An 891,943-nucleotide genomic window follows, 5' to 3' on the forward strand; every position below is an offset into this window, starting at 1 on the left:
ATTGTTCAGCTCTTCATCCATAGTCAACTAATTGCACCTCAGGTCTAGCTTTCCTTCTAGCAGAGGCATCCAGGCATGGTGGCATGAAGAGGGACATGGGGATGAAGTTCCCCCAGCCATGGTCCCTAGTCTGGAGACCAAGGGTAGTGCACAGCGCATAAGTGCTGCACTCACAGTGCTCCACAGGTGTGCATGAGGCTTGTGTACTCCAGACAGGGAAGGGAAAGCTCTCCAGGTACTCTTCATCCTGCAACTGCCTGCCTTTGAAATTATTTTGTCCAGCTAGTTCTGAAATGGCTTCACCCAAGCAGTGTCTAGGGAAACTATTCAGTGACAATACCTCTGTACTACTATTAACATTCCTCTATAAGCAAGTGCAGATTGATGCTTTATTGTTCCCAGTTCTTTTGTTTGTTTTTCTAAGTTCAATACTCCCTGGTCCTACTGAAGGTGCTCACCAGCTGTCTGCTTTGTTGCCAGACATTCTCAGTTGTTCCCATAGATCATGCCAGGCTTAAGGGGGGTGACCAAGTTGGCCTCCAGCAGTGCCACCAGCTGGCCCTCTTGCAAGGCTCATCCCCCTGCATCTGGTGAGAGTGAAGTCATGTCAAAGCATGGACATAAAGGAAAGAATGATATCATAGGGATGTGATAGGGAGGTTTTGTGGGTTCTGCAAGCACTCTGCTCATGTGCCACAAATTGCTTCCCAAATAATTGTGTGACGCCTTAAAGTAATCTTCCTTCTCAGCACATCCCCAGCTGCCTGTGAACATAGTGTCTGTGAGCTCTGTCTCACCACAATTCTGTTCAACAGTGACCAACTGAAGGAAGCAGGGTGTCAGATCACACTGCCCTGGTGGGACCATGGCCTGCAAAGCAGCAGGATGCTGCCAAGGATGGGTCCCTCCACTGAGCACCCACAGCTCTTCAAGGAAAGAAGTGCCCTCAGCACTCCGGATGATCCAGTGAGCTGGCTTTTCTCAGGGTAGAAAAGCCTCTGCATTGTTGGATGCTGAAATCCACCCCCTGCAGGAGCCACTGGTACCACCCCACAGAAATTCACTGTGTTTGGCTTGGCCAAAGAAGAAAATACCAGGAGGAGCCAGGTGTGCTTTGAGCAGTTCAGACGGGCTAATGTCACCATATCCCTCGCAGTAATGGCACTCATCTTGATCTCATTTAGCATCTAATTGAGAGCGCACAGAAGTTCCTTTACAATCAGCTTTAATTTGAACAATTTTTTTACACAAAATGTCACCTAGCTGAATTGCTCAAAAGCCATAGGTCTCCATAAATAAATCTTGTTCCTCCCCTCCACTCTCCCTTCAATAGAGACACTTTTTTACACTACAGCAGAGTTTAATTTCAAACACAGCCTTGCAAGTCCTGCCCCATCTCAGCTTTGATAGCCGGGAGTATTATGCAACTGAAAGATCTTCAGATGAAAAGGAGTAGGCAGAGCCCTGCTTCTAACCCAGAAAAAAACACTGGCAGTTCAGTGACATTTATTGCCAGCAGAGTGGGTAATTTTACATGTAAAGAGGTGCCACAGCAGTGATGCACCAACACTGGGAAAAATACAGTGGTTGGGCCAACAGACTTGATCTAGGATGTGACTCCAGATCATCTATTTCATCGCAAAGTCAGCCAGGGCAGGATTGCTCTCTCCCAGGTCTGGATATGGATTATCACTCCACAAAGTTTACTTGTAAATCTAATTTAGACCAATGTAGAGGACCCTGAGCAGTCATCATGTCCCCCCACCTGCATTACAGCCAGACCAACCAAACCTCACTCATTCATGGCAGCTGTTTATCCAGCCCCACCCCAATGAACACTCTGGAAAGAAGCAAAAGCCACCCACAAGAGCAGCATCAAACTTTTCAGAATATCTGAAGAAAATAATAAGCTAAGACAGCACATTGGACTGGCTTAGTGAAGGCCAGTTTCCCACTATTCATCGAATTAAATTTCCCAGAAGTATGGCGCCTGCTCTAACCAACAAGTGTTAGAGGAACACATTGTGTGAATAATATGCATATGCTTCCTGCTAATGTGTGTGCCTGCTAATGAGTCTCCAAGTGGTCTTTTTATTACCTTTTTTTCCCCTTTTTTAAGGAATGGAGCTACTTTTGTTTTCAGCACTGATAGCATCATCACGTGTTGTATAGGAAAATGATGTGTTAGACTTCATTGCATGAATAGAAACAGGTAAATAGTTGTCTGTCCCCTGATTTTGTAATTTAAACAGTGTAAGCTAGAAAGCAAAGGCTATAATTGGAGTCAGAGGAACTGAGGTGAAAATTGCTAGGTGGCAGTACCATCTGCGTCTTGTTTTAATTAGCCAAGTTTATTATCAGGATGTAAAACTTTCTGTGACTCAAGTTCTTGGCTTATCTCAGCCATAAGTCCAAAGTGGTTGCCACATGTCTAGGTAAGCACAGTTACAGATCAGCAAAAGGAAATGATTCTTCCCACTGATCTGGTTAACAGTTACCGTATCTGGGAGCAGGGACAAAAATATGTCTAACCAAGATCATTGTCACATCTGCTTAGCGTTTCATGACAAACTCTATTAAGGCTAACAGCACCACTGTTAATTCAATTAGATTGGTGTTTTCTTTTGCTGGCCGTGATGCTTTTGGAAGGGCAGCAACTGTAGGCAGAATGTGGCTGGCAGTCCGCTGCAAGGAATAATAGCATCATAAATAATATATTAAGATGAAGAAAAATCTAGCAGGCTGAAGTAAAAGCACATCAGCCATAGAGCTGAACCCTGCAGTATTGCAAGGGGGGAGGAAAAAAGCAGCTATGACAGGAAATTATGACAACTACAAATGACAAAGACTGCGTGAGCAAAACAAATTCACTTGTGAAGAAACGTGCAGAGGAGCAGAGGGAATGAGCAGCTGTGTGCCCCCATGCACACCCTCCATAGATGGAAGGGAAGAGGCTCTGTGCCGGGTTTGAGGGAAGGGATTTGACAAGGGCAAGCTCTCTGCTTGCTCCCTGCAAGCTCTGCCTCACACTGGCCAGGGCACAGGGCATGCTTTTGGGGACACTGGTTTGGCCTCTTCTGTGGTCAATGTGAAAAAAAAAAAATGAGGCATGGATTCAGGTCAGGAAATGTGCTAGGGTAAAGGCCTTCTCTGATCTTTTCTTAATGCTGCCTTCCTGGATAAAGAAGGACACACAGCACTGCAGGAAAAAAAAAAAGAAAAGAAAAAAGAATTGATAAAAGAAAACAAGATTTTATTTCTCTGACTTTTAGAAATGATGACATAACCTAATCAATTCTCAGCAATACAAGCTGAAGTATTCAGGCTGCTGATAAACGTACTGCCTCTGTTAGTGCAGCAAACTGCAGATTGAGCTTTTTGTAATGCTGCTCCTATGGCCTGCGAAGCAGCCTTTTATGAGATATGGTGGTTCAAACAATTTTGCAAAGAGGAGACAAAGAGTTCATTTTACACTAAACTAGTTTCCTAGGAAACACTGCAAAATGTAACACTCCATCCCTTTGTGGAAGTTCAAAGACTTGTGTGTTCGTGTGTGTGCTTCTCTTTTCATGTTTGGCATTGCTGGCCAACTGTACCTTTTGATGGCATCGACAAGAATAGCACAGCTCCGTACTATGGCAACCCACAATCTCAAGGACGTTTTTCTCTTTGATAATCAAATGTTTTCTCTAAACAGAAAAGAAAAATGTTGACCCAAACCAAGACTCTAGATAGGAGAAAAGCAACAACTCTGAGTCCTCAGAGCCAAATTTCAGACTTCAGACAGTCCCAGTGCCTAGCCCAACTTTTTTTTCACATCTGTGTGCTGCACAACACAGAGGGAAAGACCAAGGTAGAAACCAGCACCCAGTGATGCTGATCAGAGACCTGGATGGGCGTGCTGCTTGAAGGCCAGGCTATAAAGACCTAGGTTTGACCTAGCAGTTATCCTGGGTTGTCTCAGCTGTCCCCAGCTAGCTGGAGGAAGTCTCTGAGGAACAAGCTGAGCTGGAGCACTGACCTACCAGGCTTCATGCACTGCTGCCTTCCCACCTCCTTTGTCCTGATAGCAGGGCTGGAGACAGTGGTAAACTGGAGCAATGACAGTGACATATCTGAGTCCTGGAAAAAGTCTCTGACATGTATCTTGCCATTGGCCAACAGGGGAAGAAGACTTATACCCTCAGAGGTAATCTTGCCTTAATAAGGCCAAGGGAGGCCAAGCAGCTGGCAAATTAAGGGTCAACATTTACTGCCATTGCAGAAACTTGGACTTTGGGGAGCTAGACATGGCAGAGTGGTGGGCAGGGAACAAAGTACCTTGGCATGCATTCCTGTCAGCAGCATATCCAGGCACTGATCCCAGAGAACACTGACCTTTTAGGCATGGTTTCATTTACTGAACTCCTGGCCTTAAAACTGGGCCCAAACAGCTGCTGTTCTGTGCAGGGTCCCTCCTAAATAAAGCTTCCTAACCACATGGAAACTATGCTGAGCTTCCTCCAAATCAATCCAGGGCAGACAGCCACACATCCTGCAAAAGAACAGCCCTCATTCCCAGATGGAATCCTCCAGGAGCTGCCCAACAGAGCTGCAGGGAGGCAGCAGTGCCACACCAAGGCAGATGAGCTGCAAGCTTCGGACTCACTTTCATGAGCCTTGCAAATGTGCCACTTGCTCTGCCTGGCTGCACTGGCTTCCCAGTAGCACTCACTGACTGTTCTCACCAGCGAGTTGGAAGCACTGAGGATGGAGAAATGGGATCTGCTGCAGCCTGTGGTGGGATGCAGCCTGTGCACTGGCTCTGATCTACTAGCAGGATTAAAACGCCTTCTCTATTACTTGAAATGTGAAATGCATGAGGCTGACTGGTAGAAGACTGAAGTGTGTCCAGATTGTTTGATTTTAAATGAACATGCCATTTTGTATAACAAACGCAACTCTTTGTTGTAGCTTTTCAAGCAAAACATCTATCTGGAGATCAAACTACTAGCTATAGGGCTAAGAAGGATGCTCATAATTGGCCTAAAACTAATAAAATTTGTTTGTTTGGATTCTGTGGCTGCATCCTGTTGAAGTTAATGCAGTTGATACTAAAGAAAGGACAAACCCTACCATAAAGGTCTACGTGGTCATTCTTGATCCCTACAAAACAGAGGTGAAAGGCTGTCAGGCATCACTAGTCACCCAGGCAGCACTCTGGTATGATGTCTTCACTGCCTTTAGCACCTCACAGCACTAGAGTCATCACTCACAGGATTTCACACTCGGGACCTTCACTGGCAAACCCATGAGGTGGGGAATCGGCCTATTGGGCCAGCTCTATAAAACGCAGGTTTAGCTCTGGCTGTTGTACCAGCCTTGGAGTCTGGTCCTTAGAGCTGGTAACAGTAGTACAGGAGGGCTGGCTGAATGGCCTATTTTGTCAGCAGGCAAAACGAGGGCTGAAGCCAGCTTGTTGCCAGTTACCTGCAGATCTTGGGGACAAGGGCAGCCACAGGAGACTAGTCTGCCTATCACTGGTGTCCATCAGGAGCTGCCTTTTCCTCCCCAGTGCCTGGTTTAATGAACAGCTTTGAGGGAAGTTGCAGTCCCAGAACCTGCAGTATCAGAGGTCAGAAAAAGAGAAAAAAAAAAAGGGTTTTCAAAGAAAGAGAATGGCCTTTTGTGAAGAATTTCCAAATAGGGCAGGCTTGCAGGTAAGTCTTGTTTCAAGCAAAAGGAACAAAAGATGTCTCTTCCCTCAGGGTGGAAGCAGAACAAAGGAGAAGCCTGTCCAAGCATGAGAGCAGGAGAGGGAGACCATGTGCCCAAGGGAGGGGTCTCAGCACTTCACCCCCTGAATTTCCACCCACAGATTCTGGATGGTCACCAGCCAAACCACCAGCAACAGAACAAAAATCCATCCAGCAAAAGCAAACAAAAATGCTCAGTTTGAGACTGGACTGCAAATTAACTACAAACATTCGGTTCTTGGTACAGCAGGTAGTTCTCAGCAGTATTTTTTCTTGAAGTTCGTTGCTCAAGAGTTGACAATCACCAGTACTTCCTCCCTCCGCTCCTAGGCCCTTCAAAAATGAAGTTTTCTAGTGGTGAAAGAATCTGGTGGAAAGCAGTTCTTTGGTCTTATTAATTCCACATGGCTCTGTCCGGAGAGACAAAGGCTGCTTGTGTGCCCCACAGGGACCACCGTTGCCTCCAGGGTTTGGAGACAGGTGGCTGTGCCACCTATCCCTGTGATGTGCAGGCCTCCAGCAGCACCTGTCAGTGAAGGAAGGGATGCTGTAGTGGGCCAAGAGGGTAGGAGTAGATGGGGGCAAAATGTCTCTTTCCACAAAAAAAAAAAAAAAAAAAAGTAAAAAAAAAAAAGTTATGAGGCTGGAATTTAAGTCATTTTAGGCAGGATGGTCTTACTCATGCAGCTAATTAGAGGTTACCTCACATAAAGGGGGAAAAAAACCTCTAATAGTTACAACAATAAAAATTGTGATTTGTTTCCAAATTGTGCCAAAGAGAAAAACACACAGAGCCAGCAAAGTTTTTCTCCTTCTCCTTAGGGGTTGAAGGACTGCAGGCAACCAGCTGCCTCCTGCCTGGGGGGACTAACTCTGGCCAGGAGCAATTAGATGCTAGATTATAATTGGGCTTCAGTGAGCCACCTCTCTAATCAGCCATCAGCTGCACTGCTGCTGTAAAAGCAGCTATGATGATCCTCCCCTAGGCTTTCAATGTACTTGTTTACAGAGGCTTTAGTAGTTCTGGGCTGGGAGAAGACAGGAAATATCCTGCAGGTTGCTCATTTCAGCCACCAATAGGACACAGGTGGAACAGCCTCCCTTTACCTGCCCATCAGGTTGCCCCGCTGCCAGGGCAGCTGCTGAAGGGGCCTGGAAGGTCTCTAGTCCCATCAAGTTGTATCTTGAGCACGTCCATCTTCCTTCTTCCTCTCATCTCAGTATGGGTTTGATCCCTGCTGCGACACTGACTGAGCCTGAAATGAAGTGGGATTTGCCAAGCTTGCAATGAGGAGCAGTTCGTGGATGTGTTTTGGTATCATTGCTTTTCTCTGTATTTTTATGCAAGTTACAGAACCCAGATATGTTGACTGAACAGCTGAGGTTCATAGATACCTCCAGAGCCCTCTCCAGCAGCATCACCCACAGCACGATGCCCAGGATCATGTCCAGATGGGTTCTGAGTGGATTGATGCTACCATGGATGATGCTACCAGCTCCATGGGTGATCAGTTCAAGTAGATTTCCTGCATGTAGAACACAGAATGAGAAGAGTGTTAAAACAGAATCTTACGTGTTCTTGTGTGTGCCCGTTGCCTCTTGTCCTACCACAGCTTAATACGCAGAAGAGCCTGGCTCCCTCCCATCAGGTATTTGTATATTTATATGTATTCTTAGTACTGTATATTTAATAGAAAAATAAAAGAGGATTTCTGTTACTAAACAAGAAGTGATCTGAGTAACACATTAAGGAAGAGAGGCAAACTACCAGGAAAGCAAAAAAGGATGCAAAGCTACATGGAAAAATACAAGGTTAGCCTGTCTGCATATGAGAGCATCAGAAATTTTTGTCAGATGCTAAAAAGTTTTCTTCTATTTACATATCTCCTGAATTCTTTGTTTAAGTCAGAGTCAAAAAGATTTTCACCACCTAATCCCTCAGTACACTATTGTAAAGCATCTCTGAAACTTCAAAATGGGATGTGCAAAGGATTTTTTGATGGGTTGGGGAGAAAATGTCTCACTGGGGCTGCCCAGGCCACTGCTCCCTGCCTCACCAGGTCAAGGTCCCCATATTTCAAATGGACAATGCCTGGTAATACTTCAAACAGCAGCAGGTAGCTTCTTGCAGTGGAAAATGCTGGGCAGCCTTAAGTTCAATTCACCACATCCTGCCACGTCCATTAATGCAGGTAATGATGCAATTAAAAACCATCAATTTCCCAAGAAGGTCCAAGAAACCACAGTTAACCCATCTACTTAGAATAGTTTATCAGTATAACATCTCAGGTGCCACTATGTGGTAAGCACTGGCAAATAACACTGTTTTAAGTACTTCATTTACCATTCTTACTTGAGGGCCTTTGTGCATTAAGGCATTTTCCTTCTGAGCAGTTTTCCATTTAATTTCTGCATTTTCAATCATTTTGATGCAGAGTAGAAATACTCACAAGGCAGATTCAGGTGTATGTATTTTGAGCATAGTATTACAGCAAAATGTTCTCAGAATAGTCCTGAAGGTCATACCGAATTTTCAGACCTTTTCTGAATCCACCTCTACAGCAGGGCCTATAGGATTCACAGTGAATGAGCCCAGTTGGGTAGCTTTCCTCCCTCTGCATTGCTTTATGCCCTGCTAAAGCATAAATGCCTGTCAGTAAGCTGAAAAACCTGTTGGAAATTTTGGCTTCAGTTAAAAACCTCAAACATTTGCCTATATAATCTGCAGACAGTGTAAGGAAACAATGCTGAATTTAAAGGAAAATGAAACTTCTGGGCAGAATGAAGATACAGTGGCTCTGATGTTTGTGGCCAGCTATCACCTGTTTTGTATTTGCAGGGGGAAGACTTTATAGACAGTATCTCACTTATTGGTATCATATAGAAGAAAATATCTTCAGATGGGTGCAACCACATGGATGGAGCTAGTTGTTGGAGAGATGAAGCCTTTCTGTTGGCAAGCTACCAAGCAGGAGGGTAAACATCATTACATGTAGGAGGCCTTACAAGCTCTGTTAATAATAAATGCCTCTGTGAATAATAAAAAATAAATATACCAGATATTTTGGTAATAATTTTTTGGCCTAAAGCTATGAATTTCCTCAAAAATCTCACAAGGAGAAGCTGGAAACAAAGACTTCTGTATTTACGTCCCATTTTATTACAGGCTTCCTTTTTGGTTATAGATGCACAGTTATCTTTCCAGGAATGCACATTCCTTATGTCTATGGACACGAAAAATATCTTTATTATAATGCAACATTATTACATTTGTATTGTTTATTAATGTGTCTGAAGTCTTTTAAGAACTATGGATAAGAGGTGCTATGCAAGTGCCAAGCACACAATAGATTATTATTTTCAAAATCTGTTTGGTCTTCATTTCTTCTGCTGGCACAGATTTGAGAGCAAGATACAAGGAATGCTTTTCCATAACCCTTCCCTTCTCATGGCTGTGTGGGATGAACAGACCCAGAATGCATGCCATCTTCTGCATGGTGTGGTGACAGCACTTCCCAGGCAATCTGAAATCACCGTGTACCCAAGAAAGAAAGAGAAAAGAGAGAAATGCATAAGCTGATTATTTGCATTTGTTTCTTTCAGCTCATCCCCAAAGGGAAGGGATGGTGAGGGCAGGTCTGTTCGAAGCAGGCAGCCACATACAGCCCTGCCTTGTCGCTGCAAACAGCCAAGCCCGGGTAAAGCAAATTATGCGGCTGCTGCTGGGCATTTAAAATGTATATGAACAAGCTGTCACTCCTCGATCTAAAACTTATTCAGTTATTCAAACTAATTCAATTCCATCACCCATCCCTGACACCCGGGTGCCTCCCACAGACTGTTTTAATGGGAAGTGATATGTAAGTGCAAACACCTCAGAGGCGGGTGGCAGGGGGACATTTCTGATTCAACAGTCATCGCTGTGGCTGTTAACAGCACCGGCATTTATGCGATCCTAATTATCCTGTGAGCACCAGACGCCAGGAAGGCCCATGCCCCTCCTCCTGCCCCTCTGGCACTGCCTGTGGCCATCCCTACATGTCCCATACTGCCTCCACCTACCCTTGCGCTGTACTCCACCTGCTCTGCCTGCTGACACCAGCAGCATGTGGGCTTTCAGTGTCGCTGCCAGGGCTTACATCAGCCTTCGGGTCTCAACATCTCCTTGAAAGAAAATGGTTGATTGCAAAAACAAACAAACAAACAAACAAGCAAAACAACACTAGCAGCAGTGAACACTCTCCCTGTGAGTCTATCTTCATTTAACCACAACTCAGATTGCTGTGACTGTCAGCAGTCCTGACAGAGGCACCCCCTATATTTACATTCATGTGTAACTGTGAGAGTGATAAGAGAATAAAGAAAAGTTTTGCCTTGAGACTGTTATCATTTATGCTGTAGTTCTTATTGGCAGATACTGTTGTTCAGGACTTCGAAGCACTAGCAATGTCTAGTCATGGATGTTTGGGTTTCAAAACAGTCTTGCATTATCTCTGCAGGAAAATGAACCATAAACAGCCTCTTTGCTAAATCCTAGAGCACAAATGAGGACCAATCCAACAGGGTGATGAATAACTGGCTGAGAGGTTGGTGTAGAGATAGACACTTTGGGTTTTTTGACCATGGGGCAGTTTACTTGGCTCCTGGCCTGTTATCTGTTGATGGGACGCACCTATCCCAAAGGGGGAAACGAAGCCTAGCACAGGAGGTAGCTGGACTCATTGAGAGAGCTTTAAACTATCTGTGATGGGGGAAGGGGATAAAACAGGGCTCACCAGTAAAGAGCCTAAGGAGGCTGTGCTGGAGAAAGGGGCGAGGCACATATCTCAGCTGAAGTGCATCTACACCAATGCACGCAGTATGGGCAACAAACAAGAAGAGCTTGAAGCCATTGTGAGGCAGGCTAACTATGACCTTGTGGCTATTACAGAAACATGGTGGGACCTCTCCCATGACTGGAATACTGGGATTGATGGCTACAAGCTCTTCAGAAGGGATAGACAGGGAAGAAAGGGTGGTGGCATAGCTCTCTATATCAGAGAGTGTTTTGATGTTTAAGAGCTAGTGGTTGGAAATGACAAAGTAGAGTGTCTATGGATAAGGATCAGGGGGATAGTCTTTAGGAGTGACATCGTGGTGGGGGTCTGTTATAGACCGCCTAGTCAGGATGAAGAAATAGATGAGGTGTTCTATAAACAACTCGTAGATGTTGCACGATGGCCAGCACTCGTTCCCATGGGGGACTTCAACTTCCCTGACATATGCTGGAAATACAATACTGCGCAGAGGAAGCAGTCTTTGAGATTTCTAGAATGTGTGGATGATTGCTTCCTGACACAGCTGGTGCAAGAGCCTACCAGGGGAGATGCCTTGCTAGACCTACTTTTCACTAACAGGGAAGGACTAGTAGGAGATGTGAAGGTTGGAGATTGTCTTGGCCAGAGTGACCATGAAATGGTGGAGTTTGCTATTCTGGGTGACGTCAAGAGGGTGACTAGCAAAACTGCTACCTTGGACTTCCGGAGGGCAGACTTTGACCTGTTCAGGACACTTGTTGCAAGGGTCCCTTGGGACTTGCTCCTGAGGGGTAAAGGGGTCCAGGAAGCCTGGATGCTCCTCAAGATGGAAATCTTAAAGGCACAGGAGCAGGCAGTCCCGGAGTCCTGTAAGTCAAGCCGGAGGAGAAAAAGACCAGTGTGGATGAACCGGGAACTTTTGTTGAGACTCCGAGAGAAAAAGAGAGTCTATGTCCTCTGGAAGATGGGTCAGGCTACTTGGGGTGACTACAGAGAACTGGCCAAGATCTGCAGGCAGAAAATTAGAAATGCTAAAGCCCAGCTTGAACTTAGACTGGCTACTGCTGTAAAGGAGAACAGGAAACCCTTTTACAAATATATTAACAGCAGGAGAAAAACTAAGGAAAATCTCCCTCCTTTACTCAACAAGGCAGGCAATATAACCACAGATGATAAGGAAAAGGCTGAGGTTCTCAATGCCTTCTTCACATCTGTCTTTAATAGACAGAACAGTTGTCCACACGGTACTTGCCCTGACCTGGAAGTCCGGGACGGGGTGCATAATGCACCCCCTGTGATCCAAGCAGAGATGGTCAGAGATCTACTCCTCCATCTGAACTGCCACAAGTCCATGGGGCCAGATGGGATCCACCCAAGGGTGCTGAGGGAGCTAGCAGAGGTGATTGCCGAGCCACTTTCTGCCATCTATCAGCATTCCTGGTTATCTGGAGAGGTCCCACAAGATTGGAGGCTTGCCGATGTGACTCCCATCTACAAGAAAGGCCGTAAGGAAGACCTGGGGAACTACAGGCCTGTCAGCCTGACCTCGGTATCAGGGAAAGTTATGGAACAGATGATCTTGAGGGAAATCACATGACACGTGCATGGCAATAACGGGATCAGACCCAGCCAGCACGGGTTCACCAGGGGCAGGTCGTGCTTGTCCAACCTCATCTCCTTCTATGACTGGGTGACCAGACAGGTAGATGAGGGAAAGGCTGTTGATGTAGTCTACCTGGACTTCAGCAAGGCCTTCGACACGGTCTCCCACAGTATTCTCCTAAGGAAACTGGCAGCCCGTGGTTTGGACAGGTTCACTCTTCTGTGGGTGGAGAACTGGCTAGAGGGCTGTGCCCAGAGGGTAGTGGTTAATGGAGTTAAGTCCAGCTGGTGTCCTGTTACGAGTGGTGTCCCCCAAGGGTCAGTTTTGGGGCCCATCTTGTTTAATATCTTTATTGATGACCTAGAAGAGGGAATTGAGTGTACCCTCAGTAAGTTTGCAGATGACACAAAGTTGGGAGGATGTGTCAAACTGCCTGAGGGTAGGGAGGTCCTTCAGAGGGATTTGGATAGGCTGAATAGCTGGGCTGAGCTCAATGGGATGAGGTTCAATAAGACCAAGTGCCGGGTCCTGCACTTTGGCCACAATAACCCCATGCAATGCTATAGGCTTGGGGCAGAATGGCTTGAAGAATGTAGAGAGGAAAAGGACCTGGGGGTGTTGGTTGATGCTCGGCTCAACATGAGTCGGCAGTGTGCCCAGGTGGCCAAGAAGGCCAACAGCATCCTGGCCTGTATTAGAAATAGTGTAGCCAGCAGGAGCAGGGAGGTGATCATCCCCCTGTACTCAGCTCTGGTACGGCTGCACCTCGAGTACTGTGTTCAGTTTTGGGCCCCTCACTACAAGAAGGACATTGAGGCCCTGGAGCGTGTTCAGAGAAGGGCAACAAAACTGGTGAGGAGTCTGGAGCACAAGTCTTATGAGGAGCGGCTGAGGGAGCTGGGATTGTTTAGTCTGGAGAAGAGGAGGCTCAGAGGAGACCTTATTGCACTCTACCACTTCCTGAAGGGGGGTTGTGGTGAGGAGGGGGTGGGCCTCTTCTCCCTGATAAATAACGACAGGACGAGAGGGAATGGCCACAAGTTGCGCCGGGGAAGATTTAGATTAGACCTGAGGAAGCATTTCTTTTCTGAAAGAGTGGGCAGGCACTGGAATGGCCTGCCTAGGGAGGTGGTTGAGGCACCATCCCTAGCGCTGTTCAAGAAGCGTTTAGATGAGGTGCTAAAGGATTTAATTTAGTAGTTGGGTAGAGATGGTGATAGGAGGATGGTTGGACTAGATGATCTCATAGGCCCTTTCCAACCTTATGAACTTATGAACTTATGAACTAGGGTTCTCTCACAGCACAAGGACTTGGTCTGTCATTATTTGGTTTCTAACCAATATTCCAAGAGTCTACAAAGTCTTTGACATCAGCACCTGCAGAAGCTGTAAAGGTCACCCAGCACCAGCTGGTGAGCAGATCAGAATGTGTCCCACTGTATGCCACATTTCAACTCTTACTGAGGTTACAAGACCCTGCTGTCCCAGAGCGATGCAGGGATAGCTCATCTCTACCAAGCCTGCTGGCAGTAGCATGCACCAGGAGCCACCAGACAGATTAACAGCCTGTGATTTACAGGGGCCAGGCAAAGATTGCTTAGTTCTGACAACCAGCTTAGAACTGTGGGGCTGTGGCTCTGGTGAGATGCTACTGCTGCCATGAAAGCTGTTTCAGGTCAGAAATCTGAGGAGGTGAAATGCAGAACAAAGATTAAGGGTCTTAGCTCAGGTTTTATGTCCCATTAACAGCTGAGCTGAGGGGAGATCTTGCTTCCTCAGCCTGGCACCTAGGCAAAGGCTTCTGCTGTCACAGGGGTGATGATGAGATCCACATCTGTGGCTGCAGCATTCCTCTCATACCCCCAGGGGTGGGCAGGCTCCACTGGCCCAGTACAGCCTTGCTGATCCTTGTTCAGGCCAGGCATGATCCCATACTCCTGAGAACATACACTGGAAAGGTCAGGAGCACAGCTGGGCACTTCAGACCCGATGGAGCCATGTTATCTATGTCTCCTCTATCTTAATCTTGCATGTGGGCAAAAAGAAGGCATCTTTTAGGAGGTTACACAGGTTAACTCTGGATTTGGTTTCATTACACAAACACAAGGCAATAAATTGCACAGTGATGCAGTCTCCTCTGCTTTTGCTACGTAGGCTTCCTCTTTGGCAGCAGTGCCAAGGGAAATCCAACACGGGCTGTCCGCATCCCTCTGACATACCAACACACTGTCACACAATGTCAGCATCAGGGGATGAAGAGAGCTCAGGAGAGAGTAGACGCCATTTGAAATCAGCAGGCTGCAGCGCTCTTGACTTCTATTTTGTGTTGTGCACACATTCAGTGACTGTGGCTGATAGATCAGATACTGACGACCTCTCATCAGGAGTTTTGCTGATGATAAATGACTTTCCTTTGGAGTTTGCTGTGCAGCTCAGATGAACCAATTATCAGAACAGGTAAAAAGTGTCAGTGTTTTCAAAACAGTAGTGCCTTCACTTACCATTGATATCTTGTAGATATGCAAAAAGTGTAATAAACTTGACTCTAGGAACTTGTATGTTGGATTTGCTCATTTTACCTTTCAGAGGAAAAGAGTTTGCATACCTAAAATATATTCAGATTAATCTGTCAGTCACTGAAAAGAACAAGATTCACTGTAAATGTTGATGTAATTGCAATTTGCCAATAGTAAAATATTTGTTTGTTTAGGTTTTGTAAATGATAGTGTTATATGTCATAAGAAGCACACATAATTAATTTTATATTATTACTATTTAAAATGCATACCGCAGTAGGACATGAAAACCCCTATAATGTCAACACGGGCACTTTTGCAATGCAAAGCACACAGCAAGCTCGTGATTCCCACCACAGGCATATGTATGAGCAGCCAAGGAGAGGCAATGAGGCCAGCTGTTTTCTTCTTCCCCATCCTTTGCACAGTGGGAGTAAAAGCCCAAAGCCTACATGTCCCAGGGACACTTACGGGAGGGTAATGTCCACACACCTCTTTTACTCTAGCCAGTCCGCACAGAAAGCTTTGAATTTAGATTTGGTGCTCAACAAGAGCACTGTGTACCAGTGCAAGGCAAACCAAGCCTTGTACATAGGTCTCTCCTCCTATTTATTTCCATGGAAAATACAAAAGTTACAAAGAGCACAATAACACCATTTGATAGAGCATATCCTCTGCTACAAAACACTATTTTTCAACACAACATTAGCTATGTACTTTCAACAGTGATGGACAATAGCATGCAGCCACCACCTCACTGTGCTCACATCCACTATTTGGTCTCCATAAACATTCAGCAAGCATCAGTGAATGTCAATACGTGCCATCTTTTCTTCATGGAGAAATTCAGTTCTACACCTTTGTTTCATCTGCACTTCCACGCCTGATACCATTCTGTCAGACTGCCCCTCCACTGCCATCTGTTTCATGGCAGCAAAATGAAATGGGATATTGGTGGGAAGGTTCAACTTCTACTGTCATACTACCAACATCTGCCGCTAACATCATGAGCCAAGATGATAACATAGGAGGCGTTACTTTCAGAGCACAGCACTTTGTCAGTACATGAACAGGCAAGGAATTAAATCTCAGGTTTAGGTTTCAAGCAACTTCAAAGAAGGGAGGGAAAATGCAGGTTGTGGTCACAAATGTCACTGAATAGCTGGTAACAGCATAGTTTCAGTTAAAATAGCAGTAGGTCACACTCACACGATGCTTTTCTAAGAGGGTAAGGTCTGGTGCTAGCTGCAAATGGGGAAAGCAGCATGTGGGAAGCAGCTCAATTGGCAGGCAAGGACCCAAGAGGTCATGTAATAGGGTTCAATCTCTGTTTAACCATACAAAGCTGATCTGGGAAAGTGCATGTTAAAGCAGTGGCTTGGTGAGGCATGGGGCTCTGCTGGGGCTGCATCCGTCCCAGAGCTAGCCCCACAAAGAGCCTGGGGTCCTGTCCCTCTGCCAGATAGCACTATGTGCCCCTCACAGAGTGGTGGGTAAAGTGCACAGCAGTGAGGCACCACCTGGAAAGCCACCCAGGGAAGTGGCCATAAGGAAGCCATACTCTAGGCACTCCTTTGGAGGGCAGAATGTCTGAGCTGGCTGCAGGCGAAATTTCCAGCGCAGCCAGGCGGAAATAGAGACAGCTTTTAGCCTGAAACAGCACAAGCCAAACCAGGCAACAAGAGCAGTTCAAAGACGCTTCTTTTACTTAGCAGCATGAACCTCATTCATCCAGGGAAGACACGACATGGATAACTTAGAGAATGGAGAGCTTTAAAGCAGAAATTTCAAGCAACATTTCACCTAGTCCTGAAATACTTCAGCCAATATGCACATAAAGTTGAACAAGAGGAAGAAAAAATATTAGTGCTTTCAGAACTTCTGTGAAACAGCCCGACACCTTATGCCTGGTACGTTACACCTCACAGCTGCTCTGAACTAGCTCTTTCTGAACCTTACGTAAGAGTTATGGGTCACACGGGAATTACCAGCCCCTTTCTTCTTACAAAAAACAACTAGATAAACAAAAAATGAGTGGTTTGTGACATACTGTTGTGTTTATCCATATTAATTTTATTTCATTTTATTTTATATTAATTTTATGTCATTTTATTTAATTTTATCCATATTAATTTTATTTCATCTTACTATTTTGGATACTAACCTTAGTAGGAAGGAAGGGAGGAAAGGAAGGGAGGAGGGGAGGGAGGGAGGGAAAGAAAATGCTCATTTCAAAATTGTACAGATTTGTTCTTCAGTCTTCTGCAGTTCAGTATGTGTTTCGGGGCTCGTTTGCATGCATGTGTATGTACACACGCCCAACACCAACCTGAGTGCTTCTTAATTTTTGTAACTTGAGCTGATGCATTCACATTGCCCACTAAGCTGTTACCAGAACAAAAGGAACAGACTGAGAGATGATCTTCTGGGGACCACTGCCAGTGCTGACACTGCACCCTAGGGAAAGGAAAGATTCATCAGAAGGTTTTCTGCCCTACACTGCAAGTCTTCTTCAATGAATCTTTTACACCCTGCTCTACTCTGAAATCTCTTAAGCTGCTGCTGATCCTGTGCAACCCCAGGATGTAGGCACTTTATGACACCTGTGCACAACCTGGCTGCAGCCTAGAACACCAGGTGGTTTCAATCCTCTGTAGCCCAGAGAAGCAGTTCTAGTAGCTGGTGAAATCCTTCTGGAGCACAAATTCCTTTAAGAATACTGAAGATTACATTTACATGCTCCACTGACTCCCCATCTCTTATCAAATCTAATCTGAAAACATTTTATTCTTCACATGTACCTAGTAATATCTCACTCCCTTAGATAATAATTATTGTTCTGCTTTGAAGATGCACTATTTGAGGGCACAGAAATTTGTAGTTGTAGTTTGGGCAGATGATTACATGTAAAATAAACCAGCATCATGGAGGTTACCCTAGGCCACAATATTAAAGATGAACACATGAAATACAGTTCCTCATGTACTGAAATCCAACTCACTCCTTTGCTCTTGTGAGAAGCCACAACCCTGAGCATATCTGGGCTTGGTGAGCAACCTGGGGGGCTGTAGAGCTCTCTCTGACCTAGGGATGTCACTGTGTTCTCTGTGGGTAAAATGACCATCTTCTGATTTTCCACCCAGTCTCATCCAGGTCCAGCTTCTGAATTCTTCCTTATACTGATCTAATTACAGTCAAACATAAATGGGGTGTGATATAGTTCAAGAACAGCTGAATTAGGCCTTCAGCAGACAGCAGGCAAAACACTAATGGAAAAAAAAAAGGCATTTTTTAATTAAAGAAAAAGGTGGAGTGGCTAATTATCCAGATGCTCTGCTTTCCCTAAGAGTTATACTTCATGAATATTTGTTTCCCATGGTAATTTGGGAGCTATGTATGCAACTCTTTTATAAATATTAATTACGTACTATGAGCCATAACATCCTTACACCTCACCATGCAGAAACCAAGATACAGCTCACTCTCTGACACCCAGTAATGATCTCCAACAGATTAGTGTCAGAAGATTAAGTGGTTCCTTCCTTCTGATGCCCTGTCACTTCATGGTCTTCCTCATGGAGTGACCCTCAGCAACAGCCTTTGAAGCAGGAAAATACTGCCCCACTGCACAGCCCAGGACAAGGAAGGAACAGCAGTGCTGAGGGGCTGCAGGTGGCATCCTGGGTTTTCCTACTGCCAATGAAACCTTCTGAGCTCACAGAGATACAGGGACAGAGCAGGACCTGCCCCATGAGTGCATTAGGTAATGCAGCCAGAGGCACTTGGCGTACCTCTGCTGGCTGCAACAGTGCTCTGTCAGCCTACACCCAGTGTAGCTACATCTGAACAGTATATATTTCATCTACCTTTGATAGTCCTTGTAACAAAATACAGTAAAGTGCGTTGCTGGAATTGAATCTGCCATAGCAGGACACCAGAGTGAAAAGCTTAAGATTTCTTTCTGTCTCTCTGATAACAACACGTACTCACAAACACGGTAACATACACCACTAAATGTTTTTTGCATACCTATGCATTTCTCTGAAGGACAGGAATATTTTGCAGTTCATTTATATTACTACTATTCATTATGCTATTCAATTACACTAAGTGCCCTAATTACTTATTTACAAGGGGTTTGTAACTCTGTACTTTTTACCCAAGGTGTGTGCAGCACCATGCTGCTACAAACTCTCCTGCCCATAGGGCCATGGAGGACAGCAGGCTGCAGGGTACCACATCATTCTCTCCCTCCTGCTCCCCACAGGGCCTAGCCCTGTGGCATCGAGTCCTTCCTGCCTTTCCCAGAACATCTAGAACTCACTGTCCCTCCACAGAAAGCCTTGTTTCCCATATCAAGGCTATCTTATCTCCAGTTGGGATTTTCTTTGTCTGAAGAAGCATAGTTTGTACAAGTCTACAAGTTTTCTTGTTTGCTGTACTATCCACACTGTCCTCCTGATTATAATCATGTCAGCTACCCTGTTCCTGAGATGCAGCCTCTAAAACTGAATGCCTTGGCTCAAGGACCTGCTTGCAGGGCAGAGCAGAAGGCGTGCATCCTTGGGCTTGCTGCCTCATGGTCCGGCGCACATCCCGTAGGCAGGTGGGTTGCTGCTTGCACTGTGCCTGCATGCAGCTGTTATCTCTGTTCAAAGTCATACTGAGCCAAATTTTTCTCTGCCCTTGCTTGTGCAGCTGGTGTATTCCTTATGTGTTATACCTCACATTCATCCCTAATGAGTTGCACCTTCTTTTTTCAGTCCATAACTCTAATTTGTCAATGTTATGTTGAATGCTAATCCAGGCCTGCAACCTTCTTGTAGCAGCACAGATGAGCATGATCACTACCCTCACATTCAGGTAATTAGCGACTTGCTGAAATAGTCCCAGCGTTGGGAGCTGCTGAACTGGTTGCTTGACAGATGCCTGCCAGTCTGATGCTGCTCCATGTCCCTGGGCTCACTCCACAGCAAGACTAAGCACATATTCCCAACAGGCATGCAGCACTTGCCTAAACAGGAAATGCTCAGATGGTCTGTTCCTGTTTCTCTCCTTCCAGTAACTGGCCTTGGTCATGCAGTCTCTGTAACAGCTGGTCCTGTATCCCCACTCTCCCGAGTTGCCCTTCCTGCCCTGCGTGGAGCTCTAGGCCAGCTCTCAGCTTCATATGCAGATGGGCCAGGCCTTTAAACTCTCTGACATGTGCTGCCACCCACATGACATGCTGGCTTGCCAGGCTTCATGCTGCCTATACACTTGCTCACAGCGCTGGAGGATCCCAGTTGGAAGTGTATGAATGCATCCAGTCGCTGCCCAGCCCTCTGACCATGCTGTGAGTCCTGCAGCCACCACTCACCCTGCACACGCACGTGCATGCAGAGCCATATCTCTTGAATGAGGATTGAACTGACCAACACTTTTACCTGTCATGACCCATAGTTTGCACCAGGCCCCCCCGGGCCTCACATGGACCAGAGCATATTCCCAGGGAGAGCTAAATAAGAGAGCGGCCAAGAGTGTACAGTCTGCTTCTCACAACCTGTGGGAGGGACACAGGCATGACAGAAGCCCAGAGGTCTGCTAGGCTTGGCAGCTCTGGGACTGCCAGCCCAGGAAACTCACAGCTCCTGTCCTAGGGAAAGGCTCCATGGGTAACTGATGCCATGATGTGGCATAATTGTGCACAAATTCATGGCTAGAGGTATGTCAGAAAGCGGTCATTGCTAAGGGAGACCTTTCTTTCCTCTGTTTGATAGGGTATCAGCCAAAAGCCATGTATATAGAAGCTGGTTACTGGCTACTGTGTTGTTAGAGATTTGGCAGCCCTTTGGTGGATGACATCTTGTTGTCCAGTTACTCTCAAATCATCCTTAAATCAAACTGCATCAGCACAGACACACCTAATCACAACGCTTAAATCATATAAAACAATAAATTATTTTGGAAGATGTGTGTGAAAAACAGGGAAAATGTGCTTAACACAAAGCCAGAATAACATGAAAGGTCTCTCAGTTTCTCTCCCTTTCCTGACCTTCCTCCACTGTTTCCAGCCTTGGTAGACCCTCTGGTTAACCTCTTGCAAAGGAGTTCACTCTTCCCTTTGAAATGTCTGTGCTCCTTTCCTTCTCCCCCTGAAGCATGTTCCTGTGACAGTCCTACACTTGTCAACCAAAACAAACACTGCCCAGCTTCTTGGAGGGCAAACCCTGCTTTGTGAGACTGAGCTCTGCCTTCTGGCCTTGGCCAGCCAACCAGCTGCCCCTGAAAGGAAAGGAGAGGGCACGCTCTGCCCCTCAAAGCCTCCACCTTTTAGTGGAGGAGTTTCCTTCCACTTGCAACTCAAATTTGAAGCTAGTCTGTATGCCACCATGTGCATTTGGATGCCAGCATCCCTGTAGAATGTACATGTGAGGCAAAATGCTGATTTTGAGCCATGCCATGACCAACCAGGGCAAGCTGACCCACTCAGAGCAGCTTGCCTTGGGGCACACCAAGGTTAGAGGATGATTTTGTGAGGCAGTGAGTCTGTCATCACTGTACAGGAGGTTCAAGGAGCCAAAAAGCTTGGAAGGCAGAGGAGAAAGTGAGGGAAGGAGCACAGTCTGTCCTCGTGCATGTGGCAGCACTGGTTGCAGTTTTCACATTTCTGTCAACATTTCTCTCAACAGAAAGTCAGTTTACTTCCATGAGCACAAGCTGCTTTCATGTTATTACCCAGTGTGTAGTACGTGAGCTGAGCATACAGATCCTATTGTGTAAAGGTCCCTAAAACAAAACCTGTGGGAGGAGGAAGAGAGATTATGGAAAATAAGGAGACAAATTGCAACACTTATACACAGCAGAAATGTTCAGACATTCTAGATGTACTAATGCAGACTTTAACACAGATTTCCTGAAGCTCCTATTAATTCACTATCTGGTTTATATTGTGAGGAGGATTTGATTGATGAGAGAATTACTTGGAGATGTATTTAAACCCAGTATACAGAGTGAAGCCCTAGTGATTTACAACCTATGTAATTTAAATGAAAAGACTTCTTCCCCAGTAGTGTCCACATATACCAAAATACGTACTAGAAAAATACATAGCTAGAAAAATCCTTTCAACTGGCTATATTTTACTTGCTGATAATAAATTCATGCAAATGGATGCAATGATATAAAACTAAATGTATGATACAACCATCTCAGTTATAAATATTAACGAAATTTTTATTCACATGCAGTGCTACAGAAAATGCTAATTTGCGAAATGTCTGCTACCAGATTACAACATACTTAAAAGGCCTTTGCTTCAACATGCACTAGAGAAGTGTGGAAAATTCACAGCAAACTGACAACATGTTTGATTTATTTTTCAGAAATCTCTGGAGCTCTGTCAACTTATCACAATTAATTCCAAATGCAAAGATAGCTTAATATTGTGTGTAAAGCAGGAATTGGATGCTATCTCTGACTGCCTTCTGACAGGAAAGAAAGACTATTTCATGCAACCGTGTGAGGCATTTCAGTTTCATTCCTCTGTTGTGACAGGGTAGCACAGAAAAAGCATTCTAGGGTGGTGGGTTGGCTTGTTTTATACCACCACCGGAGTAAAAAAGAAATTACAAATATTTCTGCCTTCTCACCGTCAACAGTGACAGCTTAAGGGAAATAAGAGCAACTCCTCCCAAAGCTCTGTGCACCATTACTCCATTACGTTGGCAGGCTCACGCACATACAGGCTCAGAGCTCACTCATGCTGCATAACACACTCGTGCATTCTTGAATAATTTAGATAAAATATGTAGAAACACTGGGCTTCTCACTGTAATTATTCAATGCTGATGTTATCCTTTCCAGAAATCTCAGAAATGTTGGTGAGGAATACTGAGGGTTAGAGTGAAGCAAGAACCTAAATAAAGGTTGGCCCGAAGAAGTTGCTCATACTCAGATTAAACAAATTGCCTGCATCCTTTGCGGGCGGAGAACATCCTGGATGTATAAAATAAAGTGGTCAATATATTTAGCTTGCCTGACTGGCACTCAGATAGTGGATCACTGCAGACCTTGACTGTACAGCAGAGGTCATAAAGAAATAGAAAGGAAGAAGAAATGCATCTTCAGTGTATTCAGCATAAGCAAGCACTTTGTTTTTCCAGAGCAGGCAGGTAGGTCAGCCTTTCCTGCTCTTGTTTTGCATCAGGAAAGCTACGCTGTGTGCACAGCATGGAGAGGTTCTGTGTTTGTCAATGTGTTGGGATTTATCCCAGGGTGAGCAGGGCACTGAGGGAGCTCAGGGTGATACTCTCATTCCTCTCAAGCCTGCAGTACCCTGCTGTTACTGTGCCACTCGTACTGCACTGCAGTGGCAGGAAGGATCACTATTGATTATCTCCATCTTCATGCAGGAAACCGTATTATTATTTTGCTGACTGTCCTCTGGGGAGGGAAGTGACACCAGGAGCAGATGGTAAGGCAGTAGCAGCTTTCTGAAAATCAAAGGTGGCAGTTTTGCTTGACTAAAATTCTTAGAGAGATTTTTATCCAGCTCTTCTCCCACGAATGCAAATCATCCTCATTGCTGGGCTTGTATATCCACTGCAAAGCTCACCCTGAGGAGGGGCGGCAACAGGGGGCCTGGCATGTATGGGGCACACAGAGCCAGCCTGAGGCCTTGTCCTTCTCCCCGTGCCAAGGGAGCCTGGGCACAAAGCCTCCTTCCTGGTCATTTTGCTGAGGGATAGCAGACAGACACGTGTTTGCTTCTGAAGACCTGCTTTGGAGATACTGCCCGGACAGCATGCTCCCTGCAATACATCGCCTTGCCCCCCACGTGTGTGTCCGTTCATACAGTGCAGCACTGCGGCTGTGCCACATCAGAGATGTCTGTCAGGATTATGTGATTAAGCTAACCACCTGAATATGTATTTCTTTACATAACAGCTAAGCAGGCTCTTCACACCTCCCTAAGTAGTCAACAGAGATGTAGATCTCAACATTAATGCAGATTAATCTTGGAGCACCACTGAAAGCGTCTCATAATTGGTGCAAATCAACTGGTTTCAATAGAAGTTATCTGCAGCCCACGAAGCTGTGAAATGGATTAGCTGAGACTAGAGAGGAGAGAGAAAATGAGATAGGAACAGACACCAGTGGAGACCAAACAGGAAGAAAATCTGAGGGAGTACGGATATGTTTTCAAGGGTGCTGAGTCCACTCCAGCAGCAGCTCTTGCCTTTTCCTATAATGAGCTGTTATCTGGGAGAGAAAACAAAGCAGGCAGAAAGGCACAGCTCGCTGGCTGCCAGCAGCGGTTATCAGCGAACAGGCCTGGTGTCCCACCGAGTGCTTGCTCTCTGATTCTGGCTGTGCCCAGCACAGATATAGGCCCATTGTGAAGCTATCTTGCCAAGGGCTGGTGGCACTTTAGGGGATTTATAGGACTGACAAAGCCTGTGAAAACAAAATAAAGGGCTTGGAACAAAACAAAACAAAACAAAAAAAATTAACCCTTTACGTCGGTAAGGGATACTGCTTTGAACTTGTGCATAATTGCTAACTGCAGAGGAGAAATTATTGTGTGCTCACACACCAGAGTTTGGTTATGTAATGTATCCAAAAGCCTGAAGCCTGGTATGTCATGGGGGGTCTCAAAACACTGTGATTCCCAAAGGGGAAAAGCATCTGCTGCTGCTGTAGGAACACACTATTAGGGTTTTTATTCAAATATGAGGCAATGAGCTGCTGAGTTGCCACAGCTTGAAGCAGAGGGATGGGGCTGGGAAGTGGGGTCTGATGTGATACAGAAGATGCAGAGGAGATGAAGAGTGGGACAGTGGTTCACCTGGGCAGGGAACAGGGCCCTGCTCGGGGAAGGCAGCAAGGCAGAGACACTGAACACTTCACACGTCAGAAAAGCTCAGGCCTACAGAAGAGATCCTTTGTCTTCCTGCCATGCTGTGGTACTGGCATGGAGGAATTCACTGAAGCTATCACACAGCACAAGCACTATCATCAACTCCAAATGGAAAATTAAGTTTGCTTAGAATCAGAGAAATTTGCATACAATTTAGCAGTGGAGAGGATAAAACACTAAAATGCATTCTTCCAACAAGCACTCCTCAGGCTATTGATAGCTGCCAGAAAATTAAAACATCCACAAGGGCTTCTTCTTCAAAGAGTATTAATTTGAATTAAATACATAGAAAGCATCCTAGTAAAATACACATATTAAAATACATTGGAGAGCATGACACACTGTGGGCATCAGCATATGGTGTGATCTTACTGTCCTACTCAGCAGAAGCACAAAATTGCAAGGAGATTTTTGAAGAGAAAGAGAAAGAGAGAAAGAAAAAAAGAGAAAAAGAGGGAAAGAGAAAGAAAAAAAAAAGAAAAGAAAAAAAAAAAAAGAATGTGACTGGAAAAGTATGAAGAAGTCTACCATGAGTTAGAAAGCCAGTTGTCTTTATTGTCTAGATTTGATTCTTACTTCAATATTCACATAGTACTACTTGCAGAACTACAAAGCTGCCCTAGAGGAATTACAGATCCCTGGAAATGCTCACCTGAAAAGCTTCTGGACACCAAAAAATAAAAAGGTAACAAAAAGAGAGGTGAAAATGTGATTTTCCTGTTGATATGAAATTACTGATCTGCCACGAGGGGCTATAGCATTGTAGGTGCCTGAAGTCATGCACAGTAGGTGACACAAAACTTCTACCTTTGAATGAATCTGTATACTTAATCCAGAAATGGTGGAGAAATGCTATCCACCAGACATGGGAACTGAATGCAAAATTCAGTGTCCCACACTATATATAAAACATAGCTATGAAACAGAATGAAAAAATGTAAATGCCTATCAGAGGGAACTGAAAAAGCAGGTGAAGTGGAAGGACATCTGCAGAACACCGGTGTGACATACAAGGATGGTGGAATGACAGTTGTGTGTTATCATTCCACGTAATGGAGCTTGTGAGAGGAGGGCTGTTTGTGCAACAGAACAGGGGTGACACAGTCTCAGAAGACACTGGCCCAAACCACAACTCAGGAACAGGTTTCAGGGGGACCCGCACCACTCCTGGCCCCGCCAAGTCCTCCAGTCATCAGACAAGGAATTAACACCAGGAAAATCTGGTGCAGCTATCTCTTCAGTTAACATCTCTACAGACACAAAGAACTGTCTGTCCTGCTGGTCTAATGAATGGTGCATAACCCATAGACAGACTTATCCTGCTCTGAGGAAGGCAAACACTGTGCACACAGGCTGGCTTGCTATAAAAATCATTGGTGACAGAGTCTGTGATAAACACAGGCAAGTGCAGTCTGACCACTTCTGACGGGGGCAAGCATGAATCCACTTTGTTCTTCAGATTTCTAAGGAAGGACATTGACATTGGGTGAGGTGGCCCACAGGGAAGGGCTGCCCAGCAGAGCCAGAGCCTGCATAGCTCCAGAGGGACTGCTTGCCTGCCTGTTTGCAATATGATCCCACTTAGCACAAGCAAATATCAAAATACGCTGTTTCTAAACAGAAGACTGAAGACTATTATGCAAATCATTCTTATCCTAATGCACAGGCAAATGATTGAATTAGAGCAATAGGATTAAGTGTTAATTTGTCAATATGATAGTTCATTTTAGAACTTTTTTTTTAAAGCTGACACTAGAGTTTCTGTTCCATCAGTCAAATGTTTCAAAGGATGATGTCTTTTCTTTTTCAAGAAAATTATCCCTAGAGGAAGGTAATGGACTAATTAAGGCAATTAATGGTGAAGGCATCAGGTGCTTCCCTCCAAATCACTGTGCAAAAGTTGCATCCCTGTGCCCATGCTGCCTGTGATGTAAGGTGGGCCCTGTTCCCGTAAGCATTCAGCCCTATCAGGCGGGTATATTGTTGTCTCCCCTCTGGGGAGAGAATATGCACGCTCACATGCTGGAGCTGGTGCACGGCACACATATAGGCATGACATTTCTGACAAGCTAACACTACCTTACAGCCATATTCTGTATTTCTAGCCAGGATCCACAGCTGGCTTTTCCAAACCTATTTTCTATGGTGATGTTGCACCATGAAACCTGTGCTTCTCCCTAGCTCCAAGGTGCAGCTATTCACCGGGCAGTCCTGTCCTTTTCTTTTTTCTGGGGCTGCAGTGAAGCCCTGTCTGCTGCTTCACCTCCAGCAAAGAAAGATGAGCGGAAGTGCTTGACTGTGTAAAGTACTGTACAAGTAACACTAGGCTCTGATATAGCAATTCCTGCCTGAGAAAATTCAGCTTTTGCTAACTATGCAGATGTTTGTGGAGGAGAAAACAATCACAAGCAATTTTAGGAGCGAGATGCTTGATGCTTAATCTTGCACCTGTCCTAAGAACTGAAATGGGCTTTTCTTAGCCTGGATCACGCTGCACAGAACGGTAGATCAACCGGAGGCAAAACATTTCAAATGTCAAATAGATGCAAATCCTCTCTGCTTGCTCTCATGATAAAAAGGGATAGTCACCAGGATAAAAACAATAAGCTATTGCAAACAATGTACTCTTATTAACAACATCGTTTTTTTTTATGTTTTGGATAATAAGGCAACAAATAATACATAGTATAATGAGGAAAAGTAGTTATACTTATTGTTAATCTTTTTTTGTTTGGTTTGGTTTGGTTTGGTTTGATTTGATTTGGTTGGTGGTTTTTTTTCATGTGGCTAATACAAGGACAGTATAAGTCTCTGTCAGGGAGAAGAGTGGTAATATTCTTAGACAGGGAAGGGAAGAAACTCAGTTAGAGCACCCTGAAGCAACTGATCCAGGTTCAAGTCCCAGCATGTAAAACAAGCACAGGCAGAATAAAAAACAACCATCTAGGAGCCATCTGGGTACATCTCCTGCTTTCTCAGCCACAGAAACAAACCGTGCCAGGCATCCCCAGAGTCCACAACCATCTTGTTTGTATTCCTCTTGGTGTAGAAATGACCAGTCTCAGGCCCTTGAAATCCATGGTAATTGGGACTGCCTTCAGAATAGTCAGACCAGAGGTCTGCTGAGCCCATGAGCTAGCAATGCTGGCACGGCAGGGGAACGTGGAAGTGGGCAGAAGCCCCCTGTATCTGTGCTGCCCAGTTGGACCTGCCCCTGCTCTGCCCTTCATCAGTGCGCCCTGCACGCACATGTACTCCTCTCAACTTCAGACGTGATCACCAGCGTACCCAGTCAACAGTGGTGGGATGGTTATTTGCAAGCTCTCTGCAATGACTCAAGCTGTTTTTCATTCTTCCTGAGATCACAAGTATATGCAGTCAATTCTCCCATGGCAGCCCCAACAGAGAGTTTCATTTTGGCATGCTGAGTTATTTCAGCATCTTTTCTCAGCCAATGCTAGCTGTGCTTATCTTGAATATCACAGCTGTAAACATTGTCACTGTTCACTTGTACCACCTTCTCCTGGCCACCAAAGAAGATGCTGAAGACCAGGTCCAGAACTGGTGCCTGTGGAACCTCCTCCTGAGGTACAAGGTGACCATTCCTTCCAACACTCTCTCTGGCGGCAATCTCCTCTGTGTCATAAAAGATGAGGCTCTTCAATAAACTTTCTTGCTTCTTGTGCATAGTTTTGAAAGCTATGTAGCCTAAACAACTGCAACCCTTAAATCCTTCAGAGAGTTCTTGTGGCTGTCAGAACTGATCTTTCTCTCAGCAGCCACGTCCCTTCTCAAACCTCCAGCCGTGACTTCACAGACTGTGATCTCCTAGGTTCTTTGCTGGAGCCCTGTTCAAAGCCTGGTGTAGCATTTCCACCCCAATCCCACTTAAACCTGAGCTGAATGTAGTGCCAGATTGCACGCAGTTCAGAATGCAGAAATTTCTTAGGTTCATAGGTTCATAGGTACATTAGGTTGGAAAGGACCTACAAGATCATCTAGTCCAACCATCCTCCTATCACCATCCCTACCCAACTACTAAATCAAATCCTTTAGCACCTCATCTAAACGCTTCTTGAACTGCGCTAGGGATGGTGCCTCAACCACCTCCCTAGGCAGGCCATTCCAGTGCCTGACCACTCTTTCAGAGAAAAAATGTTTCCTCAGGTCTAATCTAAATCTTCCCCGGCGCAACTTGTGGCCATTCCCTCTCATCCTGTCATTATTTATCAGGGAGAAGAGGCCCACCCCCTCCTCACCACAACCCCCCTTCAGGAAGTGGTAGAGTGCAATAAGGTCTCCTCTGAGCCTCCTCTTCTCCAGACTAAACAATCCCAGCTCCCTCAGCCGCTCCTCATAAGACTTGTGCTCCAGACCCCTCCCCAGTTTTGTTGCCCTTCTCTGAACACGCTCCAGGGCCTCAATGTCCTTCTTGTAGTGAGGGGCCCAAAACTGAACACAGTACTCGAGGTGCGGCCGTACCAGAGCTGAGTACAGGGGGATGATCACCTCCCTGCTCCTGCTGGCTACACTATTTCTAATACAGGCCAGGATGCTGTTGGCTTTCTTGGCCACCTGGGCACACTGCCGGCTCATGTTGAGCCGAGCATCAACCAACACCCCAGGTCCTTTTCCTCTCTACATTCTTCAAGCCATTCTGCCCCAATCCTATAGAATTGCAATCTTATTTGTGGTGTGTGCTTTTTTACAGGACTCCTGGATAAACACCATCTGGTGATAAGAATTTGTTAATGTTTGGTTTTATCGATTTATTTTAACATGCCTTTTTCCAGCGCATCCATTAGAAGCAGCTCCATGGTCTCACTCCCTGCTCACAGTGCCTCCACAGGGAGCACTAAGGCAAAGCTCCTCTCAGAGCTTCCGCAATGTCCTTGCTCTCTGCCAGTGGATCTTTTCACACAGGGCTCACTTACTTGGCCCCACAAACTCCTGTTCATTCTGTAAACTCTGGGCTCATATTGCACAGTAAAATTAATTCCGTTAATATTTACATATCAAGATAGATCTTAAAGGCATTTTAACTTTCAGTACATGATGCTAAGTTTACTATGAAAATTTCAGATGAAAAACACCAAATGTGATCTTGGTACACATCCAAACACAAATGTGAATTCTTCTGAGTATTCCCCAAACAGGAGCAATTTTTATTATAGGGATCTACCAAAACTAAATGATAATCAGCCCACAAGTACATCACATACACTCCAGCCACATCAAACTTCTGCACTGGCTGAGCGGAATGAAATCTAGGATAGCACCTTTTTTTATTCTTAGACATTCCGTTCAATCTGTGAAAGTACTCAACAGGAGAAAGAGAAACAAAACATGAGATGACCTGTGTGCCCAGCCAGGCATAGTGTTTTTACAGCCCCTGTTCCTCTGAAGAGTTATTAAGAAGATTTATGTGAAGTCGCTCATGAAAATTCATAACTGGTGTTTCAGTACTGCAAGGTAAAATATTTGTTATAAACAGTGGGTTGAAGAGAAAAGCTCATCCCTGTGAGCTCATCCCTCAATTCATCCTATACAAAACTCGCAATAATGGTGAGTGCCCAGAGTTTACTTATGACCCCAGCTTAAGCCCTCAGAAAAGGAGAACTTTCCTCACCAATGAAAGAGACAAACAAGGTGGCTCCAGCACAAATGAGAAGGAGACATGGAACATGATTAATAAGTGTGATGATTAATCTTTCACTTTATGTGAGAACAGGCTCGGGCATTTGATTAAATATCCAAGGTAGGAAAGCAACATCTAATAACATAAAATCTTTTTTTGCAACTGCATCCAAGCTCTCATTCCTTCTTCTCTGAAAGTAATTGGAATTTCAGAATATTGAGAGTTTGATTTTGGTTGTTGTTTTGTTTGTTGGTTCATTTTCCCCTAAATTAATGCTGATGTCCTTGGAATAAATGTAATCATAAAGGTGTGGAGGGGACAGAGATTCATTTACTAACTAGTGTGGCTTCTCTGTCTTCTTGTCTTCTGGTTCAGGGGGCAAGGAAAGCAATAACAACAGTGTAGAACAGGCTCCTGGTCCTGGGGCAAAAGACCATAAGAGAAGAATTAATTGGGATGCTGTTTGGAGCTGAAATATATCACTGTGTATTCATCAGCATTGAGAACAATGATACTTAAGGAACACTACTCACATAGACATGGTAGTATAATAAGCTGGCAAACCAATTCTGGGAACATAAAGCAACCCCTGAAGGTTCACCTATCATGCTTCTCTGGCACCTGGGAGAGAGAAGAGGAAGAAGATGGAGAGGGACAGGAGGCACAGCACAGCCCTGCCTGAGACCCTGCCTTGCCTGCTGGGGCTGCTGGGCTTTGCAGAGGAATTTCAGAGAAATTCACCATCTACTGTGAACTTTCACATACTCCTGGGAATTGCACTTCAGCAACTAATTCCTGCATGAGATTTGTTTGTACGTTTGCAAACGATGTTGACCTCGATACTATAATGCAATCTGCATAAGACAAGCAAAGCACAGCTCCGTATTTATGAAAGCTTACTCTGTAGTACAAATCAATTTATTTTTTACTAATACATTCACACTTCTTTCTCGCACATCTCAAGTTCACATTAAGGGCAACCAAAGGTTTAATTTAAAATGTGATTTCCTGTTTTCTGTGACTATAACTAGAAATAAATAATAAAAGACGCAGAAAACAGGCCCATTTGTTTGCTCTCCTACTGTAGTTTGAAAATAAGATCATCTTTTTTTTTCTTTTTTGTTTTTAATTTTTGCAACAGCACCGCTTTTTCAGCCAGACTCCTTAAAATGTTCCTAATCCTATTGTAAACGTGGACGTGACAGATACCATCCTTGTAGATACATCACCAGAAACAAAATTCACGACAGCTGTGAGAGGCACAGGGAGCAGAGCTAGCCTCCCTCACCCCCCGGGTGTAACCCCAGGTTTTCATATACAGTAAGCTGCTTTGTATCCCAGCCAAACATCCAGCTCACTAAAACATCAGACCTTCTTTTCCTAAGCTCTCTTGTGGCCCTGTTGTTTTTCTGTGCCTGATAAAGGCTCGCTTGCTGCTTGTCACCCTTTTTTCCCCTGCCTCCCTCCTCATTCCCCCACCAAATCCCACTGCACAGGAGCTTTCAGGCCCTAATTGCCCTAGTTTAGCATGGATAGCAATTAATTTTAGTAGGAAAAACACAGAGCCAACATTCACTGATGGAAACACAGGGATTTCCAGTGTGGAAACAACAAATTCATCTTGTTCTCTTTGAAGTCTGATTCCTGGCATGTTTAATTTAAAATGAATATATCTCCTGCTGAGTGGATATTCGGCTTGAAATTTGGGCTGCAGTGGTGTCAAGCTGCTGTGCAGTTGTAATTGGCACATTTGCCTCAGCTTCCTTTCAAAAGGTATTTCTTTTTGTTAGAGAACTCCAAATTTAATTTGAATAGGGCTGCCATACCAATGAGCTCTCAATAACGTAAAGATATTCTTGCTTGAAAATCACATTTAATAACAGTAAATAATGTATATTAGTTAGTGAAGCAGCAATGGAGTGTACTTAGTGTATTACTGTAAATTGTGTAAACTGCGTTTCTTTCAAGCTCAAAGTTTTACTAGTTGTCCTCTCAAACATGCCCTTTATTTCTTCATTAAGACACAACACATCAAGTTCAACTGGCATTGTCTTTCATTGGGATAAAGGAATAGTCTTACAGCATTTTCAGCAAAGAAAGAAAAGCCAAATGAGCTATTTCTCAGCTGCAGTCACTTGCCCATACATACATGACAAGTTTATCTTGTATTCACCAGGCTTTGCCACTAGGCTTATTATGGAGGTACATCAGCACCTATGAAGAATAATAAGAACAAATGTGTGTAGTGGTCAATGCAGATGCAATATGCTGCCCTATAGAGACATCTCAAGATAATCTGCCAGGAAAATTACAATTAGGTTTTGACAGAAGCAATTGCATGGACTAGTTAATTAAAAAAATTACTTACTAAACCTTAATATCTTCACCAATGACAAAATGACAGTTGAAAGTGACCTAATGTTATGAATATTTAATTAGGATTAATAAAATGCATAGTCAAGACCAATTTCAACAACTAATTCCAGGAACTGGCCTCTTTTTTCTTTTTTTTTTTTCTTCTTTTTTCATGCTTTAAAATCACTTTGCTTGGTCACCAGGGACAGTGGAGCTGACTGGCTCTTTTCAGGAAAGCCACACTGCCAGATTAACATGCAAAACGTACTTTTTAAGGAGTTTTAGTATTTTTTTTCCAAGGGACAGTAAAACTGCCAGAATACATACAATTCCTTTCTAAAAGGCAGCGCTTTGAGCTATGCCTACAAGGAAGCAGACCACCTTTTTTTTTCCAGTTGCCATTACCACCAGCCCTGCCCAATCCTGCTTTGCAGCCTAATCTGGAAAATTTACACAAAGCACCAGCCCATTATTTGTTTTTAACTCAAGCATCCCATGGCTCTGGGGAAACAATACATGCTGGTCCCCCTGTGAATGAGGCAGATGTTGCAGGATGGATTTTAGTAGGGAAAACAAGACCTAGCTGTGAGCAGGGAGCACAGCAACTTGGTACCCATGGAAGCAGCCAGGTGCCACAGCCAAGGCTGGTGAGATAGAGCAGCCTGGGTGTGCCACAGCTAACCTGCTGCTAGCTTCCCATCTCCATGACAGCAGTAAAACATCCATCCTGTGCACTGAAGAAGTCGTGGCAATGCTTCTATCAGCAACCTGTGCGCTCCAGAGGACATACCATCGAGGCAGGATATGCCAGCAACACTGTATGATCTGGACCAGGGGAATGAGCCCAGCCGTGTTTCAGCATGTGGTCCAGGCTGACTGCAGCTGCTCACCCCCAAGACAGGTGCCTCAGTGTCACCGAGACAGTCCCTCTTTAAACAGCTGAGATCTTCCAGGCAAACAAATGCACATTTGAGACCAAGCATCAGGGAACGCTTTTACCAGAGACAGTGTCTGCCCAGCAGACTTACCCAACTGTGCCTGCAGACTGACTGCCTGACCGAGAGGGTTAGCAAGTGGTGAATGGTCCTTACATAAAAACACCTGAGATTAGCAGTGCTCAGCAGATACCTTCCTGTGTCTGGACAGCTGTTACTCCTGGGGGAGAAAATGCATGCCTTTCCTCAAAACAGTCATCTCTTCCTGGGAGTGAGAAATTCCAGCAAAGTTCTGCATTGAAAACTGACAGTAAATGCAGCACTTTCTCACACAGACAGTCTGCTCGCTCTGTGAATTGTCTCATCTGCTGACTTCAGGTGACTGAAATAGATTCTTACTACCTTTTACTTGTTAGTGTCATAAAACCGGCAACACTGGGAGAGAGAAAAAAATGGCAGACTGCTCACTTCATTCCATCATAACACCCCATTCCCACCCCATGCCTTCGTAACGTTTTCTCTGCTGAGGACAGTGCAAATACAATGAGAAATCACAGCTTCACATACAGATCCCAGGTAATTATGGAACACAATAATAAGGACTCTTAGATTTTTATGCATGGTTATTTTTCAGAGCCAAGCTGTACCCTAATGTTTTATAAAATTACTTCCTTGAGATTGCATTATTGAAGCAGCATAGGTATTTTTAGCATTAAAAGCAAATTCTGCAACGACAATCTTAAGAAAGTGTTGTGAGGTACATCAATTCCAGATCATCAGACACTTCAGATGTTGACTGTGCACTCAGGCTACCAAGGGATGCTTTCACTTTTCTTATCTGCCAGAAAATATCTCAAATAATTTCCAGTAGCATGGTTTCTCCAACATCATTCAGAAGTCTTGGATCAGATGTGTATGGAAGGAAGAGAGCTGTTTATGGGATAATGGGCACCGCAGCATCCAGCATTCACTTCAAGGCTTTCACAGAGCAGAAGAATTCTTGGGGAAGTGAGGTATGGCAACATCACTGTCTTTACACAGCTATGTCATACCACCTATTCATTCCCTCTAGGTGCTCTGGGCTCAGAGCACGTGTCCTGGCTGTAGAGTAGTAACTTGTGAATGTACAATCTTGTTTGCAGTTTGACAGTGCAAGGCATTTGCATGTTATTATAAAAGAAGAAGCAGACAATAATTTTGTTCTGTGCAAAGAAACATGGTCAGTTATGGAGCTATCTCTTTATCTACCATCGCTGCCCAGAGGACAGACATCCAGCGAGCTGGCAGTTTTGTACCAGCTGCAATGCATGCCAATAGCTCTAATTACAAAAAATCTTGTTGTGGTGATTAAATCCATGCTTTCTCTTCACCCTCAGAGACAGCCAGGAATGCTGACGTGAAGCCAGAATCTTTAACCTCGAGGAGGTATGCACCATTCCAGAAAAACATATTGCTCAATTAGCCCCCTGATTTATGTAGGTCTAAGATCAGGTTTTCTCCAACTCCTAAAATGCCCAGAACCCAAAGTTCAGATACTTGTCATCTAACGGCCTTAAAAGCTGTCAGAAAAGCCATTACAGCTTTTTGCCAGACTCATCACCCAGGGGAAATTACTTCTGAATCCCCAAACTAGGAATGAATATAGCTGCTGCTTGCATCAGGGCTGAAGCAGCACAGACGATTAAGCCAAGCTGGCCCCTGCTCTCAGCCCTGTGTCAAGTCCTGCTGCTGCCCTGATCTTGCTGGGGCCAGCTGTAGTCCATCACCAGCTAAATTCACCACAATATCCTGAGGGAAAGGTGGGGGTGGGGGGAAGGAGAACAAAAGAGAAGTAAATAATCCTCTCTGCCACTTTGCCCTCCCCTGACCGCACACCTTGACAGCAGACAGAAATGAGGCAGATGGTCAAACAAGCTGTGCTCAACCTGAGGAGATGCTCCTCCCACTCTGTGGGGTCTGTGCTTCGCAGAGACCTCAAGGAGGGCTGGTCCTGCACTTACACCCAGTAACTTAGGTTTTCACACATGCATTTGGTGGACTGCAGTTCCACAGAGCTGCAGCAGTGTAACAAGTCGCCCTGCCCTCACTCAAGGTCAGAGCATCTGAGAGGTGGTCCACCATCTCCCAAGATCATTTACTTGCCCAAAATTACCAGTAACCAGCTGAGCTCCTGCAGAACGAGCCAAGTGTTCCAAGTGTTGCAGAATGAACAACAAAACCATGCTCACCGATGCTGACACCTAGTTTTAGAGATGTGGAAAGGACTGTTACAAAAGCGTTGCTTTTCCTCAGCATGCTGTGGGCTCCTCAAGGGCATATGAAATAAAACTCTGCATGGACTGAATTTTCACTTGAGGAGCTGGACTGCTTAACAAAGAGTCAGATTCCCTGTGATGTTTTCCAATTCATTTCTTTTTTTCTTTTTTTTTTTTTTTAGGATAATGAAGGTCATATCCCCAGCAGAGCACTCATTCTGCTCTCTGCATCCTCACACATAGACAGGAGGCAGAGGTAAGGTACAGAACTGAGAGAGGCTGGACAAAGGTAGCACAGAAACAGTGCTGGAGATACTGTGTGGTGAATGATGCAAGGGCTCGTTTGTCAATTAGTGCAAGTCAGTACGAACTGCGTTAGCTGGGGAGCTGATCCTTGTGCTGCACAGCTCTCCTGACTTGTGGCTGCCACCAAACACTGAGCAGACTGGTTATAATACTCTTTTGTGTGACTGTTTCTGAATATTTCCAAACAATTTTAATGTTCCTTTCTTGCTTGCCAGAGTTATATATCCTTAGATAGGGTTTCTGTAATAGGTTTCTTTTCACATATCCTCAGAATGGCCCATCATGTCACAGATAGCTCTAATTTTGCATAGATTAAAACAGCCATAAGTACAGAGCTGTTATATCCTGCTCATCTTGCCTTAAGGCACAACGTAAATGAAAGTGGAGCTAAGAATAGGGTCTCGTGTCTCAGCTGAGGGAAGAAGCATGTGCCTGCCTACATAAAGAGAAGTAGGTTATGTTTGGAATAGCAAGAGATTTTTTTTTTTTTTTTTTTTGTCTTCAGAAGAAAAAAAAGTGTCAAAAGTATGAACTTCAGCAGAGCTCATCTATTCTCCTTGCCTCATTTCTGAACAGGTAAACTATATATGTATAGATATATATATATATAACTATATGCACATGCAGGGAAAATAAATAAATAAGTAAAAGAGACTGACATAAAACTCCCAAAGGAAAATCTTGTCTTGTTTGAGACATAATGAATTCAGTTTTCAGATGTCACAGAGCCTCAGTGTTTTTAAGCCCTGTAATGTTAGTCGAATAATTATCTCGCAAAATGTGTTTGTATAGGTGAAGCCTCTGGTTGCTTTCCTGCTATGAAATTGAAAGCTGCTAACCCCTTATAAAAATAGAAAAACTAGAGAACGTTAAGTTTGTATACACACTGCTTTCCATTTGTATTCTTCATATAGTTATTAGTGATAAAACACTGTAGACAGACTTTTTTCCCAGTTGTATTTTCAGACGAGGAGAGTGAGACGTTAAAAGAAAGAAAATTAAAAACACTGCCAAACAAATGAGTGTGAAATACGTCATGAACAGAAAATCTTTTGCTGAAGTGAAATGCTTACATGTTTTCAAAAAACAGCCGTATCAAACATGTTTATTTAAGTTAATTAAAAATAGGGTATTAATTCAATTGCAAGATAACTATGTCATTAGCTTGATAAGAGATTTTCAGATGCAGAATATTTTACATTGAGGAGATAAAATCTGGCAGCGTGGCCCAGTGGATATGGAACTGGATTAAGAATTAATCTGTTAATTGGCTGGGCAATTGAGCAAAGCACATAATCCCTCCGTATGCCTCATTTTTCTTTGTCTTTAATACAGAGTTTTTATGCTTTTGACTTTCACAAAGTGCTTTGATACGCACAGATAAAAGGCTTATATTAGTTACTATAGTTGAATACTGAAATGCCATAAAAGCACTGCTTAATGAAATATTGATTTAAAAAATATCAAGTGGGACTGGCTCCCTGCCTTCGTTTTTAAGGCATTTTGAGGAAACGCCTATGAACCAGGGATCTCACATCAGCTTCCTTGGAGATTTACCACTCTGAAAGGCAGAGAGGACAGGAGCCTAGACACATGGCTTTGCTCAGTAGAGAGGCCGTGCCCTGCATCTCCCAAACGGCCAACGAGGACTGCTCCTGAAGGGCCAACCCTGAGAGCCTGAGCTCACAGGAAGATCCCCAGTGATTTCAGTGTCTTTGGACTTTTTAAGGAAAATGAAACCTACAGGAGGTAAAGATGCTGCTTCATCCCTTGCAAAATGCTTCCAATTTTGTCCTCCGCCTCTCTCAGCAGAAAGCTGAGGGGTTACCTTTTGAAGGTGAGTGTGGAAGTGGGGGGACCAGAAACAAGATAAGGCAGCAGGGATTTCTGTTAAATAAATTAGAGAATGAACAAAAATTGCTGGAGATTACATTCGCAGAGACATTTACAGGATCCCACAAACACCTACAGCTTGATGCACTGTGGGTATTTTAGGTGACAGTGGTATGCTGAAGCATTTGGAAAAAATGGTATGAAAGTTTCTTCAGTAGAAGGGCAACCTGACAAAAGCTTTATAATTGGTGTTGTATTAATAGAAGCGCTTAAAAATAAGTTGGAAAGCTATCTGAGGGATCTGGAAGATGGCATAAAGTATGTATAATACAATGGGTTAAACTAAGCAATGCAGTCTTGCACCATCAGTTGAGACCTCTCTTCTTGTGCTTCTTTTTTTTTTTCTTTTGTATGCATGTTATCACATTTTTCTTCTGCTGTTACGTATTTTTCCAAATGCATTTTTCCTCTTCCTTCATGCCATTTTGTGTACCAGATGGCACCAGTATAAAACTGACCACAACCATGTTTCCCAAAGCTGCCATACGGACTGCTGAGTTTACCATCCTAACTCAGTTTTGCTTCACTACCAGTACATCACGAGGAAGAGTAGCAAGGGGCAAGCAGAGTTGACTCAGATCTCTAGCCCCGAGGCTGCATCTGCCAGCACGTCACAGGTCACAAAGCTGGAGAGTCTCACCGTGTTGCTCGTCCATCAGAAAGACAGACATGCAAAAACCACACTCTCACATCTCCTTGTTTTCTAAACTGTCACTGAAAACCCCTGGATCTGCAATTTCTCACATGAAATCTTGCTGCACAGGTCTGTTGCACAGCCCAGCAGCTGGAATTTGCACCAGGTTGTAGCTGCAGGCCAGCCCCTGGGGCAGCCAAAAGCCCAGACAAAGCTCTGACAATCCCAACTAGACTCCTGTGCAGCCAGGTATTTTACCACAGGTGTGATTTTAACCATGCCAATAAGCCCACTGAAATCTGCTGGGCTATTCACATCTCTGTGCTCAGACATTTGCTGTAAGTGCTTTGCTGAATCTGTCCCTGGAAGCTTATTGTCTTCTTTTTTAGCCATGTTTAGACTGCTTACCCCACACAACAATTTGCCAAAGTCTAATTAACAGCCTTACCACCATTTATGTGACCCAGAAGCACAGTTTAAAGCACAGATGGAAGTAAAGACAAGTGGAGAAAGAGAAAAGCTCCCAAAGTAAGAAATTCGGATAACCTTCTATCAAATGCTTGTGCCATGAACAACCCTGTTGGCTTCCATGAGACCTTGGGAGGAATAAGGTGGTACTGAGTGGGAACTCGGGTATTGTAGTTCAGCACTTAAGTAGCAAAGAGATGTGAAAGCAGAAAATGAAGAAAACAGCAAGCAAGCAGCAAAGGTCTGGCACATCCCAACCTACTGAGCCCACTTGCGACAGATTTAAAGGGAGCCCACGGAAAAGCAGCATGACTGAGCTCATAAACTCCTACACCTGGGAACACGTGCCCCTGATCAGCCTTCCACATCCTCTGTGCATGGTACATTAAGAGGAGCAATTCAGTATAGCAGAAATAATAAAAGCCAACAAAAATAAACATTTAATGTTTTATGGCCTGGGGGCTGGGGAAGTCTTTCATCCATCTAATCTGCAGCAATGCATTTCTGGCTTTTCACTGATGTCAGTGAGAGAACTGCAGGCTCAGAACAACTCAAGGTGCACTATCTCAAGTTCCTCTACCCTTTTGGGACACCTTGCATTAAGCACAAGAGCTGCTGTTAAAAGAAAATTAAGCCCAGCAAAGAAGACTGTAGGGTTTGTTTTTGCCTTTTCTCCTCCAAGCAGGAGTAAAGTTCCCTGTGTCCAGGACTGCTTTGTGCAGGTGATTTTTTCTGGAATAGCCAGGTCAGCGATCCCACAACAACAGACAATACAGAGCCATAAATCAAAAACACCTCTACAGAAACTATTTGAAGACCTAAAAATATACTGAATTCTCAACCAGGATTTTGGTTTTGCCAGTGATGGTGGCTTTGATGTGCCTTCTTCAGGCACTGTGCTAAATTCATGCAGTTATCTCATTTTAGAGAGTGGGAAAATTAATCCTTACTTTAGCACCACCACTTTTGAGAACGCAGAACAGGAAACAATCAGCCCATTAAAATAATTTGAACTCAAGTCAGAGAGGTGAAAGTCTAATGCTTTATGAGTATCCATTAAGTACCTAGTAAAAATGTGGAGTATTTCAGATTTTATCTATCTGATTTTATAGTTACCCGAGTAATGGAGACAAATCTGAAAGCCGGATCTTCCTATAAAAACAAAAGCTGGGAATCAGCAAAAAGCTGTAAAGTGTGAAAAGTTTCACTTCAGTTCCCTTTTTTTCCCCACTGTATCTTTTCTCCCACTATCACTTCACTGATTCAAATTCTACTCCACCATCTGTTCAGAAAAGAAACAAATGGAGTGCGTCTAATTTCTGGAAATTCTGAAATAACCTGGGTAATCTGACTGCAGCAAAGAATCCGTGTATATCTCAACTTCCAGAACGTCATATTATACTGAAAAATGCAGCTCAGACTAAATCAAAACACTGCTCATAGAACAGAATGCAAACATAGCAACAGAGTAAATATAGACACACAGATATATTAATTCCCTCACTAGATTGCTCCACCTGATGTGCCTGTTACCAACAGTGGAAGAGTAGTGTCTCATTTAAGCTGCCAATCTGCGTAACAAATCAAGAAGACATTCACAGCAAAGTTACTCATGAAAGTTCTCCTCAAGCTCTGGATCAAAAGCTAATAACTGACTATTGAACCTGTAATCTAACTAGCAGACATGAAATCATGTTTTTAACTTTGTCAGCTGCCCATGAGTTGCACAGCATGAAAAACGTTTCTTCCACTTGATGGCCAAGGCAACTGTACATCATCTCTTCACTGCAACGTGTGAAGGAGATGACAGATGAGCTACCTCTGTGTTCCTGTTCAGTGCTGAGAGATGAAATATTAATGACAATGCTCATCAGCATCTTTCCAGGAAAAGTGGTGGGTTTGTTTACTTGTTTGATTGATTGTTCATTTGTTCGGGTTTATTTTTTATAGATTGAGGAAAAAAGTACATTTAAGAACTCCCGCGCTTCTTCGTCTGCGCTCCTAGCTTAGCTTCTGTCCTCACAACAGCCCCTGGGCTTAGACACAGCTAACATTCAGATGAGTGAGAAGAAACTGAGCTGTTGTTTCTCCCATTAAAGATAAATAAGCAGTCTATAAAGATTGCTGGTTAGATGTATAGGGACTAACCAGACAACATCTTCATTTCCAAAAAAATCCTATCTGCCAAAAGTAGCAGTCTTAGAATCCTAGAAACCTAGAATCAAAGACTCCTTAGAATTGGAAGGGACCTTTAAAAGCCATGTGGCCCAACTCCCATGCAATGAACAGGGACAGGCACAGCTCGATCAGGATGCCCAGGACCTGATCCAGCCTCGCCCTGAATGTCGCCAGGGATGGAGCATCAGTCACCTCACTGGGCAGCCTGTGCCAGTGCCTCACCACCCTCACTATAAAAGACTTCTTCCTTACATCAAATGTCTCACCTTATAATGATTTATAAAAAAGTCAGGCAATTAAAAAAGGTTTCCTTGTTTTTAGGAGAACCTTTCCATTTCAGTTTCCCCTTTGTGGAAGAGCTTCTACTGGCAAATTAGAGGGGGCTGAAAACAAATTTCTGATTGGACCTTTGACCACTTCTGCTGGACTTCTAGGCTTCAGATCACTATATAGCATGGGTCATCTAAGGGGCAGAAACAGAAGCACAGACAGTGCAAATCTGAAATCTCAAACTTTTTTCTTGAAGTACAATTGCAGGTATACTTCTGCAGATGGCCAACATACACCTTAGTTTTGATTTGTTAGATGTGCAATATCTGGGCAGAAATGATGACAGTGCTAGTTCTAGAGATTAACGGATATAGGACTCACCTTAACAGTGAGCTTGGCAGCTCCTAGTATAGTATTGTCCTGATGAATGTCACCCAGCTGAGATTTAGTAGTCTGAGCCCTCACTTCTGCCACTTTCCTTTGGGAAACCTGACAAGTGAGAAAACAATCTCAGTGCCAAATTGTATTAATTCAGCATTGCTCACAAGGTAGTAGCACCCTTAGGCCCCTTTCAGAATCAGGACTGCTTTGCTCTGTTACTGTACATGCAGTACTATCACAGAAATTAAGAAAGTCCCTGACATCTGAGTCGATACTCAGAAGCGAAAAATAACATCAGGTACAAATAAAAACTGTTCCACCCCAAACCTCTATGGATAAGCTTTTTAAGAAAAGAAAATTGAAATAATTTTAAAATTCTTTCAAAAGTTCTAGCCAGTGCTTAAGAGATATGTGTCTTAGACGTTGAAGCCAGTAGTGGGAGGGAGAAGAAAATAAGTAATTTTTGTAGAGATCTAAATGGTATCAGTAATGGCCATCAAAAATGGTGATCATAAACCACTGTTCTAGACAAAAAAACAGTTATTTTGGTATCAATGAAAAGACCTTCCAGCCTGCCAAGACTAAACAGACCCTACATCCGTGCAGCACAGGAGATGGTTTCACAGAAAGCTTTTATTACCAGCAGTTTATAAACCATGTTTTCATGGCCCACCGCAGCACCCTGCAGAGCTATCTTCTACTCCCTTCTGTATTACTCTATTATATTCCAAATCTTGGGATGCATTAAAATAGGGGTGTCCAGCGGGGAGAGGGAGGTGATTGTCCCCCTCTACTCAGCTCTTCTGAGGCCCAATTAGACTACCATGTCCAGGCCTGGGGCTCCCAGCACTAGAAAGATGAAGAGCTCTTGAAATGGGTCCAGAGGAGGGCCACTATGATGATCAGAGGGCTGGAGCACCTCTCCTATGAAGAAAGGTTGAGGAAACTTTTTTTTTTTTTTTTTAAATACTGCTAGCAGACATTCAAGAAGAGGAATGATTAAAACAGAAGTCTCTGGAGTTACTCCTCCCTCAGACTGGAGACTGGGACAAGTTTCTTTCCCATGAGAGCAGTCAAACATAGGAAGAGGCTTCCTAGTGGTTAATGCCCTGCTCCTGTCATGAAAAATTTGGATAAGGTCCCAAAAAATGTACCAGAACTTTTCATTAGCCCTGAAGTGGTCAGACAGCTGAACTCAGTGATATTTGTGGGTCTCTTCCAATTGAACTATTTCCTTCTACTCTCCTAGACATCAAGCCCAATCTTCAGAAGCCAACCCTTTCAGTTAATTTCCCTTGAAAAGAATATCTGCATGAAAAAAGTGCACCAAAGCAAACCAACACTTTGTTTCCCTTACGATTTAGGATCCATTTTATCTAATGAGGCAGACACTGAGGTTGTAGTTTGCATAATCTGGCTTTTATGGATCAAAGAACAAATACTGCCTTGCATGTGGATTTTATTACAGTCAGGGAAAAGTTCCTCTTGTTGTTTCTTCACTTATATTACTAGACACCACTGTCACATACTAACTTCAAAAGTTTTTATTGTGTTAAGATAAGGCCTACAGAGGAAGCATGGTGGAATTCAAAGTAAAAAATAATTTTTCATCTGCTTCTTTCCTCTGTGGACCATTTGATTTTCTTGATAAAACAGGGAATGTGAGTATTACCTCTATTTAAATTGATCTAATGCCTTTAAAACTAATCTTAAAAGAGTAAGTAAAATCCTGCAACAGTTTATTTCTCTGCTCAATTTATTAGCTTTCTCTTATCATTTTAGAGATTGACTGATTCCTGCAACACTAGAATTATTAGATGAATGCAAGAGTTTGGAGAATCAGTTTTGTGAATAAAAGAATGTATGCTTCCCATCTCCCATGCTACTCTCCAGTCAAGGCAGGAACTCCTTGTCCAAGACCTGAGATTAACAAAGACCTCAGAAAAATCACTGCATCATGATTAGCATGTTGGTGATTATTTACATTATAGAAGTGGATAACAGGGAAAAAATGGAGCAGGACTGCCTAGAATTGTTACACACAGAAACCTATCACAATATGCTTTCCTGAAAAATAATTCTGAGAGAAAATAAGAGCTATGTAAATGCGTAATGTGAGAACAAGACAAGGTCATGACACAATAAAATCAAGGCTGGCATACAAAATGTACTAAACGATATGCCCCAGTGAGGGAAACTAAGTGTCAGCAGCTCTCTGTGGGAATGAAGAGCTAGCAGGTGCCACAGACAGATCCGAGAAATGGTAACTGCAGAGAAATTTACCTACCAGGTAAACAAAGGGTTTTAACCAGCAGAGCACTCACAAGGCAGCATGATGGTGGAAGGAGATGAGTTCTCATACACTTGTTCAGTTCACTCCTTGCCAGGGCAGGCAAATCCTAAATCTAGCTCCTGGAGCACCAGAAAGAGATCATCCACCACATAGGATGGGGTACATATTATCCATCCTCTGAAGCACTCCTGTTGAGAGGACCTATACTGTGGGTACAGAAACTGTTATCTGTAGGGTGAAGATGAGGAAAAAAAAAGCGGAAGAGTGGAGTAGGCTGAGAGAGAAAAAAATGATAAAGTCAAAACTGGCCAAGTGTGGAACAAGCTATTGAAGTGCTCTTAAGTTTGTCATTAAATGAGTCATCCATTTCCAAATGCCAAAATGACTGTGACCAAAATGCAGTTCATTAAGTGTCAGGTAAACACGGAGATCACTGAGCTTTTCAAACATTCTCTTAGGAATAATCTGACCTGTGCCAGCAATTAGTTCAATACAGATGCATCTATCTGAAAAAAAATAAGTACCAGGATGCATCTGTGTGGACGCCCACAGCCAAGAGTTCACATAGCTTTGATACTGCTGAAATAGAGAGAGATAAGCAATGAACAGGCTCTGTCTAAATGATATTCAGTGTCTGGAGGAAAATACATATTTTAAGCTTTGAGTAGCAGGTCTGTACAATGCTACCTGTTTGTGAATTTAGGGAGAATATAACTATGCTCAATGCATCACAAATGAGACTGGTATGACCAACCCTTGTCCTTCCTGAGCAAGGGAAGGAAATGTGAATGAGCTCAGCTTTGACATTGTGATTACGGGTAAAGACAAGGTTTTAGGTAGCTCTTGCAAAATACTTCCATCCACTGTACCCACAAAACTAACTCCAGTTTTTGGAGGGAGGAACAATGAGAAGAATCCCCGGGCTCAGCTGACATCTTAATGAGGTTATATTAACCATTGATTTGCTAGTGCTCAGGAAGGCAATAAAAGAGCTGAGCTAACCCAGCACACACAAAACTGGAATCAGAAGTCTGAACTGAGTGTTTTTAGGACTGAAGTACTAGGGACCAGGAAGCTAGCTGGAAATGACAGCAAAGCACCCCTTTGTGGAAGCAAAGACATGCTTCCCTTTAGAAGCTGGAGATGAACTGCATGAAACACAGTCTTGAGCTCTTAGATTGGCAACTAAATTGACATGCATCTAGGGAAACTACTGAGGCACTAATTATAACTTTGTCCCTTGCACAGCTACACTAGTAAGTAGGCAAACACCAGGGTTCAGTATTGGTTAAAAACATGGTGGTGAAGTGTACTATTCAGGTGTGCTATTAAAGCTTTACAGTTTTATTTGACAGCTTTACAAAGAACCTCTACATTTTGCACTCATCCTTTGTTGTCACCCACATTACTGATATTGTCATGATCCCAAAGAGTGTGAAGCACTTCCTTCTCTTGAATACTGTACACTAGAAACATACAATAGCATGCAGAGCATTTTGCATAATATTTGAAGGTATTCATACTGCAAGCAGCAGAACTCAGACACAGAACACGGGAAGATACTGAGATACATCAGTCACTGCATACAAAAGGGTACTCTCCTAGAGATGTCTATGGCAAATCCTTCAGCAGAACTACCATGTTCATTGCTTCCTAAGCCAAACAAACGCAATATGGCATGGAAATGCCAAATTTAACAAGTACATTTTCCTGAAAAAGTTAAAGCTCCCTTGTAGGGAATATGCAGCCAAAAGGAGCATCCCAGTGCATTGTCCAGTTAAGGTGTCAGATCTAGATGCTGGAAGCATCAGAGTTTAGGGATTCTTCAACTGCTGTCCTTAAACTTATTAGACAAGAATTTCTCCAATAGCTGTCCTGGCAGTGATTAGGTTAATTTGAACTACCTACAAGAAAATAAGGTATCTGTATACCTAAATAGATTCTTGCTGCATTACACCAGACATCAAAGGACTCAGAACCTCAATCAGACAAATAGCATGTCACAGATTCACTCAGATAATTATGCCATTCAAATTTCTGAGTGCCATTCTTTCTTTCACTTAAGGCAGAAAGCAAATATTTTCAGGTTTAAAATTTGTAATACACAGAGACTCTCTGGAATATGTGCAGAGGCAACTTGTTAGTCTACTATCTTGCTATCAGATCCTTCGCAGCATATTTCATGAGAATATTTCAATTCAGTTCTTCATGTTTTTTTATAGTATGGAATTATTTGTATCATAAAACTGAAGATGTTCTGTATACTTATCATTTGCTGATAAAAAGCTTATCAGTACTGCAAGCTCAGCAGCTAGAATTTATGTTTATCTCAGTTATGATCATGAACTATAGCTTTTAGCAGGAAATTAAAATCTCTTGTGGAATTGTATGAAATCTATGCTTACAAAACACATCAGTGAAAAGTGTTGCTGATGTCTCTTCAGAGAATTTAACATGACTGTGTCACATTAATCACCTCTGAGGTAAAGGAATGACTCACAATTGTTCTTCATTACCTTGTGTTTGCTTTTTCAGCATTGCAAAAATGCCCAGACTAAGACCGTGGATCATAAATCTCACAGGAGTTGAAGACAAGACTCTTGGGTGTTTTTTTGCCATCCAGAGTTACATGCCAGCCTTTTTCTTCTGAGTACAAAAATCTGCTTCAAATGAATATATGCAACTTCTTAAGCACCACGCTTTAACTTCAGTTCTAGGATCAGTTCTCTTCAACGTCTTTATCAGTGATTTAGATGCAGGAGTTGAACGCATTCTTAGCAAATCTGCTGATGAAACTAAACTGGGAGGTGCTGTTGACTCTGGAGTGATAAGAGGTCTTGCAGAAGGATCAAGATAGACTGAAGCAGTGGATGGTCAACAACAGCTTGAAGCTCAACAAAAGAAAACGCTGGGTTCAGCACCTGGGATTGGGCAATGGCAGACACAGGCACAGGCTGGGAGACAAATGGCTGGATAGCAGCCCTTAGAAAGGGACCTGGGGGTGATGGTGACAGCAGGCATAGAAAGGACCAGCTGTGCACCCTGGCAGCCAAGAGGGCAAACCGTATTTTGGGCTTGTAAAAGACTTGTATGGATCATTCTTGTCTAAAGTTTGTTTGGAGGCACCTGTTTGAGCCATATCCTGCTTGGCAAGCCATTGTGCTCAATGGCTACTCATGTGGTTGTGCAATCAGAAAGAATTGGTTTTCAGCTATTGTCTACCAAATTCTCAGGGCAGGTAAAGCTGACCTGGTGGGTCCACTGGATGGGAACAACTGCCATGGAGTCAGTATGCATGCCCGACAGCCTGCATGGCAATCACATGACTGCAGACTTCTTGTTGTCCCTGACAATGAAAACAACATGTAAGCATATGAAGAACATAAAAACCTGAAGAGTTCAGAGGTAAAATAGGTACCTCCTCCACCAAACTGCAGCTGTGAAGATCAACAAGACATTGCTGACCAACCTGCAGCCCTGGAACAATGGGAAGATGCTGGATCCATGACGGTTACTATCTCCACTTTATAACTCTATAACCCTAGTTTCACTAGGACTTTTCTCTTTACTAACTTTCCCAGCTTCTCTGCATTCCTGCTTAGAATTTGTCACAAACTGGTAGGACAACATTTGACCCCACTTGTGTCTTAATCTCACTCCAGGTATATATATCAAAACATCTCCTCCAACAACTGGAGCAAGACTGGGCTGCAGTAAACACAGCATCACTATCAGCCAAAGGAGGTGATTCTCTCATTATATTTAGCATTGGTGCAGCCTCACCTAAAATACGGAGTGCACTTCTGGGCTCCAGAATCTGAAATGGATGTTAGATAAAGGTTTGGCAGAGAATAGTTGAGAGCAGCCTTGAGGAGAAGGGTTTGGAAGCACTAACTGATGAGAGATTCAACATGAGCTGGCAATGTGTGCTTGCAACCTAGGACAACTGTATCTTGGGTTGCATGAAGATAAGTGTGACCAGCAGGTCCAAGAAGGTGATTCTCCCCCTCTACTCTGCTCTCATGAGACCCCACCTGGAGTATGGTGTGCAGTTCTGAAGCCCCCAACAAAAGAAGGTCATGGAGCTGTTGGAGCAGGTCCAGAGGAGGGCCACAAAGATGATCAGAGGGCTGGAGCACCACTGCTACAAGGACAGGCTGACAGAACTGGGGTTCTTCAGCCTGGAGGAGATAAGGCTCTTGATAAGACTTTATAGTGGCCTTCAGCACCTGAAGGGGGCCTACAGGAAAGCTGGTGGAGGGGGGACTTTCTATAAGGGAATGTAGTAACAAGACAAAGGGAAATGGCTTTAAACTGGAAGAGGGTAGATTTAGACTAGCCCTTTCGAAGAAATTCGTTACTGTGAGGGTGGTGAGATACCAAACAGGTTGCCCTGAGGAGATGTGGATGTCCCCTCCCTGGAAGCATTCAAGGCCAGGCTGGATGGGGCTGTGAGCAGCCTGGTCTAGAGGGAGGTGTCCCGGCCTGTAGCAGGGGGTTGGAACTAAGTGATCTTAAAGGTCCTTTCCAACCCGAACCATTCTGTAACAAAATGTTAATTACAACAGCACAGAGCAGATCCTGGGCAAAAAACAGTAGTGAGCTCAAGGTGTATAGCGAGCCAGCAACAGCAATTAAAGATACAATCTGTCAACAGAGATCAAAGGAGAAACTAGCAAGCTTGGAGGAAGGCTTCCAGTAAAAGCACAGGAGCACCACAACCCTAGTTCATGATTTAGCATGACACATTATCCTTAAGGGGGCTTCAGAATGTTCCCAAAGATTACATTTCTAAAATGTGACAGCCTGAAGATAAACGGCTCGGGAAATGTAGGCATGCTCTTCAGATTATATGCTGTTGGTAAGACCTTTATCAGCAAGATTTCAGTAACTTGCACCTTTAGGAGAGCCATGGTCCTGTCAGTCACTGGGACTGAAGGCATACCAGCCCTCTGAAGTTTGGCCCAGTTGGTTTCCCCAAACAGACTGTCCAAAATCTATTTCCTTACATTAGAATGATAATACACATTTTCAAGTTAAAAAAAATGCATATTTTCTTCCTGCATATTATGACAGATTCAATTTCAAGTTTGTTTATGTCTTTTGTCATCTTTGGAAATAAACTGATTTTTCCCCAAACAGACTCAGTATGTTAGATACTAAAGAAAAAGTGTTAAGGTTCATCACAGTCCTATCTTCCTGTTCTTTCTCATGCTCAAGGCCCTTGAATGGTCACACTTGTTTGACCACAGAACAGATTGGAAAAATGGTCTGCTTTCAAACAAAGACGTTTAAAAAGAAAAAGGATTATGCAAAGAAATCTCTGTCATCTTTGACCGGTCACTGTCTCATCAGAAAGATTATCAAACAGTTTGCCCAGACAGGCTGTGGAGTCTCCTTCTATGGAGATACTGAAGAGCCATCTGGACACCTACCTCTGCAACCTATTGTAGGATACTTGCTTTAGCAGAATAGGATCTCTGGAGGTGCCTTCTAAGCTCTGAGATTCTGTGATTCTGTGAAATCAAAGGAAATCAACTTTTAACTAATGTCAGTATAAACCATTCACTGAATGTATGCACTGACATTCAAGAAGTAGAACAGATTTTTCTACAAGTGATATGAAGATCTCTTGGATCTCATTGTGTAAGAGACATCGTTTTGTCTGAAGAATGACAAAGCTCTCAACTGTTGCATTTTTTCAAGGAAAAAACAAGTCCTTTATTTATTTTGGTGATGCAGAAGTAGGATAACAATGCTGTTGAAGCACTAACTGATTTGAAACCACTGAACTCACTTGACCTAAGAGAGCTACAATGAACGGACTACTCTGACAAATAACAAGCATAGTCATAACTTCAGCCAGTTTGATTTACGAACAGCTATGAAGTACAGAATGAGTCTCCCAGTTCATGCTTTCTGACCTTGTACACTGGCATAAGATTGATTAATAGGAAAGTTCCTTTCTCTCAATATGCTGAAATCATTACACCACAGGGATATGACCTTTTTGCTCAGATACCAGTACCCATTCACATCCAGACCCTCCTGGAAGCAACTCAAGGGTAGATTTTATTCATCTAACATACAGAAACCTCCACCTTTGGCTTCCCTTTCATATTAACCATTTAAACTAGATCAGGGATGTTCAACCTGCAGCCCATGAGCTGCATGCAGCTCACCATGGCAGGCAGTGTTGCCCACCCCCTCCCCACGATTAAAGGCAGTGGCTCTTCCCCATGGAGCACTTCTCGGCATGCACCCATGGCTCAGTGCTGTGAATGCTGCCTTGACTGAAAGCAAGGCACAGGGAGGGCAGTGCTGTGCAGTGCTGACTCAAGTGACGGCACATCACTGTGTGCATCTTGATACACTGGCTACAGGGCTCTGAGCAGCAGAGAATATGCAGTCACGCATTTCACTTTGATGAAGGAATCTGAAAATAGAACCACAGAATCCTTGGAACAGACCTTTAAAGGCCATCAAGTCCAAGTCCCCTGGAATGAAGAGGGACAGCCACAGCACAATGAGGTGCTCAATGAGTCCCATCCAGCCTGGCCCCAAAAGTCTACAGATGTGGGGCATCCACCACCATATCTCTGAAAAAGTTATACCTCATCTAAATCTCCCCTCTTTTAGTTTGAAACTCCTTCCGTTATCCTGCCATAGCAGACTCTGCTAAAGAGTCTGTCTCCATCTTTCCTTCTGCGCTCATTAAGTACTGACAGGCTGCTCTCAGGTCACCCTGCAGCCTTCTCTTCTCCAGGCTGCACAGCCCCAGCTTTCAGCCTGTCCTCGTAGGAGAGGTATTCCATCCCTTTGATCATTTTTATAGCCCTTCTCTGGATGCATTCCAACAGGTCTATGTCTCTCTTGTGCTGAGGACTCGACATCTGGACACAGTACGCCAGGTGAGACCTCACCAGCACAGAGCAGAGGAGCAGGGTCACCCCCCTCACCCTGCTGGCCACACTTTTTTTGATGCATCTTTTGATTCCAAATGCAATGTACTGAGTTGCAATCAGATATTCAACTCAAAAATCTGATCGTGTCTCTATATCAGACTTCCAAAACCTACATTTAAGTAGAGAAAAATATTATTCACTTCACAATCACACCTTACTCATACCATCACTTTTTGGCTGTACAGACATTTTCAAACAACTGCCATCAAGGATGAAGAACAGGAAGAATAAAATTTCATCAAAAATCTTTAAATGAACACTTTTGAGAGCTCACTAAGAGCTGTAACCACCGCCATCAAAACAGACTGGTGTGTTAGCTTCAAGAAAACAAGTCCACATATCCCACTACTTCTATGTTTTACTCCCCTTCTCTCTTTAATTAATTAATTAAAGAAAATATTTAAAATTAAAATGTTTAACAATATTGCGTATTTTGCATGGGCTGCTCCGGCTGCTCCACAAGTAATGCCTCCTATTTTATCATGTTTCCCCATGACATCGGAGGCAGATGGTGGTGGTGCAGCAGTAGAGGCTAAACCTCCCCACCAATATTCCATTCCACGCTGGCACTGACATGGAAGTGCTTTTGAACTTAAGGTGTGTCACTGGATTCCCCCATGGAGAGAAAATGGCACCCAGTGACATTCACCAATGCTTGCTGAATGTTTATGGAGACAAGTCAGTGGATGTGAGCACAGGGAGATGGTGGCTGCTGAATTTCAGCAGTGGTGACAATGGGTCACCTCCACTGGTGCAGAGAATTATCAGCAGGGCATGCAGGTCTTGTGCATTAGTAGCAAAAATGCATGGCTAATGGTGGTGACTATATTGAAAAATAGTGATAAACTGCTCTATCAAAGAATGTTACTGCAGTTTTTTTGTTGTTGTTGTTCCCATGGAAATAAGTAGGAGGCATTACTTTTGGAACAAATGTGGCCCAAGACAGGGCCTATTCACTAAGTGTGGCACAGGCAAGCCAAAAGGTTGGAAGCCCATGAACTAAATACTCATTTTAAATGATGGGCTCACTGCCTGTCCCCAGCCAGTGAGCAAAAACCTATGTACTTCAGTGATGAGAAAGACAGTCAGCAATCTCTGCATTCCATCTGGCACTGTTCATGGCTACCAAGCAGACTTCTGACATGTAGAGTGACAGCTGGAAGAGTATGAAAACATGCAGTCCAGTAGCAGAAGGAAATAAAAAGGAAACCAAGTTCTTACTGGGGGTTGCAGCGAAAAGTACATGCAGTGTATGTTGCCCAAATCAGATCCAAGAGCATTTCACTACAAGTACCCTCACTGATATACTCAATTCTTCTGTTTAAAAAATTGTCTGCTTTAATTAGTCTTTCTTTTTCACTCCTTATTTATTCCGTACATTATACTGGTTTTCAAAGAAACATGGATGACTACCATTCATTCTGTAAGAGAAAGGCAGTGAACACAGCTCCAAAGGGATAAACTCATGCTTTTGGCCTTTTTTCTGCACCAATCTGAATAATTTCACTCCTGCTGTCCTAACTAGGATTCTGAAGATTATTTAGTTTGTTGCAAGCCAAAAGAATCATGTGGGGAAACAAGGATGATTTTATTCAGTCAGAGGAAGAGATGACGGAGATCCACTACCACAGGGTGCAGCTCCTGACTGAGGCATCGGGGATTCACCAGGTTACAAAGCACTATTCAACTTCATTCCTCATGCAGAGATAGGGGTAAAAGCACTGCTTGCCACAAAGAATTCTGAATCCCCCCTGGACTGAAGAGTTAAGCTAGTAACTTACATTCTGGGCTACACTTTCAGACTGGCCCAGCACAGTCAGCTTCTCTAATCCTTTCCTCATTCACTGCTGTTGAGAAAAAGATCTGTCAGTCTGAGGACAACACTTATGACTTCCTGCTAAGCTGTACTCCAGAGCTCAGCAGTGAGTGGTGGGGAACAGGCAACATGGTCCTTTCCCCACTTTGCTCAGATTCATTCCCTTCTGCCTGCAAGGACCAGTTCAAACACTTCAGAAATACATACAAATCCAAGACAGCAAGCCCTCTTCAGAGTGCTTACTTTATATATTAATTGTGCAGTTGTAAGTAAAACTGCTTTCCCTCCCCCATGCTTCATGCCCATGAAACGTAATTTAAAGTTGATACACTACTGCCTTGTGGATAAGAATGAGAAATTACAGCCCTCAATGATAAACCTGATACAGTGTAGATGATAGGAGTCTTGTTAGCAATGACCAGGGAGTGCTGCTTCTCCTCCCTTAATTTGTCCTGAATGACTAGAGAGTGAATTTCAAAAGGCAGGCTGCTCCAGCATGTCCAACTCCATGAGCAGAAGAGGCCAGCTGCTTGGGAGTGTGAATCTTTGAAGTTCATTTTTAGAGATGGATATTCATTCAGTGTTGCATATCAACATACAGGGACAGTCTAGTGATGACAACAAGGTAAATGAAAAGATGTCCCATGTGAAAAGAGAGATCATCTTATGAACAGCCACTCAAGACAGCTACCCATCCAATGTTTGTAGAGCTCCTAAGCTTTCTAAGACTTTAATAAACACGTAAAACCTAAGAAAAAAAGTCATGGAAGGTATTTAACTAATCCTGTCAGTGTCTGGGACAAAAATTTCCGGAATGCACTGCTCAATACACCTGGGCACATCTGACTTGTAACACACTGATGTCTCCAATCGTGTGAGAAAAAAATATAATGAAGGAATAAAGAGATCATCTAAAGACTTTAATTCACTTAAAATACAGCATGTAACTTTGTCTCATCAACACAGTCAAGAAGGCCACAAGAAATTCCAAGAGAATCGATTAATTACTATGGAAATTAGAAATCACTTCATATGAGAGTTGCAGCTAAAGGCACCTTAATAGTTTATTTTTATGAGACATCATCAACAGTGTATCAGACAGAAGCACCTTAGTTCATCCACCTAAATGAAATCACTATTACTCAGAAGATCAATGTGACTGATCCACAGAAAAGGAACTTTCTCATAATGCCTTCAAACGTCACTCATTTTCGTTAAATAAGTTAAATAAGGGCTACACAGTGGTTACCAAGTGATGTGGTACTTATTCAGTGGGCAACAGGCATATGTCAATTCTTCCCTGAAATGAGAGTGAATTCATAATCTTAAATTATGATATGTTGACACAGCCAACCAATGAAATGGCACCGCTGCTGCTGGAAACTGGAGAATACAAAAAGGAACAAGTGCTCCAGGACAGTATAAAAGGGAGTCTACCTTTTGATTACAACCAACATTTTTTTCCCCCTTGACCAACTTAAGATGTAATGGTTTACTGTATTACTTATGCTCTGAAAGAACACTATTTTAGAGCCTTTAAAAATCACACACTGTAAGGCAAGGGAAATTATGCTGCAAGCCATAACTCAAAGCTGTGTCAATAAACCCAGGAATTAAAGTGGAATTTAAAAGCCTACTCTACTGAACCAAAGCAGGTTTGGAAATTAGTCAAAATTTGAGATAGTAAAATTGTATTTCTCTATCTTTCTAAATAACTTATTTAAACAATCACAATGCAGAAATTTCCAGACAAAATTTTGTTGAGAAAAAAAGAAATTTATGCCTGAAGCAGAACTGGGCAAAGAAAATCTAACCATTAGTACTGTTTCTGCTAAGCAATGTACAAATGGCTGCTCTGTCCCAGCTTGGTAGTATTTTCTCACACTGCTTTTCATTTATGACCTAGAATTTCCAGCCTTCATGTCCAAGAAATATCGATGATTATTTATACCCAAACCAAAAAAACAAAGATTGTGTTTTGCCAATGGTTCGTTTGAAACACATTTTGATACTGCAGAGAAAAGTACAGTCAGGGAAATGTCGCAACGTTTGAGCAAAGATGGGTCAAATATTTTTAAAATCCACCTGGATATATGGAAACAGATTTAGTAATTTTTAACTACTCAGATTTCCAATTCAGAGCTCAATAAATCTGCGCAACTTTCCCTTCTCAGCACTACCTTGGTAATGTAAATTCTCTATAACACCAAAGAGATACTACAGACCAATGCTTTGCTAGGACCCTGAACTGAACAAAGCCTGGGACATAACTCAGTCTTTCCTTCAGCAAAAACTCAAACCACCTCCTCAAAACACTTCAAAGCTGTTTTATCTGTATGTAAAACACAATGAACAAAAGCTTCAGAATTTCCACATGAACACTGAGCAGGTGGTACAACCCCAGCCTCATATATTCAGTTCGGAATAGACTAAAGCTCTTCCTCCTAGGAAGACACAGTTGACTACAGATTTAAGAGTTAACTCTGGTTTGTTTCTCCATTTTCATCTTCCCCTGCTATGTAAGGTTTTCCTTCCTAATGTGCTCTCTGCTTTGCTCTGCTTTTCTCTATTACTTTCTATCAATACATATTCTTTCCATCTTCTCCAGTATTCTTCCTGCCTTTCCTGTAGGTTTCCAGCTCACAAATTTCACTTGTGGACATATCCATTCATCTGTCCATTTCTTTCATCTTCCCATGCCCAACACTCAGATTCTTCCTGCTCTGTCTATGGCTTCTTCGCTTCTGTTTCCATGCAGATATGTCTGCTAGTTTGAACAATGATTCTCACCCTTCCTTTCATATCCTACACTCACTTCCTTCTCTATGATTCAAAGGTGACTACCTAACCTCACATCAACTGTGTCCTGCATTCACACACAGACATCCTTACGATACTTCAGACATTACTTCATAGGATATCAGAACCATAGAACAGCTTGGGTGGAATGGACATTAAAGGCCACTGAGGTCTAAACATCTGGTACAGGTAGGGATGCCACCACTTCCAGAATTTTAAGTTCTGGCTCACAGGGAACAGAGGCAAAGCACTCACAAGCAGCATCCTAGGACACAACAGACTGCCCCACAGGATGAACAGAGAAGACAAGAATTAGACGTCAATAAGGGGATTTTCCTACCTGTGCTAACTGTGCCAGCAGGATGGTATGTCCTGAGGAAGGAGCATTGGGGATGTCCTCACCTGCATATACATAGCAGCTGGTGCCACATGAGATGAGAAGAGCAAGTTGCTGCTGAACGGCAAGACTGAGGATGAGCTGTCTGTGAGTGGGAGCGTTTTATCTGTAGAAGATTAGGCATATTTGCCAGTGGCTTGATACGAGACTTCATTTTGGCAGCCACGTTTATAAAATGTACAGGCCACCATGCTATGATGACTCATTTCTTCTTTCCAATAGAGTAACACTGTTACCTGACAAGAACAGTACAGTTTCATATGGTATTTCCATTAAGAACCTTGTTAAACATCTTTCTTCTCGTTGGTGCCTTTTACTCACACACAAGCTGTTAATGTCTTTAGGTTCTAAGTGTTCTCTAATATCTCACATCTTAGGCAAGCGGTCCAAACGCCTCCTGTTTTTTAAAGAGACAAAAGAATCTCTAATAAAGCAACACAAAATGCTGCAAACAACCCTCAAAAAGCAACAGAGAATCCCTCAGGAAGAAAGAGAGACATGGTAATACTGAAGACTTACTCTTCCTTTAGCCATTTATGAGCCTGAAGAGTCACATTCTGCACCCGTTATCAAGGTGAGGCAATGGAGCTGCTTGTCAGTGGCTGGCAACAAATAGGAACTAAGATGACTTTTACCTTCTCATTCTGATGGTGAACTTCCATTCATCTGGAACTAACGTGTTAAAATATGACTATCTTGGCCTTAAAGTCAGTGTACTTTATTTCTTCCTGTTAGCTGCAAAATCAGTGGTGGACAACATTAGGAAGAATAAATACATTGCTCAGAAATACAGTTATAAGACTATTTCACAGTTCTTTGTTATGTCTTCCAGGCTTTCTCTCCCCAGTTATGCCTCTCATTACTTCACTTCCTCATACACTGTTATACGCACAGTGTGAAGAAGCTTTATTTATTCTCAGCATCAATCAAAAAACACTGATATCAGTAACAATCAATTACTTAGAATTTATCATTTAAAATTAAAAGGAACTGAGATAATAGAATTAAAGCAGGACAGGCTCAATCCATTTGTAAATTTAAAATTTATTTTGACAAATTTGCAGTAAGCATTACTTATTGTGAGAATGACAATTCAGAAGGACAGAGATTTCATCAGCTGTGTACTTTCCTACTACTGTTACTAGCAAAGTCTTATACTGACTTTAAGTGTAAAAAATAGATTTTATTCATTATCAAGTATCACACCTAAGAGGGAAAAAGAACAACAAAACAAATAAAGAACGACAAAACTATGAGACAGGGCAGCATTCTCTTATTTTTTCTGTAATTCTTATAATTGCTCAGAAAACAAGAGATTGTCCGTTACAGTCTTCAGACTCTTAACAATGATTTATCTTGGCTAATGTCACTGCTTTAAAAGGAGATAAGCCATATAATTTTACAGGAAGCAACCCACTGAATCCTTCAGTAAACACAGCTTGGCAATCTATCTTCAATTCAAAATAATGAGGTGGCAGGAGTGTGATGGAGAAATAAGTCTTCAAAAACATCACGTAAGGGAATCCAGCTGTGCTTGTATAGTTTCCAGCTATTAAATGGAAGAAAAAGAAAAAAAAAACAAACACCAACTCTATTCACATTGTTATTGTTTAGAAACATGCAAACAGAAAAAAAATGCATTCCAATGTCTTAAAATACTAAATCTAATCATAATGCAACAAAAAAACTTGTACTCATGAATGTTTTGTTTTTACATGAAGCTATTAGAATGCATTGCTGCAGTTTAAATATTCAAATTTTAAAGAAACAGTTGTCTAAATACTGCCTTTTTTTACATGCACAGATGTTTTGCTGTGAATTTCCAATGCATAATAATAAGGTAAAAACAATAATAAGGGTTTATTTTGACTGTATTATGAGCCTGGCACTTCAACATAGCACAAAGAGACTCCTTCTAGTGAGCTCTTCTTTGTTAATCATCATCTACTCCTCTAGACCTAGCCACCAGGTATGATTACAGTTACCTCAATGCCTGCCTATTTCAAATTTGAATGCATGGAGTCTTCTTGAAAATGCTTTCTGTGATCAAACAAATCCAACAGCTTTAATTAAAACTGGATCCATTTTCCTTCCAGTTTCATTAGATTTAGTTCATATAGGCAATACTTCCTGCTGAGCAGCATAAGGTGTTTACAAAGGAACTACAGTATCATAAAATCTACAGACCTTGTTATAGAACTCAAACAGCTCCTGATGGCTAAATTCTACGAACACTTTCTTCAGGTTCTGTGAAGGAAGAAGAAAAGAAAGGAAGGCATAAGCACTTTTTTTTCTTTTGATATGCATTAAGCCCCAGTGTGGGTTTAAGCCATATGAAAGATAATGTTTGCAACAGTTAATTTTCCTTCCACTCACTACAACATCCCTTACAGATGCATATTCCATTTTAGTGATGAATTCAAGTCCATGGGTACATCTGTTCTCCTGCTGCAAAGAATAAAAATAAAATATTGATTTAAAATGATTTTGTTACCTAATTTGTAAGTCACAGACAAAAAATGAAAGATGACATTCATCTTGCTCAGCAGTCCATCTAAGATCTTGTAAATAACATCATGCAAAATCTGTAGTATATTTGACTGAACTTGCACAGCTACTAACATACTGTGTATTAGGCACAGAGTTAATAATAACTTACATTCATTAGTCTAACAATCTTAGTATGCTGACATTGCTACACACAGATTCAGCCAAAGTTAACAATTCACACAATAGCTTCAAAGCAGTCCTGGAACAGTAAAAAAAGCAAAATATCACAGCTGATGGAAACTACTGTGAATAAAACAGATGGTGGTAATAATAAGCGTGCATGTGCTGATGTCTGCAGAAGTGGGGGTTAAATTAAAGCCTCTATCCTGCTTAACTTGCTTGCGTGAAATAGGTAGTTTAATGCCTGCTACTTTCAATCACGGTACCCATCTATCCAGGCTGTTTCTAGCCTTATTCTTGCTAGTTTGCTTTGTCACTTTCCTTCTTTTAAAATAAACGTGTATTACTGCACATTGTCTGTGTTGCTGATAGACTTTCCAGTGCTTGGAGGCATTCCTAAGGACCACAGTTGCACTTCAATTAACACTAACAACGATCTGTGAAAAACTGAGTTTGTGGACCTGTCTACTCACAATATATCATTAGTTGGAAAAACATACACCCACTAATTTAGTTGAACTCGTACCAACCTAATGTACCACTTAAATGATTAAAAAAAAAGCTTATTCAACAATTCTGCTCAAATTAAAAGAGATACTTTCACATACGGACAAGGCTGTGGGCCAGATTCTGTACGCTTTAACACCGATGCAAGTCTCAAGTCAAATAAAGCTGATGAATTTGGCTCCCCAAATTCACAAAAGCAACAGAAGCCCTGGGAACGCAGGATAGGTACTGTCTGGTGCCCATTCCAAAAACAAACTGTAAGACACAGGAAAGGGATAAAATGACTGGGGCCAGCCTGTCTGGTGCAATTCCTTCTCCTTGCTCTGCAGAAAGGAGGATCCTATCCAACAATTTCAGGAAGGCTACAAAAGCCTAGAAAAGGACCAGTGATTTGCATGAAAGGCCAGACTTCGCCCAGAACAATGCAATTCTGGGAATTGTATGGTGAATACAAAATAAAACTACTAGAACAGTAGTTCTCTTTGCCACGATTCCAGCTGATTCTCCCTCCAAGCAGCATAATGCAGTGACAGAGAAGTAAAAGCATTTTTAAACTCACTCTACCAGCTAAGAAACAAAGAGAAAGCAAACAAGTGGTTTCTTCAGAAAGGAAAGGGAGTAGAGGGAAAAAGAGAAGACACATGAATAGCAAATAGATTAGTCTGAGTTTTTGGCACATGAAGCTCCTGTAGGATTTTGGTATTTGAATGAAAGTAAAAATGAAAAGAGAAGGTTCATAATAAAATAAATAAATATATCTTAAAATTTATCAGTTCCAATCAATAAAGTCATGATTATCTCCTGCATGGTTTCTGTCATTGCTGCTAGATTTCAGTACAATGATTCCTGCACGGCCAGGCTGTGTGTGTGACACTTCACCCAAGCACAGCATGAACCACCAGATCTTGTTTCCCCAAGCTCGATGTATCCACCAAGACTGACATCTTCTGGTTCTACTTTACATCAGCAAGGAAGATCAACTTCTCATACATAATAAAATACATTGAAAAGCTTGTCTTTCACATTTTTTTCTAAGCATATCTAACTGGTATAACCTACCAGTTAGAATAAGCAAACAAAAGAAGCGTTTCATTTTAATTCAGGTTACACTGAAACTGCAAAAACAATCAATAGGCCGTAACAGACTATGATGTCTCCCTTATTATTTAACAGTCACAGTCTGATGAATAAAACAAAACTCACACTTCATTGTGGCAGGTGAATGTCTGTGGAGAACTAAATGAAAGCATGCAGTCTGTAATTTTTTGCCAGACTGTTTCTGAGTTCGGAGTGGGTCAATGGGAGAGAGGGTATACCAATATTTTATGAGACATATCGTGCATATGCACCCAATTTTCCGCTGAAAAGAACTGTTAGTATGAAAAATTTCAACAAAGACCAGTGTCACAAAGCACAGTGCTGAAGTGCTGCAAGAGCTGAAAATGTTCTATTCATAACATGTATTTCTTATGAGCATTAATCCCTTGAGGAAGTGTTGAAAGTGTTGTTACTTGATTAGAAGTTTTCACTCAGACCACAAATCCAGCGTACCCCAAATAAGTCCTTACCAGTAAAAAACAATTTCTGAGCAGGCTGGCAGTCTCTTATATTTTCGCTCAGATATTGACTTGTTTTATCACTTATTTTATTTATTTTATTTTACAACGAATCATTTACTTTATCACTTGAATTAATTATTTCCCTTACTGTGAGAAAATAAACAGCTATAATTGAAACACAGAATCATAGAATGGCTTAGACTGGAGGAAACCTTAAAGATCATCTCGTTTCAACCTCCTGCCATGGGCACAATTAACAACCAGTAGATCAGGCAGCCCAGGATCTGTTCCAGCCTGGCCATGAATGTTTCCAGACATGGAACATCCACAACTTCTCTGGATAAACTGTTTCAGTGCCTCAACACCCTCTGAGTAACAAATTTCTTCCTAACATCTGACCTAAATCTACACTCATTTTTAACAGCCATATTCCTATCACTACTAGCTCATGCAGTAACACAGTTCCCCTCCTGTTCATAAGCTCCTTTCAAGTAAGGGAAGGCTGCAATCAGGTCTCCCTGGAGCCTTCTCTTCTCCAAGATAAACAACCTCAGCTAAACCTTTCTTCACAGGAGAGGTGCTCCAGCCTTCTGTTCATCCTCATGACCTTCCTCTGGACCCACTCCAACAGCTCTGCACTGTTCTTGTGCTGGGGGCCCCATGCCTGAATGGAGTGCTCCAGATGGGGCCTCACAAGGGCACAACAGAGATGGACAAACCCTTCCCTCCCTCTGCTAGCCACCCCTCTTTTGAGGCAGCACAGGATACCGTGTGCCTTTTGGTCTGCAAGAGCATACTGCTGGCTCATGTCCAGCTTTTTGCCCATCAAGGCCTGAAAGTCCTTCTCCTCAGGGCTGCTCTCAAGGAGTTCTCCCAGTCTGTACACACATCTGGGATTGCCATGACCCAAATGCAACATCTTGGACTTGTTGAATCTCATTAGGCTCTCATGGGCCCACATTTTGCATCTGTCCAGGTCCCTCTGGATGATGTCCCCTCCTTCTGTTGTGTGAAAAGCATCACTCAGCAAGGTGCCATTAGTAAAGTTGCAGAGGATACATTCAGTCTCACTGTCTATGACAACGATAAAGATGTTAAGGAGCATTGGTGCCAAGACAGACCCCTGGAGGACACCACTGGTCACTGGCCTCTACTTGAACATATATTCATTGACAATAATCTCTGGCAATTCAGTCATAAGAATGTGGTGCAGGAACATGCCAAAGGCCTTGCACAAGTCCAGGTAGACAGCATCAGTGGCCCTTCCTTTGTCCACCAGTGCCATCACTCCACCATGGAAGGCCACCAGATTGGTCAGCTATGATCTGCTCATGGTGTAGCTGTGCCAGCTGTCTCACATCACCTTCTCATCCTGCATTTGCCTTAACATCTCTTCCAGCAGGATCCACTCCACAATATTTCCAGGCTCAGACAGGAGGCTCACCAGCCTGTAGTTCCCTAGGTCTTCCTCTCTTCCTTTCTTGAAAATGGTAGTGATGTTTCCCTTTTTCCAGTAACTGCAGACTTCAACCGACAGCCACAACTTTTCAAATATGACAGAGAGTGTATTGGCAATCACATCAGCCAGCTCCTTCGGGACCCTGGGATGCATGCCATCCACCCTCATAGACTTGTACATTCAGCCTTATGAAGTCATCTCGGATTTGCTCCACTCTTACACTGTGAAGGATTTTGCTCCCCTAGCCCCTAGCTAGAAGTTCAGGTTCATGAGATGTGTGGGAAACCTGACTGGCAGTGAAGACCAAGGCAAAAAAACTCATTAGGTACCTCAGCCTTCTCCATACCTGAGGAGGCCAGCTCTCCCTTTACTGGGGTACATGAAAGTTAAAGGGGAGAATATACTCCTCTCCTTTGCCTGTCTTTTCTGCCTACTTCTAAAGAAATACTTCATGATGTTTTTCATATTCCTCACTAAGTTTAATTCCATCTGTGCCTGTGCTTCAGGACTAGGTTACAGTGTAGCTCTGTACTTTCTCTGAAATATGTGTTTTAAATGATTATGTATCTAGGATATTGCTAAGAAACTTAGCATAGGCGAATTCCTAATCTACCTCAAGCAATTTTACTCAGATAAGGATGCAAAACTACCAAATGCAATCTTTTTTTCATCCATAACTAAAATATAAGATAAAAACATCCTTTTTAGTTTACTGACTTAATTAAATGTCTCTGTGTGCAGATGAGTCTCAGTCTATTGAGAATGAATATGAAAAGCATAGTTAAGCTGCCTTCTTTTATCTAAATATGCAGGTTCTCAGATTCTGTTTCTGACTTAGTATGTGTTTCCTAGAATACACATAAGGAAACTGTAATTTGCTGTATATCTAACTTCTTCTATCAAATATATTGTTCACTTTTACTCTTGCCTGATAAATTTCTGTATATCCCTCCCCCCCCCCCACACACACACTCATCGCTTTCACTCTATTTTTCCCCTAATGTCTGCCATCTCATTTTAATTTTGCTATTCTTACTGCAAAACAGAACTAAAAAGAGTAACCAGAAAACTAAACAGTTTATTCCTACTGTCACTCTCAGTGACTCTAATACATTATATCCCAAACTTTGTGGTAACAAAAGTACCACCTCCTAGTTTTGAGCTTTCTTCTGAAGATGCCAACTTCATATGCATCATAGAAACATACTTGAGATGTTAATTTTGTGAAATTAAATGCAAAATATTAATTCTTCAGAGAATGTGGAGATAGGCTTATTGTCTGATTCAATAACCAAGATTGGTGGTGTAGGAACATCATTGGAGCAATATGCTCAAGCAGCACGGCTACAGAGTTGGCTGATCTGCTGCTTCAACTAAACAAAGTTGCTGTTAAGTTCACTGTTAACAGAGCATTGCGTTGGCTACTGCTGTGTGAATGGCAGACATCACCCACAACAAATCTTTATTACTCTGAGCCCATTGCAGGGAATATGGTAGTAAGTTTTCTGAAATGTACGATAATTTGGCCAGAAATCACTCCTGAATACTTTTAAGTGTTAAAAGTGCCATTTTACCTTTTAACATCTAGATGGAATATTATCTCTTTCTGCCTTTTCTCTGTACCAATTTACAGCCTCCTGAGACTATGTGTGAAAGTAATAAGTTTAACTGATAGGATTGTTTTCTCCTCTCGCAGATCTTCTCATTTATTGTCTGTTGTAATTTTAAAAAGCAAAACATTTTCACCAGTCTCTAAAACAACTGTGTGAAACCAGATTTCCTTGTCAGTAATAGGAAGAAGAAAGTGATGGGAGCATCAGTGAAAAGAACAGGAAGATGAAAACTTCCTTCTCCCAATCAACATTAATCTACTGCCCTATCCAGAACAGCCATTCTGAATATAAGGATAATTCTACAAAAGAACCACAATGTTTAATACTCAATTAGCTTACAATCACCACCAGACCATTAGGTACATTTTTAGCTGAATATAATCACCAGCACAAGATGATGAAGATCGATGTATATAAGATGTAGAACAAACACTCCAATTTTGCATTGCCTTGGCTAACAATTTATGTTAAACATGAATACCTCCTTGATGCTAAATGTTTCAGTGGAAACCTTGCAAAACCAATTCTCCTCAGGTTATTTCAGAAAACAGAGGCAAATTCCTGGATAAAATCTAAGTGTTGCGTTTTTTTCTTTGTTTGCTTGCTTTTTAATCTAATGCTCTGAATACTTCCATTTTAATGTATTACTCCAAAAGGTCTTATTACTAATGACAGCATTTTGCAATCTTTTTTATTGCCCAGCCACATCCTACACTCTTAATTCTCCCACCTCATGCACATACATGCAGCAAGGCACTAGGAGTTATAAATAAAAGGCAAACTTCTGGTTTGGAAGCTAACTTGAATGTGAAAAACTGATATTGCTAGCATAGTTCTCAATTGCAAAGCTATAACTACTTTTACTACATTGAAAAATAAATGCCAAGTATTCTGAAGCAAACAGATGGAGGGACAGGCTGGTTTGTACATCTAAATGTCTACTTGTAACGATAATGCTCTCTCACTGAGCACATGTAAAAAAATAATATAGTAATTCAAGTTTGTTAATAGTAACAAGCTGAAGCAACACATATCTCCATCTCCATATCTAATACAACCTTCAATTCTATCTTGGGCCACTTAGAAGCTACATTCAACAAATTAATATTTTCATATTTGCTTCTCATTGTACCATTTATTTTTATTAGAAATCCTTAACATCTCAGATGTTAACATCTACAGAAGAAGACTGATAATTAAGCATTTTACAGCCAAATTCATACGCATATGCACCCTGGTTGACTCTGAGTAGTCTTCATTTCCCTGTGGACATATCAGCATCTGTGCTGCACTAGTTCAGAATTTCTTTAAATTTTCTTGTACCCTGGAGAATGATGCATTTGCTTAGGCACATACAGATGGAAAGAGGGTCATAAGTTGTATCTCACAGAATTTATCAGCCAGATTAAGCTGCTCAGTCAGAAAAATGAATTTAAGCAAGGTAAGAAAAGGAGATGTGTTCGAACAGACCAGCATCACTTGAAAGCACACCTATTCTTAACTCTCTGCACACAAGAAACAGCAATTAAAACTATTTTATACTCATACAACAATAAATGGATGTAATTTTGCTAAGGGATATAGCAAAACACTGGAAGTAAAATATCAGCTTGCACATTTTTTTCCAAATTTTCAAAATTGCACTTCTTTCACAATCATAAAAAGTGAACTTCAAACTTCATTTTTCTTCCAAGCTTATTTCCATCTGAAGCATCAATTGTAGAGAAAGAAAAACATGCCTCACTGAACTACATGCACTTTCAAGTTTCAGTGTGTAACTATTATGAAATAAAACATCTTTCACACTAACCTTTCCTTCTCTTGAACATTTAGTTCATGCATATATAGCATTCTCCCTTTTCAGGTAGTATTTCTTTTTCAAATAAGCCTAAGTAATTCAGGTTCCTCACTGCATTTACGAAGGTCAAAATCAGCAGCATCCCAAGGATGTCTTTCCCTCCCTTCTCAATGTCTCTGGAAGCTCTTCTACATGAAATTCTGTGTTGATTCCTGAGATCCAATCAAGTGTTTTTGGAAATGATTATTTGGAGAAATACACAGATGATCTTATTCCAGTAGACAGAAGAACACCTAAGCGCATGTTCATGAAAAGCATTTAGAATAGATGCATTGCAGAACAGGTAACAAGCTAACAAACTGCAGGAATCTGGAGACCTCCAGAAGACCTTACACATGTCTAAACAGCAACAAGAAATGTCACTCATTTGCACTTCAACTCTCCTTTTCCCTCTAACAGCACACAAGTACCTCTTGATGACTAGCTGCACCACTCCACAGCTAGCTAGAGGACAAGTGGGGTGTAACTACTGAAGTGACCACATGAGCTGGGAAGGTCACAGAATACTGCAGGCAGAATAAAATGCTTTTAAGATGAAAACAATTACCTTGAGGTAAAATCCTGAGGGGAAAAAATAACTATAGTTTTCACTGCAACACACATAGTGAGAAAAAACATCAGGCTGTTAAAGAAAAGAGAGATAGGAAGCTTGCTTTCTTTTTCCAAACAGCTGTATCCAGGCAAAATGTAACTTTGTCTTGAGTGTATTAGGAATTCACATTCCTATAAATAACATTCAGTTATGCTGGCTGCTTTTTAAAATACTTTTGCGTGGAAAATCTCTTATGACCAAAAATTTAGACATGGAGAGTTGTCATTTCTACACACAGATGGTATTGAATTCCCCTGAAAAAAATTCTTCTATAAAAACGTCACTGTAAACAAAAATATATTTGGGGGAAAATAGGTGTATCAGTGCAATCTTATCACAGCAAAATGCAGGTCTTTTTCCTGATACATCCCTCTCTGTTCTAGGAATGGAAAATAGCTCACAGAAGATCTTTGGAAAATTTGACCTCCTTCTGTCTGCTCTGCATTTTATATATACCCTCAGATGTTTTTCCCTTTTTTGGAGATCATATGTATGTCTGTGGTGTATACTAGTCCTCACTCAGGATTAATCACTAGCAGCACAAAGCATCTGTGTGCAGATATGTATCATTGTGATTTCAGGATTTGAGAGGAACATACATAGGTATATTTGCCAAATATAACATCCAAGAAAATATATATTTTGAAATCATTAGTTTATTTCATTAATGGGAAAAACAGTCTTTGGAAATAGACACCCACATTGCTGCATATTGCTTATACAGTGTCAAGTCTGGAACAATCAGAACTCTACTTTCACTACTCTCTTTTTATTCCTGTTAAAGAGATTAAATTATTTGCTCTTTCATGTTAAAGCATAATTTACCAGAGAAATGAAGGCATATAAATAATGTGTTGAAGAGCACCGCAAGGAAAACTGTAAATATGAAGTGCAATGCCAGTCTAGCATCATCATCTGAAGACTTAGATTACAGACTCAAAAAATGACAAGTGCAACTTGAAGAAGTATTTTACATCAACGAAGCTCAGCCCTATGAGAGCAGCAATTGCAGACTGAGATAGACTTGATCATATACAGACACATAACATCCAAAACTTCCTACAAGGAGCGTAGCTCAACATTGTAGACAGCACTGCTTGCTTGTAAGTGGCATGACTAACATCAAGGTATTAAACTCCCATGTTCATAACAGACACAAGTCTAATGTTGCGTATGAAAATAGCTGGACTTAGTCAAAGCTCAAACCACGATCCAAACAGCTCAGTAACCTCCCCACTGGTCTCTAGCAAGAGCCAGAATAAAACCTGTGCCCATAAGAGGAAGCTTAGATTACTGTGGTCTGTATCTACATCTAAAGCAACCGCTCTCACAGAGATTTTATATGGTATAACCATTCAGATGAGGACACCCTAAGAGTATGAATTTATATGAATGGCAGAAGCTGGTATCTTTAAGTAGTGCTATCTCCTAAGCCTACCTGCTTCAGCAAGATACTGCAGTGTTGCACTACTTTACCACAAAAGCCTTTCTTCACCACCAGAAAATCGAAAAGTATCTATTGTTTGTACTGAGGAACATGAAAAGAGGCCAGATAAAAGAAACCAGCAGGGAGAAGAAAGATCTAAGAAAACACAGATTCACGTGAAATCAGTGCAACTGATGAGAAAATACCATTCCCCAAAAGCCTGCTTAAATACTTACAAAATGTCAACACCAGATAATTTGCACATTAATTCTTTCGTTTGGGATGGGTCACTTAAGACTATCACTGATTTGGATTTTGTTAGGCAGTGGGATAAAGATAAATCACTTTCTGTTGTTCCTGTTCTGCTAAAAGCACATTTGTGGCTGTCAGCAAGCAGGTCTCTGATCTTCCAGCCATTCTTGTTGCAGGCAGCACAGAAACCTAGCTGCAGTCTAGGGGAAAAGCCATGCAGGGCAGGAGATGCTAACTACCAGCCTCATCCCCCAGGGATCACATTCAGACTACTCAGAGAATGGCACTGCTTGGAAAGTGATGTATTTGTGTGTGTGTGTGTTTAGGAAGTCAGCTAGTATTTTCACTATACTCAGAGAAGCAGAGCAGTGTACTTAGGTGTATGTCACCAAGATACAGTAGTAGGGTGCTATGGGGGAAGCATCTGTGAGTTGCCTTCCAGCACTGCCCCATATCAGGACAGACCAGGTCCAGTGGCTCCAAAAGGGGCCCAACACCAGCAGAGCTGAGCCATGGGCAATGCTGCATGCACTATGGGAGAGCAGATGGAGGAAAAGGAAAACCGCTGCACAACAGCAGCTGGGAGAGTGAAGTGAGAGTTGTGAGAAAAGAAGCCCTGCAGGCATTAAGAGCAGTGCAGGTGTGCAGGAGGTGCTTCAGGCATGGAGTATAGTTCCCTGCGGCCCAGGACAGGACCGTGCTGGAGCAGGCTGTCCCCTGCAGCCCATGGGCACTGCCCAGAACAGATTCCCATGGTGCAGCAGCAGATGCAACCTGGAGAAGTCCTTTCCCATTACATTTTCTCCCCCTCTTCCATTGATAAGGCACAGACAGAGCTCGGTGGTGAAGGTCAGCTGCCCTCTGTTGAGAAACTACCTCAAGTTGATGTAGCATTTTGCTGTTGTACTCATAATTAAGAATTAAATACATGACCCGTCACCAATATATCTTCCTCACCAAAATAATCTGGGCGAGGCCTTGAATCTGGGCTACATGCTGATATCAGAGTAGAGTCAGACATGGCCACCTGCAGCAGGTGACACAACACAAGCTAACACCAGCATTTCTTAGGCCACAAGAAACTGAAAAACTGGAAGAGGTCTTTGGTCTTTAACAGACAACTTAGATACAAAAGCTTCTCTTCTTCACAGAACATGATATCATACATAATATGATGCAATATGATGCAATATGAGGGCTGCTTCAAAAGTAATGCCTCCTGTTTTATTATGTTGGTCCATGACATCAGACAGATGTTGACAGTATGGCAGTAGAGGCTAAACCTTCCTGCCACTATTCCTGTCAGGAATCCATTAGATTTTGTTGCCATGTGACAGACAGTAGCAGGGGGCAGTCTGACAGAATGATACCTGATATGCAATGGCAGATGAAGCAAAGGTGTGGAGGTTTTCCTCCACACAGAATAAATGGTACCCACTGACATTCATCAATGCTTGCTGAACATTAATGGAGACCAAATAGTGTGTGTGAGCACAGTGATGTGGTGGGTGGAACATTTCAGAAGTGGTGACAGCGAAGTGAAGGACAAGCAAAGTTCCAGATGCGCATGCAGACAAAAATGCATAGCTAGTGGTGGTGACTATGTTTGTAAACAGTGTTCTGTAGCTGACAATTTAATCTAGCAAATAGTTTTCATTCTGCTTTTTGTAATGTAACTTACAGAGAATTAAATAGAAGACATCATTTTCAAAACAACCTATGTATAATGACAGAATGGTCTTTTCTGATTATGACTGTAAAATCAAGACTCACTTTTTACTAATGGCAACTTAGAAATATGAAGCACTGAGTAACAGATCAAAATGCAAGGTGCAGTGATTGGTCCATTAAACAACAATCCATTAAACAATTCATCATAAAACAATCCACCAAAAAACTCTCTTTTTCAGTTTGTCACTAAGATTCACACATGGCTTAAGGCAGTAAAAATTAACTGTTTGGATTTCATGCAATCAAATTTCATCACCTTTGCTACATTATTTTTGCTAATCAACTATTAAAAGCTTGTGGTATGGTGTGAACTCTTACTTCTTACAAAGAAAGTTGGACACGCTACTACAAACAGAGATAGTACAAGAGCTTCCTAAGTGTTTATACATATACTGAAGATGAAATCAAACTACTAACCCAAAGTTTCATTCAAAGCCAGAACATTAATATAAATACAGAGGAGTAACCCTCTCAGGAAGGAAGAAAAAGTTTGGGCTAACATAAGCATTTTGAAAGTGGGTATTAAATTATTTTTTATTTTCATCACGTCTCTGTGCTATTGAATTATGGCTCATACGGACTACTTTAAAATGTGTCAAGCAGTATGAGAAATACAGTACTACATTTGGATTATTCTGAAGATGGTTGGAGCACCAAACTCAGACTGGTTACAAAGGTTTCAGTGAATATAAAAACAAGATATTTTTCACATTTTTCTCTTAAAGCAAGCCTATTTAACTCCAAAACAATATTATTTCCTCCTTTCCAGGCAATGCTGCAAGACACAAATCTGAAAAAATAAAGCAAGGAACAAAAACAGATATAATATGGTGTAATCTCTTCATTAACACAGATGTCATATTAATATTTAAACAATCATGACTTTTTCAGATTTTTACCTTTTTAACATAAGTTTTTAAAAGGTGTTACAGGTCAGTCTGCAAATATTATTTTGTCTTTAAGAAGGATTTTATAAACGGATTATTAAACTTGTGTTTAAGACAGTATATCACTAAAAAACACTGAAAGCTTATGTCTTGGTTAAAGACTTGTTTACTTTGATTGTAATATAGTTTAAAGGTAAAATATATAGCCTAGTATTTGACAGTTAAGATTTCTAATCTAAGAAGTTAAGAAACATTGAAAAATACATGTTTTCATGTTCTTCTTATCTGTCCTTTCAAAATGGGGAAAATGCTAAGAGTGTATTTGCTGACTACCAAATGTTCTGAATTTGAAAGAAAAATATAAAAACAAGGGAAATGGTGTAAAAATATTTGTCCTTGAAATATGGATTTCCATATCAAATATGGAAAAAAATTAACATAGCTTTTCTCCTCCTTTTCTTTAAAGAGTTTTTATTTAATATAAACACATCTTCTTAACATAGGACACTATTTTACAGAGAAAACTATGGTGCTTGTGCTAAAATATTCTCACAGATCATAATGATGCAAGTTAATACTGAAATAGTTTGTTTTTAATACTGACTGAATATTAAGTCTAAAAAAGCTGCATTTCTTTCTAAGGCATAAATAAGGTAGTAAAGGGAAAAAGGAACAAGAATTCTATGCAGGTATGACAGGCAAAAAGAAAATTAATTTCAATTCTGAAATAATGACATCTACAATCTTATAAGGACAGTTTTTACACACAGTAGGAGGTTTATCTTAAATGAATAAAATAATACGGTGCTGAAGAGAGTATTACCAGAGAATAGCTTCCTCCCCACTGGCTAAATGGCAAGCATCAAGTCCAGCATTTATTTATGCAGCAGAAAAGATTTTCCAACAATGTCAGTGAAAATTCTGCTATCTCAACTCCACTTTAAGTCTTCCATTACTCTGGGTTGTTACAGTTATTCAGGGTATGTGTATGTAAGCACAGTAAATTGCTTTGTCTTTCATCTTCGTGATTCATAGACTCTTTTCTGTAAAGCAATTGTCTATCTTTTTGCACATTTTTTTCCTAAGAAAAGTGAGAAAGTATGGGAGACTGAACAAGTTCATGTTCACTTCAGGCATACATCAAGAGGCAAAACGGATATTGAAAAGCTTAATTCTTCCTCCTCGCTTACTACAACACACTAAAAAGTCATTTTCAAGGTAAGTGATCCCTTATTTTGTCAGTCAGGTATCAACAGCTTATCATCTAAAAGCAACTATACTTTATCGCACAGGCTGCACACTGAAAATTCAGATCAACTACAGTGCAGCAGTCAAAACTCTGATATCTTATCTGCTGGAGAAGAGAAAGCAAGAGAGAAAAACTGCTCCATGATTTATTAGATCATCTATATCCTCAAATACTTCAAAGAGGAAGCATCTCCCATATGGCACTTGCATCTCTTCCTGTTGTGTATCTTCATATCCCTCTGCTGGTATACAATATCACAGGTACAACAGACCAGATTCCTAACAATTACAGAGTCTTCCTGAGTCACAGTGCTGAGCTGAGACTCCAAAGCATTGACAAATTCATACCACCTCTCCTTGCTTCTCTGCCAGTACAGTTATATGTATCAGGACACTACACAAACATCAGATCACATGGCTTGCCCTTCACCTGCATGCAAAATTTATCCTGAAAGGGGATAACTTATCTTTTCCTCTGAGCAACTGTCTAGAGATTATATGGTCTGACAAACAAGACATATATTGCTTAACCTGGCCAAGTATTTTGGCTGAAATCTAATGTGACAACATCCTTCAGAATAGCATATTAAGAGGAACTCTACTGTCCTACTTGTGAATAAAAAATAAACAGTTGAACTCAAAGGGAGATGCTATGAGTTTTCAAGAAAGGGTAAAGTGAATGCTGAACACGGAAGAACTCTATAGCCCTGTGCATAGGAATGAATTAGCTAAATTGCTCTTAGAATTTATTCTTCTGAACATCTGAAATCTACCCTTCACTGGTTCTACATGCAAGAAGAGACTTCATCTTAAAACATCCCACCTTGAACAAAGTATGTAGGTCACTTCAAAAGTAACGCCTCCTATTTATTTCCATGGAAACGTCAACAGATACAAAGAGCACAGTAAGTACTGTTTGATAAAGTAAATCCTCAGCTACAAAACACTGTTAATCAACATAATCACCACCAATAGCTAAGCATTTTTGCCAGTGATGAGCAAGAGCCTCCATGCCACACTAGTAAAAATCTGCATGGCCATCCAAAACGTGGCTTGTCTTTCATGCTGCTGTTGCCACTGCTGAAAATGTAACACCCACTGCCTCACTGTGCTCACACCCACTGTTTGATCTCCATAAACACTTAACAAGTGTTGATGAATGTCAACGGTGCCATCCTTTCTGCATGGAGGTATTCAATTCCACACATTTCCTTCATCTGCGCTTCCATGTCAGTGCCATTCTGTCAGACTGCGCTTCTGTTGCCATCTGTCACATGGCAATGAAATGTAATGGAATACTAGCAGGAAGGCTCAGCCTCTACTGCCATACAACCACATCTGTCTCTAATGACATGGGCCAACATAATAAAACAGGAAACATTATTTCAGAGCACCCCTTGCTAATTTAAATGCACAGAGAGCTGTATTAGCATGAACATCATGCAGTGGAAAAAAATGCTCCTCTGCCTGGCACTCATGGGATCTCATCTGAGAAAGTGGGCCCAGTTCTGCATGCCCGTAGCACTAGGCATGTTTACAGACTGGAGGGAATTCAACATCACCTGCACAACATGAAAGAAATAATAGAAGAATTGATTTATCTAGTTTTAAACAGAGGGCAAAGAGTGAAGGATGTAATTGCAGTTTTACTTGTGTCAATATTAGCACTAAATTTTACCCTACAACAGGCAGATTTTAGTTTTATCTTGTTAAAGATTATGGATCTTATCTCCTCATAGAGTTTACCTCATGCAAAAAGTGACTCTAGGTAATAAATAAGCATTATCCCTTAGCTGAAGACTTGGTGAGGACTAAAACTTCAATCCATCCATGAGGTCTGAGTTTTTCTGAGGATTTTTTGCAGTGACTAGATCCAAAGATCTACAATCTCTAGAAGATGGTCATCACATATTTTAGATATCCACTGTTTTTCACTGATAGAAGACATGGAATTGGATGCACAGGTTATTTTAGAAGATAGTGGCTGGCCAGTAGCATCAGTACCCAACAAGATTATCCATGTGACTTGACAGAACAACAGTAATATTAACAAAAGACAAGGTTGTTGAATTGATTGACAATCCAGAGATCCAAAGACTTCACTGACATCTTGCTTGTCTACCACAAGCAGCTTAAAAGTGCTGCAGCTGGAGTTCTGATTTTAAACAGTGCAAAAACTATTTAAAAGAGCACAAAACATCTATAAATGGCAAGATAAGACAGAATAGAGTAAAGAGCTGCTGGAGAAAAAAGACTGCTGCTATTAGTCAGTTATGCCTCTAGGCACCATTCAGAGCATCACCTAGCCTTTGGACTAAATTCAGTATATAAGTAAAAAAATTTGTGTAAATAACATATTAGTTCCATATATTCTGTATAATGTGAAGGAATTGCAATCACATAGGCAAAATAATGAGTTTTCTGTGAAATCATGCCTGTATGCCATGCCATTAGACTTTATTTTTCAGATACTGACTGACTACAAATTCTTTACAGATGAATTAAAGACACTATCTGCAAACAAGTATGGTGATACACAGAGACTGAAACAAAACAAGTAGCTGGAAAGATGAAGGTCAGTAACAAAATTAATCTATAAATAACCTTGCTGAAAGCTCTTACCCAAAAGCTCATTGAAAAATCATTCAGCATTCTGAAGCCATACCAGAAGGAGTCTCACAGACCATTATTCTGATGGTAATCATAAACATTATTAGAAAGTACTGCATTTTCTACACTTCTGCTAAATGGCAGCACAGAATCATCTTCTCAGCATTTGTACTTTCCTGTATAATTCTACTGCATTTTACAAGCAATATGTTTTCACAAAACAAGAAAATTAAATACTGACAGAGATGCATATTCAAAACACACAGAACAAAAAATAAAATTATGCTTAAACTGCAATTAACATGATCATTCATATCACCTAAGGAAATTAATGAAAGACAATTTACACTGATTGCTTCATAAAATCCCAGAATCCTGAATTTTTTCAGTGCTTCTTGGTTGCTAACTACAAACAGCTCTTAAACTTTGCAGCTGACTGACTTCAGTTGACAATACAATATACAGCAGTAATTCTGGAACAAAATATTGCTTTGCCATAAACCCTCTCAATTCTTTACTGACCACAGTAGTTTAAACATGCCACAGTCTCACAGATGATAAAATGTATGGGGGTCAGCCATGACGAGATTACAAAGAAAGCCATTTGTTAACACATATCTATCCAAACGTCAATACAGACCTTGAAAAAGAAAGACATCAGGATCAAGAAACTGCAGCAATGGCTGCTGATCAGCCCTGCTGTCACTCTATCATCTAGAAGACAACTAGAAAAGACAGTCTGTCCATAAACCCTGTAATTCTCAAGCTGGTGGTACCTGAATTTCAGTAATGGTCTGTCCCAATGTTTCTGAAGTATTACACTGGCAGCTGTAAGCCAAAACCCACAGCAAAAAAAAATAATAAAACTGCTACCTGACAGGGACCTGCATCCATGACATAAGGAAGAGAATATCAGCTATGATAAAGTTAAATATCCAAAATTCTCTGCTGGTCTTTCAAGTTGAGTCACACAAGACTGCAACTAGAAAATTAGAGAATATCAAAAAAACCTCTGTGTCCCTTAGGAATTTGTTTGATCAGGAGTGTGGATAGTGTTCTCCTTGATCCTCCTGGTTAGAGACTGGGACCTGAGCAGGAGGACAAAAGACTGGTTCAACAAATGGCTGTGTGGACAGTGGCATGCCCAGGGTTTTGGATCCCATGTGACACACCTTTGATAAAACAAGAATTTTTATTTCAGATGGGACACAACTCATCAGGAAGAGAAAGAATACACTAAGCAGCAAGCTGCCTGGGCTCATTATCAGAGCTTTAAACTAGATTTGATAGCAGAAGGAGGTGTACCACTGAGTGACAGAGAAATGCCAGGGAACACTGTCACTTTAGGAAGCGGAGGGGAAAAGCCTCAGATTTGTCAAAGAAAATTTTGGGAGGGCTCCTCCCAGAAGGTAAAGCAATGGGTAGACCAGCTGAATGCCACGACACCAACACACACAGCCTGAGAAATAAGCAGGAGGTGAAATAACAGTATATTTAGGAAACTATGATCTAAATGCTATCACAGAAAATGCAGCGGGATGAACTGTATGACTGGAATGCTTTGATTGCGGGCTAAAAGATTTACAGAAAGGTAAGGAGAGGTAGGAGGCAGGAGAAGAAAGAGAGCTGCCCTCTACACTGAGAAGCAGAAAAGACTGTTAAGAACTGCCTATGAGAAACAGTCACTAACAGTTTAGATTAGAACAGTCACTAGATTGAGACCTTGTAAAATAAAATCGGGGACTAGCTCAATAAAAGACATCTGGTAGTCGCAGGCTACTAGAGGCTGCTTGCTGACCTAGCCTTCTTGTTTTGTCTACAAGAGGTGTTGTGCTTGCAGGGTCTCATCCTGATGGGAGATTTCAACTGCCCACACATCTGCTGGGAAAACAACACAGTGAACTGCTAGCAATCCAGGAGACTCCTGGTGTTCATCAAGAATAACATGCTGGTGCAGGTCCTGGACAGACCAACCAGAGGTGAAACATTACTGGATCTGATGCTCTTAAATGCAGTGATTATTAAAGAAGTTAAGCTTGGAGACAGTCTGGGCTGTAGTGATCATGCCCTGGTTGAGTTCATTATCTCGAAGACTGCAGACATCGCAAAGAATGTGGATTAAAAGAGCTGCAACAGTAGATGAAAAAAAAAAAGTGTCTATGAAAGACATATATACTCAAACTTTACCAAATCTCTGAGAATTTACCTATGTACTACGATTGTTTACAGGATTGTGCACCAGCAACAGCATGACATTTGATTGCCTATGAAGTCTGCTGTTTACCTACCTGTGGATCCTATGTTCAGGTTCTCCTTCCCCTGAAAGATGAAATGCTTTGCTTCTGCTGACATGTTCCCTCTTGATTAACAATATTAAAAGCTGAAGCTTTAAAAATGCCATTTCTGAAAAAGCTCAGGAGAGTGTGTTACAATTTGCCTCATACCACATTTTATAACTGAAAATTATGTTCTTTATAATTACAACTACAGAATGATTTGGCTTGGAAGAGCCATTAAATACCATGTAGTACCAAATGCCCTACAGCTCCACTGCTGTAAGCAAAGACACCTTTGTTTAGACCAGGTTGCTCAAATTTCCACCCATCCACACAACCACAGCTTGCCTGGGCAATCTGTTCCACTGTTTCACTATCTTCTGAGAAACTAATTCCCTCGTAACTTGTAATCTAAATTTCCCTTTATAATCTTGAAAATTGCCCTGATTCTGTCACTGCAATCTCTGATGAAGAGTCCATCTCTGGTCCCCTTTACATGATGAGAAGCTTTAATGAGGTCTTCTGAGAACCTTCTCATCTCCAGCCAATTCCCTCGACCCTTCTTCACAGGGGAAGTGTTCCAGCTCCCTGATCATCTTCGTGGCCCTCCTCCAGACCCACTCCAATAGCTCTGCATCCTTCTTGTGTTGGGGGCTCCAGGCTGGGATGCAGTACTCTAGGTAGTGTGTCACAAGGACAGAACTGACTGGGAAGAATACCTCTCTTGATCTGCTGTTCATTTTTCTTCTGGTACAGCCTAGGACACAGCTGACCTTTCAGGCTGCAAGAAGATATTGACAGCTCATACTCAGGTTTTTGGCCACCAAAATCCCAAGCCCTTCGCTACATGGCTACTCCCCATCCATCCATCCATCCATCCATCCATCCATCCATCCATCCATCCATCCATCCATCCATCCATCCATCCATCCATCCATCCATCCAATGTGGGAATGCTGCAACCCAAATGCATCACATTGCACTTGGCCATTTTGAATCTCATTAGGTTCTCATGAGCCTACTTTTCCAGCTAGTCCTGGTCCCTTTGGATGGCATCTCTTTCTCCTATTGTGTCAACTGCACCACTCAGCTTGGTGCTGTCTGCAGACTTCCTGGGGTGCACTCGACCCCACTGTTTGTGTTATTTAAATAGTACTGGTCCAAGAGGAGAAGCAGCTCCACCACTGGGATATTTTTATTTATTTCTGAGCCCAGGTATGACACTTCTTACTTAAGAGAAGACCTGAATTTCTACACTATCAAGATTCTCATTCCAAAAGAAAATCTATAAATCACAAATTTATGTTTTCTTCTGAAAAACCTGAGAATTTGTACAGTATAAGAATATTTCTATTGAAGAATTGGAATTCTGGAAGCTCATTGTAAAACAGTATTTCATTTTTCAATTAATTTACAGATAATTTTAAGGAAACCCAGCTGTACACTTTGAACACCCAGAATATTAAATCTTAACAGCCACAGAAGTACTGACACTCAATTCAATACTGTACCTTCTTGTTAGAGAGAAAATATCTAGTAGCTTTTTTTGTAAACCCCTATTAAAAATATATGAGGCATTTTTTATTTTAGAAAAATTAATTTTGTAATCCATAACCCTTAAATGTCATGCACACTAAAAGCAATGCACATTCTAAACAAAACAAGTCAGAAACAAGCAGCATATATTAATAACAATTAGTTTATTAGCATGGAAACAGAGTGCTAGTCTTAACAGAAGTAGATCACATCTGTACAACTAGATGACTGACAATATGAATTTTCTCAACATGCAAACCACTTGTCCCAAACTACTTTTATGGCAACAGTGATGTACACAATTTATAAAGACATGAGAATGGGAATAAGTGGTGTCATTTCAGTTACCTGCATTTGTTTTTACCCAAGAAGAAGTGACAGAAGCCAAAATAAATAAATAAAATTGGAAAAGATGATTGAGGAAATTTAGGACAGAAAATGCAATTTCCTGTGTTACAAAGGATTTCACAAGACTTTAGAGAACCAGAGCATCCCCCAGGAATCTCTAATGTTGCCATGGAATTCAGAGATATAGTCTTAGAGAAGGAAGCTATACCACAAAATCAAAGTATCTGGAAAACATAGGCATACTTAATCCTAAACTTCACTCCTAACCTAGGGAGATTGCAAAGCCACAATCAAATTCCCCTTAAAAATTTTCTCATCAAACTTGGAATGCTCTAAAAACTTTGCTAATTTTCAGAAATTATCAGTTCTTTTTTTTTTTCCCCAATCAAAATGTGTTTCAGAAAGAATCTGTGCATGCACATCTCTATTACTTATAAAACAAACATGGTGGAAATACTAACTTGTCATGATAACCTTTGTTTAGAATTGAAGTAATAGATTCAACTAGCACAGTTTACACCTACCACAAAACCCAGCTAATTCAAAGCAAATATTACAGTGGATGAAACACCAGTAATTATGGAATAAAGGTATGGAACAAGAGAATGGAAATTAATGTATTTTAAAGATTCCTTTAAAATATTATTAGCTTTCCAGATCCCAATGTTGCCACTTCACATCCATTCAGATGTGTTATGGAGATAAAAAATGAACGTATATGGAAGAAGAATATAATCCAGAGTAGATGGTTATAGTATAACTCAATGATGGTTGTATTCCTATCTATGACCTCCCTCCACTGACGAATTGTCATTGCTGTACTACTGTCAAAATGAAGAGAACATAGTAAGTTTCTTTTTATGGCTATACTACCTTTTACCCACACCACTTTGGAAAATCATGTTTTATAATGCAGTAAAAAGGGATTTACTTGAACTAATAAATCATCACTTTTGCATTTTTACTTCCAAAGCTGAAACTCTCCTTTAATAAAAAGGTGTTGTCTCTACTAAGATTTCAGAACACTGAATCAAACATAGCTACGCAACACAGTAATTGACAGAATTCATTTCTTCAGATTATGAACATACTATCACATTGCTTTGCAAGTGTAAGGAAGAATGAAAACAATTCATTTTTCTACCAAATAATGAACAATAATGTATCAATTATTAACTGTTAACAGACATATTACTAATTATTTATAGTAGAAATAATACACTTAAATAGCAGCAGGGCTAACTTCTGAAAATCACAGAGTGCAAAAATGATGTAATCTTTTTTTCTCTTCTCTGTAAAATGCCTTCTCCTTTTCTGTACCATAAAACGTTTGTCCCCCCTTGTCCCAAACCTCTGTACAAGGTTATCACTCCAATGAATAGTTTCATCTCTTATTTCATAAAAATGTGGTGTGATGCTCTACTGTAGAAATCTCCCAGAAACCTGCCCCAGAAACAGGTTCTGCCTAAAAACGTCTATATACACTTCAAAGGTCTGCATGACTTTAGGTGACACCGTATTAGGTTAACCTAAAAGCAATTCTAATCCAGTCAAAATCTGGTAATGACTCGCAATCCAATAGTTGTCAATTGTAAGAGAACATGTTAAACAAACAGCTAACTTCTATGTATGTGCTACTGGTTAGATCTGGACAATTCAAAATGGTTCAGATGAGTAATTAATTAATATTATTCATTATCATTCAGCATAAAATTGATAATAAAAGTAAACTTCTGTGGTGCATGAAGAATGGTGAACTGTTTGGTAAAAGGTAGATATTACATTTTCATAATTGCATAGTTTTGTCTAATTGTTACTAAGAGTAGGAAGTACTGTCATCTGGTCACCCCAGAACTGATCATGCTATGAACTGATTTTCTTCCCTCTATTAGAGGGAAGTTTTCTCTATTAGAGAAAACTGTTTCTAGATAAAAGCAACTTCTCCTCTGAATTCAAAGAGGATGACCATATTTATTCAAAATAAAGTTTACAGCACTTAGGACCTTAACATCTTAGAAATTACCTTACCTGATAAAGGAAAAAATACTGATTCTTCTTTTTTTTTCTCTATTAAAAAAGGACCTGAGCACCTGAGATTTTATCTAAACACAGATAAGTGGCACTTTTAAATTTCTCAATTTTAGTTGAAGTTTACAGTAAGCTATAGCAAAGAATAATTTTTACTCATCCAAATGTGTTAAGTGTTTGTAGAGTTAGTCACAGATTTTGTTAGGTTTTATCTTTTTCTCTATCACAAGCAATATTATCTGTAGTATTATAGTTAAGTAAAAATATCCATTTAATTAGAAGAAAAGACATTTTCATGGACTTTAACAGGATTTTGTGATTTCAGTCTGCAATTTTATTAGCACCACTCCAACTGACATCACTCCAACTAACAAACCATTTAAATAAAAGAATATATCTGACATATGTCTAATGCTTTTTTATCTTAATAAATAATAATCAAGATCACTTTTTGCCTGGTATGAAGAAAAAAAAAACCAACAAAGATATGAATGACAGGAACACTGTACAAACATAATGTGTTCTTATGAGAACCTTTATTAATCTTGAGTGATAAAATAACATTCTTAAGTACTTAAGTCCAGTGTTGTGCATGGAAGCATACTGTGTATAGCAAGAGTAAAAAAAGATGAAAAAGAAAATAAAGCCTACAAGACATATTCACTACATACAGGGAAACACTTGAAGATGCTGAAACTGATTTTCCCTCCCTGAACAACTGCCAGAGCATTTTCAGAAACAGTATATATACCTACATGCTTGTTTATATTAGCTGTAACAGTTCCCTAAATTTACCCTAGCTCATGCTTGTTAGGCTTACAGAATTCAGCAGGGTTGAATTTAGAACTGTTCCAGCTGAAGATCTTGTCACATCTCAGCTGTCTGTGTCACAGTCCTAAAGACAGACTGCAGAGACCATCTCTCTCAACTTAATTTTCCCTTGAACTTCTTTCTCTTCATTGTCTGCTTTGTGTGTTTTTGTTGTTTTTGTTTCTTACTTTCTTTCATTTTTTCTCTGCAGTGATGAAGAAAGAAACCTGCTGACTCCACATACTGCTTTAGTCCTCATGTGCAGAAGTATTTTACTACTTGGCAACTCTGCACACTTACTGGCACTTGTGCTAGAATGAACAGCTCAACATTTGGATGCTTTATGATTTCATAGTACGCCTGCAGAGCTCATGCATAATACATTTGTTCAGAGATTCATCCACAAAAAAGGAACTGAACAAACAGCAATCTCTGTTGATGACATGGACATCACCTTAGTTGGAAAATGTAGTTCTTCTCTCAAAAGTGATTTTACCACAGCATCAAATATCTGTTCAGAATTCTACTGCTTCAAATGTTTTGAAAGTGCAACACTCATAATCCTTACAAATCTCATGCCCATAGAGCTGAAAACTACTATATTTACCATATCCTCAAGCAGAAAGTGTATCTGGAAAATAAAAGGGAATATATATTCTAAGAAGCACTGAACACTCCATCATCACATCTCTGGTGAGTGAGCAGTCGCACCAAGCTTTGCATTCTGTGTACACACAGAAGTGTATAGAAGAGTAACAGACAAAACAAACAAACAAACAAACAAAAAAAACCAAAACAGGCAGAAATCAAACCCAGTTAACAATTTAGTGCTTGCAGATGATTTATATCAGCCCTCCACATTCTTTCACACTCAAGTTACTTAAAGAACATAAATACACCAGCAGTTTAGACACCAAAAAGACATAATGCTGTTAGGCTAAAATAACACTGCAACTAAAACAAATGGATGCTAATTAGCCAAATATTCAGCTCAGATTCAAACAAAGGTCCTGAATATTATGACAGTGAAGCCTGGAAGAGACTTCTAATCAAAGTAATGGAGCCAAAAGTCATAATCAATTTCATAATGAAGATCATAGGAGTTATGAAGGAACTGTATGACTCAATGATGTAACAAAAATAAATTAATTAGTACCCTAAGAAACCACTTAGTTCTAGATCCTTAACTGTTATCTGGAAAACAATGCACCCAAAATCAGAAGCCACTTTCGAGCATGTTATCACTGGATATATTAAAACAGAGCAGGTTTCAGAAGTATAAGAGACCCCTAGTTTCTTCAAAATAGGCCATAAATCTATTATACACTGGCAGTTGAGACCAACTTATACCAGAAACCTCCCATGAGTCTTCTAATTGTGACAATCAAGGCTTAAGAAGCAAATGGTGTCCTATGTATCTTGCTCTCTGCCCACTGTTGACAGTGTTGTTGATAATATGTCCCAACACTTCAGAAAACTTTCACTTGTAAATCCAATTTATCATTAACAGCAATATGTTCCTTAACTTCATCAAACTTACCAAATCTTAGAACTAGCTTTGTACTACTGTGAATAGTGCATCATAATAAGACTGTATTTGTTAACTTTGCATTCGTATGTTTGGTAGTTTGTAAGATAGAAATTAACTCTGTCTAGACACTCCGTTTAGTGCAATATCCCCTGGATTACTACTGGGTAGATGTCTTCCAGATCTCTTTTTCCATCAAAGATCCTAAACCATGTTAGGCACAGTGATGTCAGTAATACCTTCAGGGAATATTCTATATTGTCACTGTGAAACAGACACAGCAGGTTACTCCAGTGAATTACCTCTTTCATTAAAGCACTTAAGAAGCAGAATATCTTCAGATGATTCACTCCCTACAAATCTTTACTGTTTTGTAAAATAACTGAAATTCATGTTTGTTGCTCCAAAACTTACTTTTTCAGTCTTCTGGACACAAAGGAAAGAAGCCTTCAAAACTCCAAGAAGGAGTTTGATTTTATTTCTGTACTTGAACAAAGTCTCAAAAGGGCCAATCTGTTCCTAAACGCGTACAGGAAGAATATTTAATTCTGCTGCTGCCATCATAGGACTGATTTCCATACAACAGGAAAAATCTCCTCAGTCAATGCAGGGTTCATATCTGTTTCTGTAATATCTCATCTCTTACCATATACTGCTTGTTTATTAAAAAAAAAAAAAAAAGTTTTTTTAAGTCAAATTTTTCTTTATATGCAGCCTTCTGATGTTTGCTTCAGATAAACAACAGAAACAAATTTCGGTTTATTTCTTGTGTCTTCATTCTGAAAACAGTTATCCGAAGAACATTTAAACTGTATTGCCTAATTTAGGAGACTTTGTAGAAGAAATATCCTTTCACACTTGAGTGACTGCATATAACTAAACGATCTGCACTTGACTGAAAACAAGCTTGATTCTTCTTAACAAAAATTTGCTTAAATAGTAAGAGAAGTTTGCAACTTCTCAAAAATCTCTTCACAAACTGAGGACTTGACTGCAGCACATTCTGATTTCTAGTAAGCAAACTCCTAAAAGAAAAACCCAACATGACATGCTGAAATTTCTTCTTCAGCTTAAAAGAAAAAAGCTATACAACAAACCATAAAACAAAGCTTGCTTCTAATTTCTTGTTTGATTAATATTTGCACAAAGAGGAAATTGAACACTAAGAAAAATGAAATAAAAGGTATAATGCAAATTCAAGCTAAGCAGTTCACAGAAAAGACAACTCAGGTTCAAGCCTTAACGAATTATTTTTAACAGTAAAGTATGCTTTCAGAAATATTTTGATAGAAGCAGTGTTCCTCAGGCCGAGACAAGCTAACACAAGATGGAATCATTAAAAGCAGTCCCTAGATTATATACAATTTATGAGGATGATTATACTGAGAACAAGAAAAGCAAAAAAGCAGTTTGTGAAAATGTACACTGTAGATCTGATACAAAAATAGCTGTACCAGCATGTCACAAGAACCCAGAACTCCAAAAAAGTCTCTTTGCATCCTGAAATTGTAAGAATTGAGTACTGTGAACGGCTTGCAGTTGTTGGCTAATGTTTTACAACACGGTAATTTATTTTTTACTTTTATCTAGTTGACTTTTCAATACTACTGTTCATTCTAAATCCAAATCTACTGTACTGTTAATCACCTGATACTGGTGTTTATACAAACACCTCAGCTGCAACTCATGGACAAAGAATTACATTGTATTAGAGCCTAGCATTTTCTCAGGACTAAAGGTTAAGGGACTTGCAAAGAGACACACAAAAAGAATGACCCAGGAGAGGAAGTGGGCCTCTGCTCTCTGGCTTCCTGCCATTTCTTCCTGCCATTTCTTCCTTCTTCTAGGTTATCTTTCCTTCTTTCAAGATAAATCTGCTTTAAAACTTTGCAGCATTCACTTTTCAAAATACCCACTTTGGCATCTGACATTTCCAAACAGAAATATCAGTCTTAAACAGATGGAAGGAGAAAAGGGAGATAATCTCATGAGACTGGCAATCCAATTGTTTTTTATTTGTTAACTGTTGATGCTCTTTGGGATATACCATTTAATTTACATTACACAAAGACAACAGTTGTGCTCAAGGTAATCATAGTGAAAAATCAGTCAAAGACATGCACAAGGATCTTCTTATATTGTAAGTAGATCTCCTCAAGCTTTGCTGCATACACAGACACAGCACAAACTGCCCTTCTCCGGTATTCTTTAGGAATTAAAATACATATAGTTAATTCATATTAAGTTCGAAACATGAAATAGTAAATAATAATAATAACAATAATAATAATAATAATCTATTTTGAGTGAGGAGCTTCTGGAGCACCAGAACAAATAATCAGGAATAAAAGTGTAAGCACAAAAAATATTTCAGATTTCAACTACTGAGCATGGGCAAAACGTTCTTGGTGGCACATCTTATGGCAAACTATTTCTAACATCTGCCAAAGAACTAATATTCACCTGAAGTACTGTGTCCAGTTCTAGGCACCCTGGTACAAAAAAGACATGGATCTCCTCGAAAGAGTTCAGTGGGGGGCTACAAAGATGATAAAGGGTGTGGAACACCTCTCTTATGAGGAAAGGCTGAGAGACCTGGGGCTGTTCAGCCTTGAAAAAAGAAGACTCAGAGGGGATCTGATCCACAAGTATAAATATCTAAGGAGCAGGAAGCCGGATTCTTCTCAGCAGTGTATGGCAATAGCAAAAGGGGAAATGGCCACAAACTCATGCATAGGAAGTTCTACACAAATGTGTGTGGGAACTTCTTCCCAGTGCAGTGACGGAGCAGTGGCACAGCTGCACAGAGAGGCGGTGGAGTCTCCTTCTCTGGAGACGCTCCAGACCCACCTGGACGCCTACCTGTGCAACCTGGGCTAGGAGCTGCTTTGGCAGGGGGTTGGACTCAATGATCTCTTGAGGTCCCTTCCAACCCCTGCAATTCTGTGATTCTGTGAAATGACAAAGAGGTTAAGAATTATGCATATCCTCATGTACTTCTTCACCTTTTCAAAAAATTCCTGAATTAATTGTGAAGTCTTTTCATGGAATTGCAGAATGGCTTGGCTTGGAAGGGATCTTGAAGACCATTGATCTCCAACCCCTCTGACACAGACAGGGTTGCCAAGCACTAGACCAGACTGCTCAGGGCCCCATTCAACCTGGCTCTGAACACCACCAGGGATGGGGCACCTACAACTTCTCTGGCAGACTGTGCCAGTGACTCATCATCCTCTCGAGTAAAGAATTTCTGCCTAACTATTTACCTAAATCTCCCTTCTCTAACTACAAAGCCACTCCCCATTGTCCTATCACTATCTGCTCATTTAAAAGTGCTTCTACTATTTATAAGCTCCCTTCAACTACTGGAAGGCTGCAATGTCTCCCTGGAGCCTTCTCTTCCCCAAGCTAAATAACCTCAGCTCCCGCAGCAACCTTTGTTCATAGGAGCTACAGCCTTGTGATCATCCATGTGACCTTCCTCTGGATCTGCTCCAACAGCTCTGCATTGTTCTTGTCCTGGGGGCCCCATGTCTAGATGGGAGTATTCCATATGGGGCCTCAGGATGGCAGACTAGAGGGAGCTAATCCCCTCCCTTTCCCTGCTGGCCACCCCTCCTTTGATGCAGCCCAGGATACCACTGGCCTTCTAGGCTGCAAACTACACTGCTGGATCTTGTCCTGCTTTTCCTCCACCAGGACTCTATATAGGCAATCTCAGCAGGGCTGCCTTCAAGGAGTTCTTCTCCCTGTCTGAACATGTGTCTGGGATTGTCCTGACTGAAGTGCAACACCTTGGGTTTGGCTTTGTTGAATCTCAGGTTTTCATACTCTCACTTTTTGAGCCTGTCCAGGTCCTTCTGGATGGCATTCCTTCCTTCTGTTGTATCAACTGCACCACTCAGCTTGGTGTCATCAGCAAGTTTGCTGAAGGTGCATTCAAACACGCTGCTTATGTCATTGATGAAGATTAAAGAGAGACATTAAAGAGCACCAATAAGCAGTTCCAAGACTGTTTATACTATTTAAAGCTCCTTCTAACAAAACAAAAATCCAAAACCTGAGTATCTTGTGGGCATCATGATTCTTTCAGCCTCAAGACCTAGTCTAGACTTCACCAGAACAGTATTTTAACTGAATAGATGAAAAGGGCGTATCATCAGCTTCTACCTCCTTTATTTATTTATTTTTTTTCTCCGGGCTTAAAGGCTTTAAACTTTTAATACACCTTGCTAATATTGTTCCAGGACAGCAACATTCTGTTACAAAATGCAGAACCAGGTATTTCTTGCAGAAAGACCTAATTCTGAAAAAAGCTTAGCTAAAAAACTGAATGCTTTTCTGGCAGCTCTTCTGCTTGCTTCTCTGGCCTTGAACACCATCAGAGACTACAAAGGTCTTCCAGCACAAGTTTTCCAACAGTCTGTCCAGATGGCTGCTGCAGAATCGAGACACCAACATTTTTGGTGCTTCCCAACCAAAGCCATGAAGACAACGATGTTTCTAACCTCCATATATAGCACAGCACCATCAGCACCTGATGGGAGCCTTGGTTTCACTTACCAGCTGGTGGCCTGGTGGCCAGCCAGACCCTCAGGGCTACCAGCACTTCCAGGGGCTAGCCTGCCAAACATCTGCTACTTTGTCATGCAGGGCAAGATACAAAGTCATCCAGGTTATCTCAGAGTCTGATCTACACCTTGGCAAAAAACCAAGATCCCAATCCATACACAATTTTCCTATACCTAGCATTAGACCTGAACAAGGCCTTGTTGTTATTATGGTCCTCAGCCTTCTTGATAAAGATAAACAGGAAAATAAAGACAACAAGGTTTTGTTGCAAAGGGCACAGCACAGTAGGTAGCTGTTCTGTCCGCTGGCGAGTGCTGTAAGTCTATAAAATGAATATGAAAGATGCTATAAAATCTTTTGTTGTTGTTTTTATTCCCCTATTGGGACTTGATGCCCTACTCTGCAATTCTATGGGTTGAATCACAGCAGCAGTATTCCCAATGGGACCAATTTGCCAATTAAAATTTGGTTGTAAACACAAAATCTAAACTATTTTTACTTCCACCACAGTTAATATGCTTTAGTACCACAACTCTTTGCTTAACACGTTGTATCCAGAAATCTTGAGCCATACTGTCTGAAATATATGTAGCCAAATTCATAGGATAAAATCTAAGAATCAATGAATAAACAGCACTTCATAACACAGTACACTATGTCAAGTATTATATAAAACAGACTAGACAGCCAGGAATGAAGCCACATAAACAACTAATCTGTTGCAATGTGAACAACATATAAACAGCTTTAAAAGAGCAGTCAAGTTATATTCTGAACACAGCCAGTAACCAGGAAAAATAAAACTGTTTCCTAAGTAAGCCTTGAAATGAAGTAAAAGGAAGCTAGTGAGGTGTCCAGTAGCGGTGTATTAAATAAGCATTTCAGCTAGAATTTGCAGTCAATTTTGAATATTTATGAAATTGAATTAAGCAGCTCAGCAGCCCAAACTGGATATAAACTGAAGAATATTTTCGCTATATTAAAACTCTGTCTCACTCATTTCCTTTTCTTCTAAATGCATAAAACGGAAGAGAACATCCCTGTATGCTGCCTAAATGACAGCTGATCATATAGTATTCATTTTCCTAAAAATATTCCTGAATAAAGACTGTAAGAATGGACACTGATTTTCTTCTTTCTCTGAGGAAAAACAAAAAGGGATAAATTCAAGTGGTGAAGCATCATGCAAAGTCACATGGACACGGCACGCCCTGAATTGCTGAATTTCTACACTCTTTATGCAGTATGATAAATGAGACACAGGTACATGTGTTTATCCAAAAGCCACATAGCTTCCCCCTCCCCAACCAGCAGCCTAGGCACAGCCTGTGTCATAACACAGTATTCACACACTAACCACATAGAATGTAAAAGAAAAAACAGAACAAGAAAGCAAAAGCAAATAAAACAAACAAACAACAGCAAGAAAAATAAAAATAAAATAAATAAACACCACAAACCACCAGCTGCAGTAGTCTATGCACTGCTTGTTCCACCTTCATTACCATTTCTTTTTTGGTTTGGCTTTTGGAGGTTTCAGATCCCAAGCCTATTGGAGAGAAGAATCTTTGACGAAGAAAAACAAATTCTAATTCCAAAATAACTCACTCCGTAAGATGGAACTGAAAAACTTTTGCACCGTGTCAGTATTTTATGATTAGGAATAGCAAACTCTTACTAACTGTAAAGTTCAGGGCCATTACAAACAAGACATTTTAACATTTATATAATAGGGATTTGAGTCCTTTGTCAGCTTACTTACTTGTCTCAAATGCAGTGGTAAAAAACAACTTATCTCAACCTTTTCTATCACAGTTTAGCCATTATCAATATAATTTTGCCCATACACATAAAACATCACTTTTTGGCATTCTTAATATGTTGTTTGCTATCCTTCAGTAATAATGCTCACCAGAAATATGACAGCTGCTCTGAAAGTAATGCCTCCTCTTTTATTCTGTTGCCCACAACATCAGAGGCAGATGTTGGTGGTAGAGGAGTAAAGGCTGAAACTTTCTGACAATATTCCATTTCATGCTGTTGCTGTGTGACAGCTGGCAGCACAGAGGCAGGGTGACAGAATGTTGTCTGCCATGGAAGTGTGTATAAAGCACACGTATGTCATTGGACTCCTGCATGAGGAAAATGCAGCACCAACTGACACTAACCAATGCTTGGCAAATATTTTTGGAGACCAAACTGGATATCAGCACAGTTAGGTGGTGGTTTGTGAATTTGAAGAGAGGTGACAGTGATGGAAAAGACAAGCCACATTAAGGGCAGCTGCCCATGCACAACTGTCAAATCACAAAATGAAGAGCATCTCAATCAGCTCATCCTTGCAAACTAGCAGATTATGACTAGGGAACTGTATGGAGATGAATATCAGCGTTGCTGTATTTGAAATGATGGTGTCAACACTGGAATTACACTGTTCAATTACAAAGTTTGTGTCAGGTAGGTTTCATGAATCCTCACAGAGGAACAGAAACAACACCTTACACAAGTGTTTCAGGAAATATTCAACTATTACGAAGCAGAAAGTGCCACTTTCTTGGGTCACATCACTACCAGCGGCAAGACATGTTGTCACCACTATAAGCTCAAAGAAAAAGTTAAAAACACAGCTATTAGTGGGTGAAGTGATACACACTTCAGTGTGGGACAGAAAAGTGGTAATCCTTATGGATTTCCTGAAACCCACACAAACTATCAATTCAGACCACTATATCATGATGCCAACTAAGCTGAAGGCTCTAACTTACAAGAGTCATACCAGAGAAGACAGTCTTTCTCTGCCAATACAGTAATGCCAGGCCCCATACCAGTTTGAAGACTGTGGAGTACACTGTCAATGTATGCTACCTTATACACCCTATAGTCTGGATTTAGTGTCTTCCAAATTCCATCTGTACAGGCCAAAGAAAGATGGATCCCATGGGCAACATTTTCATCACATCTACACTGTCACAGCAGCTGTGAAACAGTGTCATTTTTGCTAGTGCAGATTTTTATGAAAGTGGCATGAAGGTTCTTTGTATATGTTGTAATTTCCATATAAATTAAAGAGAAGGTATTACTTTTGTAGTGACTTACATCTATCTTATTTCCCAATTTCCAACAAAAGCAGAGTTGGCTCCAACTTGCTATGCTCTCACTTTACCTATAAATTCCTGTCACACAGCTTCCATAAAATGAATCCTTCATCTTCTTTCTCTTAGGCCAGTTTTCTCTAGGAACTCATAAAAAAAAATTCTAAATTCACTCGCTCAAAATTTAGGCAGTTCTACTTGCTATCAAGTTCTTTCTGTTCTTACTACAAAAACCTTGATGTTCCTCCTGATGTGAGAAGTCCTTCAAAAAACAGTCTCTGCTTGGGGAAGCTCATGGTGACCTTTGTTGCCATGACTCTTCTCAAACACTGAATTCCAAGAACAGTGTGGAAGCATATTGACACGTTCAAAGTATTTAGCTTGACAAAGCCAAACAATTCTAACAAATCTCCGGACTATTTCATTCATCAACAGAACAACACAGCAGTGCACTCTATCTCTCAAGAGAACTGTTGTCTAAGATTAAGAAGAAATTAATTTTCCTAATTAAAAATAGTACAGCAAAACTCTTCCACTTCACAACTTTGAGGATGGAATACTGAAAACCTCTAGCCCATTAATTAAAATGCTTTGGTTCCTTTTGTTGAAAAAAGCCTTCAGATCAGTGAATCCATGTAGAACAGGCCATTATAATACTGGTTAGTGAAACAGAACTTAAGTTTGCACTGGGAAAAACTGTTTCCTAAACATTTCAGGTTTTTTTGTTTTGTTTTGTTTTGAAGATATCAAAATACCAGCCTGCCCAAGAAGGAAATATAGCATGTTTTATTCTTTAAGGATCCCTGAATAAGTCTGAAACAATTTCTGATGACTTACCCTCGACTGACAGTACAGATTATTGCAATGATTTAGAAGAAGGTACAAATTTTCATTTCTGAAACACGTACGCACTAGTAAAAATAACATACACAGACACTACTTTAAAAAAATATGCTAAATTAATGAATGCTAGATCTCCAGCAATCAGGAGATAACAGAGTAGAAGTATGGTGTAGCACCCCTCAACAGATGCTCTCAAAATGCTTTATTTGAAATGCAGCAAATTGAATAAAGAAATGGAAATTAGTATGATTTTAATTCAAGACTACATAGATCATGAGTTAATTCAATTAAAATGCGAATAGAATTGTGTCAGAATGAAGAATAATCCTGAACAAACTTCCTCCATCATTCTGGTTAAACAAATTAAACTTTTCTTCATATATTTCTGAGTTGAGGCTCAAGAATCTATTTTCAAACATGTAAACCACAACTGGGTAACATATTTCTTGTGTCTTTTTCATATTGTCATTTTAATTTTCTAACTATCTCAAAGTAAAAAAGCATTGAAGATGAAAATATTTCTATTAAATAAACAAACAAACAAAAGAAGATAGAAAACCCCATTCAAATGAATTAGCTGAGAAGACAGAGCTAACAAAGAAGATTATCACTCAAATACAGAAAAAATACATCTCAGCATACCTTTTTAAAAAGGTGTTTGAATTCACCAAAACATCTATCTCTGTAAGTAAAACAATGAAAGTTAATACAGAGCACTGGCAAGCATTGTCCTTGCAATAAGACAGCAAATTGCCATGGATAAAGTAACACAAAATACTAAAACTTTTGAGACTGTGGTTCTAGCAAAATCAATCAAAAACAGAAAATGAACAAAGGAAGAGCATATCTACACTCTGGAAAAAAAGCAATCCAGAAGTTAATATTCAAACCCTTGCTATGGCTTGGCATCACAAGTAGTGAAAACTCAAGTTCAATGAAAGCATTCTTCCTGAACTGGTTTCCCTTAAGATTTCCCCTTAAGGCACCTCCTGTGCTAACTCCTTCCTAGATGATCCTCAATCTGAATTACAGACCGTAGGGACTTGCTGAGGCATGCACACACGAATGAAGGAAGGGAACTTCAGCAGATTTACACCTGGAACTGAAAGCTTTATTCAGAGAATCCTAGTGACTTCTTTCAGATTTACCTATGAAAAGCAAAGAGGGAAAGAACAGACTTAAGTCTCATATACCCCAGAGCTTATGGAATGCAGTTCATGTGCATTCAGTTATGTCAGTGGTGTCTCTGATCTAGAACTGCGCCTCTGACAGCCACGCAATGAAAAATAATATATTTGTCACCTCCATAACATGGCCTTGGTTATGAAATCAGAGAACAGCCAGCAGTCCCTGGGAAAAGGTCAGAAACAGGGACTCACAGATAAAAAAAACCTCTGCAATTAGTAGACGATGTCCATCTTTTAAGTTCTTTGGAGCTTGGAGATGAACTCCTGAAGAAAGCCACAGTCTGATGAAACTATACAGGAGTGATAGTGAGGAGGCTGGATGAGATGATGGTTCTCAGGGGCCTGAAAATTGCTTTAAGATACATGAATAGAGATGTGAATGAACTAGAACAATGTGTTATTGTTTATGCTGCATTCACACATTTACATTCCAGCACATATTTGCAAACACTCCAGCTGCATTCACTCTGTTAACTCTCAGTGTGGTGACTAGTGGAGTTATTAGTGAGAGCAGACTGGAAGAGCTGCATCTTGCTATTTGAAAAGAGTATATATTTATCCCAAGGAATCAAGAATGCCTCCTTTCAGGGCTGAACTGAATTGATTGTGTGGGAATGATTCAGCTACAAAGGTTCCCTGGAGATGAACAAAAATGCCTTCGTGTCATGGAATTACTAATAGCCTACTGGCATATATGACAATGAATTCTAAAAGTATAGCAAGGGGTAAGTGAAAGGAGCATCTCAGAATGAAACCCCAGGCAAGTCTGGTGTAATTTGTGAAGAGCAAGCCCAGTGCTGGGAAAAGCCCCTACTTGTCATACGTATTTAAGGCTCAAGGCTTGCCAGGGAGAGGACGTGTCAGGACTTTGCTCCACAGAGCTAGGAGCTCTGTGCCCAGAGCTTGCCCAGAGCTGATGGGGCATCTGCAGAGGCTGTGGAGATGCAGTGAGGCATTGTTCCAGGAATACAGAGCTAAAATTCTGCAGTGGAAGCTTAATACATTAAATCATGCACTTTCTGGTTTCTAGAGGCTTTGAATTAGCTGTTCTATACATTCTCAAAAGGGACAGAGCATCAGTGAACAACCTTAACCCCAAGTTACAGACTCTTTTATTCGTTTATTTCCTTGGTCTTCAAAGTAACAAATTTCCTGGCAGGCCCTTAATTCACAGGCCTAATCCTTCTATCCACTTCAAATTTGAACTCCTTGAGGAGACACTTCTGAATACAGAATGGATTAATTACTTCTTTCTCCTTCCAGTGCCCTTACATCATTCTTCTATTTCCCCACTGTTTGGAGCTGCGCTGCCATGCTTCCAAGGCGCCTTCCCAGAGGGGCAGCCCTTAGCACAGCAACGGAGCTGCAGAGCAGAGGGCAAGGACAGCAAGGGACCCACTGGGAACAAGGCAGCTTTGCAAAGGTAGTATAAGAGCAGGGACCAGCAGTGCCAGATGAAGGCTGATACAGGCAGGACGTGCGCCCTGAGAAATTCAGATTTAATATTGTGCTGTTACAAGTGTATGGTGTGTTTTCAAATGAACTGCTCAACATTTACCTACGCCTGAATGTGTACTGAGATGTGCCTGTACTTGAGCAACTAAAGTTCACAAGGAGCTACAGAAACAACTCAGGTACCTTACCACAGCCTGGCCAAAGTTCCAACTGTCCTATACCACCCTGACTAATAAACTCCTTACATTTAGAAGCATAACCTTCCAGCTGATACCTTCCTTCTTTAAAGCAGGAATTCCATCAGTTCAGCAAACAGCACATAACCCCAAATGACCCAGCACACTCAGGAGCACTGGGCATTTGTAAGAAGCTGTCAGCTAGAGCTCAGAACCCCAAGCATGGGCCCAGCTCTCCACAGTGTGGGAACCCCACAGGCAGCAGAAGAAAGCTTTCGTGGCATGCTGGAGTAGGGTGTGTAGGGACAGCATTGACTGCAGCCTCTGGTGGCACCAACGTTCTGACGTTTGTTGCCTGACAATCACGATCTAAAATTAATCTCCATTAAAAAACCTGCATGCAATATAATTTGATTTGCCTTTTATCAATCAATTATATCAACACACAGGACCATGTGTCTCATGGAAAGGAGACAACAATTTTAAGATGAAATCCCCTTGTTTCTGTGTAGTTAGTAGAGGCTTCGGAGTTGTGGAGTGCACAAGAAAGACTGAGCAATTACAGCTCCTAACACATGCAACTGTTCCGACATTGAAGTAGAAACAGCATCACATTTATAAAATACTGCCCCTCCTGTAAAAAAAAATGACAAAAATCAGACATTCAGCAAGACTGCTTTCCAAATCCTGTCACCATTAGCCACACACCCAGCCAGCTGCCCAGGACAATTACAAAGGGGATTCCACAGAACTCAGGCTGAACAAAAACAAGCTTGTGTAGGGCACACCTTCAAGGAGGAGTCTGTGGTTCTCCTCTATTTTCATTTCATATATCACAGCACTCACGTCCCTTCTCACAAAGGCCTCCTTGGAAGGCAGCTGGCATCCAGAAAAAAACATAGATAATAACTGACACCAGTCATTCAGTATCACCCATTCTATAGAGGTGAAGAATTTATTTAAATTTGCAGCGACTTGCACCTTCCTCTTCAAAATCAGTGAGATGTTCTTCAGCAACTAGTAACAACAGTACTTCATGCACTCCTCTGCTCCAGCTTCTTGTAACTACGCAGTGAATTTAAAACTTTCTAACACAGTTCAGACAACAAAGGGACCTACAACATGCTGAAGGACAGAGTAAAGGATGAGTGTAAGGAATTAGGAAAAAATATAGCTATTAAGCTGTATTTCTGAACACAAAAGCTTCATGAAATTAAGATAAATTTACTTCAAGTAACAACCCATCTTTTAATACCTTCAACAAACGCTTCAAAACATACAAAACGCTAAGAATAAAGAATACCAAATAAATTTAGAATGCCATGAATAAAAAATAAAATCACTTAAAGGACATGATGTCTATCTTTAAAAAAAATATATCAGAAATTGGGCTATATTTGTAATCAGCTTTTCCATCAGTAATGAACAGATCTTGTGATACTATTACCAGCATAGCAAATCTAAAACACAAATTCTACATTTCTGCTTGAACACTTCCTATGCATTGCAATACCCATGAAAAACATATGCTAACATGTCTTACTGCTTATCTTGTAAGAGGAGTTCTTCTAATGCCATTGTTCACAAACCTCACTTCTGTTCAACTGCCAGCTCAGCGCACTGTTTGTTTTCCTAAGACCAAAAATAACATCTTTTGTCTGTTCTTCAAGGAAACACCTTCAATCACATTTTAGTGAATAGCTTGACTTCTTTAATTAGACTGATATATTTAAAGTAGACATCATATTAGGATCTGTTCAACAAGAAGAAATGAAAAAAAAAAGTTATCCATTTTGTTACTTAGAAGTTTCTGAGAAGTGACAAAAAAATGAGTCTGGGGCTGGTGATGCAATGTAGTCACACACAAAAAAAAATGAAAATTCATCTTCAGAAATTCTGCTCTAAGATAGATTTTTGGAAATACAGCAAATGCCTGATGTAATTTGAAATGATCACCTTGAAAGTGCAGGAAGGTGCAAGGACTCACCAGATGCCATTTTTCTTGCAGCAAAACTACTGTGTATTCAGTTTTTAATGCCCTGTCATTCTAATAGAACAGCTACTAAATTAATTTTTATGCATAATATTGTCATTTGTTTTCACTAACACATGGCTGACCCTAAGCTCCTTTGAAGAATATGCATTAACATAAAAAAAAAAAAAAAAGGAGAGAGAAAGAAAGCAACCATTATCTCTAACATTCCAGTGAGGCGATCAATGGATCAATTTGCCAGTCAACAGTGAATGCAAGTTTGCAAGTTTTCATGAAATTTTGTGGCAAACACAACATTTTTTATTTTCCAACCCTGGTTACTTCACTCCAATGGAGTACACAACTTCAATCAATTCAAATATGTGACTAGTCCCATGGAAGACAACAGAAGTATCACAGGTAAATTGTTTAAGTACATGTAAAAGCTCTATTGGACTAGTGCTCCCACACGTGTACATATGAAAAAATAACAAAACCTTATTGAAGTGATCTGGACTTGAATGGCAAGGAACCCGCTGCTTCTCTAAGGCAGACAAGGGCAACAATCAAAAAATTAGCATCCCAGCTAACACAGGTAAACAGATCTGTAGCCCTTTTATGCTACTGAGTGAATAATTAATTTTCTTAATGAAGTTGAGAAACAAAAACTTGAGAAAAATAATCAACTGATACTAATGAAGTGTTGTTGCCAACAGATTATGTGTATGAATGCCTACGCGCACATGACTGTGTTGTCTGTGTAAGTTTAGGGGATTTATAATTTCTCTTTTATATACAAACATGTTCCATCAGATACCATGAGAGCTCATTCTTCAGCTTTTTATTTAGTCAGAGATCTTCAACGAGCAGTAGGTCTTGCAGTTGAAATAAGCAGGAAAGATATTACCCTCAAAATCTCTACTTTCTTTTTCAACCTTAGAAGAAAACAAGAGGTTCAAACTGCTACTGACGAGAAGACAAACACTGAGTCCTCCAAAAGTGATGCAAGCTTCACTGCTTTTAATTAAGGGACTCATCTGAACAAGAGCAGAAGTCCAGCTCCTGAATTCCTTGAACATTTCACAAGTCACATCATCACATTTCTGTCAGAATTGCTGCATGCAAGCCAGGTGAGCCTTTTGTGCAAAATATTATTCAAGTCAGACAAGAACAGGAAAAGAATTCTAGGAATTTCATTGAAAGACTATTCATATTATCAACTACACCAGCTTGGCTTATGTAAGGACTGCAATACAATGGCAATTAGGGAATAAGATTGCTCTTTATACGTCAGAGGAAGAATCACAAAAATCTCAGAATAAGAAATAACTCCTACACACAGAAAAAGTCAGTAGATTATGAAAACAGACCATATGTTCAAAGACTCATACTAAAGATTCTGTAGAACTAATACCAACAGCAGAGGTGAATTACCCAGAGTAAAGTCACAGTTTGGTAATTATGGATATAACTGCATCACACAGCTAGGAAATGTCTTCTGGTTTTATTCTAAATATACTCATTTTTTGTAAATACACTTAAGTGTCATGGCCTTAGTATCTACAGTTTATTATGCTGCTATTACTCTGCTATGAAAACAATTAAATGCCATGCCACTAATCCACAAGACAAACAGAAACTAATTTATTTTCAATTTCAGTATATGATTTAGCAACTCTTGAATTGATTGCTAAATCAGAAAACAACAGGAATTGAATAACTATGAAGGGGGCGTGTAAGAAAACTGTCTCTGGTAATGAATTTGAAACTATGTGGCCTGCTCGTTAAAAGTAGAAGATGGGAAAGGAGTAGAGGATACCACTAAGCAATCCCCAGATACATAGAACAATGTATATATCAGTGTTAGCACATGAATCTCTTTCAGGCTAGGTTCCAGAACATATACTCATTAACAATTTAAAGTGCTACTCCAACATCTTAACTATTTCAGATCTAATGAATCAGCATGAATAATATATATGGTATCGACACACAAGCCCACTCTTATCATCCAGGAAAAGCACAGTTCATAGAAAAAGCTGAACAACTCTTTAAAAATCCACAATTGAGTAAAACTTTGGGAACGGAAAAAATAAGGTATTGTTCAAAACAGCAAAGCTTCACAAAATGAAACCCCAAGCATAGCAGCCGTCACAATAGAAACACCCACAAAATCTCTTTGCAGTCTGTTTCGGCGAAGAAATGCGAACTTTCCAGGCCAACATTTTGATAATAACCTCACAGAACCACTTAGGCATTCCCTCTTTCTCTCAAATTCATGTGGTATCTCCCTGCACTGCAACAAAGGTATTATTCTTTTTTCTCGTGCTTGTGCACACAGTAGCTGGCAAGGTTTCTATACAACAGGAATTAGAGTTATCATCCAAATCACTGCATTACTGGGACCATCGTGTACGTTCTGAATTTTTCCAAGTTCAGTAATTTCCTAAAAAGAGCTTATTTGAAGATGTTTTTGAAAGAGATGGAAAATCTTTATAGCACAATTACTTGTGCACTTATGAAATGCATGCAGGTTTTCTATCTCCTGTGGTTTAGGTAGACCATTCAAATCAAGCTCTACCACAGGAAATGCTACAAGGGACTGCAACAGCAGCTACCACAGATGAGAAGAGAGTTCCCTCCTGCTATTCTGCCAGCAGAAGCGAACCCATCAGGCAGCAGCCACTGTACAGTTATATGTGTGCTGGCAAAGTACACAGCAAGGTCATGGTGACTTCACTGCCCACAACAATCAATTGTCCAAGATGACTGCACGGAGCGAGACAGCTGCACATCAGCCGTGAAGCTATGTGTTACTGATTCAATATAAGAACTATTTCAGAAACAGTAACAGAAGATATTGTGGAAAAGCAAGTTAAGATCAGAAGGTGAACTCACAATGAAGGAGAGAAATTAACAAGAATGCATTCTTCAGCACAAAATGGTTTGGATGACAAATAAGCAGAAAAAAAAAAGAATCATGGAAAATGAAACGAAGTGGGGAAAAGAATCACGTAGCTCAAAAGTTATGATTTAAGTCTGCCTCAGCATTAGCCTTCTGGGCTGAACAAGATGGAATTACATGTTTTCAGTATTACATATTCCATTTCACTGTATCCTGATGGAAAGACCAACAGTACTTTACCACCAAAGAAAGCAAAAGACTAAGACAAAGATCTGATTTTTGAAATAGTGTTCTCAGAATGACAGGTTCGTGATACTCCAATTCTGCAATTTAAAAATGCAGAACTGTAGCATGAGAAAGAGTCTTTTCACTATTGTTTCAAGTGTGTTCCATATTGTCTTCCGGGCTGCTCTAAAAGCACTTAATAAATGAACAATAAAAACAAAGAGAAATACACTTTTTATTAGCCTTCAAAAACCTAAAGAAGCACCAATTTGATATTAATGAAAATTCAAATCTTGGCAATTTTTTTAAACAATAAATCATGAGTCATAAACTTGAGATTTCCTTTGCCTTCAATCTGCAATTTCAGAACCCCTCTGAAACTAGAAGTATGCCAGAAGCATATGCCACTTTGTTTGTTTGCTTTATATTTTAATCAATTTATTTATTTCAAATCTGTTTTGCATATGGGCAAAATCTCGGGTGGGAAGGGTGGGTGGAATTTCCTGTAACTAAGTTTATTTTTGTAATAAATACTATGTTGATTCTTAACACAATTCTACACTCATAAGAATAACAATGCTTTTGTTTCCTTATCCTTCCCTAAACAGTAGTCTCTACAGTGATTATGGCTACATAACAAGCCTTAAAGGATAGGAAATTCAAACAGTTCCTAAGAGGAAACCAAAACTAAGGCTACTTGGATGTTAACAGAAGGCCTGGATTGAAATAGAGACCATTTTCACACACACACACACAAATAAAAGTAAGGTAATGTTTTATTAATATATATGAACACTAAGAGGGCGCAAAGGAGAATCTCTATCCCTTACTAGATGCAGCAGGGAATTCAACCACTGAGGATAAGAAGAAGGCTGAGATTCAAAATGTCTTCTTTACATCTATCAGTATGAGTCAGACAACTTATCCTCAGGGTACTCACCCTCCTTACCTGGAATTCTGGGGTGGGGAGCAGAATAAACCACCCACAATTCAGGTGGAAACAGTTATAGACCTGCTACTCCATCTGGACTGTCACAAGTCCATGAGGTTGGATGGGAACCATCTGAGGGTGCTGAGGAGGCTGGCAGGTATCAATGCCAAGGCATCATCTATCCACCATCTATCAGTAGTCTTCGTCAACCAGAATGATCTCAGAAGTGGAGACTTGCTAAGGTGATGCAATCTGTAAGAAGGATTTTCAGGAGGATCTGGGGAACTACAGGCCTGTCAGCCTGACAATGGAGCCAGGAAAGGCAATGGAAGTGGTCCTCCTGAGTGCAACCAAAGGGTATGTGCGGGACACATCAGCCACTTCGTAAGTTCATGGAAGAGTCTCCTGGAGACTTCTTCAGGCTGAAGAGCCCCAGCTCTCTTAGCCTATTCTCATAGGGGAGGTGTTCCAGCTTTCTGATATCTGTGGCCCTCCTCTGGACCTACTCCAGCTGTTCCACGTCCTTCAGGTGTTGGGGGCTCCAGAACTGGACACAGTACTCCAGGAGAGGTCTCATGAGAGTCGAGTAGAAGGGGGCAGAATCACCCCCCTGTACCTGATCACTGCACTTCTCTTGATGTCACTCAGGATACAGTTGGCCTTCCAGGATGCAAGCACACATTGTCAGCTCATGCTGAATCTTTCATCAACTGACACTCCCAAATCCTTCTCCTCCGGGCTGTTCTCAAGCCATTTTCTGCCCAGCCTGTATTTGCGCTTGGAATTGCACTGAACCAGGTCCTAGACCTTGCACTTGGCCCTGATGAACTTCATGAGGTCGGCATGAGGCCACATATCAAGCCCATCTGTGCTCCTCTGGACAGCATACTGAGCACAGTGAGGTGGCAGGTGGTGCATTTAAGCAGTGGTGACAGTGATGTGAAAGACAAGCCACATTCCAGACAGCCAAGAAGATTTCTGAGTGGGGCTTGCGGGCTCTTATTCATAACTGGCAAAAATGCATAGCTAATGTTGGCAACTATGCTGAAAAATAGTGTTCTGTAGCTGAGATTCTGCTCTATCAAATGGTTACTGTGCTTTTCATATCTGTAGTAGTCCCCATGGAAACAAACAGGAGGCATTACTTTTGGAGTCACCTATGTACATGGATGCACGCAAGTAAAGCTAATTGCATACCACTTATGGTGGGCTAACAAATCACCACATTGACAGCAGAGTTATGCGACATTTCAAGTGCAATTCAGTCAAGATACTGATACCTGAGGTTTTCACCCTCCCCCACTTTTTTTCCCTCCCTGCAGTGCAGTATTCACGTAACATCCAAACATTTTATCATTTTATTTTACTAAGGTTGCTGCCATTGAAAATCATTTACTCATAGTAGATGAAATCTGGACTAGATGACCTTTAAAGGTCCCTTCCAAACCAAATGATTTTATGATTCCATGAAATCTGCACAAGATGCAGAAAATAGCAGTTGCTCTGAAAACTCCTGAGGTGGCTCCACTTGTTATTTTTAATTACAGTTACATCAATATATGGTAAATTTGCATATTAAAGTACTCTTTTTATATATGTATTTGGAAAATGTGACCTGAAACCTATGCTTCTAAAAGTGCAAAAAATACTGGGTTCTCCTCCATAAACTCCAACTCATAATAAAGACCAGTCCTTGCTCCCATTAAATTAATTAAGAATTCTCTCTTCTTCCTAAGCTATTTTTTGTACTTTTCAGAGAATCTATAATGAAAAGATTTGTATTATGGCCTTCTTTCCTGAAACTTGTGTTTTAAATTCTTTTTTTCTCCATATGGCCTTCTTTCCTGAAACTTGCGTTTTAAATTCTTTTTTTCTCTATAGAAGAGTGACCTCCGCAGTCAGTATATAAAGAGCTCTTTGTGGTAGATTTTAATCTCCACTTATTCAGTCACATATACGGGGGTTGGGAGAGGAGCATGGAACAGAGTGAAAAAAAATAATGAAAACAAAGAACAAAATGATCAACTTCAGAATTCTCATAGTGAGCATCTAAAACACTGTCAGTTCCATCCCATGCCCCCTTTTCCTTTACTACAGAATAAAAAAGGTTTCAGATTTTGAGGAGAAAAGCAAAAAGAACTAACCACCAAGGGAACCATGCCACTGTGCCTTCTTCTGCAGTACTGAAAGAAATTTAGTGCTCAGTTATGACGATGCTGCCCAACAGCTCTGAATCTGTGGAAAAGTATTCTGAACTCACTGCAGATCGTAAGCTGCATCAACAATGGGATGCTGCTGCCCTCCTTAGTATACTAACTGCACAAGGAGGTACTGCCCTTTTTTCTTTTGTAGAAGTGAGGCATCAGATAGCATGCTGTGTCCAATTTCATCTATTTTACTTTTAATGCAGGCAAACAAAGACACTTCAGGCAGCAGCATGAAGTTATAGAAAATTGAAGAGAACATGACATTTAAAAAATTGAAAAAAAGAATTTGCTTAGAATAAACAAGATGATCAAGGCCATACACTTCACAACCTGACATACGCAAGAAAATGTTAGAAAAGATATCTGAATTCCATGGTCAGTTAAATACACTGAAAGACAGCAAATAGACTAATTTGGTATAAGAGGAATTTAAGAGTCAATATTTGTACCCAGAAAGAGAGGAAATCGTTCTAGGTATACTGATTATTTGCTCCAGTAAAGACCATGTCAGAAACTTACAGAATCTCTGCCATCAGGAAATGCTGAAGAACAGTTAAGAATTATCTCTTGGGTAAGGCTTAAGCACAATTCATCTCAGAATCAATATGAATTTGTTTTCCAATCTGTCACACTCAAAGTTAAAAAGGACAAACACAGGTAGTGAGAATAGAGACTCCCTTACACTTGCTACCTTCTTCACTTCACTCAGAGCAGGGTGAGAAAGTAGGGTACCACAGCCAGCCTCCAACACAGTAAGGACAGCCAGCACAGGTATTTTTATATCCATCCCAGCATCTCTTATCTTGCCATCTGTAGGATGTTTGCAGTGCTCCAGGCCTGATTGTAACACACTGCACCCAAAACTGACACTGCCACCTACACCTGTATCTAGAGAAACAGTCAGTAGAACTTCTGCAGTAACGAGAAATAAAATGCAAATCTGGCAATATCAAGTGCTATCCCATGTTATACATTCTTATGCTTCTTTATCTAAGCAGGGAATACCATAAATCTCCACAGCATCACAAAATGAACAAAAACCCCATGAGAACAGCAGTCCTGCTTTCCTATGCAAAGCTCCTCCTTTCCATCTGCTGAAAATGGACTGCTTTCAGTATTCAAAAAGCTCAGCCACTCCCAATGTGTTCCACATGAAATATGGAACAAATGCCAAAGAGTAGCAAACAAGACTACTTAATAACCTAAAGGTTTGATTGTGATTCATAGTGATCTATTAATGTGACTTACAAAAAGAAAAATTTCTTCCTCACCCTCAAATTAGTACCTAGTTTCATACACACCATAATTTCAGACTGCATGATTAAATGAACTAGCAGCAGCTATGAGACAAAGAGAAAACAAACCACCATGACCACAGTAAAACAAAAACAACATATATACTGGCATTCATTCTCTAGAACTTATTGTTGGCTCGTAGATACTATTTTACAGGCAAATTTTGAGAAGGACTTATACAGAAAGGAACATATTAAGGAAAAAAAAAGAGAACACTTTCCAAAAAGACATTTCTGTATTAAAATTCAGAAATTATATTTATACATACGTATAGGTAGTAGCTTCATCTTCAGTTTTGAGTGTTATCTATATAAACACTGTACCACAAATTAACTGAAATATTAACTAACATAAATGGTCAGACTGACATATTAGTTTTAGAAAAGACTAAACTCAAGAGGATCAGAAAAATATATGATGACTTCTGTGTAAAATTTAAGTTCCTAAATATAACTTGGGAGAAATAGTCAAGTTATTAGTAATTTGATAAAAATGTCTTTGGATCTACTGACCTTCAAAATAAATACATTTCCAGTGAAAGTATACACCACACATTACAGATACCTGCACTTTAGGTCTCCATACATTCCATAGCACTTCATCCAATCCAGTTTTCTCAAGAATATACAAAATTAAATTTCTCTTCACTCTGTTACAGGACAGTTTGGCAATACTGCCAAAAATATCAATGCTTGGCCTAGAATTGTTCACACAGCTGTCTGCCTCAGGCTTTTCTTCTTAATTTACTTAGTTAATTTTTGGCAAAAACGAGCTAGCTTTTCCCATGAATTCACAAGTAACATCTCAATTTTTTTTTTTTTTATCACGAGGCTGTTGCTTCTCTTGCTTTTACCACACTTACTCTACAGTTTCTCCAAGCAATAGATAAGCACTACAAAAAAACAGCACCTTGTCTGTATTCAGAGAGTACAAGATTATGATGCTTATAAGCAGACCAATTCTTTGAGTGCTTGAATTTGTAGCCTAGAAGTCTAAAACGCTATATGAATAATCAATACAGGATCATTTATTAAACATGCATCAATTCTACAAACTGCTCCCCCATCAACCCATAATTAGATATTTACCAAAAGAACAACGGAATCTTCCTTATAATAGCAGTGTTTTGAAGTGCTCACTGTCTCACAGTTGAGCTTCCATCTGTGAAACAATCTCGAGCCATTACCTGCAGCAGTTTCCCAAACAAGCATCCAGAAAGTAGCATTTCACTTTTGCCTTTCTCTTGCTAAAATTTGAAAAGGACATGGTTTGGATCAAATTACCATGGAAAATAAGTACTTAACAAGTAATTTTCTCCCAACAGAATGTCAAGTTTTCAGATAGTGATGAATGTGCATTAGAAAGAGTTATTCATTCTGGTTTTGGCATTGTGTTGTTTTTTTTCTTTGTTACTGTTAATGTGGGTGAGGAGAAGGAAGAAAAAAAACTCTGCTATCGCTATTTTTCTGAATCAAAAACTGATTGTAGGAGGAAAGCACACATCACAATCAGCCTACTGAAACACCTGGTAGCATGCTTTAATGCTGTAACAAACGGCTCGAAAGAGAACAGAAGACACAAGACAAACTTGTTTGCAGACATCCATTTACAATGACAAATCTCTTTCACCTTGAGGTCAGTCATACCTTGTTGATAACCAGTCTATTATTCTTGAACACTCTGAAGGTGTTTCGACACTAAAGCAAAATGTTTTATCTTGCAATTAACAACAAATGTTTTTGGAATTGTCCAAAAGAAAATTTATCACTATTTTTGTAAATAATTGAAAAATAGAAAATAAAATTATACCCATAAAAAATTATCTCTTCAATCAATGTCTCATATAGGCTCATAAAGATGTCTCTTCATGATTTACAAAGAGACAACTTCTTAAATTTGAACAGTTTTTAAAATCTTGAAAGATTAAAACAAATTCTGAAGTTGATTATTTTTAAAGAAATCTTACATTAAAAGACAATTGTAAATAAACAATAACCCTGGAGTAGCTCTTCCCATGTCCACAAGCCATGGCTAGAACATGAGCATCTCATAGTTCTGTGAAAAATACCATATCAACGTGAATCACAGATTTTTTGCATTGGAAGGAACCTTTAAAGGTCATACAGTTCAACTCCCCTGCAGTGAACAGGAATATCTACACCTCAATCAGGAGCTCAGAGCCTGGTCCAGCCTTGCCTTGAACATCCCCAAGGATGGGGTGTTCACCAGCTCACTGGGCAACCTGTTCCAGTACCTCACCACCTTTACTGTAAAGAACATCTTCCTTATGTCCAGTCTAAGCCTTTCCTCTTTTAGTTTGAAACCATTTATCTTTTATTCTAATAGATCGCGTTAAAGAGCCTGTTCCCTTAGTTCTTACAGCCCCTCTTTAGATACTGAAAAGCCTACCCAGGGCCTCCTCTTCTCCAGGCTGCACAGCTCCAGCTCTCTCAGCCTCTCCTTGTAGGAGAAGTGTTCCACCCCTTGGACCATTTTTGTGGCCCTCATCTGAACATGCTCCAGCAGCTCCATGTTTCTCCTTGTACACAGGAGTCCACATCTGGACACACTACTCCAGATGAGGTCTCAACAGCTCAGAGCAGAGGGGCAGGGTCACCTCCCTTGTCCTGCTGGCCATGCTGCTTTTGATGCGGCCCAGGATACAGTTGGCTTTCTGGGCTGTGAAGGCATGTTGCCACCTCATATCCAGCTTCCCACCCACCAGAACCCTCAAAGCCCTTTTTGGCAGTGCTGTATTCCACCATTATAGATTCACAGATTCATAGATACATTAGGTTGGAAAGGACCTACAAGATTATCTAGTCCAACCATCCTCCTATCACCATCCCTACCCAACTACTAAATCAAATCCTTTAGCACCTCATCTAAACGCTTCTTGAACAGCGCTAGGGATGGTGCCTCAACCACCTCCCTAGGCAGGCCATTCCAGTGCCTGACCGCTCTTTCAGAGAAAAATTGTTTCCTCAGGTCTAATCTAAATCTTCCCCGGCGCAACTTGTGGCCATTCCCTCTCGTCCTGTCATTATTTATCAGGGAGAAGAGGCCCACCCCCTCCTCACCACAACCCCCCTTCAGGAAGTGGTAGAGTGCAATAAGGTCTCCTCTGAGCCTCCTCTTCTCCAGACTAAACAATCCCAGCTCCCTCAGCCGCTCCTCATAAGACTTGTGCTCCAGACCCCTCACCAGTTTTGTTGCCCTTCTCTGAACACGCTCCAGGGCCTCAATGTCCTTCTTGTAGTGAGGGGCCCAAAACTGAACACAGTACTCGAGGTGCGGCCGCACCAGAGCTGAGTACAGGGGGAAGATCACCTCCCTGCTCCTGCTGGCTACACTATTTCTAATACAGGCCAGGATGCCGTTGGCCTTCTTGGCCACCTGGGCACACTGCCGACTCATGTTGAGCCGAGCATCAACCAACACCCCAGGTCCTTTTCCTCTCTACATTCTTCAAGCCATTCTGCCCCAAGCCTATAGCATTGCATGGGGTTATTGTGGCCAAAGTGCAGGACCCGGCACTTGGTCTTATTGAACCTCATCCCATTGAGCTCAGCCCAGCTGTTCGGCCTATCCAAATCCCTCTGAAGGGTCTCCCTACCCTCCAGCAGATCAACTCATCCTCCCAACTTGGTGTCATCTGCAAACTTACTGAGGGTACACTCAATTCCCTCGTCTAGGTCATCAATAAAGATATTAAACAAGATGGGCCCCAATACCGACCCTTGGGGGACACCGCTCTTAACGGGACGCCAGCGTTTTATACACCAGTGAGCCCATTACATCCCCCAGCTTGCACTGTTAGCAGAGACTGCCATGACCAAGGCACAAAACCTTGTACTTAAGATTTACTGAATCTCATGAGGTTCACCTGGACCCCCTGCTTAAGCTTGTCACAATCCCTCAGCAGCAACCTGTCCTTCAGGCACACTGACCCTACCACACAGCTTGGTGTCATCTGCAAACTTGCTGAGGGTGCAATTTGCATGATTCATCCTCAAGTAACTAACATACAAACTTTGAAACAAGTGAATTAAAATAAAACCTTAAAAAGTGGTTACTTCCCTGCAATCAGACTGAGTTCTTTTCAGCGATGTCAAGTGAAGAAGTCAATTAAAATAAGTAGTTGCATCTAATTCCACAGCAGAAAGATGAAATTACATCACTGCTAGTAGCAGGTATTGAATGGCAGACAGTAATCATGATGCTAACGTTACAGTACATTTCAGAGCCAGTAAGTAACACATAACTAGAGTAATTTCAATAATTTAGTGAGCAACTTGGAAGACAGTATTTTTTTCTGTCAGCCTTTACAAGCAGGATGTTTATACAGGAATGTTTAACAGTGTCTACAAGTGCCAAGTGTTTAAATACCTAAAGTACTAATGAATACTTGAACCATATGGTCAACACAGAATGCATACACAAAATATACCTATAATACATATCAAAAAATGAATACACTGCTGCTAGACTGACTTCTATTAACTCTTCTTGTGTAAGAAAAGAGTTTCTATCTGCAATTGAATTTATAGTATATAAAACATAGAGGAATTTAAAACCTACAAAGCTACAATAATAACCTATCTGTAAGGATCAAACTTTTAGCAGGGTATTTCAGCAATTACACTGAAATGTATTTGATGAAGAGAAACACTTATATGTACGAAAAATCAATTAGCATGATGACTGGAAAACAAGATTGTGGTTGATACTGATTAACAGATCTGTCAAATGAGGAATAACAATTTAATTACATGCACTTTTTGGTGAACTTTTATTAATACACTTGTGATGATTAATATTTTAAGCATTAGGTTCTTATGCCTGCCTAGGTCAAAGCAGAAATATAAGCTTCACAGCTACATAAAGAGTGATAGCACTTACATATGCTTTCTAACAGTAATTTTGATCATGTAAAAACGCAATTGGCCACCCCTTCTGAGTTACAACAGTGTAACTTTCTAATAACTATAACATTATAAAGTTATTTGTGCTCTGTAATCCCAAGCTCTAAGGGGAATAAAAAGTTTTCGCATTTCTTACCAGTCCAAACTAAGCTTACAAATTTTGCAAGCTACCTACTGAGTTGAGTTCTTCATACATGTATGGGTTTTGAGCAGAAATATATCTTGTAGCAGTGCCACATCCATTTCCCTCTATGCCTCTCCTCTATGCGCTCAGCTTTTTAACTCACTTTTTTGTTGTTTTTTTTTAATGCAGTTTGCAAACTGTCCATTCTCTTTTCTTATCCATGATCAGAGAATCATAATAGAATCATAGAATAGCTGCAGGTACAGCCCCACCCCCACTATGGACTGCCTTCCCAGCCACTGGATCAGGCTTCCCAGGGCTTCATCCAAACTGGACTTGAACATCTCCAAGGATGAGGCACCCACAACTTCTCTGGGCAGCTATGCCACTGCCTCACCACTGTCAAAGTAAAGAATTTTTTCCTAACACTTAACCTAAATCTCCCCTCATTTAGTTTAAAACAGATAACTCTTCTCCCATCCCTATCTCCCTACATAAAAAGTCACACTCTCCCCTGCCTATATGCTCCCTTCAAGTACAGGAAGGCTGCACTGAGGCATTCCCAGAACCTTTTCTTCTCTAAGGCAAAATCTTCGTGGTCTTCTCTGGACCTGTAACAGCTCCACAACCTTCTTGTGTTGGGGACCCCAAATCCAGAGGCCATACACCTCATAAGGGCTGAGTAGATAGGAACAATCACCTCCCTCACCCTACTGGCCACCCCTTTTTTTGGATGCAGACAACAATGTACTCAGCCTTCTACGCTGCAAGCACACATTGCTGACTGCTGTCAAGCCTTTCATCCACCAGAACTCCCAAGACCTTCCCAGCAGGGCTGCTCAAAGGATTTCTTCATCCAGTCTGTAAATGTATCTGGGATTGCCCTAACTCAAGTGCAACACCTTGCACTTGGCCTTGTTGAACTTCATTAGGTTCTTGTGGTCCCACTTCCTGAGATTATGAAGGCCCCTCTATATGACATCCCTTTCTTCTACTGTGTCAAATGCAAACTTGCTGGGGGTGCACTGAATCCCACTACCTAGGCCACTGATAAAGACGCTAAAAAGGACCAGTCCCAAGACTGACCCCTGGGGGACAGAACATGTCACAGGCCTCCGTCTGGACATACAGCCATTGACCACAACATTCTGGTTGCAACCAACCAAGCCATTCTTTATCCACTGAATAGTCCTGTCTTCATATCCCCATCTCTCAAATACAGAGATGAGGATGTGGTGTGATATCATGTGAAAGACCATACTCAAGCCAAGGTAGATGGTATCTGAGAAATATCCCTGTACAAATGTACAAGTTCTCAACCTACTCACGACTGTTTCTCAAAGGCAGCTGTTACCTGTTCTGCCTTGCCTACTCCTCCTAAAAAGCTTGTAGCCTTTTATCAATGCCTTCCAGTTGTACAGGTCATCCCACCGCATTTCTGCGATAGCAGTTAGGTCACTGTTTCCTAATTACACTACCGTTTCTCCTCCTGCTTATTTCTCATGCTGCGTGCACTGGTGTCGTGGCACTTCAACTGGTCTACCCGCCACAATACCTTCTAGGAGAAGCCCACCCAAAATCCTCTGGAAAAAATACGAGGTTTTCCCCCACTGCTTTCTAAAGTGATAGCGTTCTCTGGCTCTTCTGTGTCACTCAGTTGTACGCATCCTTCCTCCATCAAATCTAGTTTAAAGCTCTGTTAATGAACCCAGACATCTTGCTGCTTGGTATATTCTTTCCCTTGCTGGTCAGTTGTGAACCACCTGATATCAGCATGCCTACTCTCTCAAAGGTGCATCCAAGATCATAGTACCTAAAACCTCAAGCAATTCTTCTGAGTTTCATTTTATAATCTAGATGCCATTTGCCAGATGCTACTGAATTAAAAAGAGATAATGAGTTAGCTCTGTTTTTCACTGTAAATAATGGTAACTGGCAAACAAGATGAATTAAGCTCTCATAATCCAAGCATAACTAAAGAACAATAAAAAATAATCACCTTCAAGCATATCTCATTGAAGAGGAAATTGATCTCTTAAAATTCATGTAAGAGATCTTAGGGTGCTTAAGTTTACTATCAGTATTGTCTTCTCAGGTGGGAGAAAAAAGAAAAAAACAAGACAGAAGTCAAATTTCACAGCTGTAAAAGGAAACTAAAAGCAACTCCACATTTACACATTTGCGCAGCAATTCCCAGCATGTTAGAAGCGCTCAAAAATATCCATCTGTGCCTACAAAATACAGTGACAACTCATTAATAATATGGGCTCAAGAATTTAACTTTTTACCCTGAACTCCGTTCAGCACAGGAGTGTCTCTGTAATGCAGGACCACCGCATTACTCAAATGTCTTTCACAGTCTGAAACCTAGACACACAAAGGCTTAGATACACAAATTCCCTTTGAGAGGGTTACTAAGGTGAGGCATCATAAAAGTTCATCAGAATGAGTACTTTCAGCCTAAGCCATACTATAGTTCTGCAATTTTTTTATTAAACAAAATTTCAGGTTGAGCAGATTTCCAAATTCATCTATTAACATCAAACTGCAGTCGCTAAAACAAACTTGTCTGAAGATATGTTTGGCCAGGCTGACTCCCTCCTACTCTTGGGAGTGCTTTCACAAAAGCAGGGTTAGAACTGGAGGTTAAACTGAGCTTGAAGGCCCCAGAAGTTTATTTGGCATCAGTGTAATGCCTTCCCCATGGTACTGAGGGCTTTATCTCCCATGAGAAAATTCACAAGTTCATTTCTTTCATCTTCTCTTTCTTTGGATTGCATTTCATAATTGCTAATGATGCACTGAAGCATCACACTCTGCGTCCTGAGAAGAATTCTCAATAGAGGTTCAGTGATACACAGATACATAAAGACCTTCTAATGCTACAAGAAAAAAGCATTAACTTTGTTTATGTGTAGGAGTATGAAAAACAGAATACACATTCATGTATACATATGTGTATGTTTATATATTTGTATATACAGATATACATATCTTAGAAAGAGTCATGTTCATTTTTTCTGTGTTTGTCTCTCAGAGCTATCTTGTTTTTAAACACTTCCCCCTGTAAGCGAAGTTCCTCAAAGACTTTAAGCACTGTATATCGCATTTGCACCCCAAATGATACCAAGATTAAAATATAACTTTTAAAATAATTTAGTTATTAAAAAGTGTATGACCTTGCATAATTTTTTTTGTAATATACAGAATACAGAATATTAATGAAGTTATTTATGAGTGTAAGTTTATCAGTAGTCTGTTTGTTCCTTCTCTTAGATTATGTCACTAGCATTCGTATGTTGAATCACAGCATTCTTCCCCAATAAAAATAATACATCATAAAAAAATTAATTATATCAAATAAAGAACTAATAAGTTTGAGGAAAGACAGAAAGAGCAACAGTAAGTTTTATTTCCAGTGCTAAAAAATAAGAATGAGGAATACTGAGAAAGAACAGAAAACATTCTTTGCTTACTTTGGATAGGATCAACATAGCCTATGAAGGGAAGAGACATTTGCATGCTCATAAGAATTCCTACATCTTTTCCCTTTGAACAATGTTCATTCCTAACAAAATGGGAGTCTTTTTACTTAGCACAACTTCTAGTCCACTAGCTTCTGCTGAGTAATCACTGAAATGAGAATTTCACGGATGCATCTATATTCTCCAAAGCAAATAAAGTATTTATTCTTCACTGCTGCATAGCCATCACTCATTTTCAGTAGTGTCACTGAACAATAAGATAGAAACAGAAAAAAGTAATTTACAGCTATCTATAATCGGCATGTTTTCACTCACATCCTCAACTGTGATTGAGAACAAAGATACTGCATAACACATATCTGAACCCGCACCACAATTTATTTAAATCTTTGTGGTAAAAAGCAAATGTTAACAGAAACATTTACAGAAACCTAGCTTGCACAAAATTGAGCCTGCCACCTGGACAGAGCTCAAAGAAACACCCTAATGCCATTCTGAGAGATGCTGCATTCTGAGCTCCCAGTCCACTGTCAGCACCCTATCCCTACCCTGGGGCCACCTGGGCACTGGTGGGAAGCTGCTCTGTGCCAGCAGAGCTCTGCAACGTGGCCTTTACACAGCAGCATTCACTCCTGCGCAAAGAAGAACAGACCCTAACTACACTGGGAACAGGAGCAGCAACCCCTGCATTTAGCTGTTCCCCAGAGTGCCACACACTTGCAGCTCCTAACTAATTGAGCTAAAAACACAGAGGGAGAGACGCTGTCATTTCTATTTTTAAATACAAAGGAGGCAGTCAGGTACTATCAAGATGAAGGCTAGTGAGATTGACACAGACAGGATTCATGACTAACAGTCATGTTTGCTAACACTCTCACCAAGTCATTTGGTGTTTTAATGGCCAGCTCCTACATACCAAAGAGTCTGAACTTAGTTAATCCAGGCTAACCTCCTATACTGTATAGGTAAGCCAACTTTTTTTTAAGAACACAGAAATGAAACACCTCAAAAATAGGAACTTACATAAGTCCTACAATATCTAACTATGTGGACACTAGTAATTAAGGCTGAAAGGAACAAGTTTAGTGCAAAATACAGGGAATCTTACTAGGTGAGCTTACAGTGTGGAATGAAACTATTGGACTAGAATCAGATTGAGAAGTTGTACTCATAAATCATTCTGAGAACTAATCTTATAATAAGAACAGAACAAAAAAATGGATCCCAGTAATGAAACCTGATGCTGGTTAAGAGCAAAATTGTTACCTCTGTCTAATACAGAGGAAGAACAAAACATCACATTGCAAGCGCTGAATTGCCTTGGAAGACTAAAGCAACAGCAATGAGAAAATGCAATCGCACAAAGTCAAGGTCAAGCACTCTGGAAACAGCAAGAATTTCTACTGTAAGCTGGAGGATCACCAGCTGGAATTAACGAAGGAGGAGTATAACTTGGATGTATTAATCAATGAATGCAGAGAATCTGAGAGATGTCGTGAAAAAGGATGCTGCAATCTGTGGCTGTATCAAGAGAGGCATTTTTAGCAGAGATGGAAACACATTAAAGCCATTTTACAAGGAACAGGTAAAATCTATACTGGAATTCTGTGAACTTCATCTCTGATCATCTGTCTTCAAATTAAAAAAAAAGAAAAAAAGAAAAAAGAAAGAAAGAATTCAAATTGAAACAGGTGCAGGAAAAAGCTACTAGAACGACCAGGAAAGCAAAAAGGAGATAGTACAAAGAGAATGCTAACAGAGGCTTCTTAAATTAGCTTGGTGAAAAGTAGGCTGGGAGGTAATGAGAGTGCTCTCTATAAATAAATCAAGGATGTAGGATAGAGGAAGGAAAAAGCTCTAAAGCTATAGACATCACTGGCACACAAAATGGATATTCAGAAGCACACTCAGAAACTTGAACTACACGCCATCAGATTAACAAATCCCTAGAACAGTTTTCACCAGAAGCAATAAGGTTAAGAAACAACAAAGGAGCAAGACACATTTTTGTACAGTATTTCATAGTATTACTTTCTATAGAAAATGGGCACTGTTGCTGAAGTCCGTAAGATCCCTGGCAGTTCTCTTTTCTATATATTATTCCTTATTAACATCCCAAGCTGAGATAGCACTTTCATGGCTGTCATTCCTATTACATTTTCTCCTTTCTTATGGATACTGCAGAAGCACAAGTCTATATGCACGCACTATTCTATAAAACCTCTTCACTAAGATGTACTTCTCAGGTCAGGGACTGCCCCTAGAGCTAAACCATTGCTGAGTTCTGACATAACCACCAGTGCACTTAGAGGTGTAAAAGCAGTTTTTGTCAGCCTTAAGCAAAAAGCTAGAATATTTTTTATCATCTGCAATACACTGCAATACAGTAATATCAAACAGCAACTTTATAGCTCACGCTGTTCTACGTAATTCACCAGTATGCCAGTTCTTTATTTGCTCCATCCTTACATTGTTATCTCCTCAGCAAGCTGGTAATAAACTCACATCTGTTCCACGCTGCGCTGTAGAGCTAACTAAATCAACCAGAGAACCACTCTAACCATGCTATTTAATATAAGCAAGGTCCTAGTATCCTGATTAACTTACATCATTGTTTCAACTATACTGAAACACATAACTGTAATACAACATGGCATTAATCACAAACACAAAAACTGCATTTTACCAGTGTTAGTCTTTCAATGCTAAAAAGTCAATGCATTTTAAAAATAAGGCTCCCACTTGAATTAAAAGGGCTGCTGGTAAGTAACACCTGAAAAGAGCAAGCTACTTCAGCTGAATATATTTTTTCACCTTTAATCGACAAACAGTAAGTGTATCTCTATTGCTAGCCTTTTCATAGCTAAATCCTACCGCTCTAATCTAAATACTGAATGTGCAATATTTAAATGGACCTACAGCCAGTAATCTAGCAGAACAGCTGTTATTTCCAAACACAGTAACAGTGAAATCCCAAATACTGCTTGCCCTGCCCAAAAGTTGCATGTTTCTTAAGGAAAAATACAACACTGTGAAAAGCCATATGCTATGGAAGAACCACAGCCAAAAATACAGAGCACACTACCAATGGCCTTCCTTGTCAATAATCTAGGAGTACCAGGCATGATACTTACGTTACTCTGTTTAGACTACCAGTGTGCATCTACCAGGTCAGAATACAGGTCAGAATACATGCCCCAAGAACCTTGTGTTTTAGACCTCACACAATTCTTACACAGCATCTGTAGGAACATACAGATGAGCCTGGTGGAAGCCAAACCCGGCATGTATATTTAGAAGGCAAATTATCAAGTGATTTTATATTTTATAAATGGACTGTGATAAGAGTCTGGACACTAAAGTCCAACCTTAGTGGAACCAAACACAAATTGCATGGACCACTATTAAAGCCATAAGCTGCTCCCTTAAGATATTACCCATGCCAGACAAGAAAGGCCTGGGGGCTTTAGGGGTTGCTTTCCTGTCAAAAATAGTATAGATATATTCCATGTCTAATCCTGTGTTAATACTAAACTTCACTTAAATTAAGTAATTTTTCCCCTAATTTCGATCACTGTTGTACCGATCAGTTAAGAGGGAATCTTTCTTACAAATTGCACATAACTGGAAAAATCAAGCTAACACACTGACCCTCATTTCTGTTAGTGAAAACAATGATAGTTCTCATAAGCAGTTAGAGACAAATTTCATTTGGGCAGTTAATGGTTCTGTATTTTACTTCACTTGTAGCTAGGTTCACCTCCCTTCAACAAAAGTCAGTACTGTGGACTCTGCACCACTGTCCTGTCACTTTAACAAAAAGACCTTGCATAGGCCACATCATTCATTTTCAATAAAATCTATCTAATCCACCTACTATACAATCCAGGCCTGATGCATGCATGCAGTAAAAATAAGTAAAAGGGAATGAGCATGGTGATCAGGTAGAGAAAATAAACTGCAAATACCTGGTTGGTACAAGACAGACTACAGTGGTGCATAGTAACCACAAAAGGAATATTCACCTCCCTACTTCAAGTACAGTGCGCCTGGAGATAAACAGAGAGATGTGCTGCTCTTTCAGGAGCAGGTATACTTAGAAGCCTCTCTGCATGGACAATATTGATTTAGAGGCATTCCTTATGTAATGGCCATCTGTAACGTTATAATTAGACCAAGCAGCACAAGGGCTGGATTCCTTTTCAATTCTATGGACACAGAGCCTTTTACGTATAGCTGGTGTATTAGGTGTCCTGAGCACCGACCTCCCTCTTTCAATTTGCAGTTTGTCATTTGAGGCTACATAGCACTCTTTGCTTAAATGTACTTTAGTCTTTTTTGAAGGACAAAACAGTCTCAGCACATACCAACATTTTGTCTGGTTCACTAAATATCACCCATTAAAAAATTATATGACTATTTACTTCAGTTCGCTGATTAGTACTGTTAAGAATTTTGTGGCAACAAATGAATAAAAAAAAGGAATAACGGCAATTTGAATAAGCACATTTCTCTTAAAAAATTGTCACTCCAAAATGATCTTTAAAAATAACAGTAACACTACCAATTTTCTTTTTCACTGTAATTTTTCCTGCTGCTGTCCTAGGAAAGACATTCTTGTTGATGCAGAGACCATGTATAATCTTCCCAGTAGGGCTTTCTCATTAGTATTGAAACAGATCAGGAAAGAAGTTTTTATTTTAATGGCACCATCTATTAAAAAAAAAAAAAAAGAAAAAAAACTGAGGCAAATAGATTAAACAATACAGCAAACTTCTGAATCAAAAGTGACACTGAAAGTGTCATAACCCTTTCCTTAAATTCTAAGAAAATATGATGCATTCATGGCAAGTGACAGAAATCAAAGATATCACTACAGGGAAAAATATATATTTAATTTATTTATATAATTAATATATTTAATTATGATGTACTAAGGAAAACCACAAGGCAAAAACTGAAGTGCCTATCCTGTGGAAATCTAAATTGGCACTTACAGTCAGTTAAATCAGAGTATAGATCTGCAGAGCATCAGGAGTGACCTCTACCATCTAATAGAGTTCCATTTGTCTCAATTTTTCAATATCTTTAATCTTCAGTAACATTTTTATCTGATCACAGTAACCATTACATTGTCTGAAGTCACTAATATCCAACAGCTATTAGTAATATGTAAAGCACAGACATGGACTAGTTCTTTGAAAGTAGGTGTCTGCATCCCAAGATGACCACTACAACCAATACCATTCTGACAGATGCTCTCTTCAGAAGCAATCTGCCCTAAACCCTGATTTGAAGCAGGCCATAAAGAAGCTGTGATAAACTGCCTACAGCATGTATCTCCACTGTAAGGTTCTGGCCTTTCCACAGTCCCTGATCTTTTATTACCTCATATAAACATTATTTCAATAGTCAGCTTAAGAAACAACTTACTCCCAGCTAAGGCTACGGTGTAAGTAAAACGACAGCATGCTGATACAAGGAGAAGGAATGCTATGTTCTCTCAGTATTCTATCTTACTTTTTAATAAGCTTTAATATGCTTAGCCTATCACATATCCAGAAAAAATAATCAGAATGAGATAAACATGGCTATCTGTGATAGAGCACAAGTCTCAACTATTGCAAAGGTCATGGCTCAGTATCTAGCTGCAACTAAAACATTCATTAACACTACTTCTTTTGCACTACTCCTCTTTCTTGGGATGAAAAAGAGAAGAAAGAAAACTCATCCCAGGGGCAGGAAAGCTTCAGCAGAGCACAGTCTAAAAGCACATAACAACAGCACCCAAGAACCCCTGCTCCAAAAAAGTGACCTTGTTGTATGAGAAGGTTGTTGGCTGGACAGCATGATGCACTCTAAAACATCAGCCACGGACTACAGCCCTAGTGAGGCCTCACCTGGAGTACTGTGGCCAGTTCTGGGCTCCCTGGTACAAAAAAAGACAGGGACCTCCTCGAAAGAGTTCAATGGAGGGCTACAAAGATGATAAGGGTGTGGAATACTACTCTAATGAGGAAAGGCTGAGAGACCTGGGTCTGTTCAGCCTTGAAAATAGAAGACTCAGAGGGGATCTGATCCATGTCTATAAATACATAAGGAGCTGGAGGCAGAGAGACGAGGCTGGATTCTTCTCAGCAGTGTGTGGCAATAGCAAAAGAGGAAATGGCCACAAACTGAAGCATAGGAAGTTCTACACAAATGTGCATGGGAACTTCTTCCCAGTGCAGTGACGGAGCAGTGGCACAGCTGCACAGAGAGGTGGTGGAGTCTCCTTCTCTGGAGATGTTCCAGACCCGCCTGGACGCCTACCTGTGCAACCTGGGCTAGGAGCTGCTTTGGTAGGGGGTTGGACTCAATGATCTCTTGAGGTCCCTTCCAGCCCCTACAACTCTGTGATTCTGTAGACTCTCTGGTATAAAGATGTACGCAATGCTTTCAAGATAGCATAGAACAATGCTGTAGAACAATGGAGAATAGAACAATATAGAACATATATATATTTGTATATTTAAGCACATAGGTTATATATATAGATATACAGAACAATGGTGCATAGAATGGAAGAACAATGCAATGGTGTGTTGCAAACAGCATCCAGACTCCAGTAATCCTACACCACAACTCTTCGTAGAGATGACAGCTCTTTTGTACCAAGCAACTCAGCATAAGAGCACAATACAAAGAATAGTAAACTCATATATTCAATGACTTTTCCTATTAAAAAAAAAAGTAGTGTATACAGTTCAATTCCAACAAAAAAAAAAACTGACAAGAAGATAAACCAGAATGAGATAAAAAATAACAATATTAGAAAACCAAAGTTACAATCAGTGCTGCACTGAGCACTGAATTTTCTTACTATATTTGAGAAAAATATTTTATTCACTGTTAACAAGAGTACTACGGAAGTCAAAGATGCAACCCTAAAAAATACACATGGAACAACCTGCAAAACTGAGCTTATCTAATGTTTTTATTATATTACTTTTGGTGCATAACTTCATGAATTGCTTTCTTTTCCATTCTATAGATACTGTGAAAACTTTAAAGAAATGACAAAACTTCAAAGGTTACAAAATATAGCTGTGTTCTTTTAAACAGAGTTCTGAAACTAATTAAGTTGAAATGCTGTAGAACATGCTAAGATAGGAAATAGCTGATGAACTTATAACTGTATTTCAGTTGTGCACATGGTGGAAGAGGAATTTTTTTCATGCAGAAACCAATGCTTAGGGGCATTTAGAAAATTGCTAAAGTAATTGGAAGAAGTAAGTATGAAACAAATGCATGCATTTGCAAAAGGTGCACACTGAGATAAGAAGCTTAGGTGTGTTGATAAACCTGACTTTGCCTCATACACTGCTTTTTTCTAGAGTCAGTTTTACTTTCTGTTATACTTTGATTAGAAACCAACTTTTAATTGTACTGAAAATATTTTGAACAGGAACATTTTAAATGCACTATTCTCTCTTTCATGTTTCTAGTGGTGCTGGGTGATAAAGTTAATTTTCTAACACTTTACCACCTGCAGGACAATGACAGAACCGGCTCAAACAAAGAAGAAACATCTGAAGCAAGCATTCAGAATACGGAAGAGCATTATGTGCTGCACAAATGTGCAACTATGAATATGAGCCTTTCAGACTAAAACTGCCCCCAAAACTGCCATGAAGCTGCACTGAAATTAATGGATTTTAAATACAATTTTCTTTATATATATGTAGGTCACTCCAAAAGTAATACCTCCTGCGTGTTTCCATGGAAACTACAACGAAGAGCACAATAGCACCATTTGACAGAGCAAATTCTCATGATGAACAAGAACCTACATGTCACCCTCATAACAATCTGCATGGCCATTCAGCACATGCCTTGTTTTTCACATTGCAGTCATCATTGCTGAAATGCACCACCCACTGCCTCACTGTGCTGACATCCACTGCTTGGCCTTCATAAACGTTCAGCAAGCATCACCAAATGTCAATGGCTGTCATTTTTTCCACATGGAGGAATTCCACAACAGTTTGCTTCACCTGCACTTCCATGTCAGATGCCATTCTGTCAGTGCCCCTCTGCTGTCATCTCTCACACAGCAACAACATGGAATAGAATACTGGTGGGAAGGTTCAGCCTCTACTGCCATATCACTGTCATCTGCCTCTGATGTCATAAGCCAAAATAATAAAATAGGAGGCATTACTTTCAGACCAGCTATCTTATATTTTTCAATGTGCAACTCAAATTTGTAGTATAGAAGTCCCTCACATCCAACACATCGCTTTACTCTCACTCTTTTAAAAATACTAATGCTTTATTTTTCAGTCATGGTTTAAGAGGGTCAGGGAGTTAAATTTTCAGTACTGTCCTGACAGATTACAATGAAGATATTTCCCATTGGAATAGGTATTCATGCATTGTTTCCACTTAAAAGACTTATGCTCATTTAAGATTGGAAATAAAACAGATAGCTATATAAAACCATACTGAACTCAACATAATTTGAACAGCCATCTAGCTATGTTTTAGATCTACTTCCAGACATCATGATGCTCAAATCTTCAAATATTTATTAATATACTTCATAAATGCACTCTAATACTTTTTTTCTTATTTGTAGCTAATCACATGCAACTAGAATTTAAAAACTGAAAGTCTCTATTTTTAAAAGTCAGAATGACTGAAATTCTATCTATATATATATATTTTTTTTTACCAGCCATTTTGTTCATTCAAAAAAAGGTTCAATCTTCTCCAGCAAAGAATTAATCCTGCTGGATTCCTATGAGTAATCTAAGAACAGCAACGTGGGTTTACTTCAAAAGAAGCACTGCAAATAAGTATGCAAGTTCTATTTCCATCCGGTAACCATGGTGAAGGTTGTCCTTTTGGACAATGGGAAGAGAGACTTAGGTCTCAGTTCACAAAGAGCTCACTCCTCTTTAAAAAAAAATGAAATCTAAGATTCTCACCTGAAAACCTGGGAGAAAAAAGCAAACTGAAAATTTCACATTAAAAATACTAAAGCCTGTAGCAATATAAGCGCTTTACACATCTGTTGCAATTATCTCCTCCACAAGTACATCTGCTTTTGCTCCTCCAACTCTGAGTCATATATTGTACACATGGCAAGGTATATAGCATCTGTGCACAAACCTCAAATTAGGGCACATTCTTAAGATTCTCTGATAACAATGACAGATTTTTTTGGAAAAGTTTACAAACATATATGGAAGTAAAAGGCAACAGGAGTGTATGACCTTAGTACTCAATGTCTGACTACTCTTCAGGGGGAGGGTATTTCAAAAGGAATTTCTATACTGGAAAACTAAAAACACACAGGGGAAATCACAAACTCCATAATCAGAAGACTGATATTGGAGGTCATTTTGGTATGTGAGTAAAACTACTAGTCCCTTACTCTTAAAGCAGTTGGGTCAGCCAGTTATTAAAGGGCTTTTGATACAGTACTTTCTCCACAAAACAGCACACATTATTTTTAAGTGTCCCTACTTTTTTTTAACTGTTGTCACTAGAGAAAGCTGAAACATCTGGTTTCAGTTTGTTCCTCCACTGTGATTTTACCAGAATATATATATTTCCTATAAAAACTACTACAATAAATGCAGCTCAACCTGTCCTCCCAACTCTGTAACTCACGCTTCACTCATATGAAAAACTTCAGTTTTCTTGACTCAGATCTTCCTGCACTTTTCCCACAGCTTCTTCTTCTCTTTAGACCATTTGAAGCTGTGAAGATGTTCGTCCATTTACTCCTTTTATTTTACTGTGCTTATCTATTTATAAACTTAAATGTTTCAGTCAGTAGAAGGGATTAGGATAGAAAATAACTTGTGATCTGTTTCTCCGTGTTGCCTACTGTTGTAGAAAGGAAAGCTGTACAGCAGTTTGGCAGTCTTACTGGCTGTGAAGTGTCATTAAGTAAGAGACGGCAAGTTTTATCACGCACCTCTGACTTCTAAATTCACGAAAACAAACAGAAGGTTTACCATGGGAGGTTGAGAGATCAGGCAATATCCTCAAGTCACTCTTCCTGTAAAACAGCGTGTGGTTACTGAAATTGCTATGGGAAAATGGGAGTTCATCAGAAACACACAGTTCTAGGTGAAAATGCTCCTTAACCTTTTACATTACCACTCTTTAAAAAACACAAGGCTTGCAAGGATAGATGCTTGAACACCAAGAAAAACTAAAGTATTACATCTGAAACAATGTCACGCTAAAATCTTTTATGCAGCCCTTGTTGTTCAGCTGTAGTATTTCATTAAGGAAAGGAAGTCTCTGCATGTGTACTCCAGCAATGCAATTCAGGAGATTTTAACAAGTTATGGAACTGAAGCTGAGGAGGTTACAGTATTAGAGGTAAACAAGAGGCAATTGGTTTTTTTCTTTTGAGCCAGTACTGTATGCAATTATTCCACTCAATGGACTACACATATGATTTCGCAGGGAAGTGATGTTATATTTGGGCATCCCCATTGCACATGCAAATGTTGCTGAGATCTCCTTATGATTTATGGATCCTTGATAACGAAAGTGTATTAAAAAACAGTTCTTCACTCAGAAAATGGTTAATTTTAACTTAATAGTCCACCACACTATTCAAAACTTCCCTTAACCGTGTATTCTTTTTTTCAGACACTCCTACTTCATAAAACACAGGCTTACTTCCCCTAAATACCAATCAAAAAACTGTTTTCCAGGAGGTAGTAAAACAGTATTCCTCAACAGACAGCTATTACATCGCCTCCTCAAACACATTTGGATATCGTACTGTGCTCATAATAACTGCCGCATTGAAGAAGCTTTATTTCCCTGTTTCATCTCTGCAGAAGGGCCAAAATGTATTCTGGGAATGAATATAAATGTCAATTACTAAAATCAATGTTCCAAACACATAATTCAGGTTACTCACGTAATTTGAATTACAAAACCTAGCTTCCCAAAACACAAATGGATTATTCTAAACTCAACGTTAACACCAAGAAGGAAAAAAAGAAATACAACAACAAAAACCCCACAATTTTAATTATCCATGAAGCATATTTCTCTTTGCTTCCTGTCACTTGCCTGATTAGGCCAGTCTTTTAAAATGACATGGGTGAAGAGCAAAGGGCATGTGAAATTTTTATGGCTTTTCCAAAGCCCTGGGTATCATTGACATGATGCAATAAATCAGGTCAAGGGACGATGGAACACAAGGAATGAATTAATCCCTTGATCATAATAAAATAAATAAAGTACACAAGCTTTTTGCTTTCAAGAAGTAAGCTATTTTCAGATGGTCGCATTGAAAGAAATCATCAGGAGAAACAGAGAAAACTGGTCACAGTGGTAGCAAAGTACCTAGAGTACAGGTAAGTACAGGATCTGGCCACAGGCCTTAGCAAACACAGAAACAAAAAACCATGACTGTAAGATGAACAATAATAGGAATGAAAGAAACTTATCTCATAGGGAATCTTTCCCCTTGTGAAATATTTTCTATTGCTTTGACAATTCTATGAGAGCATAAATAAACGACTGAAATGAACTAGCTTAGAATACAAAGACACATTAGGTTAAGTCCAGTCTAAAAATCAGGCCCAGTTGCTCATTTATGTCAGAAGGCACCAGAACCCCTACACCATACAAAGTTCAAACACACTCTACGTTTTTTGTGCTGCTGAAGGCACAAATGGGTAGTGTAGAACTGGCAAAGGAACACGTCGTAGTGATTTCAGGTCTAGTCCACCTCCCATCTTTATCAATCTTTTCCTTCACTTTTTCTATAAAACCTGTTTTTACATAATACAGCCACTCTGAATGCAAATCTGAAGTGTCTCTTACACTACACTGTTTCTAACAGTGCCACTAACACCAAAATTGTCAAAACCAACTCACCCACTAGAGTGCTGTGAGTACTATGTTTGTTTTGCCAAATAAAACACAAATGAGTAAACAGCAATAATACAGTCCAGACACGCAGAGTGGTTACAACTCAAAATTAAAGACAATGAAAGAATGCCTGGGTCTCTTTCTTTGAGTTTTGACAGTGTCTCAGATATACTTATCTTCTATTTCAGAGTATCTGATAGTATTAAACAGTTCAGATTTCAATATTTGTAACATGTTATGAACACCCTTGCTCCCCTCTGCTGAGGAGAACCAGAATTAAGATATCCTGCAGCCCAGTAGACAGTGCTGAAGACTGTGTCAGCAGTTTGCAGGCTGGTTTGATCCGGTACCGCGACAATTGAGGCAGAGGACCCATGGGCCCACACTCCAGGGAAGAGGAGGGAGGAAAAGGAAAGGGAAAAAGGGAGAAGGGAGATGGGCCTAGGAACAAAACAGCGGCAACAATTTGAAGAGGAAAGCTAATTTACTAAATAAGATATCAGCAAGCAAAATAATATAATACAATATAATTGGAATTGAGGCTAATGAATCAAATAAAATGAGCACGAGAGCGTCCGATAAACCAAAGGCCTTACGCTAACGCTGAAGGCGGACGGCAGCGAGCACCCACTGCTGAGTCCATCCCAAAGGAAAGAGAGCGTTCCGTGACCGCAGACAGTTTTTATCTTTCCCTCTGAATGGAAACACGTAAAAATACAAAGCAACGCAAAGTCCTCTGGGGAATGGAGTTGTTCTTCTCTTCTGAGACAGGTATACCCAGAACTATGATTGACAGAGCTGGAGCACTAACTCTTTAACTCCCAATGCACTACATGATGTTATGATGTGGAATACCAATAATATAACAAAAAATCATAAAACCATGACAGACTGCCCAAATTCACCATCGAATTGCTGCAAAACCTTTGGTAATGTTTTACATCCATGCACACTAGGCTGCTTCAGATTAAAGAATTCAAATATTTATCTTTTAGCAACTTACTAATAGAAATTTCATAATAAAAACAGCATGTGAGAATTCTAGGCTTTACTCAAAAACTCATTCTGTTAAAAATGTAGTTCCACCACTAACTAGCAATTGCCTGTTGCTGGTTAGGTTGTTGCACCTAGAAGACCTAGATGCCTTCAGAGTGCTGTTAGAGAGAAACAGGACGTCCAGATCCCTGCTTCACCATGAAGACTTATCAACAAAGGGTTAATTCTGTATTTTCAATGCTTTTTAGAAGTCTAATTTAAGAAGTGACTCAATAATATAGACAAGATCTAAGAGGGTTAGGAGCACATGTTCAAAGCAACTTTTAAGACATTCCAGTGTGTGTGACATTTTAATTTAAATACATGATATTTTTCATATGAAATAAATGAAGAAATCAACTGTATTATTACTCCTGCTATGTTCTACAATAACCACAACATATTTTATCAGTAGCTCACACTGCTGGGTAGGATGCAGTTCTACTCGAAATTGAACAGCAACTTGCACCAGTAGCATACCACTACTAAAATAAGAAAAAATATCCCAGCAATATCCTGCTTCCATTAAAAAAAAACACAAAAAACTAAAGCTACATTTTACAAAATGCTTTTTACAAGACTTTAAAACTTACTATATGTATCAGTATAACATTCTTACAATCTTCCTTTTGTTCCTTCCACCTTATGAAAGCTAAATGTGAATTCTGTCTAATTATTGGCTTGTACAGTCTGGTTTTACAAATCTTCATACTGCGGTAGGTATCAAAAACAACCACGTACACACAAGACTGCAGCCCACTTTTAAACCTCGCCTAGCAGGCAGCCCAGCCTCTTCTATTCTCAGTCACCATGTGACACAAAGCAACTAGTTTTTAAAAAATTATGGATTTCAGACCTTCTTAGGAAAATTATTCATGATTACCTATGATGGTAACATATTTTCTGAATGGAGAACACAGCTTTTAGAAACAAGTTAACAGCAAATTAAAGTCGGCATATGAAATGTTGCACTTTTAATTGTTTTAGTACTGCTAATTGATTTTAAGATGTAATCCTCATGTCCTACTGACAATATATTACACTATAGAATGTGGAGATATTACAGATTCAAAGAAAAAAGATTTGTTTTGAAATAGTGCTCTGCTTACAACCTCAAAAAACCTGTATTATTACTTTTAAAATAAACCAAATCAATAATCATGAAAATGACAGAGATGTGAATTCAAGACCCAAAATATTTTCTGCACTACAAGTTCTACTCAGAGCTAACTGCAACCACAAATATTTGTACGTGCATTATTTTAATGTAGCATTAAACATGGAACACCAAAAAATTTGGACTCCAGACACAGAGCTACTATTGCCTTTCATCCTTTACTTCATTCACAGGTTTCATCCTATTTTATTACTTTTATTCTCATCAAATAGCCTATTGTTCATATTTCACATAATTAAGATTATGCCAAGTTACAGTAACTACAGCAGTAGTAATCAGTGCTTGACACAGGGCCCAAGTCTGACAGGTTTTGAGCAACTCATTTTTTCCACTTTCTAGTAGGGACTGAGTAATTTTGATGTGAATCAATTTCATTGAAAGATTGATCTGCAATACTATAGCACTTCTGTACAACTCAAAGTAAATAGCATTTTTAATTAAAATTCAGTTGAAAAAATTTAACATATTCACCAAAATGGAAAATGCAGTACCCTGCCTCAGAACCCTGTTTTTTAGAAAGGGATGAAATGGGACTTGGTTCATCTGGTCCAATCATCTCCATCCCATCCACTGACAGCAGAAGGTCCAAGGATGTTGCTCTAATAGCTTCTCTGAATGCACCTACTTCTTGTATCTTACTTAACAATAGCTCCATATGAAAGCTTTCATCTCTGTTAAACATTCAAACCATAGAATCACAAAAATTGTTCCTTCCAAATTTAACTTAGTCATTTTCAGTGACGTTTTTGGTTTACCTCCATGCAACTTGAAAATGTCATTTAAAATGTTAGTTAAATATACTGAAGTCCTTTTGATAACAATAAACAACATCTTATACCAGAATCTCTGTGTTTCAGTAGCAGTTGTATTTCTTTTTATCTTTCTGCAACTTCCTCATATTCTCTTTTAAGATGTTATAAAAAAACATCTTTTATTGCTATGATTTCCTTAGTTAGCTTCCCATAAATTATTACTTGAGAAAACAAAGTGGTAGGCTAATTCCTGCAGCTCAAGGCAGGTTTTGCTCCTTAGTCTTTCATTTCCTGTCTCAGTCAATTCCATGCATTCCATGTCTCTCTTGATCCTTTAATCAAAACTATTTTGACAATTTTATCTTATCCTTCACTAATGTACACGGTATCTACTCTAAATTTGTTCCATATTGATATTTCCATAACTTCTCTTCTCCTCCCACTCCTATTTTTCCCTTCTCATAATATACATTGATTCTTATCAGACAAATTTCTTACCCTTCTAATTTTTTAAGTGGTGCATTTTAGTTTTATATATATCAATTATGAAAAAAAAGAAAAAATTTTAAAAGCAGCTATGGGACCAAGAGATAAGCTCATCAACTTTATAAGCATACTTTATACAAAAAACTCTTCCTGACTCTGAACTGCTTGGGGTAGAGATTATATTACTAAAGACTGAGCATATAAATGACAGAAGTAATAACAGAAAGAAGAATCCAATCAAATTCACTTCAGAAAAACTGTACAAACATGACTGATAAAGAAAAAAAATTAGCAATTTCCTGGTTTTTAAATCTGCAGGAATTCCTCAAAAACATAATTCCCTTCTGTAGTTTTACTAACCAGAACTGCAAATTCATCAACCTTAATAACTTCATATAAAATCTTCCAACAAAGCAATATAAGTTTCAGATCTTGCCAACAACCCTCGTGATCTTTTTACAATAAGAACAAGCCCTTCTTAAATGAATGTGCCCGTTCATCTACATCTGTAAACAAAAAGGCTAGCCTTAATAAATTGACTGCAAGAACTGGGATAGGACATCCATTTTGGAAAGCATGATTCCAGTGACTACAAAAGAGAATTCAAGTAGTTAATGACAGTAAAAAAAAGGACAGAGTTTAAAGTTGTACTTTCTTTGGTACATCACAGCATTCCTATTCGCAACTACCTGCATACCACAGTCCAATTTTTTCTATAAGTGCATTTTTTATTGGGCTCCACTGGAACCTGAAGCTATCAGAATTTCTAGTAAACGTTCATGCATAATGAAGGTTTTACTTCATTTTCTTTTTCTGGCTTGTCCTGTAGTTTCATAAACATTATAATGGCACAACTGAAGGAGTATTAAATTTTATTCTGCAGTCTTTCTTCCCCCTACTACATAATGAGAAAACAGTTAAGGTTAGAAGGGACCCCTAAAGGTCATCTGGTTTAGCCTCCTTGCTCAAGGATCTAAATCAGGGGGATCTAAATCAGATGAAAATGGAAATTCCTGTTTGAGGTTTCTATGGATTTAAATGAAGAATAAGTACATTTCTTAACACCAAGCATAAAAAGGATTTGAGTGTGGTTTGTTTTCTGCTTGGAGGTGCATGTTTTCTTTTGTTTTTTAATGTTTTTATCATATCTGATTATCTCTATGGTCAGTTTTACTGCTTTTGTGCTGGCTTTGATAGACACCTGACAAGTTTCTTTTTCACTTTTTTCATCTAAAGAGATATCAAAGTTATGCAGTATTAAGGTTTAGAGTCTGTATCATTAACTTTAGAATAAAATAATCTCAAACATTCTGGTAAGGATTTAACAATAAAACACAAAAGAAATTCAATCCCATGCTGTGCTGTGCTATATTTCTGTGAAGCCTGTTCCAAATGCTAGTATTCACCCTTCTCATGCTCTTAGGACTGGTTTTCTTTCCTGATCCTTTCCCAAACTGTTTTCCAGGGTCCACACAGACAGAAGCCAGAGTAATAAAATGAAAATAAAACAGATTTTACTACTGTTCACACATCACACAACTCATAAATTAAATAAACAGATAGAGGTTTTATTACAATCAAAAAAAAGAAACCTGCAAAAATTTTTTTTCATCTCACCTATCTTTCTGCTAGTACATTCCTATATTCTAGTTAATACTCTCTGCAAATGGTTTTCTGTATAAAATGTGTCCTCCTGGGTGGATTTGGGGTGGGGGTGGGAGGAGTGAAGAGAGACAGGATAAGAATCAATCACCACTTTCTCCATTATTTGATACTCCACTTTCAGAAGAATATAGCTGGCTCCTTGTACTAGACTCTAAAACTCAGGGATACACAGAAATCCAATCATTTTCCTCTTCTCAGGTACACCATTTTAGCACTTGGGACCAGTTCTCCACAGTTCCCAAAAGCACTACTTCCTTCTTACTTAATTGTTTAATGACAGCAAGGCCTGACCTTAAATAATAATGTTCATTATCGATTAATGTTTGTGCAAAAATGCTAGACTTCTGTGAGAAACTATCAGCAAAAACGAAACAGTAATTTTTAAAATAGTTTAAGTCAATTAAACATGAAAGGAATTTTGTGGAACAAAGCATGACTTTTCTCTAGGCAATGACTTTCTCCTTGACATATTCCAAACCCAGTACTTTATATTCAGTAAAGATGTCAGAAATCTTTAAACTTGCAAGAAGAGTTCTAATGCAAGAATAAGAATTAGATCCCTACCATAAAGAGGGACTCCATATAATTACAAACCTTTTATTTCCAAAAAGCCAAATAATAACTTAATTTTCCCAAGCTGTGAGGAAATACAGATGTATTAACACAAGTTGTACACACTCAAAGGGAAAAGATTATTTTTGCACCTGTATCAGACCTGCTGGTGGAACCGCACATTACTGCACATTGCTTCCAGTAGCAATACAAGTCCACAGATTCCACAGCATTCAAGCTTTCCTTTCTCTTCCCTTCTGGGACACAATTTAACACATTTCCCTTCTACATAATTCTGAAAACATGAAATGCTTATTTTTATTTAAATCACGTACTATTATGACAGCATTTTGTTCTTGTGCTACAAAGTTTTTTGTTTCTTTGTGTGTTTTTGTATTTTCATGGGCTAATTTGTGCTTACTCAATAATTTTAATTATTTCCTTTAGTTAAAAAAAGCTAATGCTGAAAGCATATTACCAAATTGCTTCAAAACAACTATAGGAAAAACTCAACATTAATTTTCTGAAGCTATGATGGAATAAAAAGCCAGCAGCCTCTGTAATTTGCAAGAACTCTGAGAATCTTAACAATAGTCACAGTAACAAAAACATTCAAGTTACTCAAATTTGAAGCTGGCTTAGGCTGTATTTGAAATGTTCTGAAAACAAGCCATTTTTTTATTTTTATTTTTTAAACATGGAGGGAAAGAGGGTTTTAGAATGAGTAAGAATACACTTTTACTTACGACCAAATGTCTCATTATGGCATTTGTTATAGTATGGTATTTCTCATGCTTCTTGCTGACAAACGTGTTTTATCAATTTATCCACCCGGAACAGATACGTTAAATGACATTTTTAAAGGTTTTTGTTATATTCTTCTTCTGCCTTATTTCCACAGATCTTTTAAGTATATTCTTGCCCTTTGATCAGATTCCCTCAGTTAAATGTGTCAGGATTTTCTCTTCAAAAAGCAGTAAAAGTAAGTGTACTCTGTTCTAGCCAGATGTAACACACCTCTGTCTTAAAGTCAAGGATGGCTCCAAGTTCTTTTCTATTCACTTCAGGCCACAGGAGAGAGTAACTGCAGTTAAAATAGTATTGCGAATTTTAAAGTCACTCCAATACAAGAAAAAAAAATCAAATTATGCTCTGTGAATTTTCAAGAGCTCTACAAAATGACTCCTCTGATATGAGGTTTAGAAGAAAGCATTGTGCCATGTAACCTAACACTTCTCATAGTTCACTGCCTTCCTGCATGTTAACCATTCTCAGCTGCACCAGAAAGTCTCTACTGGTTCATCTCAACTTCAGACCACTCTCACATGTAACACTTCATTGTTCCTCTCTTGCTTTTCATTTCCATTCTGCTCCCGCCACCCCTTATTTGTTGCACGCACTTCAGTTATTTGTTGTACCATTCTCCATGAGACGTGTTTGTAACAGATTAAATCAGTTTGCCTGGCGACAGAACCCTACACAAGTAGTGCACTTTAGCAGGGAATCTCTGGCCGCAGCTGCTGCAACAAAGCTGTTCTGAAAACGTTTAGCATTCAATGTTTCTGTATGTAAGTGTTTCAAATACAACAAGTGCACTTGAAAAGAAATTAAACAGTACCAATTCCAGTACTAAGAACCTGCTATTCTTGGAGTTGCAGAGATGAAGCAGATTCTTGGAGCAGAGATGCTCAGAGGGCTGGAGCACCTCTTCCATGAAGAAGGATTGAGGGAATCGGGCTTTTTTAGCTTGGAGAAGACAAGGCTTCAGAAAGATTCACTGCAGCCCTCTCTTACTTAAAGAGAGGTAATAACCATGAGGGAGAGTGACAGTCTAATAGTGATACCACAGGGGGGAATTAAAGAGCAAAGATTTAGGTTAGATGTTAGGGGGAAATTGTGTATTCAGAGGGTGGTGAGGTGCTGGAACAGGATGCTGATAGAAGATCTGGATGCCCCATACCTCGAAGTGTTCAAGGCCAGGTTGGATGGGGCCCAAACAGCTTGGTGGGTGGCAACCCTGCCCATGGTAGGAGACTGGAAGTAATGATCCCTTCCTTCCAGTGTCATCCATCCTATGATTTCTAGATTTATTACACTAGCTGCAAGCCAGCTTAGTTCCCATCCAGTCATTTTCTCTAAACCTGATATGTGCTTAGAAACAGCAAGCTAAAAAGCTCACTCGAACATGCTAAATGTTAGCCTCCAAAAATACAACTAATAGGAATATACTGCCATCCAGGAAATACGAAGCTGTCTAAACACTGTCTAAACATCCTCCTTACAGTAATACCAAAATACACTATTTCTACACTACCTTTAGCAGCAGAAGATATGCTACAGTACAAGGACTGAAAAACAAAGGAAAACAACCTAATGAAAAATTATAATGATGCGTTAATCAATTATTGTTCAAAAGGAAAAGAAGTGATGAAAAATACAAGTGATACAAGTTATATAAAGGTGTATTTGAAATTGTGTGATAGAGCTACTGGAATCTGTAGGATGTCTTTGATAGGAACACTAAATTTTGTTTCTGCAAAGATGGGATATGGAATGGGCAAGTAGAGAGGAAAAGTGATCTAGAAATAAGAGAAAACAGCTCGAGATTTTTTTTGCCTGCTGTAAGAGGGACTTCTCTGAATCTACCTTTCTTTCTGCCTTTAAATTTCAACCTCAAATGAGCTTTCTCCTTAAATACTCTAAATCTTCAAGTGACACATTTCCTTTTCAACAATCATTTCAGATGTTACCATGAAGTATTTTCAAGGTTTATGTCTGTTTTTTTAACTAACATAGGTATTTATTTTGAAGGGCATGCAGACAGATTTTGAAATTAGGAGAAGTGGAAGATGAGACACAATTAACTCCTTTGTGCAGCTAATTGTGTACTCCATTCCACACTGAAAAACCCTAGGACTTCTAGGTATGAGGGCACATCTAACTCAGAAATGGGCATTCCCTTAATATCAGTGCTCGCAAAGAAATCTTGAGCTTGGGATTCTGGTATGCCAACACAGTGAGTAATATCATTCTGCATCTTATGAAGGAGTCACAGTCACGTGCGTAAGTGCTGAATAGTGCAATCACAGAATTATCAAGGTTGGAAAAAACCTCTAAGATTATACAGTCCAATCATTCCTCTACCACTAATATTTTCCCATTAAACCATGCCCCTTAGTAAAGTACCTACCTAATAAAAAAATTATAAACAGACCACAGCATTTCCAAACTCTCTTCATTTCTGTTGATACTGGGAAAGAGGACAGAAATATAATCTAGCTTCTTCAACCTTCTTTAAAACTCTGTGCCCTACATTTCTGCACAAGAAGTAATCCAAAAAGTCTTCAATCTGTTGTTACTGAAAACCTCAGAGCCTAATCCTGACACTCTGAAGGAAAGAAAGCATTTAGAAACAGTCTACAAAGCAATTTTCAAAATATTTTGATTATGTAATGAGCTGAAAGATTCATGCCCTTACACTGAGAACTCCATAAGCTCACTTAAAAAGCATCACAATGCAATTTCCTTTTCCATTTCATCAAATGGTGTGGTTGTGTCTCACAAGGTGACTGAATAGTTTAGTAGTAACTACTTCTGTAGTTAACTCTGACTATGTATTTACAAGTACAGAAATGTTGCTCAAGGGGTCAGAAAAAATAAGCGGTTTTATCCCATACATAAATTTCAAGCTAGACCAGCATGTTTATTATTTTTTTATATATTTTCATATTGCAATTACACATTACTACAAGGTTGCAAAATGTATTCTTAATAATAATACCTGTCTCCTTATGGAAAAAAAAATATATTTCCCTTTTACCCTTGAAATTTCTCTTACTGCCTTGCTAGCAAGTGTTCATTCCTAGAAATACCTTTTTTAATTAGCAGCGATTTCACAATATCATAGTGAACAAGACTTGCTCATGGGCTGTAGGCCATGCTGTAAGCTGTGGTTTTCCTGTAAAGAAATACGTGTAAGAAATCCTGTTTGACAGCATGTACTGTATATTTATTGCCTTAAGCAGGACAGATGTTAGCAACACAGGAGATGCTCTCTTTGTAATCTTTCCAGTATATGCATATTAATTCTCTAGGAAAAGGCCAATTTGGCAATTTGAGAAGTTCGCATGATGACAAATAATTAGCTAAAATAATAGGAATGCAATTTAGCCAAAAGGAGAAATGATGTGAATTTGCCTGGTAACTGCCCTTGCCAACCTTTCACTCCCAAACAGCCCTTTCTAATCTTGGTGCTAACATGTTTAAGAAGAAAATACATGCATGCGTGTTATTCAAAAACACATGAGAGATTGTGTGTAGGGACACTGAAGATAAAGGAAAAGCAAACAGAAGCAGGATGCAGAGCCTCGTAATGTGCAAACCCAACAAAAGCAAATATTCTGACACAAATTAGCTATCTCCTTTCAGCTACATCATAAAAGTACTCTAATAGAATTCATAATTTCCTAACCTGAATTAAAGTTTCACATGCAATGTTCTCACTTTTTAGCATAATAATATAGACACCCTGTTGAAATGCAACAAACGGTAGACTTCTGGCTTCTGTAGCTAGCACTATGACTGAAAGGATGAAAGAAAAAATCAAAGGGAAATATGGACAAGCACTCGTTTTGAAGCAGAATCTCACGATTATTTAGTTTCACACTGACAAAAGCACTCAAGGCACTGCACAATTAAAGCCCAAGCCTATAAATTTAACAATGCCAGTTCTGCACTGGGAAGTGCAGAGTGGTGAATGTTCCAGCAAGGGGCCAAGAGGAAGCAGGCAGCTGCACCCAGCTGAAGTCAATGGACCCCAGGTCTAGGAATTCTCTACTGTCGATTCCACAGGCCACTTAAGTTCCAGATGCAAAAGACAGCTCACCTGATGCTCCAGACTTCAACAACACACTGCAGACCCTCAAGCTGATGCTGGTTTCCAGCATGGAAAATTGTTAATTAAAAGTGCAGCTCTGTGCGGCCACTCCAGAGCTCATTCTCTGACAGAATTGGAGAGTTCTACGGAAAGGACATAAACAAACTGGAAAAAAAAATCTAAATCTCCTAAATTTGACACTCAAGAAAGCTGAGGACCAAGTGAAATTAACATTGTTAAGCATTCCCAGATTTTACAACTTACTTAAAACTGAATTATGCACCAGATTCTAATCCTTTTGGCTCAGCTTTACTTTTGTACTTCTGAAACTGTAAAAGGAAGATTATATTTGCATAACATCATTTATTTTAAACTCTTCTGTCTGTTAAGACAGACATCCTATAGCAGCTAAAAACAGCCAGAAAGATGTCAAAGGCATGCCCTTACAGCCAGTTCTGCAGCGGACAGACAGCAAACATGCCATGGACATCTGTAATTTTAAATGTCAATTCCAGCCTGTGCAAAGCAGATGTCATACACAGCTTCAGACTGAGGACTTCCTTAACTGCATCTGAAGATGAAACTGGTGTTATTTTGTCAGGACACACAGTGTAAGTGCTTTCTACAAAAATCAATTAAAATTCACTCAATAGGCAAAAGAAAAAGCTTTACAAAATGAAAGAAATGGAGCAACTAGGTCAACTGCTGCTAAAGATCAAGCAAGTTATCTGATATTGTCAGGAGGAAAAAAAAACAAACAAACCTGCAGACTGATTAAAATGACCCTCTTGATGAGAAAGAGGGCTGTTGTGGTTTTTTTTTTTTTCCAAAGTAAAAGTTAACCTAGCCAACATGACAGGAAGAAAACAAATGCCTGAAACACTAAGGAACTTACATAAACGTTTGTTTGTTTAATATGTTACTAGTTAAGATGTCAGACTGCAGCTAGGCTTTTCAGAAGCTGCACGGAGAAACAACATAATACAGATACTCTCAGGCTGAGAGACTGCTCCATGCCTATAGTGCCATCCTGTACATTATTACCCTTCACTGTAGGACTAGCAGAAAAGTTCTCTCACGTAACAAAAAACAAACAATATTACAGTTTCCAATCTAATCCACACATTTTATGTTCAAAGTGAAAAAAATACACAACAGAGGACACAATTGTGAAGTATAAGAGAAAAACACTCACAAAAGATGTCATATGTGAGATGCTGTATGAAGACAACAAAGAAGCTTATGCAGGTATGCTTTTTTGGCCCAGTAATCAAATAAGAGGCAGGTGAAATACTCAGGAAAACAAGAAATTAAAACTCCTGCCAGCCTTCTTCAGCAGTTCATGTTTAATTAGGTTTCTGAAGTCACTATCCTACCTTGTGTTGAACTGTATTGTGTTGAAAATGAATTTCTGTGTTGCAGCTACAGAAGGTCAACAGGAGCGTGCCTCCTCTATTCCCATCTAGGAAAGGCACAGCAAGGACCACTCCCAAACTACCACTACAGTAATGAGAAGCAAAGCAACTGCTCTACCCTGAGTATAGTAAATAAATAAATAAATAGATTGCCAAAAATCCCAACCAACAGATAATGATGATTGCAGAGGACAATGCTATCCCTTCCAAAAAGCTCTGAAGGTGTCCAGCTCATAGGGAAACCAGCTGCAGGGAAATAAAACATTGCTGGCTACTGAAAATGTAAAGTATTTTGAAACATAAGTGCACTGAGAAAACAAACATAAAAATCCTTCTTATTCTTTAAATGAAATAAAAATACTTCCATATCTCTCACAGCTTTTCTCCTTTAGAACCCCTAAAAGGTAAAATATAACAGATAGCAATACTTTCTATATGTCTGTTCAAGTTACAACCGCTGAACAGTAAGAAGTTTATCATATATAATATGGAAGAACTGAGAAATGGAATACAGAAAACTAAGCAGCACTTCCAGTCACACCCAGAACAGATACCACCACATTTAGAGGTCTGCAGATCTTCCCAACACTATATTTTAAAAGTCATCTCCAACTTTTATAGAGAACATATTCCACCTCTCATCATGAGCAATTGCCAAGTAGTGCACAAGACAACTAATTTTATCCAATTTTAATGCCACAAAATACTACTAATTTGATTTTTTAACATCTAAATGCTTTATGACCCCTGAAATTAGTGCCTTTTTAAAACTTAAGAGAAATGCTGAGAAGATTTCTTCTACATCTGAAGGAGAAATTTCTTCTACAACTGAAAACAGAATTCTCTGTAAAATCCAGATTAAAAAGCTGGTGACATGGAGATTACATGTTTTCTTCCCCTGACTCAGCTCCATTTGAAGTAGGTAACAGTAAACATTGCTGTCACAGAGGACGTAAACAGAACAGATATTTCCACAAAAGAGAGACTAGTTGTTAGAGAAAGGTCAACTTTTACATTACCTTATCTTTCTCCTTTAGAGTCAGAAGAACCAAGCACAGGGCAGATGCCACACTTTAGCAGATTTGAGAAAGGAACATACAGCCTATGGGCTCTCTTAGGTAGGAAGGGATTAGCACTGAAAGTACCACAAAAGAACTGGAGAAGTACAGGGAAATCATGGTTACTTTCCACCATAAACTCTGACACTAAGTTTAGACTTAAATATCTGTGCTACTTCTCAGCTCCTTAATTGTTTATAAACAGTTCACTATACTCCTGTACAAAAGAAACAGAGTACCTATATTAACAATAAACTCACTCTGTGAGCTGACATTGCCTACAGGAACAAACTCTTCTCTTTAACTCCATGACAAAAATAAACATGGACAGAGTTGTGGGAGTATTTTAGTGGAAAAAGGGCACTTACAGAGGCTGCTGCCAATTATAGGGTTTATAAATTCATGTTATACATTTTATTCATTAACTTTGTCTACTGCTGTACAAAACATATAGATACTGAAAAAATGCCTGTAAAGAGACCTTTACCATAAGTTGGATAATTCAATCACTTAAGATCGCAAATGGAGCTTGATAATTAACTACATGCTGCACTACAGTTACCGGAGGTGAGAACTCATCCCCGGAGCCACACCTGGTAGATGGCTTCTAAGTAAAATTCCATGCTACCCACAGCTTACAGGATACAGGTTACTCAGTATTCCATTTTGTGCTTATAAGAAAACAGAAGCTTTCTAAGCATCTTAAAAATTCAGGACTTTATTCAGTTTTTCCTCTAATTAAATGAATTTTATAAAGGATAACAGATAAATCAGAAACGATCTAATGCAAGAACTGCTGTGCATTGTAAGTTTGGAATTTCAGGCTCTAAAGATCAAGCAAAGATACTTCTAATGGCATTCTGTAGAGATGTGACAGCCTGGGAGCGAATTGTAAATTTCAAGCCCATTTTTCTGAGCTATTCCACATGCCTAATATTTTACAACCATTATCACCACCGTTTCTAGAAAAACGAAGACTTTTTCCAGTATTCTGAAACCTTGTCTTTGGGAAGTTTCTGCTTTCTTATCAGCAGGAGTATTCATTAGATTTTAGTTCTCAGAACAAAACTGGTTTCATAATCTTCCTTGCCAAAAGCAGCAATCCCACTTGTATACGAAAGTTCAGTCAGACTTTGACCAGGACTGTGCTACCTGAGGTCATCAAGGCCTTCACTTATCTCCTCTCAATTAGAATGAAAAAAACCTCTTAATCTCATCCTCAAACATTTTTGCATTCAGACGGTAGCTTGTCCTACTTACCTTTTTGGTAATTGCTACAGACTTGCAAATCTGCATTACCTGAACACTAAACTCAATTCAAGTACATACATACAAGCTTCCTTGTTTGCTGAGAAAGAAAAGGGTAATACCTTCTTCAGAACAGAAAAAGGCTGATGAACACAAGAAGCAAGTAACAACTTACGTGTTTGCAATTCATCACAGTGCCTCCAACACCAAGTCTTTTAATTATCACCACCCCCCTCCCCTTTTTTTTTTTTTTTTCCCCAAGACACAACAGATTACTTCTCTGTTTTGGAAAAAAAATTAGTACCTAAACGTATTAGTGCAGAAAGCAGAGGCCAGAGAATGCAAATGCAGGGAACTCATCAATGTACAGATGCTCAAGCACTGCTACCTCCTGCCTCTTGAATGGGAATATACCACTAACATCCACCAAACCTTCTTGTTGCCACACTGTAAACATTACTCTCTTACAGAATGAAAAGGGTTAAATTGAGGAGGAAGTGGAAGCACCATCATGCTTCCTTTAATATCCACCAAAAGTGCAGGTCAGGCCTGCACTACACAGGCTGCACTGAGTCTATGGCCTGAGCTGACAGATTGACCTAGCTCAACTGGAAGAAAAGCTCTGCTTCCCATCTACTTTGCTCTGCTATTAAAGATGAGGAAAACATTCACAATGCCAAATTTTGAAAGACAAGCAGCATAATTATTAAAGTCAACACAGCAATACATCTAAGGCCTAGAGTTGTTCACAGTCCTGACTGTGTAGAAAGTCTATTAAAAACTATGAAGAAATGAAAAAGAGAAAGCTGTGTCCTCCTACTTTGGAAAGTAAAAAATAATTTAAGATGTCCATACTTCCATATTCTCTGTAGAGCAATGAATAGCTACTATAATCTCAGTTTCAGTTCATTTAGATTTTGAACAAATGGTTGCACAAGAATAAGAAAAAAATAACTTCGAAGACTTCCGCAGTCATTTTTTCCTTTTAAAGCAACCAGAGTTTCAGGAGTACTTAAAATGAAATAAAATTAGATGATTATAGTAATATTTTAATATCATGCGCCTTGCGTCAAAAGCATTGCATTTGCAGATTTAATAAAACAGCACCTCTAAAATTCTTCTCTTGCATTAGCACATGAAACACTATCACAAAATTCTTCAGATGTCAGTATAAAGAACAAATACAATAAACAGAGTAATGAACTCTCAGAAGGAATCTATTCATAGCATTCCCACTCAAAATAAAAAACTCCCTCCAAGACAGGCCATCAAGACTGGTCCCTAATGGTTAAAAAGGAAACTGAACATAAAATAAAGGAGAGGGGAAAATGAAAAGAGCAATACCATCCGTAGAAAAAAATGTAATTAAACTTGAGCATTTAATGAAATCATTTTACAAAAAAGACCTGAGAGGCAACACTAGGCAATGATGGTAATTTATCCTAACATATTTCTAGCATGAATGTGTAAAAATGTGCAGTAATAAATATCTTACATTATAAAGTATCTTACTTCATATTCCAAGCGAACAAGTACAGCAGAACACGCACCTTACATTTTTCTGGGAGGTTGTTCTGCAGATAATGTGGCATTTCTGAAGTCCACAGACCTTTTCTACAACCTCTAACACAAAATATTTCTGCATATGCAGTTTTGGAGAATTGTCCCAGCTGCTCAGAAAGCTCTTTCCTAGACAGCTGAGGGAACTGCTGAGGGAAAGAACATACGACTGAGTGTCTACGCAGATAATTATTATATAAACTATTGGAGTTAACAGAGATGCTGATATACACAGCGCTTACTTTTCAGGATCAGCCTTTGTTTGCGGATCTGAATCGTAACTGGCACATATAATAAGGATTAATTTCTACGCCCTCTACTGGCTATTTCATCCTATAGACAAAAAAATGATCCTGATAGTGTTGCAACTCAACAACAAACTTGAAACCTAATTACACTGTTAAAGACAACACTCATACACATCCAAATGTGAACACACCAGTTTGCAAGTTACTATTTCTAAATGCTCTCTTCATTTGTTTACAAGAAAGAATGGAAACAAAAGCAGCTTTCCTATCATACTAGCTTGTTTTATGTGTCTACTTTACAGAAAATCAATTTCTGCAGATTTAGAAATGCTATTAAACACTTTAAATTCTGAATTATTGTAATAAGGGCTGTTAATTGCATTTTTAATCACAGCTTGCTTTTTTCTCCTCTTCATACCAAATTTCAGCAGCAACTAATCTGTTGAGCAGTCTACAATCACTGAACAACTCCGTTTGGGAAGCATGGTTTGGCAGCTTCCCTGATCCAGCTCCCCCTGCAGCAGGGCTGGATGCACGTCTAGGTCAGGCTGTTCAAGTCATCATACTGCTTGCTCCCTGCACAACTCCACAGCTGGCAGCTATGCAGCCTTTCATTCCAGTATTTAAAACACCCTCACAATGACAAGCTTTGCATAACATCTGTAAAATGTATGTTAGACCCAAAGCAAAATTAATTCAACATCTAAGCATAAAAAACCAGCAAATTCTAACAACTAAAAAGGACTTCAGAAGAGATCACGTGATAATCTTTTTTGATGGCAAGTATTACTAATGACAAGCAGAGTATTTACCATGCAATGTTAATGTTACTAGAAGCTTGTATCATCTGAAAGAAACAAAGCCTAACTTTATTTTTAATTTTGAAGTTGTAATACCTATACTATTCTGTACTCCATCCAATGCTGACAAAATATACTTGAGATATTCACCTCAAATACTAGATCCTCTGACTCATAACTCCAACTCATGAAGCTCCATCATCACTATATCCACATATTTTCTGATTAATTCTACTAGAAAAGTAATTTCAGAACTATTTTAAATGTCAGATTCTAACAAAGAATAGTTTAAACGGTCTTTAATTTGAGTTACTTGCAGTAAATATTAATGTATTAGTATGAATTACTTTTGATTAGTAGAAATAGTGGTAAATTTAATTTACCTTATTCAGTATTTTTTTAAACAGGTTTTAATTATGTAGATCGACAAGACAAACTTCTACTGCTGTTTACAGATTAGAAATGTAAACACTTCGTGCTTCTCACAATTACTAGCTTCAGAACTGATTCAGAGTATTATCTTAAAATACCATTCAAAGCTGGAAATGTGTTACAAAGAGCGCTACTGCCCCCTAGTGAGTCAACGCCAGAAACGCGCTTCTATAACAGCATTGCCCTTCGAAATTGAAAAAATATTATTCTACTAATTAAAAACAAAAAACAAAAAACTAAAGGTTTGTGCCAACAAAATGAAGACAATTAATTACTATGAAACGATACACTAAAGTCATGCAAAATTTTTGTGAAAAAGGCAAATACATAAGCCTAGGGAGAAAAATAAAAATACATATCTAGTATTACACATTTCCAGATAACTTAATACTCTGTGCACAAAAGCATCACAATGATACAAAATACTGCACAAAACTCAATTATCTTCAACTCTTCTGTATGTTTGTGGGTACATATTATCCAGTTTCAAACCTACTCCCTATCAGGATGTAATCAATCACCTAGAACAAAAAACTCGCATTTACCTTCATAACAACACATACATTAGAATTCTAGTGTCTGAAACATATTTCATCAGCAGCATGTTTTTTCATGTTGCACAGTTCTGTCTAAATGCCAGGTACAAGCCTACTCCAGGCTTGTATTCCTGGAAAACTAATTCTGACATAAGTATCTAGCTACATTCACAAAAATAGACAGAATAAATAAAAAATCCACTGGTCAAATTCTGCTCATAAAGGAAATAAATGAACGACCTCTGTTGTGCAGAAATTACATCTTCTAATGTGTTGTTATAATTACTGCCACAGACTTGAATCTGTACTAGAGCCCCTCAGCACAGCCTGGGCTTAAAATATTGTTTGATTCCTATATGTATCTTTCAAAAAGACAGACTGCAGTGAACTCCATTGAAGGCCCTGGCAAGAAGCACAAATACAAGCTGTGTATTCTCTTTTATTCTATCACACACTAGAAATTCCACTTGTATAAGTAAAATTACCACAATTTAAAAGCAACACAAAAGCTGAACTGAATTCTGATTCTTCTTTTTTTTTGTACTGACTCTTTCATTGTTTAACAGTCTGAGAAACATCGCAGAAGGCTCCAATTTATGTACCTTAGCAAGATAAGTTGAATAAATGTTTATGTGCTAAGTAATAGAAGACAAGACATTAGAAATAAAGCTTCACTAGTTGTTTTTGGCACTGTAACACCATCAATCACTAAAAATTTTGAATGTAAGGCTTTACCTTAAAATCTCAAAACACTGGTTTTCTGTGGCCTTGAACAACTGTCATCATTCATACAAATACAGTATTAGTATAAAAAAGCTAGAAGTGACAAGTGGAATCTTATGTAACAAGCCAAGGTAGAGTGCAGCAAGAAGCTGAGCATTATGTCCAAGAAGTATCAATCTCAAGTTGCGTCTGGACAACTAGAAATATATTTTACAGATATGAAATAGCCATATTTCATAACATTTTTCCATTATGTCACAGCCCACAGATGACAACACAGCTGACATCTCCACAATCTACTTGATGCGCAATCTATCACATAAGTACTTCACAATTCCAAATGCTCCATCACTTAAGAGTATAATCATAAATACAAAACTATTTATAAAATATAAATAGGAAAACAACGGAGAGAAACTATCAGGAGTTCCAACTAATGCCTCAAAGCTTCTAACATAAAGCCATCATCACAGTTCATTTCAACTCCGCCAAACAGATTTTTCTTACCTTAGAATCTTCATTGCTCACACCCAGCTCTAGCACAGCTTGAGGAGATTTCAGCTTTGCTTGAGTGGATGCAGACATCTGAAGATGAAGCTGCCAACCAATTGTTTCAAGCTATAAAACACAAATTTAGATTACAATCAGATAGTACAGAAGTACAGGGAGGTCAACTTACAGTATCTGTCAATGATTTCTCAGTGAATGTCACACTCTACAAGTATTAAGCCCTCCCTCCAAAGCTGATAGAAGATTCGATTTTTACTTCATATTTTCTTTTATTTTGGGGAAAATTAATAAATTACCAGTAAATTGTAAACTACCTAAAAATTGTAATTTTGATCTCCTTGTGCGTACTACCATAAATGGAAGTTTACAGCAAAGATAATTCTAGACTGCTTTTTAAAATAAAATGTTACTACCAAAATCTAAAAAGACAAGCAAGTCCACAACAGCATTTCAAATTGAAACTTCCTCAAAAATACATTACAAAACAGTTTTTAGTCTTCAAATTAAAGTGACATACAAAAATTATCAAGTTACAGCTAACACATAAACCAAGGATCCAAAAACAGAACTACAAGCCTACCAGGAAATAACCTAACTAGCCTTCTTGAATGAAGACAAGTAGAAATATAAAGTCTTTTTTAACGTTTTTTAATCTGTTCTCTCCTTTCTGCTATTGAATACTGTGGCTCACTTTTACTATATCAGCCATATTTGTTAACCCATTTCCAGCCCAATACTTCAGTACATGCCTTGTTCTCCTGCAGTGACAGTAATCTCTAGATGTAAGACAGGACACAGAATGAGTGGTGGAATTTTTTTATTTTTTTTTAACAGAATAGACCTAAGACAGTACTTCTAAAACTTAACTGTAACCATATCACATGTGTTGCCACCACTGCCAATTCAGGCTTCATTCTTATGCGAAAAAATAAAAACGAAAACTTTGATGTCCAAGCCATTCTGTGGTAGATGGCAGCTTTAAGTAACAGACTAATTTTCTAATAAAATTTTCTGGTTTGATTTCTTCTGAACTGCTGCTGGTTGCTCATCCCACTTGAAAGTACAGAACAATCAAAAACCACAGTCATTTCTGAAGAATGTTGCTTAAGCCACTCATACTAAGCATGGACAAGTATACAAGAATCCTGAGCTGGCCATTATCTGGAATATACCAGAAAATCAAGGCAGAAACACAGACATGGAAAACATTTTTCTTGCAACAAAACTCAACAAAATTAACTAAAGAAATAAGCTCTACATCTCCCAGGAGCATAAAAGTCTCTTCCTCTTGCCTTACTCTAGGTTTTAGTTAAGAATAAGAAAGAAGTACAGTTCAAGAACCCAATCAGTATTGGCAACAGAGAATAAACCAAATGATGAACTACAGATCAGTGCTGGCAGCAGTTCAAAGCAGAAAACAGATAACAAACAGTTAAACTGAGTAACAGTTGCCTGAGGGTAGGGAGGCCCTTCAGAGGGATTTGGATAGGCTGAACAGCTGGGCTGAGCTCAATGAGATGAGGTTCAATAAGACCAAGTGCCGGGTCCTGCACATTGGCCACAATAACCCCATGCAATGCTATAGGCTTGGGGCAGAATGGCTTGAAGAATGTAGAGAGGAAAAGGACCTGGGGTGTTGGTTGATGCTCGGCTTAACATGAGCCGGCAGTGTGCCCAGGTGGCCAAGAAGGCCAACAGCATCCTGGCCTGTATTAGAAATAGTGTAGCCAGCAGGAGCAGGGAGGTGATCATCCCCCTGTACTCAGCTCTGGTACGGCCACACCTCGAGTACTGTGTTCAGTTTTGGGCCCCTCACTAAAAGAAGGACATTGAGGCCCTGGAGCGTGTTCAGAGAAGGGCAACAAAACTGGTGAGGGGTCTGGAGCACAAGTCTTATGAGGAGCGGCTGAGGGAGCTGGGATTGTTTAGTCTGGAGAAGAGGAGGCTCAGAGGAGACCTTATTGCACTCTACCACTTCCTGAAGGGGAGTTGTGGTGAGGAGGGGGTGGGCCTCTTCTCCCTGATAAATAATGACAGGACAAGAGGGAATGGCCACACGTTGCGCCGGGGAAGATTTAGATTAGACCTGAGGAAACATTTTTTCTCTGAAAGAGTGGTCAGGCACTGGAATGGCCTGCCTAGGGAGGTGGTTGAGGCACCATCCCTAGTGCTGTTCAAGAAGCGTTTAGATGAGGTGCTAAGGGATTTGATTTAGTAGTTGGGTAGGGATAGTGATAGGAAGATGGTTGGACTAGATGATCTTATAGGTCCTTTCCAACCTTATGAACCTATGAACAAATACCGACTGTTTTGATAAAATACTTATGTACCTTCAACCACCACAGTCAAACCTGGAGATAGCGAGTGAGCTCTGGAACACAACAGCTGCAGTCACTGAGGTTCAAGCTTCTATGTAGAAACCACTTTCAGTTACCCAAAAGCTTTATTATAGTAATACAGAAACCAACAGAGGCTAGCAGCTGATCCAGTATTGCAAAACACTGCCACTAGAGTCAAGGACAATATCCTTGAAGACCAACTTTTAAGACTTTGCTAAGGCTGTTAAACAGCACATAAATAGCATAAAAAACAAACCATCAGTAGTAAGGAAATAAAAATGTATGCTTTCTTTTAATATACATCTATGAAGGAATACTGGACAACAAACGTAAGACATATGAACTCACACCACTGTGCTGCCATAGTGGAATGGCAGCCATAATTCCCTTTCTGTTATTAGCATAACTTTTGCTTCCTGTAGCCATTTTTATTTCTGTTTTAAATAAAGTTGCAGAAGAATAGGTTTGATTAACAGATAATACGCTGCCTAAAACTTCAAAATGGCCTGCCTATACACTTTCTTAAAATATACATGGAACATGTATTTGACTGTGGTCACGTTTAATTAGACATTCAGCATTCCAAAATATCAATTAATCTTCTGAGAGCGGAGAAATGCTGCTACATGATATTCATTCAAAGGCCATGAAGTACCTATTTTAGGGGCAACTTCCTCAAAAGATAAATTTATTTTCACTTCTAATACAAAACTATATAAAACAATTAGTGGGAAAGACTATAAAGAGACAGTATCTTAAATAACATTGAAACTTCTATTATGCCAAAAGTATTTACTACGGTAGAATAATTTCTCCAGAACTAGAAGGGAAACAAAGCCATGTTTTTAGCTTCTTTTCATAATTTCTAAGCAGCAGTTTAGAAATATGCAAGCTACCTTGTCACTGCAACATTAAATGCTGTTGAAAATATACTACTTTACTCTGTATGCCTTCGTTTGTTATCTCTGACAATTATCTAACCAGAAGGTTGTGTTTGGAAAAAAAAAAAAACAAACAAACATCAGGTGCAGGCTGGAAAACAAGGAAGGGAAAGAAGGCAGATACTAAATTAAAACGAGTAAGCACAAACGAAAATCCTTCAGACCTGCTCCATGAATGTCACTAGAAAAGATTCAGAGAAACAAAGATATGACAATGCTTTTCATGTGCTTTTTTTTTTTTTTTTGGTGAGGGAGGGGGATTCTGAAGATACCATAACAGACAAGACTGTAAATACAGAAGAACTTCAGAACAACCCTCTCCCTTTCAATGCTTAGTATTAACCACAAAAAAAAAAAAAAAAAAAAGCTAAACAAGCTGTGCACTCCCTACAAACATATCACTTCTCTATGGCCATCTACATCTGTGCCAGGGAAAGATCCACACCAGCTACCTGTCAGCTGCTGAATGTAAGAGATTTGACCCTCATCTTTCATTTCTGACTGCCCACAAGCATTACTACAAGCTAAAACTTAACAAGAAATTCCAGCAATGTGATAAATGTAACAAGTTTCTACATTGGCTGTCTAAAATTGGAATACTTTTCCGTTCTTAATGATATATGGATATATGTCTTAACTAATCCATGAGAAATCAAAAAGATGTTCACTGGCAAAAGATTTCAGACTAAGAACATAAAGGAGAAAACAATCAACATTGCAAGAACCAGTCTATCAGAATCAACACCTCTCAAAGTGAGAGAGCAATATTCAAAACAGGCACAGTGCAGGGCCATAACTTCAGATCTGAGAACTGAAGAAAAGTGACTAAGAAACAAACAAACTGTGAAAGAAAAAAGTTGCTTAGGATCTTAATTTGAGAAAGGAATATAAGAGGAAGTAATGAGAAAAAAAAAAAAAAGGAGAACATCAAGCAGAACCAGAATTTCAAAGAGTATATAATGATCTGAAGACTCTTTACCAGTACTTTCAATTCCACCCATTCTAAACTTGTGGATTGGGGTGAGTAATGTTAAGGATGAAGTGTGTAATGCTGTTTGAATTCTCAGATATTTCAGGGGGAAAAGTAGGATATCTTTCAATTTTGAGTTTTTGAGACACCCTGAAATAACTTTTCCTACCTTCTCTAAGGCCTAAAAACCAAACAGCGGCAATGATCTGAGGAGGAAAGCTAATTTACTAAATAAGATATTGGAAAGCAAAATAACACAATACAATATAATTGGAATTGAAACTAATAAATCAAATAAAATGAGCAAGAGAGAGTGTCCGATAAACCAAAGGCCTTACACTAAATGCTGAAGGCGAGACAGCAGCGAGCACCCACTGCTCAGTCCATCCCAAAGGAAAGAGAGGATGTCTCATGACTCGCAAACCCTTTTTATCTTTCCCTCTGAGCAGAAACATGTAAAAATACAAAGCAACACGAAGTCCTCTGGTGAACATAGTTCTTCTCTTCTGAGACAGGTATACCCATAACTATCGACGATTGACGGAGCTGGAACATCAACTCTTTAACTTCAAATGCACTACATGATGTTATGATGTGGAATACCAATAACAAAAATCATAAAACCATGACACACAGCCTTCTGACATGTCAGCTACTCCTCCCAGCTTTGTATCACCAGCAAACTTGCTGAGGGTTGACTCTATCCCTTCATCAAGGTCATTGATGAAGACGTTGAACAGGACCAGACCCAGCACTGACTCCTGAGGAACACTGCTAAGTACAGGCCAACTGGACTCTCTTCTCTATCCACCTCATTGTCCACCCATCTACTCCATACTTCCTCAACTTTGTTATAAGGATCCTGTGGGAGACAGCGTCAAATGCCTTGCTGAAATTAAGGCAGACTACATTCACTACTCTCCCCCATTCACTCACCAGTGATGACATCATAGCTACCAGTTGGTTGAGCTCAACCTCCCTCTGGTTATGGTATGATGCTACATCTTCCAGTTCATAATGCACCAACCAGTACAAATCAACTGGCTTCTAGCGACATCATTACCAATTTAAGCACAACTGAAAACAAATCTTAACACTCTTCTGAAAACCCAAGTGTTGGCAGAGGTCTGAGCATTTCTAATAGTACTGTTTCCTTAGGTCCTAGCAATGCTAATGGAGTTGTTCAATAAGATTTCTACTTCTGGTTACATGCAGATGCCTTTGCCACAGAATACCATTTTAGAAGTACATACATGAGAACATTCAAGTTTCCTTACACAGAGTGAATACTCATGTAGTTTACATGTATCTATCTTTTTTTTTCCACAGTCCAACTGATAAATTTGAGGTGAGGTTGAAGCACTGTAATTGACTTCATTTCAATAATGCTCTGGTGATTTGTTTGTTTTGCTGTGGGATGGGGATGGCGGTGTTTTCTTTTTTGCTTTGCTTTAAACCACATCATAGAATGCAATTAAAAACTATCATTGACTTATTCTCTGCAGATATTACAAAAAATACCAATCCTCTGTGGAAAACAAACTATCGTAGAAAAAGTGTAAAGGCTGAACAAATAAAGAAATTAGTTTCATGCTCCACTGGTAGATAGCTCTACCTATTTGATTTTCAAATACCATAATCCTTATTTTGAGAAGTCTGTTAGTTCCAACTGATACTATATTTGACAGCTTAGATATTAGTGAACAGGAGATTACACCTTTTGTATCCTGAAGGAAAAGGTGCTTGTTTGTTCTTACACAGCTTTTTCCGTTCAAAACTAAATTAATACACAAGTAATATTAGCATTTATTCAGATTTATATTCTACTCATCTATTTCTAAGAAATATATTACATCTGTAACAGCATTACATTAGTTTATGCACAGCAATTTCATTACAACAATGCTGGAACACTCTACTAATTTAAAGACTACCATAATAAAGTCCAAAGTAAATTTAAGATTCCGAATTCTAAGCTTCAACTATTGTATTGTTAGGAGTAACAAATGCTACAGGAAAGAGTATGGTAGAACAACTGGATTAATATCTCAGTAATAAGCAATCTGAAGAGGAAAACTCCCCCTCCAAGTCCAGAGAGGCAGTAAAAATATGTACCAGGATGTCTATCTGGAAAAAGATAGCTGACTGTCTCTTTTACCTAGCAGAATACTAGACAGAAAAATTTTGCGGAGGGAAAATGAAATCAGGCAGATTTTAAGCAGATATAAGGCACATTTTTTTTTAGCTATAAAAATACACCAGAAATTACCTGTCATTTCATGCCCTAAAATCAGAATCAGACCTCCTTTTACAAAAGTTTTTATATATAAAAGGAAAAAATTAGTCAGTAGTACACAAGATGCTAAATAAGCACAGTATTTCATCCCAACATAAAATGGCTATTTTGTGTGTAGAACAACTGTTTCAGATATTTTTTAAATGTTCCCAAAATGAACTTCCTATCCCTTATCATTTACACTTAATGTCAGAGAAAAGAAGGTAAGAAAGACAAGAAAAATCTCATTAAAAAATCTGCAAGTAGTTCCTAATAAACTGCACATTACTGAAGTACCTAATAACAGTGTTAGGTGAGTGGAAGATCAAAGAGACTCAGCTGTGCTGTAGCTGGCTTTCAAAATAAATCTCTGCAGGTATAAAACTGAGCCTTTATTTCGTCTTTCATCATATGAGTTCTCTTTTCCACTATCTGTGATGACACTGTATCATGCAAGTGGGTCCACAATTCATTGTGACAATACCCACAGGGACTACAATGTCTTGTGACCTCTGCTTGTCACTGCATGAAGGATGAGAGGGCCAAAAACTAACCAGAACTTGATAGACACCTTATTTCTACTTAAATTGTATTCCTGTTTATTTCACATTTCTTCCAATATCAGAATGAAATTCTTCCCCAAAACACACGCAGCCCCAATTCTCTTCTTTACAATAACTGCCTCAGGATGCGTGTCATTCAGAATGCTATTTCTACAGACTAGCCAGCAACTAACAGAGGGAATTCAGTATATTCACACGACCAACAAACCCCGTAACAAGATCAGTTTCAAAGAAAATTACTTTCAGAATTTTTCTCATAAGGCCTCAAACAGGCAGTCAACATACAGAACTGACAGCTCTGTCGAACATTTTAGGTATGTGATTATATTAGTTGCATTCTCACACATTATTATATTAAGTAATACTATCACAGTGCCACAAAAAAACTTCCCCTTGCTTGGCAACACAGGACTCTGTCTTTTTTATTATTTATAACTTAGAGATACCACAAACTGTTTCCCAAAACAAGAATGTCTATGAGGAATACAGTTTGACTTGTCTTTTAGAACACACAGACTTACAGAGCAGCAGAAAAAAGTATACATAACATAGTAACAAAGGGTTTGGGGGTTTTTTTGTGTGCTTGGTTTTGTTTATAGAGTGGCGATGGTAGAAAAAAGTAAAGGAACCAATGAAAAATCGCCATGAGAATTCAGAGTGAACTTTACCAAAGCTCTTCTTTGCAGAGAGGAATAAATACATTTTAAATGGAACAATGTGCCCTAATTTCCAAACTGACACATTACCAAGATTTAAAAACTGTGTAATACTTATTGCTTTGCTATCATTCTAAAGGTCAAATTAAGCATACCTTCAAATAAACAAAAAAAAAGAAACCAACAACAAACCTGATACAAGCACCATCATCCCAAATGACAAGGAATGCATCATCCAGCAGAAATACTATAGTGAATGGACTAACATACTAGTAAAGATTCAAAGAACTAATTAATGCAGCAGGAGACTATACGTAATTAATAACACTGTGCAGCTGAAGACTGACTATATATAGTTCAATGAAAGAAAATGAAAGGATGAAATGAAAAAATAAATACTATTAAGTAATACAGATATAACTCTACATTTTTTATTCATCTCTCAGGACAATAGGCTCCTATCAACCAAGCAGGTTCCAACAAAAAAAAAAAAAGATATTCAATGATCTCAGCTCAAAAAAAATTATACGTTTCTCTAACAAGTAGGAGCAGTTTTCAATATGTCACAGAGGTGATTAATATTCTTCACCCAGGAAATACTCTGTTGTAATAATAAACTCAATTTGGCCTGTAATCTTAATGAACCCATCAGCCAGTGCATTAACACCTACACGTGCAGCATAGGACAGAATTAGAATTCAGAATACTATTGTACCTCTTCAGTAGGAAAGGAATCTGGTTTAAGATTAACAAAATAAACACATAAACACAAGTGAACTGTCTCTAACAAGTTACTTTCCCCCATTAGCAGAAGTGACCTGAAATTGAAACAGAAAATGAACTGAAAGATCAGTGCCCAGTCCTCCTTGATCGATCACCCATGGAACTCAGGCCATTCAGCCACATCTTAATCATTACAGAAGTTCTGGAACAACTAATCGTAGACGCCATCTCCAAAAGCATGAACTTGGAGTAGCCAGCTCCACACTGGGAAAGACATGTAACGGGAGATGTCAAAAATCCTTACTACATTACAGAAATTGATGAAATATGGCTGGATGAGCAGACACTAAGACAGACTGAAAACTGCCTGAACAGACAGGTTCAGAGTACAGTAAATCATGGCACAAAGCCTGGCTGTAAGCCAGTAAATAGTGGTGTGCCACACAGCACAACATTGGGTCTTATTCTGATTAATATCTTCATTAATAATGAGGATGATAGGGTTGTTATTATGTCCAACCCACAGCCCAGGATGGCTAGTAATGCGCTCTGCCTCCTGCCACTGCACCATCGTGGTGGTGACAGCAATTCCCTGACATGCAGCCCAGCCCAGCTCAGGGTATGCAACCACCACTCAGTAACAGCCAAAACATCAGACCAAGCCAAATCCTCTTCATTCAGCATGACCCAGGCAAACAAAAAGGTTAGATACAAATGGGGTACGGCATAACAGCAGCAAGTCCACGGATGGTAGAAGTGGCTGATAAGCTAGAGGGTCATGCTGTCATCTTGAGGGACCTCAACAAACTGGAGAAATGGGCTGATTGTCTTCCACTGAAGTTCAGAAAGGAGAAGTGCCAAGTCCTGGGACTGCCTGTTCCTACCTGTTTAGGAACAACCCCAGGCACCAGTGACATCTTGGTGGCATCTAGCTGGAAAGTTGCTTGGTAGAAAAGGAACCAAGGGCTGTGGTAGAAACATGAGCCTGCTGTGTGCCCTTGTCTCACAGAAGGCTCAAGCTGTCCAGATCTGAATTAGGCAAAGTGTGATCCTACCCCTCTACTTAGCTCCAGTCAGACCCCATTGAGAGTGCTGTGTTCAGTTTATGGCCCTCAAGAACAAGATGTGGACACACTGGAAAGAGTCTAGCAAAGGGCTACAAAGATGATGAAGGGATAGGAGAACCTCTACCTTGAGGAAAAGCTGAGACAGTTGGAACTGTTCAGCCAGCAGAGGAGAAGGCTCAGTGGGAATTTTAACAATATATATAAAGACCTGAAATGGGTGTGAAAATAAAACTGATCAGTCTCTTTACAGTGGTACTTTCTGACAGAAGAGGCAACAGACACAAGCTGAAACACAAATGCTTCCATATGAACACCTGAATGCACTTCTGTACTGGGTAGATGACAGGGCACTGACGCAGGTTGCCTAGGCAGGTTAAGAAGCATTCCTCCTTGCAGATCTTCAAAGACTGACTGGACATAGTCCTGGGCAATACCTCTCCAGTCAGCCACACCTGAGCACAGGGGTTGAACCAGATAATCTTGAGAGGTCCCTTCCAATCTCAACTATCTTGTAATCACTTTGCTTACAGTTTCAAAAAAACCTGTCATTTCATTTTTGTTAAACATTCATTTTGTGAGACAACTGAGCCAACCAGGAACTTGCATAGTGCCATGTAAACAAGTGCATTCTTAAAGTACCTACGTGGAGGGCAAATTTATGGGATCAACTCTTTATATAATTATCTTTATATAATGTTTTAACCATACACACATTGGAAAGACTATTAATAATTAGGTACAATTCTATTTAAAGGAATAACCTAATATGACTTCTAAAATCGATTTTAGAATCTAAGTTATAAATTTAATCTAAAAACTATCAAACACTAGGTGTTCTTAAGTATACCAACTTTCTTAAAAAGTCAAGAGGTAATTATGACAGTTTAGAGAATATTAGCTACTTCAACAGTATATCTTATTACAATATTTTGCCCAATTTCTCAAAGATGACACACCAAATATGTGCTGATTTATTATTATTCATAGAATATAAATTTAAATGAAGGGATCATATAGCCATCTACTACACTTATCTTACTAGTTCCAAGCATAATCACAAGTTCTTCTATTTTCTCATGTAATTTTTAAATATTTTCCTATACATTCAGTATTAGTAGAAAAAATAATGTAGTTACCAATTAGTTCTGTGGATTTAATCATCTGCCTAAGGAAAAGCTTTTATAAGCTTAATAGTTTCTCACTAAACTAAAGTCTATATGATTAGAATTTTAAAAGCTTTTACAAAACAAACTGAGAAAGTAAATTTGAGCAGCTAAAACTGAAATTAAGGTTAAGGCCTACATTCACACTTAAACTGACACAACTTGCCATCCAGGACGGAAAGAAAGAAGAACATTTTGACTTTTTCTTTTAATCATATGTAGAGGTACATACCTATATAACTATATGCATTTTCATTCTAAAAGAATGAAAAATTCTTTCTAAATGAATGAAAAATATTAAAAAAAGAGGAAATGGCAGACAATTTTGCAGTTGCTTTGTGCAAATACAATTAAAAATGATGGTTTAAAACTTTATCCAAATTATAATACGCTACCAAAATGTAACTCCATTACGAGAGATGATGGTGAAGCCACACAGAATATTCGAAGATATATCACGAGCAGAAGCATTTTATATATGTTACAGATCTCATACAAAACTGCAGACACAAACACAGCAATAAGGTCACTGAACGTGAAAAAGGAACAAGTTCTAACTAAATGACGATGAAAAGTTTTTTGTACTAGCTTCTCATCAGTGGAAAACTCAACAGCAAAAAAACAGGTCACTGAACAGTATGTCTCAATAAAGTTCTCAGACACTTGCTGGCAGAGCATCTTCAGAATTGCCTCCCAATCTGCACATATTTTATTCTGAAAGTTCCTTCTCATAAGTTCATAAGTTCATAAGTTCATAAGTTCATAAGGTTGGAAAGGACCTATAAGATCATCTAGTCCAACCATCCTCCTATCACTATCTCTACCCAACTACTAAATTAAGTCCTTTAGCACCTCATCTAAACGCTTCTTGAACAGCGCTAGGGATGGTGCCTCAACCACCTCTCTAGGCAGGCCATTCCAGTGCCTGACCACTCTTTCAGAAAAGAAATGCTTCCTCAGGTCTAATCTAAATCTTCCCCGGCGCAACTTGTGGCCATTCCCTCTCGTCCTGTCATTACTTATCAGGGAGAAGAGGCCTACCCCCTCCTCACCACAACCCCCCTTCAGGAAGTGGTAGAGTGCAATAAGGTCTCCTCTGAGCCTCCTCTTCTCCAGACTGAACAATCCCAGCTCCCTCAGCCGCTCCTCATAAGACTTGTGCTCCAGACCCCTCACCAGTTTTGTTGCCCTTCTCTGAACACGCTCCAGGGCCTCAATGTCCTTCTTGTAGTGAGGGGCCCAAAACTGAACACAGTACTCGAGGTGCGGCCACTCCAGAGCTGAGTACAGGGGGATGATCACCTCCCTGCTCCTGCTGGCTACACTATTTCTAATACAGGCCAGGATGCTGTTGGCCTTCTTAGCCACCTGGGCACACTGCCGGCTCATGTTGAGCCGAGCATCAACCAACACCCCCAGGTCCTTTTCCCTCTTTACATTCTTCAAGCCATTCTGCCCCAAGCCTATAGCATTGCATGGGGTTATTGTGGCCAAAGTGCAGGACCCGGCACTTGGTCTTATTGAACCTCATCCCATTTAGCTCAGCCCAGCTGTTCAGCCTATCCAAATCCCTCTGAAGGGCCTCCCTACCCTCAGGCAGTTTGACACATCCTCCCAGCTTTGTGTCATCTGCAAACTTACTGAGCATACACTCAATTCCCTCGTCTAGGTCATCAATAAAGATATTAAACAAGATGGGCCCCAAAACTGACCCTTGGGGGACACCACTCGTTACAGGACGCCAGCTGGACTTAACTCCATTAACCACTACCCTCTGGGCACGGCCCTCCAGCCAGTTCTCCACCCAGAGAAGAGTGAACCTGTCCACACCACGGGCTGCCAGTTTCCTTAGGAGAATACTGTGGGAGACCGTGTCAAAGGCCTTGCTGAAGTCCAGGTAGACTACATCAACAGCCTTTCCCTCATCTACCTGTCTGGTCACCCAGTCATAGAAGGAGATGAGGTTGGACAAGCACGACCTGCCCCGGTGAACCCGTGCTGGCTGGGTCTGATCCCTTTATTGCCATGCACGTGTCGTGTGATCTCCCTCAATATCATCTGTTCCATAACTTTCCCTGATACCGAGGTCAGGCTGACAGGCCTGTAGTCTTCCTTACGGCCTTTCTTGAAGATGGGAGTCACATCGGCAAGCCTCCAATCTTGTGGGACCTCTCCAGATAACCAGGAATGCTGATAGATGGCAGAAAGTGGCTCGGCAATCACCTCTGCTAGCTCCCTCAGCACCCTTGGGTGGATCCCATCTGGCCCCATGGACTTGTGGCAGTTCAGATGGAGGAGTAGATCTCTGACCGTCTCTGCTTGGATCACAGGGGGTGCATTATGCACCCCGTCCCGGACTTCCAGGTCAGGGCAAGTACCATGTGGATAACTGTCCTGTCTATTAAAGACAGATGTGAAGAAAGCATTGAGAACCTCAGCCTTTTCCTTATCATCTGTGGTTATATTGCCTGCCTCTTTGAGTAAAGGAGGGAAATTTTCCTTAGTTTTTCTCCTGCTGTTAATATATTTGTAAAAGGGTTTCCTGTTCTCCTTTACAGCAGTAGCCAGCCTAATTTCAAGCTGGGCTTTAGCATTTCTAATTTTCTGCCTGCAGATCTTGGCCAGTTCTCTGTAGTCACCCCAAGTAGCCTGTCCCATCTTCCAGAGGACATAGACTCTCTTTTTCTCTCGGAGTCTCAACAAAAGATCCCGGTTCATCCACACTGGTCTTTTGCTCCTCCGGCTTGACTTACGGGACTCCGGGACAGCCTGTTCCTGTGCCTTTAAGATTTCCATCTTGAGGAGCATCCAGGCTTCCTGGACCCCTTTACCCTTCAGGAGCAAGTCCCAAGGGACCCTTGCAACAAGTGTCCTGAACAGGTCAAAGTCTGCCCTCCGGAAGTCCAAGGTAATAGTTTTGCTAGTCACCCTCTTGACGGCACCCAGAATAGCAAACTCCACCATTTCATGGTCACTCTGGCCAAGACAATCTCCAACCTTCACATCCCCTACTAGTCCTTCCCTGTTAGTGAAAAGTAGGTCAAGCAAGGCATCTCCCCTGGTAGGCTCTTGCACCAGCTGTGTCAGGAAGCAATCATCCACACATTCTAGAAATCTCAAGGACTGCTTCCTCTGCGCAGTATTGTATTTCCAGCATATGTCAGGGAAGTTGAAGTCCCCCATGAGAACGAGTGCTGGCCATCATGCAACATTTACGAGTTGTTTATAGAACATCTCATCTATTTCTTCATCCTGACTAGGTGGTCTATAACAGACCCCCACCACGATGTCACTCCTAAAGACTATCCCCCTGATCCTTATCCATAGACACTCTACTTTGTCATTTCCAACCACTAGTTCTTCAACATCAAAACACTCTTTGACATAGAGAGCTATGCCACCACCCTTTCTTCCCTGTCTATCCCTTCTGAAGAGCTTGTAGCCATCAATCCCAGTATTCCAGTCATGGGAGAGGTCCCACCATGTTTCTGTAATAGCCACAAGGTCATAGTTAGCCTGCCTCACAATGGCTTCAAGCTCTTCTTGTTTATTGCCCATGCTGCGTGCATTGGTATAGATGCACTTCAGCTGAGATATCTGCCTCACCCCTTTTTCCAGCACAGCCTCCTTAGGCTCTTTACTGGAGAGCCCTGTTTTATCCCCTTCCCCCGTCACAGCTAGTTTAAAGCTCTCTCAATGAGTCCAGCTAGCTCCTGTGCTAGGATTCGTTTCCCCCTTTGGGATAGGTGTGTCCCATCAACAGATAACAGGCCAGGAGCCGAGTAAACTGTCCCATGGTCAAAAAACCCAAAGTGTCTATCTCTACACCAACCTCTCAGCCAGTTATTCATCACCTGTGTTTTCCTAGCCCATTCTGTGTCCTTCACCGCCCCAGAAGGTATGGAAGCAAGCACCACTTGTGCTCCCACCCCTTGAACTAATCGCCCTAATCCCCTAAAATCTCTTTTCATAGTTCGCAGACTTCTCTGAGATATTTCATTGCAGTCTGCCTGAACTACTAGTAATGGATAGTAGTCGGTGGGGCGTATCAAGTCCGGGAGTCTTCTAGTAATGTCCCTGATCCGAGCCCCAGGGAGACAGCACACTTCCCTGCGGATATTCTCCTTATAACCTTTCATGATTTCACTTGGTTTTCAAATTGCTCACCTCTCTCAACAGACAGTTATGTTGGCCATATTGCACCTGGGACAATTCAAACTGTGGGACTTGTATGATTGACATTGATAAGTATGATTTTAAAAGACAAGTAAAAAATATGTGCAGCTTTTTTTTTTTTTTTGATTACTTATAAGTTGTTTACTTCTTACGGATCCTGAGTTATCAGAACTTTGCATATCAATAATCTGCAGTTTCTGAACCCACACGTATCTAAAATACCCAGTTTTCCGAATGAATAAGTTTAGGCGCTTTGGAAAAAATCAAATGTATTATACCTTTAGTCCGTGCAACTGACAGATTCTGTCTTCTCAAAATGTGTCTTTTACATCTAAAAGACTAGAAGCTGCTTGTACTATGTCCTTATTTTGTCAGTGTACCATATATTCCTTATCAAATTTATTTTCTATGTAAATTTCACCAACCACATAGGGATACAAAAAGGATAAAGAACCCAAAACTTATTCTAGTAAGACACATAAAGATAAAAGAAAGATGTCAGTGTTCACCAGTTTTTTTGAACCATGTGATCATGCCCATCACTAGTATCTTCTGTTTATGCCTCTCTGAAGGCTTATCACAAACAAAAGGATTTTATACTGCTCATAGATGTACACATTTGACAGTAGGACCACTGAGCGCAGGCACATCCAACCCACAGCTTGCATGTGGCCTGGCACAGTTCGCAGTGCAGCTCACCCCCTGCCCCACGCCACCATGGTGACTGCTCTTCTCCACCAAGAGGCCTGGCCCAGCCCCAGGCATGCACCCATCACTCAGTAACAAACACTGCTGCACGACTGGCACTGCCTCAGCTGAAACCAGGAGGCAGGCCTATTGCAGCATTGATTCTCTTTCTTGCACCCACCACATGTACTCAATCACATCAAAACCCATGTGTACTACACATGGCATGAGCACGTGCAGCTTGCTGAGTAAAACACTGTGATTACCAATATTAACCTTTCAACATACCTAATGGCATCTCAAAAAAAAAATTAAATTAAATCACAAAGGATGCATTTACAAAAAAAAAGACAGATGAGTACTTTTTTTGTAGATACAAATAATACAGCAGTATGCTTATTTTGCAAAGAAAGTGAATCCGTCTTCAAAGATTACAATGTAAGAAGACATTTTATGCAGAAATATGTTGCTAAATTTGATGAGTATCAAGCACTGCTTCATAAAGACCAACAGCAGAACTTAAAATATATATTTGAAAAGTTAAAAATCAAATGGACTAGTTAAGCTAGTTAAGTGGTAGCAAATATGATTGCAAAAATAATAATAAAAAAATCAAAACCAAAAAATCATTTCCTGGCAGCGAGTTTATTAAGCAGTGTTTGGAAATCATGGCAAATATAATTTGTCCTCATAGGAAACACAGATTTTTCTAAAATCAGTTTGTCTCATCAGACCGGAACCAGGCAAATCAAAGAAACAGGAAAATCTAACCTAAGAAATTTGGAAAGTAAAGCTCTGGCAGTAAATGAAAATACTGATGCCATAGACACAACTCAACCTACTATTTTTGTTACAGGTGTTGTCAGTATAACGATGAAAAAATTGCTTCTGTGGTGTCATTAGAAGACGTAACTAAGTCTCTCAATATGCACAAAACAGTAAAAAATAAATTAAAGCAATTTTCTTTCATCTTCATCAATATATCTGGTATAGCTATTAATGATAGCCTGGTGATGGTTAGTAAAAAGGATGAACCTTTAAAATTAATAGAAAATGAACAGAAAAATGATGCAACTGACAATGACAACTCACATTTGATAAAACACCAGGCATCATACATTTAGAAAGTTTTTGCGCAAAAGCTTTAAAAATTGATAATTTCATGCAAATTATCATCAAATCTGTGAATAAAGTCCAAGAGATTGAATCATCACCAGTTCCAGGAGTTCCTTACAAGTATGGATGTTGATTATGCAGTCACTATTTCCTTTTCTGAAGGAAGGAAGGTGGTCAAGTTGGAGTAAAATGCTAAAAGCACTTTATGATTGCAAAGTGAAATCAAGTCCTTCATGGAATCAAAAGGAAAAATTGTGCCAGAACATGGAGATTAAAAATGGCTCACAGATTCAACTTTTTTGGTAGATTTGACCACAGCTTTAAATGAGTTAAATGTGTGTATTCAAGGTGAAAATCACCTTATCTGTGCTACATTTCACAAATACCCACATTCAAATGAAATAAATTGGCAATGGCAAACTCAAGTTACAGAAAATAATTTCATGCATCTTGATGTGTTGGCATGAAGTATGCAGCCTTGCTTTCAGTGTTGATAAAGGAATTTGAGAAAGGTTTTCAAGATTTCCAAAAAAACCATGAATTTTTTTTGTATATCTGCAACTCCACTTTCAGTCAACATAGGCACATTACCTGCAAATTTTCAAATGGAATCTATAGAGCTGCAATTAGACATTCATCTAAATTAAATTTGATCATATATTGTTACTAGACCTAAGATCTGTCTTAGCAGAGAAAAATATCCATCACTCAACAGTCACACCTTATTCATGACATTGCTTTTGACAAGTATGCACATCTATGAACTACTTTCAATGACGCAGCAAAGGAAGACTCATATTTCACCAAAAATCTCAGAAAAACTCTTTGAGAACTCACTAAGAATGGCAACCATTTCCATTGAACTAGACATTGATGTACAAGTTTCACAAATTCAAAGTCAAATATCTCACTAGTTTTATGGCTTGCTTGCTCTCAGCTTTTTACATTTCAATTGAAAGTATATTATTTTTCGGCAGTTATACACATCATCCAAGTATTTCATTTGGGGCCCAAGACAATTCCTCTTCACCCCATGTGGCCCAGACAAGCCAAAAAGTTGGACACCCGTGACCTACTGTGAAGCATGTTCAGATAATGTAAAGCATATCACAGATGACACATAGGGCACACTACAGTGCATTGTTCAGTTATAGCAGATAAACTAACATAGAACACCTACTTGAGACAACATAACTTAATTACAATGAACCTATGTACTCATTACCCAACAAATACTCCTGTTTTCAGTATCTTGTGCTGTCATTAACCTTGTATATTAGACTCCTTGCTTTAAAACAAAAACATATAGTTTTAAACTCTTAAAACATAAAAATTACCTTCTGAGGGGTCAAAACTCTCTGTCTGAACTTTTCAATTGTCTCTTGACCTGCAGCTGCCCACGCGCTGGCAAATGCCTCAGCTTTGTCTTGGTCCAGGTGAATGCTTTGCAGCTGTTGTTGCAGTGAAGCAGGTTTCAAATTGTGATAAACAGCCTGTTCAAAGGAAAAGTAATTGCTATTGCTGAAGTATTGTTCCACATGTTGTGCCAAACCAATTCTACAATACTTCAGATGGCCTCCACATGCACACAAGATTTTTTACTAGCAGCTCTACTAAGGGACTGCAAGCATTGCATTCATCCTAGCCATTTCACTCAGGAGATATGAGTTTAACTTTCCCAATCACAACTCAAAATGCAGTAATACAAATGACTCAAGATAGATGAACAGTGAAAAGTTACAGAATTAAACCAACTCAAAACACCATCTTAGGTCTCCAGAAACAAGTCCTGTGGCAACATGGCACTCCAGAAAGAAATGAGTCAGATAATGGGATTCCTTTCAAAAACTCCCTCGTAAATACTTGGGCAAAAGATCATGGCATCACGTGGATTTATCATATTCTCTATCATGCACTAGCTTCTGGTAAAATCAAACAATACAATGAGCTTAAAAACTATGTTGAAGGCAATGGGTGGTGGTACATTTAAGCACTGGGAGAAGCATTTGGCAGAAGCCACCTAGATGGTCAACATTCAAGGATCTATCAATTGAGATGGTGCTACCCAATCCAGCTCCCTACAGAATGTAGAGGGAGATAAGGTCCCTGTAGTACATGTAAAGAGCATGTTGGGAAAAGCAGTTTGGATCCTTCCAGCTTCCGGAAAGGGAAAACTGGAACTGTTTTTGCTCAGGAACCTGGATGCACTTGGTGAGTAATGCAGAAAAATGAGGATACTCAATGTGTATCACAAGGGAATTTTATCCTGGGAGAGTGCAGTCAGTAATCCCATGCATGTATGTATATCTAACTGTGCATGTGTGTGTTCAGTGATGTTAATTATTATACATACACACATTAAACATGATGCAGTGATGAGATATAAAGGGTGGAATGTCATTTACTACTTCTGTTTACCAATGTTTCACATCATAACATCACGTAGCACCTGAAGAAAAGATCCCGTCAGCACAGGTGAAGGCTCTGTGCAACTGCCAGGCTCTACTCCTCACAGCCCTCATTAAAGTGCTGACTGCCACTGAAGAAGGACCTCTTGTTGGAGATTCCCTCCTCTTGGAGGTCCTTCCCTGTGAGCCTAGACCCTCAGAGATGGGTAAGCAGTCTTTTCCTCCCTTTTTTGTAACATCTCCTTGTTTGTGCTAGTCCCTTTGCATTTACACATACTTGGTAAATTAGTTTTCTCCCTTAGCTCATTGCTAGTTGTTGTTTCGTTTTCAGGCCCATCTCCCTACATTTTACCTTCTCCTCCTCTTCCTCTACCAGGGTATGAGATATATATAATATCCACCCTATTTAGTCACTGAACCAGGCCAAACTGGGCCTGGTATAGTTAGTCTATTTCTCTATGCTACCAGTGCAGGTAGTGCCCAAGCATTTTAAAGTAAGCTGTGACTACAAAAAAAAGGACAACTTCTCCCAATCCACACTGATAATTTAGCTTTGCTAATAATTTTACAAGGTAATATTCTAAAAGGACATTAGTACTTTGCTGGAAAATATGAATTTGCTACTATGGTCACTTGGCCATACTTCTGTGATAAACGTTCTGTATTACATGGTCCCCTTCACTCAAAGCAACAGGACTCCATCAGCCTTTCACACCTTAAAAAAATATTACAGCACATCTAACAGCGATCATGCAGCAATTTTACATTATAGAAATATAACGTGCCTATAGATCAAATCTGTTATCAAAGACATAGTTTGAAAGAACAAACAGCAATTCTAAAAAGAGTAGAAGAGCCTTTATACAACATGTCTTCAATGTGGAAATCTTCTCTGGACTAATTAGCATGTTTCTGCATTTTTTTAATGCTAGAATCTAAGTTCTAGGACACGGTTTTCTAATATTTCTACTCATCTCCAGTAACACTCATACAAATTAAGTTGTCAAGTGAAACTAAAACCAGACAGCTTTTGTCCAACTGAGGTGAAAATTCAAAGTTCCATTTCAGATCTGACCACAGACACTTCAGTGTATAGGAGGTACAGGCAGGACTATGTTTCCTTTTTGACACTGTGTAATATCTTAACTAAGTTAACTAATGTTAAAATGACAGGTGCAAGAAAGACTCAAGTCACCCAGCGTACCTGATTAACACCAGTGTGCACATGCTATGCGCAAACACTTACCACACTTACACAGAAATGTCGTAGCAACACTTCAACTGTCAGTATTACTGAGCTACCTTGTTCACCGTGGTTTCCCACCTGATTGGTGGTTGACTGGTGCATGGGGACTGCTGAGTCACAGCTTGAACCACTGACTGAACGGAGCTCAGGTGAAGCCAGGCTCCACCCCTCATTTAAGGGCTGACTGCCACTGGGGAAGAATCTCTTGATGGAGATCCCTCCTTTGGAGTTCTTTCCAGCCCAGATCATTGGAGATGAGAGAGCATTCATTTTTCCTTCCTTTGTAGTATCCCTCTGTTTGCACTGGTCCCTTTGCCTTTACGAAGGGCAACCCACAGAAGAAGCAGGTAACGTCCTCTTTTTACAAGACACTCAGCTGTACATAATGCAGCCACCCACTAATTCAGATATGAGAGCTAAACAGGTGTGTCTGTTCACATGGAAAGGAAAGGCTACACCTCACAATTGCAACATTTCCTCACAGAAGGAGCTGGTTTCCATTGCCTGTATTCAACTCAGGTGGAAAAGCACCCCATAAGTGCAATGAGTTCAGTACAAATCAGTAAAGTATACAATTGGAAAATCATGCCCCAAATGCATGAAATATACTACAGATACAGGTTTCCATAAATTATTTTCTATCATGACATCTGTATTTTTAAACAGATTTTAAGAAAACCATTCATCAATTCATTATGATTAAAACAATGTACCTGTTCCAAAATGAATGATATAGCTTCAAGAACTAGATGAAGATCTTGCTTTTCCAGTGAAAAAGCTATTTGAAGTTTTTCTTCTTCCTCTTCACTGAAACTGGTTTCAGCCTGAAACACAAAAACACTTACTGCTCACATTCTGTTTGGCCACCATAAACATATCTGCCGAAATAACAGCCTTCTCATCATTTTTATATACATTTTGTTTGTCTAGTTTCCTTAAATGGAAATAAAGCCCTTTCCAACACGAAAAAAAATCAATCTAATTTATCTCATTGAAACTCAGGTTTAACTTCTTATGAGATACTGTGGCTTTTATCAGGATCACATGAAATACAGTACACAAAGAAACACTCTGCCCTTGTACTTGAGAGTTACTAAAGAAACATTTATCTTTTGACTACATAAGATCATCATCTGCAAATAAACTTCTATAAATAACAAAGAACCACTACTTGAATCAGACCCAAAGAGAACAGGAAGCAAAAGCTGTTGTGCAGTTAATTCCATAGGCTTCCTACACTCCACATCCTCCTTTTGAAAAATGACTGTTCTGTTACAGAGGAAATAAAGGCCTGAGTCAAAATACACTTACTTTGAAAGTCAGAGTTAAATATATTCTATACTATACCATACCACTGAAGATTACCAGAGCTTCACAGATAACCTAAAATGAGCTGTCAGAATAAACAAATAAGGCAAACACTTCAATCATCTTGTCTGCAGGAACAATATCAAAAGGGAAATGTTATCTGAATGATGAGGTTTTAGAAGATGTTTCAAGCATCTGCTCTGATAGGAAAGTCAATTTAGTGAAAGGCTCCAGGGCCTTCATCCCCAGGTCAGGTCCTTTGGGAAAGCCAATGGAAAGAGCCATGAGATGGGTCTCGTTAACTTAGCTGACTCTTGTCAAACCCTGCTCATGTTAAAAGCCTGGTACAGAGTACCAAAAGACTTAGTGATGTTTTTCTTTTCCTAGTGAGCTAATGCCCAGTCAGAACAACTGAGAAAGCCCTCCACGATAGCAGCAGCATCCAAGCCAGCAATGCTGGAAGAGAGGACCCAGAAACAGAATTGTAACGAAATGATCCTCACAGCCCTGAACAAGCTTTTACTTCTACCTACATTGTGTGCACCCTGCACTATTTTAGAGCCAGCCTGTACAAGAGCGTAAAGCAAATGTCGCATCTCGGTTTTTTATCTTCTAAACACAGAATACAGAAACATACAAAAGTGACCCTGAAGAACAAAAACAGAGCTCAAAGAAATCCTCAACAAAACCATTTCTGTTTAATCATTTCTCTTACAGTTCCAAATTCAAATTCCCCCTGACGTTCTGGGACGACGCACTGAAGGCAAGGACTGATTTCACGTCTAACGCCGAACGAAAAACTAGCGAATCAGTGCGTAAACGACCCATACAGACGGCAAACGTCAGCAGAAAGCCTCCGAGCCCCGCCCCTCCCACCTTCAGGTGCAGCCTCTGCAGCAGGCGGGACAGCAGGCGCGGGAACCGGCCCGGGTCCACGGCGTTGAGTAGCAGCACGGCCCTGCGAATGCTGCGAGGAAACAGAGGAGGAGGTCAGGCTGCAACACGCCCCGCTCGGCCCCGCCGCGCTGCCCTCGCCTCGCCACGCCAAAGCCGGGCCGCGCGGGGAGCGCCGCCGCCGCCGACAGCGTACCTGTCCGTCTCCGGAACCACAGCCGCCGCCATGGCTGCCGCTGCCGCCCCGCCCCACCACGGCAGCGCGACGGGGCGGGGCGCGGGGCGCAGCGGAAGGCGGCCTGCCGCCTGCTGTGTGCATCGTGATGTGACTTTCGTGTTGAGTTTCTGTCTGCCGCGGAGGAGAGGTGGGCCAGTTAGAGAACCGCTGTCGTCCTGTTCCGCCGAATAAATAACGTGAAAATCAGTAGGATTCTACCCAGAGTGGATAGGGTTGGGGACTCTTTAGCAGCCCTATGTGTCATTTTACTGTTCGCTGTTTTTTACATTTAAATAGTTCCGTGTGGTCACGTGGAGAGAAGAAATCGGGGCTCCACAGCCTACATCTGTGATCATATGGTTCTGTGGCATTTGTTGAAATAACTGAGGGCATCCATACCACAGCTGCGGTCATGGAGCCTTATTTTTTGCATTGTAATGCAGATTGTGATAGACAAGGGAGGCTCCTTCATGAGGGAGACCTTACCACGTGCAGGGGAACTGTTAGGTTGAACTGATGATTGAGCACCTGGAGAAGGGCTGTGGCTGGCCTAGAGAGCACAGGCACATTGTTTGCACCTGTGTTCCCCACATGAGCACAAGGGGTAGACACACAGTGCAGCCCCCCTGGGCTTATCTAATGGCCAGTGCAGTGCAGATTGCTATTGGTCTTCCTCTGAGTATTTTGTCTGGTGTCAACAAGAATCTGACAAAGAAGTTCGCTTCCTTACGAGCAGAACAACGTGGTAAATTAAAGTAAATTAAATGCAAGAATCTTGCCCTAGCAAATATTTGTTAGGGTTGCTGTTAGCTCAGACTTGTAGCATGCAATTTCCTGAGTCAAACAAAGCTAAACAAATTGGTCCACTGAAGTATGTGTAATTTGCTATAAATTGTATTAAGATTATGAATAATATATTGAAGGAGAAGCTACAATCAACATTACTATTAACAACTAAGAAATACATAGCTGTAGGAACTATAGTGATTTTGGTGCAAATATTTATCTGAGACATAAATATGTATTGAGAAAGTGTCTGTATTTCTTCAGCCGAGCTCTTGCTCTTGTCCCACAGAAGTCAATCGGATATGTCTGCTACCCTCATTTAGAGGCATATAGAGTTCTCTTGTGCTCTTACAGAAATTACTAGAAAAACTACCTGGAAAAGAGTTCAAAGCTGTTTTGTTATTTGCATTTTTAGTTCCTTTCCTTGCTTGCATAGCTCAAAGGCCGGCATATTCTTACCTCAACAAATGCTGGCACATAGGAGAATAAGTTCAGTACTGGTATGGACTTGTTTTTCTCAAACTGATGCAGTGGGAATGAATGGCACCTTGCCAACGTGCGGGAGTTGACTTGAAGGCAAGAGGAAGAGATTGTTGCTATGAATTTTTGTTTGAAAAGCTAGACTTCCTGCAGCCACAGATCTGACTTCTCTGAGGGCTGTCTACCATTTTATTTTAAGGCATCAGAGGTAATCACCACTGTCTTCAGTGGAGTTATATAATGTCAGATCTTCATGTAGACAGGGATCCTGTAACACTTCACTGCAATATTTGGGAGCTTACTTTAGAGAAAAACAAATAATCTCAAATTTCTGTCTCTTGTTTTACAATGATTAAAATCTGTTGCATTCCTAGTCTCCAATTCAGACAATTGTATACATATATAATTGTAGGTTAATGCTTACAGAGTCTTTAAATAAAGAGAGTATTATGAACAAATGTTTTTTTAGATTGTACTGCTTTACAAGGGGAGGTTGCACACACTGGGTGAGAGAAGCCAGCATTGTTCTGCCATTTTCTCAACGTAGAAACAGAGCCATTTGTTGTAGTAATAGTCTGGGTAATAATCAGCTGCACAGCCTGAGCATATAGATGTCCCAGCATGTTGTGCTGATCTTTGGTATTTGAGTTCAGATACAGTTTTAGTCTGCCTTCTTACTTGAAACTCTCAACTCCTAACTCATTTGATAAAACCTTAGGTGATCTTTCACATTCTAGAAGTCTTAGCAATTAATGTCTTGGTTTTTCTGTGGCCAGTTAGAGCTACATAATAATTTCCTTAATATTTTCTTTACCGTGGATAGGGTAATGGAAACAACTGTAATTATCCCATGCAATATGTTGTTTTTAGGGGAGTTATTTATTTTATTTTATTTTATTTTATTTTTTCCAGAAAACTGTGAAAACTTCTTGTATCTAAAACTATAGCCAAATTGAGTAGTGCTTGTCTTCAGTGTCTAACTGACAAACTTCAAGTCTGGTAGAGTGAAATGAAGTCAAACAACAAAATTTTGTATGCAGCTATCTCTTCTGTTTACAAGTTTGTACCTAGCAAAACATGCTCAGTGAAGTCTTTGGAATCAAAAGGATCTCAATAATATGCCCCCAACCATGTTAGAAATTAGTAGGGAGAAAAACATCTTTACATTCACAAAAAAATTAGGCAAGGGAAATAAACAAGAGGGTAAATGTAATCATTTTTAGGCAAGAGGCAAACAGATGGTATCCTAGCTGGGCTGGACCACAGGGAGGCAGTGGGCTTCCCCATGAGTGAAGTTTGACAGGCCTAAGGATTCTGTTGCCCCATTTTCCCTGTGGATCTCTGTCTGAGAGCTGTGTCAGTACCTGTGGCCAGAGAGGACTCAAGTGACGCAGAGGCCATGGCTTTCTGGCAGGCAGATGCCACAGCTAGAATGCCTTGTTAATGGGTGATAACTGCTATTGGAGGTGGCCATGACATCATCCTCCCTGTGCAGCCTCTTTCCCACTGCCACACAAGGCTCTAACTGCCTATCCTTGTGGCAGTGCTCATTGAGGCTGCATCTATTCATGTGGGTTATGACCTATTGGCTCCTCAGCTGCTCAATGAGACCTTCTGGCATCTGAGGAGACTTTGCACTCACTTGGGTCTACCCTGGTTCAGGAAGCCTCCTTTACATTGACACCACTGCTCCACTGCAAAATGTGCCTGGGTCGGAGCTGAGTGCTTTGGTATAGATTTGCTTAACATGAGACATTAAAGTGTGCTGAGTAGGCATCAGTAAAGAAGTGCAAGCAACCTGTCTGACATTTCACAATTCTTAAGGCCAAGACTCACTGTAATAGGATGCGAAGAAAGAACTTTGCACAGGTACAAAGTTATTAGAACAAAATCAGGGCTTAGTAGAAAATGGAAAAGCACTGATCACATTCCCATCTTCAGTCTCAATTGTATCATAAACCCACTTTCTATTGCAGCGACATTCTGGCCCACACTTAGTTGAGTTGCATTTGGGGCAAGGATAGAAGCAGCCCAGGCAGTCCGTCTCCAGGCAGTCACACAAATCAATATTGCTACCAAGCAGCCAGCCACGAGTCCCATACTTCTTCAGAGATCTGCAAGAGCAAAGAAACAGTGGTTCTTGGAGAGTGCTTTGACATTTTTAAAGATGAAACCCAGCTGTGGAAAACATCTGTCCAAGAACAAATATTTCTTGTTAAACACACTCATAGCTCAATCAAAATACCAATGTTAGATCTTAATTGAAATAGGTACTGTGTGTGTGCTGAAGAAGTCAAAATTCTCTTAAGTCACGCAGAAAGAAAAAGCTTATTTTCCCTGTGCAGCATTCACATGTAATAAAAAATATCTGAAAAAATATTAATACTTCTATTCATTCACTAGTAAACAGCATACGAAACATTTTCAAAAGCATAATATGTAATAAATTGATACATCTTACTTAAGTGGCTTATTAAAACAGTCTTGGTTCATCAATGGCTTGTGTGCTTTTTTCCTCCACTTTCTAATTTCAGCATTGAAGTTAGATACCTGCGGTCCTGGATTTTGAAAGACTAATTTTTTTAGTTCCTTCTCAATTTTTTTCTACAAAAAAAACAACAACAACAAAAAAACCTTGAAAGAAGAGCAAGGTTATAATTATTTTAACTAGAACAAGCATTTGTTAGCTACAAAATGCCCTCACTGGCTTCCAAATAGCATTAAAATTAGTATCGTTGCTAGCTAACACAGGTAGGAAGGTAAAATTCAACATAAAACTAGGATCATTGTTTTAAAAATGTTTGTGTAGCTATTCATTGATTATTGCCTTGACTGATTGTGGAGCCTAATAGGACTTTTGAGTATCAATTCTTAATCTGGTACAGTGGCATAGCTTGAAAGTTGTCTTGGATAAGGCAGAAATCATGTATTTTTTTCCTTCAGTTTATCAATAATATTTAAAATATATATACACATATTGAGTGGATGAGCCTTTATCTTCACTCTTCTCTGAGGTTCCTATAGATGGGCATTGTCTTAACAGTCTGAGGGCAAGGGAAATATCTGGAGGATCAGCTAGTGCAGGAAGGGAGCACTAAGCAAGTGAGGTCAAAGAGAAAAACATGAACAAAATTAAGCTAAACTAAACATCCTTAATAGAGACACACAGCTTCTGAGGAACAAGAGGAATATGTCATTGATGCTGTGTGTTTTCTGTTGAGTTATCATAAAAACCTGTTGGGCAATCTCTTAGTTATTCAGACATTTCTGTGTTGATATTAATGGTAAATTTTTGGTGCAGAAAATATACTTCAGCATCATTGCTGTCTGTGATCATAAATAATGCAATTTCAAGTTGGAAATATAATAAGTTATGGAGATAGCCCTTCCTCTAAGAATACTCCTTTAGATTTCCTCTCTATTTCATTAGAGCTCTGAAGTGTTTAGCCCTCTAAATTACTGCACTGCAAAGTTGACTGTTTTGCAGTTATTAGTGGTATTTTCCTATTGACTCTAGCTTTTTGCTTTTATAATTATTGAATAAACTGAAGGCAAATGGTAAGGATATTGACGATAAAACAGTACTGGAGAAGTCTTACCAGTTGTGGTGTCACTGGCTCTGCAACAGGATGGACAGATTCTTCTGCAGATGTTTCCTGGGCAGTACTGCTTTTCTTTTCATTTTCTTCCATGTGGTTATTCATATCACCTTTATGAAATACATTCATGTTAGATGCACACACAGAAGTGTGAGATTCACCAGCCTCAAGTTTTTGAGGGCAGTGATACCCACAGTAGATTTTTGTGGGTTCTTCACCATTATCAAATGCATAACAAAATGTGGTTCAGTATCAGCCTTTATTTTAAAATTGGGTTATAATAGAACTAATACAAACAAACAAAGGCTGTATCACCAAAGCCACTTTATTTTTCATCATTAAAACTCAGAGAATATCCTATGTTTGAATAGCACAAAACTATTGGTCCAAAGAAATTTTATCATCTTTGACTTTACTACTGACACCATGTCACTGCACTGACATCTTAATGTACACGCATTTTTCTCACGTGAAGCGTATAAGCAGTCTCGTGTTCAGTGAAAACAGCACGCATGAGTTGTCGCTACGCTTACCAGCAGGTGACACTGTTGTCCTAGTAGCAGTTCTTGCTGTAATGCTCTCAGCGTGAGTGAGCCAGCAGAGTGTGGATGGTTTTCAGTTTACAGCCAACACACCGGAAGAAAAATTCCTGCCTTTTTTTCTCAGCCCTTAGCTTTGCAAGAGGATTTGCTTGGAAATACAAGGTAACTGTAGATGAAATAGTAAAAAGCGCCTCACTCTGCTATCAAAGCACCCGTGAGGACTATGGGTTCTGTGAATCTTGTTTACAAATACCATTCAACTCCTCTCTCACAAAGAAATGGTGGAGGCAACTGTTCAGGATAGATGATAACTACTTCTTTTTACTCAGTTTGTGAAGACACTTAAAATTAAATACAAGATATACAACTCCAATGTTGTTAGCACTAATGCCAGACGGCATCAGCTTCTTTTTGGTGTTCTGGAAAGCATTCCTCAGGTGCTACTCAGTCACTCCCACTGCCTCTGAAAAGTAGTGCAGTGATCTCTGCCTGGTTACCCTGCACGTTAGGATTGTTGCCCAAGCCCTGTCCCAGATAATATCTTTGTCTCACCATTGCCAGAGGGTCAGTACATCTCTGTGGTAAGGAAGAGAAGAGCCTAGGCATTTAGTTCCATTCTGCAACCAAAGCAAGTTTAGCAATGAGAAGGAAGTGACACTGCATTAGGAGGGGACATTTTTTTGATAAGCAAAACACCAGCCCTTTGATGGTTTCAGAGAGGGTTTCCCTTTCTCCTCTTCAGTGATGTAAATAATGACCCTTTTCACAACAGGATGCTCTGGAACAAGTTTCAGCCCTGAGACTCAGGCATCTTTTTAAGATTAGTCAAGTGAAGCATGTTACGGGGAATTATCATTTGCTAACCAGGGACACCTGCTTCCTTGTTTGTTCTGTTATTTTTTGCTAGAGATCCACAAATAAAACAAGAAAAAAATGCTCACAGGAAGTTAATACTGCTTTCCAGGATGTATTTGGCTTGAAGTCATGATACAGATTTGCTTCCTACATCTCTTCTTATGTCCAGTCATGAATCTAACACTTTATCAGTATGTATGAATGTCATCTTTGCCTGTTTAATTACCGTGTGCAGGAGTCAGAAGAATTATAGCACATACCAGTGTAAGCACACAGAATTCACTGTGTCCTTTTGCGTCATAAATATTCGACCTCTTTGGAAGCACTCCTAGCAGTTATCTGGAGCCAAACATCCACTATCAGAAGCATATTTAAAATCTTGACAGAAAAGGAACAAGCCAGCATCTTTTTCCAAACAAGCATATTGCATATATTCTTGCACCTCCTATATTCTGCATAGAAAATGTACATTTCTATCACTGTATATATTGTAAATTGAAAGTTTTAAATTTTAACCTACAGGGAAGATACTGAAAAATGAGGCAGAGTGGGACTATGAAACTCATGTACTTGTAGACTGATTTTCTTCCCAATCGTGTCCTGAAGGGGCAAGGAAGAGAGGAAAACTATGAGATACACATTTTAAAAGTCTGCAAAACCTAATTATCCAAAGGAAAGGATGGTTATACCTGAAACAGTATTTATCCATCTAATATGAGAAAGCTTTTGGTCTACTGTGTCTAGCTGCAATGATAACCCAGGGGCAATGAATTCAACACTAGTAATTTCCATTAATATTTCATATTAATTCATGTTTAGAGGACAGTCACTGGTTGCACTCTCCCTCCCTCAGAATGTCTGCTCTCCTACACCTTTTAAGTAGAACTGAATCTTCCTGGAAGTGACTCCATATCTCAAAGTACTGCTGTGATGAAAGCACATGGCTGAGACACAGCAATTTCAGCATAAACCCTTGGCACAGCTGAAAGTAAGGTTTTTAAAAGCAGATTAGGGGAGGAAGAAAATTAGAGTCTGCATTATATTAAAAGAAACTTGGTCTTATCCAAGGGACAGATGTTTTTATTCAGAGAACAGTTTCAGACAGTGTTGGGATTTGGAAAGAACTGTGTCTGTTTAGGATTTTCACAAGAGAAATATTTTCCTGTATTGCTCTTTCAAGAATTCAGTATTTGTATTCATGATCCTTACACTGTCCAAATATTTCAGCTAGTGAAATGTGGTGACCATCATTCATATACTACAGGCTGCTTGCTTTTAGGCTGCTTGCCTGAAGCGTGTACCCCTACAGAGTTTGCAAGGATGATTGCACATTGTTTTCAAGCTGTTCACTCCAGAGGAGTCCTTCCAGCTCAGATTTGTAACCTCATGTTCTTCATATTCACCAAGGCAAAACAAGGTGGCATTCCCAAAGTTCAGTGTGGTTCAAAACTATATCCACATGGATTTGAGTGAGAAATTTCAGTGTTCACATCTTCCTCAAAATGTAGTTCTGCACAGATGTTGTTGTACATTTATGTATGCATCTTGAAATCTCTAGAAAATCTGATGACAGCTTAACTGAGAATGTGAATAGATTCATATTCCTTAGAATTAATTATGGGCTGATCTTCCAACTCAGCGTGTTTCTTGGAAAACTCCTAAGTGTAGTGAGAGATTAATGGTCCATCCCATGACAGGAATCTGAAGCAGCGCATCACACCCTCTGCCAGTAAAATAAATCAAATCCTCACGAGACAATCTGCTGATTGTCATGCATTAGGCAGAAGATACATGCTGAAATCACCTTCCAAAAATCTAGAGTTCTGAAGGGAGTGTGTTCAAATCAGATGAGAGAGCAAAAGAGAAATGAGGTTACTCAGAATTTTATATTGTACTTACCCAAGAAGGAGGCTGGCACAGCACAGCTCTCTTACTGTATGATTCTTCTGGTTATGAGAGTATGATGTCAGCTCCACAGTGACTGAAACAGAAGACTAATAATCAAAATAACACTCCCCAGAGAAGGTTGAAGATAGTGCCAGGTAACCCTTTTAAATATTACTTACTGAGAAGAGTGGAAATGGAGAAACTATAAGTCAGCCAGGACAAGAGTCCTCATGCATTACCTTCCACATTTTAAGAGAGCAAAAGCACGAGCAGTTTTTTGTTTGTTTTTGTTTTTGTTTTTGTTTTCCTTAAAGGATAAGTAAATGACAAAATTGTAATTACTACTGCATTTTACAAAAACTAAGATCTTTCTAGAGTGAAGAAGCAGTGAAGTGGTATTTGGTACCACATACCATTTAGACAAAATGTTTTTGTTGTTTGTCATCTCCAACAGGCAGAAGTCAGCAAATAAATATGCTGTCTAACAGCTATACTGACATTGCAGCCTCACAGTTCAGCTTGCTGTCCTTCGGTATCTGTTTTACCAGTGGAGACAGCTGAATTTCCTCCTGTTATTTCCAGATGCCAACTGTCTGTATGGCATCTGCCAACTGTCCTTGCTAGCTACCATTACTCTTCTCTAGAACACAATTAAACTCTAAAGAACACACGAAGCAGTCAAGTCTCCTAGACTCTCCTGTTCTGCTTTGGTAAATAGATCAGAATGTTTTTTTAACTATATTAGCTGTAACCATTCTCTGGTTATTTCACAAACCAGTCTAAGGGCAAGTGAATTTATTATTTATTTACTATTTTATTTTCTTCCACTTAAAACACTGTTAAAACCAATATTTGATGTAACACTCTAGAAGCAAACCTTAGCTTGGTGATTTAAAGGCTGCTACACATAAATTTGCTTTGTTTACAGACTGTTTTCCTTATCATGAAAATGAAAAAGAAATCCCTCAGGGGGAAAAACACTCTCCAAGGTATTCTCATAACTGCAAGAAGCAAACAAAGAACTATAACCTGTTTTATTCTCCTACATGTTTTCCAGTATTTCTGTGATTTTTCTATACCTTATGTGATGCAGGAAACAGGAACTAATAACTCTATAATCAACAAATTCATTACTAAGTAACCTTATGCTTAATATCTCATTTTCTTCAGTTTGATCTCTTTGCTTTTGCTAATGTCTATATACATACGTCTGAACTTTTGCTGGACTTCATGAATTAATTATGATACTTGTTTATCATGGCAAATATTAGCTATCAGCCTGAAATCTTCTCAGAATAATATATGCTGAGTGTGTTAGACTAGAGGATATGTACATAAATTCAAATTATTGGTGACATTATAAAAGATTGGTGCTGGTGGAAAATCTCTCTATGGTGAAAGGAAGAGACAAAGAAATAAAAGAAGGAAAGGAAGAAATAGAGAAAGGGAGAAAAAAATGGAGAGAGAAAGAAAGGGAAAAGGGGAGAAAAAAGAAGGAAGAAAGAAATTAGAATAAGGGAATTTTAGCAAAGACAGAATAGTAGACTAAAGTTACAGGCATACAGATATATTTAATTTCTTATAAGCTTCCTGGCCATTATTCAGTATCAAGTTGTTTGCTTTGCAACATATTTGTTCTTCATATGGCCTTTCCTACAACTAATGGATGGCTCTCATCTTCTGTGTTTCAAGTTCTTCTCTAAATGTTGTCACTTCCTTAGCTCATTTCACTGGAGACCCATGACCTATGCAAAATGGTCAGGGCTATTTCAGTGACAGAATGCATAGATGTCTACTTAGAATCTTTCTGTTGTGGTTTAGCTGTGGCCAGCAGCTCAGCACCAACCACACAGACACTCACCCACTCTGTTCACAGTAGGATGGGGGAGAGAATCTGTCAGACAAAAATGAGTAAAGATGTGGGTTGAGATAAAAACAGGTTACTAAGTAAAGCAAAAGCCATGCATGGAAACCAAGTAAAACAAGGAATTCATTCACTGTATCCCATCAAAGGGCAGATGGCCAGCCACTTGCGGGAAAGCGGGGCTCATTACATATTGTGGCATCACTCTGAACAACCCACTTCCTTCTTTACCACCAGGCTTTCCTTGTTAGCACAATCTCATATAGTCTGGGGTGTCCCTTTTGTCATCTGGAGCCAGCTGTGTTCCCTTCCAGCTTCTGGTACTCTATCAGCACCCTTGCTAGTATGGGTGCATAATAAACAGAGAAGTCTGTGACTGAGCAAGCAAAAAATGAAGCATCACTGTGTTACCAGCACTGTTTTGGTCACAAATCTAAAATGTAACACCTTACAAGTAGCTATGAAAAAAATAAAATAAAAGACTCTATTTGTTAAAACCAGTACAGCTTCTTTCTGTGCCTCATTGAGAGCTGCAGTGTAAACTTCATGCCTGACTTAATTCCAGATTTCTGTTTCATCCCTCAAAATAAAGTAGCATTATTCAAGTATCTCAGGGGCCAGACTAACACAATTACATTGCACAAGATTTAATCTGGTATATTGGCGTATTGATAAAACGTATTGAACTAATAATTTCAGTGAGTTTTTCCCAGTGCAAATTAACTCCACCACTAAATTACATTGCTGCTAGTAGTTTTTTAGGAGAACAGCAGCAGATAAGAAGGCTGGATACTGCACTGGGCAGTACTCCTCCTGCACCTGAGCGCATTATTCCTCTGGGTTAAAAAGGAGCCTGTAAGGACCTTAGCCATTGGTAAATAGTTTTCTTGGGGCTTTGTGGTTTTATTGTTAAAATGTAGGACAGGTGATTGTGTTCAGTGGACAAAAGCATGCTGTTCAAGATCACCACAGACTCATTTTTATGACTGGAAAATGAGGTTCCTTCTCTCCAAATGCACCACCTGCACCCCTTGTTGTCACTGATTTCTGTTTTCTCCTTTCTGGACATCCATATCAGCAGCAGTCATTGAGGGGGTAGAAACACGTCACAGAAAAGATGCGTATGAAAGCCTGGGGGATAAATTGCAGTGGCCAAGGTGTCATCAAGAAGAGGTTGAGAGGGGCTTGTGTGAGACACCATGGGAGAACTGTCATGGCCGCCATCTGAAACAACCGACACTCACAGCCAACTGCTACAGCCAAGCGTGCGCTACCTCTGGGAAAGAGAACTGAAAGAAACAGCCAAGCAGGCACAGTGATCAATGAAGAAAGAAGGGAGTAGGTGTCAGCAGGTGGATGTTACCTGAAGGGCTGCAGCGTGCTGAGAGGGCTCACACAGGAGCGGTAGGAGCCTGAGAAGGGCGCTATGGCGCGCAGCCTCTGCTCCACACAGCCCACATCCGAAGAGAGTTCAGCCTGGGAGGGGCGCCCTCTGTGGGACTCACAGCAGCCCCAGCGTGATCAGGCTGGTCTTTCTGACACGTCCTTGAGCACGATGTAGCCAAGTGGAATGGGGCCCAAGCGGCAACACTAGATTTCTTTATGCCAGGCCTTGCAAAAGGAAAACTGGAAGCTGTTTGCTGTAGGGAGCTGGGGGTATTGTCTGCAGTGGAAACTTTTAGACTGTACTGGTCAGAATAGCCAGTGTTTAGGTAGTGGAACTGCTGGCTGGCCAGGAATTGCCTTCAGTCCTGACAGCTGTATTCAGACAGCTCAGAAATGGGTGAAAACATCTCATCACACATAATTACAGCCAGTCAGAGGTATATGTGGCACCACTGCCAAGGCCTATTTAAGAAAGAGTAGTAACCACAAAGGGCAAGAGAAAATGGAGGAAAGGAACTGAAGGAGACTCACAGAAGGTATCAGGAACTTATGAACTTATGAACCAAGCTGGAGATGTGCACTTGGGAGGAGGTACTTGATGATGGAGGAAGGATCCTTGTGAGGGGACTGCAACCTGTGGGCAACAGAGGCCAGATGAAGGGACACTTCTGAGGAGCTATGGGTGACCCATTCTAGGTCAGCAGCATGTCTGTTGGTATTATTTGCCATGGTCTTCATGAACAACAGAGAACATGACAATCTTTTGAAATGCTTCAGGTTGAGTTACTCTAGGGTGAGAAACAAGGTGGAGGCTGAACATTTTTTTACCCCATTTTCCCCATTCCCCTTACACCTTGCTGCAGCTTCACTTTATTCATCATCTTATTTCCTCTTCAGATCCACAATCCTCTCAGCTCTTTTCATCCTCCATTCCCAGCTATTCTCTTAGGCTCCTTACTCTTTCTACCATGCATTTTCTTCCCCATCATTATCAGCTCCCCCACATTTCCTGGCTGGTCGTGTATGCATGCTGTAAAGGCAGAACAACCTAACCTTTTGCCTTGCACTCTCAGAGCAGAGAGCAGTACTTGAGCCAGAAATAGGGTCTTTTCCTAACGTATCTTCACTTTTTTTTTCTGTCCCATCAGAGCCTACTGAATACACCCTGCCTATCAATGATGATTCCTCTCATAGGAAATTTTCTCATGCACACCCACCCACCCACATCTTTACAACTGCATGCTCTGTAACACCTACACAGGCTGTGAAAGTATTGTAAAAGCTCATTTCCCATCCATGTCTTCAAAGTAATTTTCAGTGGCGTTCCTTTCACCTCAGCTCCCTTTGCAAAAGCAGTTTCCCCAGCTCAATGTCATGGTTTTATGATTTTTGTTATTGGTATTCCACATCATGACATCATGTAGTGCATTGGGTGTAAAAGAGTTAATGCTCCAGCTCTGTGGATCATCAATAGTTATGGGTATACCTGTCTCAGAAGAGAATAAGAACTACATACCCTAGAGGACTTCATGTTGCTTCGCATTTTTCCGTTTCTTGCTCAGAGGGAAAGATAAAACCTGTTTGCGTGTCATGAGACACAGGCTCTTTCCCTTTTGGATTAGCCCAGAAGCAGGTGCTCTCTGGCTGTCTCACCTTCAGCATTTAGCGTAAGGCCTTCAGTTTTTGGACACACTCTTTCATTTTATTTGATTTATTAGCTTCAATTCTAATTATATTGTATTATATTGTGTTACTTTGCATTCTAATATCTTATTTAATAAAATAGCTTTCCTCCTCAGATTCTTGCCACTGTTCTGTTTTCAGGCCCATCTCCCTTTTCCTCTTTCCCCCTTCACCTTACCCAGAGCATGGGTCCGTGGGTCCCCCTGCCCCAATTGTCACAGAACCAGGCCAAACCAGCCCATAAACCACTAACACTCAATCTGGATCCCTCCCATTCACCTTTCCCCTTCCTTGCTACAGCTCCCATTATCCACTCCCAAACTTTTATGCTCAACTCGTACTCAGCAGCAGCAAGAACTGTGTGTTGCTGCCATGTAGATCTGCTCCTTCCTACTCATGCAGCTTGGCCAGAAATCACCTTCACTATGCCATGAAGACTTTCAGCAGCAGTCTGAAAGACTGTCCAATTAGACAGGTGTGACTAATTGAGAAGAATTTCTTATTTATCATAGAATCATTTGAGACAGAAGGGACCTTCCAAGGTCATGTAGTACAATTCTCCTGCCCTGAACAGGGGTGTCTACAGTTCACTTCAAGTTTCCCACACCCCTCTCCAGCATGACCTTGAGTTTCTCCAGGGATGGGCCATCCACCATCTCTCTAGGCAGCGTGTTTGAATGCTTCCTTATATCCTGTCTGAATCTCTCCTCTTTTAGTTTGAAACCATTTCCCCTTGTACTGTCACAACAGATCCTGCTAAAGAGTCTGTCTCCTTTCTTATAACCTTCCTTCAGATACTGAAAGGCTGCTATCAGGTCTCCCCAGAGCCTTCTTTTCTCCAGGTTGAATTCCAGCTCTCTCAGCCTGTCCTCAAAGGGGAGGATCCCTTAGCCACAAAAATCCCTATAATTTTTGTGGCCTACTTCTGGACACATTCCTGCAGGTCCATGTCTCTCCTGCAGTGAGGACTCCACATCTGGATGCAGTACACCACGTGATATCTCACTATCATGGAGTAAAGGGGCAGGGTTACCTCTCTTGCCCTGCTGACCCCACTGCTTTTGATGTAGCCTGGGATACAGTTGGCTTTCTGGGCTGTGAGGGCACACTGCTGGCTCATGTCCAGCTTCCCAACCATCAGTACCCCCAGGTTCTTGTCAGCAGAGCTATGCTCCATCCTTACATCCTCCAGTCTATATTGACAGTGGGGATTGCCATGATCCAAGCGCAAGAACTTGTACTTAGATTTGTGGGCCCACTTCTTGAGCCTGTCTAGTTCTGTTTGAATTGCTTCCCATCCCTCAGGCATGTCAGTTACATCATACAGCTTGCTATCATAGGCAAACTTGCTGAGGGTGTACTGAATCCTCACTGTCAATGACATTGATGAAGATTCTGAAGAACTCTGGTCCCTGAGAGACACCACTTGTCACTGATCTCTGTCCATTGAGCTACTGACCACCATTATATATTGTATAATTATTTTAAATTGTTTAGTCCTTCTTTACACATCAGCTTTTTTTATTTATATTTTTTGTCCAGTAGAAAGACGAAAAAGACCAGAAAAGAATAATAAGACATGGGAAGAATGGTTAGAAAGGGTGAGTGTTTACTCCTGGTTGGAAGGAAATGCTTTGAAAATACAGGCTTTACAGGATACATTTTTTTACAGAAGCTTTAGTCCATAAATCCTGCAGCAACAACTTTCTCATGTTTTGTGAAGCCCCTTTGCTGACTAATCATGCAAAGCTATTGGGCCCCTCACTACAAGAAGGACATTGAGGCCCTGGAGCGTGTTCAGAGAAGGGCAACAAAACTGGGGAGGGGTCTGGAGCACAAGTCTTATGAGGAGCGGCTGAGGGAGCTGGGATTGTTCAGTCTGGAGAAGAGGAGGCTCAGAGGAGACCTTATTGCACTCTACCACTTCCTGAAGGGGGGTTGTGGTGAGGAGGGGGTGGGCCTCTTCTCCCTGATAAATAATGACAGGACGGGAGGGAATGGCCACAAGTTACGCCGGGGAAGATTTAGATTAGACCTGAGGAAGCATTTCTTTTCTGAAAGAGTGGTCAGGCACTGGAATGGCCTGCCTAGGGAGGTGGTTGAGGCACCATCCCTGGCGCTGTTAAAGAAGCGTTTAGATGAGGTGCTAAAGGATTTAATTTAGCAGTTGGGTAGAGATAGTGATAGGAGGATGGTTGGACTAGATGATCTTATAGGTCCTTTCCAACCTTATGAACTTATGAACTATTGATTGACTAATGGGAAACACTGAGGCAAAACTCCTCTAACTCATCATTGCCTAGCTGACTGGCTCTGCTGTGAATCAACTTGACAAAAACCCTCCTGATTCTTTAAGAGATTAAAAGGTTCCAGCAGAAACTTAGCTGTACCAGTTCTTAACTCCCTCAGGGATCCTCAGGTATCCTTTCAATAACTACCGGGTAGTACACTTTCTTTCAGCAGCGGAGAGAAAAGAAGATTCATTGCAGCTAATGTGGCAGTGTGTACCTTAAGTGTAGTTAGCCTGTCAACAGAGAAAATGTCCTTCTGTTATTAAGTCTGGTTTTTCATTCCTTTCTCCTCACACAGTGGTATTGAACATCTTGGGTCTCTTACATTCCCACATAACCCTGCTTTCTATGTTATCCAGAGCATCAGTACAGATAGTTTTGTCATAATATTATTACTGTACAAATAAATAAATTTCATGAACTGAGGACACATATTTCTTCAAAAACAAGCAAATATATTTTGCTGACTCTGGTTCTCTGGAGGCCTAAATTCTGTCTGTCCCTCCCTCCTGAAACACTGTGTAAGCGAGATGATTAAACTTGTGTCCATATTAGCTCACAGATCTTTGCAGTAAGAATGGAAATGCTTGGTGATGTTTCTGAGTGTAGTTAGGCTAGTTGCACATTAGTGGCATGGACAAAATGACCACCAGGTGATGCCATCTATTCGTGGCATCCAAAAAGCTCATCATCTCCTGGTTTAATTCTTTTCAAAAATAGTTCAGTTCACAGACCCCCCAGCATTATCCTGGGGATTGACACATGGTAATGGAGACACTGGGAAGGTGTCTTCACATTCCCAATAAAACATAAATGTAAATGTAGACACATTTAGAACAAACCTTTACAGGAGGAAAAATAAAGTTTTAATGATAAAAAAAGATTATTATAATTAAAATTTGACATTTCTTTAGTTCATTCCTCTCCACAGATCTCAATCTATTCACAAGCTTATGTTTCATTGTATTACTATCCCCCATCCACCTTACAAATATAGAAATGGAGAGTGACAGATTAAATGACCTGCCCAAGGCCACAGTGTAGATCATAAGCAAAGCAGAATATAAAAGTTTTCCTGCTTCCTCATGGGTTTTTTTGTTCTTTTTGGTTTTTTGTTCTGGTGGGTTTTTTCTTTTTTTTTCTTTTTTTTTTTTTTGGCAAAAACTTGAACCACACCCTTTCTTTCGATATTCAGGGAAAAAATAAAAAAGAGTTCAGGACAGTATGTGTGCATTAGGTTATTATTAGCAACACATCCCTATGAAATATTTATTCAGTAGGAAGTTAATTTAGATATAATATGAAAGTATATGAGGGCTGCTCTGAAAATAATGTTTCCTGCTTTATTATGCTGGCTCACAATGTCAGGCAGAGGTGGATGCTTGTGGCATGACAGTAGAGGGCGACCCTTCCCTCCAGTATCGCAGTACATTGCTGTTGCCATGCAACAGATGCCAGCAGCAGGGCAGTCTTACAGAATGCCATCGAATATGGAAGTGTGTAGGTTAGGTTTGGTTTTTTTGGTTTTTTTTTTTGTTTGTTTGTTTGTTTGTTTGTTTCAGAAACTTTCTTTTCTTTGTGAGTTGGTTTAGCCTGAATTTCCAGTTGGGAAGATAATCTCAGACATCATAAAAATTTGGTCTCTCTTTAATTACATCTTAAAATGAATATCAACATGCTACTGAATCACTCTAAAATATACTGGAAGTTGTTTTCCCGGGTCAGTCATCTATATTTTTCTGTAGCCAATCAGCAACTCTAGTTAGATGTTCTTTCCTTTCCATATTTTCAGTTATTGCAATCTCCAGTAGTAGAGTTGCCCTTTGTCTCTCATCTTCTTCAAGTGTATTATTATAGAAAACCTGCAACTGAATAAATAAATCCATGAGGTTAGTCAATGTAATTTCACTTTGAGGAAACAGTTGTATATCCAACAAAAGTTTTACACAGAAGTACATAAAAGGAGTGGATGCGAGCAAGCACAGTGATTTATACTGGATGGGAAAGCTCCTTACACATCAGGAATGTGCCCTTTTGCCATCACCTCTGTAAAAATCTTTCAAATTGCAGCCAGCTTCATTAGTACTAGTGGTACCACACAGTGTCTAGGATTAGTTGAGTAGCAGAATCCTCTTGTGCTGACTCTTCTACAGATACAGAGCTGTAAGTTTCTCCCATCAATCTAAAGAGCAGAAGACAAGAGTGGACTGAAGAACAGCAAAGAAATGTACATAAATGGTGTGGAGGAATGTACAATGAGAAGAATGAGACAGATGTCCAGCAACCTTTTATTAACTCTTCTGTGGATATAATGGGAAAGGTTACCTCTACAGATAGACTTTTAAGAGGAATATAAAGAAGAAGTGATAATATTGTGACTGTGTTACAATCTAAAGCTAACTGAAAGGCTGATGCTGGACTACTGCTTTTGCCATCACAGGATAACAAATATTTTTTCCTGAAGAATAAAAGATGAAAAACTTCTAGTTTATACATGCTCAGGAGAGATTTATTTTATTTTAGGAGCTAGATCTCTGAATTGTTTTCTTCATTAACCATCCATTCTCAGTTACTTGCTGATGCATCAGTCAATGGATGAAAAAGGGAAACAACTTTTTTCCTACAGTGACAGATACTAGGCAGATATTACTTATCGATCTGTGTGATACAGAGACACCACAAAAGCTGAGCAACAGCTAAGAGAAGATAAAGAATATTTTGGAAAATAATCTAGGGAGACTTGAACTGCAAGGAACAATAAAAGAGAGTGGGGGAAGCAGTGATAGTTATGCATTTGTCATGGGTACTAATATTTGGAAGTATTACTGTGAAAAATAAGTTATACATTATAGCCACCTGCCACAGACTTCTACCCTTCAGCAGGAGTCCCCAAACCCATCCACTCTATTTTTCCAGATGAGCAGGAGCCCACTTAGAATCTATTGTCCATGGACTTATTTGGGGTGCTGTGAAGTCAAAGAGAAAGAACTGCACCCCACATGTGCAGGCCTCCTGTTCAGCATGTAGGCAAGCAACCTCCAATGCTGCAGCCACACAGAGCAGGACAATATCCGTCCCTGTACAAAGGCTCATTTTAATGTCATGCTTAATAATCAACTGCATACACACACTGCAGAGCTGTGGGTGCCCATTCATACACTTATTTTTCAGGTGAGGATGTATTATTTTTTTTAGAGTTTAAGGTTAACAATGCTATACAATAATATATTTATTTGAGAAAAATATATATATATTAAAAAGTTGTATTTACAAACTGCCAGTAGAGTCTAATCTCTTCTCTCACTTACCTCTTGGATCTGTACATCTGTGTTGACAAAGCTTCCCATGATTTTTAAAACAATGTTTAATAATTCCGTCCCATACCTGTAAAATTGAGATAAAGGTCCTTCCATCAGCATGTTAGAAAAATACTAGACTTTACCACATTTAATAATACTCCAAATATTTATTAACCATTTTTCACATTGGAAATACCAATTAAGCAGAAGTTTTCAGTTGTATACTCCCTGCTCCTTAAAAGGGAGAGTACCATTAAAGTTCAGTTTAGACATTTGAGGAGAATAGACCTTTAGCCCCTCATTTTCATTACTGATATTATCTGATATCTATTCTGAGCTATAATGAATTCTGGACTTAAAAAGGCAACTTTTATGAGCCCATAAAGCCAAACCCATATAGAAATGATGAGCACCAATAATTCTAAAATCTTGATGTTTCTGCTAGTGTCCTGAAGACAGTGTATAAAGCTTACATCCAAACTGTTCTTTCAGTCTGAAAACGGTGTGTCAGTTCCTCAGCATACTTCTCAACAGAATGGAACAATTAAAAGCTCTGTAAAGGACACTACTTGCCTTTACTAGAGCTTGGAATACTGCTAAACATTTCAGTGCTTCCAAGTCTTGGTTATGGTCCTACCAATAGTTCCTGAGGCATTCCTCTTTCACCAGAGACAGCAGGAGTGTATGGATGTCACAGCTAAGCTTGTTTTCAATTTTGCCAAGGAGAGAGGGCATCTCTGAATAGACATTAAAGATACTTAAACGTAGCCCAAGCTCACATGCAATTGACCTGTATCAAAGCAGATAGGCTAGAGATGGATTAGGACTTAAAATAGGGATTAATAGTATTAGTGGTCCTGAAATCCTTTTAAAATCTGCATGCTTAAATCAACCATCTATACAGAGTATGAGCTGCCTTTGGAAAAGAGATTAGGACCTTACTTCTGTATTTTACATCCGTGCTTATGAAACACTAGTGGATGAATCAATTTCTAGGGTATATGAGCTTTCCATTTTCAGGGGATTTCCAAGCAGTGTGTTTTTCTCTTGATTGTGGAACTTCCTGTCTGATTGTGTATCAAGAACTAGAAAGATTCACCAGTTGCCTACAGGAAGTCTATACTACCTCACGCTATATTACAGGCAGCCTGGATAAAAAATATGGACAAAACTCAAGTCAACGATGGTTTCATCTGTGAAGCCCAATGATAGGCATGCTGTGTGGAGGTGATTGTTCCTGTTCCAGTACTTTCCTTCAAGTCTGTTCATTTTTAAAACTTTTACTCATTCTCATGGCTTCCAGTTTTCAAGCATCACTTTCCTGCTTTTACTGTTCCCAAAACTACAGGGCCAGTGCACAGAACAAGATGCTCCTGACCACAGGGACAGCATGGGTCAATGGGAACACTTGCAAAATGTGTTCACATGACCAGCTTATACAAAGGAACATGTGAATGAGTACATGATAGCCTAAACAATGTTCTCAGGGACATGGAAAGGCTATAATATTTACAGATCTCCAGCTACCCAAACAACCCTATCTTTTTTCTTGGGCTCTCATGTTAAAGACTTATTTTCTATCATCATTTTAATCACACAATTGGCATGGAGTCTTGATCCCATAAACAGAATGCCCCAACTCCAACTAAGGTATTTGTCACTTGCTAGTCCAAACACATAGCGTTGAGATGGAGAAAAAAGAGATTTTGACATCTTCCCTAATTATTGTTTATGTGCAGGTAAGAGTAATTGCTAACAGCATTGTGCTTTGCCTATGTGGCAAGTGGCTTTTCCCTTTTCTTTTTGCTTATACGTAGATTGCTCATGTTCTGCTCAAACTTACTTATATTGATAGCAAGTGTATATAATTACACTAAAATCTCTTAAATGCAGTGTATGGTCTGCTACCATTCTATCATTCAGTATTAAAAGAACACTTGTGCTGTAACAGCCAGCTATCACAGATATGCACTCTTCTCCTTTTCCAAGTCAGTAAAAGGACAAGTTTATTTCTGTCCTAAAAGTTTGTTCTGGTTGATGTGAAATGCTTCCTGGACAGCAAAAAGTGGGAAACTATATTGCATGGTAGCTATCATTCAGATACATAAGTAATACCTTCTCTTACATCATGATTATTAGTTCCCCACACCACTAGTCACAAAGCACACCTTAAATGTACTCCAAGAGACAGATTTTTATCCTTCATTATCTCACAACTAGGATTTTTGGGAAAGCTCCCCATTTAAGCAGGATCACACTTTCCAGAAAGTTTAACACAGGGACTGTCACAAGCAGACTAATTTCAAAGCATTCTGTAACTGACATGAGGTCTTCTTTGGCATCAAGCTCTAATGATAACCATGGGCTATGTACTTATGAAACCACATCAGTCATTACAAACTATGTTGTCTCTGTAAGGAAAATTTGCACCTGGAGCAAAAGAAACACAGAAATAAAAAGAAGTCATAGCAGGTTGGCTACCATACCTTTCACTTAAAAATGACCAGTTTTCTGTAACAAATTCCCAAGCTATACGGTGCCCAATGTCCTTAGATACTACATATTGAAGGATGACTGTGTTCCATTTGGAAGAAAACTGTGTATCAATGAGTCCATATTGCAAGAATCTGTTAGGAAAAAATATAACATTACCTTCTGTTTAACAGTCATCATCTGGAATTATATATTGGCTAAGAAAAACTTCATCTCCCCAAATTCTGGAATGCTGACAGTTACACCAAAGTTGGGGTCATTCAGTGATGTGTACTCAGCTTGTATTTTCTTGTTATGTTGGTGAAATTCCCAGTTCTTGCCCACTGGCTCTCTACTTCTCAGTAAAATAAGTGTGTAGCACAACAAATTGAGATATTTGCCTTTTTTGTGTATCTTTTTCTGAAAGACTCAAAACAACACTCTGATCAGACAACCTCATTGAAAGGCAAATTGCTCCCAAGATTCTAAAGAAAACTTCAAACAGAGCCTGGAGAATGAGCAAGAAATGAAGCATGCTGCTGTGCAGAGGGGTTCTGTTTCGCTAATAAGTTATTTAAGGTGCTCTCAAGTAGATTAAGTCATGACTTCATAAACATTTAACTACCTGACACTTATATCAATGAGAGTGGGTGCCTGGGTATCTTGAAAAAGTAAATAAATAACACTCTTATTGTTGTATAACTTTACAGTCTCCTGTTTTCAATGGGCACTGCTGAAAAAAATAGAGCATTACAAGCAGCCACTTTGTTGGTAGAGCAGACAAACTGAGTTTCTCCCATTTGCATGCCACCAATATGCTTAACCAAATGGATGAACTATACTGAGGACAAATACTGAGGACAATGCAGTATAACATTCCTCAGCCTAGAAGACTTTCAGGTTGAAGTTTAGAAAAAGAGATTGTCTTGTCAACAACTACAGCATATGGAGGAAGGAAGTCATCACAACTTCCTGAACAGCAGTCTTGTTTTGGTATAACTTACAGCTTTACAGGGACCAGTGCTAATCTGCATCAATGACAAAGTCACCAAAGGACCCCAGGTTAGGTGGAAAATCAGCATAGCTCTACTCAGACACATCTTCTTAATCCAACTGGCTTTGTTCTCAGCCTTAACTGTTCTGCCTACTCAACCATCATTGGCAGAAGAAATCTACTTTCAGAGCATTACACCCATCGTGTTATACCAGTGCTTGGATCATCATTCTTTAGACTTTCAGTGGTAAACTTTTGTCCTCTGAGATATTCTTCAGGTAATGCGAGAGTGATAAAATAGAGAACTCATCTTCAGTATCTTTTTGCAAATAAAATGAAAAGATCTTGTGTGGATGTCAGTGAAAGATAAATATGATATTCCAATCTGAAAATTTAAATATGATTTCTCCTTGTCAGTCTGTACTTTAAAGAATCTTTAAACATCATACTTGTAAGTCTATTTTCATTTTTGCCCTTCACATAGGAATGGGTGATCTGACTTCTACACAAAGACTAAATAGGATATTAGATTTTACATTAGGAAGACATTCAGAGATATGGGAGGTCAATATAAAGCCATTAGTGGTGGGGAAAAATATCAAGGAGAATTATGATAAGTACTGTTTCTTACAGCGCAGAGAGTAAGGGCAGCCAGTGGATTCAAAATCAAAAAACATGACAGGAAACAAACTGAAAGCAAGCGTGTTTTCATTCAACATACAATCACAGGATTTGTTGCCAGTCTGCTATAACACCTGAAGGTATACTTTCAATTCAAAAAGAGAATTATATTGACAGATCCATTGGTAGTGGTAGACATGACATGCTAGTTACCAACTCAGGAATTCCTTTTCTCAGTCATAAACAACATCTGTGATGTTAAGTCAGCAAAAGGATCATGTATGTTTGCACCATTTAGTGTATTTTCAACAGATTCTACCACTGGTATAGATGTATGCGTCTGTGGCAGGCAAACTTCTGACAGGTTTGTATGGTGCAGTACCCCCAAAGACATGCTTAATCAAGGGCACCTGTGAAGTAACCATGATTCTTTGGCACAGCTCATGGCAGAGAGGAGGATGTCTTTATCTTCTTTTGTGGAGTCGTTATGTTTATGCATTTCCCATGCAAAATCCCATTCTTTATCACTTCCCACTGCAACACCATAGCAACAGACTGTTCTTCTAATTAAAAATGGAATTCTGTGAAACAAGATATAGTTAAAAGGTAGTGTATTGTTATGAAGTCATAACAAACCATTAATGCATAACTTAAAGACGTTCATTTTCAGTTGAAGGATGCACAATAAGAAAAATACATAAAACTGTTAATTTTTTATTATGATTTAAGCATTAACAAAACATGCAGTTTTAAGGCAAAAAAAAATTAAAAACAGTTGGATCTAGCCAGTTTGTGTACAGACAATCAGTGCCACTTTTGCACACCACTGAGCAGTATAGTGATCACACCATTAAAGAGGGTGTAGCTGCATGAAAGCATCAACCTGACAATATTTTCATCAGTGAATACATCCAGTAAGAAAGACAGGGGCAACAAAAACAAAAGCTGAAGTGACATTTCTCCATGCAGCAAGCACCCTTCTATTACTCTCCTCAACATGGCAGTGCGTTTCATAACAGAAACTAAATGCAAGTACTGCCAATGTAATACAACACTTCACGTGTGAAGGCTGAACAGAAAGTTTGTTCTGCAGCAACGGCATGCCACTAACATTAAAACAGATCAACACTTTCAAGTATTAGCAATGTATCTACTTTTCTACATTACAAGCTCTCTGAAGATAGTTCAAATTAATAGTATGCTGGATAAATTCTCTGTAGCAATAGGATGGATCTCAGTGCTACAAAACAAACAGCGCTGTTCAAGAAGCGTTTAGATGAGGTGCTAAAGGATTTAATTTAGTAGTTGGGTAGAGATAGTGATAGGAGGATGGTTGGACTAGATGATCTTATAGGTCCTTTCCAACCTTATGAACTTATGAACTTATTAACTTATTTGACTTCTCCATAGCATACTGTTAATCTGCATAGCACACCAAAGTGAGTTTGAGATGGCAAGTAAGGGTGTAAAACTATCTTATATCAGAAGATAGAAAAGCAGTCAAGTTTCTGGTCACAGAAGCCTTTCTTCAAATTTAAATATAATTTGAGAAAAACTAGCTTCACTAGATCATTCTAGAGATAATGGAGTCAATACCAGCAGAAATTGGGTCAATACCAGAAAATATACTAGTCAGATGAAAGACTAGATAAGCTTAAAAATTATAATAATATAGTAGGAGTTTTGTATGACAGATTGTAAGGGAACTGTTATGTCACAGCTTGAACTGATGACTGAGCGCCTGGTGAAGAGGTGGGTGGCCCAGGAAGCATATGTGCAAGCCATATGTGCAAGCAATTCACCTGTGCTTCCCATGACACAGGGTCCACCCCTCCATAGGCCAATTTAAGAGCTAGCCCCTGAAGGAACAATGTCTCCTGTAAGAAGACTGCTTTCTGATAAGGAGTGTTCTGTAGCCAGAGGCTCTATCATCAGTTGGGTGAGTTAACTTTTTCCTGTATAGGATTACTGATATTCCCAATGATGTTTTGTCTGGTATCACAAATAATTTATCAGAGACAATCTCACTGCTTCCAAGGACCGACATTGGCATCCCTTGCTAAAAAGTGAAGAAGTAAGCAGCAGGGACTTTAACTGTCCTGTTGGGTACTGGAGATTTCATAGACTCATGAAATGGCTTGGGTTGGAAGGGACCTCAGAGATCACCTAGTTCCAACCCCCCCCACCATGGGCAGGATTACCATCCCCTAGATCAGGCTGCCCAGGGCCCTATCCAACTGTCCTGGAGCTCCTCCAGGGACAGGGCACCTACAACTTCTCCATTCAGCCTATTCCTGTGCCTTAACCCCTACTCAGTGAAGAATTTCCCCTGACATTTAATCTAAAATAATCTGAAACTCCCTTCTTAGTCAGAATTAATCCCCTACTAATAACTACCCATGCAAAAAGTTGATTTCACTGGTATAATAATAGAAGGTATTGGAACATTTCATATGGATATGAAACTTACAAATATAAAATTACAAAGAAATAATTTGGATTTATTTATTTGGATATGTGTTGGAGCATAGGGATTTTTCTACCAATTATGATGCTGGCTGAAATTGAGTGGTTACATCAAGGTAAGGAATATTTCTGCAAGGAAACCTTCTAGGACAAATCTAGTTACATTGAGTTACAGAGTCAAGCTTTTTTTTTTTTTTTTTTTTTTTTTTTTTTTAAAAGAACTGTTTCATCTTCTTGAAGAAAGAAGCCACAGTAGGCAGATGTGTAATGTGTAGGGTATGCAGTTAGTATAACTAATTCTTTTCAAGATGCTTAGTGAAAAACCACCTTGGTATTGGTTACTGAGTATAGATGTCTACATATCTTTTGGTTGCAGTTATGATGTTGAACAACGAAGGCAGGCTGTACAGGCAGCATACTATGGGATACTGGTTTACTGGCTGGTGATAGCTATGGTGGCCCTGAAGTGGTCTGTGTTGTACTTTCATAGAGGAAGACCATTGTGGCCCAGAGAAAATATGGGGCTTGGGGTTATGTTAATGGAGGTGTTGTACTTATTAATTTATCTTTCTTTTTTTTTTTCCTTGATAGTAGTCATATGGTTTGAGAATCCTACACAGGATTCTCTCATCTGTGAACCTTTGGGAAGATGCAAAAGAAGAGAATGATGTGTTAGCCTATACCATTTTCCCAGAGTCAGTGCATATGTGATTTGTTGCCTTCAAAGGTTAAGAAATGATCACAAGTTCAGTTTCCTTTAGGATGAAACTGAAATGTACAGCAATGCTATCTGTCCCACTAGACTCATCTCTTTCTTCCAAAACAGACATATAAACTAGTAACCCCACTGAAAATACACTTTTCTAGACAGCTCCATTTCACTCCCATAAGCAAAAGAATGAGCTAAACTGAGAAACTGGATGAGAATCATGGCTCTTGATGTTATTTTCACAAAAGTGAAAATAATACACCATACTAAGTCCAGTGATGTTCTGGAAAGTCAGAAACTGGTAGGAAATGTTCAGCTGAAAGATGATCACCTTATCTGAAAGGAAAAAAGCACCACTGCCTTCCATAAATTTGAGAATTCTGCTGGGTACAGTAACACACCTGGAGCTCACTTGTGATGAAGCAGCTCTCATATGCCATTAGGAGTTTTGTTCTCAAAATGGAGAACATAAGAACATGTAAAGGGATCTTTCTGTGAAGTTTGCTGTGTCATTTTCTCCTTCCACCCAGTGTATGCAAAACCTCCTCTTCATCGGAGAAGGAACTGAGATTTTTCTTCTTTTTTTTTTTTTTAATTTGAATCCTAAGTTTTGTATCTCATATGTGGTATTTTTTCATTAAAATGTGATTAATCTCTTTCACTTATTAAAACTACTGTGTTTTTTTCTCTATACTTATAGACATGTGAAGTTCAGTATTGTAAAGCATCTTCAAAATTCTCAGTGTCATGAAAGACAGCAAAATTAATCTTCATTTAATTCAAAAGCAGATCAGCTAATATTTCAGACTCTTCAGCTCTTGAACTTAGATAAGGTATATAGAATTCCATCAGAAAAAAAAATAATTCTGAATACTCTTAAGGGAAATATTTTGCAATGGTCTCAGAACGCTACATAGCATTGCTGTCTTTACTGTGGGATATTAAGAAATTCCTCTCTGAAACATATCAGAACACGTTTAGTATTTAAATTTTCTTAAAAATGAGATGATTACTAAATCATTACTACCAAAATACAAACACAAGTTCTGTTCACTTGGCCTATCACATATCAGCAGAGGTAGGAGTAACAGACAAAACATTAGCCTCTTTGCAACTATAACAAACAAAAATAATAAATAAACTTTAAATATTCACTCACCAGGGCCAATATTATATGACTATTGCATAGGAAAAAAAATAAAAGAGAGAGGGAGGAGAAGAAGAATTATTTCAATACCTTATAAGACTCCTTTAACAATGCAATACTCAAATACAGGAGAATCTGATGCTGGTACAGCCCAGACTGCACTCTCACAGACTAGAAACCTAGCCACTAGGTTCCAGCATCAGCATGAGAACAGCCCTTCCCAGACCCTGTTCATGCAAATGCAGAACATGAAGAACAACATTCACCATGGATAGATGTTCATGTCATATCAACATTGCTTCACCCTGTACAGCTTATGGAAGCCTAGAATTTGAGTTAGTACATCTGATACCCCAAAGGCTGAGTTGTGGCAAATGGATTGGTCAGTATGGTATATTAGTCTTAATCTGAGTTTAATCTACTGTGTGTTTAAGCAGTCTTCATGGAAAAAATTATGCATTCTCCAGCCTGTGAAGTCTATGCAAAAAGCAGTAATTATGAAATCAATGAAAAGCTGAGATTTGAGAATGACATGGAACTTTACATTCATTTTTTTTTGTTTGTTTTGAGATTTGTTTATTAGTTTGCCTTAATTCTGTAGGTCTGGGGAGAATGAGCGATGTATAGAGTCCTTTCTAATTCTGCCTGCCCCTGGTAAGAATCCATCAACCTCCCACATCCCTTGCACATGCGCACCTCTCAGATGACATTACGGTTCTTACTTGTACTCAGGGTTGTCCATCCACTTAGTGTACAGTTCAGATGACAGATCCAAACAGTCTTGGAGGCCCAGCCAGCATGCTGTTTCAAAAAATTTTTCCAAATACAGTCTTGAAGGAAAGCCAAAATAGCAAGAATTAAAATTTGTATTCCACATTTGAAGTACTTAAAATGTGCTTGATCACAGTTTCTGCACATAATGCTGTTAACTGGAGAGAACCTTTACCAGAAGCTTGAGGTTTAATAAAAGTAAAAAAAAAAAAAAAAAGTTGCCAAAAATGAGTTCCTGACATCAGTATTCATGTATACCAGTGAGACTACCCACACACTATAATTTTTATAAGGTTTCTGCATGTTTTATAGTGCTGTTGCTCTGGATCCACCTAATCCCTGTCACTCTGACTGTGACTTTCTATGGCTTTACAAAATAAATTATTTTAAAGCTCTAGTGATTGATGCATAAAGCACATCTGAAGTTCATTGCTATAGGTTCTTCCCCAATGAGCAGCAGCTTGTTGCATCTGGTCTCCATTAAACAAGAGCTACCACTCATATTATTAAAGGATCATTGCCAACAGTCACTAAATACACTGACAATATCCCAAACAATCCTGACGTAGTGCATTATTATTGAAAGTATCATCATAAATAAGTAACACACTTGTAGATCAGTGAGAACAATTCAGTTACACTAAATTTAAATAGACCATTTTCCTGTATCTTGTAGTTTGCCTTCACAAATTTAAATGCAGTGCCAGAACAAACTTTTGAGTAAAGCAAAACTTTTTCACACTTACTGAGCAAAATAGTCATCTTCCAAAGCATCGACATCTTGACGAATAAGACCTGCATAATAACGGTATATTGGCAACATTCTCTTTAAAAGGTATTTCTTTTAAAAGAAGAGAAAGAAAAGTTATTTTCATTTATATGTATGTTTTTATTATGCTATGTTTTTCTTTACTTACACAGATTTATCCTAAAAATTCACCTCTACTCATTTCTTGACTATAAAGAACATTAAAATGAAGTATGTAAAATAAATAACATGAACTTCATTGCACTTGTGCTATTCAAATGGGGTAATAATGTATTTCACATTGCTAACAGCCCTATGCTCATTACAAAAGAAAATATATGCTCCTTCTCAGAGAACAAGACAGAAAAAAACAAATTCTCAATAGAAAAAATATTTTTCTCACATATTTCATACATAACTGAGAACTTAAGAGAATTACTACTTTGTGACTGTACTATAAAGAAGTAGTGTGAAATGGAAGTAAAAAGATATATATATCTCAGTTATCTTAAATATTTGAAAAATAATCTCATATAGGATCTCAAGATAGTTCCTACTTTCTCTGTGTGTAGCTTTTTCTGAACTTGTTTTACAAAAAGAACTAAAATCAAGGTTAATATTAAGAATGCAAACAGATTTCTGCTTTGCAGTAAAAACAGCTCACGATGTGACGATATTTATCATTGACTTGTACATATAAATAAGTACCTATGAACCTATGAACCTCCTATCTAAAAAAGAATTTAGCAAAATCATGCAAATACTTTTTAGGAACTATTACCCATCATATTCATTCTTTCATGAGAATTTAAGGCATTCATTTTAGTCCTTTTTATTAAAATGGACTAGTATATTTTCTGATTAACAAAATAAGTTGGTACCTTCAAAAGTGGGTATACTTCATAGTTTTTCAGAGTACTTAACCCATTGTCAGGCATTAGGTTTGCCAATACCACATTCCATACAAAGAGTTCATCCTCTCTGGCAAGGTACTTTGTCAGTTCCAGTGCAGCTTCAATCTCAATATATCCAGACCTATTTGAAGACAAAAACCACTTGTATTTGTACATACTTATTCACATTAACTACCTTCTGTGAATATTTATTTATAAATATAGAAGTATAAAATGTACAGATACAGGGTGGGAAGCCACCAAGAATAGGCACTGTAATATTAAAACAAATGTCCAACTATGATGTGCCATTTAAAAGCTTAATGTTTTAATGAACATGTTAATGACCATAGTGCCTAGTCATGGGGTAATTATGGCAGTACATATTCTGGCAGTGTCTGCAGGGTAAGGACTTGCAAAGTCAAAGCATGCATCAGCCTCAAACAAATAGTGTATTCAGTTATAATAAATTTATCTTTTTATTGCTACGGAAGAGATTTTCAATATGTGTTCTTCCACTGAATAAACATTATCATAAAAATTAAGTAACTGAAGCCCCATGCATACTACACTAGGGATTAGTGATTTCAGCATGGCATTTCCATGCCTCAGCACGGAGCCAGAACTGAATGAATTCTTTCCCCCAAAAAAGCCAATTAAAGCCTCACTCCTCCAGAACAGAAACACTTCTAGCTTGCCTACACAACAGCTCAGTTTCATTCTTCAGCTACTTTCTTTAATATATGTCAGGTTTAAGATCTGTTATGAGAAAGATTTGTCCAAGAGAAGGGTAATATATACATCTCTGGTATGACTGTGACACAGACCCACAGATCTATTTATTTCATCTTTAGCACACCACAGCACTGCTGAACCCACCAGCAGCACAGTCTCACAGCTTCTAAACATGAACCCCCTCTAAGAACTGCCCTGCTTTCAGAAGGAGAGGTTAGAGACAAGAGAACTAACAAAACACTGGGTTATCTTAACAAAATGTTTTTCTGCTGAATTGCATTACCCACAGCACAAATATCTTGAAATCTTTTTCTGCCAAGATTTGAATGACCAACTCATCCATCCGCAGGGGAAATAAAAGAGGTATTATGAATCATGCAGGAGAGCATAGCTGAGACTCCCCAGAATAAATCAAGGAAAATTAATTATCTTCATTTAGAATTTATTTTCCCTTACAACAAATTCAGGTTAGTCCTTAAATAGTGGAACTGTCATGAATGCTATAAAGTGTTTGCTAAAAGATGGAACAAACTAAAAGTAATTTGAAAAGAAATCACCCAACACTTGTAGCCCTCCATCATTTTGTTGTATATCTGTTGTTCTTAGGAGGTGCATATGGTTAGGAATCAATGAAGCAGATGTACAAACGTTTAATTCAATGATGTGGTTTAATCATTATCTATGACATATGCAAAACATACTTACTGTGTCAATTCAAAAATGTCATCTAGCAGTTTGAACCTGCTGACAGCAGGAATAGCCTGCAGAAACCATTAATGAGGTGTTAATAGATCAAGACGTTATTAAGAGTAATAAAAAGGTGTATGACAAAGTAATAAAAAACATAAGGCAAAGTCTCTAACATGTTTTATAAGCCAAAATCTTCTACAAAACATGCTAAAATTGATCCTGTATTTTAAGCGAGATTGTTTGTTTATGTGCTTTTAGAAGCATTTATATATATAAATATACAACTATATAACACTGTTTGTGGAACTTGAGGATCCCTCTACATGCTAGAATTTAAAATCTGGAAACCATATATTTCCTAATATTCACTTTATCATTCTGGTACATTAGTTTTCCTTTTGAAGTTTGAGGTTAGTCCACAGCAGAGTATCTGAAGCACTAATTGCACGAACAAGGAAGGACTGTGGGTGCATCTCTGCCTACGGCTCATGCTGGTCATTTCTCCCCTCCTCCCTATTTCCACGCTGGTACGGCTCAGCTACTACTCTAGCCAACCTTCCCACCAGCCAGTAAACAAGGCATCAAGCTCACACACCCTAACTCTGTGCTGATCTAGATTTGCTGTGAAGAAAAGCTCAGAAGAAAAGAAGCTGATGTGCCTTAGGGAGGTTTAGTCATCCCTATGTGCCTTGGGTTTGGACTTTCCAGAGAAGTCATCTGATTGCACACATTCAGGGATTCCAATCTGTGCTTAATCTTGCACAGCCTTATTGTCAAATCTAATGAATCAACATGATTACCAGAGCCCTCTCTCATGCTTGGGCCAGGAAACATTAAATGCTATGCAACACCATATAATGTCACATGGGTAGGCTGCTCCATGTGTCCTTTACTGCCAGCCCACACTGTGACATGAAATCTTCTCTGTGTTATATAACTGACAGGAACTTCATAAGAATCACAGAACACACAGAAACCCTGAATCAGATGCTTTTGTTAATTAACAGAAATATGATTAATAATTAACAGAAATATGATATTTGGAGGAAAGATGGAAATGAAAACTTCCTTCCATTTTTTCCTCTCCGTGGTCACCTAAAAGCAGATAAAGCTTGGTTGCTCACCCACACTGATAATTCTTCAAGTGAAATTTAAGAGACTAAAACTTTGAAGATGACTTCTAAGACAGAATGCCATCTCATATATTATTTTCAACTTAATGCCTGTGTGAAACTATCTGAGCCTGTTCCCATTCCAGTGTGGAAGACTGACATTGGCTTCAGTTGTGCAATTATGAATCATTTATTCTTACATGACAAACATGAGTCCTTGTTGTTCCAGGTTTTCATTGGAGTGATTACTGGTAAGAAATGCAGAAAGAAGTACATGGAAAGAAGTCTGTTTATAAGCTTGAAAAAGAATTATATACACGATCTTACCTTTGGATCATTTTCAAGCAAGTGTACTAATCTTTTCAAGTTTACTTGATCATAGTTCACTCTGTAGTGTCCACTTAAATTTACATTTAGTAGGATCCAGTCATATTCTGATTCTGACACTTGCATTTCAGGAAACACTTCTGTAAAGTGACATGAAAAAATATTTCATTTTCTGCACACTGCTGAATTCTCTTACATTCACGCTCCCCTGAAGCACAAGTTTAAGGCTGCACCCAGAATCCTGCAGAAGCTAGGTGCTCTACATAGCAGAAGAACTTCAACAAGCACCTGACCCCTGTGGAACTGAGCACCCTGAACATGGTATAGTAGTGGCTGAAGTCAAGTGCAGATTCAACCCTTCAGCTAGTAGGCAGCAAGGAGAGCTCAGAGATACTACATAAAAGTCAGCAGTCTGGATGAGGAACAACACCCCTGCGTGCCTGCACATCTAGCCCCAGCATGCCTATCTCATCCAGTGTCTCTCCAAAACATAAGGCTCAGTACCCAGAAGAAGAGCTGTCTACCAGCGTTAATTAGTATAAGGAAAGCAAAACAGATAAATTCATGCAACAGGAAAACAACTGAAATAGAAAAAAAATACTGTAGATAAAAATCCCACAGTCCTCTTGAGTTACATTACTTACTAAAAGTTCCTTTTCACATTCCCATTTCATCTCACTACTGCCTACATTAGGTGTTTGATTACTTCCTCCTGAAAGACCAAAGGGCATTGCAGGAGGCCAGAGGCTCTAAGCTCTAATAAGGGCCTCATGAAGTCAGTATATTGCCTCCTCAGAAGAATCACATGCTGCTTTACCTGGCATGATCACCCTGGTTTAAGAAGACAGCAAACTCTCTTAAGACAATGAATCAGTATTGATGAGTAGTATAGACTGTTCTCTAAACAGAAGGTTCCAACTTCCAGCTCTGTCCAAACATATTGATTCATTGTCTATCGTTTTCACAAATTAAACAAAAGGAAAAAAATGACAAATGACAGATACTAGCTTACACATCTGAAAAGACTGTGTGGCAAGGATACAGCAGTAGCAGTATTCTCCATATACTAGTTCAGTGTTCTGCTAATCATTAATATCACTTCCAGATACATCTAAAATAGCAAAATTATGCTCTGAGAGATGCAGCTCATTCTTTACCTGCACCACCAGGCCAAGTGAAAACACGTTCTACTACATTAGCACTGTTTTGCCAGCATTTACGTCTTTTCTACATAGATTTTGCCAGCATTTATGTCTTTTCTACATAGACATGCATCATTAAGAAATCACATCTTTTCCTGACAGTGAGTAATATACTTACATGAGCGTTAAGTATTTAGAGGTGCCAGCAAGGTCCTAAAACAACAGGACAGGCTTTTAGCACAGCATAGCAGAGACATGCAAAAGCATGGTTGGCCACCATTAGCAGCCCACCTTGGGGCTTGCAGCCTAATTTCACTTGCTCAGAAATAAGAAATATTAGCTCCCATAGAGCTCTTTTCAGCAAAAATATATATATATATAATAGCACTACTGAGATGTTTCTTTTTGACGTACTGTGCCACTGCAAAAACTGTTCCAAAATTCAAGGCAAAATGATAAGTGAGGAATACTCTCAGCACCTCCACTCATGTGAGAAATCTTTTGGTTTATCTTTATATCAAAAAGTCAAAACTAACACCAGAGTTACTATTATTTTTTAATCTTCACTTGAAAGCAAGTTACTAGTCTAGAGTCTGGGAAGTTTCATGCATTGCTTTCAAATACAAACGGAATGTGTTTTAATGGCTGAACTTCCAGTTTATTTTAGTTTCTTGATCACATTCTAAGGTATCACAGCCAAACTCTGAGAGCCTACCCATACTCATTAACTCTCACTTTCGTCAATGGAATCTACTGAAGCAAAAGTGATAGAGAAGCATGAGCAGCTTGGAGTTTGAATTTGTGTACAAAAGAAAATCTATTCATAACAGGCATTCAAACATGAATAAAAATAATTGTTGCTCTATTTTGTAATATTTTGTTCATAGATGTATTAGCTGTTGTTTTGTTATCTTAGTTTTAGCATGTATGAAAAAATACATTACTTACTGCTGCTGTTATCAAGCCACATTAAGGGCTGTGATGATCCATTTCTCATCCAAGAAATAGGAACAATCCAAGTATTGCTTAAGGAGAAAAAAAAGGCAATATAATTCATTCTTAAAGAAACACTCTCTGTTGATGCCAAACTAGATTGCAAATCAGTTTCTTACAAGAATTCCCATCTTCCTTCTCACCTCTCTGATTTACAAAACATCATCAGATGGATGTTCTTATGCTGGGTCAACACATGGGTTCATTGATGGGAAGGGAGTTTTAGCCTGGATTTAAATGATCACTCAGACTTTTCTGTGCTAGATTTTGAAAGATGTGCTGAAGTACCACTGTATCTGCTCTCTCACTTTACTTCTCCAGGAGATAATTTAATCTTCCTTGCTTATTTTTTAATTTCCTCACTTCATCTTATTCCTGGAGACCAAAAATCTCCTTTTCAGATGTGTGTAGTAAAAATGTCTCCAGGCAAGCATAACAACTGCAATGCTAACAGCTTTTATTTCCTTTCACTGGGAATTTAAGCCTCCAAGAGAAAAGGGATGAAAGTTTTGACAGCCTAAGGTTGTTCATGAAAACGAAAACTTCTGCAGTATTTGTCCTGGATTTGCTTAAGTTCACATGGCATTAAGTCTTGCTGTAACTAGAGTAATGGACACAGCTTTAGTAACCTGGAAATCCTTGTCTGAGCTATCTAGCTTTACCTTGCAGTTAATTTAATCTACCATTTTCTACCCTTCCTGGTGCTTAGAAGCAAAGGAAACTATCAAAATCATCATCAGAATGTCTCCTTTCATTGTCTGCATCCATCAACAGAAATACAATCAGGAAAAATTGCTTTGAAGCTTCTCTTATACCTTGCTGGGTAAGAACTCATCTTGCAGGCTTTGTCCACACATCCCAAAACTCATGACAAGAGGAATTCAGCTCTTGTACAATTCATTACAAAACTTCAAACTCTGGCCATGAGGTTCCCAAGTGGGTGACCCAGAGACAGCTCCTTCCACCACTGTTTTTAGGCATGTAAATGTCCGACACAGCTTCAGAAAGGTTCACACACTCCACAATTCTCACTAACAGTCAGTTTCTTGTCAGGTACTCAATGCGTTCTGAGAAAAGGGTAATTCAGATGAGGGTTTAATGTAACTCTGTTGTCTCAACCAAGACAAGAGGACTGAAAATTTTGAGTGGAGAGAAGCTGCTGCATGGTTCATCCAAGTCCTCAGTCTGAACAGCTGAAAGCTGAAGAATGAGGAAATGTAAAACTCCTGCCTTGCAATCCATTCATAGCCTATGCCCATCCTTACAGAGCCATCATGTGGCTGGAAAGGTCACTACTCCAAAGGAAAGCAACCCTCAGAGAAATCACAGCGAACTCCAATCTTAAACAGAATTTACTTCAAGCAAAAAATTAAGAAATCAGGCAGCCAGAACATTGTAAAGAGGAATTGTGAAGACAAACAAAACAAGCCAAAAACAAAAGAAAACAAAAGAAAAATAAATAAATAAATAACGAGATATAAAGTTTTGATAAGGATACAAATGAAACATACTTGTAAAAATCCATATTGTTTTCATGCTTTTTATTATGAAATATTTCCTGACTGATCATGCCGGTAGTTATATTTAATGTTAAAACTGGAAATCCATTTTGGCATGTCCAGGAATCCATTATTTTTTTTACAGATGCTGGCAATTGAACTTCATCTTGTGCATCTACTACCTTCAATAGAAACAGGAATTAGAAAGATGTATAACAAGCAGTTACTTACTGACACTGCTTCAGCAAGACTCCAGGAATTAATCTAGTATATTAGAGAAAAAAACTGCATAGTATTTTGTTGGTGTTTGAATCATGAACAAAATCAATGCAAAAAAGTGTAAAGAAAATTACTGGCATAATTATCATGACAACAAACAGGAATTAAGACATAAGAAAAGGACATTTCTTGTTATAAACTGACTGCCATAATTTCTCTTTACATCTTAATATACTTACAAGCCTATCTGGCTATGACAGACAAAATTTGTTAGTTTTACTCAAATGAACATGCCAGCATGCAGCACATTTTAAGTGATAGTGTGATGAGCAAATTGAACAGCAAAGACTCAATGAAAAAGATACCAAGCTAGAGATCCAGCTAGAGCAAATTAGCAGTCTCTGTTGGCTTAGAAGATGAGGCAGTCTTGCATTCCTTAAGTTGTGAAACTCCTGTTCGTAATCTAACTTTTTTCTGTAACTTGGTAGAACCCTTAGATGGGTTGGGTAGGGAAATTAATTATTATTATTTTTTTAATTAGCACCTGTTTTCTTACTCAGATTTCTGACAAACCAGTGAAGGGAGAAATGCTGAGCTACTGCCCTGGGTATAGACAGTGCAGGATCTGTGACATATCAATATTGCTGATCACGTAGCCTGGAGCACCACACACTTTGATCTAGCAAAGCTTAAGCTCCAGAAAAAACAGGCTATGCAATTTAATGTAAGTTAAGGCAATCCATAGCACCAAAAAACACACTGTATCCTAATTTTCCTACTCATTTCTCTGCTCACTTTTACTTAGCTGCAGTTAAATAGCTGTACAAACACCTGCAAAGACATGAGACAAGAGAGCTAGCAAAGCAAATTTTCTGTGAAGGAAAAGACTGTGAAAGGGATAGCCAAATTCCACTGCAGCCTTCTACAAATACTTTGTGACATAGATTTGACCTATGCCAAACACTAGAACAAAATACTAGAAATAAAATGAGTACCAACTGTATGTGGATCCACAGATCATCTTGGTTAGCACTTGAAAAGGCAAATTCTTTCAGATACGACTGCATGAACACAAACAGATGTCAAAATTCACAAAGGTTCAACATAAAACATCAATAAGGCAGACAGTAATTTGTATACTCATCATTTTCAAGCTCGTAAATTCAAAATGAAGATGTCCTTTTTCCAAACTTACAATTAAAGCTCTGGTAAATAACTTCTCAGTCAGAAAACTAGAAAGCATCCATGTAATGCAAGCCCCCTAAAATACAAAAAAAAAAAAGCTATGAGAAAACACAAGTTACTGTTGCAATTATTCGTGCAACATTTCTTCAAACTGTGTTTCAGAAATATTAGTTTATTCCTATTCTTCATACTTCAAGGAGGTTAAGAACATTCACAGTTTCCTTCACAGAGAAATTTGCAGTTTCCAATAAATTTGTGTGTGTAGCAGAAATAATTTTTGGATAACAAAATAACAAAGCATTGTAGTTCAACAGGATATTCTGTTTTTTTTCTAAGCATAATAGGTATCACATTAGTTCAGAATAGAGATGAAACAGGAATAATTCCATATGTTTTCACCTTGTTGTATGTGATTTCATCAAATAGAGTCCTTAATAAAAATGATCCATTGACTTTGTCTTCTCTTTCTGACAATGATCGAAATTCTATGCCATTGCCTTCCTTTAAGATAGGTCGTACAATGCGATCATAAAAGATTTCATCCTGCAAGAAGAAAAAATCCAAATGAACTGAATATAAAATCCTCACGTAGAGAACACGTAATTAGCAATAATAGAAATAGTCTGTTGATAAACAAGGAATGATCTTTCTCCCCTCCCTATCCCCCCCCTTCAAGTAAAAGGACCTTACAACAAATCCTAATATTTTCCACATGTAACGCTACCTACTTTGGCAGTGAAAACTATAAATATGAGCTGACAGTGGGCCTGCGACTGAGAAAGACAATTACACTGCAACCCCTCAGGGAAAAAGTAAATTACTTTAAACACCAAATGAACAGACACTGAAAACATGTTGTCATCTACATATTTATGTCATTAGTATGCAACGTTTGCCTCCTAAATTCTGCATTTCTCCTGCTGCATCCCTGAACAATAATCTAAAAACTAAATGAGTATAGCAAAGCTTAACTATGCAGCATTTTGGCTCTCACCCAGTAAGAAACACAGGTGAGAAAACTACTCCTCTTGTGCAAAGCAGTGAAGCTCTCATTTTCTCAAATGCTGGCGTAATTTCCCCAGCTGTCCCATGACTGGATAGGTGAAGAAAATATACTGACATACTGGATAGGTGAAGAAAACCAATACATTTTTAAGATACTGCAAGCCACTTTTGACACATGCACTTATCAAGGAGAAGGACAAAAGGCTTTTAATTAATGGGATCAAATTTGTTGACAAATTTTTCTTTTTTGTTAGCAGCTAATACATTTAGTTTTCCAGATTTGCTTTGTAATTATTTGATCAGCAGCCCAAGATCTAGTGGAAAGCCAGCTGATAGTGGTGCACCTCAGGGTTCAGCCCTGCTTAACATTAATGGTTTGGACAATGGAGTAGAGTACACTTCAGCTCTAGCAAATGCCAGGGGACATGCAGTTGAGAAGATTTGCAGAAAAGAATCCTGGGTGGATACCAAGTTGAACATGAGCCAGCAGTGTGTCCTTGCTAAAAATTAGGCCAATGGTGTCCTGAACTGTATTAGGCAAAGCCTTGCCAACAGGTAGAAGGAGATTACCTTTCCCCTCTGCTCACCACTGGGGAGCATGGGGCCCACATCTTGGTTACCCTGTACCAGAGAGACATGGAGCTGCTGGAGAGAGTCCAATGAAGGGCCATGAAGATGACAAAGGGTCTGGAGAACCTATCCTATGAGGAGAGGCTGAGAGAGCCTCTTCAGCCTGAGTAAGAACAAACTCAAGGCAATCATACAATGTATTTACCTGAAGGGAGGATGCAAAGAGGACAGAGCCAGGATCTGTCTGCATAGTGGCAGGATGAGAGGAAATGGGCACAAACTGGAGCCCAGGATGCCCCATCTGAACACTAAGCAGTACTTCTTTATTTTGAGGGTGATGGAGGGCTGACAGATAGTCTCAGTGGAGTTTTCTTCTTGGAGATCTTCAAAAGTTGCCTGGACATATTCCTAGACACCCTGCTCTGTTTTCCTGCTTGAGCAGGGCAGTGGATTCAAATTTTACTTTGTGGACGTAAATAAGATGGCACCTACTGACTTTTAGATAGGCAACCTTGTAAATTAGTAAATTAAAATTAAAAAGGAGACAATTACCTATTTCCAAATGAAAATTCAGTGGCCTCTGTTATTTTCAGTGACACTAAATGTTAACATTCAAAGTGAGTTGTTTCAACAACTCAGAGGAGGCTAAGGTTCAAAGGAGGAGGCTAGTATCACCTAAAGGAGGAGGCTACCCATCACCTAAAAATCTTTCTGACAGAATTTGTTTGATATGCTTATATGTGCTCACAATTAAGCATGCAGTTAAGTATTTTGCTGAATTAGATGAGACAAATGCTCGGTATTCCATCTGAGCCTAATGAAGAGCTCATTGGATTGACTGTAGCCTCAGACCTTCCTAGCCCAATAGCTTCTCCTTCCTTCAGAACCTGAGGGCCATGTATAGACATCTCTGATTGTGCCTGAAAGTGCACTTCAACTGTCAGCAGCATTTATCTTTCTGCTGCACATATCAACAATGGATGAAGTTCTGCAATACAGCATGGGATTTATGTTTATTTCTATTTGGTCAGAATAGGAAGGAGCTATTCTCAACTTAGTGTACTATCTGCACTACATTTGCCTTATCCACAACGAAACTTCCATGGACCCACTGGAGTAAGACAACCTAACTTAGCCACTGCCCATTAAAAGCACCCAGCTTCAAGCAAAGAGCCTGGAAACACTGGCAAACAATCAGCTACAGAATCTAGGAGGAAACAGATGGGCTTATTACAGTAAAGACCTGCGGCAAAACATCAGACCAGTTCTTCCGCTCCTTCTTACCACAGAATCTCAACTGCCCAGCTGTAACAGCCATCCAGGAGATGAGAACCCTCAAGGAAAGAGCTGAGACCTGATGGTCATTTGCAGGGGAATAAAGCTGCTAACACCATTATTTTATTAAATCTCATCTCCTACAATCTTCCTTTCCTTCTTCCAATACTGGAACTTCAGTGCCTTAGCTTACTGTGGCCAGTAATTGCTGGTACTTACCAGTGAAATCTTGGGTTCAACAAAGGTAGTTCCCAGGTTCTCAAAGTATGATGCTAGACCCTCCTTAAGCCATAGATCATTCCACCAGTTCATTGTTACCAAATTTCCAAACCACTAAAACATAAAGAAAATAGGTCTCAACATCAGTTTAGATTGTTGTTTTCAATTCTTGTAGGTTAAACACACATATCCACACTGAAGGAATTTTATTTGATGTACAGCTGATATAACCAGCTGAATAAAATGATGGATATTCCTGCAAATAGTGAGAATTCAGTAGGAAAAAACTGCATCTTGGTGAAAGTCGTAAGTCAGTTATTTTTTAAATGCTTCACCTACCATTTCATACCATGTGCACATCACTGTATCATGCCAGTCTCTTGCTATATTTAAACACTCCCCCCATAAAAGTGAAGATCAAATCAGGCTACTATTAAAAATGCATCATTTATGAAAATTTACAAACACATCTTTCCAAACAGTCACGGATAAATAAAACAATAAATGTTGTATTTCTATGTCCTCAAAAAGGGGATGATAAACAGAATTGGGGAAATGATATTTTCCAAAACCAGCAAATCCCTGTCCTTTTGATCAATAAAACTTGCACAAAAGATGTGTACTCAGCTCCAATTTAACAACAACAACAAATAAGAAAGAAAATTAAAAAAAACTGCACAACAAAACCCTGATCATTTGAGGATCTGTACTTTATCTGTTAAATCTTAAAAAAATAGGACTACACCTTAAAAAAAAGTTTTATTAGCTGCTGACACATACATAGGTCACTCTAAAAGTAATGCCTATCATTTATCTGCACAGAAACTACATCAGATACAGGGAGCACAGCAACACCATCTGACAGAGTAAACTGTCAGCTGCAAATCGCTAACTTTCAACACCAAGAGCCATGCATATTCACCAGCAACAAGAAAGAGACTGCATATTGCACTCATAAAATTCTGTACCGTCAGAGTTGACCCATTGTTGCTGTCACCACTGCTCAAACACTCCACCCACCACTTCACTGTGCTCACTGTGCTGTTTGGTTTCCATAAACATTCAGAATGCATCAATGAATGTCAGTGGGTGCAATCTCCATTGCATGGTGAATTAAGTTACATTATGATTGCAAACAAAATCTCTGAGAATCTGTATGAAAGTGTGTAAAATGTGTTAACACTGTATTTGTCTATGGAATCATAAGCTCTGCTACAGAATAACAGTCCTTTTGCAGCCTGTACCTGCACCCCCGCTATGAAATAACACAGAATCCAATAAGAATGCAGCATACGGACAGTACTGTCATTCCCACACCCCTACACTATTTTCTAGTGTACATTCAGTTATTGCGTACAAAAAAACCCACATAAGCAGTCCACTAGAAATTTTGTATCAGTGAGACATATGCAGTCGGTATGCAGTTTGTCATATGACAGAATAAGACAAATTCTGCTCTTAATGTTGATGTATCAATTGAACTTTTGGTCGTAAGAACAGTCCTCCAGTTTTCTAGTGCTCACACCCCATACAGTTATTCACTCTTTTTCATCAGTAATCAGTGACTGCGTAATCATCAACTGAAAGGAAATAACATTACAAACAAACATATGTAGTGATTTTTTTATACCACGTGCCTGGTGTGCTAGCTCATGTGATATAATTGTGGCAATAACTGTCTTTCTGACTGTGAATTTATCACTTGGGAGGTATAGCAATGCTGGTTCCTCAAAAGTCATTAGTCCCCAGTGTTCCATAGCACTTTCTCCAGGGTTAGGTAGTGCAACCAGATCTAAATGGATACAAACAGGAAAAAAATATATATTTAAAAAATTTTAGAGGCAAAATGCTCACATGATTTTATGCTGGATAATTATTCAGTGTGCAATTAAAAGGCATTACATTTGTACACCCCATCCCTCCTTTTTTATTTCTTCTTTCGTTTTTTTTTAATACTTTTTTTTTGCTAGATTATGGCAACACCCTCAAAAATGCTAAGTGAAATCTCTTCTTGTCATCACTTTCATCTATAATTACCACTATTCCAGGAAGCCATACAACAAATTCCCACAGAACCCAAATTTGTACTGTATCTTGTTCACATAGATGTTCTGAAAAAAAAAAAAAAATGATGGCTGAATTCTATGCATGCTAGGGTACATACTCCTGGCTCTCAGAGATCTTGCTCTGTATCAACTTCTCTTGCATTTTGTGAAAGATGATAGTCACCTTTGCCTTCAGCCAATGAATTATTTTGAGGGGAAAAAAAAAAGCCAGGCTTATCACTGCGGGCTTGCAGCAAAGCCAGTTAAGGGGGAGAAAGGTCTCTTATAATTGTATTAAAAGCAGTTCAAAGCAAATTCATTAACATCTCTAAACTTGAGCAGTTGAAAGCAAATTCATAAATATCTCTAAAATGCAAAATTAAAAATAAATTCAGTTTGTGTTCGCAGCAGAAATCTCTAGCACTTGTATGAAGCAATGCTTGGTTAATATAATCCTAATGATTTGTAAGGGAAACTTCAAAGCAAGTTAAGTGGAAATGTAGCTGGTATGTGCAAACAATATGTGTAACAGTATTATAAAATTCTGTGAAGCTGTGAAATTGCATCTGTCAGGAGGCCTGAAATACTATTTTCTATGTCAGTAATATTTTTATAATAATATATCAACTCACCAACAGTGCTGCTAAACAGACGAATGCACCAGTGAAAAATAACTGCCTACAATCCTTGCTTACCTTGCATGATTATTAAGATATCAATATCTGAAAAGAGCACCAACTGCATGTGATACATTTTCCATAAGAAGTATAATGAATAATTCTGAGTGTTATTCTAAGTACACGGGAGATAATACATTTAGACAGGTGAAAATTTCTTTCTTTTAAATGCGAAAAAACAGAGTTACAAATCAATAATATGTCCAAGTTCAAGGAGGAAATCCTCCTCTTCAAATTCTGCAATCTATCAAGGCTATGGGCAGGTCAATTTCAATATGCCCAAACTTCTGTGCTCTCAGTATACAACCACTCTATATATGAGAGCAAGTTTCCCCCACGGCACCAATGCTGACAGTATCAAATCGTATGGAAGGACCACATGATGGCTCCCTGCTTTCTTGACTGAAGCCTGCCTTTACTAACTTAACCTGGCATTGATTTTAGACAGAAATAACATTTCTTACAGGAACCTTTCTCCAGGGAGAAATATACATGAACACACAGCCAATTCACCAATCAGATGAGGGCATAGTGAAGAAAGCAAGGAATGTTTTGGAGGAACAAGGGTTATAGTAAGTAAAGATTTACAAGGCATATGCAGGGACTTCAGCATCCCTGACTGATGTATCCCAGAATGCCACAAGTCTGATTAATTCTCTTCACTCTATAGTCCTGTCTTTGACATGAACGTAAGTGTGCTGAGATTTCAATGAGTTCAAGTTTAGGGCTTTTATACCACAAATATAGTAAGTTATAAATAGAGAACTCTGCTAAAGAACCCATTGTTTCTATAAATGTTGTATTATCAGCAGCCATTTAAGAAAATAAATAACCTCACCTGTCTTTGGCAGAGGGTAGCTGATGTTAAATAAGTCTTCCAGAAATGAAAATATTGGGCCTGTGATATTTAAAGCATAGTCAGCATACCCATTTTTAATCGCCTCTTTCCGAGCCCAAATACGTATCTGAAACAAAACAAGGAAGCATTATTTCAGGCAAGCCTTGTATTTTCTTTTTCCACACTTCTCATCTGTGAATCGCTGTTTGAAATCGCTGCCTGTACACACTAGATCACGCAATGAGTTTTATATGAACAAAATCCCAACCCACATTACTGGACCTAACAAAACATGGCCTAGAACCTAAAGCTCCAGCACTTCGTAAGAGACAAGACCTGAATCTGACTTATAGATGTCAGATAATTCTTTTATTCAATTGGAGATGCTGAAAAACTAGTCAGATACACCTCTCTTGAGCCAATGTAGCTCAGCCAGGGAACACAAGTGGTGAAGTTTTCTTGAAGAGAAACTGATACTCAGAGAGCTTTTCCTATCTGAAAATACTAAACATCTTCAGCTTTCTCATATCCTAAAACTGACAATTGGTCTCTGCTGGTAGAGAGAGAAGACCCTCTGAGCAGAAGACCCCTGTGCCTCTAAGTAATAGCAGCATTCCCTCTCTGTGTTGTTTGCTTTGTTACAGTACTGAAGAGGCAACTGCCTTTTTCCTCTGAAAAGCACTCATCTGAATGCTTAGCTGACTCCTGTCAGCACCCATCAGTCCAGGAGAAAGCTACAAGCCAGAACCACAAGCAACCAAAGTGGAAATACACAGTGGTGAAGAAAACCCTGAATGCCCTGCGGTGAAGAAGCATCAAACACAGAACTACCATTTTTGAAGGTTGAAAAATGTGCCCACTGTAGTAAAAACTTGTACACAGAAGGCTTGGAGTATGCTGTTATTCATACTGAAGTCATAACAGACATCCTTAAAGAGACCTGAAGAACAAGATATAGCTTTCCTGACTTGTCACAGCAGTGGAAATGGATACTTTTTCCAACTAAGAGAAATAAAATAATAAGATCCTGATTTTGAAGAGCAATTTCTGAAGTTTTAACAGAAAAGACTCACACCTACTTGTGGAATTGTATCTGTATACATGTATGCAATAATAAGGACAGGACAATAAGCTAACTGTTGAAAAGGAGAGCTTTCTGCGGAACTGTCTGCAGGATAAACATTAGTAGTTTTGCCACATAAGCAAATATGTTTAGAGTGGAAAGTAACAGTGAATGTCTGTGGTACCTTCTGAAGCACAGCAGAGCCAACTTGTGCAGTAAATTGCTGTTGTGTGTTGTGTAGCCTTTTATTTACCTCGTTTCCTCGCTCTGTTCTATTGACATAGTCCAAATCACAGACCACAAAAGCAGTTAAGTAAGTTGACATTCTCAACGAAGTGTTAAATGTGGTAACACTCCACAGGCTTCCATTTTCATCCTTCATTTCAGATACATCTAGAAAAAAATATTAAAGAAATATTCAAGGCATTAATCCTCCAAGACAAACCAGGAATTGACACTTCCTACAGGTTGTTTTCACTTGCTTGTTTTTACATCTCTCTTAATACAGTTTATTTCTGCATTAACATCATATTCTTCCGGTAGAAGACAAGCAGCCAAATTCCTTGTTATCACCATGAATCAGCCATGGCCCTTCATGCAAACACCCAAAACCCACTCTAGAGCTTCTCTGTGGAAGTCCTGCAAGCAGAAAACACTGCATCAGTTTTAGAATGTTCACAAAGTGTGGGACAGGAGGAGCATTTCCAGAGCCTTATAGTCCTGTTAGCCTTATTTTGAATATACACAGAGGGATACGATCTCTCTGTGAGGTAAAATTTTTCTCTTTTACATATGATTTAAATACATCTTAAAAGCTACTTAGAAAGAAATGCAATTCTTTAATGCCACAGCTACTGGCTGTGCATACTGGAGCTGCTGCTTTAAGCAGATGTCATATAGGAAGACAGACAAGTTGACACCACAGTAAATGCTAAGAATCATGTGGCCTCCACCAACCACAATAAAGTACATTGCAGCTGGCAAGGATGGAGTTATTTCCATCACATACATCAATTATGAATAAATATCTCTGAATATTTAAGTTAACAAGCATAGATTTTTTGCACATTTTCAAGACATTTTCTGCAAGCAACAGAATGCTGTATCAAATGAAAGAGTTATCATCTGCTCATATAAATCACACCACTTTTAAGGTAAACTAAGGAGAGAAAAAACAAACAAATGTAAGACTCTTTACTGTTTACCTACCAATAGCAGGCATATTGGAAAGAGCCACGTAGCTTGGGTCATGGACAATTCTGATATTAAATGTGGCCTTCATGTCAGGTTCATCAAAACATGGATAAACTGTCCTGGCATACGCTGGTTCCATATGGGATGCAACCAGCATACTGTATGGAAAATATAGGTAAGATTAATCCAGCATGCTACAGCTAATCAAAACCAAGACACTGCAAATAAATATGGCAGATGCAAAGCAAGAAGTTAACTATAGAGATGAAGTGGATTTGCAAAAAGTCTGGTTATCATTTCAAGTCCCAGTTAAACTCCCCACCCAGCAGACAGCTCACTTGGGAAAAAAAAGTTTCTTATTTAACTCACTGAACTTTTCCAGATATATTTTAAATATTTAAAATATTTTTTAAATAATTTGCCTAGCTTGGTTATTCAGAGAGCATTGATTAAAGCTTTGCACACAGCAGGACAGAGCTCAGAAGTGACACAGTTTCCAGCTGTTGTAATTACAGTCTCTCCGTACACCTGCTTACGTCTCAAACACAATCTCTTATTTCATTGGCACATTTTAACTGCAAACATTGTATGTATAGAGGCTGTTAGGTAGCTGTGCTTACATGCACTTGCACAATTCCATGACATCTTGTGGAGAAGAACCCCAGTGCAAGCAGCACAGTGATGTCCCAGTGCACTGGTTAACAGAGGTAAATACAGGGGGAGGCAATTTTCTACCTTACACTCCACAGTTTTGCCTCATTTGGGGCAGATCTTTGTGGCACAGTGGCTGTAATCAAGATGTCCACTGGACATGGAATGAGCATTCCCAATGGTCCAGGTTTTAAAACAGAGTTACAGATCTGGAGAACTGGGTCCAAGTCTGGGCGCCCTGGTACAAAAAAGACAGGGATCTCCTGGAAAGAGTTCAGTGGAGGGCCACAAATCTGATAAAGGGTGTAGAGTGCCTCCCTTATGAGGAAAGGCTGAGAGATCTGTGTCTGTTCAGCCTTGAAAAAAGAAGACTCAGAAGGGATCCAATCTATGTCTATAAATACGTAAGGAGTGGGAGGCAAAGGGATGAGGATGAACTCTTCTCGGCAGTGTGTGGTGATAGGACAAGGGAAAACGGCCACAAAATGATGCATAGGAAGTTCTGCACAAAAGTTTGTAAGAACTTCTTCCCAGTGCAGTGACAGCACACTGGCACAGGCTGCACAGAGAGGTGGTGGAGTCTCCTTCTCTGGAGATGTTCAAGACCCACCTGGACACCTACCTGTGCAACTTGGGCTAGGGAGCTGCTTTGGCAGCGGGTTGGACTTGATGATTTCTTGAGGTCCCTTCTAGCCCCTACAACTCTGCGATTCTGTTCATATCAAGGCATCTTCACCAAGCATTAGAAAAAAAAGTGATTGTGATGGTTCTCAGAGCTCCACATCTGGCAGTTCAAGGGCAACAACAAGAAGTCCATAGGAAACACGCCTCCACATAAACGAACAAAGCAAGAAGCAATGCATGTGCTAACTCTGGGAAGAACAGGCAAGTAACTTGTGTGTTTACTTATTTTATATCCGATTTCTTCCAATTTAAAAATATATGTGAATGAAACCATTTAGCAAAACCTTAGGAGGCCCCAAGTATGGGAGTCCTACAGTGAGCAGCATCCTGTTCTGTGCACTTGCCATCCACAGTAGTCCTCTTCTCAGGTAAATGGTGCTTGGTATTAACACAGATCCCAAGAAAACACCAAACCTGATATTTTCTCTGATTTCTGTCACATCATTTTGATAGTTTTACTCACTGATTCATAAAAATATAGAGGTTAGAAGTTCAGGTGCTCTGCTGTGAGGCACAATTAACTGTGCCAGTGCTGCTCCAGTTCCTCTTTCCATCACTTTGGTACTCAGTGCATAAACAAATGGCAAAAATCAGCACAAACAGTGTGTTTGATCCTATTTTGTAATTCTTATTAACACAGCCATATGGAGTCAGGTGTTTGAGTAGAAGTAGCATGGGACTTTCTTTGCAGAGATGGGTTCAGCTGTCTGCCAGGCAGCTCAACCCTGTACTCTCCCTGCATGTGAAGACCTGCTCTGTGTGGTGCCTGTGGGTTTCAAGGGACAGCCTTCTCCAGCATGCTCCTGTCCTGGGCCACAGGGAACTTTCTGCTCTGATCCCGGAGCACCTCCTACCCTCGGGCACTGCCCTTGGTGCCTGCAGGGCTTCTTTCTCTCCCGTTCCACACTGCAGCAGTTTTCCTTTTCCTCCATCAGCTCTCCCAGAGCACAGCCAGTATCACTCGTGGCTCAGCTCTGCTGGTGGTAGGTCCCTTTTGGAGCTGCTGGACCTGGTCTATCCTGCCATGGGGCAGCACTGGGCTCTGCTCATGGAGTCCCCTGCTACCATACACACAGCCGGCCCTGCACAGCCTGCTCTGCAGCGATCTCACTAAGCCTGGAGCATTCTACACAAGCTTGTTCACAGCAGCGCAAGGTCTGCATGCAGAATGACACTCACATAACCTGAATTGCTTCTGTCTGAGCCAGTGCTGCTCAAGAAGGGCACAATGGTTTCTACAGCTCTCTGCCTGCTCTCATCCTGGCATAGACTCCCCCATCTATATAGAATAAAGATGCCTCTTCAGAAGAAAAGCCTTCCAGATACTTAGTACTAGTAACACAGTCATCCTTTTTTTACTTTCTTTGCTGCTGCAGTCACCGTGCAAAGTGTGATATTCACGGAGAGCACTTCCAACTTTCAGAGCAATCTTTTGCATGTCCAGTGTGATCAGATGGGTGGTACAAATTGTCATTAACAGTATAAAACACACAAAGCCTCCAACAATCACTCTGATCATGAACAGCTTCTAAGCTGAAAAGTTGGTGAAGTTTGAGTTTGATTTATTCTGTCCTCAGATATGAGGTGTGCACTTCTGAAGTAGCAGGGAGCTCTCATTGCAAACAGCCAGCCCACGGTACCTTGGCTGTGCAATTCTGCTCTGAGCTGGATTGGGGGGCAAGGTTGCCTGGCACTGAGCAGCTAGTGCAGCTCACCCAGAGGAGTAGTGCAGGTGTCTGAGCTCAGGTGAAGCTCCATGCCTCAGCTCCTCTCAAGCAAGAGGTCCTTAGTGACTCCAGAGGCACAGAATACAAAAAACACTAAAACTTCCAGTACATGGCAAAGAGACACGAGAATCTGCCTGACTGCAGATAAACAGTACATTGTGTGCTGCAGCTGATGGTTTCAGTTACAAACTAAAGTCTGAAGCCAGTGCAGGAATCAGACAGCAAAGGTCTGACAGAGCCAGGTACAAGTCCTCCCTGGAGAAAGCTACAGTGCTGCCTATGGGAGGTGATGGTATCCTTGCAGAATAGCAACAGGCTTTGTACTGGCAGCACTGAAGCTGAAAGGCACTGAATACTTTATATATCACAGGAATGATTTTAATCAATTGAAATCCAAATTCTTCCATCGTTAATTTGCTACAGCTTAGAGAACAGCTTACAGATCCTCCAAAATTAGGATGAATTGAAAAATACTGTAGTCTAGTTCAGCATTTCTTAGATGGAGCTTGTCTGATACAGAATCATAAAGCACGCTGATGCAAAATTAAACAACTAAACGATTGTTCCATTTCGATTTAAGTTACTTCAATTATGTAAATTAGGTGATATATTCGAACTTCTCCTTACATCAAAAATTGCACAAACATTCCTGTGAATGAGAGAGATAGCCAACTTACTGTGGTAATCGTTACCGAAAATCACATGGTTTCAAGAGGAACTCAACTTTAAGTTTGATGCTGCTGGTACTCATACAGTGACACACACATGGATCTTGCAGGTACCCGAACACAGCCTTCATGGAACACAACTCTGTGTACTGCTAAATTAGCTTACCTTAGTAAACTGTCAAAGAGAGGATGGTTTAAACCATCAGCAGGTTGGGAGCCAAAAACGCCTCAACCGTAACGCTGCACCCTCCACAGCAATTTGACACATCTTTAAGAAAAGAACCGTTCTGAATAACGTTAAGAGCCTTCCCTATCTCTACGCTAAGCACCTTCTTCGCAAACCCCCCTCAGCCAGAACCTCCAAAACCGCGATCTTAGGCTTCTCTTGTCTGCCGCAAACTCCCCGTCAGAGGGCAACGAAAGCACGCCCGGCGGACGCACAGGACGGCAGCGCCCTACCTGCTGCAGCCCAGGTCGGTGTAGCGGGTGAGGAAGAGCCCCTCGCGGCGCTCCCGCAGACGGCCCTGGAAGCGCAGCTGCAGCACATACCGCCGCCCAGCCAGCAGCGGCTCGCGCAGCTCCAGCACCGCCAGCTCGTTCTCCTCCTCCAGCCGCAGCCCCTCTACCTCCACGGCGGCCCCCGCGTGGGGCAATGGCCCGCGGACGGCAGCCTCGTGGGAGCGCAGGCCGGCGCTGTGCAGCACCACGCTCCGCGTGTCCCGCTGGCAGCGCACCGTGACGTTCACCTGCCCGCTGAAGCCGAGGGAGCCCTCCTGCCCCGGCCGCACCCGCGGCCACAGCTCCAGCTCGTAGTGCAGCGGCAGCAGGTCCCGCGGCAGCCGCCGCACCGAGATCCACGTCGGGGCTCCGGGCACGCCGCGGTCCGCACCGGGCGCTGCCGCGGGGCGAGCGGGGAGCGGCGGGTGCCGGCAGCGCCCGTACAACGCGGCCAGGGTCAGCAGTGCGACCAGCAGAGCCAGCAGCAGCGCGGCCACCAGCGCGGCACCGCCGCGCCCCACGTACAGCCCCGAGCCACCGCGGACACCCATCGCCGCGACACCGCCGCCGCCGTCGGCTGCGCTGCTCTTACACGGGTCGGCGACGTGGGGCGGGGAGCGGGAGCGGGGGCCGGGCCGCACCTGCGGCGGGGTAGGCGGGCGGTGGGGTGGGGATGAGGATGGATGCCCGGCTGTCTCCGGGTGCGGGAAGAGGATATCGTAAATTAATAAAACAAAATAAAATAATATTTTAAAAGGAAAAGAAAAAGAGAAGAGAAAAAGACGAGAGGGAGAGGGAGAGGAGAAAAAAAAAGAAAAGAGAAAAAAAGAAGGAAAGGAAAGGAAAGGAAAAGGAAAGGAAAGGAAAGGAAAGGAAAGGAAAGGAAAGGAAAGGAAAGGAAAGGAAAGGAAAGGAAAGGAAAGGAAAGGAAAGGAAAGGAAAGGAAAGGAAAGGAAAGGAAAGGAAAGGAAAGGAAAGGAAAGGAAAGGAAAGGAAAGGAAAGGAAAGGAAAGGAAAGGAAGAAGTAAGAAAAGGGAAAGAAAAGAGAAAGAAAAAGAAGAGATAGGAAAGGGGAGGAGAAGAGGAAGGAAATGGAGTGAGGAGAGGAAGAGGAAAGAGAAGGAAGGGAAGGGGAAGGAAGGAAAGGGAGAGGGAAGGGGAAGGAAAAAAGGGAAAGGGAAAGAGGAAGGAAAGGGGACAGGAAAAGAAGGAAAGGAAGGGGAAAGGGACAAGAAGGGAAGGGGAAGGGAAAGGAGGGAAAGGAAAAGAAGAGGAAGGGAAGGGAAGGGAAGGGAAGGGAAGAAGGGAAGAGAGAACAGATCAGTAAAATGTACAGCCAAAGTGGGCCTCCAAGTACTTGCCTGCCCCCATAGCCCCATTCCTTGCATCTTTCATCTCCTGCTCTGGACATCTACAGCACTTCACACATCACCTCCTCAGTCCTGTAGCAATCAGGGGGATCCATCCCACACCCCTACTACCTACAAGCCCTGCCAAGCTACAGCTGACTGCAAATAATTTCAGAACAAAACTTGTGTCACCTTGTGAAGCCCACCAAATGTTTTTGTTCAGTGGCATCTCCTCTCTTAATGCACAATAAGCTTTGCATGATCCAGAGCAGAAGCCAGGAACACTGGCCCTTGTGTGCCGTAACCACTGGCACTTTGTAATCTGGATTAGAAGCAGGTTTTCCCTCTCCTTTCTATTTCTCTCCCTCTCTCTCTCTTTTTAAATTTACCTTTGCTGATGTTCTGAACTCAAGCCAATCTCTTGCACTTAGCACAACAGCCACCGCAGACCCCTAAACAGGTCTGTCCACAAAACTGAAGCAGGTGGGTTGGGTCTTAAGGTCTGTCCTATTGCCACAGTTGGAGCTGAGCTGGCCAGAATGAATTCCCCTCAGAGAACCAACTGAAAGCTAATATTCCTGCTAATGCACTTGTCCATCAAGAAGGTCCTTTCCCATAGTTATGCACAGAAGACAGAGATTGCTCTCTTTGTGCCAGCCACTACGGGCCTGCAGAACAGCTCTGAGCCACCAAATTCTCTGTTTCTAGAAGAAATGTCCAGCACTGATGTTCTGCTTTTCATCACTGGAGGGCTAGGTGTCACTCTGCCAGCTGGCTGTGGGCTTTCCCACTCTTCTCCTCTCTATGCCCTTGCTGCTGTTACCCATTAGCTTCACAGCAGGATTGCTTCTGGCACTGGCCCATCTTCTTATTCCTCACACAACTGTATGTCCCTGTTTTACTCTTCCTGTACTCCCCTCCCTGTATCATTCTCATTTACCATCTGTATCCCAGCCTTCTACGCCCACACCCTTGGACCTGTTTCTCTTCTTCATTCCTGACTGCAGTGTTATTTCCAATCAGCCTATCTGACACTTCTTCCCTTTCACTCACTTTACATCTCTCTGTTCTTCATTTGATACATCAACAGCTTCTCCCTTTTCTCCTAGCACATTTGGCAGCACTAATGATTCTGCTGTTGTAAGGCTTGAGGACGAGCTCCAGCAAACCACCCCATACATCATGTTGCAGGCCAAGGGCCCATGGGTCCATAGCCACTCTATGGTTCTGAACTAACTGCCCTCAAGCATCACCCACTGCACATCACTGAAATGATTTCACAGAAAATGTCCTTCAGTGCTTATTAAGGGTCCTTCTCCCTCTTACCATCGTGTAGATTTGTAAGTGAATCTATTCTGCACTGGTGTCTGCAGAAAGCCCAAGAAAGTCCAGGTACAGCTTCAACATTGATCAGTAAAAATTTGCTCACACACTCAACACCTAAAACAAGATTCCAGTGAAATGAAAATAATGAGCTGTATCATTCCATGTCTGTAAACACAAGCAGAACTGCTCAGCAATAAGACCACAAGCAGTGCAGACCCTAGGGGATGTTGGCTCCTCTGAATGTTGCAGGATTTACCTTGACATCTTATCCATGAAACTTTATTTTCTGCTGTTTGCAGTACAGAATTCAAACCAACTCTTTCCAGAAGTGACACATGATAAAAACACTGTGGTTAAGGCCTACCATGTGTATTTTGAGATACTTTGATTAACATTTTCCTCTCAAATAATTCAGAAATTACCCAGTGGAGCAATTGATGGATGCAGGTTGTTATTAACCCACAACTGTGGGTTCCCCTCATGGTGGTAAAACATGTGCTCGCCTGCTTGGATAGGAAAATAGTTGCTATGCAGTGAGAGAACAGCCTCTATTGCAGTGTTACAGTTTGCTGTCCTGCTGAACTTGTCAGCCAAGTTAAGATGCCTGAGCAACACATTCCTGAGGCCAAATCTGTGGGTGGCCACAAGCTGCAGATGGGCACTCTGCTGTCAGGACAGCCTTTTGTTTGGGCCATAGCTCTTCAAACAAGAGACTTGTGTTTAAACCAGCAGAAGCCTCCAGTATACACCTACAGGTAGAAACAAATTATCCTCTATAAAGTGATGCAGACAGCTCTTCTGAAGGATACCAGAGCATCTGAACAACTTAGGAACACTTCTCCTAGGCATGATGGATCCATGTGAACCACCTACATTTCAGTTCATGAAATCTCCACTTTTTATTTAACTTGTGCTGCTTGTTTTACTGCCTGTAATTTTCTTTTTGCTTATTTTCCTTCTTTAACTGATCTGGTAATGTGCCGGTACTGATATAATGTAATGCCTAGTAGTAAATTTAGCAGGACTTTTTCCTCAGGTGATGATGAAGCTATAGACTTTTACTGTTGCTCTGAATGTTTAACTGAGAAGGTATTTCAGGATTCCCAGCCATTTGAAGTAAGAAGTGTGACATACAGGTGGGCAAAATTGTTCACTGTTCTGCTCAGTGACAAAGCGCAATGATCCAAGATTGACCATAACTTCTGACATGTCAGAGAAGTCCTCACCTTTCCTGTGGGCTTGGGATAAATACTTGATGTCCTCCTACAAGATCACAGAATCACAGAATCATAAAATGGTTTGAGTTGGAAGGGACATTTAAGACCATCTATTTCCACCTGCCCTACTGACTGTCTTCAATATCAAAGTTGACATGGGTGTAACTAGTTATCAAGAAATTAGAACCAGATGTGAAAGATGGAGCAAAAAAATGAAATGATCAAAATCTCTGTTTAATTGTTCCTGTTCTTAAAAAGATTGTGTAAACTCTGTATAAAGTAGATGGTAGACTTAAAGTTACAAGGTGGGATAGCCACAACTAAGTATAAATCCCTATATATGTTGACAAGATTGTCTTAATTGATCTGAGAAAGGCAATGTGGAACAGTCTTCTAGATACAAAGGGTTAAATTTGACCAGACACTGGAGTATCATAAAAAAAATTGATATCAAAAACTTAGGTTATTAGTGGTTTGAAGTGAGGTGCCATTGCAAAATAGTCAGTATTTGTGCAAGGTAAATATTTTCACCATTAAGATCATACAGTCATATTTAAAACTTCTGTGTAGGTAAGGATGCTTGAAAAGTTGTCAGTAGTAGTAATAAAGTCTGTTACTGCTGTTGAATATTTTTTTAAACTTATGGTTTAATTAAGATATATTCCTTCCTGAACATCCTTTGACTGTCTCACAGACTATACAACCATGCAAAAAAACATATATAAATATTGCTCTTGTTTCCTTGGACCATTTCCTCCATCAGGAAATGTAGTGACAGGACAAGAGGTAATAGTTAAAAATGTGGGGGAGGAGGAGGAAGGAGGATGGCACAGGGAATAGACTAGACTAATAGATAAGGGAGGACATCTTTGCTCAAAAGGTGATGAGGGAATAGAACATTGAGGTGTCCAAGGTCATGCTGGGCAGCCTGATCTGCTGTGTGGTGTCCCTGCCCCTGATAGGGAAGAGTAGAACTGGAAGGTATTTAATGTCCCTTCCAACCCAAACTATTCAATGATTCTATGACAGTTTCATTTGAAACTGCTGCTTGTGAAGGACAAAAGAGTAACTCCTCAATGGCATGGATAAAATGGGACAGTGATGAGCTGTAAAACAGAGCATCAACAGTGATCATGTCAGGTGGGTAAAGTTTCACTCAGAGTGGAGAAGCTTCCTTCAAGCAGTCAGGATGCTCAAACATGCAGAAGGCCTGTAGCCCTGTCTGAAGGACTAAAACCCATATCACATCCCCTGAGGAGGGTTAGAAAAACATATTCAGAGGATGCAAGCTGCTCCACAGAACAATATGGACAGCAACCAAGAAGTAAATGCAGCAGATGTGAAAACCACTGCCCAGAATATGAGCAGGGGATGAAAATAACAGCAGGCTGCCCAAGATGGAATTAAGAAAGCTACATTTCTATAAGTAACTTCTTTCTATAGTTCATAACTCTATTATCTGGCTTCTAATTTGTTGTGTGCAATTAGTAGGACCAATAACCTGAAGTTAACTCCCTAGTAATGCGTTTAGTTTGAGGATAGTGTCTCATACCAACTGCTTTGCTCTACTGATCGGTTCGTGATCCCCCCCCCCTTGTATTTTGACCTCCACTTTCATTCCCCACTGCCCTAGCAAACTATATGTTTTGCCCATGCTGCAACTGGAACTGTTATCACACCTCTTCAGCAAGAACAGCTTGCTCAGAATAATTATACAGACTTCAGGTACTGATAGGCTGCTTTTTGGTGTGCATATGAACACTGGCAAAGAAGTAGGTGCTTAAAATCTGAGTAGCTTCCGAGCTTACAGGTGTTATCCTTGGTATCTGGGCATTGTATTTTGCTAGGTATTCTTGAAGGAGTTCACAAAACACTCTGTGAAGCTCTATTAGCCCAACAGACCTGTACTTTGCAGAATGTAGCTGCATCTTGTGATCACATTGGCCAGACCACAGCACACCCTTACAGAGTGGGTAAATTTACAGAGTGGGTAAATGGAAGAGGCCAGTCTTCAGTTTTATCCTTTAATGTATCCTTCTTGCCTCTCAGAGCACTGTGCCCATTCAGCATTGCAATCTGTAATTCCACTGCAGTTCTCTGTTTCTCTTTGCCCAAGTTGTTCTCATGAACCCTCAAGAATTTTCAGGCTCTGTGATGCACTCATATGTAACCAAGGAAGGTTCCTGCCCAAGCCTGCTGCATTCACTGACAAACAGTTTAAATATTTTTGACAAAATTTTGTACTTAGTCAAATGAAACACAGCACAGAAAAACTTGAACATGAGTGAAGTCATGGAAGGCTATTGAAATGCAAGGATTTCAAAGTATGATTTGAAAAGCCTTTGTGTGGTTTCCCCAGGTAGGGGAAGTACCCAGTGTTGTCATACAGGTCAGCTTCTTACAGCGAGACATAGAACAGGATATGGAAATGGGATGTCCCTACCCTACTCACAGCAGAATAGGAGCAAAGATGTTGCTTAAATTAGTATATAGAAAACAATTATGTGCTGACTTGTTGTTTAATCTTAGCAGGCAGCTTGGCACCACACAGCCATGAATTTACTCTTTCCAAGGAGAGAATTGGAAAAGCGTAAGTGTAAGAACTTAAAGGTTGAGCTAAACACAGTTCAAGAGGTAAAGAAAAAGCCACGTGTGCAAGCAAAGCAAATCACGGAATTCATTCACTTATTTCCACCAGCATGCAAATGTTCAGCTTGCTCTTAGAGAGTAGAGCTCATCACAAGTAACAGTTTCTTGGGAAGGTTAATGCCATTGCTCTGAACACCCTACTTCATCCTTCTTTACCTCATCCTGATGAGCATGAAGCTGTATGGTATGGGACTTGCCTTTGGCCAGTTGGAGCCAGCTATCCTGGTTCTGTGCAGACCTGGGAATGCAAAGCAGGGTCCATACCACCAGCTCATTCCACATTGCTCTTTGGTTGTTTCCAGAAAGATACTGGAAAGCCATTAGGCACTACCAGTGTATGTTGCTGTGGAAGATGGAGTGGGTGATATGGACATTTGAGACAAGACAACTCTCAGATGATGGCAAAGGTCAGGAAAAGTGCTAGGAAGCACCTAGGCTCAGAAGGAAGCAGGCTCTGCAACTCAGTTAAGTTGTGTGGTAATTTCTGGTTGAACAGAGTCCAGCTGCTTACTAGAGAGAGTCAAGATGAGGAAACCTTATTTAATAAACAAGCTACAACATCAAATCTCCAAATCTCTGTGAGGGACATAAAGATACATCACAGAAAGAATGATCCCAAATTCTTCATGTTTCTACGAAAGTCACAGAATGAGAAATGACCACAAGTTATAACAGATTAATTTAAAAAGTAAGGCAATTTTGTACTAAGAAAGTTTGGGTGCACACAACATCTGCTATCAGCCTCTTCTGAAAGAAGAAATTGTGATGTCAGTGAAGTATGGTAGTGATGTTTTTACTTTAAAACTAGCAAATGCACCAGAGATGAGAATAGAGGGAAGCCTAGCAGGAAGATAAACCTAAACCATTTTCAAGGACAAAACAAGTATGATCTTGGAAAGCATTCAGAGCTCCAGGCTTTGTGGAGTGCTGTGCTGTTGTGCCAGCCCCTCAGGAGAAGGTTTGCCCTGGGATGTTCCCACCCACTGCCCAACTGATTTGAGCCATGCACCTTGAGCCAATTACTCTACTTCTTAAAAGTTGCATCCTTGGACTCAGCATGGAGAAAGATAAATGGCTCATTGACAAACTGGATAATCACAGAATCATAGAATGTCTTAGGGTGGAAGGGCAGAATTGCCATCTACTAGATAAGGCACCTCTCCTTCTCTTACAGCTTGTCTTTATCACATACCTTTGCTGTCACTGCTAGGTACTACTGGAAAACTGGGCAAACTTCATTGACTTGGAGGCAACATCTGATGTGTCTTTTATGAACTTTATTACTTTGTGCGCTTTGATGCAGATTGGATTCATTCATATAGTGACGGACTTCTTCAGTACACAGCGTCACGTCCATCTCTGAATGCCAGAAGACTGCTAGATCTCCCTGTTTTTGTATCATTTATTGTTAGCATCACACAATGTTCTTGGCCTTTTGCCAGACACACCTGGCTCTGAGTGGGCTAGTACATGGATCTTGCATATCTTTTTGGTCTGGAGAAAGGAGAGAGTCACATTGTATCTGAATAGCCTCACCATAGCGCCTATGTCTACATAAGTACATGGCAGAACGAAGAGAGCAGATGGAGGCCTCTTCAGGGGAAATTTCTGTGCTACAGCAGAAGAAAGGGCTCTTACATGAGAATAATAATGGACAGAATCAGATACCTGCCTGTACTTAGAGTTCCTGACCCTAACATTAGGAGTGGGTCTTACATTCTTAATTCTGGGGTCATTCCTTATGAGACTGAGGTGATCCTACACTCACAACCACAACTTTGACCCAGACTAAAAATATGCATCCCACATGATTCATGTTCTACACCCTAAAGCTGGCCCTGAGGAAGAGATAATCCTCAAAGCCCAACCAGATGTCCAACACAACTGTAACAGGATTATGATAGGCTTACTGACAAAAAGGAATTTTCAAATAACTTTAACTATCTCATGGGATGCTATTGAATTCTTCTCAAGCAAGATCATCCTTTATTAGCAACCCACACCCAATTTGTGGATGCTCCAAATGATGTCCAGGAAGAACAGCCTAAGCTTTGTAGTGTTTCTTTTTCAGAAGTATCAAATTTTCCTGTTTTGATTACTGCTTTAAAACCACACACCCCTACTACTTGACTGATACACTCAACAACTTTTCTGCATCTTGTTAAAACCAGAAAAAATATATTTCAAAGTAAAGGCAGATGTTTGTATTTAAATGGCAGTAGCTTAATGGTGATCCATATGGATATCCCTATTTTGTATGGCTTATTCAACAGCAGTTTAAACATAAAAGCATGTTCAACATCTTACCTACATTGAACAGGATTACTTTCTTATCTCCAACTCAGTTTCACATATGCGTCTCATTTTCTTCCTGTTGGAGAATAGGCAGTTAAATTCTACTCCATACTGGTGTGCTGAATAGCGTTGAATCTGTAAAGGAAGAAATATCAGTGGTAAAAAATAATCACTTTTTGTTTTTTCATCCCTTTTGTCCTCCAGTCTTCTCCCTCTACTTACTTTAGCATGTTGCTATCCCTGGAGTTATGGCTTGAGAACTAATTAAGGCAAATAGATGATTGTGATCTCCTGAGAGGCCCACAAATTCCACATTTCATAGATCATAGAATGATTTGAGTTGGAACAGACCTTTAAAGGTCATGGTAGTACAACTCCTCTGCAGTGAACATGGACATCCACAGCTTGATCAGGTGCTCAGAATCTGGCCTTGAATGTCTCCAAGGATGGAAAATCCACCTCATTTCTGGGCAACCTACTCCAGTACCTCACCACCTTTATGGTAAAAAATCTTCTTACTTCCATCCAGTCAAAAAAAAAAAAAAGAAATCTCTTTCACTTTGAAATTATTTCCTGTTGTTCTGTCAACTAGCACAGAGTAGAGCGGAAGGACAACTTTCCCCACCCTGCTGGACACACTTCTTTTGAGGCTTTGAGGGCACATTGCTGGCTCATGTCCAGCTTGCCAGCCACCATCTGTGCATGGAAATCTTTTGGGATTCACAAAATTCATAGGAGGAACTGAGAAATCTTGTTTAACATGCACTATCATGTTTATCAGCATCAGACTCATTTGATGTGGGCTTACCATTACAGATGTTTCTTCAGCTCCCAGGATGGCTGACTTTGCAAAACATTAACAACTCTAAGAGAAGCATCCTGTCAAATCTAAATGTGTTCTTTGTTCTTTTTCTTCTTTCCATATTTTTGTTTTTTGGGCTGTTAAGAATTTCCTTTCCTAACATAGTATCACCTCTCCATTTTGGTTTGGGAAGCACAAAGGGCAAAACAGAGACCCCACATCCACTTTCTGCAAGTCTCTGCATTGTAATCCCTGGCCAACATTGTAATAAGGTATACAGTGAGTGCAACCTGTTCAGGAAGTGACATTAATGTGGTGTTATTTGGGTATACAGTATTTAGCTACTGCTTCTCTGGACCAGAAATATATTGTTAAATGGAAAAGCAATGCAGAGCACAGTGTGTGATACATCTTTCAAAGAAACATCTGCTCTCATCTCAGGCTTTCTTTTACACCTGCAGGAGCGATCTCTCCAGACAGCTCACTCTAATTTCCCTTTGTAATTAAGTTGCACTTAAATAACAGTGTTTGAGCGCACACAAAGTTACAGCATGTTACTCCATTCTCAGTTTTGTTACTTCCATTTATATGCACTCTTTAAACAGTGGAGTCGATCCTAGTGATACAGAATTTGCTCACATAACGAGTAATTTTAAAAACAACATACTAGGGGAAATATCCCAAAAAATCTTGTTGTACCAAATGCAGCAATATAGACTTAATATTTCTGAATAGAGCAACTGCATATGTTCTCTTGGATTAATTTCATTTTTCAAGCTGGGAATGATTTCAAAGATTAGTTAACACAATTGTTGTAATAAAAGAAGAAGAGGAGGAAGAAAAGAAGAGAAGAAAAGCAAATAAGCTACATTTCTGTCACCACATTACTTTTACAGCTTAATCATCTTGTCCTTTACTCACACAGTAGATACTTCAATTACATAAACATATTTTATTGCATCATAAAATTACAATCTTGGGTCGAATCAAATATCTTAATGGTAGTTTGCTGTGGGTAGAATGTAATAGAAGCAGTAAAGACTGGAGCACATCCCAAGGATTATCTCAAATTTCCCCAAATTCATTGTTTCATCCCTAAAATAAAGTACAGTGATCATAATAGGCAATAAGTAAGACTTCACCATGGGGGAATGGTGATTTCATTTCATTTACACACTTTGTCTATACCTATGAAAATGGGACCAAGCTGACTGTTGCCCAACAACTGTGTTTATTGTTATTGCCAGCTCTGTTGCCATGCTGGGTCCCTTATTACTACCAGTGCCCAGTTCACAGCACTTAAATGCTTGGACTGGAAAAATGAAGTACTGGCTGCTGTAGGGGAAGATCACATTCAATACTATCTAAGAAATTTGAATGTGTGCAAATCTGTGGGACTTAATGAAGTGCAACCAAGGGTCTGGAAGAAATGGAAAATGAAGCTGCTACACTCAAACAATTGGGAACAGCTCACCATCAAGGTGGAGACCAGTGATGGTGCTGTTTCTTAAGGGTCAGTGTTGAGACTGGTTCCTTTAATATCTTTGACAGTGACAGGTACCATAGGACTGAGTGCAGCCTCAGCAAATCTGAGGGACTATACCACACTGAGTGGTGAAGTCAATGTGTTGGAGTGCAGTGGAACCATCCAATGGGACAGCAGCATCCTGGGCTGTATGAAAATAAATTTAACTAGCAGGTCAAGGGAGTTGATTCTCTACATCACTCTTGTGAGATCATACCTGGAGTGCTCCATTCAGCTCTGGGCCTTCAACATAAAAAAAACAAAAACAAACCATGGAGCTGTTGGAGCAGATCCAGAGGAGGGAGGGCCACAAAGACCAACAGCTAAAGCACCTCCCTTCTGAAGAAAGCTGAGGAAGCTGGGCTTGTTCGGGATGGAGAATACTCCAGGGAGACCTCATCTCAGCCTTCCAGTACATGATGGGCCTACAAAAAAGCTGGAGAGGGACTATTTACAGGGGCACATAGTGATAAGGCAAGGATAATGGCTTTAATGGTAAAGGCTTTAAACTAAAGGAGGATAGATTTAGACTTGGTATTAGGAAGAAATTCTTTACTCATAGTGTGGTGAGGCAATGGAACAGGTTGCCCATAGAACCTGTGGATGTCCCCTTCCTGAAGGTGTTTGTTGAAGGCCAGTTTGGGTGGGGCCCTGGGCAGATTGAGATTGTGATGGGCAGGGTTGTCTGCCCCTGGCAGTGTTATGGGCTTTAAGGTCACTTCCAACTCATTCTATTAAAAACATCTTGTGTGAACAAGTACAGCTAAAGTTGCAGGTATTTAAGCATTCTGTTAATCTGTATTGTAAGTACTGTCAGCAAGACACTTTTGTTTCCAGCTGCAGATGAATGAGGGTGACAAACAGCAAGACAGCATTACAGGAATTTTTAAATAAATAAAAAAAAAAAAAATTCCAGGAATGGGTCCAAACAATCATAGAATTGAGACAAGAGATTTTCAACAGGAAAAGAGGAGGGGAATTCTGAGCAACTGCTTGTTTATTTTCATTGCACATTTTAACTTGGAATCAGAAATGGTTGAGGTTGGCAGAGACCTCTGGAGACCATCTGGTCTGATTCGCTTGCTCAAGTAAAATAATGTTAAAGATGTGGAAACAAAGATAAAAATGAACTAGTGGAAACCTCATGCAGATAAACTTCCTAGAATACCTAGAAAATTATTATGGTCATTTTAAAACTCTTTTTTTTTTTTTTTTTGGTATAAAAATGATTATCACAATAAAAATGACTGCAGTATCAAAAATTCATGCATTGAACTAACTAACTATCTCATCACTCAAAGAAGACCACCCTCTCCAATCACTTCAGCATTCTAATCTTGACCATTCAAATGAGGCCATGTGGTGAAATGAAGAGAAGCTATACTGGTGGAAGGGTTGGTTAGTTCCAGTAAAGCAGACAAGTAACAAAACATCTCAGCTTAGGCTTTAAGTAGCACAACAGGACAAAATGGGTTGCATTTTATGCCTTTTTTCCTCTCTCTTTTTCTTTTTTTTTTAGCTTACTTTTCTTACATTGTTTTGTGTAATAAATGGCAGTAGAGGGGTATTCTATGAAAATAGAGTCAGATACAAAATAGAGTCAAATACATATTTGTATGAACATAGCAAGTTTCAGTTTTTGGCACCTTGTTCTATCGCTACACAACACAGGAAAGTCTGGCCTCACACAGTTACCTCCCACACTTTAGATATTCATAAACACTGATATATTGATATATGTGTTCCCTCTCAGCCTTCATTTCTTCACGCTACACAGACCCAGGTCTCTCAGCCTTTCCTCATACAGAAGTTGATTCAGACCCTTTATCATCTCTCTTACTCTTCACTGGATTCTCTCTGGAAGTTCCCTCTCTTTCTTTAACTGAGGATCCCAGAACTGGGCACAGTTTTCCAGATATGGTCTCATCGGGGCAAAGTAAAAGGGAAGGACTGATCACCTCCTTCACCCGCTAACCATGCTCTTATTAATGCACTCAGAGGTACCACTGTCTATCTTGGCCACAAAGGTACACTGCTGGTTCATGTCCAACTTGTTATCCACCAGGATCCCCATGTCTTCTTCCACAGAGAAGGTCACTCCCTAATATGTACTGATGCATGCCATTACTCCTCCATAGGTGCAAGACTCTACACTTGTCTCTGTTGAACTTCACCAGGTTCCTCTCCATCCAACTCTCCAGTCTCACTGAATGTCAGCACAGCCTTCTGGTGTGCCCTCCCAGCTTTGCATCATCAGCAAATTTGCTGAGGGTGGACTCTATCGCTTCATTCATGTTGTTGATGAAAATGTTGAACAAGATCAGACCCAGCACTGACCCCTGAGGAACACTGCCAGTTACAGGCCTCCAACCCGACTCTTGCCACTGATCATAACTCTTGAGCTCTGTCAGGCAGCCAGTTCTCAGCCTGCCTCAGTATCCACTCATCTATCCCATATTTTCTAAGTTTCATTGCAAGGATCTTGTGAGAAGCTGCATCAAACACCTTGCTGAAGTCAAGGTACACAACATCCACTGCTCTCTCACCATCTACCACCAGTGATGACATTGTATAAGGCTACAATGTTGGCTAAGCATGATTTCCTCTTGGTGAATCCATGGTGACTACTCCCAATAAGCTTCTTCTCTTCCAATTACTTGCAGCTGGCATTTCAAAAGACTGAATTCTTCCACCATTAATTTCATTACTCTTGTTCATTTTATTTTAATCTTAGATGATTATTTTGTTATTTTTTTTAATATCTTCTGAGTAACAGTGAAAATTAAATAGCTGAATATCATTTACTAACAACTGCAATTACCATTTAATATGGTTACTAAGAAACCTATTATAATTCTAACAAAAAAAAGTACTTGTAAACAAATATAAGATCAATTGATGAAAATATATACTATACAAATAAGGAATAGCAACAGATCAACAAAGTGTTATGTTAATAGTGAAGGATTTAAAATTCATAAAAAAAAAAACCAAAAAAAACTAAACAAACAAACAAACAAAATCCTTAACCTAAGATGAAATGAAAAACATGAAGAAGTGCCAGATCTTTTCATTAACTAAATTTGCTGCTTCAGCCAACCCTGTGCTCTCTGGAGATGTGATACGTACAGAAAAAATGTCATCACATGACTTCTGGTACATTAGCAAATCTTGACTCCATGGTCAGTGAAATTTTATTTTACCAGTTCTCCAGTTGCAGCACTGGTTTAAAACTTTATCATCCTCCTTCAGTCATGACTTTTTACTCCTGCCCCCATGCAGCTGCTCATCGTTTACTGTGCTGATTCAGTGTTATGATCTGTGAGAACAGCGGGAAATAATATGAGCCCAATGTTCCTTGGAAATACAGCAATAAAATAAAGAATGCATTCTCAGAAGCTGAGAAAGGAATCAGTTAACATTGCTATTTCTCCTGAATCCAGAGAAGGACAAGAAAATATACTGTATTCCACCTATAGGCTGAGGAGTATTGTCCCATGTCCAAGTACTAGACAGTGCCTAGAAGTCTGATATTTCTGCCACTTCAGTCTCCTTTCTACAGCAGCATCCCAGCAGGCAACTTCACATCTCCACACCTCTGCTTTAGGTATTCTCACTCATTTTTCACTGCCTTAGAAACATTTTTCAAGCTTTATTTCCTATAAAATAGGTCTTTGTCTGGGAAGCACTGCAGGAATTCAACATAAATTATGATCAATTTTTAAATTATTATTTGCTCTTATAGACAATGAATATTTTGTTTGAGAATTTTACATAGTCTTAAGATTTCTAATGCAAAGGCAATAAGCTTAAAGAGTGGAGTGTTTTTCAACTAAAGAGAATTGGTATCATGTGTGTTTATTCCTCACTTCATTAGAAGATAAAAGAATATCCCAGGAACAGACTTAAGAGAGAATGGAAGATGTGAGCAATTTGCCTCTGAAAAAAAAAAAAAAGAAAACAAACAAACAAACAAAAAATATACCAGAAACAATTTAGAAAATGGCTGGGAGGACTTCTGTACAAAATATAGGCCATAGCACCTTAGGCTTTTGATTAGGGAGACAGCATACACTGGCATGGCCAGGGTTGGATTCCCAGCACATAGTTACAAAAAGCACATCAGTGGAGAGCCACAACTCTGACTTTACCATGCACTTGGAGACACCTGACATCAGACATATTCTTTTCAGCATTTTACTGCTTTTATCACAGAAAGTATTACCCTAATCTCAAATACACTTCAATAAACCAGCAGTACTTCCAAATTATCATAAAAGTTACACAGAATGCACTTTATTTATTAATCTGAATTTTTATATCACAATCATTACATACATCAAAAAGCTTATGTTATATCTATCAATGGCACATGGCAGATATTCTTACTAGCATACCATCCAAGGAAGAAAGATTTCTCAGTCTCTTCACCTTTGACCTTGTGAATCCGTTATCAGCTTCTGTGACAGAACTAATATCTCAAAAACATTTAATGACCAAGTTGTTAAATTTTGACAAAAAAAAAAAAAAAATTAAAAAAAGGAAAGACAAAGCTAGGGAAACAGCCATTCTCTTTGGTAATGGGTGGCAGGCCATTCAGCCCATGGGTACCAGCTGACCCCTTGGCACATGGCACTGCCCAGCTCATCAGCTCAGTCATAAATCTGAGTTTCACCTTAGAAACACGGGGGAAATAAAAGACACATGCAAACTACTGTGTCCAGTTCTGGGCTCCCCAGTTCAAACAAGGGGTCTCTGTGAAGGAGTCACAAAGATGACCACAAAGGTGCTGGAACATCTCCCATATGAGGAAAGGCTGAGAGACCTGAGTCTGTTCAGCCTGGGGAAAAGAAGACTAAGAAGGGATCTGATAAATGTGTATAAATACCTAAAGGGAGGTGGGAGGCAAATGGATGAGGGCAGGCTCTTCTTGGTGTGCAGCAGTAGGACAAGGAGTAATGGCACAAAACTTGAACACAGGAAGTTCTGTACAAAGATTGGAAGAACTACTTTACAGTAAGGCTGACAGCACTGGAACAGGCTGCCCAGATAGGTTCTGGAGTCGCCTTCTACAGACATATTCAAGACTCAGCTGGATACCTACCTGTGTGACCTATTGTAGGGTACCTGCCTTAGCAGGAGGGCTAGACTCAAGGATCTCTTTAGGTCCCTTCCAACCCCTATAATTCTGTCATTCTGTGATACCTGACCACACCACAATGCACTCAGGAAGATGTAAGCTCTTGGGCTTTCACTAAAACTTAACATTCCTTTATTTCCTCAGCACCTCTAACAATTTTTTTCCCACACTTTACCCTTTAATGGATACCTAGCTCTCAAAATCTACTGGAATAAAAGCTGGGCATTGAAATTCAGGCAGCAGGAATGATCTCACACCCTTCTTCTTTCCTGATATAAATCTTCTTCAATATGTTTTATATACCTAAGGTCCAGAAGCCAACCCTGCTAAGTAGGTAGAAGGAGATCTGCAACTCCTTGTGTTAAGACAGAGCCTCTAGTCTGCACATTTATCTGCAGCAGCATGAATGGTGGTTTTACCTCTGATCTAGGCTGGGACTTTTCCTTGGTGAAGAGAGAGCTTTGATTGAGGCAGGTTCTCTAAGAATTTCACTGTTTGGAGATAGAAGCTGCTATCTAAAGCAGAAAATACATCAAAAAGAGACGTACAAAGTAACCTTATAAACTGAGTCTTATGGCAACAGTAGCTGTGTGTTCAGATGCCCTTTAAACATAGCCTTTTAAACATGGCCTTCTCATCTTTGCACACACAGTCATATTTTGCATCACTTAGAAATATTTCAATTTGTGGTTTGATATGGCCTGTGATGCTGAGCTTGTTGTTATAACAAGAAGCAATCCAGGTAAGCCTAGAGAGGCAGGTAGATTTGATTGGAGCACTTTTTACCACAGTCTTTGCTAATCTCTGCACTCTCTAGAGTTTATGCAAACTGTAACATGTAAGAGACTTTCTGAACTACAGAGGTTCCAAAAGAATACAAAAGACTACAGAAATGTATGGAGCAAAACTGGCACATTTGAGCATGGAGTTAAATCCCCTATTCTGCTTCCAATATTTTTTATAATACTTGCATTATTACAAAACTTGCAGGTTTGCTGTTCTCCTTTCCAATGTACAGTTACACTGACTATGTCTCCTGCTGATTCTGCACAGACCTCCAAATAGTTTGCACTGCTGAAAGTTCAGCTCTGTGTTTTTTAAAATCAAACCATATTTTTTGGAAATCACATTCTCCATGGTCAGTGTTTTGGTCTCCAGATTTCTTAACACCAAGGGCAAACAAAAACAAATGTGTAGATGACCAGCAAAGTCAATGAAGAGTCTTGCTTGCAACCTCTCCCTGCAAGCATCAACTACTAAAAGAAGTCAGAGGGATAAAAAGAATGATATGAAGACATAAGTTCCCATAGAGAGAAATAATGGTACCCATGAATGCAGGCACCTTTCTACCTGTATGATATTAACTCCTGAAACTAAGAAACTTAATCTTTCAAAAGTATGAAATGTTTATGTCACATAATATACAAAATAAAAATACTTTGTCTGCATTTCTTTAAGACACTATGTATTGAAACAATATCCATTGCAGTAGTTACAATACAAGATTAATATGTTGTACATTTTAGCTGTAGAAAAACTGTGCAAATTCAGTGAAGGTCAAATTTCTTGTGGTCGAACCCATCAAGTAAATACAGAACATGTTTTGTTTACTTGGCTTTTGGAGGAACAAAATGTTTTTATGGTGTTGTAGTCATATTACACTAAAGAAAGCTCTGTAACGTACTGCATTCCAAAACCAAAGAATCACAGAGTTGTAGGGGCTGGAAGGGAACTCCAGAGATCATCAAGTCCAACCCCCTGCCAAAGCAGCTCCTAGCCCAGGTTGCACAGGTAGGCGTCCAGGCGGGTCTGGAACATCTCCAGAGAAGGAGACTCCACCACCTCTCTGTGCAGCTGTGCCACTGCTCCGTCACTGCACTGGGAAGGAGTTCCCACACACATTTGTGCAGAACTTCCTATGCTTCAGTTTGTGGCCATTTCCCCTCATCCTATCACCACACACTGCTGAGAAGAGTCCAGCCTTGACCCTTTGCCTCCCGCTCCTTAGATATTTATAGACATGGATCAGATCCCCTCTGAGTCTTCTTTTTTCAAGGCTGAACAGCCCCAGGTCTCTCAGCCTTTCCTCATAAGGGAGGTGTTCCACACCCTTTGTCATCTTTGCAATCACACCATTATAAAATAGGGAATATATTGACATTCAGCATAATCAATCTCAATCATAACAATTGATAACTAACTCTGAAAATTGATGGAGAAAACCAAGTTCCTTCAAGGTTTCCTGCAAAGGAGCACTGAACTAGAAACACAGAGTGAACAGTAACATCACCCATACGGGACTCTCCGCTGATAGGGAGGGAATTTGGCTGCTGGATGCCTGCCTCTTATAACAGCTGAATGTTATTATCACAAGGACATGGAGACTGTAAGGTGGCCGACTCTTGCTGGAGCTACCAAAACATCAGCTGGAGCAAATAACCAGACTCTGACTATTCATCTGCAGCCCACAAAATCAACCATTCCCATGGTCTCATGTATCATATTATCATTTTGCCAGCTATTTCAACACACTGCATAGAACAGACACAGCGTTGCTCATGATAGTGACATACTACAGCCTTTCTGAGGCTTGATAAACTCAGTTGAAGTCCCTCTTCAGTCTGACATAGGATAACAGTGTGATTGCAGGGCATTAGCACCTTTACAAGGGCTGCTTCTTTGGGAGCTTCCTTGGTTTCAAGCTGTCATGGTTTTATGATTTTTGTTGTATTATTGATATTCCACATCATAACATCATGTAGTGTATTGGGAGTTAAAGAATATCAATAATACAACAAAAATCATAAAACCATGACATAAGCAAAAGTTGTATGCAGTAAAAAATCTGAGCAAAAATCCTACAAATTCAGATTCACTTAGTAGTAGTTGCAACTGATCATCATTTTTATTTTTATTTTTTGTATGCAAGAATTTTGTTTGAGGCTGAATTGATACCTCAGCTCCCTAGATGAAAAAGCTGTTCTGGATTGATTTTTAAGTGGTTGCATTTGGGAATTAATGTGTGGTAGGGAATTATGCCATTTTTAAATAAACAAACAATGGTGAGTGCGAAAATGCTAGCCTGTTTACGATCCACTGAAACATGGGGTGTACCTCACTATTCCTAAAGGAGGAGATAGTTAGGCTCATTGGTTTTAGTAGTACAGATAAACACAATGTGCTCCTAGTTATATCAGTGAGTCACAGCAGACTGTAAATTAATATCATATTCTGTGTTCTTGTTGTCTGTCAGCTTCTCTATTTCTAAGCAGTGGAGCATGGTCTACCAGAGCCGGCCTCAATCCTGCACTGAGCAGAACTACAACGTTGTTTGAAAGCTCCAGAAAAAACATCAGCGTGCTTGTCCCTTTGGTCAATCCCTAAGCAGCATTGGTGCATCATCCCACCCAGGACTGCTCTGGTCAGAATCTCTTGTGCTCTTTATACAGGGACACTTATACTTCAACCATGTAAGCTCTATTTGAGAAGTCACACTACCTGCAGATGTGGGAATGGCAGCCCCCTCAAAGAGCTATTGAACTACAACTTTAACTTTCAGAGTCCTTAACTTGTTATATTCTGTTCCTTAAGAAAGTATAGGAATGTAAACAGAAATCTCTGGAACTGGAAGTTTTGTGTGGGTACGTGGTATTTCCTGGACTTTTGTTTTTTATACCACAGAACACAAGTCTAAATGAAGTTTAATTATTAAAGTTGACCTTTTTCATCATTTGCCAAGTAATGGGTTGACCACGTGCAACAGCCATCTTGGCAAAACTGCTCTGAAGTAGGGCTATGAACAGCTTAGCCAGAACACCTTTCGTCACTAGAAAAAAAAATGTTTAGGGAAATGGTAGCAGAAAAACCATTGTATTTTCATGTGTCTACTGACCTCACTCCTACATGGCACCTAAGAGTTTTCAGAAGTCAACAAACTCCAAGGAGATACTGTTTACTGACATAGGCATCAGCAATAACCTCCAGTCCCTTCCTCGATTCACATTTCCTCTCTCTGCTCGTCTGAACAAGCCCATAATCAGAAAGGCACATCTCTTAAACACAACATGCACTACCATTGAACTGTAAGATTGTATTAAAGCAATACACTAATAAAAATAACAATGCTTCAATGTATCCAGTTGCAAACCAAAAAAGTTTTGTAACCTTCACTTGGACCTGAATATTTTGGCAAATGCACTAGCATAAGTCATGCAAATTCTTTAGCATGAATAAAAATCATTTTACTCTGAAGCAGTTACTCCACACAAAATAAACATGCTTTTCACATTAAAACTTCATTTATGGTGAAAAAGTCCGATCACCTTGAGAAGATCACTCAAAGCAGTCTGAAAATTTCGCCCACAGTTGTCCCCAGTGACTTGATAGGATCTGCTCTTCCCAAACACTCAACTCCCATTCTCTACCTTCCAGGAAAATTCATCTTTTCATTTTTACTCACATCTAACAGTTTCCTATTTCTTTCTTTTGAATCCATGGAACTTACAGATTTCATTTAAAACAGACTCTTGCTCTGTGTGACCATTCCAAAATCCATCTTCTTTCTCAGAGTAGCTCTCACACTTTCTTCCCTTTTCCTGCATTCATCCTTTTTCTATCCTCACACCAATCAGTCCATTCACAGCTATGCCTTCATACATAGGAATTACATCATCTGCGATTGTCCCTCATGCTTTGCTCAGACCACTCCTGTTTTGTCCCATGGCAAAGCAGAGAGATGCAACAGGAAGAAGTTACATGAGTAAGCCATACACAAGATGATTTGAAGACCTGACTCTGACTAAGAATCATGGAATCATAGAACAGCATAGGTTCGAAGGGACTTTAAAGATCATCTAGGTTCAACCCTCCAGACATGAGCAGAATTCAGTCACTAGATCAGGCTGCCCAGGGCCCCAGCCATCCTTGCCTTGAACATCTCCAGAGATGGGACTTTCACAACCCCTCTGAGTCCCTCTCTTCTGGTTTAAAACCATACCCCCCTTTCCTGTCACTATTAGATAGTGTAAAAATTCATTTCACCTCCTGCTTATAAGCTCCCTTCAAGAACTGGAAGACTGCAGTGAGGTCTCTCCAGAGCTTTCCTTTCTCACACCTTAACATGCCAGGCTTCCTTGGCCTTACTTCACAGGAGAGGTGCTCCAGCCCTCTGATCATGTTTGTGGCACTTCTCTAGACTCTCTCCAAAAGCTTCCTGCGTTGGGGGCCCCAGATGTGGACACAGTACTCCAGATGGGGCTTTACAAGGGCAGAATAGAGAGGGACAATCACCTCCCTGTCCCTGCCAGACACTCCTTTTTCTGATGGAAACCAAGATATCATGGGCCTTTTGGGATGCAAGTGCACACTACTGGCTCATGTAATGTTTTTCATCAGTTGGAACTCCTAGGTCCTTCCTAGCAGAGTTACTCTCAAGGAGCTCTTCTCCCAGCTGGTATACATATCTGGGATTACTCAACCCAAGTGCAAAACCTTGTACTTAGTTCTGTTTAATTTCATTAGGTTCACACAGGCCCACTTTTCAAGTTTATCAAGGTTCCTCTGGATGGCATTCCTTTCTTCTTCTGTATCAACCACACTGCTCAGTTTGGTGTCATCAGCAAACTCGCTGAGGACGCACTCAATCCCATCATCTATGTCACTGACAAAGATGTTAAAGAGCATTGGACCTAAGGTGGACCCCTGGGGGACGTAGCTCATTACAGGCCTCCACTTGGACACAGAGCCTTTAGCCACAACCCTCTGGCTGTGACCTTCCAACCAATTATTTGTCCACTGAATAGCACACTCTTCACATCCACATCTCTCCAATTTAGAGATAAAGAAGTGGTGGGGGACCATGTCAAAGGTCTTTGTCAATGGACTTGCCTAAGAATAAAGCTGTGAAACCTTGCTGCCCATTACACCACTTAGAAACTTCACTTGAACTGCCACTCTGAAACTTTTCCAGTAAATCTTCACAAAGAAGAGTTAGGTCTCTTCTAAAACACTGAAGGAATTTTATACTGAAATCCAGAAACTCTACAGAAGGTAAGAAAGAGCCATTTTCTCAATGTAAAGAAAGAATATGGTCTCCAAATATATCTGTCTCCAATTAATTTGGAGACAAAAATAGAATCTCACTGTAATACATTTGCACTGGATCCATGCTGAAATTGTGTGTGCTCAACATGCCTTACTGGTCAGTCATTAGTCAGTGCAACTCTTAAACCTTCAGCACAGTGCTTAAATGTAGCAAAAAGTGGAAAAGTGCTTGCAGCACAACTCCTGGTGTAGGACTGACTTTCTTTCCTTTTCTGTTCCCCTGACTTGGAGCATGCCACATTCAGCCTTCACATTGCTGTTCAGGGAAGAATCTCTGCTTTTGTCATCCACAGTTGGTAGCTCTGCAGCCTGAAGCCAAAGTAGCAAGGCCTCAGCCCCTGTACTCGTGCTGTGGGGATGCATGCAGTCCAGCTCCAAGCTGAAAAGGAAGAGCAATTGAATGACTGATCTGTAAGGAATATACAGGCTGCGTATTTTAGGCTGCAGTTACCTTAGTTCTTCTAGTATGTTTGGATCTCCATCTAATGGAGTAACAAACCTGTGAGAAAATATGTCTTACTACTTTGAAAACTCAGTGATAGCCATTCTCATCTCTACTGTTATTGACTGTAGGCATTTCATGTGGTGCAACCTTCCCAACATATCCTGACAAACTGCATATTTGGTTTTGCTGTATTTTAGACACAAGCATGCCTATCGACAGCTTGAACTTTGTAACACTTGCAGACACTTCTCTAACTCTTTTGGTCCATCTGATATTTAATTACTGTCTCAATATTTCAAACACTTCTCATCTACAATTGAACTTGGATATCAACTCCTTTGTATCTTTTATTCAATGACACATAATTGCTATTTTGAATATTATTTATTTATTTATTGCTAAGATCTCCAGTGGGAAAAACAAAGAAAGGAATTAGAAACGGTCTAAGCATGTCATTCTAAGAACAAGTATCACAGCCACTGTACACATGGAGTTGTGTCTAAGCACTGAATGTCAAACTTGGGCAAGAATAACAGCTGAATTGATAAATACACTTATAAAATATGAAAAAGATGTTTTCACTTTTCAACCAGGAAACTTTGGGTTGCTCCTATGCTTTTGTTTTTCACTTCTTTCTGATCAGATTTCTATCTGATTAATGTCTAGAAGCTTAAAAATCTTGATATCACGCAAACATTGACTTTGGATTACCTTTCTTACTTCTGGTGGAGAGCAGATAAATTTTCTAACAAAGTTTGGGAAGCTCAGACTCTTGGCACTGAAATAAGATACACGTGGAAGTAGTATAAACCTCCTCTCCTTTTAGCCTGCCAATTTACTTATCAGGTTGTCCTCCTAGGAGGGGACCAGGGAAAAGGGAAGGCTAAGAAACTCACCTGTCACTACTCTGCACCTGGAACATTTACCCCACCAGTTGCCTTCAGTTACTACCCTGCCACCTTTTCCCTCAATCTGCATTCTGCAACCTCAGTTCTCTTGGAGATGAATATTTTAATAAACTGTAACCTAACAAACAAAAAGATAATATAGTAGCAGTAAGCTATTAATTTGTGCTATAACAGAATCATAAGAACTGAAATTTATAGGGACAATGGAACTCTAAACTGAGAAATGCTCTGGCTATTCCAGCCTGATGAGGTTGATCCTGAAGATTACTTCATAAATAGCATCTCATGTTGGAGAGCTGCAATTGAGATCTTTCAGAACTCCAGCACCACATGGGGCTTCCTCAACCAATCCTATAATACATACTTGTGTTGCTCTTTTTCAAGAGGCTTAGGACCTAGGTCACTCTGAAAGTAATGCCTCCTATCCACTCCCAAGGAAATAAAACACTCTTTTCCACCACAGTCACCACCAGTAGCTATGCATTTTTGCCACTGGCGATGAAGCCTGCATGCCACACTCATAAAAATCTGCACCAGTGGAAGTGATCCACTACTGCTGTCATCACTGCTTTCATGCACCACCCAACCACTTCACTGTGCTGACATCTACTGTTCAGTCTCCATAAATATTGAGCAAGTGTTGACGAATGTCAATGAATGCCATTTTTTCTGCATGGAGGAATTCAATTCCACATGTTTGTTTCATCTCCACTTCTTTGTCAGACTGCCCCTCTGCCGCCAGCTGTCACACAGCAACAAAATGGAGTGGAATATTGTCAGGAATTTTCAGCCTCTACTGTCATAGCACCAACATCCACCTCTTGTGCTTTGGGCCATCATGTATTAGTCCATCTAGGCAGCTGACAGTCACCATTATAGGCCTGCTTTTAGTTCCAGCCTTGGTGATACATTCACAGCCCTGCTCAGATAGAACCCAGAGGAAAATGGCTTCACCCTTTGTCCAGTCCTGCTGACATGTGAAGCAGCAGAGCCAGCCCAGAAAGAGACACTGGGAGCTTGCTTGTGCTGCTGAGTCTCTGGGCAAGAAACTGGGCAGGCAGCAGTGGAATACAGCACAAGTATACTTGGCCACCCTGCTTCCAGGGGTGGGTGGGCTCAAATGGTACCAGCACTCAGCCACAGGCATGCTCAACTGGAGCAGAGGATTGGCTGTCTGGACTGAAGTTCCTCCCCAGCTGGGCCATGTGGTCACAACACTCCTACGTCACCACAAGTCCAAACCTTAGACAACCAAGAAAACTGGGAGCCAAGCTCTCATAGTAACGTGCCTGTCTTCGTATGTCCACCATGGAAGGGAATGTTACCTTTAACTTACCTCTATGAGCAGTCAGGAGAAACAATAAACACTGAAAATTACTCATGTATACTCAAGTACAGCACAGATAATTTTGTTAAATAAAGATATGAGGAGGGACTTGCAATTTTGCTATGATAACCATAAAAATAAATAATAAAATACAATATTCTTATGAAATAATTTGCTATTCTTTGGTTTTGATAGTACTTGAGTATTTTCCTTATTCTTAGTAAAATTACAAGAGCCCTGTACAGAAGTTAAGAAATGTACTTTATGCAAGATTTAAGTTTCAATTTTTAACAAATATAAACAGACAATGATTTGATTTCCAGCTTTTTTAGAACATTTGGGTTGGACTGGATGATGTCTAGAGGTCCCTTCCAACCCCTGCTATTCTGATTCTGTGATTTTAATTTCCAGTTTCTTCAGAACTCTAAGTCCTGCATACGCTAAAATCCAGTGTCATGGATCTTTTTTAATTAGGTAACTGTTAGAACAAGGTCCAACTCAGTTGTCAGAATGAGCACAACAAAAAGTCAGGATTAGTTATGGCATATTTTGGAATGTGCTACTATAAAGAGATGGTGAAATATGCTCACAGGAAGGCAAGGCCAGACCAAGCTTCTAGCTCAAATCTGTTTAACCCTTGCAACAAGTGACCCTCTCCTCCACCCCTTTCTGCCAAGCAGAGTTTATCAGAGCAGTAACATCCACTTCAGATGAGGAATTTTCTATGCACTTATTCTGCTGCAAATCATTCCCTCTTTATTGCACTGTTTTGAGTATACTGAGAATGCTCAATCCCTTAATGGTGCTTGCACCCTCTTTGCCCTTTCTCCATTTGTTTATAAGGATCACTCTTGCGAGAAAGAAGAAAATAATTTCGCTGCTCTACTTAGGCCTTAACATAAATTCTTTGGGTTTTGAAAATAAAATACTTCCATCCCCTTTCTCCTCAGTACTTCAGAGGTAGAAGGAAATTTTTCTTCTCAAAGACAAAAAAAAATTGCTACTTGTCACAGATAGCTGCTGTTCTTACCTTAATCTTCTCCCTGTTACTAAATCCTAGAATAAACATGAGTTTGAAAGGTTTAATACATCACAGCCATGGTTTGCAGACAAACAGTTTGAGTAGTCTCAAGCTTGTTTTGTAAGGCAATTTCCCTGCATCCCCAGAATCCCACAAAATAAAGTGGAACACCTTACCTTGTAGAATACTGAGACATAAAACCCCTCTGTGATAGAACTCTGACCAACTCTGACCTCTTAGTTTCATGTGAGCACTGGAGGGTAAGGAGGCCCAAGAGAGTTGGATGAATATCAAGCCTTCTAAGCTCAAGATCCATGTATACCTGAGAGTAAGAAATCTGGCGAAGGTGACAGGATATCCACATGGGATGAGCAAGGACTTCATGATAGGTAAATGATGATTGATTAATAAATAAATAAATTAATTAATATGCATGCCCTGGAAACAGAAAGTTTATGGAATATGGAAGAAGGGTCTGTATAGGAACATTGTCAGGGCAGCAAGAAAGGCTGAAACCCACTTAGAATTAAATCTGGTCAGGGAAGACAAAAACAGGAAGAAACAACAGCAAAAGAAAGGCAGCTGTTGAAGTGCAGGTCCTCGTAAAGGAAGGCACTGAGAAAGGAAAGTTACTGAACACCTTCTTTGCTTCAGTCTTTACTGCTAAGGCTGGCCATCAGGAAACCAGGGCTGGGAGAAAATAGAGACTATGGAGAAAGGGAGACTTCCCCTTGGTGAAGAAGGATCCAGTCAGAAATAATCTAGACAAACCTGACACACACAGATCCATGGGCCTCAACAGGAAGCACCCACAAATGCTGAGGGAGCTGGCATAAGTGATTTCTGAACCATTTGTATCGTCTTTGAAAGGTCACAGAGAATGGAAGAGGTACCTGAGGACTGAAGAAAAGCCAGTGTCACTCAAGTCTTGAAAAAGGGCAGGAGAGGGAAGTGGGAAATGACAGGACAGTCAGCCTCCACTCCCTCTTTGGAACACAATGGAACAGCTTATTCTGGATGTCATCTCCAAGCAAGTGGAAGAGAAGACAGTTATACGGGTTCACCAAGGGGTTATGACTGGCTGGGTAAATGACAGGAAGGTATTTCCCACTGCATCCTCATAGGCAAGTGTACGAAGTGTGGAATAGATGAATGGAGACTGAGGTGGACTGAGATTTGGCTGTCAGAGTTTATACTGTTGTGATCAGCAGAAGAGAACAGGAGTCCTGTAGCTGGCAGTTTTCCCCAGAGGTCTGTACTAGAACTAATCTTTAATATCTTCATCAATGACCTGGATGAAGAAATAAAGTGCACCCTCAGCAAGTCTGCTATTGACACAAAGCACGGAGGAGTGATTGACATACCAGAAGGCTGTGATGCCATTCAGCAAGATCTGGACAGGCTGGGCAGAGAGAAATCTGATGAGGTTTAACAAAAGCAAGTGTAGAATCTTGTACAGGAATAACTCCACACGTCAGAACAGGTTAGGGGCTCTGTGGAGAAGGACCTGGCTGTCCTGATGGACAACAGGTTGTCCACGAGCCAGCAGTGCACCCTTGTGGCCAAGAATGGTAACCAGTAGTGCATTAAAATAAATGTGACCAGCACGTGAGGCGATTCTTGCCCTGCTGAGGCCACATTTGAAGTACTGTGTCCAGTTCTGGGCTCCCCAGTTCCAGAAAGACAGGGAAGGTCTCGAAAGAGTCCAGCACAGGGCCACAAAGACTATGAGAGGCCTAGGACATCTCTCTAGTGACAAAAGGCTGAAATAACCTGGGTAACTGTTCAGTCTGAAGGAAAGAAGTCTGAGGGGATCTTATCAATGCATTTAAGTGTGGGTACCAACCGGAGGCGGCCAATATCTTTTCAGTGCTGTTCAGCAATAGGATAAGGGGCAACAGGCACAAAACAGAACACAGGAAGTTCCATGTGAGCATGACAGCATCAGAAACTATACTCCAAAATTAATCTCTTGTTCTCATTTTCGCTCTCACAAATGCTCTCAAAAGGCATGAACAGCAGTTACAAATTATCAAGTTGAGAATGTGATGTTATTGTAAATTTATCCTGTAGGACATGTCAGAGCTACAACTCAAAGAAATGCTTCACTTACATAATATCCACATTTCTAAAGTAACATAGGGCCTATCATCAGACCAGTCCTGAAATGTGTTGTCCTTGATGCAATATTATTGTGTTTTCAAATGAGTGTACATGATCTTGGAGAAGAAACTTTACAGGAACTCTTAAATATCCCAATGATATTTTTATTATTCATTTGAATATTTGTATACATCACACAGAGCTTAAGAGCATGACTATAAAAATCAATCACTACCTTTATTTACCTTTTTAATTCACAGAAGAGTTTAAGAGCTGAGCAACTTACACAAAAGTGATAGTCCTTAAGATTTTCCAAGGTTGTGACAATATGAAATAACGCATGTATTTAATTCTTGACGTTGAGAACTGTGAATTTCATCAGGCACAGAGGCCCTTTTAAAGCATCTTTTTGTTTTGTTTTGTTTTGTTTTAATACTCTTCTAGAGTCCTTTTCTTTATTACATTACTTGATACACTTACGCTTTCAGTTCTGAGCTGCCCGATGATCTCAACCCGTTCTGTACCTCCCACAACACACACAAGCAACTGCAGACATCCATTTGGGTCCCCTCTTCTCTGGGAATAAGCTCAGACCATCAGGTGAAGTCTATCAATTGTGTAAGTATATTCTCATCATTTATATGTAAACAGAAGTCAGAAAACCTTCAGTAAAGGCAGCTTTTCCTTAACAATAATAATGAAGAGCTTTTGTGAGAAAATGAGCCAATCTGCTCAACACTCCACTGAAATTCCTTCAAAGATTGAAAGACAGAATTAAAGTTTGCTACAACAGCATTTATGTATAGTGAATTGGCTCAATGAGTAGGAAACAGTGATTTATTGCAAAGAGTAGGTTTTAGACAAACACATATTTAGAAGTTCAGTTTGCTATGATTTTATTTAAACAAGAGTTTAATGTTTTCATGCAATATTTGCACTTAAATAATCATGACAAACAACAGAAGTAGTTAAAGAATACACTAATTACAGATCTTAGTGAATATACAAAAAACTCAGCACTGTAGGTTACACTTCCCCAAAATACTGCAGCAGCCGAAACACAGTGATATGCCTTACAAGGGCATAGGAATGTAATTCAGAAATCACACAGGAACTACCCATTTCCTTTAATTTCACAAACAGGACAAAAGCAATGTTCAACTCCACACACTGATTTTTCAAATAATGTTTATACAGTACCTTGAGTTATACTCAAATACTAGAAGTTAGATATATTGTTTATTCAGTAAACAAGTATGTGGTAAGCCTCTACTACATTTTCCCTTGGTTTTACCTGGAGTAGCCATGTTATTTAAAAGTGGGCAGGTTTGGCACTTTTATACTGATGTCACCAATATTAATATTTCTTGGGATCTCTGGCAGATTCATATTCTTTACAGCTGAAACAGCCCGGGCTGGAGCTCCTGCTAAACCAGCCTGTGTACAAAGTGAGGAAAAATGTAAGTCAGGCACAGCTGGATACAAAATTCGATAGCAGTACACACAGACAACTAGCTTCTCAAGTATTTCCATGGTTTCACACAATTAGAAAGACCACATGGTAATTGTGTTTGGAATGAAATGGGTTATTTGGAAATATTAATCCAGAAAGAGAAAACAGTTCACACATTCCTTTTTATATGGTGAAACATATATTGCCAACTTGATGGAAAAGTGAGCAGAGAGGTATAGGAGGCTTATCCACCCGTGTGTAATGTGTAGGTTACAGAAGATACAATCTTGAGATACTTAAAGTCCAATGTGCTGTCTTTGTATCTCATTTATATAAAGAGTTCATACTGATCACAGTTGACTGATACTGGTTACAGGTTCAGTACATGTAACCTCAAAGTAACAAGTTACCGAATGTCAGTTGGACCACATTACTTATCTACAAGCATATGAATATGAGGAAATTCAAGGTGGCTTGGCCTGAAATGAAAAGGACAGAAACTTTACATCTGGGTGATACAGATTTTATTTTTATTATTATTGATAAATTTAATTATTATTAATTATTATTATTTTTAGACTTTTATTTTTATGTTTACAAGTAGGCTTAAAAATATTCATAAAAGGCAACAACCATAAAAATAATCTTCAGAACTACCGGAGTTGTACACTGTGCCACCTTGCAGGCCTTGTAAAAAAAAGGAGCAATCTGCAAGAAGCAAAGCAACATGCCAAGAACTGGTAAAGGAAGACTAAATGTAGGAACTGATGGTCTTCCATTAAGTTTGATTTTACTTAAGAGTGCCAAAGACTGAAGAAATCAGTGCACGTGGACACAAAATAATTCTGAAGAAGAAATACAGCACTTCAGAAGGAGAAAAACATCTGGAAAAGTTTTATATCTCTATCTTCAATTACTAAATAACATTTGTAGGTAACTATGCCCAGTGTATAACCTTTTCAGATTCAAGTTCTTCACTGAAATTCATTGCAATTGCAAGGGTGTAATTAGACTGCGGAGCAAGTTTTAATTCCTTGGTGCCTACCTCCACAAAAGGTGATAGACACCTCATACACTCCTGAGGCAACAACTCCAAAGACTGCACAAAAGTACCTTTTTCCCTTTTACTATTCTCTTAATAAAGAAGTGAATGTAAGGTGAAATTAACATAAGGTTTCCAGTTTAAATCCTATGTATATTTCTGCTGCAGATATGTACATTATCTCTTTTTCCCTTCAAAAAATAAAACCCATGGTCAAACTAAAATCAATTTAGAAGTTTCTGACTTTGAACTAAATTATTTATATTGTGTGGAAAAGCTAGAGGCTCATAAATCTCTAGGTGTCAGTCACAGGAGGATTCTCAGTACCAGGAACAGAGACCAAAAAGCCATGAGTCATCTGCTGCACACGTGCCCTGCCAAAACCAAACCAGTTGTGCCTATGTTGGGAAAAAGATGTGGAGGTAGAGGAGAAAGCTCAGGAAACCTTAAATCTCTTAGCATAACCAAGTATTTTGCTCTCAGTCTGGTTCCTCACATAATCCGAATTATCAGTTCTCAGCCTGTATGGCTAACTAAAACTGAAAAAAATGCAAACAAATATTTTTAAAGCCTCTTTTTCCTCGGTTTCCATTCACATCACCAAGTGTTCAGGTCACGCACTTCAAAGGTGTCAATTGCAATCCCTTCATGAAGGGGTAGCTATGGACCTAACAGTAGCAGCATCAGGAAATGCAAGTATCCAAAATCTGTGACCTTTAATCTGCAATGTCTTAAAGAAACAGCATTAGAAAGCATCTTTGAGGAAAAACAGAAATGGAGCAATGTAAACTGTTTTCCATAGAGGAGACGAAAATAATAATAAAGTAGGAAAGAAAGCAATGAATTATACAGTTTGTAACTGAAACAATGAGAAACCAGAAAAAAAATATCATTAAGTTATGGACATGGTCCACACAAACAGGCATGGCTGGCAGTTTGAGAGAGAGATGCCTTTTAGGTGACTAGGACGGAGATTCTTAACCCTTATTTAATGGAAGTTAATTACTCTCAATGAACAAATAAAAATTTTAGTATAACTGGTCATCATTTTTACCTACCTGCAGCTATCCTCTTTACACAGACTTACAGTCCCTGCCTCCCGCCCCAATGGCATAGGATACAATGGAGACACAATGGAGAATTATTCAGAATACCACAATTGACACAACCATTGCCCTTCCTCCCCCTCAGGCAGCCACGATTTCCAACATACACATTTCATTAGTATCATTCTGGACAGGGATGGGGATCAACAAAGATCCCTAACAAAAGCACTACGAATTTCAGATTACATCTTTTTTGGAAAGCAAGACTGTCTTTCACTGCCATATACTGCAAAGGAGATTTTCAAACATTACAGTCTTTTCTCCTGTTATTGTCTATATTAAGTTATTCAGTGTGTATAAATATGCACAGCAGAATGTTGTTTATCAAAATTAATGTCAACTCCATAAAAGTTAACACAGTGTTTCTGAGAGCAAAAATTTGTACAAAATACTAAAAAAAACCCCAAATGATAAGTACTTAAACTTCAAAACTGGATAACTAATGCATTATCTCAAACGTGATTACATCTGCATTTATGTAGTCCTTTCATTTATTTATCTTTTACTGAAAGTGAAATACTTCACAAACACAAAGATTCTTCAAGAGATACTTTCAGCCCAGTGTGTTGTTAGGCAATGTTTTAGAGGTACCTGATTAAAAGAGCCATCTTTGTAACTGCCTTTATTAGGAAATAATTCAGCAGGTATCTTGGTGAGGTGCAAAGAAAAACTGTTCCACTTTAAACAAAAAATCAAACCACGCAAGCTTTTCACATGCAGTGAATGATGGATTGTCTGTCACAGCAAGCAAATGACTTGATCAAGTGAAAATGAAACTTCTGAAGACACATTAATGAAATTTCAGGAATACAGTACAAACTGCATAAAGCTGGTATTACAAATAGCCAATACACCAGATTTTTGCCATAGCTGCTCTGTATTCTCAACTTCCTTTCTTATCAAAGGTTGTACTTGAACCTTGAAACACTGCGCATTATTGTTTTAGGTTCAGTTACTGAAAAAAAATGCTTGTGAACATGGTCATACACTTTTAGAGCAAAAGAGCAATGCAAAACAATGCTATTTTAATGACTGAAATAGAAACATATAGTAACAAATCTTGTTCTGACAGTCCTAGTAAATCAAGTGAGAAATATTAACTGCTGTTAGTTTGCTTAGGTCATTATTACTACGGATATTTATTTTCTTTATTGTTATCATCATCTTTTCTTATAATGCCCTGTTGGTAGCATTACATGAAAGTAATCCCAGAAACACTGTTTCACTTAAAAAAAAAAAAAATCAAACTCATCTAATCTGCAAAAAGCATTGTATACCACAGATTTAGTTCTTATGTACACTGGAAAAAAAAACAATTCAGACTTCACCCCAAACAGAGCTAGCTATCACTAAAATAAACATTTAGAAATATACAGCCTACTGGAAAACAAAATAATGCAGGCTAAAGCTTTGCAAAATAAGCCATCCTTTTTTCAGGTATGCTGGAGGTACAAAGACCTCTCTGCTGCTGGTGTTTCATACTAGTGCTTTTTTCTGGAACAAGTATGACTTCAAAGCAGCGAAGTTATGAAAGAATGAAAAGATGCAATGCATAATATAAAGGAATGATTATGTCCTCTGCTTATGAGGTTAAATAAATGAACATAATTAGAGAAAAAACAAAATGAAGTCTGAAGGTATATCAAAATGAGGCCAAACAGATAAGAAGACTTAAGGACGTACTCTTAGAAATTTTAAGCACTTGAATCACAAAGAATAATGGATGGGAATGATTATTGTTTTGTTTGTTTTTCATTGCCAGACCCAAAAATAAAAACAGAACATGTGTGAGCAGAACACAGAAGTAAGTAAATAAAAGAAAACCTGAAATCAAGCTCCTACTGCTCCAATGAAATATGGATTATATGTTTCAAGTGTTAACATAATGGGTTGAGGAAGGTAATTTCTTTGATTTTCATGTGCTACAACATGCTCCAAATTTAGGTAAAAAGTTTTGTACTACCCAAAAGTACTTTTGGCTAGCATTTTATAACTTACTGCTACTAAAAGCAATTGCAAAACTGAACTTACTAAGTTTTAAAGGTTTATCTTGAGAAGACCATATAAAAAGCCAAGAGCACAGCTATTTATAAATTAAACTTTGTCTGCATAAAATATTTAAACTACCTAAAGTTCAGATACATAGATACTTAAAAGGAATGGAAATGAATTTTGTAATAGCGCCACTAACACTGACTGACATTCAAACCATTGAGCTGAACTAAATGTTTCCAACAGCAAATAACAGGGGGACAATGACCAAAACTGAACTTCAGACATATTTTATCCTTATTCAGACATGTTTTATCCTTCTTTCCTTATTATATTCAGTGATTAAGGGTACCAAGACACCTTAAAGCAAAATACGGTTATTTAGATGCTAAGGGCAGCAAGTGGACATCTGAAGGTTTGCACATGGCAATCACCCTTTCCATTTTACATTTGACAAACTTGAGGATTTACAGAGCAATTCTGGTCTATCTTCATCATCTTTACAAATGAGACTGATAATTTTATTTCACATGTATAAAACTGTCTGAATTTGCTAGTTTTCTTTTTATGTTTTGTTAACCTCAAATTTACTCTAAAACTTAGTTTCTCTTTGCAAGCCAATAAGTTGTTTTCACTTTGAGGAGAATTCTTCTTTCCTACTTTAGATTTTTCCTATCAGAAATGTATTTTGATTGTACTGTCAAACTCCGTTTTGCTTTCCTTCTATTCAGTTTCTATTCAGATTAGTTTTGCAGCTTTTTACATGAAAGTTCATATCTCTTTGTTTATTAAACAATGATACAAAGAAAAGTTAAATTCTAAAATGCAGGAAGAGAAATAAAATAAAAAATATGATGTCAATGGAAAGCTAGTAAAATACACTATAGCCAATAAAAAGATGAGGGAACTACAAGAAGAAACTAGCACAAAAAGTAGGCTACATAGACTAGTATGGGTATTTTTACACATAATTTTTGAGTCTGGCCTACATAATTTGTTGCCTTTGACATCATTTTGCTTTCCCTTTTTGTTAAAAGTACATTTTTTCTCAAAGTCAGCAATACCTTTGTCTACCTGTCCTGTCTGGGAGATTGAAAGATAAAGGTCTGTAAGAGAGAAGAATGAAAGAGCTAGAAAAGATCAGGATGTCCGGAAAAAAATGAGGTCCAACTTAAAAGTCTAAATCACACATAGTTGAACACTCCAAATAGAGAAAAGGTAGCACAGATTTACCTACAGTACTTCCAGAGGCACTGGATAAAATACCAATGATCCCTCTCCCAAAACTTCCCTCCCTTAATCACCATATCTGTTGGCTTTAGAAGAGTTGACCTGAAATCCATTCACAGACAAACACTAACATGTTAAACGGAAATGCAGTAAAAACATTTCTCAGCATAAAAGCACAATTTCCTTCATAGCTCATCCACGCAATGTTAGGGGCTGAATCAGAAATCAAAGCTATGGACTTCATCACAGAGATTTAAACAAATAATCTCTGCTGAAAGGATTAAGAAATCCTTTGAGCTGATAATATTTACAAATATTTGTAAATTAAATAAACATGATTTATCTCCTTTGCTAAATTCCAATTGACAGTCTGTTTTCAAACCCAATAGAAAACTAAACAAATATCTGATGTCAAATGGCTGGATTTATATTATGGAATGTTGGCTGGGCACACTACAAAATTTAGATTATTTCTGTAAATGGAGCTCACTTACAATTGTACTGGATTCACCAGTTGAGGCTACAAACAAAAATGCAATTCAACCTTAACACAGCTATTTTATAGATGCAAGAACCACAACTGAGGTCAAAGAAACTGAATTGACTAATGCTTGAGTGTGGTGGCATAGGTGGCAGTTCTATGATCTACGGCCAAAAATAAACATAAAAACTTGACTTATAAAAAATATTTTTTTTCTTTTTGAAGACAGAAAACTAAAAGGATCCACAAGTTTTTATTTCTTTGTAAGAAGCATTAAAATATTAGTAATTGAGTTATTACCACTTCTTATTTACACAAGCTGAATTTGATATTATATTGGAAAGACAATTTCAGGAAAGAAATGTTGAAAGACTTACAACCTTTATCAAAAAGCCAAAAAGTAAAGTCATAGCAACCAGATAATTTCTGACGAGATTCAATGCAACAAACAATTAATAATCTACAGAAATATTTATCAGGTGTTGTGAGGTATCGCAGTACTACAGTAACTGTTATATTTGAGAAGAAACAGTCACTGTGCTAAAAAAATTCATTTCTGGTGAGCAAGACTGTTAAATGTCCTACTCCATTCCAGTCACTAACCGTTTCCATTTTTTTACTGCTGCTTCTTTGCCTTCTGTAATTCACCAATGAACATAAAAGAATAAGTTTCTATTTGCCCTGCACATGCTATGACTTCTAAATTTTGTGTTTTGTTTTGTTTTTCTATCTTCTATAGCCTAATTTTGTCCTAAAAGTACCTTAAAAGAAAGAATGACTGACTGATGGATAATGGAAAACAGAAAATACTGTAGATGCATTTCAGTGCCTAGTGAGAGACTGCTCTCCAGTTGATTTGGTAACAGAATAAATATAAGTAAGAAAAAACACTTAATCAAACATGGTAGAACACAGTTGCTTAGTAAGTTCAGCTTTTGGGATACTGTGTTAGTCTTCCATCAAAAAAAGAAAAATAAATGTATTCAGAAATTATTCAAAAATAGCAATAATTTATGAGACTTCCAAGTATTCATCTCTATAATCAGTTCTTCATTCTAAATTTGCAAAAGATGTTAAAATGAATTTATTGGACATCTTCAAAATCTATAACGCAATTTTTCTGAACATATGTTGTATCATACATAGCTTTTTCCAGCTTTTTACAGTGTTCTGCTATTGGAAACAGTTTGGAAGTTGTGAAAAACAGACTATCAAGTGTAACAGAAGACTCAAGAAGCTGCGGTGTGAGATTCTAGAATTAGGAGAACAGTATACACTGTACCACACACACACAAAAAAAGATGATAAATTAATTTATGTCCTGGTTGTAAGATAATCTAAAACTAGTAAGCTCTCTGTGTCTTCCTCTCAAATGTCATTTAGTTCATATTTTTGCTACCTGTGATTTTTCAATGCATTCAGCTGACCTCAGATTTAGAAAGAATCTCCAATTTAAGGAGGTTTGCTTCCAAATCTGAAAAATAAGCTCTGAAAATCTATGTTCTTTTGTAGAACTACTCTGATCAGTAAGAACCATTCAGATGTAGCTAAGTACTATTAATATTTTAGCTTATATGACAAACCTGATAATGTTTAAAAAGAGTTGCATTTTGTCATATAGCTAAAATTAGTCTAAAGTCCTTTCTTTCTAAATTTCTCTCCTAAACACAAATTCAACAGTACTAAAGACAAGCATTTTAATATCCAGATTTGTACACTCCAAAGCACAACATAGAATTACAAGTATATCCTGTACTTGTTCTTACTCTTCTCCACAAGTGTGCCTCTTTTCTACTTGTCAAGAGGAAAGAGATTCCCCCAAGTTACGTGGCCCTCGCTCAGAGTAGTATGTGCATGTAGTGAATTTAATCTTCTCACTGAAATCTACTCAACTAACAACCAAATGTTCAAATTATCAACATGATAGAATTTGCATTTAATTTAAAGTGCCTAAAACTGGGTTATAATTTCTATCAAGTCCATTTCAGTCCAATTTATTGTTTTGTGTTTGCAGGATTTTTGTGCACTAAATATACTGCCATTTATTTCAGCAGATAGAAGGATACTAGTACACAGGAACATGTTACCTACACACTTCAGCCCCTCATATAAATTCACTTGTTGTAATGATTAGTGATTTCCAACACAATAAATACTCTGGAAATAAAATGCTTTCTGTGAGACAAACTCACAGAACTACAGGTGTATCCCAATAGCAATGACATGTTCTGCTACTAGATAACATGGCGAAGTCTAAACAGCAACTCCTCTAAGCAATTACTACATATGATGAAAGGTACAGTATAATAACATGACAGATTAGAAATTTTCAGTACTCATAAGCAAGCAGCTCAAAGGATAAGCAGTATTACATAGCATGCATTTACTACAATTATGTTTTTAGTTTAGACACTACATGGTACTGCTTCATTCTTACCTCAGATTTCTCCAGTTTATTCTGAGCATCAATCTGAGTGACAATTTCATTCATGTTGGTCTCCAAAACCATTCCACCCATCACCATTTCAGCCAATATATTATGGACCTAAAAAGAAGGCCATAAGAAAATTTTAAAATGTCCTATACACAGCTCACAGATGATGTGTAAATTCACCTATCCAAGAACACATATATTATGTAAGTCAATTAATGTTAGCAAACCCTTTCAAACAATTTGGGCACAAAGCTTATAACATGCTGTTCAACTATGCAATACGCTCTTTGCTCATAGTTCTTTTACCAAAAATCCCATCAGCTATACTACTTTGCTTATCAACGCTAGCCAAATAAACTTTGGCACTCATCTTTCTTTTATTATGTTTTCTACCCAAGGATATTAGAACAAGAGTTCTACTTAGCAGTGTCAGTAGTAAAGCTAAGAAGCAAGCTCTAGAATATTAACAAATTTCAGAGAAATAGTTATGTAAAACTATTTTGGGTTACATCTGTGAGGGATGAGACACATAATAATGCTCACAGTTACCAAGGTTAGGCTTGGAAGCAGAGGTAATATACCTGAACATATAATATCATAAAATCATAGAATCACCAAGGTTGGAAAACACCTCCAAGGTCACTCAGTCCAACCGTCCACCTACCACCAATATTTCCCACTAAGCCTCAGTACAATATCTAAACATTTCTTAAACATCTTCAAGGTCAGTGACTCCACCACCTCCCTGAGCAGCCCATTCCAGTGCCTGACCACCCTCCCAGAGAAGAAATTTTTCCTAACGTCCAACATGAATCTCCTCTGGCACACTTTAAGGCCATTTCTTCTGGTCCTATAATTAGTCACAGAGGAGAACTCCCATGTCACCAAAACCTCCTGTCAGGGAGTTGTAGAGAGCAATGTCTCCCCTGAGACTCCTTCAGACTGAACTATCCCAGTTCCATAGACCACCATAGATGTTAATGAAATTGGCAAGTCTAAAATTCCTCTTCCCTGTAACTCTGATTTTAGAATGTGAGCTTTTCTTCATGAATCTCTGATTCAGAGTCTGTATTTGCACTCTACCTGATGAGGTTTTTTTCAGTGCATGCTTCTACACACTTTTTACCAAAACTCTTCAGCAAATATATAATGTAAAATTTGTGAAGCCTATTATAATTCTGAAGACAAGGTACACATAATTGCCTTTATGAAATAAAAACATTGTACAGTACAATGCATCAAAGCATAATTCTGCTATTACTTGAGATATTCTCGCAAAATAGAAAGTGTAAACTGTTATCAAAAATCGCTTCTGAACACCTTGAGAACTGACAAGGAATTGCAACCATCGCCATCAAACCAACCTGATGCATTAGTTTCACAAAAACAAGGTCAAATGTCCTACTAGTTTTATGATTTTGTTACTCTTTTTATGTTTTAATTTAAAAATTAAAAAAAATTACTTTGTATACATCCACCAGATTATATATTTTATGAGGGGTCTCAGAGAGCTCTGCTCTGGAAGTTGTTTCATTATGTTGGCCCACAGAGAGGCAGATGTTGGTGGTATGGCAGCAGAGATTGAACCTTCCCACCAAAATTCCATTACATTTTGTTGCCATATGTCAGATGGCAGAAGAGGGACAGTAAGACAAAATTCTGTCTGAGAAAAATGGCACCCATCAACATTCACCAACACCTGCTGAACATTTGTGGAGATTAATTAATGGGTGTGAACACAGTGAGGAGTTCAGTGGTGCATTTCATCAAAGGTGACAATGGCTCACCTATGCTGGTACAGACTTTTACAAGTAGGAGAGGCATGCAGGCTCTCTCATCAGTGGCAAAAAATGCACAGCTAATGGCAGTGACTTCATTGAGAAGAATAGTGTCTTCTAGCTGAGAATTTGCTCTATCAAACAGTGCTATTGTGCTCGTTGTGTCTGTTGTAGTTTCCAATTACATAAATACAACGTATTACTTTTGGTACAACATACACATTGCTCCAAAAGCAGCCTAAGACAGTAATTCATTCAGTGTGGTCCAGGTGTACAGTGGAAATGCTAGCCATGGCTTAAAGCAACAACTGAGCACCTGGTGGGAAGGCAGGGCCACGCCAGGGGAGCTCAGGTGCATGCAGTGTACCTGACCATCCAGAAGGGGTGAAGCCAGGATCCACACCTTCCGAGACCTCATTTAAGGGTTAGCAGTGGAGACAAGGGTATCTCTTGTTGGAGATCCCTACCTACCTGAGACCTTCTAAAGGTAAGCAGCTCTTTTCCTTTATTTTCTGTATTCACTGATGTTGCATTTGGGCTCATTCTTATTCATTGTAACCAAAGACTTTGCTTCCCCTGCTATTATCATGGAACTTTCCACTCCATCGTAGCATTACACCCAAGCTAGCCAAAAGGTTGGACATCATTATGAAAGTGGTGCAAAATAATTCTTCTGGCTTGTGATGAGGTTAACTGTAAATCTTTCCAGCATCACAATAAGAAAATACTATATAAACATAGTAATCTTACATTAATACTCTCTATGCTTTTAATCCAAATACACTGAAATATTCTACCAACATTTACTACTTTTTACTTAACATATTTTCACCCTATATGTAAGGAAACAGCTTACAACTGTAAACAAACAGGAGTCAGTATATATCTTGCATGCACACAACATTGTGAGCTTGCGTTGGGCTACAAACTTGCAAAGAAAAATTTCATATCCTACTGATGAAGGATATAATGTATTCAAAATAATCACCTTAAAAAGAAACACATCTTTCAATCAGATCTCAATTCTGCTGGCACAGAAGGCTTGGTAACTGAAGTTTATAAACCAAGGATGACTTAAGAAATAGTTGGCATGAAAAACAAAGTATCAAAGATTTAAGCAAGGACTTAACAGTAACCCATTTAAGAAGCGCCATATCTGTGCCCTCGGTGGTAGACATAACGGGCACCCACTTGAAAGCAGTCTAACTGAAGATGTTGTGGAACCAGAGTTTTAGGTAATTCTAATAGAGCATATAATTCCTTAGGGATGTGGCAGTGCAAGTGTTGCAAAAGTAAACAGATTTTCAGCTTTATTCACAGTCAGACTCCATTCCAAACCAGTGATGTTTCTAAGTTTTGACACAGGCTGATCAAGCCTTCCTGAATACTCCACCAAGCTATGTGTGATTTCCCTCATTATTATAAAAAGGCTAGCTACTACAGGATGCAGGGCCACCAAAAACAAATGATCAAAGCCATAAAGATCTTCATATATGGAATTCATCTGGTGATTTTGATTATATTTCATTTTATCAGTAATTTACTAACCAAGTATTTTTAATGTATTATTTTCCACCTATTATAATATCTAGATTTCTCTTTATTTTCTCATAAGTCTGTGTAATGCTTATTCAGATATAGTAGAACTCATAAATAGTTTGTGTTTCCCCCACAAATCAGGGAGGTGTTTTCAGGTTAGTCTTATCTAAGCCCAGTATTAACCATGCATGAAGTGGTTCTTCTCCCTCACTCAATAAAGACATGGTAACAGTATTGTCTGCTATCACAGGTAACAGATCTGAATTGTATCTTCTTTTTTAAAATGCATGTGGCTACAAAAGACCAACAACAGTCCCAAAATCCAAACCACAAAGAAGTACTCTGCATTTCGCTCTTTTTGGTAGACCTGGTACTGTCAAGGAAAGAAATTCAACAGTAACGTTAGCTGAAAATGCACTAGTATGTACATAAGGTGGAATTTATTCTCTCATGTCCTAGAGAGGAAATGGAATTTAACTTAATTTCCTCTTAACATTCTTGAAGTCCTTGTAAGTATTAAACTTGTCTCTTCATCTAAAGAATTAGAGTAATTCATATGTATTTCTAACAGAAATCACAGAATCACATGGGTTGGAAGGGACCTCAAGAGATCATAGAGTCCAACCCCCTGCCAAAGCAGGTTCCCTACACCAGGTCGCACAGGTAGGTGTCCAGGTGGTCTTGAATATCTCCAGAGATGGAGACTCCTCAACCCCCTGTGCAGCTGTGCCAGTGCTCCGTCACCCTCACCGTAAAGAAGTTCTTGCGTACATTTGTGCAGAACCTCCTGTGCTGCAGTTTCTGTCTGTTCCCCCTTGTCCTGTCTCCACACACTGCTGAAAAGAGTCTGGCCTCACCGCTTTGTCCCCCACACCTCAGATATTTATAAACCTGGATCAGGTCCCCTCTCAGTCTTCTTTTCTCAAGGTTAAAGAGACCCAGTTCACTCAGTCTTTCTTCATAGGGGAGATCCTCCAGGCCCTTCACCATCTCTGTGGCCCTGTGCTGGACTCTTTCCAAGAGATCCCTGTCTTTTTTGTACTGGGGAGCCCAGAACTGGACACAGTACTCCAGATGAGGCCTCACCAGGGCACAGTCGAGGGGGAGGATCACCTCTCTTGACCTGCTGGCCACACTCTTTTTAATGCATCCCAGAATGCCATTGGCCCTCTTGGCCACCAGGGCACACTGCTGGCTCATGGCCAACCTGTTGTCCACCAGGACACCCAGGTTCCTCTCTACAGAGCTCCTCTCCAGCAGCTCATCCCCCAGCCCGTACTGGTGCATGCAATTATTCCTCCCTAGGTGCAAGACTCTACATTTGCTTTTGTTAAATTTCATCCAGTTTCTGACTGCCCAGCTCTCCAGCCTGTCCAGGTCTTGCTGAATGGCAGCACAGCCTTCAGGCGTGTCAGCCATTCCTCCCAGCTTCATATTGTCAGCAAACTTACTGAGGGTGGCCACTATCCCCTCATCAAGGTCATTGATGAAGATGTTGAACAAGACTGGACCCAGCACAGACCCCTGGGGGACACCACTGGTTACAGGCCTCCAACAGGACTCTGCACCGCCAATGACAACCCTCTGCACTCTGCCAGTCAGCCAGTTCTCAACCCACTTCACTGTCCACTCGTCTAACCCGCACTTCCTTAGCTTTGTTATAAGGATGTCATGGGGGACAGTATCAAATGTCTATCTTGATTTCAGCAAGGCTATATCCACCACCCTCCCCCTATCTACCCAGCCAGTGACAACATCATAGAAGGCCACCAGGTTAGTCAAGCATTACCTCCCCTTGGTGAACCAATGCTGACTACTCCTGATAACCTCCTTTTCTTCCAATTGTCTGGAAATGGCATCCAGCACAAGCTGTTCCATCACCTTTCCAGGGACAGAGGTGAGGCTGACTGGCCTATATTTACCCAGATCTTCCTTCTTGTCCTTTTTGAAGACCGGAGTGACACTGGCTATCCTCCAGTCATCAGGCACATCCTCCATTCTCCAAGACCTCTCAAAGATGATAGACAGCAGTTCAGCAATCACCTCTGCCAGCTCCCTAAGCACCCATGGATGTACCCCATCGGGTCCCATGGATTTATGAACATTAGCACTGCCTAGGCATACACAGACCATCTCTTCCCTGACTGAAGGAAAGTCTCCCGTTCCCCAGACTCTCTCACTAACCTCCAGGGTCTGGGATTCCATAGAAGGAAAGGAATGAAAGTAAGTTCCTGCTTACTTTCATCTTTATTTTGCTAGCCAGTGGAGAACTTCAGGGAACAAACCATGGAAGTCTAGCAGAATAGAACAGGAGCACGTGAAAGAGCAGCTCTTGGTCTTTTCAGATTGTTCATTTCCATATTAAAGTAATATTTAAAGATGAATTATACCTTCACTCTCTCCCTCAAAAAAATCTATCAGGCAATTTCTTTTAAACTTACTGATGCAACGTACTGAGAAATTCAACTCCGATACACAGACTGAACTCTGTATCAAATCGATTCCAAAATGACTGAACAGAATAAATAGTGTAATTTGATCTTGTTTTTACAGATGTTGTAATTTATCATAAGTAGATTAAAAGGTGCACATAAGTGTAATTTGTTCTTGTCAGTTTTAGTGGCTACTGTTTCCTTCTAAAATATAACAGTGAACAATTACAATCCTGTCAACACCACTACTAAAAAAGATCATTTTTTTCCCCTACAGCACTGACATAATAAGTAAATGTGTTAGGCTACATTTAATACACTTTGTGAAGTTCAGGGACTAAATAATCCAAGACACTAGTAAACTGAAGTCAATTCTGTAGAGGGCCACCAAGATAGTTAGGCTGGAATAGTTAAAGTGTACAAAGAGTCTGGAGGACCAGAACAGACAGCACTCACCAGAATACCAGTGCCTTCAAAGGGCTTGTGAGTAGCTGGAGCTGAGCCTTTCTCAGGGGGACAAAGAAGGAGGGCAGAGGGTAAATACAGGGAAACCTTTCCCCAGGAGTTGTTCTGGGTAACAGGCTGCCCAGGGCTGTGCAGACTCCCTCCTGCCTGACTGATGTGGTCTTATCCCAGGGCTGACCCTGCTGGCAGCAGGTCCTGACATCCGTACTAGAACTGTCCTATGATTTTATGGTACAGGCATGTTACTGCATGATGTGGAAAGAGTTTCATTAGTATAAATAAATGCTTCAGAGCCAGGAACAAATTCAAATTTCTGGAAGAATTCAGAAGCAGAGAATTACAGACAATTTAAATGTAACGCAGATGTCAGCAATATTAACTGTATCACAAGCAACCTTCAGTATTAATTATGAGGCACTGAATTCTACAATGTGAAAAGTACTCTAAAAACTCAATTTTTATTTTCAACAGCCTGGTAGAAGATACAGAGATAATGCCCAAGAGATGTCAGCAAGAGGCCCAGATAACATCAGCTTAAGTTAGTAGCTGTTCAAGGTATCCACAGTAAGTACACACTTCAGCTCTGTGTTTACCACAGTAGTGCACTGAAGGTTCTGTATCATTCATCACATACAACTCATCACAATACAACCTCAAGTGCAAGATTCCTGCAAAACTTTACAAAAATCAGCTATAAATTTTTTAACGTAAAACAATGCAAGATAGAATATTTGAATCTCTGAATAAAGTAGTTTCACATCAGCCTCAGTCATAAAAAAATATATCAGGCACATAGCAAGGGGGTTGGACTCGATGATCTTTGGAGGTTCCTTCCAGTCCCTACGTTCTGTGATTCTGTTAACCCTGACAAAACTGTGACAACAGAGTTCCATAATTTAATTATAAATAATGAAAAAAAATGTAATTTTCTTTATTGTAAACTTCATGCAAATTTGGATAATGTGAGGGAAAGACTGTTGTTCATCTCCTTCATGTCCTTAACTTTCAGAATCTTAGAGTGGCTTGGGTTGGAAGAGAACTTTAAGATCAACTAGTTCCAACCTCCCTTCTACAGGCAGGAACATCCCCACCCACTATTCCAGGCTGCTCAAATCCTCAACCAGCCTGGACTGTGTGAGCAGTCATGGAACCTACCTGCCACTGATTCTGCAATATTGTATCTGCCAACATTGTTCCCTATGCACTGAAACCAATTGAGCTGAAGCTCAATGCAGTCTCCTGGTTATAATCAGCTAATTTATATGGATGAGCTGACAGAGATGCTCCTCATTTCATGGTGTGACAGCCATGCATAGGTGTCTGCAATGTGGCTTGCCTTTCATATCACAGTTGTCAGTGTTAAAACACATCACTCACTGCACTCACATCTACTGTTTGGTCTTTAAAAATGTTCAGCAAGCACCAGTCAGTGTCAATTGGGTGCCATTTTCTCCACACTAAGTAATTCACTTACACACCTTCATTTCATACACACTTTCATGTCAAGACACCGTTCTGTCAGATTGCCCTGCTACTGTTACCTGTTGTGCAGCAACAAAATGTAATGGAATATTGGTGGGAAGGTTCACCCTCTGCTGCCATTCAACCAATATCCACCTCTGATGTCAGAAGCCAACAGAACAAAATAGAAGGTAATATTTTCAGAGTAGCCCTCGTATTTCACATCTTAAGCTACACATCAAATTCCCTGACACAAGAATATTGCATGATTTGGGTGCTTTAAAATCAGAAACTAATATATAATCCATTCATCTTATAAATTCTTTCTGAACTTTAATCTGTCATTTTGGAAGCAGTCAAAGTATTCCAGCCAGGCTGAAATTCCTAATGACTTGTCACGAACAGGTTATCAATTCAAGCACCTACTCAAGGTCATTTGCATTTCAGCATCTGGTCAAGGTGTAACTGGTTCTTCAATAAATAATTTGCTTTTGAAATAAACTTAGTCAGTAGTCAGTTTGGAAGAGTAATTTCAGGTAACTTGTTACTATTTTTAGGCCCCTTCTAGTGATGTTTGTCTTATTTTCCTTTCATTTCTTCCTGTTGAAGAAAAAGGTATTCACAGACAGGGAAAGCAATGATAGGCACAAAAGGCAACTGAAGGAATAGATGTATTACATATTCAATTCTCACATTCTTTTACCATGAAATGATGAAGCCCTTTTACAGAACAATTAGTGTAAGTTTTCTCAAAACTAGCTTAATAAATAAGGTACTTGTTCCTGGAAGCTGGGAATATTCAAAAAAATGTATTTTTTCACATGTTTAACAAAAAAACTAACATCCCTTAGAGATTTAGCAGAAAAAGATCCACACACCTTTTAAGTTAAATAACCACAGCATTTAACAGACAACTGCCAGACATGACAGAAAAATTCCTATGGCACATTCAGTTCAAAGTAACATAACACATAAACAGAACAGATTACTTGTAAGAGTAAGGCTTAAATAAAAACAATATTCATAAGTATCCAACACTGTATGTACAATAACAGCACACAAAGCTCTTAAATACATTTTTACTTAGAAAAGTAGGCTATGTTCAGCTTTCAAGTTTTAAAAATAACATCTCCATAGAATCTGTCTAGATTCTACTAACAATAGAAGTAGAATCACTGCATATTTTAATACTGACTATCAGTTGAATCAAACATTTTACTTGGCAAGAAATATTGCAGGAGCTTGTCACCGTACCTTGTCGACATGGAAAATTAAATCCAGCTCACAGACATTTTCGAAACACTTGTCTAGTGTTTCCACAAATACCTGAAGAGAGGAAAAAAAAGGTCAGAGGTCATGCTCTAATAGAAACTCAATAGTTCCATTACTTTTGAGGTTCAACAACAGTAAATATGCAAAATAAACACTGGATAGACTTAAAGACATTAAAAACATCCACAGGAATTAGGTGGTTATCACTGTTAACAGAATGTTATTTGTACATTGGAGGAAAAATTGTTTGCATGTCAGTTTATGCTGTAACCCTGCTAGAAGTCACAAATGCACAAATGTGACAACAGTTGCATCTTGATGTATTAGTTTCACCAGGGACAGAAACATTTTCTTTACTATCTCATACATGCTGTGTTTTGGTTCTAGGAGAAATGCAACACTGATAACATACCGACATTTATCATTGCCTTTTAAGCCAAGGTCATTCTCAGCAAAGGGCCCACGGAGCTGGGAAGGAACATAATCAGGACAGCTGACTTACACTGGCCAAAGGGATGTTCCATATTATATCAATTGGAAGGAGTTTTGAAGAGGGTGGGAGCTGATTTTTTTTTTTTCTCTTCTGCTGCTCAGAAAGCAAGCTGGACATTGGTCGGGGGTTGTGAGCAATCACTTGGGTACCACTTATTACATATATTTACATACATATAGTCATAATTTTTACTTTTCTCTGTCTTCATAAATAGTTTTATCTTAAACCACAAGGTCTACCTTGTTGTTGTTGTTTGTTTGTTTTCCCCAATTCTCTTTCCCATCCCACTGAGAAGGTGGAGAGTGAGCAAATAACCTGATAGGTTAAACTGTAACAGTAACACAGTCTATGCTACACTTTTCTCAGCTATCATTCTGAATTTTCCTTGATGTTTCCTGGGAATGCACTTATTACTGTGTTTACCAATTACAGTGCATGCATATCCCGGTGAACCAGACTACAGTTAACTTTGCCACACAGAGGCACACATCTAACACAAGGCATCAGCTTTATGGCTTCTGGGAACATTTCAGGGAAAATACATCAGCTTTACCGTGGTTCAGATCTGCTGAATTCAGGAGGGAATAAAGTCAGAGGTAGCTGTTGTAATATCACACCTGAAGATCCTTTCAGGCATACCACCACTTCAACTCAGATAAGTTCAGCAGTTTGACCCAGGCAAAAAATGCAGCTCTGTATCAAGAATGTAAGTGCACAGGGCAGAAAATCCAAGAAGCTGCTCGAGTACAAACACTGACAATCTTTGCCAGATACTCTGCTCTGATATGTCCTTAACAGAATCCTTAGAAGGCAAGCTAGGTAAGCTGCTAAGAACATTACATCCTCCAACTATGCCAGACAACGAAAAATTGACAGTGCTTGCACTCCCATAACTCCTGAAGGTCATTCACTATGTGACTGTGGCACGCACTGACAGAGACAGACCCTGGTCTTACAGAGATATAAGCACAGTTTCTTCTAGGCAAAGGATAACTCTTGTTGACTTCAATGAGATGTGGCAAGAACTCCAATTGAAGCTTGAGAGTTTAGGGTCTCCAAAATGGGAAAGACCATCTCTAAGAATTTACAGATCATTCATCAGTGACTGGTGAATGAACTGCAAATTCTGTGAAATTGTAAATATAGTTTTTTATGTGTTAAGGGTTTTTGTTTGTTTGTTTTTGTTACAGTATGCACTTAAGAAATAATTTGAAGTCGTCACATACATAATTTTTTCTGCAATTCAACCCAAAAGCAAGAATACATATGATGTTAAATTCCTGGTTTTTATTCCCTCTCTTATCAACATGATTTATTCCTCTCACCTTGGAGAGAAACTATGTTTCTAATTATCTAATCCTAGAGAAATCGGAATTTCTGCTGTCACGTTTTGCCAACAAAAGGTGGATAAAAGGTCTGCTTTCACAGATACATATTTATGTCTACAGACTCAGAGAAATGTTTTTTTGACATCAGTGGTTCCCAGTTGTCTGCCTTATAAAACATCAAAGGTTACTTTTATTTCCAATCCCTTGGTTTCATATCTTGCTTACACTTAAAAGAGTAGCACACTCTGCCATTGCTAATTACTACTATCATTCCACTTTAAAGACAAAATCTAAATTATGTTTCGTACATTTAAAACAAAGATCATTCTTCAATACCAAATAATCAGTGAATAACTTAAACTAGGAACATGGTATTTTTGTAGGCAGAGTCAAGACAGTAAGGATTACTGACAACAGTTAACTAACAAAATGAATAAGTTTATGTTAAATTTTACTGAAGCTAAACAAAGCAGATTTTTTTCTTCAAGTAGGTGTTAACTGGTTGTGATAATAACCCTTACATAAACTATACACAGGAGGCAAACAAATAAAAAAAAACATACTAAGCAGAACAAACTATACAGTTCACAACTAAGTGCAGCAAAACAAATGACTAGAGATGTCCTCCTACTTTCCCTGCACATTAGGAGAATGTGGATACAAGGACACTTGATATCAGCTGGAGAAAGACTGAAAACAGTGTAACCATAATCTTAACCCAAAAAATATTTAGTTTTAAGAGCCGGAAGTTTCAGACTGTTCCTGAAAAAAATACTCCTCATAAACTTCACCAAGTTTCAGCATGAATTTTCATGTTCTGACTCTGACATCTGTCTAGTGCACTGAAAGTCAATGTTACACATACAATAAAAAAAAAAAAGAACTCTCTAAAGGCCCATCAGATATGTGTATTTAACAGCAATATGTATGCTCACATATCAACACTACTGAAGTTTTACTTTTCTTTCTTGGGCTTCCCCCATGAGAAACACTTGGCTCGTAGTTGCAGTGGTTGCTTTCACACCTTCACTCACTACGCAGGGACAACACAGTGAAGGAACTCACAAACCTCTGCCTGCAATGCATTAACACACTAAGTATTTTTTTATAAAAGGAAAATCAGATCCACTGAGTATTCCTCAGTTACTGTTTCCACTGGCTAAGGACTTCTTACAGAAACCCTGTAAAGGTCATTCAGCATAATGCCAGCACTGTTAAACTTACGAATCTACTACAAATTATTAGTATTTAGTAGAACTGATCTACAAAGGAAGCTAGACTTTTTTTACACTGACATTTCTCAATCTCTTTTAAGATACCTTTAAATAACCGATGTGGATAAAATATGAGCCACTTTGCTTTTATTAAAATTTTAATTGAGAGTTAAATGAATTGCACAAAATAGCAAGCATTGCCCGAAATTAAGTAGTTCAGTAAATATGGCATATAATGCAGCCTTGTAGATTAAAATAATCAGAAGAGAAAACATACCAGTTGCTCCAGGGAAAGAAATAAAACAGTTCAAATGCACCTTGTGATGTTATTGGGAAATACATGGAAAAGAAACAGAACTACAGAGCAGATCATTATGTACCAGTGAATCCATAATGACTATCTAGCTCCCTCTTGAGCTTCATTTTTGAAACAATACTTATAATTTATGTACAGAGAACAACAGAAACAAAGAGGTCCCTGTGCATATTAATATACCAAAACAAAGACCACCTTTACTATGTAGACCTCATCTCTTCATCAGGCAAATAATAAGAAAGGGGAATAAAATAGAGATTAATACTGGGAATATAAGTAAGCTAGCAGAAAAGGTATAATATCTAATTAATTATAAGCATATGATGCTACATAAGATATCAATAAAGAACAATATGTGCAAAAATGTAGCAAAAACAATAAGCGTTAACTCACTTCAAGAAGATCCCACTTATTTCTAAATACTTCAGCATACAATTAATTCTATTTCCTCCCTTGAGTGTACCACCATTCACTATTTTTGACTGTTCAAAAGCTTCTTGAAACTCCAACTGATTTAGATTTTTATTTACAATAAAGCTAGTCCTCTGTACTCAAGGCTGTTTTTTCTTCTTTAAGGATGACCTGCATAAAGTTATCATTCACGTTTCACTTCAAGTGCCTGAAAACTGTATTTTCCCACAAACAGTTATTTTCCCATACGTGCACTAATGTCCCATCTTTCCTTTAATAAATGTAAATAACAGGTACCCCTAGCTGCTACAGAGAATGCCGCAATTATGGAGTAAGGAAGACCACAAAAGTCTTGCTGATTAGTGAAAAAAAAAGTTAGTTTTCAAGAATACTTATCAATATATCTGCTGTATTGTCAGTACAGGCTTTTTTTGGTAAAAACATCAAGCAACACATTCTTTCCACTCTTAGCTCCTACTGCTTTCTGCCCAACTCTCAAAAGACTACCAGTGCTGACTGAGCTCTACTTGCAATTTTCAGTTTTGCTGGTTGATGTCATGCTTTTTGGGTTTTGCTGGGTTTCATTGGGTTTTGTTTCCACAATAAGTTTCTCAGTTATATGTCTCTCCCTTTACTAACAAAAAACTACCCCTGATGTGCATTATTTACCCTTGAGCATAGAGAAAACAGTTTTTCAAAGTGAACTGCATAGTATTTCCCATATGTATCTTACCCAGCAACAGTATCTTCCAAGGTCATAAGTAACTTTTCATGCAAGAATGACCACACAGATCTAGCTATTTACTGAGACTGGGTGTCATGGTTTTATGATTTTTTTGTATTGGTATTCCACATCATAACATCATGTAGTGTATTAAGAGTTAAAGAGTTAATGCTCCAGCTCCAAGGATCGATAGTTATGGTATACCTGTCTCAGAAGAGAACTACATTCCCCAGAGGACTGTGAAATGCTTTCTATTTTTATGTGTTTCCGCTCAGAGGGAAAGATAAAAACTGTCTGTGGTCACAGGACACTCTCTTTCCTTTGGGATGGACTCAGCAGTGGGTGCTCGCTGCCATTTCATCTTCAGCATTTAGCATAAGGCTTTTAGCTTCAATTCAAATTATACTGTATTATATTTTGTTATTTTGCTTTCTGATACCTTGTTTAGTAAATTAGCTTTCCTCCTCGATTGTTACAGCTGTTTTGCTTCTATGCCCTTTTGCATTCTATCTCCCTTTTCCCCTTCCCCCTTCCCCTTTCCTGGGGCGTGGGTCTGTGGGTCCCCCACACAAATCGTCACGGAACCAGGCCGAACCTGCCCGTAAACCGTTGACACTGCGTGCCTAGGGAATGCAGCAACAGGGTACAATCTGCAGGAATGTCCTTTGGAGAATGTTGAAGGGCCTAGGGATACAGGTAGTGCTCTCCCCCATCTTCCCAGCTTGAGACTGAGACAAAGGTAGAAGGAGAACAGATCAGCTGAATGACTGGATGCATGGATGGTGTCATACTTAGGGTTCTGTGCTATCACCTTGGATGCACATCCATGAGATAAAGCATACTATCATAGGATGGAACATAAATGACTAGGACAGACAAGAATGCTCTGGGAAGCAAGCTGCCTGGACTAATAGAGCTTTAATTAGATTTGATAGGGGAAAGGGATGTACTTCTGAGTGAGCTGAAGTAGAACAGGAAAACCTCAGATTTGTCCCAGAGAAATTTGGGAGAGCTCCTCTAAGAAAATAATGCAACCAATAGTCCAGGTGAAGTGCCTCTATACCAATGTGCTCATCATGGGAAAATAGCAGGAGACAGAAACCAAGGTGCAATTCGAAAACTACAACCTAACTGCTATCGCAGACAAATCACAGAACTGGAACACTACAGAGAGAAACAGGCTGCTCTAAAAAACAACCATGATCAGGTTGAGAGTTTGTGGAGAGCTTAGGGATCACACTGATGAAGGATGTCTGGTGGTTGAGGTCTACTATAGGCCACCTGATCAAGGGGAGCCATGGATGAGGCCTTCTTCAGCTACAAGAAGTACTGGCTCAGAGGCTCTCATCTTGATGAGGGATTTCAACCACTCATATTTCTGCTCAGAAAGCAGTATGACAGGCTTCAAACATTCCAAAAATGACTCCTAGAGTCTTTTGAGGATAGCTTCCTGACACAGGTGTTACATCAAGAAGAGATGAAGCACTGCTGAACTTGGTGCTCACTGATGCAGAGATGCTTGTTAAACAGGTAAGCAATCTGGGGTGCAGCAACTATATCCTGGATGAGTTCATAATCTTGAGAGACACTGTCCTGGCAAAAAGCAGAGTCAGTACTCTGAAATCCTGACTCTTTAATTATTGGATGGGATGCCCTGAAAAACTGGGTTCAGTGACAAAGTAGCAGATCAGAGCTGGTAAAACTTTGAGGACATTTTTGTGAGAGTGTAAGAGCTCTGCAACCCTCAGCAAAAGCAAGCAAGCGGGTGGTGAGACACTGTAACAGATCGTCCAGAGAAGTTCAGGATTCCCCTTCCCTGGGGTTGCCCAAAGCCAGGTTGGATGGAGCCCTGGGCAGCCTGTTCTAGCTACAGGACAGAAAAGACTTAAGTGCTACACAGAGGTCTGGGTTCATCTCATTTGTTGTTTTTTTTTTTCATGAAATCACTGAATAAGTAGATACGTAGAGGACCAGTTAATCAAGTCAATATACATAAGGCTTAAAACAAACTCCAGATGGCTTACCATTCTCTGTATTGTCTCTGAACTATAGTAAACAAAGACACAAAAATGCTTCAACACTTTTGAAGAAAAAAACACTGCTAATTTACTTGAGTATATGGAGGTGTACGTACATACACTGCCAGTCTGCACTGCACATGGGGTTGAGATGTAATAATAAATTTTTTGAGGGTGCTTCTCCAGAGCAAAATCCATTTAACTCTGACTGCTATTGCTAAAGAGGATCAAGCAGATTGTGAGCCAGAATGGAAATCAAAAATGTTTAATTAATTTGTGTATATTTTCTACTGCAATCAGATGGCTGAATTATAATGATCTAGAAAAATGGGAACACTGAACAGCTGCAGATACTGTGGTAAGACTGTATTTAAACAGAAAATCATACCTTTCAAAAAATAACCTCAAGTATTATTGTCAACAAAAATACCGTTGATATTATTTTATATCATTGATATTATTCTGCTTTATTCAAGTAGTTACACTGGTATGCAATGTAGCACTGGATCATAATGGATAAAAAGGTGAAATATATAGATCAAGTGATGGAAATCCATCCAAGAACATTCAGCATAAGAAGTAACAGAGTTTAAAGTTTATAAGGTAGTCTTGAACCTAGGAAGGAATAACTGCATGCACCAGTACTGGTTGAGGGATGACCTGCTGAAGAGGAGCTCTGAGGAGAGGGACCTTGATGTCCTGGTGGATGACAGACTAGCCATGAGCCAGCAGTATGCCCTAGTGGACAAGAAGGCCAATGGGATCCTGGGGTGCATTAAAAGAAGCACAGCCAGCAGGTCGAGGGAGGTGATCCTTCCCCTCTACTCTGCCCTGGTGAAGCCTCTCCTGGAGTACTGTGTTCAGTTCTGAGCTCTACAGCACAAAAGAGACAGGGATCTCCTGGAAAGACTCCAGCAGAGGATATGATAATATGATAAAAGGTGTGGAACATCTCCCTTATGAGTAAAGGCTGAGAGACCTGGGGCTGTTCAGCCTTGAAAAAAGATGACTCAAAGGGGATCTGATCCATGTCTACAAATACCTTAAGAGCGGGAGGCAAAGGGATGAGGATGACTCTCCTCTGCACTGCAGGTTGTAGTGACAAAACAAGGGGAAATGGCCACAAACTGATGCACAGGAAGTTCTGCACAAATGTGCACAGTGCAGTGGCGGAGCACTGGCACAGCTGCACAGAGAGGTGGTGGAGTCTCCTTCTCTGGAGATGTTCAAGACCCACCTGGACACCTACCTGTGCAACCTGGGCTAGGGAGCTGCTTTGGCAGGGGGTTAGACTCGATCTCTAGAGGTCCCTTCCAACGCCTACAATTCTGTGATTCTGTGAAAGCTACTGGTCTGTCACTTTTAGTATACCATAACAAATGAAATGATAGTTGAATCTGTATAACGGTCCTGCAAAACACGGCAAGTCAGACTGACTGATTTACACTGCCACTCCTGACTTTATTTGATTGAACAGGAGGTATTAATAAAAAAGCTCTTCATCTGAAAAACATTCCTAAGACACATGAAACATTAACATGCTTCTTTCCTCAGTTCATAAATATTTTAGAAATCACACTGAGCAATCAGCAGCCAAGCAGGTCCATAGAACAAACTGCTAAAAGCGCTTAAGGTCAGTACAGACATTCAGTAACTCACACAATTAAGCATGTTTCTATGCGTAAAGACAACATAAGCAACTAGAAAGCCAGTTTCTGTTCTCACTCTCCACAAGCACATTTGGAAAGAATATCTGAATTTACAGTCCAGCAGAGTACTTCACCCCAAAGAGGTATTCTGAATACTTGTAGATAACTACAAGAAAATATTCAGCTCCAGCGAGAAAGGTTTGTGGGGAATCACAAAGCCTCTGAGGTTTACAGTGCTCTCTGCAGTAAAGTAATCGATACGTACACACCCATGTCTCAGGATATCACAGATTTTAATCAAGTAACAAATCTATTTTCTTGATGCATGAGCTTTTAAAGGTTATAATATTCTAAACATGTATATAGTGCAAAAGTAAACACAAGTATACATAGTTCAGGAACATGAATAAATTCATCAGTACTAAATCAAGTTTTAAAAGATTTAATAATGAATCACATATCCAACACCCAATTCTATGTGATGACATAGGCTACTTCAGGGTGAGAAACAATTCTGTGGTTCACATCAGTGACTACAGTAACAATTAATGAAATTGCTTATGGACAACTTCTAAGTTGAGAAATCACTGATATAGTCATAGTTATATTGAAATGTATTTGTATAAACGGACACAGTTTTCCTTGCTTCTTTATCTTTAATGATATAGACATATTTAGCAGCTTAAATCATACATGCTGCACTGGGAGCATTCACAGAATTACTGATCTTGAACAAGCCATGTTTGCTTTACTGGGACTAGTACACTGGGACTGAGAGGACCATATATTATTAATGTAATCTATAACTTACAGTATATTTGGGAAAAGTGTAGGTGAATCAAGGATTGTAATATTGATCCTGGACTATTGTGCATTTAGGAGTTAGTGATAAACATTACATTTCAAATAAGCAGGCACAGGCTTGTGTCATGCTGCATGTACACTGTGGGACTGTGCTATGCTACAAAAATACCTGTATCACAGGACACAATCAGTTAGTTAATCACAGCTAGCAGAGGAGCCTAAAGGCAGCTCTCACTTGACCACAGCAATTACACCACTTGCACTTCCTAGCCATCATCAAAAACAGCAGAAAGAGGTTCTCCTGAGAACATCTTTTAAGAACTTAAGTTTTCCTAATGAACAAATATAAAATAGCTGAAGGGATCAAAAAGGTGAAATTCTCTGCATGGACAGGACCTGCTCAGCACAGTGGGAAAATCCACCTGTGTTCCATTTGGCACTGTACAAACACAAGACGCCCAGCAAACAAAGGGATGTAAGACTTAACAATCTTTATTCCTTTTCTTGCTCAGTTTTACCAAGCAGTTATCCTGCTAAGCTCATTTCTTGTCAAGACTTTCATATTTAGACCCCAAGAATCCTCTCCATTCCCCTCCTACCCTCCATTCCCCCACCCTGCCCCAGTGGGGAACACAAGCTTAGAACAGCATTTACAGTAATTTTTAAGGCATATCTGAATAAAAACTCAGAATCCATCATGATTGTTAGGATGTAACTTTTCAAAACACGTTCTGGATGCTATAAATCTGTTACCTGTCTGTGGCGAATGTACACGCACACATATATGCATATGAACAGCTTTATGGATCAAAGTTTATGTATCACCATCTATAATTGTCTTGGCAAATGCTTGAATTGCATAATCTTGACTTCCAGACAAAACAAGGCCTGCAAAGCTGCAGCAAAAATATAACTGAAGATTGCTCAGTAGCTTCCAAATGAACTACTCCCTTACTTTATCATGAACGTGGGAAATTAGTCACCCAAAGAAAGTACAGAAAATTCACAGATGTTCAAAAATAATACTCTGCCCTCTGAATACACTCATAGTATAGAAGTCTCCTTCATTACAAATATTATGGAGAAAGACAAAGCTAAATATTGAAGTTCCAAAGTACTTAGAAATCTACTTTTAAAAAAAAAGTAAACAAACTTACTTGTATCAAGTCTAAAATGCCAAGCTCACTTTCTGAAGAATCCACACAAAACACAAAATACAAGGTGGCATAGTGTCGGTAAATTAGTTTGTTATCAGATCCACCGATTAATCTAAATGAGAAAGAAAACACAAAACTTAAGTTTCTAAGGACATGCTTAGCAAAAACCCAGTTATTTCTGTTAAAAGGAGGCATACTGTTAGTGACTGGCTGGAGCTTTTCAAAAATCAAACTCCTGTCCTATGATACAATTACAATGGAAGAAAACAAAGCAACAAGACAGCCCAAGTTATATTTTCCACATAAATATAGTTACTGTTGTCCACACAGTTATTAATTATGTTGATATGCAAACCATCATATTATTCAAACTGATTGTGCAAGTTCGTCCAAAAATGAACTTCCATTACACACTCTCTTAAGCTATAAAGCACATTAATGTCTGTACAGTGTGTACAGACACATGCTGAAGAATCATATCCTGCCTTTCTCATAGGAGCTGCAAGACTAGAAGAAATCTATAATGCAGACTGGCATTCAGACTACAGAAAAACACTTTAACTGGGCTTAGGGTCCACATCATCAATGTAGCATAAGATGTCTGACATTAAGAAAAATAAGACAGAATTCCAGTCAATAGTTTGTGAAGCAATGTTAAAATCCAAAAAACATTACTCCTTCTGTGATTCTCAAATCATCAAGTTAATGAGCAAGAAGAGAAGATGTCTAAACAGTTACTTCCTTCCACTCTTCTGCTATGGTGTTCCTGAAGAAGATATGTACATCATCAACATTCACTCTGAGCAGCATGTCTGAGAAAATAAAATTGAAGTACTTTGTAACTTGAATCTACACGGCTATGCATCTCATAATTCTCCCTTAATTTAATACCAGGTAAAAAAAAAACACCTAAATTCTTTCACTTTCAGCTAGCAAAATGAGGTGTCTGACCAAAATGCAAACTACAAAGTGTTTCTTGACAAAAAAAAAAAAAGACTAGCATCTTCTGTGTTCAGTTTCTTTTTGTTGCCCAGCTTTATAAAAAGGCTCTAAACAGCTTATCTTGCAGCTTTCAAGTCAGCACATTTCTAGCTTAGAATCATCTGCAAAAATCTGATGAATGAATGAAAAGATGGGCAGCTTAAAGAAAAGCATTTTATTAAAATAATCAGAGATCATCCAGGACAGGACAAAGAAATCACAGCTGGCACAGTACAGCTAAGTATTTAACTATGACTCTGCATAAAGCAACATTAACATATTAGCTTTCAGTCATTAGAAAATTTCCATCATCAGAGCACTTACCAGACTAAGACATCTCTATGTTTATATTGAAGATTATGAGCTTTCTCTGTCACCTATGACTCCTTTTCCTAGCAGGTGTTAACATAACTATCCAGTCTGGACTATTATCTCAAAACAGCACTTTCCTACTTCAGAATTCCTCCTTTTCAATTAAAGAAAGACCAAATTTAAAAAGAAAAATCTGACATGATTCAAGAAAGAATGTTTTATTTATGCCTTCTAAAGACAGTGGATGCAAGTACTGTTTTCCTCATACACTGCTCCACATACAGTAATAAAAGTTCCTGATTAAAGCTACAGTAACACATTTCAAAAACTCTTTCTTCCTAGTTTATACAACAAGCCTAAACCCTAACAGAAAGGCTGGGGAATCCTGCAATCAGCAATTGTGCATTCAAATCCTAGGAGCACAAGCCCAAGCATCGGCTATGGAATTTTTTCACTTACTCAATAGGCATGGCCAATGTCAGCGCATCTTCAAACAAAATCAGAAATCTTTAGGCAAATTATGAGGAAACTAGTTAGATATCATCTGCCTTTTTCTTTCCAATCTTGTGTTTGAACCGTGTGGAAGACTGGATACAGCACTGTGCCTGTTCCACCTACAAATATTGTATATTCCAGCTAGTCAAAAATATACCTGGTACCAATATAACATTATTACTGGTATGTGAAATCTCTCAAATCATATGGCATTTACATTAGAACTGTAAGAACAAGTATGATACTATCAACAGAAGTATTTGTAAATATAGAACATTTATTTTAAATCTGATACTTACAAGCCTCCTTCTAAAAAATTACAGACGTTTTCATCACGTTTGGACACTAAATGGAAGGTTTCTCTGATAATTTGTTGCTGTGTATCTTCACTCTATAAAAGAAAATGCATTTTGCTATCAAACAAAATGGATTAACCAACAATGCTCAGCACCCACAGCACGTAAACAGAACATAAAGCATACAAGTATCCTAGAACATAAACATATGAGTATCCTAAAACTATCCACTTTTGATGCCTTAAATGTGCCAAGTAACAAGCTATATACTGTTTTTATTTCATTTCAACATCAATGGTAAAAAGAAGACATTTTTACAAGTTGCTGAAGAATATACTACTGAGAAAGAAAAAATCTGCTGTTTTAAGAAAATTTTGCAGATACCAACATTTTAAATTAGTTTCTTCAATAAACAGTCTGAATACTTCAGAGCACATCCTATCTCCACTGTAGCTGAAGAGCTATGGGCATCCTTTGAAAGTATCTCCACACATTATTTGGCAAAATGTACTTAGAGCTAAAAAAAAAATCCCATTCAACCTAAGTCTTCCAGTAATATGCTGTGAATGGGTTTGTGAACAATATTTTTTCTCTTAAGCGACTACCTCTCCCTTTTAATTGATCAAGAACACTTCTAAGTTTGAGTTCACTCAACCCTTCTTGAATCCCCACTGCAACTGTCCATCATTCCTCCACATTCACTTCTGCTATGCATCTGTATGAGTGGACTTGTTTCTCAGAAGCATGCCTGCTACCGTCCACTGCGGTAATCTCAGTTTCCTCCTCCGTGCTTTTTATGTTACCTGGGAAGAGAGAATGGGTCTTTTTTTCCTCATGAAAACAAGACAGCTATTGAAAATAACTTCTGTTTCCTGCCTGTATTCTCAAAGACGTTCAGAAACTTATTCTGAACTTCGAGATGGCTACAAATACACATTATGAAATGTAATACTACACACAAAGGGATAATTGAGACAAGGTTGCAAATATCAGGCAACTAATTTCAGAGCAGAATAATGACATCATTTCTTCAGTTTCACATCTGATTTCCATCTTCAAAACTACCAAGTGTTCTGTTTATACAGTTGTATTATACTACTTCATGTACTGAGAATTTCTTCTAATTCCTATTACAAAAGAAGCCAAGGGAAAGTGAAATTCACACAAGAAATCTATTATTCTCTTATCATTTACTTCTTTCCTCTGACTGCTTCTCCTTCTCCAACTTAGGAATCTGCAAATGCATAGCAGTACCAAAAAACACACACACAAAAAAACAAAAGTGAATGGAAAACAAGAATGGAATTGAACTGCTTCTCATTAATGATGCAGTTGTATGCCATGCTAAAGAATTTCATTAACGCTCTTCAATTAACTGTTACATCTACACTGACTGGGAGGGGAAAGGGGCGAGACTTTTTCAGTAAGTCACATAAGCTCTGCAAGGTTACCCAAAAAGAAACAGGTATGCACACAATTAGGAAACAAAATAGGAATAGTAAATGAGATAGCAGCTTGGTAACCTAGGATAGTTGAGAAAGATGAAAATTACTTACAGATATACAACAGAATTTCTCAGTACTGACTTCCCAAGGAGAGGGGATTAAATTCAGTCACACATTGTAATTAACTGTATCAGTTACAGGCCTTTAATAAAAAACCTTAGAGAACAAACTGAAGTGTCACAGTCATTATCTTAACTCCAAGAAGTGCTAATTAAGATCCACTCCTTCCAGTAAGGTTAAATAAGGCTTCTGTAGTGGCCGAAAATACAAGTAGCTGGCCACAGAAACAAATAATGACACTGTTGGAAAAGAACTATTCATGTACAGAACTCTGGGAAGCATCTGTTTTTTTCCTGGATTTTAACACCCAAGGTCAACTCAAGCAGAGCTTAGCCTATTCGCTAAAAAAAAGCTGTACATAATTAAGGCATCATTTTAAAAGCTCCCATCCCTGAATTTAGTCAAACATTGCTGTATGTATTCCTCAGATTTCCTATGGCTACAGTTTCTTTTCACTCAGACCTAGTCTTTATGCTGCATTTTCAGAGCTGGTTCAGGGTGACTTCTCCCATGTAACAGAATACCTACGTCGAATCCACTGTTTTATTTATTTCCCCCCCACACACACACATCATTTACATTTTCCTACTACTCCCAGAGTTTACACAGCTCACTCCCGACTGCTGTTGTGAGCCCTGTAAAATCCCTTTCCTGCTCCTCACACTGTCTGCGCAGGGACACACGGTGCCGCGTCAGAGACACCTCGAGCCCAAAAGGAGCTGCAGGTCCGGGGCCGCGGATCCCTAAAGATCTGAGAGCGCAGCCCGCCTACAAACGAAGCTTTCCTCCACCACCAGAAACACCACGGGGCTACTTCCAGAAAAGGAAGGCCGGAAAGCTCCCGTTCCTCAAGGAACGCTCCCTCCCACCAGAGTGGCAGTAGGCCTCGAGCGAGCAGCTCGGCAGCCCGCGACGTGGGAACCGGCCCTCCTCCCAACCCCGAACGCCTCCGGACGCGACCCTCCCCACGACCTCCCCGGCGCGATGCGACGCGGCGCGGCCTGCCCATACATAGCGCTGGTAGAACTTGGAGAGGCGCGGCTTGCCGTGGTTGTTGAAGATGAGGATGGCTTTGATCATGGTGGCGCCGGCGGCGTTCCGCCGAGCCCCAGCCCTGAGCGACGGATCGGCCCCAGCGGCGTGTGACACGCCTCAGCCCCGTCACGTGACGGGGAGACGGCGTCCCGCGAGGGACAAAACACGCTGCTCCTCGCGTCACGTCGCTTTCGCCAGAAGGGCGGGGGGAGGCGGCGGCGGCGGCATGGCGGAAGTGGAGGAGCAAGCGCCTATTTCGCCTCAGAGCGAGAGCCGAAGCGGAACCGGGGAGGAAGCACCGGAAAAGGCCCCGGAGAGCGGAATGGCGTTGGGTACTGGAGAGCCGGCCACCTCCCCTGCTGGCTCACCAGGCACCGAGGAGCCCGCCGGTGACGCCAAGAAGAAAAGTAATGGGAGCGGTGGGCCGGCAGTGGCGGGCGGGCGTGGGGTGGGACGACGCGGTGACCGGCGGGAGCGAGGGCCAATCAGCGGGGAGAGCGGGGGGTGTGGAACTACTGCTCACGGTGACGGGCGGGAGCGGGGGCCAATCAGCGGATTGAGCGGGCGTGCTGTTTTTCCGTGAGGGCGGGGCGCGCGGTAGCCGCCATTAACGGCCGTTCCGTCCCCAGTTGATATCCTGCTGAAGGCCGTGGGCGACACGCCCATTATGAAGACCAAGAAGTGGGCCGTGGAGCGAACCCGCACCATCCAGGGCCTGTGTGACTTCATCAAGAAATTCCTGAAGTTGGTGGCCTCTGAGCAGCTGGTACGGCGCTTTTCCCCTGCGCTGTCAGGCAGTGAGTGGGGGCTGAGCCAGCGGTGATGCAGTGCCTCCCACAGCATGGAGGAGGAGCAGCACCCGGGATTGGTGCCTGCTTGGATGGACCCAGGTGCCAGCTGTGACCTTCTGTGTCTGCAGTGCCTCCATTCCCACCGCACAGCTGTGTGTGCATTTCAGAGCACAGTGTAGTGTTTATGTGTATAGTGTAGCGTAGAAGTCTGGTGTACCGAAAGTGCACTTGGGAAAAACTAAAGCCTGTGGAATTGATTTTCTGAATATTGATGGCTGTTTCCTTTAGAATTTATCTTCTTTTCCAAGGAGTTTAATAATACTGATTACTTTTTCCAAACAGTTAGTGCAGGAATGTGTGCAGTTTGGTAGTGTTGCACTGATGTACAGTATCATTCTTTCCTCCCTTTGGAGCCCATGTGTCCTGATGTAACGGACATCTTTACAGACTCAAAAACAGGATTGTGCTAACTTCACAGTGTGCAGTGTACTTTCAACATCTATATGCTTTTCCATTTAAGCTTTCACAAAATGGTAGAATCACAGAATCGCAGGGGTTGGTAGGGACTTCTGATGATCATCTAGTTAAAGTTAGAGTTGTTACACAATTCGGTAGTGATAGAAGGGGAAACTGTTCTAATCTTAGAGGGGAGATTTAGGTTAGATATTAGGAGGAACGCTTCAGCATACTTTATTGGGGTAAACTCCAGATTGTTTTCTTTTTTTGCAGTTTATATATGTAAACCAGTCTTTTGCTCCATCTCCCGATCAGGAAGTTGGGACCCTCTATGAGGTGACTTCTGTTTTAAAATATCCTTTCCAACTGTGCTGAACAGGAGTTACTGATATACTTCTGCCGCTTGAAATATATTATTTCTGTGTATAATGGTAATATCATGAATTTAGTGTAACAGAGTGATATTCTTATACCTGTATTAATTAGATTTAAAGAGATATTGCTTCATACAGTCTTTGGAAATGCAGTCCATCCCGTGCAGTATGTCATGCCTCCAGTTACAATGGAGAATTTTGTTAAGAGTAGCCCTATGCCATGACACATTTATCTAGAGATTTTTTTTGTTTGTTTGTTTTTTGTTTTTTTGCTTTGTATATATGCTGGTCCATGAATAACATATTCTGTTTTCATTTTCTTGCAGTGTTTTGGAAGTGATGGCAAACTTGTACTACATTATTGCAAAACCCAGGCATGGGGGTGAATCACAAGCAATAGAATTGCTTAGGTGTGATCTTCAGAATGGAAGGACTGACTTTCTGGAACTCAACCTTTAAACACATAGAAGAATTCGGGGATTTCTGTTTGACTGTATGCTTATAAATGTGATGTAGTTGAATAGCATGAAGGAAGAGCTACCAAGGCTATCCAATTGCATAGCTTTTCACTGATGTTCATTTTGGGTCCAGGAAAAAAGCACTGCACCTGCTGTCTGTAGAATAGAGCCAGCTGTGCTGCTGCTGAGCTCCTGATTACTGTATATGAAAGGAAGCTTCTTCATTATTGTCTTAAGGACTGAGCAGTACAGTCTCTGTATATGCTGTATGGAACATAAGAGTTCCTTTTTATTAAAAGCATATAAGTTGCACACAACCTGGGATTCAGTTTGCTTTGGACATGCACATGTATTATATGCATTCTGTACTTTCTGAAGTCTTCATCCTGAGCAGGCATAATCTCATTTCAAGATGTTTTGATTTTTTCTGGTAATTAATATTCAGATATTCAACCTCTGCTGCCTTCACACTGGCAGTGTAAGTACCTTATTTAAATGACACTGCATATTGGTGTGCCACAGAAATACTCTCTCCTGTGAAATTATTACAAAGTAGAAGGCTGAACAGTTGAGCGATTGCTGGACTCTCTTACTTCTGGCACTGTTTAACCACTTACAGAAGTTGCTGCATAACATGAGGTGCTTAATCTCTATGCTCCTTTTGGCCTGCTTGTTTTCCTGCTTCAATGGTAGCATGTTCAATCAGCAAGACATAGTTTGCTTTATATCCTAGTACTATGTGTTGTAATTAATATTTTTTATTTTATTTTTCATCCTTGAGTGGACTTTGTACTTCGACTAGAGTGCCAGGCTTTTACCTATTGGAGGGACTGGGGGGTGTGGTGTTTTAGTTTATTGGAGGGTTATGGGAGGTGTGGTGGTTTATTGTGGGCTTTAGTGTTTTTGTTGTTTGTTTTTGACAGTGGAGGTGGGATTATTTTATTTCAGTTGGTCTGTAGTACCTCTCATATGTTTGTTTAAGCTGTAGTAAAGTAAATGTTAGTTGTCTGCTTGCACAGTGTTATGCCTGATGATAGTCTTGGTTGCTGATACAATCCACTTCTTTAGCACATTCAATCAGAGCAGTCTCTTCCAGTTTAAAGCGTGCCTGTGGAATAGCTGGAGTCATTTGCTGCTGTCTCCTGTCTCTCCTGAAAGGGACACTGGAACCGATGTATCAAATTGTTTCCACCTTTCTAGAACTTCTGCTGATCCTGTGCTCAGTTAACTGACCTGCTGCCAAATGCAGCCAAATACACGGGGTGCATGCCCTGAATGTTTTGCTCGTTATGAGAATTACCACTTTTTTAGTGTAAAGCTTAGCTGACTGTAATAGAGTCTTATCCAACAAGGCAGAATTGTTTGCAAACTTAAACTCTTGAAATAATTAATAACTTCTACTGTTCAGAACCTTGATCTTATGGATCCTTGTTGATGTAACAGAACTAGTGCAACAGCAGGCGCAAATTCCCTCCCTCCTGGTGAAGAAACTGCCTGCTGGTTACTGTAAGACAGTGTAACCTTGTGTAGCCACTAGAGGGTACACAAGGACAAAGATTCTTGCATAATTTCTTTTTTTTTTTTCCCCCAGTCTTTTTCATAATATGTCCACTTTACCCACCTGCAAATGTATGTGGTCTGTTCTGTGTGGCAGCATATTTGCCCAAGATAAGCTGATAGTCTGACTGTTTGTTCTGTTGGTGCCTTTCACCTCATTTGATCTTAACAAATGAAACAATTGATGTGGTGCAGATGTGCTCTTTAGGAATGATGCAAGAATATGTGTGTTTAGGTTTGTTTTTTTCTTAACACAAAAAAAAGAAAAGAAAACCCCACTAGGGTCTTTAAGTGAAAGTAGTCCATTAAAGTAAGACTCATATAAGAAGTTGCTTTTGTTCACTTCACATTTAGACAACTTTCTCATACAGATTTGAATTATAATTTTATTTAAGATGCAGCATGTTCCTTGAACAAAACTTAATTATTACTCTTTTTTTCCAACCTTTTTACTTCTAACACAGTTTCTAATGTTTGTTTTAGCTAGCATTGATTTAGCCATTTCAGTAATTTGTTTAACTTCTTCAATTACTTTAATTCCAACCCATTTTGATTTTTTTTTTGTCACATTTTCAAAGGTCAAGTTTATTGAACTTCCATACTTGTAACAAGTGGAATAGTCAAAATAGTAAATTATTTGCAGAACTCAGTTGGTCGTTCAGCTACAATAAGTCACAGAGCATACTGTTACCCTAAAGCAACCCCTTTCTGTGGATTTGGGGTGTATTCGGCAGAAATATTTATGTATGCACAGATAAATACCTGAATCAGAAAGCAAAGATTGTTTAAGATACGTAGAGAAAGCCATGAAAATGCTACTCATAGAAGACTCCTCCCTACCCCCAGGTGGGTCTAAGTGTACCTTGTTGTTCCTGATGTGTATTTAAATAGAAAAACTTGAATATTCTCATAAATTGTATGCACTGTCTTCTAGTAATTAATACTACAGTACCTCCCTAAGGTATTTTTTTCCAACCTCTTTGCTGCTGTATATTCCTGTGTATGAGATCTCATGTGAATATAATGCCTCCCATTTCAATATGTTAGTCATCATGGTGCAGAGTCCAGTTGGAGGCCTACACTTAGTGGTGTTCCTCAGGAGTCAGTGCTGGGTCTGATCCTCTTCAACGTCTTCATCAATGACCTTGATGAGGGAATAGAGTCCACCCTCAGCAAGTTTGCTGACAATATGAAGCTGGGAGGAATGGCTGACATGCCAGAAAGCTGTGCTGACATTCAGCAAGACCTGGAGAGGCTGGAGAGCTGGGCAGAAAGAAACCAGATGAGGTTTAACAAGTGCAAGTGGAGAGTCTTGCACCTAGGGAGGAATAACACATGCACCACTAAAGGTTGGGGGATGAGCTGCTGGAGAGGAGCTCTGAGGAGTGGGACCTGGGTGTCCTGGTGGACGACAGGTTGGCCATGAGCCAGCAGTGTGCCCTCGTGGACAAGAGGGTCAATGGCATTCTGGGATGCATTAAAAAGAACATGGCCAGCAGGTCAAGGGAGGTGATCCTTCCCCTCTACTCTGCCCTGGTGAGGCCTCATCTGGATTACTGTGTCCAGTTCTGGGCTCCCCAGTACAAAAAAGACAGGGATCTCCTCAAAAGAGTGCAGTGGAGGGCTACAAAGAGCACCTCCCTTATGAGAAAAGGCTGAGACCTGGGTCTGTTCAACCTTGAAAAAAGAAGACTCAGAGGGGATCTGATCCACGTCTATAAATATCTGAGGTGCGGGAGGCAGAAGGACAAGACCAGACTCTTCTCTGCAGGTTGTAGTGACAGGACAAGGGGAAATGGCCACAAACTGAAGCATAGGAAGTTCTGCACAAATGTGTGTGGGAACTTCTTCCCAGTGCAGTGACGGAGCAGTGGCACAGCTGCACAGAGAGGTGGTGGAGTCTCCTTCTCTGGAGATATTCCAGACCCGCCTGGACGCCTGCCTGTGCAACCTGGGCTAGGGAGCTGCTTTGGCAGGGGGTTGGACTCAATGATCTCTAGAGGGCCCTTCCAGCCCATAAGATTCTGTGACATGGCAGCAGAGGTTGGGTGAGCCTTCTCATCTATATTCCCATACATTCTGTAGCTGTGCAACAGATGGCAGCAGAGGGACAGTCCAACAGAATGATGCTTGATATGAAAGTGTAGATGAAGCAAAGTGTCATGGAATTCCTCCATCTGGAAAAAGTAGCACCCACTGACATTCATTGTTGCTTGCTGAACATTTATGGAGATCGAACAGAGGATGTGAGCACAGTGAGGTTCTGGGTGGAGTGTTTCAGCCCTGGTGACAGCAGTGTGGAAGACAGGCCATGTTCTGGACAGCCATGCAGATTTTTACAAGTGTGGGCTCTAATTCTAACTCTAAATGGTGGTGACTGTTGAAAAACTGTTTTGTAGCTGAGTATTTGCTCTATCAAATGGTGGTGTTGTGCTCTTTGTTTCTGTTCTAGCTTTTGTGAAAATAAGAAAGAGGCATTAGTTTCAGTTTTTCATTACTTTCAGCATACATAAATCCCACCTCTTTTATTTTAAAAGCTTTTCCCCTTGTTCTGTCATTATCAGACCACGTAAAATGTCTCTTTCCTGATTCATAGCTCCCTCTAAGAACTGGAAGGCCAAAATAAGGTCTTCACAGAGCCTTCTCCAGGCTTAAGAAACCCAACTCTCTCAGCCTGTCTTCATAGGAGAGGTGCTCCAGCCCTCTGAGTATCTCTGTGGCCCTCCTCTGTACTCCCTTTAACAGTTCCACATCCTTCTGTGCTGGGAGATCCAGGCCTTGGATGCCTGGATGAGGCTTCACAGTTGTGGAGTTGCAAGTCACCTTGGTCTCCCTGCAGACTGTGTCAAAGTAACATTAATTTCTACAGTAAGAGGGAAAAAATGCATTAAAGTAAGGCTAGACATTTTGGACAAGCCTGTAAGAGCTGGACAGAAAAGAAAAAAAAAAAGAAGAAGAAGAAAAAAAGCCCTAAAAAGTGTAGACTTATATAGAAGAGTGTTGTGTTCCATCCAAAGATGCTTATCAAGGACTTAGCTAACAGTACTTGCAATGTAGTCACTTCATTTGATTTTATGTAACCAAATGAACCAAACAGACAAATTGGAAAAAATAAGTACACTGTTTTTAAAGCTTAGGATGTAAAGATATTTATTGGAAAGTTATTACAGTGGATTCATTTAAGATTTAGTACCTCATGTTCTTACACTGAATAGTGCTATATAAAATTGTTATCCCATTTCCAAGGTAACAATTATCAAGTTCAAACCCTCTGAACTGGAAGGCATTTTGTATGATTTATTATTCAGATAATGGTTTAGAGACTTGCCTCAATTGTAAAGTTCTAATCTGTAGCTTGAACTAATCTTAAGGGCATGTGGAAAACATAAAGAAGCTGTATGAAACTGTGTTTTGCAGGATGATATGACTCTTATAAAAAGAGCTGCATGCATTTAGAAATGGTTTTGGCTTTTTTTTAATGGAATATCAAATGACCAAAGAAGTAAATGTGATTGCTCTTATTTTCGGAGATCACACTTCAGCTTTGCTAGTACCACACTTAATATGCACCCAAGATTAAGTATCGTAATATGCTAGTTATTTTTTTGTTCCTGGTTTGCGCTTGCTTCGATAGCCATAAACCCATGAGGTGCAAGGTGCTCATGACTTGTTTTCAGTTGTGATAAAACCTTGACTTAAGGCCTAGCTATCTAGAGAGACAAGAACTCGTGTCGAGATTGTTTTCATCCTAAAATAATCATTAAGAAAAGTTGAATTAATCACATTACTGTCTTAAAAAGGTAAAAAAATAAGTAAGTTACAAGCTTAACATTAAACCAAGCACTCTATGTCTATGTTACTAGAGTCAGTGGTGCCAGGAGACTTTTAGGGGCTTTGTAGTCAGTTGGTAGAGTTGCTGGAGCAGATGCTGCTATGTGTGCTATTTGTGAGTTAGCAACATGCCTTCTCTGGTAGGTGGTTAGGATGTTGCCCCCCTGTTCTGGAGACTAAAAGCTTAATAAGGTGGCTACAATCTGCCCTCTGCTGGCTTGCCTCTGTGCCAGAGGGCAGTCGTCGGCACATTTACTAGAGGATACACAGTCCCACAGCTCACACTGACGAGACTAGCTTCCTTGTATCCACATTGAGAAAAAAACGTAGGTAAACTGGGGGAAACAAAGCACTGACCCACTTTGAACTAGAGAAGAAACCTGGCATCTTTTTAAAATCAGCCAGCCAGCTTTCCTTCTTTGTAATTATCACATGCATACTTGCTCTAAATGCCTACTGACAGCTAGATGCTACATTTGTAAATGCTGATTGCAGGCGGTGAGGGAAGTACTACTTGCTTATCTAACTTTAGTCATGATTTTTCTTACCAGAGGTATCTGATGAAGGTTAAACAGTAAAAATTAGGAAAAAGTGCTCTACATCTTTTTATGGAATTGTTTCATTTGTATCCTATTTATATATACATCAATTGTGAAAATAATGTTAAAATATCATGGCTTGGAGAGCTTTAGCATTAAAAAAAAAAGAAAAAGAGGTTAGAGTTAGTTTTTCTGGCTGCAAAGGTCACTGAATGAAGTTGAAGTAGAAAAAGGTCTTTCCCTCAAACCCAGCTTGGTAACAGAGATTTGACAGCTCTCAGGAATTAAAACTCATTAAGAGCTCTCCTACTCTGAAACAGGAAGCCTCAAAGAACAGAAGGGATTCAAGCAAAACCACACAGTAAATATTGTCAGTGCAGAGAAGGCTAGGCAGGACTTTATTTAGCTTTCTCAATTAAGTACTGCAAATCTAAAGGAACAGTGTTTTGCTTTAAGTAGTTTTTTGCACAGCGAGTGCATGGTTGCCTGTATTTTATATTTTATTTCTAACATAGACACCTTTCAAGCAGCACACTAACCACATGCTGAAATTGGATCAAGCTGATTTTTTTTAGGAACCTGTATGGTTTATGCTGCACAGCTCTTCCATGCATTTTCCTTCCCTCAGCAGCACACACACTGCTCAGCAGCAACTCGTGTGTTTGGTGCGTGGCGAGACTTGGTATGTACTGCACTCATCTCACCCACTGATCACTGAACTTTGTTGTCTGATCATGTTTCACTGCATGATGTATGATACAACTTATTCTCAAACTCCTTTTGTGAACTGTTTTGCAGGCAGCAGATTCTCATACTGAGCCTGTTGCACTCTTGTGGATTCAATCTCAACAGGTTATGTGGTGGAAGGGACACTGCAGTGCTGCTCTGTAGCCCCAGAATGAGCCAGCCCACGGGAATGTGTGGGCTCTCTCATCATTTTGTTTTGTCTTCCAGATCAGAGTTTGGAAACTGCAGTTTTCATTGGTGTACTATTATACATTTCCGAATGCCAATTTGAGAGACATTTGCAACAAATATGCACTTCTGGTTCCTTCTGATTGTAACTCTAGAGGCATCTTCTGTACAAATTTTATCTATCCACAAGTTCAAGTGGGAGAAAAAGAGACAAAAAACTGAGTCACCTGAGTTTTCAGATTCAGGACACAGTCTTCAAAACATACAAAGTTTGAAGAGAAAGGTGGAAGCAATACTGTAAATCTTTGGGTCTGTAAATGCAATATACTTTAGTAAGGCAAGTATTGGGAAAGATGGTTAACCTTTTGTCTCTATTACCAACTTGTGGCTGAACACTGTTCTCCTAGCTCTTCTTAGAGAGCTGCTCCCCCTGAGCACCAAAGCCTGCAGGGCACAGTGCACATGCAATACAGCTGTAGGTCCAAACTTTCTCTTAACACTCAGTAGATGTGAAGAAAATAAGGTGGACAGAGACCAAGTAGCGATAACTATATGGCTATGGTTGCATTATGTGGAGGAGATGTAAACTCTCCTTATTGGGTTGAAGTCTTGTTATCTTTTCAAGCTAACAGAACAGAACAAATAAGCACAGTATGGTAGTTTACCACAGTGGTCTGAAGATTCAGGCACCTTGGATTCTGCTTTTACCTTGCCCTCAAATTTAATCTGAAATGCAATATGGATCATAAATTCTTCAGTCCCAAGGTATGTCTTCAGTTCCAGCACATAGTGTAAATTGTCTGATGCTGGAAATCATAAATTCCATCACTAAAAATCAGAGAGATTTCTAAATAAGTCAGGGGACAACAAAACAAAACAAAACAAAACAAAAAAACCCTGTGCGCTGCATAGCCAGAAAAGATACCTGCTTGATACCAATACCTGCTTGAATCTTAAACTAGTGTCTTGCTTGGAGTCAGATGTCACATCCAGTGATTACTGATAGTGCCTGCACCTGCCCTTGCCAAGAGCTGTGTGGTTAATAAACATTTGTCCATGGAGCAGTGTTTCTGCGATAATAGCCTAACCTCCCATTGCCAAAGGCAGGGGTCTAATCATCAGCAGGAATGGTTTACTGTCTTCCTCTGTGCCTCCCAGTGAAGAGATGTGTTATAACAAGTGCAAGAACAATTCACTTCTTGTGTGACCCCTCTGCTCTTCACAAGGACAAGTAATGTGAAATAGAGAAAAAAAATCCTCAGACTTCTTCCCTTGCTTGCTCTTGCTCCTGCCCAAAGAATATATGTCCACTACATCTGAATACATTTCAAGTAGAGGTGATGGCATCCTGTGGGTACCATAGCATCATACAGATTCAGCAGTACCAAACGTGATTATGTGTCTCCTCTGAGAGATGCCAGTGAGTGCCATCATTAAGGAAAGGAAAGACTCCTACAGACTTGAGCACTATTCCAGTGAATAGTTGGGAACATGTGCATTAGATAATTGCTATGGGAGTATAAACAGATGACTTTAAGAAACAAAATTAGGAATATACTTCTTCATACAGAAGACAACTGAGATTGTGAAGACAGCTCCAGTTCTCTGTAGATGACAGTGCAGTATCTTATTTTGATTTGTCAGTGACTGAGGTTGGAATCTATTAGCTGCTGCATATGAGCTCAGATCCTTGTGTCATTTCTGTCAGTGGGGTGAGCAAAACCTCATAAACATTGCACCTAATGATTTTCGTGTAGTCAAATCATGAACTCCTTTAGAGGTTTTCAGAATTAACACCTAATGCTGAAATGTTATAATGAAAATATTCGTGAATAGAATTGAATAGGAACAAATAGGAGGAGAACAGGGAGTGTACTAGAAAAGTATCAATCTTGTAACGAAGTTAGAGAAAAAAACTCTGAAAAATTTATGCTTACAGCATTATAAGTGAGCTATAATCAACAACAGTGTGAAACTGCAATAAATAAATCCAATCTGACCCCTTTGCTGTAACACAAGAAGGTATGAAGTGCCCTTAAAGGCATTGCTGATGATGCCATCAACGCTGTGGCAAACGAATCAAAGTTCTGAAGTTTCTGGAATTACCAGCAGAAACATAAGGGTTTTTTTCCTGTATAACATCACCAAACACTGAACATGCCACCAAGGGAAGAGACGTGCTTGTTCTTTCCCTGTTCTTTTGCTGAAACGTATGGATGCTTTTTGTTTTACCACGCAGTGGCCGTTGCTATCATTACCAGAGCATCTTGGTTGCAGTGCACAGATTCAGGTTATTTTAAACCTTAAAAAGTTGGCTTGAAATCGCCACTGTTTTCCTGCATCCATACGCTTGAAAGTGCACAGATTCAGGTTATTTTAAACCTTAAAAAGTTGGCTTGAAATCGCCACTGTTTTCCTGCATCCATACGCACAAGCACAACTTAGTAGGGAACAATAAATAAATAAACGGATGACATATAGACAATGCCATGGCATAGGGTGAATTCCATCGGTACAACTCGCTGGCTACGGGACCCCACAGCCACGGCGGCGGGCGCAGCTTGGCGGTGGGCTCGGTGAACAACCTCGGCACCGACCGTCCACGGGAACCAGGCGGCTGCCACGCTTTGCTACAGCGGGGCTCCGAAGTGCCCGCGTCAGGTCAGCAGCAGCAGCCCCCGAGGGAGCCCTCCCAGCCCGCGAGCTGTCGCCGGGCCGCTGTCCCCGGCGGGGGGCTCGCGGTGGCGGGGAGCCGGGTCCCGCCCGCCGGTGTCTGTGCCGCCGCAGGGCCGGGCAGTCCTGGCCGCGGTCCCGCCCGTCGCCGCCCGGCCCCTCCGCCCGCCGTGCTCCCGGCACATATAAGCGGGCGGCGGAGCGGGGCAGGGCAGCGCTGCGGACGGTGACCCGCGATGGAGCAGCCGGTGCAGACGGAGATGTGGAAGGCGCGGAGCCTGGAGGAGCTGATCCGCATCCTCCACCGGCTCTTCTCCGAGGATAAAGTCAGCGTGGAGGAGGTGCAGGCGCTGATGGAGTCCTACGAGAGCAACCCCGACGAGTGGCTGCAGTACGCGCAGTTCGACCAGTACAGGTAGGGCAGCGGGGGTCTCGCCGAGACCCTCGCCCTGCCGGAGTCCCTACGGGAAACAAGCCGAGATAGGGCCGCCATGTCATCGGCGGGCGGTGGTCCTCATGGAGCCCCCGGAGGGCCGAGCCGGGGCGGAGAGCGGGCGGGGCGGCGCCGACCAATGGAGGCAGCCCCGGTGTGGGCCCCCTCGGGCCTGGAGGGCGCGGGGCTGCAGCGGGGGGTGCTGCAGAGCTCTGCGCCGGGTCCCCGGGGCACGGCGCGGTTGCCGGGCATTTCGAGCCGCCGCGCCGTGCCAGCAGCTGGGCTGCTCCTGCCCCTGACGGCTGTCCTCTCTTGCGTTCAGAAACAGATTTTATTTGAGCATCTCCCGTGAAATCTGTAGACCGAACAGTCCCTTCTGACCTCACTGTGGTGAAAGCGTCGTTGGTCTGGGTTTTTTTTTAGCCCCTCTTTCTCTCGCATTTTCTCTGTTTGGCTCAAAACACAAGCTTAAGGAAAGTAAGGATTAGAAAAATCCTCCACATGCCAACTTGCCTGGCAGCCTTTTCTTTTGGCCAGCCTGACCTGCTGACTGAAATAACAGCGCTTGAAGAGTTAGTTCTAATGCCAGCATTGATTGCTTGTGTTCGGACACGGTGGGAGAATGCACTAATAGATTGTGAGTGTGCTAAGAGGCAGATTATTGGCATAGCTGTTAGCTTTGAGTGTGATCATTGCAATAGAGTGGAATTAATAAGAAACTATAAAAATTAGTTGACATCAGGCAGTTTCTGTGTGTCCTTGCATCATTTAGATAAAAGCAGGTCATCTCTGGTGGGTATAAATTCGATTTACTTGGCGCAGTGCTAATAATCATGACTGAAGCTAAAACAAAATCAGTGGGTGTTTTGCATCATAACAGAGGTGTGAGCTTCAAATCATCAGAGCTACAGTATGGGAAGCAATTAATTGGGAGGGTGCTTCTGCAGGGAGCTTCTCAGCAGCCTGAGGTGAGTGGAAAAGGCATGCCAGGAGCACAAGGAAACCAGCATGGCTGTTCAGAAACCATCCCTCAAGCCTCAAGAGCAAACATTCTCGAATACGCATTGATTGCAAAGCTTGATTCAAAGCACTGGCACAGACTGCCCAGAGAGGTGGTGGAGTCTCCTTCTCTGGAGATGTTCAAGACCCGCCTGGACATCTACCTGTGCAACCTGGGCTAGGGAGCTGCTTTGGCAGTGGGGTTGGACTGGATGATCTCTGGAGGGCCCTTCCAGCCCATAAGATTCTGTAATTCTGAAAGCAAGTATTTATCTTCTACCTTTAAGTTAGCAAAATGCTGGCAGAAGTTAAATCCATTAGTATGTGTCTAGGCACAAGAACACTGTGGTGTGAGATATATATTCTTGTCCTGGAAGTTCTAAGTGAAAACCTGGCCTTTTTCTTTTCCTCATTTTCTTTTTCCCCAGTACAAATGAATGCTGTCTAACAGGCAAGCCAAGAATAAAAAAAAAATAGCTGTAGAATAATGTTACCATGTATTTTTCTTATTTCATAGCAGTCTTCTGTTTCTAATTATAAGCCAGTTGTTGGAGTGACTTCATTTAATAACTATTTTGATTTGATCCCGTCTACCACTCTAGTCTTGGACTCACAGTTCCCAAACTCTGATCCATTTATGTAATTCAAAAGCAATATGACTGTCAAATATTAACTATGTCCAATTTTTATCTTCTGAGGAAAAAGTACTTTCACAAAAACAGCCTGAAAGTTCAACTTTACTTTTTCCAAGAAAAACATTGCTTTCAATAGCAAGGTTTTTATTTTGCATCTTTCTTTTATAGCAATGTTTATATAATTTTTTTCTCTTATGAACATATCAATACAGTGAGAAAAAAACAAACACTTTATATTGCAGATACACAAGAAATCTTGTGGACAATGGAAATGGAAAGTTCAACTTGATGATCTTGTGCTGGGGTGAAGGACATGGCAGGTTAGTATTCAAAGATTATGGCTTTAGCAAACAGATATAAAGCTATTGTATCTTTCATTGTTAAATAAGAGGAAAATAATCAGCCCTACATGAGCTGTTAGAAAATGTCTGGCAACTAAGTGGTACAGAACTCCTCATTTTTCATTTTGGATAGCAGTCCTGAATATTTGGTTGTTTATTTAGTTTTTGCAAGGCTGTACCTCATGGGCATTTTTAGAGCACTTAGAGGAAATACTCTTGCCAAATTAAGCTCTCCTTCTGTCTGAGGGTGTTTTTATTCCCAGTACTGCAGCAGGTGCAGTGGGTAGGGCAGGTTGGACAGACCCAGCTGGTTCTAAGAGACCTGCCTCACTTTGTTGCAGAAGCCGGACTTGGTCCCGTTTAATCAGCCTTTCCTCTCTTGTGTTGCTCCAGTCTAGTCTCTGCAACACGACAGTAAAAGTACATCTGGATGAGAACTCTGATCTGTGGGTTCAGACATCCCATCTCTTCCCTATGAACTGTGTGCACAGGCTGGATTGTGTGGTCCTACAAACACGGGGAAGGATGTGTCCCAAGAGAGTTTTTCACAAAACATTGGCCAAAACAGTATGAAAGAACAAAACTTGCAAGTTCTGGTTGTTTGACCTCCTATGTAAAAAGAAACCCTAGGGAGCTGTTAGGAGAAAGTTTATGTTTGTTTTAATTGAGCAGACATAGTGAACTTTTACAGTATTCCCTAGTGGATGCCTTGAGGTTATACCCAGAGAGATGTAAGAATCAAGTCCACCACCTCTACTCCTTCTGGGCTGTTCTCACAAAGACTGTTTTATGTTACACCGTTTGAACTGAATGAGCCTTGACTAAGAGACAGACTGAGACTATAAGCAGATTTCTGCTGCCTACATGAGGCAGATCAGATTGTCCTCATGGCTTGTGGAAGGACCATGACAGTGTGTCGTTTTTGAAGTGTTCTGTGCCTGAAGTAAGCTCTGCTCTCTTGACATCTCATTTTGTAGGGAAGCTAATTTGTTTATCGAAGAAATAATACGTTTAAAGAAATCAGTTTATTGAAAACAGTAATGTACAACAAGTTTCTGATTGAAGCTCAATAGGACTGTGCTTCAGAGAGGGCCAAATTCTCCTTTCCTCCACAGGCACAGTGAATGGAGAGCTCTCCCTTTTGTCCCAGTCTACTGGCTGCTGTCAGTCTTCTATTAAAAAAATAGTCTTCTATAAAAAAACCCCAAAATGCTCAAGAATGAACAAAATCTAGCCCACATATCTGCAACAGTAGCAAATAAATAGAGCATGCTCCTAAGCAAGGAGACAGACCAAGTAAAGGCACAGACTGCCAGATCCTGCTGTTTTTGTTCATTTTTGCCATACCAGTGAAATTAGGCAGGTTACTATAGCTGGTTGTACTTATCAGAGTGAGAACTACAGTGTTTTCTTTATTCAGCAAATGCTTATGCACCCCAACAGAAAACAATCCATTGAAATTAAGTGGAAGTCCCTAACATCTCATGTTTTGGGGAACATGGTAAATCTGCAAATATCAGATAAATTTGCAAGTTTGTGCTGGCCTTTGCTTGCAGACCACTGTGGAAAACATTGTTTTGTTTCTTGGCCTAGAAGAGTTGCTGTTCTGAAGAGGTTTTTTTTTTTCTGTCTTTCTCAGTCTTCCTTTGTATTTTCCTCTGGCCAGGTCACGTGTTGACCAGTATCTGACTTTTCCCTAAATCCTGCTACATGTAGTCTTACCACAGTACAGTTCTAATGTATTGTTTTAAGTAGGCATATCCTAGTCCCTCTGGATGTTCTTGTGTTGTTGTTTTTTTTTCCTTTTTTTTTACTAAGATTTTTGTGCATGACCCATGTGCAGTCGCATATAATTCTAGGGCTACATCCAGATACTATGTGCTGTGCTATCTGTACAGCTTGGTGTACTTAAATATGCATATCCTTCTCAGTTTGGTTATTCTTTTCACATATACAGCAGCATCCATGACCACACTGACTCACACTGCTTTATGAAGATTCTCCAGGGAAATCTAAAGGAGACTCTGTTTGAATGGCCTGAGAAAAAAGGGAATGGTGAAATGACTAAGAAATCAGAGCGAGTTTTGAGAGAAAATCAATGTGCCTATATTAATGGTAAGCTCTTCTAATAATTCGTTTGACAGCTACTCTTTCTTCAGTCCCATCTCTAACAAAAAAGTTTGTGTGCTCTCTAAACAGTCTCCTATATCTAACATTATGATGCTAAAGGCATTTTGCATGATTGTTGAAGAACAGACATCTTCAGATTCTGCATAAACCACACATTCAGTGAGACGACAAAATAATCCTTCAACTCACTCATAAGGCACTGCAACAATTGCTTGATACTTAAATGTGCTAGGTAGCTCCTCTATACCAATCAGTGCTATATCCCAAATAATATCTGAGATTACTTATAAACTTAGAGCTTTCATGAGAAACAAGGGAACCAAAGTTTTGATGGTTTCGTTATCCTAATATTTTTATTGTTTTCCAAAGAAGTAATCCTTTTGGTCAGCCGTGAAAATGCTAGGGTAAAAAATATAAAAGCTGGGCCTGGAACAGGCTGAAGCAAAGGCCCTGATCCTTGAGTTTATTGTCCAAATTATCAGGAGAGTGTATTGCTGAACTGCAGTGTCAGCACAACTGGGCAGACTCGAGCATTTCAAATTACAAAAAAATTGCCCCATCCCAGGAGCGCTGAGATGCAACCGAATCTCTGCAGTATGGTTGCCTAGATACCTAAAGCTGTGCCACCGTGTGCATCCGTAACTGTAGCTATCACCGTGTTGTGCTGTGCTGGAGGCCATCTGGAAATCACCAGCTGGTTATCATGGTCTGATCCTATGAAGGGCATTATACAGCATGAAGAGCAGTGAGTTCTGCTGACTAGTGGCAAAGCCCTCGAGAAGGGCGAAATCTGCCTTCTGTGTGATGGCTCAAAAACTGGAGCGTGCACCTGGTGGGGCTGAGCCCTGGAACTCCTCAGCAGAACATCTTATTTGGTTGTGGATTAAGCATGGAGGAAGCAAGAACAGGACTCTGCAGCCCTTACTTGAAGGAATGCTTTGTTAACTGAAAACACAAAATCCACAAGACAGGAAATGCCAACAGGAGCTCGACGTGTCCCCTGATGAAAGGGTTGCTCCCATAGTGCTGCCAAGGATCTCAGATTTTCCTCACTATGCAATTACTTCCCTTGCAAGCAATTATACTCAGTGTGCAACTAATCCAAACTTTATTGTTATTAAAAAAAAAAAAAAAGAAAAAAAAACAATTGGTATTTGCTTCTCTAGGGCAGTTTGGATCTCTGACATGTTTCCTGGCTGTCAGTTCACTTTAAAAAGAAATAAATAACAAAGCAGATAGATTAAAAAAAAATAAAGGAAAAGGAAAACACTGTCAGTGTATTGATTACCTTAACTATTTCAAAAATGCACTTCATGTTTTTATTGCATGCTTCTTGGTTACTGTTGTACTTTACTTCTAAGGTTAAAATCCACTAGGCTGAGTTCATTTGTGCCTTCCATTACATGAACGTAGAATTAGTACACCACATCCTTCATTTAAATAAATTATGGTATTGAAACCTGGGGCTTACACTTCCAATGTACCAAAGTTAAAAGTGGCCATAGGATTCACAGAGTAAGATGCCAACATTGTGCAATACAAGTGTAGGTATTATATAACTAATGCATTCAAGTACGAAAGCCTGAATTGTTTTTACAGCAAGGTCATGAATTTGAATATGAGATCTCTTCTACACAGCTCAAAAACTCAACTTTACTGTAGAATGCAAATTTTTTTTGGTGGGGGATGGATGTGATTCTTCATACCTTACATTTTCATGTGGCAGCTTGATTTCTACTCCATTGCTCCAGCAAGCACCATTACTTTGTTAGTAGCCACAAAACAGACAGTGCCTTGTTTTATTACAAGTTCAATTATGCCTGCTATTCTGCTAAGGCTGGAAGTGTGCCAGTCACTAGTAATTTGTCACCTTATTCAAAAGATCAGACAAATTAGAAGGCTGTTGTGCTCTGAACTAACACATTGGAAAGATTGATCAGTAAACAGATGCATCCAACAGATGATAACTACATCTCTGCCCCAGATACAAGTAGCTGGCTGTTATCAATGTGACTGACATCACTGTAAAGTGGGCTAAAGATTAGTAACACAAAAAATTCCTCCCTGTAGAACATCTTGATGTTTTTAAGAAACACAAACTTTCCTGCTTTTTGGGCATCTAGAACAACATCTCTGAGGAAAGTAAATAACCTTAAGCTCCTTTAGAAATGATAGCTTGAAAATAACTGTCAGCATGGCTGTCCTCAGGCTTTTATGGGTCTAGTAGCAGATAATCCAGCATTACAGGAGGTGTGGAAGGCTGTAAGTTTAAAACTGAAGTATTTAGGAACCTGTGCTAGAGATCAGCAGTTAGATTTCCTGCACTGAGGTATGAATTGCCCGTAAAAGCACAGGAATGCTAACTGGCTTGCTCACTAGTTTAAGTTTAGATTGCATTTTTTTTCCTAGACATTTGAGATCTCAGTAAATCTGCCTGTTAACTCAAATTTCTTGTTTCATGCCCCCAACTTGTGTAGACTCCATTGGCCTGCACCGTGTGGAGAACATCAGCCACACAGAGACTGCTGTCAGCCTGCATTTGTACAGCCCACCCTTTGACAGCTGCAACACCTTTGACCAGAGGACTGGGCACAAGCACAAAGTCAAGATGACCTTCTACAGCCAGTTTGGAGAAAGGACTCACTGTGTAAGTAGGAAGCACTGTGCTCCCCAGCAGCCCTCAGCACTGAGCACTGGGCTGGGGCTGAGGGCTGCACTCTTGCCCCCCCATGTGTGGGAGCAGAGGCCCCTGGGGCTGCCCAGCTCAGGCAGGAGCTCCTGGAATACCTATCCCTGGCATCAGCACAAAGCCTGTGTTCTAACACCACTCGATTTGCCTGTTAACACCTCCCTGCTATGAAGTTCTCTGCTTTGTAAGAGAGCACGGTAATGAGCCACATATTTTATAAATGGGAAAACCAAGGCTGAGGGCTTAGCACATGCGGGTGTTGACACTGGATTTGGCTGCTGAGCCCACAGCCCCCTTTCTCTTTCCCTATGGACTCAGTCAACCAGTTTGAGTAAGTGTTGAAACAGTCTACCTCTGTTTGGTCAGCAAGAGATAAGTTTGGTGCTTAAAAAATGAGAATTTGGCCCTTAGCTATGTGTCTTCAGGCAGCAAATGATGGTAAATGCAACCTAGTCAATGGAAAACAGCAAAGCGGCCAGATTGTTTTAGCCAATTGAAGTCATATTTAACATTTCCTGTATAAACTCTTCTGCCAAAAAGCATAAGGTTTCAAGTCAGATGTTTTAAGCCTCATAACTTACAGCGAACTGAAGTATTCTTTAATAAATTGGATATAATTCTTCAAAATTGAAACTTTGAAATGGAAAAAATATGCTTTGAGAAATAGTCAGCTGTTTGGCAACAACATGAGCTTGTATTTGGGTAGAACAGAAATCTTAATATCAGCTTTAGGACACCACGCCAGGATATCTGAGAAAGCTTATTAGGGCTCCTTCTAGCACTATTCCATGCATGGAGAAACCAAACCTCTTGCAAAGGAAGAAAAGATTCTTGTTGGTCAGCCATATAGGAAGTTCAAAGGCTGTGTTCTTTTAGATACAGAACAATTTCACCCTTCACAGAAGCCAGAAATTCAGTGCTTGGTAGTTTAATAGAGTGAGCCCTTAGTAAGATCCTGTTAAAGTTTTATATAGTCAGTGAGAACAATGTAAATTATTTGAAGCTTGTCACATAAAATGATTACTTTATCAGAAGGCTGAAACACAAACATCAATACTCCCAATTTTGAAAGGTCTTTGAGAGAGTAAACTTAAACTTTTAATTCATATTTCTAAGGAAAACTAATGTGGAAAAGTGTTGAATAAAATTAATATGGGAGTTCAGTATTTGCTTGTTTCCTTTTTGTTATAAGTGTTTATTGAGTGTGAAAAATGTAAGACAAGCAAAATGAGTCTTGGACTGTTTTGCTACTCTTGATCTATAGCCAATTGTCAATGCTTATACCTTTTGTGGGAAATTTGATCTGGCTTACTGGACAGAAGTCTGAGTCACTGGGTCTCTTCCATGAGTTTCTGTAAACAGAATTTCAGCTAGGGGAAAAGCAGTGTCTGGGCTGGGCCACCCAGCCATCTGAAATGACCTCATGGTACCAAAGCCTTCTGTCCTGGGTGAGGGTTTCTGGAAAGCTCAGTGGAAACTCAGGTTTTCTTCTGCTTCTGCTAGTGAAATCTGCCTAACCAAAACACATTCAGTGCTTTCCCATTTTCCCATTTTGGGTTGTTAGGGTAGTGTGGTTCAGTTGTGGTTGGTCTTGATGGTCTTGAATGTCTTTTCCAACCTGAGAAACTCTATGAATCTATGGTTTTGCAAGTAAAACACTTAGGTAAATCCCTGGAGTCTTCTGGCCGTGCTGGGGTTATAATTCAATAATTCTGCAATAGATTCTGCAGATAAATAAGTTATGCATGTCTAATAATTTAAATCTCATTAAATTATGCTACCCATGAAAGTTATGGTTGACACAGTCCAGGTACAAACTGTAAGAGTTGTGATGCAAAAGTTCTGTGAGGGAAAGCTGGCAGTGCCTTCAGATCCAAGGCAGTTCCTTGATGATGCAGGTCATACTGGGGAGCGTAGCTTCTCACAACTGCGTACCATTCAGGCTGGACTTTTGTGAGCTCAGGCCTTAGGGGTCCACTCCCTTCAGCTGGCTCTTTGGCCAAGGACTTGCTCATGGTTCTGCTCAGTGCCAATGGATGAGGAGACTGCTTTGGTCATGTCCGCAGCACCCTCTCTAAAATGTGTGGAACGCCTTGCAAGCAATACTGAGAACCAGTACACCACATACAAGGACAGTCAGTGCCTCTTTCCTTAAAACAGCAACCTGTCCTTTTCACTTGCAGGCCATGGCAATGCCACAAGAGAACAATTGAGGAGCACCAGCACACGTTTGCACAAGACCTGCTGAATGTTGAACCAGGGACAGAAGACTCACGTGGCTCTTTGTATACTTTGTACGTAGACCTACACTAGGGCAGCTTCCAGCAAACCCCCATTTTCCTCGAGTGAATGGTGATCATGGGACACTAAGCCAGCTAGTGCTATCAACTACTTCAGAGGTTAGGTGCCTTTCCTTGGGCTACTGCTGAGTCAGAATTAAGAAGTCTGTTTTCTGATTCTAGCCTCCTTTTAATTCTGCTTCTGTTAGCACACTGAGAGTATGTGAAATAGGGTTTTAAACATCATCTGACACTACTTAATGGGCCTTGCTGTATGTATATTCTCAGTGTAATTAATAACCATGTACACTTGTAAGCTTCCAGTCACTTGTACCTATGGGTAGTACACTAGATACAATTAACAGATTTTTTTTTATTAGCTCTTTTAGGTTTTAATGATCTAAGCCATTTTGATAGTTTTGTGCATTTTTTATATATAATTTCATTTGTCAGAACTTGTTTTAAATAGAAGCAGAAAAATGCTTCATGTACAATGATTTTCAAAACTGATTGGGCGTAGATTTGGGGTTTTAATAAGACTAATCATACTTAACACAGCTGATGTCCAGTTTCCAAAGTGCTCTGTGTAGCTACTGAAGACCTTTCAGGTAACTGAAATAAAACTGGATTTTTATGCACAGATTCCATGGTTTTCAACCTTTTTATCTTTGTAACTGAAATATTCATCAAACTTAATTAATGTCCACATTGGTCATAACTGTAAATGAAGTAATAAAGCTTTAAACAAGGCTTTAGAAAGTTGGAAGTATTTCAAACATGCAAAGAATTCTGATGCCAATTAAGTTGGTGGGAGGTTTGCCATTGAGTTCACTGATGCTTGGTTTTATCCTCAAATTTAATCATAAGGAAAGCACCACCTTGGAAAAAAGTTAACTCTGTTTAAATGTATGAACATCACTGAAGCTGCCCTCACTGGGACTGTGCTAATCACTTAACACAATACAGATACAACAATAGAGAATGTGTGAAATGTCTCTTTAGATGACTGCTCATTACTCAGTTAGCAATGTAAGTTTTAACGGTAACTTTTTTACATCAGTCACATCTTGACCAGCCCAAAAAGTATTATTTACTTGGTGAGACCCTGTTTTCAGGGGGGGGTCTTTCAAATTTTCAAAGAATGTTTAAGCAGTGTCAAAGTTTTTAAATTAAGCTATGCCTTTGAGTTGCAATTACTCAAGAGAGCCTGTGGGAAGGCTCTAAGTGCTTTGCACAGGGGAAAGAAAGGGGTTATAGAAGTAGAAGAGGAAGAGAAAATGAAAGTCAGAGTAGACCTAAAGGCACAAGAAGCAGATGAAGCAGTAGCAGTAAGTGACAACTGTCTGTGTGAGGTGGACCTGGAGGCTGTGCCAGAGGGTGCGTTAAGGGGGATGCATGGTCCCAAACTAGAAGTAATATTAAGAGCACTGGCACCACAGACATAAATAATCCTCTGATTTTTCTGGGCTCTGGGCATACCCTAAGGTTTAGCATGTAGGGTTGTTGGTTTTTTTTTGTCTTTCATAGGAGCCAATTCTTGAAAAATCTTGTCAAGACAAATGTTGACTTGACAAGCTAAGATTTGACATGGTTTGTCTTGTGAGCATCAGAGATGAGCTGAGGCCGGCACATGCCCCTGGAAGCTGTGTCATCCAGGTGCCCTGCCTGTGCAGGGTCACTGCAAACAGGTAGCTCACGGCTCTGTCCATGATTTTGCTTACTAGCTAAAACTAGAAGGCAAACCCAGCAGTTCATAGAGCACAGGTTCTGTCAGGTCAGGTGAACTGGGAAGAACAGAGAGAGCCAAGGAGCACAACAGTGGTCAGAGAGGCAGTTATCTGCAGTATGGAAACTCAGGTGGTACTGCAGCTAACTGTGTACAGCCCTAGCAAGTGAGATAGAAGAAATATTAGCAGAATAGAAAGAAACCCTCTATATAATTTTGCTCAAACACTGTTTAGCCATGGTAAGTAGGGCATCATACGTTGCATAGAATAATACAGGAATTCCAGTGTTTCAGAATAAGGTACTTATGCCTGACATATTAGAAACAAGAGGGTAGCATAACCAGCATAAAGTGCAAGAAATATCCAGGGAAATGATGAATGTGGTCCGAAGACAGACAAACACATTCCACAGCCAACTTCCTTGCTAATTGCTGAATACCAGCTATATCTTGTGGTCTAAACAGCACAAGCTAACTTCTATGAATGCAATAGAGAATCAGTAAATACATAGGTCACTGCAAAAGTAATAGTTCCTATTTATTTCCATGGAAATTATAACAGATATAGAGAACATAATAATACTATTTGATAGAGCAAATTCTCAGCTACAAAATACTAGTTGTCAACATAGTCACCACCATTAACTATGCTTTTTTACCAGCAATTAATAAGAGCCTGCATGCCACCCATGTAAAATTCTGTGCCAATGGATGTGATCACTGTCGCTGTCACCACTGCTAAAACACTCCACCCATCACTTCACTCTTCTGACATCCACTGTTTGGTCTCTATAAATGCTCAGCAAGTGTCTGTGTATGTCAGTGGGCGCAAACTTTAACACATGAAGGAATTTCATGAGACACTTTTATTTCACAAGTACTTCTATGTCACACGCCATTTTGTCAGACTGCCCCTCTGCTGCCATCTGTCATGTGGCAACAAAAAATAATGGAATACTGCTGGGAAGATTCAACCTCTCCTGCCTCTACTGCTGTATCACCACCATCTGCCACATATAACCTGTGCTGGCTTAAAACACAGAAACCTGTAGGAGTAAAATTGTATTTATACATTATTATGATGGAACAGCCTATGCATTATACCTAGCATGTAAAAGCCCTTGAGCTTCAGAACAGCCCAGCTGGCTAACTGGTGAAGCAGTAACACACAGTGGGTGACCAATAGCTGTCATTCAGTAACAAACAGATGTTTCATGTACGCTTTTAGCTAGTGAGTGCTATTGATCTGGGTCACTGTGCAAGAAGGCTGATTCAACATCTGCTGGGGTTGCTGTGAAGTGCTGAGCGAGGCTACTCTGAACTGTTAATACCATCAACCCCATCAGGCTGACAGCAGCAGGAGGAGGTCATCTGAAGAGTGATATGTGATGTGACTGCAAATCCAGTGAAGGAGGTTCAACAGAAAGATGCAGGGAGGCCAAACAATGCCAGGAGTGCAGCAAAGTGCAATATTTCCACCAGTTCAAACAACTGCAAGGCTTTGTTGATTTTCTTGTTTTGGAGAGCGCTTATTAGAAATTTTGAAGGTGAAGTGGTTTATCAAAGACATTCTGTAGCCAGGCAGGGTCTGTAGAATGCAAGACATTTGGGGAATGCCATCTCTGTCTGCGTGGCTGTGGTTGATGAGGTCAGCAAGTGTGTTGTAGAGTTTCCACCAACATGCAGCTGGCAGGTGAGCAGCTTTTTCTCTTCTCATGCTAAATGTGGGAGCCCTGAGGCCTCTAACAGGAGCTGTTTCTGAGAGAGGGTCTCTTGTTGAGTAAACACAGCATCTTAATGTTCTTGTGGATAAATGGGCCTAGAGGTACTATCTCTTTAACTCACTACAAAAACCTAGAATAAGCAAATAAGCTCATTTTTTAATTTAAGCCTGAATAACACTTATTTATGTGTCTTGATGTTTGATTTTATTCTTCTCCTTTTGTCAGCGTATAGAAAGACATAGCAGAATCAAAATCCACCTGACACATAGCTCTGTTTCCACTACAAGTTTTTCCTTAAACCACAAGGATACAAGATGTGCTATTCGCTACCTAATCTTTATAGTTATTTTCCACACTCCTGTCATGCTCAAGGGAAAGCTATGTTGCAAGGATATAACCCTTCCAAGGTTAAAAGAGGTGATGTACCTAAGGTAACTCTGCAGGGAGAAGCAGAATAATTTGGAGCTCAATAGTTTTTTCAATCATCCTTTGAGGGCTGCTCCGAAAATAATGCTTCCTGTTTTATTGTGTTGGTCCATGATGTCTGGGCCAGGTGGTGGTGATGTATTAGTAAAGGCTGAACCTTCCCACCAATATTCCATTACAGTTTGTTGCTGTGGGACAGATGGCAGCAGAGGGGCAATCTGACAGAATGGCATCTGACATGGAAGTGCATATGGAGGAACAGTGTGTCCCTGAATTCCTCTGAGTGGAAAAAATGGCACCCACTGATATTCACTAATATTACAAATGCTTGGTGAACATTTAGGGAGACCAAACAGTGGATGTGAGCACAGCGAGGCAGTGAGTGGTGCATTTCAGCAGAAGCAGTAGCAACAGCGCTCACCTCCTCTGGTACAGATATTTACAAGCGCAGCATGCAGTCTCCTGTTTACCACTAGCAAAAATGCACAGCTATGGTGGTGGCTGTGTTGAAAACTATTGTATTGTAGCTGAGAATTTGCTTTATCAGTTAGTGTTATTATGCTCTTTTTACCTGTCGTAGTTTCCCTGAAAATAAATCAGAGGCATTACATTTGGACCAACCTGCATATGCATTGTGCTCCTCCCAGTTTATCCCACAGAAGCCTTTGCCATCCTTAACATGTCAGAGCACCTTAAATTCCAGGCACTGGCAGTAGATCCAGCCCCTCTGCCAGGTAAAAGAGTATTGCATTGGACCTTCAAGGACAGTTCTGACCTGTACAGCTTGTGTGAAGCATTAGTCCATAATTAATCTCAAATGTTTGACAAATGTTTTTTCAGACGTTTCTTCAGGGATGGATGACTCCCAAAATAGGGACAGGTTAATGCTTTGGAACTGTTTGCTTATTTTTACATGCACACACAGAAAATGTTTGTTTTATTTTTTTAAGTAAGTTGCAAAACGATTTCTCTCCCAGACCTGGTTCATCTCTGCTTTCATTCTCCAGTTCCCTACAAACTGTGGTTTTGATAGGCACTTCCTTCTTTACTCTTGAGAAAGACTGTGTCAAAAGTAACTATGCTTGCAGTTTTTTCTAAGCTTGATATATCCTCTCCTGAACCACAAATATAAAAATATTCTGCTGCTCCTTGCTCCCCTTGGTTTCAGATTTACCTTCTTGAAGGGTCCTGTCCTCTCCCAGGTTCTGGTGTCTTGCATCAAAAGGCACTGAAGAAAGCTTAAAAATGTTTAATAACAGTTTAATAACAGTTTGAACATGAAGTTTTCTTAGTGGATAATAAGAAAAACACCCTAAGAAGGCTTGTGTGACACATGCTACTGGGCCTTGCCACTGTTCCTGAGCACCTCTCGAAATGCAAAGCCACCATGGACAAAACACACCCCCTGACAAGAAAGGAAAAAATATCTTCTGAAAGGCAGCTACAGCCTGCCCCTAGCCTCCACTTGGTATTTGCATTCAAACCCTCAGTACCCCTGTTATTTCACTGCTGTTTGTTGTTTTTCATCACTCAGTAATGCAAAGTGTTTGATTTTCTATACATTGGTGACAGTGTGTTGTTGCCATGGGAAGCTCTGACAATGATCCTCCTCCTCCTCTCTCCCACACAGTCAAAGCTGCCCCTGGAACATGTGTCTCTGTTCACACTCTGACCAAACAGACATGCTGAAAAGTGTCTCCTCCCCTGTGCCTATCTGCAGGCAGGTACAAAGCTTTACCCTTAAAAGAATTGCAAAAGAGCAGTGGTGAGCCAGTGCAAGAGACCTCCTGTCCATCACCCGCTTGGAAGATGGCCCTGACACTGTTGTAAGCATGAGGACAGGCAGCTCTGAGGAGCAGGAATAGCTCTGGAGATTAGAGAAGTGCTCTGTAAGTGCATCTGAGGTCTGACAACATACAGTTACAGCAGCCATGGCTTGACCCCTACTGAAACACTTAAAAACCTGCTGGGAGGCGATGGGACCTTTGGCACCCAACAATTTCACTGTGGTGACAAAGTCTCTGAGGGGGCCTGGGGTTGAAGTTAAAGAATCTTCACTGAGCATATGCACAGAGAAGGAAATGGTGCTTGAAAAAGCTTGCTTCAAGTACAACGTGCAGAATAGCCCTCTTTAAACATCGGGGCTGGAGGAAGCTTTCATAACCTCTTAAGCTGGATCTTTACTCAGTGTAGACTGAAATAGAAATGCAGTCATTGACTGACATAGTGTTTTACATCCACTGAAATAGTGGTTCTTATTTTTAAGCTTCACTGGAAATGAGTGCTTAATTTTGGTTAAATTTATTAACTTAGACTTCAGACTGTGGCCCTCAATAAACATGGTTACTGATGAGTGGAAAGGGTACTCACTCGTGACTTCAGAAAGACCTTGACACTCGGTGCTTCAGGTTGGCCAGAAGCAGTCAAAACTACAGGAGCCAGAGAAAAGGCAAGTGTGAAAGGAAAAACCTCTCCCTGTCTCATTGGATGAGTTTAAGCAAACAGAACACCTCTCAGCTTCTGCACTTCACCTCATTGCCTCATTGTAGCATGAAATCATTGAGGGGGTGCTTTTATTTGAAGAACATACTTCGGGGTTCTGATATATTGGAAAAATGAAACCCTTGTGTTACAGTTTATGATCTAGATTCTGGTCCTTGTTCTGTTGGCACAGCACACTTAAAAAGTGTTCAAGTAATCTGGAGACACCCCAGTCTTTGTTAAGAAGCCCATTAGGGCATTTTGCAGAGATATGCAATATTGCAATTGTAAATTTTCTTACACCAGAACAGGAAAGTACTCAAAGTTCTTAATGAAAATGAAGTGCATAAGGTACAGGAATGCAAATTATTGTTGCTATCTCAAATGCAATGTGCCATTGCTAGTGCTGTCCCTTCATGGATAGATCTCATGTCATGTATTGAACTGATATGGCAAACGAGTTGAATCATGCCTACGCTACTTCTATAGCTTCAGCAGCAACTGAACTAGAAGTTCAGCAGCATTTGTGCCCCTAAAACCCTTTATTCCTTCTGTGCCAAACTGGGTATGTGAGCAATATCAAGACCTTAAATAGAAAATAAATTAAGGTAATGTCAAGCCAGTGACTTTCTATCATACAGGGCAGAAAGCACTGTGTAAGCATAGCTAGTTTCCCACCCACTTAACTACTCTACATTCCTACTGCTGTCTGAAATATCATCAGATTCCATGGAGAGCTGAAATATAAGGAAAGTAAATGTTTTTGTGCAGTGTCTTTAACTAAGTTGCCTTGCACTTCTGTTGTAGAGCGCAAATGCTGAGCTAAGGTCTAGGAGTATCAACAGGGAAATCCCATTCCCACAGGAGATAACATGACATTATGTAGTAGTCTTTGAAGTCACAATTGCAGTATTCAGTAAAAACATCTTTCATAATCAAAAAGTCCCAAACACTTGTGCAGGTCTTTTCCACAGAGATTAAAATGATTCAAAACAAACAGAAAGTTCTTTCCATGGAATCATACTAAAATAAAGGTGAGTTTTTGGAAACTTGCTGATGCTGAGCAAAAGAAGAAGATCAAAATATTAACATGCAGAATGCCATTGGAATTCGCATCTTTGAACCAGTGGGGCAGCTTGTCGTTAGTGAGTCAAGAAGTTACCACAATTAAATGCTCACCTCACATTGAGGTACATGTGACCTTTCACAGCATAAAGAAGATGAGCATGTATGATCTTATCTTGGAAGAAATTTATGGATGAGATGGCAATCTGCAGTTTTAAAGGAAGACTCCTGACAGAGCTGGACCCTTTTACAGAGCAGTAGTAACATCAATAATAAATACAATGTCATTGACAGGAAGCTTATGATTATAGTTCTATTCAGAAAAGCTCTTCAAAAAAAGTGTTTTTGTAATAAACTTGAGTTTTGCCATTGTCTTCCATGGGAGCAGAACTGGATTCAGTGGTAATGGTGCTAACAGTAAGATTTTGCTTTTTTGGTGCTGGAAGGAACATCAGCGAGGCAATAATTTTTTTTCACACCTGTTAGATCCTCATCATCTTAGACAGCTATCATTTGCAAATTCCTGTAAATTATTTTGTGTCATAAAAGGGAACAGATTGTTCTTCCAAGAGGTGCCTTGAACTGGAAATGGCTGGACTAGGGGTCCACAATGGCCTTGGTGCCTGGGGTCAGAGATGGTGTTGGTTTTTTGTTTGCCATATTCTGATTCCAAATTCCTTGTTTTCATTACTTTCATACTACTTTCCTTTGCTGAGTGCAATATTAGTTCGTTTCAAAGGAATTTGTTTACTGTTTTCATGCCTCTTTCCTGGTTGGCTTTCAGCTGAGGAAGTCACATTTTTCAACATAGACACAACATTTTTCCACTAGAGTTGGAATTAGACCTTACTTTTGCTTCACTTTTCCTAATCTGTTAAGTGTCCCTAGTACTCACTGAGACATGTTGCTTGGTGTGCAGTTGTATTTTACATTCTCTAATACAGATGCAGTTCAGAGAGCCTCTACTGCTGGACAATGGCCAGTAACTTCTCACTTAAATAAATGCTGTGTGAATAAGCCTGACATTTGTCCATTTCTATTTTACATCTACATATCCTAAAGAGAGAAAGAGAGAAAGAAAGAAAGAGAGAGAGAGAGAGAGGAAGGAAGGAAGGAAGGAAGGAAGGAACGAAGGAAGGAAGGAAGGTTTTGTTGCCTAAAGAGGGAACCCTTTTTGTCACAGTCATCTGATCCCAAATGTAACTCACAAAGCTACTAACTGTCCAACTGCAGCTCTCCAAACCTGACACTACTTTTACATGCAAAATGAGGTCAGGTCACATTTCCCAGCTGGCACAAAGATACGCTTTGTGGCAAAGTTCGGGCATGGCACAGTTGGCTCTGCCTGTCTGTTTTACAAGAAAAGCATTACAGAAATTCTTACTGTAAATTCCCACCAGCCAGGAATCTCATGAAAAATGGTGTTTCACATGTTTGGATGTTAGTTAACTAGTTAAGTAAACCAATTTAGCAATAACATTTTTTAAATGACCGTCTTTCACAAGGAGAAACAGCACACCCAAAAGTAACATAAGATTGAAAGGCCTCAACAGAAGTGGCCAGATATTTTTAGCATATATTTGAGTGTCTTTGCGACCAAGTGCATAAGAAGTTGAAGATGAGATGGAGTTTTCTCATTGTGGTTCCATACAGAGACACTGTAAGAGGTTTCCCACCCCAGGAGCTCACAGTGTCTGGAGATAAAAGCATGATAAGTTCTGGGAATGTAGAAGCAGAAATGGATTGGAGTTGGGAAGAGGGGAAATCAGTTTTACTACAAAAAGAAAACATGAGGATGTAGATAAAACTCTAAGACATCCTAGCTCACCTGACCAGAATTAACAGAGAAGAAAAACCACCACCATCTCAAATACTTCAATCCTTGCAACGAAGGCCACTAGTTAGGCTGATAAGACAGATAGGTATTTCTTTGGCCACTGTTCTATACAGATTTCCATGAGTTTTTAAGACTCTTACACTGATTCTGGCTTCTAATGCTTCTAAAGTTAGAATAGTCTTCCACTGTAACAGCCTGGAATTCAAGATTTGGAGTTTCAAAAACAAGAGTGATAAATAACAATGAATTTGAGGAAATGGTGGGGATACTACAACAACTTATATTTATACACACATACCTGATCATGTATATGTATATAGATAAAGAACTTTAGGTGTACATAATGTTGAAATAAAGACTCATAATACAATAATAATTTAAGGTGATGGAAGAGGATTCTGATTACAGAGAAGGAAATAATTTATTTTTTAAATTCTTAAGAATTGCTGTGGTATTTATTTGTGTTGTCTATTTGTTTTTGTCTTCAAGGTGTTGTTTTTAGTAATTCTTGGAGTACTGCAAGTACAAAGGCCCTGCCAAAGTGATGGCTAGACTGCTGCAAATGAAGTCCTCTTTCATCAGGATTATTTTCCTAATTTTCTTCTGAAAGCATTTCTAATAGTTCTCACTAGTAAGATTTTCTGTCTTAAGTTTGAAAGATTCAAGCTGTAAACAGAATTGCCATTTACATCTAGTCCTTCTAATCAAAAATCTCTTCTTCCATCACCTTGATCCCAAAATCTTATCCCTAAGATGCCCACAAATGTTCATTGATTCTTTTCAATTGCAAAATCGGTAATTAGAGAAATGCTTTTGTTTAGGTTATAATAATGGTTTGATAGAACAGTATTGGATAACTGTTTCAAAGGAAAGTTTGATGTAATGAAGAGGTCCACAAACATTTCAAATACTGAAAGGCTGATGACACCAGTAATACAGAAGAGGACACTTCCTTTATTAGGACAGCATGAAGAGTTGACATAATGTGTCTCTGTATGACCACCACAGTCAGATGTCTTCTAAAGTTTAAGAGAACGTGAATAGCATGGCAGCCTGTTCTGAATCAAGTGACAGAGGAACAGAGGAGTGGGTGAAAGTTCTGAAGACAACAGGGAAGGTCACTTTCAGAGCTTGCATGCTTAGGACTATGCCAAAGGAACTGATCAACCAGAGAACAAAATCACAAAATCTCTCGAAGTGCTAGCTGTTCAGTTCTATAGCTTTTCTCTATTTTTAAAAATTCTCACATTGGCTTTTCTATTGGTTGTGTTATTTCACTATTTTTTGAAACATCAGAATATTCTGAAATATTAAATTATATAAATCTTTCTCTTGGCAGAGAAACAACTCAAATGTACTTGGTGTAGAGCCTTTATTCCTGATATAGTCTCATACTGAATATTAGGACTGACCTTGTCATATGCTGTGTAAGCATTCAGAATTCCCATCTCTGTAATACAAAGCACATCAACCCATGTAACTTCCAGGTTGCTCCCATGTGCCTGAAAGACAAAGGCGAATGTATTAGTCTTGCAATAAGAAGTGATTTGAAGTGGGACTTTCAAAAATGAGAACTCAAAATATTAGAAAAAGGTTAAAGTGGCAGTTGTCTAGAAGTTTCACAAGAACTTGCTGAAATTGTTTCAGTAATACAGCTTTAAAACGTAAACGTTATTTTCTATTACAAGATGTGAAACCAAAAGTATAAGCCTATTTCTTCAATTTTCAAACCTGTTACTGAAAGAGCAAAGTGCATAGTGACATAAACAAATTCTCATCACTTAGCAATACCTCTTTTTTTTAACTTCGAGTAAACTTATGAGTTAACTTCATAATTCAGAAAACAACAACAACAACAAAAAGCATTTTGAAGTTTGCCTTCTATCAGTTCAATAACTGATTTTGCAAGAAACAAAATACCCAATGGAAAAACAGGATCTCACACGGTGGCACACTTATGAGAATAGGATGAATACTTCCACTGAGGTCAGAGCTGGTCTGTGTAGTAATATTGCTACAGAGGAAAGAACTGAAAACAAATAATTTCAGTTTGTTGCCTGGCTTTCTAAAATACAGTACTCTTTCAACAAAAGGCTCTTTTGATTCACTGAAAGGGGCAAATACTCGTAATTGAGGAAGAGGTGCTCAGTTTCACTATCAGGTCCTTCCAGTTAAAGCTGCAATTCAGTGAGCTTTCACCAGCATGTAGAAGAGGTGTCAATCAATGGTTAAATAATGACATGAGTAGAGCCTTTGTAAACATTTCTGTTCTGCCTTTGAAAACACACCAGGCAAAACAAAAAATCTTTTGACAGGGTGTAAAAAGTAGAACTGAAGCGTTTTAACAACCTTTCCTGGCTAGAAAGATGACAGTATAAACTCTTTAAATGTTCTTTTTCAGCTGGAGCAGACCCTGTGTTCAGGCCTCTGACCATCAAGCAGCCCAGCAGTGCAGCTATGTGTATTTGGAAAGTGTTTCCTAGCTGTGTGAATTGGTTCATTGCATTTTTATTCACATTCCTGAAGTGTTTTGCCATCATCTTTGTATTCACTTCCCTTTTGGAGTCATCAGTAAGACACTGAGTAGTTTCCTGAATTTAATTCAGACCTGATATATTGCAAATTCTGCCAAATGAAGCCCCAGGTGAGTATTTCCTTACCTGGGAAAATAAGGATTTTGTTCTGTCTCCTTTTTTAAATGCTGATTGCATTTAGTGTTACAAGCTCGGCCTCACTGTTGGCAGCACCAGGAGAAAGTAGTGGATAAAACAGCCTTGCATAAAGTTCTTGTCTGCATAATGTCCCAGTTCAGTTAAGTCATGTTTGAATGCCACTGACTTTAACTTCTGGGATGTTTGGAGCTATTCCTAGATTTAAAGAGAGGCAAACACATTGCTGAACTGTCGTCCAGTTTCTGAGGAGTTCTGCTTGTACTCCATTGGGATTTCCACCAAAATTAATGAGACTCTTACTTCTGTAGTGAAGTACTACTGCACACAGAATGAAAGTAGCATTTATAGAGGATTTTTTTCAAGCTCCTTGGTTAAGGTACTAGAGGCAGTAAGGAAAGAAGAGCTTCACATTAACAAATAAAGTATTTTCCATACATATGAGATTATAATCATTTATAGTCTCAGTGATGTATATCATAGATAGTGATTAACTAAGAGAGCAGGATAGAAGTGGAGAAGCTACCTTGAGTCACACAGTAACATTTGCAAAACTGAATATTCAAAGATATTTGGATAAATCTGTAAATGTGACTGCTGTTTCTATGGTAACTTGCCTTTAATTTTAACCTCCACTAGAGATGGTAGGAGAATTGTTGGTAACTCATCCACTATCTGGTAGGACTCAAGAGTAACACCACTGCTGTCAGGCTGCAATGAGATGTAGTAAGAAAATTCAACTGCAACAAGATTCTCATTAAAATTCTACCCAAGACTTTCTGTCCTATGCCTTGTATTTGTGAGAAACTCAGTATTTTTACAAGATAAACTGTTTTCTGTTCATATACAACAAGATAGGTTTGTTTTTTTCAGCCATCTGGCATCTTTTTCCATGCCAGTTAATCCCTGTTGGCAGGGTGAAAGTCTATTACAGAATTGTGATGTTTTCATCATTTCAATTTTCAGCAGTTTTCTAAACTTAGATCAACAGGTCCCCGTCAGACAGGTCATGCCATTGCTATGCCATTCTGCACAGTTTTAATGCCAAATTAACCTGCATCTTTTATCCCTGGGTCTTTTAAGGTCTGTTGTGTTGACTGTAACCTTCAACTTAAATTTTAAAATTCAACTAGACTTGGTAAAATTCCAGTTTGTGTTTGCTTAACAACATTGCCTTTACAGCAGTCATGCTCCCTACTTTCAGATGCATTTGGTAGGAAGGTCTGCAAGTCTTTTGTCACTGGAAGAAGAAATAAACTAAATACCAAGACCAAGCAGTACTGTAAATGCAGGAGTTAATCCTTGAGCAAGCATCAGTCTTGCTTCTTCTGTAAAAGAAGACACCAGTTAATGCTTCCATAGTGTTACATTTCTACACACAGAACATCAACATATTTGGAAAAGATTGTCTGGGGAAGTCATCTAAGTAACTTCAGATGCCCAGGAGTGATCTTTTTAACAAACAGAAAGACATTCTTCCAGACAGCTGTTTTCAGCATACCAATCTCCATTTAGAAATAGGATTTGGAAGTTACATATTTGAAAATAAGGTACATATTTGAATCTTCAGATGCAGAACAAGCCTGCAACTACGGCTGAAGGGAATACTGCTAGTTAGAATGCCGGCTGGAATAAATATCCTGAAAACTATGCAGTGTAACCCATGTCCTTAATTTAAAGCAGATTCATACAGAAGGAAATGAGTGTAAACTTCTGAGGAAGAAGTAATTACTACCAGCACTGAGAATATATACTTGTGGCTAGCTGGAGGAATGCATGCAGAGAAGAGAAGCCTAAACTGTAGGATTTGGGCTCGAGTTTTGAGGAGCTAGGAGGAGTGAAGCTGTTGTTTTCTGAAGCAGCCACTTTCACAGCAGGAGATCTTTCCAGCTTGTCCTTGCTAGAATAGTAAAACACAAAGCTTGTAGTGAAGGGCAGAATAAAGTGGGGTGTGTCCTGGTTTTGTTCGGGCACAGTATCCTTACTGCAGTCACTAAAATCAACACTTATGTTTTGAATTTGAAATGCTTGTAGCAAAATACTATTTTTCCAGATCTTTATTTGTGGTGTGTAACTATTTTGCCTACTGAAGTTGGTGAAATAATAGTGACCTAAATAATCCTAACATAATCCTGCCTGAAGCTGGGAGTCCTGGCCCTTGGTGTTTTCCTCACATGCTTTGCTGTAGCAGAAGGAAAAACATTAGAGAGATTGTATTTTTGTTCCAAACCAGAGAACATTTCTCTTTTTTTTTTTTTTTCCATTGATTACTTCTTTTTGAATTAATTGACACCCAAATCGATATTCTAATTGAAAACCAAATGGAAGATAACTAATTCCAGGTGCAGTGATCTAACATGAGCTGAGAAGACAATTAGAGCTATGTAAATGTGATCAGCAAGTGGTGTAACACAGTTGTAGGGGATTTGTAGAGCAAAACAGTTAGTGCTGAGAACATGATATGCCACAATTAATTAATTTCAGTGGTTTTTACTCCACACTACCCTGATTTGTGAACTGAAAGCCCCGTGAAGCTGGAGCACTTCCAGAGGTGCGACTTCTGGGCTACAGGGACCTGCAAGTAATCCACATCATATGCTCCGAGTCCTCTGCCATGTGGATCATTACTTGACATGTGGGAGTGAGCAGGAGTTTTGCTTCAAAAACTGCACTCTTGGTCTCACCTAAAATACAAGGGCTGCTCTGAGTAGTGTCTCCTATTTTATTCTGTAAGCCCATAACATCAGAGGTAGATGTTGGTGCCATGGCAGTAGAGATTTAACCTTCCCACCAGTATTCCATTCCATGTTGTTGCTGTGTGACAGACGGCACCAGAGGAGCAGTTTGACACAATGGTGGCTGATGCAGAGGTGCATACGAAGCAGAAGTGTGGAACTGAACTCCTAAATGCAGAAGAATTGGCTCCCACTGCCTTTCACTGACACTTGCTGAACGTTTATGGAGACCAAACAGTAGATGTGAGCGTAGGGAGGTGGTGGGTGGTGTGTTTTAGCAGTGGTGACACTGACTTGAAAGACAAGCCACGTGCTAGATGGCCATGCAAATTTTTGTGAGTATGGTGTGCAGGCTCTTGTTTATTGCTGTCAAAAATGCACAGCTAGTAGTGGTGACTATTTTGAAAACTAGTGTTTTGTAGCTGAGAATTTGCTCTAGCAAATTTGCTACTGCGCTTGCCATACCTGCTATAATTTTCCTGAAAATAAATAGGAGGCATTACTTTCCAAGCAACTCACGTATAATGTAGAAACATGGCTTGTCACTCTGTCCTTGAAAGGCATCAGTTGCACATCTTGTAATAAGTGCACATTTTTTTGTGCATTCAGATGACCAATGAAGCTTTATATTTGATGAAATAATAACTTTATAGAGCAGAGGACAGAGATTAATTTGGAGTTATTAATGCAATCCATCAATATACTTATTTGATGATAATGCTTTCTGTAGTAAGCCTGAAACCTCTGCTACCACCAGCATCACAGCTGGTGATACCACTTGCCAGACCAAAGTCAGAGGTGGTCCTGACAGCTGTTCCGAATTGTCATGTTGCACATTCCACAGTTTAAACAGTAATTTATTTTGCAATCTCTGCATCATCAGCTCTGGGGTGTTTGTCCATAATGTTTAATGTTTAAAGAGGTCAATATTTAAAGAGATCTGTGACAACAAATAAAACCTCTAGACTGTTGGAAAGTTAATATGTCACACTCTGATGGTGACATGATCTAGAACCGCCAGTGACAAAATGTTAGTGCCTGAATTAACACGAGAAATTACGGTACCAAGGAGAACCACCAGTGAGAAAGACTATTCAAAACCAGTCACGCAGTTTCTGAGTATCTTGGTGAAGTTTACCAGAGCTTAAAGGAAAATCTCAGTTTGTTAATCCTATTCAGGACAGGAAGGCAAAAAAAAAAAAAAAAAAAAAGAATAGTACCAAATAAGGTATATAGGATTTGCCAGCATGGATAAATGAATATTCTTGCTGCGTTGCCTCCTTCTCTTAGTCAGTGTGGGAAAAAACAGGCAGATGTACTGACAGATGGTAGGACACATCTCTGCACTCATCAGTACCTGTCAGAGCTGCCACAATATCTTCCTGCTGGTTCACTGTTTCAAAGCAGTGCAGTTCTCAAAGTGATGCTGGAACAAACAGAGAGTTGATTTGGCTATAGGAGAATATGACAACAAGAGGCAACTAAAGCTGGTAGTACAAGAACTGGAACAAGGAGGCAGTAAGGGGAGTCCTTTCACATGCTAGTGACCAAGGTTAGTATCTTCTCCTCTGCCACAGCTGCAGTTCTGAGCAGCTGCTTGTCCTGCATCCCTCCCTCTCACTGACAAGCCCACTGGCACAAAAAGTGCATGGCAGCAATGCTGGGAAGCACAGCCTGCCCTCCTGCAGGGAGGATGTTTTCCTTCACAGATGTGAGTAAAAGGAAGACTAGCACCAAAGCAAAGGGCAGGCAAAGAGCATCTGAGCAAAAGCCAAAATTATCAGAATTGTAGAGATAATTTTGCTTTTATGAACTGGATTATTGCATTGGTAAAGGAACGTGTGATTTTATCTCATACATCTGATATATACGCATAGTACCTTCATCTGACTTTTGTCACTCTTGTAAGCACTAAGGAAAATTATTCCACTGAATTTGAAAGTATCCTTGAATCTAAAATGAATGTAGTTGAAGCATCAGGTTAAGTATCCTGATGTGGTCTATATGCAATACTAACACCAAAGATTCTTAATTTTGTTTTCTAATTCTGTTAGGAGCTGTGACCATTTGTTTCCAGAGACTCAGAGCAGTTTTGAGAAGGTATTAAAACATGACCTGCCTTTCAACAAGAAAGTTTGGTTTCCAAGCTGAAGTAATAAATCACTTCTATCACAGCTAATAATATCTCTATCTCTTTGTCAGTAATCTTTGTGCAAAAGGAAGACGAAATATAGTTTAATACTTCTACATAAATAGGAGATGTGGTTTGTTTCCTTGACCTGATCTCTGAGAACAAGATTCTCCATAGTTTCAGAAAGGCATGAATAGTTTCTTGTAAGCTGAAAAGAGAAACAAAAACAACACATCTAAAATCGTCTGAATACTCAAGTCTCTTTTACTCTCTCTTTCTGCCTCCAGACTTAAGAATACTGTGAAGCTGAGGCAGAGTGCCAAAAGTTTCAGATCCAGTGCTGAATTGTCATAGTGTCAAAGGTTGCTATTCAGTTCAGATGCCAAAACATGACTATGTCTCTAACTACTGCCTTCTATACATCCTATTCCAAAGCTAGACACTTTGCATTTTTTGAATCTCCTTTAGATATTCAACACTTGTTTTTTCGAGTTTTTCCTGAGTACCAATCTCACAAGTTGGTAAGAAAGCACCCTGCATACTAAAATTTCTTCTTCAGTGCTAGCTTTTGATGAAGGTCCTCCCTCTGCAGTGGGACAGTAAGAGCCCAAGAATATGCCTGTACCTTCCTTCAGAAACAGAGAGCATTGAGTGCAATATTGCCCTGCCAGTGATATCTCACACCTGATCTTCGTTAACTCTAAATGAATGCACTCAGGGTGTAGCCACTGCCATTTGGAAAGCAAACAGGCTGCAGCACATGGGACTCACCCCATGTTCTCACAACTGATTTATACCTCAGAGGGTTCTACATCACTACAGCAGTAGTAGCTCATAACTTGCAAGCACATTTGGGTCATCTGGGCTTAAAAGCCTAATGCCTGCTCAGACTGACACCAATATGGAGCTAAGAAATCTCAGTCTCAACTTCAAGCTTAGTAACATTTTGGATGAACTCATTGGGACTATTCACATGTTAAGAAGTGCTGTGGAATCAATCACTCAGGATCTCCCAGATCTGCTTCAGTATCCTTCCTGTGTATGTGCATTGAAGCATCTGACAAAATGATAGACTGTCAAGCTGCCAGTACTTCATATTATAGCACTTACAGCCAAAGCTCTGCACTGTGGGAGAACCAGGAACTACACTGAAGGGGTAAGCATATCAGGAGGGGTGGGGAAGTTGCCCTCTATGTTAAGAGATGGATAGATTGCAAAGAACTCTGTGAAAGATTCACAGTCACCTTGAGAGCTTGAGATTAGGGACCAAGCCAATAAAGGATGGATGGGACCTTCTACTGGCTGCCTGAACAAGGGGAGTCTGGCGATGAGGCCTTCTTGCTTCAGCTACAACAAGCATCACAATCACAGACTCACATCCTGATGGGGCACTATAACTACACACATGTCTGCTGGGAATGCAACAGGACAGGCTCCAAAAAATCCAGAGGCTTCTGGAGTCCCCTAAGGGGAACGTCCTGGTCCACGTACTGGATAGATCAACCAGGCGTAAAGCATTTCTGGACCTGGTACTCACCAATGCAGAGGAGATCATTAACAAGAGTGGAGGCAGTCTGAGCTGTAGCAACTATGTGCTGTTCGAGTTCTTGATCTTGAGGTATATGGGCCTGCCAAAGAGAGGAGTCAGGACTCTGAACTTCAGGAGAGTGAATTTGGTTAAGAAATTATTGGTTGAGATTGTTCCCCAGAGAAACTGTCCTTAAAGGCGTAAGAATGGAAAAAAACTGGAAGCCTTTTAAGAACACCTTTATGGGAACACAAGAACTCTCCACCCCCAGCATAAGAAATGAAGCAGAAGAGGCAGGAAATTGGCATGACTCAGTAAGGATCTGCTAGTCAAATGGAGAGATACTGCTGGCCAAATGGAGGGGTAAGGCAGCAGAAATACGGATGGGATGGGAAAAATGGAGAGATGCCAGTCACGTATGTGGCAATAGGATGAGGAAAGCCAAGGCACAAATGGAGCTGAACTTAGCAAGATATATGAAAAATAACCTGAAGGGTTTCAACGTGTACATTGATCAGAATAGACAGGCCCCTCTGAAAAGTGAGAAGCAAGAACTGGCTCCCATAGACACAGAGAAGGCTGAGGTATTCAGTAATTTCTTTGCCACAGTCTTCAGAGGCAATCAGCTTTCCCACATCTCTCATGTACCTAAACCTTTAGGCAGGGCTTGAGGAAGAAGAATTCCTCCCACTATAGTGAAGGGCAATTTCAAGTGCACCTTTTGAGAATGAATGAATAGAAGCATGCAGGACCAGATGACATGCATTCCAGGGTCATGAAAGAACTGAATGATGCTGATGCTAAGACACTTTCCATCATATCTGAAAAGTCATGGATGTCAGTCAGAGTCTCCAATGACTGGACAATGGGAAACATCTCTCCCATTTGGAAGAAGCGGAGTCTGTTCCTGGAAATATCATGGAGCGGATCCTCCTGAAAGCCATGTTAAGTCACATGCAAGATGAGGTGATCTGAGAGAGCTAGACTAGCTTCAGAGGGCAGATTGTGCCTGACCACTCTGGATACCTTCTATGATGGAGTGAAGGTACCTGTGGACAAAGGAAAGGCAACTGACTTCCATCTACCGACTTGTGCAAGGCCTTTAGGATGGTTCTGCACCACATCCTTATCTCTAAATTGGAAAGAAATGGATATGAAGGATGGACTATTTGGTGGATAAATGTTTGGATGGTCAGAGCTGAGAGGCTGTGGTCACTGGGTCTATATCCAGGCAGAGGCCAGTGACAAGTGGTATTCCTGAGGGGTCAGTCTTGGGACCAGTAGGATCATGTACACCCTCAGCAGGTTTGCAGATGACACCAAACTGAGTGGTGCAGTTGATAAAATAGAAGGAGGAAAGTCATTCAGAGGGAACTGGACACACCTGAAAATGGGCCCATTAGAAGCTAAGGAGGTTCAACAAGGTGAAATGCAAGGTGTTGCACGTGGGCCAGGGCAATCCCAGATACATGTACAGGGAGAATAAATCACTTAAAGCTTCCCTTGAAGAGAAGGGCTTGGGGCTTGGGGGTCCTGCTCAATAAAATGGTAGACAAACCAGCAGTGTGTGCTTGCAGCCCAGAAGACCAACTGTATTTTCATCTGCATCAAAAGATAGGTGGCCAGCAGGTCAAGAGTGGCAACTATCTCCATCTGCTCTGCCCTTATGAGGCCCCATCTGGAGTACTGTGGCCAGACCTATGGCTCCCAGATTAAGAAGGATGTGGAGCTGTTGAAACAGGTCCAGAGGACAGCCATAAAAATGATCAAAGGAATGGAGCACCATGAAGAAAGGCAGAGGAAGATGGGCTTGTTCAGCTTGGAGAAGGGAGGACTCCTGGGAGCCTCATAGTGGCCTTCCAGTGCTTGAGGAGGTTTATAAACAGGAGAGACACCGATGTTTTACACTATCTAATAGTGACAGGACAAGGGGAAATAGTTTTAAACTAAGATAAGATTTAGGTTAGAAGTTAGGCATAAATTCTTTAATCAGAGGCTGGTGAAACACTCAAACAGTTTGCTCAGAGAAGTTAATTCTCCATCCCTGGAGAGCCAAGGCTAAACTGGATGGGACAACCTGGTCTGGTGTGAGTGGCACCGCTATTCATGACAGGGGCACTGAACCTAGATGATCTTTAAGGGTTTTCTACACCATTCTATGACTCTGTGATCACTGAAAGCTTTGTGTAACATTATCCCACAGTAGAAACCCAACAGGCTGAGAGAGGAAACTCATGTAGCTGAACAGATGCCTTCTTGCTGAAAGGCAGAGTTAACTCAGGCATCAAGAGAAATATTGGGAAGTATTTAGTCTCTATTCTCCTGTGCAATTCTCAGCACCACAGTGAAGGAACGCACACTGCAATTAATGATTTACATATTTATAACCCAATTCTCTTGACCTTTGTTAACTGAAACACCTGAGTAAACCAATCTGTATGCTTAAATATCTTGTAAGAGTTGGGAATGTGGCAAGTGCTTTAAAAATAATTGGTAAGGAAGGACAACCCTTCTGTTTTTAAGGGTAACAAAAAGATGGAAAAAGAAATGGTAAGACAGAGAATTTAACAGTAAGATGACAAGAGACAACTGCTACAAACATAATGTAAAAAGCTAATTTGCTTGCACAGTTGCACACTTTAATTTTGCAATGGTACATTTTTTTGTTTAGTCTCAGCTACTCAATTCCTCATTTTGTATCCCCACAAATATCTGACTAGGTGAAAAATGTTGATCTGTAATTTTGAGGACTATAGTTAAATCTCTGCATTGATTTCAAGTTAACAGTCATAAAAATTTAATATTCTTTGCTATAGTTACCTGGACAGAATTCAGTATTTTAATTATTTTCTATTTTTGGATAGCAGATATATCCTGAAGGGATATTTTAACGCTACATGTTCTTCTTTAGAAGATTACTTCTTTCGGCTTCATCCACTTTAGAGCAAGGCCTGTATTCCTTTTCTGTGTATGTCTCACAGAAATTTCTACAGCCTGCAGCTAGTATTTAGTCTTAAGACAGACAGTGATGCTTGTTTATAAACTTTCCAGTTATAATGAGAACTTAGAAGCGTATTTCTTTCAAACTAGCAAGAGACAGTCATACAAAGAAGCAAAGTCAGAAGGAAGAACACATCTCTAGTTTCTGACATCCAAATTCTCTGTTACTGCCAGCGAAGAAATTTCTGCCTACCCTGAGCACACTGCTTTAGAAACTAAAATAAGCCAGACCTTGTAGGATTCCTTTAGCTTTACTTAATATCTGTAGTAGCCACATCAAAGCTTTTAACTGAGTAAACTAATCTATGCTTCCATATTTGAGTTGAATGTGCTTGATTATGCACACTCTGCTGATAAAACCGGTGCTGAATCAGTATAAATGCACACTTTGTGTGCTGAACCACGATGTTTGGCTGGAAATATATTGGAGAATTTTACTTGGGGAAAATGACTGTTGACCTGATCACCAGCAATCTGGAATGTTGTTTTTATGTGCATACGTTAGGTACACATTGAATACTAGCAGGAAATGACTGCCAGATGATACCACATCCGCATGACATACAGAAGGGGTTTGAATGCTTAATTGTTAGAGAGATTTTGAATGGGAATAGAAGGCTGTTTGTTACTCATTCCATCCTGAAATAAGCATGATACCAATATTGAACTTTATAGATAGCAATTACTTGGAAGAAAAAAAGGATATAATTATCAAGTTCCTAAGTACAGACACAGTGCTGATAAGTTAATCCTCTCTGAAATGATAAATTTTTATAGAAGAAAAATAGCTACTAGTGAACAAACAAACAGAAAACTGTAGTCAACATTTTAAATATCCTACAAAGATGATATTTTCTATCCTTAAAGCAATTTTTGCTTTTCCTAGCTGTGGAGTCACTATTTATTTTTTTTTAATTCTTCATGCTCAGGATTTATAAAATAAAGAAGACTTTAATTTCTGAAGTGAAAAAATGCAGAAGTTACACTGATTTGCAGACACACTTTGTGTTTTCTCTCAAGCTTGGTGCTCCAGAGGACCCGATGTTCTACTCCATTTGCAGGATTAAGAAGTAGGAATATCAAGAAAAGAATAATCCTCTTTAATTTTATACATGTTCTACTTACTTATTCCCTTAGAAAGAAGGCAAGCAACCTGATCACAATGCTATTTTCTTTGACTTCAGTTGCCAGGCAGAGGTTCAGCTACAGTACAGGTGTTCTTTTATTTGAGAAGCACTTAAAATCTCAGATTGAGTTAACTCTAACTGATTTGAGTCTCTCTCTTTTGTTTCTTTTCTTTCTTTCTTTCTTTTTTTTTTTTTTGGCATGTTCTATTATGTGTGTTCTATACATATCTCCTATTTTAATTGATGTGGAAAACTACTAATTATATGTATGACTTAAAAACTAATGTTTTGGGAACATGATGAGGAGTACATTTTCTTTTGAGAAACAACTACGTCCAGGCTGATCTCCTATTCACTGATTTAATTCTATTGTGTAATGATATGCTCCCCAATTAGCTGGTTCACCTTTTTACTCCCTAAGAAATATGCTGAGTTGCAAAATTTGTGTCCTGATGTAGAAGTAACAGAGAACAGAATTTCATGTTCCCAACTTTGTGACGTGTAGATGAAGGTGTACAGAAGATCAAGTAGCAGTATCAGAGGTATTATGTAATGATCCACAGTAAACTTTGGATATCTCCTCATTCCCGTAAGTGATCTTTTTGAACTGGGAAGAACTCATCTCACAGTGAAAGAATTAGAGTGAAGAAATGTTTATATTTTCTACATTTTATTCCTTTGTTTTCCTGGACAGATTAGTCAGGACTAAGGATTTTCACCTACTTTCTATTCAGTACTGGTAAAACAGAACAATATTGGGAAGACAGACAACTGGATTCCTCCTCCTTTTTATCTGAAAATATTCTGAATAGATGTTCACAAGGAGTTAATGCATTTAAGTCCTTTGGCAAACACAGAAAGCTAAGAATGATCAACAGTAACAGATGACCTTGTCACAAATATATTTTTACTCTGCTTTTATTTGTCAGCAATATATTATTCATTAATGATTTTACAATAAGTAACAAGATTAGATAATACGATTCTTAGTAACATTTAATCAGGACTTCATCATTAGCCAGTTTAACACAATGGTTCAGAAGGTGGGAGCTTGGGGGAGCAAAGATCAGGTTTAGGACCATTACAGAAACTTGAACATCCTCAAGTCTATGGGTCCCAATGAGGTGCATCCTACAGCACTAAGAGAATTGGCTGATGTAGTCATCAAGACACTCGATATTTGAAAAGCCATAGCAGTCAGGTGAAGTTCCTTGTGACTGGAAAAAAGGCACTGTCACATCCAATTTTAAGGAAGGTAGAAAGGATAATCCAGCAAACTTCCGACCTGTTAGCCTCACCTCGGTGCTAGGGAAGATTGTGGAGCATATCTTGATGAAAGCTATGCTAAGGCATTTGGAAGACAGGGAGGTGACATGAGACAACCAACATGGCTTCACCAAGAACAGGTCCTGTCTGACCAAGTTTGTCACTTTTTATGATGGCATAACTCTATCAGTGGACAAGGTAAGAACCACTTTTGTCATCTGTCTGGACTTCAGTTCCTTGACATGGTTCCACATAAGACCCTTTCTCCAAGTTGGAAAAATATGGATTTGATGGGTGGACTGCTCAATGGATGAGGAACTAGTTGTGAGATTGTACCCAGAGAGCAGTGGTCAATGGCTTAATGATCAGACGATGATTGGTGACAAATGGTAACCCTCAAGAGACCAGTGCTCTTTATCATCTTCATCAGTGACATCAACAGTTGAATCAAGTGCACCCTTAGCAAGTCTGTGCATGATATCAAGCTGTGTGGTATGGTCAACACACAGGGATGCCATTAAGAGAAACCTAGACAGGGTTGAGCAGTGGGCCCAGGTGAACCTCATGAGGTACAATATTGTTGAAACAAGGGCAAGGTCTTGCACCTGGGCCATGGCAACCCCCACTATCTGTACAAGTTGGGAGGTAGAAGATTAGAGCACAGTACTGCCATAAATGACCTGGGGTAGTGGTGGATGGGAAGCCAGACATGAGCCAGCAATGTGCCCTCACAGCCCAGAAAGCCAACTGTACCAAGGGCTGAACCACAAGATGAGTGGCCAGCAGGGCAAGGGAGGTGATTCTGCCCCTTTGCGCTGGTGAGACCTCACTTGGAGTACTGTGCCCAGATGTGGAGTCTGCAACACAAGAGAGTGGAGGGCCTGTTAGAGCATATCCAGAGGAGGGCAAAAAAAAAAAAAAAAAAGATCCAAGGGATAGAACGCCTATCCTATGAGGACAGGCTGAGAGAGCTGGGTCTGTTCAGCCTGGAAAAAGTACTGGCTAGATCTCACAGCAGTCAGTCAATATCTAAAGGGGAGCTATAACAAAGAAGAGAACCGACTCTTTAGCATGGTCAGTTGTGACTGGACAATGGAAAATGGTTTCAAACTAAAAGAGGGAAAGTTTAGACTGGATATAAGGAAGAATGGTTTTTTTACAATAGGAGTGGTGAGGCACTGGAACAAGTTGCCCAGAGAGGTGGTCAAAGCCTCATCTTTGGAAACATTCAAGGTAAGGTTGGTCCATGTTCTGAACACTGCAGGGGAGTTGGACTGAATGATCTTTAAGTGTTCGTTTCAACTCAAAAGATTTTATGAATCTATAATTCAATGGAATTTACTACAGTCAAATACAGCAACTTACCTAGTGATTAAAAAATGATAAAGTTCACATGAGACTTACTTCATACTACTGGAGGGAGAGGTTTCTAAATCTTGCTGTTTGCTTGAGGACTCTCTACCCTGTTGTGAACTACTCACCCTTCCTTTTCATCAGCTCTCAGTAGACAACTGGGGGCTGCTCCAAAAATGTCTCCTCTTTATTGAAAGCTGTCAGTGGTTAATCTCAAGAAATTTACATAGAAACATTCCAGGCCAGGAGGTGATCAAGGATCACAGCCTACTGAAGTCCTCCAGAGCTAAATCCTAAGCAGAGAGCTTAGGACCATTATTATAAGACTGCAAGAAAACAGACTTAAGTCAGAAAACTTTCCAACAATTTGGGTGAGGTAATACCAGAATTTCCCCTCAAACATATAGTCCCAGTACTCCCAGACCGTACAGTTCTGGTACTTCTCAGATCAGACCAGAGTTCAAGGAGCAGGAATTCCCAGTGAGGTCAGGGATTGCTTGATCATCCCAACTCATTATACCTAAACAAAGGCAAAAGTCTAATGATGACTTCTGAGATCACAGAGTGGCTCAGAGTTCTGCAGCATCACAATCCAGAAGTCAATCTATATCTCCACAAAGTGGCAGCGTGGTTACTCTTGCCTCTATGCTTTTAAATAGACAGCATTTCTTTTCCCATCGTATTCAATTATGTAAGTTGAAAATGCTGTCAGTGTTGTACATATGAGGGTGTACTTTGAGCAGTGCAACTTGGCTAACCAGTCTCCAGACCCTGATGGATAAAGCAGTAGTCAATGAAAGTTAGTAAAATCACACTGGGTTGTAGCATTAGGTTCAGTGCCCCAGTTGCTATAGGAAATCACCCAAGCAGGACTTCCCACCAATATTCTACATCCTTCTTGACTCCCTCCAGTACTAGATGGATCTCTTCACTGTCATGACAATCCATAATAAGACGTTTTTTCCCCATTCTCTGTGCTTGCTGCAACAAGGTTGTCAGATCAAGATGATGGAGCGGTGCTTGATTAGGCTCTAAATTATTCCAGTTGGCATACTATGATCCATCATAGTAACTTACAGTTTGATTTCATAAATTTGTATGGGTAGAATTTTCTTATCATTTACAGACAGCTTGGGTGTTGTACTAACTTTAGTAATGCACATCTTCTCAGTATCCTTTGTAACCAGGGCAACCATGTCATTCAATAGTAGGCCTATATTTCCCCTAGTCTTCCTTTTGCTATTGATATACTTAAAGATGCCTTTCTTGTTGTCTTTGATCTCCCTTGCCAGATTTAATTCCAGGTGGGCCTTAGCCTTCCTTGTCACATCCCTGCATGCTCTGAAAATGTTCCTATATTCTTCCCAAGTGACAATATTATTATTCTTCCACATTCTGTAAACTTCCTTCATCCATCTGGGTGTCTCCATGAGCTTCTTGCTCACCCATATGGGTTTCCTGTCACCATTGCCTGATTTCTTACTCTTAGAGCTGCACAAATCTTGAGCTTAAAAGAAGTGGTGCTTGAATGTTAACCAGTTATCTTGGGCCTCATTACCTTCCAATGCTCTAATCCATGGGATTCCTCCAAGTAGGTCAAAGTTGGTTCTCCTGAAGTCCAAGGCTGTAAATTTATTGCGCTATTTCTTCCATGTAAGATACTGAATTCCACTATCTCATGGTGGCTACAGCCAAGACTGCCCCCCACCTTTACATTCCCAACCTGTTCTTCCTTGTTTATAAGAACAAGGTCCAGCAGCACAACTGAATTCATTAGCTCCTCCATTAACTGTATCAGAAACTTATCATCCATGCACTGCATGGGCATCCTGGCCTGTTTATGTCAGACAGTGTTGCTTTTCCAGCAAGTATCAGTGACTGAAGTAACCCATAAGAACCAGTGCCTGTGCTCATGAGACTGCTTTCAGCTGTCTGTTGAAGGCCTCATCAATTTCTTCCTCCTGACAGGACAGCCTTTAGTAAACATTCAGAACTGTATCACACATATTTGTCTGCCCTTTAAGCCTCCCCCTTCATTCTTACACATTAGTTCTACAGTTGTTCACTACTCATCTGCAGGGAATACTTAATGTATTCCAGTTCTCTCACATAAAGAGCAACTCCACCTCCTCTCCTTTCTACTTTACAGTGGGGAAAAATATCCAGCAATTGTGTGAAGGTTCTCTCTCAGATTTTCAAACTTAAGAGTATTACTCATAATCTTGGTCATATTTTTTCATATCATGCAGAACCATGTTTTTCAGACTCCTGAAAGAAAACTAGTAAGACCAGCCCTTCATAATGAAAGAACTTGTGAATTCCTGGAACACAAAGTATTAGCTGCCAACTGAAAAAGCCACTGAAGGAAGGATCTTTTCAAGGCAGCTATGAGCATATGCTTAACTTTGCAAATTGGCATAGATAGTAGTACTGGTATAGTGTCTATGTTATCTATTAGCCTAGTGATAGCTACCTATTTTACACGTGGTAGGTCCCATTACAGTATCCATTATACAGTATATATTATAAAGATAAACAATAAACAACTAGCATTTGAATGGGTTATCTATGGAAATAAAAAAAAATAAAATAAAAAAACTTTTCAAGAGACAGGTGGGATGATTACCAGATGATTACCACAGAAGTGATACTGAAACAGAAACCATGAGTCTGGAATGGAAACCCTAGTAAGAAGACAATGAACAGATTTTACCATCCATCACTGTTACTCTTTTCCTGTTATAGAGAGACACTAAGGCAATGCAACAACGGCAACAAACCTCTAGAAGCATGGAATTTTCCTTGTTCTTTCTTTCTTTGAAAGAAATCTTGTCTTGTAGTTTCCTGTTGGATGTCCTGTTTCATCCTCATGCATTAGTTTTCATAATAGGATGTGCTTTAATGTTTCCCTCTAGCAGAACAGCAGGACTTGGTAAGGAATGCAGCATACACTGGTTGCAATAACAGCTCAAACACCAGCTGTTTCTGTACTTCCTCATAGGTTAGTCTTCCATGTGGGTGACAGCTGAATTCTGTCCAAAACAAATGACTTAGGCTAAAATAGGAACAAAGGAAAGTCTCTTGGATTCCTGTCTTCCTCTGGCAGACATTGCAGCTGTGGTACAGAGGCTGCTAGAAACAAATTCTTCTTAAGCAGGCAGGCATTAGCTCAGTTCTGACACCAGTATTCCACCCCAAAGTCTTGAGCAATCTGTACTGAGAGATTTTTGTGCTCCTGTGTTAAGGCTCTTTTTTAGGCTTCCAGTTTGAGCCAATTTGACATAGAGAGAACCACTTACTGAAAGCCTGTTCTGGGCAGGCTTTTTCTGAGATTTCCATCACATTATGCTTTGTAACTTAGACACAGATAAGACTTTTACTAGGTTTCTATGTCTATATTTATTCGTGTAGACTTTGTATGATACAGATCAAAGAGGAATTATGTATTCTTATACCTTTTTATAGCTAATCAATTAATCCTTCACTTTTTTTTTTTTTTCTGTGTAAATGAGTGAAATAAACAGTGGGCTCATATCAGATGATTCAATAGCTTATTCTCTGGCTAACTGTGATTTCATCATAGGAAATCTAAGTTTCTCTATGCTGCAAACTGACACACAGGTTCTGAGCATAGAACCATAGAAACATAGAACCATAGAATCATAGGGGTTGGAAGGGACCTCAAGAGATCATCGAGTCCAACCCCCTGCCAAAGCAGGTTCCCTACACCAGGTCGCACAGGTAGGCGTCCAGGCAGGTCTTGAATATCTCCAGAGAAGGAGACTCCACAACTCCCCTGGGCAGCCTGTTCTGAAGAATTTCTAACCACTCTCCATTATTCAGATATTTTTTGTTGGATGTTTCAGAGAATCAGATATATACTGCATTAAGTGTGAGTTTTACTGCAATATACATTATAGACTCTTCACTTCAACTTCAGTGAAAAATAGACAAATTTAACTATAACGAGATCATGTGTTTCTTCCTCAAACTCCAAAATACACATTCATGTGAATGCATTCTGTTCTGCAGAATAGCATTGCAATTTGACAACAGCTGTGGAGTAATAGCTTTCTTCCTATTTTCAGTCCTACCTAAGATGCTTGCATTTCATATTTGTCTTGTTTTCCCCATTATTATTCCACCTCCAGGAACACATTTGATATCTCTTCCTTTATCTGCACATGACACTTCTACATGTGTTTCTCTCAGATCTATTTAATGACTGACCTTTGTCTTGACTTAATCTGTTATAAATTGCCACACCTGCGAGACTTGGACTCCTATTTTCAAATGCCGTGATAACACATTGCTTTTCCAGATGCTTCTGTTTCCTCAAGGAATACACCCAATAGGAATATCAGTTAAATATCCTAAGGGCAAGAAACCATGCAAAATAAATGAGAAATACTTCAAAACAAAATGCCAACTGACTCATAGAATACCAGATTATTTTGCTTTCCAAGTTATTAAAACTGTTGCTGTGTTGGCTAAGAGGAAAAGCAGAAATTCTCTTCTTGCTTAGAGTACTTGTAATACTTCAGATGCCAATGCTTATCTGGTATCTTTTTAATATTAAATACCTTGTGCTCAGTGTATCACCCAAGGTTAAGAGGGTTTTAAATGAACAGACTACACTCAAGTAGCCAGATAGTGTACCATACGGGCATTGTTATTCACTTACATGACATTTTGGGTTGTTTCCCTTGGGAAATACAGTGGCAGCAGTGGACAGCCAGACATATTAAATGCTTTGTTTGTTCAATTGATTTTGGATTATAAGCAGTAATTATGGCGTTATAGATCATAACATTCCAATATATTCATTTTCAGTACATATTTACAGTCAGAGAATGAATAGATGGGATTACTACGATTAGGGAAGAACCACTTAGGTATGTAACAGATAAGAAAAATGTACTGAATTATTTTTGCCTTGTCTTCTAAATCCTGTCCATTACCTCTGCAGCCACAGTACTGCTTAAAATGCTGCGACTGACAAAGTTCCTATAGAGAGAATGATATATTTTGTTAGACCAACTGCTTACAGTTGTAAAGACTCTTATTAAAACTCTTACTTAAGAGTTTTAAAGCACATCATAAGCAACTCAAATCAGAGCAGATAAACTGCACATACTAAAGAACAAGTCCTTCTTTAGGTAAGTGCAACAGCATTATCTAAATTCAGTCACTATTGGGAGGGCACCAAAATAAAGCAACACAACCAAAAACAAACAAACAAACAAACAAACAAACAAACAAATGAGCTGTTGTGAAGAATGCTGCAGAAAGCATACCTAGATTCTTCACATTGTTTGAATAAAACCTAGCTAGGCATCATTTGCATTTCTCATCTACTTCAATACATTGTTTCATTCTGTCTGTTTCTAATGTGTTTCAATCCCTACCCAAATCCTTCCTCATCTCACAGTCCATTAAAGTCCAGCTTCAGTCAGAGAAGAGGCATGAAATGGCCTTTTGCACACCCTGAGCCTTTCAGTCTGGAAGAAAATGGATGAATAGCAACAGTCCCTGCCACATAATCAGACTCTCTAATAATCAGACACTCAGAGGAATCTCTATTCCTGAGCAAGGCATGTTCATCCAGAACATCAGAAGACTTTTCTCCATTTGCCTGGAGTTTTTGATTTCTGTTCAGTGAGCCTCACTGCTGAACATCTCCACATGTTATATGTGGAGACCTGGAAATAAAAGGACTTGAAACCTAGTTTTTACTGCTGAACTGGAAGCCTGACCCGTGCAACCCATACCTTATATCTAAGCCTACATTATGTAGAGGCATGCTGTTTTTGTTTTTGTTTTAACCTTCCAATATCCTCTTATCACAGAAACTGAAAAAAACCCATCTGAAAGAACAGTATTTCCAACAGAACAGTAATACTGGAAAGTTGTTGTGAACAATAGCTCCCTCTTGTGTACTAAAGAAACAGCAGTAGGTCCCTGTCTGCCTTCACCTGAGCTTGGGAACGTACAAATGCGATAGAACTTATGGGGAAACTGTACCCTGCAATTGGATCCTGCAGGGGGCGACTAGGGAACAACGTCTAACAGTGGCTGACAGAGCTCAGAGCTTACATGCGCTCTGGATATATGTGGAACTCTGTCATGGCAGGGTGGATGTTCATTTCTGTAACATAAAAACCTCCAGCAAAAAAGGAAAGAAGGAATGGAAGGGATTGTGTAAGAAGGACCGACATTTTAAACAAACTCGAATGCACTTGAACTTCTTGCTCATTAATACATTTATTTAAAAAAAAATATATAATGACATATATCTCTATGAGTACAGGCTCTCAAATTCTTGCTGTCAAAAAGACAAAGTGGTGGCTCTGCAGCAATGCATGTGGTGTATCTGAGAAAGTGACAAGGATCACAACTTTCTCAATAATCTCTCTTCATCTGATTCCACAGTGGCTAGATCCTGGCACAGGAGCAGCTATGAGTGTCCTCCTGCATGCAGATGTACTTGTGGACATACTGTAAATGTTTAATTTTAGGTGGAGCTCCTTTTTATTTATTTACTTAACATTTAACACAATAGTTAACATTTTTCTTGGGATGTTCTGTTTGGATGCTTCCAGACTTTTATGTAATCAGCAATCATAAGCATGAACAGTAGTGCAATGAGTTTTTAAACTTGAACAAATTCATGTCTCATTCAATGCAGTTTTGAAAGCATGAGAACAAAGGTTATAGAATGCACTGAACCTTGAAAGAAAGGATAAATTCAAGTGTTTTTTCCTTCATGTAACAAATTACAGTGAATCTGCAGGCTGAAACTCTGTTAGCTGATAGTATACTTGGCTGCATTTTGAGTGTTTTGCAGGTTCCAAGGCTGTTCAGGTCCAGTTCTTCAAGCATGAAGGCCAGTGAAAACGAAGACAACTTTGTATTATCAAGTCACCTATATATTTCAGTTGCTATTTGTCTATCAAAAAATTGAAACTTGTAAACATCATTTATTATTTGGATATCAGCAACTTTCTTTCTATTTCTTTTTCTTCAATGTAAAATCTGTCAAAGCCCCAAGCAAAGGTTTTTAAATGAGGTTTTAAAAAAGTTTTACCATGCTAGGCAGGTTTGAGCAGCAAGATAAAACATAATGTGAAATCTGCTTTAAGTGTGAATTAAATGGTGATGCTAAAGTGATTTTTTTTTAACTACACAACCAGAGTCCTAGAAAGCCATGATAACCACATGGATGAAGGAATTTCATGAAAAGACCTTCAGTAGGGAGGGCTGCATACTGAAGTATGGTATAAATGAATAATGACTTTTTTCTGCCTTACTACTTAAATACATGTTATTTCAGTCATAAGATCTCATTTAATCTGCCTGAAATTGCATCTGCATCTAATGACTCCATTAATAAATAAATCAATAAATAAATGCCTTTTCCTCGAGTATTTGATGATTTTCAACTTATCTCAGCAATAAAGCAAGGAAGAAAATAATACACACATTTCCTGTTCTTTGCAGCTTTCTACAGTCTCACTGCAGCTGATCTCCATGCATTTATGAAGAAATGAATTTCTTGTATCACTGTAGTTCATCATCACTTCTTGGGAGAGCAGGGTTTAATTAATGCCTGCACAAGAAACATTTGCTGTGTGACAATTTTAATCTTCAGATTAAAATTCAGATCTTCAGACAGAAAGTTTAAAAACTTAAAGTCAAGCTAACCTGATCATAAAATTAACGCATAAGGTAAAAAAAGCACACTAACAAAACTATGTAGCTGTGCAGTTAAGTTTAGGGAAGATTGTAATTGCACCTGCAAGCATTCTGTCATAATAGAGAAGAGGGGAGAAAATATTTATCAGTAAAGAGCTAAACTGAATAACATCTGAAAATCAGTTTCATCCTAATTAAATGTGTTTTCTGTTTGGAAACCAAAGATACTTATACAGCTCTCTCTAAACCACACTTCATAAACTTATTAGGGGTTTAACTTTCTAATATTCTTTACACAGAAAGACAATAAGACAATTCTATGAAATTCCATTATTCCATAAACAGACTGTTAACACATAAGGACAGAACAATGAAAATCAGAAAGAACCTCTTAACAGTAACAGCAGCACATTACCAGTAATTATCTGGGTAATTCAAAGATAACTGTAATGAAATCACTAAGTTCTTAGTCAGGTGTAATGTTCTTCTGAAAGCAACAGACTCCCCATGTTACAAATGAATCTCTAGATCCATGCATCATCCAGGGAACTGGATACCACTGTGACATGAATGCTTAGGAGACAAACAAAGCTTCAAGCTTCAGAAGAAGTACCAGTGTTCATAAACAATTCATGTTGCTAGTGATTAGTTTTTAAATATTTTATATATAAATATATAAAAATGTCACCTGTTATCACCAATGCAAAACAATTAGTCCTTAACAAATTTAACCTAGATAAACTGTGAGCATACCATATTATTATACCATAACTGCCTGAGGGTAGGGAGGCCCTACAGAGGGATCTGGATAGGCTGAACAGCTGGGCTGAGCTAAATGGGATGAGGTTCAATAAGACCAAGTGCCGGGTCCTGCACTTTGGCCACAATAACCCCATGCAATGCTATAGGCTTGGGGCAGAATGGCTTGAAGAATGTAGAGAGGAAAAGGACCTGGGGGTGATGGTTGATGCTCGGCTCAACATGAGCCGGCAGTGTGCCCAGGTGGCCAAGAAGGCCAACAGCATCCTGGCCTGTATTAGAAATAGTGTAGCCAGCAGGAGCAGGGAGGTGATCATCCCCCTCTACTCAGCTCTGGTACGGCCGCACCTCGAGTACTGTGTTCAGTTTTGGGCCCCTCACTACAAGAAGGACATTGAGGCCCTGGAGCGTGTTCAGAGAAGGGCAACAAAACTGGTGAGGGGTCTGGAGCACAAGTCTTATGAGGAGCGGCTGAGGGAGCTGGGATTGTTTAGTCTGGAGAAGAGGAGGCTCAGAGGAGACCTTATTGCACTCTACCACTTCCTGAAGGGGGGTTGTGGTGAGGAGGGGGTGGGCCTCTTCTCCCTGATAAATAATGACAGGACGAGAGGGAATGGCCACAAGTTGCACCAGGGAAGATTTAGATTGGACCTGAGGAAGCATTTCTTTTCTGAAAGAGTGGTCAGGCACTGGAATGGCCTGCCTAGGGAGGTGGTTGAGGCACCATCCCTAGCACTGTTCAAGAAGCGTTTAGATGAGGTGCTAAGGGATTTGATTTAGTAGTTGGGTAGGGATAGTGATAGGAGGATGGTTGGACTAGATGATCTTATAGGTCCTTTCCAACCTTATGAACTTATGAATTTAGGAACTTATGAACTTAGAGATGAAGCAATGTGGTTACTGCCGATGGCAACATCATTGGTGTTACTTAGTCACCAAGGCCAAGGAGATCACTCTTGGGAGCACCTTGTAAGCACCTTGTCTTCTATCCTCTTTACTCATATCTTGTTGACCCCTCCCAAAAAGAGCAGAAAGTGACCTCATCTGCTCTTGACAACTGATTTTGGAGATCAGAGTTATTTCAGTTTTGCTTGTTCTGCTGGGTTGAATTATCTTGCTAGTGCTAAGTATCTTCAGCATTTGGTCCCTGGTGACAGGCTTTCAATTGCCATTTCTTAAGTGAGAATGAATGTGCTTTTAAGCTGTTTCAGGTGATTCCAGGAAATCCAACAAAGTAACATGACACAACAGTGCAATATGCCAAGCATGTATTCCCTTTATTACAGTGCTGGGTACATGGGGGATCGCTCCACGAAACATGCACACCAAAGACAGAAACGAATACATATTTAAAGGTATAGCACATGCATATTCATCACATTCCAAACTCTGGTTATCGAGGGAATTAAACATAAGGGTCAATTTTGCTGTAAGTTTTCAAACCTTGAAGGGGGAGAGCTCCTCATTACTCCTGAAGAGAAACATCTGTATGGTTATCTTGTTGGGACAACAGGATGTCCATCCTGCTTTCTTATCAACAAGTTTGTTAGTTTGATTTATGCCCACCCAACACATCTGGCCCAACAGATAAATCAAGAGGGAGTAGCACCTTTGTATCTGGATGATTTGCAGTTGTCTTTACTGTAGAGAAGCTGTTCTCATGATTCACAGGTATCAGCCAACATAGAGATGCCTCCTGAAATAAAACCAGTGTGTTCAAACAAAACCAGAAGAGGTCTGAGAGGTAGCCAAAGGCATGTGTCAGAGTGGGGGAAAGTAGAAATATGATAATGCTTCTACCATACATTTTAATTCACGCCTACCAATCTATCAGAGCCTTCAAGACCTGGATTTTGGGTACCAGTAACAGGCACTCTGGCTTCTTCTGCCATGCTAAAGGATGAAATCCATGTGATTCATAAGACAGGTGAGGAGTCATTCTGTCTGGGCCAGAGGGTCATGAAGTGGATACCATGCAGAGCTGAACGCTCTCTGATCATGGTGGAACCACAGGGGAGACCAGTATTCCTTGGGGGACTGGGGAGCAGTTCTCTCCTTCTGCTCAGCCCAGCTAGCCACAGACAAAAATAAGTATGTACCAGCAGGTTCATCTTCTGAGCCTGCTTTAACTTTGTAAAGGTAACTGCGTGTGCTGGAGAAGATGGACAAGCACATCAACAGCGTGCCTGGAGCAGGACACTCTTACCTCCTTGGATTCACCGCTCAGTACATGCCTGGAGGCACTGCGAAGACGCACCTCTAGCGTTTCCCCCACCTCTACAGCCTCACAAGAAGTCACAGGAGAGGCTGGGGTTATTCAGTATCAAGAAAAAGGGGCTCAGGGGAGTCTCTGCCACCCCCTACAACCACCTCAAAGAAGGCTGTGACCAGCCTGCTCCCCAGGCGTTATGCGATGAGACATGAGGAAGCAGCCTCAACTTGTGCCAGGGGAGCTTCAGGCTGGAGATTATTCACTGAAAAAGCTCCTGATTCCAGGAAACCTAACAGCCGCACGGCGTACATAGAGCGCTGCGGGAACAATCAGCAACGCCCACAGGAGGCAGCTTCCCGCGCACTGAAGGAGCGGCGCTCCGCCCTCTGCGTCACGTACCACGTCCGCAGGAGCCAGGACTCACCCGGAAGTGCTTCCGGAGGGCGGTGCCGGGCAGCGCGAGCCCTTCCGGTCGGTAGCGCGCTCACCCGCCGGCTCCGCCCGCGCCGCCGCCGCTGCTTCGTCGCTGTCTCCCGCGCCGGGTCCTACTCGGTCTCCGTCCTGCCTCGCCCTCCCTCCCCGCGCTGTACCATGCTGCCGCGGGGCTGCGGGGCCGCGGCGCCGCGGGGGAGGCTGGCGCTGCTGCTGCTGCTGCTGGCCTGCGCCACGCGGGCCTCCGAGATCACCTTCGAGCTGCCCGACAACGCCAAGCAGTGCTTCTACGAGGAGATCGCCCAGGGCACCAAGTGCACGCTGGAGTTCCAGGTAGCGGGAGAGCCCGGCTCCGCGCCACGCGGCCTCGTGTGCGGTGCCAATGGCGTCGCGTCGGCAGCGCTGAGAGGGCGGTGCATCCCGGCACAGAGCCGGCGGCTGTACCGTGCCTCGCGGGAACGGGGCGGCTGGCGGTTATAGCATGCCTCCGGGGACAGCGACATCACCGCCTCCGTGGGCAACCTGTGCCAGTACCTCACCTTTCTGAGAAGAAATTCTTCCTCATATCCAACCTCTATCCACCCCTCCCTGGTGCAGCTTAAAGCCATTGCTTCTTGTCCTGTCGCTGTTACCTGATAACAGAGGCCAAACGCCTCACCACAGCCTCCTTTGAGGCAGCTGTACAGAGCCTCTTGGGCCTCCTCTTCTCCAGACTGATCCGTCCCAGCTCCGTCAGCCACTACTCGTAAGGGCTGTGCTAAGTCATCAGTTTTGTTGCCTGTTTTTGGACACGCTCCAGGGTGTTGATGTCATTCTTATAGTGAGTAGCCCAAAACCAAACACTGTATTTGAGGTGCAGCCTCATCAGTGCCACATATAGAAGGGGCTTTCCACAGTTTGTAACAGACTGAACCTTTACCTTCTTAACAAAAAACTGTTGTGTAGCTTTGAGATTCCACAAGCTGCAGCTCTGTTACTTCTGATACTTCTGAGTCTGCCACTGCAGGTGGCAGCCACTGGCAGCAGAAATGCCAAAGCAAAGTCAGCCCTGACAATGGGAATCATGGCTACTTTGGGGGAATAATGTGCTTTTATGGACTGACTTTTACCTTTGAAGTCCCATATATTTTTTTCTTTTTAGTATTTTGTGGATTTTTTGCTGCCATATAACTTCGTAACTTTTTGCTTTGTGTTCCAGTTCTTTGTCAGATATTCTTTTTCCTTGTCTTTCTTGGTTTCATGTCTTGGTTTCTTGTCCCTACTTGCTGCTTTTTGCATTTTCTTTCTTTTTCTTCTTCTGTTCAGTGCTTTCCCCATGTTTTGAAATGAACATCACTAGAGATTCCTGGGCAGATAGGTCTACTATTGCCACTTCTGCTCATGATCATAACAGATCAGAACAGGAGTGTTTTTGAAAAGAAACTCTAGGTTTGCCTAGGCAAAGTACTGCATGAACATCACTTGACAGTATGTCTTAAGGAAAAGCTGAGGGGAGGCTCAAGCAAGCTCTGCAGGAAGGAATCTCTGTAAGGCTTCAAAGTTTTGACCTTTATTGTGTATGTGTAAAATGTCCATTTCAAGGTTTGCAGTGCCCTTGTAAAATTTCAAATCATGCTTTAAAGATTTTTGTGCAGAACATTTTTATTATTTTGCTTTTACTTCCACCAGGTAATCATTTCGGTATGAAAATCTCCATTAGGTGATAGACAGCTGGAGACTAGACATCCAGTTGCTTTTTTTTTTTTTTTGTCATCACATTTTTGGAAAATCAGAATGATCTCACTCACAGCTGAATGTTTTTTTTTAATTGTATTTAAAACTGTCTGTGGAGCAGGCAATTTTCAGCTCTTTTGATACTTCTACCTTTAACTGTATGGTTCTAATAACTTGATAAATAGAAAAATTGCCGTGGTTTTGAACAATTTTATGTGAAGTGCACATCTAAACTAAAGATACACAAACAATTATGTAAAAGATACTCAATTCAACAAAGCTTCTCTTACTTTAGAAGGTTTCTGTACAAATACAAAAGGGACGTGCCTTCATATATGAGTATTTTCCTAATTCAGCATGCTTTATCTTAAAAGGAAGAAATTTGGAGCAATTGTTAAGCTTAAAACTGCTAGCCTGAGAGTGGTGACAATAGCACATTTTGTGTATCTGATCACTACAAGTGGGACTTGTTACAGAGGCATGGTATCTTGTCTGCTACTTCAGAGTAACATTCAACAATAACCAAAACCTGAAATAAAAGTCGTGAAGTTTGGAGTCACTCATGGCCTTTATCTGAATGTGCTGGTTTTGGAAAGAAGTGCTGCTGCCAACTGCAGAAGTGAAGCAGCAGACTCCTCAGTAACAGTACTTTGTTGAAAGCTGGTAGAAGGACTAGCCCTGCTGTAATACCTGTTTTACTGGTTGTATGCCATTCCTGCGGTGCCAAGCAGTTTGATCTAATAGGGTAGTTATGCTCCTTAGGCCATACAGAAAAGAGTTGTCCTATTACATTTTAACAATCTCAACTTGCAGAATTGATAGCATGGTGAGGTGTTGGATTTAGTTAATGGTTAATTTGTTACAGTACTGTCTTTGCTGCTCCAAGAAGTTTTATCTATGTTAGCCATTGCTATAATGCAATTTTGAAGAAAGCAACTAAAATTTATTTTATAAACTGTTTGAAAATGTAGTTGACAATTCATATATTGAATTTAAACTTTTTGTTGTTGTTGTTTTGTGTGTGTTTCCCATAAAAGAATGATTTTTCCAGGCTGGCTTCAAACTATTTTCAAATTAATTATTATTAATTAATAGATTATTATTAATAATTATATTTCCAAATGTACTTGTTGAAGTTAGAAACTTTGCAGTACTGCTTGACAAATTGTATTTCTTGGGAGAAATGTATTAAAAGTCTATCTTGTTAAAAGGATTATTCTTTGTTTTTTCTCTTCAGGTGATCACTGGAGGCCATTATGATGTTGACTGCCGACTGGAAGATCCTGATGGCATTGTATTGTACAAAGAGATGAAGAAACAATATGATAGCTTCACATTTACTGCATCCAGGAACGGAACATACAAATTCTGCTTCAGCAACGAATTCTCTACATTCACACACAAAACTGTGTACTTTGATTTCCAGGTTGGAGAAGATCCACCACTGTTTCCTAGTGAGAACAGAGTAACTACGCTTACCCAGGTAAAATGCTCTTGTGCTTGACAGCAACTGTTAGCTTGAAATAATGTCTTTCTTTTCCAGATTCAGCTGCATTAGATATTTATATCACTTTTGAACATCAGTCAGGTTGCAGCTGTTAAAAGTAATTGAATTTATTGAAAGGCTTAGGAGAGCTGAGTAGGAGCTAGCAAGTGCTCAAGAGAAAGTTAGGGTTAGTAGTATTAATTCTAGACCTTGGTTGTTGTTGTTTTTTTTTTTAAACTGAAGCACGTAGAGTGCAAGTAAGGTATTTGGAGAGATAAACACTAGTTTTCAATGTACAACACTTTTTTAGTAAGAAGATTGTTACTGTAGTTTTCTTGAGGCTTGTAATGTGACTAAATTTGGGCAGGTTTTCCACAGGGTCAGTGAAAGATGAATGCCTGCAAGCAGGGGGGCTTAGCACTAAGACACCTTCTGCAGAGTAGACAGCCAATGCAATTTATTAGTGACACCAATGGCAGAATTTAATTTGGGAAACCTCTTCCTGAAACTCATTGAGAAGAACTTAGGACTTGTTCAGAGACCAGACTTGTAAAAGATGGTTAAACACAGGTGTAAGTAACTGCACGTGGCTATACTAGGGTGTTAAACTTTTATTTTAATAATCATAGAATTATAGAATGGGTTGGAAGGACCATCAAAGATCATCTGATTACAACCCCTCTGCCACAGTTTGTGTTGCCAGCCACTAGATCAAGCACCAGATTAGGCTGCCTAGGACCCATCAAGTCTGCCCTTGAACATCTCCAGGACAGAGCATCCACAGCCTCTTTGGGCAGCCTATGCCAGGTCCTCACAACACTCTCTGTGAAAAATTTCCCCCGACATATAATCTAAATCTCCATTCCTTTAGTTTAAAAACATTCCCCCTTATCCTATCAGCAAAACCTGTAGTAGGTTGTGCTGTTTGTTCTTCAGGAACTCCTAATTTTAAGACATAAAACTGAAAAACCTGTTAGAATTTAAATACTTTGAAGATTTGTTGATTGATTTCATGGTGATCAAGGCATAGTGAAGGTTCCTGACTTTTTATTAGGCAACACGAGCTGAACATGGAAAAAGTTTGTGAAAAACAGTTTAGGATTCAGAAAACTCTTAACACAAATTGAACAGGTTAAGTGGTTTTAGTTTAGGAGAGGAAGTAAGAGAGTGGACAGGTTCTTCTGAATTATTTGTTTAACATCATGGACCATTTGGAAACACTGAAAAATAACAGAATTGTCCTTACTCTAGTCTTTTTATTTTGCATACATGAGTAAGAGAAAGATGTCTTGATAGAAGAACGCATTGAGCTTGTTTAATTAATGTGACAGTTAGGCAGTGAAGAACATCATAGTTGAGATGTTGCTGTAATTTCATTAGGTTTTCTAATGTGTACTTTTGAAATCTAACATTTGTTAATTTTTGTTTTGTAGTTCGCAGTGTAGTGCTGTCTATTAAATATGCAGTTTTATGTGCTTCTTATTTAAGAGTCTGTGTGGATTAATATATTAGTTACCTAAGTTAAAATGTTACAGTATTCCAGCTTGACAATGAACTGCATTAATCGATGGGATGTAATATTGTATGAGAAGTAAAGTAATACTGCACTAGTACTGAATCATAAGAATTCACTGAAAAATGTATTAGAGGAGCTCTTAACAGGGTACACTGCATTTGCTTGCTTCTCTAGATGGAGTCGGCCTGTGTTTCAATTCATGAAGCTTTGAAGTCTGTCATCGATTATCAGACTCACTTTCGACTGAGGGAAGCACAGGGCCGCAGCAGAGCCGAGGATTTAAACACAAGAGTCGCGTACTGGTCTATAGGGGAAGCAATCATTCTTCTTGTTGTTAGTATTGGGCAGGTATTTCTCCTCAAAAGCTTCTTCTCAGATAAAAGAACCACAACAACCCGTGTTGGATCATAACTGGTAGCGGTAATGCTTCAAGTCGTTAGATTATTAATCTGTAAAGTTATTGTTCTCCAATTAATTCTAGGTACAAAGGATTTAAGTATGTGCAGCATTCAGGTGTGTCTATCCATCATCTAATAGAAACACAAAACAGACACAAAAAGTTATGGAAGGGACACATGAAAACATTCAGAAGAAAACAATTCTGCTTTCTGATTCCTCAATGAAACATGTTGCATTGACCAGCCTATATGTCTTTTATATATTTTAATCCAAATTTAGTTTGTTTTTTTTTACCTGAGAAGTTATTTATCTTCATCATAAAACTTTGTAAGAACCAGGCAGTCACGTGTGATATGCAGAAGCAGTGCACATAAAAAGTGTGGTTTGATTATAACTTCATGATTTCCATGCTGAGTGGATTGCATTATAAACAAGCAGATATGATGAACTTAACGTTATTTTGGTTTGCTACTTAAAAAAACAAAAAAGAGCCGATTACAACCTTTGCTTATTTGTCAGTCTGTGGCAAGCATGACACTACATCACAGCTCATTCTGTCAGCCTGGTAAATCTCTGCTTTCAAAATGTTACATTTTATAGTTGAGTGCTTCTGCTTAAGTATGTATCCTTCTATAATAAGTGTGGGGTGATGTAGGGTGAATACCCTGAAAGAGCAGTACCCACACAATGTAATGAAAATGGACAGTATATTTTTGGACAGATTATCCAGATGGCATAAAGATGCCCAATAAATTAGGAATGGCTCTCATGTCACCAGAGGTCAAGGCTTGCCTGGAACTCTACACAGGAGGGATCTCAACAAGAGATCCTTCCCCAGCGATGGTCAGCCCTTCAGTGGGGTCTGGGAGAGGTGGAGCCAGACTCCACCCCTTCCGGTTTCACAGGTACATTGCCTGCACCTGTGCTCCTGCGGCTGACTCAGGTGATCAATCAATGGTTCAGGCTATGATTCAATGGTTCCCATACAAGTGAGGTATAACGTTTTCCCTCTTCTATGATATGTGTTTTACTGAATTGATTTTAAACTGAGACTACTCAGGAAATTGATTTTCTGTCTTTAAAAATCCAAATCTCCAAATCTGTTTTAAAAACTTGCAATAAAATAGAGAGCTGTAACTTCATCACTGAAGCTGTGCAGTGTCTGGGCATGCATTGCTTCTGCTTTTTGGATTTAAGACCAGAGGTAGTTTGGTTTGTTTGGTGACACAGCACCAGCACTGGCCTAGGTTATATTACATGTGAGGCACATACAAAGGTTTTTACTAAATCCTGTTTTTTCTGTTAAGAGGCCGTTTTGATATTGATACTGCATTGCACGTGTGCTGTAAATTTTATTTCCTGGTGTGTGGTGCACTGATACAGTATGGCCTTGTGCATCTGATTGCTACTCTTTTTTGCTAGTAGTCAGAAAATGTTTTCAATATTTCAGGTTATCTTTTGGTAGAGTTAATAGCCACGTTGTTTCCACTGCTCGTGTATTTAGTAGCTTATGTACTGTAAAGTCTTGCTTTATTTGGATGTGGAAGAAACTAAGTGTATGAACATACATGTAGCTTAAATTGAATGGTCAACTCCTTCAGTTGCCTCTGGAGGAGTAAGGAGACTGCAACTTGTAAATGCACACAAACTAAACTAAGGTGGAAAAAAAATGTCATGTGTTACTAATTCAAAAGATGCTTCTTAAACCAGTTTTCAGCAACCAGAGGAAGAATGCTATATCCTCATTCATAGCCTGTATTATCTCTAGCAAAAAGTTGAAAGTGATCCTGAAGCATTCTGAAGAATCGACCTAAGATAACTTCATTTAAAGTGCTGTGGTGATTGAAAAATAAAAAGTATACTCATCTCTGTTTTGAAAAAATTCTTCTTCAGAAACAGAATAAAAACCTGAAGAAAATGAGCTCAAAATTTAAGTAAAATTTCACAGAGGTACTAAAATGATTAACGCATGTAAAATTTGGGATTATGTGTAATGTCTTGTATTGAACTTCAAATATTGCATTCTTGTTTTGTTATGCAAGCTTCCAAGAAATAGCTAAATTCAGAAAGCAGAAAAATTAAATTAAAAAAAAATAGTCCTTTGCTTTGAGACAGGTATGTGCCTGTGCACTATGTTCTTAATCATACTTACATGTGTGTGCTTCTGCAGCTCATACTCAGTAGCTTTTGGCTGCTTTGCACACACTTTGTGTGCAGGTATCAGATGAGAACATGATTTAATTACCAATTTTTCTTCTATAATCTTCTGAATTTTGAATATAAGTTCTGTAGCTTTAATCAGAACGAAGACACTTGTTTTGAAGACTGAAACTTTTTTCCTCTGTGTTCTGTGTGCTATTAAAATTGGTAAACAGTGGGGTAAAACAAACACTGGTTCTCCATCATATCCATGTTTCTATTCTTCCATTATGTTTGAATGTGTAAGGTGGGACTGTTCTACTCAATGTTATGCCCACTGCAGAGGTTTAGTGGACTTGAATTTTCATTATAATTAGTTATCTGAAGCAATTCTCTGATGTTTTGCTACATAATATGCAGCAATAGTTTAAAATGCCTTTTTGTCTTATTAAAAACATGGCACAGACACCCATTTAAACATAGCTGTATATAGTTTTTAAATTGTGATGGAATAGGATATAATAAAACACATGCTAATATGAAAGTGAAGAAATGTTCTGTGACTTTTTGTTTAAGCTCCATCTTTTCACATATGAAAAGATTAGCTTGATTAATGGTGTCATACACAAGTCAATTGCCATGCATTAATGGGGATACAACTGTGTTTTTAACTGCTAAAGACCCTAGTTTTCAGCTGTTCCTTCAATGTTTTGTGTTTACGCAACTTTTTCGTGTTGTGAAATGTCAGTTTTTTGTTTAGTTTGGAAAAAAAAGTTTGAGTAGGACAAGAAACAGACTCTGTGAATACTGTATGGGAAAATAAAAAATTAATATATGATTATGGTCCAGTTGTTTGGTCTGCATTTGGGAGTGGGGAGCATTATTCTTTTAAAAAGTTTTGAATAACAATCCGAGCGTCAACTTGTATTTCAATACATCACATTGAAAAGTCTTAATCTACCTGAACTTTGATCACTCTTCTGTTACTGTACATTGAGAAGTGATTCAATTCACTGCTGCTGATAATAAACTGTGCTTTCAGGTCACTGGAGAAAAACAAAGTTTCAGTTCTGAGGTGGAATAGTGGGGCTGTGTTTGGCCAGTGTGGCCCTGCAGAAGATCAGTGTAGTGGGTGGTGGCAGGGCAGTGGCTTCTTTCTGACATGACATTAGCTGCACTTGATGTCTTTCTGTGCTTCTCCTGGGGAGCTGACCAACAGTTGCTTTGGTTTATGACATCCTAGTGTAAAGCATAGCATATATGTCAGTAGATTAGTAGTGTTACTAACACAGTTTGTTCAGTCTCATGTAAACCATGGTGTAGGGTCTTCAGGACGTTGCTAAAAATGCAAACACAGAGCTACGCTGCTTAAAAATGTTTGCATTCAGGAAGCAAATGCAGAGTGGTGACGGCAACTTCATTTTGAGGTCTTATGGTTCTGAATGCTTTGATAACTTGGTATCATATTAATATTTATGTATCCATATTATATATCTATCTATAGGAAGCTGTGATGGAGCATTCATGAACGCTGTGGCCCTGACATCACTTCCTGGAGAGTCAGGTTGAGTACAGACAAAGATACGAGAAACGTGGGCTCATACAAGATATTCTGAGGTGAAAAAAAGTGAATCAATTCTTTTTCCAGGTCTTTTGGTTTTCCATTTAAACTGAACAAGAATACAATCAGCATGGAGGATGTTTATATTGATAATGCAGAAGACTTGCTTGTCTTTCAGTAGGAAGAGTATGGCTGCAGGAGAAGAGCAAGCTTGTTTTATTGGGGGAACGGGGAGGATATAAAAAATGCTTTCATGGATTAAAATAACATGAAATGCAGAAGTGTTCACTGAGCAGTACACGCATCTCAGTGCGTCTGTGAACATGGTATTTTCTTGTGGGACCAGAATGCTGCTACGCGCTCTGCATGTGTGCTGGAGGGCTGGGAGGCTGTGGAGGTGAAATAAGAGCATGGAATCAGCAGAGCTCAGAGAAAAACATTTGTGCTTCAGTGTAGCATAAACAGGCCAGGGCAGCCTGTTGAGTATAAAGTACTATTAGCATAATTATTAAATAACATGTAATTTCTGGTATATTTGGAAAGTGCTGAACTTTCAGGAATCAGAAAAGCAGGAAGGCTGCAGCTGTCTTACGGAAGGAAGCGCTCCCTGGATCCTGCCAGAGGCATCACTTGGAGGGGCTGGCTCTAGCCAACATGATGGAGCTGTGGATGTCCCTGCTCTTTGCAGGAGAGGTGGAGTAGATGACTTTTAAGGTCCCTTCCAACTCTAAGGATTCTGTGATTCTTTCTTACATCTCTTTGTCACACTACATGAAAAAATATAATAGTATATAATATAAAATACAGTGTTTTATCAGAGTTCTAGGTTAGTGCTTTGTGCCTTGACAAGCACTTGGCAAAGAACACTCCTTTTTCTCTATCAGTCTGATTTTGTTTCTCGCTTAAATCTTTTAGATTGTAAGAACAAAGATTTGACCCATGTCATACAATCAGAAAACTAGAAAAGGGAAGAAAACTAGTACTTGATACAATTAAAGACAAAGATGGACAAGAAACATAAACAAGACCATAGTTAAATCATTACTACTAACACTGAAATCTACTAAACAGGTTTCATCTGGAAAAATTTAGAAGGCAAAATGCAACGTGATGCTGCTATGGAGCAAAACCATCACATAACAGGCCTACACGATGCTTCTGTATGAATATTGGGTTTTTTTCCTTCTTAATTTAAGAAAAAATTGAAGTCTTCTTTAGGAGAGTAAATGTCAGGTTTACTTGCTGAAATACCTATTCAGTGGTAGGCTCTCAGCACCTTGGATGGAAGCAATGAAAAACTGAATAAATACATAAATAAAAATATAAATAAAAAGCAGCTCTAATATCATAGTGGATGGATTGCACTGTGCAGGCGATTAAAGATGCTGGGAAATAAGTAATACAGAAGTTTGCTGAAGTGGTCCTATATATATTTGAATTGCTTTATATACAAAATCAGTTTATATCTACTTGTGTTTATCACACATTTATAGATTACCCTCATAGAATAAAGAATTGACTGTTTATTTAGACATGGAGTTGCACAGGCTACATAATGAATTCATCTGGATGTTAAGACCTCAGCTAAAGATTTACCACCTTGAGCCTTACTTTAGCAAACGTAGATATTATCAGAAGACATTCTTCTCCCACTGAGAAGAAAGCTTCCTTAACCTTCCTTAACTTTGAATACATTATTTTCCCTAGAGGAGAGAACTGACCCAGAGGAGTGTGTCAGCTGACAGCTCTTCTGGAAACCAAGGCTCTCTCATTGTTCTGATAAACTTATGCAAACTCTGCAGAACAGAATGTGATTTGCTGGTAGATATTATCAAACTGGTATTGTTGGAAAAAATTGGGAAAGCTTTTGGGCACTCATACTTGAAACTCTGAAGAAGGGCTTGAATGCCTTAAAGTACATACCACACATATATTACCTCTTAATTCCAATCCATGAGCAGTCTTTGTCCTTATAACATCACTTTTATGACAAAATATAATTCTAGCAAACACGGGGGCAATAATTTAATAATGATGTGAGGGACTGCTTTACTAATGAGGTGCAACTGTTAGCTGTTGAATTGTAAATGCTTACTTGGAAAAATATCAAGAAAAGAATGAGTTCACCAACAGCAAAACTGTGATTCTAATCTAGTCAAATGGCTTTTATAAACTGAAATTCATTTCTCTGGATGACTTTGACTCCTCATCAGGAGCTACGTTTTCCAAGCACAGCACACTAATGCAGTGTGCTTCCACAAAGAATTGCATTGATTTCCTTTTCTCTCAGATTATATATTTTATATATTACCTTCTAAATAAGCACATCAGAGCCAAACTGGTGTTATGTTATTTCCTTAATAGTAGCCAGTACTATCCTTGATTTTTAAGGCATGGGAGAGAGCTGCTTTGTAAAGGACAAAAAGTCAATGTTACATCTTTTTTATACAAAGTGTATGTCAATACCTACTGTGTATTTTCCCACAGTTTGGCCCATCTTATTTTTGGCACAGTGATGACCCCTGTTTGGAGAAAGAAGCGGAAAAGAGACAATGAGAAATGGTTCTTATATCTCCTGAAGCAGTTACACAACCATGGAACTACAGAAGTACTCTACTGAGTGCTTCATCTGAAATCAGATAGCACAGATGTTTGTCACGTGGAACTTCTGACTTTCACACTATTTAGAGGACCACATTTTTTGGAATGCAGTTTTTTGTAAAACAGCAGCTACTAAAGTTCCTTTGTAGATGTTAGAATGCTGACTCTTCTTCCAACTGCAAGTCTACAGTGATCTATGGATTGTTGTCTGCTAATGAGATGACACTGCAGGACAGCTTGCTGCACCTTCTGAACCATAACGTCTTTTACAAAACCTCACTGACATTTCTGTAATTGGTGGCAGGATGAGTTTTAATTGTCAATTTGGGAAGTTTTTATTAATACTGTGGGAAAAATTAAACATTCACAACATTTTGGTATAGAGGTGCTAGAAGGATTGAGGACTCCAAATTAAGCGAGAAATACGAGATTTCAATAGAATTCCTGTTCTAGTCCTTGTTCAACCTGCTTGTTTCAAGTTAAATTAAATCCTAAAAGATTTAGTCCATGTTTGGAAAGGGTCTGATGTACTGTCGACAGCTAGCTAGTTTTTACCAGACTGTGCTCTTGAGGAACAGATAACAGCTCAGACAACAGCTGGTGCTGGTGTGACAGGACAGAAACCAAAGTTGGTGTTTTGCTGCTGCTGAAGCTGTCGTTTGAGGCTGTGCACTGCACTCCTTCCACAAGAGCATCTCCTGCCTGATCCGTGTGTTCTCACTGTGCTCTCAGTGCAAATATCTGTTCTGTGGATGAAAGTGCACAGGGCAACGGGATGTAACACTAAAAGTAGCGATGTGGAGAAAAGATCTCTGTACAGTTTGAGTTAAAGCAGTGACCGCTGGGTCGCGCAGCTAAGCACCAGGGAAGGGGATGCTTGCACGAAGCGTGGGCACTCCTTGCTGCTGCAGCTCTTGAGCTGGCACAACGCGGGGCCTCCATGGAGCAACCTGCAGCTGCTGTTATAATTTCACAGGCTAGCGCATGAAGCCAATAGATCGGCACAGAAGCAGCACTTCGGCTGCTGTGTCGGGCCGGGCGGTGCAGCCAACACCAAGGCGCTCCTCCGCCACGGCGTCCCCTGAGCGCCGAAGGAGCAGCATCCCACCCTTGCCCCCCCGCCCGCTCTCAGGGCGCGAGCGGCGCAGGCGCAGTGCGAGCGGCCGTGCCGGCGCTTCCCGCGCCCGCACGCAGGTGCGGCCGGGCGGGGCGGCGCGGCGCAGGTGCGGCCCTTCCGCGTCCCTCATCGCTGCCACAGGGCCGGGCGCGGCCATGTCGCGGAGCGCCGCGTCGTCGCCCGCCGGGGCCGTCTCCGCCGCCCCCTTCCCGCCGCCCCCACTGCCGCTGCAGCCGCCCTTCGGTCCGGACGCGGGCCCCGGCGGCGGCGGGCGGGCCGAGCTGAAGCCGGTGCGGCGCTTCATCCCCGACTCGTGGAAGAACTTCTTCAGGGGGAGGCGCGGGCGCGGAGCGGGCTGGGACGGCGCGGCGTCCGACATCGGGTACGTCTCGGAAGGGACGCGGTGCTCGCCGCCCGCCTCTCCCGGCCCCCCGCGGGTACGGCCCGGCTGTTCCGCGGGGTCGGGCGGCAGCTACCGCTCGCAGGAGGCCGAGGCCATGCTGCGCGGGGACTCGCTGGGCGCGCCCACCGGCCTGACGTACAGCGAGCAGGTGGAGGCCTACCGGCAGCGCTACGGCTACATGAAGTCCTGGGCCGGGCTGCTGCGTCTGCTTGGCGTGGCCGAGCTGCTGCTGGGCGCCGCCGTCTTCGCCTGCGTGACTGCCTACGTGCACAAGGACAACGAGTGGTACAACACGTTCGGCTACTCGCAGCCCTACGGCTACGGCACCGGCGCCGCCTACGGCGGCTATTACTACAGCGGACCCAAAACGCCCTTCGTGTTGGTGGTGGCAGGCGTGGCGTGGATCGTCACCGTCGTGCTGCTGGTGCTCGGTATGTCCATGTACTACCGCACCATCCTCCTGGACTCCAGCTGGTGGCCGCTGACGGAGTTTGGCATTAACGTGGCCATGTTCCTTCTGTACATGTCCGCTGGCATAGTGTATGTCAATGACATCAATCGCGGGGGGCTCTGCTATTACCAGCTGTTTAAGACGCCGATAAATGCCTCTTTCTGCCGTGTGGAAGGAGGTCAGACTGCAGCCATCATCTTCCTGTTTGTTGCGGTGCTTGTCTATCTGATTAGTGCATTGGTTTCTCTGAAGCTGTGGAGGCACGAAGCAGCCAGGAGGCACAGGGAGCAGATGGAACAAGAGGTGGGTCCTGCTGGTCCCTCTGGTGGGCACAGCCTGATGGGTGCCGCTGGCACAAAGCGGGCCCTGAGCCATTGGGGCTGAGCCTTCAATCACTTGGCCAAGTAACAGGTGAAGATGTGACCCAAAGTCTTCTTGTATTGACTTCAGCAAGGAACAGGTGCAGTTCTGTGGAATACTCTGTTGTCTTCTCACATCGAGTGATGAAGTGTTTCCTAGTGTGTTTTCCAAACTAAGGAAGACACAAACCAAGTTCCTGTTGTGCTTTTTAGTAGTGTTGGGCTGCACTCAGCATATGAAGCACTATTGTGAATGATAGTAAGAATGGTTTGCATTCTGAAGCAAGAATCTAAGTGACTTCTTTCTGTCTTTCCAGCTTTTGTTAACCGTAATATCAGGTAATAATAGAGCTAGTGTTTCAGTTTTCAGTTGATTTTGTCTTTAACTTAATCTGTTTTGCATTGCTGCTGGCCTTGCTCCTGCTCCCACTGTTCAATACTCACCTAGTTAATGATAAACTGACCTAGTGCTATCAACCAGAGCAAGAAGTCATTTGCATTAGATTTCTTCAGTATGAAAGCACTCTAAAAATTAAACTTCTAAAAATCATTAAAACATAGTGTAGCATAAAAATTCACATATGTGAAGCCTGCAGAAGCCTGCCTTAAGTAGTTGTCACCACTTAAATGATTTTACTAAGGGAAAGCAAGAAGCTGCATTCTATCTGCTTTATGATTGTATTTCTGTTGATTTCTGTTGCATCATTTTCATTTAGCGCTGGTTTCCTTTCCAAGGTCTTGCATGAAGCTGGGGCTCGCCTTTAGAAAAGTGCTTTTTTAGAAAAGTGATTTTAGAAAAGTGATTTTTAATTATGACCTGGAAGAATGAGACTCTTTACCTGTTGTTATCTATGTTCTTCTATTCTAGCTACTTAAGAATATTTTTAATGTTAACATTTCTGTCATACAAAATAGAATTGAGAGTGCAGTGCGGAAGAGTAGCTGTTTGGTTACTGGTGGTGCACTGCTGTTTTCTAGGCAGTGAACTGAACTGCAGGGGATCACTGGAATGTGAAGTGGTAAAAGTGATTGCAGAGTGGTTTGAGTATTTCCTCCACATTGTTCCTCACGGCTGTGCTGGGTTTTATGTGGCTTTCTTCATTCCACCGTTCTTCAGACATCCTCAAAGCACTTGATCTGAAAACATCCTTTTGCCAAATATGCTCATTATTTAATATAATTACATAACATTATCTACAGCTCAGCAGTATGTATAAAATTAAAAATTAAGTATTTGTACTTTTTGACTTTTTTTTTGACAGATGAAGACACAGTTGTCTTTACCAGACAAAAAGGTAGGAAACAATTTTTTCTGTTTACTGGTATTCCCAATTGCATATTGCTCTTTTGTTGTGACTGTTTTGGCTACCTTTTGTCATTGTTTACTTTTTTTGTTGTTGTTTTCCTTAGAAGAGATGAGGCTTAATTCTTTAGTATAGTCAGGGTATCATTCTCCTGCCTGGAAGATTTGAAGGAAGCTTGTGAAGAAGTTACTGCTAGTTTGTCTAGTAAGATCTACTGTTGACAGTATGTGCTTTTACTCTGCTTCATTAAGTGATGAGTTCTGTAATCTTCATCATAGGATTTTGCTGGCATGGTTATAGCAGCGAAGCATCTGATGCACTGCAGGTTTTAGGGATTGCTTTTTTCCTTTTTGCTGCCTGTTGAGGTTGTAGAGGAGCCAGTGGAAGCTCACTGATAGGTGCCCTGAGGCTTGAATTTGTTCCCATTATTTTAAGACTACTCCAGGACTGCCCTGTAAGCTTTGAAATATCAACAAAAGAAGGATTTTAGTGCTTCTGCGGTGCAGATTTGCAGGTGCATGCAACTACAAAGTTTGGACAGGATTTTAATGCAATAGATTTTGATGATTCCTAGAAAATTTGTGGAGTGTTTCTTTCAGTCTTCAATACCTCCTGTTAAATAGTGCGAGCATCCTGCTGCTGTCTTTTCTGTTGCTTACTGCAGTACTGAGTCAGGAGCCTTTATGACCCCATTTTACATTATTTCTTGATCAAGGATAAAACTAGAATTGGAAGTAAGGGAAAAAGGGACCCGTAAAGAACTGAGTGATTCATGTTTTTCCACAGATGAGATGGCTATCCAGAATAGTTCTATTAACAGTTTTTGAAGATATGTGGGACAAATCTTTTCAAGCCCCAAATGACTATTTGTCTGTCACTGGTACAGATACTAGGATCACTGCCAAGAATATTAGGACAAACTTAAGATAACCATTTTAAGTTCCTAACCATGTAACTCTTTCCTAATTTTCTAAGTATAGTAAAGAATGTATGTGTTTTGCCTGTGCTGCTGTTCAAGACTCTTACCTCTATCTTCTAATGAATTGGATACTTTACAGAACTTGTATATTGCATTTGTATACAAATTTGTATACAAAATCTCATTTTAATTGGATCAATTTTTTTTCTTTTAACACTTAGTATGACAATGATGATGCACCAAGAGAAGAGGTCACTTACAGGCAGCTTAAACCAATGGAAAGGAAACCAGAACTACTTAATGGTCATATACCTGCAGGCCACATTCCTAAACCTATAGTGATGCCAGATTACTTGGCGTAAGTGACTTGACTTTGATAAACAAACTTAACAGAAAATCATGTTTTTCAAGCAGCATTTCTCAAATTCATGTTTTCTCTGCATCTGCTGTAGAAACTTGTAATTATTTATCAGTGCCATAATGTCATGAACACAGTAATAAAAATAAGTATTCTGGAACTTCAAAAAATACAAAATCCCAGCCCAAATATTGAAACACACTGTTATAATCTAGCATGTAATTACTGAAGGAACAGAAGACACAGGAGATATTAATGGGAAATTACTTGGCTTTTAAGCTAAGTCTAATCTTGTATGAATGCTAAATGGTTATTATCGTCCCTCTTAAAGGGTAGGCTTCCCATGATAGCCACAATATTTGTGGGGGTTTTTTGCTTTTTTTCTTTTTTTTTGTAATGATTTCCATGATATAGTGGGTGTCAATCCTGCCTACAGTAGAAGGGATGGATCTTTAAGGTCCTTTCCATCCCAAGACATTCCATGATTCTGTGGTGAAGTATTAGACAATAAATTGTTTTTTATGCTATTTGTTATGTGTTTCACTGGTTAAGATTTGTGAAAGCTTAAGCATGTTATGAGATTAGCAAACAATACTGAAATATGCTACTGATGTCAAGACTCTGTTGAAGTTTTCTAATACTACTTATTGACTATTTTTTTTATTTTAAAGGAAATACCCAGCAATTCAAACAAATGAAATGCGAGACCGGTATAAAGCGGTGTTCAACGATCAGTTTGCTGAGTATAAGGAACTGTCCGTGGAAGTTCATGCTGTATTAAAGAAGTTTAATGAGCTGGAAGCATTGATGAGACAGCTTCCTCACCATCCTGGAAACATATATGTGAGTATCTGTGAAAAAAGGGCAAACAGAAAGCACACAGCTTTTAACTTCTTTGGTCTTCTATCTAGAATGCAATTTTATTGTGTGTGTGTTTTCTATTTTTTTGCACGCTACTAGCTTTCTAGTTTGAATAAAGCACAGTTAGATTGTTTTCACTATTTCTCAAGTACAAAATATGCAACTAAAATAAATCAGAAAGGATTTGATCAACTGAAAGACTGACTTTGACAAGTATTTTGTAGAATTTACATGAAGATACAGGTAACTCTTAGTGTGTCTAAAAAATGTGTGGTATTTCTCCATAGGAGCAGGAGAGGATATCAAAAGTTCTGCAGGAATACGAGAAAAAGAAAAATGTGAGTGTTATCTGCTTTACATTGCTGATGAATCTGAAGAACACCAAAGAGAATGTAAATAGACAGTACTTCTGATAGTAGTTTACTACCTTGGGGTATCCGTAGCTATTACAGGGGTTTGTATGTTTCATATTTTAAATCTTTGGCAAAAGTGGGAATGGGCTTCTTATCCCGTTCATGGCAACAACCTGTAGCCACATGAGGAACAAATAGTTAAGTACTTTTATCTTTTTAACATTTTCATTTTAAAGGTCTGCTCGCTTCTTAGGGTATAGTTCATTTATGTTTGCTAACTGATGTGACCATCAGGTATGCTAACAGAAAAGGCAGTGTTACCCTTCAAAAGAAGTACTATACTTTGTTGGCAGTGTGGAACTTGGGTAGGCTTCCAAAAAGAAATTTCCACTGTAATCCAAAGAGTTTCACTTGGTCATTTTTAAATGCAGGCAATAAATATGTACAAGTGTCCTTATGACATCCATTACAGGTACCTGTTTTTTTTGTCTGTTCTTAATTAAATTTGAGTTGTGTCCATGTTAACTTCAGTTTCATGGCTTTTTTTTTTTTTTTTTGGAGAGGTATTTATTAGATATATGAGAGCACATATATTAAAAAAAATGATGTAGTAAAATGTAATCTACATCTGCAGGCTTCTTTTTAAGAACTGTTCTCTTTCAGGAGTAGCTGTGGTGTATTAAAGCAGAACATTTTTCTCTAGCCCTTCATGAAGGCAGAGGAAACAGGAAATAAAAAATTGTGGCCAAAGAAAGTGTATTATTCTGGAGAATTATTGTATGCTGTCTTTAGTCAAGAATATCATAGAGTATTACTGGGTAAAACTGAAAGCATAAATGTTAATGTAAGAATTTATGTTTTCTTGGCAGGATCCTTCATTTCTGGAGAAAAAGGAACGTTGTGAATACCTAAAGAATAAGCTTTCTCACATAAAACAACGAATTCAGGACTATGATAAAGTTATGAACTGGAAAGTACAAATTTAGCAGTGCCTTGAGCTCGGATGTAATATTTTTCTAGTTTTTAAATCAATAAGTGTATTTTAAAATATTTATTTACTCTCAGATCTGTATATTTCCAGCGGGGATAACAGCTGCCTGATCACTTTGTCACTTCAGTAAACATTGTATGTTACTGACAGGTTTTATATGGAGATTCAATTATAAATACATGTAATGAAGTTGTCATATATGTTTAGAGTACCAGTGTTAACATTCTGCTTCTATCAGGCTTCTATCCTGAGCTCTTAAGTAAACGTAGTTTATTTGAAAAGTTGGGAAAGCTGCTAGTGAAGGCAGTTCTAAATACTGTGTCAAAAGTGTGCACGCAAATACTGTAATAATGATATAAATGACATCTTAATGATATCAGAAGGAGTTTCATTGTTCTTTGTGGCTGGGGCTTGGTAGAGTATTTGATCATACTGAATTTCAGCAAGTAGGAAATGAGTTTTACAAGATGGCTGTATTTTCAAATGCACTATTGCATATCAGAAATTATTGGGAATTTCACCTCATAAGAAACACAGAATAACTTCCCATGTAAGCAATGATTGTATGCTGGTTTTTGTTTTGTTTTTATGCTCCTCTGTAGAGGTGATGCAACAAACTTACATGTGACCTTAAAAGAAGAGTGGTATTGAGTAAGAGTCGTGTTTAGTGCTCCACTAGTGTTGCTGTAGACCATGGTGGTCTGCATATATTTCTGGGACATCTTAGTAGGCTTTGATTGGGTTAAAGAAAGAGTACTTCTTTTCTTTGTCAGCAAGGAACAGGACTTTTTGCTTTAACCCAGTTTGTGATTATTTAAATGTTGCAATTTGTGAACTTCTTATTCAGAGATTACGTACAACAAAATTAAATCTCGAAGTATAAATTATTAGCATCTTTTATGAGGCCAGGAATGTTGTTTTCTAGAGTGTATCTTTATAAATTCAGTATAAATGTTCATCTCTGTTGGGGTTATCGGTTTCTATATGCTAATGTTCACATAAGCCTGTGAATTTTATCTTTGTATTTTTTTCACATCTTTTTTAAGGACTTTTTTATGTAGTAAAATTGTTGAAAGCGTTGCTAGTTTCCTTGTACAGTTTATATAACTGCAAATAGAGTATTTTTCTGAAATGCATTTTAGTTTCATTAAAAAAATGAAACAACTTAATGATGTTAATCGATGGCTTATATAATCATTTCATTGTGAAAAAGTAATGTGTTGCCACTGTTGCTCAGTATTGAGAACAAATTAAGATAGCTAGCTCTGGGATTTACTTCTGTTTTGATTTTTGTGCTCTAATTGTCACTTCTGTTGCAATCTTGAGGTTACAGCTCACTTTGACTTTCCAGTTTTATCAGCCACTTCAAATCCATGAGTTTTAGTGGATGAAGTACATAATAGAGGATAGAAAAAAAAATGGTGTCTCCTTATTTGTAGGGTGTCAGCTTTCGCTGATGGAAGATCTCTCAGTAGTTCTTCATCCAAGGTCAGACAACAGTACTACATTTTGTTTTCCTTCTTTTCTCAGTTGTCTCAGGTTCAGTTTTCTCTCCTTTTCAAAGAAGAGGAGACCTCTCTGCTTTGTAAGGGGGCTGGGCCAAGTGTTTTATACCTGTTGCAGTGTACGCATTCTAAAGAACAAGCTTTTGTTGGTAAGCTTCGTGTCTAAGTCCCTTCAATCTAAATGCCTTTTTGCTATATACTTGTTTTTTTTTTTTTGTCAGTGGAAATTCTAGTTTTATATCTGTATCAGAAAGCTAAGCATAAGGAACTTCGGTTTTTTAGCATGTTATAAGCAGTTGGTAGCTGTGATGTTTCTGGTAAAATCACAGAATTAATGGTTTGGGCTGGAAGAGACCTCTTAAGATCATCTAGTCCACACCTCTGCCATTGGCAGGAACACGTCTTGGTAAACGGTGTGAATAAAAGCCCTATCCAGCCTGACCCTGAACACTTTCAGGGATGGAGCATCCACAACTTCTCTGGGCAATCTGCTCCTGTATCAAACCACTTACTGACTGACTTTCTAGGCTGCAAGCGTACATTGCTGGTTCATACATGGTTTTTCATCAATCACTGTCCCCAAGTCCTTTTTGCAGGGCTGTTCTCAATCAATTCAACCTCAAGTCTGTGCAGGTATTGGGTTTGCCTTGATCCAGGTGCAGGACCTTTTGAATTTGGTGAGGTTTACAGGGATCTATTTATTTAGTGTGTTGTCGTCTGTGTGTATGGAATCCACTTCCTCTAGAGACTCATCTGCAAACTTGCTGGGAATGTATTCAGTCCCACTGTTATTCATGTCATACTTAATTTGTTGCTCCATATACAGACTCATGAGGAACACCATTTGTTACTGGTTTCAGGTTGGTTGTTGAATTGTTGACTCTAACTCTTTGGCTGTATGCATCCAGCCAATCCCTTGTTCATCCTACAGATATATATTACTTCAGTTTGGAGGCAAGAGTGTTGGGGGAGGAGTGCATATCAAGGCCCTAAGGAAGATTCTGTGCCAATAGCAGGCCTTTTGCCATAAGAACACTGGGTTGTACTTTCAGTCTCCCTTTGAAAGTGATCTGAGCTTCGGTTTCTGGGGAACTAGTTTCTGGACTTTCAGACAGTGTCTGTATAACTTCTGCAGAACTGTTGTGCTTCTCATTCTGCTGATTTTCCAACACAGATTTTGCAGAAATCAGGATTGATGAAAAAAGGATTTGCTGTTGTGAGCTTAAGTCAATCAAGTGCAAGATAGAAATGAGGAGCCAATTTAGTAAGAATTTGTTACAGTTGAGAAGTGGTCTTTCAATACTCATAGAGGGAAAAAAGATAACACTGAAGTTACTGTGCTCTGTGCAGTCTCCTTAGTTTCACCTTTATCATTTACATGGTTGCACGTACATGCAAACAGTCTGCTCTGAGACCTTACTAGCATGGCTGGGTTTTTGCATAAGGCAGTTTTCATTTACTTGAATCTTGATAATCAAATAAAATCTGTCCTCAGACAGTGATTGTATGGAGCAAGAGCTTTCATCCTTCAGTCCACCTCTTAGAAGATGCCCAGGTACCTCTGCAGATCAACAAAGGCAAAAGTCAAAAATAATAAGACTTCCCTGGGGCATGAATGTTCAAACTGGACTTAATAAATGGGCGTGTACATCTTTGCACAAATCAAATGGTGTCTAATAAATGTAATCAAGAGTTCATGTAACGCAGTATGGTTGACTAGCTTCAACAGCAACAACGTAGCAACTGAAAGTACTGGTGCTAATGAAAAACCTAATGGGCTTGGTTTTGAGTTTTTAATTTCATAATGTAAAAATTATGAGATTTAAAGCAAGTAGGTACTCAAAATCTGCTCTTATTTCCAGTGTTCCTGCCTGGAATTTAGGTTCTTTATCTTGACAATGAAAGACATCTCTGTTCTGAAAGAGAAGTCTTGTTTCTCCCTTTTTCTACTGATGTAGTTGGGTTGTCCCTGAATTAAATTTGTTTTTTTCATCTGAAGTAGTTTTCATTGCTTTTGCCTAAATGACAGACTTTTCCTGATTGTGGTTTCATTCAAAGTAATTTTTTTTCCTGTTTCCCCTTTCTGAATGTTTCTCCTGATGTAAAATGAATGAATGAAAGATTCAGAAGCTGTGATTTTTGTTAAGTAATATTTCCATAAATAGGAATGGGGAAATTATGTTTATATGTTTTCTTCCTCAGTTCTTGTCTTACTGGGATGCAGAGTGACACACCTTAAAAATGGATGCTCGGTGGCTTTCCTGTAATTCAAAAGGCCAAACCCAGTCTTGGCACATTTCCATTGTATTCAGTAACGCTGTGTTTGCTCTGCAGAGGAACTAGGTACAATGATCTTTGCTTTATTGCTTTATGGTGATGCTTCTGAAAATCTTGGTGAGCTGAGAGTACCTCCAGGGTATTACCTGTGGTGGACTGGATCAAGCTAATGCATAGAACAATGTGGCACTCTAGTTTTCTTCTTTTTTAATGAGGACAGAGAGTAAAAGCTTGTTGCTAAGGGATAAATTATGCAAAACTGAAAGAGCTTTGATTTGTAGAAATTCTTGTGTAGTTTTTAATGTAAACTAAAGTTTGCAGTAGGAGAACAAGAAACAACCAAAATCAATTTTCAGAGCACTTTGGTTTAGTTTTATACATTTAATTATTAAAACTATGTACTTACTACTGCTATGACATACAATCGTATCTGAGTTTCGAGCTCTGCTTTAAAACATCTCTTCGCTGAAGCTTGGCACACTGTTTGCAAATTCCTGCTTCTTTCAGAGTACGAACGTTAAGAATAATCACGTTAAGTGTGTGTAAGCTGCATAAAGACTCTTGCTTGCCTTTGCTGGTCCTTGATTTTATGTCGGATTGCATATTCTGCAGTTCAGTCAGTACTGAAGTACAGTTTTTTAGACTGAAGTCCTAGAGAAGAAACGCTCGGGAGGATTTCCGACTGCGCGCACAGAGCCTGACAAGGCAGCCGGCACGTCCGACTGCAGATAGCGTACTTTGTAAACCATGCTTAACAGGGTGGTTTCTTTTCGCAAGCTTGACGGAACGGAAGTGGCTTTGTTTCTGAAGGAACCCCCCAGCGGACGGACAGCGACTCCACAGCTGCTCGGGAGGGACGAAGGCGGGCACAGCGCAGCTCGGGGCAACGGCGCGGGCCTGCGCACGAGCGCCACTTCCTGTGTGAGGGGCTGCTTCCGGCGAGAAGGGGGACACTTCCGGCGCGCCGCGTACCCGCCGGAGAGTTGTGGCGCTGCAGCTGTGCCCGCCGGGACCGGATCTTTGTTCCGAGCGCGGCAGCGCGGCCATGGACGACGAGCCCGAGAGGACTAAGCGCTGGGAAGGAGGCTACGAGAGGACGTGGTAGGTTTTCGTCTGCTTTCCTCGCCTTGCTGTCGGCGCAGGACGAGGAGAGCATGCAGGCGCTCAGCGGGGATCTCGCTTGTCCGTAGGGAGATACTGAAAGAAGATGAATCTGGGTCGCTGAAAGCAACCATCGAGGACATCCTCTTCAAGGCGAAGAGGAAAAGGTACGGTGTCGTGCTCCAGTCCTACTCGCGGCCGAGCCGGGCTGCGGGCGGCGCTGCGTAGTTCATAAGTTCATAAGGTTGGAAAGGACCTATAAGATCATCTAGTCCAACCATCCTCCTATCACTATCTCTACCCAACTACTAAATTAAATCCTTTAGCACCTCATCTAAACGCTTCTTGAACAGCGCTAGGGATGGTGCCTCAACCACCTCCCTAGGCAGGCCATTCCAGTGCCTGACCACTCTTTCAGAGAAAAAATGTTTCCTCAGGTCTAACCTAAATCTTCCCCGGTGCAACTTGTGGCCATTCCCTCTCGTCCTGTCATTATTTATCAGGGAGAAGAGGCCCACCCCCTCCTCACCACAACCCCCCTTCAGGAAGTGGTAGAGTGCAATAAGGTCTCCTCTGAGCCTCCTCTTCTCCAGACTAAACAATCCCAGCTCCCTCAGCCGCTCCTCATAAGACTTGTGCTCCAGACCCCTCACCAGTTTTGTTGCCCTTCTCTGAACACGCTCCAGGGCCTCAATGTCCTTCTTGTAGTGAGGGGCCCAAAACTGAACACAGTACTCGAGGTGCGGCCGTACCAGAGCTGAGTACAGGGGGATGATCACCTCCCTGCTCCTGCTGGCTACACTATTTCTAATACAGGCCAGGATGCTGTTGGCCTTCTTGGCCACCTGGGCACACTGCCGGCTCATGTTGAGCCGAGCATCAACCAACACCCCCAGGTCCTTTTCCTCTCTACATTCTCTTTGCCAAAGACTCCATGTTGGGTTTGTTCCTGACTTTGTTTCAGGCTCCATTCATTCACCTGTGTCTTACTTGAAACTCTCTGTATGTTTTGTCAGACTCTACGAACACCATGGACAAGTCCGGCTGGGAATGGTATGTCAACATCCTGTGGCCATCCGGAGACTGCAGCAAATTCAGTACAGGTGGCATGCCCAACCTGAAGCAGCTTCTGCTTCCTAGATGTGCTTGAGAGCAGAGCTTGCATCCACTGTCTCTCAGCCTTTTCTGAAGGCTTTTCCTGTGTGTAGCAGCAGGGTGGGCTGTGCAGCACTGGTTTGGTGTGCGTGCATTGCACACCTCACACATGCAGCCAGCCTGTACACGCTTAATAATTGACTTTTCTCCATGTGAGAAATGAATAGCTTTAATGAGCTGTAGATTGCATTGTTGCCTCATGCAACACCACGGCCTTCAAATGAAGAGATTAGACGAGTGTAAACTATGCTTAATTTGTAGTTTGCCTTTAGAGGAAAAGAACAGTGAATGTTTTTTGAGATAGATAATCTTTTCTTCAATTTCAGAGAAGAAAGGGAAAAATGCAAAAAACTTGATCCTTATGTTAAGGCATAAAACTGTAGCAGAATTAACGTTTTGTGGTGATAATACAGATGCGTCACCTTTATGTGGTTGTTGATGGATCAAGAACTATGGAGGACCAAGATTTAAAACCGAACAGACTTACCTGCACTTTGAAGGTATTTCTATACTCACAATTTACCTCTTTATTGATTCAATTTTTTTCTGTAAATCAGTTCTTTTTTGCACTTGAAAGAATGGCAGTTTTCTGAAACCAGATTTTTTACAGTGTCATCTCTCCTTTCATTCCTACTGTTTTTTTCCCTTGTTTATGTTGCTGACCAGCAATTTTCCTTGGGTAGCTTGGTTTCCCTTTTTTAAATAGTAAAAGCTATGTAACATTTGTGTGCGTCTCAGGAGCACTTCTGCTCAACAGAAACAGTGGAAATCTTCAGCAGTGTGGAAACTTAAGTGAAACAATGTCTGTAATGTTGGGTGGAAGAGCAAACATTGAACATTATACATTTAATGGTCTTTTCTTCTTAAAATTGTACATTGTAAGTTCTGCTGTGATTAGGTGCTAGACAGGAGTTTGTATTGCTGCTTCAGATGGTAAACTTCAGACTTGAACTGTACACACAGTGTTACTATGGTCATATAATACAAACCATTAAAATCCTGAGTTCTGGAGATTTTGTACAGATTAATGCTTTTTGGTATATCTGTGAAGTAACCTAATACAGAGATTCAGCAAATGAAGTAAATAGAACATTGGTAGTATCTGATATTGATTTGCAAGGGTAATATTGGGAGGAGAATGATGGAAGGGCTGAGGCAGTGAGTGGCAGGGACCTCCCCCCACCTCCTATGGTTTGATTGACCAATTTTTTTTGCAAATACTAGAAGCAAATTATTACATGTAGAGCAAAACGGTATTTAGTTTTCAACAGTCTTATTTTTTCTTTATAGTTACTGGAGTATTTTGTTGAAGAGTACTTTGACCAAAATCCTATTAGTCAGGTGAGTAAAACCATGCTAAAAACAATGTTGTGAACAGTTTTTTACATAGGCTTGATTTAGCAGCAATTGAATATTTATTGAATACTTCTATTGTAAGTTGCAATATTAGATCGTGTGATGTTAATAGCACTTAACCAGCACTTAATCATCAAAGGTTGTAGCCTGCTGCTGTCCTGCAGACCTCAAGGGTCATTTTGCTTAGGATCATAATGTAAGGCCTCAAGGTAATTGAGTTCTGTCAGTAATTTTCCACTGTGGCCACAATTTAGGTGAGGTCATTCTGGAACTTTTCACCCAGGATACAGTGCCTAGTACACCCCAGACTGAAGATTCGAGTCCTCTTTAGATGAGGTCATAAACTAGGCAGCAGGTATTCCAGGTGAGGTCAGGAGGTGCCTGACCATCCTAACTTGCTGAGCTTGGACAAAGGCAATAGCCCAGTGGTGATTTACTTTGAGATTGCAGAGCTATCTAGGGGGCTGCACACCCACGACCGTGCTGTGACTGAAATCTCTCCATCTCTCCACAGAGTGGCAGTGTGGTCACCTTTTGCCTGTGTGCCTTATGAATAAAACGCTGTGTATGTCTTTGCTTTTGTGTGCTCTGTTGAATTAACTGAAAATGTAGATGGTGTTGTACACACGAGGGAACCCTTTCTGCAGCACAGCTTAGCTAGCCATCCTTCAAGCCCTGTTGTATAAACCAGTAGTTAACAAGGAGCATAGTATAACAAGAGCTAGTAAAATAAAGATGAGGTGTATTATGTTCAGTGTTTCAGTCGCAGTAGGAGACTGTCCAAGCAGGACTTGCCACCATCAGTATTCCCTTCTGACCCTCTCTAGTACTTGTATTTCTTCACTATTCTAAGTCCTGGGTTATGTGCTTGTATGAGGTTGAGATCAGGATGATGGAGGGATCATTTGACTTAAGTCAGACTCATTCCAATAGATGTTGGTTGTAATTCCGGATATGGAATGAAATCAAAAGACAAGTCTTCGTGAGCAATTACAAGTGTAAAGAGAATAAATCATGGAAAAGTTACACGTGCATAAATTAGAATGTTTGGTTATACTTTGAGTAGCATCATCAAGAAAGATTCGCAAAAGATTCACATGCACGCACTTCCTTTCACAATATATGTAACTGTGGTTTTGTGAACCTTAGAATCACAGAATCATATTCATTAGGGTTGGTCATCTAGTCCAGATGTCTACCCATTTTGCAAGTCCCACTCTGTCTCTCACAGCCCATTCCTGTTTGTTTGCAATACACATGGACTTAGAGGCAGCTTGTGGTTTTTTGACATGCCTTGTTGGGATGTGTTTTCAAAATTCTCCATGTCTAAACAGATATCTTGGGCTTTGAGAATATTAATTTTGCAAATGAAATACTCTTGTTCCTGCACAATATGTGCATTTGCATCATTTGTTTGCCACTTTTCTTCCTGTTTATGGGCCCACAGCTTATGTTCTAACAAGAGAGTGTCATCCTGTTAAAACTGGTTTTATAAGCTAATTTTTAACTTCTTCTAACTAAACTTTTCAACTGCTGATTTCTTTCCATCCCTTCGTATTTGCTCTAGTGAAATTCTTGGTTTTGCAGCAACTAGTGAAAAAAAGAATTCATCCATTCCTGTATTTCTAAACGTTAATCCTAACAGAGAAGACTTGATTATATTTTATTTCAGCCATTTTATTATTTTTTTAATCGTTCACTGTGGCAATTGTAAACTGAAGATACTGGAATGTACCTTAACGGATTCATTATGGGCTGCTGCTGTTAGACATATATGGAAACCTGTGTAGTTAAATAATTGTTGATATATAAAGAAATATGAGGCAAAACACAGCAGGGATGTGAATCAGTGTGTTTTTGAACTCATTAAGAAGAATTTTGCTGTTTTCTTTCCCTCTCCAGATGGGCTTAATTGTAACCAAGAGTAAAAGAGCTGAGAAAATGACAGAACTTTCAGGTAGGGAGGCAGTGTCTTTTTTAAAAGTTGCATATCTGTTGCCAATGCAATTAATTTCTCAGTCTACATCTGAGCTTATATCTGCTGGTATCTGTACTTTCCTTGATGTTTGGAAAGTTCTTGTGAAGCAAGACTTATTGGGTTCTTGCTTTCTGTCACCAGCAAGAAGCATGTCTTCAGATTTGTTCTTACAAAACTTGTCTCTTTACCCACCTGAAAGGCTGAAGGAATTTGGGGAGTTCCTCCATGCTTAAATAGTACTTTAAGGATAACAGGAAATGGAATTCTGTTTCTTCTGGAACAATTTGTGAGACAGTTCACTCTGTGACTGCTTTGTTCATATGAAGCACTTAATGATATACATTGATTTTCTGCCTTCTTGGCTTGGAGTTTCTACGGATTGAATGTCTAGCTTTCTATAGAAGACTACTTCCCATGCTCAGCTCAAGAGGTCCGCTTCTGAGGGACAACATATATTTGGAAGTCCCTGTTTGAAAATTGCTGTTGTATAAGTACACTTCATAGAATGTATTGATTAAAATTACATTTCTTTAATGATTTCAGCTGAACTGTTCTATCCACTTGCAGGTAACTCGAAAAAGCATATAGCTGCTCTGAAGAAAGCAGTGGATATGAACTGCCAAGGAGAGCCATCTCTGTATAATTCTCTAAACTTGGCCATGCAGACTTTAAAGTTAGTATATAAATGGGGTTTTGTGTTTTCTTTGTTTTCCATAATCAGTACGATGTTGATTGCAAATATTTGAAGGTATAGAGTCAGTATTTTGTTTTTTAACAACTAGTGTCTTGCACTGTGCTGCTGTGAGTCTTTAAAAACATGGTTTTGAGTCCTGATACATAGGTTCATAGGTTCATAAGGTTGGAAAGGACCTACAAGATCATCTAGTCCAACCATCCTCCTATCACTATCCCTACCCAACTACTAAATCAAATCCTTTAGCACCTCATCTAAACGCTTCTTGAACAGCACTAGGGATGGTACCTCAACCACCTCCCTAGGCAGGCCATTCCAGTGCCTGACCACTCTTTCAGAAAAGAAATGCTTCCTCAGGTCTAATCTAAATCTTCCCCGGTGCAACTTGTGGCCATTCCCTCTCGTCCTGTCATTATTTATCAGGGAGAAGAGGCCCACCCCCTCCTCACCACAACCCCCCTTCAGGAAGTGGTAGAGTGCCATAAGGTCTCCTCTGAGCCTCCTCTTCTCCAGACTAAACAATCCCAGCTCCCTCAGCCGCTCCTCATAAGACTTGTGCTCCAGGCCCCTCACCAGTTTTGTTGCCCTTCTCTGAACACGCTCCAGGGCCTCAATGTCCTTCTTGTAGTGAGGAGCCCAAAACTGAACACAGTACTCGAGGTGCGGCCGTACCAGAGCTGAGTACAGGGGGATGATCACCTCCCTGCTCCTGCTGGCTACACTATTTCTAATACAGGCCAGGATGCTGTTGGCCTTCTTGGCCACCTGGGCACACTGCCGGCTCATGTTAAGCCGATCATCAACCAACACCCCCACGTCCTTTTCCTCTATACAGTCTTCAAGCCATTCTGCCCCAAGCCTATAGCATTGCATGGGGTTATTGTGGCCAAAGTGCAGGACCCGGCACTTGGTCTTATTGAACCTCATCCCATTGAGCTCAGCCCAGCTATTCAGCCTATCCAAATCCCTCTGAAGGGCCTCCCTACCCTCAGGCAGTTTGACACATCCTCCCAACTTGGTGTCATCTGCAAACTTACTGAGGGTACACTCAATTCCCTCATCTAGGTCATCAATAAAGATATTAAACAAGATGGGCCCCAAAACTGACCCTTGGGGGACACCACTCGTAATGGGATGCCAGCTGGACTTAACTCCATTAACCACTACCCTCTGGGCATGGCCCTCCAGCCAGTTCTCCACCCAGAGAAGAGTGAACCTGTCCACACCATGGGCTGCCAGTTTCCTCAGGAGAATACTGTGGGAGACCATGTCAAAGGCCTTGCTGAAGTCCAGGTAGACTACATCAACGGCCTTTCCCTCATCTACCTGTCTGGTCACCCAGTCATAGAAGGAGATGAGGTTGGACAAGCACGACCTGCCCTTGGTGAACCTGTGCTGGTTGGGTCTGATCCCCTTGTTGCCATGCACGTGCCGTGTGATCTCCCTCAAGATCATCTGCTCATAACTTTCCCTGATTCCGAGGTCAGGCTGACAGGCCTGTAGTTCCCCGGGTCTTCCTTACAGCCTTTCTTGTAGATGGGAGTCACATCGGCAAGCCTCCAATCTTGTGGGACATCTCCAGATAACCAGGAATGCTGATAGATGGCAGAAAGTGGCTCGGCAATCACCTCTGCCAGCTCCCTCAGCACCCTTGGGTGGATCCCATCTGGCCCCATGGACTTGTGGCAGTTCAGATGGAGGAGAAGGTCTCTGATCGTCTCTGTTTGGATCACAGGGGGTGCATTATGCGCCCCGTCCCGGACTTCCAGGTCAGGGCAAGTACCCTGTGGACATCTGCTCTGTCTATTAAAGACAGATGTGAAGAAGGCATTGAGAACCTCAGCCTTTTCCTTATCATCTGTGGTTACATTCCCTGCCTCGTCAAGTAAAGGAGAGAAATTTTCCTTTATTTTTCTCTTGCTGTTAATATATTTGTAAAAGGGTTTCCTGTTTTCCTTTACTGCAGTAGCCAGTCTAAGTTCAAGCTGGGTTTCAGCATTTCTAATTTTCTGCCTGCAAATCTTGGACAGTTCTCTGTAGTCACCCCAAGTAGCCTGACCCATCTTCCAGAGGACATAGACTCTCTTTTTCTCTCTGAGTCTCAACAAAAGTTCCCGGGTCATCCACACTGGTCTTTTTCTCCTCCGGTTCGACTTACGGGACTCCGGGACAGCCTGCTCCTGTGCCTTTAAGATTTCCATCTTGAGGAGCATCCAGGCTTCCTGGACCACTTTACTCTTCAGGAGCGAGTTCCAAGGGACCCTTGCAACAAGCATCCTGAACAGGTCAAAGTCTGCCCTCTGGAAGTCCAAGGTAGCAGTTTTGCTAGTCACCCTCTTGACGTCACCCAGAATAGCAAACTCCACCATTTCATGGTCACTCTGGCCAAGACAATCTCCAAGACTTCACATCTCCTACTAGTCCTTCTCTGTTAGTGAAAAGTAGGTCTAGCAAGGCATCTCCCCTGGTAGGCTCTTGCACCAGCTGTGTCAGGAAGCAATCATCCACACATTCTAGAAATCTCATGGACTGCTTCCTCTGCGCAGTATTATATTTCCAGCATATATCAGGGAAGTTGAAGTCCCCCATGAGAATAAGTGCTGGCCATCGTGCAACATCTACGAGTTGTTTATAGAACACCTCATCTATTTCTTCATCCTGACTAGGTGGTCTATAACAGACCCCCACCATGATGTCACTCCTAAAGACCATCCCCCTGATCCTTATCCATAGAGACTCTACTTTATCATTTCCAACCTCAAGCTCTTCAACATCAAAACACTCTTTTATATAGAATGCAAACTGTTAAGGAGTTCACTTCTAGACAGGTATTATATTCAGTTTTCTAACATAAGATATTTCCATTTAGAGATGAGCTTCTTACAGCAAGCAACAACATCTTAAAATAAGTAGATGATTTTATGTTGCGTATAAATATGATAGACCCTACAGTGAATTTTCAGGACATAACTAAGTTAAAGAGAGAGCTAAGGATTAATAATGGTGAGAGAGGAGGAAAAGAAAACATACTGAATGACAGTAATCTGATTGAAGTTTGAAAGACTTTAGAAAGGTAAAATTTTGAGTTAGGATAGACTTAAAGATTTTATTTTTTGCCATTTAGATCAAGAGAACATTTGGGGAAAATGGTTTAGCAGCTAGTTTTATTCTGACTGTGTTCCTAGTAGTCAGCGTCATGAAATGTATTTCAAAAAATGCTTAGAAGAGAATTCTCAAGGAGTAAGAGGAAAGGTAGGAGTTAAAAGCAGTAGATTTACACCTGTGAATTTATGAGAGACTTTTAAGAAGCTGGGAAGACTTACTGAGGTGTTGCTAGTTGGAAGGTGAATGGGAGTGTATGCGTAACGTATGGGGATAACTTGACATCATCACAATTGTACAATTATATAACAAATGTTAGATACTAAAAAAAAAAAGGTTTGGGAAGGAGAAATTCTGGAACTCAGAATGAACTTAGTAGAGTTTTTCAGGATTTTACAAGCAACTTCCTTTCAGGCTGTTTTCTGATGTTAATACATGGAAGTCCTCAGAAACTTTATCAGATGTGTTGATTAATGTACAGAGGTAAACTAACTGTATGCTTTCTTTAGGCATATGCCAGGACATACAAGCAGAGAGGTGTTAATAGTCTTCAGCAGCCTTACAACATGTGATCCAGCCAACATCTATGACATAATCAAGGTAGAGAAGCAAAGTTTGACTACTAGTTTCAGCCTCCAAGCTGTTGGACTCACAACAGACAATTATAGTATCACCAGTTAATTTTTCTTCACAACTTCAAAAGTTTTTTACTGTTCAGTGTACTAATCTGATTGTTTTTTCTTTCTCTGTATGAAGTGTTTAAAAGCAGTCAAGATCAGAGTGTCTGTCATCGGTCTAAGTGCTGAAGTTCGAGTGTGCACAGTACTTACCCGAGAAACTGGAGGTATGTATGTGAAGTTCCATAGCTACACTAGTCAGGTACATTTTCTATTAAAACTAAATAACTACGTTGTTATTTTCTGCAACACTTCTTGGTAGTAAAGAATGAATAGTTTGTTGTGCTAGTGGAAGGTGTAAGGGCTTCTCAAATCTGTGACATAACACAATGTTCAGTGAAATAATATGTGCAGGTAGCTGCATCATTGGAGAGAAGAAATACATGTCTTAAAACGGGATTCTACATACAGAATTGTATGATGTGTAATGTGCTACAATGTGTTAGTATCATTTATTACATCAGTGGTAATTCTTACCATGTAATTGCTGGTAATACAGCCAAGGGCCTTCAATTCTAAGTGAATATTCTGTTGTATTAATTACAGAACTTGTTTTCAGTAGTATTCACAGTGAGGGATTTTTTTTTTTTGGAGGGGGGAGGTTAAAAATATATATATTTAGTACCAAAGTTGTTTTTGTTTCTTTTTTAATATAGAAGTATGGTTATTTTCTGTTAACTGGAGTTCTTTTCCCTTGTTTTCTTCCTCATAATACATAATATGAGAGTAAGGCATTTCTTTATCATGACAGGAACATACCACGTTATTTTAGATGAAAGTCATTATAAGGAACTTCTGATGCATCATGTTAGCCCTCCACCTGCCAGTTCAAGTTCAGAGTGCTCCCTTATTCGAATGGGTATGATACGGTTTTTGGTGCAAGATCTGCAAATCTTCTGTCTTCTCTCTTTGTATCTTCTGTGTTAAAACAAAGCAAGTGATTGGAAGCATGATAAAGATGTTATATGATTTTTTAATAAGTTAGCTTTTATTTTGTTAAGTATATTTCTAGTTACTTAACGTTCCTACAAAGTAGCAAGCTTTTTAAAAAAAGTGAGTAATTATAATGATGGAGATGAATGGCTCAACTGGAGTTGGAGCAGTAAAGTGAATAATGCTGCCTGTGTAGCAGTTGGTATAAATGTAATATTTGGAAAAGTGAATGATGACTGACTATGTTTCCCCTTCTGCCTACAGAAGACAATTGGCTTTTAGACTGTTCTGGGCATGTTTATTAGGAGGACCATTGTGGTATCTTTTCTATAAGCAAATGGATTTGGTACCTTTTCTTCTCCCGATATATTTTACAACAAATTTAAGCCTAGAGTTAAACTAGAATAGTACCACTAATGCCACAGATTGAAGCATTGACTTCTGTCTTTCATCCATGCATTTTCACAGAGAGAATGTATGCTTTTGTGTGTGTATATGTGTTTGTGTGTGTATAAATAAATAAACTGGATACTTGAGATGAGCTGTAAAAACATTTGGTATATAAAGACTGATGTCTTTTACCCTTCACAAAGAGCTGTGCATGATGATATATGAGACTGAGCTCAGTGTTTGCATGTTATTTTCCTCTTACAAAAAAACAGTTGTTCAAGTGCACATTTATGTCATGCTCTTTCTAATTTCCAACCATTGCACATCATTCTTTTTTTTTTAAGCTTTTTGTTCAAAAACTAGTTCCAGTAACTTTCAGTTAATAGGAAGTTTATGAAAAATAAAACAAACAATCACTTATAGGAAATACAATGAAGAATTTGTTGGTGAACGTAGGTAGAGACTTTTAGGAAAACTTGTTCCTTGGCAAGAGTTTATTTATTAATTAAGTATTAATTCTTGTAATGTTATTTGATATTTGATATATGATATTTGAACATCTCCGTTACCATAAAAGCTGAAAGATTATTTTTGTTAAAAATTGATAACAGCAACTGTTCTTTCTCTTCAGGTTTTCCTCAGCACACTATTGCTTCCCTTTCTGACCAAGACGCAAAGCCAGCTTTTAGCATGGCGTAAGTAGAGTTGATTAGAATTCAGTGAGCTGTCTAGAATTCAAGGATACGTAGTAATATTTATCATAGCTGCTTTTAAGTGACAGTACTGCAGAATAACATGAGAAAGGACTAGCAAGCAGTGCGAAGATTCATGCTTTCTCAATGGAAATCTTACCTTTATTTGCACATCCACACTATGGCCATAGTTACCTCTTTGAAATACTTTTTGTAAAATCAACTTTTTTTTTTTTTAAATAAAGGTAGTAAAGGGCTTTTATTGATACTGCCAGTTTTAAACACATTTCTTTTATCCTTACAGAAATAAAACAATAATAAATAGAAGTATTATCTATAGTAAAGATTTTGTTTTCATTTACTTACTAACTTTGCTTTAAAAGGATGTTTAGAACTGAAGCCTTGTTTCCTTAATGTGCTGGTCCTTGTAGTGCAAAGAATCATAGTCTTTAAGGATGGTAGGAGAGCCTGAGTTTTCAGGAAGAAGCACGCTGGTCTTTGAAAGAGTAAGTAATAACATGCAGTTAGTACAGAATGTTGTGGGGGAGTAGAACTATTAATACAAGTATCTTCAATATTTATTTTTTACCCCAAAGTTATATTGGGAAAATTTGGTCTTTGCTTTATTTCTGTGGGAAAATGTGGTTAATGGTATCTCGTGCTATCGGTTATTTCCAGATACTTCCATACACTTAGAAGTGTTATGTAGAAACTACTGAAACTTCTAAAACTATTTGTTATGAGAACTGTATGTTTGTTCAGTTACATATTATCACAGTGTTATCTCTTAAGTACTTAATTGTCTTTCTCTGTTCCAGACAACTGGAAAACAATAGTGAGCCATGTCTTACACTGGATGGATATTTCTGTCCCCAGTGCAGAGCCAAATACTGTGAACTTCCTGTGGAATGCAAGATCTGTGGTGAGTAACAAAAGCAGGTGAGCACATGCTTTATTAGCAAATGACAAGAAAAGTTAAGGGGGTGTTAAAATACAGCTGTGCTGAGAAACTAAAGGCCAGCTATACTTAATTTCTGTGTCTTGGAATTTCAGCTTCATACAGGGGACTTTCAGGACTGCAATTGTAATCCCATGTGACAGTGTTTATTGTGAATAATCTGTTGTTCATGTGCCTGTTGCTGAAGTCCTTGTGTGCAAAACTTATTGACATTGATGAGCCTAGGTGCAGTGTGTAGGTATCTTGTACGCTTCACAGAACATGTGTTTGCAATAATTACATCAAAAATTGTTGTTGCTGTTCTCCTTGGTTCCTGGAATCAAGGTGATGATGGAAGAGAAAGGCAAGAACACTAGAAATGCTTTGTTAACAAGCATATGTTTCACCCAAAATATCAAAATGCAACAGGCTGTATGCATTTTACTTCCTTACATCAGTGACCAGTACATATGTGGTTGTTCACCAGAATGGAATGAGTAGCTGACAAACTGCTGTTCACATCTTTGAGAGAGATGGGCTTGCTGTACAAAGGATATTGAGATTTACACACAGCAGGATTTGTTTGCAGTGACTGTTAATGCTGGTTTACAGTACGCTTCAGTGGTAGAAGTTGCTTTCAGGGAAAGTAAAAGAGTTGGGGTAGAATAAGAGCATGATGAGAGGAAGGAAGGAAAAGAGGGAACTCCTCACTGGCCTTCTAGGAGAAGAAGCAGGATCTGCAAGACAGTATCCTCTTCAGGGTGCCTTTTTCGGTACAGTATCCACCTGGTACTGTTGTCAGAGTGACTATTGTTTTAATCAGGATCACTGAATCTCCTTTTTTTTTTTTGCTCTTGGTTATTATCTTAGTAGGTCTGATGGAAACATGTATCAATCAAATGAAGATACTGCACTTAGTAGTTGGTTTTTAAACTCTGTACGTATGTTTTGCTGGGTTTCTGTATTTGTTCCATCACTTCAGGAAAAGAGAGGGTGGTTCACAAGTGAATGGTGGTGTTTTTCTCAAGAATCCTAATAGGCACATTGTTGTTTCAGACTCCTAAGTGCAAGGCCTTAAGGATAAAGAGCACTTTGGAGTAAAAGAACAAAAGTACAACCCATCTCTGGGAGTGCATGGATGAAAGGTTTCAAAGCTGAACCCAGGGGCAACTTCATAGTGATATGTGAAAGGCTACAGAGCTGTGAAAGAAAGCTCTTCTGCCTTGTAAGGTTAACAGGCTGCAGTTGGTGGTGCTTCTCTCTGCTTATTGAGGACAGGAGGAAGGATTTGCATTTTTGTAATGTTGATACCGTGTGAGCAACAGTTGTTCTGTCAGCTTTCATGGGTGTGTGACTAAAATGTGATAGGTCTTATCAAGCCATATTTGGAGACATCTTACCCTAGTTTGATGAGAAAACTTGTGTATCAACATCAGGTTTCTTTCAGTACAGTAATAATGCTTAGAAATTATTAGAAATCTTATATGTCAGCAAGAGAATTTCCATGGCTGCAACAGTCAGCAGAACAGGAGCCTGAAAATCCACTGTGCATGTGAGCAGGTGACAAAGAATTTGGAGTCAGCCCAGACTCCATTGTAAGTCTGTGCTAGCTTCAGTAGCCCCATGATATGGCTTTCCCATTATTGTAGTTGGCTGCAGCATTGCTCTGTAGCGGGGCACTGTTTCAACAAGTGATCTAACACATCAGAGCCATCACTGCCAACAGTGCATGCTGCACTTGAGATTTGATTGAAGATTCTTCTGTGGTTGTATTTTGTTTATGGAATGTGGGTAAAAAATTAATTAACTTTCCAACTTCACATCAGAAGTGTACTTCTGAGGACTGAGTTGAACCTTCTAACCAGAATTCTGGGCAAAATAAAGGAGTTACGTATTTATTAGCTTTCTTTTATAGTAATACTGATTTTTTTTATTTTATTTGCAGGTCTTACACTAGTGTCTGCACCTCATCTGGCTCGGTCTTACCATCACTTGTTTCCTTTGGATGCCTTTCAGGAAGTGCCACTGGAAGAGTATCAGGGAGAACGGTATGCAAGTGATACTTGTGGTAGTAACTCTACCTGGCAATAGCTTTTATACTGCTATAGAGACTGTGAAATGCTTGGAGATTTTTGATCACTTCTGGCAAAGAGTGTTTGTAGCTACTGCTAGCAGTTATCTGCCCATTCAGCTAAATACCTGAAATTGTCCTAGAATTGACTAATAAGCAGGAGATGTTTTTTTAAGCACTACTATGTAGTATCGTGTAACTTTTCAGATTAAAAACACAGTCTTGTTTTTAGGTATTGTCAAGGCTGCCAAGCAGAAATCAAAGATCAAAATGTAAGTATACTGGAACTTGCATGGAGAGTTGCAACAAGTAGAACAGTCATAAACAGTACTTTTCTATAGGCCAGTAAATAAATAAATAAATAAATAAACTAACTTGCAGTGTTTTTCTCATGCTAAATAGAGTTGTCTTTCATAGTTGTGCCTTTTAGACCTCAAATGCTGTACAACTGTGGGCAAGGACTAGACTTAAATAAGGTTTCCATTTGGAAGCAGTGGAAGCAATGACTCAATGAGCTCAACCCATTTGATATACTTGCTCTTTGAAATCCAACTGAATTAAGGTTTCATTTGGATATGCATTGCAAGCAATATATATTTAGTCTGTTTGTACTGTCTTGATGACAACTGTTGCCCTACTGTAATGTTGTGATGCTGGTAATTTTCTTCTAATTCTTTTTCTATCTTTTCCAGGTTTATATATGTAAAATATGCAAGAACACATTTTGTGTGGAATGTGACATCTTTATTCATGATTCTCTGCACTGCTGTCCTGGCTGTATTCACGAGCACCCTCCTCCTGTATCTGTATGATGTCTGCTTTTTTTAGAGGTTGTTTTATCCATTTAATTCTTGTGTGTAAATCTGTGATGTTTGTTCAGGCTTGGCTATTCATGAGGCACCTCTAAACAAGAATGGTTACAGAAGAATGAACACTGCTTTGAAAGCAAATATAACGTTTACCTGATGTCTTAATATGTAACTGTTAATCAGATACATATAATTCAGGAATATATTTAAGTTCTGAGTGTTTCTGACTTTTGCTGTGGGTTAACGTGTACATTTTTAAATGTGGAAGTAATAAAACTAGTCTGTATATTAGCATGATGATTCTGATGGTTCATGTTTACTTGTTTAGAAGAGAAGCCCTGAAAATACATGTATCATTTTCAGTGGATTGTGGGATAGAGCAAAATATCTATTAAGAAGTTAACCAAGATATTTTAGAGCAATTTCTTCAGTGCTCTGATGGACGAAAAGCTTGACACGAGCCAGCAGCATGCTCTTGCAGTCTGGAAGGCCAACAGGAGCCTGGGCTATATCTGAAATTGTGTGGCCAGCAGGGACAGGGAGTTGATTGTCCTCTGCTCTGTCCTTGTGAGGCCCCATCTGGAGTACTCTGTCCAGGCAGCACAGACCTCAGCAGGGAAGCTGTGCTCCATAGCCAGGAGCACAGGCTCTGCAGGCCACCAACTGAGTGTGCTGCAGAAGCTGGGACAGGACACTCAAGGTAATCGTATAGAGCACAACTCATCTGCTTCTTCACCCACCAGAGTGCAGAGCTAGTAGAACTTCTGGAGACAGTGTCCTTCTGTGCTCTGAGTTTCATAGATATCCTAACTGGAGTCCAGGTGTGAGTCCATGCTGGGTTCTGCTAGCACCTGAATTCTTAGAGTGTCGGTGACCTCACAGTCCACTGCTGCTTATGTTTGTTCAGGCACAAGCCTGGGCCTCCAGTACTCACCATCATTCAGTGATTTTCCTTTGAAAAGCAGGCATGTTTGGGAAATTTAAAATTGCACATTTACCATCTCCATAATAATCCATCTCCTGTGAACTTCTGAAACTCTTTTAGAGAAGACACTTTTTTGCTGTTCCAGTTTGGATGCAATACAAATCAGTAGCAATCTCTACATCAAGCTTACATTCTCTTACAGCGCTGATATCACTGCAGGTGATCTGCTCATGCTTTCCTGTTCAATTTATTCTACAGGACCTGATTCAGCAGAGGGGTTGGACTAGATGATTTCCAGAAGTCCCTTCCAAACCCTACAATCCTATGATTTCTTAGCACAATTCTTAGAAGTATTTTTTCAAAAGATAATAGTGCTTGAAGATATTTACAGCTTTTGAAGGACTTGCAAAAAGTGCTTCAAAAGATAATTCGGGAGTAAATCTGCTATAGCAGCAAAGTGCCCAGAAGCTTTACCAGCTTTCTGCTACATACAGCTGCCTTCTAGAAGTGGTCAAACAATTACAATTGTTTGTATCGGATGATGGTGTTTGATTAATTTTGAAGGCAATAAAGGAAAGTTTTCGTTCTCTGAAAACATAAATTTGTGGTACTGAAATGGTAGAGAGAACATTAGAAGTTGTTACCAGCTCATTAATGAAGATATTTGTTCATTCTTTGCATTCACCCACAAATACATCTTCATTTTACTGAAAGTGATCATGGTTGTTTCTGGTAGGAAGTCCTAGACCCCTGGCTATGGCCAAAGAACAGCCCATCTTGTCTGAAAGTCTTCAGGAAATGAGCTCTCTGCTGTCACCTACTGGTGCTCTGCAGGAGGAGCCTGGGTTCTAATCTCAGGGTTTCATTGTACTTGTGTCAAATACACAAATAGAATGGTACTGCTTCTTTTGAGATAACAGATTACTGTGAGGTGTAGCACTTTTTTGAAAGGACAAGAGGGGAGTTTTGGCAACGTGTATCATAGAATGGTTAGCTTACTTCTCACCATGTAGACGGACTAGTTGCTAGAACTAGTATAGTAACAAAACATTTCTAGAATACTTGTTTAGTACAATCTCAAACCAATTCATAGACAAGTTAGGGAAGTTATTTCATAATCAATTATTTTATAAGCAAATACTAAGTCTGTTGTATCACCTTCCTTCATTTTTGATATTTTTTTTCAGTATACCTCAGTGATTTGATGTTGAGAGTCCCACCTTCTAAGTTGTTATTTGGCCTTTTACTGTAACTGTTCAATTCCTGCTGAATGAATTGTTGAAAAACAGAAAATCAAGATGCCTAACGTAAAAGTTCAAAAAGCAGAACTTTATTAACAGGCATGTCAAACCAAAACTGAGCTTCTATGGCTGCCACACACAGCGTTCTGATCAGACCCACCAAACAAGGAATCTTCTTAAACGTGGAGGCATATTGTTTTTCAGGTCATTGCCATCAAACGCTACAGTAACACAAACTGCTATCATAAATGTGTACTAACATAGTATACGGCAATTGCTAGTTCAGGTGTTACCAGTTAGGTAAAGACTCTAAAGAATACAAGAAACATTAAAATAAAGGATAACCAAAACAAAACAAAAAAATCAAGAAAAACAAAAGAACCCCACACTTTATTGTATCAGTACCTTCTAAACACACATCCCAAGACGTCTTCAAGAAATAACTTGTTTCAGCGCACATATAATTACTAGCCTCACGTGATTTGTCTACTTGTTACCATCACCGTTAAGTAAACAAAGATTTATCACCTTTGCTACTCTGATCTTCACCATCACCCAGTGCACAAGTGATACAGATCTCTCAGAGAGAAACATTTGCACCTGTCTTCAGAAAAGACAAGAATTACTATATTGGATTTAAAAACAAAACAAAAACAACAAAGAACAACAAAAACCAAGAACCACTCCTGTGCTCAGAAATAGCACAGGTGTCACAGAAAAATCAGAAAATGTACTCCTAAGAATCTAACTTTGTCCTACAAGGAGACAAAGAATATATTGGAAAGTTCTAAACAAATGATTACAAACAAAAGCACAAGCACTAAAGTTTAAGGGAACGGTCCACAAGCATGAACCCAAAATGCTGACCCTGTCCAGAAAACAAAGTGCAGATACACCTCAGGCTAGAAATAGTTGCTTTTGAAAATACGTACATAAATATGAAAACTCTGTTTTCTCATTTTCCTTAACAAAATTTAAACAGTAGCTAGATAGAGTTTAAGTCAACCATCCTGTTAAACCTGATACAGAGAGATACAGCAGTCATACCTCTCATCACAGCACTTAAATACTTTACTTCATTCCACCCAATAAAATAATTCACTCTGCTAGACAAAGGAATGAATTCTAACAGACACTGTCTTTACTGAAAGCCATGAAAGCAGGTGGAATTCCTGAAGCTCAACCTTTTTTGCATAGAATTAAAAACTCTCCAAGAGCTAAACAAATTTTCAGGTAAGAGTGTATCTTTATTTAGCATAAAATTATTGTACTTACAACCCTTCAAAAAAGTGATGGTTATTCATTTATTTTGGACAGGCTTCTCTTTCTAGGGCCGCTTCCATTCGACTTTGTTTTAACCCCTGCAGAACACAATTTAGGTAAAGCTTTTATTTCCCTGTAAAAATATCATCTTTTCAGTCAAAGCAGGAATAGTGTTCAACTGTATGGTGAGATGAGACCTCGAGAATTAAAAAGAATTAAACTATGTGCCTCCATTATGCAGTAAATCTCTACAGAATAATTACAAATCTGTACCTCTTGTCCAGTGACAAGTAATTTACAGAAATCCATGGTTATATAACCCAAATAAAGAAATTCTGAAGTTAGTCATTTGAACATACCCTCAAGAGCCAAATTCCCATTCCCAACTTTCTCAATACCAAGAGTTAAACTCCTCCTATAATTCATTCTTCCATCACTAAGCACACAAAGAACAGAAATCAATCCTTCACGTCACATGTTTTCAGCAGCTATGCTGACAATTTTGTTAGGCCTCTGTAAGCACCTGAAACAATTACTGGTGAAAAGTCTGAAAAATGCCAGATTTGATGCCAAATGGGATACTACCATCTAAAAAATACACAGAACGTCGTATTCAGACATAGAAAGCTACATTTGTATTTACTTCACCTACCTACAAACACAAAACCTATTCTTTATAAACACTGCTTAGATGAGTCCTTAATGGGATAAGTAGAAATAAAAACACAAAAAACAAACACTGAGGCTCATGTGACTCCCACCCAAGGATAAGAATATGCATACAATAGAAAATACACTTAAATCTAACAACTATAAATCACAGCAGCTGCAACAATGCTACAGACATTTCCAGAAAGAAATAGCACATACCAGGTAATATCCAGTGTGGTAACCACTCATATACCAAGCTATCAACATGCTACCCAATGCTTCATCATCCTCAGGAGAATCTGGTCCCATAGGTGGTGGAGGAGGAATCAACTAAGAAAACACAAAGAAAATCCATGTTCTCTTTGTTTCAGTGGATTATACCTCACGTTAGATAGCAACAGATTCTAAATAATCAAAATATAAAACTAAAACCAAGGAATATATCCTCGACACATTCCCCGAAAAGGAGTCAAGCAAGGGAATCTTTTCTGAAAACATTTTGAAAGCCTAGGAGAAATACGGTTCCTGTAGCTTGGTTGTTCAAAAGTTTAATCAGGCAAAATTATTTATCAGTGAAAATAACCTTTTATAACCGTACTAACAGCTTCCCTGACACAAAAATAAGCAGTGATCAGGCCCCATGCATTAGATCTTTGTAGTATGTGTAATTGAATGCATGATCAAATATCCAGAAAATACAGACTTTAACACAGAGATGTGTTTTAAGAAACATGATCAGGACACTCAGAAAATATTCATCTTAACTTACCGGTGGTCCTGATGGAAAGGGTGGGGGAAAGCAAGATAAGAACGGTGGAAGCGTCCTGCATTTTGATCCATGCTGTATTGAAACAATTGAACAGTGCAATCAGAAAGAAATATAAGGCATTAGGATTTTATTTAACAAAAGTATCTGAACCAACTTACAAACCTTAAACTAAAGGCAACACATCCCAGCAATTCAATGACTGCAATAAGAACACGACAGCTATTTCTCGGGAGCATTTCATGACTAGAAAAGTAAAACTCACATACACCCTGAGGTAAAGTGCTGAAACAGACTTGTAGTTAACACAAGTTTATTTAAAAAAAGATTTTATAAACAGAAGTAAGCATTGACATTCTCAAACGAAGAGGCACATATGGTATTTGCAACAGGAATAGAGACAACTTTTCTGTTCCTATGTGGCTGGGGATGCACGCTAATTCAACTTACTAAGTTCAAGGTGCCATTTTCATAATGCTAATGAATGTATTTGTTTAATGAGAGCTAAAATACAAAGCTATGAAAGAAACAAAACAAAACAAAACTTTGGCATGAAGTCTTGTAGAAATGCTAATTTTTAGGAAAAGCACTGCAGCATCTAACTGCACTGTTTAAGACTCCTCCAACGCAGGAAAACAGGACATTATACCAACACCTCAGCTAAGCTTCTACAGAAGCTACAGCAGAGAGCTTCTGTGAGATCTGGATATCACTTTTGCTCCCTTCACTGCTGTATAAAATAGAACATACCAAGGGGCTTGTAAAGGTACAGGCTTAAAAGATCAAACGCGCTGCCACTAAAAGCATTAGTCCACAAACAGCATCCTTCTTTCAAGTCACAAGGCAGAAGCTCTGCAAAAGGTCTACACAGTAGCCACACTAACTGAAAATCACCCATGAGTGCTATCAAACAGATTTGCATATCCATCCTCAAAATGCTGTTCCTTTCCTTCTTAGACAGTGACTACGACAGCAGGGCACTGCAACTGGATCCCCAGGGCAGGAGCCATTGCTCCTTGGTGCTGGAGAGTTTAAGGAGTGTTTGAACCACATACTCACATATAGGGTCTGATGTCTGGGCAGTCCTGTGTGGAACCCAGATTTGTACTCTGTGACACTTGTGGGTCCCTTCCAACTCAGGATATTCTGTGGCTCTCTGACAAATATTACCTTACTGTCTCAGAATTCAGACATCAGGTTTAACAGTGGTATCAGAATTATTTCAGACAATGCTGAGCTTACCCTTCCCAAGCCTGGAGCTGCTGGCGGTACAGGAAACCGTAAGTTTTTAGGAGAGAATCTTGCTTTTGTGCAATTATTTTCATTCTGATGTGACTGGGAAGATTTTTCACTTTCATCTGTGGAATATGGAGTCTCATTTTCGTCCTGGAAGACCAAAACATTTTTATGAAATGCACAAAATAGGAAATTGTAGAAAGCAACTTCAGCGTGAGCAACAGGAAGTGTTGTTCACATCCTTCCTCTAAACCTGCCAACTCTCCTGACGAAGTATCTCAGCCTTATCTGTTCATCGTTTTCACTGTGATTTGTCACCTGTAAATTTCTTATTTCCTGCAGACTTCAAGAAGTAAGGGGAGCCTTATCATTCCCACCATCTGACTGTGTCCCTTCAGGTGGAACTGGTTTCAACTCTCACACAACCCATCTAGTCACTGCAGCGGTGCCAAAAACACTGAAAAAACACCCTTCACCTCCCCAGAATTCCCCGTTTATTTACTGTTTCATTGCTAGCTGGAGGAAGTATATCAGCCAGGTTCTGTTCCTCCTTATTTCCATATCCAGTGTAAGTAACAACACATGTACCCCTCTTCAGGTTTATGGAGGCAATAGTTGCTGGGTACACATTACCATCCTCAGACCAAACAGCGTTACAGCTGTCACCAACTTTCCACTGCAAGAGAAATGAGAAAGGCAAGTAAATACCCACACTAAAAATCACTGAGAACAAAGACTTTCCCTAAACTACTTCTTTGTCTCAGCCACGAAAGCGACATCTCTTATCCAGAAAGTTTTTCCCTAATGAAAATGCGCAATGTAATAGCTACCTGTAGCCAAGGTTTGTCATCTCTTTCCTCCCCCCTGCTCCCTGAAACGTTACTTTCAAGGTAATCACAAAAAGCTCATTTTGAGTACCACCATAAAGTCCAACCTGCAGGACCGACGTTATCAGAATGTACAAGAAAGATGACCTGTTTCAACGGCACCGTGTTGTTCTTGTTTCTGTTCCTGTTCTTCTTGCTGTTTTTCCTTTTCATCCCCGGCCGCTGCTCCTGTTTGTCCGAAGGCTTTGAGCAGTCCCCGTTCTTTAAAGCATTCTTCAAGAAAGAAAAGGAAAATAAACCGGATAAAGCACAGCGGCTTCAGCCCTGTCAGAGCACCCGCAGGCCGAGCGCGGCGGCCCGGAGACGTACTTCCCCGCCACCCCTCACCTTGAAGGAGGCAACTGCCTTGTCGTACGCCTTGATGAGGGCTGTGTCGTCCCACATGTCCGCTTCGTCGCTCTAAGGAACCCACGGGCCGCTTTATAAGAGCTTTCTCTCATCGCTCCCCGCGACCCACGCTCCCACTCCCGCCCCACCACCGCCGCTCGGTGCCCACCTGCCCAGCGCCGCGCCGGAACAACACCCGGCCCGCCATGGCCGCCCCCGCCCCCCGCGCCCGCAGGCCGCGCATGCGCGCCACCTGTTTCCGGCGTGCGGCGCCGCGCCCCGGTGAGCGGCCACGCCCCGTGCGCGGAGGGCGGTGCGCGCGGCGCCGCACGGGCTCCAATGGCAGCGAGCAAGCGCGGCCGCGGTGACTGCGCTGAGCGGTACGCGGGCGTCCTCAGCGCGCACAGCAACACAGAGCCGCGGAAACAGCCCACCGGCACCGGCGGCAAACGCTGCTCCGTGTCTCACCAGCTACATCTTCCTTGACACTTAAAAGCTACAGCCAATATATTCTGATACATTGGCATTTAAACAAAGCGACGGGTTGGTTTGAGTCCAGCGGCGCTCCTCCTCTCACAGGCTTAAGAATCTGTTAGCAGAGCACTCAGCCAGGCAGCCAGCCTACCTGCAAAGCAAGGGCTGCCATTTTCATCGTGTTATTCTTACCACCAACTTAAGCCGAGCTTTTAAACCATTTTAGCTGCAGATCAACGTCAAGATACGCCTTCATTTGTAACACATTAACTTGAAGCTTGCAGTTAGCATCAGCAGTAGTCAGAGTACCAATGAATCCTACAGCCGGGCAAGCCCCTTCTGTAGCAGACTGAACAACACTGTATCACTTTCTCCACAGTTCACACATCTTGTGTTTTTCACTAACTTCAAAATCAACTGGCTGTCGTGCACAACCACTTCAGATTGGACGGTATTTCATGCAACATTTTATTGTAAAAATACGATGAGTTTTACAGTTCAGACCTCTGTTAAGTTTAAGCACATTTCACTAGTGGGTTCCATTGTGAATAAAGTTGTACTTTAAAAGTTAAGACAAGAAAAATCAGGTCTCACTGTAGATTTAGAAAATTGATTACTGGAACCATTAGGTAAAACCTACAAATGCAGCAATAAATGGAGTAAAGCTATTGCTTGGTATGATCATTCTTACACATGCAGAAGACTATAGTCAGTATTGAGATAGCATTCCAGACAACCAAGCCTATACTAAACAAAGGAACTAATGCTAGTTGAACAAGCCATTTTATGGATCATCTTCTAGGCCCTTCTGCTTGACTGCGTACTTTCTCCACACAGACAGTTCATTTCGCTCCTGCTTGCAGAGACTTCCTTTCATTAGCTGCCTTCTGTTTCTGCTGCATGATTTCAGAGTCTCTGTGAAGAGAAAAAAAAAAATTCAGATACTGGCTTGCTATGTTTCTTACCAGAGTTTCTTCCATCTTGTTTGCAGCCCTTCATCAAACCCACTTGAATAAAGGGCATATATTACAAAATAATTGGTTAGCCACTATCACATCCTCATCTGGTCTTCTCAGCAAGGTACCCCATGACGCAGAAATGTCACTTGTTGTAGCTTTAAAAATAAAGAGCACAATGAATCAAGTATCTTCAAGAAAGCGTTACACAATATTTCCCTGTTAACAATAGACAAAAAGCTGCTAGAAAGTAATAAAAGCCTTTCCAGGTCTTGCAAAAAATAAACACGTCTAACAGCAGATACAGTAAAACCTACATCCAGATTTTATACTTTTGATACATGAGTGGACTATGAACCAAATAAAAGTACTTAAACCCTGTTTCAGCTACGACACCAGATTTTTTTGTCTTATTTTTCCTCCTATTTTGCAGAACCACTCCAATCAATGATTCTGGGTATCTTACCTCTGCTTTCTCTGAGATGCAGACAAGCTATCCTCTTTCCTTTTCCCTTTGAGGGTTTCCTGGGTTTTCTTCAGGTTCTTTTGTCGGGCAAGTTCACGCTGATTTCCACCTACAAGATACCATATAGTTTATACAGCTGGCACCACATTCTAAGCACAGTCAGCATGCCTATTAGAAAAGTGTTAACATTTGGCTCATTTTGCAATTAGCAAATGACATTAGCTTTTGTCATGGTCTCTCTCTTGCATAGTGAGGCAAGAAAGTCTACTGAGTGCACCCTCACCAAGTTTGCAGAGAGGTGCAGCTGACACTCTAGAGGGAAGAGATACCATCCACAGGAACCTGGACAGGCTTGGGAGGTGGGCCCACACCAACCTCACAAGTTCAACAACATCAAGTGCAGGTCCTACGCCTGTGTCAGGGCAATCCCAAGTATAGATACAGGCTGGGTGGAAAATGGCTTGAGAGAAGCCCTGAGAAGGACTTGGGGGTGTCAGCTGATGAAAGATTCAACATGAGCTGACAATTTGTGATTGCATCCCAGAAGGACAACCATATCCTGGGTGATATCAAGTGAAGTGTGACCAGCAGGTCCAAGCAGGTGATTCTGCCCCTCTACTCTGCTCTCATGAGAGCCCACTTGGAGCACTGTGTCCAGTTCTGGAGTCCCCGACACCTGAAGGACATGGAGCTGCTGGAGCAGGTCCAGAGGAGGGCCACAAAAACGATCAGAAAGCTGGAGCACAACCACTACAAGGACAGAGAAGAACTGTCTGAGAGATAAAATAGGCTGAGAGAACTGGGGCTCTTCAGCCTAGGGAAGAGAAGGCTCGAAGGAGACCTTACAGCAACCTTCCAGTACCTGAAGGGAGTCTACAGGAAAGCTGGGGAGGGAGTTTTCAATAAGGGCAGGTAGTGACAGGATGAGAGGAAATGGCTTTGAACTAGAAGAGAGTAGATTTTGACTAGATATTAATAAGAAATTTACTGTGAAGGTGATAAGACACAGGAACAGGTTGCCCAGAGAGGCTGTACATGACCCCACCCTGGAAGCATTCAAAGCCAAGCAAACAAGAAGTCATGAACAATGTCTCCATTCAAAATGGATTACAAATTAATTTTAAACTGAAAGAACTGTTAAAATTAAGGCCCTCTTAAGAAATCAAGAGGTATTTCAGAATACAGAAAAACCCACTGGCTTTCCATCTGCGGTGCTATGATGCAAAATCACTGCTGGATTCAGCTTTACCTTGTAGTCAACCAGCCTGAACCTTTTAAATCTTGCTCACACTTCATAATAGCAGCTAGAAGCCTCACACATTTGTAGAAAAAAAATACACTTCCAAAGATGACACTTAAAAGATGACCAGTATGGTTAAGACATAAAATCAGATCTGAGAATTTTTACTTTACATTTGGATAAATTCCTCCAAAGTAATTAATACAGGATTCAATTATTATATATACCAGAAGCTCAGTTAGGACTACTATTGCCTTCCCCTAGTACTGTGAAAGCATGGAATACACAGAGAGCTGAACGAAGGCTTAATTTATTTTTGCTCCAAGACAGCTCCACTGTACTCCATATGAGGCTAAGGTAGACAGTGTTTCATTCCAAGATTTAAGTTTACAGAGTTCTTAACACAGAGAACCTTGGAAAAGAAGCGGAGTTCACAAAGCTGAAATCATTGCACAATCAGAACACCATGTCCTCATCAAGACACCCCATTCAGGAAAAAAAGAGTTAAGTACATTCCCAAAAATAAGTGTGTACAATGTCCTTGCACAGAGTGGATACCTCTAACACTGTTAACACGTTGAGAGCAGTTCTATGGTATTCGAAGAATTACTTGAACAAACATTCAGGCAAGTTCTTGCCATGGGCTTTTGTTCACAACCTCCCTTCTTCTGCAAGCTTTTTTTATTTCCCTGTATACCAGCATCTCCTTTTTATGAGTTTCTCCATATAGGTGTGTAGGGTGAATACCCTGAAAGAATAGTAATATACTAGAATAGTAATACCCCACACAATATAATGAAGATGTACAGTATATTTTTGGACAGATTATCCAGATGGTATAAAGACACCCAGTAAGTTAGGAAGGGCTCACCTGTCACCAAAGGTCAAGGCTCACCTAGAACTCCACACGGGAGAGATCTCCAACAAGAGATCCTTCCCCAGTGGTGGTCAGCCCTTAAATGGGGTCTGGGAGAGGTGACCTCCACCCATTCCAGTCACACAGATGCACTGCCTTCACCTGTGCTCCCACAGCTGACCCAGTGCTCATCTCAGGTGATCCATCAGTGGTTCAGGCTGTGATTCAACAGTTCTCATACAAGGTAATACCTTACTTTGGCAGCAAGGACACAGTTATTGCTGATCTATCTACATTACACGTGAGGCACAGACAGTAGCTTTTCTGTATTAGCTGAAAATCTTTTCTGCAATATCCACTTCCAGCACTTCTAGACCACTCCATCTCATTTGCTAGAGCTGGTAAACTTGCTTAGTATTTCCTCTTGCCCTGATTGTTCTGGACTCAAAAAGTATTCCAGGATGCACTCAAGAACAATCACTTGCACTCCTGAACAGGCACAAACATTTTTCCATGCTCAAAAATGCAAGCTCAATGTTCCCATAATTTTACTATACCTCTCTTAGCATCTCTCCAGTCTTAAGACTACCTACACCATCTCTCAACCTCCAAGAGCAAGCTCTCCAAAACTCACATGCCTGTAATTTTGGGTAAAGAGACAGTTTAGAACCAGGTGAACAAGAAAATCTGAAGCCTTACTGTGGATATAATCCACAGCTTTCTACTAGCCCCCAGTTCTGAGCTAATAAAGGTACCTGCCATGCCAACAAGACAAAAGCATTCCTTCTTCACACTTGTCTGCATAGCCCCTGGCAAGAGGTGCTACATACAGCATATTACCACTGCTACTTCCTGAGGGGCTGCTCCTGCTTTTGAAGGTGTATTTCATCTGTGACTGGACTACCTTTTGCAAAGGCTAAGAGAATTTCTGCTCCATCCTTCTCTCAAGCACTCAGTTAGATCCTGTTCCCAGAATTCTGCCATGCAAAATGGCCAGTATTTTTTTCAGAAATGGAAATGAAATGGCTATCTCTGACAGTATTGGAAGTTGATTAGAACTTGATGACTCATAAGCAGATGACACATTCCAGGCTATAAATGGTTCTTCAGTTTTGTAGTGCTTAGTGCATGAATGTCACATGACTAAGTTTGCAGCAAGGTCTTACCTGGTGCTTGAAGAAACTGGGTATATATTTCATATTTATGATGACATAAAAAAAAAGAAGGGAAGTCAAAACACATTGTTTTGGACAGAATTCATACTGAAGGTATCCTCCATTCTTAACTTTACATGTTCCCTTCATTTCCAGTCAAGCAGTGTCTGCAGACTGTCCATATATGCACGTACAATCTTCTAAGCACAAGAACCAAGCTGAATGATACAATGAAAAGTTGGCTGCTATTTCTGCACAGCAAATGAGAACAGGCAGAAAAGTACAAAAGCATTTCATACATGCTAAGCATACAAAACAGGCTGCTATTTGAAAATAAACTTACTTGCACTATTTATGTTTCCAAGAAAACATCATAAGGACTATTTGGCCCTAACACTTAGTACCTGAGATGCTGACTGAGTATTCATATCTCTTAAGAGAGATGGTGCTGTTTTATACATTCTGTAATACCAACCTTAATCTTCCAAGAAAGGTGCTTCTGACAGGAAGTCAACTGCACTTCCTGTAATGTGAAATTCATGCACGAGTTACCACGGAAAAACAATACATCCTTTCTGCCAGTATCTGTGCTCTAATACCCCATCCTGGCCTGCCTCTGCAAGGCATATGGACTTTGTTCTGCCTAGCTGCACTCTTTAATTTCCAAGATCCAGCTGTCTTTTCAGAGAAAGATATACAGAGAGCTTCTGTATAGCACTTGAAGCTGTAATCATTTTTCCTGGTCAGAGGCCAAAGAAAATGGCAATAAGGCCTGAGTACAGATGCCACGATCCCCACAGTACTTTCTGAGCAGCAAAGGATCTAATCACATGTCGGAACTCAAGCAGAACAGAACTGATTGCCATTATGTTCCAAAAACAGAACGCTGAAGTAAACAAGGCAGTCTGATACAAGCACAAAGGAATAATGGAAGATGAGCACTAGAAAAAAATAAAAAAACATTCATTATAGTCATCACTTTCACAGAAGCACTGCGTTTCAAGGCACCCCACATATTTTTAGTTTCAATTTGGTAGCACAAGAACTACCGTGGATTAATGAATTCAGAGGCAGTTTCTAAATAGCAGTCCAGTCTCATTCTACTTTACCATGTGAATACTTGAAATGAGAACCTAATCCACAAGTGACTGAGACCAAGGGTCTGAACTCCAGAAATACATACTAAAGCTTAGAGTAAACTGTGTGGCAGCACAACACAAGTGCTGACCCTCAGCATCCTGGTACTGAACTGCTGTAAACTGCCTTACAATGAAACGCTTCAGCTCTGTTATCCTTGGCTGTAGGACACCGTCCTACTTTTTAATTAAAGAAATTTTAACAAACGGTTATCTCGTTATTGTAAGAGCGGGGAAAAAACACAAAAAGCCATTGGCCTTCCACTGCCTGAAAATCGAGGTGTGGCCTGTGAGAGCGCCGTTTACCACCTCGGTCACCCTTCGCACTTCAGGCAGCGCAGCAGATTCAGAGCTGCGCTGTTCTTGGTTATGAAGCCAGAAGCGGCAGTACCGCCGCAGCTCAGCACAGGCAGCGTCTGAGCCGTCACCCACCAACAGGCAGCACTCGGATCCGGTTCACAGCTCTGCACCGCGTTAGCGTGAATTCCCAAGTACTAACCACAAAGGAAGCTACAGCGACAAAGCAACGCTCTCACCGACAGCCCTAACCACAAACAAAGCAGCGCGCTGCTCCGTGCTGCCATGCCGGCAGCCAGGCCGGAACCCGAGAGGTCCCGTTACGGATGCGGAGCTCCCGCTAACTTCGTCACCCCACTCCACCGCCGCACCTCGACATCCCCGCCGCTCAAGGAACGTCTCCCCACCCACCCCACGGCCACTCACGGGTCATCGCGAGACGCTCACTTCACGCAGCAAGCAACCGACAGCTGCTAGAACCTTCTCAGGCCCCACCCACCGCGTCCACTCCTTATCAAGCGCCGCCGGCGCTCGCGTCACAGTATGGGCGGGCGGAACGCGAGGGGGAGGGGCGGCCTCCCTCTCCGGGAGAGCCCCTCCCCGCCCCGCGTCGCGGGCTGATGGCGTTACGTTCGCGCCGCTGCGCTGCCTGCGTACGGGAGCTGCGCCGCCCCGCGCGCGTCGCCTAGCATCATGTTCCGCCGAGCTCGTCTCGCCGTGCGGCCCAACGTGCGGCCGACAGGGAGGGGTGCCTGTGGCGCGGCGGACGCGGAGCCGCGGGGCTCCTCGGCGGCTTCTAGGGATGAGGTCGCGGTGGCGGGAAGCCTGCCGGCCGCGCTGCGAGCCGACAGGTGAGTGCCGCCGTGCTGCTGGGTGCGGGGAGGCCGGGCGAGACGCGGCGCTCAGTCGGAGTCCGGCAGCGCCGTGCTCCGGTGCTGGCGGCCGCCTTGGGCGCTCCGCAGCGCTGCGTATTGCGGGAGCTGCGCGTTGTGATTCGGCATTTCTGCTTTCGCTACTACACCGCAACGCTCCGACTTTCTCTTCGGGCCCGTTTAGCGTTTTAAGGGCCTTTCGTTGTAATATGAGTAGCCGGTAACGGTGGGCTTGGGAGCAGTTCTTCAGAGCTCTCTCCAGCCTGGAAACTTACCCTTCAGAAAAGCCTTCCCACCTGCTTGGTTTTGCCTGCTGTGTTAATATCTGCTTTTCATTTCTTCTGAGTTGGAATCTGTCCTTTATGACATTCTACGGGGGTGTTTCTACAATTTCTGTTTCCTTTGACTATAGATTCAAGTATTTATCTAGTCCAGTGCAGTCTGTCTATAGTAAACCCATGTGGCTTTTTATCATGGAATCACAGAATTGTAGGGGCTGGAAGGGCCCTCTAGAGGTCATTTCATCCACCCCCCTGCCAAAGCAGCTCCTAGCCCAGGTTGCACAGGTAGGCGTCCAGGCGGGTCTGGAACGTCTCCAGAGAAGGAGACTCCACCACCTCTCTGTGCAGCTGTGCCACTGCTCCATCACTGCACTGGGAAGAAGTTCTTAGTAACATTTGTGTAGAACTTGCTATGCATCAGTTTGTGGCTGTTTCCCCTCATCCTATCACCACACACTGCTGAGAAGAGTCCAGCCTCATCCCTTTGCCTCCCACTCCTTAGATATTTATAGATGCGTATCAGATCCCCTCTGAGTCTTCTTTTTTCGAGGCTGAACAGACCCAGGTCTCTCAGCGTCTCCTCATAAGAGGTGTTCCACAAGTGAAGATGCAGTTGTTTTTCAGTTATTCGGTGAATTTATCCAGTATGTTGAGTTTGTAACTTCATGGGTGTTTTGGTATAATCTAGTTGTAGCTTTTAAACTACACATCAGTGCTGTTCTTAGATGGAGACTATTCTAATAAATATTTTCATGTCTTGAAAAAATAGGCCCTCACCAGCCGCATTATAGGCTCACAGCTAACAGTAAATACAGCAAACATCCACATAAGTCAATTCACATATCTGGATCCTGCTGTTTATGTTAAATAAATAAATAAAATAAAAATCAAGTGCTTATATAAACATAGACTGTAGCAGAAGTTGTTCAATATGTAGTGTACCAGTGCTGACCTAGTGAAATACATGGGGTGGTAGGGGAAAAGGACTAGGAAAGAGCTTCTCTAGGGAATCATAGAATCGTAGGGGTTGGAAGGGAACTCTAGAGATCATCTAGTCCAACCCCCCTGCCAAGACAGCTCCCAGGAAGTGCATGCTTAGAATATGATGCACCCATAGGAAAATTCTTAGGGATCACTGAAGCACCATGGCTTTCAGAACCCAGGCAGTGGGAGAAGGTAATACCCAGCCTGAAAGTTCAGGGTGACTAGGGGGAGTTTTCAGTCCTGGGAGCAGACTGTAAAAGCTCATGTGAGAGCTGCTGCCTTCTTTCCTACATTTGCTCTTCCTAAACTCCATTGAATTAATGAAAGTTCAATTTGGTTTTGAAGGCCCCTACTAACCAAATAGGAGAGGGTAGGTCCTGGGATTTACGGCAATGTAGGCAGTTATTAGCTTCTTGAAAAGCTGTTTCTGTAGGTGATGCATTTTTGAAGATTGACTGCTTGTGTGCCTGTGAAGATTCAAGGACATGCAGTCAATCAGTTTGACTTACTGAGTTTTAGTAATAGGTGGAATACAGCAGAACACAGTTCTTTTTGTTCTGCAGAGAAATTAATGGTGAATATGGGCATCTTTTTTTCTTGCCTCACCTGAAGCATTGTGTCCTAGTGTATGGGAACTGCTGAATCATGGCCTGAACCACTGATTAGTCACCTGAGGTGAGGACCAAGTCAGCCATGGGGCCACAGCTGAAGGTGATATACCTGTGTGATTGGAAGGAGTGGAGCCTGGCTCCACCTCTCCCAAACCCCATTTAAGGGCTGACCACCACCAGGAAAGGATCTCTTCTCGGAGATCCCTCCTACGTGGAGTCCCCTGTGAGCCTTGTCATCCTGAAGGTGAACCATCCTCTCTTTTGTATTATTTGTATACCATCTATATAGAACTACTGAAAATATACTCTCATCTACACTATTTCTTTGTGAAGTACCATCCTTGGGAGTTATTTACCCCACACTTGGCAAGCCAGGCAGGCCTAGTGATAATAATTCATACTTACCAAACATGTCCTTTATTTGGAATATGCTTAAATGGACCAGGGGTGAGAACGTTACCCCCCCCTAGACCAGACAATCCCTGGTCTAATTCCAGGGTTCATGGGGTCACCCTACTATGGGTTGGCATCTATTATTGAGAAATGGGGACCCCTGTGGGTTCCAGGGACTGACTGCCTCTCTCTCCCCAACTTACTTGACTGACTACTTTCTAGGATTAGATAAAGACATACTCATTACCAAGGAGCGGCAGCTAGCTGCCTCTGCAGTAGCCTGGCCTCTAGTAATGGCCATACTTAAATTAGATGATGCAAATATTAACATGGAAACTGAAAACCAATTATTAAGAGAGCGTATTGAGAAACTTGAGCAACAGCTGGGTACATTAACAACCAAAAAGCCTGGCCTAAATTGTCCCCACAAGACAAATATGGAGTATATCGGTAGAGGAGGCGGAGAGGACTTAGATTTGGCAGAAAAAAAGATCTCTAAGGCAGATCTCGAAACTCCATTGTCACAGGTTTGCGGGACAGTTTGACCCGGTACCATGACAATTGAGGCAGGGGACCCATGGGCCCACACCCCAGGGAAGGGGAAAAGGGAAAAAGGAAAAGGGAGATGGGCCTAGGAACAAAACAGCGGCAACAATCTGAGGAGGAAAGCTAATTTACTAAATAAGATATCAGAAAGGAAAATAACACAATATAATATAATTGGAATTGAGGCAAATGGATCAAATAAAATGAGCAAGAGAGAGAGTGTCTGATAAACCGAAGGCCTTACGCTAACGCTGAAGGCGGACGGCTGCAACAAACACCCACTGCCGAGCTTGGTCCCGAAGGGAAGAGAGAGTCCCGTGACCGCAGACAGTTTTTATCTTTCCCTCTGGGAGGAAATATGTAAAAATGCAAAGCATTGCAAAGTCCTCTGGGGAATGCAGTTCTTCTCTTCTGAAACAGGTACACCCAGAACTATCGACGATCCACAGAGCTGGAGCATTAACTCTTTAACTCCCAATACACCACATGATGTTATGATGTGGAATATCAATAATACAACAAAAATCATAGAACCATAACATCCATCTATGATGGACCCATTCGAGATTCGGCCTATTATAACTCAAAAAACAAAAAAGGTACAAGATAGACCAGCAGGGGTGCCTCCTGATCAATGGCCCCCTGCTGAAACCTGCCTCCATGTGACCGCTTGTCCATATACGGCTAATGAGTTGATGGACCTAGTACAGCGGTTCCATCAAAAACCAGGGGAAAGCATACCATCATGGCTCCTAAGGTTATGGGATGCAGGAGCTGAAAGTGTTTTAGTGAATGGGACAGAGATGTCAAAATTAGCGTCCATAACAATAAACCCGGCCTTGAGGCAAAGGTTATATGCAGCCGTCCACTACAATGATGAAAACCATTCTATTATAGATTGGTTGATGGCAGCATGCCGCCTAACAAAACCGATGTTCCCCTCAACACTGGTTTGTGGTCCTCTATGGAGGACCTCCAGACATACATCTGAGAGTTAGGTATGAGGGAGGCTATGTACGTGGATACATTTGAAAGCCCCGATACAGAGAAATTTACAGTGGGCATGAGAGATCTAATACTGCAGCAGGCCCCCTCCCACCTATGTGGGATGCTAGTTTCCATATTAAATCCGTTGGTGGCTTCAGAGGCCATCCTACAGCAGGCAGCCCAGATAGTGGCAGACTTAGGGGAGACGGAGTGCATAAGAACCAAGCGCAATGTTCGTGTAGTGGAAGAAGCTGAGGCCTTCCCCATTAAAACTAGAAAGCCTGCTCCATGGATACCATGATCAGGCCCCGTATGGGTATCCCAAAGGACCATGTTCAATGACCTCATACGGGCTGGGGTTGCGTTTACCAAAATTGATGGGCAACCCAACCATGTTTTGTTACAGCTGTGGAAACAGCTTAAGAATGATCAAAAATTTCAGAGTGCTCCCAGAAAATCGGGAGTACGAATTATACAAGAAACACCACCAACAACCTGGAATCTGGCCGACTTTATAATACCAAACAGAAGGAAAAAACATCCGCAGGTGTTGCGGGCTACAGTGCCTGAGCCACCTGTGGCAAAAGATTTGGATCTGGCAAAGTTCATGGATTAACGAAAAACACTGGTCCCCATAGGGCCTCCAGATGTGATCGGAGGCCCTATGTAGAATTAACAATATTTTGGTCTAGGACAAATGTGCAGAAAGGTGATGGCTCTAGTGGATACCGGTGCAGAAACGTCAATTATATATGGAGACCCAACAAAATTTAAGGGTAATAGAGTGATGATTGGTGGGTTTGGGGGACAGACTATTCCAGTCACCCAAACATGGTTGAAATTGGGGGTTGGGTGTCTTTCCGCACCGGGAGTATAAGGCGTCGATTGCCCCAATTCCAGAATATATCCTGGGCATAGACATTCTATGGGGTCTGGCTCTCCAGATAACTGTGGGAGAGTTCAGACTACGGCAGAGGTACATTAGTATCCGGGCAATACGGACAATATTGAGGGGCCATGCGAAACATGAGCCCATTTGTTTGCCGAAACCATGCCGGATTACTAATGTAAGACAGTACAGACTCCCGGGGGGGCAGGAAGAAATATCAAAGACAGTGCAGGAATTAGAGAAAGTAGGTATTATAAGACCTGCACACAGCCCATATAATTCCCCCATACGGCCAGTATGGAAGTCGGATGGAACATGGAGAATGACGGTGGATTATAGGGAACTGCGTCTGCGTCTGTACCCAATATTGCCTCCTTAATGGACACTCTTAGTAGGGAAATTAAAACCTACCATTGTGTCCTGGATTTAAAAAATGCATTTTTTAGCATTCCCATTGCTAAAGAATCACAAGATCAATTTGCATTTACGTGGGGAGGCAGGCAGTGGACCTTTCAGGTCTTGCCACAGGAGTACGTGCACTCACCAACATACTGTTATAATTTGGTGGCACGTGACCTGGTTGATTGGAGAAAACCAAACAATGTGAACCTATACCACTATATTGATGACCTCCTGTTAACATCCAACTCACTGGAAGCAGTAGGGGAGGCAGCAGATTTGTTAACTGCCCACGTAAGTGAGAGAGTATGGGCTATCAATCCTCAAAAAGTGCAAGGTCCACGACTTTCCGTAAAACTTCTAGGGGTAGTCTGGTCAGGAAAGACCAAAGTGTTGCCTAATGCCATCATAGATAAGGTTCAGGCATTTCCAGTCCCTACAACACCAAAGCAGCTGCAGGAATTCCTGGGTATGTTGGGATATTGGCGTTCCTTTATACCTCATTTGGCGCAGCTGCTGAGACCTTTATATAGACTCACAAAAAAAGGCCAGTTATGGGATTGGGGGAGAACGGAATGGGATGCTTTTCAACAGGCAAAACAGGCGGTTAAACAAGCCCAGGCACTGGATATATTTGATCCTACCCTCCCAGCTGAGCTAGGTGTTCACGTAACTCAAGATGGCTTTGGCTGGGGCCTATGGCAATGTCAAAGTTCTGTTCGGACCCCCATTGGATTTTGGTCTCAGGTGTGGCATGGAGCAGAGGAAAGATATAGTATGATTGAAAAACAGTTATTGGCTGCCTATTCTGCATTACAAGCGGTAGAGCCAATAACCTAAACGGCCGAAGTTATAGTCAAGACTTCATTGCCAATCCAGAGGTGGGTAAGAGATCTGACCCACCTTCCTAAGACAGGGGTGGCCCAGGCACAGACGGTGGCACGATGGGTCACCTATCTCAGTCAGAGGAGTAGTCTGTCTTCCTCACCATTGAAAGAAGAGCTCCAGAAGATTCTAGGCCCAGTAACGTATCATAGTGATGCACCGAAACAAACTTTGGTTGCTCCACCACGGAAGAGTCTCATCCAGGAAGGAAAATATCCCATTCCTGAAGACGCCTGGTACACGGATGGGTCCAGCAAGGGCAACCCAAGTAAGTGGAGAGCAGTAGCGTACCATCCTGCCACAGACACAGTATGGTTTGAAGAGGGAGATGGTCAAAGCAGCCAGTGGGCAGAGCTGCGGGCGGTGTGGATGGTTATAACCAAAGAACCTGGTGATGGTATCCTGCATATTTGCACAGGTAGTTGGGCTGTGTGTCAGGGGCTCACTCTGTGGATCACACAGTGGGCTACCCAGGATTGGACTATCCACTCCCGACTGATCTGGGGCAAAGATATGTGGTTAGACATATGGAATGCAGTCAAACACAGAACTGTACGTGTCTACCATGTTTCTGGTCATCAACCCCTACAGTCACCAGGAAATTATGAAGCCGACACACTGGCCCGAGTTAAATGGGTTGAGAACTCGCCATCTGAGAATATCGCTTACTGGCTACATCAAAAGCTGCGGCATGCTGGGCAGAAGACCATGTGGGCAGCCGCTAAAGCGTGGGGACTGCCTGTACAACTATCAGACATCGCTCAAGCATGCCGCGACTGTGACGCCTGCTCTAAGATAAGACCGAGGTTGTTGCCTGAAACTACAGCTCATCTTGATAGAGGACACAATCCTCTACAGAGGTGGTAGGTTGATTGTATTGGGCCCCTCCCTCAGTCCGAGGGGGGGAGATATGCCCTAACCTGTGTCGACACTGCGAGTGAGCTAATGCAGGCCTATCCAGTACCAAAAGCCAACCAGGCATACACTATAAAGGCACTCACAAGGCTGATGGCTGCCTATGGGACACCGCAAGTCATCGAGAGCGACCAAGGAAGTTATTTCACGGGTGCAGTGATATAACGCTGGGCAGAATAAAATAATATTGAGTGGCGATTCCACCTGCCATATAATCCAACAGGGGCAGGCCTTATTGAACGTTATAGTGGTATTCTCAAGGCTGCCCTGAAGACAAACTCTCAGTCCCTACAGGGGTGGACAAAGAGACTCCACGAGACCCTGCGGGACCTGAATGAAAGACCTAGAGATGGCAGACCCAGTTCCTTGAAAATGTTACAGACAACATGGGCCTCCCTACTTAGGATCCAAATTACGGGCACCGATAATGAGGTGAGACCTCAGATTGGCCATGAGAACAATCTTCTGCTCCCTGCCCCTGAGGACCTAAAACCAGGTACCAATAAAATAAAATGGCCCTGGAAGGTGCAGGTAGGACCACGATGGTGCGGCCTACTTGCACCTTGGGGGAGATTATTGGAGGTGGGGGGTTCGGTAGCCCCTCCGTTAATTGGTACATGGCCTACTGAAATAATGGTTAACATTCCAGCCTTTATTGCTATGGGGACCCCTATCATGTCTCTGTGGCAGATCAGGACACCCCCTTTGGTGCCTGATATAGTTGTACAGCCACAGACATCAGGTCAAAGAGTTTGGTACAGGCGGCCAGGGCATGCCCCTGTACAAGCTGAAGTGTTAACCCAAGACAGGAATACGGCCTGTATCTTACCCTGGAGAGCGGATCTTCCCCTCTTGGTACCTTTAAAACACTTATATTATTCCCCATAAGTCTATGAGTCGCCAGAAGGAACCAAACAACACTGCAGTGTTCCAGAGTTGCCATAAGACCATGTGCGGCATCTGGTGATGGTCTAACCGGGACTGACGAAGCATAAGATGGACCTGCACTGTTGTGATTGCAGGCTTCCAGTAGATACCATAAGCACTGGCCCAAAGGTTCGACTGATATGTCAATCATCACATTGATTACATCAACATGCGTCGCGATGGGCAGTTGTGTAAGCATCGCGATGTATTGGGTCTCTGTATCAAGGGGAGCTTACCTTATGGTTGCTTGATCAATGGTTCATGTCGTGAAGGGGTGGAGTGTATGGGAACTGCTGAAAAATGGCCTGAACCACTGACTGGTCACCTGAGGTGAGCACCGAGTCAGCCATGGGAGCACAGGTGGAGGTGATATACCTGTGTGAGTGGAAGGGGTGGAGCCTGGCTCCACCTCTCCCAAACCCCATTTAAGGGCTGACCACCACCATCTCTTCTCAGAGAGAGATCCCTCCTACGTGGAGTCCCCTGTGAGCCTTGTCATCCTGAAGGTGAACCATCCTCTCTTTTGTATTATTTGTATCCCATCTATATAGAACTACCCAAAATATACTCTCATCTATACTATTTCTTTGTGAAGTACCATCCTTGGGAGTTATTTACCCCACACCTAGCCCAGTCTGTACCTGTACTGTTTTTCCTTTGTTTTATAAACTCTAAATTGGTTTTGGGGTTTATCAGGGAACTGAAAATTCCCTGATCGTGAGATTTGAAATATTTTTAATATGGTCTCTGCCAATTTTGTGAGCTGACTGAAGTAGGCCCCACACAGCTGTGCACTCATTTCTTCTCAGAGGTATGTGAAGAGAATTGGAAAGGTAAAAGGGAGAAAATGCGTGGGTTGAGATAAAGATACTTCAATATGTAAAGCAGAAATGGCACATGCAACTAAGGCAAACTGAGGAGTTTATTCACTTCTTCCCCATGACAGCCTTTTCCACAAAAGCAGAGCCCATCATACATAATGGTTATTTGGGAATACAAATGCATTCACCCTGTACGTTCCTCACACTTTCTCCTTTTCATCAGCTTCCATTCCTGAATTCAACCTCATGTGATACAGGACATTCTTTTGGCTACTTTGGGTCAGCTGTCCTAGCCATGTCCCCTCCCCCAGCCTCTGATGCATCCCCACTTCTGTTAGGGCAGCATGAGAAGCGGTCAAGGCCTGGAACGTGGACAAATAACAGTTAGCAACCACAGGAATGTGATGCGTTATCAACAGCATTTTTTAACTACAAACCTAAAGCATGCCAATATGGGGTTGCTGTGGTGGAAATTATCTCTGTCCCACTCAAAGGCAGAGCTGATATATTTAACTATGAGAAATCTAATATGGTACTCTAGGGAGAAAATATATGAGCTACAGATAGTGTGGAGAAGTTGATCAGACAATTTATTTGCACTGTTTCATGTATAAAAACTGGAGGATGCTGAATGGAGTTTGCCAGTGGGTTTCATTCAAAACACCAACAATTTATGGTGAAGTTGCTCAGTTCCTTCTTGAAGGACGTGTACTAACTGCATATAACTCACAGTGGGGAACAAATTGATACAAAAAAATCTGCTACATTATCTGTAGTGTATGTGCGCCCTACATATTGTGCTGAGGGGTTATTTGGAGAAGTTTAGCTGTTCTGTTTTTTCAGCTTCTTTGTTTTTTTGCTTCTATTCCTCTGAAGGCTTTTGGAGTTAGGTGACCAAACCGTAGGTTTGGTTAGTGGTACATAAACAAAAAAGACCTAGTTCCAATGTGAAACTAAAAAGCTTGTTACGACTTAGTTGTAATTCTGCTGTAGTTTTACTGAGAGCAGCAGCCAAGGAGATGAATGCTAGAATTGTGTACAGGTTTAAGATGTAAGTAGTGATGAGCAATTTTGCTAGCTTTTTGAAAGTTATTCCTATATAAGAGGTTAAAACAGTACCTAAGTAAGAAAATTTCCAGGTGGAGCTAGAAGATGTTGCCCCCTAAAGTCCATTTTTGATGTGTTCAGTGGAACAGCAGCCAGTTTTACTCCTGAATATTTTTTTTTATATCACAGATTAGATATCCTCTATTTATAGTAGAGGAATGCACAAATTGCAATGAAAAATCATAAAGCTACTTGTGCATACCTTTATTAAATTATTATTAATGTGTAACACGTTATGTTGGGTACTTTTTTTTTTTACATTCGTTAACTTTTTCATATTGGGAGATCTGGTATTCTCAACAAAAGAGGCAAAAGAGGACTGTGTGAATTTGCCATTGTTGGTCAACTAATTGGTTGCTTTAATACTTAGTATTTGGAAGTATGCCATTTCTTATCACTAATTAGTTCAAGGAAGTGACAGATATTGGACAATTCAATTATGACTTCTTGTATACAGTTGTATTTTTCTGTACTATGTTTATGCTATGTATATAGTGGTGCATTAGCATGTTTTGATAGCAAGAGTTGTAAATCTGTCACTGTAACATGTTTCACGCTAATCTCTTATATTTTCCAGTGATGAGAAGACTAGCAGCTCAAATGATGCTGGAGAAGCTAGTAAACCTAAAGACATGCTTACACAGAGACGAAAAAGGATTTCCACTATGCCCAATCTTTTCAGACCCAGAGCTGGGCCTTCATCTGATCCGCACGCTGCCTCAAAACCACAGAGGCGAGCATCACAGGCTCTGGATAGCAGTGCTCCACTTCAGAAAGATTCTCCCCCATCAGAGAAGAGTCATCTTGAAAGCTCTGCTAAGTCTCCCATGCTACCTGAAAAGAAAACCCCTGTGCCACAAGTGCCACAGTTTTCCCCACTAAAAAAATCAATGAACAAAGAGCAAACTGTGGCTGCTCAAAAAAATGATGATACCTCGCAGAAGAACATACCCTCCCCACTTAAGGAGAGACCAACACAGGAAACGTCGGTGACACAAGAGGAAAAGTTACCTCCAAAACCATCTCCTGTGAAAGAGAAACGGATTTGTTCTGACCGTGAAAGGATCCTCAAAGCTCGGAAGTTAAGAGAAATGCTTAAAGAAGAGCTGAAGAAAGAACGTATGGTAGGCCTCTACCTTGAGCAGTGCTGATTTATGAAGGGCAGAGAAAGGTGTTATATACATAACATCATAATTTCTTCTTTGCAGTAGTGTTTCCTGACAACAATCATTACCTGCTCACTGACTGCTAATACTTCGTGATGATGATAACCACATGGGGATTTAATTTGTTCTAAGCAGTAGCAGCACTGTTTCCTCATAATACAGATTTCATGAGAAATTATTTCCTTAGTTTTAATTATACTTAACCTTTTTAAACATGAGACCTTGCTACTATATCATCACTAACATGCCAGTTTTCATAGCTGAAAATACAGTGGTGAAGAATGCTGTAAAAAAGCTTGGGATTACTTGCATCTTTTAGGCTTTTATTGACTGAGTTACATGACTTAGCTCTGCCAAGCACTAAATTTCTCTGAGAGGGTAAATCTCTTAGGGGTTATGTGGTCTCCTCTCTGATAAATGCACACTTTACACTGAACTGGTAAGTTTATCATAAAAGCAACAACAGAAATAACCCAAATAACCCCCAGATTCCACCAATGAAGGAACAGACTTCACTTATCTAGGGTACATAATAAACAAATAGCATTGCTTATGAAATAACAAGTACTTCTGGAGTGAAATTAAGTTTTTTTTTGGTTTTATACAGAAACAGTTGAAACATAGGCCTCCAGTAATTGAAGGATGTTCTCCACCAGATCGCTCTAAAATGACCATGAGAGACTTGATATACTATCTACCAGAAAACAATCCCATGAAGTAAGTATGGCTTTTTTTTTCCTTTTTGTTGGGTTAAATTATTCTGTTTCTGCCAATTTAATGATTGTGAAGAGGAGAATTCTCAAATATGGAGAGTTAGCACAGATGCAGTTTTGTTATAATGGCAACAGAAGCTAAATGCTTTCATGTCTCTTCAGTCTTTGTTCAGAAATGACAAGGGAAGTTGTACATGTTGAAGTGTAAAAGGTAAAATCTTTCCCCACTGTTGATTCCTCTCAGTACAGATGCAGAATAATAATAAGTTGTTTTTTGTTAGCTGGATTATGTTAAATTTGTTGTTAATGTTATGAATCTTTGCAAAATCTAGTGGACTCTGGGAAATAGAGCATTTCTTTTCCTGAGTTGAGGAAGTGCAGAATACACTGCAAGACCTTGAAGATATCTCGATCCTGTCTGAATGGGTGTAGCTGCTGCTGCTCTTAACCACAGTTACCTTAAGTACAGCAACCTGTGTCGTTATTTCCTCTCTAGGTTCGTAAGCACACTCCTGCTCATGAGTCCTGAGAATTCAGTACAGCTTCAAAGTCTCCTGTCATGCCCAAACAATGGCCCTCCCTTACCCATTATGTGCATCTCTTATTCTGGCTTGTTCAGCTGAGTATTTGCTAGTAGAACAGATGTGTGCGCCCACATACTGATTTTGCAAATACTTCTGCAGTCACAGAGCTGTTGAATGTGGGCTCTTAATCTGTCTGAGGTCCATGCCTGGGTAGGTAGTGGACCTTTACCAAGCTGCTTGTATGTACTGGCTTCTGCCTGCCTGCAACACTACCAACAGTGTTAAATAGTGAATGTTCTGCTCACTTAGAAGCAAAATTACTTCTGACAGGTTATTGATACCAGGCAAAGTATTCACAGGTAGACCAGTAGTCAGATACAGAATAAGCAGAACTCATCTAGGTGTTGAAGGGACTCTGGCTATGCAGCAGTCATTCTCAGAAAGCAGCTTAGGCCTTCTCTTCATTGGTTGGCCCTTATATAAATCCAGGTGTTATAGGTGTGAAAATGTTACACAGCAGTATACCAACAGTAAGGAATTTACTGAGCAAGCAATAAACGAGCGAAACAGCGCTGGGCGGCCAGGAGTGTCTGCTCCACCAGAGGTGTGCAACGGGGGCCTCCTGTCCCCTCTTTTTATTGTTATTGTCTCTTATCTCTGCATTCGTGTTTTGTCTTTCTCTTCCTGGGCTGCACTGGCTGTTATGTGAGGGTCGTTCTCTGCCTCCTGGTGATCGAGATGATGAAGGCCATAGTTCTTCAGCTTCAATCATGTGCACTTGAGAGGAGATTTTCACTTATTTTTCTTTAGCGGTTTCTTAGAAAGTCACTGCTATCTGTTGTTCATTGTCCAGGTGTTAGAACTAAACGCTGTGGCTCCAATTTGCACAAAGTTTTTAGACAAAATATTCATATATCTATTTTGAGACTTCTACAAACTACATAGTTCTCAGGAAAAAACACTGAAAAACACTGATACATCTGTCTTGAGTCAGTTTGATTAACAAATACAGAACTTATTTTTATCACACAGGGGGGCTCCACCCTGGAGCCAACCCTCTGGTCTTGTGGGGAGCACAGGTGCAAATAACATGCCTGTGCTCATGGAGCTGGCCACAGCCCTTCTCCAGGTGCTCAGTCACCAGTTCAAGCTGTGACCTAGCAGTTCCACTGCAGGTGAATAAAACACAACTTAGTTTCTGTGATTGCTAACAGGTTGGTCTCCATGCATCCTGCCCCTCTATCTGTTTGCCTGGTATGCAAAGCTCCCTTATCCAGTAACCTGTCTGGTTGCTCATAACTAGGCCTGCTGGTGCAGTGAAATGCAGCCTTTTTTGTGGTAGTTGAGTTTTAGATCTTGTGGTAGAGAGATTGTTTAGAGCATCCCTTCTGCCACAGACAGAGACATCTTCTGCTAGATAACATTGCTGAAAACCCAATCCAGTCTAGCTTTGACCAGTTTCAGTAATGAAGTGTCCACAACTCCTGTTTTGTGTATCAAACCGCCCTCATAGTAAAGAGCTTCTTCTTAACATCAAATCTCTGTCGACTCCTTTTTTTTAGTTTAAAACCACTCCCCCTTGTCCTGTTACTGTACACCTGTGTAAAAAGTTGATTTCCTTCCTGTTCATGAGCTCCCTTTGAGTACTGGAAGACCTCAACAAAGTCTCCCAGAATTTTGCATGGCTGAAAAACCTCAACTCTCTCAGTCTCTCTGATGATGTTTGTTGCTTTCCTCTGATATGCTGTAACTGTTTGGTCCATATATCTCTTGTGCTGGGTGGCTCCAGAGCTGTACACAGTGCTGTCACAAGAGAGGAATAGAGAGGGAGAATTGCCTCTGTTAACCTTCTGGCCATATTTTTCATGGGCTAGTTGAGTTTCTCTGATCCAGGTGTAGGAACTTGTTCTTGGTCTTGTTGGACTTGATGAGCTTTAATGGGAGATAGAATAGGCTGTGATGATAGTATGGGAAGGATCAGTCATTGGATATAAAGACTGGCAGTCTCCTTATAGCCTTTTCATCCCTCTGCTTACATGGTGAAGTGACAGCATTAGTAGATAAAGGAAGACAGATCAATGTCATTTATCTAGACTTTGAGGACTAAATGAGGACTTTGGTGTGATGCTATACCTGTGTTCTTATCTCTGAATTGGAAAAATACAGATTTGAAGGATGGACTGATTGGTGGATAAAGAATTGGTTGGTTGCTAGCAGCAGGAGAGTTGTTAGTGGCTCTATGTCCAGATAAAGGCTGGTCATGAATGCTGTCCCCGAGGGATCCATATTGAGACTGGTGTTCTTCAACATCTTTATCAGTGATCTCAGTGATCTGAACAGTGGGAAGTGCACCCCTAGCTAATTTGGTGGTGACACTAGGCTGAGTGCTGCAGTTGATCAGAGGAGGGGATGCCATCCAGAGGGGCTTGAACAAGCTTGGGAAGTGGGACCATTTGAATCTAATGAGGTTCAATAAGGCAAAGTGTTGCTCTTGGCTGGGGCAATCCCATATACGTGTACAGACCAGGTGAAGAATCATATAATGGCATAAGTTGGAAGGGACCTGGAAGCTCCAACCCCCTGCAATGGATGGAATTACCACCCAATGTACCAGGCTGATACCAGGAATGTGGCATTCACAGCTTCTTTAGGTATCTTGTGCCTCACCACCCTCTGAGTAAAGAATTTATGTATAACATCTAACATAAATCTTCCCTCTTCTAGTTTAAAACCATTCCCCTTTGTTCTGTCAGAGTCAGACCATGTGAAATGTTTCTCTCTCCTGCTTATAACCTTTTCTGAAGCATTGGAAGGCTGCAGTGAGGTGTCATGGGTGCCTTCTCTTACCAAGCTGAAGAAGCCCAGTTCACTCAGCCTTTCTTCATAGGAGAGCTTCTCTAGCCCTCTGATAAATTTCATGGCCTCTTGGATGTTATCCAAATCTTTCTTGTACTGAGAGACCCAGACCTGGGCACAGTACTCCAGATGGGGCCTCAGAAGTGCCAAGTAGTGTGGGACAATCACCTTTCTCACTTTGCTGGCCACCCATCTTTGGATGCAGCCCAGGATGTTGGTGGCCATCCAGGTGGAAGTGCACATGGCTGCCTCATTCCCAGCTGTTCATTTACCAGGAGCCCCGTGCATACTGAGAGCAACCCTGAGGAGGACTTCTTGGTGGACGAAAAGCTTAACATCAGCCAGCATTGTGAACTGAATCCAGGATTGGGGTCCCCCAAGGTCTTATGATTGTAGCTGGTATATGGTTGTTGTATTATCACCTTCTAGCTTGTTATGTAAAGCAGCAGGTACTTATGTCTCATGGAATTACGGTCCACTTTTCACCTTCAGTTTCTTGTGGCAAAGTAATCTGCACTTCCTATTAAATGCTATGTTAAAATTAGTTCACAGTGAATCAAGTCTTGATCACTTACTGTAGCCTCATGGATTACTGTATGAAATCTGTTTTGCTTTTCAGCATTTGATGCTCATAGGAAAAAAAAAGCAATGGAAAAACTGCAGAATTCATTAAGCATTGATGATTGTTCTATTAGACCAAGTTCAGACCTCATAAAAAAATAGAAAATAAAGTTTGTGTCTTTGTTTCTTTTTCCATTATTCAGAGAAAGTGGGTTTGAGGGAATGAAGCAGAAATATATCCATACAGACTGTAATCTCTAACTCTTAAAAATTCTAGGTCTTCATTAGTAGAAGAGAAGAGAACAGAAAAAAATTCTGCACTGAGTCAAATGAAAGAGTAAGTCTTGGAGATGAAGGTACTTAGAGTAAAAAAAAATAGTCTTCTGATACTGGAAAGTAATGAGTTTAAATGCAGTAATATTAATAACATTGTCTTCATTTACTGTTTCAATATCATAACCCTCATTTAAAACTAACCGTGAGAGCGGTAAAAGAGCCTCTTGCTTTTCATACTATGGTTTTGAACTTATCCATTGCACAACAGAATGAAAAGCAGATTTCAGAGTCTGTATCAGCCAACTTGCTTATAGGTTGTATTACTAAGTGGTTAATTAAATTGTTGAGCATTTGGCATGTAGGCATTTGGCATTTCAGTACAGCACTACTGAAAATAATCTCTTTTGCTTTTTAAAACTATAGACAGGAAGAGAAAAATACTCCCAATGATGAAGAGGAAGGTGAGGAGGAGGCAGAGAATGGAGAGGAAAGTCAGGACAGTCCACTTCTAGTTCCTCGTGTGAAAGTAGCAGAAGATGGGTCAATTATCCTGGATGAAGAAAGGCAAGTTCTGTGTTTGACTCCTAGACAAATCATGCTAGATTGCTGGTTTTTTTTTTTTTTTTTTTGAGACTGGACTGTTGTTTGAGGGAGAGATACATGAAGTACGTGATGTGATGAGAGCTGAGCTATCCTAATTCAGAGAACAGTGCAAATATGTAGCAACAGATGAGCAACAATTATCTGTATTGCAGTGGTGGCAAAATTCCTTGGAAAAACACCATTTTGGAGAAGGAGATAGCAAGAAAGGTGTCATGCTTTGTAACAGTGCTGAATGTTTGTCAAGCTTCCAGTTCAATAGTGGGGCAACACTTCCTATTTAGTTCACTTCTTTGCTTCTCATAGTTGCACCTAGACAAGGGGATTGAGTGTACCCTCAGTAAGTTTGCAGATGACACCAAGTTGGGAGGATGTGTCAAACTGCTTGAGGGTAGGGAGGCCCTTCAGAGGGATTTGGATAGGCTGAACAGCTGGGCTGAGCTCAATGGGATGAGGTTCAATAAGACCAAGTGCCGGGTCCTGCACTTTGGCCACAAGAACCCTATACAATGCTATAGGCTTGGGGCAGAATGGCTTGAAGAATGTAGAGAGGAAAAGGACCTGGAGGTGTTGGTTGATGCTCGGCTTAACATGAGCCGGCAGTGTGCCCAGGTGTCCAAGAAGGCCAACAGCATCCTGGCCTGTATTAGAAATAGTGTAGCCAGCAGGAGCAGGGAGGTGATCATCCCCCTGTACTCAGCTCTGGTGTGGCCGCACCTCGAGTACTGTGTTCAGTTTTGGGCTCCTCACTACAAGAAGGACATTGAGGCCCTGGAGCGTGTTCAGAGAAGGGCAACAAAACTGGTGAGGGGTCTGGAGCACAAGTCTTATGAGGAGCGGCTGAGGGAGCTGGGATTGTTTAGTCTGGAGAAGAGGAGGCTCAGAGGAGACCTTATGGCACTCTACCACTTCCTGAAGGGGGGTTGTGGTGAGGAGGGGGTGGGCCTCTTCTCCCTGATAAATAATGACAGGACGAGAGGGAATGGCCACAAGTTGCGCCGGGGAAGATTTAGCTTAGACCTGAGGAAACATTTTTTTCTGAAAGAGTAGTCAGGCACTGGAATGGCCTGCCTAGGGAGGTGGTTGAGGCACCGTCCCTAGCACTGTTCAAGAAGCATTTAGATGAGGTGCTAAGGGATTTGATTTAGTAGTTCAGTGGGTAGGGATAGTGATAGGAGGATGGTTGGACTAGATGATCTTGTAGGTCCTTTCCAACCTAATGTATCAATGAATGAAAAAAAATCTGTTTGCCGTTGTTCAGTCATCAGTACAATTTTCTTCAGCCTTGTATCTTGCATGTTGCTGCTATTCAGCTGTCAGTGACTTATCACTAATGTGATAAGTCACTACAGTGATGTGTAACTTAAAAAATATCAGTCTCTCCAATTAGATATATGCATATTCCAAAAATATGTTACTACCATGAGATTTAGGTAGAAGTGTAAGGCTAGAACAGTCCTAGAAAGTTTCTCCAAAAGGGGAGAGACTATTGTATGATTTTTCAAAGCAATTATCTTGCATATAGAAAAGACAGGTATTTATGGTGGTTTTTTTAAAGCTATTTTAATATCTCTTTGTACTAAATGTAATAAAAAGGAAAAAACAAACTCACTTGCACAGTTTGAGTAGGCTAATGCTTTCTTACCACATTCTCCAATTTAAATATGCAATAATGAAATCATTACAGTGGATAATACTGTGGATTCTGGCTTATGGCAGGAGAAGTCTGAATAGTTGACCTGTAATTGTCAACTATATGTCTTGCCAGCAGTATTGTCAGGTTGTGTCTTTCTGTCTTTGCTCTTGTAGTTTAACTGTAGAAGTTCTAAGAACAAAAGGTCCCTGTGTTGTAGAAGAAAATGATCCCATCTTTGAGCGTGGCTCTACAACTACTTACTCCAGCTTCAGGAAAAGCTTTTATACCAAACCATGGTCAAACAAAGGTAAGTATACTTTTGGTTGTATGTTTTGCATCTACAGAAAGATCTGTTTTCCACCAGAGCTTTATGTTTAACAAATCTTATTTCCAGAGAATCTTATATATCTGCTTAAGTGTGACATCATCTTACCCCTGGAAGTTCATTCAACAAGCATAGCTCTGATGTTGACTCTGAAAATAGGCAAGTCTAAAGAAATACAGTACATTTTGTAGGATATGCATAATTATTTCTGTTTTGGAAATTTACATACTCCAGAAATGCTTGCTTGCCTGCTTTTTCAGATAGATAATTTTGGATTTGGTTATCAGAGTATTTGAACTCAGTTTGGAGCAGGTAGACCTTAGCATCTTGGTTCTTCCAGTGTGGGCCAAAATAAATATAAAACTTTTTGTGCATAGTTTGTTTCTAATGCATAAAGAAGCTATCCTTTTGTGTTTCACACACACACACGGAATTGTGGGAGTTGGAAGAGACCTCCAGAGATCATCAAGTCCAACCCCAGTGTTTATTTAAAAAAAACTTGCCCTGTGGTGTACCGGTCATTATCTATAAGCTAACAGTGCTGTAATCTTGTAATTTTATATATATATATACATTTAAATAACATTATATGGAAGATTTCGCCTCTGAGTATATTGTGCTGCTCTTGGAATGTGCTGTTACCTTGTTTACAAGGAGTAGTAACAATGTGTTTTATGTATTCATAGAACTATAGAATGGCCTAGATTGAAAAGAACCTCAAACATGCCTGTTTTCAACCCCCTGCTGTGGGCAGCACTAGACCAGACTGCCTTTAGCCACATCCATCCTTGCCTTTAATACCTCTAGGGATGGGACATCTGCAGCCTCTCTGGGCAACCTGTTCTGGTGCATCACTACCCTCTCAGTGAAAAACTTCCTCCTAACATCCAACCTAAATCTCCCATCTCAGTTTAAAACCATTCCCCCTTGTCCTATCACTATCAACCCATGTAAACAGTCATTCTCCCTCCTGTTTATATGCTCCTTTCAAGTACTGGAAGGTCATAGTTATTTGCCTGGATGCTGTTTGAGGTTGTGTCCATAGTAAAAGTAATAATTGCCATTTTGAAATCTTTATCTTTTATTTACTGTGTATCTACAAAACATATTTCATATTCTGCAGTTTATAGTTCATGTAACAAATTTTTTTAGTAAAGTAACTTATACCAGCTCAGCTGAACTTGCAGTCACTGTAGATAACCTGAAAGTTATCTATCTAGTTGCACTGAGTGTGAAAGTTGTTTGTATTTTAGATAGCAATAAGGCTGATTGCCTTAAGTATGCTTAGTTATGTGTGTCTACATATAGCTATGTATCTTTTGTTTTCTCCCCAGAAACAGACATGTTCTTCTTAGCAATCAGTATGGTTGGAACAGACTTCTCCTTGATTGGACGATTGTTTCCTCACAGAGACAGAGCAGAAATTAAGGTTGCATTAAGTGTTATAACCTTTACAATTAAACATCTGTTTCCCATTTTCTGTTTCCTCTTTCTGTTACTGTGATTCTTATTAGTATTGATTATCTTAATGCTAATTGGCTATGTAGAAATCATTTTAATTACTGTTTCCAGGAGATAAGAATCTCAATTATGAATGTGGTGATGTGAATTCTGAACAGAATGTCTTCTAAACCTAACATCTGAGCACAGTTTGCCTTGATTTTATTTTAATTGAAAAAATTATAAACATTACTATGAGGCTCTTTTTTTGTGGTGCCTTTCTTGGTATCTGACTGGGAAAACCTCTAGTATTTTGAACTCTGCTTGGATTAGGAATAAGAACAAAGGTGATGAAAAGAATAAAAAACTGAGTGATATGTGTTGATGACAATAAAAGCATGTCGGTTTTAAAATGTTAAAGCTACTAAACTTACGCACTTTGAGCATGCTTGCAAGTGTTTACATCTTTGCTTTTTATAAAACCTTGTTGTGTTGAAGAAGGCTTATACTGATCTGTTGTGTTGTACCATATCTTGTTGCATTTCTTGCTTACCAAAAAAAGCAATTTTTTTTTTTTAGAACAAGTTCAAACGTGAGGAAAAAGCAAATGGATGGAGGATAGACAAAGCTTTCAGTAAGTAAAGTATGCCTCACCCTACTGTGAGTCTGTTAACTAGCAGTTATCCTTTTGCATTTTCACTTTTTGCTTTGCTTAAGTTAATGACATAACAAGTTTTTGGGTCATAGGTGAGTTCAGAAGCTGAGAAACCTTAGGTTTTTATAGAATATTCAGCTGACAGTAAAAGTTTTAATATAATGAATACTTTACACTAATAGACTTTCTGTATATATTCAGTTAATCATTCTGGTCCTATTTAGCACAGTTAGTACTTGTAAACTGTTTTGAGAATCTTTAAATTCTTTGTATGTTGTTTCAGTGGAAGACATAAAGTCTCAAAGTAGCTCGTGAAGAAGCAAAATCACTCCTGGCAGGTTCTTGTGTGTACCAGGAAAAGTATTCACAGGTAGACCAATAGTGACATTCAGGAAGAAGTCTAACTTCGCCTAACTGGTGAAGGGGCTCTCTAGCTCATTCTCAGTTTTTGGAGACTGCTGAGTCACATCCTGAACTACTGATTGAGCACCTGATAGAGAGATTTGGTCAGCCCTGGGTTCACCTGTGTGACCGGGAGGGGGTAGAGCCTGGCTTCACTCCTCTTAGACCTCATTTAAGGGCTGAGTGCCACTGAGGAGGGATCTCTTGTTTGAGATCCCTCCTTTGGAGTTCTTTCCGTACAAGCCTAGATCCTCAGAGTTGGGTGAGCATTCATTTTTCATTTTACATATCTGTTTGTAACATCTCCTTGTTTGTGCTGTTCCTTCTACTTTTACTTCTCAGAAAGCAGCCTAGGTCCAAGAGGTGCCCTCCCTCTAGTGGCCGGCCCTTATATGAGCCCAGAGGGGCTCCATTCTGGGTATACTGCTTGTGCTTATGTGGAGAACACAGGTGCAAACAATGTGCCTGTGCTCTCTAAGCCAGCCACAGCCCTTCTCCAGGTGCTCAATCACCAGTTCAAGCTGTGACCTAGCAGTTGCTCTGTGTTAATGGGTTATATGATACTAAGTGTAATCTTTTCATTATCCATTTCTTAAAACCAAGCTGCTGAATAATTTTTGTCACAGAAATTGATAAAGAATTCTCTACTTAAATTTACATAACCTTTGCTCTTCATTATCACAGCGTGCTAATGAATATTTTACAGAGAAGGAACTTGGAGAAATTCTAATCTTTGATTATTTCTTTTTCCTATTTTGTTGTTTGGTTTTAATCTGAAAGAAGAAAAGCGGCCCTTTGATTTTGAATTGTTTGCCCAGCTTCTTGAGAAAGTCTTGGCAGATGAGGAAAAGAGGAGACAGAAGACTGTTAAAAGCCAGAAGCCAAAGGAAAAGAAGCCTCTCAGGCCTCGGAAGAAGCCAAAAGGTATTTCAAAAGATTGTGTGAGAGCATTACAGGCCAATGGTTAGTAAGATGTTGCTAGCAGAAGTAAAATCCTATGGAAAATTTCTTTTTTCCTTGTTCTAAGCAGAGTGAGAGAATCCTGCCTTCATAGTTGAATTCTTCTTTAGATGTATTTTGTTGATGCAGTAGTCAGAATTCTTGAGGTTAAGAAGATGTTCCAATCTAAACCTCCATTATGCAAGTTAAGGCTGTTTCTTCATGACCTGTCCTAGTAATTGGTAGCAGCCTGTTTCTTGAGGTAACGTTTCTCTGGACAGAAGTGTGAGACTGCACTGAGTGTAGTGCAATTCTATTTGAAATGCTGATTTTCTAGAGTAAGTATTCTGATTCAAGTTAATAAGAATCTCAGTGATTTGCTAATGGATTTACTGCCAGAATCCATGGCTGTGCCCATGTTTATGGGTGTTGATCTGTGACTTTTTAATTATCCTTCTTTTTCATATATTTTAAACTGTTATTTTAAAGATTCTGATTTCCTTTTTTTAGTTCATATCCACAAATCTGAATGATTTGTATTTTTTTTCCCCTCCAGGGAGTCTTGTAAAAGTTGTTTTATTTTCTGATTTGTTTAAAATATGTGATAAAGGTTATGGTGATAACAGTTGCTAAATCTTATCTTACTAATTCAGTAACTGTAGCAGGTCCTTTCATAAATCTACCTAAATTAAAAATGGTTATACTGACACCTTTTTAGAAAATTTGTGGGTTTTTTTTTTTTTGAACGTTCACTTCATAAAAGCCGATTTCCTTATTAACAGTATTGCTGGGGGGGTGGAGGAAGGGGGAGGGAAATACTTTTTAGGGAGTGCTAGCCAGGAAGCAGCATGTCAATTTAATTCTTAAAATTGACAATGTTGTTTTTCTACGTCACTTAACTTCGTATTTGATTGAGGAGAAGAGCACCTACTGGATCTTAAAGTTGTACGTAAAAATGGTGTTGCCAGACTTTAATGGTAGTATGTTTAATGTGCTTTGTGCTAAGCAATGTGAATATGCTTTTCTATTCTTCCTGCATTTTGCATTTCTTAGAGGGTATCAAATATAAGAGTAATAAAAAGAACAGGGAAAAAGTGTTCGGTGGTTGTCTGATATTCCACATAAATTCAAGATAATGACAAAATGTTTTGTAAAGTGGAGGATAATGGATTTTAGGCATTAAATCTAGAAGAGAACTTATGAATTATTAGCCAGGTAATAATTTTAAGCTTTCTTATGTAAAATAAGAATGGTTAACTCGCATGCATCTATTGGTCAAAATTATATTTTCCTGACATAATTTCTGCAACCATGACCATCTCTTTCTGCAGAGATAGAAAAATCCTTTTTATGAGTAGCAGTGTGTGTTTTTCCTGGACCCAAAAATGATTTCATAATCCAATCAAAATTATAGGAACAAGAATATTTGATAACTGCATCCTTTGTTGGCTTTATGCTGGTGAAAGTGTGGTCCCAGGTGCAGAATGTTTTGTTTAGTGCTGAAGCTTTCTTGTTTTCTGATAATTTATTGACTCTGATGTATGAATTCAAAAGATACTGCTAGTGGGAATATCTTCTAAATTTGACTCTTAATACTCTGCTGGAGTATTAACTGGAGTGTTATTGTGTCAATAGCAAAAGTTGCCAACACAGAAACTACAGATAATCAAGATGACCTTCAGGAAACCAGAATTTCTGATGCAGAAACAGAAGCAGATACTGTGACAGCTGAGAAGGAGAATAAGGAATCACTGGATGTTTCTGAAGAGGCAGAAGAACAAATTTCATTAGAACCAACATTAGTGAATAAAAAAAGAAAAAGGAAGAGAAAAGATGATCTTGAACAGGAAGTGGAAAATAATCCGGAAGAGTTGGATGTCCCTTCAAAAATTGCCGAGGAAGGGAAATCATCTAAGAAAGGTAAGAAGCAAATATGCTTACTTGTTTAAATGTAAATTTTGTGTAATTACACACCAAGCTTAGAAATGAAAATTGAGCTTTTGTTTCCTATCGCTGATCTGACTTGAAACGTTGTGGGACTGTGCCCTTCAAAGTCAACTTTCTTCCTAAATCTAAAGTTGTATTTTGTCATAGCTGGAAGCAGTTCTCTTAACATGTATTACCTAGTAGGTATGTTCTGCTGGGATTTTTTTTCCTCCTAAATTAACACTTGCTTCACTGTAGTTAGGATGCAAAAGCTGGAAATCTAAGCTGATGTGCAGAATGTCCAGATTGATTTAATTGTTTTTTATTAGCAGGAAAAAAAGTAGTTAATGATACAAACGCTGCTGGTCGTACGGTTTGCAGAGAAGAACTGGGCAGTGTTATTGAAGGAGAACAAAATAATCTACCTGCTCAAGAGGAAGAGAGATCACAGTCATTTTTACCAATGGATGACATAACAGAGAGAGAAAGTGATGCCCATTTATGCAGGTAATGTTTTCAGTGGAATGCTTGGGAACAAAAAAGTGATTTAAACTTCTCGCAGTAGTTTTATTTATTTATTTATTGCCATCACATTAAGTGGCAGCAAATGAATGGGTTTTTAGTTTCTAAGAACTGTCCTGGGTTTCATTAAGATGCTTTTAATTTACAGTGTTCATATATTCTCTGCCCTGATAATCCCTGACGCACTGTTCATGGAAAAAAAAATTCCATTAATATAAGAATTCCATCAAAAGATGCTTCCCTGTTTTGAAAAGAGGGTTGGTATAAATATAGCTGTTCATGAAAAAGATTCACTTATCTTGACTACCAATATTCTCAAAGCACTGCTTGGTAATGTTGCTATGTAGCATTGCTTTACCCTTGGAATTTTCATCTATGGAATTTGTGCAGAATTTGGGAAGAGATGCAGGCTTTTTTTTCATTTGGTGAAAGTCTTTCATATATTAATTATGAAGCTGTCAGGACTGATTAATATATTATTTCCTCTGTGTAGTAACACTGGTAAATGTTTTACTTCATACAATTTCCCAAAAAATTTTATGTGCTTTAATTCCTCTTTGGAAATACGTGAAAGAACATACTTGTCCTTGAACTCAGCATAATTTCAGAAGATAGGGAAAAATTCATCTTCATATGGTGTTGGTATTGGTGAAGCCTGATTTTAAGACTACTTAATCTTGAACATTCAAGTGATGTTTTAACATCTGATATTTTGTAACAGCTTTTCTACTTTTGCAGCTCAGATTATCTGAGCTATCATCACTAAAATGTCAGATTGTGTTAAATAATCATTTGAAGTCAAAATCTCTTACTGAATCTAAATTTTTATGTGCAACTTGATCTGTCTGTAAACAACAATAGCTTTTAAATAAAATAGTGTTATTGTTTGTGTGCTTTTATTGATTTCAGCTTCCAAGATAGCAATGATGTTGAATTAGTAACGGATTCAACTAAACTGGGAAGCCTAGATATCACAGGTGATAATATATCACATGAAATTCAGCTTTCAGAGTTTCCAGTTTCAAGATCTAGAAGCAAAGAAAGACAGCATGAAGAAGATAGGGAAACAACAGTATGTGGTTTTTATTTTTTATTTTTTGTATGATTCTGATTTAAATCTTCCTCTTTATTATTTAAAATATTTGTGTAGGTCACAGCCATTTTTTGATTGGGTGGGGGTTTCTTCTGGCCATGCTTTTCCATGAGGTGAAAAAAAGGCAAGAAGCTTGAGAACATTACCAAAATCTAAGTATTACCAGTTTTCATTAGCTTTAATGGGCTGTTATACTGCTTATGCCTGCCTTATCTCACAGGAAATTTATTAAGATGCAGAGTTTGTTTATTCAGAATTGAAGCAATGTAGTATCAGTAGTAAAACTTCATGTCTTGTCTTGGAACCAGTTTTTGCTGCTCCATGCTTATTAGCAGACTGTGGAAACTGAGGAAGATAAGCATGGGGTTGTTTGTGATGCCTCAGAACAGAAACCTATCTAAACTTTTGTTTGCTGATCCTGGCTGATGTGGGATATTCCAGGAAAGATGCAAGAAACTGAAACAAGATTGAGTTATCTTTGTTTGGGTATGTTCTAATCAGATTTAGCAGTTTAGAAACTTTCTTGAGATTTCATGTATCTTCTTTCATACCCATGATTTCATGTTTAGTAAGCTTTTCACATCTGCCTGTGCCTTTTTCAATAACACACTGAAACTTCCTCACTTTAGTTGACGTCATATAAAAGTATACTCTTCAGATCGTTTTAAGTCTGATGCCTGAAGCCTAAAGTATTCTTTTATAATATCATTTTTATGTCTTCATCTTAGTGGAGAGTTAACTACTTTAATTCTTCACAACTCTAAATGCTTGTACTGTGGGTGTTAGAATGAGACAGTATCATGATACATAGTAGTTGGAATAATATTTATGAACATAAATTAACTGTAAAATCTATGTTTGTTCATTCAGTGGATGAGCTCTGCATACGTCAGTTTATCATAATAGTCTTAGTAGCTAGAGTAGCCAAGCTCTCTGGCAAATGAATTGTGGCTTTCTAATGTGAGAAAATGGCAAATATCTCTAGAACAGACTGTTTCAAAAGATCTTTAAGGAAAGTTCTAATTGTGTCAACCTACTGTGGCTGGTTTTCTTTTTAAAAAAATGAAAAAAAATCAGAAATACTCAGCCAACTAGGGATGTGGAATCTAATTTTATCAATGTAATTAGAGGAGTGAATCAATTAGAGAATAGGCTTTCATCTTAATTCAATAGCTAGGTTCTTTGGAAACTGTTGTAATTGTGATTGGTTTGCTGTTGTTACTTTTTCAGAGCTCCTGTCAGTGTTCTTTAGGAAACTGATTTAAATACTAAACCTGGAGACCAATCTTGTTACTACCCAAGGAGTCCGTTGTCAGTTTCATGCAGCCATAAAAAAAAAAGAAGTGATTATCTTCTTGTTTCTGCTTGTTGTTACCTTACAGCAGAGAGAGTTCTTGCATGCTTATCACTTAATTTCTAAAATAATTTTTTAATCTTCCTTAGGATGTAGACACACATGTTTTACATAAAGCAGAGGAAAAGGAGAGTGCATCAGAAAGTGATTCGCAGTCTCAAATAATGTAAGTAAATTGTTTTTTACTTTGTAGGTTACTTAAGCTAAACTCTTACTGACTACATTTAGCTATATTTCCATTTCACACCTGCCGGCTAGACTAGGTGGTAGATAACTCTTTATATTTTAGAAAGTTTTTTGAGTAGAAGTTTTGATCAGTGAGGAGTGATTAATGCTTCAACTAAGACGTGTAGTGTTGAACGTGCCAGAAGGTGTCTTAAGAAAGCTTATATAGAGCTAGTCCCTCTACAGTTAGCAACAGTGAGAGACTTCTTTGAAGAATTGTTTCAGTTTTGTGAGATAACCTTTGTTCTGAAAGTTGATCTTAAAAAAAGCTTCACTGTATTCTTTGAATATAGAACATGGCCATCGTAGAGTATTTGTTATGTACATTGCGTGTGTGTATTCAGACCTTCCTAATTGGAAGTTGTTGCTCTCTGGAATTCAGTGCAAGAATTTAAGTTGAGATGCATCTTTCCAGAAGGTACTCCCTATTGTCTGTCATGACTGCAGTATGTTGTGAAGCTAATCTTTTAACTATTTCTTACTTTATTTTCAGAAACTGAACAATGGTGTTTTAAGAACTTTGTCTAAAGCTTCTATTTTATGTGGTCAGAGATTTAATCTATGAGAGTATGTATGGTGTAATTCTTTAAAGTTGATTTAGAGGTGGTCTGCTAGATCATGATAATTTAGCAGCCCTTTCAAATATTAAAGTTTTTCCTTTCTGTCATTCCTGTAACGAAGGGCAGCTCATCAACATGGTAAAGGATGTCAGTTTTATTTTTCTTGTCCTGAGAAGACAAGAAAAGATAGTTGTAAACAGTCTGAAGATTATCAGTAACATTCTGGGCTCTGGCAAGTTGCATCTGAATCTTAAGACTGTGGTGGTTTAGAGAAATTCATTACTGGAGTTTATTTTCTTCATAGTGTCTAGTATGATGCTACGTTGTGACTTATGAGAAAAACAATGTTGATAACACACTGATGTTTTAGTTGTTGCTGAGCAGTGCTGCGCAGAGGCAAGAATGTTTCAGCTTCTTATGACAGCTTCATACTGTCAGTGAGGGGGCTGGAAGAGCCTGAGAAGCTGGAAGGGGACAGTACCAAGGCAGCTGACCTAAACTGCCCAAGGGGGTAATCCACAGGTGTCCAATGTTTCAGCTTGCCTGGGCTACACTGAGTTAAGAGGAATTACTTGTCTTGGGCTGCACGCACAGAGGCTGTTCTGAAAGTAGTACCTCCTATTTATTTCTACGGAAACAACAACGGATAGAAAGAGCACAATAACACTGTCTGGTGGAGCACTACCTTTCCACGTAGCCTCCACCATCAGCTGTGCATTTTCACCAGCAAGGAACTAGAGCCTGCCTGCATGCTGTGCTTGTAGACATCGACCCACTGTTACCATCACCACTGCTGAAATGCACCATCCACCACCTCACTGTGTTCTCATCCACTGGGTGGTCTCCATAAACATTCAGCAAACACTGATGGATTTGTATGGGTGCCATTTTTTTTTTTTACATGGAGATATTAATTTCCACTCCTTTGCTTCATCTGCGCTTCAGTGTCAGATACCATTTTGTTAGACTGCTGCCATCTGTCACATGGTAACAACATGGTATGGGAATTGGTTGGGAGAGTTCAAATTCTACTGCCATACCACCAACATCCATCTCTGACATCGTGAGCCAATATAGTAAACCAGGAGGTGTTACTCTCAGAGCAGCATTTGAAAAATGTATGATACAGTTAATGTTTATAAATAACACTTTTTTTTTTGTTTTAAAAAGAGGATAACAAAAACACAAAACTACTGGGATATTTGACTTTATATCTGTATAGCTAATACATCAATGTATGGTGCTCTCAAGTTATAAAGCACTTCTTATGTCTTAAGGGAAACTGAAAAGCCAGCAAAGAGGAGGTGCTTGCAAAAACCTAAACCCAATATAATGAAGTTATCTAGTAAGAAAGAAGAAGTAAACTATGAGAAAATGGAGGCTGACACATCTTCTCCAAGACTTGTGGATACTGCTGAAAAGGTCAGAAGGAATAATTTTTCATAATATGCTAGGTACTTATATCAATTTTGATCAATGCTTATCCTCTGTACAGGCTACTGCCTAATATATAGTGTTGTGAGAACTGCCTCTGAGGTGTCTGTACACTCAATCCAAAAGTAATATTTCATGCTATGCTTGCTTTTGTCAAGGTAGAGTTAATTTATTTAGTTAATAGTCCATGTGGTGCTGTATTTTGAATTCATAATGACAATAGTGTGGACAACAGATGTGTTAGCTGCTGTTGAGCAGTGCCTACACAGAGCCATGGTCTTTTCAGTTTCTCATACTGCACTGCCAGTAAGAAGGGCTGGAGTTGCTGAAGAAGCAGGGAGGAAACAGAACCAGGATAGATGTCTCCCAGGTTGCCAGGGTGTTGTCTCGTACCATATGTGTTGTGCTGAACAATGAAATGCTGGAAGGAAGAGAGTTTGTGAAGGCTGCCAATGCAGAGGAGCTGGCTGTGTTGGTGGACAGTTGGTGCTTTTCTTTTTCTTTTTTCTTTTTTATAATTAAGAAACTGTCCTTATGCCAATCCATGATTTTCCTAACTTTACTCTTCTGAATCTCTTCCCCTCCATCCCTCTGGGAGGGAAGTAAGCGTCTGTGTGGTGCTTAGATGTCCGCTGGTGTTAACTATAACATTTGCTTTGATTCCAGTGCTCAGAACAAGAGAGTGGAGGAAACAGAAGTGAAATCATAGAAGCAGAAAGCATGGATCTGGGTACTAAATCTGAGTAAGTATTGAGATGACTTTTTTAGTCATCATTAACTGGCTATAATTGTTAATTTGTTTTGCATGGTGCTGTTAGAAAAAACAGGTCTTAGATTTGACTGGTATTTTCATGGACAATTCCAGTAATAGTACAACAGTAGAAAATGTGATTTTTTGGGGGGGAAGTTGTGGGAAGTGGTACTTCTATAAAATACAGACTATGCTTGGAATTTGGGGGTAAGGGGAAGCAGTAACAATGGCTTTGCCATCATCCCATCTATCAGCTATTTCTGATATTTGGAGAACAGCAATGGCATGCAGCCTACTTACTGTTCTTACCAGTGTGATTATTTCACATATTTTCAATATCTAGATAAATGGAATTTCCACTCTTAAGACTAAACAGTGTTTGATACATACATGATGGAACTTGCAAAACTGTGTGCAAATCTTTTCAAAGGTAACTCACTGTAATATTGACCCTCAAGTGAAGAAAGCTGTGTGAGTCATTGGATGTTTGGCTTGAACATTATGTGGAGTAAATGTCATTATTGTAAATCTTTTGTGCAGAAGAGAGCCTGAGAAAACTGTGTTTGCAGTGGCAAGAATTAGAGGAAATCGACAGAGATTTAAACCTAATCTTACAAGAGCATCTGGAAGGAAAGAGCGTGAAAACAATGCAGAAAATGATAAAATGTCCTACCCGGAGTCTAAGGAAGAAACTGAAAAGGTATTAATAGTGTAAGATAACTGGAAATAATGTGTTAGCTGTTGGATGCAACAGTTACATGCTCTTCTAATTTCCTGAGTGTGACTGGGAATTAGCAATTAACCATCAGTGACTGAGGTGTTGTGTAGCAATCTCAGTTTAGGTGAGAGCTTGTTGGACAAATAGTAGATGCCAATATTCTCTTGTGCTGTACAGCAAACAGCTTGGGTTTTCTAAACAAGATTTTACTGCATTTTTCTGTCCGTGTGATATTTACTGTATAAGTGGTTGCATTTGTCAAGAGCAACCTGATTTGTATCTTGTCATGGATAGCTACCTTGTCTGTTAGGTAATGCTGCACTTGTTAAATACAAATAAGTTAATGTCTTAATATTCTATTTCTACTCAGAATACTGACCAAAGTAGTAGTTTTAAAGTTGCCAATGGAGAAGCTGCAGAAAAAGTCAATAAAGTCTTGGAAATGGTGCCACAGTAAGTATGTAGGGGGAAAAAAGGTATGCTGCTTTCTTGTAATTTGCCACCCTCCCATCTGGTAATGTTACATAGCATGGTAGTCATAGAATTTTCTTAAGCAGCTATTGCTACGAGATATAAATTTTGCTCTTCTCTGAATTTATTTATTTTATGCATGAAATAAGTTAGCTGTTTTTAGTTTTAAAGCAGTGCTTTTAATTGAATCAATTCCCATCATGAATGAAAAAAATAAGCTAGACCCTTGCAAACTAAATTAAAGCTTTAATACTGATGTATCATAATTTCTTTAAAAGCTTCTGGTACCTTTTGTAGCCTTCATCAAATTAGGTTCTTCTAATTCTTTCTGGATATGAATATGAGAAGAGCTATTGTGTGTCAGAAAAAAATCTGTCTAGTATAGTATCCCATCTCCAAGGAAGAAAGAAAAGAAAGTTCAAACAAATTTTACTTCTTAAGCACTTTTACAGCCTCCATGGACTTAGTAATGCATAACTCTGCCTTATGAAAGTGTATGTTACTTTTCCCTTAAAAAGGGAAAACATATTTTTCTTAAGAGTCTTTCAATTTAAGATCTGTAAGTACTCAAGATCTTTTATGTATTTTATGTATTTTTCTAGGTCTCATGAAGCAGGTGGTTCACAAGAAGGCAGCAAACAGAGTGTGCTGAAACCAGCGCCTTTAAAAAGAGGCCAGGTTCAGAAACCAAAATCAAATCTAGAAAGGACTATTGCATGGGAAAAAGAGCACAGACATGAAGAGGATCCACAAGTGGAGAAAGCTGAAGATGGAAGAACAGAACATCATGTGATACACCATGTGAATGAAAGCAGCGATTCATGCCACAAGAATGTAAGTTTCTCAAGCAGCTGCTTTTTTTGCTGGGCCCAAGTATAGAAGCCTTTAGTAATAAAGATTTAGGTATATACCACTTGATTTGTAAGCTTAGCAATAGTTGACCCTATACTTTCCAGTTAAATTGAATTGTCATAGAATTTGCTGGTGTTTGTATTTAGATTCTGCTTTCTGTGGAGACAGATTATATTTCACTTTTTTGTTATTAGTGATACCAGATCTGGGAAGAGAAGTGCTATACAGAAAGGATAGTGTTGAAAAAAAGGCAATTTCAGATGGAATGTGTGCAGCAAATTAACAGTTTTTATCTTTGAAGTATTCAGTGTTTTTAGCTGATGAACATGAAGAGCTTTGAGGTTTTTTAATGAGTGATTAAAATAAATATTTTTCCTTCCTTTCCTTCCAAAAAAAGGAATGACATTTTTTTCTTAGTGGAGTGAAATTTATGTTCCTCTTAGGATATGGCTGGTGCTCCCAAGAGAAGTCCGCAGAAGCTAAAAGGTGTGGAAAATGGAGAAGGATCTTCAAGTGTCTTGAAAGATGTTTCAGATTTCAGTACAGGGTAAGATTATTTTTTTAAGTGGAGAGATGGGGTGGTTCAAAACCACCAGTATCTCCAGACACACCACATTTTGACCATTCTACTCCAGAATTAAATATCTTGTTACAAATATAAAACTTGCTTGTAATAAAGACAATACTAGACTTAAACAAGAGACAAACAAAAAAATGTGTTACATGGCCACAAATCTTATCAGAATATTGGTGGAAAGGTTCAATCTCTATTGCTATGCCACCAACATCTGATGTTATGGGCCTACATAATAAAACAAGAGGCATTCGTTTTGGAGCAGCCTTCATATATAGTATATTTAATGTATATAAATAAATAATATGGCTTTTTCATTTTTTAATATTTCTATTGAAATATTAAAAAGAGGTAGCAACACAGGCACAAAACTAGTGGAGTATTTGACCTTGTTTTTTGTAAACGTAACACATCAGTATCTGGTTTGATGGCAGTGGCTCAAATTCTTAGTGAGTTCTCACTGTGTTTGTCAGAGATTTTGGATCCCCGTGCCCTGCTTTTGGCTTGGACAACACTGATCTCACACTGATGTTTGGTGGCTGTGCAATGGGTGTGTGCCTGGGGCCAAGCTGGGCTGTTTGGTGGGAAAGAGCCATCACCATGATGGTGCAGGGCAAGAAGCAGCTGCAGGATGGGCAGAGCTGGGCCAAGCTATTTGCGCCCCAGCAACCGTGGGTTGGGCATGTCTGTAATAAGTTGTCCTTTTGATTAAAATTTTTAATTCATTAATTTAAAAAAAAAGCTTTAAAACTGTTTTGAAGTTCTAGAAACTATGGGATAGATAAAGGACTTGGTAAAAATGCTTACGTTCCTCCGTAAGCATGACTAGAAGTTGCAGTTGTTTTTTTTTTTTTGAAATTGCTTTTTTTTCTTACATTTGCAGACCTACTTACAAGGTACAGGTTCTTGATGGTGTTCAGTGGGCTTTAAATGGGTCTTCTTCATAATGGCTATTATTTTTCTCTTGCTCTATCTACTGCAGAAAATTAAATACAAGTGTGTGAAATTTAGTAGTTGGGTAGAGATAGTGATAGGAGGATGGTTGGACTAGATGATCTTATAGGTCCTTTCCAACCTTATGAACTTATGAACTAAATATGATTTGGAGAATTCATGTTGTCCCATGCTGTCAACTGTTTGTCGTTTTTGTAGGGAATCTGGTCCTGAGAACCAAGGAGACAAAACTTCTGTTTCATCAGTTCGGTTACTGAGGAGTCGATTCCACAGACCAAAGCCAAATTTCAGAGCAACTAGTAGAAGGGAAGTCAAGAATATAAAGGAAAATGTATCACAGGATACCAACAAGAAAGTAAGTTTGATGTGGAGTAGTCATGAATGTTGCATCCTTCTTGATACAGATGTATGGCTTTTTTAAATTTTTCTTTGGTTAGATTTCAGCTTATGAGTTGTGAATCTGGAAGAAACACGCAGTGATTTAAAGAAAAGACAGATTAATCTTTTTAGCTATGGGAAACTCGTATACTTTACAGTTGTTTCTAACCTGAGATGAACTTCATGAAATGGCAGTGGAGAAATAAAAGTGCTGAAAACAAAGAAGAAATCTATGTTACAAAGTGTTTAGTTAAAGAAAGAAATGTTTTTTGTTTTTTTTTTCTTGGAAAGCCTGGGAAATTATTAGTGAGCAATGAAAAGGAGATGGCCTTTTTGGACAGGAAATGCTTTGAGAAGTGATTAGTATTGAGCTTTGTGGATATAAAAATATCTCCTTTTTGAGTTTAGTATCATTGCTTTTTCTTGCTTATATATACATATATCTATTTTTCAGAAAGCAGAAAACTGTGAAGTCCTGCAATCATTGGAATCCTTAGGAGACGAAAAGTCAGTTTGCCCTCAGGATATTTCTGAGAGCTCAAGTTTTAAGTCCCTAGACACACTTTCTGGATCAGAGCATGGCAAACTGGAGGCTTGTCTGCCTGTAGATAAGCAAAATGAGATCTCAAGTACTGATGCTGGGTAAGATTCTAGCTACAATTATATCTTGACTAACAGGATTTTAAAAGGATTTTAAGGGATTTTAAAAGGAAGCCATTCTGCTAGTGGATTAATTGGCTAAGAAAATCTAATAAAAGTACTGAATATTGCTTGTTATAGTTTTGATGCTAGTTGTATTGAAGCTCTAGTTACTGCTAGGCTAAGCATCAAATGAATGGATGTTTGTTTTAGACTGACAGAATGGTTTGGGCTGTAAGGGATCTTAAAAACTGTCTAGTGTCAACTCCTCTGCCTTAGGCAGGGACACCTCCAAATCGACCGGATTGTTCAAAGCTGCCAATCGAGCTGGCCTTGAACACCTCTAGGTGTGGGGCACCTAAAACTCTGGGCAAGCTTTGCCAGTATCTAATCACTACTTGGCCTACTACCTAACTTCAGTTCACCCTCTTTTATTTTAAAACCATGTCCTGTTAATATAAGCCCTTGTAAAATCTTCGTTATAAGCCCACTTTAAATGTTGAGGTCAATTCAGTGAGCTCCCCCTCAACCTTCTTTTTTGCAGGCTGAATGAACCTAGTTCTGTCTTTCTGCATAGGAGAGATTTTCTGGTTCTGATCATTTTTTGTGGTACTCCTCTGTACCTTCTCTAACAGATCTACATCTTTCTTGTGCTGAGGACCCCAGAACCGTATGCAGTATTCTATGTGGGGTTTCCTGAAAGCTAAGTAGGTGGGGAGAAACACCTCCCCCAACCTGCTGGCTTCTCTTTTACACAGAACAGAATATAATTGCCTCTGGACTGCAGGAGCAAGTTGCCATCTTACAGTCAGATTTTCATTTACCAGTATCACTTAAGCCCTTATCCGCTGCACTGCTCTCATTCAAGTCACCCTCCAGTCTCTACAGGTTTTGGGGATTACCCCAACTCTTGCGTGGAACATTGTACTTGACTTTGTTGAGCTTCGTGAGATTTGCATGGGCTGACTTGCTGTGGGCGGTCTGAATGGCATTCCTTCCTTCTGTCACACAAGCTTCAGTGCACAGCTTAATGTCCTCCACAGTCTTGCTGAGGATGCGTTCAACCACGCTATCTCTCATTAATGAAGACATGAAGTGGTGTTACTCCTGGTACGGACTCTTGGGTGACACTGTTTGTTTACAGAATCACAGAGTTGTAGGGTTTGGAAGGGACAATCCACTGCCAAAGCAGCTCCCTAGCCCAGGCTGCGCAGGTAGGCATCCAAGCGGGTCTTGAACATCTCCAGAGAAGACTCCACAACCTCTCTGGGCAGTCTGTTCCAATGCTCTGTCACTGCACTGTGAAGAAGTTCCCACACACATTTGTACAGAACATTCTATGCCTCAGTTTTTGTCCATTTCCCCTCATCCTATCACCACACACTGCAGAGAAGAGTCCAGCCTTGTCCCTTTGCCTCCTGCTCCTTAGATATTTATAGACGTGGATCCAGATCCCCTCTGAGTCTTCTTTTTTCAAGGCTGAACAGCCCCAGGTCTCTCAGCATCTCCTCATAAGAGCGGTGTTCCACACCCTTTATCGTCTTTGTAGCCCTCTGCTGGACTCTTTCCAGGAGATATCTGTCTGTTTTGTACTGAGGAGCCCAGAACTGGACACAGTACTCCAGGTGAGGCCACACCAGAGGAGAGTTGGGGCAGGGGGGGGAGAAATCACCTCCCTTGACCTCCTGGCCATGCTCTTTTTAATGGACCCTAGGATCCCATTGACATTTGTGTCCACCAGGGCACACTACTGCCTCATGACTAGCCTATCATCCACCATGACTCCCAGGTCCCTCTTCTCAGGGCTCCTCCAGCAGGTCAACCCTTAACCTGTACTGGTGCATACAGTTATTCCTCCCTGGGTGCTTTATTACTGCTTTCCATTTGGACATTGAGCTGTTAACCGCAACTCTTCGAATGTGTCTATTCAGCCAATTCCTAATCCATCTAATAATCCATCTGTCACGTCCCCATCTCTCCAATTTAGAAGTATCTTGTGGGGGACGTCCCACCGTATTCCTTGATTTATTTTGCCCAGCAAGAGAACAATGGCTGTGGTGTACTTCACTGACACTGATCAGGTGCACCAAAACAATTTAGTAAATGTATTCTGAGCAAGATGTACCTATATCCATAATTATATGTATTCCAAGCAAACAGTGGATTAGCATTTGACTGATCAGTGTTCTGTGAAGGATGTAAATTAAAGAACAAAATGTTATATGACCTGATGTCCCCATTGCAGGATGGGGTACGGGGGAGGGGGTCTTGGAAGTTGAGGGGGCCTCAGGCTTGCTTGAGGGTGCTCTGTAAGCTGTCCTCCAGCATCTTGACTATACTAGTTTTACACGTTGTTTGCCATGATAAACAGGGGAGGTGGTTTAATGAACTGTTGCAAGGTATGCAAACAAAGATATAAGGGTTATGAAAAATAAGTGACTTCACAGAAAAGCAGAGAAACTTCTGGTTTCTTAAGGTGCCATTTTTGGCTCCCTTAAACATCATGGATTGTTAATATGGTAATCATCACACAGTTTTATGGTCTCTGTGTTTTTGCCAGAGTCAGCACTTCCTCTATTCCTTGTCAACTTCCAGTCATAGCTCAGGCCCTTGACATTGAATACTAGGCTACGCATTACTAGACATAGGTAAGGCAAATGGAGTGACAGAGGCATAGCTGTGATCATGGTTGGACTAGATGATCTTGTAGGTCCTTTCCAACCTAATGTATCTATGAAATGTATGAAATCTTATCTGACCTACATGGCTAGGGGCAGTTCTTGATATCCAGAGGGCAATTAATGGATCTATGCCCTGTCCTATTCTCCAGCCTTGCATGACCTTTCCCCTTCTTCAGCAGGGTATGCTTTAAGCTGTACTCTACACGGGAGCATATCAAAGCCTTACAGAAATCAAGGTAGATGGCATCATTCGTTCTTCCCTTATCTACCATCGGAGTCATTCCATTGTAAAAGGCCCCTAGGTTAGTTGGGCATGATCTGCCTTTTGTGAGCTGACGTTAGCTGTCTCTAATCATAGAATTGCACAGGTTGGAAATGACCTTCAAAGTCATTAAGTGCAACCTCAACCTAACTGTATTACTCATACTCTAACAACCCACCACTATGTCATGTCCCTGAACACCACATCCTAATGGTTTTTATACACATTCAGGGATGGTGACTACCACCACCCTGGGAAGCCCATTCCAGTGCTTAACAACCCTTTCTGTAATTAAGTTTTTCCTTATATCTAACCTAAACATTTCTAACCTAAACCTTCCCTGGCACAACTTGAGGTCATTTCCCCTTGTCCTGTCACCAGCAAGAGGAGACCAACCCTTGGCCACCTGGGCACGCTGCTGGCTCATATTCAGCCGACTGTCCACCAGTGTGTCTTCCTGTGTTCCATGTATATTAACAGAGCTACCAGAAGGGTCTGTTCCATGATCATAACAGGTACAGAGGCGAGGCAGGCTGGTCAGCAGTTCGCAGGATCTTCTCTTATATATATTTTTTTAAGAAGTCTGTAATGTTTCCCTTTTTTTCCAGTCACTGAGGACTTAATGCCATGATTTTTCAAATTTGGTGATGATTGATTTAGGTACTTCTTACCACAGTTCCTTTAGGATCCTAGGATGCATTCTGTCAGTTCCCATGGAATTGAGTACTTTCATGAGATCCTCTTGTGATCTCAGACCAGATCTTCTCATAAGATGGGTAGGATTTCATTCTCCCAAACCCTGCCTCTTGATTCAGTGACTTGGGAGATGTAAAATGAACAGTTGTTGAAAACTGTACCTCAGCATTTTCCACATTGTTTGCTTGCAGATACTCTTGTCTTGTTCATCTGAGGGGCTGCAGTTTCTTTTGTCTTCTTTTACTGACTCATGCAACCATTAGAATTCCTTGCCCAGCTCAACCTGACTTTCCTGATTCCATTCCTACACTTCTGTTAGTATCTTAATATTCTTCCCAGGATGTGTGTCTCTACTTCCACTGCTTGTGCATTCATTCTTGTATTTCACTTTGATTGGGAGGTCCTGGTTCAGCCACACTCATCTCCTGCCTTACTTGCCCACTGTCTTGCATGTGGGAATCAAGAGCTCTTGTGCTCCAGGAATTATGTCTTTAAGTATCTGTTGGCTCTTTTCTGCTTCTTTACTATTAGGGGTATTTCCCCATTCACTAGTCCCTTAAAAATCTGGAATTTCACTTCCTGGAAGGGTCCTGGAGAGAAATGCCTGTATCCATCTGCTGCAACAAAGATTTGTACATAACTTAACACTCAGATGAACTTTACATTTGTGTAATGTCTTTCAAATAGTAAGCTGTATTTTATATTATGAATACAGTAAATCTGTGCTTTTTAATGACGTGCTTTTGTATTAAATTAGATTTTGTTTGTTTGTTTGCTATTGACTCAGCAGTGATAGAGAAATCACAACACAAGGTGAAAGTAAACAAACACCTCTTCAGCCTGTCCAATTAGTGAGGAGTGGATTCCAGAAGTACAAGCCCAACTTGGGAAAAGGTGTTAGAAGGAAGGAATTACAAATACCAGAAAATAATGAGGATAAAAAATCTCAAGCAGATGACCTGGAAGTGCAAATAATTGAGTCTGCTCATAACGTGTCAACCATTGTAAGTCTATTTGCCTTCAAAAATATGATTCCAAGTTACATGTTACGTCTTAGGTAGTTATATTAGAACATTTAACTTTCACCCCCTGAAGCAGAGACACCATCTGCTATGAAAGAAATTCCACAAACCCTTGTATGTTGAGATATTGCAATTAGTGAAGTCTACAACTTGTAATATTAATATTTTCTGGAAAAGGAGGATCTAGTTTTGGTTGGGTTGCGCAACAGATTATGTACATTTAAGTAGCTAGGATTCAAGTTTGTTTTATATTGCAATACATGAAGGTAGGCATTTAGCTCATTTTTTTCCTTTCCTGTTGGATGATTGAAGTCTGTGTTGAGCAATCCAGAAACTATCAAGAGAAGGCATAAGGTAGTCTGTGTTTCAGTAAGAGTTAAAGTCTTATTTGGGTTTTTATAAATGCACTTCTGCTTTATAGCCTTGCTTGATTCTTCTTTTTCTTTGTGTTGAAATTGATATTTTTATTTTACTGCAAATTTAAGGGTGAAAATGAAACTGCATTGCATCAAGCAGATGTACTGAACAATGAGGAACAGGCACAGGAAGAGGTGCCCTGTATTTCTGAAAACCTATTGTGTGAAAAGAGCAGGTAAGGTTGGAGTTCAGCAGAAATCATGTATGAAAAGTTATTATTTGATGCATACAGATAGGTCTTTGAAGGTGTTAGTTATTTTGTTCCTTTACTTGTATTTCTCTGACTTTGATTTCAGTGCCTGTAAGGCAGCTTCATCCCATGTTTTCAGTGCACACGTTTTAGTTAAGGTGAACTACTATTGGTTTAGTTTTTGATTTTTTTTTTTGTTTTTAATCTGTTTTAAATAGTGATACGCTACTTGTCCACTTGCTTCCATACAGAAGTACATTTTTGAGCTGTTGGCTCTGATCTGTGCTAGTTGTTAGGTACTACATCAGTAATCTGTGATGTTCATTTTGAGAACCACTAAGAATTGCAGCCACTGCCGTCAGACCAGGGGTTGGTTCATTAGATTCACAAAAAGAAGGTCCAATAACCCACTACTTTTATTGTTTTGTTCTAATTTTTGTTGTAATAAAATAATAAGAGTTTTTTGCTGAAATACATGAACTTTATTATCTGTGTTATGAGGGCTGCTCCAAAAGTAACACTTCCTGTTTTATCATGTTGGCCCATGATGTCGCAGACACATCTCAATGGTATGGCAGCAGAGACTGAACCTTCCCACCAATGTTCTACTCCATTTTGTTGCAGTGGAACAGTCTGACAGAATGGTGACTGACATGAAAGTGTGAATGAAGTAAAGGAATTAAATTGAATTTCTTTGTGTAGAAAAAAAGTGCAGCCATTGACATTCATCAGTGCTTACTGAGTACTTACGGAGGCCACACGGTGGATGTGAGCGCAGTGAGGCGGTGGTGATGTTTCAACAGCAGTGACAGTGATACATTTATTTGTGCTGATTCTTATGAGCATGGTATGCAGGTTCTTGTTCATCACTGGTGAAAACGTGACTAATGCTGGTGACTGTGCTGAAAAATGGTGATTTGTAGATTAGAATTTGTCTCATGAAGAAATTTAGTTATTGTGCTTTTTGAAGAGTTGTTGTTTCCCTGGAAATAAATAGGTATTACTTTCAGAGGGATATATAAGTTCATAAGTTCATAAGTTCATAAGGTTGGAAAGGACCTATAAGATCATCTAGTCCAACCATCCTCCTATCACTATCTCTACCCAAGAGATATGCAGCCCAAGGCAGTACCTGTTCATTCAGTGCAGCCTGGGCAAGCCTGAAGATTGGACAACTAGGTACTAGCCAGTTTCTGAAGCCTGTTCAGGTCCCTCTGGATGACAGCATGAGCATCTAGCCTATTGGTCATTCCTTTCAGTTTTGTGTCATTTGCAGTTTTGCTGAGGGTAAGCTCTTCTGTATCATCCTGGTTATTTGTGAGGCAATAAAGAGGACTGGAGCCAGTATTGACCCCTGTAGCTGGTAGCCCTTAGTAGCCTTGTAACTAGTTCTTGTGACAGCGATCTCTACGATCAGGACCCCAGCTGCTCAGCCAATTTTCATTCTACCTTACTGTCTGCTCATACAGCCCATAATTTTATCAGCTTCTTTATGAAGGTGCTAGGGCATACAGTGTTGGAAGCCTTGCTGGAGTCTAAGTAAATAATTTCTGCTGCTCTCCGTTTGCCTACCAAATCAGTTATTTATTACAGAAGACTATTAGGTTGGTTAAGCTTCTTGTCTTTAATCTGGATGTGGTTTACAGATTTTATTGTTGCATCACATTTCCCAAGATCAGGATGGGGCAGAGCAGCCTGTAGTTTGTTTCCTTGATCCTCCTTGCTTTGTTTAATAGCTTCAGATTTCTATTGACTGATCTGAGTGAAATTGAAGAGAGATGAGAATTTTAGCATATTTAAAAGAAGTAACACCTCAAATACTGGAATTAATGACTGTTCCTGTGGTTAATTAATCTAGGGGTCCCATGGTGAGAGGAACCTTTATCTCTACCTAACATCTTAATGTTGTTTTCCTCCAGGAAGGTTTTTCCAGAAGTAAACTTAGAAAGTCTGTTACACAGAAAAGCAAATAGTGTATTTTTTTTTAACTCTTTTCACTCTGTTTTGTTTAAAATATGCAGGACATTTGAATTCATTCCTAACAGTATGTTCTAAGTATCTGATAATATGATAAACTAGTAGAATGTATTTTGTAGTGCCTGAAAAGTTGAAACATTTTTTCTAGGTCTAATGAAAAATTAATTTCTGGAGAAGAGAATAATCAAGGTGATACAAAACCTTCACAGCAAGTAAGGAGCCCAAAGCTAAACCTAATGAGACCTCATAGAAAAAGGGGTAATTCTGAAGAAGATATAGGAGATGAAGACAATGCCAAGACTAGAAATGTGGAAGAGTGTTTGTTAGAAAAAACAGATGTATTGATGGTAAGTGCTGATCACATGTTTTGATCCTCAGTTCTTGTGTTTAGCTTCTTAGAACTCAAAGATGACAAAAAAAAATCAGTATATAAACACGAAAAGTTAATGTGATGCTTTCATTTTTGTGCTTCACCACTGGAAATGATGCTGAGTTAACACTGAGGAAATACTAAATATACAGTGCTGACTAAAATTTTACAGTTTACATGTGGAAATCTGAATTACCCTGCTTGTGACAGGAGGATTGAAACTTGATTCTTGAGGTCCCTTCCAAAACAAGCCATTCTGTGATTTGCTGATTATCATGCTAATGCCATTGCTACTGAATTTAATATTTGTTATCCATTAAACAGTGGATAGAAAAGCAGTTTTCTAGTATCCGATGGTACCTACAACTCACGTTCTTCTAGTAGTACGGATCAGTTTATAAGTTGATAAGCACATGAACAAAGATCAGATTTCTACTTCAGTTCTTCCAGTAGTTCTGAGCTATTTGATACTGATTCCTTTTCTGTCAAAAGTTGTGGCATGTAAATAAACTGTTTTTTATTTTTTTCTGGTGATCCTTGTTTTTTGTGATGGATTACTGAAGTCTTTCAGTTGTCTTAGCTGAGTACCCATAGTTGATAGAAATACGTTTACTGATGGTTTTTTTCCTTCTAATTTGAGCAGAATTGTAAAGTTTTCAAATGATAGTTCTGTTCTTATCTGAGCAGGTTTTTTTTTGTGAGAATAGATGTATGTAGGAACTTTATGACAGTATATAATGTATATGAGCAAAATTTGAGGTTCCTTGAACCAACGATTCCTATAGGAAAATAAAAAGGTCCTTTGATATGGTCCCATATCATTTTAGTACCTCTAAGTTGAGTAGATATAAATTTGAAAGGTGGACTATTTAGTGAATAAGGAATTAGTTGGATGGTTGCAGATGGATTGTTAAGTACAGTGGCTCCATATCCAGGTGGAGGCTGGTCATGAGTTGTTTCCTTTGGGGGTGCATCTTGGGACCAGTGCTTTTCAGCATTTTTATCAGTGACCTGTATAGTAGGATTGAGTGCACCCTCAGCAAGTTTGCTGACGATACTGAGTGATGCAGTTGATGCAACAAGAGGGAGGGATGCCATCCAAGGGGACTTGGACATGTTTGGGAAGTGGACCAACATGAACCTAATGAGATTCAACAGGGTTGAGTGCAAGGTCTTGCTCTTGGGTCAGGGCAGTTGCACAACTTGAGCAGCTCTGTGCAGAAAAGCATAAGCTTGATGTGATCCAGCAGTGCTTGCAGCCTAAAAGGCCAACTGTATTCTGGGCTGCACCAAAAGAGCAGTGGCCAGCAGGGTGAAGAAGGCAATTGTTTCCCTCTACTCTGATCTCATGAAGCCCCATGAGTACTGCTTTAGGGGCCCCTAAAACAAGAAGGACATATTGCTGTTTGAGTGTATTCAGAAGAGGATCACAAAGATCATTAGAGAGCTGGAGCATCTCTCCTATGAAGAGAATTAAGGAGCTGGGCTTCTTCACCCTGGAGAAGACTCCAGGGAGACCTCATTATGGCCTTCCAGTACTTGAACGGAGCTTATAACCAAGAGAGAGATTGCCTTTTTACAGTCTGATAGTGATAGCACAGGGATGAATGATTTTTAGCTAAAATAGGAAAGATCTTTTACTCTGAAAATGTTGAGGTTTTTGAATGAATTGCCCAGAGAATTGTGTAATGCCCCATAACTGCAGGCTGGATGGCATGTTCAGGTTGGATAGGACCCTGAGCAGCCTGATCTGATGGTTCGACAACCTTGTCTATAGTAGGGGGGCTGGATCTAGACAGTCTTCAAGGTCCATTCCAACCTAAGCTGTATTACGATTCTCTGATATAATCATGCTGAATACAATATTACTTGTGTTTGTGTGATTTTGTGTGTGTGTTTGAATAACTTTTAAACTCTGTGCTGTAAAATGTGGTAGTTTCTTCTTTTTAGTTAGTTTCCAGGGCAGAGATATTTTTTTTCACCCCTCATATTTTACTCCAAAATGAACAGGCAAGAAACATGTTTAGAAAACAGGAGAAGATTTATATTTCCACTTGCAGAAGTCTTGCTATTGATAAGCTGCGTATGGAGTTGGCGTGGTAGTTAACATCAGTGGGAAAGTCAGGCATCATATTTAATACCATCTAATTACACTTTAAAAATCTGAAATAAAAAGAAAACATGGACAAAATGACCTATGCTATCAGATTACAACTGAACGTGTTCAAGAACTTCAAAGTTTGTTCTTCAGATTCTTGTATTACTAAAATGAGTTTAAAAATGTGATACTTAATGTGATAGCAATTGTCTTTTCTATTCAGCAAAACTCCAGTAATGTAGAAGAAGCAGCATCTTTCACACAGGCTACAAGAAAACATGATTTTACAGGCTCTATTGAGAAACGGTCCTGTAAAAGAATCAAACAGAATAGCAGTTTCCAGTCTCCAGAGATACCGTTAGAGAATGAGAGTCAAGTAAGACAAGAAGATCCTCAGCTTCCTACATCTCAGCAAAAAAAATCAGACAATCAGACAAGGTAAAATGGCTAATTTTGGTTTGTATGATCAACTGATTGTTTTTTGTTCTTAGAACTGAATAACTAGCCATAGTTCTGAAGTGTGTATGTGCATGAGAGAGTGAACACATGCAGGATTTAGGCACTTCTGTCTTCCAGATGAATCATACCAGATGCATGCAGATATCTCTATACCTTTTACTCCGTTAGCAGCTTTGTAAAATGAACAGCCAGCACTCACACCAACGTACCCTGGGGTCCACTTTGGTCTCAGTAAAAATTTTGGATTTTGAAAGGAGGACTTTGAAATACCTTTATTGGGGACAAAGGGATTATGGGATTTATCTAAACAAACTGCTGGAAGTCCCCTCTGTTCATGCTTGGTTTTATCTTCCTATCAGATGACTATAGGAGCTATTTTAATGGGAAATTTGGAATTATTTTTGTTGCCTGAAGTGGTTATGACCATTGCTTTGAGGATGGAGATGGTAATTAGTTCAAAGAGATTGTGTTCTAAGAAACCTGATCAAATAATTAGTTATCATCTAACAGTTCTGGTTTGGTGGCATTACTGCGATTAACTAAAATCTCATAGTTTGGGTTTAGTACTGTACTTTTAGCAAAGGGTGAACTAGAGAAGTTCCTATGATTTGAAAATTTTGCAACTTTTGCCTGTCTCAAAATGAAAGTTAATTTTTTCTGTTTCTTAAAAAAATTCTATATCTTTTAATTTTCATAATGCAGCTTTTCAGCAGAAGTTGCTTGTTGTGTACTTAAAATCAGTGCTTTGTGCTTACGAAGATATGGTTTTCAGATAGAGTAATATCTGAGTGCATTTTTGTCAGTGTGTCAGGAAGTAACAGGATTGCAGTGTTGATTACAATGATACTTTTCTCCTATTCATTGAGTTTATTTTGATTCGTGGTGTTTCTTTAACGTTTTGGATTGTATTAGACTTATTATTTTTAACATACTCATGTTATGTGTTCTAGAAGACTATCTTGGAGAACATCAAAACAGATAGCATTGCCAAAACATGGATTGGAGATGAGAACTGGTTCATCTTCTGCCTCTGAATGTGAGGCTGATCCCTGTGAGAAGGGGAATCAAAGACAAGAAGTGAAATTGAGTGTTACTAGAGGCAAAAGCATGAAAAATGTCCACAGAAAGAAACCTGTGAGGGAACTGAAAAGTTCAAAAACAAACAGCTTGGTGATGCTCCGGGCTTCTCAAGAAGATGAGGAGGAAGCAGATGACTTTGAGCCTGATGATGAAGATGAATGTTTTGCTCCAGAGGAAGTAAACAAAGCTCCAGTGTTTGTTCCTGTGGGTCTTAGATCTCCTAAGCCTATTCCTGTTCAGATAGAGGAAACGATGGAAGAGGTATAATGTGGCTGTATTCTGTATGTGCGTGTTTGTTTTGCTTGTTCAAAAGCTTTTATTCTAATTGCAATGGCTAGTACTTGTTTTCTTCTCATCCCAGTTTGGTTTAACTCATTAAGAAAAGTGTCAGCAGTAGCAAGACATCTGTACTTGGTTCCGAATGAAACTACATCAGTTTAAGATCCAATTAGTGTTATGGACTGTTGGTAGATCTGCAGGGTGCTCACCAAATAATTTATTTGGGACTGGATGTAGGCACAGCCTGACATGCTTGCTGCATGCTTAGAGGCCTAGGATTGCGCAGATATTCAAATGCAGAACTGAAATGCTCTGTTAGGAAATAGGAGATGTTTATGTGTGTTGTTTCTGCCACTGTCATACCATCAAGGAATTTTAATGGTGTGGTAGATTGGCCCCAGCCAACAAGTCACTCATGCAGCTGTTTCCTCACTCCCCTCTCCAGCAAGACTGGGAATAAAATGGGAAGATTGATATAAAGACATGATTGATATACAGTTACATAGGCAAGCAAAAGCTGCATGTGAAAGCAGAGCATAATAAGGAATTTATTCACTACTTTGCACCAGCAGAGTGCTTCCTGAAAAGCAGGGTGAAGTTATGTGAACATAAAGATTACTAGGGAAGGCAAACACCATAATAAAAAATGCCTCATTCCTCCTCCTCCTATAGCTTCATCCTGTCCATACCCAGTGCAACCTTCACCCCTCTTCATTCCATAGTATTTATCATTCACTTATCTTATGCTGTCCAGTGCATCCTTATTTAACTTACAGTCTCCTTTCTAGTCCTTTGATATACACATGGATAACATCCCCTTGGTCTGTGGTCTACCCCCATAAAATGTCCATCAGGTATCCACTGGGTTCATTTAATCCATGACCTGTGTTCCATTTATTATGGTGGTTGTTCAGGACAGTTAGGTGGTGTGTTATGCTGAATTTTTGATGCCAAAGCTAGCTTAGGTTGATCACCAGTACAATTTCTGGTTTCTCTGGAGATTTGTCCTCCTTTGTTCACGTGGTTCCTGTTATAGTACTTCCTATAAAATAAAACTTAAACAGTGGGTTAAGTTTAAATGTGTATCTAAGATCCAGCCCTATATCCCTTTTGTTCAGTCTGTAGAGTTTAACATAGTAATGGACTCCACTCCTTCCCCGTGCTCCAATGTAACTGTTCCACAGACTGGACCCTGTTCAGGGGAGATCCTGCTATGTCTGGCATGGTCAGATCCAAAGGCCATGGGCCCTACATTTTGGTAATTGTTTTTTCAGAAGCTGTATGTATGACCTTGGACCGCTTTTAGAGTTAGTAACGTTAAGCCTAAAGTACAGCTCTAGTGTATGAGGTTTTAGACTAGAATTAGACTCAAGACTCTGAGACTGTAGCCAGACTTTGTATCATATCAGTTAAACAGAGGGGAAATTACCTTCAAATCTCCTTTCAGGTTACTACTACCAGTTTTCCTATTTTCTCCTGTTGAAATCCTTATGTAAATTATTCATACTGTTTCTTGCTCTGGGTGAAACAGCAAGAGAATTTAAAATTCAGTCCAGAAACTTTGGGAAATTCCAGAATAATAATGGAGAGCAGAGTTGATGCAAGGAAAATTTTGCTGAATCTTTTGCCTTTTAAATATGTGCAATATTAGGTATGGGATTAATCAACCAGTTACCTGGTATAACACACAGGAACTGTAAATGATAGTAACAATTATGATTAGATGTCTGAGGGCTCAGCTGTTTCCATATTTAAGTAGATTGTGCAAAGTACAATAAAAGTACAAGCTTTTGTTAACTGCAAAGATTAAGCAATTTTTGTAAGAAACTCACTGGTAATATTGTAACAGCTCTGCCATATTTAAGTCCATGTTTCTGAAAATGGCAAGTATCTGAAGTTAGTATTTTTTTTTCCTGGAGTCTTGAAAAGCAGAAAAAACAAGAAAATTAACAAAACCCATTTGAGTTAAACAGCCAGCTCAAGAGGTCTCAGCCAGATAATGAAGGTTTTCTGATGCTTAGTTACAAGCAGCAGTGCCAGTTCTTCCTCCAATTGCTTCCTTCTTTAATCTGCAGTATTGTTTGGTACTTGATTTGTGGAGGGATCCCATGAAATGTTCAGTATCTGCTAAGCATGTGGTTTATTTGAAAAATATATATATATATATTTGACAGATTTTCTGCCAGGGCTAATGAACTGAAATGCTTTCAAAATAATTTTTACAGCTGGATATATCTATGAACATCCCAGATGTGCCAGTGGCTACTGATGTAGAAAGTCTTTCTCACGTGTCTGTCCAGCCAGTCATACAGAAGGAGGAAAAAGGGAACACCATACCAACTGTAAGAATGTCTCTTTTTTGACACTGTACTCAGCATTGCCATCATCTTTGTACCTCAGGAACCATCTCTCAGAAACTATAATGATAATTGCGCTCTTAGTTTTTCTCACTGGGGTGTCAGTTGATGGGGGAGACAACTTCCCATTGTTTCTTCACCCTCCCTTTCCCCTCCACCTTCCTTTACTCTCTCCTGTTTTATAGCAGATACAAAGCTGTGGTCTCTGATGAGTTTCCAGGCGTGCTTGTGATTGTATAGATATGGAAAACAATAAATTATTATCAGCTTCTAATATACCATTTTAAAGATAAGGTGACTTTTGGGCAGAGAATTAACCAGTGTGTATTAGATTAAAACTGCAGATGGATTTTTATGTAGATCTATGATATGTTTTTCTTTTCATTTAAGGAAGCGACTGTACATGAAAATCCAGAAGTGGAAAAAGGTAGATATGCAGTTATCTTGATTGTGTCTTCCCCATTAATGTGCTACCAATTTTTTAGTTATTCATGGAGAAAATTTCAAGATGTATTTCTCTTAGAAAAAAATACTTGTTAGGTACTGGATTCTTTTATGCTTTTTGAGAAGACTTAAACTATTTGCAGTCTCTGTTCTCTATCACTAAATGAACCAAGTGTTGCAAAGTTCAGTTTTTTTAGAGTCAGAAAGTGCATTTTCGGAGTCCTTTGCTGTAGCTAGCTGTACTGGGAGAAGAGGAAACTTTACAAACCATAGAATCACAGAATGGCTTGGTAGGAAAGAATCTTAAAGATCATCTAAATCCAACCCTCAACTTTCAGCTTTCTTGATGTGTCCCGAAGTGATATTAGGAGTGGGCAGAGTCATAGCTTTGTCCTCTTACAGTCTCTAACTAGACTCTGACCAGAAGAAAATGCCTTTCCATAGGAGATATGTTTCAAAGCCTAACAGGTGTATTGTTTTTCGGAATTGCTTTCACTTGAGAATTTAAATACATTCTCAGTCTTTCTAAGGAGCACTTGATATTGACTGGGTTAAATCTTGGTTGAAGAAGGCAAAGTCTACTGTCTTGCTTTGGTTTATTTCAGTATAATAATTTTGGAGGATGGAAATGTTCAGTTTTGTATGACCAATTTGTTAGGAAACAGAAATTTAGACAAGGATATGTGTCAGTGCTACAGGTTATGGATTTCTGCATTTAAGCTCTTGCTCCTTTTCCATCTGTGGTGGCTTGGCTGGCTATGGGATGCATAACCATCTGCTCTGTCAATTCTCTTCCTTAATAGGACAATGGGAGAAAATAGGATGGAAAAGTCCACAGGTTTAGATATAGACAGAGATATCACTTCTTACAAGACAGACTCAACTTGGGGAAAGTTTGTTTATTTTATTTTAGTGCTAACTAAAAGTAGAGTTGGGTGGTGAGAAGCAGAGAAGACTGAAATACCTCTTCCCCATGACACTTCCCTGTCCTGGCCTTTCCCAGACTCGACTGACTCCTGACTTCCCTTTCTGCATGCTACTCCAGAGTGGAGGTAGCAGGAGTTGTTGTCAGTCCATAATACTTCACCTCTGCCACACCTACCTTATCATGCTTTTTCTGCTGGTCTCGTATGGGGTACAGTCCTTCAAGCAACTCCTCAACATGAGCCTCCATCATGTGTCCTCCTGACTGCAGTTCCTTCAGGGAGTATCATTCAGGGAATACTGAATTTAGTGGATGGGAATTGCCATCTGTCTGAGTAGCTTAATTTATGAATAACAACAATTTAAAATACATTCTGTGCTGTATTGATAACATCAAATGCTTTTTGAATGTGGTAAATGAATTTCTTACGCTTGTGATTTTTAACCTGTTGTTTGAAAAATTTTGCAGGAATTAGTGATGGAAGCACTGAAGCTGCCATGACTTTACTTGCAATGGGTGATCCAATGTTCCAGTTAAAAGCAAGTAATGAAGGTATGATCTGATTTATGAGACAAAGTCTTCCCTGTGCTTTCTTGGTCCCACCTATGGAGAAACAGAACAATGGCTGCAGATCTCCCTTTCATGTGACTGCATAGCAGGAGGTCAGGAGTCTTTTACGTGTTCAGTCCTGATGAATTGTAGCACATACTTACGTTAGGTGACTAGGCAATGCAGCTGAGATAGAAAAAGCAAACAACCTTACTGAGTTGCAGCTGCATCATAGTGTGTTTCTCAGAGCTATTTAAGGAAGGACATGTTTTAATTGATCTATGTTGGCAACACAGATGGGATGAAAAGAGAGGATCTGGCATTAAATGGTTGTAAGTAATCTTTCCAGGCCTTTACATCGAAATATAGGTCTTTCCTTCTGACTAGCTGTAACGTGAAATTATAAGGGTTGTAGTCTAGTTTTTGGTAGATTTTCATGTAGAACTTATCATCTACTTCCATTGTTTCAATAATAATTTATCTTTTAAGTTATGCTATTCTATTTTGTTTGGTATTCTAACTAGAATGGACGTGCATGTTACCTGCACAAGATGAACTGAACACGGCCAGTAGCCTTGTGACCCATGATGACTCAGAGCAAAACAGAGCTGCTAATCAATATGTAGTTTCTTCGGCTACTTCTGCCAAGGTCCCTTGCAAGGATGGAAGCAACATTAACATAGAAGATCAAAGCACTGGTGCAGGAACAGGTGTTCAAGAATATTTTGAGAAAAATGCAACAGATACCAGGTTAAATTACTACTTCAATTAAATTATAGAGGCAAATCCTCTGACACTGCTTACTTTTGCAAGATTCTCTCTGGAATTTTATCTTGATTTGCAGGTAGTCTGTCTTCTTGCTTTAGTGAAAATTTCTCAGCTTAGGTAATTGTGAAAACCCCCACTCTTGTCTTTATAATTTTTGAGATGTGGATATATGATTTGAGAGATGTGAGATTTCTTCTTCAGAAGTTAATTTGTGTTTTGGAAGGGGAGAATGATAAAACTTTCTTGGTATGAAATTGTTGTTAATCATTTCAACCATTTTCCCTCAATACTTTATGGCTAATCAGGCTAAAACAAATTGGTCAAGTGACACTGCTACTGTGCTCTTCCTGTAGAGCAAATGGATATCAAGGAGCAGTAATCTTCTATCATTGTATTTTTGAGTTTTACTCAAATATTCTTAAAATATAGGATAGCATGTTGGAACACTTTTTCAGAAAAAAATATAGTGATCATCACGCTCTGTTATTTGGAAAACTGTTGATTGCTTGAACAAATTATCAGCTTGTGCTCTTCTGAAAAACTGCAGTTGAAGCTTTTACTTTAAGTTTGTTATTTTATTTTATTTTTAACCAGAACGTAGTAGTGTGTGATCAGTGTCAGATCACTGGTCATCTTACATTTTTTAATGTTTCCATTATTTTGATAGAGAACATACTAGTTTATAATATACTTGCATGTTACAGTTACCCGTGTAGCTGAGGTTTATTTTTTTATTCTGCCAAATAATGCCTCCTCTGTCAGCAGCAGTCTATATGTCAACCATTCATTGTCATCTCTTTTACCTCTCTCATCTTTTTTGCTACAGTGGTCTTTGCTTAAAATGCTAATTTTATCTTATTGCTAGCTGTCAAGATATCAAAAGCTATGTTGATTGCATTTCTCCTTCTTACCTTTAGCAGTAGCTCTCTGCATGAAAGTAATATGAGACTGAGAAGAGGCAGTCTGCAGAAGTCAAGTCCAGACACTAGAGAACTGAAGTCCAGTGAAAGTACAATTCAGAGCCCGTTTAATATAAATCTAAATATAGAACAACAAAATCATGTTCAAAGAGGTAAGCCTGTTTCTTATCCTAGGGTTTTGAAAATAGTTTATTCTAATGGATTGATGGTTCTTTATAATGTAAAACAAAGCTGAAAGGATTTTTCCAATTCACAGAATCACAGAATTGCAGATGTTGGAAGGGACCTGTAGAGATCGAGTCTGACCCCCCTGCTAAAGCAGCTCCCTAGCCCAGGTTGCAGTGTCAACGGTTTACAGGCAGCTTCGGCCCGGTTCTGTGACGATTAGTGTGGGGGACCCATGGACCCACGCCCCAGGAAAGGGGAAAGGGAAAGGGAGAAGGGAAAAGGGAGATGGGCCTAGAAACAAAACAGCAGCAACGATCTGAGGAGGAAAGCTAATTTACTAAATAGATATCGAAAAGCAAAATAACACAATAGAATACAATATAATTGGAATTAAAGCTAATAAAGAAAATGAGCAAGAGAGAGTGTCCCATAAACCGAAGGCCTTACGCTAACGCTGAAGGCGGACAGCAGCGAGCACCCACTGCTGAGTCCATCCCAAAGGAAAGAGAGCATCCCGTGACCGCAGACAGTTTTTATCTTTCCCTGTGAGCATAAACACGTAAGAACGCAAAGCATCGCACAGTCCTCTGGGGAATGGAGTTCTTCTCTTCTGAGACAGGTATACCTGGAACTATCGATGATCCATGGAGCTGGAGCAATAACTCTTTAACTCCAAATGCACTACATGATGTTATGTTGTGGAATACCAGTACCAAATATCATAAAACCATGACACACAGGTAGGCATCCAGGCGGGTCTGGAACATCTCCAAAGAAGGAGACTCCACCACCTCTCTGTGCAGCTGTGCCAGTGCTCCGTCACTGCACTGTGGAGAAGTTCCCACACACATTTTTTGAGGAACTTTCTGTGCATCAGTCTGTGGCCATTTCTCCTCGTCATATCACCACACACTGCTGAGAAGAGTCCAACCTCGTCCCTTTGCCTTCTGCTCCATAGATGCTTATAGACATGGATCACATCCCCTCTGAGTCATCTTTTTTCATGGTTGAACAGACCCAGATCTCTCAGCGTCTCCTCATAAGAGAGGTGTTCCACACCCTTCATCATCTTTGTAGCCCTCTGCTGGACTCTTTCCAGGAGATATCTGTCTGTTTTGTACTGAGGAGCCCAGAACTGGACAGTACTCCAGGTGAGGCCTCACCAGGGCAGAGTAGGGGGGGGGGATCACCTCCCTTAACCTCCTGGTGATGCTCTAAATGGACCCTTGGATCCCATTGACGTTTGTGTACACCAGGGCACACTGCTGCCTCATGGTCAACCTATCATCCACCAGGATACCCAGGTCCCTCTCCTCAGAGCTCCTCTCCAGCAGGTCACCCCCCAACCTGTACTGGTCCATACAGTTATTCCTCCCTAGGTGCTGGACTCTACACTTGCTCTTGCTAAACCTCATCCATTTTCCTTCTGCCCAACTCTCCATACTGTCCAGGTCTCGCTGAATTCTTGTTCACAGGTTATGTATTACTGCTATAACAAGATATTCATTTATAGTAGTTTTATACAGAAACAGAAGCCTCAATTTAAAATTAAATGTCAGTATCAATTACAGGGCTGGCAATGACAGGAGTACAGTACACCATGCTTTCTTTCTGTTATTACTGTCTTTGCCTTCTATCAAAACTTGAATGGGACATGTACAGAATAGGTTTGGTATTCTTAAAGTAATTACAGACTGTAGTGGTATGTCAGGTGTTCTGATTTTTAGTTTTTAATTGTCTCCATAGCACTGGCAGAGAGCACAAAATACCAAGGTAAGATGATATATATGTATATCGTAAATATGAGACCTTCATTTTAAGCTATACTATATGTGAGCATTTTTAATATAAAATGTATGTATATGATATGTATAAAAATAATCGTTAGTATGTATCTTTATATAGTTCTACTTATTTGTGTTTTTAAATACAAAAACTTGTATGTAAAAATTACGTAGAAGAGAATTCACAAATTGTTTAATGTAACATATATGTTAAAATACAATCTTATGTATCTTAGAGTCTATGGACTTGAGAGGTACTACAGAAATGCAGAAGGTTGAACCGGTCATGGTAGGACCAACTTCAAGGGATTCTGCAATTCTTCAGCATTTTGCAACTAGTATGGAACTTGTCAAGCAAATGAACAACGAAGAGAGGTAGGAAGAAACCATCAGCCAATACCGACTTATTCCTATAGTCTACTAAAAAAAGCAGCTGAGGTGTACATGTAGCACAGTTATGGTGGAAATCATATGCTTATGGACATTGTATGTTAATGTATGTGTTAATGCATAGAAGTGTAATTTAATCTGTTGATCTGTTTTTATGGTTTTTATTTCTTGGATGTTGCCTTAAAACTTTGAGAGTAAACACAAATTAGTGTTTGCTACTTAACTGTCTCCCATTAAACTGTGTCTGGAAAGAGATCTTAAAGAGTTGATTGATTTGAAAGCATTAATGTGCTTCTAAGGATTTTGCAGTAAGGTGTGGGGTTAGTGGTGTTAGGGGGGCTTTTGGCTGAATATGTTATGTAGATCTGTTTGAAGGTTATGCATGTTCTGTAATAATTTTTAAATAGGTTCTCTGCTTTAGAAATACATGTCAACAGTTTATGGGCTGGTTCAGCCCAGTTCTGTGATGAATGGGGTGGGGGACCTATGGGCCCATGCCCCAGGAGGGGGGAAAAGGGAGAGGGTAGGGAGATGGGCCTAAAAACAAAACATGGGCAACAATCTGAGGAGGAAAAATTATTTATTAAATATCAGAATGCAAAATAACACAATATAGTACAGTATTATCAGAATTGAACCTAATCAAATAAAATGAAAGGGTGTCCAAAGTTGAAGACCTTATGCTAAAGCAAAGATGAGATGGCTAGGGAACCTTCACTGCTGACGTGACCAACAAAAGAGGAAGTCTCAGGGCTTATGTGCAGTTTTATCTTTCCCTCTGGGTGGAAAACAGGAACACGAAGTCCTCTGGGGTATGAAGTTCTCTTCTAAGAGCCAGGTACCTGAAAATTCTGCAGTCCGTGGAACTGGAGCATTAACTGTTTAACTCCTAGCACCCCAATTGATGTTACAATTACCAATATAAGAAATGATAAAACCATGAAAATATGTAGGCTTCACATTTAACACATAATTAGAACTGTATTATACAAAGTTTAGCCCATACACAGGGTAACCTTAATTTGTTTCAAACTAACTGGATATGTGTCTTACAGAACACAGAAAGAGATGATAGATGTTTGTGGAACTGCCAGGAACTTGTCATCAGAATGTGAGAAATCTCACCTTGGACTAGAGGATTATCTGGATGAAAGTTCTGTGGACAGACCAGCTGTGCAAAATCCACGTCCTGCCACGGATATTCAGAGTACAATCAGCTTTGCACAGGTAAGTACCTTAATTACAGTCTAGAAGTGCCCAGTTTCTCAGACTCTGAAGAGGGAGGAATTTTTCAGTACAAATGTGCTCACCTGTTTTACCTGGTATCTCAGATGATGAATGAAAACTTTTTTTTTTTTATTTTCACAGGCATAGTTGTACTTAATCATTCCGGCAAGCCTCAGTTTTTAGGATTTCAACAGTAAATGTTGCTTGTTAGCAAGATGTTGAGGATTTTTCAGAGTTTTGATGGAAATATTGAGACTCCCATATCATTCAGTCTGGCCTCCTACTGTGTTAGATCTCTTTAGACTAAAATTACTGCCATGACTCTGCATTTTCATTGTCATCTCTATTTGCTTTGCTTAAAGCAAACTTTTGTATAAATAAACTTCATCCTTTGCTATACTCTTTTTCATTCATTCCTGGACATAACTAATTTCTACATATACTTATTTGGCCATTGTAATATATGTATTTCACATCTTTAGTGGTTTATGCTGTTCCTACAGAAATTTATTTTTTCTTACTTAGAGGGACTTATTCACACTTCCTTCGAGATCTCCAGCATTGCTTGATCCCATTGTACTTGCAGTTACTTTGGAATGACTGAAGTGCAGTAACTTGTCTCCTCAGTGCATCCTGTAGATGTGCCATTACTGATCTTTGTTTAGAACAGAATGCAAAAAATATTGTGCTCATACTGGAGTTTCAGAAATGGTAGGAGAAGGCAGCTTGCAGTGGAGTATTTCTTTTCTCATCAAAGACAGATGCTATAGAAGACAAAGGATAAGTCTGTTGGCAGAGCTTGGTTCTTCTCTTTGGCACTCAGTTGTTTTGTGAGGGTTGGAGGAATTTATGTTCTTGGAGCAGTTTGTTATGTGAGTCATCAATGACAGTGTAGTGCTGTGGGAAATACAAAATTATTTCCATAAATCAGCCAAACAAAGAGTGAGCTGCATATAAATTATATATTGCCCAAGTGCTTCTTGTTCTTATTGGTGTGGTATCCTTCAGCTTAGAATACCTACATGTAAAAACTGATAAAATGCAGCTTTAGATTTTCTGGCCCTTCAGTGTTTGACATGTTTTGTTTCTTTCTTGTTTTGTAGAGTTATTTGTCAAGCTTACCAACTTGTTTTATTTTATGTATTTTATTTCCAGAATGAAACACGTACTCGTGATTGTGAACAGCAACATATAAGCAGCACAGAAGAGACTTCAGGTATAATGCATGCTAATATTTTAAGTTAGCAAAAAACTTGTGCATCTTGCAGTGATGCGAAGGTTAAAAAAAAATTTTCTTATGATTGAATAATCTACTTCATGAACAAACTAAAGGACCAACAGTATAGTGCCATTCCCCACTCTTGTCTCTTATTTAGATTTCATTAATGCAAACTAGACTTGGAAACTTTATGGATGATTCCTTAAGCTTAGATATCAATAGAAGAGAGAGCTCTTGCTCTTTCCTCTCTGCAGTGAGCTCCTGCTGCTTACCTTTGCTGGGTTTACCATTTGTTAGAGCTCTTTGTGAGACAGACTCACTTCTCAAAACTGAAGGTGGTAGAGGGAGAAACCTTTTTCCAGTAGTTCAGTGAGGTTAGTGGTTCATGGAGTTTGGAAGTGGATGCTAGTGTCAGTGAATGTGAGTAGGTAGGCTAACCTGTGCAAGTACAGGGCAAGAGGAAAAGGAGAAGAGGGGATGATAGTGGAAGAAAACAAACTTTCCTTTTCAGATGCTACCTATTAAATAGTGATGCAGGATGCTAAGGTGATAGCTGCTTGTCAATTTATTGACAAACTGAAACAGATCTTGGTGGTTTGGAACTAATATTTGGCCAAGATATGGGACAATCAGTGTTAGAGGCACAAAATACTTCATGCAGACTGCAGTCTTCCTGTGAAATTCCCAATCACATGCAAAAGGTAGTGTTAACATATGTATTTTTTCAGGTGGTCCATCATAATGCTCTGTTGATGTGTCCTGCAGAGCATTTTATATCATCTTTAATTAGATTAACAAAAAGCAACTGAAGTGAGTTAAAGTTGGAATAACAGTTCTACCTCATCAAAAATTAGAGCATTCTTAAGCAATAGAGCAGTGCTGTTGCTTTCCAATTTTGAAAAATCTTAGAAATGTTATCTCCTAAATTCATTTTAATAGCAGATGGCAGTTGTCTGTTAATGCCCATCTTTTTGACTAAATTAATCTTATTTCTCATTACATTCATGATGATACTTTTTAGGTCTTCTGCAAGTCAACGGGAAAGGAAAAAAAACACTACAGTTTATTAAAAAAAAAGGGGGAGGGGAAACAAAACACAAAGAAAACCCACAAAAAACCAACAGCGGACTTCTGTATCTTGAAGTAACTCCTAATACCTCACAGTATTAGGAGATTAGTATTAAGAGACAGAGGGCTTTCTGACCACCACAGTTACACAGATTTGATTAAACAGCAAATTGTTCTTTATTGCTAGTACACTTGTCTTAAAAACTTCATCCCTACTGGACATTCTTAATATTCTTCTGAGGGATAAAAAGGATTCTACTGTGGTGAATGAGCTCCCAAGAGTGATAATGAGTATCTTGTCATAGAAGAAACAAGCGTATTGTGTGAAGTATATCCCCTGTGTTTCATGGAGTAATGAGCATGTAAATAGTCATTGCTCAACATGGGGAGGGCATAAAGAAGAGAACAGTGTGATTTTAAACTTGAATAATTGATTTTTGTTACTTTTTTATTTCCTTGGAAAATTATGGTAGTGAATGATGATCACAGATGTCCAGAGGAAGAACAGACATTCATTTTAACATTGGTGGAAATCCTTGGTGACTCAGAAGAGTTCAGTACATCTGCCTTGCTGGAACAAACTTCAGAACCAATACTACCAGCACCGATACTTATCAGTCCAGTGAAATCAAGTGGAACCAGCTTGACTGAAGTGCAGAGGTAAATACTTTATTTTTGAGCTTGTTTATTGTAGTAGTAGTATTCCTCAATGCAAGATAACTGAATTATTTCAACATTACAATTTGAATTAGATCTGTTCAGCTTGGGAAGAAGTGGAAAAAAAAATTAAAGGAAAAAATTCTGAGGTATAATGAGTGTAGTAAGTGTTACAATTCTTGAAAAAGTACTACTATATTTACGTAAGTTGTCAGGTAAAAACAACAGGTGTGATGCTCCAGCAGTGTAGAGGACTTTTCCCTGTGACCTGAGATTTTTATGTTATTGAATGGATAGATCTTTAAGAGTGAATTTTGGCTGCACAGTGTGAGAACTACTGATGATAATCAGGATTTCTAACAGGCAGAGTTATGGTACATCTTCTGTGTCACTGTTCCCTTACTACTTTACATTATTTCCCTACTCTCTGCAGCTTCTTGAGATTTCTCAAATCTTTTTTGTAATCATACTAGGAGGAACAGGGAGAGGATGAGAATCAAGATGCAGGTGCATGTACGAATAGTATTGTATTTTGGGACTATTTGAAGCAGTCAACTCTTTTATGGACTTAATAAATGGAGTTGAAATAGAATAGCTTCTAAAGTAATTAGATTTAACTGTAACTAGAAAAATTCATTTTTCTAACATGCCTTAATGTAGTGCAGTGAAATGTTTCTTTAAGGTAAACAGTACACTTGAAGCAAATACTGACTGTAAGTAGAAATTGGTATTATCAAAGATCCATATGTAGTTGCCACAAGGTGAATTTTGGCAAGTTCCACAAGGTGAATTTTGGCTTATTATGTACTTATTATATAGTTGATTTTTCTTCCTAGTGGCTGATGTAGGAATGGGTTTTGGATTTAGCATGACAATAATATTGATGATATCACACTGATGTTTCAGTTGTTGCAGAGCAGTGTGTAAAGGGATGAGGCTTTTTCTGCTTCTTGTGCTGCCCTGCCAGCAAGTATAAGGGTGTGCAGTGACCTGATACTAAAAACAGCCAGTGACCAAAGGGATGCCCCATGCCATATGCTGAAAAATGGAACTGGAGATGTTGGTTGAGAGGTTGCCTAGGTTCATAGGTTCATTAGGTTGGAAAGGACCTACAAGATCATCTAGTCCAACCATCCTCCTATCACTATCCCTACCCAACTACTAAATCAAATCCCTTAGCACCTCATCTGAACGCTTCTTGAACTGCGCTAGGGATGGTGCCTCAACCACCTCCCTAGGCAGGCCATTCCAGTGCCTGACCACTCTTCCAGAGAAAAAATGTTTTCCTCAGGTCTAAATCTTCCCCGGCGCAACTTGTGGCCATTCCCTCTCATCCTATAATTAGTTATCTGGGAGAAGAGGCCCACTCCCTCCTCACCACAACCCCCCTTCAGGAAGTGGTAGAGTGCAATAAGGTCTCCTCTGAGCCTCCTCTTCTCCAGACAATCCCAGCTCCCTCAGCCGCTCCTCATAAGACTTGTGCTCCAGACCCCTCACCAGTTTTGTTGCCCTTCTCTGAACACGCTCCAGGGCCTCAATGTCCTTCTTGTAGTGAGGGGCCCAAAACTGAACACAGTACTCGAGATGCGGCCGTACCAGAGCTGAGTACAGGGGGATGATCACCTCCCTGCTCCTGCTGGCTACACTATTTCTAATACAGGCCAGGATGCTGTTGGCCTTCTTGGCCACCTGGGCACACTGCCGGCTCATGTTAAGCCGAGCATCAACCAACACCTCCAGGTCCTTTTCCTCTATACAGTCTTCAAGCCATTCTGCCCCAAGCCTATAGCATTGCATGGGGTTATTGTGGCCAAAGTGCAGGACCCGGCACTTGGTCTTATTGAACCTCATCCCATTGAGCTCAGCCCAGCTGTTCGGCCTATCCAAATCCCTCTGAAGGGCCTCCCTACCCTCAGGCAGTTTGACACATCCTCCCAACTTGGTGTCATCTGCAAACTTACTGAGGGTACACTCAATCCCCTTGTCCAGGTCATCAGTAAAGATATTAAACAAGATAGGCCCCAAACTGACCCTTGGGGGACACCACTCATAACAGGACGCCAGCTGGACTTAACTGCATTAACCACTACCCTCTGGGCACGGCCCCCCAAAAATAAATAAAAAAAAACCCTAAGTGTTCGTGGCCTATCACAGTTCCATGGGTATCTCCATTGACACGTACACCAAAGGATGGCTTCTCACTATGCGCCTACTTCTCTGCTTCTAAGCCTGTCATTCTTTTTTTCTCCTTAGACTGTGCATTTTCGAATGGTTGTGTTTGGTTTGCTTTCACCCTGTATTTTTCACCATGACCACATATACTGCATTCCATGAGTTCTGGTCTGCGGCCATTTACTGGTTTGTTTTCTAAATTTGCCTTCAAAACTCTTTGCTTCCTCCTCTGAGGTCTTTTGTTTTCAGTTAGAACCTACGTTTTCAGTTAGAACTACTATGGCTCAGTAGGCATTGTGCATCACTTTTTATGTACGTTATTTCATCATTACTGTTACTATTTTCCCTTCTTTTTCTGTACTATTAAACCCACATTATCTCAACTGCCTAGTTTTGGCTTTTTTTTTTTCTGATTCTCTTGCCCATGCCACTGGGGAGGAGAGAGTAAATGGCTGTGTGGTGCTGGGCTGCCAACTGGGTTAGCCATGACAAGTCACAAAAACTTTGACTTTATGTAAACAGCATTGGATCCTCGACAACTGCAGCTGATGAATTTGGTGAATGTTCAAACAGCAGTATGGAAATCACACAACAACAGAGTGCATCAGGAGAGCCTATTCTAAATTTGGTGCAGATGGCTCAAAAAAGGTCAGCTGCTGAGCTTGCGGAGAATGATTTTCCTCTTGCTAAGAAAACCATCTCTACTGAAGTGGAGAGTAATGTGGAAAGCCCTTGTCAGGTGAGAAGGTGATTTGGTAGCAGTGTCTTTATGCATACTGTAGTTGCTTAACACTTAACGTGTGGTAGTGCATTTTAAACTGTCTAATTCAAAGTTGGACAAAGTTACTTATCTGTACAATTTTAAAGGCAAATTGACATCTGTATGTTGCTTTTCTACTTTGAACGCTAAAACAGTTTTTACACTATTGATTCTAATTTGTTTTTTGAGAATCTGTTTACTCTTGGATATTTTTATTAGGCTTTTCTAGCATGCGGGCTGGTAATGCATCTTCCTGTTTGGTTCATTCAGTACAGTCTTTCTGACAACAACATTGCAGGAGGGAAAACTGACTGTATACTGGATGACTGACAGACTGTGTAGATTAACTGGATGACATTATGGTTCTTGCTGATGTCTGTTACAGAAGGAAGTCGCTAGATATGTTTGTAACATTTTTGACCTAGTGGGCACTAGTCTAAAGGAGCACTTCCAAAGAAAAACTGGCCAGCCTGTCTCAGCTTCCCTCTGCACTTCCTGAGCATGACCCAGCCTGTAGGAATGACTACCATTAATTTCTGTGAGCAGGCGAGGATTTTGTGGTGTGACTATGTGAAGGAATGAGCAATGATTTCAAGTATGATTCAGAGAGCTTTTCTAGGAAGGACTGTATAAAACTGCTTCTCCTTCATTGACCTTCTATCTTGAATCCTCATCTTGAATCACTTTTAATGGGAATACCTTGAAAGCCTGCTCAAGATATGACTTAAATGGGTAAATCTTCAGCAGAGTATAATTCATCCTTTATCGCTCCTGTTCTTAGAAGTGTACATACACAATGTGCCTTTGTCTACTTTTATTGTTTCTTGAATAGTGAGATAAATATTACTATTTTTTTTTAATACAGGTGTATTCAAGTAAATCCACAGATACTCAGACAAGAACTTCTGGTAGGTAAATTTAAACCTGCAAAAGAAAATTATAGCTAATGTAAATGCATAATATACCACAGTTTAATGTTTGTTGTCATTATCATAAGTGGTCCTGTCTGCAGCTAACTTAAAAGTAGAAAGGAATTTTTCCTGTAATACCATAATACCTCGGTTTCATGATTTCCACTTTAAAACTAAATGTGTTGTACTACATAGCTGGCTATTAATTTAGCAATGGTTCTAAAAGCAGTGCTGTAGTTACTCTACTTGTGAATTTCAGGAGATTTTTGGACCAAACCTGTAATCTTCTGCTTAGCAAATATTTTTCCCTTGCTAGAGAGCACTAATAACCAGAGGTCTTGATATTTATCTTACCATGCTGGAACAAAATTCATTTTTTATTTTGTACTAGTCTTTTAAAAAATACATTCACATTTTAATTGGTCTCTGGAGAAATCAACAGTAGGAAAGCAGAATTCCTGAAGATAGTTTCAATCATCCGAGCCTTTGAAGGATTTGGAGAACTACTTCTTAGCGCTGAAGTAAACTTAAAAGAGAGATTGCACAATTTTAAAGAGCTAGATGACTTGACTAAGCTCTGTTGTGTGCTGTGAAGATTGGGGATGCAGTTGTAAAATTAAACTTCCTCCAGCTTTTTCACATAATGTCCGTAAGATTTTTACAGACTTTAAAAGTAGATTGTAAATTCTTAAGGTCTTAGTGGTGGTTTCAGAAAACAAAATGGCAAAAAAAAAATAGAAAAAAAAAAGCCCTCATCTTTTAAGTCATTTTAACTTCACATTTATCTTTTGGACTACGGTGTTATCGATGACAGTGACTAGCTGAAGTTTTTTAATTACTCTCAACTCTTTTACAGGTATTCCTTTTCAAAAAACAGGGGCTTCAGTAAAGAAAAATGTACTTACTTCTTCTGCCTTGCTGTCTGAGTCTGTTTCACCAGTAGATGAGAGAAGCCAGTGTGAAATTACAGAGAATTTAGGGAGAGCATCATTTCACAATTTGGCATCCGGTCAAGAAGAGGAGGTGACGTCTAGGTTAGCCTCCAGCAGAAAAACAGAAATAAGTGAAAAAGGAAAACTGGGAGATCTGTATGAAGCAGCACAGTTGGAACATTCTAAAAGTCTAACACAATCTTCAGTAACTCCATTACTCAGGTATCTATGGAATAGTGTTTTTGTCAGCCTTTTCTGTTGGACTTTTTTTTTCATATGTAGTTACTGATTCCTCTATCCACTTAGTATTACAAGAACAGTACTACACTTGTCTGTGACGTGTAAGAATTATAGGTCTATCCTCCTCAGAAATTAAAAAGGATAAATTGTTGTCTTTGAAATTTTAAGTGTTTTAGTTATGAAATGGGCAGATTGACCAAGGGACTTTACTGATGTATGATTCATCTATTTAGGCACTGACATATGCCTCTTGTGAGGCAGACATCCATGAGGCGATATTACAGACTTAGGATAATTGTTTTTTCTTAGCTCAGTCTAATGCTTAGATGTATGCACCCATCCATTTGTCATGATTTTTGTCCTTCTGCCAATAAGATTTTGTTTTGATGTAGTACTCAGTATGTTTCTACAAGTACTTATTTGTGTCTTTTCCCCATAGGACTTTCTAGCCTGACAGCTCAGAGGGTATTGTTCTTATCTGTACATCCAGATATTTGGATTGTTTACTTCTTTTAATATGCCTTTCTAGAGTATTTAAAAGTTTTAGTTTCTTTTCTCTGTTGTACTTGTGCTCACTGGTTTTGACTGTGGTGATCCACAGGTCTGTCCAAATCCTGTTCTTTGCTTTTTCATTGTATTTATGTACCAAACAGATTGGTTATTTGTATCTGTGATATCTATAGCAGCTGGGTAATGATGCATTGAAATTAAGAATCCCTGCTTTCAAGTTTACTTCCTAAGCTGCAAATTCTTAGCAACATGTAAAATACCTTTGATACTTGAGAACGGTGCTCTTCTGAGTTCTTCCTTCAGGTCTATGTCTCTGTTCCTCTCAGAAATCTGTCTGAAGATGTGGTAGTTACAGGCTTTAGTTCAGAGACAAATGACATATTCTTGTTCTCGAGGGTGGGGGTTGTGAAGTGTTCCTCTAACACTTTGTAAACTCCTCGTGCCAGAATAATCAGTAATACAGAAGTCCTTCTTGGGATACCTTCTTGTTTTTTTTCCTTAAGAGTTTTCAAGTGTATCTGAGGAGTGTGCTTGCTATATCATGAGCTGGATTCCTGTAGTACTATTCATGTCTTGCTTTTATGGATCGATTCTATTGCACTGTCTATTTATTCTGAGCAGGAATGGATGAAAGCAACTGGGATCTTTATCTTTGATTTTCAGAAAAAAAAGATCTGAATCATCAGAAGAAGTGCAAAGGAAGGGAGGAAAGATCACAAACCCAGAGGAGATTGGGACCGCAAAGCAAAACCTGAAAAAAACAGCTCCATCCAATATGGATGATAGAGAATCTTGTTCCTTTCCCTCTAGAAGCACATCATCATTTGTGGAGTATGACAGCATAACTGCTGATGCTGTAGTTACGGTATGTTTGCTTCTGAATGACTTTACATTTTTGAGATGTGAGAAACATTGAATTAGTTGGTTCAAGAATGAGTAGGGGGCACACTGTTCTACTTTTGTGAGTTTTATCTGCTGCAGGGAATGGATGCTAAGTTGTGCATTTTTAGGAAACTTAAAAGGGAACTGTGTTGATTTCTCTGTGAGCATATATTTGAACATTTTAATTTCAGTAAGAGTTGTGGCCCTATTTTTTTTTATGAATTTTTTTACTTTGTTACTATTGCAGAAGTTGCACAAGGTTTGTACATTCCTTCAAGACTTGGGTGAAGCTGTGAGGGTTTCTGCTGGTAACTGTATTCATGTGTGTAAATACTAGATGGTTATCCTGTGAATCCCTTATGACTTTGAATTGCCTTGTAGCAATAATTCTCTGTTTAAACTGGCACCCACAGCAAATATGTGAAATTAGTCTAATGGGAATTACTGCTGCCCAGTACACAGTCCATCTCAAAATCTTATCAGCTTTTGCTGCAGAAATATTCTTGGTGTCAGCAGAGGATGAGAGGGGAATCTACTTGTTTTCCTTTCTCCAATAATTCCTAGGTTTTTAATGTGATCTTTCTATCCGAATTGGCAGCACAAGCATCTGTGTGCACTTGTACATGTGTGCATGCACATTGTGTTAAGAGTAGCCTTTTCTTTTTCTCTTAGGTTCCAAATAGTGAACCATCTGAGAAGCCTCCCCATTGTGCTGAAGATCAAGAAAAGGAAGAAGAGCCAACCAAAATCTCTGAGTATTTTTTCAGTGACATCTTTATGGAAGTAGATGACCCAGAGTAGCATGTTTTCGTAATAAAAATTATCAGATCTTAGTACAACTAAATTAAAAGCTATTATATTTTTAGGAAAACTTGTTAGTAGTGACTTGTTTTAATTATGACAAATTTAGCATCAGTTACTGTTAGTAACTTCCATAAAGATGGAATCACTTTCTTCTGAAGTGACCTGGATGTTTTCATAAGGTTGACATAACCTAAACCACTATGTTGGTATCATTGGACCAGAACAGTGACTACAGGATTAACTTTCACTTGTTTGGATTTTGATAATGGGTGCATGATTGTCTTCCGGAAAAGTGCAATGCAAAAAAAAACACTCTTGTGACAAGCTATTCCTTTGAATTTAATGCTAAGGACTGTGGTACTGATTATACAAGTTCTTTACTTCTTTTTGTGAAGTGTGCTGTATTGGGGGTTGGACTCAACGATCTCTTGAGGTCCCTTCCAACCCCTATGATTCTATGATTAGTATGTTAGAAGGAGAAATGAACCCTTTATTTACAGTGTGATCTCTGTAGATCACAGAATCACAGAATTGTAGTGGTTGGAAGGGACCTCTAGAGATCATCGAGTCCAACCTCCCTGCCAGTGCAAATTCTGAAAGTACCATAATAAATGCATAGTTCTGTTCAGCAGTGCAGGTATTTTATTAGCATCTCCAAATTACGTATTTTTTATATTTAAGAAGTCTTACGTAAGTTGAAAGACCTTAGCCTGAAAAACCAAGTGGCTTTAGCTTAGCATTTAAAATGTATAGAGGAAAAACCTGTTAAAATTCATTTAAACAGTAATAATCTTTGAAACTGTCCTATTGGAATGAGAGGGAGAGGTCAATGTTTCTCAGTAGAAATGCTGGTTTCCTTTTGTTGTGGTTTAACCCAGCTGGCAGTGAAGCACCACACAAAGTCAGATGAGGGAGAGAACTGCAAACAGAGAAGTCATGGGTTCAATTTACTAAGACAGAAAAGAAAAATGAAGACAACGTACCATAACAGTATATACAAATATTTCCACAGTGCAACTACTTAGCACTTATTAAGCAACACCCAGCTAACTAAACAACTGCCTGCCAACTGATGCCCTGCTGTCAGCACAAGGTCTTGCTAACTGCCAGCTGATTCCCACACAACCGCAAGCAGCATCCCCTCCCAACATAATTACATCCTCCTGCATGATATCAAGTGGTGTGGAGTGAACCCCTTGCTTAATTCTGGACAGCTGTCCTGCCTCTGTCCTGTGTTGGGTGGCTCTTCCCCACTGAGCCCTGGCATTGCACAGGTCTCAGCAAGAACTGTAGCTGTGGAATCAACATTGTTTCAGCTGGAACAAGGACATCTATATTTGAGAACAGAGGATTAGATGCAGTTTCTTCTTGTTTCTACATGTAGTAGAGAAGTTTCTACATGTCTGTAGTGAAGTCCTTTGTTTCACTTGTTCGAAGCAGCAGAAACAGCTGAATTTAAGCAACAGTGAGGTTACTTTAAGGATTTGCTACTTGGAAGCAGTTGTATTTGAACCATTTTCATCATGTTCCAGGTTTACTTGTACTGAAACTCACTGTAAAATTCTGGTGCAGCTTGAATTCTAGCTTAGTTATTTTCTTGGAAAATCGTCTTGTTGAAAAATAAACATTATTTAGAGTTCTTTCAGGTGGCCACTGAAAGGTTAAGTAATTCTCAAGCTTTATTACACAAAAGGGGCATTGTAAGTAGTCCCAACTTTTTCTCCTGGTGCTTAATAACAGCAAGTATTTTTCATAGGTTCATAGGTTCATTAGGTTGGAAAGGACCTACAAGATCATCTAGTCCAACCATCCTCCTATCACCATCCCTACCCAACTACCAAGTACCAACTACCTTTTGCTAAGGTACTCGTCATAAAAGAAGTCTGAAATCTATTATGCTCTGCAGAAACCTGTCTTCAGTTTGGGGCTGTGTAATAATTTGCTTGCAAATGTTGTCATGTAATTTTACTACTGAAATTTGAAATACTCCAAGTTTGAGAATGTTTGGTGGTGCTTATGAAGGAACATTTAAAACTTTGTCAATAAGGAAAAATACACATTAGAACTACTGCTATTGGAAATTGCTGTATTAGGAGACCTCTGTCAACTGAATGGTGCTGGGGGCAGTGTCTTCTTGAGGTGTTGGAAAGGCTGGTGATCCCAGCATGGCTTACTGGAGAGAATACTGTCAAAAGAAAGACAAAACAAGTGAAAGCCCTATACACAGATAATCCACCACCACCCGTTTCTGTTTGGAAATCTCAGATCTTTTGGTCTGCACAGCACATTTTACTTGAAATGTTTGTGTATTGTCTTATCTGTAAACATTATGAAATAGATTAGAGTGTACATTAAGCTCAGTGTGTATCTTGCAGATATTTCATGTACGCACGTGTGGCATGTTTCAATCCCTTTTGCACTGACATAGCCTAAAATTACATTTCTGGGGATTTGGCTATGAGATAGTTGCCATAAGTATTTTGAGGTGATAACTGTTATGATTTCATTGCAGACAGTTTGGCTTGCATTTGTATTACAGGATAAAATATAATTATTACTAAGAGTTCAGGTGCCTTACCTATCTTGTTGCCGAGGCAATGTTGTTATTTTTTTTTTCTTTTCCCTTCTGTAAACCATTTGCACTTTGTTTCAAAGAATAAGTTTAGAGATGAGTGGAGGTGGTGGAGTGTGCTGTTATCACAGAACTGTAGGGGTTGCAAGAGACCTCCAGGACTCGTCTAGTCCAACGCCCCGGTAGCTGCGATGGTGAAGGACATGGTGATGAAAGAGCTGCGGGACCTCAGCGCTGAGTGACCCAGCATTTCTACAGCAGCGGGGGCGAGGATTTTGCTTGAAGGCGCCTGTAGCATCGCGTATATGCTTTCTGTTTCAAAGAAAGTTGTCATTCTGTTATGTAAATGATGTAAATAAATTATTTTATATTACCTATGCCTGTCTATCACACGCTCTAAATACACCCGTCGGCTTCGTTTCGGGTGCAGTTTTAAGAAAATAATAATAAAGCCAGTGAAGCTCAGCTCTTCCCCGCTTCACGCGCGAAAGTTTGCGGAGCAGCCCGCTCCGGAAGAGCTCCGTCTTTCCCCCGCGGGTGCAGCCGAGGCCGGGCGGGCCTTGCGCCCATTGGCTGCGGCGGGAGGAGTGGCGGCGGGGCGGGGCGGCCGGCAGGGCTGGGCCGCCATGCTGCTGGGCCGCTGCCGCGTCCTGCGCCGTGCCGCCGCCGCCGCCGCCCGGCCGGCCCGCGCTTGCTGCAGCCAGGCGGCGGTGCTGGGCTCGCGGCCTGACGCGGGCTCCCCGCTCTACCAGGTAGGGTAGGCTGGGCAGGCCGGGCCCGGTTCCCTCCGCCCGGCGGGCCTTAGCGCGAGTGCCTGTCCGGATTGCGGGGTGCCGGCAGAAGGCGTTATCCCTGGGGGAGGGAGGGCAGCAGGTGCGGGTGGGGTTTTTTCTTAGCACGGCTTCTGGATTTGTTGTGGGTTGTCTCATTTTAGTGGCGCCTTTTAGCATCTTCACGTGGAAGGTGAACGCTGAATGCACACGGTGCATTACAAACGCTGTGTGGTGTTTAACAATCTGTTAAACAATTCTCATGCTGAGAATAATGTCGCAAACGTGAGAGAGCTCAGCAGGATGTGGGGAAGGTCTCGCCTGCAGCTGCTGCCGTTTGCCCTTTGGCTGTGAGCTCAGCCTTCGTGTACGCTGTGTGTTGAGCCAGACTGGAGTAAAATGTAATTGAGCTGCGAGTTGCTCTCAGTTGTGGAAAGCGGAGGAGAATCTGTGTAAAGACTCAAGTATTAGCTCTTACAGCTGCATTGTTTAGGTAGTGACTGTTCACTCAAGTACCAGCTGTAGGGTCACACTAAGTTTTGCTTCTTGATTCTGCTTGTGAGTTCCTAAGAGCCCTCACACCAAGAGCAGAATTTGAGAGACACTGCTGGTGCAGGGTAGGTTTCCAGGAAAAGTGTCCACTTGAGTTTCTGGCAGTAATTAATGAGAAGCCCTCAAAGATGCAGCAGAACTAATAGGTTTAGTCCTGTGGGGAGCCATGTATCCAAAGCCTGTACGCATCCTCACCTTTCCTTTGTAACGTGCAGTGGTGCCACATTGTGGTTAAAGACATGAAAGGTTAGAAATTAGCTGAATTTAACTCAGATATTGGAACACACTATATTTATTTATGGCATAAGAAATCCTTTCATGAATTTTCTTGCAGGAGAGGTGATAGAATAGCTACAGTGTTGTTATTCCAGAACTAGATAAGCAGGACTGTGGTTGCTGTGCCCATTTTAACTCCCTCTGCCATTTTTAGCTGCATTTTTTCTTATGGTAAAGGAGAATATTTAATCCCAGTAAGCGTGTGAAGAAACTGAGCGTGCTTGGGAACACAATAACTGAACAAAGGGAAACAGGGACATTGTGTGCTGTGAGCCAGCTAGGTGAGCCAAATGCTTGGGCATACAGTAACATGGAGTGCTGTGACAGATTTTTGCAAGTATAGACTTTTGAGGAGAGTAACTTGAAGTGATCTTTTGAGGGATGAGGTCAGGTTTGTTTTCTTCATTGGTATGTGACTGTGTGGCCACAGTCACTGTCCATTAAGTCCATCACAGGGGTGGTGCAGCCAAACAAATGTGGGTGACTTGTTCTTTTTTCCCTGGGTGCAGTCACTGAAGCACCAGTAGGCCAATCCTGAGTCATTCCACAGCTGAGGAGGAAAAGAACAGCTGCGTAGTAACAAACATGCGGAGGTCTGCTCTTTGCACCATGCTGTTCACGCTCTGAGAGGAGCCCACGAGTGACACTGGTGGACCTGCTGCTGCAGCGTGTCCTTCTGGTGGAGGATATCTGAGTGTTGATCATACCAGTCAGCCCGCATGTGCCAGCTGGTGGAATTCCTAGGGCTAAGGGCTGAGAAGTGCTTCCATTATAAGGACCTTCTGTGCAGCTTAACCACTTTGAAGCAAAGTGCATGTGTTTTCTTTCTATTTGCCCTTCACGTTGTGGTGCCTTCCTGTGATTTACAGGCAAACAAACTGAACTACAGCACTTGCTACTTCCTAGGGTAACCCTAATTCACCTTGGAAAATATAAAGTCTCCAGGCTGGGTTTTTTTTTGTTTTTTTTTTTCCTCTCATATTATTCTTCAGTGTCTTCTAAATGAGAATTAGGCAAGACAGTGTGAATTTTCTTATGCTGCTGTTAATACATCTTTATGCTATCTTGCAGTTGTAGTTTTCAAAGAAGTTAAGTAGCTCTTAACATAGCTGAAAAGCCAAGTTAAGGTTGACTGATACCTTTTAATTCCAAGAAAGTGGTAAAAACAACTGTAATGACAACAGTGGTGAGGTGACTACTGGGTAAGTCATACCCAAAGCTAAAGAGTCTTTGTTGTTCTAAGAGGTATATTAGCAAGAAGGTCACACTTTCCTGTTTTGAAAAGCTTTGGTGTATATTTGTGTTCTGCTTAAATAGTGAGAATACAGAAGTTTTTACCAAGTTTATTAATTGTAGGTTGTTCATCCTCTGGTACAAGGGGTACAGCAGCACTTCATTTGAATACTCATGATTTCTTTTACAAAATTACATTTGTAGAAGGCAAACAACTGCATAACAGTAAGTCAACAGAACCTGAAAAATATCGTTTCAACACTGTAATGACTCATTTGGGTACCGGTTCATTAAGTTGAGAGCTGGGTTTTCACAATTAAAACATATTTAGAGTTTTTGTGAAGCTTATTTATTAAAAGCTTTGGGATGACGTAAGGAAGCACACATGCAGGTAAAGGCAATACAGAGCAAGGATTTAATACAGTAAATTGAAATTTTGGGAATAAAGAAGTGCTATGTACCGTTTTCTGTGTTTCTTTATTAAGATTTCATCCTATCACTTTTGGTTAAACTTGAAATGTTTGTTTCCCCATGTAGGAAAATTATGAACGAATGAAAGCACTGGTAACTAAACTCCAGGAACAAGCAGAAAAAATCAGATTAGGTAAGTATGCTAGTCCAGATAGAGTACTTACTTAAACTATTCCTCAAACAGAGTGCCTTTTCTTTCTTTTTTTTTAATGATTTTTTCCCCTTTGTTGTGTATTTATTGATGTTCAGATATAGTATCCTGAGGTGGACTGTGGTAGTTGTACAGAAGTTTGTGTTTAAATCTACTTTCATCAGCTGAAAACCTTAGAGTTTATATCCAAGTTAGCTTGGTTGAAAGTTGAGTTGATTTTTTAAGTAACTTGGTTTAAATATGAAAAAAGTACGAGTTTATCACAGTATTTAATTAATGCATTTGTTTGTCAGATGGATTAGGTCTGTCCTAATGCTGCAAATCCATAAATTTCTGGAAAAAAATGAAATAAATCAAAGCAAGGCTGATGGTATCAAACAAAAGATTAATTTCATTCCAAGAGAGGTAGCAAGTAAGCAAAGTAGATAGTGAAAATTAGGTATTTAATTTTTTATCAGCTGGAACTTCAGCATATCAATAGCAAGTATGTTTCTTTAATAAATTTAATGGGAGTATATTAAACCCAGATAAGACTATTAACAAAAGGCTTTTACTGTTGTGCTTTCCTCTTTACCTGCTTCTTTGCGTCATTCTACTTCCTGCTTTTATAACAGCTTGGTGTGGCAAATGTGCCTTTGTTCAAGTTGCCTGTTAGTCTCTTTACTTGTAAATGGACTTTAGGAAGACCCCTTCTGTTGTTTTGCTGGTAAACAGAAGCAAATCTGTACTGGTTTAGAAGATGGAAATATCTCTGTTTCAGTGAATTAACTGATTAGACTACCTGGATTCATTCCAATTGACTGAAGACAAGAACATTTTAAAAGTTTATAAATGTTTCAAGGACGCAGCTTTATTCTCCCCTTGTAGAGTGCATCATGATAGTATACCGTTTCTTATTCGGTGCAATCTATTTTGTTGTTTCAGAAGAGCACGTTTAAAATCATGAGCTTTGTGTTTTTTCTCACTTGCTGTGTAAGGAAATTAGGATTTCATCATGATGTGCTGAATCCTGCAGATTCCCCATCTTTATGGGTGTAGAGATTGTTCAGTAGTTCTTTGTGTGGCTTACAAGTTAACGATCACGAGCTTCTTTACTGCCTCACCTTTCCTGTTCTGGCTTTTTCATATGATAGCAAGACAAAAGCCAGAAGGATACTCTGCCAGGATGTTAAAATATCTATCTTGAGAATGATTGCTTGACCTGTCATATAGGTATATGAGAAGAATTGGATACACACACTGAAGAGTTTTGAGGGATAGCTGCAAACTCTTTCTGAAAGCTGTCTTTCAGAATGAGCTCTTAATAGACATCTTTGTCTTGCATGTTTCATTTCTTATTGCTCTGTTGAGTAGGTCTTTTGTAAACCAATATGGTCTATCTTGTAATCCCAAGCAACAGGAAGAGGATCCCTGTCCCAAAGAGTTTGCAGGATATAATAAGTAACAAGACGTTGATTTCTGGTGACAAGGAGAAGAGGCAACTAAGGTACTCATGGTCTCTTTAAAAAGCAGCAGTCGTAGCCCATCTGTAGTCACAGTGAAAACTAATAGGCATCACTGCAGTGGAGCTGTTGAAGAGGAGCTGCCAAATTAAATGTTCCCTAGTTCATTCCATCATTAGGGAGGCTGCTTCAGGATGGACGTTACTGTAACGTTGATTGAACTTGTCAGTCCTGGAAGGGAAACTAATAGAAAGACTCTGAGTCCTGCAGGGCAAGCATTTATGGTTAGTGTGTGAAGAGGGGAGGTGCGCTATGATGACAGAAATCACAGGATGGAAAATGACTCTTGCAGCAGCACTCCAACAGTAAATGGGAAAGGCAAGATGGTATCTGCCAAGGTCAGATAATTTGCTGTAGTAGTCATGCTGTGGTATATTGAGAATTTGAGTGAAAGTATTAGGTTTTTGAGTAGATAGGAAATGTTTTATCTTAAGGGACTTGTGCAGAAAGAATGTGCAGGATTTAGGTTTAGGCTGGGTACACACACCTAGTGAACATACAGAATCAGAAATAAGTCTGCGGGCGTTCTGGCCTGCCTGCTGTTTGGGAAATTATGTCTTAGTTTCAGGTGGGATGGAACTATTTTCTTTAGAGTGGCTGCTGTGATTCTGTGTTTTGGTTCTGGGAGAAAAACGTTGATAGCACACTAATGTTTATAGTTGCTGCTAAACAGTGTTGTACAGAGCCAAGTCTGTTCACAGCCCAAGGAGCTGGGAGGGAACAGAATTAGGACAGCTGACTTTAACTAGATAAAGGGATATTCCATGCCACATGACATTGGGCAGAAGGAGTTTTGAAGGGGGTGGGAATTGATTTTTTTTCTCTTCCACTGCTTGGGAGGTGAGCTGGGCATCACTCAGGAAGTGATGAGCAATTGTTTGTGAGCCACTCATTATGTACGTTCATAGATATATATAGTCGTAGCTATTATCCTTTTCCTTTTCTCTATCTTAGGAATAGTTTTATCTGAACTTTTATCTCACATAAGTTCAACTTTTTTTTCCCCCAGTTCACTCTTCCATCCCCTGGGATGGGGGACTGAGTGAACGACTGTGTGGTACTTAGCCAACTGCCAGGTTAAACCTCAGCGTCATAGTGGTTAAGGAAGGAAGAAACACAGAAGGCTTGTCAGATAGGCTTAACAGGTCTGTTGGAGCAGCACTTAGCTGACAGATGTAGAAGTTTCAGGAGAAATGTTAGCAGAAAGTACCTTCTTTATTTTGGACAGAGGGAGACAATTTTAGATTTACAAGGTAGATCAGTGTTTTATCTACCTAAATACACGGTTTGGATAAGCTGTTGCTATAAAGAGGCTGAGATGCGTCAACTGATGTGAGACTGATATTTCTCAAGCATTGAATGAAACAAAGCCTTGGACAGCAAAAGATATGATTTAGGTTTGCCTCAAGTAAAAGGTTGAAATGATGCAAAGATAAGTGAACTTCAATATTAAATGCTATGTTTCTGAGATCTGCTGCTTACAGTTTTGGAGTAACCTGAGGAGGTAAATCCTCATTGTACTTAGTCTTTCAAGATTGGATTAGGCATAGCTATTTTGAACTAGTTTGGAAAAAAAAGTATTTTGCTTTCTGCTGTGCTTGTATCTGTGAATTTGTGATTTCATTCTGTTCATGTCCACATAGTGAGGGAAAGCTTCAGTCAGCTGTGTTTATTAGTATCTTTCCCTCAAGAGTATCTCTAAAAAAGAGGAGGAAGAATAAGTTCTGAAAGGCAAGCATTTGTATTGATATCTTCTATCTCTTTATTGCTTCCATTCTAAATTTTAATATAACTGGTAATTTATCTGTCTGTGTTCACAGTAAGCCTAAAAAATGACTCTTGTATCATAGGAGGTGGAGAAAAAGCTCGTAAGCTTCACACGTCAAGAGGAAAGTTGTTACCCAGAGAGAGAATTGATAGACTTATTGATCCAGGGTAAGTATTTTCTCTTCTTAAAAAGACATCAAATTCTCTTTCATAGGTAATAATTCTAGGAGCTTTGTTTTCTTGTTAGTTTTTACCACCATTTGGAGTTTTACAGATGTGTCCTTTGAAATGCTCTTCTGTTGGTCTTGGTTTTTTTTTAACCACATCTTAAAAAATTGAATCTTACAAGTAAGATTCATTGGTGACTGAATCATTAGACTGATTTGTCTTCAGAATCTTATGATATTTGTCATTATTAGGTCTCCGTTCTTGGAGTTCTCGCAGTTTGCAGGCTACCAGTTGTATGGTAATGAAGAGGTTCCAGCAGGAGGTATTATCACAGGCATTGGACGAATATCTGGGTGAGAGATACAAATGATCTACATTTTTGGTGATAAGAAAAGGAGGAAGGTATAGCTTTATTTAGTTTGCAGTATTAAGCTACTAGCTTTTCTTAGTGACATTTCAGACATCCAAAAAACATCAAAGTCAACTTCTTAATGCATTCAGTCTCACCTAAAAGGAAGCGATTTTTGTTTTTTTAGTTAGTGTTTTGCCCGTTAAAGTCTGACACACATCAACTTTCTATTGTCTGGTGAAATAAAGAGATTAGTGTATCTGTAAAGCAGTTTGCAAAAGATAGGACTGTATTCTAGATTGAGAATTAGTTTTGTTCACTAAAAGTACTTCTGATGTTAAAAATACATATGAACTTAGACAGCATTACTCTGGGGAATTAAGGAACTGTGAAGCAGAATATCATAGTGCTGAGACTGCTGTTACCAAGTGCGCTGGAAAGGAATGCAGGTGAGGAGGGCTGCTCTCTTGTGCATCCCAGAGGTTTCACATGTCTTGGTCACATTGCAGTTCTTAAGCAACAAATGTTTCTATTTACTAGAAATACATTAATCTCTCATATACTTGTTTTATTTTTAGGGTGGAATGTTTGATTGTTGCTAATGATGCAACTGTCAAAGGTGGTACCTATTATCCCATCACTGTTAAAAAACACTTACGTGCTCAAGAAATTGCAATGCAAAACCATCTGCCTTGCATATATTTGGGTAAGTCACACTGCAGAAACAGCAAGTGACCCTTGTCAAGGATATCTTATAATCTCTAGGAAAACACTGCTTCTTTTAAAAAGTATTACTGAGAATGATGAGTCCCCTGATCTGACTAACCAGGTATGTATTTCAGTTACATATATCCAGATGCATTTTCATAATGCCATGTTACTTCTGTACATTAGCAGCAAAATTTGCTGTTCTAGCTTCTCAACATTTTTTTCTGCACTGCTATAGAGCTGATTTCACAAAATACAGGTGTAATCATGCCGGTCTTGTTACTTAAGTTTTATTCATTTTCCTTTCCTTTCATGCATGAGCTGTCAGTCCTGTAGTTTTGTCTGAGTGTCCTCAGAAGTATTTTCTTAGCCTGGCTTTATAGAAATACTATTTGTATGAATTTTGTGTAATGCTGACTGCTTTTTCATTCTCAAATCCTAGTCTAATAACTTTTTAATCCAGTAACTAGCTTCAGCTAAGTTTTACTGTGAGAAGTCTCACAGAGTGTGTATACTGGTTGGTTTTCTGTGTATGAGACAGCATTAAAGTACAGAATAATCATTTTTGTATTGTCCCCATTAAAAAAAGCCAGGATGGTTTAGTCCTCTGTTCTGCTTGGCATAGCAGCTCAAAGGCATTAATTGGTTTACCAATTAGGACACTTAACAAGATAGTCAGCATAAAGATAAGTAGGGCCTGACCAGTAACAACCCGTCAGTAATAGGATAAATATGAACCTGAAAATATTGGTGGAACAGACAGGGGGACGTTGTGGATGGAGGGTTTGTAGTGTTGTACTGCAGTGGAAGGTGTTCTAAAGTAAAGAGGGCTGTGATTACTTTTAGTGTGTGTCAGTCATGAAAGCCGTAAGAAATTTAGCCTGTTTGCAAAACAACTGTGTTTTCTTTTTCAGTCTGACTTACTAGAAAATTCTGCATGTCCAGACAGCTGTTACCTTTTAGTGAACATGTCAGTGAATAAAACTGTCATGCTGGTATTTTAAGGTCTCATGGAATAAGGAACTATGGGACATAGGTTTGCCTTTGAAAAATGTATTGGAAACAGGTATCTGTTCACCAGTTCACCAGAAATTGTAGAGGTGGATTCCTGGAATGTGTTGATGGTAATTTATTCTTCTGAGTGATAACAAGAAGCACCTGTCACCTTTCTTCTTCTGTGTGATAACAGGAGCACCATGAGAGAAGGTGCTCTGCTGGACCTTGTCCTCACCAACAGGGGGGGCTAGTGAGTAACACGAAGCTCATGGGCAGCCTTAACTGTAGTGACTGTGAAGTAGTGGAGTTCAAGGTCTTTAGGGCGTCAGAGAGGGTATGCATCAAGCATGGTACTCTAGATGTCAGGGGAGCAGACTTTTCCAGGGAACTGCCAGGCAGGGTGACATGGAATAATGCCCTGGAGGAAAGTGGGGCTGAGGTACTCATTGATTTCTTTGCTTGTCAGCAAGGGCTCTAGCCACACCACCCAAGCTGCAGAAAGCAAAGGTAAGAACTGAGAAAGAAGATCTGCCTGTTGTAAGTGGAGGTGATGTTTGAGACCACCTGAAGTACCTGAAGGTTCACAAGTCCGTGGGGCCCGATGGGATCCATGCATGGGTTGTGAGGGAGCTGGCAGATGAAGTTGCTGAGCTGCTAACCATCATATTTGAAATGTGAAAGTGTGGTAAACTTCCTTCTGATTGCAAAAGGGGAAATGTAGCCCCCATTATTAAGAAGGGGAAAAGAGGTGATTCAGGAAACTGCAGGCTAGTTAGTCTCACGTCTGTGCAAATTCTCCTGAAGCCACTACTAAGGCACATGGAAAATAGAGATGAGGTGACTGGTGGTGACCAACATGGCTTCACCAAGGGCAGGTCATGCCTGACAGACGTGATGGCCTTTTATGATAGTATTGGTGGATAAAGGAAGAGCAACTGACATTGTCTACCTGGACTTGTGCAAAGCATTTGACACTGTCCTTCATGGCATTCTCATTCCCAAACTGGAGAAAAATGGATTTGAGGAATGGACCACTCAGTGGACAAAGGAATTAACTGGATGGTTGCACTAAGAGTTGTGGTCAGCAGCTCAGTGTCCAAGCCGAGTGGCATTCCTCAGGGATCAACACTGGGACTGGTGTTATTTAAGATTTTTGTAGGCAACATGGACAGTGGGATTGAGTGCACCCTTAGCAAGCTTGCATGTGACACCAAGCTGAGAGGAAGTGTATGCCTGTGTGAGGGTAGGAAGGTCCTGCAGAAGGATCTGGATAACTGGGCCGAGGCCAATTATATGGGCTTCACTAAGACCAATTGCCAAGTCGTGCACTTTAGTCACAACTCCTTGTAGGAGGTTGGAAACTAGATGCTCTTAAAGGTCCCTTCCAACCCAAACCATTCTATGATTCCATGAAATCAGTTTTTGTATTCCAACTTTGAGTTGTATAGTCATTGTATACCTACTGCTTGTCAAGGAACTCAGCAGATTTGAGTGACCTCGGTTTTTGTACCTGGGTTTGTGTCATTTCATTTCATTTGTGATATCAAGAAGGAGCACTCTATATTCAGCCAGCACTTTGAACATGTAATTTCCACGTCATTTGATTTTCTGTTTCCCTCAGTGGTCCCCGTGTAGATGTTAATTGCCTGATGTGGGCACTTGGTGTTGTGTGTCACTGAGAGTCAGTCACTGGTTTGGGCATTTTCTTTTATTTTCAGGGATGGCCTACTGCACTACACTGACAGTAATGACCAGTTGGGAGTTTGTGTCGTTACCAGAGTTGATGCTGCATTTGGGAGAGTGGGTCTACAAAAGCTGAATAAACAATGAAAAATTTGCTTTCACAGTAAAGCTGAGTGTAGGAGGTTATTGACTACAGCTGTGCTGCATGAGAATGTACATGCAGACAGTGGCTCAGGAATAGAACTTGACGGAAGCCAGAGTTGTCAGAGATGCTTGGCTTTCCTGTGCATTTCTTTCTCATCTTCTACTCTTTAGTCTTTTGATGTGTTTTTATGTTTCTAGGTTGGAGCAATAGCTGAAGTCAGTGAGCTATAATTTGGAAAGCACATCTTGAGGCAAGAGCATATATAAATGAAGCTTCTGCAGACAGTGAAAGGTCTTCAGTATGTCTGTATAATCAATGTGTGAAACTACATGTGTTACATATTTCAAAGATAGTGGTAGTTTCTTTTTAGGGACTTGTGATGGAATTACAAGAGAAAAATAGATTTTAAGATGTATGCTGGAAGTGTTCTAGGTTTAAATGTTTTGCATTAAGTTTAATTTAGAAGTTTATGTAGGGAATTAGGATCTCTTAGCATGTCTGAATCTTTCTCTTACTGGGAGGGAGAGTGGATGCTAGTTGGTTAGTGGTGTATGTGATGTTAACTAATGTTGCATTTTAAATAAGGGTATCATAACGTACCTAGATACATGGCAGTACAAGCAGCACTAGCATGTTCTGGATGTTTTAAATGACCTGCACATGTTTTACTACTAACTTCAATATAAAACACTGTTCAAAGATGTGTTTATGTATTTTCATTTATTGCAGTTGATTCTGGAGGAGCAAATTTACCTCGGCAAGCAGACGTATTTCCAGATCGAGATCATTTTGGTCGTATTTTCTATAATCAAGCAATCATGTCTTCACAAGGAATTCCACAGGTAATTTGCTTTGACTTGAGGTTGAAGTGCATTAATTAGTATTTATACTCTGTGCTTTTGTCTGATTTCAAGGTTTATACCAGTGCTTTATTTTAGACAGCAGAATTGTGCTGACCTGATGGCCCACACTGGGGATTAGAGGCACTGTAAACATATTAACTATCTACAAAAAGTCATCATTTTGAAAAGGCTGTCTTCCTTCTTGGCCTTAATGTTGATTGCATGACCTACCTGCTTCCATGTTGGAGTGGGAGCAAAGAGAACTTGACAGTACAGTAAGTAGGTTTGTGTGAGGAAGTGGCAGGGAATCTTTTGAAACAGGTGATTATTCTGCATCATCTCTGTAAGGGCAAGGATTACTTTGATGATGGCTAGTAAATGAGACATACCTTTTGCTAAGAGTGGTATGTGTATATTTATATATACACATTCTGTATGATAAAGCTGCTCTGACAGTGAAGTCACTGTCTAATGTATTACTGATAGATAGATTCATTGTGACTTTTAGTCACAGTTCCTGGATTTAGAAATGGTTCTGTGTCATGGATATTTCAGGAACGTGTTAAGGGCAGTTTTTTGATGCAGCTGGCCAGCTAGGAGAGGTGCTCTAATGGGTCTGTTACTCATGAAGCTTTTTGAGGATGTAAGTACTGGCTGCACTGAAAATGAGGTGCAGAGTATAATATCCAGATGTTAAGTGAAGAAGACAAGTAGAAGGATGAAGACGCAGGACTTCAGCAGAGTAGTCTTTGGCTTGCCAAGGGAGCTGTCAACTGGCACCTGTGAAAGGCCATTAGGAGAGAAGAGGAGTTTGTGGTCTATGAAGTTAACCTCCAAACACAGGAACTTTCTGTCCTGATGTGCAGCAAAGTAAACCAGTTCCTTTCAACGAAGTTACTGTTTAGTCAGCCAGATCCCAGCTTCTTCACCATGCTTACTTAGCTATATCATTTACCCTCTTTGCAGGCTGAAGAATTTGAGTTTATTTAGCAGTTCCTCATATGAGTGCTTCATACTTCTAATTATCCTTGTTTATTTTCCCTAAGTCTATTATCAGATTGAGTTGTATATTTTTGAAATGAAGGGAACAAAGAAAGTCTTTGACTATTGTTAAAGGAGACAGTCACATGGCTGTTGTACTGGAAGATTCTTTTTTAAGGGAAGTTTCAGTGTTCTTTTTTTTTGCTAGAGTCTCCTATCATTATCTGGTATGGGAATAGTGTTTTTTAGATGAATATGTAAACCCAATTAGTAAGGCTGAAATTACTGAGGTTATGTAGGATCTTGCTAGAAAGTCCTGTCCCTTAAGTCATGCTGCTGTTTTTGGATATCTTGAAACAAGATTCATGCATTTACTAACTCCTGAGTGTGTCTTTGAAGTGCTTCATTAGAGTAGCACTACAGACCTACAGTGACCTTAATCAAAATTAGGTGTTGGAAAGGTTTGCCTTTTAATAATACACTTACATTTCTGTTTGGTATGACATGGATAAAAGTAATTTTCTTGAAATGACACTAGTGAAAATTTTACTTCATTAATGTATTTCTATATGGCTGGGGATGAAAAGGTTGTTACTGAAGTTATTCCTTCATTTAAAATATGTAATTAATGTGTTTTGTTTGAGGGTTGTTTCTATCATTTGTTTCATTTCAGGAGAACACTATTAACCTTTGTAAATGTGCTATTGATTCTGTGCTAACTGATAGCTAGAAACATCTTCCCTGTCTGAGAGGATGCATCATTAGGATGTAGTATTAATTAGGAAATAGCAGTACCTGTGATTTCCACTCATATTAATTCTTCTGACAAGGGAGTTTGGATATTGTTTTTATCAGATGTTACTCCTCGTGGACTGGCTGAAGGTCTGTTTCATCAATTCACTCATGAACCTGTCTCAATTTTGATCGTACAGTAATTGCTTTTTTTTTTTGCTTATTTTTTTTCCCAGTTGCCTGTGCTGCTTTTAATTTCTCCCTCCAATTTTACCTGTGACTAATTTATTATACTCCTACTGCAGCTTTAAATTGTGCTGATGTCTGTATAGCTGTGAATCAGAATGTGGTGATTAGCTTCGCATTAGCTACTTATGCTCTCTCATACTCATGTGGCATGGATACAACAAAGGAGATGAACTATTGAATTTTATTGCTTTTTTAGGTAATTTGCAGTGTGTTAGTTCTGAGAATGAAGTCAGAAAATAACATTGGTTGGAAAATTTGAGGCTGTGCTTTTAACAGGTTGATTTTAATTTTGCAGTACGTGGATAAACCAGTAAATGTATTAGAGTTAAGACCTGAATTAAATTTTAAATGCACCTATGCTTTTCAGCATGAGAGAAGAAAATCCTGAGAGGAGGGAAAAAACACACACCCTGGATAAAAAAATCAAATGAAATTTTCCCTAAATTACTCCCATTTGTAGAGGTTTACATTGTGGTTGTATCAACCAGGAGATACTTATTAAATGTACAATTGCAAATTAATTATGTGTCTCTGAATATAGTTTAAGAAACTGAAAGCTGTTTGCTTAAGGAATTTGAATTAGTGATTACAAGTTAACAAATTTAATTAGGTATGGGTAATGTGACTTGGATATTTTATTTCCATGTGGTGTTTTTTGTTAATAGCAAACTTTAAGTTACCATTTTAAGACAGAAGACTGCTTGGTATCATTTCAGAAACATATCCAAACAGGATTACCACAAAATTATATTGTTTTGTGCTTTAAATTTTATTTTTTGTGGTTATGGAAAAAAGCATATAATTAGAGAATTATTTTCTTAATGTCTTTTCATTATGAGCATTTCCTTTCTTTCTGTGTTATAAGCTGTTTTGAAATTGTTCTGATTTTTTTGGAGGAACTCATCTGAAGGAAAACTTCAGAAAGTGAAGAGTGACTTTATTTTCAAGATTGTTTGCTGCTGCAGTGTTCATTACATATGAAATCAAGTCAGGATTTTTTTAGTCAGAATACTACTGGTGGAGGGCGGGTACTGGTCAATCTCAAAGTTATACATAAAAGCAAAGCAGATAGTATTCATGCTGAAGTAAATAATGAGCTAAACAACAAACCTTGAGAGAGCAGATCTAATGTGGCATCTGTTTGTCAACACTGATGCACTAAAGAACTGAAGTCACTTATTAGTAGATGTGAAGAGCTGTCTTCAAAGGCGAATGGTGTTGGAATTATACTGATAAGCAACTGATTCTCTGACTTAAGTGTGAATACCAGAAGCAGTTTCCACATTTCACCCTGTTACAGTTCATTGGCCAAGACAGACTCCGTGGTAAAATGTAAGCCTCTTCAAATATTTCATATATGTATCTTACAGGACTTTATATATGAATTTTCATCCAAGGAGGTCTAAAGGTGGACTGTTAAAGACTGCTGAAAACTGGAAAGATGCCCTGTTGTTTTTGTTGTTGCTTTTGAAAGGGTTGAGCAAGTATTAACTCATATTTTTTGTTTTCCTAATAGATAGCAGTAGTGATGGGATCCTGTACAGCAGGAGGAGCATATGTACCTGCAATGGCTGATGAAAGCATTATTGTTGGCAAACAGGGAACGATATTCTTGGGAGGGCCACCACTGGTAAGCATAGGATGTTTTTGGTGACATAACTCCTAAAATTGCACTGCTGACTGCTGGGTATGTAGCCATTATACGACAGAATGAAGAGTGCCTCCATCAGCTCATCTGTACGAATCAGCTAATGGTAGTGACAGTGTTGAAAAATAGAATTTTGCAGCTGAGAATTTGCTCTATCAGCTAGTGTCACTGTGCTCTTTGTATCCATTATAGTTTCCATGGACATAAATAGGAGGCATTACTTTCAGAGTGAAGCAGTGCAGGAGACTTTTGTCAGGCCAAGCTGCTGAAAAATGCCAGCCTGAATCAAGCCTCAAAGGGAAGACTTGGCTAGGCAAGTCAGTAAGGAGACTATGTAGTCAGAAAGGAAGAAAACTTTTCAGTACTTTCAGAGGAGATTTCACAACTATCCTCCCGTTTAATTTGTTTTTTAGCAACCTGCAGAGGCAATGATCTTTATCTTTGTGCGTATAGATCAAACTTTAATATCACCAGCTGTCAGCTTTCCTGTTTGAGAGAGGTTTTCATATTCTCCCTGAAAATATTTTACTTGTCTTACTGTAAGCATCAAAATTACTTCAGAGTCCCTTAGAAACATCTGCTTCATGTTCTTGCAGATATTGTAGCTGTTAGTGTGTATGTGGTGTTTCCCAAAATGTCATTCCTATATGAAAAAAATTGGATTTGACTTTGCTGCTCGCCTGCCTAAAACAAAACATCCTAAGGAAACAAAAGAAGAATCTTGATGCTAGGTGTAATCACTCTTTGAATGTGTATACTTTTTAAAAAAAAAAAAAAAGAAATTGCAGGTACAGTCCAAAGTCTATAAAGTTTTCATAGGGCTTTTTTTTTGTAAGGTGGGTAGTATGGACTTAATGGGCAGCTAGATCTCGGTATTAAGAGGAGGAGTATAACGATAGTAGCAATGTCACAGAGACATTCTTCTGCACTGCCCTTAAGTTACAGAATCAGTATCTTTACCAGAAGTGCTGCTTTGTAGCTTAGGTGCTGTACTGACCAATAGGCATCTCCATCCCATCAGAAATTTCTGATCCTTCATTTCTTAGCGAAAGTTTGCTTCTTTCTGCATACCCTTCCCAACAGTGAAGGGAAGTCTGGAAAAATAGTGAAAAGTGCAAAATTTCCTTATATTTTCGTGCTAGGACCTCCTCTACATAGCAGCATTATCTGTTTCCAGAGATGTGATTTTTTTATAAAGTTTGTGTGCATTTCTGCCGTTGGTTTCAAGTAGGGAATTCTTTGAAAAACTGAAAACATGTGGAGGCTGTATCTGCAGTGTCAGTACTAACTTTATAAAAGTTCATTAAAAGTACTGTTTTTAGAATTCTCTATGAGTGGCAAACATATGTGGAACATGTAGTCTGAAGATACAGTCTGAAAAAGAGCTTGGAAACTGCTGTTCTAAAATTTTGTAAGAATGTTGCTCATTGTCCTTCTCATGTTATGCTTTTGTATTTGAGAGTAGAAGGTCTTTAGTTGTATTGTACATTTCTTTTGTCTGTATTGTTACAGTGTTTTGAAAGATTTGGATATGTGACCCATGGAGTATTTGGTTTATTGAAACCTGGGCTTTTTTATTAATTACTATTTTTTTGAAATATAGATTTATTTAATCAATATTAAATAAATATAAAGCTAATAATCTCCCAGATTTATAAGTGGAATATATTCCCTTCAAAAGTGGCTGATCTGTATTTCTTTGTGACATGTTATTCTATTTCTCGTTAATGAAGACAAGAACTTATTTAGTCAAGACTCATGCTTTTTTTCATGGGCCTTGGATGGATGGGTTTGGAAAGGCATAGCCCACTTGGAGTTCAGTCTGGCTGGAGGCATGAAGAGCAAGAAGATTAGTTCTGTTGGTACAGCAACAGTAAAAGAAGGGCAAGAGAAGGTGTGAGCCTGTTGCAGCTGAATAGGATAATGAAACTGGTGACAACAGACATGGAAGAGGCTGGGATACTCAGAGCTGTCTTTACCTCAGTGTTTACCAGTTGGATCTGGGTTCAGGATTCCCAGGTCCCTTAGTCCAGTGGAAAAGTCTGAAACAGGAGACTTCCTCTTTGTATAGGAGGACCAAAGTAGGGAACACGTGAATAGCTTAGATGTAGAAAAGTCCGTGGGGTCTGATGAGATTCCCCTGGCCTGACCAGCTAGGTAGCTCTCTTTACTAAGATAATTGGTTCAATGGACGAAGACAGGGTGGTGAATGTTGTTTATCATGACTTTAAACAGGCATTTAATGCTGCCTCCTGGAACAACCTTAACAAACTGATGAAGTACAGACTGGGTGAGATGGCGTGTAAAAAAAAAAAAAAACAAACAAAAACAACATTTAAACGTTGCAGTAAGGAAGATGTATTTGTGGGTGGTAAGTGAACAGTTGGGCTGGATGATCTTGGTGGTCTTTTCCAACCTTGGTGATTCTGTGGACCCAGCAAGTCTGCAAACACTATAAAACTGGGAAGAGTGATGGACAGATAGATGGGCATGGTGTTCTGTGGGACCCTGACCAGCTGGACAAAGGGCTCACAACAGCGTCTTGAAGTTCAGTGCTTTCTTGGAGGGAATAACACTATGTACCAGAAGAGTCTGGGGATTAACCAGTTGGGAAAGTGTGTCAGAAAACTGTGTCTCATGGTGGACAACCGAATTAAACATAAGCCAACATTGTTCCCTTGATGCAGAGCAACTGACAATATCCTGGACTGCTTTGGGAAAGTGTTTTTAGCAAGTCAGGAGTGATAGTTCTTCCTTTCTATTCAGCACTCATAAAACACACTTTGAGTCTTTGGTCCAGCTCTAGCCTCTCCTGTGCTATAAAGTCAAGGTCTTACTGAAGTGGATTCAGTGAAGGGACTGATCCATGTTATGTGGAGGGTATGTGAGCTCAGACTTTTCAGTCCTACAAATACTCAAGAAATCCCTCTATGTGGATGAGCACCTGATGGGGGGAGGTAAGGATGGTGGAGCCATCTTTTGAGAAATAGCATTTCAAGAGGCTGTGGAAAGGCATTTGTACTGTGAGGGTTGGGTGGCCGTGCACTGGAACAGGTTGCATCTTCATCCCTGGAGATACTGAAAACCCATCTGTATGTGGTCATGAATCTTGCAAACTGATATCCAGTTTGGAAGTGATTATAGTTTTCTCTGTCTTTTGCTGCCTTCATACTCTGTGTGGATGATGAATAATGGTTTCACTAGCTTGTGACGAATCCTATCCAAAAGGAGCACAGAGGAGCTTGAGGGAAATGTGTATTAGTGGAAATGTGTCAAGGGGTTTGTTTGTTTGTTTTGTTTTGGTTTTTTTTAAACCATGCTGTAAATGATACTTTATTTTAAGGAGGAATATGTTCACTGTTACATTATTTTGTATGTCTAAGGTTTGATTTAGTTCACGCATTCCAGATATTTTTACAGAGACATCATAATTGGTCTGAACAGTTTCATGCCCCTATTGCATTCTTTTTAGAAAAATTATACTTTTTCATTTATTGTATTTGTAATGGAAGATCTAGAACATAAAAGCTAATAATAATTGGCTTATGATTAGTGTTAAAATAAGTAACTAAAATTCACAGAATAAAAGTTTGCACAGTAAAGAAACAAGGTAATCAGAGGTATTATTTTTCTTCGAAAAAATGCATTACATTTTAAATTACTTCCTTGTTAACTGCTAAAAAAACCCAAATATTTTTTGAAAACGATTGTTCAGTAATGTGTAGGTGTGTCCACACTAAGAACAGATACATCAGCAAAGAGCAGAGTAAATGGGGAATCTTTCTCAATAGAAACTATATATAAATCAAGCAGATACCAAATCAGTACAGTTAAGTAATTTTGACAGAATTCTGTATTGTCACATTTGAAATGCTTTGAAGGACAGGAGCTGAAGAAGTACTCTGTAAAATGTTTTTTTTCAGTAATATGATTATATTGCTTTAACTAGGCCTGTATAAATATTACTGCAAGGCAAGTGTTATTTTCCTTTCCTTGCTGTAGGTTAAAGCAGCAACAGGTGAAGAGGTGTCAGCAGAGGATCTTGGTGGGGCAGATCTTCATTGCAGGTTTGAAGAAATATTTTTCTTCCATTCTTTAGACTTTATATAGTGTTTATATATGTATATTTTTAATTATTATTGTTCAGATTTTAAAACTGTGTTTAAATCTTAAAAGTTTATGACTTTCTGTGTAATTATCAGATAGTGATGAATAACTCCATTAGAGTAGTATGTTACTTCATATTATTCTAAGTATAATCTTGTTTCCATCATTCATGACTTTAAAGTACTTGGAGCCCATCATACGGGAGCATTGTGCACAACATAGTGGGCTTTGCTGTAGTCTTTTATGCTGAATGCTATTAGAGTAATAATTTTTGAGAAGGTTAGTGTATTTCTGCAGAGTATACCTCAGTTGGAAATGACTACAAATGAAGTCAAAATAGCCTGCATTTTTTCAAAGGGTGTATTGTAAGGCATTGGAGCAACCAGAGTTGCTCTGAACCTGGAGGTGTTCAGGGCCAGGTTGGGTGGGGTGCTCTGCACCCTCCCACCCGTGGCAAAGGGGTGGGCATTAAAGTGTTTTCCAACCCAAGTCATTCAGTGATTATAAGAATGAAGACTTCTGTGCAATTTCTGGTTCTAAAAAGGAAAGTAAAAAAAAAAAGGTATTACTTACAAGAAATGTTTAATTTTTACTTCAGTTTATTGAGTCGACTGAATAATCACTTTAAATAGCAGTTCATAGTATTCTTTTGTAAATATATGTTTTACTTCATAATCTAGAATTGTTTTCAATTTGAACAATGTTTGTCCTTCTTTATATTGTCATTTGGATTTTTGGCTTGTTGGATTTGATGTTTTGTGTCTTGTCTGATAGCATGAATATACTGTTAAAAGAAAGGTCCAAAAATACAAGTTTTATTTTGAACGTAATATTAGAAGGTAGCATGTGGAGCTGTGCTGTAGTATATTTATTTTAAATACACAGCTTTGTAAGTTTTAAAAACAACCTATTTTGCTTCACAGACTTTTTAAAAGTCCTTATATTCTTACTTGTATTTAAATACAGACATTCTGGTGTAACAGATCATTATGCTCTGGACGACAGTCATGCACTTCATCTGGCAAGGAAAACTGTACAAAGTTTAAATCTCCAAAAGAAAGTAGATGTAAGTATATAGTGCATTCTTCTAAAACCACTATGTTTTTTTAAGGTAGGAATGGTTTTCTTCCCTTATTTCACACAGTGTGTTCTTTGTTTCTGCCTCTAGGTGCTTTGGAAGTAGAATCTATGGTTCTTGTCTTTACTGTTGTGTGTAATACTTCAGTTCTGTAGTTACCTTCCTACTGTATTATTCCCAGCAAAATTCCTGCAATTACATGCGACACTGAAACACACACTATAACCACAACAGTATTTCAGGCTTGTGGAATTCCAGTTTAGGATGAGTTCAGTCTGGTCACATGCCTAATTTAATTTTAAATCCACATGTTCATTCCCGTGGACTTGAAATAGGATACCTGCTAACGTATCTCTTAGAACACTTCTTTTGCGTAACTCACCTTTTGTGAGTTATAGGACTGGGAGGTTGGAGCTGCATCGTGTCATTTTGGTATCTTAGTCTTTGTAATGTATTGTATGTATTTAAAAATCTGTTCTAGAAAACAGGGCAAATTTCATATAGTGGAGGTACTGTATTAACCTACTGGAAAGAAATGTGAGATGATGAATTGATAAAATCTCAGCAGCTGAAGGAGTAAACACATTGTTTATTTGTTTTTCAGAATAGCTGTCTAATAGGGCACAGGATATAAGGCCTCTCAGAATCATAGAATCCTTAGAGCTGGAAGGGACTTACAAAGCTCATCTAGTCCAGCTCCCCTGCAGTGAACAGGGACATGCACAGCTTGATCAGGCTGCCCAGGGCCTGATCCAGACTCACCATGAAGGTCTGCAGGGGTGGGGCATCAACCACATCGCTGGGCAGCATGTTCCTTCCTCTTTCAGTATTATTTTTGATGACATGGGAGAAGTTGTAATATGAAACACATGCAGAGGTATAGGCAGGAGCAGAAACAAAGGTCCACACTTTTGTTTCAGTTAAGTGAGGAAACATTATTCTTCTGTTTAAGAAACTTGATCTTTTTGCAAAATGAGGACAAGCCACAGACATTTTGATGTGGTTGATGAAGACTGGATTCAGAGCAGCTTTCAAACTAACTAGTGTTACTTTGTTTTGTTTTTAAACCCTAATGTGGACAAATAATGCCCTTAATTGTGAAAATTGTTTTCTTAAATTTCAATAGGTGTCTATAGAACCATCAAAAGAACCTTTATTTCCTGCTGATGAAATATATGGAATAGTTGGTGACCAGCTAAAAAGAAACTTTGATGTCAAAGAGGTAAGAATATAAATGAGAAATAATATAAATAGAAATGTCTGCATGCCCATACATGAATGCGCTCACTTTTCTTGGAAATAAAATGAATGTAACATTGTAGTTTGTTTGCAGAAATCTGATCTGGAGCGTTTAGCATATAGTTAAATCTTTGTGAATTTTTTAACCTTTTTCTGGATGTTCTTGTCTGACAGATCCATTGCATGTTGAAAATACAATGCTTTCAAGTCCTAATTTTATGAAAGGTGAGCAAAGAATAGATATAGCTAGTACTCTGAAAAGACAGCTAGGAAACTGAACTTGCCAGACATTCCGTAGACTTGCCAACTGATAGATTTCCCAAATAAAAATAAAGAGCAGGTATTTAGAAGTTCTATGGAGTGTAAGCACCCCAAATAATTCAGAGCTTTCCAAACTACTTACAGCAATTATTGTATTGTAACACAGATCTAGTGCAATTACTTTCCTGGATACCTTCAGAGATGACAGCCTCTGTACTGGATTTCCCTTGAAATTGAAGTAATCAGAAAGAGATTTGTTTGTGTAATTTTACTGTTTAGTTACAGCATTCTTAATCTTGATATTCAGGTTTTTTGTGATCATATAAATAAATCACACTTCAAAAAGTGAATGGACATAGCCTGCCTTCCACACAGCCCACATAGTGGCCTGCTTGGTTATCTTTTAATGGAAAGCATGAAGGCAGATATTAGTATGTTCTTTCCTTCTAAAAACAAAAATAAAACTGTGAAGGATTAGAGATTCATTTTATTTTTCTGTTTTTTTCTTTTTTTCTTCAGGTTATTGCTAGAATTGTAGATGGAAGTAGATTTGATGAATTCAAAGCCTTATATGGAGATACTTTAATCACAGGTATTAAAATATAATTATTTTGTGTATTCGTTGGTATTACAGTTGGATTTGTTTTGTTTGGATCACTTAGTTGAATTATTTTTTTCCTCAAAAGAATAGCTGTTTCAGTTGACAAGAGAAAGTGTTATTTTTTATGTGTTACTGTTAAATGAATTGAAATTTGCATATTTACCTTTCTTCTCCAGGATTTGCAAGAATATTTGGTTATCTAGTAGGAATTATTGGAAACAATGGAGTTCTCTTCTCAGAGTCAGCCAAAAAGGTAAATAGAAAACTTCCTAGCAAAATTTCTGGTGAAGAATTTGGGAGGTCCACATTCTTTAAATAATGAAAGTAAACAGGCTGCAGGTTTCTCAAATGAACAAGAAATGACTTGATACAATAAAGATAATTGATGTTATTTTCTAGAATCATAGGGTAGTCAAGCCTTCAAATCTGTATTTCTCCAATTTAGAAATAACAATATACAGGACCATGTCCAAGGCCTTGCATAAGTCCAGGTAGATAACATCAGCTGCCCTACCTCTGTCCACCAGTGTTATCCATCCATCACAGAAGACCACCCAATGGATTAGGCATGTTCTGCCCTTGGTGAAGGTGTACTCACTCTCTCAGATGACCTCCTCATCTTGCATGTGCTAGGAATTTCACCTGACAACCCTGACTGTTCAGATTGAACTTTATGTACTGGAGAATGTTTTGAGCATTGCATTTAGTGACATTGTTTTCAGCTGTGTTTGTATCAACACGGTTATTTCAAAGTTGAAAATAACTTTCAGTATTTTGATACTCCTGGTATTTCTGTAATGATTTTGAGGAGCAATACTTTTCCTACCAATGGAAATAATGACAGGAATCTTCCCTAGTTTCTGCTTTTGCTGATATATCAGTAATCTAAGGAGGTGGTGGTCCCATTTTGTTTGTTCACTTTGTCCACAACATTGCTGATAGAAACTTATTTTTGAAATATGGCAAAAGTACTATGGCATATCTCCTTCTCTTGATCATCACTATATTTTCTGTGCATGAAATCCATGGACTTCGAAGTGCTGGTAGTGATGGCTTCACTGATCTGATACTTAAAGGCTTACTGTTTCTGTTTAACCCCCTGCAGGGTACACATTTCATCCAGCTGTGTTGCCAGAGAAATATTCCCATTGTGTTTTTGCAGAATATTACTGGTAAGCTCAGTATTATGAAGTGTTGGTATGCTGTAGTCTTTGCTTCTAACTGTTGAGACTCATAACTTCCAGGCATCATCTTTTATGCTTATCTACATCTATAGCCTCTTCTAGAATCAGCCTGTCTGCAACTGATGAAGACCTTGTCATGCTGATGATTTAAGCACTTTATTGTGCATATTATGAAGTACAGTGCAATATGATAGTACAGAGATCATACTGACTCTTTTTTTTTCATCATGTAACTCATTAGGTTTCATGGTTGGTAAAGAATATGAAGCTGGAGGGATAGCAAAAGATGGTGCAAAGATGGTAACCGCTGTAGCTTGTGCCAGTGTACCTAAAATAACAGTCATTATTGGTGGTTCTTATGGTGCTGGAAACTATGGGATGTGTGGAAGAGCATACAGGTAAGTGTTACTTTAAATTACAGCAGGAATAGAGAAACAGTGATAAAGTGCTACTCTGAAAAGCTACTTGATTCTTGCAGAAGTGAATGGTCATAAGTGAATGACAACTATACAAAACTGTAAAGGTAGATAGACTCATTATTAACATAAATTCAAGTGGCAGAAGATTTCCAGCATATAAGCATGCTGTCATGGTTTTCTGACATAGCTGGGTGGAAGGGAAAGTGGATAGTCTTAAACAGTTGCTATTTAGTATGGACTGGCTTGTTATTTTGCATTCATGTGGAAAAAACTAGCTTGAATTAAAAAAAAAAAATAAAAAACATGCAATTTAAGAAGTGTAGTTTTTATGAGCCGTACTTGCAAAACCTGTAGGTTTTTTTTTGGTTTGTTTTGCTTATTGGACATGACTCATTACAATTTTTTAAATTACTTTTTAAAGTTGTTAGTGATACTTATCCAATAAAAGCTCTTAGGGGATTCTAAGATGAACAAGAGATTTATAAGGTGCTTAGATGTAGGAATGAGCTGAATTTCTATATTTTGAAACATAATGCTGCAGGTATTTAATATGTTAATTTGTATTCCTCAAAAAAACAATAAATTTTAAGACTTTTATGCATAAAACATATCTTAGAGATAATTCTGTACTTTAAAATTATGCAATGGCTTATTTTAATATTCAACACATATTTTTTCAGTCCAAGATTTCTTTATATGTGGCCAAATGCTCGCATATCAGTGATGGGAGGGGAGCAGGCTGCAACTGTTCTAGCTACAATTGCTAAGGACCAAAAAGCAAGAGAGGGAAAACAGGTAAAAATTTCATTTATGGTACGGTCATTATAATTTACTGCTTCGCTGTGTGTGCTCAGATTACATACCTGGAAGGTATTTTACAGAGTGAGATACCAGGTGAGCTACTGTTCTTATAGTGCCACTTTGTCCATTGACAACAATGAAACATCTGTGAAACGTTGTCATTTATGTCTTCTAAATGCGAGGGCCATTCATGACAATTCTTGTCTTTGATGAAAAAGAATTTCTTATATCATCATGTTACGGGGATCTTTTGCATACAATTATTCTATCTGCCCAAGATTAGCAGCAAGGGACTCCCACTCCCCTACACCCACTTGGGAGTATGAGGAATACGTGAGAATAAAGTGCCTTTCCAATTACTTTTGAAGTAGGCAGTTCTACTGAAATCTGATCCTCACATTATTCAGTGACTGAGAATAATGAGACTTAAAATAGCAGAAGCATGGGGAGGTTTGAAAAAGATTTTTACTTACTTAATAATTATAGCTAATAATTATTGCTATTTAGCTCAATAATATTTTCTAGTTTCTCCGTATGATCTTCTCTGCTGTGATTTTTAAATTACCTAGTTTATGTTTACATTATTTCAAATGTACGTTAGTTGGTTTCATAAAAAGTGATTTTACTGCAGTGTTGTAGAATTGCTTTTCTTACCAAGAGTAGTTACTGAGAATAGTGAAGCAGTTATGTACATCTTTCCTCTGGAGTTCTTTTTCTACTCTGTATTCTGTCCTTCTGTGAATAAAACGTGTTCATCCTTATCTCTCTTTTTCAACTTCTCAAGTCCCTAAGATTGATGGTATTACATACAGGAAGTCAGTGAGGATTGTGGTTATGAGGAGACTTGAAAATTTTCTGAATTACAACAGTCACCACTGTGGATTATAGAGAATCTTAGCCTAGAATAGCACAGGTTTGTTTTATTAAAAATCTTGTTGAAGACAGGTCAGAACAGGATGTATTCAATAAAGTAGCTTCAGTAATTTCTCTGATGCTAATCCTCAGTTTCTCTTAACACTCATTCAAGTCTTAATCTCACTATATCAGCAAATAAATTTGACAAAAAAATATGGTGAAATATGGTTTTTTTTGCCATTTACTTTCTTTTTCCTATTCATCCCAGTTTCAAGAAGTAATTCCACAACCAAGTATGCCAGATCTGTAACTGCAAGCAAAAAGGTGAAAACAATTTGGAGCAGTTATTTTGGCAGTTTCTTCTTGTTCGGTGCTGCATGTAAAGCTCTATTGTCACTGTGTAAGAAAATATCAAAGAATGTATTTTCTGTGCTCATTGATTTCCCTGTTTTGCTGCAGTTATCTAAGGCAGATGAAGAAGCCTTGAAGGAGCCGATCATTAGGAGGTTTGAAGAGGAAGGAAACCCTTATTATTCCAGTGCACGGTAACAAGAAAATGACTTTTCCAAAACCTGATTATAATCACAGGACATAATAATAACTTTAAATCGTAGTGTTGAATGACAGGAAAGCAGAGCACGCTGGAGCAAAAGTTTAGTTTGATATGCAGGAGTGCAACTCTACAAGCATCAAATAAATATTTTCTCATCTCTGAGACTTTGTACTGCATACTGTTTCAGAAGAAAACAGGCTCTTGCAGGAATTACAACACTGTTTCTGGAAGTAATGATATGGTTATTCTGTGCTAGTTTCACACTGTCTATAATAATCATTCTGCTTATTTTTCTGGTTGTGGTATATTCACAGTCCAGTTCTTCATTGAGTCTCTGGTGCTATGATAAGATGTGTATTCTCAGTAGGGTAGCATGGCATTTGCACTGTAATTTAGGCAGATTTCAGTGGTGGAGTCGTATAGCATGTGGATCAGGGGTTTGGGGAGAGTTTTTGTCTTGTCTGTGATCTCTGTTGCTCGTTGAGGTCTGCATGGTAGTGTAAGTCATCATGATTACTTTCTTGAAATTACAGATGTAAATGCAACCTCCCACTGGTACTAAGTCATAATTATTTGGGATTTTTGCATATAGTCAATAAAGATAGTTTTGTAAAATCCTAATTCTTTATTCATATGAACTTCTTGGTGGCATAATGTTTTGTTTTTTTTCCCCCAGTCTTTTTAATGGTTTTACTTATTTATTTATTTATTTATAGGGTTTCCCCCAAATTTTGATGGTGTCAGTTGTGCTGTCTCTCTTAAAGATAAAGCCTGGTACCTCTACCACAAAACCTTGTGCTATTCCCTGGGGAAATGAGGAAAAATGGAAACACGTATTGTCATCTTCTATAATTGGATTTAAGGAAAAGAATTTTCCACTGAAATAATAACATTAAAGAAATGAGTCAGTCTGTCAGTATTTAAAATGAATCCCTACATTGAAGGAGGAAATTAAAGATCTCAGTTTTCTTATATTTTCTCTTTTTAATATGTTCACTGAAGACACGGTCGTAGTCTCTTAGTACTCATGATTGGGAATAATTGGATTCATTTAGCACCCAATATATCCAGTATAATGATTAAACAAAATCTTGTCCCTTCCCAAAAAACTGCAGAGCATTGTCATAATTTGCAGCAATAAATTCAACTGTGTGAATAAAGTTAGAATTTTAAAAAGTAATAATTTGGATATGAAACTGGAGTATTTAATACCAACTTTCAGCTCTCTATAGACCAGTTTTATAGGCTGCAAATCCATCGGCATCTCAGTAAATAACCTAACTTTGCTAGGCATTAGGAAATGCTCTTAGCAGTATGAAACATGTTCTTCACTTAGAAAAGGCAGGGTTGTTACGTAGTACTGCCTTGTAGCTTGGAAGGACATTGTGTGTGCACTAGCTGAAAGATGACTGAGAACTAGCTTTTATCTGGATTGCATCTTGTTGAGTTCTTGTGATGCTGATGCTGTACTCAAGCTAATAAACCCAACTGAGCTGTGAAGTCAAGTGTCAGAGCTGACATTCCTCTGAGGCTGATCTGTCTAAAAGCAAGTAAAGTGAAATGCCTCTTGTCACTGAGCACTCTTGAGAGTGGTGAGTGATTGACCCAGGTCAAGGCAGTCCAGGTTGGTTTCTTTCTCTCTGTCCGTGTAGGTGTAGTCTGCATTGCCTAGAAGCTTTTAATTGCTCTCTGGTAGGTGTCATTGGATGTATTATAGATATTCTTGGGTTTTCTGCCTTCATTTTGAGAATTCCTGTGAGGGCTGCTTTGTGTGTACCTTTTCCTTTCATTTCTTGCTCATTCAAAAGAAAGATTTCAGACCATTCACTGATATTTTTTTAACTGTGGTGTAGTCTGCCCAACCAGAAACAAAGATTCAAGGTAGGATTACATTCCCTGTGGCATGTAATGTATGCAAGAAAGGGTTTTTGCACCATGAAGCTAACCTGCTGTTACTCAATGTGAGTAGTTGCTAATTGAGCTAGCTTTTGTTGTAGATAGAGAAAGGTAACTTGTTCCCTTTGCTCTAAGGGGGTCCCAAGCATGGTTTAAAAAAAAAACAGACCACAACAGTGAACAGTCAGCCATGTGTCACTGTGTCTGTTTGAAACTGGATCTAGAAAGCCTTTGTTTTGTCAGACCATAACGAGTTCCGTCCACCAGGAAGACAGAAGTTTGTTGGAGAAAGCTTTTCACTGTAGAGAGAAAAGAAAGATAAATGGAACTAGAGCCTGCTTTCTTGTACTGCTTGGTTGCAGACAGTCTGTAAGCTTGCTCATACTGTCCTCTTGCTAATTTATGAGGACTTCGTCTCACCTCTGGTGTCCACTGAGATTGATGTGGCCCTTCCAGTTGACTTCATTAGGCTTTGACTCAAGCTTTGAGTCGTAATGAGAGGAAAGAAAAATGCCTTAATGATCTTAAAATACAGGCAAATTTCCTTGTTTACACTTCATATGTATTTTTTCTTAAAAATGTCTAATTGTTACATGTACAGAATGTCAATTCTGTTCCCCATGGTTGCATTATCTGATAAAACTTTAATCAATTATTTGATTAGAACCTTTCACACTGCGCAGTTAATTAACGGAAGTCATTAGGCAGCACCATTTTTAATGAGCTATATTAATCTACAGGTTTCTAAAAGGAGTTTCAGCAGATTGGACCATAACAAATTACATGGGCATTTCACTTTTTGGGGCTGTTCATTTCTTTTACTCACAGTGTTTCTGTTATGAATGTTTTATGAGCGTAGATGTGACTCATGTTCTAGGAGTGGGGTTTTAATAGATAGTTCAATTATTAATGTTTCATCCCAGTAGAGAATGTAGTTTTGTTTAAACAAAGAGAAGCAGAAGCCAGGGGGTAACCATCTGAAAGTGGCTTGACTTTTATGCAGCACAGAACCTGTGTTGGATATAAGTTAATTGTGCTGCAACAAAAATCAATCTGCCATTTTAAAATGTGCCTCATGTTTGGGTGTGTTTATTACAGCAGTAGTCCCTAGGAAGTTGCAACATGGAGGTGTTATACCACATGAAGTCAGTGATTCTTCTTCATTCAGTTCATCTCTGCCCTCCCCAGCCCTCAGCAGATTTATTAAACGTTCCTGAAGAAGTATGAATTGCTTCATTTAGTTTCAGTCTTCTTCGTAAATAAAAAGCATAGCACTAGTGTTTGTTACAAATTGTGCTTCAGCAATACTCTTGTGCCCCGTTTAGGGTAGGAGGCTCCTCTGCCTGATCAGGTACGGTGAAGGTGGAAGGTTGTCAGTAGTGTCTGGTTGTGCCTCAACATTATCAGCGTGTACTGAGAGCAGGCTTTTACAGTTGAGAGAAATGTCCTCATTATAATGCTTTCTTTTTAATTGGATTTTTTTACAATTAATATTCAAACAACAGGTAATTTGCAACTGGAAAATTTAGTTAGAAAGGGATGATTATGCTTTCTATAATGAAAAGACAGGATGAGCTTTCTTTTCATGGCCCTTTCTTGTTGTTTTAAAACAATGTTAGTGGAGTACTTTTTTCCAAAGACAGAGAAGAAAACAGTAGACATGACAGCACTGTAGTAAGTTCAGAAAAGATAGAAATTAAGTCTCACTAGGGGAAGATGGGATTAAAAAGGAGTATCGCTGTCCTAACTGAAGTACTGAACCTCTGTTTTGCAAACCTTGGTTAAAATATTTGTATTTCTAAGGAAGGCTTGAGTTGCCATAACCAGTGTGGCGTTTTATCTTGTCGAGGAGGTAGAAGGTGCACAGTATTTACAATTTTGTGGCCTGTTGGGGGCTTTGGGTTGGTTTTTGTTTTGGGTAGGATGTAGCTGCAGAGATCTGATGTAGCGAGAGCTTTAGTTTTCAGATAATGCTGAAGAGATTGTTTCCAAGTGTTTGTGAATTTGAAGACTTAGTAATCTGGTGTTGGCCAGAGATTCTGACACAGTCTGCATTCATTGTCTTCAGAGCTGTAAGAAGGGGAGGGTATTAGCTTACTCTTGTTTAGAAATGGGCTTCAGCAAAACAACAACAGCAGATACTGGAGATACTTAAAATTAAGCAATCTCTTCTAATGATGAAAGTATAAAAACATTAAGCAAGCTTATCTGAGAGCTGGATTAAGATGAATATGTACATAATGATGTGACACAGTCCTTTAAGTACTAGTGTTTTTAATACATGAAGGTATTGAGAAAACATCATTTTCCATGCCACCCTAAGCTTCTGCTCTCTTTTAATCAACAAACAGGACAAAATAGTACGCACTGGTCTACTTCATTCATGATAAGCTGAATTAATGCCATGGCTTCATATGCAGTTTGGCTCTATTCCTTGCTATTTACTTTTAACTGTTTTCAGTTTTATGTGCTTTGAAAATGTACCTGCAGAGTATGTTAATTTCTTTTAATTATTGTTGTTTGTCTTTTTCCTAGGCTGTGGGACGATGGAATCATTGATCCTGCTGATACTAGACTGGTTTTGGGCCTCAGTCTCAGCGCAGCACTAAATGCACCTACGAAGAAGACAGAATTTGGGATATTCAGGATGTAATCTGAATGTATGCTAATCAGAATTACATCTCTGTGTTTCATCGAGGGCTAGAGAGTGAAGTTGCTACAACTCCAAAGCGTTTTAAACTGGTTTAATAAATAAAGGCTTATGTGATGCTATTCTTGATGGAAAAGTCTTAATTGTATATTTTCACTGAGTAATCATTGTACAGGCCTTTGATGCCTTGATACTGATTTGAGGTCAGACAGTCACAGTGCTTGTAGAGCGCTGCATTGCTCAGTTCATGAATAAACTGCAACTTCTGACATTAAGTCAAAATGTTTGATGAGAAATCATTCATCCCTTACTCGAGTACATCTGCAGAATACACTCCAAATTTGCTGCGTATCAGCTCCTTCGTTTTGTTTAATTTCTTCTTTCTCTGTCTCCTACAAATGCAAAATTTTCTTGCAATCTAACAACCAAAAGTAAAATCCACATTTTATGGTAAACAAATTTTTGCAAGAGAAGTGCAGGAGCAGTAACCAGGGAGTTCAACACAGCGTGAAGTTATAGATTTCATGCAGCTGTTGACATTTTGCCCTTTCTCTGGCTTTTATCCAGAAAAGGTTCCTCTCTGTATGATACCCTGAAGTCAAAACAAGGAGAGAATCTGATGGATGTGTAACTTTGTTCTGTAAGAGCTGGAGAGAGCGCGCTACATCTGTGTGAGCTGCAGGTTGCTGACAACGCCTCTGAAGATGAGGGTTGGCTGCTGAGGTGTTTCAGCCTCTTCATACAGTGATGTGATCCTCCGGGCAAAGTTTCAGGAGACTCAGCAGGCTCTCCAAATGGGTCAGTGCTTGACCCAGACAGAGCACTTGCCTGAATCCCAATGACTTTGGGGTTAAGATGCTGTAGCACTTTGTTAAATCTCATGATTTGTTTAGTGTACTTTGTTGCAGTGTAATATTTCTGGAGAATTCAGTGCCTGCTATTTCATGTGTTCCTTACAGAAATGCTGTACCTTGGAGAAACTAAATGCTTGACATCAATTGTGCCTAGAGTGAGGAGGCAAATTCTGTGCTATCTGGGTCTCCGAAGGGGCCTATCTAGCTTGGTACTGCAGATGTCTAGACACCAGTAAACTGCAAAGTGACAGAAATACTTTTGACTGACAGTCCAATTCCGGAATACTTTAAAAGTGCACGGGTGGAAGTCACAGAATCACAGAATTGTAGGGATTGGAAGGGTTTCTGGGAATGACCTCATCCAACCCCCTGCAAAAGCAGGTTCTCGGCAGTAGGTCACAAAGAAAAGCATCATGACAGGTCTTGAATCAGAGAAGGAGATTCCACAACCTCTCTGGGCAGCCTGTTCCAGTCCTTTTACCCTCAAAGTCAATTCTTCCTTGTGTTTGTGTGGATCTTTCTGTTTTCCAGTTCTTGCCTGTTTTGCCCTTTGTTCTATTGCTGCACATCACTGAAAAGACTCTGGCCCCATCCACTTGAGTCCCACCCTTTATATACTTAAGAAATAGTTACGAGAGCCCCTCTCAGCCTTCTCCAGATGAAGAGTCACAGGTCTCTCAGCCTTTTCTCATATGGAAGTTAATCCAGGCCCCTAATAGTCTTTGTGGACTACAGTTGAACTCTCTAAAAGTTGCCTTTTTTGAACTGGAGCCCCAAACTGGACACGGTATTCTATATGAGGATGTAGCCTCACCAGGGCTAAGTAGAGGGGGAGGATTACCTCCCCCAGACCCCCCCCCACAATCTTTTTAATGTCTCCCAGGGTACCATTGCCCTTCCCAGTGACAAGGGCACTCTGCTGGTTCATGGGCAACCTGTTGTCCACCAGGACACGTTCTCAGAGCTCCTTTCCAGCAGGTCAACCTGGAATGTGTACTGTTGCACAGTCACTCCTCGGGTGCAGGACCATACACTTCCTCTTGTTGAAGCTCATCAGGTTCCTCTCTGTCCAGCACTTCAGTATGTTCAGTACTCACCCACGGGAAAAAGAATATCACTCAGGAATAGTCATCCTAGATGGAAAGCTAGCTGTATTCTTTCTATTGACTGAGAAAACCCCTTGGGCCCAGGAGGGGAGAGGCAGATGTATTGCCTAATGCCTGTCACAGCATGTTTCTGGCACAGTGCAGAAGTGAAATAGAAGTATGAGCAAAGCCCAGTTTATGTTGAGCTATGAGGTATCTGGTATGCCTGTACACTGGAAGACCAGTTTTCTGTCCCTGAGTTGATTGAGAAGAAATTTATCCAAAACTTACTGTGTTTGGCTCTGCTTAAAAGCTTACTTGTAAAGTTCTGCACCAGTGTGTCCTCGCTGTCATGCTCACACACATGTTCTCACATTAATTATTGTAGCAGAGTAAATTAAATATTGTGAGAGTTCAGAACACTGCAGTAAAATGGCAACAGCTGTGTTTTGGTGATACTGCTTCTTGTTCTCATTGTGCTATGAGAGTTTGTAGTTGTGTTGGGCATTGCCCCAGGATTTATGTATCCTGAAAATACAGTGACATGGTGGCTGAATTTATGAAGTATCTTTTTAAATGCTCAATTTTCAAGTATGTGTATCAGGGAAAAGGAAAGACTCAGACTGTGAAATAATTGTTATTAACAGCTTCCAGAAAAAAAAGAAAGAAAGAAAGAAAAAGAAAGTAAGAAACAAAGAAACATGATTTCCTTCAGCTGTGGTGGATCCAGCAGCTCAGGCATCCTCTGTCTGTCTGCTTTAAACCATAGGGTCATCTTTCCCAGCCTGTTACCCTCCAGGCCCGCAAGGCTGTTGATATGATTTTGTAAGTGAGACAAGTTAATTGTTGTAAGTTGGAGACAGTAACTGGTAACCCTTAGATAACGGATAATGGAATTAGGTGTGTTCAGGAAGAACTGAGGCTCTGACAATCCCAATCACTTTGTTATGACTGAAGGGATCGTTATAGGTTCATAGGTTCATAAGGTTGGAAAGGACCTACAAGATCATCTAGTCCAACCATCCTCCTATCACTATCCCTACCCAACTACTAAATCAAATCCCTCAGCACCTCATCTAAACGCTTCTTGAACAGCACTAGGGATGGTGCCTCAACCACCTCCCTAGGCAGGCCATTCCAGTGCCTGACCACTCTTTCAGAGAAAAAATGTTTCCTCAGGTCCAATCTAAATCTTCCCTGGCGCAACTTGTGGCCATTCCCTCTCGTCCTATAATTAGTTATCTGGGAGAAGAGGCCCACTCCCTCCTCACCACAACCCCCCTTCAGGAAGTGGTAGAGTGCAATAAGGTCTCCTCTGAGCCTCCACTTCTCCAGACTAAACAATCCCAGCTCCCTCAGCCGCTCCTCATAAGACTTGTGCTCCAGACCCCTCACCAGTTTTGTTGCCCTTCTCTGAACACACTCCAGGGCCTCAATGTCCTTCTTGTAGTGAGGAGCCCAAAACTGAACACAGTACTCGAGGTGCGGCCGCACCAGAGCTGAGTACAGGGGGATGATCACCTCCCTGCTCCTGCTGGCTACACTATTTCTAATACAGTCCAGGAAGCTGTTGGCCTTCTTGGCCACCTGGGCACACTGCTGGCTCATGTTAAGCCGATCATCAACCAACACCCGCAGGTCCTTTTCCTCTCTACATTCTTCAAGCCATTCTGCCCCAAGCCTATAGCATTGCATGGGGTTATTGTGGCCAAAGTGCAGGACCCGGCACTTGGTCTTATTGAACCTCATCCCATTGAGCTCAGCCCAGCTGTTCAGCCTATCCAAATCCCTCTGAAGGGCCTCCCTACCCTCAGGCAGTTTGACACATCCTCCCAACTTGGTGTCATCTGCAAACTTACTGAGGGTACACTCAATCCCCTCATCTAGGTCATCAATAAAGATATTAAACAAGATGGGCCCCAAAACTGACCCTTGGGGGACACCACTCGTAACAGGATGCCAGCTGGACTTAACTCCATTAACCACTACCCTCTGGGCACGGCCCTCCAGCCAGTTCTCCACCCAGAGAAGAGTGAACCTGTCCACACCACGGGCTGCCAGTTTCCTCAGGAGAAAACTGTGGGAGACCGTGTCAAAGGCCTTGCTGAAGTCCAGGTAGACTACATCAACAGCCTTTCCCTCATCTACCTGTCTGGTCACCCAGTCATAGAAGGAGATGAGGCTGGACAAGCACGACCTGCCCCTGGTGAACCCGTGCTGGCTGGGTCTGATCCCCTGGTTGCCATGCACGTGTCGTGTGATCTCTCTCAAGATCATCTGCTCCATAACTTTCCCTGATACCGAGGTCAGGCTGACAGGCCTGTAGTTCCCCGGATCTTCCTTATGGCCTTTCTTGAAGATGGGAGTCACATCGGCAAGCCTCCAATCTTGTGGGACCTCTCCAGATAACCAGGAATGCTGATAGATGGCAGAAAGTGGCTCGGCAATCACCTCTGCTAGCTCCCTCAGCACCCTTGGGTGGATCCCATCTGGCCCCATGGACTTGTGGCAGTTCAGATGGAGGAGAAGATCTCTGACCGTCTCTGCTTGGATCACAGGGGGTGCATTATGCGCCCCGTCCCGGACTTCCAGGTCAGGGCAAGTACCCTGTGGACAACTGCTCTGTCTATTAAAGACAGATGTGAAGAAGGCATTGAGAACCTCAGCCTTTTCCTTATCATCTGCAGTTACAAATCTGTGGTTATTATATTTATCAACATTCCTCCCTCTAAATATGTGTACAAGTCAAGTCAAAACATGTTTCTGAATAAATAAGGTATATCTGTAATAGCTATCTTTGGAAACTTGTTAAACAAATGAAATTCATCATCATGGGCTTGTTAGCATCATATCAGTACGTTCCTGTTAGGGGGAGATGCACAGACAAAGGCTGTCACCGAGCACAGATGACACAAGGGATCACTAGCAATTAACTATCCCCCATTGCATAGGAATCCACTTAATGAGAAAGTTTTTTCAGCTTAATATGGTACCTCACAGGAAAGCACTGGCTGTGTGATATGTATTACATGTAGTGGCACTCTGAAGACAGAGATCGGCACTTGTCCCTCAGGAGATTTGGACTCCCATGCCTTCACCACAGTTGACAATGTTGGTAGGTATATTTATTCCTGGGCAGTGTTCTGTTTTTCTCGCTCTTACTTCCCGTTGCCAGAAGATCTCTTGTGGACATTCACTGAAGGCAGTTATTAAGCACACTATTAATAAAAAGTGGCTGTGGCTTGGAGAGCATAAGAGTTCTAACAGCAGAGACACTCAAGAAATATGGGCATCTGTTGCCAGGCTTCATGTTACCTCTTTTGGCTCTGTGTCACTTCTTCACTATACTGTCACAGCGATTCACACAACTGCTTGCCTGTTTTCTCATTAGAAGGGATGATACTTAGAGTGATGCTGATTTTCAGGTTTGAGGAGCGAAAGAAATGGCTACACAAATCAAGCACACAAGCTGTGGCAGACCAGGATCTCAGGTTGGGTACTCTGTGCTTCTAGGTGTCCTTTCTGCTCTCATCTGATCTCTTCTTGGGGATTGTCCTTCTGGACTGTACACGTCCCTCCAGCACCTGAGCAAGAGCAAGAGATTGTCTAGTTCCAGCAGTTTTTGATAGCTCTAAATGACATATTTATTAAAAGTCAGTATTTGTGTATGCCAAGTTTAAAATCACCTGGAATCTACAACACAATAAGCAAACAAAATCACTGGCAGTCTGTGCAACAAACATGAAGGCAGATGGTCTGGTGAAAGAGCACCGTGAGCCTTGCATGCTGCTTTCCAGGGCTGAAATGAGGTGAGCCTAGAGCACAGCCTCTGTCATATCACTGCCTGCATGAACTGAGAGCCAATATAATTTCTGAGAAGAACTGGATGCCTGTTCCCATTCCTCCTTCCCGCTTCTCTCCCACCTGTTATGGGGTTGGTTTAATGTGAAATTTGTGTATTTTCTGTCCTTGTGAGAACCTGTCTTTTATTCAGATGGTGTTTTGCTACCTGCTACTCATCAAGACAATTTTGTATCTCCAGCTGAAACAGATGTTGTCTTTCAAGTATGCTTCTGGACTCTATTAAATGTGTCAGAACTCTAATTTGTCTTAGATTTCTTTGCTGTTCCAAGATTTATAAATTAAGGCAATTCACCTAAGCACACATAAAAGAAGTCTCTGCTTTTCTGCAAAGCCTTAAAGCATTCACTTAAATCCAGATGTCCAGTTCCATGGTTCTGATTCAGTAGAACACTCAAGCCAAGTCTTCACGCTAATCTCTATGGTTTAGTAGTCATAAAATCCATCTAGCTGCATGTCCACGTCAGCCTACAACTAGAATATATAGACCATCAAAAATTCTCAAAGAATACTACATTATTTACACACCAATATCTAGAGAAACCTCCTTTGTTTTCCTGCTTTTAGAAGTACATTCACTTGATCAATCACAATGGAGCAGCATGCTTATGGAAAGCATGGACAGTGTAAAACTGCAAAAGTTATCCCTCTGACATATAAATATTAAAACACATCGGCTGTGTCTGTAGCTCGCCTATAGCAATTTCAGTGCGGAGAAAATAAGTTAACTTTCAGAATCTTGAATCAATCAGCTGACGTGACACTGTTCATCTGCAAGGTTTGCCTGGGTTTCATGCAGATGGGATATGTTGGAGTTGGTTAGTGTTATGGCCAGCTACTGATGCTGTCGTCAAAAAGCATCTACCTTTTTTTGCTGCTGTAAATAGAAATTCTGCCTTTTTCATACCGTTACCCTGCTCTGCTCATTGACATGGACACTTCTGATCCCTTTATCACAGGCAGCTTACTTTCATCCTACATTTTTGCAATCACCAACACTAACTGAATATGGAGCAAGGTACAGCAGTGTTTGTAGAGACCGTGTTATAAAGACAGCAACAGGCAGTAACAGCAGTGTGCAATTCTGAAAGTGTCTACAGCCTCATGATTTTTTGAGACAAATTCGTAATTGATCCCACAGTCCATCATATTTTCACTCTAGGAACTGAGATATGGAAGTGCAAGTTGGAAAGAAGATGGGTATTTTCTGACCACCTCTGTGGTGTTTTTAACACAGCATGCATAATCCTCACGCTATAAAATACAGCTTGAGTTTTTGGTCGGGCTTCAGAGACATCGCTGTCAAAGCTGACTGGGGCATATATCTATCTGCCTGTCTGTATGAAGCACAGCATTTTTCTTGTTCATGTTATTTCTTTGCTCTAAGGAACTTTGCTCTGGCAGGCCCATTATTTCCAGTAGTTTGTATGGCTGTGCTTCTGCCCCAGCCTGAGACCTGGGATTTGATGTGAGTGGTTGGCTGTCAGCCCTGTGGCTGACATCTCAGCCTTCTCTGCAGCAAAATGAGGTTGGAGGATTAGTGCAACACAGAAAGAATCTCTGCTCTGAAGAGCAATTACAAATGAGACCCCTGTTACAGATCAATAAGAGAATGTGGGAGGGGAAAACAGCAAGAGGTGAACACACAGCTCCGGAGGCAAGCAACATGACAGCCAGAGAGACTGTAAACTTTCTAATGCCTCAAACAAAATGGTGCTGTTGAAATTTGCTTGTTAAGCCACATTTCCCATCAGTCCCATTAAACACTGCTTTCTATTTGGAAAAAAAATATCTCCCTAGGCCTGTTTCATTTCTTTCCTTTAAACAACATCTTTTTTTGCCCAGGTTGTTTTGACATTTCAGCCTGATCCTGATGAATCATCAGCCGAGAGAATTCTATTAAGGAGGTTTTCCAATTTCCTTCTTCTCAGACAATCCTCTCCTTGCACCTGGGGGACCTGGCTGGAGGGAGGAGCACAGCTGCACACCCAGAAAGGAGCAGGGGTCTCTCCCAAGCAGACGCTGTGTGCTGCTTCCTGCTGCCCTCAGCTCCCACTTTGCCCATGGTGCCAGCTGCCCTGCTCAGCTCCCTGCTGTGTTTTCCCAGCCTTGCCCTGAGCCCTGCCTAAGGACATCATGCTCTCCTCACTCATGCTCTCCTAGCACAGCTCTGCTGTTCTCAGCCAGGGAAGTTCTCTTGTTCTCCTGCCTTGCCGCAACTGGATGAGGCTCAGGCACGTTTATTCCATGTAATTCTGCAGAGGCAAGAAATCAGTCAAGAAGCCTGAAGGAGGATGGGTGCAGTGCTCGCTTACATGAGCTGTATGGATCTCGTTTTTGTGAGTGTGCTGTTTTCCCACCAAAGCAAGTGGATACAATGCAGGATATACAGTGCTCGGCCCACCAATGCTTAGCTGTGAACTCCTCCTCATAGTTGTGCTCCAAGTACTGATTTTACACTTTTCTTGCACTTTTTCCTCACTCTCCATAGCTCTGAGCCTACCCACCCAAGTAGTACATTGTTGCCAGCTGGTTGCTCAGTGTCCTTATCTCCCCCCCCCCCCTACACACACGCCCATTTCCTTCAGGCTAATCCTCCAGTTTTGTCTCCCCACAGAAACACAGAAGAGTTTGTATAGGAAAGGACCTTAAAGGGCCCCCAGTTCCAACCCCTTTACCATGGGCAGGGTTGCCAATCACTTGGCCCAGCTGCTCCACCAGCCTGGGGCACCAGCAGGGATGGGGCATCTGTAGCCACTCTGGGCTGTGCCTCACCATGCTGTGAGTAAAGAATTTCCTGACATCTCGTCTAGATCTCCCTTCTTGCAGTTTAAAACTGCTCGTATCACTATCAGAGCACCCCCCCCCCCAAAAAAAAAAAAAAGTTGATCTCTACCCTTTCTACAAGCTTATAACAAACACGCAGCCTCTCCCCGCACTCCACTTGGTCACAGACGGCTGCCTGCACTTCTCTCTACTCTCACATGCGCCCGTTGACTCCCATGCCCACTCTCAACCGCCTTCCGTCCACCTCCCGCTCGGCGCGGCATCCAGCACCACGGCCGTCAGGGCGCACTCGGGAGGAGCTCCATCCTCCGCCGCTGGAGCCGGGCGGGCCGGGCCCAGCCCGTGTCGCCGGGGGCGGGAAGCGCCGCGCCTTGCTCGGGCGCTGACGCACGTCGGGGCGGACGCGGCTCTATAAAGGCAGCGCGGCGCGGTGGGCGCCGGCAGCACCATGGAGAGCTGCCGGGCGCTGGCACTGTGCGCCGTGGCGGCCGCGCTGCTGCTCAGCGCCCGCGGGCAGGGGCCGCCCTCTCCGCGCCGCGACCGCGACCTCGGGCTGCCCGGAGGCGGCGGCGCGTCCCGAGAGAAGGAGCTGGTGGGGCGGGGGTGGGACGGGGGCCGGGCGCGGCGGGGGTCGGGCGGCGGCGGCGGAGGGCTGACGGGGCTCTGGGTCTCTCGCAGATCGAGGCGCTGCAGGAGGTGCTGGAGAAGCTGAAGAGCAAGAGGGTGCCGCACTACGAGAAGAAGTTCGGACAGGTGCCGATGGTGAGCAAGCGGAAGGGACGAGATGGGACGGGACGGGACGGGACGGGACGGGACGGGACCGGGCGGGGCGGGGCGGGGCGGGGCGGGGCGGGACGGGACGGGAGAGGACGGGACGGGTCCCGGCAGCGCTCTGATCGCCCGCCGCCGCCCGCAGTGCGACGCCGGGGAGCAGTGTGCCGTGAGGAAGGGGGCCCGCATCGGGAAGCTCTGCGACTGCCCGCGGGGCACCTCGTGCAACTCCTTCCTCCTCAAGTGCCTGTGAGCGGCGGCACCGGCGCGGGGCAGCGTCCGCCCGCCCGACGCCGCCCAGACATCCGTCAACCGTGGAGCCGTTCTCCCTCCTGCCCTCTCCCCGGCCCTCCCTCCCCGTCTGGTTTTCCGTCCGCCCAGGAAAAGCCCGGCCCTCTCCACCCCGGGACGCCCTCCCGCCGCCGGCCGCGGGGCCCGGGGTTCCCTGGCAGATGCAGGGCGGTGGGAGCGGGGCGAAGCCAGGCGGTCCCGATCGCCTCCTGCTCGCCTCTCCCACGCCGGGCCGGGGGTAGCGGCGGCTCCGCGCACCGGGGAAGACCCACATCGGACGGCGGCGGTGCCTGAGGATCCGCGCCCGGGGTCTGGCTGGGGGAACCGCCGCTTTCGTGGAGCCTCCGTGAAGAGGAAGCTATCTGGACCTGCTGCAAACTACCAGGGGATATCCCAGCCGCCTCGACCGAATTTCTCACGTTTCTACGACGAACTGATGTATATAAATATGTCTGTCCTCCGCAGGTACACTGTGCATTTCGGCGAACTCATAACGTGGTTGAATTCTGTGTTCGTCTCTGTTAATAAAGTCACTGTTCTGATGACAGTGCTTGGGAAGAAGTGTTGATTTCACGCCCGGGAACCACAGGCTATGGAGCCAGCCGAGGTAACGGGGGCCCTGTGGCTCCTCTGCCGTGCGGGGCCGGCTAGTGCTGTGCCACCGCCTCTGCTTCTCGCCCCTCTAAAGAGGGACAAAGGAACAAGTTGCTGCTTCTCCCTGGAGTGACAGCTCCTGTGTGTGTGTGTCCGTACAAGAACCAACGGGGGTTATTTCTGTCAGCAGAAGTGGAGGAAATGCGCTCCTCCAAACAGCCTTCATAGTTGGTGCTGAGTAGAGCAGAAATATGAGCATGAGAGACAGAGATTTCTGGTGAAAACAAATAATAATAATAATAATAATAATAATAATAATAATAATAATAATAATAATAATAATAATAATAATAATAAAAGATTTCTGCAAGATATTTGTTTTGCTTTCGGAGAATAGGAGCACATGAATGAGCCATGAACAGAAAGATGGACTACAAAATAAGTATATTAATAAATAAGTAAGGTAACCCCACAAAAACAGACGTTTTTTAGTAGTCTGTTTTCTTGGATGGGGATGAGCTCTTCTTACACCAGAGATAAAACAGCTGGAACCACGCACAGAAAGCATGAAGGCTGGGGGCCACGTGGCTGTGGGGCCATGATCAGATGTGCTGTGCATGCTGCAGGACGAGTGTGCAGACAGGGGCAGAAGATAAATTGCATGTGGTGGGTACAGTGTCTGGGGAGAATGTCACAATGAGAGCGCAGAAGGAAGCGAGCAGGTGGGATTTTGCAGGCAGAGGGAAGTCCACTGACTACAACTTTCATGGCCATGGGCAGCTGTGTGGGAGAGGTGCATTTGCAGGGCCAGGGCCATGTGTGAGCTTTTGTAAGCTGGTGACTGCACTTCTGGGCACACCTCTGGATGGCCTCATGGTGTTGCCCAGTGACACTGAAGGGTCATTTGCTCTTGATTTTTCAAGGAATCATGTAGAATAATGTGATATTTTTTGTACTGTCGGTGTCTCCCCTCCCCTCCCCTCCCCTCCCCTCCTCTCCCCTCCCCACTCCGATGCCGTCTGCAACAGAAGGAGCAACCCCGTGACCATGAGTGGGGGGCTCTCTTGGCCCAAGTGGGAGAGCTCATTACTGCCATATTGCTGAGGACCACATCCCTTAAGAGAAACCTAACCTAGCCTCGAAGAAGTAAATAAGCCTCATGTTCTCTTGGGAAAGGGTCTGTACACTGCAGGTATTGCTTTTTTTTTCTCCAATGAGAGGAAGAGGGAGCGGGCAGAGCAGCTTCTTCCTGATCACTGTGGGCATCAAGCCAGAGTGCAAGACCAAGGGCACATCACTTAGCTGAGTGTCTGAAACAAGCACAGCAACTTCTGAGGATTCAGAACGGGGTTACACAGTGGAGGGGTTGATAAGAGAGTTTGGACTTAGTCCTAAGGCTCAGAAATATGTATTCATCAAGAGCAAAATCAAAAATCATATTATCTCAAATATCGGCCCAATAGGACTCAAATGTGGTGGATCTACTTGCTTGTATGTAACTCCATTTCAGTATCATTTACTTTTTTTATTGAATCTTCCAATTGAAAAGACTTGTAGGGAGAAATTAAATCCTGACTGCCTGGTTGGTGGTTGCCTTCTTTATGCCAAGTTGATCATCATCTTCTGCCCACCTCACTGCTCCAGGGAGTCATTGCTACTGTTTTGTGCTCATCATAAGCTTTGGGCTAATGGATGCTCCCTGGAACCTGGATCTGGATAAGCACTCTAAACCACTTTTTAACTGCAGTACACATCAATGATGAAATGCAAAGAAATATTGTGAAAAAGTACAGAAAAAAAAAAAAGTATTAGTTAAAGATGATGTTATTTATTGTTAATCTCTTAATTCTCCTGAAGGAAAATCAAAATGAAATACAATGCTGTAAATCAACAAGCTCATGCAGAAAACAAACAAACAAAAAAAACCCAGTCATCTTTGTCACTACACTTACCCTAAATAAATAATAACAAGCAGTGGGTCAAAGCAGCTCAGCTGGACTGTGTTGTCTTGGTGCTTTCTGTGGGCTTTCTCCGCATTGCACATGCTGGTATATGTTGTGGTCTACTTTCTTCTAGGGCATTCTGAACCTAGGAAACATCTCATCAGAAACTCAAAGACAAAAGTGATCAGCTTAAGTTGCTTAAGGGCTGCTCTAAGAGTGAGGTCTCCTGTTTAATTCTCTTGGCCCATGATGGTAGAGGCAGATGTTGGTGGTAAAACTGTAGAGGGTGAGCCTTTCCACCAATATTCCATTCAATGCTATTGCCACGTGACAGATAGCAGCAGAAGGACAGTCTGACAGAATGTCCTCTGACATGGAAGAGTTCATGAAGCAAGGGTGCGTCAGTGAGTTCCTCTATGCAGAAAAAATTGCACACATTGGCATTAATTGATGTTCAGTGAATGTTCATGGAGACCAAACAGTGGCTGTGAGTGCAGTGAGGTGGTGGGTGGTGCATTTCAGCAGTGGTGACAACAGTCACCGCCACTGGTGCAGATTTTCATAAGCACAGCATGCAAGCACCTGTTCAACAAACACATGGCTATTACTGGTGACTATGTTGAAAACTCAGTGCTTTGCAGCTGAGAATTCACTTTTGTTATTACACTTTTTGTATCTTTTGTAGTTTTCACGGAAATAAATAGAGGGCATTACTTTTAGAACATGTCAGTGTTCTTCCACATCACAAAATTGGTGTCCGTAGTGGAAACAGAAAAGACTCCATTCTTCATCAACAAGCATCAAGAAAAGCCATGCCTTTAAGGGTAAGATCTGGGGTAGAAGCTGAGTCTTTAGAGAAGTGAGAAAAAACTTTTGCTGTGAGTTACTGAGAGAATGATTCAGGTCAGCGTCAGCATCAGATTCAGAAGAGACACAGCTACAGAGGGACAGCAATTGCAGAGCTAGCACTGCTGAGGGACAGATGACAGACTTCTGTGTTCTATCGAGCAGGTATAATTGCAAGTGTCGCTGGTTGATAGGTGCGGAAGGCTCTTCTGCTTTGGGAGACTGCCGCGCGAGGAGCGAGATGCTGCACAGACGTTCCCTTGCTGCCCTCTGCTGTGCGATGGGGGAGAAAACGGAATAGTGAAGTCGAGAACGCGTGTACCGGCATAAAGACAATTTAATAAGGAAGGGGAAAAAGTCAAGACAGAGAAACCACAACAAAACCTAACAGTAACAACAACAGCTGTTACTGCCAAACAATGCCAGTGCTGCCCAAGACAGCTGCTCACCACCAGATGAACAGTGCTCAGCTAGTTCCTGAGCACAGGCAGACACTCCAGCCATCTCCAGCAGTTTTATTTTTAACATGGTACTATATACAATCACAGAATCGTATGAGTTGGAAGGAACCTCAAGAGATCATCGAGTCCAGCCCCCCCTGCCAAAGCAGGTTCCCTATACCAGGTCGCACAGGTAGGCGTCCAGGCGGGTCTTGAATATCTCCAGAGAAGGAGACTCCACAACCCCCCTGTGCAGCTGTGCCAGTGCTCCGTCACCCTCACCGTAAAGAAGTTCCTGTGCACATTTGTGCAGAACCTCCTGTGATGCAGTTTCTGTCCATTCCCCCTTGTCCTGTCTCCACACACTGCTGAAAAAGAGTCTGGCCTCACCACTTTGTCCCCCACACCTCAGATATTTATAAACCTGGATCAGGTCCCCTCTCAGTCTTCTTTTCTCAAGGCTAAAGAGACCCAGTTCACTCAGCCTTTCTTCATAGGGGAGATCCTCCAGGCCCTTCACCTTCTTTGTGGCCCTGCGCTGGACTCTTACCAAGAGATCCCTGTCTTTTTCATACTGGGGAGCCCAGAACTGGACACAATACTCTAGATGAGGCCTCACCAGGGCAGAGTAGAGGAGGAGGATCACCTCCCCTGACCTGCTGGCCACGCTCTTTTTAATGCATCCCAGAATGCCATTGGCCCTCTTGGCCACGAGGGCACACTGCTGGCTCATGGTCAACCTGTAGTCCACCAGACACCCAGGCCCCTCTCTACAGAGCTCCTCTCCAGCAGGTCATCTGCCAGCCTGTACTGGTGAATGCAATTATTCCTCCCCAGGTGCAAGACTCTACACTTGCTTTTGTTAAACCTCATCCAGTTTCTTACTGCTCAGCTCTCCAGTCAGTCCAGGTCTCGCTGAATGGCAGCACAGCCTTCAGGTGTGTCAGTCATATAGCACAGAGCATCCCTTAGGACGCTTCAGATCAACTGTCCTGGTTCTGTCCCTTCCAGCACCCTCACTGGCAGAGCAGCAGCAAAAGCTGAAAAGTCCTTGACTGCACAGCACTATTGTGTCAAAACTAAAACTTCTGCATGCCATCAGTGCTGTTTTCCTCCTAAATACAAAACAAAGCACCACACAATGCCCTGTGAGAAAATTAACTTTAATCCAGGAAAAACCATGACTACCTGGATGCCTACTTGTGCAACCTGGTAGAGTGAGCAGCTTTGGCAGAGGGGTTGGACTCAATGCTCTTCAGAGGCCCCTTCCAACCCGTACAGTTCTGTGATTCTGTGAAAATATGTCCAGGATGACACTGGTACTCGTCTGGGAAGACTGCCTGCTCAGCACCTGTCTGTATTCCCTATCTCTCTTGCTGGCAATCCTGTGAAGAAAAACTTTTTGCTGGATTCCTTTCTAATCTGTTACACTGTCTCTGCTCTGCCTCCATGCAGCTATGGCTGGACACTTCATACCACTGAGATGAGAAACACAGACTACCAGAAAGTGAGAATAAGGAATACTGTTCCATAACTTTGTTTAGGTAAACTAAAACAGAGTGCCAATTAACTTCCAGTATCATCAGCAGGGAAATGCAGCCAGGTGCATTTCTTTGTATTTCTTTGTGAGGCTGAGGTCTAAATTGAAAATTTCTGGATGTTCATGAATGAGCAACTTTTCATTCTAGGTGGTCCTCGTCATTTCAGTCACTTGAAAAATCCTCTGATATTTTGAGCTGGAAAGGATGCTGCAGCTGCTTTGCTCTTCCATTTGTTGCCATGTCTGCTTTTGAGACTCCATTCTTTTAGTTACCTCTTTTGCAAGGCCAGACTATTTTTTGAGGCCAGACTCTTTTCAGCAGTGTGTGGAGACAGGACAAGGGGGAACGGACAGAAACTGCAGCACAGGAGGTTCTGCACGAATGTGCGCAAGAACTTCTTTACGGTGAGGGTGACGGAGCACTGGCACAGCTGCACAGGGGGGTTGTGGGGTCTCCTTCTCTGGAGATATTCAAGACCCGCCTGGACGCCTACCTGTGCGACCTGGTGTTGGGAACCTGCTTTGGCAGGGGGGGTTGGACTTGATGATCTCTAGGGGTCCCTTCCAGCTCCTAAGATTCTGTGATTCTGTGAAAGAGCTATATACAGCAATTGACAATGAAATTGACAATGATATAAAGCATCTGTGGATTTGGTAGAATTTCTGACCATTTGTAACTCATATTGACACATGAAAGAACAGAATGTTGCATCTGTTCAGTTGTACATTCCCTGTGATGTTCCAATGTAATGAAGGTGTTGTGGCTTCCTGCTTTGTGCTGTTGGTAGAACCACTACATGCTGCAGATGGGTAAATTTTTTTCTAAGTTAATATTTATCAGTCTTATTATTTTTATTATTATTATTTTATTTTTATTTTCCTGTGCTGCTTTTCAACATATTAAACTTTTCTATACAAATCAGTAGAGGACTGGGGCACCAAGTAGGAATTCTGGCCATCATCTTGTAATTACTGATCAACTTGAAAGAGCAAAGAAGGAGAGCTTTCTAGATGTGTTTAGAATCATACAGCCATTTAATCATAGGATATCTTGAGTAGGAAGGAATTCCAAATAATAACAAAGTCCACTCCTATCTCCACGTTGGATTACACAGAATTCAAAGTACATTTCTGACATCATTGTCCAAATACTTCCTGAACTCTGGGAGGCTTGAGCCCATGCCCACTTTTCAGAGGAGCCTGTTCCTGTGTCCAAACAGCCTCTCTGTTGTTCAAGAAAAGATATTAAAAAGTATTGGGGCTTTCTACTTTGTGCTGGTGGTTGAGCCACCACTTTGTGTTGCTTACCAAAATAGAATTCGGAGATGAACAAGAGGTGTAAAGTTGTAAGTGGTAATGCTGTAAATGAAGATGAGGTTCAAGACCATCTGAAGTACCTGAAGGTGCACAAGGCCATGGGACCCAATGAGATTTATCTACAGGTTCTGAGGGAACTGGTGGATGAAGTTACCAATCTACTTTCCATCCTATTTGAAAGGTCAGTGTGGTGAAGTTCCTCCTGAATGGAAAAGGGGAAATATAATCCCAATTTTTTTGAAGAGAAAAAAAAGAAGACCCAGGGAACTTCAGGCCAGTGTCTCAACCCTGTGCCTGGTGGGACCATGGAGCAGATTCTCCTGAAGGTGCTATTGAGGCTCATGGAAAATAAAGGTAAGGTGGTTGGTGGTAACCAGCATGGCTTCACCAAGGGCAAGTCATGCCTGACAAACCTGGTATCCTTTTATGATGCAGTTACAGGATCATTGGATAAAGGAAGAACAACTGATGTCATCTACCTGGACCTGTGCAAAGTGTTTGACAGTCCTGCAAGATGTTCTGGTTGCCAAGTTGGAGAGAAATGGGTTTGATGGATGTACCAGTCATGGGATAAGCAATTGGCTGGAACATAGCACTCAGAGAACTGTGGTCAACAGCTCAGTGTTGAGGTGGAGATTGTTCATAAAATGGCATTCCTCAGGGATAGGTGTTGGGACTGGTGTTATTATCTTTGAAGGTGACATGGACAGTGGGATCAAGTGCATCCTCAGGAAGTTAGAAGATGACACCAAGCTGAGAGGTGCAGTTGACATGCTAGAGGGAAGGAATGCTAACCAGAAGGACCTGGACAGGCTCAAGAGATGAGCCCATGCCAACCTCATGATGCTTGGCAAAGTCAAGTGCAAGGTCCTGCATCTGGGTCAGGGCAACATCAAGCATAGATACAGAGTGCACTGAGGATGTGAGAGCAGCCTGAGGAGAAGGGTTTGGAAGTGTCAGTTGATGAAAGACTCAACATGAGCCAGCTACATGCTCTTGCAGCTCAGAAGGTCAACTGTATCCTGAGTTGCATTGAGGAACTGTGACCAGCAGGTTCAGGGAGGTGATTCTGCCCCTCTGTTCTGCTCTTGTGAGACCCCAACTGAAGTACTGCATCCAATTCTGTAGCCCCCAGCATCTGAAGGACATGGAGCTGTTGGAGTAGGTCCAGAGGAGGGCCAGAAAGATGATCAGAGGGTTGCAGCACCTGCCCTATGAGTCCAGGCTGAGAGAGCTGGGGCTCTTCAGCCTATGGAAGAGAAAGCTTTATAGTGGACTTCCAGTACCTTAAGGGGACCTACAGAAAAGCTGGGGCAGGACTTTTTACAGGAGTGTGTTGCTATGTGATGAGGTTTAGAATAGATATCAGGAAAAAATTCTTCACTGTGAGAGTGGGGAAATGCTGGAACAGGTTTCCCACCAACGTTGTGAATGCCCTCTCATTGGAAGCATTATCAGCCAGGCTGTATGGGGCTTTGAGTAACCTGGTCTAAAGGGAACTGTCCCTGCCTGTAGCAGGGCATTGGAATTAGATGATCTTAAAGGCCCTTTCAACCCAAACCATTCTGTGATTCTATGATCCTAATGTTGTAATGGAATAAAATTGCAGCAGCAGCCATCTCTTATCTAACCAGATGTGTTAGTTTACATTAATGACAAGCTGGATTATTTAGGTTGTTAGTTTTGCTGTACTTTAATTTCTATCTATCTGTCTATCTATCTATCTATCTAAAGCAAACTGGAGCACAGAGCCATACGTCGCCTCACCAGAGGAGCTCTCAATTCTAGAACCTCTTCACATCCCTGTTAAGACTGGATCTCTGCTGAGAAGTGAGTGTGTACCAGAAGGACCTGAGTATCTTTACATCCATTACCAGGATGTGAGAATAGATATTTTACAGCACACAACACTTCTGAGTGCACTGATGTACTGTCAACTTTTATGAAGTACTACAGCCAAAACTTCCACAGAGTGATCAGAGCCCAACCTATGGATGTGAACCCCTCAAAATTAATGATGATTTGGGAAAATCTGTATGGGAATGTAATTAAAATAAAAAAAAATATGTGCCTCTGTTCAAAAAAGTAAAGCACATCAGGGTGTCCAGAACAAAAGAAAGGTTTGAGGAATGTTTTGACCCATACACATATGTGGATTATCAGACAGCCCAGGTGGGCAATGGTTTGCAAGGCATCCTCACGATGTAGGAAGCAGTGTCAAAAGAACATATGTTCTGTAACCTGTCAATATTCTCTAAATAGATAAATAAATAAATAAATAAATCATGCACTGCTCAAAAGGGTATTATTTTGTTTGGTGATGAAGGTAGACAGAGGCTAGTAAGATGTCAGCAGTGTACGTTTTCATTGGAGTCTGGGTTGTCATTTATACTGATGCCAAAATGAACATTTCTGGGGATCAGCAGAGGGCGAGGAGCACTCTGGAAGCTCCCCATCTTATTTTCTCATGGTGATCCATTCACATTCTTATTCAGATCTTATGTCAAAACTTATTCTCCTTAGGTGGTCCATCTCTTGTTGTGTTCTGTCATGAACACTTCAAATTTGGCCCTCAACCAGAGCATTCAGACATTTTCATAGTAACACTTCATACAGCCATGGTTAACACTCCCAATAGAGTCTGAAAGCTGCTAGCATCTCATGCACAGCCACTGAAATTGGTGGTGGAAGAAGGCCTATAAAACTTTGAGTTTCAGTCTTTATGAAAAAGAGTTAGCCTTTATGATAAACTTTTTAGCCCTTGAAACTCAGAGCTTGAGGGGAAGCTGCTTGATTCTGTGGGTAATGAAAAGGTAAAAAAACCTACAGAGTGTATAGTCAGGCTTGGTACTTCCACTCCTGTGAGTTTACCACTTTGGGTCATTGTCTGCACATGCATTCTGTCCCTTTAGAAGCAGACTAACAACAAGGTAGCCATGATAACTTTTGGCATTATGCACTACAGAAGAGAAATTCTGAAACTCTGTTGGTATGTAACTGAATAAAACACATGAGACATGCCCTCCATAAACTCCCTCTCTTCTTTACTTTTCTTCCTCTTCTTCATCCTAAACATCACCTAAACAGGCAAGAATAAAATGTACTATTAGACATAAGTCCCAGCTTCATGCATGTATTCCATGTTGTAGATCATAGAATTATGGAGTCATAGAATTTCCTGTGTTGGAAATGACACGGTATGGTCATTGTGTCCAACTATATTTCTGAGAACATTATCCCTGTCCTTCTTGAACACGATCAGAATTTGTGCAGCAACTACTTCCTGGGAAAACCTGTTTCCCTAAGTGTATATATTGTATGTATAAAACATTTAAACTAAAAGAGGTGTGATCTAGAATAGTGAGAAAATTTTCACTGAGAGGGTGGTGAGATAGGGGAACAGGCTACCCAGAGAAGCTGTGGATGTCCCATCCCTGGAAGTGTTCAAGGATAAGGGCTAGGGTTAGGGTTGGATTAGGAGTTAGGATTAGAGGCCCTGGGTAACCTGGTCTAGTGTCTGATTTTGTGGTTGGCAATCCTGCCAACAGCAGGGGGATTGGAACTAGGTCATAGAGTCACTGAACCAAAGAATGGTTTATGCTGGGAGGGAACTTAAAGATCAACTAGTTCCAGTGCTGTGGACAGAATTACTACTCACTTCTCCCAAAGTAGATCCTACCCCAGTGCCTCCCCATCCAAACTTTCTTATATCTAAAAAGTTTTAGATGTCACAGGGTCTATCTTCACTGAAGTCACTGTTCTGCCTGTTCCAGTTTTTCCTGTTGTTTATGAAAGGGCTATTCAGGGAGGGGATATTCAGACCACTTCCCAGTGAGAAAGCACATCTGGAGCTGAAGGAAGCCTGTGACATGGGAGAATTTGACCTGGAATGTCAAACTGTGCACAAACTGGCAGTGATGATGAAGGTGAATTGTTTTGATTTCAGTCTGCAAAAGATCTTGCTAACACACAGAATCCACTTCAGTGACTGGATTTGATCTAGTTGGGATTCCATGCAGAAGACACAGCATAGCCAAACTCTGTTTTGCAGACAGTTGGTGTTCTTGTTCTCTTGCCTTTTCCATTTCTTTTGCTCTTCCTCTGGTTTATGGTATACCCAGGGGAAATTTACCTTATGCTTTTCCTCAGCATTCTTCTCAAAGACACACACTGTGATTTAGGGTGGCATCTGAGGCAAAGAGTGAGGTCCTGACAGCAGTCTACCGTGAATTTGCTTGGCCTTACAGCATCACCTGAACACTTGCCATTGAACAACTTCAACAACTGTGGAGAGGTGAGCGAGGAGAATAGACTGAAATAGTAAATTTGCAAGCAGTGCCACTGATATGGACTAGTAGGGCCTGGCTCTTTCTGGCTAATTGAGAGTTTAATGTAGAATCATGCTGTTTCTGATAAGCACTTATTGCTGTTGTGGAGTTTGTTTGAAGTGGGAAAGAAGCACAGCAATGCATTTCTTTTGATAGGATACTTCTTCGAGATGGTTGAGATTTCTCCACAAAATAGCTCTGGTGAGAGCAGTACTGCAGTTGAATGCTTTAGCGAGGTGAGATCTCTGTTTTCAACCAGGCATGGACAATAAAGCTTCCCTGTAGCAATCTTAAGCAAAATCGTGGTAAACATTATGTGTTTTTTATGAAAAGTAGATTCTGAAGCTGACTTAGACTACCTTGAAAGCTAGACAACACAATTGCAAGCTGTCCCATGCATTAGGAAAGCCTGCAGTGATGTGGCATCATGCAAAGAGACAAGTTTCTGTAATGCATATCCACCATCAGGCTGAGATCTTAATTACATAATAGTTAACATAAATCTTAAATTAAAACTCTGCAATTGGAGTTGTTTTGAATAGTAGTGCTACTAAGTCATGGGAGAGACACGCACTTTCCTTTCTGCATGTGATGTCTAGGTGTTCAACGGGAATTTACATGGAAGCTGCAACCACTGAGGTGGTGTTGCATGTTGTTCACGTTCCTTTAGAGTTGTTGACAATAGTCTACAGTCATTCTCCTCTTCCTCAAATAATTGCTGTCTCTCAACAGCACCACATAAGGAAAAACTAATCAACCGTCTGGATAGACATTAATCCTGCCATTTGCTTTGGATAAATATGCTTACCTGGTGTAGGGAACCTGCTTTGGCAGGGGGGTTGGACTCAATGATCTCTTGAGGCTCCTTCCAACCCCTATGATTCTATGATTCTATGCTGAGTGAAGTGAACCTGCTTCTGCTGGAAGTGCTTATGGAGATGAAAGACAAGGTTCTTGGAATTTAAGAACCAGCCACACCCTTCCAGGTCAAGCAAAGCTTTCTTGTTCAGAGCTACCTTGCTGTCTATCTCTTGAATTCTGTGAAAGAACTCCATGTAAGAGAAGACATACAGCTGCTGTTTTAAGCAAATATGCAAGGATCAAGAATTAGGCCATTTGATGTGGGTTTTTTTCTGCTTGGGTTGAAATCAGTGATTTTACGTGTGAAGGTTTTTGTGTAACTTGAGTGGAATTACTTAGTGAGATCAAGGAGTCATTAGTGTCTGTAGACAGCTCTGCAGGTATAGAGAACTAGGAATCATCAGAGTACAGAGAAGTATCTGTGTCTGAGGGTGTTGCTTTTTTTACCTTAGTGTGTTACTGCACACACTGCTTTTTTTGAAGCCAGCAAAAGTGCTGTGCCTGTGCCTACAGCTCATGGGTGAGCTGCTGAGCTAGCAGGGGTAGAGCTGGTACTTGACCTTGACCATTGGATGCTAGGCTAAAAGCAGCCCTAGGGAAAGTGGAAGTTAGCTTCACTCCACAAAGCACACCAGGTGAGAAACAGATGTTGGTGCCTGCTGACAACAGGGAGGGGAAGTCAGAGCATGAGGATAGCCCACACTGTTCATACAGTACAGCAGGCATGGGAGGTGGGTCAAGTGGCATGGTGTACAAGTGCTGTCCCTTTTGCTCAGGTGACCAGCTCTCTTATTGGTAGCCTCTGGCGCTGGGTTTAGTCTCCACCAGACAGTGGGCTTGCCACAGGAAGATTGTGGTGACTTAGATAAAAGGCTTTCCTAGAAATGTAGTGGTTCAGGGCACTGGCTGCAGGGAGTGCCTGAGCCTGCTGCTGCTGGGGGAGGGTGGCAGGGATTCCACCTGCACAAGGTATTAGCAGGTGGATAAGCTGCTCATCCTGGTGGTGGAACTCAGGGAGGAGCTGGAGAGACTGAGAGCCATCAGGGAGTGTGAGCAGGAGACTGACTACTGCAGTGGATCACTGGTGGGATAGAGGGAGGGGTGCCAGGGAGATAGCCACAAAAAAGTGGTGGACCCTGTCCTGTCACAGTCAGACAGATCTGACATGTGAGGAGGGTTGGAAAAAAGTCCCAGCTCACCATCAACGTTGCATCCCCATCCTGCCTATCACACTTCCCCAGGTCCCCCTAAGCAGTAGGTTTGGGATGCTGGAAACTGATGAGCGGGTGAGTGGGGAGGGGAGGGAGGATCCGCCTAAGAGTGGGACTAGGGCAAGGTTCATGAAGCTGAATGTTATGAGGTTCAACAAGGCCAAGTGAGAAGTGCTGCACTTGGGCTGGGACAATCCCAGGTATTTATATAGACTGAGGGCAGAACAGCTGGAGAGCAGTTCTGTGGAGAAAGACCTGGGGGTCCTGGTGGATGAGAAGCTGGACGTGAGTCAGCAGAGCACTTCTGCAGCATGGAGGGCCAAATATATCCTGTGCTGTATTAAAAGAGGGGTGGCCAGCAGGGAGAGAGAGGTGATTGTCCTCTACTCAGCTCTTGTGGGGCACCATCTGGAGTACTGCATTCATACCTGGGACTTCCACCATAAGAAAGACACAGTGCTCTTGGAATGGGTCTGAAGGAGGGCCACTAAAATTATCAGAGGGCTGGAGCACCTCTCCTATGAGGTTGAGGAAAGGCTGAGGGAACTGGGCTTGTTTATCTTGGAGAAAGCTTTGGGGAGACCTCTTTGTGGCCTTCCAAATACTTGAAGGGAGCTTATAAACATGAGGGGAATGACTGTTTACATGAGTTTATAGCAATAGGACAAGGCAGAATGGTGTTAAACTAAGATGGGAGATTTAGGTTAGATATTAGGAGGAAGTTTTTCTCTCAGAGGGTGGTGACGCACTGGAACAGGTTACCCAGAAAGGTTGTGGATTCTTCATCCCTGGAGGCATTCAATGCAAGGTAGCTTTGGGCAGCCTGCTCTAGTGGTTGGTGACCCTGCCCATGGCAGGGTGGGGTTGAAACTAGATGATATTTGAGGTCCTTTTCCAACCAAGGCCATTCTATGATTCTATAATTTCCTTTTGGTTCTGTCACTTATGATGTCAACTATTTGCATGTTCTCTTGCTTTCTAGAGCTGTACTTGGGAGACTGTAATGATCATAAAATTGAAACAGACAAATGCATTTCTGGACATAGAAAAAATATTTTAATTCCACAAACACTGCAACGAAGTGTCTCATTTATGAAGAAGTGTTCTGATGCAAAACTGAATTAGGGGATAAAACCAGGCCTGCTAGAGATGAGCCTGGGGGAATGATGACAGGACTGTAATGAGGCAAGGAGCTCATCTGAAGTACACCAATGCATGCAGCAAGGGCAGCAAACAGGAGGAACCGTAAGCCACTGTGCAACAGGCAAACTATGACTTAGTTGCCATCATGAAAATGTGGTGGGATCACTCCCATGACTGAAGTGCTGCAATGGATGGTTGTAAGCTCTTCAGAATGGACAGGCAAGGAAGGAGGGGTGGTGGTGTGGCAATCTATGCTATTGAATGTTTTCCTGCTGTTGAGCTTGGGGCTGGGAATGATACAGTTGAGCCTCTATGGGAAAGGATCATGGGGAGTGCCAACTACATGAACCTCCTGGTGGGTGTCAGTTACAGTCCTCTTAGCCAGGATAAAGAAGCAGATGAGGCATTTGATGAACAGCTGACTGAAGTTGTATGATCACCAGTCCTTGTTCTCACAAGGGACTTCACCTTCCCTGATATATTCTGGAAATACAAGCCAGTACAGAAGAAAGTTTTTAGGAGGTTTCTAGAGTGTATAGATGATAAATTCCTGACACAGCCGGTAAGAGAGCCTGCCAGGGAAGGTGTCCCAATAGACCTGCTGCTCACAAACAGAAAAGACTGGTGGGAGATGTGAAGGCTGGGTGCTGTCTTGGAAAGAGTGACCGTGAAATGGTAGAGAACTTCATTCTGGGTGAATTCAGGACGGGGGCAGCAAAACTGTTACCTTCAACTTCAAGAGGGTGAACTTTAACCCCTCAGAACATCGGTAGGTAGAGTCCCTTGGGATTCAGTCCTGAACGGTAAAGGGGTCCACGAAGGATGGTTGCTCTTCAAGAAGGAAGCCTTAGAGGTGCAGGAGCAGGCTGTCCCCCTGTGCTGAAAGATGAGCCAGCAGGGAAGACTGGTGTGAACAGGGAACTTTTCCTGAGGCTCCAGGAGAAGAGTCTACCTCCTGTGTGTTGTGGTTTTGTGGTTTTGATGCCAGTATTCCACATCAGAACATCATGCAGCAGTTAAGGAGCTCCGCACTGGATGCCAGGTGGCGCTCTGCCTGGGCGAGTTCATAGGTTCATAGGTTCATAAGGTTGGAAAAGACCTACAAGATCATCTAGTACAACCATCCTCCTATCACTATCCCTACCCAACTACTAAATCAAATCCCTTAGTACCTCATCTAAACGCTTCTTGAACAGCGCTAGGGATGGTGCCTTAACCACCTCCCTAGGCAGGCCATTCCAGTTCCTGACCACTCTTTCAGAAAAAAATGTTTCCTCAGGTCTAATCTAAATCTTCCCCGGTGTAACTTGTGGCCATTCCCTCTCTTCCTGGAATTAGTTATCTGGGAGAAGAGGCCCACCCCCTCCTCACCACAATCCCCCTTCAGGAAGTGGTAGAGTGCAATAAGGTCTCCTCTGAGCCTCCACTTCTCCAGACTGAAGAATCCCAGCTCCCTCAGCCGCTCCTCATAAGACTTGTGCTCCAGACCCCTCACCAGTTTTGTTGCCCTTCTCTGAACACGCTCCAGGGCCTCAATGTCCTTCTTGTAGTGAGGGGCCCAAAACTGAACACAGTACTCGAGGTGCGGCCGCACCAGAGCTGAGTACAGGGGGATGATCACCTCCCTGCTCCTGCTGGCTACACTATTTCTAATACAGGCCAGGATGCTGTTGGCCTTCTTGGCCACTTGGGCACACTGCCGGCTCATGTTAAGCCGAGCATCAACCAACACCCCCCGTGTCATACTCCGATATAAAGAAGGGAAGCGAGTCATGGAGATTATCCTGCCGACTATGCCATTAGAAATGTCACGCTCCAATATAAAGGAGGGCGATGAAGGTTCTTAGATTATGTATATACCCAGCGTGAGATTAAGAAACAATGGTTCAGATGTTTGTCCGACCAGTTTATTACCACTATAAACCAGGGAGATGGGGAAAGCGGACACTGTTAGGGTGATGGGGAAGGGAAGGCGAGCAATAGGAAAGATAGGCAGGAAGCAAGGGTTTGTACAACACAGGGATAGTCACCAGCCAGGATCCTAGGGGCAGTCCGGTTGCAAGCAGCTCCAACGGTCCGAGGCAGAAGAGCAGGGGTGGCAGAAGCGGGGAGAACAGCAGCAGCGACGGGCAGCCTTGAGCAGCAAGCAGTTGTCCGTAGAAGCAGCGCTGGGTCAGCACAGGAGAAGGGGTGCGGGGTCAGCACAGGAGAAGCGGCGAGGGGTCAACCCCAGGAGGGGCAGCAGCAAACAGTGATCAGCTCGTGAGGTCTCTCCAAAGAGAAGGCCTCTCCGGGAAGCAGCAAGCAGTGATCAGCTCAGGAGGTTTCCGATGGAAGAACACCAACACAGCAACAACAACAAAACCACAACACTCTCATGGTGGTCGATCCCTCTTTTATCCTTCATTTCTCTTGCCTTCGTGGCAAATCCTGTGCTAGCCTGCCAGGCAAGCTTCTCCTGAGATGGCTATCTCCCCACGGAGATGAGTACCACACAGAAGAGTGTTCAGCGGCCATTGAGCTGCAGCTTATCTCTCTTTCGTTGCCCCAGGACATGCTCATCTGTTTGTCCTTTAGACAAAGGATTTCACAACCCGTGCCCAGGACTAGCTTGGACATGTTCGGACATGTTCATCAGCAAACTTTGAGGCAATGATATAAAATATTAGTCTCTTACACCCAGGTCCTTTTCCTCTCTACATTCTTCAAGCCATTCTGCCCCAAGCCTATAGCATTGCATGGGGTTATTGTGGCCAAAGTGCAGGACCCAGCACTTGGTCTTATTGAACCTCATCCCATTGAGCTCAGCCCAGCTATTCAGCCTATCCAAATCCCTCTGAAGGGCCTCCCTTCCCTCAGGCAGTTTGACACATCCTCCCAACTTGGTGTCATCTGCAAACTTACTGAGGGTTGTCACGGTGTTATCTGTGACAGTGACCCAAGGGAAACCGAGAAAGGAGAGAGGAGAGAAAAAGAAACTGTGTCAGTGGCCACGCAGCCGCGCTCCGGGGAGGAGGGGGAAACAGTGGGAAGAGATGGGTCTACAAGAAGACAATGGCACGATCTGAGAAGGAACATTAACTTTACTAAATCTAATAAAATTGAACAATTGAGAGAGAGATAAAATTTCCAAACCGAAAGCTGTGAGCTTACGTTAAGGAGGAAACTGCAGGGGAAGCACACGTGCTGAACCTCCATGGCAGCCCAGAGGAACGCGCCCAGGCAAAGCGCCGCCTGCATCCGGTGCGGAGCTCCGCCCCTCTGCTGCTCCCACAGCATTAACTCCTTCACTGCTGCGTGATGCTCTGATGTGGAATACCGGCATCGAAACCACAAAACCACAACATTCCACCCCTTATTCCACATCATCACATCATGCTTAACACACATCTATACATAACCAAAACAGTAATAATATAAGTTACATAGAAACATATATATATACATACATATACATGTAATTACAGACTGCATTCCCCCAATATCAAATTCCCTTGTGGGACACACTGGATGTCCCCATTTTTATCCATTACCCACCAGGTGCACCCAGGTCCCTGCGCAAAAATGGTTCCACGGAGGGGTTTGCCCTTTCCAGAGGCTGGAAGGACCCACACCGCTTTTCCCAACATGCTCCTTACATGTACCACAGGGACCTTATCTCCCTCTATGGTCTGTAGGGAGCTGGACTGTGTAGGACCCTCTCGGTTGACTGATCCCCTAGTGTTGACCAGCCAGGTGGCTTCTGCCAGATGCTTCTCCCAGTGCTTAAATTTACTATCACCCATTGCTCTCAATGTGTTTTTTAACTACCCGTTGTAGCGCTCGATCTTACCAGCAGCTGGTGCATGGTAGGGGATATGGTAGATCCATTCAATGCTGTGTTCTTTGGCCTAGATATCCACAAGAGAATTTTTGAAATGAGTCCCATTATCGGATGCAATTCTCTCTGGAGTGCCATGTCGCCATAGGACTTGTTTCTCGAGCCCTAAGATGGTGTTTCGGGCGGTAGCATGGGGTACTGCGTATGTCTCAAGCCACCCAGTGGTCGCCTCCACCATGGTGAGCACGTAACGCTTACCATCACGAGTTCGTGGCAAGGTGATATAATCAACCTGCCACGCCTCCCCATATTTATACTTATCGCCCTTCCTGCCAGAGGGGTTTCATCCTCTTGGCCTGTTTAATTATGGCACATGTGTCGCAGTCATGGATAACCTGTGCAATGGTATCCATAGTTAAGTCCACCCCTCGGTCTCTAGCCCACTTATAGGTCGCATCCCTTCCTTGATGGCCTGAGGTCTCATGGGCCCACCGAGCTAAAAATAGCTCTCCTTTGTTCTGCCAGTCCAAATCGATCTGAGACACCTCAATTTTGGCAGCTCGATCTACCTGATGGTTATTTTTCTGCTCTTAAGTAGCTCGATTCTTGGGCACATGAGCATCTACATGATGCACCTTTACACCCAACCTTTTTGTTCGGGCAGCGATGTCTTTCCACAGTTCAGCAGCCCAAATAGGTTTACCCTTCCGTTGCCAGTTGTCCTGTTCCCACTGCTGCAACCACCCCCATAAAGCATTTGCCACCATCCAAGAGTCAGTATAAAGATATAGCATGAGCCACCTCTCCCGTTCAGCCACATCTAAGGCCAGCTGGACAGCCTTTACCTCCGCAAATTGGCTTGACTCTCCTTCTCCTTCGGTGGCCTCTGCAACTCGTCGTGTGGGGCTCCACACAGCAGCCTTCCATCTGCGATGCTTCCCAACAATATGACACGATCCATCAGTGAAGAGGGCATACGTCTTTTCATTCTCTAGTAGTTCGTTATATGGTGGGGCCTCTTTAGCACGTGGTATCTCCTCTGATGGGGATGTTCCAAATTTCTTGCCTTCAGGCCAGTCCATGATCACCTCCAGGATTCCTGGATGGTTGAGGTTCCCCATCTGAGCTCGCTGTGTAATTAGTGCAATCCACTTACTCCAGGTGGCATCGGTAGCATGATGGGTGGGGGGAACCTTTCCTTTGAACATCCAGTTCAGCACTGGTAACCGGGGTGCCAGGAGGAGCTGTGTCTCAGTGCCAATTATTTCAGAGGCAGCCTGAACCCCCTCGTATGCTGCCAAAATCTCCTTCTCAGTTGGAGTGTAATAGTCAATTCATAAACTGGGAGTCTTCTGTCTTGACCCTCGAATCTATGGAACATTGCTACCAGTGTACTTGCATACCTCCCTGGTGCTGTTTTTGTGAGCTTATGATATACATCAGGTGTACACCTTACTCTATCAGGATCACCGTCCTGGTGTGGATTGTTAGGGACAAAATTGGAATCATACAGCATCTCTAATACAGCTGTTTCTCTCAAAAATTGGATGCCTTTCTCCACGGTATTCCATCTTTCCACCTTAGGCTCCAGATCATCTTTGTAAGGGTATCTATCCTTTACAGCCACTAGTACTCATTCCCAGAGGGTAGCGTCTCCATTCAGATATCTGCCAATTCCTCTGTCGATAGCTGGGTCTCGAGCAATGCTTCCCAGTTGGCGGGCTTCGCTGCCATCTAGGGACACGCTGCTGGCACTGTTGTCCCAACACCGCAGCAACCAGGTGACAATAGATTCACCCGAGCGCCGTACAAACTCCTTTCTTGAACCTTGTATTTCAGTCATCTTTAGGGGCCGACGAGTAGTGATAACAGTGACTTTACCATCATCGCTGTCTTCTCCATGTCTCTCACTTTTCTTAGTGGCCTTTCTAGGTGGTGGTGGTTGTGGTGCTGAGGAGGGCCCCTCGCCTGGATCTTCCTCTTCTTTCTCTGCTTCTTCTTCTTTCCGTTCTAGGCGCGAGGACACTCGTGTCCATTTCTGGCCTTCCACAGGGGCAACCGACACTGATGCCGGTGCTTCCTGTGATTGGTCAGGTCTAAGTTCGAGGTTTTCATTTTTGCTTTGGACCTTGGTTTGGAAACCATTTCTCTCCAGAATATCAATTATAGCTCGATAAGCACAAGCCAAACCTCAAACAATCCGTTCCTTCTCAGATCGTCCTGAGTCACATGACTCCTTACCTAAACACTCACTGAATTTCTCAGGATCCCACAGGTGCTCAAGATCAAAATTGCATAACACCGGGGGTCCCCACGCTTCTAATTTCTTTCCTAATTTTTCCCACCTTCCCTGCCATTCAACACTCTCTGGTTTTGAGGAAGGCTTCCTCCACATGATGTAAAATACTGTTGCAGAGAGTGCATTCAGAAAAACAGATAATACAGTTGCCAGGCTGGCATCTTGAATACAGGTAAAGACCTGAAAAGAGTAACTGGAAACTAATCCAAATGCCATATAGTCTGTCACATTAGCCAGAGTGTTTAGGCAGGAGGCATGTAACCCCATCAGCACACTAAAGTAGCTGTACGCAGATATGACTCCAGTGCTGAACATGAGGAGCTTAAAAAGACGCCAGCATGCTCTAAGATACATGAAAACCCTTAGTCCACTTAGCACCAGATTTACAGTGGAGTACAAATACTGCATTGCCCGCATCCTCCACCAATAACTGTCACGGTGTTATCCGTGACAGTGACCCAAGGGAAACCGAGAAGGGAGAGAGGAGAGGAAAAAGAAAAAAAACTGCATCAGTGGCCGTGCAGCTGCCCAAGCAGAGCCGCGCTCTGGGGGGAGGGGGAAACAGCAGGAAGAGATGGGTCTACAAAAAACGGCACAACCTGAGAAGGAACATTAACTTTACTAAATCTAATAAAATTGAACAATTGAGAGAGAGATAAAGTTCCCAAACCAAAAGCTGTGAGCTGACTGTCATGGTTTTATGATTTTTGGTACTGGTATTCCACATCATAACATCATGTAGTGCATTTAGAGTTAAAGAGTTAATGTTCCAGCTCCGTGGACCATCGATAGTTCCAGGTATGCCTGTCTCAGAAGAGAAGAAGAACTCCATTCCCCAGAGGACTTTGCGATGCTTTGCGTTCTTACGTGTTTACGCTCAGAGGGAAAGATAAAAACTGTCTGCAGTCACGGGACACTCTCTTCCCTTCGGGACCGAGCTCGGCAGTGGGTGTTTGTTGCAGCCGTCCGCCTTCAGCGTTAGCGTAAGGCCTTCGGTTTATCGGACACTCTCTCTCTTGCTCATTTTATTTGATTCATTTGCCTCAATTCCAATTATATTATATTATATTGTGTTATTTTCCTTTCTGATATCTTATTTAGTAAATTAGCTTTCCTCCTCAGATCGTTGCCACTGTTTTGTTCCTGGGCCCATCTCCCTTCTCCTTTTTCCCTTTCCCCTTCCCCTTCCCCGGGGTGTGGGCCCGTGGGTCCCCTGCCTCAATTGTCACGGTACCGGGTCGAACTGTCCCGCAAACTGGTGACAATTTTGGCGCCCAACGTGGGGCTCGACTAGCTACCTTAGCCGGGCAGAGACATATTTTTAGAGTGAATCTCTGTCTTTTGTTCGGAAGCTTATCTGTACTGCAGGTCCTGTATGGCAAAACACGACCTTGAAGTCCAGGCGTACTGCCAGTTCTCCTGGAATATTTGTAAACTTTTCGGGTGCTGCCAGCTTGTTTGAGTAAAAGAAAAAAAAATATTTTTACTGTTTCTGTTAAAACTGCCCTTACAGGGATTGTATTTCATTGCTTTTTCCCTTTTAATGCTCAAAACGTACTGGAACTTGGTTAAGCTTGCCAGTCTGATCTATGGAGCCTGGTCCCTATATGACAAACTAAAAGCAGTGATGGAGGCACCTACCAAATACCTGGGCACCCCGGCTAATGTAACAAACGATACCGTGTTAACAAACCAAACAACATTTGAATGGGTGTCCAGGTTCTCCTCTCAGTTCCTTATGAATTTTCAAGATTACAGCTTAGGGACTATGTTAACGATTGGGATATCGGTCCTCCTGAATGTATCCCTTATAATGGCACTTTATACCATGTGGAGGAAGCTTTTCCCAGAAACAGAGAATGCTGAATGGCAGGGAAAGTGGAGAGTTTTAGGAAAGAAATTAGAAGCATGGGGTCCCCCGGTGCCATGGGATTTTACTCCTGAACACTTGCAGGATCCTGAGGAGCTAGGCCTGTATCTGAGTAATGGGTGTTGTGGCTCAGAAAGATCTGAGGTGGAACAGCTTATCTGGGGCTTGGCTTATGCTTACCGAGGCATATATACTGTTCGGGAGAGAGAGAGAGAGAGTGTCCAAACTGAGGCTCAGGCCAAAGAGGAAAACCTCCCAGGCACATCTGACCAGCCAAAGGAAGCACCAGTATCAAAGTCAGTTGCTCCGGTAGAAGATCCAGGCGAGGGGGGGTCCTCAACACCACCACCACCAAGAAAGGCAACAAAGAAAAGTGAGAGGCATGGACATAGTGATGATGAGGATGATGAGAGAGTCAAAGTTACCACGTTTCGTCGACCCATGAAAATGTCTGAGATCCAAGGCTCAAGAAAGGAGTTTATTCGACGTCCAGATGAGAGTATTGTCACTTGGTTGCTTCGGTGTTGGGACAACGGGGCCAACAGCGTGTCCCTCGACAGTAACGAAGCTCGCCAACTAGGAAACATTGCCCGTGACCCAGCTGTCGACAGAGGGATCAGCCGGTATATGGATGGAATCGCCAGCCTCTGGCAACGAATATTAGTAGCTGTGAGGGAAAGATATCCCTACAAGAGTGACCTGGCACCTAAAGTGAAAAGATGGAAAACTATTGAGGAAGGCATCCAGTATTTGAGAGAAACAGCTGTGGCAGAAATGCTGTATGATCCCACGTTTGATCCTGAAGATCGGGACCATGATCCAGAGAAAGTAAGGAGTACACCCGAAATATGTCAGAAGCTTTCAAAAACAGCACCAGAAAGGTACGCCGGTACACTAGTGACAACGTTCAACAGATATGAGGACCAAGACAGAAAACCCCCAGTTTTTGAACTGATTCTTACACTTCAAAACTTTGAACAAAAATTTCCACCATCACACGCTTCCATTTCAGCCATATCAAGGTTAGAAGTACAGATGGAAGACGTGTTAGAGAAAGTATCCCGACTGATTGATAGGGTTGAAAAGATTGCAGCTTTCAGAAGCAAACGCCGTCCTGCTCGAGCAAATGACAGCACTAACTTCATGTCACGTGCGGCTCTGTGGAGTTACTTACGTGAAAATGGAGAAGATATGAAGGAATGGCATCAAAAACCCACCCCTGCACTGCGAGCACGGGTGAGAGAATTACAACACAGACCAACGACCAGTGAAGTTGTTCCTGTCACTACAGGTAACCAATAGAGGGGCCCTGCCCTCAGCCAGAGGAGGGAGAGGGATAATAGAGTGTATTGGACTGTGTGGATTCGGTGGCCTGGCACATCAGAACCACAAAAATATGAGGCACTGGTGGATACTGGTGCACAGTGTACTCTAATGCCTTCAAGTTATAAAGGGGCAGAACTGATTTATATCTCTGGAGTGACTGGGGGCTCTCAGGAATTGTCTGTGTTGGAGGCAGAAATAAGCCTCACTGGTAAAGACTGGCAGAAGCATCCTATAGTGACCGGACAGGGGGCTCCATGCATACTTGGTATAGACTATCTCAGAAGGGGGCACTTTAAGGATCCCAAGGGGTACCGATGGGCTTTTGGAATAGCTGCTGTGGACACAGACAACATTAAGCAGCTATCTGTTTTACCTGGCCTATCAGAAGATCCGTCTGTTGTGGGGTTGCTACAAGTGGAGGAGCAACAGGTACCAATTGCTACAAAAACAGTCCACAGACGGCAGTACCGCACCAACAGGGATTCCTTGCTCCCCATTCATAACCTGATCCGTCAGCTAGAGAGACAGGGAGTGATCAGCAAAACTCACTCACCTTTTAACAGCCCCATATGGCCGGTGCGTAAAGCCAGTGGAGAATGGAGGCTGACGGTAGATTACCGTGGCCTGAATGAAGTCACACCCCCACTGAGTGCTGCTGTACCGGACATGTTACAACTCCAGTATGAACTGGAGTCAAAAGCAGCCAAGTGGTATGCCACCATTGACATTGCTAATGCCTTCTTTTCAATTCCTCTGGCCACAGAATGCAGGCCACAGTTTGCCTTCACCTGGAGGGGCGTTCAGTACACCTGGAACCGTTTGCCCCAGGGGTGGAAGCACAGTCCAACCATTTGCCATGGGTTGATCCAAACTGCATTGGAGCAGGGTGGTGCTCCTGAGCATCTACAGTACATTGATGACATTGTTGTATGGGGCAATACAGCAGAGGAAGTCTTTGAGAAAGGAGAGCAGATTATCCAAATTCTCCTACGAGCTGGCTTTGCTATCAAGCGAAGCAAAGTGAAAGGGCCTGCACAGGAAATTCAGTTCCTAGGTATAAAGTGGCAAGATGGACGTCGTCACATCCCTACAGATGTGATTGACAAAATTACTGCCATGTCTCCACCCACCAGTAAGACAGAAACCCAAGCTTTTCTGGGTGTAGTGGGCTTTTGGAGAATGCATGTTCCAAACTACAGTCTCATTGTGAGCCCTCTCTATCGGGTGACGCGGAAGAAGAATGATTTTGTGTGGGGCCCTGAGCAGCAGCAGGCTTTTGAACAAACTAAGCAGGAGATAGCCCGCGCCGTGGCCCTGGGGCCAGTGCGGACGGGACAGGGTGTAAAGAACATCCTCTACACTGCTGCTGGAAAGGAAGGTCCCACTTGGAGTTTGTGGCAAAGAGCTCCTGGAGAGACCCGAGGCCGACCCCTTGGATTCTGGAGTCGGGGGCACAGGGGGTCTGAGGAGCGCTACACTCCAACTGAGAAGGAGATCTTAGCCGGGTACGAGGGGGTTCGAGCTGCTTCCGAAGTAATCGGTACTGAAACACAGCTCCTCCTGGCACCTCGACTGCCAGTGCTGAGCTGGATGTTCAAAGGAACAGCTCCCTCTACCCATCATGCTACTGATGCCACTTGGAGTAAGTGGACTGCACTGATTACACAGCGAGCTCGGATGGGGAACCTCAACCGTCCAGGAATCCTGGAGGTGATCATGGACTGGCCTGAAGGTAAAATGTTTGGAACAACGCCAGCTGAGGAGGTGTCACGTGCTAAAGAAGCCCCACCATATAATGAACTACCAGACAATGAAAAGAGATATGCCCTGTTCACAGATGGATCGTGTCGCATTGTGGGTAAGCACCGCAGATGGAAATCTGCTGTGTGGAGCCCCACACGACGAGTTGCAGAGGCCACTGAAGGAGAAGGAGAATCAAGTCAATTTGCAGAGGTAAAGGCTGTCCAGCTGGCCTTAAATATTGCTGAACGAGAGAGGTTCCTTGGTACCTTGGTTCCTAGGTGCCTTTAGGTTCCTAGGTTCCTAGAGGTTACTATAGGTTCCTAGGTTCTATAGGTTCCTAGGTTCCTATATGTTCCTAATTTCCTATAGGTTCCTAGGTTTCTAGGTTCCTTTGGTTCCTAGGTTCCTAGGTTACTATAGGTTCGTATATGTTCCAAGGTTCTTAAGTTCATAGGCTTCTATGTTCCTATTGTTTCCTTGATTCATAGGTTCCTAGGTTCCTATAGGTTCCTAAGTTCTTAGGTTCCTATAGGTTCCTAGGTTCCTATAGGTCCCTGGGTTCATAGTTTCGTAGGTTCATAAGGTTGGAAAGGACCTACAAGATCATCTAGTACAACCATCCTCCTATCACTATCCCTACCCAACTACTAAATCAAATCCCTTAGCACCTCATCTAAACACTTCTCGAACAGCGCTAGGGATGGTGCCTCAACCACCTCCCTAGGCAGGCCAGTGCCTGACCACTCTTTTGGAGAAAAATTTTTTCCTCAAATCTAATCTAAATCATCCTCGGCATAAATTGTGGCCATTCCCTCTTGTCCTGTCATTATTTATCAGGGAGAAGAGGCCCACCCCCTCCTCACCACAACCGCCCTTCAGGAAGTGGTAGAGTGCAATAAGGTCTCCTCTGAGCCTCCTCTTCTCCAGACTAAACAATCCCAGCTCCCTCAGTTGCTCCTCATAAGACTTGTGCTCCAGACCCCTCACCAGTTTTGTTGCCCTTCTCTGAACACGCTCCAGGGCCTCAATGTCCTTCTTGTAGTGAGGGGCCCAAAACTGAACACAGTACTCGAGGTGCGGCCGCACCAGAGCTGAGTACAGGGGGATGATCACCTCCCTGCTCCTGCTGGCTACACTATTTCTAATACAGTCCAGGAAGCTGTTGGCCTTCTTGGCCACCTGGGCACACTGCCGGCTCATGTTAAGCCGATCATCAACCAACACCCCCAGGTCCTTTTCCTCACTACATTCTTCAAGCCATTCTGCCCCAAGCCTATAGCATTGCATGGGGTTATTGTGGCCAAAGTGCAGGACCTGGCACTTGGTCTTATTGAACCTCATCCCATTGATCTCAGCCCAGCTATTCAGCCTATCCAAATCCCTCTGAAGGGCCTCCCTACCCTCAGGCAGTTTGACACATCCTCCCAACTTGGTGTCATCTGCAAACTTACTGAGGGTACACTCAATTCCCTTGTCTAGGTCATCAATGAAGATATTGAACAAGATGGGCCCCAAAACTGACCCTTGGGGGACACCACTCGTAACAGGACGCCAGCTGGACTTAACTCCATTAACCACTACCTTCTGGGCACAGCCCTCCAGCCAGTTCTCCACCCAGAGAAGAGTGAACCTGTCCACACCACGGGCTGCCAGTTTCCTCAGGAGAATACTATGCGAGACCGTGTCAAAGGCCTTGCCGAAGTCCAGGTAGACTACATCAACAGCCTTTCCCTCATCTACCTGTCTGGTCACCCAGTCATAGAAGGAGATGAGGCTGGACAAGCACGACCTGCCCTTGGTGAACCCGTGCTGGCTGGGTCTGACCCCCTGGTTGCCATGCACGAGTCGTGTGATCTCCCTCAAGATCATCTGCTCCATAACTTTCCCTGATACCGAGGTCAGGCTGACAGGCCTGTAGTTCCCCGGATCTTCCTTACGGCCTTTCTTGTAGATGGGAGTCACATTGGCAAGCCTCCAATCTTGTGGGAGCTCTCCAAATAACCAGGAATGCTGATAGATGGCAGAAAGTGGCTCAGCAATCACCTCTGCTAGCTCCCTCAGCCCCCTTGGGTGGATCCCATCTGGCCCCATGGACTTGTGGCAGTTCAGATGGAGGAGAAGATCTCTGACCGTCTCTGCTTGGATCACAGGGGGTGCATTATGCGCCCCGTCCTGGACTTCCATATCAGGGCAAGTACCCTGTGGACAACTGCTCTGTCTATTAAAGACAGATGTGAAGAAGGCATTGAGAACCTCAGCCTTTTCCTTATCATCTGTGGTTACATTCCCTGCCTCGTCAAGTAAAGGAGAGAAATTTTCCTTCGTTTTTCTCTTGCTGTTAATATATTTGTAAAAGGGTTTCCTGTTCTCCTTTACAGCAGTAGCCAGTCTAAGTTCAAGCTGGGCTTTAGCATTTCTAACTGTCTGCCTGCAAATCTTGGTAAGTTCTCTGTAGTCACCCCAAGTAGCCTGTCCCATCTTCCAGAGGACATAGACTCTCTTATTCTCTCGGAGTCTCAACAAAAGTTCCCGGTTCATCCACACTGGTCTTTTTCTCCTCCGGCTCGACTTACGGGACTCTGGGACAGCCTGCTCCTGTGCCTTTAAGATTTCCATCTTGAGGAGCATCCAGGCTTCCTGAACCCCTTTAACCCTTAGGAGCAAGTTCCAAGTGACCCGTGTAACAAGCATCCTGAACAGGTCAAAGTCTGCCCTCCGGAAGTCCAAGGTAGCAGTTTTGCTAGTCACCCTCTTGACGGCACCCAGAATAGCAAACTCCACCATTTCATGGTCACTCTGGCCAAGACAATCTCCAACCTTCACGTCTCCTACTAGTTTTTCCCTGTTAGTGAAAAGTAGGTCTAGCAAGGCATCTCCCCTGGTAGGCTCTTGCACCAGCTGTGTCAGGAAGCAATCATCCACACATTCTAGAAATCTCATGGACTGCTTCCTCTGCGCAGTATTATATTTCCAGCATATATCAGGGAAGTTGAAGTCCCTCATGAGAATAAGTGCTGGCCATCGTGCAACATCTACGAGTTGTTTATAGAACACCTTGTCTATTTCTTCATCCTGACTAGGCGGTCTATAACAGACCCCCACCACGATGTCACTCCTAAAGACCATCCCCCTGATCCTTATCCATAGAGACTCTATCATTTCCAACCTCAAGCTCTTCAACATCAAAACACTCTTTGATATAGAGAGCTATGTCACCACCCTTTCTTCCCTGTCTATCCCTTCTGAAGAGCTTGTAGCCGTCAATCCCAGTATTCCAGTCATGGGAGAGGTCCCACCATGTTTCTGTAATAGCCACAAGGTCATAGTTAGCCTGCCTCACAATGGCTTCAAGCTCTTCTTGTTTATTGCCCCTGCTGCGTGCATTGGTATAGATGCACTTCAGCTGAGATATCTGCCTCACCCTTTTCTCCAGCACAGCCTCCTTAGGCTCTTTACTGGAAAGCCCTGTTTTATCCCCTTCCCCCGTCACAGCTAGTTTAAAGCTCTCTCAATGAGTCCAGCTAGCTCCTGTGCTAGGATTCGTTTCCCCCTTTGAGCTAGGCGCATTCCATCAACAGATAACAGGACAGGAGCCCCATGGTCAAAAAACCCAAAGTGTCTGTCTCTACACCAGCCTCTCAGCCAATTATTCATCACCTGTGTTTTCCTAGCCCATTCTGTGTCCTTCACCGCCCCAGAAGGTATGGAAGCAAACACCACTTGTGCTCCTACCCCTTGAACTAATCGCCCTAATCCCCTGAAATCTCTTTTCATAGTTCACTGACTTCTCTGAGATATTTCATTGCAGTCTGCCTGAACTACGAGTAACGGGTAGTAGTCAGTGGGGCGTATCAAATCCGGGAGTCTTCTTGCTATTTGCCTAACCCGGGCCCCAGGGAGACAGCACACTTCCCTGCGGTTTGGGTCTGGTCTGCAAATGGTGCCCTCAGTTCCCTTTAGAAGGGAGCTACCCACTACGATCACCTTTCTTTCTTTCTTGAAGCAGCAGTCTCAATGCGTGGAGTTGACTGCCTTGCCATTGGTGACCTCCTGCGGGAATCTTCCTGCGCTTCCCCCCTTATCACCTCTTCAACATCCAGTGCTGCAAATCTATTGCTTAGGGGCATCTGGGCGCACTGGGGAGGCAGAGGGGGAGATTGCCCACAGTACCGAGCAGGGCACCGAGCAGGGACTCTCTGCTAGCCCTCCCTATCCCTCAGATATCCCCCCTCTGCCCAACGGGGACAGGTCAAGGAATCCACCACCAATTACGGGGGATCTCCCCGGCGCCTTTCTCTCTGGCGCTCTAGGGAGCTACTCCACCAGTCAATCTCCCGCTCACAGTCCCTGATGGCCCTCAGTCTCTCAGCCTCCTCTTTCTGTTCAGCCACCACGCTAAGCAGATCTTCCACCTGCTCACACCTTGCACAGGAGAACTGCTTAGCACCCTCATCCAGCAGTAGCAGGCTCTGGCACTCCTTGCAACCAGAGACCTGTATAGCCATGCTTATAGGCAGACCTTCTGTCTGGGTCGCCACAGCCTTTATAAGGCAAGCCCTCTGTCTAGTAGAGACCATGGCACAAAAAAGAATAAAAACAAATAAATGAAAATTGAAAGTAAATAAATTAATAAATAATAGCTTATAATAATATATATATAGATATGAATTGTAATAACTTAAAAATAAATAAATAATGATAATTATATATATATATGAAATAAAAACAAACAAACAAACAGTGGGTAGTGACACTTCGCTGCCCTCCCTGAGCCCTATTCAGCTGAGGGGTGTGGGCGAGGGCACTGAAACCCTGGCAACGCCTACACCTCATTAGCCTCTCGCAAGAACAGCCTAAGGGTCTAGCCGCCTTCACTCGGTTCCCGAGAGACAGGAACCTCCCAAAAACCCGCCCTGTACCTCAAATCAGCCACTGCAGCTCCGACTGTGCCGATTTCAAAGCAGTTGATCACGAGGACTGAGTGTTAGTTCCGGGTTCTGAACGTTTTAAATCCCCCGCCGTTGCCCTGGCAATGCCTACGCCATGTCAGCCTCTCGCGAGAGAGAGCTGCCGGGATCTCTTGGGACTAGCTGCTCTCACTTGGTTCCCGTGAGATAGAAACCTCCCGAAAACCCGCCCTGTACCTCAATCAGCCACTGCAGCTCTGGCTGTGCCGATTTCAAAGCAGATTCCTAGATACCTAGGAACCCAGCAGATTCCTAGGAACCTAGGTTCCTAGGTTACTATAGGTTCCTAGGATCCTATAGGTTCCTAGGTTCCTATAGCTTCCTATAGGATCCTAGGTTCCTATAGCTTCCTATTGGTTCCTATTGGTTCCTAGGTTCCTATAGGTTCCTAAGTTCCTAGGATCCTATGTTCCTTGGTTCCTAGGTTCCTATAGGTTACTATGTTCCTTGTTTCCTTGGTTCCTAGGTTCTCATAGGTTCCTAGGTTCCTATAGGTTACTATGTTCCAATAGGTTCCTAGGTTCCTATGTTCCAAGGTTCTTAAAGGTACCTAGGTTCCTAGGTTCCTGGTTCCTGGGTTCCTAGAGGTTCCTAGGTTCTCACGATCCTATGTTCCTAGGTTCATAGGTTCCTAGGTTCCTATAGGTTCCTATAAGTTCCTAGGTTCCTATAGGTTTCTAGATTCCTAGGTTACTATAGGTTCCTGTGTTTCAATAGGTTCCTAGGTTCTTATAGGTTCCGATGTTCCTAAGTTCCTATAGGCTCCTAGGTTACCAGGTTCCTATAGTTTACTTGGTTCCTAGGTTCTTAGGTTCCCATATGTTCCTAGGTTCCTATAGATTCCTAGTTTCGTATAGGTTCCTAGGTTCCAAGATTTCCAGGTTCCCAGTTTCCTATAGGTTCCTAAGTTCCTAGGTTCCTATAGTTTCCAAGGTTCCAAGATTCCTATAGGTTCCTAGGTTTGTAGCTTACAAGGTTACTAGGATCCTAGAGGTTCTTAGGTTCCTAAGTTCCTATAGTTTCCTTGGTCCCTAGGTTCCTAGGTTCCTATTGGTTCCAAGGTTCCTATAGGTTGCTAGGTTCCAAGGTTCCTATAGGTTGCTAGGTTCATAGGTTCCTATAGGTTGCTAGGTTGCTATAGGTTCCGAGGTTCCAAGGTTCCTAAGTTCCTATGTTCCTATATGTTCCTCGATTCCTAGGTTCCTAGGTTCTTATAGGTTCTGATAGGTTCCTAGGTTCCTATAGGTTCTTAGGTTCCTATGTTCCTAGGTTCCTATAAATTCATAGGTTCCTAGGTTCCGATAGGTTCCTCGGTTCCTAGGTTCATTGGTTCCTAGGTTCTTATAGGTTCCAAGAGGTTCCTTGGTTCCTATAGGTTCATAGGTTCCTAGGTTCATATAGGTTCCTTGGTTCCTAGGTTCATATAGGTTCCTTGGTTCCTTGGTTTTTTAGGTTCCTAGGTTCCTATAGGTTCCTATATGTTCCAAGGTTCCTTAGGTCATATATTCCTAGGTTCCTATTGGTTCCTAGGTTCCTATTGGATCTTAGGTTCCTACAGGTTCCTAGGTTCCTATAGCTTCTTAGTTTCCTAGGCTCCTAGTCTTTCCTAGGTTCCTAGGTTCCTATTGGTTCCTAGAGGTTCCTAGGTTCCAAGGTTTCTAGGTTCCTCTAGGTTCCTATATGTTTCTAGGTTACTATAGGTTCCTAGGTTCCTATAGGTTTCTAGTTTCCTAGATTTCTAGGTTCCTAGGTTCCTATGTTCCTAGGTTCCTAGGTTCCTATAGATTCCTAGGTTCTTAAAGGTTCCTAGGTTCCTATAGGTTCTTTGGTTCCTATAGGTTTCTTATTGGTTACTAGCTTCCTTGGTTCAAAGGTTCCTAGGTTCCTATTGGTTCCTATAGTTTCCTAGGTTCCTATTGGTTCCTCTAGGTTCCAAGGTTCCTTAGTTACTACATTCCTATAGGTTTTTAGGTTCCTATAGGTTCCCTATGGGTTCGAGTGATCTAGGTTCAAAGGTTTCTAGGGTCCTATTGTTTCCATGGTTTCTAGGTGCCAAGGTTCATATAGGTTCCCAGGTTCCTAAGTTCCTATGATCCTCTAGGTTCCTAGGTTCCTTGGTTCCTTGGGTTCCTAGGTTACTAGGTACCTATAGGTTCATATAGATTCCTATAGGTTTCTAGCTTCCCAAGTTCCTAGAGGTTCCTAGGTTCCTATTGGCTCCTCGATTCCTGGGTTCCCAGGTTCTTATAGGTTCCTATAGGTTTCAGGATTCCTAGGTTCCTTTAGGTTCCTAGTTTCCTTGGGTTCCTAGATTCCTAGGTTCCTATATGTTCCTATAGGTTCCAAGGTACTTATGTTCATAGGTTCCTCGGTTCCTATTGGTTCCTAGGTACCTAAAGACACCTAGGTTCCTATAGGTTCCTGGGTTCATAGGTTCATACAGGATCCTAGGTTCCTATAGGTTCCTAGAATCCTAGCTTCCTATAGGTTCCAAGGTTCCTAGGCTCCTATAGGCTCCTAGGTTCCTATGCTTCTATAGGTTCCTAGGTTCCTATTGGTTCCTAGGTTCCTAAATGTTCCTAGGTTTCTATTGGTTCCCCGGTTGCTATTGGTTCCTAAGGTCCTAGATTCTAGGTTCCTAGGATTCCTAAGGTTCCTAAGATCCTAGGTTCCTAGGTTCCTCTAGGTTCCATTATGTTTCTAGGTTACTATAGTTTCCTAGGTTCCTATAGGTTTCTATTTTCCTTGGTTTCTAGGTTCCTTGGTTCCTATGTTCCTAGGTTCCGAGGTTCCTACAGATTCCTAGGTTCTTAAAGGTTCCAAGGTTCCTATAGGTTCTTTGGTTCCTATAGATTCCTACACGTTACTAGCTTCTTTGGTTCCTAGCTTGGTATAGGTTCCTAAGTTCCAAGGTTCCAATAGGTTCCTAGGTTCCTATAGGTTCCAATAGGTTCCTAGGTTCCAATAGGTTCCTAGGTTCCAATAGGTTCCTAGGTTCCAATAGGTTCCTAGGTTCCAATAGGTTCCTAGGTTCCAATAGGTTCCTAGGTTCCAATAGGTTCCTAGGTTCCTAGCTTGCTATAGGTTCATAGGTTCCAAGGTTCCAATAGGTTCCTAGTTTCATTTGGTTCCTAGGTTCCTAGGCTTCTATAGGTTCCTAGGTTCCTAGGTTCCAAGTTTCCTAAGGTCATAGATTCCTAGGTTCCTATTGGTTCTTAGGTTCCTATTGGTTCCCCGGTTCCTATTGGTTCCAAGGTTGCTATAGATTCCTAGGTTCCTAGGTTCCTATTGGTTCCAAGGTTCCTAGCTTCCTATTACCTAGGTACCTCAAGGTTGCTAGGTTGCTATAGGTTCCTATAGGTTCCAAGGTACTTATGTTCATAGGTTTCTTGGTTCCTATTGGTTCCTAGGTTCCTAAAGGTTCCCAGGTTCCTATAGGTTCCTAGGTTCCTAGGCTCATATAGGTTCCTATAGTTTCCTATAGGTTCCTAAGTTCATATGTTCCTAGGTTCCTTTAGGTTCCTATATTCCTAAAGGTTGCAAGGTTCCTATTGGTTCCTAGGTTCCTATAGGTTCCTTATAGGTTACTAGCGTCCTTGGTTCAAAGGTTTCTAGGTTCCTATTGGTTCCTTCTTTCCTAGTTTCCGAGGTTCTGATAGGTTCCTATAGCTTCCTAGGTTCCTATAGCTTCCTAGTTTCCTAGGTTCCTATACTTTCCTAGGTTCCTAATTTCCTATTGGTTCTTAGGTTCCTATTGGTTCTTAGGCTCCTATTGGTTCCCCGGTTCCTATATGTTCCTAGGTTCCTATATGTTCCTAGGTTCCTATATGTTCCTAGGTTCCTAGGTTCCTATGTTCCTAGGTTCCTAGGTTTCTATAGATTCCTAGGTTCCTATAGGTTCTTTGGTTCCTATAGGTTCCGTATAGGTTACTAGCTACCTTGGTTCCTAGCAAGCTATAGGTTCCTAGGTTCCAAGGTTCCAATATGTTCCTATTGGTTCCTATAGGTTCCTAGGTTCCTTTAGGTTCCAATAGGTTCCTATGTACCAATAGGTTCCTATGTACCAATAGGTTCCTATGTACCAATAGGTTCCTATGTACCAATAGGTTCCTATGTACCAATAGGTTCCTATGTACCAATAGGTTCCTATGTACCAATAGGTTCCTAGTTTCCTAGCTTGCTATAGGTTCCTAGGTTCCAAGGTTCCAATAGGTTCCTAGGATCCTTTGGTTCCTAGGTTCCTAGGGTTCCTAGTTTCCTAGGTTCCGATATGTTCCAAGTTTCCTAAGGTCAAAGATTCCTAGGTTCCTATTGGTTCTTAGGTTCCTGTTGATTCCCCGGTTCCTAATGTTTCCTAGGTTGCTATAGCTTCCTAGTTTCCTAGTTTCCTATACTTTCCTAGGTTCCTAGGTTCCTATTGGTTCCTATAGGTTCCTCGGTTCCTATAGTTTTCTAGTTTCCTAAGTTTCTAGGTTTCTAGATTCCTATGTCCTAGGTTCCAAGGTCCTTTGGTTCCTAGGTTCATTTAAGTTCCTAGGTTCCTAGTTTCCTTGGGTTGCTAGGTTTCTAGGTTCCTATGGGTTCCTATAGGTTCCAAGGTACTTATGTTCATAGGTTTCTTGGTCACTATTGGTTCCTAGGTTCTTAAAGATTCCCAGGTTCCTATAGGTTCCTAGGTTCCTATAGGTTCTTTGGTTCCTAGCTTGCTATAAGTTCCTAGGTTCCTAGGTTCCTTTGGTTCCTAGGTTCCTATAGATTCCTAGGTTCCTATAGATTCTTTGGTTCCTAGCTTGCTATAAGTTCCTAGGTTCCTAGGTTCCTTTGGTTCCTAGGTTCCTATAGGTTCCTAGGTTCCTATAGGTTCCAATAGTTTCCTATGTTCCTCTAGGTTCCTATGTTCCTATAGGTTCCTAGGTTCCAAGGTTCCAATAGGTTCCTATTGGTTCCTAAGTTCATATGTTCCTAGGTTCCTTTAGGTTCCTATATTCCTAAGGGTTGCCAGGTTCCTATTGGTTCCTAGGTTCCTATAGGTTCCTTGTAGGTTACTAGCGTCCTTGGTTCAAAGGTTTCTAGGTTCCTATTGGTTCCTTCTTTCCTAGTTTCCGAGGTTCCGATAGGTTCCTATAGCTTCCTAGGTTCCTATACTTTCCTAGGTTCCTAGGTTCCTATAGGTTCCTAGGTTCCTATAGGTTCCATATAGGTTACTAGCTTCCTTGGTTCCTAGCTTGCTATACGTTCCTAGGTTCCAAGGTTCAAATAGGTTCCTACGTTCCTAGGTTCCTTTCGTTTCTAGGTTCCTATAGGTTCCTAGGTTCCTATAGATTCCTAGGATCCTAATTTCCTATACTTTCCTAGGTTCCTAGGTTCCTATTGGTTCCTATAGGTTCCTAGATTCCAAGCTTCCTAGGTTCGTCTATGTTCCTATATATTTCTAGGTTACTATAGGTTCCTAGGTTCCTATAGTTTTATAGTTTCCTAGGTTTCTAGGTTCCTAGGTTACAAGGTCCTTTGGTTCCTAGGTTCGTTTAGGTTCCTAGGTTCCTAGTTTCCTTGGGTTGCTAGGTTTCTAGGTTCCTTTAGGTTCCTATAGGTTCCTATAGGTTCCAAGGTACTTATGTTTATAGGTTTCTTGGTCACTATTGGTTCCTAGGTTCCTAAAGATTCCCAGGTTCCGATAGGTTCCTAGGTTCCTATAGGTTCCTATAGGTTCCTTGCTTGCTACAGGTTCCTAGGGTCCTAGGTTCCTTTGGTTCCTTGGTTCCTATAGGTTCCTAGGTACCTATGTGTTCCAATAGCTTCCTATGTTCCTCTACGTTCCTATGTTCCTATAGGTTCCTAGTTTCCTAGCTTGCTATAGGTTCCTAGGTTCCAAGGTTCCAATAGGTTCCTAGGATCCTTTGGTTCCTGGGTTCCTAGGGTTCCTAGTTTCCTAGGTTCCTATATGTTCCAAGTTTCCTAAGGTCAAAGATTCCTAGGTTCCTATTGGTTCCTAGGTTCCTGTTGATTCCCCGGTTCCTAATGTTTCCTAGGTTGCTATAGCTTCCTTGTTTCCTAGGTTCCTATACTTTCCTAGGTTCCTAGGTTCCTATTGGTTCCTAGAGGTTCCTAGGTTCCAAGGTTCCTAGGAACCTCTAGGTTCCATTATGTTTCTAGGTTCCTATAGGTTCCTAGGTTCTTATAGGTTTCTAGGTTCCTAGGTTTCTAGGTTCCTAGGTTCCTATGTTCCTAGGATCCGAGGTTTCTATAGGTTCCTAGGTTCCTATAGGTTCCCTATAGGTTACTAGCTTCCTTGGTTCCTAGCTTGCTATACGTTCCTAGGTTCCAAGGTTCAAATAGGTTCCTACGTTCCTAGGTTCCTTTCGTTTCTAGGTTCCTATAGGTTCCTAGGTTCCTATAGATTCCTAGGATCCTAATTTCCTATACTTTCCTAGGTTCCTAGGTTCCTATTGGTTCCTATAGGTTCCTAGGTTCCAAGCTTCCTAGGTTCGTCTAGGTACCTATATATTTCTAGGTTACTATAGGTTCCTAGGTTCCTATAGTTTTATAGTTTCCTAGGTTTCTAGGTTCCTAGGTTACAAGGTCCTTTGGTTCCTAGGTTCGTTTAGGTTCCTAGGTTCCTAGTTTCCTTGGGTTGCTAGGTTTCTAGGTTCCTTTAGGTTCCTATAGGTTTCTATAGGTTCCAAGGTACTTATGTTTATAGGTTTCTTGGTCACTATTGGTTCCTAGGTTCCTAAAGATTCCCAGGTTCCTATAGGTTCCTTGCTTGCTACAGGTTCCTAGGGTCCTAGGTTCCTTTGGTACTTGGTTCCTATAGCTTCCTAGGTACCTATATGTTCCAATAGCTTCCTATGTTCCTCTAGGTTCCTATGTTCCTCTAGGTTCCTATGTTCCTCTAGGTTCCTATGTTCCTCTAGGTTCCTATGTTCCTCTAGGTTCCTATGTTCCTCTAGGTTCCTATGTTCCTCTAGGTTCCTATGTTCCTCTAGGTTCCTAGGTTCCTCTAGGTTCCTAGGTTCCTCTAGGTTCCTAGGTTCCTCTAGGTTCCTAGGTTCCTCTAGGTTCCTAGGTTCCTCTAGGTTCCTAGGTTCCTCTAGGTTCCTAGGTTCCTCTAGGTTCCTAGGTTCCTCTAGGTTCCTAGGTTCCTAGCTTGTAATAGATTCCTAGGTTCCAAGGTTCCAATAGGTTCCTAGGTTCCTTTGATTCCTAGGTTCATATTAGTTCATAGGTTCCTTTTGGTTCTTAGGTTCCTATTAGTTCATAGGTTCCTATAGCTTCCAAGGTTCCTAGGTTCCTACACTTTCCTAGGTTCCTATTGGTTCCCCGGTTCCTAGGTTCCTCTAGGTTCGATTATGTTTCTAGCTTACTATAGGTTCCTAGGATCCTATAGGTTTCTTGTTTCCTTAGTTTCTAGGTTCCTAGGTTCCTATTTTCTTAGGTTCCGAGGTTCCAATAGATTCCTAGGTTCTTAAAGTTTCCTAGGTTCCTATAGGTTCTTTGGTTCCTATAGGTTCCGTATAGTTTACTACCTTCCTTGGTTCCTAGCAAGCTATAGTTTTCTATGTTCCAAGGTTCCAATAGGTTCCTAGGTTCCTATAGGTTCCTAGGTTCCTATCGTTTCCAATAGGTTCCTATGTACCTGTAGGTTCCTATGTACCTGTAGGTTCCTATGTACCTGTAGGTTCCTATGTACCTGTAGGTTCCTAGGTCCCTAGCTTGCTATAGGTTCCCAGGTTCCTTTGGTTCCTAGCTTCCTAGGGTTCCTGTGTTCCTATAGGTTCCTATATGTTCCAAGTTTCCTAAGGTCATAGATTCCTAGGTTCCTATTGGTTCCTAGGTTCCTATTGGTTCCTAGGTTCCTATTGATTCTTTGCTTCGTATTGGTTCCCCAGTTCCTATTGGTTCCTAGGTTGCTATAGATTCCTAGGTTCCTATATGTTCCTAGGTTCCTATAGGATCCTCTAGGTTCCATTATGTTTCTAGGTTACTCTAAGTTCCTAGGTTCCTACAGGTTTCTAGGTTCCTAGGTTCCTATAGGTTCCTAGGTTCCTATAGGTTCCTAGGTTCCTATAGGTTCTTAAAGGTTCCTAGGTTCCTATAGGTTCTTTAATTCCTATAGGTTCCATATAGGTTACTAGCTACCTTGGTTCCTAGCTTGCTATAGGTTCCTAGGTTCATAGGTTCCAATAGGTTCTTGGTTTTCTAGGTTCCAATAGGTTCCTAGGTTCCTATTGGTTCCTAGGTTCCTATAGGTTCCAATAGGTTCCTATGTTCCAATAGGTTCCTATGTTCCAATAGGTTCCTATGTTCCTAGCTTGCTATAGGTTCCTAGGTTCCTTTGATTCCTAGGTTCCTATAGGTTCTTGGGTTCCTATAGGTTTCTAGGTTCCTAGTTTCCTAGGTTCATAGGTTCATACAGGATCCTAGGTTCCTATAGGTTCCTAGCTTCCTAGCTTCCTATAGGTTACTAGGTTCCTATGCTCCTACAGGTTCCTAGTTTCCTAGGCTTCTATAGGTTCCTAGGTTCCTTTTGGGATCCTATAGGTTCCTAGGTTCCTATTCGTTCCTATTGGTTCCTAAGTTCATATATTCCTAGGTTCCTATTGGTTCCTAGGTTCCTAGGTTCCTTTAGGTTCCTATATTCCTAAGGGTTGCCAGATTCCTATTGGTTCCTAGGTTCCTATAGGTTCCTTATAGGTTACTAGCGTCCTTGGTCCAAAGGTTTCTAGGTTCCTATTGGTTCCTTGTTTCCTAGTTTCCTATTGGTTCCGATAGGTTCCTATAGCTTCCTAGGTTCCTATAGCTTCCTAGTTTCCTAGGTTCCTATACTTTCCTAGGTTCCTAGGTTCCTATTGGTTCCTAGAGGTTCCTAGGTTCCAAGGTTCCTAGGTTCCTCTTGGTTCCATTATTTTTCTAGGTTCCTATAGGTTCCTAGGTTCTTATAGGTTTCTAGGTTCCTAGGTTCGCATAGGTTCCTAGGTTCCTATAGGTTCCTATTTTCCTATAGGTTCCTAGGTTCCTATAGGTTCCTAGGTTCCTATAGGTTCCGTATAGGTTACTAGCTTCCTTGGTTCCTAGCTTGCTATACGTTCCTAGGTTCCAAGGTTCAAATAGGTTCCTACGTTCCTAGGTTCCTTTCGTTCCTAGGTTCCTATAGGTTCCTAGGTTCCTATAGGTTCCTACGTTCCTAGTTTCCTATACTTTCCTAGGTTCCTAGGTTCCTATTGGTTCCTATAGGTTCCTAGGTTCCAAGCTTCCTAGGTTCGTCTAGGTTCCTATATATTTCTAGGTTACTATAGGTTCCTAGGTTCCTATAGGTTCTTTGGTTCCAAGCTTGCTACAGGTTCCTAGGTTCCTTTGGTTCCTAGGTTCCTATATGTTCCAATAGTTTCCTATGTTTCTCTAGGTTCCTATGTTCCTATAGGTTCCTAGGTTCCTAGCTTGCTATAGGTTCCTAGGTTCCAAGGTTCCAATAGGTTCCTAGGTTCGTTTGGTTCCTAGGTTCTAGGGTTCCTAGGTTTCCATAGGTTCCTATATGTTCCAAGTTTCCTAATGTCATAGATTCCTAGGTTCCTATTGGTTCCTAGGTTCATATTAGTTCATAGGTTCCTTTTGGTTCTTAGGTTCCTATTAGTTCATAGGTTCCTATAGCTTCCAAGGTTCCTAGGTTCCTACACTTTCCTAGTTTCCTCGGTTCCTATTGGTTCCTAGAGGTTCCTAGGTTCCTTGGTTCCTCTAGGTTCCATTATGTTTCTAGCTTACTATAGGTTGCTAGGATCGTATAGGTTTCTAGTTTCCTAAGTTTCTAGGTTCCTAGTTTCCTATGTTCCAAGGTTCCTAGGTCCTTTGGTTCCTAGGTTCCTATAGGTTCCTTATAGGTTACTAGCGTCCATGGTTCAAAGGTTTCTAGGTTCCTATTGGTTCCTTGTTTCCTAGTTTCCGAGATTCCAGAAGGTTCCTATAGGTTCCTAGGTTACTGTAGATTCCTAGTTTCCTAGGTTCCTATACTTTCCTAGGTTCCTATTGTTTCCTAGAGGTTCCTAGGTTCCAAGGTTCCAATAGGTTCCTCTAGGGTCCTATATGTTTCTAGGTTACTATAGGTTCCTAGGTTACTATAGGTTCCTAGGTTCTGAGGTTCCTATAAGTTCCCAGGTTTCTATCAGTTCAAAGGTTCCTATAGGTTCTTTGGTTCCTATAGGTTCGGTATAGGTTACTAGCTTCCTTGGTTCAAAGGTTTCTAGGTTCCTTTTGGTTCCTTGTTTCCTAGTTTCCGAGGTTCCGATAGGTTCCTGTACGTTCCTAGGTTCCTATTGTTTCCTAGGTTCCTATTGGTTCCTGGGTTCCTATTGGTTCCTGGGTTCCTAAAGATTTATAGGTTCCTAAAGATTCCTAGTTTCCTAAAGATTCCGTATAGGTTACTAGTGTCCTTGGTTCAAAGGTTTCAAGGTTCCTATTGGTTCCTTGTTTCCTAGTTTCTGAGGTTCCAGATGGTTCCTATAGCTTCCTAGGTTGCTATAGCTTCCTAGTTTCCTAGGTTCCTATACTTTCCTAGGTTCCTAGGTTCCTATTGGTTCCTAGAGGTTCCTAGGTTCCAAGGTTCCTAGTTTCCTCTAGGTTCCATTATGTTTCTAGGTTCCTATAGGTTCCTAGGTTCTTATAGGTTTCTAGGTTCCTAGGTTCCAATGGTCCAATGTTCCTATGTTCCTAGGTTCCTAGGTTTCTATAGATTCCTAGGTTCTTAAAGGTTCCTAGGTTCCTATTGGTTCTTTGGTTCCTATAGATTCCGTACAGGTTACTAGCTTCCTTGGTTCAAAGGTTTCTAGGTTCCTATTGGTTCCTTCTTTCCTAGTTTCCAAGGTTCCGATAGCTTCCTAGGTTCCAATAGCTTCCTTGGTTCCTAGGTTCATATACGTTCCTAAATTCCTAGGTTCCTATTGGTTCCTATAGTTTCCTACGTTCCTACTGGTTTTTCTAGGTTCCAAGGTTCCTTATTTACTACTTTCCTATAGTTTTTTAGGTTCCTATAGGTTTTCTAAGGGTTTGCGCGTCCTAGTTTCAAAGATTTATAGGGTCCTATTGGTTCCTTGGTTCCTAGGTGCCTAAGTTACTGTAGGTTCCTATAGGTTCCTAGGTTCCTAGGTTCCTATGATCCTCTAGGTTCCTAGGTTCCTTGTTCCTTGGGTTCCCAGGTTACTAGGCACCTATAGGTTCCTATAGATTCCTATAGGTTCCTAGGTTCCTATGTTCCTATGATCCTCTAGGTTCCTAGGTTCCTTGGTTCCTTGGGTTCCCAGGTTACTAGGTATCTATAGGTTCCTATAGATTCCTATAGGTTCCTAGGTTCCCAAGTTCCAATAGGTTCCTAGGTTCCTATTGGCTCCTCGATTCCTGGGTTCCCAGGTTCTTATAGGTTCCTATAGGTTTCAGGATTCCTAGGTTCCTTTATGTTCCTCGGTTCCTAGATTCCTTGGGTTGCTAGGTTTCTAGGTTCCTATAGGTTCCAAGCTACTTATGTTCATAGGTTTCTTCGTTCCTATTGGTTCCTAGGTTCCTAAATGTTCCCAGGTTCCTATAGGTTCCTGGGTTCCTATAGGTTACTAGGTTCCTAGTTTCCTAGGTTCATACAGGATCCTAGGCTCCTATTGGTTCCTAGGTTCCTTTAGGTTCCTAGGTTCCTAAAGGTTCCCAGGTTCCTATTGGTTCCGTATAGGTTACTAGCATCCTTGGTTCAAAGGTTTCTAGGTTCCTATTGGTTCTTTGGTTCCTAGTTTCCGAGGTTCCTATACTTTCCTAGGTTCCTAGGTTCCTATTGGTTCCTAGAGATTCCTAGGTTCCTAGGTTCCTTTAGGTTCCTTTATGTTTCTAGGTTACTAAAGTTTCCTAGGTTCCTATAGGTTTCTAGTTTCGTAGGTTTCTAGGTTCCTAGGTTCCTATGTTCCAATAGGTTCTAGGTTCCTTTGTTTCCGAGGTTCTAGGGTTCCTAGGTTCGTATTGGTTCTTTGGTTCCTATAGGTTCCGTATAGGTTACTAGCTACCTTGGTTCCTAGCTTTCTATAGGTTCCTAGGTTCCAAGGTTCCTATAGGTTCCAAGATTCTTAGGTTTTTTTGGTTCCTAGATTCCTATAGGTTCCTAGGTTCCTATAGGTTCCAATAGGTTCCTATGTTCCCATAGGTTCCTATGTTCTTAGAGGTTCCTAGAGCTTCCAAGGTTCCAATAGATTCCTAGCTTCCAAGGTTCCAATAGGTTCCTAGGTTCCTTTGGTTCCTAGGTTCTAGGGTTCCTAGGTTTCTATAGGTTCCTATATGTTCCAAGTTTTCTAAGGTCATAGATTCCTAGGTTCCTATTGGTTCATAGGTTCCTATTGGTTCTTAGGTTCCTATTGGTTCCCCGGTTCCTAGTTTCCTAGGTTCATAGGTTCATACAGGATCCTAGGTTCCTATTGGTTCCTAGATTCCTAACTTCCTATAGGTTCCAAGGTTTCTAGGCTCCTATTGGTTCCTAGGCTTCTATAGGTTCCTAGGTTCCTATATGTTCCCAGGTTCCTATAGGTTCCTGGGTTCCTATAGGTTACTAGGTTCCTAGTTTCCTAGGTTCATAGGTTCATACAGGATCCTAGCTTCCTATAGGTTCCTAGATTCCTAGCTTCCTATAGGTTCCTAGATTTCTAGGCTCCTGTAGGTTCCTAGGTTCCTAGGCTTCTATAGGTTCCTATAGGTTCCTATTGGTTCCTAGAGGTTCATATGTTCCTAAGTTCCTATTGGTTCCTAGGTTCCTTTAGGTTCCTAGGTTCCTAAAGGTTCCCAGGTTCCTAAAGGTTCCGTATAGGTTACTAGCGTCCTTGGTTCAAAGGTTTCTAGGTTCCTATTGGTTCCTTCTTTCCTAGTTTCCGAGGTTCCGATAGGTTCGTATAGTTTCCTAGGTTCCTATAGCTTCCTAGATTCCTAGTTTCCTATACTTTCCTAGGTTCCTAGGTTCCTATTGGTTCCTAGAGGTTCCTAGATTCCAAGGTTCCTAGGTTCCTCTAGGTTCCTATATGTTTCTAGGTTCATATAAGTTCCTAGGTTCCTATAGTTTTCTAGTTTCCTAGGTTTCTAGGTTCTAGGGTTCCCAGGTTCCTATCGGTTCCTATATGTTCCAAGTTTCCTAAAGTCATAGATTCCTAGGTTCCTATTGGTTCCTAGGTTCCTATTGGTTCCTAGGTTCCTATTGGTTCCTAGGTTCCTATTGGTTCCTAGGTTCCTATTGGTTCCTAGGTTCCTATTGGTTCTTACGTTCCTATTGGTTCTTACGTTCCTATTGGTTCTCCGGTTCCTATTGGTTCTCCGGTTCCTATTACCTATGTACCTAAGGGTTGCTAGGTTCGTATAGGTTGCTAGGTTCTTATGGGATCTTTGGTTTTTAGGTTCCCTTAGGTTCCTGTAGGTTCCTAGGTTCCTATAGGTTCCTAGGATCCTGGGTTCCTATGGATTCCTAGGTTTCCTAGGTTCCTATATCTTCCTAGGTTCCTGTAGGTACCTTGGTCCCAATTTCCTATTGGTTCCTTGGTTTTCTAGGTTCCTAGGTTCCTACTGGTTCCTATATGTTCCAAGGTTCCTTAGGTCATAGATTCCTAGGTTCCTATTCATTCCTAGGTTCCTATTGGTTTTTAGGTTCTTACAGGTTCCTAGGTTCCTATAGGTTCCCCCGTTCATGTAGGTTTTGTATAGGTTTCTAGCTTCCTTGGTTCAAAGGTTTCTATGTCCTACTGGTTCTTTGTTTCCTACTTTCCAAGGTTCCTATAGGTTCCTATAGGGTTCTAGGTTCCTATAGGTTCCTAGGTTCCTATATGTTCCATGGTTCCTATAGGTTCCTAGGTTCCTACAAATTCCTAGGTTTTTAGGTTCCTTGGTCCCAAGGATCCTATAGTTTCTGATATTTTAGTTTAGATAGGTTCCTAGGTTCCTCTATGTTCCTAGGTTCCTAGGTAACTAGGTACCTCTAGGTTCAAAGGTTCTTTAGTTACTACTTTCCTATAGGTTTGAGCTTCCTATTGGTTCCCCGGTTCCTACTGGTTAATAGGTTCCTATTGGTTCCTAGGTTCCTAGGTTCATATAGTTTCCAAAGTTCCTAGCTTCCTAATTACCTATGTACCTAAAGGTTCCTAGGTTCCTATAGGTTCTTAGGTTCCTATAGGTTCCGTATAGGTTACCAGCTTCCTTGGTTCAAAGGTTTCTAGGTTCCTTTTGGTTCCTTCTTTCCTAGTTTCCAAGGTTCCGATAGATTCCTATAGCTTCCTAGGTTCCTATAGGTTCCTAGTTTCTAGGTTCCTATACTTTCCTAGGTTTCTTGGTTCCTATTGGTTCATATAGGTTCCTAGGTTCCTCTAGGTTCCTTTATGTTTCTAGGTTCCTATAGGTTCCTAGGTTCCTATAGGTTTCTAGTTTCCTATGTTTCTATATGTTCCTAGGTTCCTATGTACCTAGGTTCTTATAGGTTCTTTGGTTCCTATAGGTTCCGTATAGGTTACTAGCTTCCTTGGTTCAAAGGTTTCTAGGTTCCTATTGGATCCTTCTTTCCTAGTTTCCGAGGTTCCAGAAGGTTCCTAGGTTCGTATACGTTCCTAGGTTTCTAGGTTCCTCTTGGTTCCTATAGTTTCCTAGGTTCCTATTGGTTCCTCTAGGTTACTAGGTTACTATAGGTTCCTATAGGTTTCTAGTTTCCTAGGTTTCTAGGTTCCTATGTTCTTATGTTCCTATGTTCCGAGGTTCCTATAGGTTCCAAGGTTCCTAGGTTCCTAGTTTCATATTTGTTCCAAGGTTCCTATAGGTTACTAGGTTCCTAGGTTCTTTGGTTCCTTTAGGTTCCTATTGGTTCCAATAGGTTACTAGGTTCCTAGAGTCCTTCTTCCTATGTATCATATATGTTCCTATTGTTTCCAATGTTCCTAGGTTCCTTGACGTTCCTATATGTCCCTACATTCCTAGGTTCCCAGAGGTTCCAAGGTTACTATGTTCCTAGGTTCTTATAGGTTCCCTACAATTTTCGAGCTTCCTAGGTTCAGAGGTTTCGAGCTTCCTATTTGTTCCTTGTTTCCTAGTTTCCTAGGTTCCAGTAGGTTCCTAAAGGTTCCTAGATTTCTATAGGTTCCCAGGTCACTGTAGTTTCCTAGGTTCCTACAGTTTCCTTGGTTCCTAGGTTCTTGGGTTCCTTTAGGCTCCTAGGTTCCTAGGATTCCTATAGGTTCCAAAGTTCCTAGGTTCCTATAGGTTCCAAGGTTCTTAGGTTCCTTGGTTCCTATAGGTTCTTATGTTCCTGGGTTCCAATTTTCCTATAGGTTCCTCATTACCTATAGTTTCCTAGGTTCCTATAGTTTCCTAGGTTCATAGGTTCCTATAGGTTCCTAGGTTCCTAGGTTCTTATAGGTTCCTTATAGGTTTCGAGCTTCCTAGGTTCAAATGCTCTAGGTTTCTATAGGTCGCGAGTTTCCTAGGTTCCTAGGTTCCAAGGTTCCTATAGGTCCCTATAATTTCCTAGGTTCCTGTCAGATCTAAGCTTCCTAGGTTCCTATGGGTTCCTAGATTCATAGAGTCCTAGGTTCCAATAGCTTCCTACATACCTAGGTTCCTAGGTACCTAGGTTTCTATAGGTTCCTAAGATTCTATAGGTTTCTTATGGGTTTTGAGCTCCCTAGATTCAAAGGTGTCTAGGTTCCTATAGGTTCCTAGGTTCCTATAGGTTCCAAGGATCCTAGTTTCCATGTTCCTATAGGTTCCTAGGATCCTAGGGTTCCTATGTTAAGGTTCCTATAGTTTCCTATAGCTTCCTAGGTTCCTATAGTTTCCTAGGTTCCTGGGTTCCTAGGTTCCTATTAGTTCCTAGGTTCCTAGGTTCCTATAGGTTCCTTGGTTCCTATAGGTTCCGTACAGGTTAATAGTTTCCTTGGTTCAAAGGTTTCTAGGTTCCTATTGGTTCCTTCTTTCCTAGTTTCCAAGGTTCCAATAGGTTCCTATAGTTTCCTAGGTTCCAAGGTTCCTATAGGTTCCTAGGTTCCTATAGGTTCCTATAGGTTCCTAGGTTCCAACGTTGTAGCTTCCTATAGGTTCCGAGTTTCCTAGGTTCCTAAATTCCTATAGGTTCCTATAGTTTCCTAGGTTCCTATAGGTTCCTAGATTCCTAAGTTCCTAGAGGTTCCATGGTTGCTAAAGTTTCCTAAGTTCCTAGATTCCTAGGTTCTTAGAGGTTCCTGTAGGTTTTTAGGTTCCTTTAGGTTCCGAGGATCCTAGTTTCCATGTTCCTATAGGTTCCTAGATTTTTAGGTTCCTATTGTTTCCTAGGTTCCTAGATTCCTAAATGTTCCGTGTTTCCTTGGTACCTATAAGTTCCTATAGGTTCCTAGGTTCCTATAATTTCCTTGTTTCATATAGGTTCCTATAGGTTCCTAGGTTACGAGGTTCCTATAGGTTCCTAGGTTCGAGGTTCCTATAGGTTCCTAGGTTCTTATAGGTTCCTAGTTTCATGGGTTCCTATAGCTTCCTAGGTATTCCTAGGTTCTTAGGTTCCAATAGCTTTCTCTGCTCCTTGGTTCCTTGGTCCCAAGGTTCCGATAGTTTCCTAGGTTCCAAGGTTCCTAGGTCTCTAAAGGTTCCCAGGTTCCTATAAGTTCCTTGGTTCCTAGGTTCCTATAGTTTCCAAGGTTCCAAGGTTCCTATGTTCCTAGGTTCCTGTAGGTTCTAAGGTTCTTAGGTTCCTATGGGTTCCTAGGATCCTAGTTTCCAATGTTCCATGGTTCCCAGGTTCCTATATATTCCTATAGGTTCCTTTAGGTTCATATAGGTAACTATGTTCCTATAGTTTCCTACGTTCCTAGGTTCCTATAGGTTCTAAGCTTCTCAGGTTCCTATGGGTTCCTGGGATCCTAGTTTCCAATGTTCCATGGTTCCTAGGTTCCTAAGTTCCTAGGTTCCTACATAATCCTATAGGTTCCTTTAGGTTCATATAGGTAACTATGTTCCTATAGTTTACTAGGTTCCTATAGATTCCTTGGTTCTAAGGTTACTAGGTTGCTATATGTTCCTTGGTTCCTATAGGTTCCCTACAAGTTTCTAGCTACCGACGTTCAAAGGTTTCTATGTTCCTATTGGTACCTTGGTTCCTAGGTTCCTAGGTTCTCATAGGTTCCTAGGTTCCTATAGGTTCATAGGTTCCTATTGGTTCCAAGGTTCTTAGGTTCCAAGAGGTTTCCAAGGTTCCTAAGTTCCTAGGTTCCTAGGTTACTACTTTCTTAGAGGTTCCAATAGGTTCCTAAGTTCCTATAGCTTCCGGATCCTAGGTTCCATGTTCCCTTAGGTTCCTAGGTTACTTGGTTTCCTAGGTTCCTAGGTTCCTATAGCTTCTTATAGGTTCCTAGGTTCATATGGGTTCCTAGGTTCATCGGATCATAGGTTCCTATAGGTTCCTAGGTACCTAGGTTCCTATAGCTTCCTAGATTCCTATATATTCCTAGTTTCCTTGGTACCTGTAAGTTCCTTTAGGTTCCTAGGTTACTAGACTCCTATAGGTTCCAAGGTTCCTATAGGTTCCCTATGGGTTCGAGCTTCCTAGGATCAAAGGTTTCTAGGGTCCTATTGGTTCCTAAGTTCCTAGGTGCCTAGGTTCCTGTAGGTTCCTATAGGTTCCTAGGTTCCTAAGTTCCTATGATCCTCTAGGTTCCTAGGTTCCTTGGTTCCTTGGGTTCCTAGGTTACTAGGTACCTATAGGTTCTTATATATTCCTATAGATTCCAAGGTTCCCAAGTTCCTATAGGTTCCTTGGTTCCTATTGGTTCTTCGGTTCCTTTGTTCCTATAGATTCCTCGGTTACTAAGTTCCTTTAGGCTGCTACAGGTTCCTATAGGTTTCTAGGTTCCGAGGTTCCTATAGGTTCCGAGGTTCCAAGGTTCCTATAGTTTCCTTGTGTCCTAGCTTCTTAGGTTCATATAGATTCTTAGGTTCTCAGGTTCCCAGGTTCCTATAGGTTCCTTGGTTCCTAGGTTCACAGGTTCCTATGGGTTCCTAGCATCCTAGTTTCCAATGTTCCATGGTTCCTAGGTTTCTAGGTTCCTAGATTTCTATAGATTCCTTGGTTCTAAGGTTACTAGGTTGCTATACGTTCCTAGGTTCCTATAGGTTCCCTACAAGTTTCTAGCTACCGACATTCAAAGGTTTCTACGTTCCTATAGGTTCCTTGGTTTCTTGGTTCCTAGGTTCCTGTAGGTTCCTATAGGTTATGAATTTCCTAGGTTCCTAGGTTCCTATAGGTTCCTAGCTTTCTAGGTTCCTAAGTTCCTATGTTCCTAAGTTCCTATAGGTTCCGAGGATCCTAGGTTCCATGTTCCCTTAGGTTCCTAGGTTTCTCGGTTACTTGGTTTCCTAGGTTCCTAGGTTCCTATAGCTTCTTATAGGTTCCTAGGTTCCTATAGATTCCTTGGTTCTAAGGTTACTAGGTTGCTATACATTCCTAGGTTCCTATAGGTTTCCTACAAGTTTCTATCTACCGACGTTCAAAGGTTTCAACGTTCGTATTGGTTCTTTGGTTCCTAGGTTCCTGTAGGTTCCTATAGGTTATGAGTTTCCTAGGTTCCTAGGTTCCCATAGGTTCCTAGGTTCCTATAGGTTCCTAGCTTTCTAGGTTCCTATAGGTTCCAAGTTTCTTAGGTTCCAATAGGTTTCAAGGTTCCTAAGTTCCTATGTTCCTAGTTTCCTAGTTTCTTAGAGGTTCCAAGATGTTCCCAGGTTCCTATAGCTTCCGAGGATCCTAGGTTCCATGTTCCTATGGGTTCCTAGGTTTCTAGGTTCCTTGGTTCTTATAGCTTCTTATAGGTTCCTAGGTTCCTGTGGGTTCCTAGGTTCATCGGATCATAGGTTCCTATAGGTTCCTAGATTCCTATATGTTCCTAGTTTCCTTGGTACCTGTAAGTTCCTATAGGTTCCTAGGTTCCTATAGGTTCCTTGGTTCCTATAAGTTTGTGGGGTAAATAACTCCCAAGGATGGTACTTCACTACAAAATAGTATAGATGATAGTATATTTTGGGTAGTTCTATATAGATGGGATACAAATAATACAAAAGGGAAGATGGCTCACCTTCAAGATGTCAAGGCTCGCAGGAGACTCCACATAGGAGGGATCTCCAAGAAGAGATCCTTCCCTGGTGGTAGTCAGCCCTTAAATGGGGTTTGGGAGAGGTGGAGCCAGGCTCCACCCCTTCCAATCACACAGGTATATCACCTTCACGTGTTCCCCCATGGCTGACTCGGTTCTCACCTCAGGTGACAAATCAGTGGTTCAGGTCATGATTCAGCAGTTCCCATACACTCCACACCTTCACGACGTGAACCACTGATCAAGTAACCATAAGGTGAGCTCCCCTTGATACAGAGACCCAATACATTGCGACGCTTACACAATTGCCTGTCGCGACGCATGTTGATGTAATCCGAGATGAGTGATGATTGACATATCAGTCAAACTCTTCTTTGGGCCAGTGCTCGGTGGTATCTACTGGAAGCATGCAATCACATAGTGCAGGTCCATCTTATGTGTCATCAGTCCTGGTTAGACCATCACCAGATGCTGCAACTCTGGAACACTGTAGTATTGTTTGGTTCCTTCTGGCGACTCATAGACTTATGGGGAGTAATATAAGTGTTTTAAAGGTACCAAGAGGGGAAGATGCACTCTCCAGAGTAAGTTCATAAGTTCATAGGTTCATAAGGTTGGAAAGGACCTATAAGATCATCTAGTCCAACCATCCTCCTATCACTATCTCTACCCAACTACTAAATTAAGTCCTTTAGCACCTCATCTAAACGCTTCTTGAACAGCGCCAGGGATGGTGCCTCAACCACCTCCCTAGGCAGGCCATTCCAGTGCCTGACCACTCTTTCAGAAAAGAAATGCTTCCTCAGGTCCAATCTAAATCTTCCCTGGCGCAACTTGTGGCCATTCCCTCTCGTCCTGTCGTTATTTATCAGGGAGAAGAGGCCCACCCCCTCCTCACCACAACCCCCCTTCAGGAAGTGGTAGAGTGCAATAAGGTCTCCTCTGAGCCTCCTCTTCTCCAGACTAAACAATCCCAGCTCCCTCAGCCGCTCCTCATAAGACTTGTGCTCCAGACCCCTCACCAGTTTTGTTGCCCTTCTCTGAACACGCTCCAGGGCCTCAATGTCCTTCTTGTAGTGAGGGGCCCAAAACTGAACACAGTACTCGAGGTGCGGCCGTATCAGAGCTGAGTACAGGGGGATGATCACCTCCCTGCTCCTGCTGGCTACACTATTTCTAATACAGTCCAGGATGCTGTTGGCCTTTTTGGCCACCTGGGCACACTGCCGGCTCATGTTGAGCCGAGCATCAACCAACACCCCCAGGTCCTTTTCCTCTCTACATTCTTCAAGCCATTCTGCCCCAAGCCTATAGCATTGCATGGGGTGATAAGATACAGGCTGTATTCCTGTCTTGGGTTAACACTTCAGCTTGTACAGGGGCATGCCCTGGCCGCTTGTACCAAACTCTTTGACCCGTGTGTGGCTGTACGACTATATCAGGCACCAAAGGGGGTGTCCTGATCTGCCACAGAGACATGATAGGTGTCCCCTTAGCAATAAAGGCCGGAGTGTTAACCATTATTTCAATAGGCCATGTACCAATTACCAGAGGGGCTACCGAACCCCCCACCTCCAATAATCTCCCCCAAGGTGCAAGTAGGCCGCACCATCGTGGTCCTACCTGCACCTTCCAGGGCCATTTTATTTTATTGGTACCTGGTTTTAGGTCCTCAGGGGCAGGGAGCAGAAGATTGTTCTCATGGCCAATCTGAGGTCTCACCTCATTATCGGTGCCCGTAATTTGGATCCTAAGTGGGGAGGCCCATGTTGTCTGTAACATTTTCAAGGCACTGGGTCTGCCATCTCTAGGTCTTTCATTCAGGTCCCGCAGGGTCTCGTGGAGTCTCTTTGTCCACCCCTGTAGGGACTCAGAGTTTGTCTTCAGGGCAGCCTTGAGAATACCATTGTAACGTTCGATAAGACCTGCCCCCGTTGGATTATATGGCAGGTGGAATCGCCACTCGATATTATTTTATTCTGCCCAGCGTTTTATCACTGCACCCTTGAAATGACTTCCTTGGTCGCTCTCGATGACTTGCGGTGTCCCATAGGCAGCCATCAGCCTTGTGAGTGCCTTTATAGTGTATGCCTGGTTGGCTTTTGGTACTGGATAGGCCTGCATTAGCCCACTCGCGGTGTCGACACAGGTTAGGGCATATCTCGCCCCCTCAGACTGAGGGAGGGGCCCAATATAATCAACCTACCACCTCTGTAGAGGATTGTGTCCTCTAACAAGATGGGCTGTAGTTTCAGGCAACAACCTCGGTCTTATCTTAGAGCAGGTGTCAAAGTCTCGGCATGCTTGAGCGATGTCTGATAGTTGTACAGGAGTCCCCATGCTTTAGCAGCTGCCCACATGGTCTTCTGTCCAGCATGCCGCAGCTTTTGATGTAGCCAGTAAGCAATATTCTCAGATGGTGAGTTCTCAACCCATCTAACTCGGGCCAGTGTGTCAACTTCATAATTTCCTGGTGACTGTAGGGGTTGATGACCAGAAACATGGTAGACACGTACAGTTCTGTGTTTGACTGCATTCCATATGTCTAACCACATATCTTTGCCCCAGATCGGTCGGGAGTGGATAGTCCAATCCTGGGTGGCCCACTGTGCGATCCAAAGAGTGAGCCCCCGATACACAGCCCAACTATCTGTGCAAATATTCAGGATACCATCACCAGGTTCTTTGGTTATAACCATCCACACCGCCCGCAGCTCTGCCCACTGGCTGCTTTGACCATCTCCCTCTTCGAACCATACTGTGTCTGTGGCAGGATGGTACGCTACTGCTCTCCACTTACTTGGGTTGACCTTGCTGGACCCATCCGTGTACCAGGCATCTTCAGGGATAGATATTTTCCTTCCTGGACGGGACTCTTCCATGGTGGAGCAACCAAAGTTTGTTTTGGTGCATCACTATGATACGTTACTGGGCCAAGAATCTTCTGGAGCTCTTCTTTCAACGGTGAGGAAGAGAGACTACTCCTCTGACTGAGATAGGCGACCCATCGTGCCACCATCTGCGCCTGGGCCACCCCTGTCTTAGGGAGGTGGGTCAGATCTCTTACCCACCCCTGGATTGGCAATGTAGTCTTGACTATAACTTCGGCTGTTTAGGTTATTGGCTCTACCGCTTGTAATGCGGAATAGGCAGCCAATAACTGTTGTTCAATCATACTATATCTTTCCTCTGCTCCATGCCACACCTGAGACCAAAATCCAATGGGGGTCCGAACAGAACTCTGACGTTGCCACAGGCCCCAGCCAAAGTCATCTTGAGTTACGTGAACATCTAACTCAGCTGGGAGGGTAGGATCAAATATATCCAGTGCCTGGGCTTGTTTAACCGCCTGTTTTGCCTGTTGGAAAGCATCCTGTTCTGTTCTCCCCCAATCCCATAATTGGCCCTTTTTGGTAAGTCTATATAAAGGTCTCAGCAGCTGCACCAAATGAGGTATAAAGGAATGCCAATATCCCAATATACCCAGGAATTCCTGCAGCTGCTTTGGTGTTGTAGGGACTGGAAATGCCTGAACCTTATCTATGATGGCATTAGGCAACACTTTGGTCTTTCCTGTTCAGACTACCCCTAGAAGTTTTACGGAAAGTCGTGGACCTTGCACTTTTTGAGGATTGATAGCCCATCCTCTTTCACTTAGGTAGGCAGTTAATGAATCTGCTGCCTCCCCTACTGCTTCCAGTGAGTCGGATGTTAACAGGAGGTCATCAATATAGTGGTATAGGTTCACATTGTTCGGTTTTCTCCAATCAACCAGGTCACGTGCCACCAAATTATGACAGTATGTTGGTGAGTGCACGTACCCCTGTGGCAAGACCTGAAAGGTCCACTGCCTGCCTCCCCACATAAATGCAAATTGATCTTGTGATTCTTTAGCAATAGGTATGCTAAAAAACGCATTTGCTAAATCCAGGACACAATGGTAGGTTTTAATTTCCCTACTAAGAGTGTCCATTAAGGAGCCAATATTGGGTACAGACGCATGGATGGGCGGCGTGACCTTATTCAGCTCCCTATAATCCACCGTCATTCTCCATGTTCCATCCGACTTCCGTACTGGCCATATGGGGGAATTATATGGGCTGTGTTCAGGTCTTATAATACCTACTTTCTCTAATTCCTGCACTGTCTTTGATATTTCTTCTTGCCCCCCTGGGAGTCTGTACTGTCTTACATTAGTAATCCGGCGTGGTTTCGGCAAACAAATGGGCTCATGTTTCTCCTGGCCCCTCAATATTGTCCGTATAGCCTGGATACTAATGTACCTCTGCCGTAGTCTGAACTCTCCCACAGTTGTCTGGAGAGCCAGACCCCATAGAATGTCTATGCCCAGGATATATTCTGGAATTGGGGCAATCGACACCTTATACTCCCGGGGCGGGAGATGCCCAATCCCCAATTTCAACCACGTTTGGGTGACTGGAATAGTCTGTCCCCCAAACCCACCAATCATCACTCTATTACCCTTAAATTTTGTTGGGTCTCCATATATAATTGACGTTTCTGCGCCGGTATCCACTAGAGCCATCACCTTCTGCACATTTGTCCTAGATCAAAATATTGTTAATGCTACATAGGGCCTCCGGTCACATCTGGAGGCCCTATGGGGACCAGTGTTTTTCATTAATCCATGAACTTTGTCAGATCCAAATCTTTTTCCACAGGTGGCTCAGGCACTGTAGCCCGTGACACCTGCGGATGTTTTTTCCTTCTGTTTGGTATTATAAAGTCGGCCAGATTCCAGGTTGTTGTTGGTGTTTCTTGTATAATTCGTACTCCCGATTTTCTGGGAGCACTCTGAAATTTTTGATCATTCTTAAGCTGTTTCCACAGCTGTAACAAAACATGGTTGGGTTGCCCATCAATTTTGGTAAACGCAACCCCAGCCCATATGAGGTCATTGAACATAGTCTTCCGGGATACCCATACGGGGCCTGATCGGGTTATCCATGGAGCAGGCTTTTTAGTTTTAATAGGGAAGGCCTCAGCGTCTTCCACTACACGAACATTGCGCCTGGTTCTTACGCGCTCCGTCTCCCCCACGTCTGCCACTATCTGGGCTGCCTGCTGTAGGATGGCCTCTGATGCCACCAACGGATTTAGTATGGAAACTAGCACCCCATATAGGTGGGAGGGGGCCTGCTGCAGTATCAGATCTCTCATGCCCGCTGTAAATTTCTCTGCATTGGGGCTTTCAAAAGCGTCTGCGTACATAGCCTCCCTCATACCTAGTTCTCTGATGTATGTCTGGAGGTCCTCCATAGAGGACCACAAACCGGTATTGAGGGGAATATCAGTTTTATTAGGCCATGTTAGGTGGCATGCTGCCATCAACCAATCTATAATAGAATTGTTTTCATCATTGTAGTGGACGGCTGCATATAACCTTTGTCTCAAGGCCGGGTTTATTGTTATGGATGCTAATTTTGACATTTCTGTCCCATTCACTAAAACACTTTCAGCTCCTGCATCCCATAACCTTCGGAGCCATGATGGTATGCTTTCCCTTGGTTTTTGATTGAACCGTTGTACTAGGTCCATCAACTCATTAGCTGTATATGGACGAGCAGTCACATGGAGGAAGGTTTCAGCAGGGGGCCATTGATCAGGAGGCACCCCTGCTGGTCTATCCTGTACCTTTTTTGTTTTTTTGCGTTATAATAGGCCGAATCTCGAATGGGTCCATCATAGATGGAGTTTTGAGATCTGCCTTAGAGATCTTTTTTCCTGTCATATCTGAGTCTGCCTCCTCTGATTTTTGGATGTCCTCTACCAATATACTCCATATTTGTCTTGTGGGGACATTTAGGCCAGGCTTTTTGGTTGTTAATGTACCCAGCTGTTGCTCAAGTTTCTCAATACGCTCTCTTAATAATTGATTTTCAGTTTCCATGTTAACATTTGCAGTATCTAATTTAAGTATGGCCATTACTAGAGGCCAGGCTACTGCAGAGGCGGCTAGCTGCCACTCCTTGGTAATGAGTATGTCCTTATCTAATCCGAATAAGTAGTCATTCAAATAAGATGGGGAGGGAGAGGCAGTCCCTGGAACACGCATGGGTCCCCATTTTTCAATAATGGATGCCAACCCATAGTAGGGTGACCCCATGAACCCTGGAATTAGACCAGGGATTGTCTGGTCTAGGGGGGTAACGTTCCCCCAACCCCCGGCCAATGTAAACATATTCCAAATAAAGGACATATTTAGTAAGTATGGCTTATAATCACCAGAGCTGCCTGGCTCGCCAAGTGTGGGGTAATTAACTCCAAAGGATGGTACTTCACTACAAAGTAGTATAGATGATAGTATATTTCGGGTAGTTCTATATAGATGGGATACAAATAATACCAAAGAGAAGATGTCTCACCTTCAAGATGTCAAGGCTCGCAGGAGACTCCACGTAGGAGGGATCTCCAAGAAGAGATCCTTCCCTGGTGGTAGTCAGCCCATAAATGGGGTTTGGGAGAGGTGGAGCCAGGCTCCACCCCTTCCAATCACACAGGTATATCACCTTCACGTGTTCCCCCATGGCTGACTCAGTTCTCACCTCAGGTGACAAATCAGTGGTTCAGGCCGTGATTCAGCAGTTCCCATACAAGGTTCCTATGTTCCTAGGTTCCTACAGGTTCCTATAGGTTCTTATAGGTTCCTATGTGTTCCTAGGTTCATTGGATCATAGGTTCCTATAGCTTCCTAGATTCCTATATGTTCCTAGTTTCCTTGGTACCTGTAAGTTCCTATAGGTTCCTTGGTTCCTATAGGTTCCTAGGTTCCTATAGGTTCCTTGGTTCTTATAGGTTCCCTATCGGTTTCGAGCTTCCTAGGTTTGAAGGTTTCTAGGTTCCTATTGGTTCCTTGGTTCCTAGGTTCTTAGGTTCCTATAGGTTCCCAGGTTCCTATAGTTATCTAGGTTCCTATAGGTTCCTAGTTTCCTAGATTCCTAGGTACCTCAGCTCCTATAGGTTCCTAGGTTGCTATAGGTTCCTAAGTTCCTAGGTTCCTTGGTTCTTATAGGTTCCTATAGATTCCTAGGTTCCTTGGGTTCCTAGGTTCCTAGGTTCCTATAGCTTCTTATAGGTTCCTAGCTTCCTATGGGTTCCTAGCTTCATCGCATCATAGGTTCCTGTAGGTTCCTATGTACCTAGGTTCCTATAGCTTCCTAGATTCCTATATGTTCCTAGTTTCCTTGGTACCTGTAAGTTCCTATAGGTTCCTAGGTTCCTATAGGTTCCTAGGTTCCTATAGTTTCCTAGGTTCCTATATGTTCCTAGGTTCCTATAGGTTCCTAGGTTCCTATAGTTTCCTAGGTTCCTATAGTTTCCTAGGTTCCTATAGTTTCCTAGGTTCTTATAGGTTCCTAGGTTCCTTGGGTTCCTAGGTTCCTAGGTTCCTATAGCTTCTTATAGGTTCCTAGGTTCATATGGGTTCCTAGGTTCATCGGATCATAGATTCCTATAGGTTCCTAGGTACCTAGGTTCTTATAGCCTCCTAGATTCCTATATGTTCCTAGTTTCCTTGGTACCTGTAATTTCCTATAGGTTCCTAGGTTCCTATAGGTTCCTAGTTTCCTATAGGTTCCAATGTTCCTAGTTTCCTATAGGTTACTATAAGTTCCTAGGTTCCTAGAGGTTCCTAGGTTCCAAGGTTACTAGGTTCCTCGGTTCTTATAGGTTCCCTATCGGTTTCGAGCTTCCTAGGTTTGAAGGTTTCTAGGTTCCTATTGGTTCCTTGGTTCCTAGGTTCTTAGGTTCCTATAGGTTCCCAGGTTCCTATAGTTATCTAGGTTCCTATAGGTTCCTAGTTTCCTAGATTCCTAGGTTCCTCAGCTCCTATAGGTTCCTAGGTTACTATAGGTTCCTAAGTTCCTTGGGTTCCTTGGTTCTTATAGGTTCCCTATCGGTTCCTATGTTCCTAAAGGTTCCTAGGATCCTACATTCCATGTTCCTATAAGTTCCTAAAGGTTCCTAGGATCCTACATTCCATGTTCCTATAGGTTACTAGGTTCCTAGGTTCCTTGGGTTCCTATGTTCCTAGGTTCCTATAGCTTCCTATAGGTTCCCAAGTTCCTAGGTTCCTAGGTTCCTTGTTTCCTATAGGTTCCTATAGGTTCCCAGGTTCCTATAGTTATCCAGGTTCCTATAGGTTCCTAGTTTCCTGGATTCCTCGGTTCCTCAGCTTCTATAGGTTCCTAGGTTACTATAGGTTCCTAGGTTCCTCAGTTCTTATAAGTTCCTATAGGTTCCTAGGTTCCTATAGGTTCCTATAGGTTCCTACATTCCATGCTCCTATAGGTTCCTAGCTTCCTATGGGTTCCTAGGTTCAGGATCATAGGTTCCTATAGGTTCCTAGGTACCTAGGTTCCTATAGGTTCCTAGATTCCTATATGTTCCTAGTTTCCTTGGTACCTGTAAGTTCGTATAGTTTCCTAGGTTTCTTAGGTTCCTAGGTTCCTATGTTCCTAGGTTACTATAGCTTCCTATAGGTTCCTAGGTTCCAAAGTTCCTATAGGTTCCCGATTCCTATAGTTTCCTAGGTTCCTATAGGTTCCTAGGTTCCTTGGTTACTAGGTTCCTACAGGTTACTAGGTTCCTACAGGTTCCTAGGTTCCTATAGGTTCCCTATGAGTTTCGTGCTTCCTAGGTTCAAAGTTTTCTAGGTTCCTATTGGTTCCTTGGTTCATAGGTTCCTGTAGGTACCTATAGGTTCCTAGCTTTCCATAGGTTCTGAGTTTCCTAGGTTCCTATTTTCCTGTAGGTTCCTAGGTTCCTGTAGTTTCCTAGGTTCCTATGGGTTCCTAGGTTCCTAGGTACCTATAGGTTCCTAGTTTCCTAGATGCCTCCGTTCCTATAGGTTCCTATGTTCTTGTAGGTTCCTAGGTTCCTATGTTCGTGTAGGTTCCTTGGTTCCTTTAGGTTCCTATAGGTTCCTAGGTTCCTATAGGTTCCTAGGTTTCTACATTCCATGTTCCTAGTTTCTTAGAGGTTCCTATAGGTTCCATGTTCCTATAGGTTCCTAGGTTCCTAGGTTCCTTGGGTTCCTAGGTTCCTATAGCTTCTTATAGGTTCCTAGCTTCCTATGGGTTCCTAGGTTCATCGGATCGTAGGTTCCTATAGGTTCCTAGGTACCTAGGTTCCTATAGCTTCCTAGATTTCTATATGTTCCTAGTTTTCTAGGTACCTGTAAGTTCCTAGAGGTTCCTATAGGTTCCAAGAGGTTCCTAGGTTCCATGGTTCCTATAGGTTCCTAGGTTCCAAGGTTCCTATATGTTACTAGGTTCCTATAGTTTCCTATAGTTTCCTAGGTTCCTATAGGTTCCTAGGTTCCTAGGTTACTAGGTTCCTATAGGTTCCTTTTGGGTTTCGAGCTTCCTAGGTTCAAAATGTTCTAGGTTCCTATTGGTTCCTTGGTTCCTATGTTCCTATGTTCCTGTAGGTTTCTATAGGTTCCTAGCTTTCCATAGGTTCCTGATTTTCTAGGTTCCTAAGTTCCTATAGGTTCCTAGGTTCCTATAGGTTCCTAGCTTCCTAGGTTCCCAAGTTCCTAGGTTCCTAGGTTCCTTGGGTTCCTAGGTTCCTATGTTCCTAGTTTCCTATAGGTTCCTATAGGTTCCTAGGTACCTAGGTTCCTATAGCTTCATAGATTTCTATATGTTCCTAGTTTTCTAGATACCTGTATGTTCCTAGAGGTTCCTAGGTTCCTAGAGGTTCCTAGGTTCTTAGGTTCCATGGTTCCTATAGGTTCCTAGGTTCCAAGGTTCCTATAGGTTACTAGGTTCCTATGTTCCTAGATGCCTATGGGTTTTTATAGGTTCCTAGGTTCCAAGGTTCCTATATGTTACTAGGTTCCTATAGTTTCCTAGTTTCCTATAGTTTCCTAGGTTCCTATAGGTTCTCTATGGGTTTCGAGCTTCCTAGGTTCAAAATTTTCTAGGTTCCTATTGGTTCCTATGTTCCTATGTTCCTGTAGGTTTCTATAGGTTCCTAGCTTTCCATAGGTTCCTGATTTTCTAGATTCCTACGTTTTTATAGTTTCCTTGGTTCCTGTAGTTTCCTAGGTTCCCAAGTTCCTATAGGTTCTTAGGTTGCTATAGGTTCCTAAGTTCCTAGGTTCCTATGTTCCTAGTTTCCTATAGCTTCCTATAGGTTCCCTTAGGTTTTTTGGTTCTTATAGGTTCCTAGGTTCCTATGTTTCTATACAATCCTAGATTCCTATAGGTTCCTACTGGTTCCTATATGTTCCTATAGGTTTCTAGGTTCTTCCGTTCCTATAGGTTCCTAGGTTCCTAGGTTTCTATAGGTTCCTAGGTTCCTAGGTTCTTCCATTCCTATAGGTTCCTAGGTTCTTTTAGGTTCCTAGGTTCCTATGTTCCTCTAGGTTCCTAGGTTCCTGTAGGTTCCTATAGGTTCCTAGGTTCCTTTAGAGTCCAAGGTTCCTATTGGTTCCTAGGTTCCTATAGGTTCCTAGTTTCCTAAGTTCCTATACATTCCTAGGTTCCTATAGGTTCCTATAGGTTCCATATAGGTTCCTAGGTTCCTAGGTTCCTATAGTTGTTTAAGTTCCTTTAGGTTCCCAGCTTCCTAGGTTCCTACAGTTTCCTCGGTTCCTATAGCTTCCTATGTTCCTAGGTTCTATAGGTTCTTAGTTTCCTAGGTTCCTATGTTCTCAGGTTCCTATAGGTTCCTAGGTTCCTAGGTTCCAAGGTTCCTAGGTTCCTATTTATTCATAGGTTCCTATACGTTCCTAAATTCCTATTTTCCTAGGTTTCTATAGGTTCCTAGGTTTCTATAGGTTCCTAGTTTTCTTTAGTTTCTTAGCTTCCTAGGTTCCTATAGATTCCTAGGTTCCTTGGTACCTATGGGTTCATAGTTTACTATAGGTTCCTTGGATCCTACGTTCCTATACTTTCCTAGGTTCTAGTGATATATTGTCCTCGTGATCAACTGGTTTGAAATCGGCACAGTCGGAGCTCCAGTGGCTGATTTGAGATACAGGGCGGGTTTTCGGGAGGTTCCTGTCTCTCGGGAACCGAGTGAAGGCGGCTAGACCCTTAGGCTGTTCTTGCGAGACGCTAATGAGGTGTAGGCGTTGCCAGAGTTTCAGTGCCCTCGCCCACACCCCTCAGCTGAATAGGGCTCAGGGAGGGCAGCGAAGTGTCACTACCCACTGTTTGTTTGTTTGTTTTTATTTCATATATATATATATATATATGAAATAAAATTTCATATATATTAATATTTCATATATATATATATAATTATCATTATCATTATTTATTTATTTTTAAGTTATTACAATTCATATCTATATATATTATTATTATTAACTAGTATTTATTTATTTATTTACTTTCAATTTTCATTTATTTGTTTTTATTCTTTTTTGTGCCATGGTCTCTACTAGACAGAGGGCTTGCCTTAAAAAGGCTGTGGCAACCCAGACGGAAGGTCTGCCTAGAAGCGTGGCTACACAGGTCTCTGGTTGCAAGAAGTGCCAGAGCCTGCTACTGCTGGATGAGGGTGCTAAGCAGTTCTCCTGTGCAAGGTATGAGCAGGTGGAAGATCTGCTTAGCATGGTGGCTGAACTGAAAGAGGAGGCTGAGAGACTGAGGGCCATCAGGTACTGTGAGCGGGAGATTGACTGGTGGAGTAGCTCCCTAGAGCGCCAGAGAGAAAGGCACCGGGGAGATCCCCCGTAATTGGTGGTGGACTCCCTGACCTGTCCCCGTTGGACAGAGGGGGGATATCTGAGGGATAAGGAGGGCTAGCAGAGAGTCCCTGCTCGGTACCCTGCACTGTACCGTGGGCAATCTCCCCCTCTGCCTCCCCAGTGCGCCCAGATGCCCCTAAGCAATAGATTGGCAGCATTGGATGTTGAAGAGGTGATAAAGGGGGAAAGCGCAGGAAGATTCCCACAGGAGGTCACCAATGGCAAGGCAGTCAACTCCACGCATTCCTATATGTTCCTATATGTTCCTATATGTTCCTAGGTTCCTTGGTTCCTAGATTCCTATAGGTTCCTAGGTTTCTATAGTTTCCTAGGTTTCTAGGTTTGGAAAAGACGAACAAGATCATTTAGTCCAACCTTCCTCCTATCACCATCCCTACCCACTGAACTACTAAATCAAATCCCTTTGCACCTCATCTGAACGCTTCCTGAACAGTGCTAGAGACGGTGCCTCAACCACCTCCTTATGTAGGCAATCCCCTGACCACTCTTTTGGAGAAAAAATTTTTCCTCAAATCTAATCTAAATCATCCTCGGCATAACTTGTGGCCATTCCCTCTTGTCCTGTCATTATTTATCAGGGAGAAGAGGCCCACCCCCTCCTCACCACAACCTCCCTTCAGGAAGTGGTAGAGTGCAATAAGGTCTCCTCTGAGCCTCCTCTTCTCCAGACTAAACAATCCCAGCTCCCTCAGCCGCTCCTCATAAGACTTGTGCTCCAGACCCCTCACCAGTTTTGTTGCCCTTCTCTGAACATGCTCCAGGGCCTCAATGTCCTTCTTGTAGTGAAGGGCCCAAAACTGAACACAGTACTCGAGGTGTGGCCGCACAAGAACTGAGTAGAGGGGGATGATCACCTCCCTGCTCCTGCTGGCTACACTATTTCTAATACAGTCCAGGAAGCTGTTGGCCTTCTTGGCCACCTGGGCACACTGCCGGCTCATGTTAAGCCGATCATCAACCAACACCCCCAGGTCCTTTTCCTCACTACATTCTTCAAGCCATTCTGCCCCAAGCCTATAGCATTGCATGGGGTTATTGTGGCCAAAGTGCAGGACCTGGCACTTGGTCTTATTGAACCTCATCCCATTGAGTTCAGCCCAGCTATTCAGCCTATCCAAATCCCTCTGAAGGGCCTCCCTACCCTCAGGCAGTTTGACACATCCTCCCAACTTGGTGTCATCTGCAAACTTACTGAGGGTACACTCAATTCCCTCGTCTAGGTCATCAATGAAGATATTGAACAAGATGGGCCCCAAAACTGGCCCTTGGGGGACACCACTCGTAACAGGACGCCAGCTGGACTTAACTCCATTAACCACTACCCTCTGGGCACGGCCCTCCAGCCAGTTCTCCACCCAGAGAAGAGTGAACCTGTCCACACCATGGGCTGCCAGTTTCCTCAGGAGAATACTGTGGGAGACCGTGTCAAAGGCCTTGCTGAAGTCCAGGTAGACTACATCAATGGCCTATCCCTCATCTACCTGTCTGGTCACCCAGTCATAGAAGGAGATGAGGTTGGACAAGCACGACCTGCCCTTGGTGAACCCGTGCTGGCTGGGTCTGACCCCCTGGTTGCCATGCACGTGTTGTGTGATCTCTCTCAAGATCATCTGCTCCATAACTTTCCCTGATACCGAGGTCAGGCTGACAGGCCTGTAGTTCCCCAGATCTTCCTTACGGCCTTTCTTGTAGATGGGAGTCACATCGGCAAGCCTCCAATCTTGTGGGACCTCTCCAGATAACCAGGAATGCTGATAGATAGCAGAAAGTGGCTCGGCAATCACCTCTGCTAGCTCCCTCAGCCCCCTTGGGTGGATCCCATCTGGCCCCATGGACTTGTGGCAGTTCAGATGGAGGAGTAGATCTCTGGCCATCTCTGCTTGGATCACAGGGGGTGCATTATGCGCCCCGTCCCGGACTTCCATATCAGGGCAAGTACCCTGTGGACAACTGTTCTGTCTATTAAAGACAGATGTGAAGAAGGCATTGAGAAGCTCAGCCTTTTCCTTATCATCTGTGGTTACATTCCCTACCTTGTCAAGTAAAGGAGAGAAATTTTCCTTCATTTTTCTCTTGCTGTTAATATATTTGTAAAAGGGTTTCCTGTTCTCCTTTACAGCAGTAGCCAGCCTAATTTCAAGCTGGGCTTTAGCATTTCTAATTTTCTGCCTGCAGATCTTGGCCAGTTCTCTGTAGTCACCCCAAGTAGCCTGACCCATCTTCCAGAGGACATAGACTCTCTTTTTCTCTCGGAGTCTCAACAAAAGATCCCGGTTCATCCACACTGGTCTTTTGCTCCTCCGGCTTGACTTACGGGACTCCGGGACTGCCTGCTCCTGTGCCTTTAAGATTTCCATCTTGAGGAGCATCCAGGCTTCCTGGACCCATTTATCCTTCAGGAGCAAGTCCCAAGGGACCCTTGCAACAAGTGTCCTGAACAGGTCAAAGTCTGCCCTCCGGAAGTCCAAGGTAATAGTTTTGCTAGTCACCCTCTTGACGGCACCCAGAATAGCAAACTCCACCATTTCATGGTCACTCTGGCCAAGACAATCTCCAACCTTCACATCCCCTACTAGTCCTTCCCTGTTAGTGAAAAGTAGGTCTAGCAAGGCATTTCCCCTGGTAGGCTCTTGCACCAGCTGTGTCAGGAAGCAATCATCCACACATTCTAGAAATCTCATGGACTGCTTCCTCTGCGCAGTATTGTATTTCCAGCATATGTCAGGGAAGTTGAAGTCCCCCATGAGAATAAGTGCTGGCCATCGTGCAACATCTACGAGTTGTTTATAGAACACCTTGTCTATTTCTTCATCCTGACTAGGCGGTCTATAACAGACCCCCACCACGATGTCACTCCTAAAGACCATCCCCCTGATCCTTATCCGTAGAGACTCTACTTTATCATTTCCAACCTCAAGATCTTCAACATCAAAATACTCTTTGATGTAGAGAGCTATGTCACCACCCTTTCTTCCCTGTCTATCCCTTCTGAAGAGCTTGTAGCCATCAATCCCAGTATTCCAGTCATGGGAGAGGTCCCACCATGTTTCTGTAATAAGATCATGTGAGGCGAGCACTGAGTCAGCTGTAGGGGCACAGGTGAAGGTAATATACCTGTGTGATTGGAAGGGGTGGAGCCTGGCTCCACCTCTCCCAGACTCCATTTAAGGGTTTACCACCACCAGGGAAGGATCTCTTCTTGGAGATCCCTCTCCTGTGGAGTCAATGGCGAGCCTCAACCATCGTAAAAGGTGACCCACTCTCTCCTTGCTAGTTGTCTGTATACTGTCTACATAAGCCTACAAAAATATATCTTCTTCTGCAAAAATATATCATCTTCTGCACTATTTTTCTTGATTGCCATTCTTGGGGGTTATTTGCCCTACAAGTACTCAGCACTGTCTGAGATTCAGTCCAGAGAACCTCTGCTTAGCATATGCAAGACCTGGTATTGTGTTCTGTTCTGGTCCTCCATGCAGGAAAGATGTGGATAAATTTATGTAAGTGAAGGCCATACAGACTGAGGGCTGGAGCAGGGCATCCCCAGTCACTAGGAAGCAATTTGTGAGTTGAAGCCAGCTTAAGCTCCTTCTCTCTGTAAAGTTAATTCTACTGATTGTTCAGCTTTTACACTCTGTTAGGTGGAGCCACACATGCTCTTCTCCCCAGCCCATGTGTGGTTCTGGATAGCTCAGGAAGGCAATGCTGCTAATTATTTAAGGAGTTAGGCATGTTCTGCCTTTGATGAAGGTGTGCTGACTCTCAGATCACCCTGTTATTTTTCATGTGCATAACAGCTTCCAGAAGGATCTGTTCCATGATCTTCCCAGTCACAAAGGTGAGGTTCACTGGCCTCTGTTTCCCTAGGTCTTCCTTTCTCCATTTCTCAAAAAAAAAATGGAGTGATGTTTCCCTTTTTCCAGACACTAGGAACTTCACCTAACAGACATGACTTTCCAAATGTGATGGAGAGTATCTTAGCAACCATATCAACCAGTTTCTACAGGACCCTGGGATGCATGTCATCTAGCCCCGTAGATCTATACCTGGTCAAATGAGGAGATCCTGGATTTCTTCTTTTACTCTGGGAGGGAGTTTGCTTTTCTGACCCCCATTAAAATGTTCAGGGATTTAACAGATGTGGGATACCTGACTGTCAGTGAAGAGTGAGGCATAGAACTCATCGAGGACTTCAGCCTTCTCCATGCCTGTTGCAGCCAGTTCCCTCATCTAATTTATCAAACAAATACAAACTCCTTGTCCTGTCTCTTCTGACCAATGTACTAACCATGGTCTTCTGACAATGTCCTTTGTTATATTTCACATTCCTCACAAAGTTTTGTTCCATCTGTACCTTGACTTTCCTGATCTCATCTCTCCATGTCTGGATAGCATCCCTATATTCTTCCCAGGCTGTACATCCCTGTTTCCTACCTGTACATTTTCTTCTTGTCTCTCACTTCAATCAGCAGGTCCTTCTTGAGCCATTCCAGTTTCCTACCTTCACTGCTTGATTTCTTATGCTGTAGGATGTAGAGCTCTTGTGCTCTTGGATGGATGTTTTTTAAGAGTTACCAGCTCTGTTCCATTCCTGACAGTGTCCCAGAGGATCCCACACAATAACTCCTTAAAAAAGCTGGAATTTTGCTCTCATGAAATTGAAGGTCCTAGTTCTGCTCTTCATCAGGGACACATTCTTTGAGATCATGAACTCAACCAAGGTACAGTTGCTACAGCCCAGAGTGCCTCCAGTCTTGACCTCTTCAATGATCTCCTCTGCAGTTGTAAGCACCAAGTTCAGCAATATTCCTCCCCTGCTTGGTTTGTCTAATATTTGGACAGGGGAGTTTTCCTCAGTGGACTGCAGAAGTCTCCTGGATTGTTTATAGCCCATGACATTGCTTTCCCAGCAGACATCAGAGTAGTTGGAATCTCCCATTAGCATGAGAGCCTCCAAGCACAATGCTTTTAGTAGCTGAAATAAGAAGGCCTTATTCAATAAGGTTCTCTTTAATCAGGAAGTCTGTAGCAGACCCTGGCCTCCAGATGTCCTTTACTGGTCCAGTTCCTAATTTTAAACTAAAAGCTCTCAACCTTATTTGATAAAACAACCTTTGAAAGACAACCTGGGTGTTTTTCAAAGACAGCTCTTTGTGATCTATCAGCTTCAAAACCTGAGGACAACTTTGCCAACCCTTCTGTTCTGCCAATCTCTTCTAAAAAGCTTGTGGCCCTTGATCATAGTATTCCAGTTTTGTGATTCATCCCGCTGTTTTTCTGTTATAAAACTTAGGTCATAGTTTTCTAATTGCATCACTGTTTCCATTTCCTTCTCCTTATTTCCCAGGTAGCATATATTGGAGCACTTCAGCTGGGCTGACAGCCATGTTAACTTCTTGGAGGAGCCATTCCAATTTCCACTGGGACAAATCTGAGTTTTTTACATGATGATTCCTAAGGTAACAGTGTTCCCTGGTTCTTCTCTGTAACTCAGAAGTACATCCACTTCTCACATCAAAACTAACTTAAAACTACTTAATCTTGCTGCCCAGAACAGTCTTCTGCTTAGCTGTGTCCCATTAGATGTTCACCATCCCTAGTGTCTGAAAGGTATGTCCAAGATCATAGAACTGAAAAACTTGAGTGTGACACCATCAACACTGTCATTTATTAAACGGGTCCATTTGCCTTCTTCTTCATGGGTATTCTTCATGTGTATTAGTTATTAACTGGGAGAATTGAGGAGAACACTACCTATACTCCTAATCCCTTTAAAATCCTCCCAGGGGTCAAAAAGTCTCATAAAATTTTGCCATTTCCTTGTTGCAGCTTCCCGTGACCCAGCTTGAAAGATCAGAAGCTGATAGCAGTCCTTCAGAGTTTATCAAACTCAGTAGCCTCCTCCTGATGTGACGGATGTGGCTCCCTGACAGGAAACAAAAGTTTCTGGACAGGTTGTTCAGGCAGCAAATGGGTGTCTCAGCATCTTTCAGGGGGGATTTCCCAGTTATGAACAGATTTCACCATTTTTTGGGTGCACTGTCATACTTCCAGCCATTACATTTGTGATTCTTTTCTAGACAGACTTTACAGTTCTCATAGAAAATCAACACCAGACATGACTTACTATTTTTAAAAGCCAGGACATTCTTGGGACTCAATTATCTTTCCTACTTAGCAATGAGTTTCAACACTCCACCTGTTTTGCTAGTGTATATGCCAAGCCCCTGAAGAAGACAACCCACATGCCCTGTGACAGTTACCAGACTAAATACTGAAACTCTAAGCACTAATATAATCATATTCAGAGCTGGTGAGCTCCACAAAACCTTGGTGTTCTGGCTGACCTGCAGGGACTGAGAGGAAACTTTCTTGAGAAGAAAGGAGCTTCTCGGATGTACTGACATGCTTGCTCCCGCAGGCCTGTCTCCTGACACTTTTTCTTCAGAAAATTTATTATGTCCACTGCTACCTCTAATTCAGAATGTTCTATCCACTGTGCTACTGTTTTCTTGTAATATGGGGTCATTTCATTTTTGTGCCTTTAAAAATGCATATACAACAATAGATAATATATTTTACTTAAGTAAATAAATGAATAAGATTTATACCAAACAGTATTTGCATATAAACAGTATTTGCATATATAGAAAAGTAGCGTATGTATAGAAATCCTTGCATATATTCATATATATACATACAAATTTGTATATATATGCATACTCCATACATGGTAAACAGGTATTTATAAGAGTTAGTGCTTCCAGTCACAAAGGCAGCCATGCACCAAAAAGAGGGTGAGCAAAGGATGCATGCACGGTCACTGCACACAGCCAATCAGAAGGGCACTGTGGAAACAGTACCATGTCCCTGTAATGAAGTGGTAGCTGAAATGAAATGGCAGCAACCAGTGTATGAAAGGGGATGGATTATCTGATTGAATGGACAACTAGGAGAGCTAGCAGCAAGTGGTGAAGAAGGCAGCACTAAAAGCAAGAGGTCCTCCCTGCTACAGCTTTGCTCATCAGAGCCAGGTGGACCACTGTTCCTCAGAAAAGGTGCATAGTCCCATACACATTACGATACAGGTTTTTTTCCATAGCTGACAGAGACTACCCATAAGTAAGCATAGCACTGAACTAAGAGTGCTGTGCCTGAGGCATGCCACAAAAGGGAGGGCAACGTGAAATAGCAACCTACACTGTGTCAAGGGGATACCCTTACTGTTCCAGTGGACCACTGGGAGAGCTGGAGGAGAACTCAGGTTCCAGGGGCCAATTGCAAAAGAGTAGGCAGGAAGGAGGAGTTCTGGGCCACACTGCATTGGTGGTCAAACTGGCAGGAGCTGCTGCCATTTGTGAATGGAGGGAGCAGCTGCTGGTGGCTCGCCTGTGTTACTATCTATACATGCATCTGACAGAGTGATGCAGAGCCGTGCTGTCTGCATGTCACTTAGCAGTGAGGGAAGACTTCCTGAGATAATCAAAATGGACCTCACAAATATCTCTTCGTAACTGCATGTCAGTCTTGTTGCTGCCTGCAGACTTGCTGTGCCTCCAGACCATCACGGCAGGAGCTAGTGAGCTGGGAAGAATCTGAGTGCTCAGACTGATTGCAGGGTACCTCCCTTATGGAAGGTAGCAAACTTCTGATGCCCCCAATTTTTGTCCTTATTCATGTTGCCTGGCAAGGCTTCCCTGCAGGCTGCTTCTCATGCACAATCCTTGTCATGTGCTCCTCTGGCTCTTAGCATTGTTAATTTCATTTGCTGAGCACCCATATTTTTGCAGGGGGGTAGGCGTTTAATTTCTGTGTCGTTAAAAATGCATGTATGTCATCAGGGTAAAATAACTAATTAGATATATATGAATTGCTATATTTTTATACTACTTACAGATATGGAAGAGACACTTACATATAAGTATATATGTACTGCAAAGAGTTATTTACATTAGTTACTGCTTCCAGACACAAAGGGAGCCTGGCACCAAGCAGAGAGTAAGGAAAGTACTTGTGGGCTGTCACTGTACCCAGCCAATCAGATGGCCACTGTGAAAGCAGCCCCAGCTCCCAGCCACAAAATGGTGGCTGACACGAAATGGCGGCACCCAGTGTGCACAAGGGGATGGACTTCCTGCTGAAGTGGACCACTGGGAGAGCGGGAGGCGTAGGCTGGTTCAGGCAGCCAATCACACCATTGTTGATAGAGGCAGGAGGGAGGAGTTCTGGACCATGCTGCCGAGTTTGAGAGACTGGCGGGAGCGTTCTGCAGGTCTGAAGAACATCTTCTCTTCAGCGGAGCTGATGGTGCCAGCTGCCCAGTCCCTATACCACGCCATGGGCCTTCTTCTGTTTCAGGAAAAGGGTGCAGAGCTTTTAGAGCGTTCCTTGCTTCCAGACGGCCTCTAACTGGGAGCCCAGAAGACAGAAGGCAGCACTTGGAGCTGGAGTTCCTGCCAACTCCATGTCTTCGCTTCAAAGCCAGGTGGACCACTGTTCCTCAGAAAAGCTGCTGTGCTCCCTTCTGCGTTATGTTATCCATTTTCTTCCATAGCTGCCAGAGCAATCCTGATAGGTAAGCATAGCACTGAACTGAGAGTGCTGTGCCAGCAGCATGCCACAAAATGGAGGCTGACATGGAATGGTGGCAGCCAGCGTGCACAAGGGGATGGCCTTCCTGTTCCAGCAGACCACTGGGAGAACTGGAGGCATAGGCTGGTGAGAGCTGCTGGAGTCTGTGAGTGGTGGTAGCAGCTGGTGGTGTCTTGCTTGTGCTCTTCTCTGTCCCACCCATGTTTCTGACAGAATGATGCAGAGCCGTGTTATCTGTACGTCTTACGTGGCAGTGAGAGTGATTTTGCCCGTCAATATCAATACGGACCTGACAAATATCTCTTCTGTCACTGTACATCAGTCCTGTCTCTGCTGCCTGCTGAACAGCTGTGCCTCCAGACCATCATGGCAGGAGCTGGTGAGCTGGGAGGCATCTAAGTGCTCAGACTGATTGTGGGGTACCAGGGTGGCATTTTTCACGGAAACTCGTACAATTCTGATGCCCCAAATATTTGTCCATAGTCACGTTGCCTTTCAAGTTCTCTGCTGGCTACTTTTCTTTCATACTCCTTGTTTTGTGCTCCTGTGGCTCGTATTATTGGCCATTTCATATGCTGAGCACCCATATTTTTGCAGGGGGGTAGTTGCTTAATTTCTGAGTTGTTAAAAATGCATGTATGCTCTACTCCATAAGAATTAAATAACTAAATAAATATATATGAATTGCTATATTTTTATACTACTTACAGATACGGAAAAGACACTTACATATAAGTGTATATGTACTGCAAGAGTTATTTACATTAGATACTGCTTCCAGACACAAAGGGAGCCTGGCACCAAGCAGAGAGTAAGCAAAGAACTTGTGGGCTGTCACTGTACCCAGCCAATCAGATGGCCACTGTGAAAGCAGCCCCAGCTCCCTGCCACAAAATGGTGGCTGACACGAAATGGCGGCACCCAGTGTGCACAAGGGGATGGACTTCCTGCTGAAGTGGACCACTGGGAGAGCGGGAGGCGTAGGCTGGTTCAGGCAGCCAATCACACCATTGTTGATAGAGGCAGGAGGGAGGAGTTCTGGACCATGCTGCCGAGTTTGAGAGACTGGCGGGAGCGTTCTGCGGGTCTGAAGAACATCTTCTCTTCAGCGGAGCTGATGGTGCCAGCTGCCCAGTCCCTATACCACGCCATGGGCCTTCTTCTGTTTCAGGAAAAGGGTGCAGAGCTTTTAGAGCGTTCCTTGCTTCCAGACGGCCTCTGTAACTGGGAGCCCAGAAGACAGAAGGCAGCACTGGGAGCTGGAGTTCCTGCCAACTCCATGTCTTCGCTTCAAAGCCAGGTGGACCACTGTTCCTCAGAAAAGCTGCTGTGCTCCCTTCTGCGTTATCCATTTTCTTCCATAGCTGCCAGAGCAATCCTGATAGGTTAGCATAGCACTGAACTGAGAGTGCTGTGCCAGCAGCATGCCACAAAATGGAGGCTGACATGAAATGGTGGCAGCCAGCGTGCACAAGAGGATGGCCTTCCTGTTCCAGCAGACCACTGGGAGAGCTGGAGGCGTAGGCTTGTGCTGGCAGCCAATTGAAACAGCGTTGGAGTGGGCAGGAGGGAGGAGTTCTGGGCCATGCTGCATTGGTGGTGAGTCTGGTGAGAGCTGCTGGAGTCTGTGAGTGGTGGTAGCAGCTGGTGGTGTCTTGCTTGTGCTCTTCTCTGTCCCACCCATGTTTCTGACAGAATGATGCAGAGCCGTGTTATCTGTACGTCTTACGTGGCAGTGAGAGTGATTTTGCCCGTGAATATCAATACGGACCTGACAAATATCTCTTCTGTCACTGTACATCAGTCCTGTCTCTGCTGCCTGCTGAACAGCTGTGCCTCCAGACCATCATGGCAGGAGCTGGTGAGCTGGGAGGCATCTAAGTGCTCAGACTGATTGTGGGGTACCAGGGTGGCATTTTTCACGGAAACTCGTACAATTCTGATGCCCCAAATATTTGGCCATAATCACGTTGCTTTTCAAGTTCTCTGCTGGCTACTTTTCTTTCATAATCTTTGTTTTGTGCTCCTGTGGCTCGTATTATTGGTCATTTCATATGCTGAGCACCCATATTTTTGCAGGGGGGTAGTTGCTTAATTTCTGAGTTGTTAAAAATGCATGTATGCTCTACTCCATAAGAATTAAATAACTAAATAAATATATATGAATTGCTATATTTTTATACTACTTACAGATACGGAAGAGACACTTACATATAAGTGTATATGCACTGCAAGAGTTATTTACATTAGTTACTGCTTCCAGACACAAAGGGAGCCTGGCACCAAGCAGAGAGTAAGCAAAGTACTTGTGGGCTGTCACTGTACCCAGCCAATCAGATGGCCACTGTGAAAGCAGCTCCAGCTCCCTGCCACAAAATGGTGGCTGACACGAAATGGCGGCACCCAGTGTGCACAAGGGGATGGACTTCCTGCTGAAGTGGACCACTGGGAGAGCGGGAGGCGTAGGCTGGTTCAGGCAGCCAATCACACCATTGTTGATAGAGGCAGGAGGGAGGAGTTCTGGACCATGCTGCCGAGTTTGAGAGACTGGCGGGAGCGTTCTGCAGGTCTGAAGAACATCTTCTCTTCAGCGGAGCTGATGGTGCCAGCTGCCCAGTCCCTATACCACACCATGGGCCTTCTTCTGTTTCAGGAAAAGGGTGCAGAGCTTTTAGAGCGTTCCTTGCTTCCAGACGGCCTCTGTAACTGGGAGCCCAGAAGACAGAAGGCAGCACTGGGAGCTGGAGTTCCTGCCAACTCCATGTCTTCGCTTCAAAGCCAGGTGGACCACTGTTCCTCAGAAAAGCTGCTGTGCTCCCTTCTGCGTTATGTTATCCATTTTCTTCCATAGCTGCCAGAGCAATCCTGATAGGTTAGCATAGCACTGAACTGAGAGTGATGTGCCAGCAGCATGCCACAAAATGGAGGCTGACATGAAATGGTGGCAGCCAGCGTGCACAAGGGGATGGCCTTCCTGTTCCAGCAGACCACTGGGAGAGCTGGAGGCGTAGGCTTGTGCTGGCAGCCAATTGAAACAGCGTTGGAGTGGGCAGGAGGGAGGAGTTCTGGGCCATGCTGCATTGGTGGTGAGGCTGGTGAGAGTTGCAGGCTTTTGTGAACGGGGAGAGCTACTCCTGGTATCTTGCTTATTCTGTTCTCTGTCCCACCTAAGCATCTGAGTGAGTGATGCAGAGCTGTGTTGTCTGCATGTCTTACTTGGTAGTGAGTGTGGTTTTTCCAATGAATATCAATACGGACCTGACAAATATCTCTTCTGTCTCTGCACGTAAGTCCTGTCTCTGCTGCCTGCTGACTTGCTGTGCCTCCCGACCATCATGACCGTAAGTTGTGAGCTCGGCAGCATCTGAGAGCTCAGACTGATTGTGGAGTACCAGGATGGCCTTCCTCATGGAAGCTGGCAAACTTCTGTTGCCCCCAGTTTTTGTCCTTATTCCTGTTGCCTAGCAAGGCTTCCCTGCCAGCTGCTTCTCATTCAAAATCTATGTCGTGTGTTCCTGTGGCACTTAGTATTGATAATTTCATTTGCTAAGCACCCATATTTTTGCAGAAAGGTCAGTGTTTAATTTCTGTGTTAAAAATGCATGTACGCTCCATGCCATCAGAGTGAAATAACTAATTAGATAGATATGAATTCCTATATTTTTATACTACTTACAGATACGGAAGAGACACTTACATATAAGTATATATGTACTGCAAAGAGTTATTTACATTAGTTACTGCTTCCAGACACAAAGGGAGCCTGGCACCAAGCAGAGAGTAAGCAAAGTACTTGTGGGCTGTCACTGTACCCAGCCAATCAGATGGCCACTGTGAAAGCAGCCCCAGCTCCCTGCCACAAAATGGTGGCTGACACGAAATGGCGGCACCCAGTGTGCACAAGGGGATGGACTTCCTGCTGAAGTGGACCACTGGGAGAGCGGGAGGCGTAGGCTGGTTCAGGCAGCCAATCACACCATTGTTGATAGAGGCAGGAGGGAGGAGTTCTGGACCATGCTGCCGAGTTTGAGAGACTGGCGGGAGCGTTCTGCAGGTCTGAAGAACATCTTCTCTTCAGCGGAGCTGATGGTGCCAGCTGCCCAGTCCCTATACCACGCCATGGGCCTTCTTCTGTTTCAGGAAAAGGGTGCAGAGCTTTTAGAGCGTTCCTTGCTTCCAGACGGCCTCTGTAACTGGGAGCCCAGAAGACAGAAGGCAGCACTTGGAGCTGGAGTTCCTGCCAACTCCATGTCTTCACTTCAATACCAAGTGGTCCACTGTTCCTCAGAAAAGCTGCTGTGCTCCCTTCTGTGTTATGTTATCCATTTTCTTCCATAGCTGCCAGAGCAATCCTGATAGGTAAGCATAGCACTGAACTGAGAGTGCTGTGCCAGCAGCATGCCACAAAATGGAGGCTGACATGAAATGGTGGCAGCCAGCGTGCACAAGGGGATGGCCTTCCTGTTCCAGCAGACCACTGGGAGAACTGGAGGCATAGGCTGGTGAGAGCTGCTGGAGTCTGTGAGTGGTGGTAGCAGCTGGTGGTGTCTTGCTTGTGCTCTTCTCTGTCCCACCCATGTTTCTGGCAGAATGATGCAGAGCCGTGTTATCTGTACGTCTTACGTGGCAGTGAGAGTGATTTTGCCCGTGAATATCAATACGGACCTGACAAATATCTCTTTGTCTCTGCACGTAAGTCCTGTCTCTGCTGCCTGCTGAACAGCTGTGCCTCCAGACCATCATGGCAGGAGCTGGTGAGCTGGGAGGCATCTAAGTGCTCAGACTGATTGTGGGGTACCAGGGTGGCATTTTTCACGGAAACTCGTACAATTCTGATGCCCCAAATATTTGGCCATAATCACGTTGCCTTTCAAGTTCTCTGCTGGCTACTTTTCTTTCATAATCTTTGTTTTGTGCTCCTGTGGCTCGTATTATTGGTCATTTCATATGCTGAGCACCCATATTTTTGCAGGGGGTTAGTTGCTTAATTTCTGAGTTGTTAAAAATGCATGTATGCTCTACTCCATAAGAATTAAATAACTAAATAAATATATATGAATTGCTACATTTTTATACTACTTACAGATACGGAAGAGACACTTACATATAAGTGTATATGCACTGCAAGAGTTATTTACATTAGTTACTGCTTCCAGACACAAAGGGAGCCTGGCACCAAGCAGAGAGTAAGCAAAGTACTTGTGGGCTGTCACTGTACCCAGCCAATCAGATGGCCACTGTGAAAGCAGCTCCAGCTCCCTGCCACAAAGTGGTGGCTGACACGAAATGGCGGCACCCAGTGTGCACAAGGGGATGGACTTCCTGCTGAAGTGGACCACTGGGAGAGCGGGAGGCGTAGGCTGGTTCAGGCAGCCAATCACACCATTGTTGATAGAGGCAGGAGGGAGGAGTTCTGGACCATGCTGCCGAGTTTGAGAGACTGGCGGGACCGTTCTGCGGGTCTGAAGAACATCTTCTCTTCAGCGGAGCTGATGGTGCCAGCTGCCCAGTCCCTATACCACGCCATGGGCCTTCTTCTGTTTCAGGAAAAGGGTGCAGAGCTTTTAGAGCGTTCCTTGCTTCCAGACGGCCTCTGTAACTGGGAGCCCAGAAGACAGAAGGCAGCACTGGGAGCTGGAGTTCCTGCCAACTCCATGTCTTCGCTTCAAAGCCAGGTGGACCACTGTTCCTCAGAAAAGCTGCTGTGCTCCCTTCTGCGTTATGTTATCCATTTTCTTCCATAGCTGCCAGAGCAATCCTGATAGGTTAGCATAGCACTGAACTGAGAGTGCTGTGCCAGCAGCATGCCACAAAATGGAGGCTGACATGAAATGGTGGCAGCCAGCGTGCACAAGGGGATGGCCTTCCTGTTCCAGCAGACCACTGGGAGAGCTGGAGGCGTAGGCTTGTGCTGGCAGCCAATTGAAACAGCGTTGGAGTGGGCAGGAGGGAGGAGTTCTGGGCCATGCTGCATTGGTGGTGAGGCTGGTGAGAGTTGCAGGCTTTTGTGAACGGGGAGAGCTACTCCTGGTATCTTGCTTATTCTGTTCTCTGTCCCACCTAAGCATCTGAGTGAGTGATGCAGAGCTGTGTTGTCTGCATGTCTTACTTGGTAGTGAGTGTGGTTTTTCCAATGAATATCAATACGGACCTGACAAATATCTCTTCTGTCTCTGCACGTAAGTCCTGTCTCTGCTGCCTGCTGACTTGCTGTGCCTCCCGACCATCATGACCGTAAGTTGTGAGCTCGGCAGCATCTGAGAGCTCAGACTGATTGTGGAGTACCAGGATGGCCTTCCTCATGGAAGCTGGCAAACTTCTGTTGCCCCCAGTTTTTGTCCTTATTCCTGTTGCCTAGCAAGGCTTCCCTGCCAGCTGCTTCTCATTCAAAATCTATGTCGTGTGTTCCTGTGGCACTTAGTATTGATAATTTCATTTGCTAAGCACCCATATTTTTGCAGAAAGGTCAGTGTTTAATTTCTGTGTTAAAAATGCATGTACGCTCTATGCCATCAGAGTGAAATAACTAATTAGATAGATATGAATTCCTATATTTTTATACTACTTACAGATACGGAAGAGACACTTACATATAAGTATATATGTACTGCAAAGAGTTATTTACATTAGTTACTGCTTCCAGACACAAAGGGAGCCTGGCACCAAGCAGAGAGTAAGCAAAGTACTTGTGGGCTGTCACTGTACCCAGCCAATCAGATGGCCACTGTGAAAGCAGCCCCAGCTCCCTGCCACAAAATGGTGGCTGACACGAAATGGCGGCACCCAGTGTGCACAAGGGGATGGACTTCCTGCTGAAGTGGACCACTGGGAGAGCGGGAGGCGTAGGCTGGTTCAGGCAGCCAATCACACCATTGTTGATAGAGGCAGGAGGGAGGAGTTCTGGACCATGCTGCCGAGTTTGAGAGACTGGCGGGAGCGTTCTGCAGGTCTGAAGAACATCTTCTCTTCAGCGGAGCTGATGGTGCGAGCTGCCCAGTCCCTATACCACGCCATGGGTCTTCTTCTGTTTCAGGAAAAGGGTGCAGAGCTTTTAGAGCGTTCCTTGCTTCCAGACGGCCTCTGTAACTGGGAGCCCAGAAGACAGAAGGCAGCACTTGGAGCTGGAGTTCCTGCCAACTCCATGTCTTCACTTCAATACCAAGTGGTCCACTGTTCCTCAGAAAAGCTGCTGTGCTCCCTTCTGTGTTATGTTATCCATTTTCTTCCATAGCTGCCAGAGCAATCCTGATAGGTAAGCATAGCACTGAACTGAGAGTGCTGTGCCAGCAGCATGCCACAAAATGGAGGCTGACATGAAATGGTGGCAGCCAGCGTGCACAAGGGGATGGCCTTCCTGTTCCAGCAGACCACTGGGAGAACTGGAGGCATAGGCTGGTGAGAGCTGCTGGAGTCTGTGAGTGGTGGTAGCAGCTGGTGGTGTCTTGCTTGTGCTCTTCTCTGTCCCACCCATATTTCTGACAGAATGATGCAGAGCCGTGTTATCTGTACGTCTTACGTGGCAGTGAGAGTGATTTTGCCCGTCAATATCAATACGGACCTGACAAATATCTCTTTGTCTCTGCACGTAATCCTGTCTCTGCTGCCTGCTGAACAGCTGTGCCTCCAGACCATCATGGCAGGAGCTGGTGAGCTGGGAGGCATCTAAGTGCTCAGACTGATTGTGGGGTACCAGGGTGGCATTTTTCACGGAAACTCGTACAATTCTGATGCCCCAAATATTTGGCCATAATCACGTTGCCTTTCAAGTTCTCTGCTGGCTACTTTTCTTTCATAATCTTTGTTTTGTGCTCCTGTGGCTCGTATTATTGGTCATTTCATATGCTGAGCACCCATATTTTTGCAGGGGGTTAGTTGCTTAATTTCTGAGTTGTTAAAAATGCATGTATGCTCTACTCCATAAGAATTAAATAACTAAATAAATATATATGAATTGCTACATTTTTATACTACTTACAGATACGGAAGAGACACTTACATATAAGTGTATATGCACTGCAAGAGTTATTTACATTAGTTACTGCTTCCAGACACAAAGGGAGCCTGGCACCAAGCAGAGAGTAAGCAAAGTACTTGTGGGCTGTCACTGTACCCAGCCAATCAGATGGCCACTGTGAAAGCAGCTCCAGCTCCCTGCCACAAAGTGGTGGCTGACACGAAATGGCGGCACCCAGTGTGCACAAGGGGATGGACTTCCTGCTGAAGTGGACCACTGGGAGAGCGGGAGGCGTAGGCTGGTTCAGGCAGCCAATCACACCATTGTTGATAGAGGCAGGAGGGAGGAGTTCTGGACCATGCTGCCGAGTTTGAGAGACTGGCGGGAGCGTTCTGCGGGTCTGAAGAACATCTTCTCTTCAGCGGAGCTGATGGTGCCAGCTGCCCAGTCCCTATACCACGCCATGGGCCTTCTTCTGTTTCACGAAAAGGGTGCAGAGCTTTTAGAGCGTTCCTTGCTTCCAGACAGCCTCTGTAACTGGGAGCCCAGAAGACAGAAGGCAGCACTGGGAGCTGGAGTTCCTGCCAACTCCATGTCTTCGCTTCAAAGCCAGGTGGACCACTGTTCCTCAGAAAAGCTGCTGTGCTCCCTTCTGCGTTATGTTATCCATTTTCTTCCATAGCTGCCAGAGCAATCCTGATAGGTAAGCATAGCACTGAACTGAGGGTGCTGTGCCAGCAGCATGCCACAAAATGGAGGCTGACATGAAATGGTGGCAGCCAGCGTGCACAAGGGGATGGCCTTCCTGTTCCAGCAGACCACTGGGAGAGCTGGAGGCGTAGGCTTGTGCTGGCAGCCAATTGAAACAGCATTGGAGTGGGCAGGAGGGAGGAGTTCTGGGCCATGCTGCATTGGTGGTGAGGCTGGTGAGAGTTGCAGGCTTTTGTGAACGGGGAGAGCTACTCCTGGTATCTTGCTTATTCTGTTCTCTGTCCCACCTAAGCATCTGAGTGAGTGATGCAGAGCTGTGTTGTCTGCATGTCTTACTTGGTAGTGAGTGTGGTTTTTCCAATGAATATCAATACGGACCTGACAAATATCTCTTCTGTCTCTGCACGTAAGTCCTGTCTCTGCTGCCTGCTGACTTGCTGTGCCTCCCGACCATCATGACCGTAAGTTGTGAGCTCGGCAGCATCTGAGAGCTCAGACTGATTGTGGAGTACCAGGATGGCCTTCCTCATGGAAGCTGGCAAACTTCTGTTGCCCCCAGTTTTTGTCCTTATTCCTGTTGCCTAGCAAGGCTTCCCTGCCAGCTGCTTCTCATTCAAAATCTATGTCGTGTGTTCCTGTGGCACTTAGTATTGATAATTTCATTTGCTAAGCACCCATATTTTTGCAGAAAGGTCAGTGTTTAATTTCTGTGTTAAAAATGCATGTACGCTCTATGCCATCAGAGTGAAATAACTAATTAGATAGATATGAATTGCTATATTTTTATACTACTTACAGATACGGAAGAGACACTTACATATAAGTATATATGTACTGCAAAGAGTTATTTACATTAGTTACTGCTTCCAGACACAAAGGGAGCCTGGCACCAAGCAGAGAGTAAGCAAAGTACTTGTGGGCTGTCACTGTACCCAGCCAATCAGATGGCCACTGTGAAAGCAGCCCCAGCTCCCTGCCACAAAATGGTGGCTGACACGAAATGGCGGCACCCAGTGTGCACAAGGGGATGGACTTCCTGCTGAAGTGGACCACTGGGAGAGCGGGAGGCGTAGGCTGGTTCAGGCAGCCAATCACACCATTGTTGATAGAGGCAGGAGGGAGGAGTTCTGGACCATGCTGCCGAGTTTGAGAGACTGGCGGGAGCGTTCTGCAGGTCTGAAGAACATCTTCTCTTCAGCGGAGCTGATGGTGCCAGCTGCCCAGTCCCTATACCACGCCGTGGGTCTTCTTCTGTTTCAGGAAAAGGGTGCAGAGCTTTTAGAGCGTTCCTTGCTTCCAGACGGCCTCTGTAACTGGGAGCCCAGAAGACAGAAGGCAGCACTTGGAGCTGGAGTTCCTGCCAACTCCATGTCTTCACTTCAATACCAAGTGGACCACTGTTCCTCATAAAAGCTGCTGTGCTCCCTTCTTTGTTATGTTATCCATTTTCTTCCATAGCTGCCAGAGCAATCCTGATAGGTAAGCATAGCACTGAACTGAGGGTGCTGTGCCAGCAGCATGCCACAAAATGGAGGCTGACATGAAATGGTGGCAGCCAGCGTGCACAAGGGGATGGCCTTCCTGTTCCAGCAGACCACTGGGAGAACTGGAGGCATAGGCTGGTGAGAGCTGCTGGAGTCTGTGAGTGGTGGTAGCAGCTTGTGGTGTCTTGCTTGTGCTCTTCTCTGTCCCACCCATGTTTCTGGCAGAATGATGCAGAGCCGTGTTATCTGTACGTCTTATGTGGCAGTGAGAGTGATTTTGCCCGTCAATATCAATACGGACCTGACAAATATCTCTTTGTCTCTGCACGTAAGTCCTGTCTCTGCTGCCTGCTGAACAGCTGTGCCTCCAGACCATCATGGCAGGAGCTGGTGAGCTGGGAGGCATCTAAGTGCTCAGACTGATTGTGGGGTACCAGGGTGGCATTTTTCACGGAAACTCGTACAATTCTGATGCCCCAAATATTTGGCCATAATCACGTTGCCTTTCAAGTTCTCTGCTGGCTACTTTTCTTTCATAATCTTTGTTTTGTGCTCCTGTGGCTCGTATTATTGGTCATTTCATATGCTGAGCACCCATATTTTTGCAGGGGGTTAGTTGCTTAATTTCTGAGTTGTTAAAAATGCATGTATGCTCTACTCCATAAGAATTAAATAACTAAATAAATATATATGAATTGCTACATTTTTATACTACTTACAGATACGGAAGAGACACTTACATATAAGTGTATATGCACTGCAAGAGTTATTTACATTAGTTACTGCTTCCAGACACAAAGGGAGCCTGGCACCAAGCAGAGAGTAAGCAAAGTACTTGTGGGCTGTCACTGTACCCAGCAAATCAGATGGCCACTGTGAAAGCAGCTCCAGCTCCCTGCCACAAAGTGGTGGCTGACACGAAATGGCGGCACCCAGTGTGCACAAGGGGATGGACTTCCTGCTGAAGTGGACCACTGGGAGAGCGGGAGGCGTAGGCTGGTTCAGGCAGCCAATCACACCATTGTTGATAGAGGCAGGAGGGAGGAGTTCTGGACCATGCTGCCGAGTTTGAGAGACTGGCGGGAGCGTTCTGCGGGTCTGAAGAACATCTTCTCTTCAGCGGAGCTGATGGTGCCAGCTGCCCAGTCCCTATACCATGCCATGGGCCTTCTTCTGTTTCAGGAAAAGGGTGCAGAGCTTTTAGAGCGTTCCTTGCTTCCAGACGGCCTCTGTAACTGGGAGCCCAGAAGACAGAAGGCAGCACTGGGAGCTGGAGTTCCTGCCAACTCCATGTCTTCGCTTCAAAGCCAGGTGGACCACTGTTCCTCAGAAAAGCTGCTGTGCTCCCTTCTGCGTTATGTTATCCATTTTCTTCCATAGCTGCCAGAGCAATCCTGATAGGTTAGCATAGCACTGAACTGAGAGTGCTGTGCCAGCAGCATGCCACAAAATGGAGGCTGACATGAAATGGTGGCAGCCAGCGTGCACAAGGGGATGGCCTTCCTGTTCCAGCAGACCACTGGGAGAGCTGGAGGCGTAGGCTTGTGCTGGCAGCCAATTGAAACAGCGTTGGAGTGGGCAGGAGGGAGGAGTTCTGGGCCATGCTGCATTGGTGGTGAGGCTGGTGAGAGTTGCAGGCTTTTGTGAACGGGGAGAGCTACTCCTGGTATCTTGCTTATTCTGTTCTCTGTCCCACCTAAGCATCTGAGTGAGTGATGCAGAGCTGTGTTGTCTGCATGTCTTACTTGGTAGTGAGTGTGGTTTTTCCAATGAATATCAATACGGACCTGACAAATATCTCTTCTGTCTCTGCACGTAAGTCCTGTCTCTGCTGCCTGCTGACTTGCTGTGCCTCCCGACCATCATGACCGTAAGTTGTGAGCTCGGCAGCATCTGAGAGCTCAGACTGATTGTGGAGTACCAGGATGGCCTTCCTCATGGAAGCTGGCAAACTTCTGTTGCCCCCAGTTTTTGTCCTTATTCCTGTTGCCTAGCAAGGCTTCCCTGCCAGCTGCTTCTCATTCAAAATCTATGTCGTGTGTTCCTGTGGCACTTAGTATTGATAATTTCATTTGCTAAGCACCCATATTTTTGCAGAAAGGTCAGTGTTTAATTTCTGTGTTAAAAATGCATGTACGCTCTATGCCATCAGAGTGAAATAACTAATTAGATAGATATGAATTCCTATATTTTTATACTACTTACAGATACGGAAGAGACACTTACATATAAGTATATATGTACTGCAAAGAGTTATTTACATTAGTTACTGCTTCCAGACACAAAGGGAGCCTGGCACCAAGCAGAGAGTAAGCAAAGTACTTGTGGGCTGTCACTGTACCCAGCCAATCAGATGGCCACTGTGAAAGCAGCCCCAGCTCCCTGCCACAAAATGGTGGCTGACACGAAATGGCGGCACCCAGTGTGCACAAGGGGATGGACTTCCTGCTGAAGTGGACCACTGGGAGAGCGGGAGGCGTAGGCTGGTTCAGGCAGCCAATCACACCATTGTTGATAGAGGCAGGAGGGAGGAGTTCTGGACCACGTCCGAGTTTGAGAGACTGGCGGGAGCGTTCTGCAGGTCTGAAGAACATCTTCTCTTCAGCGGAGCTGATGGTGCCAGCTGCCCAGTCCCTATACCACGCCATGGGCCTTCTTCTGTTTCAGGAAAAGGGTGCAGAGCTTTTAGAGCGTTCCTTGCTTCCAGACGGCCTCTGTAACTGGGAGCCCAGAAGACAGAAGGCAGCACTTGGAGCTGGAGTTCCTGCCAACTCCATGTCTTCACTTCAATACCAAGTGGACCACTGTTCCTCAGAAAAGCTGCTATGCTCCCTTCTTTGTTATGTTATCCATTTTCTTCCATAGCTGCCAGAGCAATCCTGATAGGTAAGCATAGCACTGAACTGAGAGTGCTGTGCCAGCAGCATGCCACAAAATGGAGGCTGACATGAAATGGTGGCAGCCAGCGTGCACAAGGGGATGGCCTTCCTGTTCCAGCAGACCACTGGGAGAACTGGAGGCATAGGCTGGTGAGAGCTGCTGGAGTCTGTGAGTGGTGGTAGCAGCTGGTGGTGTCTTGCTTGTGCTCTTCTCTGTCCCACCCATGTTTCTGACAGAATGATGCAGAGCCGTGTTATCTGTACGTCTTACGTGGCAGTGAGAGTGATTTTGCCCGTCAATATCAATACGGACCTGACAAATATCTCTTCTGTCACTGTACATCAGTCCTGTCTCTGCTGCCTGCTGAACAGCTGTGCCTCCAGACCATCATGGCAGGAGCTGGTGAGCTGGGAGGCATCTAAGTGCTCAGACTGATTGTGGGGTACCAGGGTGGCATTTTTCACGGAAACTCGTACAATTCTGATGCCCCAAATATTTGGTCATAATCACGTTGCCTTTCAAGTTCTCTGCTGGCTACTTTTCTTTCATAATCTTTGTTTTGTGCTCCTGTGGCTCGTATTATTGGTCATTTCATATGCTGAGCACCCATATTTTTGCAGGGGGGTAGTTGCTTAATTTCTGAGTTGTTAAAAATGCATGTATGCTCTACTCCATAAGAATTAAATACCTAAATAAATATATATGAATTGCTATAATTTATACTACTTACAGATACGGAAGAGACACTTACATATAAGTGTATATGCACTGCAAGAGTTATTTACATTAGTTACTGCTTCCAGACACAAAGGGAGCCTGGCACCAAGCAGAGAGTAAGCAAAGAACTTGTGGGCTGTCACTGTATCCAGCCAATCATACGGCCACTGTGAAAGCAGCCCCAGCTCCCTGCCACAAAGTGGTGGCTGACACGAAATGGCGGCACCCAGTGTGCACAAGGGGATGGACTTCCTGCTGAAGTGGACCACTGGGAGAGCGGGAGGCGTAGGCTGGTTCAGGCAGCCAATCACACCATTGTTGATAGAGGCAGGAGGGAGGAGTTCTGGACCATGCTGCATTGGTGGTGAGGCTGGTGAGAGTTGCAGGCTTTTGTGAGCGGGGAGAGCTACTCCTGTTATCTTGCTTATTCTGTTCTCTGTCCCACCTAAGCATCTGAGTGTGTGATGCAGAGCTGTGTTGTCTGCATGTCTTACTTGGTAGTGAGTGTGGATTTTCCAATGAATATCAATACGGACCTGACAAATATCTCTTCTGTCTCTGCACGTAAGTCCTGTCTCTGCTGCCTGCTGACTTGCTGTGCCTCCCGACCATCATGACCGTAAGTTGTGAGCTCGGCAGCATCTGAGTGCTCAGACTGATTCTGGAGTACCAGGATAGCCTTCCTCATGGAAGCTGGCAAACTTCTGTTGCCCCCAGTTTTTGTCCTTATTCCTGTTGCCTAGCAAGGCTTCCCTGCCAGCTGCTTCTCATTCAAAATCTATGTCGTGTGTTCCTGTGGCACTTAGTATTGATAATTTCATTTGCTAAGCACCCATATTTTTGCAGAAAGGTCAGTGTTTAATTTCTGTGTTAAAAATGCATGTACGCTCTATGCCATCAGAGTGAAATAACTAATTAGATATATATGAATTGCTATATTTTTATACTACTTACAGATACGGAAGAGACACTTACATATAAGTATATATGTACTGCAAAGAGTTATTTACATTAGTTACTGCTTCCAGACACAAAGGGAGCCTGGCACCAAGCAGAGAGTAAGCAAAGAACTTGTGGGCTGTCACTGTACCCAGCCAATCAGATGGCCACTGTGAAAGCAGCCCCAGCTCCCTGCCACAAAATGGTGGCTGACACGAAATGGCGGCACCCAGTGTGCACAAGGGGATGGACTTCCTGCTGAAGTGGACCACTGGGAGAGCGGGAGGCGTAGGCTGGTTCAGGCAGCCAATCACACCATTGTTGATAGAGGCAGGAGGGAGGAGTTCTGGACCATGTCCGAGTTTGAGAGACTGGCGGGAGCGTTCTGCAGGTCTGAAGAACATCTTCTCTTCAGCGGAGCTGATGGTGCCAGCTGCCCAGTCCCTATACCACGCCATGGGCCTTCTTCTGTTTCAGGAAAAGGGTGCAGAGCTTTTAGAGCGTTCCTTGCTTCCAGACGGCCTCTGTAACTGGGAGCCCAGAAGACAGAAGGCAGCACTGGGAGCTGGAGTTCCTGCCAACTCCATGTCTTCGCTTCAAAGCCAGGTGGACCACTGTTCCTCAGAAAAGCTGCTGTGCTCCCTTCTGCGTTATGTTATCCATTTTCTTCCATAGCTGCCAGAGCAATCCTGATAGGTTAGCATAGCACTGAACTGAGAGTGCTGTGCCAGCAGCATGCCACAAAATGGAGGCTGACATGAAATGGTGGCAGCCAGCGTGCACAAGGGGATGGCCTTCCTGTTCCAGCAGACCACTGGGAGAGCTGGAGGCGTAGGCTTGTGCTGGCAGCCAATTGAAACAGCGTTGGAGTGGGCAGGAGGGAGGAGTTCTGGGCCATGCTGCATTGGTGGTGAGGCTGGTGAGAGTTGCAGGCTTTTGTGAACGGGGAGAGCTACTCCTGGTATCTTGCTTATTCTGTTCTCTGTCCCACCTAAGCATCTGAGTGAGTGATGCAGAGCTGTGTTGTCTGCATGTCTTACTTGGTAGTGAGTGTGGTTTTTCCAATGAATATCAATACGGACCTGACAAATATCTCTTCTGTCTCTGCACGTAAGTCCTGTCTCTGCTGCCTGCTGACTTGCTGTGCCTCCCGACCATCATGACCGTAAGTTGTGAGCTCGGCAGCATCTGAGTGCTCAGACTGATTGTGGAGTACCAGGATGGCCTTCCTCATGGAAGCTGGCAAACTTCTGTTGCCCCCAGTTTTTGTCCTTATTCCTGTTGCCTAGCAAGGCTTCCCTGCCAGCTGCTTCTCATTCAAAATCTATGTCGTGTGTTCCTGTGGCACTTAGTATTGATAATTTCATTTGCTAAGCACCCATATTTTTGCAGAAAGGTCAGTGTTTAATTTCTGTGTTAAAAATGCATGTACGCTCTATGCCATCAGAGTGAAATAACTAATTAGATATATATGAATTGCTATATTTTTATACTACTTACAGATACGGAAGAGACACTTACATATAAGTATATATGTACTGCAAAGAGTTATTTACATTAGTTACTGCTTCCAGACACAAAGGGAGCCTGGCACCAAGCAGAGAGTAAGCAAAGAACTTGTGGGCTGTCACTGTACCCAGCCAATCATACGGCCACTGTGAAAGCAGCCCCAGCTCCCTGCCACAAAGTGGTGGCTGACACGAAATGGCGGCACACAGTGTGCACAAGGGGATGGACTTCCTGCTGAAGTGGACCACTGGGAGAGCGGGAGGCGTAGGCTGGTTCAGGCAGCCAATCACACCATTGTTGATAGAGGCAGGAGGGAGGAGTTCTGGACCATGCTGCCGAGTTTGAGAGACTGGCGGGAGCGTTCTGCAGGTCTGAAGAACATCTTCTCTTCAGCGGAGCTGATGGTGCCAGCTGCCCAGTCCCTATACCACGCCATGGGCCTTCTTCTGTTTCAGGAAAAGGGTGCAGAGCTTTTAGAGCGTTCCTTGCTTCCAGACGGCCTCTGTAACTGGGAGCCCAGAAGACAGAAGGCAGCACTTGGAGCTGGAGTTCCTGCCAACTCCATGTCTTCACTTCAATACCAAGTGGTCCACTGTTCCTCAGAAAAGCTGCTGTGCTCCCTTCTGTGTTATGTTATCCATTTTCTTCCATAGCTGCCAGAGCAATCCTGATAGGTAAGCATAGCACTGAACTGAGAGTGCTGTGCCAGCAGCATGCCACAAAATGGAGGCTGACATGAAATGGTGGCAGCCAGCGTGCACAAGGGGATGGCCTTCCTGTTCCAGCAGACCACTGGGAGAACTGGAGGCATAGGCTGGTGAGAGCTGCTGGAGTCTGTGAGTGGTGGTAGCAGCTTGTGGTGTCTTGCTTGTGCTCTTCTCTGTCCCACCCATGTTTCTGGCAGAATGATGCAGAGCCGTGTTATCTGTACGTCTTACGTGGCAGTGAGAGTGATTTTGCCCGTCAATATCAATACGGACCTGACAAATATCTCTTTGTCTCTGCACGTAAGTCCTGTCTCTGCTGCCTGCTGAACAGCTGTGCCTCCAGACCATCATGGCAGGAGCTGGTGAGCTGGGAGGCATCTAAGTGCTCAGACTGATTGTGGGGTACCAGGGTGGCATTTTTCACGGAAACTCGTACAATTCTGATGCCCCAAATATTTGGCCATAATCACGTTGCCTTTCAAGTTCTCTGCTGGCTACTTTTCTTTCATAATCTTTGTTTTGTGCTCCTGTGGCTCGTATTATTGGTCATTTCATATGCTGAGCACCCATATTTTTGCAGGGGGTTAGTTGCTTAATTTCTGAGTTGTTAAAAATGCATGTATGCTCTACTCCATAAGAATTAAATAACTAAATAAATATATATGAATTGCTACATTTTTATACTACTTACAGATACGGAAGAGACACTTACATATAAGTGTATATGCACTGCAAGAGTTATTTACATTAGTTACTGCTTCCAGACACAAAGGGAGCCTGGCACCAAGCAGAGAGTAAGCAAAGTACTTGTGGGCTGTCACTGTACCCAGCCAATCAGATGGCCACTGTGAAAGCAGCTCCAGCTCCCTGCCACAAAGTGGTGGCTGACACGAAATGGCGGCACCCAGTGTGCACAAGGGGATGGACTTCCTGCTGAAGTGGACCACTGGGAGAGCGGGAGGCGTAGGCTGGTTCAGGCAGCCAATCACACCATTGTTGATAGAGGCAGGAGGGAGGAGTTCTGGACCATGCTGCCGAGTTTGAGAGACTGGCGGGACCGTTCTGCGGGTCTGAAGAACATCTTCTCTTCAGCGGAGCTGATGGTGCCAGCTGCCCAGTCCCTATACCACACCATGGGCCTTCTTCTGTTTCAGGAAAAGGGTGCAGAGCTTTTAGAGCGTTCCTTGCTTCCAGACGGCCTCTGTAACTGGGAGCCCAGAAGACAGAAGGCAGCACTGGGAGCTGGAGTTCCTGCCAACTCCATGTCTTCGCTTCAAAGCCAGGTGGACCACTGTTCCTCAGAAAAGCTGCTGTGCTCCCTTCTGCGTTATGTTATCCATTTTCTTCCATAGCTGCCAGAGCAATCCTGATAGGTTAGCATAGCACTGAACTGAGAGTGCTGTGCCAGCAGCATGCCACAAAATGGAGGCTGACATGAAATGGTGGCAGCCAGCGTGCACAAGGGGATGGCCTTCCTGTTCCAGCAGACCACTGGGAGAGCTGGAGGCGTAGGCTTGTGCTGGCAGCCAATTGAAACAGCGTTGGAGTGGGCAGGAGGGAGGAGTTCTGGGCCATGCTGCATTGGTGGTGAGGCTGGTGAGAGTTGCAGGCTTTTGTGAACGGGGAGAGCTACTCCTGGTATCTTGCTTATTCTGTTCTCTGTCCCACCTAAGCATCTGAGTGAGTGATGCAGAGCTGTGTTGTCTGCATGTCTTACTTGGTAGTGAGTGTGGTTTTTCCAATGAATATCAATACGGACCTGACAAATATCTCTTCTGTCTCTGCACGTAAGTCCTGTCTCTGCTGCCTGCTGACTTGCTGTGCCTCCCGACCATCATGACCGTAAGTTGTGAGCTCGGCAGCATCTGAGAGCTCATACTGATTGTGGAGTACCAGGATGGCCTTCCTCATGGAAGCTGGCAAACTTCTGTTGCCCCCAGTTTTTGTCCTTATTCCTGTTGCCTAGCAAGGCTTCCCTGCCAGCTGCTTCTCATTCAAAATCTATGTCGTGTGTTCCTGTGGCACTTAGTATTGATAATTTCATTTGCTAAGCACCCATATTTTTGCAGAAAGGTCAGTGTTTAATTTCTGTGTTAAAAATGCATGTACGCTCTATGCCATCAGAGTGAAATAACTAATTAGATAGATATGAATTCCTATATTTTTATACTACTTACAGATACGGAAGAGACACTTACATATAAGTATATATGTACTGCAAAGAGTTATTTACATTAGTTACTGCTTCCAGACACAAAGGGAGCCTGGCACCAAGCAGAGAGTAAGCAAAGTACTTGTGGGCTGTCACTGTACCCAGCCAATCAGATGGCCACTGTGAAAGCAGCCCCAGCTCCCTGCCACAAAATGGTGGCTGACACGAAATGGCGGCACCCAGTGTGCACAAGGGGATGGACTTCCTGCTGAAGTGGACCACTGGGAGAGCGGGAGGCGTAGGCTGGTTCAGGCAGCCAATCACACCATTGTTGATAGAGGCAGGAGGGAGGAGTTCTGGACCATGCTGCCGAGTTTGAGAGACTGGCGGGAGCATTCTGCAGGTCTGAAGAACATCTTCTCTTCAGCGGAGCTGATGGTGCCAGCTGCCCAGTCCCTATACCACGCCATGGGTCTTCTTCTGTTTCAGGAAAAGGGTGCAGAGCTTTTAGAGCGTTCCTTGCTTCCAGACGGCCTCTGTAACTGGGAGCCCAGAAGACAGAAGGCAGCACTTGGAGCTGGAGTTCCTGCCAACTCCATGTCTTCACTTCAATACCAAGTGGTCCACTGTTCCTCAGAAAAGCTGCTGTGCTCCCTTCTGTGTTATGTTATCCATTTTCTTCCATAGCTGCCAGAGCAATCCTGATAGGTAAGCATAGCACTGAACTGAGAGTGCTGTGCCAGCAGCATGCCACAAAATGGAGGCTGACATGAAATGGTGGCAGCCAGCGTGCACAAGGGGATGGCCTTCCTGTTCCAGCAGACCACTGGGAGAACTGGAGGCATAGGCTGGTGAGAGCTGCTGGAGTCTGTGAGTGGTGGTAGCAGCTGGTGGTGTCTTGCTTGTGCTCTTCTCTGTCCCACCCATGTTTCTGACAGAATGATGCAGAGCCGTGTTATCTGTATGTCTTACGTGGCAGTGAGAGTGATTTTGCCCGTCAATATCAATACGGACCTGACAAATATCTCTTCTGTCACTGTACATCAGTCCTGTCTCTGCTGCCTGCTGAACAGCTGTGCCTCCAGACCATCATGGCAGGAGCTGGTGAGCTGGGAGGCATCTAAGTGCTCAGACTGATTGTGGGGTACCAGGGTGGCATTTTTCACGGAAACTCGTACAATTCTGATGCCCCAAATATTTGGTCATAATCACGTTGCCTTTCAAGTTCTCTGCTGGCTACTTTTCTTTCATAATATTTGTTTTGTGCTCCTGTGGCTCGTATTATTGGTCATTTCATATGCTGAGCACCCATATTTTTGCAGGGGGGTAGTTGCTTAATTTCTGAGTTGTTAAAAATGCATGTATGCTCTACTCCATAAGAATTAAATACCTAAATAAATATATATGAATTGCTATATTTTTATACTACTTACAGATACGGAAGAGACACTTACATATAAGTGTATATGCACTGCAAGAGTTATTTACATTAGTTACTGCTTCCAGACACAAAGGGAGCCTGGCACCAAGCAGAGAGTAAGCAAAGAACTTGTGGGCTGTCACTGTATCCAGCCAATCATACGGCCACTGTGAAAGCAGCCCCAGCTCCCTGCCACAAAGTGGTGGCTGACACGAAATGGCGGCACCCAGTGTGCACAAGGGGATGGACTTCCTGCTGAAGTGGACCACTGGGAGAGCGGGAGGCGTAGGCTGGTTCAGGCAGCCAATCACACCATTGTTGATAGAGGCAGGAGGGAGGAGTTCTGGACCATGCTGCCGAGTTTGAGAGACTGGCGGGAGCGTTCTGCGGGTCTGAAGAACATCTTCTCTTCAGCGGAGCTGATGGTGCCAGCTGCCCAGTCCCTATACCACGCCATGGGCCTTCTTCTGTTTCAGGAAAAGGGTGCAGAGCTTTTAGAGCGTTCCTTGCTTCCAGACGGCCTCTGTAACTGGGAGCCCAGAAGACAGAAGGCAGCACTTGGAGCTGGAGTTCCTGCCAACTCCATGTCTTCACTTCAATACCAAGTGGTCCACTGTTCCTCAGAAAAGCTGCTGTGCTCCCTTCTTTGTTATGTTATCCATTTTCTTCCATAGCTGCCAGAGCAATCCTGATAGGTAAGCATAGCACTGAACTGAGAGTGCTGTGCCAGCAGCATGCCACAAAATGGAGGCTGACATGAAATGGTGGCAGCCAGCGTGCACAAGGGGATGGCCTTCCTGTTCCAGCAGACCACTGGGAGAACTGGAGGCATAGGCTGGTGAGAGCTGCTGGAGTCTGTGAGTGGTGGTAGCAGCTTGTGGTGTCTTGCTTGTGCTCTTCTCTGTCCCACCCATGTTTCTGGCAGAATGATGCAGAGCCGTGTTATCTGTACGTCTTACGTGGCAGTGAGAGTGATTTTGCCCGTCAATATCAATACGGACCTGACAAATATCTCTTTGTCTCTGCACGTAATCCTGTCTCTGCTGCCTGCTGAACAGCTGTGCCTCCAGACCATCATGGCAGGAGCTGGTGAGCTGGGAGGCATCTAAGTGCTCAGACTGATTGTGGGGTACCAGGGTGGCATTTTTCACGGAAACTCGTACAATTCTGATGCCCCAAATATTTGGCCATAATCACGTTGCCTTTCAAGTTCTCTGCTGGCTACTTTTCTTTCATAATCTTTGTTTTGTGCTCCTGTGGCTCGTATTATTGGTCATTTCATATGCTGAGCACCCATATTTTTGCAGGGGGTTAGTTGCTTAATTTCTGAGTTGTTAAAAATGCATGTATGCTCTACTCCATAAGAATTAAATAACTAAATAAATATATATGAATTGCTACATTTTTATACTACTTACAGATACGGAAGAGACACTTACAGTAAGTGTATATGCACTGCAAGAGTTATTTACATTAGTTACTGCTTCCAGACACAAAGGGAGCCTGGCACCAAGCAGAGAGTAAGCAAAGTACTTGTGGGCTGTCACTGTACCCAGCCAATCAGATGGCCACTGTGAAAGCAGCTCCAGCTCCCTGCCACAAAGTGGTGGCTGACACGAAATGGCGGCACCCAGTGTGCACAAGGGGATGGACTTCCTGCTGAAGTGGACCACTGGGAGAGCGGGAGGCGTAGGCTGGTTCAGGCAGCCAATCACACCATTGTTGATAGAGGCAGGAGGGAGGAGTTCTGGACCATGCTGCCGAGTTTGAGAGACTGGCGGGAGCGTTCTGCGGGTCTGAAGAACATCTTCTCTTCAGCGGAGCTGATGGTGCCAGCTGCCCAGTCCCTATACCACGCCATGGGCCTTCTTCTGTTTCAGGAAAAGGGTGCAGAGCTTTTAGAGCGTTCCTTGCTTCCAGACGGCCTCTGTAACTGGGAGCCCAGAAGACAGAAGGCAGCACTGGGAGCTGGAGTTCCTGCCAACTCCATGTCTTCGCTTCAAAGCCAGGTGGACCACTGTTCCTCAGAAAAGCTGCTGTGCTCCCTTCTGCGTTATGTTATCCATTTTCTTCCATAGCTGCCAGAGCAATCCTGATAGGTTAGCATAGCACTGAACTGAGAGTGCTGTGCCAGCAGCATGCCACAAAATGGAGGCTGACATGAAATGGTGGCAGCCAGCGTGCACAAGGGGATGGCCTTCCTGTTCCAGCAGACCACTGGGAGAGCTGGAGGCGTAGGCTTGTGCTGGCAGCCAATTGAAACAGCGTTGGAGTGGGCAGGAGGGAGGAGTTCTGGGCCATGCTGCATTGGTGGTGAGGCTGGTGAGAGTTGCAGGCTTTTGTGAACGGGGAGAGCTACTCCTGGTATCTTGCTTATTCTGTTCTCTGTCCCACCTAAGCATCTGAGTGAGTGATGCAGAGCTGTGTTGTCTGCATGTCTTACTTGGTAGTGAGTGTGGTTTTTCCAATGAATATCAATACGGACCTGACAAATATCTCTTCTGTCTCTGCACGTAAGTCCTGTCTCTGCTGCCTGCTGACTTGCTGTGCCTCCCGACCATCATGACCGTAAGTTGTGAGCTCGGCAGCATCTGAGTGCTCAGACTGATTGTGGAGTACCAGGATGGCCTTCCTCATGGAAGCTGGCAAACTTCTGTTGCCCCCAGTTTTTGTCCTTATTCCTGTTGCCTAGCAAGGCTTCCCTGCCAGCTGCTTCTCATTCAAAATCTATGTCGTGTGTTCCTGTGGCACTTAGTATTGATAATTTCATTTGCTAAGCACCCATATTTTTGCAGAAAGGTCAGTGTTTAATTTCTGTGTTAAAAATGCATGTACGCTCTATGCCATCAGAGTGAAATAACTAATTAGATAGATATGAATTCCTATATTTTTATACTACTTACAGATACGGAAGAGACACTTACATATAAGTATATATGTACTGCAAAGAGTTATTTACATTAGTTACTGCTTCCAGACACAAAGGGAGCCTGGCACCAAGCAGAGAGTAAGCAAAGTACTTGTGGGCTGTCACTGTACCCAGCCAATCAGATGGCCACTGTGAAAGCAGCCCCAGCTCCCTGCCACAAAATGGTGGCTGACACGAAATGGCGGCACCCAGTGTGCACAAGGGGATGGACTTCCTGCTGAAGTGGACCACTGGGAGAGCGGGAGGCGTAGGCTGGTTCAGGCAGCCAATCACACCATTGTTGATAGAGGCAGGAGGGAGGAGTTCTGGACCATGCTGCCGAGTTTGAGAGACTGGCGGGAGCATTCTGCAGGTCTGAAGAACATCTTCTCTTCAGCGGAGCTGATGGTGCCAGCTGCCCAGTCCCTATACCACGCCATGGGCCTTCTTCTGTTTCAGGAAAAGGGTGCAGAGCTTTTAGAGCGTTCCTTGCTTCCAGACGGCCTCTGTAACTGGGAGCCCAGAAGACAGAAGGCAGCACTGGGAGCTGGAGTTCCTGCCAACTCCATGTCTTCGCTTCAAAGCCAGGTGGACCACTGTTCCTCAGAAAAGCTGCTGTGCTCCCTTCTGCGTTATGTTATCCATTTTCTTCCATAGCTGCCAGAGCAATCCTGATAGGTTAGCATAGCACTGAACTGAGAGTGCTGTGCCAGCAGCATGCCACAAAATGGAGGCTGACATGAAATGGTGGCAGCCAGCGTGCACAAGGGGATGGCCTTCCTGTTCCAGCAGACCACTGGGAGAGCTGGAGGCGTAGGCTTGTGCTGGCAGCCAATTGAAACAGCGTTGGAGTGGGCAGGAGGGAGGAGTTCTGGGCCATGCTGCATTGGTGGTGAGGCTGGTGAGAGTTGCAGGCTTTTGTGAACGGGGAGAGCTACTCCTGGTATCTTGCTTATTCTGTTCTCTGTCCCACCTAAGCATCTGAGTGAGTGATGCAGAGCTGTGTTGTCTGCATGTCTTACTTGGTAGTGAGTGTGGTTTTTCCAATGAATATCAATACGGACCTGACAAATATCTCTTCTGTCTCTGCACGTAAGTCCTGTCTCTGCTGCCTGCTGACTTGCTGTGCCTCCCGACCATCATGACCGTAAGTTGTGAGCTCGGCAGCATCTGAGTGCTCAGACTGATTGTGGAGTACCAGGATGGCCTTCCTCATGGAAGCTGGCAAACTTCTGTTGCCCCCAGTTTTTGTCCTTATTCCTGTTGCCTAGCAAGGCTTCCCTGCCAGCTGCTTCTCATTCAAAATCTATGTCGTGTGTTCCTGTGGCACTTAGTATTGATAATTTCATTTGCTAAGCACCCATATTTTTGCAGAAAGGTCAGTGTTTAATTTCTGTGTTAAAAATGCATGTACGCTCTATGCCATCAGAGTGAAATAACTAATTAGATAGATATGAATTCCTATATTTTTATACTACTTACAGATACGGAAGAGACACTTACATATAAGTATATATGTACTGCAAAGAGTTATTTACATTAGTTACTGCTTCCAGACACAAAGGGAGCCTGGCACCAAGCAGAGAGTAAGGAAAGTACTTGTGGGCTGTCACTGTACCCAGCCAATCAGATGGCCACTGTGAAAGCAGCCCCAGCTCCCAGCCACAAAATGGTGGCTGACACGAAATGGCGGCACCCAGTGTGCACAAGGGGATGGACTTCCTGCTGAAGTGGACCACTGGGAGAGCGGGAGGCGTAGGCTGGTTCAGGCAGCCAATCACACCATTGTTGATAGAGGCAGGAGGGAGGAGTTCTGGACCATGCTGCCGAGTTTGAGAGACTGGCGGGAGCGTTCTGCAGGTCTGAAGAACATCTTCTCTTCAGCGGAGCTGATGGTGCCAGCTGCCCAGTCCCTATACCACGCCATGGGCCTTCTTCTGTTTCAGGAAAAGGGTGCAGAGCTTTTAGAGCGTTCCTTGCTTCCAGACGGCCTCTGTAACTGGGAGCCCAGAAGACAGAAGGCAGCACTTGGAGCTGGAGTTCCTGCCAACTCCATGTCTTCACTTCAATACCAAGTGGTCCACTGTTCCTCAGAAAAGCTGCTGTGCTCCCTTCTGTGTTATGTTATCCATTTTCTTCCATAGCTGCCAGAGCAATCCTGATAGGTAAGCATAGCACTGAACTGAGAGTGCTGTGCCAGCAGCATGCCACAAAATGGAGGCTGACATGAAATGGTGGCAGCCAGCGTGCACAAGGGGATGGCCTTCCTGTTCCAGCAGACCACTGGGAGAACTGGAGGCATAGGCTGGTGAGAGCTGCTGGAGTCTGTGATTGGTGGTAGCAGCTTGTGGTGTCTTGCTTGTGCTCTTCTCTGTCCCACCCATGTTTCTGGCAGAATGATGCAGAGCCGTGTTATCTGTACGTCTTACGTGGCAGTGAGAGTGATTTTGCCCGTCAATATCAATACGGACCTGACAAATATCTCTTTGTCTCTGCACGTAATCCTGTCTCTGCTGCCTGCTGAACAGCTGTGCCTCCAGACCATCATGGCAGGAGCTGGTGAGCTGGGAGGCATCTAAGTGCTCAGACTGATTGTGGGGTACCAGGGTGGCATTTTTCACGGAAACTCGTACAATTCTGATGCCCCAAATATTTGGTCATAATCACGTTGCCTTTCAAGTTCTCTGCTGGCTACTTTTCTTTCATAATCTTTGTTTTGTGCTCCTGTGGCTCGTATTATTGGTCATTTCATATGCTGAGCACCCATATTTTTGCAGGGGGGTAGTTGCTTAATTTCTGAGTTGTTAAAAATGCATGTATGCTCTACTCCATAAGAATTAAATACCTAAATAAATATATATGAATTGCTATATTTTTATACTACTTACAGATACGGAAGAGACACTTACATATAAGTGTATATGCACTGCAAGAGTTATTTACATTAGTTACTGCTTCCAGACACAAAGGGAGCCTGGCACCAAGCAGAGAGTAAGCAAAGAACTTGTGGGCTGTCACTGTATCCAGCCAATCATACGGCCACTGTGAAAGCAGCCCCAGCTCCCTGCCACAAAGTGGTGGCTGACACGAAATGGCGGCACCCAGTGTGCACAAGGGGATGGACTTCCTGCTGAAGTGGACCACTGGGAGAGCGGGAGGCGTAGGCTGGTTCAGGCAGCCAATCACACCATTGTTGATAGAGGCAGGAGGGAGGAGTTCTGGACCATGCTGCCGAGTTTGAGAGACTGGCGGGAGCGTTCTGCGGGTCTGAAGAACATCTTCTCTTCAGCGGAGCTGATGGTGCCAGCTGCCCAGTCCCTATACCACGCCATGGGCCTTCTTCTGTTTCAGGAAAAGGGTGCAGAGCTTTTAGAGCGTTCCTTGCTTCCAGACGGCCTCTGTAACTGGGAGCCCAGAAGACAGAAGGCAGCACTGGGAGCTGGAGTTCCTGCCAACTCCATGTCTTCGCTTCAAAGCCAGGTGGACCACTGTTCCTCAGAAAAGCTGCTGTGCTCCCTTCTGCGTTATGTTATCCATTTTCTTCCATAGCTGCCAGAGCAATCCTGATAGGTTAGCATAGCACTGAACTGAGAGTGATGTGCCAGCAGCATGCCACAAAATGGAGGCTGACATGAAATGGTGGCAGCCAGCGTGCACAAGGGGATGGCCTTCCTGTTCCAGCAGACCACTGGGAGAGCTGGAGGCGTAGGCTTGTGCTGGCAGCCAATTGAAACAGCGTTGGAGTGGGCAGGAGGGAGGAGTTCTGGGCCATGCTGCATTGGTGGTGAGGCTGGTGAGAGTTGCAGGCTTTTGTGAACGGGGAGAGCTACTCCTGGTATCTTGCTTATTCTGTTCTCTGTCCCACCTAAGCATCTGAGTGAGTGATGCAGAGCTGTGTTGTCTGCATGTCTTACTTGGTAGTGAGTGTGGTTTTTCCAATGAATATCAATACGGACCTGACAAATATCTCTTCTGTCTCTGCACGTAAGTCCTGTCTCTGCTGCCTGCTGACTTGCTGTGCCTCCCGACCATCATGACCGTAAGTTGTGAGCTCGGCAGCATCTGAGAGCTCAGACTGATTGTGGAGTACCAGGATGGCCTTCCTCATGGAAGCTGGCAAACTTCTGTTGCCCCCAGTTTTTGTCCTTATTCCTGTTGCCTAGCAAGGCTTCCCTGCCAGCTGCTTCTCATTCAAAATCTATGTCGTGTGTTCCTGTGGCACTTAGTATTGATAATTTCATTTGCTAAGCACCCATATTTTTGCAGAAAGGTCAGTGTTTAATTTCTGTGTTAAAAATGCATGTACGCTCTATGCCATCAGAGTGAAATAACTAATTAGATAGATATGAATTCCTATATTTTTATACTACTTACAGATACGGAAGAGACACTTACATATAGGTATATATGTACTGCAAAGAGTTATTTACATTAGTTACTGCTTCCAGACACAAAGGGAGCCTGGCACCAAGCAGAGAGTAAGCAAAGAACTTGTGGGCTGTCACTGTACCCAGCCAATCAGATGGCCACTGTGAAAGCAGCCCCAGCTCCCTGCCACAAAATGGTGGCTGACACGAAATGGCGGCACCCAGTGTGCACAAGGGGATGGACTTCCTGCTGAAGTGGACCACTGGGAGAGCGGGAGGCGTAGGCTGGTTCAGGCAGCCAATCACACCATTGTTGATAGAGGCAGGAGGGAGGAGTTCTGGACCATGCTGCCGAGTTTGAGAGACTGGCGGGAGCATTCTGCGGGTCTGAAGAACATCTTCTCTTCAGCGGAGCTGATGGTGCCAGCTGCCCAGTCCCTATACCACGCCATGGGCCTTCTTCTGTTTCAGGAAAAGGGTGCAGAGCTTTTAGAGCGTTCCTTGCTTCCAGACGGCCTCTGTAACTGGGAGCCCAGAAGACAGAAGGCAGCACTGGGAGCTGGAGTTCCTGCCAACTCCATGTCTTCGCTTCAAAGCCAGGTGGACCACTGTTCCTCAGAAAAGCTGCTGTGCTCCCTTCTGCGTTATGTTATCCATTTTCTTCCATAGCTGCCAGAGCAATCCTGATAGGTTAGCATAGCACTGAACTGAGAGTGCTGTGCCAGCAGCATGCCACAAAATGGAGGCTGACATGAAATGGTGGCAGCCAGCGTGCACAAGGGGATGGCCTTCCTGTTCCAGCAGACCACTGGGAGAGCTGGAGGCGTAGGCTTGTGCTGGCAGCCAATTGAAACAGCGTTGGAGTGGGCAGGAGGGAGGAGTTCTGGGCCATGCTGCATTGGTGGTGAGGCTGGTGAGAGTTGCAGGCTTTTGTGAACGGGGAGAGCTACTCCTGGTATCTTGCTTATTCTGTTCTCTGTCCCACCTAAGCATCTGAGTGAGTGATGCAGAGCTGTGTTGTCTGCATGTCTTACTTGGTAGTGAGTGTGGTTTTTCCAATGAATATCAATACGGACCTGACAAATATCTCTTCTGTCTCTGCACGTAAGTCCTGTCTCTGCTGCCTGCTGACTTGCTGTGCCTCCCGACCATCATGACCGTAAGTTGTGAGCTCGGCAGCATCTGAGTGCTCAGACTGATTGTGGAGTACCAGGATGGCCTTCCTCATGGAAGCTGGCAAACTTCTGTTGCCCCCAGTTTTTGTCCTTATTCCTGTTGCCTAGCAAGGCTTCCCTGCCAGCTGCTTCTCATTCAAAATCTATGTCGTGTGTTCCTGTGGCACTTAGTATTGATAATTTCATTTGCTAAGCACCCATATTTTTGCAGAAAGGTCAGTGTTTAATTTCTGTGTTAAAAATGCATGTACGCTCTATGCCATCAGAGTGAAATAACTAATTAGATAGATATGAATTCCTATATTTTTATACTACTTACAGATACGGAAGAGACACTTACATATAAGTATATATGTACTGCAAAGAGTTATTTACATTAGTTACTGCTTCCAGACACAAAGGGAGCCTGGCACCAAGCAGAGAGTAAGCAAAGAACTTGTGGGCTGTCACTGTACCCAGCCAATCATACGGCCACTGTGAAAGCAGCCCCAGCTCCCTGCCACAAAGTGGTGGCTGACACGAAATGGCGGCACACAGTGTGCACAAGGGGATGGACTTCCTGCTGAAGTGGACCACTGGGAGAGCGGGAGGCGTAGGCTGGTTCAGGCAGCCAATCACACCATTGTTGATAGAGGCAGGAGGGAGGAGTTCTGGACCATGCTGCCGAGTTTGAGAGACTGGCGGGAGCGTTCTGCAGGTCTGAAGAACATCTTCTCTTCAGCGGAGCTGATGGTGCCAGCTGCCCAGTCCCTATACCACGCCATGGGCCTTCTTCTGTTTCAGGAAAAGGGTGCAGAGCTTTTAGAGCGTTCCTTGCTTCCAGACGGCCTCTGTAACTGGGAGCCCAGAAGACAGAAGGCAGCACTTGGAGCTGGAGTTCCTGCCAACTCCATGTCTTCACTTCAATACCAAGTGGTCCACTGTTCCTCAGAAAAGCTGCTGTGCTCCCTTCTGTGTTATGTTATCCATTTTCTTCCATAGCTGCCAGAGCAATCCTGATAGGTAAGCATAGCACTGAACTGAGAGTGCTGTGCCAGCAGCATGCCACAAAATGGAGGCTGACATGAAATGGTGGCAGCCAGCGTGCACAAGGGGATGGCCTTCCTGTTCCAGCAGACCACTGGGAGAACTGGAGGCATAGGCTGGTGAGAGCTGCTGGAGTCTGTGATTGGTGGTAGCAGCTTGTGGTGTCTTGCTTGTGCTCTTCTCTGTCCCACCCATGTTTCTGGCAGAATGATGCAGAGCCGTGTTATCTGTACGTCTTACGTGGCAGTGAGAGTGATTTTGCCCGTCAATATCAATACGGACCTGACAAATATCTCTTTGTCTCTGCACGTAATCCTGTCTCTGCTGCCTGCTGAACAGCTGTGCCTCCAGACCATCATGGCAGGAGCTGGTGAGCTGGGAGGCATCTAAGTGCTCAGACTGATTGTGGGGTACCAGGGTGGCATTTTTCACGGAAACTCGTACAATTCTGATGCCCCAAATATTTGGTCATAATCACGTTGCCTTTCAAGTTCTCTGCTGGCTACTTTTCTTTCATAATCTTTGTTTTGTGCTCCTGTGGCTCGTATTATTGGTCATTTCATATGCTGAGCACCCATATTTTTGCAGGGGGGTAGTTGCTTAATTTCTGAGTTGTTAAAAATGCATGTATGCTCTACTCCATAAGAATTAAATACCTAAATAAATATATATGAATTGCTATATTTTTATACTACTTACAGATACGGAAGAGACACTTACATATAAGTGTATATGCACTGCAAGAGTTATTTACATTAGTTACTGCTTCCAGACACAAAGGGAGCCTGGCACCAAGCAGAGAGTAAGCAAAGAACTTGTGGGCTGTCACTGTATCCAGCCAATCATACGGCCACTGTGAAAGCAGCCCCAGCTCCCTGCCACAAAGTGGTGGCTGACACGAAATGGCGGCACCCAGTGTGCACAAGGGGATGGACTTCCTGCTGAAGTGGACCACTGGGAGAGCGGGAGGCGTAGGCTGGTTCAGGCAGCCAATCACACCATTGTTGATAGAGGCAGGAGGGAGGAGTTCTGGACCATGCTGCCGAGTTTGAGAGACTGGCGGGAGCGTTCTGCGGGTCTGAAGAACATCTTCTCTTCAGCGGAGCTGATGGTGCCAGCTGCCCAGTCCCTATACCACGCCATGGGCCTTCTTCTGTTTCAGGAAAAGGGTGCAGAGCTTTTAGAGCGTTCCTTGCTTCCAGACGGCCTCTGTAACTGGGAGCCCAGAAGACAGAAGGCAGCACTGGGAGCTGGAGTTCCTGCCAACTCCATGTCTTCGCTTCAAAGCCAGGTGGACCACTGTTCCTCAGAAAAGCTGCTGTGCTCCCTTCTGCGTTATGTTATCCATTTTCTTCCATAGCTGCCAGAGCAATCCTGATAGGTTAGCATAGCACTGAACTGAGAGTGATGTGCCAGCAGCATGCCACAAAATGGAGGCTGACATGAAATGGTGGCAGCCAGCGTGCACAAGGGGATGGCCTTCCTGTTCCAGCAGACCACTGGGAGAGCTGGAGGCGTAGGCTTGTGCTGGCAGCCAATTGAAACAGCGTTGGAGTGGGCAGGAGGGAGGAGTTCTGGGCCATGCTGCATTGGTGGTGAGGCTGGTGAGAGTTGCAGGCTTTTGTGAACGGGGAGAGCTACTCCTGGTATCTTGCTTATTCTGTTCTCTGTCCCACCTAAGCATCTGAGTGAGTGATGCAGAGCTGTGTTGTCTGCATGTCTTACTTGGTAGTGAGTGTGGTTTTTCCAATGAATATCAATACGGACCTGACAAATATCTCTTCTGTCTCTGCACGTAAGTCCTGTCTCTGCTGCCTGCTGACTTGCTGTGCCTCCCGACCATCATGACCGTAAGTTGTGAGCTCGGCAGCATCTGAGAGCTCAGACTGATTGTGGAGTACCAGGATGGCCTTCCTCATGGAAGCTGGCAAACTTCTGTTGCCCCCAGTTTTTGTCCTTATTCCTGTTGCCTAGCAAGGCTTCCCTGCCAGCTGCTTCTCATTCAAAATCTATGTCGTGTGTTCCTGTGGCACTTAGTATTGATAATTTCATTTGCTAAGCACCCATATTTTTGCAGAAAGGTCAGTGTTTAATTTCTGTGTTAAAAATGCATGTACGCTCTATGCCATCAGAGTGAAATAACTAATTAGATAGATATGAATTCCTATATTTTTATACTACTTACAGATACGGAAGAGACACTTACATATAGGTATATATGTACTGCAAAGAGTTATTTACATTAGTTACTGCTTCCAGACACAAAGGGAGCCTGGCACCAAGCAGAGAGTAAGCAAAGAACTTGTGGGCTGTCACTGTACCCAGCCAATCAGATGGCCACTGTGAAAGCAGCCCCAGCTCCCTGCCACAAAATGGTGGCTGACACGAAATGGCGGCACCCAGTGTGCACAAGGGGATGGACTTCCTGCTGAAGTGGACCACTGGGAGAGCGGGAGGCGTAGGCTGGTTCAGGCAGCCAATCACACCATTGTTGATAGAGGCAGGAGGGAGGAGTTCTGGACCATGCTGCCGAGTTTGAGAGACTGGCGGGAGCATTCTGCGGGTCTGAAGAACATCTTCTCTTCAGCGGAGCTGATGGTGCCAGCTGCCCAGTCCCTATACCACGCCATGGGCCTTCTTCTGTTTCAGGAAAAGGGTGCAGAGCTTTTAGAGCGTTCCTTGCTTCCAGACGGCCTCTGTAACTGGGAGCCCAGAAGACAGAAGGCAGCACTGGGAGCTGGAGTTCCTGCCAACTCCATGTCTTCGCTTCAAAGCCAGGTGGACCACTGTTCCTCAGAAAAGCTGCTGTGCTCCCTTCTGCGTTATGTTATCCATTTTCTTCCATAGCTGCCAGAGCAATCCTGATAGGTTAGCATAGCACTGAACTGAGAGTGCTGTGCCAGCAGCATGCCACAAAATGGAGGCTGACATGAAATGGTGGCAGCCAGCGTGCACAAGGGGATGGCCTTCCTGTTCCAGCAGACCACTGGGAGAGCTGGAGGCGTAGGCTTGTGCTGGCAGCCAATTGAAACAGCGTTGGAGTGGGCAGGAGGGAGGAGTTCTGGGCCATGCTGCATTGGTGGTGAGGCTGGTGAGAGTTGCAGGCTTTTGTGAACGGGGAGAGCTACTCCTGGTATCTTGCTTATTCTGTTCTCTGTCCCACCTAAGCATCTGAGTGAGTGATGCAGAGCTGTGTTGTCTGCATGTCTTACTTGGTAGTGAGTGTGGTTTTTCCAATGAATATCAATACGGACCTGACAAATATCTCTTCTGTCTCTGCACGTAAGTCCTGTCTCTGCTGCCTGCTGACTTGCTGTGCCTCCCGACCATCATGACCGTAAGTTGTGAGCTCGGCAGCATCTGAGTGCTCAGACTGATTGTGGAGTACCAGGATGGCCTTCCTCATGGAAGCTGGCAAACTTCTGTTGCCCCCAGTTTTTGTCCTTATTCCTGTTGCCTAGCAAGGCTTCCCTGCCAGCTGCTTCTCATTCAAAATCTATGTCGTGTGTTCCTGTGGCACTTAGTATTGATAATTTCATTTGCTAAGCACCCATATTTTTGCAGAAAGGTCAGTGTTTAATTTCTGTGTTAAAAATGCATGTACGCTCTATGCCATCAGAGTGAAATAACTAATTAGATAGATATGAATTCCTATATTTTTATACTACTTACAGATACGGAAGAGACACTTACATATAAGTATATATGTACTGCAAAGAGTTATTTACATTAGTTACTGCTTCCAGACACAAAGGGAGCCTGGCACCAAGCAGAGAGTAAGCAAAGAACTTGTGGGCTGTCACTGTACCCAGCCAATCATACGGCCACTGTGAAAGCAGCCCCAGCTCCCTGCCACAAAGTGGTGGCTGACACGAAATGGCGGCACACAGTGTGCACAAGGGGATGGACTTCCTGCTGAAGTGGACCACTGGGAGAGCGGGAGGCGTAGGCTGGTTCAGGCAGCCAATCACACCATTGTTGATAGAGGCAGGAGGGAGGAGTTCTGGACCATGCTGCCGAGTTTGAGAGACTGGCGGGAGCGTTCTGCAGGTCTGAAGAACATCTTCTCTTCAGCGGAGCTGATGGTGCCAGCTGCCCAGTCCCTATACCACGCCATGGGCCTTCTTCTGTTTCAGGAAAAGGGTGCAGAGCTTTTAGAGCGTTCCTTGCTTCCAGACGGCCTCTGTAACTGGGAGCCCAGAAGACAGAAGGCAGCACTTGGAGCTGGAGTTCCTGCCAACTCCATGTCTTCACTTCAATACCAAGTGGTCCACTGTTCCTCAGAAAAGCTGCTGTGCTCCCTTCTGTGTTATGTTATCCATTTTCTTCCATAGCTGCCAGAGCAATCCTGATAGGTAAGCATAGCACTGAACTGAGAGTGCTGTGCCAGCAGCATGCCACAAAATGGAGGCTGACATGAAATGGTGGCAGCCAGCGTGCACAAGGGGATGGCCTTCCTGTTCCAGCAGACCACTGGGAGAACTGGAGGCATAGGCTGGTGAGAGCTGCTGGAGTCTGTGAGTGGTGGTAGCAGCTTGTGGTGTCTTGCTTGTGCTCTTCTCTGTCCCACCCATGTTTCTGGCAGAATGATGCAGAGCCGTGTTATCTGTACGTCTTACGTGGCAGTGAGAGTGATTTTGCCCGTCAATATCAATACGGACCTGACAAATATCTCTTTGTCTCTGCACGTAATCCTGTCTCTGCTGCCTGCTGAACAGCTGTGCCTCCAGACCATCATGGCAGGAGCTGGTGAGCTGGGAGGCATCTAAGTGCTCAGACTGATTGTGGGGTACCAGGGTGGCATTTTTCACGGAAACTCGTACAATTCTGATGCCCCAAATATTTGGCCATAATCACGTTGCCTTTCAAGTTCTCTGCTGGCTACTTTTCTTTCATAATCTTTGTTTTGTGCTCCTGTGGCTCGTATTATTGGTCATTTCATATGCTGAGCACCCATATTTTTGCAGGGGGTTAGTTGCTTAATTTCTGAGTTGTTAAAAATGCATGTATGCTCTACTCCATAAGAATTAAATAACTAAATAAATATATATGAATTGCTACATTTTTATACTACTTACAGATACGGAAGAGACACTTACAGTAAGTGTATATGCACTGCAAGAGTTATTTACATTAGTTACTGCTTCCAGACACAAAGGGAGCCTGGCACCAAGCAGAGAGTAAGCAAAGTACTTGTGGGCTGTCACTGTACCCAGCCAATCAGATGGCCACTGTGAAAGCAGCTCCAGCTCCCTGCCACAAAGTGGTGGCTGACACGAAATGGCGGCACCCAGTGTGCACAAGGGGATGGACTTCCTGCTGAAGTGGACCACTGGGAGAGCGGGAGGCGTAGGCTGGTTCAGGCAGCCAATCACACCATTGTTGATAGAGGCAGGAGGGAGGAGTTCTGGACCATGCTGCCGAGTTTGAGAGACTGGCGGGAGCGTTCTGCGGGTCTGAAGAACATCTTCTCTTCAGCGGAGCTGATGGTGCCAGCTGCCCAGTCCCTATACCACGCCATGGGCCTTCTTCTGTTTCAGGAAAAGGGTGCAGAGCTTTTAGAGCGTTCCTTGCTTCCAGACGGCCTCTGTAACTGGGAGCCCAGAAGACAGAAGGCAGCACTGGGAGCTGGAGTTCCTGCCAACTCCATGTCTTCGCTTCAAAGCCAGGTGGACCACTGTTCCTCAGAAAAGCTGCTGTGCTCCCTTCTGCGTTATGTTATCCATTTTCTTCCATAGCTGCCAGAGCAATCCTGATAGGTTAGCATAGCACTGAACTGAGAGTGATGTGCCAGCAGCATGCCACAAAATGGAGGCTGACATGAAATAGTGGCAGCCAGCGTGCACAAGGGGATGGCCTTCCTGTTCCAGCAGACCACTGGGAGAGCTGGAGGCGTAGGCTTGTGCTGGCAGCCAATTGAAACAGCGTTGGAGTGGGCAGGAGGGAGGAGTTCTGGGCCATGCTGCATTGGTGGTGAGGCTGGTGAGAGTTGCAGGCTTTTGTGAACGGGGAGAGCTACTCCTGGTATCTTGCTTATTCTGTTCTCTGTCCCACCTAAGCATCTGAGTGAGTGATGCAGAGCTGTGTTGTCTGCATGTCTTACTTGGTAGTGAGTGTGGTTTTTCCAATGAATATCAATACGGACCTGACAAATATCTCTTCTGTCTCTGCACGTAAGTCCTGTCTCTGCTGCCTGCTGACTTGCTGTGCCTCCCGACCATCATGACCGTAAGTTGTGAGCTCGGCAGCATCTGAGAGCTCAGACTGATTGTGGAGTACCAGGATGGCCTTCCTCATGGAAGCTGGCAAACTTCTGTTGCCCCCAGTTTTTGTCCTTATTCCTGTTGCCTAGCAAGGCTTCCCTGCCAGCTGCTTCTCATTCAAAATCTATGTCGTGTGTTCCTGTGGCACTTAGTATTGATAATTTCATTTGCTAAGCACCCATATTTTTGCAGAAAGGTCAGTGTTTAATTTCTGTGTTAAAAATGCATGTACGCTCTATGCCATCAGAGTGAAATAACTAATTAGATAGATATGAATTCCTATATTTTTATACTACTTACAGATACGGAAGAGACACTTACATATAGGTATATATGTACTGCAAAGAGTTATTTACATTAGTTACTGCTTCCAGACACAAAGGGAGCCTGGCACCAAGCAGAGAGTAAGCAAAGAACTTGTGGGCTGTCACTGTACCCAGCCAATCAGATGGCCACTGTGAAAGCAGCCCCAGCTCCCTGCCACAAAATGGTGGCTGACACGAAATGGCGGCACCCAGTGTGCACAAGGGGATGGACTTCCTGCTGAAGTGGACCACTGGGAGAGCGGGAGGCGTAGGCTGGTTCAGGCAGCCAATCACACCATTGTTGATAGAGGCAGGAGGGAGGAGTTCTGGACCATGCTGCCGAGTTTGAGAGACTGGCGGGAGCATTCTGCGGGTCTGAAGAACATCTTCTCTTCAGCGGAGCTGATGGTGCCAGCTGCCCAGTCCCTATACCACGCCATGGGCCTTCTTCTGTTTCAGGAAAAGGGTGCAGAGCTTTTAGAGCGTTCCTTGCTTCCAGACGGCCTCTGTAACTGGGAGCCCAGAAGACAGAAGGCAGCACTGGGAGCTGGAGTTCCTGCCAACTCCATGTCTTCGCTTCAAAGCCAGGTGGACCACTGTTCCTCAGAAAAGCTGCTGTGCTCCCTTCTGCGTTATGTTATCCATTTTCTTCCATAGCTGCCAGAGCAATCCTGATAGGTAAGCATAGCACTGAACTGAGGGTGCTGTGCCAGCAGCATGCCACAAAATGGAGGCTGACATGAAATGGTGGCAGCCAGCGTGCACAAGGGGATGGCCTTCCTGTTCCAGCAGACCACTGGGAGAGCTGGAGGCGTAGGCTTGTGCTGGCAGCCAATTGAAACAGCGTTGGAGTGGGCAGGAGGGAGGAGTTCTGGGCCATGCTGCATTGGTGGTGAGGCTGGTGAGAGTTGCAGGCTTTTGTGAACGGGGAGAGCTACTCCTGGTATCTTGCTTATTCTGTTCTCTGTCCCACCTAAGCATCTGAGTGAGTGATGCAGAGCTGTGTTGTCTGCATGTCTTACTTGGTAGTGAGTGTGGTTTTTCCAATGAATATCAATACGGACCTGACAAATATCTCTTCTGTCTCTGCACGTAAGTCCTGTCTCTGCTGCCTGCTGACTTGCTGTGCCTCCCGACCATCATGACCGTAAGTTGTGAGCTCGGCAGCATCTGAGTGCTCAGACTGATTGTGGAGTACCAGGATGGCCTTCCTCATGGAAGCTGGCAAACTTCTGTTGCCCCCAGTTTTTGTCCTTATTCCTGTTGCCTAGCAAGGCTTCCCTGCCAGCTGCTTCTCATTCAAAATCTATGTCGTGTGTTCCTGTGGCACTTAGTATTGATAATTTCATTTGCTAAGCACCCATATTTTTGCAGAAAGGTCAGTGTTTAATTTCTGTGTTAAAAATGCATGTACGCTCTATGCCATCAGAGTGAAATAACTAATTAGATAGATATGAATTCCTATATTTTTATACTACTTACAGATACGGAAGAGACACTTACATATAAGTATATATGTACTGCAAAGAGTTATTTACATTAGTTACTGCTTCCAGACACAAAGGGAGCCTGGCACCAAGCAGAGAGTAAGCAAAGTACTTGTGGGCTGTCACTGTACCCAGCCAATCAGATGGCCACTGTGAAAGCAGCCCCAGCTCCCTGCCACAAAATGGTGGCTGACACGAAATGGCGGCACCCAGTGTGCACAAGGGGATGGACTTCCTGCTGAAGTGGACCACTGGGAGAGCGGGAGGCGTAGGCTGGTTCAGGCAGCCAATCACACCATTGTTGATAGAGGCAGGAGGGAGGAGTTCTGGACCATGCTGCCGAGTTTGAGAGACTGGCGGGAGCATTCTGCAGGTCTGAAGAACATCTTCTCTTCAGCGGAGCTGATGGTGCCAGCTGCCCAGTCCCTATACCACGCCGTGGGTCTTCTTCTGTTTCAGGAAAAGGGTGCAGAGCTTTTAGAGCGTTCCTTGCTTCCAGACGGCCTCTGTAACTGGGAGCCCAGAAGACAGAAGGCAGCACTTGGAGCTGGAGTTCCTGCCAACTCCATGTCTTCACTTCAATACCAAGTGGACCACTGTTCCTCAGAAAAGCTGCTGTGCTCCCTTCTTTGTTATGTTATCCATTTTCTTCCATAGCTGCCAGAGCAATCCTGATAGGTAAGCATAGCACTGAACTGAGGGTGCTGTGCCAGCAGCATGCCACAAAATGGAGGCTGACATGAAATGGTGGCAGCCAGCGTGCACAAGGGGATGGCCTTCCTGTTCCAGCAGACCACTGGGAGAGCTGGAGGCGTAGGCTTGTGCTGGCAGCCAATTGAAACAGCGTTGGAGTGGGCAGGAGGGAGGAGTTCTGGGCCATGCTGCATTGGTGGTGAGGCTGGTGAGAGTTGCAGGCTTTTGTGAACGGGGAGAGCTACTCCTGGTATCTTGCTTATTCTGTTCTCTGTCCCACCTAAGCATCTGAGTGAGTGATGCAGAGCTGTGTTGTCTGCATGTCTTACTTGGTAGTGAGTGTGGTTTTTCCAATGAATATCAATACGGACCTGACAAATATCTCTTCTGTCTCTGCACGTAAGTCCTGTCTCTGCTGCCTGCTGACTTGCTGTGCCTCCCGACCATCATGACCGTAAGTTGTGAGCTCGGCAGCATCTGAGTGCTCAGACTGATTGTGGAGTACCAGGATGGCCTTCCTCATGGAAGCTGGCAAACTTCTGTTGCCCCCAGTTTTTGTCCTTATTCCTGTTGCCTAGCAAGGCTTCCCTGCCAGCTGCTTCTCATTCAAAATCTATGTCGTGTGTTCCTGTGGCACTTAGTATTGATAATTTCATTTGCTAAGCACCCATATTTTTGCAGAAAGGTCAGTGTTTAATTTCTGTGTTAAAAATGCATGTACGCTCTATGCCATCAGAGTGAAATAACTAATTAGATAGATATGAATTCCTATATTTTTATACTACTTACAGATACGGAAGAGACACTTACATATAAGTATATATGTACTGCAAAGAGTTATTTACATTAGTTACTGCTTCCAGACACAAAGGGAGCCTGGCACCAAGCAGAGAGTAAGCAAAGAACTTGTGGGCTGTCACTGTACCCAGCCAATCATACGGCCACTGTGAAAGCAGCCCCAGCTCCCTGCCACAAAGTGGTGGCTGACACGAAATGGCGGCACACAGTGTGCACAAGGGGATGGACTTCCTGCTGAAGTGGACCACTGGGAGAGCGGGAGGCGTAGGCTGGTTCAGGCAGCCAATCACACCATTGTTGATAGAGGCAGGAGGGAGGAGTTCTGGACCATGCTGCCGAGTTTGAGAGACTGGCGGGAGCGTTCTGCAGGTCTGAAGAACATCTTCTCTTCAGCGGAGCTGATGGTGCCAGCTGCCCAGTCCCTATACCACGCCATGGGCCTTCTTCTGTTTCAGGAAAAGGGTGCAGAGCTTTTAGAGCGTTCCTTGCTTCCAGACGGCCTCTGTAACTGGGAGCCCAGAAGACAGAAGGCAGCACTTGGAGCTGGAGTTCCTGCCAACTCCATGTCTTCACTTCAATACCAAGTGGTCCACTGTTCCTCAGAAAAGCTGCTGTGCTCCCTTCTGTGTTATGTTATCCATTTTCTTCCATAGCTGCCAGAGCAATCCTGATAGGTAAGCATAGCACTGAACTGAGAGTGCTGTGCCAGCAGCATGCCACAAAATGGAGGCTGACATGAAATGGTGGCAGCCAGCGTGCACAAGGGGATGGCCTTCCTGTTCCAGCAGACCACTGGGAGAACTGGAGGCATAGGCTGGTGAGAGCTGCTGGAGTCTGTGAGTGGTGGTAGCAGCTTGTGGTGTCTTGCTTGTGCTCTTCTCTGTCCCACCCATGTTTCTGGCAGAATGATGCAGAGCCGTGTTATCTGTACGTCTTACGTGGCAGTGAGAGTGATTTTGCCCGTCAATATCAATACGGACCTGACAAATATCTCTTTGTCTCTGCACGTAAGTCCTGTCTCTGCTGCCTGCTGAACAGCTGTGCCTCCAGACCATCATGGCAGGAGCTGGTGAGCTGGGAGGCATCTAAGTGCTCAGACTGATTGTGGGGTACCAGGGTGGCATTTTTCACGGAAACTCGTACAATTCTGATGCCCCAAATATTTGGCCATAATCACGTTGCCTTTCAAGTTCTCAGCTGGCTACTTTTCTTTCATAATCTTTGTTTTGTGCTCCTGTGGCTCGTATTATTGGTCATTTCATATGCTGAGCACCCATATTTTTGCAGGGGGTTAGTTGCTTAATTTCTGAGTTGTTAAAAATGCATGTATGCTCTACTCCATAAGAATTAAATAACTAAATAAATATATATGAATTGCTACATTTTTATACTACTTACAGATACGGAAGAGACACTTACATATAAGTGTATATGCACTGCAAGAGTTATTTACATTAGTTACTGCTTCCAGACACAAAGGGAGCCTGGCACCAAGCAGAGAGTAAGCAAAGTACTTGTGGGCTGTCACTGTACCCAGCCAATCAGATGGCCACTGTGAAAGCAGCTCCAGCTCCCTGCCACAAAGTGGTGGCTGACACGAAATGGCGGCACCCAGTGTGCACAAGGGGATGGACTTCCTGCTGAAGTGGACCACTGGGAGAGCGGGAGGCGTAGGCTGGTTCAGGCAGCCAATCACACCATTGTTGATAGAGGCAGGAGGGAGGAGTTCTGGACCATGCTGCCGAGTTTGAGAGACTGGCGGGAGCGTTCTGCGGGTCTGAAGAACATCTTCTCTTCAGCGGAGCTGATGGTGCCAGCTGCCCAGTCCCTATACCACGCCATGGGCCTTCTTCTGTTTCAGGAAAAGGGTGCAGAGCTTTTAGAGCGTTCCTTGCTTCCAGACGGCCTCTGTAACTGGGAGCCCAGAAGACAGAAGGCAGCACTGGGAGCTGGAGTTCCTGCCAACTCCATGTCTTCGCTTCAAAGCCAGGTGGACCACTGTTCCTCAGAAAAGCTGCTGTGCTCCCTTCTGCGTTATGTTATCCATTTTCTTCCATAGCTGCCAGAGCAATCCTGATAGGTTAGCATAGCACTGAACTGAGAGTGATGTGCCAGCAGCATGCCACAAAATGGAGGCTGACATGAAATGGTGGCAGCCAGCGTGCACAAGGGGATGGCCTTCCTGTTCCAGCAGACCACTGGGAGAGCTGGAGGCGTAGGCTTGTGCTGGCAGCCAATTGAAACAGCGTTGGAGTGGGCAGGAGGGAGGAGTTCTGGGCCATGCTGCATTGGTGGTGAGGCTGGTGAGAGTTGCAGGCTTTTGTGAACGGGGAGAGCTACTCCTGGTATCTTGCTTATTCTGTTCTCTGTCCCACCTAAGCATCTGAGTGAGTGATGCAGAGCTGTGTTGTCTGCATGTCTTACTTGGTAGTGAGTGTGGTTTTTCCAATGAATATCAATACGGACCTGACAAATATCTCTTCTGTCTCTGCACGTAAGTCCTGTCTCTGCTGCCTGCTGACTTGCTGTGCCTCCCGACCATCATGACCGTAAGTTGTGAGCTCGGCAGCATCTGAGAGCTCAGACTGATTGTGGAGTACCAGGATGGCCTTCCTCATGGAAGCTGGCAAACTTCTGTTGCCCCCAGTTTTTGTCCTTATTCCTGTTGCCTAGCAAGGCTTCCCTGCCAGCTGCTTCTCATTCAAAATCTATGTCGTGTGTTCCTGTGGCACTTAGTATTGATAATTTCATTTGCTAAGCACCCATATTTTTGCAGAAAGGTCAGTGTTTAATTTCTGTGTTAAAAATGCATGTACGCTCTATGCCATCAGAGTGAAATAACTAATTAGATAGATATGAATTCCTATATTTTTATACTACTTACAGATACGGAAGAGACACTTACATATAAGTATATATGTACTGCAAAGAGTTATTTACATTAGTTACTGCTTCCAGACACAAAGGGAGCCTGGCACCAAGCAGAGAGTAAGCAAAGTACTTGTGGGCTGTCACTGTACCCAGCCAATCAGATGGCCACTGTGAAAGCAGCCCCAGCTCCCTGCCACAAAATGGTGGCTGACACGAAATGGCGGCACCCAGTGTGCACAAGGGGATGGACTTCCTGCTGAAGTGGACCACTGGGAGAGCGGGAGGCGTAGGCTGGTTCAGGCAGCCAATCACACCATTGTTGATAGAGGCAGGAGGGAGGGGTTCTGGACCATGCTGCCGAGTTTGAGAGACTGGCGGGAGCATTCTGCGGGTCTGAAGAACATCTTCTCTTCAGCGGAGCTGATGGTGCCAGCTGCCCAGTCCCTATACCACGCCATGGGCCTTCTTCTGTTTCAGGAAAAGGGTGCAGAGCTTTTAGAGCGTTCCTTGCTTCCAGACGGCCTCTGTAACTGGGAGCCCAGAAGACAGAAGGCAGCACTGGGAGCTGGAGTTCCTGCCAACTCCATGTCTTCGCTTCAAAGCCAGGTGGACCACTGTTCCTCAGAAAAGCTGCTGTGCTCCCTTCTGCGTTATGTTATCCATTTTCTTCCATAGCTGCCAGAGCAATCCTGATAGGTAAGCATAGCACTGAACTGAGAGTGCTGTGCCAGCAGCATGCCACAAAATGGAGGCTGACATGAAATGGTGGCAGCCAGCGTGCACAAGGGGATGGCCTTCCTGTTCCAGCAGACCACTGGGAGAACTGGAGGCATAGGCTGGTGAGAGCTGCTGGAGTCTGTGAGTGGTGGTAGCAGCTGGTGGTGTCTTGCTTGTGCTCTTCTCTGTCCCACCCATGTTTCTGACAGAATGATGCAGAGCCGTGTTATCTGTACGTCTTACGTGGCAGTGAGAGTGATTTTGCCCGTCAATATCAATACGGACCTGACAAATATCTCTTCTGTCACTGTACATCAGTCCTGTCTCTGCTGCCTGCTGAACAGCTGTGCCTCCAGACCATCATGGCAGGAGCTGGTGAGCTGGGAGGCATCTAAGTGCTCAGACTGATTGTGGGGTACCAGGGTGGCATTTTTCACGGAAACTCGTACAATTCTGATGCCCCAAATATTTGGTCATAATCACGTTGCCTTTCAAGTTCTCTGCTGGCTACTTTTCTTTCATAATCTTTGTTTTGTGCTCCTGTGGCTCGTATTATTGGTCATTTCATATGCTGAGCACCCATATTTTTGCAGGGGGTTAGTTGCTTAATTTCTGAGTTGTTAAAAATGCATGTATGCTCTACTCCATAAGAATTAAATACCTAAATAAATATATATGAATTGCTATATTTTTATACTACTTACAGATACGGAAGAGACACTTACATATAAGTGTATATGCACTGCAAGAGTTATTTACATTAGTTACTGCTTCCAGACACAAAGGGAGCCTGGCACCAAGCAGAGAGTAAGCAAAGTACTTGTGGGCTGTCACTGTATCCAGCCAATCATACGGCCACTGTGAAAGCAGCCCCAGCTCCCTGCCACAAAGTGGTGGCTGACACGAAATGGCGGCACCCAGTGTGCACAAGGGGATGGACTTCCTGCTGAAGTGGACCACTGGGAGAGCGGGAGGCGTAGGCTGGTTCAGGCAGCCAATCACACCATTGTTGATAGAGGCAGGAGGGAGGAGTTCTGGACCATGCTGCATTGGTGGTGAGGCTGGTGAGAGTTGCAGGCTTTTGTGAGCGGGGAGAGCTACTCCTGTTATCTTGCTTATTCTGTTCTCTGTCCCACCTAAGCATCTGAGTGTGTGATGCAGAGCTGTGTTGTCTGCATGTCTTACTTGGTAGTGAGTGTGGATTTTCCAATGAATATCAATACGGACCTGACAAATATCTCTTCTGTCTCTGCACGTAAGTCCTGTCTCTGCTGCCTGCTGACTTGCTGTGCCTCCCGACCATCATGACCGTAAGTTGTGAGCTCGGCAGCATCTGAGTGCTCAGACTGATTGTGGAGTACCAGGATAGCCTTCCTCATGGAAGCTGGCAAACTTCTGTTGCCCCCAGTTTTTGTCCTTATTCCTGTTGCCTAGCAAGGCTTCCCTGCCAGCTGCTTCTCATTCAAAATCTATGTCGTGTGTTCCTGTGGCACTTAGTATTGATAATTTCATTTGCTAAGCACCCATATTTTTGCAGAAAGGTCAGTGTTTAATTTCTGTGTTAAAAATGCATGTACGCTCTATGCCATCAGAGTGAAATAACTAATTAGATAGATATGAATTCCTATATTTTTATACTACTTACAGATACGGAAGAGACACTTACATATAAGTATATATGTACTGCAAAGAGTTATTTACATTAGTTACTGCTTCCAGACACAAAGGGAGCCTGGCACCAAGCAGAGAGTAAGCAAAGAACTTGTGGGCTGTCACTGTACCCAGCCAATCAGATGGCCACTGTGAAAGCAGCCCCAGCTCCCTGCCACAAAATGGTGGCTGACACGAAATGGCGGCACCCAGTGTGCACAAGGGGATGGACTTCCTGCTGAAGTGGACCACTGGGAGAGCGGGAGGCGTAGGCTGGTTCAGGCAGCCAATCACACCATTGTTGATAGAGGCAGGAGGGAGGAGTTCTGGACCATGCTGCCGAGTTTGAGAGACTGGCGGGACCGTTCTGCGGGTCTGAAGAACATCTTCTCTTCAGCGGAGCTGATGGTGCCAGCTGCCCAGTCCCTATACCACGCCATGGGCCTTCTTCTGTTTCAGGAAAAGTGTGCAGAGCTTTTAGAGCGTTCCTTGCTTCCAGACGGCCTCTGTAACTGGGAGCCCAGAAGACAGAAGGCAGCACTGGGAGCTGGAGTTCCTGCCAACTCCATGTCTTCGCTTCAAAGCCAGGTGGACCACTGTTCCTCAGAAAAGCTGCTGTGCTCACTTCTGCGTTATGTTATCCATTTTCTTCCATAGCTGCCAGAGCAATCCTGATACGTAAGCATAGCACTGAACTGAGAGTGCTGTGCCAGCAGCATGCCACAAAATGGAGGCTGACATGAAATGGTGGCAGGCAGCGTGCACAAGGGGGATGGACTTCCTGCTGAAGTGGACCACTGGGAGAGCTGGAGGCGTAGGCTGGTTCAGGCAGCCAATCACACCGTTGTTGATAGAGGCAGGAGGGAGGAGTTCTGGACCATGCTGCCTATGTGGTGAGGCTGGCAGGAGAATCTTGCATGTCTGAGGTACATTTTTTCTTCAGCTGAGCTCGTGTTGCCAGCTGCCCATTCCATATTGCATGTCATATCCTTTGTCTTTATGCAGGAGAAGGTTGCTGAGCTCTAGGAGTGTTCCTTGCTTCCAGACAGACTCTTCTGCTGTCTGCCAGGGATTCTGAAGGCAGCACGGGGAGATGGAGGTCCTGCCTGCTGCAGCTTTGTTTGTCAGATTCAGGTTGTCCCCTGTTACTCAGAAATGGTGCTTTGATATCCCTGGCATTATGTTATACGTTTTCTTCCATAGCTTCTAGAGCAGTCCTGATACATAGGCATAGTACTGAACTGAGAGTGCTGTGCTTGCAGCATGCTCCAGAATGGAGGCTGACATGAAATGGTGGCATTCAGCATGCACAAGGGGATGGACTTTCTTTTCCAGTGGATCACTGGGAGAGCTGGAGGCATATGCTGGTTACAGCAGCCAATCACAGCTGAGTTGGTGGTGGCAGGAGGGAGGAGTTCCGGGCCGTGCTGCATTGGTGGTGAGGCTGGTGCGAGCTCTTGGCATCTGTGTGTGGTGGGTGCAGCTGCTGGTACCTTGCTTGTGCTGCTCTCTGCCCCTCCCATGCTTCTGACTGAGAGATGCAGAGCTGTGTTGTCTGCACGTCTTACTTGGCAGTGAGGATGGTTTTTCCCATGAATATCAAGATTGACCTGTCAAATATCTCGCTGTCACTGCACGTAAGTCCTGTCTCTGCTGCCTGCTACTTGCTATGCCTCTAGATCATCATGACTACTACCCATTACTCGTAGTTCAGGCAGACTGCAATGAAATATCTCAGAGAAGTCTGCGAACTATGAAAAGAGATTTCAGGGGATTAGGGCGATTAGTTCAAGGGGTAGGAGCACAAGTGGTGTTTGCTTCCATACCTTCTGGGGCGGTGAAGGACACAGAATGGGCTAGGAAAACACAGGTGATGAATAACTGGCTGAGAGGTTGGTGTAGAGATAGACACTTTGGGTTTTTTGACCATGGTACAGTTTACTCGGCTCCTGGCCTGTTATCTGTTGATGGGATGCACCTATCCCAAAGGGGGAAACGAATCCTAGCACAGGAGCTAGCTGGACTCATTGAGAGAGCTTTAAACTAGCTGTGACGGGGGAAGGGGATAAAACAGGGCTCACCAGTAAAGAGCCTAAGGAGGCTGTGCTGGAGAAAGGGGCGAGGCAGATATCTCAGCTGAAGTGCATCTATACCAATGCACGCAGCATGGGCAATAAACAAGAAGAGCTTGAAGCCATTGTGAGGCAGGCTAACTATGACCTTGTGGCTATTACAGAAACATGGTGGGACCTCTCCCATGACTGGAATACTGGGATTGATGGCTACAAGCTCTTCAGAAGGGATAGACAGGGAAGAAAGGGTGGTGGCATAGCTCTCTATATCAGAGAGTGTTTTGATGTTGAAGAACATATTCTCTTTAGCTGAGCTGATGATGCCAGCTGCCCGCTCCATAGAGCATGTCACAGGCCTTGGTGAACTGCAGCAGGTGGGTGCTGAGCTCTTGAAGTATTTTTTTCTTCAAGACGGTTTCTGTTGCTGGCAGCAAGCAGTAGGGATGGCAGCACTGGGAGCTGGATGTCTTGCCTGCTGCAGCTCCGCTCATCTGAAGCAGGTGAATAATTGATACTCAGAAATGGTGCTGTGGTCTTCTTGGCATTATGTTATAGGTTTTATTCCATAGGTGCCAGAGCAATCTCAATAAGTAAGCGAGGCACTGAACTGACACTGCTGTGCCAGCAGCATGCCACAAAATGGTGGCAGCCAGTGTGCAGAAGGGGATGGACTTCCTTTTCCAGTGGACCACTGGGAGAGCTGGAGGTGTAGGCTGGTTCCAGCAGCCAATTGAAACAGCGTTGGAGTGGGCAGGAGGGAGGAGTTCTGGGTGATGCTGCTTATGAGGTGAGGCTGGCGAGAGCTGCTGGCATCTGTGAATGGTTGGAGCAACTGCTGGTGTCTTGCTTGTGCTGCTCTCTGTTCCCCTCATGCATCTGAGAGAGTGATGCAGAGCTTTGTTGTCTGCATGTCTTACCTGGCAGTGAGGGTGGTTTTTCCCATGGATATCAATATCGACCTGTCAAATATCTCTTCTGTCTGCATGTCAGTACTGTCTCTGCTACCTGCTGAACAGATGTGCCTCCAGACCATCATGACCGTAACTGGTGAGCTTGGAAGCATCTGAGTGCTCAGACTGATTGTGAAGTACCAGGATGGCCTTCCTCCTGGAAGCTGGCACACTCCTGATGCCCGCAATATTTGTTCTTATTCTCGTTGCAATGTCTCCCTGATGGCTACTTCTCATTCACAATCCTTGTTTTTTGCTCCTGTGGCTCTTAGTATTGATAATTTCATTTGCTGAGCTCTTTTATTTTTGTATTTGAGTAGGTGTTTAATTTTTGTGTTGTTAAAAATCCATGTATGCTCCTTGCCATAAGAGTTACATTAGTAAATATATATATGTGAGTTGCTGTATAATATTTACAGATATGTTATAGGAATGTATATTTACATATATATGTACTGCAAAGAGATTATAGGTTCATAGGTTCATAAGGTTGGAAAGGACCTTCAAGATCATCTAGTCCAACCATCCTCCTATCACTATCCCTACCCAACTACTAAATCAAATCCCTTAGCACCTCATCTAAACGCTTCTTGAACAGCGCTAGGGATGGTGCCTCAACCACCTCCCCAGGCAGGCCATTCCAGTGCCTGACCACTCTTTCAGACAAAAAATGTTTCCTCAGGTCTAATCTAAATCTTCCCCGGCGCAACTTGTGGCCATTCCCTCTCGTCCTGTCATTATTTATCAGGGAGATGAGGCCCACCCCCTCCTCACCACAACCCCCCTTCAGGAAGTGGTAGAGTGCAATAAGGTCTCCTCTGAGCCTCCTCTTCTCCAGACTAAACAATCCCAGCTCCCTCAGCCGCTCCTCATAAGACTTGTGCTCCAGACCCCTCACCAGTTTTGTTGCCCTTCTCTGAACACGCTCCAGGGCCTCAATGTCCTTCTTGTAGTGAGGGGCCCAAAACTGAACACAGTACTCGAGGTGCGGCCGCACCAGAGCTGAGTACAGGGGGATGATCACCTCCCTGCTCCTGCTGGCTACACTATTTCTAATACAGGCCAGGATGCTGTTGGCCTTCTTGGCCACCTGGGCACACTGCCGGCTCATGTTAAGCCGAGCATCAACCAACACCCCCAGGTCCTTTTCCTCTCTACATTCTTCAAGCCATTCTGCCCTAAGCCTATAGCATTGCATGGGGTTATTGTGGCCAAAGTGCAGGACCCGACACTTGGTCTTATTGAACCTCATCCCATTGATCTCAGCCCAGCTGTTCAGCCTATCCAAATCCCTCTGAAGGGCCTCCCTACCCTCAGGCAGTTTGACACATCCTCCCAACTTGGTGTCATCTGCAAACTTACTGAGGGTACACTCAATTCCCTCATCTAGGTCATCAATAAAGATATTAAACAAGATGGGCCCCAAAACTGACCCTTGGGTGAGTTCTTGGTTGAGAAGAATCTGATCAGAGAGCATCTAGTTAAAATTAACATACACAAATTAATGGGCCCTAATGGCATTCACCCACAAATTCTGAGGATGCTGGCAGAAGTCTCTGCCAAACCACTCTATCATTTTTTAAAGGTATTGGAGAACAAGAGAAGTGCCTGAAGACTGGAGGAAAGCCAATGTCACCCCGGTCTTCAAAAAAGACAAGAACAAGGACCCAGGAAACTACAGGCTAGTCAGCATCACCTCTGACCTAGAAAATGTGATGGAACAACTTCTGAATGCCATCTCTGAGCAGGTGGAAGAGAAGAAAGTTATCAGGAGTAATTAATATTGATTCACCAAGGGGAAATCATCCTCAACCAATGCGGTAGCCTTCTATGATGTAATCACCACCTGGGTATATGAGGGGACAGCACTGGATTTTATGTACCTTGACTTCAGCAAGGCTTTTAATACTTTCACCTACAACATTTTTCTAATGAATTTTTAAAAGTGTGGGAGACAGGAGTGGGCAGTGAGGTAGACTGAGAACTGGCTGACTGGGAGAGCTCACATGGTTAGGATAAGCAGCAGAGTCTGACTGAAGGCCTGTAACTAGCAGTGTTTCCCAGGAGTTGGTACTGGGATTGGTCTTGTTCAACAATTTCATCCATTACCTGGGTGAAGAGATAAAGTGCACCCTCAGTGAATTTACTGATGATATCAACCTGAGAGGAGCAGCTGACACACCAGAAAGCTGTAGAGCCATTCACAAGACCTGGTCGAGCTGGACAGCAGGGTGGAGAGAAACCTTAAGGAGTTCAGCAAGACCAAGTATAGAGTATCAGTAGAGGTTAGGGGCTGATCCAAGCTCTGTAGAGAAGGACCTACGTTTCCTGGTGGGCAACAGGTTGCCCACAAGCCATCAGTGCACCTTTCTGGACAGAATATCAATGGTATTCTAGACTGAATCAAAAAGAGTGCAGCCAGCAAGTCAAGTGAGGTGATTCTTCTTTACTCTGCCCTGGTGAAGTCAGATCTGCAGTACTGTGTCCAGTTCCGGAATCCTCTGTTAAAAAAATACACAGGGAACTTCTAGAGAGAGACCGGTGAAGGGCCACAGAGATTACTATGGGCCTGGAACTTCTCACGTGAAAAAAAGGATGAGAGGCTTGGGACTGTTCAGCCTGGAGAAGACTAAGAGGGGATCTCACAATTGTTTATAAACATCTAAAATGCAGGAGTCAAATGGATGGAACTAGGCTCTTTTCAGTGGTGTGCAAAAACTAGACAAGGGACAATGGACAAAAATGGGAATAGGAAGTTCTATAATAAATGTGAAAGAAAGAACTTCACTGTGAGTGTGGCAGAGCACTGGTCCAGTGGAGCTGTGCAGTATTCTGATCTGGCAATCAACTGAATGCTTTCCCATGCAACCTACTGTAGGGGAACTGCATTAGCAGGGGGTTCAGACTGAATGATCATCTGAGGTCCCTTCCAGCCCCTATGATTCTGTGATCATTATCACTATCATGGGCTTTCATTGATCATATCTGTAACGGCGTTTCCTGGCTACATCCAATAGCTGTTTCCAGTCTTTCTTTCTCCAGTGTGTAGACCTTTGTATATTTATATTTCCCAATTTAGAGTTTCCAATTGACAAAGCCATTGTGTAGCACATGCCTGAACAGCATAAGAATCCACATACATGAGTTCTGCATCACTCTGATTTTATACAGCAACTCTTAATTATTGTACTTAGACACCTCTTTCTCACTCTTCTTTTATGTGTTCCTCAATTACATTTCACCTGGTACTCCCAGTGTGCATACCATATTCTAACTGTAGCTTTTTGTATAATTCCTTCTGGAGGTGCAGTCCCTTTTAGTATTATATCTAATAAATTAAACAGACCTCTATTTTGAAGGGGTTTGAAGTCGTCTTCTGCTATCCTATAGCAGCATAGTCACCCATACATTCACAGCCGCATTTCTACACTGTGTAGAAAAGTAGCATCTGCCATGCTAAAAGCACATGTACCTGGTGCACATCTGCTACAGCACCATGATGCAGGATGACCTACTCTAGTCGAGCTAGTAGAAGTGGTAAGCAGCCAGGGGTGCAGAAGGGGAGAAGGAGGAAGAAAAGCTCTTGAGAAAACCATTTGAAAAGACCAAAGTAGGTAAGTGTTATGTAAGGGAAGCACAAGCAGAGGGAAGGGGAGAACAGTGTGCTATCCAGGCAATCTCAGGCAGGATGTTGTGGAGTGCACCCCAGAAAGGAGGCTTCTGGCTTAAAGAGGCAGAAGCAAGGCTTGCAGACCTTTGGTGCTCTGCTCAGAGGATGAATGTTGCCTATTGGAGCTCCTCAGCTTTTCTGCCCTATGGACAGTTGGTTGTACTTGTCAGGATGGACACAGAATTCAGGATAATTTGTCTCTTCTCCCCTGCAGTGGTGGAAAAGATGGTGTATCCAAGTGTGATGCCTTAGCAGAGGAGTATGTAGGCTTTCTCTGATGCTACTTTTTGCCTGACAACATGCTTGCAAAGAGCAGAAGACACTTGTCAGCTTCTCATCCCAAGGACTGGCAGCTATCCTCACCTCTCAGCTTGAAGCTACACATGTAGCCCCAGGGGAACAACTGCACCTGGTTTACCTAAGAGAAAAGTTTGATGATGGTGACATCATATGAGAAACATTTCAATCACAGAATCAAAGAATGGGTAAAATCAGAAGGGTCATTAAATTTCATCTAGTTTTCATGCCCTTCCATGGGCAAGGACACCTCCCCCTAGACCAGGCTTCCCAAAGCTCCATCCAAACCAGCTCTGAGCACTTCCTAGGATGAGGCATCCACAAATTCTCTGGGCAGTCCATTCCTGACACTGTATCACTTGTCTGAGGAGTGAAAAACATGACAGAATGTGGCCCTGCAGGCCTCAAGGTTAGTGCAGAAGTAGGACAGGAGGTACTTCAGGTTCAGAGTAGAAGTTTCCTGCAGCCCAGGAGAGACCCATGCTGTAGAAGGCAGTTTCCCAACAGCCCATGGACACCAGATAGAGCAGATCTCCACACTGCACATGGAGGAGCCCTGGTGCAGTAGGTATACGTAGCCTGGAGGAATTCACATCCCATGCAGAGACCTGCAGGAGCAGTCTCCAGGCCAGAGCTGCAGCCCATGCAGAGTAACCTGGGCAGAAGATGCTTTTCTCCACGCTAGAGAAAAATGCTCCATACTGGATGGGCCTCCAACTATGTTCAGGAGTGGAAAATGGAAAGAAAGAGAAAACTACCTGAGAACTCATGAGCTACATTACTGAAGCCTGAAGAAAAATGTCTGAAGCTGAGATAAAAGTACAAGCTGAGGTTTTTATCATTAAAATGTATTTATCTTTTCATCAAGAAAAGCCTGAATCTCATTATTTCTAAAGCTGATGTAAAGATAGAACATCTTACAATAGCATAATTATCTGACATCACCAAATTATGTTAGCAGCTACTTCAGTTGATTGATGTATGTAAAGGTTAAACATTTTCTGTTCTCATAAAACATATTTTTCATTTCAGCATATTAATCAAGTTCATATAAGTCCAAGCGACTTTGAACAAACATGATTTTTCCTACAGCCAGAAACAACAGTTGCAAATTTTTCAGCTTGCAGTATTTAGTCTGGGAGAGTGATGAATTTATCCATACAGAATAATTGACTCTAGGGAAGAGTCTGCTATACTACACACTGTAGCCACAGGGACACAAGTATATTGAATGAGAAATATGATGTATTATGTAATTGCTTATGTGAAATGAGATCAGTTTCCAAAAGTCAAAAGATAGTAGTTAAAAGGCATATATTTACACATCCTCAACAATTTGAGCTACATTAAATATAATCACCAATGGTTGTTAATAGGTAGAAGAAAAATCATTACTTCTACACTCTCGAACAGTGTTGTTTTTTTTAAGGCTTAGTGTACTATAAAAAATAGATAAAACCAACCAAGCAAGAATAGTGAGAATTGGGAGCCCTGTAGAAGTGAGTAGCTTCTAAGATGTGGTTGTCATTAGCTTCTCAGAACAGCAGCAAGCCAACAAGCTTAGACTTGGTAGGGGTGAAGATGAGTGGCAACTGGGCTGGTGTCCAGGCAGGGATCTTCACTAGAGCTGCAAAAGACACTGCAAAAAACACCAGTGGTCAGTAACTTTCTACCAGAAGTTGAATGATGCTTGTATCTTCTATTGGCTGAGTTAAAGAAACCGAAAGAAGTAGAGGGTAACCAGAGATTCAGGAAAGCCTCAGTGTAAGAGTCTCACCTGTATCTTTTTTGGAACACTATGAATGTCCTCTAGAACATGAGCTGCACTCGTATGGACCCAATTGTTTCTCTGCCACTTGGTGACTCCTCAGCAATGATTATGCAGTGTGCAGTATACCAAGTTTGTTTCAAACAAAACAAATGTGCATTATAAAATACCTTTGTCTCTGTACTTCCTTTCTCTACCTCTCACTGCTTCTCACTGACTGTAAAGCAATATGAAGGTCGAAGTTAAGGTCTTACAGAATGAGAATGGCATTTGATGAATCAGTTGAAATGGTAGTTGCTTTCTTCCTCCACAGCTTCTTCTACTTAACAAGGGTCCCATAAAATCACCAAAAATATACCTCATTACTTTACATGAGTCATACAACTTTGAGACATCTGACCCATAGTATTTAACCTCCACAAGATAGCAAGGAAGAAAAGACAAACAAGCAAAGGAGAGCATGATGGTCAAACATGAACTAAATAAATGCTCAGTACTTACCTTTCTAAATGCACAAATTTGAATTAACCTTAGTTTCCTTTTTCATAGTATTTCCAGCCCAAAATTCAAAAGGATGCACAACAGGTAAATGTGTATAGAGTGAGTGTGGTAACTGATGCTAACCCAGGAAGTGAAGTTAAGAGTGAAACAGAGAGTCTGGGTCACACAGCACCAAGAGCTGCAGAGATTAAAACAAAACAAAGGATGGAGCTGGGATACAGGAAAAAAGAACTGAAGCTGTAGAGACAGTATTATCCAAACAAAAATGGTCCTCAAGACTGGGGAGGCAAGGAGTTGGGCTGGTCCCACAGCTGACAAGTTGCAAGCTTCCTTCATGTCAAGCTCTATGCAATTTGCTCAAAGCCCCATTTTGAAAAATTATGGTAACAAAGGAAGCATCTCAGACAAAAACAAGTGCTCAAACCTTCCTAAAACAGTCAGGGGAAAATTGGAAACAGTGAAGTCTGAAGGCTTAAAAAAAAAAAAAAGAAAACCATAGAATCACAGAATTATAGGTGTTGGCAGGAACTTCTAGAGATCATCCAGTCCAACCCCCCTGCTAAAGCAGCTCCCTAGCCCAGATTGCACAGGTAGGCATCCAGGCAGGTCTTGAATGTCTCCAGCAAAGGAGACTCCACCACCTCTCTGGGCAACTTGTTCCAGTGCTCTGTCACCCTTACTGTGAAGAAGTTCCCACACACATTTGTATGGGACTTCCTATGCATCATTTTGTAGCCATTTCCTGTTGTCCTATCACCACACGCTGCTGAGAAGCATCCAGCCTTGTCCCTTTGCTTCTCGCTTCTTGGATATTTATGGATGTGGATTAGATCCCCTCTGAGTCTTCTTTATTCAAGGCTGAATAGTCCCAGGTTTCTCAGTTTTTCCTCATAAGAGAGGTGTTCCACACCCTTTACCATACCCTTTTGTGGCCCTTCACTGGACTATTTCCAGGAGATTCTGGACTTCTTTGTACCGGGGATCCCAGAACTGGACATAGGACTCCAGGTGGTGCCTCACCAGGGCAGAGTAGAGGGAGAGGATCACCTCCCTCAACCTGCTGGCCATGCTCTTCTTAATGCACCCCAGGATCCCATTGGCCTTCTTGGCCACCAGGGCACATTGCTGCCTCATGGTCAACCCGTCATCCACCAAGACACCTAGGTCCCTCTCCTCAGAGCTCCTCTCTAGCAGGTCATCCCCAACCTGTACCAGGACATGTGGTTATTCCTCCCTAGGTGCAAGACTCCACACTTGCTTTTGTTAAACCTCATCTTGTTCCTCTCGGCCCAACTCTCCAGTCTGTCCAGGTCTCCCTGAATGGCAGCACAGCCTTCTGGCATGTCATCCATTCCTTCCAGCTTTGTATCATCAGCAAACTTGGTGAGGATGGACTCTATTCCCTCATCAAGGTAATTGATGAAGATGTTGAACAGTAATGGACCCAGCACCAACCCCTGAGGAACATTGCTAAGTACAGGCCTTCAACTGGACTTTGCACTACTGATCACAATCCTCTGAGCTTTCCCAGTCAGCCAATTCTCAACCCACATCACCGCATCACTGTCCACTCATCTATTCCACACTTCTTCAACTTTGTTATAAGGATGCTGTAGGAGAGAGTGTCAAATGCCTTGCTGAAATAAAGGCTCTCCGCCCATCCACCCAGCCAGTGATGGCATCATAGAAGGCTACCAGGTTGATTGAGCATGACCTCCCCATAGGTGAACCCATGCTGACTACTCCTGAAAACTCTTTTCTCTTTGTCAATGGTTTACGGGCAGGTTCGGCCCGGTTCCGTGACGATTGGTGCAGAGAGCCCACGGACCCACGCCCCAGGAAAAGGGAAGGGGGAAAGATAAAAAATGCAGTCACGGGACACTCTCTTTCCTTTGGGATGGACTCAGCAGTGGGTGCTCACTGCCATCCGCCTTCAGCGTTAGCGTAAGGCTACACATGATACCTCCTCTGCTGGTGTTCTTCCAAACTTTTTACCTTCAGGCTGGTCCATGATCACTTCTAGGATTCCTGGATGACTGAGGTTCCCCATCCGAGCTCGCTGTGTAATCAGCGCAATCCACTTACTCCAAGTGACATCAGTAGCATGATGGGTGGAGGGAACCTTTCCTTTGAACATCCAGCTCAGCAGTGGCAGTCGAGGTGCCAGAAGGAGCTGCATTTCAGTACCAATTACTTTGGAAGCAGCTCGAACCCCCTCGTTCGCAGCTAAGATCTCCTTCTCAGTCAGAGTGTAGTGCTCCTCAGACCCCTGTACGCCCGACTCCAGAATCCAAGGGGTCGGCCTCAGGTCTCTCCAGGAGCTCTTTGCCACAAACTCCAAGTGGGACCTTCCTTTCCAGCAGCAGTGTAGAGAATGCTCTTTACATCCTGTCCCATCCGCACTGGCCCCAGGGCCACGGCATGGGCTATCTCCTGCTTAATTTGCTCAAAAGCCTGCTGCTGCTCAGGGCCCCACACAAAATCATTCTTCTTCTGCGTCACCCGGAAGAGGGGGCTCACAATGAGACTGTAGTTTGGAACATGCATTCTCCAGAAGCCCACTACACCCAGAAAAACTTGGGTCTCTGTCTTTCTGGTGGGTGGAGACATGGCAGTGATTTTGTTAATCACACCTTGGGATGTGACGACGTCCATCTTGCCACTTTATACCTAGGAACTGAATTTCCTGTGCAGGCCCTTTCACTTTGCTTCGCTTGAAAGCAAAGCCAGCTCACAGGAGGATCTGGATTATTTTCTCTCTCCTTTCTTGAAAACTTCCCCTGCTGTATTGCCCCACACAGTGATATCATCAATGTATTTTAAGTGCTCAGGAGCACCGCCCTGTTCCAATGCAGTTTGGATCAACCCATTGAAAATGGTTGGGCTGTGCTTCCACCCCTGGGGCAAATGGTTCCAGGTGTACTGAACGCCCCTCCAGGTGAAGGCAAACTGCAGCCTGCATTCTGTGGCCAAAGGAATTGAAAAGAAGGCATTAGCAATGTCAGTGGTGGCATACCACTTGGCTGCTTTTGACTCCAGTTCATACTGGAGTTGTAGCATGTCTGGCACAGCAGCACTCAGTGGAGGTGTGACTTCATTCAGGCCACGATAATCTACCGTCAGCCTCCATTTCTCCACTGGCTTTACACCTGGCCATATGGGGCTGTTAAAAGGTGAGTGGGTTTTGCTGGCTCTCTAGCTGATGAATCAAGTTATGAATGGGGAGCAAGGAATCCCTGTTAGTGCGGTACTGCCATCTGTGCACTGTTTTTGTAGCATTGGTACCTGTTGCTCCTCCACTTGTAGCAACCCCACAACAGACGGATCTTCTGACAGGCCAGGCAAAACAGACAGCTGCTTAATGTTATCTGTGTCCACAGCAGCTATTCCAAAAGCCCATCGATACCCCTCGGGATCCTTAAAATATCCCCTTTTAATGTAATCAATCCCAAGTATACATGGAGCCCCTGGGCCAGTCAAATAGGATGTTTTTGCCAGTCTTTATCAGTGAGGCTTATTTCAGCCTCCAACATGGTTAACTCTTGGAAATCCCCAGTCACCCCAGAAATATAGATTAAGTCTGTCCCTTGGTGACTCGAGGGCATTAGAGTGCTCTGTGCACCAGTGTCCACCAGTGCCTTATATTTTTGTGGTTCTGATGTGCCAGGCCATAGAATCCACACAGTCCAATACACTCCATTATCCCTTTTCCCCCCTGGCTGGGGGGCAGAGGCTATTGTGGCTGATAGGTACCTCGCTCAGTTCTGAAGGAGTACCATTCAGACAGGAAGATGTCTCACTCAAACCGGAGGGTGTCTCTTTCAAGTTGGAGGGCGCCTTACTCAGGTTGGAGACCATCTTGTTGAGACTGAGGGTTGTTGAGTTTGGACTGGAGGGCATCTCGCTCAGTTTGGAGGGAATCTTTCAGGCTGGAGGGCATCTTTCTCGAACTGAAAAGCAACTTGCTTGGTCTGGAGAGTGTCTCAATCAGACGGGAGGCTGTCTAAATTGGACAGGAGAGTCTGATTGTCAGCTAAATCTCTTTCTGGATCTGGGCACTATCCCTTTTGGCTCGGAGACTCTCTCGCTCTATTTCAGAAACTCTATGCCTCTCTGGGATAGTATTGAATGAGGTGTGAATGGCATAAGCAAGACCCCAAATAATTTGGGCTCCTCAGATCTGTCACTGCAACATCCCTGTCTCAAATATCTGCTTGAGTTCTCAGGATCTTGCAGATGCTCAGGGAAAAAGTCCCAGTACCTTTTGAGCATTACAAGGGAAAAAACGATGAAATGCAGTCCCTTTAAGACCAGTTTAAAAAGAGAAAGCATTTTTTTTCTTTTCTTTCTTTTTTTTTTTTTTTTAACCAGCTCGCAACACACAAAAACTTTACAAATATCTCAGGACAACTGGTAGTATGCCCAGACTTCAAGGTCGTGTTTTGCTGTATAGCACCTGCAGTACAGATAAGCTTCCCAACGAAGCTCTCTCTGAGAGCAAAGAGATTCGTTCTAAAAGTATGTCTCTGCCCAGCTAAGGCAGCTGGTTTTGCCCCATGTTGGGTGCCAAAAATGTCAACGGTTTACGGGCTGGTTTGGCCCAGTTGTGTGACAATTGGTGCGGGGGACCCACGGACCCATGCCCTAGGAAAAGGGAAGGGGGAAAGGGAAGAGGGAGATGGGCCTAGAAACAAAACAGTGGCAACAATCTGAGGAGGAAAGCTAATTTACTAAATAGATATCAGAAAGCAAAATAACACAATATAATACAATATAATTGGAATTAAAGCTAATAAATAAAATAAAATGAGCAAGAGAGAGTGTCCGATAAACCGAAGGCCTTACGCTAACGCTGAAGGTGGATGGCAGCGAGCACCCACTGCTGAGTCCATCCCAAAGGAAAGAGAGCATCCCGTGACCGCAGACAGTTTTATCTTTCCCTATGAGCATAAACATGTAATAACACAGAGCATTGCGAAGTCCTCTGGGGAATGTAGTTCTTCTTCTCTTCTGAGACAGGTATACCTGGAACTATCGATGATCCATGGAGCTGGAGCATTAACTCTTTAACTCCAAATGCACTACATGATGTTATGATGTGGAATACCAGTACCAAAAATCATAAAACCATGACACTCTTCCAAGTGCCTGGAGACGGCATCCAGAACAAAGTGTTCCATAACCTTTCTAGGGATGGAGCTGAGAATGACTCACCTGTAGTTACTTGGATTCTCCTCCTGGAAGACCAGCATGACACTGGCTATCCTCCAGTCTTCAGACATCTCTCCTATTCTCCAGGACCTCTCAAAGATGATGGAGAGTGGTTAAGCAATCACCTCTGCCAACTCCCTCAGCACATGTGGATGTATCCCAGCCCATGGATTTACATAAATTGTTGTTGCCTAGATGCTCTAAGACCATCTCCTCCCTCACCAAAGGGGAGCCTTCCATTCCCCAGACCCTCTCACTTACGCCCACGGTCCAGGAGTCTGAGGAGGAGTTACCACAGTGAAGACAGAAGCCATCCCCTGTTACCAGAGTGCCCCCCTCTTTTCGTAGGAGAACCACATTTTCCCTAGTCTTTCTTTTACTGTTGACATACTTAATATATATAAATATATAATCTCCTTTGCTAGATCCAATTCCAGGTTGGCTTTGGCCTTCCTCATTGCATCCCTGCAGGCCCTGACAACATTTCTATATTCTTTCCAAGTGGATCCTTTTTCCATGTTTAATGGACCTTTCTCTTCCCTTTGAGTTTATGCATGAGCTTCTCGCTCATCCACACAGGTTTTCTGCCACCCTTGCCTGATTTCTTACTTACAGGGTTGCACAGATCCTGAGCTTGGAAGAAACACTGTTTAAATTCCGCCCAGCTCTCACAGGCCCCCTTACCTTCTAGCACCCTCGCCTATGGGATAGCTCCAAGAATGTCTTGGAAGAGATCTAAGTCAGCTCTCCTGAAGTCCAGGGTAGTAATCCTACTTTATGGGTTTGCTTCTTCCACTCAGGATCTTTAACTCCATCTTGTGATCTCTACATCCCAAGCTGCCCCCAACCTTTGCTTCCCTAACAAGCCCATCCTTATTAGTAGGAACAAGGTCCAGTAACCCCTCCTCTCCTTGACGGCTCCTCCACCGTCTGCATCAGAAAGTTATCTTCAACACATTGCAGGAACCGTCTGCGTGCCTGGTCATGTTGCTTTCCCAACAAATATCTGGTTAATTGAAGTCCCCCATAACAACCAGTGCCTGAGACTGCAAGGCTATTTCCAGCTGGTTGTAGAAGGCCTTGTCAACTTCCTCCTCCTGTTCAGGGGCCTATAATATATCCCCACAACAGTGTCCCCCACACTAGCCTGCCCCAACAAGCTCTCCATTGGTACATAATCTTCCCCAGGCGAAGATTGATACATTCTAATTGCTTTCTTACATAAAGAGCAACTCCACTACCCTGTCTTGCCATCCTGTCTTTCCTGAAAAGCACATAGCATTCCAGTCATGCAAGCCATCCCAGCACATTTCTGTGATCACTATGAGATCATGGCCTTGTGACTGCATGAAGATCTTTAACTCTTCCTGTTCATTTCCCATGCAGTATGCATTAGTATACAGACACTTCAGGGAAGCAATAGGTGCAGGTATCCCTAAAGGGACACAAGATTTGATGTGGGGAATTTGCAGTGGTAATCACAATATTCTACAGGACAATCCAGAGATATTTCCTTGCAATCTCCTACAATGACAGCATCCCTAAGCCCTTCTGTGTCCTGTTGACCACCAACCTCTTTCCCCATCAGATCTAGCTGACAGCTCTGAACTATTCGCTCCACCCTAGCAAGCAATACATTCTCCCCTTTCCCTTTCAGACCTAGTTTAAAGCTCTCTCAATGAGCCATGCCAGCTCCTGGCCTAGGATCTGCTTTCCCCTCAGAGACAGGTGAGACCCATCTGCAGCCATCAGGCCAGGTACTGAGTAAACTGCTCCATGATCAAATAACCCAAAGTTCTTGTGGCAGAACCAGCCTTTTAGCCACTTATTCAAGCCTGAATTTTCCTAGATTCCTCCTTATCCCTTACCACCTCAGAGGGCAGAGGGGAAAACACCAATTGCACTCCCACTCCCTCAACCAACCTCCCTAAACTCCTGAAATCCCTTTTGATAGCTCACCAGTTTCCCTGAGTGATTTCATCACTGCCTGCCTGATCAATAATGGATTATAGAGGTTCAAACCAGACCTCTGAGTTTATTGGTGTCGTTCTTGACCCAAGGGACGCAGCACACCTCCCTGCAGGTCACATTGGGTCTGCATATGTGGCCCTCCATTCCCTGAGAAGGGAATCACCTACTAGAATTACCCTTCTGTCTTTCCTGGCACAGGAAGTCTCAAGGTGTAAGGACAACCATCTCACCCTAGTCCTCCTCTTAGGCAGACCCTCTCTCCCCTCCCCACTCACCTCCTCATCAGTTTCCAGCATCCCAAACCTATTGCTTATGGGGACCTGGGTAAGCGGGGTAGGCAGGCTGGGGCTGCAACACTGATGGTGAGCTAGGACTTTTTTCCAAGCCTGCTCACATGTCAGATCTGTCTGATTGTGACAGGACAGGGGATCCACCACACTGATGGTTGTCAATGGTTTACCGGGCTGGTTTGGCCCAGTTCTGTGACAGTTGTTGTGGGGGACCCACAGACCCATGCCCTAGGAAAGGGTAAGGGGGAAAGGGAAAAGGGAAAAGGGAGATAGGCCTAGAAACAAAACAGCGGCAACAATCTGAGGAGGAAAGCTAATTTACTAAATAAGATATCAGAAAGCAAAATAACACAATATAATACAATATAATTGGAATTAAAGCTAATAAATCAAATAAAATGAGCACGAGAGAGTGTCCGATAAACCGAAGGCCTTACGCTAATGCTGAAGGTGGACGGTAGCGAGCACCCACTGCTGAGTCCATCCCGAAAGAAAGAGAGCATCCCGTGACCGCAGACAGTTTTTATCTTTCCCTATGAGCGTAAACATGTAATAACACAGAGCATTGCGAAGTCCTCTGGGGAATGTAGTTCTTCTTCTCTTCTGAGACAGGTATACCTGGAACTATCGATGATCCATGGAGCTGGAGCATTAACTCTTTAACTCCAAATGCACTACATGATGTTATGATGTGGAATACCAATACCAAAAATCATAAAACCATGACAATGGTGAGCTAGGACTTTTTCCAAACCTGCTCATGTGCCAGATCTGTCTGACTGACAGGACAGTGGATCCACCACATTTTGAGGCTAACTCGCTGGTACCTCTCCCTCTGTCCAACCAGTGAGTCAATCAGCAATCAGTCTCCTGCTCACACTCTCTGGTGGCTCTCTACCTCTCCACCTCTACCCTGAGCTCCACCATCAGGCTGAGCTGGTCATCTGAGCAAAAGGGACAACCATCTAACCTAAGCCAATGCATCAGCTTCATCATTTCCTGGTGACAAAAGTTGATATCCAGAGATGGGGTATGCTTTGTCTCTCCACATTTTGTATATCAACCCACATATCACTGCCCCAGATAGGTCAGATGTGGATTGCCCAATCCTGAGTGGCTGGATGTTCTATCCAGAGTGTGAGCCCTCATTAAAGCACCCAACTATCTGCACAGATTTTCAATGTGCTGTCACACGGCTCTTGATTTATAACCACCCACATGACTCATAACTCAGCCCACTGGCTGCTTTGTCCATTCCCCTCTACAAACCATCTTGTTTTGATTGAGGGATGGTATGAGGTGGCTCATCACCTACTTGGGTTCCCTCTTCTGTACCCATGCTTTCATCAGGTATCTTCCAGAATAGGATGTTTCCCATCCTGTACAGGACTCTTCTATGGATGACTGACCATTGTTTCCTTGGGTGTCTCTCTGCAATACATTACTGGGACAAGTGTCTTCTGCAGTTCTTCCATTAACAGACAAGAGGCTTCTTTGACTAAGGTAGGCAAACCTACTGACCATTGTTTCCTTGGGTGTCTCTCTGCAATACATTACTGGGACAAGTGTCTTCTGCAGTTCTTCCATTAACAGACAAGAGGCTTCTTTGACTAAGGTAGGCAACCCTACTGACCACTGTTTGTGACTGGGGGTCTTGGTGGATGAAAAACTGATCATGAGCCCGTAGTGTATTGTCGCAGCCTGGAAAGCCAATGATATTCTGGGATCCATCAGAAGAGGAGTGGCTAGCAGGGACAGTGATGTGATTGTCCCTTTCTACTCTGCCCTTGTGAGGCCCCATCTGGAGTATGGTGTTCAGGTCTGGGGCCTTCAATACAGGAAGGATGTGGAGCTGTTGGAGAGGGCCCACCAAGATTATCAGAGGGCTGGAGCATCTCCCCTACAAAGACAGGCTGAGATAGCTGGGCTTGTTCAGCCTGGAGAAAAGAAAGCTGTGAGAAGACCTCATTGCAGCCTTCCAGTATTTAAAAGGGGATTATAAAAAGGAGGGAAACCAACATTTTACTCACCTAGATACTGATGGGACCAGGGGGAAGGCTCAAGGAGGGAAGGTTTAGATTGGATGTGGGAGGGGGAAGTTCTTCACAGAGAGAGTGGTGAGGCACTGGAACAGGCTGCCCAGAGAGGCTGCGTATGCTCTGTCCCTAGAGGTGTTCAAGACCAGGTTGGATGGGGTTCTGGGCAACCTGGTCTAGTACCAGATCTGGAGGTTGTTGGCTCTGCCTGTGACAGTGGGGTGGGAATTTGATGATCCTTGGGGTCCTTTCCAGTCCAAGCCATTCTATGATTGGGCCTGTCTTAGGAACGGGGGTTAGATCTGTTACCTACCCCTGGATTGGCAAAGTTGTTTCAACAATAACAGCTGCAGTATGAATTATTGATTCTACTGCCTGCAGTGAAGAGTAGGTAGCCAACAGCTGCTTCTCTACTATACTGTATCTTTCTTCTTCCCTGTGCCAGACCAGACCAGAAAGTGTATGGGTTTTGAATGGAACTCTAGTGCTGCCACAACATCCAGCCAAACTGTGAGATGTAGATTGTGTTTTTGCTGTGGAAGTTTAAGCATCTTTTGTGCCAAAGTGTATGCCCTTACTGAACTTACAAACTTCTTGCAAAGTAGCTATATAAGTCGTTTTTCACAGAAAACTGCTGAGATGGAGGCTAACACAATATGGGAGATATGATAAATTTTTTGTTTCTCCTAAGGAAGATGCTGAACAGAGTAAAGAACAGATTGGGGCATTCTGACATGCATAGAATAAAGACTGTATAAAATAGGATTCATATGCAAGGTAGGGAGAGCCTAGCAGAGGACAGAACAAATGTGATAACTTTGAAATGTTGCCTTCCTACCTTCATAGAAACGTACAGAACATACTTAACAACAACAGGTTGGTAGCAGACCTTACATGGAAATGTACAATAGTAACAGCATCGGGAAGATTGTGAGCCTGAGATGTTCAGCCAGTGAGTGCCAAGGGAGACATTATCTGCGCTGGGTCAAGGATGTAAAAGGTGAGGATTTCACTGATTAAGTGCACAATTTCTTCCTTGCCACAAGGGGGCGTGAGCCAGTGATTGCAATAATGAATAAACTGCTGCTTCAATAGAGATCTTCGCCTAATTGAAAACAACTGATTTTGAGCATTTCTCACAATTTGGTGCCAAAACTCGGGATCTGAAGTCGCCTGTAGCAGACCCTCACACTGCAAAACAGAGGGGTGCACTCCACTCTTGTTTCTGGGGCCCTTAGTGTTGAGGGCTACAGTTCACTGTGGAGCTGAGGGAAGACTTGAGACTATTTGAAAAGGCTGCAATTTTGAGAAGCTGACCCAATACAACCTAGCAACTTTCTCTGCACAGACCAAGGTAAGAACAATCTCTACTGAATATTGCCTTGGAAGTTGAATTTCTGGACTCCTATGCTGTATAGTGCAGTGCACTCAATTTTCTAGCCCTGGGATTTTGAAGTGTGGTCTTCTGCAGAAAGGAGGTTTTTGTAGTAGCATGACCAAAGTTTGCTAGGAGAAATGGGGAATAGAAGTTCCAGGGGAAACAGAGACAGAAGGAATGTCCACGGAGCAGTGCCTGCTATAAGTTGTTTAGGAAGTGTCATGGTGTATGGGAACTGCTGAATCACGGCCTGAACCACTGATTGGTCACCTGAGGTGAGCACCAAGTCAGCCATGGGGGCACAGGTGAAGGTGATATACCTGTGTGGGTGGAAGGGGTGGAGCCTAGTTCCTCCTCTCTCAAACCCCATTTAAGGGCTGACCACCACCAGGGAAGGATCTCTTCTTGGAGATCCCTCCCATGTGGAGTCCTCTGCGAGCCTTGTCATCTTAAAGGTGAGCCATCTTCTCTTTTGTATTACCTGTATAACTGTTTATATAGAACTACTTAAAATATACCATCTTCTATACTATTCCCTGGTGGAGTATCGTCATTAGGAGTTATTTACCCTACATTTGGCGAGCCAGGCAGCTCTAACTAAATCCATAACGTCCTTTATTTGGAGTATGTTTAAATGGGCCAAGGGGGAGAACGTTACCCCCCTAGAACAGACAATCCCTGGTCTAATTCCAGGATTCATGGGGTCACCCTACTATGGATTGGCATCCGTTATTGAGAAATGGGGACCCATGCGGGTTCCAGGGACTGCCGCTCCTTCTCCATCTTATTTGACTGACTACTTCGTAGGATTAGATAAAGACATACTTGTTACCAAGGAGCGGCGGTTAGCTGCCTCTGCAGTAGCCTGGCCATTAGTAATGGCCATACTCAAGTTAGATGTTGCAAATGTTAATATGGAGACTGAAAATCAGTTATTACGAGACCGTATTGAGAAACTGGAACAACAGCTGGGTACATTAACAACCAAAAAGCCTGGCCTAAATGTCCCCACAAGACAAATACGGAATATATTGGTAGAAGACACCCCAAAATCAGAGGAAGAAGACTCTGATATGACAGGGGAAAAGATCTCTAAGGCAGATCTCGAAACTCCATCTATGATGGACCCATTCGAGATTCGGCCTATTATAACTCAAAAAACAAAAAAGGTACAGGATAGACCAGCAGGGGTGCCTCCTGACCAATGGCCCCCTGCAGAAACCTGCCTCCATGTGACCGCTCGTCCGTATACAGCTAATGAGTTGATGGACCTAGTACAACGGTTCCATCAGAAACCAAGGGAAAGCATACCATCATGGCTCCTAAGGTTATGGGATGCAGGAGCTGAAAGTGTTTTAGTAAATGGAACAGAAATGTCAAAATTAGCATCTATAACGATAAACCTGGCCTTAAGACAAAGATTATATGCAGCTGTCCATTATAATGAGGAAAACCATTCTATTATAGATTGGTTGATGGCTGCATGCCGCTTAACATGGCCCAATAAAACCGATATCCCTCTTAATACTGGTTTGTGGTCCTCTATGGAGGACCTCCAGACCTATATCAGAGAACTGGGTATGAGGGAGGCTCTGTATGCGGACACTTTTGAAAGCCCCGATACGGAAAAATTTACAGCGGGCATGAGAGATCTAATACTACAGCAGGCCCCCTCCCACCTATATGGGATGTTGGTTTCCATATTAAATCCGTTGGTGGCATCAGAAGCCATCGTACAGCAGGCAGCCCAGTTAGTAGCAGACTTAGGGGAGACGGAGCGCGTAAGAACCAGGCGTAATGTTCGTATAGTGGAAGATGCTGAGGCCTTCCCTATTAGAACTAAAAAGCCTGCTCCACGGATGCCCCGATCAGGCCCCGTACGGGTATCCCGGAGGACTATGTTTAATGATCTCATACGGGCTGGGGTTGCATTTACCAAAATTGATGGGCAACCCAACCATGTTTTGTTACAGCTGTGGAAACAGCTTAGAAATGATCAGAAATTTCAGAGTGCTCCCAGAAAATCGGGAGTACGAATTATAGAAAAAACACCAACAACAACCTGGAATTTGGCTGACTTTATAATACCGAACAGAAGGAAAAAATATCCGCAGGTGTCACAGGCTACAGTGCCTGAGCCACCTGTGGCAAAAGATTTAGATCTGGCAAAATTCATGGATTAACGGAAAATTCTGGTCCCCATAGGGCCTCTAGCTGTGACCGGAGGCCCTATGTAGAACTAACAATATTCTGGTCCAGGACAAATGTGCAGAAGGTGATGGCTCTAGTGGATACTGGCGCAGAAACATCGATTATATATGGAGACCCAACGAAATTTAAGGGTAATAGAGTGATGATTGGTGGGTTTGGGGGACAGACTATTCCAGTCACCCAGACGTGGTTGAAATTGGGGGTTGGGCGTCTCCCACCCTGGGAGTATAAGGTGTCGATTGCCCCAATTCCAGAATATATCTTGGGCATAGACATTCTATGGGGTCTGGCTCTCCAGACAACTGTGGGAGAGTTCAGACTACGGCAGAGGTACATTAGTATCCGGGCAATACGGACAATATTGAGGGGCCATGCGAAACATGAGCCCATTTGTTTGCCAAAACCACGCCGGATTACTAATGTAAGACAGTACAGACTCCCGGGTGGACAAGAAGAAATATCAAAAACAGTGCAGGAATTAGAGAAAGTAGGTATTATAAGGCCTGCACACAGCCCATATAATTCCCCCATATGGCCAGTACGGAAGTCGGATGGAACATGGAGAATGACGGTGGATTATAGGGAACTGAATAAGGTCACGCCGCCCATCCATGCGGCCGTACCCAATATTGCCTCCTTAATGGACACTCTTAGTAGGGAAATTAAAACCTACCATTGTGTCCTGGATTTAGCGAATGCGTTTTTTAGCATACCTATTGCTAAAGAATCACAAGATCAATTTGCATTTACGTGGGGAGGCAGGCAGTGGACCTTTCAGGTCTTGCCACAGGGGTACGTGCACTCACCAACATACTGTCATAATTTGGTGGCACGTGACCTGGCTGATTGGAGGAAACCAAACAGTGTGAACCTATACCACTATATTGATGACCTCCTGTTAACATCCGACTCACTGGAAGCAGTAGGGGAGGCAGCAGATTCATTAACTGCCTACCTAAGTGAAAGAGGATGGGCTATCAATCCTCAAAAAGTGCAAGGTCCAGGACTGTCCGTAAAATTTCTAGGGGTAGTCTGGTCAGGAAAGACCAAAGTATTACCTGATGCCGTCATAGATAAGGTTCAGGCATTTCCAGTCCCTACAACACCAAAGCAGCTGCAGGAATTCCTGGGTATATTGGGATATTGGCGTTCCTTTATACCTCATTTGGCGCAGCTGCTGAGACCTTTATATAGACTTACCAAAAAGGGCCAATTATGGGACTGGGGGAGAACAGAACAGGATGCTTTTCAACAGGCGAAACAGGCAGTTAAACAAGCCCAGGCACTGGGTATATTTGATCCTACCCTTCCAGCTGAGCTAGATGTTCACGTAACTCAAGATGGCTTTGGCTGGGGCCTGTGGCAACGTCAGAGTTCTGTTCGGACCCCCATTGGATTTTGGTCTCAGGTGTGGCATGGAGCAGAGGAAAGATATAGTATGATTGAAAAACAGTTATTGGCTGCCTATTCTGCATTACAAGCGGTAGAGCCAATAACCCAAACGGCCGAAGTTATAGTCAAGACTACATTGCCAATCCAGGGGTGGGTAAGAGATCTGACCCACCTTCCTAAGACTGGGGTGGCCCAGGCGCAGACGGTGGCACGATGGGTCGCCTATCTCAGTCAGAGGAGTAGTCTATCTTCCTCACCGTTGAAAGAAGAGCTCCAGAAGATTCTTGGCCCAGTAACGTATCATAGTGATGCACCAAAACAAACTTCGGTTGCTCCACCACAGAAGAGTCCCGTCCAGGAAGGAAAATATCCTATTCCTGAAGATGCCTGGTACACGGATGGGTCCAGCAAGGGCAACCCAAGTAAGTGGAGAGCAGTAGCGTACCATCCTGCCACAGACACAATCTGGTTCGAAGAGGGGGATGGTCAAAGCAGCCAGTGGGCAGAGCTGCGGGCGGTGTGGATGGTTATAACCAAAGAACCTGGTGATGGTATCCTGAATATTTGCACAGATAGTTGGGCTGTGTATCGGGGGCTCACTCTTTGGATCGCACAGTGGGCCACCCAGGATTGGACTATCCACTCCCGACCGATCTGGGGCAAAGATATGTGGTTAGACATATGGAATACAGTCAAACACAGAACTGTGTGTGTCTACCATGTTTCTGGTCATCAACCCCTACAGTCACCAGGAAATGATGAAGCCGACACACTGGCCCGAGTTAGATGGGTTGAGAACTCTCCATCTGAGAATATCGCTTACTGGCTACATCAAAAGCTGCGGCATGCTGGGCAGAAGACCATGTGGGCAGCCGCTAAAGCGTGGGGACTGCCCGTACAACTATCGGACATCGCTCAAGCATGCCGAGACTGTGACGCCTGCTCTAAGATAAGACCGAGGTCGTTGCCTGAAACTACAGCCCATCTTGCTAGAGGACACAATCCTCTACAGAGGTGGCAGGTTGATTATATTGGGCCTCTCCCTCGGTCTGAGGGGGCGAGATATGCCCTAACCTGTGTCGACACCGCGAGTGGGCTAATGCAGGCCTATCCAGTACCAAAAGCCAACCAGGCATACACTATAAAGGCACTCACAAGGTTGATGGCTGCCTACGGGACACCGCAAGTCATCGAGAGTGACCAAGGAAGTCATTTCACGGGTGCAGTGATACAACGCTGGGCAGAAGAAAATAATATTGAGTGGCGATTCCACCTGCCATATAATCCAACGGGGGCAGGCCTTATCGAACGTTACAATGGTATTCTCAAGGCTGCCCTGAAGACAGATTCTCAGTCCCTGCAGGGGTGGACAAAGAGACTCCATGAGACCCTGCGGGACCTGAATGAAAGACCTAGAGATGGCAGACCCAGTGCCTTGAAAATGTTACAAACAATATGGGCCTCCCCACTTAGGATCCAAATTACGGGCACCGATAATGAAGTGAAACCTCAGATTGGCAATGAGAACAACCTTCTGCTCCCTGCCCCTGAGGACCTAGAACCAGGTACCAATAGAATAAAATGGCCCTGGAAGGTGCAGGTAGGACCACGATGGTGCGGCCTACTTGCACCTTGGGGGAGATTATTGGAGGTGGGGGGTTCGGTAGCTCCTCCGGTTATAGGTACATGGCCTACTGAAATAATGGTTAACACTCCAGTCTTCATTGCTAAGGGGACCCCTATCATGTCTCTGTGGCAGATCAGGACACCCCCTTTGGTGCCTGATATAGTCGTACAGCCACAGACATCGGGTCAAAGGGTTTGGTACAGGCGACCAGGGCGTGCCCCTGTACAAGCTGAAGTGTTAACCCAAGACAGGAATACGGCCTGTATCTTGCCCTGGAAAGCGGATCTTCCCCTCTTGGTACCTCTAAAACACTTGTATTACTCCCCATAAGTCTATGAATCACCAGAAGGAATCAAAACAATACTGCAGTGTTCCAGAGTTGTTATAAGACCATGTGAAGCATCTGGTGATGGTCTAACCGGGACTGATGACACGTAAGATGGACCTGCACTGTATGATTACATGCTTCCAGTAGATACCACCGAGCACTGGCCCAAAGAAGAGTTCGACGGACGCGCCGATCATCACTCATATCAGATTACATCAGCATGCGTTGCGACGGGCAATTATGTAAGCGTCGCGATGTATTGGGTCTCTGTATCAAGGGGAACTCACCTTATGGTTACTTGATCAGTGGTTCATGTCGTGAAGGGGTGGAGTGTATGGGAACTGCTGAATCACGGCCTGAACCACTGATTGGTCACCTGAGGTGAGCACCAAGTCAGCCATGGGGGCACAGGTGAAGGTGATATACCTGTGTGGGTGGAAGGGGTGGAGCCTAGTTCCTCCTCTCTCAAACCCCATTTAAGGGCTGACCACCACCAGGGAAGGATCTCTTCTTGGAGATCCCTCCCATGTGGAGTCCTCTGCGAGCCTTGTCATCTTAAAGGTGAGCCATCTTCTCTTTTGTATTACCTGTATAACTGTTTATATAGAACTACTTAAAATATACCATCTTCTATACTATTCCCTGGTGGAGTATCGTCATTAGGAGTTATTTACCCTACACATGGTTTTATGATTTTTGTTATCTGTATTCCATATCATAACATCATGTAGGGAACTGGGAGTTAAAGAGTTAATGCTCCAGTTCCATGGACTGGTGAATTTCAGGTTACCTGGTTCTCAGAAGAGAAGAACTACATACCCCAGAGAACTCTGTATTCCTGTTTTCAACCTAGAGGGAAGGATAAAACTGCATTCAAATCCTGAGACTACCTCTGTATTTGCTGCGTGTCTCAGCATAGTGTGCTCCCTAGCCACCCCACCTTCAGCTTTAGGGTAAGGCCTTTGGTTTCAGACAGTCTCTCTCTCATTTTATTTGATATATTTTCTTCAATTCCAATTATATTTTATTATACTGTGTTATTTTGTATTCCAATAACTTCTTTATTAAATTATCTTTCCTCAGATTGTTGCTGATGTTTTGTTTTTAGGCTCATCTCCCTACTCTCTCCCTTTTCCCTGTTCCCCTCTTATAAGGTATGGGTCCGTAAGTCTTGCCACACTATTAGTAGCAGAACTGGGCAGAACTGGCCCATAAAACATTAACAACTTCTTACTCTTTGACAAAACACACTCCCTCTGTGAAAAAAACAATATCCCTCTATGACAAAACACTGCCCATGAAATTCTCCAAGACAAAACAATATCCCTCCCTGAAAAAAACGCAATCCCTCTGTGACACCCTCCATCTATGGCACTCTCCCTCTATGACAAAATACTTTTCCTCTATGACACTCTGCCTCTATTACAAAACACTCTACTACATTCATTCTATGACACTATCCACCTATGACAAAACACTCTCACCCTACAAAACATTCTCCCTCATTTTATTTGATATATTAGCTTCAATTCCAATTATACTGTATTATGCTGTGTCATTTTGCATTCCGATATCTTATTTACTAAATTAGTTTTAATTCTCAGATCATTGCTGCTGGTTTTATTTTTTTTTTTTAGGCTCTCTCTACCCTCTCCCTTCTCACCCTTTCCCTTTCCCAGGGTGTGCATCTGTGGGTCATGGAACTGGGCCAAACCAGCCCATAGACAGCTGACATTTTTGGTGGAGAATGTGGGCAGGTCTGGACTGAAAAAAAAAAAAAAAAAAAAAGTAGAAAAAAAAAAGGGTTTTCGTAGAGTCAGAATGTTCCAGAGTGCTGTAGCTAGCTTTGACCTTCATGGATTAGATTAGGCTGTGCAGTCTGCCAAAATCTGGACACTGTATCAAGTTTCTTCCTTTTGCCAACTATGAATCTGTTCTTCATTTTAGGAGTGATGTGTAAAGGATTGGAGGCCATTATGTTTTTGCGACATACTGATTTCTTATTAAATTAATTATTTTCTGTTTTGGACTAGCATATATATACAACCAGTTAAGGTCACTAATGTAGACACCTGCCTGGTACCTGTATGTGATGACGTATGATTTAAATGTTGGCAGTTACATCCCAGAGGGACTCTCTAATTTTACAAAAAACATAATTTTTTGACTGGTTCCCAAGTTCTCTTTCCAGTTCTGTATGTACCTTAGTAATGCTGAATTAATGGTCATGATATCAATTCATCTGAATGTATTCTTTCTCATTTATACTGTCTGAAGGAAGCCTTCTCCAAAAGCAGAGAATGTTGAGTGTCAGGGAATATAGAGAGGCTTAGGAAAAATATTAGAACCATGGGGACACCGGATACCATGGGATTTCATTCTTGAACATGTGTGGGATCCCAGGAAACTAGGCAAGTACTTGAGTCAAGGATGGTACAACATACATAGATCTGAGGAGGTGCAACTTATCTGGGGCTTGGTTTATGCTTACCAAGCTCTATATAATACTAGTTTGGAGAGAGAGAGAGTTTCCGAGGTGAGATTTGAGACAAAATGGGATGTCCCTGAGTCAAACGTGATCAATTACTGGAGGCAGCAACATAGATATCAGTTCACCCCTGGAAGAACTGAAATGGTGTCATTATCTTAATAATGGAAAAAAGCAGCAGCAGAGAAAGTGGAGGAAAAACCAGGTGAGGGGCTTACCACAAAACCATTCTCATTGAGAAAAGAAATGGAAAAAAATAAAAGATGAGGAGACAAGGAGATGACAGTGCGGAGGAGTGTCAATGGTTTATGAGCTGGTTTGGCCAGGTTCCATGAGAACTGGGGCAAGGGACCGACAGACCCACAACCAAGGAAAGAAGAAGGGGAAAAGTGAAAAGGGAGATGGGCCAAAAAACAAAACAGTAGCAAACATCTGAGAAGGAAAGCTAATTTCCTAAAAAAGATGACAAAATGCAAAATAACACAGATTATATCTATGTAACAGATATTGTATAACATCACAATATAATTGGAATCCTATGCAGTATGTAGATGTTCTTGTCCCTGAGATAGGTATATCTGTGTATGGGAACTGCTGAATCACGACCTGAACCACTGATTGGTCACCTGAGGTGAGCACCGAGTCAGCCATGGGGCCACAGGTGAAGATGATATACCTGTGTGATTGGAGGGGGTGGAGCCTGGCTCCACCTCTCCCAAGCCCCATTTAAGGGCTGACCACCACCAGGGAAGGATCTCTTCTCGGAGATCCCTCCTATGTGGAGTCCACTGTGAGCCTTGACATCTTGAAGGTGAGACATCTTCTATTTTGTATTATTTGTATCCCATCTATATAGAACTACCCAAAATATACTATCATCTATACTATTTTGTTGTCAAGTACCATCCTTGGGAGTTATTTACTCCACAATCTGTAAGAGTGTATCTCTTCCATGGAGGGAGAGCATTCTGAAAAAGACAAAGATAATATTTTGTCCAAGTTGGTGAGTGTTTTGTAACTGAGGGAAAAAGTTATATCATAATGGGATTGAAGTTTATCATAGAGAGTCTTGTGTCATACAGGAAGAGTGTTTTGACCCAGAAGAACTGTCATAAAGGGAGTGTTCAGTCACAGAGGGACATTGTTTTGTCATAGAGTGATTGTGTCCTGGAGGGAGAGTGTTTAATCAATGCTGGAGAGTGTATTGCCATAGAGAGATTCTCACCCAGTGGGAGTGAGTTTCATCATAAAGGGAGGCAGTTATGTCACAGTGGGAGTGTGTTCTTAAATAGACAGAGAGGAAATTGTATCATTGATGATGCGTGTTCGTCCCAGAGGCATTGTGTCCTAGTGGGAGAGTGTTCTGTCACAAAGGGAGAGTGTTTTGTCATAAACCGATTGAGTCCTGGAGGAAGAGTGTATTGTCTGAGTGGGTTTCTGTTATAGATGGAGAGTTTTTCTCATAGAATTACAGCGTCCAAGTGGGAGAGTGTTCTGTCATGGAGGGAGATTGTTTTGTCATAAAGTGATTACGTCATAGAGGGTGAGTGTATAATCAGTGAGGGAGAGTGTACTGTCAAAGAGTAATTCTGTCTCAGTGGGAGAGTATTTCACCATAGAGGGAGGCAATTATGTCATAGTGGGAGTATGTTCTTCAATACAGAGAGAGACTTGTGTCCTAGTGGAAGAGTGTTTTGTCATAGAGTGATTGTGTACTAGAGGGAGAGTGTGTAGTCTGAGTGGGTTTGTGTCACAGGGAGGGAGTGTTTTGTCATAGTGTGATTCTGTCCCAGTGGGAGAACATTTCACCATGGGGGCAGAAAATTATGTCTAAGTGGGAGTGTGTTGTTTCATAGAGAGGGACTTGTGTCCTAGAGGGAGAATGATTTGTTTCCAGAGGTATTGTGTCGTAGAGGGAGAGTGTTCTGTCATGGAGGGAGAGCGTTTTGTCAAAGGGGGATAGAGTCATAGAGGGAGAGGTTAGAATCAGTAAAGAGTAAAGGAGTGTTTTGTCGTAGAGTGTTTCTGTCCCAGTGGGAGCGTGTTTCATCCTAGAGGGAGGCAGTTATGTCATAGTGGGAGTGTGCTGTTTCACAGAGAGAGGTGGACTTCTGTCCTAATGGGAGAGTGTTTTGTCATAGAGAGAGATTTTTTTTTTTGTCAGAGTGCTTGTGTCCTAGAGGGAGAGTGTATTTTCTGAGTGGGTTTGTGTCACAGATGGGGAGTTTTTTTCACAGTGGTATTGCAAGGCAAAACAGTCTCCCTGTATGGCAAAACACTATTCCTCCTTGAGAAAACTCTCTCTCTCTATGAGTAAACAACATTCCTAAGTGAAAATCCATCTGACTCCATCAAAGAGTGAGTGTGTTTCGTGGTGGAGGAAGACAAGGTTTCTCATGCTGGGAGTGTGTCCATTCATAGGGATTGTGTGTTTTGGCGTGAAGGTAGAGAGCTTTTTCATAGAGGGAGATTGCTTTTTCTCAGAATGGGAGTGTTTTGTTGCTGGGGGGAGTGACTTGTCATTGAGGGAGTGTGTTATGTCCTAGAAGGTGAATCTTGTCATAGAGTGGGAATGATTTGTGATAGAGGGAGCATGTATTCTGATAGAGAGAGAGTACTTTCTGATGGAGAGTATTTTCTCATAGAGAGAGATTGATTCTTCTTAGAAGGAGCGTGTTTAGTGAGAGGGTGATTGCATGAGAGAAGAAGAGTTTTATGTTGTCGAGGGATGTTGTATTATGATAGAGAGGGAATATTTTGTCACAGTTTGAGAGTGATTTGCCGTGGAGTGATCGTGTCATGGAGGTGGAGTGTTTGGTCATGGAGAAAGACTGTTATGTCGTTGAGCGCAAAACCTTTGTCGTAGAGGGAGATTCCATTGTGAAAGTCATGGTGTGTTACATCGTAGAGGGAGAAGGTTATGTTGTAGAATCAGTCCAAGTGGGAGAGTGTTCTGTCACAGAGGGAGATAGTTTTGTCATAGAGTGATTATGTCATAGAGGACGATGGTATAATCAGTGAGGGAGAGTGTTTTGTTGTAGAGTGATTCTGTCGCAGTGGGAGCGTGTTTCATCCTAGATGGAGGCAGTTATGTCATAGTGGGAGTGTGTTGTTTCACTGAGAGAGAGACTTTCCTCATAGAGGGAGAGTTGTTTGCTATAGAGTGATTGTGTCCTAGAGGAAGAGTATATTGTCTGAGCTGGTTTGTGTCATAGAGGGAGTGTGTTTTGTCATCAAGAGAGTGTGTCATAGTGTGAGTGTTCTTTTGTCATAGAGGGAGATTTTTTGATCATATACGGAGATGGTTTTGTCATAGAGGGAGGTTGTTATGTCCAAGTGGGTAGATGTTTCATCACTGAGTTAGACAGTTGTGACATAGGATGAGCGTGCTGATACATAAAGGGAGAGTGTTTTGTCACAGTGTGATTCTATCCCAGTGGGAGAGTGTTTCACCATGGGGGGAGACAGTTATTTCAAAGTGTGTTGTTTCATAGAGAGAGATGGACTTTTGTGCTAGAGGGAGAATGTTTTGACAAAAGGTGACAATGTCATAGAGGAGAGTGCTTAATCAGTGAGTTGAAGTGTGTTGTCATAGTGTGATTCTGTCTCAGTGGGGAAGTGTTTCACCATAGAGGGTGATATTTATGTTATATTGGTAGAGTGTTCTTTCAAAGAGAGAGTCCTGTGTCGTATTGGGATAGTGTTTTGTCATAGTGTGATTGAGCTCTAGAGGGAGAGTGTTTACTCATAGGGTGGTGAGTGTGTAATAGGTGGAGAGTGTTTTGTCTTAGAGAGAGATTGTTTTGTCATAGAGTGCTTGTGTCCCAGAATGGAGAGTGTGTTGTCTGAGTAGATTCATGTCATAGATGGAGTGTTTTGTTCTAGAGGTACTGTGTCCTAGTGGAGTGTATTTTGTCATTGAGGGAGATTGTTTTGTTATAGAGTGAGAGTGTCCCATTATAGGTGGAGACTGTTACTTCCTATCGTGTGTGAGTCATTAATGGGTCTTGTTTTGTCATGGAGGCATTCTGTTTGTTATAGAGATTTTTCTATGGAGGATTTGTATACTGGTTTGCGAAACCATAGAACAATATTGCAATATTTATTGTTTGTAGTACAGTAAAGAGTTCAAATCTTTTTCTGCTTGTTAGTGAGAATGAAGTTCTGTGTGTTTTTCCTACAGATTTTTAAATCCTTATTTCAGGACTGGACACATTGCATGTTTTCTGATTCCTGCATTCAGTAGCTATGCTCTTTGGCAGTGTCAGTCAAAGGAAACTGGGATACTTACTAAATCACTACAGAATTACTTTCTTTTGTAGTGATTATTTTATTAAGGAGTACACTGCTGTCTCTTTTTCCAAGAGGTTGGACAACCCTCTTCACCTTTTTGTTGAGTCAGATGTATCTGTGAAGCAATTGTCTTTATTTCTAATAAAGGTATGCATAACCAACTAACTTCTTTGAGTAGAAGATTGAGTAGACGAAACTGAAGGCAACAGTTTCCTAGTTTAAAGCCTCAATCTCTCTAATGGAAATGGGCTGCTTTTCCCAGATAACCTCCAGGCAGGGTTATAGCCATATTGATCCTATAATTATTTATCCCTCTTGTACTTATGATTTCTATTTCCTTCTATGCATGCAACTGCAATGAATCAAGAACTTTAACAATGAACTAAAGAAGTTTTCCCAGGACCACGGTTTAGATCTTGGAACCTACATACACCTCCTCATACAGATAGGTCAAGGAAGGAGATGACTTCTTGGAGCTGTGAAAGTTTCAGTTTCTCTCCAGCATTGCCAGGTCACTCTATCTTCAAACATATTGACTGCATTAGGTCTGTAATTGTTAACTACTGATACCACATAAACACATGTATAACCATTCCTGTGATCTAATAGCAAATTAACCCATTGCCCTATCTGATCTTCAGCTCAGTACTGAAATTTGAAAGTTGCAAAATCCTTTAACCAGTGATCAAACAAGAATGAAAAACATTACACCATTTAGCAGTGCAAGATTTTTACACTCTTCAAAATTAATTCTTAAATTGAACTAAATTAAGAGTAGTCATACCTAACAACAAGAGTAAGATAAGAATAACCTAAACCAACGCTTGCAACCCAGGAATAAACAGTGATGTGACTACCGTGGGAATTAGAGGAAAAGGAGTAGAAAGCACCAGTGAAACTATTACCTCCTGTAATTCTTTGTTATCTAAATAATTCAAAGCAGGATTAATCAATTTTTTTTTTTAAAAAAGAGCAAGTTCACATATTGTATAGCATTCTTCTGTATGTTTTTGAAGTACCTCAACACAAGCTAGAAATAACTGTCAACTGAACCCTGGAACAAAGAGCAGGAAAGCATTTCAAAGAATAAACAAAAAGTCTGGGACATTACTTAAACTGCAGCATTCTTTTTTTTCCTCTAAACTGGCAGCAGCTTGTTTACGTAAAAAATACAAATATATGTATCATTCTTATAGCTACTAATGGTAGACAAATAAACAGCCTTTAAACATACAAAGTACTGATTAGCCAATAATTTTCTAACAAGGATATTTTGACTAGTACTCATTCCAACCTATTGTCCCAATAGGTTCAAGAAGTCGTGGTACTGTTAACATAAAATGAACATGCAATATTAAATGGATCCCAGAATGGAAAACCAAGCCTTTTCCCCTCCTCTTTGCAATCCAAGCTCTTGCACTACTCTAGACTCTCTCTTCTCATCTTCACTCTTGCATTCTTAGCACTGTGATACACTTTTATCAACTCCTCATCTTCAAACAGCAAGTAGTAATTTTAATATTGAAATATTTAATTTCACACTTCTGAGACATTTTGTGCTCTTTTTTCTGTCTGACAGTACAATTACGTTCAGATTTGTATGCATGAAAAATTCAAGACAATCATCGTACTACATGAAAAGGATGACTACTCTTCTTTCTTAGGATGTTAAATAAATATATACATAACTGCACTGCTCCCAAGTGAAATACTGTTATACACAATCACATATCCAAGATTACCTCCCCACTTGAGTGGATCCCAGCTTAAATTCAGACAAAAGGGAAGACAGGAACCTCGGTTTTCCTAATCTAAGTGTAAGACATTCAGAAGATCAAAGAACATATCAAGGAACAAGGTTCCATATCTGGTTTAGAATTCAGTTTTGTTTTTTTCCACTAATGAAAACAATATAAATGTAGAAATAAAATACACCAAAATCTCACTGTAAAGGGCAAGGGAGTGTTCTAACCTGAGGGTGCTTTACAATTCTTGCATCTTAAACTGTGGATCTAGAAAAAGAATCTCAACTCAAGAGTCAGCCACACTTCAAGACGTATTATTCCTTCCCCTTGGTGGTGTACGTGTATGTCTTTGCAAGTTCACACCCACAACATATATGTTCAGAATTCTTTAAGTCATCCAGTTGTTCAGCGATGGATTGCTTTCCAGAGGACCTGAGATGTCAGATAGCAAATACACAAATGTACAAAACTGTTCATTTAAATCTGAGTCTTACAAAATAGTTTTCTAATAAAATGTGAGAATCTTGTTGCTTGGGATTGCTTTTTTTAAATGTAATTTTTGGTTTTCCATAAATGTGTTTCCTGCATGAGTGTGGGCCCCTCCCAGCATTGTCCTCCCTCTCTGTAAGAGAAAATACACAATTCTATGAGGGTCAATAAATATTAATCAATAAAGTTTCACTTTGGTACATAAGGTAGCCCTTATTCTCTTGTGCAAATGTCACCTTGTGCTAAATTTTTACATTACCTGGAGAGAAACATTTTTGGGGAGGAATTTTTTCTACTTCAGCCTGTCTTCTGAAATGCTAATGGTGAAAGGAAGAATATTTCTGAGCTACAGTTGAGTGGGAGAAATAATCCCACATTTCAAAATCATCCATGTCTTGGTGCTCAGCACAGTGCTCAGCACAGCTTTCTTGAAAACAACTAAAAAATCTCTGTTGACTCTTTCCAGATGTAAAGGAGGAGAATTTGAAGGCTGAGAAAGTATGGACTCAAGGAAGCTCTCTGAATTCTCACGAGCACAACTACAGCCATGGCATCTCCTATGTGTTGTGTTAACCATTCACAAATCTGACCTAAGTAGAATCCAAAGTGTCATAATTATCGTAAGGGTAATAAGTGAGGAGTCAGGTTTTTTTCTTTTGAGTCGTTACCTGAAACACAGACCAAACCCAGCACACTCAGAGTGTACCAATAACTTGTCTACCCAGAAAACCAAATCTTCACTGGTATGGCTAAACATCTGTAGCTCTTCTTCTAACATTTGCGACTGCATACACATTGACGGGATTAAAAAGGTATCTAGCAATGCTAGCTCAACCATCAGAAACACTTCAGATAAGTACATCATTTCTTATTAATGCCTCTTTCAGTGACAGCTTTGATGTCCATATATAAGAAAGTATTTTCTTGACTAATTGAGTTGAGCTTTCAAGTACAATAGCACCTTTGCTCATTTAGACACCAGCAGACAAGCAAATAAACTGTATTGTATACCCTTCATTGTTCCGTCCAAACTGACAGAGAAGGATGAAGGATAACAGAAAAATCAAGTTGCAAGAACATTCTGACCCTATTAAAGTATCTGAGACCTCAACTGTGTATTGAATGACATGGAGAATCTTGTCTGAAATACTGCCTTTTTTGAAATGTAAAAACCATTTTCTGGAATCATTTTCTCTCAAGAAGATAGCTGGACAGCCAGCGAGTTAAGAGGCACCCAAAATAGCATTCTGTAATTCCCACCTCATCAGATCCTTCAAAAAGTTAAACATCTCTCCTCACAAAATAATAATAGTCATTGTCATTATCGGAGTAAATAAATGGAGGGGGGGAGGAGGGGGAGAGTGTTTTTATGCCGAATCACAATTGTTATCACAATGTTAGATTTCTTGTTAGGTTAGTCTGTATCCCTCTTGGACTGAAAGAGAAAGCAGATCCACATCACAACCCAAAAAAGAATTTTAAAGCATTATCTTGTGACCCTTTTCAAATTTTAAGTGATCATCACACATTAAACTCCGCAAAATTGTGCATCTCCTTAACTTTACACACGTAGCGACATGCAATTTTTGCTGTCCACTGTGCAGTTATTAATCTAATCACGCTTCTGTAGGTTCGCACGAAAGCACTGTGCAGTCAACCGAGCTCCCTTGACGCAGCCCCTGCCGTAACCCCGTCCCGAAGGGCCCCGCACAGCCGCGGCCCCGCACGCCGTCGCTGGGCGCACACCGGAGCTCGGCCCTCTGGCGCCCTCTGGCGGCGCTCCCGGGAGCGGAGCTCGCTGCCCCCGCGTGCTGCGGGTCGGGGCTCCGTGGGCTTCTTCTCCTTCGGGGCTCTCGTCGTGCTGCCACCTCGCCCCATTCGACTTGAATGCCCATAAGGTTTCGTTCAACTGGTTTCGGTCCAGTGCTAGCTTTTTATTTTCCTCCGACAATGTCAGAACTGCCTGATTCCTTCAGCAGAAATATACCTCTGTGGCTGAGAATCAAACCCTCTCAAACCTGAGTCCTCAGTCCTGAGCAGTAGATATTTGAACACCTTTATGCCCTTCAGAGCTCCAAATCCATAGCCACTCTCATACACAGCTTACTTCCTCCAGCAGAAGGTGAGAACTGAAGAACAAAGTAATTTCACAGTTCCCTTAATGTGTGACTTTTCCTGAAGCATGAAATACAAATAAACAAGTAAACAACTATCATCCATTTGCCACTACCCTTGCACCTTCCTCCTACTCTTGCACATTCCCTAGAATTTAGGAATTCAAGCTGATCTTGTTCTTCTGACCATCCTGAAATATGGACTCTATTCCTTTCCGCAAACAGCTTCCTTTACAGAAGTATCACTTTGTATTTAATACAGAAATCCATCACATTCTGGAAGACTGCACTTCTACTATTCTCTTTGGCTCCACTTGAGCTCCTTAAAGCCCAGTCTGATACATGGTTCCTCCAAAAATGCAAATTCCTCCTCCTTGCACATAAACACATTGTTTTCTTCCAAATAAACATTGTCATTTTTTTCTGAGCCACAAACAATATTTCAATAAACATCAAAACCCAATTGAACAGCCCTGACGTATCCTGTGGGGCAGGCAGTCTAATACTTAAAAAATGGTTCCGAACTGAATTATTCTGATTTCTGACCACTGAAAGAGACTGCAGAGGAAAAAAAAAAAAAAAAAAGATGGAAACCACACCTGTCTTAAAGGAATCTGAAAGGAACATGAAACTCACCCATCCTTACTGAAGAGTGCAGAAGTGCAAGTTACTAAAGCATATTTTGCTGGGTTTCATACTAATAAATGATAGCCCAATTGCTAGCTCTTCCCTTGCACTCTCCTGACTTCCCAAGAGCCTTCCCAAAGCTTGGCTGAATAATCTGTTTAGGACACATTTTGGATTTTTGCTTACTTATTAATAAATAGTAGTTCAGCTCTCTTCAAATTTCAATTCAAGAAGCATAGGCTCATGAAAACTATGAAAAAGAAAAGGATTTTGTATAGCAGGAATCTGAAATACCATCTACTTTGGCAGTCTGGAGTACCAGCAGCAAAAAAAGTGATTAGACTCAAGAAACAGTGTTCACAGCTTACATAGTTAAGTAGTAGGCAGATTGACAATAGAATCTCTGGAATCTCCTTTACTGAAGTGTTTAGAAAACAGATTAAGTAAACAACTTTCAGGAACTGCGTTGGTATAACTGATCCTGCCATAACCCAGGTGAATACACTGCTGAACCTTCCCTTCCCAAACCTTTTGGGTTTTTGAGTCCACTAATTACTTATTTTAGTTAGGTTTATCTTAGGTTTTAAAAACAAACTCAAAACTTAGACATATTCATTTAAGTCAAGAAGCCACAGATGATCTGACAAGTCTCATAGCCTCATGGCCGTGGTGAGGTGGGCATTGCCAGGTAGGAGCACAACTCTAAGAGAGTGCAGATGAGAAGGGCTGACAGGCAAGAGTTCTAGAAGTGGGGGGTGAGGAACTGGAAAGGGATAATGGTGCCAGAAAACCATATCTGAGTCACAGAGCTGTGACTGCTGTTCCTGCCACTGAGGAAACAAGCCAGGAATAAAACTATTAGTCAGTAATACTAGGAGTAGTATTTGCATTACAGAGCAGGACTCTGAACGTTTAGTCTTTGCTGCCAAGGGGCCCATCTGAGGGACATGTCACCTACCAGGCAGGGTAGAAATCTATCCAGAAGATGAACATGTCTACAGCAGAACTCAGATAAGAGCCAACCTGACAGCCCTGAGGCTAAATGGGCTCCAGGGCACAGGGACAGGTGGTGTGGGGTGGAGATCCCAGGTGAGACTGGTCAGGGCAATGAAGACCTCATGTCTTAAGCAACACCTTTCAGCTGCATGTCCTCTGAGAGGCACAAGAGTTCAGCAAGCAAATCACAGCCACACCTCAGTCTATTACCTGAGGATCAGTTTAAGTTTTTATTGTACTACATGTAGACCACTTTGCATTAAGAGAAAATGAGAGTAGAGATGTTAGTACAAAAAAGAAGACTCCTTTTCTGTAGGACAAACGTTTGGAAAGAATACTTCAGTAATACTGCTGCCAGTCTTTTTTGCATAAATACTATTTAACTCATGTCCCAAAAGCAGAAGAAATCCTACATGTTGCTTAAAAACTTACAAAAAATCTGTAGCAGAGTCAAGCAAGACTAATAGGATGTTTTCCACTTAATAAGAATAATTTGCAGAAACTTTTCATTATGAAAGACATCAGGCAAGTAGGAAACTTTTAATTCCAAAAAGATGACCCAACTTCAGCAAAACAAGGAATGCTTGACTTAGCAATAGTATCACTTCTCACACACTTGAAATTAAGCTTTTGCTGAAGTATCATACTGAATTGGGCCTATAAACAGAATATTTGTTTCATTAGTTTTAATTAAACTGTACTGAATCATTGCTCAATGATTTGGGGATGAAATTTATCTGAATAAAAATCATAATCAAATCAACCTTCCAAAACCAAGAATAATAAATGAATTATTGGAATGTTCTTCATTAGCAAAGAACCATTTAATGCCAAGAGTCAAGTCAAACTGCCTGTAGTTGGCATTACCCACCTTAATGAGCATATATCTCTTTTAGGATGGAGAAAACATTTGTGAGAAAAGATGGAAGAATCCATGTGCCAGTACCTAACTTGAACAGAAAGCACTTAATAACAGCAACCATCTTTTTAACATATTCTAACATTTATGATATAGATCCAAATTCACCCAAATGGGTTTATGATATACCTAACTTTCAGATATCTATTTTGAGCAGTTCAAGTATGACTTCAGTGTCTTAATTCAAAAGAACTGAGTACTTGAGATTCTCAGTGGCTAGTAACAGCAAGGAGTGGAAAATGTTACATGTAAAGTTACCTGGAGCTAAGAGGTTAGTGAACAGCAGGCTAGAAATCCTACTTTTCCAGAACTCAGACTCTTGTCTACAAAGCTGAATCACTTGCTTGTACATAAACTCCTGAGAAGCCTTCTTACATCACAGCTCCTTGCATACTAATAAATACAAAGGTATTTCCCTGTGATCATCCATACTGATAGGTTGTTAGCACAGTCCTTAGCACGGCTCGGTGATACACAGTAGGCTCATAGTGCCTGAAGGTGTGTTCAAGCTAGTGTCTTCAGGACCTATTTCCAATATGCAGTTTCCATGTTTCTACCTTGTTTTGTTAAGCAAAGAATTTAATGTATGGATTCATATCAATATCATACTTGAGTGCAACTAAGCCTTGACTGATGATTAAAGAGGAATTTCAGCCTCTCTTCAATTTCTGTGTTGTGTTTTTTTTTTTTCACATGGCACTGCTCCATCACCAGAAGAAAATATCTTAATTACTCTTAAGTTAAATATCCCCTTTTTGTAAAACTATTTCAAATATAAACATATGTTTAATTGAGCTTGATTATTTCATTCACAAGTATTTATCTGCAGATTTTCCATCAGACCAAATGGACCTAAAGGAAGCTCTTTCTGCAAAGGAACTAACATACAATTATCAGGATCTACAAGTCCTCATCAAACAGCTGTCTACAGATGAATACCCCAGATACCTCCCAGTGTCTTGCAAGAACCATGTCATTGAACATACTAATTTTCACTGCCAATCATACATTTTGGTGTAACAGTAACTAGGTTGATGTCAAAGAACTGAAACAAAATTATATTGCATATGTCATACCAGACACAACTTCTAAAGATTAGCATATTTATAAGACAAAAATGCATCTTAAGTAATGCAAACGTGAAAAATTTCTTGTTATTTCTGAAACTATTTTCTTCCATCTCAACTATATTTTTCTACTGCTCTTTTGCAGGATCAAAGAAATTAAATTCATGCAGTAGGGAAGATCTGAGAGGCAGTAACATCTGATGTTATGCAAAATGTCAATAACTGCTAATTTTTCCTTTCAACCTGTAATGCTAGTGTCTAACAAAAATCTATCTGGTCTAAGGTAAGACAGAAGTCAGTTTGGTAATGGCCAAACAGACCAACACATTCCCAGTTCAAAACTACGTGGGATAAGAACTAAATAAATAACTTCAGTTTCTAACTAAAATCCAGTATTTTTTACATGTGCCTGCTTTGTCGCATCTAATTGTGCTTCTAAAATCATTGAGACAAACTTTTTAAACCAACATTTATTATAACTAATGAAAAAATCAGAAAAGAGAAGCTAACTGATGATGAACTGATGATGAAGGGCAGCTGAAGATCAACATGCAAATAAAAGCATTATTAAAAAGACAACTAATGGAGACTTAGCAAGCTATGCCTACCTTTATTAAGGTCATCAACTCAAAGCAGAAAAAAAATGAGAATATTTGTCTACCTCCTGAAGACATGGTTCCCTACAAAGTTAATGGATTAACATCTATTTCAACGTATTTTGCACATATTTTGTTAAATTCCCTTTAGTGATAATGCATAATTTAGCTAACCTAATTTTAACGTCAATACCAGAATAGCATGCCAGAGTAAACTATATGCTAGTTAAATATATAATTTGCCTAGCAGGAATATCATTTGTTACCCAAGAATCTTCACAAAAAGTGCTTGCAATTCTCTGACAAACATTTTCAAAATATAAAGGTTGGACTAAAAATAAATTTAGATTAATAGTTAAATTACTGGGAAAAAAAAAAACAATACTAAAACTCCTTTTGACGATGAGGCTGATTTTATGCATTAACGTGGCATTCATTTTGAGAATCCATAACTAAGTAGCAGATTTTTCTATAATCAGCAATGCCATTAATAAACTTTCTAGCAAACTGTGGTCAAACTATCTTAAAAGATTTTGTTCTCGGTACCATCTTCATAATTTTCTTTTGTTAGATTGAGAGTAATGTCATCTTCATATACACTTTATGGTGCATCACTAATAAACGGTAATAGAATTAACAGCTTCCAGGAAGCAAGCACTATGTCTACAAGAGTATTGTTACACAGCTCTTTTATACTCTCATAGCCAACAACAAACTTCAATATACACATTTAAATCCTTTTTTTTTTTTCCGTTGAATTTTGTGATATTGTAAAACCAATTAAAAAAATCATTGAATTATCATCCAACATCATGTTTATCAAAAATACTTTAAATGGAGAAGTCTTTCCTACGTAATTTAATTATTCTTTTTTAGGTATAGTGCAGTGTCTGATGAGTGACAGTTGTTGTCAAAGTAGTGGTAAAGCTTCCAGCACCTGAGATTGGCCTGCTGTACAGTTCTGTGAGGCATTTTCATGACAATAAATGTTTGTTGCCTGTAATGGAGAATGGTTGGTTATTTGTTTTGCACTTTTTATAAAGAAGAGAAATCTCAGTAACTGTTTATTAAAATATCTGGAATAATTCCTTTTTTTTTGGTAGCGGAGGGAAGGAAACTGGTGAAAAGGAGGAGAAACGGACCAAAATTAAAGGTCTCAAAATCATTGGATGGATTCATCAACTACTGCATCACAGAATTACTTCTACAGAAAAATTATTTCATACAAAACTGTATTAATACCTTATCTGCAGATGCTATAATTAAAGCTCATTTGGCTTTTCTAAAATACTCACTGAAGCATTTTTACCCAATAAGCTAAATATATTACAAGCAAAGGTTACACTGCATTTCTAGTACTGATGATGTTATGGATAAAGTATGTACTATAATCAAACTAAAAAGTGATTATAAACTACAGTGCTTATAACACAGTAGCAATGACTACCCACCCAGTATCTCAAGGCAACATAATTTTAAATATAACCTAACCTACAGAACACTATTGATCACTACCATTCAAATGACTCTGAGGGGAAAAAATGGCTAAAGATAACCTATGTTTCTGATAAACATAGCATACATGTGAATGGGTTTTGGCAGAAAATATCTATGCACTTACATACTGCACATTCTAAAAATGACAAATTGAAATGAAATTCTATTTTTATAGTGATCAAAAAGTGGGCAATGGTCTGTTGATGGTTGGACTAGATAATCTTGGAAATCTTTTCCAACACTGGTGACTCTATGATTCTCTATATTCCAACATCATGTCTATCCAAATTTGATCTACCTGGTTCAAACAACAGCCATTAAAATTGCTCGTGGTTCTTGGGCTCAACCTGATAAGGTTTCACCTCAGGCTACAAATGAATATGCAAAAACATTTTAGGCTAATAAAGCTAAAACTATGGTTAAAGTCACAGTAATGAACTAGGGAGCTTCTCTAATGGAACTGTAATACAGAGAAAGCAAAAGCCAGACTTAGGGGTTTTATTATAATTATTATTCCCACAAGCTACCAAGTGAAATACATTCATACATTCTTTCCTTTAATCCAGAATCCTATGGAGATAGACATTTCAACAATTCCAAAAAGGAAAGAAAAACGAAATCTTTCCTTTAACAAATCCTGAGAACTTTGTTTCACCACTTGATACTTCTGTCTTGGAAATCTGAACACTACCATGTGACTCCACCCCTTCCCATAAAATATCGTGAGAAGCATGAGGAAATAAAGAAACAAAAATCTTAACCATTTCATTGGGATGTAACATGGGACAATTTCCTTCAAGCATTCTGTCTAGACCTGATACACCCTAAGCCCTCATAGCTTGCCTGTTTTTCATATTTCTGTTCATGAAGTAACTTCTATGGTCTGCTAAGCTTTTGGTGGATGACAGTTTTTCTGGATCCTTCAAGACTCTACAGTTATAGACATGCACATCAACATCCAAGGCTTAATTTTGGAAACCTGGATGCCAATTACTCTCGAATAGACATTCATGATAGCAGCTTTATAAGCTTCCAGCATAAAGAGACTGAGTGCTAACTATTTTATTCAGCACTTATGTTGCAGTTGTTAGAATTCAAAAAGCCAGAAACCTGCAAGATTCTTCCAGTCTGCTGCCTTAGAAATATCAGTTAAGTTTCAAGTTAACTATTGCATTTCAGTACTACTGTGACTTAAAATACTGTGTTTCAGGTTAAGATAACTACTAAGGCATTTAACAACTAGGTAAATCTGTTCCAAGGAAATGTACATAATATTCTGTACTTCCTATGCTGGTGGATTTTTGTAAATCACAAAATAAATCCATCATTTCTTTGAACGCCCAGACAAAGATAGAAAGTTCTGAGATTATTGTATGCTACTATGAGCTTCTAATGAACCACTTAGTAGGCTAGCTATACTGATTGCAGTGACAAGCAACAGTTGACATTTGACCTTGCTTCCATAAGGAAGCAAAGCTATCCTACATCTCATCATCACTCAAATCCTTGGAAGCAGCTATGTATAAGGATACAGACAGATAGAAGAATTCAGTAGTCATTCTCATTCTTCATTGCCTCCAGAGTAACACAGGAAAAAAATATTCCTTCCCTGATAATATGGCAGAAGAAGGAGTCAAGCCAAAGAGTACACAGTTACATATAAGTTACATACAGCTGAAATAATTTATCAAGATTGTGATTTTCTAAATTCTAAAATTATGAAGTCTGATCAAACTATAATTAAACTGAATTTCATTTTTCCCCATCTAGCTACTTTCCACGTACATAATTATGAAAATTACTTAAACATTGGCCTAAAAAGACTATTATTCAATAGTCAAGACTCTTAGTTCTATAAATATTTAGTTCTCTGTTATCACTGCAAGAACTTCCTGAAGTAGAAAAGGAAACAGAAAAGTGTTATATTGAATGCATATAAAAATCATTACTTTTCATACTCTTAACACTGTTTTATACAGTTAGTAATATTAAATTTTTACATTCCTGTTAATATTGTTATTGCTCAGTGTAGGTCTACAACATAATAAATATTTCATTCCTCTCATGTTAAATTCTGCAGGCCATCTATCTACAATTGTTACATTTTTAAATAAGAGTTTTAAAGTTCTCTGAAAGTAAAATGAGACAACATACTACAATAGAAGTTGGGATGAAGGCATAAGAGGAACCTCAATCTAATGCATAAACAATCAGTATTAGGCAGATATTTGAAGCAGCTGCCTGCTTCAGAAGTTAGACAGATAATCAAGAAAACAATGGACACCACTATATATTTTCCTCATTACTGGATAACAGGTACCCTGCAGCATCAAGCACAAATCTGCTGGGAAAAGCAGCTATTAAAATTGGTGTTACATGCTTCCAAGTTTATTATTACTTGTTGATTTCCATGCCATAAATATGCTATTACAAACCAAATTCAAAGTGACAGCCCTATTTAAGCCAATGTCTGAGGAAAAATAAATAATAATCTTTTGTTTTTAAAGACTGCAACTAGTTATAAAAGTTCACCTGAGAAATTTAACATTTGCTACATCAATGCAATATTATTACTTTCACCAACACTAATCACAAAAGTCTGTGCTTGTAAGAGTTTACATAGGTTAATTGCCTATAACTTATTAAACAATTCTGATGATAATGCAATGAAGAGAAGTTGTACCCAAGATGATCAGATAGTCATTAGGACATTGAAAAAGATAAATAATACATGATTCATCTGCCACTCTACTCACAGTAACCACATAAAACTCTTCTACCTACATCCAGTCTTAAAACTAATACAGATCAGAGGGTAGTCAGTACAATACATTTGTTAAACTAACACTCTTTGAAAGCGTGATGGTATATGCCATACTTGAGTACCAGAACACCAATGATACGACACAAAGAAACTTCTGGTTTGCAAACATGCTGAAAGATTAGATCCTCCTTTTGATAAACAGGCAAAACTGGAACCAGGGACACTGAAGGGTGGGAAAGAGAACAACACAGCTTTCATAATTAGACAGCTCTACTACTTTGGAGTGCCCAGAGACTGCTTCTCTTACAAAACAGCTCTTAGGTAGTTTTCCTATTTTTTTCCCCAATGTATTTATTTATTTTTCTTGTAACCTACAATTCATTAAATATTTATTCTCTGCCCACAGGGAGAGTATTGGGAATTCAGAGGTAAGAACTCCAGAAAGATTAGTCTTCTTCCAGTGAGGGAGAAGTCATTTATGTAGCAGCTCTGCGGTCTCCTGCCATGGATCAAGGGTTCTGAATCGATTGTTCTCGAGTGGGGAAGCACTACTGACTCAATATGAGTGATCAGCTTCCACTTTATTGTTAGTAACACACAGATTATATAGTTTCCCTACAGTTCCTCTACAGTTTCTCTCTAGTGAGCATGCTGGCTTATCATTGGTTTCCAGTGAAAGTTGCTAGGCATGTTACTATGACACCGAATAGCTACTAAGCACAGTATACACACAGCATTGATCATTGCTAGGCAAGGTCTCAGCAACACTAATGATTGCTAGGTAATCTCTAGGCAATGTATACAACAAACACTAAGTAGTTTCTAGGTAGAGCAGGTAACAAAGCAATCTCGTTACTCTTGAGTAGTCATCTGGCCATAGCCATTGTTCAGGTAAGTTTCGCCTTGGGCTTAGGCTGTTTACTGCTTAGCCCAAGGATACTGTGACCTTCTGCCAGTATCCAGTACCTTTTCCATAACTATGCAGTCTGTGCTGCCACTTAGGCTGTGCTCGTACATATCGTCATGGCCACCCTGCTCCTGCAGCCATTCCCCAACAGTCTCCCACAGAGAACATCCCTTCTGCTAATAGAAATCTTTCCACTGGGTACAAAAACAAACAAGCAACATTAATCAAAATATACTAAAAGATTTACTTAACAGTATGCATGAAGATATATCCTCATATCCACCTCATAACCACCCTGGTTCTGACAAAACTTCTATTTATTATTTCTTTCCTGCTTTTGATCTTCTCAACAACCTGATTTCTGTTTATTCTCTTAAGTTTCTGATGTAAAACCCAAATAAATCTTTTTTTAAAAATACATATATATGTATGTATGTATTAATCATCAATAATATGCAGAACCCCTTGGCTTTAATATGAGGTGCCGCAAAAACTACATATCCCAAAAGACAAATATCTGCATCAGGAAAGACTTGCATATAAATTGACATTTTGCCTTTGAAGGGCATCACCCCTTAGCAGCCTGAGCAGATACACTAATTTCTCCATTCCTGAAACCTGCCAAAGCACATCCTTTTTCACACAAAAGGAAACACATTTCTTTCTGTGCAAAAAATTAGATCAGACTGACATTAAGAAGAGTGCACTTTACAAAATGACATTAAAGAACTTCATTAGGATTAATCTGTGCAACTTCAATAACACTTATCATGTACTCCTACAGTGGATGTTAATTACTCTGCTAGAAAAGTTTTCAAACTGTCCCAGTACAACCAAAGCTTTTTAATGCATAGTGTAAAACTAGTAAGAATGTTATAACAGCAATGTAAAAGTGGCATAGAAACTTTCTAAATATTAACTCAAAACCACCATTTCAGAGAACGTTTTTCAAGCTTTACTGAATACTCACTGAATTTACATTGAGTACTTTTATACACTGTATTTTATTTGTAAAATTACATCAGTTTTCATGTTCAACCCAGCCATACAAATCTTAACCTTCCATTGTAACATATTAGTTTAGGTGGTCATTAGTTTCCTTCTATTAAAAGGATTCACTGTAATTAGTTGTAGAATAGTACAAGGTCTAAGGTACAAGAGACATGCACTGCATGAGGAAAAAAATATCTAACACCTCCTTTGCCATACAGAAATGTACTAATGCACTTCATTTTTTAACCTCCAAATTTAATTGGAGATCTAAAATTCTTAAAATATATTCCAGTTTTACACTTCTATTAAAAAAACACATGCAGACTAATTGAGTGAGAACAGAAGTCTGCAAGGTGTATAGAATTAAATATGTATTTATTGTACATAAAAGGATGAGTTGTTTAAAATTTAAACACTGTATAATGATTCAACTTAAATATCAGAATATCTTCTAAAGAGTTTTGATAACTTTATATAAAATAGGAACAAATAAACCTCACTAAAGAAAGGAGGTGGCCTCCAAAATACTTGCACTTGGTTAAGGATGGGCACACTATTCATACTACATCTGTACCTTACTTCCTTTGCACATTGCTCCTGCCAGCAGAATTTAAATGATCAAGTGAAGGCAACTGAGTAGGAGAGAAGAAATTGAGGGTGGAAATCATTATTAGGACAATATTTTCTATCTTACATTCCATGCTGAGAGCTATAGTTTTGAACTGCCACATAGCCAAAAAAAATCTGCAGGGGTACAGTTATTTAACTCAGTGCCAAATGACACAAAGCATTTTTTCAGATATGTTAAAATAACCTGATAAAAAAGGATTACTAAAAACAGGGCAGAGTCATTTACATTCTATTCTGGAAAATATAATTAAGTGTGTAAAAAATAATCCATTAAGATGTTAATTTCAAACTTTACGCAAAAGTGATGCTTTGTCAGCAAAATTAACAAAAATAAAAGGAAGTCTTACAGGAAATAGGGCTTTACAGGGATGAAACACACTGAAGACTTCAAAAATTCTTGTGAAAATTAGCGATTTTCAAAAAATCACTACAGACAGTTCTTCATGCCCACAGTAAATTCTACTTGTAGGCTTGTTACATGAGCTCTGAATAGCTCTGCCTTGTGTTTTATTTGCCTCACAGCATCTGACTAGCCAAGCAGTTTATTCAGCATGTAGCCACTTCTCCAGAATCTCAAGTCAGCTCAGGCTGTTGGATATCTGGAAAAGTAACTGAGAGCTGCAAATATGCATGAAATTGAATCTGGCTTTCACATGGGATGTAAGATTTGACTGAGTTAGAAGAAATCCGTATCTGGCATCTCCCATATTGGTTTTGGGAGCTCTTTCAGTCAAGGCAGTCATGTTCCTAGAACAACACTCTATATTGTCTTATAATAAAACAGTTGCAAACATTTTCTTTCTTTCACAAGTGATGCAATACCCACAGCCTTTGACAAATGTTAATGGTTCAAACACAACTCTTCTAGTAAACAAACTGATTTGGATGTTAATTAAATTCATCATTCAAGTGTAAGTGACAACTAGATGCACTTCACAAGCCCAACACCAACACTTGCTAATTGGTTATAAAAACATGAGATGTGCCATGGTTTACCGAAGCACCAACACCTATTCAATTTCATGATGCAGTGAATTTCAAGTAAACATGAGTAGCAATGCTATTAATTCTAATAAAGTGACAGCTAACCCTCCACTGCTGTGAACATTTGCACACAGGCTGGCTTATCAGTAGTTATGACGTTCAGCTGCTCTATAGAAGGTTATTTAGAATGCTAAGAACTCTTGTAAGAAAACAGCGCTTCCCAAGTCAACAGAGTGATCAAGAGGAACTGAATTACCATCCGGATACATATGCCCATGGTGGATGAAAACTTCTGATGTCAGCTGAAGTTCCACGTGCAGAATACACCCTAGCAGAGAGGTTCTTCCCTGAGGACTACATTGACGGTGATGAAACTGAGACAGGGTAAAATCAGAAGATTAAAAATATTGTCTACTAATTCAGCTGCCACCAATTGAGACATACAAATCACTTGCCTTTATTTTACTATTTATCAGTGGGTGAAAGCTTTTGTATTTTGACATTTCTAAGTATAGAAAGATAACTCCTCCTTACTCTCCGAAGGATATCCTTCATTTAATAACTAGCACAATGAAACTAGAAATTTAAAGGACAATGAAAACACAATCCTACTTAGTTACATCTCAGTGAGAGTAGAACTTAGACCAAAGAATATCAAGATTTCAACAAGTTCTTTAGGTCTCAGCCACTTAGGGGAAGCCACAATTATTTCAGAGATAATTTCAAAAGCTCTATCTGCCAACAGCTTCCTCTGCTGGCAGTTTTAGTTTTGCAGTGACATCTGTCTTCTACCTCTGTTTGTGTCTCTCCACACTGACTGCCAAATTACAGAGGAAGCTGCCTACAGAAAGGAAATATTAAAATAGATGTATTTCAAAATGATGTCAAATTCATTAAAAATTTTTCAAAAAAAAGTGTTTTATCTCTATTCAGTCAAAGAGCATTTAGGCTGAAAGTGATAACGTTTGTTGGTGAAAGCTATTTTGTAGGCATCAAGTTTCCATTCTGTAACAATGCGTTACAGATAAAAAGTATTCATCTCTGCTCATGAGAGTAGGATGGTCCAATTGCAGAGCTGTACTACATTTTCTCTCTAGATACTTCACTAGTTTTTGGTTCATTTTTAATAGTATAACACCAAAAAATTGAGAATTACAAGATTAAGTTTTAGATCTCACTTGAATTTCTGTAATGCACTACGATTTGCAGTCTTCACATTAATCAAGCACAACAATTAACTCTGCTGACTGTTATTGACAACAGTGCACTGTAAGCCTGTGATCAAGTTTTGGGTAGTAGAAGACATGGTTAAATTCAGAACACAAAAGATAAGAATTATACTGTGAGAAACTTGATTGGGAGTGACAAGGCTCATATTTTAATCATGATGTGTTTACATAGTGAATGTAACACCGAATTATCAACACTGCAAACTTCTCAGTTCTCAACAGAAGATTCTGAAAATATGTATAATTATTTTATCAATTCAATACTAATAATAAAACATATAATGAAAATTAATATTAAAAAGGTTGTTACCAAAATGAGTATAGGTGAACTTGAAGATATTAGGTACTAATATGCCTATTTTGCTTGTCGAACCAAGGCAAAATTGTTTACCTAGTATCCCATTTCCATGAACAAAAATGTTTAGAAGCAGAAAATTTTCAGCCTCGTACAGATAACCAGCAATAGTACAATTAGGCTCAGTGAATAGAAAGCACTTTCTCTCAGTCTACAAATGTCAGGAAGTTATTACATAAAATGTGCTCTTTTCAAGAACAGAAAATATAGACCTCTGAGCAGTAGCTCAAAATACTGAGACTTGCACACTATTTCCAAGGGAAAAGGCAATACAGAACAGGACAGCAGTGAGACACACAGATGGGCACACACATGTGGAATTGCAGTCCTCATCAATTTGGACAGCAGTGTTTCCTGCACATGATCAGCTACACAACTGTAAAACTTTTTCTTGCAGATTTTGAAGGACACTAATAGACAGAGTTTCTCCTCAGTGAGGACAGTAGAGAAGAATACATATGGGTACTACTTTGAAAATGGCATTAGTGTGATAGGTTAGAATCAGTCAGCCTCTTGATGATGAAGGAAGAAAATAGTCCAGCCAGCAAGAAAAGTCAGTGACACCTCTACATGCACAGATTCAAGAAAACTTAAAATCAAAACAATCCACCTACATACTTTGAGATATTGTTAGATAATTCCCTTCCCTTCTCCTACCCATTTCAATTCTGCAGCAGTGCATCACTTTCTGTTTGTTCTATGTTACAATAAACATATCTTTGAATTGCAGGTATGACATAGTGCCATATATTTAATTTCTGACCACTGCATACCATCTAGCTATTTAAGTCCTTAGTCATGAACGTTCTCCGCACTTCCTCACAGAAAAGTAACAAGAAATAAAGGATGTTCTCCAATGTGCAAGAAAGATAGTAATAACTGTTGTATTAGACAAAAAAAAAAAAAAAAAAGGTTGAGCAAACAGTATAATGAAACATATCTTTTTCCGCATTTCCAGATGTTAGGCATAATCAGATTGTATTTCTATTTCATTCTTAGTGGCATTCTTAGAAAGCTGTAATGTTACTGACCAGATTTCCTATGAACTCAATGCCAAAAGCGAAGCACTTGTCAAAGCCACAACATATAGAGAATTAGATAAACATAAATTTGAGGATGGAAGTAGCTTCTGTCAGATCTGATTTTTTTTATAGTAATGAGTTACAATCACCTCCTGGAATCAGTGTGGGACCACTTTAGCAACATGCACTGGAGTTATGTATCATTACTACTTTCTAGTCCAAGAGGTCTATACCTAACATTATTTTCTAGATAACTTGTTAGACCTAGGAGTTTATTTTAGATTATTATTAAAAAAAATATGGCTTAATGCTTGAAAGGCCATAATGTGGTTTGAAGAGACCTAAGGGATAATGATTTATCTCCCAGAGGCTGCTGCAATAGAGCATGGAAATGCAAAAAATAGGATTAAAGATTCAAGTTATCTGCCTAAAAACCACAAATGCTTTATCGTTTATCAAGAATGACACTTCACAACTTATCTGGATGCTGTGAGATACCATAAGATTGTACAATTCACTCCCACATTTTGCTGAAGGTAAAGTTAAAGACTTAAGTTTTATCAGTTGGAGCTTCTATCATCATTTTTACCCACTGAATCTACATATAAGTTATAAATGTTAAAAAGTAATATCTGTTGAATTTGCAACTTAGATAGACAAGACAGAGGAAAAAATTTCTCTTTACAGTCTCAAGAATTGATATATAAGGGGATTTAGGGGTATTTGCATTGCTTAACTTTAGTACTTATTTCATAAACTTCCCTCTAACAAAGGAACTCCCTTAAAGTGTCTTTCAAAAAAGAAATCCAAAGTTAAATCCTCTAAACCACCCTGGTGAAGTCCTAACCTTCCTAATTTCTTTCCAGGAGCACCAGCTGCCAAATGCTGCTTCATTTGTCATGGTACATTCTCTTGTATTTTGTCTGTACCTGAAAGATCTCTAACAATTTCCACTGATCTTAGCGATGACTGCCAGGATCATGTGCCCTGGCCACGTAATCCCATCAGCACTTTTGCGCTGCCCATGTTACATGAGTGACCCAAGATTCGGCTAGCTTCAGGAACAAAACAGCTCAACATTAGATTTTATTGTCTTTTGTAGCAAAGGCGGAACAAAAAATGACCAAGTAAACCAGAAATACTAACATTCAATACACAATACACAAAATATATGCCTAGAAGCCAAGAATTTGCATAACGCATAGATCTTACATAAGCAGTTGTAGTAGTTTAAAATTAATAAAGTCAATACATGCACTAAAATAAAAGGTTCTCACCTTCTCAGCCATACAACCCTTTGAATTCAAACTGCAAATGCTATATGACCTAATCCCTGCAGAATGTATTGAAAGTTCTGTGGAGGTGACTTTTCAAAGATCACATCCAGAGGGTATCTGAAAATTTTACTTACGTGGAAAATTAATTAATTAAATAAAATGAAAAAAGAAATCATTGCACCTATTTTATGCCTATTTATAACCAATAAACTGAGAAAACAACACTTCTCATATGAAAGCACACCAACTTCTACACATCTGTAGTTTAAAATAGTTAATTTGACTACACGTGAATACGAAAAGAATTTTTTCTGAAGAAATGAAAATTGCGAAGTTGTTTGAACTACTGAGTAAGACAATCAGCACCATCAGAGGCAGGAATACACCAGGGACCCCAGCTTCTTCAGAAACAGATCTTTCATGGAGGGATATTCTTGTTCTGCATGAGCTATATGGTTAGTGAAAGGTTCTCTGGGGCACATGGAGTGAAGAGCCTTTATTCACTAGAAAATACTCTGTAGTCACTCACACACAGAAAGCAACTCTCACTAACCACCTGCTTCCCAGCTGTAATAACTATAAGTAGTCTAATCCAATGCAATGCCGTAGCTGCTAACAGTTCTTCCTTTAAAACACACAACAGTTTTCTTGTGCTGAATTTAAAGCATTTTGAGTATGTTGTGGTTTTGTGGTGTTGATGCCGGTATTCCACATCAGAGCATCACGCAGCAGTGAAGGAGTTAATGCTGTGGGAGCAGCAGAGGGGCAGAGCTCCGCACCGGATGCAGGCGGCGCTCTGCCTGGGCGCGTTGCTCTGGGCTGCAGTGGAGGTTCAGCACGTGTGCTTCCCCTGTTCTCCTGCAGTTTCCTCCTTAACGTCAGCTCACAGCTTTTGGTTTGGGAACTTTATCTCTCAGTTGCTCAATTTTATTAGATTTAGTAAAGTTACCCTTCCTTCTCAGATCGTGACGTTGTTTTTTGTAGACCCATCTAGTCCCTCTGTTTCCCCCTCCCCCTGGAATGCGTGGCTCTGCTCGGGCGGCCGCGTGGCCACTGATGGTGCAGTGTTGTTTTTTTTGGGTCATAACACCGTGACAGAGTAGATGAAAGATGGGCCAAACACTGACAAGAAAACAAAATACCGAAAATCTGATCAGTGAGCAGCATTCAGTCTTAGCTTCTAACTAGGGTAAGACAGTAAAACATTATGTACCAATTCAAGCTTAATCATAATGATCATGTATGAGGAATGTGGATTAAAGATATACAAGCTACCATAGTTCTGGCATTTTTCATCTGTCACACTCCAATATAAAGGAGGGAGACGACGTTCTTTATATGTATATGTATACCTGATGGCGAGATTAAGACACAACGGGTCAAATATTAGCCCAACCAGTTTATTACAATCAGTAGTTGCTTAGGGATACAGGGAAGGGAAGGTGAGCAATAGAAAAGAGATGAAAAAGTAAGGAGACTTGGCAGAAAGCAAGAGAGAGAGAGAGAGAGCATCACCACTGTGTTGAAACAACAAAAGTAAAAACAGTTTCTGTCCTTCACACCATCTCTGAACAGATCTTTGTGAAAGTTATTCTTGTTCACATAGTTTTAAGAAAAAAAACTATTCTGGAGACCACAAAGGGATCAACAGTCATCAATTTGTTCATCAAAAGGTATTTAAATGCACATCATATATTTATATATGCAAAGGACTTCTGCATATATAGTTGAAAAAGCTCATTCTGTGATGAACTCAGCATGAACAAGGGTTTGCTCTACGCGGAATCTATTGCTTTCAGTCTGCCCACAGACTCATTACAGCAAAAAGGCCCAGGTGAATCAAGAAACCAGTCCCTTCAGAACCAATGCTGAGGTAATGCTGTACACAACGTTGCTAAATGGATGAAAATTCTTAATTTTCTTTCAAGATACGCAGGTGTGTGCCCTTAAGAACAGTAGAACAAAAAACTTCCCTTTGAGACATCTAAAAATCCAAGACCTTCACACAGCCTTGTAATCATTCACCATAAGACTTATTATTTCTATTGTTTGTATAATCAGTCAGATAATCTTCAAAATATAAGTCAATATTTGTCTTTGTTGTTCAAAACAGCCAGAAATAACAGAGCATTCCAGAACAACCTTCCAAGGACTATGAGCCAGGCGTACCCATTCCCATCCCTTTTCTTCAGTGATGTGAAAGATGCACTGCAGAACTCCAAGACTAAAATGCCCCAATCTCCCTGTGTACCTATTCCATTCCTGTTTGGATATCTTCTGGTGATGCGTGAGAAGAGTGTGTTATGCATAGTGGGAGTGTTTTTTCATAGAGGGAGTATGTTCTGTCATAAGGGGAGTGTGTTTTGTCATATGAAGAAACAATCTCTTTATGAGAAACAATATCTGTATGAAAAAATGCTTTGATGACAAAAAATCTCATAGATTCATAGATACATTAGGTTGGAAAGGACCTACAAGATCATCTAGTCCAACCATCCTCCTATCACTATCCCTACCCAACTACTAAATCAAATCCCTTAGTACCTCATCTAAACGCTTCTTGAACAGCGCTAGGGATGGTGCCTCAACCACCTCCCTAGGCAGGCCATTCCAGTGCCTGACCACTCTTTCGGAGAAAAAATGTTTCCTCAGGTCTAATCTAAATCTTCCCCTGCGCAACTTCTGGCCATTCCCTCTCGTCCTGTCATTATTTATCAGGGAGAAGAGGCCCACCCCCTCCTCACCACAACCCCCCTTCAGGAAGTGGTAGAGTGCAATAAGGTCTCCTCTGAGCCTCCTCTTCTCCAGACTAAACAATCCCAGCTCCCTCAGCCGCTCCTCATAAGACTTGTGCTCCAGACCCCTCACCAGTTTTGTTGCCCTTCTCTGAACACGCTCCAGGGCCTCAATGTCCTTCTTGTAGTGAGGGGCCCAAAACTGAACACAGTACTCGAGGTGCGGCCATACCAGAGCTGAGTACAGGGGGATGATCACCTCCCTGCTCCTGCTGGCTGCACTATTTTTAATACAGGCCAGGATGCCGTTGGCCTTCTTGGCCACCTGGGCACACTGCCGGCTCATGTTAGGCTGAGCATCAACCAACACCCCCGGGTCCTTTTCCTCTCTACATTCTTCAAGCCATTCTGCCCCAAGCCTATAGCATTGCATGGGGTTATTGTGGCCAAAGTGCAGGACCCGGCACTTGGTCTTATTGAACCTCATCCCATTGAGCTCAGCCCAGCTGTTCAGCCTATCCAAATCCCTCTGAAGGGTCTCCGTTCCCTCCGGCAGATCGACACATCCTCCCAACTTGGTGTCCTCTGCAAACTTACTGAGGGTACACTCAATCCCCTCGTCTAGGTTATCAATGGAGATATTAAACAAGATGGGCCCCAAAACTGACCCTTAGTGGACACCACTCATAACAGGACACCAGCTGGACTTAACTCCATTAACCACTATCCTCTCGGCACGGCCCTCCAGCCAGTTCTCCAGCCAGTTCTCCACCCAGAGAAGAGTGAACCTGTCCACACCACAGGCTGCCAGTTTACTCAGGAGAATACTGTGGGAGACCGTGTCGAAGGCCTTGCTGAAGTCCAGGTAGACTACATCAACGGCCTTTCCCTCATCTACCTGTCTGGTCACCCAGTCATAAAAGGAGATGAGGTTGGACAAGCACAACCTGCCCTTTGTGAACCCATGCTGGCTGGGTCTGATCCTCTGATTGCCTTGGATGTGCCATGTGATCTCCCTCAAGATCATCTGCTCCATAACTTTCCCTGATACTGAGGTCAGGTAGTTCCCCAGATCTTCCTTACAGCCTTTCTTGTAGATGGGAGTCACATCAGCAAGCCTCCAATATCGTCAGACCTCTCCAGATAACCAGGTATGCTGATAGATGGTAGAAAGTGGATTGGCAATCACCTCTGCCAGCTCCCTCGGCACCCTTGGGTGGATCCCATCTGGTCCCACGGACTTGTGGCAGTTCAGATGGAGGAGCAGGTCTCTGACCGTCTCTGCTTGGATCACAGGGGGTGTACTATGTGTTCCATCCCAGACTTCCAGGTCAGGGCAAGTACCCTGAGGATAACTGCTCTGTCTATTAAAGACAGATGTGAAGAAGGCATTGAGAACCTCAGCCTTTTCCTTATCCTCTGTGGTTACATTCCCTGCCGCATCAAGTAAAGGACAGAAATTCTCCTTAGTTCTTCTCTTGCTGTTAATATATTTGTAAAAGGATTTTCTGTTCTCCTTTACTGCAGTAGTCAGTCTAAGTTGGAGCTGGGCTTTTGCATTTCTAACTTTCTGCCTGCAGATCTTGGCCAGTTCTCTGTAGTCACCCCAAGTAGCCTGTCCCATCTTCCAGAGGACATAGACTCTCTTTTTCTCTCGGAGTCTCAACAAAAGTTCCCGGTTCATCCACACTGGTCTTTTTCTCCTCCGGCTTGACTTACGGGACTCCGGGACAGCCTGCTCCTGAGACTTTAAGATTTCCATCTTGAGGAGCATCCAGGCTTCCTGGACCACTTTATTCTTCAGGAGCGAGTTCCAAGGGACCCTTGCAACAAGTGTCCTGAACAGGTCAAAGTCTGCCCTCCGGAAGTCCAAGGTAGTAGTTTTGCTAGTCACTCTCTTGACGGCACCCAGAATAGCAAACTCCACCATTTCATGGTCACTCTGGCCAAGACAATCTCCAACCTTCACATCTCCTACTAGTCCTTCCCTGTTAGTGAAAAGTAGGTCTAGCAAGGCGTCTCCCCTGGTAGGCTCTTGCACCAGCTGTGTCAGGAAGCAATCATCCACACACTCAAGAAATATCATGGACTGCTTCCTCTGCGCAGTATTATATTTCCAGCATATATCAGGGAAGTTGAAGTCTCTCATGAGAACGAGTGCTGGCCATCGTGCAACATCTACGAGTTGTTTATAGAACACCTCGTCTATTTCTTCATCCTGACTAGGTGGTCTATAACAGACCCTCACCACGATGTCACTCCTAAAGACCATCCCCCTGATCCTTATCCATAGAGACTCTACTTTATCATTTCCAACCTCAAGCTCTTCAACATCAAAACACTCTTTGATATAGAGAGCTATGCCACCACCCTTTCTTCCCTGTCTATCCCTTCTGAAGAGCTTGTAGCCATCAATCCCAGTACTCCAGTCATGGGAGGGGTCCCACCATGTTTCTGTAATAGCGACAAGGTGATAGTTAGCCTGCCTCACAATGGCTTCAAGCTCCTCTTGTTTGTTGCCCATGCTGCATGCATTGGTGTAGATGCACTTCAGCTGAGACATCTGCCTCACCCCTTGCTCCAGCACAGCCCCCTTAGGCTCTTTACTGGTGAGCCCTGTTTTATCCCCTTTCCCCGTCACAGCTAGTTTAAAGCTCTCTCGATGAGTCCAGCTAGCTCCTGTGCTAGGATTCGTTTCCCCCTTTGAGACAGGTGCATACAGGCCAGGAGCCAAGTAAACTGCCCCATGGTTGAAAAACCCGAAGTATCTGTCTCTACACCAGCCTCTCAGCCAATTATCCGTCACCTGTGTTTTCCTAGCCTATTCTGTGTCCTTCACTGCTTCAGAAGGTATGGAAGAAAACACCAAATGTGCTCCCACCCCTTGAAGTAATCACCCTAAACCCCTGAAATCTCTTTTCACAGTTCGTAGGCTTCTCTGAGTTATTTCATTGCAGTCTGCCTGAACTATGAGTAAGGGATAGTAGTCAGTGGGGCGTATCAAATCCAGGAGTCTTTTAGCTATGTCCCTGACCCGGGCCCCAGGGAGACAGCACACTTCCCTATGGCTTGGGTCCGGTCTGCAAATGGGGCCCTCAGTTCCCTTTAGAATGGAGCCACCCACTACGATCACCTTTCTTTCCTTATTGGCAGCAGCAGTCTCAATGCACGGAGTCGACTGCCTTGCCATTGGTGACCTCCTGCGGGAATCTTCCTGCACCTCCCCCCTTATCTCCTCTTCAATGTCCAGTGCTGCAAACCTATTGCTTAGGGGGACCTGAGGGTACAAGGTAGGCAGAGGGGGAGATTGCCCATGGTACCGAGCAGAGACTCTCTGCCAGCCCTCCCCATCCCTCAGATATCCCCCCTCTGCCCAATGGGGACAGGTCAGGGAGTCCACCACCAATTGCGGGGGATCTCCCTGGCGCCTTTCTCTCTGGCGCTCTAGGGAGCTACTCCACCAGTCAATCTCAGGAGATTGCAAAGCACAGGAGAACTGCTTAGCACCCTCATCCAGCAGTAGCAGGCTCTGGCACTCCCTGCAACCAGAGACCTGTGTAGCCACGCTTCTAGGCAGACCTTCTGTCTGGGTCACCACAGCCTTTATAAGACAAGCCCTCTGTCTAGTAGAGACCATGGCACAGAAAATAAAAGAATAAAAATAAATAAAAAATAAAAATTAAAAACAAATAAATAAAAATAGTTTAAAATAATCACATATCAGCGTGCCGAGGGCGGGCCACTCCCTGGTGTGACCGCCGTGGGAGGGCTGTGGACGGGCTCCGCGGGCCCTGCTGTGCACGGAGGCCTTCTTTTTGGCTGGGGAATGAGACCTTGCAAGTGCTCATAGCACTCTTTGCATTGAACAGAAGACGGCTGTGTGATCGCCTGCGACACAACAAGGATGTGCAGAAGAATTCAATTGTTTTGCTTCACATATGAATGATAATAATAAATAAATAAATAAATAAAAATAAAAAATAACGAAAAATAATAATAATTAATTAAAAAACAAACAGACAAACACTGCAGACAGAGACCAGCAATAAATAGGATGGATTCGCAAGAGAGAAAGGACAGTAATTCTGCACCCTGCCACACAAGCTCCCACACCTACAGCAGCACAGTAAGGGGGTGGTACTCATGTGTAGATCACTCCTCCCTATGCCTGGTGGGCAGCAATACATCGCTGCCCTCCCTGAAGCCTTTTCAGAGCTGAGGGTGTGGGCGAGGGTGCCATTGCCCTGGCAATGCCTACGCTACATCAGCCTCTCGTGAGAGAGCTGCCAGGAGCTGAAGGGACTAGCCGCTCTCACTTGGTTCCCCTGAGACAGGAACCTCCCGAAAAACCCCCCTGTACCTCAAAATCTGCCACTGCAGCTCCGGCTGTGCTGATTCCAAAGCCATATGTTCTGTCATAGGGGGAGACTGTTTCTTCCTAGACTGGGTGTGTCATAGAGGCAGACTGTCTTATAAGGTGATTGTGTTGTAATTGACAGAAAGTGTTTTGTCATTGAGGAATTGTGTTCTGTCATAGAGAGCTTGTGTCATAGCGGGAGAGTGTTTTTTTTCTTAGAGGCAGATTTTTATGTCCTAGACTGTGAATCTTTCATCACGGAAGGGCACTATTTTGTCATAGAGTGAGAGTTCAGTCACTGAGGGAGATTGTTGTGTCTGAGTGGGGAAAGCGTTTTGTCATAGAGGAAGTTTGCTTTGTCGAAGTGGGAAAGTGTTTCAGGATGGAGGGAGACTGTTATGTCATAGATTGTTTTGTCACACCGTGAGTGTGTCATAGATGGGAGAGAGTTTTGTCATAGAGGTAGAGTGTTCGTAGATGGAGATTGTTTTTTCATACAGGGAGATTGTTCCATCATGCAGGGAGATTGTTTATTCTTATAGCAACAGCACTGTGTCATAAATGGAGAGTGTTTTGTTATAAAGGGAGAGTGTTTTCACATGGCCTGAGATAGTTTTTTTCATTTATTATTATATTTTGTCATAACTTGGGATTGTTTTATCATACTGTGAGTGTGTCATAGATAGAGAGTTTTTCATAGACGGTGAATATTTTTAATAGAGGGAGACTGTTTTGTCATAGAGGGGAGTGTTTTCTTGGAGAATGGGGGATGTGCCTGATGATTGGAGGATAGCCAATGTCACTCTGGTCTTCAAAAAGGGCAAGAAGGAGGGTCCTGGTCATTATAGGCCAGTTAGCCTCACCTCTGTCCCTGGAAAGGTGATGAGACAGCTTGTGCTGGATGCCATCTCCAGACAATTGGAAGAAAAGGAGGTTATCAGGAGTAGCCAGCATGGGTTCACCAAGGGGAGGTTGTGCTTGACCAACCTGGTGGCCTTCTATGATGTTGTCTCTGGCTGGGTGGATAGGGGGAGGGCAGTGAATGAAGTCTACCTTGATTTCAGCAAGGCATTTGATACTGTCCCCCATGACATCCTTATAACAAAGCTAAGGAAGTGTGGGATAGACGAGTGGACAGTCAAGTGGGTTGAGAACTGGCTGACTGGCAGAGTGCAGAGGGTTGTCATTGGCGGTGCAGAGTCCTGTTGGAGGCCTGTAACCATCGTGTCCCCCAGGGGTCTATGCTGGGCCCAGTCTTGTTCAACGTCTTCATCAATGACCTTGATGAGGGAATAGTGGCCACCCTCAGCAAGTTTGCTGATTATACTAAGTTGGGAGGATTGGCTGACACGCCTGAAGGCTGTGCTGCCATTCAGCAAGACCTGGACAGGCTGGAGAGCTGGGCAGTCAGAAACTGGATGAAATTTAACAAAAGCAAATGTAGAGTCTTGCACCTAGGGAGGAATAATTGCATGCACCAGTACAGGCTGGGGGATGAGCTGCTGGAGAGGAGCTCTGTAGAGAGGAACCTGGGTGTCCTGGTGGACGATAGGTTGACCATGAGCCAGCAGTGTGCTCTCATGGACAGGAGGGCCAATGGCATTCTGGGATGCATTAAAAAGAGCGTGGCCAGCAGGTCAAGGGAGGTGATCCTCCCCCTCTACTCTGCCCTAGTGAGGCCTCATCTGGACTACTGTGTCCAGTTCTGGGCTCCTCAGTATAAAAAAGACAGGGATCTCTTGGAAAGAGTCCAGCGCAGGGCCACAAAGATGGTGAAGGGCCTGGAGGATCTCCCCTATGAAGAAAGGCTGAGTGAACTGGGTCTCTTTAGCCTTGAGAAAAGAAGACTGAGAGGGGGAACTGATCCAGGTTTATAAATATCTGAGGTGTGGGGGACAAAGTGGTGAGGCCAGACTCTTTTCAGCAGTGTGTGGAGACAGGACAAGGGGGAACAGACAGAAACTGCAGCAAAGGAGGTTCTGCACGAATGTGTGCAAGAACTTCTTTGCGGTGAGGGTGACGGAGCACTGGCACAGGCTGCACAGGGGGGGTTGTGGAATCTTCTTTTCAGGACATATTCAAGACCCGCCTGGATGCCTACCTGTGTGACCTGGTGTAGGGAACCTGCTTTGGCAGGGGGGTTGGACTCAATGAGAGGTCCCTTCCAACCCCTATGATTCTATGTATTTTCATATAGTGAGAGTGCTTTTTCTAAGAGTGAAAGTACTGTATTCCCTTACAGCAAGATTATTTTGTCATATAGGGAGATACCTTTGTCATAGAGTGAGAGTGTTTTGTCATAAAGAGATTTTGTCTTTTTGTAGATGGAGAGTATATTGTCGTAGAGGGAGATAGTTTTGTTATAGAGGGAGAGTGTTCTGTTATAGAGAGAGATTATTTTTCATACTGGGAGAGTGTTTTGTCATAAACTGATTGCATCATAGAGGGAGATTTTAACCACTCCTGAGCCCTCCTTTTCATAAGCAAACAGCTTCATAGAAATGCTTTCAAATGTAAAAGTGTCCAGAAAGTGATGCTAAGACCACATGGTGACACCAACCACTCCTTACTAGGCCAGTCTTATCTCAAGAAATTCCTCAGATAGCCAGCCTGGAGCCAAAGAAATAAAAGAAGTGTTCATACACCCAGGTACTGCCAATTCATGAAGGCTCTCAGTCTGTGGCGAAGTCATACCACTTGAGACTCTCAGATGTCACACACTGAAGAATGCTAATTTATTGTACTTGTTCTAAACACAAGTAGAAGGAAATTTTAAATATGGCCTAGCTTCTTGTTCTTCCATCGGCTTCCCTACTTATATTTGTGTTTGATGAAGCACATTTATTTCAGTTCACTTGCAATGGAACTAAACTGTCCTTTAAAACATTGAATATGAGATCAACAAAAGGAGGGAATGTGGCAGACAGTTTGATGTAAATATGTGTACTGCACATAAATAAAAATCTTCATTTGTGAAAGTAACATTCTTGAGGCTCAGAACATCTGTCTGCGTACAGCAAAGAATATTTGCCTCTTTAAAATCTGCCCAAATGAAACTCCTAAAACAGTAGTCATATGTGTGGGAAAAGGATGTACCTGCATGCAAACAGTATGCAAATCTGTACTGACAGATGATATTATGTATAGCTGCTCAATTCAATCTATGTGTAAGTAATTTTTCCAATCTTTTTGATTGTGATTTAATTTCTATTTATCGATAACCACACATGAGGATTTGTCTCTTGATTACATGTCATACTATGAGCTAAAACCTATTGGAATGAATTTAACTATAGTCAAATGATTCAAGAATCACCTTGATTTTACTCATATTCTATAACAGACACAAGAAATTAGACAAAAAAAAAAAAAAAAAAAAAAACCCTCTTATCATAGCCCATCATAATGTTGAAGAAGCACATTGAGTGCTGGAGCAAGTCAAAGAAGACAGAAAACACTAAGGGTGTGAAGTCCTGTTTGGATGCCCTCCAAAAGTAACTGAGGTGCTGAACCTGATGCTGATACATCATCATAGATTTATTGGCTAATGTGGTAATATGCCTGTTGTTGACCATCTTAAAGAGTTTGGCAAATAGTAAGACAAGTTAAGCTGTTGGAGAAAGTCCCTTGCATGTGTATCTCTTCACAAAAATAATGACATGTCATCAATTATTACACAAAAATAATTTTGTCCTGGACTGGGACACCTCCCAGATACCACTAAATTCTATGTCTGTTTCACAGTAGTAGCTGTTGAGGTATTTTTCCAGATCTACATATTTATGTTTGTCTGTGTATGTATGAGTATTTATGTTTTGCATCTGTACTTACGTAGATAGACTAATCAGAGAATTATAGAATCCTCAGAGTTGGAAGAAACCTTTAAAGGGCATCTAGTCCATCTCCCCTGCAATGACCAGGGACACTCACAGCTCAGTCTAGTTGTTCAGAGCCTAGTCCAGTGTGGTCTTGAAAGTCAGTCATGATATATTTGAAGAAGTCAGTGATACTGAAGAACAAATTAATGCTGATCAAAACAATTGATTCAGCACCTTGGAAAGGACTTTAATGACAATTCTCACAATTTAGCTGCTTGTGCTGTGGAAGTACTGGAAAAGACTCTCCATCCAGGTTTCCTCTTTTGTTAATGTGTGCAAATTCAGATTTTCCAGGATGCATTTTAGTAGCATTTAACACACCTTTGCCTTTGTCTATAAAACAGGTAACATTTCAGGCCAATTTTTGCATCCTTGCCAAAGAGAGACCATTAAAATAAGGCTAATGATCACAATAGGAGGTTGCAATGGAGACTGAGAAGAGCATAGAGGCAAGTAAGATCTTATCATATTTTGGTGTGTGTGCCATATCCTTGGAGGTTGCTGTACAAGCTGCAGTTTCATCACAACACTTTTTTTATTTTTTTTATGTTGATGAAATTTACAGTCATCCTTTCAAAATCCAGCAGACAGAAATACTTGTCTGCATATAAGTACAACACTTCATAAACTCATTTGAACAAATTACCAACAAACTGTTTGGGGATGTTATGTTATTGAAACCACTTTCTGAGACTGTGACTCAGAAGTCTTCTTTTAGGGCAAAATCAAGCACAAATTAGGCCTTCTGCTTTTAGCATAAGGATTGCACAATAATTAAGTAGGACTAGTGATACACCTGATTTCACCTGATAGGGAAATACGAATGCTAGCAGAATGCTACACTTTGTCATGCACCAGGGAAGGGTAGCAGATGTGAAGGAGCACCACCTCACCTTGGCTGCAACAGCAGGCTGGCAGATAATCATCCCTTAATACCTGCACACTGCTGTACTCCTAACACATACTAGATGACAGAAGTCTTATGTAAGTCATTCCCTCAGTTGAGCTGATCTATCTGTTTTCAGTATGTAATCTTTCACCCTCACAATATGCACAAAGATTGCTATGTCCCAGGAGATGATGGTTGTTTTTTTTAATGCTTTTGTTGCTTTTCACACTAATTGTGGGACAATGCCAGGCTGAGAATTGTCATCAAAGTCCTTTCCAAGGTGCTGAATCAATTGTTTTGATCAGAATTAATTTGTTCTTCAGATATATCTGTAGCTATTTATGAGTGCAGAATTCACCTACAGCAATATTTATATTTTAAAATCCTAACCATGTATGAATTTATATTGATTTAGATTTACCAAGTTTTGCTCTTATCTTTCTATGGAAAAGTTATTGCAGACTTTTCAAGATTTTTACAAAATCTACACAGAAAAGAAAAAAATCTATTAAATTATGGGTATGTTCTTGTCTGGAATACACAAACTGGGTTCTTAATTCACAGAGAAGGCCATAGAATTGAACACAGAATTGTGGCAATAATGTGATAATACTCCAAGTTGATTCCTGGTGAATCACTAAGATTCAACAGTAAGAACAGTAGATGTGTATTGAAAAGATGCAAAAACAGGCAGTTCTCTATTAACACTACCTCTGCTGGGTAGCTTCTCCAGAGAACGCTTTGCAAACTATACATAAATCCAATTGTCTCTATAAGATGATCTGAACAGAGAAAAATCATAGTTTATGGACAGATAAGGATCTGTCAGTCTTCCTAGTTTTAAAAATACGGGAATTGTTCCACAGTTAAGCACTAGATACACTTTTAGGTAGGCACTAGTGCTGTATCCTTGCCACACTAGATATTTGTTCCACCTTGAATCTCCTCATGCTGTTACACTGGTATTGCACTCTTTACTGTGCTACTTAGATGGAACAAATCCTTGACAGAGCCTTGACAGAAGTATAAAAATTTTCAAGAGCTCACTCAGGACTTTCTACCTTCTGTTGCAGGCAGAATGAAAACTCTTTTTTGAGAGATATTTCCACATAACTTGGAAAGCTAGTGGTAGTTCCACAGAAATACTGGGGCAAAAGTTCATCTTCACTGAGATGGGAGATTTCTGTGTAAAATTTTAGCAAGATTTCGATGCCTGTGAAAACCAAAAGGTGGTGTGTGTGTAGAAATCATTACTTCCCTGTCTGGACAATAGCCATCTGATGGAGAAACACGCGTGAGCCTTCAACTTTCTGCCGTCACACCAGATCTGCGGCAGGAGGAAGGTGCGCCAAGCTGTCAGGTGAATTTAATGTTCTGGCGTTCTCAGGCATTTGACCTCTGCGTATCGTGAACACAAGAGGGCGCTAGTTACTTTGCGTAGACTTTTGGTTTTAGAGATCCTTTTCTTTCCCTAGCTCTTCGCTGCCCTGAAGAGATGCAGCAGGCACGCCTGCCTTCCTCCCCGAGATTTAAAGGCAGCGGTTCGTCTCCGCAGAGCGGCCCTGGGGCACGCACCCATCAGGCAGCAGTGACCACACGGTCAGTGTGGACTGAAAGCAGGGTGCAGGGAGGGCAGCACTGCCCTGACAGTGCTGACTCAAGTGACGGCACATCACTGTGTGCATCTTGATACACTGGCTAAACAAGGGCTCTGAGCAGCAAAGAATATACAGTCATGCCTTCTGTTTTGGTAAATGAATTTGAAAATAGGATCATAGAGCCATACAATCCTTAATGTTAGAAGAGACCTTTAAAGGCCATCAAATCCAACTCCCCTGGAATAAACAGGGACAGCCACAGCACAATCAGGTGCTCACAGACCCATTCATCTGGCCCCAACAGATTCCTGGGATGGAGCACAGTGTATCTGGACAATTTGTTCCAGGGCCTCACCACCCTCACTGTGAAAGACTTTTTCCTTATATCCAACCTAAATCTCCTCTCTTAAAATTTGAAACCATTTCCTCTTGTCCTGTCACCAGAGACCTGCTAAAGAGTCTGTTCTCTTCTTTCCTGTATCTCCCCAGGCCTCTGCTGACAGGCTGCTCTCAGGTCACCCAGTGGCCTTCTCCAGGCTGCACGGCCCCAGCTCTCTCAGCCTGTCCTTGTAGAAGAGGTGTTCCATCCCAGGGATGTTCCATTTTTGTGGCCCTCCTCTGGACATGCTCCAACAGGTCCATGTCTATCCTGTACTGAGAACTCCATATCTGGACACAGTGCTCCAGGTGAGGTCTCAGCAGCACAGAGCAGAGGGGCAGGATCACCTCCCTCACACTGCTGGCCATGATTCTTTTGATGCAGCCCAGGATACTGTTGGCGTTCTTGGCTGCAACTTCACATTGCTGGCTCATGACCATCTTTCCATCCACCAGCACCCCCAGGTCTTTTTTGTCAGGCCTGTGCTTCATCCTTTTATTTCCCAGCTTGTATTGGTAGAGGAGGTGCCTCAACCCAGGTGCAAGACCTTGCACTTAAATTTGTTGAGCCTTATCAGAGTCTCCTGGGCCCACTGCTCTGCCTGTCTACGTCTGTTTGGATGGCATCCCATCCCTCTGGTGTGTCAACCACATCCCACAGCCTGGGGTTTGAACTCTGCCAAAAAAAATCATCTGTTACATTTGTGAGACAATTTTCAGTTGATACAAATACATAATGTGCAAATTTGCAAATGGAATGTATAGAGTTGTAATCAGGTATTCAACTCAAAAATCTGATCATTTCTCTTTACTGGACTTCCATAATCCCCGTGTAAGCAGAGAAAAATATCCTTCACAATCACACTTTATTCATGTCATCACTTTCTGGCAGTACACACATTTTGAACAGTTATTGTCAAGGATGAAGTACAGGAAGAGTAAAATTTCATTAAAAATCTCTGATGAACACCTTGAGAGCTCACTGAGAATTGCAGCTGCTGCCATTGAACCAGACTGGTGCATTAGTTTCATAAAAACAAAGTCACATATCCCACTACTTTTATATTTTTGTCCCCCCCCTCTTTTTTTTTAATGTTTCAAGAAAAAGATTTTAAATTAAACTGTTTTGTTTCCTATATATTAATGATACTGTATATTTTGTGAGGGCTGCCCTGCAAGTAACGCCTCCTGTTTTATTATACAGGAGGCACATAACATGCATATAACATCAGAGGCAGATGTTGGTAGTATGACACTAGAGGTTGAACCTTCTCACCAGTATTCCATTCCACATTGTTGCCATGAGACATGCCAGCAGAGGTTTACATGTTCACATTAATGAGAATAATGCTCAGAAAGTTAAATATATATGAAAATGAATTATTGCATCCTCAGCAGAAGCTAGGATGTCGGAGTGTGTATTGTTTGTAGGGATATTTCTGGATAACAGTTCAGCACTTGGTACACAAATTATCGCACCAATTTGATGCAATGTGTACAATATGCCTGAAAATATAGGATTAAACATAAAATGTAAACCCACATAACTTAAGTAGACAATTTTTAATAATCAGTAAATAGTTCAGAAATCATTAATCAGAATTAATGCAATTTTTAATAGTTAAACATGCACTGCAGAATTAGTAGAAGACGTAAATAAAACAGCTTCTAAGTCCAACCAAATTATTTAGTATTAGTGCAGATCTGTGTTCATTCTCAAGCTTCCTCTGGGCAAAATCTCTGTTTTTCTGTCAGTGCACAAAAGCCTCCAAATTCCCTCTGCTGCTGTATCAAAGAGGGAGCAGGAGGAATTTCTACAATCAACAGGGAGTATCTATTATAGTGATGAGTGAAACAAAATGCCTGAGAATTTTGAACATTTAGGCTGTTCCAAAAGAAATGCCTCCTATTTATTTCCATTTAAACTACAACAGGTACAAACAGCACAATAACACTGTTTGATAGAGCAAATTCTTGGCTACAAAACACTATTTTTCAACACAGTCACTATAATTAATTGTCCATTTTTGCCTGCAAAGAACAAAAGCCTGCATGCACTCTGTTGCTATCTGTCATATGGCTACAAAAATGTAATGGAATATTGTTGGGAAGCTTCAGCACCAGCATCTGACTTACACCATGGGCCAAAGTAATAACGTAGAAGTCATTATTTTTGGAGCAACTTATGTAGTTTGTGAAAGAACTTATTACAGACCTTCAGAGTAAACATAATTCTACAGCTGTATTTTAATCCTAGAGACAGAACTGTAGTTATGCTGACATGAAGCAAGGTTTGAGGCATTCCCCTTTCCTTCCCTTTCTATGTAATTCTGCCCAAATCTTGGATAAATAAATACATGGACCTTTTTTTTGTTCTTGTTCAGGTTTTTTCTGCTTCTTCTGAACACATCGGGCCACCTGTAACATACGTTTTAAATCTATACACCCACAAAACAAGAAAACTAGATAATTCTTTACCTGAAATCCAGTTATTGAGAATGTTTCCCATTATACAGTAGATGCTATCTGTACAATTTGTAGTATTATAGATAAGCTTCTACAGTGCAGCTACCTCCTCCAGAAATAAGATGTTGCCACAATTCACCTTTCTTCACAGAATATGCTGATTTCCATGGTATTTGTTAAGGGTGACTCTCAGTTTTGCTTATGATTTATAGTTGCAGAGTTGGAGCTGAAACAGAATTTTATTGTTACTAAACTGTGATTTTTTTTTTCCAGAAGTGACAAATCAAAACTGTTTAGAATAATCAGAAGTTCTATTTCTTGGCCCTGGAATGCTTCATAAGATGGTAGGTTTGGTTTCCAACCCTTTCCTATTTGAAAAAAATCCAGTTTAAAATCCAGGATGTAAATCTCACTAAAACAAATATCTAAACTGTTGCATCTTCTGATAAATTCTATGAAACAATCATATTGTATCACATCTCATTACAACTGAAAGCATCCTGTAGCATGTTCATCATGAGTAATGGTGCTAAATTTGATTAACTTTGCATAGCTTCAGTCATATCCGTTGATATCCACACCAAAGTTTTTTTTACAATCTTCTGTTGAGATGTATTACTTTTTGGAGTGACGTATAATAAGAAAACAGTCATTTGTGTGTCAGTGTAAACCAAGTATTTCTTGCTTGAGTTGTTTTACTAGGAAACTTCTTTTGTTGTTTAGCATTTTTAAGTTACGAAGTAGGAGTAGCTTGTATTTGCATCACAACTGCAGTGTTTATTTTGGAGAAGGTCTGGAAAAATAAGTTTGATTCATAGAGTGCTTTTTTAAAAAGGCAGCTCCAGATTTAATAAGAAAAGCTCATCTGCCTCTGTTCTACCTGTTGTTAAATACATGTTTCTTAGATAGCATTCTGTGATTTTTATTTCCTTTTAAATTTAAGTTTGCAAGATTTTGTTCCTTATTTTTGTGACCTAGTTCAGCTAGTTCATGTGGTGACATGCAATATTCTTAAGCTTGTGAAACAGCTTCAGGAAGAAAGAAGGGTCATCTTAGTTTCAACTGGGATAGAATTGCTTTATTCAGAGCACCTGGTACGAGGCTAAATTTTGGTTCTAGGAGAAAAACAACGTTGATAACACACCAGTGTTTATAGTTGCTTGAATGGCCAAGGCCATTCTCAGCAAAGGGCCCAAGGAGCTACGAGGGAACAGAACTAGGACAGCTGATTTAAACTGACCCAGAAGATGGTCCACACAATATGACATTGTGTAGAAGGAGTTTTGAAGAGGACAGGAGTTCATCTTGCTTTTTTCTTCTTCTTGGGGGGTCTAGTTGTACATCAGCCAAGAAGTGGTGAGCAGTTGATTGTGCATCCCTTGTTCTATACATCTGTATAAATACATATAGTCATAATTATTATCCTTTTCCTCTTCTCTATCTTAATAAGTACTTTTTTTGTCAATCTACAAGTTCTACTTCCCCCCCCCCCCCCCCCCCCCCAATTTTCTCTCTCATCCCACTGAGAGGAACAGGGAGTGAGAGAATGACTGTGTGGTGTTTGGCCACCTGCCAGATTAAACCACATATCAGCACCCAGTGTGCTGTGGGGCACAAAAGGGTTGAGATGATAGCAGGTCCGATCAGAGTGTGTTAAAATATGGTGTTGTGGTAGTTCAGTACTCACTGGTCATGATGTTGATTTTTTTCTCTACATAGAAAAAGTAGAGAAAGAAATCTGTGAGAGTTTTCTCATGGATCTGTGTTGTGTAGTACCCTGCTTGCTGCTTGTTTTACCTACAATGTTTTATATTATCTCTGGGGCTTGAACTGAGGTTTTTATTTTGCAGTGCCACGTGGACATGGCTTATATTATCACAAAGTTTTGTTGTCTATCCAGCACTGTAGCCATCTTTGGGTTTTGGAAGCCATTTGTTAATACTACTAGTCATTACATTCTTTGCTTGTCGCCTCAAGGAGTCTGATTATGGAGGAGATAGGGGAGGACACTTTACAGCAGTTCCTTAGCCTCCATTTCACTTTTTCTTCTTTCCCTAGAGCTCAAAAACTAATTAATTCTTAAGAATTTTGAATATCTATGGGATGTTCAAACCAGTATGCTCTTATTGCTGTATGTTGTGAATATGTTTTAGGTAACATTTAAGATTAAACAGTATTTAAGAATATCACCCAGAGGTCTGCTCTGAAGCAGGATAGTTATGAGAGGCAGGGAGTGTGGGATGGCATGGGCAGGTGTCTAGGGTGGTAGGTGCCTCCAGAGGTTTTGAACTTCACCTCTGAGTAACTGCAGAATCCTGAAAAACTAATAGAATATTTGGAAAAGGACTGCTGTTGCCCTGACAATCCTGAACAGGCATAAATCACTGCAGTGTGCTGTGCCCAATCAAATCTCCTTCATACTAATGAAGGTGATAAAGTCCCAGTGTTGTACAAAAAGAACATGCTGAGCAAGACAGTCTGGGTTACTCCTGCCTCAGGAAAAGGCCGACCTATTTGTGGGATTGCTTTTGCTTAAGGGCCTGTGTACGAGTGGTGCGTAATGCAAAAGAATGAGGATGTCCGTTGTGCCCCTCAAGGTGATTTGGTGCTGGGTGAAGCCAGCCAATAACTTCAACTGTTTAACTGCATGTTAAATTGCATCACAGTACTGAATGTCATCATTATTATGGTTGTTACATGTCTTGTTAATGGTGTTGGGCTGAGAACCACCCAGGACAAAGAAAAATGAACTCTGATGGAACCAGAACTAGCTTCTGCATGCAGTAAACCAACACCTGCCAGATTGAACCACAGCAAGGCTGCATGTCCACAACTACTAGGCTGTTCCATGGTCACTGCTCTATCATAATACAGATCACAGAATGCTGCAACATGAACAGAAATTTAACTTAAAATGAAAGAGCTGCCAAAAAACAGAGATATTATTTGCAAATGCAAAATTAATAATTATTTTTAATAAATTTAAAGGAGGGGAAAAATACAACTACTTTCTTAAATGGTGCTGTGAGTTTTAAAGAATTTGATCTGTGCCTTAGCTGAGACAATATGCAAACCATTCCAGTCTCACGTGCTTAGTGAATGTAAGTTGTTACAAAAAAAAAAAAAAAACAAAAAAAACCACAGCAATTGAAAAAACAGACTTTGGGGGTAGAATGGAAAATGAATGTAAACATACGTCTGTCACACATAAGGGTCCTGACTAAAACTGTCCATGGGCAGCTATTAAGATGGATTCTTAAAACTGGGCTTTCATGACATAGCATCATAGAATCATGATATAGCATCATAGAATCACCAAGGCTGGAAAAGACTTCCAAGACCATCCATTACAGCCGGCCACCTACCACCAGTATTTCCCACTAAATCATGTGCCTTAGTACCAAACCTACACAATTCTTGAATGCCTGCCTGACCACTCTTACAAAGAATTACTTTTTCCTAATATCCAGCCTGAACCTCCCCCAGTGCAACTTGAGGCCATTACTTCTTGTCCAATTGCTAGTTACACAGGAGAAGAGGCCAACCCCACCTCATTACAACCTCCTTTCAGGTAGTTGTAGAGAGCAATAAGATCTCCCCTGAGCCTCTTGTCGAGACTGAAAAATCCCAGATCCTTCATTCACTCCCCATAGGACTTGTGCTCCAGACCCCTCACCAGTTTTGTTGCCCTTCTCTGAACACGCTCCAGAGCCTCAATGTCTTTCTTGCAGTGAGGGGCCCAAAACTGAACACAGTACTCAAGGTGTAGCCACACCAGGACTGAGTGCAGAGTTATGATCTCTTCCACGCTCCTGATGGCAATGTGATTTCTGTTACAAGCCAGGACGCCATCAACCTTCTTGGCCACCTGGGCACACTGCTGGTTCATGTTCAGCCAAGTGTTGATCAACACCCCAAGGTCTATTTCCTCCAAGCATTCTTCCAGCCACTCTGCCCCAAGCCCATACTGATGCATGGGCCTGTTATGACCAAAGTATAGGACCCAGCACTCGGTTTTAGAATCATAACATAGTTTGGGTAGAAAAGGATGCTTAGAATCAACTACATTCAACTCCCCTGCCACAGGCAGGGACACCTCCCTCTAGACCAGGTTGCTCAAAGCTCCATCAAGCCTGTTCTTGTTGAACTTCATCCCATTAGTCTCAGCCTAGTGATCCCAGCTGTTTATATCACTCCGAAGGGCCTTTGCCCCCAGGCAAATCAACCTTTCCAGCCAACCTGGTGTCAACTGCAAACTTACTGAGGGTGCACTCAATGCCCTCATCCAGGTCACCAATAAAGGTACTGAAGAGGACAGGCCCCAGTACCAACTCCTGGGGAACACCACTCATGACCAGTCACCAGCTGGATTTAACTCCATTCACCACTTCTCTCTGGGCCTGGCCCTCCAACCAGATCCTTACCCAGCATACACTCTACCTGTCCAAGCCACAGCAATACTGTGGGAGACAGTGTTGAAGACTTTGCTGAAGTACAGGTAGACTACATAAACACGTAGTATTCCTCATCCACCATGCTGGTCACCTGGTCATAGAAGGAGATTAGGTTGGCCAATAAGCACCTGCCTTTTATGAAACCACGCTGGTTGGGCCTGATTCCCCAGCTGTCCCCCACACAGCATGTGATCTCTCTCAAGACGATCTGTTCCATAACCTTCCCTGGCATCAAGATCAGGCTGACAGACCTGTAGTTCCTCAGATCTTCTTTGTGACTCTTGTAGATGGGAGTCACACTGACAAGTCTCCAGTCCTCTGGGATCTCTTTGGTTGACCAGGAACACTGATGATGGAAAGCAGATTGGCAATTATATCCGCCAGCTCCCTCAACACTCTTCAGTGGATGCAATCCAGCCCCATGGATTTGCATTGCATCCTATGTCCACCATTAATCATGGGAAAAAAATGTAAAACATATTTTCTAGAAACTTATTAGAATGAATGAACATTCTCTGCAAACCTGCAACCACCATGAACACTGCAAAAATTAATGTAATTTTTAGACATTTAAGATTCTCAATATAAACATAACTACCAAACTGTTCTGAATTTTTAGTCTTGATGATAAAATACCAAGCCAAAATTTTGACATAAAAAGTATTATCCATAGAAAGCAGTAGACACATAATTTTATGGAATTTGAAGAGTTCAACAGTTGTTTAACAGCCTCTGTATGTAAAAACATTTAGTGTAATGTAATCTCCAAATAGTTCTATTCTACCTGAAATTGAGAAACTTTTTTTTGAAACCATGACAACATAAAAAGAGCACATCTGTGTTAAGATCTTGCACTTGTGGTACAATTTGCTTTGGACTGGAGTTTTGGGAATGTATGCTTTATATCTGATTTCTTGAAAGTGATGAATGATAGTATTCCAATGATTTGACTAAGCTACAGCAAAGACACGACGTAAGTGTCAGATAATACAGAGGACTGAGTTCTGTTTTAAAGTTTGAGAAATAGGAGATTTTAACTTCACATGAATACACATTTTTCATCTCTGTTTGTAACATAGTAGAAAGAACACTGGTTTTTATGTCAAACTCAGTATGCCAGAAAGCAATTTTAAGGAGACGTGAAACTTTCAGAGCTGTTAGTGCAAAACAAATCGTTGAATTATATACAATTTGGAGTCAGTGTCTGCTTTTTTATGATTTTGCTTTTTGTTAACTCTGCTTGTTTTTAATAGCACTGCTGTTCATAAGACTCTCATTTTAGATTTTTCAAAGGAAAGCTCTGATTTGGTTAAGTAACATCATAGGTAGAATGAGTACACGCAGCATTTTCTTCATTCATGAAATTTACATTTTTCATGAGGCTCCCTTCACAGCAGACATGACATCTTTGTTAATGGTTTAACACTGAAAGCACCTCAACACCTCCTTGCCACTCTCTTACTCTCTCTCAACAGAACAGAGAGAAAAATGCAATAAAACACCTTGTGGGTTGAAATAAGGATAGAGAGACTACTCAACAATTAATGCCACAGGCTAAACAGATTCAGCATAGGAAGATTAATATAATTCATTGTCTATTACTAACAGAATAGAACTATGAGAACCAGAAAGAAAAGAAAAACATCTTCCCTCCCATCATCTTTTATCTTCTTCACTTGAGCAGTGCAGGGGAATGGATGCTGCAGATAGTCTGTAACTCTTCATCTCTGCTGCCCGTCCATGGTTGCTCAATGCCCCTGCTGCACTGTGGGCTTCTATGTGGCTGCACGTGGAGACCTACTCTGTGTGCCACCCATGGGTTGCAGGGGACAGCCTGCTCCAGCTCAGTCCAGTCCTGGGCTGCAGGGAACTTCCCTCCTGCACTGCTCTTAGTGCCTGCAGGGCTTCTTCTTCTCACATTCCTCACTGCACTCTCCCACCTGCTGATGTGCAGCAGTTTTTCTTTTCCTCCATCTGCTCTCCCAGAGCACATCCAGCATTGCTTGCTGTTCAGCTCTCCTGGTGGTGGGTCCCTTTTGGAGTCCCTGACATGGGGCAGCACTGGGAAGCAGCTCCTAGAGATCATTCCTGCCTGTAGCACCTCTGTTACAGAAGCCTTGCCATGTCAGCCCATTACAAACTTTTTCAAGAGTACATTTTATGTTTTGTTTTGTCTTGTCTTGTTTTTAATCTGGTTTACTTTTTTCTTCCAAGGATTGGAAACAGATCAGGGAAACACAGCTGCAGCATTCCTTCAGTGGTTGCTCCTTCATGGTTTGACTATCACTTTATTCTTGTTGTTTAGAACTCTTTATTAGATAGCTCTCAGAAGAACGCAGTACACTAAAAAAAACAAACAGTTTTAGTGGAAAAGTACATGAGTAGAATTACAGCTTATGTAGTCTACCAACCCACAGCTCACAACTTGTCTGCAGATCTGTACGGGTGAGGGAGTGAGTGAAATACTCACCAGTGTTTTTTCTGTCCCCTGACAGCTTCTTCAGACCTAGTCAATCCCTTACTTTCTGCATCTAACTCTTCAGAGCAAGTTAAAGCATTTGTCATCTGAGTAACAAAACAAAACAAAACAAAAAAACCCAACACCTATTCATCCTTCAAGACAATGAATAACTTCTTGCTCATTAACTCCAAAGAGGGGTTAGAGAAATGGCATTTCAAGTTCCTATAAAGTCTAAGGCTGTTCCAAATGTCCATTACAATTTAGAATTTGTCTCTGGCGCAAACAGACAAGAAAGATGACAACATGTTGGCATAGCAGGTTTTTAGGCTAACAGCTATGCCAACATCTTGCCTCCCCTCCAGCTCTACATAAAGAAACTTCTTAGAAAGACATTTGTAGGAATCATAAAACCTCTTACTACATATTATCTGAAATACAAATGCAAAATTTAGGTAGAAGCTTTACACTTATGTAAAATATCTGAATATCAATCAGAGAGTGTACAGTAACTCTCCTGTGAGTTGTTTTTACCTCTGAGGCTATGTGATCTAAGAAAAGCTCTGACAAAGGGCCACTTAGACTTCTGTGCTTAGAGCAGTTGCAGAGCACAGCCAGTGTCTGCTTATCTATTTTCATAACGCAACAATATGTTGAGGATTTCTCTTCACAGTGCATCGACGAAATCCAGCAGAGAACATTGTAGACGTAGGGAAGTAGGGAAGTATCTTCTGTACAGTAGCAGAAGCATATTCTGAAGTGACTTCATTTGCAATACACAATCTGTAGATTTGATGGATCTCTTCGCCTTAGATTTACCTAAAACAAACAGACCAAAAAAGAAAACAACACAAGATATTTAAAACACAGTCTCTTGCTGCTAGACAATTGTATCAGTAGGCAATTCCACAAGACACCCTAACGACATAGCACATTGTAAGTGATATGGAGAAAATGTGTTCCAATGAAATCATTTTAAAAGCTGTGGTTTCCACACAGCATTGTCTCCTTCACATGCTACAGTTGTTATCAGTGTTAAACTCACTAAGCAATTTTCCATTACCATATATAATCCAGAGCTGTCTAAAAAGAAGAGCTCAGACAGCAAGGCATGTTTGTACACAGTATGGAAACCATCACAAAACTAAGCACTTCATCACACTTTACAATGACAGAAAGAGCACGTTTTACTGTTTTTGTTAACGTATGTCTTTAATATTACAATTAGTATGCAGGCTGCCATTGTTTCACATGGTCCAAGGCTTATTTCACCAATAGTTTTTCTCTTGTATCAAAATAATACAGAGTTAAAGATGTGAATGACATAACATTCTAGATTCAAGATTTTTTTCTAAATCCAGTTTAAAGAACAGCTGCTAAATCTCCCACTTGAAAATAACATCAGTGAATTACACTAGAATTTTCCAGTTTTGCTACTGTATCTCAGGATAGGAAAGAGTTTTGATTCTTCAAAATGGGAAGCAATTTTAAAGTTTGAGGTGCTTATTTCATAATAATCGTGGATATATTGAAAAAACATTATCTTTTTTGCGTAGTTTGTCTTTGCTAAATATTTCCGCACTTAGAATTTATGCTGTAAATATCTTTGCAGCATGTATGCTCACATGCAACTTTTCTTTACCTTTAAAGATGTCTTATAAGTTACCATGGTTGTGATAAAAATTCTCAGTTGTCCCTGGAAGGCAGTGTATGAACTTAAGCTTAGTCTGGACTCAGACCAAGGGAAGTATTACTTCAAAGCTGCATACCCTAGCTGTGCCATTAACCCAAAGATTCACCATGCTCTGTAATCTAAAACATATCAACTGGGCTAAATCACTGGCAAGTTTATGCTTTGCAGCAATAACAGGCTGCCTTTGGAAGTTAATATCCCATTTAAAAATCACTGAAACTGAAATCAGACCTCTAAGGCTTGCAGAACTACCATTACCAACTTGCAGGACAGAGCAATTCTGACAGGCTACTGAGAAAACAAAAAGTTTCTCGCGAAGAAATAAAATGACTTGTCAATCTCATATAATTAATGGTGTTTTGCAGAATTCAGTGCTTCTCCAGAGGTACTATGAGCTATGAAGACAAAAAAGGTTATCTGCCTAGCAATATGTCAAATGCTACCAAAGGCACAAAGCAAGTCATCTGTTGAAAGACTCATTTTCTGATTAAGTAGAAAAGTTAATTGTTACTAATATAAACAGAGGAGGGAAGGGTGAATGCAGGCAGTATATTTTTCTTGATGACTTGTCCAATTTCATCTGTTTAAATGTTCAGTAGCAGTACACAACTTCTCTTCAGTACAAGCAGATAAGCATACAATGCAGCGAGCAAACAGTCTACAGGCTGACTTAATTAACACATTAAAGCCTTTTCTTCTCTCACACTGCTGCCTCACAAAAGCAATTACAGTGAAGGTAAAAGTATTTTGAAACAAGGGCTAAACTCCTCATAAAGTTCAGCCTGTAACGTTTATGGAGGGGAAAAGAGAAGGGAGGAATAACTATTGATAACCTGCTTCACTGTGACCTTGCAGCAGAGAATGCAAATGTGCCTTCCAGCCCCAGCATCACTCACATTCTGCATGCAGACATGCTCTGGCCAGGTTTAGGCAATCAATATTTGAAGTGGTGGCAGCTGCCTGGAGCCTCTTCAGTGTCATGGCTCCCACCTGAACTGATCTTAGCAGTGTGTGTGTGAAGAAAAACGACAGGAAAAAACAGGCAGCCTAAGAGGTACAGTTAAATCCCTGTGACTATGTAGGCCTGATAATGTTAAGGACCGCAAACAAATCCAGAAGCTTCATGAAACTGTGTGTTTGGGACATTTGTTCCAAAGGATCTTTGTTTCAAGAGCAAGTATTTGACAGCTTCTGTCATGCATTAACGATTAAAAAAGGGACGGCCAGCAGGCAGAGGTAGGTGACTGTCCCTCTCTACCCAGCTTCTGTGAGTTCCCATCTGGACTGCGTCCAGGCCTGGGGCCCTCAGCACAAGAAAGATGCAGTACTCTTGGAATAGGTCCAGAGGAGGGCCACTAAAACGATCAGAGGGCTAGAGCACCTATGAGGAAAGGTTCATGGAACTGGGTGCTCTTAGCTTGGAGAAAGCTCAGGCAAGACCTCATTGTGACCTTCCAGTACTTAAAGGAGCACATGAACCAGGGGGAAACAATTGTTTACGTGGGCTGACAGTGATAGGATAAGGGAGAAGGGTTTTAAACTAAGACCGGGGAGATTTAGGTTAGATGTTAGGAGGAAGTTTTCACTGAAAGGGTGGTGATGCACTGGAACAGGCTGCCCAGAGAGGCTGTGGATGCTCCATCCCTGGAGGCATTCAAGGCAAGGCTGGACGTGGCCCTGGGTAGCATGCTCTAGTGGTTGGCAACTCTGCCCACAGCAGGGGGGGTTGAAACTCGATGATCTTTTCAACCCAGGCCATTCTATGATTCTATGATCCAGTGTATTTTGTCATCAATTACAGAGAGACTATGCCTAATTTCCTCAGAATAATGGCCTGAATTTTTTAAATATAAGAATATGTCATGAAATTACTGAATTGTATTTTAATTAATTTTCAACTTTTGCACCAGTTATTCTATATGCATCACAAGCAGAACAGGCATAGCTCCTAAAGAAAATAAAACTTGTACTTCAAAGGAACAAATGCCAGGCATGCAGACACAACACTGCTGAAGCGTCACATTCTTAATCCCACTGGACTGGAGAAAAATCAGGAGGAGCTCCAAACTGCAAGGTAATAGAGACAAAAGCTCTCCCATGGACCAGCTTGTTAAAGAATATTTGGTAGAGGACTTCTGAAAATCTCAACATATTCTGCACCGAAAAACAGATGAAGGAAATCAGCAGGCAACAACTTTCAAGTAGATTCTGCAATCAATCTTTGATGTGAAGTTTTTAGGTGGGAATGCATAAACAATAAAAAAGCAGCAGTTGGAAACATAAGAGACAGAGCAAATCAACATTTTCATTAAGGAAAAACCTGGAATTTTGTCTTACTGCTTTTTAAAGGATACGGATCTATTTGTCTCTCACACCATATTACTTGGCCAAAGAGAATTTTTAAAAATTACTCATTCAGCAGTATCTAGTCACTTATTCCAGTTCAAACTGTACGACTGAGTAGAACAGTTCTCTTTTGCCAGGTGCAGGATTTTCTATAGTAATTTTCCTTGGATATTCATCAGGCTGAATTTAAAAAATTCCTGTTTCTTAATCTCTACTCCCAAGTCTATGAGATTACTTAAGAGCTTGATCCATATCATTTTCCTGCATGGTGGCAAAAACTACACCAGATTCAAAAGTGTAATGAACAGATTCTAAGTAAATTACTGTATTTTGGATGGAGTCCATTACATCTATATGCACACTTTTTTTTTTTTAATTTCCTAGATTTCCCTCTGTGAAATCGGAAACAAAAATACATGAATACAAATTGTGCCGATTTTTCTCCACCTTTACATCTCCATGACGAAGCAGGAAAATGACTGATTCTTACCTTCCCTCACTGATCAATACACTCATCCCTCTGATAATTTATTGCTTACTTTGAGCTCATTTGGTCTTCACAATTAACACTATTACAAGAGATGAAGTAATGATTTTATAAATCGTAATTTCTCATCCTTAAAAATTTCTAATTTTTCACAGATGGCTGTGGGAATAACAGAGATGTATAGCATAGAGTACACCTTCTGAGAAACGTTGCGCCTTTCTCTGGATAACCAAAGATGTGTATTTTCAAAATGAGAGATTATCTGGAAGCTAGTCGCTCACTGAAGCATCATATGGAGCCCTGTTTTCTTAGATATTCTGGAAGAATCAACAAAGTTAGGGTGGTCCAAGAACCATAACCGAGTGCTTGAGCTAGAGGGCTTTGTTCAAGCATTAAATGTGCAGCACTGAAAATTAACAGGCCAGTACAGAACCTCACCTAATTAGGATAAAGAAACTGACCCTGACTCAGCTGTCTGGTCTCACAAGTTGCTTTCAAAAAACACCAGGTTATAATATATATATATATATTTATCTCCTTGTTTAAAGACACTGTAACTCAAGTTTTAACTTCATTCATTTACGCACATTTATGAAAATAAGCATTTAACCACTATTTTAAGTAAGCGATAGTCCAGGCATGTTGCAGTGGTGAAGTCAAGTCTGCAACTTTAAAACATTTTTGAACAATGTCACACATTAGACTATTAAAAAAAAAAAGAAAAAAGAAAACAAAATTTCAAGGAAGTCATACAGAACTGGATGGCACCACAAAAAGTAAAAAATAAAATAAAAATAGCCAAAAGATCTGATGTTACAGACCTACACATTTATTGTCAATCTTTATTTATAAAACAAATCTCTGCAAGTTGAATGTAAGCCCTTGCACTGAAAAATACTCACAGAATCTAAGGCTTGTTTTTAACAATTCACTGCATTTGACGCAGCTCCTCATGTAAAATTTCTGCTTTTTCAATAAAGTCATTTGTTACACCAGCTTCAACAACTAGAAGTGATACTCAGAAATACAGCATTGTTTAAGTTGAAAGCTATCACACCCGCTACCGAAATCTGAACTACCAACTTATGGGATATACTGTAAAATTTTGCAAGACTAAGAAGGAAACTAGGCAGAAAAATACTTTTCTAAATAAAATTAAATCTTTTTCTTTTCCCCAAAAGGTCAAAGACAGTGATGGCTGTCATCAACTAATTACTAAAGACATTCCATCAGCCTGTATTAAAAACTTTTAACCTATCTGTACAATTAAAGATTGATTCAATTGATACAGCAGAAACAATATCGGATTACAGGGCTCTTTAGATTCCCCAGTCTTCCATTTGAATTCTGAGGCAGCATTTTGTGAACACGTTGCTGCCTTACTGGAGATGAAACATCATTTGGTGGCAAAACAAATGGCCTTCTTTATAAGCATATTTTGCCATTGATGAGGGGTAAGCAGGGGCAGATTGCTTGTATTTGGAGATAAGATTGAGAATGACACTAAAATCAGGTGATGTTGCTCCATTCCCCAATAAGAATTTTATTCTTCCAGGACACTCTGTGCGGTATTACTATTACATGGGAAATAGTAAACTGAGGGAAAAAAAAATTTTTTTTAATTAGCTCACTTTGTCTGAACACTTTCCTTTCTCCAATGGGAACTGGTTACACCTGCCAGTTACGTGATGTACACAGAGCCAAATGAAATACGGAGTAGAACTCATGAAATACAAGGTCAGGGATGATAGGAACGCCTACAATCTTCAGGTAAGTACAGGGCATTCTATGAGCTTATATTAAACTTAGCTTTGTCACTGGAAGACTCATTTCAATAATATTTTAATCATGAAAATAATTGACATGATTTCTCTTAAGGAGTATTTTGTATATCACTACTATACAAGTTCCCCAGTGAAAGGGATCTATCAGATGCCTCTACCCATTACTTGACAAAATCAGTATCTTAACTTCCAGCTTACATGGAATTCAGATATGCACGACAGAAAACACACACTCCTTAGAAAACTCACAAGCGTGAGTGCTGATATGTAAAGTGTAACCCTGCTACATACTTATTCCTTACTGCCTAAGAACACTTCAGTTTCTTCCCTTATTGTTCAAACATACTAAAATGAAAGCAGTTCCTAAGGCACAGCACGCAGTAGGAATAGGAAAGTGTACCTGCTGTCCTGTTCATCCAAAAAACCTATTAGTACTGATGTCCTAAAAAAGAAATACCCACATCACTTGTCTGGGTGTAAGATGCTCAGCAGCCATGGGATACAGATGCTTGCAAAAAAGTTTTCTCGCAAAGAACTCAGCTTAAATGCAGCAAAACAGTGCTGAACTAAGGACAATACTCTCTAATCAGTGTGTTACAGTGACTGTAACTTTCAGAACCAAGGAACTGAGCACAGCTCTTGTTCTGCAGAGCTGCAGAATTCAGAGCGGTTTGGGAATTTGGTATGTATGCCTAAGCACCTTATGAGTTCTACCTCGTGGGTTTCACTTGGACTGTGCTGTAAGGCGTTTATGAAGAACTTACATGTGGATAATGGTTTTTTAATAGTTATTTATCTCCTGGTCCTCCACAGTTAAACAACTGAACAACTAAATCTAGAAATAAGATACATCACAAGAGGTATAGAAACTGTTGCCCAGCCTACAGGCTGACAGCGTGCAAATCATTGAGCTTCCTCCACTCTGTGTAGAAACCAAAAACTGATTCCTGAAAACAGGAAAGCACTGAGGCTGTCAGAAAAGTTATTGCAGGCCTCAGACAGACACACAGTATGGCTCAAGTTACCTTTGCATCATGATTATGGTTATACTTACATGATTAGCAATTCTGTCACCAATATTTTTAAAAAACCATTGTCGCTATTCAATAAATTATTCTGTGTTCTTCACTGTTTTGTATTGCTACTCCTGACATTCTCAGTTGCACTTCTAAGAAAGATGTCCTTTACTACTCCTGGGTAATTCTCTCAGGGTCAGGTGTTTCGCAAATGTGAATCTAATGATTCAAAATGTTCTTGAATTAGAAATGTGCTGCCCACAGCAACCTAAGTAGGTACAAAATACAGTGATTAAGTAAGGATCCTTACTATATCAAGAATATTTTTCCTGGAAAGAATCTGCAGATTTACTAGGGTTGATCTGATTTTCTGATTCCAAGTATGGTTTCATCCCACTCCAAGTCAAACCATGGAAGATTTGTATTTCTCTTTCAGTCTCAGACTTTTTCAGATCACTGCTTGGAAAGCTGGCCAGTACCCGCTGCAGCAGCCTCTCCCCACACATCTCAAGACCTACATTTCAGACACTGTCAGTAAAGACAGGAATGGTAATTGGTTATTCTGTTTCCCATCAAGAAACAATTCTGCAACTGCAGCATGTCCTGCAAATACCTACAGTAAGCTGATCATCTTCTGAAATTAAAAAATAAAAATGATTATCATTAAAAAATTAAAAAGAAACCACAAAAATCCCTGCTATAATTCCTTGCCTAAAGTCTACAATTGTGCTAATGCATTTCCTTTTAACTTGAAGGTTGTGTCATTTTAATAGTTACACAGATCCTAGATTCTTCCACTCCCACATGCTGTTATGCTGTTGCCTACCAGGTGTGGGTTGCTGCTTTGAAAACAACACCTGGTTTCCCTTGATAACAAAAATCTACTCTTGACATCAGAGGTTTAAAACATATTCCCTATGTAGGAAAGTTTTATTAGTTGAGGATTCAGTGATGAGCTAGGCAATTACAATTACACCATCTAAATTTTCTTCAGTCCTCCCATACAGACACGCGCATAGCGCTTAATAAATAAATAACTCTACAGCTACCACAGCCATGATACCAGATTTATAATCAAGGCGTAAATACTGAAGAATTCATGATTTTGCTTGCTCAGAACACACTTTGTCTAGTCATGTTTTATAGAAGCATGACTTTTTTCCTCCTGTTTGCACCTAATCCTACTGACTTTCAGTAAAACGTGTGAGGGCACAGCTGCTCCCAAGCACTACTAGTTATGGAACTCTTTTCCTTTTAGAAATCTAAAGCATCATATTCAACATTAGTACAAGTTCTATCTTGAGAGAAAAAAAAACACCAAGAAATAGATCCACGCTTAAAGTTGCATCCTTGAGTGCACGTGCAGTACAAGCACTTAATTCTGCCTTAGTGTTTTGCTTTAATACTGTTTTAAGTAGTTTTATGAGAAACAAAGATAAGCGGACCTAAGGTGAGGTATCAGAGGACAACATAGTTAATAGCGACATGGCAAATGCCACCAAGTGCTCCCTCTGAATGAGAGGAACGGAAACCACATTTCTGCAAATTGCAGAGCACAGGTCCACAGCGTCCTCCACCGCTGTGCTGTCACAGACCTCACCTGATGGGGATCCCAGCAGGCAGCCTGTACCAGCAACCTCTTGGACACGCTGCTGCCACTGAGTAAACTTGTCTTTAGAAGCACATTGGAAAAAAAAAATATATATATATATATATAAATAAGTCATTTTAGAAAGTGCTGACAGAGAGAAAACAGCAGTAAAGCACAACATTCTATAGTGCTTATAAGTTACGTGCATTTCTGTTCATTAAGAGCACAGCCTCCAAAAACGTACCGAGCTCTGGCCTCAGCAGAACTAAGCGAACCAACTTGGATACAATGAAGGAGCGAGACCTGGTGTGCGCGAAACGCAGCTTATCTGCCAGCACGCACAGAACCAGGCGCTGCGAGATCCGCAAGGCGCAGCGGGCGAGGACCGGCCGTGCAGGGCTCCGCGCCCTCACCTGAGCGGGCTGTGCCCGCACGGATGCCCTCCTCCCTTCGGCTCGAGCAGGAGCCACTCGTCCGCCGGCGATCCTCACGGATGAACATTTCGGTACGCTGCCTCTAGCTCCACGCAAACACGAGTACTCCACGCCAGACTAGGAGCTCACCTCGCCCGGCAGCCCCTCGGACCCCCGCGCACCTAGGCCCGGGCAGCCAAACCCTCCAGCGGCGCCCGCACGCGCGGGCAGTAGGATTCCCGGAGTGCTCCGGCCGCCGTTTCAGAGCTCGGCTTCCTGCTGTGGCCTTCCCGCAGCGACGACTGCGTGCTGCCCACCCTCCGCACCAAGATGGCTCTGCCACAGCCCGGAGCCAGTCCCGCCCCGCCCCGCCCCGCCCACTCCCTTCCATCCGCCGGTCGGGCTGGGCGCACCGTGGCTGCCCGTCCCGCTGGCCCTCCGGCGCCCGTACCCTGGTGGCTGTTAGCTGTGCTGTGCTGCCCTAACCGCGTCACACACCTGCCGCTGCTCTGCCTGCGGAGGACAGGAGGGAAGGGGGGCAGGGGGAAGGGGAAAGAGACAGGAAGAAAGAAAAAAAGTAGAAGAGAGAAAGAGAGAGAGAAAGGGAGAAAGAGAGAGAGAGAGAAAGAAAAGGAAGAAAGGAAGGAAAGGAAGAAAGAAAGAAAGAAAGAAAAAGGGAGAATTAAAAAAAGGAGAGAAAGAAAGGAAAAAAGAGAAGGGAGAAAGAAAAAAAGAGAAAGGGAAAAAAAGAAGGAAAGGGTAGGAGAAAGGGAGAAAGAATAAAAAATATGAAAGTGAAAGGGTGAGAGAGTACAAAGAAAAGGAGAGAGAACAGGAACAAAAAGGAAGAGAGAATGGAAAAAAGGAACAGAGAGAATGGAAAAAAGGAAGAGAAAAAAGAAAGAAAAGAAAAAGAGAAAGAAAAGGAGAAAAAAATTAAAAAGGAAGAGAGAAAGGGAGAGAGTATTAAAAAATAGAGAAAGTGAGAAAGAGAATTAAAAAAAAAGAAAGAAAAGCAATTCAACTGATTTTTCATGAGAATGAGGGTGGTGATTGCCTGCAGAGTACAGTAGGGAGATGATAGATGAGTTTTGTATCTTGCTGCTCCTGTAAGTCCCTTCTGATTTCTTTCTGGTTCTTTCTTACATTCAGGCAAGTTTGGGATAGAAACTTCAAACAGGAAAAAAATGTTTAAAAATCTTGATCTTCAAAGTGATGCTCCCATTCAAGATAGGTAGCTCTGAGATTTCATTCCTATAATTAGACAGGCATACATACATCACAGAGAAGCATGATGCTCATTAAAAGCTATGCCAACTTCCAAATTCAGTTGGTTATTTCCAGTATCTGTTATTACAAATCAGTGATTAAGCAATTTTGTTTATTCCAGTTCTCATTTGTACTCTTACTACAGCTTTGAGTACAGTAGATTTCAGTATTCCCCTCTCTGCTCAGTTAATTGTGTAGTTCCATGCTGTTTTGTGCAGTGCTCTCACAGCAGTTTGATATAGTACTTTGAAATTAAAAGAAAGTAGTTGCAAACCTACACAAATGATGGAGCAGATACATTTTTTACAAATCCAACTCTGACTGAACTTTGAGTTGACAGCTGTGCTTTAAAGTACTCCATTCAGATTATTTTAGGTATTTCCTTTGAATAATCTATTTCAGTTTGCCAACATAATTGGTACAAGGATAAAAAGCAGAGTTTCAGTTGAGCAATTATGGCTTGGACCTCTGCCTCATGTCCACTTTTCCCTGCAAGCAAAAAGAACATTGAAGCACACTTTTTTCAAACATTTTTGAAATATTTTACCTCATTTTGTCAGACTACAATAGTCTGTACAAAGATGAGAGGAAAATGATGAGATGACATTTTCAGTTAAGATTTTCAGTTCTGTCACATCTGTATTGTTACGAGCTGTTCTTTAGTGCCATCTCTAAGAAACAGTACAACCTTTCTGCAGGAGACTTTTTTTTTACCTCAGGAAAGCCATATTATCCCTGCATTTGCTTTTCAAACCAACTGGCTGCAGACTGTTTAACAGCTAAAAGTCATGCCACTTGTAATTAGCATCAGCTTGGTGAGGGAGATAAAGAACATGTACAACACTTGTAGACCCTTGCTGATTCACTCCATGACCGGCACAGCTTGGACAGAGCACCCAACAGGGTGCTAGAATACAACTCCTCTTTTTACCTGTGTGCATTAGAGCTTGATTGTGTCTGTTTCAGGACATTTCTGATTGTGGGAGCTGCTTCTCAGGTGCTTTTTACAGTGTGAGCAACTTTCTCATATGTTGACCAGGCTTCTACTTCCAGTCATGACTAATGCACTGTAACTTCGTGATAAATGCAGGAACTGCTTGCTTGAAAAACTAACAGCAGAGGATTATTCTACAAATATCCAGAATATAAATGTACACAAAATCCTATTTTGTTATTCTCCTCTCTCCTCCTCTCCCCTCCCCTCCCCTTTCTTTCATTTGTTCTTTCATTCATTCATTTTCATTTTAAAAGTAGAAGCAACTGAGGAGAACAACAGGAGAAGGAGTCCACTGAACCAAGATTGTGGCATTGCATTCTGAATATTTCATTCTCCTGTTTCTTCCATCAGATCAATTACCAATCAAAATGACTCTCCCTGCATGGTCTTTGCTGTCTTTGAAAGATCTGAGCTTGGTAACTATGCTTTATTGGTGTTTCTTTTTCCCTCCTGATCTAGGCAATGAACACCTGAAAGGCTAAAATCTGTTCATCTTTCTCACTGTAGGGCTTTGTGCAGATGGAGTTACAAGAAAACACAGGGTCAGAGAGAGTTGAAAAGAGGCAGGCTTTACACCACAGCTGCTACTAATCTGCTATGGAGCTGAGCAATGGCAGCTTGTCCTATATAGGATATATAGGATAGGATATACAGGATAGGATTGTGGAAAGAAGGGAGCATTATGCATGTGTGGCTGCTAGAACTGACCAATTTTTTGTCCCTTGGTGCAGGGCAGCCCTTCTCCTAGGCATCCTCTGGTTTGGTATAGCTGAGAGATTTTCTCTCTTCCCACTCGATGATGCCATGAGCAGAGACATCCATGACAAGACACAAAATTGTGTTTACTACCAAGTTCTGTGGGTTGCACAATATCGGGAGAAGCATTTTTCAGCATCTAAAGGGAATACTGTTGTTTTTCTTCTGTGTTTGAATAGTGGTTTTGTGATTTTAAAGCTATTGTCTTTTATTCTGAGGTGAAAAGATTTAAACTAAAAACATGAAAGCTAAGCTTAAGTTGATTTTCTTTCTCTAGCTGCCTCTGTTTTTATTCGTGATAACTAAATACAGCATATTTCTAGGCATGCTGATGAGGAGTGGGAGAAGAGTATTTTTACATTATTTTATGGTCATTATGTGAAGCCAGTAGGAATGTTCAGTTTGAATATTATATAGATAATATACTTTCTATAATTTCAATAATAATTATAATACTTTCAATAATAGACTTTATAAAAGCAATTCATGGCAATTTACTAATCAATTCAGTATTTCAAATAATGCTAAGCTCTTCTTTCCCTCAAGGCTTTTTACTGCTGATAGAAATGACTTCTGAATAGCTGAGGCATACGCTCTTGACTCAAAATGAAAAAAAACAACAGCAGTTCAATAAGGTCACAGAATGACTGTCAGTAACGTCTGTAGATGTCACTTGGACAGGCTCTATTAAGTATAAGGAAGAAAATTTTCTATATGCAGATTTTCCTGGATAGTTCTCTAGAACAGAAGTAAAGCTTTTCATTTAGGAAAAACTTCCCCTTATGCATATTATGAGCACTGAATTATAAATATGAAAAGGATTAAAAGTTGTTTGTTTGAGAGTATGGCATTCAGTTCTAGCAATTTAGAAGTTTCTCTGTAAGAAAAAGAAAAATAAATTGAGTCATACACTGTGACATTTAAAGCCAATCTATTTTGTCAGTGTCAAAATTTCATGTTCAAAAAGACCAAATTTATTCTCAATGGTATTTCCATATGCAGGGGCTGCTCTGAAAATGCCTCCTATGTTTTATTATGTTGGCTCATAATATCAGAGGCAGGTACTGGTAATACAGCAGTAGAGGCTAAACCCTCCTGCCAGTATTCCATCACATTTTGTTGCCATGTGACGGATGGCAGCAGAGGGGCAGTCTGACAGAATGGCATCTGACATGGAAGTGCATGTGAAAAAGGCGTAGAACTGAATTCCTCCATGCAGAAAAAAAATGATCCATTGACATTCATCGGTGCTTGTTCAGTGTTTATGGAGATCAACCAGTGGATATGTGCATAGTGAAGTGGTGGATGGTGCGTTTCAGCTGTGGTGACTACTTCATCTCTAGTGGTGCAGAGTATTAGGAGCACAGAATGCAGGTTCTTGTTTACAGTGGAAGAAAATGCACAGTTAATGCTGGTGACTGTGTTGAAAACAGCATTTTGTAGCTGAGTCTTGCTGTATCCAACAGTATTACTGTGCTTTTTGTATCCGTTATAGTTTCCATACGAATAAATGGGAGTCATTACCTTCAGAGCAACTGAATTAAATAAAGTTTATACAAGAGCACACATAATATGTATGTGAAATGTGTATAAAGTGTATATTATATATGTAAATACACTTCTTATTTTTTTGTTTTACAAAACTAGAAATAATCATGAAGACAATCATGGAGATTCCTCTTGCTACAAGAAATAAAGTGCTCTCAGTTTAAAGTATGGCAGAATCTGTTTCTTCAGGTAGGCAGCATTGTGTCAGATCACTTTATCTCATTTGCCCTGCTTTAGAATTATCTTTTTACTTTCTCTCCAGCAAGTGAGTGTTGTCCAAGAGCTCATATTGTCTCATCTCTCATAGTGCACTCTCAACCAGTTGCAGTATTCTTGCAGTCAACAAGCAATAAAAGAAAAGCAAGTGAAGATAGGATTGCGTATTTGAGCTAGAATTTCCCTGTCTTGTTCTTGACCCATTTTATTCTTCCTGTAACCCTCTATTTGTATGTAAATGCTTGTTTCCCACCCTACCTGAAGTATTTTTGATAAGAACACTAAATTAAGTCAGTGAGATGAATACAACATTGGGTGTGTCTGGATGCAATGAGATTTCAGGTCACGTAGACTGAGTTTTAGTTTGGACAACTCACATTCAAATTTTGCTACTGGTGTGGGGTAGTTCCTTGGATTTGTCCACAAACAGCCTGACCTGAGGTGCCCTGGCTTTCAGCAAGAAGCTGTGGCAGTTGTCAGCAGGCATCCCTTCCGATTTAAATTATTCTGTGATTCTTATCTGTACAAAAAGAGGAGAAAGTCATGGCGAGGAGCAGCTTCAGTTCTATGCACATAAACATGAAAGTGATGAGGAAGCCATGCTGATGCTGGCTTTTTGTTTTAATCTTTCGGTTTCTTCATGGTATGTTTATTAAAATGTGTGTGTAGCATAATAAATGTTGGATGAGATCCTGTAATTGCTTGGAGAATCAGAGAATGGGCATCAGAACTGGGAGTTGCTTTCTACAAAGGCAGTGATTTGGGAGTATGATTTAATCGTGCTTTTATTCTAATTTTTAGTGGATTTGATAGTACAGTGTCAGAACTGCATATCCCTAAGAAAGCATGAAGTCAGAAAGCATGTTCAGTTTGTTTTTCATTTATTTTCATGGAATAAGAAAGCAAATTTTCACTAGTTTCAATACAATTATTGTTATGCATGTACTATGTCTCTCCAGAGACAGGATTTTACCAAAGGCTGTGGAATAATTAATTCATTTTATTACTGAGTTCAGTATATCGTTCAGTTAGAGTTCAGTTTTACTGGACTGAGTTCCAGTGAGTTCAGTTAGATATTTAAACTCTCTAATAAGAGAGACTTTAATGCAAAAAAAGTACAGAACATCAGTCCAGGGCATTTCCATAACTTTATGCTGTAGGAAACAAAGTTGCCTGTCATTGAACAATTTTTGAATTATAGGATGATATGAAATTATACATGGCTATAATATATTGTTAATGATAGAGGTAGGCTGAGAAGGAACTAGTCAATGTAGAATGATAATTTAAACTTCTTAGCAGTGTGATGCATCTGGATTTTCAAGGAGAATAGAACATGTTTTGCTGTGTCTGTTCACACTATTCTAAGATTCTGATTATGGATATTATATTTCAAATTTTTATTGTCAGTGCACACATTTAATTTAATTGGTCTGCGCACGTACATATTGCTGGCCTTATGCATATATACTTTTGGATCAATTCTTTTAAGAAAAATGTAGAATAGGTTCATAAGAATGAAAGTGAGTAGAATATATATATGTATTTATTTTGATGGAGTTACATGTGACAAAACGTATTTATATTTCAATGGCACAGCCTTCCTGGGGATGGAGGGCTCCATTTATAAGGCAGCGTGTGTTACTGTGTCTTTCCTTTTTAGAGCATTCTGTAGAGACTTAAAGGAAGCAGATATTTGGAAAAGTCCTAAGCAGTTTTGAGGATATCAATAAATTGTGCTTCTGTTTCAAAATCTGGGAAGAAAGGAGCAGGGCTTTAACACTATGTGGATGGGCATGCAGACAGCACCTGCAGTCGGTGTCTGTAAGAGAGCTGCCAAGCTTACAGTAAACAGTTATCCATATGCATTCATCTGAGACTCAGACTGTTTCAAATTAAGCTTGTTAATTAGTTCAGTGACAGTAGAGTTTCTGGAAGGCTGGTGGGTGTGTTCACATTGCAGTTGCTGCAGCTCCTGCAGACACACCTGAGTTGTTTTCTTACTGCACACTGCGGACAAGGACACTGCTGCTGCACAGAGCCCAGTGCAGGCCACTGCACAAACATTTACAGAGCTGTCAGTGAGCAGGATTTGCAGCCTTATGAGTTTCATGATGCTGCTAACACCAGAATACAAACATTGTGCAGATGCACAAACTCTGCCCAGTGCACTGTTCACGATGTTCTTTGGGATATCCAGAGATGCTTAAACAGTTTGCTTAAATTGTATTTCATGCAGTGATCTTCCATGTGCACTGAGTTAACAAGTTTCACAATCAACGGGATGCAGACCTGCCTCTGTGGGGCATAGCACTCTTGGCAGTTAATTACTCTGAGAGATGGAATCAATTAGCTGGACTTAACAACGGTGATAAGTGGAATAATATGGCTTCTGCGACCTGAATTAGGGCATAATCTGAAGGACTAGCAATTCTTTGGATCTAACTGGTTTTCTTTGTTACCATAACAGGCACCTGTGTAACTTAGAATGCTTGTGGAGTGCATACATACTACCTGTGTATTCCTGAACATGTAGCTGCCTTAACTTTTTGAAAAGGGCTCCTTTTCTGTGGTGGCAAAATCTGTAAAGAAGAGTTTCAGTCATAATGGAATCTACCAGATTTAAATTTTACGGGGTAATCAGTCAAAATTTCAAGCACTTTCCTGTAATCTTCAGCATTAATCTAAAAATCAGACAACAGCATTTTACAGTCTCTTTTAACAGGTAGCTACTGATCTCATGGTGCCCACCCCACTGTGAGAAAGTAATTCAGTTTTTCACTAGCAATGCAGCTTCAACAAGTAAATGACAAAATAAATATCAGAGAGCTTGCACCACTGACTGAAGTGATTACATCTGTAGGACTGTAACCACTCCCAAGTTTGGTAGTAGAAGTAACTATTAGTATCACACAGATGCACTATTTGCTCTTTCATTGTTTTTGTTTTTAAAGCATGGAAGAGGAGAGCATAACTGCTTGTTGTGCCTGGGTTACCCCAGTACCAATGGTACTTGGACAAAGTGTATCCAGTTTCTTTATCGATGGTCCTTATGAAATCTGAAATTTGTGTCAATTGATTAGGATATCCCTTTGTTCTGAAATATTACTTTTGGACATCCTTCTGATCCTGTTCCTTGTTTTCATTATACAGCTTTGCATTCTCAAATATAGTCCAGAAGAAATAAGAAAAATGTTTACTGAGGACTCCTTTTAAAATGTTACGCGCTAGATGAATGTCTGGCAAGCAAGCATCATCCAGCCTGATTTTGTAGCCTGTTTCAAACGGTTGCCCAGGTGCAATAGAGAAGTAGGTGACAGCCAATAATACAACTAAGAAACTAATTCAATAATAGTCAAGATGTACTTCAAATATGAGTAGATTGCAGACCTTTAGATGGGCATGTTTTGTAAAATAGAAAACATTTTATTTTACCATCATTTCATAGAAGTTATGAGAACTGTGTAGCAGGACTTCACTAATCACTTGAAGAAATCACTGAAATGTGCTACACACAAATACTAAGTAATTGCAGTGCATGTATAACTTTCATTTAAAAATTGTTTTTGTGTAAATCTTGAAAGGTGAACTACAGCATGCCTGGTGCCATGGTGTTTCTGTGTCATACTTTCAGGAACTTTTAGAAACTGAGAAAGCTTTGCTTTATATGTTAATAGTTCATTCTAGTTGAATTAAATCCACATAGACCCTCTAGAAACCACTGGAGTCTGGCTGTATCCCATGTATTTGTCACCATTGACCTGATAAAGCTTAATTAATTTAGAAATATGTAAAAATCTTAGACTCTTCTAAGATAAGCAGAACTAAAGTAGCAAGGTTTGATTTTCAGATAAATACTGTATTTTTTGTCATTCTTGTTTTAGTAGATGTCCAAGGGCAATTACACAGACCCATTACGAACACTGTTTAATCATAACATAGTTCAGATGAGAAATAGTTCTCCAATTTTCTACTTGTTCTTTAATAGATAGAAAGTAGTCTATGTAAAATAGCAAAATGAATTTCCTTAATAACGATGCTTCTACAATCCAGGTGAAATGACTTCAAATGAAAATATTATTTGAAATCTCATATCATAAAATATGAAAGCCAATATTAATATACAACCACGTCCTTGATATTATACTAGCAATTTCTTGTTGTTTCCTGGTCACATCCTCTGTTAAAGTCTCTAGGTAACCTGATCTTTCTGTCTTACCTCAATTTCTTGCCTCTTTTACCAATTGCTGGCTCTGATTCTAATTGGTGATAGTTTTGTCATCTTCATGATCCCCACAATCTTGTTTTGGTTTGAATTGACTAAATACCCAGTATATCTCCTTTAACCTGGAACTAAATGATCTTTAAAGTCCATTTCTGCCCAAACCATCCTATGTTTCTAGTTTATTTCTAGCTTGGAGATTACTGAATAAGCAGAATTTAACAGTTAGATGAGATTTTTAGTAGCACTGGGAATGCAGTTCTGACCAATGCTACCTTGGCTTCAATCCCTGAGTTTTTCAGTCATTTCTGCAGTCTGAAGACAGTCAATGATAGAAGCTAAGAATAAGTGATGAAACTGATAGGTTATCTGCAGTGATTCTCATTAAGAGAGATCCTGAAAAAAAACACTGAATGCATTCCTGTTGTTCCTATCTCTCTACCTTTTCCATTATCTTTCTGTTGCCTGATTACAAGCCTCCGTAAGCAGAAGGACAAAGATTAGAAACAATTTCCTTTAAAACCAGGGAGAGAAAAACTCAAGCTTTTCTCCTGATGCAATCCTTATTGTGGTAAAGGAGTTAGAACAAGTTTTGAAGTGCAAGAGAGAGGAATGAAATGGGGCAGCCTGTGTTTGAACGGAACCCCCACATTTAGCAGCAAATACACTACATAGAATCATAGAATCATAGAATAGTTTGCACTGGAAGGGACCTTCAAGATTATCTAGTTCCAGCCCCCTGCTATGGGCAGCGATGCCTCCCTCTAGACCAGCTTGCTTAGGGGAGCTGGGTCTTCAGTACTCTCCTTGGACATGGCATATGAAAATTTTGGAGTCTGTCTTAATACTGATATAAGCCCTCTTTAAGAAACCTTTCTGCATTGGAATGAGAGGGCCTAAGTGACACACTAGATGAGAAAAAGCAATTCAGTACACAGAGAATGCACCCTATCTTATTTTGCAATATATTTCACATGGGCAAGATCTCACCCCTACTTCCAAACAATGCATACAGCTAAGCCCAGTGGGGTGGCTTTTAGTGATAGCAGTGCATGGGGTTCATATTCTTAGAAATGTGGATTAGTGCTCATATTTCTGTACATGGAGGAAGGAAGTCTTCTCATTCAGGATTTCTTTCTTTTTCTAGTAAGCCTGTTCTGGTGGTTAAGAAAAATATTTCCTGTTCTTTTCTTTTGGTGAAGTATCAGACACTGTTAATGGTACTAAGAAAAGTCTTCTGTGGTTTCAAGGGAATAATTTTTCTAGTGGGATATTTTTAATACTTATTTACAACTTATTCAATTATCAGCCATGCTAACACTCAGTTACTTTCTCATCTTTAAAAACTGCAATCTTCTTTACAACTTGGCAATCAGTAAGGAGACTGGATTCTCTCTTCCACTTTGTTAAGGTCCTCATCTTTTAAATAAATAATTTATATAAAATGATTCACATGCACATATATCTTCAGTTTTTTAATGGATAAGAATTACAGAACACACTTTGTTTTTCAGTAGTTTTTGCCTTCCCCTAACTTGTAGCTGTTTTTTCCCTTATAACTCAGGTATGGATACTCTTTAAGTAACGAATAAACGATTCCAGGTTGTTTAAATTCTGTTGAAAGACAAAATCATCCTTTCATTTACAGTAGCCATGAGGAAAGCCTTGCTTAGATATGATTATTCATATATTGTTTGTGCTCTAAACACTATTCTTGTTTGTGCTCAAAATCTTCCAGAAAATAACTATCAGCACATCTTCATGTGTATTTGCCATTCATAGGAACAAGCATTGCATACACAATAATCTGGTATCAGAGGGACTCTAGTTTGATGTTTTCTGCTTCCATGGTGCTTTCTCTAGAAGAAAATTTATCAGAAGTCTAGGCTTAATGTTAATGTCTCCTACCATATGAAATATTCCTAAGGATGTTATCAGTAGTGTCTGAAAGATTTCTGTACTGGAGAAGTAGATAAGTCCTGCATAACTTTTCCCATACTAATGGTCTCTGTAGAACCATCAATAAAGAATATTCTCAAAAAACCCACAGAATTCAGCTTTTTGTAATTTAAGTGCATTGCAGATACCACTTTAGAAGGATCACAATTATTTAGAGAACGTAGATGTTTTTATTCCCACCCATGCAACAGTAACACATTTTCTTACTGATATAATTGACTTAATAAATGTTTATTCTACTATAATTTGAAGCAGTAAATTCCTTTACGTAGCATCTAACAAAGTATTTCAGAAGTAATTACCAGAAGAATTACTACTACTACCCTAAAGAATTAGATATTCAAAGCTGCCTGGACACATTCTTTCAGAAGAAATTATGAAGTTATTCAGTATGATTTTTAATTAAGGATAATGGGTCTATATCAACTACAGTGCTCTGAAAATCACATTAAGTTTGAGGTAAGTATCAGATTGTTTTTATTTAGTCCTTGATATGTATTACACATTTATTACAATTTACTACAATATTTTTCAAAATGTAACCTAGTGCAGGAAAGGACTGTGAAGTAACAGCAACTGGCTATTGCAAAAAATCCCTATACTTGTTAAGAATAATCCATATTAAGATGGTTCATATATCATATGAGCCAACACTGCATTTATGGAGCTATTTGTTATGATAACTAGGACTTCTGTTATACAAAGATCTTTCTTAAGACTTTTGGCCATGATCTTTGCTTCGGCCACCAAACAAATGGTTGGTCAAACTGGTATTAATAACAGTAATTTCATAATTTAATTTAACAGCTTCAACTTTTTTGATTTCTACCAAGTACTGCTGAGGATTTGAATGATATGAATGAGGAAATCTCTATCAGAAAGCAAATAAGTGAACTATGAGATGTCCAAGAAATCTTAGTAGTTGAACAGAATATCAGATGCAGAAAAGAAAAAAGAAGATATCTTTAGGGGAAAAAAAAAAACAGAAAACAAAAAGTTGTCAATGCTTTTACAGTCCTACCGAGGAGAAATACTTGCCTCAAGACATTAACTAATCATTGATTATTACTCAGAGGTTTCTCACCATTTTGAGCTTAGAGACATAGCTGGCCAAGTATGTCAGATTTTCCTTTAGAAAAATCTGGATCAAACATTTAGACAGTCCAATTTAGAAAATCTGGATCAAACATTTAGACAGTCCCTGCTTCTGAAGGGAAGCTTTCTCTAAGATATACTTTTTGTACGACGAAAAAGTCTATCAGTTTTCTCAAAATCTGCCTCCTAAGTGGATCTTGTACTCTCAGTATGTGTGAAGTAGTCTGAAGTCACCGCAAATAAGCCTTGTCTCATTTTCTTTTGTGTGTGTCAGAAGAGCATTTATTTGTACAGAATTACTGAAATTTCTTGATTTTACGAACCTCTGAGTGAAAGTAAAATAAAATAAAGTAAAATAAAATAAAATAAAATGAAATAAAATAAAATAAAATAAAATATTGCTAGCTCAATATTGCTACTCATTCAACTAGCTCTCCCAAAATAGTATGGTTTTGTTCAAAAACATTAAGGGAAGAAAAATAATGTATTTGTATATAATTGTATATTAACTTGAGTGATCAGGTATTTTAAAAAGACATTACTCGTGTCACCAATCTGTTAGACAGCTGTGGAGACCAACAATCTAGTGACAGGGTTGTATTCTGAACCAATCAAAAATCAGTCAAAATATGTACTGCCCTTCCCATTTTATTTTATTTTTCAATGTTTTATTTATTTCCCTTTAGTCAGCCCCCTTCTTACGTTTTTCTGCCCTAGACAGGCAATCATCTTTCCATAATGAATTCTTCTCTTGCCCTACCGCAGAAGAAAAGCTCTTGAGAGGCATGGTGTCCTCATGGTAGCTTTCTCTTATTGTTAATCATTTAAGTTTCTGCCTTTGAAGGAAATTGGGAAAGTACCACGTTCCCGGTGGGGCTATAGCAGATGAGGGGGTTTTCTCACAGCTTCACCTGCAGAATGATTTATGTAGAAGCTACAGTAACAATTACTACATTGAGTTACATTAGGTCTGTCCACCTGGTCTCCTAAAAAGAAGCATGTATCCTAAAAATAAAAATATTCTGCTGATAGATACAGGCTGTATTAGCCTTTCTATTTACTTTAAAATCTGAATGCTGTATTTACCACAGACTACTCAGTTCTAATTTTGTCTGCTTTGAAGAGCTACTTGCTGTGGTTTTCTATTACAGGCTCCTGCTCTGATTTCTGTGTCTTTTGTGAAACTGCAATTGATTCATCAGACTGCCACCTACTTCTAATGCTTGCCCATTCAGTAAGACCATTAATGTCTATATAAGACATCTACAGGCCATTTTGAAAGGCATGAACAGTAATGAAGTGTTCCCGTCCCACTTGCATTTACTTGCTGTGATTATGTACATTTCTCTCTTAAGTAGAGTTCTCTTAATACTGGAGATGGCTGTGGAGGCATTAAGGGTCGCTAACATACATCTTTTATTGTATCTTTGCTGTTTTCCTGATCATTGTCATCTGGATCACAATGACAGTAACTCAGCCTATCTAGTGTCACACAAGTCTGGCCTGGCAGAAGAGATCAGGTGGCACTTTTGTGCACCCATAACAGAAAATGAAGAAAACCTCATACTATAATCCAAAAGCTACTCTTTGAGCAATTGTACAAGCTCTGGCTTAAGGGAAGAACATGATAGTGTCTTTAAATTTAAAGGTAAAGCACAGGTTTCCACTAGAATCACCACAATCATTGCTGTAAATAGGTTACTTATAGCTAAATCACTGAATGAGACAGTTTTTCAACTGTTGCCTGGAGTATTTTGCTAAATATAACTCACCAAACTGATAAACCAGGGTGTAACATGGATCCAGAGAAGACATCACACTTACAGAGAGAAAGTTTTTGCTGTTTTAGTTCCTGAAGTTTCTGAATGGCTTTGCAACATTTATGATCTTTTATGTCTTTTGTGTTATTTGTTGGAAAAAAAAAAAAAAAAAGCTTTTCAAAATGTGTGAATTATTGCAACATTATTTCCTTCATGTGTGGTTAAGAGGTCCCAGATATAAACCTAAGATTTATAAAAATGCAGCACATCAAGAGCTGTAGAGTTTTTCTTCTCATGTTACTTTTTTTTTTTCTCCAGAAAATGAATTAATCCCAGACTGAAAACTTTTCAATTGCATGTGTTGCTCATTGCAGAAGAAAACAGTGATTTTGTGGTTTTTCATTATTTAGGTGTTGCAGGTAATATCTCCTGGACATCTACTCTTTATTTATTTTGAAGTTTTCTTTAAAATATGGTGTTATCCATTTTATTAAACAAGCACAAAAGCCAGTTCTAACCATGGAAGGATTTTTGTAAACACTAACTTTGTGCATGTGAATATTCCACTGGAAGTGGAACAGTTTTCATGCTTTATAGAAAAGATTTGACTCTTCCTGAAAAAGGGTTTAAAGGATTCATAGTGAGTTTAAATAAAACAGTTGCTCATATTTCGAAAGTAAATATAGAATACATTCTAAAACCAACAGCTAAATAGTAAAAGGTCTTCTCTGGTACATATATAAAGTCACTGTCAGAGGAAGGAAGACAAAAGGAACTGGAGGTGGATAAGTAACAAAGAACACATTTAGTTGTACAAGTAAGCCATTTCTATTGAACAGTTAACATGTTGTTAGATTTAACCTAGGTGGCCAGCAGCAGTAAACAGCATTTTAAAAGCAGCTATCTTAATTTCCATCCAGGAAAACCTTTTATCTAAAACAGGAAATATCCCTGTAGATATCTCTTTTACAACTGAGGAGCTTAGAGTTACAAGACATTACAGGCTAACTATGTAATTGGGGTCTGTAACAAAAGCAAATGTACTACCTTAAAAAAAAAAAAGAAGAAATGTTTCAATTCTATGTTTTAAACTATGGTGTGTGTGAAATGGTTTGAGAAATAGTAACTTCAAATCATCTTGAATGCATTTACAAATCTGAAGTTTTTTCTGGACTGCATCTTGGCCTATGGGTGTAAATCTCATTGAAGAAATCTGACATACAGACATAAGAGCTAATATAGTCCCATGGTTGGCCAGGGTGGTGATGGTGCTGGATGGGAGGCACTTACCAATGCCTTTTAAAAGAATATTAAGGACCAAGAGCGCACAGTCTGCTCAATTTTCACTTTAACCTGGGTTTTTTTTTCTTTCTTTCTTCTTTTCTTTCTTTTCTTTTTTCTTTTCTTTTCTTTTCTTTTCTTTTCTTTTCTTTTCTTTTCTTTTCTTTTCTTTTCTTTTCTTTTCTTTTCTTTTCTTTTCTTTTCTTTTCTTTTCTTTTCTTTTCTTTTCTTTTCTTTTCTTTTCTTTTCTTTTCTTTTCTTTTCTTTTTTCTTTTTTTTCTTTTTTTCTTTTCTTCTTCTTTTCTTCTTCTTTTCTTCTCCTCTCCTCTCCTCTCCTCTCCTCTCCTCTCCTCTCCTCTCCTCTCCTCTCCTCTCCTCTCCTCTCCTCTCCTCTCCTCTCCTCTCCTCTCCTCTCCTCTCCTCTCCTCTCCTCTCCTCTCCTCTCCTCTCCTCTCCTCTCCTCTCCTCTCCTCTCCTCTCCTCTCCTCTCCTCTCCTCTCCTCTCCTCTCCTCTCCTCTCCTCTCCTCTCCTCTCCCTCTCCTCTCCCTCTCCTCTCCCTCTCCTCTCCCTCTCCTCTCCCTCTCCTCTCTTCCTCTTCTCCTCTTCTCCTCATCTGCTCTTTAGCTGAATTCCATAATATTTATAAGTGAGTAAGACCAGTAGCGTAGAATAGAAGAAAGTGAATATGGACTGCCTGTAGTACAAAGTTTTAGGAAATAACCCACTACAAAAGGATTGGAAGGTTGGATTAAAGAAATGAATGATCATAAGCTAACTCAGAAGTTATGTGTTTTGTCATGTAATTTAAGATTTGAAAGTGATACTATGATCATTATTAAACTGTTCTAAAGTCAAAACTAGTTTGTCCAAACGCACGCACGCTTGCTGAATGTTCACTAGCACTACCCAGAATCTTTCTATCACCACATAATGCAAAAATAAGACAAATGCCCACACACAAATACATTTACTAATATCAAGATTTTAAACCTGTACAGAATTCCCCTCAATATTCCAGTTTAAAAAATATATATATTTATATATATATATATATATATATATAGAAATCACTGATGTGCTGCCCTTACCTTCATATGCTGAGCATCAGAGTATCTTTCGAGGTTACAGCATTATTAGTGTTGGTAGTTCCTGAAAGATTCAACAAAGAACTGTGCTTCATTTGACTTTTAAGACCAGGTTTTGGCTGAGCAGAAAAATACGAGTAGCAGGTAGATTTGTTTAGGTTGGTTTGAAATGGCATAGAGTGAATCCTGCTTTCCAAGGGGGAACATTTTAGCTACCGTCTTTTGAGACACGTAATTTTTAGTCAACAAATTGTCCTCTCACTGTTGATTGATACACTGTGATGTTTCTCCCTAATCCTTTCAATATTTCTCGTAGTTAAATGAGAAGGGAGATTAAGGTGAATGTTTATAGACAAAGGGAAAACCCAACCTTAAGGGGATCTGTTTCCACCCTTTTCTGTTAACCTTTATTTTTTTTCTTCCTTTTCTTATTTTTCAGGTAATTACTATGTAGGAAGAAAATAATGCAAATATCAGCTAAAATGACTCATATCCTGGGTTTGCCAGACACACGTCACTGCTGAGTATTTTACACCTACATCTGAATGCAGTCCTCTTAAGAATGACAAATTCTCTTAAGAATGACAAAACCAACTCTTTACGGAAGCTGGAGCGTTTCATGTCAACATGTCATTAAGTCCAGTTGAAATACAATCAAACAAAAATAATTCCATGCATTTGGAGGTGCTCACAGGACTTTTTCCAATGTCTTTGTATATTATCTGCTATTCTGGAGCTGATTCAAATCTTTCTGCATTCGCAATTGCATTTCTGTAGGATTGGTTCTCCACACACTGAGTTTCATATCTGTTGAAAGATGATTCATAGTAACTGACCCCATATATAAAACTATGATTCTGGAGACTGACAAAACTTGACCTTGACTGCAGTTTTTAATGCAAAATTTAATTTTCAGAATTTTATTAATTCATTGGAACCAGTAAATTACAGTCTGATCCATGTGGTGGGAAAAATCCTAAGGGTGAATTCATTGATTTTCATAATCACAGTCTTAAATGAAACTTTTGCTTACAGAGTATTTTGTGGTGATTTGCTATGTTGTTGATGTTGCTCATGCGTGTTATTTTTTTGTTTGTTTGTTTTTTTGATTGATTGATAATTTGTTTTCTCAAAGAGAAAAGCTCTAGCTTACAAGATTGTAAACAGTCCTCTGGGGAATGTAGTTCTTCTTCTCTTCTGAGACAGGTATACCTGCAACTATCGATGATCCATGGAGCTGGAGCATTAACTCTTTAATTCTTAATGCACTACATGATTTTACAATGTGGAATACTTGTACCAAAAATCATGAAACCATGACAAAAGATATATCATTTATCTCAGCTCTTATTCCATATTTACCTCATAGAATCATAGAATGGTCTTGGTTGAAAAGGACCTCAAGAATCATCTAGTTTCAACTCTCCTGCTGTGGGTAGAATGCCAACCACTAGAGCAGGCTGCCCAGAACCACATCCAGCCTTGTCTTGAATACTTTCAGGGATGGGGCATCCACAACTTCTCTGGGCAACCTGCTCCAATGTGTCATCACCCTCTGCATGAAAAACTTCCTCCTAATATCTAACCTAAATCTCCCCTGTCTTAGTTTAAAACCAGTCTTTGAATACTTCTAGGCTTGCTTCAGAAATTATGAAAGATCTTATGCATCCTGTGTGAAAGTCTTATGTTGTTTATTGTATTTATAACTGCTTTGCAATGTTTCTCAGTTTACAAGCTAGAAATTGAATACTTTTTGAAGTAAAGTAACAAAAGCTGTAAAGATAGTATTCTAACTTGGCAAGGGAAATAAGCCAATTTTTACTGTTTTGTTTTTGTTTAGAAATAACTTTCTGTGGGCTGCAGTACCACAGAGAAGCATACCTACTCTCTTTAAAGCTGAGGAATTCTTTCAGCTTCAAAAAAGGCACTTTCAAAAGTCTTTGAAAGCTACTGGTATGCCTCATATGATTGCATGCTGTTATTCCAAACGTGAGGAAATATGAGCAAGGCATCCCCAAAAACTGGTTTGTTTCCACCCCACCCCCCCTCCCCTTCCTGAAAAAAAACCCACACAGGATGAACTATGTTTTCTAAAGCTGGCTACTATTTCACAATTGCCTCAAGACCCCAAGCAGAGGCTTCAACAGCATGATAACTAACTTATTTGTGGCACTGAATGTCTTCAAGTGAGAGGTAGACTGAAAATACTTTTTCAAATCAATTGATTTCTCAGTATAATTTTGAACCCATTATTCCCAAGCAGAATAGAAAATATACTAAGTGTATGGGCACAGAAGAAAGTCTACGAAAGGAGGGACTTAAATGAGATGGCTGGGATGAGGCTCTTAAACCTTGATCTAGAAAGTAACAAAAGAGAAACAGCAGTGTGATATGAGAAGCAAATAAAACATAATTCTGAGACCTTTCATTTTCATGGGGTTGGAAATCTTTTTGCAAGTACTCAAAGCCCTGTGATTTAAGCTGTCCTGAAAGCATACCTCCAGCTTTTTCTAAGAGGAGGTTGAATTGTTAATCTACTCACATTTATTTTATAATTTAATAAAAATAGATTATTAAAATAACTACATAAAAATATGAAACCATCATCAGATATTAAATTTCTGACCTCAGATATTTCTGCTTCTTTATTTGTTCTATCTTGACTATTTATATCTTTCTAAATAATGTTCTATATATAATCTTGCAAACAAAATTGTATGGTGTTATGTATGATGTTACTGATGTTGCCAGATGTAAATCATGTTGTCACCTGTGAGAAAAGTATTTTCAAGTATACCAATTGAAAAAGAAATTATGATTTTTAACATTTTAAGAACAAATGAGAAAGTGGTGGAAGAAAATCTGAGGTATCAGATATTTTCCTGCAAATACTGATGTTTAAAGGGTGTATCCAATAAAAGGTGAATAACAGTGAAACTAGACTTCACTTGCCTTGTCTTTATATCTATGGCCTATCAATGTCCTCAGAACCAGACAAAAGGATGACCACATAACTGGATGAGACACAGAAATACACTTACTCTTTTTACCGTGGATAATTCAGATTACTCCAATTCAGACAATTGCACCACTATTTTTTAATTGATCATTGTGTGAATCAGACTGGGTCCAGAAGGAGGGAGTTGGGAACACACTGGCACACATAACTACAGAGGCACTGAATTTCCTAAGAAACCTGAGTCTGAAACAGAATTACTCCATATCAAGGTGTATAAAAGGAACAAAAGTGCTGCCAAAGGAAGTAGTGCAAAGTCAGAAAGTGATAGATTGCACTTTGCATACTGAACATTTATGTTCTCTCCTTGAGGTGATGAATTGAAATTAATTTTCCACCCCCAGCAACTCATTTACTCACTAGTGCCAGAGCATCAGTGATCTGGCAATTTAAGATTGTGAAATATGTTATTTAACATGATTTATACAAGTTGATATTCTGACATTGTCACTACTCTTAAAATTTTACCTTAGAACTCTGTCATATTCAAATGGAAGCCTTATCACTTTTTATCCCTTAGTCAGATCATAGAATCAAAGAATCATCAAATGACTTAGATTGGAATGGACCTCAAAGATCATCTAGTCCCTACCCATCTGCCATAGGCAGATTTCCAGTCACTAAATCTGGCACTGGGTCAGGCTGCCCTGTGCACTATTCTACCTGGCCTTGAAGATGATCAAAGGGCTGAAGCATCTCTCCTATGAGGACAGGTTGATGGGTTTGGGTTTGCTTAGCCTGGAGAAGAGAAAGCTCTGGAGATACCTCATTCTGTCCTTCCAGTACTTGAAGGGAGCTTACAAGCAGAAGGGGACTGACTTTTTACACAGGATGATAGTAATAGGACAAGGGGGAATAAATATGAAGTAAAAAAGGGGAGATTCATGCTAGATATTATGAATATATTTTTCACTCAGAGGGTGGTGAGGTGCTGTAGCATGTTGCTCAGAGAGTTTGTGGATACCCCACACTTGGGTGCATTTAAGGCCAGGTTGGATGGGATCCTGTCAGCCTGATCTGACAGGTGGTAGCCCTGTCTGTGACAGGGGGGTTGGAAATGAATGATCATTAAGGTCCCCTCCAAACTAAGCCTTTCTATGATTCTATGATATGATTGTCCCTCGTCCTACCACTATCTCTGTAAAAAGTTTATTTTCCTCCTGCTTGTAAGCTCCTTTTAAGTGCTAAAGGACACAGTGAGATGCCCCTGAGCCTTCTTCAAGTTAAAAAAGCCCAGCTCCCTCAACCTTTCTACTTAGGAGGGGTGCTCTTGCCCTCAGATCATCTTTGTAACTCTCCTTTAGGCCTAGCCCTAAAGCTCCACACCTTTCTTATGCTGAGAGCCTCAGACTGTGTGCAGCACACCAGATTCAGCCTCAAAAGGGCAGAACAGAGTGGGACAACCATTTTCCATGCAGACCAGGATACTGTTGGCCTTCCGGGCCACAAGCATACTCTGCTGGCTCATGTCAAGCTTTTCATCTACCAGGACACCCAGGTCCTTCTCCACGGGGCTGGTAACATGGTACATGTGCCATAACACGTCTTCCAGGAGGATCTGCTCCATGGCCTTCTCAGGCACAGAGGTGAATAGTTCTGTAGGCCTGTAGTTCTCAAGGTCTTCCTTTCACTCTTTCTTAGAACAGGGAGTGAAGTTTCCCTTTTTCCACTCACCAGATACTTTGTGTGATGGCCATGATGTTTCAAATATGATGGAGAGTGGCTTGTCATTTACACCATCTAGTTCCTTCAGAACCCTGGGATATATATCATTTGGCTCATCATTCAGTTTCTTCAGGGCCTGGAATACATGTCATAGACATAAACACATTCAGCCTCATGAAGTGTTCTCTGTTATCCTCTTCTCTTACAGTGGGAGGGATTTTTCTTTGCCAGCCCCCACGTTGAGGTTCAGAGATGTGATGTTCATATTTCCTGCCTCCTCTGCTTGTTCTCTTTATTTGTGGGACAGAGAGATCTTCTGATTTCAGAAATGTATCCTTAAAAGAGTTGCCAGCTTCACTCCTCTCCTCTGTCCCTAAGGACAGCTTTCCAGGGGATTTCATCCAAGAATTTCTTTAAAAGCCAGAAGTTTGCTCTCCTGAATTTCAGTCCTGTCCTTGCTTTTTACCAGGTCCATCCTCAAGATGGCAGTCTACCAGGGTACGATCACTACATTTGATCAGTACAATTGACATTGCTAGAAGACTCCCGGATTTGATACGCCCCACCGACTACTACCTGTTACTCGTAGTTCAGGCAGACTGCAATGAAATATCTCAGAGAAGTCTGCAAACTATGAAAAGAGATTTCAGGGGATTAGGGCAATTAGTTCAAGGGGTAGGAGCACAAGTGGTGTTTGCTTCCATACCTTCTGAGGTGGTGAAGGAAACAGAATGGGCTAGGAAAACACAGGTGATGAATAATTGGCTGAGAGGCTGGTGTAGAGACAGACACTTGGGGTTTTTTGACCACGGGGCAGTTTACTCGGCTCCTGGCCTGTTATCTGTTGATGGGATGCACCTATCTCAAAGGGGGAAACGAATCCTAGCACAGGAGCTAGCTGGACTCATTGAGAGAGCTTTAAACTAGCTGTGACGGGGAAAGGGGATAAAACAGGACTCACCAGTAAAGAGCCTAAGGAGGCTGTGCTGGAGAAAGGGGTGAGGCAGACATCTCAGCTGAAGTGCATCTATACCAATGCACGCAGCATGGGCAACAAACAAGAAGAGCTTGAAGCCATTGTGAGGCAGGCTAACTATGACCTTGTGGCTATTACAGAAACATGGTGGGACCTCTCCCATGACTGGAACACTGGGATTGATGGCTACAAGCTCTTCAGAAGGGATAGACAGGGAAGAAAGGGTGGTGGCATAGCTCTCTATATCAAAGAGTGTTTTGATGTTGAAGAGCTTGAGGTTGGAAATGATAAAGTAGAGTCCCTATGGATAAGGATCATGGGGATGGTCTTTAGGAGTGACATCATGGTGAGGGTCTGTTATAGACCACCTAGTCAGGATGAAGAAATAGACGAGGTGTTCTATAAACAACTCATAGATGTTGCACGATGGCCAGCACTTGTTCTCATGGGGGACTTCAACTTCCCTGACATATGCTGGAAATATAATACTGCGCAGAGGAAGCAGTCCATGATATTTCTAGAATGTGTGGATGATTGCTTCCTGACACAGCTGGTGCAAGAGCCTACCAGGGGAGATGCCTTGCTAGACCTACTTTTCACTAACAGGGAAGGACTAGTAGGAGATGTGAAGGTTGGAGATTGTCTTGGCCAGAGTGACCATGAAATGGTGGAGTTTGCTATTCTGGGTGCCGTCAAGAGGGTGACTAGCAAAACTACTACCTTGGACTTCCGGAGGGCAGACTTTGACCTGTTCAGGACACTTGTTGCAAGGGTCCCTTGGAACTCGCTCCTGAAGAGTAAAGTGGTCCAGGAAGCCTGGATGCTCCTCAAGATGGAAATCTTAAAGGCACAGGAGCAGGCAGTCCCGGAGTCCCGTAAGTCGAGCCGGAGGAGAAAAAGACCAGTGTGGATGAACCGGGAACTTTTGTTGAGACTCCGAGAGAATAAGAGAGTCTATGTCCTCTGGAAGATGGGACAGGCTACTTGGGGTGACTACAGAGAACTTACCAAGATTTGCAGGCAGACAGTTAGAAATGCTAAAGCCCAGCTTGAACTTAGACTGGCTACTGCTGTAAAGGAGAACAGGAAACCCTTTTACTAATATATTAACAGCAAGAGAAAAACGAAGGAAAATTTCTCTCCTTTACTTGACGAGGCAGGGAATGTAACCACAGATGATAAGGAAAAGGCTGAGGTTCTCAATGCCTTCTTCACATCTGTCTTTAATAGACAGAGCAGTTGTCCACAGGGTACTTGCCCTGACCTGGAAGTCCAGGACGGGGCACATAATGCACCCCCTGTGATCCAAGCAGAGACGGTCAGAGATCTCCATCTGAACTGTCACAAGTCCATGGGGCCAGATGGGATCCACCCAAGGGTGCTGAGGGAGCTAGCAGAGGTGATTGCCGAGCCACTTTCTGCCATCTATCAGAATTCCTGGTTATCTGGAGAGGTCCCACAAGATTGGAGGCTTGCCGATGTGACTCCCATCTACAAGAAAGGCTGTAAGGAAGACCTGGGGAACTACAGGTCTGTCAGCCTGACCTCGGTATCAGGGAAAGTTATGGAGCAGATGATCTTGAGGGAAATCACACGACACGTGCATGGCAATAAATTGATCAGACCCAGCCAGCATGGGTTCACAAAGGGCAGGTCGTGCTTGTCCAACCTCATCTCCTTTTATGACTGGGTGACCAGAGAGGTAGATGAGGGAAAGGCCGTTGATGTAGTCTACCTGGACTTCAGCAAGGCCTTTGACACGGTCTCCCACAGTATTCTCCTGAGGAAACTGGCAGCCCGTGGCGTGGACAGGTTCACTCTTCTCTGGGTGGAGAACTGGCTGGAGGGCCGTGCCGAGAGGATAGTGGTTAATGGAGTTAAGTCCAGCTGGTGTCCTGTTACGAGTGGTGTCCCCCAAGGGTCAGTTTTGGGGCCCATCTTGTTTAATATCTTTATTGATGACCTAAACGAGGGAATTGAGTGTACCCTCAGTAAGTTTGCAGATGACACCAAGTTGGGAGGATGTGTCAAACTGCCTGAGGGTAGGGAGACCCTTCAGAGGGATTTGGATAGGCTGAACAGCTGGGCTGAGCTCAATGGGATAAGGTTCAGTAAGACCAAGTGCCAGGTCCTGCACTTTGGCCACAATAACCCCATGCAATGCTATAGGCTTGGGGCAGAATGGCTTGAAGAATGTAAAGAGGAAAAGGGCCTGGGTGTGTTGGTTGATGCTCAGCTTAACATGAGCCGGCAGTGTGCCCAGGTGGCCAAGAAGGCCAACAGCATCCTAGCCTGTATTAGAAATAGTGTAGCCAGCAGGAGCAGGGAGGTGATCATCCCCCTGTACTCAGCTCTGGCGCGGCCGCACCTCGAGTACTGTGTTCAGTTTTGGGCTCCTCACTACAAGAAGGACATTGAGGCCCTGGAGCGTGTTCAGAGAAGGGCAACAAAACTGGTGAGGGGTCTGGAGCACGTCTTATGAGGAGCAGCTGAGGGAGCTGGGATTGTTTAGTCTGGAGAAGAGGAGGCTCAGAGGAGACCTTATTGCACTCTACCACTTCCTGAAGGGGGGTTGTGGTGAGGAGGGGGTAGGCCTTTTCTCCCTGATAAATAATGACAGGACGAGAGGGAATGGCCACAAGTTGTGCCGGGATTTAGATTAGACCTGAAGATTTAGATTAGACCTGAGGAAACATTTTTTCTCTGAAAGAGTGGTCAGGCACTGGAATGGCCTGCCTAGGGAGGTGGTTGAGGCACCATCCCTAGCGCTGTTCAAGAAGCGTTTAGATGAGGTACTAAGGGATTTGATTTAGTAGTTGGGTAGGGATAGTGATAGGAGGATGGTTGGACTAGATGATCTTGTAGGTCCTTTCCAACCTAATGAACTTATGAACCTTATGAACCTATGAATCTATGAACCTGTGAACCTATGAACTACAGCATAGAGGGCTTCCAGTCTTAACCTCTTCAATGAGCAACTCTGCAATGATGAGCATTAGTTCCAGATCATCACAGAATCATAGAATCATTCAGACTGGAAAAGCCCACTAAGTATATCTAGGCCAGCCATCCACCTACCACTAGTATTGCCCACTAAACCTCATACCTAAGTTCTACATCTACCCTATTCTTGAAACATCTCCAGAAATGACTTTACCACCACCCTGGGCAACCTGTTTCAGTGTGTAACTGCTCTTTCTGAGATTAAATTTTTCCTAATATCCAACCTGAACCTCCAGTGGTGCAATTTGAGACCATTACCTCTTGTCCTATCACTAGTTACATGAGAGAGGAGGCCAACACTCATCACAACATTCTTCCAGAAAGTTTAAAAGAATGATAAAGCCTATCCTGAGCCTCCTCTTTTCCAGACTAAACAATCCCAGCTCCCTCAGTCACTCCTCAGAAGTCTTGTACTCAGCTACTTCACAGCTTTGTTGCCCTTCGCTGGACATATACCAGGGTCTATCTTTCTTGTAGCAAGGGGCCCAAAACTAAGCGCAGTACTCAAGGTGCAGCTTCATCTGGGCTGAATATAGGAGGATAACCTCATTCCTAGTCCTGCTACCTACACTATTTCTGATACAAGCCAGGCCTTCTTGGGAACCTGGACACACTGCTGGCTCATGTTCAGATGGTTGTTGTTTTGCACAAAGCTCACAGTCACCAAGGTAAAGAAGTGAATTTATCTTTACTTACAGTTAAAACAATGAGATAATAGTGAAATGATAAGTAAGAATAAAATGGGACAAGGTAATGCACCTAATCATTACTACATAAGATTAACTATAGTGATTAGGAGAGGTAAATTACCTAAACTTCACCATCACCCAGATTTGCTGTCGCTGTGATGCTCTGTTAGCAGCAAGGATTTGGAGAGCCTTTCCTGGCAACTGGGGTGTCCCTAGCACTTTTTCCAATCGTATGTGAGGTCTCCAACCTTGAAAAAAGAGGGTCCAGTTTTTATACTGTTGAATAAACAAGTCTACATGATAGTTAGGGAGAACATCTGGTTTTCTCCTCCCTTTTTGTATTCTATCTCAAACCTGGCCAGGACTCAGGGAGAAACCAAGGAAGTTCATGTACTAGTAGGCCTTGACACCATGCTTCTAAACAAGAAAAGGTTAATACATTCTCATAACACTTAATCTGAGCTACTTCTGTTAATGAGACATTTTACCCACAATAAATAAATAATTTTGCTAGTGATTGGATTCTGATGATAAATAATACTTGGTTGTGAGATTCATCTAGAGGTCAACTTTGGTTAGAAGCCTACTGTTCAGAACTTAGTCCTTCAGTTCTCAACTAACATCTACACATCCTTTTCCACTGAGCAGATTTCCAGTTACTTTGTCCTAAGCCTGTAGTGATGCATGGTCCTGCAAGTGCAGGACCTGGTAATTGGTCTTGTGAAGATCAGACAAATGGCCTCAGCCCAGCAATTCAGTCTATTCAAATCCTTCCACAGGGCTTCCTATCCTCGGGCAGATTCACACTTCTTCCCAGCTTCTTGTGGTTTGCAAACTTACTGAGGGTGCACTTATTTTCCTCATCAAGGTCAATATTAAACCAGCCTCAACACTGACCCCTGGAGGACAGCGCTAGTGACTGGCTGCCAGCTGTATTTAATTGCATTCATGAACACTCCATGGACCTGGATGTCCAGTCAGTTTTGTATTCAGTGAAGAGTACATCTACCCAAGCCAACTTCTCCAGAAGAATACCATGACAGAGTCAAAGTTTTTACTAAAGTCTAGGTAGATTACATCTGCAGCCTTTCTCTCATCTACCTGTTTTGTCATAGAAGATGAAATTGGTGAGGCAGGACCTGCCTTTCATACATGCTTGCTAGCCAGGCCTCGTCCCCTGGTTGTTCTGCACATACTGCATGATCTCACTGTAGGTGATTTATTCTATAATCTTCCCTGATACTGAGGTCAGGTTATAGGATCATGGAACGGTTTGGGCTGAAAGGAACATTTAAGATCATTTAGTTCTAACCCCATTCTATAGGCAGGGACACCTCCCTCTAGACTAGGCTGCTCAAAGCCCCATCCAGAGGGGGCATTCACAATTTCACTGGACAGCCTGTTCTAATGTCTCACAGTGCTCACAGTAAAGATTTTCTTCCTGATATCTAGTTTGAATCTACCCTCTTCCAGTTTAAAATACTTTCCCCTCATCCTGTTGTTAAATGCCCTCACAAGTGTTCCCTCTCCAGTTTTCCTGAAGGCCCCCTTCATGTACTGGAAGGTCGCTATTATGTGCCCCAGAGCCTTCTCTTCTCCACGCTGAAAAGTCCAAGCTCTCTCAGCCTGTCCTCTTAGGGGAAGAGATCCAGACCTCTGATCATCTTTGTGGCCCTCTTCTGGACCCACCCCAACAGCTCCATCTCCTTCTTGTGCTGTGGGCCCCAGTACTGGATGCAATACTCCAGGTGATGTCTCACGAGAGCACAGTAGAGGGGCAGAATCACCTCACCCAAACAGCTGCTCACGATTCTCTTGATCCAACCAGGAGTACACTTGGCCTTCTGGGCTGCCAGTACAACTAGCTGGCTCACACTTGAGTCTTTCATCAACTGACACCTACAGATCCTTCTCCTCAGGGCTGTTCTTAAGCCCAGTCTATACGTTTTCTTGGGACTACCCCAACCCAGGTGCAGGACCTTGCACTTAGCCTCACTGCACTTCATGAGATTGCCATGAGCCCACCTCTCTAAGCCTGTCCAGGACCCTGTGAATTGCATCCCTTCCCTCTAATGTGTCAACTGCACCACACAACTTTTATTGTCTGATAACTTGCCGAGGGTGCACTCGATCCCAATGTTCATTTCACCTACAAAGATATTAAATAACACTGGCCCCATCTCCAACCCCTGAGGAGCGCCACTCACCACTGGTCTGCACTTGGTCATTGAGGGATTGGCTTCAACTGTCTGAGTGCAGCCAATTCCTTATCCATTCAGTGGTCCAACCATCAAACCCATTTTTCTCCAATTTGGCAATCAGGATGCTGTGTGGGACACTTGTCAAATGTTTTGCACAAGTCCAGGCAGATTGATACACCTGTGGTTTTCTAGATGCTCCTTCTGAACTTTCTTGTAGATGGGCATCACATCAGCAAATCTCCAGTCATCTGGAACCTCCCTGGTTGGTCAGGAGAGCTGATAGATGTTGGAAAGCAGCTTGGCAATCAGTTCTACCAGCTCCTTCAGTACCCTTACTTAAGACAGTCCAGATGGAGTAGCTAGTCACTGATTATTTCCTCCTTAACTGTGAGGGATTTATTCTTCTCAACCCTCTCTTCCAGCTCAGGAAAATATACTTCAGGGGTCAGAATCCCTATTATTATTTTTGTGTTATTGTATGGCTTGTTGGTTGTTGTTTGTTTTGTTGTTTGTTTGTTTGATTGATTGGGATTTTTTTTTTGTTTGTTTATTTGGTTGGGGGTTTTTTTGTTGTTTGTTTTTTTTGTTTTTTTTTTTTTTGTTTGTTTGTTTTGTGAGTGGTGGAGCTCTTGTTTTGTTATGTTTTGCTTTTGTAAGGAACTCTACCATCCTAGCAAACGTAAGTTTTCTGTAGTTGCTATTGTGTTTGGGCTTTTGCTTCTGGGGATGCTAGGGAGGTTGTTTCTAATGAGAGAAAGAGAATAGTGGTTAATTTCACTTCATCTCAAGTTGACTGGTTTTGCTGTGTAGCGTCTGTCTTCAGCATTTGCAATGGTCAATGTATCTTCCTCACATTGCAGGGAAAGCCTAAGGCAGAGGTATCAAACCTGAACTCATAAAGGGCCAGACAGTGAAAGGGACATCATGCTAGCAGCAAAACATACCTGCTGTGTTACCTGGGGCCCTGAAAATCAAGAATTCTCTTCCAGGTTACAAGCAAAATATGCACAGGCTGTAATAGGCAATCCCTCCTATGAGTCATCTTGAAGAAAGTGATTACACTGCAACAGTTATGACTCAGGGGCATTCGTGCCAGAATGATTAATCAGATATAATTATCCTGTGAATAAGGACTGTAGTATTAAGCATACCACTGTGTCTTCTGTCAACTGGAAAAAAAGCATTCAAGTTTTAACATTGGATGTGTGATGTCACATTTGACGGCAGCGGAGTCCTGGAATTTGCATTAATTCTCAAACATGCAATGACTGTTCTATTTTATCAGTTTGTACGAGGAAGATCTAATTGAGAACAAGTGAGTCATAGAAAGAACTGGGTCTTACATATAGAAATCAACTTCTCTTTGTCCTTGTGTACGATTTATACTGGCACTTGAACAATATGATAAAGGAGATCAAGTTATCTGTTAAGAAAAACTCCCTACTCCTCTTTTCATTTTATTCTGTATTTCCTACAAAGCACAGATTCTATATTTGTCTTAACTGCAAAGCCTGGGTATTTAGTAATTGTGTCAGTTTCAAAATTCTGGTGAAAAGTAAAGCAGAAGCTGATTGGCATTATATATAAATGATTGCATGTATGTGGTGAAACACACATCATTTTGTAAATCCTAATATATAAGCAAGTTCTATCGTCTGTAATTATCTTGAATTGCCCTCCTGAGAGTAATTTAATTGGCTTCCATGTAATATCCACAAGCATGAGGAGTACTTAAGTTCAGAAACTCACAGAACTGCATTAGTAAATTAAAGTTTGCAACATCAAGTCTGCAAAGGACTAAAAATAGAGTTCATTATACTTGCAGTTTGCTTTCTGTCCTTATGGTTTATTTTTGTTTAATGTATGCTATAAATCAAGCACTGAAGTTCAAACCTTTGAAAGGTGAGAAGATACAATACAAAAGATTTGTAACATGGTTGCTTCTTCTGATTGTCTTCATCTGGGTTACAGTGTGTAAACACAGACTTTATTAATTGGTAAATTTGCTATTATTTTTCTAACCAAAACTTCTCACCTGACTATATTTAAATGAAAAGAAGCAATTTGCTGGGAAAGAGAGAAAGAAAAGACATTTCTAATAAAAGACATTTCTAAGACATTTCATAATTATGTAGGTTTCCATTTATAACTTTAATACTAATATATATTTTTACACCAGTGACATGCAAATACTGTTCATTGTTGGCAAGTGGGAACTAAAAACATTGATTAAAATGATGAAAACTAATATGGCTGATATGCTTTTGCTGTAAAACTTGAAATCCATGAGAAAACAAATAGCGTAAGTCAACATGACTAGTATTTAAATCATAAGCAGAATCTGCACTATTTGATGTTATTTCTCCTTGCTGACTCAAAGACGTATCTGTTAAAATGCTATTGTGTAAACTGCCAGAGAATGGAGAGAGTCCAACCTTCAGGCAAATATATTCTTATAGACAATAGAATCCAGCAATTTGTTTGAAGTTTGTTCTTGTATGGAGCACTCCTTAATGTGCTACAGCTTTTGTGGAAGGCCCATGTAGAAGCACAGATATTACAGAAATGAGCCCTGCTCAGCCTGCTGTTCTACTCACAGTTAGTATTCCATCACTGGAGTTTAAAATTTGCTTTTCCTGAATATTTATGCTAAGAAAACAAAAGATTTCAGAAGTGAATGTGTGGTTAAGAGATTTCTTAAACTTGAATGAGTCTATTTTCAATGAACCCTCTACTAGTTCTTCTCTTTCTTCAGCAGAACCACTCTTTTGTGCAAAGCCAATCTTTTATGACCTGAGATAACATTTTCCAGTGCACTTTCACTGCAAGTTCCTGCCAAGTAACAGCGCTAGCAGAGTTCCTTATTGCAGCAGAGATTCATATTCTCAAATCTTACCTAATCTGTTCAGGAAATCCTATCTAATCTGCTCTTATTTTTTAAGGCAACACTGGCAATGCCTTTGGATAAATTTAAAAATTGTAGTCCCGAAAGATGTTTCCACTTTTCCTGAGTATGTTTTACATGCGTATCTGCTGGAAACTCTTGAGTTCTATATGTTGTCTGTGGGGTCCTAACTGAAGCCTTGAATTAGAAACTAAGACTCTTGTTATAATCAGTAGTGAGGAATCCAAGCCTCCAGAAGATGGCTTACACTTCTAGGCTACAAAATCTGAATTTTCCATCCTTGCAGCAGTGACTTTACATTCTCACTCTGCCACCCACAGATCATCTGAATCTTTCTCCTCCAACCCCTACAAATTCTTCTTTCCTGGTTACCTTCCCACACTAGAGTCCTTGATCTTCCCCTCCCTAACCCCCAGGATAAAATCTGCCTCATCTGACTCGCTTCTGCATGAGCCCCCTCATACCAATGAATATTTGCCTAACAGGTCCAAGGTTGTTTCCTCACTCCACCCCTTGATCCATAAGTGCAGCCAGCCTATTCCTTGTATTAAGCCTAGCTTCCAGAGATCTTCCAATGTCCCTTTGAAGACTACCCATCATTAAAAGTCATAAATGATAAAACTTTCAGGAGAAGGAGGCAAAGCACATACTCTAAAGTGCTATTTCACCCTGACTACATATCTCAGTTTACATGTTTCTCTTGCAAGTCCAAGCAAGCATCTAAGTAAGCTATGTATTTAATATAGTATATGGTATTCTTTGTGTTGGTTTGCATTATTTGGCAACCAGTTTTCAGGTTTTGTTTATGTGAATCTTTTAGTTGTGCTAAGTTCTCTTCAAAATCACTACTCTTCAGTGAAGTATTTTTGGGTACGTATGAATATATACACAAAAATATGTATACTCATGCACATACATTTCTCCTTCATATACGTTAAGGTTTTCAATATTTCCTTGTCTAACCACATTGTGCAGATATTCACACCACTGTCAAGATAAACTGAGCAAGAGACAAAAATGTGCCATTTCAAAATAATTATTGATACTTGTCAGTTTGGTCAGTGACTAATGTTATATAACGAGGAATTGTTCATTAACCAAGATGTTTGGTGAGAAATCGGTGAAAGTTGCTGAACGCAGTCATGATCATTAAGTTGCAGGCCTCCATGCCTTATACTAGGAGCAAAAGATTTTCTTTCACAAACAGGAATACAACTTTAAAGAACTCTATTCTTTTTCTGCTCTTTTTTTTTTTTCCTCCCCCCCACTGATATCTTTCTCACTTGCTTTTTGGACAAAACCTTCAACACTAGAGACCTTTTCCTTTAAGAGGCATACCTCAGTTTATACTTTAAATGAAGCCTGAGGCTTTGGGAATTTTTACTCTCCATTTTATGCTGGTGAAGGGAGGACTAGACAACATTTGAGCCAAAGAGAATATTCATGTTCACTAAGCTATCCTATACACTTGAAGTTTTTAGTATGTTTTCGGAATACCATATGCCACAGAGTTGCTTCTGAATCATTTTTCATAGCCTTGGAGAGGATGCTAAACTGAACTGGCAAGGAGGTCCTCAAGGTGGCTGAGTAGAGCTACTCTCCTATGTTCTTTTCCTGTGGGACAGTCTGCTTTTATACCTTTTACAAATCTACAGATACATGATTCATTGCAGCATTGCTTTGTTGTTTAAGAAAGATTCTATCAAATCACCTCAGCGATTTTTGTCCTCTGTCTCCTCCAGCCTTGTAGGGGATTTTTAAAAAGACGTGTGAGCAACCCTTGCCATAAAGGTTGCTATTGTATGAAAAGTAGAACAAGACAAATACAGAACAGAAACTGTAAATCAGCAGAAAGGCATGCACCAGATAGAAGGAGAAGGTGCGAGCTTCAGCTAGAGTAACAATTAGATGAAACAATGGTAACACACAGCAGCTTGGCTTAAAGTAACAACTAGATGAGACAATTGTAGCACACATAGCAGGTGCACCATCGTATACCATGAACCAATCAGGTGCTGTGATTATGCGTGGGCTATTTTCAGTGAATGCTGTAATCTAGAATGGCATAAATATAAACTGCTATTAGAAATAAACTGAGGACCACCATTAACTGCACCAGTACGTGTGCAGTTGGCCATTTTCTGCCGCACAGTCTTCCACATCCCTCCCTGGAGAGGGAGATTCTGGCATAATTGGACTTAATTAAGTGGATTCAGTTGAAACTCATTACATTCAGTATTTTTCTCAGCAATCTAATGAAAGAACATGTTTGAAAAAATATATTCTATTAGTTTTGGAATCATTAACAGCGAACATATTTTGCCTGCTGTCACAAAGGGCACATATCTTTCACCCTGCAGTTGATCTCTGGTTCAAAATATGTATGTGCTGAATTTTGGTGCTACTGGCTATGTTATCAAGTAACCATCACTGTAAATTAAAGTAGCCATGAGCTAGTAAATGTAACACCCACTGCTCAGAAACTAGGGATGTAAGATGTCCCAGAAAGGGAACTTCCACAAGCTCTGCCCTGACACAGAAAGCCAGGAGTGAATGTGTGAAGATTGACTCCAGGGGATTTCCTTACACTGAAGGCATTATTTGATGGGCAGTTGAGGTAGGTTTTGAACTGTATAATATCACTGAAACTGATGCAAAGAAGGTGGAACAGACCCAAGCTCAGCCTGCAGGCTTTAATTGCATGATGACTCAGATAATGAGTCTTAAACTTAGGCTTTTCTTCCCCTACTACACCCCCTTGAGAAAAAATTGTTCTTCATATTTTAATTTATTTTCTGACCCTTATGGGCCTTCACTGGGTCATTTCAAGCTTAACTTAATTTGTCTGTTTGTTTGTTTGTTTGTTTGTTTTGCTGGCAGACATCTGAGGAGTATTGGCACTGAGTGATAAGGGCACATATATGTGGAATTAGGTTACTTGGTGACTGAATTGTCCTTTACAATTTCTTCAGTCAGATAGTGTCACTTGCAAAGACTGTATATATCTTTGTCCTTTTATAGATAAGTTTATCTACCCTCATATTCAGATCACCCAGAGAACAGCTGGCAAAAAAGCTAGAAAAAATCCTTCCAAAAGTTACATGTATTGACTTATTTTGTTAATGGACACTGAAAACCAAGAATGATTTGAATCAGTTCAGATGTTATGATAGCAATGAAACATTTTGGGTAGGCTTCAATACAGAATAAATAAACAAACAAACAAATAAATAAATAAATATTAGTTAGATTAGTTTTAATTATAAACAAAGGATTGCTCCAATATAAATAGATCTTTAGTTACAAATCTATGTACTAAAAGTTTTGGAAAGCTGTGTTAGTGTTGTGAATAGGCAGTCCAGACTGTCCTCAGAAATTGACCTTTTTGTGTCTAGTATTTATTTCCAATTAATTGTCATTCCCTGGTGCAAAAAGCAGAATCTTGAAAATGTCCCAGTTTGGCCCCTTCTTCATCAGCCTGCTTAAAATACGTGTGTGGTGTATGTTTTTTGAACCTGTCCTTTTAACTCTATTTGCACAATTTCTGTGGGCCTGCTTCTCTTCTGTACAGGTTTTCCTGCCTGACTTCCAAAGTGATTCTGTCTTCTCACTACTTTGCTTTTCCTCACACAGCTAACAAAATTGATGCAAAGCTATGGCTTTTCTTGTCCAATGGGAATAAGTAAAATCTCACCTTTCTTCATATGTCAACACCCATGACCTTTTTGTCTCTTACATGCCTTCTGCATGTCTCTCAGCTCCCTCTTGGCTACACCATGACCCTGCTCTTTTGAAAGTTTATTCATTAGACGCAGGATGCCAAGAATTTTCATGGCTATGACTCACCACCAAACCTTACAGTTGCTGCATCTCTGGTCTTGTTGAGAATGAGTACATGGCTTGGGACATGAGAAGGCCCGAAGCACATCCAGGTGCTTTGATTTGTATTTCAGACAGATAATCATTCTGATTCTCAGCTTGGACAATATTTTTAATACATTGAGAGGGAGTGTTTTTCACTTTTTATTTAATTTCTCTGACCTGAGAGTGCCAGACGACACAAACCATTGCAATGGAGCAATTGCTCCACTGTTCAACACTGCCTGTCAAAAACTGGCCTTCAAAAGGCATGAGGCCATCTGTCACATACCACATGGAGTACAGGATGGCAGGAAGTCCTTGTCTAGATATGGGGCTGCAGTAACAGGGCTGTTGTCTGAGTAGTGAGCTGATCTGGCTCTGAGAGAAGCCTTGGGGCACCCTTGAGGAGACAGACATGTGAATTCATAAGGTCCAAATTAGGATTTGGACTTTTCCTTAACATCTAGGGAGCTACATATGGCTGGCTTTGGTACTGATAGCTCAGAAAGAGTAGGTAGTCTTGATAACATAATGAGTTGCTGACGTTATCACCCGATGAAACACTGCAAAATTCCCCAGTTGCTTATTTGCTCTGATTCATCTCTCTATGTGAGATCTAGCTTCAGTTACACGGGAGCACCTAAAGAATGATGGATGCATGCTGTGGCTTAACCCAGCAGGCAGCTAAGCTTCACATAGTTGTTCACTCACCACCCACTGCAGTTGGAGGAGAGAGACATTATTTTTTTTTAAAGTGCAAGATCTCATGAATTGAGATAATGATATTTTAATAAGAAAGCTGATAGGGATGAGGGGAGCACACACACAAAAACTGAACACCAAGAATTATATGATAAAACAGGCAGAGAGCACTGCAACTTCTCACTACCAACTGACCAAGCTGCCCTGTAGTCTTGCTGAGCATGGTGCCATGTGGTATGGAATATTTCTTTGAATAGTTTAGGTCAGCTGTCCCAGTTCTGTCTCCTCCCTGCTACATGTAACACCAGCCCTCTCACTGACAGGGAAGTCTGAGAAGCTGAACAATTCTAACGTCCTTGGATCTGTGCAACACTTCTCAGCAACAACTGAAACATCAGCATCTTATCAACATTGTTCTCATTGTAACTCCAAAATACAGCACCATACCAGCTACTAGGAACAAAATTAATTCTGTCCCAGCCAAAACCAGGACATAATACATGCCATGGTGTTCTATAGCTTGAACCGTGATTCTTCCTTCTGTATTTGTGCATAGATATATATTTTTTCACATGTATTTCTTTCCAAAAGCAGATTATCAAAAAAGCAACATTTGCTATGCCCTTGGATGTAAAGACATAGTATGCTCTTCAATATGACAGAAATTCATCAAAGTCATTACATCCAGTAAATACTCTTCTGAAAAATCCAGCATGGGCAAAATTTCTTTTTCCTTTTCTACCCAGAACATCTGCTAATAAGTTCATAAGTTCATAAGGTTGGAAAGGACCTATAAGATCATCTAGTCCAATCATCCTCCTATCACTATCCCTACCCAACTACTAAATCAAATCCCTTAGTACCTCATCTAAACGCTTCTTGAACAGCGCTAGGGATGGTGCCTCAACCACCTCCCTAGGCAGGCCATTCCAGTGCCTGACCACTCTTTCAGAAAAAAATGTTTCCTCAGGTCTAATCTAAATCTTCCCCGGCACAACTTGTGGCCATTCCCTCTCTTCCTGGAATTAGTTATCAGGGAGAAGAGGCCCACCCCCTCCTCACCACAACCCCCCTTCAGGAAGTGGTAGAGTGCAATAAGGTCTCCTCTGAGCCTCCTCTTCTCCAGACTAAACAATCCCAGCTCCCTCAGCCGCTCCTCATAAGACTTGTGCTCCAGATGAGATCAGATGAGAGAGACAGAAATTAATACAAAGCATATTTAGACTCAGCTCCTTACCATCACATGGTAGCAGCTGGCTGTCACAACAACAGAAAAAAAAAAAAAAAGTGGAGGATATTTGAGGTAGTAGAATGTAGGCAACATCAAGGAAAACTTAGGGGAGACCCGATGGAACACGTCTACTGTTTCCTGCCACTTGAGTGATAGCAATTTGTCTTTCACCAAAGAAAACTATTAAGGGAAGGAAAATAAATCATATTAACAAATCATATTGATGAAGATTAAATGGACTCTAAGAAATGAAACTCTTGTCTACTTCTAGACCCCTTGCCATCATTACTATTCATATCTGTATTTGCAAATAGTATGTACATAATAGTTCTCACAGTCTGTGCAGTCATTCTAAGAGGGATCCCAGACCAGCTGATGACTCTCCCCAGAGAGTTCATGTGTCAATATGAATATGTTATTTCCTGAGTTCATTTACATTTAGATGGGTCTGGATCTCTGCATGTTCAGTGTGAAAAGCTGCAGTCAGAGATGCTGACTGGAAAAGATGAATTTTGCATCTGAACATTCAACTTCACAAGGCTGGAAATAGATACCCTTGTTAACAGGCTAGCAATCTAAACATCAGGCCCAAAGTATGGACAAAGTATCAATGGACCTTAGCTGTAAAACAAGGTACTTTGTTAGGAGACAACAAGCAACTGCTTGATCTGAGGAAGACCTAAATATCTAAATAATTTCTAAAAGGGTATTATTTCTGTGAACAAAAAATGGACTGTATTGTGACTCAAGAGGAGGAGCAGATTCAGGAGATGGCACTGCCCATAGGAAAGCCAGAGGAGATGTGACTTCCCAGGTTTCCATGGAAGCCCTCCCCATCCTACCTCCTCATGCCCACTCTGTGTCAGCCTGATTATCTCCAAAAGGAGGGTCAGGTTTCCAGCTACATAAGGGAAAAGTCCCAAAGAGATTTTAAGCTCTTTGCAAGCTCAGCATGTTTTCTTTAAGTTTGCTTTCTTGGACTGAATTTCAACATTTTTTTTCAGTGCATTAGACCCATAGTATTAGCTTCCATCTTTTCTCTGTTGAAATCTCTTTTCACACTGCAGTGCTTTGTGCCACCTTAACCTCCTTCCACTCTGATGTGGAGGTGCTAGATCATGAATCTTAATCCTCCCACTCCTAAAGAACATCTGAACCCTCGAATTTCTGTCCCCAAGGAGGTGCAGAAATATGAGAGTAGTCTCTGAATACCCATATTGTAAACTGAAGTTAGCAAACAGAACAGCCCAGTTCTGCAGGTATTTAGAGTTACAGGAAAATGCATCGCTGGGATGTCATTGGGATGTTGCATTTACATTAAGTTTAACTTACATTAAGTTTGAAGTAGCTAAATAATCCACAATAAAAGGGCTACTTTCTTCCTGGCCTAAAATGCGTGTTAGTGATACATGAAAATATAGAATTCACTGCTAAGAATTCACGTTTTTTTGAGATAATCAAAGCAAATGTTGTATACTCTAAAGAAGATAAAGCTAAACAAATATTACTGCAGAGGCAATTCAAGGCCTCATTCAGACCATATATCCTTGAGCTTTTACATATAAATGTCATTGTCATCATCATTTAAATTGTATTTTCAAAGCACAGGGTGAGCAAGAACACTAAACTTCCATAGGAAAACTGTACAAAGCTTTTATTTTTGCAGTATTTGTGTAAGATACAATGCCTCAGCTTCAATTTGTACTTCCTATTGTTTGTCAGGTCGTGAAGAAACATCCAGGCTATCCATGTACTGCAGGAAGCCTGCACTCCATCTGATCATTAAGAATGATAAGAAAAAGGCCTGTAAACAATTTAATTTGCACCACTTTCCTCTTCTCTTTCTTTTCTTAATGTCATGCAACCATGCAGAAATTGTGCAATTACTTTTTCTTTACTTGAGTGGACCAAAACGCAACCACTAAATCTTTTATTTTCTTTACTTTCTGTTCAGTAGTCCCTTTTTTCTACTGAAGAATTCTGAAACCATTTACAGCAGCCATCCACCGGAAGTTCCTGAGCTTTATCACTTACGCAGCTTCTATTTTCTTGTTGCTGCTGAACAGAAATTCAACAGAAAGTTTCCAGATGTGTTTGTTTTCAGGCAGTTAATTATCCCCAGAGATCAGAAGTTTGGCTGATTCACAAAGAATCTTGCAACCTTCCTTATAGCTGTGGTTTTCAAGTAGGAACTGGCTTCCAGATTTCACCTCCTTCCCTGTTATGATCTGATTCTCATTATGAGTAAGGGCTTCATTCCATTTCACTCTTATATGACTGCAACATTTTCACCACAGGTAAGGATATGACATATATATATGTATACATAAATGTATATATCTAATTGTATGTGTATTTATACAGGGAAATTTCTACTGAAATGTTTTTAGAGCTTGTGTAATTTTTCTTTTCCTTTTTTTTCTGGGGTGGGATCTTACAGAAGTATTGTCATCTTCACCAGCTGTAATCATTCTTTTAAAACAACTCATTTTAACAAAGGGCACAGTAGTAACACTTGGAAATAGACAATTTGAAATATAATAATGAAATAATATAATATATACTATATTTATTGTATGTATAATATAAAAATAATCTGAAAACAGAATACTATAATGATTGCCTAGGAAAACACAATTTTTCTTCCCTTCTGTTTTTTGTTTGTTTGTTTTTTCCATTACTTCATACTTTTTTCAAGTATGACTCAAAGCCAAAAATATAGTTTTGTTAGAAAACTAAGCAAGTTCTGTATCCTCTCCAAAGCAAATCCAGGGTAAAATGATTTGTGATTAGATCACTATTGCATTGAAAGGATTTGAGATGTGACCTCTGATTAGACCTTTTATTAAAAAAAATAATAATTAAAAAAAACACTTTTTAAAGTGATAATCTGTGAAGGGGAATTTGATAATCTGAAAAAATATATAGTGCTTTTTTCTCAACTTACACACCAGAAATGGATGCAGAAAAGCAATGTAAGATTGTGTAGGACACAGCAGATCCAGATCAGGGAAGATTCTTTCCATTCCTCATGAATAAAATGAAATATAGGCTCTCACAGGGTGATCCCCCAATATTACTATGTTTTAACTGAGTTTTATCTTATTTTCTATCATTCAGAGGCTTATACTCTGCCAGCAGGGATTCAAAATTATGCATATGCAGAATCCCCAACCTTACTGTGAATATATGCAATCATTTTTAATATTGTTTTGCAAGAGAGTGTGTCATGTATGTCTGTTTGGTATTTTTTGATCTGTTTTCTCAAGTTTGCACTTTGGTTTGGTTTGGTTTCCCTCTTCCTGCAAAACTTTAGCAGACTTTTCAGATGTCAGTAGAGCAGTGAGTTGACTGCAGAAGTGTTGGTGTTAGTAACTGAGATGGAGCATACTTGGAACATCTCAGTGTTTTGTAGGTGGCATAAATAGCTTTCAGTCTGGCAATTTTCTCATTCAGAAACTCTCACTTTATATCAGAGATGGAATGATTTATGGCAGCTTTGCATCTGTTGTGACAAGAAAGAGACACACAGATTCCCTATTTGAAGCCCAAGATCAGACTTTTAAAATGCTACTAGTATTTCCTTTTTCACCCAAAACCATTTTTTCTTGTGCATTTTCAAGTACAAAAATAAAAATAAAAATAAAAAAAAGCAAATGAAGAACAGTAGAGTGTCCAGTTCCCAACATGTCTTCTTGGTAGCGGTAGCCTAAATTAAGCAATTCAGAGCAAGATTAACAGGATCATTATGGGTATAAAAATGACTGGTGTTCTCAGAGGGTTGTGTTTCCTTACTTTCAAACCAGAAACTGGAAGAACAATTCATATCAACATTAAGCTCTGATCCAGCTGTGAATTGGGTAAATGATATCCGATGTGGCTCCAAATCACATACCAGCCTGCAGTATCTCTCTTGTACTCACCTCCAGTCCCACCCTGGAACTAAGCCTGAATCTCCCCCTTCCAGTACAGGAAAGTTCTGGCTGTGAGAAAGCTGCTTCTGTGGGCCTGTTCTGAAGCAGTGTGTTATCCATCAGTTTCAGAACATCCCAGTGTTTAAGAGGGAGTCAGAAAGCTGGATGTTGAGGGAATGTTCCCTGACAGCAATAGCATTTTGCCCTCTCTACTTTTACATAAACATTGTTCCTCCAGTAGAGACTTTTTCACACCTGGGTAAATTAAATCCTTATTATAAAGTGGAAGTCGTTCTCTTGTACTTTTCGATTATGCTGTGGGGAGATGAGCTTCTCCTGATAATGTTTCTGACATCTTTTGTTCTGTGCCATGGATGAAAAATTACATACTGATAGGCATCAGTCAAAAAACATTATTCTTGCCTAACCTAAAATGGAAACTATTGGAAACATTGGAGGATTGATGCACCCAAATGTGAAAGCCAAATATTAATTAATGTGTTAATGATGTTTATGGTTTTATTACCCTGTAATTATATTAAATTTCTGATTGCTTTTCTTTTCATCTTGGTCTATAAAAGGTAGCTGCCCAAACCTGTTTTGAATGTTTGTACTTCTAGTGTTAAACCCAGTGATCTTTTGCCAGGTTCAGTGGAAGAAAAGGCAGTTGTAGGGATGGAACTGTTACACTAGAGTAACAGTCATAGGTTCATAGGTTCATTAGGTTGGAAAGGACCTACAAGATCATCTAGTCCAACCATCCTCCTATCACTATCCCTACCCAACTACTAAATCAAATCCCTTAGCACCTCATCTAAACACTTCTTGAACAGCGCTAGGGATGGTGCCTCAACCACCTCCCTAGGCAGGCCATTCCAGTGCCTGACCACTCTTGCAGAGAAAAAATGTTTCCTCAGGTCTAATCTAAATTTTCCCCGGCGCAACTTGTGGCCATTCCCTCTCGTCCTGTCATTATTTATCAGGGAGAAGAGGCCCACCCCCTCCTCACCACAACCCCCCTTCAGGAAGTGGTAGAGTGCAATAAGGTCTCCTCTGAGCCTCCTCTTCTCCAGACTAAACAATCCCAGCTCCCTCAGCCGCTCCTCATAAGACTTGTGCTCCAGACCCCTCACCAGTTTTGTTGCCCTTCTCTGAACACGCTCCAGGGCCTCAATGTCCTTCTTGTAGTGAGGAGCCCAAAACTGAACACAGTACTCGAGGTGCGGCCATACCAGAGCTGAGTACAGGGGGATGATCACCTCCCTGCTCCTGCTGGCTACACTATTTCTAATACAGGCCAGGATGCTGTTGGCCTTCTTGGCCACCTGGGTACACTGCCAGCTCATGTTAAGACAAGCAAGTCAGAGATGCCTGCCAACCATCTGAAGGGTGAGCCAGAGATAGCTGGAAACTTGGTTTTGGCCAATAGCTGTGCTTGGAATTTTATCTGTTAGACTGAGTGGAAAGAAAATTAAAAGCAGCATGGAGTTACAGTGAAAGGAGAGATGACACAGGACTATGTTATGTGGATTTAGGGATTTAACTGATACTAATTGTGACAATGCATGGATGGGGGAATTGCTGGTCAATCAGTCCAGCAAAAGAAGAAGCTGTTAGATTCTTTTCAATGAAGTTTACCACTGTTTATCATTTCCTTTAGATGCCAGGAAAATCAACTTTGTATATATCCATTAAATTGATGTCCAGTAAACAGAAAACAGTTCATAATGTCAGCCTGTCTTCCTAATTGAGGCAGCTCTACAAAAGCCAGTATACTGGCTGATCTCTGAAAGCAAACAGAAACATCTGACCACAGGAAAACAAATTTTCTGCTTATCTGCCAGTCCACTGCAAATGAGCTTAGGTTTGTTCATGTCTGGTGCCTAATGGCTATTCTATCCTAAAACTTTGCTTCTGTGCAATGGATGAACTTTTCATTTAGTTACTGGCTTTTCTTATTCTTCTTACTTTTTCTTACTTTTCTGTTTGTTTGTTTGTTTAAATTAAATTGTTAACAAATGACATGCTGGAGAGGAGCTCTGTAGAGAGGAACCTGGGTGTCCTGGTGGACGATAGGTTGACCATGAGCCAGCAGTGTGCTCTCATGGCCAAGAGGGCCAATGGCATTCTGGGATGCATTAAAAAGAGTGTGGCCAGCAGGTCAAGGGAGGTGATCCTCCCCCTCTACTCTGCCCTAGTGAGGCCTCATCTGGAGTACTGTGTCCAGTTCTGGGCTCCCCAGTATGAAAAAGACAGGGATCTCTTGGTAAGAGTCCAGCGCAGGACCACAAAGATGGTGAAGGGCCTGGAGGATCTCCCCTATGAAGAAAGGCTGAGTGAACTGGGTCTCTTTAGCCTTGAGAAAAGAAGACTGAGAGGGGACCTGATCCAGGTTTATAAATATCTGAGGTGTGGGAGGCAAAGTGGCGAGGCCAGACTCTTTTCAGCAGTGTGTGGAGACAGAACAAGGGGAAATGGACAGAAACTGCAGCACAGGAGGTTCCACACGAATATGCGCAAGAACTTCTTTATGGTGAGGGTGACGGAGCACTGGCACAGCTGCACAGGGTGGCTGTGGAGTCTCCTTCTCTGGAGATATTCAAGACCCGCCTGGACACCTACCTTTGCGACCTGGTGTAGGGAACCTGCTTTGGCAGGGGGGTTGGACTTGATGACCTCTTGAGGTCCCTTCCAACCCCTAAAATTCTGTGATTCTGTGATTTTCTTTTCCTTTTATGGTGAATTGAAATGCCAAAAAATATCAAAATAGAGGTTATGGACTGATTGGATTGGGCTGCTTTCAGTAATGGTCAGAATTCCTATTGTTGATTCTGGACAGCATGAGTATTTCTGCTGTGAGTATCCCAAAGAGATCCATGGAAAACTATATTTTGCACAGAATTTGATTGAAGTAGGGGAGCACTTTGGTATTGTTTCTTCTGCTACAGATGCCTTTGAGGTGGTAAATGGAAAGTTCCTATCACTGTGTGATGATTTTTAGCAGGAATACAGCACTTTTTCAGTTGACAATAAATGAAAGATAAATGGGCAAATGAAATAACAGAGTTGCTTTGTTACCTTTGTTAGAAAAGATACAAAGTCTTTAATGATTAACTTTAAACAACATTTTGCTTTTATACTCTGCCTGAAAATCTCTGATGCTGTTACAGTTAAGTTTTAGAAATTTTACTGCATAATTCATAGTAAACAAACAAAGCATTGTCCTACCTGACTTCAGAGAGGACAACTGCTATCAGGTCAGCAGTTAAACAAAGCTGGAATATAAATACCTCAATTTTTGTTAAGGTATATATTACATTAGTGTGTAAAGTATGAGGACTGCTCTGAAAGTAATACTTTCTGTTTTATTCTGTTGGCCCATGACATCAGAGGCAGATGTTGGTGGTATGGCAATAGAAATTGAACCTTCCCACCAACACACCGTTACCATGTTGCCTTGTGACAGATGACACTGAGATGGCAGCCTGACAAAACGACTATCCTCAATGCAGAAAAAATTGCACCCACTGACATTCACCAATGCTGAATCTTATATGGAGTCCAAACCATAGATGTGAGCACAGTGAGCTGGTGGGTGGTACATACAGGCATCAGCAACAGTTGGATCACCTCCACAGGTGCAGACTTTTATGAACTCAACATGAAGGCTTTTATTTATTGCTGACAAAAATGCATGATGGCTGTGTTGAAAACTAGTGCTTTGTAGCTGAGAGTTCACTATATCTAATAGTGTTCTTGTGCTCTTTGTTGTAATTTTCATGGAAAAAGATAGGAGGCATTACTTTCAGAGCAATCTATCTATCTATCTATCTATCTATATATATATATATTTAAGTATTACAACAATCTTGTAGGTGGGGGCTACCCAGCTTTCTGGGATGGATCTCATACTTGAAATATGGCAGCATGCACTATGGGAAAACATGTAGAAATAAAATTCCTCCTGCGCAGTCCTGTTTCAAATTGCTTTGGATGTTTCCACATCATAGTTACCAGTTGTATTTCTACAACTGCTCCTTCAACCATTTCACTAATCAGCTATCTTCCATTTTAAGGGAGACTCTGGTTGTGTTCGGTGGGAGAGACAGACTGGTTGGAGAAAGTGATAGAGCTCCAGAGCTGTAGTTAATGGCTGCAGAGGGATGGCCATCTGATATATTCCCATAAACCTAAATTGCTTATGCTCACCTCATGAGCACTGGCCCAAGCTGTCTGCCAGCTCTGCCTCACTGTAGATTGGTAAGCTCATTCCCACATCATAAGCAGAACTGTCAGCTCATCTCTCCAGTCTAAGACATAGGATTTTCCAGTTATATTTCTGTAAATTACCTACTTATCATATAGGTATGGCAGAAAACAAATCTTGAGCATTTAACAGCCATGATACCTTAATAACACGCAGAAAAAAATCTTTGAGTGCTTTGGCTGTGGTTGCAGAGGTGTGGCTAGAAGTGAAAGTAGAGAAGCTCTGTGTAAACTGTTTTGGGTGGAGGAGAGATCAAATTTTTCCCAAACCTTTGCCCTCTCTTTCCCAGATGCTCCAAAAGGAGGCTCTCTAGTTAGGATGCAATGCAGAGCAAAATGAAAATGTTTGTAGCTGTTTGTTCCCTGTAGAAAACTAAGCTCTGACCTTCACTCCAAAGGCAGAGAGCTGCACAGGATCTTAGGATAAAATTTCCACTGCTACCTGCGGGAATTTTACCATTGGAAAGAGTGCAGGCCTGGGCCCAGCAAGTGAGATTGGCCTGTGTTTACCAGGGATTTTGTTGACTCTGGAGTTCCTGAAGAGAGATAACTGTTATGATGTCCAATTTATGCTTAACTCCATCCTGTCTGGGCTTGTCTGGATGTGTGATTCACTTGAAATGCTTTTTGCTTTGAGCCAATAATATGGCTTCTGGCACTGGAATTTTTAGCAAAGACGTTGGCTGATTTTGAAACCTTTAATGCACCCAAGTATTGCATTATTCTGGGGAGTGTGAAGGTAGTTAGAGCTTTACGTGATGGTGCGTCCTCACCTCAGTCTTCCTGGAGGTGTTTTTTTCCAGCCCTTGATCTTATATATGATGGACTTGAGAATAAATGTGCTGACTTTCAGTGGTATTGCTTAGGGCCATGGTTCAGGAAGTGGCTGCTGCCTTGGCACCTCTACCCTTCTTCTGCCTGCTCCAGTCATTGTTGTGGAATTTCCTCTCTTTTCTTTCTTATACACGTAATCCTTGATCTTGGATCCAGCCACACATTTTGCATGAGAGTTATAATGTTTGCTCCCAGGGGACCACTCACATGCTTAAAGATACACATGTGCTAAGGGCTTTGAGTCCCTGAGACCTAAAATCCTCCTATAAAGGTACCTGTGTTACATAATCAGACTAATTTGAGCTGCCACCCGTTGTGACTTATGTATCATTAATTGGGATTTTCAAAGCACTTGATTGAGAGAGATTTCCACCCTGAAAATTAGGCGGCACATTAACAGAGCAATGTGGACAGACTTCGCTAGACAATTGGAATAGGACACATGTTGGTCAATCTTTTGATCGAACTTTACGTTGTCATGTCAAATAAAACTGGGGATTGCAAACAGATGAGATTGTCTATCCTTTTCTGATTCAGCAAGTCCTGAAGTCTTCTTCCCATGTTTAGCAATTCCTTTTCTTTCCTTTAGAAGCTAGCATAGCTGTATACAATTTTTATTCATTCAAGTCCCAAAACTAAATTAACTGAAGCTGTTGACAAGATTTACATTTACTTTACTGGACTTTTCTCAGATTAATTGCTGGCACACTTATTTCTAGTTTAAAAGATAAACAAATTAGCATGCTGAGTCCTGATCATGCTGCTGTGACTGAGACGACCTTCAGCATCTCCTCAAGGAAGAAGAGGCTTTAAGATTGCTGTGGCAGAAATGTGAAGACAAAAAGACCATACAAGATCCTGTTGGTTTAAGTTACCATTAAGAGCCCCCATGGTAGGTGATGGTGCAATGGCTGGGAAAGCCTCTCTGAGTGCTTCACCACCACCAGAACAATGTTTTTCCTAATGTTTCATCCAGATCTTTGCTTCTATTAAAGTCAGTTTCTTTTTCCCTGGACAAGGAGGGCAACTGGTCAGTTCATAAAAAATACTTTACATAATCCCCCAGCTCTGTTTATTTCCAAATGAAACATACACGCTCATCTTACTTTTAACTCCAGAGATTGTGCTTCCCCAGACAGTTATCATCCCCATTTTCTGAGTTTTCATGATTAATCTCTTCAAAAGCAGGATCTAGGAAGGGATACAATACTTAATCTGTAATTTACACATAAGAAAAATATCTGATATACACCTCTCCTAGGAATAACAACAACAGATAAGCTTCTTTTAGTAGTTCTTTTTCAAGAGCTTATACTATGCCCCGTGTATTTCTAGAACTACCAGTTTTCCCCAGCAAATGCCCAATATGTAGCCTATTCCAACCAAATTTAACAGGAGGTTGTTCAGGTTCCACAGTTCTGTGGCAGTTGGCAGAGGGGCACAGAAGACAAGAGACGGAGCTGAGGGGAGGGAGACGGGAAAAGCAAGGAAGGTGCTGGAAGAAGTTTGGGGGAAAGAGGAAAGTCAGTAGTGAGTACCTGCAGCTTCTTATTTGGGAGAGAATTAATGCAATTTCATGTTTCGCTGCCTTCACAACTGATCAATTGGAAAGGACATTCCTTTGTTTTTATTTGCTCTGCCTGTGAACTTGAAACTTACGCCTGCCGTCTTGTTTTCAGATAGCCATTCAGCACAAATCCCACATATACTGCTTGAGTTATTGCTCCTAGACTCCCCAGTATTTTACATCCTTCTCCCAAGTGTAATTTCTACCTCAACAAGAATCTAGTATCTATAAAATAAATACATAAATACATATATACATACACTCAGACATCCATACAGGGGAATGGCATGATATAGAGGAAATGTGACACTCATTTAGATGCATTTACTTGTAAATGTTAGTTACTGTATACTACAGGATAGATGAGAAAAATGTTGCAAATATTTGTTTAACTACACCCTTCTTCAACACACTTACACCCAAGAAGATCCTTTAGAGAGCCCAAACTTAGCTTGATGACTATTTTGCAGAGTTTTTACCAAAATATTTAGCATGCATTATTCCTTACTCCCTCCATAATCTACAATTACTCTTCTGTAATACGTAATAGGTTAAGAATAGGGTAATTCTGTAACAAAAAAGTTTTACTCCTTCCACCAGCAGCCCTGTTGCCCTCGGGAGTGGAGCAGAGTGAGCAAGTAGAATTAGGGGCTGTATTCTCACTGCTGTTAACCCCTTAAACTCCAAGGCTGCCCATGTGGAAATAGTTCTGCGCTGTCACCCAGGAGGGATGTGTTGTTTGGATGGGGAACCTTATAATTCCAGAAGACACCAGAGAATTCATATGTTACCTGAAAGGAAGGAGACAGAAATCATTTATGACAGTACCCCAGTTTAACTGTTTAGACCTTATATAAAATAACTGCTTACCAATCTGATGCTTTATCGGTAATTTAGAGAAAACATAATACGGTAAATATTAAAATTATCATGTGCAAATGCTGTATACAGTTGCTAAGGCAATATTTGCCTTAGCAAATATTGTAATATTATAACACCTTATCAGGTATGTGCTTATAAAATATCCCAAAACATTCAAAAGGTGCACGGTTGTTCTATTCATTGTTTAGTTTTGAAATGATAACAGAATGTTTTGGTTTTGATTTGTTGATGAACTGTCTCATAGGATAGTAAAGTTTTGGCCTGAAATACTAGCAGGTGAGAAATCAGTTGAAGATCAATACAAGCATTTTGTCTTGATATCACTTGAAACAGTCTATTTGATAGTATTAGTTCCTCAGCATGGTGGGGAAATAAATGCATGTATATTTTTGAAATCAGAGATAATAATCAGAAAAATTACACTGTAAAAAGCAAAACTTTTGCTTCTGAAGAAAAATTATCAGTCCAAAATATTAATGTTGAACCCAGGCACTGCAGCATACCTAGTGGAAATAATTCGATATTTAAGGGAGTGCTTGCTATTGCACATAAGTCAAACTTCTTATCAGGGTAGCACAACGATGAAGAAGTTCCCTCTCCTTTGTACACTTGTGCACTCACTCAGGAGTGTACATGTATTTATACATATACACATAGATATGTCATACAAAATCCAAACATGATATAGACATCGTAAGAATATGACAGAATCATTTGTGCACCAACAGTTTAAACTTTATTACTGCTTACTTAAAATTACATAGGACTTCAGCTGGTTGATGTTGGTTCTCATGTGTCAGTGTAGCAGAACCAGACCTGAAGGTATCCTACATGTAAACATGAAATATGCATGTAGTTATATATATATTTGCATGTAAGCATGTATGAAAAAGAAAAGAACTTAGGTAAGCCTCAATAAAATGTTATTAAAAAACAAGCACATATTTTTCTTGAAATGAAATAAGTTTCCAGACTCTGGGGGCTCCAAAACCACCCTTTTTGTCATATTTTGTCCTCCCACCCCATGTGTATATGTTGGCTGTGCTTTTACTGTGCAGACACAGTTTATCTCCTTTTGCTTCTTCGGTGAACACATGCGTCCTCACGAATTTGGTATAGTTGAAGTGGGTGGCTCTTTTCTTCCCCCTTCTCATCCCAAATCTGGGACAATGGATTGTGAGAAAACTTCATATATGAAGGATTTTTTTTTAAAGTTATCGCTTTCTTTGTCTGTATGGATGATTCAGATTTACATGCAGTAACGCAGAATTATGAATACTCTCAGGGGGCTTGTCAAAGGCTTTACAAAAATAACAGCACTTTTTCCTTTCCTGACACATGTACCATATTTCTCATTTGTACACTAGGTTTTCCATAAGAAGAAGAATACTTGATGTTTTATGCTCTTTACCACACTGAAAGGGAATGTTCCTGTGCAGATTTAATGGAATTCTGCTGAGCAGTCACTGATCATTGTTTGATTCGACAGATCTCCAACAATTCAGTGTACAATATTGTGATGGAACTTTATATCCTGCTCATGACAATTCAAAGCTAGTTTCCTTTCACCTAGTAAGTAGATACATGGCATGTAAGCTGGTTGTTTCATATATATATACAAAAAAAAAAATGAAAGTACAATTCCAGTGCACAAATCTACCACCATTTCTATCACGATTGAAGCTGATGCAGGAAGCCTTGTGAAAGTTAACAGTCCAGCTTATGCACTCCTCTGCACAAGAACAAACCTGCAACATTTATTTTGCTTTTGAATGTGGAAGATATGCACAAGCAGAACTAAATAATTGTTGCTTTGGGTAAGAATGACTGATGAGGCTTTATTAACACCTCAATAAACTCGTCAAATCTACCCAAAATTTTAAACAGTAATAACAAGTATTCATAAAGCAGCTTCAGTTGCCATTGGATTTTTTGTAAAAGAAATCTTGTTAGCTAATGACTAGATCAGCTTCAGATCTTAATTATATAGCTTGCTCAGGTCTTCTTCTTGTCTTTTCTATATTAAGTGTTGATACAAAGATGCAAAATTTTCTGAAAAGTCTTTGGCTTTTCCTTAGTACATTGTTCAGATTTCCTTATCACTCTGAGTGTGAATATAAAACAACCTGTACACATAACGATGTTTTTGCAGTTCACTGTGATATCATGGTGAATATTTATTTCATTTGTAATTGAAATTCTACAGAAGCTTGAAAGTTATATACATAATTTAAAGAGAAATTATTTTTATAGTGTTTGATAATTTTCTCTTGTGATTTTTAAAGAGCCAATAGAGTCTGTCTTATTTCTCAGTGATTATATCTTTCTTTTAGTCATTTGAACAAATATTTTTAGGAAGAGAAGAGGATACTTGGTCTGTGATTGTGCCTTAATGGAATAACAATAACACAATACAAATTAAAAAAAAATACAAGACTGAAAAAAATACTATGAACCACCAGCTTACACACCTGATTAAAATAAAAGGTTTTAGGTGAATTTGACCTAAAAATGTAAATCAGCTTGGATACTGTGGAACGTTTCAACATGCAAAGTCTAAATTCCAGGAACCATAGTTTTGTTTCAGGGAACACCAAGAAAATAACTCCTAAATGTCCAAAGAAAAATACTGATAGCTCTGTACTCTAAGACTCGCTAAAGACTCAATAGCGTGAAGTGAAAGTGTTCTATGTAAGTAGAAATTCATAACTGATAAACAGTGGTCTCTTAACAAACGAGTAGGAGAGGCACAAAGTAATATCAGTCCTGTTTGAAACCATTCCAATTTTTCTCTGATGTCAGTAATTATGCACTGGGATCAGGATCACCAGGCAGGGCTGACTGCTGCCATGTTGGGGGTGACTGCAGTGCTGGCATCTGCACAGGGCACACTGCAGGGCTGTGGGAGTGCCAGCCAGGGCTTGTGGGGTGAGTAGATGGTTCAGCCATGCCATCATTCATCCTTACGCCTGCAAGCAAAACCTATTTTCCATGGGTTCTTTATTCCACTGCCAGTCCTCTGAATCATGGTGTCCTGCCCTGCTTCCCCCTCACTTGTACACACACCTGGCTTGCATGGTGTTTTTTAAAGGATGAAAAAAGACCTGTCTACAGATATTTTGGGATATTCTTTATATGAACCGTCACTTTCTTTCTTCATCAATCAAGGCATGCTGTACAGCAGAAACAGAAAAGTGTACAGATTTTCATGACCTTTATGCTAACAATTTCGTACTAACTGGCAGGAATGATTTCAAAATACAAAAAAAAAGAAAACAACTGAAGCAAAATGAAACTTCCTTGGCATGTTATAAATGATATTACACCTCATACAAATGTTACCTGCAACATCTTTAAACCAAATTACTGATGTATACTCATCAGTTGATATGATGTTCTGTATTAATCTCATTAGTACTAGAAAATAACTTTCATTAGCAGAGCAGTATTAAAAAACACACGCATATGGAATTTTCTGGCTTTTTAGCTCATTATGAAATATTTCACTTCTGGGCAGATGACTAACATGCTGTTAAGCTTTGCTATCCTTGAGTCACATCCTAGCTAGAAGGGAAGGGCAGTTACTCACAAGCTTCATTAAATGAACTGAATACACCCACTCAGGGAAAATGGTACTTTATGAGTTTAATGTATCCTACAGCAGCATTAATGTGGTCCTGAGTCTTGAGTATTGTCATGCTACAGAAATAACTCTGTAGAGAAAGCTGGAGGTAATGTTTCCATTACAACCTCATGTGGAGCGCTCTAGGTGGTGTTCTCCCAGAGCTTTAAATTCTGTCTGAAGGGAACCTTTACATCATGGTAGTCTCATGGCATAGCACCACTAGGTGTCGTGCACGGGCAGTAGAATGAACACCCCTGAGCACAGCTGTAGAAGTGAGGATGCAGTTCTACCCAAGTGCTGGCCAGAACTGAGCCATCTCAGTCCCTGTTCTCTGCCTTGATATTGCTCCCTCCACAGAGAGGCAGAGTGCCAAGGGCTTGATGCAGCTGGTAAGAACTAGGTACTAAAATTCCATCATTCGTTGTCCATTTTATTATTAGTTTCGTCTAGAACTGGATTTTAGACTTCTCACCACCACCACCCCCTTCCCAATTTATCTTCAAACCAAAATTTTCCAGGGAAAATGCAAAAACCATGCAACCAGTGTGGATGGTGAATCTTACTGCTCACATAACACAGATCAGAACCAACCTATTTTCGGGGTGATACAGGAGATATTGTTCACCTTGTTGGAAATTAAAATCTCCCTACAAAATACTGTATGTATTAACTAAACCATTCCAACAAGAAACTTTGTTTGAAAAATGTAAGTGATGTTCAAGGATCTGCTTTTTTGTCAACATAATTTGTTTATCTACCCTTAAAGCTGTCCCTAATAAATGTTGCATGAGAGTGGCTCAAAGGCATTTAGAAGAATTACCCATACAGGACTAAACTTGTAAGAGAATCTGAGGTATCGTTCTGCCAGTAGCTGGCAGCAATTACACTGACAAGAAACTCAGCTTATGAACAAACTCATTTTCTGTGTTAGTATAAATGGAGAATCACTTGATTTGCCTATGTTTGCAGATACATTTTTATTTGAGTAGGAAAATTATTTTTAAATCAAAGTAAGTTTGACAAGGTTGGGTTTGCTGGTTTGTTTATTTTGGGGTGGGTTTTTTTGTTGTTTTTTCTTTCTGATGTTGATAACTTATTTCCAAGTACTTGTGGAGAACAGTGGATATTTTATGAATGAAGCATCTCCTTGGTCTTCTTTTTGGAGGATATCCTAATCACAGTGTTTAAAATTCCAGTAATGCTTGTAAATCCTAGTTGAAATTCCATTAACTCTAACCTCACAATGGTGTACATTCTAGTAATTTTGATAAATTATGTCAGTAAAAGAACAATGTAGAAGTTACATTTTCAGTCTCTTCAAGAAAGAAAAAGAAAACTATTTATTTCCAGCTGTGACTTCTTCACTAACTACTTCTTCCTTCCCCTGCATTTTGTCAATTGGATTAATATGAAAAGTACATTCACTGAAAGTGTTTTGTAAAGTAATCCTCAGCATGAATAAAGTGAAATCTATTGGGATGATAAAGAATCAGGAGACTTCTAAAATTGCTTCTTGTTATTCATATTAATCATCAGTGTCTCAGCATTATGACTCTAAGTAATCTTCAGACCCACAATCTTATGTGATTTTCTGTATTTTCTGCATAGAAATATTTCATAGAATCATATAATGTATTATTTATCTCATTTAATTCCCAGGACACTAATTGCTTGATGATGATATTCACAGAACTTTTGTGTATCAACACTTAATGGAAAAGATAAAGCAATCCAACTGTGATCAAGATTATTATGAGATAAAGAGTGCCACAGTAACTCTGCTAATGAAAAGCAAAACCTATCTTTATCTTATTATGACTGTAACCACAGTAAGGGCTCTTAGCATGTGATTATTTTATTTTATTCTGTGTTTTACAGCTCAAACAAGCTCCCCTCTTCACCATTTTTTTTTCTTTTTCTTTTTTCTTTTTCTTTTGACAATAATACTTTCATCTTCAGGGCTATCAGTACATCTAAAGCATGAGAAAACTGTTACTTCACAAAGCCAAGCTCAAGACAAAGACAGCAGGAGTTCAGCAGTACTGTGCTGTGATTATTATTAAAACAGAAAATCAGCAACCCTGGTACCTATTGGACTAACTTCCCTTGCCCTTAATATTTTTAAGTTTATACAGGTCACGTAATGTGATTCAGATCTTGTAATGAGACAAACTTAAACAGAGGAGTTAATTAAATAGCAATTCTGTTACAGAGATAGTTTAGAATGAGTAATAACCAACCTATCTCTTTTTCCCTATAAACCTGTGAAAACTTCTACAGAAGTGTAATTTGATAATTAAATCATGAATTCCAAATCAATGTCTTAGGCACTTAATCATTCAGTATTATAATCTTCTCTAAGAAATCATGGAAATTTCCATGAGAATAGAGGATGTTCCTTCTTTTTATTATTATTATTTTTTTAATATTTTCAGTTAAGGTGCTGATAATATCTCTTAGCAATTAAAAAAAAAAAAAAGAAAAAAGGACTAAAACCTGGAAAGACTTTAATTCTGAAATTTATTGAAAACAGGAGTGTTTCAAATAGTGCATTTGAGAGCTATCACAGGACTAATTTGATACATAGATAAAGTGTGGCAAGGTACACAAGTGTATCTTTCTTTCTGCCTCTGTTCATTAAAGAACAGAAGCACATATTCTATTTCACGGAAAGATTGCTATATTTTTGCACTACTTTCTAATTCCTCTTCCTCCTATTTTCTACATGCAAAACTATACACTTAAAAATTAGCAAGATGTCAGCTTACACTTTTTCCTTCCTGATGCAAATAATTCCTGCAACCGTAGCAAGAACCAGATATGATTTCATACTTTGCTCTTGTGTGAAAAGAGGTCCTTTCTGCTCCATCACAGAAATATTAGATGGACAGTCAAAAAATACTCAATACATTATTTTTCATTTGCAAGTGTACAGTTAGTCCTGGGAAAAAGTTAAACGTCCAAATTAGCTTCCAACATTGTTCTGAATTTACATATAAAACACTGATTTCCATATAGCTGATGTCTGTAGAATAAGAACTGACATCAAAACTCCTATTAAAATATTAAAGGTAACAGAACAAGCTTCAATGTTCACATAATAATAAGGATAATCATAACATTCTTGTGAAAACACCATAATCCAATTTTTAGAACAGCTTTTATGGACTTTTTCTCAAGCTTACTTTTTCACTTAGAAACAGATAAACTTCTTGCATAAACAATACAGAGTCCCTGGATTTAATTCATCCCTTTTCTGTCTTATGTGGCAGTTTCTATGACTTTTAAATTGATATTATTGTTATTATTATTACTACTATTATTTATTACAGAAATTCTGATGGATTTTATATGAAACACCTTTTATAACATTACTGGGGAGAGATTAAAAAATATCAATGTCTCTCACATTAAAACTGAAATTGAATTTTTATTGCATAAATATTTGACATGCTCAAAGGTTAACCACTTTTTTGTCTGCTGATTCCTGCCAACCTATCTCCCAGACAGTAAATGGAAAAGTGATTAACAGGTTGCAACGGGACTACCCAGTTTCTAAGCTTTCCCAGAAACCTTCTCCTTGCCTTAGTACTTTGTCTTCATGGTTCCTTGACCTAATTAGTGGTTGCCCATTGTACACTATGAGATTTTAGAAACTGATGACACAGCCACAAATTGCGTTTAACATACCATTAAAAATCTGGTTAGTGATTCATTTATATTTATTTCACTTCCTATTGGTAGTATGCTCCTTGGTGATACCCTGAATATTGCCTTCGTGTCTTTGGTTTTATAAAAACCCATGAAAAACTGCTGGCTTCACTTCCATGGGAGTATTTTGTAATCTGAACCAAGAAATAAAAATGACAACAGAAACATATCTGGAGAAGATGCTTGAAATGCTTAAGAGTGCACCTTCTCCGTGGGGATTTCAGCAAGATGACCTATTCCAAGGGAGGAAACTCAGTTCAGTGAGGGAATTTCTGAAGAATTTCCAGTTTTCAGAAAAAAAAAATTAGAAGGCAATACTGCTATGGACTGTAAGAATTCAAGGCTGACAAATCCTCAGCCTTACAACAGTTTGGGTGTTATGTCAATTTTCATAAATTGCCTCACATCTCAGAGATGTTTAACCTTAAAGATGTAGGTAGGTGTAAAGGCAAAGGGACCCATTTAAACAAAAGGATGTTACAAGAGGAAGGAAAAATGAATGCTCACCCATCTCCAAGGATCTAGGCTCACAGGGGAAGAACTCCAAATGAGAGATCTCCAACAAGAGAACTTTCCTCAATGGCGAACAGACCTTAAATGAGGTCTAAGAATCTTCACCTGTGCTCCCAGGGCTGACTGGATCTTTGCTTCAAGTGCTCTATCAGTGGTTTAGACCATGACTCAGGAGTCCCCATACAGTAGGTACACTGGGGCAGCTCTTATCTGGCTAACATATCTTGGCATTGATGACCACTGAACTTCAACAAGAATGTGTTAGCAGTGATTGGTGATGCCACTCCTCCACACCTGCTCTTCCAGAAGTCTATACCCATGGCTGGAATTAAACATAGTGTGGAGATACTAAACTGAGAAACCAACAAAACTAGATACCTTTGAACATCCTTTCTGATGGCTGTGTAGCTCTGCATTCTATTTATGTTTCTGAGCTAGAGGTAAAGAACATGGACAACAATTGTAACACTATCCTCGCATCTCAGTGTCTCCTTTATGAGAGAGATGACATGAAGACATACTAGCAAGGAGTCATTAAGATATTGCTGTGATGGGGAATTCCAAGAACCTTGAGTCGTGACAGAATTATGACTACCCAAAGCTCTGCATAAGATAAACTGCCTTCCTATAGTATATATTTGAAATATTATGTTATCTGATAACATAGCACCATGCCCAGGAAAGAGTCTCTATGAACAGTTTCTGATACTGGTAGGGTTAGTATGAAGATGGTGGGATTAACTGTACAAAATCCATCTCTGGTTTTGTATGAACAGTAAAAAAATCATATTGTTACTTCAGAACCTTAAACATAACCTGAACAGACTCAATCTCCTATTTTAGCTCAATATTCTTACTACTTTTTTAACTATTCCTCTCTCTAGCTGATTCATTACAGCTGTTAGTAACCAGATAGATGAACCAAACCTGTAAGTTTAAATGTGATATAACAACTGACTCCTTCATGCATAGCAAACTGCTTCTGTCCTCCTTTGAGTGCTTTGTTCTGACCTCACTGCTGGCATTTGATCAAACTGATATAACATCATCACTGACAAAAGATGATAACAACAGCAGTTATATATTTGATATGTATTATGGAGGAGAACAGAGATTGCATAGGAGAGTGAGATATTGCATGAGTGGAGATGGAAAGGCCAACATAAAGTTTTATAAGGATCTGAAGGCCTTGTTCTCACTTATTTTCTTTACCCCTTTGCCAGTTATCTGATTGATCCTCTTTCCTCCCTCATGACTGTGAAATGAAATCATAGACTAGTTATGAATGTAACAGTACAGTTACCTTTTTACCATGCCTTCTTGGAGGTTCTGACTTGTCAGAAACAGCAATACTAGCTGGTACTCCAGCAGCCATTTATCCTTTGTAGAATACAATGCATTGCAAGTGTTGATGTTTTTTGGTGCCCCAGACCAAGGGAAGCAAAATGACTTCCCTAAATTCATACAGGTTAGAACCAGACTTTTTATTTCCAGTCCTCCTCCTGCTTTATGTCATATAGGCCCTTTACAACTTTTTCACCCCACAAAGAGATGAACAAAGAAAACATCAAGGCTTTTATTAAACCAAAACTAAGTAAAAACAGCCAGAAGAAGAAAAGCCTTTTTTATAGTTGTTGGTAAAAGTTGTTCCTTTTAAATATTATATTTGTACAAATTTGCACTGGTCCCTACACCCCCTTTAAATAATGACTTTGTAGTGATTTTCCATGTGAACAAGTTTCACTAGCAGTTCTAAAGATTACAGACACATTGCTGAAATCTTTTAAAAATATTTTTGGCTTTAAGTAAGTGAAGAATGTCTTAGGACTTAAGTTCAGTGATGTAAGTTATATCTCAGTGCAAACCTGAAGTCAGAAGATAGTAATTCTCAACCAGAAGTGCAGTTGCTTGTATTTTTAATTCCCATAGTAAACAGTAGCTGAAACTGCAGGAGATCTGAGATCCTTCCATTCTCAAGCTTGTTATTTGTAACAAAAAGATAAAAGAGACTAAAAAGGCATAGTTCTGTGAGATCTGTGCAAACAAGGAATGCAAGGAGGGCCTCTTCCTGAGCCTTCAGACCAGCAAATGCAAAGAAATAGCCATAGTGCCACTAGCATGGGATAGATGATAGCACTTTTCACTGATACAGCGTGCTGAACAGCTCAAAGTTCCCTTCTGATGGTGAAGTCAGTGAGAAAGTCTGTCAATTCAATTTGAAAACAAAACAGCAATGGAGCAAACTCTGCCTCTGTGGACTAGTCTGCAGCATCAGTCACCCAACCCATACAGAAAGAGAAAGAAAAGGTAGGGACTGGAACATGAAGAACCCTGGCAATGACAGGAAATCACTTGTATTCAGTGGGAAAGAGGAAGAGAGATGCAGCCAAGTGGTACATAGAGTTAAGATGATAAGAAAGAGGATCCATTCAGCAGCAAAAAGGGATGGAAAGGATTGATATAAGGCCTTTCTTGTCAAAATCTGAGACAGTAATGTGGTGAAAATGTGGGATCTGGAGAATGGAAGAAGTTAAATGTGCTGGTTGGAATTGCCATGTCGTTGAGAATGAGAAAACACTGCACAGCACAAGTAAACAAGTTCAATCTGAGTAGACACAAAGACTAGCAATTAAATACTTTGGACAGGATGCTGGAGTGGCAATGAACATAGAAAAGAACACCAGGACAGAAGAATATCTCAAATCTTTGTTAAATGTCACAGAATAACAGAATGATTAAGGTCATGAGGTCCAAACCCCTTCTGAAGCAGGGACACCTACAGAAGGTAAACCAGGACCATCTCTGGGTGGATTTAGAGTGTCCCCAAGCAAGATACTGCAATCTCCCTTGGCAACCTGTTCCAATGCTCCATCACCTGCACAGCACAGAAGTGTTTACTGATGTTCAGGGGGATCTTTGTTCCAGTTTGTGTCCATTACCTCTTGCCCTGGCATTGGCACCACTAGAAGGAGTCTGGTTCCATCTTCATTGGATGCTCCCCTCAGGTGTTTGAAAACATTGATAAGAACTTCAGAGAGACTCCAGGTCTGGAGGCTGACAGTCAGTCAAGCAGAAAGAGGAGTGAGAGATACAGGACAAAACTCCATTTTTGAGAATAAAACTGACCTGGAATAACCTATGGTTGCCTTGTCTTTGCATACCTTTGAAGGTTAAATAGGAAAATCTGCTAAAACTATTTTCAAATAAAAAAATCTATGGCTACTATCATCTCAAGTGTTCTTCATCAGAAATAATGTCAGGACATAAATGTCAAGCAACACAGTTCAGGAACTCAGTCATGCCAAGTGAGATTTTTGGTAACAGTTTAACCAGCAGAAGATAAATCTGAAGGGTACTGGATACAAAAATACTTGTCACAAGATGCCAGTATAGTGTAGTAAAGATACTGAATAACACCCTATTACTCTCCAGCTCTGCTTGTTTAAGGTACTGCTTCTGAGTATATAGCCTGGGTCCCCTCAGGAGATACATCTGAGGCCACCTTGCTTGACAACTACATTCATTCTCCTTTTTCTATTACTTTATGATCGATAGACCAAGTTTGAGCCAGCACAGCAACGTTCACAGTCATCTTTCACATCAGTAATGGAGAGTGGCTGACAGTGATGTTTCAGAGGGGATTGCAGATATCAGGCAATACTCACAGCCGTGATCTCCTGGCCATGCATAGATCTCTGCACAGGGATGGGCTGGAAGTAAGGGTGCAAAAGGGAACAGAGCACCCCTGGCCATGAGAACCTGGTCGTGATAAGTGTGCTGTTAACTACTCCAAAGCAATAGGTGTTCAGCTGGATGAGGCTCACTAAGAGGCTTAGAGTCTTTTACTGAGCTGCTGGTGCAGGCCATGTGTGGGGACTTTGTTTAGGCCCCAGGAGAAATAAGTATAAAAAATGCATAATAAACACAGTACCACGTCCAAGTGCTCTCAAGCATTTGATCTTTGCGTACCATGAACACAAGAGGGCGCTAGTCACTTTGCAGGGACTTTCGGTTTTGGAAATACTTTCCTTAGCTTTCCGCTGCCCTGCAGAGACGTAGCAGGCACGTCTGCCCTCCTCCCCGAGATTTAAAGGCAGGGAATCTTCACCGTGGAACGGCCCTGGGGCAAGCACGGTCAGTGCACTGTTTATGCTGTGTCGACTGAAAGCAGAGTATGGGGAAGGCAGTGCTGACTCAAGTGACGGCACATCACTGTGTGCATCTTGATACACTGGCTAAACAAGGGCTCTGAGCAGCAAAGAATATGCAGCCATGCCTTCTGTTTTGATAAATGAATTTGAAAATAGTATCATAGAACCATAGAATCCTTACCATTGGAAGAGACCTTTGAAGGCCGTCAAGTCCAGCTCCCCTGGAATAAACAGGGACAGCCACAGCACAGTCAGATGCTTACAGACCTATTCAGCCTGGCCCTGAAAACTTCCCTTTTAGATACTGACAGGCCACTCTGAGGTCACCTGGTAGCCTTCTCCAGGCTGCACGGCCCCAGCTCTCTCAGCCTGTCCTTGTAGGAGAGATGTTCCATCCCTGGGATCATTCTTATGGCCCTCCTCTGGCCATGCTCCAACAGGTCCATGTTTCTCCTGTACTGAGGACTCCACATCTGGATGCAGTGGTCTAGTGAGGTCTCACCAGCTCAGAATAGAGGGGCAGGATCATCTCACTTCCCTTGAAGTGCTGACCACAAACTTTTTGATCCCACCCAGGGTACAGTTGGCATTCTGAGATGCCAGGGCACACTGCTGGCTCATGCCCAGCTAGCTGCATGCACCTGTATGTACCTCCAAGTCCATTTCAGCAGGACTGCACTCTATCCTTTCATCCTCTGGCTTGTATTCATAGCAGGGGTTGCCACAACCCAGGTACAAGACCTTGCAGTTGGATCTGTTGAGCCTCATCATATTCTCCTGGTCCCACTACTCCACTTGTCTAGGTCTCACTGGATGGTATCCCACCCCCCAGGCATGTTAATTGCACCACATGTTTAGGTGCCATCTGCAAACTTGCTGAGGGTATACTCAGTGCCACTAAATATGTCACTGATGGAAATATCTAAGATCGTTTGTCCCAGTACTGATCCCTGTGAGATACCACTTGTCACTGATCTCCATTCAGGCACTGAGCCATTGACCACTGCTATCTGAGTATGATCATGCAACCCATTCCTCATCCACCTAACAGTACACCAGTCAAATCCATGTCTTTCCAATTTGGAGAGAAGGATGTTATGGGAGACTGTGTCAAAGGCCTTACTGAAGTCTAGATAGATGACATCCATGGTTCTTACCTTGTCCACTAATGCAGTTCTGCTATCTTAGGAGGCCTCCATGTTGGCTGTACAGGACCTGTCCTTGATGAGGTCCTGCTGGTATCCAGTGTCACCTCCCTCTCTTTCATGTGCTTTAGCACAGTTCCTATGAGGATCTGCTCCATTATCTTCCATGGGACAGAGGTGGGGCTGACAAGTCATCTTTTCTACTCTGTGTAAAAATAGGTCCAACAACTGCCATTTTTCCAGTCACCAGGGTCTTCACCTGGCTGTCATAATTTCTCAAATATCATTGAGAGTGGCTTGGCAACTACAACAGCCAATTCCTTCAGGATTCTGGGATGCAACTCATCAAGACCCACAGACTTACAGATGTTCAGGTTCCTCAGATGATTATGATCATGAACCTCATCTTTGTTTACAGTGGGGAGAACATTTCTTCCTCAGTATCCATCTTCCAAATAGTCTGCTCTAGGGTGTGTGAAAAACAGTTGCTAGTGAAAACTGTGGCAAAAAAGTTGAGTACTTCAATCCTTTTCTTCTCCATTGTTACCAGCCTGCTTGTGCTACTCACAGGGGAGAGTACACTCTCCTGGACTTTCCTTTTTTTCTGGTTAGAAGCTTTTCTTATTCTTTGCACTCCACACCAGTTCAAGCTCCAGATGGGCCTTAGCTTTACTGACCCCATCCTTACACAGCCTAGCAGTATCTCTATACTCCTCCCAGGAGAGCTGTCCCTGAGTCCTCTGCCTATGCATTTTCTTCTTGCTCTCCAGTTTGACCAGCCCATTCTAGCTCAGCTTTATCTTTCTCTTCTGACTTCTTATATGTGGAGATAAAGCTCTTGTGCTGTAAGAAGAAAATGTATTTGCTATGCTTGTTATGTCTCCTTGAAGATCTTCTAGTTCTGCTCTGTGTGATCTTGTTGTGAAGATGACTTTCAGAGACTGAAAGAAACTGACAATTTCACATCAATATAATGATGTTTAATAGCTTCTGCAATGTGATAGTTTGTACAACTATACTATACCCCCCCCCCTTCCTCCCCCCTCCCAAGTATCTGATTTCTTCTTTCTCTTGTTTCCAGGACCTGAAAATCGTCTCTGTGGTCCTGGTTCGAAGCAGGAGCAGCGTGTACGCCGCCTGCCCCGCCGCTCTCATCGCCGCTGTGCCACCCCCGGGGCACCGCAGCCCGTGCGGCTGGCTCCCTCTGGTGGAGCCCCTGCAGAACCTCAGCTCGCGTTTCGGCAAGGGTTGCTGGCCGCAGGGGAACGTCGGCAGTTCGTGGGACTTCTGACAGGGGTAGTATTCCTTCAAACAGAGAAAAAGACAGGGGGCTTGAAATAAATGTTTTGATTTTCAGTTCAGATCAGTTGCTAAGCTGGTATTTGTTTTCGGTTTTCTTCAGGGCTTTTTTGTTTGGTTTGTGCTTTTATTTCTTTATCCCTTACTGCATTACCCACCCCCCCTCCCCCCCGGGAAGCTGACCCCTTTAATTTTTTCCTTGTTAAAAATAACTACCAAAGAAAAATATATTTGACAGGGGAAAAAAGCCTTCTCAATATATTAAAGTGTAAAAAGTTTGCCTGTAAATTTATTCTCAGTCTACGTTCTTAATCAAACAGCACACACGCTTCAAAACTTTGTTGTTTTGGTACTGTCCATTCACTGGAAGTAGGCTTTTTTTTTTTTAATTACAAGTAATTGGAGCTTTTCTTTTTACTTTTCACTAAAGAGTCTTGTAACAGACCCGTGTTTTATTCAGACCTTCACAAAAATAGCTCCTTGCAGTAGTAACTCCTTCTGACAAGAAGAAACTGGCAAGTCCATCATATTAAATGCATAATAAATGGGCATGCATCTGGTTTGCACTCTTTAGTGTGGAAACTGACTCCTTAACCTACTTGAAAAGAGGGCATTGAATACTTGGTATTCAAGTAGCTGTGAAATATATCCAGCAAAGGTAGATCTGTTTAACCTCAAGTATTCTGCCCTATTTTGTGAGGAGGGAGTCTTTTACAATTTTTTGAACATAAGCTCAAGTGCTAAAGCCAAGTGACTGCTTCCATACTTGAAGATCAGTCTGGCCTTACTGACTCAGACATATAAAACAATTATCTGGATAAGCAAGCAAATAATAATTTGATTCCTATGTTTGCTATCAATCTTATTTCAAAATCATAGAATCATAGAATCAAAGGGGTTGGAAGGATCTCAAGAGATCATCAAGTCCAACCCCCCTGCCAAAGCAGGTAATCCTTGAAAAGTGTCAAGTATTTCAAGAAAAAAAATCTAACATTCCTAACATGAATGCTGTAGGCGTTCATGACTTCAAAGTTCATAAAGGAATAATTTTAACAGCAAGTCAGAAGAAAAGTAATATGAGTATGCACATAATTCAAGCTGCGCAAGAAGTCAGCAAAAAAATTATTGTTTCCCATCTGCTGATTGTAATGCCAAATCAAAGGAATTCAGAAATAGTGCTGATTAATTTCAGTAGCATAGCATGACAAAGTTAATATTGTTAGTGGATGCATAGATAATTTGGTGGGCTGAGTTCAGAGCCAAAAACATGGGGAGATTAAGTATTTGGGGATTATTTATTTATATATTTACAGAAGAAAAACTAAGGCAACATCATCTTTATTTTCTACTTTGAATACAGCACATTATCTGCATCTATGTACTGACAGCCAGCAGAGAGTGATAAAGATTTGAAAACGCAAAGTTAGTCTATTATTAAGAATAATGTATTTCTATTATATACTCATGAGAGTGAAGTATGTGCTAAAGAATAGGCCTAAAGCCTCTTTACTGACACAGCCTTATGCTGGCATTTACAGTGTATTTATGTGGAACGAAGCCTGCTGTTCTTTTGTTACTATAAGACATCTATTTAATACATAATTTGATTATTGGCATATGCAAATAGCTCTGCAGATGTTAATTATCAAGTCATGCTTCATAAATGGCTGTTATTTGTTTGAATATGTGAGAAATTATTCATATTTATTTAGATGTTTATGTGTTTGATAAGCTATCGTTTTAGCATAAGTAATATTATCTCTTCAGCATTATTAAGCGGTGTTTAAATTAACTTATGGTCTACTAATGCTGTTTAGTTTAACCTTTTACTTTTCAAAACCATAAAAATATCTGATTTTCGTACAGCTACCCATTACATAGATATATGTTATGTATCCCTCGCCTTTCAAAATTTTAGGTTTAACCAGTGCATACATTGTGAACATTTTTGTTTGTTCTATGTTATAACCAGATGCTGGAGCTCAGGTGCTTGAACACTGCTCTCAGACAGAGGGTTTGAACTTCGGATGGATCTGTGTGGAGCCTGGAATTTATCTTAGTGGTCCTTGTAGATCTCTTCCAGCTAATGTGTCATAACTGAAAAAAAAAGAAAAAGAAAACCCCACAGAACAAAACAAAGTAATAAAATGTGATATAAAACACTTTCTTTAAGGAGAGATTTTTTAATTCTATGTCTCTACAATGTGTTAGCACAAAGTAATTTATTTTCATGCACACTAATTTCACAAAATTTTATCAGCAAGTACTGATTAGTCAGCCAAATAACAGCTATCTGTTCAGATTAGCACAATACTGTGGTGCTATGACATGCCTGACAGCCAGCTGGGCAAGCAGACACCATTTTTAAATGGTATACCAACTCTATTTCTTCAGGTTTTCTTCAGCTCACTTAGAAAAGAAGGTGTGTAGCAGGAAATGTTCTCCAGCATGGAAGGGACGCTCAAATATTGGCAGGTACATTCACAAACAATTCTCAGAAAGATATTTATTTTGACACAGCATGAGAAAACAGAACAAAACATTAACAGAATGGTAATGCTTCAGGAAATTATTCCAGTGAACAGCCCAAACTAAACCTACTCTAGCACAGATCCTCTTGGAGAAAATTTGCCAAGCATATACATTAGCCATTGTGCTGGAAGTAGGGTAAGGTACAATGGTGTGAAATAGTCACAAGAGCAACAAATTCTTTAGTTATTAAATTTTTTATTCCTCCCAGAAACCTGAAAGTTAAGAGGAGATATGGAGGAATTCATAAGGCAAATAAGTAATACAGAAGAAAATAGGCAAAAATGAAGCCCAGAAGCAGCCCAGAAGAAACAAAGGAGAATGAGAACACTGTATGAAGATGTGATTAAAGCTTCACAATAGAAAATATGGGGAAATGTACAAAAAAGTAGAAAATGTTCTGTAAAAAAAAAAAAAGACAGAAAATAAGGTAAGTATTCACTTATTTTTCACAAGGATATCTCATGTTTTCTCCAAGTACATATTAGCTTGTAGTTTAAAAGAGCAATAAATCAGTTTTCTGGAGATTCAATTTCCTTTCATGTTGATCAGTTTAGAAAGAGTAAAGAGAATTTGGACTGCAAGTATCTGTCTGAAGCTGAATCTGACCAAACAGGTTCACTGTCTCAAAACAGTTATCCTCTTTCTTACTGATGAGTATGTATGTACTGCTGCTGACTTAAGCTTAATAAACTCAGTGAAACAGCCTCAGATAACCTTTAAAAATATTCTCTGTACCTAGTTGCTTCTTTGAACAGATCAAAACTGAGGCTGCATCTGGATAGCAGAAATACTGAAGCCTGGCCTATGAACGTTAGAGCTTTTACAGTTTCCCACCTACTTTTTCATACCAATAGTAAGCAGAGCCATCAGGTCATCAGAATGCATACCCTCACTGCATCAGATAGCAGTGTGTCCTGTCAACGCACACATCAGTTACTGTTTATTTTGTTCTATCAATCTTTCTTTATACTGCCTGGTGACCTACCTTCATACAATTCAAATGAGTCATGGGATCCTACAATCAGCTGCAGTATAAGGAGTTTTCATACATGCTGGTTGAAAATGAGTTCCTCAGAAGCTGACTTGAAGGCAAGGGGGTCAGATTTTGGACTCTTATGCTCTACAGTATCATCCTGCATGGTAAAGTGCCTGACAGTACACCTCATTTTCTAAAACCAGAATTTTAGCATGTTGTACCTTGCAGGAGGCCTGCTCCTGTAGCAGCACAATTAAAGGTTGCTAGGAGAAATGGGGAATAAGAGTTCCAGGGGAAATAGGGACAGGGAAGATGTCCCCAGGGCAGGGCCTGCTAAAAGTCCTTTACGAAGCATGCTGAGAAATTGGAAAAGAAACACAAAAACCAAAGATTAAGAGAAAATGATTCAGTATTTTGTTTTTGAATGGCCTAATGGAACAATTAAAGGAGTGTCAGTATTCTGGCCAGAGTACAGGTCGCACAAATATTAGCATGTCAGGTTTTAAATTTGCATGTGAACAACAAAATTCCTCTTTTAGAGGAAGAATTGGCTTATGTTGCTTGCAGGGTGTGGGAAATGAAACAGTTTATCATAACTTGATAGAATTCTGTGCAATAGGAGGAACAGAAAAGTTCCAGATGGGATCCTTTAGATAATTTATTTCCTCCTGTACTTGCATCCATAATTAAATCTCAGCAATTTTCTCCTCCAAAACAGCATCCTCCCCCTTATAATTCTGACATTGAACTGACACCTGTAACTATAGAATGAGAGTCAGAGACTGACAATGGAACGGGGGATATTGGCTCTGACCACCCTCTTTCCAGTCCACATGGCTAAATCTCTGTAATCGGTACCCCTGCTGGAAAGAGGAAGTTCTATCAGCTTAGGAAGGAACCAGAGCAATTAAAAAAATATATCTTACAAATCTTTTCTTACCCCAAACTAACCCTACCCGCACTTCTATGTATCCTCTAGGGAAATTACAACATTGCCAGGGAATACAGGGTATGTAAACACTTCCTTTAATAGTCAATAGGTGAGAAGCATTACAAAGGAAGTGAAATCTTCGATGGAAGCTAGCAGTAAAATTCAATCAATTTCTGGGGCCCAGTATTTACTCTTAGGGTGAGACATTTTCTATTTTAAGTAAGCTGTTTAACGGGGAAGAAAACGGGATGTTGAAGCAAGATGCTATGCAAGAGTGGGAGAGAAGGCACCCTCCCAGTCCAGAAGCTCTTCTAGATGAAGTCAAATATCCAATAACAGACCCAGACTGGGACAACAGTGATAAAGATGACAGGGGATGTATGAAGGATTTATAAGAAATAATAATCCTAGGAATTAAGGAAGTAGTGCAAGGGATATTGAACATTAACTTTTTGCTAAATCCTAGCCAGATATACAAAAATAGACTCCAGAAAATAGAAGGGTGGCATGAACAACCACTAAAGAATCTTTTGAGGGAAGCACGGAAATTATATGCTAGAAAGGAAAAGGGAAAACAAAAGACAAAGATACTGCTTCAATAAGATCCTCATGTTTATTAATTGAACTAATAGTCATGTTCTGTAAACATTCTCAGCATCTTCTGGGATTCTTCTTTGTGTCTGTGGCAACATCAAAGAGCAAGGCTCAGCATGGGACATTAAGGCCATCCAATAAAAGAGTGAAGAAAAGCACAACTGCTAAATTACAGTGTAGATTTCACTTTCTGAAGCTACTTGTGTTACTAGCTTAAAATGTCAGGATTCTGATCCTGATTATCTTATCTTGTCATAGATTTTAGATACCTGATCTCATCTGGAGTGCATTTATTTACATGGAAGCTTTTCAAAATATTATGTCAGTAAATTGCTTGAAAGCTGGAAAAAATCTCCTCTCACCTCCAGAAGAGTTGCTGTGCCTGTGGACTTTGGAATCTTCCCCTCACTAAGACTGTAGAACAAGAAACACTGAACAACTTTAAAGCTTATTAAGCCAGATTCTCGATGGTTGCTGGAACATTTACTGAAATATAAGTCTACTTCTTGCAAATCAAGGAAAATCTAAGTGTTCATGTGTTTATTTTGTAAATGAAGGGAGCAATGTAAACTGTTACTGTCCCAAATGAGAACCAATATAAAGACAGACATTTTCAGCTACTGATAAAGATTACCTCAATATCCCTGCTAGCCTTTTGCAGGCATGGTTTTGAGTTCACAGAGCTTTCTTCTCCACAAGACAGCTGTAGAGGCAATAAAGCTGGAAAATAAAGTTTTCAGATCCCCCTGATCAAGATGCTTGAACACTTCCATACAATAGCCTCGAAGCTATTGATGGTTAAAAGTCATTTGTCCTGACACTGAACACCTAAAGCCATTTTTCTCTGAAGTCCAATAAAGGCTTGAATGATTATTTTTGGGACTGGGTCTGATAAACTGTTTCCAGAAGACAAAATAAGGGAAAATTTAGAAACAATATGCAAACTGCAACTAGTTCTGTGGTAAGAATGTCTGATAAATACAGGCATCCTCTGTTTCAAGTCTTGGATACTATAGGACCACAGAGAAAAAGTGTTGTTTTGTTGTTGTTGTTTGTTTGTTTGTTTGTTTTTCAATGTGAGATTAATATTCCATCATTTTTGTAATAAACTGTATGAATTTGCAGAACAGAAACAACCAAATCTGCAGCATAGTGGGGACCTTTGATAATGAGATCTGCACAAATGAGTGTGGAAGGTAATCCTGATTTGGCTGAGCCTTTATTTTTCCCCCTCTTTATCATGGATGTTGGTTCTTTGAAGTAACTTGCACAAAACCAATTCAAAGCACAGCTATGTCTACACAGCACTATTATTTCTTTACAGCACTATTTCACTACAAATAGAAATAAGACCTTGATACAGTGCTTTTCATCTCAAAGAACATTCACAAATAAAATCTAGCTAATCCAGGAATCCCTTTGTATGGAAAAGTACTGATCATGGCCTGAACAGGTAACTAGCTTGTGAGAAAGGGCCTGTGTTAGCTCAGGAAGACAAAGGAGCCCTAGTCTGCACTTACACATGTAGCTAGAAGAAACTTGTTTATGAGAAACTACTGTGCAGCTGTAACTTAGAATCCTAGCACTCTGTCAAGTGACCTTGCTTATCCTGATATGTAATGCTGTTATTGTCTCCTGCTGCTATACATATGGCCACAATACTAAGGAGTTGCTTGGACATCTTGCCAGCCAGCCACCACCAGTATCAACAGGAGGAAAATCCAGCACACTCTACTGGCTGGCCACCACTGGCACAAAGGACTTGGTGGAGACTCAACCATCTGGCTGCCCCCAGTAACATGAACACCTCTCTGTTAAATAGATGAATATTAAATTGCCTCCACGTATTTTCTTCAGTATCGATATATGTTATGTAGAAACACTGGTGCTTTTGCATTATACCCTTTAATGTAATTGATTATCATTATAATTATGACTTACAGGAGGGTCAGAGGTTAAATTACTTAAATCCATGGATATTTGATGACTAAAGAGGGTTAAGTGTCACCATGTCCTAATTTACTGTCTGCAAAATTAGTTCCTCTCCCTCCCAAACTTGGTTTGCACCATGAAGAATTACTTTCCTATATGCAGACTGATTTTTACTTTTAACCAAATAAAATACCACTGGTGTAATTTCAGCACTTATTACACTAGGAAAATGTACTGTTTAATTTGACCAAGATTTACAAGCTCAGTGAAGAATAGGCCAAAACTGCTAGCTGCAGGGACCTAAATTATCAGTCCTAATTATAGTGTTACTAATGACAGGGTTTCCAAGTATTTACTGCATATGGACCTTCACCGTGATTCTTCTGATGCAATAAAAAATAATAATAAAAATTAAAAAAAAAAACATTACATACAAGAAGAGCCTTAATCTGAGCACTGAAGCCATTTTACATTTCTTCCATTTTTGTAAAACTGGAGTGAAAATCCAATAGATGGCATATTTTTATTCAGAAAAAAAAACTGCATCCCATCATTTTGATGGAAGACTGCATCCTCTGGGAAAATACAGAGCTATCATTTCATTTCAAGCAGTTTTGTAATGTCATAAATGGAATTAAGAGATGTAATCCTCTAGCAATTCTGCAACTCTGAAAACTCTGCCTTTGCCTAAACATGATGTTTTCCTGAATAATAAATACATTGTTATTTTCGATGGGTGGTGTTTCATTACCTGCTTCAGTCTCAAATGACTGTTGTAGAAAGCCAACTTCTAACAGTAATAAAGGCTGAGTCAAGAAATTCTATATTATTGTGTGCTGATGAACCATCACTGAATTGGAATCCTTAGTCCTATATTAGTCCTATAATAGGATTTTAAATGTTCAAAACTGAATTACAAAAAGTCTATTGTAAACAGGAATTAAAAATGTGCATTTCACAAAGAAGTACTCTTGAAGAGTTTTTGAAGGCTCAGCCTAGGTTATCAGCTGGTGTGAACAATGGGAATGCACTAACTGTTGGTTTACAGCAAGCTGATTTGGAGAAGTGCAAAATGTCATATTTACCCAGGTTTTCCTTGACAAGATGTTAATTTCTAAATTCTAATGAGCACTGTATTATGTTTGATAAAGTACTTCATTTGTCTGGAAGAATACTGTGTTTCAGATTATTTTCCAGAGTCTGAATTAAGCTCTCCATCACCATTTATTATGTGCCAAATCAATGGCTTAGCCTAGACATTTTCCAAGACTGCATTAAATAATTCTCCATTGGAGCTTACAGCTCAAAATTTCTAAGTATATGCACCATTACTAACTCACCGTGAGTAGGGTATTCTGCTTTCTGTTCAGATTTGCACAGTATATATACAGAGCTTTACACAGAGTATTCCTCCCATAGAAAATATGCAGTAAAAAAAATCTCTGAGCATGATACTGCAAAGCTGGTACCTTTTTGGGAAGGTACAGTATTAAACTTTCATGGCAACTATTTGTGCAGAAACAGCTAGCATAAATGGAAGTAGGAAAAGGCTCCTTAACTCGTGGTCCCCATGAGTCCAAATAGTATTTTCAGTTGTTTATTACACTATGTATTTATAAACAAAGTGAGCATTCATATTCATAAACAAGCACAAAACATAAAGCAGAAAACAAATGGGTTGCAAGTAGTAGTAAAAGATCAGTACTGCAACACAACTAATAAAGCCTTCTGCAAGCAGGTGACATCAAGTTGGGAGGATGTGTCAATCTGCCTGAGGGTAGGCAGACCCTCCAGAGGGATCTAGACAAGCTGCATCACTGGGCTGAGGTGAATGGGATGAAGTTCAACAATGCCGAGTGCCAGGTCCTGCACTTTGGCCACAATAACCGCATGCAGCACTATAGGTTTGGGGATGAGTGGCTGGATGACTGTGAAGAGGAAAGGGACCTGGAGGTGTTGGCTGATACTCAGCTGAATATGAGCCGACATCATGCCCAGGTAGCCAAGAGGGCCAATGGCATCCTGGCCTGCACCAGAAATAGTGTGGCAGCAGGAGCAGGGAGGTGATCATCCCCCCATACTACTCACTGGTGAGGCCGCACCTAAAATATTGAGTGCAGTTTTGGGCCTCTCACTACAAGAAGGACATCGAGGCCTTGGAATGTATCCAGACAAGGGCAGCAAAATGGGTGGGGGGTCTGGAGCACAAGTCTTATGAGGAGCGGCTGATAGAGCTGGGATTGTTTAGTCTGGAGAAAAGGAGGCTCAGGGGAGACCTCACTGCACTACAACTTCCTGAAAGGAAGCTGTGATAAGGAGGGGATTGACCTCTTCTCCCAGGCAACAAACAGGACACAAGGAATTGGCCACAAGTTGTAATGGAGGAGGTTCAGATTGGACATAAGAAAAAACTTTTTCTTTCAGAGAATGGTCAGGCACTGGAATGACCTTCTCAGGGAGATGGTGGAGTCACCATCCCTGGCAGTGTTCAAGATTCATCTGAATGAGAAGCTACGAGATATGGTTTAGTTGCTTGTGGTAATAATGGTAATGGGTGGATGGTTAGACAAAATGATCTAGTAGGTCCTTTCCAACCTTGTGATTCTATAATTCTATCATTCTAAGCAAGTCAAGAGGAAAATTGTACCAGAATTGGACTGGAAGAATTGCCATAAATCATCAGTGTAATATTGTGTGCAGTGAAAGAAAAGTAGAGCATATAGTTTCAGCAGACTGGCCAACCTAAAATAAATGAGTAGTATTTGTTCTATTTTTATATGTTATTACAGCTATATTATGCTGTACTGGGAAAGTTAACATGCTGCTTCACCAATCTCCTTCCTAATGCTTTTGTTAAATTACATTTTTCCAAGGTATATTTCTCATAAATGCAATCTTATGTTTTGAACCTAACAGTGAGAAGTTTTCAGCATCTTTGACAGTTGAAGATCTCTCACGAACTGAAGACAAAAATATAAGGAATGTAAATTCCAGCTAAAACAATCTCAGTGCTAGCTGATTGTAATGCCTTAGTGAGAGGGAATATTCTTCTCATTCATTTCTCGTGAACTGCCACCCAGATCATAGAATGGCTTGGGTTGTATGGGACCTCAAAGATTATCTAGTTCCAAATCCCTTCCACAGGAAGGGCTGTCAAAAACTATATGTGGCCATAGATAAGGTTGCCCAGGTTGTCATCCAAGCTGGCCTTGAGTGATGAGCGATTGCAGCAGACATCTCAGCTGCAATAGAAGGCAGAACATACCACCAGTGTTGTATCTGAGTTTACATCTATTAGCAGATACATGACATATAAACGCAGTAGAGCCTAGGAGAACATGTCTGCATGACTGAGTCATCTCTGCTAGATGGAGTTGTTTTAAAGCAAATACATAACAAATACTCTTTAAAAGAACGTCTAATTATCAAGACATTTTTGAAAGCTCTATGCCTGATATTTATACCTAATAGAATCATAAATACACCAAAACAATTGATATTTCTCAACATGAAAGATATATGCTCTATTGAAATGTTCTGCTTGCAAGTACAGATTTGCAGGAACAAGAAAAACACCATGAATATGAAAGCAGCAATTATTGCAAGGGTTGCTCTGAAAACATTGTCTCCTATTTCATTATGTTGGTCCATAATGTCAAAAGCTGGTGTTGGTGGTACTGCAGCACAGGATGAACCTTCCTATCAATATTCCATTATATTTTGTTACCATGTGACAGATGGCTGCAGAGGGGCAGTCTGACATAGGCCTTGGGAATGCCTATGAAGCAAAGGTGCATGCAGAAAATAGATAGATAGATAGATAGATAGATAAAAGCACCCACTGAAATTCCTATGCTTGATAATTATTTATGGAGACCAAACAGTGGATGTGAGCATAGTAAGGCAGTGAGTGGAGTGTTTCAGCAATGGTAACATCAACAATTCGATCCACTGGTGCAGATGTTTACAGATGTGGTACTGAGGATCTTGTTAACTGCTAGTGGAAAATGCATAGCTAATGATGGCAACCATGTTGAATACTAATGTTCTGCAGATGAGATTTTAATCTATCAAACAGTGTTATTCTGCTCTTTGTATCTGTTGTAGTCTCCATGGAAACAAAAAAGAGGCATTGCTATCAGTGACCTACGTAGTATATGATGACCATGCAGCTTTCAAATTACTTAAAGCTATATTGAGCTTTGAGAGCTAAACATGTACTTCCTGACTGCAGAGAAAACAAAACACCACTTCTTTTCTCATAACATGCTCAAATTTGCTTCCAGAATCGTTTCCAGATATCAAAACCAACCATATTTAGTTTAAACGATATTGAACCTGTAAATGAAATACTTTTTAATTGAAAACAGATCTCTTCAATGCATTATCGAATCATAAATGTTAAAACCAAGTTAGAGATGGAATATTTGGTCTTGCTTTGTCATTTCATACAAATATAGATTGGCTTAGGTTGGAGAGAATTGAAAAGCCCACAACAGTTCCAATCAAGCTGTCTGCCCACACAAGAGGTCTCCCCAGAGTTTTTTCTTCTCCAGGCTGAACAAGCCTCAACCTTTCTTCACAGAAGAGCTCCAGCCCATTGATTATCTTCGCCGCTCTCTGACAGCTCTGCATCCTTCCTGTGCTGGGGGTCCCGTGCCTGCATGCAGTACCCCAGATTGGGCCTCAGCAGGGCAGAGCAGAGGGAGCAATCCCCTCCTTACCCTGCAGTCGTCCCCTTTTGGTGCAGCCCAGGGTACGGCTGACCTCCCGGGCTGCAAGAGCAGGCTGCTGGCCGACGTGCAGCTTTTTGTCCGTCAGGTCCCGCAAGTGTTTCTCCGCAGGACTGCCTTCCCAGTCGATACGTACATCTGGGATTGCCCTGACACAAGAGTAACTCCGTACATTTGGCCCTCCGCGCGTTTGTATTTCTGGAGAGGAAGTATCTCGCAGCCCACGCCCGCAGCCCGCCGACAGCCCCTCCGTCCCGGAAAGTCCCGCCCGCTGCTAACATGGCTGCCACCGGGGCCGTGAAGGTAAGTGCGGTCGGGAGTCGTGGCGCGATGGAAGGGCAGCGGGGCGGCTGCGGAGCTGGAGGAGCGTCCAGCCCGCCTGCCTCTGCCCTCGCCGTCTGCCGCCGTCCCCTGAGCGGCTGCTGAGCGGGAGGGGCGGCCGCGTAGGACTGGCCGTACTGCGGCCGCGCCGCCGTCGCCTTGGCGCTCAGGCCGGGTCGATGTCCTTCTGCCCCACTCCGTCTCCCTTCTCGCTTCCTTTCCGACCCGCCCTGCCCGTAGCGGGGCTTGCAGCGTGGGCAGGGCGGTGTCCGTAGCGGGCTGGGCTCGTCACGCCGACGCCTGGCAGCCGCGGTGCCCGAGACCCCGCGAAAGTAAGGGGTGGCGATCTGGGTTTCGTTTTGTTCTGCTTTGCTTTCAGAAGTGAATGGTAGTCCGGCAGCAGGTCCATGGAGAGATGCACCCTCCCAGATTTCTGGTTCGGGTGTATGTCTGGTTTGATAGTGAAAGTGACTGGAGCACATGTGAAGTTCCAGCAGGGTGCACAAATCCCGAAGTTGCAATCAAAGGGAGGCATAAGAAATCACAGCAGGACCGGCCTGTGCTGTTTAAGAAATGCTTGGAAAGTTCAGAACCTGCAATAGACAAGGAGGCCAGCAAGGCAGAACACTCGAGTTTGTACTTTGAAACACTAATCAGCTTTCTTGAGATCAAGTGGGTCCCCAAGTACTCTGATATCATCTCTCTCTTTATATCCAGAGTTGGAGAGAGGGAAGCACAAACACCCGTTGCCTTTTAGTTGTTAGGAAGACTTGTGACTGGTGGTGAGCATGCTTTCATTAGGGCTTAAAGCCATTGCTGTCTGAGCAAGTACCACACTGCGAGTTTTCTACCTGTTGCTGAAATCTGTGGGAGGAATTTCACTGCGCTGCAGGTGATGAAAACATGCATTGTGTTCTTAAGATAAGGTCTCACCTGGAGTACTGCATATACGCCTGGGTCCTCCGGCACAAGAAGGATGCAGAGCTGCTGGAGCAGGACCAGGAGAGGGTCAAGAGGATGATGAGTGGGCTGGAGCACGTCTCCTGTGAAGAGAGGTTGAAGGTACTGGGCTTGTTCAGACTAGAGAAGAGAATGTTAAAGGGAGCCTTGTGGCATTGTGGCCTTCCAGTACTTAAAGGGGACCTACAGGAAGGACAGGTAGGGGGGCTATTCATTGGAAAGTGTAGTGACGGAATAAGGAGTAATGGTTTTAAACTAATCAAAAGTAGACTGAGGTCAGATGTTAGGAAGAAGATTGTTTACTCAGAGGGTATTGAGACATTGAAACAGGTTTCCCAGAGAAGTGTCAGTTGCCCAGTTCCTGGAGGTGTTCAGAGCCAGCTTGGATGGAGCCCTGGACAACTAACTGTGGTTGGGAGGCAACCAGCCCCCAGCATGTTGATATTGACATCATACAGTTGTAGATCATGTCTCTAGCATGTACAGGTTTTTCCATCCCAGCACCTTTTTTCTTCTCCAGACATAAATATTCTGGCAGTAATAAAACCAGAAAGTGTAATACTAGATAAAACTAGTTATGTTACTGAAGGAAACTCTATTTTTCTAGAATCAAGAAAGAGAAAGCTAGTATTTTGATCCTGAGTCCTGTTAAAATAACAATCCTCATTGCTTACTGAATTTATAGCTAGGCATTGTTAAAAATGATCTTTTCTCATTTGTGAGTTTTGTGACTGCTCCTGTTGCACACTTTTTATATCATTCTTAAGGTAAATGATTATTCATCATAATGGTTATATAGATTTCAGGATTTTCGTGAGCAGAATAAGTCTAACAGTCTAAATATTTGTGACCTATAAGCAGTGTGAGAAACATCCAATAATATGCAGACAATGATCAAGTCTTCCCAACTTCTTGAGTATGTCTGAGTCGGGGTTTGTGGATTTTTACTGCTGCCCTTCCTCTCACTTTCCACAAGGGGGTAGCAAAAGACAACAGGAGATGTTAGAGCTGCTCTGTTACATTGGGCTTCGCACTATCATGGTCAGCTTCCTCAAGGTAATGTTTTTGACATGTAAAGAAGACCATACAGTCTCTGTTGAAAGTAAACACCTGGTGAATAGAATAGACTAGAACTGAACAGTTCAACGGGAAGTGGCCAATGAAGATCACAAAGCCTGGCTATCTGACCACCTCAGGGCTAAGCAAGAATTAAAGTGTATTGGTGATGGCATTGTCCAAATGCTGCTTGAACTGACAGACATGGGGCATCAGCTGCTTCTCTGGGAAGCCACTTTCCAACATCAGATGGTAAGTGAAGAGGTGATCCAAAACAGTCAGCACAGCTTCATCGAAGGCAAATCATGCCTGACCAATACAGTGGCATTTTGTAATGGAGTGGTGGACAAAAGAGAGACAGTGTTGTCTACCTGCTGTTGTGCATGGCTTTCAGCATAGTCCAACATGTCTTCCTTATCTCTAAATTGGTGAGGTATAGATTTGAAGGCTGGACTATTTGATGGATAAAGAATTGGTTGGATAGTCAGAGGGGTTGAAGTCAACACATCTATGTCCAGGTGAAGGGTGGTCACAAGTAGTGTTCCACATGGATCAGTCTCAGGACTAGTGTTACTCAACATCTTTATCAGTAATTTAGATAGCAGAATTGAGTCCATCTGCAGCAAGTTTGCAGATGACACTATCTGGGTGATGCAGTTGATAAAAGAGAAGTAAGGGGTCGTTGCAGTTATGTACAGGACTGCTTTTCCCTGTGGAAACAAGGTGCCTCTATTGTATGATGCTTTATACAGGTATATCTCATTCATTGGAAACATTCCTAAAAAACACCTTTCATTTCTCTGTTGGAAAAAAAAAAAAAAAAAAAAGATAAATTTGCACATTTTCCATAGCTTTTTTATTTGATATCTTTGAAATGGAGAATCATATTGTGTGAAATTGTCAAATTAAATACATGTGTTTAAATCCTCTTGTTGTAAACTTATTTTTGGGAAACTGCATAGTCTATCCCTATCTCAAGCAGAAAATACAATTTGTGGCGGGGGTTTCAGAAGGCTGATAATGTACTTTTCTTTTTAAGATTGGAATTATTGGTGGAACTGGCCTGGATGACCCAGATATCTTAGAAGAAAGAACAGAAAAATATGTTGATACTCCCTATGGCAAGGTCTGTATAACGTTTTATTAGTACGAAACTTTTCGCCGTGTTTAAAATGTTTATGTTCTTGAAGAATTGTTAGACCAGGCTTCTTTATTAAATGGATGCCTGATGGAAAGACTGTTTCCTTTTTATGGCTGTGTGCTATTCAGATTGTAAAAAAAAGGTCTTAAAAAGGCAATGATGCACCAAGGAGAATACACCTCCTTTGTATATTGGATTCATTTACAAAGTCAGTTCTGAATTTGCAGTCAAGAGGGATAATCCTCTTTCATAGGTGTGCTGTTGTGTGGCCTACAGGATATGCCAGAGAGCTCCAGGAACTTTTCTAAATTGGAGAAAAATATCCTTTGAGGTATATGAGCCTCCATTTTCCCTGTAAACTCTTAATTATACTTTTATACACTTCATATAGTGTTGTCCTCACAGTCTTGCTTACAACTGCATCATTTGAAAATGGTGCTTAGGAACTGCTTATCTGTCATGGTATTCATGATCAGCTCTTCTTCACACTGCTTCAGCAAAATGGAGTGTAGGCTGAGGATGTCACTCAGAACACACTGCCTAGCATGTTGTAAATCACACAGGAACAGACAAAATAGGGACAAGAGAGTATGGGCAAGGGAACTGAGGAAGAAGAGAGAAGTTCCAGTTGATACAGGAAGTTTGTAGAAAGATCTAGATCTCTGATTTTCTGTAGTGTTATAAGACCTCAGCGGCCTGAATGCTTTCAAATTGCCTTCAGAATCTCCTATGTACAGATACATTAACTTTAGTGTTTGAATGCACTTTCCATCCTCATGGAGCATCTGTTGGATGTTAAGATATGCAGGGCTTGGGTCACAGAGTACGGTGGCATATAGTGCAGTGAGTGGGTCAAGTTGGTTCGGTTAAGATGAAGCAGTAGTAAACCTGACAAATGTAACTAGTATCATTAGGTTAATTAATATTTGTTTGTTTCAGCATTGAGGAAGAAGGAGGAATTATACAGCTTGCTGCTCTCATTTGATAACAGAAAGAAGCAGCTGTCATTGCACAATACAAAATTGAAGTGTTTTTTTTATTTTTCAAGTACACGTGCTGAAGTTTAGAAGCATGCTTTTTTGTTCTTTCCCAAAGATGCATTGTCTTCTTCATGATTGCTATTGATATGAAACCAAATTGTTGGTTTTTTTCTGCCATAAAGATACTTTTTTATAGAGCCTTGAAAATTAAGGAGAGGGAGACAGCGGGAATTCTTAAGAAGGACCTACCTAATTTAATGAACACTTCAGGCCTTTCTAGTCTTTTAACTTATGAGAATATTAAGATGCAACATGAAGACTATACAGTTTTAAGCAAAACTATGAAGTAGTACAGTGAATGTCTAAATTCCAAAGGGAAAATGGAAAGCATAGTTAAAAAATGTATGTTCATTTCTTTCTACTCTATAAAAATGTAGAGTACAATTCCACTCTCCTTCAATGCTGTTAATTGTTACGTTTCTTGGGAAGAACTTGTTGCTGAAAACCTCTCTGCAGGCGATGTTCTTTGACACCTTTGATGTTTGAGAATGGTGAAATATATGGGCTATTAAAATATAAAACACAGGAGGTAATACACCCCCTGTACTTGGCACTGGTGAGGCCCTACCTCGAGCACTGTGTGCAGTTTTGGGCACCTCAGTACAGAAAGAACATTGAGGTGCTGGAGCAGGTCCAAAGAAGAGCAACAAGGCTTGTGAAGGGCCTGGGAAGTATGTCTTATGAGGAGAGACTGAAGGAACTGGGGGTGTTTAGTTTGGGGAAGAGAAGGCTGAGTGGAGACTTTACTACTGTCTTCAAAGTACTTGAAAGGTGATTGCAGTGAGAGTAAGGTTGGTCTCTTCTCAGTGGTAACTGGACAAGGGGAAGTGGCCTGAAGTTGTACCAGGGGAGGTTCAGATTGGATATCAGGAAACACTTGGGTTTTTAATGGGTTGTTAGGCACTGAATAGACTTCCCAGGGTGTTGGTTCAGTCACTACCCCTGAATGTATTTAAAAACCTCAAGGGCATGATTTAGTGGTGGGTTATTAGGGTAGTGTGGTTAGGTTGCAGTTGGACTCAGCGATCTTGAAGGTCTTTTCCAACCTGAGCAATTACATGCTTCTGTGGTGTGGTTTTTTTTAATGCTACCTCTCTACCTTTAGAAACAGAATAGTAGCATACATTTTCCTCATATAAATTCTTTGTACTGTCATCTGCTTTGATCATCTTGAATCCTAAGAATAATTTTAAAACCAAGTGGATGATTTTTTTCTCACCAAAAATCTGGAGAAGTTTCTGAAAAAGGAAGATAATACAAGAATGTTTACAGTTTATCTCTATCATCATTGGTTTCCCCGCCCCCTGATCTTTCAAGTTACACTAGTAATATTAGTGGAAATATAGTAAATCTGTTTTATATTAAAAATAAAACACAATTTCACCTGTATATCTCTACCTTCTCCTTTTTCTACTTCCATCATCCCCATTGCATAAAAACATTACAATGAGAGTTCAGTATTTTGTGGAAAATACCCCAAAACCTTTTGGCATTTCATCTCTGGATACAGACAACAATACCTTGGAAGACAGGAAAATGGTTTGCAACAGCGGTTATCTTCAGCAACGTATTTTGAAGCTACTAATAAAACTTTGTTCAGAATATGCTTTCAATCAGAATGTTCTACTTTCTGGATGAGAGTGCCTCTTCCTGTTCTAGAGTATTCTAGTAAGTGTGTTCCTTTCCTTTTTTCCTTACGGGTTACTCTGTCAAACAAAGCTTTATTCTGCACATGTGCTCTGTGTGCTTGCAGCAGGAAACCAGATCATGTGGCAAAACACTAACACTCTCCTCCTGCCTGCCCAAAAATACGTGAGTCACTTGTTTGGTAAAATTCTGATCGCAGGCTTGGGAATCTGTGGCATACTTCTTCCTTTTTAGGTTTTTCTGCTCATTTTATTTTCTGTTCCATCTTGCTTCTGAGGGTTAGGCCACAGAAAAGAATGAGTTCCACAGGCACCACAAACATATTTATGTTGTAGTCAGAGATTTGTTTAAATTGTTAGTTGCTGTCATAATTTAGGGTTAACTGCACAGGGTTCCTTCCTTCCTTTTCCATTTTGCAACACTGAGTAACATATGCACAACTCAAATTTTATGGAAGGGGGAAGTAGTTTAATAGAATTCAAATGTGTGTGTGAATTATTAATATTTGATATCTTTGAAAACATACAGGATTTCCCTGTAAATGAAGCACAGTGCCATAGTACTTGCCAGCAGGGCACTGAGACCCAGGGCCTGGCTTCTCTGGGGCGGGGCCGACACCATGATGGCACAGTAGCACTGAGTGCAAGGTTGGGGCACGGGTGGGACTTGAGTGGGATATGGCTGTGTTAGAGCTTTGATTCAGATTGTCCCAAATTGTTTTCTCTATCATGTATTCTGCTGTGATTTGGGTTGGTGCTTATTACTGTGCACAGCAAATCTCGTGGACTTCCTCAACCAAACAATCCCAAAAAAACAAAATCCCAAACACTAACTGTTGTGATCCATCACTGTTACTGAATGTTGGAGGAGCAAAATGCCTTAGCAGGTAAACAGTAAGTACTTATCACTATGTGGAAATTATAATCCTATAGCTGTGTCTGGTTCATAAGAGTATATATTAAATAAGGTTAAACATTTAAATGTCAACAGCTTAATATTAAATGGAGATTTATTAATCTGGAGGCCTAAAATGGAGACAGAATACACTTCAATTCTGAAAACAGCTTCTCTGAAACATTCTCTTCATTAAAAGAAAAAATGGCTGGAAGTCTGTGTCTGGCAGAATTTGAGGTTAGGTGATTCGGTAGATGCTTTGAAGAGATTCCACGTTAAAAATGACCAAAAAGACTTGGGCAAGAGGGAATAGAAGATGTTATTCTTAATAAAAATTAAGATTTGTGAATGAAGTTGTATAGGACTTACTTTTTTTTTTCTTTTAATTCTAAATCTCTGCATACTTTTATATGTTTAATAGAATTAACAGCTATAAATGAGAACTGAAATCTTACAGCTATCTCTAAAATATAAAAAATATATATGAAGTATCAGACAACAGACAATTCTAAATGTGAATGTGTGAATTATTGAGATGCTTTATTTAGTTGATTTCAGTAAATAAATTATGATGTTGTTAATAACTATTTCGCTTTAAATCCCAGGAAGATTCTGGCAAAGGGTGGCTACCAGCACATTTACCGTTTCTTCTGAAATGAAATAACAAAAGTAAAATGGATGCAGTTCTGAATATTAGACTTCATAGCAAAAAGGAATGTAATTTTACAGGAGAGAGTGAGATGTACTTACTGATGTAAGGGCTATGTGCTCATTGTTCTTTTTTTACATTCACTCTGTTCTGTTTGAAATACTCTGTCAAAGTATTTAGAAGTATTAATGTTTCAAAGTACTGTTTAATACCCCAAAGTAAGAGGTTACAATTGTTAGTACGATCACAGAAAACCTGTGATCCCTTTGATGTGAAGTGTGATCTCCTGATTCTAAACTCTTATTAATAAATCTGTCACATCAAATCACAGACTTATTGTGAGCTGACTGTAGTGGTATTTCCCTTCTGTAACTAGCATTTCCTTTCATAACCATCGTGCTTATTTTTTTTAGCATAGCAGTAAAGATTTCTAATGTGGTTGGCATTAACAGTAACATTCTTCTTTGCTTGTTTTGTAGCCATCAGATGCTTTGATATTGGGAAAAATAAAAAATGTGGACTGTGTACTGTTGGCAAGGTAAATAAGCATTTTAAGGAATATTATGTCTTTAAGTTTACTCAAAAGTTTTTTTCCTTTTATATTAGATGAACTAAATTTTTATTCTGACCTACCTTGCCCTGTGTGGTTTCTCACAAAGCCAATCAGAAATCTAGACTTCCTGGATAGATTTAGTGCTGTAGGTGTGGACAAATTCTAACTATATAACTAGACTTCAGAGGAAAAGTCTCAGTAATTTGTCTGCTCCCTGTGTTTGCTATTCTGTGAAAAACAAAAATTGTCTATTTCCTGATGAACTGTTTATTTGGTACCCTCATAAATTCTTTCAAATCACCACCTTGATCACTGAGTATTTAATTCAGTCATGAAAACAAGCTATGATGCAGGTTGCTAGTATGATCAATTCCATCTCTAATGTTGTAAAGAGAAATTAATTTTTCTAGAATTCTGTTTACTTGAGGGAAGGAAAGCCATTTCATTCTGATTTATTTTACACTCTTTTTTTGCAGACATGGAAGGCATCATACAATTATGCCATCAAATGTAAATTACCGTGCCAATATCTGGGCATTAAAAGAAGAGAACTGTTCGCATGTTTTAGTGACTACTGCCTGTGGTTCACTACGAGAAGAAATACAACCTGGGGATCTTATCATTATTGACCAATTCATTGATAGGTGAGTAACAGCAGTTTTTAATTATTTTTTTATTTGTGTTAAGCTTTTACAGGGTAAAGTGATAGCACAAAGGGTGTTTGATACAAGAGGAATCAGCAGGAAACAGGAATGTGTGTCCAGCCCTAACAGGTGCAGAAGAAATACCAGGCTTTGAAGAATGTAGCAAATGAAGCAAAGTGTTGTTTTTTGGGAAGGGTCTTCTGAAGAAGAGTTCTTTTGTTCTCCGAAGTGGGCTTGTTCTCAGATGTGGGAGAGGAGCATGGTTAAGAGACAAGTAATTACAAATTTCAGGAAGCATCTGAAATGGAGAGGTGCAAAGGAAAGAACTCAAGAGAGTAGAAACCTGGTAGGAAAAAAACATGCAGTAATAGTAGGGTTCTGTAGAGGAGAGATCAAAACCAGCACTATGATAGAAGAGGGAGTGTGGTTCCAAAACAAGGAAATATAGTAACTTTTTTTTTAATTTTTGAAGAATCATAGGGAAGTAGGTTTTTTTCAGAAGTACTTCCCCACTTTGATTATCCTGTTATAAACAATCCAAACAAGAAAAAAGTAATATTTAAAGATCACCATCTATGTCAAATAATCCAGATGTAGGGTTGCACATTTTTACAAGTAAATTCAATATAACTACTTACAGTTGTACCATATATAAAAGTTTTGTCTCTCTGTTACATCTAATTCTAAGTGTTTGCAGTGGGTTAGTAGGCTTCTTGCACTTGTATGTGCTGCTGGCAGTATTTCTGTAGTTTTCTGCAGTGCAGAGATATTCAGGTTCTGGTTTACTGATACTTTTTTGTAACTGCTTTCTTGTAAGAGAACATATTTTAAGTACATTTATCTAAATGACTAAGAACCCTACAGTAACAAGCTCCGTGTACACTCCTTCCTGTTATACTGAAGGTGATCTGTGAGTGAAGGGTGGTAGTATTGCAGTGGTCTTAATTTTGATTTTAATGACACTGGAAGTATTTATGCTGATCACTTTGTCTATACAGGAGAAATTATATTTATCCTTACTCCGCCAGTAGCACTTGGAAATGAGCACTTTTGCTTCAATAACAGCTTGGTTACATTTGGATTTTTAAGAATATGTCCCTTTCAAGAAAAAAAAAAAAAGAATAAATTATTATAGTTGTGTGATGTGAGTGACATGGTGAGGATCATTTAGTCTGTGGCAAAGAAGGCTTAGCTGTCCTGGGCTGCATTAGGCAAAGTATCACCAGCAGGTCAAGAGAGGTGATCACTCCCCACTGCTTAGCACTGGTGATGCCACTCCTGGAGTGCTGTGTCCAATTCTGGGATCTCCCATACTAGAAAGACATGGAGTTACTGGAGAGAGGCCAACAAAGGACCATTAATATGTTTACAGAATTTATATGGGGAACAGCAGAGATAGCATCTTCAGCCTGGAGAATTGATCAAGGGAGGATCTTACCAATGTGTGTTAATACCCAAAGGAAGGGTGCAAAGAGGATTGAGCTAGGCTGTTTTCTGTGGTACCCACTGACAAGATGAGATGAGATGATTACAGACTGGAGCACAAGAGGCTTCCTTTGAAAGCCAGGAAGCACTGGCACAGACTGCTTTGAGGAAGCGGGAAACTGGCATGGCTCAACAAGGCAACTGATCAATTGATCAACAGATCAAATCAAGAGTTGCAGAAATGTATAGGCAGTGGAAGCTGGGATGGATGGCCTGTGAAGAATACAGGTATGTTGTCCATGTGTGCAGAGATTGGATCAAGGAAAGCCAAGGTGCTGATAGAACTGAATATGGCAAAGGGAAAAATAACAAGAGATTCTTTAGATAGATTTGTTGTATGAGTATACCCCCTCTGATTAATGCATGAGTGTCTAACCTTCTGGCTTGCCTGAGCTGTGTTGATACAACGGGCATCATAACACTACTTGATAGAGCAAATTTTCATCTACAAAACACTTTCAACACAGTCACCACTGCCAGCTTTGCATTTTTGACAGCAGTGAACAAGAAGCTGCATTCCACACTCATCAAAGTATCCAAAGGTGATGTTGTGTCACTGTCACCACTGCTGAAATGCAGCACCTACCACCACACTGTGCCAGTTTGGTCTGCGTGAATGTTCAGCATGTGCCAATGAGGTGACACTTCAGTGGAGCTACCTACCTGGTTACAAATCTGTTTCATTTGCTACCAAACCAAAAATGTATCAGATAAAAAACCACATCAAACAGAAGCACAACATACCCACCTGTATACTAGCTTTGGGTTTTTGTTTTGTTTAAAAAAAACACAGTACATCTAAACAGTGACTCACTGTTGCTACTGCTGAAACACCACTTCATTCCTCACTGTGCTCACATGCACTGTTTGGTCTCCATAAATGCTCAGCAAGTGTCAATGAATGCCAGTCAGTGCCAGTTTTTCTGGTTGGAGGATTTCAGTGGCATACCTTTGCTTCACACACACTTCTTTGTCAGACACCATTTTGTTAAACTGCCCATCTGCTGCCATCTGGCACACAGCAACAGCATGTAACAGGATACTGGTGGGAAGATTCTACCTGTGCTGTCATACCACCGCTGTCTGCCTCTGATGCTATAGCCCAATAATAATAAAATAGCAGGCATTACTTTCAGAGAAGCGCTCATAAAATACATACTGTCAATCATGTATATAAGTAACAAAACTTATTTTAATCTTCAGTATTTTTATTAAAACAAGAAGAACAACAAAAATGCAAAACTAGTGAGATGTTTCTGTGAAACTAACACACCAGGCTGGTTCAGTGGCAGTGGCTGCAGTTCTTAGTGGGATCTCAAGGTGTTTGTCAGAGATTTTTGATGAAATGTTACTTTTTCTGCTCTTCATCTTTGAAAACAGCTGTTCACAAGCATACATACTGCCAAGAAGCAGTGACGTGAATAAGGCGTGACTGTGATGTGAGAAATGTTTTTATAAGCTAGGGCTTGTACAAGTAAAGAGACATTTTCAGATTTTTGAGATGAATGCCTGAAGGCAACTCGGTACATTCAGTTTGAAAATTCCAGGTAATGTATTTGTGTCAACTGAAAATAGAGTTGCAAATATACAAAAACATATAACATATATACTACCTTGGTTCCATAGCACACTGACATCTGTCTGTTGCTGAGCAATGGGTGAACTCCCACATCCACGCCAGTCTGGTTGGCAGGAAGAGCTCCAGACAGTGTGGAGCAGGTGTTAGGCCAGATCACAAGCTGTGCAGGGTTATAGTTTGGGCATGCCTAGATTTATGAGAAAGGAGTACTGACTTCCTCAGACACTTAGCATGCTCTTTGCCTCAGTCTTCACTGCCAGTCAGGATTCCCATGCTTCTCTTATCCCTGAACTTTGAGGCAAAGATTTGGGGAGAAAATCTCTTCTGCTGTGATAGCAGATCATGTCAGAGGCCACGTTGTATGGCTAAAGGAGTATAAGTGTATGGGGCTAGACAAGTTATATCTCAGGGTTCTTAAGGATCTGGCTGATGTGGTTGCCAAGCCACCCTCCATCATATTTGAAAAGTTGTGGCTGTCAGGTGAAGTCCCCAGTGACTGGAAAAATGGAAACATCAGTCTAGTTTTTAAGAAGAAGGAATTATAGGCTGGTGAGCCTTATATCTGTGCCTGGGAGATGATGGAGCAAATCCTTCTGGTAGAGATGCTAAAGCACTTGAGAGATGAGGTGATTTGGAGATAGCCAGCACAGCTTCAGCAAGGACAAATCATGCCTGACCAATCTGATGGCCCTCTGTTGTAGAGTATCGTCAGTAGACAAAGGAAGAGCAACTGGTGTTGTCTGCTTGGATTTGTGCAAGGTCTTTGGCATACCATGTCCTTATCTCTAGGTTGAAGTGATATAGATTTCAAGATTGGACAATTAGGTGAATAAAGTATTGTTTGAATTGCTGTCACCAGAAGGTTGCTGTCAATGGCTCTATGCCCAGGTTGAAGTCGATCACAAGTGGTGTCCTCTACGGGTCTGGACCTACTTTGGACCAGTACTCTTTAACATCTTTATTAATGATATAGATGATTGCTCAGCAAGTTTGCAGGTGACGTCAAGCTGAGTGACACCATTGACCCAATAGAAGGAAGGAACGCCATTCAGAGGGACCAGGACAGGCTTGAAAAGTGGCCTACAAGAACCTAATGAGGTTCAACAAGTCCAAGTCCAAGGTGTTGCACTTCATTGAGTCAATCCCAAGTATGTGTACAGACTGGGGAAGAGCTTGTGAGTAGCTCTGTAGAGAAGGACTTGGGGGACCTGGTGGAAAAAAAGCTGGACATGAGCCAGCTGAGTGTGCCTGTAACCTAGAAGGACAACAGTATCTTGGGCTGCATCAAAAGAGGGATGGCCAAGGAGGATAAGGGAGGTGATTGTCCTGCTTTACTCTACCCTTTTGAGGCCCCATCTGGTGTACTACATCCAGGCCTGGCGTCCGCAGCACAAGGATACAGAGCTGTTGGAGTGGTTCCAGAGGAGGGCCACAAAGATGACAAGATCCTGTGAAGAAGGATGATCTCTAGAGGTCCCTTCCAACCCCTACAATTCTGTGATTTAGGGAGTTGGATTTGTTAAGCTTAGAGAAGGCTCAGGGGAGACCTCATTGCATCCTTTCAGCATTTAGAGAGCTTATAAACAGGAGGGGGACTGACTTTTTTCAGTTCTCATTGCGATAGGACAAAGGTGAGTAGCTTTATACTAAAAGAGGGGAAATTTAGTTAGATATCAGGGAGAAGTTCTTTATTCAGGTTGGTGAGGCACTGGAATGGGTTTCCCAGAGAAGCAGGCAGACATCCCATTCCTGGAGACATTCAAGACTTACTTAGTAGTTTGTGTGCGCTGAAGTAGGGAAATATATGTTCTGTTAACCAGATACCAAAACCTTCCCACTTCATAATAAAAAATAACCGCAGGTGTGCTACAACTGTTGTCCGGAAGAATTTCTAGAAGGCCTTTGTCTCCTGTTAGTTTACTGTTTAGTGCTGCTACTCACCTAGCTAGATCAGACTAATCTAGCTAGATTAGGGGCTTTGTGGTAATTTCTTTTGGGTGTTCTGCTAAGTTTTTCTCTAAGTAATTAGGAGATAACAGCCTACTTAGGTGTCTCAGATCAGTGGAAAGATCAGAAACAATAGCTCAGTGAAAGTCTGTAACAGTTGCCAGCTTTTGTTTCAAGCAAGAGTTTGTAATTTGTGTATCATACACGCTATCATTGCTACAATATTATTACATTCAGCAAAACTTTTACTCTCCAGAATTTCCTTTCCAGGAGAAAGTGATTTTTATACAGCAGATGGCAATGTGAGTTTTCATTTTGTTCTTTAACTGCTTGCTGTTAATAGAGTACTACTGGAATAAAGGGGAAGATAGTGATGCCAGCAGTAGAGGACTTTTTATAACAGATGGAAGTTGATTGGAATGTTCATGTTTTTGGGTAGGATTTTGTTTCCTATCATGTATGGTAGTTAGTACTGCAGTATTGTTTCTATAAGTAAATTGAAATGAAGGAGCAAATGCCACCCTACTGTCTGATTGAAAGTGCATCTGCTGCTGCAAGGTAGGGAGTTAAAAGTCTGGACATACTTTCAGCATGCCACTGTGTGCACCTTTGAATTTGAAAAGGTATTAAGAGCAAAGCGGCCACAGCAGAGTTACATAGCGAGCCTTCACAAACTAAAGTTATAACTCAAATGGACTCTGTTATGAAAGCTAGTTATGTGACAGCAAATCTGATAGCAAAAAGAAAATCAAAACCATTTCCTGATGGTGAGTTTGTTTATCAGTGTATGGAAAACACTACAGACATAATGCATCCTGATAAGAAAAGGGATTTTTCTATAGCCAGTTTGTCTCACCATACTGACACCACATAAAGAGCATTAAAATCTATTAAAAAAAAAAGAGAGTAAAGCTGCTAGGGTGCTAGATTAAAGCACTGATACTACAGATAATGGCTCTATTTGCCATTTTCATTGGAAGTATTGATAACAAATACATTGTCACTGAATAAATGGTTTCTTTGGTGCCATTGAAAGACAAAACGTTGTAGACAAAGTCGTTTGTAAAAAGCAGAAGAAAATACATTAAAGTGATTTTCTTTAGCTTTTGTAAATATATCTGATATAGCTAGAACAGCATATTAGATATAGATACATATATATAGATACATAGATATACATCTGATGTAGGTAGAACAGTATCCTGGGCTGCATTGAAAAGAGCATGGCCAGCAGATCAAGGAAGGTGATCCTTCCCCTCTGCTCTGCACTGGTGAGGCTTCTGCTGGAGTACTGCTTCTAGATGTGAGGCCCTTAGTTCAGGAGAGACATGGACCTGCTTGAACATATCCAGAGGAGGACCACAAAAATGATCCAAGGAATGGAACACCTCCCCTGTGATGACAGGTTGAGAGAGCTGGGGTTGCTGTGGTCTGGAGAAAACTCCAAGGTGACTTGAGAGCAGCATTTAAGTATCTAAAGTGGAAAGAAGGGGACAGACTCTTCAGCAAGGTCTGTGGCAATAGAACAATGGGAAATTGTTTCAGAGTTAAAGAGAGGAGATTTAGGTTGGATGTAAGGAAGAAATCTTCTTCAGTGAAGGTAGCGAGGCACTGGTACAGGTTGCCCAGTGATGTGATGTGATTCCCCATTCCTGGAGAATTTCAAGGTGAAGCTGGATCAGGTCCTGAGCAACCTGATCAAGCTGTGCGTGTCCCTGTTCATTGCAAGAGAATTGGATTAGGTGACCTTTAAATGTCCCTTTCAACTCAGGATCCTATGGTTCTTTGATTCTCTCCATCTCTGGAGATGTTCAAGACCCACCTGGATGCCTACCTGTGCATCCTGATCTAGGGAGCCTGCTTTAGCAGGGTGGTTGGACTGGATGATCTCTAGAGGTCCCTTCCAACTCCTACAGTTCTGTGATATGACAAGCATCTGTACTTAAGCCAGTAATGTGCCCAGGTGACCAAAGGGGTCTCCAATATCTTGACTTATATCAGAAGCAGTTTAGTAGTAGGAATAGGGAGGTAATCATCTCTCTGCACCTTGGCATTGGTGAAATTGCACCTCAGGTGCTGTTTTCACTTTTGAGTTTCTCATTACAAGGTGGAATATTAGGGAAAATTTCATCTCATAAGGAATTAGCTGGATGGTCACACTCAGAGAATTGCAGTCGACAGCTCAATGTCATATGGAGACCAGTGACAAGTGGTGTTCCTCTGTGTTGGGACTGGTGTTATTTATATCTTTGTAGGTGACATGGACAGGGGGATTGAATGCAGCCTCAGCAAGTTTGCAGATGATACCAAACTGAGTGGTGCAGTTGACACACTAGAGGGAAGGGATGCTATCCAGAGGGATCAGATCAGGCTTAAGAGGAGGGCAAACCTCATGTATTCCAACAAAGTGAAGTATAAGGACCTGCACCTGATTCTGTCCCTCTGGTCTGCTCTCCTGAGACTCCACTTGCAGTATTGTGTCCAATTCTGGAGCCCCCAACACAAGAAGGTCATGGAGCATTTGGAGCAGGTCCAGAGGAGTGCTACAAAGATGATCAGAGGGCTGGAGCACCACTGCTACAACAGGCTGAGAGAGCTGGGGCTCTTCAGCCTGGAGTGGAGAAGGTTCTGAGGAGACCTTACATTAGCCTTCCAGTACCTGAAGGGATTGCACCTACAGGAAAGCTGGGGTGGGACTTTTTATAATAGAGGTAGCAACAGGACAAGGGGAAATGGTTTTAAACTGGAAGAGGGTAGATTTAGACTAGATATTAGTAAGACATTGTTTTCTGTGAGGGTGGTGAGACACTGGAACAGGTTGCCCAGAGAGGTTGTGAATGTCCTCTTCCTGGAAGCATTCAAGCCCAGGCTGGATGGGGCTTTGAGCAGCTTGGTCTAGAGAGAGGTGTCCCTGCCTATAGCAGAGTGGTTGGAACTAAGTGATCTTAAAAGATCCATTCCAACCCGAACCATTCTCTGAGTTGGTGAGGCATTGGAACAGGCTGTCCAGGGAGGTGTTACAGTCAAGGTCCCTGGAGGTTTTTAGGAAAAGGGTAGATATGGCACTTAGGGCCAAGTTGTAGTGGGGATGGTAGTGTTGAGTAGACATTTGGACCAGGTGATCTTAGCAGTCTTTTCCAACCTTAATGATCCCATGATCTGTGTTTTCTATAACCTTCATTCTTTAATCAATACAAAATAATGATATTGCAGCATTGAAAGGTTTAGCACTGCTAACTTCTGCCTTGCAGACAGATTAGCAGGACAGATAAGGAAGGCCAACTCTTGACTGAAGTACCAGGGCAACAGGTATGAAAAGTACTCTTCTTTGCCAGCCACTGCTTCATAGGTAGCAACAAAGACAGGTTCAAGTCTGTGTTTATTCTTACCCTAAGCATAGCAATATATAAAGTATCTGTGACATTTGCAGAATTGTAACTTTCTACATAGAGGGGAAATTATTACTTTTCTAAGTAAAAGGGCTCAACTAACAACATGTAGAATACTATAACGGAGGAAATTGGTTATGATTTTCCCTTCCCTCCACTTCTAAATAATTCATGAGCAAACACTTACAGTAGAGATGTCAAAACAGATTCTGATTACAGCTTTTCAGTATGTCATAGGGGAAAAATTAATATTACTGTTTCAACCAAATTTAAATCTGTAGATCATTTAGCATGTATTTTTAATTTACTGAACTGTCTTCCAAATGTATAACCTCTTTCTTGAGAATAACTTTTTTTTCATATCTACTGTAACATGCAACAGCCTTCATTTAAGTATTTGCTGATGAGCTTTTAACTTGGGTGTGGAACTGAATTTGGCGAGTCCAAAGTGCGAGTTTCTTTTGTTTATGTAAACAAGGTCTTGCTAATGCAGCCATCAAGAAGACACAAGGCTAGTGAAAAATGGCCTGTTGTGTTGCCTTTGACTTCAGACTGTTCTCAGTCTACTCAGTTTTGTTGATTTCGGTTTTGTTTCATGACTAGGGACTTTCTATTTTGCATAAGAACATGACAAACAGGTAGATAAAACTGCTTCCTTTAGTGATTAGCCTGTATTTTAACAGTGTGTTATCCCAGTACGTAGTTACTAAAATTTAACAGTTCAGTTCGTCTCTGTTCATGGGGAAGACGTGTTACTTGACAGCGTGCTGTGGAGTTACATATGCTAATGCTGTAGTTTATTGTGCATTGCAAACCCAAGTCATGGAATCCACTCAAATGTACTGACCCACTCAAATTTCTAAGCTCCTATTGTGACTGGGCAGCATATCTTCTTAATTTCCAGAAATGAGTCGTGTTGTAATTATTTGTAAACCAGTGAAGTCTTAGATTGCATTAGACTGTGTTTTGGCAAAACTGAATTTCCACATTAAAAAGTAAGGTACTCTCTTTTCTGACCGTTTTCTACAGAAACATTCTCTGTGCTCATTACATTGTTTAATGGAAGGATGAAGGTCATAAATATACATGATTTTCTTCCTTTTTATTTTTTTAAATATATATCTTTTCAGAGAAAAATTGTAAAATAAGGCTTGTATTTATATTCTAATCACTTTATACATGAGCTGCTGCAAAGAAAGTTTCATGGTACCCTGGGATATATTAGGCAAAGTGTTGTCAGTAGACTGAGGAAAGTAATGCTTCCCCTCCATTCAGTGCTGGTGATGCCACAGCTCTAGTGCCTGGTCCAGTTTTGAGTTCCCTGTTACAAGGGCAATATGGACATAATGGAGTGAATCCAAAGGAGGGCTATGAAAATGGTGAAGGGATTAGAGTATGTTCCCTATGGGGAAAGTCTGACAGCCTTTTCAGCCTGGAGAAGAGAAGGCTCATTGTGTATAAATACACAAAGAAGGTATGCAAAGAGGACAGAGTCAGGTGGGTTTGTGTGGTTCCCAGTGACTTGTCAAGAGTCAGTAGATGCTAACTGGAACACAGGAGGTTCTTTCTGAATATCAGAAAACACTTCTTTGCCATGTGGATGTTGGAGCACTGGCACAGACTGTACACAGGAGTTCTGGAGTCTCACCCCCTGGAGATAGTTGAAAGGCATCTGAACATGGTCCCGGGTAGCCTGGCCTAAGTGTCCCTGTGTAAACATGGAGCTATACCAGATGTCCTCCAGAGATCCCTGACAGTCTCAGCCATCCTACCATTCTGCGACTGGAGGTGACTATTACTTTTATATGGATATTTTTGTTCCCTTCAAGAGCATTCTAATTTTTAACTTCTGCAAGTTTACTGTTTTCTGATCTGTTTGATCCCTGTTCTTCTCTCATAGTATGTTTTCTGCTTTCCAGGACAACTAAAAGGCATTGCACTTTATATGATGGTCAATCTTGCAGTCTCTCAGGAGTATGTCATATTCCAATGTCAGAACCATTCTGCACCAAAACCAGAGAGGTTAGTGAATTATGTAGATGTTTTTTTAAATGTTGTGCATTATGATACTTGTTGTTTATATTATAGTCATCTAATTAACCACCATCAGAATAAGGAGGTGATCTCCGTCTCTTCATTACTGTTATTCATAAAAGTATTAAAAAATATATAAAATTTGGAAGGCATGGGAAGTAAAATATCTTTTGATTATTGGAGCTAGGATAGGTATGTGGAACACTCTAAGAAGACAATTGGCACTGTAGATTTCTCAAGGGTAAAAATCTTTTTAGGTCCTGTAACAGGTCAAGAGAATTTGTGTGAACAACATTGTAAGACAGATTTAGGAAATATTTCCTTTTCATGCTGATTGAAATAGCATCTGTGGCTGGGGCACTGTGTGTATTTAAATTACAAAGAATTAAGAACAATACTTCAGCGTTCACAGAAGAGCCAATATTGCATTTGTGCATTTATGCATTGTAGCAATTGGTAGTGTTAGAGAATGAAGAGTTTGTTTATATGGTGTTAAATGTAGACACAAGCCAGTTAACACTTGTCTTTTATTAAGTTTTGCTTTTTGTAGGTTAGACACTTCAAGATTTTCAAATGTCAAAAACAGTCTAAATATTGTGATATTGCTGTTTTTTCAACACATTTAAAAACATCCAAGAAAGATTGTGTCTATGACTAAATATGCCTTCTCATTGTATTCTTATATCTGAGGGAAAAGGAAAGTGAAGATTAAACACAGTGTTTTTGTTCTTGTGGAATACTCTGATCAGAAGCTTCAGATAGTCATGTTGCCAAGGGGAACGGGAGTTTGCAGGATTAGTCATAACCATCCAATACGTTTACTCTCTCTGTAGTCTGTTACTATACTGAGCAGGTCAAAGCTGAGTTACAAAGCTGGTGGCTCAATTTGTACCCTAGGCATGTACAAGTATTTGTATTGCTGGCTATTCTGCTTGTCACCAATTCACTGCTGTTGTAGGCTATTTTTCTTAATTAGCCAGAAAACGGTGGTTTTAAAATATCCACCAGTAGGTCCACAGCATTGTTAGTGGAACAACATTTTAGCATGCTAGGAATGCAATGAAGTAAAGCCTTTTTAAAGCTGAAGAGGAAACAGTCATAATATACAGTGCCTGCTCTTACCCTCCTTCTGCTGGCTGCAAATGGTACAAAATACTTTGCAATTTTCAAGCAGCAAGAGCCTACCCACATGCTGCTACCAAAAAACCAGTTGGCACATAGATGTTTACTGACCTTGAGTATGATGATGTGCTACAAGATATACAAGGATTTTGTTGAGAGTTAACTGTATGTTTTATATAACAAATTAAGGAGTGCTATTACTGAAATAATTGGCTACACCTCACACTATGTTTCTTTTCATTTGTTTGTTTGTTTGTTTGTTTTTAAGTTTAAGTAGGCATAAGTAATTTCCTGCAGTTGCAGGAAACATACATCAGGTTTTCATCTGATTGCTAAATAGCTTAAACAATGCTCTTTGGCTATTAATTTTTGCACAAAGCCAACAAAGAAATGCTCCTTTTCTGAGAACAGACATTTAGGTACTTTCCAGTCTGACATGTGGTGATTATCTCATTAGCCTGTGCATTCTATTCAGCCTAACAGATGTTTTAAATGAACATGAGATTTTGAGTTGCTGGAGAGCCTAAAAAGAGATACCAGATAAAAGCGATTTTTATTTTTCTCCTGAAAATGTTCTTGAAATTGTTGGGATGATTTCAGCCCAGTTTTTCATAATTCAGAGAAACATCATAGCTAGAAGTACTAATGACAATACAAAAATAACTACCTTGTATGTTAATTAAGGAATTTATATAAAAACATCTGAAGAGGTTTTATTAAATTGTATTTCTGCAAATATGTAAAAATATTCCATTTTATTTGGCTTACGTGCCATGAATCAAATGAGAGTGGAAAAGAATGTATCTACCATAGGCTTTTACTAGTTTCATGCCATCTATATGTACTCATACATCTTCATGCACAAGTGCCCTCCCACAGCTCTTGTGGGTTATAAGCATGCCAACTTTTTTCTGGAAGTGGAGGTTTGCCCATTTACCTCTCCTTCCTGCTGAAGATGTGAGTACTCCAGCTTTACATGTATTTGCGCTGTTTCCAACAGCGCACTGATCTACATGCCAAGTGAGAAATCACCTCAGAAGCTCACATAGCACATTCAGGACAGTTGTGGTTTTCCTAGGCCCATTTTATGCATGCTTATACACTCTCAGTTTTACTGTATCAACTGTTGTTACCCAAGCAATTTTCCAATAAAGGAAGTCAGGGTGATTCTGCATATACAAGGCCCAATTGGAAATAGAAAGACTACTGCAAAATACATTGTGTATGTAAAATGTGCACCTCAATCACTAGCATGGGAAGATGCTGTAATTTATTTTCACATTCTCAGGGTGTTTTTTGAAGCATATGGTTATATTTTTGCCAACAGCAGACTTTTAAGGAACGAATTTCATATTCTCCTCAGCTCAGCTCCACCACTGTGGCAATGTAGCACTTAGTGGCACCACCATTTAGGTTTCTCACCATTCTATTCTCAGAGTAAGTAAAGCCTAAGTAATCACGCTGTCTCTGTTCTCCAACCATCTGCACTGAAAACGGTGATCCAGCTGATACAAACCAGATGAGTTCAAGATTATTCCTGTTAGTAGGACCATTAATTTGTAGTGCTGGATGAGAAAACTGAAAATGATCTTTTGGACAGCTGTAGCCAAGTGAATCACAACTGTTTAGTGTCAGGCTAATTTCTTTTGTATGTAACAATTACTGGATTTTTTTTTCTGAGATGTGAAACGCTGCATCAAGGGATTTTTTTATTTTCCTGATATTAGCATGTTTTGCAGGTTCTTATTGAGATTGCAAAGAAACTTGGGCTCCCATGTCATTCTAAAGGGACAGTGATCACCATTGAAGGCCCACGTTTCAGTTCTCGAGCAGAAAGCTTGATGTTTCGCAGCTGGGGAGCTGATATTATCAACATGACCACAGTGCCTGAAGTGATTCTTGCAAAAGAAGCTGGAATGAGTTATGCAAGTATTGCTATGGCAACGGATTATGACTGCTGGAAGGAGCACGAAGAAGCAGTGAGTGAAACTTCTTTCCTTTAGATTTTGTCCAGAGGAATTTGGATGGGAACTTGTATTTAGCTTTTGACAGAGGTCACATACTGAATTAAATCTGAGTTACTTATGTCAGTATCACTGAGTTTTCCTGGGGCAGTAACTGTTAAAGCGAGAACAGAATCAAATGTTGCAACTTCATTTTTATAAACTTGCCTTGCTGTTAGCAAACACTTTAGCTCCTTGTGTCTATATCAGTAGTTTGTATGCATGACGTGAATGTGTGCCCTATAATTGATCTGGTAATTTTTTCTTTTGCAACTTTGTGCAAAAGGATATGTCCTGTTCAGTTTTTTGTTGTTGTTTGTTTTTTGTTTTTCTCATGGGATACAAGTGAGCAGCAGCTACCAGCGAGTAACTTCAACTGTTAGCCTATTAAATCATACTCATCATAGAAAGAAACAGGCCAACTTTACTGCTTGAGAGAATAGAGTTAACTTAGTTAAACGCCTGATAATTTGTATAAGTAACTGTACAAATTCTCTCTCAATTTTTTATTACACAAAATCTTTCCCACCTATATCTCTGTTCAGTATTACTAAATCTTTATTTCGTAAATGCAGTCTCAGTCTTGACTCTATTTTTCTACAAAACTGTTTGATTGAGCAAAACTCATAATAGATAATGCAGATTTTCATGGAGCCAGCAACTCTTCGAGAATATAGTTCTGTAATACCAAAGTACAGTAGCTGATACACCTTAGCACACATAATACATTATTGTTCTTAAGATGAGTTGCTATGTGAAATATTAGTTATCTTTTAATTTTTTTTTTAAATATGAAGTACTTGGTTAAAACTCACATATCTGTACTGTGCTGCAGTAAAGACATACATGTGACATTTTGTTAAAAGTTCCCTGTGGCATACAGAAAACAGACTTCTCTACAATTAGAATTCTACACAGATTTTGTTTACTCTTTTGTTTATCTTGCCTTTGGTTTTTCATATTTTTTTAGATTATCACTTTATCCAGATATGTTAATTCTTGTTTATTGTTACTATGATGCATGAGTATTGGCTAGAAAGCAGATGTTCTTCACCAGTGACTTTACATCTAATTTTTTCAGATGAAAAGATTCACTTCATTTTTTTAAGAACAAAGTTCACAGAATCAGGAGCAAGCTAAAAAATACAGCCAAAGATTCACTCACGTGGATAAGTTCTTACTAGCTTGAGGGATCGTGGCACTTTAAGATACACACTGTGTTTTTATAGGTATTCCAGGTTTTCACTTAATCTAGCTGGAGCTTTAAAATTTGTGCCATCGACATTAAGAGACAGTGCTCGATTCTGTTTTATATCTAGGTTTCAGTGGATAAAGTATTAAAGACGCTGAAAGAAAATGCAAACAAGGCTACTAGCATTCTCCTGACTGCTATACCTCAGATAGGTTCCATGGAATGGACAGACACCCTACACACCCTGAAAGTAAGTACACTGAGGTCAGTTAGTACTGGGGACAATGTATGCATACAGATATGTATTATATGTTCCTAAATGTTTCTGCTTAAATTGTAAATTAGAATACATGCTTTAACAAACACAATCCGTTCAAAATGGACAAATAAATTCATTCAGAATCTTACAAGCTTTGTTGTGAAGATCTAGCTTCAATTTTAGCTTCAGTCTCATAGGGAATGCTATAAAACTTAAAATGATTAAAGATGTTGAAATGCTACCTTTCATAGCACAGGTAAGATTCTAGTTGAGTATACAGCTTAACCTCTGCTCAGCTTTAGCTTAGAACAGTGAGACAACTGAGGAAGACTAAACTGCATGAAAGATATTATGAGTGTTGTCACCTGGTTGCCTCGGTGTTGGGACACAGGAGCAAATAGCATGCTCCTGGATGGTAATAAAGCTCACCAACTAGGAAGCATTGCCTGAGATTCATCTATTGTCAAAGGAATTAGTAGATGTCTGGATGGAGTTGCCACCCTCTGGGAACGAGTTTTATTAGCTGTAAAAGAAAGATATCCCTTCAAAAACGATCTGGAGCCTGACATGAAAAGCTGGACTACTGTTGAAAAAGGTATCCAGTATTTGAGAGAAACAAGCATGGTGGAAATGTTGTATGACCCCATGTTCGTTCCTAACAATCCACGGAAAGTATGCCAACACTAGCAGCAACATTTGAAAGATAGGAGAAACAACAGAGAAGACCCCTGGTGTTTGAACTGAGTATTACACTTCAAAAACAGCAACTACCTCCATCTCACACTTCCATTTCAGCCATTACAAAAGTAATGAAAAAACTAGATAAAGTGGATAAGATGATAGACAAAATAGAGAAAAGGCAGGGCAGTATTCTGTCTCTATTGATAAATGGTGATGAACCCATGGTAGGATCAGACACACCTGATGAAGGTCAGGATGATCAGAAGAGTCTGAAGGAGCTGATCAAACTGATTAAAGGTGAAAAACGATGCTCTTCACCTGTATTATCAAAAATCTCAGCTATTAGAGGCAAAAGTTTTCTTATATGAGCAAATGACAGTAGTAAATCTATGTCATTTGCTGCCTTATGGAGTTACTTGTGTGAGCATAGAGAAGACATGAAGAAGTGGTATAAGAAACTCACTGCTGGACTGCAAGCACAGGTGAGAAAATTACAACACAGGGTAACCACCAATGCAACTGCTTCAGTTACTGCAGGTAACCAATAGAGTGCCCTGCCTTCAGTCAGGGGAGGGAAAGGGATAATAGAGATAATAGAGTTTATTGGACTGTGTAGATTCAATAGCCTGGCACATCAGACCACAGAAATATGAGGCACTTGTGGACACTGGTGCACAGTGCACTTTGATGCCCTCCAATCATGAAGGGACAGAATTGATTTATATTTCTGGGGTGACTGGGGATTCACAAGAATTGACCATGTGGAGGCTGAAATAAGCCTCACTGGTAAAGACTGGCAAAAGCACCTTATTGTGACTCCATGGGATATGTATACTTGGTATTGATGTATACTTGGTATTGATTATCTTGAAAGGGGTTATTTTAAGGATCCCAAGGGGTATTGTTGGGCTTTTGGAATTGCTGCTGTAGGCACAGGTGACATTAAGCAGCTGCCTGCTTTGCCTGGCCTGTCAGAAGATCCGTCTGTTGTGGGGTTGCTCCAAGTGGAGGAGCAACAGGTACCGACTGCTACAAAAACCGTGCACAGACAGCAGTACCGCACCAACAGGGATTCCTTTCTCCCCATTCATAACTTGATCCGTCAGCTAGAGAGCCAGGGAGTGATCAGCAAAACTCACTCACCTTTTAACAGCCCCATATGGCCGGTGCGTAAAGCCAGTGGAGAATGGAGGCTGACGGCAGATTACCGTGGCCTGAATGAAGTCACACCCCCACTGAGTGCTGCTGTGCCGGACATGTTACAACTCCAGTACGAACTGGAGTCAAAAGCAGCCAAGTGGTATGCCACCACTGACATTGCCAATGCCTTCTTTTCAATTCCTTTGGCCACAGAATGCAGGCCACAGTTTGCTTTCACCTGGAGGGGCGTTCAGTACACCTGGAAGCGTTTGCCCCAGGGGTGGAAGCACAGCCCAACCATTTGTCATGGGTTGGTCCAAACTGCATTGGAACAGTGCGGTGCTCCTGAGCATCTGCAATACATTGATGACATTGTTGTATGAGGCAATACAGCAGAGGAAGTCTTTGAGAAAGGAGAGCAGATAATCAAAATTCTCCTGCACCAGTCTGTATTCCACATCATAACATCATTTAGTACACTGTAAGTTAAAGAGTTAAGTGTTCCAGTTCCATGGATTGTCGATAGTCCCAGGTATGCCTGTCTCCAAGGAGAAGAACTGTGTACCCCAGAGGACATTATGTTACTTTACATTTTTCCATTTTCCATTCAGAGGGAAAGATAAAACTGTTGGCAAGTCATAAGATCTCCCTCTTTCCTTTTCAAATCATCCCAGCAGCATGTGAGCTCCCTATCCATCTTGTCTTCAGCATTAGAGTAAGGCCTTCCATTTTCAGACACTCTCATTTCATTTGCTTTATTAACCTCAATTCCAATTATATTGTATTATGTTGTGTTAATTTACATTCTGATGTCTTATGTAGTAAATTAATTTTCCTCCTCAGATCATTGCCACTATTTTGCTTTTAGGCCCATCTCCCTACCCTCTCCCTTTTCCCTCTTCCTCTTTCCCGGGGCATGGGTCTGTAGGTCTCCCCACCCCATTAGTCGCAGAACCAGGCCAAACTGTCCTGTAAACCATTGACAGTTCAGTTCACTTTGTAGGAGAGGAGTTTGTTCCAATATATGGGTAATAGCCAGTTTGAAGTTAGTAAAACTGTGTTCACTCACATGCTTTCAGATCTGAATTGTGTGAAAAAAAGAGTGGAAAAGAATCACTCCAAAAGATCTCAATAAAGGAATTCTTAGGCTTTTTTTTTTTTTTTTTTTTTTTTTTTTTTTTTTTTTTTTTTGTGGAGGGATTCATTTTTATGTTTACATTAGACAAGGATTTGTTTTTATGTTTTGCATTATTGCAGTTTCAGTGGAGGGCTTGAGATTCCTTTCTGGCTACAGAGTAGTGAAAGAGAATGGTGTTAAAAATAGTTTGGATGTCCATTCAACTTCTCAACAGGCTTTTTGTGACAGATGGGTACTTCTGACAGTGCAAATGTGTGCAGCATGAGAGGAACTGAGAATTACATTGCGATGGTATGGCAGACAGGGAGAGCGAACAGAAGAGGGCCACAGAGAGCTGTTGTAGTGGATGCAGCAGTCTGAAATGGAGGAAGCCTTTTGGGGAAATGGAGGAATCCGGTCTCTGATGACTCTCTCTACTTTCAGGTTCTTTCTTTGTCTTTACATAAACTGAATGTGTTTTCTGAAGTTTGAGTGAGTAAGACAGATCAAAATAGACATAAATCATGGCTTCTTTTACCTCAAAGTGTGTCCCTGAAACTAAACTATCAACAGAACTGTTTGTACTATTAAAATCATCACTGTCTTCTGATGGGGATAATTTTTTTTTTCCAGTCTGGTTCCCTTGTCAATGATTCTCATGTGTAGTTTAATTAACACCCTAAAAGAAAGTCGTGTTAAGTAAGTTCCAGTTATCTGGAACAATTGTTAGTTATTTTTCATGTCCCCTCTACACGTTTGTGAGAGGCAATAGTTTTTTTTTCCATTTTCCTTTTGCAGACTTTGGGAAGTTGTCTTGAACAGATATGATAACAGAATCAGTGTTCCTTCTCACCTCTGATCTACAGAAAACATTTTCAGAGGAATGAGCTGCACTTTTTGTTTAATACAGATGCATACCTATTGAAAAAGAAAAAACTCACAAAACTCAAACTTCAGTCAAAAAATTTAAGATATGCACCAGGAATTCTTCTACAGCTTTCTTCATGCTGGTGTGAAAGGAAACTTATTCAAGTATACTCCTCCTGCTAAGGCAGGAGTCACCTCCCTTTCAGTTCTGGGAAGTGTACTCAAGTCCTGCTTTTGTTTGTATGATTTTCTTGATTCTTGATATGGAGAAGAATAGTAAGGGGCTGCAAAGAACTGGAACTATGTTTGTAAGGTTCTCCTTCAATAACAAATGCAAGTCCTTGTTTCAGGTTACTGTCAGCTCTATAAAACACCATTTCATTTGCTTTCAGTAGCTACTGAACTGCTATTTGCTGAAAGAAAACACGGTATACTGAGAGGAAGGGACACTCCTTTCTAGTGTTTCTTAGGTTCGTTCTCTGAAGTATCTGCTGCTGCTTGGTATTGGTGATGAAGATTGAAGTAGTTTCACTATAACTCAGCATTTCTTATATTTTTATGTTTTTTGCTATTAGTGGCCTGGTTTGAATGATAATGTACCAAGAAAGGAAGTTGATCTGAAGATACTAGAATGTCTGGAAACAGAAACTGGGTATTGGTAATGAAGTTGAGAGCTGGTGTCAGGAGAGTAAGAGTCCCATTATTTCTGATTTAATGCAACAAAGTACTCTGGACAAGTGACTGGAAGGTCTGAGGTTTTGGAGTCTTCATTTGTTTTTTCTCTTGCTTGTTTGTTTGTTTTAGGAACAGGTGGAATGGCTAGAAAATTTACCATTTGAGATAATAAGTGGTGGTAGATGAAGAACTGGTCCTGGGCTTTTGTGATTTTGAATAAGGAAAAGGGCAGTTATGTGATACAGCAAAGAGAGCGGTTTTGCCTCTGTACTTGTAAATAGTTGAATCATTAAAAGATTTGTGGTTTTGTATATATGTTCTATAGATTTTGCTCTGACAGTTTTTGAAGGTCAGCTGATTAGGGTTTTTTGAACTAGTATTTTTCAGAGGTGCTTCTTCCCAGTGCTGAAGGCACTTGGGTACCTTGTGATAATGTGAGGTAGATCAACAAGGAAGGAGTTGAGCTTTGCATGCTGATACTCTGCTATCAGTAACAGAGTAAAGGTGCACCATCTTACACCCAGACTGAAGCTGGATATCCAAAACAGGCATTTGCCAGTGTCAGTTTCTTGTCTGTAGGGAACCATGTGAAAACATTAAAAAAAAAAAAACCCAAAACTGTGTGGGCACAGGCTTTCCTTTCTGGCCTCCATAATCTGACTGGAGGAAATCACCAGACAGGAGCAAAATTGTTGCAGGGGTACTTGCTCTACTGCTTTTGTCCCTTTCCTTGGAAAGGTGCATTCTACTTAATGACACAAGAGCTGGTGTCATCTCTGAAGCTCACAGTGACCTTTAGGAAACCCTAGAGTGCTGAAGCAAAAATGGCTGAGTAGGAAAACTTTCCTTTTCATGTATCTTTCCATCTGTGGTATGCCATTCACTTCAAGCCTTATTTGAATGTAATTATTTCTAACCGTCTTTAGGCCATTGTTTCCTGGTCATATTGCTGTAAGAGACCATTCTCCAGGGTCAGGTTGCATGAGTCTGAAAAAAAGTGTGCAGTAAACTTTTCTGCAGGGTTAGCATCTTCCCACAGCCTTTCAGTCTGAGGTGTCATCAGGCTACAGAGTCTTTTTTCTTTCAGAACAGAGTATGGTTCTTGTGCGTTTATGTCATCGATCAGGTAACATGATGACAGTGGTCCACATAATGTCTAACTGGTGTCAGGGACATTTCTAGGTAGGGTCATCCATGGGTTATGCTCAGCAGAATCTTGTTATTCAGTGAGAAGAATTGTGTAGCAAGGTGATAAAATTATTGGCAGTTATTGCTCTAAGATCCTGTAGCAAGCAAGGAGTTCAGATGCAGGACTTCAGGTGAGCATACCTGTTTAACTTGTGAATTTGTAGATAGCATCTTATGGGAGGCAGCTCTGCTGGGGCAAGGAGATCTGGAAGGCAGGCAGTTTTCTCCAAGTACAAGAGTGATTCACACGGAGGCCCACCAGGAATCAGACTTGGCTGAGCAATTGGCAGACCTCAGAGCAGAAACGCAGCATTCAGGAGTCAGAAGCAAGGACAAAAGTCAAAGGAAGAATCCAGGAACAAGACTGGATGTATAGGAATGGTTTGAGGTGGTTTGCTTCCCTGCAGTTGACAGCTGGAAGAGACATCAAAGGTAACAAAAGCAACTTCCACACTGTGTAATATCAGAAGCTGATCAAGAAAAAGACACGTTTATTACAGAATAAAGTAAACAAATCAATGGCAGCAGGCACTTTCCAGAGGGATCTGATGTAGTAGGTTCTTATTTATCTTTGTTGGTAAAAGTATTGGTAAAAAATAAAAAATGACTTGCTGAAAAACATTTTAACTTATGAAAACTGGGAATTGAATCTTGTACCTTTTATTAACAGTTCAATCCCTCCAAGTTCTGAAGAGAATCTGTACTGAAATTGTAATTTCACATTAGAGCTGATGTTTCTTACTATGTGGATGTAAGCAGATCAGCTTGTAGTATAGCATTTGATCTTCTGTGAATGCTCTTTACACGAACATATTTAACTGTGTAAAATGATGTTTGTCAGAGTTCTGATGGAATGAATGATGTTGTACTTTGGTAAGAAAGTTGTAATGTGTAAAGACTTTGGGATAGTTTAGATTGTATAAGGTATCCTTAGTTGTTATTTTAGCATGCTTCACCTTTGACATCCTGGGACTACAGTGTGTTTGATAGCTAACAAATCGAAGTTCTGTTTCTTTTCAGACATTTTTTCTAGACTGCTCTAAGTGGTAACTATTCATAATTTATGTATGTTGAGCTCTGATCTTAAAATACTCACAATTAATATTCTCTCTCAAAAAAAATCTCAGTGTAACTGTATATAAGACTGGAGTGAATTGAATTAGGAAGGAAGATTGACCAAGGGTCTATGTACTGTGGACAGCCTTACAGGCTAAGGACCTCTCAAGAAAGCTGAAATTGATGTCATTTAGCTGCGTTTAAGGATAAGACCTGATAAACTTTTCAAAGTTGCCTATCCATATATATCTTGAGCATTTAATTCTCTTCCAACCAGTGCACTTTTAGAGAAAGATATCTGTGCTTGATAGCTATACTTCATAGTTGTTGGTGAACCTGCATGTGAAAAACTTTCAGAGCACTCTGATCACTTTTGTAAAAAGCTTTTTGGGAGGACAAATAATGCATGTAAACAAAAAGGAAGTGCACCATTTTTAATTTGTAGTCTGCAAGCCTGAGTACCTTAATTTTAGTCAACATTTCTGCAAGATTGTTTGTTGGCTCTTAATACCAGTGTACCCTCCCTGTAATTCTTTAAACTTATGTGGCATTCAGGAAATTTGGATATGCTACACACATGGAAAGAGTTGCAGCTTGCTTGTGTGTGATAACTGTATAGCTTTACTTTAAGACTAATCTGCTTTGCTTTGACTGCACTCATGTACTTTGACTTTGCATTTCAGACAACTGTGCAGTGTTCAGTCATTCTGCCGAAGCAGTAGCAGCCTGGATGGACTCTGCGGTGTGGATCATCACCAGGAAGAGTGGGCTACTTCTGAATTTTCATACCTTACATATTTGAAAACAATTTAAAGCTTGTTAGAATGGGATAAACCTTAACCAAGAATAGTGTCTAAGTCAGCTTTTTAAATGGCTGAAGTAAGATTTTAAGTATGTTTTTAGCTTGGAATACATTTTTTTTTATCTGACTTCATGGGACAGAAGAAAGCAGATTCATTCACATGTATGTTAGTTGCTTTGTTTCTGCCTCTTACTGTTTCCTTTGAAAATATCAGTAGTTGTCATTCATTTCAGAAACAAACCATAAATGTTGAATGTGACATTTCAAAATAAACTATTTTTATACATGATCCATATTTTCATTTCATTATTTTTTAATCAGTAGGTTGGTTTGTTTGTTTGTTTGTTTGTTTGTTTCAGTAGTGTGCTAGAAAAAGTAGTTTAATAATCATGGTTCTTTCACAGCAGCAGCTAAGTAATGAGTGGTTAAAATGTTAGCAAATGCCTAAGCCAAGTTTGTGCCTGGAGGTACTTATGTGACTTATAGATTGTGCAGAGTCATTGCTGCCATGCCTGCGCACTGTGTTGGTCTGCTGCTGCTTTTCTCAACAACTCATGGCTGGAGTTTCTGTTTCAAGTGGTGAATGTATTATTGAGTGCTCTGAATGTATGTATTCATTAATACAGTGATGCTTCAATAAAATAGCCTTCTGTTTCTTGCTTAAAAGAATAATAAAACAAAAGAGACCTGCGCTTCTCCAAAGTGTGTGGAAATTGGTATTTTTGTTTTCTTCTGGTCCTTCCTTCATCAGCTTTGTTTCTCTGTCAGTGGCTTGCAATTGGTGGAACAGGTTGACAGTGATACTTTACCATAAACACAACTTTTAGACCACTTTTAAGTATTTGTCTGCTTAGAGCTTCAGGTTTTAAGACCATGAAACAACAGGAATTGCTGAAACCAAAGTGGCTGACAGTGCAAAGCAAGCCAAGCATGGGAAAGGAAATACAGCAGCTTCTCTATGACTTAATTGCACATCTCATTTGAGATGGATTATAACTGTGGAAAGCCTAATGAAGCTAATGGAGGTAAAACTTCATGGTTTTCAAAACTTTTTCTCACTCACCAGTGGAAATGTCCTTACGTAACTCACAGAAATGTATGGCCAGAATGCTTTCAGGTCTTTAGGGGAAAACATATCCTCCCTGGAGCAAACGGAGACTGCTGTGAATTTGGTCTGTTTCTCGGACTTCCGTGCAGAATTTGTCTTGAAGGAATAGAGAAATGCAGCTGGGAAGTAGTGGGTGTAGTAGAAATACTGCAAACCTAATTTTTTTCCCCATGTATGTGGAAGTGAGACTGAATGGAAGTGAGAGATTGTAAACATCGGGATTAAACAATGCAGGAGATGTACTGGTGTTAGCTAAGGTTTGGGAAATAGAAGATCAGTAGCCAGTTGCTATCTTACAAAATTTTCCACTGGACACAAAAGGAAATGACAAGAGCTTAGAATTAAGTGAACTGTCTAGATCCACACAGACTGCAAGCAGAAGTGTCACTGAAGAGTCAGATCAACACACAAACAACTGCAAGAGGAAGGTGTACACCCACTCACTCAGTTTTTGTTGGACTATCCTCCAGTCAGGCAGCAGATCTCCTTCCGCTTTCACTGAATGAAGGGACCTCTAGTCTGGGTTTGGTAACATTCAGACTGAAAAAGCTTTCATCCACATCCCAAGCCAGCACACCATGCTCACTTGATCATGGGTGTTTGCTCTCTCTGGCTATGGAGCTGCTACTGTGTCTTCCCCTTTTTCTCAATGATTTCTTTTCTGAAAGAGTGGTCAGGCACTGGAATGGCCTGCCTAGGGAGGTGGTTGAGGCACCATCCCTAGCGCTGTTCAAGAAGCGTTTAGATGAGGTGCTAAAGGACTTAATTTAGTAGTTGGGTAGAGATAGTGATAGGAGGATGGTTGGACTAGATGATCTTATAGGTCCTTTCCAACCTTATGAACTTATGAACTTATGATTAATTGGATGTTGTATTTTGCTTACCACAACTATCCTTTTATTGTCTCAACTACAGGCTTATAAGCCCCTCTCATTCTCTGTTTTTCTCAAAGCATCCTTCAGTGTGCACATTCACAGTGTAAAAGTGTATCAACACCAATGCAGTATCACAACTTCAGATGTGGCATGAGGCACACCAATAGATTTACCCTTCTATGTTCTTTGTTTCCTCTAAATCATTATCCCGTGTAGTGTTTCATCAGTCTATCTTGCTGTAACAAACTTGCCCATTCATATCTCGTTTTTACTTGGCTGGGAGCTCCTACTGTATGATTCGCTACCAGCATCTAGAGCATCAGTACAGGTAGCAGATGACATCAGAAGCTAGTACTTATATTAGTACTCGAAACAGACCTGGGGCAGTTGCAGTTCCCAGAACTGCAACCAGCATGAGTTCTGTTTACCAAAATCATCTGGGTAAGAGTAGTAAGGCGATATTAATTCAGGAGGTGCTCAGCACTGGGCGGGATCAGCCTTCTGAGAAGGAAACTCTGGCTTAACTGTTTTAACGACTTCTTCCTCTCCCTGCTGCCATTGCAGTGCTGCCCGAGGCAGGACAAAGTGAGAAGAGAACATTTAGTCACCCTCTCACAAAAGCATGCAATTGTTTATCTAGGTAATCATGAGGTTTACCATCTTCACTGTGAATCCACTCAGGCTGTATGTAGCACAAACCCATATGTGCAGGTGGACTTGGAAAAGTGCTTTCTGCCTGAGCTGCATGTCATGGCTGCGTGAACAGAGAACAGAGATCAGAGCCAGACCAAGGTATGTAGATAACAGGTTGTGATATTTTGGATGCTTTTATGAAGGCATACTGAACAAATGTGTAAAACAAATCTGTAGAATGACCATGGTGCTGACAACATTGCTCACACAACATAGTGAGCTAAAAAAGAGTGTTTTTCATGTATATCTCAAAAAGAAGAAAGGAAAAAAAAAACAAAACATTTGGAGGCAACTTTCAATCCCCAGATTTAGCTATATATACATAAGGATAATGCCTATAGGAAAAGGTACATGTCTCAGAGGGCACATAAATCTGTTCTTCTCTTTGGTTTCCTACTCTATGGTTGCTCTCACATAATCAATCAATCAATCAGTCAGTCAATAAATACCTTTGTTTTTATGATTTTATCTTAGATTCTATGTTTTACTAATCAGAGCTTTGCAGGACGCAGCTCACATGTGAACTCCGTTTGAATTTCAGACACTGTCTCATAAGCTTATAAAGTACATTTTTTTCATACCATAATCCAGCATTTAATATCATTTTTTCACATCTGCCAGAAAAGCCAGAAAGATAACCCACTGGAAGCAAAGTGATAGTATGTGGTGCTTTGCTCTTGAAGTGCATGCAAGAAGTACAGAGGAATCAGCACTGTCTACAGACCTGCTCCGTATGTGTATCTAATATTCTCTCTCCTGAATTGAGTCTGCCCTGACTTGTGTCTCAGTTCCCAGTCTGATCCATAGGTGGCTCAGTCTAAAAAAGAAATCTACAAACAAGAGAAGTAGCAAAGTGCAAGTGCTTGATCTCCCCAGGGCAAGGAGTGCTATGTGACCTTCACCAAACAAGATCCAGTGTCTAATTCTAGGTGCTACCAATAAGTCATGAGATGAGAACGTCTGCAGGAATGAGCTTTGTTTTAGAAACCATACACCAGACTGGAAAGGTGGCAGAGACTAATGTCCTCTGTGCGTTCTCTCTGGCTTAGTCAGACCCCACCGTTTTTTTCAGTCTGGACCTGAGCCTGCACCTCTCCTCCCTGCTCAGGATATACCATGTCCCTGCCCTGTCCTCCCAGATCCCAGAATACCTATCTTCCTACTGTCTTGCCCAGACCACAGTGTGGAACAATAGCAGCAAATCTTGGGAATTTCCCCACCTGGAGATAAAAATGTGTGCTAGATTACCATCTCTTCCCCCCAGATAGCAATGTTGTCATTCATGAAACAGCTGTAGGAGTTTTCTTCCTGAGATGAGCAATCATGTCATGACAACACGAGCTATGTATTTCAGTGATAGGAAATAAATAGGATATTTCTAACCTCATGGACCACACTTCCGGAGGTGTCAGCTGAACCTTTTTTCTCCCTTGGTACTTTGTGGTCTACAGACAAAAGTCTGTGAGGATTTCTCTGAGTCAGCCTGATGCCTGTAGTTGCAAAATTCTTGATTTTCAATTTCTAAGGAGTATCTCTTTTTTCACTTTCCCTTTTCTGGTCTTTCTCCAGCACAAAAATGCACGTTTCTACAAGCATCCATGTGCTTATGGGTACATGGTAACTCATAGTATTGAGAATGTTGTCCTCTGCCCTCTTTTCCAAAGAAGACTTTTTGTCTTTATTTCCACTTCTATGATATTCTTAAGTGTCTGTAACTCTTCCTCTTGTAAGTTTTTAAAAGAGGCAAGGAATAAAGGAAGAATGAGAGAGGGAGAGAGAAAGAGAAAGAGAAAGAGAAAGAGAAAGAGAAAGAGAAAGAGAAAGAGAAAGAGAAAGAGAAAGAGAAAGAGAAAGAGAAGAGAAGAGAAAGAGAAAGAGAAAGAGAAAGAGAAAGAGAAAGAGAAAGAGAAAGAGAAAGAGAAAGAGAAAGAGAAAGAGAAAGAGAAAGAGAAAGAGAAAGAGAAAGAGAAAGAGAAAGAGAAAGAGAAAAAGAAAGAGAGAGAGAAGGGGAAGGGGAAGGGAGAGGGGAAGGAGAAGGAGGAGAAGGACAAAAGAAATAGATTGTGCCAGTGAGTGGTAGTGATAAAATTGATTGAGACCTGATCAAAAAAAATACCAGAAACCTAGAACAATGAGATATGTCATCTGTTAATGCTTCACCGGATCCCTTGGAACATCTTCAAAGGTCAGCAGTGAGTCCTTTGGAATGTGGCTTACTTTCTCCATCTCCGAATTCTTTGTTTTCTTCTATGAAAGTTCTGAGGTTTTCCATTTCCTTCCTGAGAGAGCCAGAGAACTTGAGGATTCATTTCTAGTTTAGTCAGGTGCTGGGGATTGTATTTCTGAAGCAAGGTCAGCTGATGATTTGCTTTCCTAAAATTATTTTTGTTTTTCATGTCTGTGAAGCACTCAGATAGTAAGCAAAATCTGCAAAGCCTTCAGACACTCACACACAGTAAATTTTGCTAAATGTGAGTGAATTTAAGTGGGATCACGTTGTAATACTTTGAAGTCATGTTTTCAGAGAGTAATTTCCAGAATTTATGAAACAGTTTGTTTTCCCTGGTGCCATTATATCTGATGAGTTGTTAGCTAATTTTTGCTAATAAAAGCTTGACCCAGGCAGGCACAAATAGAAAATGTATAGTCATTGGATGCTGACATTGATGGACAATCAAAAACATTCCAAAACAAAAAATGCCACTGGATCCCACTGCAAAGAGGAAGCATTTGTGACAGAAGGGAAAAAATATAAATCTGCTATTCCCATGGGTTGAATTTACCTCTTTACAGAGATATTACACAGGTAAAAACAAAAAGAAAAACAAACAAAAAAAAGAAGTGCAAGTGTTGTTTCATCTGTGCATGACTGGACATTTGGAAGGTGACTGTGAGAAGGACCTCTCATGAGAGGCATGAGCACCACCTTCCCTTCCCTTCCCTTCCCTTCCCTTCCCTTCCCTTCCCTTCCCTTCCCTTCCCTTCCCTTCCCTTCCCTTCCCTTCCCTTCCCTTCCCTTCCCTTCCCTTCCCTTCCCTTCCCTTCCCTTCCCTTCCCTTCCCTTCCCTTCCCTTCCCTTCCCTTCCCTTCCCTTCCCTTCCCTTCCCTTCCCTTCCCTTCCCTTCCCTTCCCTTCTTCCCTTTTTTCCCTTCTTCCCTTTCCCCTCCCCTTTCCCCTCTTCCCTCCTTCCTCCTCCTTTCTCCCTTTTCCCTCCCTCCTCCCTTCTCCCTCCTCCCATTCCGGCGATGGCAGCAAGGTGCCGCTCAGCCGCTGGGGGTGGGCAGCTCCGAGGCCGAATCCCACTGCACAGAGCCCCACTCATTTGTCGCGGCTCAGCGTGGGGGAGAGGGTAGCGTGGAACCCCTCGTGCGTTCCCGAAGGGATGTGGAGTATCTGAAGTTGCCTCTCCCCATCCGCCTTCATCCCCTAAGAGGCAGGGATCAAACCCTGCTCCATTTTCTTTTCAAGGGGAATAGGATTGTTATTAATAATATATGCATATATTTAAATAATGAGCGACAGAAAGCTAAGCCAGTTCTTGGTAAATTAAAATCTCACGATCTGTCTTACTAAATCCAGGCGAGAGAAATACCTCGTCTTCAGGAACTGAAAAACAGAGCCGTCTTCTGGGCACTGTACATGATCATGGTGCCTTATTCTACAGTGTAAGTTCTATAGCAAGAAATTAAAGAAAAAAAAAGTTTCTGCTTTTAAAAAGATGTAAAATCAAGTGAAGGGATAAGACACGATTGAGTTTTTCATTTGTTCGGTAACTCCTCTTTGAAGAAGGCAATCACCAGCTTTAGTGAGTGCTTTTATCCCGTTTGTGTGAATAATGCACACGCGCACCTAAACCCCTTCTGCCCTACGCCCCTGAATAAGTTGTATACACACACAAACGGATGAACGAAATATCTGAAAGGCGAAAAAAAGCTGAAATAAATAACTCGGTGCAGAGCTGGGTAGTGCTGCAGTTTAATAGAAGAGCACAACGATTGCCTTTTACACCATCCTCTTTACATTTTGCTGTTGAATCAGATGCCTCCGCGCACACAAAGATGAGAACACTGGGAAGACAGTGGAAATCACGTATGACGAAATGGAGGCAATGTGTGAGAATGGAATCAGGTTTACAATGGAGCAAGGTCATTTGTTTTTTCGTTTCTAAATATCTGGTTTGGAGACACTGGATAATATCCTGAAAACATCGATCTCATCGCACAGAACTCTCGGACCAAGGATTTCCAAATGTTAAAACTTCACAGTAACTAAGCAGCTTCAATTGGTTTCCTACAGAAACCGATCTTCCTGAACAATTCTACATGTCACGTTTCTGTAGTAGCTCCTAGAATCTAACTTCTGCCAGTGTTAAACTTTTTAAGACTTTCTCAGTCTTTTTAAGACTTTCTCAGAGCGAGGAGGTGAAGGGAGAACGGCGTCTGAATTAAATGTGTAAACGGGTCGGCCTAAGTGCTCATTGTTTCTAAGGACTATACGAAAGCATACGAGGGGACAGAAGAACTGCAAAGCTCTACGGGGATGATAATGATAATGAATAAAAAACCAGCCCAGCCAAGAATAGCAAGTATCTGCCCGAGAAAAAGTCAGCGTGCAGCAAGCAAAGCGCGGAACGTAGCGGCTCTCATTTCTCCAAACGCGAGCGTCAATTAGATGGGGGAAACCGACTGAATGTTTGATGTTCTCCACCCTCGAGCATCGGCGATCCGTCTGCGACGCTGCGGGACAGAAGAGGACCGTCGGGGCGGTTCGGGTCGGCGCCGCACTGCAGCAGCAGCTCGGCCACGCTCGGGCTGCCCAGCATCATCACCTGCGGAGGGACGGAGGGACACAGCGTCAGCTCGGGGCGCAGCTGTCCTCTGTCATCTGCACGCAGCCCGCACAGAGGCACAGCGTTGCACTCGTGGATTAAATGAGGGATGTGGTGTGCGCGGTTTGCTGGCTGGGTATTGCATCTCAGTACGTGCCGGTGCAGATTGTAATAAATATGATATTATATGATACATTCGTACGTATGTGCGCCTGCACACCAAATGCACACAGATGTACATAGCAGTAACATAGACGAACCAACGAACAAGGCAGCTCGGCAGCCCACGCCGCGCGGCCGGGACACGCAGCGGTCAGCTGCTTTCCCCTGCATCGCGCTCTCCTTCCCCTCCCGCACTTCACACTGAGCTCTTTCGCTCTCTCAACTGTAGCTCAGCGTATGCCTCTTTTCGGACGGGCCAGGAGAGCTGCTGTCTAGTACACAAAAGCTCCTGCTGCTAACGCCGCTCCGCAGTGACGGATACTTGTGGTAAACTCTGATCGTGCTGAGCAAACAAACATATCGCTCGGGCTTTTACTTCATACCTTCTCCTGGTGGATCTTAATGCATTTGTGATCTTCGTAAACTGGGTTCTAACACTGCAGAATATATCTTGAGACAATGGTTTCTCTAAGTACTTTATTTTTCAAAATAATGTGGCTATGAGCTACAGATATATTGCTTTATTTAAAAGGTAAGAGCTGAAATGCTTACGGCTCACATAATTTACCAGTTCCCGTTCAGTTTAAGTTTTTCATTTTAGAAACCCATTTTAGAAAAATATTTCCTGTCACGTACAGCATGCAAGGACCAGAATGACTGCTCAGCTTATCTTACTACAACCCCGGAAAACTTTTTTCATGAGATACACAACTGCAGTTTATATCGCAGCAATTAGTTGTTCATTACGCATTTTAAAGGCTTGGTTTAAATACACTGGTAACGCGCTGCTACTTCTCAGCGTCATAAGAAAGTAAGACCATTGTGCAGTGATACTGACAGCTTCTATCAGTGAGTGTCACTGTCACAAATACTGAATAGTAAAAATGCCAATAAGACGGACTACTGGCAGTACCTTGTTGGAATGAAAAAATTAATCTCTGGGACGATTTCTACATAATCTCTTGTTCTGTTCTTTCTCAGAGAAATACTGCTGTGGAATCACAGAATCAGAGAGTTTGCAAAGCACCCCTGCAGACCAGCGAGCCCAACTCTCTGCTATTCCCAGCACTAGAGGTTGCAAAGAAAAGCATCCAGGAGGGTTCTCATTATGATAAAATCATAGAACCACAGAATCATAGAATGGCCTGGGTTGAAAAGGACCTCAAAGATCATCGAGTTTCAGCCCCCCTTGCTGTGAACAGAGTCACCAACCACTAGACCAAGCTGCTCAGAGCCACATCCAGCCTTGCCTTCAGTGCCTCCAGTGTTGGGGCATCCACAGCCCCTCAGGGCAACCTGTTCCAGTGCCTCACTACCCTCTGAGTGAAAAACGTCCTCCTAACATCTAACCTAAATCTCCCCTGTCTTAGTTTAAAAACATCTCCCCTTGTCCTATCACTATCCCCTAAATCAGGGATTTGATTTAGTAGTTGGGTAGGGATAGCGGTAGGAGGATGGTTGGACTAGATGATCTTGTAGGTCCTTTCCAACCTTATTTACCTACGAACCTATGAACCTATCGACCTGTGTAAACAGTCGTCCCTCCTCCTGTTCGTACATTCCCTTCAAGTACTGGAATGCCACAATGAGGTCCCCCCGAAGCTTTCTCTTCTCCAAGCTAAATAAGCCGAGTTCCTCCAACCCTTTGCCATAGGAGAGGTGTTCCAGCCCCCTTATCATTTTAGTGGCCCTCCTCTGGACCCGTTCCATGAGCTGTGCGTCTTTCTTGTGCTGGGAGTCCCAGGTCTGGATACAATATTCCAGATGGTGCCTCACAAGAGTTGAGTAGAGAAGGCAATTGAACACCCTCTCCACGCAGCCTGCTCCAGTACTTTGCCACCCCCACAGTGAAGACGTTTTTCCTCGTGTTCTGACGGAATTTCCTTTACTACAGTTTGTGACAGACAAGCACCACTCTGATTTCTTTTGGGAAAAAAGAAGAAGAAAAAAAAAGCTGTTCTTGAAAGCAAATTGAAAAACTATCAAAGTGCTGCCAACTCCACGAAGACATGCAGAGTTGGATTCTATGGGCACACTCCTCATTTTCAATACCGTGTGGTACAATTCGTTTGCAGTGACTCCTAAAGCCCAGCTATGCCTAGGAGCGAAGGAGATGGCTCTGAAAACCGCAAGCCTAAATTCAGGCATAACCTTGAAGCAAGCCCGGTAATAATATATAGAACAGTAATGACAGAAATAGCAGTGCCCTCACGTGTCTCCGTCCGGGCTCCGCTGGCATGTCCCGGGGCAGCCCCCGCCCGCCACACCCCACCTTCAACGGGGTCTCGCAAAGGAGCTGATCCCATTTGGGCGCACGTCGCCTCCACCAGCTTCTGCAGCGGTTCATCTCCACCGAGGGCTCGGCGGGCGGATCACAGGGGCTGTGTCCCCGCGAGGGACACCGCTGAAGGAGGAGAGGGCTTAGGGGATGCGCCTCCACATTCCCATCCACATCGCGGGGATCCTCCTCCTCGCGGGTAGGTGCTGTTATCTCCTCCGTCCTCCCGCGGCTCGGGCAAGGCGGAACGCGGCCCGCGCCTGCCTCGTACTGGAGGCGGTGTTGGAGGAGACAACCCGAGGCAGAGGGAGGGTGCGGGGCGGGACTGGCTTCGCCGCTGCACGGGGCGAAAGGGGCTGCCCTGCCCCAAGCCCAACGATAGCTGGGTCCGGGATCGATTCCTTCGGCCCGATGGCGGGTGCGGACAGCCGGGACGAGGAAGAGAGCCGTGCCCCGCAGGAAGCCCGCGATCACTGTACCGATGCCCGGCAGCAGGGAGCTGCTTCGCCCCGGCACACGCAGCAGCCTCGGACAGGAAGGTAAACCCTGATGTGACCCAGCCGAGCGAGTGCCGCTCCGACCCGCTGTAAGGGTTCCTCACAAATAATTCAGCGCCGCACTGCCCCCGAGAGGGGCGGCTCCGTTGCGGGCTGCGCAGGAGACCCAGCGCCGAGGACTACGCAGACCGCCTCTCCAGCCCCGGTGCCTCAGATACAGGGACACGGAGGAAGGAGGGCATGGAAAGCTTCCGCGGGAGGGGCGCGGGGAGGCGATCCGGAGGTACTGCCGATGCTCGGTACCGATAAACTCGAGAAATCAGCGTACGCAGAAAACAGAATAAGGAAAGAGGGTTGTTTTTTCCTTCAGCCTAAGTTTCCTAGTTCTGTCTTTTTTTTTTTTTTTTTTTTTTTTTTTTTGTGTAGACATTTTCAGGCAATTATTTAGGCAGTTCTACTCCTCTAATTTCGTCTAGGCAGTTTCACTCCGCGCTCCCAACCGGAGGCGGCTGTGGATTCCTCTCACGGTGCTCGGAGAGCAGTTTGCAAAATACACCCCTTGTGCTCATTACAACCAGCAGTGGTTTTATTTTTCCTTACACTCACAGTTGCGTGCAACAACCTAAAGCTGCGGTTGTGCAAAGACACAGCGACACATTTTCGCCGTCTGAAATCAGGGAAACAATCTGAAAAAAATGCAGCTCCGGAAGCCTTTCTTTCCCGCTTTTGGCGGGGGAAAGTGACTCGCGGGGACGGTCACAGCTCTGGTTTTCTGCCCTCGGAGGGGAGAGCCCACAGTTAATTAACTATGCTATTGCGCTAGCTATATATGCTAGTGCGCTATACTGCTTTGAGCTGTGCATAGGGGAAGAGAAAATACTTTTCAAAAGGGAGAAAATAGAGATATTCTAGTGACCACCTGCTGCTAACTGGTGAAAATTTTGGCGTTTGGTGCCATCCTGACTTTTCAGGGCCAGCGATTATGGACCCTCACAGCAATTAGACCGATTGCTTGACCACCACCCTGCACACTGGTGTCTGTCAGCACTAGAAGTCACATGATTCTTGCCCCAAACAAGGCCTCTTTGGCACAGTTCTACTACGAACCAACGACCTCCAATTAATCAGAACATAACTACAAACAGTCAGATCAGAAGTAAAGGAAATAATAGCCGAGTCTATATGACCGTGTTTTGAAAACAGTTCTGATATTATACTTACAAGTGGGGGATAAAGAGAAAACATTTTTTTTCTCCCTGAAACTTATGGCAAAGTTGAGTTCCTAAAGAAAAGGGAAATTAATTCACATTAAATGGACCCCATAGCTTTCCCTTTTTCCCATAGCTTTTTCTTTTTGAAATCTTTACTCAGCTACACAGATCATTGAAGATGAGCATCAATTCATTTTTACACTACAGTGCTATACATCAATATAAGAATCCTGGAAATTGTTCTGAAATAGCACGCAGAGTGGAGGAGGTGCACCAAAAGCAGCGGTCCCACACTGTGTCTAAAGCTAAGAAATCTCAGCCTTCTCAAAAAGGAAAAACTGAAAAAAAAAAAAATAAAGGGAAAGCCCGATCATCACACGCTCCCACAAAAACAAACACATACTGACATCTTCAAAAGATTTCCACGAATTGCTTCGTATTTTAACAAATATTCTGGTAATAAGCTCAGGGGATGATTGAAGTCCTAAAGAGGGGAAACTAAAGAGAAAGCAATACCGGCACTCGGTTGCTGCTCAGTAGATAAAGAAAGGAGCATGAGGGCACTGCTGTAAGGTGCGATGGAAAAGCGGCATCAAACTGACAGGGTTTGCCATTGGGAAAAATAATAACGGTCAGAGTTATGCTAACAATGAAACAAAACGAATGAGCAGAAATAGATAATAGGTTAAGAATTTTTTTCTCAGCTTAAAGCCTCCGAATGCGTTGCACATATTTGTCAAGAGCAGGAAAATCTAGCACCTTACTGTTAGATTTTGAAAAGCTGTGAAATAGAGGTTTGTCGTTCATCAAAAATATGGCACACAACGTCAAAACCAACAGCAGTAGAAAAAAAATACAGGCAGGAATAAATACGCTGGTTTGCAGTTTTCTGATTTCAACATAGCACATTACTAAATATAATCTGCTGTCTTAGATAATGGGAAAGTTTCCTTAAAATATTCTCACACACACGATTTGTACACTTGTACACCCATACCCTTCACATGGAAGAAAAAAAATAGTTGCAGATATATGTATTTTTTTTCCACTCCATTTTGAGACAGGGAGCACCAGAAAAGAGAATTACTTCAGGATTCTATACAAGCAGCTCGGAGTTCACAAAAAGCAACGAGCTGCTTGCCAAGCAAACGACTCTTCCTGAAAAACAAGTAATAACGAAACAAACTCAGGAGAAAAAAAAAAAAAAAGGCATACGGACAAAACATTTTAAACTGTTTAACAAATAGCTGTAGATTTCTGCAGATGAAATAATTAAAAAAATAGGCCAGGGCGTGGATCTTTGGAGACACTTCGCGATGCCTCTACCGACTGCTCGCAATTAACCGGCAGCCGCACAGGACAGCAGTGGCTCCGAGCTCCTGAACATCGCCTTGGAGCGAGACACTACCCTCCCCAAACCTTCACCATTGTTAACATCCTCCTGGTTCTATTCATTTAAGCGATTTTATTTGGAACGACTGTTCTGGGAAGAGATGACTCCATAAATAGGAAATAGACGCAAAAGGAGCTTATTTTAAAGTTTATTATTAAAGAAATTAACCTTTACTTTTTAAGTCCAAACTTGCTAATCTTTTTCCTATCCCCCCTGAAATAGATTGTAAAGCCACAGTCTTCCTACAAACAATGCCTCAAAATACTGCGTTTAGGGGCTCAAGCTGCCAGAATACTTATGCGCTACATATGGGACCCTAATACCATTACATTTCATTTTGGGAACAGTAAAATCAAGCAAACTGATTTTTCGCCCTTTAAAACACGCTGCCTTAGAAGTACTCCCTTCCTTTAAAATCCGATTTTCAGTGCTATCAGACTATTCAGACTCCCTGAGACATGAGTGGTGTTTTAGGAGACTTCCATCACCTCAATGAGAAAGTAAAAGCCGTATTAAAAGCAAGTGTAAAAACAAAGAGAAAGATAAAGAAAATAAAACGCCACAGTTTCCGACTCTTGAAGGCTTTTCTGTTTCTTAGGTTGATTTTTTTTTTCCTTGTTAACTACGGCGCATTTACTTCGGGATCAACAGCTTCTGTGCATTTGTATTTTATAGTCTAGAACCGGGCTTATAGGGCTCAAAGTTTGTGGTTTCTTTTTTGAGTACTAAGTGAAAAATAAAGGAATTGGGCCTACTCAGAATGCAAGAAACTAAACACTCAGATAACGAGCAGAACTGGATATTGCCTCTGATATTTATTTTAAATGTAGTATTCTAAGACTTCTCAGTCAGAAAGCAATGCTGGTGACACAGCAGGGAGTGGACACAGAGCTTCTTTCCTGCAGTCCTTGAACTCTACAGATTTCGGATTTTTTTTTCCTTCTGCTTTTTTTTTTTTTTTAACCTGTATTCCATTTTATTTTTAAAGATATCTCTGTACAACTATTTAGACACGGTTCCACAGCGTGCTCCCAACTGGAGGCGGCTGTGGATTCCTCTCACGGTGCTCTGAGAGCAGTTTGCAAAGTACTCCCCATATTCTTGTCAGAACCAGCGGCCGTGTTATTTTTCCTTACACACACAGTTATGTTTAGTGACCGAGGCCTAAGCTGTGCTGTGCAGAGTCACAGCGACCCACTTTCACCATCTGAAATCGGAGAAATGTCTCAAAAGCCTTTGAGCTGTATTTTTCCCCGCTTATGGTGGGGAAGTGACACGTGCGGGGACGGCCACGGCTACCATTTTCTGCCCTCGGAGAGGAGAGCCCACAGATAATGAACGGAGGTGCGCTATATTGCACAGTGGAAGAGAAAATACTTTTCAAAAGGGAGAAAAGACGGAGATAACCTAGTGACCACCTGCTGCTTTCCTGATTTACGTTTATATTTAAAAGAAAAAAGAAAAAAAAAGAAAAAAAAACGAAAAGGAAAAAGAAAGAAGAAAAAAGAAATAGGAAAGAAGGTCTTTGAAGAAAACAGAAGAAAACAAAACAAAAAATGGAAGAGAGGGGAGAGAACGATGCGCGCCTGCGGCTAGGACAGAGCGGACCTCACGTGCTCCCACCGCGGCCCGCACCGACACGGCTGTGTAGTCGAGGGGAGGCTGAGACCCCGGGACCGCGCTGGGGCCGACCGCGGGCTGCCGGGGCCCGTGCCGCCGCCGCTCGGCCCTCCCGTCCCCGCCACCCAACACCGGGCCCCGCCGACCCCCGCGGCCGCCGCCGTACCTGGGCCGGGATCTACCCCGGTGCCTCCTCCTCAGGACCTGGCGCAGAAAGCGGCGAATCGGCCCAGAGCGCCGCAGGGCAGCGGCCACCCCGCGCAAGATGCGCCGGAGCTGCGAGAGGGACAGGGGCCGCCTGCGGGGGCGCCGAAAGCGGACGGTGCACCTTATCCGAGGAGTCATGGGCGCGGGAGAGCCCCCAGAGCGCCGCGATTAGAAATACCTTTCCTCCGCGGCCCTCCCCCCCGCAAATCGGCCCTCTCTCCATTCATTGGAGAGGATTCCCCCCCATGCCCCCCTTTCCCCTTTAATGTTTTTTCTTCTTCTCTCTTTTTTTTTTTTTTCTTTTCCGCGTGGCTAACTCCTCATTCCGTCTCCCCGCCCCTCGCCGCAGAACGCCTCTCACTGCCGGGACACCCGCCTCGAAGCCGGCGGGAGGCGGGAGGATGGGGCGGGGGCGGCCGTGGGCCTTCTGCTCGTGGAGCTCCGCCGCTGAACGGGCACGGCGGGCGGCCAATCGCAGGGCGCCTCCGGGCTTTCAAATAAAGCCCTGACGACACGTCCTTACCCTATCCTTTACCCCCCCACCCCCAACCTTCCACCCCCCCCATCTCTCAGGCTTTCTTTGCAGGAGGGCGATCTCGCTCTTATGTTTCTTTTCCTTTTATTTTCTTTCTTTTTTTTTGGCGCACTCTCGCTCCCCACGGTGCCGCTGGAAGGGATGCAGGTTGCAAACACCCGCTCGTCCCCGCGGGCAGCACCGCGGCTGCGATAGCGGATCGCTGCCGCTTTAACAGCCCGGGTCAGCGCCGGCCCGACGAGCAGCTATTTCCTCGTCACATGGCCATTTGAACGCGGCGCGGGGCCTCTGCGTAGCGGACTGAGAAATGATAATCAAAGACATAAAAAAAGCGGATCTCCTCATCCCTCCGCGCCGAGTAGCAGAAACGGGTAACCGGCGGCCCCTTCCCTCGCCCCGCTCCCGGCAGCGTTCGTGTCGCTTCGTGTCCCGTTGAGATGTTTGAAGCGCGGAGGGGCCCCGCACGGCGGCGTGGGCTGTGCCCGTGGGGGGTGGGGGGATGTGGTACCTCCGTGCGGCTGCGGGGCCGCTGCTGCGGGTGCGTCTCCGCCACTTCGAGTCGGGTCGGGCGGAGGAGATGGGGGTGCGCAAGGACTGCAAGGAGTCCGCGGGGGGGCAAAGGGAGAGGAGGGAGTTGTGTATGTGTGCGTGTGTGTGTGCAGTCTCTCCGCCTCCAGCGCACGCCGCCTACACCGGGCTGAACAAACAGAAATGACAGCGACATGGACGGGAGTCCGCTTCTGCCTGGACACGGAGCAGCCTCGCTGCAGAGCTGAGGAAAGGACAACCCGAGATACGTTTTCCCCAGGACCGAGTCCGATTTCAAGCCTGGGAAATGGGCGACTGAGAACTGCGATTTCGAAATGAAAGCGGCTTTCCGATAGAGGCTGTTATTTTTTTCTTTTTCCTTCTTCACCGCCTTTTTGTTTTCCGCATTTTTTTTTTTTTTGTCTCTTTCTCCTCACTTTCCCTCCTCTGCCGACGCGCACCACAGCGGCGCGGTGCGTGTGTCCGGCCATAGGAGCCCAGCAACTGAGCCCCGACTGCCTGCACGGCGCGCTGCCCTGTGTCAGTGAGCCTCACTGAAAGCAGTGCTCTCGGGGCTCCCTGAAATTTTTCCTTACTGTTGCCTTTCTCTGCTGTTATATCCGGGGGGCTTCCAGCCTCCGAGCTGACTGAGCACGAGGACCCTCCGCAGGGATGCTGCCCGCCGTGAGTGTCCCGTGCGGTGTGCGGGACGCGGGTGACGCTCCCACGCCGCGCCGCGGAGCACAGCTACGGCTATTCGTTCTGTTGGCTTTTGATGTTCTAAAGATGAAGCGAGGGAGGCCTTGAGACTCTGGGTATTATAACCTGTTTTACTCGTTGTTGCTCTCGTTGTTTTTTTTTTTAATTTAAATTTTATTTTATTTTATTTTATTTTATTTTATTTTATTTTATTTTATTTTATTTTATTTTATTTTATTTTATTTTATTTTATTTTATTTTATTTTATTCATAATCCTAATGCAGATATCCTCGCAGCGGGAATATTTTAAAACAAATTCTGGTGCATTGGCGAGAACGACTTTTTAATAGTAATCCTAGTCTGACTGAGGTCGGGAGCGTGGGCTATTAGCTCCTCATTATTACATAAAGAGAGGGGACCGGGCTGAGCTCCGCCCCGAGCCCCGTTGCGTCCCTGCCCCGTCCCACTCCGCAGCCGCACCCGGCGCTGCCCTTGCTGGCTCACGGCCGTGCACAGCGGGCGTGCAGCCTGGAGAAGGTCCGCCTGAGGTTATGTTTTCTTTTCAGACGTCTTCTACACAAATACATGTGCGTAATAAACGTCGTAGGCATTATTATACAATGCGAGTGTTTTGTATTTGTTTTAAATTTAATGTGAACTTTTTGTAGTGTCCGCGAGAGCATAAATAGTGAACACTGAAAAGCAAAAACGTATTGCACATACAAATAACCGATAAGCGCATAAATATAGGCTTGATATACCACGAAAATATTTTTATATGTACACTCACTGAGCTTTTTTTATAGGTGCACTACAAATATGAATTAAATTCATAAATGGCAAAGCTTCACATCTACGGAGTGTCAGTCTATACAAACTAATTATAAAGCCCCAATTACATGTGATTACGGTGCTATTATTATATATTCCAATAAGTTACGTATAGTAATATATTTGCTACCTTCACTTCTATTTTTACGAAGAAGGTGGAGACTATGGACGTAAATCAAAATCTTTTTCCCCTCGAACTCTCTTCGGACGCCCCGTCGAGGGTATAGAGCTGCGGCGCGGGGCCACAGCTGCCCGATCTGCCTCTCCCGCTATGCACTCCGTCCCGGTGACACGTAGCGGACGCGGACGCACATAATCCGATCGTCTCTCCCCGCTTCGGCGCGTTACTCCTTTGGGAGCGGAGTCACTGCAGTGCCGGAACTTATTGGTGTGGTTCTTTCGTTGCCAAAGGCGGCGGTTTCGGGCATCCGGGAGAAATCAGAAACACATGAAAGTCGGATTTTTAAGTTTTAGTTATGTGATGTTTTCATTTTGCAACCGTGTTGCTTTCCTTCAGAATACTGTGTAACTCGCAACAGGTCACCTGCGCGAATTCCTTCAAGCGAGGGCGGAGTCGGGCTTGCAGAGGCACAAATCGCTATTTTCTTCTTTCAGGTCCCGAGCTTGTTGACGCCGTGAGAAAAGCCGCCGATATACCACGGGCACGTGTTCCAACATGCCACAGCACCTTGCGTGGTTGGCAGGACGTGTTTACCTAAACCTTCGTTCCCCGCTGTTCCGATTTTGCAAGGGAGAGTGGCGGGCCCCGCCGCCCTGTTAGGCTCCAAAGCTGCTGGGGTAAGCCGTTTCGTGGTGATAAAGGCAGGGCTCGGCAGGGGAGCGGCAAATTTCGGACAGAGGCTTGGCAGAAAGCTCGGACACAAGGCGACGGGAGCATTTCCTTCATCTCTTCACTGTGTTCGAACTCCCGTGGGAGAGAGGAAAGGAGGGGAGGTTGCGAGCGCAGGAGAGCACAAAGACTTGTGCAAAGAGCAGCGTGCTAAAACCCACACACCCCTCTAATCCCTTCTGCATCCCGATGGGAGCTGGGTCCAGGCGCCGGGCAATGAATCAGGGGAGCGGTGCTCGCGGCAGCGCCGGCGGCTGCCGCAGGTAGCAGCCCACCGGCCCGTGCGGGCCCCCGGCCGCCACGTCGAGGGGGAGCCGGCCGCGGCCGTCGGGCAGGTCGAGGCGCGCTCCAGCGCGGTGCAGCGCAGCCAGCGTGTCCAGGAAGCCGGCGCGGGCCGCGTCGTGCGCGGGGAGGCAGCCGGTGCGAGGGTCGGGGCGGTTGGGGTCGGCGCCGCGTTGCAGCAGCAGCTCGGCCACGCGCAGGCTGCCCAGCATCATCACCTGCGGAGGGACGGAGGAACACAGTGTCAGCCGCAAGCTCTCCGCTTCGGCCTCGGAGCAGCGCGGTGGAGGCGGAGCGGCCGTCGGAGAGGCCGCCGACGAGCTCCGGAGGCTCCGCAGACAGAGAGGCCCGGAGGTAGGGCAGCGCGGCCGCGGAAAACTGCAGCAGCGCGGGTGCACGGGCGGTGTGTGAACCGCCTTTCTCCCAGCGCCATGCGTTCACCGCGCGGAGCAAACCTGTACTGCAAAAGGTGCCAAAAAAACATGTCGGAGGGCGGTCTCAGATCCGTGCCTCTGGTGAAATGCAGCACCGACATTTTGTAGGAGAGAATTTTGCAGGCAGTGCCAGCGTATCTTAAATACAGCTTCTTAGATGACCCAAGTTTCGTTTTATTTTGAAAATTTAAGAGGAAGCTGTCAAGAACGACCTGAGAAATTCAGTCGACCTTAGAAGTGTAGCTTCTGCTGTTCCCACAGCCGCTTTTTATGCGTTTACAGCTCTACTAAGAATGGGCAGACTCAGCGCTTCGAAGAGTAATGAGTGTGTCTGCTGGGCTGCCAGGCAGGGCTGTGCACTGAATGGTTCTGCTTCAAGAAATCTTTGGACAGAACACGAAAACCACTGATTCTTTCCCCCCTGAATTTAGCATGAGAACCACCGTACTATTAGTATTACTATTTTGAAAAAAAAGTGAAAAGAAACAGTAAGTGTATCAGTAGTGAAGTATAGCAGATAGTAAATCAGAAGATGCCGATTTGATGGAGAAGCCTCAATATATCATAAGAACTACCTTACTAAATTATTATTATTGTTATTATTATTGTTATTATTATTATCACTATTACTACTATTACTATTATTATTATGGAAAAAAAGAGAAAATAAATAGTACGAGTAGTAATAGTAAAGTACAGTAGATAGTAAAGCAGAAGATACCGATCGATGGTGAGGTAAGTCTCTGAAAAGGTGACTCGTTACTTGTTATTGCACATTTAATGCGAGATGAGCATTAAAGCTCTCGGTTTTGCTCATCCTATGGTTGATAACACTGAGATCCAGGGCTGCTGAAACTAAAACCTCTTTCTTGCGGCATTTGTAGACTTTCCCCTTTACATAAAGCTGACAGGAACCGTGGTGCCGCTCTGGCTCCAGCACATTTACTGGGGTACGGCCGACGACGACACTCTGTACCGGGGCTGCCTCTCCGCCCGCCGAAGAGCCATTGGCCGGGAGGCGGCCCTTAGTCCCGGTCCTCGGGTACGGAGGGCCCCTCCGGCCTCCCTACCTGGATGGGGGTCCGGCCGAAGGAGTTGACAGCGTTGGGGTCGGCCTCGCCGTCCAGCAGCTCTCTCACCCGCTGCAGATCGCCGCGGGCGGCGGCGTTTGCTAGCTCATCCGCAGCCGTGCGGGCCTCTCGCTGCTCCATGCCCCGGCCCGGCCCGGCCTCGTGTCTGCGGGCAGGGGGGCCTCGCCGCCGGCCGCAGACACTGCCCTCCCGTCCCTGGCTTCCCGAGGCTGGTGGCGACGCCGATCCGCGGAGGGAACCCAGCCCATGGGAGTGCGCGTCTCCTCCGCTCCAAGCCTGCCTCCCCGGCAGCTCTCGGGCGGCGCGATCCGTCCTCGGAGCAGCCGGCGTGGTGCCGTCGCCGGAGCCGCCTCCACCTGCGGAGCCACGGCTGCGCCCGAGCCGCCCGCCGCTTGTTTTCTCCCCGCAGTTGGCGCCGCTCCGCCCCGGCCTGTCCCGGCCTTGCCCACTCCGGTCCGGTCCAGGCGGCTCCGCCTCGCCCGGCAGCTGATGTCAGAGTCACCGCGTCTGCCCCGACGGGGCGAGGCGGCCAGGGGGCGGCGCGGCGGCGCGGCCACTGCTCCTGGCGCCCGGGTCGGCCGGGCGATTATCGCGCTCCGTGTCGCGGCTCTCTCTCTCTCTCTCTTCCTTTATTATTATTATTATTATTATTATTATTATTATTATTATTATTATTATTATTATTATTATTATTATTATTATTATTATTATTATTATTATTTTCCCTGTTTCGTATTTTTCTGTTTCTTGCCTTAAGGCAGGGGCCTCTTAACACACGCTTTACCGCCCTGAGAGTGCCTACACGTCCTCCCCGGACATTCCTCAGCACATCCCTTCTGCGTTTTCTCCCAAACTGCGAACTCTTCCGAGCTTTGCTCAGTGTTGTGGCACAGAGCAGCCATCAGGAGCGAGATGGGACTCTGACCTCTCCATCTTCTTTCCGTGCCAAGAAAGCAATCAACCAATCAAACAGGAAAAACAAAACAAAACAAAACAAAAATAAAAAATAAATCAAACGAAAGCAAGCCAACAACACGTTCTCCAAAAACAGGCGAATCCCCGTTCAACCGAGGCCCACAGAGCACACTCCAGGTCTCTTGAGCGCCGGGCTCCGTCCCCGTCCCGCAGCGAGCCGGCGGGCATGGGGAGAGGGGCGGCAGGACCACGGACAGCTCCAGAGGTCCGATAGGCGGGCCGCGCGGATCTGCGCAACGCCGCGACTCGGATCGTGTCCCGCGGACTGACGGTGTAACTGCGAGTGAGGTGTGTGCTGGTGTTACAAAGGGAACTGAAGATGTCCTGGTTCTCGCAGTGTAGAAATGTTCAGCGGAAAGAAGAGCTAAAGGAAGGAGCCCTTGCCTCCATCACTGCGAAGGGTCACGGGGGTGATCTGCTTCCTAACTGTCATGCACATGCATGACTTCATCAGATACATGGCATCTATAAGATTTTTCTCCTGGGAAGTTTGAAATCGTACTTGTGCTCTGGATTTGCATTCTGCATTTTTCAATCCTACTGCAGCAGCGCTTTTTTTACCTGCATACTTGAAACTACCACTACACACTACCAAAGCAATTACATTACTTTCGTGGCCTAATATCTTTAACAGACATAGCTGCATTATCAATAAATTTGTCCGTTTCCAGCACCAGACAGTATAGCTGTTTTCTGCCAATAAAAATACAGAAGTCTAACTAGAATGGACAATGAAAAAGGTCTATGTAAAGTAATGTTTGTTTATGGTATGAGTAGCAAGTTTCTGTAGCTGAATCAGCTTAATGCAAAATTCCACTTCTGCAGTTCCATTATTATCTCTATGTTTGGTTGTATAGTAATGAGTGAAGTTCTACTTGTGATAAAGAGCTTATTGATGTAAATAGTTGTCTTATTACATAATTGAGAACTTCTACAGATCTTGTTGATTTCTGGATGCACTGTTTTTATCTGTCTTCTTTTTCCAGTAGCAAATCTGCTATGTGAGTGTTGAGTGCCATTAAATAAGAAAATGAAGATATTTCAGATGTCTCTAGTGAAACAACAATGAAAACCAACCAACCACCCAACCACCCAAGCAACAACAACAACAAAAGAAATAAAATGGAGAATTACATATATACCACCTTACAGTGGCACCTCTCAAGCAGTGAAAGGCATACCTATGTCTTAAAAAGACAGCAAACTAATTTTAACAACAGCTGGAATGAACAGTGGTATTACTGAATTGTCTCAGTGGAAATAGGATGCTGATTTCAATCATATGTATCACCTTTTGTACTGTCACTGGTACAACACAGATGTGTACTAGTCACAGAAAAGGGTTTTTTTGATAGTGCTTCGCTGCCAGTTATATATCCATAAAGTAATGAAGAAGCCCATGTTTACTGGAATTATGTAAATATTTCATGCATTATGGGCTTTTTTCCATTTGTTTTCTTTTTCCCCTTTCATTCTTTCTTTCTCACTCTCTCATCCTTTCCCTTACCCTTTCTTCATCCCTACGTCCCTTCTTCTCTTCCTCTCTTCCTCCCCTCCTGTCTTCATTCATTCCTCTTTTACTTGTTTCTATTCTACCCCCCTCTATCCCTTTCTCCCTCTCTCTTTCCCTCCCTTCCCCTTCCCTATTTCCCTCCCCTCCCCTTCCCTTCCCTCCTCAAAATCAGGATGTTCAAGACACGTTTTAGGCGCTGACTTGCACAGAATTTGTCTTAAATTAATTTGTCCAGTCTGAGAATTTTTAAGTAAATGAAAAGCATTCAAAATTTTCCGTCCCTTTAGCCCACTCTCCTTGGTAGAGCATACTGAATGTCAATTACTAAGAGTACCATGCATGGTCTTCCCAGTATGGCTAGCAGGCTACAGGAGCTATACACTGTTCACAAGCTATCATCAAGCCCAACATGAGTCACCATGCAACATGCTCTAGATTACCATACTTTAAAAATCAAACATTTTGGTGACCATTAGCTTATCTATTAATTATATAATTTGCCAAGGCAATATTTTCAAATCTCTTGCAAAAATAAATAATAAAAAAATAAAAACAAAAATAAAGCCAAGATCTTTCTTCTACCTCATCACATAAACCCAGATACTCGGGCTACCAAAAGGCAAATAGGACTCTCTGTTACTCCCTGGAGTGCTCAGTAATTCACCAGAATAGTGAAGAAAGGTTTTGACTTTAATCTAAATGATAGATGTAAATGTTTAGCTGGAAATGAAAACAGTACACATTCCTCAAGAAGCTTCTTGCCAGATGTTGAACTTCCTTGCCTCTTGGCAAGCCCTAATCTCCCCCAAGTTTCATACAATTGCCCTCCAAACTTCACACAACTTTCCAAAATAAAGGAGATCAATGTTCTGAAAAGCAGGGCTCATCCCACCCCACCACAATGGAAAGTCACTTTACTTTCCATCTTCATTTAGTTGCTTCCAAACATCAAAAATAAATCTGCTCACTTGCTTTGCCCATTTATTTATTTATTTATTTATTTATTTATTATTTGTCTTTCAGATCTCTTTTGGATTGTGTGAAGTGCAGAAATTTGGAAATTCAGCAGGCATCTCAGGGTTTGATAAAAAGTGAGGGTTACCCTGGCTTAAGCATAAGTTTCCATGCTGCAGGAGGATGATAGAGGAGAGGAAACAGCATAATATGGAGTTCCAGCTTCTTTTTCTTCTTCATTTTTTTACTTACTTACTTATTATTATTGTTATAATTTTGTATGGATCTTTTTTTCTCTCCAAGCAGATTTAAAAAAGTGTGTATTATAGCTGCAGACTTTGCTGCTGAAACTAACTATAGACAGTGAAGAGGATAGTGAAGCACAGGAAACGTTTGACCAGAGATGTGGTGGAAACCCCTTCTCTGTAGACATTCGAAGTCAGGCAGAACCTGCCCGTTGCTGTAGTTGACATTATTTCTGTCATTAAACATCAACTTGGGCAATATTTATTTATCTGTCTATCTATCTATCTATCTATCTATCTATCTATCTATCTATCTATCTATCTATCTATCTATTTCCCACAGTAGTATAGCATGTTACGTTTATATCATGCAGCATTTTCCTATAGAATAAAATGATATAGAATAATAATACTGGCTTTCTACAGGTTAGATAAGTGAGTTAAGTAATCTTATGGAAAAGACACTGTGATGCTGGAAATCCAATAATCTGGGTAGCCATAGACTCTGTTCTGACTGCAAACTTCAGATACCTTTTTAAAAGTAGTTACTTGAATAGCCTTGTTCCTCATGCTATATAAATTACAATATGCCTCTTAACATGTCTATTTACCTTCTGTCAGACACAATAGTCACTCTATAGCTCTGTTGTCCTTCATAACATTCATCACACTGACGCTGCTTTTCCTGACTGTAAGCCACAGGTATGCTCAATATGGGGAAAAGATTACAGGTGTGGTACTCTGCACAGGTGTGTATGCTTTGTTCTTTGTGAACCAAAGCAGCTCAGGGTGACTTGCGATGCTGAGCTAATGTCGTACTGCTTCAGGGCAGGGATAGCTCCTGGTTCCCTCACTGCAACTGCTGTGCATGGAGTAGGTGTGCAGCTATGTTGTGCCTTCTGGTGCAGCAGTGTCAGCTGCCATTGGTCATACAAGTTACCACGTGCTGCTCTGTTTCTTCTGTGGGTGGCCCGTGATGGCAGCTATCAAGCACACTTGTTTGTTTTTGAGTTACACATTCACAAAGAAGGCAATTTCTTCAGAAACAAATGTTTCATGTTGCGCTGCTGCTGAAATGGCGCTAAGCCCATCTGTCATAACACCAAAGCAACATTCCTGTAGACACAGACACTTCCAAACACTTTTCAGTCCTTCATAAAATGTTATATTTCTACCTCAAGGCTTTGTGTAGGAGTGGAATGTGATTGGGAATATCTGCTTCAATTAATAAAAGAAAAGGCATCAAAGTTTACTTGCAATAATATAAAATCTGGCTTGTTGATTTTTTTTTCATTTAAGTTACTGATTGCTACTGTATTCAATGCATCTTCCAGACTTGTAAGTTCATCTTCCCATCTTGTAATGACTCTTAGCATGTATTAATTCAGTACATCTGAGTGATCAGACCCCACGCTCTTGCTGTTCCCTTAGCAACTTACAGCTGTAGAGATGCTTTTTAAGTTCCTCACCAAAAATTGTTTTGTGAAGTATAGGTTTCTGTAGCTGGTAGGATGACTGCCTGTGCAGGAGATGACTATCTGTATCACTGCCTAAGTGATGTGTATGTCTTTCTTTCTGTCACCAGGCTGGCCTCAGTCTTACTGTTTGGACATCAAAGGAATGACCATAGGCAGAAAACCCCTGATACATGGCTGTGGTGGCTGGTCAAGTGTTGTCCTAGGGCAGGGCAGCACTGGCTGTGGGCATTTCCAGATACCTGCACTGCATGCCAAGCACACAATGTCCTCTAGATGCTGTGTCAGAGGTAGCTTTTCCAGCTGCACAGTTGGATGGAGAGATTTTTTGGCTGGCAAAGTGTGATGTCATTTCCATCAACTTGGAATACTTAGGAAATTGCTCCTTGACATCTTAACTTTATCCTCTCACATCTGATTGTTCACATAACTATATGGCTTATGACAGGCTGTGACCTGTGTGCATCCCATACTTACGTACTATTAACTGAATCACTGATGCTGTTTAGAGGTGACAGCAATGAGGAGCACCACCACTTTAGATGCTGTATTAATAAATATTATCTTAATAGCTGTAACATGACTATCTGAATATCTGTTTTTCCCCTCTTCCCCTCCAAACAATGTTATAACAGTGGAAGTAGGGATAGGTCACCTGGGAAGAATATGGGGGTGCTGTCTGGATGTGCAGTCAGGAAAGACTAGGCACAGATAGAATTGACCGTATTTAGAGAGATGAAAAACATTAAGAAGGGATTATTTAGATATACTGAGTAGATGAGATGGGAAAAGTAGAGAGCAGACTCTCTGATAAATGTAAAGGAAAAGATAACAACCTCAGACATGGAGAAGGCTGGGGCACTTAACCATTTCCTCAAACCTCTCAGGTTTCTCACACTCCTTGTTTCTGAACATCTAAGCAGGAGTCAGGGGAGCAAAATTACTCCCATTCTAAGAGTAAAACAAGTCTGAGACCACCTCATGAGGCTGAATATGTACAAGTCTGTGGGGCTAGATGACATGTATCCCAGGGTTATAAAGAAACTGGCTGACATGGTTGCCAAACAGCTCTCCATCATATGTGAAAAACTGTGGCTGTCAGTTCTCTGTGGCTAGAAAGAGGGAAAAAAATCACTCCCATACTCAAGAAAGGAAAAAAGGAAGATCCTGGGAACTTCAGGCCTGTAAGCCCCATGTATGAGCCTGATAAGATCATGGAGCAAGTGCTCCTGGAAGACTAGTTAAAGCAGTGTGAGATGTGGAGGTGATCTGAGACAGCCAGGATGGCTGCAGTAAGATCAGATTGTGCCTAACCAACTGGATGGCCTTCTATGGTGGAGTGATGACACTGGTGGACTAAGGAAGGTCAGCTGATGTCGTCTATCTGAACTTGTGCAGGGCATTTGAAACAGTCCTGCACCACATCCTTATTTCAAGTTGGAGAGATATGGATTTGAAGGTTGGATAATTAGGTGGATAAAGAATTGTTCAGTTGGTATAGCCAGAGGATTGCTGTCAGTGGCTCTATGCACAGGTGAAGGCTGATCATGAATGGTGTCTTCCAGGAGTCCATCTTGGGACCGCTGCTTTTCAACATCTTTATCAGTGACAATGGGGTTGAGAATACCTTCAGCAAGTTTGCTGGTGACACCAAGCTGAGTGGTGCAGTTGACACAGCAGAAGTGAGAAATGCCATCCAAAGGGACCTGGAAATGCTTGGAAAGTGAGCACATGAGAGTACAGTGAGGTTTAATAAGACCACATGCAATTTGTTGCACTTCGGTTGAGGCTATCCCAGATATAAGTACAGACTGGGAGAAATCTCTGAGAGCAGCCCTGCAGAGAAAGTCTTGGGGGTACTGATATATGAGAAACTGGATGTGAGCTAGCAGTGTGCACTTTCAGCCCAGAAGGCCAGCAGCATGCTTAGCTGCATCAAAAGAGGGGTAGCCAGAAGAGAGAGGGAGATGATTGTCCCTCTCCACTCTTCTCCTGTGAGGGCTCATCTGGAGTATTGCATGCCCAGTACAGGAAGGATGAGTAGCTGCTGGAGTGGATCCAAACGAGGGTCACAAAGTTGATCAGAGGGTAGGAGAACCTCTCCCATAGAGAAAGATTGAGGAAGTTGGGCTTGTTTAGCCTGAAGGAGAGAAGGCTCCAGGGAGACATCAGTTGGCTTTCTAGAACTTGCAGGGAGCTTACAAGCAGGAGGGGAACAGGCTTCTTACACTATCTGATAGTGGTAGGAGAAGGAGGAATAGCTTTAAACTAAAAGAGAGTAGATTTAGATTAGATGTTAGGAGGAAATGGTTTTGCTCAGAGGGTGGTGAGGCCCTGGAACAGTTTGCCCACTTTGTGGATGCTCCATCTCTGGGGGCATTCAAGGCCACACTGAATGGGGTTGTGGGCAGCCTGATAAAGTGTCTGGAACTAGATGATCTCTAAGATCCCTCCAACCTAAGTCATTTTGTGATTCTATGATTCAACAATTTTGTGATTCTATTCATGCCAAGAGAAAGAATCTAACATACAAACATGGGGCTAAGAGGACTGTGGTGAAGTCATTGATAAGGCAACAGCAAGAAGGTAGCTCACGATGGTGGGAATAGTGTCTGCAAGAAATGAGATACTATTTCTGATATGAAAAATGTGTGAATGTAAATCATAACTGTGACTGGAAGCAGACCAAGAAGGTGCAAATGCACTTTGGGGTATTTGATCAGCTTCAGCCCCAGTGATGATTCCTCTTGTGGGGACTAATGCTCTACTTCTCTATGAGAGATGACCAGCTGCTCTGGAGCAGAATGAGACATTTCTTTACTGTTCAAACGGATTTATATATTAAAATACTTTCTGACCTTATTGAACAGCTTTCATGAGTGGCAGTGCTCATTCTAAGACCATCCACTTGCTTCAAAGCCTGATGATGACCTTCACTCGTCACTTTAATCAGTGATGGCAAACCAGGAGCCCCATCTGCACCCTGACGCCCCTTCTCTCTTTTCTATTATAGTTGCTGCTACCCGCCTGAAAGCTGCCGTCCCAGAGATGGGCGTGGATTTTGGGAGAGCCATGTGTGCCACCTTGAGGAAGCCTGGCACATTGTCTGAGCACTGCATGAGGAGGGAAGGGCTGGAGCTATCGCTAGCCTGCGGTTAGCAAATGTCCTCCACCAGCTCCAGAAAATGGAGTGCTGCTGTGTGCCTTTGTGTTCTCAAAGAATTTGCATATGGCTGGAAAAGAGGCTAAAAGCATTGTATTCCTTCCTATTCCAAGAACAGAGATAATGCTTCTATTTCCATATTTTATAGTTCTGAAATGTATTACTACAACCTACTTGGTAAGGTGTGGAAAGAAACAGCTGTGACCTGGCAAAGGCAAAACTGACCCCTCCTTGTTAGGAGCTTCAATTTTAATTTGTGCCTTTGTTTTTCAGAACCTTTGTGTTCTGACACTTCTGGTATGCACCAACTTCAGATGTGCTGACAGAAGGTTCAGGAGGCCTGTTCAGGAGAAGGCCAGGTACAGAGAAGGGGCAGGGAATGAGAGTGGCTGGAGTGAAGCTGTGGGAAAGAGGAGAAAACAGAAAAAAGTGGTGTGCACAGAGAGCAAAATAGAAGTTAGAAATTATAACAATAAAATAAAACAAACAGAAAAGACCAGAATAAAAGAGAAGAAAAAGTAAATAAATTCAACATCAATTCAATTAATAAGCTGTTGTCTTTCACCCTTGCAGCTATACTGGACTGAGGCAGACCAGCTTGCCTCATAGAAGACAGCTGTGACCCGTGTTGTTCTTGTCCTTCCTTTTAATATGACTTACTTAATTAAGACAAAAAGCAACTTGTTCAAGGTCACACGTGGACAGATGCTCTTCTACTTCAGACATCTGCATTTTCATAGTTAGACCTCACTTGCAAAGAACTGACCTCTGGACAGTTCGGTACTGATAATGAGCACATTCATCTTGGCCTTTTGAATTTCAGTTTATAGTGCTCATTTCTACCACACCCAGCTCTTCGTGAAGCTGGAAATTTTGGGATGCCAGTTGAAGCTGCCTAGATCAATGTAATGTTTATTTGCAAGACAGCTAGCAGCTCTGCAGCAAGAGGTAGAGTCACCTCACAGCCTCACTCCCCATTCCTTGTCTCCTGAAGTGTAGCAGAAAAGCTATACTCAGAGGTGGATTCTTTCAATTTCATTTGCTGTAGTGCTGATACTGAGATCCTAACAAAACTCTGGCATAATTTTAGACCCTCAAGAATGTCTGAACAACTCATGCTACAAATATTTGTTCACATAGCAGACATGTCTGACCTGCAGCCTATTCCTGCTCATGGTGTGGCCCATGCCCGCTGCTGCCACTCCATCATGGTGGCAGCTCCACTCCACCAAGCAGCCCAGCCCTGGAACATGGGGATGCTGTGCAGTGCTGACAAGTGCTGACATATACTGTGGCACTGGGCTTAATTTGCAAGGAAATCACGTTAGTTTTCAAAGATCATGACTTGAAATGACATTATCTGCAGAAACATGCTGACAGGTTCGATGTGTGTCAAGGAGTGCTTCATAAGGACAAAACAGCAGAACTAGAAGAAGTCTGTCACTTCAACAAAATGTTTTTTAAAGGTTATAATTCAGTGGAATCTGTTATAAAATCTAGTTAAGTGACAGAAAATCTGATGGCAAAAAAATTAAAACCATTTCCTGACAGGGAATTTGTTTAGCAATGTATGGAAACCACAGCAGAAAAAATGTGTACTGATAAAAAAAAGGGATTTTTCTAAAGTCAGTTAACCTCACCAGACTGTCACCAGGTGAACTGAGGAAGCAGGAAAATCTATAGAAAAAAATTTGGAGTAAAGCTGCTAATTTCAAATTATATGCTTGGATGATAGACAAGTGAGATCACATGGCATGTGCCGGACAACCAGAGGATCAGGACTAGCTAGCATGGGTTCATGAAATGGAGGTCCTACTTGACCAGTGTGATCTCCTCCTATGATTGAGTGACCTGTCTTGTGGGTGAGGGAAAGGCTGTTGACTATGTTGACTATGTTGTAGTCTTCCTAACATAGCAAAGCCTTCAACACTGTCTCCTACAGTATTATCCTGGAGAATCTGGCAGCCCGTGGCTTGGACAGATACCTTCTTTGCTGAGTAAAGAACTGGCTGGATGACCAGGCCCATACTGTGGTGAATGGAGTTAAATCCAGTTGTCGACCAGTCATGAGTGATGTTCCCCAGGGGCTGGTATTGGGTCCTGTCTTCTTCAATAACTTATTAATGACCCGGATAAGAGCACAGAGTACACTCTCTAAGTTTGCAGATGACACCAAGTTGGGAAGAAGTGTCGATCTGCTGGAGGGTAGCAAGGACCTTCAGAGTGATCTGTAAAGGTTGGATAGCTGGGCTAAGGCCAATGGGATGAAATTCAACAAGACCAAGTGGCAGTTCCTGCACTTAGGCCACAAAAACCCAGGAAGCACTACAGGCTTGGAGCAGGCTGGCTGGAAGACTGTGCAGAGAAAATAGACCTGGGGATATTGGTCAATGCTCAGTTGAACATGAACCAGCAGTGTGCCCAGGTGGCCGCAAAGGAGATTCAGGTTGGATATTAGGAAATATTTCTTCTCTAAGAGAATGTACAAATGCTGGAATGGTTTGTACAGGGAGATGGTAGAGCCACCAACCTTGAAGGTGTTCAAGAAGTGTTTAGATGTTGAACTGAAGGACATGGTTTAGTGGGGAAATACTGGTAGTAGGTGGGCAGTTGGACTGGATGGTCTTTTCCAACCTTGGTGATTCTATGATTCTGTGAAGGTACTGATGCTACAAATATGGCTCTACTTACTGTTTTCATTAGTGGTATTGGTAACAAATATCCCTGAAGAAGTGGCTTCTTTGGTGCCATTGAAGGACACTACTAAGTCTCTTGATTTGTATGAAGCAGTAAAAAAGTTCATTAAAGTGATTTTCTTTTGCTTTTGTCAACATATCTTGTCTAGCTACTGATGGTGCTCTGGTGATGGTCTGTAAAAAAGAGGGACTTATAAAATTAATAGAAGGTGATGCAGTTACCACTGGTAGTTCATAACTGATGAAATATCACTGCATCAGGTATCAAGAAAATTTATGAGCGAAAGCTTTAAAGATGGATGGTGCTATGCAAATTATCAAAACTGTGAACTTCATAAAGTCTAAGGGATTGAATCTATAACAGTTCCAGGAGTTCCTTAAATGTATGGATGCTGATTATGGGGTCATAATTTGCTTTTCTGAAGAAAGATGGCTGTCAGGGTTAAAATGCTAAAAGCACTTTATGACTTACAAAGTGAAATCAAGTCCTTTATGAAATCAGAGGGAAAAATTGTGTCAGAACATGATAATTAAAAATGTCTCACAGATTCAGCATTTTTGATGGATTTGACCACTTATTTGGATGAGTTAAGCATGCATTTTCACGGCTCATCTTTCTTCACCTCATCTTTGCTATGTTTGAGACAACAGCAGTGTTAGAAATGAAACTTACTTTATGGCAAGCTCAAGTTTTGGCAAATATTTTCATTCATTTTGATACATCGGCTAACCACAGTCCTGTGAACAGTGAAAAATATGGAGGTGTGCTTTCTATTTAGCTAAATAAATTTGAGAATTTTTTTCAACATTTCCAAAAAATCATCATTTTTTGTATAATTGTGGCTCCATTTTGAGTTGACATAAATACATTACTTTCACATTTTCACATGGAAAGTATAGAGTTGCACGTCAAACTCGAAGAACAATCTGGTCATGTCTCCTTACCAGAGAAAAATATCCCTCACTTCACAGTCATGCCTTATCCATGTCATCACTTCTTGAGTACGTACATTAGTGAGAATATTGTCAAGGAGAGAGTATGTGAAGAATAGTATTTTATCCAAAATCTCTGATGAACACCTTGAGAACTCGCTAAGAATTGCAGCCATTGCCATCAAACCAGACTGATGTATTTGTTTCACAAAAGCAAGATATAACATCCAACTTGTTTTATGTTTTTGTTGCTTTTTGTTTTAGTGACTCCAATATCAGCTAGCATAAATACATTACTTGCAAATTTTCACATGGGATATATAGAGTTGCAATCAGACATTGAACTCAAAGATAAATCTGGTCATTTCTCTTTACCAGACTTTCACAAGCCCCCTACCAGAGAATAAATATCCTTTGCTTCACACTCATGCCTGATTTATGTCATCACTTTTTGGCAGTGCATACATTTGTGGACAGTATTTGTCAAGGATGAAGCACAGGAAGAGTAATATTTCACTCAAAATCTCTGATGAACACCTCCTAGAACTCACTGAGAATGGCAGCCACTGCCATCAAACCAGCCTGATGCATTATTTTCCCAGAAAAAAAGTCAAACATCCCACCAGTTTTGTTTTTGTTGCTTTCTGTTTTTGTTGTTTGTTTTAATTTAAAATGCATATAAAATTAAACTTTGTTGCTAGACAATTCCTGTTCCCTCAGTGTGGCCCAGGCAAGCCAGAAGTTTTGACAATCAAGACACAGAGCCTATACTACCAAGGAGATAATTCTGCATGACAAAGATCATGTGCACTCTGGTTTTATTTGCAAGAACCCTCAGCAATTTGCAGGCTTGAATCTTCAAGCACTGCTGCAAAGTAGAATTCACCACTGCAGTCACTTCTTGATGGGGTCAAGCCCTGGTTATCACTTATTTTAATGCACTGGCCTTGTTTATTGGCAGACCTGTCTCTGTACTGTGTGTTCAATCTGGAGGAGCAGAAAGGAGGTCAGGTCTTGCTGATTATACTGTTGCTGAGAAGTTGCTCCTTGGAGTCATGCAACACCCAAATAGCTGAAGCATGGCTGCAGTGCTCCATGATTACTGCTGCAAAATGTAGACTCTGCTGAAAGGTCAGCCAGTCATATTTGATAACTTTCCCCTAGTTTCACTGTTTCAAGTTTCTGAAGCCACGTAAGAAGATTTCTAAACAGAAGCTGCAGTGACTCAGTGGTTTTAAAGTACTAAAAATTTTCTCCACAGGACCTTGCCGTGTTGCTTACAGAATAGTATGGAGTAACATTTGAAAAAAATAACACCTGCTGCCTCTGTTTTGGAACCTTTCAGAATTTGTCTGAAATGACTAATATTAGGGGGCATCCAACCAGAGTCAGAGTGTATCTGAAATAGCTTTTCTTGGTGATGCCACTTGGTGACGTCTGTCTCACTCACAAGGGGACTCTGCCTTCTGTTAAGTGCTAGACATAATGAGATCTCTAAGTGTTTGCTGCCAACTGAGGAATGACAGTGAGTAGGAAGAACTTTGGCTGTAGGAGCTTGCTTGTTGAGAGAAGCTGGCAGAGGTGCCACCACAGGGAACAACTTATGGCTTGACTCCCATTCCATGTCACTATTTTACTCTGAGGCAAATATGAGGGTGCTTTCCCTCCTGTGGAAGAGGAGCAAACACTCTCACTTCTCTGTTTTCTTAAGATTATTTGTTTAGGTCTCTGTCCACTGAAGCCTGCTAGATCTGGCTTTTGGTAGCACCCTTGCAGCAGCAGAAGGATCTGTCTGGGATGCCACGCAGCAGCAAGGGGCCATGCAGAGCCATTGTACTTGCAGGCAGCAGTCGCTTATGGCAACACCAGCACTTCAGGACATTTCTGCCTGGCACCAGGTGGTACACAGACTGCATCCTGAGCTAGCCAGCCTGGTTACCAACGTCGGGGTGTTCTGCTAGGAACCCTACATTGCACTGCTGCAGATTCATTATTTCCCAAGCCTACATTGACCGGAAAGCATCCAGAGCAATTCCAAGACCATACAGACACTGCAGGAGTGCCTCCTGATTGTCTCCCTGCTCTTTTTCTGTTGTGATGAAACTCATTGTTTGTCTTTTCCAACCTCAGTGTTTCTATGACCTTGAGATTAGATTTTTTCATCATGTGCAGGACAAAGGGAAAAGCTCAGCCTTCCACTGCAGTGCAGAGGGTGCAGGAGAGAAGGAAATACTCAGCTTTCCACTGCAAGGAAGAGGAAAATGTGAAAATCATTGCCAACACTTTCCCAGGTATGATGAGGTATGGAGACAGGAAGAGAACAGATTCACTTCTTAGAAGACAAAAGATGAAGCCAGGAGTAAAGGAGTCATAGGCACATGAAGAGGTTGCTGTAACTTTGTATCCCCATCACCTTTGATTGAGATGTGCTGGTTGAAGTGATGATGACTATGGCAGATACAATAATACTTATATATCTGAGGCATCACACATAGGGAAAAGTGCTTCTTCAATTAACCCATTACAGGTCTTGCATCAGCAGGCAGTTTTCTATTGAGTCACTTTGATTCCAGATCTTCCTATTCTGAAACTGGCCAGTTCACTTAATTACTACCAAGCAGGCATACAGGGAACGGCATGAAATTTTGCAGTCTAGAGAAGTGTTCACTAGAAGCTGCAGTATGAGTTTGTTTTTACAGTATTTTGTCCTAACAGCATAAACACAGATCATCAGAGAGGCGATCTGGCATTACTTTTGTTTAGAAGCTATTATTCTTCTGTGTTATTATTATTATTATTGGTAGGAGGTCTAAGAAATTATTTATACTTGTGCTCCAATTTTAAGCAAGCTAGCTGAGTGGAACTCTGTGTGATTTTTAAACATAAAACACCGTGTAGGGATTTTTTTTTTCAAGATCAGTGACATAACCAGCTCATCTCAAATTTAGGTGTTTTTTGTTGAACATGAGTTATGAAAAAAATGTATCCAATGACATGTTCCATCTCCCCTTTTGAGTACCCAATAGATGACATTTTAAAAAAGACTCAAAGAAAAATTTCTCAAGAAACCAATGGAGTTTCAATGCATTTGAATCCATATAAATTTTGTCACCTGGCTTTCTATTCTGGGAAAGAGTCTACTACATACCAACACAAGATTAAATATGAAAACATATGTTTGCTTAACCCTGGTTGGCCTTCTTTAGCAACATAGAATGTTTTAAAATGATTAAGGCTTATTTTTTTTAAAGAATGTGTTGTGCATCAGATACCAAGCTTAATACAGTACACAGTGAATCTGTAAACTGTGACTAAAGGCAAAACATTTTTTAAATACTTCTGATAATGAAAAGATTTATTGTAAACTATTCTGTAAGTGGCTTGAACAAAACACCTATTGTGTGTGAGCATGAAATGGCCTTATTCAGCAGTCATTCCAGCATTTAGCCCTTGGTGTGGTTCAGATGAAGAAAGAGCAAAGGATTTGACAGCAGGGGAGCTGGAATCCATAACAAACACCTTTTTAATTTAGAGCAATAATAGTGATGTGATTTGAAGTGGAAGTGCTGAATTTGTTCCTCCCCTCCCCCCCCTTTGAGTGCCTGGAACTACCACCACATGTGCTGATATTCTCATAAAAACATCTTTAGTGTGCAAGATGCTGTGGTCAGATACTGTGCGCTGCAACACTGCAAGGCAGGTTCCACTTCTAAGTGCAAGAGCTCCTTTTTTGTCAAGTGATCACACAGTATGGGGTGTTGTCATCTTTTTTGTGTCAAGCATTTGTTTCCTCATTCCTTGCTGACTTGTGCATGCACAGTGCTTCTGTGAAACCAGGCCTCGTGAGTACCCGGAAAAGTGCAGAAATTCATCAGCTGCTCCTGGAACTTTGCAGTGCAAATTTTCTTCCCGATTCTCCAGCATTGAAGTTTCTCTCACATTTGCTCATTCATGCTCTGTAAAACACCTCAGAACAACATTAAAATTTGCCATGTGCAGTGGTTTCAAGAAAGAAGTTGTTTTTTGAAATATTTCTTGATAACCACTACCTGCAAAAATTAATGCTTCTTAGCGATTGCTGAAGACTCCTTTCTTTCCAGCTTTTGCCTCACACAGGCTTTTTTTCTGAAGCTGTTGTGACTCTCTTTTCTGACTTCTGATCTTTCTTCTTTTTTTGCTACTATTGCTTTGTTTCATGGAACATTTGGTGGTACAGCTGGAACGAGAGGAACTTCAAAAACTAGACATCATATTATAGATCAAAACTCAAAAAAATTAACTCTGTGCAGCAGTTTCTGGCTCCTCTCCCCAGAAAAAAAATACTTCTCTAGCTGCTGTTACAATATTCCTGTCCAACATGAAACCTTTGTTCTTCCATTTGCTTTAGACACAATTATGGGACAGTAAGGATGTCTAGAACCTGCATTTATGGGCAGGTTTTCCTCTTAGGTTACCCTAACATAATTATTATTATTATTATTATTATTTGTAGCTGTCTCTTCTACTCCTGTACCCATGCCAGAGAGACAAGAGTTGGAATCTGTTCTTGTCTCTGTTGGCTGCTGGAGAAGGAGAGATACTGCAATCACAGCTGAGCAAACACCATGACTATCTTGTTCTGAATGATAAATTTTGGTGTATCTACATGCTAAGAAAAATTACTCGTGGTGAGTAAGAAGTGTCAAGGCTGTGCTCAAGGACAGAGCATGTGTGGCTGTGTCATCAGAACACTGTACAGAATTGCAGTTGCTGAAAACTGTGGTGAACACTTTTAAGTAGTGCCTAGGCTTGTTAGCTGGTTATGATGTTGGTTATGGAACCAGCCAACTGTTTCCTACCTAAATATTTTCAGTCACCTACTAACAGAAAATCTGGGATAGACTTCTCTATTTGCTTTTAGAGAGCCATTGGCGCATTATGCATGTTGGAAAAGGCCGCTTGCATTGAACAGGAAATTTCTGAATACAATGTACAGTGTAGAGGCTTGGATCATCATTACTTGAGGGTCATTTCTTTTTTTTTTTTTTTAATCATGCCATGTAAAGGAGATAGAAGTTAGATAATAGTGAAACAAAGCCCACTAGCTACTGGCTGAATCTATAACTTGCATGCTAGTTATTAGTTAGCCTTCTGCAACTCAGTGAGAATTGCAGTTCTATCAAATTGAAAACTTTCTCAGATTTCCTTAAGTAGTAACACACTTACTGGATGGAGATGCAGATGATCTTGACATAGCTCATTCTGTTCTGTTTCTACCCTTCTTACCAGATGATCACTTGGAATTAACTAGGGTAAGGTGGCATGATTAATTACCATTTTATGTTCTAGTGATCTTTGCTTAGTTATGATTTAGCCTAAGAGATATCTGAGGACCCCTGGTGTACAAATTTTCATTTCTTTAATTATGTACATTACCAGAAAAAAATTTGTATGTTGAAACACACTTGATAGCCAAAATGTGTCAACCATGCCTGATCCCTGCTGGAATAAAATAGCCATTCCTTCACAAAAAAACCCAGCTGTACAATGATATGGGTCTGGAGACCTTCTGTTCATGAACTTGAGTGTGAACCCTCCGTTCCTTTCTTCAAGGGGTTTGACCACATCTCTGACTTTCCAGATGAACACTCTCACCCCTGTCATATGGCATAGTGGCTCCAGTGGCTGTCTCTCAGTCCAAGGGTTTAGACACAGCATAACCAAAACCTCTGGTAAAGGAAGGAAGGATAACATCAGAAGAAGATGCAGGGTTCACATTCCTGTTCTTTCTTTGCTGACTGGAGCAGCTTCAATAGGAGAGGCTAGAACATCTCGTACACTTTCACTTCTAACTCTGAATCTGCTTTGTGAAAAAGTGTAGCATTTTTTTAGGTATTTTAAGGGTCTTTACTCAGAGCTGTGGCTGTGATTTGTAAGCTGAAACAATGAGATGTTTGATAAGAGGAAGACATTGGGGCCTGACAGGAGGGTATGGGAAGCTTGAGGCTCAGGGTTCAGCTTGTGCCAAAATTGTTTGTCAGATATTACTACAACCTAAATAATTATCTTCCAGGAAAGAAAATCTAATGCAAATTAGTACAAGGAACATGAAATCAAACATGTTAACCTGAGGTGAGGGGGGTTAATGGCAGTTTCAAAGAATAAATGCTTAAAATTACAGAAATAGTTAATAAGAATTACAGCAGTAACATAGGGACTGAGAGAAAAGTAGAGCATTTTTCATGTTTTTAAGAGCTAGAGGATCCATGCAAAAGAACATAAAAAAAAAAGCACAGACTCTATAGACTTACTGGTTTCAGCTTGCAATAGTTTTTGCTGGGTAATGGTGATAACAGATAATCCAAGCTCACTGTCTTTGTAAACAATAGAGATGAGATCAACAGCTATTACCCATGATCAACAGTTGTTATAAAATATAAAAGCACTACTAGTTTAACTGTATTTGATGCTCATAAAAAATAGAAGGAATGACTAGGGAATGGGACTGATTTTACTCTACATTCTGTAGTCTTGAATAAATTAATCAGTGTGAAATTATTCTATTAGTTTCAAGTGTTTGTTCAGAGCAGGTTTTGGAAGGAATAACTAGAGATTTACAAAAATACTTGGTGTCTCTGAAGTACTATCCTGAATGATGTGATTTTGTTCAGAGACAAAGGAGTTCCATTTACAATGATGTTTCTATATTTTTTGTTGTTGTTGTTCAGGAAGAAATCATAACTAACCATATTTCTCTGGTCAAGTTGAACTACCCAAATAGCACTACAGAAGTAATGAACAGATCAGCAGTTTCTGAGTTCATGCACTATACTGATTTATTAGTGCCATTTTTTGTTTCAAATCATAGCTGGGACACAAGGTTCTTCATACAGCTCCTTAGGAAAATCTTACTATAAAATAAGAAAGAGTTTGTTAAGTTACAGGACTCCGGGTGTTTCTGCCAGGAGATACAGTGATATTTATGGCAACTCTTGCTGAGATAGACACTCCTGTCTGAATGGTTCTTTATGACTGGTAAGGAACCACCTTGCCTGTGAACAGCAACATCCAGTGACTGCACACGGGTGGTTTTACTACAGTGTTCCTCAGAATTTGATGTCCTTACTTGCTTTTCCTTGTAGTGATGGCATGCTAGGTAGGACATTTTAGAGCTGCTTAATTCTTATTTTTTTAAAACCTCTTGAGCACCCATCTGACCTGAATCCAGGGGCTCCTCTAATGGGATCTTTTCTAGTTTGGGCCATCAAGTAAGAAGAAATGAAGAAAGAGAAGGACTTGTATAATTTCATTCTTATCTACCTAATTAATGCGTCCAGGAAAAGATTAGAAGAATATCCAGAGACAAATGTTCTGTTTCTCAAAAGTGAAGCTAAGAGGAGCAATTCAGTATGAGGGGATGGAGTATATTGGTAGAAGAAAGACAAATGTGACCAAAAACATGTTTTCTCAATCTTTTTTCCTTTGAACTATTTCAAAGCCAGTTACCTTAGCTTAAAAATTTAGGTATTGCAGAGTATTGCCAGCCAGGATAGAGTTTTTTTTTATTCTGCTCTTCTGTCAGAGGTGAACTGCAGTGCAGTTTACTCGTAAGCCTTACAAGACAGAAAGATCTGTCAGAGCTTCACACATGCCATGAAGAAGGGGTGAGAGGTACTTACCTAAACATTGGTGCTGGAGAGCTTCAGCAGCATAATACATCTCAGCAGATTTTTTCAGTGATTAGTATGTACTACTGTGAAGAACAAATCTCACATTTTCATTTCTGCTGTCATAGAGACTTACCCACTACCATTTTTAATTGCTGAAAACTACAGTATTACCTCTCCTCTAGTATTTCTTGCAGCTTCACTCCCATCTCTCTCTCTATACCTCAAATAATTAGTGTATCAGGTACTTAGCTTCCACTACTCATATTGATTAGCAGATATGATTGACATATAAAAAATGTTGAACTCTATATTGAGGCACAGCCATATAAACCTGAGTTGGATTAGAGTTTCATATCTAGATCTCTTAGGCTGGTTGAGAGTGTAGTAGAAAAACAAGAAGAAATATAAAATACAGGATGCGTTTTATAATAAGAATTTTATGTATTTTTGAATGTATTTTAGAATAAGCCCAAGCAAAAAACAAAAACAAAAACAAAAACAAAAACCCAAAACAACTATGACTTAAGGGACAAGATTTAAAAAATAATGGTATTTTACATCCATTCAAGATAGCACGTCTTTCTCAGGACTTATTTGCAATGTTATCTACCATCAGTTCTGGGTTTCACACATGTTAGTGTAGTCATAATTTGCCTCATGATCAAAAAGATTAACACATGAAAAGAAGAAGCTGATTCAAGACCAGCATAAAAACTAAAGAAATTAATGCCATTTCAATAAAAATACGTCTTAACCTATGAAACCCAGCGTCACTAAAAGACTTGCTGTCAGAGTGTCTTAGGGGAAAATTCTATTAGTGGTTTCCTGTTGTGAATCTGGGGGGGCTTGTGAGCAGTGTCTTTTTATTTCTTTTTGCTCCCAACTCTTACGCTAAGCTCATTTATGAGAACAACTGTGCTCTGTGGACACATTTGGAAAAGTCATAAAAATCTTGCTTCTTTCAGGAGCAACTACATGTACTCTGGGAGATAATGACCTGGACGCTGGAAGATGGTTAGTTTCTGGTTAGACCCACAAAAAAGAGCAAGAGTCATGTAAAATAAAACTGGATTTGTGAGTTAGAAGGCCTTTTGGATTTCTTTGGAGAGCTCATTGTAAGAAAAATGTTTCATCAAATCCACCTCAAAGCTCTGCTGAGCTTGAGGTTCCATCAAGAAAGAACTTTCTTCCTCCTCCAGTGCCACAGTGACAGCTGTTTTGTGATTGTGGGTGGGCATTCTTGAAATATTCTTGAATATGCATCATAAAATGAATGTACCACAGGAGTTAACTGAGTCTTCCAGGAACTAGCAGCATACAAAGAACACAGCATACTTCACAAGTGCACCTGAAAGTTCATTTTTGTTAACTTGACTTTTTGTGTCCTGCTTTAGAAACGTCGGGATCAAGAGCTTTGCTGCTAACAAAATATCAGAAAAAAGGAAATATTACATATGAACTAACAGCTATAATTTGAAAACCAGAGGCATTTCAAGTTGAGTGGTCTCCCTAAATTACTGGAGTAATGATGCTTAAAAATGTAATGGAGTAATGATGATTAAAAAATTTGCGACAGTACACAAAATTCACAAATAATGTAAACCTTTAATGTTGGCCTGCATTTCCTGATGAGAGGGCTGCTGTGAGAACACACTGTGAGTTTCTCCTTTTGCTTATCTTCTTTCTTCTGTGCAAATAACAGATGACACATTTCTAGTTTGTTTGTTTTATGGGCATGTCTACCATTGAATGACTTTGCATTTTTGTTCATTTGCACCAGCTGAAGCTGCATGCTGGATATATATATTTACCATCCATTTTCTTGCACACTGAGATGTATAAAATGAAGTTGCAGAAGTGCAAATTTTTGGCGATTTGCTTCTTAAAACATTCAGCTGAGGAATCAATTGCCTTTTTCAGTCATACAGATTATAATGAAATAATACTGACACTCTACACAGGCAGTACCCAACTGACTGTTCTCTTTTACAGTTCAGCGTTCTTTGTCTCTTTCTGATCATATACCACTCAAATATACCATCAATATGGGGAAAATCTGCAGTGCTGTCACTCCTTCCTCAGCAAGTTCTTTATGTAGGTGTTCCTCCTGAGCACAAGACCTTGAGTACAATGTCCACACAGGTCTTGGCAGACAGATGAAAAAATGCCATTACTGATCAAATGGTCTTCAGTCATGCATGACACCTGGAGATTCTGTGCATGCTTCAGTAAGGAACTGGAGCATTGTTATGTTCCTCTGGAAAAAGTCAGCACCTTGGGAGCATGAAAGCCACACTGCAGTCTGAGCTGATGACCTTAAGAATAGAGAGGACCACTGAATTGTCCTTTTTCCTGTGAGGGTGAAGGGCTCTGCCCAGTCAATGTGGACAAGCAGCTGCAGATTGAAATGAACATCAAATACTGTCCTTCATCTACTCTCTAAGAACAACAGAATTTGTCTGAAATCGCCATAGAATTATGGCAATTGCACTTCAATTCCCTCTTGTTCCTGCTCTCTTAGGTTTTGCAAGCAGTTTGATTACTGCTTGAAAGCTAGTACTTCTAACTAAGTGAGCCAGCAGAAGTCATTTGTACAGAATGCAAAATTGTGTTTTATTTTTCTAGCTCTAGCATAGCTGAGCTAGTGACGGAAAACCTCAACTACTGCATAACTAGGCAATAAATAGCAAGTGACTTTCAGTAATTCCTGGAAGTCATTCACAGTATTACTACACGACTTTTCTCAGTAATTTCACAAATGTATTTCCATCTGGTTGGTTTAAATTCTTCGTACTAGTAATTATGAAAAACAAAACTGTTTACTAAAAGCAAATTTGAACACAGACAAAGAAAATGGAATACAGTGTCCTGAGCTTTATCAAATAAAAATTTCTAAGGCGAAAACTGTTGGACATTATTGAAGAGCCTGCAGATAAGATCCAACCTAACTGAAAAAGATTTGAAAATCATCACTGAATGCTGCACTCAAAGACAGGCAGTTTTCCTTTGAAGCAGAGAGATACAGAATGGAAGGTGTGGTTGAGATTGCTCTTTTATGAAGTCATAGTGTAAGAGGAACGCGATGTGAATTGCTGCAATCTTGAATGCAAGTTGTGTTGAACAGTGTCTGATAAAAGCCTTGAAGCACTCACAAATTGGAAAATTTATAATTGATAGCATGAGAGACTGGAAGATGTCTGCTTGCTCAAAACCGCAGCTAGCCTCATATGGTAGACTAGAATTATGAGGACTCCTGTCTGTTGTAGTTTGCTTCTGATAACACTTTATCTCCCAATTGCTATAAGTAGTACCTCACATCAAGAAATGAGAAAAATATTATACATTAGCCTAAAAGCTTAAGAGATTTAGAACTTGGCTGTGTAAAATTGGTTCTAGGAGGAATTTCCATGAAGTAGAAAGGATATGGCTTAAGGGAGAGCTTTCTTTCAATTTAAAAAGAGTTGTAACTGTAGGAGAATTTCCTCTTCCTTCTGAAGTGATATTGGGCTCTGGTTGCATTGATCTTTTTGGTTAGATTGACTGATTGGAAATGCAAAATTAGTAAGAGTTTCTATTTGTGCCTGAAGACTTTATAGGTCTTAACATCTGCAGCTCATTTTATCCATGAAAATTGTGCTCCTAAAGGAATTGTAGAACTGTAATTAATTTTCAACATCTTTTTCTAGAAAAATTAGTTACTTTAAGATGATCTAAGAAGTGGTATTAAGAAAACATGTCTGCGGCAAACAACGTATCATCTTCAGATTCATGTTTCAACTACTTTAGTCATTTTAAGCACTTTGAATTTTCACCTGGCTCTACTTTGCCTACTTTGTTTGAAAAAAAATGATTTTTTTTTCTCTCTCCTCTCCTCTCCTCTCCTCTCCTCTCCTCTCCTCTCCTCTCCTCTCCTCTCCTCTCCTCTCCTCTCCTCTCCTCTCCTCTCCTCTCCTCTCCTCTCCTCTCCTCTCCTCTCCTCTCCTCTCCTCTCCTCTCCTCTCCTCTCCTCTCCTCTCCTCTCCTCTCCTCTCCTCTCCTCTCCTCTCCTCTCCTCTCCTCTCCTCTCCTCTCCTCTCCTCTCCTCTCCTCTCCTCTCCTCTCCTCTCCTCTCCTCTCCTCTCCTCTCCTCTCCTCTCCTCTCCTCTCCTCTCCTCTCCTCTCCTCTCCTCTCCTCTCCTCTCCTCTCCTCTCCTCTCCTCTCCTCTCCTCTCCTCTCCTCTCCTCTCCTCTCCTCTCCTCTCCTCTCTCCTCTCTCCTCTCTCCTCTCTCCTCTCTCCTCTCTCCTCTCTCCTCTCTCCTCTCTCCTCTCCTCTCCTCCTGGGTTAGAAGGGATTGCCTCAAGTTGTGCCAGGGGAGGTTCAAGCTTGACATTAGGAAGAATTTCTTTTTGGAAAGAGTGTTCAGCCACTGGAACAGGCTACCTGGGGAGGTGGTGGAGTCACTGTCCCTTAGGGCGAATAGTTTAGGTGTTGAACTGAGGGACACAGTTTAGTAGGAAATACTGTTGGTATGTGAACAGTTGGACTGAAGATCTTAGAGATCCTTTGCAACTTTGGTTACTTTATGAGTCTCTGATTCTCTTACAGTACTGAGAACTTTATTAAAAAACAAACACAAACAAACAAAAAACCCAAAAAAGCCCCATATCCATAAAATTATAATTGTGTTGTTGTAGATTGCTCTAAAGCTCTAAAGTAGGTACTGTTTTATTATAATATTGGTTCAGATAACAAAATTTAAGTCAGTTATATTTTCTGTACTAGCATGTATTTTTTGCAAACCTCTCCAAGAAAGTATTCATAGTGATGGAAATATTGTCATATCATCACCCACAGAAACCACATGCTGTGGGGACTCATCTTTTTATTGCAATATCTGCACATTTTCAGTGGTCTTCTCCATACAACTTTAAAATGGGGGATGGAGGGAGAGGAGTTCAAAGCAAAACGTGCTGAAAATCTACAGTTTTATGCATTACAAGCTCTGTAGCCCAGTACATAAAAATACAATGGTATTCTGAGATAAGTGTTACATTTGCACTACCCAGAATTCTTTTTTGGAAGGAAAGCAGAGGCACTGAACAACATTTAGTCTCTCTTGGTTCCATGACCAGGGTGAATGTCTCATTGGTTTGTTTGTTAAGGTAGCTTAAGGATCTGTAAATTGTTTTAATTGTCCGTGCAGTCTCAAAATTTGCAGAATCTAGATCAGTACTATCGAAAATATGTGTTTGCTCATGAAAAAGGGAATTTAAACCCATGACTTCTGGAGCTAGCAGTGCTGAGAATGTTAAAGCATCTCTCTGTTGCTTTCATGGATACTCTCCTCTTGGCACACTGCCATTCATAAAACTCTGTCCATTCTTAACAGTGAGGATGTGAAAACAGCCAATGCTATAAAAAAGCTCAAAATAATTCAAGATGTTCGCCTTATTACAGCGTTAAATAAAATCAGAAGTAAAAGTAATTGCACTGAATTTGATAAGGAAATGAAGAAACCATTTTGGATCAGGAAACTAACTTGTTGCTGAGGAAATAAGGTCACACTATCTTGAAATACAGCTTTGAGGACAGAAAAGGAGGATTAATAACATTTAACATAGAAAAATACTTTCCCAAACATCGAAGTTAAGAGAAGATATAGTAAGATGAAACCATGTGGGGTTCTTTAAAATCTTCAAATAAGCATAATAATAATAATAATAATAATAATAAAAATCTCTGCTTATGTCCACTTGATATCTGTGACAAGAAATTCCCTTCCTACAGCATTTTTTCAGAGGCTACCTGGGGTCCAACCTACAGAGCCTGCCTTGCTGTAAGCAGAGGTGACTCTGATATCTCATCTTGCTATTGACTGTTTCGTAGCCCTGGCAACTAAACTCACATTCTTGGATACTTTACTACCTGCTGCAAATTGCTCTAGCACCATGTGAGCCATTAACACTGGCTGTGAGGGCCTGCCTGTCTGTGCCTCAGTTTACTTTTGTGATCCGATGAGCACAACTGGCTGTTCCTGCCAAGAACTTTGTGCTGGGTAAATAATGAACAGCTGTTATGTGCTTCAGGCTCCTTCAGTGGAAATAATAATAAAAATAGCTTTAAGAGTGTTGTTATATTCAGAAATCTTCTCAGAACCAGCAGGTGAATTATTAAGAAAGTGTCATTAAGACTGATTCCTCATTAAAGCATTTGCTAAAGATCTGAGTTCTTCTGAGCTGTGGTTTTGAATTCATGCTAATAGGTACATTTGACTCATGTAATGTTTAAATTGCAGTAGTATATTTGCCCAAGGTTTCAGAAGTATTATATGGTCAAATATGTGTTGTGGGAGAGAAAAAGTCAAACAATATCTGAATTCCAGTCAGGCTCCAGGAAGACACAAGACTCCTGCTTATCTATCACAAAGTAAACATTTGCAGGTGTATATATATATATGTATATATATTAGGTGCCAGCTAATGTTCTGTGGCATGATCTAAATGATATTTTTCCCTTACGAGCTCTTGAGTCTCTGAAAACCAGTAATATGCGTAAAACTGTTACCACACATAGTGAGAGCTACCTCTGCAAAATTCTCCTTGTACTAATGTGCTGCAAATGGACAATGTTACACAAGCTTTACCAAAGAGATGCCTTGCAAATGGCAGCAAAAAAACTTGTACATCAAGTCCCCCTCTGTGGACTGCTGGGATCAGGTGAGGACAGCAGTTCTGCTGGGTCTGAAGTTGTGCCCACCCCACAGCATGGGGCATGGAGGGCAGGCTTGGAGAAAACCTTGGTGGGGCCACCACCTAACCTGCATTCCTGGAAGTTCCAGCATGGGGACTTTGAGTTTGGTGACAAGAACACAGCTGCAGGCTTGCAGGTGCTCAGTTTAAGATACCAGTAGGAGAATTATCTATTAAGAGTGCTAGGGTGACGGGAGGGCAGGTGTTTAACCACGGTTCCTATTTCTTAGAAGGCCAGGCAAGTTTATCAGTTAGCATCTTCCTCTGAACACCACCCAGCAGCTGCAGCAGAGAGCCATGCCCACATCTGCATAGGAGCAGTGTGCTCTCACCGCATCATGGAGATATAGCTCCTCACAAAATCTGGGCTAAGGAATCTAATGCTTCCAGAAACTCCTTTTCACATAAGTTTTGCCTTTCTTATCTGGCTGCTGCTGTTACGGGAGCAGCTGCTGCAGAGTACCACTGGATTGCTGTCAGCTCTGCAGAGTGTTTTTCTCCTGAACTAAGAAAAAGTCTGCAGGGCTGCAGCTCATACAAGTAATTCACATAGCTCCTTCCTGCCAATTTGCCTTACTCTTGTCCAACCTCAATTTTATGAGTCTTCCATGCCACCCTTCCTGAGGATTAGCAATGTCATAGTGCATGCAGTCCACAGAGACTGCTGAAAGAACAAATGCTAAAAGTTGTTACAAATTCTCCACAGTTGAATATTCATTTGGCTACATCATAACTAAGAGCTTTTCAAGGAATTAAAAAAATAAAAATAAAAATCTTTAGGCAAAGACTCATTTCCATGCAATTTGTAGCACATTATATGTGTAATCTTCTCATAAACCCAAAGCAATGTTATTTGCTATCCTGATTAGTCCTTTTTATCCCCTCATGTATTTAAAATCTCCTTGTATACAGGCAGAGATTAAACAAATACAGTTTGATGAGTTTGCTTAAGATCTTTTAAGAAGGCTTCAACTAAATGCAATTTCAATTGAAGAAGAAAAGAATAGGGAAGTTAGGATAGTAACTGATAAACAGAGTGCTAGCTCTGGTAAGTTGTGCGAAGTACAGGAAGAATTTACAAAAGACTGCTACTTCTATCAGAAAAGTAGGATTCCAGTCCCCACTATTGAAGATCAAATTTCAAACCGTGAGCTGGAGTAAGGTGGGCTCAGAGTGCACAGTCATCCTTTCCTTCCCTCTGTGGCAAAGTCCAGTGGGTACACTGGAATGCCCTTAGGAAAGAAGGAAGGTGCTTTCCCATATAACATTATCCTTGTTCTGTGTTTTTTTATTATTATTTTTTATATTTTTACCAGAGGGTAGGTCCTGCGGGCTGCAGGAGAGCATTGGTCAGGGATGGGTGCTTGAACAACTCTGACCACCATAGGTGGGTGGCCTGGGTGGGCACAAGGGCCATTCCTATGTCCAGAGGCTGTGCTGTAAATGTACTCTTATCTCCACTGCATCAATGGGAAAGGTTCACAAGAAGGTTCTCCACTGCATGAATGGGAAAGGTTCACAAGAAACTATTCTGATATTTTCCCCCTTTTTTGTTTTTTACCTAGAAGTGGTGGAGGAGCTGTATCCCCTCCCCATAAGCACCTCTTACACTGTACCACAGCCTCTCCTGAGCTCCTATTGCTCCTGAAATCACACCAACAGTGAGCAGAACTGATCCTACAGGGTGCACAGAAGTGATGATGGTGATGATTAGCTGGAGCAGATATGGAGTGACTTTGGACAAGGCCTCTCTTTTCTTGGTGGTGTGTATCTGTGCAGTGGCTGACAAAAGAGTCTTACCATTTAATCTGGGACTGCTGCTCCAGCTGAGGTAGCACCCACTCTGCTCTCAATCTCTAAATAATTTCCAGATAGTATCTGCTGGCAGAACGTCGATGGCCTTCTCATATAGAAATTATTGTTTCTGTTCAGAGTTAGTACTTCTGCATGAGCCCACATACTTGAGTCTTAGAGAATCTTGTTTTCAAGTCCAAAGTTACGTGGAGAAAGAGCGATGCTTAGAAAACATAGCTATGAATCCAGGCTGCTCCGTTTTGTTGTTCTGCACACTTATGGCACACTTCCCTGCTACTTGACAAATTTCTAAAGCTTCTTGATGGGGGTTATAGATAAGAACTTGCATTCTCATAATATTTTATGTAATTCATCTCAGCTTTCTATTAGACTAGGCAGAGCAATTTAAATTCTATACCAGTGGGCTTTTTTTTTCCTTCTCCAGCTGTGCCATAGGTTTGTAAGGGTCCATTCTTACCTGGAGCACTGCTTCCAGGCCTAGGGCAACCAGCACAGGAAGGGTACCTACCTGTTGGAGTGGGTCCAGCAGAGGGCTGCAAAGATTATTACAGTGCTGAAGCACCTCTCCTGTGAAAAAAGGCTAAGAGAGCTGGACTTGTTCACTCTGAAGAAGAATAGGCTTCTGAGAGACCTCACTGTGGCCCTCCAGTACATAAAAGGGTATTATAATTTTATAAGCAGGAGGTGGACCGACTTTTTACATAATCCAGTAGTGACAGTACAAGGGGGAATGGCTTTATACTATAAGAAAGGAAACTTGGGTAAGATATTAGGAAGAAATTCTTTACTCAGAGTGTGGTAAAGCACTGGAACAGGCTGCCCAGTAAAGTTCTGGATGCCCTAGCCCTGGAGGTATTCAACGCCTGGATGGAGCCCTGGACAACTTGATTTTGTGGGTGGCAACCCTGCCCATGGTAGGGGCTTGCAACTAGGTGACCTTTAAGGTCCCTTCCAACCCAAGCCATTCTGTGATTCTATAATAGCTCTGCCTGGCACTGAAACATAACCTCAGATGGCTGCTCCATGGACATGTGCCCTGTGTACGCCCTCAACAGACTCTGATGGGATGGGTGATAAAGGCACAGTTTTCTTCATGTGGTTGAAGGCAAATTGCAGGCTTCGTCCTTACCCCACAGTGTACTGTGGCAGCATTCCCATTCTGCTGAAATGAAAGTGGATTCAGGCCTGCAGCCTGAATAGCCTGCCAGAGCTATGAAGCAATCAATAGCAGGATGAGACATTAGAGTCACTTTTGCTGACAGCACACTAGGCTCTGCAACTCTGTGATGAAGGACACCACAGATCCTGTGCTAGAAGCTCCTTGGCACTGGTTTGCCACCAGACTAAACAGAAGCTGGGCAGCCAGAAGAGCAATGCCTCTGCAATGAGGCTTCCTGTGCTGCTTCGTGTCACTGTGTGGCACATGTAGCACAGTGGGAACCTCTTGTGACCTCCTCACCAGGAGGGAGAAGTGAATCTGATTTTGATGTGGGAAATATGGGCATATGAAAGGGAGAAGAGCGAATGACTGATAGTGGCTGAGTGATGCTTGTCAGCTCAGCACCAGAGTTACACAGAAGTCAGCAAGCCGGGCTTTCTCTCTGCAGCAGATCTCCTGAAGGAATTACTTTTTTTCCTGCCTTAAGTAGAGGATAAACACAATTTTCTCCATTCTTCACTTGAAATAAAAGAAAGAGTGGGGAGAATACAACTATGAACAAGGATGTCCTGCTGCCAGCAGATCTAGCCACAGAAATGAAGCTGCGTTCTAAAAATCTTTTCGATTTGGTCTGGAGTGACAGAAAGCTGTCTACTTGTGAGGCAGGCAATTGCCTTTGATGTGTTAGTCATTGCATACTAGTTGTGTGAGATTGCTTTGATACTGCAGACACTGAAAGACTAAACTGTGTATTAATAGATAGCCGACCTGACTTGTCATCATCTCTGAACACTGCAGTGCACCTTGCCAGACAAGTTTGCCAAATAGGATTGATTGCTGACAACAGGGTACGGTATGAAGAGGGAAGATCCGACCAGGAGAGCGAGAGGGACAGCTCGCGTTTTTATAAGCTGACATCACATCTGGAAAGCTGCTGCCCTCTGGTGAGTCAGCACACAAAAGGCAATCATACGAGCCTCATCGTCCAATCACTGGATTGAGGAAAATGTGCTGCTTCGGTCAGCAGGCTCGTTTTAACTGGTCCTCTGACTTTATCAGGGAATTTTGAGAGCATTGCAAGGAGCCATCCTGTAAATCTAAATGCCTATAAATACCTGTGTTCCATGACTGTAAACTCATTTGCAGCTTGCAGGTTTTCTGAGCTATATAGGTATGTGTTTCCTGGTAAGCATTTGCCAGCTGTGCTCTCACAGGAGTGAGGCAAGAGAGTTTTTATTGACTGCTCATATGGCATGGTCTTCTTCATACCTGAAGCACTGAAGTCCTACTACAGTGCAAAGCATGGTGGTGGGGCTGATGCAGCTGGCACCCTCTTCTTTTGGACAGCCTGGATGTAGTCCTTAATTCCTTTGCTGTAGGAAATCACAGGATTTCAGGCTGAGAAGAAGTCAAGTTGCATTTTGAATGCTCTCTGTGTTTCTCTTCTACTTCTGGCTACCATAGCTCTTGATATTTTGAGATTCTGTCCTCTTACTGGCTATAGATTTTACTAGAGGGAGAAAGACAAGGCATTGCATGTCATGATGATTGCAAATAGCTATCTATGATGGTTCTTGTTACATCAAAGAGGCAGAACATCTCTGTTGCACACTGCTGCTTTCTGTATCAAACTCAGTTGAGAACTGCTTGCTCACTGGTTGGCTCTCACTGCCCACAGTGTTCTTTAGTACATCTTCACATTTTCCTTTCTGTTCCTTCCCACCTACAGATGCAGGAAGAACTCCCAGAGAATGCCCTAAAGAGAGAGGCAAAGATATTATGGCACATGTGGGGAGGAGAGATGGTAACGACTACCATCTACAAACAGCACAAATGAGTGACCTCAACCAGTCCTATTTAACAGAACTATTCTAGTGGCACAGAAGCAATTATCACCCTAGTGAACCAGCATTTTCCTTATAAAAAATATACATTTTAATTATAGACTTGTGTCTGTTCAGTCCTAGCTTCTAGACTTAGATCAACTATGTTATGCCTTTACTTGCTTGATTGGAAGAAATGTACTGGGAGTGCTCTCCAAATACAGGGACAGACAGACTACGGTCAACCACTGTTTAAGTTCTGATTGTGTTAATTGGTGACACTTCTCAAGTATCTGTCCACAGAAGGAAAACTTTCAAGACTAGGATTTTCTCCCTGAGCTATAAAGGATATAGGATCCTTTATAGGATATAGGATTTTCTCAATATAGGAATTTTCTCAAATATAGGATTTTCTCAGTTCACTATAAAAAAATGAAGTCTCCCTGAAGACTTCCCTTCTCCAAGCTAGACAAGTCCAGTTCCCTTAACCTTTCCTCATAGGAGGGGAGCTCCAGCTCTCTGATCTTTAGAGTAGCCCTTCTCTGTACCTCATATACTTACTTTCTGTTCCATTGCTCTTTATGCACAACAGGCTGCTCAGCCACAGCCTGTCCAGAGGCTTGCAGGGAGCAGACTCTTCTTATTTCAGCTGCATTCCAATGGGAGTCTTCAGGGGGAGTTGCTGCTGAATGAACAGGAAGGGAAGGATGTGAATGCAGTTATCCCATTCTAAGCTATGCCACTCAGAAACTGTTTTACGACAACCCTCTCTTCTTCCATCCAGGATGCAACCTTCCAGGCCACATCAAAACCCACAGCTTCAGCTACTACGTGCAGAGTGGAGCTCTCAGCTCCCACAAGCTCTGAGATGACTAGCGTCTTCATCCTGAAGATAAGTCTGAACGGGTTCTTGACAGAGGTGCAACCCCAGAGCCTCTTTAGGTAGTTTTTGCTCTGGGGCATGAGTGTCCAGCTACTGGCTAGCTTGGGCTGTACTGAGTGAACAGGAATTATCTTGGGTTGCATACACAAGGTCACTCTGAAAGTAATGTTTCGTATTTTTTCCATGGAAAATAAAACCAATACAAGGAACACAAGAACACTGTCTGATAGAACAAAATCTCAGCTACAAAATACTATTTTCCAGCGTAGACATCACCATTAGCTGTGGGTTTTTGCTGGCAATGAGCAAGAGCATGCTTGTAAGAATGTGTACTAGTGGAACAGGATCACTGTCACTGTCACCACAGCTGAAACGCACAACCCACCACCTGACTGTGCTCACATACACTGTACCAGCTCCATAAATGTATGGTTTCCAATGTGTTGATGAATGTCAATGCGTGAAATATTTTCACGTGGAGAAATTCAGTGACACACTTTTGCTTCATATGCACTTCCATGTCAGATGTCATTTTGTCAGACTGCCCCTCTGCTGCCATCAGTCAAACAGCAAATACATGGAATGGAATATTATCAGGAAGGTTCAGCCTCTACTTTCATATTACCAACATCCACTTCTGGCACCATGGGCTAATATAATATAATTTTAAAAAGGCATTACTTTCAGAGCACATCTCATAAAATATATGATCTATTTCATGCATATAAGTAACAAAACTTATTTTAATCTTTAGTATTTGTATCTAAACAAACAAACAAAAAAAGATGAGCAACCAAAACAACGAACTAGTGTGATATTTGATTCTGTTTCTGTGAAGGTAATGCATCAGACTGGTTTGATGACAGTGGCTGCAGTTCTGAGGGAGATCTCAAAGTGCTGTCAGAAGGCAAAGCATAGATCTTGAAATCTCTGGAAATGTTCCTGTGTGCCCTGCTTTCCACTGTCAGGCTGTGTTGAAGAAGCTCAGTCCCCTCCAGGTTATCAAGGTCAGTAAATGCTGGGCTGCCTTCACACCCTGTGGAGCCAATGGAGTTCTGCAATGAAATAAAAAATGAAACCAGCTTTGTTTGGAAGCCCCACTGAAGATCTTTTCCTTATCTGAAAGCCTCAGGATACTTCCTCCTTGAGGCTGTTGGACAGAGAAGGGAAATGGGTGTGCAAATTCTTGGGCATAGGCTCTCTCAATCCCCACCTCACTGTGAGAAGCACAGTGTCTGGTAAATCATGTCTGAGAGAAATCAGTGTTCACCTCCCACAGTTCACAGTGCTGCTATGGCCTTTTTCTTAATGAGGAAGGCAGGAAATATTAAAAAAAAAAAAAGTGTAGGCTGCTTTCACAAGGAGCTTTCAATTCAGAGAAAGCAAACCCCGCTGCCTACTTTCTGTTGTCAGAAAAAGGTGGGGAAGGTCACCTGCTGAGCTGGCAGGACAGAGGGAGCAGACCCACCACCCTTTCTGCCTATGCAGATGTGTGTGGCAAACACAGTCACTGAGCTGACAAGGCAGGATCATTGTTGGCCAGTGCTGTCTACAGCCATAACGTGAGTGCTTGTACAGAGGTAGCTGTACTAGCAACAAGAGCCTTTCTCCTGTGTGCAAGATACTCCTTTCATCACAGAGGCAAAATACTACCAGTGCTTAGTGGATTGTAATAATGTTATCATCAGGTTTTGGAGTTTGTGTGTCCTCCTAGTGCACTGAATAGCAGAGATATTTCTTTTCTCTTCAGAAAGTTTATATTTATGATCTGAAGAATACTTTTATTTCACCCCAGTGAATCGCTGTCCGGTTTACAAAGCAGATTAATGATACCTCAGAGTTGAGTTCTTTCCACATTGTTTGAGAAAATGTGGATATAGACCACCAGCATCCACTGGTCCTCCAGCAGCTAGACCATTATGCTATTTTGCAAAGATACTGAGAAAAGTACAGTTTGGTATTATTGGCAAAATCCTACTCCATCTTATTAAGTGTGGACAGGAAATGAAATTAAGTGGTAGTAAACACAATATGTGAATAATTTAAAGCTGATCTAGTAATATCTTAGAGTTTAGAAAAACAAAATACGCAAAACAAAAGCCTGTCTGAGAATTTAATAGCAATATTTTGTTTAAAGTGTTTGAAACTGCCCAAAAAAGTACCTGTACCTTTTACCTTCTAAGTGACAATACAATCTCCAAAGAGAGCAGAGAGTTAGATTAGTTAAATTTTCTTTAACCCCTCACATCCTGCTATCATGTGTTGGGAACAGTTAATTGAGTGGAAATAGAGGAAGGATTTGGTGTAATCTTGAAATCTCAGTGTCATTGACACTGGACAATTTTCTGACAATGAACAGACTTAATCCTGGGAAATGCAGTCAACTGATCAAGGAAGAATTTGCTTGTTGCTTTGAATGACATTGCTGTATGAAACTTGAACTAGCCTGTTACTACTCTCAAACTGTTTGTAAAAGCAGGTGATTGTGGGTGGGGAGCGAGGAGGAAAGTCTAACAGTCTGCTGATATCATAATACCTCCACAAACTTGTTAATCTTAACTCTTGGACTTTGTAATGTATTCTGAGGAAACTCTATTTTATCATTCTTGCCCCTTGATAATATTGCATGAATGCACACATACGCGTGCGCACAAACACACACACGCACACACACACACACACACACACACACACAATAAAAGGAATGTGGAAATTATCTCTAGAGTGATGGAGCTCTTCCCACCAGAAAAGGTGATAGTTTCTGCTCCAATAGAAGTTAGAGCAACTGCACTCCAAATCTTCATTAAACACCTTCACTCAGTGTCCTGGTCACAATCAGAGAACTGAAGAGTTTCTACAAAACCAAGAATTATGTTCTCTGCATGGAAGTGATCCTCAGAGGTTGCATCTTCACATGTTATGCTCTCAGCACACAGAACAAGCATTGTCTCTGACATCCAGCCTGAAAATCTTTGTCTTGTTTGTCCCAGACCTAGCTGAAGTTGCCATGTCTGCTAGCTGTTCTTTGTTGAAGAAAGATAAATTAAGCTCCTTATAGCCATAGAGATGCAGACACTGAAAATGGAAAGCAGATCACCTCATGATGAGTGATGTTCTGAATAAACATTTGCCTCAGTTAATTGTTATGGTACTGAAGAAGAAATGTTAAGACTTTTGAAATTAAAGTATTTAGTAGGGATGCTTGGAAATTTCTCATCCAAATTAGAAAAAAGCATTTATGATGTTCAATGGATACAAATGCAATGTCTTTCACCTGGGTCTTGGCAACCCTCACTACCAATACAAGCTGGGGGACAAAGGATAGAGCACAGCCCTGCCAAAAAGGACCTGGGGATACTGGGGGATGGGAAGCTAGACATGAGCCAGAAATGTGCCCTGGTAACCCAGAAAGTCAACCATATCCTAGACTGCATCAAAAGAAGTGTGGCCAGCAGGGTGAGGGAGGTGGAACCAGTTGCCCATAGAGGTGGTGAGTGCCCTATCCTTGAAGACATTCAAGGACAGTCTGGATGGGCTTTGAGCAACATGATCTAGATGTAGATAGCTCTACACAGTGGAGTTGGACTAAGTTACCTTTAAGTGTCTTTTCCAACTCATGGTTCTACAGTTCTACGTCAATCGTTTCTACTTTCACACTTTGGGCCTCCATGTTTTTCTGTGTACTTCAGCAGGAGATAGTGCAGAGGATCAGACCATGGTTATGGTCTTCACCTGACACATGGGGAAGTTTGAGTTTCTCCAGGTCAGATCTGGGAGGGTCAGAGACTGGCTTCAGAGCTCACAAACTCTCAGTGAATGTATGCTCTGAAAACTTGTATTCAGTGACAATGGATGAACAGTTTTTCCTTCTCTGCTTCACTCTGAGGGAAAGGAGAAGAAACATTCTTAAAACAAATAAATAAATAAATAATAACTGGAACATGTTTACATTTTGGAGAAATGTAGGTAGATTTGCAAGTTTACAGTAATTACCCCTAGGACCTTTTCTCAGATAAATTATTTCAGATTTATTGCAGTTAGCATACTGCAGTCATAAAGATAAGCAAAGGAATTAAAATGCCTTTCAGAATTGTTATCCAAGGAAACATTTATTGGTTCAATAAACAGAATCACAGTTGCTTTCTCCTTATTTGTCAGCTGATTGCAGGCTAAGGAGAAAGTGAGGAGTAGGGAGGAGCTTGAACTACAAACTTTTGGATAATTGCACAGAACAATCTCCCCTTGACTCCCTCTGAGTTAGCAGTTGGACTGCAGTCATTTCTGCCAGATGCAGCCTTCTGTTACTGTATGGACCAGTTAAAGTGTTAATAACCGAACAAAGTGTCAGGTCATAATAAATTTCAAGCTAATAAATACTGTTTTCAAAGGTCAGTTGACTCATTTCATGCTGATGAAGGTGATGAGGAGATATGTTTCCTCTAAATTTGAATCATATATTTTATGTTTGATTTGGATATTTCAAAAACAGGAGAGGAGATGAACAGGCTGCATAGTATCAGAAGTGAGGGACAGGGTCTCTGCAGATGCCCTGCAGGGCAAAAGCCCGACTGTGGGAAAAGAGAGTAAAGGCCATGCATAGATACGGAGCACCTTGGTGACCCTCAGGGAGGTAGAGGCTGGAAGCTTGTACTCTAGTCTAACAGCAGGCAAGATGCAGGCAGATCCATAATGACCAAAGAAAAGCCTGAATCATGCAAGGAGTAACCAGAACAGTACTACTCTGTATGTATGTTGACAGCCTGAATAACGGAATATATGTTATTCTTGGCAATTTTTTAATTATGTCAAACATAAGGAGCAATCGAAGTGCTGGAAGGAAGGTTTCTGTGCAGACGAACCTGGACAGCTACAGAAGAGGGACTTTATGTTGGTCGTGGCATACAAGGAGAAGTATGAGATGCTGGACTGGCTGAACCTGGGAAGGAAGGGGAAGGAGAGACCTCCCTGCTGTCTGCCTGGTGGGATAGAGTAGAGAAAACAGAGACAAGCTCTTCTCAGTGGAGGTCAGCAACAGGACAAGAGACAATGAGCATAACCTGGAACATCAGAAAAAAAACTGTGAGAATGAACAGGCATTGGACTGAACGTATCCTCCTCTCAGGAAGTTTGTAGTCTACACCAAACTGTGTGATACAGTTAATACAGCAGAAGAAAGAGATAGCATCCAAAGAAACCTGGACAGGTTTGAGGAATAAAAAACGGGAATCAAAAGCAATTCAACAAGTCCAAGTGCAAGGTGCTGCCTAGTGTTTTTGCTGTTGGCTTCTGTCTGTAGTACTTCACTTCCTCATACAGTTGTTCAGCAGCTGATGGAAAAATTACTGTTCCATGCAATCTGAAAGAGCTATTCAGCTATTCTGTGTACCTTCCCCACCTGTTACAGTCCTCATGTGCACTAATAGGAGGCTTAAAAAAACCCATCATTTATTAAATTCTATGAAGTTGGAATTTTCAGGCAGCATCTACAATGTGACTGGGTTCTGCTCAGTTGTATCTGGTATTACTCCAGAACTGACAGCCTGAAATTATTCCCATTCCTTTCAAAGAACTTAATCAAACACAGATGACAGCAGGAGGTCGTGATACAGGGATATTAAGCAGTGCAGGGAGGAACGAGATTTTCTCCTTCTCACAGCATGTGTCACTGCTGTCAGGATGAAGGCTGCTTCTCTGGCCTTTTTCCCACTAAAAGTAGACTTTGTGAGATCAACAGTTCCTATGTAAGCAGTGACATGAGCATTGGATTCTTTCAGAGAATCCACTCTCCTGCAGCGTAGAATACCTATCAGAAACATGCCCGTGTCTCTGTGAGTGGGCTCTGCAGGGACTCAGAACAGTGGGGACACACTCTTGTGTTATTAGTGCTGAGTGATAGCAAAGCTGTATGCAAAGTAAAATTCTGGGAGTCCCCTGATTCCAAAATATCAAGTGATAGAAAAACACATGAATCATTTCTGGTGAAACTGTAACCCAAGTTTCTGAAAACCAGATTTTTCTGTGTGATGTTTAGTCATTATGGTATTTGTTATCTGTCATTTAGATATGATGTTTCCTTGAAATATTTTAGGTCAGGGAGACTAGACATCTCCAACATTGATAGAGTTAAAGGCAGGCATGTTCTGACTAAGTCTTTTGAGGAATGATTTTCCTATATCCTGTCAAATTTTTGCAGTTGTTTTTTTTTACCTCTTTACGTACTGAAATAGCCATCTCAAACACTCCAGACATTTTGTGAAGAAGCAGATCTGAAGGATTGGCTCTTCTTAGATATTCTGAATGGATTTCAGTGGGAAGTTCTCATCCAATGGTCTTCTAGTTGCCTGCATACTCCTAGTCTGCTCTGAAGAAGGTAAACAGTGTTTAAAAATTTTAGATCAAGTGTAAGATGAAGGTAGAAGACAAGGCATTTCAAATGCATTTATCACTACTCCTGTTAACAGAAGTAAAACATACAGCTAGCTATATCTCTATTCTGCACATCTGTTTGCCTTGCACAAGGTATTTTTATGGCTGCTCAATTGTAAATTCTACCTCTGTACTATCAAAGATCTTACAAACTTTTAGTAATTGACCTTCTTCTCCCAGGATGCTGCATGTTGTATGATCTTGGGGTCCCTTCCAGATCAAACCATTCTATTTTTAGAAATTTGCTTAAAATTAGTATGCAAAATATGAAAGTCATCAGGTAGGCACACAGATATATAGAAATAACTTGCAAATGCAGTAACTAGATACATGGATTTAAGTGGAAAGTAACAAATCATTCTCTCTCTGAGCAAAAAATGTGAGATAGCATACATGTTACCTAGTTACATAAGCTCTTAGCAGACTGGTTGAAATTGCACTCATTATCTTCTGTAGTTGAGCGCAAGTGTAACCTTTTATGCTGCATTTATACCACAGAACTGGAGATTGATTCATCTTCAAGACAAACATCTTCCAAGGGAAAAATATTTTATCACATTATGAAATAGCTTTGTGATAAAATCTGTACTGCTCAACCTTGGGGCCATGTCATTAGTACGAAGTCCATAAAGGTTATGATAGTGAGCACGTTGCAGGTTTCCTTGAAGCAGTCAGTGCCTCCTGAAGTGGCACAGCTCCAGCTCTGATCCGCTGCTCCCTTTCCTGGCTGCACAGACACTGTTAACATTTTCATTTTTATTCACAATGGTGAGTGACAACAAGGAATGGACCTGAAACAGAAGCTGGAGCAGCTAAAGATCTACTTTATGGCAAGCCGAGCACTTGAACGTGTAGCAGAGACCTCAAACGATGCCGTGCTCCTGCGCAAAGTTTCAGTCTCAAGTTCCCTGTTTCCCCCAAGGACCAGTGTCTATTTTGAAAGAAAATGTCTACGTGTCTTATTTATTTACACACTGCAAAAGCATGGCTGCAGTGAAAGCTAGCTGATTCTAAGGCATTTGAATAAATCTTCAACATATGTTGCTGGATTTAATCACAGAGTTAAGTATGCCATTATCAGTAAAATATATGCCATTATTGATATACAAATGTGTTCATTCTGGCTGCTAACTTCTCAGTGAAGAGGAATAAGTGTCTGTTTCTGAAGACAAAAATAGAAATAGAAAAATAGAAGAATATATGGAAGGAATCTTTGTCCCTAATGCAGACCTTTGGGAACTTATAGCTGGCAGTTTATTCACAGGAATTTTTAATGGGATTACAAGTGTTTATGTTTCAAAATATTTAAAAGGAAAAAATTAATAATGGATGACTTGTGCAATCTTACATTTACTGTTTTTTCTTTCTTTTAGGTAGTCCAATTGCTCCAAATTTATCTGGTTCTTGTATGTTCCTGGGCTTGTACCAGGCCCTAGGTTTGTACCAGCAAGTATTGGGGAACCTGGCATTTTGTATCTTAACAGAGTAAACAACTGCCTTACTATCTGCAGTAAGGGTAATTTAGACAGCCCTAAATCAATCAGTAGCTATGAAGACTTGAAGTTTAACCTCACTACAGAAAAAATCTTGTATGCATTAGATATCTTTAGGAATGGGCATGTTTTCCATATCGAATCACAAAATGACTCAGATATCATCTAGATCCAGACCTGTTGCTGTGGGCAGGTTTGCTGACTGCTAGATCAAGAGCTAGATCAGGTTGCCCAGGGCCCGATTCAGCATGGCCTTGAGCATATCCAGGGATGGGGCATCCACAGCTTTTCTGGGCAGCCTGTTCCAGTGTTTCACCACACTCTGAGTGATAAATTTCCCCTTACATCTAATCTAAATCTCAACTAAATATGATGCATTCCTACAGATGTTAAATGAAGCAAATGAAAACTTTTCAGGTCTGTAATTTCTTTCATGGGAACTTACTAGCTGAAGTTTAGGACTTGCTAATAAAGGTCACATTCCTACAAACACATTAAGTGGCTAAGGAGGCTTTTCTTCAGTCACATTTATGCACAATCTTCAGGAGAAATCACCAAAACAAAAGCTTACTGTCTTGCACTCTGATTCTTTGGCTGTATTCTGTGGTTGAAATCCCCCCTGAAGGAGCTTAGTGGAATAGTTACTTGGCCAAAGAGCTGCCATTTCAAATGAAATATTCTTTCCTAGGTTATTTCACCCAGAAGATTTAGCTCACTTTTCTCCAGAAAACTTTACTATAAGGCAACGCAGATCCCTGAGCATACAAATAACTTTCATGGATGTGAAGAGTTAAGCCAATGAGACATACACAGACCAGTGGGAGTAGATAGGATGCTCCCAAGAGTGTGGAAGGTGCTGGCCAGTGTGGCTTGCTCCAGAGACAGCATTTTGATCTCTATCACCTTCAATAACATTGATTTTTTTGCACAAACTTAATGAATGAGGAGAAAGAGAATCCAGGAGGATCCTGGGATCTACAGGATGCTTGGCCTATGCTAAGTTCTTGGGAAGGTGAAAGAGAAAAATCCTTCTGTAACCTCCTCCTGCTTGTGGAAAAGACAAGAATGCAACCGTGAACAGCTCAGTCAGACAGATATAGCAAGGGCAAATCCTGGCCAATCAACATGATTGCTTTCCACACTGACATAAATGTGTGGAGAAGATGAAGACAGCAGGCATCATACACACTGATTTAGCAAGGCCTTTGGCATGATACTCTGTAGACTTCTTACAACCAAATCAATGAGATATAAGTGGGCCTTAGGGCAATGAAATGAGAAGAAAACTGCTTGAACTGCCAGGTTCAAAATGTTGTAATGGCAACATGAGGAGCATCTAATGATTAGTTACTGGTTCAGAGCCTGGTGAATGGCAGTAGGATGAACAAGGTTTAATGCCTTCCTTAATTACATGGACAATGGACCCCTCTCAGAAAGTCTGCAAATGATACTAAACGGGGCAGTAGTAATGGGCTGGAAGACATGGCTTCAGAAGGCAGGATAGGCTGAAGAATATGGCTGATGGGAACCTCATGACATTTGTTCAACAAAGGCCAGTGCAAAACCAGGCCTCTGGGGTGGTCTGCAGTAGGACAGGTTGGGACCAAACAACAGAACAGCTGTGCAAAAAAAGGCCACGGAGTCGTGTTGCAACATAGTATGTCCAGAGACCAGGAGCACACAAATGCAGCAAAGCAGCCCCCACATCCTGGACTGCACCATCAGGGGTAAAGGATCTTGCCCAGATGGCCAGCACCATTAAGACTGTTTTTGGTGTGCTGTCCTCACATTTGTGTTCCTGGCACAGGAAAAGCCATGGAATACTGGAGCAAGTTTAGTGAAAGGTCCCAGTGATGGCTGTGTTTGGAGAGTGTGGTATACAAAGGGAGGCGAAGGGTGCCAGACTGTCTCAGACTGGAGAAGTGGAGAGAAATGGGAGACATCACTGCTGTTTGCAGCTATCTGGTATTTGATAGGTGGCTACTGAGAAGAGGGTAGCCTCAGCTCAGGTGTGCACAACTACAGTTGAGAGAAAACTTGCATGTTCTAGAATGTGTGGTAATGCTTTCATCAAGAACTGTGTTTTTCTCTTCAGCTAACAGCACTGCTGCTCTGTAGAAAGATACCTGGATCTGTCCTGCATAGAGAATCAAGTTACTCTTCAATTGGCAGTTGGGCAGAAAATAGACACACATTTTATCTACTCTGGCTAATGAGTGACCTTTGCTTTTAACATGTTGAAAAAGGTAGGTTCACCCGCCTAGATGAATGGAAAATTCTAAACATGCTTCTTAAGTAGATAGTAATAAATTGTGCTGAATTTCTTCTACATTTCACTTATAACTGTCATGTTTCAAGCCAGATACTGAATATACAGCAGCTACATAAGTGAAAAACAATTAGAAATTTTCTTACCAATGTTGAGAATCTATCTGAAATTCATCTACATAAGTGAAATGCACTACTCACTTGTTAGAGACCTAAATTGAGGTTTCTAGGACAGCAAAGTGGTATAAGAGGGAGTGGTAGGGTAGTTGCACGAAGATCATGTACTTTCATTCTATTTTGTTTAGACTCAAGGAGGAATGAGAAGAGCTCACTAAAAGAGAAAGCTTTGGAAAAACACCTGCAGGTAGGAGAGGCTGATGCCATCCCTCTTCCCTTGCAAGAGGAAGAAAGGATTTTAAAGGGTTATTGACATGAAAGTAGCTTGGAGGTGAAGATTTTTTCTTTGCAACACTCTTCAGAGAACGGGATCTCTTCTGAGGTTCCCTCAACCAAGATTTCAGTGGTGATGAAGCAGGAATCAACACCACTGGATCCTTTCCCATGGCAGTGGGAAATAATGCCTCTCCTGGACTCACATCTGAAAGTTGGCCTTGCTTTGTGAGGGTTGTAACCATGGGTGTCTATTAAAAGGCTAGTGAGCTTATCCTTTCCTGCTCATTTTTTAAACAGAAATGGCTACAGGATGTATTTCCTGCTGTATTTATGCACTGTGGATATCTGTAATACAGCAAATGAGTTGAGACTCTCAGGGTCTCTATTTGAAAGGAGCACTGTATGACACACTCACTGAGATGTTGAGCACTGACTCAGTGTGTTGCTGTGCACAGAAACAGAACCACAGGCACAACAAGAATTACACTAGTAAACACCCAGCGCCTAGTCTTGTAGCAGAGACTTCAGACATGGAAAAGGGCATATCCTCTTTCTCATTTTCTTTCGCATGACATTGCTCCATTATTCTTTTCTCTAAAAGTAATTTCTTGGCATAATGTTGCACAGAGGTACATAGTGTCAAAGGCACACCAGGCTCAAAATTATTTTCATATAAATCCTTTTCTGTAGTAGATACTTGTTTGAAGTGAATGTCTTTGATTTGGACAAGGCATTGGGAGCACAAGTCCATAATTTCCCTCGCATCCTAGAAACCAAACTTCCTTAACAAAATTTGGAAACACTGTTTTATTGCAAAGTTTACAATCAAAGATCAAATTTTCTGTTCCGCTCTGTGTTCCCACTGTTATCTGATGGGACATTGTACCAAGTTTCAGGGTGTACATCCGTGGCATTTAATAAATTCTCCATCCTGATTTTGCTATTCCTGGGACAAAAAAGTCTCTGCTTTTGAGAGGGGATGCTGTGCTTTTGGGACGATGGCTAGAGGTTTTGTAAGAATCTTTGAGTACCCTGTTGCTGCTTCCTGTCCTCTCGGTGGTAAAGGTGAGGTTTTCACCCGGCCCCACTGCTGCAGCTGCGGGGAGAGGAGCAGCAGCCTGGATCCCTGCTGCCTGGCCACTCCCTTCGGCGCTGCTGGCATTGATGTCTGAATCACAGCAGTCTGCATGAAACTCAGAGTGCCAATCTCAGTGAAACTCCACTTTCAGCACTTCTGCATGCCTGAACACCCCGCCGGTTGCCAGCTGCCTTCCTGCTGGCGGATCCCTCTGCTTGGTGCTGCTGGTCTGGGTGGGATTGGGGTCCTGTAGTGCCAAGAAAAGCAGAACAAACCCTGCGCCGGATGTTGTGATGGCATGGGTGTGGATGAGAAAACCCAGAGGAATCTGGCGTAGGGTGCAGTGAGCCAGTAAGGCAGGGGCTGCCCCTGCTGCCTGCTTCACTCCTCTGTCCACCAACCTTGTCTCGCTATAAAAAAAACAAACAAAAAACAGAAAATCGTTTTGGCTGCAGTTCTGAAGAGACAGGTTGCACATCATTCTGTTCCTCCTTCTGCTGGTACCAGTTAAGATACCTCTGCTAAGTGAGGCATGGCAACGCAGAGGTTAAAAAAAATGGAGATCTGTTAGTTAGAAGTACAATTGAGAAATGCTGGTCTATGTCTGCAGTGCAGAACCAAAAACTGATTATTGGCACAGAAGATTAAGGCAGAAAGAAGACAAACCAGAGTTGAGATTTCCATTTCTGAGCAATTTTGAAACAGCTTTCTTAAAAGGACAGAATAAAAAATAAAAAATAAATACATAAATTTCTACAGACAAAAAGCCTTCTGTTAGAGAAATGAAAGACATTTGGCAGAGTAGCCTTTGTTGTGGCAGAAAGGAAAAAGTTTTTGGCCTCAGTAGTCAGGAGACCTATGTTTTTCTTCCAGCTGAGCTGCACATTTCCTGTGTGACCTTGTAACTCCCCCATACCTCCGCTTTCCATTTATAATGCTGGACAATAAATCTTACAGCAGAGCAGCACTGATACTCTGCTTGCAAACTGTTTGCAGCTCCCTGTCTGAGCAATGCCAAGGAAGTACAGAGTGTCCTTCGTTAAACTGGGGAACTTGTCAGCTGTGAGAAGAGGCCAAGGGTGTCCTGATCTGTTCTGAGTAGGAGAAATGTGTTACTCCCCTTTCAATACCTTTACTTGGTCAGCAACTTGGAAGATGGTTTTGGGAGGAGTGTAATCTGTCTGCCTCCCTGCAGTGCTGAAGAAACCTGGAGGTGGTGAAGGTGCCAAAGCCACCTTCTAGAAGTGAGAAGTGAATGAAGGAGGCAGTCCTATTGAATTTGGACATTGCTGCATCATTCCCACCCCAGGTTTGTTTTTAGGTTCATATAGACTCTACCCTTTTGCCCTTCCCTGGAGATAGTCATAGTTTCTTTGTATCTTCTGTAGTTTGCTTCCTCTGATCTGTGTTTCAAGGGGGTTATGCTCTGCTGTCTAAACATATTTGTAGTAACCAGTGTGAAATCCTGCTGCATAAGCACAACGTGCATTCTGCCTTCATTTTGTGCTTGTTAGAATAGGTCATTTCTACTTTCGGGCTATGGGAAGTGTCCCTCTCAGTTTCTGCACTACCCCATAAGCTCTCCCATCTGCCAGCCGGGTACTGTGTGTGGCTGTACTGGAGTAGGCAGCCAACTTGTCAAGATTCCAGGGATTTTCCTGAAATATTTTCCCAGCCTGAGCCCAGAAAGTGTCTCCTGCAGCAAGTGATGGTAATCTGTCGTACATGTGCCAAAGACAACCAAGCGGTGGATTTCAAGGGACACTCAGCCAGGTGAACACATGGCCAAACACAGAGCTAGAAGCATCTAAAGGCAGGAAGGATAGTATCTTTCATTCCAGCTTCCCTTATGTCTAAGCCATGATGCTGAGCACCTGACCTCTGCACCTCTGGTCACCTTGACCCCATGACCATTTTCAGCTTGTGGGATTTCCACTGGAGGACAGTGTAGGTGGAGGCTGGTGCGCACACAACCCAGCACCCCACCAGGGTTTTACAGGAGTGCTCCTCATTTCCAGCAGTGTTAAATAACCTGTGTAGTTCCCAAGGCCCTGCATGGACCCATCCAGGTATCCCCAGCACCCTGGAATCCAAAGGTAAATCATGCAAGTGGTGCAACCCAGGTGAACAAATATGCATGGTGTTATGAATAAAATCTCACCCACCACTCCCCTATTTGGGGTCACAGTTCATGTTCATAAATTTTCAGGAAGGTTAGGCTCAGTGAAGAAACACAGTTCACTTCACAGCAGCTTTTAGCTGTTTGAGCAACCTGGCAAGCAAGGGATTTTCTGCACTGATTTAATAGTTCAGGAGTCTTATACAGAGGATGCAACCTTAAGTTGAATCACAGATTGTTAACTTCTCATGATTCTTCCTTTTAAGCAAGGATCATATTTACTAAACAAGAAACATGAAATTCTGCTTTGCCTATTTTAAACCATGTTCCTGTTGAGGAAACAGCTGGCTTCTCCTTTCAGGGGATGCACCATGAAACCTGGCATCCTCTCCCTGTGCCACCTGGTGATTTGCCAGGCCTTCTTGCTGCTGCTCAGACACAGAGTCTTTGTTTTTCTAAGGGTGTTGGTGAGAGACGTAGCAGATGTAAAAGCTAAAGTCTGGGGTGAGGTATCTTCTGCCCCAGGATAAGGTCCTGAAATCAAGGGTGAGGAGACAGCTATTCAGAACTGCCAGGAGCCACTGGACCTGGGCAATAGTGTTCTGGGCAGCAGGCTGGTTGGACTGATAAGCAGAGCTTTAAAATGGGTTCAGTGAGAGAAGAAGGGTGTACTTCTGAATGACAGAGAGAGAGAGGAAACACTGTCACTTTAGGAAGCAACAGGAGTGAATCTCAGATTTGCCTCAGATAAATTTGATAGGGCTGCCCCAAGAAGGTAACATGGCCAATAGATCAGCTGAAATGCCTCTACACTAATGCACTCAGCATGGCAAATAAGCAAGAGGAGAAACCATGGTGCAGTTAGAAAATTATGACCTAATTACTGTCATGAAAACATGATAGGATGAATCACACAACAGGAACACTACTATTGAGGGCTACAAGATTTTAAGAATAGATAGGCAGGGCAGGAAGGGCAAGAGAGTTGCCCTCTATGATAAGAAGTGGATAGATTACAAAGAGCTGCCTCTAAAAGGAGTTATGATGAGGTTAAAAGCTTGTGGGTGAAGATTAGGGACTGGGCCAATAAGGGACATCTGGTGGTTGGGATCTACTACAAGCCCCTCCAGGCAACGGGAACCTGTTGGCAAGAACTTTTTGTTTTGTCTCCAAAAAGTGTTGAGCTCACAGGCTCTCATCCTGATGGAAGATTTCAACCACCCAAATGTCTTCTGAGAAAGTATGACTGGAGGCTGCAAAGAATTCAGGATACTCCTAGAGTACTCTGAGGAAAGCTTTCTGGTCCAGGTATTGGAGAAACAGATCAAAGGAGAAGCACTGCTGGATCTCATGCTCACTAATGCAGAGGTGATCATCATAGAGGTTAAGGTTGGCAGTAATGTGAGCTGTAGTGACGATGCTCTGGCTGAGTTCATGTTGTTGAGGCATATGGGCCTGGCAAAGAACAGAGTAATGACTCCGAGTTTCAGAAGAGCAAAATTCCACCTGTTTAAGGAATTATTGGAGGAGATCCTCTGGGAAACTCTGCTTTAAGAAGAAAGGAGAAGAACAGAGCTGGCAACAATTTAAAGACGTATTTCTGAGAGCACAAGAACTCTCCATCCCCCAGTATAGGAAAATAAGCAGAGAAGGCAGGAAAGAGGCACGGCTGAACAAGAGCCGGCTGGTCAAACTCAACAGATAAGAAGGAAATGTACAGACAGTGGAAGCAAAGATTTGTATCCAGGGAATAATACATGGATGCCATCAGATAAGTAGAGATTGGATCAGGAAAGTCAATGCACAGCAAAAATGATTTTGGCAAAGGATTTGAAAAATATCAAGAGGGGTTCTACAGGTATGTTGGTCAGAAGAGGCAGGCCAAAGAATATGTATCCTCTCCAATAAATGAGAAGGGAGAACTGTCAACAGTGGTCACTGAGATGTCTGGGATAATCAAAAGGATTAATTCAGTCTTTACTGGTAGTCAGACTTCACACATCTCTTGCGTCTCTGAATGGCACGTCTTGGGGAAGCACAGTCACTCCAACTGCAAAGAACAGGTTCAAGAATTTTTGATGAGACTGAGTGTATGAGTCTGTGGGGCCTAAAGACATACTTTCCAGGGTCTTGGAGGAACCAACTGATGTAGATGCCAAATCACTTTCCATCACTTTCAAATAGTTGTGGGTGTCAGGAGAAGTGTCTGGTGACTAGAAAAAAGAAAATGTTACAGATAGAAAGGAAGACCTGCGGAATTAAGGCTGGTGAGACTCACCTCTGTGCTTTGGAAGACAGTGGAAAATATACTTTAATCTCTAAATCGGAAAGAGAGATTTGAAGAGTTGACTATTCAGTTGATAAGGAATTTGTTGCATGGTCATAGCCATAATGGTATTCATTTTGATTCTTTGGCTAAACATAGTCCTGTGAATAGCAAGAAAGATGCAGCCTTGCTTTCCATTTTGATAAAGGAATTTGAGATGAGGTTTTGAGATTGAAAAAAATAATCTTTTTTGTTTGTGTGTTTGTTTGTTTGTTTGCAATTCTATTTTCAGTTGACATAAATACAATACTTGGGAATTTTCAGATGGAGTGTGAAGAGTTGCCATCTGACCTTAAACTCAAAAATCTGAAAATCTCTCTTTACTTTTGTAAGCCCCACCTTACCTGAGAAAAACACTCCACATTTCACAGTCTTGCTTTATTCATGTCTCTGCTTCTTGGCAGTATGTTTGTTTGTGATCACCTGTTTCCAAGGATGAAGTGCAGGAGTAACATTTCATCAAAAATCTCTGACAAACACCTTGAGATCTCACTAAGAACTGCAGCCTCTGCCATAGAAATAAATCAAGGCAATAGTTTTGAAGCCACTTATGTGTATGTAGCTCAAGGCAATTCTTATTCACTCACGTGGCCTAGGCAAGCCTAAATGTTGGACACCTGTGCTTGAAAATTTTTGAGAGATTCCATAGGAATATATGTCTCTGTCCCCTCACTTTATTGAAATGAAGTTACTTTTTCACAATTCCAGTGTCTCCTCTTTCAACATTGACCTCTATCAAACAAGATTTTCTGCACAGTAGCTATGGTATAAATGTTATGGCCATCTCCAGTGTTGCTACTGAGATCCAGGCGGCAATTTGAAGGGCAGGCACAGTGAGCTGCACTCATGTAGAGGAATTTAAAATGCTTTTGAAAGTTGTCAGGACAGGGCTCTGTGAGCAAATTCCTGCTCTTGTTGCAGCTTCTCAGAAGTGCAAATTTCTCTAGTCAGCAGAGGTGAATGGCTGGGCTGTCATCAAGCCCATAACTTCAGCCAATGTTTGAGAGAGATGGGAGCCCTTGGCAGCATCCAAAGGAGGCAGCAGTAGAGCAGCCCACGCAAGAATACAATGGCAATAGTGTTTCCTGTAGACTGAAATAATGAATCATGGTTTCCCCTTGCTACCGTCCTTTACACAATCTTTACAATAATTTATAATTAGATTAGTTGTCCTTTGGACAGGTGTACATGTCTTTTTTTTTTTTTTTTTGAAGGGTTGTTAAGGTAAACGATGATTTCCTTATTAAATCCTGTGCAATGGGAAATTTTACTTCCTAGTGTGCCTGAACTTGAGACTCAGTGAAAACAGATACTTGTTTATCAGAAGTTTCAGTGCTTCTGCATTTATCAGGCAGAGAACTCTCAACCTGTTTTATGGAGGATTGATTGCATTCTTTCATTTTAGTGTTAAAGAAGCTAATGTAACTCATGTGAATTGTCTTGCCTCAAGAAAAAAGTGTTCTTTTTTAATTCAGAATTTTAAAAGGCTCTTTAGGAGCTTTTACTCATCCCATTTTACTTTGCTGTTTTTCTTCCATAACTAAAATAGAGTTACTGCTCTTCTCATGCAAAAAGAAAACAGAGGTCTGTGTAAGTAGATGGGAGCATGCTTGCACTGACCTGATCAGTCAGTCCTCTGTTTTGAGGAGCAGAAGTTGAAACTGAAGTTTTATAAACAGGAGAGTGGAGTGAGCTAGAAAACCTGGGGAGAGAATTCTGGTGAGGTTTCTCTTTCCCTCTCCCCCTCACACAGACATGGAAGCATGTTCTCATGGAAGCATGAGAACAGAGGGCAGCTACAACAGACAGAAAGCAGCCTATCGCTCAGCTAAAGGGATAATATACACCTCTGAAACCATCAGCAGAACACCTCAGAGCACCTGACCTGTACCCCTCTGCAGCATCCCACATGCTATCTTGCAGCAGCCTCCTCCATCTGCAGTGTGCACACTGTAGGCAGCATGCCCTAGAGCAGCCTACCTGTGTCATGAACAAATGAAATGAGAAGGACAGCAAAACCCTGGGAGGAGGCCAGCTGTGGGCAACAGCAGAAATTGGACAGTGGCTGTATGGAAGGAATTTCCCCTCTCTTACTGTACACTCCCACCCATCCCTTGCCAGACACTGTGTCTGAGTGCTCTAATTTGACCTCAGCAGCAGGACAGAGAGATCAGCTCCAGCTTCTTCCTCTGTGCATGCACACAAGGTACTGGTGTGGCCTCAGGCAAAGAGCTCCTCTAGCCGGTGTTGGGTGGATGCTGTAGCCAGGAACGTGCAAAAGAAATGCATCTTGGAAATGCCAACTGCAGTCTTAAAGGTAGGCTGTAATCTTAGGGGTTACAGAACAAAGGTAAGCATGTTATATTAGTCTATCTGTCAGGAAGTTCAACACAATTCAAGGCTGCTGTAATAAACAAATATTTACCTATACTTTCATCACCTGATGCATGATATCCCCAGTGACACAGCAGTGCATAACCAAAACCAAGGAACAAGAAGGTAAAAGTTCTACTTTACATGAATGGTCTTATATAAAACAACACGTTAAAGGCAGGCACTTTCTGTAATATCGTTCTACATACATATTTTACCCACTGCACATTGATCAGATGTGGTTTCACACAGCAACTGAAGCTGCAGAAAATTTCCAGCTTTCATTCTGAAAGCTCTCATGGTTTGCATTTCTCTACCTCCTTCTTCTATTTACTGCAATACTCTTGGGGTTGTCACTCTACATGACAATAATTTTGAGAATAAAATGTTTCCTGTCATTCTTTCTATATGACCATAGCAGAGGATGTTGTTTTGAGTCACCACAGAATAAAAGACCCAGTTCTTCACCAAGAGTAAGATTTATAACAGAAAGTGTCTTGAATGTAGTCAAGTATATGCTGCACTTGCTCTAAAGCTGTTTTATTGGTAAATTGACCTGACTGATGCATTCTGAGAAAAATAACATTTTGTCAAAAAGACTACTTAGCAAAGATTTTCATAAGTTACTTACAGCTTGAGTCAAAGTGGTTTTGTTTCCTTCATTAAAAGATAATTTTGAAAAGACTGTAGTCAATCACCTATCTGTTAAAGATTATTGAGAATAATTCTGTGTACAAAATCAAAACAAAAGTGTTCATAGCATTTGAAATTTTCAAGTTTCCACCTTTAATTCTTTTCTTAATATTTAAACTTTTTCTTGACTAGAGCTAGAACTTTTTTTTCTACATCCAAATCTTGCAGGCAGGAATTATTTAGAGGGAATTCTACCCATGCAGAGATGAAATGCAGTTATGTGTATGGCATATGTCTTCAGCTACTTCAGTAGCAGAGGTTTGCAAAAGCTGTTTAGATAGCACAGCTTTGGAAAACAGAACAGGATTCTATGCACACTGAAATTTTCTAGGAAGATGGACTTCAGTCTGGCACACATTACGTAGCAACTCTCCAGCCAAACTCACTGATTTTCTCTGTTGCACTGTCTGATGCACTATCAGTGCATGTTTGCAGCAGTTGTTTCCAAGCCAAAGGTGAACAATACAGGTTACAGTATGAGTGATAGTGGCTAAACCTACAGTTGCTGATGGGGAAGTAGATGTAGACAACACTGCACACCGAGTGTCATTTCCTTTAGATGTAATTTTTGTATTTTAACAAATAAATAAATAAATAAAAAGCCAGGGAAACTTTTTTGAAGTAAGAGTCCTTTTTTCGAAAGCTGGATTCCACCTGGAGAAAAGAAATGTGTTCAAAATCTGTCATCAAAAAACCAAACAGTCACATGTGGGAAGTTATTCTGAGATTTGCTACTGTCTGGCTCTTCACATTTTAGAAAGCTAAAGACAATTTTTAAATGTACAAAGACAAGATGGTAACAGTGCAAAATATAAGGAATAGTGACACTCACACAGCAGAAAACATATCTGATTTTTAGAGAATGGTTAGTCTTTATCACCTGTCACGTTTCAGATAAGGGAACTGGTATAAAATTGCTTACAATAAGCACTGACATTATGGGAGGCCAGTAAAATTGCAACCTTTGGAATGGTTATTATGGCTTGCATTCTATAGACACAAAGTAAAAAATGAAATTATTCACTTGCTCATACAGAATGACATTGAAAGTCTAACACTGAGAAATGAACTGAGTAGAATACTTCAGAAAATGTGTCTAAAGTGTGATGATCTGTTGCCACAGGGCACGTTGAAAAAGTAATACAGAAAGGATGCTATGAACCTATTTCATTTTTACTGCCTTTTCTGTTTTCTTTGGTGGCACACTGCATATCAGGAGCTCATCACATGGCAAAAGTCATACGGAAAACTTATTTGTCCAAAGTAGAGTAAAAGGAAGAAGTCAATCATCTACATTTAGAGAATAATTAATATAATAATTATTTTATTTACAATACCTTGAATGTTTCAGTCACCTAAACAGATTTTAATTAAGTAAATTATGCATAAAATTTATATTTCAAGACATCTCAGTGCAAATTTATACTGCATCCACAGTTCTGTATTTTCGTATGTGTGCTGTTGGTGCAGAAAACAGTGTTCCTCCCTGTGTTTTCAAACAGCATTTTAAAGATGTTAGGGATAAGAATGACACCTTGCAGTTTATTTGAACAAATGCTTGTTGTTTTCATTTTGTTGATGACGTGCACTTGGTGAAAGAGTCCTCATTCTTGATAAGGATATATTGGAATAACTATCATTTCTTTAAGGCAGGTACTGCTTCTTGCCAAGCACAAAATAATGCCCAGAAAATGTCCTAATAGTCAGAGCAAAGGTAAACACATATTAACTTGAATTGCTACAGGGTTTTGTAACACAAATAGAATGATTAACATACAGACTGTGGTTATACATCCAATCATGCACTGTATGGATTCTTTCCAGCTCTGTTTTATTTCTCTGTACATTCATATGCAATAGGTGTTTAAATCTTATCTGTTTTAAAACCTCCCATGGACCAGACAGAGTGCCTATAGTGTCAGCACAGTAAGTAAGACACTTCTGGGAGGGTACTAGGGGAATCCCATAGTAAATGCCTTTGTACACTCTCCTATTCCCAAAATGCATGAATGTCTCACAAGGCTGTTGTTTGAACAGGTTGTTCAAACCTTAGAGAACTGACACATGTAGGACAGCCAGGGACCATCTTATTCATGTTGAATTTCACCTGGCAGACTACAGAGGAGATAAAGTGGGATCTGTTCAAAAAGAGACAATGACTTGGTGCAGGCAACTGTGTATATTCAAGTATTTGAGGTGAACATTTGAGACTAAAAAACATCTTGTCTTGATCTGGTTTCCTCTGTGGACACAAGGTTTTCAGCCTTAATCTTTGAACCTGGGATCTCTCCTGTAGAGATCTAAGAACACTGGGTGGAAATTTCTGGAGTGAAGATAAGGTACACTCTGCTGTGGTATTGACAAAGCCTAGCCTGAGTTTCCCTCACCAGTAAAGTGTGACTGGTGAACAGTGGAGCAGAAGCAAAGAGTAAGTCTCACCCTTTTGTTTAACAATATACCATCCTGTAGTCATCATCAGCATGCCTGGAATTAGTCTTCACCAAGGACTGCCAGGTTGGGAAGATAACCTCTGTGCACATTTACTAGTCATTTTCTGCTGCCTGTGTTCTTTAATTACTGAAATAAATAAAAAGGTTATCAGCGCAAAATTGTGACTATTATATAATATTCATTGGTCATTGGAGCTTTTTGGACTCAATAAAATGGATTGTGTCACAATAGAGCGGATGTCACAGTAAAGTGGATGACTGACTTTTTCAAAGATATAAATTTTGCTGCTCCTGTGTATTTTGGCCACCCCAATGAGAGATCAGATATCTGTTACTAGCGAATGAATTACTGAAGCCTTCTTTTTAAGCCACACAGACTAAGCAAACTTCTGAGAAGTGTGGAACTGAAATATAAAAGACAAAATGGGATAATTATCAGTTTATTCAAAATCTGTAAGGAAAATTTAATTTATCCTGTTAATACTGAGCCTACAGCTATCAGTGCTATGCCTTCTAAATTTTAATGTCAATTGGATTTTTCCTCATGTCTGGATATTGGGTTGTTTCTGCTTGACTAATCTTAGCATTACCCTTCCAATCATGGTTAATATTGTAGTTAACCAGGAAATGGAATTAAAAAGGGTCCAAACATGTAGCCATTCATAGAGACAAGAATGACTCCCGGGGATTGACTGCAAGGCTCTGGCTGTGGGTGGCTGCATCTGTTTATATCATTATTGAGAGACAAATATCCGGAGGTTTCAGCAGAAAAAGAACAGTCGGGAGGGGAGAGGAAGTTTAATGCATTCGGAAGATTTACTAAGTCCTTGAAAATAGTAAAGGAAGAATCCTCTGAATATTTATTGAGAGAATGAGAATTGTGAGGATTTTTATGAGTATTCTGTGATTTAGCTTGTAAAAGATTTACTAGTAGATCGTTCTTTGACTATTTTTTGATGATGCAGAAATTCTATATGACTACCTTTGGCTTCAGAAATACTGTCGTGCCATGTTTAGATTTTCTTGATTTTGCCTCTAGGCATTCAGCAGTTCAGTTAAAAATGTTTTCCAGTAAACAGGAAGTAAGCAGTGTGAAGAAAGAGCCTGTCTCGTGACACGTGAACAGTTTTTATCTTTCCCTCTGAGTGGAAACAAAAAAATGCAAAGCAATGCGAAGTCCTCTGGGGTTCATAGTTTTTCTTCTCATAGTTTTCTCTTCATAGATAGGTATACCTGGAACTATTGATGATCCACAGAGCTAGAGCATTAACTCTTTTACTCCCAATGCACTACATGATGTTATTATGTGGAATACCAGTACCAAAAATCATAAAACCATGACAAATACATAAAAATGAGAAGGATTATACAATTTTTAATTCTTTTAGAAGTAATGACTGAGTGATAAAAATGAAAACTCTTCGATGTTGGATTTGCATTACAGTTTGCACTAAATGAGTCTTTTCCCAAAATTAAGGGCAAATAATAACACCGAAGTGAAACACACAGGTTCAAGTTGGGAAGCTGTTAGGTAATGGGAATTACTTTCATTTATTCTTCATTAACTAGAATAAAATGATTCCACATGGTTGTGGAAACAATACAACTGGTACTGCAGAAATGTATGGCTATAGACAGATAATCCTTGTTTCAAATCTTCTCTGTACGTAAAAGGATGCTGTACAACTATCATGGCTGTATGGTGATTTACACCTTAGAAGGCTCTGGACAAATGTCACCACTAAGGGCTAATGAATGCCCAAATGGACGGAGGGTGAATGGAAAATTTGGACAAATATTTCAGCCAGAATCATACACGATTTTAGTGGTGTCAACTTTTAATGTTTTCAGTCACATAAGCAGTGCTTTCTAACTTCATAACTTTCTAACATCCTAATGAGATAGCTTCATGGGCCAAAACTGTGAAAGATGCTTTGTGGGTAAATGAGTAAGACAGGTTTGCACCACAGGGTAGATAGGTGCAATGAGAGAGAAATGGAAGTAAGAGAAGAAAGCAGATAAGTGTCTTGGGAAATCTCTTGACAGAGGAAGCCAGGAAAACTTGATAGTGTAGTTAGAACTAATAGAAAAGACACAAATAAATTGATAAGCCTAGAAAATTATCATGACTTAGCCTTAGAGATTTAGAGAAAATCATATGGGAGGGATCTTCTGTAGTCAAAGCAAGATAAAAGGCCCAGACAAGGGAGAAGATTGAGGGAAATGGACTAGATGAAACCAGAATGAAAGAAGAAATGGATTCCCTATTCATGGCTGAATAAGCCAAAGATACTGTCTGTGACATGGAAGTGGGCAAAGATAATAATAATGTTTGAGAAGAATATCGGGAACAAGATGAAAAGGAAATAAAACTGAAAATGTCTAGAACAGAGGCTAAATCAGACATTTATGCATAGAAACAACAGGATAACTGTTGGGTCCCTGAACTGATTTTATTTACCAAGGGGAAAGCAGAAGCAGAGGATGAAAAAAATGAATCTAAAACTGTAGGAGAGAAAGGTAGGCCTGTCATGCAAGCTGGGGAGAGTGGCCAAATGTACACAAAGAAGGACTGAGTCATGAAAGCCAAAAGAAAAAAAAAAGAACATCTAGTAGGTAGCGACTGATAACCAAACAAATAGTAAATCTGGAAAGCTTTCCACTCTGTAGTACATAAACAGTATCTAATTACCGTGAGTAACAGGAAGAAAAATCCCAAGACTCTCTTTAAATCCAGAATAGATTGTAAATCCAAAACATAGGAAGAGGAAGAAAGCATGTACAATATTGTTTCCTAAAGCAGTAAAAACGAGACCCATGAGATACACTGAAAGCATTTGTTTGAATGAAGTGAACTTGGATTGTTGCTATTACAGTTTCTATTCAGTTTGAAATCTAACTAACCTGTGTTTACTTGACCTTCCTTTCTCACTGTGCGTGGTTTCTGATCACACAACTGTGCCATCCACATGCATTCTGCATATTTCTGTTATACTTGTACCTGTTTTGGACTGTTGTGGGTATTTGGGTCTGTATACAACTCTACATTTCACTCAGGGGAAGCCAGCTGGCAGCAGACAGCTAAATTCAACTCACCAAATGCTCTCTACACCAAATACAGAAGATCAAGGTGGCACAACTTTCACATGCGTGTACCAGTGAAGGGCTGCTCTGAGAATCATAGAGAATGATTGTAGAATCATTAAGACTCGAAAGACCTCCAAGGTCATCAAGTACAACTGTCAACCAGTCCCCACCATGCCCAATAGACTATGTCCCCAGGTGCCACATTTCCATGGTTCTTGAACACCTCCAGGTGGAGGTTCACTGCCTCTTGTAGGATTGTCTGGTTTAAAAAATCCATACCTAGAGATCACTATGTCTTTTTTTCTCCCCGCTTGCTCCTGGGCTCATCTTCTGCAAAAATAATTCTGGGTTTTATAAATGAAAATAACCAAATACCTACATACACAGTGTTTTGAAATATGTTCAGTCAGCCATCGAGGCACCAGCTTTGCCTCGTCATAAGACAGTACATGGTTTTGTGTAACATCTAGTCCCTGTTCCAACTTCAGGGAATCCTTATTTTTCCAGGTTTTGTGTAACATCTAGTCACTGTTCCAACTTCAGGGAATCCTTATTTTTCCAGCATAGACTCTTGTACTGGCTCCTTGAGCAGGGCTCATCCACAATAGGAAGAGCACTGCATGCATTGAAGCAGGGAAAAAACAGGCAGGTGTTTGGTAAATCTGATTTTGCATGTGCGGTTAGTCGGTTAAGCTTTTAGCATGGAAGAGTCAGAATGATGACTGTTGTTTGCTCTAGACAGCAGTTTGTTTTCTGGTGGTTGATTATGAAGATGATACACTTTCTAATTCACCAAAGCTTAGTTTTGTGAAGCTCAAGTGCAGGATAAAGTGAGAGACACAGGGAAAGTAGTGTTGGTGTCACAGTCATATGGCAGCATGGTTACCACTGCATCTGCAACAGACACCCTGGGGACAGAAATCCACAGCAGGAAATATTGCTCCCACCACATCTCATGTCATTTCTATTGCAGGAGGCACTCTAATTTCACAAACAGTGAGAAAGTGGTCACTGTGGAAATGTATTATGAGAAGGTAAGGCAGTTTTCAATGCAGGGATGAAAATAACAAGGGAGAAGAAGAAATAAAGATTCATTGTTAAGGCTGATGGTCTATGGAATACATGGTGCAGTCTACAGTGAGTCAAAGACCAGCCTTTGCTTGTTGTGATTGGAAGGAACATGACTTGGGAAGGGCTGGCGATTGAAAAGTTCTCTGTAACTTGAACATTAACAAGTTTTATAATACATGTAGTGACAGACATCCAGTACCTAGCTTCCAAAAATAGTCTGGATAAAGCACTGAAAGCAAATGTCCTAAGGACTGATCTGCGCAGAAATGAAGACAAACTGCACTGCATGTAACATTTTTCTGTGTCAGTCTGTCTGCTTTTGTGAGAGATGAGGTCATTTCTCAGTGAGCTCATTAACCCACAGCAAATTGTAAGCCTTGATTTTGTAGAAAACAGGCATGAGTAAGCTGAGCCTCAGACAGGTTATCTATGCCCCAGATGCAGTTGTGCTTATTTCCATTCCTTGAAGGTATCAGTCTTTGTGAGATTACAGAAGTTGAGTAAGAAAGTGTAGCCTAGAAATGTGTCTGATAAAGGTTAACTGAGACCCTGGGGCTCATGTAACATTTTTTATGTCAATCTAAACAAGCACTAAGTAGTATTTTATACCTGAATTTCCTACAGTGCACAAGAGGCTTTTGTAAAATTATTAAAATGTAGTTATGAAATTGTACAGACAAATCAAGTCCCACTGAAGACAATAAGACTCATGCTATGAGAATACACCTCAGCATAAATCTCAAGGAAAGTGGAACTTTGGTTTCTTCATTTTTCTTTTTAATTTCTTCTTTTTTGTTTTATTTGTATCTATTTGTTTCCTTTTCTTTTTTCCTATTGTTTTTTTTTTTTCCAAGCAATCTCAAGCACAATGCTTTTTAATGCACCCTTATGACCTGTCAAAACACATTCCTAGGTCTGAATAGATCTAGGATTATGGTTTGGTGATACTGAGCATTACTTATCCATTTTATAATTTCTGTTCTTCCTTGGATGAAATATATGTGCAGTTGTGAAACTGAAATAAAGTCCATGAGGATCTGGAGCTGTCTTTCAGCATGGATTATGTGAACTAACTGAACTTTTTCAGTATTGTCCTTGAATTCCTTTGTGATTGAATTATTGATGGTATTCTTTGAATCTTGTTCTGAAGGACAAAAGGTAGATCTCCTAATTAATTTGAAGTGTTTCTGAAACTACCTATCTTCTGAACTGCCTCGGGTATTTCCTGAGGTCATAGAAAAGATCCCTAAAAATTGTCTGTGATCCTATCCATTCATGAAAAACATAGCTTCATTCAACTCTTACTTTCAAAACAATGATGACTGATAAGGAGATTTTTCTGATACAGACACAGAATCTCTTTGCTCAGCAAAATATTAAAGTGACTTAAAACCAATGCTTTTGAAAATGTTTAATTTTAATGACTTTTCTTGCATTGTTTTATGCTTCCACCAGAAACTTGTGTGACTGCCTTTCGGAAACTTCTGCTGCTTATCTGTTGTTTCAAACCTTATATTAATAGTTTTGTGTATATAGAGAAAAACTTCAGATCTGGGGAGCTTTATTCACTGGCAGCATCAAAGTATTCGGATGAAGGAAGAAAGAATACTGGGAAAATATGAAAAACAAACTTCAAAAATTCTTTAAGATGATTATGTGAAAGATGGTGCTTTTGTGTCTTAGAAAAATTGGTAATATTATCAAATATTTGCATGTGTAAAGAAACATATGTTCTGATGACAATGAGTACTAGTTGTCTAGTCATTTTAAAACTTTTTTCAAGCATGTGACAATGCTAATGGGACTAACTCAGAGATCTCTGTAGATACAGGAGCCTAGAAGGAAGGAGGAGAAGTAAACACTTCCTCAAATACAACAAAACATATTACTACTCACGGGGAACAAATAATTAAAAAAAAATGTAGGAAGAACAAACAGTGGAATTTGGCTAGAAAGTTATGTTGTGGACTTAGCAGTATAATTTTAAGGTTGAAGAAGTGCTTGTGGAATTGTGAGAAATATTTCCAGGGAAAAGAGCTGACGCTAAGAGGAACTATAACAAGCAAGTAAACATTAAGTAAACATTAAGCCAATTGAGACAGTTCTTTCTTCACAAAGCCGGTGTGGTTGAGCCCCTCACCATCCCCACACTTCCCTCACAGGCAACTCCCATGTCAGGTTTCCTCCTTCATATCCCACCTTTATGACTGGTTGGGTGGATGGGGGGAGAGTAATGGATGTAGTGTACCTTGATTTCAGCGAAGCATTTGACACTGCCACCCACAGCATCCTTATTACAAAGTTGAGGAAGTATGGAATAGATGAGTGGACAGTAAGGTGGGTTGAGAACTGGATGTCTGGCAGAGCTCAGAGATCTGTGATCAATGGCACAGAGACAAGTTGGAGGCCTGTACTTAGAGGTGTTCCTCAGGGATTGGTGCTGGGTCCAGTCCTTTTCAGCATCTTCATTAATGACCTTGATGAGGGGAGCAAGTTTGCTGATGATACAAAGCTGGCAAGAATGGCTGACATGCCAGAAGGCTGTGCTGCCATTCAATGAGACCTGGACAGGCTGGAGAGCTGTGTGGAATGGAACCAGATGAGGTTTAACAAGAGCAGTTGTAGAGTCTTACACCTACAGAGGAATAACCGCATGCACAAGTACAGGTCGGGGTATGACCTGCTGGAGAGGAGCTCTGAGGAAATGATCCTAGGTATCCTGGTGGATGACAGGTTGGCTGTGAGCCGACAGTATGCCTTGGTGGCCAAGAAGGCCAATGGGATCCTAGGGTGTGTTAAAAACATCATGGCCAGCAGGTCAAGAGAAGTGTTCCTTTCCCTCTACTCTGCCCTGATGAGATGGCCAGCAGGTCAAGAGAAGTGTTCCTTTCCCTCTACTCTGCCCTGATGAGGCCGCACCTGGAGTATTGTGTCCAGTTCTGGGCCCTCTGGTACAAAAATACAGGGATCTCCTTGAAAAGTCCAGTAGAGGGACACAAAGATGATAGATGGTATGGAACACCTGCCTTATGAGGAAAGGCTGAAGAACCTGGGTCTGTTCAGCCCTGAAAAAAGAAGACCCAGAGGGGATCTATAAATATCTAAGGAGTGGGATGCAAAGGGACGAGGCTGGACTCTTCTCAGCAGTGTGTGGTGGTGGGACAAGGGGAAATGCCCACAAACTGATGCATAGGAAGTTCTGTACAAATGTGCGTGGGAACTTCTTCCCAGTGCAGTGACGGAGCAGTGGCACAGCTGCACAGAGAGGTGGTGGAGTCTCCTTCTCTGGAGACGCTCCAGACCCGCCTGGACGCCTACCTGTGCAACCTGGGCTAGGGAGCTGCTTTGGCAGGGGGTTGGACTCGATGATCTCTAGAGGTCCCTTCCAACCCCTACAATTCTGTGATTCTGTGATTTATCTCTGCCTGCAGAGCTACATGAACTGCAGCATAAATTTTCCCAAGCAGTAACTCCTACCTGTACATACTGTAGAATATACATGCGTTAACTCCCCAAATTTAAAAATCTTTGTCTTTGATAGGTTGCATCACAAGGCCATCAGCCTGGAAAACTTAAGCAGGCTTGTGTAAGGAGAAGAAGAGGAGGTTTTACTGAAGGGAGCAGAGGAGGGCAAGATATTGAGTAGAGAATGGTGTGGTGTCTCTGAACATAATAATCTGGAATAATAATAATAATAAAGATGAAAAGCAAACAAAAACTCTTATCAGCTATGTTGGAGTTAAGAGAAAGTACACACAGTGCTGGGAGCTGTTCAGAGTTCCCTGTCTAGTCAATGCCCTTTGGCTTTTTTCTCACTCATGCAAAACACTGGGTGCAGATGCAGAGGTCTCAGACAAAGCTGCTTGTCCTGCAAAGGTGAAAAAGAATTGTTGTGGAGTTTTGCTTCTATTTAGGCAGTGTAGATGAGGAGGTTTTTCTGGGGCCTTCATAGATTCCCACCCAGAATTGCACTTATTGCTCAGAGAAAACTGTGCTACTCTATGTTGTCATGTTGTCAGGAAGGCAATGGGACAAGACCTGGTGGGAGCAGTGACAAAGATTGCACAGGGGCTAGACACGAAACATTCAGTGGTGCTCTTCTTCTGCAAGTGTTATTTACAGTTATTATCAGTTATGTCCTTCTTGCACTGGAAGTGGGTGGCTTGCTGAGTGTGTTTCTCTGTTGCGGTGAGATGATGTTTCTCTGGAAGCAGACATGATAAAGTGTGTGAATCAACACATCCCAAATGCCTGGCATCCGCCTGAGTCATGGTCCTGCCAGCAATTGCTTCCTGTTTTGCAGCAATATGGGGTTTGCTATTCTTGTGATCTGCCCACGGCACATTGAAAACTGACTCAGGTACAAATAAAAGCTAAGGGTGGGTGCAGCATGTTTTGCTTCCTTGAAAATCTGAAAATTATGATCTGTTTCAAAGGAGAATGAAAGATGTGGAATAAACCAAACATTTGAAATACTCAGTAGAAATTAATGCTTTGAAAGCACATTTGATTGACTGCATTATTTTTATTTTTAAAGGGATTTTTGACATTACATTTGACATTACATCACAGATTTCTAAGGATCCAAATATTAAAAATTCCTTGAATTGAAAAGTCACACTTTACTAAAATGTCAATGTCAATTTCATGTTCTGACACTGCCAAAACACAGCACTTAAAATTTTTTTTTACTAATTCTTTGTGTACAAATGCAGACACACACACACACACACACACACATATATATACACACACTCACATACATTTATGTAAATAAAAAAAGAACTTGTCAGGAGAGAAGGATGGGAATTGAGAAACATTACCAAATTGAAGATGATCACAGTTTTATAATTTGTGGGACAAATATAAAAATACTTTTCCCACTTCCACTCCATTAAGCTTAAGCCTAACACATCTGATATTCTTGTCTATTACATGCAGAAAAAACCCAGTGATGGTACTGACGTGCCCTCATTAACAACAGGACCAATCGTAGACTAAATAATCTCTTGGAAAATATTAAGTGGAAATGCAGAGGTCTTTTTTTTTATTTTTTTCCCTGCATATGCCATTGATACAATTACTTCTGCAATATTACTTGAGAGTCTGATAAAGTACAAAGGGTTCATTAAGGAAATGGAGAATAAGTAGCTGCTGTCTAGGCTGTGACCAGATATCTGAATGTCAGAGGTGTGTCATAGGGAATTCCCTTCAGAGAGCCGTATAGCACTTACTACTGTTCCAAAAGTTGATGGGTTGACTGGAATCAACAATGGATATGAGGATCTGCTTGCAGAGACACAGCGGACATGGGAGAAGATGTGTATAAACCTATCTGGTTCTAAACTGTTTGAGCTATTTATGAAGATTTTAATGTATAAATAAAAACATACTAATAAGGAAGTGGTCTAATTTTAGTTCCATTAAAACAAAGTTTATCCTCACTGTAATAGAACTTTGAAAACACATGGCCTTCAAGTCTGCTAAAAATAGAATATTCTTGCAGCTTATCATTGTATGTTCACATTCCCCTACTCCTTTAAGGAGTCTTAAATGCATTTGATATGCTGATGATGAGCTGAACAAACCTTGCTCAGCTCATGGGTTTGAGCAGTTATTAGTGAGGTTCTCTGGATGTAGTGCATTTGGTGGCGAGCCCTCACAGATTCTGCAGGTGATCTGAGCTATCGACACTATGCCATCAGTGTCTGATCTCTCCCTCTCTTACAGCAGGTTACCTAAATTGTTAATTCTGTTCTTGTTCTATTCTCCCTTTCATCCTCTCTCATAGCTCCGGTTCCTTAAGTCGGTCCTTGTCAGCTGTACCTCCTAATCCCTTGATCACCCTCATTATTCTTTTATGTATCTCCGGCTGTAAGGATGTATAATTGTTGGTAGATTTCACCTTTCTTGAGAGAAGATGCCTGTACACTGGCACAGAAATGAAGATGTGTCTGTAAAGCAAAAGGAATTTCTCCCTGGGTCTGTCAAAGTAGCAACCCACCCAGTCATATGTTCCAGAATGAGCTCTTCTCCTTTCCTGCAGCAATTAAAGACTTTGGTTTGTTTGATTTAGAAACTACCGTTCTCCTAATGCTATTCTGCAGCACTAAACCCTCCTATCATTTCTCACCCCACATTTGAAGCATTTCCTATTCACTGTTTTTCTAGAATTTTGCACTCGTCATTACTGTGTATTTGAACAAGTATTGTCAGACCATTTCTGTAATTATTCAAAATTACTATAAACTCTAAGCTTACTGTCCATCATGTCTAGCCTTGTAGCTCACATTAAACTCGTGGTGCATAAAAAAATATCACTTTTCAATCAATTTAATGAGAATATTGAACACCTAAGTGTGATAGACACCTATTAATCTTTCTTGATACTTCTTTTTTGACATTGATGTAATTACTGCTTGAAGTGTGCACTTTCCAGAATGCTTAGCAACCACGTTAGATATTAAACATAAATTATGTACATCTAAGACAATGTCATAAAAAATATGTTTCAAGAGCCTTGTTTAAATCAGGACCTGTGAAATCCAAATGCATGCTAGAGTAAAGATGCCTACATTATTTTCAGGATCTTCTTATTTAATTAAAAAGTCCACAACTGACTTTTATATTAACATTATACTTCCAGAATGATGCAGATTCTGAAATACAAGCAAACAAAGTACATACAAAACTGTGGGAACTAACAGTTGACACAGCAATGATTGTTCTTCAGTATCTACATGAAAAGTGAGCAGTGATTTTATTTTCTTAGGAAAGCTTTCATATAAGGACTATTAGTTCAGATGGAAGCTTAATGCAAATATAGGAAGCAAGTAAAATGTGTCATTAGTAATGCTGTACATTTATAAAATGATTTTTTTCAAGTCCATCTGTAGATCATATAAGTTATTTGAAGTAAAATATTCTTAGATTCTGACTTGCTAGTTTTATGTTTTTATTGAACTCTTTTCAAGTTTTAATTAAAAAAAATAATAAGTTTTGTAACTTACATAGATTAACTATATTATATATTTTATACATGGCCCAAGACAATTCCTCTTCACTCAATATGGTCCAGGCAAAAATGTTGGACATCCATAAGAGATGATATCTCACAATGCACAGGAAAGAAGTGGAAGGATTTAATGGAAAAAATAGCATGAAGGAAATCCCATTCAGTTTTTGAGGTGTAGTTTAAAATTTCTTAACTTTTACACTGACATCTTAAGTAAATAACAATAAACAATGCTATCATTTGGAGATGAATCAGCTGAAAATGCAGCTGATAAAAAGGAGGGGCCTATTAAAAAGTAAGCTCTTGGATGCACCCACCATTCCAGATAAGTAGTTGTCAAATATTTTATTTGAAGTAAAATATTCTTAGATTCTGACTTGCTAGTTTTATGTTTTTATTGAACTCTTTTCAAGTTTTAATTAAAAAAAATAATAAGTTTTGTAACTTACATAGATTAACTATATTATATATTTTATACATGGCCCAAGACAATTCCTCTTCACTCAATATGGTCCAGGCAAAAATGTTGGACATCCATAAGAGATGATATCTCACAATGCACAGGAAAGAAGTGGAAGGATTTAATGGAAAAAATAGCATGAAGGAAATCCCATTCAGTTTTTGAGGTGTAGTTTAAAATTTCTTAACTTTTACACTGACATCTTAAGTAAATAACAATAAACAATGCTATCATTTGGAGATGAATCAGCTGAAAATGCAGCTGATAAAAAGGAGGGGCCTATTAAAAAGTAAGCTCTTGGATGCACCCACCATTCCAGATAAGTAGTTGTCATCTGCTCTCCACAAAGCAATAATAAAAGACTGGGAGTTGAGAGACTATAATCATCCTGAAGTGTAAGACTTCCAGTCTGTTGTCCTCACTGTACCTTTGCAATCCTTGTACTTACACAATATTTCTACTAGTGACCCAGAGATACAGTACAGCAAGTCTTTTGCTTGCCCCTGTTGTTTATGTGAGTTTAAAGTTTACTGCTTTGCAAATCAGTCACATTTATTCTTCTATTTAACTTCGGATTCCACTGACTCATTTCTATCACAGTCCAAACCACAGAGAGAGAAATTATTTAGGTTTAGTGAAAGAAATAATACTTCAGTGGTACTAAGCCTTTCTTTTGAAATTAAAAAGTGACCTGACAGCCCTCATTATTTCTTCTGCAACACTACCCAGGTGTTAATCAGCAGATGGGTGTGATGAGTGTGAGTCCCCAGGTGTTCCCATCTCTGGGAAAGAAGAACAAATGATTGTACTGACAACAGTGTGACACCCTCACATATGTATAATATCTTGTCAAACCTTCTTTTCTTTGTGGTTTCTTTATAGAGATTTGCATACAGTAAAGGATATTGAGCATAGTGCTTCTGCTGTGGAGTGAACCAACTGCCTCAGCAGTAGGACTGGGAACTGTGAGTTCCCAGAAGAGAGAGCTTCACTCTACTTTTGATGTTCTTTTGATGCTAGACCAAGAGTTTGATCGATTAGGAGTGTATTGTGATAAAGATCATACAAAGGTATAGTTAATTAGATGTTCTCTTCAAAAAGCCCCTGACATCTCAGCACTGTACCCCTTTCTTCTGGCCATCAGTCACACAACTCTTGAACACAAGAAGTCTTGCATCAAAAAGTCAGTATTGCACCTCTGTGTGCAAAGAACAGTTTCACAAGTATTCTGCTTTCAGCTGTGGTTGTGAAAAAGGAATTGTATGGCAAACAGGATGCAATTGGACAGTTCCTAAGATGGGCAAGACTGTTCCACCAGATGGGTTACAATGAGGTGGATTTATTGTTGCTAAAACTTTGTCCAAATATATTTATGTAGACTTTGGCAGGAAGCTTTAATGCAGAAACCGCATCTCCTTCCTTCCTCCGTGTGTTTAAAATCTCTTTCAGTGTGAGTCATTGAGATCCTGTGGTTTGTATATCCTGAGAGGAGAAGGGATTTCTGTGACAATCAGACACCATGAAAAATGAGCAGTTTGAAAATAAAATGATAAGGAAGTTTATTATTTCATAGGAAATATCAACCGATGTGGTTTTTATTCTTCTCCTGTAAGTTTGCTATTGGTTTGGAGCTGCGTGGGTGCACAAGGACCTCAGTCTTTACTTCATAGGCACACATCATTTTCAGAATTGCTGCTACACTGCAGGTAGAGGGATCTCCTTATGAGCTGAATTAGATCAGATTTAGAAAATAAGCCACCCTGAAAGAAGGGAGTCATCCTGAACGGCTGTACATGTGCTGAACTGCTGCACTGTTGTATGCTACAGTGTGACTGACACTGGTCAGCAGTGGTCAAGGTGGATCTTATCTCATGATACAGGGAAGATGTCCATTGTTGTCACTTTTCTCTGACGCTTCACTGACACATGAGCTGACTAAATATAACGTTTTTTCCCCAGAGTGATGTGAGATTCTTGTGGTGTTTTCTTGAGATGGCTCTTTGTATGTGTCATCAGTATCTACATCCTTGTACTTTCCTGAAATCAGAGATCATTAAGGGTCCTGCCATGGAACTAATTACTGCTGACTGTTCCATCAAGCTTCTGCAGATGAACGACACCTTGGAGAATTGTGCTATGTTCTTCTATTTAGAAAAAAGAAGGTCATGCAACTTTTCTCAATGATCTTTCATCCCTCAGAAACAGAGGAATGAAACTCAGAGAAAAATTCAATTTCTAGGAAGTGCCTGGAGTGCTCAAACTTCTGTAATATTTGAAGAATGAATTACGGTGCATGTAGGCTGATATTGTTGGGCTCATATTCTTAGTATACTTTTCTGTTTTTAAAATAAATCTTTATGGACAGCAACCAGCCTGGATTTTGGCTACAGACTGTGTGTAAGCACTTTGCCCAAGGATAGAGACCACATTCGTCTTAGTAATGACTTTGTGAAGAAATAGACAAATGGGTCCTTTTTGCACTGCTCTGGGCTAAACAACTGTTTCATGCACCACTGTGTACTGGAGGTATGCTTGTACAGAAAGCTGTAGCAGTAACATAGTCCATGATATTTAAATGGGCTATACTACTATAAGCAGTTGTCTCTTTCCTTATGAATAAGAAAAGAGTAACCCATTCAGTGCAATAAAGTGTGCTGCAGTTTGAAATAGTAATGATTGAGTAATGTGCCTTAAAAAAAAAATCAATCTCTGCACAACTTTTCTCTTGGTGGTCACTTTATCAGTAGTGACAAGAATCCATATCACTTCTAGAAAATATGACTAGAGATTTTACTGTACTTAGGAAGAAAAGAGAGTTATAAAAGAGGGCCAGGTCGTTTCCTGGCTGGAGAACATAAATGAGATCAGTCACAAGTAAAGCACAATACAATCTATGTGAGTTCCTGGGTGACTTCCAAAGCTTTTGGTTAAATAGAATTACAATGAAAAAGCAAATTGCAGCCATTCAAATACCAGTAAGTAACTGCTGATGAAATTCTTCTCAGCTGAGGTTAGTCCAGCAATTGAGGGAGAAAAAACTTAAAGGTTATTAATTGGAAGGAGGTAGAAATTTGCATGACGTTATCCAGAAGGATAAAGTTGAACTCTGCTTAACCCAGAACCTCATGTATTTGGGATGCTATTATAGAGGGTTGTATAGATTTCTACAGGATATTGAATCATTCTTAAATTTGATGGGGACTCTCCATAAACCTCCTAAGGCATATGTACAAAACCACTTGTGTGCTCTATTGGAGTCTTCTTCAGCAGCCACAGGAATTTTAAATGAACTGTTGGTTTCCACATATTAAGATGTACAGCAGCATTTGCTGTTTCAAAGTTACTTGTTGTTTTTCTAAAATATAGAAGGCTCAATTCTGCAATTTTATGACTACTTAGAAATTTTGTGTTAGTGCTAATCATCTGTGTCATATACATAGATCAGGAACTTGACACAAAGTGGTTTGCTATCTACATTTTTGGAGAAATCTGAAGTTATAAGTAAAATGATAGTCCTAGGAAATAAAGGCCTTTGGTAGAGGTATAAAGGTCTGTGGTTGTTCTTGTTTTACTTTATTTCTATGTAATTAGTCCTGAATAATGAAACAGAGTTTTTTCTTGTTTTGCAAATATTTTTTCTTATATTCTCTTTCTGATATTGAGTGAAGTCAGAGAGAAAAAATGATGGATGTTTTCTGTACTACATGATACTTACTTTTCTGATGAAAATTAAAAAACAGAATGTTTATGTGCTTATTTTAGCAGATCTACTTGTTTTGGGCTCAGTAAATATGGGCCTAAGCCATAAGGACTTAACAGATCTGACCTCCTTGTTGATAGCCTCAAAGATCAGTGAAAACAACTTTACATCTGATCCCTCAGAAAGAGCTGAAATATCTTGATGGGGGCCTGTTTTCCTACCTTTACTTGGCTGGTACTTTTATGACTACTTATCCGTTCAGAAATTCTACCTGTGAAGAGTTTATTCCTGCCCTGGAGGAATTCTCATAATGGGAAAGAAATCACATGAAAAATTACAGATATATCTTGTTGAAACTTAGGAGAAGTGATTTTACTCCAAAGCTCGCTCCTTTTTTTCAAGTGGGACCTAGTAGAAGCACAGAAGATGCCTGCAGTAAATTGCAGGATTGCACAGACCTTCTGCTAATTAACAAGATGCTGCAACACATCATCTA

General features: G+C 41.3%; 16 protein-coding genes and 1 long non-coding RNA gene across 24 annotated transcripts; 9 read left to right on the forward strand and 8 right to left on the reverse strand.

The window, feature by feature from the left end:
• Nucleotides 1-57,158: 57,158 nt before the first annotated feature.
• COMMD10 (COMM domain containing 10) lies at nt 57,159-166,268 on the reverse strand. Its single transcript, XM_065744313.1, has 7 exons — nt 166,167-166,268; nt 165,953-166,043; nt 164,482-164,592; nt 161,452-161,607; nt 143,436-143,546; nt 58,322-58,381; nt 57,159-57,683 (listed from the first exon to the last, which is right to left on the reverse strand). Exons 1-7 carry the CDS (start codon nt 166,196-166,198, stop codon nt 57,645-57,647), a joined length of 600 nt encoding a protein of 199 aa, XP_065600385.1. The 5' UTR covers nt 166,199-166,268; the 3' UTR covers nt 57,159-57,644.
• Nucleotides 166,269-169,344: 3,076 nt separating this feature from the next.
• Nucleotides 169,345-171,216, reverse strand: ARL14EPL (ADP ribosylation factor like GTPase 14 effector protein like). The gene is made up of 4 exons (XM_065744139.1): nt 171,053-171,216; nt 170,602-170,604; nt 169,915-170,045; nt 169,345-169,567 (listed from the first exon to the last, which is right to left on the reverse strand). The coding sequence occupies exons 1-4, from the start codon at nt 171,179-171,181 to the stop codon at nt 169,345-169,347; spliced, it is 486 nt and encodes a 161-aa protein (XP_065600211.1). The 5' UTR covers nt 171,182-171,216.
• An 11,892-nt stretch (nt 171,217-183,108) lies between these two features.
• Nucleotides 183,109-217,247, reverse strand: LVRN (laeverin). The gene is made up of 20 exons (XM_065744303.1): nt 216,658-217,247; nt 212,484-212,626; nt 211,528-211,667; nt 210,212-210,338; nt 208,289-208,443; nt 206,652-206,765; nt 203,982-204,125; nt 203,593-203,658; nt 203,393-203,458; nt 202,191-202,360; nt 200,635-200,711; nt 198,545-198,684; nt 197,121-197,176; nt 195,669-195,822; nt 194,786-194,880; nt 193,991-194,098; nt 189,357-189,527; nt 187,346-187,486; nt 184,869-184,944; nt 183,109-183,428 (listed from the first exon to the last, which is right to left on the reverse strand). The coding sequence occupies exons 1-20, from the start codon at nt 217,245-217,247 to the stop codon at nt 183,282-183,284; spliced, it is 2,880 nt and encodes a 959-aa protein (XP_065600375.1). The 3' UTR covers nt 183,109-183,281.
• Nucleotides 217,248-245,799: 28,552 nt separating this feature from the next.
• On the reverse strand, nt 245,800-278,528 carry AP3S1 (adaptor related protein complex 3 subunit sigma 1). 2 transcript variants are annotated; one of them, XM_065744293.1, is made up of 6 exons: nt 278,365-278,527; nt 275,792-275,883; nt 273,705-273,816; nt 263,573-263,644; nt 254,647-254,754; nt 245,800-246,342 (listed from the first exon to the last, which is right to left on the reverse strand). In XM_065744293.1, the coding sequence occupies exons 1-6, from the start codon at nt 278,431-278,433 to the stop codon at nt 246,214-246,216; spliced, it is 582 nt and encodes a 193-aa protein (XP_065600365.1). In that variant the 5' UTR covers nt 278,434-278,527; the 3' UTR covers nt 245,800-246,213. The 2 variants fall into 2 exon arrangements, with proteins under 2 accessions (XP_065600365.1, XP_065600366.1); XM_065744294.1 differs by lacking the exon at nt 263,573-263,644 and having other exon boundaries at nt 278,365-278,528.
• Nucleotides 278,529-278,602: 74 nt separating this feature from the next.
• ATG12 (autophagy related 12) lies at nt 278,603-280,784 on the forward strand. Its single transcript, XM_065744314.1, has 4 exons — nt 278,603-278,795; nt 279,018-279,154; nt 279,909-279,971; nt 280,336-280,784. Exons 1-4 carry the CDS (start codon nt 278,615-278,617, stop codon nt 280,393-280,395), a joined length of 441 nt encoding a protein of 146 aa, XP_065600386.1. The 5' UTR covers nt 278,603-278,614; the 3' UTR covers nt 280,396-280,784.
• A 6,085-nt stretch (nt 280,785-286,869) lies between these two features.
• On the reverse strand, nt 286,870-287,141 carry LOC136053450 (uncharacterized). Its single transcript, XR_010622651.1, has 2 exons — nt 287,049-287,141; nt 286,870-287,012 (listed from the first exon to the last, which is right to left on the reverse strand). It is a non-coding gene; the product is annotated as an uncharacterized LOC136053450 (long non-coding RNA).
• Nucleotides 287,142-290,159: 3,018 nt separating this feature from the next.
• Nucleotides 290,160-300,119, forward strand: CDO1 (cysteine dioxygenase type 1). 2 transcript variants are annotated; one of them, XM_065744312.1, is made up of 6 exons: nt 290,160-290,397; nt 292,292-292,369; nt 294,348-294,505; nt 296,998-297,171; nt 297,457-297,465; nt 299,393-300,119. In XM_065744312.1, the coding sequence occupies exons 1-6, from the start codon at nt 290,219-290,221 to the stop codon at nt 299,455-299,457; spliced, it is 663 nt and encodes a 220-aa protein (XP_065600384.1). In that variant the 5' UTR covers nt 290,160-290,218; the 3' UTR covers nt 299,458-300,119. The 2 variants fall into 2 exon arrangements, with proteins under 2 accessions (XP_065600384.1, XP_065600383.1); XM_065744311.1 differs by lacking the exon at nt 297,457-297,465 and having other exon boundaries at nt 290,172-290,397; nt 296,998-297,167.
• A 35,588-nt stretch (nt 300,120-335,707) lies between these two features.
• TMED7 (transmembrane p24 trafficking protein 7) lies at nt 335,708-340,942 on the forward strand. Its single transcript, XM_065744296.1, has 3 exons — nt 335,708-335,987; nt 338,605-338,850; nt 340,544-340,942. Exons 1-3 carry the CDS (start codon nt 335,814-335,816, stop codon nt 340,778-340,780), a joined length of 657 nt encoding a protein of 218 aa, XP_065600368.1. The 5' UTR covers nt 335,708-335,813; the 3' UTR covers nt 340,781-340,942.
• A 7,399-nt stretch (nt 340,943-348,341) lies between these two features.
• On the forward strand, nt 348,342-354,396 carry MARVELD2 (MARVEL domain containing 2). The gene is made up of 6 exons (XM_065744297.1): nt 348,342-349,343; nt 350,662-350,694; nt 351,844-351,980; nt 352,652-352,823; nt 353,129-353,179; nt 354,064-354,396. Exons 1-6 carry the CDS (start codon nt 348,342-348,344, stop codon nt 354,178-354,180), a joined length of 1,512 nt encoding a protein of 503 aa, XP_065600369.1. The 3' UTR covers nt 354,181-354,396.
• Nucleotides 354,397-358,978: 4,582 nt separating this feature from the next.
• Nucleotides 358,979-374,153, forward strand: GTF2H2 (general transcription factor IIH subunit 2). 3 transcript variants are annotated; one of them, XM_065744304.1, is made up of 15 exons: nt 358,979-359,068; nt 359,158-359,235; nt 360,085-360,121; nt 360,637-360,723; nt 361,514-361,564; nt 363,482-363,536; nt 364,125-364,230; nt 367,863-367,953; nt 368,110-368,197; nt 368,782-368,889; nt 369,985-370,048; nt 370,864-370,967; nt 372,928-373,030; nt 373,286-373,325; nt 373,746-374,153. In XM_065744304.1, the coding sequence occupies exons 1-15, from the start codon at nt 359,013-359,015 to the stop codon at nt 373,863-373,865; spliced, it is 1,188 nt and encodes a 395-aa protein (XP_065600376.1). In that variant the 5' UTR covers nt 358,979-359,012; the 3' UTR covers nt 373,866-374,153. The 3 variants fall into 3 exon arrangements, with proteins under 3 accessions (XP_065600376.1, XP_065600378.1, XP_065600377.1); XM_065744306.1 differs by lacking the exon at nt 373,286-373,325; XM_065744305.1 differs by lacking the exon at nt 368,782-368,889.
• A 1,942-nt stretch (nt 374,154-376,095) lies between these two features.
• On the reverse strand, nt 376,096-381,379 carry SMN1 (survival of motor neuron 1, telomeric). 3 transcript variants are annotated; one of them, XM_065744310.1, is made up of 9 exons: nt 381,328-381,379; nt 381,159-381,230; nt 380,919-381,044; nt 380,447-380,620; nt 379,951-380,094; nt 378,712-378,783; nt 378,162-378,272; nt 377,307-377,389; nt 376,096-376,628 (listed from the first exon to the last, which is right to left on the reverse strand). In XM_065744310.1, the coding sequence occupies exons 1-8, from the start codon at nt 381,364-381,366 to the stop codon at nt 377,333-377,335; spliced, it is 795 nt and encodes a 264-aa protein (XP_065600382.1). In that variant the 5' UTR covers nt 381,367-381,379; the 3' UTR covers nt 376,096-376,628; nt 377,307-377,332. The 3 variants fall into 3 exon arrangements, with proteins under 3 accessions (XP_065600382.1, XP_065600380.1, XP_065600379.1); XM_065744308.1 differs by having other exon boundaries at nt 377,304-377,389; XM_065744307.1 differs by having other exon boundaries at nt 376,096-376,632; nt 377,304-377,389.
• Nucleotides 381,380-382,412: 1,033 nt separating this feature from the next.
• LOC136053451 (small EDRK-rich factor 1-like) lies at nt 382,413-388,268 on the reverse strand. The gene is made up of 3 exons (XM_065744154.1): nt 388,164-388,268; nt 383,055-383,163; nt 382,413-382,547 (listed from the first exon to the last, which is right to left on the reverse strand). The coding sequence occupies exons 1-3, from the start codon at nt 388,168-388,170 to the stop codon at nt 382,475-382,477; spliced, it is 189 nt and encodes a 62-aa protein (XP_065600226.1). The 5' UTR covers nt 388,171-388,268; the 3' UTR covers nt 382,413-382,474.
• Nucleotides 388,269-388,407: 139 nt separating this feature from the next.
• Nucleotides 388,408-454,868, forward strand: BDP1 (B double prime 1, subunit of RNA polymerase III transcription initiation factor IIIB). Its single transcript, XM_065744298.1, has 40 exons — nt 388,408-388,588; nt 398,932-399,478; nt 400,128-400,237; nt 404,452-404,511; nt 404,874-405,014; nt 406,860-406,993; nt 408,346-408,440; nt 409,031-409,085; nt 410,289-410,432; nt 412,083-412,367; nt 412,703-412,880; nt 413,805-413,967; nt 415,432-415,508; nt 417,405-417,549; nt 418,228-418,304; nt 418,853-419,012; nt 419,401-419,483; nt 420,104-420,335; nt 420,797-420,900; nt 422,080-422,236; nt 422,714-422,901; nt 427,325-427,541; nt 428,045-428,151; nt 430,292-430,490; nt 432,835-433,049; nt 434,021-434,411; nt 436,655-436,771; nt 437,177-437,213; nt 438,624-438,707; nt 439,229-439,454; nt 440,390-440,544; nt 442,581-442,719; nt 443,790-443,961; nt 445,117-445,177; nt 446,722-446,908; nt 449,600-449,816; nt 450,703-450,745; nt 451,605-451,902; nt 453,094-453,295; nt 453,985-454,868. Exons 1-40 carry the CDS (start codon nt 388,431-388,433, stop codon nt 454,111-454,113), a joined length of 6,489 nt encoding a protein of 2,162 aa, XP_065600370.1. The 5' UTR covers nt 388,408-388,430; the 3' UTR covers nt 454,114-454,868.
• Nucleotides 454,869-457,305: 2,437 nt separating this feature from the next.
• On the forward strand, nt 457,306-882,280 carry MCCC2 (methylcrotonyl-CoA carboxylase subunit 2). Of its 2 annotated transcripts, XR_010622657.1 has the most exons (18): nt 457,306-457,440; nt 460,057-460,123; nt 463,494-463,578; nt 463,830-463,931; nt 464,506-464,633; nt 468,189-468,301; nt 471,780-471,893; nt 475,914-475,978; nt 476,985-477,084; nt 478,223-478,318; nt 479,116-479,188; nt 479,374-479,450; nt 480,303-480,369; nt 480,623-480,779; nt 481,481-481,595; nt 482,916-483,001; nt 487,441-487,766; nt 882,268-882,280. XR_010622657.1 is itself a non-coding variant. In XM_065744320.1 (17 exons), exons 1-17 carry the CDS (start codon nt 457,315-457,317, stop codon nt 487,556-487,558), a joined length of 1,689 nt encoding a protein of 562 aa, XP_065600392.1. In that variant the 5' UTR covers nt 457,306-457,314; the 3' UTR covers nt 487,559-487,852. The 2 variants fall into 2 exon arrangements, 1 of the variants encoding a protein (XP_065600392.1); XM_065744320.1 differs by lacking the exon at nt 882,268-882,280 and having other exon boundaries at nt 487,441-487,852.
• CARTPT (CART prepropeptide) lies at nt 496,591-497,176 on the forward strand. The gene is made up of 3 exons (XM_065744188.1): nt 496,591-496,734; nt 496,821-496,904; nt 497,059-497,176. Exons 1-3 carry the CDS (start codon nt 496,591-496,593, stop codon nt 497,164-497,166), a joined length of 336 nt encoding a protein of 111 aa, XP_065600260.1. The 3' UTR covers nt 497,167-497,176.
• Nucleotides 772,143-803,046, forward strand: MTAP (methylthioadenosine phosphorylase). The gene is made up of 8 exons (XM_065744140.1): nt 772,143-772,301; nt 774,295-774,381; nt 779,106-779,164; nt 779,656-779,823; nt 790,143-790,245; nt 793,119-793,358; nt 794,702-794,824; nt 802,241-803,046. Exons 1-8 carry the CDS (start codon nt 772,143-772,145, stop codon nt 802,277-802,279), a joined length of 978 nt encoding a protein of 325 aa, XP_065600212.1. The 3' UTR covers nt 802,280-803,046.
• Nucleotides 820,045-822,905, reverse strand: CDKN2B (cyclin dependent kinase inhibitor 2B). The gene is made up of 2 exons (XM_065744186.1): nt 822,462-822,905; nt 820,045-821,175 (listed from the first exon to the last, which is right to left on the reverse strand). Exons 1-2 carry the CDS (start codon nt 822,600-822,602, stop codon nt 820,897-820,899), a joined length of 420 nt encoding a protein of 139 aa, XP_065600258.1. The 5' UTR covers nt 822,603-822,905; the 3' UTR covers nt 820,045-820,896.
• Nucleotides 882,281-891,943: the final 9,663 nt, after the last annotated feature.

This window comes from Cyrtonyx montezumae, unplaced genomic scaffold (assembly GCF_038088225.1).
Source record: "Cyrtonyx montezumae isolate F1298 unplaced genomic scaffold, pur_monq_1.0 scaffold_30, whole genome shotgun sequence".
Taxonomy (NCBI): Eukaryota; Metazoa; Chordata; class Aves; order Galliformes; family Odontophoridae; genus Cyrtonyx; species Cyrtonyx montezumae.

Coding starts and splice junctions, on each gene's coding strand:
- COMMD10 (XM_065744313.1), bottom strand. CDS start 166,198: ATGGCGGCGGCTGTGGTTCCGGAGACGGACAG. Junction 166,044..166,166: donor GTGGTTCCGGAGACGGACAG/GTACGCTGTCGG, acceptor GTTTCCTCGCAG/CATTCGCAGGGCCGTGCTGC. Junction 143,547..161,451: donor GAGTTTTGACCCCTCAGAAG/GTAATTTTTATG, acceptor TGTGTTTTATAG/CTTGAAACAATTGGTTGGCA.
- ARL14EPL (XM_065744139.1), bottom strand. CDS start 171,181: ATGAATGTATTTCATAAAGGTGATATGAATAACCACATGGAAGAAAAT. Junction 169,568..169,914: donor TGTTTTAATAAGCCACTTAA/GTAAGATGTATC, acceptor TTGCTCTTGCAG/ATCTCTGAAGAAGTATGGGA.
- LVRN (XM_065744303.1), bottom strand. CDS start 217,247: ATGGGTGTCCGCGGTGGCTCGGGGCTGTACGTGGGGCGCGGCGGTGCC. Junction 203,659..203,981: donor ATGAAATCACATACAACAAG/GTGAAAACATAT, acceptor TTTGTATTTTAG/GGGGCTTGCATTACATGGAT. Junction 203,459..203,592: donor TATTTACCAGAGCTTTAATT/GTAAGTTTGGAA, acceptor GTGTTCATGCAG/TCGTATCTGAAAGAATTTGC.
- AP3S1 (XM_065744293.1), bottom strand. CDS start 278,433: ATGATCAAAGCCATCCTCATCTTCAACAACCACGGCAAGCCGCGCCTC. Junction 254,755..263,572: donor TAATTTTCCATGTCGACAAG/GTACGGTGACAA, acceptor CCTTCTTTTTAG/GTCCATAATATATTGGCTGA. Junction 246,343..254,646: donor ATAAACTGGAGAAATCTGAG/GTAAGAATGAAG, acceptor CTTTGTACACAG/GCTGGTTTAGCAGGAGCTCC.
- ATG12 (XM_065744314.1), top strand. CDS start 278,615: ATGGCGGAAGTGGAGGAGCAAGCGCCTATTTCGCCTCAGAGCGAGAGC. Junction 278,796..279,017: donor CGGTGACGCCAAGAAGAAAA/GTAATGGGAGCG, acceptor TTCCGTCCCCAG/TTGATATCCTGCTGAAGGCC. Junction 279,155..279,908: donor TGGTGGCCTCTGAGCAGCTG/GTACGGCGCTTT, acceptor CTTTTTTTGCAG/TTTATATATGTAAACCAGTC.
- CDO1 (XM_065744312.1), top strand. CDS start 290,219: ATGGAGCAGCCGGTGCAGACGGAGATGTGGAAGGCGCGGAGCCTGGAG. Junction 292,370..294,347: donor TGGGGTGAAGGACATGGCAG/GTTAGTATTCAA, acceptor TCACATATACAG/CAGCATCCATGACCACACTG. Junction 294,506..296,997: donor TCAATGTGCCTATATTAATG/GTAAGCTCTTCT, acceptor CAACTTGTGTAG/ACTCCATTGGCCTGCACCGT.
- TMED7 (XM_065744296.1), top strand. CDS start 335,814: ATGCTGCCGCGGGGCTGCGGGGCCGCGGCGCCGCGGGGGAGGCTGGCG. Junction 335,988..338,604: donor AGTGCACGCTGGAGTTCCAG/GTAGCGGGAGAG, acceptor TTTTCTCTTCAG/GTGATCACTGGAGGCCATTA. Junction 338,851..340,543: donor GAGTAACTACGCTTACCCAG/GTAAAATGCTCT, acceptor TTGCTTCTCTAG/ATGGAGTCGGCCTGTGTTTC.
- MARVELD2 (XM_065744297.1), top strand. CDS start 348,342: ATGTCGCGGAGCGCCGCGTCGTCGCCCGCCGGGGCCGTCTCCGCCGCC. Junction 349,344..350,661: donor GGGAGCAGATGGAACAAGAG/GTGGGTCCTGCT, acceptor TTTTTTTGACAG/ATGAAGACACAGTTGTCTTT. Junction 351,981..352,651: donor GTGATGCCAGATTACTTGGC/GTAAGTGACTTG, acceptor TTTATTTTAAAG/GAAATACCCAGCAATTCAAA.
- GTF2H2 (XM_065744304.1), top strand. CDS start 359,013: ATGGACGACGAGCCCGAGAGGACTAAGCGCTGGGAAGGAGGCTACGAG. Junction 360,122..360,636: donor GACAAGTCCGGCTGGGAATG/GTATGTCAACAT, acceptor GTGATAATACAG/ATGCGTCACCTTTATGTGGT. Junction 368,198..368,781: donor ACTTACCCGAGAAACTGGAG/GTATGTATGTGA, acceptor TTATCATGACAG/GAACATACCACGTTATTTTA.
- SMN1 (XM_065744310.1), bottom strand. CDS start 381,366: ATGGCGGGCCGGGTGTTGTTCCGGCGCGGCGCTGGGCAG. Junction 380,621..380,918: donor ACACGGTGCCGTTGAAACAG/GTCATCTTTCTT, acceptor TTTCTCTTGCAG/TGGAAAGTTGGTGACAGCTG. Junction 377,390..378,161: donor ACCACACTGGATATTACCTG/GTATGTGCTATT, acceptor TGTGTTCTGCAG/GGGTTAAAACAAAGTCGAAT.
- LOC136053451 (XM_065744154.1), bottom strand. Junction 382,548..383,054: donor GCATCTCAGAGAAAGCAGAG/GTAAGATACCCA, acceptor TTCTCTTCACAG/AGACTCTGAAATCATGCAGC.
- BDP1 (XM_065744298.1), top strand. CDS start 388,431: ATGTTCCGCCGAGCTCGTCTCGCCGTGCGGCCCAACGTGCGGCCGACA. Junction 419,013..419,400: donor CTAAGGAAGAAACTGAAAAG/GTATTAATAGTG, acceptor ATTTCTACTCAG/AATACTGACCAAAGTAGTAG. Junction 434,412..436,654: donor TAGAGGAAACGATGGAAGAG/GTATAATGTGGC, acceptor TAATTTTTACAG/CTGGATATATCTATGAACAT.
- MCCC2 (XM_065744320.1), top strand. CDS start 457,315: ATGCTGCTGGGCCGCTGCCGCGTCCTGCGCCGTGCCGCCGCCGCCGCC. Junction 457,441..460,056: donor CGGGCTCCCCGCTCTACCAG/GTAGGGTAGGCT, acceptor TTCCCCATGTAG/GAAAATTATGAACGAATGAA. Junction 479,189..479,373: donor TGGAGATACTTTAATCACAG/GTATTAAAATAT, acceptor TTTCTTCTCCAG/GATTTGCAAGAATATTTGGT.
- CARTPT (XM_065744188.1), top strand. CDS start 496,591: ATGGAGAGCTGCCGGGCGCTGGCACTGTGCGCCGTGGCGGCCGCGCTG. Junction 496,735..496,820: donor CGTCCCGAGAGAAGGAGCTG/GTGGGGCGGGGG, acceptor GGTCTCTCGCAG/ATCGAGGCGCTGCAGGAGGT. Junction 496,905..497,058: donor AGTTCGGACAGGTGCCGATG/GTGAGCAAGCGG, acceptor CGCCGCCCGCAG/TGCGACGCCGGGGAGCAGTG.
- MTAP (XM_065744140.1), top strand. CDS start 772,143: ATGCATTGTGTTCTTAAGATAAGGTCTCACCTGGAGTACTGCATATAC. Junction 772,302..774,294: donor CCTGTGAAGAGAGGTTGAAG/GTACTGGGCTTG, acceptor TTTCTTTTTAAG/ATTGGAATTATTGGTGGAAC. Junction 793,359..794,701: donor GGAAGGAGCACGAAGAAGCA/GTGAGTGAAACT, acceptor TTTTATATCTAG/GTTTCAGTGGATAAAGTATT.
- CDKN2B (XM_065744186.1), bottom strand. CDS start 822,602: ATGGAGCAGCGAGAGGCCCGCACGGCTGCGGATGAGCTAGCAAACGCC. Junction 821,176..822,461: donor TCGGCCGGACCCCCATCCAG/GTAGGGAGGCCG, acceptor GTCCCTCCGCAG/GTGATGATGCTGGGCAGCCT.